Source organism: Lissotriton vulgaris, chromosome 7 (genome assembly GCF_964263255.1).
Source record: "Lissotriton vulgaris chromosome 7, aLisVul1.2, whole genome shotgun sequence".
Classification (NCBI taxonomy): Eukaryota; Metazoa; Chordata; class Amphibia; order Caudata; family Salamandridae; genus Lissotriton; species Lissotriton vulgaris.
Window position 1 is genome coordinate 1,758,729,910 of NC_141695.1, and position 1,094,802 is coordinate 1,759,824,711.

The 1,094,802-nt window shown below is 46.4% G+C and overlaps 3 protein-coding genes across 8 annotated transcripts; all 3 read left to right on the forward strand.

The window, feature by feature from the left end:
- Positions 1-24,341: 24,341 nt before the first annotated feature.
- On the forward strand, positions 24,342-165,311 carry LOC147706601 (cell adhesion molecule CEACAM3-like). 3 transcript variants are annotated; one of them, XM_086933094.1, is made up of 8 exons: positions 24,343-24,764; positions 31,609-31,802; positions 71,793-72,134; positions 110,505-110,855; positions 134,524-134,664; positions 134,768-134,856; positions 146,522-146,565; positions 165,027-165,311. In XM_086933094.1, the coding sequence occupies exons 2-8, from the start codon at positions 31,733-31,735 to the stop codon at positions 165,031-165,033; spliced, it is 1,044 nt and encodes a 347-aa protein (XP_086789220.1). In that variant the 5' UTR covers positions 24,343-24,764; positions 31,609-31,732; the 3' UTR covers positions 165,034-165,311. The 3 variants fall into 3 exon arrangements, with proteins under 3 accessions (XP_086789222.1, XP_086789220.1, XP_086789221.1); XM_086933095.1 differs by lacking the exon at positions 71,793-72,134 and adding an exon at positions 142,558-142,590; XM_086933096.1 differs by lacking the exon at positions 71,793-72,134 and having other exon boundaries at positions 24,342-24,764.
- A 24,052-nt stretch (positions 165,312-189,363) lies between these two features.
- LOC147706602 (poliovirus receptor-like) lies at positions 189,364-974,608 on the forward strand. 4 transcript variants are annotated; one of them, XM_086933091.1, is made up of 12 exons: positions 189,364-189,751; positions 204,570-204,763; positions 772,032-772,367; positions 807,178-807,510; positions 821,269-821,562; positions 823,590-823,707; positions 838,246-838,397; positions 916,263-916,424; positions 916,528-916,616; positions 948,668-948,700; positions 949,834-949,877; positions 972,940-974,608. In XM_086933091.1, the coding sequence occupies exons 2-12, from the start codon at positions 204,598-204,600 to the stop codon at positions 972,944-972,946; spliced, it is 1,734 nt and encodes a 577-aa protein (XP_086789217.1). In that variant the 5' UTR covers positions 189,364-189,751; positions 204,570-204,597; the 3' UTR covers positions 972,947-974,608. The 4 variants fall into 4 exon arrangements, with proteins under 4 accessions (XP_086789217.1, XP_086789215.1, XP_086789216.1 ...); XM_086933092.1 differs by lacking the exons at positions 189,364-189,751; positions 204,570-204,763 and adding exons at positions 675,176-676,115; positions 729,854-730,046; XM_086933089.1 differs by lacking the exons at positions 916,263-916,424; positions 916,528-916,616; positions 948,668-948,700; positions 949,834-949,877; positions 972,940-974,608 and adding an exon at positions 868,848-869,907 and having other exon boundaries at positions 189,368-189,751.
- On the forward strand, positions 436,680-617,112 carry LOC147706603 (cell adhesion molecule CEACAM6-like). The gene is made up of 9 exons (XM_086928419.1): positions 436,680-436,803; positions 466,197-466,547; positions 505,065-505,340; positions 506,381-506,641; positions 571,732-571,911; positions 571,992-572,080; positions 584,505-584,537; positions 589,189-589,232; positions 615,440-617,112. The coding sequence occupies exons 1-9, from the start codon at positions 436,680-436,682 to the stop codon at positions 615,444-615,446; spliced, it is 1,365 nt and encodes a 454-aa protein (XP_086784545.1). The 3' UTR covers positions 615,447-617,112.
- Positions 974,609-1,094,802: the final 120,194 nt, after the last annotated feature.

The window sequence follows — 1,094,802 nt, forward strand, 5'->3', positions numbered from 1 at the left end:
GAAATGAGTGCCCTGCCCACAAGCTGCTGTGTTTAACTGCTGTTACCCTGTGAAGAGCTTAGAGCTATAAGGAAATATACTTTGGAAATATCAGTGGAGAATAATAAGTGAATTAAAATTGTGAAGCCGCCAGTACCATAGAGCCAAGCTTGAAATGAATGGAAAAACCTGAGATTACAAGCTATATTTTGGGTGAAGCTGTTGAATGCTGGTTGCGGGGAAGCGGAGTGCTGAGAGAATTGGCGGCCCCTTTGAAGCGAAGCTCACGGCCTCGTGGCCATGAAAGTGAAAGCGGAATGTTTTATAGGAGAACAAAAATATATACTTTGAAAAGAAATAGAACACACCCCTGCCTCTTGGTGAGAAGACAACGGACACATCTGTAATTAACTAAAGACAAAGGAGAAGACGCAGCTCTTTCTCGTGATACTGATGCAAAGTAGATCAAGGTGCACTAACAGGAAAAATTAATAAGCAGTGATTCTTTTAACATCTCCATGTTACATTTTTAAGAAAGACTGTGAAACCGAGATTCTCTCTGTTTGGCGGGCATGTACTCTTTGTTTAAGTAACATGACAAGCAAGCATACTTTGAGGAGCCTGCTGACAGTGGGGAGGCCGCGGGCAGCAACAACAGGGGTAAATATTTAGGGGGGGGAGAAATGCGAGACACGGCCTGGCGGCCGTGAAAAGTGTGAAGCAGGGGGCAGGGGAGCGGATGCCTTTGAAGTGAACCTCTCAGAGGCAGGCGGGAGCAAATGGCAAGCGCGTGACTGAGCACATGCACTCGACGAAATCCGCGATGGTTTAGACCTTGGTTTGCCCCCAATACTCTTGTCTATTTATTCCTTGCGGAATATAATAGACGAGACCTAAAAAGGGGGGTCCTAAAACGTGTTTTCTCCATGTTAATTCCCATAGGAAACTTTAGACACGGCTATTGCTGTACGGAATTACACCAAATTTGGCAAAAATGTAGCCTTTGTTTCAGAAAGAACTCTTTTTGTTAAATGGTGTAAATCTGTTCAGTAGTTTTTTTTAAATATTAATGGAAAAGTATATATATCTGGGCGGAGCCTAAACACGCATCTCATCGTGAGATCTGATTGGCTGTCAGCACTTCATCCAAGAAGTGTTGGCAGCCATCTTGGGAACAATATACATGATAGCACCTCAATAAAAAGCATTGACGTTAATAGAAGGTTTTAAGACTTTAGTTACATTATAAAGCATTTGTTGAGGGTACCATACTCACTTTAGGAATTGTGGTGTGTTCTAAGTTGATTTTACCTTCTGCTGGGATATCATGATTCATGTTTGAGAGAAAACTAATTTCTCATGCTTTTCCCACAGAGGTTTGGAAGGTGATCTATAAGCTAACCTGAGAGCATATTTTCTGTAAATTCACATTATCTTTCTCAGTCATGTGAGAATGAAGTCTGACATTCTCAGTAAAACATGTACATCCAACAAGGACAGAGTCTGTCAGTTGGTTCCTTTGTGTTCTACTCCAGCTTCCCAGAGTGTTCTGAAGAACAACTAGAGCGCTAACCGCCTTACCTATGACAAAAGTATGGAACACCTGAAGCCATCTTGATTGGAATAGAGTGGTAACACTTAAAACATTTATTTTGCAAAGGAACAAAATGAGGGGGTTCATGTTGCCATAGAAATTATGATTAGTGCTGCAGAAAGAAAAATTAGGGCACATTTTGACTTCTCAAATCCTCTTCTATTTCATTAAAAAATTCTGAACTGCAGACTGAAACATGCACTTTTAATACTAGCAGCAGACTTCCGTGGTGAACAGTAGCTTTACTACAGTGATCTAATAAGCAACTAGCGTGCTAACATTTAGAAATTACGGCAAATGTGTGACATATCTGAATACCTTCACGATGGAATCAAAGTAAAAAAAACTGAAAGCATTTCCTACTGAGGAAACTGCAGTAAATGAGGAAATTAAGAAACTTCGTAACAATAAATCTCCCAAGACGGCCACCAGAGACAAAAGAGCCCAAATGTAGCACAAATATCACCCAGATGTAGCGCACATGTAGCCCAATGACAGAAGTGTGCAAAACACGTTTTATTTTTTGTGTTTTTGCAGTTTTATTTAGTGCAGACTTGTCAGATATTGAGTGCTTTAAATGAGCATTGCTTACATCACTCAAGAACAAATTCATTTTTGGTTGTAGACATAGGGAGATTAAGTGATTTGACCAGAATCACAGAATGTCGAGCTGAAGCAGAAACTCCAACCTGGTTTCCCAGTTGCAAAGTCTGCTGCTCTGGAAGTAACACCACATCCTCTCCCCTAAGGGCAACATTTAATCAAGTGGTCAAATGGGTAAAAAAACATAATGATAACAAATAATTAAAAAGTGCTTTGTCGCTATTTAAAAACTCAGAAAATATGTCCTCATCAGGGGCGTAACACAGGCCCCCGCAGCGCCTTCGGGAGAACAGACACCACGCCCTAAGGGCACCTCTTTTGGCGATCTGTGCAAATAAAATCGTTAACAAGTTTCTCCCCTTTTCATTCTACAGCGTGAAATTACAGTTTACGTTGACAAAGAATCATATCGAGATGGTCTGGCGGTTATAGCTATAGAGATATTAATGTGGCAGTGAGTCCGTATGAGGTGTCTGTTTTAGAAGAACGGCGATCCTTGAGGCATTTACTTTGTAAAGTAGCATTTATTATCCCTTGGTTGGCATGGAAAAGATAATTGGCGAATCCATCCCCGATAGCTGCCAAAACTGCACACAAAGCCTGAACAGTGCTGGTGCTCCTGGCCTTCTCTCTCCTCTGTGGGCGCCTCTGCTGTCAGATAGCGTCCAGGAGAAATCCATACCCAGTTCCGCTCATAACTCTGGACATGCGAATGCGGCAGTAAGGACACAATGTGCTGGTAGAACCACTATGGAGAAGTTTGTGAAAAGCAACCTGGCCCTGCTACAGGAGGAGAGGGAGGCTGAGATACAAGAGACAAGGTATCACGCTATCCTTGGACTTTGTAGTATTACTATGTGCTTCCGTACAACTAGTCACTTTTAGGCCCTTCTTAAATTTTAGAAACCATTACAATTTGGTATTTTTTATTCTATTTGTGCAGGTTATTTTTATCTCCCTCTACCCCAAATATAAAAGTAAATTTAAAGGTGTCATACGGGCTGAAAGCAAGAACCCCAGCAATGGCGAGAAGATCATGCTGTGTAAATAAGTAATATATATTTGTCCAAACTCTTCTTAAAATGTAATCTTGAGTGAATTTGCAACTTGTATATATGTAACTCTGACCGCTAGTATCTGTAGTAAACATGTACTTACTACCATTCTTATGTGACTTTAGAGTTTATTTGTTTCATATATTTTGTTATTCATGTCCTCTGAAGTCCTTATTTAACGTTACTGTTCCTATTGTAAAGCGCTCTGACACCTTTGGGTAATGTTCGCGCTATATAAAAATGCATGAATAAATAATTAATAAACTAGGAGCCTGGCAACAGCCGAATGTTTCTTCTGTGGAGAGAGCCGGCAGTCCGTTGCTCGAGGGGCCCCTCTGCGGACCCCCTCACTCCTCTTATTCAGTTCTCTATGTGCCCAGGACGCACTCTTGGAACAGAGATGAAGGAGGTGGAGACAACCTCAAGCGAAGAGGGCGCTGAGCTGAGAGTGGGGTGGAGGTGAGCATAAGAACAAGAGGTGCTGAGATGAAACTTCATTATGGTTTGCAATAAGGGTATACGATATGTCTGGGGCATGATGCTTACCCAGCCTCATAATGAACAAGAGGCCATGTGCCCGCGGGTTCACACACGTTGCCTTGTTAACAAATATGCTTTTGTGCAAAATGTGTAACAGACGGACTATGAAATGTGCTGCTGAATTTAACCTCTTCTCTGCCGAGGCTAATGAATATTGAGCCAGGCCAGCTTTCATGAGCATGTTACTAAGGGCTGAAAAACAAGCCAGCATGAGCTATGGTTCTAAGAAAGAAATACTATTTAAAGCAGCCGTGTTATGCTTCCACATTCAGAAAGATTTTGGCTTTTGGCTTAGTATGTATTTTCTGGCCAAAGTAGCTTCCGAGGGCTTCAAGATAATTAAAATCATGCTATTGACATAGATTAATGTACATATATATATATGCAGTGCTTTAAATGGAAAAAAATAAGTGCAGGTTCTCATCATATTAACCCCTTTCATGCTCATGACGAGCTCAGCTCGTCATGAGGCACAGTGGAGCTGTGCTCATGACGAGCTGAGCCCTTCATGATCATGTCCACTAACAGTAGGGCCCAGCACAGCAGGATAATCTCCCTAGCATCCAAGGTGTTAAGATGTGATTAGGGGGTGGGGCTTGGGCAGAGGGGGTCTACGGGGCAGGGCTACAGGGAGTGTTAAGGAACCCGGCCGGGGCACACATTTAATTTGATTGAGATTTAATTGGTTTGCAAACAAGTAACCTACATGCCTATGTACATAAAATACAAATCTAGGATGTTATGTTGTGCAGCAAGCACATGAACCCTCTGTGCTAACTTATGATGAGTCAAAACTGTTATCAGATAAACCACAGATCTTTTTGACAAGTACTTTTGTTGGCGTTTGAAAAACTGAACGTGTGCAGGTAACCTAATTATTGAAATTGGGGTCAAGCTTAAAATGTCCCAATGGCGCCAACACCACACCTGGCCTCCCAGCGAGGCATCTGAGACTTTACACACTCCCACACCCACCAATGCTTGAATGTGATGGCCTGGCAGAGTGGTCAGCTGAAACAAATTGCTTCTGCACAGGACTAGCCCCTTATGACTGATGTTGGAATGGCCCAAAAGGTAGAGCCAAACTTGGCCTTTCAGGAAGGCCTCTGAATGGTACCTGCACTCCCCACCTACCTCGGGATGAATGTGAAGCGCCTTCCTGGGAGGGAGCATGGGAAAAACACAACCTTCAGGCTGCCGAACGACCCCACCTGGCAACAACACCTGGCATGACCTCCCTGTGTGGATTCTCAGCCTCCTCACACTCTCTTCTCCCCACCTGCCATTGCCTCAGTGCAAGGAGTGCTTGGCAGAGAAGAGCTGCAAAGAGACTGCTTTTGTGTTTAGCTGTTCCACCTACCGAGCCCCTTGTCCCGCATTGGCGGAGTTGTGAATGGCCTAATGACCAGAGGAACACCTGCCCCGCCCCGACCACATCTATTAAGGCACAGTGTGATGGAAAGGAATGAAGGAATGTGGAATAGCACTGCTTGTGGGGTCTGGGCTAATGTGAAGATGGCCCAAAACTACAGCCATAAAACTGGCCTCTCATTCGTCTTGGCTCCCCATCTCTAAGCACAGTTTTTTGTGCTGCGACCCGCCTACACATTCCATAGTGGCAGGGCTGACTCTAAGGCCGTGCGACTGCGCCGGACGTTGACTTGGGTTGGGGGCGTCATTTAAAATGTATACTATCATTTTAAAAGCACCTGTTGCCATGTTCCTGGCCTCCAGCAATTTTCAGACATCAATTACAATGTCAGTATAACTCCGGAGATTTATCAACTTCCTGGAAAGAGACAGGAGGTTTGTCTAGCTGAAGTTTTGACTCATCATAAGGTAGTGCAGAGAGTTAAGATGCCTGCTGCTAAGAACGTGTACCATGCAGATAACGAAGTGCAGTAGGATATTGTGGTTGGTTGTTCTCCATGAAACCAGCCCACAGGTGACACTATGGCAAGGCCCATGCGCTTTGTCAATTCATCCCTGGCTGCTGCCCACATTACTAACCTTGATTCCCTTCGGTTGTGCTACAATTTCACCATCTGCACCTTCCTCCTCAAGTTTCAAGTTTAAGTTTATTTGATTTAGTTCTCTGCTGAGAACAACACCTTCCTCCTCAAGCTGACTTCAAACAAGTGCATCCGTACTCTGCTATGCCAGCAGGAATCCTTTCTTAGATTTCCCACAGTGACAATATGCCTATTAGCCAGGCCTGCTCGCACACCTACAGTGCTATTTACGCCAGAGAGCCAGAGTGTCAAATATGAGCATGTGATGCGGGCCCATCCCAAACTTCCTGCCAGCTCTAAATAAATGCATATGGGCCGCCCCGCAGTTAGCACACTGAGGGCAGATTAGCACTCTATTATCAGAGTGCTTCATGAAAATGGACTGACTAGTCAGGTCTGTCGCACTTCTTTCTGTACATGCCAAATTGCACTGAGCTTGGCATGCTACACCATGAGTACCGGTACTCTCTTTGGACACAGAGAAGTTCCGGTACTCAAGGGCAGAGAATGTAGAAGTGCCGGTATTTAGTAACGGTGAGTACCCGCCCATTTAAAGCACTGTATATATGTATAGGTATATTAACAACATTATATTGGGACATGCTATATTGAGTATTGGTGTTTCAGATTCAGCACCTCAAATGCTTAGTTGTAGATTCCTCTTTACCCCAAGTTATTCAAACCAAGTAACCTTCTTCATACTCTAGAAATTTGGGGGCAGATTTACAAGCCCCTGCGCCTCTTTTACAAAACTGATGCAACCGTGGCGCAAAAGAGGTGCCATGGTGCGGAATATTTACAACGTGACGCATCTGGAAGATGCGTCACGTTGTAAAGCCCTGCGCCAGAAGTAGGCGTTCCGGCGCGGGGGGCTTTCAGGCGCAGGAACGCCTCCTCAAAGTGGCTGAGTGAAATCTACAAGATTTCACTCAGTCACTTTTGAGCCCATGCTGCCAAAAACCCTGCCCCTACCTGAAGCAGGCGTAAGGATTGACGCAGCATTGCCAAGATAGGGCCCCCCAGAGCATTGCTGGAGCTGCGTCGCGCTTGCGACGCAATTCCAGCAATGCGCCCCTTTACGGCACAGATGTGTCAGGCATCTGTGCGTTTTTGCCCCATGGTGCATCGCATTGTAAATGCGGCGCATCCATGGTGGTGGAGCCGTGACGCACAATAACTGACGCATCCCTGCTGATATGCAGGGATGCGCCAATGATTGTAAATCTGCCCCTTGGAATACTTAAGATGAGTTTCTACACGAGGTTCCCTCTTCCTCAAATGATTAATCAAATGATTAAGCGTAGTCCCTAGACGAACTTTGCGTGCAGATACATATCTTCTATATTAAGACCCATCTGGGTTCCAAATGCAGCATTCTACTTGGAGTAAACCGAACTGCTATCACCCCAAGAGGAGAAGAGGGAGGCAATCAATTGGAGTCAGGTTAAAGGACATGGATGAGCTAACGTTTAATAAACAATGGACGATTATTATTTTTTTAATGCCACAGAAGCAAAGTTCCGAATTCCAGATTTTTCCTCTTCCACCCCTTGGTATAGCCAATCAGGATGCGTATATTTCTTGAAATTAGATAAAATGTAAAAGTTTAGTTAGTGAAAAACGGTATAAAAGAGTAGGGTGCGTGGATAGAAAAAAACCCTCTTTCCTGATTTCATCTTGGTATCCTGAAATGCTGTCAGATTGCTGATTGAATCCTGTCACATAGAGACTTTGACTTTATTTTTCCCTTTCAGGTCAGGACTTAGTCTGATCGAGAGTGGAGTCTTTAGGTGAGGAGATTAGTTAGGGCGATAGGAGAAAGGCATTTGGGAACTATTATGTCTTTCGCTAACACTATTGTCCTTTAAAATTAATAAATGCTAACATATCTGAACTTTGAAAATACATGTTTTTTGGAGCTTTTGAGAAAATAAATCCTTTGATGTAGTTTTAATAAAATGCGCAAATAGATTAAAAGTCTTGACAAAAGATTTTTCAGCTAAATAAAAATGAGATAAATGAAGAATTGAGCTGCTCTTGTTCATCCTTAGCCTAATTTTTACTAGCAAAGATCCGTTGAGTCGAAATGGTGGTGTGTCTGAGTAATGTATTCTGAATACAAAACCCATGGTAAATGAATAAAACTGCAGATGTACATAATATAATTAGTTAGGGAATTTAGACACTCCGCTAAGATCCAGCTGCTTTCCATTGAACCTCATCTATCCATGAAGTAGAGAGAAAGTGCGTAAGTGATTTCAGTGTTATGGGCCCCACTGATGTATAAATGTGTAGATTGTGACTTCTGGGATAAGCAATGAGGATTTTAGAAATTATTTCCGGAGAGCCGCTGCATCAGCAGCATACTGTGTGGTGATCAGTAGCAGTGAACAGGTCCTTTTTACCCTGTCACTGGAGTGAGACCTACAGCCTCACATACATTTTAAAAAGTTCAGCTGCTGTGTGCTTGACTCACCCTTGGCCTACTGCAGGTAGATGTGCAGTGCTGCGCAGGAGCAGTGACTCTGCGCTAGACGTGAGTGTGCCTGGGAAGCGTACAGTACAGGGATTATATGCTGCTGCCTGCTGTACCTGTTATTGTTTTAACAGTGACTTTGAAATATCTGCACCTTCATGCACAGACCAAAGGGGCATTGGTTGAGTCAACAGGTTTGATTTTTTTATGCTGCTCCTTGCTGTACTTGTTATTGTTTAAAAAGTAATTGTGAAATATTTGTGCCTTCATTCACAAACCAAAGGGCCTTAGTCTGGTTAAACTGGTTAGATTTGATTTTTTTATGCTGTTGTGCATGTTATTGTTTGACCAGTCACTTGTTTTTATCACACACTTTGAAAGTGTTTGCACTTTTTCCTTTGCTTCACCAGCCACAGTTAGTATAGATTCTGTCATTAGGTACTTGCTAATATGGTTTGTTTTTATCCTATATGATGCAGTATTGATGGTGTTGTTTGCACTTGTCTATAATATGTGCACCTGAAATCGTGTAATTAGCTTTGTTTACAATAGAGAAATGATAAATACAGACACACATCTGCATCAATGTTCTGGAGCATCCAAGCAGTTTTCATCCTCAGCCTTGTGTGCCTGCCTGTTCATGCCTTGCTTACTAATAAAGCCCTGATGGTAGATATTGAAATTGCATCCTCAGTTCATTTTAAATACTATAGAGTGGTTAATATTGTACAAAATCCCTGACAGAGACGCAAGTGTGTGGCATGCAGATAATTCACACCAGTTTATTTCTCTTGGTGCTGCCAGGATACTGGGTTATATCTTGTGTACTGCTTATGTATATTGTCAGTCGAGTCTGTTAAATTGCAGATTTGGGTTTGTCTTTCAAAGTTTCAAGTTACTTTCCATCAATGTCAATTCTAATTCAGAACCTATGTAGTTGTTCCTTGTTCTTCAGCGATAGGCAGTTCCTCAAACAATACAACCGCTGCTTGGCATTGCTCCGATTCCTGTCTCAGTTAAATAATCTGCTCTTGACAATAGTATTACAAATGGTGTAGCTTATATGGTAAGAGTGTTTCTTACTTTCTTACTCGAATTAGGAGTACGCAAATATAGAGGCATTTCATTCAATGTTGGAGGTTTTAACTCAAAATATACCAGATATTTTGGTGGTGGGGCAAAGAGGTGAGCGGTGGGTGAGGGGGCCCCCTCCATGTACTTTGCAGGGCAGCCCCCTCAGGTTTTGTTACGCCACTGATTTCGTTGTTTAGAGCACTGACCATAATTTTGATGCAAATAAGGCCCTCTCATATATGTAATTTCTGAAGGAAATACTCTAGGTATTACAGTTTTGATTACATCAAGATGACTGACGCGTCGTTGCTGGTCGTCTATAGCGCATAGAACAGAGGACAACAGGTATGTGATTGTATCTTCTTTTATTTGCCGAGTGGGGAGCGGGTCATGGCACGTCTGTCCTCTTCCTTGGTCGTAGCTATACTGTCCTCTTCCTGTCCCATGACCGGATGTGGTGTCCGGTGACCTGGTCACCTCCCTCATGACCCACAGGGTCCTAGTGTCCTCGGTCCTTACTTGTCAGGTCACTACATCTCCCCCTTTGTTGCAAACAAATGTTTATGATACAGTTCTCTTGATCATGTCCGCCCCTTCAACCCTTGACCCCATTTGCTTATTGTTGTGGTGAGAAAAGAAAAAAGAGAGATGGAGAGAGAGAGAGAGAGAGAGAGAGAGAGAGAGTCCGTAAGTCTCGTCGACCCTTCTCCCCAGTCTCTGACTCCTACATTTTTTTACGTAGTCTCTTTGTCCCCTTGCATCCCCTCGTTGGGCGTTGTTTTCTGCCATCAGCTTTGCTCTGCTTTTCAGTTGTCCTCCGTCTGCTCTCCGTTTGCCAGCCTCTCTTCGTCTTTGTCGTTCCTCTCTCCTCTCAGCCTTGCTTCTGTTTTTCAGTTGTCCTCCGTCTGCTCTCCTTTTGCCAGCCTCTCTTCATCTCGATCGTTGTTCTTTGCTCTCCGTTTTGCTTCTGGCTCCTCTCTTTCTACTGCCGCCCTTTGTTGTGTTTGTTCCCTCAATCATTCTTTTTTGTTCTCTTCCTCTTTCTTTGGTCCTTGCGTCTTCTCTTCGCTTGCTCTCAGTATGTCTTTTGTCTTTTTCGTATGTCATCGTTATAAGGCCCATCGTTTGAGCGGTGCTGTTGCTCATCAGGCATGGTCCTGGGACATCGCCTCTTAGAACATGGATGTCCTCCTTGTTTATTTTGTCCTTGTATCTCAGTTCCTCTGTGAACTTTCCCAAGTTAGTTATCTGTTTCTTTGCCCCCCAGGTAAAAACCTTTACCTTGGACGCTCTCAGTGTCGGCTTTACTTCCATTCTCTCGTACTCTGATACACACATGACGTTGCATGTTGCACCACTGTCCAGTACAAAGTCTGCTTCATGCGCTTCTACTCTTATCTTTGCCGAGTCCGTCTTTCCTAGGGTGCTTTTGTCTGCTGGGTGTGTTGTTTCTCTTGCTTCCTCTTCCTCGCTCCGCTCTGTGTGCACCTCCAACATGTGGTATAGTCTTTCCACTTTCTCCTCGTCCTCTTCTTCGCCTGACCCTCGTGATGAACTTCTCCTTTCGTTGTCGACATACCTGACGTATCTTGTTGTCGACTCCTGTTGTCTTCCTGTTCTTCCCCTGTCGTCTCTGAATTCTGCACCTTGGCACATACTGGCGTTGTGATGTCTTCCACCACATCTTCTGCACGTCTGGCCAAACGCTGGGCATGGGCCTCTGTGTGGAAATTCCATTCCGCACTTGTAGCATGTTCCTTCAGGTTGTCTCCTCTCTTTTTGTTCCCTCCAGTCATTCTTCCATCGGCCTGTGCGATATCTGTTTGTCGTAAAGTGTGAGTTTTCGATTTCAACGTTCTTCCCTCTTTCCATTTCTTTGGCATGTTCCGTTGCTCTCGCCTCTGCTCTCGCTAGTGACAAGATGTTCTCCAATGAGGTCGGTTCCTTGAGTATTCTCGCCCTGAATCCTGTGTCGGGACAGCCTTCTATGATCCGTAGCCTTATTGCTTGCTCGTTATCAAATTTGTCGAACTCACAATGTGTCACCAATTTTCTCAGCCTTGTCGCGAAGTCATCTAGTGTTTCACCTACTTGTTGACACGCAATGGTAAATGTATATCGTTCGAAGTCAATGTTTCGTTGTGGGTCGAATTTGGCTGTTAGACATTTTTTTAATTGTTCATATGTTTTTGTTTCTTCGGTAGGCAGTGTCACCAGAAGCTCTTCGACGTCATCCCCTGCTAAGTTCAGCAGTAACCCTAGTCTCTTTCCATCTGTTACATCTGTCGCTTCCATATGTCTTTCAAACCGTCTGATCCACTTCTCCCACCTTATTCCTGTTTGTGGCTCCGATAAGTTGAACGGTAGTGGTCTCCTGTATTGTGCGCTGGGCTTTGGATCTGCCATTCTTGCCTTCTTCCCTTTATCTGCTCTTTCTTCTTTTGTTCACCTTTTTCTTCTTTCCTCTTTTGTCTCTTGTGTTTCCCTTTTTCTTCTTCTTCTTCTTTTGTTTTACTTTATTTTAACCTTTTCTAGTTTCTTTTCTCTTGTGTCTCCTTTATTTCCCTTTTTCTTCTTCTTCTTCTTTTTATTTTACTTTGTTTTAGCCTTTTCTAGGCTTTCCTTGTCCTTTTTTTTTTGTTCTTGTCTTTTTATTGTCTTTTTCTGCTTCATTTATTCTTTTGTTTAACTCTGAAATGGCCGCTCTGTTAATTCCTGTTACTGTGGAGCTCTTTTTGTGCCTTCTATTCTTTTTCTTCTTGATTTCCCCTGTGTTCTGCTTATTCTTCGATTCTGCCTGTCTTTAAAATGGCCGCCATGCAATTTCAATGGTACTTTCCTTCAGTGTCTCAACGCAAAATGGCCGCCGTGTTCACGCGAGATTTCACGATTTAAATCTCGCGTTGCCTGTTTCTAATATGGCCGCAGCGGTGCTTCAATGCCCTGATTGGCCTTCTTTGCCTGACTGTGTAATGGCTGCCGAGATGTGCCCCTCTCGCGAGACCTCGCTCTTCGATTTTCAAGCGCGAGGACTTCGCGCTTCCAATTACGGGCACTAGCGCTGGTTATTGAACGCTCCTTACCGCGGTCAGATGATTTCGTTGGACGCTGTCGGGGTGGGCTTCCGTGTAGCTCCTCGCGTCTTTCTTTCGCCGTTTCGCGTTTCGTCCGACTTCCTGCACGTGTGAATTCGTCAGGTGCCCTCGTCGCCAGATGTTGCGTCGTTGCTGGTCGCCTATAGCGCATAGAACACAGGACAACAGGTATGTGATTGTATCTTCTTTTATTTGCCGAGTGGGGAGCGGGTCATGGCACGTCTGTCCTCTTCCTTGGTGGTAGCTATACTGTCCTCTTCCTGTCCCCTTACCGGATGTGGTGTCCGGTGACCTGGTCACCTCCCTCATGACCCACAGGGTCCTAGTGTCCTCGGTCCCTACTTGTCAGGTCACTACAATGACATCAGGCGTTCCACACTTTTGGAATAAATATAGAATGTTAGCAATCTAGTTGTTCATTAGGATACTGTTGAGAGGCAGAGGCAGGGGCACCGAGTCTGAAAATTGAAGGCAGGTAGGAGGGTGCAGAGGCAACAATTTGGCCACACTGGGTAGGCAGGAAGGGCAGTGGCAGCACAACAGACTATGGGGGGCAGTGGAAAGGGGGCTGGGGCAACAAACCAACAATACAGGACTTGCAAGAGAGACTGTGGCAATATAATAGACCATTGTAGGCAGAAGAAAGAGGCAGTGGTAGTACAACCATACATGCCAACAGACCCGATTCAGCCACGAAAGTCCAATGTTTTTAAGCCCAAATGGTCTTTATTTGATCTCTCTCCTGTCTACAATCTCCTCTTTTTCAATGTAAGTCAAAGGGGAAAATCAATACCCCAGTTTTTTTTCAAAATCTCCTTCTTACCAAGTTCAAAATGTTAGCAAGTATGGTACATTGGATCATGGAAGGCAGGAGGAATTTGGGTTGGGTCATGGACTCGGATAACAGAGGACAGGAGGGACATGGAGAGGTGCACCAAACTGACCCTTCAGGGAAGGCATCAGGGTTTGCAGCAGCACAATACATAACACAGGGCATGCAGGACAGGAGTGCAGCACAACAATCCATAGAAAGCAATAGGGAAGGGATAGGACCATGCACATGGACAACAGAGAACAGAGGGGAAAGAGGCAATGGCAGCAAGCTGACCATGATGGACAGACAGGAGAGAAAGCTGCAGCATAACGGACCATAAAGGGCAGGAGGGACGGATCAGGGGCATTACAATGGAACAGACAAGCCAGGAGGGAGGGCATACGGGTCGGCACATGGAAACAGAGGGCTGGGGGCAAGGGGGCAGGGCAGGAGCAGCAAGATGAGGCAGGCGGGATGGGCACTAGAAGCAAGACACACCATGGAGAGCAACAGTGAGACTACAATGGCATACACACAGACCATGGAGGGAAGGTGGGAGGGTTTATGGGGCAGCTCGCTGACCACACAAGGAAGGTGGGAGGGGTCGTGGCAGCACAGAAGACCATGCATGGCAAGCAGGAGGGTTAGTGGCAGCACAATGGCTATGATGGGCAAGAAGGAGGGTGCAGGGGCATGCACAAAGGACCATGGAGGATAGAAGGGAGGGTCAGGGCCTGGGCACAGACAAGAGAGTTCAGGGGAGGGGGCCTCACAATAGACCATGTGGGGCCAGCAGGAGGAGCAGTTGTAGCACAACAGACCAGGGAGGGCAGGAGGGTGTGGCAGTAAAATGGACCATGGGGGACAGGAAAAAGGGGATAGGGGCATGGAATCGGGACAAGCAGGGTGGAGGTGGCAGGGACAGGTTACAATCATCTGACAATGCCAGGCAGATGGGAGGGGAGTGGCAGCTCAACAGAACACTCAGAGTAGATAGGAGTGGCAGGTCCATGGCACATGGTGGACAAAAAGGATGGAGCAGGAGCATGCACACAGACATCAGATGGCAGGGGGAAGGAGAATAGGGGCAACAAGCTAAGCACAGAGTCTAAGCAGGAGGTCAGTGATAGGGCATAGAATTGGGCAATGGAGGGCAGGAGGAGTGGACTGGTACATCATGCTAAATGGAGGGAAGTGGCAGCACATCAGAGCATGCATTGCAGGAGGGAGGAGGCTAGTCCATGGATTCAGACAACAGAGGATAGGGAGGAGGTAGATGGGGCAGCAAGCTAACTGTTCAGAGAAGACGGGAAGGCCAGTGGCAGAACAACTGCCACACAGGGCTGTAATAAGGGAGCAGGGACATGGACTTGGGCAAAGGATGGCTTGGAGGAGGGAAGGCAGAAGCAGCAAGCTTGGGTGGGGGCAGCACAATGCCAGGCCCTGCTTCCAACCCCCACCATCCATTGTGATATGCATCTTACTTAACGTTAAACAAAAAATTAGAAATTTGCTGAAAAAAACAAAGATTACAGGGACGGTATAGTTAGACTCAGATTTCACTCATACACAACCAGTGAAATTCAGCAGTTATACTTACCTGAGCTAACTATATCTTACGCCCCCGCAATGTACTGCTAATGACCTCAGACATTACATAATTCATAACATGGAAAGTTACATCACTCATGACATCTCAAATGAGCTGTGAATGGAATGGAACTATAATCACTAGAACTTTATTTAGGGATAGTGTGTGTATATTAACACCCCCTTTTTTTCTTTTCTTTTGTGTAAGAACTATTATAATATGGAACGTGCCCAGATTAATATGGCCAATAACCTTTCACTTTAAAGTAATGTGTAGTCCATTGTTTATGTTGATGTTTGCAATCCTAAGTATGTTTATTATGAATAAGTCACGTTGACTAACATACAGGTATGGCGGTCACGGGGCAAGATATGCTGAAATGACATTGTGTGCAAATTAACACTTGTTTTCTTTTCTTTATGTATCAATTCCTGAATTTTCACATCGTGACCAGGCCAATATGGCCACCATCTTTTTGGATTAAAGTAATATGTAGTCCTTTGTTAATGTTGGCAGCTGGAGGCATTTGTACATTTAAATAAGGATGTTACAATGACGTCTTGTATCGTTATCAAGGTTCGGAGGAGCCGAAACGCGTGGATCACATCCTTTGCAGATTAAATACTTCCAAACTACAACCTTTGTGCTGATACCTTCCTTGTAAGAGTGAGAGGAGATTAAATACATATATATAAAATTGACTGAAAAAAACACAAGTTTCGGGGACATTATAGTGAGAAATTAGCATTTAAAAAACCTCAAAAATTCACGGAAAAAAACACAGGCTTCATGGACGTCATAGTTAGTTGGACATTTCACTCATACAAAACAAGAGAAATTATAGTTAGTTGTGCTAACTATAACTCGCGCCCCCGCAATGCACTGCTGATGACGTCACATATCACATCACTCATGACATAGTCAGTGACATCACTGATGACATCACAAATGAAATCATTGATGACATCTTCCACGTGATCATCTAATGCGCCTCCTCACACCCTAAAATACAGACTACCATTCTCGAAACCATAGACACACCAATACTAGTACAGCTACAATATTCTGTGCACTATGCATGCAGACCTCTAATCAGCTACATAGCATAAATACTCAGTTAGTACCTATGCAGTCTAGGAATCCTTCTGTCTGTCCCATGCACTTCTCCATTCAACCATCCAGCACTATCTACGTATCCTATCACTCTGCCAATACATAAGCACTAATAAATTTAGCATGCACTCTCTTTACAGCATTGAAATTACCCCAGTTATTTGTCATATACTTAAGGAATGGCCTAGCCACTAACGCAGGTACAATATTTTGTACACTATGCATGCAGACCTCTAATCAGCTACATACTATTGATACACTCTTCTAAATACCCAGTTAGTACCTATGCAGTATAGGAATCATTCTGTCTGTCCCATTCACTTCTCCATTCACCCATCAGCACTATCTACGTACCCTATCAATCCACCAATACCTAAGCACTTATAAATTCAACATGCACTTTATTTGCAACACTGAAACTACTCCAGTTATTAGTCGTACACTTAAGGAATGGCGTAGTCACTAACACAAGTGCAGGTACAATATTTTGTACACTATGCATGCACACCTCTAACCAGCTACAAACTATTGATACGCTCTTCTAAATACCCAGTTAGTACCTATGCAGTGTAGGAATCCTCCTGTCTGTCCCATGCATTTCTCTAATCACCCATCCAGCACTATCTACTTATCCTATTACTCCACCAATACCTAAGCACTTATAAATTCACTATACACTCTGTTTGTAATACTATAACTATTCTAGTTACTAGTCATGAACTTATGGAATGGCCTAGCTACTAACACAAGTACAGCTATAATATTTTGTGCACTATCCAAGCAGACCTCTAACTAGCTACATACTATTGATACACTCTTCTAAATACCCAGTTAGTACGCATGCGGTATAGGAATCGTCTAGTCTGTCCCGTGCACTTCTTTAATCACTTATCTACCACTATCTACTAATCCTATCACTCCACCAATACGTAAGCACTTATAAATAAAGAGTTCACTCTGTTTGCAGCACTGTCATCATTCCAGTTACTAGTGGTATTCTTATAAAAGACCTAGGCAGCAACACAAGTACACATGAAATATTCTGTGTATAATCCCTGCAAATCTCTAAGCAGATGCATACTGTTGGTCCACTCCATTAAATACTGAAGTAGTACCCATGCAGCGTAGGATACCTCCTGTCAGTCTCATGCAATTCTTCAATCACCCATCCAGCACTATGCTCTGATTGTATCAGTCTGCCAATACCTAAGCACTTATGGGGCAGATGTGCAAGCACCCTGCGCCACCAGTATGTCACTTTTGTAACGTAGTGATGGTGCCTGGCACTCCTTCATATTTACAAGGAGCGAAAAAGCCACCCTGCGTGGTTTTTCCTCTCCTTGTAAATATGACCCCTTCATACACAGAACTTTGCGTTGAAGGGGCGTTCCATAGGTTTTCCTGTAGGTGTTCCCACGCAACACCCATAGAACAAGACATATCTCCAGATTTATGAGAAATCGTAAATCTGGAGATGTGTGTGAATGCTGCGCCATCCTAGAGTTGGTGTATCAAGGGGCAACGAGGAGAATTGTTTTTATTTCTCCTCATTCTTTCCTCTTTCAATGCGTGCTGCATTCCACTGCATACATTGGAAGAGGAAAATGCCTGTAGTGATTGTTTTTGTGCAGGAAGGTGTCCCTTCCTGCACAAAAACAATCTCCGCACGACACGGCTGCAGTTTGTGCGGCAGTGCAGAGGGAAGCACAGAGTTGCAACATATTCATGTACATATGTCACATCCCTGTGCTTCGGAAGTGTCACAGTGCAGTGCAGCTAAAGAGCTTGCAGTGTCACGCTACAGTACATCCTTCACCTATAAATTCACCATACACTGCTAATGCATTCTTTCAGTCAATCATGCTGTATACATATATTCAACCAAACTTTCACACATTACCTTGCAATTATAGTTCTTTCGTTAACCCCTTCGACACTCATGACGAGCTGGGCTCGTCATTGTGTAGCCCGCTCGCACACTGATGACGAGCCCAGCTCGTCATGAAACAATGTAAAATGGCAATATCCAGCGCAGGAGGGGAATTCCGCTAGCGCGCATGCGGTTAACCAGATGAGGTAGTTCTGATAAGAACTTTTTTTTTCTTCTTTTTTCTTTTGTATTTTCTTTTATTTTTTGAACAATTTTTCTTTGGGGGTGTTTTTTTCAAAAAATGAACAACAAAAAGAACGAATAAAACAGGAAACTTTTGGGATTACTTATCATTCCAAAAATAAACAAAAAAAACGATGGTTGCGTTGCGCAGCACAAACTGCATATACCGACTGCTCACAGAAGCATATAGGTTTCTTACAATTCACACAGTGTTGCTCGAAAAAGGCGAATTCTGTCCTAATGCCCATTGCAGGTGTTCCTGAGGATGCCCCAGACGTACTTGCCACAGCAGGTGAGGGGTTCAAAGCAGCTCGCCTCATTTCCTCCCGAGCAAGATTGAGAGGATGTGTGGTCCAGAGATGCTTGTACATAGAAGCAGTGCCACAAGAGCATTTTTTTTCACTGCCTCTTGACAGGACTCAGTCACAAATTTTGCACGTCACCTTTCTCGCATTTACTATCTTTCCTTCAGGTGGAAAAGTGAAGAATTTCCACACTACAGATTGCGGCCTCTGAGGACATGGTGCCTCCTATAAGAATTCTTCTTCAGAAGATACTTCCTCCTGCTGCTGCTGTCCAGGTGTCATTGTATTTGATATTTTTTGAAAAACACCAAAAAAAACAAGCAAAAAGGGTTCTTGTAGGAAAAGAGATGTCTCTCTAAAGATGCTCCAACAAGAATTATTAAAATGGATGCGGCCCTTCAATAGTTACAGTGGGAAATGTTATGAACCAATGAAATCTTTTGTTTTTGAGGTCACATGGGATCCGCGCACTCTGCGCTCACGAAGCACACACCCAACGCGACTTCGTGAAAATATATTTAAAAATAATATAAGTTTATTATAAGTACAAATATATTATTTTTATGAATATCTTAGATAATCTCTTGCCCTAATATGTATATTAAAGACACATACATATTATTTTAGAACATAAAAAAAAGTTGTGGGAGTCACGCACCAAGCGCGCCCCAGCAAGTATGATGTCACGCAGGACCCTCCATCGCACAAGCGTAGCGTACTGTAAAGCGCATGTGTCGTGAATGCGTGGGAGCATGAGTCGCGGACTGGTCGCTTACCAATCGTGCACATCACGTAATATTAAATGTATATGATATAACTGAAAAACAGTAGAAAGGACCTAACGCTATATATTTTTTTAGATTGTAACCCCTGGGGAGGTACCTACATGGTTTTATATGAATAAAAAATATTCTTTTATGGTAAACTACTTGTTGTACATGCATTTGTGTAATATATTGTGACATCCCTAACATTGTGTTTGGCTATTGCTGGTGGTATAGTGCAAAGTTTGTAGGAACCTGTTGGGTTATAGTGATTCCCTAATGGGATTTTTAACAGTGATATGCAGGCACTGAAGTGCAATTAGGCATTTTACAAACAGGGTTAGGTCCTTTCTACTTTCGTACACCCCCTCCCTGTATTCATTATAGGGGTACCTTCCTTCTTTTTACTGTAACTGAAAAACACGCAGCCGTCGCACACCGTACGCGGATCCTTCACGACTTTTCTAAAATAGTGGCTAGAATCCGCGCACCCACCGTGATGTGAACGCTTTGGGTGCGGACTCCGAATGAAAAATAGAAAAAAAATATTATATAAATATATTAAAATTAAAAACTGAAACAAAAAAATTAAACAATATTTCAGTTTTACTTTAAAAAAAAATGTTTTTTGCAATTTTCAGAAAAATATATAATGCTATTTATTGAATAAAATATTTAAAATTTAACAGTTAAAAACTGTAGAAAATCAGTACAAAAAATAGGCATCACTACTGTTACTATTAGCATTTAAAAAACCTTTGATAATCACTGAAAAAAAACATTGGTTTCAGAGACGTCATAGTTAGAAATTAGCATTTAAAAAAGCTTTGAAATTCACAGAAAAAGCCATAGGTTTCAGAGGTGTTATAGTTAGTTGGACATTTCACTCATACAAAACCATAGCCACCTACTTCCATCAAAAGATCGTTGACATCCACGACAGCTTTAACAACCAGACCTCCCAGGAAGCCAACCATACCTCCGAACCACTGCTCACCACCCGAACCAACACCCTACTCGCCGGGACCAAAATGAACGACGACAACACCATCAAAACCATGAACACCATCCATTCAGGCTCTCCGTCAGACCTATGCCCACACCACATCTTCAACAAAGCCAGCCCCACCATCGCGCCCCATCTCCACAAGATCATAAACACCTTTTTCAAGACTGCCATCTTCCAGAGAGCTGGAAGCACGCTGAGATCAAAGCCCTGCTCAAAAAACCCAAGGCGAACCCAAGAGACCTCAAGAACTTGCGGCCCATCTCCCTGCTCCCGTTCCCGGCAAAGGTCATTGAGAAGATCCGTCAACAAACAACTAACACGCTACCTCGAGGACGACAACATCCTGGACCCATCCCAGTCCGGATTCCGCAAAAACCACAGCACCGAAACTGCCCTCATCGCCGCCACCGACATCAGAGCCATCCCGGACAACAGAGAAACCGCAGCCCTCATCGTCGTGGACCGCTCAGCAGCCTTCAACACCGTCTGCCACCATACCCTATGCAAATGCCTCCACGACGCAGGAATCCATGACAAAGCCCTGGACTGGACCACCTCCTTCCTCTCCGGCAGAACCCAGAGCTTCCTCCTCCCGCCATTCCAATCCCAAGCCACCAAGATAATCATTTAACAACAAGGGGTGGTGATGGACAGAGTTTCTGAATTAAGCAGAATACTCTCACCCAGTCAAAAGATCAGGGCTAGATCCAACACCGTTTTTTAGCTCACTGCACCATCCCAGCTCAGAACCTTGCTATATGCAAATAAGTCTGTTCCTGTCCCAGTGCATGATGGGAACAGGGCAAACCAAACTACCAAGCCAATTCTTACACTGGGAAGGAAACAAGCTTCCGGGGACCGGTTTCTGGCATTTCAGCCGTCGTCGGCCCGGCTTGCTTGAATTCTGATGGTGCAATGAGCAAGGGACTCACATCTGAGTATACCCTTCCACACTTATGGTGGACAAAATATTTAACAACAAGGGGTGGTGATGGACAGAGTTTCTGAATTAAGCAGAATACTCTCACCCAGTCAAAAGATCAGGGCTAGATCCAACACCGTTTTTTTAGCTCACTGCACCATCCCAGCTCAGAACCTGGCTATATGCAAATTAGTCTGTTCCTGTCCCAGTGCATGATGGGAACAGGGCAAACCAAACTACCAAGCCAATTCTTACACTGGGAAGGAAACAAGCTTCCGGGGACCGGTTGCTGGCATTTCAGCCGTCGTCGGCCCGGCTTGCTTGAATCCTGATGGTGCAATGAGCAAGGGACTCACATCTGAGTATACCCTTCCACGCTTATGGTGGACAAAATATTTAACAACAAGGGGTGGTGATGGACAGAGTTTCTGAATAAAGCAGAATACTCTCACCCAGTCAAAAGATCAGGGCTAGATCCAACTCGGTTTTTTAGCTCACTGCACCATCCCAGCTCAGAACCTGGCTATATGCAAATTAGTCTGTTCCTGTCTCTGTTCATCACCACCCCCTTTTCTGTATCGTTTTTGGCCACTATAGGTGTGGCAGGGTATACTCAGACATGAGTCCCTTTCTCACTGCACCATCAGGATTCAAGCAAGCCGGGCTGAAGACAGCTGAAATGCCAGAAACCGGTCCCCGGTAGCTTGTCTCCGTTCTGGTGAAGAATTGGCTCGGTAGTTTAGTCTGCCCTGTTCCCATGATGCACTGGGCCAGGGACAGACTGATTTGCATATAGCCAGGTTCTGAGCTGGGATGGTGCAGTGAGATAAATAACGGTGATGGATCAAGCCCTGATCTTTGGACTGGGTAAGAGTGGTCTGCTTAATTCAGACACTCTGTTCATCACCACCCCCTTTTGTGTATCGTTTTTGGCCACTATAGGTGTGGCAGGGTATACTCAGACATGAGTCCCTTTCTCACTGCACCATCAGGATTCAAGCAAGCCGGGCCGAAGACGGCTGAAATGCCAGAAACCGGTCCCCGATAGCTTGTCTCCTTTCTGGTGAAGAATTGGCTTGGTAGTTTAGTCTGCCCTGTTCCCATGATGCACTGGGCCAGGGACAGACTGATTTGCCTATAGCCAGGTTCTGAGCTGGGATGGTGCAGTGAGATAAATAACGGTGATGGATCAAGCCCTGATCTTTGGACTGGGTAAGAGTGGTCTGCTTAATTCAGACACTCTGTTCATCACCACCCCCTTTTCTGTACCAAGATAATCTGCGGCGTACCCCAAGGATCATCCCTCAGCCCAACCCTCTTCAACATCTACATGGCACCACTGGCCAACATCGTCCGATCACATGACCTCAACATCATCTCCTACGCCGACAACACCCAGTTGATCCTCCCCCTCACCAAGGACCCTTCCACCGCCAGAACCAACATCCACGAAGGAATGAAAGCCGTTGCCGAATGGATGAAGAACAGCTGTCTGAAACTGAACTCAAGCAAGACGGTGGTCCTCATCCTCGGCTCCACCTCCTCTGCCTGGGATGACTCCTGGTGGACGACAACACTAGGAATTGCACCAACACCCACCGACCACGCACGCAACCTGGGGTTCATCCTTGACGCATCGCTCTCCATGACCAAGCAGGTCAACGTCAACTCATCCTCCTGCTTCAACACCATCGGCATGCTCCGCAAGATATACAGATGGATCTCCACCAAGACCAGAAGGACGGTCACAAGGCCCTTGTCAGCAGTAGACTGGACTATGGCAATGCCCTCTACGAAGGACCAAACTCCTGAAACGACTGCACCAGATACAGAACGCCTCTGCTCGACACATCCTCGACATACCCCGCCACAGCCACATTACATCCCACCTGAGAGACCTGCACTGGCTCCCTGTCAACAAGAGGATCACCTTCACGCTCCTCACCCACGACCACAAGGCACTCCACAACACCGGACCAATATACCTCAACATACGTCTCACCTTCTACACCCCGATCCGTCAGCTCCGCTCTGCCAACCTCACCCTCGCCGCCATCCCCTGCATCCGAAGAACAACCATCGGGGGCAGATCGTTCTCCTACCTCGCCACCAAGACCCGGAACACCCTCCCCTTCCACCTGCAACAGACTCAGGACCTACTAGCCTTCAGGAGACTTCTCAAGACCTGGCTCTTCGAGCAGTAGCAGGGCCTAGCCCCCCCTCCCCCTCAGCACCTTGAGATCCGCGCGGGTATGTAGTGTGCTCTATAAATGTACTGATTGATTGATTGATTGATTGATTGATTGATTGATTGATTGATTGGTGTCTGTGTTGGCCCGCCTTGCTCTATTCGTGTCTGTTCTTCAGAGGTGATTTATGGCATGGGCTGTATACACACTTGCCTTATGTAAAGAGCTGCATTACGATATGTTGACATTGTTTTCCCTTGTTTAACATTTCTTTTATGTCTATTCAAGTTGCCATGCGTTCTCCATTCTGTATTCTGATGCTGTATTCTTGGCGTGCGCACCCTCATGCAAGTTTATGTTTGAAAGTGCATCGCTAGTGTTTCTGTCCCTCAAGGCAGCATCCCGACTGTGAATCCTTAAATTTCCAGTCCAGGCCTCGTTGGATACAGATGCACTCCTGTGTTTTGCGCAGAGCCTGAATAAACATCTTCAACTTTAACCTTCACCTCTTGGTCTCTTCATCGGATTACCTTCATTTTGGAACTTTCTCACCTTATGCGGCACTTTATTTGTTTATGTAAATGGCGCTTCTTGGCCTCCCAGCAGCTTGTCTATATTTGGCTTTGTTGACCGAGTAATCCACAGAACTGTTCACTTCCGGGAGGGGGTGGAAAAGAGGAACCTGCCAGCAAAGGTGAACGAAGGCCCTGAACACACTTCACTGGTTCTATTCATCTCCAAACATATTTTGTACCTATTTTTTTATAGAATCAGTTTGTGCTGGTCCGCATTGCGGTTGCCAATGCTTGGTGTGGCTTACTTCCACTCTCCCTTTAGGCGCTCTTACTAGCCTGAGGCTCCCACGTGAAAAGAGGAAGATGGAGGGAGGAGGGAGGCGGCCAGGCCGCAGACACCACTGGATTGCGCCACAAGACGCGTCCTTTGCTTCTGTCTGAAGCAAGACGGGTTCTTTCTTCTCCTTTTTCTGTGAGTTCACCTTATTTATCCTCAGTCGTCACAGGCTTCCGCCCTCTGAAATAGTTCCACCGGGTTTGGCTCAAGGACCGGGAAGTCCCTGGTTCTTTATTCCCCTCTCCTACAGCAGTGGCAGCCGGCGGCGGCCGTCAGGGCTCTGAGGTCCTTCACCTGAGACAGGTCATCAGAGCCTCGCAGCCTGAGAGACACTCACCAGAGACACTTCAGAGCCCCGAGCAAGGGTGACACCATCTGAGGAGCTTCAGGAGGGACGCAGGCGCCCCAAGACACAAGGGACAGAGCTTCCTTCAACCGCAAGTGACAGGGCCACTCTCAGCCGGAAGGGACAGAGCCACTCCAGCCACAAAGGACAGAGCCACTCCAAGCCAGAAGAGACAGAGCCACTCCCGGCCAGGAGGGACAGAGCCACTCCAAACCAGGAGGGACAGAGCCACTCCAAGCCAGAAGAGACAGAAGAGACAGAGCCACTCCCAGCCAGGAAGGGACAGAGCTGCTCCCAGCCAGGAGGGACAGATACTTGGTAAGTGACAGAGACAGTCTCAATCTCAAATATATAATATGCTGACACATTACAGTTGAATTGAGTTGAAGTTTTAACATGCAAATATAAGTTTTAAGGTAAATGTAAATTTTATTGGTATTTTGTATTTTTGATAATGGTGTGTAGGATCTTTTCAACGGATTAACTTTTAAAAACAGGTTTATGAATTTATTGTGCATACTCCATATTGCGTCATGTTCACTGCATTGTTTAAAGACTATGGTCATAATAAACATACATATTGACTTGACTTGACTTGAATTCTGACCTCACAATGCCTGCTGCCAGCAGCCAAGTTGAAAAGCAGGACAATGAGCATAATTAAAGCTGCAGTTTAAACAGCAAAAAAAGATCATGTCTTTTTCTTCTTGTCCATTTTAATAGATGAGCAGTGATAAGCAGAAAAAATGATTTTTACGGAGGCATGTGGAATGGTAAATTCTTTCTGCATGTTTCTACACATTGTGAACTTCAGTTTTTTTTAATCTGACTTTTATTCAACGGAGGTTAATATCTAACTGATATTTGTGTTTAATTTCGTGCCAGAGCTTCTACTTTTATTCTTCATGTCCACAACCATCATATGCCTTTTATATGGAAGAGCAGCACACCAAGGTTACAAATGATGTGTGGACAGGGTGATGGTGTGGCCATGTATTATAAGGAATAAAGTACCCCTGCTGCACATTATAAGGATATTGCAAGCTACCTCGGAAGTCCCTGGCCTTATAAATTAACTTGGCCTGTGGCCTCCTTCCTCTCTAAGCTCACAGAACTCCTCCGTGACTTGAAATATCCTGATAATGTATGGCAGGGGTTACTTTATCCTGTATATAATGCATGGGAGCCTGCAATCTCCATATGAAAGCCTGTCGCTAATATCCTTATTACAGTCGCGTTACCATGTCCCCAGTCACCTGTTAATAAAGAAATGACATAGCCACAGAAGTGTAATAAGTTATTACAGTTGAGTTCTAGCATCCCAATGCCTTCAACCAGAGCCATCAGCTGGTGTGAAAGACAGGTCACGGGACATAATTACAGCTGCAGTTTAAACAATGCCCGAAAGCTGACTATTCATTCCTATGATTTGTTTTTCTAAATGAAACAGTGATGAGCAGAAGTAAGATCTCTATGGAAAACTTTATTTTTTGCATACTAAAAGTGATTAAAGGAATTATTGAATATATCTGCCTTTTTCTGCATATGTTGAGCCTCAACCCTTTATATCCTGATCTACATTAAACTCATTCTAATATCTTTTTGCAACAAATTACTAGGTGGTTTTTAATGAGTTTAATTTCACACTAGATTTCGGTTTTATTTTTCATGTTTTCAAGTAAACTGCCTCTTTCATATGAAAGATCTACACACCATGAACTTATGTGGTTTGTGGCAAGGATGATGGATGACCCTGATTATAAGAAATAAATCACTCCCTGGTGTACATTTTAAGGATATTTCAAGTAACCTTAGAGATTCATGACCTTATAAAAGAACTCAGCCTTCCCCCTCACCGTATGGTCACAGAGCTCCTTGCTGACTACAATACGTCAGGGAGAACTTTATCACATAAATAATGTACCAAGACAAGCATGGGTCAGAGTGCATTTTGGAAGAACACATTCTATTAATACTTTGATAAAACTACCTGAAACTAACTCATAACTTACCAGCTCTTGCTTCAACTTTTTGGGGGTCAACAAATGTGCTTTATAAATGTGATAGAATGTTCAAGTTTTAAGATTTCCCCTAAACACGACATTTTTTGTGTCAGTTTCTAACACAAGCAAGAAAGGTGTTGGAATATTCTTTGGCATGTCTGTTTTATTATCATTTTTTCCACTTGCTAATTTACAGACTTTTTTTGTTTTTGCAACATTTATTTATTTATTGAGGCAATTGTATGGGAATGAATATATAAACAAGTATGTGAGCTGGTGCTAACCCAAGAAACAATATGACCAAAATAGATCTCCTGTGAAGGTCATGCAAGTCATACAGTGCAGAAATACATAGTACACAAACCAATTTAAACGTCTAAGGAAGACCCCTGTCTTTAGGAAATAGTGGAACTACTGGGGAAGGAAACATATGGGTGGGAGCAAGTATGGGGGACAGGGGTATGGGAATCAGCCTTACTTAGTACCAACTTTGTTCTAGTCAGAACCAGCGCATTCTATTTGACGCCGACGCATTGGCCCTTCAAGGACACCCCAGTATCGACAGCGCAGCTCGACGACAACGCATTGCCTTCATGGTCTCACTTGATCCATGTGCGGCTCAGCAGTGTGAACTCATCTGTGCATTTTTTTAATCTAACTGTAGTTAATAAAACATTCCCCCCAGCCCCTCTCTTTTCCTAAAAGTTTGCTGAAGCACTGTTTTGCGGAAACACAATATGCAAACGTGGGCAGCTTTTTTTTGGTGTGCCCGGGTCGATTTGTGATCCCAATCCAACCCTGATAGTGTTTGCAGCTGGCCCTGCGTGGGTCCTGTATCTGATCCGTGCTCCATCGCCTCGGTTTAACTTTTCAGATTTGACCCGGTCTACCATGACCAGATAGTTCCCATTGGTGCTTTATGTTTCTAAGCACTATATTTCAAGATATTCTTTAAACATTTGTAACTCCAGTTCTACGTATCAGATACTAGTTATTTTAGTCTTGTTTTGTTTATTAAATTAACTTCTCTATTTTTGGGTAGTGCTTTTCACTGTTTTACTATATTAAGTGTTGCACAAATACTTTACATATTCCCTCTTAAATTGAGCCTGACTGCTCTGAGCCAAGCTACCAGAGGGTGGGTAAAGGTTAATTTAGGGTGTGTATCTGACTTACCCTGACTAGGGTTGTGGTTCCTGCTTGGACAGGGTGCATACCTCTGCCAACCAGAAACCCAATTTCTAACATTGGTGATCAGTGGTAGGATAGGATTTGTGTTTGTGCTTTACAGTGGTTTGGTGTCCGCTACCATCCGCATTTTTAGGATCATTTCAACTTCTCTTTGCCTTCCTTAGTTTTTTATTGGATTTTCACCCTTTTTCCAAATGTAAGTGCCCTAAACCTTTGCTTGGTGCACCATGGATGCCTTTAATCTTGTAATCCTCAGCAGGTCTTTGTTTGCTGCAAGGGGTCTAGCACCCTGGGTATTGGTCTTGTGCTGTTCCGGGTGGTCCTGGTCTCCTCCCACTTAGAGGGCAGATTCTTCCTTCAGGAGCACAGGTACCTCTTCCTAGGTGCTGCAGCATTGGGCTGGCTGGTGAGCTGCTACACGTTAAGCAGGACTTTGCTTTTCAGTGCCAGCAGACTGCAGGGAGATTGTTGGCAATATACAAAAGGCTGGAAGTCTCCCAGTGTTCTTGGAAGCTCGTCAGCTGTAGGATGATTCGCTGGACCCGATTGTCGAGACTTGGTGCAGGCAGGGTTTTGTGCCAGAAGTCCACAGAAACTCTTCAGTTCTCACTTTACTCGCAGCTTTTCTTGTCCTCTTCGCCTTGATCCATCGAATCTGAGTTCTAGGTATCAGGGTGCCTCCTAAATACTGAATCTAGGGGTGTTAAGGGGAGTGACAGGTAGTAGCCAATGGACTACTTACATTTAGGGTGACTACACCCTCTATATGGTCACTTACTGTGGAAGGTGGGCAGAACCCTGGCCTAGTGAGCCTAATTCCACCAGGAATCAAGATGGTGGAATCCTGTTTTTGGTTTTCACATCAGATAGCTCACCTTAGGGGTGGTACTAGCTTGATAGTGAACAAGCCTCATAACTTGCTAATTTTACCAACTATCAGGGAGACAAAAAGGCCCAGGGAAGGTGTTGGTATTTCCCCTGTCTGTGGGAAGCCGGGGTCGCATATCAATGGCAGTAGAAGCCTTTGAAGCTTCTCAACCTGATAGGCTGATACTAACCATCCTGTCCTGACAGAGGTGATAATACTCCCAGAAGAGGCTTTGTTTCTGATCCCAAGAGTGCCATCTCTCACCTCCCGGGGGTCAGAAACACATCTGTGGTGGCAGCCTAGTCAAGAACAGTTAGCCAGCACACTAATAGTCAGTAGGTTTTCAGGAGACACCTCGAAGGTGCCCTCTGGATGCATGTCATATTAAATCCATTACTGGGATCAGTATGGCTTTATTAATAAAAGGTGTTTGATACCAAGCATCTTTGTTTTCAGTGAATCCATCCGGTGGCTGGGGTACTCATAATTACCAGTGTCCAGCACATGTATTTAAAAGGGCTTTCCTGTTCATTTGCAATAGCTAAGAATGGACTTAGATGTCACAGGGGCATATCTGCTCAGGTAGATATGTCCACACATGTAGTATAGTGCACCCTGCCATAGAGCTGAAAGGCCTGTTTAAGGGGTGGCTTATTAATACTGCATGCAGTGTCTGCAGGCATGGCACAGAGGAGGTGTGCCATGTCATTTCTCTGCATCAGCCTGCAATGGCAGTTTTAGATGTTGGTGCTGGGGTATCTCTTAGGGTGGCACAATACATGCTGCAGCCCTATATTTTGCATTTCCAGAAACCTTTTTTAGTACATCATGACCTAGATACCAAGGGTACCACTTACTAGGGACTTACAAAGCGTTCTAAAGGTAATGCCAGTTGGGCGGAAAAGTTGCACAGTTTAGGGGAAGAGATCTGGCACTGGGGACCTGGTTAGCAGGAACCCAGTTCACTTCTGTCAAAATTGTATCAGATACTAGGCAAAATGTGGGGGTGCCCATGTCAAAAAGGGGCACTTTCCTACAAGAATTGTATGCAAATTTGAGGGCAGCATGCAGGAGATAATTTTCCCAAATTGACTGCCTCCCAGTCCTTGACAGAAGTGCACAGATTCTTAGCCCATGGGTTTGGAGAGGGGCCATCACTTAGCAGAAGGGGACTAATGGCAGCTTTTAACGTACCTGACTTTGCTTTTTAATCAGAGAGCAGTGGAGCAGTGTGCTAAAAGGGTTGTCTAAGAGGCAGGTCTTGTCAAACTAGGCCAAATAGTATTCGAATTTGTGAGCAGGAGAAACTCTGAGGAAGAAGAAACATCTTTCAAAATGTGTTGCACTGTGCCAGGTCTAACCCTCTGGTGAAAATACCTGGAAAACATGGATGACCCTGGGCCATTGAAGGAATTCATTTTGCTCCAGTTATGCTCAGGATCGATTCTGTGCAAGGGCGGTAGAGCTTTGAGTTGAGTCTGCAAAGAGCAGATGCTACTGAAGTTCCTTTATGACTCAGCTTCACTGTTCCTCCCTGGTGTGCCCATAGCTTGACCTGTTCTGCACGCTGGGATGTTTCTATGACCTAACAGCTTTTAAACGCTAGGGACCCACTTGCTTCCTTTTTTGGTGATCTTTACAAAAAAGTGGCTGAGGGAAGCCTTATCCGCCATGGTTTAACGCCTCACTCTGCCAAGTCAGAAACACAAGTCTGCACCATATTTCCAAGAATATGGTGCAGCCCTGCGTATCCCCCGCACTAGTGCTTAGCTTAGCAGTGCAGTGCCACAATAGTGCAAGGGTGTCTGATTGCACATAAACAATCTTAAAATGCCATTTTGTCACTTCTATGTGTGCTGCTTAATGCAGCAGACATGGAAGATCCGAAATGTCATTTTTTTAAAGATTGTTTATGTGCAGGAAGCATCACCTTCCCGAAAATAAACAATCAGAGGTGTTTTGCTTTTTCCACGTGTGCTGCACAAGGCAGCAAACAAGGAAAAGGCAAAAACGAGGAGAAATAAAGCATTTCTCCCCATTTCGCCAATTTAAGACCTGGTTTTCCCTGGTCTCAATTATGGCGCTGCCTCCTACTTACGCTGCCCTTGTAAATAGGGGGCAGTGTCAAACTCAATGGGTGTTGCGGAGGTACCCCCACTGCAACACCCACTGCCCTCCCCTTTCATGGTAAGCATAGCGTGAAAGAGGGCCTTATTTACAAGGCAGTGACGTTTCCTTGGCGATAGGTGTGTTCTAAATATGCCCCTACTTTCTTTATTTTACTGTCTTTAAAGGCTATCGGTCATTTTGGAACAATACAATAAAAAATAGACCCGATAGCCCCCAGTGAGTCACGCTTCCATTGAGCACATGTGATCACACAGTGGCTATTTTGTAACAGCAAAACTAGTCCAGTATGGCCTCCATGTGCTCACATGCATGCACATGATGCATGTGTCGTGAGGCACTGAAAACCTATTGCCTTTGCCCATGATTGTTAGCAATATAATATTGAATATTTTAGTGTTCCTGTTAACATGTGAGATATCCTAGAGGTCCACATGGATGCTCTCTTGGTAGGTGAAGGCACTGATGTGAAAGAGGGGTCCACTGAGAGTAATGTTTTATTCTATTCCGTCTCAAGCCATTAGATGGAGGCTTTGGATCGTGATTTAAGTTCTATTCCATTCAGCAGCACCTCAGGGTTAGTTGTGCCCCAACTCAGCTACATGCGTTGTGCAAATGGACCATGTGCACATCTCCTCTCGTGTGGTGCTCACCGCATAAACAAGTAGACGCAAAGAAGGTGCTGTACGTACAGTGCCATGGCTGACTAGAGGGCACAAGTCAAAATGTGTTTCATTCTAAGTTAATTCACCCCAGGGTGCAGTGGTTAAACTGTGGAAGGAGTGGGATGGAAGGGCAGCAGCTACAAACTACAAATATATAAATCACCTCAAGAGTACCTGGAATGATTTTGAATGTTGCCTCTCAGTTCTGTGGCCCTTGAATCTCTGCATCAACAGTGAACTCCTCTGTGACTTGCAATATCCCTATAGAGTGTCATTTTCTCTAATCCAACTATATTTTGCAATTCCAGAAACCCAGAGGGACACTGTTCACGATGCCTGTGCTCCACATGGCTCTGCTTTGAGTGCATCGCTGCATCCGCACTCAAAGAATAGAGGCTTGCATCAAAGAAGGACAGTGACGTTCCATCAGAGATGTTGGGCATCTTCTCATCCAAGGTCTCTCCTAGAAGTAAACAAAGCTTCTCTGGATGGATTCTCATAGGTAAGAGAAATTGGAACTGATGTAGATTAGCAAGATCTGCAAGGAATGTAAGAGATAGTTTATGTGACTGTACCACCCTGGGGCTACCAGCTGTACCAGTAATACATCACTCCAGTGCTGCCAGGTGTACCTGTAGCTATCTTAACTTGTTGGGTTTAACAGATTATTAAGCAATAGTTCACATCAATACTTGCAAACATGTATGTGTTGAGGAATTAGATGCCAAAAATAAATTCTAGTCTGTTGACAGCATCAGGGCGCTGCTATTTTTCCATGTTATTTCTAGAAGTGCCAATTGGACGGATGATTATTACATATTGAGCTAAACTAAGTAGAGCATGGGGTATAATTGTCAATGACTGGAAAGAAAATGCATATTTTGGTAAGATATTTGTTTCCATACATGAGTTGAGATGAATTGTGTCATGTGTTAATGCATCTAACTTCTTACTTTCTAATTTAATGGAAACATTTTTCCAGAAATGTTTTCAAATTAAAAGGAGCTCTACCAATATATTTTAAAGGTATTTTAGTAGTTCTTTCTTTCCATTTATAACTCATGCTACTATATTTTTGAACCAGCATTGACAATGAAATCAGACACCTCCAGTCCAGTCCACAGGTGCTGGAGTGTACTGAATCATTGGCCTGAGGGTCCAATATTTATACCTGGAGCCAGCGTTGAAGTGGGAGAAACATCTAGACATCCCCACCACAGCTGGTTCTGGAATTTCTATCCCTCCCCTTCCCAGGCTCCAAGGGATTTGCTGTGGCAATAGCCTGGCCTCAAGTTCTTTGTAAGTGCGCTGAGGCAGCTCCTTTGAAATGGAACTGGCATAGAACAGCTCCACCTCTCGCGTCCTGCCGGGATGGCCCATCCTGACAACTTCTAGTCCCCCATTGTCTCACTGTTTGGGAGAATGAACATAAAAGCCAACTGCCATCTACACCTAGTCATGTGACCCAGGATACAGCATGCAGACACAAAACGATTAGGACACAAAAATGCCAAAGTGTACAAAAAAGTGATGGATGAAATGCTTAAATTAATCTCAGCCACTGGTAATTACTCTGGGTCGCATCCTAATCCATTGTTAATTTGCACATCTTGCCACCTCAGTTAAAACCCAGCTGTATGCAAATCAGTCTTGACCCTGCTCCAATGGGAATAGTTCAACTCAAACTGCCAAGTCAGGTCCTCCCAGAACCAGAAAACAAACTGAATTAACTGTGGGTCTGACCGGTTACTTGGGGCCCTAAGGCGTCCTAAACACAAGTCAAATGTTTGAAGTCTCACACAGGGAAGCCCTAATTATAGGACGGAGTCCCATCACTCACCAAGGTGGCATGCTGCATCATCTGGGATCTCCTCCCGGCTGTAACTCCTAGTACAGCTGAGGGCTACAACCCCCTCACTGTGAGGGAGGAGCTCAGGAATGTTTTCAATATTATTAGGATATACTAAAATCCACCAGATGAAAAGCTGGAATTATTTATTGAGTGATGGGTGCAGTGCTCAAAGAAAAACGTGAAAAAGTGTAATAAAACTAACTACCAGGAGAAAAAACGGTATCTTGTAGTGTCAGGGGTCAAAAACAGTACTTGTGCAGTTTTGAAAAAATAACTGCAACTATCAAGTTAGAGAGTCGGTCTACATGTTTCTGCTATCATGACCTACAGAGTGTCTAGCATTCCTAAGGACCTAAAAGTGTAAGCTACTGCATAGAATGCGAAAAAACAAAAAACACAGGTATAGCTGCAAAAAGGAACAGATCCAACCATAGACACCAAACCTCTCTGTTCTAGGTGCGTGGCATAGTGGTCAAACCCATAAGTTGTGGGTAAGAAACCTCACCTTACATGGCTACTGCTCAGGATGTGAGGCACCGCTCTCTCCGTCGGTACCCTGGGCTTCACCGAGCCTTTGTCCTGAGGAATGCTAGACACTCTGTAGGTCATGAAAGCAGAAACATGTAGACCGACCCTTTAACTTGATAGTTGCAGAGATCCCAGATGATGAAGCATGTCACTTTGGTGAGTGATGGGACTCCACCCTATGATTAGGGCTTCCCTGTGTGAGACTTCATATATTCAACTTGTGTTTTGGACGCCTTAGGGTGCCAAGTAACCGATCAGACCCACAGTTAATTCCGTTTCTTTTGTGGTTCTCCTGGGAAAGTATCTGTGCAGGTCTTTAAAATTTCCCACGGACCCTGCTATCCACTGTTTTGTATTTTTCCTCCCAGAACCAGGAACAAGCACCCAGGACCCGTTTTGCCCTTGTTATGAGTTCATCAGCCGGGAATAGCTTTGGTTCAAGTGACAGTGTGCATGATACCCACGTCTCAGCATGCCTGTCCCACTTAGGGTGACAAACTAAAGTGAACGGAAAGTAATGAATGGACTGCTTGAGCCATTTCTAATCACCCGGGCCGAATCCCAGTCCATTGTTACTTTTCATTTTGAGGAGGTATGGTGTGCAAAAATAAAGATGGACTGTGATGGGGCCCAAGCCAGCAGCTATCCATGCAGAGCCCCTTTTTTGTCAGACTATCTGTGTGCAATTACTAGGCTGTGCATCACAGTAGTTTCAAATATAAGTGTGAATATATTACATATATATAGAGGTTTAACCAGCCCAATGCCCCTCAACCTAGCTGCACCACAGTGGCCTCATCTTCAAAGGCATTCCCCAGTGGGTAACTTGCTTGTTTCAATTGTTGTGAACGAGAATCAGATAGTGAGACACACCTAGAGTAAAGGTGCAAAAACCATGTGATCAAAAGTGATAATTCATGGTCGACTAAATGGGTGGAATCCATTTGCAACATACGCAGCTGTCAGCTGAAACTAGGGGAACAACTAACCATTGCTCATGGGTACTCTTACCTAGTCAGCAGTGACTAGTGGCAATGGGTTCTGACCTACCTAAATCGGCAATATGAACACCTCTCTCCACAGGAACCTAGACTGCACTAATAACCCTCCTGGTTCTATGTCTGATGCATTCCCAGGACTTTAGGAGCCTACATGGCCTGAGTAGTTCTAGGCCAACCCTTGCCATGAGTCATGAAGTATTGCTCTTACCACACTGTTCCTGGCAAGAGTTAGTGCCTCTACTTTGAAGCCATCACTAAAACATGTCCCCTGTGTCACCTGCTGTTCTCCTTAAGGAGAATATTCAGCCCAATAACCTTACTAACCCAGGTCACTACACCCAAAAGATGAAGACACAGGTCCTTCCCTGGTCCTCTGACCCTCATCCACAACAGTTACCCTGGGGTCTGTAGCTGCCGCCATCATTGCAGAATATGTCTGCCTTCTAAGGAACCAATAGCCCACTCAACACTGTGTACTCCCCTGACAGAGAGTCACCTCTGGGTTGTCCAAGCCACACAAACCACCCCAGGAACCCTAGCCAACCTGTCCATTGTGAGAACAGGGATCATGTCCCCTACTCGTGCTCCCACAAGCCCCACCGGGTCAACTGGAAGTTCCAGTGGGCTCTGTTTAGGCCATGCCTCACTCATGCCCAAATCAGGGCCACTTCCCAGCCTCTAAGCAGTCATGCTGGAAACCAACTGAGAGACCCTGAAGATCCCCCAGTGAAATGTGAAATGTCACCCTGAAAGCACGCATTGCCTCCCTCCACTTCACTCAGCTGAGCAGCCGCCCTTACCTGCTGTGTCCATGCCTGGCAAACCAGGACTTCTGAGGAGCCTTATGGCCAAACCCTAAGACTGTTACACCTAAAATGCACCAGGAAGGAGTCTGCTAAAACAGTGCCTCTGCAGTCTGCCCTTCTGACAGCTCAGAGTGTCGATCCCAACAATTAGTGTCTAGCACCAACCAGTACCCATGCAATAGGTCGAATGGCACCACCCAGTCACCTCGTTGTGCCACTTCGGGCACACCCGCCATCTGTACCATCACGCTAATGGCTGTATCCACAAGCAGAACTAAAGTCTGGCTAGCCAGAACATCAAGGGGGCTCAGTGATGCACAGCAAGACTAGTACACCTAAAATTCATGGGGCAGAAGTCTGCAAAGGAAGTCCCTCTGCAGCTTGTTCTTCTGACAGCTTGGAGCAACAATCTCGAACAGACATGCTTCCCTCCCTCCAGATTGATGCTCAGAGTCTGCTCTAAGACTCTGCCCACCTGGCTAGGTCTTGGTGGGCACCTCCACACACTCCATCTACAGAGCCTATGGGCCTTGGTCTGATCTCACAGGATCTACCTGATGGTACTCCAGGCTGAGCAGTGCCACAGCACCACCCAAGTTCTGGGTAAAGACTGTCTATAGGCTGACATCCTTCACTGTACTTCGGCAGTCGCCAACTCTACCTTGACAATTTAGGATCTACCACTAACCCATCCGGGGGATATAGTGAGGCTTCCACTTCTCTCATGTGTCCTCCGGTGAAGCCAGTAGCCAACATAGAGAAACTAGGGCACTCACTACCCACCCTACGTCTCCTTAAGGGCTACCAATATACCTCTTACTTCAGGAACAATCCCCTTACTCAGCCGCTCACCACTATGAGCAACCCTTGGGCCATCCTTGGACAGCTCCCCCTCTCCAACAGATAACCTATGGAGACAATGAGAACCAAAACATTTTCTTGTACCACCCTACACCTTTGGAGAATGTCTCAGGGACCACCCTATCCTCATGGTGAGACCTCCGAGGGTTTGCCACTATCACCTGTGTACTCTCCTGTCCCGGCAAAGGGACCTACAATTTCACAGGTAAAGATATGGTGTTCTTTACTAGTAAACCTGGGAAGAAGACTAGCAGAGTGCTAATACCAATGGGAGGAGAGTCGTGTAGTATCTAGAAATCCCCCAGGACCTGGCGTTTTGGATGACCTAAACTGAGGGCTTGGTGTCCCAACCGCTTCCGGACACCCCCACAGGATATGTCAGCCGTTAGACCAGCTAGCTCTACATTGCCACTACCACCTCCTGTATTCTATAGTATTGTAGGTAATCTCTGGCAGCCACTTAACATAACAACCCTGATTCTTCTGGGATTGTGTAAAACAGTACAGTACGTTTCGCTCAGACACTCCTGCATGCTTTCTCTCAGAAAATACACAGGATTGCAATTAGGATGTTTCAATAGGAATTTATTGGTGCAGCGACAGCCTCGTGTAAAACATATGTGCTGCGACAATGAGGAGACAGAAGCATACGAAAGAGATTGCTAGTACCAATATAGTAAAAAGTAGATACATTCCTACCATAGTGCTAATAAGATGAACAGAAGCAGTTCAGTTAAAAACATTAGCACTTGCATATTCCTAAAATGCACCCTAAGTAATTTTGCTAAAAAGGCACCTAGCCTAACCTGGATTTGAAGGTGTATGTGTAAATAGCTATGTGTATCTGTAGCCCAGAAACTCCTAGGAAAGAACCAGCCCCCTCACCTGATGGCTGGGAATGCAGGACCCCTTCTCTGCTTCGAGGATGACAGCCCGCAAGGGATGCCAGACTGCTGCGTGTCGGAGATTTGGCATGCATGACCACCTTCTCGACTTGGAAGGAATTCTCTAATTTGTCGTGGGAGTGAGGTTCTTTTGTACTAAAGTGGTCACTACAGGTTTTTTTCTAGAATCAATATGTTTTAAAAACAATTGTGGGTGTTATGAAAACTATGATAAATGTTTTGAAAGCAATCACTGATGCTTTTCCAAACAAGTGTGATCATGCATAGCTGGCTGTTGGCCAAGTATGAAAAAAAATGTTGGTGTGCCTGGGGACATCTTTATATACGTCAGGTGCATCAATTGTGATAGAGTACAGCGAGCCTGGTGTCGAAGAGACAGGAACAAGCTACTAGGTAAAAGGTCACCTGTTTAGAATTGTTTTTGTCGTGTGGATGGGACAAATGTATCTCATAGGGGTTTACATGACAGGACCAGCCTAAAAGACATGACACTCCACCATGGGATTGTAGGACTTAACCTTTTTGGCTAAAGTTCCCTAAACTTTTTGCTTTCTCCTGGACCGTTTTCCTGACATAGAGTTGCCAGTTTAGATGCTTTCGGTACTTTGCCACTGCTGATCAGTGTCAAAGTGCAAGTGTTCCCTGTATAAAGTGTAATGGTAATTGGTTGGCCATGACTGTTGTGTTTGCCTTACTAGTAAAGTCCCTAGTGATGTGCACTGTATGTGCCAGGGATAGTATTGCAAATGTGCGCGGATAAGGGAACTCAGATCTGCAGTGTAGGGCCTGCGTGCAGTTTGCTAAGTTAGCATGTTGTCCTTACAAGTGCAACTACTTGTCAGGTCTAACTTTCCCTTTTACGTACACAGTGGGCACCCCTGCAATAGGTGCCGGGGAATCCCCAGCCATGCTGCCTATAGGATAGAATGCCGGAGGCTGGGTAGTGTGTTTGTTCACCTGGTTTCCCATAGGTTTAAAAAGGAGAGGTAAAGTTTAGTACGTCTGAACTCATAGTGTCATAACACATCTTTCTATGAAGGTGGTTTTGTCACTGTGTGTTCAGAGACCACTCTTTTAGAAAGTGGTTGAGCTTTGCACTTTAAGCATTTTTGTGTGTATCTTGCTGAATGTGGATTGACTGTCTGGATGTGAGAGGTGAGAGGAGCTGGAGGAGTTCTTGACCCAGGGAGGGGTTGAGATGGTACCAGGCTGACTGGAATCTGGAGAGTAGGGTAGGAGAAGCCCGGGAGGTAAAGAGGCCTGGGTTGCTGCTATAATACAATTGACCTGTCTCCTGCTGAGTGATTAAGGATCCAGATCCCCAGTATCAAAGGGAGAAAGGTGACACTGCAAGGGAGACACCCAGAACAGATTTAGGCAGGGGTCAGGGACCTCTGAGCACAAATAACTTCAAAGACATTTAGTGGTAGAACTATGAGAGCTGAGACCCATGAACGTTGGAATAGAAATGGATTGAGACTGAAAAGGCTTGGACCCATTATGCGGTCAAGAGGAACCTCTGCTAAGGAAGGAACAACGGAAGAGACTGCTGGGAAGGAACAACACTTGCTTCGTGATCTGGGGCTGGCCTGCAATTTGCTGTTTAACCAAGGAAGAGGATGTTGGGATTGTGCTTTGTGCGCTGGGTTCCCCTGCTTGAAGAAGACTGTGCTTTGTGCTGTGTCTTGTTACCCCAAGGGCCCGAGGTGAGCTGGCTCCCTGTTTGGAAACACAGGAACATAAAAGTTTCCGGAGACCTTTCAAGTGATGCGGTGGGTGAATGTCTGACAAAATATCGATATACAAAATATCGACCTACAAAAATATCGCAACAAAAATATCGTTGTCAACAATATTGACATCCTATCTCCAACAATGTAAGTACAAAAATATCGGGGGGAAAAATATCGATGTCAAAAATATCGTTATTAAAAAATATAGTTTTTTAAAATAAAATAATACTTATAAATGTAATAAACCTAGTTAAAAATATGTTATCATATTTAAAATTAATTAATATTGTACATAATTTACTAAACATATTTAATTAAACATACATATAATACATAATATATACTTCCTTAATAATACATTTTAATAATTATTTTAATCACTTATACATAATAAAAAATATTATAAATTACAAATACATCTATACACATAAAATAATATTATAAATACAAATTAATAAAAATGTAAAACACATTTTAAAAAGTAAGTAAATGTTGGATAGCGTAGGGATACAAATTACTATTCCCACTCCAGAGAGTGCAACAGTAGGGAAAGTGTTGGATAGCATAGGGGTAAAAATTACTATTCCCACTCCAGACAGTGCAGCAGTAGGGAAAGTGTTGGAGAGCGTAGGGGTAAAAATTACTATTCCCACTCCAGAGAGTGCAACAGTAGGGAAAGTGTAGGATAGGGTAGGGGTAAAAATTACTATTCCCACTCCAGAGAGTGCAACAGTAGGTAAAGTGTTGGATAGCGTAGGGGTACAGATTACTATTCAAACTCCAGCGAGTGCAACAATAGGGAAAGTGTTGTATAGCGTAGGGGTAAAAACTACTATTCCAACTCCAGAGAGTGCAACAGTAGGGAACGTGTTGGATAGCGTAGCGGTAAAAATTACTATTCCAACTCCAGAGAGTGCAACAGTAGGGAAAGTGTTGGATAGCGTAGGGGTAAAAAATACTATTCCAACTCCAGTGAGTGCAACAGTAGGGAAAGTGTTGGATAGAGTAGAAGTTAAAAATAACATACTTATAAATAAATTATTATTTGAAAATATTACAAATAATTAATTATTAAATAAACCTAAACTATTTACAAATACCAATACATTATTATGAAAAATATAATTACCAATACATAATTAAGAAAAAACTAATTATAAATACCAAATAATATTCATTAATTAACGAAACAATTAATAAAATAAATTATTACCTTATTACATTTAAATCACTTCCCACCCTATTCCCCTATAAACCCATAACCCGCTACAGAACATAATTATCAATTAATCAATTATTAAAATTAATAACCAATTAATAAAAAATAATTACCAATTAATTAAATTTAATTTATAATGCATTAAAATTAATAATTAATTTAGTATAATTAAATTACTTCCCACCCTATTCCCCTATAAACCCACAACCGGTACTAAAATACAAAATGTACTTAAATTGCATTTAAAGAAAATACATATTAAATACATAATAATATAATAAAAATCATATAAAAATCGATATTAGTAACATCGATATTACTAACCGCGATATTAACAAAATCGATATTACTTACCTTCGAAATTCTGTCCCATCAATATTAAAAATATTGATATTACTTACCTTCTATATTCTGTCCCTTCGATATTTAAACATCGACATTATTGTATGTCAATATTTAAAAATCGATATTTTGTCTGCCTACCGCGGTGGGTGCGTGTTGTGGCAGCTTGAAACCCTCGGAAGGTGTGTCCTGTGATCTTGGACACGTGAAGAAGAAGTGAGACTCGGACGCGCTGGGTGCGTGTCGTGGTGCACAGGAGACGTTAGTGAAGAGCGCCTAGTCAATGTCTGCATCGAAGGTGAAGTGAGTCTTGGACGCACAGGGTGCATGTCGTGGTGCACCGCAGGTGTTGGTGAGGATCGCCTGGTCAGCGTGTGCATCGGAGGTGAAGTGAGACTCGGACGCGCAGGGTGTGTGTCGTGGTGCACCGCAGGTGCTGGGGAAGAGTGCCTGGTCAGCGTGCACATTGGAGGTGAAGGGAGTCTTGGATGCACAGGGTGCTTTTCGTGGTGCACAGAAGGCAATGGTGAGGAGCGCCTGGCCAACGTGTGCTTCGGAACTGGAATGAGTCTCAGATGCGCAGGGTACGTATCCGCGTGCACCAGAGGCGCTGGTGAAGAGCGCCTGATCATTGAGTGTACAGAAGGATAAGTGAGGCTTGGACACGGTGGGTGTGTGTCGTGGTGTGCCCGAAGTCGTTGGTGAAGAGCACCTGGATATTGGGGCACCGAAGTTGGAGTAAGTCTCAGTGTGCGTGCTTTGCTGCAACCTGGGACTGTGGAGGTGATTGGCTGATCATCATGTGCACCGCAAGAAAGTGAGTCTCTGCAGCGCGGTGGGCATGTCTTGGTGCCAACTGAGACAGCAGGAAGGAGAACCTGGTGAACGTGCACTCGGAGTCTAACTGAAGTCCCATCAGCATTGTGTGTGCCAGAGGAGGCCCAAAGGGTGATGTGGTGAACGTTCACCCGGAGTAACGTAATCTCAGAGGCGTGGGGTATGTGTGCCCTGTGGCCACATGAGACCTTCCTAACAGTCGCAGCCAGGACCGGCAGCCCCGGAAGAGCTGAGCTGCCAGGCTGAGCCGCTGAGGCCCATTGAGAAAGTTCTGCACGGAAGGCCCTGTTCACTGTAGGGAGGAGAGTGGGGTCGCGCCCCCAGGTAACTTGGATCACTACCTGGGTGGGATGTGGGCTCGGAGGAACACTCTCTCAGCCTCTCATTCCTTCTGGTGACGTGAGCCTTTGCTTCGACTCAGATTGGGACGCGTACTGACCAAAGGATTGGCCATACTGGGGCCAGAGTGAGAAGCTGTACTCTATGTCATCGGTGATACGTGTGGGGGGCAACTGTTATTAAAAAGGCTAATTGTCGTAATACACATTGTCAAAATTGTTGCTAACAAACTGCCAGACTGTCTCATGACGGCTTACATTATTTCTGCATAATGAAGTACACAATTGTAGCGATACGCATTTCATTATTTCTCAATTGCAAAGTACAGGAATGTAGCGGCCCACATTACATTATTCCTTCATTGTAAAGTACATGTTTGTAGCGGTGCGCATTGCATTATTTCTTCATTGCAAAATACGTGATTGGGGTGTGACGCATTGCATTATTCCTTCATTGCACAGTACATGATTGTAGCGGTACGCATTGCATTATTCCTCCCATTACAAGGTACCGGGGTGTTTCATTACGCATTGTATTATTTCTCCTTTGCCAAGCACAGGATTGTATCGTTACACAGTACACTATTGTTTGTACATTGCAACATGTGTGATTCTAGCATTACGATCAGCATAGCATTTGGAAAGCGGTGGTTGGGATTTGAACCTACCAGCCAGCCAGGACAAATAATACTCTTTATTATATGTTGGCATTTGTATCGTGTGGTCTGATCGTATATCTTTTTTATAAAGTTTATACTCGTTTTATCAAACGTGTGTGGAATCCATTTATGATGTCACCAGTGGGTTGCTGTGAGTGTGGTTACACATACTGTGGACTCGTGCCTTGGATATAGGCCTGGCTGCTCATGCCAATCTACTAAGTTGGTGAGCAGAGCTATCTCAAACGGTATCCTTACGGTTCCCCCCCTGTCGAACATGTGCTGAGAGTAAAGAGCCTAGAGCATGTAGACACACTGAAGACCAAAGGATGCTCACAGGGACCTGGTGTAGTATTGAGGTACAGGAGGCCTTAGAGAAAGGCTATAGGCGGGGCAGAATACACAAAGTTTGGCATTTTAATAGAACAACTCACCAACTCTTTTCCCCGTACATTATCTTGTTTCCTAGAGACAAACAGGAGGTCTCAGGGTATCCTGATTGGTGCACTAGCCAGGATACAAAACACAAATACATCAATGACTACCACGCTCCCGAGGGAATACCCTTACGTCCCCACTTGATAGAGGTCAACCCCGCTGGACAACAGCCAAACTCTGTCTCAACTCCTTGTGGGAAACATTTGCACAGTGTACGAACATGTCAAACATGACCATAATCACTGATGAGCTGTTTAAGTATCTTTTTGCACCATGTAACGAGGTGTCCCGCTGCGAGTTTATCGATGACGTGACCGCTGCTTTGTGTAGGAAATACACAAAAGAATATCCCATAACGTGTAACAACATAAACATCTTCATAGTGTGCTTCACCACCGCTCACGCTCGTTTAGAACTTGATAGGGTTATGGATAAACTACAGGACCGTTGTTTGTATCATGATACAGACTCCGTTATTTTTGTGAGTAAGCCCGGGGATGAAGACCCACCGCTTTGTGATTATCTAGGTAATTTGACCAGTGAATTTGGCAAGGATGAATTTATAGCCGAATTCACTGCTTCCGGGCCTAAGACCTACTCGTACAAAACTAACAACAACAAAGTTTGTTTGAAAGTCAAAGGTATAACATTAAATGTAAACAACACCCTAAAAATTCATTTTGACAGCTTGAAAGATCTGATGCATGAATACTCTGCATCAGAGGATCGTGAAAATGATAAAACCATAGCTGTGAATCAACCCAGCATAGTCAGATCCAAAAAGAAGTAGGAACGTACAACACAACCCTTACATAAAACCTTACGCATTGTTTTCGATAAAAGGGTCCTGACTGCTGACTTTAAAACACTGCTGAACGGTTATTAGACACATTAGAGCAGCTGACCCCCACACTATGCAAACCAGATTACAAAATCCGTTCTCCTGCATTTAAGCAGGGCCTTCAAACTGTGATAAAAGCTACTTTATAAAAAACTCTTCGAAAATGCTGCAGGTGTTTTATCCCAAACATCTAATAACACTGTGTGGGTTTATTCTTGTTGGCAAAATCTGTATACCGAACTTTCCCGTAGTTTCCCACATATCAAGTTTATAGAAGGCATACTTGATAATTTCAATGACGATGAGGTGCTGCCAGCAAACCTTGTAAACATGGTAATTGTTGATGATCTTATGCCTGAAGGTGGGGATTAATCTGATTTAGCGAAAGCTTTTACTCAATATCCGCACCACCGCAATCTAAGCACATGCTACATCATGCATAACCTGTTTTACAAGGGTAAGAACAGTCGGTCTGTAGCTCTCAATGGCTCACACCTTGTTTTATTTAAAACCCCCTGTAACAAACAGCAAATATCCATCATAGCTAAGCAGATGTACCCTGGAAACACACAGTTCTTCATGGAGGTTTTTAATGACGCTACCGAAAAACCCCATGGTAATACTCTAGAAGACTACAGACAAACAGTGGAATACCGAAAAAAATAAGCTAACTCTCTCTGCCTCTGATCAACACCCAGCAACCCCTCCAGTGCCTCAATACCAACCACAGCAGGACCCTTCACCCATCTCAGATATCTTTGTTGAGGACCTCTTAAAAAATATAAGTCAAAGGTACCGCGGGGCAGCACAAATGTTGATGAGTATGCTTTCATCTTCTAAAGACCTAGCATTGTGGAATGATAGTGGCAAATTTCTCTAAAAAGGTCAGCCGATTGTTGGGTCACACATTTACAACCTAGTTAAAGGCCTGCCACACACCCCAAGCCCCTAACAACCCAAAATGCTTCTAGAGGTTGGGAACAGTTTCTGCGAGCCTCTGTGGAACTCAACATCCCTTCAACGCTTGTTGGTAATGGTGACTATGGGCACCTGCTTGAACGTTTGAAGACCCCCATCCCACCATCACCAGCCCTCCCACGGCTAGCCCTGCTTGGAACACTCCAGTTTCACCTTCTACACCTCATAAAAAGAGATTGTCTAAGCACCATACATGGCTTGCAACCTGATTATTCTCCATACATGTTGTAAATTTCTTTAGTAATCCTATCAATTTAATGATTATCCTGCAAAACTGATTGTAATAAACACTTAACTTTTCAGTCTGTTTGGGGTCATCTTTTAAAGCAATTTTAATTATGATGTATGTGTCAGAGTAAAATTTGAATATGTGTTTTTAAATTAATTTATTTTAGGCATTCAGCATTAAACATAAATATGTTACACAACTTTACAATTTTGACATATGATGTATTCCGTTTTAACAGAGCACCCAATGACCCCAGTGTTTTCTTCTACATATTTCATCAATCAATCAATTATAGCATTTGTATAGCGCACTACTTACCCGTGAGGGTCTCAAGGCACTGGGGGGGGGCTGCTACTGCTCAAAAAGCCAGGTCTTGAGGAGTCTTCCGAAGGTCAGCAAGTCCTGGGTCTGCCGTAGGTGTATGGGGAGGGTGTTCCAGGTCTTGGCGGCAAGGTTGGAGAATGATCTGCCGCCGGAGGTTCCTCTTTTGATGTGGGGGACTGTGGTGAGGACGAGGTTGGCGGAGCAGAGCTGGCAGGTGGGGGTGTAGAAGCTGAGTCGTCTGTTGAGGTACACTGGTCAAGTGTTGTGGAGTGCCTTGTGTGCGTGGGTGAGGAGCTTGAAGGTTATCCTCTTGTTGACAAGGAGCCGGTGCAGATCTCTCAGGTGGGGTGTGATGTGGCTCGGGCGTGGAATGTTGAGGATCAGTCATGCAGAGGTGTTCTGGGTACATTGAAGTTGTTTCCGGAGTTTGGCCGAGGCTCCTGCATAGAGGGCGTTTCCGTAGTCCAGCCTGCTGCTGACGAGGGGCTGGGTGACCGTTCTTCTCGTTCCGGTGGGGATCCACTTGTATATCTTGAGGAGCATGCGGGGGGTGTTAAAGCAGGAGGAAGAGACAGTGTTGACTTGCTTAGTCGAGAATGACCCCTAGATAACGTGCGTGGCCGGGGGGTGTTGGAGCTGTTCCCAGTGCTGTCGACCACCAGGAGTCGTCCCAGGTCAAGGGGGTGGGTCCGAGGATGAGGCCATCCGTCTTGTCTGAGTTCAGCTTCAGTCAACTGTTCTTTATCCATTTGGCGACTGCCTTTATTCCTTCGTGGAGGTTCGTTTTGGTGGTGCGGTGGTTCGTGGTGAGGAAAAGGATCAGCTGGGTGTCATTGGCGTAAGAGATAATGTTGAGGTTGTGCAGTCAGGTTGTGGTAAATTTAAATTACCTATACTTAATTTATGCGGTAAAGTTCAATAAGAATAACTCAGAAAAAATAAGAGACAAAGTCCGTGGTATCTGAGGTTTAAAAGGGGTTTTATTCCTTAAAAGGAATTGGTTAATTGGTTCGAACCATGGAAAATCATTTCCATCACCACTAAGGTTCAGGAAGGGATAGACAATACTTTATTGACAGGTTAACATATATATAGTCAATGCATTTTCGTGGTGATGGATTCAGAAGGCGTAACAGCTGAGAGGAGAGATAAGAACACACATACGTAATGAAAAAGGCATAACAGTAAGCGTGCACAAGGCGTATACTAGAAACGTCACATAATGGTGTCACAAGTAGGCGGATCCATAAGAGAATCCTGCAGTGTCAGCAGAAATACATGGCAGAGATGCGCGCGCAGCAGCATGACGTGTGATTGACGTGGAACTAGAGGGTGCAGGGGACTTGACATTTAGCCTCACATGAGGAGACAGAAGTCTGGGATGTCAGAACAACCTAATCCCAAATCGTATCTAATATCTTATGTTTGAGGAACTGTACTATCTGGAAGGAAAAGTCTCTCGGGCAGAGGCTATTCTATACTGACTGCTAGTGCGTGTATATGCGTCTACGTGTCTATGTGAGATGAGAGGGGGCATGGGCCTACCATGGTAACGGGAGCAATGAATTACTTGTATGGAGACAGTGAAGCCGGGCCCTTTGCTCTGCAGCTGGGAAGAATGTTTACCTAAACTACTAGACAAGAATGTATTTTCGAGGAGCGGAGAAGATAACTTGAAGGCTGAATACAGTTTTTGGCAGGCAAACAGGCCGAGCCAGGCACCGCTAGCCACGCAGGAAGTAAGACAAAGTTCAGGGATACGGATGCAGGTCCAGGCTGTAGCATCCAGAGGCAGAAGGCAGGAAAAGGCTCGATGGCAGAAATCAGGGCCTAACTTGCCAGAGCTGAAAAACGTGAAAAGTGCATCACATAAAGACGGTGGCAAGGCATACTTAGGAATGGAATATTCGACCCATTCATGGTGGATCTGAAAGAGGACATGTTAACGTTGGACGCAAATGTATTTGCGTCTTCATAGCTAGAAGTGGAGGGAACATACATGTACTTGAAGCACGTACATGGAGCCGTTGGGGTCTACGATAGGGGACACAATTGACCATAAAAATTCATATTTCCTCAAGGTGACGTGGGCCAGCGGTGCCATGTAGATGTTGAACAGCGTTGGGCTGAGGAATAAGCCCTGGGGTTCGCCGTAGATGATCTTGGTGGCTTCGGAGCGAAAGGGGGAGGCGGATGCTCTGTGTTCTGTCGGAGAGGAAGGAGGTGGCCCAGTCCAGGGCCTTCTCCTGGATCCCGGCGTCGTGGAGACGTGTGCGTAGTGTGTGGTGGCAGACCGTGTCGAAGGCGGCTGACAGGTCCAGGAGGATGAGGCCTGCGGTTTCTCCATTGTCTAGCAGGGTCTCGATGACATCGGTAGCGGCAATGAGGGCAGTTTTGGTGCTGTGGTTGCAGCGGAACGCGGACTGGGACCGGTCAAGGATGCTGTTCTCCTCGAGGTAGCGGGTCAGTTGTTTGTTGACGATCTTCTCCATGACCTTCGCCAGGAACGGGAGCAGGGAGATGGATCGGAAGTCCTTGAGGTCCTTGGGGTCCGCCTTGGGTTTCTTGAGTAAGGCGTTGATCTCGGCGTGCTTCTAGCTCTCCAGGAAGGTTGCAGTTTCGAAGGAAATGTTTCCGGAGGTGGGGTGCGATGGCAGTGCTGGCTTTGTTGAAGATGTGGTGTGGGCAAGGGTCTGATGGAGATCCGGAGTGGATGGTGTTCATGGTCTTCATGGTTTCATCGTCGTTTATGTTAGTCCAGGAGAGCATGTGGTTGGTGCGGATGTTGGTTGTGGGGGTGGGGGTCTCAGTGGTTGTAGGGGCGGTCATGGCATTGAAGCTGTCGTGGATGTCAGCAATCTTGCGATAGAAGAAGGTGGCAAGTGAGTCGCACAGGTCTTGCGAGGATGGGATGTCATTGGTGTTGGAGCTGGGGTTGGAGAGTTCCTTCATGATTTTCAAGAGCTCTTTGCTGTTGTGTGCGTTGTTGTCTAGGCGGTCTTTGTAGGAGGTCCTTTTTGCGGATCTGATGAGGTGGTGGTGTTTGCGGGTGGTGTTCTTATGGGCTGCGTAGTCGTCCGGTGTTGGTTCAAGGAGCCAGTTCTTCTCTAGCTTTCGGCAGGTTTGCTTGGAGGCTTGGAGGTCTTCAGTGAACTAGCTGGCTTTCTTCCTGGTGGTGCTGTTGGGGGGGCTCTTGACCGGGGCGAGGGTGTTGGCGCAGTCGTTGATCCTCTATCTGAGGTTGCGGGCAGCGGTGTCAGGCTCATTGGGGTCAGCCGGGGGGGCTTCAGGCAAGAGGGGTGTTTAGCTGATCTTCGGTGACTTTGCTCCAGCAGCGGCGAGGGACCTGTTGGGTGCGGTGGTGCATGGTGGGTTTCCGGAAGGTGAAGTGGATGCAGCGATGGTCGGTCCAGTGGAGTTTGGTGGTGTGGTTGGAGGGGACGTGTGGGCTTGTGGAGAAGATGGGGTCAAGCGTGTGGCCGGTGAAGTGGGTGGGTGTAGTGACGAGTTATCTGAGTCCAAGGTTGGCATTCAGGGTGGTGGAGTTGGTGTTGTTGTTGTTCTCGAGGTGGAAGTTCACCTCCCCGAGGAGGATTTAGTCCATGGAGGCGAGGGCGATTGTGCTGTTGAAGTCGGCGATGGAGTCGATGAACTGGGGTCGTGGTCCGCGGTCTGTAGACGAGGGCTCCTCTGAGGGTGGTGTTGGGGTCGGTGTGGATCTGGAAGTGCAGGTGTTCGGCAGTGCTGAGGGTGTTATCGGTGTTGGTCGAGACTCTGAGAGTGTTCCTGTGGACGATGGTGATTCCTCCTCCTACTGCATTGGTGTGGTCCCTGCAGGTGATCTTGTAGCCTTCCAGGATGGCTATGGCGATGTCGGGTGCCGAGGAAGGGTTCAGCCAGGTCTCCGTCAGGAAGGCGACTTCTGGGGAGGCTGAGTCGAGTAGGTCCAAGAGTTCAACTGTGTGTTTGCGGGCAGAGCGGGTGTTGAGGAGAATTCATCTGAGGTAGTTGGGTTCTTTCCTGGTTGGTGGTTTGGCGGGCCGGAAGTTGGTGAAGTTGCAGTTCTGGCAGGAGAAGGGGCCTTGGGTGAGCTTCGGGGCGGTTCAGGCAGCAGGTGCATGATCATCAGGCGTTGAGTGCATGGAGGGTGCCGGAGTCGTAGTGGAGGCGGGTGTTGTGCCGTACGCGGGGTCCATAGGTTCTGGCGCTGGGCGCGGTCCAGGCCCGACGGGCGCAGACAGGCTTCCTTTAGGTGCGCCTTCGGCATGCCAGCGGAGCGGCCGCGCAGTAGCCGTCATAAGAAGCGCGAGCGGAGGGGTGGGCCCCAGGGGATGCAGCGGCGGGAAAACGGGGAATGGTGAGGGGATAGAAGGAGAAAGAGGGCACAGGGCACAGAATACAACAGGGAGAGGGAAAAAAGACTCAATTAAGCAGTGTATTAACAGAGGCAATACAGTATGAAGAAGAGGGGGTGGGGCCACAGTGGGCCGCAGTGGCGGGTAGAACGGGGGCAAGGATCGGCGAGGGAACAGAAGGCAAAAGAGGGCACAGAATGCAAGGAGGAGAAATGAACAAATCAATAATAAAACGGAAAGAGAAGAGAAGGAAAATGGAAAAACGGAACAGGTTAAGCAGTGACACAGGGGCAATATTGTACACGCAGGAGCAGTATAAGCAATACAGTATAACAATACAGAGTAAGCAAGAGCAAACCTATGGCAACCCACGGCCTCAAACTCAAGGCAAAGTCAGCAGCAGTGACAGGGAGCACGGGCACAGCAGGTGGAGCTGTTGCGGCGTGGGGAGCGACCTGCCTGAAGCAGTGTCAAGTGTCACTGTTAACAAGGTCATTTGAATATAGGTTTAAGAAATTTCTATACGTCATACCCTCTGACATATTACTGATAAAATATATGCAGTGTTCCCCACATGTGATGGCTATCGAATCTTGGACCCTCATCTTGTTATACTTCACATGCGCTGCAGCTTTTTTCACATACTTGAATATGGGTTTTGAATAGATACTATGTTCGGGGGACACAGCTGTACTGTCAAACACTGTAACCTTGTCACTGTCTATAAAAACGGCCACGTAGTGTGTTCCATCCCTGTAATACAGATCTGTGATAAAGACAGGGGTGCGGGGTTGTTACAGCCCCTATTTCAGGGGGCAGTCCGTCGCTTGGGAAAACACCTAAAAAGTATTTCCTAGCGTATTTATGCCTACCTAAGAACTCACGTATCTGCACAGTGTCCACTTCACAATATTTTAAAGATAGTCAAACAAAATCTGTCTGGCGTGATTGATCTGAATAACGCTGTTGAATGCAGAGAATACAACCATGTTCACATTCACAGGCAGCGAATTACTAAAACGTATTTCAGCTTTTAGATTTCCATTTTGACCAGGTTATAATGATCCCCGTCTTCCTTGTCATGAGTCAGATCGAATTTGAACAGTGTGTATCCTGCCCCATATCCTTCTCTTGACACGACCACACTACAGTCCCTCAGATGTTTTCCTGTTATCGAGACCAGCCCCAGATATTTCTGGATAAAATTAGATATTCCAAAACTGGATGTGTAGGGTTTTGCAGGAATCACAGCCACCTCTTGGGCCAGCGCTGCGTAGTTGATATTGTAGTGCTTAAAATTGAAGGTGTTTGAGGCATAGACACCGCAAAAAGCTGTATTGTCCTTAAAACCGATGATGATAAGTTTAGGTAGTTGCCCCAGAAATACATTTTTCTGCTGGGTTATTCAGGTACCGGCCGGGATGCTGAATACCTTCAGAGCTACTCTTTCCACGGCGTACTTTGCGTTGGATATTTGTAAAGCATCAGCATGAGCTAGTCTGACTTTTGGGGACACTTTCACCCTCTTCACAAATAAGTTCGCTGAGAGTATGACCAGTTTATACTGTTCTGCATCCCCACTGATGAGACAGAATGATTCCTTGTTCTGGGTAAGCTTGATCTTAGGATCAATACCATTGACGAGCAGTAAATCTTGGAAGAAGAGGTCTAAGTGTATACACCCCTGGAGGTCAAACTGATGAATTCTAGTGGCAAACCCTGTTCTTTTTATAAAGCTCTGGTTGGCGCCTTCCAGCATGTTGTCTTCCAAACTGTGCGTCTGTGTCCTTGTAGAAGAGGCCTGCTGAAAGCTGTGCGTCAAGGGCATCGCTGCTGTAATTTAGAATACTCTCGAGGTAGGCCCAGAAGGCACACATATTATCATTCTGTGTGATGAGGGGATCACTGAGGGTAATGTCCACCTGATTAAACATGGTTGCTAGGGGGTAAGCGATCATCGCCCCTTTAGCAGCTGGCGCTATGTCTGCACCATCCGCTTTTACGATTTTACACACAAGATGCAGCATCGTGTTGTTGAGATCCAAATACATATTTGTGGATCTTGACACATAGAACTCTAAAGGAGCCAGAGGCATCAAAGTGGGTAAAGGCGATACCGCAATATGTTATCAATTATCGCGGCGCCAGCCGCTGGCTCCCGCAAATCAATCATGCAGGCCCCCTCCTCTCTCTCCCCCCCGCGCGCGCTCTCATTTTTTAAAATCTTTTCGCGTGCTTGTGCTTCCAAATCAGGGTATGGCTCCCTGGCTATGCCACGGCAAGCTTATGTATGTGAGTCACTCTTCACAAACCGACCGCCCTTCTAGCACAATAGTCTGACGAGATGTATTTTGCTTCTCTAAAGTTTGTCCGTGTTCACAGCAGGAAGGACCCCCGACGAGATGCCTCTTTGTAGCACAGACCAAACTTAAATATAAAACCTACTTAAATAACCCACCTGGATTAGCAATGTAGTTATTTCTGTTATTTTCTCTCTTAGTGTTAATATGGTTTGGCTATATTTTTATCTATGACTGTTATTTATGATTTTTGTAAAATTTCCAATTGTTACCCTTGAGCATCCTTCTATTTTGCAATTCCTAAATCCCTACTGGGAACTTCTTTGGGAATGTTCCTGGTCTTTACACCTCGAATACTACAACCAGGGCTGTCCCTACATGTCAGAGTGCTGGGTGGCATCAAAGTGAGCATTTCAGCACGGACACCCCGACGCTGCAGACACAATAGTCTTTCTCTAACACTAGCCGTGAGATAACAGTTGAGTATTTTTAACAAACCTGTGGGCTGCCAATGGATATTCACCCATCTTTTATATTCCCTGTATGGGTTACATGCCCTTACTCTTCCACTAGTCCACTATGGTGGTTAATCAGACTTTGAAGGTGGACCAGGGTCAGTGCACCCTTGCTCATCAGGCAATGACACTGTTTATTTTGTCTTCATTATGGCATGCAAATTGTTACAGAGATTTCAAGATGCTTCCTGTCCTACAGGGGAGCTGATCTAACCACGGGTTGGCATGGGAATGTTGCTACCTCTGGTGTTTGCTATTTAAGAAGTCCAGTAGAAATGCAAAGAAATAAACAGGACAGGGTTAACTACTTCCACATGAGTTGGTGTTAAGATTATTTTACTGCTGTACCTTTCATGCCTGACTAACACATTGCTGCTCCCTGTATTGTGAGTGGAATGAGTGTACATAACACTGCCCATGTCTGCAGTGAATCAGTTCTGGGTTTGTGAGGGGGTTTTCACTACTTCTGCCTGTGCTGTAATTGGTGGCGTTTTAGAAAAGATTTCACCATTGCTACTTGTTGTGCAACATGCCACTATCTATCACAGCGGCTCAGGGTTGCCGAAAGTCCCTGCATTATTCGTGCCAATTCGAACAGTGGCCTCTAATGACAACTCTCAGTAATACGCTAGTAAAAGTAAAGTAATTCAGCTGGGGAGATCTGATACTGTAGAATTTAAAGAATAAATGTCACACATAGACGTTAAAGTACTGAGTCATTAGGCATACATCCTCTATGGTGAGAATTCTAGACACAATCACTTTGAAGCATAGCAGGCTTGTGGTACTGTTCCATTACTTGAATATCACCCCTTTTGAAAAATGGCCGCCATTTGGCATTTATATTACAGGAGCATTGCTATGTGGTACTGACAATGTCCCACTAAAAGGACAACAGGCCTCGTGAGACGTTCTGAGACAGTCACAGTGCAACCCGAGACTCATTCCCAGAATATCTGGGACCATCCCGTTGAAGGTATTGCAGTGTTATAGAGAAGTGCAGGTGCTTACGCAATGTATTAATTGGCTCTAATATAACAAGTGCTCCACATAACCACTTAAATAATAACAGCTCTGCTAAGAAGTGCTCATACTGTCCCAATTAAAATACAATACACCCCAAAGTGCAACTAACGGCCCATGAAATCCCTTGTTGCTTCGTAGAGAAGTGCTAGTTCTGTCCGATTCAACGTGTGACACCCAACGGGGAAGTGTCTATTCTGTTCCATTACAAGGACCGCATCCATGCTAAGAATTGTGATTAATGACTAATTTCATATGAGCGAGAAATGCTGGGAAGTCAGGGTTATGTCCATTGAAGGTGTGGTAGCCTTGCTCAGTGGCATTTCGAAAGTCCCATTTAAATGTACAGGAACCCTCCTGAGAAAAGGCGGTTGTTTCTCACCATTCCTACCAGTGCGCATCCGTGTCAGGCCCTGGGGTTTCTTACCCAGCACTCAGTCCTAGGGCTACCAACAAGCTAAATAATGCTTTTCAGATACTAAGCCCCACAAAACTTCACAAAAAAACACTTGCATAATGGCCCTAGTAATACCGCTTATATCAAATAGTCAGCCACCATGGCATTTGTAGTGTTTACTAATGAATGGTCCTCGACACCCAAAGCACTTAAACCTGCATTGGTTCAATATGACTGATGCATTACAAATAAAATGTAGCAGTACTCACTGCAACAGTATAATGAACACAGCTAGATGTTAAGTGATTTGAGCAGTTTTCAATGGGTGAAGTTTAGCAAAGGCAGGCTTGGGTTCATTAGACGCACCCATGTCTGTTCCACCGGTGGCAGCTCTTGAATCAAATAGCGCCTGCTCTCAATGGTGCAGACATCAAGCTGAGTTTGAAATAAAACAACAGCCACTTGAGGTTTCTAAATCTGTAGTGGTCTGATCCAGTCACTACAATAGAATATTGTTTTATTGGTAAATTACATTCTCTTAGAGTCGGGAATGCAACAGTATTTTCGAAAATCGGTAAATATGATTTATGATGCTCCTCATCTGTGAGGAGCTACAGGGCACTTAAGATATAGTGGGAAGGTTCCTGAGTGGGTTGAGTGCCTGCTGCAAAGATCTGAGTGTAATCAAAAAAGGCATAGAAGTGCATTGTGGTGAGGGCAACTATGTGTCACATCTTCTGAAATTAATAAAATGTGTGTGCGTAATTGAGCTGAGGTTCCGTGACGATTTGAACCCGTGTTTTCAACATTGTCGTAAATTCATAATTTTGGAACCGATGAACCGCAAATGCTCCATTTAGTATATCCTGGTGTTTTCGCTATGCTACGAGCAAGAGCACTCCTGTTATAACCACATTTCCGATACACCGATGGCATCCATTTTAGATCATGGCATCCATCTTGTATTCTTGCCCTCACATAGTCAATGAATACGCAGTGACCTCTGATCATTTGATTTCAATTAAGGACACGTAGGCTTTAGCCGACGATTCACCTCTCTTGTGACACATGCACCTTAGGACAGAAACGCTGTGGCCGCCTGACTCGGCAGAAGCTGCCTCCTCTGCCCGAGGCCAGTCCTGCTATACTGGTTCTCGTGTTCGTTGGCCTGATCATGATTAGGTGGCCGAAGCTGGTAGCCTTGCCCATTTACGACCCACAAACATCTCTTATCCTGTTTTTCTATCTTCTGTACCTGGCTCTGCTCCTTTCCTTCTGGGCCTTTATTAGGGGGAGGTAACGAAATTTACGATGAGGCGGTCCGGCTCTTGAATGTAAAGATGACATGGGATTATGATGGAACAGTGGGAACCTCTCATTCGTAATGTTTTGACATCAGATATGGTTGACGATTCCTGTGTAACGCCAAATATTTATTGTTTAGGACATCATGTTTGAGAAACACACTAGTATGTGGAGAATGTTGCCCCCAGCCAAATATTCTGAATTTAAGGAGCAACCACTTAATGCAATTCGAACAGTCTCCTAGATTCTGCCCGTGTGTAGTTTCTGTGACTTCTGTGTCCCTGCAGTAATAAACCTTTGGTCTTTGACGCCACCATCGAGAAGCCCGTGTTTCTGTTTATTTGTGCACCGAGACAGGTAGAACTCAGGGGTCTTCGGGTGTTGTCCCTGACACCTCTGGACGGTACCAAAAAGTCCAGAACTCCAGAGCTGAAATATTTCTTCAAGTATTATCTCTGAGGCAAGATACAAGAACGGTGTATTGGCGTATGATGTTGGTTGTATGGACGCATGATGTTGGGTATGTCAGCATTTCACGGTTGCAAAATCTATTGTTTTTGTGGATGAATGAGGGTAGATGTGTAGGCATATATTGAGAGGTGTGTTTTTGTACAACGGTTGTGTCAATGCTTGACGGTGGATGTGCTATCATGTGATGAAGGTCACTTGGATGAATTCTGGTGCATGGTTGATGTAAGATGTTAGCTGAAGGGAAGTATGATGGGTTTGTTCATGTATGATGATGTATGGGTTGTTTAATGTTAGTTGTATGAATGTATGATGGTGGGCGCATTGGCATATGATGTTCAGTGTGCTGGAATATTATGGTCAGTGTGTGTTGATCTATATCTAAGTGGGTGTGCCCCTTACCCTACCATAGTTCCCCTGAGTGCTTTCCTTCCCCAATAGTGCAGCCCTTCTGTGTATCCCCTGCTTTTCTACTGGCCCTCTCTGAGCCATCATGGTGTCATGCTACCCCTGCGGCCCCTCTGTCTAGAGCAGTAACACTAGGTGCCTAGTAGCCTCACCTGTGCTGCCATTTGATGTTCTACCCTGTCCCACCCTGCTTCCTCTTTCTGCTCTGCATCCATGAAGCCCCTGCATGGGATACTGTCCCACCAGTAAACCCAGTATTCTGCCATGTATCAGCTGGGCACCTGAATACTTCTCTAGTCCATTGTAACCTCTTTGTGTTCTCTCAACTATTGTGAAGTCTAGCTCCTCCTTGTATACAGCCCTTCTGTATGGGCCATAGCATCATTGAAACTCTCCAGTGTGCATTCCATATCTTCCTTTCGTTTTGCCCCTGCCCTCTACAGCACCTCTGTGCACCTTCACGCCCCCTTGCAGCAACTGTGTGCTACACTTGCCCTGCACCCCTTTACCAACCTGCATCCCCTGTGCGTGCCCCCAGATTCTTGCCCTTTCTCTCCTCTGTGTCTCTTGCTCCCTGCAACCCCTCTGTGCCAAACTGACCTGGCTGTGCAACCACTCTATGTGACCCCAACTTTTGCAGGCCCTATTGTGATATTTCCCCCCTACAACGACTGTGTAGCGCCCTCACCCACCTCTGCTGGCCCTCTGTGTGCCCCACTGCCTGCAACCCCTTTCTGTACCACCGTGCCACACTATGCAGCACGTCTATGTGCCTCACCTCCTGCAAAGCCTTTGTTCCTCCTGCCTCCGCTCTGTGTGCTCTAACCCCTTGCTGGTTTTTTGTGAATCTCGTTCATCTCATCCTCTTGTGTCACCAGCCTCCAACAGCTTCTATATGTGCCATACTACACATGCACCAATTCTTGGAGCCCTGGTCAGTAATATTGGTAAAGACAATTGTCTGGCTTGTAACTTAAAATGCAAGCCGGAGATATTGGCTTTGCCGGCATTACTTTTCAAAACTCTTTCCCAGTGTTCACAAATATTGGAAGTGTTTTTTATATATATAAACAGACAAATCAATAAATAAATATCCATGAAGATTGATGCAGTGGTTTTGCATATCACTCCAAGTCCTTGGATCATTTTTTTTTTCATTTTTATTTTAATCTCTGCTGGTTTGAATCGGCAGCCAGTGCAAGGCTGCCAGGGCCTGACTGGCCGATTGATGTTTATGAATTTTATATAAACTTCTGGCTTCAGCATTCTGGACTACTTGAAGTCTTTTGATGACATATTTATATATATATATATATATATATATATATATATATATATATATATATATATATATATATATATATATATATATATATATATATATATATATATATATATATATATATATATATATATATATATATATATATATAGGGAGTTACCATAGTCTATCCTTGGGCAGATCACACTCTGCACAATCACTCTCCCACTAGAAGGTGTTAACCAGTGCAGTACTCTTTTAAGTGTTCTTATAATACTGAAACAGGACCCTGCCAATATCCGGGCCTGTGTTTCCATCCAGAAGCCAAGACTTTTTACTGCTTCGGAGAGCCTCCTAGATACTGCAGCCAGGAGAGAGAATTCCATCTTGCATGTTTATTTCTGACCACCAGGACCTCTGTATTTTAACCATTCAGTTTCATAATGCTTGCAGACATCCACTAGGTGACTTCTTTTACACACTGATTCATTTGGACTGTTGAATGACTTGAATCAGGAGTGAGGGCCCTGATGATTTGCATATGACACAAGATGTAGGCTGTGAGCACCTACAATCTCTGCCAAGTTAAGCGCTTAAAGAATGATAAGTGTGGGGCTCAAAAAGTCCCCATTTGGGACCCCACACGTGAGAGGATAAACAGCAGAAGAAAAGGGTTCCTCGCAAACTTGGAAGCTTCTATAGTCCAGCAAAGCTTCCAGCCATTTTATGCCATCCCCACTAATTCCAACTTCCTTCATTCTCTGGATTAGGGTGGAATGAGAGACGGTATCGGAAGCTGCGCTCAGGCCTAACATTATCATAGCATCCAAGCCATCCTGGTCCAGGACTGACCGTGGTTCCTTGGTGGCCACTAATAAAGAGGCCTCTGTGCTGCTGCCCTGTCTGAAGCCTGTATGGGTAGGGTGAAGAATATAATGCACTTCCAGAAAGTGGGACAGATATTTGTTAACCTGTTTTTTCACTATTATACTCATTACTGGAAGAGGTGAAATGGGCCTGTAATTTTCCACTAGTAGTGTTGGCCATCAGTTTTTTTTTATAGTGGTTTTACTATTGCCTGCTTCCAGGCTGCGGGGATCATATCACTTTCAAGAGAATGATTAAGGACCTCCATTAGGAAGGGCAGAGAAGGACTCTGCTGAGTCTCTTCGGGGTCAGATAAGCCTGGTACACATAATTAAATTGGATCACATTTGAGTGTTGCAGGACACCTTCTGCAGAGAAGCGCGCACCCTAGCCCAATCCCTGCCAGCTAGGACCTGGCCTGGCAGTTCGGGCACAACTGTTCCCTTGAAGAGCAGGGTCAAAGCTGATTTGCATATAGCTGGGTCCAAACTGGGGTGGCATAGTTATAAAAAAAATGGCGGCTTAAAACCAGATCTGTGACTGGGGTGAATGTTTGATTTGTTCAGCATTCCGACCATCATTTTTAGGTCGCGCCTATAGTGGCAGCACACATGCGCTGCTCGCTCTGTGATAAGAACATAAGGTATCCCAACTGGTATTATTCAAAGGCAATTAGTGAGAATATGAGTACAACATTATCCAAAAGGAAGCAAGGAGACTCTGTTTGGTTATAGCATGTGCTCATAGCATCATTTATGTAAACACTTTGGGAAAAAGGCAAAGAAAAAGAGGGGGCTATTAGCAGTTGTGACAGCACTGCAATATACAAATAAAACAATTGAAAACAACCCAAATTGCACTTGGTGCTCGAGGTGTGTGAGTGAAAACCAAGGTAGCGACGCAGGTGACAATGTGATCAGCGTGGACGGCGCATAGTGACTGGTGCATAAATATACAGTGAATAATTGGTACAATATGGTTCCAGGTAACTTAAGGTGTTTGTTTCTACTTCGGTTCGATGTATTGTCCGTGAACCACTTTGTGTAACGCACCTATGATCGCGCTGGATGGTCGACGGCGTTTCGATCCACATTAATCGGGATCTTCATCAGGACTGGGTTGGGTCGAAGGCAGTGCTGTACATGGGGAAAAGGAAAGGGGTAACACAGGGTGGCAAAGGAAAGACGGAAGCGGTGGGGCACGGGTATGCAGGAATGGCTGTCTAGCGACATGCGAACTGGGGTGGAAAGGGAGGAAAGGGAGGATGGGTAACGCTCTGAACGGATAGGTGTGGTGCCCGATGTGAGGGAACCCAGCTGCAGGTGGTGGCATGCAATCATGGGGTACTAGAGGCATTCAATCATAAGGCATTCGAGGGCTCGCAATAGCGGGGTCTCATAAGGCAGGATCTAGTCAGCATAGTGGAGGCTAGAAAAGGAGGGAGGGGATAAACGGCGCTATTGGCTGCCGGGTGTGAGGTGGCGTGATGGAGGCAGGCGGTAGTTGACTAAGTAGTGGTACCTAGTGGCCCTCAGTCGGTAAGTACTGGAGGACTCGCTCTCACGGATTCGCATGTGGCAAGATTGAGCAGGCGCTGATGTGACTAGGAAAGGGGGGGGAAGGGGAAAGGGAAACGGGAGGGAAGGTAGGCGTGCTGGAGTAGCGGGTACGGTGTAGCAAGGCTGAGGGAGGCGGCAATTAACTAATTCGCGATAGCGCTTAGGAAGGGGAGAGTACTTGAGCACGACCAGTGCAAGCAACCAAGTAATAGCTACCAGGTTAGTAAATGACGAGTATTGGTAGCCGGGATCCGGAACGTCAAGGAATGATACGAAGGATCTGGGGGGGGGGGAGAAAAAGCAATTGTGAGTGTGCGGTAGTATGGCTGGGCTGGACCATCTATGCAAGGAATGGAGTAGATAAGGACTCACCGGTATCAGCGTTTAAATCAGTTGATGTGGGGGTGCGGAGTCCATGGAAGCATGGAGGTCGAGGTCGTCTGGGGGAAGAAATGGGGGGATGAGTGCCATGTGCGGGGGAGAGGGAGGTCCTCAAGAAGGAGTGGAAAAGTAAAGTAAAGGGCTTACCACGGGCTGCAGATCAATTGCGCATCAGGAGGTTGCCCAAGGAGGAAAAATCCTTAAAACCAATCCGGCAGTGATCGGCGTGCAGAGAATGAATCTCTGGGAGCAAGGGATGCGCTGTGATTAGTACCGGGCCAACAGCGAGATGCGCAATTTATTCAGCAGAGGAGGCGCGGAAAATTCGAGAGACATACCTCTGTCAGACGAGGAGCTGTGGGAGGATCGAGCGGGGCTGGCGTTTCCTAGGAGACGCCTGTGGCATCCAAAAGCCTCATACGGATTGGGCGGGGCGTGGCTCCATGACATGTGGTCCCACTGGATGGGAGGGAGCCTGTGGTTGGGCAGCAGGGTGATGGAGGGCGGGGGGGTGGGGAAGAAGGGGAAGACTGTGTAAATGTGGTGCTGCAGCTAAGTGAGAGCCGCTGCCTGCATGTAAATCGCCAAATTGCAGGGGTGTATGCCTCATCAAAGGTTGCATATGGATAAAGAAGGCATTTGTCCAAACCAAATGTATGAGGCATGCAGTAATGGAGTATGCAGTGGAAGCTCCGCCCACTCTCCGCCCATGTTTTTAATTGGCTCGTGTCATTGTCTTTCGTAAATGCTGCCTTCTGATAGATTATGAGGCTTGTTAATCCCTTATTATGGCCATGTTGTCATTTGTACCCTCTCATGATTACTAGCCCCTTTACTTCGAGTGTTACATGGTACAGTAGTGTTATTTAGAATGTGAGCACTACTTTGTCTGTGCCTTCTCGCTCCCTTCTGCCCCCCCCTCCCCTTCCCGCACTCCCGTTGTCCCTGTTCCCTCCCTCCCGATGTCCATGATGCAATGCAATTGGTCTCACGTAAATGTGAGTCCTATTGCATGGCAAATGCTTTTCGGTGTTGTAAGCACTATTTACTTTTTTTAGTTTGTCCTGCTTCGGAGAGGACAACATGCTTTGTTTATATTCAACAACACTTTTGAAGCTGCTGGGACAATCGTGTTTATTTTTGATAGCGGGCCGTGCCCACTTTCACTTTCATAATAGTGTGCACACCGTGCTAAATATGTAAAGTACTGGCTGCACTTTTGTTTTCAACTTTACAAAGATTAAATTAATGCTTTTTAGGTCTCGCAGAGAGACCTATTGAGGTGAAACCAGAAAGCTAAACCAAAAGCGGATTTCCAGAAGTGCACGACCTCGTGCATGAGCTTGCCCTCCCCTTACCATTTGCTCCTGTCTCCGAGAGCTTCAAAGGGATCTGCATACCCGCCCACTGCTTCACACTTCACGGCCGCCAGGCCGTGACTAGTTTCATTTTGCGGCCGCTTTGCCTCCCACTCACCATATTTCTTCACAACTATGTCGTCAGTTTCCTCTGCCTTTTTCCCTTGTATTTCGTCCCACATTCCTCTCTTCCCAGTCTCTTTTTCAATCACTCACTTCTCCCTTCTATCCCCATTATCTTTCGCATTTCCCCACATACACGTACCTACTTCCACCCTACTCTCCCGTTTCCACTCGATCCGACTCTCTCTTGGCTCTCTTATTTAATCTTCTATTCCCACTTTTCCTTTCCCCCTCGCGCTTTCAGCGCCCCCCCCCCCATTTTTTTCTCTCTATTATGCTTCCAATCCATCTCCCTCATGTGATTTCCTTTTCGTATGGTCCTACACTCCACACCCCGAAGCCCCCCATCCGTGCCGTGGCACACTGCACGCTCCGACACCAGGGAGAGAACACGATGTGCCTACTCACATCCTCTCGACGGTTCTCGACAGCAGAGAGCCGTGGGCCGGTGCCAGCTCACGGCAGTCAGTCACAGATGTGCAAGGCTGCGGCAGGCGGCAATTAACTAATTCGCGATAGCGCTTAGGAAGGGGAGAGTACTGGAGCACGACCAGTGCAAGCAACCAAGTAATAGCTACCTGGTTAGTAAATGACGAGTATTGGTAGCCGGGATCCGGAACGTCAAGGAATGATACGAAGGATCTGGGGGGGGGAGAAAAAGCAATTGTGAGTGTGCGGTAGTATGGCTGGGCTGGACCATCTATGCAAGGAATGGAGTAGATAAGGACTCACCGGTATCAGCGTTTAAATCAGTTGATGTGGGGGTGCGGAGTCTGATTCACGTTCCTTAGCCTCTTAAATCTCCCCACACATGCTGCAGATCATCCTGATGCACAGCCAGGGCATCCGAGGGCACCAGCGCTGGAGGTCATTACAAGGAAGCAAGAATACATCTGCAACATGTTTTGAGCTAAGGTTCTTTTTGTAAGGAGTCTCATTATAAGGGCTGGCAGCTCTCAATGGAGTTACTTGATTTTATAATGGAATTCCACGGTGACCTGCAATATAAATGTAATGTACCTTAGGGGATAGTTTATTTATTCTCTGTCTACCAACAATCTTGTTTTCTTGTTTCAGACTGCTGCGTCTTCAGGCAGTCGCTTTTCCAACCAGCCCCCAAGACCTTGCACTCCTCATTAATATATTCCGTAACAGCAACTTAGCATTTCCCTTTGTTTACACTTAACTTCTAAAGAATCACACTTCCGTTGACTGTCAAAGTATTCTAGCATGTTGTGTCCCCAGAATCACGGCGCAAGGAGGCGTGTGGGCGTCACTGGGGACACTGCCCTTTGAGCTTCAATGTTCCCCACAGCAGCAAAGGTCAAAACCAGAATCCACACGTGATATCGCTACAGGCCTAACTTCCAGAGAAGTAAAGCATCTCCAAACATGTCCCATAATCACAGATGTGCCCTGCCCTCTTATTATGATGCAGCAGAAGCTCCACAGTAATAAATCCAGAGGCACCTGGTGCCAAAAGAAGCACTGGCACAGCAAAATGGCCCTGGCTGCTTCAGGTGAATGTGTTCTTTGCAATGGCTATTCACAAACGGTCCTTAAACTTTTTACAGGTGCAGATTTGTGGCTTTACGCTTGATTCTGCACCTCAATGTTTGAAATCCACTTTCACCCACCACAATTCAGCACCCTGAGCTTACAATTACGGCAACAGAAACACCCGGCACGAGGCACACCACTGAGATCTGACCCCAGCAAAAACCAGAAAGGATTCACCCGCAGCAGAGTCCCTTGGGAGCATCAAAGATGCCCTGCCCCATGCACAGCACCTAGTGTGACATTGGCCAGCCCCAACAAGAGCTCCCCATAATATCAGGATGAGCCCCACCTGCCTCTCAGGGTGGGAACCTGCCTCCCCTTCACCTCTTCATTTGCTGATTTCTTTTTGGAATAAACAGAGTAGAAACACAAACCTTGCACGCTAAGAAAGCCATGTCATGATACAAAAAGACTCATTCTTCTACACTATTTAGATCACATTCCATGGTTTGTGTTTTTTTAATCTGGATGTAGGCAGGAGCCCTCTCCAGTGGATCAAGTAAGACTGTTACACTATCTAAGCAAAACTGTCAGTCAGTTCTTGGAAATGCTTACACACAGCCTTCAACAACACAAAGGCGGCCACTTAACTTCTGCAAAAGCACTCCGGGTGCAGCAAAGGGAGTTCATGACTTCTTCAGGAACCCCTGTAAAAATGGACTTTATGTAAAGGATTTGCTGGAAGCAATTCAATTGCCAAAAGAAGTGGCTGTCGGCAAGTGTGCTGCTCACCAATCTGGAAATGACAGAGCGACAGCAGGTAACCGATATGCTGACCAAGTAGCCCAACATTGTGCCAAACACAGAATGGCTATAAATAAGAAAATTGATGCATGTGGAAACAGCTGCCAACTTATGTTGCTTGAAGGTGTACGAACGTGGGAGGAATTGAGACACTTGCAAAATGAAGCAGAGCAAAAAGAAAAAGAAGAATGGGAAAAGATAGGCTGTCAAAGAAGGGTTGGAGAGGGTATCATTGTTTACTTGGATGGTAGGCATGTGTTGCCAGACTGTATGCTTACTCCTATGGCTAGGATGTACCACAGATGCACCCACATAGGGAGAGATGCGATGATACGATTGTTCAGGCAAACTTGGTTTAATGCAAGGTTCAGGAATGTAGCTGAGAGTCTTTGCCAGAGGTGCTTAATCTGTCAACAAATGAATCCTGGTAGGAAAACTGTAGTTTGCCCCGAGAAAATTGGAAAGGCAGAAGGTCCCTTCATTCAACTCTAGATTGTTTTTATTCAATTACCCCCTTGTCGAGGATTAAAGTACGTACTTGTCATTGTCTGCCGGTTTTCAAAATGGGTGGAAGCCTACCCTATCCGCAGGAATGATAGCATCACTGTAGCTAAACTCCTACTGAGGGAGCTCATACCTCGTTTCGGTTTTCCAGTAACGATTGAATCAGACCGCGGGTCTCATTTTAATAATGAAATAATTCATCTAATCTGTGAAGCATTCCAAATTGAGCAAAAACTGCACTGTGCATACTGCCCAGAGGCTTCTGGAGTGGTAGAACAAATAAATGGCACAATCAAGTAAAGATTGGGAAATATGTATGAATCTACCAGATTGGAATGACCTGATGCTTTAGCTCTGGTTCTGGTGGGACCCTGAAGCACCACAGACAAGAATACAGACTTGGGTCCCCATGAAATACTCATGGGAAGAGCAATGAAGCAAGCATGGGTACCAGGACACAAGCTGATAAATATAACTGATGATTTAGTACTGGAGTACTGCAAAGAACTGGCTGACTAAGTGCGTTCTATCTCTCACCAGGTTGGGGAAGACGCTGTCGCCAGACAATCAACTCCAGCACATGACCTGAATCTGGGTAGTGATAAAAGAACATACACAAGAATCTTGCCTAGCACCACTGTGGGGCGAGCCACATCAAGTGATATTGGTTACCTCCACAGCTGTAAAGTGCAAGGGAATTCCAAACTGGATCCACACGAGTCACACTAAAAGGGTGACAGAACCTGATGAAGTAGAAGCTGAAGGTTGTGCAGCTGAGGGGTCTCAAGAAATTGATTCTGAAGTAGCTGATGAGGAACAACCGAGCACCAGTCAGGATGAATAGATTCCTGTAGTCGACATACCTGCAGAAATTGTAAGAACTAGAAGTCAAACCTATCTAGATAGACCGAGTGATAGCGAGGATGAATCAGGAATAAAAGAACGTACTCAGATTACAGAAATAAAAGCCAATAGTAATTCAAGGGAGAATCAGATAAGGAGAGATCAATGTACTCAGACATCCGAAACACCAACCAGAGCTCCTGAGTCTGAGGAGGGACAGATAGGTATTAGGGCGAAGGTTCAAGCAGAAGACAATCAAGAGATCAAAAGACCTGAACAGGACCAGATAGGATTAGGAAAATGTGTTCAGGAAGAATAAGGCGAACAAAGTAAAAGTCAAAATAAAATCCAGCAAACTCCTGAACATGGTCAGATTAGTCTTGAAGAACGTATCCAGGCAAAGTGACAAAAATAAGCCCTGGACAAAGTCAGATAGAGAGGAATTCAGAAGACGACAATGAACAAATGGAGCCACAACTGAATGAAAATAAAAGAGCATCTGAAGAAAATCAAAGCACAGTGCCAGCTAAAAGCCTCAGGATAGGAGATAAGTGGCCTGGGTTTATCAAAAGACTGACATTTCTCCTTAAACAATAAATGAAGAATCAGCGCAAGTAAATGAAATATCAAGGTAAGCTGGACCCTCCACAGAGAAACCAAGAAGGAGAAGTCCACGATTGAAAAACTGAATAATAAGTTCAAGGGCCCTGAATGGACCTATGTCATCCTTGAAGATTTCGAAATCTTAGAAATAAGTGATGAAAGTGATGACGAATTAGTTGTTGTTCAGATTGACGAAGAAGTGAGACCAACCTGAAAGAAAAATTCACAGGCCCCAGTCTGTGTAAAAGTTACAAAGAGGGGTTAAGTTTCCTTAAGTCAAAATGGCTGATTATAATGTTGTCGGAAGACCGAAAAGAAATTGTGTAAAAACATGCTGTAGAATATGCACACGCAGTATATTGATAGTACTCATCGCATGTTTAGGACTGACATTAGCTATACCTTATCTAATGAGTAAAAACATGCAGAATTACACCAGTAGACGTGAAAATGTAGATGCACCTGAAAGGTTGGATACACATGGAAAAATAGATAGCCTCCAACAGCATAATGTAGACTTAGAAGCACCAGGTGAGGTAGAACTACACTATAGTAGAGCTAAGAATAAAACAGACTTAAACGTATTTGCTAACCTGTTAGTACACTATGTAGAAGCAATGGAAATTAATGATTGTTATGTGTGCATGAAATTGCCCACATCAGTAGTAGAAGGGGTTACATACCATCATTTACCCCTGACATATGGAATCTCATGTAACATTTTAGCTAGTCTGTTTTACAGACTGGAAAGTTGCAGTATTTCTATTCTAATTTTGATGAAGTTTTCTCTGAAGTTCCTTTACAAATTTAAATCCTGTCCTTAGTACCAGAGATTCAACACATTTTATGGGTGAATATTTTCTAACCGTATGAGCCATAGATATAGCTGAAGCACATAAAGATAATTTAACTTGTAAGCTACATGAAAGAGAAAAAGAATTTCAGAATTTAGTAGAGAAAAGGAGACAGGATTTCCATAGGAAAGCCACTGGACAGAAACGTAAAATTCCTAAGTGGGCCGAAAGTAATGAATTCACTACTAATGGCAAGACTCAAGCTGCTATGTTGCTGGATTTCGAAAAGAAAGGGAAACTCTGTCTCCATAGAGAGAAAACAGATTATTATAATAATATATTCATTGGTTCCAGTGAGTGTGAATACAATTATAAGGTAATTGGGGGTTGGGGTTTCAAAGATGGAACAGAACCAGTTTTTCCTTGAATTTATTATATTTGTGGGAACAAAGCATACTTTAAATTGCCTGATCAAAGGTATATCATGTAAAAAGAATCACTGGAAACAATGAAAAAAATTATGGACTAACATGTAATAAAACAGTTAGTTTTGCTGAAATTGTAGGTGACATATTTAGTGCATTGATACCCTCAGTGAGGGTGGTTCCGAATACTCAAAGAATTTGCAAATTGTCAACAGTGGTGGATCGCTTATCAACTGACACTGCTGGAGGAATTTTGATGATCAATACCAAATTAGTTGTGGTAAGATCGATGCTTTTACAAAATTGACTTGCTCTTGACATATTATTAGCAAAAGAGGGCGGAGTCTGTAGAATGTTGAAAATGCAACATTATTGCACGTACATTCCTGATGAAAGTGTTGAAATTGGAAGATATGCAAGAAACATTACACATTTGAGAGAAGAATTAAAACCACTGGAGGTTGATAGTGCGTGGAAGAGGCTAATTAATAGTCTATCCTCTGTAGGTAGTTGGTTTTCTAACGTAGGAAAAAGTATTGTAGGTAGAATACTGATGCCAATATCGGGAGTAGCCGTACTGATTTTAGGGATAATGATTTGGTTTAAATGCTGCAGAAACAAAAAGACATATACAGTAAACAAGAAAGGAAAGAAGAGAAATATCGATGAAATTGAGCTTGAAGAGTTGAATGGAAATCTATATAAAAAAACTAAAAACTTTCAAATGAATAATGAGAAAAGACCTAATAGAAAGTTTGAAGAAATAGAATTGAGAAAATGTTAAAAGTTGGCATCTGTTTCTGTAATTAGTGATCATAGAAAATATCATCAAAGAGGGGATTGATGAAGCAAGGTTTCATACGTAAAGATAACTTATAATGTATTAATCAACATGTTTCGTCTTACTAATAGTGCACCACACAACATTTCTAGTATCTAGGGGAAGCTTGACAATATGCTTTTACTAACAGTAACTGGAATGCATTAAAATGGCTGCCGAAAACGCGGGAACTCTTTTGCGCATGCGTCTGGCACATTCACGTGGTGTGACATATCTATGCTTTGGAGGGAATTTCTTGCAGCTGCGCACTAGTATTAAAGATGGATTCTTCATGTGTCACATACTAATGCACCTGCTTATGCTTTTACTAAACATTGTTTGTTCTGCTTAACTATTAATGTTATAGTTAAAATAAAGTAATGGGAACAGTGTAGAGATAAGTGGTATACAGTGCATTCATTTATTCTTTGTTCTAAAATTGTTTCTCTTTGACATTGCTTCTAGCTCATATTTGGGCCTGATGTGTCATTGCCAAACTCCATATTGAAAGAGCTGCGTCTGCGCAGAGGAACTCAAAGACTCTCAAGCATTGGCATTGAATCGCAGCCAAGTCCTGACTTGCTCGCAATATTCGTGAGAAGAGAACATTTGACCCCACAAGAGGAAGACAACTTACCAAATAATTATAAACATGCATAAATTGAAACTAATAATGCTGGGTGGAATAAAAGTACATGGGAAAATAACAGTTATGGTCGGGAACATCCATTTAAATATTTGAATGAAAGGATTTCATACTGTTATGGTGGGATGACCTCTCCTCGCCTTTTGACCAATCAAATTGAGGGAATACACAAATTTGCAACACTGGGGGGTGGTACATTGCCCTGGAAAATGGTATAACTTAGGTAGGCTTAGCTAGTTAGAGTGTCTGACTTGTCCGAATAGCTGACGTGTCACCCGCCCAACACATGCTATAGAAGATCAAGAGCAGAGGTGCTGGCGAAGCACTCTGTCAGAAAAATCGGGAGCAGAGGTACTGGCGAAGCACTCTGTCAGAAGAATCGATAAATTGCTGAGGGAGAAGATTCGATAACCCAATCGTGGTCCAACTGTTAACCGCAGAGAGGGGTGTGATGCTGGCGTTGCACTTAGCTGAGGGAACCTGTCCTGACCTGCATCTGGCCTGTCTTGGTCTTCACCTGTTCTGATCTGCACCTGTCTTATCTTGTTGGCACCTGAACTATCGGGAGTACTGCTTTTCCTTGTCCGAGCCCGTGGCCAGGGTTGGTCTTCACACCATTCTAGGTAAATAAAAATCAGTGAACTATTTCCCTATCTAACCCTTCCCAGGTATCAATGCCTAACAGCAATCTTGCAATATTTCTACAGATTTTCACTTAGATTATTATATTCTTGCTTGAAAAGACTTTAACCAAATAATTATGGACTATGACATTTAAGAATTTACATAGATAAAGTGTTTAAACTTTTCCTGAGTCTGTGGGTATTTATGAATGGAATGTTATTTTTCTACCTATTATGCTAACACTCTGGATCACTTAGGACTTTAATACAGGTGACAAGGATTGGTAAGTCAATGTGTACAGGCAAAGTCCTAAAGTAAATTGAAATCCTGATTGGCAAAGGTAGTGGCCGGATTTACCTGTTCAAACTGTGAATGTTTATGGCCCCAGGTGAGTATGGTAATTGAGCAGGTGACTCCGCGCGCCATCAGTCCTGAAGCACTTTGTTTACAGGACTCCTTTCCTTTGACAGTGTGGGCCAGGGTCATCAGAAACACCACAGGAGGTGGCGCCAGCATTGGGGAAGGCAGGCACAGCCCTATTCAGGCCCAGGTGCAACTCCTCCCACTACTCTACATGCAGATAGGTCTATTCAGCCTAGTGCGGACTCACCCTGCCTCCTGGATCCACCCCAACCCCTGTCACTCAAAAACCAGACAAGGAATACACAACCCAGCAGAGGCAGGCTTGGATAGTTAGGCAAGAAAATACCTTCTTTCTTAAAGTGGTATTTTCAAACACAGAATGTTAAAACCAACATCACTAAAAGATGTATTTTACCATTCTGAGTTCAGGCATACTAAACTCGAAATTCTACCTAGCTCCCTGAGTGAGTTAGGATTATAAAATGTTATATTCAAACTGCCCATTTTGGCCTGTGGGGAACTGTTAGCCTTGCAATAGTGAAAAACGAAATTGGCTGTAATTTACTATCAGGACATACCACACACATCAGGGCATGTCCTACCTTTTACATACAACCCACCCTGCCCTTGGGCCTACCTTAGGGGTGACTAATATGTAGAAAAGGGAAGGTTTATGGACTGGCAAGTGGGTGCACTTGCAAAGTCAACATGGCAGTACCAGACTGCACACAGGCTCTGCAATGACAGGCCTGAGACACACTTTACGAGCTGTTCCGGTGGTGGCACAACCAGTGCTGCAAGCCCACCAGCAGCATTTGATTTACAAGCCCTGGGCACATGCAGTGCACTGTACTATGGTCTGACAAGTAAACCAAATATACCAATCATGGAGACACTAATCCATACATCAATTTACAATAGGGAGAGCATATGCACTTTAGCACTGATCAGCAGTGGTAAAGTGCCCAGAGTCTTAAAACAGCCAACAACAGGTCAGAAAAAATACCGGAGGAAGGCAAAAAGTTCAGGGTTGACCCTGCAAAAAGGGCCAAGTTCAACACTGGGTCTGTGATCTGCTGTCCATATGTGGCACCTGTAACTGTAAAGGCTGCAATTAGGTGTCCTCTGTTGTAGTTTCCTCCTGCTGGAGGGTTTTAGTCACAGTGGCTTTTCTCCTGATTCCTTTTACCAAAACTGACCGTAGATTTGTATTAAAGGGGGAAACGAGAATGTGTTGGCAGTGTTATGAAGAGCAGGACAGACTTCAGGGTGGGGGACAGTATTAGGGGAAATAGCAGGTAATAATGGCTCCAATACATGTTTTATTCCTCGCATACACCTAAGAACACTATGGCTGCCTGGCACTGGATATGGGAGTTCACAGGAAATGTAGCAGTGCGGTCCCTGCTCCACATGCCCTTGTATGGTCTGGTGAGGCAACACAACACACCTAGGAGAGATGTTGGACTCAGTGCCATCTACTACCCACCGCCCCTGTTGCACGTTTACATCACTTATACAGACCCAACAGTGACATGTCACTAGAGGGTGGCAGGGTCAGGCAGCGTGTCATACATGCCTCTGCAAGGGCAGCAAAAAGCCGCTAGTTGTGACACTTTGCAGTACACCACTGTCACCAGACCAATTAAGACAAAACCTCTGAGACCCTGACCCGCTTCTTGGTTCCTGTCTGTACGCATATGACTGGGAGCTGCCGCCATCTCAGGAAATGTCCAGCGCCTCCGATCCTAGTGGCCTAACCAGCCCCAGCCTGGGCTCCCCTAGAGACACAGCCATGTGCCACCACTCAGCGAACTACCCCGCGAGCCTGACCAGCAGTTCCAGCTGCACCACATCAACCCCCACACAGTACTCATGTCCTCATAACCCATCCAATTATTCAACAACGGCAGGGCCTGGTCCATTGGAGGGCTCCCCCTATCGGTAACACAGATCAATAGGGTAATTGTCTTTAGGGACCGAAATATTACTAACTCTTTTTTGTAACAAATGTACTTGAAAACTATCACTCTGGTCACTCCGATTTACCTTCTTACTCCTTCATGTGTTTAATGGGATCTGGAGGCATTTTGGGTTGGACTGGCACACTTTTGGTACTAATTAACTAGCAAATAATCAGGGCTATCCCTATCTGCCCAGAATGTTAATGTCTCTTACTCTCATGGTCTCTCTCTGTCCTACTATAATTGCGCACCCTCTGCGCGAATCACTCTCAGTGCAAAAAATGGCTCCCTTCTTATTGCTAGAAAAGGCACACTAGAGTCTGGTTGAGTGTTCTTACAAGTTTAAATCTATGTTTCGACCCCTACTTTCCCCTCTCCCTCTTTCTTTCAGTCTGTCTCAGTGTCTGGGCTCACGGGGCAGCTGCAGAAGTGATTAATGCCGCAGAGGGACAGACGGTCACTCTCCCTGCCCCGGTCACTGAAAAAACATTTTCGTTTGGCTGGTACAGAGGGACAGCGGTGACCCCTTCACAGATGATCTGCACTTACTTTGTGTTACCACTACCAGGAGAGGCCATCACTGGACCTCGATACACGGGGAGAGAGACTTGTCCCCCAGACGGATCTTTGGTGATCAGAGACCTCCTGACGAACTACACCGGAAATTACACCGGGCAAGTGATAAGACGTGGTGCACCCCCGGTAGAAGCCACCAAACGGCTGAGTGTCTCTGGTGAGTGACGATCTTTGCCCTGACAGTTGATTCTTCATCTCCCTCTGGGGTAAGGAATAAAGGGTTAATTTTATCTTTGGTTATGTGGAGACTTTCTGTAAAATAACAGGACGACTTTAACTGTTCATTTGATCATTAAACTGCTACATGACCCTCTCGCATGACGTCATTCTGTGCAATGGTGAAATCCGTTCTTCTGGAGTAAGGAACAGCTTTAATGGTTGCAGGAGTTACACCAGTAGCCTCCTGGGGTGTGGGGCGGGGTCATTAAACTCTCAGATGGAGGCACCGACACTCACATAATGCAGGCTATTTAAATATTCCTGTTTTGCTTTTTTTACGTAGCAAAAAAGTGCTTGCTAGTTTATTTACTTGGATCATTTCACAGAATGTTCCCTTTTTAAGGTCTCAGCTAGGCAGCGCATGCGCTGTCTCGTTGAGAGATTCTGTAACAGTATTGTGGGGGGAAGCTCCGCCCACTTTCCGCCTATGTTTTTCATTTGCTTCAATCATAAATGCTGCATTTTGATTCGTTTTCAGGTTGTTAGTCCCTCCTCCTGTCAGCCATGTTGTCATTTATATCCTTCCCTGGCTATTGGCCCCTTTAATCCAAAACAATTTTTTGCCCTTGTCTCCCCCCTCCCACAGTCCGTGAGTTTTTGCCCCCTCCTTCAGCCCCCCACTCCCGTTCGTGCCTTCCTGGACCCACACCCTCCCATTTCCAATGCCATAGGTTTTGCGTAAAAATGTGTCCTATTGCATTAAGAAATGCTTGTTTGGCATATGATTGGTTGGTCAATTTGCACTCTTTTGTTGTGCATGTGCGTGATTCCTTACACCGTACGCATGTGTGACAAAACAGTGGCATATTCACAATTCACATCAGGAGGCAGAGACAGCACAAGTTAGTAATTTGACCTCCCTTGCTAGTCCAGCTACGGTATCATACGTGCAGAGCGGGGGACAGCAGCAGTCCAGCTAACCTACCAGGGGAAGCACAGAGGGCTGTAAGCACTCTCCCACCGAGTACTTGACAGCTTACTTAAATTGTGACAGTCGCATCACACTCACCTCGCTTGTAACGGTGACAGACGCCCGAGGAGGGGAGCTGCAGGAGTCAATACTGTATGGCCACAAAGACCACGTAATTGGACGCTAAGGAGTACTCTGGTACTACGACATAGGAGGTGGGGGCTAAGCCCAAAGTGGCCACCATGGCACTCTGTAACAATTGGTAGAAGGGAAGGCCGGGGTTCCCAGAAAGTGACTTCGCAGATATGACCGCTACCGATTGCTTGCGTTTTATCCTAAGGAACAATACAGTCTCTGGTAGCCCACAGCTAATAAAAAATGGTCTTTAAAGACCTGTGAAAAACTCAGGCATGCGGGAGTCATAAGAAGACTTCAGACACTACCCAGCCGAGCCCCCACTGACCTCTTGCCCCACAGCACTCTGAGGGTTCGGAGTAAATGAAGACAGTCTGGAAATGCAGCAAATAAACATTGCTTCACTTCCAGCCGTCTTCATTTATATGGGCTTGCAGAGGCCTTTGCAGCAGCTGCGGCCGGTAGTGGGACCACCTGTCGGGCGATGACGTGGGGAGGGGCAGGGTGGGGATAGTAATGTTTATTACGGACTTTAACAGGTATGTAAACATATAAATAAATAAAACAAATTTTGTTGCGCACACTGCATCGCATTTGGTGATGCAGTGCGCGCAACAAAATTTGTTTTATTTATTTATATGTTTACTTACCTGTTAAAGTCCGTAATCCATACATTACTACCCTTCACCCTGCCACTCCCTCTCCCCACGTCACACGTCACCGCCCGGCAGGCCGGCAGGTACTGCCACTACCGGCCGCGGCTGCACTCATGTCAAACAGCAGGAGCCAAACACTGACCAGGGTCACAAGACCAGGGTCACTGGCTGCTTTGAATTCCTGCCTGTAGATTCGCACTGGATACGTTCTAGTGTTGGGCATGTTGTCACACACACTGAAAAAACACCGAAGAGTTTGCTCTACATCAGTTAGGCTGAGCCTTTAAACATAATAAACCAGAAGAAATGCCAGAACTGAGATGTTGATTCAACCGGAAGGTTTTGTTCATAAGTTAGAAAAACAGATTCCAACCTACGCTGTTGCTAGTTAATAGCGATTTATTCAATTATTTTCAAAAAGGAAATTTTTAGACAATTTAATACATTTTCTACAACACTACACCAATATTTATAAAGCACTCATTCACCTAGTCATCCATATCACAAGCATACAAAATCAGGCATCCATATGTACACAGAATTTCAAAATAATCACAAGGGAAAATAACGACAAGAAATTTAACGACAAAAAATAGGAAAAGGAAAGACAAAGAAACAGAGGCTGCTCATACAATATTCATCTGTGATAAGCCATATATCTATACATATATACAAAAATTAAAGATTAATCATAAACAACTTAAATGATGTCGCACATTGTATATACACATGTTCAAGGTATCGGAATTTCACAGTTGTTTGAATTTTCAGTTTAGAGAGAGCAGCACTCAGCAAGGGGCCTACGCGTTTCGAGTCCTATACAATGAAGGGACTCTCATCAGGGCCGGGGAAGGTATCTAAAAGGAAAAATGAAATGTCTTCAAAGTCAAGACCACTCTCGGGGAATATTAAGCAAAGGAACCCATTTCCTCACTCAGCTTACCCTACTGGTCTGCAAGGCCACTTCACTGGTGTAGAACGCTGGGGTGCAGGAAGTCGCGCTCACTGGGGGGTGACGGAGTTACACTGGGGGGTGAAGGGCACAGGTTAGCCTAGACAAAGAGCAAGTGGCTTAAAAAGTGCTCTCGGATGGACAGGTTCTTACCTTGTTTGTACCAACAGGCCGGGTGGGTTTAATCAAGAAAGAGGGGGTCCCGGGTTGGAGCCCAACAGGGTGGGGAGAACCTGGGGGAGGTAAGAGGGGTGTGAGTAATTATACGCCGCCTAGGAGGTTTTTCATGTACCTATCTAGGTACAAGTTGAACTCATACCTTAATCAGTGGAGCTTGGTGCTCAATCAGCACGGCGTCCCGCTTGGGTTAGGACGGATGCTGGCGAGTTTTTTTGAAGGACTCCTGTGAAAGAGTGGAGAGGTGGTGTTTACCCAAGTGCTGGAGCATAGGGGGGGTTTTTTTTCGATGGAAGGCTACTTCTCCTGGTGGGGGAAAAAGGATAAACAGACCTGAGGGTGTGAGTGTCCTCGTTTCAATCGGCGTCTCCGGAGCGCTGATCCTTCGCGCATGCGCAGTGGATGGCGGGTCCGAAGGGAGTGCCGTTTAAATAGCGGTGTCCGGGAGGGACGCTGCTCTATGGCGCATGGGCACGGAGCTGACAAGTGTGAAAGGAACGCTACTCTCTAGCGCTGATGCGCGGGGAAGGGGCAATTGGAAGCAAGGTTAGAGCTACGACGTGTGCAGCCCAGGTACTACGGACAGAATGCTTATGTTAGCATCGGACAGGCGGACAACGTGTTACCAACGGCATCAGAGTTTATATAGTTCTGATAGTTCATTTAGGCCAGTTACGGCCGTGTTGAACTTAACAATTAAGAGTGCTTCCCTTTTGGAGAGTCTGGCATCCCAGTCACCTCCTCTGGGGTCGCGCTCAACTTTGGAAATTATCGTCCATTGTAAGTCCTTGATCTGGTGGCCCAGTCTGTTCCAATGATTGACCAATGGAGCTGTTTCGACCAGGTTTTTTAATCTGGATTTATGTTGGGAAATCCTTTGTCTTGCCTCTTGATTGGTTTTCCCAATATACAGTAGTCCACAGGGGCACAGGATTCCATAGACTACGTATTTAGATTTGCAATTGCTGTGGGTTTCGTGCTTCCATGAAATGCCTCTGTGCTGGAATAGAGATCCCTCTATCGTGGATTCGCAGCAAACACAGGTACCACATTTGTGGTGCCCTGTGATCGGATTGAGTCCCATCATTTGTCTGATAGTGGGAGGGCTTTGTTTGGGGGTGGCTGCTCTTACCACAAAATTGGCAATGCTTTTATCTTTTTTAAAAGCAAAAAGGGGGGGTTCCCTTAGGCATTCCTCAAGGTTTTTCACGAGGTGCCAGTTCTGATTTATCACCTTCTTTAATTGGTTGGCATTGGGGCAGAACGTGGTAACACACACTTGGCGTTGAAGTTTAGGCTTAATGCGTCTCTCCAATAGGGTCTCCCTCGGAGTCCACCTAGCTCTTTTCATACAGTTTGAAACCAGCTTTCTGGGGTAACCACGGTCACATAGCTTGGTCACTAGGTTACTTGCATGGTGTTTGTAATCCTCATTGCGGGCACAGTTTCTTCGAACGCGAAGGAACTGCCCCAGAGGAAGGTTCTCCCGTAGACTCCTTGGGTGATTGCTCGAAAAAAGGAGGGCTTTATTCCTATCTGTGGGCTTCACAAAGAGCGATGTGGATAATTTTCCTTCATTGGGAAAGACCTCAACGTCCAAAAAAGCTATTTTTTCTCTGGATAAAGATATACTGAATTTTATATCCCTTGTGCGTGCGTTCAGCCAGTTGTAAAAGCTATCAAGTTCTGTCTCAGTGCCCTTCCATACCATAAAAACATCGTCAATGAAGCGTAGCCACGCTCCAATGAGATCCTTAAAGGGGTTGTTATTATAAATGAAAGTGTCCTCGTAGAGGGCCATAAAAAGAATAGCCAATTCGGGGGCAAAGGGACATCCCATGGCTACACCTTTTATTTGGTAGTAGAATTCGTTCCCAAAACAAAAATAGTTCTTTTTTAAGGCAAAGGATGCCAGATCGGTCAAAAATTTGGTCGGAACCTGTACTGGTTGTGTTCTTAGCTCCAAAAAATGTGTCAGGACTGCTATGGCTTCATCCTGAGGTATCTGGGTGTAAAGGGCATTGACATCCAGGGTTACCAGTATGTCCCTGTCCTTACAAAATTCTACGGGCTCAAGTTTATTGATAAAATCCGTCGTGTCTTGAAGATACGATTTTACTAAACACATGAAATCTTTCAAGAACACGTCTACATATTTAGCGATGGGCTCCAATAGTGAATCGCAGCCTGCTACAATAGGTCTTCCCGGGGGTTTATTGGCATCCTTATGTATCTTGGGCAAGATATAAAATAAGGGTGTCTTGGGATGTTTTTTCTGCAAGAATTCCAGTTCTTTGGGGCCTACGAAGCCTTGGTCATAGCCTTCCTTGATGATGGAGAACAGATGGTTCTGTAATTCAGATGTAGGGTCTTTCTGAATTTTCTTATAACATTCTTGATCGTTCAGTTGCCTGAGAACTTCCTTATTATAGTTGGCAGTGTCCCACACCACTATAGCTCCGCCCTTGTCGGCTTGCTTTATGGTGATACTGGGATCATTCCTTAACTCTGTGAGGGCTTTCTTTTCGTCTAGTGAGGTGTTGAACTTGACGAATGATTTTTGTGATTCCATGGCCGAGATGGCAGATAGTACAGTTTTTTCAAAGACTAGTATCTCCTTGGGAATTTTATGCCCTGGAGGGCAAAAACCTGATTTGTTACGGAGCCCCGTAACTTCCGGAGTGGCGGTACTTGGGTTATCAGAAAAGAAGGTGGCCAGTCTTAATTTTCGACAAAACTCAATGAACTCAGTCTTCATTCGGGTAAAGTCAGTACGTTTTGACGGTACAAAAGAGAGTCCCTTGGAAAGGACACTCTCTTCTGCTGCAGTGAGTACTTTCGGTGATAGATTAAAAATGGGTGACACTAGTTTTGATAGTGTTGTCGCCTGGTTCTCATTTCCCATTGGACCTTCGCTCTCGGGCGTGTTTGGCCTCTCCCTAAAAAAGGATTTTGGGTATTGGTCTGTTGTTGTGGATTCCGATTCCATTTTCGGTTTCTGTTCTGGCCACTGTTGCCACTAGTCCCACTGTTGTCACTTTCTCCACCTGAAGATGAAGTGTCAGAGAAAGTTAAAAACTGATTACGTGATCTACCCCTGTTCCCTGATAAGAAGCGCCTAGAATCTGGTTTGGTGTAAAAATCAGTTTGTAAAAAGGGATAAACGTTTTCAAGGGAGAAGTTCTTTTTGTCCTTTTCAAACTGATTGGTTTTCTGGGTCACACTATAGTCTTTGAAGTCTTGTATTTCTTTGGTAACTTTCTCTATTAAAGCCTTAGCGTCAGCTATCGCAGGATTGCCAAGAATCTCTAACTCAAGTTGGGCTATTTGTTCAAGTTCTTGTCTGGAAATTCTAACAGCAGTCTCTACAGTGAGGACCATAAGGTCCCTACTGCACTTCGTTTCTATTTGGCTGAAACCTTTTTTAAATATGGGGTCTTCCGTGAAGATGACCGGGATGTTTTTAATTTGGAGACCACCCGGGATCGTACCTTCTCTTAAATGTTGCAGGAGAAAATGACCATGTAGGTCTGTTCTGATCTGTTTTTTTCTCAACCTGAGTAATTTATCTGTCTCGTTCTGCGAAGTGGCCGAGGCACTGAGGGTCACTGAGGAAAAAACCGGTGGGTTGCTCAAGAGATCTTTTAGATGGTCTTCAGAAAAGGCTAGGGTATCCTTTTCTGCCATGAAGAACTAGGAAATACAAACAAATAAATACAACACAAGGGGGTAGGAACTAAAGAAAGAAACAGTTTAAGCTAGGCCAGGGATCAAAGTGTTCTCAAGTCTAGGGAAGGAGAACAGGCAAATGATTGGCCTGAGTCACAGGAATTGTGACTGACAAAGAAAACTTCGCGGGAATTCTCCCGCTATAAACTCAAAAAACACCGAAGAGTTTGCTCTACATCAGTTAGGCTGAGCCTTTAAACATAATAAACCAGAAGAAATGCCAGAACTGAGATGTTGATTCAACCGGAAGGTTTTGTTCATAAGTTAGAAAAACAGATTCCAACCTACGCTGTTGCTAGTTAATAGCGATTTATTCAATTATTTTCAAAAAGGAAATTTTTAGACAATTTAATACATTTTCTACAACACTACACCAATATTTATAAAGCACTCATTCACCTAGTCATCCATATCACAAGCATACAAAATCAGGCATCCATATGTACACAGAATTTCAAAATAATCACAAGGGAAAATAACGACAAGAAATTTAACGACAAAAAATAGGAAAAGGAAAGACAAAGAAACAGAGGCTGCTCATACAATATTCATCTGTGATAAGCCATATATCTATACATATATACAAAAATTAAAGATTAATCATAAACAACTTAAATGATGTCGCACATTGTATATACACATGTTCAAGGTATCGGAATTTCACAGTTGTTTGAATTTTCAGTTTAGAGAGAGCAGCACTCAGCAAGGGGCCTACGCGTTTCGAGTCCTATACAATGAAGGGACTCTCATCAGGGCCGGGGAAGGTATCTAAAAGGAAAAATGAAATGTCTTCAAAGTCAAGACCACTCTCGGGGAATATTAAGCAAAGGAACCCATTTCCTCACTCAGCTTACCCTACTGGTCTGCAAGGCCACTTCACTGGTGTAGAACGCTGGGGTGCAGGAAGTCGCGCTCACTGGGGGGTGACGGAGTTACACTGGGGGGTGAAGGGCACAGGTTAGCCTAGACAAAGAGCAAGTGGCTTAAAAAGTGCTCTCGGATGGACAGGTTCTTACCTTGTTTGTACCAACAGGCCGGGTGGGTTTAATCAAGAAAGAGGGGGTCCCGGGTTGGAGCCCAACAGGGTGGGGAGAACCTGGGGGAGGTAAGAGGGGTGTGAGTAATTATACGCCGCCTAGGAGGTTTTTCATGTACCTATCTAGGTACAAGTTGAACTCATACCTTAATCAGTGGAGCTTGGTGCTCAATCAGCACGGCGTCCCGCTTGGGTTAGGACGGATGCTGGCGAGTTTTTTTGAAGGACTCCTGTGAAAGAGTGGAGAGGTGGTGTTTACCCAAGTGCTGGAGCATAGGGGGGGGTTTTTTTCGATGGAAGGCTACTTCTCCTGGTGGGGGAAAAAGGATAAACAGACCTGAGGGTCTAAACTTCAACGCCAAGTGTGTGTTACCACGTTCTGCCCCAATGCCAACCAATTAAAGAAGGTGATAAATCAGAACTGGCACCTCGTGAAAAACCTTGAGGAATGCCTAAGGGAACCCCCCCTTTTTGCTTTTAAAAAAGATAAAAGCATTGCCAATTTTGTGGTAAGAGCAGCCACCCCCAAACAAAGCCCTCCCACTATCAGACAAATGATGGGACTCAATCCGATCACAGGGCACCACAAATGTGGTACCTGTGTTTGCTGCGAATCCACGATAGAGGGATCTCTATTCCAGCACAGAGGCATTTCATGGAAGCACGAAACCCACAGCAATTGCAAATCTAAATACGTAGTCTATGGAATCCTGTGCCCCTGTGGACTACTGTATATTGGGAAAACCAATCAAGAGGCAAGACAAAGGATTTCCCAACATAAATCCAGATTAAAAAACCTGGTCGAAACAGCTCCATTGGTCAATCATTGGAACAGACTGGGCCACCAGATCAAGGACTTACAATGGACGATAATTTCCAAAGTTGAGCGCGACCCCAGAGGAGGTGACTGGGATGCCAGACTCTCCAAAAGGGAAGCACTCTTAATTGTTAAGTTCAACACGGCCGTAACTGGCCTAAATGAACTATCAGAACTATATAAACTCTGATGCCGTTGGTAACACGTTGTCCGCCTGTCCGATGCTAACATAAGCATTCTGTCCGTAGTACCTGGGCTGCACACGTCGTAGCTCTAACCTTGCTTCCAATTGCCCCTTCCCCGCGCATCAGCGCTAGAGAGTAGCGTTCCTTTCACACTTGTCAGCTCCGTGCCCATGCGCCATAGAGCAGCGTCCCTCCCGGACACCGCTATTTAAACGGCACTCCCTTCGGACCCGCCATCCACTGCGCATGCGCGAAGGATCAGCGCTCCGGAGACGCCGATTGAAACGAGGACACTCACACCCTCAGGTCTGTTTATCCTTTTTCCCCCACCAGGAGAAGTAGCCTTCCATCGAAAAAAAACCCCCCCTATGCTCCAGCACTTGGGTAAACACCACCTCTCCACTCTTTCACAGGAGTCCTTCAAAAAAACTCGCCAGCATCCGTCCTAACCCAAGCGGGACGCCGTGCTGATTGAGCACCAAGCTCCACTGATTAAGGTATGAGTTCAACTTGTACCTAGATAGGTACATGAAAAACCTCCTAGGCGGCGTATAATTACTCACACCCCTCTTACCTCCCCCAGGTTCTCCCCACCCTGTTGGGCTCCAACCCGGGACCCCCTCTTTCTTGATTAAACCCACCCGGCCTGTTGGTACAAACAAGGTAAGAACCTGTCCATCCGAGAGCACTTTTTAAGCCACTTGCTCTTTGTCTAGGCTAACCTGTGCCCTTCACCCCCCAGTGTAACTCCGTCACCCCCCAGTGAGCGCGACTTCCTGCACCCCAGCGTTCTACACCAGTGAAGTGGCCTTGCAGACCAGTAGGGTAAGCTGAGTGAGGAAATGGGTTCCTTTGCTTAATATTCCCCGAGAGTGGTCTTGACTTTGAAGACATTTCATTTTTCCTTTTAGATACCTTCCCCGGCCCTGATGAGAGTCCCTTCATTGTATAGGACTCGAAACGCGTAGGCCCCTTGCTGAGTGCTGCTCTCTCTAAACTGAAAATTCAAACAACTGTGAAATTCCGATACCTTGAACATGTGTATATACAATGTGCGACATCATTTAAGTTGTTTATGATTAATCTTTAATTTTTGTATATATGTATAGATATATGGCTTATCACAGATGAATATTGTATGAGCAGCCTCTGTTTCTTTGTCTTTCCTTTTCCTATTTTTTGTCGTTAAATTTCTTGTCGTTATTTTCCCTTGTGATTATTTTGAAATTCTGTGTACATATGGATGCCTGATTTTGTATGCTTGTGATATGGATGACTAGGTGAATGAGTGCTTTATAAATATTGGTGTAGTGTTGTAGAAAATGTATTAAATTGTCTAAAAATTTCCTTTTTGAAAATAATTGAATAAATCGCTATTAACTAGCAACAGCGTAGGTTGGAATCTGTTTTTCTAACTTATGAACAAAACCTTCCGGTTGAATCAACATCTCAGTTCTGGCATTTCTTCTGGTTTATTATGTCACACACACTGAGCATCCACCCACCAAGGCGTCATCAGTCAGATGCCTCTGCTAAATAAAAAGGGCTGAGCCGCATGCTCAGGGCCAGTTAACCAACGACACTTCTTGTGTCTGTGTCACCTCATTACTAGTATGAGGGCCTAGGGCCCAAATACCACATTAGCAACCAGGGGGCTGTGCCTGTGCGTGCAGTAGCCCAGCAGAGGAAGAAAAAGGGGGAGAGAGCTGCCGAGTGGTGTTGCCCCCCCTGTGTGAATGGCAGTGGCCGCCGAGATGAGCCTTCGGGCCGTTATGCTGATTTGAAGGTGACCAGGACCCCACCCCGCACCTGAAAGCCCACGGGGCGTGTGCCAAGCTCAGGCCTGCTGCAAGACGCGAGGTGATTGGGAGCTCACCCTGCACCTCTCAAGCCCGCTGTGAGCCGTCCCTGCGAGAAAGGACCCCGGGGGAGAAGTGCAAGCCGAGCGGAGTCCACCTGCATCGGCCGCGACAGAGTGCCCTCGCAAAGTGGAGAACCACGCGGAGCCCACCTGCGTGGAAGAAAAGGCACGCCAGCCATAGGTGAGCCCGCGCTGGTGTAAATGCACAAGAATCCGAAGAATCGCCTGTCAGATATGATCAAGCACTCTTACCTGAGCTGAGCTCCAGCCTTACCTGTAAGGTGCTTGGTCGGTTTTGCAGAGACGCTATGAACCAATCCCCCAAAACCCTACCTTTTCAGCCAGTGATCCTTAACAATACACTAGGGTGTTGGGTAGCAGTCAGGGAGAGAGGCCGGATCTGACGCTACTTGTTGATTAGTAGTCGACCTGAAAATATACCAAAGAGTTATTTTTTAACAGATGTCCTATTTCTTCTAACCTCTTATCCCACTTTTCTAACTCTTTCTAGACTTTACATAAGCAGTCTCCTACCTGCGAACTACTTGATAGGTCTTCGCGTCCAGGAAGTCGTTGTCGTGATGTGTGTTCAAGGGTTGAGATGTTTGCAGTTGAAGGTGGTTGACTTGTCCGCCCCCAGACTTGGTTTTAAAGATTCTATGGAGGAAACAACACTCTTATTTGCACTTTTCTTTAAAACACTCTTTCCCTGTAAAATAACCTTGAATTAATCCTACTCACTTCTTTTCCCAGCTTGTAGATTAAATCACGACTTCTCCAGTAAGGTTTAGCAGTTTTCAATTCACTACTAAAGCTTTGTTATCCCGGCTGAAACTTTAGAAAATTCTGTGAAGACTAAACACTTTCTATACATCAAAGTAAAAATATTGCAAAATATTTCAAAACATTAACTTCACTCATGTTTGAATTAGTCTTTGACTTGGTTTTACAAGGGTTCACAAGGGTTAACCAGAAATTCCCATCGAATGTCTTTTAACCAAAATGTCCAAGAAAAGTCTTGAAGATGCTAGCGATGGGCGCCTTGACGAGAAATGAGAAATTGTACTTAGCTTTGGGTTGTCCGATGACAAATAACAGATGGCTGACTCTGTCCGATGACAAATTGCAGAAGGCTGACTCAGTCCGTTGACAAATTGCAGAAGGCTGACTCAGTCCGTGGGCCTTGGCGAAGTACGCGAGCTCTTCGATGAAGGTGCTGCTTCCAGGATGCTCCGAAGACCAAGCGCCTTCTGGAAGCCTGGGCGCGGCTTTTATAACCTAGCCACACCCTGGGACGTCGGATATCGGTTGCGTGCCACACCCAAATCCGACGAGCGCTCCGAGAACGGAGCATGCATAATCCTTAACTGCGCACCAAAAAGATGCGTGCTGATTTCAAAGCGCGTCTTTTTTCCTTTTGCACCAAAAAGATGCGTGCAGATTTCAAAGCGCGTCTTGTCTTTCTGTTTTCAATTGCCTACACAGAATACCATTTAGACAGTTCTAACCGATCACCAAACATAAGAACCACACAACAGTTTCAGAACTGATTATAAAACATGAGATCTTCAGTTCAATAAAACAACCATCATTATATTTCACGGTTTCTTTGACTTACTAATCCCTTCTTTCCCTTCTAGGTACAGGAGTGCTGGATGCACGGGACAGGGGTGGGTTTCCTGGAAGGGTGTTCTAAGCTTACCATGGACTTGGGAATCACAGTGTCATGACAGTACCCTCCCCGTAGAATCCCCCCTAAAACCATTGGAATTGGCTTTGGTTTGTCTGGGAATCGATTATGAAATGTTTTCAAGATTTTGGGAGAGTTTTTTAAGTTTTCTAAGGGCTCCCAAGAGCGCTCTTCAGGACCGTAGCCCTTCCAGTCCACCAAGTAATACAATTTGCCTTTTCTCCTTTTGGAGTCTAAAACTGCTTTCACCTCGTATTCCAAATCACCCTCTACCTCAATTGCAGGAGGATGGACAAGATGTCGAGTGTCAGGATCACAAGGTTTCAGTAATGAAACATGAAAGACTGGATGGATACGATATGAACTAGGTAGTTTCAACTTCATACTAACTGGATTGACAATTTTTTCTATTGGGAAAGGACCAATGAATCGAGGACGGAATGTCTTATGATCTTTTAGTCTTAGATTCTTTGTGGCTAACCAAACACTGTCACCCACTGAATATTCAGGCTGTTTAGTCCGATGTTTATCAGCAAATTTCTTCTGAACTTCTTTTGCATGTACCAGTTGCTGCTGAGCTTCTTGTTGGATAGAAACCAGATTATCTACAAAATCAGTGACTGCTGGTGTATCAGAGATCTTTCTATCTATGCCTAGAATATCTTTTGGGTGAAAACCATGAGCACAGAAAAAGGGTGACATACCGGTTGAAGAATGGTTTGAATTGTTATAAGCGAATTCAGCGGCCCAAATGATATCTGACCATTCTTGATCATGAGTGGTTAGTAAACACCGCAGGAACTGTTCCACTGTCTGATTTGTGCGTTCAGTTAGACCATCAGTTTGCGGATGGTAACTGGATGACATGCGTATTTCCATTTTCAGAGATTTCCCCAGGCTTTGCCAAAAATGTGACACAAACTGTGAACCTCTATCAGATAACACCACAGATGGAATTCCATGTAACCTTACAATATTGGTGACAAAAATGTGTGCTAATTCCCAAGCAGTAGGAAGCCTCTTTAATGGGATGAAATGAGCATATCTAGAGAAGTGATCTACTACTGTGAGAATGGTGGTAAACCCGGAAGTGGTGCGAGGCAATTCTACAATGAAATCTAACGACACAGTATGCCAAGGCTGGGGAGGAACTGGCAAAGGCATAAGTAATCCAGATGGAGATTTATGAACCGCTTTGTTCCTACTACAAATTGCGCATGTTTGCACAAATCTTTGAATGTCCACTAACATGTTCTGCCACCAAAAGTGTCTTTTTATGAGCTGATACATCTTAGTAACCCCTGGGTGGATTGTTAACATAGAATCATGATAATTCTGCATTACTTTTTCCTGTAATATTTCATTGGGAACAAACACTTGGTCATTCATAAATAGCATATTATTTTTCCATTGCAACAAAGGGTAAAGCTTATTCCATTCTTCTTTAGTGTGAATTTGTAAAGCTTTCTCAATGTCAGGCAGAACATCAGAGTTGACAAGACCAATCAGAAACCTATCCTCAGAAATTATTGGATGTAACTTTTCTTTTTGTATGTTTAGATCATCACTTACACCTATTCTAGACAAGGCATCAGCCTTGTTATTGTCTTTACCTGGTCGATAAGTTATAATGAAATCATAATCATTAAAAAACAATGTCCAACGTAGCTGGCGAGGAGTCAAGGCTTTAGCGGATCTAAGTGTCTGTAGGTTCCTGTGATCTGTATATATGGTTACCGGATGTCGAGCCCCTAGCAAGTAGTGTCGCCATTCTTTGAACACAGCTTTTATGGCCAATAGTTCTCGGTCTGCAATTGCATAGTTCTGTTCAGGAGGGGTTAATTTTCTGGAATAGTATGCAATGGGGTGTAACTGCCCAGTCTTTGTACTTCTCTGAGACAGGATCCCTCCTATTGCAAATTGTGAAGCATCAGCTTCTACTATAAATGGCTGGGAAGGGTCAGGATGTTTTAGAACTGGGGCTGTCACAAACTGTTCTTTTAAATCCTGGAAAGCTTGTTCACTTTCTGAGGTCCATTCAAATTTTGTATTCTTGCGTAGTAATTTTGTGATAGGCGTAACCTTTAGGGAAAAGTCCTTAATAAAACGCCTATAAAAATTCGCAAAACCTAGAAAACTCTGTATCTGCTTTACCGAAGAGGGACTAGGCCATTCGATTATTGCAGTAACCTTTTTTGGATCCATTTCTATTCCAGCCGGACTAAGAATGTACCCCAGGAAGTCCACTGTGGTCACATGGAACAAACTTTTTTCAAGTTTGACAAACAAGGAATTTTGTAAAAGCTGTTGAAGAATGGCTCGTACTTGCTTTACATGCTCAGAATGATTTTTTGAGTAAATTAGGATGTCGTCAATGTATACAATACAACAAATATCCAAAAAATCTCTCAAGACCTCATTTATAAAAAACTGGAATGCTGCTGGAGCATTGCAGAGTCCGAAGGGCATTACCTGGTATTCATATAAACCGAATTTAGTTCTAAAGGCCGTTTTCCATTCGTCGCCCTCTCGAACTCGCACCAAATGGTATGCTCCTCGTAGATCCAGTTTAGTATAAATGGTGGCATCTTTGATCTGATCGAGTAAAGTCGGAATCAAAGGTAAGGGATATCGATTCTTAACTGTAACATTGTTAATGGCACGATAGTCGATGCAGGTTCGCAATTCTCCTCCCTTCTTCGGGATAAAGAAGAGAGGAGAAGAGACCGGAGACTTAGAATGTCGGATGAACCCATTTGCCAAGTATTCATCCAGATAAATTGCGTAGATGTTCATTCTCTTTTTCAGTTAAAGCGTAAATTCGACTACAGGGCAAAGAAGCCCCGGGGACTAGATCTATCTGACAATCAAAGTCTCTGTGCGGAGGTAAAGTTTCTGCCTTTTTTTTGTCAAAAACATCCACCAAATCCTGATATTCTTCTGGGACCCCTGCAACCACTAGAACACTTTTGGATTTTTTAGGAAAGTCATATCCTTGGATTAACAATTCTGAACCTGGGAATTGTTTGAAACACTTAGCATGACAGTAATCAGATTTAAATAAAATGCTCCTGTTTGTCCAATCTATATATGGGTTGTGTAAAACTAACCAGGGTATCCCCAAAATCAAACCAAATTGAGGAGCATCAATTATGTCGAAGGTTATTTCTTCTATGTGTTTCTCTGCACAAGTCATTTTTAGAATTTCGGTATGGTACTGTATAAGCCCTGAAGTGAGTTCCTTTCCGTCCACTGCCCTGACTACTTCTGGTGAGTCCTTGACTATTTGTTCTAGACCTAACTTCTGAAATAATTTTGTGTCAATAAAATTTCCAGTTGCCCCGGAATCAATTAAGGCATCTATGGACCAGGATCGTTCTTTATTCAATTGAGACTGAAGAAGAATACGCATACTGAGATGGCAATGAGAAGCAGTTGGAGTTAAGGAGGCCAAAGTGATGGGTGAACTCGATAGATCGACCTCTGTATCTACCGAGAGAGCTAGTTTTCCGACTGTTGCATAGTAGCAACCTCAGAATTCCTGGTTTTAGGCCTTACAGGACGTGTTGGACAATCTTTTATGAAATGCCCGGTTTTCCCACAGTACATACATTGGTTCAGTTTTCGGCGCTTCTCTCTCTCATCTTTAGTGAGAGGTCCTCTAATCGTGCCTATCTGCATTGGCTCTACTGGATCGAGTTTAGAAGGAGAAGATTCGGTTCTTACATTCCCTTTTTCTTTGAAGACCATCATCCTAAAATCTGATTTCCCCCTCTCACCCTTTCTTTCTAAAATTCTGTGATTTAATTTTACAACCAGGTCTATGAACTCCTCACAATCTGTAGGAGGATCTAAAATTTGTGTTACCATATCTTTTAGATCATCGCGCAAACCACGATAAAACAATGATACACGTTTCTCCTCAGGCCACTCTGCTTCAATAACCAGCCGGTTAAAGATTGAAATACAATGCAGAAGATCTGAAGACCCTTGCTTTAAGTTTAGCAACTCATGATCCGCAGATTGCACAAAAACATGTTTGGCGAACAATTTCTTCATTGCCCTTTTGAATCTCCTAAAATCAGTTAACATTGGGTCATTCCTTTCTACATAGGGTACAGACCATAAGGCAGCATCTCCACCCAGATATGACAAGACAAATGCCACTTTAGAAGAGTCATCGGGAAATGCTGTGGGTTTTGCTACAAAATGCAATTGACACTGATTTAAAAAGATAGTGAACTTGTTGCTATCCCCATAAAACCTCTCGGGTGGTGCTAAAGGTACTGACACAGGAGTAACCACCTGAATTTGAGAACTACCTGACGTAGCAGAAGTAGTATCTCCACTATACAGCGTATGCATAGTGGGTTGAAAGGTTGGTGGTTTTAAAAAAGATTTTTTATCTGAAGTAAAAGTCCAGGTCTGAGGACTCGGTGCTTGTAACCTGTTCTGAACTGCGGTTAAATCCTTCCTTAATTCTGCGTTTTCTGCCCTCATTTCTAATAGTACTGCAGCTAAATCCTGCAACGTGAATTGGTGGGATTCATCCATAGCGTCTGGGCAAAACTTCACCGTGGGCTTGGTCTTCTGTCAGATATGATCAAGCACTCTTACCTGAGCTGAGCTCCAGCCTTACCTGTAAGGTGCTTGGTCGGTTTTGCAGAGACGCTATGAACCAATCCCCCAAAACCCTACCTTTTCAGCCAGTGATCCTTAACAATACACTAGGGTGTTGGGTAGCAGTCAGGGAGAGAGGCCGGATCTGACGCTACTTGTTGATTAGTAGTCGACCTGAAAATATACCAAAGAGTTATTTTTTAACAGATGTCCTATTTCTTCTAACCTCTTATCCCACTTTTCTAACTCTTTCTAGACTTTACATAAGCAGTCTCCTACCTGCGAACTACTTGATAGGTCTTCGCGTCCAGGAAGTCGTTGTCGTGATGTGTGTTCAAGGGTTGAGATGTTTGCAGTTGAAGGTGGTTGACTTGTCCGCCCCCAGACTTGGTTTTAAAGATTCTATGGAGGAAACAACACTCTTATTTGCACTTTTCTTTAAAACACTCTTTCCCTGTAAAATAACCTTGAATTAATCCTACTCACTTCTTTTCCCAGCTTGTAGATTAAATCACGACTTCTCCAGTAAGGTTTAGCAGTTTTCAATTCACTACTAAAGCTTTGTTATCCCGGCTGAAACTTTAGAAAATTCTGTGAAGACTAAACACTTTCTATACATCAAAGTAAAAATATTGCAAAATATTTCAAAACATTAACTTCACTCATGTTTGAATTAGTCTTTGACTTGGTTTTACAAGGGTTCACAAGGGTTAACCAGAAATTCCCATCGAATGTCTTTTAACCAAAATGTCCAAGAAAAGTCTTGAAGATGCTAGCGATGGGCGCCTTGACGAGAAATGAGAAATTGTACTTAGCTTTGGGTTGTCCGATGACAAATAACAGATGGCTGACTCTGTCCGATGACAAATTGCAGAAGGCTGACTCAGTCCGTTGACAAATTGCAGAAGGCTGACTCAGTCCGTGGGCCTTGGCGAAGTACGCGAGCTCTTCGATGAAGGTGCTGCTTCCAGGATGCTCCGAAGACCAAGCGCCTTCTGGAAGCCTGGGCGCGGCTTTTATAACCTAGCCACACCCTGGGACGTCGGATATCGGTTGCGTGCCACACCCAAATCCGACGAGCGCTCCGAGAACGGAGCATGCATAATCCTTAACTGCGCACCAAAAAGATGCGTGCTGATTTCAAAGCGCGTCTTTTTTCCTTTTGCACCAAAAAGATGCGTGCAGATTTCAAAGCGCGTCTTGTCTTTCTGTTTTCAATTGCCTACACAGAATACCATTTAGACAGTTCTAACCGATCACCAAACATAAGAACCACACAACAGTTTCAGAACTGATTATAAAACATGAGATCTTCAGTTCAATAAAACAACCATCATTATATTTCACGGTTTCTTTGACTTACTAATCCCTTCTTTCCCTTCTAGGTACAGGAGTGCTGGATGCACGGGACAGGGGTGGGTTTCCTGGAAGGGTGTTCTAAGCTTACCATGGACTTGGGAATCACAGTGTCATGACATCGCCACGGCAAATCCAGCCCAGTGCGCACCCCAGTAAAGCACAAAGAGACTCCGGCCCCAGCCCCCGTGCAGCATGTGAAGTGAGTGAGGCTGTGGGGGCGGGGTGGAGGATGAGGAGATAGCGCCGGGTCAGCGGCGTGCATGCGAGAAGAGACTGAGCAGCCGAAAGCAAGACCCGCAGCGAATGCAGAGCTGCCGAGGCAAGCGCACCGATGCCAAGAGAAGGTAGGCCCAGGCGGTTCGCAATGCCATGCGCTATCAGGCATAAGTGAATAATGCAGACGCCCCCCAGCGATACGAGTCCTCCACACAGCCCCATAGGCGAGAAAGGACTGCGGCCGCGAGAAAGGACTGCGGCCAAGAAGCGCCGTGGTGTGAGTGCCCCGGCGGTAGCTCTGTCCCTCACCCCAAGCAGCGTGAGAACTGCATGAAGTTGCGGCGGGTGGGAGGGGAGCACAGAGGAGGAGAAAGCGTGCGGCCCACGGCCGTTCTAAATATACACTGGAGAGGAACATACTGGGGCAATAATACCCGAACTGGAGTAGAAGCAAGCGGGTGTCCGGCTAAGTAGTGAAGGTCCGGCGCGCGGCCTGCACTCCTATAGAAGCCGGCATAGAGGGGTGACTGTATGTGGCCAGCGCTGCCCAGAAGTATGTTGCAGAGCCCCCCCAACACCGAAAAACACACGTGGCAAAGGCAAAACAGCAGGAAGGTGGCCGGGCGCGTACTGACTCCAGGAAATGCCTACTGTGCATGGAGGGCCGGCGCAGCCGAGGTGAGAGAAGGAGGAGCAGCCAGGCCTGGGGTAGAGTCCCGCTGGTGAGGCCCTCAGAGCAGAGTGATTCCTGCAGCAGGGTGGCCGTCTGAGGGTGGGGAAATAAATGTGAGACCCTCCGAAGTCCAGGGACAGGCCTGAATGAGCCTGGTGAATGGTCGGCTCAAAAGCGAAAGCACACGAAGCCTGCAGTGTGTGAGAAGCTGCTGAGGATACAAGATTTTTCAATGGAGAGGCAGCACTGCCACCGAGTGGCCATCTCGTGACAACGCACCTGCTGATCAAGGAAAATACACAGCAAATAGAGGACTGTTGCCACAAAGGGAATGAGTGACTGTAGAGCACAGAAGTTGCTCAGCGGGGAACAGAGAGGCACCTGCTGGAAAGTGGCTGCAGAATAAAGCATACAAATCTGCAGGGACGGGGTCATACACTCACACCTGCCTGAGACTAGTGCCTTGGGTGGCCAGGAGAAGCAGCCAAGCCCCACCCAGATGGCAGAGGAAAAGCAACCCTGGACAGTGGGGACTGCCAAGTGCACAGAAGAGTGCACAAGTGACCTGCCGTGACAGAGAGGCACCAAATCACTGCAAAAGAGATGGCGCAGGAATGTGACAGGAGTGTAGGAACTCCACACAGAGGCAGGTGCGGGCATGTTAGGCAGAACAGAGCAAGACTGCAAATTGGAACGGCCCCAGAAGAAGAGAAGAGCGCAGTCAGAAGCATGCCAAAGCAATGGGACTGTGACAAAAGGAGGAGTGGTTGCGCAGACCACCAAAAGCACCAGGACTCACAGGAAGAAGCTGACCACCCCGTTTGTCACAAGGAGGAAGAAGCCGACCACCAAGTTGGTCGCAAGGAGTAGAAGCAGACCACCCCGTTGGTCGCAAGGAGGAAGAAGCTGACCACCCAGTTTGGTCGCAAGGGAGAAGAAGCCGATCACCCAGTTGGTCGCAAGGAGGAAGAAGCCGACCACCCAGTTTGGTCGCAAGGGAAAAGAAGCTAATCACCCAAAAGGTTGCAATGGAGAATAAGCCCACCACCCAGTTGGTCGCAAGGAGATAGAAGCCAACCACCCAGTTGGTCGCAAGGAGGAAGAAGCCGACCACCCTGTTTGGTCGCAAGGGTAAAGAAGCTGATCACCCAGTAGATCGCAATGGAGAAGAAGCCGATCACCCAGTCAGTCGCATGGAGGAAGAAGCTGACCACTCCATTGGTCGCAAAGGAGAAGAAGCCGTTCACCCAGCTGGCCGCAAGGAGGTAGAAGCCGATCACCCTGTTGGTCACAAGGAGGAAGAAGCCGACCCGCCAGCCTGGTTGCAAGGATGATGCTGACCTTCAAGAAGTCAGCGAGTGAAGAGATCTAACAAAGACATCCGACAAGAAGAACAGAGAAGACATTTGTGAAGAGAAAAACGGAGGAGATGTCCAGGAAGAGGACCAGGAAGAAGACTGAAGCCAAGTCCAACGGAATCAACTAAATGTCAGAAGTAATCAAGTGAGAGAAGGTGACGACAACAGGTCCAGTCACAGAGTGAAGTAAAGACAGTGTCCTAATGCTTGGACCAGACCAGAGGGAAATGTGTGGAGTGCACGCTACACGGAGAAGCCTGGTTAGAGCAAACGACCAGATAAAAGACCAGACCGAGTCGCGAGGGAAGAAAGAGAAGATCAATCCTGAGTGGCACGATGCCACGATGAAGGAAGAAGAGAAAAGAGAGGAAAAGAGAAGAGCAAAGAAGTGTGCATGACGGAATGCCACAACACACACCAGAAGGAGAACACCCGATGAGAAAAGTGAAAGGATGCATGGACATCTGAACACAGTACCTGGAAAGCATCAGCACCACAGGAAGTACACATCTACGTACAAACCCGATGGTCACCCCAGAACGACAGAGGCGAGCAGGCCGGTCCGTTGGTAACAACCACCTCTGGGATGGAACGGACACAGAACCGTGGCTATCCAAGGGGCAGAGGCCTCAGGGACACTGGTGGCAGCGGGTCCCAAAACGAGAGATGGATGGTTAAATCTTGCTCTGGAGAACCAGGGAGAACAACGGAAGCATGCTACAGAACAAGTGCCAACAACACCCTTTTCAGGTGGAGCTTCGGACACGGAGAAGGGACCCGTAGCGACTCCTCCAACGTGATTGGAGCGACAAGGGGGCAGCCCACTGGTCCAGTGGAAGCCTGGTAGCAAAGGGCCTCTGGGTCATCCAGGGAGAGGGGACACCTACGAGAGAGAGGTATCTGTGGAAGGGATATCCTGCAACTGCAGATCCTGTTGGAGACAGACACCAGTTGGAGAAAACACCTCAACCAGGATTATACAGTGGACAGCAGCACATTAATGACCCACCATCATTCCATCAACACTTTCACTGACTGCGGTGTCGGAAGAAAGGAACTGTAAAGCACACTTCCACGGTGCAAGTACAAAGAGCACCTCCACAGGGCACCCGAACATTGTGCCAAGGAGAACTAGTGGTCCCGGCGGCAAGGATACCGTCATCGGCAGATGACCAACAGTGAAGAGACTATGTGGAAGCCATCTACATTGAGTTATGTTTGGTTTGCAATTTTGCATTCTCTCCCACAGGTTTGGAATTCATTTTGTTTGGACCGTCATTAAAGTTTGGGAGGGATGTAGTTTCACACTGGATATGTTCTAGTGCTAACCTCTGCTCACGCATTAATCAGGCACTAGACTGCACAGCCCCTTTGCTAAAAACCAAATCTGGGGGACGCATAAACAAAACTGCCCCGTGGTTCAACGCTGAACTAAGAGTTCAGAAAACTGCACTAAAAAGAACCGAAAGAGAATGGCGCAAGACTCTCTCTGAAGAAACCAGAAAGAATTATCTAACCGAGAGACGAACCTACCATGGACTAATCAGAAAGACAAAAACAGCATACTTTACGAATAGGATCAGTGAGGCTGGTAACTCGACGAAAGAGCTGTTTTCACTCTATAAAACTCTTTCAAGCGGAAACCCAGCTATTGCCCCCGATGACTGCTCGCCAGAATTGTGTGACAAAATTGCAGATTTTTTCTCAGATAAAATAACAAAAATCTACTCAGCATTCCCTACGCAGTCCAAAACCGGGGCAGACTTCGTTGAAAGCCCTAGGGAGTGGGGGGATAAACCTAGACTTACCAACTTTACTACCCCTCCCACGGAAGATCTTCTAAAAATCTGCAGGTCGGTGCAGTCGGGCTCTCCGAGAGACCCTACCACACCCAAACGCCTGACGGATAGTCTAAGGGTACTAGAACCATACATTAGACATGTACTCGATGTATCTTTTACCACCAAGACAGTACCTAGGGATTGGAAAAAGGCGGTTGTTCTGCCCCTCAGGAAGAAACCTACCATCAGTTTTGAGAAACTTGACAATCTCGCCCAATTTCACTCCTGCCATACCTAGCCAAGGTGGCTGAAAAAACGGTCAATAAACAACTAATGGACTTCGTGGAAAAGGCTGCCTTATTGCACGACACCCAGTTCGGATTCCGCCCCCGCCACTCTACAGAGTCCGCACTGCTTACTGCAGTTGAGACCCTACGTCAGGGGGTAGATGAGGGACACACCATGGCCCTCATCCTACTGGACCTGAGTGCAGCGTTCGACACTGTGGCGCACGACAACTTGCTACAGTGTCTGAACAACGGAGGTATATCCGAAGCTGCACTCCAATGGTTACAATCCTTCCTGACAGGGAGAAGCTTCCAGGTTCGTCAGGGCGACCACTACTCGAGAGACATAGGTTTGGGCCAGGGAGTCCCTCAGGGTTCGTCCCTGAGCCCAACCTTGTTTAATCTCTATGTCTCGCCAGTGGCTTCAATTGCCGTGAGTCACGGATTGAGCATCGTGTCATACGCCGATGACACGCAGCTGGTTATCTCCCTATCGCGTGCACCCGGTCTTGCGATGGACAGTTTCAGGAACTGCATGCAAGAACTTGCAGCCTGGATGTCCACTAACTGCCTTAAGTTAAACGGCAACAAGACCGAGGTGCTCGTTGTGGGGGGGAACCCATCTGTTTGGTCATCGGCGTGGTGGCCTCCATGTCTGGATGAAGCTCCCATACCTCGCCAGGGAGTAAAAAACCTAGGCGTATGGCTCGACGCTGACCTATCTTTTGGACCCCAAATAGACCGAGTTGCAGGCGTCTGTTTTGGTGTCCTAAAAACCATAAGGAAGGTTCTTGACCTCCTTCCTATGTCAGCACGGAAAACACTGGTACACGCCCTTGTGACATCACGCCTAGACTACGGCAACCTACTTTACCTGGGTACCACCTGCAAAGCCATGAATCGCCTTCAGGTAATACAGAACGCGGCAGCCCGTCTCATCCTAAAAATCCCTAAACGATCAGAAACCAAAGCCGCTCTCAAAACCCTCCACTGGTTGCCAGTAAGAAGCAGAGTGGAATTCAAAGCCCTCTGTACATGCCACCGCATCCTGGCTAAGAAATCTCCTATTCCACTCCAGAACTTAGTGACAAGGTATACACCTGCACGCGAGCTGCGCTCCTCATATGAGGGCCTACTTCAGGTTCCTAGGGTAAAAAGAACCCGTATGGGCGGACGCTCTTTCCGCTATCTGGCAGCGAAAAGCTGGAATTCCCTCCCTCTCCATCTCCGTCTGGATCCATCCGAATCCAGCTTCCGCAAGAACCTAAAAACACACCTGTTCTCCAGATAACGGATCACTGGTCTCCACCTCGCTCAGAGTTCTTCAGTTGCAGCGCGGGGACACGCTTTGGCGTAACCAAGCGCTTTATAAGCTACCCTTATTATTATTATTATTCAGCATGTTGTCACACACACTGAACACCCACCCAACACAGGCATCATCAGTCAGATGATCCTGCTAAATAAAAAGGGCTGAGCGCACGTGCTCAGGGCCAGTTAACCACCTACACTACCTGCGTCTGCGTCAACTCATTACTAGTATGAGGGCCTAGGGCCCAAATACCACACTGCCCACTCACTGGCTTCTCTATTCTGGGGGCGGAAGGGGTTAACTCTGCGCAATCTATGTCAATGGGTTTAGTTTACATTCTCCAGTGCAAGGCAGGTTACTTGCAGACTCGTAGAGCTTTATAAAATGGATATAACATAACATTAAGATAATGCAGAGGAAAGCCCGTTTTCTTTAACCTTATGCTGGAAGGGCCGCTATGCGGCCAGCCAAGCCTGATTCTCAGCTTGTTCCTACCCCCAGCTGATTGCAGGAATCATCTAATCCTTGGCAGAGTTTGAAATATTCTAGTAGAGTGAGGGTATGTAGTTTAAGAAGAATAATAGAAAAGGTTTGTGTGTGGGGGTCATTTATAAGGGTTTCAACTCACAAATGTGAAATTTTGCGTGATGGTGCCCCACAGATTTACCCAACTCCCGTGCACACATAAATTATTACAACATATTGTAAGAAGTGTCAATTCGAGCAAAACAGGACAGAATTCCTGGTTGAAGATTTTCGTTCTTAAATACAGTTTGTACAGCGCAGCCAGCTGACGTGTTTCATCAAGGAAACCAGTAGTTTCCTGACTCTTCAGGGCTGAATGGAAATGCCAGAGCTCAGGGTAATCCCTAAACTGGTGATAATTCCAACCCAGTAGGGTACAGGAGAAGCTGTAGATGAATACTGTACGATGACTGAAATTGAAACTGTCAGGTGAGTAAATCGAAAGGAGTAATCGTAATGCCGGGGATAATTCCAACCCGGCACCACTATGCAGGGTCACAACGAGTCAGTAGAGACCGAGTCGCATTTGAATATTAAATGAGGGTGTACATAATACGTCACACCAGTACAATCGTAGGACAAAAGATCGTATCGATATATAATATTTAGCAGCGGTAGTAAAATGGGCGTCGGAACAGACACGAGTATGTTGTAATGTCGGGCACTAGGCCCGCATTATGCTAAATAGTAAGACACATACACCAGGATGGTTGGCTAGTGAATGGGCCAAGAGCATGTGCGCTCCGCCCCCTTTATTGACTGGGTCCCCTGACTTGTGACACCAGTGGTGGGTGGGTGTAAAGTGGGGATTACATCATCACATCAACTAGACCGTGTCCAGCAGGACACTACATTCCTCCCAAACTTTAATAAAAGTTGAGGCAAAACAAAGTCCGAAACTGTGGGAGGAAAAACACAAAATATGCAATCTCATAATTTTAGAAAAAGTCTCTTCAGCTGCTTGCTAGATGATGCCGGTGGAACTTGACGCTGAAATGTTAGTTTCCTTGGGCTCGACGTCTTGGTTCTCGGTGGGCGTGCTCTTCTGGACTTGCGCCATGGCTGTGTGTTCTTCCGTCCACTGCGAACTTGCTTTTGGGGTGACACCGAACAGGATGACCAGATGGTAGACTTGATGGAGGTTGTCTTCTACTAGTCCGTCTGGTTTCTTCACTGTAGGTAGTTTGGCTTCACATTGCAAAGGAGGGAGCGGATGAAGGATATCCCTCTCACTGAGACACCCCTCTCGAGGGTGTTCTCCTGCCACGAGATGTCCCGGAGGCCCTCTTCTTCAGGTTTCCGCTGGGCTGGGTGTTCTCTGTAGCGTTGCTCTAACTCCACAGTCTGGGTGTGAATGTAGGAGGCGATGAGATTACTACCTCGCAGTCCGTGGCTCCACCTGGAGGGTGGCTGTTGACTCTTGCCTTAGCGTACAAGTTCCTTTTCTTCCCAGGACATACAGGATAGACTGCAGTGGATCCATCTCTCTTGTCGGGGCCCTATGCCACGGTGTCCCTGAGGCCTTTGCCACTTGGATATCCACGGGCTGGTGTGGAGTGTCAGTTCTCCTTCTGCCGGATGTCTGAGCGCTCTCCGCATCCAATCTTCCGCTCAATCCCAAAGGTAGGTGTCACCAATGGTCCAGCCTGTACTCTACTGTAGTCGACCGGTCGTCAGGGGACTTGTAAGTAGATGCCTGTTCTGCTCCTAGTGCCAGCAATGTTCTCCTGGACATGTGGGTCACTGTACGCAGTGTTGTGGTGTGTCACCTCTTCTTCTGGTGGGTGTGTAGGCTTGTCACACCTCTCCTCACCTTTCTGGATGTTGTTGTTCTTGATGGCGTCGTGCCACATGACTCCTTTCTTCTTCTCCTTCCTTCATGGCGTTGTGCCCTTCTTCTCCGTTTTCCTTTTCGCGAAACGGTCTGGTCATCTTGCTGTCCTTGTCTTACTAACTAGGTTTCTCCAGGCAGTGTGCACTCCGCCTGTTTCCCTCTGGTCTTGTCCTGGCTTTCGGTCACTGTCTTCTTCTCTTCTGTGACTGGACCGGTCATTGCGATCTTTCTTGCTTTCTGTTACTTCTGGTTCTTGTGGGTGTTGCATCCGTCTCTTCGGGTCCTCCTCCGGACACTCTCTTGGGCATTTGGTTCACGGACATCTTTTGTCTTCCGAGTAGACCTCCAGCCAGGTCTCGCTGCGCTGGTGACCATCTGATTGGTCGTTCCACTTTTCTTTCTACGCGATTTTCTGGCTTCATCTTCCTTGTGACCAGGCTGGGTGGTCACCCTTTTTCCTTGCGACTTCATTTTCGTTGGCGACCAGACAGGGGTCGGCTTTACCTTCTTCTTTGCGACTTCATCCTCCTTGCGACCAGACTGGGTGGTCTGTTTTACCTTTCTTGCGACCAGACTGGATGGTCGGCTTTCTCTTCTTTGCAACCCAACTGGGTGGTCGGCTTTCTCTTCTTAGCGCCCAGACTGCGTGGCCGGCTTTACCTTCCTTGCGACCAGACTGGGTGTTCGGCTTCCTTTCCTTTGCGACCAGACTGGATGGTCGGATTCTTCTCCCTGGTGACCAGACTGGGTGGTCGGCGTTCTTCTCCTTGCGACCAGGCTGGGTGGCCGGCTTTCTTCTCTTTGCGACCAGGCTGGGTGTCCGGCTTTTTTCTCCTTGCGACCAGGCTGGGTGGCCGGCTTCATCTTCGTGAGTCTTCATGCTGTCCGTGATCCTTGGGATCACCATTTGCTTCCGTTGCAGTGCTGCTGCATTGGCGCACTTCTGTCAACGCTCTTCATGTGCTTCGCTGTCTCAGGAGGGTTACGTCACCACTCCTTGGACCTCCTCTTCGCTTGGCACCCTATCTCGCGCGCTGACGGTGAGGCTTTTGTGCTTCTTGGGGCGTTAAACGTGCATGGTTACTTTGCCTTCTCTGGTTGCGTAGTAATCTTGCGTCACTCTTTCATTGCACGTCCTTTTGCATGGAGTTCTTTCATTCCTGGTGCATTCCTGCACAGTGCTGCTCTGTGCTGATGTGCGTGTGGAGCTCTTGCACTTTGCTGCTTGCGGTTGGTGGTCGTGAAGCTTCCTTGCTGTGTAGCGTGATGCGGTTATCTTCACTGCTGTTGTGGTGCTTTAGCGTTGGTGCGCTTTTGTCCGCGCTCTTCCTGTGCTTCGTTGTGTCCGGAGGGTTACACCACCGCTCCTGTGACTTTTGCTGGGGTTCCAGTGTGGGGGTAAAGGCTTTGGTGTCCGTGTAGTGCTTCAGGAGGGTTGCGTCACCGCTCCGTTGACCTTTTTCTGGTCTTTTCTTTTTGTGCGCCGATGGCTGTGCTTCTTGCTTTTCTTGGGCGCACTCGCTGCGTGTCCTCTTATGTGCTCTGTGTGGAGTTGCTTCACTCCTGGCGCGTTCTTGCGTCGTCCCCTTTTCCTCAAAGGCAGTGTAGTGATTTTGCACCCCTCGGGCGTGGCAGTGCTCATGCGCACTCTTCATGCGCTCGCTGTCGCCATTATTTTCCGTCCGTGGTGATCTGTAGTTCAGGTGTCACCCTTAGCTTTGAACCCGATGCAGCAGGCAGGCAGTCTTCCTTTTGTATCCTTGCTGCTGTGTGGCGTCCCTGCGCCAGTCTTGCGCATCAGTGTGCTGTACTTTCCCTTGGCGTGTAGAATGGTTGTTGCAGAGTTTAGGTGATCATTTCCTGCAGTTCTGGACAGCGGCCACTAGATGGCATGGGAGCGTTTTACATGATCCCATTCATTCTCCCTTTTGTGGATCTGCCTTGCCGCCTGACTCTACTCTGCAGGGCTTTCCTGCTCGATCCCGGTTTCCGTTTCAGGCTTGAGCTCCCGGCCTGCTCGGGTGAGTGCTTTCACTTTTGTTGTGATGGTGGGGAGGAAAAAGAGGGGGGTCAGTGCCTTTGCCTCCTTGCGGTGTTCCAGCCTCCCTCCCGTATGCATGGGGCTTGGAGCTGCTGGCAGTTGCTTCTGCTTTCTCTCCCAGGCTCTGCCTACCCGGCTGCGTGGGAACTGCTCACACCTCCAGTGGACCCTCGCGCTGGAATGGATCATTCCCACAGTGCAGCTCGAGCCGTATCGGGAGACATCAGGTACTTTGCTTGTGGAGGGCCCAGCAGCTTCACCCACGCTGCGGGCCTTGCTTTCAGCTCTCTTCAGTGGAGCTGGCGGGGAGGGTGGGGGCACCTCTCTCCGCCGGTGGCAACCCTGTTTTTTGTCCTTTATGCCCGCGGCGGCTTCACGCAGTTCTTGCGCGGGCAGGGGGAGTGTGCACTGGATCTCGGTGTGTGGCTATGCGGGGTGGGCACCCGCTGGCTGGTTGCAGTCTGGCGCTCCAACGCGGGTGGGCTCCTCTTTCCGTGGTCAGTGCCTGGCAGCTCTCTACACTCTGCAAGCACATTTACCCCGCTGCAGCAGTAGCTGCCATCACACGCTGCGCGGCGGGGGCAGGGGACGCTGCAGGCAGGCCGTGGGTGAGCTCCGCTGGCCCTCCTTAACCTCACCCTTATCTTCGGCCGCATCGCGCCTGACAGGGCACCGTGGCCATGTGGGTAGGCTCCGCCTATTACACAGTCATGAGCGGGTCGCTTCTGGCTTGCGTGGCCCCCCAGGCATTTCCCAGCGCCTGGGCTCACCTCCGGCCTATGGCCCTGTTCAACCACGCGGGTGGGCTCCGCGTTGGTCTCTCTGTGGTGGGGGTCAGTGGCGGCCGACGCGGGTGGGCTCCAGTCGGTCCGCTCTTCACCCCATGCGTGGGGGCAGTTCAGGCTTGGTGGCGGCCGATGCGGGTGGGCTCCGGTCGGTCCTCTTTTCACCCCATGCGTGGGGGCAGTTCAGGCTTGGTGGCGTCCGACGCGGGTGGGCTCCGGTCGGTCCGCTGTGTCTCTGTGTGCCTTCCTCAGCACAGCAGCACTCGGCAAGGCTGGAGAGGTGCGGGGTGGGCTCCCAGTCACCTTCTCATGGACGTGCAGGCTCTTGGCTAGGCACTCGCTCCTCAGGCTTCTCGACAGCCGGCGCCGATCATCGCAGGGGTTTGCCTTCAGGCAGGCATCATTCTCTCCCCCTTCTTCTTTAGCTGGTGCACGCGGGGCACAGCCACCTGGTCGCCAGTGTAAATTCGGGCGCTAGGCCCGCATTATGCTAAATAAGTGAGACTCATGCACCAGGATGGTTGGCTAGTGAATGGGCCAAGAGCACGTGCGCTCTGCCCCCTTTATTGACTGGGTCACCTGACTTGTGACACCAGTGGTGGGTGGGTGTAAAGTGGGGATTACATCATCAGAACAACTAGACCGTGTCCAGCAGGACACTACATATGTATCAAAAGATCAATTTGTGGGAAAGTAACTACTGGCGTCCTGGCGGCTCCGTGGGAAGAGTGCAGCCTGCGACTGGTGTACATTAATCTTTGGATGCAGAAGTTACGCTCACGAAATTTACTTACACACATATCGGGGTAATCACACTTTATATTGTCTCATAGTTTCTGCTGATGTTCCAACTTGCGCCTTTTGTGAGTTGCATTGAACCAGAAATGACATAAAATGAGAGCAAGTCTGTTTTACAGTAAAGGGAGCTTACATACTCATTCATTCCTCGTCCAGTTCCTTACTAAATGCACTATGACAAGTGATGTCATCAGTGATGTTACTGACCATGTCACGAATGATGTAATATGTGACATCATCAGCAGTGGATTACGGGTGCACGAAATATAGTTAGTACAACTAACTATATAGGAGCAATTTCAATGGTTTTTTAAATGCTAATTCCTAACTATATAAGCCCTGAAACCTGTGGTTTTTTAAGTGAATTTGCAAGGTTTTTTAAATGCTAATTCATAACTATATAAGGCCTGAAACCTATGGTTTTTTAAGTGAATTTGCAAGGTTTTTTAAATGCTATTTCCTAACTATATAAGGCCTGAAACCTATGGTTTTTTCAGTGAATTTGCAAGGTTTTTTAAATGCCAATTCCTAACTATATCAGGCGTGAAAAATATATTTTTTTTCAATACATTTCAAAGGTTTTGTAAATGCTAAATCTATTAGCGGATAACGTTTATATATGTTATTATCCTTCTGAGACCACCTGAGCAGCCATCTTGTTTCTCAGGAGAAGTGAGGCACAAGAGAGCACAAAACAAGAGTGGAAAACGCGGCAGGGTAGAGACCCCCTGACCCCCTAGCCCTTCTCAGGGGGTCCCAGAAGGACCACCAAGTGCAATTTTTTTTTTAAATCGCGGGGTACGCGTACGGTGCGCGTACCCCGCGATTTTGTTGATTTTTTTTCTTTTTTTTTTTGCCCTTGGGGGTCCTTCTGGGACCCCCTGAGAAGGGCTAGAGGGTTGGGGGGTCTCTACCTGCCCCCTTTTCGTGTTTTCCTCTCTTGTTTTGGGCTCTCTTGTGCCTCAGTTCTCCTGAAAAACAAGATGGTGGCCAACACTTCCTGGTTTGGACAGTTTGGAATGTTGACAGTCGACTGCCAACCAATCAGAAACTCGCTTGCGCACCCACATAAGGGTACGCGCACGTACGCGTACGGTACGGGTACCGTACGCGTAAGGTGCGCCTACGGTGAGCGCATATCTATACTACTATTATAAAGAGAGAACTGTGTCCTTTGGGCAAGGTAAACTCTAAAAGTACACCACCAATCGCAACACCCAATACAGCGTTGGAAAGGGGGGGTCCAGTAGATGGACATAGGCTATAAAAAAAATAAAAATAAACGTTATTTAAAAAATAAACAATAAAAAAAAGTAGTCCCTAAGAAGTAGCGCCGGCCGTGTGTGCTAACAACGTGCGTGCTGACATCATCGGAGGACAGGAACGCGAGGAGGAGCGGACAACAGCGCGGGGAGGAGCGGAAAATTACATGCAGAGTCCTCAATCGGCGCCAAAGTTATTCCCAATAGAATGTTGGGGATTTCCTATGGTAACTAGGTCCTAACTATATATACCTACTGGCGACCGCCAGTAGGTAATATATATATGTATATATATATATATATATATATATATATATATATGCAAAGAAACAACTTTTCAATCACAAAGTTGACTCGAGCCCAGGTCCTTGATAGCGTGTTATTTATTCACACACAGAGTGCCAAACAAGGTGTTGTTTGGCACTCTGTGTGTGAATAAATAACACGCTATCAAGGACCTGGGCTCGAGTCAACTTTGTGATTGAAAAGTTGTTTCTTTGCATTTTACGAGGATCGCCTCCTCACTCGAGCCCGCCGCCGTGTGTGGCCGGGAGACTGGCGAACTTTTTTGGACTCATATATATATATATATATATATATATATATATATATATATATATTACCTACTGGCGGTCGCCAGTAGGTAGTTATAGTTAGGATAATTTTCAATGTTAAATCTCAACATTCTATTTTGAATAACTTTGGCGCCGGTTGACGAATCTGCCTGAAATTTTCAGGAAAATGGTCTCATGGCGGTCCGGTCCTTCCCTGAAAGTTTGGGGGGGATTCGTCAAGCGGGGGCCGAGATAAAAGGGGGGTCCCAAAACGCGTTTTCCCCATGTTAATTTCCATAGGGCGGTCGATTTCACTTTTAGCCCGAACGGCTGAATGTATTTCCACCAAATTTGGCAAAATTGTAGGGACTGGTAGCCCGATGTGCCTTTGCTATGTCTCAAGATATGTGCTCCAGTGGATTTTGAGTAATTAAGGTTCAAAAAAATATATATATCTATAGCAGCGCACAGGTGCGCGCACCGGAGTGCGCTCCAGGCGCGACACGCGAGGTGCGCATGGAAAGCTGATTGGCTCTCGGGTGTCTGTAAACATTCGAAACAGTCCGCAGCGGCCGCCATCTTGTACCTCGGTAGGATTGAGGTGGAAAAAATCAAAGGGGGAAATGAGCAAAAGGGGGCAGGGTACACCCCCCCTGACCCCCTAGGTTTGATGTGGGGGTCATAAAAAAGCCGTACAGGGCCCCCCAAAATTTTTTTTAAAATTTGCGCCGAGGGAGCGCCTGGTACGCGCACCGGTGAGCGTACGATTGAGAAAAAGAATGGCACTTTTTTTTAAAAAAAAAATAGCATTTTTTTATAAATTGGAGGTAGTTCTGAAAAGAACTTTTTTTTTGTTTTTGTTATTTTATATTTTTTTTATACTTTTTGAAACGATTTTATATTTTTTTTGGTTTTTTTTCAGGGGAAAAACAAAAACAGGGATTCAGAAAATGCTCAACAGGAGCAAAAAAAATGAGAAAATTTAGGGACGGGGAGAGCATTGGTGTTCCTGTTTCTTTATTGCAATGAGTTCAACGCTCTGCTCCCCGTAACAGAGTAGTTCGTCACAGTTTGTGCATAAACATTTTATTCCTGCAAATACCGGCTGGATGTTAGGGACCATTCTTGCACGTGCTGAACCTGAAGGTGTTGCTCCACCAGTGGAGGTGCTGCTGCCATCTCTTCGTGCCTTCTCTGCCAGCTCCCTGACACTCTCCCTGGAGTAATTGTTGGGGTGTCTTCTTTTGACATGCCTAATTAAATTGGCATTTCCAAAGCTGTATTTTTTTAGAGGATTGCCTCTGGATAAAATACTTCCACATATTTTACAAGTTACTTTACTTGCATTAACTTTTTTTTGTCCTTCAGGGATGTCATAAAATTTCCAGATGAAGTGGTTCTTTGTTTTCTGGTGAGGAGGGTCCTCTTGCACAAATCCATCTGAATCACTGCTGGAGGACTCCCTTGCAGCCATTGCTGTAGATCAGGAAAATTAATGAGTAGAGAATTCACAAAACACCTCTTGCTCTCTCCAAGTGAAAATCAATAGTGAGAGAAATGGGTGGGTTTCTCTAAATTTAGAAAAAAATAATTATTGAACCAATGAAAAGTGTTATATACAGGTCACATGACCATGGGCTTCATCATTATGAAACCAAAACTGTTATGAACCAATGAAAAGTGTTATTTTCTGGTCACATGACCCGACGCGCTTACGCGACGCGCCGCGGGGCGCGGCCAGAGGCGCGCCGCGTAAGCGTGTCAGACGCCTACGTTGCACGATCGTATTCGCGCGAGTACTTCCGGGTGCGCTTACGCCGTGCGTATCACGCGGTCGCGGCTACGCGAACGTCACAATCATGTTTTCGTTTGCGATATTGGCGCTCACGAGACGCTCCTCGGAGCGCGCCCGGGGGCGCTTTTCAGAAATACGCTTTTCGGGGCGCACTCCGGGGCGCGCTCTGGGAGCGCTCCCCCCAAAAATTTAAAAAAAAAAAATGGGAAAATTGTAGGGACAGGTTGTCCTATTCTGAAGTGGTTTGTAAAAAAATTAACTTTATAAAAATATGTATTGTGCTACATTGGGCTTAATATATGTTAGAGCCAAAATGTAGCCCAAATGTAGCCCAAAGTAGCCCAATGTAGCCCAAAGATGGCCACCAGAGATCAAAAATTGTAAATGTAGCCCAAAATTCAACTAGATGTAGCCCAACTGTAGCCCAATGACAGAATGTACCAGAGTGTTAAAAAGAACAACTAGAGTGCTAACAGTCTTATTTATAAAGTGAAACTTATAGTTAGGAATTAGCATTAAAAAAACCTTTGAAATTCACTGAAAAAAACCATAGGTTTCACACCAGTTATAGTTAGGAATTAGCATTTAAAAAACCTATTAAATTCACTGAAAAAACCATAGGTTTCACACCAGTTATAGTTAGCTGGAAATTTTACTGATATAAAACCATTGAAATTCCCACGTTATAGTTAGTCGGACTCACTATAACTTGCGCGTGCAATGCACTGCTGATGACATCACATATTACATCACTCATGACATGGTCAGTGACATCACTCATGACATCACTGATGACACCATCCAGTGAATATGTGTCTTTCTGAAAATAAATATTAGTGAGTTATGTTTAAAAATTTAAATACATATATTAGTGTTTCACTTTGTGTATAAGTGGCTACATGTGTTGATAAGTAGCAACATGCGTATGTATATGGGTTATTTGATATTATTATTAGTATCAGTATGAGTGTCTATATGGTTTGGTGGGGGTATTACTTAGCACATAGATGCATGAGTGACTGACTCTTTGTTTGTATGTGTTTTGAAGACAGCATATGTACAGGACTGTATGGGTGGATGAGTGTCTATATGTGTTTGTTAGTGAGTGAATGACTGTCTCACTAGTGTCTTTATCAGTAACTACATATGTTTTAATCTAGTATATATGAATATTGATGTATATAAGTGAGTATATGTGAGAGAAAGAGATTGTAAGATTTCCTTTTTAAATAAGTATGTGTTTCTATAAGTGATTGTTTAAGAGAATAAATATGTGTAATTTTCAATAGAAGTAAGGTGGAAGTGTGTGTATAACTCTATATTCAAGTAAATGGATGTCCAATAGTTTATTTGCACGTGTGAATATGTGTGTGAGTAACTTTTGGATGAATGTCGGTGTGTAACAGGATGTATAGGTGTATCACTTCATATGATGAGTGAGTATATGTATGAGTGACTATATAGAACTGTTGGTGAATGAGTGGATGTGTATATAGATAGTGGAATTACTGAATTGCTTGTTGTAACTGATATAGGTATCTCCATTTTTTAAAAAATTTCAGTTTCTATTTTTGAATATGTGTCTCAAGGGTTACATTATAGTGAAAGGAGGTCTGTCACTATGTCACAAGGATGGTGTCATGAGTGATGTCACTGACCATGTCATGAGTGATGTAATATGTGATGTCATCAGCAGTGCATTGCACGCGCAAGTTATAGTGAGTCCGACTAACTATAACGTGGGAATTTCAATGGTTTTATATCAGTAAAATTTCCAGCTAACTATAACTGGTGTGAAACCTATGGTTTTTTCAGTGAATTTAATAGGTTTTTTAAATGCTAATTCCTAACTATAACTGGTGTGAAACCTATGGTTTTTTTCAGTGAATATATATATATATATATATGGATTGAATTCTGTTTCCAGGTTGAAACCACAGAAAATACGGACCACCACACGAATTGCAGAGTGTCACAGCAGGCGTTTATTTAACCATTTTGCAGCTTAGGTTTGGCATGACGCGTTTCGGGCAGGGTCTGCCCTTGATCACATGACGGACATGCAGTATTCTTCATTTAAATAGGGCACACACTCATTTTTTTCATTTCACAATGACACCACGTGATCTAAACATAGACATAAAAAGTAGACTATCAATGTGAGGTGTTTTACACGTGCATACGATTGGGCGCTGTATATATATATATATATATATATATATATATATATATATATATATATATATATATATATAAATATATATATACACACATATATAACATTTCTGTTACTGCAACTGCCACTTGTGAGAAAAGAAGCAAACTGGAATGTATTCACAGTTTTTGTTACAGAACACAATGGAAATACAAGCATTGGTAAACGCATTAGGTTTTTTCTATGTGATTAATAATATTTTAGTTTTGATAAGTTTTAAGTTAGTGAGCAGATGTGCAATATACGTTAAAGCATCTCTGTAAAAGTGTTATGACTGTTTTGTTGAGAAAGCCAAGATATTGTGCATTATCTGGGGGTTATATAAAGCGGTCTTGTACCTTCGGTTGATGTTGTAAAAGATTTATCCACTATTTGGAATATAAAGGTAATAGGACAGAGATGCTAATTTGTGAATTCCATCGCACAACATTGAGAGGATTCTGGGACACAATAGCATTTCAACATCCTTACGTAAGTGAAATGAATACCAGTGAGGGCATATAATTCGTAAATATATTGCATGAATTGAGTGGTGTGGGTTAAACAATGACTACAATTAAAATAGCATGCGAAAAAAACAAGGGGTGAAAGCTTCGAAAATAAAGGTAGACATGGCTAATACAACACCGACTTGTTTTCAATAAACAGATTTCCTTTGCCAGCCTGCAGCTGCAGATCATTTAAATCACAGAGTCAAAAAGCAACAAATTAAGTAGGCTCATAAACAGGTACAACTTAAAGTTGGGCATCCACACTGGCCAAAGCCATAGACAGAGATGTGGAAATTGTAGTTTGGTATGTTCCTCTGACTCACATGTTTGCATTTAGTTTAAAAGTTTAAATCATGTGATTGCTTGTTATTTTCAGGTTGGTTTATGGTAAGGGCTGAAAAGGATGAATCAGCTTGTGCATGAATTTTGAAAATTTCTTGACCAGTTCTCTGTAAATTTTGGTCCTCCGGGTCTCTCTGCTCTTGTCTCTTTGGCAAGCACTTTTATTTACTTGACTGTACATAATGTGAATAAGACAGCAACAATGCCAGAGACTGATGGGCATGTTTTTTTTTTTAACTTTGTGTTTCCCGTGATCAGTGAGGCACGACACGCTTTATCTTTAAATATGGCGCTGCACAAGCGACTCGCCCACATGCATTTTTAATTGTATTTTTTTTATCTATTCGGTGTTTGTGTTGCACGATGTAGAACATCTTGCAGGAAGTGCACCGTACGCATACCTTGGTCACGTGCAGCGGGTGAGTCACTGACTCCCTGCTTTTGACTTCACTTCGCGCGTAAAGGCCATTACCTCCTCGTCCGTCTTCCTCACCACAGTAATCACACATGAGCCTCCGGCTCCAAACAGAACTCCAAGTTTAAAAAAAGAAACAGCGCTCTAGTCTCCCCTCCCTCCTCCAAGATGGCCCCCAATGGCTCCATCCAATCCCATAAAGGGATACATAGACAGCAACACGACCTGTTCTTTTTTTCTGCACTTCTCCGACTGCTGTGTTCCCTGCTGGTCAGGTGAGTGAGGCTGGGGTCTTGCTTTAGCAGCCCCTTATGGCCTCGGGTATTTAGTTGGGGGGAAGTTCGTTTGTATTGTAATTTGTTTGCTTCCCCTTTCTGTTGCCTGGCAACGTGTCCTGCTTAGCGGACTTTTGGTGCTCTTTTTTGCGGGTTCACATGGTGTTCCCGCTTCGGATGGCCGCGCCTACGCTTCCTGCTTAGCTGGAGAATCATTGTCCGGTGCGTGCCCCCTTACCGACCGCGCGTCCTGCTTCTGGGACTCTGAGCGGTCGGATGTTTTGCTTATTGCCGACGCTTTCTGCCTAGCGGCGAGTTTTGCTGGTGATACGCCACTTTCCGCCGCGCGTCCTGCTTCTGGGACTCTGCGCGGTCGACTGTTTGTTAGTTGCCTAGTGGCGATTTTTACCGGTGACACGCCCCTTTCTGACCGCGCGTCCTGATTCTAGGGCTCTGCGCGATCGGGTGTTTGTTTTCCTTGCCGATACATGCTCTCTTACCTGGGATCTTGGCTAACATCGCTATCTCCTATTACCAACTTTTGGAGATATTTGTGCTAAGCGCGAATATCTCCAAAAGCTAACACCTGCCCCTGAGCAGTTCTTAGCCATGTTATCCAATGGTAGGTGGATAACATGGCTAAGAGCATTTGCTCGATAATGCATTAATATCGCTGACTTTACAGCGATATTCGTGCATTTCGGCCGATTTTTATCGCTTAGGAGATAAACCTTGATAATATCAAGGCTCCTAAGCGATAAAAATCGGCGATGCTCGGCGATATAATTTCGGCCGCTAACCAAGCTGAGCGAAATTTTTCGCTCAAGCTTGGTAATATGCCCCAAGATTTCTTATATAACTAAAGTTTATTTGTGGTGAATTGTGTATATAGAAGAAATCCGATATTTTAAAGCAACATACGATGGTTGAAAATGGTTTGTTGTCAAAATGATGGAAGCATGTATAACTATCCATGCATTGGAAGTCCTGTTTCGGAGCTGCTGTTAAAGGAAACAATCATTGGCACAGCCAATAGGTCTCGCCTTTGGGACATTATAAGTGTTTAGCCATGCAGCAGTTGATGTAAGGATATTGTGCTGGATAACTAAATACTTATAAGGTGTCAAAAGCGAGACCTATTGTCTATGCCAATGCTTGTTGTAAATAACTAGAAGTGAGGGGCGTCCAGCAGGTTCATCTCTTCTTCTCTCGTTCCTTCCAGCCTGGCTCGGGGTCTGGACCCAGCGGACGGCGGGGCAGGGGCCCGGAGCGGATGTGGTCACTGCTGCGGAGGGACAGACGGCCACCCTCACTGCCCCGGTCACTACGAATATACTGGTCTTCTCCTGGTACAGAGGGACAGCGGTGTCTCCTCCACAACAGATCCTTAGTTACATTGTGGCTACTTCCAAACAGATCAATGGCCCCCAGTCCACGGGCCGGGAGAGCGCGAGCCCCAACGGGACCCTGAGCATCCGGGACCTGCGGACGAGCGACGCCGGGAACTACACAGTGTCTGTGACACTAAATAATGCAACAACAGTAACAGCCTCCAGGCAGCTGAGAGTCTACGGTGAGTGCACACTGGACAGGGGCATGTACTTCCTTCTTCCTCTCGGGAGTAGAGAGAGTAGATTCGTGTCTGTCGAGGCTTCAGGTGAGTGGCTCTGCTCGTCCCTACTGTCCAATCAAATGCATATCACAATCCTAGCTTTAGGACCAGTGGGAGGAGTATCTTTACTTTCACATTGAGGGCGAGGATCATTGCAAACAGAGCTTTACGCTCCACTCGAAAGTACTTTTTGGACGTCTTTTTACGCCTCAGAAACATGTCGGCTTCTAAAGCTGAACCAGGAGTAGGTGTCGATGCGACTCCTGTCGATGTGATGCCACATGTATCAAATGCTCTCTTCATAGCGTCCAAAGTTTCAGGTTACCTTTGTGTGATATTTTCATAATTTCGGTGCAATTATGAGTGACATTCAGTGACTATGAGTGAGACTTTCTCGCAAGTAAAAACAAGCAATGACGTGCACGGAAAGGCATTAATAATCGATATCAGACCCTTTTGAGCAATGAACTTCAAAAAGTATCTTGACCCCTCGCCCGTTATTAGTGTGCTCAAACTAATTACTCTAACTCTACCCTCAACCAAACACAAACAAGCATTTACAATGCAATGGTTTCGCCTTTGGAAAAGTTAGTTTTTTTTTTTACTTATAAATAAATGGCATTGTTATTTACATTGCCAACAGCTCTCACAGCCCACACAGCTCTCACAGCCCACACAGCTCTCACAGCTCTCACAGCCCACACAGCTCGCACAGTCCACACAGCTCTCACAGCTCTCACAGCCCACACAGCTCTCACAGCCCACACAGCTCTCACAGCCCACACAGCTCACACAGCTCTCACAGCTCTCACAGCCCACAGCCCACACAGCTCTCACAGCCCACACAGCTCTCACAGCTCTCACAGCCCACACAGCTCTCTCAACCCACACAGCTCTCACAGCCCACACAGCTCTCACAGCCCACACAGCCCACACAGCTCTCACAGCCCACACAACTCTCACAGCTCTCTCAACCCACACAGCTCTCACAGCCCACACAGCTCTCACAGCTCTCACAGCTTTCTCAACCCACAAAGCTCTCACAGCCCACACAGCTCTCACAGCCCACACAGCTCTCACAGCCCTCACAGCCCACACAGCTCTCACAGCCCACACAACTCTCACAGCTCTCTCAACCCACACAGCTCTCACAGCCCACACAGCTCTCACAGCCCACACAGCTCTCACAGCCCACACAGCTCTCACAGCCCACACAGCTCTCACAGCCCACAGCCCACACAGCTCTCACAGCCCACACAGCTCTCACAGCCCACACAGCTCTCTCAACCCACACAGCTCTCACAGCCCACACAGCTCTCACAGCCCACACAGCTTTCTCAGCCCACACAGCTCTCACAGCCCACACAACTCTCACAGCTCTCTCAACCCACACAACTCTCACAGCCCGCACAGCCTACACAGCTCTCACAGCCCACACAGCTCTCACAGCCCACACAGCTCTCACAACCCACAAAGCTCTCACAGCCCACACAGCTCTCACAGCCCACACAGCTCTCACAGCCCTCATAGCCCACACAGCTCTCACAGCCCACACAACTCTCACAGCTCTCTCAACCCACACAGCTCTCACAGCCCACACAGCTCTCACAGCCCACACAGCTCTCACAGCCCACACAGCTCACACAGCCCACACAGCCCTCACAGCTCTCACAGCCCACACAGCCCACACAGCTCTCACAGCCCTCACAGCCCACACAGCTCTCACAGCCCACACAGCTCAAAGCCCACACAGCCCACACAGCTCTCACAGTCCACACAGCTCTCACAGCCCACACAGCTCTCACAGCCCACACAGCTCTCACAGCCCTCACAGCTCTCACAGCCCACACAGCTCTCACAGCCCACACAGCTCTCTCAACCCACACAGCTCTCACAGCCCACACAGCTCTCACAGCCCACACAGCTTTCTCAGCCCACACAGCTCTCACAGCCCACACAACTCTCACAGCTCTCTCAACCCACACAACTCTCACAGCCCGCACAGCCTACACAGCTCTCACAGCCCACACAGCTCTCACAGCCCACACAGCTCTCACAGCTCTCTCAACCCACAAAGCTCTCACAGCCCACACAGCTCTCACAGCCCACACAGCTCTCACAGCCCTCATAGCCCACACAGCTCTCACAGCCCACACAACTCTCACAGCTCTCTCAACCCACACAGCTCTCACAGCCCACACAGCTCTCACAGCCCACACAGCTCTCACAGCCCACACAGCTCACACAGCCCACACAGCCCTCACAGCTCTCACAGCCCACACAGCCCACACAGCTCTCACAGCCCTCACAGCCCACACAGCTCTCACAGCCCACACAGCTCAAAGCCCACACAGCCCACACAGCTCTCACAGTCCACACAGCTCTCACAGCCCACACAGCTCTCACAGCCCACACAGCTCTCACAGCCCTCACAGCTCTCACAGCCCACACAGCTCTCACAGCCCACACAGCTCACAGCTCTCACAGCCCACACAGCTCTCACAGCCCACACAGCTCACAGCCCACACAGCCCACACAGCTCTCACAGCCCTCACAGCCCACACAGCTCTCACAGCCCACACAGCCCTCACAGCTCTCACAGCCCTCACAGCTCTCACAGCCCACACAGCCCTCACAGCTCTCACAGCCCTCACAGCTCTCACAGCCCACACAGCTCTCTCAGCCCACACAGCTCTCACAGCCCACACAGCTCTCTCAGCCCACACAGCTCTCACAGCCCACATAACTCTCACAGCTCTTTCAACCCACACAGCTCTCACAGCCCACTCAGCTCACAGCCCACACAACCCACACAGCCCACACAGCTCTCACAGCCCACACAGCCCACACAGCCCTCACAGCTCTCACAGCCCACACAACTCTCACAGCTCTCTCAACCCACACAGCTCTCACAGCCCACACAGCTCACAGCCCACACAGCCCTCACAGCCCTCACAGCCCACACAACCCACACAGCTCTCACAGCCTACACAGCCCTCACAGTTCTCACAGCCCACACAGCCCTCACAGCTCTCACAGCCCACACAACTCTCACAGCTCTCTCAACCCACACAGCTCTCACAGCCCACACAGCTCTTACAGCCCACACAGCTCTCACAGCCCACACAGCCCACACAGCCCACACAGCTCTCTCAGCCCACACAACTCTCACAGATCTCTCAACCCACACAGCTCTCACAGCCCACACAGCTCTCACAGCCCACACAGCTCTCTCAGTCCACACAGCTCTCACAGCCCACACAACTCTCACAGCTCTCTCAACCCACACAACTCTCACAGCCCACACAGCCCACACAGCTCTCACAGCCCACACAGCTCTCACAGCCCACACAGCTCTCACAGCCCACACAGCCCACACAACTCTCACAGCTCTCTCAACCCACACAGCTCTCTCAGTCCACACAGCTCTCACAGCCCACACAACTCTCACAGCTCTCTCAACCCACACAACTCTCACAGCCCACACAGCCCACACAGCTCTCACAGCCCACACAGCTCTCACAGCCCACACAGCTCTCACAGCCCACACAGCTCTCACAGCCCACACAGCCCACACAACTCTCACAGCTCTCTCAACCCACACAGCTCTCACAGCCCACACAGCTCTCACAGCCCACACAGCTCTCACAGCCCTCACAGCCCACACAGCTCTCACAGCCCACACAACTCTCACAGCTCTCTCAACCCACACAGCTCTCACAGCCCACACAGCTCTCACAGCCCACACAGCTCTCACAGCCCACACAGCTCACAGCCCACACAGCCCTCACAGCTCTCACAGCTCTCACAGCCCACACAGCCCACACAGCTCTCATAGCCCTCATAGCCCACACAGCTCTCACAGCTCTCACAGCTAAGCATGGGCGGAAAATCTGTTTCGCTCGCGGATTTTGCGGATTTTCGGTAAATTCGCAATCCGCGAGATTCGCGAATCTCCCCGCGAATAAGCGCTAAATTGCAGAAATACGATCTTAGCAAAACTGAAACTACTTACCAGGTTCAAAAGTTCAGGCTCATCATTAGTAGCCATTTCCTGTAGTGATTCCTGAGGGGCTCCTCCAGAGTTCAGTTGCCTACTTGCAACTATTATGTGACCCAGCTCTGAACCTCAGAATAGTTACACATATGCCACAAAGGTCCTGAATTACAGCTAAGGGAGACAAGCAGGAGCCAGGCTGGAAGTTCAAATCCATTAATCAGCCCCTAATTCATTATCGTCAGTTGGGGCAGGGCAGGTGTTGTAACTAATTTTGCAACAATGAAAGCACTTAGCAAGTGCAAAAGATCACTAATCAGGAAGCACTAAGGAAGCAGGTGCCAGCTAAAAAAATATTCTGTGACACATTAAACAGCCCCAAATTAATTCAGGTCACTTGAGGCAGGGAAGGTGTGCTTTGCTTTGCCACAATAATGTACACTGACTGGACAACCAGAGGGTGCTGTGATGAAACAGAGGGTGGCATGGGTGGGCCAGAGGGTGGGGTGAGTAGTCAGAGAGTGGCAGTGGTGACAGAGAGTGGCAGTGATGAAGAAGAGTGTCCCAAACAGGCTGGACACGTAGAAACAACAAGTTCGCAAAACTTGCGACCCGACAGGTAAGTTCGCGTTTTGCGACATTGTACAAAACCCTCGCTAACTGGCAGAAACACGCGCAAACACAAAAAAAAAAAATCTGCAAATTCGCGAGAATTTGCGGATTTTGCGAATTGCGAGTTCGCAAATCCGCAAAATTCGCGAACGCGAGATTCGCAAAATTCGCCCATGCTTACTCACAGCCCACACAGCTCAAAGCCCACACAGCCCACACAGCTCTCACAGCCCACACAGCTCTCACAGCCCACACAGCTCTCACAGCCCTCACAGCTCTCACAGCCCACACAGCTCTCACAGCCCACACAGCTCTCACAGCCCACACGGCTCACAGCCCACACAGCGCTCACAGCCCTCACAGCCCACACAGCTCTCACAGCCCACACAGCTCACAGCCCACACAGCCCACACAGCCCTCACAGCTCTCACAGCCCTCACAGCTCTCACAGCCCACACAGCCCTCACAGCTCTCACAGCCCTCACAGCTCTCACAGCCCACACAGCTCTCTCAGCCCACACAGCTCTCACAGCCCACACAACTCTCACAGCTCTCTCAACCCACACAGCTCTCACAGACCACACAGCTCACAGCCCACACAGCCCATACAGCTCTCACGGCCCACACAGCTCTCACAGCCCACACAGCCCTCACAGCTCTCACAGCCCACACAGCCCACACAGCCCTCACAGCTCTCACAGCCCACACAACTCTCACAGCTCTCTCAACCCACACAGCTCTCACATCCCACACAGCTTACAGCCCACACAGCTTACAGCCCACACACCCACACAGCCCTCACAGCCCTCACAGCCCACACAGCCCACACAGCTCTCACAGCCCACACAGCCCTCACAGCCCACACAGCCCACACAGCCCACACAGCCCTGACAGCTCTCACAGCCCACACAACTCTCACAGCTCTCTCTGATCCCACACAGCCCACACAGCTCTCACAGCCCGCACAGCACTCACAGCCCTCACAGCCCACACAGCCCACGCAGCTCTCACAGCCCACACAGCTCTCACAGCCCACACAGCTCTCACAGCCCACACAGCTCTCACAGCCCACACAGCTCTCTCAGCCCACACAGCTCTCACAGCCCACACAGCTCTCTCAACCCACACAGCTCTCACAGCCCACACAGCTCTCACAGCTCTCACAGCCAACACAGCTCTCACAGCCCTCACAGCCCACCCAGCTCTCACAGCCCACACAGCTCTCACAGCCCACACAGCCCACACAGCTCTCACAGCCCACACAGCTCTCACAGCCCACACAGCTCTCACAGCCCACACAGCTCTCACATCCCACAAAGCTCTCATAGCCCACACTATGCTGCTGTCTCTAAGAGAAGCACTTCCCAAATTCAAAACAGATCTCAGTTTCAGAGATTCATTCCCCAAATGCAACTACAGACATGTGCTTTCCCAAGGAAATATACTGCAAAAATAAAACAAGCATTTACAAGTGGGGCCGGAGACACGGACAGCGGGAGGGGGGGGCAGGAACGGGCACACGGACAGCGGGAGGGGGGGCGGGAACAGGCACAGGCACAATCAAAAGGCAGAAGGCAAGAAAAAACAAAACAAAGTTGTATCTGTTATTTTGGTGCAGGCTAGAACCCACTTGCATGAGCTAGCTGCACAAAGGTGGAGTCTCATTTCAGGCCTGGAGGGACTCCCTGCACAGGGAGGGAGACTGGGGACAGGCCTGAAGGGCTTAGCATAGTGTGCTGCCCGACTGGTATTTTGCTGCTTCTGTCATTGCAATCAGATATCTAATACAAGTAACATCACACCTACAGCAAGCCAAAATGATTGGCTGTGTCAATGGTTGTTAGTTGCATAAGCAATAACTATGTTTTCCTTGAATATAATGTGACAATCCTTCAGTTCTAAGACTGTGAAAGAACGTTAACGAGGCTCTTCGAAGATACCCCAAAGGCAGTGAAGCGTGACACTACTGCTGAGGTAAGACTTGTTTTTCAACCGGTGGGTGAGGGCAAAAATGGAGAGCCCGATAGGATTCCGACTCAATGCCTATTTTTTGGAGCTACGGGTACTCCGATGATGTTATGCAGTGTGCCATGCTGGGTTGCATGGGCAGTCCCTCTCGTTTGGTGGCCAGTTTGATAGAGCAAACATAGTCACCTTATAGCCCTTTGTTAATGGTAGTGATGTGCCTTGGACGCGGGGGGGGGGCTGCCCAATAGCTGTGGAGGTGTCCTGTTGACAATGACACTAAAACTATAGAATTTGCCAAGGTTTGATCATCAAACCCATCGCTGACCCACCACAGAGTTGTTGGGCATTCAGTGTGTTGTGGGGATTGGTCCGTAAGCAGGGGCAGGGGCCTTGAGACAGATCTATTCGCTGCCATACTTGACGTGATTACAATTTCTCTACACATTCTTCCAAAACTGGCTTGATTAAGATTTCTGGAAAATTAGTGTTTGAAAAAGCTGAATGTTTTGACCATTGATAGTCCCATGAGACTCCCCAAAGAGGGGAAACACACACCCTGCCGATGACACTCTATGCCACTAGGCCATGTAAACGAGAAACTTGTGCGTTACACGAATTGTTTAACTTAACATCACAGATAATGTATTTTACACTGTGGCCATTTGTTCTCCTTTTGTTATACTTTGCACTCTTTTATACTGTTCTGTACAATATTATACTCTACATAAATAGTGCTATACAATGCACTACTATACCATACCACACCAAACTAGACCTTACATATATATTACAAGCATACATCCCAACACTTGAGAGTGGCCTTGAATGAAACATTGAGTCAGAGAGAGTCCTTTTTTGTTTCTCTTTTTAAGTTTTCTGACTATGACAATTTAAAACAAGGTCAGAGAAGGGACGTATATCCACATAGGACCAGTTCTAGGTATGCAGATCTGAACTGCCACTCCGTATGAGTGACAAGACAGGGGGTATGAGAGTTTCATAGCAAGTGCTCCTGGGGACTTAATAAGTCGTGATATTCTTGCCTCTTCTAAATGACTGAAAGCACAGAAAATAAACAGGACATAGTTGGTTACTATTTTCTTCTAAATAAGGTATTAGGCAAAAATGTCATTCGCCTGGCTTGTCCTTTCCCCCCCTGAATGTGCAGCGTGTTCCTTTTGATGCTGTTTGGGGTGCAGACACTGGGAAAGGACCTCTGCTTCTACTGACTGCCCTGTCTGCCATCTCAGAGACCGGTATTTAACATGTCTGTCATTGAAAGGAAATGAAGTTTGAAAGACTTCATCTGTCAGTGTGGGGATTTGAACCCATGACCCTCACATTCTTAGTGCCATCACCACCTGAACACTGATAAGTTCCGCCTTCCCTCAGCTGTACATATATCTCGCTTGTCGCACACAAACAACTCTGGACAAGTCTGACCGCTTTCATGCATGTTTCATCTAACTTCCATGTAGTTAATTTAATATATTTGGTACATTGGCAAACAGATAGAACTGGTTTGGTTGATTTTATTTCTTGAATGCCCGTTTTGTTGACTTAAACCTTAGCTATCAGTTTTAAGAAGCTTACTTTGATGGATGAACTGTGAAGTCCCGCCCCTCCCCCATCATGCAGTTTGTTATACACAACTAAACAATCGCGACATTTTTTTTGATCGGTTCTCCTGTTTTGTGATATGCTTTGCAATGCCAAGCTGCATTTTCTTATGCCATGTTTTGTTGCATGATGTCAAGCTATCCTATGTTTTGCCATGCTTTGTTATTAAATAAAGGGAATCTACGCAATGTTAAGTTGTTATGCCGCGTTGCTGACTGCTATGAAATGTAATGTGACACTAGGGTAAATATTGCTATGCTAAGCTGTGTTTTGTCATGCAATGCTGTTTGTTTTTTGGCCTATGCTATGTTTTGCAAATGTTGTGCCATGCCAGATTATATTTGTCTATATTGTGTTTTGTTGTGTTAACAGTTTGATTCCGACGTCTTCCTCTTTGTTGTCTAGTGGTTCCGAGGTATTCAGGCTCTGGCCTAAACATTGGGAGGGATCGTTTCAATTCGGTGCAGGCGAAATGTTTTTCGTGCTCTTTGCCCTGTATTGCTTATCTTTGTTTTTACGCGCAAACGTTGTTTTCCTTTATCATCTCCATTTTTTACATTCCCCGAGTCACTTTCTGGTGCGCCACGGGGTGCCGCCCGATGACCAGACCCAGAGAGTGCCCCACTTTCACTGGGACATTCCCCGCATTCCATGGCGTCGCGTGGTCCCACTCAGACAACAGGAGCGGCTCCTCATACCAAGGAGCCCCACCGAAAACACCCTAAGCCTGCTCGACTTTTTATCACCGTGTCCTCATGTCTGCTTTAAAACTGCAGGTCAGGGGATCACGCTGTGAGGTCATCAGGCCGCGACGAAGAGGCTCCTTTCCAAATGTAACTGTTTTATTGAATTGCGGTGCTGAAGTTTGCATGCGCCCTTTTACAATGCACATTATACCAGTAATACATCTGGGTTGTAACTTTATACCGGAGGCCCGCTATGGAGTATCATATTTTTATTCAATTGGTAGGGGAAGCTTGAAGTTTCATTATTACAGCACACTTAGACCAACCTATCGCAATAAATTAATATGAATTCACTATAACTCCAGGGTGATGTTGGTGTATATATTGTAAGTAGTACACATATATAGATGTTATGTTGGCTGAGCTCTAAAACAACGTGGCACGAACACAACTATCCTTGCTGTATATCAAAGATGCTCTGAACTAAAGGAAATTAGACAAAGCTTCCTGGAAGTAAATATTTACCCATGCAGGCTGGTTCAATTACACGAGGCACTTACAAATGCGCGCCAAGTGCCTCATGTGTATTGCTTTTAATGCTCAGCAAAGGAATATTAGGAAACAACATTTTCCTTGGGGTTGCCTTATCACAACAAGCATTTTAAGTTTTAAATCGTCCTGATAACACGGACAGCGGGGGGGTGGGAAAGACTACAGGGGGGCAGGAAAGGCACGGACAGCGGGAGGGGGGGCGGGAAAGCACGGACAGCGGGAGGGGGGCGGAAAAGACATTGACAGTGGGAGGTGGGGCGGGAACGGCAAACGGCACCAAAAAAAGCACTCACCTGGACTTCTTCCGGCGGTGGTCGGCCTGGAATGAAGAAAACAAACCTAAAAAAAAAAAAAAAAAAAAACGCCCACCGCCGAGATGACGCGCACAGAGGGGCGGAGAGGGAAGAAATCGCAGGAACGCCCACGAATCTGGTCCGGCCATGACGGACAGATCTCTGTTCCAATGGCTAGCCTCCATTTATGGAGCTAGCCAATGGAACAGAGAGGCGTTGACCAAGCCACATACTGTTCTCATTAGGTTTTCACCTTCGTGAAAAGCTGCGTGTGCAGCTTTCACTTAGGTGAAACCTAAAAACCATCCGATATTTGCACTGACACATAACACTCCCTCCGTGCTCAAAATCTAACATCTCCCAAAGTATCAGTCACCATTGTACTCAATATGTGCAACAAATCACAACTCCCTCCCAGCTACACAGTTCCCACTAAGCTACGAGACACCCTTCTCAGATATTTACCTTCTCTGCGCCACAACCGGCAGCATAGCCTCACTTCACTTCGTCATGACAAGTACTCTTGATGTTTTTCCCTCACGCTCGTGCCGTTTTTAAAGTGAAAAATCCCACACCTTTTAGCAATCAAGCTGCAATCCACTCCGCCCCTCCTTTCAGTTTAAACGTAAACGTGAACCAGATCAGTAAACTTCATCTCCCATGATACCCCACATTACAGTCAAAGAAAACGTGTTCCCTCCAAATTAAAACTACCCCTTAGAATGCTCCAGTGAAATGTAAAACATATTTCAGAAATAATGAAAACATACAGGTGCCCTATTTAAAAGAAAAACCTGTGGATAAATCTATACTAAAAACGAACTGTACAAAGCAACAAAGTTCAACTGCCCCCTCATTCCAATGTCGATTTAGTCATTGCTTTTAAATCATTCCACTTATGATTTTATTCTTTCTGTCTCCGTAATGGTGATTCCTTTAGAAAGTTAAACTTGACTCCTTGGGGTGCAAGCTCTGAGGTGATAATATTTGCAAGACTGAAGCAGAGGGCATCTTTGGCCAGTGTTCCTGGAATGCTGTAAACTATGGCTGCAGCTTGCGGCCTCACAGTGTCACTCTGGTGGCTAGCATTTATTTTCAATGCAAACCAACTTGGCTCATAGTATGCCCCCCCCCTCCATTAATGCAGCAGGTGGAAACCGAGCCCCACAGTGGACTTTGTTGCCCCTCTCAGCATTACAATATAATACGCTCCGGCTTCATTTAGATTTCTTCTCTGCACACTAGTGACGCATTCAGAATGATTGCCATTTAGAGTGCAAGATGGCAATAATACTGGTCTTTACAATTAAAAGCATCATGCTGTTAAACGCTGCCACGAATGTTACGGATTTGACTTGTTTCTAGGCCTGGCCGGAAAACTAAGCTACGCTTGCGTAGGTTGCACAACTACGCGCTACGTGAATTGCATGTAGCACAGTGAAACAACACGTAGCGTAGCAGGCATTTTTTGCTTGCTCGAGGTCCTCCATGTCAAGTTGCCGACCGCGAGCAAGCAAAATGACATCCCGGCAAGACTTTTTCCTCGGTCGCGATCAGCAACCTCAAGTTGCCGATCGCGAGAGTGGAAAATAAATCACCCAGCGAGATTCTCAACGCAAGGAGGTCAGGTTTCTCATTGGTCGCGTATGCTTGCATCCGCTCGCGATGAGAAACTAAAAGTCCGCTTTGAGAAAACTGCAGCTCGAGTACAAATCTACTTGAGCAGGAGAAAACGATTGCTTGCACTGTGCAAGAGGCCGTTTGCAATGATTGCACAGTGCGGACAAGCATCCGACACTGTCCAATCATTGCAAACAGCATATCCTACTGCACTACGCAGTTCGCGTAGTGCTAAGCGTAGCTCGCGTAGTGCGAAGTGCACTTTGCGTAGGTAGGCGTAGCGCTACTACGCGAACTACATCCAGGGTTACTTGTTGCCATCAGGTATCCCAGGATGTCTCCCACTGACTTTTGAACTGCACTCCTGCTTGCTGCACATTCCTCCAGCGCCGCACTGAGGCCTCGTGGCGGCCTCAAGCAGCTGCTAGATGCTTGAGACCCCTCCAGTCCAGTCAGCAAGAGTTCATCTCATCAGCACCCACAGAAAAGCTGAAAAGCCTCTCTCCGACACCCTTCAACCCCGCAGTGACTGCCAGCCTTGCACTTTCACCACGCATTTCAGTTATAGGAATCATAATGCCCCGCACTAGAAAAACACTACTATCACGATAATAAAATGTGGACAAATGATGAGTTATTACCACTGCATACCATACCACACACTGTACTGGAAAACACATACAATAGAAACATCTCCCGCAAACGCCCTCAGGTTTGATGTAGTAATAAGGTGGCACACATGCCCAATGCTGAGTAGACCCAGGTAGATCCCTCACAAAGAAAAGATTGACACGTCCCCGGCATTAAGGACAGACAGGTATTGTACTTGTGTAAGGGGATCATGTCACTTTGCACCGCACGACTGGCTCTAGAGCGGTGCGACCGGTGCCGTTGCACCTGGTGCTGACTTCTGGTGGCACCGTGTTTTGCAAGTATGTCGTTTTAAAAGCACCTGCTGCCGTGTTAGCTGCGGCCTGCAATTTTCATACAACAATAAAAATGTCTACATAACTCCGGTTCTTCTTGGAGGGAGATCAGAGTTTTGTTTAATGGAAGTTTTTTTTGTTCAAAATTTCTTTTATTGCTTTAAATGCAGAAAAAATAACGAACAAGCTCATGTGCTCTCTAGTCACCGGGATGCAACCCAGCAGATGTGTTAGCATGTATGGCAAAACAAAAATTACGCCCTTCGGTGCTGATGACAGAACGGTTCCGTCATGAGCGTCGGTTGAGCTGTGCTGATGACGGAACCGTTCCGTCATGAGTCCGTTAGAACCTTAGAACCTTCAGAACAGCGCGAAAATTCGCGCCGCGCTGAAGGGGTTATCAACACTAATAACGAAGAATACTTCCCCCCTCCCAGCCTACCCTCCTCCCGCAAATCGTAGGCCATGCTCCCAAAGAGTAGCAACAGCAAGAGCAAACCAGGAAGGACCCATTTGTTAAAATATTCTAGGTAGCCGAGATATTTGAGTTTGGCGTTCTGGGGGGTCAGCAAGTCGCAGTAATCGCAAATACTTTGGGCAGGTAAGCTCCGTAAACTCGGATGTTAGTAACGTAAGGAAAGGTTCCCATAACTCTTGAAAGGAGGCCCCGGGGTAAGTCAGAGACAGGGAATGCTTTTCCATGCCTAAGATGCCCCACATTCGGTGGAGCCATCCCAGCGAGCTGGAGCATTCTTAGTGCCCCAGTGAGCGAGGATGTTCTGGACTGCTGCCCCCAGCGTGAGTGCCATCTGCTTGCCTCTTCGAGATTTGAGGGGAAAAGTTATAGCGTTAGGGAGGCTCAGAAGGACATAAGACGATGGCTCTCCTAGCCATCAGCCGCGCCTCAGAAATTCAAAATATTTTTAATCAATCGATACAAACAGGTATCATCCCCACGACATGGAAGGACGCATATGTGCGGCCAATACTAAAAAAAAACACTTCTGACTCTCAAATACTTAGCCATTACCGTCCTATTTCCTTGCTACCCCTATTGGGTAAGCACTTGGAAAGCATAATAAATAGGCAGCTGAGTTCATATCTTGAATCCAACAAAATTCTGGATCCCTCACAATCAGGTTTTCATCCGGGTTCCAGTACTGAGACTGCTATTCTGGCCGTGACTGACTCCCTTAGGCAGGTAACGGACGCGTGAGGATCAGTAGTACTGATCCTATTAGATCTCTCCGCTGCATTTGATACCATCTCGCACTCAAAGCTTGAGGAGAGATTATACGCCTGTGGTATCCAAGACACAGCCTTAAAATGGCTACAGCACTTCATGTCAGACAGACAACAAACCATTATGATAGGGCCCTATTTCTCTGAAAAGATGTGCCTGGATAAGGGCTTACCTCAGGTTCTAGTCTTATTCTGACCTTATTTTATATATATATATATATATATATATATATATATATATATATATATATATATATATATATATATATATATATATATATATATATATATATATATATATATATATATATATGTATATATATATGTATGTATGTATGTATGTATGTATGTATGTATGTATGTATGTATGTATGTATGTATGTATATATATATATATATATATATATATATATATATATATATATATATATATATATATATATATATATATATATATATATATAGCCCCTCTGGCAAAAATTGCAGAGCAGCTCGGCTTTGAGATAGTTTCATATGCTGACGATACTCAGCTCATGTTTACTGTCGGCCCCAATTTAGAAACAGAGAAAATCCGTTTCACTGCCGAAATGCTTACAATTTCCAGCTGGATGACGGAGAATTGCCTTCAATTGAACCCTGGAAAAACGGAGGTCATGCTAATGGGGAAAGCCTCACCTATATGGTCAGATGAATGGTGGCCCCAACAGCTGGGAACAGCACCCGTACCCAAACAATGTGTAAGAAACCTAGGGCTAAAACTTGATCGGACATTAACAATGAAAGATCATATTGCTGCAGTGACCAGTTCTTGCTATTATAGCCTGCGTCTTCAGGCGCAAGATCCTTCCCTACCTGCCCATTAACTGCCGTAGAACTCTGGTTCAGGCCATGGTGATTAGCAGATTGGATTATGGGAAAGCTCTGCTGGCCGGAGGAGGAGAGACCTTGCTTGCTAAACTACAGGTGATTCAGAACACTGCGGCAAGAATGATTCTGAATCGCCCGACAGGCTCCCCCTGGCCCTTTGTTGAAAGAGCTGCACTGGCTACCAGTGAGGAAGCGATCATATTTTTATATTTGTTGTCTTACTTACACTGCCTTGAAAGGCAAAGGTCTATGCTATCTGTTCAAAAGTTTGGATACACACAAAAAGACGGGCGCACAACCCTATTATCAGGGTCCAATAGTCCAAGAAATATAATGCAATGGTGCTTCTAGAGAAATGATGCGTATCCTACATCACCAACTCCCGTACAGGAGCGACAATATGTACAGTAACCTCTGAGCACACTTTAGCAATCTCTATATATAACAAACAAGTATCTGGCAAGTGTCTCTCTTTTCTTGAAGAGTGAGATTTAACTTTTCAATCTCACAGGGTCAATTCCAATAATCAAAGTTCCAAAATATTCAGTTTATGTTGTTTATTTCTTTGTTTTTCTTCTTATCTCCCCAGATGTCCAAAGTTAATTACAACAGCCAACACGTGTTTCGTCGTGTACAGTATAATACCTCGACTTCTTCAGGGCTGTAATCAGATAAACATTATCCATAATCACTACACGTACTACGTATGGCTAGTCATGAGAGGTGGGAAAGTACCAGCCACCTGTCAGTAAGGTAATAGCCTGCTAAGTGAAATAGGTTTTAAGGAGAAAGGAAGATAGAATTGCCACTCTAGTCAAGTTATTCACCCTGATTATGTGTCCAAGATCATGTCCCATAACCAAGAGGAAAATCAAAATTTCAAGTATATACAGTAATTCACCTTTAAATTATCCAGTCATTTCAGGCATCAAATGCATACTCCAAACGTAAATAAAGTTGTCAGTCTGTAAAGTAGAAGCCTGAGAAGTAATTAAATATATGCAGAAGCAAATCTAGCACACTAAATAAAATTAACAAATAATCCTCGTTAAGTTCCAAACAGAATATATTACCACCAAAAATTATCGATACCACCACCTATGTCTATTGTTGCAACAAACGGTACAATTACCTGTACTGTCTTCCAAATCAAAATCGACAACAGCAGATCCTGTTCCGTTTTTCAATCCTCAATCTGCATTCACTAAAATCAAGTATAATAGATGATACTAAATAAATCTGCTGTTAATGAAAGTGCTCTATTCACGTTAAGCACTACATGTCACTTACCCAGTCTCTTTTGTCCGGGTTATTATAAAGTTCTTATCCAGAGCTTCTCTTATCTGTGCCTCACACTACAAGAGCAAGTAGTACACATTACTTCCTGCTATATTATACAAAAATCCTTCGATCCTATTACCGTAGATAAAGTAACACAACTCACCATCCTCATTCATGGCATCTGTAAATATATCATACGGTCTCCAAATTAGTTGGGACAAATTCCTAATCGGGGATAGCGTAGGAGTCAGTAAATTTAAATAAAACTAAATAATATCCATCTTATTCTATATAAGTGTTCTTAAGTATCTCACCTACGCGAAGGTTGTAATCTTATCTCTGAATCCCTTCTCAGATCGTCATTTCAATAAGTACAAGTTCTAAAGGCAAAAAAGAAATACTTCACACACTGCCGGTGTTTTGTCCTCCATAATAAATAACAAGTTCGTGTAAACTTACCAACGGTCTCATATTATCCGTCTCAGCTCGGGGTCGATATTATCTTAAAGTAGTAAATATGCAGCTGCAGTTGACAAATAAAACAAACAGCATATAACTCGTATCTTTCCTCTATGTGCACACATATATCACATGTATCTCTATAGCGCTCACCTAAATTCTTGTCGTTATCTGTCTCTCGACCACCTATGGGAGTGTATAAACTATATTTCAGAATACACATATTCATAATAGTTTTCCAAAATAAATGGCTTAACACAGGGAATATTCTTTACCTGTAGTAAGCCCTGCATCAGAACGTGCTGTCCCCTTCCGCGTCTCGCTGCTCTGGCGTCTCGCATCAGCGCCATCTTAGACTGTCTATTTTCATAGATTTTCGCGGGCGCCATCTTATAACGTGTTTACGTCTTTTAAAATCGGAATCTCTGTTTCTCCGTCTCTAATGTACGCGCCATATTGTGACCCGCTGATATGCAGGCTAAATGTATATATTCTGTGTGTCAGTTACAAATAACACTCAACACCCCATAATAATTATCCTTACCTAAATCAAACCGGTACATTATTCACTGCAACCCTCATCTCGTCCACGAACCCGGACAGCAAACCGCCCAAATGCATATTGGTAATGGTGTAACCCTATCTATTCCCGTCGCCGTTAGTCGTCAGTCAATGTATTACTCCAGTCATAGTTCAGTCTATCAGGTTTCATAGGTAAGGTGCGGTAGAGAGAAAGGAAGTGCCAATGTTAGTCAGTTCACCAAAGACAAAAAACAAGTAGTGTAATACCTCCTACTCTACTATAAACATGGTCTTAGTAAATGGAATATACAGGTCAATTCAGATTTAGTCATAATATTCACTCATTTGAAATACATTATCCCATACCACCAAGATAATCATTAACAGTGAAATCTCACCGTTAGACATGTGCTATCTGCATAAGAAACTCACAAACCATGTACCCTGTCTAAATCGTAGATCCAGTACACTAGCTCTTCTACAGGTGCCCCTAATACGCCTCAGTCGTACAGGGGGCAGGGCTTTTTCGTACCTTGCTCCAAGATACTGGAATAAATTACCCATTACTGTGCGTGAAATCTCCACCTGTAGTGCATTTAGGAAACAACTAAAAGCTTACTTGTTTTAATTTTTCTGATTTCCCAGTATCAGGTTGGTCTCAAAGCAGCGTCGAGATGCCCCCAGGTGAGTTGTGCACTATAAAAGTAGAACTAACATAACATAACATACATTGGGAAGCGAGGGATCTGTGTATCGAAATGGGATCTACCTCGTCCAGGATCTCTGCCAATATGTTCCCAATATTGGTCAGTCCCACAGTAAGTGGGTTAGAGTACCCAGCTGACCACATTCACGCCAACAGTGCGGGCTACGGTAAGGGTTACCCCTATGTAGTCGTACAGAAGTAAGGTCCCAATAAGTAGCAACTTTAGTTGCTTTTTCCACTGAGGACACGTTGCGTGCTGTTCGGCGGGCCCTGAAATAGATATCGTACCATTCCTTCTGCGTCAGGACTCTACCAAGCTCCCCCGTCCAGCACATCTGGCCAGGAGTCTTCACAGAATCTAAGGTGCCCCTGGCAAACCAATATAGATCTGAGGTCAAATGTGCATCTGAATGTCGTTTAAGCAACCACTTCTCAAATGTAGTAAGGCATCTCTCTGCGCCCCGTACCTCCTTATGTGACATCCAATGGTGAACCTGCATGTAGCGATAGCACTCTTGTTCTGGTAGGACCTGCTCCCTGTGAAGATCGGTAAAGGAACGGTGTCGAGAGAGATTACAAAAATTCCCTATGGAGCGGCAGGACTCTCCGATCCAAAGTCAGAAAGCCTCAGCGTTAAGCCCAGGTGTGAAGTCGAGGTTATGAACTACGGGCGTAATTGGTGACGGGAAGGTCCTGAGCCCACGGGGAACAGCCACCTTATCCCATGACAACAGAGTAGATTTAGTTGTCTCTGAAAGATATAGGTTGCGGGCCGAGCTGCCAGCGTAAGAAAGGGAATACCCCAAAATGGTTGTCCAGCAAGCGACCGATTCATAAACAACCAATGTTTCTTGGACTCCGGACGGGACCACTCCACCAGAGTCCTCATCTGAGTCACACACCAGTACGCAGAGAGATCAGGGATCCCCAAGTCTCCATCCACAGGATCTCTATGAGTGAACTCCCTTCATAGCCGGGCCCTCTGATTTTGCGAGACAAAATGTTTAATGTACCGTTGTAAGGAGCGTAAGGCCCCTGAGGGAGGTACAAGTGGCAGTGTATGGAATAGGTAAAGGAGCTGGGTAGTATCACCATTTTTACTGCAGCTATACATCGCAACCAGGAGAGAGAGTGTGGTCTCTATTTGCAGAGGGAGTCTCGGAACTGGCGAGAAATTGCCGAATAGTTAGTTACCTTGGTGGTGCGGATGGTGACAGAGATTTGCAAAGCTAGGTAAGGGATCGTATCTCTGGCCCATTGGACCAGATATGATCAGTGCAGAAGCCCCAGCATTTCAGGCTACAGAGATAGGAGTAATGCCTGAGATTTATTTACATTAATCCTGAACCCCGAGGCTTGGGCAAACCTATTGAATTCAGCCCAAAAAGCAGGCAGAGGTTCCCGAGGATGTTCCAACGTAGCCACCACGTCATCTGTGTATAGACATAGTTTGTGCTCCGTCCCTCCAAAGTGTGCCTCTCTAATGCTTGGGTTGTCTCGGACCCGTTGGGCCGTGGGTTCCATATAAGGGTGAATAGAAATGGCGACAGGGAGCAACCATGCCTCATTCCCCTGCATATGAAAAATGCCAATGAAGCTAACCCATTCACCCACACAGTAACCATGGGGTTAGCGCAGCTGCTGAAAACCCAATTGATAAAGTGAAATGGAAAACCAAAGTGAGATAGGGTCACCTTAAGGTTTGGCAAATGAACCCTGTTGAACACCTTCTCTGCGTCAACGGAGAAAATCATGCGTTCGGCTCGAAAGCATTCGGATCGGTCCACCAGGTGTAGGAGCTGCTTGGTATTGTCAGAGCACTGACGTCCGGGAACAAATCCGGATTGATCCAGATCTATGAGCCCAGGCAAGTGACAAGAGAGCCTACATGCCAAGATCCCAGTGAAAATCTTGAGGTCCACATTTAAAATCGATACGGGACCAAAGGAGCCACACAAATGTCTGTCCTTACCCGGTTTAGGTAGTACAGTGATCAATGCCTCCAGCATAGAGGGGGAGAGAGAGGCGGCCTGATCGGTTCCAATTGAGTTATAAACACGTACCAGCAATGGGGCTAATAGGCCACAGAACTTTTTATAAAATATGGAGGAGAAGCCATCCGGCCCCGTGACTTGAGGGGCTTTAGGCAGGAGGTAGCAGCAATAACCTCCTCCAGACGTATAGGGGCTGCGATTTCCTCCGCCTGACACTGTGAGAGTTTAGAGGTTTAAACGCCGTGCACATAATGGGCTGGCTCTTCATCAGGCAGAGTTTTGGCCATATAAAAGGTGGCATAAAAGCGTCGGACTTCTTCCACTATGTCAGGGTCTGTCGTACACTCTCTCCCCTGATGGTCACGGATCATAGTAACGCAGGATGGCTGTCGCTGCGCACGGAGCCTATGGGCGAGAAGCCACCTGCACCTATCCCCCTGCCTAAAAGACGTGCTTCAGCTTAAGGGCGGCGTATTCTGCCCGGTCAATATCTAGCCCCGCTAGCTGTGCCCTGGCAGTCTTAAGCTGCATCCAAACTCTGGGGCCCCGTCCGCTGATGGATGCGCTCAAATTCAGCAACCTCCCCGGATAAACGCTCCCTTTTTTCCCTCCTGTCTTTATTTATTTATTTATTTATTTTTTAAAGTATTTTTATTTGCTTTTTACAGTGCAAAAAGACAACTAGCATTACACAATAGATCATCAAACACCACCCTGTGTCCCCCCACCCTCTTCCCCATCCCCTAAAATAATTCTACACTCCTCCGCTCTATCGGGTTGTACAGTGTTACTCCCCGGACCCAAGAATATTAAGGTGCAGTTCCATATATAGTGCTTCCCTTTAACCAGGGTAGGAGGACCCCCACCTCCCCCAATCCACAGACCTCCGTCCAGGCCATGGAACCGGCGCCATTTGCCCCACACTCTAGCAAACTTCTTAGGACAGCCCCTCGCCTTGTATGTGACCGTCTCTGCTGCCATATATAGGTCCATGACCCTTCTCCACTCCTCCAGCTGTGGCAGAGTCGAGGCCCCCCACATCCTTGCCATGTCCCTCTTAGCTACCACCAGAGCCAAAACTAGAAAGATCAGAAGTGAGCGTCTCAGGTCGACATAATTCGTTATTCCCAGCAGGACCAGTTTGGGGTCCAGCGGCAGTGTGACCTCTACGACCTCTCCAAGCTCCCTCAAGACCTCCTTCCAGTATTCCTGCATTTCAGGGCACCGCCAAATAATGTGATAGAAATCCCCCCTCTCTTGGCCACACCTGAGGCACCGCGAGCCACTAACCCTCCCCATACAATGCAGGCATACCCTATCATAGTAGACCCTGTGTAGGATTTTACACTGAATGAGCCATAGGCGGGACTTATTGGCAACTTCCCTCAGGTGCATCAGGGCTGTGTCCCAGTCCACCATATCCATCTCCCCTACATCCTGCTCCCAGGTTCCTCTAAGTTTCACTAAACGATCAGGTGTGTTATTAATCAGTGTTTTATATGTCAGGGAGACTGCCTTACCCGTGATATGTTCCTGCAACAGGCGTACCTCCAATGGTGCAAACTCTGGCATGGTCCCCGTCAGTGCCTCCTCCGCCCACCAGGCGTGTCGCAGCTGCGCATATTTATAGTACTGTGTGTGGTGCCCGTCGGAAAAGACTGGAATGACTTTAAGTCCCCTCTGTTCATTAGATCCCCCAGTACCGAGATACCTATGCTATCCCACCTCTAGAATCCCCGTAGTTTGCATAGCTCCTTTAACCATGAGCAGTGCCATATTGGCGTCTGTTTCATCAGTGTGTGCGTCCATCCAATTGCCTAGTCGCCCTCTCCCATATCCCCAGGGTAACTCTGGTAGCAGAATGCAACCGCTCCTTCCCCTTGCCTCCGTAGAGGTAGTAGAGGCAAGTGAGCCGCGCCATAGTACTGCGCTCCAGAGCATAAGTGGGATGCATTGCCAAGGCATGAAACCATTCATTGATAGGCACGAGATGCTCCGCCCAATGATAGGCTTCGATGTTTGGCAGAGAAATTCCACCATTATATTGATGACGCTGTAGGGTACTCAACGCCACCCGGGGCTGTTTCCCCAGCCACAACAAGGATCTCAGCTCTGCATTTATGTCATGGTACACCCGACGAGGGAGCGGGAAGTACTCGTTCTGTACGGCGTACAGAAACCGCGGCAGCGCCATCATTTTAAACATGGCGGCCCACCCAAGTTTGTGAGGGGGAGCACCCTCCACCTAGCCGCATCTGCGGCAAAGTTATTCAACACCCGTTGGACGTTCTTCTCATGTGAGAGGTTAATGTCTATTGTCAAGTACACTCCCAGGTACAAAACCCCTCATCCATCGTCCTTAGCATCCCAGGCAGGTTTGACCAATACTCACCCCCTCCAGGTTCATAGAGAATTGACTTACACCAATTAATCCGATATCCCGCGTGAGCTCCATAACGGTCCAGCTCCGAGAACAGCGTCGGGACCGGGGTCGTGGGGTGGGTGATGTACAGGAGGACATCGTCCGCATACAGCGATATTTTTTCCTCGTGGGAGTCAGACTGATCGATTTTAAAACCCCTGATATCCCCGTTCTGCCGGACTGCACATGCTACTATTTCTATGGTAAGAGCAAAAAGCAGTGGAGACATGGGCCACCCTTTTCGGGTTCCCCTTCTTATGGGGAAATCCTCAGACACCACCCCGTTGATTTTAACGCTAGCTCTGGCATTTGTATATAGCAACCGCACCACCCGCCTAAACTTAGGTTCGAAGCCACACCTGGAAAACACCCCTTCAACAAAAGGCCAGTGTACCGCATCAAATGCCTTTTCAGCGTCCAGGGATAAAAACAAGTGGGGGTTCCACTTTGTGGGTCCTTCTAAGGTTCAATCTGGTGGCCCTATCCAGAAGAAAGTCAGTTTGGTTCAGATGGACCAGATCCGGGATCACCCACTGCAATTGAAGAGCTAAGATTGTTGCTAGGAGTTTTACCTATACGTTCAAGACGGATATGGGGCGGTACGACGCGCAGTCCTCCACGGGTTTACGGATGAAAGAACTGTATCTCTGACTGTCTCACTTGCCAGATGTGTCAGGGGTGCTTATGAGACCGGAAAAGGAGAAGCAGTAGCAAATGTATGTGATGTAATGGAGGGTGTTGGAAGTACTTTATCCAGATAGTATTGGATGGTAGCTATGAAAAATGGCAATGCTTTGAAAGCAGTGGTTGTGCTCATAGAGAAAGAGTCTTGAAGTGGGACAACAGTTCCAGAAAGTGACCAACCTTGTAACAGCATTCTAGAATCATTAACAATGAGTAATGGATATGAGATGATGCAGGGAGAACAATGTGTACCTTGGGAACGCCATGAATTTCAACCATGTCAAGGAGAGGGTTGAGTGGGTTGGAAGATCAGGCAAGGGAATGGATGTTTAAGTGTGAGGTGTGTGAGGGGGTGGAGAAGGGTTTATAGGTTGGTTTGCGTATGGTAAATTCTGACCAACATATAGATGATCTACGATTGTCATGAGACAAAATATATTTCAATTTATTGATCCTTTTTATGGTCCTTACGAGATCTTTCAAGATATGCAGCAGTGGTTGTTGATCTGCATTGGGGCATGGAGGGCAACCTTTAGTAAGGACAGAATTCTGTCATGCCTGGCCCACTTTGGAAATTAAGAACATTTTGGAAGGATGTGGAATTTGTCATACACACACCTCTTTGTGCAATCCCATGGTTAATGCACAGGGGGAGAGAATAATCTGATTAGTTAATGGCACCATGGAAATGGTGTTCAGATCAGGTAGTTCAGAGGGCACTGGAAGACATGTTGTGGGAACACCATACTACAATTAATAGTGTAATGGTTAAAGCCCTGATTGAGATAATGTGAGATGGATCAGTTGGCGCAAAGGTGACTGCAGGACGGTTGCACAAAAGGTACGGTGTTGAGATTAAGGACTAACGTTTCCCATATCAAAAGTCAGTTGCATGCTCAGTAGTTGTTTCCGGCAGTATAGATGCAGAATTTAGTCATATATTTATGAAAATGCTTTTCAATGTTCTGCTCACCTCTTCGCAATACCCATATTCTCATGCTCATGTATGTCCATTTCGTTCACTCACTCTTCTAGCACATCCCTTAAGTCTTAGTGAGGTGGCATTATTGGCCAGCACCCCTACTCTAAAAGCTGTTGTAGCACCACTGCGTGTGCTCAGATCCAGTATATATAATCCAGGCTCTCACTGGCTGCTTTCATTCTGCTCCCTCCCACAGGCAGTCCTTGCCCCACTCCTGGCTCCTGCTGGCAGACCACTCTTGGCGTGGCCTGCGGCGTTGTCCTCGGTGCTGCAATCATTGTGGCAGTGATTATGGTTCATTATGAGAGACGCCTGAACCCGATGGCCACAAACAAAGGTAAAAGTCCATAACATGGCCCTTAATGTATCTCTCTGTATATTATATACTATACTCTGTATATGTGACACAACAGTAATGCTTCCATCACTCTCTGCCTCAGATGAAAACATGTATCAGAATCCCAGTGTTATCAAAAACGCTGATACCCCCTATGAGAACGTGAAGAAAGGGCGCGATGGTCAGTCAGCGGTGAGTAGCTGGCAGTGATGAAGTCACGGTTCAAGAAAAATGTAAATAGTGTCTCATATGAACAAATATAATGTATTCATATTGTTTTTGTTTTTAATTTTCATACTGTATGAAACAAAGTGCATAGACCTTTCACTCTCTGCAGAAAGTGCAATGCTTCTGGGGGTTGTTTTGATCCCTTCACACAATAGACTGTAAGCTGTGTCTGGCAGAAAAACTGCCTCCACCTTTTTACAGTGACCCATGAGGTGCCCTGCTGCGACAGTCTGGGAGTGGCTACTGTCAGCTGAAGATGCTGCAGGAAACCTTCCTTCCTCAAATAGGGGCAGCCTTTCTTAACACTTTAGTACATATCATTTTAGCAAATGGAGATGAGCTCCCTGCACTGGGCCTGAGGGTGCAACCGCGGCCTGGCCTTTGTGTCTACATGACACTGGCAGTATACCTCTTTACATACATTGTCAGTGCCCACATACCTAGTCTCCAGCATATAATGTGTGTTAGGGAGGGTCTTTCCTATCACTTCATCTAAGGAACACACACCTGTTTTAAAGTCTGTACCTCTATTCATGATTGAGCAAGGAGTGCTGCAGAGGTTGGCAGATTGTAAATGGGTTGGTGGATATGCAACCACCGTGGATTGACTTAGCAGTGCAAACCAATCCTGGAAACAAATCAGCCTCCACCAGGGGAACATCCTCCAAGTAAGACAGCTTCAAATTGGATGATTAGCATAAGAAAGTTTGTTATTAGTTGGGGGAATTTGAGTTCTATCTAAATAATAAGTCCAAAATCTGGACAGCCCAGAGGGGGGGTGGGGGGGGGGGGTGCAATGTATTAAAAAAGTAGGAAATCTGTTTTCAAGTTTTACATGTTCTAGTAGTGAATAACTCTTTAAATACATTTTTCACTACTGCAAGGCCTACCTCTCGCGATAACATTGGAGTTACCCTATTTAATTTAACAATCAGTAATTACCACATGGGAGCAGGTAATCAGTTTATTTTTGTTGTCTTTGTAATTGTAATGAAACATCCAGATTAATGGTGAAGTCTGATTTAAAATTTCAATTTTGAAAATGTCACTTTTGGAAAGTTAGGATGTTCCTGCCTTAGCCATTTGGTACCTGCAGCCTGTCTCTGGGTCACATGCCCGGGTATAGTTGGCAGTTGGGCTTTGTTTATTCCTCTTAGACAACCACACACAATACATAGCTTAGGTGTTCCTGGATGGGCTATCTCTGGCAGGATCGGAGAGAGGAGTTGGGAACAGTACCTCTTACACTTGAATAGGCCTTATCGTGCCTCCACATAAAAGTCTGCCTACCCGATATAGTCAGTCTGGAGCCGGGGCCAGGAAGGCAGGCCATTTGTGCACTTCAAAGCCATACCTGCTTCTCCCACTTCAAAGGCACAAATGGGTATAAATGCTGGACTTAAGACACTTACAGCCAGATTCATCATCGGCATGTTTTGCGAGTCTGTAATAGCAATTTATAAGGAATCGCTGTTACAGACTCGCAAAACTGGATTCATGTAGGAATCGCAATATTTATTGTGATTCCTACAGCTTCCTTTTTTGCGATTAGCTAATTGCTAATCGTAAATAAGGAATAACTCCCCATTCATTCCTATGGGCCTAGAGGCCCATAGGAATGAATGGGAAGACATATCAATGTGAGAATCGCTATTAGCGATTCGCATTTTGATTTTGCGATTTCAAGGGTGCAGGGGTGTCCAATGGACACCCTGTTGCACACCTGAAATGTACATGTAGCCTGATGTTTTGCACACACATGTCCAAAGGACATGTGTGTGTGTAACACACCACTTAGAAAAATGCACTAAAGTGCATTTTTCTTCGTTTTCGCTATTTACCACGAAGTTACACTTCGCAGTAAATAGCGGCCAGGAATAGCGAATTTGCAAATAAATATTGGTTAATGAATTGCATTTAAGGAATCTCAAATAGAGATTCCTTAAATGCAATTCCTCGCAAATATGCGATTTCGCAATTACCGATTTTTGCATTTGGGATGATGAATCCCAAATGCAAAAATTGCGCTCGCAAAGGCCCACTTTCGCAGAATCTGGCCCTTTGCGAGCCGATTTTCCCTTCATGAATCTACCTGTATCTCTTTAGTACACTTCTGGACCTGCGGATATTCTGCCAGGAAGAAGGACTGTGCTGCTGAAAGGACTGAAACTCTGCTTGAATCTTGCTCCTAAGGACTGCTGCCCTGCTGTTCTGACCTACGGCCTGCTGCCCTCTTGCCTTGCTAGAAGGCCTGGGCCTGCATATGTGTAATCCAGGACCCCCTGAGTGACTCCAAAGGCTAGGTGGTTGCCCTCCAGACTTGAGCCTCAAGAACAGAAGGCTCCAACGACCTCCACCCTAGCACTTGTACACTGACATCTGTGAGTCTACCCAGCCAAGTGATGCCAACCCAGTCTTGGACCCTCGGAAGCGGGCCTAAGGTGCTCTGCCAGCCTTTATAGTGGCCAGTCCCGTTCAGAACCCACACATCCCTGCTGCTGCATGGATTGGATCCTTTATAGAGACCTGCATAGCTTCTGCAGCAAGCAAACTATTTGGAACCACCGCTGCACGCATCCTTGGGGCACCTCTTGCATCCCTCGTCGATGACAGCCTTACCACAATGCCGGCAGCGCATTGTAGCCTTGCATCTCCACGGGCACGCAACGCATCCTTGATGCCAGACTTGGCATCGCAAGTCCTTGTTGAGGGGATCCTCGATGACAATGCAAGACCTCGCATTGCAGCCTTGCTGCATCTCCTAATCAATGCATCACTTCGGTGGCACATCTTCGGTGCAACTTTGACGCACACCTGGATTTATTATATACTTTGTTCTGCTGGCCTGCTCTCCATTGCAGTCGGCCTGAACCTGTGACTTTGTCTCAAACAGTAGTAACCAGATATCCTCTACTTTTTACTTTTTTGACACTATTTTCACAAAAATCTTTACATTTGCATATCTCCAGTTCTACTGATTAGATTTTTGTAGTTTTTTTTTTGTATATTAAAGAAATCTCTACTATTCTCATCTGGTGCGGGATCCTTTTGTGTGGTACTGGTCACTTTATTACGGTTTGAAGAGTTGCACACATACTTTACACATTGCCTCTAAGTTAAGCCTAATCCTCCTTGCATAATTAGAAGTAATTTAGCAGAAAAATCCAAATGCATGATCATATTTAGCACTTGTTAATCGTGTTTTGTTGGATTTGGCACTGTTTCCAAGCACAGAATGCACCCTTGTGTCCAATTAGCACATAAAGGTGCATTTTGCACTAAGAAAATACTGCAAAATGCCGACAGTAAGTTTGGGGAAAATTCCTTGCCAAAAGCAAATTTAGCGAGCTCTAGTGGCTGCTCGCGTTCCTTTTTCATTGCATTTAGAATTATCTCTTAGCACTAAATCATCCTTTCGTCCATTTTGGACATGAGGGGTCATTTCTGTGCTACGAAATAGCTCTAAATGCAGACTTACTCTTCTCATGTAATTCAATTGTAATCTTACAGAATTCTTGTGATTAATCACACGGATTTATATGACTAACATCCATCTATACTAGTGTCCTCAGGCAGGCCACGGGACCCTCCTCTCCTCTCCTCCCCTGCTCCTCTCCTCTCCTCTCCTCTCCTCTTCTCTTCTTTTCTCTCCTCTCCTCTCCTCTCCTCACTCTCCTCTCTTCTCCTCTCCCCTTTTCTCCTCTCCTCTCCTCCCCTTTCTTCCTCTCCTCCCCTGCTCCTCTCCTCCCCTTTCTTCCTCTCCTCTCTTCCTCTCCTCTCTTCTCCTCTCCTCTCTTCTCCTCTCCCCTTTCCTGCCTCTGCAAATTACATGGACCCCCCCCCAAGCCTACTCAGTTAACCCTTAGGTAATGCATACATATGTATGCATTACCTAAGGGTTAACTGCTAGAGGTCATGCTTCCCAAAGTACTATTGTACAAGAATATCATAAATAAGATATTGTGCTACAAAAATATCTTAGCCAAAATACTACCACAGTATTGTGAAGGTAAATATATGTAGGTAGGTATAGATTTATATTTTATACCTACACACATTTGTAACTCATCAGAGATCTAGGAGCCTGAATTGAGAAATATTTAAAAAAATACATTATTAAACCATATGCATTTTAACGATTTTCAAGAAAAAAGAGAAATACAAGAGAAGAGAGAAGAAGAGGAAAAGAAAGAAAAGAAGGGAAGCAAAATAAACTTTAACTGTAATGCAATAATAAGGATTTCAACTATTTAATCTTCCAAAATGTATGTAAGATTAAAACTGGTAACATTAGATGTAGAATAAACAGATTGCGTAGATAAGATGGAGGTGAGTAGTTCCCATAATAAATCTTTTTTGATCATTGAAGGAATAGATGTTGCATATGATGGGTCCAATCTGTGATGGGGAAGATTCCACCAACTATGAAAAGTAATTTTAGTGGCATCTTTCCAATTTGTGGTAGTATTCTGTAAAGCAATAGCAACAGTCAAATCAATAAACTTTCCTACCATACCCTGAGAGCACCATAAGGGAGAGGAGACATTTAAAAAAAGATATCAAAAGTAATAGACCTGGACAATATTTTATTCAGTTTATCCCATATGAGCAACCAAAGCTTTTTTACAATTGGACAAAAAAAGAACATGTGTAAAATATCACATTTAACATTAGAACAAGACCAGCACTTTGCATCATTAGAAAGTTTAAACCTATACAGGTCCTTAGGGGTCAGGTATAGTCTATTATAAAAGTAATATAATGTTTGGGTCGTGCTAGCAGAGCGAGTGGAAGTATGAATCTTGGCCCATATGGAGCCCAAGATCTGAAAAGAAAACTCCTGTTGAAGATCAGTCTCCCACAAGAGCTCTACCTTGCATTTTATTCTGATATTGGAGAAACAAGACAAAATCTTATCAATTTCAGCTGCCGTCATTTAATAGGAGAAGTCCTCGTAAGAAGGAAGTCTGATTATGTTGGACAGAATTAGAGTTCTGAGAGAGAAATAGAAGAAGAGGATTATTTAGATGCAGGTAATAAGAGGATATCTTGTAGTTTTTCTGAATCTCAGAAAAATAAAAAAGAGATCAGTCTGAAAGTATATGACCAATGGTTATAATTCCTTTGTAAATCCACTCCTTCCAATAGAGAGCTCTATCATTCAATTTTACATGCTTATTATACCAAATAGGAGTTTGTGAAATAATGTCAACACATGAAATAGAGGAGGTAATTAAAGGTTTAGCAATGGCTATAGAATGGGTAAGTATAGGCGAGGAAAAAGTACTGGGGGGCTGAGAGATATAAACCGTCTCAATGAAAGAAAAAGGTGCACGTTGAGCCTGCTCCAGTTGACCCCAAATTGTTAATATTTCATGAGGCTCCGTTGAAACGGAAGTCCAAATGTGTTAAGATCAGGAAAGTTAACCCCTCCAGTGTCTTTGGGTTGTTGAAGATGGGCCAATAAAATTCGAGTCTTAAGTTTATTCCACGAGAATTTGATCAAGGAAAAGTTAATAATTTTAACGAAAGAGAGTGGAAGGGTAATTCACGACAAAGAGAAATAGAAATTAGCCATTGTTAACACCATCATTTTAATTGTTGCTATCCTATCCCATCAAGACACAAATAGAGGAGACCACCCTTCCATCAATGACGTATTTTTTTGATGATTTCAGTGAAGTTAATTTTAATGGTTCCTTTGATATTGTTTGAATATAGGATAGCTAGACACTTAATGCTTTTTGAATTCCATGTGAAACCAGTATCCTTAAACATATCTGGGAGGCAGTATTTATTTAGGTGCAGGACCTCTGATTTACTTATATTAAGCTTATAACCAGAAACTAAAGAATAGTAGTTTAATAATGAAAACAACTCAGGTTTTGATGTGCTAGGGTTAGATAATTATAACAAAATATCATCTGCATAAGCAGTACATTGTATATCCATGTTCTGAAATTGGAAGCCTGTGAAACTTGAGGGTCGACGGATTTTTTCTAAGAAGGGTTCTAAAGAAAAATAAATACAAGTGGAGATAAAGGGCAAACTTGTCTAGGCCCTGTGTGAAAACCTAGCATGGGCTACACACCCCCCTCCACACCACCTTCCTAATATCTACATACACGGTTCATCCCATACGTCATCCTCACTGCCAACAACAGATAACATAAGACAAAGGGACTCTATGCTTTTAGTATAAATACAGCACCTCTTGCTAGTATTAGACAGAGGGAAACGAGACTTCCAGGCCGGCACACTGACCAGAGACGCTGCGTGCAGTCGCTCCAGCTTACAGTGGTCTAACCATCCCGTGCGGGGTGTCCAACTCGAGACCAGGACGAGGTCCCACTCTCTCTTGACTAAGGTAATGGGGTTCGACTAAATCCTAGTGGGAGTCTTGGCTTCTTTCGCACCTACTCACATGCTAGGTACACTTAGGTACATCTAGACAGGCATTGTAGGAGTATGCGCCTTATTTTATAAATGCATTTTATATTCATGACTATTGCAACATGGTAGAACTGTACTATCCCTTTTAATTCACTGTACTGCTGGTTTTATATCTCTGCTACTCTGCTACTGTTTAACAGTTGTCGCAGCACATATATTTTACACAAGAAGAACAACTGTGCAATAAATACTTATTGTAAGCACGCTCAACAGTTTTTTCTTTATAAATCTCTGAGACTGAATTAGCAAGCACGAGTGACTGAGCGAAAAGTAGTATATTGTTTCCACGAGTCTGAGAAATCAGGGTTTGTCGTGTTCTGAGGTTGCCAGAAACTAATCTCTCTGATAACAAGTATATTCTAGTGGCACTGTGAGCTAACTAAGACACACAGGCTAACATATGCGGTGGGGCTGCTCAGAATCAGTCTGCCAACAAGCCCACAGTATATGTGATCGAAAAGCGAAGGTCCTGCATAAGGCTATTATAGGAACTGCACTACAGTCTCTGCTTGAACTGGTAATGATTTGTAAACTCACAAAGGTCATATGTTAATTTATGTATGTAAACACTGTTATTATGTTTTTGCACTCTTTAAAAATCACCTTCATCACTGCTCAGTGATTCTCTCCCAACGCCTCCAATGCAATAAACTGAATTATTATTTGCGCTACGGCCACTGGGGCAAGTGAATTAGGGGCTAAAGAGGATGACGCTCTCTAAGGTGCCCCCTCTACGGAGAGGAGGATTGGAGAATGTGCTCATCTATTCTCCAGCGAGTGAGTCAATCTCATAACAGAACTCCTATCTAAAGGACGCAGTCCTGTGGAACAAAGAAGAGACTGCTGCAGGGGCCCGCGCCTCAGGATAATGGCAGGTTACACTTTACCCTTTCACTTCCCTTCATATCCAGTGGTCTGGATATGTGAGAAGAGAACGAAAGCAAATGAGAAGGTGTTGAGAGGGTGGCGGGTGGACAAGGGTTGGAAACAACAGCAAGCAGAGAAAAGTCTCAAGGATGCAGTGAGGTAGCAGAACAAAAGCCAGAACTGCTCCCCCTCAGCGAGTTATAATTGATGACGCAGAGGTCAGTGCATTCTTGTACCATCCTTTCAGCCTTGGGACCACCAGGACAGGATGCTGACAGGTGTTCTGTTCCTGTTTTATTCTTAAATCCTCAAATATGTTAAGTATTTTCCTTCTCTCTCCTGTAGAATCCCGACTCCGCTGCAGACCCAGCGTACATGGTAAGTACTTAACACAGTACAAGGATCAGACCTTGTGACATCACAAGACGTATACCTTAGAGTCATTATTGTATTTCACCCTAGAGACAGGAAGCAGATCCCTGGCACAGGAAGTGGTGATGCCTTTCCTGTGTGCAGGAGACGTGTCTGCCTGAGGGACAGGGAAACCGGAAACAGAGGCAGGGCAGATGTTCTTGGTCCTCAACTTCGAAGCTTACGGAGGGAGAGGAGGAGTCTCAGGGAGGAGAACATCAGCAGAGCTTAGATCAAGAGCTGATTCAAACTATTTATGGGTATAGGAAGGATAAATTGTAGACTTTTCTGAATTCAAAGTCAGGAACTGCAGGAGTCAGTAAATAAAAGGTAAAACCTAATAATTCATAGTCATCAGATTTACTGAACACTGATGGAGTGTGGGTCCACCTGACGGACGGCTAGGGAGCACCACAGTCGCTTCTCAATGAGGACTAGTCCGTCGTGTCAGGTGTTTCTTTTAAAGTTTTGAAAAACAAAAGCTTGAATGTTCCTGGCACACTGGGGGCTTTCTCACAAATGCATAGGGCAGGTGGTGTAGCTACCACTGCTGCATCAGGTACAGTGGCACCAGGGCCCAGAGCTCCAAGAGGTTCAGTGATACCTGACATTGCTGTATTTTACTACTCTAACAGCAGTTTAAGGGCGCATTTTCCTTGCTTGCGCCAGGGTCCATGGCATCCTTACTGTGCTTCTGGCGAAGGGAAGATAGGGCCAGATGTATCAAGCAAATTTGCATTCGCAAAGGCCAAAATTCACAGAATTTCGGCCTTTGCGAATGCGAATTTACTAAATTGAATGAATGAAGCAAAATCTGGTGCAAAATACGGAATCGCAAAATTTGCGAATCATTATTTTGCAATTGCATTTAAGGAATCGCAAATTTTGCGGTTCCTTAAATGCGATGTATGTAGCAAAAAATATTTGCAAAATGCCCTTAAGGAACCGCAAATTACCACCAACTTCTAGATGGTGGTAAGTTGCGAATTCCTTGAAAAATGCAAATTTTTGCATTTTTCAAAGTGCCATGTGAAGCACATACATGCCCTTAGGGCATGTATGTGCACCCATGCATATTTCAGGGGTGCAACAGGGTGTCCTTTAGACACCCCTGCAGCCTTGAAAATATTCTCAATTTGCGATTAGCAAATTGCGAATCGCAAATTGAGAATAATATTCCTTAATTGCGATTAGCAATTTGCTAATCGCAATTAAGGAATTTTAAGAAATCGATCAAAAATAGCGAATTTCTACATACATCCCAATTTGTAATTCCCAAAAAATCGCTATTTGGGAATCGCAAATGATGGTTGTTAGAACCGGCTGTCTCTAGTTGGCAGAGGTATACACTTCTGACAAATAGGGACACTCCTTTTCTAGTCAGGGCAAGGGGATGACACCCTTCGACAACCCCTGCTCACCCCCTTGGTAGCTTGGCAGAGCAGAACAGGCTTATCTCAGAGGCGGTGTGTTAAGCAATTATGACCACATACAGTAATACCGTGAATGCACTACAAATGGACACGACACAGTAGTATTATAAAAATAAGTATTTTTATATAAGGCTTAGCACAAGACCAAATAACGACAAAACTGTACACAATCGGAATAAATACGTTGGGAAGGAAAAAGGATAGTTCAAAGGTAGTTTCTTCTTTAGCACAAAAGTCTTGAGTATCAAGCAAATCTTCTTCTTGGAAAACACAGTTCTTAGCAACAGGGTAACCCACACGGGGGCTACACGACGTGGAGGCAAGGTTAATCCAAGGGTTCGGCGTCGACCGCGAGGAGCGCTACGTCTAGGCCTGGAGTCCCACGGACCCCCAACAACACAGTACCTTGGAAAATGAAGCACACGATGATCAGCGGCGTCGAACAATCTGGCGTCACGTCTTCGGTGTCGATCAGGCCTCAGCAGGCGTCGTCGATGATGCGGTTGCACAGAGTGAGCAGCGCTCACGGCGTCGGTGGGAACACGGTTGATGCGATCAGCAGCGGTGCAGACACGCGGTCCTCTGGAGCTAGAGCCGTACTCTAACTCACTGGCGTTGCTGCTGGCGTCGGTCGGGCCCGGCGTCCGGTCGTCGTGATTGCTGGTTCTTTCAGAGGCGCTGGATTCGCACTTCCAGCAAATAGCACCTTAGCAGATGAAGTCCTTTAGCCCTGTGACTTCAGCAGGAGACTGGCACTCTTCCAGTCCTGGGAGATTTTCTTAGCAAGCGTGAGAGTACACACACAGTTCCTCTCTCCTGGTTCCTTGGCAAAAATAAAGAAGCACTGCAGGATTCCCCCAACAACAGCACACTGGCAGAAAGGGTAGGCAGTCCTTAGATCAGCAGGCCTCTTGTCCTTGGTTACAGGGTTCCTTGTCAGAAGTGATCTGATTTCTTAGTTCAGGGGTCCTACTCTTATACCCCTTTTTCGTCTTTGATCCCTTTGTCCATGCAGGGGGTTTCCCAACATCCTGGGTCTGTTGTGGGCGGGGCCAGGCAGTAGCACCTGGCCTATTCACTGAGCAGGGCTGGGTCCTCAGACGCCCAGCAGGAGGTGGAGCCAGCATTGTCACTGGCAGGAGCAGAGCTATCGGCCTTCTGGTAGGAGGTGGGGCTAGGATCGTCCATGGCAGGCACAGAGCCATCAGCCGCTTGGCAGGAGGTGTAGCCAGCATTGTATCAGGCAAGGCAGGCTATCAGCAACTACTCTCCCCCTACTCTCAACGCAAATGTCCCACTCATCCCACACTGACTCATCCAGGCCTGTGGAGCCACCCAGCTCCTGTCACACACACGCAAAACCAGCAGAAACCAGATATGGTTAGACAAGAAAATAGACACCTTCTAAAAGTGCTATTTTTGAACCCAGAGTCCAAAAACCATCCACACCAACGGATGCGTAATTAAACCCCGAGTTCAGGGATACCAAACTCGACATTGCACCATGCTCTCCGAGCCAGCGAGGATCGTAATACTAATAATCCCGGCGGCCGATTCTAATCAATGGAGAGCAGGCTACCTCGCAATAGCGAAGGACCAAGATGGCGGTAATTCACTATCAGGACATGCCAACTTGGTCAGGCATGTCCTACCTCAGACTTACAATGCACCCGGCCCGAAGGCCTACCATAGGGGTGACTAACATGAAGCCAAGGGAAGGTTTGGAGGGCTGGCAAGTAGGTATACTTGCGCAGCCGGCGTGACAGCACGAGGCTGCACGTGGGTCTCGCAATGACCGACCCGTAGACATTCTTTTACGAGGCCGCTCCTGTGGGTGGCACAACACGTGCTGCAAGCCCACGAGCGACATTTGTATTTACAAGCCCCGGCACTCTCGGTGCACTAGACGAGGGACTGACAGTAAACCAAATAAGCCAAACATGGATACAATCGATACATCAATTTAACATCGGGAGCACTTGCGCTATGGCACTGATCAGCAGTGACACGGCGCCCAAAGCATATACCAGCAAAACATCGTGAAACAGTAGAGGCAAAACAGAACGAATGGAGGAGAGACTCAAGCCAATGATGTCAGGTCTAACAATGGTGATGATACATCTGCCCCATAGTTTGTCCCAGATCCATTGAGTCCGGCACACAAGCTTTTGACGTCTGAGCCAACAGATGTTTTGGCATTCACGCCTCTACATGAGACGGGGAACCATGAATAATGTGGCTGAGTTATCCACTAGTTGCTGGTGCCTACAGCTTCTCCCAGCTGTGCCGTACTAAGACCAGACTGTGCCCTCTATTATGAATAATAATAATTCTGAATTTATACAGCGCCTGGTAAAACTAGCCAGTGTGAATGAATGAATTATATAAACATCTGATGCTGGCCTAGAACAAAGGGAATCTACTAAAATATTTTTATTTCTAATACTTGATTCTTTGATTTCCAGGAGTTGAAACATGGAGACCGAGCAACCTACGAGCAGATCAAAAGGTAAAAGATGAAAAATTTCATTTTAATGTATTATTGTTTCTTTATCCTAAGCAAGGTCTGGTTAATATATTGAAGAAGGTCTCTTGGCGTCATTTAAACCCTTTGACCGGGCAGTGTAGCTGCTGTCCTGTTAGAAGCTCACTGCCTACCCAGCCTGCCTAGCGGGGATCTTAGGGCCTTCAATGCATCTGTTGGTGGTGTGGTTGTAGTGAAGCTTTGTTGAACAAGAGACAATGTTGTTTTTGTTTAACTTGCCAATTTTTTCCCCTTTCTAAAATAAACTCCCACAGCAGGACTTTGTTTTTGAAAACAAAGATGCAGGGGCCTTCACTCTGCTGATTGGTAATTGGTTCACTTCTCTTCCTGGTGCTGCCACAACCTCTGAGTGACAGAGAAGTCTGGAGGCATTCATTACGACCCAGTGAAGATCTGACTGGGGGTGCGTCCGGAGGGCTATATACATATATATGTTAGAATATTGTGTGCTAAAATATCGCCCATCATAATAATCATTATAATATGATAATTTGTCAGACCAACATTGTGACACAAAATATTGTGCATATAACCCAGAGGAAGTGTGACACACTCGGAGCCTCTCTTCACACTCTCTCTGCTGTTGTATCGGTGAGTAAAGTGTAGAATATTTCCATGTCATAATGGGGTTTGGAATGTTGTTGGTGGTATTTATAAGGTGTTGTAGAATGTTGGTGACAGAAGGAACATTGTTCAAGTGGAGTCCCCTCTACTGCTTCATGCATTCCTCTTGTGAGCTTTATAGTAATTATATGATTTAAATACATTAATAATATTTAAATATCCAACGGAGTTCCAGTATCTTTTAAAGACTATGCACAAACCCAGAAGTAGGATTCCAAATCGCACCAAAAGACGCTGCTTTCAGGAACACACATATTTCCAACCATTCTAACGAGGTCAATTTCTGCCATTTACAAAGTGCCTGAACAACTAAACATGTGTACTTTTGTCTATTTGTGAAGAAGCGCAGGGATGAGCACTTGTTACTATTTCGGGCTTGCCAGTTAGAATTTTCAGGAACTGTCCCATGCTTTTATAAACAGGAGCACAGCCTGTGAGACATTGCCATCAAACAATGGAGCAGGAGCGTCATCGCGAGCCCGTTGTTGTCTAGTGTGTGAGCTTCACCGTGAGCAGGGACCGCATTTGACGTAGCAGCGGTCATTATAAAAATTATCTAGTACACGCCTGTTCGCGTGAAATTCATTGTGTGTGGCTGAGTATTTTGCAGAAATTTAAACTGTAGAGTGTGCTCCATTATTATTGTTATTGTAGCATTCCTGTACAAGTTAATGATCAGCATGACTAATTCCAGTATTTTCAATCAACCACCACTATTTCTTCAATCACCAGGGAAACCAGTAATGAGATGGAACAACTGGCACAAGCCATTTGGAAATCATATAATTGCTACTGATGGCAAAAAGTTTGATCCTGAACTTGAAAAAGCTTGTATGTACGGCTTGTTGGGTATGGCAGGTCAAGAAATATTTGATCACCTACCAAAGTTTGAAGCAACTCAAGGTCAACTTGTACCTTTAAATTAATACAAGGAGGCAGTAAAAGAATAGAAAAACAGGTTATTGAAGCGCCCAATGTTATAATATGAGAAAATAACAGGAAAAAACCTAATGGGAGTTTGCATATTTTAGCAGCTTCATGTGAATTTAGAGACATGATGGGTATATATTTGAGAGATCAGTTAAATGTTTTTGTTATTCTGAATAAATACAAGGAAGACGTCCGGTATGTAGAACTCCAACACCTAGGGCCTGATTATGGGTTTGGCGGTGTCGGAGCAGGACGGCCATGCCGCCATCCTGCTCCCACACTGCCAAACCTGTGTGCACACTGCCTGCCAGATTATAACTTTAAAAATCACTGGCGGGAGGTTCTTTGGCTGTCCCATGGAGGTGCCTATGAAATGGACACTGCAAAAGGAACATCAAAGACAGTACCTGACCGGCATGGACTGGTTCCGTCCATGCTATGTAGGTACTGGGGTGCATGCACACAAGTGGGGCACGGCATGCACCCAATGACCCTGAGGCACAAGGGGACCCTGCTGGCCCCTCTCTGTTTGCTCTCCACCATGGTTTTCATGGAGTAGGAACCTCCTAAGATGGTTGCCAATTGTGCCCCCATACATATCCCTGCACCACGTGGCAGGCACCGTGAATATGTTACATGTCCCGTTTGTACATGGCAGAAGGTGCTTCAACCAGCAGCACCCGCCGCAATGTAAAATATAGGTATTGTGACCGCCGTGTTGGTGGTTGCATGGTAATTACCCCTGTAGAACCACTGCCTTGTAGGCAGGTGGTCCCACTCCCCGATATGATGGCAGAGGGACTGAAATCCATCTGCCATCATAATCAGCCCCTTTATTATCCACAAAAATGTTATCATCAGGAAATACACAACAAAATTGGTTGGTGTTTTCTATGAAAAGAAAACTGACTCAAAACATAGAGGAAAGAAGAAACAAAAGTCATAGAAATTCTATGTAAAAAAGTATTTTGTTATAGATGTGGCTTAAAAAATCACTTAGGAAATCATTCAGGGTGTTCAGATATTGGAAAAAGATGTATGACGTGCCAAAATGTGGGGCATTTGGGTCTGTTTGTAGAACTACCAGGCCACCTAGCAAAGTAAAAGTGAATTCAGTAGATGACTTTGGTAAGGAAATATCTTCCAACGTTATACTTACTGTTGACTCAAAACAAGGAAATGTTAAGTTCCATTAGGAATAGTACACATGTTTGGAGTAAAATTATCTATAATGGCTAACACAGGTTCTCAAATTTCAAATTTGGCCGATCATATATTTTATAGATTGTGGAAGAATGTTAAATTGATAGAGTCAGATGTCAATCCAAAAAGAATTGACATTAAAATGCTAGGATACTTACATGACATTTTAGATTTCAAAGGAAGTTCCATAAAATTGAAAACGTATGTGGCAGTAACAGGAAAAGATATAGTAGGATGGCAAGATACTGGTAAACTTTGTTTTTGTTCAAATCTGGTTCTGAGGAACCCATCCTGTTAGGAAAGTGGCCTATTCTCAGTATAGCGGTACAAAAGGGGGTGGTGATGGACGGAGCATCTGAATCAATCAAACACTCACACCCAGTCAAAAGATCTGGGTTTAATCCATCACCGTTCTTTAGCCCACTCTGCCACCCCAGTTCAGACATGGCTATATGCAAATCAGTCTGACCATGTGCCTCATGGGAACAGTCCAGCCCGAACTGCCAAGCCATGTCTTCCCTGGACCGGAAACAATCTTTCGAGGACCGGTTTCTGGCATTCCAGCCGTCTTCAGCCCGGCTTGCTTGAATCCAGTGGCAAAGCGAGCAAGGGACTCACGTCTGAGCATACCCTGCCACACTCATGGCGGCCAAAAGCAATTCTGTCCATCAACTGTGTTTTTTGCAATTTTCACCCCGAGTGGGCTGGGTATGCTCAGACGTGAGTCCCAGGCTCTCCACATCACTGGAGTCAAGCTATCCAGGCTGAAGAAGGCTGATAGCCAGAAACCGGTCCTTGGATGCTTGATTCCGGTCTAGGAAAGACATGGCTTGGTAGTTCGGGCTGGACTGTTCCCATGAGGCACAGGGTCAAGGCTGATTTGCATGTAACCATTGTCTGACCTAGGGTGGTGTGGAGTGCAAAAAAACGATGGATTTAGGCCCAGATCTTTGTACTGGGGTGAATGTAAGACATTGTTCTGCATTCTGTCCATCAACTGTGTTTTTTGCTATTCTCAGTATAGCGCAGAACGAGCAGGATTTGCTACTTGAAGAGGTGTTAGAAAATCATAATGCGGTATTATCTACACATATTGGTTGCGTAAAAGGTTTTGAGTATCATATCAAGTTAAAAGAAAATGCCATACCAGTGACTCATAATCTAAGGCATGTACCACTTTCACTCAGGAAAGAACTATAACGTACACTGTACAGGTGGTGTAATAGAACCTAACGACTCATCAAAATGGATTGCAGCAATAGTGAATACTAAGAAGAAAAATGGTGAGCTTAGACTTTGAGCAGATTTCAGATCACTTAATAAAAACATCATAGTGGATTGTCATTCACTTCCAAAAATACAGGAGATGCTTAACTCAGTCAGCGGTTCAAAATACTTTTCAATTACTGATTTAAAATCTGCTTATGAAGTTGTCTGAAAGTTCAAAAGATGTACCCACTTTTATTACAACTTTTGGAATGTAGCCCAATGTCTGTCTACCTATTGGTCTGTCATCAGCGACCAGTGTGTTCCAAAAGTTAATGGGCCATCTTTTTGTGGGCATGCAATATGTTAAAACTTTTCAAGATTACAATATGATTTATGCTAAGAGTGTAGAATAAAATATTGACATTTTGAACAAGGTACTGGAGAGACTTGAAAAAAGAGGTATGACTGTTACTAAATCTAAATGTAATTTTTTTAAAACAGCTGTGGAATATTAGGGACATACAGTATCTTCTGCGGGTATTAAATCAATAGTTCATTTAATAAAAGCTATAAAGGAGGCACCTCTACCCATGAACAAAGATTCTTTAAACTAATTTCTAAGAATGAGTTAATATCATGCACATGTTATTCAAGGCTATGCAATTTGAGTTGAACCTTTAAGGAGATTACTTAAAAGAAGGTTAGATTTAAATGGAGTACAGAGTAAGAGAAACATTCCTAGGACATCAAACAGGCCCTTTTAATAGCACCTGCACGTAAATTGTATACTAATGGAAGAAATATCATACCAGTAGATCCCATGGCATAGGCTTAGGAGCATTTTAGTCAGTTAGTTGATAGCAGGAATACACTGTAGCTTTTATTCTGAGGTGGCTAAATAGATGCAGAACAAAAGTGCAGTACTATTGAGAGAGAACTCTTGCCAAGTGTGTGGCTGTGGAAAAATGTAAAGGCTATTTAGGCGCCAAAGGTTTTGAAATAGTAACGGATCTTACACCACTTTTGTTTATGTTTGACAGTTATGGTAGAGGAACGGCAACTGCTTATTCAAGGGAGATCAGGTTGATATCTAGATTGCAGGAAATTAATTTTGTAGTTAGACATACATATGGAGGATTAAACAAAAGGAATGATTGATTGTCTAGATCATCAATTAAAGATGTAGATGAACATATTAATATTATTAACCAGAAGTGTGTTGTGTCGGTTTTCTACGCCATTGGTGGTTCTGAGGGGTCTATCTCTAATACAGAATGGATATGAAAAAGGATGTGGTATTGATTCAGATGAAAGAGCATATAGTGGATGGTTGACCAGCCTTTCGAAATTTCAACAAAAGAATAATTTATAATAAACAAATTGCTGATGAATTGACCATTGAAGGACAATTGCTAATGAGACATGATGTTTTTGTACCACCTTGCATACAAATGGTTTACAAAGGAGGCATCAATAGTTTACAATGGAGGCATCAATAGTTTACAAAGGAGGCATCAATAGTTTACAAAGGAGGCATCAATGGGTTAGAAAAAGAGGCATCAATGGTTTACAATGGAGGCATCAATGGTTTACAAAGGAGGCATAGACTAGGTTAGAATGGAGGCATCAATGGGTTTACGAGGAGATATCAATGGGTTAGAAAGGGTTATCAATGGTTTACGAATGAGGCATAGACTAGGTTAGAAAGGAGGCATCAATGGGTGACACAGAAGGCACCAATGGGTTTACTAGGAGATATCAATGGGTTAGAAAGGGGCATCAATGGTTTACAAAAGAGTCATGAATGGTTTACAAAAGAGTCATGAATGGTTTACAGAGGCATGAATGGTTTATTAGAGGAGGCATGGATGGTTTACACAGGAGGCATGAATGGGTTACAAAGAAGATATCAATGGGTTATTTTCATAGAGTTTAATGAAACAAGAGTGGGGGGAGCAAGAGAAAGCAGAGCCATTAGCAACAAAGTTGTCAAAATGCAGTGGTGAGCACCAGTGGGCTCCAAAAACAGTGTTTAAAGGTACTCTTCTTTGCAGCTACAACAGTAGAAGGCAACTTCTGTGCCCCTCTAAAGGTGTGCACCTTGAGCATGGGCCTCCCACGCTCATGCTGAAGGCCAGCCTGCTTCCTTGACCCCCTCCTCTACAACTAACAACTTGGCACTCACATGACTGAGCCAAGATGTGGGTGACCCAAGTGAGGTATGAATGGAGATGGGCTCTATTGGCCAGAGTTGCCATAGTTTGAGTCCTGGCATACGCTCAACACCCTCTGATTCCAGGCAAATCCCTTAAACAAATCTGAACTTAGATAATGGAATCTGGTGCTCACGTAGTGAGGTGAAGTTGCATTTATATAGCGTGTATAACCCCCGACGAAACTTTGAAGCCCTCTAGTGCCCCCAGGGCAAGTTCACACTATAGAACACTGCAAAAAAAATAAAAATGTTTGTATGCAGAAGCCAGTCACTGCTGTTATGTAATGATCCAGGGACTGATTTGCTAAAACAAAAGATAACCTCACTTTATTCAAGAGCGAGGGCACCAAATATCTTTCCGCCCAGGGGGCTATCTAAACGAGGTTTGCTACTGGTCTGAGGAGAATGAATTAAACCTAATTTACTATGAATTTACTGTATTTTTATATTTTAACATCTGCCATTTCTGGGCCAACCATGGCACCTTTCATTGCCAGAGAGAAGAAGTATGTGGCTGGAAATAAGGCAGCCATGCTGTGAACAATTACTTTTTATTTTATTTATTCATATTTTTAAAGATTTATATAGCTCAAACTAGACACAAAGGTATTGGACTGCCTCACATGGGCACTAGTTAGGTTATACAAGACTTTATTCACTTTTTATTTTAGGGAGAGTAAGTGATTTACAATGATTCACAGAATGTTGAGATGACGTAGGGACCTAAACTGCTTCTGCAGAATGTCATGGAATAAATAAACACGCATTTTGTCACTTCCTACCGTGATATGTCACAGCCTTGCAGAACCTTTAACATGGAAAGTAAACTCCAGCATACCAGCTGGTCATTGCTCAGCTCCTCCAGCAGAATCCAGAGCTTGACAATAAAGGAAGGCACAGCAGCTGTCTGCGAGGTGTCGTCGCCCCCGGGATAGCCCTCCATGGTCTTGGTGTGACTCTGATTCCTCGTCCCCAACTCGTGCACTGCATCACACGCTCACTCCAGCAGGAGAGGCCAATGATGACAATAATGAAACTCGATGCTGGAGACACACTCGGCTCACTCCGCACAATGTGGCTGGGCACGCACCCCCGCCACGCGATCAGATGACTGCATGCATCTCCGCCATCTTGGAATAGTCATGCATATACCAGGTAGTCCTAAAAAAAGAAACTAAATGGAAAGCGATAGGAACGTCAACACTTTTGTGGTTATGTTGATCACTAAAAATATATATTATATATGTACAAATATATTTCCATCTAGATATACATTTACATTTTAGGGGCCACATTAAAATGTGTCTCTGTTATGCTACTGAAATTTGATAATTCGAATGAAAATGACCACAGGCAATGATGGATGGAGGATAAGAGGAGAGGATGGGCTATTAAAATAACAACACATATGAGTCTTGGCTCAACATCAGTAATTCTGGGAAAATTCCGCAATCTCTGCGTGCCTATCTAAAAATTAATGTGTCTGTCTGTAACATAACTGGTGCTCTTTTACAGTAGTCCAAACCTTTGGGTCGAGTTCTCACTATTTAAAATTACAAAAAAACAACGCTTGACCTGCAATAGCCAGATGGGCGGACGGAAGAGAGGCCATCACACGCTGTAATGTGTGATGGCAAACTAAAATGTTCTCAGAGTAAAAACGCAGAAAGCGAACTAAACACACAAAAGAAGGACTTTGACAGGAATGGGCCAATAAGAATCTAGCATTTCTGAATGCCACAGCTAACAGCCAATGGCAATGGGTGGGTTTGCCAAAGCCCCACCGAGAGATACAACAGGTCATCGCTAATGCTCGACCTAAAAACTTGGAGGCATATTATGAAGCGGTAGCGATAATTATCACTGGCCGCGCTTAGCGTGACATTTTTTTTCGCCGGCTATCGTTGAAATTATCACCATGCTTGCGCTGTATTAACAACGCTTAGCCCTTTGGCGATAAATATTCCAAGGATAGCGGTGTTTTCCATGGAACATTGTTGGTTTTCCAGTGATGTTCCATGGAAAACGGCGATAACCTTGCTGATACTACCCTGTGGTTGTATCAGCATAATCCACCCCCAATGTTAAGTATACGTAAGTCAGCATTTTGTCAGATGTTGGTTTTTGGTGAAAACCTCAGTTTTTGCCAAAAAATAACATCTGCTAAAATGCATGGGCCTCCTTGTAAATATCGCTATGTGCACATCAGTGATAATTTTCATGCAGTACTGCCCCATGATGCCAACTTTGCATCTTATTAGAGATGCAAAGCAAGGCGTCGGGAAAACGGGTGCTAACATTCGCTAATGCATGTTAGCATCCACTTGTAAATAGGGCGATAGTTTTATCTCCGCTTTTTGGGCTTTTAAAGCCCTTGTTGATATGCCCCACAGTGAGCATTAATCCAATAAATTACATTGTACAAAAAAGAAATAATAGCATGATTCATTGGAGAATAAAATAGCATTGCCAAAACTCTTTACGGGAAGATTGAAATGAAAGACCAAAGTAGTGAAGCAGATATAAATGGCTTTAAGTAAGAGAAAAAGAAGGAAAAGTGCAAACTAAGCAGTAAAGTGCATCATGACAAGCAGATGCAGACAAAAGTGGACCGTGCTTGCAGGGCTATGCCAGTTGAGAAAGTACTTTTGAGCCGACACAATGGGGTTGGCTCCCCAGTAGTAGTGGGAAGCTGCCAGCACAGGATGTTCTACTGCTGCACGCCAGAGGATATTCTGCTGTCAGATAGAACGGGGCTTAAAGTGCTCATGCTTCAGTGGGGCTGAATACTCAGCTGCCCCACCTGCTGTAGTTACAGCCTAGCTATGTAACAAAAACAATGGCTCCTGTGGGGAGATGCAATTGATTTATGATAGGAAATAATGCAATGGGGGTAATTAAGGCAAATGTCAAGGCAAAGAAGCTTCTCATACTCAGTGCGGATTTACAACTTTTTAAATATATTTTTGTAACCAAATTTCATTTGTTTATACTGTACTTCCAAAATTACATCATAAATACATATATTAGTCAACAGTTGTGATGGTGTGTCCCAAGTGAATTAAACCAAAAAGACGAACCTACACTTAAAACATGAAACTAAGAATAATCATGTATTTGACATAAGGGTTCTTTTGTATATTTTCTACAAGAAAGGGGGAGACGACCAAACAATATGTATCAAAATCAGATGAACTACTACAGTTACAATTGGATGGATAATTGCTGTGTAAATGGTTTGTCTCCTTATTAGTGTCGACGACGTTTCGACCTGTCAAGGGTAGCAGGTCTCATCAGGACAGTTCAGTGTGGGGCACCTATAATATGTAATAGGTATATATTAGTGGGGCCGTCAGAAACAAAATCCGGAAAACTTAAGAGGCCAAAGGACCAGGGAGAAAAGTTAGGCCTTGTAACTGTCTTGGCGTCCTCCTGGATGTGTGTTAATCTGTTTGTGTCACCGTGAACTGAGGTGAAAGTTAAAAACTTACAGGGATCCCGTCCGGGACCTGTGTTCAAGAATACATCAGTTAGAATTGAGAATGTATGACACGTTTAGGAGGCATATAGTGGCATATGAAAATTGAGATTAAACTTACGCCTGTAGGGGTTGGGAATAGGCAGGCAGGCGCGGATGTCGGTAAGTTCTCAAGAATTCTCCGCCATGTGTAATGGCGGGAGGGAGCTGATTGGTATCTGTGGGGAAGAATTGAGTGAGGAATCGAGCTGTACAAGTTGGATGAAACTACAGATAGTTCAGATGAAGCTGCTCTTACCAGGAACCATATGGCTGAGATACCCGCCACCCCATCTCAACACAATCCCCAAAGGAGGGAAACCGGAAACAGTTCTTGAAGTTTTTGGAAGAGGGAGGGAGTGACCCTCCCGGCCGTATTTATTAAAACAAAATTAAAAACATTAAATCAACAATTTCATGTTATGTACAATTTCATTACCACATTGCGATGTTGGCTAACCTTAACAGATTCTCTAATACAGAGTTTCTCCTAGCCGAACTAACATCCTACAAACATTTACTTGAAATTATGAAATTGTACATCCTAACGTTTAAGGGCCAACGGCAAGGTCGCAACCGGTGTCAAGATCCCTAACCAGAATTACCCCCCCCACTTGTGAGGGGCGACAGCACTGAGGCGTACCTCAAGTGCAACTACCAATTTCCCTTTGACTTGACGGGGGCACCAATAAAACTCGACGCCACTTAAAGGTCGTTCGAGGACTCGTGTGAGGTATCTAGAAGGTAGCGTAGACCCCCCCCTAAACCCCGCACAACTTACCACATCTGCCGTCGCAGACGTCACTGGCCCCGGGAAATTCCCCAGGAGGGGGCTGTAACCCCTCCTACACAGGAAGGGGCCTTGACCGCCTTTCCTTTTCTTTCGGCGACCCATCCTTAGAAGGGACCGCCTCCCCGTTGAGGGGTCAATGGCCACCTCTCCCGAGCGCTCCCATCCGTGTTGGGTGACGCCCACTCATAGGGATCTTCCAATTAGTGCTCACCGATCATGACCTTACCGCCACAGGCCGGATAGTTGACCGGCTATCCGGACCCCCCACAAAGCTCCTACCTAAAGGTCATGTTTTAACGTTTTTAACCATGCTAAGAAGTCTCCTATGAGTAACTCATTCCCCACCCGAGACAAATGCACACCATCCCCCAAATACATACTGTCATCATTAATACAGCCATGCGAAATAGAATGCAATGTCCTGGAACGGAACAACCTACTCACTTTGTTATTAAGCTTTCTCACAGAGTGATTTAAAGCAGGAACAGAAATAGCCCCTCGCCACACCTTTCGTGGGATCATATGGGACCACCCAATTGTGCACCCCGGAACTCTCCTTGCCAACCAACTTACAGTGGAAAGCATTGCCTCCAGGAGAAGTCGTCTACCGGTGGTGACCAAATCATTGCCCCCTAGATGTACTATGACTATAGACGGCGGTGACCTCGTCCGCCCTAACAAACCCTCGAAAAATGCTTGAAACTGGTCAATACAGAGACCGCCTCTTCCGTAGAAGGACACACTGTACCCGTATTCCCCAGCTACGTGAATCATGTCACCTGCTTTGAATACGTCCGCGGCACGCCTCACGTATGAGTGGCCCACGACCCACACCTCCTTTTTCACAGCCGGTGATGTCTGACCGCTGGCCCGGTGTTGGGTCGACTGCATAGTCCGCCCCGCCTCGTAGGCTTGCGCAACTGAAAACCAAACAAAAAACAAGAAGCGTGAGTACATCATTACAGCTTCACAACATGTGCAACCGCACATACCTCTTATAACAATTGGAGGACCAACGCCCCACTCGTTTCACTTGTTCGACATTAAGACCCCTAGCTGTAGCTTCCGTAGCAGCCCCTATCCGAAAGGAATGGGTCCCAAACTCGCCCGGGTTCAAGCCCGCAGCGGCAATTGACATCGCAAGCACCCGCTGAAACTGAAATTTCGTCAGTGGGGTGGCGTCCGCGTGTCTCAACAAGGTCCCCCCCCATGATGCCACCCTTCGTGCTAGGTAGTCTTCTAAACACTTTACCGGACACATGGAGGACCCGGGAATCCTGCGTATGATTATGCAGTCACCCATCCCATCTTGATCGGTCTTGGACCTGACAAAGGAGACAGTCATTGTCTCTCCTCTGATCTGAACGTGTTCCTGGCACAAACCCCCTGTCACATCCTGCTTGTTCCTTGCCACCAGTTCGCTTACCCGCATCGCTCCATGAAATGCCAGCGTAAAAGCGGCTCGGAACAACACCGTCTCAAACTGAGATGAACATGTGGCAGGGAGTGTGGCCAACAACTGGGCCAACCTATCCAAACCTATCGGGCGCCTGTCATCTACTCTGCGACCCTCAAGGCGTTGCCACCCACGCAGCGCTTTCTGTACAACGAAAGACGCTGTCGGGTCCTGGATACCATGAGCCCTGGCAACAAAGGAAATGGCAGCACGATGCCTCTGGGCCGTAGCCACCGATTTCCCAGCCCTACGTAAGGACATCAGAAAATTCACTACCCATTCCTCGTGGCCCCAAAGCCCCTCTCTATCAGTCCCCAAAAAGGCTAAATAGGACCGAAACGCCCCTTCATATGCCTTCCTTGTCCTTGGTGCTAGGCTCTCTCCCACGAGGTGACGAAGTTCGGGGCACCGAGAGACCAGAGAGCTTCGGGAAAGGGTGCCGGCTCTGGGTCCGCTGTGGGAAGGAAACCCGAGAAAGCCTGCATATGAAAACGAGACAGTGCATCAGCCGCCCGATTCATTACCCCCGGGACATGTTTTGCTCTGAATAGCACATTCAGTTGCATACACAGTAAGATAATTTCTTTGAGCAGTCTTAAAATCAGTTTACATCGTGCTGCCTGGCTATTGATGCACTCAACCACGGTCATATTGTCAGACCAAAATACCACAGAGTGATCTTTGAACCCTTCGGGCCAGGTTCTCAGGGCCACCAAAATGGGGAAAAGTTCCAGGAAAGCAATATTACTTGTCAGTCCATTGTCATGCCACCATGCCGGCCATCTTTGTGCCGACCATTTTGTGCCGAAGATGGCACCAAAACCTATGCTACCTGCCGAATCTGTCCATAGCCCCAGCTCTTCAGAGGACACGGCCGGTTTGTTCCAGACGACTCGACCATTAAAATCCGCCAGAAATGCTAACCAAATGCGCATGTCCTGGCGGACCTCAGCCGATAGTCTCGTGTGATGATGACCCTCTTTTAGGCCGACCATAGCTTGGGCAATTGAACGGGAAAAGGGGCGGGCCATCGGTATAACCCTCAGGGCAAAATTCAACTGTCCCACCAACTGCTGTAATTGATGCAGCGTAACTTTAGAACCATTTATACACATTTGCAGGGCTGCCCTGAACTTCCCCACTTTGTCAGCTGGTAAACGAAAACAACCCTCACTGGAGTCTAACTCGATCCCCAGAAACTCGAGGCAAGTCGCAGGACCCACCGTCTTACCTGGTGCCAATGGCACACCAAACTGCTCCATCAACACACAAAATTCGGCCAAGGCCTGGCCACATTCGAGATCCCCGGCTGGCCCAAGGAACAGAAAATCATCAAGGTAATGCATTACATGTCGGAAACCCGTCCTCTTAGTGAAGACCCATTGTAGAAAACTACTGAATTTCTCGAAATAGGCACAAGATATAGAGCACCCCATCGGCATACACCTATCCATGTAATAATGACCCTGAAACATGAAACCTAGGAGACGCTGGTCGTCTGGGTGTACCGGGAGCAATCGGAACGCTGACTCGATATCTGACTTCGCCATCAGCGCCCCGGGCCCCAGGCGATTCAAAATGGCTACGGCCTCATCGAATGATGCGTACCGCACCGAACACACTTCCGGGTCTATCGCTTCATTGACGGAGAGACCACGTGGGGCTGATAAATTATGTATCAGCCGAAACTCACCCGGGTCCTTCTTTGGGACCACACCTAACGGGGAACAAACAAAATTAGAAACCGGTGGTACACTAAACGGGCCGGCGACTCGACCTCGAGCAACCTCCTTCCTGATCTTGTTCTGTACCACGGGCGTATGTTGAAAGACCGATAACTGATTTTTACATTCGGATGCACCCTGAAAGTCCCCCACTGGGATGCGGAAACCATAAGAGAACCCGTTCCGCAGCACCCCAGCAGAAGTACGATCCGGGTATTCACTGAGCCAGGGAATCATCGCCAAGGTATCAATCGGGGTAGGTAAAGGCGCCCCTCGGACTATGTTAGACCTGTTTGGCGCCTCCTCTACCCCGTTATCACCCGTTTTGGCTCTGCACGTGGACTCAGGATGGGACGACCCGCACCCACTACATTCATGTCTAAATTTACACGATCCCTGGGGCCTAGTACATTTACCTCTGTTGAAATTCCAGCAGAACCCCCTTTTCCCTGTATTGCTGGCAGGTCTCGAGTAATCGTCGGTACCCGTACCTGATCGAAAGGGCGTCCCCGCATATTGGCGGGAGGATTCGCCAACATTACTCCCTACCAATGGCATTTTCAACATACCTGTCTCCTTCATTTTATCCCATGTCAAAGAATCGTAACAATCCCACGTTAAACTTTTGTTATGCTCTTTGGCCTTTCTAAAAAGATTATCGTAGCAGAACCAATGGTTACCCTGGTGTGACGTCGAGTACCCCATGATTCGCGACTGATAGGTCGGTAACTCGGAAAGCAATTCGGGCCTACGTTCCCCTAAGATCGACGTAAAAATCCCCCATGCTTTGCCCCAATTGCCAATACTCTCATTCACTTTAAAGGCGGCCATTTTTGCGCGCCAAACACTCGGATGCATGAGGTCTTTCTGGCCCTTAACATGCTCCACCTCATAATGATCAACAAGTAACGAGAAGATGTTCACATATTCCCCCGCCCAAATCTTCTCCTTAATCGCCAAAGGCACATGTTGACCCAACTGTTCTCTACGAGAGGGTGCTGACTCATCCCTTGCAATCGGCAATGGCTGCTTACCTGCACCGGACGCTGCCTCTGCGGTCGTACTCGTCCCTTGTGTCTTGTCAACTACTGCAGCCGGCGCGGACACCTTGGCTGCCTCCCGTTTCTCACGCAGTTGCTTCATCAGCGCCTGTGCGTCGACAGCCGTGGCGCCCTCGTTACCTTTACCCAACCACGCTGCCAATTGTGCTGCCAGCTCGGGCGGCATATCTTCCTCGGACACGGGGGTGACCACAACGGGAATCGGATTCCCTTCCTCCGGCACGGGAGTTGGTGCCTCGAGCGGGGCACTGGGACCCGGGATGTCTTCTCCCGCTGCTCCCCTCCTGGGCCTCTTGTTTTTCCCCCCCGGGGCTGCTCCCGCCAAAGGACATTTTGGTCCCCCTTCCTCGTTCTTATCCACTCGCCTCTTTAGTTCGGTCATCTCCTTCATGAGAACACGCAGCATCTGTTCGGTAGTCATGCGCTTTCCCGCCTTCTTCGGCATTCTCCAACAGAGTATCTGCAAAACAAACAAGAACGATTACAACGCTCAAAATTGGCTCTTCGTTCCGTCTCGAGCTCACGTGCAGCGAGGAGGTGCAGCTTCAGAGCACAGGAACAAGAGGATGCCTTCGGATCTTGCTTCTCCTTTTATCCGTCTTCAGGGCGGGCGTAAACCCGCCCCTGCCTGCCCCGAGGGCGTGGCCAGCCGCGTCAGTGTCTAGGCCAGCCCACTCTAGGGCGGGAAAAGGCGCGCCCCGGCTACGCCGCTTCGGGCATACCAGCCGAGACACGCCTCCCGCCCAAGATGGCTTCCCGGGGGGATCGTGGTACTCCGCCATACGTGCGGGGGGACCGAGTGGTCGCCCCTTTCCACAAGATGGCGCTCCTGCAATATAGATCGACGGAGAGACAATTCAGGAGTGCCTAAGATCAACATAACAGGTGGTTAACAGATACACAAGTGTAGGCACAAAGGCTGCAGTTGGGCGGTTTAATGAGTAACTGCCTCTTTGCGTTTACTATTCTAGATCGTTGACCCATTAGCCTACCAAACATTATTTGTTTCAGGCTCGCTTTCCAAAGGGCGCCGCTGAGATAAGGGTGAGGTGTAAGGCAGTCTGAGTGAGCATAGGTGTAGGATTGCCCCACTGTTAACAAAAGTCTGGATTTACTGAGTTTATCCATTTCACTTGCCTCGGCCATTGCTTTCATTTGTTTTTTCAATGTTGCTTTAAGGGCGGCACATGAGAGCAGGAGACTGGCCAATGCTGACAGGTCGGTGTCAAGTATGGAAATAGATCTATGAAGATATATCAACCATGGGTCTCTTCTTGGTCAAAGATGTTCCAAAGAATGGTTTCATAGTATTAATTGGGGCCTTTTTGATCCTGTAGTAATATTTTAAGATGGACGCCACATCGAGCTCAAAAATATAGTTTTCCTATACATATATTGGTAAGAACAAAAATATCAAAAAATTTAATAATATCGACAACTATATGCAAATCTATAGTTTTTTAAGATATATAGTTGAAAATAGTAAAGATTAAATATATTAACATGTAATATAATGTGAATTAAAAATCTTTAAATAACAGAAAACATATATATAAATATATACTTATTAAGCATATATGTTTGTTTATATACACCTATATATTATAACATTATTATTTAAATAGTAGTTTTTATTTATTTTATAATTGACTAATTATTTAATTTTTTTTAAATATAACACATGTATATAGAAATATAACAAATGTATATATAATAAATGAAACACCATGACAAATAAACTGGGATATTTTTTTTAAAAACATACTAATTTAATTGCACATTAAAAATAAACAACATAGAAAATATATTTTACTAAAAATATATTATATATTACAAATATTACTAATTTAAATAATATAATTTAAAATATACAGAAACATTATAATAATATAATTTTAAACAAAATAAACATTACTATACGTTTCTAGGATTAATACATATACTGTTCCCACGTCAGTCTCTGCAACAGTAGGGAATGCTTTGGACTCAGGAGGGGTAAAATCCACTATTCTCACTCCAGTCTGTGCAACAGTAGGGAAAGCGTTGGACTCTGGAGGGGTAAAAGTTACTATTCCAATTAAAATCAGTGCAACAGTAGGGAAAACGTTGGACTCAGGAAGCTGTAAAACTTACTAACACTACTCCAGTCAGTGCAACCGTAGGGAAAGTGAAAGGGAGGGGTAAAATTCACTATTGGCAGATAATTAATCAATTATCATGTCATTACCTTCCCACCCTATAACCCTGCAAACCCAACAAACCGCTCCTAAAATGCAAATTGAAAAAATCTAAGAATTAAACAATTTACATAATAAGTTACCAATTCATCATCAAGAATAATTTTATTCGGTTAAAGTTAACCATAAAAGTATAACATACATGAATCACACATGGAAAGTGTATATACATAAAAGTCCAATAAAACCTTATAACTCACATATATTAAAAATTCCAGACAGGTTTAAAAAAAAAAAATCCAAAAAAGAGATGCCAGAATTTGATTACATTTCGTATTGTTGCACCACCCGGCCTGTTTAGGAAAGGCCCCTAAAAAGTGCAATATGCAAAGCCTAAATCTGGTCTACAGAAATCTAAATTGTACGTTCCTGGTAAAAGATAAGTAAAATTGCTCATATCGAAAGTCTGAGATAATCGCCTTGCTGGCCAGCGGTGATCACCAAGCTCGGCGCGATATGCATTTTTTATAATCAATTTTGTGCTTATATCTACACTGTTAGGGTTGTCAAAAGAATTCCCTAAGCCAATTTCATAAAATGTTCTTTTCACAAAACAGAACTTTGAAATAGCCTCGGCATTATCCAGTTACATGCAATCCTTAATAATTTCTCTTGTGAGCTTTAACTCCTCCATCAGCCAAACTTTTGCCCAGAGTATCAATGGGGCGATGTTAATTCGATCCAAAATAAAATCAACCCCTACCTCAGAATGACAGAATGCCGTAGGGGCGCTTTTTGGGATCATCAATAATCTTTTTAGGAAATTATTCTCTAGGGTTTGGAGTTTCAAACATTTTTGGTGACCCCATACTCCCTCCCCATATGTGGCAGTAGACAGGCATTTTGATTTATATAAGGGTATTACTTCCGCTACGGGCTTATGGCTCAATTTACATGCAAAGCACTGTGCCAGTGTATTGATCAGATCCTGTTGTATCTCTATTTTATTCGATTTCCAAGTCAAGGAATGTATCTGTTGTGGAGGATCCTTTAGGTGACTCTCTGAGAGCTCATAAAATTGCAGAGCACTCAAGCTCGGTGCTCCCGTAAGGAGGAAAATGTTGATTTACACACCGTCCCTGAGTCGCCAAAGGACGGATGCGAATTGTGAATGACGTTGGCTCCAAGTCTAACGATTGAAGGAGTCTGACCCCGAGAACACTGTACGGAGCTTCAGGCAACCAAGCCACTGGGTATTGTTATAATTATGATAATGGTTATGAGTATTATTACTAGTAGTAGTAGTAGTAGTAGTATTAGTAGTGGTAGGAGTACCAGTAGGAGAAGGAGGAGGAGTAGTAGTAGTATTTATGAGACAGCTAAAGCTGCATTTTGCACCAGACCCAAAAATGAAAGAAACTATAGACTACAGTTTCCATCATTGGGAGTCTTACCTGAGATTGAAGACAAGATTTCCATTTGCAAATGTTTATCTATAATTGTTTCCTCGTTTTAGGCCCTGATGCTTTGGCTGAGAAGACTCTGTGCTGGAGAAGAAAATTTAATGGTATTAGGAACCAGAAGAACACCGCTTACATCAGTGTACAGAAAGACAAAGCTTATAATTGACATGTTCTGTTAATAATGCGTTCAGCTTCAAATGATTCTGTTTGATAAGTGCTGCAAATGTGACCAATTATATTCAGGCTGATTTTAGTTCATTTCTGTGACGTGTGACAATTATGAATGCTGTTACAAAAACAATTGAATTTTGTGATTAAACATTAGGTTTATTATCTTTACTTTTAAGACTGGACATAATATGTTTAGTTCATGTAACAAATCTATTCTAATATGTAAAAATACAAACAAACATAATTATTGGTATATTGAAATAAAATTGCAACCATTTTAAGAAATGATGATTTACCCTGTAAAGAAATCAGGGTAGTACATAAAGGAGAAGATGAAATAATGGAGACCTAAGCATTATAAGAAGCGGGAGAAAATAGAAACAGTATTTTTAAAGGACATTTTATAACAGTTAAATCACCAAGAAAACAACTTGTCTGCTCAACTAAATGAAAACAATAGAACCATACACTCTGAGAGTTTGCTTCTACTTCCAGCAGAAACCCGACCAGCGCGATTTCTCCCGCACTCGGATGAAAAATTCTCAAAATCCCTCCAGATGTGCTTCCTGAAGAAACTTTAAAAATCCTCACTTTTTCACACTTCAAGATTTCCTACGCAAATACCGACACGACCATTGCTAATTATTGCATCAACAGCAGACAACACACATAGGGGGAGATTTACTAAAAAGTCACGCAACGCAGCGCAGCCCCCCGCAAGGCTGCATTGCGCGACAGGGAGGGAGCCGGAGAGCACCATCTCCTAGATTCATCAAAGTCCCGTTTTGCGAGTCCTTAATAGTGATTATTAAGGAATCGCTATTAAGGACTTGCAAAACGGGATTCATGTAGGAATCGCTAAATAAATTGCGATTCCTACACATTCCTAATTTGCGATTAGCAAATTGCTCATCCCAAATAAGGAATAACTCCCCATTCAAATGGGGAGTTATTCCTTATTTGGGATTAGCAATTTGCTAATCGCAAATAAGGCTGCGATTTTAAGGGTGCTAGGGGTGTCCAAAGAACACCCTGTAGCACCCCTGAAATGTAAATTTAGACTTATGTTGCGCACACACATGTCCAAAGGACATGTGTGTGTATAACATACAACTGAGAAAAATGCACAAAAGTAAATTTCTCTCAGTTTTCGCTATTTACCACGAAGTCAGACTTCGCGGTAAATAGCGGCAAAAAATAGCGAAATCGCAATTTATTAATGGTTCATGAATAGCATTTAAGGAATCTCAAATTGAGATTCCTTAAATGCGATCGCAATTTGAAAAATCGCAATTTTTTCCAATTTTTCAAATTGCGAGTTCATGACCCATTGATGAATTCAAAAAGCCATTTTTGCGGGCGCAAACGGCCGAATTCTGCGATTTGCACTGGTTGCGCCCACAAAAATGCTTCATGAATCTATCTTTAAAGATATGGCTATCTCCTCCTCTTTCCCTTGGCCATCGCTGATTACAACTGCTGTGCTCCATGCACACAGCTTAGCGCCGCAGTGCTAAGGTGTGTGCATTAGTCCAGCATAGCTTTCGTACAGGAGGGGAACCCTTCCCGTACAAAATCCTATGCTACACACAAGGGAAAGCTTTTCCCAGTTTTTATATGGCATGCAAAGTTGGAAAAGGAAAGAGAAATTAAAGCATTTCTCCATTGCGCCTAGTTGAAAAGGGCGTCGTTTTCTCACGCTAAACCCAATCTACTGTTTTTAGTAAATTGGGTTTAGCATAAGAAACCTTGGGTGGTTGCATGGGAACGCATGTGTACCACCCTTGGTAGGCCCACCTAGCTCAAAGTAACGCGAAGCAGCACAATGCGCTGTATCTCATTATAAAACAAAAATATTGCACTGCTTTGCATCACTTTTGTGAGGCAAACACGGTGCAAAAGCTTAGTAAATCCCCCCCTTAGTGAATGCCACACTAAGACTGCCCTTAGGCTTTAGCCTGGGATCTTAGGCCGACGACGAACCCGTTACTTCCATTAAGGTAAATGACGGACCACAACATAGAACATAAAAGTACAAATTTATAGTCAGACAACGTCTCTTAATTCTGTCTTTTCATTATCTAGTATATTTAGTCAATTTACCAATCCGATAACGCTACCAAAAAACTGATCCTGGGAATCAGTGCAAAATTTTGATAATTTTGTAATCCTTCACAAAATCATCCAATGTATCATGAACACAAATCATTTACAATACCAATGAGTTTGGGCCCATAGAAACTCTACAACCACTTACAATTCATGATGTCCTCAGATAGATCTTTGTAAGAGCTAATAGGGACTCAGGTAATTAGAGACAGAGAGCATTTCCTTCATGAGGACCTGTAATGAAGAAATGCCTGTCTAATAACAATAGTCAAACTGTATTATGTCAATATTTACTTCAAATAAACAAAGCAAAAGTCATTGGGCCCGATTCACAAAAGTAATCTGAGACAAAATCCTAACTTTAGGATTTTGTCTCAGTTAAACTTAAGTTTTGGTCTTAAGTTTAAGTTTTGGTCTTAAGTTTAACTTAAGACCAAAATTTAGGTTTAACTGAGACAAAATGGTGGTCTTAAGTTTAAGTTTTGGTCCTAAATTTAACATAAGACCAAAATTTACGTTTAACTGAGACAAAATTCTAACTTTACTACTCCTAAACGCCGTTTGTGAATACCAAAAGTCGTAAAGTTAAGTTTTTGTCTCAGATTACTTTTTTGAATCTGGCCCACAATATTTTTCAAGGTACTTTTATCTAAACTTCAAGATGAATGGTCTATGCACAAAAACGCATTAGAATTCTAAATACTTTGGTTATTTAATAACTAGCAGCCCGTCCCGACCTTGTCCGGGAGCAATCAGGCTTCCCCGACCCCCGCCCGCCCCGACATTGTGCAGCAGCCCGGCCCCCCGCCCGCCCCGACATTGTCAAGCAGCCCGGGCCCCCGCCCGCCCCGTACCCCACCTGCCCCGACCCCCGCCTGCCCGGAGCCTTAACTTATCCGCCGCTCCTCCCCCGCGCTCCTCATTCCACCGCACATTGTGCAGCAGCCCGGCCCCCCGCCCACCCCGACATTGTCAAGCAGCCCGGGCCCCTGCCCGTCCCGTCCCCTGCCTGCCCCGACCCCCGTCTGCCCGGAGCCTTACCTCAGCCGCTGCTCCACCCCGCGCTGCTCATTTCACCGCTCCGCCGGTCCTCGCCGCTTACCGCTCCTCCCACCTGTCCGCCGGTCCTCACCACCATTCCGCCGTCCGTCACCGCTCCTCCCCCGCACCATGTCCGCCGCTCCTCCTCGCGTTCCTGGATGCCGCTCCTCCCCGCGCTCCTGATGTCACCACGCAGGTCGCGGCAGGCGCTACTTCGAAGGGATTACTTTTTTTTTAATGTTAATTTTTTTAATAAAGCATATTTTTATACTTTATATAGCCTATGTCCATCTGCACACCCTGACGATTACAATGATGTATCGGGTGTGTGGATTGGCGCTGTGGTTCCCGAGTTTACCCACCTCAAAGGTGCAAAGTTCTTCCTGTATAATAGTAGTATAGATAGATTTTGACATTTTTAAACTTGATAGCACTATCTGTGCATTAGTTGACCTCATTACTACCAGTTTAACACCCAAATATAGCAATAAGTTATAGAAAGGTGAACAGTCAATGTTTGCGAAGGTCTTTCCACCGCGGGGCAACATGTTGCTGTGTTTTTTCTAACTTTTCAACTGAGCTAGAATTTTTTTTTGTTAAACTCTGCAGATTATGAGGCAGATGATGGATGGATTATGTGGCTAATGCGGCAAACATACAATTATGCAAAAAGCCCTGCAGCCCCACAGTCACATAACTCCAGTGGGCCTTCCTATAATTCATGAAAGGCAAAGGGGTGTAGGAAAGGGGACTGCTCAGTGACCAAGATTCCCAGAGAGCGAGGCCACCTTGAATCTCCACACTGCTTTGCAGATTGCAACTACCTGCACTGTAGCATGCTTCTGATAAATGTGCGCACACTACTGTGGGTGCCTGGAGATTAATGTTGTCTGTTTGTGTGAGAGAAAACAATTGCATGCTTCCAGTGACTCATCCCTTTTACGGGTAAAACGAAATTCACAGCGGTATCCAGCTGGCATGTCCTTGACCCTCCATGTACATCCCAGCAGAGCCACAGAGGGATTATCTTTCTGCCACCTTTGGAGGGGGCGGGAAACGTGCGCCTTAAAAGGCAGATGTGGGCAGAGAGCGAGGAACGGGAGACCTTTTTTTTAGCTTTTACTTTATTGCACTTCTGAATTTAGACCTGGGCTCCGGGCCGTGTGTCATCACATTCACGCACAAATTCTCCTTTAATAATGCTAATGCAGAGATTTCTCCAATCAAAGCTCGGCCGCTCTGATACCTGACGCCAGCTTGCCTGCTAATGTAGCAAATCCAGAGAGATTGAGTCGGACGCTGAGAGTAGCCCTGTCGATCTTGCTCGTCTCCCCTCCCTCCCTCTCTCCCCGGTCTCTCTCTAGAGGGAAGTCATATCAGTGATCATTAGCTGCGAGCATCCCAGCTGGGATCAGGGCTGAGAGCAATGTGTGGGGAAGGGGAGGTGTCACTCGGGGATGGAGCGCGCGGCGAGGAGATGGACGCGCTCGCAGCTCAGGCAGATTACCAGGTTAATGAAAGCATGAGGTGGCTTTTAGGCAGCAGCTGGCGGAAATGTGGACATGCTGGCAGGGGCACGTATGAGTAGTTAACCAGCGAGCCGGGCCTGACGCTTCTGGAAACCCAACTGCAGGTCACTCACGTTCCTGGACGCCGCTCCTCCCCGTGCTCCTGACGTCAGCACGCAGGTTGCGGCTGGTGCTACTTTCAAGGGACTACGTTTTTTTTAATGTTAATTTTTTAAATAACGCATATTTTTATACTTTATATAGCCTATGTCCATCTGCACACCCTGACGATTACAATGATGTATCGGGTGTGTGGATTGGCGCCGTGGTTCCCGAGTTTACCCGCCTCAAAGGTGCAAAGTTCTTCCTTTATAATAGTAGTATAGATAATATAGGTATAATCATACTAAAATCAAAGTACAAAGCAAATATACATCATAAATCAATAACTGGGGTGAGGAGCGAAAGACAGAAAAGATAAAGAATGCAATTTTAGTATGCAATTAGAGATTTCATACAAACCTAGAATTCAATGAACTAAAGCACAGCGTGCAATTATCAAAAGATTAGCTAAACCCTTCTGCTGTAAGGTATTAGCATATGCAAACTTCACCAGGCGATGAAGTGCAATTGAAAATCAGGAAAGTTCAGTTCAGGGAGATCAGAGTTCGGACCAACAGCATGTCACGCCCAAGGTTTGCCGGTAAAATAGCCAGCAGTCGTTCTTTTACCACAGGGTAATTATACCTCAAAATGTTCATAACTCCAGCCCCCAAATGTAACTTCTTCTCAGTTTTCCATGATTATATTGGTTTGAGACCCATGGTGTGATTGTGGAATGATCATTCTTCAGTCCAAAGTCATCTGGAACTTTAATGTAATACTTTTGTACTTTGTCCATAGTTTCTCCAAGGATATATTATCCAGTCACCTCAGAGAAAGGAAGCATACTTGTAGGCTGTCATATCAACGCGCTCTCTTCCGAGTTAGTTTGCAACAGAGTTAACAAAATGATTCATAGAAAGAATACTCTAACCGTAGGAAGAAAATCCAACCAAAACAATTAGATCAGCATTTTTAGAAATAATGAAGGACAAAATACAGTATTCTGAGACCTGCATTCAGAACACAATACACTAGTAAGGTTTGAGGCCTACATGGAAAATTACTAAATCATCATTTTCTAATAGACTAAACACATTAATGGGAAAAATAGAAAGAAAGTAAGAAAGATGCATGAGAAACATCATTTTCATTAAACATATAAACAATATATTGTTTCATTTGATTAAAAATATATGTGTAAGCATTTTCTTCTTAAATTTGCATGTGAAGAACACATGAGCAGACATAATTGTTCTCAAACATTTCTCATAATTATACTTTACTAAGTTACAGATTTCATTAACACCTTTACACTCTAATCGCAATACGTTAATTCTTAGGAAGTTTCTCTCTCATGTCTTAAATGATTTTATTTCTCCAGTTTGCAACCCTTCTGCATAAGTTAATGATGCAGTTTTAAATCTTTCGCGTGTTATGTCACTCCTGCACGCGTTTACGATGCAGGCTTAAGCTCTCATGTGTTTACATAAGATCACACTGTGATTTTGATTCTTTAAATGAATATTAGTTCACACTTGAGGAGCAGATTTGATCAAGCAAAATCATTCTCAAAAAATGTTGCGCCATGAGTTGATTATCTTTTACTTTTAAAACTGGAAATAATATGTTTAGTTCATGTAACAAATCTATTCTAATATGTAAAAATACAAACAAACAAACATACCTATTGGTATATTGAAATAAAATTGCAACTATTTTAACAAATGATGATTTACAGAGTGTAACTAGATTAGTTTGGCTACAGGGTGGCATCTTTCTCTATCCAATTGTGCCCACGTTTCCAATTGGAGTAAATGCCAATGGCATCCTCTTCTCTTCCAACTGGACGTAAGTGGTGCCATCTCCACTTCATTAAAAACAGCACAGACATCAAGGACGCGACAGCCATTGAGATAATGACCTTAATGCCAAGTACCACTGTGTAGAATCCCTGGTCCATAATGAGGCATCCAGCCGTACATCAGTCCTGTTGATAAAGAATAGACCTGTCCTCCTGGATCTATCTTTTAACTCCCTGGCACAGTTTTAAAAAGCCTCAGTGAACATATCCAGCAACAAGGCTATCAGCTTCTTTACTCCCACCTTTTTATGGTCTAACTTGACAGACAGCTATGTGAGAATTGCCAGGTGAGAGTCTTTGGCTCCACATACATGTTGGAACCCATGTTTACACAATTTGATTAGGCAAACAAAAAGAGTGATTATATTGCACTAGGGACATGGCAATAAAACAACTATAACTTATTTAAAGGGGTGTGGCCTCTTTAATGAAGGGCTTGGCTTAATAGAAGGGAATTTAATCCTATGTTGCACTAATTCTTAAACAGTCTGGAAAGGATTTTTTAAGGGAAAAAATGGTCTTTTCAAAGACGGTCGCATTTTATGAGCTAGTTATCAGGGGCTGCCTAGTTTCATACTCTGCAAATAAAAAGTGTAACAGATAATATTTACTGATGACACCCAGCTCATCCTCTCCCTCACCCGAGACCCCACCACTGCAAAACTCAACTTCCAGAGAGGAATACAGGACATCGCAGTCTGGATGACAAACAGCTGCCCAAAACTCAACGCTGAAAAGACAGATGACCTCGTCCTTGGAAATACCCCTTCAGCTTGGAACAACACCTCGTGGCCCACTGCCCTCAGAACTCCACCTACCCCTTCAGACCATGCCAAAAACCTCTGCATCATACTCGATTCATCCCTCGGCATGAACCGAGAGGTCAACAACGTCACCTCCAGCTGCTTCAGCACCCTCTGCATCCTTCGAAAGACCTTCAAATGGATCCCTCCGGAGTCAAGGAAGACAGTCACCCACGCACTCATCACCAGCAGACTTGACTATGGAAAGGCTCTCTACGCCGGCATTAACAAGTCCCAACTCTGCAAACTCCAGACAATATAGAACACCGCGGCCAGACTCGTCCTCGCATCCCACGGTACAAACACATCAGGCAACACCTGCGGACACTCCACTGGCTCCCCGTGGAGAAGCAAATCACCTTCAAGATCCTCCCTCACGCCAACAAATGCCTACATAACAACGGACCCAAATACCTCAACGACAGAATTAACTACCACGTACCCAATAGAAACCTCCGATTAGCCAACCTTGCACTAGCTGAAAGCCAGCGCATTCACAGAGCCAGAGCAGGCGGAAGATCACATTGCGGAACAAACTACAGGCAGACATCAGACGCGCTCCCTCCCTGGACACCTTTAGATAGGCTCTCAAGACTTGGCTCTTTGGCTGAATGGATCTGCATACCCCCTCAGCGCCTTGAGACCCTCACGGTTGAGTAGCATGCTTACATTTCTCTGATTAATTGAATGATCGTAACAGAAATAGCAATTAGTTGTGCAGAGAAAAAGAAAAAAACGCATTGTTCCAGCCAGAGCACCAGTAGTAAGTAATATAAATTACATGCCTGTTGTTGAGTAGCTGCATTTTTGGAAGGTTTAAGCACACACTCAAGGCATTATTAATGAAATAGTGGTGCAGGGCACCCAAGCAAGTCACCTTGCTGCACTGCCCTGCGTCACTTGGTAAAGACAAGCATGCACCATTTTATTCATTACTGTTCTTTCCCCTTGCACCTTTTTAGCATCCTAGCGCCAATGCAGACACCCTTTTTGCAATGGAGCATGGGTACCTCTGGTGCTTACAGGAATGCTGCACGGGGCACCTTCCTGCACAAAAACAGTCTTGAGAGGCTGTTTGCTCTTTCTATCAGTGCAGCACATGTAGAAAGAGTAAAAAACAAGGATAAATAAATATATTTTTCTCTGTTATGCCTCTCCTGGGGAGGAATAAGATTTTGGTGCATTGACAGGTTCACAAGTCCTTGTGAATCAGGGAAAAAGTAAAAAGCCATGGGAGTTGCATGGAGACACCCATTGCAACGCCGATGGAATGCCTCAAAGCCATGGGAGTTGTATGGAGACACCCATTGCAACGCCGATGGAATGCCTCAAAGCCATGGGAGTTGCATGGAGACACCCATTGCAACGCCGAGGGAATGCCTCAAAGCCATGGGAGTTGCATGGAGACACCTATTGCAACGCCGATGGAATGCCTCAAAGCCATGGGAGTTGCATGGAGACACCCATTGCAACGCTGATGGAATGCCTCAAAACCATGGGAGTTGCATGGAAACACCCATTGCAACGCCGATGGAATGCCTCAAAGCCATGGAGTTGCATGGAAACACCCATTGCAATGCCGATGGAAGGCCTGGAGTTCTGGCCTTTTTGGTTCCGTCCAGAGGTGTCAGGGATAACACCCGAAGACCCCGGAGTTCTACCTGTCTCGGTGCACAAATAAACAGAAACACGGGCTTCTCGATGGTGGCGTCAAAGACCAAAGGTTTATTACTGCAGGGACACAGAAGTCACAGAAACTACACACGGGCAGTGTCTAGGAGCCTGTTCGATTTGTACAAGAAGGGTTGCTCCTTATATACTAAATATTGGCCTTCAGGCAAATTCTTCACATGTTAGTACATTCCCAAACCTTTGTGTCCTAAACAATAAATATTTGGCGTTTGCACAGGAATCGTTGATAGTATCTGATGTCAAAAATTACGAAGAGGGGTTCCCACTATTCCATCACAATCCCATGTCAACATTTTATTCAAGAGCCGGACCGCCTCATCGTAAATTTCGTTACCTCCCCCTAATAAAGGCCCAGAAGGAAAGGAGCAGAGCCAGGTGCAGAAGATAGAAAAGCAGGATAAGAGATGTTTGTGGGTCGTAAATGGGCAAGGCTACCAGCTTCGGCCGCCTAATCATGATCAGGCCAACGAACACGAGAACCAGTATAGCAGGGCTGGCCTCGGGCAGAGGAGGCAGCCTTTGTCGAGTCATGCAGCTACGGCATGTTCTTTTCTAAGGTGCACGTGTCACTAGAGAGGTGAATCGCCGGCTAAGCCTACGTGTCCTTAATCGAAATGAAGTAATCAGAGGTCATTGCGTGTCCATTGTCTATGTGAGGGCAAGAAACACAAAATGGCTGCCATGATCTAAGATGGATGCCATGGGTAGATCAGAAATGTGTTTGTAACAGGAGTACTCTTGCTCGTAGCATAGCGAAAACACCAGGATATGCTAAATGGATCATTTGCGGTTCGCTGATACAAAAATTATGTATTTACGACAATGTTGAAAACACGGGTTCAAATCGTCACAGAACCTCAGACCCTCCTTTTGCCCTTACATAGGCAATTACTCAGTCTATGTCCGAGTCTAATTCTATGCTCATCAGGTCAGTGACATGCTGTTGTATCATCATCCTTTCTCGTGCCTTTTCTCCAAACGCAGGGGGTTTTCTGAAACAGGTTGCAGCACAGAGACTACACAAAGCGGGACCACACTGGATAATCAGGCAGCATGAGAATAGGAATACTAAGATGACACCAATGACCATCAGAACCTTCCATCCCCACGCTGATATCAGAGTCCAAAACCACTCCATGAAGGACCAGTTTCCCTCGTCTACATGTATAGAGTCGGAAATCTTGTGTAGCTTAGAGATCGCCTCATAGACTGTTGGAGCGTTATTGGGAATAAAGACACAGCAGCTCGATTGGATCATTCTGCATACCCCACCTCGATCTGCAAGTATCACGTCTAGAACCATACGGTTCTGCAACGTCATGAGTCTATCCGCCTGAAGCTCAGCTGTCAAGTTGCTAAGGGCACCAGCAGTTTCGGTAATAGTAGATTCAACTACCCGTGTTAGCTGACGTATGTTTCTACTATTGGCCATAGGCCCCCAGAACGGAAGGAAACCTTTGAAGAAGTCTCCAGCTTCCTGACCAGCGGTGTCTTCCTTGCTGAAAACACCTCTTGCTACTCTGGTCTTGTGATAGTCTGAAGAAGCAGTGTACGTTGGAGGCAACAATCGAGCAATATAACATGAACCTGAAAAGTCAGCAGGCAACCATGTATACGCTCTGTCTTGACAGATGAAGTAGGTACCCCTAGCAGTAAGGAAGGCAGGGGAAGAGTTAGACGGAAACACGTAAGTCTCAACGCACTCACTCCTCCCTAGCTGAGCTCTCGGATTTCTCCCATTTCCTTGCAAACAGACCTGACCTCGGTGAGGTACGACCCAGATTGGAGTGGAGCTTTTACGCTTGCTTTCTCCCAAACTAAGGCGATACTCTGTAGAGTTCCAACTCAAATATACTCGTAATTCGTCTCTAGGGTAAGATGGAGTATTATTGACGTCCTTGATCATGTCAATAATTCCCTGGACTAAAGCTTTGTTGGCAGAGTTATATTTAGTGGAACGTGGTGGACGCGGAGGATAGGTTTCAAGGGCATAGGCAAAAATAGTCTGAAGGGCCTGAAATGATCCATTATAGCTAAAAGGCAAAACCAGGTAGGGAATGCCTTTATCCATAGTGTGGGGTATCAAGCCACACACCCAGCAGTCTGTAGTGTTAACTACCAGTTGGTGTTGGTGCAAGAGCTGTACAAATGTGTTATTAATAAATTCTGAGCGTCGAGCTTGCTCATGTTCAGGAAACGAGTGAAAAGAGTGCATAGAAGAAACAGTAGAAGTAGCAGGATCAAGGGGAGGTACTGTAGTTACTGGCATAAAAATCAAATTCACACCAAAGACGATTCCACCCACCAACGTTATCAAAACAATTAAAAATGTAATAGCACATTGCATCAGAAAACATTTGCTATGAAGAATTCTATAAAGTCTGTTTCTGCGAACATAAATCACATTTTCTCGTTGCAGGGCAGGAAGCACCATCTTCTACAATCCGCTCGCGACCACTGATGATGTGTACGTAGATGAAAATGCCTCTATCAGCCCTGGGAGTTCCCAGAACTAACAGAAAGATCGACCTTGTGTCTGACCCCCGCAGATTCAACTAGGCACACAGCCTCGACCCTACGGCTACCCAGACGGCAAGGCAATTTTTTAAGAACAATAAAACAATAGCAAACTTCCTGGCTGGAGGCAAAATGTTAAAATTTCATATATGTAAAATAGGCAGTTTCCTGCTTTATTTGTCCATATTGCGAGATCGTAAATTGTATCTCAGTTTTGCAGGAGCTGTTTGATCTGGAAACAGTGTGTTATCAGCAGAGGTTGCAATGTTCAAGTTCGCAGATGGCAAAGTTTCTTCTGATGCAGAGGGCAAGTGTTCAGGAGTCAAAGAAGTAGTTTCAGGAGGAGAGTCAGAGTTTGATGTGTCAGTTATCAGTTCGGCATCGCTGAAAGGGATAAACTTGGGTGTTCGCTCGAACTCAGAGGCACCAATTCCCTTCTTCACCCAGTTGTCATAAGGAAGTGGCAGGGGCACACGTTTGACGTGCGTCGTATGTATCCAGTGTTTGCGGCCGGCCACACGATTAGCAGTTCTCGTTGCCAGCAGCACTTGATAGGGGCCGACAAATCTGGGTTGAAGATTCTTCGTCCTCGCAAAGTTGCGCACCACCACGTGGTCTCCTGGTTTCAGCTGATGACCTGGACTCTCCGGTGGCTTTGGCAATGCATTGAAAACCTGTTGGTGAATAAGACTCAATTTAGCAGTCAAGTCGTAAAGGTAATCAATCAACATTGGATATTCCAGAGAACAGAATTCTTTCGGCCTTGGCACTCCCCAAATGTTAGCGGGACGACCAAAGACAATTTCATAAGGACTAAGCCCTAGTGCACTACACATATAAGTTCAAAGATCACAAATCACAATGTTAGCTAACTCAAATCAAGAACATAGATCGTAGGACTTCGGCAAGCGTCCGAGGACTACCTTACCGATCACAAATCATAGAACTTCAGTAAGCGTCCGAAGACTACCTTACCGAACACAAAGCTTACCCAACTTCTCAAACGTCCAGATTCCAACTGCCAAGGTCTTGTAAGCCAAATCAGCCAAACGGCACTATCTCAGCGATGCAGACACTCGAAAACTCAGTCGGAGACCGGCGCCACCTGGAAGGTCAGATCGGAAGGAAAGGAAAAAACACCGTGGCAGCCAAGACTCGGGTCACTCGTGGCAGCGCGCGTCCATGGCGAGTTTCCAAGCCTTCGTCACGACCTCTCCTTCGGGCATCCGAGTCGGCGATGAGTCCCTTCGTGGTCGCCAATTTGAAGTAATCAGGGTTCCCAAGGCCTACATGCTCCGAAGATAACCCACTTACACTCAAGAACTGATGGCACGGAAACTGTAAAAGGCAAAGAACAAGTTTATTAAGACCCCATGGGGTGGTGGTACACTCAAACAGCACCCTTCGGTAATGCAAGAGGTATCACACCGAACACCGGTGTGACCCCAATTTATATACAGTTAGGGGCAATAAAAGATAGGCGGCACAAGTTAGGACACATTTATGTACATATATGGTCATGTTTTGGAACACTGCCAGCTCATTGGAGGGGGCACAACTCCGCTGGTCAGTTTGGCGCACATTCCTAAAGGCTTACTGGTCAGTTGGGACTGCGCATGTGCAAGCTTGACCAGTGCTAAAAATAGCCTGTTGCTGGGCAGACTGAAGTGGTCATTGGAACGGACAACGGACTAAAGGGCACGCCGGCCACGAGGCCGCTTATGATCTAAGATGGCCGCCGCAGTATTCAAGATGGCGTTTTCGTATATAGCCAAGTTAAGGAGGACAACGTGTAGGTTCAGCTAATCGCTAACGCGGCCAGGCCAATTACGACACGTGGATAACAAAGCCTAGGGTAGTGCGTCTGGCCAGGACAAACCCGTGGATGGCTGTATTTTAGCAAGTTTCAGTTTGAGGGTGCCATTGTAACCCTCAACTAAACCAGCAGACTGGGGATGGTTTGCACTGTGAAATTTTTGCTTGATCCCTAAACCGGCACACACACTCTGCATAACTTTCCCTATAAACTCACTTCCGTTATCTGACCATACAATCCGTGGCATTCCAAACCTAGGGAAATATTCCTTGAGAAGAATTTTGGCAGTTGATAGGGCAGTGTTGTCCTTCAGTGGATATGCTTCGATCCATCTGGAGAAAGCACAAACTACCACCAGGACGTATTTTAGGTTGTTGCAACGATCCATGTGAATGAAGTCTAACTGAATCACTTCAAAGGGGCAAGAGGGAGGAGCGAAGTGACCAGCAGGTGTGGGGACTCCCTTGCCAGGATTATGCATCAGGCATACCATACAATTTTTCACCACTCTCTCTGCACATTTACTAATCCCATCATTCTTCCAGACTGGAGCCAACATCCTACAGATTCCTTTAGAACTAATATGCGCTACTCCATGCGCCATTGTCACCACTGCAAGCACATACGCGTCAGGCAACATCCAACGCTGTTGTTCCGACAAATCAATCCAACACCCACTCGAGTCCAATTTACCCGTACTCTCTTTCCATGCACGCTTTTCCTCCTCAGTCGCCTCTTTCTGAATCTCTTTCACACTTTCCACTGTGTCTTCGCACATTCCAGACTCAGAAATCCATCTTGCGGACATAGCAACATACATTCTACTCATCATATTTCTAGCTGTCTGTTTAGCGGTCTCATCAGCAAAAGCATTCCCACGACCAACATCATCCGTGATTGCTTTATGCGCACTGCATTTCACAATCGCAACTTCAGTCGGCAAGGTTAGAGATTCCAACAAGTCGTTAACTAACTGACCATGTTGAATCTTAGTCCCATGGGACGTAATGAAACCTCTTTCTTTCCACAAACGTCCAAAATTATGGGCCACGCCAAATGCGTTCTGACTATCTGTGAACACATTCACTCTCTTTCCCTTTGCTAAAACACACGCTCTCGTTAGAGCGATTAATTCTGCAGCTTGGGCAGAATTCTGACTCACTCTTGCAGTCTCCACAATCGTACTCAGAATCGTTACCGCATAAGCAGCAGTCACATCACCATTCTCCAATTTAAAGCATGACCCATCAACATACAACGTGCCATCTGGATCTGACAATGGAGTGTCTTTTAAATCAATTCGTCCTTTTGTCTCCTCCTTGGTTCTGAAACAGCAATCATGGGGTTCGGAATCACTCGACTCTTGAATAGCCGGCAACAATGTTGCTGGATTCAATACATTGCATCTTTTGATCTGAATATGACTCGCTAGCAGTGTCAGCTCGTAGTCAGATAATCTAGCACTGGTAAGGTGTTGCGTCTTGGTTCTGTTCATGAGTGTATCCACAGCATGAGGAACCATGACCACTAGCATGTTATTCATCACCAAACCAGCAGATTGTCGAATGGAAGCCGCAGCTGCCGCTGTAGCTCTCAAACAACTAGGCAACGCTCTAGCTACCGGATCTAATGTTGATGAAAAGTACGCACAAGGGCGTTGTTTATCACCAAATCTCTGTGTCAGAACACTCAACGCGCAACCTTCTCTCTCGTGAACATAGAGCGTGAATGGCTTGCTGTAATCGGGTGTACCCAATACAGGAGCTGAACATAGGGCATTTCGTAACTCAGAAAAACTCTCCTGACATTCAGCAGACCATGGCACCGGACTCAGAACATTTTTCCCAGTCAAAGCTACCAATGGTTTCGCTAAAAGAGAAAAATTTGGGATCCACTGCCTACAGTACGAGGTAATACCTAAAAAGGCACGTACTTCTCTTTGTGTGCGAGGAACACTCATCTGCGTAATTGCTTTTATTCTCTCTGGGGTCAACTTCCTTCCCTCCTTTGACAAGAGATGACCTAGGTAGGTCACTTCTTGGCAGCAGTATTGCATTTTCGAAGGGGACACCTTGTGATTCAAATTAGACAAATGATGCAATAACGAAATTGTAGCTGCTTTGCAAGTTTCCTTGTCATCGGCAGCCACTAGAAGATCATCTACATACTGCACTAGAGCAGAACCTGGAGGAAGTTCAAAAGAATCTAACTGACTTTTTAATGCCTGACTGTAAATTGAGGGACTCTCACAATAGCCGTGGAGCACGTTTAAACCTAAAGCTTCGACCTCCTAGAGAGAAGCCGAAAATATCTCTGCTTTCCTCGGCTATCGGAATGCTGAAAAAGGCATTCTTCAAGTCGATAACTGAAAACCATGTGGCTGTTGCAGGAATCAACGTTAACAATGCAGTAATGTCTGGAACCACAGGAAACTGCGGAACCACAATTTTATTAACCTCTCTGAGATCGATAACAAACCTATATACTGGAGGTTTCGAAGGATCAGTACGTTTCAGAATTGGCAATACAGGACTGTTACAGACATTTCCTCTAGTTTCCTCAACCACGCCTTTTTTAATCAAATCTTGCACAATCAATAAAAGTGCACGTTCACCTTCACTAGAGATCTTGTATTGAGGAATTCGTGGAAATTTGACATTTGCTTTCAAAGTGACTACATATGGTGGTATTTCCAAAAGGCCTACATCGTTAGGACCAGTCGCCCAAAGAGTATCAGGGAGAGAACGCAGCTCTGGCGGGAGTGCATCCATTGACAAGTACATCGGAGAGGTGATTCGTTTACCCAACGTAAGCTGTACTCCTTCCGGAGAACAGTACAATGTCGCATATAGGCGTTTTAACAAGTCTAAACCAAGCAGATTTTCATTACAACCTGTCGTCAAAATCAGGGGTGCTTTCAATTGACACGGTCCAACAGAAATAGACAAAGGACCAGATACAGGGTTGTAAACGGGGGCGCCTGAAAAACCTACAGAAACCTTTGTTAAGCCGGACAAAGGTGCGCCAGGGAGTTTCGCATGAATGATAGAACTTTTTGCGGCACCAGTATCCAACAGAAACGGTTCGACTACACCTGATGTTGCTACTGCGACATAAGGCCCACTCTGATCCACTGGAACTGATACTACTCCCTTTCTCTGTCCATGGCTGTCCTAGTACTCATTTTGTTGAAATCCCTCATCATTTTCACAATAGTCTTCAACATGATACTGTTGCGACCTACTCTGTTGGGCAGACTGTCCATTACGCTGATCAAAGTGATTGGAAGGGCGATCGTTCGTTTGTGGAGGAATAGCACCTCGTCCTCGACCTCTAGAATTTTGCACAAAACCACCACGACCTCTCTGAGCTGCTGCAGCGTTATTCTGCGCTAAGACTGGACACTCATTCTTATAATGACCCTCTTTCTTACAGTACGCGCATTGATTCCACTGGTATTGCGGTCTCTGAGAACCATAATCTGTCCTTTGATATGACCCTTGCTGTGTATTGGTCTGATTCATGCGAGGCGGATATGCCTGTTGCAAAAGAACTTTAGTCTTTAAATCTTTCGTTTTCTTATCTGATTTCTCTTTCTCCTCTTTATCCCTATTTTCATAATACTGTGCAGTTGCAAGTATTTGCGCAGTTGTAGAGACAGCCCACGCACTCTCGGAATCTTTCAATTTATTGCAGAGCTCTGGTAGCAGATTGTGTACAAATTTATTGACAAACAATCTCTGTCCTCCTTCTGTGCTCATGTCCTGACCACTGTGGTCTACAAAAGTCTCTTTGAATCTCGTGAAAAAGTCGGAGACACTTTCGTCTTTCTTCTGCCTGCATGCGGACAACTTGTCCCAGTTAACGCGCAATGCTGGCATCAGAGTTTTCATTAAGTCAATTATCCTACCTGGAAGATTAGCAATTAGAGGTTCGGGTTTAGAACCACCTATTTGCTGACCATCTGCTGCAATGATAGCTGCCCAATCACCACCTAGAGCAACTGGATGATTCTCCTTACGAATTTTAGCCCAAATTGGTTGCGGAACTACATTCCCAAATAACATGTCAATGTCCGTTAGATTCATTACACAAGCCTCAACTGTCTGCGCCAACTCCTTATAGTATCCGGCAGGATTCTTACGTGGATCTGGCAAGGCCTGTTTCACTGCTAACACTTCGGCTCGCTTCCACGGAATGTGTATCCACACTCTTTGGAATTGCGCCGGAGCGGCTACAATACCATTGACAGCATCAGCTTGTACAGCGTCGCGCCAAATTGGAGGAACCTCCCTCATTGGATATTGGCGATTCTGCTTCGTACTACTCTTTTCTAAGTCCCTTGGTGAACGGAGTGATGGATCATTTCTATAACTTAAAATTAGTTCCATCGCTTCTTTTATATTTTGACCTACTATCATACCTGCAGCAAACTCTTTCTGGACCTTAATCAATTCTTCTAAATTCGAGTCAGAGTCATCTTCTTCTAACTCCTCTCGTAAAAGAGAGCACATCTCGTCGAACACATAGCGTTGTGTTGGTTCATTCCACTGCATAAATGTTTCTAATACATCTCTAGTACTATATCTTCTACTCTTCGAAATACACCTGAGAGCCGTGGAATCTAATATTCCCCGTTCCTCAGTACTTGGGAGCTGACTACGTCTCTGTACAGAGTCAGAAGTAGGAGTCTTAATTAAAGTTTTATAGAAGGGAGACAGAATGTTAGAGACAGAATCAGTGATTCTTCGACGAACAGAAAGCGGAGTCATAATACTAGCAGATGTAGAGAACACAGTAGCAGTTGGAACAGATAGCACAGGGACAGTAGGAGTATCAGGTAAGGTAGCTTGTGAAACAGTAGGTGTAAGCGATACAGGTATAGGCAAAGAAGTTGGCAACCCAGGAAGAGGGGGTGCTGAAGGAACATTCACATTAACCACAGGAAGTACAGGAGCTTGATTCTGAGGGGCAGGAGCAGGAATACCAGGTTGTCCAGCAACCGGCAATTGAACATTCGGTACAGGCGGAGCCGTAGCACCTTGTGCATACGGTGGGGGTGACCGTAACAAGTAAGACAACAGAGGATCGTTTTTGGGGTCCTCTACTATCTTAGTTGTACTCGATGGCAAGGCAGGGTAGCACTTGTCTATCGCTAAATTACGCTCTCTAGTAGCTATCTCTATTGCCTTTTCAGACTCGTTGACTTGCAGCTGTTTAGCCGCCTGTTCTAAAGTCAACTCTTGCTCTTTCTGTTCTTTCTTCAACCCTTTAATTTCTCTCTGTTTAGATTCTTTTCGCCAGTAATGGAAAGAATCAAACATTGCCGGCCGGGCTTTCTTTTTAAACAATTTCACTTCTAAATTGTCAAGAACTTCAGGTTCAAAACTACCATGCAGTGGCCAACTAAGGACACCGTCTTTTTCAGTATATCGGACCCACACCTCATTATAAGATATAGGACCCACACCATGCTTACAATAAAGATCATATAGAGGAGTTCCAATCGGAGGAACCAAACATGAGTCCTCCAACCGGGAATCACTGTTGCAACCAAAACACGACAACATACAATTTTTCTGACTTACCATTTTGTAATCCGGAACACAGAACGAACAAAAACACAAACAAAAATGTGCACTCGAACCAAGAACTTAGGCCTACCAAAAGTGAACGAATGTATCGATACCAAACTAAACCAATAGATTATCGTTACCAGAACAACCAGTGATAATCTTACAAAACCAAACCAAACCAAGAACTAAAAGGATTTTAACAACCCTTACGAAGTAACCAACTAGCAACCACTAAATACTTAACTGAGGCACTGAAGACGTCACCAAGGAGAAACCCGTCACGTCTCGCCGTACTAAGGACTGCACCTCGGGTCCAAGACAGGGCGACGGTCAAGGCAACGGACCACTGCAGCCGTCCTGAACGGGAACCCACGTGGAAGAGAACGTCGGGCCACTTTTGCGATATGCCGGGATCGATGAAGTGGGGCGCCTCCCTCAGGAATCTTCACACGAAGCTTCTCGAACTCTTCAGGCTTTTGGACCGGTACCGAATGACGTCGCCCCACGTTGGGCGCCAATTGGAGTTCTGGACTTTTTGGTTCCGTCCAGAGGTGTCAGGGATAACACCCGAAGACCCCGGAGTTCTACCTGTCTCGGTGCACAAATAAACAGAAACACGGGCTTCTCGATGGTGGCGTCAAAGACCAAAGGTTTATTACTGCAGGGACACAGAAGTCACAGAAACTACACACGGGCAGTGTCTAGGAGCCTGTTCGATTTGTACAAGAAGGGTTGCTCCTTATATACTAAATATTGGCCTTCAGGCAAATTCTTCACATGTTAGTACATTCCCAAACCTTTGTGTCCTAAACAATAAATATTTGGCGTTTGCACAGGAATCGTTGATAGTATCTGATGTCAAACATTACGAAGAGGGGTTCCCACTATTCCATCACAATCCCATGTCAACATTTTATTCAAGAGCCGGACCGCCTCATCGTAAATTTCGTTACCTCCCCCTAATAAAGGCCCAGAAGGAAAGGAGCAGAGCCAGGTGCAGAAGATAGAAAAGCAGGATAAGAGATGTTTGTGGGTCGTAAATGGGCAAGGCTACCAGCTTCGGCCGCCTAATCATGATCAGGCCAATGAACACGAGAACCAGTATAGCAGGGCTGGCCTCGGGCAGAGGAGGTAGCCTTTGTCGAGTCATGCAGCTACGGCATGTTCTGTTCTAAGGTGCACGTGTCACTAGAGAGGTGAATCGCCGGCTAAGCCTACGTGTCCTTAATCGAAAAGAAGTAATCAGAGGTCATTGCGTGTCCATTGTCTATGTGAGGGCAAGAAACACAAAATGGCTGCCATGATCTAAGATGGATGCCATGGGTAGATCAGAAATGTGTTTGTAACAGGAGTACTCCTGCTCGTAGCATAGCGAAAACACCAGGATATGCTAAATGGATCATTTGCGGTTCGCTGATACAAAAATTATGTATTTACGACAATGTTGAAAACACGGGTTCAAATCGTCACGGAACCTCAGGCCTCCCTTTAACAGAGTAAGGTGATGCAGTGATTTGCTCTGTGCTGCCTTACTCTAGATTCATGAAGTAATTTGAAGCCATGCAAAGAGGCTTTGCGTGGTTTCATGAATTTGATTAAGAAGCTTTTGTCACGCATGTATCCATTTGCATGGTGCAAATGTGATGCAAGCCTCACTTAAATATGCCTCTCAGTTTTGGCCTTTCTCCTTGGAGCTGAAGGGACAACTGACGTCCTTACAGGGTCGAATTCTTCTTATTGTCAGGAGTACAAATATCCCCTTTCCAGAGTTAGCACAGTCCCCAGATGAAACCACTCGTGCACACGGCTCAAGAAATGAGCACAGGAAGCTGAAATTACAGTTTGTTGTTCAGACGGCCATCTTGCCAGGTGCAGACCACACCCCGTTACATTCCAGTGTAAAAATAAACTGGGCAAAATGTGAGAGGTTTTGCTGTGTGAGCTCAGGGTGAGCATTAAAACGAAACCAATTTAAATTGGCAGTGTTTGTTTCTCCAGGACATCTCCCAATCTAGATTCTGAAGCAATCATACCACAGAGACCGCCCTCTCGCCCCCAACGTCAACGTCAACATCCACTCCCTCCTTGACCAGGGCAAAACTGCGGCCCTCGTCCTACTGGACTTCTCAGCAGTCTTCGACACTGTGTCCCACCGTACCCTAGCCACAAGTCTCTACAAAACTGGTATCCCGAGACAAGACCCTCACTCAACTGGATCTGCTCTTCCTCACCAGCAGAACACAATGTGTTAGACGTCCACCGTAACTCTAGAAACTGACAGAAATCAGTTGCGGAGTACCCCATGGCTCCTCCCTCAGCCCCACACTCTTCAATATCCACATGACCCCGCCTTGCAGCCTTCGTCAGCAACCACAGGCTCAACATCATCTCCTACGCCGTTGATACCCAACTGATCCTCTCCCTCAGCAAAGAAACCATTGTCACTAGGGACAAATTCCACGAAGGAATGAAAGCTGTCTCAGCCTGGATGAGAGACAGCTGCCTGAAGCTCAACTCGGGCAAGACAGAAGTCCTCCTCCAGGGAGCCTCCACTTCCACTTGGAACGGCTCATGGTGGCCCTCTGCTCTAAGAATTCCCCCTAGCCCCACGAACCATGCACAAAACCTCGGCATCGTACTGCACTCTGCGTTCTCAATGGATTGCCAGAGAAACACCTTCCCCTCTGCCTGATTCAAACCACTCCGCCTGCTACAAAAAACCTTCAGATGGACCCCCATCGAATCCATGAAGACAGTCACCCATGCCCTCATTTATTTATTTATTTCTGACATTTATTGAGCGCGAACGAATACCCGTAGGCGTCTCTGCGCTAGACTATTCAGCTATCTTTCCCCAAGATATTGATAACTTCTGAAGATCATGGGCAGTGTCACTGGTTAAACAGCCAGGTTTTTAGTTTCTTCCGCACATCAGCTGCAGACTCGATTACGACTCGACTACGACTCGACTACGACAACGCACTCTACGTCAGCATCACGCAAAAACTCCTCCAAAGACTCCAGAATGTCCAGAACGCGTCAGAAAGACTAATCACAAGACTTCCACTGGCTCCCAGGTTACAGAAGAATAACCTTCTAACTCCTCACCCACAATACCGGCACCGCAGAGCCGAATCACTGTCTCACATTCCACGTACCCAACAGACACCTCCACTCTGCACATCTTCCCTGGCTACCGTCCCATGAATCCACAAGACGAGAACCGGAGGAATGTCTTTCTCCAACCTCGCCTCGTAGACATGGAACCCCCTGCCCCTCCACCGCAGGAATTCACCCTCCTGACGCAATTAAGGAAGGACCTCAAGACCTGGCTCTTCGGATGAACTCAGCACTTTCTCTGATCCGCTGCACCCCTCCCCCACCCCAAGCACCTTGAGACCTTCACGGGTAAGTAGCCGCGCTTTATTGATTGATTGGTCGTATTTGCTTCCTGCGGATGTGGTGAAAAGTTGGAAGTGTGAGTTTGAGACTTTTCACCTCTGGAGGTGGTCTGGCTGCTGAAAGCCTGGCTTCGGCTCAGCTCAGGGACCTGTTGGCACTTTGTGCCCATAACGAGCCAAGCTTTCATGTGTCTTCTGCCCGCTACCCCGGCTCTACCCTCTTGCACAAAGAGTTAGAAACAGGTATTAACATTTGAGGTAAAAAAGCGAGACATATAGAGATCCCTCTAGAGACAGATTTGTGCAATGTGGAACCCAAAAACATGGATTCATCGGAGCTTCAACACTCAACCATACTGTGTGATCTTAGGCAAATATTTTATTTTAGCGATCCTCCTCCTCGCATATGAAAGCACCTTCGAATAGACCAGGTCAGAACACCAGCTACACGAACACCTATTAAGTTTGATGAATTGACTATAAAGCATTACTATCAAAGCTTCCACGTGCTAAAAAAAGTGCACTTTTTGGAATTTTGAAGTGACTTTATCATATTTTACGTCATATTTTCTCCCATCCTCGTCACCAAATATACTTTGTATTCAATACTCAATAACAGCAGAGAAGTTACAGCTACATTTATCATTTGCACACACATGAGGCCACCGCTGTGGCTCTCGGTACACTCCAGATGACCCCCGGGGAATGACCTTCACGAGGCAAAGCTGTGGAATGTCATGAGCTAACATTCGACACATGACATCACAGCTGCCTTGCTGACGTACAACAATTTTTTGTATTATTCTCATAGCAGACAGTTTCAGGGCTCGGCTCGTGCACGGGCTCTAAAAGCCAAGTCAGATCTATGGCTCGGCTCTGGCTCGGCTCGTGCACAGGCGCTAAAAGCCAAGTCAGATCTCTGCCTCGGCTCTGGCTCGGCTCTGGCTCGGCTCGTGCGCAGGCGCCAAAAGCCAAGTCAGATCTATGGCTCGGCTCTGGCTCGGCTCTGGCTCGGCTCGTGCGCAGGCGCTAAAAGCCAAGTCAGATCTCTGCCTCGGCTCTGGCTCGGCTCGTGCGCAGGCGCTAAAAGCCAAGTCAGATCTATGGCTCGGCTCGAAGTGTTATCGTGTTGGCCCGCCTAGCCCTATTCCTGTCTGTTCTTTAGAGGTGATTTATGGCATGGGCTGTATACAAACTTGCTTTAAACGGCATTTTATGTGTGTATTCTTCTTGGCCTCACTGCAGCCTGTCTATATTTGGCTTTGTCGACCGAGTAATCCACAAAACCGTTCGCTTCCGGGAGGGGTGGAAAGGAGGAACCTGCCAGAAAATCAGTTTATAGGCAGATAGTTTTCATATGAGGAAAAAACGCAAAGTCCCAAAAGGAAATGAACCATCTGTTATTTACAGCGCGTAGAAACAGTAGAATGAGGCACTTTTTAAATATATATATATAACGAACTGTGCTTTAATGTTTTAATGCGGAAACCCAGCATTTGCCGAGGCCTGTGCTGGTACGCATTGCGTTTGCCAATGCTTGTTGTGGCTTACTTCCACCCGCCCTTCCGGTGCTCTTACTAGCCTGAGCCTCCCACGTGAAAAGAGGAAGATGGAGGGAGGCGGCAGGCCGCAGAAACCACTGGATTTCGTAACAAGAAGCACCAGGTTTGCCTCTTGTACCAGGAAGTCCCTGGTTCTTTATTCCCCTCTCCTGCAGCAGTGGCAGCCGGGGGCAGCCGTCAGGGCTCTGGGGTCCTTCACCCGAGACAGGTCATCCAAGCCTCGAAGCCTGAGAGTGAGAGGCACTCACCAGGGACACTTCAGAGCCCCGAGCAAGGGTGACACCATCTGAGGAGCTTCAGGAGGGACGCAGGCGCCCCAAGACACAAGGGACAGAGCTTCCATCAACCACAAGCGACAGGGCCACTCTCAGCCAGAAGAGACAGAGCAACTCCCAGCCACAGAGGACAGAGCTTATATCAACCACAAGCGACAGGGCCACTCCCAGCCAGAAGAGACAGAGCCCCTCCCAGCCAGAAGAGACAGAGCCACTCACAACCCGAAGGGACAGAGCCCCTCCCAGCCAGAAGAGACAGAGCCACTCCCAGCCAGGAGGGACAGAGACGCTCCCAGCCAGGAGGGACAGAGCCACTCCCAGCCAGAAGAGACAGAGACTTGGTAAGTGACAGAGACAGTCTCAACCTCAAATATATAATATGCTGACACATTACAGTTGAATTCTGACCTCACAATGCCAGAGCCAACAGCCAAGGTGAAACGCAGGACAACGGGCATAATTAAAGCTGCAGTTTAAACAGCAAAAAAAGATCATGACTTTTTCTTCTGCTCCCTTTTAATGGTTGTATGACATTACAACGGGGGCTTTTACCCTGCGTGCCATTACGATGGTGTTTTTACAACGCAAGTCGTCACAACGACTTGCGCTGTAAGCGCTGGATAGTGGAATAGTTTAATTTTCTATTCCAACTCCAGGCCACGTTACAGTAGGGAAGGTGTTGTAATAGAAAATTAAACTATTCCTTTTCCAACAGCGCCCTCCAGCGTAAGTCGTTGAAACGACTTGCGTTTGTAAAAGCAGCGTCGTAATGGCAGCGCGTGGTAGTGCCCGCGTTGTGATGGCTGCTCAACCTTTTAATAGATGAGTAGTGATAAGCAGGAAAAAGATTTCATGGCAGCATGTGAAACGGTAAAATCTCTCTGCGTGTTCTACACATTCTGAACTACAGTTTTTTAATATGACTTTTATTTCACTGGATCTAGTCTCTCCCTGCTACTTGTGTTAATTTCGAGCCAGAGCTTCTACTGTTATTCTTCATGTCCACAACCATCCTATCCCTTTCATACAGAAGAGCAGCACACCAAGGTTACAAAAGGTTTGTGGAAAGGTTAATGGTGTGACCATGTTTTATAAGTAGGGCTCCCGGTTTTATGGTATTCTTTTGACATTTCCGTCTGTATTTATCCATATTTATTTTTGGCGCAAGCAAGATAAGACTCTGGAGCTAGTATTTTTCGACGTTTATTTAAATACACAGTGCACAGGGTTGTTATAGGTTTAGCTATATTTATATGTATGCCAAATTAAGCGATACAATACTTTCATAAGCTGCTGCTGCTACAGCATTGGAAACACTTTGGGGCAGATTTACAAGCCCCTTGCGCCTCATTTATGCCGCGGCTGCGTCAAAGTGACGCAGCGGCGTCGCAAAAAATGCGCCATGGTGCAGGGTATTTACAACGTGATGCATCTGGGAGATGCGTCATGTTGTAAAGCCCTGCGCCAGATGGAGGCGTTCCTGCGCAGGGGGGGCGTTCCGGCGCAGGAACGCCTCCTAAAAGTGGCTGAGTGAAATCTACAAGATTTCACTCAGTCACTTGTGGGCCCATGCTGCGTCAAAACCCTGCGCCTGCCTGAAGCAAGCGTAAGGATTGATGCAGCATTAACAAGATAGAGCCCCCCAGAGCATTGCTGGAGCTGCGTCGCGCATGCAACGCAACTCCAGCAAATCACCGCCTTTACAGCACAGATGCATCACGCATCTGTGCCGTTTTTGCCCCATGGTGCGCCGCTTTGTAAAGGCGGCAGACCCATGGTGGCGGAGGCATGGCGCACAATAAGTGGCGCATCCCGGCTGATATGCAGGAATGCGCCAGTTATTGTAAATCTGCCCCTATGTCACTAGCCATGAATATTAGATGTAAACACATTTAGAATGTAGACCAGTGCACCAGTGCACTGTCAGTGACCTGGCCAAAGAGGGCATGAAAGAGCCGACAGCTTTCATGATAATGTAGATATATTGGGTGCCTCGTTGCTCTGATTGGCAGTTTCATGCTTCTCTCTGCTGCATGCTCGGTGGTGCAAGTTGCTGTCCACAGCTGAGCGAGCAAACAACCTCCTTTGAGGCAGGAGCTCGTATTTCTGGCCACCAACGAACTTTAAAGTGTCTTGCCAACACCTTTGCCCCATCTCCGCCTTTCGCCATGGTCCCCCATGGGGCTAGGGCAGTCTGAGAATACATCATCCGCCTGGTGTGGGAATAAAGTTGCACTCCTCAGATATGAAGGCCCAGCATTAGTCCTGCCGGGCTCTATTTCCCCGCGCTTCTGAAGCCTGAAATAATGAACAACACCCACATGAGCTGGATTTTTTAATCACTTTTTTTCAACTAATTCCTTTGCTAATGCAAAATAAATTTTCCAGACATTCTCTGCATTGAAGAGTATGGGCCTTAGACGTGTATCATTTGCCTTATTTTACTTTCAACTGCCTAGTAACATTCAACCTTTCACTGAATTTAGAAGCAAAGGGCCATATGTATCAAGACACCCATTTGCAATTCCCAAAAAGCAATTTTTAAGAAATCACTATTTGAGAATCGCAAATAGGGATGTATGTAATAAATCGCATTTTTATTGCGATTTCTTAAAATTCCTTAATTGCGATTAGCAAATTGTGAATCGCAATTAAGGAATACTTTCCCATTCATTTCTATGGACCAGGAGGCCCATAGGAATGAATGGGAAGTTATTCTCAATTTGCGATTCGTAATTTGCAAATCGCAAATTGAGAATAATTTCAAGGGTGCAGGGGTGTCCAAAGGACACCCTGTTGCACCCCTGAAATTAGCATGGGTGAACATGTGGCGCACATACATGCCCTAAGGGCATGTATGGGCTTCACATTGCACTTTGAAAAATGCAAAAAAGTGCATTTTTCAAGGAATTCGCAAATTACCACCAACTTGAAGTTGGTGGTCATTTGCGATTCTTTAAGGTCAATTTGCAGTTTGTATTTGCTTAATACATTGCATTCCTTAATTTCCACCCTAATTCTTTCATACATACTATTTCGCGATAATGAGTTCGCAAACGCCGAAATTCGCGTTTGCGAACCCATTTGGGCTTGACACATATGGCCCAAAGTTCTATTTGTTGAAGATGTTTTTGGTGCATTAGGGCGCTATATCACACAGTGTAACTGCGGTCACGGTGGGAAAAAACACGAATTAACTTCGAAAACAGATGTACCTCGCAGGAATGTTTACATACTGCTTTTGTTTTCTTGCTGTGTTTCTTCATGCCAATCAAGTCAGGGTCGAAAGTTTCATTTTATGGCCTGCAAGGTTCCGAATGTTAATCCGTTCGAATTTCCCCACCTGTGATTATGCTGCCGGTCTTTTAGCCCTTTTTGGGTCACATTCAAAAGATTTATTTTTGTTTCTCAAAGTGACTCAGTGACCATTTGGTTAATTACTCTTTAGTGCCACATGCTTCCAATAAGCAGTTTAAAAAAGAAAATAACTGAAGGCAGCCACAGGTAAGAGAAGAAAGGATTGAAAGAGTGTTGAAATGATAGAATCTAGCATCCTTTTTGGTCATGCCCTTGGGGCTAAGCTTAGTGCCAGGTTGCCTGGAAACTGCTGCCTGTGAAAGCAGAAGCCGAGCAACAGTAACTGCTGAGCCGGAATCCTGAAGGAGTCAGGGCAAAAGCACAAATCAAGTCAGAGCAGGTCAGGGCAGATCAAGGCAGCCTCCCCAATGACCACTCGCGGTGACTATCTGCCTGCTAGGTTTGCACTCTCCTGCTACTGATGAACTATGGAGCCCCCAGCGCCCCTAGCAAAGCTCTGTGAGTTGCACTGCAGGGATCTCTACCCTCCAAGCAAGGCTCTGGGGGTAGCACTGCCCTCCCCGGCTCCGCATGGCTGCGGCAACTGCAGCTATGGTGATGGAGCGCTTGCAGATGAGTGGAGTCCCGAGCACTAACCCAGGCGCTGCTGTCAACTCTCTGGCTACATATAATGAGCAAAAACCACCCAGTGAACAAAAACAAGCCCAAGGTGAACAACACTCAAAGCGACACAAGAAATTCCTAACAACAACAGATAACGAGGTCCCCCCTCGGAGGTCCTCAAAAGTCGCAGCTGGAACTGCCCATGCGGGCGGGCACAAGCACAGTGCAGGGTGAAGCAGGAAGCAGGCACTAGTCCTCGCTAGTGGTACTGCAAATGGATTGGTCCAGCTGAAAAGTATGGAAGACCAAGTTAAAAAATTTCCCTGCTCAAAAATGATCATATCTGAGTTGAAAATCTCCCTGCGCGGTTCAAAGCTGAAATTGTAGCAGCCACCGAAGAACCACAGGTCAGATACTGGAAGCAGGTCAGGCTCACTAACGCTCTCGAGCTTTTCAATTTTTGATCAAAAAATATTCCAAGACCCTGCTCAGAAAGAGACATTATTGAAGTTGCAGAGATCTACAGACAGGAAACAGGTATAATTTAATCCAGTCCTTCAGGGCTCCTCTCAGGTCACAGACAGGAGGTCCGATCCTCTTCTGTTTATCAGCAGCCTTGAAGTTTTCTGAAGGGGTGCCTCGGTGTGCCACATTTATGCCTAGCACTAGATAGTGCGTAGGGATGTCTCCTGGTCACTCCCTAATCAATGGTGTAAAAGTTCCCAGGGGCAACCCTACCCACTTTTCAGTGGTTCCAGTTGCCTAAGTGCAAACAGGCCAAAAATGTGATGTGTCAGAGAAAATTCAAGATAGTGAAAGACTTTGGCCACACTAAACCTGCACTCTGAGTGTAATCATGCTAATCCTAAGTGTCTTCATGCTACTTCATAAAATTCAGTTGTAACCACAACAAACTAGGGACAGAGAGGTCCAGAAGGACAAAGGCAGAGTCCTACAGCACCAAGACAGACAATACTACACAGATTGTCCTGGTGTCCTGTTTTCCCTCTTTCAAATACACTAAAGTGTTACATGTGGCTCAAGCAGATTGGTCAGGCAGGATTTGCCACTGTGATATTAACGCACATGGGGAAACTTATTTTGTAGTTTCTGAGAGGAATTTGACCACTCACTCACATTTCATTCAAGGCTGAGGACATGCTGGGAGTTGGCAGAGACTAATTCTATTTGGCCTTCAGGCATCTCAGGTAGGTAAAAGGGTAACTTTCTAACAGTTAATTTTCCTTAATATTTATTAAATTCCAGCATCACCGTTGACTTGGAATTTAATGTCTATTAAAAATCCTGGTTTCATTATGTTTGTAGCTGGTGCCATCCCAGAGTTAGCAGTATTAGTTTTTTTTCTGCACTCTAATTTCTCCACAGAGGACAGCTGGGCCTGTCACAGCGGAAATAGTATAGTGGGGCCTTGCTATGTAGAGCACAGTAATTTTCTAGCTGTCCTACTTTTAAATGACCCTGCCTTGTGGACTATAAGACCTACACGTGGTGACTTACCACTATTTGAAAGGGAGTTCTTACCTGACAAAAAGTATTATTTTGACCAATTTGACCATCTTTAAAGGGGGAGCATAGGTACTATCCTACAAACTTCGCTGTCTGGCAAGAGACCTTTTCATTACACAAGAAACACAAACAACACAACATCCACAAACATACAGATTCACAAAAGTGAATTTGGGGAAACATTTTCAGACACAGGCTGCTGTGGTTCAGCGACATTTATGTATGGCGTTTGGTGGATGTGAACAGCCTACAAAAGTAGTCCACACACACATTGGTTTTAATTCCCTTATTTTTTTAGTTAAAAATATGTTTTTACCCGAAATTATTCATCCCCTACTGTGGAAATTCACAAAATTGATGTACATACGCGGCGTTCATTTGTCTTTTCCCATTCCCCTCCCTGTACACACCACGAATGTCGTGAGACGTTGACCACATCACTCCGCCAGTAAAGGCCCATGCCCGCATGTACCTGACAGCCATTTTAGGCACCATGGCCTCTTTGCCCGCTCATTGAAATCCCCGGCTTCCCTCCTGCGCGCATTTGAACACACCCCCCCCCCACTCTCAAATGACCCTCTCCCTCCGCGCACCCTGGCTGCCCCCTCCCTCACATGCACAGGTCCGCATGACCCTGTCCTTGGGAGTCACGGCCGCGCCTGACCAACACCTCCTTTCCTTTCATGAATAACCCCTCTGTTGGTAAACCCTCCCTCCGCGATTGACTGTCCACACAGGTCCGAAGCCATCGCCTAAGCCGAGAGATACTGTTTACTGCCCCTTATTGTATGGAGTCACTCCTCTTCAAAGGACCCACTATTGATCCTGGCCTCCCCACCCCCAGGGGTACGATCAGGCGCACACATTCTAAGAATCGGCGGAACACTCAGCTGCGTGATTGCCCCCTCCTCTTATCAGCAGGTTAAGGGCCTCTATTGTGGATATATGTGGGGTGGGATTGACACGAGGATTACGGGGATGTCTTTTCCTTGTTTCACAATGTCGTTATTGTAATAAAGGAATGTTTTGTAAGGTATAAAAGGCGATGTCTCAGAGAACTTGTTAGAGCACCTCCCGAAAGACACTGTGTTTCGTGTCCGAAATGACAGGCTCTCCTCATGAGTAATAAATCCTGTTCTTGTGATTCCTGCTTCCAGCGCCCGTCTCTTTATTTGGTAACTATTCAGAATGGGAACTAAGAGGCGTCTTGCGCCAGCCGCCCGGGCATCGATAGTAATATGGGCTCACTTTTCCACAATTGGCGTCCCAACGCGGGGCCCATCAGCGACATAAGGTCCGGTAAGAGAGGTCCAGACGATGGGGTGAACATCTAAACGATCGGAGTATACCTGCCTTGAGAGGACCCTCGTCCGGCTGCTGATTGAATGAACTTCACCGATTCCGAACGGACCTCTCTCAAGTGACCCATTGTCCTGACTGGGATCCCACAGGACTGCTGCGGTAAAAACACGGAGTAAGAGAACGATCGGGCGCTGGAAAGAGGAAGGTGAAGAACTGTCCACACGGTCCGGTCCGGGTAAGGTCGCGTAAATGCGACACATTGTGAAATGATTGTTTGATTTGGATAATACTAGTATTACTCTTTTGTTGATTCCTCTGGAGATTCACCGTCTGCAAACGGAGAAACAACAGGCTCTCCCTTTGCAAGCAGTGAAGGATAGGTAACGCAGACTTTTGTCCCCGTTGTAATCCGTCGTGCCTATCTTCCTCCCCCACTGTTTCCCGAACTGTTGTTCGTGGATTATTGTCTGGAGATTCTCTGTCTGCAAACAGGGAAGAACAAGGTCTCTCTTTGCAGGTAGCGAAAAGGTAGGTAACGCAAACCTTTAACACGTCGTACCTACTTATTCTCCCCACTGATTGTTTGATTGACCGAACATTGATTGTTCGATATTGGTTCTTTTGAGGTATTCACCGCCTGCAAACAACGGAGAATAGAAATATTCTGTCTAGTCTTTGCCCGCCGTGATAAGATAGGTAGTGCAGACTTTTGTCCCCGTTGTAATCCGTCATGCCTATCTTCTCCCCACTGATTGGTAGCCTGTTTAGCCCGGACCGCTTATTAGAGATGAACCATCCAGCTCCACTGGAGGGCACACCTGATAAGGACATGTTCATTAAGTGTGGACTAGTCGCTATAGCTTATAATAGGTTATGGCATAAAAATACAAGAAAAAGAGTCGAGCGAAATCAGTAGGCCACTGATGAATTATCAACTTCGCTAAAAATAAAATAAGAAACGTTAGAAATAATCCGCAATAAGAAACATAAAAATGGCGAGGGAAGACAAGCTTGACACCAAGGCAGACACAAGGTAGATTAGGCTTCACCGCCCCCTCGCTATCCAAAGCATGTCTGTCCCACCGCCCGCCACGCCCAAATAACGGTAACATGAAATAGATACAAATCAGCAGATACCTACCCCCATTCCGGAAGCTCCCGAAGTGCAACAGGTCCACGGTCACGCCCATCCGGAAGGCGAAGCCTCAGCGCGTGTAGAGCAGGGCTCGGCTGGCCGCCATCGGAAGGGGAGACTGTGGGGCGGACGGCCCGAAGGTTGTTATGGTCTCCCCATTCCCTTCTTTCCTTCTGCCCTGCGGGCCACGGGGGGGATGTCTTGCCTCAGCCACCGACCCCCCCCCCTCTATCGCCAGCTCCGGCCGTCAGAAAAACCGGAGCCAAAGCAGGTAACTCCACAGCGATTACTCTGGATAGTTGCAGATAGTCCCTTCAGCGGCAACCCTTGAGAGTTGCAGGTAGTCCCGCCACAAAAGGGGGGGATGTCTTGCTGCCTCCGACCCCCCCCCATCTTCATTGCCTGGCACGGCCATACCAAAGCGCGGGAGCCGAAGAACGGCGCGGGGTCGCTGGAAGGGGGAGGCGGCGCGAACGAGCCTCCCCCACCTCCCTCCAGGTGGAGGCTTCCAGCGACACCCCAACGCTCCTGCTTGAAGAGGGTCCATATCAAAAAGCGGGTTTTCTTGCCCGGGACGGGCACACGCCCTGTGCTCCTCAACCTTGAAGATTCTAAAAGAGCCGGGGGGGCCGACCTCTCCACGAAGCGCCCCCCGCCCCCGTCCTCCGATGGAGCCATGAGACGTCGGCGCACTCCTGCCGGCGCCAGCCTCAGTTTGGAAATGACTAAAATCCTTCAAAGATACAGATTTGTTCAGTTCCGGTGGAACACCAGAATGACCCGGTAGGAAAGATTGTTGCCTCCCTCCCCACTTTTGACTGATGGTCCATATTGCTAGTCTGTTACCCCATTACGAAAAACTTTTTTGAACTGCCAAAAGAGGTTCTGGTCCAACCACGAGTCAGTGGAGGCATTCTGACTATACTGGGACCTGCCTGACCTCGCCCAAAATGGCGCCGATACAAAATGATGCAGTTTTTGGACAATGAAAGTAGATAAGATGGATATTGATTATGTGCTTGGAAAAGAAAGCAATATAAGATGGATATTGATTATGTGTTGGGACAGTGAACTGATTTAGGGTGGGTACTAATTATGTTTGGAAGCAATGAATTGGTATAAAATAGGCACTGATTGAGCATTTGGACAATGAATTGATATACGTTAGGTATTAAGTAAATAGTTGGACAATGAGATGATATTATTGAAAGCTTGAATTCTTGACACACATTATACTCGCCCCGTAAGAAAGTTCAATACGATTTTATTGCACTGCTGCACTTTATGAAATGAATGGCCACCGACTTCGTTCCTCTTATGCACAGTTCCAGTCTGCTCCGCAGCCGGCCCACTGGGTTGTAGGCCCGTATTTGTGCGCCAACATTTTTAATTAAAGGTATTTTGAAAAAGAAAGTATAATTGTAGCAATTGCATTAATGAGTTTCGAATGTGTTACTACTGTCTCCAATATAAGCGAAAAATAAGCAGCTTTTATTAAGGTTGAAGGGTAAAAAGGCCCAATACTTAAGCAGTTACATTATATGCCACAGATAGCAGGAAAAAGGTTTAGATGCCCTTAAGCGATACCGAAGAAATGCCACCTGACCACCACCTTTGCACATGACCTAAAAGGCCACGATCAAGTGATTCGTGTAGATACTCAGACCATCGATGATTGTCTACCCAACATTACTGGACCCTCTGGGCTTAAACGCCGAGATGGTAGAGAATGAACCCCGTGGAGATAGGTCGAGTATGAGGTAGGTAAAAACATTTTTTTTTTCAGATTTATGCGCGTTGATGTGTTTTGAATGCAACCCCCACCCCCTTCTTCTCCTCCCTTCTGCAGGTCACGTCGGAACATCGGTTGAAGTATGGAGGAGGGATGATCGAACGACCGACGAAAAGGGAAGGAGGGGATCTGAGCATAGTACTTATGCTAACGAGTTTTGAAAGACGTAGACTTAGATATGACTGTTCCTCCTTAGAACGTAGCGACTGGGAGGATGGACTGACATAGAAACTTGACGGGTTAGTACTGTATGACGGAATTTGACTCGAATCAGCACGCCAGATAGTGCAACTATGACGTTTAACTAGATAGGGAAAGGACAAGGAAAAGTCCCGGGGTAAGGGTTACCTAGGCACCACCCGTCTGGGAAAGTAGGAATGTTGTTGATGTTCAAAATGTACCACCTCCTTCTCGCACTCTTATAGATATAGCCAAGCTGTCCGACTGTTCTCCCGATCAATACCCTCCGTTGCCTCAGCCTGGAGAACTTCTCACCAAAGGAAGAAACTCAAAAGTGGTTTAAGATCCAACCATGGGCAATAGCCCGACCAGGTTAATTTCTGACCGGCGGGCCGAGGTGTAAGTATTAGCAATCGAGAACGCTCGAAAAAAAAAAAAATGGCAAGCGAGGGGAAAAAGGAGGAAAAGGTAAAAAGAGCTCAGCCCGTAGATAAATAGGATATTAAAGATACGCAGCATGCAAAAAGAGATCTTTTTGGCCAATAACTGTTCTATGTTTTGTCGTGAATCTCTTTCTATGTAATACATGTACTGTCTTCCTTCGTCTGAGTTTGTGTGTATGTACTGTATGGGTTTATGCCTCCCCTCTGTTCGCGTCTCTTTGTTACCTGACCCCTGCTGTTCTGTGTTGTGAGCGCACTAAATGACCTATTTCCGTACACGTCTCTCTTTCTCTCTCTCTCTCCCCCTCTCTATCTCTCTCTCTCTCTCTCTCTACATGTCATAGTGTACCGAATGGCTCGTTTAGATTGCGGACGACTCTCACTCTCTACAAGAGTCCCCCTGTTCCATCTTCCTTTTTGTATGGTAGTATTGTGCCCCGTCGGCACCAGTCTAATTGGATACTTATTGAACGCGAAGGTGTTCAGCAAAATTGACAAAGACTAAATTGATTGTAACTCGCCATATTACTACCTCTCCTTTCTGCAAAATGAATGAACTTGAATTGGCCAAGAAAGAGAGGACAGGTAAGACGACTGATATCCCCTAATCTGGCCTTTTATAGGGGAACTATATGTCAATGGCACCCTATTTTTCAGTTCGTTAGAGACAAGCGCCAATGTCCAGATGGACCCCCAATGCCCAGATTGCCCCACCCCTTTGCACTCAAGCACGAATGCCTGAAGCGTCCCCGCCCCACTTGATTGACCCCAGCTGCTGTCCCCGATGCATAACTGATGATCATGAGTGACTGTCACCCCTCGAGAAAAACCTGTTTAACACTGTCTTTCGATGATTGCACCCCCGCTCTGTTTGAAAGAGTTAGCCAGCTCTAAAGGGAAATGTAAGACTGTTAAGGCTCGGGTTAGAAGGACGAGTCTCCCCTGAATGTTGCCAATTTTGGAGTTTTTGATGAAATACGCAAGTGATAGGAGTCTGACCTCTGTCCATATGTGTCATGAATGAACGCCGATTAGACTTGGTGCGAACACAGTAGAAATACCCACATACTTACTTCATGGTAATAGACTTCTGACTATGACCAATGAGCATAACCCCCAGGTGCTAGGATTGCGAGTGGAATTCAAATGTAAAAATCTCTTCTCCTGCCAGTTCTCTAAAACTTGTTTTTACCCATTCAAAGATATACGATCACCGGAGGAGAAGGGTCGGACGTGACGCACAGCCTGGCTGCAGATCATGAGACACATGCGACCTCGACCAAAGGTGGAGCCGCAGCGCAACAAGATACTGGATGAGGCAGCACTCTCAGACGCGGTAAACAAAAGGATGAAGGGCTGTCCTGAAGCTCTCTGTCCGCCAACCCACGTGTGCCTGAAGCCTCCGTCCCCCTTTTCAAGCCCGATTGATGGGCCTGCTTGCTTGTTATCCTTTGCTCCCTTGGTCCCTTTGGTGTGTCCCAGGAAATCTGACTCCACTCTGCTCTCTCTCCCATCGACTATTGAACCACACACCCTCTTTTCCACGTGACTTTTTGCCAAAAGGAAGAACAGCATTTAGGTGGAAATGGGGTTATGCCACGGAAATATAGGTGCCGAGCATAAGGCGCCACTAAAAGGATTGGTTAGGGAACAGGACTGTGGTCTAAACAGCAGAGGACAGACCGCACCTTGCAACGCGAAAGGTTAAATCCGAGCTGGACCTATAGCTCCGCCGCCGGTGCTCAACAGCGCCAACGAAAGGACATGGACTAGAGCCTACCAGTGATGGCTCACTGCTAAAAAGACACTGTGACGAAGAGATCTTATGTATTGGACTGAATTCCTACTACTTGGTCAAAAATGTTCATTGGTCACATTTTTTGAGAAAGTCAGAAGCATTTATGCTATGTAGTACATTTGGACTTTAGGAACCCAACAAATGCAATTTCCTATGTGCTGCATTCTGCCAATCGCATCGACTGTTCATGGTTATATGCAATATGTTAGTATTGACAAATGCTATTTCATCAACCACACATGTTTATATGTACGCCCATCAATTAGGAAATGAACTTTGTTATGTAAAAAGCGGCGACTGTGGAAATTCACAAAATTGATGTACATAAGCGGCGTTCATTTGTCTTTTCCCATTCCCCTCCCTGTACACACCACGAATGTCGTGAGACGTTGACCACATCACTCCGCCAGTAAAGGCCCATGCCCGCATGTACCTGACAGCCATTTTAGGCACCATGGCCTCTTTGCCCGCTCATTGAAATCCCCGGCTTCCCTCCTGCGCGCATTTGAACACACCCCCCCCCACTCTCAAATGACCCTCTCCCTCCGCGCACCCTGGCTGCCCCCTCCCTCACATGCACAGGTCCGCATGACCCTGTCCTTGGGAGTCACGGCCGCGCCTGACCAACACCTCCTTTCCTTTCATGAATAACCCCTCTGTTGGTAAACCCTCCCTCCGCGATTGACTGTCCACACAGGTCCGAAGCCATCGCCTAAGCCGGGAGATACTGTTTACTGCCCCTTATTGTATGGAGTCACTCCTCTTCAAAGGACCCACTATTGATCCTGGCCTCCCCACCCCCAGGGGTACGATCAGGCGCACACATTCTAAGAATCGGCGGAACACTCAGCTGCGTGATTGCCCCCTCCTCTTATCAGCAGGTTAAGGGCCTCTATTGTGGATATATGTGGGGTGGGATTGACACGAGGATTACGGGGATGTCTTTTCCTTGTTTCACAATGTCGTTATTGTAATAAAGGAATGTTTTGTAAGGTATAAAAGGCGATGTCTCAGAGAACTTGTTAGAGCACCTCCCGAAAGACACTGTGTTTCGTGTCCGAAATGACAGGCTCTCCTCATGAGTAATAAATCCTGTTCTTGTGATTCCTGCTTCCAGTGCCCGTCTCTTTATTTGGTAACTATTTAGAATGGGAACTAAGAGGCGTCTTGCGCCAGCCGCCCGGGCATCGATAGTAATATGGGCTCACTTTTCCACACTACAATTATCTCCCTTCTCCCCACCACCATGTTCAACTGTTACTCCCTGGTGTGCCTATAACCATACCTGTTCTGCACGCTGGGGTATTTCTATGTCCTAACAGCTTTAAGCGCTAGGGAGCCACTTGCTTCCTTTTTTGGTGATATTTACAAAGAAGTGGCGGAGGGAAGCCTTAGCTGCCATGGCTTAACGCCTCACTCCGCCACTTCAGAAACACAAGGCTGCACCATATTTACAAGAATATGGTGCAGCCCTGCGTTTCCCCCTGCACTAGTGCTTAGCTTAGCAGTGTAGCGCCACCATAGCGCAAGGGTGTCTGCATGCAGGGGAAGATTGTTTATGTGCAGGAAGGTCCCCCTTGCTGCACATAAACAATCTTAAAATGCCATTTTGTCACCTCTATATGAGCTGCTTAATGCAGCAGACATGGAAGATCCAAAATGTAATTTTTAAAAGATTGTTTATGTGCAGGAAGTGTCCAGTTCCTGAACATAAACAATCCGAGGCACTTTGCTTTTTCCACGTGTGCTGCACAAGGCATCAAACAAGGAAAAGGCAAAAACGAGGAGAAATACAGCATTTCTCCCCATTTCACTAAGTTAAGATCAGGTTTTCCCTGGTCTCAATTATGGCGCTGCCTCCTATTTACGCTGCTCTTGTAAATAGGGGGCAGCGTCACACTCAATGGGTGTTGCGGAGGTACCCCCAAAGCAACACCCACTGCCCTCCCCTTTCACGGTAAGCACAGCGTGAAAGAGGGCCTTATTTACAAGGCAGTGACGTTTCCATGGCGATAGGTGTATTCTAAATATACCCCCTACTTTCTTTATTTTACTGTTTTTTAAAGGCTATCGGTCTTTTTGAAACAATACAATAAAAAATAGACCAGATAGCCACCAGTGAGTCACGCTTGCATTGTGCACATGTGATCACACAGTGGCTATTTTGTAACAGCAAAACAAGTCTAATATCGCTTCCATGTGCTCACATGCATGCACACGATGCATGTGTCGTGAGGCACTGAAAACCTTTTGCCTTTGCCCATGATTGTTAGCAATGTAATATTGAATATTTTAGTGTTCCTGTTAACATGTAAGATATCCTAGAGGTGCGCATGGATGCTGTCATGGTAGGTGAGTTGTCCACTGAGTGTAATGTTTTATGTGGCGCTGCAACCAGGGCGACTGACGCTAGAATCTGTGGATCGCAGTTCGATCCCCGGCTCCAGTGGCAGGATAGCCCAGCACCATGTGACTCTGGGCAATAGCTTGCTTAATCTTCCCGACAGTCCCCAGCGCCTAGAGACCCTTACAGTTGATTGTTCGCGCTTTACAAATGCGGAATATTATGTTTTATTCTATTCCTTCTCATGCCGTTAGATGGAGGCTTTGGATCTTGATTTAAATTGTATTCCATTCAGCAGCACCTCAGGGTTAGTTGTGTCCCATCTCAGCTACATGCTTTGTGCAAATGGACCATTTGCACCTCTCCTCTCATGTGGTGCTCACCACATAAACAAGTAGACGCAAAGAAGGTGCTGAACGTACAGTGCCATGGCTGACTAGAGGGCAGAAGTCAAAATGTGTTTAATTCTAAGTTAATTCACCCCAGTATGCAGTGGTTAATCTGTGGGAAGAGTGGGATAACAGGGCAGCAGTTGAAGCAGCAGTGCTGAAAATTACAAAGATATGAATCACCTCAGTTGTACCTGGAATGATTTTGAATGTTGCCTCTCAGTTCTGTGTCCCTTGGACCTCTGCATCAACAGTGAACTCCTCTGTGAGTTGCAATATCCCTATAGTGTGTCATTTTGTCTAATCCAACTATATTTTGCATTTCCAGAAACCCAGAGGGATACTATTCACCTTGCATGTTCTCCACATGGCTCTGCTTTGAGTGCACCACTGCATCCTCACTCAAAGAAGAGAGTTTTGCATCAAAGAAGGACAGTGACTTTGAATCAGAGATGTTGGGCATCTTCCCATCCAAGGTTTCTCCTAGGCGTAAACAAAGCCTCTGCGGATGGATCCTCATAGGTAAGAGAAACTGGAACTGATGCAGATTAGCAAGATCTGCAAGGAATGTAAGAGATAGTTTATGTGACTGTACCACCCTGGGGCTACCAGCTGTACCAGTAATACATCACTCCAGTGCTGCCAGGTGAACCTGTAGCTATCTTACATCGTTGGGTGTAATGGATTATTAAGCAATAGTTCACATTAATATTTGTAAACATGCAAGTGTTGAGGAATTAGATGCTATAAATACATTCTAATCTGTTGACAGCATCAGGGCGCTGCTATTTTTCCTGTTATTTCAGTGTCTAGAATTTTCAATTGAATGGATGGATGATTGATAAACATTGACCTAAACTAAGTAGAGCATGGGGTGTAATTATCGAAGACTGGAAAGAAAATGCATATTTTGGTAAGATATTTGTTTCCATACATTGAGTCTAGCTATCAAGTTATGATTAAGTTTTTCATGTGTTAATGCATCTAACTTCTCACTTTCCAATGTAATGGAAAAAAATGTTCAGAAATGTTTTTAAATTTGAAGGAGTTCGACCAATAACATTTAAAGGTATTTTAGTAGTTCTTTCTTGCCATTTATACCTCATTGTTAGATCTCGGGGTCTCTAGTTGGCAATGGTATGCACCTTTGTCAGGGAAAGAGGATTACACTACTGGATAACCCCTGCTTACCCCCTTGGTAGCTTGGCACGAGCAGACAGGCTTATCTCAGAGGCAGTGTGTTAAGCATTTGTGAACACATACAGTAATACAGTGAAAACACTACAAACTGATACCACACAAGGATGTATAAAAATAAATATTCTTTATATAGAAGTATCACAAGATCATAAACGACAAAAATCCTCAATACTGCAATCAGATTCAATACTTCACGATGGTAGAAGTACTTAAAAATAGGCTCTTCAATTCAAATAGTCTCTAGCAACAGATAACCCCAACTGGAGTTATCACCACAACTAAGCAAAAGTGTTCCCATGGTACGGCACCGACTACGAGGTGCGCAGCGTCGGGCCCGGAGTCAAAACTAGACCCCCACAGAACAGTACCTGCAGAAAGTAAACAAAGGCCGTTCATGGCATCGGGGAGATGCAATGTCGTTGGTGCATTGTAGAGTCAGTTCTTTGCTTCGATGGAAAGCAATGCGTCAGTGTCCTGGATGCGTGTGCAGCCAGGCGAGGCTTCAGTCCTGACCGGAGATGATGTGACGTTGTGGCAGCGCTGACACTAAGGTTCCTTACGATGTCGCTAGGTCGATGGATTCTTAGTCACCTTTGTCGATGATCGGCTCCGTACAGATGTTGGTCTCAGAGTCATTACGGCTCAGCAGCAGGCATCGGTCTGCGCTTCAAGTCGGAGCAGCGCTCACGATTTCGATGAGGATGGCAGGGACGTTCACTGACTCTTGGAGTTGCAGATATCTTCTGTAGCGACTGAAACAGCAGGTTCCAGAAGCAGCAAACACACAAAACCTCTCTGTTCTAGGTGCGTGGTGTAGTGGTCAAACCCATAATTTTTGGGTAAGAAACCTCACCTCACCTGGCTACTGCTCAGTACGTGAGGCTCCACTCTCTCCGTTGGCACCCAGAGCTTCACTGAGCCGTAGTCCCGGGGAATGCTAGACACTCTGTAGGCCATGATAGCAGAAACATGTAGAACAACCCTTTAACTAGTTGCAAAGATCCCAGATGATGAAGCATGTCACCTTGGTGAGTGATGGGACTCCATCCTATATTTAGGGCTTCCCTGTTTGAGACTTCGTACATTTGACTTATGTTTAAGACACCTTAGGGCTCCAAGTAACCAATCAGGCCCACAGTTAATTCAGTTTGTTTTGTGGTTCCCTAGGGAAAGTATCTGTGCTGGTCTTGAAAATTTCCTGCGGACCCTCCTATCGCCTGTTTTGTATTTTTCCTCCCTGAACCAGGACACAAGCACCCAGGACCAGTTTTGTCCTTGTTATGAGCTCATCAGCCTGGGATAGTTTTGGTTCAAGTGACAGTGTGCACGGCACCCACATCTCAGCATTCCTTCCCACTTGGGGTGATACACTAAAGTGAACAAAAAGTGATGGATGGATTGCTTGAGCCACTGGTAATCACTCGGGCCACATCCAAGTCCGTTGTTACTTTGAATTTTGAGGTAGCATGGTGTGCAAAATAAAGATGGACTGTAATGGGGCCCAAGTCAGCAGCTATTCAAGCTAAGCCCCTTTTTTGTCAGGCTATCTGTGTGCAATTTCCAGGCTGTGCATCACAGTAGTTTCAAATGCAAGTGCACACATATTTACATGTACCTGCCCAGTGCCCCTCAACCTAGCTGCACCACAGTGGCCTTATCTTAAAAGGCAGACACCGGTAGGTAACTTGCTCATTTCAATTATTGTGTACAAGAATCAGATAGTAAGACTCACCTAGAGTAAAGGTGCAAAACTTCCTGGTCGACTAAATTGGTGGAATCCATTTGCAACATACACAGCTGTCAGCTGAAACTAGGGGAATAACTAACCATTGCTCATGGGTACTCTTGCCTAGTCATTGGTGACTAGTGGCAATGGGTTCTGACCATTTGCTGGTTTTCTGCCACCATAGAGTTCTTACGTTGGCCTTCCTACAAAAAGATAACCCACCTAAATCAGCAATAAGAACACCTTCCTCCACAGAGAACCTAGACTGCACTAATAACAGTCCTGGTTCTATGTCTGATGCATCCCCAGGACTTTAGCAGCCTACATGTTCTGAGTAGTTCTAGGCCAACCCTTGACCTGAGTCATGAAATACTGCTCTTACCGCACTCTTCCTGGCAAGAGTCAGAACCTCTACTCGGAAGCCCTCACTAAAAAATGTCCCCTGTGTCACCTGCTGTTCTCCTTAAAGAGAATACACAGCCCAGTCCAATAACCTTACTAATCCAGGTCACTACACCCTAAAGATGAAGACACAGGTCCTTCACTGGACCTCTGACCCTCACCCACAGCAGTTGCACTAAGGTCAATAGTTGCCACCATCCTTGCAGAATACTTGTGCCTTCTAAGGAACCAACAGCCCACTCAACACTGTGTACTTCCCTAACAGAGTCTCTCACCTCTGCGTTGTCCAAGCCACAGAACCACCACAGGAACCCTTGCCAACCTGCCCTTTGGGAGAACAGGGCTCATGTTCCCCAATCGTGCTCTCACAAGCTCCACGGTGTCAACTGGAAGTTCCAGTGGGCACTGTATAGGCCATGCCTCACCCATGCCCAACTTTGGGCCACTTCCCAGCCTCTAAGCAGTCAAGCTGGAAACCAACAACGGACCATGAAGATCCCCCAGTGGAATTTGAAATGTAACCCTGAAAGCACACATTGCCTTCTTCCACTTCACTCAGCTGAGTGGCCACCCTTACCTGTTGTGTCCATGCCTGGCAAACCAGGACTTCTGAGGAGCCTTAGGGCCAAGCCCTATGACTAGTACACCTAAAGTGCACCAGGCAGAAGTCTGCTAAAACGGAGCCTTTGCATTCTGCCCTTCTGACAGCTCTGAGTAGCAGTCCCAACAATAAGTGTGTAGCACCAACCTATACTCATGCAAAAGGTCCCTTTACTCAGAATGGCACCACCCGGTCACTGTGGGCACAGCTGCCATCTGTACCATCACGCCAATGGCTGTATTCACCAGCCAAACCAATGTCTGGCCAGCTAGGACTTCAAGTGGCCTCAGTGAAGCACATCAAGACTAGTCTACCTAAAATGCATGAGGCAGGAGTCTGCAAAGGAAGACCCTTTGTAGCTCGTCCATCTGACAGCTTGGAGCGACAATCTCTAACAGACATGCTTCCCTCCCTCCAGATTGATGCTCAGAGTCTGCTCTAACACTCTGCACAGACTGCCCACCGTGCTAGGTCTTGGTGGGCACCTCCACACCCTCTGTCTACAGGGCTTCTGTGCCCTGTCCTGGGGTCTGGTCTCACAGGATCTACCTGATTGGACACCAGGCTGGGCATTGACACAGCCACCACTTCAAGTTCTGGGTAAACACTGTCTCTAGTTTGACATCCTTCACCGTACTTGGGGAGTCGCCAGCGCTACCTTGACAATTTAGGATCCATCACTAACCCATCTGGGGGATATAGTGAGTCTTCCACCTCTCTCATGTCTCCTCAGGTGAATCCAGAGGCCAACATAGAGAAACTAGAGCACTCACTACCCACCCAACATCTCCTTAAGGCTGTGGTTCCCAAACTGTGCTCCGCGGCGCCCCGGTGCGCCGTAATGAGGTGCCAGGGGCGCCGCGCACACTAGGGTTACTGTAATTTTGACCATCACAGGGAGCAGCACTGCTCCCCTGTGAGAGGCCTCACCCCTGCTGCTGGAGGCGCCTCGCACTCCTCCAGGAGCACGAGCAGCCCCTCCCGCCCATTGTCATTCAGTATGCCGCTGATTGCCATTACTGAATGACAATGGGGCAGTCTGGTGGTGTGACACCATGTGGCGGCCTCCTCCTGCCTCAGAATACAGAAGGGCAATCTGTACGATAAACGCTGCAACGTTAGAAAACACTTCATTCAAAGAAGCCTGTAAAATAAGTTTAAAAGAACACTGTCCTGTCATTTTAGAACTGAAGTATTTTCAATATTGTATTCAACAAAGCCATGGTTGCTCCTTTTTTTTTTTAAGGAACTAGCAACCATTGACAAAGCCAATAGTCCTGGCTTGTTGGGGTGTAATGATACTTGCTGTATTATATATCTGGATGCAATGACAGAGACAACATAATACCAGTGAGGCAGAACACTATGCTAAGCACATATTTTTAGCCTAGGTGTTTTAAGCTGCGGTCTTAATTACGTCAAACACCCCCTTTGAAGAGACCCCCCCAGTTTTTTTACACCGCTTTAAGCCCTGGAAACAACACCATGTTACAGTAACCTCACATCCTGGCACTGTGCATCATGCATGACTTCTGCGTTTTCAGTCTGCCTATGTGCAGGGGCATAGTGAACTCTCCACCACCCGACCCCTTGCTTTAGTTCATTCTTGATGGGACTCTTCTGCCTGCCACTCTGCAAACAAAGGCTCAGCTCATAATGTGAAAAGGTGGGTGAGTAAATAAGTGAAGGAATGTCTGAATGGCTGGATGGATTACTGAAAGGATGAATGCATGAATGAAAAGGGGAATGGATAGATAATGAAAGAAAGGATGGACGGATGAGTGAATTAATGGTAGTATGGATGAGAGAAAATGTAAATAGATGGATGTATGGGTGGAAGGGCAGATCTATGGGTGGAAGGGTAGATGGATGGGTAAAAGTGTGGATGGGTGTGTGAAAGGATGGATGGATGAGTGAAAGGGCAGCTGATGGGCGAGTGAATTGGTGGATGGGTGTGTAAAAGGATGGATGGGTGGATGAATGAAAGGGTAGATGATGGGCAAGTGAATGAGTGGATGGATGAATTGATAAGTGAAATGGTGAATGGATGGATGAGTGAAAGGGTGGATGTAAGGATTGATGAGTTAGTGAAAGGGGGTAGATGGACAAAAGGATGGGTAGATAAGTGAAAGGGTGGATGGATGAGACAACGGATGGCTGGATGAGTGAACGGATGGTTGGATGAGTGAAAGAATGGATGAGTAATAGGATCAATGGATGGATTCATGAATGGATGAGTAAATGGGTGGGTAGATGAATGGACAAGTGAAAGGGGGATGGAGAGAGAAAGGGAGGATGAATGACTGAAAGGGTGAATGGGTGGAAGGATAAATTACTGGGTGAATGGATGAGTAAGTGCATGGGTGGATGGATGAGTAAGTGAATGGATGGCTGGGTGGAAGAGTGGATCCATGGATGATTGTACAGATGGATGGGGTGAAAGGGTGGGTAGATGAATAATGGATGGATGAGTGAAAGGGTGGATGGAGGGATGGATGAGTGAAATGATGGACGGAAGGATATATGGTGGATAGGTGTGCAAATGGTTGAATATGTTTGGATATAGATGGGCACACAGATGGAAGGACAGACCTTTTTAGTGTAAAAATAAGGCTGGGGATACTGATTACGACAGACCAAACTCAATGTTCCATTTTCTCAGAGCGGGTCTCAGTACCAAAAGGTACTGAAAGCAGCAGCTGGCATAAATAAGGGTTTGGGACCAGGTACTCTGTTGGGGAAAAAAACTATGGATTGGGATGCAGCCAGTGGATGAGATTATTAATTCAAGCATTCCAACCAATATAATACCTTCATTGCGTCCCAAATACTTTAAGGAAGATAACAGGAGGTACACACCACCCACCCACCGGTAAAAAAATGGTGGGGAGCCACGGCCAACTGCCGATTAGGTCAGGGGAGCCACAGGTCAAAAAAGTTTGGGAACCACTGCCTTAAGGGCTACTAATACGCCTCTTTCCTCAGGAACAATTCCCTTACTCAGCCGCTCACCACTATGGGCCAACTGTGGCCATCCTTGGGCAGCTCCCCCTCTCCAACAGATAACCTTTAGAGACAATGGGAACCAAAAATCCTTCTTGCACCACCCTCCACCATTGGAGAATTTGTCAGGGACCACCCTACCCTCATGGTGGGAAGTCCTAGGTGTTGCCACTATCGCCTGGATACTCTCCTGTCACTGCAGAGGAACCTGCAACCTACAATTTCACATGTAAGGAAAAGGTGTTCTTTCTTAGTAAATCTGGGTGGAAGACAGGCAGAGTGTTTACACAAATGGGAAGAGAGTCGTGTAGTTCCTAAGAATCCCCCAGGACCTGGCATTTTGGATGACCTAAACTGAGGGCTTGATGTACCAACTGCTTCCGAAACCCCTATGGGATATGTCAGCCGTTAAACCAGCTAGCTCTACAGTGCCACTACCAACCCCCTGTATTCTACAGTGGTGTAGGTAGTCTCCGGCAACCATTGAACATGACAACCCCGATTCTTCAGGGATTGTGGTAAACAGTACAGTACGTTTCACTCAGACACTCGTGCTTGCTTTCTCTCAGAAAAGACACAGGATGGCAATTAGGACGTTCAATAAGAATTTATTGGTCCGGGGACAGCCTTGTTTAAAACATATGTGCTGCGACAATTTGAAGAAAGAAGCATATGAAAGAGATTGCTAGTACCAATACAGTAAGTAGTAGATACATGTCTACCATAGTGCTAATAAGATGAACAGAAGCAGTTCAGATAAAAACATATTCGATGCACCCTCCGTAATTTTGCTAAACTGGACCTAGCCTAACCTGGATGTGTAGGTGTATGTGTAAATAGCTATGTGTATCTGTAGCCCAGAAAACCCTAGGGAAGAACCAGCCCCCTCACCTGATGGTTGGGAATGCAGGACCCCTTCTCTGCTTCGAGGATGACTGCCCGCAAGGGATGTCAGACCGCTGCATGTCAGAGATTCGGCATGCAGGACCACCGTCTCAGCTTAGAAGGAATTTTCTAATTTGGCGGGGGAGTAAGGTTCTTGTATACTAAAGTGGTCACTCCAGGTTTTTTTTTTTGAATCAATATGTTTTAAAAACAATTATGGGAATTATGTAAACAATGATAAATGTTTTGAAAGCAATCACCAATTCTTTTCCAAACAAGGGTGATCGTGCACAGCTGGCTGTTGGCCAAGAATGGAAAAAAAGTGGTGTGCTTGGGTACATGTCTATGTATGTCAGGTGCATCAATTGTGATAGAGTACCGAGAGCCTGGTGTTGATGAGACAGGAGCAAGCTACTAGGTAAAAGATCACCTATTTAGAATCATGTAGATGGGACAAATGTATGTAATAGGGGTTTACCTGGCAGGACTAGCCTAAAAGACATGGCACTCCACCATGGGAGCATTTCGCAGGCACCACCCTACCCTCATGAGAAGAACTCATAGGGGTTACCACTAACACCTGTGTACTCTCCTGTCCAGGCAGAGGGACTTCCAATTTCACAGGTAAGGATAAGGTGTTCTTTCCTAGTAAATCTGGGGGAAGGCCATAGAGTGCTTACACAAATGGGAGAGCCCTTACAGTGGTTTTGGCATGACCCAATGGTCAGAAAATCTCTACCAAAAGAATAATTGAGTATGGGCCCCCTTGCAGGAAAATTGCCTTGCCTTAAACAAACAAAAGAATATTTTGACCCCGCTCACCCCAGTCACCTACGACAGCAGAATAAGCAGGGCTTATCCCTTCACCTAAATGTTTGTTGTGGGTTCCTGAAGCAGTCCTTAAAGAGGTCTAGTGTCAATAGTGTTGGGATTCAAAGGACACGATGGCCTGGAACACTCTGGAAACATTTCTACAAAATGCCCATCCTGCCAAAAATAAGAGATCTTCATTACAAACACAGTTAATAAATCAATCATCAATGTCTTCACATGGCATACATGTGTGCAGTGGCTCTCCTTTCTCACATCTTGAGTTCACACAAACAAACTTTGAACACTTGCTCAGAGTCTTGCACCCTGATATGTGCACATTTATGGATAGGAAATGTGTGGTGAAACTGAAATTATCAAATATTGCCAATGCGTGCAGCTACTGCATACTGATGATCAGAGCGCCACACAAAAGTTAGGAATTTAGGTTACAATTGTGCAAGATGTGAGTCCTATGCACTTAAAAGCTCCACAATGGTCTCCTTACTGGAAACCAAGTACCCCATTGTTGCACTTGACTCTCTCGGGTAGCGAAGCAGAGTTGACCAAGGCCTACTCCGGGAGGTAGATTTGGGCTAGTAATCGTCATTCACATTTATGCAAGAGCATTAATAAATGATTTTCAAGTCAGTGCCTTTTTTTTTAAAAAGTAAAAGTACATTTTTTAAGCACAAGCTACTAAATCATACACATTAATGAACAAATATATACATCAGGTGGATGATAATTTGATGACACCCTTATATCACTGCTTGTCCCTAGTGTATTGTGAACCCTATAATCACAATGCCCCCCACCTATACCAGATGCAACAAAAGACACATGTAGGCCCCAGACATCTAGCTTGCTACTTGCCTGTGGCCTGCAGTTCCTGCTTGTTCCAGATTGATCTAGTGACACCACAGCTGTCCGGGTTTTCCCCCTGGGTTTTCCTGACCGGGTTTTTCTACTCGCCGCGCTTCCCACCAACAGAAGCTCCCCCCACTTTGGACCTTCTAAAAGCAGGCTGCAGTGTGACCACATGAGTAGACCCCTAGACATCTAGCACCCCACTTGCTTGTGCCCTCCAGTTCCTGCAGGTTTCAGACTGATCCAGTGACTCAGCAGCTGTCTGGCAATTCCATCTGGGGGTCTCCTGACTGGGTTTTTCAACTTACCGTTCTTCCAGCAAACAGAAGCCCCGCCCACCCCCACGACCTACTTAATACAGGCTGCAGTGTGACCACGCAGCGTAAACCGCTGAAGGGGTGCCAAAGGCATGCCCATCTGTGCCCCTCTGTGCATTGACTGCGCCCAGCACCACGACCCCTGGCCAATTGAAGATAGACCATTGCTGAGCTCTACTCCCTCGACCCCAGACACTACAACAAACATTGCCACCACACCAACTCTCACTCCTCGGTAGAACCTTTCACATGCAGCCACTGCCTCTCACCTGCCATTGCACACAGACCAGCCCCATCCCTAACACACCACAGGCAGCACCCCAACAAAAACACCAACTCACATGTGTCCATCTCAACACATGCTCATTATGCAAGCATTCTCCTGAATTATGGGGCCTCATAGTCAATCTTGCATCCAACATCATCTTCCTCATTGAGACCCTGATCACCCCCACATCCATCCCAGACATTGCCACAGCAATCTTCAACAGATTGAAAATTGCTCACCAGGACCAACTTCAACAAGCTGGGAGAAGCAACAGCCATCATCCACAAAGAGATAATACAATGTTCCACCAGCACTGACAACAGTACCACCCCCATGGAACATATCAACGTCAAGCTCCACACGAACAAGACAAACATCTGAGGCACCTTCACATAGCCACCCCCAGGCCCACGGCACGCTCCACCTGACGCAACACCATCGCAGACTTCATTGCGCCTCTTAGCCGTAGACTACAAGGACTACATCTTCTCCGGTGATCTAAAATTCCACATCGACAACCCCAAAGACAAATTCATAGCACACCTCCTCAACAATATGAGCGGCCTCGGACTGACCCGGATCATCCATGATCCTACACATACACCACAGGACACACGTTGGATCCAATTTTCACCTCAAGCAATCGTGTCAAATAGTATCATGTGACAGAACTCACTTGAACTGATTACTCCATCATCCACTTCAGCATCTCCAGCCCCAGAACCGCCTCCCTCAAGATGACCAATGCCTCCCACCAGAAGTGGAACAAAATCTCAAAGACCAGCTGAGCGAATGCCCTCAACACCTCCAACCTGCATCCTCCCCATCAGGAGAAAATCCTCCTAAAAGGCCAGCTAGTACACCCAAGAAGTCAGAACAGCAAAATGAGACAGCAAACAGTTGGATAGGGGATGGCACACCTGCAAGGACTCCTCCGACAGGACAGCTTTAAAGACCTCCCCCAACCTCTACCACCGCATGCTGAGGGCAACAAAGAAGACAGTCCTTGCTGCAGGCATCAAAAACAGTGCCAACAACACCAAGGAACTATTCAACATTGAATTCTCCAACCCGGCTGCCAGAAAAAAACAATATCATACCCTCACAGGAGTTGTGCGACAACCTCGTCCACTTCTTCTATGGCAAGATCGCAACCATTTACAGAAACTTCAAACCCCCACCCAACACCTACGGTCTTCCTAGACTGATATGACACCACAGTAACTGACACAAAAAACACACTGACCACCTGGAACATCCTCTCCACCTAGGAACCACCTCCACCATGAAATCCATCCACTCAAGAGTACCCACAGACCCATGCCTGCAGCACATCTTTAATCTTGGGAACCAAAGGATTGTCAAGGAACTCACCACCCTACTCAACACCTCTATCAACACCACAATATTTCCTGACACCTGGATTCTTTAATCCAAGTAACGGACCCTTCCACCACAAGCCCAGCTTCCACACAGAGCATGATCAAACAATTTGTATATATTATCAAAAGGGAAATAAATCAGCGCTTACAAGTAACGGACCCTTCCACCACAAGCCCAGCTTCCACACAGAGCATGATCAAACAATTTGTATATATTATCAAAAGGGAAATAAATCAGCGCTTACATGCGTGTACCCTCATAAGATACCACAGAGCACAAAGGATACAGCGAGGACTCAGAATCGCACTGAAATCACCTCGCTGCAAGAATACCCAAAATTAACAAAAAGTTGGTATGCATTCATAATAAATGCTCATTAGACCTGATTTTATTGATAGTTGATGAACTAGATAAAGTTGTTGAGGATTCGGAAAAAGAAGTCCATCAAATCAAAAGGGATTTAAGCACCAAACTCATGGGAGAAGAGTTGGATACAGCTCTAAATAACATCAACCAACAATTAGATGCTTATTCAAAAGAAATCAACAAAAGGAAAATAAGAAAATATAAAAGAGACACAACAGATTACAAACTAGGCGAGGTATACAAATGGGCGGACATATATGCTCAACGGAAACACAACAACCATTTTCCAACAGATCAAATGAGTGTGACAGTTCAACATCCAATTAATCCATTGATAGACCTGGACCAAGCAGGAATTACCAAAGCAAAGACACCAACACACAAAGAGTCACCGATATAACACAATCCACCAGTTCTTCCACAGGACAGCCTTTTTGAGAGGTAGGCCTACATCCAGATGTCGAACCAGGAGGGGAAAAGGTGGAAAAATCTAAGGAACAAACGTTGGCCAAGTCAACCCGGAGTCATTGTTAGTTATCAATATCTCAAACACTACATTAACCAAACATCAAATAACCACATTACAAAATGGAACATCATTCATACCCACACACCACTCAAATGAATTGCAGACTGGAATCGCAGTGTTTAAATTCATGAGGAACCTACACCTCAAACATTTCTTCAGTAACAGTCACACTCCGAAAATCCACCTCCGCACACACCTCCATGGGCTTAAAAAAGAAAAGCACATTAATGGCCCCTATAAGCCACCAAATTTTTGATTAATAAGAGACTATCATACTTAAAGAATTGAAAGAATCACACAAAAAAATCAAATCCAAAAGTCTCTAATTTAACTACCAAGGAAAGACAAACCAGCAGAATTCTAGCAAACAATCCAGACATAATGTGTTGCAAGGTAGACAAGGGGGGAGCCCTTGTGATCACGGATACTACATTTTATCATTAAAAAGTTGAGGAACATGTACATGATGAATTTACACATATGGAAATTACACAATGATCCTACAGGGGCATTTCAGAAGATTCTTAACATCATCATTGAAAGAGCTTGCAACACAGGAACCATCACGGAGAATGACAAAAAGTACCTTCAGTTGGAGCATCCACGAAGCCCAACCCTATACATGCTTCCAAAGGTACACAAACAACTACTAAATTCACCTTTTTGGCCAATAGTGTCTACCATCAACACTATACATGAACCCACGGGAAAATACCTTGACAGACACTTGCAACCACTTGTCCAAAACATGTCGACATATTTACGTGACACCACAAATTCTTTAAACAAAATCAACGACATTGAACTCGATGATAGCAGCATGATTACAATGTGTACCATAGACGTTTGTGCACTATACACTTTCATCCCACACCAGCAAGGAATTGAAGCAGTTGAATCTTTCGTGCCAAATCATCCTATAGAAGAAAATTTGAAAGTAATTCTTTTAGAATTGTTGCAATTCACATTGCACCACAATTACTTTTGTTGGAACGACGAATACTACCAACAACTGTCCGGTACATCTATGGGCAGTTGCGCAGCCCCTTGCTACACGAATCTCTATATGTACAGATTGGAAATTGACAACATCTTATCCAACCAGAACTGGAGCAACAACATACTAAAGTACTGGAGATACATTGACGACATCTTCATCATATGGAAGGGACAACCATCTGACCTAATACAGTTTTAAGAATTCCTGAATAACATTGATGGTGCATTAAATTTACACATAACATAATGTACTAATCACCAGACAGGGCAAACAATTGGCAACAGACATCTACAGAAAAAGCACCGACAGGAATAACACCTGACACTTTTACAGCTGTCACCAAATTTCTTTGAAAAACACCTGCCATACTCATAAATTTTAAGAGCCAAAAGAATTTCATCCAGCATCGAAATCTTTGAAAGAAACAAAAATAAGATGATCACCAAATTTAAGGAAAGAAACTATCCCACCCTGGTGTTAGAAAGCCCCATAGAAAGAGTAGAGACCATTGAAAGGAAACAATTGTTGATCAGCCAGAAAAAAGTGGATACTAGTAATAGACCTGTTTTCGTTTTTAAGTATTCGACTAAAAGCTATCAAATCAAAAAAATCATGTTAAAATACTGACCATTAGTAAAAAAAACGAGAGTGATTTCAACCGGATTTTAAATCCACGAACCTTATTTGCGTATCGATGCACAAGAAACTTAAAGGAACTTTTATCCAGACCTCAGACATAAGACAAAACTACTCACAACGGAACTATGCCTTGCCTGAATTGGGGACACTGCAACAATATTATTAAAGGAATCAACATCACACATCCAAGCAAGGGTTTACCGATCCAACTTCGAACTAAAGTCACATGCGACTCAAAGAATTGAATATGCCCTTTGAAGTGTCCCTGCGGATTCATTTACGTTGGAAAAACTGAGCGAAAAATCAAAGTGAGGTTGACTGAACACAAGAGTAATATTAGAACCACTCCAGAAAAGTCACCTATAGCCGTACACTTCAATAACCAATGAAACAAAGTCAGTCAATTAATGGTTTATGGTCCTAGGAACAGTTCCTGTTTTGGAAGGAGTTGACAACAAAAAAGACTGCTGCAGAAAGAATTGATAATGGATAAAAAAAAACTGGACTTGTGCCAATCCAAAGGACTCAATGATCAAATTGAGTATAGTTGCTTTTTGTGATGAACTTATAGGGGTACAGATTACCACAATACTTTACATTCATAAGAAGGACTTTGGGTAATGTACATTGATCTAAGCATAAATTAAGCATTGTTGTTATTTATGTAATCTCATGTAACATCCTGCTATTGTGCTTGCACATGCTTTATGCCATGCGCACCCTTTTAACATGATTTTCACCTCACACCAGCTATTACGCTTGTACATTCTTTTTACCATGTACACCCTTTTACCATTTTCTCCACCTCGCGCACCCTTCTAAGAGGGCCGCCGTTACCATTTACACTCCTTTCACCATGTTCCACTATGGTGTCCATTTTTTCTTTTCACTTGACAGTCCTATTTTTATTTCACACGCCCCAAGATGGACGCACACTTTAAGATTCTCGGCGTGCATCCCGAGTATCGACACTCTTGGACGAAATAGCGTTGAAATATGGCTGTTACCGCTTCGAGCGACATTCCACCATCTCAATAGGTAAGCGTTACGTGTCACAAGCAACAGTGCCACTGCACTTAGTCATCTCGGGAATATATGCTAACCTTTGCTCGTCATTCCTTCACAGTTTTTGACATTTAATAATAGTGATATAATTAAAAATTTGCTAACATTCGTGCCAAGAGTTTTCAATTCTATTAAGGACAGGAGGCGAGGATTATGCTTTCTCATTTCTTTACTGAAAAAAACAGCAGCCAATCAGAACACAGTAAAGAAAAAAGCGACTACAATACCCATGAATACCCTGGGCAACCATAGAGTATACAACACTATAAAAAGTATCATAGAGAGCAACACTTCCTCTTTCTTTGTCCATGAAACAGTTAACAATAAAACTCAAAGTCTCAATGAAAACCAAAGGATCCATGAAGAACATCACGTTGAAAGACCATCAGCAGGCAGAAGGAAAAGGCAACATCCGAAGTCCTCCGGAATGAACCACAGTCCAGGAACTGGAGAAGATGGAGCCAAAACTTCATTTAAGGTCTGAACCTGAAAAGTAAAGCAGAGCCACAATACACCATACCCATAATGGAGTAAAAGCATATAAAACCAAAATTGGGGAGGGAACAGTTCATAGAACATTATGAAATATAGCATAACATAACTGCATACAAAGCAAATGCAATCAACAGTAGATATGCAGGCAGAAAAACAAGGGTGGGATAATCCTCGCCTCCTGTCCTTATTAGAATTGAAAATTCTTGGCACGAATGTTAGCAAATTTTTAATTTTATGGCAGGACAGAGGCTCTGATTATGCTTCTTCAAAGCTTAGCCACCACAACAGAAGCAATATCCACAATAGGTTTAAAATAGAAAGTTTTAATCACAGATTCAGAAGACCAATCAGCGGCCTTCATGATATCATGAAGACTGACATCCATGGAAAAAGCTTTGGAAGCCATAGCCCCCGTGCCGAATGGGCACCAAAGAGGGAAAGAGCTTCCAGTATGAGCCAACGCACCCATCTTGCTAGCGTAGCAGGAGTTACAGGTTTGAAAGGATTCTGCAAAGCAATCAACAATTGACCATGTGAATCGTGCCGAAAAGGTGCAGTACTTACCTCATAGTCTTTGATGCACTGAACCACACACAGTTGTGGATTATGAGGAAAAGAAGGATAAGTGACGGAAGACATATTACATTTAGTACGTCTGGATATAACAAAAGTGACACTCTCAGGCGAGAACGTACGACCTGCAGGGTCCAAAGCTCGAACATCTGAAATCCTTTTACAGGAAATCAAACACAGTAACATTGTCAGTTTAGCTGAAAGCTGTTTGCGGGTTAATAAAGAATTGGAAGGCCAGGAATCCAAGAAACGCAAAACAACAGAACATCCAAAAAGCTACATATTTTGGACAAGGAGGTTTTACCATCCGAATGACTCTTAGCAATTTGGAAATCAAAGGATGTTCACAAGCGGGTTTGCCATCTAGAGAAACATGCCCCGCAGAAATGGCAGAACGAAAATTGTTAACAGTTCTATAAGCCAGCGCAGACGAAGCAATGGATGCTAGAAAGTTGAGAATCAAAGCGATATCCACTGTAGCGGGATCCACCGACCGTTGTGAACACCAATCACACCATCGTTTCCAAGCTGACGCATAACGTTTGTGTGTGTTGGGGGCCCAAGCCTCACCGATAAATCTGGCAGCGTCGCAAGATAGACCTGGGATTTTCCAGCGTCCCCCAAAATTCTCCATGCCAGACGGAGTTGACCCGACAGAACCAGGGGGTGAGGCTCGCGAAGAGGGTCCAGCAACAGGTTCCACTTGTGGGGAAGAAGGAGCGGCGTTGAGCAGCTCATCTCCAGAAGAACTGGAAATCAAGCTTGAGCCCTCCACAGAGCAGTAATCAGAATGAGCTCCGAGAGAAAGTGTCTCGCGTGGGCCAGGACCCAGGAATCATCACAAAAGGTGGAAAGGCATAACACAGGAGAGAAGGCCAGGACTGGAGAAAAGCATATGTGGCCAGAGCCTCCGTATCCGGACGCCAACTGGAAAACTGGGGAATCTGTGTGTTGAGGCGAGAGGCAAACAAGTTGATGTGACAACATCCCCAAATCCGGGACAACAGCCGAAAAACACGAGGATGAAGCCTCCAATCGCTGTAATCTCTCAGATGGCGAGAGTTCCAATCTGCTATCCGATTCTCGCGACCCGGCAGGTACTCTGCAATAACAGTGATCTGACGATGCAGACAAAGATGCAAAAAATCCTTCGCAATCTCTGCCAGAAGTTTGGACCTGGTCCCCCCCAGCTTGTTGACATACCGCACCACTGAGATATTGTCCATGCGGAGGAGTATGCAACAATTCGTCTGTTGCGGGGACAGACAAGGAATCGCAAAGGAGCCCGCTAGAAGCTCCAAGCAATTGATGTGGAGAGACAACTCTCTCTGAGACCAACGGCCCCCCGTTGCAAGCGGACCGCACCGGGCTCCCCAGCCCCAAAGGCTGGCATCCGATTCGATCACCACATCCGGTGTCTTCCCGAACAGCGCACGGCCGTTCCAAGATTCCATGTGCTCCAACAACCACAACATCTCCGAACGGGCATCCTCCGTCAGAGGAATCTTGCCGTCCTCCTTGGTTTCCGCTGTATCCGCCTTTCTTGAAATGGCCTCTCCCTTTACGGGAGGGATGGAAGTTTGATTTGTTGGTGTTGTAGGAATCCTGGCCACCACCCTTCTGGGATTGGAAACCACGCGGATTTTGCTGGTAGGAACCACGGCTGAACGAGCGCCCCCGTCGTCCGGCCCTTCCAAAAACCGGGCGAAAAACCCATCGCAGGTTAGATTGAGCCTTATCTAGCCAACTAAATGTGGCCACAAATTTGGTGAGTTCCTTCAGGAAAGGATGGCCAAACAACAAACCTTGAGCCAGGGGCCCAGACTCAGAAGGAGCCAAATCTGTAAGCTTTGGATCTAACTTGAGCAAAATGGAGCAGCAACGCTCACAAGAAAGAACACAGTTGGCATTCCCTAAAATACAGATGGCCCTCTGCGACCAACCCACCAACCCATTCGGGTCAATGAGGGTGCCAGATTCTTTGGCCCGAAAGCCCAAGTCAAGGATCTTTGCCAGGGGACCCATAAGGTCCAACATCTTGTCCAGGCAAGAATGCCAGGATCTGTCCAAACCCTTTTTGGGGTCCTTTGAGTACCTTTTCATGTAAGTTACCATGGTAGGATCAACCTCTGGTGTATCAGCCAGTTTGTCAGAGAGGTCCGGACACGGACACTCTGATCGCAAACGGGCCCGCACATCCTTATCAAAAGGCTGGCAGATATGAGACTGAATATATTCCGCCACCTCAGGAAAGGGCAACCAAGAAGAAGAATTTGGGTGAATAATGTCAGACGGATCAAAGGTCAGCAACTGGGCAGTGGAAGGAGCATCAACAAAATGTTCCTTACGTGCCTTTCTGGAAGGAGGAGGGTTCGCAGGACTAGAGGAAGATGAAGTAGAAGAAAAAGACTCATCACCAGATGGAGTGATGGGAGACGGGCGTCCAGACTTTGAAGCTTTCCAGGAAGGTGGCACCGAAGGTAGAGATTTGGCTAATTTCGCAAAATCCGAATGATGCGGATTCTTGGGAGACATTTTAGCGTGCCCTGAAGACTGAGGCAACCAGCCTTGCTGAGTGGCGTAGTCAGACAAATGACGCTTCAAAGGGGCAATGGCTTGAAACAAAGTCTGACCCATCAAGTCGTCCACAGAGCCAGAGGGCTCCACTTCATCATAATAGTAACCTTCCTCATCGTAATAATCTCCCATGGTGACAACACCCACCTGTCAATATGCCCACTTGAGGAAAAAAGGTAATATAAGTAGCCAAAGGCCAATTCAGGGGGATTGGAACCCCAAAGCAAGCCAAAGCTGCAGGAAAAAACCTGACTGACAAGGCACAATTTAAATGTGGACGGAGGGCTTGCTCGAAAGAAACCCACTCTAGGCAGAGCCTATGCATGATTTTACAACCCCAAAAATCAAAGTTAAAGGGGCGTGGGCAAAGGCAACCAGCTGACAGGCAGTGGGCAGAAGCTGTGAAGAACGCAGCATTTACAGGAATTCTCCGTGACGAACACGGAGCGAAATGTCAACAAAGGCTGTCGCGCATGCGCGCTGACAGCCGCCTGCCGTGAAGAGGGACCGTCTGTCTGCGGGTGGAAACTGGTTGACAGACACATGTAATGAGGAACACCATTTCTTCCAGAACTGTGCAGTGAATTGCGACCCCCCTATCAGAAATTATAATGTTAGGTAGCCCATGTAAACGCACCACATGAGTCAATAACAGTTTAGCCAAATGACCAGCCGTAGGTACTTGTTCACAGGCAATGAAATGCTCCATCTTGGTTAGATAGTCTATAAAAACGAGGATTGTAGTGCACCCTTGATCCATCGGCAATCCTACGATGAAATCCAATGAAATGTTCTCCCATGGCAAGAAAGGGGTTGAAAGAGGACGCAACAGCCCCTGGGGTTTGCGGTGATCTGATTTCATCGTGGCACGGATATCACATTTGGACACCCACTCCTTCCCATCCACTCTCAAGGAAGGACACCAAAATTGCCTGTCGATACAGTCAATCGTCTTTTCAACTCCCAGGTGTCCAGCACAGCGAGACTCATGACACCACCGAAACACCTGTTTACGGAGCCGCAACATGGGCACCAACAACCAACGGTTGTTCATGGGTAAACCGTCTTCAATCGCCATTCCTGGTGGCCTTGCAGCCAAGTTTTCCATTTAAAGGTATTGACTCCTTTCAAGATGCCATGGAGGAAGGCATTAGGCTGTATCAGCCCCAATACCCTGGAATGGTGGATTATAGCACTGGTGGGTGAGGAAACAGGATCCCTTGTAGAGGACTGACGGGTAAGGGCATCAGCTTTCCTGCTTTCCGCCCCTGGCTGGTAAGTGATGATAAAATGGAAGCCGGAAAAGAAAAGCATCCACCTGAGCTGACGGGGTGTGAGATGCCTTGCAGCCGTCATGAACTGCAGGTTCCTGTGGTCCGTGTAAACAGTGACCATATGTCTGGCCCCCATCAAGAAATGCCTCCATTCCGTAAATGCCTCCTTTATCTCCAGCAGTTCCTTCTCAGCGATATGATAATTCCTTTCCGCTTTGTTCAGTTTCTTAGACATAAAAGCCAACGGATGCAGTTGTCCCATCGTGGGATGTCTCTGTGACAGGATGGCTCCTAAGGCCACATCAGAAGCATCGGCTTCTACAATGTAGGGTTTCTCAGGGTCCGTGTGAGACAAGACCAGTGCGGTCACAAAAGCAGCCTTCAAAGCCAAAAAGTCCTCCTGAGCCTCAGGGTTCCACTCGAACTTCTGGGACTTTCTCAACAACTGCGTGAGAGGAGCCACTAATTTAGAAAACTGATCAGTGAAGCGCCTGTAGAAATTGGCAAAGCCAATAAAGCATTGCAAGTCACGAACACTCTGAGGAGGTGGCCAATCCTTGATAGCAGCGATCTTCCTTTCAGCCATTTCCTGACCAGAAGGACTCAACATGACTCGCAGGAACTCAACAGATGTTACATGAAAGTCGCATTTACTTAATTTGCAGAATAAATGGTTCCTCTGCAGGATCCGGAGCACGGAGGTTATGTGTTGCATGTGTGCTTCCTTAGATTCAGAATAGATGAGTATATCATTGATATACACAATCACATAGTGATCCAGGATCTCACGTAAAACATGATTGAGAAAGTATTGGAGCACCGCAGGGGCGTTACATAGCCCAAACGGCATCACCAAATACTCAAACAGGCCGAATCGGGTCTTAAAAACGGTCTTTCATTTGTCCTTGCTCCTCATGCGTGCCAAGTGATATGCGCCCTTTAGATCCAGCTTTGTGTATATCTTGGCTTTTTTCACCTGTTCCAACAAAATACTGATAAGTGGCAAGGGGTATCGGTTTTTCCCTGTAATGGCATTGAATGCCCTGAAGTCCACACATGCCCTCAACTCGTCATTGGCCTTTGGAATAAAAAAAGAGCGGCGAGGCAGCAGGCAACTTGGAGGGGTGAATGAACCCATTTTTCAGGATCTTGTCCAGATATTCTCGTAGATGGGCATTCTCAGGTTCAGTTAAGGCATAAAGCCTCCCACTAGGAACCACAGCCCCCGGAACCAGGTCAATCTGGCTGTCATACTGCCTATGGGGATAGAGTTCTTCGGTCTGTATGTCATTGAACACATCCTGAAACCCCTGATACAGCGAGGGCAGGTGCACAATTTTTTCGGCCGCAGTGGCCACTCTTTTGACCCCTATCCATATCTACAGTCGGGAGTTGTATGCGCAAGGAGCATCGTGCCATTCAAAAGGGTGAGTTCATCACCACTGTCCAAGAGGCCCAATTAATTTCCGGGTTATGTTGTTGTAGCCATGGCAACCCCAAGATGGATGTATGTCAGTACAATGCAATCTTTTAGAGCGTGGTACTTGACATCGTAGTTCTTGATGAAACAGGGTGGCCTGTTTGGAGTCTGGCCATTTAGTTTCAGCAACCAAACGCTGAAAAGAATTAAAATATACTAGCTGTTCCCTGTTCCTCTGGCAGAGCTCTAACAATTTACTATCAGCTGTATAAGAATTGTCCCGTCTATCGAACACCCTTAAAAACTCAGCCTGAAAAGCATCCCAATCATGGAGGAGAGGATCATCTCGGTTAACTAATGGGACCTCCCACTGAGCTGCATCCCCCGCCAAGTATGATATCAGAAAGGCCACCCTCACCTGGTTAGTGGGGAAGGACTTTTGTTTAGATGAAAAATGCAACGAGACCTGTGTCAAAAACACCTGTACCGTACTGGAATCCCCATGGTACCTTTCAGGGGTGGCCAAGGGTATAGACACTGGCATCTCCACCACAACTGCACTAGGAGGGGTAGCGGCTGACGCCCACGCACTAAAAGGGTTTCCCTGGAAGCCGTATAACCTAGCCCGTAGATCAGCTGTTTCCTGTCTGGATGTTGCTAACTCTACTTGTACTGTGGCAAGTGCAGCCAGTACATCATCAAGAGTGGCCATTCTGCACACACCCCGACCGGGAGGACTGTATATCGTGGGTCAATTTTTTTGTTACGTAGTCGGTCCTCAGGATCGATGTGATGCCAGAAAAGTCCACCTCTTGATCTAGCCAAGCCTACTAGCGGTAATGGCACAGGTCAGTGGCAGGATCAAGTGAGGGAAGGAAGGAAGGGGACAGCAAGAAGGGAGACCTGAAACAACAAGGGACAACCAATAAGTACCAAGAACTATAGCAAGACAGTTTCTACAATGATAAATCATATGCTATGGCAGTTCCTGTAAATAAACCAAAACCAAGCAGACAACTGTGCTTGAGCCCTGTTGTAATCAATGCTATGATCCCAAGTAAACTCTAACTGTAGAGGAAAGACAGAAACACAACCACAAGTAAACATCAGTCTAGGAACAACTATTTAGTCACACTCTATACCCCCATAGATGTAATAAACATGCATAACCTACCCTTTGTCTGTACGCGCTGAATCTCAATAGACACTATTATGTAAGCATAGCGCCAAGGCCTCAGATTCAATAAGGGGAGGTTTTGCTTCTTGAGCAACACTGAGGAAAGGTGAGTTTGTACAAAATTAAGGTAAGAGCACTCCGGAATTGAAGTCAATGATGTATAACACTCGTGAGGTAAAATCATGAATAGGGTTACCATGAGCTAGTTCTCTTTGTTGAATTCTTTTCAAGTTCCGCCCCTTCACTGGAAGTAAGCAGGAAGAACTACTGGTAGAGATAGCTCCATGAATAATTGTCCCCCGCACAAGCTTGAATACAGGCACTCACCAACGGGGGACAATGCAAGTAAATAGGCCAACATTGCAGACTAAATAAAGTAAGAACCGTCCCCCGCACGAGCACACCCTGAGTACTCACCAACGGGGGGCAGAATCCGATTCGCCGACAATGCCTATCGGAAATGGATGCCAAGGAGACTCCTTCTCCAGCACGAGTACCAGCAGGACTCACCAACGGGATAGAGAGAGAGAGACGAAAACCACATCGGCCGAAAATGCAGATCAAAAGAATCACACGGCCGCCCTCTGCACGGACTCCTGGCCAGGAGCCCACCAACATAGGGCAGAACAAGGAGACGGCCGACAATGCCGTCCAAGGACCAGCTAGACGAATAACCAGAGCACCAGAACGTGATGGAAAATCCAACGGCGTTTCCTGTAACGAGTCCGTCTTTATGGGACACTGTCGCACACAACTAGCACAAGTTGCCATGGGAAATGTAGTTTCAGGCAAAGGGAAGACGCCGATTTTTTCCTGAACAAGGGTGCTGTTGGCTACGTGTTACACACAACTGAGCATGTAACATCTGCACAGTGACCTCACTGCTTTCCAACCTTGTACTCCTCCTGCCCAGAACCTACATAATGACGGCTGTAGCTCATACCCAGTGCTGGCACTCCAAAGGCAAGCTTATCATCCATGCGAGGACCACACCAAGCACCAGGAACCATGGTTCTACCCCTACCACTTGCTACCTTGCTGCATAATGATCGCAAGCCTTGCTTCACTACTGCCACACCACAGAACAGAGAAGGAGCATTCCCATTCACCTCCTGCAACTTCTCATGCACTCTCGGCATCCTAGACCTGCCACTCCTGCATCAACTATACCAAGCGCCTTGTACTTCCTCCCCTGCTCGGTATCATGCAAATGACCACGCCACACGCACAGCTCTATAGTGCACGTCTTTATTTTTTCAACTTTGCGCACTCCATCATGAGCTTTATTAACCTCACCCAGACAAACCCAAACGATGATGTCATTATCCTACGGAGTCCATCTGCGACCAGAAGGGTCCCGCTATTGCTTCTTACAAGACACCACATCTCCCCCTTTGTTAAATAAAAAGATGTTACATATATACATTATAGTTCCTCAATGAGTCATTGAGTTGCTTGAACCAGTATTCCAAACCTAGTCATGTGAAGTTGATGATGAGGAGGAGCAGGGCCTTCCTCGGGCAATGGGGATGCTGAGATAGGTGTATGAGGTTGGCTCTCTGGACTTTCAGGTGGGCAGATCTCACGTCTGACATCTGGAGCCGGTTTAGCATTAAGGTAGGTGCTTGAAATGTGATGAGTCTCTTGTAGTTGACTTTTCGGGACTTTGAGCTGTCACCATATGTTTTTTGCTTGTCTCAACTCTCAAGTATTCAGGATAAAACAGAATATCACCCTTGCGTTTCCATTTTTGCTTGAACAGGGCCCAGTGTCCATCTTTGAAAACTGTGTCCTGAGCACATCGGTGTTCATCAGCATGGGCCTTCATTCTAGACTCGAACAAGGAATTAGTCGTACGGATCTCGTCTGAATTTGCCAACCTATGAGTGGTCGACTGTGGTAATTCGGGTGCTATGGCTCTCCCAAATATCAAGTTGGCACGGCTTGCACCTGTAGTGGAATGGGGAGTTGATCTGTAAGCACAAAGGGCTGAATATAGAGCCAGCTTGAGATCACTTCCTTCCAGTGCAGCGCATGAACCCCTCTCTTTAGAGTGCCCATAAATTGTTGAACAGCACAATTGGCCTGTGCCCAGAGAGGGGTACTTTTCTGGTATTTAACATTCATCTTAGTGAAAAATTCTTTAAACTCTCAGCTGTTGCATGGTTGGCCATTGTTGGACTTGAGAAATGCAGGGGACACACCAGGTTTAAAAATGTCACTTAATGTCCCATTGATTTTGTCATGTGTGGTTTACGACAGGTCTTCGACAAAGGGAAAATCATGAACACTCATCTACAAGTACCATAAGATGATGTCCATAGTTAAGAGGTCCAAAGAAATCTACTGCAGTTCTCTCCCAAACCAGCTTTGGGTGGTCAGACATAATTAATGGATGCTGCATGGTTTTGGGAGATAAGCAGTTGCACAAATGACAGGCCTTTAATTCTCCTGCAACTCTTTCATCAAGGCAAGGAAACCACACTCATTCTCTTGGTGGCATTGACCCGCATGGCCTAGGTCAGTGACTTTGTGGCAGACTCTCTGGAATGACAATTCTAGAATCTCCTAGTGTAAATCATTCTTGAGTGACCGATAGTTCCTCGCTCACATTTTTGAGTTTTTGGTATACATCGTCATCTGTGAGAGGTTGAGTGTGCTTCTTCCATGATTGATTTTTAATAATGTCTTTGGGTACAAGCATATCTCAATCTGTCCTCGTAGCACAAGAATTTGTTCAACCGAAAGAGCTGCAGGTATGCTTGACTTTACGATGAAGTAAACGTAGGCCTATGCTACGTTTGATGTTGTACTGTGACACTTATCAACATGGATTTTGATGTTTCATGGGCCTCTAATCATAATCTTGCAACCGTAACCACCACCTCTAGATTCCAGGGGCATCTTGGCTTTCGAATTCCCAAAAATGGTGAGCAAAGCCTGATTTTCAGTAAAAAGTGAAAAGGGTGAAGTGCTTTCTGTATATAAACACATGGAAATGTTTACAAGCCCACATTACAGTCAGACTTCTTTTCAGGTTGGGAATAGGCACATTTAGTGTGCGACAGACTTCTGCTCGTATAAGTCACAGTGTGCCTTTGAGCATTGTCGTGCCCACTCTGCTGAGCAAGGAACTCACCAAACCACACTGGGCTGGATCTACTCAGTGCCTAGGGGCAGATCTACAAGAAAGTGCTGCAGCACAGCAGTGCAAGCCCTTTGGCTGCACCACACTGTGGCACTTTCAGAGTACACGAATGCGACATATCTACAATGATATGTTGCATTCCTGTGCTCTCCCCTGCGTTGGCGCAGAAACAGCTGCCATGCGCCAGCGCAGGCATCCTTGCATCGTAGTGCAAGGATGCCTGCGCCATGGGGAGATTGCTTTTGTGAAGTAAGGGCCCCTTCCTGCACAAAAGCAATCACTGCAGGCATTTTCCTCTTCCAATGTGTGCTGTACAATGCAGCACGCATTGAAAGAGTAAAAAACGAGGAGAAATGAAAACATTTCTCCTTGTTCTGCTTGGCTACGCCACCCCTATGGTGGCGCAGCAAATTGATGCATTTCCAGGTTTACGATTTCTCGTAAATCTGGAAATGCATCAGTGGACATGGGTGTTGCGTGGGAACACCCACAGCAACACCCATGTCCTGCCCCTGACACGCAAAGTGTTGCATGAACAGGGGCGATATTTTCAAGCACAATTAAGTCACGCAGGGTGACTTTACCTGTGCTTGTAAATATCCCTTAGCAGGCTGAGCCACCAGTGCGTCACGCAACGGGAAGCACCAGCGGCACATGGGGCTTGTAAATCTGCCCCTTAATTTGTAAAAAAAAGAAGTGCCAGGGCTCTCGTTAGGGGGTCACTGCAACTTGCACCACTCATAGCCCCTGCTATGGTGCCAACGATAGTAACAATATAACTGCTAACCATGACACTCACAAAAGTTTAACAATTCAGACTATTTCAGGCCCCCAAAGCTATAAGAATGACTTGGGCGGTAAGTAATAGTAATTTTTAATTTATATTAAATTAATAATTAACTGCTGTTGTGGTCATCTCTAAATTAGCCAAACAGCGCCACCTAATGGTAGACTGTCACAAGTTCCGGTCTTGACAATTAAGTGCCGGCGACAAGCACCAGAAACCCCCGGCTCATATTAAGCATTGCATCTAGTTCAATCTCAGAATGAAGTTTTGGATTGAAAGAGGACATTTCAGTAGCATTCTCAATTGCATGTTTGATTTTCCTGAAACTTCAAACGTATTCAGGTAGTTACTAGAACACACTGTTCTTTTTAGTCAAGTCTCTGAAGGGACACTGACTGTGGCAAAATCATGAATGTACCTGGAACAGTAATTGTCCATGCCAAGGAAGGATCGCAGCATGGCCCCATCTTGTTGTAAAGTAGTGGACGTTAAGGCTTATCCTTTAGCCAGTTCGGGTGTCATCCCCTTTTTAGAGAAAATATGCCCAACGAATTTTAGTCTTGTTTGGTGAAACTCACATTTTTCTGCATTCATAGTGAGACTGGTGTCAGCCAGCAAAACGCATAGATGTGTAAGGTCTTTATCATGTTCCTTTCGAGTGGACCCAAATACCAGTATATCATCACTCACTATCATTAAAAGCAGGAGTCGGTGTATTATACGGCAAATGACATCCTGAAAGAGTATTGCAGCTGACTACACCTCAAAGCCTAGTCTTGTATAGCTGAATAAACCAATATGTGTCGAAAAAGGTAGTAACGCACCTGCAATTTTCCTCTAATTCGAGTTGATGATATCTCTTTTTCAGATCAAGACACAAAAAGACTTTGGCCCCATTCAGCTGTGTAATCATGTCTGCAATGTGAAGACCTGGATGTTATTCTAAATTGCCTCATTAGCTTGGTGCATGGGGACACAAATACGTGAAACCTTTGGTGTCGGACCAGTGGATCGTTCAATGGTGTCATGCTTTACAGCGTTTCCAGTTCTTTTTCTACAGTTTCCTGTAAGTAAACAGCAATTTAATGATGCTGTTGAGAACAGGACAAATGTCTTTATTGATAGGAAGTTGCACTTTCATGTTCTTAAGCTTTCCTAGTCCATGAAACAATGACTTGGAATAAAGTACTTGCATTCTTGTTCTAGTTGATGGGGATCAGATCCATGTTAGAAACAGCACTGGCACTGAGCACACTTGCCCTCGACAAAGTACCTTGAAGAACAAGAATCAGCTCTGATACTTATGTCTTCTTGTGTCTCATGGTTGCTACAAATGATCTTTGACTTTGCAATGGTGTGGAGGCAGCCCACATGTGTACCTTTGTCTTCGAAGGTGTGAGATGTGGCACCGGATAAAGTGCATTGTACTTCTCTGCCAGCATGATGTTTAATGATGCACCACTGTCGATGAAAGGTGTTGGACAACCATTTACCTTCAGTGTGATCTTGAGACAATGTCCAAAGGAATTTATTTGATTTGTGTGACGATCTTGCTTGGACTTGGACTCTTCTCTGCATGAAGACAAACTCTTTCACTAGTTAACATCTTCATCGCACACCCATCTTCTTCACTATCGTTCGACAATGACGTTGAAGAACCTTTGGAAGAGTAATTTAATGATGATCAACTTAATTTCGTTTTTATTTGCCTTAATTAGTGTCGGTTTGGTCTTGTGGGCGGGGCTAGGTTGTTTCTGGAATTTTCTGGCATCCATTTTCTCTTCTCAATGTGGTGCAGTTGGTTTCTCTTTTTGTTTTGCAAACAGTTATGAAAATGTTTTCTTTCCGGCAGCCTTTGCATGTTTTTCCAATGCCCGCACATTTGATTTCATGATGAAAGGCAAATCCGCATTGGAAGCACACTTTCATTGTCTTCAGAGACATCACTTCAAGCCCCTCAACCTTGTGTCTCTGGTTACATTCCATGTTCAATGCTGATTCCCTCTGGGTCACTGCAGCCTCCATATCAGTGGCTTATCAATCTGCACGTTCTTCTGCTCTTGCAGCCATGATCACTTCTCCAACAGCATACATCATGTGAACGAGTCGGAAAGGCAGCCAGCAATGGCTTTTAGGTGGATGGATTCTTCATTATTGAATTAGTTGAACTTGCAATGATTGATAAGGGTCTCAAGTCTTTAGGTAAACTCGTCTATCGTTTCTCAAGCTTTGGTTGAAGATGTACCTTCCATAGTCAACCTTCAGCATTGGATTGAACTTGATTTCCAATGCCACCTTAGTCTGACTGTAAGATGTTTCATCAGCTTGTGGTATTTTCTTTATCGCTTCTTTTACTCCTTCTCCTGCAGGGTTCTTTAATTATTTGATGATCTTTTTGTCATCTGCTTCTTCTAGCATGTCGATGAAATCATAAAATTTTACATCCATGCAGTCCATCTGGCGCTAATATTGTGCTTTTTGGCTGTGGTTCAAATGGAAGTGGTGGTTTCAGGAAAACGGCTGGAGTGGTGCTTTGACTCCACACACGCCAACGGTCGACTGTTTTACTTTGACTGAGGCCTGAGGCACATTTGCAGTGCAGGAGCAGTTTCTGGGCCTCTGCAAACTCTCAGGAAGAGCAATCTTATTTCTTTGTGTTTCAGATCCCCTATCTGCCCTATCTCATTGCCAGTGGTAGCATCCACTCCGGTCCCGTAGCATGCAAATTAGCCCACCAGACACAAAGCTCTGTAGTCCATGTCTTTAATCTTCAAAGAGCAACCGATAACTGTATGCACCTAACTTTATTAAACGCACCCAGTCACATCCAAATGTTCATGTTATTATCCTATGAAGTCCATCAGGGACCAGAAGGGTCCCACTATTCTTACTTACAAGACACTACGCAACTTACACACTCATACAAGCCAGCCACCTGCTCACATTCACTCAGATCAAACACCACCCACACAATATGACACACACAAATGAATGCTCCTTAACCCGGCTTTATCATCAAACACGCCACGGAGATATGGTACCAATTGCACAACCAGACTCCAAACCTGCACTTCCTCACAAAAACATAGCTAAATCTAACCTCAGCACCAGACATCGCTACAGTCATTCCTTCCAGCTACAAGATCTCCAGGCAAAACCGTCAACACGAACCCAGAGGTGGAATCATCATCACATTGAAAGATACTACTCACTGCACCACCTCCACCTACACCTCCATCAGCTACATGGAACACCTCATATTCAAGATACACAACTTCTACCAGGGTGAAACCCTCATGTACCGACCACCAAGATCTAGCAGAAATTCCCCAGTGACAATATGGACTGCGCTGCACCCCTCATCATCAAGTCTAGAACCTTTTTCCTCCTTGGAGATCTTAACTTTCACCTAGAAGACCTCACCAACCCAAACTCTCTGGCCCTTCTAGAAAACCTCTAAATTCTTGACCCCACCCAGCACATTACCAAACTCATACAAACATGGTATGTCACCTATTAAACTTGATTTTCTCTTCAATCAACAACAACACTGTTGAGAAGCCAGCAACTATGACTCAGACTGACCATGCCTTTGTCAGTTCCAGCATACCTATCCCTTACTACAGCCCGGTATAGCTGGTAAAGCATCATAAAAGAAACCTGGGCTTATGCCTGAGTACACCAGCAATATGCAGAAAGCCATCAGGAACCTGGATCTAGGCATGCGCAGACACCCTGGCACCCTAAAGTACAACCTAACTGCAATGAGCGCCGGGCCACAGGTTAGCTAGAACATAGAGAAACTCAGGCTGAAAAAATGCCACTGCAGTCAACTGGAGCGCAAATGGAGAACAAGTCAAGACATCACAGATAAAGAGATCTTTAAATCAGCCCAAAAATGTATAGATTCAATTGATGTAAACACAAAATGGGGCTGTCCCTAGCAATGGTTCGTACAGGGTCTCTGGAGATGCAAATCCATTTGATAGTGGGTGGGCATACATCATTAAATTTTTCTACAGGCAATTTTATTAAAGATCATATGTATGGTAATAAAAGGAGTGGGCGGTGATATGGGAAATCATTATCCCCTCACCATAAGTAAAATTGCCTGTAGATAAATGGTTTTTAGATCACTTTTCACCAAATCAAGGGCCACCACTTAGCTTTAGAAGTGCATCCCTGTCTCCAGATACATACCTGCCCTCTATCAAACAGAGTTTTTAGAGGGCGAGAAGGGCCTATTATGAAGCATGACACGAGGTGGTATGTGAGGCCGGTCCTTCACTTATTGTGAGATGCCCCCATTGGATTTGCATCTCTAGAGACCCCGTAGGAACCTGTAGGAACCATTACTAGGGATAGCCCCATTTTGGGTTACATAATATATGCCATGACATAACAGAAAAGTTCAGCTGAAATAAATAACAAATCAGATGTCAGACTGATGGAGTTTCGCCTCCTAAAGATGTTATGTTATGTTATGTTATGTTATGTTAGGATGATGATTTATATAGCACACGGCTGCTCGGGCAGAGTGTCCCGGCGCTGTACAGATCTGTAGAGGGAGTCAGAACACATCATAACACACTAAAGGCCAAAAAGCCAGGTCTTAAGGCCTTTCCTGAAAGACAGGAGATTGTCAGATCATGGAAAGTGAGCCCAATGACTTCAAAAAAGGTTTCTTATATAATGCAAAATCATAAAATCATAATATTCTATCACCTAATAGATGAGGCCTTGGGAACATTCACTCTCCAAAAACAATGTGCTACAAAACCATCAACAAAGACCCAGCATTGTTTCCCTGGGAAAGTGTTTACGAGTTCACTGGTGCATGAACTTGTGCCAGATGAGATCCAGATGGGAAGATGACAGACTCAGTTGATTATGAGTTCACAGATCATACATCTGCAAAATGCATGGCCCAGTTTGTGGTAGTCATGCATTCTGGGAACTGTGCCTCTAGGTCCCATCCCTAGTTCAACACTAGGGCTAGTGTTTGTGACTAGAGTCAATTGATGCCAGCATTAACAGCAACAAGGAAGTCTTCAAAAATCATCAGAGCTTTTACTGCACCTCCTGCCAGTTCCAGCAACATCACCCCATCACAAGATCTTTGCAACAAGCTTTCTGAATTATTCCGTAACAAAATCACCTCCATATACTGCAAATTCAGTCCTCAACTGGACCTCATCACCATCATAACACAACTTCCCCACATGGCTGAACAACCAACCCAGACCTTGTGGCCCGATCAACTCTATCAAAAACACTTGTGTCATGAAGATCATACACTCGGGACCTATCTGACCCTTGCCCCCGCATGTCTTCATCAATGGATTCCTATTGATTGACAAAGCACTCCTACCTATCCACAACACCCTTCAACTAAGTTACATTTCCAGACACCAGAACAAGGCTGTACTGGCTGTATCGGGAACCAGCTGTTTTCGTGGTTTGACTCAAAATGTGGGGAGTGGCTTTGGACCGGTGGGGATCATTTTTGTTACAGGGGGCCAGTTTTGCAGCAGTGATGCAATATCGGCTCCCTGTACCAAACACAGCAGCAGTGTTTCCCGCCAGCATCCACTCCCTACCCCCAGCCATACTTACTTGCCAGGGACGGTTTGCGTTCCCAGTCCGTTCCTGCACTTGGACACATGCCACTGTCACACCACTGCTCAATAAACCATCCGCTGACCTAGCTACACTTTCCAACTACAGATGAATTTTCCTCTTACCATACCTAGCAAAGGTCTTAGAAAAACTAATCAACCATAATACTCACAAAACACCTGAGCAACCACCAGCTCTTCTTCATCACGCAGTCCAGATTCAAGCCCAACCACAGGAAAGAAACAGCACTCATCACAGCCACAGACGTCATCAACATGTTCCTTCACAGATGAGACACTGCAGACCTCATTCTCCTAGACCTCTCTGCAGCATTTGACAGGGTATCGCCCCTTATTCATCAGGTACCTGCTTGAGATTGGTATCCAAAGACCCACTCTCTGTGGGATCCACTCAGTCTTAACGGATAGAACACGACTTGTCAGCCTGGCATCTAACACCTCGGACACCTGCAAACTCATCTTCGGAGTGCCTTAAAGATCTTCATTCAGCTCCCACCCTCTTCAGAGCATGCATGATCACAATAGCCAAAGTCACCTTTACACATAACATCAACCTCCTATCCTACGGTGACGAAACACAACTCATACTCTTCATTTGACAAGCACCCTAACATAAGAAAACATTACCCCAACTCTTTGACCAAAGTCTCTAACTGGATGAAAGCCAACTGTTCAAGCACCAACAAAACAAAAGTAGTAATACTTTGCCAGGACACTTCACATGAGACTCCAACTGATGGACGGCGGAACTCGGACCCACAGCCATACCTCGTAATAATCATTGAAGTGAAAATTGGCATGACCGCACAAGTCAATACTGTAACTGTATCCTGCTTCCACACCCTGAAAATGGTGAGGAAATCTTCAAATTGCTCCAAGTAACACTAGCCCCAGTCACTCGCATGTTAGAATTCAGAAACAACGTCTACACCAGGGTCACCAAGCAGCTAACTAGAAGACTACAAACTATCCAGAACACGCTGGCTAAACTCATCCTCAACCTCCCACAGAGTACTCACATCACACCACACCTCAGGAAGCTCTACTGGCTTCCGATACATAAACGAGCTCATTTCAGACTCCTCACAAACACATTCAAGGTGCTACAAAACCTGGGCTCCACCTACCTGAACTGAAACCTCTCCTTCCACCAACCACAAAGACAACTCCTGCTCCTCAGGCCTCCTATTCGGACACATTCCATGCATACACAGAACCAGGTCAAGAGGATGGGCATTCTCTTACACCGGTCCTAAAGCATGGAACAGCCTTTCACTCCACATTAGAGCCTTCTCCTCTCTTTAATTTTGCAAGAAGCTGAAGACCTGTCTTTTCAATTAACTAACCTGCCATAGGCAGAACTAGTTACACATGCCTGCTCGCCTCCAGGATACTTATGTGGGTGATAGTGCACATTACAAACGCAAATAACATACCATGACATAACAGAAAAGTTCAGCTGAAATAAATAACAAATCAGATGTCAGACTGATGGAGTTTCGCCTCCTAAAGATGTTATGTTATGTTATGTTATGTTATGTTATGTTATGTTAGGATGATGATTTATATAGCACACGGCTGCTCGGGCAGAGTGTCCCGGCGCTGTACAGATCTGTAGAGGGAGTCAGAACACATCATAACACACTAAAGGCCAAAAAGCCAGGTCTTAAGGCCTTTCCTGAAAGACAGGAGATTGTCAGATCATGGAAAGTGAGCCCAATGACTTCAAAAAAGGCTTCTTATATAATGCAAAATCATAAAATCATAATATTCTATCACCTAATAGATGAGGCCTTGGGAACATTCACTCTCCAAAAACAATGTGCTACAAAACCATCAACAAAGACCCAGCATTGTTTCCCTGGGAAAGTGTTTACGAGTTCACTGGTGCATGAACTTGTGCCAGATGAGATCCAGATGGGAAGATGACAGACTCAGTTGATTATGAGTTCACAGATCATACATCTGCAAAATGCATGGCCCAGTTTGTGGTAGTCATGCATTCTGGGAACTGTGCCTCTAGGTCCCATCCCTAGTTCAACACTAGGGCTAGTGTTTGTGACTAGAGTCAATTGATGCCAGCATTAACAGCAACAAGGAAGTCTTCAAAAATCATCAGAGCTTTTACTGCACCTCCTGCCAGTTCCAGCAACATCACCCCATCACAAGATCTTTGCAACAAGCTTTCTGAATTATTCCGTAACAAAATCACCTCCATATACTGCAAATTCAGTCCTCAACTGGACCTCATCACCATCATAACACAACTTCCCCACATGGCTGAACAACCAACCCAGACCTTGTGGCCCGATCAACTCTATCAAAAACACTTGTGTCATGAAGATCATACACTCGGGACCTATCTGACCCTTGCCCCCGCATGTCTTCATCAATGGATTCCTATTGATTGACAAAGCACTCCTACCTATCCACAACACCCTTCAACTAAGTTACATTTCCAGACACCAGAACAAGGCTGTACTGGCTGTATCGGGAACCAGCTGTTTTCGTGGTTTGACTCAAAATGTGGGGAGTGGCTTTGGACCGGTGGGGATCATTTTTGTTACAGGGGGCCAGTTTTGCAGCAGTGATGCAATATCGGCTCCCTGTACCAAACACAGCAGCAGTGTTTCCCGCCAGCATCCACTCCCTACCCCCAGCCATACTTACTTGCCAGGGACGGTTTGCGTTCCCAGTCCGTTCCTGCACTTGGACACATGCCACTGTCACACCACTGCTCAATAAACCATCCGCTGACCTAGCTACACTTTCCAACTACAGATGAATTTTCCTCTTACCATACCTAGCAAAGGTCTTAGAAAAACTAATCAACCATAATACTCACAAAACACCTGAGCAACCACCAGCTCTTCTTCATCACGCAGTCCTGATTCAAGCCCAACCACAGGAAAGAAACAGCACTCATCACAGCCACAGACGTCATCAACATGTTCCTTCACAGATGAGACACTGCAGACCTCATTCTCCTAGACCTCTCTGCAGCATTTGACAGGGTATCGCCCCTTATTCATCAGGTACCTGCTTGAGATTGGTATCCAAAGACCCACTCTCTGTGGGATCCACTCAGTCTTAACGGATAGAACACGACTTGTCAGCCTGGCATCTAACACCTCGGACACCTGCAAACTCATCTTCGGAGTGCCTTAAAGATCTTCATTCAGCTCCCACCCTCTTCAGAGCATGCATGATCACAATAGCCAAAGTCACCTTTACACATAACATCAACCTCCTATCCTACGGTGACGAAACACAACTCATACTCTTCATTTGACAAGCACCCTAACATAAGAAAACATTACCCCAACTCTTTGACCAAAGTCTCTAACTGGATGAAAGCCAACTGTTCAAGCACCAACAAAACAAAAGTAGTAATACTTTGCCAGGACACTTCACATGAGACTCCAACTGATGGACGGCGGAACTCGGACCCACAGCCATACCTCGTAATAATCATTGAAGTGAAAATTGGCATGACCGCACAAGTCAATACTGTAACTGTATCCTGCTTCCACACCCTGAAAATGGTGAGGAAATCTTCAAATTGCTCCAAGTAACACTAGCCCCAGTCACTCGCATGTTAGAATACAGAAACAACGTCTACACCAGGGTCACCAAGCAGCTAACTAGAAGACTACAAACTATCCAGAACACGCTGGCTAAACTCATCCTCAACCTCCCACAGAGTACTCACATCACACCACACCTCAGGAAGCTCTACTGGCTTCCGATACATAAACGAGCTCATTTCAGACTCCTCACAAACACATTCAAGGTGCTACAAAACCTGGGCTCCACCTACCTGAACTGAAACCTCTCCTTCCACCAACCACAAAGACAACTCCTGCTCCTCAGGCCTCCTATTCGGACACATTCCATGCATACACAGAACCAGGTCAAGAGGATGGGCATTCTCTTACACCGGTCCTAAAGCATGGAACAGCCTTTCACTCCACATTAGAGCCTTCTCCTCTCTTTAATTTTGCAAGAAGCTGAAGACCTGTCTTTTCAATTAACTAACCTGCCATAGGCAGAACTAGTTACACATGCCTGCTCGCCTCCAGGATACTTATGTGGGTGATAGTGCACATTACAAACGCAAATAACATACCATGACATAACAGAAAAGTTCAGCTGAAATAAATAACAAATCAGATGTCAGACTGATGGAGTTTCGCCTCCTAAAGATGTTATGTTATGTTATGTTATGTTAGGATGATGATTTATATAGCACACGGCTGCTCGGGCAGAGTGTCCCGGCGCTGTACAGATCTGTAGAGGGAGTCAGAACACATCATAACACACTAAAGGCCAAAAAGCCAGGTCTTAAGGCCTTTCCTGAAAGACAGGAGATTGTCAGATCATGGAAAGTGAGCCCAATGACTTCAAAAAAGGTTTCTTATATAATGCAAAATCATAAAATCATAATATTCTATCACCTAATAGATGAGGCCTTGGGAACATTCACTCTCCAAAAACAATGTGCTACAAAACCATCAACAAAGACCCAGCATTGTTTCCCTGGGAAAGTGTTTACGAGTTCACTGGTGCATGAACTTGTGCCAGATGAGATCCAGATGGGAAGATGACAGACTCAGTTGATTATGAGTTCACAGATCATACATCTGCAAAATGCATGGCCCAGTTTGTGGTAGTCATGCATTCTGGGAACTGTAATCTTGGTTCTTGATATTTGAGCAACTATCCCACTGGATTTAAATGGTTTTCTGATACTAAATTTATGCTTACAGCCCCATCATTTTGCAAGACAAAATCCCCCAAAAATCAATTATTATTATTTCAAATTCTGTGTACCTGTGTTTGTATGTGGGCAAACACACCCAGGAGGGGGATGGAGAGAGCCCCTAACATGCTGGCAAGATGTCCCATGTCGTGGGTCTCTGACTCCCTTGGTCTCGCCTGAATTTTATCCAAGATCCCTCTGCATTCCAGGCTGTTTTAAAACCATGTCTAAAACATTGTATTACACAAACTGGGCATTTTCTGATATTTTTCTCATTTCATAGACATAAACTCTCGGATTATTTTTGATAATTTGTCACACAAAGCATCACACATAGGAATTAAAATGTACATAGGTACACAGAAAACATGGAAATGTCACACATAGGTAAACTGTACACTTGAAAGTCATGGGACTAGGGTGGGATCTTTGCTTGTTACTGGAGGAAACTATGGACATGGATCATAAGGAGTGAGCCCACCACTCTTCTTGCACAGCACGTGGTGGTCAATTCACATGCCTTACATGTACCCACTCCGCATTTCAGCAGCGTGTCCTCTATTGGCGTCAATCATCTTCATCACCCGTCCTGGCATCTAGCTCCAAATATAAGGCGCATTTATATCTTGTTGGATGAGTATGGACCGTCGAAAATGGATAGTTCATCGATCTGCTCTCGTGACTGTCCGCACACATAATTTATATGGTAGCGTTAATACTGACAAAACTCCATCAACCCTCCTCCATTTCCATTGCTCTCAGACTACTCTGTTGATTAGGTATTTGCCTAAAAGTCGCTAAAGGAGGAATTGCAGCCAGTTAGTCTGTCACAAATGTGACGGATATCCCGCCCACCATATCAGAAGTGTCATAGGATATAATGTATTTATTTAGATTTGTAATGCGCCTTATCACCCAGGGGTCTCTAAGCGCTTGGCAGAGGGTGCACACAGACTAAATGGGGGGCTGCTAGGACGTACCCCATGCCTCCAGAAGGAGCACGGTTTTAAGCTTCTTCCTGAAAGGCAGGAGGTTCATTTCCTTACGCAGGCTCACTGGCAAGTTGTTCCAGGCCACAGGAATTGCATTGGAGAATGCTCGCCCTCCCATCGAGGACAATTTGAAATGGGGGCAGACCATAAGGAGGCATCTGCTGATCGGAGGGTCCTACTGGGAGCATAGGGAACTAAGCGCTCCTTGATGTACCTTGGCAAATGTCCATACAGGGCTTTATGTGTGGTGCAGAGGCCCTTGAACTTGATTCTTTGCCTAATTGGGAGCCAGTGAAGCACATAGCAGTGGTGTAGCGTGTGTCCGTCTTGGTTTCCTAAAGATTAATCTTGCCGAGTCGTTCATGACTATTTGCAGTCTGGCCAGCAGTTGGTCGGGAAGGCCAGCGTACAAAGAGTTGCCATAATCCAGGCGTCACAAGATCGTAGCTGAAACCGCATGTCTGAGTGTGGCCGAGGTCAAGAGTGGAGATAGTTTCCGCAGTTTTCGTAGTTGGCCCCCGCAGGTGCCGACAACTGGCGAGACTTATTGTACCATAGAGAGTTTGGCATCTATGTGAATGCCTAGGCTTTTAAAAGCCATTGCTGGTTCCGGGCAGGGCCCTAATTCTTTTGGCCAGAGGAGGTCGTTCCAGGGGCTGGACACTGTGGTGATCGCCAGCACCTCGGTTTTATCTTTAGCGAATTGGCTGACATCCAATTAACCGTGAATTTTAGTATATTTTGCAATCTTGCGTATGCAGTAGATGAGTTGTCAATTTGTATAATAATTTGAGTGTCATCGGCAGAGCCGGCACTCGATCTGATTTAGAGCAGAGATCAAAGGCTGCAGATAGGTGTTAAAGAGGAGAGGTGAAAGTGCCGAGCCTTGGGAAACTCTGCATGAGAGACCTGCTGGGTTGGAGACCAAGTTTGCCAGTTGGACTATCTGCGAACGGTATTTTAGAAATTAAGTTAGCCAGGCATGAGTGGTGCCCTGAATGCCGAGATCCCTCGACCGCGACAATAGTTGATCACGATTGACTGTATCAAATGCTGCGGAGAGGTCTAACAGCACCAGTGCACACATGTTTCTTTGTCTGCCCTGAGTCTCATATCATCCAGCACGGAGAGCATAACCAGTTCCGTGCTGTGATGGGCCCTGAAACTGACCTGATTCGGTTCTAAAAGATGATTATTTTCGAGATGATGGGAAAGATGTGGAAGGACGTGCTGTTCAATTACCTTAGCTAGAAAAAGGCAACTGTGAAATAGGCCTAACATTTTTCAAGATCTTGGTGTCGGCGCCAGATTTCTTTAGAAGCGGGATCAGGCAGGCCTCCTTGAAGTCGGAGGGGACCTGTTCTGTTTCCAGGGAGCTATTAAGGAGGGAGAGTATGTCGTCCTCTATTCCTTGGCAAGGCCAGCTTAAAAGTCCTAGGTGGGCAGGGGTCCGCTGGTGACCCAGATTTCACTCGCCCCACCAGGACTGCCAGTGCCTCCTTAGTGAGTGTCGGTAGCGTGGTTAGAGGGTGGGTGATCAGAGGGGGTGTCTGGGAGGGATTACTAGGACAGCTAGAGCTCGGAGTGCAATGAATTTCTGTCAGGAGATCCGATATTTTATTAGTGAAGACGGACTGGAATTTGTGACAGTCTTCTTGAGAAAATGACAAAGCCTGCTCCTTGTTTTTCCTTAGCTGGGTCAGGACTTTAAAGGTTTCTTTCTGGGGTTTACTAGCCGTCGAGATTCTGTCCTCATAGAATTCGGCTTTCCTAGATATGAAAACCTGTTTGTAGGTGGCAAATGCCTTTACATACAGAACCCGGGCGCTGGGTTCATACTCTTTGCACCAAGCTCTTTCGCTCTGGCACAAGGAACGTTTCAATAGCCTAAGAGCATTGTTGAACCAGGGAGCACCTTTGCCCTTGTCCAGGATTCTGACCCTGCGTGCCAGTGCTGTTGTTTCAATAGCGTTTTTGAGCTTTAGAGACAAATTGATGCTAGTGGCCTCGATATCACCATCGGGTTGCGTAGGTAGGTCGGGGTTTTTTAGGATGGCTATCAGATCATCTGCTTTGATCTTATTCCAGCTTCTTAGGACTTTCCACCCTGGTGATGGCTTTACCGCTCGCCCTGGGAATGTGAGACGACCCTGCAATAAATGGTAGTCTGACCATGAGCAGGGGGAGATAGAAATAGGGCTAGACATCGGGACAGCGGTCCAGATCAAGTCCAGTGTGTGACCTCCCTCATGTGTCAGTCCCACCACCCTTTGACAGAGTTCTAGCGATGTCATGGCCTTATCTGACTGCATCGCCTGACCGTCCTTAGGGGTTTTCTTCCAATGGAAATTAAAATCTCCCATTACCACCAATTCTTCATAGCGTGATCGTAGGTCATGGATTGATTCCAGGAAAGATTCAATGAATCCTGGTGATGTACGTGGGGGCGGTAGACAAGGAGTATCACCAGGCAGTCGGAGGGGGAGCAGAACTTGACCCCTAATACATCTGCGCCCTCCAGGCTTTCTGAACAGATGGTTTCCGTTTTGAAGGAGCGGTTATAGAGGAAAGCTACCCCTCCCCCCTTCATACTACTCGTCCTGTTTTTGTGGATGGCCGCAAAGTTAGGAGGTAGTGATGCGACTAGATCTGGGGTGGAGGACTCTTCAAGGCAGGTTTCGGTGACCCCTAAAATATCTAGGTGACCTTCCTGAAGTAGCCAGAAGAGCTCGATATTATGCTTTTGGAGGGAACGTGTATTGAAAAGTGGAAAACTGCAACTTTGTAGTGTTACCGTTTTTTTCGGGTTTGAGGTGACCTTGCGTTTGATTTCATTAGGTGATAACTTTAGCAGCCCTTCACGCCGTAGCACAGCAGATGTATGGTTGTTTAACTGTAGGGTATCAAGGTTTAGTGACATGAGATCTTGTCTGGAGTAAGGGATGCAGGGGCCAGGAGTCTTGACCCCTGGTCCCGGCCGGACGAGGACGGGTGCCGACGGGCTTGCCTTAGGCGCGCCTTCTGCAAAAACAACAGTTGATGGACAGAATGCAGAGCAATGTCATACATTCACCCCAGTACAGATATCTGGGCCTAAATCCATCGTTTTTTTTGCTCACGGCACCACCCCAGTTCAGACATGGCCATATACAAATCAGCCTTGACCCTGAGCCTCATGGCCCGAACTACCAAGCCATTTCTTCCCTGGACCGGAATCAACCATCCTAGGACCGGGTTCTGGCTAACAGCCGTCTTCAGCCAGGATAGCTTGACTCCAGTGGCGTGGAGAGCACGGGGCTCATGTCTGAGCATACCCGTCCCACTCGGGGTGACAAATGCAAAAACAACTGTTGATGGACAGAATGCAGAACAATGTCATACATTCTCCCCAGCGCAGGGATCTGGGCCTAAATCCATCGTTTTTTTGCTCACCACACCACCCCAGTTCAGACATGGCCATATGCAAATCAGCCTTGACCCTGTGCCTCATGGGAACAGCCAAGCCCGAACTGCCAAGCCATGTCTACCCTGGACCAGAATCAATCATCCTAGGACCAGTTTCTGGCTATCAACCGTCTTCAGCCAGGATAGCTTGACTCCAGTGGCGTGGAGAGCACGGGACTCACGTCTGAGCATACCTGTCCCACTTGGGGTGACAAATGCAAAAACAACAGTTGATGGACAGAATGCAGAACAATGTCATACATTCACCCCAGTAAGGAGATCTGGGCCTAAATCCATCGTTTTTTTGCTCACCACATCACCCCAGTTCAGACATGGCCATATGCAATCAGCCTTGACCCTGTGCCTCATGGGAACAGTCCAGCCCAAACCGCTTGCTCCAGTCTGTCTTTTAAGGCCTGTGAGTCCTCCCACCCACCACTCAGCCCTGCTGTGCAGCGGCTGTTAGGTTTAAGACAAATAGACAGGGATTAGCACTGAAGTGCAGGACCGGAAGTGAGGGAACTTGGGGAGTGGGATGCGTGGAGAGCAATTTATCACAGTGACAAAGGCAACATCACAAACAATTTTAAAAGATTTTCAGCAATCAATTTTTTGAAGTAGCAACGTTACGTGCAAGCAACGAGGCTACCGAGCGTCACACCACGAGTCTGGTGTGGCCCTCTATCACTTTTGAGCTAATTTGTCACAATCACCCTGTCTGTGACTAGTAAGAATCTGGTACATTCAGCTAATATTGAATTTCGCACTATCATGATATAATAGGTCCCACATATCTGACTCTACAGTATTAGTCAGTTTTAAATGCTTCACCAAAAAGCTCTTAATTTTTAGGTATTTAAAAAACATATGACCTAGTAGTTTAAACAAAATTTGTAGTTTCTCGATTGAAGCAAATCCACCATGATCAAATAAATCCCCTAATGATTGAATCCCAAAACCAGCCCACTGTCGTGATAAATTATCATCAAAAGTCTCTGGAAACATTGGATTCCCCCATAATGGAAGTTTGTCAAGAAAGTACGATTGGCCAAAGCTATTAATAATAGTTTTCCATATAGAAATAGTATCTCAAACAGTCTTAAATTTGACCCTCTTAAAGTAGTTGGGATCAGTAGTTTTATAAATATACATCTTACTATTTTCTGCTAATAGCAGTTGATGAAAAAGGTAGAGCGGGAAGGAATGAGTAAACTCTGAAAACAAGCTGTAAAGGAAGCCCAAAAGTACATTTTAAAATCTGGGAAATCTATACCACCTTGCTCAAAAGGACATTTCAAAAGAGCCATAGCTCTACGTGCTGTCTTATGGCCCCACAAAAAACTACTGCAGAGCCCGTCCAGCCTTTTAAAAAAACTGTTAGGAATACGTAAAGGAATAGATCTAAAGAGATACAAAGATTTAGGTAATATCTTCATTCTGATTATATTGGCCCGGCCGATAATACCAATCGGGAGTTTATGCCATTTTTTCAACTGGCTAGCAGTTTCCCTAATCAGTAGCTCGTAATTTAATGAAATGATCTGACTAATCTTCGCTGGTATTCTGACTCTCAGATACACAGCAATAGTATTTACCCCCTTAGATTATCTCCTGTGTTAAAATTTACCACCACCTGTGTTTTATGTGCATTTAACTTCTAACCGGCTACTTTTCCAAATCTAACTGCTTCTTTTTCTATTTATGACATTGCCCTTGCTGGATTGGATGAGAATATAGCTAGGTCATCTGCATAGGCTGTTACTTTTAGTATATTTGCATCTTGTCTCTGTGGGATATTTTGGAGATTAGCTTGTAGTGAAAAAATAAAAGGTTAAATATAAAGTGCAAATAAAAGGGGATAAAGTGGGCAGCCTTGTCGAGTACCCCGAAGTATGGAAAATATTTCTGATTGTATACCCAAGTACATCAATTTGGCTCTAGGATTACCATATAAAGCTTGTACCCAAAGTTTAAATCTCCCCCTAGCCCCGCCCGCTCCAGTACTACCCATAAAAACTTCCAATCCACCCGATCAAAGGCCTTTTGTTCATCTAAAAGCAGCATACCCAAGTGAATCCCTCTTTTTTCGGCTAGATCGAAAGCAGAAATGGCAGTATTTATATGAGACGTGGTCTCTCTTCCTTCAATGAAGCCATGTTGGTGAATTGAAACAAGCTCAGTCATTGCAGGTGCTAACTGTGTAGCCAAAATGTTAGCAAAAATGTTGGCATCTGAGTTAATAAGTGAGATAGGCCTATAAGAACTGCAATAAATAGGAGACTTATCTTTCTTTAGGAAGAAAAATTTCCGAGTCAAGTTCCAAGATTCTGGCACTACTCCACTTTGACCAATATATTGTATTAAATCCCTGAAAGGCTTAATTAAATGTTCTTTGAAAACTTAAAAAAATTCCAAATGAATGGTGTACTCACCAGTAGCTTTTCCTGAAGGAAGCGCAGATATATTGCCAATATTATTTCTTTGTAGCTAATATCATTATCCATGCTGGCTATCTCTTCTTCTCTGAGTGTTGGTGAATGTATGTTTTGAAAATATTGTTGTATATCTCTATCATTGGGAGAGATCTCTGAGGTTTATAGTTGCTTAAAATAAGCAAAAAATTGTTCTAGTATACCCTTTGATTCTGTACATATGGTACCATTAACTGATTTGATTGATTTAATATAAGTTTTAGCCTGTTCGTCGGCTACCTTATGCGTGAAAACCTTGCCCATATGTTCCTCAAACTCATATTGTGCAGCACACTATTTATTAAATCTGTTCACCATCCTTTCTCTTAGTGCTTTTTTAGCTAACACCCTTAGATCAATTAATTTACGTAACAGCATCTCTTGGTTAGTCAGAGCAAATTGAATTGCATTTATATGGGCCTCTTCTGCCTGTATCATGAGCAAAGTATCTTGTTGTTTTTGGGGTTGTTTTATTCTGTTTTCCTGTAATATAAATTGCAATGTCAGACCGCGGACCACCGCATTCCATGTGTCCCATACTACAAAAGGTGTAGTAGTGTCCTTATTTTCTTGAAAAAAAAGTTTAAGCTGCTTATTAATAATCTCTAGATAGGCCTGATTAGTAAGCAAGTATTTTGGGAAGGTGAAAGATTTAAAAGTCATTTCTACAGATGTAGCTTGAAATGTTAACATAAGAGGATTGTGATCAGAAGTTATACGCGGGCATACCGTCATCCCAGCTGTAATAGAAATGCCGTTAGAGACCCATACCATATCAATTCTTGAGTATGACTGGTGCGGAGATGAGTAGTAAGTAAAGCCTGGAGTCTTAGGATGTAAATCTCTCCACAAATCAGTTACTACGTGTAATCTCCCCAATTCTTTTAAAGCTAATCTTGGTTTTTTCATTCTATGACCAGATGACTGTCGACTAGTATCTATATTATAATCCATAATACAGTTAAAGTCCCCCATAATCAATTTTTCACCTTCCCAATTTAAAGGTTCCATATCATCGACCTGTGCATTCAGAGACTTAATAGGCTCTATTATTTGCCGAATTGACCAACGCCTATCCATTGTCACTTTACATAAATCTTAGCGCACAAAAAAAGATACAGTATCAATTGTGATAGGCGAACTAGGACGGGCCTTGAAATAGACAGCCTGGCGCAACAAGAAGTGGCCAAAATAAACTAGCATAGGGTGTGGAAATGTAGATCCCTGCCTCTGTGGGCCAAGAGGTAATCTATGCGCTCGCTGAATCTGACTATCCCAGTCACAGTCCGCAAGATCCGGGAGAGCTTTCTGGAAAAACATCACAAGATAAGCTCGAGGGTCGAAACCTTCTTTCCCTTCGGTACTGCAAACAATCTTAAATTCTGTCTTCTCTGGCGATTTTCAAGATCTTCCACTTTGATCTGAAGTTCCTTTATAGAAGTGTCATGAGTCTGTGTCAGGACCGTTGTTTTAAGAACAGTCTCCTCAGTTTCCTTTATACGTTGTTGGAGATCGTCATATCACTTACCAAAGATTGTACTTTGGCTGTTGCAGATTGGAGAGCCTGTTGAGTAACTACGTTATCTGAATGAATGAATGATGGGAGTCTTGTATCGCGCAACTCAGCCCAAGGGCATCAAGGCGCCTAAGCAGGTCCAGTAATATGTGGTAGCCAAAGAGGTATTCTACAGATACGCTTCAGAAAAGAGCCAAGTTTTCAGTGCTTTGCAAAACAGAGCGATTGATGGTTACCCCAGTGGTTCGAGAGGAAGAGAATTCCATAGCCTGGGTACAACCGAGGGAAATGCTCTGCTCCCATTTGGCTCTTACAAACTTGGGAACCTCATGACGATTTTTCTTAGATGAGCGAAGGGGTCAACTAGGAGAGTAAAAATGAGTGAGTGACTAAAGACCCACAGCACCCGAGCCATGAAGGGCCCCGTAGGCCAGACAAAGAATTTTAAAAGAGATCCTGGACTGAATGGGAAGCCAATGTAGACTTCTCCATGCTGCCGTGGCCGAGGCAAGTCTGGGGAGATTTAAAACCATCTTAGCCGCCGCGTTCTGGACCATCTGGAGACAATGGATGAGGCTCTCGTTTATGCCCACATAGAGGGGATTACAGTAGTCCAATCTTGACGAGACTAAAGCCATAGTGGCCAGCTTGCGGGCCTCAGGGGAAAGATAGTGGGCAATCTTTCTAAGAACCCTGATGATACCACTACAGGTGGAAACAGTCCTACTGACCTGACGGCCAAAGGAGAGGTCCATGTCCACCAGCACTCCTAGGTTTTTAGCAAACTGACGGGGAAGAGGGCAATCCCCTGGAGAGGCAGGCCACCAATCTTTAGACCATATATCCTGACTGCCCCCGAAAATCAGCACCTCCGTTTTCTCCCCATTTAGCTTCAGGAAGTTCTGGACCATCCACTGAGACACGGCCTCCCTACAGTTCCTGAAGTTCAGAGCAGAATCCTTCAAGGGCTGAGAGAGGGAGACCATTATTTGCATGTCATTAGTGTATGACAGTACTTCCAACCCAAAAGATCTAACTACCCTGGCAAGTGGGGCCACATAGATGTTGAATAATGTAGGGCTCAATGAAGAGCCCTGGGGGAACCCACAATGCACAGCTTTAGGGACAGAAAGAAACTGGCCCAGCTTCACTCTCTGCTCCCTTTCATTAAGAAAGGAGGCCAGGAGGTTCAATGCCAGATATCCGACCCTTATGTCCCTGAGGCAGGTGACCAGAATAGATGTAGACAAAGTATCAAATGCCGCCTTCAGGTCCAGCAGGACCAGGAGGGTGGTGTAGCCCTTATCGACTTGACAACGGATGTTATTAACAACCGCCGTAAGGGCGGTCTCAGTACTATGAGATCTCCTAAATCCATGCTGGGAGAGGTCCAGAAGAGCCAAGTCCCCAAGGAAGGAGCTAAGGAGCCGATTTAGATGGGATTCCAGCATCTTTGCAGGGGCAGGGAGAAGTGAAATGGGGCGAAAGTTTTTCAATACCCCTGGATCTAAAGTAGACTTTTTAAGAAGGGGTTTAACAACCACCATTTTCCATAAAGAGGGGAACGCTCCCTCCGAGATTGCCTGATTCATGACATTCACGAGGGGAGGGATAAGTACGTCCCGGCAGGCCTTCAGAACTTTAGGCGGCAAGGATCTAAGGGAGAGCCTGATTTAGTGTTATCCAAAAGCTGTATCATCAGTTCAGGAGTAAGAAGGGGAAAGGACAGGAAGCTCGGGGGGTGTCCATCAGACAAGCTCCCATCTCTGGAGGGAGCAAAGTCAATAGGGGAGGGAATACCCAGATTCAAGGATTCAAGAGAGCTGCAGATATCAATGATCTTTGAGTGGAAGAAGGCTGAGATGTTATCACACAACTCCTGAGAATCCGCAATTGAATCAACTGCTGGGGGAGAGGATAAAGAGTCAATGATTTTAAAAAGATCTCTAGGTCAATTAAGAGAAACTGTGATCTTGGAAAAATAGGCCCTCTTCTCATCCACAATGGCTAGTTTGTAATCCCTTAGACAAAGTTTATGTTGTTTCCTCTCAAGGGGATCCAGCCGGGCCCTCCAGAGCCTCTCCTGTTTCCGACATCCTTGTCTCAACAGCCTAAGTCTGTCCGAGAACCAAGGAGCCGACGGACTCTTTCTCGCAGAGTAATGTAATTTGAGGGGAGCCACGATGTCCAGAGCCCCTCAGATAGTACTTGCGCGTTCAAGGGCAGCCGAGTTGACATCCTGTAATTCAACCGGCGCCAAGTCATTCAAGAAAGGAGAGAGAGCCACATTGTTAATGGCTTTAAAGTTCCTTCTAAGTTCCCACTTCTTGACATCCGAAAGAGAGGGAAGAGAATCCTGAATTGACTGTTCTAGCGGGACGGCTGCATGGTCGTACCATGCTAGGGGAACCAGAGGGCCCACCTTCAACCCGGGGTCATTAGAAAAGACTCCATCAAGTGTATGCCCAGCCAGATGGGTGGGACCGACCACCAATTGGGTAAGACCACAAGAGTCCAGAGTATCTAGGAGGGTCTGGGTGTCCCATATTTTCCAAATGGAAATTGAAGTCACCCAGAAGAGTGATATTAGGTCTCTCAATAAATGGCTCTAGCAACCCACTCAGATCTTGACTAAAAGAAGATCTAGGGCCTGGCTGTCTACAGGAGACCAGAGAAAGAAACAGAGGGAGTGGAATTAATGGAAAGGTACACGGCCTGGAAAGGGTCAGAGGGAGTGGAAAGAAACTCAGTACGACATATGAGCGAATCCTTGTAAAGAATTCCTATTCCTCCTCCTCGACGGCCAATTCTGTCCATCCTTGCCAGGGCATACCCAGTGGGAATAGCATCTATTAAATCAGGTCCCGAGGCATCAGTGGCCCAGGTCTCTGTAATAAACACCCACATAGGTTTCCAATCAGACACAAAGTCCCTAAAAGCAATGTTATTTTTTATTAAGGGCCTAGCATTGATAAAAAAACCCTTTCAATCGTAGGGTTGGGAGCAGACTTAGCAGCAGCAGTACACAGCTGAGTCTTCTGGGGATTAGTGTTTCCGGAGGCACAACTAAAACATCCACACCCCAAACTTCTTTAGAAGGCCTCAGGAACAGTAGTATGGTCACAGGGCTTGGCTAAAGGTGTCAGTGCCAGTAACAACTGTTTAGAGTAGCATTACCCTACTTGCAAACCAGTAGAGTTCGGCCCGGACTACCAGGCGCGATCTCAGCCCAGACGGGCGCAGACGGGCTGTACTTAGGCGCGACTTTGGCGCGCGTCTGCTGAGCGTGAAAGAGGTCATGAGGGCTAAATAGGGCGGTGCCTGTGGGAGAGGCTAGCGCGTGACCCTGGTTCTCTAATCGTCGAGAGACCCACAATCTATGCCGTCGCCCTTCACAACAAACGGGAAAACCCGTGGTGGAACGGGGCACTGGCAGAAGAATAGCGAGTGCAGCAGCGCTAAATACAAAGTAATTGCAAAATACAAATGGGCTTTTAAAAATAGATCACAAGGACAAACACGTTAAAATCAGCGCAATAAAATGCAGAGTTGCATCCTCAAAAGCACATTACAAAATCACAGACCTCTGACCTAAGTTGTGAGTAATGTTCCAGTGCATCTAGCCGCTGTATCCTTAAAGATTGAAAGATCAAAGCTAAAGAAGGTTCTAGAGAAGTTCCTGTGTTTAAAACGTCTTCATCATTAGCGCTTAGAGATCCTGAAATAGAGGCATTATCTACTGACTTTGCTTGAGCAAAGGCGGAGGTGGCAGGTATCACAGAGGGGGGAGACACGCTAGAAACATCGGAAGAAACAGACACTCCAACTGTGCTTGGCCCAGCTTTACTCTGAGATGTTTCATTCGGTCTGCTCCCTGATAGTCTTAAGACCAATGATTTGACCCCCCCCCCTTTGTTTGCACCCAACGACGAAGGGAAGTATCATTAAGAGTTTCCTTATGGTCTAAGGCACCGCCTTGTTGAGCCATTTTGATTGTTGTATTCTTACCTCTCAGATGTTTGCTTTTAGTTATTGCATTCTTTTTCTTAGCCCTCAAGCTAGGTATGCTCTTTAAGTTTGGGTCTAAATCTCCTTTTTGATTTAAACTCTGATAAGCGTCCCCCTCCTCTGACGAGCTCACACTCAGTGGTTTCAATATAGCATCGGGCTCCTTTGCAAAGCTGAGTTCAGCCACATTTTCTATTATGCTCACGCGCAAGCTCGCACCATCAGCACCATGCTCTAAAGTCTCTGTCACACTGGTCTGGGGACCTATTTCCGCCAAGACACTATCATTGTTCCGATTCAAAGTCTCTTTGTCCCCAAGGTCTAAGCCACCTGCCCCCTGCATCATATTTTCACAGTGATCCAGTGCCTCCTGGCTTACCTCAGTGCTAGAGTTCTGGTTAGGTATAGCCTCCATAAGTAGCACCGCAATATCCTGGCTTGAAGCAGTTTCTGGAATTCCTTTAGCTGATACTAGCTCCGCCGCTTTTCCTGAGCGGATCAGCTGAAGGATAGGTTTGCCAACTTTTGAGTTATCTGCCTGCAGCTTCATGTTCGCTGAACCCTGATCTTCTGTCCCATCTTCACTACGAGTTGCTTCCAATACCACAGGGGGCGGTGGCTTCCCTGCGCGTGTAGTGCGGGCCTGTACTTTCGGTGGGGCCATCCCGAGCTTTGTGCTTCTGCTAGACGACCAAGAAGACCAGGAAGACCAGGACTCCCAGCCGACACCAGAACACCACAAACAAAAGTGTTGTAATCTAATATTTCGCCTATAGGCTCCTATGCTGATGGCAAGCACGAGCATAAGTTTATCTTCTGTTAGTAGGTACATGCAGCAACTTTATTGCGAGTTCATTTACTGTTTTTAGCCTTGTTTAACCTTGATGTCTGAAGTAGAAGGGCTATAATGCAGTGCCCGCCAGAAAAAAGACCAAACTCCTCGCGTATCCGTGCTCCAAACAATCAGTAGCGGTATACCTTTAAGATCTTAAAAAAAAGGGCAAACCCGAGCTGGAGCCTCTTTCACTATCGATATTAAACTCCGCAGCTCGTTGCCATTTTATCTCAGTTTTCTCAGCATTTTCTAAGTGATAGCAGAGTGCTTTTAGCAAACGTTGGTTTTAGTAAGCGGCTCCGATAAAGATATCAGCTGTGGTAGCGCTCATCGGGTTTCTCCGCGGGAGCTGTCGAGGGCGCCTGGGATCCCGGCGGCGTCAACCTGCCATCTTGATCCCCCCCCCACCACTGCCACCTTTCAATGGTTGATAAATCAATTCCCTGCTGGGTAGGAGACTATTAATGCAATATATCTTGATGATATTGCTGTCTTCAGCTCCTCCTGGTAGGATCACAGGTCCACCTGGGGAAGGTTTTACAGGATCTGTAGTCTACAGGCCTGACTATCAAGGCATCCAAGTGCCAGATAAGGTAGGGTACTGTTGTATTATTGGGCCACCTTGTAGGTGGAGGCCAAGTGCAACCTTTAAAAACCAATATTCAGACAATTCTGAACTGGGAAGGTCCAACAACTCAGACCCCAGTTAGGGCAGTCAATGGCTCGATTGGGTATTACAGGAGGTTTGTGAAGGGGTATGGATCCATTGTGACAACCCTAACTGAACCTGCGTCCAAGAAAATGCCTAAGAAAGTGAACTGGGCAGTTAGTTGTCGAAAGGCAATGTACTCGGCACCTATTGTCAAAGCTCCAGACTACTCCAAGTAGTTCATTGTGCGTACTGATGCCCCTGAGCTAGGGATAGGAATGTTCCTATCCCAGACCAATGATAATGGTCAGGACCAACCTGTTGCTTTTATAGGCAGAAGACTTCTCCCCAGGGAACAGCGTCTGAGTGGCATTGAGTGGGAGGTCTTTGCTGTGGTTTGGTCCCTAAAGAAACTGCCACCCTACCTGTTTGGTACTCGCTTCCTAATAAAAACTGACCTCAGACCTCTCAGGTGACTAATGCAAATGAAAGGTGAAATCCCAAACTGTGGAGGCTGTCCTTTTCCCTACAGGGATTGGACTTTACAGTGGGACACAGGCCTAGACTGCCCATGCCAATGAAGATGGACTTTCCAGGTTCTTCCAGTTATACAATTAAGACTCTCCTGGGAAAGATTAGTATAACCCTCTTTCATTTGGGGGGTGTGTGGGGGGGGGGGGGGTTGTGTAGGAACGTGCTCCTATTTGCATGTTTTCCCCCCTAAACTTTTGCCAGAAACCTGATGCCAACTTGACTGAGTTTGTGCTGTGACCCTGCTAACCAGGCCCCAACATCTGTGTTCTTTCCCAAATACTGTACCTTTGTTTCCACAATTGGCACACCTCTGGGCCTCTGAGGGCTGCTGCTTGTATTATGCCACCCTCAGAAACCCCTCACCTTAACCCGCACACTGCCTTTGCAGGCTGTGTGTTTTGTGCAGACCAAACTGAAGAGTCAACCTGGCACACATCCCTGTGTGTCATGCCCATCAACACTGTCTGTGGAATGGTTTAGTCACTCCTCTAGCAGACCTACAGCCCTAAGGCATGGTGCACCATACCACAGGCAAGGGATTAGCTGCATGAGCAATATTCCCCTACAGTGTATGTGCCATTCACAGACATCGTAAGTGCAGTGAAGCCATTTTTTAGTACATGGGCTCAGAGGTTGTCATTACGAACTCCACAGATCCATGATGACTTTACTTACAACTCAGAAGTTGTGTACCAATCTTCTCAGCATGATAAACCCACACTGATGCCAGTGTTGGATTTACTATAAAATGCAATCAGAGGGCATCTTAGAGATGCCCCCTGAAAAATTACCAATGTTTAGTAGATTGGCTGACTGGTCCCTGCCAGCCAGTAACCACCAGACAGGTTTCTGACCTCATGGGATGAGAGCCCTTGTGCTCTCGGATGTCAGAAACAAAGTCTGCTCTGGCTGGAGGTGCTTCACATGTCCCCCTGGCAGGTACAGCAACCCTTGGCAGTGACCCCCAAAGGCTCTCATCTTGTGGTGTGCTGATTCAGGCAGCACCAACCTGTAGAGATGCCCAGCACCCTCTCCCGGTCCCACTTTTGGTGGCATGACTGGAGGGGAAATTAGTAAGCAGAGTAGGATTGTCCAACTCAGCCTGCCATACCCCTAAGTTCAGCTGGAGCTGAGGTGAACCCCTCTCTTAGAAATTCTGCATCTTGAATTGGAGAATTAGGCCCAATAGGAACAGGGATGTGTCCCTCTTCCCAAAGAAAGGGAGGCAAACAAATGGTGTAGTCACCCTAGGGAACCGTAGTCATTCGCTACTGCAGTCTGACCTCAGTAATGCCCTTAAAATTAGTATTTAGGGCTCCCCTGTACCTTGTTCCTCGGATTCACTGGATCGAAGCAGGAAATGGAAGAAGACAGCTGCCAGGCTAGGAACTAATCCTCTACAGGCAGAACCTAGCAAGAACCCCACTGCCTTTAGCCAGTTCAGCAACTGCACCTGCTGTCCTTCCAGGAACACTGAAAAGTCTCCAAGAAACCTGGAGACCATCCATCCCTCAAACCAAACTCCAAAAAGCTCCCTTTAGGCTAGAGTCTCTACTCCCTGCGATCTGCTGGTACAAGAACAACAGAAAGTTGTGGACAAACGCTTTTGTTGATGCCACTCACTACTGCAAAAAAAAAAACAAGACCACAGCGGTAGAGGACCTACACTTGTGTTGATGTGACTCTGCCCTGCCAGAAGAGAACCCTGCAGCTAGACAGTTTTCGTGAATTAGAGGGATCCTCTCGGTCCTTCGACCCAAGCTATTTGCAACACCATTCCAGAGAGCCTATACCCTCCTCCAAGTGGCCCTGTCGGCCTCCTTCTGCTCCATCTGTTGGACTGTGGCCTCACCAAGATGGCCCAACATTGGCAGAACTCCTCCATTCCATGTGCATCCCCATGACCACGTGTTGTGCTATAGGCCCTCCTTTGGCTTGAAATCATGTGATGAGCTTTGACTACCATGATTTTAATTGACTTTTGGTGTTTCATTTTATCCTAGCCTGAATGTGCATCCTACATATGCCTTCTTTCCCCTGAAGATTTCTTCTGTGTAATCTTGCAGTCTTAAAGTGGGAGCTGTGACAGAGTAGAACAGATTGCCAAGAACAGAACATGTGGGATGTGCATTTGAAAGCATGAGAGGTACAGACATGTGGGATGTACTTCTTGGTCTCGAAGTGCAGTGTGATGAGCAGTGGTGCTCAAATGTGCATTATGTTGTACATTGAAGGATAAAGTGTGTGATGCTATAGGTATTAGTGCACAAATGTGCATTGAGTTGTACATTGGGAAGTATTATGAAGTTCTTACTATTGGCTTTGGCATGCCCTCATGTCATCTTGAATTCTGACTCTGCCTTGCTAGAGCTTTTTGCACGCACAGGCAGTCCCCCAGAGTGGTAAAAATGTTTGGGTTATTCACGTTCAAGGTTGCTTTGTTTTTGGAGAGGAGATTTTTTAATGTACCCTCGTAGGGTTTTGTGAGCTTTGTTAAGGATAAAGGCTGGAACACGTGAGAATGTAGAGGGAACGTGAGAACTTCTTTTGCCTTTGGAATGCTTGCATGGAAAGGGGCAAATTCCTGAAAGTTTCCTTGGACCGGAAGGAAGGCCTCTCGAACCTTCTAGTGCGTTTTTAAACTATAAAGCTGAGGGTTGTTGACTTAGAAACCAGATTTTTTTTGCCAGAAGTGTGGATGCATCGTCAGTGCAGGCATCTGGTTACTGAGTCTCCTGAGTTCGGCTGTGAGTCCCCCAGTCTGATGCGGGCATAATAAAGATTGCACCAAGTGAAGTGCTATTTTTTATTGTTATCATTGTGGTTAGTGGCTGTTTGCTTGCATATTCAGTTTCCAGTAGCTATAACAGTCATTGTGATGTGTGACTGGCAGTATGCACCTTCAGTTTCCAGTGGCTTTAATCAACTGAGGGGTTTTCTTTGAGTATTGACTTTGCGATGTGGGACTGACTCTGTGTGCACAGCCACAGGAATCATTTGATATATTTAGTGTATATATCTTTCTGATTTCTTGCAGGATGTCCAGTATCTGCTACTTGTATTTATTATTATCCATGCATTTAACAGTTGCATTTGCCAAGTGTATTATCATTGCTAGCATAAATATGTATCTGTTAGATCTGGGGGTCTCTATTTGGCAATGGTATTCACCTTTGTCCAAATAGAGACCCTTACTTCTAAGTCAGGATAAGGGGATTACACTCCTTAATAACCCCTGCTCACCCCCTTGGTAGCTTGGCACGAGCAGACAGGCTTATCTCAGAGGCAGTATTTAAGCATTTGTGAATATACACAGTAATACAGTGAAAACACTACAGATGGACACAACACAGGTTTGATAAAAATAAGTATTCTTTACATAGACTTAACAACAGACCACAAACGAAAAAAATCCACAATACTACACTTAACAGTGCTTAAAAGATTATTGAAGTTGCTTAGTTCAAGTTGATGATAAATGTGACAAAGTTCTCAACAAAGTACCTGGATGCGTAACTCAAAGTAAACAAAAAGGCTCGCTAAAGGGGAGATGCGTCTGTTCCGTGACCCGGGGGAACGGTTGTGTCCTTCCTCAATGCTTGCATAGAGTAGGGGACTCGTTGTGATTCTACCGGTGCGGAGGTGATGCGGTACGCAAGATGGCGCCTTGATGCGATGCGATGATCCGGTTGCGATGCGAGAAGATGGCGCCCTTGATGCGACAATGCGATGACGATGCGATGACGCCCTGGCAGGCTTGCGATGACTCTGTACTTTGGAGCCGCAAAAGGCCCTGCAACACGCTTCTCCGGTGATGCGATGGCGACTCTCTTGAAGGCGTCACGCTTCTCTGGTGATGCGACAGCAGGCAGCTTTGAAGAACACACGCTTCCAGGGAAATGCGGCGAAGACTTGCTTCTCCGGTGATGCGATAATTTCAGCTGCGGCGGCAACACGCTTCTTCTCGATGCATCACGCCTCCAGCTCCCAGCGGCACGCAAGTGTCTGGAGTCAGAATTCCCAACAAGGAAGTTCAGGGGGAGCTGGGGGCAAGCACAGTTCAAGCCCTTGTAGAATATTCTGTAGATGAAAGTTCTTTACAAAATTCCTTCTCCTTTCCCTTGGCAATGAAGCAAACACTGCAGGCCAACCCAGCAAACAGCACACTGGCAGAGGGGCAGTCCAACTCCTGCAGCTTCCTTGGTTCTTCTCCTTGGCAAAAAGGTTTCTTGTTCCAGACGTGATCTAATTTCTTGGGATCAGGGTCACAATATTTATACCCCAAAATCCTTTGTTCTCTGAAGGCAGAGAGGCCTCTGCCTAGTCCAAACCAGTTCCTGAGCACTTTGTTTACACAACTCTCTTCTTCCTTTCACTTTGCAGGGCAGAAACATCAGATGCCCCACAGGAGGTGGAGCCAGCACAAGGGAGGGAAGATACAGCTCTGGAGCACTCTGTTGACATGATTCCTGCTCTCCTTTCACAGTGCAGGGCAGAGACGTCAGACAAGCCACAGGGGGTGGAGCCAGCATTGTAGAGGAAATGCTCAGCCCTATTCAGGTCCCAGGTGCAACTCCTCCCTCCCATCTAGATGCAGATCTCTCTATTCACCACCGGGCTGCCCCAGCCTGTCTCCTGGAATTCCCCAGCCCTGTCACTCACAAACCCAGACAAGGAATACACAACACAGCAGAGGCAGGCCTGGATAGCTAGGCAAGAAAATACCTACTTTCGAACAGTGGTATTTTCAAACACAGTATATTAAAAACAACTTTTCTAAAAGATGTATTTTATTATTCTGAGTTCAGGCATACTAAATTTGAATTTCTACCATGTTCCCTGAGTCAGTTAGGATTATAAGAATGTAATAATCTAACTGCCCATTCTAACCTATGAAGAACAGGTAGGCGGAGATGTGGCTGTGGCGAGGGATGTCGAGGATGAGTCGCGCGGATGCGTTCTGTATGCGCTGGAGTCTTTTCTGCAGTTTGGCCGTGGTTCCAGCGTAGAGACTGTCCCCGTAGTCCAGTCAGCTGATGACGAGGGCCTGGGTGACCACCTTTCTGGTTCCGGTGGGGATCTACCGGAAGATCTTTCGGAGCATGCGGAGGGTGTTGAAGGATGTGGATGAGATGCAGTGACTTGCTTGGTCATCATGAGGGATGAGTCCAGGATGAATCCCAGGTTGCGTGAGTGGTCTGTGGGTGTCGGTGCGGTACCCAGCGCTGTGGGCAACCAGGAATCGTCCCATGGGATGGGGATGGTCCTAGGATGAGGACCTCCATCTTGTCTGAGTTCAATTTCAGACGGCTGAGCTTCATCCATTCCGCGACGTCTCTCATTCCTTCCTGGAAGCTGATACTAGCGGTGGCCGGGTCTTTGGTGAGGGAGAGTATCAGCTGGGTGTCGTTGGCGTAGTATATGGTGTTGAGGTTGTGTTTGCGTGCGATGGTGGCCAGGGGGATCATGTAGATATTGAAGAGGGTAGGGCTGAGCGAGGAGCCTTGGGGTACGCTGCAGATGATCTCGGTGGCGGAAGAGAGGGAGGCAGACTCGCTGGGTTCTGTCAGAGAGGAACGAGGTGATCCAGTCCAGGGCCTTTCCTTGGATCCCAATGTTGAGCAGGCGGGATATTAGGGAGCGATGGCAAACGGTATCGAAGACGGCTGAGAGGTCTATGAGGATGAGAGCGGCAGTTTCCCCGTTGTCGAGCAGGGTTCTTATGTCATCGGTGGCTGCGATGAGGGCTGTTTCGGTGCTGTGGTTGGCTCTAAATCCTGACTGGGATGGGTCGAGGGAGCCATTTGCCTCAAGGAAAGCAGTCAGCTGTTTATTGACAGTCTTCTCGATGACTTTTGCAGGGAAGGGGAGAAGAGCGATGGGGCGGAAGTTCTTGAGGTCTTTGGGGTCCGCCCAGGGTTTCTTAAGTAGGGCGTTGATTTCTGCGTGCTTCCAGCTGTCTGGGAAGGTGGCGAATGTGAGGGAGTTGTTTATGACGTTCCGGAGTTGGGGTGTGATGATGGTGTTGGCTTTGTTGAAGATGTGGTGAGGGCATGGGTCGGAGGGAGACCCGGAGTGGATGGTGTTCATCACGTGAGTGGTGTCTTCTGTGCTGATGAGTCCAAGCTTTGAGGGTGGTGGCTGGGGGCATTGGTTTGGTGGCTGGGGGCGGGGTCTGGGCGCTGAAGCTGTCGGGTAAATCAGCGATCTTGCGGTAGAAGAGCGTGACGAGGGAGTTGCAGAGTCTTGCGATGGTGTGATGTCATTGTTGCTGGCTCTTGGGTTAGAGAGCTCTTTTACGATGCTGAAGAGTTCCTTGCTGTTGTGTATGTTGTTGTCCAGCCGCTCTTTGAAAGATGTCCTTTTGGTGGTGCGGATCAGCTGGTGGTGTTTGCGAGTGGCGTTTTTGAGGGCTGTCAGGTTTTCTGTCGTCTGTTCGTGGCGCCAGGCTTTCTCGAGGGTTTGGCAGGATTTCTTTGAGTCTTTTAGGTCGTCGGTGAAGCATGTGGCTTTCTTGTTGCCGGGCTTGCCTGGAGGGTTCTTCAGAGGTGCAAGTGAGTCAGCGCAGTTGGAGATCCACTGTGTGAGGTTGTGGGCTGCGGCGTTGGTGTCAGTAGTGTCGGTTGGTGGGTTCTGGCTCAGTGCTGTGGTTAGCTGGTCGGTGGTTACTTTGCTCCAGCATCTGCGGGGGATCTGTTGCGGGTGGTGGTGGGATGTCGTCTTCCTGAAGGTGAAATGGATGCAGCTGTGGTCAGTCCAGTGAAGTCTGGTGGCGTGGCTGAAGGTGACGTGGCCGCTGGCGGAGAAGACGGGGTCGAGCGAGTGGCCGGCGTAGTGGGTGGGGGGTATTCACCAGTAGCTTGAGTCCGAGGTTGGCGAGGTTGGCGAGCAGGATTGTGGTATTGCTGTCGTTGTTGTTCTCCAGGTGGAAGTTCCGGTCCCCAAGGAGGATGCAGTCTGGCGAGGTGAGGGCGTGTGGGCTGATGAAGTCGGCGATGGCTTCACTGAATTTTGTGCGTGGGCCCGGTGGTCTGTAGATGAGCGTTCCTCTGAGGGTAGTTTTGGGGTCAGTGTGGATCTGGAAATGTAGGTGTTCGGCTGCAGTGAGGGTGTCTTCGGAGTTGGTTGTGACGCTGATGGTGTTCCTGTGGATAATGGCGATTCCTCCTCAGGGTTTGGTTGACGCGGACCTTCTGGGTGATCTTGTAGCCGTTCGGGATGGCTATGGCGATGTCGGGAGCTGAGGAGGCGTTCATCCAGGTTTCCGCGAGGAAGGCGACGTCCGGCGCTATTGTATCGAGGAGGTCCCAGAGTTCAACTGCATGCTTGTGGACGGAGCGGGTGTTAAGCAGGATGCACTTGAGGTGGTTGTTGTTGTTGCCTGGTCTGGAGGGTAGGGTGCAGGTCTGGAGGCAGCTGAATTTTCAGGCTTGGCAGGTGAAGGGACCGTGGGTGTGCTTCGGGGAGGCACAGTAGCAGGCAGGCGGTTGGCCGGTGTTGAGTGCGTGGAGTGTGGCGGTCTCGTATTTTAGTTGGGTCGCTTGGCTTTGGTGGGGGCCAGGGGTTCTGGCGCTGGGCGCGGTCCAGGCGGGGATGGGCGCAGATGGGCTTGCCTTTGGTGCTCCCGCTGCGCGGCCACTGCGTGTCCTCCATATGAGGGGATGTGGGAGAGCAGAGCGGCTGGGATGCGGGAGCGGGGCAGCGAATGGGAAACCAGGGGGCGGGGCCGCAGGGGACGCAGCGGCGGGAAGCAGGCACAGGGGGTCAATATAAGGAAAGAAAAACACAGCAATGGGGGACAAGGGGCACGAGGGGGTCAACAGAAGGAAGGAAAAACACAGCAATGGGGGCCAGGGGGCACGAGGGGGTCAACAGATTGAAAGAAAAACACAGCAATGAGGGCCAAGGGTCACGAGGGGGTCAACAGAAGGAAAGAAAAAACCAGCAATGGGGGACAAGGAGCACGAGGGGTTCAACAGAAGGAAAACAGAGTACAGCAGAGGAGTACAGACCGGTCCGCGATGGTGAGCGGCGGACAACTTGGAGAGAGGGGGTCTGCGCGTTGGCAGAGGGAGCAACCTACCTGGTACTTACAATGCACCCTGCCCTCAGGCCTACCATAGGGGTGTCTAATATGATGCAAAGGGAAGGTTTAGGGACTGGCAAGTGGGTGCACTTGGCCAAGTCGACATGGTAGTCACAGACTACCCATAGGCCTTGCAATGGCAGGCCTGAGGCACACTTTACAAGCTGTTTCTGTGGGTAGCACAGCCAGTGCTGCAAGCCCACCAGCAGCATTTGATCTACAAGCCCTGGGCACACATGGTGTACTGTACTAGGGGCTGACAGTAAATCAAATAACCCAATCATGGAATAACCAATTAGTACATCAATTTAACATAGGGAGCACTTGCACTGTGGCACTGATTAGCAGTGGCACAGTGTCCAAAACATATAACCAGCAAAAACATATCAAAACAGAGGAGGCAATCCGTCAAAAATGGAAGGGAGACTCACGCCAACGATGTCAGGTCTAATAGAATATATATACATTTGATTGTTGTTCATTTGATATCTGGGAAAGCCTTTCTGTTAGACAGCATTGCATAAATAATAAATAAAAGCACAAGCCTTATTCTGAAAAGAGAGTCTTTGATGTGCATCCATATTAATATAATAAAGAGACAGCCCAAACCTTTGAGGCGGGTAATCTCAGAAATCACAACACCCAATACAGCGTTGGAAAGGGCAGTTGCAGCAGAAGGACATAGGCTATGCAGACGCCCACCATATACATTTAAAAGGTAAAAGAACCGTGCATCAACAGTGCACTGTGAATCGGAGCATTTCACAGGCCTGTCACAGATAAGAAATGCTATCAAAACGAAATCCTACAAAACATCACGTACAGGCGTATTTTAAGGGTTCAGGGCTAGGTTTGGGTTTTGAGGTACAGGGGTATTTATAGGGTTCAGGGCTAGGTTTGGGTTTTAGGGTACAGTGGTATTTTTAGGGTTCAGGGCTAGGTTTGGGTTTTGGGGTACAGGGGTATTTTTAGGGTTCAGGGGTAGGTTTGGGGTTTGAGGTACAGGTGTATTTATAGGGTTCAGGGCTAGGTTTGGGTTTTGGGGTACAGGGGTAGTTTTAGGGTTTAGGGATAGGTTTGGGTTTTGGGGTATAGGGTATATTTATAGGGTTAAGATGGGTTAGTGTTTAAGGGTGTTGGGGTATTTTAAGGAGTAAGGGTGGGTTATGAGTATGGGGCGCAGGGGTATTTAAAGGGAGCAGGGTGGGATTAGCACACGATATGACACATGGAATGAAGGGCGGAACGTACCACAACCCCCCAGTGTTTGTCACTCCCCCAGCACACGCCCACAGCACAACGCAGACACGCCCACAAGGGACTACTTTGCTGGCACGGTTCTTTTACCTTTTAAATGTATATGGTGGGCGTCTGCATAGCCTATGTCCTTCTGCTGCAACTGCCCTTTCCAACGCTGTATTGGATGTTGTGATTGGCGCTGTGGGTCCTGAGATTACCCGCCTCAAAGGGTTGGGCTCTCCCGTTATTATATTAGTATGGATAAATTAATATATTGTGTTTCTGCACTACCTTCCACCACGTATACCCTCACCTTGCCCTCCCCTTCGCCCCCTTGCTTTGAGCACTATGAGGTGTTGATTTTTGCATTTATGCTATGTGTGCCGAATTTACATGCAGTACTTTGTGATTAAATAACAACGTTACTTACTTTCTACTCTTGTTTACTGTTGCAAAATCTTTTCTCTACTCACAATAGTAATAGCATTCATCCTGGGACCACTCCCTTTTTGTACCGAACAAATCTTCCAACCTCAAACACCAGCTCTCTATGGCAATGCGGGTTACGTACCCTCCCAGTCATACCAACTGTAGTACGGGTTCTATGGTCCACCTGCATATATATTGGACGGGCAGACCACTGTTTTTGGCAGGGAGGGAACTCTGTCTAAGCATGGGCGAATTTTGCGAATCTGGCGTTCGCGATTTTGCATATCTGCGAACTCGCAATCCGCAAAATCCGCGAATTCTCGCGAATTTGAGGCTTTTTTTTCTGTGTGTTCGCAAGGGTTTCTGCCAGTTCGCGAGGGTTTGGTACCAGTTCGCAATTGCGAACTTACATGTCGGCTCGCAACGGTCGCGACTATGTTGTGTCTACTTCTGGTTCATCATCACAGGTTCCCAGCACCCTCTGTTTAACCACTGCCACCCTCTGTTTCACCCATGCCACCCTCTGGTACATCAATGCCACCCTCTGGTTCATCATCACTGTAGATTATGGGGGGGGGGAACAAAACAAGCACACCTGCCCTGCTTCAACTGACATGAATGAATTTGGGGTTGGTTTATTAATGTGTCACTGTTTTAAAATTCCAGTCTGGCACCTGCTTCCTTATCTGTAATTTGCTTTCTGTTGCAGTGCAACTTTTTTTTCCAGGACCTTTGTGGCCTACTTGTAGCTATTCTATGAGCCTGCTGTGAGGGTCAGAGCAGGGTCATACAATTGTTGCAACTAGCAACTGAACTCTGGAGGGGCCCCAGTCAGGAATGGTTACTATTACTAATGATGAGTTTGAACTTTTGCACCTGCTGAGTGCTTTCATTTTTAAAAATTCATTTTTCTGCAGAGCAGCAACTGTAATGCCCCAAACAAACATATGTTTTACAAAACAGAGAAACCCACACTTCACGTTATTTCAAAAAGTCTTATTCAAGTAGAAAATGAACTAAAACTAATATGTTCATCTCGGCAATTATTTACGCCTTTTAATCGTATTTTTAGAATGATAAATACTGTTTTTTAGAAAGAGAAGACAACGTTCTTCACATATATGACCACACAATCTTGTTGTCCTAATTATACAAAAACATATATACAAAAGAGTGAAACATACGATTATTACAATTCATTTCATGTTACACAACATTATATTCAAAAATGAAAACGGGGAAAAAATGAAAGGTAAAACAGATGTCAAATTATTTCAAATGAACATCATCAAAATACCAAAGCATAAGTACAATTCTTTTTTAAATACTGAAATGTCATCAATCAATGTGGATACTCAGTATGAAGTAGATGTCAACAATATTTACAAGAGATAAGGCTTAATCCCCTTTGTCAATAGCGTTTTCAAAAATCCTACTTTTTGAAAACGCTATTGACAAATGGGATTAAGCCTTATCTCTTGTAAAAATTGTTGACATCTACTTCATACTGAGTATCCACATTGATTGATGACATTTCAGTATTTAGAAAAGAATTGTACTTATGCTTTGGTATTTTGATGATGTTCATTTGAAATAATTTGACATCTGTTTTACCTTTCATTTTTTTCCCCCTGTTTTCATTTTTGAATATAATGTTGATAACATGAAATGAATTGTAATAATCGTATGTTTCACTCTTTTGTATATATGTTTTTGCATAATTAAGACAACAAGATTGTGTGGTCATATATGTGAAGAACGTTGTCTTCTCTTTCTAAAAAACAGTATTTATCATTCTAAAAATACGATTAAAAGGCGTAAATAATTGCTGAGATGAACATATTAGTTTTTGTTCATTTTCTACTTGAATAAGACTTTTTGAAATAACGTGAAGTGTGGGTTTCTCTGTTTTGTAAAACATATATTGGGCCCTACTCCACTTTGTCCATAGCGCCACACCCCCCAGTTTTTCCAAACAAACATAGGCAACTGAACTCTGGAGGGGGCCCTCAGGAAGTGCTACAGGGAATGGTTACTAATGATGAGTGAACTTTTGCACCTGCTGAGTGCTTTCTGCAGAACAGCAACTGTCATGCCCCAAACAAACTTACTTATGAAAGTTGATTTCTAATCCAAAAGTGATCCAAAGAGAGTCAAAAGGCCTCAAATCCCAAAAAGTGCAGGCAAATGTCAACCTGAGGAGTTATTCTGGTAAAAATCATCATTTTCAGAAGTTCTATGCTGCTTGCTAGTGTATTTCTTGTGCAGAATTGCAAATTTTGTAATTTCGCGAGCGCAAGATTGTTGCTGCCCGCCGCACCTACATGTTCGCAATTGCGAACTTTCGAGATGCGTCGCCAAACTCCCGCGGGATTCCGCAGCAAGATCCAAAATGGCGCAGCACTCGCAAAAATATCGAGAAAAACAACTTGACAAACGCTGAATGACGGTAAGTGAACGCCGCACGCCGCAAAATTGTATCACCAAGAAAAAAAAATCCGCTGCGTGTGAATTTGCGGATTTTGCGGGAAATTCGCCAATCTCGCGGATCGCGAATTTACCAAAAATCCGCAAAATTTGCGAGCGGAGCGGATTTTCCGCCCATGCTTAACTCTGTCGCTGTGGCAATGGTTTTCCCTCGCTGTGACCAAATAAATCAGCCCCTATGTCTCATGCACCCTCAGGCACCCCATTGGCTGCTGGTGCTGATCACTGCACTGCCTACTGGTATCACATCATCACACTTATTGCTGGTGTCAGATCACTACCCTGATTCTTGGTGTCACATCACTGCACTAGCTGCTGGTGTGAAAGCACTGCAATGGCTGATGTTGTGACATCACTGAAAAGGCTGCAGTGTGACATCACTACAACAATTACTGGTGTGACATTAACAGACCGGCTGACGTTGTGACATCCATCACTTCACTGGTTACCAGTGTGACATCAACACACTGCTTGACAATATGACATCACTATACTGGCTACAGGTGTGGCATAACTACGCTGGCTGCTGGTGTGACATCACTGCAATGGCTACCAGTGTAACATCACTACACTGGCTTTCATTGTCATACCATCACATTTGTTGCTGATGTCACATCACTACACTGGCTACTGGTGTGACATCACTAAACTGGCTGCCGGTATGATGTCACTACAATGGCTGCCAATGTAATATCACTACACTGGCTGTCTGTGTGACATCACTAAACTGGCTGCCGATATGATGTTACTACAATGGCTGCCGATGTCACATCACTACACTGGCTACCGGTGTGACATCACTAAACTGGCTGCTGGTATGATGTTACTACAATGGCTGCCGATGTAACATCACTACACTGGCTGTCGGTGTGACGTCGCTACAGTGGTTACTGATGTGACATCAACATACTGGCTGACGGTGAGACATCACTTTACTGGTTGCCAGTGTGACATCAACACACTGGTTGACAGCATGACATCACTGCAATGGCTGCCGGTGTTACATCACTGCACTGGCTACTGGTGTGACATCACTACACTGGTTGAAAGTATGACATCACTGCAATGGCTGCCGGTGTGACATCACTGCATTGGCTGCCAGTGTAATATCATAAGTCTGCCAGGCACTGTTAAATCACACACCTTTGAAGATCCTATGTATGGCTGTTAAATGCTTACGTCAGCTCCCCCCTCCCATACCCATCTGTTGAGACCAGTTGGTACATCCCATCCCCATCCCCGTGACGTGAATAGAAAAGGCAAAGCTCACTTGATGGCCCTTTAAATCAGTCTGAACATGAGGGGAGAAGGGTCATTGGCAGTGCAGGTCCCATGGATTGGACTGGAGAGCAGGGAGGAAGGGTGGGGTCAAGAGGGAAGAGAGAGAGAGAGAGGGGCACAAGAATGGGTGAGAGAGACAGAGAGGGGCACAAGACTGGGTGAGAGAGACAGCGAGGGGCACAAGACTGGGTGAGAGAGACAGAGAGGGGCACAAGACTGGGTGAGAGAGACAGAGAGGGGCACAAGACTGTGTGCGAGAGACAGAGAGGGGCACAAGACTGGGTGAGAGAGACAGAGAGGGGCACAAGACTGGGTGAGAGAGACAGAGAGGGGCATAAGACTGGGTGAGGAGACAGAGAGGGGCAGAAGACTGTGTGCGAGAGACAGAGAGGGGCACATGACTGGGTTCGAGAGACAGAGAGGGGCATAAGACTGGGTGAGGAGACAGAGAGGGGCACAAGGCTGGGTGAGAGAGACAGAGAGGGGCACAATTCTGGGTGAGAGAGACAGAGAGGGGCACAAGACTGGGAGAGAGAGAAACAGAGACTGACTGACTGACTGAATTATTTTTAAAGCGCGCTTATGCCGAGGCGTCTTGGCGCTGTAGAAAGAAAAAATACAGATGGCAGTAAGGGCATAGAAAAGAGCCAGGTTTTTAACGCCTTACTGAAACTTGTTCTGTTCTTGTCCGACCGTAGCGCGAGGGGCAAGGTATTCCACAATTTGGAGGCCTGATAGGAAAAGGATTTTCCACCCCATCGGACTCTCCTTATTTTTGGCAGACAGATCAGATCTTGACTTGCAGATCTTAGTTTGCGCGAGGGCACAGAGCGAGGGAAAAGATTAGTGAGATCTTCCGATCCTTTCCCATAGAGAGATTTGTGGACCAGACAGAGGGCCTTAAATTGGACTCTACGCTTAACTGGGAGCCAGTGGAGTTCTCGTATGGCTTGAGATGTGGGGTGTCGTTTTGTGAGGTTCAGTAGGACTCTGGCTGCTGTTTTTGAATTGACTGGAGTTTGGAAAGCTGTTTTTCACCTGTACCTAAGTACAGTGCATTGCAGTAATCTACCCGTGACATAATTAGGGCTCCCATCACTGTTTTCCTTAGAGTGAACGGAATGTATGGTAGGATTTTCCTGAGCACCTTAATAGTGTGAAAACAGGCCGATGTAACCTGACTTATTTGTACTGAGCAGGTAAGATCCAGACAGAGAGAACCAGAGACAGAGAGAAAGACAGAGAGAGGCAGAAGATTGGGAGAGAGAGAGGAGATAGAAAGAGGGAGTCATAGAAAGAGAGACAGAGCGAGAGATGGAGAGAGAGTACAAGATTGGGAGAGAGAGGCATACACAGAGAGGGAAGGGGGAAGAGAGACACAGAGAGACAGGGAGAGGGAGCGAGAGAGGGAGATAGAGTGAGAGATAGAGAGACAGAGAGGGGCAGAAGACTGGGAGAGACAGAGAAAGAGAGAAAGAGAGAGGGAGAGAGAGAGAGACAGAAAGAGCCACAAGATTGGGAGAGAGAGAGAGAGGAGAAAGAGAAAGTCTTATAGAGAGACACACAGCAAGAAATAGAGAGACAGAGAGAGCACAAGACAGAGGGAGAGACAAACAAAAAGAATGAAGAGAGGATAGACAGATACAGTGAAAGAGAAAGTGAGTGAAAGAGAGACAGGAAGAGAGAGAATGAGAGACAGATACAGACTGAGATAGTGAGAAAGATGGAGAGAGCAAGTGAAAGACAGAGAGAGGCACACGATTGGGGGAGAGAGACAGTCACACATAGACACACAATGAAGGAGAGAGAGAGGGAGAGAGACAGAGCGAAAGATAGACAGAGAGAGAGCACAAGACAGAGGTAGAGACAAACAGAGAAAGAAGGAAGAGAGAGCAACAGAGACAGGAAAGGAAAAAGAAATATAGGAAGAGAGAGATAGTGAGAGGCAGATACATACTGAGATAGTTAGAAAGATGGAGAGCCCGAGTGAAAGACAGAGAGTGACAGAGACAGAATGAGACATGGACAGAGAGCCTGTGAGAGACAGCTTGGGACACCAAAAGAGAGAGAACGAGTAAGAATGGAAAGGGAGTGGGCTGCTCTGGACATGTCTGTCTTGGGGGGACTTTCAGTTCCCAGTTCAACTTTAGGGTCCTTGTACCCGGATGTTCAAACAATCGATCAGTATTCATATAGCACAGCTTATCACCCATGAGGGTTTGTTGGGCTCCACAGATAACCTATGACCTTCAGGACTGAGCTGATTGGCCAGGCCATACTTAAGATCATCGCGGGGAAACCTAAGTGTGATGGGTACATTATAAACTCTGTCAATCAGGACAGAGATACAGTGACCACGTGTCTGCAGCAGCAGAGAAGCAGACAAAGGAGGAGAGTTGCTGAATCTGGCCCTTTTTAGGTCTCGCCTAGGCAGCGCTTGCACGCTGTCTCTTAGAGACATGCTGTATTCAGAATATGTCCTAAACTATATAGGGTTAGGCCCATAATCAGTAAGGCTAGGCCATAACCGTATGTCAAATAACCATGCCATAACACAAATGCTAATACTGACCATAACACAACCATGAATGCAAAAAGAACAATTGATGGACAGAATACAGAACAATGTCATACATTCACCCCAGTAGGAGATCTGGGCCTAAATCCATCGTTTTTTTGCTCACCGTGCCATTCCAGTTTGGAACCAGCCATATGCAAAGTAATCTTGACCCTGCACACAATGGGAACAGTCCAGCCCGAACTGCCAGGCCAGGTCCTCCCTGGACCGGAAACAAGGATCCTGGGACTGGTTTCGGGCTCCTACTGTCTTTTGCTTCCTTTCCCCACCTTTCCTTCTCAAGGTATTATGTTATGCCATGTTGTGCTGTTTATGCTATACCGCTATATTATGAACATTATGTAATGTTGTTACACACTTGTATGTATTGTTGATTTGTGCAGCGCAGTCAGTATTTCTGCTCTAACACATTGTTTGCTCCTGTTCCCTCTCTCACTTGCTGCACAATCACCCCTCCCTCTTTTCAATGCGTCCTCTGCCTCCTTTCTCTAGCCTCTCGTTCTCTCCCTTGCAGTCCGCCACTTACCCATTTCCTCTTTACTCATTCATTTTCCTATTTCTCGCCCCACTTTTCTGCCCTAAGACTCTCCTGTCTCTCCCAACATTGCTGTTCCTCTTGGTTTATTTCCTCGGCACTCTGATCCAGCAGTCCTTTTTTGCTGCCGTTCCTCTCAAAGCCTCGCGATGCTCTCTCTCCCTGGTTCCCCCACTGCTTCTCTGCTGTGTCCCATTCTCCCTCCACCTGTTTAGTCTGTCCATGTCCTTTCCTTCCCCTAGTAATGTTAACTCTCTGCCATTTCCCCTCTGCGATCCCTCGGTTCCTCCCTGTTGTCTCATCCCCTTCCCTTCTCTTCTACAGGTATGTCTCTCCCTGTTTTCTGCCCGGTGTGGTGCTCCCTTCCTCCTCTGCAGTCTTTCCCTCTCCCTACTACTCACCTTTTTGTGAATAACTAGAAGTGAGGGGCATCCAGCAGGTTCATCTCTTCTTCTCTCCTTCCTTCCAGCCTGGCTTGGGGTCTGGACCCAGCGGACGGCAGGGCAGGGGCCCGGGGCGGAGGTGGTCACAGCTGCCGAGGGACAGATGGCCATCCTCACTGCCCCGGTCACTGCGGACATACTGGTCTTCGTCTGGAACAGAGGGACAGCGGTGTCCCCTCCACAACTGATCATTGCTTACCTTGTGTCCACCTCCTCACAGACCAGAGGCCCCCAGTCCACGGGCCGGGAGAGCGCGAGCCCCGACGGGACCCTGAGCATCCGGGACCTACGGACGAGCGATGCCGGGAACTACACAGTGTCTGTGACACAAACTGATGGAACAACAACAACAGTCACCAGGCAGCTAAGAGTCTATGGTGAGTGCACACTGGAAAGGGGCATGTACTTCCTTCTTCCTCTCGGGAGCAGAGAGAGTAGATTCGTATCTGACGAGGCTTCAGGTGAGTAGCTCTGCTCGTCCCTACTGTCCAATCAAATGCATATCACAATCCTAGCTTTAGGACCAGTGGGCGGAGTATCTTTACTTTTACATAGAGGGCGAGAATCAGTGCAGACAGCTTTACGCTTCAACTTACTTTTGGACGTTTTTTACACCTCAGAAACATGTCAGCTTCTAAAGCTGAACCAGGAGTAGGTGTCGATGCGGACTCCTTTCGATGTGATGCCACATGTTTCAAATGCTCTCTTCATAGCGTCCAAAGTTTCAGGTTGCTTTTGTGTGATATTTGCAAAATTTTGGTGCAATTATGAGTGACATCCAGTGACTATGAGTGACACTTCCTCGCAAGCAAAAACAAGCAATGAAGTGCACGGAAACGCATTCGTGAGGTAATCACACACTGCACTCCATGATGCGTAAAAGGCATTTTATTAGGACAGGATTGCATACCTACAAACAGTTCAACAATTTATCATAATTACCAAAACATCTTTAAACGTAAACCCTTTCTTCCCACCATTCTCTCTTCAACCCCACCTTTCGCCTCATCGCCTCATCACCCCATCTTGCTTCACGACACCTTTCTTTCAACAACCTCCTTCCATTCCCAGTCTCTTTCACACTTCTTTTACCCGAGCATCCTCCAATGAAGCCTCCTTGTCCTGTACCGGGCATCCCGCATACCGTCTTCCTTCGCATATGCTCCACCCTCCGAGGGGTGGATACGCCCGCATCTGACTCTCCCCCCCCCCAACTACCGCCACCCAGGAAAACACCAGATGGCATTTTGCTGCCCCACCCCAACCTGCCGCAACACCGCGCCCGGCGCTTTCCGTCATCACCAACTTCTCATTCATATCTCCCAAGATTCCTCAGTCCCCACAGATAGTGAACGGTGCCCCAAATTAGAGGGGTGTACCAGACTGTAAGCAAACGGTCCCATTTTCCCTCTACTGTGTCCATATAGCTGCCACCATGATGTCCCTGTCCAGACCAAAATTCTCAGTGCCCCATAGATCGCCCTCATGGACTCGATGGGCGCATATGTTATCACCTCCAATCCATCTCTGCAAAGGGACCAATGCCGACCCTCCCAACAAGTCCTCGCCAGCTTCCATGTGAATAACACATCCCTCATCCCCAAGTTGCATTACCGCTCACCCTGAGCGCCGGATTAAAACCCTTCCTCCTCTAAAATGTTTCACAAGGACATCTGGTCACCCCTTTTCATGCACCATGGTCGCACAAACCGGCAAAACCAAGCACCATCTCCCCCAAAGCATTCCCCACCAGAGCGCATCATGTCCGTTGCTTGGCCTTCCAAAATCCCGTCAAACTAGAATCCAAGGGACGACAGCTGTCCCCACTATCCAATCGCCATCCCTCAGTTCCTGAGACTGCTCACCCTACGAAGAAAGGAAATATTAGCACAAGCTATAACTCCCCTCTTTTTCTCTTCCCCCACTCAGCGGCAACATGAATCCTGCTGTCCCCATGTATCCCATGGTTCCATGGCCACCTCTGTCCCAAGCACACAGCCGCGTTTGCTGGTACGATCCCGATGGAGACAGTTCCTGATTACTGCCACTGCCTGGAGGAGCATTGCCACCCCGTGGCGGAACAGTACTGAAATGACCATCTGTTAGAGGGAAAAGCCCTTGGAGTAAGGGCCTTGTTTTCTTCAAGGCAGTCCATTTCAATGTAGGTGGACCCACCTAAACTGGCTCACACTCTCTGCCGCCTGAGCCAAGCATAGCTCTTGAAATGCATATTTTCATCATGGCACCTGCCTCTCGTTGTGCGGGCAGGGGTGCGAACCGAAGACCAGCACCCTCCCAAAAACCATACAGCCGCTGTTGCTGCATATATCTGAAGTGAACTGCATCCAAGAAATGGCATAAAAACCGCCCACCCACTGTGGCGAATCAGGGCTCAGCAGGTCAAACTATACTGAGGCCCACCCTCCCGTTCAGGTGAGGTGAACATGATCAAACAAACCCGAGGCCAATTTCAAAGTAAGTACCTTCCTAGGGCTGCACTAAATGCCCATGTGCCTTACCCTGTGGGTCCAGTAACATACAAAGTTTCTTAGGGTTGTGGTACTGAAAATTCTGAACCTGTGTTTTAAATATCATGATTCTGTTATGAATTTGGTAACAGCAGACCGTAAACAGTGAGTTCAGCAAGTGCGAGTTTTTTCGTCATGTTACACCAATGGATTCACTGTGTATTTGAAGGTTTTGTTCTGAACCCTCGGGTTCCATCTTGTGCATAGCAGCCATTTTGTGGATTGCCCTTACAGTAGGCCCTCACCGTGGCAGAACAAGTATTTAAGGACATAACCTTAGCATGGGTTTGTGCTGACTCCTGCATGACCTGACGAAAGCTGACCCTGTTGCTTGAGGCTAACCTTGCCAAGCCAGTTCCTGCCCTTTAGCTGATCAAGATCATAGATCAAAGCACAGGACATTGTAAAGATTTACTACACACAAACCATGCCTAATCTTACACACACCTGTCCCTGTTTCTTTCTTTATGACTTGTTTTACCAGGAGGAGGTGCCCGTTTTTATTGGGGGTCCGTCGATATCTGATGGAAAAACTAGGCCGGATAGTGGATTATGGGTTGGACAAACTGAAATATGGGCTTATCATCATGACTCTGCTTTTTCTTTGTAGTGAAAATATGTGAATGGTCAACTGTAAAATAAGGAATGTTTGCCTAGGGCATAATAAATGGTATAAAAGGTCTGTGCGGAGACCATTCGGAGGGCTGCCTCATTCAGTTGCTTTAGGTGTGACTGGGCGACGTAGCCTCACAATTAATTGTAATAAAGATGTCTTTTCATATTTCAGATTCTCTGTTGATTTCTTTGCTGCTTTGGAACGGACTACTTATTGGTAAGACCCCTGAGAAGGAGTTTGAGGATTTTTTTAGGATTTTTTTAGGTACATCAGGGTCTGTCCTCGTTGGGCGAACCACTCTTGACAGTCTTAACTATAATAGACAAGGCCTTCCCTCCATGGTTGTGGCCGAAGATTGCCTCGTGGCCTTCCACTGATTCATAACTCCTCATAAATATGTCTTTCCAAAATGTCTCCTTCATGTTTACCCTGTCCCCCTTGTCCCTCTCTACCCGAGCCAAACATGGCCCATGAAATGCACTTGAAATACCAACATTATACTTGGCCTCTTTGGCGCAGGCCAGGGGGTGGCAGGCCATACCTATAATATAAAGGCACTCGCCGTATCAATCGTGGGCGTAGCTTGCTACCAGGCCCACAACAAGTCAGCATCAGCGCCCATGTAAGGTACTGAAAACAACCTTTCTTGCATTCCTGATTCCACAGTTAGTTCCGTACCAAAACCTGTGCAGGAGACGCCAGGGCTTCACCCGGCCCAATGTGGGGCAGCCGTGCTTCTGGCCTCCCCCTTTCCACCCTTCTGTTTCCTCTCCCACACCTTCAACTGCCTGGTCAACCCCCAATTGAGTTAACAGCATACCCAACAGCCCACAACCTCCTGCGCACATCACATTGACCACCAGCCTATCTCACCTGTGATAAAGAACTCCAACGTCTCTCTCGAAAACCAAAAGACCATATGTATGTTGGTGACAGTCCTCACTAGGATACAAGCCTACCCAGCTTCCTATGCAATCAGCGCAAGTGGCCAAGAGTAATGGATGTCTTTGGTCATGAAAACAAAATAGGCCACTCAATGAACCATGGACCTACCTAAAGGTCTCTGAGGTGAAGCCATTGGATGACCCCGGCAAAGCAAACTGCCTGAGACATCGGATGCCACCGGCAGCTCTCGAGGTTAAAAAGGACCATCAGCTCCGAAAATTGCACCTTAGAGAAAAAAACCAAGCTGACCCCAAAATCTGCTTCCACCAGGTCCTAAACTGACATGTCTGCATCCCCTTCAGGATTACGAGATATGTGCTTCATGTTTGCCACTGCTAAGAGTGTCCCGTTCATGCGCTGCTATTTCTTTACATTTCCTTTTGTTTCTCCGACTGCAAACTGTCCGGAGATTGGAAGCACCAATCCCATTGTCAAAACTAAAATGCACGCAGAGCTGATGTGGGGACAGCGCCTCACATTCAACCCCCGGTCTTTGAAGCGCAGCAAGTCAAACACATAGTTAAAGGCCCCTTTATTTAACTTGAGCTCAGATGCACCGGTACTAACTGCTCCTACACAACAAATCTGTGGGCTGTGCAGGTTATCAGGAGCCACATGCAAAGGACCAGGTATGGATTCGAGTCTGATGTGTTTACTCCATCTGATGTACGCATGGTGCATGCCAGCAGGGTATGTCAGACGTACCTGATAGATCTTCTGTAGTGCGGGGTATGTCAGGTCCTCCTCATATGCCCAGATATACCTAAGGCACTGCATCAACTCTGATGGGGCTGTGCAAAACTGAAGGAGTATTTGCCTGCACCCACCACCAACAGTCAATTTGGCCCCGACGGACCTGGTGTTCAGGTGTAATTTGTAAGGTCCTTGCCTTCACCTGACGTCACCTGGGGCAAAGACCGTGCCTGTGCACTGGCTGCAGCGGGGCGATGTCCAAGCGTCGCCTCAGATGCATGGTCAAATTAACCTGCCCATTCGTACTACCTGGACCTACACCTTGGCAATAGTGCAGTCACCAACCATGCACTTGGGCACCCATCTGCTCATTTTGTCCCCTGGCATGCCCCCACATTGGCGGACTTGACCCCCGTGGCCCTCTGGGGGGTATCTACTCATACCTCCTTGGATCATGAGCAGCCTCAAAAGGTTGGCTTCCTAGAGACATGGAACGCCTTTGTGATATCCTCAGAGTGAACCGCCCGCGCCTAACAAGCCAACTGGCGGCCCTTACTGCAGCCCAGGAACTTCATTTCCTGGTATTTGTGAGGTTTACAAGGAAACTGAATGTTATGAACGGTGAGACAATAACTGACCGTACTGCAGGCCGCCCAACTCCGTTTATCAAGGTATCACAAGTAGAACCCCATGGCAGCACATAGGTTGATTCTGTGGCTTTGCCTCTGGGTCATTCGTTGGTAGGAACGCTGGAATCTTCCCGCACAGCAGGCACAGGTGAGGTATAAAAGGGTTTGATTAAACAAACTCTCCTCAGTGAACTGAGTACGTTCTACACTCGCCTGGATACCCTTTCAGAGTGAAAACACACACCGACCATGCTAGTCTCTTATCCTGGAGTTACTTAGAACTCGATGTATGCAGCTCTAACCACTAATATCTGTATTAACCTTTGTGCTTCTACCATTCTTATGTGAATTGGAGCCATTCGGCTTTCATCTTTGATGTAACCATGGCTCTGGAGTATCTATGTAAAGTGGCTGATCCTATTGGGGAAGTGCTCCGACACCTTCGGGTACAGTTTGCGCTTTAAAATAAATTCACATTGCCCACCCCCCACCTGCCGGTCTGTTTCCGTGGCAGCCTGCTCATGTCCCGGACCTGGTCTGCTCCAGCTCTGGACTAGAACCAGGGCTGCAGCAGACCAGGTCCGGGACATGAGCAGGCTGCCACGCAAACAGGCCGGCAGGTGGGGGGTGGGCAAGGGACCCATGTGACCGCCCGGCTCGAGCACCCCACCGAAATTCCGTCTCACTTGGAGACCCCAAACTCACTTACTTACTAAAGTGTACCGCATTAGTGGGCTCCTGGGCCTCTCTTTCAAGCATGGGACCCGGGCCGAACATGATGTGAGGCCACACAACACTTTACAGCTGCCAAGTGTTGCCGGGCGGCCGACAGAAAACCAATTAAACACAGATTGCCTTATTCAGCCTATGCCCACAATAGGCCCCTTCCATGCTGCCAGCAATCAAACAGGATGCGGAGCATCAGTGTAGACTCGAGGCCCTCTCTGTCCATGTGGGACCTGGCCCAACAGGGAAGATGGGAGGCCCCAACTTGACAAATTACATGGATCTCTTCAGCTGCCTAACTACGAGTCAAACAGTCAGCTGACTCACACGCAGACAGGCACCATTTTGACATTAAGCCTCTGGCTGAGGCACAGTAGCCATACGCAGGTATGGCCAGCAGCTAGGCTGGTGTCGTGTAGTGCTGAAGTCAAAATAAACCCAACCATGCCCAGGGCGAACTTTGCGGCCGCCACTGCATGCAACAGGCTACACGCTGCCGCTGAAAGCAGCTATTAACACCCACTGCCCGGTTGGTTGCAGAGCACTGTCTCCCTTGCTTGCGATGACCTGAGCCACAAGGCTTTGGTAATGGTTGACCACAGCAGCGTACTATCTGGGCCGCCTGCCTCCTTAGAGTCCAACCCCGGCCGAGCCATCTTGTGGCCCTTCACGTCGGCCATCGTGCCCATTGGACATACAAGCGGTCATATGACCCGGCCCACTCTGAGGGCCCATAAACATCCTGTGGTGGCAGCTCGAGTTAGGCCTGCGGCCTCCTCAACCAACGGGCAGAACCCACCTTACTGCGCCACCCTGTGCGGTAACCGGGTGTGCACCATGCAACAGGGCAATAGACAGGCCTGACCCGGGACCGGGCAAGGCCCCACTTCACGTGATGCCAGCCAAGTATGTTGAGGAGCTCCATGTGCCCGAACATGGCATCTGTCTCGATTGTGGCTGGTAGGGTGTTGAGATGTCCAGTACAGGGTAACATTTAAAGCGTCTCCGGACCGAACGGCCACGTCAGGATTGCGTGACCACTGCCGGAACATAGCTCCCTGAAGGGAGAGCCTCCGCAGCACCCGCTGCACCCCCCACACACATCAGATACCATTACAGGCCACCAAGCTACCCCAGGGACGGAGACCTAGTGCCGGGTGAGGCCTACGTGGGCCCGGCTGTCCTCCCCCACCATTACCGGCCAGGACCCTGAACCCCACAGCCTCATGGTGGCCTCAAGCAGAGCCCTCTAGCGCCGCACTGAGGCCTCAGTACGGCCTCAAGCAGAGCCCTCTAGCACTGCACTGAGGCCTCATGGCGGCCTCTAGCAGCTGCTCAATAATTGAGACCCCTCTAGTCCGGTCAGCAAGAGTTCCCCGGCACCCAGAGAAAAGCTGAAAAGACTTTCCCCGACACCCTTCAACCCCGCAATGACTGCCAGCCTGGCACTTTCACCACACATTTCAGTTATATGAATTATAATGCCCGCACTTGAAAAACACTACTATCACGATACTACAATGTGGACGAACAATGAGTTATTACCACTGCATAACATAAACAAAATCTACTGTACTGGAAAACATATACAATAGAAACATCTCCTGCAAACGCCCCCAGGTTTGACTTAGGAATAAGGTGGCGCACGTGCCCAATGCTGACTGAGCCCAGGTAGAACACTCACAAAGAAAAGATTGACACCTCCCTGTCTAGATAACTTCGGTCCTTCTTGGAGAAAGATCAGAGTTTTGTTTAGTGGAAGTTTTGACTCAACCAAAAGTAGCGCAGAGGGTTAATGTGCCTGATGCAAAGTATGGGTACCCTGTGTGGTGTCCTGACTCAAGGAAGACAGACACGATGTGTATATTTCATAAGGATCTTTATTCCTTGCATCCTTCTCTATTCATGTCCCTGTTCTATCTGCCCCTTTCCTGCCTATGCTCCTCATCTTCCCCTGGTCCCCACCTAACTCCGCCCACCCAACTACTAGACTGCCTACTACATTACATCTCCCCCCTTCTTGACAAAATGACAGAACAGTAAACTGGTTCAGATTTCTTCAATGAGTCTTTTTGGTCGTTGAATATCTCGGCGGGGCCGCGTTGACATAGTTTCGGCTTCAGTCATGGCATCCCCCGGAGGGTCTCTGACCTGACTCTCGCTTTCTTGGTCAGGGTGATCATGTTCCTCAGGGGCGGACACTCCAGTCATTTGTGTTAAGGCCTCTTTCATGTCCGGAGAGCACCTTTTAAAGTGCGAGACATTCCTTGTGATCCGCCGTTGATCAGATTCTGCTGTTATCATCGTGCCCTTCTGCTGGGTGACTAGCAAAGGTTCAGCTCGAAAGTGACAGTCATTTTTTCTTTGTTGTTCTTGTTTGACAATGACATAATCTCCTTCAAGCACGGACGGTGACCTCGCTCTCCTCTTTGTGTCTGCATATGATTTCATCTTGTCCTTGTTTCGGTTGTCAGTCGCCACCACCTCTTGATGACTGCGGAGAGGCGACACCGCTCGCAGGGCTCCGTCCCACGTCGGGATGCGATTCCTTATGGGACGTCCTAGCATTAAGGTTGCAGGACACTTTCCAGGAGTCGCGTGAGGGGTTGTTCTGTATGCTCTAAGGACCACGTTTAGTGCTGCTTGCAGATCCCTTTTTTCGGCAGTGGCTTGTTGGAACGTCTTTTTAAGGGTGGCCATAAATCGTTCAATGGTGCCATTTGCCTGCGGCCATAGAGGTGTGACTTTCCTATGTTTGAAATCTAAATGCTTGGCAAAGGCACTAAATTCGTGTCCATTGAACGGAGGTCCATTGTCTGTTTTCAACACTTTGGGAACACCCCATGCTGCAAACACTTCATCCAACACTTTGAGAGTGCTGGAGGTACTTGTGGATGGCACAAATTGAGCAATGGGGAATCGAGAGTACTCATCAATATTGGCCACAACATATTTTCCAGATTGTAAAGGTCCGTAAAAATCCATGGCGAGCTCTTGCCACACACCGCTGGGTAGTGTGGTCATTTGCAATGGAGCAGGAGGATCCCCCCGGTTGACCAACTGACACTGATGGCAGTCTTCCAGAGTTGGCTCCACCATCTGATCGAGAAGAGGAAACCACACCCGTTCCTGGAGAGCTCATTTTGTTGACACTACGCCCCGGTGGCCTTCATGGGCGGGGTTGATGATGCCTTGCCGTAGTTGTCTGGGAATAACAATCCGCTGACCTCGCAGTATCAACCCATCTGTGATGGCAGACAGTTCGTCACAGAGGTGTCGGAAGGCTTGCATTTCCTGCTTGGCAGTCGGGTCACTTGCGTCATCGTCACAGTCATGTCTCCATCGGTTATTCTGAATCCGGCGTAGCACCTTCTGCAAGACGACGTCTTGCGCAGTGGCCTCCCGGATGGCTTCCATCGGAATGGTAGGTGGCAGTGCATGATCAGCCACGAAATGGATGTACTCCTCTGCAATGGAGGGCTTGGACTCAGACGATGTGTGTGGGTGACGTGACATGTAGTCTGCCGGGTTCTCAGACTTCCCCGGTTTGTGGACGATTGTGAAAGTATAATCCTGTAATCTCAGACCCCATCGTTCAATTCTCGGAGGCATCTTGGATCTCGGGTTACCGTAAATGGTGACCAACGCCTGGTGATCAGTGATCAGGGTAAAATGCTTGCCATAAATAAAGACATGAAAATGTTCGCACGCCCATACCACCGCAAGACTCTCCTTTTCAGGTTGCGAATATGCTTTTCGGGGTCTGAAAGACTGCGACTGGCATAAGCAACTATTTGTCTCTTATCAGTGTCATTGTCATATTACCCCAGAATCGCCCCCAACCCCACCGGGCTGGCATCCACTGTGATCTCTGTTTTCCGGCGAGGACTAAAGTATGAGAGGTTATCGGCAGATTCCACGGCCTGCCTAATCTCCCTGAACGCCTGTTCACACTGAGAGGACCAGTCAAACAGCTGACCCTGTTTTGTGAGAGCTCGAAGTGGGTGGCTGATGGTCGCATAGTCTTTGATGTAGCGAGCACAGTAGCTGGCCATGCCCAGAAATGATCTTACTTCACTGACATCTTGTAGGCTCTTGGTCTCATTCAGAGCAGATATCTTGTCCGGATCGGGTCTCCTCCCTGCACCTGAGAAAATGTGACCGAAAAATTTCAAAGTGGACTGGTGGAACTCACACTTGTCTTTGTTCAGTGTCAAGTTAGCTTCCAGCAGGGCCTGGCATGTTTGATCCAGAGCCTTGTCATGCTCACAAATTTCCGACCCATACACAAGAATGTCGTCACTATAATTTAAGGTGTTGGAGATGTGACAAATAACTTGTCGAATTGCCTCCTGAAAGATTTCTGCAGCCGAGGAGACACCAAAACTCAATCGCTTGTATCTGAATAGTCCAAGATGGGTCGCGAATGTCGTGATGTAGCGAGACTTGGCATCCAACTCCAACTGATGGTAGCCTTTGTTTAAATCAAGCTTTGAGAACACCCTCGCTCCATTAAGTGCAGAGATCATGTCACTAAGATGTGGCCCAGGATGACGCTCCCTTTCTATAGCCGTGTTGGGTAGTTGCATGTCAACACACAGCCTCACTTTGCCAGGAGTGCCTTTCTTCGGTACAATGACTACCGGCGACACCCATGGAGTCGGACCGTCTGTCCTTTCAATGATGTCTGCTGACAGGAGTTCCTGAAGTTCATCCTCCACAGCTTGCTGGAGGTGAAATGGGACGCGTCGAGGCTGTTGTGCTACTGGTCTGACCTGTTCATTAATGTGAAGACGGATTTGGCACCCTTTCATCTTCCCTAGTCCTTGGAATAATCTGGGAAATTTACAGATAATGTCTGGGTCATCACTGACCTTAATGAGAATTTCAACAAGTCGGAGGCGTTCTGCCGTTGGGAGACTGAGGAGGCAGTCTGCTTCCGGTCCTTGGATGACGTGTATGAACGCTGGTATGGTCACAGTTTTATGCGTGAGAGTTGTTGGAAATTTGCCTAAGCAAGGGAGTGACTTCTTGGCCATCCAAGTGAAGACTCGGACATGTGCAGGGGTCAGTGGTGGTTGAGGCTTCATCCTCTCATATTCTGTGACTGGAATATAGTTTAACAAAGCTCCGCTGTCCAGCACAAATCTGGTCTCGTGGTTTCCAACACATATGTCCAGACGTGGATATTTCTTAAGTTGGTCAGGATCGGCAATCATGTTCACGTATTCCACTGTGTATTCAGACTCTCTGGACGATGATCTAGAATCTCTGGACGGTGATCTCCGCTCCCATCTAGATCTTCGTGACTCCCGGCTGGAGTGTGACGAGCCTGATGACAACGGCTTGTCCTGTACTGCTCTTATTTGATGTTTTCTGGTGTCAGAGCGAGATGACCTCATGGTTCCACTCCGCCTCTCCCTTTGATATTCCCCACACATCACTTCAAAGTGGTTTGTCCGCCCACATCTTCTGCATCGCTGGCCCATGGCAGGGCAGGCGTTGACATGTGGGTAGTCATATCTACACCTATAGCATGTTTTTGTCCTCTCCGGCCTCCTTTCCTTTCGCCCAGGGTCTCGCCTCCGGTGCTCAGTGTGTCGCTGACGAGATGATGGCCTAGGTCTCCATTTCTTTTCTTTTGAATTTCGACGGCTGCCGCCGCTGGCTTGAACTCGACACACTTGTTCACGGCTTACATTGCGTCCAGTTTCAATGTTAGTAGCGTGTTCTTCTGCCTGGTCATAGACACGAGTCATTTCTTCAATGTCATCTAGTTCATGAGGTTTTCTCAGCAGCCGCCTCCGGAGTGTTTCCGAGTGGCATCCATCTATGATTTGTGATTTTATGGCAGCATCTGTCAAGAAGGTGTCAAACTCGCAGTGTCTCGACAATCGCCGTAGCCGAGTGATGAATGTGCTCATTGCTTCATCTTTTCCCTGGCGCGCTTGATGAAATGCATGCCGTTCATAGTCAACATTCCTTTTGTGAAGGAATTTTTTGTTCAGGGCCTCACGCACCTTGTCGTAGGTTCCTACATCTGCAGGAGGAAAGTCTTTGATTATCTTACTGATTTCTCGGCCCGGTAGATTGCGGAGGGCAATCAATTTCTCTTCATGAATGGTTACCTTGGACCCCTTAATGTAATCTTCAAAGTCCTCAAGCCACTCTTGCCACATGGGGCCCATGCTCCCTCCCGTGGTCAGTGTTAAAGGTTTCGGTGGCCGCAGATGCGACACTCCCATGATGATCGGTTTGACTTCATTTTGTTGCGGGGAGGTGTCTGGGGTCACCATCGTGATATTACGTACTTTTCGCTCTTTCTGGTTAACTTATTGTTCCTTCTTCGCAGGTGCTCAATCTGATCGGTTTCGCCTTGCTCGTTATTTCTGCCTTGCATTAACTCGTGCTTGTTTGTACCATTACGTTTGCTTGTGCTTGTTTGGCACCAGTGTCTTGCATTAACTCGTGCTTGTTTGTACTGTTACAGTTGCTCGTGCTTGCTTAGCATCAGTGTCTTGCATTAACTCGTGCTTGTTTGTACTTTCAGCAGTCTCTGCGTGTCACTGCTTGTTTGCCAACTGAAACGCCTGACTTCAAAATAGCCGCTCCCAAACTGCACAGGGGTGTCCCTTTCAACAGCCAGACTTCAAGATGGCTGCTTCTGTAGAACTCTCAGACACCACGAGGATCGAGGCTGCATCCACTCTTCAGGCTCACAGGGCTCATGAGGCACTCACCGGCATCTTTCCTGGCGGGCAACAGGCCTCTCTTGGTCGCCTTCGTGTCTCTCGCCTTCATGCACCTGCAGGTGAGCTAGAGATCAGCTCCCGATCTGTAGCTTGCCAAACCCCACGCATCGGGGGTGAGCTCCGACGCTCAGCGCTCTCGGCACGGGGTACTTGACTTCCCCACACGTCCCCACGGCTCTCCACACCACTGCAGACAGTGGTGGCCTCCAGGACTCCTCAGGAAGTCTGGGGTGGGCTCCCGACTTCGTCTTTGGTCCCGCACAACCTCCGAACTCGCACTCACTTTTTGGGCGCGAAATGGCGCCGGGTTCAAAATCTTCTTTGGCGCTCGACCGCGCTCCCTTCACACCGCTCCACGCCATCACTGCATCGCGGAGCGGGGACATTCGCTGCTGGCCACTTCTTTAGGCGGCAATTCCTTCGGGGCACACGCACACATCGCAGCCGCGACGGTTTTTCACCAGTGTCCCTGGGACAGGATGCTGTTTCTGGGGTTACGGAGAGAGCAAGTTGCTCATCCCACCTTCGTCACCAGTTGTCGTGTCCTGACTCAAGGAAGACAGACACGATGTGTATATTTTATAAGGATCTTTATTCCTTGCATCCTTCTCTATTCATGTCCCTGTTCTATCTGCCCCTTTCCTGCCTACGCTCCTCCTCTTCCCCTGGTCCCCACCTAACTCCGCCCACCCAACTACTAGACTGCTAACTACATTACACCCTGCAGTTCAGAAAGTGCATATAATATAAAAAGGTCAGTGCTTTTGCCAGAGAGATCCATTTGTTCTTTGCTGTGTATAAGTTAAAATCATAATATAGAACAGTAAACTAATAACTGACATCAAAGGGCTGCATGCAAACTTCAAGCTATATTATTATTATAGCGTTATGCCCCCCCCCCAGCCTTTCATTATTCTAACCTTGCAAAACAGGTTCATTTCAGTAAAAATCAATTCTTATTATTAAATGTAACCCCCAACTATGGTGTTATGTTTTAAATTCTGAGTTTGTGCTTATCCAGACCGAGCACCCTTAAGCTATGCTGTTTACCAGTATGGATGACGTGTGGCTCCTACACCTTGTATTCCTCTGTTCGATGTAACATTTACTGTACACTGATTTACATACGTGTGATTGATAGTTTCTGTGTAATGTGTGTGTGATGTAAAGTGCTCTGACACCCTACACTTGTATGAGCAGCGCTATACACCTAACTAAATGCCTCTCAGTCAGAGAGCGGTTATGGAGACGTGAGGGGCACTGTCGAAGGGTGATAGAGCGGGAATCCATGGCGAAGGTGGTAGACGGGGGCGCTAACAAACATTAAAGTCCTGCTGCAGAAAGAGATGGCATGCATGATGTGTTATGGTGATTACCAGCGCTCCTTGAGAGCTCAGGAGGCGCTATTATGTGTGACTTCACATTTCAGTGCAGTGATGTGGACCGCCACACTTCCCGCAGAGGCCCGTGTACGGGGGCTGGCAGTGTTTCATAGCAACAACTGTGAAGCCTGAGGCACGCAGTGCACTGATACATCTGCTCACTTCACTGGTGTAAATGCAGGACTCGCGGTTCCCAATGAGCCAAAGCTGTCTGTGGTTGTCGTTTCAGGCATTTCTGGTGAGTGCTGTCTGGTGCCTTTGGTCTCTGTTGTGGGGTGATATACAAAAGCAAGTTCCTCTCATTCCTGGGGGTTTAGCATTGAAGACATCACTCATTCTTCAGTCTGCCAATTTCTGTGGTGTAATGGTCTGTATGTCTCTCTGTTGTGGGGTTTGTCAGTCCCGCTGGTAACAGCCTATGCCAGGTGCCAGAGGTCTGCTCTGGTGACAGTATCTACTGAGACTGTTAGATGGCAAAATCAGCCAGTCTGTCTCAAATTAAAGGGTTCTCCTAGGTTCGCTCTAGTGCCAGACGTTCTCTCTAAGGTTAGGGTCTCACAAACTCACTTGCTTGAAAGGATGTCTCAGGCTCTCTGACAAGAGATGCTCTACCAGGCTCTCCCCAGTGAAGGGGTGTCTGAAGTTCAGACCCTCCTGAGGTACAGGATCTCAGGCTCTCTCTGGTTTCCGAGGCTCCCTTTGGTGTGGTGAGATGTCTCTCAGGCTCTCTCTGGTTTCCGAGGCTCCCTTTGGTGTGATGTGTCTAAGGCTCTCTCTGGTTTCTGAGGCTCCCTTTGGTGTGGTGAGATGTCTCTCATGTTCTCTCTGGTTTCTGAGGCTCCCTTTGGTGTGGTGTGATGTGTCTAAGGCTCTCACTCTCTCTCTGGTTTCCGAGGCTCCCTTTGGTGTGGTGAGATCTCTCTCAGGCTCTCTCTGGTTTCTGAGGCTCCCTTTGGTGTGGTGAGATGTCTCTCAGGCTCTCTCTGGTTTCTGAGGCTCCCTTTGGTGTGGTGAGATGTTTCTCAGGCTCTCTCTGGTTTCCGAGGCTCCCTTTGGTGTGGTGTGATGTGTCTAAGGCTCTCTCTGGTTTCTGAGGCTCCCTTTGGTGTGGTGAGATGTCTCTCATGTTCTCTCTGGTTTCCGAGGCTCCCTTTGGTGTGGTGTGATGTGTCTAAGGCTCTCACTCTCTCTCTCAGGCTCTCTCTGGTTTCCGAGGCTCCCTTTGGTGTGGTGAGATGTCTCTCAGGCTCTCTCTGGTTTCTGAGGCTCCCTTTGGTGTGGTGAGATGTCTCTCATGTTCTCTCTGGTTTCCGAGGCTCCCTTTGGTGTGGTGAGATGCCTCTCAGGCACTCTCTCTCTCTCAGGCTCACCCCAGTGGAGGGGTTTCTGAAGTTCTCTCTGGTTGTCTCTGCTGTCATAAGCTCAGGCTGTGGTGAGACTTTCCTGAGGTGCAGGATCTCAGGCTCTCTCTGGTTTCTGAGGCTCCCTTTGGTGTGGTGAGATGTCTCTTAGGCTCTCTCTAGTTTCCGAGGCTCCCTTTGGTGTGGTGAGATGTCTCTTAGGCTCTCTCTGGTTTCTGAGGCTCCCTTTGGTGTGGTGAGTTGTCTCTCGGGCTCTCACTCTCTCTCTCAGGCTCTCTCTGGTTTCCGAGGCTCCCTTTGGTGTGGTGAGATGTCTCTCATGTTCTCTCTGGTCTCCAAGGCTCCCTTTGGTGTGGTGAGATGTCTCTCAGGCTCTCACTCTCTCTCTCAGGCTCTCTCTGGTTTCTGAGGCTCCCTTTGGTTTGGTGAGATGTTTCTCAGGCACTCTCTGGTTTCCGAGGCTCCCTTTGGTGTGGTGAGATGCCTCTCAGGCACTCTCTCTCTCTCAGGCTCTCCCCAGTGGAGGGGTTTCTGAAGTTCTCTCTGGTTGTCTCTGCTGTCATAAGCTCTGGCTGTGGTCAGACTTTCCTGAGGTACAGGATCTCAGGCTCTCTCTGGTTTCTGAGGCTCCATTTGGTGTGGTGAGATGCCTCTCAAGCTCTCTCTGGTTTCAGAGGCTCCCTTTGGTGTGGTGAGTTGTCTCTCAGGCTCTCTCAGGCTCTCACTCAGGCTCTCCCCAGCGGAAGGGTACCTGAAGTTCTCTCTAGTTGTAGCTCTGGCTGTGGTCAGACTCTCCTGAGGTACAGGATCTCAGGCTATCTCTAATTTCCGAAGCTCCCTTTGGTGTGGTGAGATGTCTCTTAGTCTCTCTCTAGTTTCCGAGGCTCCCTTTGGTGTGGTGAGATGTCTCAGGCTGTCTCTCTAGATGAGATTCGTCAGTGTCCCTCGGGGGTTGGCTCAGTGAGCCAACCCCCGAAGGACACTGAAGGTGGACCAGTGAGGTGATGACCTGATTCACTGCTCCCGCTCTCTCCCCGTTCCCCACAACTACTAACATGCAAAACACAATACCTACGTTTGGCCATTTATATATTCCTTCTACCTCCCCTTTGAGTACATAAACCACTGAGATGCATTTAACAAGACGTTGGAAAGTGTCCTCTTTCCTGTCAAAAGGCCTCCTTTTCAATTTCTGATGTTGTAATGTGAGTTTCTACAGTGAATTCGCAATTATTTTTTCTGCTTTGTGCACCCTCCTAGGGAGAATTTTCTTTGACTGTTTTCTGACTTTCTAATAGCCACGGCGATCACACAGCACATCAGTCACAAAGAGGGGTAACCAGTCTTTTTCAGACCTCACTGAACAGTTGGTCATTTTACTGTGAAACGTGGCAGTGAATTCAATTCAAAACCAGAGGCGGCAAACAGTTTTTCATGCATCTTTGCTTGGTTTCGGATAGTATTTTACGATCTCTATATCTGCGCTGACTACTTCACGAGTTTCATCTGACTCCCATTATTTACTTAAGGAACTCATCAGGGTCATCAAGGCATTTATAAAACCAAATAAATAATTTGTTTGCATTTCTGGTGGCCAGGTAGTGATCTTCTTGTGGAACTTGTAGTGAGAGAGTGCATAGAATGTAATGCGTGTGACAAGACACACAAGACTAGGGTTCAACCTATGGTTATATGTGATGCTCCTCGACACTGTTGGGAAGAGGTGGACTTGGGGCCAGTAACTAATACATCTGGTCAATCTTATGTTCTTATCCTAATGGACATGTATTCAAGATGGCCAGAGATCAAAGTTACACAAATCATCGAGATGAGAGATGTTGTCAAGATTTTGGACAACGCATTCTGCAGAGAAGGACTCCCGTATTGTCTATCAACAGAAGATAATGTGTTCAGTTAGTCATGTAAAAAATTGAATTTTTTGGTGAAGAGAGGCATCAAGCACAAACGTTGTTCCCTGTATCATCCCGAAACAAACGGAATGGTAGAGAGGTTCAACCGAGTGTTAAAAGAGTGTATCCAACTAGCTAAGGCCCAGGGCAGGGACTCGAGGTCTGAAATAGTGGAGCGTGTGATGGTTTACTGGATCACGCTTCACTCCACTATAAATAGAATTCCATTTGAACTGTTTTGGAGATGGAGTCCCAACACTTTTATGTTCCAATCTTGGATGAGGAGTAAGTCTTCAGGTGTGGTGAATTCTGATTTAGTAACCCAAACTTTGAAGTCCATCAAGAGAAAATAGAACTTTAATGCAAGACATGCAGTTTCTCACGCGGTTGAACGTGTGGGCAACAGGGTGAGAGTACACTTTCCCCAGATGTCTGCTGTTTCTAAATACTCCCCACCTTTTAAAGTGACTAGGTTATTTCAAAATGCTGTTAAACTTGATGATGGCCGAATTTAGAATCTGAATAGAATTGCTCCCATGCATTCGGATAGTCATACTAAACATGACACTCCTGATACTTCGTAAAGAAAAATCCCAATTTTTGGAGCAGGAGATTTAAATATCAGCAGAAGGTGTGAGGCGGATATCTGAGTTAGAAATAAATCATTGTCAATGCAGCAACTCCAATTGACAAAGATCAGTTTAAGAAAGGAGAATTGATATATGTGGGGTGAAGATGAACAAAACATGTGTGAGGTTATAAAAGGAGCTATTGCTGGACCAGGTGTAGGGTTTATGTTCGATGTTGTTTTAAAAACTATTACACGGTGGATGCCAGTGCCATGAGACTACGGCTTAGTATTTGCTTTTGCTAGCCGCTCTTTGTCTAACATGGTTAGGAATTATTCGGTAATTGAAAGGGAGACATTAGCAGCTTTATGATTCAATACTTTTACAGAAAGATTTGGGATGTTAAAGAGATTTTAAAAACTGATCATAATCCAATACTCAACATTTTGAAGTCGGAAGGGGTGAGCAATTGCTCGGCTAGACTAGCCGCAAAGCTGCAATTGTGCATTTGCATTATAGAATGTGTTCCCTGATGAAAGGACTGTGGGGCATATTACCAACAACTAGCGATATTTATCGCTAAATGTGCTTAGCGAGTTTTTTTTTATCGCCAAGCATGGCCGGATATTATCGCAGAGATAACGTGCTATTAGCAACGTTTATCTCTAAAGCGATAAAATATCCGGCGATAGCGGCAATATGTGTGAATATCGCTGAGAATACAGCGATATTCACGCATTATCGCTAACAGGGTCTTAGCCATTATATCCACCTCCCATTGGATATAATGGCTAAGAAGTGGTCTGAGCAGGCGTTAGCTTTTAGAGATATTCGCGCTTAGCGCGAATATTCCCATCGCTAAGCCTGCGTTAATAAAAGGCAATAGTGATGTTAGCGACTCTTTTTAGTCGCTTACAGGTTGGGTACACCCACTTTGCATGTCATTAGCGATTAAATGTTGCTGACATGTAAAGCGGGCCCCAAACCGCTCGCTATCATCTAAAAGCTGTCGCTAACTGATGTTAGCAACAGCTTGCTAATAGGGCAATGAAATTAGCGCTGCTTAGCTGCCAAAACGGCCGCTAAAGTGGCGATAATTTCACTTCGCCGGCCTTGATAATATGCCCCTGTATCACTGACTGTCCCGCCTGCCAAATGTGTCAAGAGGTGCTTATGAGACACAGAAAGAAAAAGGGGTAGCAAATGGCTATGTGATGGTGCGGGTGTAGGGAGATCAATTTGTTTCCCTAATGTGTCAACTGCAAATGGTTAGCATTCGTCCATAAAGGGCACCTTGGGCAGGCCATGACTTTGAAGCATGCCAAGGAGAGGGTTGGGGGGATGGAAGATCAGGCAAGGGAATGGGTGTTCAAGTGTGAGGAAGTGGAGAAGGGTTTGTATGTCGGTTTGGGTGCTATAAATCCTGACCAACATATAGATGATCCACGAGTGTCATGAGACAAAACGTTTCTCAGTTTTGTTGTCCCTTTTTTGGTCCTTACCAGATCATTCAAGATATTCAGCAAAGTGCTCTGACACCTTCGGGTAAAATTGCGCTATATAAAAATGCATAAATAAATAAATAGGTGTTTAAGGTGTGAACTTGGTTTCAAAAGGTCATTATGTGCAATATTTCTCTGAAAAAAGAGTATTTTGCATTTTTAGTGCACAATATGTCTGTACATTGCTGGACAAAAGCTTGACAGTCCATGAAAGAGCAGCTTTTCATCAACCTTCAAAGTACAGATGTGGTGGCATTTATCTTCTAAAAATATGTAAACATAAATATGATATAGCCAATCTCAGCATTAATTGCTGAACAATAATCAGTTGAGGAAGACAGTCCTGCTAGACAAGAGGAGATACATTCACAAGACTGTTGCACCCCCTAGGGAGGTCCATCAGCTGTGAAAGGTCTGTGGATATTGTGCAAGGAGTAGACGCTGCAGAAATGAAGCAATCTCGTGCAATATGACACAAAAGTCATAAGCTCTTCGTGAGGCGGCCCCAGGCCCCCATCTTTCTGGTCTTAGTGGGTGAGACCCCCTTACTTCAGAACGAGGGGTCGCGAGATGGGCCCAGCCATTGCAGCTTCTCAGATGAAACACAGGGGGCCCCTGTGGCACTTATGAAAGAATGACATCACTTATCCTGATGGGACAGTGGGGAGCTAGGATGTGACAGTATAAACAAGTGATTGTGAGGTGCTTGTGCGCCCATTGGGTTTGTAAGTCACAATACAGGGCCCAAGTCTTAGACCAGCCAATGTCGAAGGGCGCCTTCCCTGAGGATCATAGGGGGCTGTGATGTAGTAAACAGTGAGGAGAGGCAAACTGCTATAATTTTTTAAATGAATGTAAATAATGTACTACATTCTGTAAGGGAAAGCAGAGTGCTGAAGGATGAATAGCCCCCATGCCCATGATTTTATAATATCCAGCTCCCACTCAAGGGTATGAGCTGAGAGGACACTTACCTCCAGCCTCCCTGGTGACAACCCTGTGGCTGTGAACATAGTTTAGTAAATATTTTGGCACAATCTTCATTAAAGATCACAAAATTACAAACAAATCCATACTCTCTGTGTGAGGGTGTAGAGTGGGAGGGGCTGTGGACCTCCCCTTTGACTGAGAATGAGCCGTTGTGGTAATAGTTTCTTGAGGTTGTGCGGCTGCTCTAACACTGTCTCACAAGTGGTGTTGAAATACTGTTTCTTTTTTCATACACACTTTGTTATTTTGGTTGGTCCTTTATACCTTGACCCTTGGTTGTTCCCAATGGTACTCATATGTGCACTGTGTATTTCACGTCATTTCATGTAGCCCTTGTTCCTCCACCCTCCCTTAGGAGCATTCCTGAATAAAATGTGCACAGGAGGACCACATTACTAGTCTAGTGTGCAAAGTGTTGTCCTTGGATTACACTGTCATAACTCTTCACAAATATATGTGGGAACTCCTCAGTAAACCCATGTAAACATCAAGCACAAGCTCTTGAAAGACCTAAGCATGCGCAGTACCGTGCGAAGGACCACTCAGAGCACAAGAGAAACATCAACTGGAAAATTTACATCTAATTCATTGTTCTTACACATTTGGTATGTACATCTGAGTTCAAGTTAATAATAAAATAAGTCCACCATCAGGCAGATTATTCAGGAAATACCAAAATGAAAGCATTGAGCCTCAATGTTATTTTACGCAATACCCTCCAGAAGATGTGGACTGAAAACCACTGACACAACCCTCAGAACTTCTTCTCTGTTTGCACACAGGTCGTATCCACTTGCTGTATGTATGAGAGTCATACGGTCCCCAGGTTCTTCTTTCCCTGACTCCCTGCCACCACCTCCATGAACACCACACTCATAAACTGACTCCTCATTCATGCTAGAGGCAGCATTTTATCTCACACGCCGGTCACATGGAGGGTCCACAGCTCCTCAGAATCAAACAGTACCGCCTCTTTGGACACTGTCTGCATTCACACAGCCCTGGCATGCAGAAGATCTCTGTTATATTTGATCTATGTCTCTTTTCCCTGGCTGGGATTTCCCTGTGGCTCACATTGTGTCACTGCTAGAATGCTTGGTGACATCGTGGAATGTTGAGGGCTTGGCCTGTGTGGTCACTGGCAATTGGTGGCAGGCAGGCTGAGCGACAGGGAGGTCACTCCTGGTGGGGTTTTCATATTTACATCTTAAGAACTTGACCTGCAACTCAACTTGAATAAAGCTAACATATTTATACTCCTGGCTCAAGGACTTCTATTTACAACAATCTCCCTAGACACTGTCTGCACTCACACAACCCTGGCATGCAGAAGATCTCCCTAGACACTGTCTGCACTCACACAACTCAGGCATGCAGCAGATCTCCCTAGACACTGTCTGCACTCACACAACCCTGGCATGCAGCAGACCTCCCTAGACACTGTCTGCACTCACACAACCCAGGCATGCAGCGGATCTCCCTAGACAATGTCTGCACTCACACACCCCTAGCATGCAGCAGATCTCCCAACACACTGTCTGCACACACACAACCCAGGCATGCAGCAGATCTCCCTAGACACTGTCTGCACTCACACAACTCAGGCATGCAGCAGATCTCCCTAGACACTGTCTGCACTCACACAACCCTGGCATGCAGCAGACCTCCCTAGACACTGTCTGCACTCACACAACCCAGGCATGCAGCGGATCTCCCTAGACAATGTCTGCACTCACACAACTCTAGCATGCAGCAGATCTCCCTAGACACTATCTGCACTCACACAACCCTGGTATGCAGCAGGTCTCGCTAGACACTGTCTGCACTCACACAACCCTGGCATGCAGCAGATCTCCCTAAACACTGTCTGCACTCACACAACCCTGGCATGCAGAAGATCTCCCTAGACACTGACTGCACTCATACAACCCTGGCATGCAGCAGATCTCCCAAGACACTGTCTGCACTCACACAACCCTGGCATGCAAAAGATCTCCCTAGACACTGTCTGCACTCATACAACCCTGGCATGCAGCAGATTTCCCTAGACACTGTCTGCACTCAAACAACCCAGGCACGCAGCAGGTCTCGCTAGACACTGTCAGCACTCACACAACCCTGGATGCAGCAGACCTCCCCAGACACTGTCTGCACTCACACAACCCTGCCATGCAGCAGACCTCCCTAGACACTGTCTGCACTCACACAACCCTGGCATGCAGCAGGTCTCGCTAGACACTGTTGGCACTCACACAACCCTGGCATGCAGCAGATCTCCCTAGACACTGTCTGCACTCACACACCCTGGCATGCAGCAGGTCTCGCTAGACACTGTCTGCACTCACATAACCCTGGCATGCAGCAGATCTCCCTAGACACTGTCTGCACTCACACACCCTGGCATGCAGCAGGTCTCGCTAGACACTGTCTGCACTCACATAACCCTGGCATGCAGCAGATCGCCCTAGAAACTGTCTGCACTCACATAACCCTGGCATGCAGCATATCTCCCTCACCTAATACCATGGAGCTTGTAAAACATTTAGCACACCTACTTCAGACTTCTCCTCAAGAAACCCTACACTGACCCCAGTGAACTCAAAAAATACCATCCCATCTCTCTGCTCCCCTTCCCTGCCAAAGTCCTTGAGAAGGACATCAACTGCCAACTCACCAAACACCTGAAGAGAAAGAACCTGCTGGACATCTCCCAATCCAGCTTCCCGCCCTGATTCCTGCCATCAATGATATCAGAACCCTCCTTGAGCAGGGGAAATAGTGTCCCTGATCCTCCTCAACCTCTCAGCAGTGTTCCACCAAATTGGGATCCAAAAAGATGCCCTCAAATGGATTGCATCATTACTCACAGGACAAACCCAGAGAATCTGCCTACCACCCTTCACCTCAGAACCCAAAAGCACCATCTGTGGCGTCCCTCAAGGTTCATCACTCAGCACTACCTTTTTCAACTCTTACATGACCCCCTTAGGCAACATCGCCAGAACCCATGGCCTCAACATCATATCCAATGCAGATGACACTCAGCTCATCATCTTACTCTCAGAAGATCCCTCCACCACTAGGACCAACTCTCATAACTGCATGACGAGTATTGCCGATTGGGTGAAGACTAACTGCCTGAAGTTCAACGCAGGCAAGACATAAGTGCTGATCTTTGGGATCAACATCTTGTAATGACAACTGGTGGCCCTCTGAACTCAGACCTACACTCACACTGACAGACCACACCTGCTACCTCAGCATCATCCTGGGCAGCCAACTCACCATGAAATACCAAATCTATACAATCTCCTCTGCTTGCTTCCACACCCTCTGCATGCAACAAAAGCTCTTCAGTTGGCTCCCTGTCAACACAAGGACAACTGTCGCTCAAGCCCTAGTTACCAGTCTGCTGGGTTGTGGCAACAAGCTCTATGAAGAAATCAACACCCAACTCCTGAAGAAACAGTTTAGAACCTAGCAGCAAGACTCCTGCGCGACCTCACCAAATGGCACATTTCTACTCTCTGCATGCGCTGTTGCACAAACTGGTGCCTAGTGCCAGCACATGTACCCTTGCACCATGATCCAAGGGTGCCAACGTTGTAGGCAGGATTGTTTTTGTGCAAGAAGGTACTTGTTCCTACACAAAATAATCCTCTGAGGCTTTCTGTGTTTTAAAGAATACAGTATGCGTAAAACTGGAAAAAAAGCAAGGGGAATTAAGCATATTTATCATTGCTTCACCTCTACCCCCAGAGGCCTAGCATTTTGATGCAGTCCCAGGTCTACCACAAATGGTAAATTTGGTGATGCTCCACATCCATGGGTGGATGTGTGAAAACACCCATGTTCCACCCATAGAAAACCTCCTGGGGTAGAGTAACACAAGGCAACAATTTGCGTTACTCTACATTTACCAAGCCACCCAAGGCCACGCAAAATGGCAAACCTATCAAACCCACCAAACCCAGACATTTCTGAAAACAAACTAGACACCCGGGGGGTCCTGGGAGGTACAGATTGCATGAATCACTGAACATTTTCCTACCCAGAATCCCCTGCAAACCTCAAATTTAGCTGAATAAAAATCACATTTTACGCACATTGCTGTGAAAGAAGGTTCTGGAATGTCAATATATCCACAAACTTCCACGCACACAGGATTTCTCCCGATAAAAATGGTACCTCACTTGTGTGGTTGGTCTAAGTGCCTGCGGCAGGGAAGGACCCAGAACGTATTGTGGAGACCAAGCTTGCTCTTGGGGTGCGCAGCTGCCGTGCATTTATAGCCTACCTCTGGGGAGGGTGTGGCTAAAACACCAAGAAATCGGGGGGCAACAAAACACAAACTGGAGCTCTGATGCTCTGCACCAACCTTGTAGGCTCCCCTCCCAGATGGAGCTACCAGGAAATAACATAAAAATGGAAAATCAATAAACTGATTAATAGCTGCTCGGGTCGACCTAAGATGGCTCCCAACCAGGTCAGGAGGCAGGAACCTCGCCACACCTGGTGCGCATACAAGGAAATTAATATTTCAGGCTCAAAGCCATTCCTAAGACAAGCATGGCATGGCCAATAGGTCTCCCCTTTGGGCCCTTATTAGTGTTTAGCCAGGCAACAGTTGATGTTGTTGCATCAAGGATGTTGTGCTGCATAACTAAATACTTATAAGGTCCCAAAAGCGAGACCTATTGGCTATGCCGATGCTTTTTGTTTGTGCGACTTGAAGTTGTTGCATGGGAGTGCTGTGCAACTGCTCGGAAATATTTCTGCAGGTTGTTTTTGGTTCTAGCGTGCTGCGCCATGGCAATATATGAAAGATAAAGGGAGAGACAGACACTGACCCTTGAAAGAGAGGCACGGACGGTCAGTGGAAGAGAGAGAGAAAGGAAAAGCAGACAAGAGGCAGGGGCAGGAAAAGTGTTAAAGTCCGAAAAACTGGGGCACAGAGCGAGGCCGGGGCAAGTTGTGGAAAAGCTAGAGATGCAGAGTCAGTGCAAAAGATAGAGACAGACAGCAGAAAAGACAAACAGGTAAAGATAGAAAGACGCCTTGGAAAACAGAGAGAGGCAGAGACTGAGTCTTGTGGAGAGATGGACCGACCTTTGAAAAAGGCAGCGACAGACACAGTTCCCGCGTTTTTCCACGTATCCCTTGTGTGTAAGAACGCCTTCTTCCTGTTTCAATGACATGGCATCAGACTGCAATGTAAGCAGGCAGGCCTCTTCATGTTGACAAAACAACACAGGACACTCGCATTGGCATTCCGTGCCGTTCAAAGTAATTGCCCTTCTATGTGCGACGTGGAAAAGCGCCAGACATTTTGTATCTTTCCAAAAAACCAAGGAATGTTCTAGAAGTTTGTGCTTTACATTAATGACACATTTTAGCAAGACCAAGTTCACAAGGGCCCACTCTACAAAAAGCCATATATTTCATCCTGTCAGGAATTGTGAGTGATTAAGTGTTTGCATATGTTCCCTTTGGCCTGCAGCATCAAGGGGCACTTTTACAACTCGTTATGCCTGAGAAGGTATGCATAAAACGTGCAGAGAGCCCCCTCCAGCACCTCGCCATACTGAAGACATTACAGCAACAAGTTGCGTTGTTGCGTGTTTGGCACAAACACAAACAGAATTTGCACTTTTGAAGTTCCAGTGCCCCACAATGTATATCTGGCTGCCAAAGCTTCTGCTGTATAAATGTCACCCACACCTGTCTGAGTGTCAGGCGGCACAGAGTGAGCTGAAAGCATCATCGATAACAAGAGCATAGCTGTATATTGCTCGAAAAAAGCACGAACGTGAAAGGGAATTAGAAAAACAGTTGGCCCCTACGCGCGCCTCTGCTTGCTCCCACAAGGTGCATGCCAGCACAAGCACGAGTGCTTGGAAAGAGCTGACCGATTCTAAAAGGTCATCTCCTAGAGCAGCACTGCGCACTGCCTAGGCTCGACCTAATGAATAGCAATGTAAGGGTGGCAGGCGCTTTAACACTGTCAAAACCACTGTGTCCACACAGCTGACATGCATTTATTTATAGCCTCCCTCCGGAGAGCGCGTGGCTGACATTCCAGCAATTGGGGGGTAATAAAACACAAACTGGAGCCATGACCCTCCAAACCAACCTAGTAGGCTCCCCTACCAGATAGAACTACCAAGAAATAAAATAATAATTAAAATAAAAATGGAAAATAAATTGTGAGAGAGCATCACATAAACGGATTAAAAGCTGGCGGGGTCAATCTGAGATGGCCACGGACCTCCCCCCGCCTAGTGCGCATTAAAGGAAATTAATATTTCAGGCTCGAAACCACTCCTAAGATGAACAGCAAGGTAAGAGTGGCAGGCGCTTCAACAGTGTCAAATCAACTGCGTCCGCGCAGCTACCTTGTGTTTAAAGCCTGTCTCCAGAGAGGGCACGGCTAAAATGTCAAGAATTCGGAGGAGGCAACAAAACATAAACTGGAGCCCTGACGCTCCGCACCAACTTGGTAGGCTCCCCTACTAGATGGAGCTACCAGGAATTAAAATTACAATTAAAATAAAAATTGAAAATAAATTGTGCGAAAGCAACACATAAACGGATTAAAAGCCAGTGGGGAAAACCTAAGATGGCTGCCGACCGGGCTGGGAGCCAAGCACCTTCCCGCGCCTAGTGCGTATTCAAGGACATTTATATTTCAGGCTCAAAACCACTCCCTAAGATGAGAAGCAATTGTCAAATCCCTGTAATGGGAAGGCAGAGAGTATAACCTGGTTAGGTAAGGGGGCCATGGAAATAACTGTTAAGCCAGGCAGATGTGAGGGCACTGAGAGATATGTTGTGGGAACACCATACTACAATTAATAGTGTAATGGTTAAATCCCTCATTAAGATTAACCCTGGGCAGAAACTCTGCTCCGTGGAGTTTGGGGAGTTTTCCGCACTCTGCGTTTTGTGGAGCACGCAGAGTTCCGAAAAGTTTTTTTCCTCGCTCGCGTTCGTCAACGTCAAGTTGGCAAGCGCGAGCAAGGAAAATCCACCTCCAATCGAGATTTTTCATTGTTCAGGATCGTCAAATTCAAGTTGGCGAGCGTCAGCATGGAAAATCAATTTCCCTGCACTATTTCTCAACGGGGGGGCTGATTTCTCATTGCAAGTGGTCACGCATGCTCAGGACCGCTTGTGTTGAGAAACTGTCCATATTGTGTTGAGAAAGCTGCTGCTCGAGTAAAAATCTACTCGAGCGGCAGAAAGGAAAGCCAGCACTGTGAATGGTGCCATTCGCGATGATTGCACAGTGCGGACAAGCATCTAACACTAAAAATCAGCGCGAACGGCATTAATTCAATGCACTCCGCCGCTTGCGGAGCTCCCCGTACCGCAGCGGAGGTTTTTTCCACTTTGCAGAGTTCAGCGTTTAGCGGAACTCCATGAACTCCGCCCAGGGTTAATTAAGGTAAGGGGAGATAGAGCAGCTGGTACAAAGTTGACCTCAGGAAGGTTGCTCAACATTTATGGTGTTTAGATTAATGCATCACTCTTCCCATATCAAAATTAATTTCCAAGCCCAGTAATTGTTTCTGATAGTTTCAATGCATAAAGACAAGCATTACCCTCCACACAATTTAGCCATATACTTTATGAAATGTATTTCAAATGTACTTTAAACGGTACAACTCAAATCTTCGTAATGCTCACATTCTCTTGCTCATGTATGTCCATTTAGTACACTCGCTCTTCTATCGCACCCCTAAGTCTTTAGTGAGGTGCGTTTTTGGCCAGCACCCCCACTCTAAAAATTGTTACAGCCCGACTGCATGAGCTCAGACCAAGTGTATATATTCCAGACACTCACTGGCTGCTTTCATTCTGCAGGGACGGACCTCCCTCCCACGGGCAGTCCTTGCCCCACCCCTGGCTCCTGTTGGCAGACCACCCTGGGCGTGGCCTCTGGAGTTCTCCTCGGTGCTGCCATCTTTGTGGCAGTGATTGTGGTCCATTATGAGAGACGTCTGCGACAGAAGGACACAAACAAAGGTAAACATCCATAACATGAGCCTTATTTTATCTCTTTGCATAATATCTACTAAATACTCTGCATATGTGAAACCAACAGTAATGATTCCATCACTCTTTGCCTCAGATGAAACTGGGTACCAGAATCCCAGCATTATCAAAAACGTTGATACCCAGTATGACAACATGAGAATTGGGCACGAGGGCCAGTCAGCGGTGAGTAGCTGCCAGAGATGAAGTCAAGTAAATAATGCCTTAAAAATACCAAACACAATGTATTCATATTGTTTTTCTTTTAATTTTCATGCTGCATGAAACAAGTGCATAGGACCTCTGCTCTGGTCAGGAAGATCATAGATTGGGGGCTTGGTTGGAGCCCTGATGCATACTAGACAGTGTGCCATGTCTGGCAAATAAACTGCCTCCAACCCTCTGGAGTGACCCTGAGGTGGCTTGCTGTGACAGTCTGTGAGTGGCTACTGTTGGCTGAAGATACTGTAGGAAATCCTCCTTCCTTCTTTAGGGGGGCCTTTCTTACCTCTTTGGAGCTTTTCATTTTAGTAAATGTAGAGGAGCTCCCTGCACTGGGCTGGAGGGTGCGACCACTGCCTGGCTTTTGAACCTGCATGATGCTGGCGTTATAACTCCCTACATATGTTGTCAGTGCCCACATACATAGTTTCCATCGTGTATTGTGTATTTTCAGACTATACACTGTAAATGGGTTGGTGGATTGGCCTCCACTGTTGATTGACTTAGCGCTGCAAACCAATCCTGGAAAGAAAGCGGTCTCCGCCGGGCAAACATCCTCCAAGTAAGACAGATCCAAATTGGAGGATTAGGGTAAGGAAATGAGATATTAGTTGGGGGACCTTGCGTGCTATCTAAGTAAGAAGTCCACAATCTTGTCTTGTCAAATACAATGTACACTAAATCATTCTGGTCTCACCCCTGTTGTTATCGCACAGAGAAGCCAGGCTAAATGTAGAGGAAATATATAAATTATTTAGCATTACCAAAAGAGTAACAAAGTCAAAACAAAACATAATAAATCCGACAAATAAATTCTAACAATTAAGAAAAAAATGTATTGAGTAAAATGACACAAAAATGACTAAAATGGAAATATGTCTTTTCAAACTTTTTAGATCAAACATCACCACAAAATACTACAGTGTCCAAAGGTGCAATAGACTGGGACATAGGTTCAAGTTGAGGTCACCCGTGATGCTTCACAAGGAGGCCTGGGCAGAGTTTGCGGAGTTCTGCTTCACAGAACTCTTTGAATTGGTAAAAAAACACTGCACTCTGAGGAGTTCCATGAGTGGCGGAGTGCGGTAAGTCGCGCTGCTTCCCTGATTTTTAGCTCCAGCAGTTTGTCCTGTTCTGTAAATTAGTGCGACTGGCACAACGGCCAGCTAAGAACGCTTTCTGTCACTCGAGTAGATGTTCTACTCGAACAGCAACTTCCTCAATGCGAGTGGCAGGTTTCTCAACGCGAGCGGTAGCGACCTGCTGAGGCCACCCACACTGATAAATCATGCTGAGAGATAGTATAATGTATGATTTGTCTCGCTCATGCTCACCAACTTAATATTGGCAAGCCAAGTGAGCGGAAAAACTCCACGCCACTTTGCCAGGTTTTTCAGAACTCCACAGGCAGAGTGAATTCATCGCCCACTCCTAGGTCTTTGACACACTATTAAAAGCAACTGTCGTGCTCAGACGATATAGTAAAGAACGTCCAATGTTTCTTATTGCCAGGGAAAGGTTTCAGCAACTTTATCAGGGCAAAAGAAGCATACTGTCATGCAACCATACACCACACTACATCACCACCAGGTGAAGGCCTACCAGTGGTCAATCAGTTCAAATGCTGCTCAAATAAGTTGAACCCCTTGCTCTGCTAGGAGTAAAGATGGGTTCTTTCTAAATTGTAGATTTTAACCCCTTCGCAGCAGGGGTAATTCCGCTGTGCTGGGGGGGGCGCGCACAGCGCCCCGGTGCTCGTGATGAGCTCAGCTCGTCATGAGCCACAGTTTTCATGTGCTCATGACGAGCTGAACTCGTCACGGCCACACCCGTTTTCTTAGAACGCTCAGCACAGCGGAGGAATTAGCCCTGCGTGTGAGCGTTGGAGCTGTTATGACGAGCTCAGCTCGTCATGAGCACACGAGCACCGATGGAGTTAATCAAAAGATTGAGCTTGAGTGTGCGAGGATGTGCAGTGGTTTAGTTGTCTTGAAAATAGCCATGTTTTCAACTGTCTTTGCTCCTGGATGCCTTAACTACTGGTCAGTAGTATGTTCCAGAGCATGGCAGCATGTACTGAGAAAGTACTACCTCCTACAGATTTCTTATAGTGAGATGGTTTGATAAGGGGTGCAAGACTGGAGTGGTGTGTCCTGATTTGTTTGTTCTGCTTGAAGTTAGGGTGTAGCTATAGTGATTCTTTTCCTTCTTGCTATAAGTAGCCAGGGGGTGATATGGGGACTGGAGTCATGTGTTCGCTTGGGTGAAGGAAGAGAAGAAGTCTTTGAATGATTTGCATTTTGCGTATGATGAATGCGGGTGCGCCATGGTATAGGGTGTTGCAAAGTAAACCTTGGTGATTACAAGTGTGAGAATAACTTGCAGTATCTGTTGGTATCCAGGTTATGGGAGGATGTGATGTAGTGCTTCATTGCATAGAAGGCACTTAGGCTCAAATCCATGGGTACCCCAAGGTTCCTGACTTCTCTCTGACCTCATGTTCCTTGGGCCATATAGCACTTAAATTGTATTTTTGTAATTGTCTGAAGATCCTAAGCTCTAGCTTTGCTGTATTTAGCTTTAGATAGTTATTCATCATCAATTAGTTTTAAATTGTAGAGGTCCTTTAGACCATCTGTTTTAAAAATGATTTGGGTGTCATCTACATAGCTCTAACAGGTGAGGGTATTTAACCAGGTTTAGTAAGGGGTTTAGGTAGATGTTGAATTATAGAGGTGATATGGTCGATCCATGGGGGATGCTACAGTGTTGTGTGTGAGGAGTTCATATGAAAGTTGTTATCAACATCTGGAACAAGGATTTCCTGTGCATGACTGTACATGACATTGAGTAATGTGTTCTTAAGCCAGCAACTTGCATCACATATCCTATTCCTGATACAGAAGTGGTTGTCACTATCTAAACCTATCATTCAATCAGATGCGCTGCCCAATCAGGAAACTCCAGATTTCAACATGGCATAGTGCTTTGATTAGCCTATTGAGCTTGGTTAATGTTCATCCCAAGTCAGGTTCAACTTATATTTCACTAACCTTGCTCCCGCCTACAGAGGCCTGGTGTGAAATACAGCTTGGTGAGATGATGTATGTGCTCGAGTGAACGTTATTTTATTTGCAGAAGCCAGATACTGTGTTAGGTTAAAGTGCCAGCTGCAGAGGCTGCAAATACATTAATTAGCAGTAGTGTCACAAAAGGGGCTGCTATAACAGACTAGCTTTAAAAAACGGTTGAATGTCAAGATAACCTGCCAGTGTCAACATGCTGAGGATTCCCCTCCCTGGATCAAATATTATGGAAACCATATTCAGGGCAGCTGAAGATGAAAGCCTTTGTACTATATTTGACCTCTCTAGACATCTCACCCAACTATGACTAACATTTTCAGATTTTTATGGGCATTTGCGGCACCATTTTCTATTCAGGCGCCATTTTGAATCATGATAGAAACTAATTCTTTGCTGTTTCTGAGAAAAGCCTCTGCCATGTTTCGTTTCTACAATGTTAGGTTTCGCTGCACTAATGATTAGACTGTTCATATTAGTGCATACTTTCTCACTAGATAGAGGCCCTCTCCCACTTGACTGGTGGCGGGTGCAGGGTGAAACGACCTCGGGTTGTATTAAGTGGTGTGAGATATGAGACTCAAAACCTATTGTTTGTATTTTACTGTCCAGCTGCATCTCCTTGGAAAATTCCACTGTGGGCGTGTTTCAGCCTAGTTGCGGGATGTACATAATGTATCTCTTTGCTTGTCAATGTCAGTTCCCTCTGCAGCACTCCTAGTGACTGGGCAGACTGGGCTCCGCTCTGAGTGTATCTGAATAAACAGTTTTTGGTTTGTATTCTCTACTGTCTGACGGACTCTTCATTAGATATGGTAGGCAGAGAGGTGGTCATTAGCAATCCAGGTGACCGTAAATGGGCCACTTCCTTCATCTGTGCAGCTTGAATCAGTTTTTTTAATTTAATGACTATTTAGAAATTCTGCTTAATCTTTATCTAATTCATGGTCATAGCAAATAAATTGCTGTTATGTGTTTCTATTTAAATAATGTACTAAATGCATAATATTTGGTGAACATTTAGAATATCATTTCAATTGGGAGAAGTGTGGGAACGCTGACTGGTAGGAATTTTAAGGATTAATATTTTTTTTAAACCCTTTTTATTGCAGAACCAAATCATACATCATACAGTTATAAGCACCTTGCATTGCCAACACCAATGCTTATTTCTTGTTTGGGTGATTCGTATACACGGCCTATAAGCCCACAACCCGGAGGTCGGGCGGCGTCAAACAGTGAATCACCACTACCAGCAACCCCTGAGCGCCATTAATTCCCCGTGCAAGGATATCTTCAGTCTGCTTTTACAATTTTTCACCCCTCCACTACCCCCCCCCCCAAGTCCCTCCTCCCCCCAACCTCTTAACTCCCTAACTCCCCCCCCCCCCGCCCATCTCCCAGTGCCTTCGCCTATGCCTGGGCTCGCTGTTAGTGTGTGTATATGAGCGCTGTCAGGAGTGATTTAAGATTCACAAAGAAAGTGCACCTGGTGTGTCAGTGGTATCTTCAGTTCCTGAGTTGGAAAGTCCTTCCTCCTCCCCCAGCGTACTATCTCGTAGTGCTTGCACTAGCGCCTCCCACGTTGCTGCCGCTTCCAGTGCCCGTTCGTCCGATTTTCAGCAAGCCAGTTGATACCTGAGCGTACTTTCGCTCGCCGCCCACTTGAGACATTCATTAAATCACCTTTTGTGCGTGGGACCCGTTTTTGATTTCCAATTTCTAGTTATTTCCCTCTTGGCCAGTATCAGCCCCATATCTATAAACTTACTCATGATCCTATTCTTGGGTGTGTGCGGAAACCAATGCAGCACTTCTACCGCCTTAGTATATTGTAGTTATCTATCCGTTACGTTGTTTAATGTCTCGCCAATCTCCTGCCAATAGTCCCGTAAGTGTGGGCAGTCCCATAGCATATGGCCTAGGTCCTCCTCTGCTGTGTTACATCTGGGGCAAGCCGCATTTTCCACCCCAAAATATTTTTAGATTTTCCCCGGTGTAAGGTAGGCTCTATGGAGAATATAAAAATGTATCAGTTGGAAGCGTGCGTTCCTCGTGCTCTTCCTTGCGTAGGAATTTTAAGGATCTTCGGAAGCTCTGAATATTGGTTCACAGGAATATGAAGAAAATCTGTGATTTACCAATGTTTGGTGCGTGCTATGCATTCTGGGTAGGAACAGTTATTGGGATCCACGCAAGCTACTCCATCCCAGACTACCCTGAGGGGCAGATTTACAATTACTGGCGCATCCCTGCAAATTAGTAGGGATGCGTCAGTAATTGTGCGCTGCAGCTTCGCCACCCATGATGCGCTGCATTTACAATGCGGCGCACCATGGGGCAAAAACGGCACAGATGCGTCACGCATCTGTGCCGTAAAGGCTGCGCATTGCTGAAGTTGCGTCGCAAGTGCGACGCAGCTCCAGCAATGCTCTGGGGGAGCCTATTATTCCAATGCTGCGTCAAGCCTTTCGTCTGCTTCAAGCAGGCGTAGGGTTTTGACGCAGCATTGGCCTAAAAGTGACTGACTGAAATCTTGTAGATTTCACTCAGCCAATTTTAGGAGGCGTTCCTCCGCAGGAACGCCCCCACCCCTGCTCCGGATCGCCTCCTTATGGCGGAGGGCTTTACAACATGACGCATTTCCCAGATGCGTCACGTTGTAAATACCCCGCACCATGGCGCATCTTTTGCGCCGCCGCTGCGTCACAAAAGTGACGCAACGGAAGCGTAAAAGAGGCGCAAGGGGCTAGTAAATATGCCCCGTAGTACCTTGTTTTCAGAAATGCCTTGCCCTGGAAGGGTTACCTGTGTGCCGAGCCTTGCCTAAATACTACAGCTACACACATCACCAGAATTGGTAAATTTTCAAGGTAAAATCTCAATCTTTTCTTGTGTTTGAGCGGCCTTAGGGAGCACTCCTTTTACAGGTGATATCTCAGTCACACAAGTGGGGTACTATTATTATCAGGAGAAGTGTAGGAATGCTGTGTGGTAGGACACTTGTAGATTTCCACAGATTCTATTAGCAAAGGTCTGCTTTCAATTTTGTTTTGCTGTGTAACAATAGAGAGCAGACCATGTTTCGCAATAAATGCAAAACAAAAAATCTAACTTTACACTGGTGGGAAACATTTTCCTTCACATGCTGACTTGATTTTGGAAAATATAATGTTTCTGGTGTTTTGTCAAAAACATTTTTTTTCCCAGTGCTATGGATGGCCTGTTGAAATCCACCTCACTGTGAAAGTAGTATGGTGGATGTCAACGGGTCAAAATAGTTAAAACCCACCATATCCATGCAGCTAGATGTCCTGGCCAACAAGAAGTGCCAACAAGCAGTGGGGATATGATGGCCACATTGCACTAACATCTTTGTTCCATGATTGTAGGGGACTTCTCCAGCTCCAGGAGGACCCCATGAAAGTAGGCTTCTGGGACGGGGGACCAGCGTAAAGCACAGTAGTAAAAAAAAAAGGTGTCAGGTGATCCTAATGACCATGCACAGCCTAGAGAAAGCTTCAGATTCCATACATTGTCGCTGGAGAAGAAGACTAGAGAGAGAATTCAAATTATTAAGAAGTACAAAGAAGATAGAAGAGAGCATAGAGAGAAGAGGTTCTAGAAAAGGAGAGAAGATTGAGAGAAAGAAAGGAAAGTAAAGCTAAAAAACAAGAGAGTACAATAGAAAGGCGGTATTGGGAAGATACATGCAGCGGCAACCAGAAAGGAATAGTGAAAAACGTTTGCGAGAAACAGAGGGGCAGACATGGAAGCTTAAAAGAGAATAGAGAAAGTGAAAGAGAGCTTAAAAGAGCAAACTGTGAAATAGGCATATGTAGAGAAATAGTGATTGGAGATTTTAAGTAGAATTTATAGCTTATGTTTTGGCCAATGCACCTGGCTCAATGTAATTTCAAAGCACCATTTTGCATTTTCTACGAAGGATCTTAGTAAAGATCCAAAAATAACTGTGCACAGTGGTCTATAAAATCCATATAAGTCCTAACCATAGTTACATTATCCACGTTGCTTTATGTAAATTGCTTAATAATGGCACCCCCTTGCTATTTGTTACTATATGCTCTTGCTGACAAGTGCTGTAGCTTCCCTTTTAATGCATATTAGCCATGTCTACATTTGCTGGTACAGTCACTTGAAAGTACAACCTACTTGCTGAGAAGTCAAGTTCCTATTAACCCCTTTGGTGCTCACGATGGCCCGCGACCATCACGCGTCGCGTGTCCCGGTGGGCGTGTGCGCAAGATGGCCAGGGGCCCTCCAAATCCCGCCCACGCGTTAATTCTCCCGCACAGCGGGAGAATTAACACTGCCTGGAAGCGGCATTAAGGAGGTAATTTGGCTTCCTTGTGTACATTTAAATATGGCAGTCTCTTAACTGTTTGATTACATGAAGCTAGACTTTTATTAGCACCTACAGTAATGTTGAACAATCCCTCTGAAAGCAAATATTTCATATTTCTAGTACACAATGCAGGCTTCCATTCTTTCCAAATTCATTACTCATAAAAGTGTGTGCTCGTCCAAGCATTGTTAGCCACACACAGGTTACCACCTTGAGGATCCTATGCAAGATGACTCCTGCATGTGAAAGAGTAAAGAATACCTATTGTTCTTGAAGCAGAGGATTCTGTAGCATCCAAATGGGAGGTGCCCTGCAAGCAGTATCCAGCATACATGTTATCTCAGAAGGATCCTATATGCAAACCATGATATCATAACTCAGAGCATTAGAGGCAATGTAGCTTCCTGCCCAATCTATGGCTCCTTCAACTGGAGATGAAACCAGTGTCTAGGCCTAGGCAGAAATGTGACTACGCCAGAGTAATCCTATAATTATGATAATTCTGCATGCTAGATCTGGTATCCTTGGCGTGGTGTACCCTCCTTACTTTTTACCTTCAAACCTCCTGTTTCCTGACTTTGTTTTTGCTGGCTTTAGGCTCTGGGCACTTTATTACTACTAACTGCTAGAATGCTCGTACTCTCTCCTTACGAACATGATTGAATGGGCTTATACTCAATTGTCATATTTTATTTACTCGTAGGTCCCTGGTAAAGTGTCACTACCTGTTCCCAAGGTCCGTAATTTAAATGCCATTACTGGGCCTGTAGCACTGGTTGTGGCAACCAACAAGTAGCACTTTAAACATGTCTCAGGCCTGTCATTGCAGCCTGTTTATATGCAGTTTTTAACTACTATTTCTACTGGGAAATATAAACCTTTTTGCCAGGCTCAAACCTTCCTTTTTAATATATATGTCATCCCTAGGGTAGGCCCTGGACAGGCCAGAGGACAGGGTGCAATGTATTTAAAATGCAGACATCTATTTTTATGCTTTACATGTCCCAGTAGAGAAAACATCTTTGCAATCATTTTTCACTACCACAAGGCACACCTCCCACACAGGATAACATTGGAGTTACCTTATTTCATTTAATAAGCAACAATTTCAAAATTGAAGCAGGTAACTAGTTCATGTTTGGTGTCTTTGGAACTGCAATGAAAAATCCTAACTTATGGTGAAGTCAGATTTTAAGTTACAATTTTGAAAATGCCACATTTAGAAATTTAGAAATTTTGGTAGTGGCCTAGCCTCCCTGATGTTAAATTGGCCAACCCCTTAGTGTTCCACATTAAAAAAAAGGTGGCATTTTTACTGCCTTAGCCATTTGGTGCCTGTAGACTGTCTCAGGGACACATGACTGGGTGTAGTTGGCAGTTGGGCTTTGTGTATTCCTCCAAGACATTCACACACAATAGGGAGCTTAGGTGTGCCTGGATTGGCCATCACTGGCAGAATGGGAGGGAGGAACTGGGCACAGCCCCACTTACTCTTGAATCAGCTGTGTCCTGCCTCCACACAAAGGGCTGCATATCCACTGTTGGAGTGGAAAATTCGTATTTGCATTTTACTCATCTGTAGGGGTGCATCATAATCACACGTAGAGCGCAACCGCATATCATTTTGTCTTGTGTTTTCATGAGTGTTAGAATTGTGAACCATGTTAATGTATCTATGTGACATATTTTAGGTTACTGCAAAGTAGTATGAGGAGTAAATTTAGGGAATATATGTAACTAGCAGAAAATGCTAATGTGAAGAGGCACGACTGTACTCATGTACTAAATGTGTTTAATAATAATACTTTCTATAATTTGGTAAATGTGTTTGTCGAAATGCAATATAGTTATGCAAACTTGCAATGCGTAAGTGATGTGTTCTTATGTTAGCCAAAGCTGTAGGCCTCAAATGCAAACCCCTGGCAACTCTCACTTTAGGATTAATGTTCTGAATTTCATGTGCACTGTCGAAACTTTCTTACATTTTGCATTGCAGGCGGAGACGCATTCTTTTATGCAAATGAATGTCTTAGTTTTAGCATCCAGGTCAGAAGAAGTTACAATTGCATGGCTTGGGGGTGATAAGGGAAAAATCAGTTTCTCATGGGAGAAGGCACGAGAGCCAAAGATGAATTGTTGCAAACAATGTACACGTAGAACACCGTGGAAAAGTACTCCCAATGTGGAGTACTTGCGAGAAGTGCGTCATGGGAATTATACATGTGGATAACTGGTTGTTAGAATATGGAATAGAGACCACACATTGTCCTTGCCATTGTAGAGGGAGCATCTCAGAACGAGCTATTTCTCTTGCGAGAGTGGTTTTCAGCTGCTTGACCCATCTCAACAGTGGAGAGACTTCTTAGGAAGACCCCATGACTGACACCTTTTCACATGATTCGAAATGCTTACTCTTAAACGTAGGGCTGTCACCTTAGTGATAGAATAGGGATAGAATCAAATGCTCTTCATTTACCAACTCTTGATACAGGAACATTTGGACTCTTGCTATTTGATTGTCTATCCTCCTTCTCAAGCTAATAGTTTTGTTCATGTTGCAACATCTGAATTGGGTGCGTAGGTTTGGCTTTGTGCTATTTCTTTTGTATTTCTACACCCTCTGTTGAGGTATGTCTATGTTTAGTTATTTCTTGCTTTGTAATAAATCTAACCAACTTTCCTCAATTGTCCTTTGGGTATTATGTATCAGGAAGAGCTATCTCTAAATTGACTGTGCATTCATGATTTTTCTCCCCTTCACACTGTCATGCTGCTTAAAAGAACCATGGGAGTGTGTTTCTAGAAAGGGTCCAGAACTAATGGCCCGGTCCTTTCACCACTATAGTCAGTCTGGAGCCAGGACCTGGAAGGCAGGCCACCTGTGCACTTCAAAGCAATGTCTCTAGAAACGTCTCCTGCTTCAAAGGCATAAATGGGTATAAATACTGGACCTCAGACATCAACTCTTCAGTACACTTCTGGAGTTGCGAATACTCTGTCAGGAAGGACTGCTGTGCCCTGCTGTGTTTACCTACTGCCTGCTGCCCTCCTCCCTGGGTGAGAAGGACTGGAACCAAAAACACAATTGTGACTGAAAGGGCTAGTTGGCTGGCTTCCCGGCTTGAGCTTCAGGGACAGAAGGCTCCAACAAACTCTTCCTTGCCAATTGGACTGTGCCATCTGTGAGTCTACCCTGCCAAGTGGTATCACCCCTGACCTAGCCCTTTTGAAGTGTGCCTAATATACCTTGTCAGCCTCTGAGGATCCAGTGGAATCAATGCATTTCCTCCGCTATGCAGCGCAGCCCTGAACAGAATCCACGCACCATCGCTGCTGCATGGATTAGACCCATTGCAAAGACTTGCATCGCCACTGCAGCCAGCAATCTCTTCAGAACCACTGCTGCACGATGCATCCTCAAAGCAGACCCTCGCATCTCTCATCGACAGCCTTTACAATGATGCCGGACACCACACCACAGCCTCACAGCTCCTCGGGCTGATTAATCACTCTGAATGTGCGACACATCCTCGATGCCAGACTTTGAATTGCAAGCCATAGTCGACGGGATCCTCGATGACGATGCACGATGTCGCATCGCAGCCTCGTCTCCCCTCCTAACCAATGCATTGCTTCAGCAGTGCACCTTCGACATAGATCTTCATAATGCTTGGCAAACCAGTATTTAATGTACTTTGTTCCACGCGCCTAACTGGGTCCCTGTAGGCAACCCGCGCTCCATCACAGTCAGCCTGAACTTGTGACTGGGTCCTAGTCCGGCGTGACAAGATGTCCACAGGTAGTGCTTTGTGCTTTTTTCAGCGCTATTTCACAAACATCTTTAAAATTGCATATCTCTAGTTCTACTGATTGGATTTTTGTGGTTTGGGTCTTTGGTAGTTTTGGTCTTGTTTTATTAATTAAAGAAATTGCTATTATTCGAATCTGGTATGGGAGTGTTTTTTGTGTGGTGTTTACTTTATTACAGTTTGAAGAGTGGCACAAATACCTACACATTGCCTCTAAGTTAAGCTTACTCCTCCCTGAATAATTAAGAGTACATTTTGGGAAAACATCCAAATGCATGAGCATATTTATCATAAAGGAATGTACATTACAATCGATACTTACAATTCATTATTAAATTAGCTAAAAGCAACCCATCAAAAACATATAAATTAGACTAAGTAAAATGGAACAACTTGACTCATTGACTATGTTTAGCACTCGCTATTCGTGGTTTGCTGTTTCATAGCCCAAAATGCATCCTTGCATCCATTTTGGGTACAAGCGTGCATTTTGTACGAAGAAAATACGGCTAAATGCGGGCAGTAAGTTGGGATAGTAATTCAACCCCAAGAGCTCATTTAGCGAATGCTAGTGGCTGCTCGTGCTCACTATTCCTGTTCTGCTGCATTTAGCATCATCTCTTAGCGCGAAATGCATCTTTGAGTCCATTTTGGACACAAGGGTCATTTTTGCAGTAAGAAATAGCTCTAAATGCAGAATTACGCTTCTCAAGTTTTTAAACTGAACTCTCACAGAATTCTTAGGAAATACCATTTGATTAATCACATGGAATTATGCGAGTTACCTCCACCCTAACTAGTGTCTTCAGTAAGGCCATAGCCTCAAATGGACCCACACCAGGCTCACACAATCACCTATACTTTACCATGCCTATCTGTCTTTCTAGTTGATGTTTAACAAAGATCTTCTTTTGTACAGTCCCTTTAGCACAACCTGCTTGTAACTATTAGGGTTGTATGACATTGGCGGAGCCTGCTTCAAGTCCAAGCAGTTTTGACTACTGCGTTTGATGAAATGTAATTGAACTATATACTTTTTCTCTCAGTATTTTTGCATCCCTAAAATGTTTAAAAAAACACTGTTCAACACTAATTTCCATACATTTTCTTGATGGATATACTCCAAGCTCACTCCGAAGTTATTTTAAATTAGGGTTGAGGCAAATTAAAACTTCACTTATGAAGTTGGTCGGTTTTAGGAAACCCCACACTTTATGAAGCAGAGGAAGTTTCCTAAATTTACATGATGTAAGGTTTCTCCTTTTGGGAATTCTACGTGTGAAGATTTCTTGATTCAGAACGTGCCCAGTAGGACAAGCTCCAGTAAAAAAAACCTTGGAGGGGAGGCTGGACATCCTTCACCTGATGGTGAGAGGGCTCTGAGTTGAGGCAATCTTATTTTTTTAAAATAAAGAACTTGATAAGCTTTGCATTGCACACAGCTTGCACAGTTTAGCCAATACATGACTTTGGGAGTCAGCCTATGTTACAACTTTACACACATCCACTTTAAATCCCATCTCAATCATAGGAGTTAAACTTGGATTGTCAAAAATTGATTTAAAATGTAGAATTACATAGTGTGCACCTTAAGATCGAAACTTGACTATCAATGGCACAGAATATCGCGGACAGAATATCAAATCCAAAATATCGACAGATAAGTAAGTATATGTTTTCCATACCCTTCTCCACATATGTGTACCTAGTCAATGTGTATATCTTCAAGGTATGTAAATATAGAGTTAGGAGTGGTAAATCTATACTTTAGTAGTACGACCAGTATTTTGTAAAGAATGCATGTTTAGAGCACAGCTTTAATGTTTAGTTATAGCTGAGTGCCAAGCTTCCCTAAAATGTACTTCTGGCTACGGGCCTGGATATAGTCTCTTTTTTTAAGCTTGATAAACTCTGGATGGAAGCTCTAGCTGGGCATGGTGCACATAGGCCAGATCCCTTAGCTGTGTGCATCTGCTGAAGACTTCTTTCAGGTACTAACAAAAAGTTCAGAGTAGAACCTACCTTTGAAGTTATTCCAGAAGAGGACTTCGATTGGCTAGAGGTCTTAGCTCCCACAATAAGTTCTCTACCAGGCGATTGATCGGAGCAGCGTTTAGGGGATGGTGATGCAGTGGAAGAGCCTGATTCTAGTGTAGTTGTGGGCGCTCATGATATGGAGGAGGATTATTCTGGTGATGTAACTGGAGTACCAGGTAATGAGAATGAGGAACACATGACATTTGCTTCCAAAAAACAAAGAAAGCCTCTGGATTGGTTAAAGGATACAGTGTGGAGAGAAAGGAGTGAGGGAGTGTGTAGGATTTATTTTGTATGGTTTTGAATGAAGGAGTGATAGATACTGATGAAAATGTATAGTTTTTTTGTAGTTCTGTTCTTCCTGATTATTATGTTGTATTGTTTTGCTAATCAACTGTGTATAATGATGGGTGGATGTGTACTTATTAGGTTATATTGTTATGATAATCAATTGTGCTTATATAAGAAAGGAGGTCTGTATTATGGTTCTTGGTTGACGTAACTGGTTCTTCTTTTGAATGCAGCCTCTTGTGATGCGTTTAGTGGTCTGTGGTAACAGAGAAGACTGCAGGCTGAAGGGGTGCAGACCTGCCTTCCGTGACTCTCCTACATAACTTACATAAATACTCATCAAAAGTATAAGAAGCAGAGTGAATTATCCCACTCCCCAATCCCTTCCTGTACTATCCTTGCAGCCGTAGGACCTCCAGGACAAGCTTCTCTGTTGATGTCAGATGCTCTCTTCCTGTTTTATACTCATCAAATGTGCTAAGTCTTTTCCTTCTCTCTCCTGCAGAATCCAGGCTCAGCTGCAGACTCAGCGTACATGGTAAGTACATTACACAGTACAAGGATCAGACCTTGTGACATCACAAGACTAATACCTTAGAGTCATTATTGTATTTCACCTTAGAGACAGGAAGCAGATCCCTGGCACAGGAAGTGAAGATGCTTTTACTGTGGGGAGGAGACTTGTCTGCCTGAGGGACAGAGAAACAGGAAACAAAGGCAGGGCAGATGTTCTTGGTCCTCAACTTTGAAGGTTACGGAGGGAGAGGAGGAGTCTCAGGGAGGAGAACATCAGCAGAGCTTAGATCAAGAGCTGATTCAAACTAACAGACAGGAGCCAGGGAGAGATGATTTGAAATAGTAATAATACTAACTATTATTATTATTTGTGTTAATAGAATTCTTCATTCTGCACTTCTTCTATTTCATAGTAGATGTTAGAATCAGTATTTGCATTTAATTATGGGTGTAGGAAGGATAAATGGCAAAGTTTGCTGAATTCAAACTCATGATCTGTGGTCGTCAACAGATTAAAAGGTACACTCAAACAATTCATAGTCCTCAGATTTACTGAACTCTGAGTGTGTGTCCACCTAACAGAAGGCAGTGAGCACCAAAGTCAATGCTCAATGGGGACCTGTTCGTCATGTCAACATGTCAAGTGTTACATGGTGATATGTGTCCCTTACATACAGTGTCAACATTGCTAAGTTCAACAACAAAACGACACAGGGTCGTGGCTCAAAAACCAGCAAGGCTAAGCCTAATCAATCTAAAGAACGTCACAAATGCCAGTACTGGACATCACTTAAACTCATTAACGCCGACCTTTACGAAAATAAAGCATATAGGTCCGTCTGTTGATTTATGTCACTAGTTTATTCATTAATTTAGTCACTAGTGGAATAATATCTTTTATCAACACTTCTGTTTTTTTGGGTTTGCATATGTACAAATATAATGCATTTAGACAAGATGATTACAAAATACGATATACAAATATACAAATCTACATCACATCCAACTCTCATACTCATACATCCACAGTCATACAAAAAAATGTGCACTTAGGACCTAGTGTCAATGATAAATTCTCAAAACATGTAAATGATAACAGTTTTTTCAAATGTTTTAACAAATCTCTACAGTTCTTTTCTCAGAAGTTATCAACAGTTTCCGTAACTTAGAATAAGTATTTACAATTGACAAAAGGGTAACAAAAACTGGTCGATGCGTTTCGAACCCCCCTAATGCGGGGTTCTCCTCAGGACCAACACGTTCCAAAAAAATAAACAAAAACTCCTGTCAGTACAGTATCTCAATATCCACAGTATTAACTTCAATGCCACCACCTGGTAGAACCTACATCCTACCTGAGTCACTTGGGAGACAATCAGATTCCAAATGAATTGAATGAGAAACAAGGTGCTCTAGACAGAGAGAGACAACAACAATGTCTTAACATACAGCCTTACTTGCTTACTTGCAAATTATGGTTTTGGACAAAAGGCGGATTTTTTTGGCTAAGTAAAGGCTCACCTTAGTTAATAGAGCAGCAGTGAAATCTGGGGGGAGAGAGAGAGAAGAGGGAGGGGGCATTGAATGAACGGTTCGTTTAGAGTTAGAAAAAGACCAGACGTGTGCGGCCCCACGAGTTATGTTCTTACCGCCTTTGCGGGTGTATCCAGCCGTACATGAACATCAGCGGTCTGCGTTTTTTTAAAAAAAAGGATGTGTGCCTTGCGGGTCACTTTCTAGGGAGAAGAGGGAGAAGAGGGAACGCTGTGGTTAAAATCGTCGGCGGTGATATCCCGATCTTATATTTGCCTTGTAGGCTGCGAGTTTGATTACCTCATTACAAATGGTTCCGCGTTTCAAACAGTCCCGGTGTTTGAGTGTCTGTTCCGGGTTGGAATAAAACAGTATGTTATTGGAGGGTGACACAGTCACGTGGTGCGGCTTCCGTCTAGACTCCACGTAGTTTTAAATTGACAGTGTCCAGAAGCTGTCAGTGCCGAGAACTGTTGCTGCCTGTGCCTGACAGGCGTATGGTTAATTGGAACCGGCAATTGTGGATCGAGTCAAGGAACCCATGCGGTCTTGGGATAACAACACTGCCGGTGCAGAAAGATCTTAATCTGTAAAAAATACAGAGGTGTGCTCTTACGGACTAATCTTAAAGATTTCCGACATCTCGTTCAGCCCTGTAGTTGCGGTGTTATATTTCATGATAAGTAACGCTTCGCGTTGGTTGAGTGCCCCTTCTATATCTCCTCCACGTGAGAACCCGCTCTGTCCGTCGTTGTCTCCGGCTGTGACTGAGTCAGGGGGAGGCAACGACGGACAGAGCGGGGTCTCACATATCCTGAGCCAGGTCCAGGAAGAGGTGAGGTCCACTCCCCGGACACTCTGGACATTTCTAAGTCACCAGGTGCCGAAGAGAGGAGTTTACACAGATGAAGGAATATTATATCCTTTACTGGTTTTGCACTTGTGTGTTTTTCACACTTTATTCACTAAGTAGCAGTAGCATATATATAGAACAGAGACCCTGAAGAAAGCCTGGGGAATCTCCAGTTGGGGCTGAAACATGTTGGTCTCTTCGCAGCTATTTGTGTGGACTGCGATGACTATATTACACTGTTCTTGTTTTTAAAGAGGAAGGGGCTAACGTTTATTAAAACTGGTCTTTGTTAAGTTCCCTATCCTTTTTTAACCACCACCTATATTGTTTTTTGCACTGCACATTCCCATCGTATCAACACCATGTGGTAGTACCTTGTGATTGTGGGTCGCTACCCCGAACTGGCTATCAGGGTATGCTAGTGGTCTCAATGATCAAGAGACACAATACCCGATAAGGATTACCAAATGAGAATATTGATTCATACAAGACTTTTGATGGGAATCCTCAACTAGGGGTGACTTACGTTTACTGGTGCTTCACATTTTGGTGATATGGTCTGCTAGATCTACTTTGTTTGTTCTCATGTACAATTGACATGTTGACAAGATTATAGAATCACAATTGGATTTCTAATATCAGACCCCTAAGTTTGTTGTTTATCAGGATGTAGGTTCTACCAGGTGGTGGCATTGAAGTTAATACTGTGGATATTGAGATACTGTACTGACAGGAGTTTTTGTTTATTTTTTTAGAACGTGTTGGTCCTGAGGAGAACCCCGCATTAGGGGGGTTCAAAACGCGTCGACCAGTTTTTGTTACCCTTTTGTCAATTGTAAATACTTATTCTAAGTTACGGAAACTGTTGATAACTTCTGAGAAAAGAACTGTAGAGATTTGTTAAAACATTTGAAAAAACTGTAAATCATTTACATGTTTTGAGAATTTATCATTGACACTAGGTTCTAAGTGCACATTTTTTTGTATGACTGTGGATGTATGAGTATGAGAGTTGGATGTGATGTAGATTTGTATATTTGTATATCGTATTTTGTATCCATCTTGTCTAAATGTATTATATTTGTACATATGCAAACCCAAAAAAACAAAAGTGTTGATAAAAGATATTATTCCACTAGTCACTAAATGAATGAATAAACTAGTGACATAAATCAACAGACGGACCTATATGCTTTATTTTCGTAAAGGTCGGCGTTAATGAGTTTAAGTGATGTCCAGTACTGGCATTTGTGACGTTCTTAACATTGCTAAGTTAGCATGAGTTTTGCTTGTCTTATGCTGCTACTTTTGAGAACGCCTCTGCTGGAGTTTGTCTTCACAACACTTTGCCTCTGCCCTTTACATGATAACAGATTGTTTTTTGCGTTCTCAGCTGTCCCTTCAATTCTGTCTGAACATAATGTGCAAGGTTGATCAACAATGTATCTTGTTATTCTGTTCTAGTCAGTCCCTATTAGACAAAACATGTTACCAACAGCTGCAATATGGAAGAATTGTGCTTTGATATAGCGTTGTTGCATGTTTTTAAAACACACTTGAAGAAAGACGTTCCATGGAGCTGATCTCTGCTGTTTCTACGATGTAAACCTTTGAGTTTAGGCTTTCACGTAGGGGGCTGCTAACAACCCCTAGAGATCTTCTGTTATATAAAATACCTTCTTGCTGCCAAGGGGAGGGTGAATAGGCCTAGTTGTTTTGCCTTTTTCACAGTCTTTATAAAACGACGACTCCTTTTGTATTCTATGGTATTGTAACAATGCTAATGATGCTAGCTTTGTGCATTTTGCTGCTGGTCGTGGTTTGCATACTGTTTTATGAATCACTATAGTCAAAATAAACACTTTGAACTTATTTAGTGACTGATTATTCTTATTGTGGACAGGTACGAGTGAGCTAAAGCGTGTTTTGTTCCTGCGATTCCTGCGGTGAGTCAGGAGTGCTCGTGTTCTGGGTTGCATAATCATTTGTACCTTCTTGCTATTTATAGGAGACCAAATGAGACACTATTGCTAGCCGGTTGGGATTTTGGGTAATAATGTAGTAGGAGGAACACCCCTATTTACTGAGGTCCTGTTTTCTTGTGCATAGCTCTGTGTATGAGCAGAATCCTCGCAACACACTTATTACTTTTTAAGGTGTGTAAAACAAAAGCTTGAATGTTCCTGGCGCACTGGCGGCTTTCTCACAAATGCATAGGGCAGGGGGCGTAGATGATGCAGTAGCTACCAGGGCACTCCTGCTACTGCATCAGGTGCAGTAGCACCAGGGCCCAGAGCTCCGAGAGGTTCATTGATCCCTGACAATGCTATATTTTACTACACTTACAGCAGTCTAAGGGGCCGTGTTCCATGCTTGCATCAGGGTCCATGGCATCCCAGTTGTGCCCCTGACATAGAGGACATAGTGTATCCCAGATCCATAGAGTCTGTGGCTCTCTGTGTTCGGACATCTGAGCCAACTAATGTTTTTGCATTCACTCCTCTACATGAGATGTGGAACCATGAAGAAGATGGGCGAGCTATCGGCCAATTGCTGGTGGATACAGCCACCTCAAAGCTGTGCCATATTATTGGAGCACTGTGCCCTCTACTATTAATTAAACATATACACACCTGATGCTGACCTAGAACAAAAGGAATCTACTAATTTTATTTTTTATTTCCTGTGCTTGATTCTTTTGTTTCCAGGAGTTGAAACATGGAGACCAAGCAACTTACGAGCAGATAAAACGGTAAAAGATTAAATTTTCTATTTAAATGTATTGTTGCTTCTTTCTCCTAAGCAAGGTCTGGTTAATATATTGATGGAGGTCTCTGGGGGGGGGAACAACCTATACAACGCAACTTTTACAACGCACTACCATTACGACGAAACTTTTACAACGCAACATACATTACAACAAATGCATTTACAACGCAACCATTACGAAGTATGACACTACAACGCACACCACTACAACGCATGTCATTACAACGCAGTCATTACAATGCATACCATTACAACGCATAGCATTACAACACATAGTACCCTTACACTATCCAACACTTACCCTACTGTTGCACCCCCTGGAGTTAAAATAGTAATTTTTACCCCTACACTATCCAACACTTACCCTACTGTTGCACCCCCTGGAATTAGAATAGTAATTTTAACCCCTACACTATCCAACACTTACCCTACTGTTGCACCCCCTGGAGTTAGAATAGTAATTTTTATCCCTACACTATCCAATACTTACCTTATATGCAATGTAATGTTATGCGTTGTAATGGTATGCGTTGTAAAGGTAGTATGCGATGTAATGGAATGCGTTGTAAAGGTAGTTTTTAAAAATTCGTTGTAAATGCATGCGTTGTAATGGAATGCGTTTTAATGGATGTTGCGTTGTTAAAAAAGCATTGTAAAGGTAGGCGTTGTAAAAGTATGCGTTGTAACGCCATACATCCCTCTGGGGTCATTTAGATCCTTTGACCTGGCAGGGTGGCCTCTGTCCTGTTAGAAGATCACTGTGGCAAGATACATTGGTCAATAACATAGTTGTAGTGAAGCTTTGTTGAACAAGAGACAGTGTTGTCTTTGTCTAACTTGCCAATTTGTTTTAGTTTTAAACTCTCACAGCAGGACTTTGTGTTTTAAAACAAAGATGCAGGGGCCTTCACTCTGCTGATTGGTAATTGATTCACTTATCTGCCTGGTACTGCCACACCTCTGAGCGAGGTCTGTGACAGGGAAGGCTTGAGGCATTCATTACGACCCAGTGAAGGTCTGACAGGTGGTTTCGGCATGAGGGTTGCATACATATTTATATGTTAGAATATTGTGTGTTTAAATATAGTCCATCTGATGAATCATTAAAATATGATAATTTGTCAGAATGACATTGTGGCACAATATTGTGCATATATTGCAGAGGATGTGGGCCACACTCTGAGTGTCTCTTCACACTCTGGTGCAGTTCTATTGGTGAGTAAAGTGTAGAATGTTTTTATGTCATGATATAGTTTAGGATGTCGTTGGTGGTATTTATAATGTGTTGTAGAATGTCGGTGACAGAAGGAACATTGTTCAAGAGGAGTCACCTCTACTGCTTGATGCATTCCTCTTGTTGGCTTTATAGTAATAATGTGATATAAATAAATTAATAATTTAAAAAAATCCTACCAAATTCCAGTATGCTTTAAACACTACAATTTGGCGACAATCTGTGCACCAACCTAGAAGAAGGAATCCAAGTCCGAATCGAATCCAAGTCCCACCATGCTGATTTCAGGAACACAAGTATTTTCAAGCATTCTAAAGAGGTCAACTTTTGCTGTTCACAAAGTGCCAGAATGGCAAAACATATGTACTTTTGTTTATTTGCTCAGAAGCGCATGGTTTTGCGATTGGCACACTTCTATTTAAAGAAATTGTTGCAAAGGTTTACCTATACTGCATGATCTATGGTGCCAATTAAAACAGCAGTTGGTACATTTTAATTCAGTGAAGTCTACAACAGTGATCAGTGTATTTTGCTGAAATGTATAGACTAGAGTGTGTTCTATTAATATTGCTATTATGGCATTCATCTGCAAGTTTTTGGTCAGCATGGCACAAGTCATTTGAAAAAAGCTTGTATGTATGGTTTGTTGGGTATGGCAAGTCAAGAAAGTTTTGATAACCTTCCAGACATTGAACCAGGTCAATTTGTATCTTTAAAGGAATACGAGGGGGCAGTAAAAAGGATGGAAAAACTGTTTATTAAAGCACCAAATGTTATGGCGCAAAGGCATATTTTTAATAGGAAAAAACAACAAGAATAAGAAAGCACTGAAGAGTATATTGCAAGTTTGCGTATTTTACCAGCTTCATGTGAATTTGGAGACATGATGGAGATATATTTGAGAGATCTTTTTGATGTCACTGTTATTCTAAGAAAATGCAAAAAAGAATATTGGCAGGTAGAAATCCAACTGTTAGCAAAGTCATAGACATAGTCAAAGGCATTAAAAAATCTTTATTATTTACAAAAGTGTAATCATCAGGAAATACACAAAATCAATCAGTTTGTGTTGTCCATGAACAGAAAAACTGATTAGAAAAATGGAGGAATGTAAATGACTGTACAGGAGAAACAAAAGTCTGAGAAATTCTTCCTGAAAAAGTATTTTAATTTTTATGGATGTGGCTCAAAAATCACTTAGGAAATCATTCAGGGTGTCCAGCTACTGCAATAAGATGTATGAATTCCCAAAAAGTGGGGCATTCTGGAGCTGTTGTATAAATAACAGGCCAGCTAGCAAAGTAAACGTGAATTCAGTAGATAATTTAGATGAGGAAATGAGTTCAAACGTTGTACTTACCGTTGACTCAAACCAAGAAAAATTTAATGGTCCATTAGGAATAGTACAGCTAGGTAAAGTAGAATTATTATAATGGCAGGGTTCTCCAATTTTAATTTTGGCTGATCATACATTTTATACACTGTGGAAGAATGTGAAATTGATAGTCAGATGACAATCCAAAAGCATTTGAAGAATTTGACATTGAAATGCTAGGTTACTTTAATAAAATTCTGGAATTGTGTAGAGCAGAATGACCAGGACTTGAATAGGTTTCCGAAAAACATAATAAGGTATATTCCACACATATTGTTTGCGTAAAAGGACTCATAAAGTACAAAATGAACCACTTTCAGCCAGGAAAGACTGTTAAGTGAATTGTGTAAGAATGGTGTAATAGAACCTAATGACTTATCAGAATGGGTTTCGGCAATAGTGATTACTAAGAAGAAAGATTTTGAACTTAGACTTTGTGCTGATTTAAGATCATTAAATAAAAACATCATAGTAGATTGTCATCCGCTTCCAAAAAATACAGGTGATGTTTAACTCAGTAGGTAGTTCAAAATATTTTTAAATTATTGGTTTAAAATCAGCGTATTATCAAGTGAAGTTGTCTGAAAATTCAAAAGTTTTAACCACTTCTATGGTTTGGCCTGGCATCAGCTGCCAGTGTGTTCAAAAAGTTAATGGACAATCTTTTTGTGGGCATGCAAGGTGTTCAGACCTTTCAAAATGACATTATGATTCAAGTTCAGACTGTAGGAGAACATAATGATATTTTGAACCAGGTATTGGAGATACTTAAAGATAGAGGTTTAACTGCTACTAAATATAAATATAAATTGAAATTTTTGAAAACATTTGTGTTTCTTCTGCAGGTTTTACACCAAAAGTTGATTTAGTTAAAGCTTTTAGGGAGGCACCAATACCCATGAACAACGATTTGTTAAAGTCATTTCTTGAAATTAGTAAATATTCTGCATGTTTTACTTAATTTTAGTTGAACCATTAAGAAGATTACTTTAAAATAGTGCTAAATTTTAATGGAGTACAGAGCAAGAGAAAACTTTCCAGGATATCAAACAGACCATTTTAATAGCAGCTGCACTAAAATCATATGATCCAAAGGGAATAAATATAATCACATTAAATGCAATTGGCATAGTTTTAGGAGCTGTTTTTAGTCAGGCAGTGGATGACAAAGAATACACTGTAGCCTTCATTTTGAGGGGCTAAATGATGCTGAAATAAAGTGCAGTACTTTTGAAAGAGAAGTCCTGGTGACTGTGTGGGCTGCACAAAAATTGAAAAGCTATTCATGGGGGAAAGGTTTTGAACTAGTAACAAATCATAATTCACTTTTGTGTATGTTTGACTGTTGTGGTAGAAAAACGGCAACTGCTTCTTCAAAGTTGATCAGGTTGTTGTCTAGATTACAGGAATACAGTTTTGTAGTTAGACATATATCTGGAGGATTGATCAAAAGGGCTGATTGGTTGTCCAAATCACCAGTTGAAGATGTGGATGAACCTATTAATATGTCAGACCAGGAGTGTGTTATGTCTGTGATGGATGTCATTGATGGTTGTGAGGGGTCTATCTCTAATAATGAATGGATGGATGCTATGAAAAAGGATATTGTTTTGAATCACATTAAAGAGTAAGTGGTGAATGGTTGGCCACCAATCAGGAATTTGAATAATACAATAAAAGGTTATAAACAAATTGCTGATGAATTCACCATTGAAGGAGAATTGCTGATGAGACATGATGTATTTGTACCATCTTGTAAACTAATGGTTTATAAAGGAGGCATCAATGGTTTGCAAAGGTAGCATCAATGGTTTACTTTGGAGGCATGAATGGTTTACACAGGAGGCATCAATGGGTTACAAAAGAGGAATCAATGAATTACATAGGAGACATTGATGGTTTATAAAGGAGGAATCAATGGTTTACAGTGGAGACATATATGGTTTACAAAGGAGGCTTCGATGGTTAACAAAGGGAGCATCAATGGTTTACAAAGGATGCATCAATGGATTACACAGTAGGCATCAATGGGTTACAAAAGAGGCATCTATGGTTTACAATGGAGACATATATGGTTTACAAAGGAGGCCTTGATGGTTTACAAAGGAGTCATCAATGGGTTACAAAGAAGGTATCAATGGGTTACAAAGGAGGCATCAATGGTTTACAAAGGAGGCATCAATGGTTTACAAAGGAGGCATCAATAGTTTGCAAAGGAGGCTTCAATGGTTTACAAAGGAGGTATCAATGGTTTACAAAGTAGGCATTGTTGGTTTACACAGGAGGTGTCAATGGTTTACAAAAGAGGCATCAATAGTTTACAAAGGAGGCACCAATGGGTTACAAAGAGCTATTAATGGTTTACACAGGAGGCATCAATGGTTTACACAGGAGGCATTAATGGTTAATAAAGAAGGCATCAATCAATGGTTTACAAAGGAGGCATCAATAGTTTACAAAGGAAGTTAAGCTCAGTGATACTGTCAGCAGGAAAATGTTCATTTACACACGCTCCCAGCAACTCCTAAGGACTGATGCAAATAGTGAATGCCATTGGCACCAAGGCTAACGACTGAAGGAGGGCGACCCTTTGAGCACTCTGTGTATGCTAATTACAAGCTGGTTCAGAATGTGAATGGAGCTTCAGGCAACCAACCCTTTCTAGGCATTGTTATAATTAAGAATATGGTCAGGAGTATGATGATTATGATTATTATTGTTATTATTATTAGTAGGAGGAGCAGTAGTCGTAAGAGTAGTAGTATTAATAGTAGTAGTAGTAGAACGAGTAGTAGTAGTAGGAGTAGCAGTAGTATTAGTAGGAGTTGGAACAACAGAAGTAGTAGTAAGAGTACTAGTCGTAGTAGTAGTTGTAGTAGTAGAATTAGCAGTAGTAGTAGTAGTAGTAGTATTTAAGAGGCCAGTAAAGCTGCATTTTATGCCCAACCTAACAATGAAAGAAACTATAGACTACAGTTTCCATCATCGGGAGTCTTACTCGAGGTTGAAGTCACAAGTTTTCCATTTGAAAATGTTAATCTATAATTGTTTCTTGGTTTTAGGCCCTGATGCTTTGGTTGAGAAGACTCTGTGTGCCAGAGAAGAAACTTTAATGCTACTATGAACCTGAAGTTCACAACTTACATCGATGTACATAAAAACAAAGCTTATAATTGAATTTGTTTGTTAATGTTTTCAGCTTCAAATGATTTTGTTTTATAAGTGCTGCAACTGTGACCTCTTATATTCAGACTGATATCAATTCATTTCTGTGACGTGTGACATCTATGAATTTTGTTACCGAAACAATACTTTTTGTAATTAAACTTCTAGTTGATTATTTTTTACTTTTAAGACTGGAAATAGCATGTTTAGTTTGTGGAACAAATCCATTTGTTTTAAAATTTAAGAAGCTTTATTAATGTATTGTGCATCATACAACACAGGGCAACATTTTACAATATTTAGGAATAAAAAACACATGTAATAAAAACTTTCCATAAAAGATATCTGAAAGCTATTTTCAATGTTTAGGGTTTATATAAGGAGAGAAGGGAAGAAAAGGGAAAGGGTGAAATAAAATATGCTCTGTAAGTGAAGATAACTAGCAATGATACTCATCAGAAAAAAAGGGGAAACAATTAACATATTTTCAATAGAAATATTACAGTGTGATTGATACTAAACAGGAGAAAAAAAGGCAAAGAAATAAACAAAACTCATGGAGGTTGAAAGTTTCCTGACCGGTTACTAGAAATCTAAGAAATAGAGAGTTTATTAAAATAAACCATTAGGGGTAACCAAAAAAGATCTCTATTTATCTGTGGGTTACAACGGGAGGCAAAAGTTGTGTCCAATCTGTGATAATGGCATGCAGTGTTACACCAAAATTTAACTAAAAGCTTATTTGGGCATTTAAGTGTAATTTGTTGAAAAGCTAAAGCTAACAAGAGGTCAAACAGCCCACGTTCATGAGATAATATACCAAGTTATTCTGATAAACTTCCCATAAACAAGAGGGTATTCGATAAGGGAATATTTATATTAAATATATTCAAGATCCTAGGCCAAATGTGCAACCAAAAAGAAGCTACGGGAGTGCATGAAAAAAGAAGGTGATAGAGGTCAGCCAAGGGATGATCACAAGACCAGCAGGTTTTAGAGTGTGTAAAATTGACAATGGAAGTGGGATCTAGAAATGTTTAATGATCTGGTCCATAATTTGTCCAAAAGTTCATTGCTCCATTCACACCCAAAATCCGCCTCCCAGGCGAGCTCTATCGTAGTCTTAGATCGCTCTGGAACTATGGAATTGAGAGATTTATAAATAAGCGAGGTTTCGGGGATACTGACAGGATTCTAAGAGGTAGATCTTGGGTAGACAAAGAATCTTCGGAGGAAGGGAATGTAAGGCTTCTAAAAATGCTTCCATAAGCAATGAAAACTTGTGCAGAAATGAGCAAGGACAATTAAAATTAGTTTGGAACTGGGGAAAAGAACAAGGAGAAGTGCCATCAAATATGTCCTGAACCCAGATGATGCCTTTAGATCTCCAGGAGCTCCAGAATAAAGGCTTATTAGTAATGATTGGAAAACTATTATGCCAAAGAGGAGAAAGCAAGAACATGTTGCTAGTCATTCTCTTTGGTTGACAATAAGGTCTTAAAAATTAGCAAGAATGTTTTAATAATGGAAGAGATGCGAGACTGGTTTTGGCCGTGAAAGACAGAACTTCCAGGAAAGAGAAAGGGGAACAGAGACGACGTTCAATATTTACCCATAAATGGCTGACAGAAGAACTATTTGTTTGGAGCCAGTAAGAGGCTTGTTTAAGACAAAAGGCTTTATGATATAATCTAAGATTTGAAAATTCAACCCTCCAGTGGATTTTAGCTTTCTAAGATGGGATAAAGAGATTCTTGATTGTTTGTTGTTGCATAAAAATTTGGAAAGTAAGGAGGCAAGTTTTTTTAAATAGATAGAAGGAATGTGGATTGGAATCATTGAGAGAAGGTTTTGTACGCTTCCCCAGTCGCTAAATCGCTGTAATGGGGAGAACCCCAGAGGTAGTAAGAATCACCAGGGGGACGAGGCAGGGTTGCCCCTGCTCCCCTTTACTCTTTGCGTTATACATTAATCCTTTTGTTGAAATGCTTTGTAAGAGTACCACCACCAGCAACAGGTTGCACGCAGAAGCTGGAACAAGATCACAGCCGACCAGCTCGCGACCTCCCTGAGCAAGAACCCACCCACCAGCGCAGCGAACCCCAGCCAAGCGGCCACCAACCTCACGAAGTGGATCAGCGACTGAGCAGACGACCTCGCCCCGCTGAGGACCCCGCCTAGCAGACCCGGCAGCAAGAAGGCCCCATGGTTCACCGACGAACTCAAGAGCTCCAAGAAGAACTGCCGAGCCCTCGAGAGAGCCTGGCGCAGAGACCCAACACCGGACAACATGACTGCCCTCAAGCTCGCCACCCGAAAACACCACCAACTAATCCACGGCACCAAGAAAACTGCATTCAAGAAACGACTGGACAACAACGCACACAACAGCAAGGAACTCTTCAACATCGTTAAAGAGCTCTCCAACCCCAACGCCGGAAACAACGACATCACCCCGTCGCAAGACCTCTGCAACTCCCTCGCCTCCTACTTCCACAACAAGATTGCGGACATACACAACAGCTTCAGCACTCAACCGACGCACGCCACGACCGAACCACTGCCCCCCACCACCACCCTCCGCGCCTGGACCCCGATCAGCATCGAAGACACCGTCCGCACGATGAACTCCATCCACTCCGGATCTCCGACCGACCCCTGCCCTCACCACGTCTTCAACAAGGCCGACGCTGTCATCGCACCCCACCTGCGGGACATCATCAACACCTCCTTCAACACCGCCACCTTCCCGGAGAGCTGGAAGTACGCTGAACTCAGCGCTCTACTAAAGAAGCCATCAGCCGACCCCACCGACCTCAAGAACTACCGCCCCATCTCGCTGCTCCCGTTCCCTGCAAAAGTCATCGAGAAGACCGTCAACAAGCAGCTGGCCGCCTTCCTCGAGACTAACGGATCCCTCGACCTCTCGCAGTCTGGCTTTCGGGCCAACCACAGCACCGAGACCGCCCTGATCGCAGCCAGCGATGACATCCGAGCCCTGCTTGACAACGGAGAAACAGCAGCCCTCATCCTCCTAGACCTCTCCGCGGCCTTCGACACTGTCTGCCACCGTACACTAGTGCAGCGCCTCAGCAACGTCGGAATCCAGGAGAAGGCACTGGAGTGGATCATCTCCTTCCTCGCCGGAAGGACACAGAGAGTCCGCCTCCCCCCGTTCAGATCAGAAGCCACCGAAGTCATCTGCGGCGTCCCTCAAGGCTCCTCGCTCAGTCCAACCCTCTTCAACGTCTACATGAGCCCCCTCGCAGACATCGCACGCCAGCACAACCTCAACATCATCTCCTACGCCGACGACACCCAGCTGATCCTCTCCCTCACCAACGACCCCGCCACCGCCAGAGCCAACCTTCATGAGGGGATGAAAGAGGTAGCCGAATGGATGAAGAACAGCCGCCTGAAACTGAACTCGGACAAGACGGAAGTCCTCATCCTGGGATCTTCACCCTCTGCCTGGGACGACACCTGGTGGCCCCCCGCCCTAGGCAACGCACCCAAACCAACAGACCACGCATGCAACCTGGGCTTCATCCTGGACTCCTCCCTCTCCATAACCAGACAGGTCAACGCTGTCTCCTCGTCATGCTTCAACATCCTGCGCATGCTACGCAAGATCTTCCGGTGGATCCCCACCGACACCAGGAAGACAGTCACCCAGGCCCTCGTCACCACCCGTCTGGACTACGGCAACTCCCTCTACGCCGGAACCACTGCCAAACTCCAGAAGAGACTCCAGCGGATCCAAACGCCTCAGCACGACTCATCCTGGACATCCCTTGTCGCAGCCACATCTCAGGACACCTGAGAGACCTGCACTGGCTTGCGGTCAACAAGAGAATCACCTTCCGTCCCCTCACCCACGCACACAAAGCCCTACACAACCAAGGCCCAGGATACCTCAACAGCCGCCTCAACTTCTACACTCCCAAACGCCAGCTTCGATCGACCGGCCATGCCCTCGCCGCCGACGCCGCATCCGAAGAGCCACCACAGGGGGACGGTCCTTCTCCTACCTCGCCGCCAAGACTTGGAACTCCCTCCCGACCCACCTCCGCCTGACCCAGGACCACCTCACCTTCAGGAAGCAACTCAAGACCTGGCTGTTCGAGCAGTAGCAGACCCCCCTCCCCTATCGCCTTGAGACCCTCTGGGTGAGTAGTGCGCTATATAAATGCTATGATTGATAGATTGATTGATTGATACGACCATTTATTGTTCAAGAGGTCCCTCAATCTGTATTTGGGTATTCAGATGACATCGCGGTGAGCTCTGAAGACCGGGCTACCGCGCTCTTAGAAATTGAGTGGTTGGCAGTTGAATTTGGCAAAGTGTCGGGCTATAAATTAAATATCACTAAAACGCAACTTGTGTGTACAGATAATGTTGCAATACAAGACTCCAGAGTAGTTGCTGAGGCTACCTATTTAGGCATTAAAATTAGGACCTCAATGATAGAAGTAGTAGAAACTAACTGGGGAGCCTTATTCCGTAATATTAAAATTCATTGGATAGATGGGGACGGTTACACCTTACATTAGTAGGCTGAGGGAATGTCTTAAAGATGAATATACTTCCCCGGGTTTTATACTTATTTAGGTCCATACCGCTTGAAATAACACCAATTCAATTACAAAGTTTACAGTCACTGTGTTCTAAATGTCTCTGGGCCCCAGGGAAACCCCGGAGAGCTATCAGATTTTTGACACTTCCAATTGCACGGGGGGGTCTAGCAATACCGGATTTTACACTCTATTATTACGTTTGTTTTTTGCAAAAAATGTTGGTATTATTGGGTGGAGAAAATGCAGATAACACTATGGTAGCTCCCTCAATTTTTCAGTTAATTTTAGGATCTGAGGCAAAGTATTTTCTATTAAGAAAAATTGACAGGAGCTATTACAAAAGGACCAGGTTTAAGGTCTTAGACGCAGCCTTCAAAGTTTGGAAGAGAATACGCAAGTTAACTGACTTGGAAGGCTTGACATACTACACCCAAATAAATGCGTGGAAGCTACTACCTACAATATTTGATGACAGGGTGGCCACTTGATGGAGAGACAGGGGTGTTAGGCAGTTAGGGGATTCATATGGTGATGGGGGACTTTTAACCCAGTATGAAGATCTTGTTAAGAAATTTCAGGTGTCTCATTCCCAATTCTTTAAATATCTTCAAATCCACGACTTCCTAAGCCGTAAAAAGCTAAAACTGAAACCGAACGTATTAATTGAGGCTCTTAGATCTTGTGGGAAGATAGGTGTTTTGTATAAAATACTATTGTCATTTAGAATGGATGACCTGAAGAAACATAATTCAGAGTGGATTTCCAAATTGGGAGAGCAAATATCACTGGAGGAGGCAATTGTCATGTCTGATGAAGTTTTTCTGTGTGCAAATTTAAAAGTAAAATTTTTAAAACTGCTTTTAATTCGTACTATACTCCGGCACGAATGCATAAATAGTGAGATAGATATGATGGCAAATGCTTTCGCTGCGGGGGAAATGACACAGACAGTCTTCAAATATTTTTTTGCTGTGTTAAACTAAACAAATTTCTTCAAGACATTGAAAGCTACCTATCAAAGATGTTCAAAGCACCTTTTGTTATTACACCAGCTTTAATGCTATTAGGGGATGGGCAAGGGGCTAACAAGGGAAATCCTTTTTAAAAACATCGGTATTTTGTATTTGTGGCAATGACTGTGGCCCGATTATGTATAGCTTCTGAGTGGCTCTCCCCAGAACCTCCAAGGTTTGACGCTTTTCAAATGTTTAATTTTCAAATTTAGAAACAAGCTTATATTCAATTAAAGGAAGTAGGAAACGAAATCTAGGAGAATCTATATGTGGATTTTTCTCTGCATTTCCGACTGTAGGATGCTAAGTCTTTAATTGGCTATTTTCTTCTTTTTTTTTGGTGTATGTTTTCACGATATATTATTTACACATTTGTATTATATTGTAAACCTGGCTGTTACTATAAGCTTTTTCTCGCTGAACGGTGAATAAATAAATAAATGTAAAAAAAAGAGAGAATATATAACATAATGGGGGTGATCATCATCTTGATCGATTCTAGACGACCCCACCAGGAAAGAAAAAGAGGATTCCAGGAGGAGAGTAGTTTGGAAATCTGATCAAGAATTTCTTTCATATTTATTTTGATCGAGTCTGAGATAGAGTTGGTGAACCACAGCCCTAAGTTTTTAACTATTCCAATGGAATCCAGTTGGATCAAAATGATGTTTAGGACAGCATTTGTATATGGAAATAATCTCTGTTTTCTCCAAATTGATTTTATACCCTGATACTGCGGAAAAGTTTGAGAATTCTTGTAATAATATTGAGGGAATGGAAAGTGCTGGGTTAGAAATAAAGAGTAAGATATCATCCACATGGGCAGAGAGCTCTAAGTGTTGGTCTCTGTATACAAAACAGATATAGAAGTGTTTTAACGGATGTGAGCCAGAAAGGGTTCAAGAGGAAGATAGGGGGCAACTCTGTTGGACACCAATGTGAAGTGAAAATCGGTTTGAAACAAGACTATTAACTATAGTAGGTTGCACACTTCAGCTGTGAAGTGCAAGCTCGCCGTTATGGGGAGGATGACCGCCCTGGTAAAACCCTTGCTCACCTATTGCAAAATCGCCTCAACTTACAACATAGAGTTACTGGAAGAAAATGGTACCAGAATCGTCATCCAACAGGATATACTTGACAGAATGTCCCAATTCTATGCAAATTTATATAATGCTGGCATCGAAACTCCTCTGGACGTTTTCAATGTTGGCACTATCAACCTATTATGGCTCAGTAATTCGTATCGAGAGTACCTGGATAAGCCCTTCACTATTGAAGTCGCCCAGGTGATTTCTAGCCTTCCTTGTGAGAAGACGCCCGGGGCAGATGGGCTAACATCGGCCTTTTATGAGGAAGATGCTACTGTCCTCATTCCCCCTCTAGCCGCAATGTATAATGAGTCGGTCGAGAGAGGTCACTTTCTCACAATGCTCTGTGAGGTGCTAATCACTCTTCTGCTTAAACCTGGCAAACCCCGACTCCTGCGATTCATAACGCCCGTTTTCATGACTCGATACGGATAATACAATCTATGTGAAACTCCTCGCCAACTGCCTCCTTCCCTTCATGTCGCTTATTTCTCACCCGGATCAATCCGGTTTTATACCAGTCAATGCCATCTCTCATAACCTCCGTACCATCTTCTTCATTATACATCAAATCAACCTGAACCTGCCCGCAATGGCTGCCCTGTTGGATGCCACTAAGGCATTTGACTCACTAGAGTGGTCCTTACTCTTCGCCTTGCTGGCCCGCCTGGGACTTAGCTCCCTTTTGATTAACAAAATAAAGTTACAATATAAACTAGCTTCAGCACATATCAGTATCAACGGCCAAATCACTGAACCAATATACATCTCCCTTGGCACCCAGCAGGGTTGCCCTCTTTCTCCCATGCTTTTCGCCATAGCTATGGAGCAACTGGCGACCCGGCTAAGGCAACATCATCACACACAAAGGGGCATTGGCTTCTCATCACGCAGCCTAGTCACATCACTGTATGTAGATGATGTCACCCTTTTTATTTGAGAGCCCCAAGAAAACCTAGGCCCTATGACCAGAGAGGTCATCCAATTCGGCACTGACTCCAGGGTGCAGATAAACTGGGGGAAATCAATTTTGTTTCTGTTAACTGAAGCAACCTGCCCTTCCGATATAGAATATCCGAATACTTGGGCCTCCGGACCGATTAAATATCTGGAGTTTTGGCTCACTAGGAATGTTGACGAGCTGTGGAAAGAGAACTATGGCAGAGCGATAGATTGGCTTGAGTCCAAAATTCTTATCTGGAAAACCCTACCGCTATCCCTTGCCGGTAGAGTTGCTGTTGCTAAGATGGGTGTCCTGCCCAAGTTCTTGTATCTATTTTTAAATATTCCACTGCCACTTTCATTCCATTTTTTCCAGAGATTATGCTCCAACCTGATTACACTTTACTGGGCGGACCGCCAACCGTGTATTGCATATGATACCCTAACACTGCCCTCCACATGCGGAGGGCTGGGGGCTCCCAACTTTAAATTTTATGCTTACTCATCCCAGGCTATTTTTTCACTTTTGGCTACACCCCACGCCATTCCAACCGCATGTTGCGGTAGAAACCAATCTTGGGGCCCAGTGTCCTATGCAGACCGCTATATTCCTTTCCTGTACGACCCCCAAGGGCGAAATTGACACTGTTAAATGTATACAAATGTACTCATTGGAATCCCAACACTCTATGCCCCAGCTATGACGATGGCGAACAACCCATCATTCCCTCCACTCCAGACATCCGGTATGGGGCGATGTGCTGCTTCACTTGACATTACCACAAATGCAGATCTGTACCCTAATGATCAATTCTTTACTCTTCCTGAGAATTCTACTCCCCTAGATAACCTGCTGTACTTTTGAATCCACGCCACTTGTAAAGATACTAATGCCTCATTTCCCACCCTCCGGCCCAATACATTGAGCTAGAATATATTCACACTACCGCTTCTCCACGTAACCTGATCACCCGACTCTATGCACTAACGTTCGCAGCTTCCCCAGTCGACAGAGTGGACACGAATAGCCTGGATGTCTGACTTCGGGGATGTTCTCACGCCTGCACAATGAAGTGGTGTGGCTCACTGGTTAGAGGCGGCAGACCCGAGAGCAGAGGACGGCCCGGGAACAGGGTTCGATTCCCGGCGCGGCAGGTTTTTGGACCAGGGTCAGCGGACTCGATAATTCTCTCGCCTCGGTGCCCACTCTGATCAGCGATCAAACTCGGCAACTCTGGGCATTAGCTTGCCTCATCTTCACTAACGGCCCCACCAGACCGCCGGGGATGCCTGGTCTCACCCTGGAGATACCCATTAAGGGACCATCTCTCAGGGAAGCCAGGAAGGGTTTCGCAGCGGTCGAAGCGCCTTGGGACCCTCCGGGTAAGTAGTGCGCTATATAAATGCCTATACATTTACATTTACATTTACTGCTGCAATAAGTCCCACAACGTTAGTCAACTTACCGTTTAAGCCTCATACATTTGAAGTGCCTACACAGGCTTTCCCGCACACCCATTGTGCTTCAAAAAATAGGACTGATTGCAGACTCTAAGTGCATGAGATGTGCTGCTCCCGTCGCCATATTTACACACTTAGCCTGGACTTGCCCTAAGGTTACGGCCTTCTGGCATGATGTATGCCGCATCATAAGTATGTGTGATAAACATTTCTTCGGCAACTAAAAATATTATAGACAACAATGTGTGGAGGGCTCTACAGAGACAGTAAAACAAAAGGTCTAAAAAACGAAATGTATTTTATTCATTATTCTTTACATTCATATTATTGGAAAATTGCTTTTAGTTCAAAAAGCAACACAACATTATAATAAGTCCGTAACAATCAATACATGTCATGTGGTCAATTTTATGAAACAATACATGTCAATTTCATTAAAAACACTTTTAGTAGAACAATAGTAATTATCACAGTAGTAATTATCGACGCGCGTTTCGGCGTATCAAATGCCTTCTGCAGGAAATTACCACGAGAAACCTGCAGAAAATGTATTAAAAAGATATAAAAATACAATTAAATTTTCAATGTATTCACTGTTCTTGCCATCATTCTCTTTGTTGGCAGCTATATACATTCTTTAATTCGTTGTCATGACATAGATATACCAAACAATATAAATCCAAGAACATCTTGAATACCATATAAAAACATTACTTAGACATTAGACCTTAAGTCTACATTTCTATATTACCTCCATAGATATAAAAAACAGATCTCTTAGTATGATTCTAAACATTAACCTATTTGAGTACTAAATTGCAACGCTCAGAGTGTAATAAATAAGGAGACTAGATTAAAACATCTGTGAATACACTCTTCCTATAATGTACAGCTAGGCGCTATTACTGTCGAAACTTACTTTGTTGATCATGTGAAAATGCAAAACTTGGATGGTTATGCTATTTTCTTTGACTGATAAAATTCTGTAATACGAAAGTTTATATTCTCAGAATTACCTTATTTGCATAGATATGAACTGTTTCGATTTCTACCAAATATATTCTATAGAGGTAACTTACTTAACCCGTTCGATGCTGATGACGGAACCGCTCCGTCATCAGCTGCGGTTGGGCTGTGCTGATGACGGAGCGGTTTCGTCATGGCCCTGCCGCCGCGTCTGCGCGGCGCTGATTTCGCGCCTGCACGGCGCGTTCTATTGAGCGGGTGGGGCCATGACGGAACCGCTCCTTCACAAGCAAAGCCCAACCGTGGCTGGTGACGGAGCGGTTCTGTCACCAGCATGCGGCGCCGAGCGGCCGCCCCGCCCACTTAGCGCTGCGGCGGAATAGCCGCCGCAGCGATGTGGTTAAAATCCCCTTCAAATGGTGTCAGGAGAGTAATAGTAATGGATACAATATTTTAAGTAATGACCTTCTTCTTCTTGCTTAAAAAAGAGAATAGAATACGTCTATTACCTCACTAATGTTTTATTTCTTTTCATTAACTTAATTATTATGTTTTTTATTTTGCACTAGTATTTAGTTACCTAAAAATAAATGTGCTTGCTCAAAACGAGACCATATTCAAAAGGTACTTTGTTGTTTTAGATAGAACCAGCTACGATAGACTAATACGGAATAAAGAGAACAAATTAGTTTTGTGACCTATATAATTTCGAAGGTATTAGTAAAATATGTATATAACAATGTCTATACATCTGATATTAACAAAGAGGAGTTTCCAAAATGAAACTCTATTCCAATCATGTTCTACAATTTATCTTATATTATATAAGAGGTCTGGAGAGTCTACTCAATAACATGATTCCTTATTGACTCTTCACTTTCTGATATCTGATAAGTACAGACAATACGTAAGAAGCGAACTACTTACTAATATTGTTCACTAATTAATATATTACCTTAAAACATGAAGTCAGAACGAATGTCCCGGAGCTAATTAGCATTTCAATTCTTTTTTTTTATTAATTGCCGAGAACTGTGAGAGGGAAAGGAATGTTTTAATTACAAGATAAATGACAAAGGTTCTCATTAATATTAGATTATTGTTATCATATTCCTCACAATGCTAAATGATCCTGTAGTTATGTAGAGACATTCATTTATACATAAGGTGCAAGAAAAAATCTATCTATCTTCTAAGATAGTCAGATATGAGACAAACGTCTATTATATTCGGTCTACCTAGCTAACATAGGTACCTTATTGCAGATGGATACCTATCTATGGATCTATGTACCGCTCCTCACTAAGACGGCCTGGATATCAATCACATGCCCTACCATTTCCATAGCTCTAATAAACAGTATATAAAGAGGAACCCGATAGATCTAAAAATACACAAACACCAATGCACCCGATATACCTGCATATGTAGATAATGATGCTTGTGTTTGTGGCATTAGTGACGTGAATATAACCTCGACGTAGCTTCTAATATTGCTAGCGCCCCAAAATTGTGAGGGAAAGCGAAACAATAAAGTTTAACCATTTAAACCTCCACTTCCCCCTATTGGATGTTTGTGTTTTTATTTATTAAAATCTACTCTATTTTTCTAATTGGGTTTGGGATTTGATTGTATCCTATTTTGACATTTTCATGTTTTGGTACTGCAAAAAAACTCTTTAAACATTGCCCTAAATTAAGCCTGTCTGTTCAATGCTGTAGCTACTAGAGGGTTGAGCTAAGACTAATTTAGTGAATTTAAGGGTTCATCCTGACAAGAGTTGTGATTATTCTTTGCGGTGGGTAATCTCCCATCCTAATTAATAATCTGATTGGTCTCTGTGGTCTGCGCCTCTGGGGGGGTCTTTCCATCTCTAGAAAATGCTTCACCATAGGTGATAGGAGCTTCTTCGTTCTAATGGCTGAACGGTGCTCAGTCAATCTGATTTGTATGGGTTGGGATGTTTCGCCAACATATCCTAATGCACATGGGCATAGGATAAAATAAATAATGTTGGAAGTTTTGCAGTTCCACATTTCTGTTGCCCAACTGGTGTAGCCATTATGGGAGAACATTTCTCCTTTTAGTATCATGTCACAGGATTTACATGAGGAGCATTGCATTGTTCCTCTTACAGGTGTGGTACTATCAATAAATTTTTGTATAAAGTTTCTGGTTCTAGCTCTATCCTCAAATCTAGAATGTACAATAACCCTCACATGCATCAAGCATTTTTGGAGTCGCAAACGGTGCGATTCCTTAAAATCAACTGTTTGCAATTCCAAAAATGCTTTTTGGAATGCATCATTATTTTTTTATGAAAATCGCTAATATTGCGACTTTCCAGAATGCGATTGCATTTAAGGAATCGCAATTTTGCGATTCCTTAAATGCAATGCATCATTCTGAAAACAAATTGCGAAATCAAAGATTGCAAGTGCAAATTACCACGAGGTTGAACCTCGTGGTAATTTGCGAAAACTGTTTAAAATGTTCTAATTTGCATTTTAAACCATGTCATGTTACAGACTCGCATGTCCTTAGGACATGTGTGTTTGAAACATCCATTTTAAAATACATTTCAGGGGTGCAGGGGGGGAGGTCCTTTGGACCCCCCCCCTGCACTCATGCAATGCATCAACATTTGCAAATTCAAAATTGCGAATTCGCAATTTCCATTGATTCCTATGGGCCTTTTGGCCCATAGGAATCAATGGGAATAGCGAATTCGCAATTTTGAATTCGCATAATATTTGCGATTCTGTAAAAATTGCGATTTTTACCGATTCGGAAATATTAAGCACTTTCTATGATGCATCCCGTTTTGCGAATCCTTATTTGCGATTCGGTAAAAATCGCAAATTTGGAAACGCAAAACGGGAGTTTGATGCATGTGGGGGTAAGATCTTTGATATTTCGGTTCCATCGGTGGGCAAACAGAGGTTTTGGTAATTTAAGATTCTGTGTGGGATTACTGTTCAAGATGTGCCAGTTGCTGTTAACGACCTGTTTAATTTTTGCGTCCAAAGTGTAGTGTTTAGTGACACACACAAGCTGAGTTTTTTCTTTAGCCACTTTGGATCGTAACAAGCGATCCCTATCAAAATATCTAGCTCGCTTAAACGAATCCCTCACTAATCGGTGGGGATATCCACGATCTAAGAATGTTTTCCTCATTATGGCTGCCTGTCTGTCATAATCTTTCAAATCTGAGCAATATCTTCTAACTCGCAAAAATTGCGAAAAGGGGATGCTTCACTTTTGGTTTCTCGGATGGTAACTTTTAAAATGCAGGAGAGTGTTCTTTGCTGTAGGCTTCACATATAAGTCTACTTTTAATTTTCCTTCACTATGGAAAATACAGCTGTCCAAAAATTCCACTCTTTCTGATCTGTAAACTTCAGGTTCTGGTCAGTGACATTAAGCCACTCGAGGAATTCCAGTAACGAGTCTCCCCCATTAGTCCAGTCCTCATCATAAGTGACATCATCTCGGACACCCTAGCTCCAGACCCCATGACCTGTCTGTTGGGCTATGTCAAAGATTTTCTGGATGCCAGTAGACGTTTGTCCGCCATGCTGCTAATACTGGCTCGGCGCCGTGCGGCGATCCATTGGGGTCGGAAACCTGCACTAAATTTTGGATTGTTCTGCAAACTAGAATATGTGTAATGAAACCTCAGTGGCTACCATGGCATGGCACTGTTCATGTACTCATGCTATTGCTATTCCATACTACTGTGTCTTCCAAATGCTTAACCAGTAATGTTGTTTTATCCAAATAAAGGAAAAACTATAGTAGAAGCAGCAGGTCCCGTATAAAGTAAAGAAACTAGAGAAATTGATTTAGGCCTAAAACCATGGTAACGGAGTGACTACACCAATAGATATTGCAGCCAGGGCATGCGATAGAGAAGAAGCCTTATTTAAAACATTGGAAAATAACCGAGAGTTATCAAAAGGTTAATCTGCCCTTAACAATAATAAAAAAGCATACATTTGTTTTCATTTGAAAAAGGACATATAATAATAACTTGCACTGAAGGGAACTACTTTGTGTGTGGATATGGTGTTTGTGAAAGGGCACAATTCTATCGCTTGCAGTGGAATTAGTTAACGGCTGAAGTGTGCTGACCCACTCCCCCCTGCAGTAAACTGTAGGTGGCAAAATAAACAAGTAAATGACACATAACCAGACCAATCGATAAAAAAGGCCTGCTGAAAGCCCTTGAAAGTATAAAATATATATATTTCTTGAATTTCTTGGTTATTTCCATACTTTCAAAACATTGTACCCTCATTTAGATCTTATTTGATGTGTCTATTAGAGCTTTAGAGACATTTTAATCTGAGTTTATTTTGTGTGTTGTGGGGAGTTTATATGATCCAAGAGGACATTTCGAGAGAATTCACACTCCTTTGCACATTTGCAAGAACCCATATAACATGGGTTACATTTGTAATTCACAACACCAATTCCTCTGAACACTCCTGATTCATTTAAAATACTTCTTCCATTTAACCGTGAACATTCCTTAAAACACTGTTCATCACAAGCACACACACACACACACACACTCACGCACACACACACACACACACACACCCACACACACACACAATCTAATAACACACATTATCTTATTTCACTGAAACTTCCAATGGTCATACCAAAACAGTCAGTCCCATTGCCTATCCTCTTACACTCACCCCCAAATGGACACATACTGGTTCACACTTCTGCCAATGTTCAGCCACACATACTACCCGGGGGTTGAGCACGGGTTAATTTAGGGTTGCTTGTGACTTCACCCTAAGGAGGATTGTGGTTGCTGCTTAAGAAGGGATACACCCCCTCAACTAGTAAACCAATTTTATACACACATGCGTTTATCACTAACATAATATTTTTAACCACTTCAATTCTAAGCCATTTTTCATTAGAATTTGAAGCTGTTTTTGAGACGTTTGTGGCAGGGCTCTGGTAGGCCATCTCACTCAACAGAAATATTCTCAAGATACCCAGGGAAAACCTTTCTGCAGAGGAAACGGAGAAGATAGCTGAAATCTGGCACAATTCTAGGTTTTGTTTGGATAAAATGCTGTGCAAGAAAGTGGTTTCCTAAAATAAGATCTCCCAATTCCCAGCTTTGAGAAGCGGGCAGGGTTGTACAAAAGCAATCTTCTCACCTTCAATTTTGAAATTGTGCAAGTGGTTGTCAATATTTTCTATTGTTGTGGGTTCTCCCTATTAGAAGTGGTACAGGAGAGAGGTGTGAGGTCCATGAGTGAACCTCAAAAGCTTTGGGCTACTGAAAGGTAGGTAACATTCTAGCTTCACAAAGGGGTCCTTCGTGTAGATCGCGAATGCTTTTTATGTAATCACTGAAATCAATATATCAGTGAAAGTAAGGCAGGTAAAATGGAAATGGGTGACATTTTTTTATTTGCAATTGTTTGACAATAAAGACAAATAACATACCGTTATATTTGTGAGGCTAGTCTGCTCTCGAAGATATATATAATTTTTGCCAGTTACATAAAAACAAGTTATACTCAGAGCAATCAATCCATCTGTGACTTATGGTGATTTTTAATTCAATTTCACCCATTCATTCATTCAAAAGGTTATTTCTGATTATTAGGTACAAAGGAAAGCGATTTGTTCCCAAGAATCTGAGTTTAGCAATAGTGATTAATTGCTCTATTTGAGGATTGTGAAAATGTTTTACAAAATGCGCCTTTCTATAACACGGACATACGTTTAAAAAAGAAGCAAGTGGAGGAATTCAGTAGGAAATAGCAAATGTTCTGTGTCCCACACTAATTTCAATACAAATAGTATAAAGGTATTGTCTCACAGGAAAGGCCTACATGCACACCGTGATGACGTCAATGTTTTTTATGTGACTTTACTATATTTTTGGGTTGTGAGTAGCAGCCATATTTGGGCTTGGTATAGCCAACATCATGCTCACCAACTAACCCCAGACATTAGTGAAAATTTGACACATGGGTCAGTCCAGGGTTGTTTTACTTGAGGTCATCACTTTCCATTCTCCTACCTGGAATGCTCTTGCAAATATTACACTTTGGCTGAAATCACAGGCTTTCTTCATGCTTCTCTGAGGAAATTTCAAAAATGAGTGTTGATCTACAAAGGTCCTACTGCTCAACTTTACCACATGGACCCCAATAAAAGTGGTATTCCACTTGTCAGGCGGGGCCTTTCACCCAGGCCAGAAGAGGTCCCAAAACTCAACTTGGAAAAATGAAGATCCTTGTATTGTATTTCAATTGTTCTTGTTTTTGGGTAGTTGTAGAATTTGGGGCCTGAGTTGTCCAGCACACAGCAAAAACTACTAGCATGAACATAACCCAAAGGACGAGGACCGATGGACCTGATCAGAGCCAAGCCTAAAGCCAATGTGCGACAGGGAAGCAGGGCTGTGGACGGTTAATGCATTGTAGTGTAGAGTTCTTTAAAGAGGGGACATTTGGGTGTATGTCATTATTGCTTCTTTCTTGGCCTGCCCACCAAACTTCAAACTTTGGCTAAAATCGCATAATTTATTCCTGGTCCTTTGTGGAAATGTCATAGATTTTGAGAGGTTTGATCGGAGTTCCAATCACCCACTGCAGCACACTTCTCGTGGAAAAAAACAACCCTTTCGTCCACAACAGGAAATGCCACAACACACAGCATGGAGATATCAAGGGTATTCCATTAAATGTGTATCATTCTGCAAGGGTGTGGGAAGCGCCGCAGTATTCATGCCCGCGGCTGGAAAGCACCAGCCCAGACAATTCTGAAAACGAGACAACCAGGGAAGTGCGGGAGGGTTGCTTTGGGTCAGCACGACTGTCTTTTTGTATCCAAAATGTCCTGCTCTGCAAACGTCAAACGTGGGCTCAAAGTGACTCTGAGAGAAAGCCACAGAACCTGTAACAGCTGCTTTCCCACATTTGACCCAATAAAGATGCTAGCCTACTTATTTGGGTGAGCTTTTCATACAAACATTCTCAAAAGGAAAGACCCAAAACAAGGTATTGACAAAGTAAGATGTTCTCATTCCATTTCAGTCATTTTCAGGTTGGAAGTTGCTAGAGTATTTATGCCATGGGTGGCAGCATCTAGGATAACCTAGGTTTGGTCTTGCATTCATCCCCAAATCAGTCTTTTAAGTGCTGTTTCCTAAGGTCTGGGTATGGTAGTTACAGGGTGAAATGTATGGACATAAATTGCTCTTCCTTTGTGAGTCTTCACGTTGAATCAGGTTTGTGAGGGCAGGTTTGCTTCATCTAAGTTTGTATTGGAGCAAGATTGTAATTTCTTTTTTTAAGTACTTTTTAGTGGACCTCCCAGATGCATTGAAACCAATTTATTCGGATAAAACCATTTTTAGCTACTTTTTCATCCTTTGACATTTTAGGATTTTTCTGTTGAGTTCTGCAGAAATGTTTTTGTAATGCACTGGAGAGGACACACTGAAGGCCAGAGGGAGATCAATGACATGTCTTAGCTGACCTAAGGGGGGAGAGTGTTTCTCAGAATCATCAAACTCATCTTCAGGTTATGCAGTCCCAGAGAGGCTACACTTCCTCACTTGGTGTACTTCTTTAACACAAATGAGCCCAGTTTGAGTTGGTACCTCTTCTAATATGGCCACGACAGTGGCCTTATAAAACAGTGATTTTATGTCATCATTCTTACGCAGCTCTAAAGAACCAACCGTGTTGGTCTCTCAAGGAGAAGAACAGCAGAAGCCTTTCCCACCTTTCTACTTATCTGCTCCAGGTGTTACAGGAAAGGGGATCTCCCTTCCTAATAGGAAACAGGTTGTTCATTCAAGTACAGTTAAGTCAAAAACATCTTCATTTAGATAATCAAATATCCATAAATGACAAATCATATTAAGAATACATAAAAACATATAGGCCCACATGCATTAAAGGAAAAACCGGTCGCAAACAGGCAGATTCTCAGAATCTGCCCCTTTGCGACCAATATTTTTGCATTTTAGATGCATCATTCCAAATGCAAAAATCGCAATTTAAGAAATCGCAAAATTGTGATTACTTAAATGCAATGCATGAAAGAAGAATTTTTTTTACCATTTGTGCATGTGTGTGTGTGCAAGATGTACTCATATGCAGATTTCAGGGGTGCAACAGGGTGTCCTTTTGACACCCTGACACCCATGAAAGTGCTCCCACTATTAGCGATTTGGTAATACCGAGTTGCTAATAGTGAATGTCTTCCCATCCATTCCTATGGGCCTCTGGGCCCATAAGAATGAATGGGGAGGTTATTCCTTAATTGCGACTCGCAATTTACGACTCGCAATTAAGGAATGATTTGAAATCTCAATTTTTTTAGTGATTTCTACAGGCATAGACTTGTGCGATTCCTTAATTGCGATTCCTTAATAATCGCAATTAAGAAATCGCAGAAGCCTACCTTGATGCATGTGGGCCATAATGTATAAAATATGGAATAAAACGCACAAAAGTAACATATAAATGCACCACAGCTTCCAAAGGGCAATCTTGACCGGGAACATTATACAGAATAAACACAATAAAACCTATGGCGGCATGTGTTATCACTACAACTACAACAGGGACATCTTAATCAGAAAGCATGTTATACTGGGTCCCAAGAGGCTAAAAATAAGTTTGTCTCGTTATCTGTCATTTGTAAGAGAAACTGAATGCCACCTTGAAATCCCACATGCTATACTGTAGGATTTGACAAAGTTGTTTTGTAAATCCATGAAACTTATTAAGTTCACAATGGCACACAGCACCTGACGCAGGGCTTTCGGTGTTTGCCATCAGCACTGCGTCCTTGGCGTAAAGGAGAGAAGGGAGCGTCAGCCCTTCAATTCTGGGCAAGTCTGGGGTAGCAGTCACTAAAAAAGGGTGAAGCTTATTAATATATATTAAAACATTGGAATGTTGGGAGCTCCATTGCAGACAATGGAGTGCTCCCTGCTTCTATGGGCCGGTAAAGGCCCGCAGAGCAACATTCCAATGTTCTACAAAGGCTTCTCGAAGCTCGAGGGGATTTATATCCCCTCGAGCTTCAAGAACCCTTTGTTTAATTTGTTAGAACATTCTGCCCTCTAGTGGCAGAATGTTCTAATAGCCTTATAGCCCTTCGTAGCAGGGCTATACCGGCAATTTAAATCCTGCTGTCTCGTTAAAGTCCCTCGCCTTCGGCTTGGGCCTTTAACTATACAGTGGGCCTTTAATAGCCGGTATAGCCTGCTACGGCGGGCTATAAGGCTATAATATAAATAAAAGAGAAACCAGAACACACTCCTCTCTCACCCTGTAAAATACTTATATGTTTGGACACCTTTCCATCTGTACTTATTCTAACTCTAGCCTTCGTATCTCTGTGCTTTATCCATTCCAGAAGAGAGAAGAGTTTCCCACAACTGGAAGCGCTTGGGACAGGTCCATAAATGGCAAGAATAAAAGGGAACTTTTTAGCAACAGTATATTTTCCAAGAATCAATGACATATTAAGGCATGCTCAACAGCCCCCACCGGTTTCTGAACCTGTATTGGAAAGGTTATAAAATAGGCATTTCCTGTATCCACTCTTTAATCTTGCCATACAAAACCCTCCCTAAAATTTTAACAGATGTGTCTATTAGGGAGATGGGCCTGTAGCATCCCGGTGAGAGTGATCTCTTAAAGATGGGTAAAATAGCGGAGGTTTTCCAGGACCTCTGTAGTGGGGTGTTCACAAGGTTGTGAATAAAATTCATTCATAGAGGTGCCCAAAATTATGGACAGCATTTTATAAGATCAATAGGCACCCTGTCTGGAAAAGGGGCCTTCCCACACAAACTCTGGCTCTTGGCATCCTCTACTTCTCTCAGAGTAATCTGAATGCCTGAGCAATTATTGAGCAATTATTGACAACCAGAGAGGATTCAATATCGGTAGGCGATGGTGCATAGATTTTAGATAAATGGGCCATGCAAGACAGAGAATATGACAGCTAGTTGGGCTCACAGTTAAGTTCCTTCTACGCATTTCTGTCACAGTCGACCAAAAGAGTTTACTCTTCTTTTTGTCTGCTGCTCCTACAAGGGAGTCCCATTGCTGTGTTAACACTTCCCTGCAACGCTTGAGTGTCCCCTCTTTATGATTCCTCTGCAACTCTGCCAACCACAAAGGGAACCCTTGGCTTTGCCAAAGGTGCTTGAGGTACTGATCGATTTGCCACAGAACATTCATAGTTAAACCTCCTAGGTGCATTAGATGGGGGGCGGAATGGTCTAAATAGGGCTTTCCTAATGATGGTGCGGAGGTTGGTAAACGTTCTCAACACCTGATGGTCTGTGTCTTCTGCTTCTAGATAAGCTTCTACAAGCCCTAAATTCTCCTTGATCATCTGGTTAAAGAATGGGCTGGCTCACGTAACCTCCATACCAACCTAGTGATGTCTGATGAGGGTTGGAGGTATATATGCCCTAATGTCTACTCTATATTAGGGCTTTGAGGACATTAAAAGTGCTACTTCCATGGGGATGCAGTCTCCAAAGGTGGAGGATACAACTTTCCCACACACAACATTCTCTATTAAGTAAGATAAGATCAAAAATAGTAAACAGTGGAGGAACGACCGCTGCCTCCATATGTTAAATAACAATAGAAAGTGCCAATGCTGATACGTTTATTCAATGATAGAACTCATCATCCACATCAAGAAAAATAATTCAAGATTGGGTATTGCTACTTAGTCGCAATTTTATTTTATAGAAATTTCAACCATTATTACAAAATGTATCTGTTCTTAAAAAAGAAAAGCATAAGGAGAAATTGGGACAATTCAAGACACATCAAACTACATTCAATAGACACTTCATACATCCAAACACCCCAATCATATCACAGTAAAAAAGACATTCACCACTTTCATACCAAAATCAAACATAACACATCATACGGATGCAATAAAAAGAAAATACAAACTAGGTCTGCACAAATTATACAAGACTTTTTTGTACAATAATTTGAAACTAGTACATTCCAATAGATTTATACATTTTACATCATTCTTTAGAAATTAATACAATTATAGGAAATGTACAATAGGTGATATGGAGTATAGGAGTAATAATAACTCCTAAATACTCAAGCAGACCAGTTCAGAATGGCCGCTTCCATATGTTGGCACTAGACACCTATTTGCACACGCCACATACATTGTGTTACTTAGGTCATTGGAGATTAGGTAAGACAACAACTCTAAGTCTCTTGGGTCAGAACCCGCAACAGTGGTCACTGATGAGCTGGCCAAGACACCCATGACAACATGGGATGAACTTGACCGCAGTGGAATTTTGATATTAAACTCATATTTAAGTACCCAGCTAGGCACAATAAGGCCTCATGCCCCTATTAACATAAGTCTCTGGCTCCAGGGGCACATTTTATGAGTCCTTGGCCACATTCGAAGCAGATACCTTGAGTTTAAATGTCCTCAGCAGCTGGTCCTTGTGTAAACAGTATTCATCTTTTCAACACATCATTAATTTTCCTTCCTAGCCTTCTAGTAACAGCATTGCTCTCGACGTACATGCCAAGGCCCTCTGCTTTCATGGATTCCATGTGTGAGGTCTGCTGCACTTTAACTGGACACTGATGCCTCTGCACTGCATGCAGGCTGACGCACATGCGCAGTACGCGTTTCTGGAGCCTGTTTGTTAAATGCTGAGCCATCAACAGTTCAGCAGATTCTCAGGCTTCCACAGAATGTTTTTTTGTACTTAGCAGCATGTCTGGCCCCAGATTAAGGACTTTCAGTCTGAAATGGACTGGGGCTCTTTGGACAGTTACAAATATTGTTAACACATGGCTTTCTGATATTTGATTGATGGATTACTAACAGTGAAGGAAAAATATACTGAAATCTTTTGTCCTCATTGACCCCTCCATTGGCAATTGTGCTTCCAGTTTTCATTTGCTCCATCATGCTTATCAGCGGGTCTTATGCTCCCGCACTTTCACAAGTGGCCAGTCGCCACTGGCCTTGAAAGACTGGACCTGCTCCCTCTTGTACCCAGGACAACGAAGAGGACTCCAAGGGTTAACTGGCTGACCCCATGTGTGGCCAGGAGCCTTTCTTCTGCAATTCCCAGCTGATCAGTGACAACTGGTCCTGTCCTTCACCCTGCTGGTGGCCTCCGCTGGAGTGTGTCCTGACCCTTGGTGCTATTCCTGGAACCCTTGACTGTGTCTGGCAGGACATTTGCAACACCCTTTAAAACCTAGGGACCGGGAGAAACCTGTAAAGCTGATGCGCCCAAGGTATGTTGGAGCTGGGCTGATGAAACAGGTTTCCAACACTTGGAGCATCTCAGCTGAAGGAAGCCTAATTCAGAAGGACCTCGCTGATAGGATATCTGGCCCTCGTCGGATAGAGACTCTGGGACTAAGTTAGAGTTTGTTGGAGAGGGTCCTCTGTTCCAACTGCAACAGACTGTCATCTCTGATTTGCATGCTGGCAGACCTTAAGTTTGTCAGCAACTGAGCCTCCATCAGCTGAATCACCAACTTATTGCACTGATGGCATAAATGAGTCGAAGTTTCGGACATTCGACTGCCTGCCTAATTTGGAGTGGGTGGTCAAATGTCCAGTTTTCCCTATCCTTCACCTGTGAAAAACTTGGCCATAGAGACAGTGAAAGTATTCAAATTACCCCATCACCATGGGAGACAACTTCTATGGTGTGAGCTTTTTTTTTTTTAATGAAATTCCAATGTGGGTTTTTTTTTGTGAAAAATCAGAAAATCAAGTTAAAAGTTTTATGGGAGTGTCTGTCAAACATTTAACACCTGGACAAGAACCGCCGTGAGAGAGGTGCCTGCCAATGTTAAGAAATAACCTCTGAGCTGGTAGACATCTCTAAAATGTGGAAAATGGGTACTCCATCAGGACGATGGAGTATTTTATTCCGTCACCCTGATGGAGGAAAGTCAGACCTTCACAGGCCATAAGTCAGAACGTAAAAATCTTGACCAAGCAAAGGACCGGAAATATCCAACCATCAAGATGACATCCCTGGCCACAGAATACTAATCTTCCCACGCATAACTTTTCCTGGCTAAACCAATGGCTTCACATGGACCACATCCAATGGCTATTTAATATTGTGGATAACTCCTCGGATACAGCCTGCTTGATGTCTTGCCCAGCTGAAGGATCATTTTTTAGATTAGGACCCAATGTAAAACGTCCAATCGGGGTGAACGTGGTTGGTGTTTACAATGGGCTGCAAATTGTACCTGGGTTCTGGTCTTCCACAACCAGTTGACCCACTTTTCAATTAGTAATTTTTGTTGCTATATTTACTTGAAACTTCAAACATTTAAACCTCCACTTCCCCTTATTGAATGTTTGTGTTTTTATTTATTAAAATATACTCTATTTTTCTAATTGGGTTTGGGATTTGATTGTATCATATTTTTACATTTCCATATTTTGGTACTGCAAAAAAACTATTTCAACATTGCCCTAAATGAAGCCTGTCTGTTCAATGCCACCGCTACCAGAAGGTTGAGCTAAGACTAATTTAGGGAATTTAAGGGTTCATCCTGACAAGAGTTGTGATTATTCCTTGAGGTGGGTAATCTCCCATCCTAATCAATAATCCGATTGGTCTCTGTGGTCTGAGCCTCTGGGGGGGGGGGTCTTTCCATCTCTCTGGTGGTGCTCGTGCCAACAGGCTTGTTGTTGCCTGCCTCCCTGAGTGCAGGGACTCGGACATGATGCTGTCTACTAACCTGCAGGAAAGAATTTGGTAGGGACTACGTTTCCCACAAAGCATCTTGTTGTGGCCATCTTGGGCAGGGCTCTCTGTAAGAAGCCTCCCCGCCCAGGCCCCCAGGCTCAGGTTTCAGTTTCCTGAAAGAGGTGTGGTGCGGTCACAGCTCCCTCTCCAGGGAACTCTGGAGCTCAATTAAGGTCCCACTGTAGATCAATGGAACATCAGTGAAGTTTGCAAAGGAGGGACTGACGGTGCACCATGGGCTGTTGCACAATAACTGTTTGTGACTTGCAGATTATTATTGTGAGTGTGTGACTTTGTAATCCTCATCAACATTGACCATCTCTGTGTCTTTGTCGTTCTGTAAAACAAGACTAGAGCTTGTTGAGGGAATGCCCTTCATGTATTCACTTCTTAGACAGAGGAAAAGTAGTGGTGTTTAAAAGTGAACCTCTGGGGTCCTGGAACAAGCCCTTTAGCATCCTTAAAGACTTTAGCACCTTCTGTTACCTACTTGTCCCTAGCAGGGTGGCAGAACCACTGCTGAACCACAGAACTGGAAGACATATCACACAAGTTGATGTGTACTACCTTCCATTCTTATAACCTATCATGCTTCTGCTGTAAACATTGTATTTCTCTCTTTTATATCTAACCATGTCCTTTTGATGCAGGCTTTCCCCCTACTTCTGGATTGCAATATCCACACCTGGCGAGTTTCAATAGGAGATACATAGTTCAGGTCAGAGTGGAGGGACTTAGGAGTGAGTCTTAGGAGGGAGTAAAGCACTAACCCCCAGATTCATCATGGTCATGTTTTGCGAGTCCTTAATAACGAATTTTAAGGATTCGCTATTAAAGACTCGCAAAACAGGATGCATGTAGAAATCGCAATATTTTCTGTGATTTCTACTGCTTCCTTATTTGCGATTCGCTAATTGCTAATCGCACATAAGGAATGGCTTTCCCATTCATTCCGATGGGCCTAAAGGCCCATAGGAATTAATGTGGAGTCATTCCTTATTTGCCATTAGCAATTAGCGAATCTCAAGTAAGGAAGCAATTTCAAGGGTGCCAGGGTGTCCAAAGGACACCCTGTAGCACCCCTGAAATGGTAATGTACACTGGTGTTGCGCACACACATGTCCAAAGGACATGTGTGTGTGTAACATACAACTTAGAAAAATGCACTAAAGTGTATTATTCTAAGTTTTTGCTATTTACCACATAGTTAGACTTCGCGGTAAATAGCGGCCCCAGAATGCGAACTCGCAATTTTAAAATGGTTCATGAATTGCATTTAAGGAATCTCTAATTGAGATTTTTGATTTTTGCATTTGGGATGATGAATCCCAAATGCAAAAATAGCGCTCGCAAAGGGCCAGATTCTCAGAATCTGGCCCTTTGCGAGCCGATTTCGGTTTGATGAATCTGGCTGTAAGGCTAACTTTTTGTCTCTGCCATTACAGATCTCCTTCCTTACTTTTCCCATCCTCAACTCTATTTCTCCACTGGCCTCACTATAACTCTATGCTAACAGAGGTTTCAGGGTCACAGGTTCAATGGAGGTGGACCCTCCTTACTACAACATATTAACGCAAATGTGCTCTTCAGCCGGCTCTTTTGGTATTTGTGCAACTATGATTGGTGAGACCCATAGTGTGGGCCATGCTACCAACTAAATTATTTCCACTGCTTCAAGTTTGAAGAATTCAGATTTCACCTTCAGCATGGGAAAAAGGTTACCAGGTAATGGCTGGTAGGATAGAGGGATATGTATGTCATTATGGTCTTGTCTTAGAGATATTCATTTCTGTTGAACCGGTCATCAACATGATTCCAAAGATTAGATAAATGTAGAGGGTTTTTAGTGATTCGGGAAAAGGGGCGCTCTGCTCTATCTATGGGGGTGTTAGAAAATGGAGTGTATACGGTGCCAACAGGTAAGGGGACACCCAGCTGATCCTCTCCCTCACCAGAGACCCCGACACCGCCAGAACCAGCCTACACGAAGGGATGAAAGACGTCGCCGAGTGGATGAAGAACAGCCGCCTGAAACTGAACTCAGACAAGACGGAAGTCCTCATCCTGGGACCATCACCCTTCGCATGGGACGACTCCTGGTGGCCCCCAGCCGTGGGCACCGCTCCCAAGCCAACAGACCACGCACGCAACCTGGGCTTCATCCTGGACTCCTCCCTCTTGATGACCAGATAAGTCAACGCCGTCTCCTCATCATGCTTTCACACCCTTCGCATGCTTCGCAAGATCTTCCGATGGATCCCGACCGAAACCAGGAAGACGATCACACAGGCCCTCGTCACCAGCCGACTGGACTACGGAAACACCCTCTATGCCAGAACCACAGCCAAGCTACAGAAAAGACTCCAACGCATCCAGAACGCCTCCGCCCGACTCATTCTGGACATCCCCTGACGCAGCCACATCTCCGGACACCTGAGAGACCTGCACTGGCTCTCCGTCAACAAGAGGATCACGTTCAGGCTCCTCACCCACGCACACAAGTCTCTCCACGACCTGGGCCCCAAGTAACTCAACGACCGCCTGACCTTCTACACGCCCACCCGCCAGCTACGGTCCACTAGCCTCGCCCTCGCCGCCGTACCACGCATCCGAAGAGCCACCGCCGGAGGCTGATCCTTCTCCTACCTGGCGGCCAATACATGGAACTCCCTCCCCATCCACCTTCGGCTGACCCAGGACCACCTCGCCTTCAGGAGACAACTCAAGACCTGGCTGTTCGAGCAGTAGCGGACCCCTTCCCCAAATGCCTTGAGACCCTTACGGGTGAGTAGCGCGCTATACAAGTGTTATGATTGATTGATTGATGATTGATTGGGGATAATTCCCTTAAACCCCTAAGTATGTGTAGGACAAAGCCTACACAAAGTAACTGTTAAAGAAAGTCCCGGGCACACGTCCAAAGATGCTTCATGTCTTTTTCAAAAGAAACAATTGATGGATGGGATGCTGGACGATTGTATGACTTCACAACTACTGCCTAAACCACGACTTCTGGAACAACGAAGGCTAAACCACGACCATTACTTAACCACTACATTTTAACCTATTACTCCCTAAAGCACCAAAAAATTTGATTTAATGCCATTTTGTTTCTAAAATACTAGTTAAGATCGGTTAACAATAACGAGCACACTGATCATATTCTGTTCATGAATTGAAAGCATTTACAATTGTTAAAATCAAAGCAACACTGCCATCTCCTGACATAAACCGGTAATTTAAAGGTAAACTAATTTCTTCAACAACCTTAGCTGCATTTGAATTTTAACTATTACGATTTTAATCTTCACGTATATTTCTAACTATATATTTTTTTTTTATCGTATTTGTGGGGGGAGTCCCCCTACACCCTCCATCTACCCTTTTAAACGTTTTCCTAGCATGCGTTTTTGTGGGGGGGAAACCCTCCACACCTCCGATCTACCCTCAATCACCTTGTAAAAGCATGCGTATTATTTCTTGCCGAGTTGTATCCTGTGTGCATTAGAACGTGGCACTAGCAATACATTTATTCTGTTTGACATGAAACTTCGGTGTTCTAAAAGTCGTAGTTCCATCCTTCGTTGTTCCGTTGTTCGTGGATGTTACCTTCGTGGTTCAGCCCTCTTCGTTGTTCACTCTTCGTTGTTCCGGTAAGTTGTTGTTTATACAGCGTGGTTAAGGATGTTTCCCATGCTGGACAATGCAAACATTCACCCCTAGTTACAAGGATCTGGGTTAAATCCATCATTCTTTTGATTACCACACCAACCCTGTTTGGACCCAGCCATATGCAAATCAGTCTTGACTCTGGAAACAGCCAGCCCGAACTGCCAAGCCAAGTACTCCCTGGACCGGAAACATGCATCCTGGGACCAGTTTCAGGGCATCACCCTTCATCAGCCAGGCTAGCTTGAATGCAGTGGTGTAGTAAGCATGGGACCCACATCTGGGCATACCCTTTCCACTTACGGCGACATATGCAAAGTCAACCTCAAAGCTGGGGAACCCGGTTCGAGTCTCGACAACAACGCTCACCATCCTGTGATTCCGGGCAAAACTTTTAATCTACCTGTGCTTAACAAAAAATGTTTTGAATGTGTCCATCTGTAATGAAACTCATGCTCATGTAAAGCGCTTTGATACCTGATATCTTTATTAGATTAGCAGCACTCCACAAATCCAGGTTGATTGTATGATCGGCCATTGGGTCACACACCCGTCAATTTAAAATGCTGCTAGCATGCCATCAACTCCTTTCGAAATTAAGGTCATGCCAATCATGAGGACAAACATTTACTTTCAGACACCCACTTCCCGCAGGTGATCACCACAATAGTGATATTAGGTGGAACTGGAACGCTCTTTGTCAGCTAAAGAATTGAAGGATATATATAATACGATAGGATCTATGCAACCAGCAACACAAAGGCACTCCTAAAATGGCGCACTCTTGGCAAACTACACCTGAGTGGTCCATACATGCCACTTGGCAAGATTAGCTCAATGTATGAGGAAATGTGGAAACATGCATACATACTCATTATAGAAATGCTCTAAATTACAGCGCTATTGGAAAGAGGTACTCATTAGCATCAGTACCACATTTGATACAGACATTTCACAATTCCCCACCTGTATCTTACTGGGCCTCCCAAATATCCGCAATGGCCAAGGCCATCACTGTGGCGTACTGCAAAGCTGGACAGGCCATCACAGCACTGTGAGAGGAAAAACTGGCAGCAGACTATGGGGCATGACTCTACAGACTTTGGGAGCAACTTGGCATAGAATTGCTCTTGGCAGCCTTGAAGAAACGGGTAGCCCAATTCTGAGAAAATGTAGAGTTGGGCAATTAAAATTCCAACAACAGAATACAGAGAGCTTACCTGCCCCAGATACCTCAGATAGGCATGGGCGGAAAATCCGTTCCGCTCGCGGATTTTGCGGATTTTCGGGAAATCCGCAATCCGCGAGATTTGCGAATTTCCTGCAAAATCCGCAAATCCGCGAGCAGCGGATTTTGCTCGCACTGCTCGCACTGTTCGCGTGAGTTCGCGCCCCGCGAATAAGTGCGAAATTGCAGAAATACGATTTAAGCAAAACTGAAAGTAACTACTTACCAGGTTCAAAAGTTCAGGCACATCATTAGTAGCCATTTCCTGTAGTGCTTCCTGAGGGGCCCCTCCAGAGTTCAGTTGCCAGTTGAAACTATTATGTGACCCTGCTCTGAACCTCAGAATAGTTACACATATGCCACAAAGGTCATGAATTACAGCTAAGGGAGACAAGCAGGAGCCAGGCTGGAAGTTAAAATCCATTAATCAGCCCCTAATTCATTAGTGTCAGTTGGGGCAGGGCAGGTGTTGTAACTAATTTTGCAACAATGAAAGCACTTAGCAAGTGCAAAAGATCACTAATCAGGGCGCACTAAGGAAGCAGGTGCCAGCTAAAAAAATATTCTGTGACACATTAATCAGCCCCAAATTAATTCAGGTCACTTGAGGCAGGGAAGGTGTGCTTTGCTTTGCCGAAAATAATGTACACTGGACAACCAGAGGGTGTGGTGATGAAACAGAGGGTGGCATGGGTGGGCCAGAGGGTGGCATGAGTAGTCAGAGAGTGGCAGTGGTGACAGAGAGTGGCAGTGATGAAGAAGAGTGTCCCAAACAGGTTGGACACGTAGAAACAACAAGTTCGCAAAACTTGCGACCCGACAGGTAAGTTCGCAAATTGCGAAATTGTAAAAACCCTCGCGAACTGGCAGAAACACGGGCGAACACAAAAAAAAAAAAAATCCGCAAATTCGCGGGAATTCGCGGATTTTGCGGATTGCGAGTTCGCAAATCCGCAAATTCGCGGATTGCCAATCCGCAAAATCCGCTCATGCTTAACCTCAGAGTCCTTCACATTACACACACTCATTCAAGGCAACATGCTACATACGGATGTCACGTTGAGCGGGTCCACCAAACCCTACAGAGGCGAAACCCCGGAATGGAATACTTGTTTAAAAAGTGCTAAAGACTCCGCATGTCGCAGTCACAGTTAGTTTAGAGAGAGGGAGGGGGATGGATGTGTTCTTTTCTTTTCGCTCGGTTTGTGTCCTATAGTTACTGCCGTCAACTCATCAATTGACACCAGTAGGAAAGGGCCTCTTTTTGCATGGTTAGCCCCCACATTTTGCCTGATGCAATTTCGAACTGTAAGTGCACTGGGTTTCTGCTAACCAGGTTTCCACTGTTAGATCTCTTTCCCAAACACTGTACCATGGTTGGCACCACTTCAGCGACCCCTGTAAGTCCCTAGTAATTGATACCCCTGGTACCTAAGGCATGGGGACTGAGGAGGGTCCTATGGGGCTGCAGCACTGGTTGTGCCACCCCAAGCCTGTGCACTCTGCCATTGCAGCGGGCGTGTCTTAGTGCAGAGCAATCTGAAGAGTCGACATGGCACACTGCCTTGAGCCATGTATATGCAACTGTCTGCCTCAACACGTGTGATCAATACACTTTCCCCAATCTCCTGTTTGGAGCACTCTAAACTGAGAGAGAAGGTGAGAGGTGCATAAACTTCTGCAACCCCAAATGATAATGTACAGAGCACTCCATAAGAATAATTGTCCTCATCTACAGCTTCGGGTGGAAAATGTTCTGTGTATTAGGAACTGAAAAGTATGTACAAATATAACCAACTCTGATAGCATTATTTGATGTTAGGACTTTTATTTGTCAGTACAATTCTCAGGTGGAAATCTTATCCATTAATCTTCCTTTGTGCAGGTACATTACTGAAAATACTAATCAGGAACTGTTAGCATTTGATGGAGGATGGTTTTCGCAAAACAAAACCTGCTCGGATTAATCTCCTCGATGTGTAGAATATTAACAAAATGGTGTGAAAATGAACACTGCAAAACTAAAACTGTGCAAGGGCGTGCAGGGGAAATTAGTGTAGGCCGCAAATGCTCACGACTAATGCAGAAATAACAGCCAAAAACCAGGAGTTTCTTTTTTATTAACTGTTTAAAAATAATGTGCATAACATAAGAAAATGTAAGCAAAATAGGTTATAGAGCATTGATTAGTGGAGTTTTATAAAATGACAACGATAATCATATAGGTATTTGTTTTTCCTAGAGCACATTTTTACTGCTCTGCAGAGAAGGCCTCAAGAGTCTTTGTAGGTTTAGTTTCCTTATTAGAATGTAGACTGCAAAGATAATTAAATCTGTCCTTCGTGAGTTCCTGATGATGACCAAGGTTGGGTGGAGGAAACAATGAACATTATGAATGGAACTTCCTTCCGAGCGGTGTATGTGGACACTTGCACTGCAAGATTGATACATTAGCGAGATGGCGAAGCGTGCAACCGATGGAAGAATGTATCTGAATTTCCTCTGCTGAAGGTTGATGATGAAAGTTGCCTAAGACATAGGAACTGTTGAAAAGTTAGGCTGATCGAGAGTGGAGTGAATAGAGACCCCTTGTTTTAACCAATGAAATTCAAGAAGTTTCGGTGTGATAATACATGGTGGGTTGGATCTTGAGTGAATTTAGGGTATAACTATTAGTACTGAGAGGGTGGGGGTTAGGCACGGTTATTCTTTATTTCGCGAGAGGAGAGAGCTGTGTTGCTGTTTCCTAACTTTATTGGCTGGCTGTTGTTCTGCTGAACCTGACTCTTTGACTTTGCTCCTCGAATCTTCTTGAGGTTGCCCAGCTTACTCTCATGGCCAGAGAGTAGCTTTTCAGATTTCTAGTACTTTGCATGGTAGGTTAGTAGGATATTCTAAATTTGCATAAAACTTATTTTTGCAAATGTCTTTATTCGTTTGTCTCTCCGCCTATCGACTCAATCTCGACACAGTTATTTGAGATGTGAAATTATTAATTACGTTACTATTGTTCTTTTGTGAGATGGTCTATGATTCTTGATGAGCATTCACAATTATTTAGATAAAGCACTATTGATAAGAAAACAGAGTTTGTCTTTATTAATGTATTTTAGTTATATTGAATGATTATTCTTTATTTAGATTCTTATTTTAGAATTCTGTCATTCATTTGCCAATCCCTGACCACTAAATAGATTCATCGGAGAATAAAGTGGATAAACAGATGTAAGATGAATTGATAAGACTTTTTCAAACTCATGCAGTGTAGAAGGGACTGTTAGGTATTAAATTGGGACCGAATTATAGAAATGTGTGAGTCCTCAAACGTTGGATCACATCTAAGAGAAGGACTGACAGATTAACATTTCTTTAATTCAAAGCATAGGTAATATTTTAGGGTAAGGAGCACGTATCACTTACACGATTAACTGGAAGATGGCAGTCAATTCCAGCCCAGTCGGCATGTTTACTTCTTACTACAAACTCTTCCCTGCACTGTGCTGTGGTATTCGGTCACTGGGGCTTCTAAGGGAGTAATCAGCAAATGGTGACCCTACTTTCAGTCCCATACCCTACCTACCGCTTAATTCGTCAGCGTCTAAGGATAACCTTCGGTCACTGTAGATTGATTTGGGATACAGTTGGTTCTTCTGAAATCCTGCAGTGATGGGCCAGGGTCCACCTCTTACCTCACAGAGCCACGTTAATGCAGGAGGGGTTGGCTCGGGTGACTTAGGTCAGTAAATCAGTTGCCAGGGACCCTCTCAAGAAGAGCACGAGAGGGCGTGCACGATAGGTTTTTAAATCAAAAAGTACCCCGTGGATGTGTGCACAGATCTCTATGTTGTTGGAATTTTACACTTATTGGGATTAAGGAAAGGACAAGAAATGACTGTCCACTGCTCCCTTTACTGCGTTCCTCTGTAGGAAAACACCTTGTTTAGAGTTGCCCCTCACCACCTCCCATTGGATACCACAGTTCTGCTGGAATTGTTGAGTGAGTATATAATTGGAGAATTATATCCCTTACATCAGGGAAGAGCTGTAGCCTCCAAAAGAGGTGAAAGATTGACTGAACCCAACTGGTATGTTCAACATTCAAGTAGCGACACAGGAAGTACATCAGTGGAATAAAAGTAACATGTGACACATGGGCTGCAGTGTAAATTTACACCAATCAGGAAGGTGGTTTCAAAAGCCCTGCCTTGATTCAGGCATAGCATTCTGGCTCTGAAATGCTGTGAGCGAACAGCAGCAGGGACTTCTTAAAGGAAATATTTTGAAATGCAATAAAGCTCACATATGACATCATCTATGTCATTTTTAAGTAGTACCTTGAAGTCTGCAGGGTATATGTGCATAATGTGAAAAGGTGCGACCTTCCCAATATTTGAGTGGGTTTGACTGCAGTGAAAGGAAGCAAACGTTCATTTAAATGCTTAGGCTGTGGAAACCTTTTCCTATAGTAAAAATCCACTAGTAAATTAAGCCATGAGTTTTTAAGACAGATAGGAATTGCTTCAAAAACTAGCAGACCGCTCTATATCTTTATCAAACATCCAACTCAGAGGTAAACACAATTGTGTTTAATATATTGGTAAAATGAGTTTATAAAAACATTCTTGACTCCAAGAGCCTGGATAGTAACTCAAGTGTGAAAGGAGCATGAACTGCTTTCCTGGGAAGGAACGTAGGGGCATAGTAGCAAGGGCAATATCGCCGCTTTAGCAGGACATTTTCCCTCTAAAGCAGCGATAATTTAATCGCCCTATTAGCAAGCTGTCGTTAGCGACAGCTCTTAGGCGATAGCTACAGGTTTGGGGCCCACTTTGCATGTCAGCGATATTTATCGCTAATGACATGCATAGTGGGCGTACCCAACCTGTTAGCGACTGAAAGCAGTCGGTAACACAGATATCGCCTATTAGCAAGGCAGGCATAGCGATAAAAAAAGTTGCGCTAAGTGCATTTAGCAATAAATATCGCTATTTGTTGCTAATATGCCCCACAGTCTTGTAGGAAATAAGGAAAGGATGAGCTACTTGTTACTTAACTCAGAATATGGGAGTGGGAGTACTCAGGGCCATCAGAAGCACAGGAAGAAACCCTAGAGACCAGCTTATTTATGATTCACAATGTAGTGGTGTCAGTCGTGCCGCTGAAGCTCATTTGTTCCTAGCCGGGTTGTGTCTGCTCACGACTTGAAGGTTCCCAATAACAGAACCACCCAGGAGAGGAGAAGACATGACCTGGGTGGAGATTCAAAGCTGGCACTGGGATCAGGCCATTTTGAAAGACCCCATAGCAAGGTTCCCTTTGATATTTTACCTAAAAACATCAGGAAGTCCTGGAAAAGAAGGCTGGCTAAGGTGTGGGGGATTTTTATGACTGGATCATAAGTTGACAACAATCACTGGCTAGCAGCCACTTCAAAAAGAGCTTTACGCTCCTCAGAACACAATTGGATTAGGAGACTCAAGAAGAACAAAAGGAGCATGTCTGCCTTTAGAAAGGAGGAGGCCTGGATCAGTGCTCGCCAGGTCAGAGCAACTGGTCTCCGGTAACATTGGGGTGTGAAAGCGGGTAGAAAATGACACTAGATAGGATTTAATTTTGCTGCGGCTGGTTTAAATTGGTCAGTTTGCCTCCCACTTCTGAACTGTGGCCTAAGTCTTACAACTTTCCACAAACTCTTTCTGGAGCTCTGTCAGTGGCCAGGAAGAGGATTACCAACATTTTCAATAGCTGCAACCCTTTTTATGCCTGAAGTACCCAGTGGGCAAGGTGTCCTGGTTCATCCATTTCAGTGCTTTCTGCTGCAAAGAAAAAGTCTTTAGTGGGACCTAGATGGAAATGTACCTGACGTGATTGAGGCCTGTCTTGTTACCGTGTCCAGCTTTGCTGCACAGGAGGATTCTGTGCTGTAAAATAGTGGATACGCCCAAAGGTAAAACTCGAGAGATGAAAGAAGCAAGAAAGTGAACCCACTGAAAAGAGGGCTTCTGTGGCTAGGTTTTCGACGTGTGTCCACCTCTGAGCTTTTGCTGCCAAAAGTCAAGGCTTAAGGTGGGCCTTGAAAATTGAGTATTCGGCTTCATACGACCTTACCAGCTGCGGTGTCCTCCCTTGCCCTGCTGGACCTCTCAAATAAAAAGTCTGGGTAAAAAGGTGAAACTCTCAACCAGTGCGGCCTGCTAGGCTTACCTGACACTCACTATCATGGTCACCCTGAAATCCCACCTATCTCCGAACCATCCATATACACTTTACAGTTTTTTGCGCCTTCCGACTTCAATTTTTTTACAATCTATATCTCCAGTTCCTTTAATCTAGTTCTGACCATTTTTGCGTCACTTGTTTTTATTAACTTTCTCTCCTTTTTAGGTCTAGCCTTGGCAGCGCATGCGCTGATTTGCGAGGCATGCTGTATTCGAGTATGAACGTGAAGCCCCGCCCACTTTCCCCCCATATTTGTCATTGGTTTGTGTCATTGTCCTTCGTAAATGCTGGCTTCTGATTCGTTAATAGGCTTGTTAGTCCCTCCTTAGTACCGTCTTGTCTTCATTTGTAACCTCCCATGAGGACGTGCCCTTTATTTCTGTTGTTTCACGGTATGTGTTAGTCTGTAAGTACAATTTTCTTTAATGAGTTTCTCCTACTGCAGGCACGACATGCTTTCTTGCAAGAAAAATTCAGTGCGCCATCCGCGTTTTCACTTTTTAAGCAGCTCGGGACAATGGCGGCCGCTTCTTTAAAATGAAATAGGTCTCACAAGAGTTTGAACTATTGGCATTGTAAATGACAATGCCTTTTATTTACGTGTTAATTATCAAAACAGATAAATAAAAGGCATTGTCATTTACGATGCCAATAGCTTAAACTCTCACAAATGCGAGACCTATTGCATTGCAACTGCTTGTTGTTTCTTCCACCTTCACCCTTGTTGCTTATTCTCTCCTATGTGCCAGCTCTCCATGTTTGTGTTGCTTCTTACCTCACACCGCATTGTCCGTTTTGATTCTTCTCTCCCACTCTCTACCCAGGGCCGGACTGGGAACCAGAACCGGTCCTGGCAAAGTGCTCGGCCGGCCCCCCTCCCCCCTTCCGGGAGGAGAGGGGAGGGGGGAGAGGTGCGACCGCGCTCTGTGACAGGGCCGGTTTTCGGCCGTTTTTGTTACAGGGCCGTTTTTGCAGCATAACGGCCCTGTAACAAAAACGGCCCAAGGGGCCCAAAACCGGCCCCCAACCATGCGGCCCACCGGGGAATTGCCCGGTGCCCTCAAGGGCCAGTCCGGGCCTGTCTCTACCCTTCCGTTGTCTGTGCTGTCTCTTCTCTCCCACTGTCTACCCTCCCGTTGTCTGTGCTGCTTCTTCTATCACCCCCCCACCCTCCCATTGTCTATGCCGTCTCTTCTATCACCCCCCGACCCTCCCGTTGTCTGTGCCGCCTCTTCTATCCCACCACCCACCCTCCCGTTGTCTGTGCTGCTTCTTCTATCCCACCACACACCCTCCCGTCATTTTCTGTGCTGCCTCTTCTATTCCACCGCCCACCCTCCGGTTGTCTGTGCAGCCTCTTCTATGCCACCTCCCACCCTCCCATTGTCTGTGCTGCCTCTTCTATGCCACCCCCACCCTCCTGTTGTCTATGTTGCCTCTTCTATCCCACCCCCACCCTCCTAATGTCTGTGCTGCCTCTTCCCTCTCACTCTCTACCCTCCCATTGTCTGTACTGCGTCTTCTATCCCAGCCTCCACCGTCCCGTTGTTTGTGTTGCCTCTTCCATCCCACCCCCACCCTCCCGTTGATTTCTCTGCTGCCTCTTTTTATGCCACCACCCACCCTCCTGTTGTCTGTGCTGCCTCTTCCCTCCCACTCTCTACCCTCCCATTGTGGGTGCTGCCTCTTCTATCCCACCGCCCACCCTCCCGTTCTCTGTGCTGCCTCTTCTATCCCAACCCCACACTCCCATTGTCTGTGCTGCCTCTTCTATGCCACCCCAACCCTCCAGTTGTCTGTTCTGCCTCTTCTATTCCACCCCCACCCTCCTGTTGTTTGTGCTGCTTCTTCCCTCCCACTCTCTACCCTCCCGTTGTCTGTGCTGCCTCTTCTATCCCACCCCCCACCCACCCGTAGTCTGTGCTACCTCTTCTATCCCACCACCCACCCTCCCACTGTCTGTGGTGCCTCTTCTATCGCTGCCCCCACCCTCCTGTTGTCTGTGCTGCCTTTTCTATCCCACCCCACTCTCCTGTTGTCTGTGCTGCCTCTACTATCCTACCCCCTACCCTCCCATTGTCTGTGCTGTCTCTTCTATCCCACCGCCCACCCTCTTGTTGTCTGTGCTGCCTCTTCTATCCCACCCCCCAACCTCCCATTGTCTGACCCTCCAACCTGCCGCTGTCTGTGCTGCCTCTTCTATCCCACCCTCCACCCTCCCGTTGTCTGTGCTGCCTTTTCTATCCCACCCGACCCTCCTGTTGTCTGTGCTGCCTCTTCTATACCACCCCCAACCCTCCCGTTGTCTGTGCTGGCTCTTCTATCCAACCCCCACCCTCTTGTTGTCTGTGCTGCCTCTTCTATGCCAAACCCCACCCTCCCGATGTCTGTGCTGCATCTACTATCCCTCCCCCACCCTCCCGTAGTCTGTGCTGCCTCTTCTATCCCACTACCCACCATCCCGTTGTCTGTGCTGCCTCTTCTATCCCACCATCCACCCTCCCGTTGTCTGTGCTGCCTCTTCTATCCCACCCCCCACCCTTCAGCTGTCTGTGCTGCCTCTTCCCTCCCACTCTCTACCCTCCCGTTCTGGGTTCTGCCTCTTCTATCCCACCCCCTACCCTCCTGTTGTCTGTGTTGCCTCTTCTATTCCACCCCCCACCCTCCCGTTGTCTGTGCTGCCTCATCCCTCCCACTCTCTACCCTCGCGTTGTATGTGCTTCCTCTTCTATCCCACCACCAACCATCCTATTGTCTGTGCTGCCTCTTCTATGCCGCCCCCCAACCTCCCGTTGTCTGTACTGCCTCTTCTATCCCACGGCCCATCCTCCCGTTGTCTTTGCTGCCTCGTCTATCCCACCCCCCACCCTCCCGTTGTCTGTGCTGCCTCTTCTATTCCACCCCCACCCTCCTGTTGTCTGTGCGCCTCTTCTATCCCACCCCCCAACCTCCCGTTGTCTGTGCTGCCTCTTCCATACCACCCCCACCCTCCCATTGTCTGTACTGCCTCTTATATCCCACCCCCCACCCTTCTGTTGTCTGTGCTGCCTCTTCTATCCCACCCTCCCGTTGTCTGTGCTGCCTCTACTATCCCACCCCCACCCTCCCGTTGTCTGTGCTGCCTTTTCTATCCCACCGCACTCCTGTTGTCTGTGCTGCCTCTTCTATGCCACTGCCCACCCTCCCGTTGTCTGTGCTGCCTCTTCTATCCCACCCCCACCCTCCCGTTGTCTGTGCTGCCTCTTCTATGCCACCCCTCACCCTCCCGTTGTCTGTGTTGCATCTACTTTCCCGCCCCCACCCTCCCGTAGTCTGTGGTGCCTCTTCTATCCCACCCTCCCGGTGTCTGTGCTGCCTCTTCTATCCCACCCTCCCGGTGTCTGTGCTGCCTCTTCTATGCCACCCCCATCATTCCGTTGTCTGTGCTGCCTCTTCTATCCCAGCATCCACCCTCCTGTTGCCCCTGTTAGCAAGAAAAAAATTGCTATGATGTGGCCAGTGCGGCCACCTTAGAGTGTTTTTTTTTTTAGCTTTCTTCATCTCAGTGCTTGGGGGCATATTATCAAGCCCCATCGATAATTATCGCTCAGCGCACTGAGCGCGCTTTTAATTATCGCAGGCTATCACTGGAATATATTACCAAGCTAGCGCTGTATTATCAACGCTTAGCGCTATGGCGATAAATATTCCAGCGATAGTGGGGTTTTCCATGGAACATCACTGGTTTTCCAGCGATGTTCCATGGAAAAAAGTGATAAGCTTTATGATAGGCCCTGGGGCTTTAGCCCCACAATCCACCTCCCTTGTTAGGTATCCCTTAGTCAGGAATTTAACAGACTTTAAATTCCTGAGTTAAGGCAGAGTTAGCGCGATTTAAATGATCACTACGCCTCGTTGGTATTATCGCAAAGCTGCCTTTGCGATATTTTCCCATGTTGTTTTCACAGCCACGCCTACTTTGCATCTCATTATCAATGCAATGCGAGGCGTGTGAAAAATGGGACCTAAGTCAAGGAATCACGTGCTAACGTGTTGTTATAAATAATGTGATAAAATTACCACTGCTTTTCGCCCGAAAACAGATGCTAACGCGGCGATAATTTTATCGCGGCCCCTTGATAATATGCCCCTTGGTTTTCATAAGTTAGCCACGCTGTTTTGCAGCAGTTATACAGAGGATACCGATTGGATTTGCCAGTGCTTGTTTTACTATATAAACGACGGCAAGAATAAAACCTGACGCTGTGAATAACTGCGATGTGTCAGAAGCAAAAACGAACCCCTCAGAAGCAAAAACGAACCCCTCCAACCCCCATCCCCCGGCCATATTATCAGGAACGGGCGATAAGGGTCTTGATAGTATGCCCTAGAGACCACCAATAGAAGCCCAGGTTTGATGTCCTTCACACCAGAACCTGGGCTTCAATTGGAATTCTCTAGGGCATATTATCAAGCCCATTATCGCCGCTTGAGCAGCAGTTTGCTGCCGCAGAAGCGGCGATAATGTTATCGGCGTTCCTGATAATATGCCCCCCCCCCCCCTCTTTCCCGAGAGCTGAGGTCACGGTGTACCCCCTCTTTCTTCCTCCTGTAATAATGTCCGTCCATGGCCGGTTGGTGCACCGGAAGTTTCTGTGGATTTGTCTCTGGTTACGCTGCTGATGAAAGAGTGAGAGCTGCACCCAAGAGTCGGTGACCAGATCACAGCTCTCTCACCCGAGCAGATCCGAACCTGGGCCAGGATAGCGCCTCGAGGCAGGGAGCAAAGAAAGCAACATTCGTGCTCGAGGGCCTGAACTGAGGCGGATCAGCTGGTAAAGCGCACAAGATCACACGAGCGCTGGTGAGAGGCAGAACCACGCAGGCTAAAGAGACAGGTAAAGGACAGAGACACGCAGCGACGACAAGAGACAGACGCATGAGCAGGGCAGTGTCACTCTCAGCTAGGAGCAGAAAGGGGTACCAGTGAAAGTGTATCCCACCCAGGGACGTGTGATGAGAGAGAAAGAGAGAGAGAGAGAGGGGGAGAGAGGAGAAAGAGGAAAGAGAGAGAGAGAGAGAGAGAGAGAGAGAGAGAGGGAGAGAGTAGGAGAGAGAGAGGAGAGAGAGAGAAAGAGGGAGAGAGGAGAGAGAGAGAGAGAGAGAGAGAGGGGAGAGAGAGAGAGAGGAGGAGAGAGAGGGAGAGAAAGAAGGAGAGAGAGGGAGAGAGGAGAGAGAGAGAGAGGGAGAGTGAGAGAAGGAGAGAGAGAGAGATATAGAGGAGCGAGAGAGAGAGAAGAGAGAGTAGGAGAGAGAGAGAAAGAGAGAGAGAGAGAGAGGGAGAGTGAGAGAAGGAGAGAGAGAGGGGGAGAGAGAGAGAGGAGGGAGAGAGAGGGAGAGAGAGAGGAGAGAGAGAGGGGAAAGAGAGAGAGAGAGGAGGGAGAGAGAGGGAGAGAGAGAGAAAGAGCGAGGGGAGAGAGAGAGAGAAGAGAGAGAGAGAGAGAGAAGAGAGAGAGAGAGAGAGAGAGAGAGAGAGAGAGCAAGACATGGAGTGAGAGACACAGAAATGAAGTGCTTGCTTGTGATGGTTGCAGTTCATGCCCCTCATGTGGCTGTGCTCTGAGAAGAACATTGATTCAGTCCAGAGGTCTTCAAGTGCGGGGCGCCCCCTTCCGCCCTTCGGGGTTGTAGGTGTGTTCATAGGAGGGCCTGGAAGTGGAAAAGGAAACAGCAGGTAAACACCCTACAAAAGAGTGAGGACAGGACTGCTCCGTGGCATGGGGCAAAGAAATGGTTAATGAGAAGAAAGAAATCTGCATTTTATTTTATATTGAACATTTTCAGGTAACTGGATATAAAAACACGCCTTCACCTCGGAGGAAAATAAATGCAAACGGAACTAATCGAAGGGAAAGATGCTATTTTACCTCATGAAGCATCAGCCGGCTGTTGTGATCACTCCAGGGGCCTCATTTATGAAAAGTGACGCATCGCTGCGTGAAAACAGCGGTGCGTCACTTTTCATTGCACCCTCCTTGCAACACAATGATGCGTCATATTTAATGTATGACGCATCATGTCCCAAGGAGTTACAGATACGCAGTATTTCTGACGCATCTGTAAGCGCAAAGTGACGCATTGCTGGAGTGTGTCACAAAAGTGACGCAACTCCAGCAATGCGTCCTTTCACATGGGGCAAGCCCCATGTGAAAGGGCCTGCGTCAGTCTTACGCCTGCTGTGAGGCAGGCGCAAGATTTTGATGCAACAGTGTCCTAAAAGGACGCAGTGAAATCTCATAGATTTCACTGCGTCACTATTACGAGGCTTTTTGCGTGGAACGCCCCCTCTGCATACATTATACCTGACGCAGGTATAATGTGGCGCAGGGGTTTAAAAAGTGACGCATCTACCTAGATGCATGACTTTTTAAATATGGCGCAACAAGGAGCATTTTGTACGCCGCTGGTGCGTCACAAAAAGTGACGCACCGCGGCGCAAAACTGACGCAAGGCCTCATAAATAAGGGCCCAGATGTCTTCGTGTGTCACGACAGAGTCACAGAATGAAACCCTGATTGGTGCAGTGAGGAATAGTGACTTATTCACAATGCTAGTTTGCGCAGAAAACGCTGCAAACGTCATTATTTTAAAATTGCATTACACCGTAAAAAGCAGGCTGCTGAAAATACTGTTCAAGACAAAACAAGTGCTTTAAAATATACATTCTAGTGATAAACGCTCAGACTAAATCTAGTGTAAATATTTTTAGTATTAAATCATTTTTATTGAAGAATTGCCACACAAAAAATCATACATGGACTGGTAGAGACATTACATTCGCTGAAATTACGAAAATTCAAGAGTCAAAAGGCAAATGAATCCATCGATACCAGTAGAAGCTCAGACGAATAAAAGAGCTAATGCGTGCAATTCCATAATGGAGAAACAGAAAAAAGGAAAGAACAACAACCCCGTCCCCCTCACCCCCAAACCACTACTCTACCATCCCCACCCCCACCCAGTTCAATGTCCACCGCCTGCATTGCCCCACACCCATCTCGCTCCCTGCCGGGCAGGACACTCCGCGTCTGAGAGACGCAATAGTCTAAGGTATCGGGAACAGGTAGCCTCCCGGAACTCTGAGGCCAGTAAGGATAGGAAGGGCTGCCACAGTTCTGCATATTTGGCTCCCTCCCCAGCCGCTGTCGATGAAAGCTTTTCCATACCAAGCACCAGCCATAGGCGATGTAACCACCCATGAAATGTAGAGATCCGCGCAGTCTGCCAGTGTGAGAGAATGTTTTGCATCGCGGAGCCTAGCGCAATCGCAATCAGGCGACCCCTGCTAGGAATGCAGCGGATACATCAAGGGATTCGGTAGCCCCAGGAGAACGTATGATGGGAGACGGGGAATTTCTGTATCGAAGTGCTCGTCCACCTCGTCTAAGATCTGCTTCCAAGACTCTTGGAGGTGCACACAGTCCCAAAGCAAATGCACTAATTTACCCACCTGCCCGTAGCCCGCCAGCTCAATGCATCCCTACTGTGATCCATCTCATGGAGACGTTCGGGGGTGTAGTACCAGTAGGTCGCAATTTTGTTAAGGGTGTCCGTGAGTCCTATGTGGGATGCACAGTGACGTCCTCTGTAATAGATCCCCTCCCACTCCCTGTGACTAAGCGTCCTGCCTAATTCTCTCTCCCAGCGCGCCCTACCAGCACTATAAACATGGGTGTATTTAATCTGTAACATCTTGTATGAGTCTGAGATTAATTTTTTTTATCTGTCGTGCGTGTGAGTAACCAGTATTCGCAGTGCCGGTCCTAGGCCTTCTGAGGCCCCGGGCGAAAGGGAAGATGTGAGGCCCCTCCAAGTGACATCACAGAAAGTGACTTCGCAGGACTTTTGATCTTAGTTATTTGGCATCAGTGAAGCAAACTAATGTGGATATCAGTAACATGGACAAAAGTAGAGGGAATGGAAAACAGGTGAGCAAATATCCATGAGTGTAGCACTTGCCGGCTCCTTGAATGATTAGTTGGACATGCCCCCAAATTCCAAAGGAACCAGAGGGTCAAGAAAACAGCAGCAAGCGAGCGCCTGGAAGCTCTATCCTCTGCACGTCTCCGCTAGCGCTGATCCTGTTCCGACTTCTCTGGGTACACATTTCATTTGTTGAATGAATTAATGTCTGTGCGATAGATCTGAAGCACTTTCGGAGGTCTCAGCCTTAAATAAATCGCCTGATATGTTTCTAGCGTGGCTTCTTCCAGCGGATTAATCCACTTTTCCTGCTTCATTCCGTGTCTCTGTCCCTTCTCTCAGCCTACATCTCTATATATTCTCCCTCCAGCTCCATCTCGTTTCCATTCATCCTCTGTCTGCTCGAGGCCCCCAATCTCATTCTTTCCATCTCTCTGTCCCCGTCACCCATGCTCCCCCACCATTTATTTGCTGTCCACCTCTCTCTCTCTGTCGATTTGTGTTTCTCTATCACTCTCTCTACGTCTGTCTCCGTCTCCACCCATTCGTCCACTTTCCAAGCCCCCTTTTTCCACGTTCCCATCTCTATCCTCCACACTGATACCGCCACCCATACCATCGCCAAATGTACCCACTCTCCAAACACCCTTTCAACTCTCCTGTCTCCTCTTCAACCTCTCGCATTCCCTCTCCCCATCACCCCATTGTTTATACCCCACCTTTCTTTATCGAGTTCTCTTGATTCTTCTACTTTGTACTCGCCAAATCGACAATTTTGCCGTTTCCATCTCTTGCTACTCATTTGCTGTGAATTTCCGTTTCCACATCTCTTGTCCCTGCCTCATTCGTTTCGCTCTGAATTCCTCTCCCACTTTCTTCTTGCCTTTTCCCTCGCTGGTGCAATTTGCAGGTACCAGGACACAGTTATCTGCACTGCTTTCTGTGTACTGTGTGTTCAGAACTGCAACCCCTCAGGGGCTGAGCAAATATTAGTACTTGTTGCAAATTTATTTAGGTGCTGCAGGTTTTTTTTAGTGGATACGGTGACAGTCAGACTCCGCCCCTTGTGACCCCCACCCCTTTTATGCTTACCCCTATTTACGGTATCCCTGTGTACATTTTTTTTCTCCCACTTCCAGCACTGGTCTCTTTTTTACTCTGAACACACGCGTTCTCTTTTACTCGCAGACATACACGTGACCTCTCTGACTCGCCTGCCCACCTTTCCCCTCTGGCTCTGTTGTCCTGCCTCACACTTTAAATCTGCCAGTTAAACCCCTCTAAAAAAATCTACTCTTCTATCCCGCCCACTTTCTCATCATTTCCTTTCGTCTTCCTCCACCTAAACTCGCCTATTTGTATTAGATACATAGCAAAAACAGTGCAAAATGATTATATACTGTTTTGGCAGCACTCCAAAGTTTCTATAATATGGCCCAAGCGGTCTACTTATTAATTTTGGTCTCATTCTGACACACCCCTCTCTCATATTCTGCTTCCTTCCCTTTCTTATTGCTTTTCTCTTCCCCTCTCTCAACATCACTGTTTTCCATCCATGTCTTATTCTCTCACTTTACCATTTGGTTTATTTAGTTTATACATCTTTTTCTCTGCCCTTCTCGTCCCCCTACTTTCACCTCCATCAATAGCCTTTTAACATTCTTCTGTTGCAGCCTCCTGTACTATGCATTAACACAATAAAGACATTTTCGGAAAAAAAAAATGATGGCCTGGGGAAAAGCGCTGCGCAGTCAGCACAGCACAGTGCATTCTTCCGTCCGTCCAATAATATCGAGAGTGTGTGTGTTTCTCAAGCGGGCCCCCCCCTGAGAAACACACACACTCTGGATATTATTGGACGGACGGAAGAATGCACTGTGCTGTGCTCACTGCGCAGCGCTTTTCCCCAGGCCATCATCATTTATTATTCCCGCAACTGCGGGGCAGGCGGCGCCAGAGGGCCCCCCCTGAGCGCGCGGCCCTGGGCAGCTGCCCATACCGCCCATGGCTAGGACCGGCCCTGAGTATTCGCAAGGTGTAAAGCACCTATCAGCAACAGAGCTCACTTGCTCATTAGGCACTCAGTGACGAGCCTGCAGATATCGAAGCCTCTCCCCCTCTGGCATCCCATATTCCTGCCTAAAATGGGAGAAGGGAATAACCCCCTCTGCCGTGTACATATGAAAGAGGTAGCGGCATCCAGCCGACTTCCATCTCGCGTAGGCCTTTGAATCCAAACCCGGGGTGAAATCAGGATTGTCCACGACAGGAGTAAGAGGGGACGGGAAGGTGGTGAGTTCATGGCTAACATTCGTCTGGTCCCAAACCTCCAATGGAACCCTTGTAATATAGGAGGCATAAAGATTGGTGGGTCTGTGCTGCATGCGGAGGAAGGGAACCTCCTGCAGGGGTCTACCAGCCACGGTCTGGTCCTGGAATAGCCAGTGCTTTTCGGACTCCCATCAGCTCCACTGCACTCCACCAAAAAGCGCAACTGCGCCGCCTGAAAGTAGAGCAGTAAATCTGGGACTCCAACTCCTCCTCTCTCTGGCTGGAGCATGGCCAGCCATAGCTTTAGACGCGGTTTTCACCAGTTCCATATTAACTGAGCCAGCCCCGACTGCGTTTGCTTAATCCAGCCCAGAGGGGTCCGTAGAGAGATAGTGCGGAATAAATATAAGATCTGGGGTAGGATAGTCATCTTAATCGCCGCGACTTTACCTAACCACGACAATGGGTAGTGTTTCCACCGCCCCAACTCCAGTCGAATCTTAGTTCTCAACAGAGCACAATTGATAGTGACTGTGTCCCACAGGGAAGGTTGTGTAAATATTCACTTATGCACCACGTAAAGTGGTACATGTTTGACGCAGAGCTCTGAATATGATTTATGAAGCTGTGCAAAGCCACCCTGCATGGCTTTCAGTGGCCTCATAAAGCAGGAGTAAGAGAATGCGGTGCAACTCACTGTGTTTTCTTACTCGGTCGGCAGGAGGCATTGCATGGGAGCTGCAGTTGGCACTCCCCGAAAAAAAAAACCATGTAAGAAATATAAGAATACTGGGCCCGATTCAGAAAGGTAAACTGAGATGTAAGTCTAAGTTAACACTTTTGGTATTTACTAGGGACATTAACAAGTAGTAAAGTTAGACCTTTGTCTCAGTTTGCATTGAAAATAGCACCAAAAAAACAAATATTTTAACTGAGGTTATCCGCAGTCAAAGTCAAAAGTTAAGGCCGAATACAAAGGAATTTCGTTAACCTACAAGGACCAATTTCATCCTTGTGGAAAGTGTGACTTCTGACCAAGAAACATTTGTGGAGGAAAATTGGGCGTTAATTAGTTTTTGGTGGGGCAAGTTGGAAGCTGGATCCAGAGCGGGGCTCAGCATAGAGTGGCTGCTGAAGAGCGGGGTCTTAGTGCAGTCATTGACAAAGGCAGGAAAGCTCCAAGCAGATGAATTTCATGTCCAGGAAGGTCTCAACGTCGATCAGAGGCTGCTCTGTGTCGGTCTAGAGGAAGCCTTCAACATTTGGACTTCAAAACTTCTCTAGCAGTCAGAACTCTTTCAGCCGCAAAGCCAAAGTTGAGGCCAACTGGCAGTTCAACTGATGTGGTCTACAAGGCAACCCCAACCTCTGTCAATTATCCATACAGAAAGTTACCAAAAAGTTTCTTAAGTCCCCTTCTTGCAGTTGGGAGGCAGGAGAAGAACACCAGCCAAGGGTCTGGGAGTCATCGATTGGGCAAACTGTATCCAACGTGGAGTTCCGCAACAGCAAGATGCTGTAGAAAGGGGTCCCGGTGTGGTTGTCGAAGAAGGTGAGAAAGTTCTGAGTGGCCTGAGCCCTAACAGAACTCGACATCTGGCCCCATTAAAGTCTTGAGGCTTATTATTTTTATAGGCCACAACCTCAGGCTTGTGTGCCCTCCATCATGACACAAGATGTCTATAGTGTCTTTAGGCTACGGGCCTTTGCCATTTGCTAAGTGCTTCATGGAGATACTGTTAATAACAAAATAATATCTAAGGGTCTGGTTTTCACTAGCCATTTTGGCCTAATTGATTCCACATACTTTCCGACCTTCAAGGGTGATGGAAATTGTAGCACCAGTGAGTATCTGCTCCTGTCCTCCAAGGGTAATGGAGATTATAGAACAGTGAGTATCTAATCTTGTCCTTCAAGGGTAATGGAGATTGTAGCACTGTAGGAGAGTAGGGTCTGCTATCCTATGGTCACCCCAATTTTTGCTTTTTGCTTCACTGGTTTTCGACTTACTGAGGCTGTGGGCCTGCTAATCAGACCCCCAGCCTGCTGTTCTCTCTCTAAATTTATAATACATGTGCTATAGGTACATACCACAATTGGAAATGGACTCCTTGTCAGCCCCTGTACCATGCACTATAGGTGCTCAGGGCATAGGTGCCACCAAGGCCTACCAGGGGCTGAAGCATAGCTTTTGCCACCCCTGGCTGGTTCTTAAATTGACACAACTGGCTGATCACTCAGCTGGGGCAAGTGGGTGTAATCACCCCTTGCTTAGATATAGTATACCTATATCTAAACCTATATCTGGACACATATATAGCCTGTAAGCCACTCCTATGGAAGGCCTCATCAATCCTGGAGGCAGAGTGCGTGGTTTTATGTGAGATGGTGCTCTGGCATGAGCTGAGCCTGTCTGCAGCTGTCGGGAACAACTCCCTAAGCTGATCCGGGATAATGCCATACCATGTACTCTTAAGCGCCTTATAATCCTCGCGGTTATATAGCAACTTTGGTTTGGCTTCATCAAAACATGTCGTGTAAGGTGTCATACGAATTGGAATACTACCCCCTCGCCAGTTCTGGCGACGGGGGTAGCATTCCACCCTTCTAGAGGGAAAAGACATGTTACTTTACTGAAACGCGGTTGATTTAAAAATGAGCCTCAGATCCACAAAATGGATGCCCCTGCCACAGACACGGGTCTGGCCTCCTGCTGCTGACCGAAACTCGGCAGAGGAGGCCTGGACAAAGAGTTTCCTGTCACAGGGCGGTGTCAAACCACCCCAGACAGGAGATAGTGGATTGGAGTAGGGAGGTTTCAAAGAAACCAGACACTGCCTGGGGAGCACAAGGCTGCCCCTTGCAGGATCCGGCCAAACCGGTTCTGGGGCCTCCCAGCCCCTGTCCCAGCGCGGCCAGGATCAAAGGAGAGGGGTGTAACCACCCCCTTCCTGGGTCCCACCCATAGGAGGGGACCTAGCAGGATGTCCAACCCCCGAGATTCGAATAAGAGGGGGAGCAGTCCCAATGGAACTCAGATCATCCTGAAGAAACATAAGAAACGAATTCTGGACCCTTCGACTTTCTACACGACGTGAGAAGACTGAAGAATCTCCCTTGTGGTCAAGGAGTGACCACCCTGTGCAAACAGGCACCATCCAGCCCTCGACCCTTGCTTTGTTGCAGTTCCCGCCGGAACTCGAGCGACAGAGATCGACGAGATCAAGCTTGCCTGCCTTCTACCTGCCCGATCCACAGTCCCTGCAGAGCTGAGACCCGTGGAGGCGACCGGAAGCGTGGGGCACGCCATCTTGAAAAGGCCACGAGACGCTGACCGTGCAGCCCACGAGTGACCCTCGAAGCTGTACACCGGGGGTTGAGAAGCCCCAGCCCCGAGCTCCACTTGCACCAAAGCTCACCCCTCCACACTCGACGAGTGCTGCGTGGGACCCTTCTGCTTGTGTGCGCTCGACGCGTTGGCCCGGTCACTTGCCAGCTGGCTTGTGGCCCCTGTGCCGACGAACCTTGAAATACGACTCGCTTTTCTGGTTGCTCCAGATCTGCACCAGCTCCTGTGAAAAGGAGCCCCCACTCTGACCCTCCTGGTTCGAGTGATAAGCAATCTCCCGGTTCTGCGTGGATTGCTTTTGCCAAGTGCTGTTTGCTGCAATCTTGAAGCCGACGGTGCTGACGGCGAGAGCCTACGTGGGACAGATCGTGACCTGCTCCTGGACGTCGCAGATGCCCCAGAGCCCACGTGACAGCGGAGAGAAGCCTATCAACAACCGCCTGATTGCGCCCGACATTGCCTGGTTCCGTCTTGGTTCCACCCTGGTCACTGCTGAGTGACCCAGACTCTGTCCCCTCTGCTTTCAGGTACTTTTCTACTTCGATCCACCCTTGGATCGCACCGGACACTTCTGCTTCACAGCGCCTGCAGCTGCAACAGCTTCAAGCACCAAGAACCTGCGTGACAGAACCCGACGCCACTTCGACCCTGTGCACCCACGGCCTGTGGGTGAGGTAACATTGCAACGCCGGCGTCTATACACTGGTACACACCTCTAGGGTCTGTGTCTAAAGTTTTGTGTTCCTAGGTTCAGCGGAAGTATCTTTTAATTCACTTTAACTGACTTTTACGCACCATTGACAGTGCATTGGTGCGCGCCGCACTTTCCGTGCTGCACCCGTCTCCTGTGGGCTACTCCCGACTTCATCATTGCTAGTCCTGACTGCTCCCAGCGAATCTCTAGGCCCTAGGCCTAACCATTGTTCGATAAGTGTTACTTATACCACTTTTTTAATATATGGTCTGAGTGGCCACCCGCCCTCATCCATAAACGTGCAACTTTATATGTGTAACAGTGCTTTTGATTTAACGCTTGTGCCCCTTTCCTCATAAAGAGTACTGGGGAGTAATTTAGAAATAAATACATATATTTTTATAATATATACTTGTGTGGTGTCCTTTCATTTGATTACAGGATTGTATGTGGTAAAACAGCTCGCTTAACACGACCTCTTAAGTTAAGCCTTTAAGGCTGCTTAGTCCATGCTACCACTAGGATAGCTTGTCTAACAAGGTTGACTTACAACCTGACATCTTTGGGGTTTGTTTGGACTGATACCAAGTGGTTCCAGAATTGGAAACACTACATATCAGGCCAACTTCTCACATTGGTGTGCAGCGGTGCGGATTTGAGCTTGCTGTTTGTTTTACCATTGCAATCTTTATCAAATTGAAAGATCACATCAAGTACCTCTAGGTACATATAAATCAAAAGCTTAGCATATTAAGTTCTACTGAACTTAGTAGTTGTAGATTAAAGGGATTAGCACACCCTGACTACAACTCACTAGCAAGGTACAGTAGGAAACCACTTAGTGTAGGTAAGTGCACCACTTACACCTCACTAGCAGTCATGTCTGATACAGGTAGAGCTTCAGGCTCTGCTCCTGTAATAGTTGATCCTATAGGGACAACATCCTGATATGACAACCTTAGCCACAAAGACCTGAGTGCCTTGTGCACAGCCAGGGGGCTAAAAAAGGGCAGAGGCCCTACCATTCCTTCCCTAGTAGCTCTCCTAGAAAAGGATGACCTAGATAAGGTGAGTCAGACTCCCTTAGAAACAGAGGAAGGGATAAACTCCCCTGAGAACGAGGATCTTCCAGAGGAAGTAGAGGAGGAGGAGGAAGACCCAGAGGAAGGCTCTGATTTAGAAGAGCCTGAAGATCAGGATCAGGGGGGAAACCAGGTACAGGTTGCCAGGCTTAACCAGGCCAACTTGGACCTACATGGGAATGGAGAGGGCCAGCACCACTCCAGATCTCATAACCACATTCTCCCAGGTAACAGGAGGGTGAGATCTCTATCAAGGGATTCTCATCTTTCTAGTGCCTCAAGAGAATCTCAAAGAGGAATGACTTCCTCCCAGAGAAAAGAGCATAGGGCCAGGATGAGGGCTGTCCAACTCCAAATAGAAAGGGAAGAGGTAGCCTTGGCTCAAGCTAAACTTGCTTTAGCAAGAGAAAGAAAATTGTGTGGCTTAGATGCCACTGGTGGCAGCAAAGTTCCTAAAGAAAAAGACAGGGCCTATGACAATAGAAACCTGACAAAAATTGTGCCCCCCTACAAGGAAGGGGATGATATCCACAAATGGATGACTGCTCTTGAGAGGGCCTGCATGGTACAGCAGGTCCCTGAGGATCAGTGGGCAGCAATTTTATGGTACTCCTTTTCTGAGAAAGGGAGGGACAGGCTCCTCACTGTTAGACCTGAGGATGCCAAAAACTACTCTGTTCTGAAGAGTGCTCTTATTGAAGGGTTTGGCCTAACCACTGAGCAATACAGGTTGTTGTTCAGAGACACCCAAAAAGCACAGACTCAGGACTGGACTGATTTTGTAGATTGTGCCACTAAGGCTCTGGAGGGTTGGCTGCAGGGAAGTAAAGTTTCAGACTATACAGGATTGTACAATCTTATGATGAGAGAACAGATCCTTAATAACTGTCAGAACCAGCTGTTGCATCAATACCTTGTTGACTCTGATTTGACCTCTCCCCAAGAATTGGGAAAGAAGGCAGACAAATGGGTCAGAACAAGGATTAAGCAGAAAAACCAGAACCAAGGTGACCAGAAGAAAACAGACCAGAAGGGTGGGAATCAGAAAGATAAAGAAAAGGACCAGAAGTCTTCAGGCCCCCAAACTAGCAATAAGGAGGGGGGTTCCCAAAATGGAAACAAGAAAAAGAAGAATGATGGCCCAAAGAAACCTTGGTGTAATACCTGCAAATCAGTTTCACACTGGGGCAGTGAATGCACTAAGAAAAATCCAGTCCCCACCACTGCAGCTCCTAAAGCAACTGCACCCCCTAGTACAGTCAGCAGTGGTGGTACACAGCCAAAGGGTTTAGTAGGGTTGACCCTGGGTACTGAGGTGGAATCTGGCCTAGTCAGAATCCCCACACAGGCAGTTCTCCTATATGATGTGGACTTATCTTTGCCCACTGCAGTAAGCCCCAGTAACCTGGGCAAATATAGGCAGACTCCCTTAATTAATGAGAAACTGGCTCAGGCCTACAGGGACACTTGTGCCAGTGTCACAATGGTGACACCTGGCTTTGTGGACCCTGGACAGATTGTACTAGGTGACCAATGCAAGCAACTCCACTACTTCCCATAGTGTGGCTGTTGTGAACTTCTCCTGGGGAGGGGTAGATGGCCTAAAGAAAGTTGTTGTGAGTGCAGACCTCCCAGTAGACTGTCTGTTAGGCAATGATCTTGAAAGCTCAGTTTGGTCAGAAGTGGAGTACAGGACTCATGCAGAAATGCTAGGGATTTCAGCTCATGTCCTTGCAGTGACAAGGTCTCAGGCTAAGAAGTGCCTTCCTGAACCAGTGGTGGATCTTGAAACAATAGACCAACCACAACCCAAGAGAAGGAGCAAGAGGGTTAAGGCTGTGCCTTCCCACTTGCCCCAGGTTGAGGATCAGGTTTCACAGGAAACTGATTCTGCAGTCCAAGAGGAGACTGTCTCTGAGGAGCTTGAACCTGATCAGGTTGAGTTTCTGGGGACAGGGGGACCCTCAAGGGCAGACCTGGGGCAGGCCCAATTAGATTGCCCTTCACTTGAACCCCTCAGACAGCAAGCTGCTGCTGAGGCAGCAGGGAATGCTCAAGGTACCCATAAGGTGTATTGGGATGAAGGACTCCTTTATTCAGAGGCTAGAGACCCCAAGCCTGGCACAACCAGGAGGTTGGTTATACCTTTGAAGTTTAGGGGCTTCCTTCTTACCTTGGCCCATGATATTCCCCTTGCAGGACACTTAGGCCAGAATAAGACTTGGGACAGGCTTGTTCCACACTTTCACTGGCCTCAGATGTCAGAAAATGTCAAGGAGTTTTGTCGCTCCTGTGTCACTTGCCAAGCCAGTGGTAAGTCAGGTGGCACAACAAAGGCCCCCCTGATACCACTACCTGTGGTGGGGGTACCCTTTGAAAGAGTTGGAATAGACATTGTGGGTCCCATGGATCCTCCAACAGCATCTGGGCACAGATTTATACTGGTGGTAGTGGATCATGCCACCAGGTATCCAGAGGCAATTCCCCTGAGGACCACCACAGCTCCTGTGGTGGCAAAAGCCCTCATTGCAGTTTTCTCAAGAGTGGGCTTTCCAAAGGAGGTTCTTTCAGACAGAGGTACTAACTTCATGTCTGGATACTTAAAAGCAATGTGGAAAGAGTGTGGAGTAAACTATAAGTTTACCACACCCTACCATCCACAGTGCAATGGGCTTGTGGAAAGGTTCAACAAGACCCTAAAGGGAATGATAAAAGGTTTACCAGAGAAGCTTAGGCGGAAATGGGACATCCTTTTACCCTGCTTGCTCTTTGCTTACAGAGAGGTCCCACAGAAGGGGGTTGGCTACAGCCCTTTTGAACTTTTGTTTGGCCACCCTGTAAGGGGTCCACTGAGTTTGGTGAAGGAAGGATGGGAGTTACCTCTCAAAAAGCCTAAACTAGACATTGTGGACTATGTACTTGGTCTCCGCTCCAGGATGGCTGAATACATGGAGAGAGCATCCAAAAACCTTGAGGCAAGTCAGGAATTACAGAAAGCCTGGCATGACCAAAAGGCTGTTCTGGTTGAGTACCAGCCAGGGCAGAAGGTGTGGGTGTTGGACCCAGTGGGGCCAGCAGCTCTCCAGGACAAATGGACTGGACCCTACCCTATCATTGAGAAAAAGGGAGAAGTCACCTATGTGGTTGACTTTGGCACCCCTAGGAGCCCCCACAGGGTGCTCCATGTCAATCGTTTGAAAGCATTTGTTGACAGGGAGGACATGAGTCTCCTCATGGCCACAGATGGGGAACAGGAGGAAGAGAGTGACCCTCTCCCAGACCTGCTTTCCCAGAACCCTGATGATGGTTCAGTTGATGGAGTAGCCTTGGCAGGCAGCCTCACTGAGCAGCAACAGGTGGACTGCAGGCAGGTGTTGCAGGCCCACAGACACTTGTTTTCACTCACACCCAGTCAGACTAACTGGTGCACCCATGAGGTGGATACTGGTGACAATCTGCCTGTGAAGAATAAGATCTACAGGCAACCTGACCATGTCAGGGATTGTATAAAGGCTGAGGTGCAAAAGATGTTGGAGCTTGGAGTGATTGAGCCATCAGAGAGCCCATGGGCTAGCCCAGTGGTCCTTGTGCCAAAACCTCATACCAAAGATGGGAAGAGAGAAATGAGGTTTTGTGTGGACTACAGAGGTCTCAATGCTGTCACTAGGACAGATGCTCATCCCATTCCAAGAGCAGATGAGCTCATTGATAAATTGGCTTCTGCCAAGTTTCTGAGCACATTTGATTTGACAGCTGGCTACTGGCAAATCAGACTAGCTGAAGAGTCAAAAGCCAAAACAGCATTCTCTACCCCTAGTGGACATTATCAGTTTGTGGTGATGCCCTTTGGTTTGAAGAATGCACCTGCCACCTTCCAAAGGTTGGTGAATCAAGTCCTTGCTGGGCTGGATGACTTTTGTGCAGCATATCTAGATGATATTGCTGTCTTTAGCTCCACCTGGGAGGATCACCTGATCCACCTGAAGAAGGTTCTGGAGGCCCTGCAAAAGGCAGGCCTGACTATCAAGGCTACTAAGTGCCAGATAGGGCAGAGCAAGGTTGTGTACTTGGGCCACCTAGTAGGTGGGGGTCAAGTTCAACCACTGGAGAGCAAGATCCAGACCATACAGGACTGGGCTCCTCCAACTACCCAGACACAAGTCAGAGCCTTCTTGGGCCTGACTGGGTATTACAGAAAATTTGTAAAGAACTATGGGTCCATTGTGACACCATTGAATGACTTGACATCCAAGAAGATGCCCAAAAAGGTTCAGTGGACAGTTAGCTGTCAAAAGGCATTTGATGACCTGAAGAAGGCCATGTGCTCTGCACCTATCCTGAAGAGTCCTGACTACTCCAAACAGTTCATTGTACAGACAGATGCTTCTGAGTTGGGGGTGGGAGCTGTGCTTTCACAACTTAATCAAGATGGTCAAGACCAGCCCATTGCTTTTATTAGCAGAAGGCTGACCCCCAGGGAGAAACGTTGGTCAGCTATTGAGAGGGAGGCCTTTGCTGTGGTTTGGGCCCTGAAGAAGTTGAGGCCATACTTGTTTGGTACTCACTTCCTAATTCAGACAGACCATAAGCCCCTCTTGTGGCTAAATCAGATGAAGGGTGAAAATCCCAAACTGCTCAGGTGGTCCATTTCCCTACAGGGGATGGACTTTACAGTGGAGCACCGCCCAGGGACTGACCATGGTAATGCAGATGGTCTCTCCAGGTACTTCCACTTAGAACATGAAGACTTATCTGGTCAAGGTTAAGTTTAATGTCCCTGCGTTTGGGGGGGGGGTTATGTAGGAGAGTAGGGTCTGCTATCCTATGGTCACCCCAATTTTTGCTTTTTGCTTCACTGGTTTTCGACTTACTGAGGCTGTGGGCCTGCTAATCAGACCCCCAGCCTGCTGTTCTCTCTCTAAATTTATAATACATGTGCTATAGGTACATACCACAATTGGAAATGGACTCCTTGTCAGCCCCTGTACCATGCACTATAGGTGCTCAGGGCATAGGTGCCACCAAGGCCTACCAGGGGCTGAAGCATAGCTTTTGCCACCCCTGGCTGGTTCTTAAATTGACACAACTGGCTGATCACTCAGCTGGGGCAAGTGGGTGTAATCACCCCTTGCTTAGATATAGTATACCTATATCTAAACCTATATCTGGACACATATATAGCCTGTAAGCCACTCCTATGGAAGGCCTCATCAATCCTGGAGGCAGAGTGCGTGGTTTTATGTGAGATGGTGCTCTGGCATGAGCTGAGCCTGTCTGCAGCTGTCGGGAACAACTCCCTAAGCTGATCCGGGATAATGCCATACCATGTACTCTTAAGCGCCTTATAATCCTCGCGGTTATATAGCAACTTTGGTTTGGCTTTATCAAAACATGTCGTGTAAGGTGTCATACGAATTGGAATACTACCCCCTCGCCAGTTCTGGCGACGGGGGTAGCATTCCACCCTTCTAGAGGGAAAAGACATGTTACTTTACTGAAACGCGGTTGATTTAAAAATGAGCCTCAGATCCACAAAATGGATGCCCCTGCCACAGACACGGGTCTGGCCTCCTGCTGCTGACCGAAACTCGGCAGAGGAGGCCTGGACAAAGAGTTTCCTGTCACAGGGCGGTGTCAAACCACCCCAGACAGGAGATAGTGGATTGGAGTAGGGAGGTTTCAAAGAAACCAGACACTGCCTGGGGAGCACAAGGCTGCCCCTTGCAGGATCCGGCCAAACCGGTTCTGGGGCCTCCCAGCCCCTGTCCCAGCGCGGCCAGGATCAAAGGAGAGGGGTGTAACCACCCCCTTCCTGGGTCCCACCCATAGGAGGGGACCTAGCAGGATGTCCAACCCCCGAGATTCGAATAAGAGGGGGAGCAGTCCCAATGGAACTCAGATCATCCTGAAGAAACATAAGAAACGAATTCTGGACCCTTCGACTTTCTACACGACGTGAGAAGACTGAAGAATCTCCCTTGTGGTCAAGGAGTGACCACCCTGTGCAAACAGGCACCATCCAGCCCTCAACCCTTGCTTTGTTGCAGTTCCCGCCGGAACTCGAGCAACAGAGATCGACGAGATCAAGCTTGCCTGCCTTCTACCTGCCCGATCCACAGTCCCTGCAGAGCTGAGACCCGTGGAGGCGACCGGAAGCGTGGGGCACGCCATCTTGAAAAGGCCACGAGACGCTGACCGTGCAGCCCACGAGTGACCCTCGAAGCTGTACACCGGGGGCTGAGAAGCCCCAGCCCCGAGCTCCACTTGCACCAAAGCTCACCGCACCACACTCGACGAGTGCTGCGTGGGACCCTTCTGCTTGTGTGCGCTCGACGCGTTGGCCCGGTCACTTGCCAGCTGGCTTGTGGCCCCTGTGCCGACGAACCTTGAAATACGACTCGCTTTTCTGGTTGCTCCAGATCTGCACCAGCTCCTGTGAAAAGGAGCCCCCACTCTGACCCTCCTGGTTCGAGTGATAAGCAATCTCCCGTTTCCGCGTGGATTGCTTTTGCCAAGTGCTGTTTGCTGCAATCTTGAAGCCGACGGTGCTGACGGCGAGAGCCTACGTGGGACAGATCGTGACCTGCTCCTGGACGTCGCAGATGCCCCAGAGCCCACGTGGCAGCGGAGAGAAGCCTATCGACAACCGCCTGATTGCGCCCGACATTGCCTGGTTCCGTCTTGGTTCCACCCTGGTCACTGCTGAGTGACCCAGACTCTGTCCCCTCTGCTTTCAGGTACTTTTCTACTTCGATCCACCCTTGGATCGCACCGGACACTTCTGCTTCACAGCGCCTGCAGCTGCAACAGCTTCAAGCACCAAGAACCTGCGTGACAGAACCCGACGCCACTTCGACCCTGTGCACCCACGGCCCGTGGGTGAGGTAACATTGCAACGCCGGCGTCTATACACTGGTACACACCTCTAGGGTCTGTGTCTAAAGTTTTGTGTTCCTAGGTTCAGCGGAAGTATCTTTTAATTCACTTTAACTGACTTTTACGCACCATTGACAGTGCATTGGTGCGCGCCGCACTTTCCGTGCTGCACCCGTCTCCTGTGGGCTACTCCCAACTTCATCATTGCTAGTCCTGACTGCTCCCAGCGAATCTCTAGGCCCTAGGCCTAACCATTGTTCGATAAGTGTTACTTATACCACTTTTTTAATATATGGTCTGAGTGGCCACCCGCCCTCATCCATAAACGTGCAACTTTATATGTGTAACAGTGCTTTTGATTTAACGCTTGTGCCCCTTTCCTCATAAAGAGTACTGGGGAGTAATTTAGAAATAAATACATATATTTTTATAATATATACTTGTGTGGTGTCCTTTCATTTGATTACAGGATTGTATGTGGTAAAACAGCTCGCTTAACACGACCTCTTAAGTTAAGCCTTTAAGGCTGCTTAGTCCATGCTACCACTAGGATAGCTTGTCTAACAAGGTTGACTTACAACCTGACATCTTTGGGGTTTGTTTGGACTGATACCAAGTGGTTCCAGAATTGGAAACACTACATATCAGGCCAACTTCTCACAAGCACCAGTGAGTCTCTATCTCTAATCTTGTCCTCCAAGGGTGATGGAATCTGTAGCACCACTGAGTATCTACTTCTGTTTTCAACTTCTGTCCTCCACGGGTAATGGAGATTGTAACAGCACCAGTGAGTATCTAATCTTGTCCTCCAAGGGTAATGGAGATTGTAGCACCTGTGAGTATCCAATCCTATCACTCAAGGGTGATGGAATCTGTAGCACCAGTGAGTATCTAATTCTGTCCTCCAAGGGTAATGGAGATTGTAGCACCAGTGAGTATCTAGTCCTGTCCTCCAAGGGTAACGGAGATTGTAGCACCAGTGAGTATCTAATCCTGTCCTCCAAGGGTGACAGAGATTGTAGCACCAGTGACGATCTAATCCTGTCCTCCAAGGGTAACGAAGATTGTAGCACCAGTGAGTATCTAATCTAGTCCTCCTAGGGTAACGGAGATTGTAGCACCAGTGTGTATCTAATCTTGTCCTCCAAGGGTGTTGGAGATTGTAGCACCAGTGAGTATCTAATCTTACCCTCCAAGGGTGATGGAGATTGTAGCGCCAGTGAGTATCTAATCCTGCCCTTCAAGGGTGATGGAATCTGTAGCACCACTGAATATCTAATCCTGTCCTCCAAGGGTAGGGAGCTGTAGCACCAGTGAGTATCTAATCTTGTCCTCCAAGTGTATGGAGACTGTAGCACCAGTGAGTATCTAATCCTGTCCTCCAAGGGTAATGGAGTTGTAGCACCAGTGAGTATCTAATCCTATCCTCCAAGGGTAATTGAGATTGTAGCACCAGTGAGCATCTAATCCTGTCCTCCAAGGGTGATGGAGATTGTAGCACCAGTGAGTATCTAATCTTGTCCTTCAAGGGTAATGGAGATTGTAGCACCAGTGAGTATCTAATCCTGCCCTTCAAGGGTGATGGAGATTGTAGCACCAGTGAGTATTTAATCCTGTCTTCCAGGGGTAATGGAGATTGTAGCACTAGTGAGTATCTAATCCTATCCTCCAAGGGTAATGGAGATTGTAACAGCACCAGTGAGTAGCTAATCCTGTCCTCCAAGGGTAATGGAGTTGTAGCACCAGTGAGTATCTAATCTGTCCTCCAAGGGTAATGGAGATTGTAGCACCAGTGAGTCTCTAATCCTGTCCGCCATGGGTAATGGAGATTGTAACAGCACCAGTGAGTAGCGAATCCTGTCCTCCAAGGGTAATGGAGTTGTAGCACAAGTGAGTATCTAATCCTATCCTCCAAGGGTAATGGAGATTGTAGCACCAGTGAGTATCTAATCCTGTCCTCCAAGGGTAATGGAGATTGTAGCACCAGTGAGTATCTAATCCTATCCTCCAAGGGTAATGGAGATTGTAGCACCAGTGAGTATGTAATCCTGTGCTCTGTATGTATCATCTCTTGTTCGGGTACAAAGTATTGGCCAGCTGTAGCAGTGACCACAATTTGCTCATAGTCACTCTTTATTTAAGTTTAACACAAGTATGCACTGAGACAGCGATCCATAATCCAAATTATATTCAGAACAAAGGTGCCAACATCAAGTGGAAGAAGTGAATAAGGAGTTGTTTATTTGTTAAGGAGAATCAGGACCTACTCAAAATCCTTACCTGTGAGGAGGGAGATTTAAGTATCATAAACAATGACTTTAACACATTGTGAGGTTCTATCATCCTCAAAGCTTTTTGTACTTAAGTGGGCCAAGAGCCAACTTCCCTTTCAATGGGTTAATCATGCATGTGCTGTTACTCAAAAAAGATTAAAAGGGGGTCTAAGTAAAGGTCCACAAGATAAGGCTGATATTCTTATTGTGAGGAAGGCTTATAAGGTCATTCTAGAAATTAGAAAGTTTGATTTCAGAGAGAAGGCTTGGGGAGAATGAGAGAGGGCATGGTGATTAAAGTACAGCTCCACCTTTGGAACGTGATCAACCAAACCTTTTTTGAAGACTATCAAAGGCCTCAAATAGTGGGCCTTGTTCCGGTATATATGTGGGTCGAGAATGTTGTGAACATTTTTAACCGTGGTGGCTTTGATTTAGCCTTTAAAGTGCTAAGCAAGACTATTAGCCTCAGTGATGTAGAGCTCACTAGTATGGCCCAGATATCTGAGGTTACACTTGCACTGGTCGGCTACAAAGGATGGAAATGAAGTTGTTGAGTAGGGTGCCTAGTTTCACTTAGTCTACCCCCACCCAAATGTGTCATTTAAAGGGCAGGCTGGAGTATCTGGAGGAGACTATTAAAGTGAGTCCTTTGCTGCTTTGCTGATGGTCTGGGAAACCCTGGAAGCAATGCATTCAAGGTTGATCACTTCTGATAGCCTGTCCTTAGACAATGCTGCTGCTCTGCTGTGGCTTGTGTATGTGAGGACAGCTTGGCTAGCCTGTGGGTTACAGAGATCTTTTTTACCACTAAACGCATAGGAAGAGAATCTAAGGCTTTAGTTAAGGGAGCTTTTATTACCAAATTTGGAGACACAGAGAGGAAGTTATTATCAATCATTTAAATGACACCAGGTTTAGAATTGTATCTCACTTTATTTATATATCTCCGCATAGATTTTTTTCCACCCGGTTTCATTTTAATATGATGTGCCTTCTGGGAGGAACAGGCTGCTTAGTGGACGCATCCTGCCTTACCTGCTGCCTTCCGAGACCCGGACTGTGACCCATACTCCTACCCAGAATAATCCTACCCAGTCAACAGATCAGGGCTTGATCCATCACGGTTTCTTAGCTCACTGCACTATCCCAGCTCAGAACCTGGCTACATGCAAATTAGTCTGTCCCTGGCCCAGTGCATCATGGGAACAGGGCAGACCAAACTACCAAGCCAATTCTTTAACTGGAAAGGAAACAAGCTTCTGGGGACCGGTTTCTGGCATTACAGCCGTCTTCGGCCCGGCTTGCTTGAATCCTGATGGTGCAGTGAGCCAGGGACCATATCTGAGCATACCCTTCCACGCTTGTGGTGGACAAAACAATTCAGAAAAGGGGGTGGTGATGGACAGAGTATCTGAACTAAGCAGAATACTCCTACCCAGTCAACAGATCAGGGCTTGATCCATCACCGTTTTTTAGCTCACTGCACTATCCCAGCTCAGAACCTGGCTACATGCAAATTAGTCTGTCCCTGGCCCAGTGCATCATGGGAAAAGGGCAGACCAAACTACCAAGCCAATTCTTTAACTGGAAAGGAAACAAGCTTCCGGAGCCCGGTTTCTGGCATTACAGCCGTCTTCGGCCCGGCTTGCTTGAATCCTGATGGTGCAGTGAGCAAGGGACTCACATCTGAGCATACCCTTCCACGCTTGTGGTGGACAAAACAATTCAGAAAAGGGGTTGGTGATGCACCGTAAAAAGCAGGCTGCTGAAAAATACTGTTCAAGACAAAAAAAGTGGTTTAAAATATACATTCTAGCGATAAACGCTCAGACTAAATCTAGTGTAAATATTTTTAGTATTAAATCATTTTAATTGAAGAATTGCCACACAAAAAATCATACATGGACTGGTAGAGAAATTACATTCGCGGAAATTACGAAAATTCAAGAGTCAAAAGGCAAATGAATCCATCGATACCAGTAGAAGCTCAGGCGAATAAAAGAGCTAATGCGTGCAATCCCATAATGGAGAAACAGAAAAAAGGAAAGAACAACAACCCCGTCCCCCTCACCCCCAAACCACTACTCTACCCTCCCCACCCCCCACCCCAGTTCAATGTCCACCGCCTGCATTGCCCCACACCCATCTCGCTCCCTGCCGGGCAGGACACTCCGCGTCTCAGAGACGCAATAGTCTAAGGTATCGGGAGCAGGTAGCCTCCCGGAACTCTGAGGCCAGTAAGGATAGGAAGGGCTGCAACAGTTCTGCATATTTGGCTCCCTCCCCAGCCGCTGTCGATGAAAGCTTTGCCATACCAAGCACCAGCCATAGGCGATGTAACCACCCATGAAATGTAGAGATCTGCGCAGTCTGCCAGTGTGAGAGAATGTTTTGCATTGCGGAGCCTAGCGCAATCGCAATCAGGCGACCCCTGCGGGAATGCAGCGGATACATCAAGGGATTCGGTAGCCCCAGGAGAACGTATGATGGGAGACGGGGAATTTCTGTATCGAAGTGCTCGTCCACCCCGTCTAAGATCTGCTTCCAATACTCTAGGAGGTGCACGCAGTCCCAAAGCAAATGCACTAGTGTACCCACCTGCCCGCAGCCTTCCAGCACAATGCATCCCTACTGTGGTCCATCTCATGGAGACGTTTGGGGGTGTAGTACCAGTAGGTCGCAATTTTGGTAAGGGTGTCCGTGAGTTCTATGTGGTATGCCGAGTGACGTGCTCTGTAATAGTTCCCCTCCCACTCCCTGTGACTAAGCGTCCTGCCCAATTCCCTCTCCCAGCGTGCCCTACCAGCACTATAAACATGGGTGTATTTAATCTGTAACATCTTGTATAAATCTGAGATTAATTTTTTATCTGTCGTGCGTGTGAGTAACCAGTATTCGCAAGGTGTAAAGCGCCTATCAGCAACAGAGCTCACTTGCTCATTAAGCGCTCAGTGACGAGCCTGCAGATATCGAAGCCTCTCCCCCTCTGGCATCCCATATTCCTGCCTAAAAGGTGAGAAGGGAATAACCCCCTCTGCCGTGTACATATGAAAGAGATAGCGGCATCCAGCCGACTTCCATCTCGCGTAGGCCTTTGAATCCAAACCAGGGGTGAAATCAGGATTGTTGACGACAGGAGTAAGAGGGGACGGGAAGGTAGTGAGTTCATGGCTAACATTCGTCTGGTCCCAAACCTCCAATGGAACCCTTGTAATATAGGAGGCATAAAGATTGGGGGGGGTCAGTGCTGCATGCAGAGGAATGGAACCTCCTGCAGGGGTTTACCAGCCACGGTCTGGTCCTGGAATAGCCAGTGCTGTTCGGACTCCCATCTGCTCCACTCCACTCCACGAAAAAAGCGCAACTGCGCCGCCTGAAAGTAGAGCAGTAAATCTGGGACTCCAACTCCTCCTCTCTCTGGCTGGAGCATGGCCAGCCACAGCTTTAGAAGCGGTTTTCGCCCGTTCCAGATTAACTGAGCCAGCTCCGACTGCGTTTGCTTAATCCAGCCCAGAGGGGGCCGTAGAGAGATAGTGCGGAATAAATATAAGATCTGGGGTAGGACAGTCATCTTAATCGCTGCGACTTTACCTAACCACGACAATGGGTAGTGTTTCCACCGCCCCAACTCCAGTCGAATCTTAGTTCTCAACAGAGCATAATTGATAGTGACTGTGTCCCACAGGGAAGGTTGTGTAAATATTCACTTATGCACCACGTAAAGTGGTACATGTTTGACGCAGAGCTCTGAATCTGATTTATGAAGCTGTGCAAAGCCACCCTGCATGGCTTTCAGTGGCCTCATAAAGCAGGAGTAAGAGAATGCGGTGCGACTCACTGTGTTTTCTTACTCTGTCGGCAGGAGGCATCGCATGGGAGCTGCAGTTGGCACTCCCCGAAAAACAACACTATGTAAGAAATATAAGAATACTGGGCCCAATTCAGAAAGGTAAACTGAGATGTAAGTCTAAGTTTATGACTTTTGGTATTTACCAGGGACATTAACAAGTAGTAAAGTTAGACCTTTGTCTCAGTTTGCATTGAAAATAGCACCAAAAAAACAAATGTTTTAACTGAGGTTATCCGCAGTCAAAGTCAAAAGTTAAGGCCGACTACAAGGGAGTTTGGTTAACCTACAAGGACGAATTTCATCCTTGTGGAAAGTGTGACTTCTGACCAAGAAACATTTGTGGAGGAAAACTGGGCGTTAATTAGTTTTTGTTGGGGCAAGCTGGAAGCTGGATCCAGAGCGGGGCTCAGCAAAGAGTGGCTGCTGAAGAGCGGGGTCTTAGTGCAGTCATTGACGAAGGCAGAAAAAGCTCCAAGCAGATGAATTTCATGTCCAGGAAGGTCTCAACGTCGATCAGAGGCTGCTCTGTGTTGGTCTAGAGGAAGCCTTCAACATTTGGACTTCGAAACTTCTCTAGCAGTCAGAACTCTTTCAGCCGCAAAGCCAAAGTTGAGGCCAACTGGCAGTTCAACTGATGTGGTCTACAAGGCAACCCCAGCCTCTGTCAATTATCCCTACAGAAAGTTACCAAAAAGTTTCTTAAGTCCCCTTCTTGCAGTTGGGAGGCAGGAGAAGAACACCAGCCAAGGGTCTGGGAGTCATCGATTGGGCAAACTGGATCCAAAGTGGGGTTCCGCAACAGCAAGATGCTGTAGAAAGGGGTCCCGGTGTGGTTGTCGAAGAAGGTGAGAAAGTTCTAAGTGGCCTAAGTCCTAACAGAACTCGCCATCTGGCCCCATTAAAGTCTTGAGGCTTATTATTTTTATAGGCCACAACCTCAGGCTTGTGTGCCCTCCTTCATGACACAAGATGTCTATGGTGTCTTTGGGCTACGGGCCTTTGCCATTTGCTAAGTGCTTCATGGAGATACTGTTAATAACAAAATAATATCTAAGGGTCTAGTTTTCACTAGCGATTTTGGCCTAATTGATTCCACATACTTTCCGACCTTCAAGGCTGATGGAATCTGTAGCACCAGTGAATACGTAATCCATTCCTCCAAGGGTAATGGAAATTGTAGCACCAGTGAGTATCTACTCCTGTCTTCCAAGGGTAATGGAGATTATAGAACAGTGAGTATCTAATCCTGTGCTCCAAGGGTAATGGATATTGTAGCACCAGTGAGTCTCTAATCTTGTCCTCCAAGGGTGATGGAATCTGTAGCACCACTGAGTATCTACTCCTGTCTTCCACGGGTAATGGAGATGGTAACAGCACCAGTGAGTATCTAATCTTGTCCTCCACGGGTAATGGAGATTGTAGCACCAGTGACTATCTAATCCTGTCCTCCACGGGTAATGGAGATTGTAGCACCAGTGAGTATGTAATCCTGTGCTCTGTATGTATCATCTCTTGTTAGGGTACAAAGTATTGGCCAGCTGTAGCAGTGACCACAATTTGCTCATAGTCACTCTTTATTTAAGTTTAACACAAGTATGCACTGAGACAGCGATCCATAATCCAAATTATATTCAGAACAAAGGTGCCAACATCAAGTGGAAGAAAGTGAATAAGGAGCTGTTTATTTGTTAAGGAGAATCAGGACCTACTCAAAATCCTTACCTGTGAGGAGGGAGATTTAAGCATCATAAACAATGACTTTAAAACATTGTGAGGTTCTATCATCCTCAAAGCTTTTTGTACTTAAGTGGGCCAAGAGCCAACTTCCCTTTCAATGGGTTAATCATGCATGTGCTGTTACTCAAAAAAGATTAAAAGGGGGTCTAAGTAAAGGTCCACAAGATAAGGCTGATATTCTTATTGTGAGGAAGGCTTATAAGGTCATTTTAGAAATTAGAAAGTTTGATTTCAGAGAGAAGGCTTGGGGAGAATGAGAGAGGGCATGGTGATTAAAGTACAGCTCCACCCTTTGGAACGTGATCAACCAAACCTTTTTTGAAGACTATCAAAGGCCTCAAATAGTGGGCCTTGTTCCGGTATATATGTGGGTCGAGAATGTTGTGAACATTTTTAACCGTGGTGGCTTTGATTTAGCCTTTAAAGTGCTAAGCAAGACTATTAGCCTCAGTGATGTAGAGCTCACTAGTATGGCCCAGATATCTGAGGTTACACTTGCACTGGTCGGCTACAAAGGATGGAAATGAAGTTGTTGAGTAGGGTGCCTAGTTTCACTTAGTCTACCCCCACCCAAATGTGTCATTTAAAGGGCAGGCTGGAGTATCTGGAGGAGACTATTAAAGTGAGTCCTTTGCTGCTTTGCTGATGGTCTGGGAAACCCTGGAAGCAATGCATTCAAGGTTGATCACTTCTGATAGCCTGTCCTTAGACAATGCTGCTGCTCTGCTGTGGCTTGTGTATGTGAGGACAGCTTGGCTAGCCTGTGGGTTACAGAGATCTTTTTTACCACTAAACGCATAGGAAGAGAATCTAAGGCTTTAGTTAAGGGAGCTTTTATTACCAAATTTGGAGACACAGAGAGGAAGTTATTATCAATCATTTAAATGACACCAGGTTTAGAATTGTATCTCACTTTTATTTATATATCTCAGCATAGATTTTTTTCAACCCGGTTTCATTTTAATATGATTCACTTTTTAGGGGCTTTTTCTACACAAGGCTCCTGTTTTACAGAACTACTCAAATGTCCTTGTGACATCTCCTCAGAACAAAGCATAGTTCATTTGATACTTTTGGCACATTTCATATTACTCTCTAGAAAGTGTTTTAGAACTTGTTTTACTGGGTGCTAATATCAGACAGTATCATTTAGCATTAGTGTTTCTGCAGGATGTGTTTGGTGTCCCTGAATTTTATAGAAGTGCTTTGACTGCCAGAAAGAGCTTTAAAGAAGTCGTTGGCATCTAAATTATTTAAATTGTTTTCTAGCCATTCCTAACCTGAAAGTAGCTCTTAGTAATTACCTACATATGAAGAAAAATCAGGCCCTAATTTGAACTCATATCATTTCTTCACATTCTCCTTAATATTATCTATCTGGTCATGTATGTTAAGGTAAGTGCAAGAAAGATGAGTGCAGCTTTCAGTCTCTACAATTGTCCACAACCCCTGGTAGCTGCAAAAAGGTCATATAAAGCATTCTGTTTGGATCTGCTTTTTAGCATGGGTATCTAACTGTCTGGTTACTCATCCCAAAGCTATTGAGGTCAAATTCACTATCTCTTCCAGTATTTCAGCATTTCTTCTTATCTCTTCTAAAGCAGCAGTCATTCCGTTCATGGATGTTAATGTAGGAGTCAATCTAGAGGTAGCTGAAACAGCTCTTCAACCTCGCATTCATTCTGAGGGTTTGTTCTTAAGGTGTCTTATTGCTGGTTCAATGCACCATAGGTAACTAGTCCCTGTTTATACTGGGGGCAATCAGGTCTACTCTTGCAACCCACAGATGGAATGTGCATGACTCCTTGAGGATGACATTTGAAAAGTGACAGTCCATGAGGAAGACTTTATTCAAAGGGAAGTGACTCAAAAGGAGTTCTTCATCGCTATATCAGATTTCCATTATCCACAACAAAAAAAATCTTTGCTCAGATTTTGCAAGGTGAATTGCATCTGGCAGATTACACTTTAAAGGCTTATTTAACTTTTGGAGGCCTGAGGAAGAAGAGGGGAGATGCCGGGGCACTCTGGCAGTCTATGACCTTTGTAGAAAATGCATATTTTTTAAGAGGTGTGTAGACAGGTAATCAGACAACATATTGAAAGAAAACCATATTGAGAAGCAGAAATATTGAGGTTGAAATATTGTGATGCACAAATATCATGTGCAAAATTATCATTGACAACAATATCGATTTTAAGGAAAGTAATATCAATGTTAAAAATATCTATGTTGTTAATATCGCTTACAAAAATATTGTTGTTCATAATATCTTTTTTTAATTTTTTTAATATATTTTAGTACAAAATTTAATAGTATAAGTTATAAATTGTTTTTATAATTACTGCTATTTTTTAATATATTTTGCATATTTGCAGTTGTTTTAAAATGTAATTTAAAACTTTATTTGCATTTTTAGTGCCGGAATGGGTAGTGGCGTTTCTAGAGGTACAGGGTGGGAAATAAATAATTACTTTTAAATCATTGTAAATTATTTAATTGATAAAACTATATTTTTAGTGGGATGTTGTTTTTGTAGGGATAAAGGGTGTGGAGGAAATTATAATAATTATTGATAATTGTTAATTACTCATAATTCTTTGATTGATAATTAATTATGCAAATGTGTAACTAAGAAATTTGTAAAGTTTTATATTAGGTGTGGGTTGTTGTGTTTGTATGGGTAAAGGGTGGTTAGAGCATGGGAAGGTAATATAATATAATTATTATTAGTTAATTGTTAATATTTGTTTAGTTGATATTTCATTATTTATATTATGTAATTAAGATATTTCCTAAAAATATATAGTAAGTGCGCCATGCTGGGTTTGTATAGAGAAAGGCTGGAAAGTTAGTAAATTAAATATAATTATGTTATTGTTAGTTAATTACTATTCATTGTTTATTTGATAATTAATTATGTAAAATGTGTACTTGTTATAATTCTAAGATCTATTTTCAGAGTACATTTATTTTGTAGAGGTATACGGTAGGTATTTATTTAACCCCTTCCCTGCGCATGACGGAACCACGCCGTCATGAGTCACGGGCGGCGTGTGCTCATGACGGCGTGGTTCCATCGCGCTGCGGCTGCTCCGCCCATGTGGCACTGATTCCCCGCCTGTGCGGGTGAATTAGTGAGTGGGCGAGGCCGTGACGGAACCACGCCGTCATGAGTACACGCTGCCCGTGGCTCAGGATGGTGTGGTTCCGTCACGAGCATGGCGGTGCCGTGCTCACCCCCCACCTCCCAGCGCTGTGGCAAAATTAGCACCGCGGCCAAGGGATTAAGTAATCAAAAATGTAAAAATAGTTATTTATTGTTTTAAAATGTGTTATTTATTATGTTATGTGTTAATTATGGTATGCTTTTTAATTGGAAATAACATATTTTCTAGTTGGTATGATTGTGAAAATATAGTGTGCTATTTTAATTATACTATTAATAATTGTTTTAGTTTAAAATATTTATTGAACATTGTAATATATATTTTTTCAGTATTATATATAATTTATATTTAAATATTTAGATTTTTGTTATTTAAGGTAGCGGTTAAAATATTTTATGAGTTTGAAGTGAACTACTCTCTCTCTACTGGTTCAGAGACTGGAGTAGGATTAGTAAATTCTACCCCTCCGCATTCCAACGCTTTCTCTACTGTTGCACAGACAGGAGTGGGAATAGTACATTTTACCCCTCCTGAGTCTACCCCTTTCCCTACTGCTGCACTGACTTGAGTGGGAATAGTACATTTTACCACTTTGCAATCCAACACTTTCCCTACTGTTGCAGTGACTGGAGTGGGAATATTAATTTGTACCCCTCCTGAGTGGATTGGGAATAGTACATTTTACCCCTACTGAGTTCTTACTGAGTCCAACTCGTTCTCCACTTTTGCAGAGATTGGAGTAAGAATAGTATATGTATTATTTATGCAATTTTATAGTTTTTTATGTTGTTTACATTTATTATGATGTTTCTGTGTATTTAATATTATATTATTTTTATTTGTTAATGTATGTAAAATGTAATATATTTTCAGTAAAATATTTTCACCTAAAAAAAGCAAAGGTTACAGTGATGTTATAGTTAAGGTCAGATATAATACTAATGAGTGATGCTACCTGTAATATATATCATGTAGGTGGCTGTGTGACTGTATGAATCCTTGTGTGTATCAGTGTGTGAGTGGCTGTATGGGTGTATAAGTGGTTGCGTAAGCAGCTGTGTGAATGAGTGAGATGGCGTGTGAGTGGCTGTATTGGTGAGTGAGTGGGTGTGTCAGTGGATGTATGGGTAGCTCTATCGGTTGGTAAGTGGGTGTCTCGTGATTGTATGGGTGAGTGAGAGTGTGTTTGAATGGCTGTACGAGTAAGTGACTGGGTGTGTCAGTGGCTATATGGGTGATTGAGTGAGTGGCTGTTTGAGTAGGCGTTTTGTTAAGTGACTTTGTGTGCAAGTGAAATTTTTTGACAGTGAGATGGTGTGAATGGCTGTATGGGTGAGTACAGGAATGTGTGAGTGCTTGCATGGATATGTTAATGGGTATCTAAGTGGTTGTGAGTTTGAGTGTATAAGGGCTTCTAAGGGTGAGTGAGCGGCTGTGTTGAGAGGCTGGTTGGGTGACTGAGTGGGTGTGTGACTTTGTAGGTAAATAAGTGGATGTGTAAGTAGCTGTATGGGTGGTTTGTGGTTATGTGGCTGGATGTATGGGTGAGTAACTGGTTGCTTGAGTGGCTTTATGGGTGAGTGAATGGTTGTGTTTGTGGGTGTATGAGTGAGGAAGTGGGTGTGTGAGTACTGGTATAGGTCTGTGAATGGGTATGTCAGTGGTTATATGGGTGTGCGAGTGGGAGTACAAGAGCTTTATGGGAGTGTGAAAAGTTGGGAGTAGGTATGTGAGTGGTTATGTGGATGATGTCATCAGTGATATCATCAGTGATGCCACTGATCATGTCAAAAGTGAGATCATAAGCAGTGCATTGCAGAGTGAGGTATAGTTAGCTCAGCTCCCCCGGGGCCCGTCCATTTTTTAAAATTTAAATCAAATCGGTCGCATCCTAAATAGTCAGTCTGGACAGAAAACCGGGTGGCGATCGGTCACATGAGTGAGAAAATATCTGCCTGACATCATAATAGGGCCCTTAATTCAATAGAATCAGTCAAGTAGCAATAAATCCAAGCCATACTGATACTGATGGTGATCCTTCAACAACAATACATTTACTTGACAAATTTCAGCTAATAGAGCAAAGAAGATCTTTCAGAGATTATCATCTACTAAGGGATTGAGACCATAGCAGAAAAGAATTGCCATTGGGAAGCATAGCTCTCAATCAAACACCTTGCTATACTAGATTTCAAATATGGATGCCACAGTCATTCGGAATGAGACTCTCACTATGTAGATGCCATCCAAGTTTTAAAGGATTCCCCAGACACTAACCCTTTTGGCTTCCATTTTAGAAGTATAGACCATTACTTAAATCTGCATCAGTATTAAAAATGTGAAATCAATAGTCTAAGTATAAATGACCTGAATGACTAATTGAGCAGAACCATAAATGTACCTAATGTCCATGCCCATCCACCTATATTACCCCTTGTGACGAATCCTCTCCTACTCTGAGCAGTAGTAATGCATAGTGTGTTGAAATTCCTGTCAGCAATGTTGTCTTAAGGAATTAACTTTGTATGAGTCTTTGCGTTATCAAAAGTTTAAAGTTGAAATTGTCTGCGTATTATTGTGAAAGGAGTTTACACAATAACCGGTTATATGGAGTCTGAAAGCCCTAAGGGTTTGGAACAGAGACTTTGGTGAGTCTGAATATCATGATCAATCACTTTTAGGTCTATATTTGAAAGACGCAGGATTTATGTCAGATACCAAAACCAACAAACTTGCACTAACCTGTGAATCTGGATTGTCAGGAGTGATAGATGAAGACAGTCTGTCCACACTTCCCAAGTGCTTGACAGAGGGAGCAGAATAACCACTCCCTCAGGAAGGTCACCAAAGGGAACGGAGAATAGAATAAAACAAGAAAAGACTGCCAACCAGTAAACCGTGTGGACAAGGATTGGATTTACCCCTTGGTTCACCACCACACTTCCTTTGTTCTGAAAAATGTAGCTTGGGAAGTTACTGCTTGAATAAATGCATGACACAGAAGAACATTAACCAATATACATATACAATACCTTCCCACATAAACTGCTGATTATTTCACATGCCAAATTATCATCAACTTAACTCACTTGAATTTGTATGGTTGTATAACTTTACATCACATGTGAATCATTTGTAGATTGACTCTGAAGCGCAAGTCTCTACCATCTATGCATTCATTTTCTTTAAAAAGACCTTTAGAGGGGGAGGAGCTACGACACCAACCAAGATGGCCACATAGTCTCCCGGCTCCGCTGACCTCCGTCCTACGCTCTACTATCCTGTCACCTATCCTGATCTCCTGCCCCGGATCCGTGTGTGTGACCTGATTTGCACTCCGATGATGTGATCCCGGAGTTTCTCCGACATCGTGGAGCGGAGTAACGTCGAGGACCGATTTGAGGCCTAACCAAGCCGAGAAGCCGGGGTCTCGAGTGCTGGCCTAGCCGGGTCCGAGTTGAACAACAACGGACTGTTGAATGCGGTTGGGTCCGGTCTCTGGAACATACGGAATTTCGGGATCTGCTACCATCTGCTGCCTGGTGTTCTATATGAGGTGAGGTGACGAGTGACGCACGGCGCTGTGTTGCGGGGGTCCCTGACCGGGGGTCCGGCATTCATATCGCCGGTGCCCCTTGGGTTGGAATCTCACTACGCGCTACTGCATGCTACCAGTCTGTCCCTCATGGCTCATTCCTGCTCCGCCTAATCTTCCCCCGGAGAAGGCGCCTCTCTGTGGGGAACACCATGCCTGAGGAACAATGGAAGCTGACGGAACAGGCTCAAAGTGGCCCGTCATTGCGGACGGTGCTGGAGGCCCTTGTGGCACTTCAGGAGACTGTTAGTCCAGACCTGCAGCCTGTTGTTGGTGGCGGATGGAATCAAAGGATTGAGACCCGGCGGCCAGCTCGCCTATCGATTGACGCCCCGGTGGCGTACTTAGACCCGGGGCTGGAAGCTGTATTTGCCCCTATCGCAGTGGAACTACCCGAAAGTACTGTGCTTGGTGACTCAATTAATCCGTTGGAATCCCCGGTTTTGCAACTGTCTGAACATTTACATGCTGTCCCCACTTCGGATCCTTTCAATTGGTACTGTGACCTGTTTTGGACTGTGTCGACCCCCCTCCCCAGTCGGTCTATCAAGATGGCGGATGGGATAAAGCCTGGCTTCGGAGACGGGGAGGGGCATCGTTGTTACCAGCCGACTAATTTGGGACCTGCCGTTCTTTTTTCATCCGTGGACCTCTGTTCTGCCAACTTCTGTGTACCTTTTGACATTTTGAGGACGGGGCTCTTTTCCCCTGACGGACTCAGCGAATTTAATCGACGGGGCCAAGGCTGAGATTGTTGTCTGGGTTGTTCATTGTGGTATTATGGTTAACGGGATTGTTTTATTGCATTAACGGAGTCCGGGACGGGGTTGGTTAGGACGGGGGCGAGAGACCGGGAGTGCGTTGAATAAAGCCCTCCTCCATTTCCCCTCTTTGGGTGGGGTTTACTTTCTTTTCCTTTTTTCCCTGTTTCTTCAATATTTCGGGTTTCGGTTCTTGGGCGATAGGCACGCTGCTAGGGGGGTAGGCCGTAGTCATCTGCAGGGGTGCAGGGTGGGGGGGCTGGGGGATGGGAGTTTTGTTTTTTCTTTGTTTCTATGGCCTTTTTTTCTCTTCTTATCTTTCTTTGGCCTTTTCTTTTCTCTTTTTCCGGGTCAGTGTAGTGGGTTCATTGTTCGGTCCATCTCTGCTTTCACATCTGTGCCTCAACTCTTGCGATGTTTCGGGGCCACGGGGCGGGCATAAATGTTGGCGCGAACCGTAATAGTATGCTTGTTTATTCGGGAGTCGTCTGCTTTAACGCCACTGACCTACATGAAAACGAATTAACTGTGGACACACTGCTATTTCGCTCGCCCCCTCTTCATAGCTTGAGATATTGTATGGCACCTGATCCTTCTATTTTATATTATAAAATGAAACCTTTTGTATCCTGTTCCCAATTTGACATGGCTTCCAACCAGTGCGCATTGTGGATGTAGCGACTATGTTCCCCGGGAGGCTGGGTCTGAAGTTTTTGATCATAGTATTGTGTTGCAATTGCTTAGCGGCCAGCCCTGGGGGTTGAATGCTTTATAAATTATGTTGTATCTAGCTTTTTGTTTCTTTTCTACTTTTTTCTAGGCTGTTGGCGCTATCCAATCAGGAGGACAGGGCGGCAGCCACAACTATGAAAGGAGGCTTTAGTATGCGCCATTGAAGCTCTGTTGACTCGCGGATTGGTCAAGGTAAATTGAGAATGGTTGAACAGACTGTCTACCCAGAAAGGTAATTATGTCCTAGCAAGGGTGTGGTCTGAAGGGCAGGGCTTTTATAGCTTCCTGGATCAAGGATGGCTACCGAGATTTCTCAAAACTTGCATGACCATGCCCAGAATGTTCCATTTGTCAGAATGTTCCACTTGTATTTTGAAGCACTGTCAGCTGCTGGTGAGCCCCCAACTAACAACTCCAAAATTACACAGTTGTTTCTTGACCTACCAGTCTATCTGATCCTGGGAACCAGCTCACACGTTTCAACTGCCGTATGTGGACCCGGAAGACCAACTTTTCCTTTTTTTAGGTATTCAAAAGTTCCTTTGTGTCTCTTGTTTATCTTATTGTGGACAAGTATGAGTGAGAGAGCGAAAGGGGGTGTCCGGTCACCATGATCCCTAAGGGGCTGAAGATCCATGGTCCCAAGCATAGTTCTTTCCTAGAGCAGAATCCCTGCAACAAACTACTCCATCTTATGGCTTTGGTAAACTTAGAGTGAGAAGGGGTAACTGGCCGAAAGAACGTGGTTGTATCCCCTGCCATCCCATTGGAGTGTCTGCATGGGCAGAAGTGGAGAGGAAGGCCCATTCATAAATGCTGGGTCTCTCTCAGGGGATGTGTGCTACCGCAAGTGCACAAACAGCACATCAGGGAAGGCATGGAAGCCTGGAACCTGATATTATGGACCAGGCCTCCCAAAGCAAGAGAAAGAGCAAGGGGTCTGCTAAGAGGTCACCTGACCAGGGGCAGGGTTCCCCTGAGGGGATGCCCTGTCACCCGAGGAGGGAACTGCAGAGGAAGGAACCTGACCTGACCTGGTAGAGTTTCTTAATGCAAAAAAAAGGAGAACTAAAAGCATTTCTTCTCTTTGCACCATTTTAACGCCTGCTATTGCCTCAGATTTACAGATCCATGTAAATCTGGGGCAGTGTCAAAAAGCAATGGGTGTTGTAATGGAACGGCCACAGCAACACCCATTGCACGCCCCTTTCATGCAGATACCTGCGAATAAAGTGTACCATAATTACAAAGCCACATTAAGCTGCTAAAAGCTTAATGCCACTATCTAAATCTGGAGCAGGGCATTCGCCCCAGGAATGTAGTTAAGGAGTGGTGCAAGTTCCTTGTAAATATGCCCTGAGTCCCTTGTATTGTGAAATAAGAATTCACCCAAAATCTGCTGAAAGTTTAATATAAACTGGGAATTAAATAGGACAAATGCTTTGTTTCAAGCTGTATGTTTTCTGGATCTAACAAACTACTTTATTCTATACAAAGAATGTCAGTGTTAATATAAACGTTTTATGCTGAATGAGTGAAGTTTTCTTTATATTTCTGTTTTTGTACAACAATTTGCCTAAGAACCACCAGTTCAAAAGGCCATGTTGATTCCTCCAAATGCGATACCAGAAGATCGCAACCAAACTATCATCAGAGAGAGATACTGGGGCATATGTACAAGGGGATTGCGCCACCAGAACAGCAATTCTTTAGATGTTCGGGTAGCGCAATGCCCTGCACCATATTCAGAAAGCAGTCTTAAGCCACTATACATAGTTTAAAGCCGATTTGTAAATACCATACCCTTTCACACAGGAATCTGCAAGCAAAGGGCGCGCAGTGGGTGTTACTGAGGGCGTTCCACCCCAAAATCCATTACAACGATGAAAATCTGAGGCAGTTCCAAAAACTAAAGCCATGCAAGAGCAGTCGTTAAAATGGCGCAAAGAGGAGAAATGCTTTTAGTTCTCCTCGTTTTTTGCTTTTTTTATGTTTGCTGCATTCTGCATTCTACAGCACACATAGTAGCAAATCACCATTATTAACTGTTTATGTGCAGGAAGGGACACCTTCTTGCACATAGACAATCTTCCCCTAAAAGGCAGGCACCCTTGCACTATGTCGCAAGGGTGTTTGTGTTGAAGCTAGGCTGCTATTTTTAGCACTAGGGACAACACAGGGGTGCACCGTATTCTTGTGAATACAGCGCATCCCAGCACTTTGGATTCACTATACATATGCCCATTGTGTCCTAAATATTGTTTACAAAAAATTACCCCATCCCATTGGAGGTAACACTCGAAAATCTACAGTCAATATGAGGGTATTTATTAACTCTTTAGGACAAGATATTTTTCACAGATGATACTGTTTGATAATGATATTCTGACATACTACATCCTATAATGCCAGGGTGCTTTACCTCTGTATTAATTTTATCAGGACAGCTTCTGTCTTCAGTGAAACTATTAACATTGATGTTCCATTTATTTACAATATAGTATAACAAACATGGATTGGAAGGACTAGGAAAGCTTTTCTAGGAGACAGTGTGATTGTCACGCTTGGGTATCCCGAATTGGTCCATAAGATCCTATTTCCTCCCTTGCGACTATTCTCAGCAGAATCAGGGGTTAAACCATTCCTGCAGGGGTTCTTTTAAAGGCCACCATTTAGTTTAAAATCGCCTCAATGTCTTGCAGGACAGGAGGAGGGCTTTACACAGGGCAGGGGGCCCTTGACTTGAAGTAATTCATTTGCACCATTGAGGGACCTGAACCATATAGATTCACTCCAAGAAGGGGAGGGCTTTGGCAGAGCTACTGATATCCAGCCTGAATCAACTGGTACATCATATGGGAGGGAGGTGACACATTTGGGTCAGCTGGGACCAGATAGCAGAGAGAGGGCTATCATCTCCCCTATTATCACCCCGCCCGTGGGATCCATGGTGGGGTGTATTTTGGATGATCTAAAAAAAATCTAGTGGAATGTAGCGGGTTTAACCAGCAACTTTAAGGACGATCAGGGGCTCTAGTACATCAGAGATTTCCATATAAGATGCCTCCAGGAAACATGGGAGCCAGAAATAAACTTCTTTATTGAAGGTTATAAAACGTTCTTCTGCCCAGCATTAAGGTCGGGTTCGGGGAGAGCAAGGGGGGACTTAATCATGTTTATAGACCTGGGAATTCACGGGAGATGGAAGATCAGGCATGAGACTCTGATATAGGCATGAGCGGATTTTGCGGATTGGCAATCCGCGAATTTGCGGATTTGCGAACTCGCAATCCGCAAAATCCGCGAATTCCCGCGAATTTGCGGATTTTTTTTTTTTTGTGTTCGCCCGTGTTTCTGCCAGTTCGCGAGGGTTTTTACAATTTCGCAATTTGCGAACTTACCTGTCGGGTCGCAAGTTTTGCGAACTTGTTGTTTCTACGTGTCCAACCTGTTTGGGACACTCTTCTTCATCACTGCCACTCTCTGTCACCACTGCCACTCTCTGACTACTCATGCCACCCTCTGGCCCACCCATGCCACCCTCTGTTTCATCACCACACCCTCTGGTTGTCCAGTGTACATTATTTTCGGCAAAGCAAAGCACACCTTCCCTGCCTCAAGTGACCTGAATTAATTTGGGGCTGATTAATGTGTCACAGAATATTTTTTTAGCTGGCACCTGCTTCCTTAGTGCGCCCTGATTAGTGATCTTTTGCACTTGCTAAGTGCTTTCATTGTTGCAAAATTAGTTACAACACCTGCCCTGCCCCAACTGACAATAATGAATTAGGGGCTGATTAATGGATTTTAACTTCCAGCCTGGCTCCTGCTTGTCTCCCTTAGCTGTAATTCATGACCTTTGTGGCATATGTGTAACTATTCTGAGGTTCAGAGCAGGGTCACATAATAGTTTCAACTGGCAACTGAACTCTGGAGGGGCCCCTCAGGAAGCACTACAGGAAATGGCTACTAATGATGTGCCTGAACTTTTGAACCTGGTAAGTAGTTACTTTCAGTTTTGCTTAGATCGTATTTCTGCAATTTCGCACTTATTCGCGGGGCGCGAACTCACGCGAACAGTGCGAGCAGTGCGAGCAAAATCCGCTGCTCGCGGATTTGCGGATTTTGCAGGAAATTCGCAAATCTCGCGGATTGCGGATTTCCCGAAAATCCGCAAAATCCGCGAGCGGAACGGATTTTCCGCCCATGCCTACTCTGATACCGCCGAAGGACTTACATTTCTAAATAACACATACAGGCTAGTTTTAATTGATTTATATATCGCATAATCACACTCTCAGGGACCGACTGGCCTTGATGAATGAAACACATGGTTGCGGCAAATACATGATGTTGGTGTGGCACAGTCCCAAATGATTCTAGTTGGAGATTTTAATTGCCATCTGTGTCCAAATTTAAGGGTGACCCATTGTGATTGGTCGCTCTGTACATTATGAGAGGGACCACACTTGGAGCATACTCAGGAAGGGCGGGATTTGAGTAGCCTTTTAAACACCTATGGATTATCTCACATGCTGGACTTGATTGCCACCCGTCCGGACATAGCTTTGCCTCCGACTTACAAAGGGAGAGGTTGCTCATCAATAAATGACTTTATTTTGGCTTCTCTTACATTGAAAAGGTTTATATTTATTTATTTATAAAGTTTTATATAGCGCGGACTAGATCCCAAAGGATATCAGAGCGCTTTACAGTTATAGGGAAAGGTAACAATCAGATCATGAATCAAACATGGGTAGTAAATAATCATAAGATCAAATAGTTCACACATAACAATTCGATTATAAGACCAGAGTGGACAAGGAGGGGGCTATATGATGTAGCGTGGTGATATAAGGGTAGTAAGTGAATAATCATATACAGGAATAGTAGTCAATACCATAGTAAAATCTAAACATGAATTATATGGGGCTTCTACTAAGCATTGAATCAAGTGGTGAACAACTAATAGAACATTTACAGACCTGGGTGAGCGCGGGATAGGCAAGACGATGTAACATAATGATTTAAGGGGAGCAAACACAATAATCATGTACAGGAATAATAATCACTACCAAATAAAAATCATATACAGGAATGAATACTATACAATGTGCAATGCATTTCGGGCGGAAAATAAAGTACAAGAAAGGTATATATAAATGCCTCTCCTATTAAGGTAAGAACTTCTTCATGAGGAATTTTTTAGCTTCCAATTTGAAAGCAGCCTTGGAAGAGATCCTCCGAATTTCGGGTGGAAGAGAGCTCCAGATTTTAGGAGCAGATCCAGAGAAAGCTCGGTGGCAAGTTCTTTTTTTGCGGAAGATCTGTGGTTTCAGGAGGAGGGAATTGGCACTCCTTGAAGATCTACCTCCTCCAGATAGTTCTAGTTTTGTGCTTGGTAGGTGGGGGTTTTGAAGTGGAGGGCTTAGTGTGACAGGCAGGAAATCTTCAGATGAATTCTAGTCTCGTAGAGTAGCCAATTTAGTGAATTTAAAACTGGAGAGATGTGTTTTTCGCTTGGTGCCCGTGATCAATCTGGCCGCTGCATTCAGTGAGGCCTTTAGGGGGGCCAAAGAGTATTTAGGGAGTCCACATAGCGTGGCATTGACGTAATCAAGTCTCGGTAGGACAAGCGCTTGGACCACTTGCTTGAAATCTGCTTGCGGTACAAAAGGTTTCGGATTCCTGAGTGTTCTTAGAAGGTGGTTAGTTCCCTTGCACACTTTGCTGATGTGAGACTTCATATTCAGATGCTTGTCCAGAGTAATTCCTAGGGATTTAGCTGAGTCGATGATGCGGGGGGAGCAGTTGAAGGCGGTTAGTTGGTTCATCCATTTTAGGAGTATATTTCGGAGGAGAAATGGGGAGAAATTCTGTTTTGGAGGTGTTTAGCAGGAGGTGGTTCTTAGTCAACCAATTTTGGGTAGTCAGGAGAGTAGAGTTGAGTGAAGAGATGTCCTCCGGAGAGGAGATTTTCAGATAGAGTTGGGTATCATCTGCATACATATGGAACCTAATGTCCAAGGAATTTAGAATGTTAGCTAATGGTTCCAGGAACAGATTGAAGAGAATGGGAGATAAGGAGGATCCTTGAGGAACCCCCATGCTGACAGGGGATGGCTGGGAGAGTGAGTGGTTCGCTTTAACTCTTTGGGTTCTGTGTTGCAGGAAGGACGCAAACCAATGCAGCACCTGACCTGAAAGGCCCATCCTATGCTCCAGAATGATTAGGAGGTTGTCATGATTGATAGTGTCAAATGCGGAGGAAAGGTCAAGTAGGATAAGGAGGGAGGATCCATTTCGAAGATATCATCAATCACGTGAGTCAGGGCCGATTCAGTGCTATGTCCACTACGAAAGCCAGATTGAATTTGGTCCAGGAGATGGTAATTTTGGATGTCTGCACATAGTTGTGACTGGACGCATTTTTCCAGGAGTTTGGCAAGGGTAGGTATACTGGAGATAGGTCGGAAGTTGTTAAGATCTGTCGGCTGTGGGTTTTTCAATATAGGCATTACCTGTGCCTCTTTTAGGCATTCTGGGATCATGCCTTGTGACAAGGAAGCATTGACTATCTTTGTCCAGAAGGGGTTGATTTCGTCCTTAACTAATTTGAAGTTGTTAGGTGGTAACGGGTCATTGAAGTGATTAGAAGGGTTGATAATCAGCAGTACCTTTTTGATATCATTTTTATTGAGGGGGTTAAAGGTGTCCCAGGAAGCATTGTTCTTGATACCCCAGCTAATTGGTGTTTTCTTGTCAAGAACGGCCAGTAGGGGTGCAGGTTCATTGGGTGGCAATAGTGCCTTCCTGGCTTCCAGATCAATGTTGATCAGCCTAGTTTTCTTCGTAAAAAAGGCAGCCAAATCAACCCAAGAGGGAGGTCTGATGTCTGAGGTTGACTGGTTAGGGGCTGCTACCGATTGTTGTTTAACCAATTCGAATAGTTTCTTGGGTTGATTCGCCGCTTGGTTAAGTTGGGTACTGAAATAATCCGCCTTGGCTGTCTTGATTTGTTTGTTGCATGCACTTCTTGCTGCTCTAAGATTTTTTAGATTGTCAGCGGATGGGGTGGTTCTTCAGGACCGTTCAATCGCGCTTAGATTACGCCGTTCGGAGTTTAGGTTGCCACTGAACTATGGTTTGGAAATTTTTGCAGGTGCATTGTTTTGTTGGAGTGGGGCCATAGAATTCATGATATTGGAAATGGAAGAGTTGTAGAAGTCGGTGAGAGCATGGACTTCAGGTAAGTCCGAATGTGGAGAGAGGGCCTGATTACAGCGGGTTTCTAGTTCAGCTGTTTTGAAGTCTCTGAGATCCCTTTTCCAGATCTTTGGTTTGGTTTTTTGTGTCTTTTGTGTCCGGTGAACCTCCGAGTTGATATGGAAGGAAATGATGTGATGGTCCGACCAATCACATGGTATGATGGAATCCACTGAGATGGATTGACCTTTGGAGATGGTGAGGTCTAAGGTTTCCCCTTTAGTGTGAGTTGGCTGGTCACAATGTTGAATCAAATCGTGGTAGAGTAAGAAGGATTTTAGGCATGAGACTGCATGATCATTAGTGTTAGGCCAGTGAAGGTTAAAATCACCCAGGTAGATGTGAGATTGGGCTGAGTCCACAATGCCAGAGATGATTTCCATTAATTGTTCAATGAAGGGGAGATTGTCGCCTGGGGGGTGGTAGAATGAGTCTAATTTGATAATCAGATGATTGTGAGAAAAGATGCTGAGACAAAGGTATTTGCATGTTCCCCGCGAAGATGGCTCTGAAAGGTAGACCGCAAGCATACTCCGGTGTATACAGGCTAGGCCACCACCCTGCTTCTTGTCTCTGTCAAGGCGAATTATGTCATGGGTGGGGGTACCAAGAGGTCGAGAATTGGAGTGAACGAATGGGTTGAGCAGGGTTTCTGTGAGGATAATGATGTCTATCTCATTCTGTTGAATGAGGTATAAGATCTCAGATGCGTGCTTGCTAGCACACCTACAATTAAGTAGTATGCATTTGAGTGGAGCCGCACTATGGGGGGGAGGGGTCTGTGAGATGTTGACTTGCTTGAGGTTATCAATATTTATGAATCTGCAGTTGAGGTAGGATTCTCTGTTAGGGTTAGAATGAATGGTATGGATTAATCCATTTGGGTTTGTGTTCAGGACCGCATTGGACGAGTAAGATTTGACCAGATTGTCAATTTCATTGGGTGTGAGACCGGACGTGCTTCTTGGACGGTAGGCTGCATTAGGTAGACAAACAGATTTGGAGGTGGTAGGTGACAGGGGATGGTCGAAGGGAGGAGTGCCTTTTTTGATATCTATTATAGTGTATTTAGTGACCATAATCCGGTGACTTTGTCACTTGTTGCCTGGCATCATCATCCCGCACCTCATAGAATAGCTGGGGGTACGATCTCCGCAACTCATCAAGGTAGGCGGTTACGTTGGGCACAGGTAGACACTGTTGCCTTTAACATTTCTCTTTTTAATACAGGCAAGCAGGTAATTTTGAAATGTCTAGACCCAGAAGCGCAAGGGGTTGAACTAGTAGAGACCTTTAGTGATATCACATAGTTAGTGGATGTTTTACTTAAAGTACCTGCTTATTCCCATAGTACATACGCCCCAAGATGGTTCGATGGGCAATGCTCTCAGGCCCTGAGAGACTTAAAATTGGCCCTTGAGCAGTCCCCGCGAGATAGGGATCGGGTGGCAGCCTGACGTAAAGTTTATAAGCAAGCCATCAAGAGGCGGACGGGCCAACTACAACAGACAGCCTGGGAGGAGTTAACAGAGGCATCTGAGCTAAAGGACTCTACTCGTCTGTGGAGGGTCATTATTAACCCATGTTTTAATGACTCCAATAAACCAGGCTTAAGCCACAACATTCTACCGGATCAATGGCAGGACCACTTTGAGGGTTTGTATAACCACTCCCCTAGAGCAGAGCAACCTCAGATCTTAAATCCAGAACAGAGAGCTGACCCCATTACCTTCTCTCTGGACGAAGTGAGAATAGGAATTGAGGGTCTCTCACGGAACAAGGAGCCAGGACCAGATGGGATCCCGCCAGACCTCTTCCGATATAATACAGAGAATATTAGCGTCACTCTTAGTGAGAGTATTAAAGTCGGCAGTGGCATCTGTAATGCCAGCATTATGGTCCACTGCCACTATTTTTCCCATCTTTAAGAAAGAAGATAGGGACAGCCCACATTTCTACCACCCCATGTCTCTTATTGATAAGTTCAGGTAGCCGCCAGAGAGCAGCAGCAAGCAGCAAGCAGGACGCCAGAGACGCTTCCGACGCTGCCGTCAGAGCCAGAGCCGGAGCCACCGCTACTGCCTGCCACAGTCCACCTTAGCCCGCCACAGCTCGGAGGGAAAGCGGAACAGCGGTACAGTGAACACCAGCCATTATTGATGTGACAGTGAAGGTTCTGGGGAGGGTGGTTTTAAACATGCTATTGGAATGGCAGAGGTCAACCAAATTTTAAAGAATGTCCAATTCGAGTTCCGAGCTGGAAAATCTACTTCAGATCAATGCCTCAATCTTTATCTTATTACCTCTAAATACACATTAGCCAAATCAGGGGAGTTAGATTTAGCATTTATGGATATCCCTGCGGCTTTTGACAGAGTGAATCGCTGCAAACTCTGGACACCCATGGGAGAACTCGGGTGGACCGGGCAATAATTAACACTCTAAGGGCACCACACTTGAATACCACGGCAGTAGTGAGATATACACAGGAGGGGAAAACTACGGACCAATTTAAATAATGCAGTGGGGTCTGAGAGGGCTTTATATTAGGTTGCATATCAACAGCCTTGACTCTGCCCTGATGGCCTTACAAGCAGACACCCCGAAGATAGGCACAAGATCGGTCCCTGTCCTGCTGTATACAAACAATGCTGTGCTCCTCTCAGGTACCCCTAAGGGCCTGCAGCTTTTAATAGATGGTTTTGTGACTTTCATGAATAAGATGGATCTGTCCCCAAATCATACAGAATGGAAATTGGGAAGAAGTGTTGGAAGCCTCACAGTTACACAATAGTCACACACACCCTTAGGAAAGTATCAGCCTTTTAATACTTGGGTATTTTATTCAATGGAAAATTGAATTTTTAACATTTATCAGAGGAGAGGGGCCTCAGTTTAATAAGGTCCACAGGAGAAATCACTAACTTTGCTCATAGATTAGGCCATTGGTCATCAGGGACGGTTTTAAAGCTATATAATTCCATTTGCTGTTCCAAAGTTGTAAATGTTAGTGAGGTTTGAGGATTCATTGGTGGTTAATAAATTACAAACTGAAGAGAATAAATATTTCAGGCGCTTGCTGAATATCCCTCACAGCACCTGTGCACATTGTTCATGAAGAGTTGGGGTTAAATACGTCTCTGACATGGTGGCTGTTAAACCCCTATTGTGTTGGGTGAAGATCTAGTCCAACGAAGAGGCAGGTTTTAAAGGCTGGTAATCCAGGACGGTCTCTCCCTTGATCATGCGCTAAGAATCCTGTGGTTAAAATATGTAAAAGACACCCTCACCACTCTAGGGTGTGTAGATCTGTTAACGAATCCTGATAAGGTGGGATCTCAGGAAAAGACACGTATTTAAGATCTGTTTTTCAAATATGTTACCACCCAAATTAAGGATAGGAGGCTTAACAAGCCCACAGTGAGAGAACACATTTTAGTGAAGTCAACGCAGCGTATGGAACCATATTTATCTCTCATAACTAGTGCACAAGACAGATTTGTTATTACACGTTTTAAACTAAATTTATGTCATCATCTACTGTCTGTACCCTCTGGTTTTACAGTACACATAGAAATTAGAGGACCATGTGGCCGCGACAATAGGTCCCCACTGGATACCTTACATTTTGTCCTCCTTTGTCCATATTACGCATTTCCCAGAAGAGTGTTCCTGAATGGACTTAGATTTAAACAGGCATGCATTGCCGTACTGCTTTTAAATGTTTTTACACTCTTCTGTGTTTTTAAGTTTTTTAAGATCCGCTTTAAAGTTAAGATCCACGAAGGGGGTGTTTGATGCCCATAAGAGTATTTGCTCATTTTGCACTGAGTATTACTGCTATAAAAATATTAATCTGGTATTTTATTGTTTATATACTTTCTAACCTGTAGAGAAATGTGTTGGATGTACTTTAAAACTAAGAGAAAGTGGGGGACTATGACATTATATAAACTTGGTTTTAATGTACATGTGGCTCCTTTTACGGAAATTGCTTTTGCTCGATGTATGCATATTTTAAGATGTTTCTTTTATGGTCATTTGTGCATATGCCGAATAAAGATTAGTATTCTTATTAGTATTAGTATAACAAAAGCCCTTAAGTGAGCTTTGGACATCATTATTAAGAAGTCATGGATACAGTTAGCCAAGTGTGGCCTCTGACCAGGTGTATGAGGGCTTCTGTGCTGAAGGGTATTTGGGGTAAAAGGCCAACACTCCCTTGCTCAACAACCCTACAGAAGCTGGGCACCCTTTTTTTTCTCCACTGCCTGTTTATGGTCCCTCTGAATTATGAGGTGTATCCTAAGGGTATACTCAGAAATGAGGAATTACTGGGGAAATCTTAATTGGATATTGTAATTCCCATTAGCCTGAAAACTGTGTAAGAGGTTCAGATTCAGGAGCATGTCCTGAAGTCCTCCCTTAATTTCTACACAGCCACCCAGAGAAAGGTTTACCATGCTAACGTGATTCAGTGAACTCTACAGACCGGGCCCTACGTGTTCCTTTACTCCTGGAGGTGCGTGTCTCCACCCCTCTGGTGCTCTATCTCTCTAAATGCTCTCTGTGCCTTCACTACCTCTTCCTTTCACAGCAGGAAATAGCGTCCCAGGGGGCGGTTTAGTGCGCTCAGGATTCTATTGGCTTCCCTTTTGTCATCTATTTATGTCTGGAACAAATACACATGTCTCCAGTTGTGATTTCAAATCCAGTATATATTTAGAACAAATTTATCCAAAGTGTCAAAGTAAATAAATAAAAAAAATGTAGGGAATAAAACCACACACACACATGACTTCTGTATACTTGGTGGGTGCAATTTAAGATATTACTCAGGACTAAACAGAATCATAAAGACATAATCCTGCTAAAAAAGAAATATATAAACAAGCACTCAATGCGTACCATCTGTGTTGTAAAATCGCCAAGGGCAATTTCACCAAAAATACCATCCTAGGAGCACAAAATCACTCAGGGACTCTCTTTAAAGTTCTAAAGAACTTAGCTGGGGCAGCAGCACAACCTGAACCTCCTACCTTGACACCCACGCAATGCAATTCTATTGCCAATTTCTTCCAGGAGAAAATATCAACAATTATGCCAATTTCACCTCAGATGGTGATGTCACCGATAGTCTATCCAATCCCTCTACCGCTAGCGATAGTGACCAAAGGGATTACTCCATGAAGCATGATATCACGGTATGGCAACCGTTAAACATCAATACTTTCGGCGAAGCCCTGAACAGTATCAAATCAGGCTCTCCTCAGGACCCTATGCCTGCTCATGTTCTTAAACAGCTAGACCCATCCATCTTGGAAGTAATCAGAGCGCTGTTAAACACCTCCCTCAACAAAGCGGTAATACCTGGTTAGTGGAAGCACGCCATGGTGATGCCCTTGCTAAAAAAGGCTAAAAGCGACCCGGAGGTCTTTTCTAACTTCCGCCCAATATCTCTACTGCCGATCTTTTCAAAATTTTTAGAAAAACACGTGAACAAGCAGCTGGCAGATTTCGTCAATGACAATAATCTACTAAACTATTCTCAATCTGGCTTTAGGAAAAGCCATTCTACAGAATCCACCTTATTAGGGGTCACTGAGGTTATCCGTCGAGAGCTGGACACTGGAGGCACGGCGGCACTCATTCTCTTAGACCTGAGTGCCGCATTTGACATCATCTCCCACACAATCTTGATTCAGTCCCTAGAAGATATAGGGGTTAGAGGAAAAGCACTGAAATGGTTGCAACAATTCCTCCTGCATCGGACCTTCCAGGTCTTTTCCAAAAACAATTCCTCGGAGGTCCTAAAGTCCCCTTATGGGGTACCCCAGGGCTCAATACTGAGTCCGCTACTTTTTAATGTCTATGTCACTCCATTAGCCAGGATCGCTGAAGAAATGGGTCTCACAATTTACTCCTACGAGGACAACACACAACTTGTGTTCTCCCTCACACCTACAGACAAATCTGGAACTTCTCCCCTTCGCTCTGGGCTCCTAAGAATAGCGAACTGGCTTCACTCCAAGAAAGTAAAGTTAAATGGGGATAAAACTGAGCTGCTCGTTTTTGGTAACCAAAAGAATATCTGGGGCCCGACTCACTGGCCCTCAGAAATGGGGGCAACCCCGGTTGCGGTACAATCTGCTCGCAACCTAGGGGTAATAATTGATGATAAGTTGTCTATGTGTGCACATACAGCCAAAACAGCCTCAACCTGTTTTGTGATCCTCAAATGGCTGAGGAAAATATTATGGCAACTACCAGACGGGGCACAGAGAACAGTATTACAGGCACTAGTCAGCTCGAGATTAGACTACAGTAATGTCCTATATTTAGGTTACAAAAAGTATCCTGAACCGACTTCAAGTGGTCAAGAATTCTGCGGCAAGACTGCTCCTCAACCTCCCAGGCCGCACGAGCATGACAGATCACCTTAAGAAACTACATTGGTTGAGGATTGCTAGCAGAGTAAAATTTAAGGCATTATGCTACATGTTTAAGATTAGTTCAGAAGAAGCACCCGAATATCTATGTAAGATCGCCCAGAAATATATACCCTCCGGTAATCTTCACTCCATGAACCAGGCAAAATTTGCGGTTCCCAGGGTCAACCGGGCTCGGATGGGCAGCCGCTCATTTGCCCATCTGGCCCCAGCACTGTGGAACTCACTCCCGCTCCTACTACGCCTTGGACCTTGCTACCTTCGGTTCCGGAAGGGAATTAAATCATGGTTGTTCAATCAATAGAGCCCCTCCCCCTCATTCCATGTGTAACACAGATCCAAGGCGCCGGGAAACCCTCAGGGTAGCTGTCGCGCCATGCAAATGCAATAAATAAAAATAAATACATTTCTAAAATATTCCCTTGCCATGAACACAATAGTTTTCTCTGTTGGTTGATTTGTACCCATTGTTTGGCATAAACGCTCAAAAGGTTTTTCTCTAGCGATAGGAAGAGTATATTATTTTCATCTTTACCATACTATATGTCAACGGGGTAAAATGTTTATACCAATAAACAGAAATTAATTCTGCTAGCTGAGGATCTTGTGTTCCCTTCAATTAGATTACAGTACTATTTTCTTTGGTGCTGATTGATACCCTTAAACCTAAGTAAAGGAAACATTAGTCACCTGCTAGATTTTCTCAGATGCAGTGGCAGAAAAATAATGTTTCACCTTTGGTATTATAATTGATTTTTTCAGTTTTTGTCAGATTGTTTTTATACCTGTGAGAAAGTTCTTATGTCCTCTTTTATTATTTTTATTCTTTATATTGTATGAATTCTATTTTCGACTTTTAATGATATCCTTGTTTTTTATCTGTAGCCTTTGATGGTTCTTGGTAAACTGAAAAAAGCTTATGTGAGGATGATGACAATTGTGTGTACAGCAATAAAAACAGCACCAGAGATTTTCCTAGGGCCTTTATTTGAAATTGAGCGACATAGGGTGGGGAATTTACCACACACCCTTAACCCATTGTAAGACATATTGTTCGTCTTTAAATAACTCATTTTTTAAGTTATCAGGTTGAAAATGAGTATTATAACCAACTGCCAAAGCCAAGTAAGAATCCAGATCGCAAGTACGCAATTTATTCAATATACCATATATCCTTTGGCCCTTAATTATCGCACTGTGGGGCAGATTTATGAAGGACTTGCGCCGCCGGTGCGTCACTTTTTCCCATGTTAAAATGACGCACCGGCGGCGCAAGGCCTTCATAAATCTGCCCCTTTGTCCTTGTTAGACCTGGCATCTTTTGGTGTGTTTTCCCTGTCTTTTTGCTTTAAACCTTCTGGGGCAGATTTATGAGTTCTGGCGCATCTCTGCAAATCAGCAGGGATGCGCCAGAACTGATGCGTCACGCGATTCCCTCCTTGCGGCACCACAGATGCGCCGCATTTAAAATGCGGCGCACCATGGTGCAAGGAAGGGCAGATGCGTGACGCATCTTGTGGTGTACAGGCGGCACATTGCTGGAGTAGCGTCGCAAGTGCGACGCAACTCCTGCAATGTACAGAGGCCACCCATACATAACGTGGTGCGTCACTCCTTACGCCTGCTTCAAGCAGGTGTAAGGATTTGACGCAGCAGCCTCGTAAAACTGACTCAGTGAAATCTTGTAGATTTCACTTGCGTCAGTTTTACGGGGCTTTCCTACGAAGGCACGCCCACCTGCGACAGAACGCCCACATGAAACCTGACGCAGGTTTCATGTGGCGCAGGGCTTTACAACGTGACGCATCTGCCTAGATGCGTCACGTTGTAAATAGGGCGCAGGGATGCGCCACGTTTCCGGGCCGTTGCGTCACGCAACAGCGGTGTAAACGTGGCGCAAGTCCGTCATAAATCTGCCCCTCTGTTTTTGATGGTATGTTGGACTTCGTCTTTGCTGGTTTAATGCAAGTGTGTCTCCTGTAAATTGTGTTTCGATTGGCTTTCCATGATTGGTATCTTTGATTTACTCGTAAGTCTCTAGTACAGTGCACTGTCTGTACCCAGGGCCTGTAAATCAAATGCTACTAGTGGGTCTGCAGCACTTGTTGTGCCACCCATACACCACAAGTAGCCTTTCAAAGGTGTTTCCAACCTTCCACAGTAGTGTCTGCGCACAGGTTTTACTGCCAAGTTGACCTGGCAAGTGCAAGCACTTGCCAGATCCTAACCTCCCCTTTTCAAAAATGTAAGTCACCCCTAAGGTAGGCCCAGGGTATCCCCATGGGCAGCTTCCAGAGTATGTAACAGGTAGGTCATGTAGTATTATGTTTTACATGTCCTGATAAGGAAATACTGTGCATTTTGGTGTTTGCTATTGAAAGGCTGTCTGTCCCATAAGTTAACAAGGGACCTACATTGTAACTTCTCACAAGTGTACATTTCCATTGGGTCCAGATGGAGAAAGTGAGTTTAGGCTCTCTGAACTCAGAATTTAATAAGGCATCTTTTGGTAAAGGTGGTTTTTAAATTGTGTGTTTGAAAATGCCACTTTTAGAAAATGGGCCTTTTCTTTCTTAACCATCCTGTGAGCCTCTGCGTGGTTTTGTATTCACTGTATGTTTTTCCAGTGACGAAATTCTGGGATGTGCATTCACTCTAGACAGTCACTTGGGGGTGGAGGTGTGTCCTGCCTTGTCTGGGTGACTCATAGCCAGGCTGAATAGACCTTTCTGCATTTAGAGTGGTGGGAGGACTTTTTACTAGCACCTGAATAGGCCGTGTCTTCTCTGCTCAATGCTGTCTCCACCTCCTGTAGTGAAGCTGGACCAGGGAGGACAGAACTGGTTTCTACTGAGCTCAGAGGCTTTCTGCCTAAAACTTCAAAGTGAAAAGTAATATTAATATTGGGGCCCTGACCCCAGAACTTTAGAAATCTTTAGGACTAAGGAACCTGCAAGAATATGAGCTGGAGAAGCTGTCAGGAGGAACTACCAATTTGCTGTGGGCTTTGCTGTGTTGGTCTGCAGTGGCTGCTTCTGTCAGTGAAAAGACTGGACAGGACTTTCTGGAACTTATTTTCCTGAGTTTCACAAAGTGCTTGAGGTAGAGTTTGCCCCTGTTCAAGAAGTCTCAGGAATAGCAAAGACTTCAAGAGCATCTGCTACCAGCACTGAGAGCTGTGTGCTTTTTGCTGCAAGAGAAGAAAAAACAACCTGATGGCGTCAACAAATGCCGTTGCTGGCACTGTGACCTCTTGGCACCACAGAGAGCACTGTCCCACTTTGCACCGCTACCCGGGAATCACTGGCTGCCACCGAGCTGCTACTTTAAACTTGACCTGAGATCACTGCAATTCTCATGCCTCGATTCACATTGTCCCACTGGTGTCCCCGTGGATGCTCCATGCTGACATCGACACCGTTGCCTGCCTGTGGCCTTGGGGCCCTGCTCATATGTTACTCAGTGCACCACCCCATCCCATCCCACACTGTAGCATTGGCCCACCCCTGCACACTCCATCAACTCCAGACCGTCCTCTGTCGATAGCACTTAAGCAAGGACAATGCTGCATGCTTGCATCAGGATCTGCCGGCATCGCAATGAGCATCGCCCCACTTCATGCCGCAGCCCTTGTCTCTTTGGATGCCCTCACCAAACCATTCCCTGCACCTTGACCTGAGGGCACAGCACGCCACACTGCTCCACTTTGCACAGCAGCCCCGACACCTGCTGATGCTGGCGGTCCCGATTTCAACCTAACAAAGTTTGATCTGCAACACGTGTGACGTCGCTGGGCTTTGATCTGCAATGCCCCACACCTCCGACAAAGACCTCTGAAGCCCACACCTAGCGACGCGGCTTCTTTGGATCTCATCGTAAGGTCCATGATGCCCTGCATTTCTAAGGTATTGTTCGGGGGTCTTTCAGACAGCATAGCTGGCTCGCAACGCAGCGGTCAGCCTGAACTATAGATGTGTTTGTTCACAATCCCAGGATTGCCCGGATGAGCTTTCGAAAAGGAACTGTATTTCAGGTCTATTTTTGTGCCTTGATTACTGTGTTGGATTTTTATCATTTGGCCTTGTTTTAGACAAGTAAATATTGGCTATTTTTCTTAAACTGGTGTGGTGTCATTTTGTAGAGTTTTCACTTTACACATTGCCTCTGAGATAACCCTGACTGCTCATGTCAAGCTACCAAGGGGGTGAGCAAGGGTTATTTAAGAAGTGTAATCCCCTTACCCTGACTAGAAAGAAGGGTCCTTACTTGGACAAGGTGCATACCTCTGCCAATAGAGACCCCCATTTCTAACATTCTTGATTACAACCGTGGTAAATACTCACAAGGGACTTATTGAAAAAAACATGACATTAGTTTGCTCCTGAAATTTAATTAGCTCTGTAATTCTATCCAAGGCTAAAGTGTAGCCTGTGTTCAATGGACATTAAACAAGCATGGGCAAAACCAATAGGTCTGGCCTCGGCAAGCCTTTGCCATTGTTACTTATTTATTATTTGTTGTTAACTTATGCATAAAAGTTCAAAAGGGAAGATATGCAGGAATCTATTTCTGGCCAGCAAATGCTTTCATAACATTTTGTAAATTACTTACATTCACTGATGTAGCTGGTTTAACAGTAATGTGTTTAAAAAAAAATGAGCTATTCCATGCACTTTTTTTAATTAGTAATTGCAAAGAACATGTTGGTATATCACCACCTGAACAAGAGCTCAAATTTCAGGCAGCTAAATTAATGTCAATTAAACACTTTATAACTGCAACTTTACAAAGGAGACAGAAAATAAAACACTTTCTAACAACACCGAAAATAAAGCAAAAACAGCTGATATTTAAAGTTAATGAAACGCAATAAACAAAACACACGTCGAATCAGATTTATCAATGAAAAGAAATGAGCTATTGATGGACTGATGTGAGCAATGTACACAGGCTATGATTTTTTTTGGGGGGGGGATTATAATCTGGTGGGAGAGTTTAGCAGTCTTAAATGCCAAACTTAACAAGCATTTGAAACACAATTGGTGTTGCACTTGCAAGAGTTTGAACTATTGGCATTTAAATAACAATGCCTTTCATTTATGCGTTTTGAAAACCTGCAAGCGGTGCGTAAATACACTTTTTGTACTTATAGCTGTTGCTTACGAGAAGCAAGGCTGGCAGTAACTGTGCCTCTTTTACTGCCAGCCTTGCTTCTCGTAAGCAAGGACTGTTAGTACAACGGGTCTCATTTATGAAAAGAGATGCATCGTTGTGAGAAAACGGCGATGCGTCACTTTTCATTGTGCCCTCCTTGTGATACCAATGATGCGTCATATTTACAGTACGACGCATCATGTCACAAGGAGTTACAGATGCGTCAGTATTTCTGACGTATCTGTAGGCGCAAAAATGATGCATTGTTGGAGTGTATCACAAAAGTGACGCAACTCCAGCAATGGGTCATTTACAGATGGTCCCATGGTAAATGTGCCTGCGTCAGTCTTCTTTGCATCATGCGAGCACCCGAGCAAAACTTAAGTAAAGCACCAATTTCATGTGCTGTAACGCTCAATATCAGAAAAAAAAGTTGTGCAGTCGAACCAAAGTCATTTCAGATCAGCATTGCTATCGGCCCAGTTTTTAGCGCTGACATGAATCGAACCAGTGCCCTGTGCTTAACCCGTTTAGAGCGTCGAACGTTCAGCGCGCAGTGCTGAACGTTCGAATAACGGGTGGGGCGGCGTCGGCCAACGGATGTGCGCAGCACTACCAAGGTAGTGCATGCGACGACCGTTGGCCGACGGCAGCGCTTAAGGGGTTAAGCCGATGTCAATGATGTCATGACCGAACCTGCAAATGCTATTACCAGAGATACTTTTACAGTTTATGGCAGACCACAGCGTTTACCGTGCTGGCCGTGTTGTGTTGGAGAAACAGTATTCCAATCACAGGTGGCATTGATTACCAGATATACCCTGCAAAGGGCCACCGCAGTGCATTTTGTGCTTGTGTTGAGGCTGTGAGTTTGTCTAAACCAGTGAAATCCCAAGCTCTTAGTAAATTAATTTCACTCACTATGGGCCACATTATCGAGAACGGCGTTAAAATTATCGCCGCTTTATCGCAGGAAACTGCAGCTAAAGCGGCGATAATGGGCTTAATATTATGCCCTGGAGAATTCCCATAGAAGCCCAGGTTCACACCAGAACATGGGCTTCTACAGGAATTCTCAAGGGCGTATTATCAAGCCCATTATCGCCGCTTTAGCAGCAGTTTCCTGCCCTTAAGCGCCGATAATGTTACACCATTCTTGATAATATGGCCCAAAGAGATTAAAGGTTGCACCTCAGCAAGACAATGAGGTGAGGGTAAGACATAAATAGAGTTTTTAGCAACATGTTGGGACTTTCAGGACTGCAAATTATTTGCAAAAATATGTCGAAACATTGAAATATTTACCCCTACAGTGTTTTCACTGTCCAGCGTGGGGTCTTACAAGGAAACTATCTTTGTTGGGTAGTAAAGAAAACGTTCATGTTTTTAGTTTTAAAATTAAAAAATATAATGTGCTTCCAGAATTGTCACATCTATAATTGTTCTGCAGATTGCTACTCAGGCAGCAAATGGATTTCCTCCTAGGAAAAACTGTTGAACTGCAAGTGGCTGAAGACGGCAAAATAAAGTGTGCCATCGAACTGCATTTCAGCTTTCACTTCGATGTTCGCCGGTTGGTATGAAATTCAGCGGGCAAATGTGCCCTGCAACTCTAAATGGCAAGCAGATAGTTGAGAAAATTACAAGAATGGGGGAGCTTTTGGTAATACATTCAATCGAAACATTTTTGATGAAGGTTACATTGCAAAGAATAAGTAAACCAGCATGACGCGCTTTCTGGTGCAGCAGCAAGTGTGTTTTCTTTTTAACCCCTTCGATGCTGATGACGAGCTCAGCTCGTCATCACCCACGGGTGGCGTGTGCTGATGACGAGCTGAGCTCGTCATGTAACGCAGAAAAGTGAAAAAAGCCGCGCAGCACAAAAATCGCCGCAGCAGCAATGCGGTTAAAGGAGGCTGTTTTTTTTCTTAAGGTCAATGGTTCCTACTGACCTTATATTTCCAAGATTCTTTGATGCAGGGGAGGAGAACGAAAAGAGCAGCAATCAAAGAACTCCACAAGGGGGGATAGAGAACATAATTAGCCTGCAAGGAAATTGCCTTGAACTCTGTACCACTGTTTCTAGAAAATGGACAGACAGCCAGTATAAAGAATGCTAAAAACACAGCTTTAACTCGTTGCTCTGGGAAACACAGCGGAAGCAACTGTTAAAGTAAGGCATAAGTTCAGAACAAATCATTTATTGAAACTGGGCAATGCTGGCTTCAACTTGTTACAGCTGACTACATTTACACAAATAAAATCAGCAGGAGGGAAGGCAACAGTCATTGGGAGAAGCAAGACTGCGCCCATGAATTTAAGCCAGAATGAGTAGCTCTTTAAGGGAATTAGGAAGATGCAGGAGTTTTAAATAATACATGATAAAGGTTACAGCAGAAATCGAGTGGGATCAGGACAGGGGAGGCGACAGTAACACAACTGTGGCATTAAGAGGAGGTGGGAGGTAGAATGTTATATTTGAATGTAAACAGGGCGCTGAAACTGAACACACACAAACAGTAACAGAGCAGGAAACCAAGGAAAAAAGAGTCCCCCAGAGAACTGATACAAAACCAGAGCAAAATGAGACAGTACTACGTCCCTGCTCTATGAGAGGAACAGAAGACAGAAAGAAGGGACAAAGAGGCAGGACTGACCACTAGCAAGGAAGGATTTTTAAAGGACACTGACATAGGCCAATGAAAAGCAAAGTCAAGCAAGGGGATGGCCTCAAAGTCCCCAGACTGATTACAGCAGGCATCGAAGAGACAGTGCATGCACTGTCTAGCTCGACCTAAAAATATATGCACTCAACAATTTCAAAATGATACACAAACAGTGCTTAATACATAAAAACAATGGGGCCAGGGCTCACGTCAGGAAGGCACAGCAGCTTGCATCACACATTGCCCCTGCCATGCTGCCAGTGATTGTAACTACATAACTACTTCCATCACACACCTACACATGTGACAATTCAGACTATTCCAGGCCCCCAAATCAATAAAAATGGGTTGGGAGGCAGGTAAAACTCATTTGTAATGTATACTGAATAATTAACTGTTGTTGTTGTCATCTCTAAATTAGTCAGACTGCAGCACATTGTGGCAGACTGGCACACGCTACGACGTTGATAATTAAGTGCTGGTGGGAAGCACCGTAAACCACTGCCTTAAATTAGGCACTACAAAAGAGTTTTCAATGGTGTAATAAAGTCCTTCTATAATGCTCAGACACAGGGCGATGTGTGCTCGCTGCAGCAGTAATCCTCCCTTTTTGGGCACCTCTCCCTTACAATTGACGAGACCAGCTCAATAATCCATGCCCTCCCAGATGTGTCACTACCTCATTACAGAAACACAGAGCTGAGAGTTGTCTTTAAAGGAGCTGGAACTCTTTGTTCTACCAGTGAAATTTTTGAAAATGGTGTATTTAAAAAAAAAATTGTCTTGTTGATTTATATAGCGCAAACTCGACCCAAAGGTATTGAGGCGCTTTAAATGAGCACCAGTTACTTTACACAAGGACACATTCATGTTTTTTTTTTGGTAGGCACTGGGAGATCAAGTGATTTGCCCAGCATCACAGGATGGGGAGTTGACCCTGAGGCTCGAACCTTGGTTTCCCAGCTCCAAAGTCGACAGTCTAGCCGTAAACCCACATCCTCTCCCCAATGTCCTGACGAAGACTGTCATGTGACAAGTGTGATTGGAAACACGTTGACAGCTGTTCTTCAAAGAAATCATCTCATTCGTTATAGCCTTAGGATAATTTTCTGAAACCAAACCTGAAAATGACTTTCCAGTCACAGTAGTTTATTTCTCCTCCCACACAGGAATGCCAGTGGATTGGAGGATTCCTTTCACTCCAATACCAAGTGACCTCTGAAAGACGGAAAGTAACACTCAATCCAACACAATGTTATCAAGTGGACTTTGGCCCAGTTGGAACCAAAGGCTATGGTGGTGTATCCTAACAGGTAAGACAAACATTCTGGGGGATACTATTGTGAAGACAGGGCCCTGCTTGCACACATTGCTATGTTAGCATAAGCTTATTAGAATTTTAAACGCCATTTTGCTACTTTGCCGCTTTTGCACACGACACTACATGTAACTGTTGTTGTAAATTAAACTGCTTGATTTTTCCCACCTGAGAACGGCTTGTTTGTAACATCCCTAGACTTACATCGCAACCTTAGTCTGTACACTGCGTGCAGAAGCCTTCAAGGACACCATAACAATGTCTGCTGTTATTCGGGTGGATCGGCTCACTTTCTAGACACAACATGAACACAGCTACAGCTAACTGATATTCTAGCGCCTTTAATATTGCACTGCATGCATGATTTGGACACTTGGAGGAATCCTTTTCCAGAGGGAGAGAGCGTTGCTGATCCTGTGATGTAATTCACTTCTGCTGATCTTGGAGGTATGGGGTTCCCCATTTAAGCCTAAGAGACCTTCTATTATTATTATAAAACCTACTTCCTAGCAGGGGAGGGTGGTTTACAAGGCGCTATAGGAACTGTTTCCACTATCATTATAATATGATTTCTCCCTTTGTGTTTTATGGAATTGTAACAATGCGGATTGCATTATTTTTAATCATATGCCTGCTTATGTTTGCAAAAATACTGCATCTTAGAGCACGTCATTAAAATAAACATTTGAAATGTTACCGTGTCTCTAAATACTCATGTTGTGGACTGGTATGAGAATAAAAACTAAAGAGTGTTCTTAATTCCCACCATTCCTGAGAGTGCCCTAAGTCGCATGTTCTGGGTTGTCTAATCATTGGTAGCTTCACTATAGGACGGAGAGCTAATGAGACACTAATGCTAGTCGGTTAGGCGGTCTGGGTACTGAGGTGTGTGTTTTGGTGCAACACAATTCACTGAGGTCCTGGGTTCCTGTGCATAGTTCTGAGCATGAGCAGAATCCCCACAACAATATGTTTGCAAGGGCTTGGTGTCAACGAAATGTATATCATTAATGATGAGTTTCTATTCATTTTTCTCTCTGGAGGAGAGACCATTGGTGTTATGGTTTAGACTAAGTCAGTCTGATGTATGCAAACATACACGTCAGTTCACCAAAGTGCCAACTATACCGGAAGTGACATTATGTGTCCTTTGACCCCCATGATATCACAGGAAGTGATATTATATGACCTTTGAGCGAATAGTATTCTAGTGAAACCATAGCACAAATGTGCAAGGTGGATTGAAGGAAAGCATTGCAAAGGTAACTACATTTCTATTTAAGCCATGATGCCACCAAGATGTTCCAGAGACACAACAATCACTAAACGAGGAACACACATAATGTGCCACAAGGGGGTTTGTAGCAAATTGGGCTCAAGCGCTATGTGTTAACACTCACTCCCTATGTACAATTTCCCTCATTCACATAATGTCTTTTTTCCCCTGATATCTTGCTTTCCTTGCCTGACCAACTTCAGTGCTGCGTTTACAATGCTCTTTTCTTACTTCTCCACCTACTGAAAGAATGAATACATGGTGGATGATTCTATATTCAGTAATGCTATGATTGTGAGATTACTATAGATTTAGACTTGTTGCTGTCACCTTTCTCTCTTTCCCACCTCTCTCTTTTATCACCATACTCTCTGCTGTCTCCTCATTTGTTGCTGTCTCTTCATCTCTTCTTTCACTTGCCTCCCTCTCGCTCGCCTGCCTCTTTCTCATCTATTTGCTCTTCATCAAGCCTCTCTCTCACATATTTGTCCCTCTCTTTCAGAATTCTTTTCCATTGGCCTGTCACCTTTGTCTCACTGCTTCCTCACTCTCCCTTATCTGTATTTTTTAGGTCGAGCTTTCGAAACCTCTTGTATATCCTTTAGTATATAGTGTATATACTTACCACTTTGTGGGCTTAAAAGCCCGCCTCTGCTTTTCATTTGTTTGTTTCAGTGTCCTTTAAAAATCATTGCTTCCCAGTGGTCAATCCTTCTTCTTTGTCCCTTCTTTTGGTGGTTGGTTTCCTCCCACAGAGTAGGGACTAATCACTGTATTTTCACGCCTTACTTGTTTATCTTTTCTTGGGGGATTCTTGTTTTAAATTTCTTACCTGCTCATGACATATTGTGAGTGCATGCTCAGCTGCGTCACAGTTTTATTATTGCATCTTCCCTCCCTTCCCCTGTTGTTGTAGCATGGTGCTGCTTCAGTCGTAAGATATTATTATGTGTGTTAAACAGTGTCTTTTGCTGCTGGTTTTCTTCACACTCTGGTTGTAATCCAGTGCGCATGCTGTGGTTAGTTTCAAAGTTTGCTATTGCTGACATCACCATGTGAAGGGAGATTTGCGTGTACTGCCATACACCAATGTGACCAGAGTTGACTGTGACTTTGAAACCTCAATATTGCAGAACGCTCAGAAACGTTTAGTGTTGATGAAATTAATCTAAGCAGAAAAGCAACAACTGTAAGGCAGCTCGCAGGCTCCGTTTGGAATAGAGAGCATTTTGCATTAATTGTTGTGGCTTCCACTCTGCCCCCTTTAATTTTCTGCATCGGCCGTAGCTTGAAAAGACCAGGTGCTGTGCTCCGATCGGAGCTGCTGCGACCAGGATGCTCTGCTGTTCTCTGAGTCTTTCGTTTTTAAAAGGCGATTAACAGTTGTGAGGCACCTTTTAAGGGATAAAAGTGTGTTTCAATATGAAACAACTTTTCGTGTTCACTCGCTTCTCTCCTACAAGAGCTTTACGGGCAATCTTAACCTCTCCCTGCCTTCGTTTGCACTGCCCCTGCCCCCTCCGTGGTCTTGCTGCCTCTCCGTGGGTCCCACCACCATTGGCAACACTCCCCACCCCTCCAATGTAACATGCATGCTAATAAATAAACACACAACACATTTCTAGTTTGGGTAAAATTGCTGCAGGTTTATTACATGCACCGTTATGTAATATGGTGGGTTATCTTACGGGCGGCCCAAGGGCAGGCAGCCATCTAGGACACCTGCCCGCCTGATGAGCCAAGCAGCCCTGGAACGAACCCTATCTGTGCTTCCCCTTCTGATGATCCTCTTCACGGATCACGTGACACATGTTCCAATCTGTTCCTGAGGGTGCTCCATCTCATTCCGGAGAAACCCTTCCACTCAAACTGTGTCTTTGAAAATACCTGCGTCCAGTTTTGGCACACCGCCCACTGGGCCACCCTGGAGATGAATGAATGCCCGATCACCCATACCTGGAACCCTAGTAGAGTAAAGGACCCCATTTTCACACTCTGCTCCTCTGCTCTTTTAATGTTCATTTCCAACATACATATTATGACATGTAGTACGCTCCAAATCACGGCACACTATGAATACAAACAAATTACTTCAAGGGCGGACGTACTGCTTGTAGCATTCCGACTCCCAATGCCCCATCTTTTTCACCCCCTCTGGCTCCATGCCCGCCTTGAACGCGGCCGTGGCCGCCCCTATCCTGAAAGAGTGGCTGGAGTATTTTTTGCCTGGCTGGGTAAGACCCGCCCGAGTTAAGCTAGCCCTCATCAAGCGCTCCAACTGGTACTTAGTCAAGGGGCCCTGATCTGCATGAATCAACAAATAGCCAGGGGTGAAGCGTCAAATACTCCCTGACCTTGGCGACCGGGCAGTATCTATAGTCCCCCAGCGGCCTAAGCTCCACAACGCCCCCGCCCTGCCTGATCTGTTTTGGACCTCCTGATGTGGATGGACAGAGTGCCAACCAGGACGACATCCTTAATGCTTAAGGCATCGCCCGACCAGTCCGTTCTGGACCTCGCCACCAATTTACTTATACAAAACGCGCCAAAGAAAGCTACGCAGGTTTTTGCAAAAAGCTACGCCTAAAACTCCGAATAGGTGACACCCTCTATCACATCCAGCATGCCCTTGAGAGTGTCAGAATCGATGGGGGCCCTGTTGTCTGGGACCCTGGGCTCCTCTCTGGCACAAACCTTAAGGGCTGCCCTGATAATGAAGGACTTGGTTGGGTCGCTGCCCCCATCAGCTTGGGGTCGCGGCCACCGCCGCCACGAGGCCACACACCCAAGAATGGCTCCTCCCCTGTTCCTTAGCCCACACTACAAATGCCTGAACTATGCCCTCCCACGATAGCAAGGAAAGTCCGAGTGTTTGTGACACTTTCTTGAAGGTGGGCAGGTGTGCCCTATATTGTTTCCTTGTACCTGGGGCAAGCGAGCATTCTCCCAGTGCTCTCAATCATTGCTCCACTGCAAGATTCTCCAGAGGTGTGCCAGTAGGGGGTCATCTCTGCTCTCGCTCGTGGCCAGGCCTCCCGGAAACAGAGCCATTCAAAACGAGAAAGAACATAAGCTGACACATTCTTGACCTCTTCAATATGCCTCACCCTGATTCAACATTGCAGCGCAGGCATGCCCTGACTAACTCCATGAGTAAACAGAACACAAACGGGCACTTGGCTGTCTGCCCATTGATGGCCTGCCCTGCTGCCAGGTTGTCAGACCAGAATAGGACCTTTCTGTCTGATCGCGTCACAGGCCACAGATGTAATGCAATGACAATTGGGAACAGCTCCTGGACCGTGATGTTGACTGTGGTGTTGCGCCTGCCCCAGGTGTTGGGCCACTCTTGGGCACACCATTCTGCTCCCAAAATTGCCCCAAAGCCCTCCCTACCTGATGCGTCAGTGAAGAGGCAGAGCTCAGGACTGTCTGCCCAAGGTGCCCTCCAAATCATCATCCCTTTGAACTGCGTAAGGAACTCGCACCACATAGCAAGGTCTTTCTTCAAGCCTTTTGCCAGCCTAGTGAGGTGGTGTTTCTTTTTGACATTTGCTGTTGCCCTATTTAACCCTCTGGCGAACACCCTCCCCACCGGGATCACCTAAGCTGCAAAGTTGAGCTTTCCTAGGAGGCATTAGATGGCACCCAGGGGGGCTTTGTCTTTCCCCAGCAATGCCTGAATGTCCTGACGCAGCACCTGTACCTTGTCCGCAGGGAGTCTGGACTCGCGCTTAATAGTGTCCAGTTCAATGCCTAAAAAAGTCAAAACTTGCGCCGGACCCTCAGTCTTGCCAGGTGCTAATGGAACCTCTAGGTGCCTGGCCATGTCTTTAAAGCACTGCACGCCTCTGCTGCGTACATGCCCCCGATGAACAGAAATTTGTCCAGGTAGTGGGTTACACCCTCCACATTGAACATCCTTGAGAGCACCCACTGCAGAAAAGAGCTGACAGTAGGCACAAGACACGGAGCACCCCATGGGCATACATTTGTCAAAGAAGAATTCACCCTGCCACTTGAAACTCAGGAGATGCTGGCTATCCGGGTGGACCGGCAGCAGGTGGAAAGCCGACTCAATGTCTGACTTTCCCAACCATGCCCCCTTGTCCGACCTCCTGACCATGTCCACCGCCATGTCCAGGGAGCAGTAAGACACCGAGCAAGTCTCCTCCTCTGACCAGAAGTTCACTGAGTTGCCTTCTGGGTAAGACAGGTGCTGGATCAACCTAAAGGCCTCTGGTTCTTTCTTGGGTACCACCCCCAACGGGGAGATAACAAAGTTCTTGAGTGGTGGCTGAATAAAGGGGCCTGCCACCCTCCCCAGGGCAACTTCCTTTTTTATCTTCCCCAGCACAGCTTCAGGTTGCTCCCTGGCCGATTTAAGGTTATCAGCGTCCCTGCTCACTAGTGAGCCAGCGTAAGGTATTCTGAGTCCTTCCACAAACCCTTCAGCTAGGAGCAGTCTGTCCTTGGGGTTCGGATACTTGCAGAATAGGGGGAGGAGGTTGGAGATAATAATGGGGGATGGACCCCTAGCCATGGGTATGGTGGAAGACCCGCCCCTGGAGGGCAAGCCGGGGATGTCACTGCTGGGTGGGAGTGGGAATGGATAGGGGGTTTAGGGAGGGTGAACAGTAAGACTGGTCTATTTATTGTGCCGTCCAGGCAGCGGCGAGGGACCATCTCGCTTGTTACAAGAAGTTGCAGGATGTGAGAACCCACACTTGAAAAAGGTATGGGAGAACCTGCAGATTTTGCCCCAGGAGCAGGACCTTGTGTTGTATAACCTGCAGGTACCATTGTAAGCTGTTCTCGCTCCCTGCTTCTGACCACCTCCTCGAGCCCCCCGGAAGGACTTGTTGAACTGACCCTTCTTCTCCTGCTTCTGACCCTTGGGCGTGTCACCCCCATTATAGTTTGTGTTTATCTTGTCTTTCTCACATGCTTGACCCAGAGCCTCACCTCCATTTGGTCCCACTCAAGTTCGGGACACATTGCCATCTTTTTCCTGAATTCACAATCATAGCGGTACCATCCTATTCCCCCGCTTGTCTCAGCCTCATTGGTGATAATGCTGGCATACTGAAACAACCCCGGACCCCGATACGCGTATTTTTCCATTATCACTGCTGCAGGATGGCAAAAGCTTGTCCCAATGTTGCAATATTCTTCTCCGGCCAAGCTTGGAACCGCACCTTATTGTCCTCTTCCTTACCCCCCCGTCAACAGCCCTGTGCATTAGCAGGGTAAATATGTCGATAAACTCTCGCCTCCAAATCCCTTCTTTGGCCGCTAAAGGAACCTCCCACCCCAAGGAGCACCGTCTAGAGACCATTGGTGCTATTGTGATCGTGGCTTGAGCACCACGGCTGCATTGGGCCATTCTGCAGAACGTGTGAAAGTACTGACTACATGAGGTGCGGTGGGCGGATCACCACCGGGGGCGGTACCGGGGGGATGCGGACACTTACTGGATACGGAGTGGTCACCACCGCCAGATGCTGCCCACCCAGCTCTGGGGGGCTACCAATTGACACTCCATCGCCCTGAGGAACAGCTGCTGTTCCTCCCCCACAAAAGATCTGCTTAGGCCCCTGATTCCCTGAGCTGGTAGCTTCCTCAGGAGCGCCCTGCCTGCTTGCAGTGCTGACGCCCCCTCCCCAAACATGCGTAATAGACGTGACCCCAAGCGCACCCCCAGAAGGAGCTGGCGCAGTCCCTCCACCCTCACTGGGCGGGCTGGCCCCAGAAAAGCCTGCTCTGACTTCTGCCATGAAGCTCCTCAAAGTGTCTGTGAGCTTACCCAAGTCCTCAGTTGTTTTGCAGCCCACTGGGAGTGTGTTGCTGGCCAGGGGTGTTAATGGTCCCGGTGCCGGGGGCAGGGGATCGGACAAAGGTGTGGCAGTAATACGAGGGGTGGTCAAGGCCTGACTCTTGGTTGGCAGCGGGTCTGCCAGGAAGTCCTTGACTGTGGGCCTGCATATCCTCTTGGACCTAGTGGGGCCTGCCTCTTCACTGTACTCCTGCTCTGTGCTCGGGCCGCACTGGCGGATCCAGAGTCCTCCGGATTATTGGCCTTCAAAAGTTCTGTGACCCAAGCCAATCCCTTGGTCTTGGCCATGTCGGGGAAAGCTGCGATCCCTGCATCTTGGGAGGTGCCAGGCTGGGTTTCATCGACTTGGGACCTCTGCGAGAATAGAGGGGGGGGGGGGGGGATCCCTGACTATCCATCCTGCCTCCTGCGATTGACGGCTCAATCTGGAAGAAAAGTAAAATTATAAGCCACTTCGACCTGACCAGGAAGCCAGGCATGCCCTGCTTCTGTCCAGGCATGGCACCGCTGCAACCCCACCTTAGCTTTGTACCTACTTTCGCCCTGTGGGCTATCAAACTTTAGCTGGCGACGCTCGGATGGGTGTTTCAATGAACTCTGTGTGTGGAGATGAAGGTAGAGGTTAAGTAACTCTCCCCATACCTCCCCTTGCACCCTGCCCTCAGGGCCCACACATCCCCGCAATCTCTGTGGAGTGAAGAAAAGCACCCCCATTCTTGCAGCACTGCTCCTGCCCAATGTTCTGCAGACTGTTCCCTCTCCCTACTAGTTAGACTTAACTTACACTACTGATTTTGCCTCCAGGGTACCCCACTGCACCCATACCTGATGCGGGGATTGTGTCCCCAGGGCAATCCGTCGCTAGCTGTGCAATGTCCGATCCTGACCTACTTGTGGAGACAAAACATGAATAAGGAAAGTTCCGGAACGCTACTGTCCTTCCACGCTGTCCGCTGAACAGTGCCAACTACCTGACATAGGGGTCTGGAGGTTCTCATTCCCTCCACCCCTTTCCATTGTGGCTTCCTTCCCCAGAGGGCCACGTAGTACCCCTGTGCGACCAATCATTGTTACCTTTCTCCAACTGTGCGGGCCTGTACTTACCCCCTAATGTCTAGCGAAGCGCCTCAGGGGGCGAGGGGTACAGCTGAAAAACAAACACAGATCAAGATGAGGCATGACAAACAAGCACTCCACAATACAATGCAAAGGGGCGAGCAGTGTTCAAGCCGCAGGCCCCTGCCTCGTTCAGGGCCCGAGAGAAGCCCCAACCGTGGGCCATTTCTCCTGCACCGTTAGTGCATCACCACTTCAATGTTGAGCATGGGGGAAGGGGGCACCTTGTAATACGTAATACCCTGCATATGCACTCAAGTTGCACAGTTGTCCCTTCACCAAGCATATAATTACCAGCCCAGGCCGCATGTCAAACTTCTGTTCCGACTGCCGCTACTAATGCATTGTGATCTCAGCAGAGGACCCAGGAAGAACCGTAAGCCGGAATATGCACAAAGGAAGATAAGTTACACATACAAATCTACACTGCCACCCGTGCCGAGAAAAGCAGGCCACAATTAATGTGTTCATTATTTTGTGCATTTAAAGGAACATTTGCGGAGAACAATGAGGGGACGGCTTCATTAATTTGTATGCACTACCGGTCCTGAGCGCAGGCTGCATCCGTGGTATCCGTGCCGCAGCGCTCCGCTACAATCACCGTGGCCGGCGAGGAGGAGCTCCGGAGTGAAACGGAGGACACTGGGAACTCAACAGCTCCGAGGCGTTAAGCGACTGCCCCAGACTCACACTAAGAGAAACCGGTCTTCAAACCAGACTCACCAATGATGGTAGTTCGAACCGCTGGGCCGCTTCTCCTCCCCTGAAAAACATCCAAGTGAACAGCGGTTTTCCTTTTCATGTCACGCTTTTGCAGATTTCTCCACTGTGAACAGGTGTGTTATTCGTCAACTCAACGGTGTTTCATCTGTTAACCTTGGAATGACGAAACCTAAGCCGATCCCACCAGGATCCGAACCAATGACCCGCAGGTTACGCACAGATGTTGCATTAACCCACTGAGCTGTGCCACTGATTTACGCAAAATGCCCACGAACGAAGGAGAGCGGCCGCCAGACCTCCCAGCCTCCCACCCAAAACAGTCCCTGTGTGCGGTGAGCCCCGGACCCCCGCAACAAAGTAAGGTAGGGGGCATACTTGGCTGGAGGTATGCTTAGTGCCGCTAGGGTTCATGCACTCAGCGCAATCCAACCACAAGAAAATATGTGGGGGAGGTGTTGGCCGTGACACAACACATCAACTCTGGGTTCGAGGAAGGGCGGGAAAAGAGTGTCCCAACACGGAACAGCGACGTCCGGGGCGGCAAAGAGGGCTCCCTAGCAGGGCAGAGGTCTGAAGTACTTCAGACGGCTCCTCCCAACCGCCCCGGACGTGCATCATAACCAGTCTCCGCCAACCAGGGGAGACTGCCTCAAGAGAGGAACTACTGTACGTCATGCGGGGGCGGGACAGCCCTCCGTGACTAGGAGCCCGCCCTCCTGATGGCCACTGCGTGGCCTCGGGCAGGCGCATAGTCACATCAGGGCCACATGAACCCCCGCCCCACATGCCCAAACCCGCAAATAACACAAAGACACAAGTGTTAGGTTTGGGAAAAAATTGCTGCAGGTTTATTACATACAACATATGTAATGACGGTGGGTTAGCTTACGGGCGATCCTAGGGCAGGCCGCATTCTCGCCACCTGCCCGCCTGTTGAGCCAAACAACACAGTGGCGAACCACCCAACTGTTGTACAATTACCATAATTATAATGACACGCCCCTTGTGGGGCGTGACTAGGCAAACCCCCGGTTGCGCAGGCCCACAACCGCCCGAAGGACTACTGGGGCGCCGACACGGATTCCTGCACCTCCCATGAGGTTACAGGTTAGGCTCTGAGGTTATGCTCTGGCACCCCTATGTGCCCGCTGACGTCCAGCGTTTGCACCTCTCTTCTTCCGGATCGCCCAGTAACTCCGCCTGCAACGAAAAAGAAACATATTAAAAGCTCCCCCCGGAGCCCCCTCAAGCCGACACTCTGGGTTCGAGGAAGGGCGGGAAAAGAGTGTCCCAACACGGAACAGCGACGTCCGGGGCGGCAAAGAGGGCTCCCTAGCAGGGCAGAGGTCTGAAGTACTTCAGACGGCTCCTCCCAACCGCCCCGGACGTGCATCATAACCAGTCTCCGCCAACCAGGGGAGACTGCCTCAAGAGAGGAACTACTGTACGTCATGCGGGGGCGGGACAGCCCTCCGTGACTAGGAGCCCGCCCTCCTGATGGCCACTGCGTGGCCTCGGGCAGGCGCATAGTCACATCAGGGCCACATGAACCCCCGCCCCACATGCCCAAACCCGCAAATAACACAAACACACAAGTGTTAGGTTTGGGAAAAAATTGCTGCAGGTTTATTACATACAACATATGTAATGACGGTGGGTTAGCTTACGGGCGATCCTAGGGCAGGCCGCATTCTCGCCACCTGCCCGCCTGTTGAGCCAAACAACACAGTGGCGAACCACCCAACTGTTGTACAATTACCATAATTATAATGACACGCCCCTTGTGGGGCGTGACTAGGCAAACCCCCGGTTGCGCAGGCCCACAACCGCCCGAAGGACTACTGGGGCGCCGACACGGATTCCTGCACCTCCCATGAGGTTACAGGTTAGGCTCTGAGGTTATGCTCTGGCACCCCTATGTGCCCGCTGACGTCCAGCGTTTGCACCTCTCTTCTTCCGGATCGCCCAGTAACTCCGCCACAGCCCAGTGCGGTGGTTAACCGCTGCCGCACGGGCCCCCCACCACTGCTACTGCTCTTTTACCTGCACCTCACCTAAATTGCTCCCTTCAGAAAGAGGAGGGACAGGGCAATGCTCAAAGGCGTTGGATGACACCATAAACCCTGTCTCACAAAACTAGCTCGGTCAAGGTCCTCGACCGTCCCGGGAACACGACCACACCAGGTGGGGCCCCTGTCCTCCAGGAAGACACACCAAATCAGGGAAGCAAAGGGATAAGCGGGGCCCCTACTTCTGTAAACCCTCTGCCTCATAAATTAGGCTGTTCAGCACATGCCACTGGGATGCCAACATTTCCCTTCCTTCCAAACGTCAGAAAACTGCGCCAAGGAAGCCACTGCTACAGCGCGACGCCATCCACTACACAAACCCACAGGAAGTGTGCTTACTGAAACGCCCTCTTCTGCACAATCGAGCAGAAAACGTGCATGTATGATGCTTGTGCTGCTAACCTCAAAAGAGGACCAGTGAAATGGAGGGCACAAGACAAAGTAAGAGTTTGGACCAGTCCCAGGTAAGCAAAATACGGTGTCCACAGGCAATTGCAGCCGGCATCCCCTGCCTCTAGAGTTCTAGGCTGGAAAACAGCTATGGCCCTAATACCATAGAGTTAGCTAATCTGCTTGCCGACATGCGACCACCTCCCAAGGAAAGCTGCACCTGTAACTGGGCTCCCCACTAAGCATTAGATCTGTGCAGGGGCATGCCCGGAGAAAGGACGCCACCCCGACACCAATAGGCATAACCAGCCAGGGGCAATCACTCCAACGCAATAGTAAAGACCAACACTGGCAAGGGACCGGGGATGGGGAGGGGCCCCCCTGCAGAGCATCCTCCCCACTATCCAAGTGCAGACCCAATAATTCTAAACTAGCGATAACGCCACTAAACCCTCACAGGAAGCAGGAATCTATAGCAAGCACCTGCCCCCCCACTAGTAATGAATAGTCTCTAAAAGCCTACGAAGGACCCACCCAAGGAATGTTGGCAGTCCGGGCTCGGGCTGTGGATGCCACAATTGTTCTCCTCATACCTAAACTGAGTGTTATACTGCAGGCTGCCGACCGCGGGTGGGCTGCCAAATGAGTACCCAAGCCAAGAAAGCTAGACGGCAAGGCCAAAGGAGGGGGGGGGGGGGGGTGGCAAGACATCTGACCTTCCCTCCCCAAGGTGAAACACATGTGCCGAATCAGGAGGGTACGGGTAGGATAGTTTAGTTTTAAGTTTGCCAGCTTGCTGTGCTCTGTATGTCCAGGTGGGAGATACTCCTTGTTGCATGCCACGCAACATCTATTTGCGTACTGTTTGAGAATTCTCACGTGGTTAGAACGTTTGTTCGTGTGCCCGGGGGTCCAGTGTGTATTGCCTGCTATCCTTATAGACCCCGCACTGGGTGGCACGCTTGCCGACCAAGCATGGCACAAACGCTTGCGCTGCACCCCCCATCGTCTGTCCACCATACCAGGGGAGTACTATCAACACCTAGAGTTAACGCATCTGTGAATCCCTTAGATAGGATGCAGCCCCAAGCAATTCGCATTCAGCTGCAGCCCAGAGGCCCATGCATAGCCACGCCAATAAACAACACCTGGCCTGCAAGAACAAGTCCAACGGGGACGATTTAGTTGGGGAAAGGTTTCTTCTAATGAGAACACAGGGGGGGGGTCCTAATGTGGATACATACAGAACCTCTAGTGTACCGCAGCACTACGCCTGGTGAATGTTACAGCAGATTAGAAAGCGAGGGGAGGAAAATTCGTACCCACCCAAATGTGCAAAGTACTGTCTGGGTAGCTGGGACATCCCAGGAGGAGGCAACCGGGCACGCCAAGGCAGATCCCTATGGCAGTGACTTACTAACATGAAGGCCCACTTGTGAACCCAACAACTCGGACACGGGGAAGATTACTCCAATCCGCATACTACCACGTGCAGGATGCTATGCGAGACATATAATACAGTGAGGTAAAGAGAGACAATTCAATAGCTTGAAATAACGCTTTCTCATGAAGGGGAGGGGAAAGCAGTTGCTCCACAAGGGCTCGTAATATCGGTTCATATGACTAGGGCCCTAGCGCATACACTGTTTGCAGGCCTACAAATACACACCACATTCTCCCACACACAATATTTATCGTAAATGTGAAACAAGCAACCTTATAGTATTCCGCATAATCACAAGCCTCTTGTTTAACTAGCTGGAGGGAATGGGGAAACCTATAGATAGCTGACCGAGTTTGAGACTACAAGAGTGGTCTGACCAGTCTTACGAAGTGTTTCAAAATTAATATTAACATCCAGCGCTACCATGATTTGTTCAACGAATCCTGCGTGTCCGATGCAAGGCAGGACCATTGAAATGAAGTGGCCGTGCGTTACCCGACGGCAGGCTACTGCCCGTAACATGGCCCAGAGCGCAGCATTCTAAAGCTGCAATTGCTTTGAATTTCTATGAGCAGGAATCGCCAGGATTGGGTGCGGGTAGCATGCCTGATCGAGTAGTGGGTGTGACAACGGCACTGCTACCAGGAAGATAGTGGCCCCAGGATAGTGGTAGGGAAGTAAAATTACCGCCATGGACAAATACAGCAATAAGGAGGGTACAGGCGTCCTAGGTACCACAGCACCCGCTGCCGACACACGTTTATAAACGCCTGTCACAGTGAGGGAGTTTCTTCCAATTAGAAACAGTAGTGAGGGGTACTCCCAAATCCCGTCCCACATCCAGCTATAAACCTATCCGACTAGTTCCACACAAGCTAGCCAAATACCTTTAAAGCTGTACTAAGCTTGACAAGGGGAGATCCGATACAAGATGAACAGAAAGCGGGCTGGGCATCGTGCCTACACCATGCCTCTACGATACAGCGCAAGTGCTGCCTGAGGGAGACCAAGGCCTGAACCCTGCATGACTAAAGCAAAGAATGACCAACTGTTATGAACTGCAAGAAGCCAAGCTTTAGTTTAGTTAATCACAAGGAAGAAATGTTGGACGAGGCCGGCACCAGCACCCACCAAATTACCGTGCTCCTCATAGCAGCGGACGGCACGGAGCCTGAGTGTAAAAGGGGGGAGGAGTTACCCTGCTCCACGCCTGCGCGACACTTACTTAATCGCACGACAGGTTTATGCCAAACTATTACCTTGGGAATGCACATGTACCTAGGATAAAGACCTACAAGGGAGACAACGTGCACACAGATATATCTACCGGGCAGCAGGCAGAGCCAGGCAATTCGCATTAAATTTATTACCCAGCATGTGGACACCTGCAGTTACTGCCAGAAACAAGTGACTAATTTAGGGCTTCTGAAAACCGAAGATGCATCCTCGAAATCTTGACCCCCCAGAGATGGAGTCTTGATGCAATGCCCTACTTAGGAATGGTGCGTTACTCAAAAACCGGGTTCCCCCCCAGCTTGCTGATGCAAGAACAAAACACCGTATGATACTTCCCTCACATGCTCAGAAACAGCCAGACACACAGAGGTGCCTTTCTGTTGGGCTATCACCACATATAAATACATTTTTTTGCAAGTTTGTTACTTCTGTGAATAAAGTCTCTGTAGAGTCATGTTAATTGACAGAGGACCATGAGGGAGCCTCCGAAAGCACTTGGTTTATGTAAAATGTAGAGAGCTGTATACATCTATGTGGTGTGAAAGAGAGTGAACCCAGCCACAAGGGCGCCGTGAAGGCGGAAGTCATCTTGAACCACCTGATCTCATAACAAATGGTAAGCTGATGGCAAAGCACTCGAAGGGTGGACGCGAGAAGGTGACTCTATGAGGTGCAGAAGCAGGAGCAGGTAGAGACCGCGGAGGAGGTTAAACTCACAGGGTAGTTTGATGAAAATGGCACACAATGGTACCAAGAGCATCCGGTCCCATGGAAGAAAGTTGAGAAGATGCGTGATTTGCATTGATTGCGGAACACTGAGAAATGGTGTGATCAGATATCTGGACCTGTTGACATCGCAGTACCACAAAATAAAGACAACTGCCAGCCTTTGATATGAACGCATGCCATCTAAACCCTGCTCCGTAACATACCTGCACTGCTCTTAGGAAGACTGGTAAACTGCTGCTCTCTGGAGGTGTGAAGTGGTCCCTTTATGTGGAAGTGTAAAGGGTATGTGTGCTGGGGGGACCGGTAGCCACTGTGAGGAACTCAGACTCAAACACCAGAGCACCAGTGGCAAGACCAAGAACTTCTGCCCACCAAAGTCTCTTACAAAGAGAGGCAGCCTATCTCCTGGAACCTCTTACCAGGCATCAGGATGGGCTTCTTACAGTAAAGAGGTCCTTCCCTAGGTTACTATAATGCTCAACTTTGGTTAATGATGTCTTGCACTCCAAGAGTAGGGGGTTGAATGTTAAGACAGAATCAGACTGTCAATAAGGAAGAAAGAAGCCCGCTGACACACAAGCCCATGTATGCCTGATGGTTATTGGAGCTCATTCCATGAATGAATGTCTTTGTGTCAGGAATGGAAATTTTTGGCAGCCCCTAATAGCGAATCATAGCGATTCGCTATTAAGGACTCGCAAAACGGTAATCATGTAGGAATCGCATAATAAAATGCGATTCCTACTGATTCCTTATTTGCGATTAGCAAATTGCTAATCGCAAATAAGGAATAACTCGCCATTCATTCCTATGGGCCAAAAGGCCCATAGGAATGAATGGGGAGTATTCCTTATTTGCGATTAGCAATTAGCTAATCGCAAATAAGATTGCGATTTGAAGGGTGCCAGGGGTGTCCACAGGACACCCTGTAGCACCCCTCAAATGAAATTTCACACAGGTGTTGCACAAAGGACATGTGTGTGTGTAACATGCAACTCAGAAAAATGCATTTAAATGCATTTTTCTGAGTTATCGCAATTTACCGCGAGGTCTGACCTCGCGGTAAATTGCGGGAAGAAATTGCGAATTCGCAAATTTAAATTGGATGTTGAATTGCATTTAAGGAATCTCTAATAGAGATTCCTTAAATGTAATTCCTCGCACATTTGCGACATCGCAATTAGCGATTTTTGCATTTGGGATGCTGAATCCCAAATGCAAAAATCGCACTCGCAAAGGGCCGGATTCTCAGAATCCGGCCCTTTGCGAGCCGATTTAGCCTTCATGAATAAGGCTGTTGGTACTTAAATCTCTGATTCAGACTTGTCAGAGTGTCCAGTTTCTTTGTATCAACTTGGTCAGCTTGAAAGCAGATTGTAGATACTGTATCTAAGGGCTATGAGGTGCAAAGCTGGACACTGCTCATGGCCTGGTGACCATCAAACACGGATGAGATTGCAGTCAGACACACATATACAAGGTCACCATAGCCAAGAAAAGAACACACCCACTCATATTTTAATGTGCCTGTTTTTGTTACCCATTTACTGGTTAGAGCCTCAGTTGTCTATGTCCACTCATTTCACCTAGAAATGCCCACTCCCTGGGCCAAGAGTATAAAAAATATAAAGGACAATAACACAAGCATTGAGTTGTAACCTTAATATCTGGGCTTTGAAACTGTATTCTTGTATCAGGAAGCGCAATGCACACATTCCATCAGCAGTGTTTATATTACCCATTCAAAGTTAACTGGGATATAACAAAAATACCCCTGTAACATACTTTCAAGGTATGGAGAAGGTAAGGTCAATGGAAAATGGGTGCCTCTTTCTGCACTGCATGAGGTTGAGGAGCAGCCAAAGATGGGAAGAGCACAAGCAAAGGAGGGCTGTCCTACATGACATTGATAGTACCACCAGGGCAGACATCAGCTCCATACTACTAATCATTTGCTCTCTCACGTGGTAGCAACATGTCTTTATTACCCTAGCCCTCTCTTATCTCATTCTTCTAATCTTTGTCTGTCTTTTCTACTTTCTCATTTTTTATTTCCATCTCATTCTCTTACCCTACTTTGCACTTTCTGTCTCTCTATAGATCCCTCTATCTGTATTTCTCTCACAGACAATTACATTGTTCTGCCTTTCTGTGTAGCTATCTTTCATTTCTGCCTCTCTGCACACAATCTGTCCTTCTATAGAGCTTGACTATGTTCAGTGTTTCTCTATCACACCTGCCTCTTTCTCTGCCTCTAACTCTGTTTCCTTCAATATCCTCTTTTCTTCTACAACTCTCATGTTTTCTCTGTGTATGTGCCCCCTATTCTCTGTCTACCAATGTATGTCTATCTTTCTCAGTTTCTTCCTTATTTGATTACTTTTCCTAATTTTTTGTCCTCTTCCTTGCCTCACGTCATCTCATTTTTGTTTTTATGCCCATTGTTGGACATAGCCCTTTCGTGAGGTTTATCCCTAAACTTAATGCCTTAATCCTCCTGTTTTATGAACCCATTTTTCTTAACTTTAGAACTCTGTGCACTTTACCACTGCTAACTAGTGCCAAGGTGCTTGTGTTTTCTCCACTAAACATGGTAATATTGGCTCATACACTATCAGCATATTTGATTTACTTATAATTCCATAGTAAAGTAGTAGTGCATTGCCCAGGGTCTTGAAAATTAATTACTGCTCGTGGTCCTGCAGCATTGATTTTGCCACCAACTTATGTAGCCTATAACTTTGTCTCAGGCCTACCACTGAAGAGCCTGTATGTGCAGTTTACACTGCCCCATCAACCTGGCAAAACAACCTTTCCCTTTTTATACATATGAGAAGCCCCTAAAGTAGGCCCTGGACAACCCAGAGGCAGGGCACAATGAATTTCAAAGGCAGGACAGGTACTTTTCAGTTTTTCATATCCTGGTAGTGAAGAACTCCCAAAGTAATTTTTCACTTCTGCAAGGCCTATCTCTCCCATAGTATAATATTGGGATTATCTTACTACATCTTTTAAGTGTAATTCCCATGTGGGAAAAGATAAGCACCTAACAAGTCAAGGCAATTTGGTACATTATTATCTGACACTTGCCCAATAGGTTGACATCAGCTTGGACTAATACCTGTATCAGTCCCACAACTTGTCTTAAGCAAGACTAGCACTCAACAAGGCTGAATAGGAAGCCCCACATCAGACTTTCTATTTTTTCCAGGCTGAGAACTCCTCTTTACCAATTAGCTCCTGCTTTTATTTCACACCTTTTGAATGGGGTACACACACAAGGAAAAGATAAGGAAGAATTCAAGACACATTTCCACTCTCCAAAGATGTTTTGCAGCCTTTCTCTTTTCCGTCTTTATATAATGGTTCCAGATAGGGGGTCCTTGATCGACCTCCTACTTTCCCCACATAGACACGGCCTCCTTGGTGTAGGTGGAGAATACAATTTGCTTTCCTTAGTCTGTTGGAGCTCTAGCTCACATTGTCACCTCATTTTTTAGGTCGAGCCTGAGCCAGTACGCAAGCGCTGCTCTGGGGATGATCTGTCGTAGTCCAGTATGGGAGAGAAGTCCTGCTCACTCCCTGTCCATATTTTTCATTGGCTTGGGTCTTTGTCCTTCCGAAATGTTGTCTTCTGATTCCTAAAGAGGATTGTTAGTTCCCCCTTAGGATGGCCATGTTTTCATTTGGAACGTCCAATGGCTACTGGCCCCTTTACTTGGTTGTAACACGGTACATGTACTATTTTCTTTATTGAGTTTTTTCTAGGTTAGGCACGAGGACGTGCTTTGCTTACATTCAGCGGGCCGCGCCCGCTTTCACTTTTGAAGCAGCCCGGACAATGGCAGCCATTTGTTTGCAATGCTATCGTTCTCGCATTTAAATGCTAGACCCTTAGCATTGCAAATATGTTTTATTTTGTCACAGTTTGTTGAATCTTCTGGAACCTATGAGGAGCCTAGCAGCTGATTTCAATGTGACCCTAAGTGGAGCCGGCTTTATTTTAGATAAACCCGCAAGAATAGCGCTCCTGTAATCTAATCAGGATATGACTAGGGATTGAACTGCTAAATGAAAGTTATGAAAGCCGGAGGAAAAAATAGTTTGATTTTCCTTAGAGTATTTAGTTGGTAGTTGGCTCCCCTGGTGGTGGCATTGATATGATCTTGCATATTCTGGTGTGTGTCCAAAGGTATACCTGTTGATTTAGTAGAATCAATCATGTGTGGTTTGCAGTTGAGAGCAGTGAGTTGTTTGAGTCATTCTTCTATGGGGCACAGTGGTTATGAGGGGCGATCAGGAGGAATTCCGTTTTGAGAGTGTTAAGCAGGAGGTGATTGCAGGTTAGTCATTGTTACGTTTTCAGTAGGGTGCATTTGAGCAATTTGATATCTTTGGGAGAGGAAATTTTCAGATACAATTGTGTATCATCTGTGTACTTGTGGTAGTGAAAGTTTGGGAACTTCAGAAGATTGGTAAGAGGTTCCATGAGCAAGTTATGTAAAGTGGGTGAGAGCCTGGATCCTTGAGGAACTCCAGTCATATCTGGAGTCCGATGGGTGTAATTGATTTTGATTCTTTGGGCTCTGTTATGAAGGCACGAGGCATACCAGCTTAAGATGGGACCCAATAGCCCCATCCTCTTCTTAATAAGGTCAATAATAACTATCATGTTTGACAGTGTCGAAAGCAGAGGAGAAATCAAGTAGTATAAGTAGGAAGGTTCCCGTTTAGCAGTCTCAAGGCATCATCAACAATAGAGTTACAGCTGTTTCAGTGCCATAACCCTTTCTGATACCAGATTGATGATCATCTAGGAGTTGGAACTGCTCAATGTGGTTGCAGAGTTGCAAGTGTACGTATTTCTCTAAAAGCATTGCTAGTGTCCGGATGTTGGTGATTGGGTGAAAATTGTTGAGGTCAGACAAGTCTGCATTAGGTTTTTTAAGAATTCTACTTTTAAGCAGTCAGGAAATATGCTATGAGAGAGCAATGCCTTGGCAAACTTACTCCACAGAAGGAGTATGGAAGGACTAATCTGTTTGATGAGCCTAGCAGGCTGAGATTCATTTAAGTGGTTGGAGGGTTTTCTTGTTGATAATATGCTGAACAAATCATCTTAATGTGTGATTATGAAAACATTCCGGGTAGCGTTGTATTTAGTCGTATGGCCAGTAGGAGGGCTCTAGGCTGAAGCTGTGCAGGTAGGAGACTAGGCTGGACTTGGATTGGCAGAAGCTGTGAAGTGCTTAGCAGATCTGATTCAATCCTCTTAGTCTTTTAATGAAATATGCAGAGAACTCTTTGCCACTCTGCAATGATCCAGTGTCCAATGCGTTTTGGTTAGATTTGTAAATTACTTGTTGTTTGATGATCTCGAACAGGTTTTTGGGTCTGTTTTTGGCATTGTCTAGTTGCTCCCTAAATATTCTGCTTTGGGGCTTCAGAGATGTTTATTGTAATAGCTTCTTGTTGATCTCAGGTGTTTGAGATGTGCAATGGAGAGAGAGCTTCTCCATGATATCTCCACAAGCCTTAAGTTGCATTGTTCCTCATTAGGCTCCCATTGAACCCAGGGTTTGGAGTGCCTGCTCGGTACTCGTTGTAGCTTCTTTGGAGCAATTATGTAAAGTATGTCTGACATGGATTGTATGTAAAGTTTTGTTGGATCTTTCAAATTTGTCATGTTTGTGGAAAGAATAAGGATGTTGTTTCTAGTAGTGTTTAGATTGATATTTCTCAAATCTCTAGGCCATTGACTAGGTTTAAGAGGTAGACCCTTTCTAGTCAGTACCTTCTCCAAGAGGAGGAACAATATTAGGTAGTAGTATGACCAGTCAACAGAGTGGTATGGATTCCACTTGAATGGTACTGTCCTGTACTTGCTCCAGGCGACCAATAGGGGTAAATCAGCCCTTTGTATGAGGGCAGGACACAACCTATTCAGATGCAAGTGTGTATGGCCTCTCCCTGCCCAGGAAGGCTAGCAGTATGCAGATGAATGCAGATGTATCCCCGGTCACACCCAGCTCTTTTAGTTGTGGCTGTCTAGAGAATATTAGAGGTGGGCGGAGCTTTCAGATTTTCACTCTGGGTAATCCACAGTTATTAAAAAACTCTGCCAAATTCCGCATATCCGCATAGGTCCGCACCCGGAGGATCTTATGAAAAACAAAAAAAAACATGCGTCTGTGGCGCCTTGCCCCACCTAATGCCTTGAAATGTAGTGCCCCAAGAGTGGCCTGTAGACGTGTCAATGGAGTTATGTCACATTGAAGAAGCAGCAGCAGTCAGTGTCGGACCCGTGACATTGGCAAAAACTAGAGTCCAAGACCAGTCTCCACTGGAAAAGAGTCCGTAGAAGAGACCGAGGAGTAAAGATACCTCCCCGCCTGCAATGTAGCAGGGCCAAGTGGGTTTCTTTCCTCTCAGCTCTCAGTCTCAGACACCTTGGCAGTGGCATACAGTGCATGAGAGTACACCTAGTTCGGATTCTGAGCTCCAGACTGATGGACCAAAGTAGGAGAGTATTAAGCCCAGACACAAGCACAAGGAGCGCATTAAGAAGAGAGAGGCGCTAGGTTAGGACCACATGACAGCCCTAATTTTACACACTGCTTGTAGTCCCTCTCCTGTCAGTGTTGCCTGCTGCTCGGCTCCTGCTGAATCTCTCGCCAGTAACCAAAATATTATGACATGCACTCCAACTGCATAGCGGCATGCATTACCTTTGCCTGCTCTCCAGAAAACAGAGTCTGCCCTTGCTCGAGCGGACAGAATCAGTGGATCACAGCCCATGAACGACAGGCTTCAGCTACAAAAACCACAACTAGAGCAGAAGATGGATGTGCACTGCTTGCACGCTTGCAAAGTAGCAGCTCAGATCAGAACACTCCCCCTTCTACCTACGGCCGTTACCTCATCATGTGGTGGTCGAGAATGACTCAGCTGTGCATGGAGATGGTGCACAGATTCAGAATTAAATGCAGAATGGGCAGCGGCACTGGCAAACTTCACTCCACTGCGGTTGAAGGAGTTTTTGGAAAACTCTGCACTCTAAGCGGTGGTGAAACTCTGTGAACTCTGCCCTCGGAGCTGAGCCTGCCGCCCACCCCTAGAGAATATGCACAAAGTGTAGATGTCACCCAGCTCAGACGTTTATTGGAGGCAGGGTGCAACGCACAAAGAGTTATGAGCACAGAGAAATGCCAACTTCTAAAAATGGCATTTCTCAAATAGTAATGTGAAATCCAACTTCACCAGTAAGTAGGGATGATCACTACCATTCTAAACATACTAAACATGGCAGCACCACTCCTTTCTGATCAGGAATTACCACTTAGAATATAGAATGGAACTCCTAATGCTTCCCTATGGAAGGAGGAGTAGGCTTCACACCCATGAAAAACAAAATGAGCTGTTTGTCACTACCAGGACATGCAAAACATAAAGGTAAATGTCCAACCTTTAACTTACTCAGCACCCTGCCCATAGAGCTACCTAGGTGTGAGAAAGTGCCCCCTTTCTGCATGGTTGCCCCCACTTTTTGCTGAATTGCTGATTTGCGCTGGCTGAGTGTGCCATGGGTTCCTGCTAATCAGGTACCCAGGGCCTATGTTCTTTCCCTAAAACTGCATTGAAGCCTAAAACCAATTGGCATCTCAGGCCACAGGTCAGCCCCTGGTAAATGGTACCACAGGTACCCAGGGCATTGGGACCAGAGAACGCCTCTAAGGGCTACAGCACTTATTGTGCCACCCTTAGAAGTCCTGTACTATTACACTCACACACTGCATTTGCAGACTGCGTGTTTTGGTGCAGAGAAAAGTGAAGAGTCGGCATGGCACATGTGTGCCATGCCCACAAACCATTGCCCTGGCATAGATCAGTCACACCTCTAGCTGGGTGTACTATGCGAGTGGTGAGAGTACAGGTGCATGAGCCCTGTACCCCTACAGTATCTAAGTCCATTCTTAGACATTGTAAATGCAGTGCTGCCATTAAGAGTATATGGTGCTGGGAGTTTGTCATTACAAACTCCACAACACCATAATGGCTACCCTGAAAACTAAGAAGTTTGGTATCAAACTTCTCAGCACATTAAACCCACGCTGATGCCATTGTGGGATTTAATGCAAAATGCACACAGAATGCATCTTAGAGATGCCTCCAGAAAACTAACCTACCACTAGTGTCCAGGATGAGTAACTGTTTACAGCTGCCACCACCTGACCAGACATCTTTCTGGACACCTGGGTCAAGAGCCTGTTGCTCGTTGGGGCTTGAAACAATGCACATCCAGTGAGAGGTTCCAAGCCTCCTTCCCTAGGATGGGCAGGGTTCACAAAAGGGAAGCTTCAAAGGCTTGCCTTCTTTGTGAGTATCCCTAGGCCACTTGCTGCTTTCAGAAACTGGTACCCACTGGTTCTGAACCTCACTTTGGGTGGGAGAACTGGTGGGAAAAAACAAGTGAGGAAGAGAGGTGTGCCAATCTCTGCCAACTCCACCCCTCAAGTGGGGAAGGCCCGGTGAAGCACAACTCTCAATCCCCTCCATCTTGCAGATGGGGGGACTTAGACAAGCAGGGAAAGGTGTATGCCCCGCTCTCACTAAAGAGGCACATAATAGGGGGAGTACCCACCCCAGGGAAGGGACCCATATGGAATTTTAGTTTGCGAACTGAACATCATCTGCGCCATCTTGCCCATTCCTCAGACTCAAGTACGAATATGCACGGCAGCCATTTTAGGTACCATGGTCTCCCTGTTCACGATCGATCGTTAGCGCACTTCCCTGACCCTGCAAGCATCCCCCATGCACCCTGGCTGCCCCCGCTCTCACATGCGCAAGTCATAAACCCTCTCCTTCCGCGTGACTCTGTCCCTGGGAGTCACACCCCGCGCCTGACCAACGCCTCCTTTCTTTCCATGAATACCCCTCTTTTGATAAACCCTTCCTCTACGCTCGATTGTCCACACCGACCCTTCCTTTCATGAATATCTCTCCTTTGATGACCCCTTCCTCTGAGCCCGATTGTCTGCACGGATCCCAGGCCATCACCTAGCCGGAGGATACAGTTTATTGCCCCCTACTGTATGAAGTCGCCCCTCTTCAAAGGAGCTACTATTGATCATGGCCTCCCCACCCCCTGAGATCCGATCAGGCGCACGCATTCTAAAGGAATCGGCGGAACACCCAGCTGCGTGATAGCCCCCTCCGATTGTATGTGGGGTGAGGACCTCTACTGTAGCCACGTGTTGGAATGAGCCGGAAATGGAGGGGTTCCGGGGATGTCTTTTTCCTTACTTCACAATGTCTTTATTGTAATAAAGAGTGGTCACATGCCATAAACCAGTGTATAAGAGGCCAGGCCTCAGAGAGGCTGTTAGAGCACCTCGAGACGATACCTTGTTGTCCGATCTGATGTGTTCTGCTCCGTCGGAATAAAACTTGTTTCCTGTCTTCCTGCCTCCAGCGCCTGCCTCTTTGTTTGATAACCCTTGTATGGTATTAGAGGCGTTTAACGCCGGGCAAAATTACTTGAGAAACATCGACTCAATCGCCTGACCATTTTTCTTGATTTTCCTCACCCATTGGTCCCAACCTTTTTACCTACCTGCAATGCCACTAAATCTAGTATATAGGGGCAACCCTGAACTTTGCTTCCTCAGACTAGTAGAAACTACAAGAGAAAAAGAAGAAGGACCGAACAGCCATACAGAGGGTTACAAAAAGAAAGACGCCCACTGACTTGGCCCCAACACTTCTGGCCTGTCTCCATCTTGAACCTGCTCCTGCGAAATCCCGGTGTGTCCGGCAGCAAGCAACCTCAAAAACCCAGAGGACCTGCCTGCCTTAAACCTCAAATACTGTGTCTCCCGTGAACACCGGATTTATTCATCTGCAACCTCTGGTTCTGGCTAACACCACTGATCTGACCCACTCTGCACCCGCCGTCCCACGGCCCGAGCTTGAGTGGGAAAACACCACAAGGAGGTCCCCCCGGTGTTCCTAACTTGAGATCCGGTGATCCCTGACCTGCCTCAAGCCTCCAGCCAACGCCTGCAGCCTTAATCCAAAAGGTCCCTCCAACCACGACCAGGAGCTGGTAAGAAGATCTGACCCCAAAATTCACACCTGCATCCGACACCCCACTGCCTTGGGTGGCCAAGCCAACGGTGGTTAACCAACCCCCAACTTCCCAACTTACCTCTCGAAGTGGTGGTTGCACCGAGAAGACCTTCGTCCCCAAGCCTGCAGTGCTTTTGCACACCGGAGGTTCCCCATTGCAAACAACTAGGCGCCTGACAATGAAACAGCACTCTGATCCTGGCCGCCCTAGTGCCGCTGAGGGTGCACCTTTGGTGCTACTTTGTTTCCCCATTTGCCCTGAGCTAAAGTCCAGGAACTTTGCTCCCACAACCAAGTGGCCTGCTCTTCAGCAGCCACCAACCGGAGGCCCCCTTCCCCTCATTGGATAACATTGGGCCTCAGCACTCTGCATCCTTGAACCTGGGGGACCCCTGAGTCCACCCCCAGAACAACCAAAGGGAATGATGGACGGAGCGTTGACAATACAAGCACTCACCCCCAGTCAACTGATCTGGGTTTAATCCATCACTGTTCTTTAGCCCACTCTGCTACCCCAGTTCAGACATGGCCATATGCAAATCAGTCTGACCCTGTGCCTCATGGGAACAGTCCAGCCCGAACTGCCAGGCCATGCCTTCCCTGGACCGGAAACAAGCTACCAAGGACCGGTTTCTGGCATTTCAGCCTTCTTCAGCCCGGCTTGCCTGAATCCAGTGGCAAAGTGAGCAAGGGACTCACGTCTGAGCATACCCTGCCAACTTAGGGCGAACAAAGAAAAACCAAAGGAAATGATGGACAGAGCGTTGACAATACAAGCACTCACCCCCAGTCAACTGATCTGGGTTTAATCCATCACCGTTCTTTAGCCCACTCTGTCACCCCAGTTCAGACATGGCCATATGCAAATCAGTCTGACCCTGTGCCTCATAGGAACAGTCCAGCCCGAACTGCCAAGCCATGCCTTCCCTGGACCGGAAACAAGCTACCATGGACCGGTTTCTGGCATTTCAGCCTTCTTCAGTCCGGCTTGCTTGAATCCAGTGGCAAAGTGAGCAAGGGACTCACGTCTGAGCATACCCTGCCAACTTAGGGCGAACAGAAAAAAACCAAAAGGAAATGATGGACGGAGCGTTGACAATACAAGCACTCACCCCCAGTCAACTGATCTGGGTTTAATCCATCACCGATCTTTAGCCCACTCTGCCACCCCAGTTCAGACATGGCCATATGCAAATCAGTCTGACCCTGTGCCTCATGAGAACAGTCCAGCCCGAACTGCCAAGCCATGCCTTCCCTGGACCGGAAACAAGCTACCAAGGACCGGTTTCTGGCATTTCAGCCTTCTTCAGCCCGGCTTGCTTGAATCCAGTGGCAAAGTGAGCAAGGGACTCACGTCTGAGCATACCCTGCCAACTTAGGGCGAACAAAGAAAAACCAAAGGAAATGATGGACGGAGCGTTGACAATACAAGCACTCACCCCCAGTCAACTGATCTGGGTTTAATCCATAACCGTTCTTTAGCCCACTCTGCCACCCCAGTTCAGACATGGCCATATGCAAATCAGTCTGACCCTGTGCCTCATGGGAACAGTCCAGCCCGAACTGCCAAGCCATGCCTTCCCTGGACCGGAAACAAGCTACCAAGGACCGGTTTCAGACATGAGTCCCTTGCTCACTTTGCCACTGGATTCAAGCAAGCCTGGCTGAAGACGGCTGTAATGCCAGAAACCGGTCCTGGGAAGCTTGATTCCGGTCCAGGGAAGACATGGCTTGACAGTTCGGGCTGGGCTGTTCCCATGAGGCACAGGGCCAGACTGATTTGCATATGGCCATGTCTGAACTGGGGTGGCGGAGTGAGCTAAAGAACGGTGATGGATTAAACCCAGATCAGTTGACTGGGGGTGAGTGTTTGTATTGTCAATACTCCGTCCATCATCCCCTTTGGTTTTTCTCTACCCCCAGAACCTCAAATCCCACTACCAAATATTTACCTTAAAACAGATATCACTATTTTCCTCTATAGGATAACATTGGCTGTTTTTCTTGGAAAACTTTCTAGGTGTAGTGTTTGAAAACCTAAAGAAAGTCTCTAAAATTGTACTATTTAACGAAAACGATTTTACTTACCTCTTTACAGGAAATTTCCCAGAGTACTATCCAGGTATACTACTCTGAGTAAGAAAAGTAATCTAAAAAGTAACTTACCTGGTATTTTACTTAAAAGCCCATTCAGGTCTATGTACTGTATTTACAAAGTATTGCATTTCTCTGCAACCATACTGTAAATCAAAACAAAGTGCATATACGATTACAATTCAAACTGTTTACAAACTGCATTACTACTGTAAAGTATTTATTGCTTACCTGTGCCAGGCTTGCTTGGTTCTAGAAAATAAATTCACTAAAAGAATATTTTCATATAAAAGCAATTGGTCTGAAGTTCAGTCTTTGAGTGTGTGAATTCATTTGCTGACTGAGTGTGTACAAAAAATGCTGAACACTGTCCTCTGATACTGCCTTACTGCTCAACCACACTACCACAAATAGAGAGTGAGGTGCTATCTAACTATTCATCTGACTACCTTTGGGGTTCCACTGGACTCTGTAGACACTATACCTCAATTTGGTATAGTATATACAGAGCCTGCTCCCTACACTAGGTCCTACCTTAGGAGTGACCTATGTTAAATAAAAAGGGAGTTTAAGGCTTGGCAAGTAGTTTTAAAGACAAAGTCAAAGTAGCTGTAAACTGTGAACACTGGCCCTGCAGTGGCAGGGCTGAGACAGGGTTGAAAGGCTACTTCTGTGGGTGGCACAAGCAGTGCTGCAGGCCCATTAGTAACATTTACTTTACATGCCCTGAGTATATGGTATTCTACTTTATAAGGGTCTTACAAGTAAATCAAATATGCCAAAGAGGTGTAGACTAACTCTACTCCAATAACGGAGGCGTGCGACCCAAATCCAAACAGCCCCTTCGAACCAATGCAGAGATACAATACCCAATCATAGAGCAGTAAACAAGTCGAACCTGTGGCAAGGGCCCATCACTCAGCCATCCCCTGATGACATTAAACAACACCTAAAATTCATGCTACTCAATTGCAGATCAGCAGTGAAACATTCTAAATGAGGTCTCTTCACCAACCCTTGACCTTCTAGTGCCACCTAATCACAACATCATTAGATCAGACAGACCAAGCTAAACAAGTTCCACCCAATATCTGCGATTCCGACACTACCAAAACTCCTTGAGAAATGTATCTATGTTCAACTGTGCAATCACATTGACCAATTCTGTCTCTTACATCAATTACAATCTGGCTTCTGCCATGGCCACAGCACTGAATCAGTACTCACACACATTGTTTGATGATGCGATATAAATGTTGGATTAGAACGAATTCTGCCTTCTTAACCTCATTGACCTCTATTCAGTCCTCCTTAAATGTAAGATGGGACTGTCAAGGATGGTACTCAACTGGTTTGCCTCTTTTCTCCACGACAGAACTCAAAAATCAAGGTCAATATGTCCCTATCCAACCCATCACAGGTAACTTTAGGGAGCTCTCAGGAATCTGCACTTTCACCCACTCTCTTTAATGTTTTCATGGAACCTCTGACCGATTAGCAGAATTTATCTAACTTCTACTATCACATGTACGCAGATGACACCCAACTGTAGTTTAAAATCTCCTGCCCAGAAGATATTAGGTCTCTAAACTCAACCCTACAATAAACACAAAACTGTCTGACTAGCTGCCACCTCAAACTAAACTTTCTCAAAACAGAATCCCTCCGGACATTGCAGAATGGATGAAACAACTAACAGAACTGAATTGTGTCCCACAAATTATAGAGTCAACAAGATCTCTGAGAATAACGCTGGGCAATAATGTGAACATGCATGAGCACATCAGCGTTACCACCAAAGGATCGAACTTCCACATGAGCATCTTAAGAAAAATAAAACCCTTCCTTCCCCCGGATGACCTCAAGTCTGGTGTTCAAGCTCTAGTGATTCCCAGATCGGACTATTGAGTGCAATCCCTTGCGGCCTACCCTGGGCTAAGCTGGTTCCACTAAGGGCCTCTCTTACCGGATCAAAAAGGATAACCACATCACTTTGGAACTGAAATCACTTAATTGGCTTCCATTTGAGGCAAGGATTCATTTGAAAATTGCCTTCATGACACATAATGCCCTACATTTTAACACTCCGAGGTACCTTACACAAACACTAGAGCTGTCTGGGGGCTTCAGAGCATCTAGACGCACTAGCTCCTTACTGCTGAAACCACCAAAATGTCATAAAAAGAGAACTTACAACTGAATCTTCTCAGGCCTGGCCTAGAGAATCTGGGAGGCCTTTCCCCCTAAAATCAAAAGGAATTCCTCAACTGCCTCATTCAAGAAAGAAGTCAAAAGGATATTGATGAACAAATCTTTGCCAGTGAATGCATGAACTATACTCCAGAACTGGATTTATCTGCCTGCATGCATGCTTATTTTTCGCAAACTACATTCATTTTCTGTTTTACTGGTTGCTGTCCGCAATGGAACCTGTGATTTGCTCCTAGGAGAGTCTCGCATACCTTGTCACTTCTTGATGATGTTGTTATTTTTATACATGTTGCCCTGATCATTGTAAAGCATTCTGATACCGGCAAGGGTCATGTTTGTGCTATATGAAACATTACAAATAAAAAATTAAAAAATACCATGTTTAGGGAAAGACCACATGCACTTTAGCACTGGTTAGCATTGGCTAAGTGCCCAGAATCTGATAGCCAACAAAAAGAGAATCAGAAAAATAAGAGGAGGAAGGCAAACATTTCGGGATAAACCTGCATTAAGGGACAGGTCCAACGACTTCACTAAGGCAGCCTTCTCAACGGATTACTTGGGTGCTTTTCCGGAGGGATTGGGCGACCCCTCACATGCGGATCTGATGGTAGTTATACATGGTGATCGCACAGCATTGGAGCATAAGAAAGAGACTGTGTCTATTGATATTCATCTGCTTAGACCTGACCTGCGAAGAGTAGCAATAAGGATTTGGAGACAGAGGGTACCATTGCAATGTTGCAGGGTGATGAGTCGCTCCTTAAGCAGCAAATGGCCAAGGTTATCACTGTGAACTGTGTGTTGGAGCAAAGAGTAGAGGAGCTGGAGGGGCGTGCATGCTGCAGTAACATAAGTGTCCTGGATTTCCCGGAGATGGTTAAAGGAGTATCAGCCGGGGTTTTCTTGGAGGGTTAGATTGTTAGAAACTCTGCTGCTTAGAGGACTCTTGGAGTTCTTTGTAGTTAAAATGGCACACAGGGCACTGGTTACTCCACTCCCCGCTGGTGCCCCTACATAGGCAATTATAGCTAAACTCCTGTACTATTGGAACAGAGACTGCATTTGAGAGCTTGCAGAGAACAAGAGGTCACAACGTTTGAAAATAATAGGACTGCAATCTTCCCAGATTCTACCAGGAGGGTTCAGGAGCAGTGTAAATCTTTTCTGGCCGTTAAACAAAAGTTGAGAGTGCTGCAATTGAAGTATATAGTCTTCTGTACCCCTCAAAACTACTTAAAGTCATTTTCCAGGGAAAGGCTCATTTCTCTGAACACCCAGACACCCAGATGAGTTCTAGGACTGGTTGGAGATGTGGGATGGAGTCTGGCTGGGGGGGCCAAAGAGATCATGGCAATGAGGACCCTACAGCTGGAGCTGGATGGGGCCTCGAAGGAAACTGGCCGTACAGGAGCAGAGAATTAGCTGGACACCAGTCTGCGGCTAAAGTGACAATCCAGGAAGATGGCTCTATGCAGTTAATCAAAAGAACAACACAAATGCCAGTACTGAACTTTACTTTGTCTATTTTTAAATGACCTATATGAAAAAAAACGTACAGGCCTGTTTATTTATAACATCACTAATTTATTTGCATACTTATTTCACTAGTCAAATTATTTTTCTTTTTTTGCATTTTGTCAACAACACACATTTTTTTGTGCATCACATATTATATACAATTAAATACAATAATACACACTCTGCTTTACATATCTACAACTCATTCACTCCAAATTAGGCCAATCCATACATACTACACTCATTCCCAACCACACTCAGTACCACATAAAACAAAAACCTTTTGAGGTTTGGCCTTTCGTTAAGAAGGTTTGATTCTTCAATTAATGCACCCTAATTTCTAAATCAGTGGATATTGTGCCTAAATAAATGCTGGTGTTGCATGTGGGGGACACAGGGGCGCGGCCTTGCAATGTCCACATGGTATTCACGCCTGGGGAGAGTAATTGATCCTCATACATATCACTAGCATGGTATTTTGGGTGGGTACGTTTGACTGTTTTTCACCCTCTTGCTCGCTTCGCTCCACATTATTCCTTTTTTCCGTCACCCGTTCGTTTCAACTATCCCAGGTCTCCTCTCCCATCCCCTCTTTCTACCCCAAAGTAGTTCTTTTAAGGGCAGGGCTGTATGGGACAGGACTGAGTATTGGGGCCTTGCCCACGCTGGACAGGGTATGGGTAAAAGTGTTGGTCCTAGCACTTTAATGGGGTGTATGTAGACTTGTGTTGTTGCTCCTATATGGATCCGTGGGTGGGGGTTGGTTTTGGTTGGGGTTTTACTGTTTATGATATGTTGCTGATGGTGTGCTGGACGGTCGCAGATTGCTGTTCATGGGACATATGTTGTTATTCTTCTTAGGATCACTTGAGGGTTAGTTACAGATTTTGACTTGGAATGTTCGGGTATTGGGTGAGTATATAAAACCTCACACAGTGATCTCTTTCTTAAACGCTACATGGTCCAAGCAGCTTGTCACCAAGAAATGCGTCTGAATGATATGAAAGCAAGAAAGATTGCTGAGAAATGCTGGGGTCAGGTCTATCACGCTTCTTATTCTGAGTACACAAGAGGGGTATTGATTTGAGTTCCGCCTGGGGTCCCTTTCTCACTGACTTACTCCGAGGCACATGAGGAGGGCGGCTATGTTCTTACTCAGGGCCTATTAGATGGCGGATGTCTTTATTCTTAACACCTGCACGCCAAATGTGGACAGTCTGGAATATTTGTATGGGGTACAAGAGCTGGTTAACCGGGATGCAAATATGCTGTTACCTTGGATGAGTATTTTAACCGTACATGGAGGGGGGATCTGGTTAAGCTGTCACCCCGGATGTGCAATAATTCCTGCATGATTGACAGCTGCACTGACTGCAGTGATGCACAATGTGGGATTGGTTGATGTATGGAGAATGCATTTCCCATGCGGTCTGGTGTATACCTGTCGCTCCCTCATGCATCATTCTTACAGCTGACTGGACCGGGTTTGTCGTATTGGGCTACAGGTGGATGAGGGCATGACTGTGTCTTATCTGGTCAGGGTCCTCTTGGATCATTCACCAGTTAGATGTCAATCAGTAAACTCCTTCATTTCGCTTCACAGAACCATAAAAGAACACAAAATCAATCACAGGAAAATGAAAACACATAGAAGAGAAAAGAAAACACAGAAACCATAAAATGCAGCTCAGTAATAAAATAAAAGCACAGGAGTCTAGAGGAAACATAATTCAATAAAGTACAGAGATTCTCTACAATAAAATTGATTCAAATGAAAGCCTGTCAAGAATATCACGATATATGCTTCGGGCAATGAATCACATCACAGACCGATGGGGTTAAAAGCTGGCTTTTATTTCAGCAACAACAAATTCAACACAATAATGCAATCAATGAACTTGCATGTAAAAACCCACCGCCGCCACCCCTCCTTGGTCCCCCATGAAATATCCCCATATCGATCCCCCATGAAGTGTCCTCCATATTGATCCCCCATTAATTTTCCCCCCACTTTGAACGTCGACCCCAACCACTTAGTTTGTCCCCCTTCCTACCTCCATCCAATTTGCTCTGTCCTCTGTTTTCTCTCTGTCCTAAGCTATTCTGCCTGCCCCAACCCTTCCTGCCTGACTCAATCCCGTCCAAATCTGCCACCAGGAAAAAACCCTGTAAAGGCGTTTTTTCTGTCCAACCCCCTTCCCAAAATTGTTCGTGATTTTTAGAAATGAAATATAGACTTCCCTGCGTTATAGTAGGAATGAACAAGTTTGGAACTCAGCTTGCTACAGAACCAACTTTTAATGAGAGAAAACCCCCATAAATACTCAAAAGCTCAAAATTCAAAACCCCGAGAAAGGAAAGCTGCTTATGCAATCTTTCAACCCCAAGGATGTTACCCCAAAATGTAAGATAATTCGTCTTTAATATTCACATGGTATAGTTCTTTCGCAATAACCGACAGATGAGCCCCATCTGGTCTAAAAAATTGAAAATCGTCTTTTCCAATGTCATCAAGTGATAGCCATCTGATATTGTTAATGATGCAAAACTGATGAAATTCTCTATTAAACTTGTGCCTGGCTCTGTCAATAACCTCCGAACCCACCTTGGAACCAGAGCTGTAAATATGATTTTTGTAGAAGGTCAGGTAGTAACGTTTTTTGCCAAGTCAGCTTTAACATCAAGAAGGCCTAGGCCCGACAGCTGTACCAGATCATTCTCACCCAGATGAAGATGCAAAATCCTACGGGAAAAATGCCTTCAAGAGAACCTATAAATAGGGTCTAAAAGGGTCTGCCACACCTACCATAGTGTCTTGGAATGGGCACAGATCCATGAAACTCTCAGGCATTGCCTAGTGTGCCTTTGTCTTAAGTGCAAAGTGCTCGGGTAAAAATATTTCTAAATCACTAAAACATTCAAACTGATAGTTCACCCGTATTTGTTCCAGAGTGCCTTAATGAGCTTTATTAAAAGGGAGTTAAATGTATGCATTTAATGTAGGCCATGTCAATCCTCCTACAACTCTCTGGACTATCTAGCAAATGCCAGTCTCTAAGGCCCAAATCCATCCCCATCAAGGTGAGGAGGACATTACACAAACCTTCTTCATGCACATCAAGTTGAAAACAGGTGTGAGAAGTTGGCCTTGAATATGCTTGCTGTCCACTAATTAAAGTGGGCACTTTGCACCAGTCCAAACGACCCTTATTGATGATTAGGTTAAAGACAACCTTTTATGAAAGCTATCCTAGTGGTAGCTGTGGAGAGCAGCCTTCAGGGTAAGTCTTGAAGGAATGTAAAGCAGCTTGTTTTACCAGATTGTAACCTCCTGAAAGACCAAATGAAAGGAGAACCACACAGGTGTTATTATAAAAATATGTATTTATTACTAAACACTCTCTACTAATCCCTTTATGAGATTAGAGCACAAGATACACAATATTAAATCACTAGAACGACAGTAAATAGCACAATATACAGTGAGCTCCAGGGGAGACCGAACCATATACTAAGAAAGTGGTATAACAACCACGACTTGACTAGACACAGTGCCTAGAGCACGTAGAATCGCTGGGACCCTATGGAACCACCCAAGGTAGTGACACGGGGGACCCACGGAGGACGTGTGCAGTGAGAGAACACAGCCACGAGCTCCGTACAGCGGAGGGATCATTGTCCGGATTGAACACCAACAGGCCTTGGCAACTGCAACCCACGCAGTCAGAGGAGATATGCTTCAGTGAGGACCAGCAAGGGCCTGGGGACTCTCCAAGCAATGGAGAGTCAGGACACATCTGGAGCAACCAGGAAAGCCCACTGCAAATCAAATTTACCTTCACAGTGACCCACAGGTCAAAGCACCAGGGATCGCTAAGGGACCTCGAGAGGAATCACAAAATAATAGCCCACGGAACACTCGTGGAGTGTAGGCTGGTAATCTTCATTGGAAACACTGCTCGGGTCAGGACTACAAGTAGCCCAAAGCACAGCTTCAGGGGTCACGGGAAAGCCGATGCTTCTGCAAATGGACACGGAGCCCAGGGGTTCAGATTGCACGGTCCCCAAGAGGGATACGGGTCTCAGGTATCAGGTATGCTGAGAGCACTAGTCGACCTCGGGGACACTTGGAAACCTACCTCCTGTGTTGCAAAATTCTTCGGAGTCCTCAGGAGCTTGGGAGATGCAAACCGGTCAGATGCGTCTTGGTGCCTGCCTTGCAGGGGAGTAACTCCTTTACTCCAAGGGAGATTCTTCAGTTGTCCAGCAAAGGGCAGATCATCGAAGGATACTGTAGCAGAGTTTAGTCCTGGTAAAATCTAATATCCTGTTGTCATGGTTCCTACTTTATACCCAAGGAAGGGGTGGGACAAACTCTGGGGAACCACCTATGGGAGGGTCAGGACAGAGAGGTGGTTTCACCATGTCCTTTGTCCAGTTTTGCGCCAGAGCAGGAGCAAATGGCTCCTGCAACCGGTTTGAACTGGACTATGCACAGGGACACCAAATGTGCCCCCAGTGCAGACATTAAGGCACACTGAGAGTGCACCCACCCAGCCCCAATACACTAAAACCTGTCTGGGAGGTGGTTACACCTTCCTGTGACAGGAAACCTATTGTCCAGCCGCCCCTGCCGGAATTTCGTCCAGCAGCAGGAGGCCAGACTCGTGTCTGTGGCAGGCAGCATCCATCTTGTGATGCCAGGGTCAAGAAAGCTGGTACCGGGTAGACCGGTGCCCCACATTAGTGGTTCTGCAATGGAGGAGTCATACCTCCCACACCTGTTATTGCTGTGGAGGTATGATTCCAAGGTGTTTGACACTAAACAGCCGTTTTAAAGTTAGCATTTACCGCAAGGTTATAATGCACTTAAGAGTATATGGTCAGGCTGCATCACTAACAACCCCGGAGGATAGAATCCGAAGGCTGCAGAGGGTCTCTGCTCATGCATGGGCACCACCATCTCACACAAAACCCATCACCCTGCCTTCAGGATTGATAAGGCCTGCCATAGGGATGACTGTTAGGTTTATATGTGTAGTGATATAAGGGAGATATAGGGAACCTATACCTCAGTAAGGGGTGCAGGCACCACCTCACACAGGTTGCAGTAGCAGACCTGTGGTGTCAGTTTGAGTGGTCTCTCAGGGGTGCCACAACACATGCTGCAGCCCCTGGGAGGCCTCTGGGGTACATATGCCCTAGGTACATAGTATACCATATACTAGAGACTTATAAGGGTACCCCAGAATCCTATCTGGAGTGTACCTAAGGTACATGATCAACCAATTTAGGGAGAAAGCAGATAGACTGGGGTCCTGTTTATCAGGATCCCAGTCAGACTAAGTCGAAAACCAGCAAAACACCAGGAAAACAGTGGGGGTAACCATGGAGTGAGATTCCATCCTCCTACATAAGGTACCTAGAAACTGCAAACACAGTAAGCGGGTGAGTATATGTTTTAAAAATTCTAATGGCCTCATGGGAAGGTCGGGTCTCCAGATTCATGCAGAGTTGGATTAGCCATGTGGATCTGAATTTCTTATAAACTGGACAAAAAAATAAGACATGGGCCTCTGTTTCCTCATCTTTGCCGCAAGATCTGCAAATGAACAGGAACCACTGCCCTCACCCCTCCAGTGGCTTGTGAATGTACGCAGGAGGAGTGTCCCATACCTGAACTGCATGTATAGCTTCCTCGCCAAGGCTGGCTAGACCTCATCTAAAAAATCCTCATCTCGATAGGTGGCTTTAAACCCTATAAATCCTAATGTCAGAGCCCCTACAGAAAAACTCTCCAGGAGAACCCCTTATTACATTGCACCAATTCCTCCTTCGGCGTCGCCAAACAGGTCTGCACAGGATCCTCCCACAAGCGTGTTTTGCCAATGCTTTTTAGAGTTTCCCTGATGTACTTGAGCCATGGTAGCCTACCTGCACCTTGAAAACCTAGGATCTCCACCAAGGCCAGTTTATAAGTGATCAGCTATGGAGTCGTCCATATTCATCTCCAGAATACTATTGGCCTAAGTCCAATCCCCTCTGCAATTGATCTAACACCAGGATCTGATTGAAGCAGAGTTTGTGGGGTGCTGGCGGGAAGATTTAATAGTTGCCTTAGAAAATTGTTCTTCACCTGGACAATATCATTGACAGGTTTGTGTCCCCATAACCTGGCTGCATACAAGGGAGCGCCTAGGCCTTGGATTCTGTAGATCTCTTTTGCAAAGTCATCCTGTGCCCTGGGCACCCCCCAACTTTTTGCTGACTGATGCTGGTAGTAACTTATTTTTACTGACCCTGGGCTCTGCCTAACCAGGCCCAGGGCCAGTGCTAAGCTGGAAGGAACACATTAGAATACAGTTAAAACACCTAACATACACTAGGGTAAACTATGGTATGGTGGGGTAGCCCTGTAATTGGCATGAACTACCCCATCAGCCCCTTGTATATAAAAGGGCAGGGAATTGAAACTACCTAGAAGTCCCCTGTACCCTGGGGCATGGCAGTTTGGAGGCCAGCAGCTTTTTCTGCACTTGCATGTGTGCACTGCTGAAGCCTGAGGTCAGTTTAAAAACAGCTCTTGGTGCCAGGACTGCTTTTTGAAGGTGAATTGTGCCCAAACTCGACTTTGGTGGTAGGGGCACTTACAAATGCATAACCTACAATGTTGTGGTAGCCCAGGGGCTGGGGTTCAGTTATATATAAGGTACACCCTTATAAAATGAGTTTTTATATGCCTGGGTTAAGTGAAATTTCACATTTCACTCCACACATTGTGTTAAAGTGCTGCTCAAATTCAACGTTGATGCTAGGAGCACTAGGTAAGGAGGATTTGCAATATTTCTGCAGATTCAGAACCCCTAAAGTCACCCCTAGTTGCACAGGGGGTGGGGTCCTGTAGAAATTAGGAAAATACTCAACCAATATGTTTTTATAAGCCCTGGTGCTAGAAAACTGGCCCAAGTCATTATCCCCATTGCAAATCCCATGGCCCATAGGTTAACATGGTAGGAAGTTATTGATAAATAACTATTGATAGGAGAGGACTAGCTTGGCCATTCAAAGACTTCCCAGGACGAGAGTAGTAAATCCAACAATATCATATTGTTGCATTTCTCCTACAGTGTACATACAAGAAGTTATAATACTTTCTTGTTTGTAAATCCAAATTCAGCCTTCCAGTGGTCTGCCCTAATTGGTCAGAGTTAAGTGGATTAGCCAGGCTGCTTTGAAGAGGTGATAAAGAGCCCCTGGGGTTAACTGTCTCTGCTGCAGGGCAGTGTGCTGTTCAATAGGAATGCCAGGCCAGGGGGTGGAGTTGTAAACCATGGTCTTCAAAGGCAGAGGGGAGGCCTGGGTGTCAGTTACACTTTTACACTTTTGACCCAGAGTCAGGGCTAGGCTTAAGGAAGGTATGTGCAGATGGTAGGGGGAGAGTCTATGGAAATAAGCCATCGCAGGGGGTGTGTTTAGCCAGCTCTTACCTCCTTGCTGAAAAATCAGCCATTATGGATTTGGAAGATTTGATGCACTCTGGGACAAAATAATGCTACACTCAACAGGATGTGGTCATAACGATGAGGAGTTACCCTGCTCGCATTGGTCAGAAGTGGCCTACTGCTTGACCCAGAGAATTTTGAATAAGTATCTGAGAGGGGCAGAGCCCTCCAGATCTGTTGCTTGAAACTGAATGAATCAAGAAGTGCCCTGCTGAGAAGATGTTGCTGTGCACAGAATTCTAAGGCCTGACCTCTGAAGACTGCACAATCTGAAACTACAGCCCTGTGGATTATCTTGCTGGAAAAGAACTAAAGAGTGGATTCCCTAAAGGCAACAGGTTAAAAGAGCTCAACTGGAACATCACCAACTAAATCTATTCCTTTGAGACCCATCAGTGGATTTGTAAGGGTTTTGTACTAGTGGATTGTGGGAACTGAAGTCCTCAACTTTCAAGGACCATCTTGGAGCTTCCAGCCCCTTGGAGTAAGTTTGAGACACTTTGGGACCCCTTGAGGAACTTCAGGAAGAAGTTCAAGAAGTTTGGAGAACTTTGGGCCAACTTTGAAAAAAAAGTTCCATAGAGGGACTGACTCAACCTGGCCAGCCAGGCCGCCTGCCTTCAACCGTGAGCCGGTCAAGCCAACCGGGTTCATACTGCTAAAAGCTCCATAGCACCCACTTTCAGAGATTGACCGGGACTAAAGAAAATCTGAAGCCGGCGAACCCTCACCGGATCCGGCTACATGAGGAGCATCGAGAGACCCCGCGCGCAAAAGCTCCAGAAAAGTTTCTAAGTCCGCTCGTAGAAAAGTCAACCGGGAGCAACCGCAAGAGCCAAGCTGCCTGCCTTCCATCGCGTGTGGGCCTGGATTCCTGGGTTGCCCCGCTGAAGCAAACTTGAAATATTTTCTAAGTCCGCTCCATGGAAGTTCACCAGGACCTCGTCACAAGTCAAGCCGGCGAACCCACACCGGATCCGGACTGGCTGGGAGCTTCAAGGGGCTTCGAGAGAAAAAGCTCCAGAAAAGTTTCTACGTGTCAAGGTAGAAACTGAGACCGGGACCTGCCGGGGCTGTAGCCGCTCAGGGCTCCATCGCGCCCGGCCTGAAACTTTGACTTTGCCCCAGTCTATCGCAAGCAGGTATTGCAATATGCTGCTATAATCTTCTAAGTGCTACGTTTGATTAAATCTTTGAAAATCCATATCTCCTGTTCCCTACATTAGATTTTTGTCATATTGGGGTAATTTTAAAGATAAAAATATTTCTTATTCTTATGAATTGGTGTTAGATTTTTATTATGTGTTGTGTCATCATTATTTACTGAAATTGTGTTTTTAAATGCTTTTCATACCTGTCTTTGAAGTTAAGCCTGTCTGCTCACAGCCACGTTACCAAGGGTTGAGCGTAGGAATAATTTTTTAAGACCTATGCTGAGTTCTATCATGTGTTGGTGGCCTTAATGTCAGTGGCTGACCTACATTTGCCCCTACCAATAACCCACTTTCCAACAATCTCAATAGTGGGGCTAAGAGGTTTACAAAAAAGCCCCCTACACACCCTTGTAAGGCCTCCCGTGTGTTGTGTTTAAGCCTTTGTTTGGAGATGTGGCATGACCAATCCATGTGCTCTCTGAGAGTTACTCCTAGACAATCAAAGGTAGAAACCCTCTCAAGGAAAATACACAGGTAAGCCAAAAACAACAAAGTTCTCTTGGGGACAGTTATATAGGAATAGACAGTGTTAGAATCGCCATTGCATATCCTCATCACTTGGGGAGTCATCATGGTTAATATCAAGGGGCTCAAATTGGCAATTAAAGTTGTCTCCTACTATCTTAAGGGCATTCTCCAGAAGTGTGGACAAAAATGTTGACAACTGCTTTACAGTAGGAGATTCCTGTTCAATGCCCAATGGTCTAGAGTATACATTGAACAATAATACATCTGTTTTGGGGGCAAAAAATAGTCGGACACACAAAATATAATCAGAAAATATCTCCCCCATTTTGGCCCTACAGCCCAGATGAGCCGCTACCCAGGTGAACAGCCCTCTTGACGGTCTACCCCTCCCTCTACAATAGCTGCCTTGATGAAGATCGCAAAGCCTGGGTTGTGAATTTAGTTCTTCAACCAAATTTCTTGAAATAAGCAGATGTCATACTGTTCTATAAATAAACCCCATTCATTGCAATCCAACTTGCTTTTCAGTCCTGCAACATTCCAAGATACCACCTTGGAAAAGTTTGAGAGGTCCTGGGTGCCTAATGCCTAACATGAACCTCCCATTACATGGAATTGGTTAATGTCAATTTCTTGGCAGGAATTATGGAGGACTGTGGGAGCTAAAAGGACATTCTTCTTCGTGTCTATGCCACCTGAAAGACCTGGGTGAGTCTGCAGAGTTGCTTCATCCCAGAAATCATCTCCTAATGAGAAGGATGGGTAAGGATTCCACTGTCACAGACCCATCACCTCAGACACCCACCCTCTCTGTGTATACACTCTCTGCCAATCCTTGACACAGAATGTCTATCCACCCCTTCCAGTGCATCAAATCTAATTAGCTACTGGGACCATATAATACCAGGTGAGTGGTGCCTGATCATTGGGATACCCAGTCTTACGTGTCAGGTTGAGATGAGTCAGGCTTTTCTGGTTGGATTGACTTGGCTCAGCAGTCGCAGGCTTTCCAGATGAAGGAAGTAAGAGATGTGGCCCAGCCCAGCCTTGTCCGCCTGCAGACGGGTGCAGACAGGCCCACTCTTGGACTGGTCTTCACCTGGGCCATGTCTGGGTAGGAACCATGCGCGTCCCGCCTATTCCATGCTTATGGCACTTCAGCGCTGGTCAAACAGCAAGCCGGCAAAAGGTAGCCGTCTATGAGTTGGATGTGACTTGAGGTGGGGAATCTCTCGGTAAAAGCGCCCACACTTGAGGTATCCAGCAGATATCTTTACTGATACAGAGGGCAGGGAGATGCTGGGACTTAAACTGGATGAGTATATGAAACATGCAGGGACACTGTATGGGGCTGACATGTGTGCTGAGCAGGCAGTTGAGGAGGGAGCCTGGGGATCAAGAGGTGGAATTTGCAGGGTTGCAGTGTGGTGCCCTGATTTCAGGAGAGATCCGCAGGGAGAAGGTGACGATGCAGCATTGCATTGCGGATATCTGGGACAGACTGGATAGGTACAGATTGAAGCAACATTTATTTATTTATTTTAGGAGTTTTATATAGCGCTAGCCAGACCCGAAGGTATCGGAGCACTTTACAGCATGAATCACTTGTAGGATACATTAAGCAATTATGGGCTAGATGTAGGTAATTCTATTTTACCACTTCTAAAATACCGAATTTTACCGATTCGGTATTTAAGAAGTGGTAAAATAGAAGGGGGCACATGTAGGTATTTCAGAATCAGTAAATACCGAATCTGTAAGATTCGGTATTTACCGATTCGGTAAATACAGAATCGGTATCCCCCATTGATTCCTATGGGCCTTGAAGCCCATAGGAATCAATGGTGAATACCGAATCGGTATTTACCGATTCGGTAAATTCCGATTTTTTGCAAGGGTGCAGGGGGTGTCACTTTGACACCCTCTGGCACCCTAATTCCGGACTTGTGTGCCATGTGGCACACAGACATGCCCTAAGGGCATGTCTGTGTGTCACATTGCACAGGTGTGCATGCACAGATGTGCATGCACACCTGGATTCGGTATTTTACCACCCAATTGGATTGGGTGGTAAAATACCGAATCTGAAAGGCCTGCAGCACTCAAAGATGTGCTACCTACATGTGCTTTTACAGAATCGGTATTTTTACCGAGTCTGTATTTACCGATTTGGTAATTTTACCGAATCTGTAAATACAGATTCGGTAAAATACCGATTCTGTAAAGCATGCTCCTACATTAGAAAACACTAATACCGGTCGGAAACGGCCGAAATCGGCCGTTTCCGACCGGTATTAGGGCTCCTACATCTGGCCCTTAGTATATACAATGTCCCAAGACGCATTGCATAATATCGTCGTGGAGTGCAGAATGTCACTCGTAAAGTAAGTTATCACTGCCTGCTCTTAGAAAATGCTTTTACAAACATTCACAAAGGGGAAAGGGGTCCCTTGGGGACCTTTTCCCATTTGCAAATGGGTTACCACCTACTTGAAGTAGGTGGTAAAATGCAAATGTTTTGCAACCGCATTTCGGTCACAAAACATTCATGCATACCGATGTGATTCGGTATTAGGAAGGGACACCCTAAACACACCCCATCCTAATAGCGAATCACAAACTTATTTTGCGATTCGGTAACAGGTTAACAAATCGCAAAATAGGGTTTACTGCATCAGAAAAGCATTTTCTTGCATTCGCAAACAGTGAATCGGCCATTTGCGAAGACAAAAAATGCTTGAATACATCTGGCCCACAGAGATTTAAATACGTAAAAGAGGATCTAAGTTACAGTCACACTTTGCAGGTTTTACATTCATTTATTTATCATGTAAATAAGTTGTGAGTAACCTGAGTTCCACACCAGCCATCCAGCCACTGCATTATCACAACCACTGCAAGACCTCAGAGTGATTCAATGTAAATCATCAATTATAACAGCATTTGCTAAACCCACAGTCTAAACCCAAACAGGCTGACTCAGCCTTTCATCCTTCTAAGGTCAATAGACTAAGCATTGATACATTGGGTAATAGTGACACTTCTTCTTAACATTGTCTGTATATGGTAAGAACTGTTGTGTTAGACCGTACATTTGAAATTCGCTAGTACTAACTGCCCTGACATGTTGATCTGACCTTGGCTTTAGTGGCAGTAGCTTGCTGCTCTACAGCAAGAGCCCAGCCCTTAGTATTACAGTCAGCAAGTTCCAGCCTGCGGTCAGTGTACTGGTCTCTATGATGATGTCACTGGGGCTCAGTATTAGAGGCAGCGACTCCAGCCTGCGGTCAGTGTACTGGTCTCTATGATGATGTCACTTGGGCTCAGTCTTAGAGACAGCGGCTCCAGCCTGCGGTCAGTGTACTAGTCTCTCTGTGATGGACTCACTGGTGCTCAGTTTTAGAGACAGCAGCTCCAGCCTGCGGTACGTGTACACTAATTTTAACTTTTCCTCTTTCTTTCAGTCTGTCTCAGTGTCTTTATCCAGCCGGCTTCAGCTCAGGGGGCAGCTGCAGAAGTGACCAATGCCCGGGTGGGAGAGACGGTCACCCTTACTGCCCCGGTCACTGTGAATATAGTGACGTTTGTCTGGTACAGAGGCACAGCAGTGACTGAGTCACAGCAGATCTGCAGTTGCGTTGTGCCACTACCAGACCAGCTCATTGGCCCCCAATACACGGGTCGGGAGACTTGTGGCACAGACAAATCTTTGCAGATCAGAGACCTGCTGACGAACTACACCGGAAATTACACTGTGATTGTGCAACCGAGTGGTGCACCCTCAGTAATTGCCACCAGACTGCTGAGGGTCTACGGTAAGTACTTGACCTCTGTCCTGGAAATCAATGTTTCCTCTTTCTTTCGGGAGAGGATTATACCTGACATTTTTAATTTGATTTATCTAGGCACTTTCTGTAACTTATGTGGCTAGAGAAAACGGTTCTATTTCATTATTGAGATGCTAAATGACCCTCTCACATGACGTAAGTCTGTCTATGTAACATGTTGTGTGAGGATCACTGAAATAATATCGACTACCAAAATATCGACTACCCAAAATATCGAGGAAAAAATATCTACAACCAAAATATCGAGTTTGTATGTACAAACAGGTAAGTACAAAAATATCGAGTACAAAATATCGTTGTAAAAAATATCGTTGTAAAAAATATCGACTTTACTAAAAACAATGTTTAATTACATTAATATAAAAAATTAATTACTAAAATATAATTAACAATACTTAAAATAACTTTTAATAATTACATAATTAATGAAAGAAAAAAAAAATATTTTTTAATCATATTTCTTAAAACATATATATATATATAGTAACAAAATTTAATTAAATAATAGGCAATATTGTATATGTACCCCAAAAACCCAAAAATGACCCTGAACCCTAAAAATACCCCTTTACCCAAAAACTAAAAACTGACCCTGAACCCTAAAAATACCCCTTTACCCAAAAACTGAAAACTGACCCTGAACCCTAAAAATACCCCTTTACCCAAAAACTAAAAACTGACCCTGAACCCTAAAAATACCCCTTTACCCAAAACCTAAAAACTGACCCTGAACCCTAAAAATACCCCTTTACCCAAAAACTGAAAACTGACCCTGAACCCTAAATATACCACTTTACCCAAAAACTAAAAACTGACCCTGAACCCTAAAAATACCCCTTTACCCAAAAACTAAAAACTGACCCTGAACCCTAAAAATACCCCTTCACCCAAAAACTAAAAACTGACCCTGAACCCTAAAAATACCCCTTTACCCAAAAACTGAAAACTGACCCTGAACCCTAAAAATACCCCTTCACCCAAAAACTAAAAACTGACCCTGAACCCTAAAAATACCCCTTCACCCAAAAACTAAAAACTGACCCTGAACCCTAAAAATACCCCTTTAATTTAACATAATTAGCAATTAATCAATTAAATTAAATTAATTACCAATTAAATTTTAAATGATTAACATATATTATTTAATTACCAATTAATTAATTATTACTACCAATTAATAAATTTACATATTTAATTAATTATAATTAAATTACTTCCCACCCTATTCCCCTATAAACCCACAACCCGCTACAGAATAAAATTACACAATAATTAAAAAAATCATTAATTAAAAATAATTATAAAATAAAATGACACTTTTCACACATATTATAACATAAAAACACTATAAATAATTAAATAATATTTTAAAAACTATATTTTTTACTATCTAGATTATATACTTGGATATTTTCACTGTCTATATTATTTACAGTCGATATTACTTCACTTACCTTAAAAACGATATTTTGGCTGTCGATATTCTGTCTAGTCGATATTTTGTCCAAACGATATTTAAAACTCGATATTCTGTCCAAACGATATTTTGGAGTCGATATTATGTCTGTGCACCGTTGTGTGAGTTAGCAATGAGGGTACCCTTTAGGCTCCTGATGGACTCCGTAGAATTGTGATGTAAGTTTTCAAATGTAGTGAACTGAATTCCGGTTTAGAATATGGAGTTCACGTTTACATGCACAAGACTAAAGACGTGTATCACCAAGCTCGATGTGTGGCGCAGTCATTGGCGGGTACCCAGACTGAGGAGGACACTTCAGCTGGCAACGAGATAGGAGATACGTAACCCAAAGATCAACAGTGCTCTCACAGAGAGTTTTGCTGTGGTCCAGCAAAACTTCGTGTGCGTGTCACAGGTGCCTCAGTTGACGTGAAGATTAATGTTTGACATATGTGGAGTCAAAGCAACACTCCGGTCAGTGCAAGACCTTCAAGGACAGTGTAGACCCTACAGGAAGATGTGTTTATGTCAGTCACAAAATTGATAAAAACAAACCATGATAAGCGGTAAAATGCCACAACTGAACTCCGACCTGTTATTCATACAGTATGATAACGCTAAAGTCAGTGATAACGAGGTACAGAAAGAGCAACCAGCAGTGAAACCTAATAGCAAGAGAAACACTAATGGCAGAAATCAACCAGGTGTAACCTCCTCCACATCAGCAGCAAACTGTGTACCCACAGTGCAATAGGCCACCTCCCCATCCTGAACCTCAGGTACCAACAGGCTGGCACCATGGGACTGGTCCCCAGGTTTCTTCCTTCCTTTCTTCTGCCCCTCCTTAGCAGAACACTGTGTACCCGGATGGGTACCTCCCCATTCTAAAAATTAGGGGCCAGCAGGCTGAAACCTTGGAACTGGTCCCCAGGTCCTTTCCTTCCTTTCTCCACCCACATGCACCCTTCTCAGCAGCACACTATGAAATTCGAGTGCCCTTGGCCGCTTACCCAACCTGAACCTTAGGTACCAGCAGGCTTTTACCTTGGAGGTGGTTCACATGTGTTTTCTTTCCCTTCTCCAATCAATCAATTATATAATTTGCAAAGCACACTATATACCCGCAAGGGTTTCAAGGCGCTGAGGGGTGGGGAGGAAGGGGGTGCTGTTGCTACTGGTCGAACAGCCAGGTCTTGAGTTGTCTCCTGAAGGTTAGAAGGTCTTCGGTTCGTCGTAGGATGAGGGGGAGGGTGTTCCAGGTCTTGGCGGCACAGTGAGAGAAGAATTTGCCTCCGTCTGTGGTTCTACAAATGCGTGGGATGGTAGCCAGGGAGAGGTGTGCGGAGCGGAGTTTCCTGTTGGGTACGTAGAAGGAGAGTCGACTGTTTAGATAGGCTGGGCTGGTCTTGTGGAGTGCCTTGTGTGCGTGGATCAGGAGCTTGAAGGAGATTCTTTTGTCGATAGGGAGCCAGTGCAGGTTCCTCAGGTGGGGGATGATGTGGTCGCGACGTGGACGTCGAGGATCAGGCATGCAGAGGCATTCTGGATTCTTTGCAGTCTGTTGATGCGCTTGGTCAGGGCTCCGGCTTAGAGGGCGTTTCCGTAGTCGAGTCTGCTGCTGACTAGGGCCTGGGTGACTGTTTTCCTTTTGTTGTCGGGATCCATCTGTAGATTTTGTGGAGCAAACATAGGGTGTTGAAGCAGGAGGAGGAGACATTGTTGACTTGTTTGGTCATGGTGAGTTTTGAGTCGAGGATGACTCCCAGGTTGCATGCGTGGTTGAAGGGTGCGGGAGGTGTCCCAGTGTTGCAGGCCACCAGGAGTCGTCCCAAGCTGAGGTGTGGGGCCCGAGGATGAGGATCTCCGTCTTGTCTGTGTTCAGTTTAAGGCGGCTCTCCTCCATCCAGTCGGCGACGGCCTTCATTCCCTTGTGGAGGTTGGATTTGGTGGTGTGGGGGTCCTTGGTGAGGGAGAGGATCCGTTGCGTGTCGTCGGCGTAGGAGATTATGTTGAGGTTGTGATGTCGGACGATGCATACGAGAGGCGCCATGTAGACGTTGAACAGCGTCGGGCTGAGGGAGGATCCCTGTGGGATGCCGCAGATGATCTCAGAGGCTTCTGATCGGAACGGGGGGAGGTGGACTCTCTGGGTTCTACCGGAGAGGAAGGAGGAGGTCCAGTCCAAGGCCATGTCTCAGATCACTGCGTCGTGGAGTCGTGTACGCAGTGTGCGGTGGCAGACGGTGTCGAAGGCGGCGGAGAGGTCCAGGAGCATGAGAGCCGCCGTCTCGCCATTGTCCAGTAGTATCCTGATGTCGTCTGTGGTGACGATGAGGGCGGTCTCGGTGCTGTGGTTGCTGCGGGAACCTGACTGGGAGGGGTTCAGGATGCTGTTGTCTTCGAGGTAGCGGGTGAGCTGGATGTTGACTATCGTCTCGATGACCTTAGCTGGGAACGGAAGCAGGGAGACGGGTCAGAAGTTGCTCAGTTCGCTTAGGGTCCGCCTTGGGTTTCTTTAGTAGGGCGCTGATCTCTGCGTGTTTCCAGCTTTCAGGGAAGGTCGCGGTCTTGAATGAGAGGTTGATGATGTTGCGTAGGTGGGGTGCGTTGGAGCTGCCGGCTTTGTTGAAGATGTGGTGTGGAAAAGGGTCAGACGGCTAGCCGGATTGGATTGTGCCTATGGTCTTGATTGTGTCTTCGATGCTCATGTTGGCCCTGGTTGTCAGGGGGTCGTTGTCGGTGGGGTGAGGTGGTTCCGGCGTGTTGGGGCCTGTTAGGGTCATCCGGGGTTTAAAGCTATCGTGGATGTCGGCGATCTTGCGGTGGAAGAAGGTGGCGAGGGAGTCGCACAGGGCTCGCAACTCTGGGATGTCGTTGGCGTTGGAGCTGGGGTGGGAGAGTTCCTTCACAATGTTGAAGAGCTCCTTGCTGTTGTGTGCGTTGTTGTCGAGGTGGTCTTTGAAGGAGGTCCTCTTGGCGGTCCTAAGGAGGTGGTGGTGGTTGCGGATGGCGTCCTTGTGGGCTGCGCAGCTGCCCAGCGACTTCTCGCTGTGCCATATGTTCTCCAACTTCCGGCAGGTGCGCTTTGACGCTAGGACGCTAGGAGTTCCGGGGTGAACCAGTTGGCTCTCTTGCTAGTGTCTTTGAGGGTTTGTTTTTTCAGTGGGGCTATGGTGTTGGCGCTGTCGTCCATCCATCGTCTGCGAGTGCGAGGTTTGTCTGTAGTTGTACTTCGGTGATTTTGCCCCAGCAGCGAGGGGGGATTTGTAGGGTGCGGTGATGTGCGACGGGTTTCCGGAAGGTGAAGTGGATGCAGTGGTGGTCGGTCCAGGTGGGTTCGGAGATGTGGCTGAAGGAGACGTGTGGGCTTGAGGAGAAGATGGCGTCGAGCATGTGTCCGGCGATGTGGGTCGACGATGTGACGAGCTGTTCCAGTCTGAGGATGGCGAGGTTGTCTATCAGGGTGGTGGAGTTGCTGTCATTGTTGTTCTCCAGATGGAAGTTCAGGTCTCCGAGGAGAATGTAGTCGGTGGAGGTCAGTGCGTGCGGGCTGATGAAGTCGGCGATGGCGTCGCAGAATTGTGTTCGGGGTCCGGGTGGTCTGTAGACGAGGGTGCCTCTTAGGGTGGTCTTGGGGTCCATGTGGATCTGGAAGTGCATGTGTTTGGCGGTGCTGAGAATGTCGTTGGTGTTTGTTGAGACCCTGATGGTTTTCTTGTGGACAATGGCGATTCCTCCTCCAACTCCGTTGGTGGCGTCTCGGCGGGTGATCTTATATCCATCAGGGATAGCTATGGCGATATCTAGGGAGAAGGCTTTATTCATCCAGGTTTCGGTCAGGAAGGCGACGTCTGGAGATGCGGTGTCGAGTAGGTCCCAGAGCTCATTGGCATGTTTGCGTGCAGAGCGGGTGTTGATCAGGATGCATCGGAGCTTCTTGTGTTTTGTCGTGGAGGGTGTCTCTGCGTCTTCGATGAAGGAGAAGCTGCAGTTCTGGCAGGCGAAGGGACCGTGAGTGCGCTTCGGGGTGGCTCTGCAGCAGGTGGCGGTTCGTCCTGGGTTAAGAGCGATGAGGGTGCTGGTGTCGTATCGGAGGCGGTCTTCATGGCTGGTGCGGGGGCCAGGGGTTCTGGAGCGGGGCGGACGGGCGCAGACGGGCTTGCCTTAGGCACGCCTTCGGCACGCCAGCGGCGCAGCCGCCATTTTAAGGGGAGGACAGACGGAGGAGTAGCTGGGAGGCGGGAGGTGGGAGGCGGGGGTCAGGGAATGGGCACAGGGTGGGGCAGCAGCGGCAGGAACTGCGAGCAATGAGCACGAAGGAGCGAGGAAAAAAGCAATAAGGTCACACAGGAAACAGAGCGAAATGGGCAAAAAAGGAACAAAAGACAAAAATGGGCACAGCGGGATAAAGGGCCCAAGGACACTCAAGCGCTTGTGGAGCTGCAGTGAGGGGGAGCGACCTACCTGGTAGGGTCAAGGGTCGCTCTCCTCATCGTGCCGCGGCCACCATTTTAAGGGGAGGTGGGAGGGAGGAGCAGCTGGGAGGCGGGAGGCAGGAGGCAGGGGTCAGCAAATGGGCACCAGGGTGGCGGGGGCACATGGGCAGCAGCGGTAGGAACTGCAAGCAATGGGCACGGAGGAGCGAGGATAAAAGCAATAAGGTTACCCAGGAAACAGAGAGCGAAATGGGCAAACAAGGAACAAAAGACAAAAATGGGCACAGCGGGATAAAGGGCACAACGACACTCAAGTGCTGGTGGAGCTGCAGTGGGTGGGAGCGACCTACCTGGCAAGGTCAAGGGTCGCTCCCACCTACAACCTCCTCAGCAATTGACTGTGCTCCCCAGTGCCCTTGGACACATCCACATCATGAAACTCAGGTACCAGCAGGCTGCCACCTTGGAGCTGGTCCTTAGGTCTCTTCGTTCGTTCATTCCTCTCCCCCCTTCATCAGCAGCACACTGTGCATCCACAGTGCCTTTCGACAAGGCCCCATCCTGAACCTCAGGTATCAGGAGGCTGCCACTTTGGAATGGTTCCCTAGGTCTCTTACATCCTTCCTCCTCCCATGTCCTACCTCCTCAACAGCACATTCTGAATCCCCAGTGCCCTTGGCCACCTCCCCATCCTGAAGCTCAGGTACAGAGTCTTTTCTGTACCCACGACCCATCCTCATCTGCACACTGTGCACTCCAAGTACCCTTGGCCTCCTCCCCATCCTGATCATCAGGCACCAGCAGACTGCCACCTTGGAGCGGGACCGCAGGTCTATTCTTTCCTCCACCCATGTCCACCCTCCGCAGCAGCTCACTGTGCACCCCTACTGCCCTTGGCCACCTTCCCATCCTAAACAACATGTACCAACTGGCTGGCACCATGGAGCTGGTTCAGAGGTCTCTTCCTTCCTTTCTCCACCCACCTCTACCCTCCTCAGCAGCACAATGTGCACCTCCAGTGCCCTTGTCCAACTCCCCATCCTGAAACTCAGGTACCATCAGGCTGCCACCTTGGAACGTGTCCCAAGGTCTCTTCCTTCCTCCACTTACGGCCACGTTCCTCAGCAGCACACTGTTCACCCCCTGTGCCTTTGGCTACCTCCCCCATCCTGAACCTCAGGTACCAGCCAGCTGGCACCTTGGAGCTGGTTCAGAGGTCTCTTCCCTCCTTTCTCCACTCACTTCCACCCTCCTCTCCAGCACACTATACACCCCCAGTGCCCTTGGCCACCTCCCAAAAGGCTGCTCCTTGGAGCTGCTCCTTTGGTCTCTTCCTTCCTTCCTCCATCCCTCCCCCATTACACATCAGCACCTGTGTAACCCCAGTGCCCTTTGCCACCCCCCCTTCCTGACCCTCGGGTACCAGGACGTGGTTCCCGTTGTGAGAAGTTGGCCTGGCATATGCTGTCCACTAGTTATAGTAGGCACCTTGTACCAGTTCAAACAAGCACCGGAGTACTCGAGTTTCCTCACCCATGGAAACCGGGTGCATAGGTGTCTTTTGGTGTCGGGAATCGTCGTTGATTTCAATGGCGATCTGCTGCAAAGTGCTGCTGCTCTCAAAGATGAAAGTGCCTGGGGTGATCCAAGCCTGGATCTAAGATTTGGAGAACCTGAGAGCAGAGGGGACAGAGTCTGGGTCACTTGCCAGTGACCAGGGGCACGATTGACGAATGCCCACCAATGTCAGGTGTTTCAAGGTTGAAGAGGTGAAGCTTGACTATCCAGCCACGTGGACCAGAAGGTGTTGACGATGACTAAGAGCTGGATTAAAACTGTCCCACAAAGGATGTTGAGTGCTGCTGCATCGGTGCCCAGATTTGACACAACAAGCCTTGGCAACAGCAACCCACGCAGAAAGAGAAAAGATACTTCGGTGTGGACCAGCAAGGTCCAGGGGACTCCCCAAGCAATGGAGAGCCAGGGCACGTCTGGAGCAATCAGGGAAGCCCAAGGAAAGTCAAAGTTGCCTTCTCAGAGACCCACCAGTCAACGGACCAGGGATTGCAAAGGTACCTCAAGCGAAAACACAAAGGGCCAGCTCATGGAACACTCATGGAGTGTAGGCCAGTAATCTTTGGCGTAAAAAGTACTCGGGCTCTGGGCTACAAGTAACCCAATGCACAGCCTCAAGGAACGTCGAGAAGCTGATGCACTTGCAAATGTGCACGGTGTGCATGGGGTTCCGGTACCATGGTACCCAAGAGGGACACGGGTCTCAGCTTTGATGGGTACTAGGTTCGGCCTCTGGGAAGTCTGGAAACCCACCTCCTGTGTCGCAAATACTACGGGGTCCGGTGGGAGCTTCGGAGATGCAAACCGGGCAGATACGTCTTTGGTGCCTGCCAAGCAGGGGAGTAATTCCTTTACTTCAAGGGAAATTCTTCAGTCATCTAGTCGTGTAGATTGTCGAAGTTCCAGGATTTCTGTATCAGAGTTTCATCCAGGTGTAATCTAAAGTCCTGTAGTCAGGGGTTCCTTTCTTATACCCAAAGAAGTGGTTCGACATACTCTCCAGACCCACCTATGGGAGGGTTTGGAAAGAGGGGCGGCTACACCCATTTCCTTTGTTCAGTTTCACACCAGAGCTGGGGCTGGTAACCCCTGGAACTGGTTTGAAGTGGGCTATGCACAGGGACATCAAATGTGCCCCCAGTGCAGAATTCAAAGCACTCTTGGAGTGCTCCCATCCAGCCCCAATACACTAAAGCCTGTCTGGGAGGTGGTTACACCTCCCTGTGACAGGAAACCTATTGTCCAGGCCTCCCCACCCGGAGTTGCATCCAACAGCAGGAGGCCAGACTCGTGTCTGTGGCTGTGGCATCCATTTTGTGATGCCAGGGCTCCTTCAGACTGGTATTGGGTATACCGGTGTGTACATGTCTCTCCCTCTAGAAGGGTGGAATCATACCCCTGCTGCCTGGACTGTTGGGGGGGGGTATGATTCCAAAGTGTTTGACACCAAACACAACATGTTTCCGTGCAGCCATTCCAAAGTTAGCATTTACCGCAAGGTTATAATGCACTTAAGAGTATATGGTCTGGCCGCATCACAGAACAGCACCAGAGAATAGATTCCAAAGGCTGCAGAGGGGCCCTGCTCATGCATGGGCACCCTCTCACACAAAGCCCAGCACCCTGCCTTCAGAATTGATAATGCCTACCAAGGGGGTAACTGTTTGGTTTGTATATGTAGTGATATAAGGTAGATATAGGTAACCTATATCTAAGTATGGGTTGCATGCACCACCTTACCCAGGCTGCAGTAGCAGTCCTGTGGTGTCATTTTGGAAGGCTTCCTAGGGGTGGCACAATACATGCTGCAAAACCCTGGTAAGCCGCTGGGGTACCTATGCCCTAGGAACCTAAGGTACCATATACTAGAGACTCATAAGGGTACCCCAGTAACTAAACTGGAGTGTACCTAAAGTACATGGAATCAATTTAGAGAGGAAGCAGCTAGGCTGGGGTCCTGGAGAGTAGGCCCCCAGCCAGACTAAAGTCAAAAAATAGTGAAACATCAGCAAAAAGTGGGGGTAACCATAAGAAGCAGATCCTACTCTCCTACACAACCCCCTTACCCAAATGCAGGCACATTAAACTAACCTTGACCAGTTGAGTCTTCATGTTCTAAGTTAAAATATCTGGAGAGTCCATCGGCATTGGCATGGTTACTCCCAGATCTATGTTTCACTGTATAGTCCATCCCTGTAGGGAAATGGACCACCTTAAAAGTTTGAGGTTTTCACCCTTCGTCTGTTTTAGCCATAAGAGGGGCTTATGGTCAGTCTGAACAGTGAAGTGAGTGCCAAACAAGTATAGACTCAGCTTCTTCAGAGCCCAAACCACAGCAAAGGCCTCCCTCTCAACAGCTGACCAATGTTTCTCTCTAGGGGTCAGCCTTCTGCTAATAAAAGCTACTGGCTGGTCCTGACCTTCATCATTCAATTGTGATAACACAGCCCCTACCCCCAACTCAGAAGCATCTGTTTGGACAATGAATTCCTTGGTGGAGTTAGGAATTTGCAGAATGGGAGCAGTGCACATGGCCTGCTTCAGATCATCATCATCATGCTAAGGGGGACACACAAAACTAGCCTCCATCTTGGGGGTAGGTCGTGGGTTGTGCTCTAGTGGACAGGCCACTCCCGACATCCCCTGCTCATAAGACGCGCTGGGAGTTGCGCGCGGTGATTAGCAATCATACACTTCCTGAGGCGGAAAGCCGGGAAGTTAGTAGACACAATTTTTTACTTTATACTCTGGTGATTTATTGTAATTTTTTGTGCTGATTTTAAAACGTCATTACCTTCGCGGACTTCGCTCTGAGTCCGCATACTTCCCCACTCTACTAGGCCATTGCAGCCGAGTAGGCGCTGCTAAGGGGGACACACAAAACTAGCCGCCATCTTGGGGGTAGGTTGTGGGTTGCGCTCCAGTGGACAGGCCACTCCCGACATCCCCTGCTTGATATGGCCACCCTCAATTGGCCACGCAGCGGACGGGCGCAGCGGGCGCGCCGGCGGCACGCCAAAGGCGTGCCAAAGGCAAGCCCGTCTGCACCCGTCCGCGACCCTTCCGCGGCCGTGGCCAGAAACGCTGCCCAAATTAATTGTGCTGGACGGAACATGTACAGCAAGCAGGCATTAATGTCACTAAGACCTACAGGGGGACCTCACACTATGCTCAAAACTCCGGAAAACTCGAGTACGGACTCCCCTTGTGAGACCTGTGGTTTCTCCTGGAATAATGATTCACATAGATGTAGACTGCCTATAGTTAACACCTTGCCTCTGTCCCATGGTCCCGGAGTGACAATACATCTGACAGCCGGCTTAATAAATTGCAGATCGCTGGTAAAGCATGCCCTAAATATCTTCCAGTCCATAACAGATAATGACTGGGACCTCTTATTCCTGACAGAAACTTGGCTCAGTGAGGTGACAAACCCTGCTCTTTCCCTGGCAATCCCTGACGGCTATAATATCTTATGTGCCAATCGTCAAAACGGTAAACACGGAGGATGGGTGGCAATTATACATAAATCCAAATGGACGATAATGTCACCTCACTATGAACAAATTGGTAGTATTGAGGGCCTTCCCTTTTGTATTAAATTATCGGCCTCGACCACCTGTTCTGGCCTTTTGATCTATCAACCTCCCAATTCCAGTTCTTCCCATCTAGCTTTGCTCATGGATTATATTATTCAGGCTTGCTCATGGTATTCTAACTATACAGTGTTAGGAGATTTTAATCTTCACGTTGATGATGATACCTGCCATCTTAGTTCGAATTTTACTACCACATTAGCAGCTGGTGACCTTAACCAGCTGGTAACTTCCCCCACTCACAAAGCCGGTCATACGTTAGATCTTATTTGCTCTAACCTTACTGATATTTTGGTCAAAGACCCTAGACCTGTGATATGGTCAAATCACTACTTCATACCATTCGTTATTACTATGATTCAGCATGATAGACCCTCTATTCTGCCAAAGGAACTTGGCAGAAATTGGAGCAAAATTTCTCCGGAACTTCTTCTTGAACTCACTAAAGATTCCAACCCTCCCTTTGTCTCGGACCTTGACTTACGCATTTGTAAATTCAATGAGTGGGTGATTAAAGCCATCAATTCACTAGCACCTCTGAGACCTATTAAAACCTTTAGATCCACCCCAGCGGCGCCATGATACTCAGAGGAATTGAGACAAAAAAAGTCTGTCTGCAAATCCTTAGAACGTTGTTGGAGAGTAAATTTCACAGCGGAAAGCAAACTTAAGTACCGTACTGCCCTTAAAGAATATCGAAAATGATTATTCTGCACAAAAGAAATGATTTATCGGACAACATTGAGAAAGCCACTAATTCCTCTAGAGAGATTTTTAGGTCTCGCCTGTCGATGCGCATGCGCATCGAGCTTGCAAGACTATGGGGGTTTAAACAGTCTTTAACCAACTTGCAAGGAATCGTGGCGATTCCTTGCAGTGCCCGTGAAATTCAAGCTCAATGCGCATGCGCATTGAGCTTAAAAGCGCGTGCACATGCCCCCAGCCGCCTGCCTTGCATGTATTTTCCCTCAGGCGCACTCCTCCCACACCCCCGCTCCGTCCACTCCCCTGCCTGCCGTGTCGCATTTCTCACTCCTCCCACACCCCCTTTCCGCCCCCTCCCCTGCCTGCCGTGTCGCATTTCTCCTCCCCCCTCCCCTTCTGTGCCTTCCCTCCGTCTTGTCTCTTTTGGCCCCCCTCCTCCTCCTACTCTCCTCCCCCCTCCTCCTCCTACTCTCCTCCCCTCTCTCTCTCACAGCCTCCCCCAGCTCCGCCCCCTCACTTCTTAGTTGCACGGCCGCTAGGCCGTGCCTCCCCTACTCTCCTCCCCCCTCCTCCTCCTACTCTCCTCCCCCCTCCTCCTCCTACTCTCCTCCCCACTCTCTCTCTCACAGCACAATCTTGTTCTATCTCACTTTTTCTCACCCAAGATGGCGCCCCTTGACGCCTAGTTTGCGGTATAGTGCACAATCACGATCGTGTATAGGCACGGACGGCACACACACACCCCGTCAGTCGGGTTGATCGCTTGAGGCATACTGTGGGCTTATCTGGTAAGCGTTCGTTGTTGTTGGCCCCCGAGAATTCCGTTAGGTTTTAAACAGTAATTGACCCCTTCTTATATGCCTTGCTTGTTTTTGCAGTGTATCAGCACACTGCGTGTGACCGTCTAGCAACATGAAGCATACAGTTCAGAATGGCATTGTTACACCGCTCCATTGAGAACAGTAACTCCTTATCTTGAAGCTTTAAATTGAGCGCACACTCGCAATTCTTCTGCGTTCATTTTATTCACTTAACTTCCACAAGGTAAATGCCTAACCTTGAATTTTTACCCCCTGCTTAGTGCCTGCACTAGTCCTCACTTTGAATGTGGCGCAGCACTGATTGACGAGTGCTGTTTGTAATTCCCGCCACTTTCGCCTGATACCTCCAAGTAATTGCGTACCGGTCTTCAGGTCTCTGTGAAGACCGGTTCAGTGACACGTTTCCATTGTTTTGCGGTCCGCCCACTGCCCGAGGTTTGTGCTCCATCCAGAATCCTTTACGCATGGTTGTCTACCACAGCACTGCCCGAACTCTCCTTGACACCAGCTCTTGCACATTTGTAACAATTTCTCGGTGTTATAAAGCGAACATTAGATCACTATCCTTTCACCACTCGCAGCTGCAAGTTACCTTCACTCCTCATTCTACAGTTGTAAACAGTTTTTAAACCAACATCATCTCTTCACCACTCGCATCGGCTGGTTAACTACTGGCCTTGCAATCCGCGTATCACAGACTTGCCCAATTGAGCACTCAGTCTAACACTCTTCCCTAGACATTGTTGAGTCCTCATGCATGACACTAAGTGTGGCATGGCATAGATGTTTTCGTTGCCACAATGCCAATCTAATGTTGTCTTCCTTAACCTCTCCCTTCCCCCACCCACATCCACCATGACATCCACCACCACATCCACCACATGCTCCACCGCATCCACCACCACCACATCCACCACCACATCTGTCGTATTTGGCCCGGCCGCATTAGCGATTAGCTGAACCTACACGTTGTCCTCCTTAACTTGGCTATATATGATAAACGCCATTTTGAATGTTACGGCGGCCATCTTAGATCATGAGCGGCCTCGTGGCCGGCGTGCCCTTTAGTCCGTTGTCCGTTCCACTGACCACTCTTGTCTGCCCAGCAACAGGCTATTTTTAGTACTGGTCAAGCCGCACATGCGCAGTTCCCACTGACCCGTAGATCTTCAGGAATGTGCACCAAACTGACCAGCGGAGTTGTGCACCCTCCAATGAGCTGGCAGTATTCCAAAACATGACCATATATGTCTCGAAAATGTGTCTTAACTTGTGCCGCCTATCTTTTATTGCCCCAAAAACTGTATATAAAATGGGGTCACACTGATGTTCGGTGTGATACCTCTTGCATTGCCGAAGGGTGCTGTTTGAGTGTACCACCACCCCATGGGGTCTTAATAAACTTGATCTTTGCCTTTTACAGTTTCCGTGCCAACAGTTCTTGAGTGTGAGTGGGTTATCTCCGGAGCGTGTAGGCCTTGGGAACCCCGAAATACTTCAATTGGCGACTCTGGTGGGACTCATCGGCGACTCGGATGCCCGAAGGAGAGGTCGTGACGAAGGCTTGGAAACCCGCCATGGGCGCGCGCTGCCATGAGTGACCCGAGTCTTGGCTGCCACGGTGTTTTTTCCTTTCCTTCCGATCTGACCTTCCAGGTGGCGCCGGTCTCCGACTGAGTCTTCGAAGTGTCTGCATCGCTGAGAAAGTGCCGTTTGGCTGATTTGGCTTACAAGACCTTGGCAGTTGGAATCTGGACATTTGAGAATTTGGTAAGCTTTGTGTTCGGTAAGGTAGTCTTCGGACGCTTACTGAAGTTCTACGATTTGTGTTCGGTAAGGTAGTCTTCGGACGCTTACTGAAAATCTGTGCTTTGTGATTGGTGAGGTAGTCTTCGGATGCTTGCCGAGTCCTATGAACTTTGATTTGAGTTAGCTAACATTGTGAATTTGTGATCTTTGAACTTATATGTGTAGTGCACTTCACATAGGCAGGCATGTAGAGATGTTTCTCTAACTTTGTTTTTTTTCTCTGAGCGGCACAATTGTGTGGAGAACTGTAAGTGCCATTTTGTCCGGTGTCACGCTTTTGTGATACTTTTCGAACATGCCTGTTTTCAGCACACTCCGAGGAATGTGTTGTCTTGGAGAAGGTACCTCAATTAGGTTAGCGGAATCACAGCCGGCTCCCCCAGAGGGAACTCCAAATAGGGACATGTACATAAAATTTGGCCTACCCCCTATTATGTACAGTAAATTATGGCATAAATACACCAAGGCCGATCCTGAATTGCAATGGCCTCTACACGGGTCGTATGATTTGAGTAAAATACAATTTGTAGAGCAATGTATGTTTCAACGCAGGTCTAGACAAAATATGTTTGATTGCGTGCGAATGTGGGAGAAAGCGGCGCGTGAGCGAATGAAGCGTGAGGTTGCCTTGGCGGACAAAGAGCAGCGCAAGACTGCTCGGGATAAGGCTTTACAGCTTGAGGAAAAGGAGGCTCAGGCGAAGAAAGAAAGGGAGGAACGGGAACGTAATTTGCAAACGACTGGTCAGTTTCCTATTCGCCGACCACTTTATCCTGTCCTTAATAATGAAATTGATGATTTTTCTTTGTTAGATCGGTCACCGCCTCCGTACGTTTCGCCGACGGCTCCGTCTGCGGATTCCGAGGATGATGGACAGGATCAGTTGAGCCAGAAGGGGGTATCGGCTCTCAGGTTTACTGCGGAGAGGTCCGCTCATTTACGCAGTTGGGCTCGTAAAGTGAATAAGCATTGTGTTACTCAGGAGCAGTTGTTAACAGAAAAGAAAGGGTGGTCGGATCTTGAATTAATGTATTTTCTGTCCAGTCTGGCGGATGAAGTTGTAAACGCGGATCACTGAAATAATATAGACTGCCAAAATATCGACCTGCAAAAATATCGTTGCCAAAATATCGACAGACAAAATATCGACTTTCTATCTACAAACAGGTAAGTACAAAAATATCGAGTACAAAATATCGTTAACAATAATATAGATGTAAAAAATATCGACTTTATTAAAAACAGTGTTAAATTAAATTAATATTAAATTTTAATTACTAAAATATACTTAAAAATACTTAAATTAAATTATAATAATTAAATAATAAATGAAAATAATAAAAATAATTTTTTACAATCTTATTTGTTGACCCTGAACCCTAAAATATACCCCTTTACCCAAAAACCCCAAACTGACCCTGAACCCTAAAAATACCCCTTTACCCAAAAACTAAAAACTGACCCTGAACCCTAAAAATGCCCCTTTACCCAAAAACTGAAAACTGACCCTGAACCCTAAAAATGCCCCTTTACCCAAAAACTGAAAACTGACCTTGAACCCTAAAAATGCCCCTTTACCCAAAAAACTGAAAACTGACCCTGAACCCTAAAAATGCCCCTTTACCCAAAAACTGAAAACTGACCCTGAACCCTAAAAATGCCCCTTTACCCAAAAACTGAAAACTGACCCTGAACCCTAAAAATGCCCCTTTACCCAAAAACTGAAAACTGACCCTGAACCCTAAAAATGCCCCTTTACCCAAAAACTGAAAACTGACCCTGAACCCAAAAAATGCCCCATTACCCAAAAACTGAAAACTGACCCTGAACCCTAAAAATGCCCCTTTACCCAAAAACTAAAAACTGACCCTGAACCCTAAAATTACTCCTTTACCCAAAATTTATCAATATTATTTAATTACCAAATAATTATTAATTAACAATAACAATAAAGTAAATATATTAGCACATTAGCTGTAATTATTTTAATAATTAATATTATTTTTTCCCAATTAATTACTTAACAATAACACAAAATTATATATATTAAAATGTACTCTATTTAATGTAATTAACTAATTACAATTAATCAATTACCAATTAATTACTAATTCAAAATATGTACACAATTATATTAATTAATTAACTAATTATTATTAATTATCAATTAATTATTAATTATAAATATTTACAAAGATATATTAATTAATTAATTATTATTAAATTACTTCCCACCCTATTCCCCTATAAACCCACAACCCGCTACAGAATTACATAACGCAATTATTAAAAAAACAAAATCCATTTAATAAAATATTTTATAACATTAATACACACTTTTCACACATATTATTACATAAAAATACACTATAAAATATTATATATTATTAAAAATTCGATATTTTTGCTATCTATATTTTATACAGTCGATATTACTTCACTTACCTGAAAAACGATATTTTTGTAGTCGATATTATGTCCAGTCGATATTTTGTCCAGTCTATATTTAAAACTCGATATTATGTCCAGTCGATATTTTGGAGTCGATATTTTGTCTGTTCACCTGTAAACGCATATCGTGAACTTTCTGATACGCTCGAGCCTAAAGTATTGTCGGTGTATCGTGAGAATTTAGCTAAAGGTGATTTTGATCTTTCAGATGTTGATGACCTGTTCAAGCAATTGATCAAGCTGCGGGATGAGACAACCCAATTGCGACAGGAACGAAAACGGAGGCAAAAGGAGTCCGAGCCGGAAAATAACGGGCAGGCTAAGGAGTGTTCTCTCCGTGGTTCAGATAAGAGTTCTGCGTTGCATGTTATGCCTATGCGTGAAGCCGCGCCTTTGTATCTTCCACCAAAAGGGGAAGGTACGGATGATGATAAATTGTCAAAGGATGCGAAAGGGTATTTTGTGTATAATTGGGTATACACGCCATGGAATAGAGCAGATGTCATGGCATTGAAAAATTCTTTACCTGATCTTCGGAAGAATCCGGCGGCATTTTATGAGGGGGTGGAGGGGGCTATATCGTCTTGTGTGATGACTCTTGTGGATATAGATTTGTTTTTTGGACTAATTTTACCACCTGATATGTGGAGGCAAATTCGTAAAAATAATGATGAAACGATATTGGGGGGGACATGGAAAGACATAAATGCTGCAGATTTGGACAGAGAACCAGCATGTAAGCCTTGTCAGTTAATTCTAGACCTTCCGGCTGCTATCTTGAATAAATTAAAAACGCTCGTCCCCCCCAAGAAGATTGATTGGACCATGTTAACGTCGTGCAAGCAGAAACCCGATGAAGCGGTCTCAGATTTCTTTACACGCTTCGAGGAGGCGTTTCATGATTACAGTGGTCAATCTTTAACTGACGATACGGGTCGGCATTTGTTTGTAGATAAGTATGTAGCCAATCTCCTACCGGAGATTGCAAAGCGATTGAAGTCGAGTGAAAGTTCCTGGGCCACGGCGACCCCTGCGTCTTTGTTAACTATGGCTCAGTATTATGAGCGGCAGGAAGTGGAGGCTAAAGAAAGTGCAGAGAAAAAGACGAAGGAATTGAAAACAAAGGTGATGTTGGCGCAGGTTCGGGGAACACAGGGTAGAGGGAATGATAGAGGTAGACGAGGTGGAGGAAACACATCGTATGGTCGTACGGACATTGCGGAGGATCAGTGTGCTTATTGTAAGGAGTTTGGGCATTGGGCCGAAGATTGTCCGGTACTTCGTGAACAGCGTAGTCAGCGTGGTCGAGGCAGTGGAAGGTCGAGAGGAGGTTATACTGGAACGAGAGGTGGCGGAGGTGATCGTAGACAGGTTGAGGAGAGGGGCCGTGGCCAGGGCGAACGAAATACGTTTGATAGACGGAATCAATATCAGATTTCGGAAGGAGAGAATGTGGAACATCAGGATTATGTGCATGCATAGGATTGCGTAGGATGGGGTAAGGAATCAGTTGAAGTGCCGGTAGATCAGCAAGGTCCATATGTAACAGCGGGTATTTTGGGTTCTACTGATCAATTTCTAGTCGACACAGGAGCTACTTGTAGCGCTCTGTCGAAAAACTTGGTTCCGAGGGCTCCCCTGTCTGGCGAAATGATTACGTGTGTAGGGTTTGATGGCACACCCTCCCCCAGCCCATTGTCCAAGCCCCTTGCACTATGCATTGACAAATACTTTAGTTTTGGCCAATTTTTGTTATCACCCCATACCCCAGACAATATCCTGGGCATTGATTTGCTTAAATATTTTCGAGCAACAATACGCTGCGCTCCAGAGGGAGTGCGGGTTATTCTGAACGACAATTACCCTGACCCTGATGATTGCCCTGACCCTGACAGATTTTATGCCATTTTAGACATCCCTGCTTTGGCTTCCCTGCCGCACACGTTGTGGGCGACATCAGATACGGATGTGGGAGAGATGCGCATTCCACCAATACGCATTACTGTTAAGGAGGGGGCCCCTCTACCACGAGTGCCACAGTATAAGATTTCGAAAGAAGGTGAAATTGCACTGACACATATTGTTCAGGACTTGATTTCTGCAGGGGTGGTGGAGGAGGTCCCTTATAATGTTTGTAACAGCCCTATTCTACCGATTCTTAAGAGAGACTCAGATGGTAAGATCTATCGATTTATTATTGATTTGCGTGAGATAAACAAAATTGTCATCCCCCAATACTCAGTGGTGTCTGATATCACGACTTTGCTTACTTTGGTTCCACCGACGGCCACCACCTTTAGCGTTATTGACTTAAAGAATGCGTTCTTTTCCATCCCTGTTCACCCAGATAGCAGATATCTGTTTGGTTTTACGCTCAATAATAAATCGTATAGATTTTGTCGCGTTCCCCAAGGATATACTGAAAGCCCTAGCATCTACAGCCAGGCTTTGAAAAGACAACTAGATTCTTTTAAATTGCAGTCTGGCGTTGCGCTCATCCAGTACGTGGATGACCTTCTGCTTGCCGCTGACTCCTACGCGCAATGTGAACAGAGTACGCTTGCGTTGCTTTCCTTTCTGGCACAACACAATCACAAGGTTTCCAAGAAAAAGCTCCAATACTGTAGACCCCAGGTGACCTACCTCGGTCATCTGTTGTCTAAGGAGGGACGTGCATTAACATCTGATCGAATTCAAGCAATTTTAGACACACCAGTCCCCCGCACGCAGAGAGATGTGCGTGCCTTCATAGGGTTGACGTCCTTTTGTAGGCAATGGATCATGGGTTTTTCACATATCATAAAACCTTTGCTAGCATTACTGTCCAAAGCTACACCGATGCCTCTTGAGTGGACAGATGAATGTCAGAAAGCTTTTGAACAGTTGAGACAGGCCCTTTGTTCCGCACCCGTGTTAGGAACACCAGACTACACGAAACTTTTCACATTGTACGTGCACGAGAATGATGGGTGCGCGTTGTCAGTGTTAGTGCAGTTACACGGGGATAAGCAGAGACCATGTGCATACTTCTCTGCCATTTTGGATCCTGTAGCACGAGGGTTGCCTGGGTGTTTTCGAGCGGTAGCGGCAACAGCAGTAGCCATACGACAGAGTGAGGGCATAGTGTTATCACACAAATTGTTGGTGTTAGTCCCTCACGCAGTAGATGCCCTGTTAAATCAAACAAAGACCCAATACCTCACGAGTGCACGACTTACAGGATACGAGCTGACACTCTTAGCGCCACACATAACATTGAAAAGATGCGCTACTTTGAACCCTGCCACCTTATTGCCCTATCCGGCCGAGGAGGGTCAGGAAGAAAAACATCACGACTGTGTTTTCCTGACTGAGGAACAGACAAAGGGTCGTGTTGACTTACAGGATGTGCCACTTCCTGATGTGGATGGGGAGCTGTGGGTTGATGGATCGTGTTTAAGGCTGCCAGATGGTACGACTTCCGCAGCATATGCGATCACGACTCTTAAGACGGTGGTAGAAACAGCTAGAATACCACAAAAATCGGCTCAGGCAGCAGAGCTGATAGCTTTAACAAGAGCCTGTGAATTGAGTGCCGGATTATGTGTGAACATATACACGGACAGCCGGTATGCCTTTGGAGTGGCCCATGACTTCGGGCTTCTTTGGAGGGAACGTGGGTTTTTGACATCACATGGAGAGCACATTATGCATGGAGAGCTAGTGCATGATCTCCTAAATGCGTTGCTTAGCCCTAAGAAAGTAGCGATAGTGAAGTGCAGTGCCCATAAGAAGGTTACGGATAAAGTGGGTCAAGGAAATGCCTTTGCAGACAGCATAGCAAGGCAAACGGCTACGTCCCGAACTAGCTCCCCCATGTACGTGGTACAATCACAGGCTGAGCGATGGAGTGATGCTAGAGCAGAGATACGGGATATTCAAAAATCAGCCACAGAATCTGAACTTGCGGCTTGGGCAGTAGATGGGGTACTAGATGATGAGGGTTGTTGGAGAAGCAAAGACATGGAGAAGTGGAAATTGCCTGTGGCTTACTTACAGGCGATGGTCCAGATGACACATGGATTGGCCCATGTCGGAGCTCTTGCAATCACTCGGCTTTTAACACGAGTTTGGGAACATCCCGAGATTGCGAATACTGCAAAGAGAGTAGTGCAGACCTGCCTGGTATGCTTGCAACACAATCCTGGAAAGGGGACCCATACTCCGAAAGGAGGGTTCGTTCCACCTTCTGCACCATTTGAAGTGCTTCAAATGGATTACATCCAACTCGAGCGCTGTAATAACCTGAAGTACGTCCTAGTGGTGGTGTGTGCTTTTAGCAAATGGGTTGAGGCCTACCCCACGAAAGACAATACGGCTTTGACAACAGCCAAGGTGTTGCTTAAGGAATTCTTTCCTCGCTTTGGAGTTTGCAAATTTTTGTGGAGCGATAATGGGCCCCATTTTGTTGGAAAGATTGTGGAATATGTACTGAAGGGGTTAGGGATTCAGCAAAAGTTCCACGCTGTATTCCACCCTCAGTCAGCAGGTTTGGTCGAGCGGTACAATGCCACGTTGAAGCTTAAGCTGGCCAAAATTGTGGCGTCTACATCATTGAAGTGGCCAGATGCGTTGCCGCTAGCACTACTATCTCTTAGATCAGTACCCCACTCACGAACTGGCCTTACGCCCTATGAGGTGGTGTTTGGCCGCCCTATGAATATCTGGGGGGTGCCCAAGCCGCGATTAATACATGATGTGCCTTGTGTTATGATGAATGATTATTTGGCACGATTAACAAATGATTTGCTCTCTATTCATCAACAGGTTCGAGAAGCGCTCCCTGATAACTCTACTGGAGAGGGCCACGATCTTCGTCCTGGTGACCATGTAATGGTCCGCTCGTTTGAGAGTGCAAGTAGTCTGGAGCCCAGGTGGAAGGGCCCCGAGCAGGTCCTCCTGGCGACCCGCACCGCAGTACGAGTGACAAACAGGAAACGGTGGGTGCATTCGACACATTGTCGCCGTGTCTCTCCGGATCTGGTGACTCCTGCTGTGTTGACTGATTATAAGGAGATCTTGGAGAAAGAAAAGAGCCCAGCTGTGTCGTCGGCCGAAGTGGAGGGAGCCTTCCCGGACCAATCTGCTACCGGAAGAGAGCGCTACGACCTACGTCCACGATAAGAAGATTTTTGTTCCTTTTTAATGACTGGTTGGTTACCGCTCCAGGTTTGTGAAACGGAAACCGGGAATTCCAAGGGGGGGGGATCAGTTCTGCCAGAGTAGCGACACCCGTCTTGGCCCGGAGAAGAAAACAACGGCTACCTCGGAGTTCAGCACCGCATTTTTCTTTTTTTAGGTATACACGTACGTGTATCTGAGACATTGAGAACAAATTGTGAACAATTTGCGAACAATCTGTGCCATTTGAGACTTTGCACGACCTTTCTTGAACTATGGCATCAACGGCATCTCGTGATAAGAAAATATTGGGTGCCTTTTTCTTTGTCCTGACTATTGTGGTGATAGCTGTTATAGCCTGGGTAGTCGAACTTGTGGTGCCAGTACGTGAACATTTGCTGCTGACTACCCCGGCACCGTCTGAAGATTTTCATTTTACATTGCCTTTCCATGAAGAGCGCCATCGCCAAACGTATTTAAATAACAGCTTCATTCAGATTCTTCACCACACGCATAACATGACCAATACCTCGAATTGCTGGGTGTGTGGAATGTTGCCTGGGCACCAGAAGAGAGGGGGCACCCCACTTATTCCACTCCCGTTTTCACACAATGGGTCATGCAACGCCTGGTACACCCTCCTTTTTACTTTGAGATGGCCAACAAAAGGGGGGGTGCTTTTCCGTTTGAATAAAGTATGCTCCCATGACAAGGATGGGTTTCCCCGGGCTGAGGGCACACGTTTCGAATGGGAAGAGTATAGGCCTGACAATGTATCTGCCCCACGTGTATACAGCAACCAGCGAAATGTGAATGTATCTAGTGCTCATGTCATAAATGTCATTGCTACAAAAGCCGATTTATGTATTAGAAACAAGGGCACGATTGCAGTAGGGAAAAGTGAATGTAACATTACTCTCACGTTTGATAGCCCGAATGGCATTTCATTTGTTGCATCTCGAAATACATACTTTATCTGTGGAACGAAGGGATACCATCAGCTTCCAGTGGGGTGGTTGGGCACGTGCTACGTATCGTTTGTGTTACCCCCTGTATTTATTGCCCCTCCGATGTACCACAACGATTATACACTGTACCATGATTTCGTTTTGAATAGGGTTAAACGAACTGTTGCCCTAGAGGACATTGATCAAACGGACACTGCATTACAACAGTATGTGGATTTTAATTTGGGACTATTCTCCTTTGTGGGGGCTGCATTGAACAGCCGGAAAATCAGACGACTGACACGCGTTGTCGAGGCTGTTGCGAATGATACTGCCGTTGCCCTGGGGAACATTACTGAGGAACTACAGATTTCCAGAATTGTCACCCTCCAAAATCGAATGGTGTTGGATGTTGTTTTGGCTGATCGTGGGGGGGCATGTAGAATTATCGGAAGCAGCTGTTGCGTATACGTCCCGGACAATTCTCCATCTGTGTATGATGCTATTTCCAAGCTGCATAAAATAGCTGCTGAAATACACCCGGACAATGGAACTTGGACGCTTTCGGGATGGTTCTGGTCCATGATTGCAACTTGGGGCTGGAAACTGTTGACAATTCTTTGTATACTTGTGGGAGCAATGTTTTTTATATGCCTATGTATTCAATGTGGCCCAGCCTTATGTTCAATGTGTTTATCAGCTTGTTTACCATCAAGGCGAGCTCTTGCCCATGACAAAATGATGCTGCACAAGGAGGTGACACAAATTATGTTAATAGACATCGAGGACGAACATCCTGATTATGTTCATTATGAGGTAGATTCAGCTAAACGCTAAAAGGGTCGTCTGTCGTATTTGGCCCGGCCGCATTAGCGATTAGCTGAACCTACACGTTGTCCTCCTTAACTTGGCTATATATGATAAACGCCATTTTGAATGTTACGGCGGCCATCTAAGATCATGAGCGGCCTCGTGGCCGGCGTGCCCTTTAGTCCGTTGTCCGTTCCACTGACCACTCTTGTCTACCCAGCAACAGGCTATTTTTAGTACTGGTCAAGCCGCACATGCGCAGTTCCCACTGACCCGTAGATCTTCAGGAATGTGCACCAAACTGACCAGCGGAGTTGTGCACCCTCCAATGAGCTGGCAGTATTCCAAAACATGACCATATATGTCTCGAAAATGTGTCTTAACTTGTGCCGCCTATCTTTTATTGCCCCAAAAACTGTATATAAAATGGGGTCACACCGATGTACGGTGTGATACCTCTTGCATTGCCGAAGGGTGCTGTTTGAGTGTACCACCACCCCATGGGGTCTTAATAAACTTGTTCTTTGCCTTTTACAGTTTCCGTGCCAACAGTTCTTGAGTGTGAGTGGGTTATCTCCGGAGCGTGTAGGCCTTGGGAACCCCGAAATACTTCACATCCACCGCAACCACCGCATCCACCACCACATCCACCATCACCTCCACATCCACAATGACATCCACATCCACCACCACCACATGCACCACCACCGCATCCACCACCACATCCACCACCACATCCACCACATCCACCACCACCACATCCACCACCAGGTGCAAATGCAATGTTCTTGGATTTTCGTCACAATAAAATACACTGAACATAATCTTCACAAAATTAATTTACAAACGTTTAAGCTATTGCCATTATAAATTACAATAAATTTTATTTAAGTATTAATTATTTACAAAATTAAAAGCCATTGTTATTTGCAATATCAATACATCTAAGTCACGTAAAGACAACACACATTGCATTACAAATGCTATAGGTGTCACATTTGCGAAAGTTAAAACTATTGACATTGTAACTGACAAAGCTATTACTTTTGCTATTTTCAAAACCAACACATAAATAAAAAAAGTGTCCTTTACAATACCAATTGCTCAAACTTTCCTAATGCGAGACCTATTGCATTTCCAATGCTTGTTAATATTGGTAAATCTTTTACAGATCCACAGGCCCTGAACAGTCGCCCTCCTGTGTCTCAGTCTTTATGTACACAACTTTCTGAATTCTTTGAAGAAAAAATTGCCCTTATTTATGCTTCCTTCCCAAAAACGAATGGTGGCGAGGTGGAGGATGAACAGTTAGCTAACCCTGCCTCATCTTCAGTCTTTGCGGAATTCTCAGAAATTCCGGAGGACCTTTCTCTCTAGGAACTTCTTAAATGTAAATCAGGGTCACCTGGTGACCCATGGCCAGCGAAGCAATACAAAGCCTTAGCAGCATTTTTAAATCCTCACCTTAATTCCATATGGAAAGCATCCCTGAGCTCTGGTACTTATCCAGAGTCGTGGAAACATGCTTTCCTTGTACCATTATTGAAAAAGGCTAATGCTGATGCAGAAATCCCGGGAAATTACAGACCAATTTCCTTACTCCCCGCCCCAGCTAAGATCTTGGAAAAGATTGTCCATCAACAACTGTCTAGTTTCATAGAATCAAATGACCTCCTCCACGATTCTCAGCATGGATTTCGTGCAGGCCATAGCACTGAGTCAGCCCTGATTGAAATGGCCGACTCTGTGCGGTGGACCCTGGACAGGGGATCGAGGGCGGTGTTGGTGCTGTTGGATCTTTCAGCAGCATTCAACACCGTCTCTCATCCGATCCTCCTGAAACGTTTAAGATCCATTGGAGTCCAAGGTACGGTCCTTAAATGGATTACATAATTTCTGTCTGATCGAAGACAACAAGTGGATACTCCCCCGTTTACCTCTTCAGCAAGGCCACTCAAGTGGGGTGACCCGCAGGGCTCAGCGCTGAGTCCACTCCTTTTTAATGTTTATTTTACTCCTTTGGCTGAATTACTTTCTCAGTCTGGTACTAAAGTGACATCATATGCGGATGACATTCAGATTCTCTTCTCTTACAATGACTCATACCCTTGACTTTTGACCCCCTAAAAGTATGTTTGAGGAACATTGCAAAGTGGATGGATCACAATTTTCTGAGACTCAATGCCGGCAAGACCGAGGTCTTATTTTTCAATCAACCATCTCCCCTCGAATCTAATCTCTGGTGGCCGGATGACTTGAGCCTTGCCCCCTCCCCTAAGGATTCGGTTAGAAACCTGGGGGTTAGATGGGATAATCGTTTGTCCTTTGACAATCAAATCCACACAGTCGCGGCTGCCTGCTTGACTAAAATTAAAATGATTAAAAAATTCATTAATTACATGCCCAGCAATATTAGGAAAACTGTAGTCCAGGCCCTTATAACATCACACCTGGATTATGCCAACAGACTTTATCTAGGATTGACAGCATGTTTGTGTCACAGACTCCAGATGGTCCAAAATGCCGCCGCCCGTCTGGTCTGCGGCATTCCACTCAGACATCATATTTCTCCTTATCTACGGAAACTACATTGCTGCCTATCCCTAAAAGGATTGAATTCAAAGCCTTGATTTTGGCTTTTCGGACCAATAAAGGTTCAGGTCCAGCATATCTAACTTCTTGTCTTCTCCCATATAGTCACTCCAGAACCTTGCGCTCCAATAATAAACAGTTACTGATCATTCCCAGATTAAAAAAGCCCGACCTGGAGGTAAAACCTTTAAAGTTGGCGCCACCAACTACTGGAATAAACTTCCGCTTTCTCTCTGTCTAATCCAGTCAGAACCTGAATTCCGTAGATCCCTCAAAACCTGGTGTTCTTTGCTGTCTGATCACTAGCGCCGGGACACCCCGTTGGGGTAGCTGCGCGCTTTACAAAATACACAAATAAATCCATTGCCTTTTGACAGCTAACTGTCCACTGAAATTTCTTTGGCATTCTCTTGGAAGTTACGTCATTCAGGGGGTCACAATGGATCCATACCCCTTGACAAATCTTCTGTAATACCCAGTCAGGCCCCAGAAAGCTCTGACCTGAGTCTGGGTGCTTGGAGAAACCCAGTCCATGATGGTCTGGATTTTGCTCTTCAATGGTTGAACCTGGCCTCCTCCCACATGGTGGACCAGGTACACAACCTGACTCTGCCCTATCTAGCACTTAATAGCCTTGATAGTTAGGCCTGTGATGTTTTATATTCCGGGTAGGTAAACATTAAATGGGTGATGCTTTCAATCAGGGCCTTGCAACTTGGGCAGTTTTTCCCATTGCTTGTGTACCACTTTGCTGTTACTTCACAAACAGGGAGAGTTTGATACCTAAAGTGCATGTACAGCATTCTATCTCTTGGTGTCTTGACTATATCAAGTAAGGGCCCATAGTGTCTAATTTGTTTATGGGAGTAGAATTATGTTGTTAATTTACCCACATTAGGTCTGCAGTTCTCTCGTTGGTCCACCCATTCCCAATATAGGCGTTTAAGTTCCTCTCTCCTCTGGGGTTCCTGACTGGCCCAGCGGCCACGGAATCCTATGGATGACAACGTACTTTTGATGTCATGAATCCAGCCTATTTTTCCGCTGGTGTTTAGGCGGATAATCTCAGTGAGGGCCTCTGCATAAGATGAGAGCTCAGGGGTCCAACTAATGTGAACCCGAAAAAGTAAGGGGCGTAGCCTAGCTACATCACCTATTGATTGCCTACCCATGTCCAGCAGCAAGAGTAAGGAGGACGTATTTGGGTGCCAAAACCAGGTCCCTTAACAATGTATGTTCTGACCAGCAGTGCTTATCTAATTTGTCGAAACCCCAGACTTCTGCTCCATAAAGGACAGTGCTAACTGCTTTTGTATCACATATTTGGAGGGCTGGAGCTACAGGCCTAATGTGTGAAAGGCGGTGTTATTTCCCTATTACTCCAGCCACTCGTTTATGTCCCAGCAGCATCTTTGCTAGGTGGGGTCTCCAAAACATTTTGTCGGAAAGTCTTACACCTGGATAGTCAAAGGTATCAACCCTTTCAAGGGGAGCCCCCCAGCAAAGGCCCTTCATGCATGACCTGTGGCAGTTAAAGGCCATGAATTTGGTTTTAGAACCATTTATGACCAACCCCCGGTTGTCGCAAAAAATTGAAATCTATTGATGAGACAGTATAACCCCGCTGGTGTCTTAGATATCAGCAGGGTGTCGTCCGCAAACAACAAAGTTGGTATCTTATTGCCCCCAAAGAGTGGGCGAGTCTGCTGGCTCCTCCTGGAGGAAATCAACTACCCCATTTACATATAGGCAGAACAGGGTTGGGGCCAGAACACAGCCCTGTCAAACTCCTCTATTAACAGGGATGTGCTCTGTTAATTGTCCCTGTTCCCCCCCAATTGACCTGTGCAAAATTCCCTTTGTGGAACTGGATCAGTAATTTAAAAATAAAAGGGAGGATGCCCATTTCGCCGAGCGTCGTTCACAACCTGGATCTTGGAACCAGGTCAAAGGCAGTCTTCAGGTCAATCAATGCAAGATAGAGACTGCCCTTGCCTAACACCACAACCTTCCAATAGATGAGGATGAATCTGAACACTTGATCTATTGTCCCAGTCTTGGATCTAAATCCATACTGGAACTGAGAAAGGATATATTCATCCTCAGACCATGCCTGTATCTTTTGCAGAAGCATCCAGCCAATGCATAGCATCAATCAAACTGATTGGCCTGTAATGGGTGGGGTCATCCCTAGCTCCCTTTTTGTGTATTGGGAGTACTTTGGCGGTCTTCCATGACATCGGGACTGGAGCTCCATCAGCTATGGCATTTGCCAATATTAGTATGTAGCATGTCCAGTGGCTGGGATCAGCCAAGAATAGGTCACCAGGCCGGCCATTGAGGCCTGCTGCTTTTGAGCGGACAATTTTGTTTATTGCAGCTTCTACCTCCAATATGGTAAAGCGCTCCTCTTCTATAAAAATGCTCGTTTGGCCCAATTAGTTCCCTTTCCATACTAGCCTCTGCTGCTGAATAGAGCCCTTTGAAATGTTCATGCCAAGTCTGACTGGTGATATGATTAGGGGGTGAGCGGGCACCTGTCTTGCTTCCCCAGGTAACCAGTTTCCAAAACAAATTATTATCTTTAGATGAGCATGCATCTTTCAGTTGGTCCCAGTGTGATTCGTCCCATTTTGCCTTTGCCTCCCGCTGGGCTGCTTTGTAGAAATTTCTGGTAGATTTTTTAAGCAGTTGATTCTTCTCTATAATAGCTTTAGGCAGAGTTGAACTTTCTTCCCTGCAATCTTTGTTATACCAAGAGTGTAGGTCCTTAGTAATGTTGCTACGATTTTTGTTCGAGTTTGGGACTTGGAAGTCTGCATTGATTTGGGCAATGGTGTGCATATGGCCCTGGGCATATCTATTGATCTTGTTACACTATGGGCGACATCTTGAAGCTTGGCCATGCCTACAGTTAGTTAAGGTCTGATGCCAGAAATCTTTGCCTTGCTCAAAGCTACCCTCTTCAATTTCAAAAACGTTTTGCAGCTCAATGGAACTATATCTCTGATGACTGTCGGGGGTTGGTTGTTCAGCTGGTGGTGAGTTGCCTCCCACAAGGGCTTCAAGGTTAGGCACAGGGATTGTGGTCACTCTGTGGTCGAGCCCACTAACATGTCGATCAGATTCCCTCACAATTTGACATCAAGGAGGATATCCTCAATCCGGGATGGGCTGCTGGCTTTGTGAAAGGTGTTGGTACCTTGCTTGTCGGATGGTGACCTACCATTGGTTGCCCTTAGTCCGTGCTCCTAGTGATGGAATTAAGTTGGAGTACCTTTTGTGCCCATCTTTTAACTAGAGGAAGGTCAAATCCTAAAAAGAAATCTTCACCACCTAACTAGTAGGGCATTTATGAATTACCCATCCACTTCCCGGTTACATTTAGCTGAAAGTCCACTTTCTAGCAGCAACTATGAGTTATCACAATATATTTGGCGGCCCTTCATAAAGTGCATATGCATATCTTGTTAACTATTTACCCAGCCTTCTAAAAAAGTGCATACACGGCCTGAGCCAATCATAAAGTGCATGTGCATACGTAGTAAACAATATTAGCAGCCCGGTTAGTGCAGCGTTTCAAAAAGTGCATACATAAGGACTCTAAAAGCATGTGACTGTTTTAAAAATATTTCTGATTTCATACTCATACAGTATTCTGGAATATAAAATAACATACACTTCCCATATCCTAAACCAGTTTTAACACATATATCTGGTCCACCTAGCTTAGCATGCATTTTACCACAGCCACTTCCAATTATCAGATTGCACTCAAATGCTAAACAACTTCACCAACTAACTTATAGGGCATGTATGAATTACCCATCCACTTGATCCCTCCAATTGGCAAAATACTGCCATATTTCTACCCCTTCTTTTTGGCTTTATGTTAGCATTGGGGGTCTCTAGTTGACAGAGGTAGGTACCTTTGTCCAAATAGGAACCATGGCTTCAAGTCAGGGTAAGGGGACTACATTCCTTAAAAACCCCTGCTCACTCCCTTGGTAGCTTGGCACGAGCAGACAGGCTTATCTCTGAGGCAGTGTGTAAAGCATTTGTGGAGAACACCTACAGTAATACAATGAAAACACTACAAATGGACACCACACCAGTTGAGAAAAAAAAGTAATCCTTACTAGACTTAACACAATACCAAACTACAAAAATCCACAATAATGTAATCAAAAATCAGACTTTAAAATGGTAGCAATAGCTTAGTTCAATGTAGATGGTAAATGCAACACTTTACTCTCAAAGTACCTTTGATGCGTCATGCAATACAAACAAAAAGGTCGCAAGGAAGGTGATGCGCAGGTTCCATGCTTCGGGGGAGGTAATGCTTTGGTTTCTTACTGCAGCACAGGGGAGGTGATGCGTCGGCTCCTTACCGGAGAGGAGGTGATGCATCGGTTTCTTATTGCGTTCCGGTTACGATGTGACAAGATGCGCCGATTCGCTGCAATGCAACAAAAGGGCGTCTTTGATGCCATGTGACAACATTGGATGCGATGCATGCACGCCTGACAGCTGTACGGCGAACTAGGTAACTTCTGAGCCGTGACAGGCCCTGCGACACACCTTCTCCGGTGATGCGAGGCCGACCTTTGCGGCGGCGACATGCTTCTCTGGAGATGCGGCAGCAACTGCTGTGGCAGCAAAACTCTTCTCCTCGTTGCGTCACGCTTCCAGCTCCAGCGACATGCAGTCTTCTCAGAGAGCCCAAACAACAGTAGGCACCTCTCTGCAGGTAGAATTCAAAGCAAAGGAATTCAGGCGAGCTGGTGGTGAAGTCTTGTATCCCTGAGACTTCAGGCAGGAGGCAAGCACACTTCAAGCCCTTGAAGATTCTTCTTCTAGATGATGAAAAGTTCACAAAACTCCTCTTCTCCTTTCCTTGGCAAATAAAGTAACCACTGCAGGCCAACCCCAGAAATAGCACAGCACAGGGGCAGTCTCCTCCTTCAGCTTTCTTGGTTCTTCTCCTTGGCAAAGGTTAGTCTTGGTTCCCAGAAGTGATCTAATGTTCAGTAAATCCTTTGTTCTCTGAAGGCAGAGGGTGCCTGTGCCCAGCAAAAACCAGTCTGTGCAGCTTCCTAGCAGGAGGTGGAGACAGCATTGTTTGAAAGCAGACTTGGCCCAGGTAGCTGAAAGGATATATTCTCCCCCCTACTCTCTATTCTAGGAGGGCTCAGGTCAGTGAAAGGAAATCTCCTCCCCCTACTCTCTATTCAATGCTGGTCCTATTCAGCCCACTGCTGGAAACAAGGACCTCTCCAACCACCTGTCACTCACAAACCAGGCATGGAATACACAAACTTAGCAGAGACAAATGGATGATGAGGCAAGAAAACACCTACTTTCTAAAAGTGGTATTTTCAAACACAGAATGTAAAAATCAACCTCACTAAAAGATGTCTTAAAAGTCTGAGTTCAGGCATACTAAACTCGAATTTCTACCTAGTCAGAAAGAATTATAAGATGTTATAATCAAACTGCCCATTCTGGCATATGGGAACAGGTAGCCTTGCAATAGTGAAAAACGAAATTGGCTGTAATTCACTATCAGGTCATGCCACACACATCAGGGCCAAGTGGACATGGCAGTCCCAGACTGCACACAGGCTCTGCAATGGCAGTCCTGAGCCATATTTTACAAGCTGCTTCTGTGGGTGGCATAACCAGTGCTGCAAGCCAACAGCAGCATTTGATCTACAGGCCCTGTGCACACATGGTGCACTCTACTAGGGTCTGACAAGTAAATCAAATAAGCAAATCATTGAGTCACTTATCCATTACAACAAATAAAAATAGGGAGCACTTGCAAATTGGCACGGAACAGCAATGGCAAGGTGCCCAAATCATCTAGACCAGCAAAACCATAGCAAAAACACAGGAGGCAACATCAAAAAATGGAAGGGAGACCCACAACAATGGTGCCAGGTTTAAAACCTTATATCCCATCTGCATATAGATAGCTTTCTTGAGGCTATACGTTCTCAACAGGCAAGCTAGCCATTGATGAAATACTGGCAGATTAGCATCCAACCATGCTGAAGTTATGCATATTCTGTGCACTCCCATTGCAATACCAATAAAAGCACTGACTTCTTCTTTTCCCAGGTTATTTATACCAAGCATAAGCACCTGGAGGTGACTTTCACCTGTAACAGCAACTTCTCTTGTAAGAACACCTTCTCTTATAAGCGGAGCAAGCTCACTGCAAGTAGCAAACAAATGCATTAAGCCTGCCTTATAGAGCGCACACTGTGGACAGAACACTCCTATCCCCTCCCCCCATTTGGCAATCGAATATAGGGTGTAATATAGTTCAAAGCATGTTTTGTAAAACTGTGCTTGAAGATTTGCTGGTATTAAAATCACTAAGGTGTTTGAAAAGGCCTCTTGAAAGTCTACATCTGAAATTCCCAGAATCCCTTGCTAGTTTGATGAGCATTTTTCCAAATCATCTTTCATATAGTTGTTCAATAATTGATATAACAGTCCAATCCTTGGTACCTCAGGTCGCCTTAATATAGCCACTAACTCACAACTCTCAAAATTCTCTTTCCCTCCTCCCTTTTTAAGCAAAAAATCCCTAACCTGTAAATATTAAAAAAATTCTCTATTAGTTAGATCAAATTTCCCTTTCAACTCCTTAAATTACATTATGCCAGATTAGGAGAAAAGGCATCCGACCTGAGTTATACCAGCTTTTATCCACTTCTCAAAATAGTGATCTTTAAAAGTACCAGAAAAGTCTTTATTTCATACAAAGGGCATATAATATTTAATTTCCCTAGACAAAGCAAGCGTCGTACAGAAAACCATACCTTAAAGACATTCTGCAATGTCTTAAAGCGTACCTTTTTGGAGTATCCAAAATTGAGTTGACGCCATAGACACCCTCTTACATCGTGGCCTCTCACTTGTACATAAGGGTAGATATCACTAGTTATCCCCATCCCAGGGCTTACATTCAAGAAAGCTATATATTGTTTAATAGAGGCTGCCCACCAATATAATTTAAGATTAGGTAAGTTCAGGCCACCACGCTCTTTGGGCAAGGATAAATATTTAATCGCTCTCTAGGTTTAGAGTATGTCCACATGAACTGTGCAAAAATGCTTTCAAACTTTTTAAACCAGGAATTCATTATAATCAAGGGAATTGCTCTTAAAAAGTATAAAACCTTGGGGAAACATACCATCTTAACTATATTTGCTCTACCAATCAATGTGAGGTGCAAATTATCCATGTTTTTAAGCGCTTTTTTCATTTCACCGGCACACGGCTCTAAATTTTCTTTAACTATCTCATCGATTTCAGCAGTTATCACCACCTCCAAATATGTGTTTTTTTGGACAACTCTATTATCCACACTTGGTGCAAATTCATTGGCAACTATTCGTGTTTTGTCCCTATTTACGGCATAGCCAGACACTAAGCTGAATCTCTGGGCCTCTTTTTCAAATGCTCTCTCCGCCGTCTCATAATGTGATGTGACTAATGCGACATCGTCCGCATATGCCAACACCTTATCTGCATGATCCATTTCAAATAGCTGGGAAATATCTGCTGAGTACTCTAAATATTTTTAAAAAGGGTCTATATAGATTGCAAACAATAACAGAGAGCAAGGGAACCATTGACGAGTGCCTCTCGTTTTTTTAAATGCCTCAGTCAATCCCCCATTGACCCATACTCTAGCCTCAGGTTCCTTATGCAAGGCTTTCACTGCACCAATGAACTGTCCCCTATACCTTTTCATTGAATAGAGGCCCATAGAAACTGCCAGGAGACCCTATCAAAAACCTTTTCAGCGTCTCAATAAATTGTGGCCTTAAGGTCTCCTGCCTCTTGCCTCACATAAATCAGCGTGATAATCTTTTTGATAGGTTCTATGGTGCCTCTGCCCGGAATAAAGCCATGTGATTCTGGGAAACAATTTCATGTATCACTAGTGACAGGCGAGAGGCTAGGGTTTTAGAGTAAATGTTCACATCCCCATTGATAAGAGTTATTGGCCGATAAGATCCCAGTTTCTCACTAGGTTTATTTTTTTGGGGAAAGATAATAATCTTTGCCATAGCCCATAATGCTGGTGGATTCATCCCCTGTGTGATTTGTGAGAACAATGTCATGATTTCTTTCGATTGTTCTTGAAATACTTTATAAAATTCAGTAGGAATCAAATCAGGTCCAGTCGCTTTCCCTATTGGTAAACTAGCTAGGGCAACTGCAATCTCATTTCATGTTTGTGGTTGGTCTAGCTGGTCCCTCTATTCTATTGATAAGAGCACCTCAGCAGGCTGATCCAGATATTTCCCTATATGTTCTTCCCTCTGACTCCCCCCCCCCCCGGCCCCCTGGATATAGGGTCTGATAAAAATTGCAGAAAGAAGCTCAGATTTCACTTACATCTGACCTCAATAGTATCTCTTATTTCCTTAATTTGATTCCGAGTAATTCCGCAATAAGATGACCAACCCTTTTGCTGCACTCGTACATCTCCTAGCGATGCACAGCTGCTTTGTCAATAGCTTTTTACAATAGTTTCTCCCCTATTGCAGATTTATTTATTGCGACCCCTAGGCAAGCATCCTCAATGCTTTCCTTCTGTTGTAGGGCCTTAATTAAATTGCCTTCAGCGTTGTTGTTGATGCGTTCCTTGAAGGAGGTCCTTTTGGCAGATCGGATGGGTTGATGGTGCTTGCATCTAGAGTTCTTGAGGGACGCGTGGTTATCTGTTGTCTGGTCTTGGCGCCACTGCTTTTCGAGTCTTCGGTAGGTTAGTTTGGAGGTCTGGAGGTCGACATTGAACCAGATGGCTCTTGTGTGGGTGCGCCTGTTGGAGGGTTTCCTGATCGGGGCGAGGGTGTTGGTGCAGTCGTCAATCCATTGTCTAAAGTTGTGGGCTGCAGCGTTGGTGTCAGAGGACTCGGATGGAGGGTCTCGGACGAGGGTGGTGAGGAGCTGGTCATCTGTTCCAGCTGTGGTGTGGGATTTGTTGCAGTTGGATATGTGCGGTGTGTTTCTTGAAGGAGAAGTGGATGCAGTGGTGGTCGGTCAAGTGGAGTTAGGTGGTGCGGCTGAAGGTGATGTGGTTGCTGGCAGAGAAAATGGGGTCGAGCGTGTGTCCGGCGGAGTGGGTTGGCGTTGAGACAAGCTGTTTGAGACTGAGGACCGAGGAAGCAGCAGGGCAGTCCTCTGGAGTATAAGGCAGGCCTTCTAGTGATCTCTGCAGCCCCAGGACTGAAGAGTTGGACTGAGGGCCCAATATGTATACCTGGCGCCAGCCTTTGAAGTGGGGGAATCTTCGAGGCTACCCCTACATCTGGTTCTGGAACGTTCCTCCCCGTCCAAAAGCGCTAAGGAATCAGGGTTCATAAAAGACTAGTCTTAGGTTTCTTATTTTGTGCTTGAGGCAGACCCTATTGGAGTGCAGGTGGGGCAGGTAACACCTACACCCCCAACAGTCCTGTCAGGATGGCCCATCCTGCCCACACTAAGCTCTGTTGTCTCACTGTCTGGGAGGAATAAGCAAAGTGTAAATGCAGGGTCATGAGACACTGGACACTAGCAGCAGGCACCAATTGGGTAGGACAAGAAAATATCAACTTTAGAAAAGTGGCGTTTTCAGAATTGTGACTTAAAAAATCCAACATTAGCATTAAAGAGGATTTGAAATTACAATTCAGTTGAATCTAAACTCTGTTTTACCAATCTAGAGTTAGCACATGTTAAAGTTCAAAAGTTAACCCAGTGTTATCCAATGGGAGAGATATGCCTTACAGTTGAAAACATGTAAAACTTAAAAACATATGTCTAACTTTTTAAATACAAAGCATCCTGACCTATGGACCTTTCTGGGTCTACTTTAGGGATGAAGTATATGTATATTAAAAGCAAGGTTTAGGTTTGGCAAATGGCTTATTTTGACAGATCAATTTGGCATGGCATGTTGCAGATCTCCCTAGACACTGTCTGCACTCACACAACCCTGGCATGCAGCAGATCTCCTTAGACACTGTCTGTACTTACACAACCCTTGCACACAGCAGATCTCCCTAGACACTGGCTGCACCTACACAACCATGGCATGCAGCAGATCTCCCTAGACACTGCCTGCACTTACACAACCCTGGCATGCAGCAGATCTCCATAGACACTGTCTGCACTCGTACAACCCAGGCATGCAGCAGATCTCCCTAAACACTCAGCACTCACACAACCCTGGCAAGCAGCAGATCTCCCTAGACACTGTCTGCACTCACACAACCCTGGCATGCAGCAGGTCTCCCTAGACACTGTCTGCATTCACACAACCCTAGCATTCAGCAGACCTCCCCAGACACTGTCTGCACTCACAAACCCAGGCATGCAGAAGATCTCCATAGACACTGTCTATACTCACACAACCCAGGCATGCAGCAGATCTCCATACAGACTGTCTGCACTCACACAACCCTGGCATACAGCAGACCTCCCTAGACACTGTCTGCACTCACACAACCCTGGCATGCAGCAGATCTCCTTAGACACTGTCTGCACTCACACAACCCTGGCATGCAGCATATCTACCTAGACACTGTCTGCACTCACACAACCCTGGCACGTAGCATATCTCCCTAGAAACTGTCTGCACTCACAAAACCCAGGCATGCAGCAGATGTCCCTAGAGACTGCCTGTACTCACACGACCCAGGCATGCAGCAGATCTTCCTAGACACTGTCTGCACTCACATAACCCAGGCATGCAGCAGATCTCCCTAGACACTGTCTGTACTCACACAACCCAGGTATGCAGCAAATCTCCCTAGACACTGTCTGCACTCACACAACCCTGGCCTGCAGCAGATCTCCTCAGACACTGTCTGCACTCACACAACCCAGGCATGCAGCAGATCTCCCTAGACACTGTCTGCACTCACACAACCCAGGCATGCAGCAGATCTCCCTAGACATTGTCTGCACTCACACAACTCTGGCATTCAGCAGATCTTCCTAGATACAGTCTGCACTCACACAACCCTGGCGTGCAGCAGACCTCCCTAGACACTGTCAGCACTCACACAACTCAGGCATGCAGCAGACCTCCCTAGACACTGTCTGCATTCACACAACCCTGGCATGCAGAACACATCGCTAGGCACTGCAGCATTAAAGAAATGGAACGTTTCACAGTTTAAGGTTGCTGGCTTTTCAGGATTTTCCCTGGGAGCTTCCAGGTTAGAACCCACCATCTCTTCTTTAGGACAACACTTAACACTCCTCTGAACTTTACATGCACATGTTTATGTGTGGATTGAATCAGAAGGCATTTAATTAATTGTCAGTCCTCAAGCGTACCATAGTAAAACTGCACAGTCTTGTAACCCAGCACCTTGTTTAACAGAAACTCTCAGGCTGGCTCTCCTAACTCCATGGAGCTTGTAAAACATTCCTAAAAAAAAATCCTCAAATTCCCTCGAAAATTGCATTTCATGTAGATCATGTCCTGACTCTATGTGCAGCTTACACTGCACTGAGGCTGGCAGTGACAATCACAGCACAGAACTGTCACCTCCTTCAACCCCAGAAAACATGAAGGAAGTGGCAGTAAAACCATGGATTGCACATCATAGTGTTCTAAAACCTGGTTCACTTAACACCCTATCATTTTTCAGTATATCCATGGTACATATACATAAATATATACATACAGGGCATCATCTGAAGATGCAAAAACTGTCAATCTCACTTTCTATCACTGGCCCCTATCCCCTCCAAGCAAGTTCCCAGTGAAATGTCCTCTAAACGAGAGTCCATACTTGGCTGTACGCCATCATCTGAAGAGATTATCATTCTCTTGCTTCCAGACCTCCCAGCAACAGACAGGACTCTATTTGTTATGGGTTAAACTTCTTTCATCATTCGAGAGAGAGTCTTCTTTGATTAACGCCTATTTCCAGGCTTATCACACTCTGGTTAGTCCTTCTGCTCGCCCTGACTAGTCCCATGAGATGAGGGAAATCACTGGGTAGAGTTGTATTTCCCTTTAGTGTTGCTTTCTTGATTTATCCTTAAGGAGACACCATACACTACTCACAATATAATCATGTCTCTTTATTCTGGTTCCAGACCTGGTGTCTAAACCAACAGTGACTTCAGTGCCCTCGCAGATGGTGGAGAACCGGGGTCTTACGGAGATAACCTGCAATGCCTCGAAAGCTTCCATTACAATCCTCTGGTCCTTTAATAAGAGCCCGGAACTACCTGGAAACATTCTCCAGTCTCCGGATAACAGAACCCTGACCATCGCCAACGTGTCCCGGAGGGATTCGGGGACCTACCAGTGTGTGACCATGAACCCCATTAGCAGCAGCGCCAGTGACCCCCAGACCCTGACTGTTGCCTGTAAGTAATGGCGGTACTCCATGCTTTCAGTCTGTCATTCCATCCTCTGCTAACGGTAGTAGCTCTGTAGTGAAGGCAGGGCCTTGCTTGCACACATTTCTATGTTAGCATAGGCTTATTAGAAGTTTAAACGCCATTTAACCTTTTTGCTGCTTTTGCACACAACATTATTTGTAACTGTTGTTGTAAGTTAGGCTGCTTGAATTTCTTCACATAATAATGACTTGTTTTCAACATCCCTAGACTTACATCATGACCTTAGTCTGCACAGTGAGTGCTAGGGCCTCCAAGGTTATCATAACAATGTTAGCTGGTATTCGGGCTGATCGGCCCACGCTTAGACACAACATACATGCAGCTGCAGCTAACTGAAATTCTGGCGCCTTTAGTATTGCACTGCATGCATGATTTGGGCACTTGGAGAAAATCCGTTTTCAAAGAGAGAGAGCTTTTGCAGATCCTGATGTGATTCACCACTACTGATCTTGGAGGTATGGGGTTCCCCATTCAAGCCTAAGAGACCTTCTATTTATGTATATAAAACATAATTCCTAGCTATGGAGGGTGGTACATAAGGCAATATAGGACCTATTTCCAGTATCATTATAATATGTTTTCCCCCTTGTGTTTTATGGAATAGTAACAATGCTGATCGTATTATTTTTAATCATATGCCTGCTAATGTTAGTAAAAATACTGCATCTTAGAGCACGTCGTTATAATAAACATTTTAAACTTTTCCGTGTCTCTATTTACTCACGTTGTGGACTAGTATGAGAATAAAATGAAAGAGTGTTCTTGATTCCCACCAATCCTGAGAGTAACCTAAGTCGCATGTTCTGGGTTGTCTAATCATTGGTACCGTTGCTATAGGACGAAGAGCTAATGTGACACTGATGCTAGTCGGTTAGATGTTCTAGGTACTGAGGTGAGTTTTTTGGTCCACCCAATTCACTGAGGTTCTGGGTCTCTGTGCACAGTTCTGTGTATGAGCAGAATCCCCGCAACAGCTCATACAGTCTCTCTTTTCTCCTGTACAGATGGGCCGGAGGACGTGAGGATTGATGGACCAGGCTCTCACTCAGTGCCGAACGGGACAAAACTCTCTTTATCGTGCTCCGCGGGGTCTATCCCAGCACCCCAGTACCAGTGGATTCTCAATGATGCTGATCTAAACAGACCTGATAACACATACACCATTGAGAAGGTGTCTGCACGTGATAATGGCAACTACACGTGTGTGACTCACAACACGGACACTGGGCGTACTGTGAACACCTCTGTCTCTATAACTGTAAACGGTGAGTACTCAAGGACTGAACAGTTGCACTTCAGTCCTGCGTCTTCTAAGTCAAAGGGTTGCCTAGACCACCCTCCTCTCTTCCTAGGACATCATCTTCTGCCCTGTCTTCTCTTATTGCCTTGTTGACCATTGTTGAACCCCCACTCTATCTCCTCTTCCTCCCTTTATTCATTCAGATTTCTTAGAAGCTTGGTTCCATAAATGGAATATCTCGCCATCAGGAGTTCAGTGTATTTGTTCTTCATTATTTTCAAGATTTGTAGAGTGGCCGGTGCGACTGGTGCCCCTGCACCAGGAGCTGAGCTCCCTGTGCAGTGCCTGATGGAGTCAAAAGCATCTGTTGAGGAGTTCCTTGTGCCCCAGTCATTTTCAGGCAATAATAAAAATGTCATATAACAGAGTAATGTACCTGCTGGGGAGAGATCAGAGATCCGTCTAGTCCGCAGTTTTGACTCACCATAAATTAGCACAGTGGGTAATATGCCAGCTGCAAAGCATTATCCAGTCCACCATACTTTCTAGTCTGGATTACTGCAATGCACTGTTTTGGGTTCCAACAAGACAGCAATCAGAAGACTCCAGACAGCCCAAACTGCTGCCGCACAACTTTTAATCTTGCTCCCTAAGTTCTGTCTAGGTTCTAGCTTCATCCACAGGCTGCAATGGCTCCCGGTGGATAAGAGAATCCGTTTCAAAGCTCTTTGCATTTTTCATAAAATTCTCACCTGTCAGGGGCCTCCCATCCTATCCAATCTGCTACGTCTCTATGGGCCATATGTATGAACATACCCTTTTGCGATTTCTTAATAGCGATTTTTAAGGAATCGCTATTTAGAAAACGCAAAATGGTATGTATGTAGAAATTCGCTTTTTTTTGTGATTTCTTAAAATTCCCTAATTGTGATTAGCAAATTGCTAATTGCAAGTAAGGAATTATTTCCCATTCATTTCTATGGGCCAGGAGGCCCATAGGAATGAAGGGGAAATTTGCGATTCGCAATTTGCTAATCGCAAATTGAGAATATTTTCAAGGGTGCAGGGGTGTCCAAAGGACACCCTGTTGTACCCCTGAAATATGCATGGGTGCACATGTGGCGCACATACATGCCCTAAGGGCATGTATGTGCGCCACATGGCACTTTGAAAATTGGAATAATATGCATTTGTAAAGGAATTCGCAACTTACCACCAACTAGAAGTTGGGGGTAATTTGCGATTCCTTAATGCCAATTTGCGATTTTTTTTTGCTTCTTACATTGTATATAAGGATTTGCATAGTATGCGATTTCGTAAATGCAATCGCAAAATAAGGAATCGCAAATTTTGCAATTCCTTATTTTGCATTGGGATTTCCTTCATAAATATCATTTTGCGAATTTGCATTCGCAAAGGCCGAAATTCTGCGAATTTCGGCCTTTGTGAATGCGAATTTCAATGATACATATGTTCCCTTTCGAGTGCCGCGCTAGTCTTTATTTAGCCTGTGTTCCTTGGGTTAGAAGAGTGAGCAAGAAGGCGTTCAATCTGAGCCAAAGCTTCCGTCCTCTAGAGCACTCTCCCGTTGTCCATTAAGAGCATCCACTGGGCCTTAAGAAGGGCAGTGAAGACCTGGCTATTCTCTGTCTAACGTTCTGTTCCTTTGCGTATCTCTTCTTCAAAACTAGCGCGGGAACGCCCCATTACTGGGACAGCCATGCACTTTACAAACACCTTAGCATAACATAGCATTACATGCAAATCACATAATTGTATTTTTATGCAGATAACCCAGTGGGTTCATGCTCTTTCCACAGAAAGATTTTGATTACTTGCAGCTCATACGTCACAATCCTAATATTGCAGTGAGCTTTGAACTAACATCATGGAGTTGAGTAAAAAATGCAAGGCATAGGTTAGAAATGTCCTTTTTTTCTCCCGACTTCCAATATACTAAGGTGGCCAAAGAACATTTGCTTAGGTAGAAATTCATTATATTTAGTAAAGCTTATGCCAACAATGATGTTATGATTTAAATATTTAGTCTATGCTTCTCCAGATCAAGTGCTCTTAAAATATAATGCCTGGCTGCAAGGACAGTGAGTCTGTGCTCGTCCAAGAGGCAGGAAGTAAAACAGTGGCCAGGTAACAGAACAATATTGTGTAGATATAGTGAGTCTAAAACAAAAGGTTTCCTTTTCCACAATTTTATCAAGGATAATTATCCACCACAGGCCATTCAAGCCCTACCAAATGTTAATCAATAAAGTCTTTGTGGAGTTACCAAATGTACAGATTTGTATCTACTTGTTATTCAACATGAGCACATACTAACACATGAACTTAAAATGTCATTAAAATATTGAAAAAGCAATACAAATATCAAAGCATTGCTGAACTCAAATTGTATATCATTTCAAAATTAAAAACTTTTCATTAAAACCATACACAAGTACAATTCATTAAGGAAAATAATCCTTTTCCTTTTTGGGCACACTGTGATAGGTTAAAAATAAACAAATTGTGAGTCTGACATGCTGGTTGTCTGATGACATACAAACATGCTACATGTTTCAGCTAGGCTTCACATTCATGGAGACCGTGCACTCAGAGAGTAGACACAGCCAATGTTCACTCAAAGAAGTAAAAGGGTCCTATGGCTGCTGCAAGCGATTTGCTACATAGAAATCTAGTATGAGGAGGTCTGAATGGCTTCGTTCACATCTTGAAATACTAAGGGCAATAGTTAGCAAGGGGCTGCATCACTTTTGCACCATGTACCCCCTTAAGATGCGATTTATCAAGCCTCGCAAGGCCCCCTTGCTTGGCCCTGAATCCTGAATCCAAAGTAAAGCAATGCTGTGTAAATCACTGTGTTGCATCGCTCTGCCCCACGAAGGCATTGCATGGGTGCCCCACCCATTGACTATGACGCATTCCTAGATTTACCATCACTGGTAGACCTGGAAATGTGCCAAAATGCTCCTCTTTCCAAGGGGAGGCGTAGCGAGGAAAACTATATTTCTCCTCCTTTGTTTCTCTTTTTATGTGAGCTGCATTCTGCAGCACACAAACAAAGAGGGGAATCCCTCCGCTGATTGCTTTGGTGAAGGCGCCCCTTCCTGTGTACAATGCACCATGGTGCAAGGGTGCCTTCCTTGGTGCTATGCAGCACTTTGTGCAGCAGAGCTCGGTAGAGGCATTAAGGTACTGGGTTAAGGAAGACTACCTTAGGGTGACTGACATGTATTAAAAATAGTGCTTTGACCTTGCCACTCATGGTGAGGGCAAAGTTGCATTTGAGCAGTTTGCACTGCCCATGCTGTCTGCTACGGCATGACTGCTATCATCTGTTTACTTGGGTCACTCAAGGTGCACAATCAGTAATTCAGGCCCTGGAGACCCCTTTAACTCTAATGTCCTGGGTACCACTGGTGCCACTTATTTGGGGCTTATAAGTGGGTTAGTCCATGCCAATTGGGGTTACTAATTCACATGCATCATATTCAGGGAGAGAGTACTGGCTTGGGGCATGGGTAGCAGGCCCCAGTGCACTTTGAGAGAAATAATTTTCAGCATCTGGAAAAAAGTATGGGGGCGACCATACAAAAGGGCACTTTCTTACATGACCTGACACAGACAAAAGGCAATTAGCACCTAACCGATACTCTGGTAGTTCTTATCATCAAAGTGGAAAAAACTGGAAATGTTATCTGCATTGGCATGGTCGGTTGCAGGTTGGTGGTCCATTGAAAATTCCATACTCTGTTGGAAAATGGACCACCTCAACAACTTGGGGTTCTCTCCTCTCATCTACATCAGCCATCTGAGAGGCCTGTGGTTGGTTTGTACCTTGAAGTGAGCCACAAACAAGGATGGTCTCAGCTTCTACAGGGACCAAACCATAGCAAAGGCTTCCTTCTCAATGGCACTCTAGAGCTGCTTTCTAGGGGTTGCCTGCTGATATAGGCAACTGGTTGATCCAGGCCCTCATCATTTTCAATCCCATGTTCAGAAGCCTGTATTTGAACAATTACCTCTTTCTCACCCTTTGCTTTTTGGACAGGTGCTGAAAACTCCTGTTGTCCAGATGACCTTCCTAGGCTACTGCTTGGAGATGAGCTCTGAGAGGGGCCACAATGGTATCATACTGCTTCATAAACCTCCAATAATATTCAGTCAAGCCAATGAAAGCCCTTACTTTGTTCTGGGTCTTGGGAGCCTCCCAATCAGTGTTGGTCTGTATTTTAGGCTGGAGAGGTAATATTTGGCTTCGACCTACAGGGTGGCCCAAGTTGATAACTGAACTATGCCCGATCTAGCACTTACTGACCTTGCTAGTTAGGCCTGCCTGGTGCAGGACCTGCAGTACTTCCCTCAGGTGGACCAGGTGATCCTCCCATGTTTAATATAGTCCACAAGGCATCACTTCAAATTGAAAGTGTCCGCCAGAGGTAGATAAAGCTGGTCTCTTTCTGGGCTAGCCCAATTTTCCAATACCCTGAGGTTAAATCAAAGGTACTCAAGAATTTGGCTGCAACCAACTCTTATCAATGAGCTCTTTTGCACAAAGTATGGGGTGTGCATCACTTTCAGTGACTGCATTTATACCTCTGTAATCCACGTGAAACATCATCTCTGGTTTGTCACCATTTGAGTGAGGTTCGGGTATCAGTACCATTGGGGTTGCCCAGGTACGGTTAGAGGGTTCTATCACCCTTTGCTATAGCATCTGGCTGACCTCAGTCTTGATGCAGACTTTGACTTGGTCAGATAGTCTATAAATCTTGTTTGTGACAGGGAGGCTGTCACCAGTGTCATGAACACACCATATTATCTGGCCAGAAATCAGCAAATTGTTTTATGACTTGCCTGCAATCTATCTGCTGGTGTGCAGTGAGAGGATCTAAGTAGATAACTCCCTCTACTGAACCATATTTTGGGTTAGGTGACAGCCGGTCAGGGAGGGGTTCACTTTCCTATTTGATCAGTGACCATAAGCATCATCATGGCAGCCCTGTCCTGGTATGGTATTAGGTGATTTACAGGGATAACTCTCTGAGGACTCCCTGGGGTGCCTAGGTCCACCAAGTGCATGACTTCCCCTTTCTTCTCCAAAGTGGGACAGGGCTCGGGCAACTTGTCTTGGAGTGCCCTAGGAGCCACAGGCTCCAACACCGAAACCAACAGACCTGATTGGTACTCAACGAGTGCTGATCCTTAGTCATACCAAAGCTTGACAAGCTCTTGGCTGGCCTCCAGATTTTATTAGTTTTTTTCATGTACTCAGCCATATGAGAACGCAGGCTCAGTACACAGTCCACTATGTCTAGTGGACTATAAAGGATGGCTAAAAGAGGTTTAAAGGAGATAAAGCCCACCCCCATCTGCAGCACCTTGCTGTACGCAAACTAGAGGCAAGGTAGCAGGGCATCCCATCTCCCTTTGGGTTTTTCAGGGAGGCCCATTATCATGCCCTTCATGGTTTCGTTGGATCTTTCAACTAACCCATTTTTCTCTGAATGATAGAGGGTAGTAAGCTTGTTACACCACATTTATCCCACATAGCTTTTAGGTATGCAGACATGAAATTAGTCCCTCTAATAACCTCTTTAGGAAACCCCACCATAGTGAAAAGGCTACGGAGGGCATTTGCTACTGCAGGAGAAGTGACAGTCCTAAAGGGAATTACCTCTGGGAACCTAGGGTATGGGGTCTACTACCACTAGAATACATCTGTTCCCAGATGCAGTTTGAGGGTTAAGAGGACCAACAATGTAAATCCCTACCCCCCCCCAAAGGTAGGTCCAACCACAGGAAGTGGAATTAAGGGAGCCCATGGGTGTCCACTTATCTTGCCACTTACCTGACAGGTGACACAGGAGTGACAAATCTCTTTCACGTTTTCATATATCTGGGGCTAATGAAAATGGGCAACCAGCCTGCCCCAGGTTTTTGATTTGTACCAAATGTCCAGCTAGGGAGATGCCATGGGTTAAGGTTAGAAGGAACTCTGTGTAGATTTAGATCTAAATTTAAGTGATTTGTAGAGCGCATAGCTGCCCGAAGGCTTCCCAGCACTAAGAGACCAATACTGGAAAAAGGATAGAGTTATATTAATGATACTGATGGAGCAACCAAGTTTTAATTGACTTCCGGAAGGCTGCTTCCTTTTCCAGGAGTCTAGATTCTCGTGGCAGTGAATTCCACAGCTTGGGTGCCAGATGAGTGAAGGATCTGCCTCCCCATCTGGCTCTCCTGATTCTGGTAGTTTTTATCAGCCGTTTGGAGCTGGAACTGAGGTTCCTGTTTGGGACATAGGGGATCAACATGTTTCTGATTTTACTCGGGCCCTTGTTGTGTAGAGCTCTGTGTGTCATACTGAGTGCCTTGAACTTAATTTTGTCCTCCATCTGGAGTCAGTGAAGCACTTTAAGATGCTTCCTGGCTGATTCCTGGATTGGACCTTACACGGCAGCCTTGATGCCACGGTCTGGACCACTTGATGTCTGTTGGTAATGTATTTTGGCACACCTAGGAAGAGTGAATTTCAATAGTTCAAATGTGGAGTGATGAAGAAATGGACTACTCTCTTTCTGAGCTATATGGGGATATGCTCCAGGACTTTGTGGAGCATTCTAAGTAGTCCAGATCATGTGATTACTAGTTTTGTGGCTTGTATCACCATTGTTAGATCCTTGTTAAGCCAGAACCCAAGAGTTTTGATAGATGCCTTCGGAGTAGGTAGGCTACCTAGGCAATTGGGCCAGCTGATCAGAGGCCTGGGGATGGTTTTGTTTCAGAGGAACATCACCTCTGTTTTATCCCCATTCAGCTTTAGACAGCTGTTCGTCATCCAGTCCACAACCCTTTCCATGCCTGGTGCAAAGCTATCAGAGTCACCGTTGGATCTGAGATCTAGGAAATTCACCAACTGAGTGTCATCAGCATAAGGTATCATAGAGAGATCAAACCCTTGCGTTATCCGTGCTAGTGGTCCCAGGTAGACATTAAACAGTGTAGGACTCAGCGAGGAGCTCCGAGGCACCCTGTAGGTCAGAGGCATCATCCTCAAGAGGAGGTTGGTTTCCATAATATGGATAGTTCTACCTTTCAAAAAGGATGTCTACCACTGTAGGGTTTTATCTTGGATGCCAAGGTCCAGCAATCTATTTCGCAAAGTTTGGTGGTCCACCCTGTCTAATGCTGTGCTCAGGTCAAGAAGTACTATAACGGCTGAACTTCCCTGTACAGTTGGGGGACCAAAACTCTTCTGGTTGCCTCTAGTTTGTGGTCCCTGGACTCAGTGTATAGAAGGTTATCTTCCCAGTAGCATGTGTGGGTACCATTGACATCTCTCTCTTCTTGCCTTACAGCTTGCTGCCTAAGGCTTTTAAAAGTAGGGCTTGACTGTTTCCCTTGGTATAGGTCCATTCTGGAGGGTACCTCTGCATTTAGGAGTTCTGTAAGTTTAGGTTAGGCTCCTTCAGATGCAGTTCCTTTGTCAAGCACCAGGGCAGCTCCCTTAGGAGAACTCCCCCCTGGCACTGTGACATCTTTGAAGCTGATTAGGCAGATGTCATGCCTTTTCTCTTGCGCTGGGAGGTTTAGGCAATTATTTTAGGCGACAAACTCCCATGAATTCCCTGTTGTGCTGCATTTGCTCATGTTATCACACACACCCACTCAGGAAAACCCAAGATTTCTGCATGAGCCTTCCTTTCCACTTCTGCCCAAGCAGACGTTTCTGGATCATTTCCCAATAGACACTCCACTGGGATGGTAGGGGACAAAGTAGTATTCACACTGGGGATCACTGGATCGGCCTAACCAGCTACGTACTATCCCACCATTAGATAGATTCATACTTAAGTATGTCCAGTGTAAGTAAATATAGAGGGCTAGAGGCTAGTATACTGACTAGAGATATGCCGTGTCAGAAATGATATATTAGCGTGTGATGTGGTGAATTTGTTTCCTTGGAAGGAATCCTTTTTAATGATGAGAACCCTCACTCACCCGAGGGTGACATGCTTCATCATTGGGTCTCCTCCTCACACCCAGACTACAAGGTCTGTGGTGTGGGCTACAACTCCCCAGAGCGGGAGGAGTAGAGGTGTTTTTGATGAGCGATGGAGATAGAGAGAAAGACTGCATTTAGAAATTATAATATGTTGCGTGGGTTAAAACTACTTCCAGAGGGCCACAATCTCTTTATTCTGTAGGTCTAAAGAAGTAGAATTAAAAAGAGGACTGGGGTTTTCTAACAAATATTCCCCTCTTGATGGTTAACAAGTTTCTACCCATCAGCGGCCCCTGGAAGGGGTTCTAGGGCATTCATCAGGACCTTTAATGATTAATCACTCTGTTCAATGTACTCATACAAAGCAAAAATAAATATTCTTTATATTGGCCTGTCAAGGATCAAAAGAGCCAGAAAGGTGGCCCAAATATGTCAGGGGTCCACAGTTGTTCTAAAGAAAGAAAAAGGAGAGAAAATAACAAGTAAACATTTCATTCTCACACAATGTTTGTTCAGTTCAGTTTAGAAGGGGTGCACAATTATGTATATAGTGATCTTGACTATTGTCAGTTCCATCTGTTCAAGACTTTGTGATGTTCATACGACTATTCAAAAACACTGATTCATCCTTGCAGACATCTCCTATATTATGTGATGGGTCCGGGACTTCCATGGGCAATTGTGCGGCACCTGTCTATGCCAACGCTTTCATGATCTTCTTCGAAGAAAATCATATCCTGAACCAGCCACCTTGGATTGCACATGCCATGACATTCTTGCGATACATAGACGATATCCTTGTTCTATGGAGAGGAGACTATGACTCCTTATTCAAAGCAGTAACCAATCTCAATCAAATCAACGATCGCATTCAATTTACATCGGAAATGAGTCAACAAAGTATCACCTTTCTGGATGTGAGAATAACGAGACATCAAGATCACTTAGAGACCGATCTCTACAGAAAAATCACTGACAAAAACAATACTCTCCATTACAGTTCTTATCACCAGAAACCATTAAAGAATCATCTGCCATATTCACAACTTTTACGGGTGAAACGAATCACATCTGACACCACCAAGTATGATGAACAAGCCTCCAACATGCTGGAACGTTTTGCCAAAAGAGGATACCCTGAAACCATTTTAACTCATGCTAAGGAACGTTGTGACAAAATTACACGCCAAGAAGCGTTGGTCACCAAACCCAAAGACAATAAGAAAAGACCAGTGGTCGTATCCAAATATTCTGAGGCCTCAAGGGCATACAAAACCGCTATTCTGAGACATTGGCCAATCATCTGTCGAGAACAAGATTTTAATGGAGTATTTAGTGAACAACCACTGTTTGCCTACAAAAGAGGCAAGAATCTCAAAGAACTTATAAAAGAACCTAAACCAACATCTATGGTCAAATACAAAGGTAATCAACCTTGCCTCAATTATCAAAACTGTAACAACATGATGAAGGGTCCTGTGCTTAAACACCCCATGAAGGGCACCGATATTAAATTGAAATTGAATGCCACATGTGATACGGAAAATGTCGTATATATCATCAAATGCCCATGTGGACTGATATATACTGGAAAAACTACACGAAAACTGAAACAAAGAATAAATAAACATAAAAGCAATATAAGAACTGTTAACATGAAATCCAACCTGGCTATCCATTTTAAAGACAACAGACATACCATCAGCCAGCTCAGGTTCGCTGCAGTAGAGGTGGTCAAGAAGCGTGACGACAGAGACAATAACAACTTTTTATTGCAGCGTGAAAACCATTGTATTAAATTCCTTCAATCTATGAAACCATCTGGTCTTAATGATCGGATGGAATTTCTATGCTATTTGTAGATCTGTTTATCATCTGTGGAAATGTAATTTTTGACATGCATGATCATATTGATTTTTAATTGATTGCACATAGTTCACACACCAATATGATCACCACCTCGACTTATTCCGTTTTCGTTTCATCTTTCTATCCTTTTTTATACTGCACACATGATGTTTTCTCTGTTTGGCTCTTTCATTTTCCGACACCACTCCATAATGGCCGCTAGATCTACAGTCCTCTTTCTATGCACATTACTCTGTTTCCTCTTCCGTATTTACAAGATGGGTGTTTCACACACCTTAGCGAAGGGCGTATCGGCAGGACGCGTGATCTTGCATTTACTTCTCCGTAAGTACTGGAACACCGTGTTTAGCGTTTTCACTTGGTTTACAACCCGTAGACTTTCACGAGGGTCTATCCTTTCTCATTCACGGTGACCTTTTAATAATCTTCTTTTTTCCGGTGATATCAAACTTATCTCGATCTCGCACAATCCTCTAGATTAATAGTAACTTACTCTTCTTTTTTTATGATTCACGAATTGGGAAACTGTGATCAACACGCAGTCGGGTGCTTCTTTTCACGCTAGATTCATCATTTTTTTTAAAAACGCATGTATGAGCAAAAAAAACCAACTGTAAAAAATTGAGACTTGCTACTCCGTGTATTATACTTAGATTGCATTATTATCATTTTTTCTAGGATTCCCCTGACGAAGGACCTAGTGTCCGAAATGCATTGGGACATGATTATCTACACAATGTATTTGGTTGTATAAATCAAATGGATCATCGTTGATATTGATGAAATTCATGTGAATAAAACATGAGCAACATGGAAACCAATTTTGTTTAATCTTTTGGAGACATTTGGAACATTCATTATAGAAACCTCGTTTGTTTCTCCTAGGTTGTGCTCAAAGAGTTGGCATCTACGCTAGATGTCACCAACCATTACCTTGGTAACTAGACATAATATCGAAAAAAAATATTTACAATGGACAGAATATCGAATCCAAAATATAGAATGGACAGAATATTGAATGGACAGAATATAGTGGTTAATAATATCGATATGCAGGCAAGTAACATTGACAGTCAAAATATCTAAGTACATAATATAGGCATTAAAATATATCGAATTTTTAAAAATATTTTTTTAAGTGTTTTATATGTTAGTATATGTGTTAAAAGTGTATATTATTTATGTAATGTTTGTTTAATTATGGTTTAAAGTTAAAAAATGTATGTAAAATAATTTTTGTGTATTTTACTTCCGTAGCGGGTTGTGGGTTTATAGGGGATTAGGGTGGGAAGTAATTTAATTGTAATTAAGTAAATATTTATTTTTATTTATTGGTATTGATAATTAATGTATTGCTAATTAATTATTAATTGGTAATTACTTTTTTAATAATTGTTAATAATTGATAATTATGTTAATTGTATTAATGTATTATTCGGAGCAGGTTGTGGGTTTATAAGGGAATAGGGTGGGAAGTAACTTAATTGTAATTAAGTAAATACTTTTTATTTATTTATTGGTATTGATAATTAATTTGTGGTTAACTAATTAATTGGCAATTAATTTTAGTCATTGATAATTAATTTGTATTAAATGATTAATTGATTATTATGTTAATTGTATTAATTTATTATTTGGAGTGAGTTGTGGGTTTATAGGGGAATAGGGTGGGGAGTAATCTAATTGTAATTAAGTAATTATTGAAATTATTTTTGTGTATTGATAGTTAGTGTATTGTTAATTATTAATTGGCATTTTTTTATTACTTATTAAATTTTTTGGTATTGCAAATTAGTTGTTTGTTAATTCATTCTTAATACGTAATTAATGTATAATAAATATTATTTGTTGGTATTTATAATTAATGAAATATTCAATAATTTGTAATTGGTAATTATTTTTTATTTTTTTTTATTGGTATTGATACTTAATTTATTTTTATTTAAATATTGAATCATTACTTTCCCTACTATTACACTCACTGGAGTGGGAATAGTAATTCCTACCCCTACGCTATCCAACGCTTTCCCTACTGTTGCTCTCTCTGGAGTGGGAATAGTCATTTTTATCCCTACACTATCCAACGCTTTCCCTACTGCTGCACTCACTGGAGTGGGAATAGTAATGTTTACCCCTACGCTATCCAACACTTTCTCCTACTGTTGCACTCTCTGGAGTGGGATTAGTAATTTTTACCCCTATGCTATCCAACACTTTCCCTACTGTTGCTCTCTCTTGTGGGAATAGTAATTTTTACCCCTACGCTATTCAACGCTTTCCCTACTGTTGCATTCTCTGGAGTGGGAATAGTAATTTTTACCCCTACGCAATGCAACGCGTTCGCTACTGTTGCATTCTCTGGAGTGGGAATAGTAATTTTTATCCCTACACTATCCAACGCTTTCCCTACTGTTGCACTCTCTGGAGTGGGAATAGTAATTTTTACCCTCCCACTATCCAACGCTTTCCCTACTGCTGCACTCACTGGAGTGGGAATAGTAATGTTTACCCCTACGCTATCCAACACTTTCTCCTACTGTTGCACTCTCTGGAGTGGGATTAGTCATTTTTACCCCTATGCTATCCAACACTTTCCCTACTGTTGCTCTCTCTTGTGGGAATAGTAATTTTTACCCCTACGCTATTCAACGCTTTCCCTAGTGTTGCATTCTCTGGAGTGGGAATTGTAATTTTTATCCCTACACTATCCAACGCTTTCCCTACTGTTGCACTCTCTGGAGTGGGAATAGTAATTTTTACCCTCCCACTATTCAACGCTTTCCCTACTGTTGCAATCTCTGGAGTGGGAATTGTAATTTTTATCCCTACACTATCCAACGCTTTCCCTACTGTTGCACTCTCTGGAGTGGGAATAGTAATTTTTACCCTCCCACTATCCAACGCTTTCCCTACTGTTGCACTCACAGGAGTGGGAATAATCATTTTTACCCCTACGCTATCCAACGCTTTCCCTACTGTTGCACTCACTGGAGTGGGAATAGTAATGTTTACCCCTACGCTATCCAACGCTTTCCCTACTGTTGCACTCACTGGAGTGTGAATAGTATTTTTACCCCAACGCTAGCAAACATTATCCCTACTATTACACTCCCTGGAGTGGGAATAGTTATTTTTACCGCTACGCTATCCAACACTTTCCCTACTTTTGCACTCTCTGGAGTGGGAATAGTAATTTTTACCCTCCAGCTATCCAACGCTTTCCCTACTGTTGCACTCACTGGAGTCGGAAACGTAATTTTTACCCCTACGCTGACCAACGCTTTACCTAATGTTGCACTCACTGGAGTGGGAATAGTAATTTTTACCCCTACGCTATCTAACGTTTTCCCAACTGTTGCACTCTACAGAGTGGGAATACTAATTTTTACCCCTACGCTATCCAACGCTTCCCCTACCGTTGCAATCTCTGGAGTGGGAATAGTAATTTTTACCCTCCCGCTGTCCAACGCTTTCCCTACTGTTGCACTCGATGGAGTGGGACTAGTAATTTTTACCCATACGCTATCCAACGCTTTTCCTACTGCTGCACTTTCTGGAGTTGGAATAGTAATTTTCACCCCTACGCTATCCAACGCTTTCCCTACTGTTGCTCCCTCTGGAGTGGGAATATTTATTTTTACTCCTATGCTATCCAATGCTTTCCCTAGTCTTGCACTCTCTGGAGTGGGAATAGTAATTTTTATCCCTACGCTATCCAACGTTTTCCCTACTGTTGGACTCTCTGGAGTGGGAATAGTAATTTTTATCCCTACCCTACCTAAAGCTTTCACTATCGTTGCACTCTCTGGAGTGGGAATAGTAATTGTTACCCTCCCGCTATCCAACGCTTTCCCTACTGTTGCTTTATCTGGAGTGGGAATAGTAATTTTTATCCCTACGCTATCCAAAGCTTTCTCTACCGTTGCACTCTCTGGAGTGGGAATAGTAATTTTTACCCTCCCGCTTTCCAACGCTTTCCCTACTGTTGCACTATCTGGAGTGGGAATAGTAATTTTTACCCCTACGCTATCCAACGCTTTCCCTACTGTTGCACTATCTGGAGTGGGAATAGTAATTTTTACCCCCCTGCTATCCAACGCTTTCCCTACTGTTGCTCTCTCTGGAGTGGGAATAGTCATTTTTGCCCCTACGCTATCCAAAGCTTTCCCTACTGTTGCTCCCTCTGGAGTGGGAATAGTTATTTTTACTCCTATGCTATCCAATGCTTTCCCTAGTCTTGCACTCTCTGGAGTGGGAATAGTAATTTTTATCCCTAAGCTATCCAACGTTTTCCCTACTGTTGGACTCTCTGGAGTGGGAATAGTAATTTTTATCCCTATGCTACCTAAAGCTTTCACTATCGTTGCACTCTCTGGAGTGGGAATAGTAATTGTTACCCTTCCGCTATCCAACGCTTTCCCTACTGTTGCTTTATCTGGAGTGGGAATAGTAATTTTTATCCCTACGCTATCCAAAGCTTTCTCTACCGTTGCACTTTCTGGAGTGGGAATAGTAATTTTTACCCTCCCGCTATCCAACGCTTTCCCTACTGTTGCACTATCTGGAGTGGGAATAGCAATTTTTACCCCTACGCTATCCAACGCTTTCCCTACTGTTGCACTATCTGGAGTGGGAATAGTAATTTTTACCCCTACGCTATCCAAAGCTTTCCCTACTGTTGCACTCTCTGGAGTGGGAATAGTAATTTGTATCCCTACTCTATCCAATGCTTTCCCTGCTGGTGCACTCTCTGGACGGGAATAGTAATTTTTACCCTCCCGCTATCCAACGCTTTCCCTACTGTTGCACTCACTGGAGTGGGAATAGTAATTTTTACCCCTACGCTATCCAATGCTTTCCCGTACTGTTGAACTCACTGGAGTGGGAATAGTAATTTTTCCCCCTACGCTAGCCAACATTTTCCCTACTGTTACACTCTTTCGAGTCGGAAGAGTAATTTTTACCCCTACCCTATCCAACGCTTTCCCTAGTGCAGCACTCTCTGGAGTGGGAATAGTAATTTTTACCCTCCCGCTATCCAACGCTTTCCCTACTGTTGCACTCTCTGGAGTGGGAATAATAATTTTTACCCCTACGCCACCCAAGCCTTTCCCTTCTGTTGCACTCTCCGGAGTGGGAATACTAATTTTTACCCCTACGCTATCCAACGCTTTCCCTACTGTTGCACTCTCTGGAGTAGGAATAGTAATTTTTACCCTCCCGCTATCCAACGCTTTCCCTACTGTTGCACTCACTCGAGTATGAATAGCAAGTTTTACCCCTATGCTATCCAACGCTTTCCCTACTGTTGCACTCTCTGGAGTGGGAATAGTAATTTTTACCCCTCCGCTATCCAATGCTTTCCCTAGTGTTGCTCTCTCTGGAGTGGGAATAGTAATTTGTATCCCTACGCTATACAACACTTTCCCTACTATTGCACTCTCTGGTGTGGGAATAGTAATTTTTACCCCTACGCTATTCAACGCTTTCCCTACTGTTGCATTCTCTGGAGTGGGAATAGTAATTTTTACCCCTACGCAATGCAACGCGTTCGCTACTGTTGCATTCTCTGGAGTGGGAATAGTAATTTTTATCCCTACACTATCCAACGCTTTCCCTACTGTTGCACTCTCTGGAGTGGGAATAGTAATTTTTACCCTCCCACTATCCAACGCTTTCCCTACTGCTGCACTCACTGGAGTGGGAATAGTAATGTTTACCCCTACGCTATCCAACACTTTCTCCTACTGTTGCACTCTCTGGAGTGGGATTAGTCATTTTTACCCCTATGCTATCCAACACTTTCCCTACTGTTGCTCTCTCTTGTGGGAATAGTAATTTTTACCCCTACGCTATTCAACGCTTTCCCTAGTGTTGCATTCTCTGGAGTGGGAATTGTAATTTTTATCCCTACACTATCCAACGCTTTCCCTACTGTTGCACTCTCTGGAGTGGGAATAGTAATTTTTACCCTCCCACTATTCAACGCTTTCCCTACTGTTGCAATCTCTGGAGTGGGAATTGTAATTTTTATCCCTACACTATCCAACGCTTTCCCTACTGTTGCACTCTCTGGAGTGGGAATAGTAATTTTTACCCTCCCACTATCCAACGCTTTCCCTACTGTTGCACTCACAGGAGTGGGAATAATCATTTTTACCCCTACGCTATCCAACGCTTTCCCTACTGTTGCACTCACTGGAGTGGGAATAGTAATGTTTACCCCTACGCTATCCAACGCTTTCCCTACTGTTGCACTCACTGGAGTGTGAATAGTATTTTTACCCCAACGCTAGCAAACATTATCCCTACTATTACACTCCCTGGAGTGGGAATAGTTATTTTTACCGCTACGCTATCCAACACTTTCCCTACTTTTGCACTCTCTGGAGTGGGAATAGTAATTTTTACCCTCCAGCTATCCAACGCTTTCCCTACTGTTGCACTCACTGGAGTCGGAAACGTAATTTTTACCCCTACGCTATCCAACGCTTTACCTAATGTTGCACTCACTGGAGTGGGAATAGTAATTTTTACCCCTACGCTATCTAACGTTTTCCCAACTGTTGCACTCTACAGAGTGGGAATACTAATTTTTACCCCTACGCTATCCAACGCTTCCCCTACCGTTGCAATCTCTGGAGTGGGAATAGTAATTTTTACCCTCCCGCTGTCCAACGCTTTCCCAACTGTTGCACTCGATGGAGTGGGACTAGTAATTTTTACCCATACGCTATCCAACGCTTTTCCTACTGCTGCACTTTCTGGAGTTGGAATAGTAATTTTCACCCCTACGCTATCCAACGCTTTCCCTACTGTTGCTCCCTCTGGAGTGGGAATATTTATTTTTACTCCTATGCTATCCAATGCTTTCCCTAGTCTTGCACTCTCTGGAGTGGGAATAGTAATTTTTATCCCTACGCTATCCAACGTTTTCCCTACTGTTGGACTCTCTGGAGTGGGAATAGTAATTTTTATCCCTACCCTACCTAAAGCTTTCACTATCGTTGCACTCTCTGGAGTGGGAATAGTAATTGTTACCCTCCCGCTATCCAACGCTTTCCCTACTGTTGCTTTATCTGGAGTGGGAATAGTAATTTTTATCCCTACGCTATCCAAAGCTTTCTCTACCGTTGCACTCTCTGGAGTGGGAATAGTAATTTTTACCCTCCCGCTATCCAACGCTTTCCCTACTGTTGCACTATCTGGAGTGGGAATAGTAATTTTTACCCCTACGCTATCCAACGCTTTCCCTACTGTTGCACTATCTGGAGTGGGAATAGTAATTTTTACCCCCCTGCTATCCAACGCTTTCCCTACTGTTGCTCTCTCTGGAGTGGGAATAGTCATTTTTGCCCCTACGCTATCCAAAGCTTTCCCTACTGTTGCTCCCTCTGGAGTGGGAATAGTTATTTTTACTCCTATGCTATCCAATGCTTTCCCTAGTCTTGCACTCTCTGGAGTGGGAATAGTAATTTTTATCCCTACGCTATCCAACGTTTTCCCTACTGTTGGACTCTCTGGAGTGGGAATAGTAATTTTTATCCCTATGCTACCTAAAGCTTTCACTATCGTTGCACTCTCTGGAGTGGGAATAGTAATTGTTACCCTTCCGCTATCCAACGCTTTCCCTACTGTTGCTTTATCTGGAGTGGGAATAGTAATTTTTATCCCTACGCTATCCAAAGCTTTCTCTACCGTTGCACTTTCTGGAGTGGGAATAGTAATTTTTACCCTCCCGCTATCCAACGCTTTCCCTACTGTTGCACTATCTGGAGTGGGAATAGCAATTTTTACCCCTACGCTATCCAACGCTTTCCCTACTGTTGCACTATCTGGAGTGGGAATAGTAATTTTTACCCCTACGCTATCCAAAGCTTTCCCTACTGTTGCACTCTCTGGAGTGGGAATAGTAATTTGTATCCCTACGCTATCCAATGCTTTCCCTGCTGGTGCACTCTCTGGACGGGAATAGTAATTTTTACCCTCCCGCTATCCAACGCTTTCCCTACTGTTGCACTCACTGGAGTGGGAATAGTAATTTTTACCCCTACGCTATCCAATGCTTTCCCGTACTGTTGAACTCACTGGAGTGGGAATAGTAATTTTTCCCCCTACGCTAGCCAACATTTTCCCTACTGTTACACTCTTTCGAGTCGGAAGAGTAATTTTTACCCCTACCCTATCCAACGCTTTCCCTAGTGCAGCACTCTCTGGAGTGGGAATAGTAATTTTTACCCTCCCGCTATCCAACGCTTTCCCTACTGTTGCACTCTCTGGAGTGGGAATAATAATTTTTACCCCTACGCCACCCAAGCCTTTCCCTTCTGTTGCACTCTCCGGAGTGGGAATACTAATTTTTACCCCTACGCTATCCAACGCTTTCCCTACTGTTGCACTCTCTGGAGTAGGAATAGTAATTTTTACCCTCCCGCTATCCAACGCTTTCCCTACTGTTGCACTCACTCGAGTATGAATAGCAAGTTTTACCCCTATGCTATCCAACGCTTTCCCTACTGTTGCACTCTCTGGAGTGGGAATAGTAATTTTTACCCCTCCGCTATCCAATGCTTTCCCTAGTGTTGCTCTCTCTGGAGTGGGAATAGTAATTTGTATCCCTACGCTATACAACACTTTCCCTACTATTGCACTCTCTGGTGTGGGAATAGTAATTTTTACCCTCCCGCTATCCAATGCTTTCCCTACTATTGCACTCTCTGGTGTGGGAATAGTAATTTTTACCCTCCCGCTATCCAATGCTTTCCCTACTGCTGCACTCTCTGGAGTGGGAATAGTAATTTTTACCCCTACGCTATCCAACGCTTTCCCTACTGTTGCACTCTCTGGTGTGGGAATAGTAATTTTTACCCTCCCACTATCTAACGCTCTCCCTACTGTTCTACTCGCTGGAGTGGGAATAGTACAGTGATGTAAATGTTTTTTAAGAGGTTACATTTATTATTTATTAAATTTAACATTTTTTAAATAATTGTAAGTATGTTTTACTTAATTATATTGATTATTTAATTAAGTTAATGTTACTTTTAACATATTTTTCAAATTCAAAATGTTTACATTTTATATTTTAACAAACACTATTTTGTCTTCGATATTTGTGTACTTACCTGTTTGTAGATAGGGAGACTATTTTTTTTACTTCGATATTTTGGCGTCGATATTATGTCCATTCTATATTTTGCTCGTCGATATTATGTCAGTGATCCGGGTACCTTACCTCCTCAAGGAGTCAGTGGTGTCCACCCTCAAGCCACTAGGAACGAAAAGAAATCATAACAAGCAGGAGGACCTGGCAGGTTCACTGTCAAGTCATTTATGGCATTCATGGCATAGGTTTACCATCCTGAGTATGTGAAATACTTAATGACTATCTCCATAGTGGTCAGATGCTACACCTCATGTCTATCAAACAAAGCTGCTTGGCCGTAGCATGGAAGATGCGTTTCTATCTGAACACTGTGCCTGTCTGTCAATTGCTTGAATTTTGAAAAGAAGAGAGATTAGATATCAGATGCAGGAGAAATGCTAAGTCTAGAACATAAATCACCCTGGGGATGTTGCCATAGTGGCCATAACAAGTATGGGCAATCAAGTGATCTTGCATCTACCAAAAAGGTTATGTAGCGTTTTAGGGACCGTTGGACTGTAGCCATGTAATACGAGCTGCCCCCAAAATTAAAAGCCTTAGTTGTGTCCCTGATGAACATCGGGAGATGAGCAAGGAGAGGATAAAAGCGTTTGACTTGTGTGCAGCGTGTTATGCATTTACTCGACTCGAGAAAAAGGAGTTAACTCTCCGCGTGGGGAGCGTGAGCAGAAGAGTGCATATTAGACCACATGACTTCAAGCGTCTTGTGGAAAATTACTGCACCGAGAAGCTCATATTTACGAGCAACGTCTGTGCTCCCCTGAGAGAGAGTAGAAAGCCGTGTACAATGGGGGTATCACGCTAGTGTCACAGAAACAAACTGTCCCGCAAATCTTATCTTACCGACCACCGGGAGCTTAGGTCCTCTCTGGAGTCACTGCGATGGTTAAGTTAACTAGTGCCGATAGCCATAAATCAAGGTGGAGGGCGGAATATGCCCTCGACACATGGTGCGTGTTACAGGCGTCAGCGTGTGGATCACATGGTATGAGTGGCATCCACTGGTCCATGGGAAATGTAGCTTTAGGGAGAAATCCCTATTAATACTCTATTTCCAACTGTGTGCCTAAACGTATCAGACTATCTCATTCAGAGACACAGTTCCGAAGCGTAACAATGTAATGGAAATAGTGGCAATATCGGCCACACTCGCCAGCCCTCCCGCAGCAACATACAGGTAGGATAAATAAGCAGACAAGACAACTTTTTGGTGGAGAAAATTGCTGCAGGTTTATTAGCATACAAAATATGCCAACATGGTAGGTTATCTTACAGGCGATCCAAAGGCAAGCCGCCCCTCGCCGCCTACCACCTGATGGGCCAACTTGCATCATGGCCTTAGCCAATCGGTGCTTAGCGGTTGTGGTGAGGGGATAGCCCCTCCTATTTCCGGTGAACCGTTGGTCCACCCCCTTACTCACCCCCCGTACGAGGGGCAGAGCATTGAAGCGACCCCAGGTTGTACAGGTTCCAACCTCCCGTAGGACAGACGGGGCGCCATAGCACCTCAGGGTCCACCGCAAAGACTTCCTGGGGCTATTCGGCCTCAGCACCCTTTGTGCTCTTGAAGAGGGTACCCCTGAGTACCTTTCCACCTCTGGATCGGCCTGTAACTCCGCCTGCAACACAAATAAAAAATTTTGAACATCCTCCCCCCACCCTGATGACGCCGGGAAAGCGGTAGGGAGGGAAACAGCTTCAGGGTGAAGGGACAAAGAGGCCGCCAGGTGGGCGGGGGAGGAAGTTATACCTCTCCCGGTCCCCCACCCCGGCCAGAAGTAACAAGCGGGACCCCAAAAGGGTCTCTGGACACTGGAGTTCTGGACTTTTTGGTTCCGTCCAGAGGTGTCAGGGAACAACACCCAAAGACCCCAGAGTTCCACCTGCCTTGGTGCACAAATGAACAGAAACACGGGCTTCTCGATGGTGGCGTCAAAGACCAAAGGTTTATTACTGCAGGGACACAGAAGTCACAGAAACTACGCATGGGCAGTAACTAGGAGCCTGTTCGAATTGTACAAAGAGGGTTGCTCCTTATATACTAAATTTTGGCCTTTAGGCGAATTCTTCACATGTTAGTACATTCCCAAACCTTTGTGTCATGAACAATAAATATTTGGCGTACACAGGAATCGTCGACAATATCTGATGTCACAACATTACGAACGAGGGGTTCCCACTTTTCCATCATAATCCCATGTCAACTTTTCATTCAAGAGCCGGACCGCCTCATCGTAAATTTCGTTACCTCCCCCTAATAAAGGCCCAGAAGGAAAGGAGCAGAGCCAGGTGCAGAAGATAGAAAAGCAGGATAAGAGATGTTTGTGGGTCATAAATGGGCAAGGCTACCGGCTTCGGCCTCCTAATCGTGATCAGGACAATGGACACGAAGACCAGTTTGGCAGGACTGGCCTCGGGCAGAGGAGGCAGCCTTTGTCGAGTCATGCAGCTACAGCGTGGTCTGGTTTAAGGTGCACGTGTCATGTAAGAGGTGAATCTCCGGCTAAGGCTACGTGTCCTTAATCGAAATGAAGTGATTAGAGGCTATTGCGTATGTGAGGGCAAGAAACACAAAATGGCGGCCATGATCTAAGATGGATGCCGTGGGTAGATCAGAAATGTGTTTATTAAAGGAGTGCTCTTGCTCGTAGCGTAGCGGAAACACCAGGATATACTAAATGGATCATTTGCGGTTCGCTGATACCGATATTATGTATTTCTGACAATATTGAAAACACGGGTTCAAATCGTCACGGAACCTCAGACCCTCCTTTTGCCCTTACATAGGCAATTACTCAGTCTACGTCAGAGTCTAATTCTATGCTCATCAGGTCAGTGACATGCTGTTGTATCATCATTCTTTCTCGTGCCTTTTCTCCCAACGCAGGTGGTTTCCTAAAACAAGTTGCAGCACAAAGACTACACAGAGCAGGACCACACTGGATAATCAGGCAACATGAGAATAGGAATACTAAGATGACACCAATAACCATTAGAACCTTCCATCCCCACGCTGAGATCAGAGTCCAAAACCACTCCATGAAAGACCAGTTTCCCTTGTCTACGTGAATAGAGTCGGAAATCTTGTGTAGCTTAGAGATCGCCTCATAGACTGTTGGAGCATTATTAGGGATAAAGACACAGCAGCTCGATTGGATCATTCTACATACCCCACCTCGATCTGCAAGGATAACGTCTAGAACCATTCGGTTCTGCAACGTCATGAGTCTATCCGCCTGAAGCTCAGCTGTCAAATTGCTAAGGGCACCAGCAGTTTCGGTAATAGTAGATTCAACTACCCGTGTTAGCTGACGTATGTTTCTACTATTGGCCATAGGCCCCCAGAACGGAAGGAAGCCTTTGAAGAAGTCTCCAGCTTCCTGACCAGCAGTATCTTCCTTGCTGAAGACACCTCTCGCTACTCTGGTTCTGTGGTAATCAGATGAAGCAGTGTATGTCGGAGGCAACAATCGAGCAATATAGCATGATCCTGAAAAGTCGGCAGGCAACCATGTATAAGCTCTATCTCGACAGATGAAGTAGGTACCCCTAGCAGTAAGAAAAGCAGGGGAAGAGTTAGCCGGAAACACATAAGTCTCTACGCACTCACTCCTCCCTAGCTGAGCTCTCGGATTCCTCCCATTCCCTTGCAAACAGACCTGACCTCGGTGAGGTACGACCCAGATTGGAGTTGAGCTTTTACGCTTGCTCTCTTCTAAACTAAGGCGATACTCTGAAGTATTCCAACTTAAATACACTCGCAATTCGTCTCTAGGGTATGATGGAGTATTATTGACGTCCTTGATCATGTCAATAATTCCCTGGACTAAAGCTTTGTTGGCAGAGTTATATTTAGTGGAACGTGGTGGACGTGGAGGATAGGTTTCAAGGGCATAAGCAAAGATGGTTTGAAGGGCCTGAAATGATCCATTGTAGCTGAAAGGCAAAACCAGATAGGGAATACCTTTATCCATAGTGTGGGGTATCAAGCCACACACCCAGCAGTCTGTAGTGTTAACTACCAGTTGGTGTTGATGCAAGAGCTGTACAAAAGTGTTGTTAATAAATTCTGAGCGTCGGGCTTGCTCATGTTCAGGAAACGAATGGAAAGAGTGTATAGAAGGAACAGTAGAAGTAGCAGGATCAAGGGGAGGTACTGTAGTAACTGGCACAAAAATCAAATTTATACTGAAGACGATTCCACCCACCAACGTTATCAAAATAATCAAGAATGCAATGGCACATTGCATCAAAAAGCATTTGCTGTGAAGAATTCTATAAAGTCTGTTTCTGCGAACATAAATCACATTTTCTCGTTGCAGCGCAGGAAGCTCCATCTTCTACAATCCGCTCGCGACCACTGATGATGTGTACGTAGATGAAAGTGCCTCTGTCAGCCCCAGGAGTTCCCAGAACCAACAGAAAGATCGACCTTGTGTCAGACCCCTGCAAATTCAACTAGGCACACAGCCACGACCCTACGGCTACCCAGACGGCAAGGCAATTTAAAAATAATAAAACAAATAGCAAACTTCCTGGCTGAAGGCAAAAGTTCAAAATTTCAAAATATTCACAATAGGCAATTGCCTGCTTTATTTGTCCATTTTACGGTTTCGTAAGTTATATCTCTGTTTCGCAGGTACTGTCTGATCAGCAAATAGCGTTTCACTAGTAGCTGTTGCAGTGTTCAAGTTCGCAGATGTCAGAGTTCTTTCTGATACAGGGGACAAATGTTCAGTGTTCGAAAGAGTCTTTTCTGGAGGAGAGTCAGAGCTTGGAGTGTCAGTGATCAATTCGGCATCGCTGAAAGGGATGAATTTTGGTGTGCTTTCAAATTCGGAGGAACCAATTCCCTTCTTCACCCAGTCGTCGTAAGGAAGTGGCAAAGGCACACGCTTTACGTGGGATGCATGCACCCAGTGCTTGCGTCCAGCCACACGAACCGCTGTCCTCGTTGCCAGTAGGATTTGGAAGGGGCCGACAAATCTCGGCTGAAGGTTCTTCGTCCTCGCAAAGTTTCTGATGACTACAAACTCGCCTGGTTTCAGCTGATGCCCTGGACTCTCCGGAGGCTTTGGCAAAGCATCGAAAACCTGTTGGTGAATAAGACTCAATTTAGCAGTCAAGTCGTACAGGTAGTCTATCAACATAGGATATTCTAGAGAACAAAACTTTTTAGGCCTCGGCACACCCCAAATATTTGCTGGACGGCCAAAAATTATTTCGTATGGACTGAGTCCCACTCTAGAATGTACAGTTGCTCTCGTTGATAACAAAGCCAAAGGAAGTGCGTCTGGCCAGGCTAAACCTGTGGATGCTTGTATTTTAGTTAATTTTAGCTTGAGGGTGCCATTGTAACCCTCCACTAAACCAGCAGACTGGGGATGGTTCGCACTGTGGAATTTTTGTTTCAGACCTAGGCCAGCACACACACTTTGCATAACTTTCCCTATAAACTCACTTCCGTTATCTGACCATACAATCCGTGGCATTCCGTACCTAGGGAAATATTCTTTGAGAAGAATCTTGGCAGTTGATAGGGCAGTATTGTCCTTTAGTGGATATGCTTCGATCCACCTGGAAAAAGCACAAACTACCACCAGGACATATTTCAAATTATTGCATCGCTCCATGTGAATGAAGTCTAACTGAATCACTTCAAAGGGGCAGGAAGGAGGAGCGAAATGACCAGCTGGAGTTGGAGTTCCCTTGCCAGGATTATGCATCAGGCATACCATACAATTTTTCACCACCCTCTCTGCACACTTACTGATCCCATCATTCTTCCAGACTGGAGCCAACATCTTACAAATTCCTTTAGAACTTATGTGAGCTACTCCATGCGCCATTGTCACCACTGCAAGCACATACGCGTCAGGCAACATCCAACGCTGCTGTTCTGTCAAATCAATCCAACATCCATTCGAATCCAACCTGCCCATACTTTCTCTCCATACACGTTTTTCTTCCTCAGTTGCTTCTTTCTGAATCTCTTTCACACTTTCCATAGTATCCTCACACATTCCAGAGTCAGCAATCCATCTTGCAGACGTAGCAACATACATTCTGCTCATCGTGTCTCTAGCTGTCTGTTTAGCAATTTCATCAGCAAAAGCATTCCCACGACCAACATCATCCGTGATTGCTTTATGAGCACTGCACTTTACAATCGCAACTTCAGTCGGCAAGGTTAGAGATTCCAACAAGTCGTTAACTAGCTGACCATGTTGGATCTTAGTCCCATGGGACGTAATGAAACCTCTTTCTCTCCACAAGCGGCCAAAACTATGGGCCACGCCAAATGCGTACTGACTATCTGTGAACACATTCACTCTCTTTCCCTTAGCTAAAACACACGCTCTTGTTAGAGCTATTAATTCTGCAGCTTGGGCAGAATTCTGACTCACTCTTGCAGTCTCCACAATCGTCTTCAAAGTCGTTACTGCATAAGCAGCAGTCACATCACCATTCTCCAATTTAAAACATGACCCGTCCACATACAGCGTACCATCTGGATCGGATAACGGAGTATCCTTTAGGTCGATGCGTCCTTTTGTCTCTTCCTCCGTTTTAAAACAACAATCATGTGGCTCGGAATCACTCGACTCTTGATCAGTCGGCAACAGCGTTGCTGGATTCAATACATTACATCTTTTGATCTGAATATGACTCGCTAGTAATGTCAGCTCGTAACCAGATAGTCTCGCACTGGTAAGGTGTTGTGTCTTCGTTCGATTCATGAGTGTATCCACTGCATGAGGAACCATGACCACTAGCATGTTGTTCATCACCAAACCAGCAGATTGTCGAATGGAAGCCGCAGCTGCCGCTGTAGCTCTCAAACAACTAGGCAACGCTCTAGCTACCGGATCTAATGTTGATGAAAAATACGCACAAGGGCGTTGTTTATCACCAAACTTCTGTGTCAGAACACTCAACGCGCAACCTTCCCTCTCATGAACATAGAGCGTGAATGGCTTACTGTAATCAGGTGTACCCAATACAGGAGCTGAACACAAGGCTTTTCGTAATTCAGTAAAACTCTCCTGACATTCATCAGACCATGGCACCGGACTCGGAACGTTTTTCCCAGTCAAAGCTACCAATGGTTTTGCTAAAAGAGAAAAATTTGGGATCCACTGCCTACAGTAAGAGGTAATACCTAGGAAGGCACGTACTTCTCTCTGTGTGCGTGGAACACTCATTTGCGTAATTGCTTTTATTCTTTCTGGGGTCAACTTCCTTCCCTCCTTTGACAAGAGATGACCTAGGTAGGTCACTTCTTGGCAGCAGTATTGCATTTTGGAAGGTGACACCTTGTGATTCAAATTAGACAAATGATGCAATAACGAAATCGTAGCTGCTTTGCAAATTTCCTTGTCATCGGCGGCCACTAGAAGATCGTCTACATACTGTACTAGAGCAGAACCTGGAGGAAGGACAAAGGAATCTAACTGGCTTTTTAATGCTTGACTGTAAATAGATGGGCTCTCACAATAACCTTGTGGAGCGCGTTTAAATCTGAAACTGCGACCTCCTAGACAGAAGCCGAAAATATCTCTGCTTTCTTCGGCTATCGGAATGCTGAAAAAGGCATTCTTTAAGTCAATGACTGAGAACCAAGTGGCTGTAGCAGGAATCAGTGTTAACAATGCAGTAATGTCTGGGACTACAGGAAACTGCGGGACTACAATCTTATTAACCTCTCTAAGGTCGATAACAAACCTATAAACTGGAGGCTTTGTAGGATCAGTTCGTTTCAAAATCGGTAGTACAGGACTGTTACAGACATTTCCTCTTGTTTCTTCAACCACACCTTTCTTAATCAAATCTTGCACAATCAATAAAAGTGCACGCTCACCTTCACTAGATATTTTATATTGAGGAATTCTTGGAAATTTTACATTCGCTTTTAAAGTTACTACATATGGTGGTATTTCTAAAAGGCCTACATCGTTAGGACCAGTTGCCCAAAGAGAATCAGGGAGTGAGCGTAGCTCTGGCGGGAGTGCATCCATTGACAAGTACATCGGAGAAGTGATATTTTTACCCAACTTAAGCTGTACTCCCTCCGGAGAACAGTACAATGTCGCATATAGTCGTTTTAACAAATCTAAACCAAGCAGATTTTCATTACAACCTGTTGTCAAAATCAGAGGTGCTTTCAAGTGACATGGCCCAACAGAAATAGACAAAGGACCAGATATCGGGTTGTAAACAGGGGCGCCTGAAAAACCTACAGAAACATTTGTTGAGCCAGACAAAGGTGCGCCAGGGAGTTTCGCATGAATGATAGAACTTTTTGCGGCACCAGTATCCAACAGAAACGGTTCGACTACACCTGATGTTGCTACTGCGACATAAGGCCCACTCTGATCCACTGGAACTGATACTACTCCCTCTCTTTGTCTATGGCTGTCCTAGTACCCATTTTGCTGAAATCCCTCATCCACTTCACAATAGTCTTCAACAAGATATTGTTGAGACCTATTTTGCTGAGTAGACTGTCCATTTCGTTGATCAAAGTGATTTGATGGACGATCATTCGCTTGTGGAGGCATAACACCTCGTCCTCGACCTCTAGAATTTTGCACAAAACCACCACGGCCTCTCTGAGCTGCTGCTGCATTATTCTGTGCTAAGATCGGACATTCATTTTTGTAGTGACCCTCTTTCTTACAGTATGCACATTGGTTCCACTGATATTGAGGCCTCGATGTATTATAGTCTGTTCTTTGATACGAACCCTGTTGCATATTAGTCTGATTCGTGCGAGGCGGATACGCCTGCTGTAAAAGAACTTTAGTCTTTAAATCCTTTGTTTTCTTCTCTGATTTCTCCTTTTCCTCTTTATCCCTGTTTTCGTAGTACTGTGCAGTCGCAAGTATTTGCGCGGTTGTGGACACAGCCCACGCACTCTCTGAATCTTTCAGTTTATTGCATAATTCAGGTAACAAATTATGCACAAATTTATCGACAAACAGTCTTTGCCCTCCTTCTGTACTCATGTCCTGACCACTATGATCTACAAAAGTCTCTTCAAACCTCGTGAAGAAGTCGGAGACACTTTCGTCTTTCTTCTGCCTGCATGCTGATAACTTGTCCCAATTAACACGCAATGCGGGCATCAGAGTCTTCATTAGATCAGTTATTCTACCTGGAAGATTAGCAATTAGAGGTTCGGGTTTTGCACCACCTACTTGCTGACCATCCGCTGCAGTGATAGCTGCCCAGTCACCACCTAAGGCAACTTGATGATCCTCTCTACGAATCTTAGCCCACACTGGTTGCGGAACTACGTTGCCAAATAACATATCGATGTCTGCTAAGTTCATTATACAAGCCTCAACTGTCTGTGTTAATTCCTTATAGTATCCAGCAGGATTCTTACGTGGATCTGGCAAGGCCTGCTTCACTGCTAACACTTCAGCTCGCTTCCACGGAATGTGTATCCACACTCTCTGGAATTGCGCTGGAGCGGCTACAATACCATTATTATGATCAGCTTGCACAGCTTCACGCCAAATTGGAGGAACCTCCCTCATTGGATATTGGCGACTTAGCTTCGTCTTGCCTTTCTCTAAATCTCTTGGTGAACGAAGTGATGGATCATTCCTATAACTTAAAATCAGTTCCATCGCTTCTTCTATATTATCACCCACTATCATTCCTGCAGCAAACTCTTTCTGAACCTTAATCAAATCTTCTAGATTTGATTCAACGTCATCTTCTTCTATCTCCTCACGTAACAACGAGCACATCTCGTCAAAGACATACCGTTGCGTTGGCTCTTTCCACTGCATAAACGTATCTAGCACATCTCTCGTACTATATCTCCTACTCTTCGAAATCCATCTGAGAGCCGTGGAATCTAAGATTCCCCGTTCCTCAGTACTCGGAAGCTGACTACGTCTCTGAACAGAGTCAGAAGTAGGAGTCTTAATTAGTGTTTTATAGAAAGGAGACAGCATGTTAGACACAGAATCAGTGATTCTCCGACGAACAGAAAGTGGAGTCAACACACTCGCAGATGCAGAGAACACAGTAGAGGTAGGAACAGATAACGGATTAGTAGAAGTATCAAGGAAGATAGTTTGCGGAACAGTAGGTGTAAGCGAGACAGATACAGGTATAGAAGTCGGCAATCCAGGAGGAGGAGGAGGAGCCGTAGGAACATTTACATTGACCACAGGAGGTACAGGGACCTGATTCTGAGGGACAGGAGCAGGAACACCAGGTTGTCCAGCAACCGGCAATTGAACATTCGGTAAAGGTGGAGCCGTAGCACCTTGTGCATACGGTGGAGGTGACCGTAACAAATAAGATAACAGAGGATCGTTTTCGGAATCCTCCAGTATCTTAGCTGTTTTCGATGGCAAGGCAGGATAGCACTTGTCAATCGCTAAATTGTGCTCTCTGATGGCCACCTCTATGGCTTTCTCACACTCATTAGCCTGCAACTGCTTAGTTGCTTGTTCTAGGGTCAACTCTTCTTGCTCTTTTTGTTCTTTCTTTAACCTTTTCATTTCTCTCTGTTTGGATTCTTTTCGCCAGTAACGGAAAGAATCAAACATTGCCGGCCGGGCTTTCTTCCTAAACAATTTCGCTTCTAAATTGTCGAGAATTTCGGGTTCAAAACTACCATGTAGTGGCCAACTAAGGACACCATCCTTTTTAGTGTAACGGACCCACACCTCATTATAAGATATAGGACCCACACCAAATTTACAATACAAGTCATATAGGGGAATCCCAATCGGAGGAACCAGACATGAGTCCTCCAATCGTGAGTCACTATTGCAACTAAAACAGGACAACATACAGTTTTTCCGACTTACCATTTTCAGTCCGGAACACAAAACAAACAAAACACGGAACAGATATGTGCACTCGAACCAAGAACTTAGGCCTACAAAAATGAACTGATGTATCGATACCCAAACTAAACCAAATAGATTATCGTAACTAGAACAACCAGTGATAATCTTACAAAACCAAACCAAACCAAGAACCGATCAAGGATTTTAACAACCCTCACAAAGTAACCAGCTAGCTATCACTAAATACTTAACTGAGGCACTGAAGACGTCACCAAGGAGAAACCCGTCACGTTTCGCTGTACTAAGGACTGCACCTCGGGTCCAAGACAGGGCGACGGTCAAGGCAACGGCCCACTGCAGCCGTCCTGAACGGGAACCCTCGTGGAAGAGAACGTCGGGCCACTTTTGCGATATGCCGGGATCGATGAAGTGGGGCGCCTCCCTCAGGAATCTTCACACGAAGCTTCTCGAACTCTTCAGGCTTTTGGACCGGTACCGAATGACGTCGCCCCACATTGGGCGCCAATTGGAGTTCTGGACTTTTTGGTTCCGTCCAGAGGTGTCAGGGAACAACACCCAAAGACCCCAGAGTTCCACCTGCCTTGGTGCACAAATGAACAGAAACACGGGCTTCTCGATGGTGGCGTCAAAGACCAAAGGTTTATTACTGCAGGGACACAGAAGTCACAGAAACTACGCATGGGCAGTAACTAGGAGCCTGTTCGAATTGTACAAAGAGGGTTGCTCCTTATATACTAAATTTTGGCCTTTAGGCGAATTCTTCACATGTTAGTACATTCCCAAACCTTTGTGTCATGAACAATAAATATTTGGCGTACACAGGAATCGTCGACAATATCTGATGTCACAACATTACGAACGAGGGGTTCCCACTTTTCCATCATAATCCCATGTCAACTTTTCATTCAAGAGCCGGACCGCCTCATCGTAAATTTCGTTACCTCCCCCTAATAAAGGCCCAGAAGGAAAGGAGCAGAGCCAGGTGCAGAAGATAGAAAAGCAGGATAAGAGATGTTTGTGGGTCATAAATGGGCAAGGCTACCGGCTTCGGCCTCCTAATCGTGATCAGGACAATGGACACGAAGACCAGTTTGGCAGGACTGGCCTCGGGCAGAGGAGGCAGCCTTTGTCGAGTCATGCAGCTACAGCGTGGTCTGGTTTAAGGTGCACGTGTCATGTAAGAGGTGAATCTCCGGCTAAGGCTACGTGTCCTTAATCGAAATGAAGTGATTAGAGGCTATTGCGTATGTGAGGGCAAGAAACACAAAATGGCGGCCATGATCTAAGATGGATGCCGTGGGTAGATCAGAAATGTGTTTATTAAAGGAGTGCTCTTGCTCGTAGCGTAGCGGAAACACCAGGATATACTAAATGGATCATTTGCGGTTCGCTGATACCGATATTATGTATTTCTGACAATATTGAAAACACGGGTTCAAATCGTCACGGAACCTCAACACTAGGCTGCCCAGTGTGCCATCCTGTGGCACTAAAGGGGCAGCCCTCTTATGAGGGTCCCCTGCGGTGACATCGTCGGTCAGCCCACATAGTGCCAATATCGGCCACACTCACCAGCCCTACCTCAGCAACATACAGGTAGCATAAATAAGCAGACAAGACAACTTTTTGGTGAAGAAAATTGCTGCAGGTTTATTAGCATACGAAATATGCCAACATGGTGGGTTATCTTACAGGCGATCCAAAGGCAAACCGCTCCTCGCAGCCTACCACCTGATGGGCCAACTTGCATCGTGGCCTTAGCCAATCGGGGCTTAGCCCCTCCCACTTCCGGTGAAATGTCGGTCCACCCCCTTACTCATGCCCCCCCCTACGAGGGGCAGAGCGTTCAAGCGAGCCCCAGTTGTACAGGTTTCTAACCCCACATAGGACAGACGCGGTGCCTTTGCACCTCAGGGTCCACCGCAAAGACTTCCTGGGGATATTCGGCCTCAGCACCCGTTGTGCTCTTGAAGAGGTTACCCCTGAGTACCTTTTCGCCTCTGGGTCGCCCTGTCACTCTGCCACAGCCCTGGGTGTGGCGACCATCGCAGCCAGGGCCCCCCACCAAGGCCGGCATTCCTACTTACCTCCTGCTATTTCTAGGGCCTCTCCACTATCGAGCAAGAACAGGTCCATGCTTATACTGGACAGATGTACCCCATCGTCCGCAAAACACCCTGTCAATTTGGCGTGTAGCACACATGTCTAATGAAGCCAAATCTCCTCTGCTCAGTGAATTTACGCATAGCGCTGATGAACCTCCTGCACGCAGGCTCCATCGCCTCCCCCGACCGAGTTCCATGCCACGGGAGCCCAGGGGTGATTTCAGACCACTGAAGTTCACCTGTCCCCAACTGGTTGCTAGTTTGCACCATGTGGTCTTCGTGGTCTTCTTCTAGGGTGCATTACTTCGCCACATTGACCAGATAATTTCATAGTTCTTTTCAATTTATCCCTGGTGCTCATAGTAATGGTGTCACAACAGGTTTGAGGTAATAAATGTAGGGTGCCCGTTATTAGACACTGTACCTTTTCGTGAAGTGACAACTTACGCAGCCTACCCTGCTTGCTGAATCTTCGACCAGTCACAGATGCCTGGTCCCTGCTATCCACCTGTGACCCTTGATACTTACACCAGTAATGGTGTTGGACTACAAGATTTTGTGTCACATGTTTCGCTGTAGTCCCTTTGGTGGATCCGCTGGGACCCTTCTGTGTCCCTGCAAATGCTCTGTCACGCAGTACGGCCCTTTAATGCCCTTGTCCGTCCATCAAAGACACCTTACAGCCTTATGCCCCCCGCAGCTTTGGTGAGGGGTTTTGTGCCCAGCACACCTCAGTCTGTGTTTCTAACATTTATCTCCCCTACAGGCTCCAGTTAGTGTGAGTGGCAATCCCTGTCCTGGCAAGGCATGTCAATGACCATTCCCTCCCTTTGGTGACTATCCTGCCATGGGATATGTGACATAAGCACGGGTGTCCTCGTGTACGTGTAAAAGGGGGAACCACATGAACGAATAATTGCCCCTTCTTGAGCAGTAGGAATGCCAAAACAATCCTTTTTCAATCATTGTAGCCAAATTATGCTCTGACCCCATGTTCCCCTCAGCTTATTGCACTGCAACCCACAAATTAGCTGGCAGCTTCCGCAAATGCCTGGCTCCCTGGCTATAGGGCGGGTGTTTTTGTCTGTCCTGGATGGTCTCGAGGATCCATCTCTTGGTGCTTGCTTGCAACCCTTAACATTATCACATTAGTTGGACAAGCCCACTGACTGGCCGCAAGCTTAGCTAAGCCCCTGTGGAAATCTCCTGCCTGTGCGAGCAGACCACGATATCTCCCTTGGCATACCATCCCTTTAACACAAGGTTTACCTCTTTCGGCATGGCACTAATTGTCTCCATCATGCGTTTAAGGCTAGTTTGAGACCTGCTTAGACAACATCCCTTCTAATACACTGTGCAGAGTAACTATTCATGTTTGTCTCTTGACAAGTCGCCTCGTTTAGGCACTCGTTCGACGCAAGGCAGCTTTTAACGAGCACCCTATCCAAATGTATATATACACCATGTTGCGCAACTTGGGACACTATTACTTCCTTACTACGTACTTCCCGGCATGTAAATACTGCCTAAGATCTCCCCACCTTAGTACCTGAATAACCACTAAATAAATACTGTCTCAGGGAAAAGATTACTAGTGCACCTAGCCAAGAGCCCTCCACTGCGTGTGAACCCCTGCTGTTGCGTTTTAGACTGTTGTTTTTGCCTGCCCACATCCGGACCCTACAGGTAAAACCAGCCAAACCAATCGCAGGCCCTCCTGCTAAGACACAACCCACTATGGCCATAAATGTGTCAATATGTGTCCAATGTATTCTGGGCAACAGAAATTAAAACAAACCGTTAAATCCAAAGGCAACAGTCACCAATGCCTGTTGTAGTGATCCTCCCTGAAAGCCAGACAGTGCCACTTAGTGGCCAACTGTCAGAGGCACCAGTGGTGACAATTGAGAGATGGTGCCGTGCACCAGAACAAACCACCCTGCCAGATTGAGCACCGGTGAACTTGCTGCTGAAAATAGCAGTGGCGGGCCATTGCCGCACTTCCGGAAGTCCAGACTTGACTTTCTCACCTTGTGGGGTTAAACAAGGTACACATTTGACAACTAGACGGGGAGAGAATGTAAGGGCCCCTCTCCCTTGTGCGACATACTGGGAGGTGGATTGCCATTACAGAAAGATATTAAAACCGTGTTTGGTTTTTTGAAACAGTTATTCTGGGCAACAGAAATTAATACAAACCATTAAAACCAAAGAGATTAAACAAATAAAGGCTTTGTTGTATCAGCCAGACCAACAGTGGAGTCATAGCCAAATGGACTAAGTGTGGGCCAGAATGGAGGAGGTATATGAGAGGCTACTGCAGGCCTCAAGGTTTGTGCAACTTGCTGCTGCCTCACCATAATGCCAGTGGCCCTGAGTCTAAGAAAATGGCGATGTTGTGAAACAACTTAAGTTAATGTGGGAAAAGTTAAATCCGTCGGTTCTTAGTTCGAGCACCTATGTACTGACAGGTTCTGAGCAGTACGGTGAATACCACCCGTGCGGCAGTCTGCCCATGAGTTTATAAAGGTATCAACATTAGAAACCCCTGGCAGAACGAGGTTTGCTGCTGTGAAAACCTCTGAGGCTTTGCCTATGGGTCTCAATTTTTAGTGTGTCCGGGTATATTGTTGCACAGCAGGTGAAAGGAATTCAACAATAGCTGATTAAAACAACTCTACTAGCTGCACTTAGTAATGTAATATACTCCCATAAACCCTATTAGAGTGGATACATACACATAGCCTGCTAGTATCATATGCTTGAGTTAATTTTATACATGTAATCAACCACTAGTACATATGTCAAAAAGTACTATATCACATAATACTATAGTACAATAAGCTCTCCCCCCCCCTTATTACCAAACTCTGCCGGCCCTATATTCGTTGAAACATCACGCATTATTACACTGAAATTAGGAACATGTCACACATGGCTTTGTAAAACCTTGGCAGCTATGCAAGATTATTGTCACTGCAACTCCCAGGACACTGGCCATCCTGCTATCGTTGTGAGGCTCCCCGGTGCCTCCGGGCCAAATGTGCGCTATCCAGGAGGCTGTAACTAACATGCCTGTTTCAAGTAATAAAAGTGTGTATTGCTGGATCTTATTAAGGCAGGGGCGAAGTATGTTAGGGTCCCTCCCCGGCTACATTCAATTTCCTATTACAATCAAGGTCATAATCTGGAGCAACATGAATGAATTAGTCGTCCTGCTTCCGCTATGCAGCCAAACCCCTGAAGCATCACCTATACCCTAACACTTGAGCGGGTGTGGAAATTCAGTCTGGTCCAGGCCCCCCAAGGCTATAGTACAGTCTTGGGCAGCAGCTGGAGTGGACACTTGCGAGTGCCCCAGCACTTACATTTATTTAAACTTAATGCCATGCGTAAGTGACATAAATCCTATGAGGTAAGTACAAAGGAGGAAAGTTTACCCCTACCTACCCTCCCTCTAGTGTGATAAAGTCAGAGGCAGGCAGGTCAGTCCTGTATTATGCTGGAGTGTTCTGGACAGTGGTCACCTCTGAATACCTTTGTACTTCACCCAAGTCCCCAGGCAACCCCGCGGGGTACCCCTTAAAATAATTGCGTAACTTGTCTTGTGCGTGCTGTGTGTAAGGGAGAGAGAAATGCATGGATGCATAACATTTTACAATAGTGCACCCTCATAAATCCCTAGCAATGCGAGTGCCACCTAATTTGCACTGGAAAGAGCAGGCTGCTGCTAGTGCCCAGCTTGCGTGATTTTTTATCACCCTTTTCCAGAACGAAGATGACTGAACCACCTCAACCCTACTGGCCTCCGGGGCCAGGGATGCTGAGGACGAGTGCTGACTGCTCTTTAGACCCTACGAAGGGTTATCCTGGGTCAGGAATGGAAATCATAACTGCGGGTGCATGACTCCGCCCCTACCCTTCAGCCTACCCCATTTAAAGACGCTGTCCTGCCTCGGAGCTCTCATCGATTAAATCATGTATTTGCCACTGAGGAGAAGAATACCCCCGTGGCCCAAAGCAGGCGCGTAACGCCTTTAAGTAGTTTATTAAATGTTTACTCTCCATTCCCAATTAATCCCTTTATATAAGCATTCCCCTCTGATATGTAATAAAACAGGAGCTTGGCTATATTAATTAATTGTAGGATATCAGACCATAGCCTGCCTATGGCTGAAAATAACCAGGCACACCTTTAGCTGTCGGTGTTCCTCAACTGGACTACTTATCTTGCGCCCCTTCAGTGATAGGGCAGGGCGAAAATTACCAGGGTTGCGACATTCTTTTACACTAGTCTGATGTTGGTTACTATTACTTATATACTAAACCCATTCTTTCTTAATACAATTTCCATCATAGACAATCACATCTTAATCTGTTAAATGTATCAGAGAGGGCTGTGTTGTTTTACATAAGGTTCAAGCATCAAAAGAGGGTAAGTTAAAAGTTGTCAGACCTGCCAATTTATGAAAATATTTCACCCTGTGAAGAGCGGCGTGACATTGGGCCGAACACAGCCTCGGGCACTTTCACTTAGCAGGGTGGTTCCCTCTGAGAGGTGTCACCCCCGTAATAGACAAGATCTATGCGGAGTTTCCAAACAATAAGGTCCGAAACCGCCCAACCTGTGGAGCCAGGATTACCCCTCTTAGACTGTAATACACCGCTGTGACCCTGCCCCAGCTGCACAATCTCTGGGGTCATGCACCCGCCTGCTTAAAATTTCGCGAGTACACCCCTCGCAACACAGGATTAGTCACCTGGGGCCAGATGTAGGTAATCTCGATTTACCTACTCTTAAATACCGAATCATACCGTTTCGGTATTTAAGAGTAGGTAAATGGGATGTAGGTAATTTCTCTTTTTCAATTACCGAATCGGTAAGATTCGGTAATTACCGAATCGGTATTTACCGATTCGGTAATTGCCATTCCTTCTTATGGGCCTGTAGGCCCATAGGAATGAATGTCAATTACCGAATCAGTAAATACCAATTCGGTAATTGGGGGAAACATTGAAGAGTGGCAGGGTGTCACTTTGACACCCTGTTGCACCCCTCAATCGTGTATGGGTGCACATGTTGCTGACGTACATTCCCTAAGGGCATGTATGCCTGCAACATAGCAGCGTTTGAAAAGCAAAAAAAATGCTTTTTCAAGGCTTTTCATTATTTACCACCAACTTCTAGTTGGTGGTAAATAACGAATTCTTAAAGCCCTGTAGCACTGATTACAGTTCTACCTACATCGCAAAATACAGATTCGGTAATTTTACCGAATCGGTAAAATTACCGATTTGGTAAAAAATACTGAATCTGTGTTTTAGGTGGCCCTACATCTCAGTATCCAAATACCAGTCGGTAACGGCCAAAAATCGGTATTTTCGGCCGTTACCTACCGGTATTTGGATCCCTACATCTGGCCCCTGGTCTCTCTGAAATGGAGTTGGAGACCGTGCCCGCTCGGTGGCTGAGGCTCCTGCACACATGGGATTACTCGCCAGATTTACCATCTAGTATAGCCGGAAAAGCCCTTGGCGAGGCGGGTCGTGCCCGGCTGTGGAGGTATCCCCCATGCTGACCAGGCCACACAGTGCGCTTCAGCCCCCATGGAGGGTCGCGTCCCAGCGAGTGGGCATCTACGCAACATCCTCTGCCCTCCCCCGTAATCAAGACGCCCCCTGCGGCGCAGAGTCTTTACCCTGCAGCAAAATTGGGTTTCAGGACGCCGAAGCCTGTACGGTGTAGCGCTCTAGTGCTCCGAGGGTCCCGGAAGCACTACCACACATTGTAGCACCTTCTGGCCAGGCGTGGCCAGAAGGCTATAAATAAACGGACGGGAATAGCACGGTACTTCCGGTCCACCACAGCATAGCCAGAGTCTGTGTCTCTTTATTGCCTCACCCTGTATCTGATAAGAGGGCTTGCCCACACATGTCCTAACCCCTGGTGCCAATTATACTCACACCCACACGGACCCTTACACTGGCGACGAGGGTGGTATAATCATCAGCCACCCTGATCGTGAGACGACGCGTGCCCCAGACGATCGGATGAGAGTGCGACGAGTGGTGAAGCCGGGACCGGCCCACGGAGGAAGCAGCACTCACCGGTAAGCAGCGCATGTCAGAAGCTGCGTGGGGCACCGGCAGGAGGAAGCGCCCGACCGCGAGGACAGTAGCGCTGAAGAGCCGGGCAGAAACAGGCCGACCGGCAGAGTCAGAGGCACGCGCATGCGCAGAAGCGGCCAAGCCCAGCCCAGAGCGAGGCGACACACGAAAGAGGCACGCACCGCCTAAGAAGGCCCAGAAACAGCGTCCAAAGTATGCGGATGCCCAGCAAACAAAGCTGAGACAAATTAACCAGCGAGAGGCCACACACTGCACCCAAAACAAGAGCATACATAAAATAAACAAGCAGTGGCAAATACAACAAGGCACAGCAAAGAGAGTAACTCACAGACAGCGCTACCACAGACCAGCAGAAGTCAACAAGCGAGAAGCTACATGTGGTAGGAAAAGTGAGAGCAACACCTAAGTAAACAAGCAGTAGTAAAGGCAATAAGAGAGAGCAAAAGAGGCAAATCACGCAGCAATGTCCAACCAGCCAAATGCTAATGCAGGAGGGGCACAGCAAGCAGCACCCCCAGCACAGGTGGTAATACCCCCGGTACAACCCCCAACTCTTTCAGCTCACTCCCAAATTCAAGCCCTGCCGCCATTTAGCGAACTGATTGATCCGGGTACAGCAGCGCCAAGATGGGCAATCTGGTTGGGACAACTAAACAACTATTTTACCGCCACCAGAGAAAAAGACAACAAGGTGAAAAGATCCCTACTCCTGCATTTTAGAGGGACAGAACTGACTATTATATCAAAGTCATTAATGACACCCATCAGAAGCAAAGTACGGTCTTCTCTATCGTAAAATCATTCACTCACCCCAAGGCCCTCCAACCCGAAATTCCTCAGTCGGAAACTCTATGCAATCAAATTGCAGATTTTTTCGAGGAAAAGATCACAATCATCCAAAAGGATTTCCTTCCACCTTCAACAACTTTGATCTTAGAACCACTTAATCAGGACGTTAATACTCAACACACGCTGGGCTGTTTCCAACCTGTCTCTCTCCAACAGACCCGTAAAGCCATCCTGGCCTGTAAATCCGGGGCACCTACGGACTCATGTCCTCCCCGTATACTGCATCATTTAATTGACGCAGTCAACCCCAACATCAATGCAATCGTAAACGCGTCTCTAAACACAGGGGAAGTTCCAAATGAATGGAAAAAAGCCATCGTGAAGCCACTGATGAAGATACCCAACAAAGCAACAACGGACTTGTCGAACATGCGCCCAATATCACTCCTGCCAGTGTTGGGAAAGATCACGGAACAGATGGTGTATCATGAGTTAAAAGCTTTTGTGGACGAACACAACATCCTCCACCCACAACAGTCAGGCTTTCGTCCCAGACATTCTACCGAAACTGCCCTGATTGAACTCACTGACTCCATCAAGTTCCTACAGGATGAGGGCAGGAAAGCTGTCCTCATCCTGCTTGATCTAACGGCAGCGTTCGACACCATCTCTCATGTCATCCTGATTGATAGGATGAGAGAGATCGGCGTGACAGATACAGCGTTGGCTTGGATAATATCCTTCCTGACTAATAGGTCCCAATCTGTATCTTTGGGTCCCCATCTATCCAGCGAGAAAACCATCTCATCCGGCGTGCCGCAGGGGTCCATCTTAAGCCCATTGCTTTTTAACATCTATATGGCACCCCTCCTAGCTGTGATAGAGTCGCATGGAATCCTAGTCACGTCATACGCGGACGACACTCAACTTGTCGTCTCGATCGACAAAAATTGTACGGACGTAGAACAAAGGTTCCAGAATTGCCTCAAGGAGGTGTTTCAGTGGTTAAGGAAGAACCATCTGAAATGCAATAGCGGAAAAACGGAAATCCTCCCACTAGGCAAAGACCATCTCTTCTGCCCTAAGGACTGGTGGCCAGAGGATTCAGCGGCCCCACCTAGCTCAGTGGTCTCTGCGCGAAACCTGGGAGTTCAATTTGATACGGCCCTCTCTTTCGATGAGCATGTTAGAATCACAGCTGGTCGTTGCTTCGGCCTCATCAAATCCCTTAAGAAATTCTTCGATTTTCTCCCCATTGCAGCTAGGAAATCTGTCGTGGTCGCTCTAATACTCTCACGACTCGACTATTGCAATGGGTTGATGGCGGGAGTAAAAAGGGCCACTCTGAAGAAATTGCAGAGTGTACAACATGCTGTGGCAAGACTAGTTCTAAAACTACCCAGGAAATCTTCAGCTTCCGCAGCACTAAATATTCTTCATTGGTTACCACTGCATAAGAGGATTCTCTTCAAACTTCTATTAATCGTTTTTAAAGCTTTGAAAAACACAAGGCCAAAGTATCTCGCCAAGCGTTTTGTGCATTACGACCCAGTGCGCTGTCTGAGATCTTCTAGTGGCAACCTCACCAAAATCCTGAGGTATAAATATAAAACTAGGGGAGGAAAAACCTTCACAGTCTTGGCAGCAAGGGCATGGAACAGCTTGCCACTAAACCTAAGACTTATCGACTCTGAAAGTATATTCAGGAAACACCTGAAACATGGATTTATCAGCAATCTGACAGTTTTGTGAGGGCAGCTATCTAGATATTCCACCATATTTCATACACACGCTCGGCGCCAAGATGCTCCCTTCGGAGCGATAGGTCGCGCTCTATAAATACCCACAAATAAATAAATAAATAAACTGTACAAACTATTCAAACACCTGCCGAACACAGGAGCAGACACCGACTATGACGCCGCCGTCCAAGCACTAAATGCACACTTTGATCTTCAATTAAACCCCCACTATGAACGCTTCAAGTTCAGACAATCGAGGCAAAGGGAAGGAGAAACAATGGATGCATTTCATGCGCGCCTAAGAGACCTAATAAGCACCTGCCCAGACGATGACCAAACAAAAGAAGTAACTGCGCAACTAATTCAAGGGTGTCGTAACAAACATCTAAGGACCCTAATACTACGCCAACCCTGGATCACACTCGAAGAGATACAAATCCTTGCCCGGTCGCAAGAGCTATCAGGTGCCCGAGCCATGGCGATGGAAGCCGCTCTTAATCCACAGACAGAATCTGGAGCTGGGATAAAGACCGAGAGAGTAGATGCAGCTAGGAATGTCGGTCGAGGGGGACGAGGAAGATGGCCGACCAGAACACAACGCCGAACGCCGTGTGGCTACTGCGGACGCGATGAGCACAATCAAGATGGCTGCCCAGCACGAGGCAAGACCTGCTCCAAGTGTGGGGTGCAGAACCATTTTGCGAGCGTGTGTGGAGGTGATTTTCACGGACGAGGCTTCTCGGGGAAGAAAACAACCACCGGAGCTGTCAGGCAGCTGTCCCTAGATGACACCCCGACGTTACGGTATCCTAAAACACAACAGCATCGCCAACCACAATTTGATGAATCATCCACCGAAGAGGATGACGAGTGGTACTACGTGTCATTCATCAGCGAGTTGAAAAGAAGGCAAAGACCACAACCCAAGTGTCAGATACAGATCGATGGATCACCAGTGACAGGAGTCATTGACACTGGAGCCACGGTAAATGTGATGGGCATACAGCACTACAAGTCTCTGAAACCCAGACCACGATTGATACCCTCCAAAGCTCGAATCCTGACGTATGGCAGCCAAGAGCCACTTCCGCTACGAAGAAAAATGGTAGTGCAAGTCAAAGCGGAAGACCAAGAAGTGATGACAACATTTCACGTAATCGACAAAGAAGCTGACCTGCTGGTTGGAAGCAACACCGCAGAAGATCTACGACTCATTGCGTTTGCTAATGCCGTGAAAGCTCTGCAAACAGAAGACATCCTACAAATGTTCCCCTCGCTATTCAAAGGTCTTGGGACAATCAAAAGATCGCCAGTAAGGCTCCACATCGACAACGCCATACAGCCTGTTGCATTGAGACATCGAAAGATTCCATTCCACCTCCGAGCAGCAGTGGAGCAAGAGCTAGCACAGCTAGAATACCAAGAAGTCATAGAGAAGGTGGCAGGCCCGACCCTGTGGGTATCCCCCATGGTGATAGCAGAAAAGCCCCGGCAGCCAGGCAAGATAAGAATATGCATAGACATGAGGATGCCTAACAATTAGGCCATAAAGAGAGAAAGGCATCTCACACCCACGGTCGATGACATCCTGACAGACCTCAATGGAGCCCAGTGGTTCTCCAAGTTAGACCTCAACGCGGGATTCCACCAACTAAGGCTGACAGAAGAGAGCTGGTACATAACAACATTCTCAACACAACTGGGCCTAAGGAGATATAAGAGGCTAAACTTTGGCATATCATCCGCTGCAGAAATATTTCAAAATACCATCAAAGAAATTCTATCAGGACTACAAGGGGTGCTCAATGTCAGTGATGACATTCTAATACATGCCAAAACGAGTGAAGAACACCATCACAGGTTGAAAGCTACCCTTCAGAGGATGGCCGAGCATGGAGTAACATTACACAAAGAAAAGTGCCAATTCTTCAAGAAATATATAGAGTTCTTCGGATACGTATTTGATTCCGAAGGAATAAAGGTAGACCCACGAAAATCTCAAACAATCAAACGTGCTCCAGCACTCACAACAGCGTCGGAGGTAAGGAGTTTCCTTGGCATGGCACAGTATTCTACCAGATTCATCCCAAATCTAGCCACGAACGCTGAACCTCTTAGAAACTTGACAAAAAAGGAGAGCCCTTGGAAATGGACACATACCGAAGAAAAAGCATTCAACCAAGTCAAGACAGCACTACTAGACGGAACCACCATGGGGTACTTCGACACAACCAAACCTACAGAAATATTGGTGTATGCAAGCCCCGCTGGCCTCGGAGCCTTGCTCACACAAGAAACAGAACCCGGAGTATGGACTCCCCTGTCTTTTGCAAGAAAAGCGCTCACTGCGACAGAGTTGAGGTACTCCCAAATAGAAAGAAAAGCCTTGGCAATAAAGTGGGCATGTAATCACTTCCACCTATACATCTCCGGACATCCGTTTTGGATGGTAACTGACCACCAGCCAATAATACCACTATTCAGGGGTACCGCTCCTCACCTTCCACCTCGAAACGAACGATGGGCCATCCAAATACAACAATATCAAATGGACCTTGTGTACAGGCCCGGAGCGAAAAATCATGCGGACTTCCTGTCCCGACATCCATCAACTGACGAAAGTACCGGGGCGGGCTAAGAGATGCCAACAGAAGAGTTTGTGAACATGATATCCAGAGGGGCTTGCCCCCGAGCGCTCACAGCCGATGTCATTATAGCCCAATACGCCAATGATGCAGTTATTCAGCGGGTCAAGGAAGCGATACAGACAGGATCCTGGGAAAACTTTCTGCGAAATGTCAGTGGGTGGAATGAGGCAGATCGCCTACGGCTAACCCAATTCTGGAAGATTTACAATGAGCTCAGCAGTGCGGACAATGGACTCGTACTGAGGGGGTCCCGAGTGGTGATCCCGGTCACCCTGCAAGAGCAAGCAACAACGCTGGCGCATGAAGGCCACCAAGGAACTCGAAGGATGAAGGCCCGAATGCGTGAAAAGGTATGGTTCCCCAACCTCGAAATATGTGTTGATGCCATAGTACGAAACTGCTGAGCATGTCAGATAACCAGCACACCTGACGCCCCTGCTCCTGTAATAACGGAAGACCCAGCTCCATCTCCCTAGTCGTGGGTCAGTTTGGATTTTGGCAGCTTCCCGGATGGAAGAGTCACAGTGGTGCTAATTGACAGCTACACCAAGTACCCAATTGTGGACATAGTGTCATCAACCAGTTTCGCACACGTCCAACCAATTCTCAACAAATCCTTTGCCATGTTCGGCATTCCCCTGGTGCTCAAGACGGACAACGGCCCTCCGTTCCAGGGGAGCAAGTTCCGAGAGTTCCTACACAGCATAGGCGTAAAACACCATAGGATCACGCCACAGTGGCCCCAGGCCAATGGAGAGGTGGAGAGATTTATGATGACCATTAATAAGACTCTACAGATAGCCACAGTGGACGGAAAAGATCCAGATGAAGCACTCCAACACTTCCTCAGAGAGTATAGGAGCACCCCACATAGTACCACACAAAGATCTCTCTGGTGTCTAATGCTGGCCGGACCCTGGAGAGATCTGTTACCCATGGCAGAAAACTGGGCACCTGCCCCATGCGTACCGGCGACTACTCAAGAGCGAAGAAGGAAAACCAACGACAGAGCAAGTCAGACTAGGCGAGCTCGTGTGAGAGAACTAAATCCCGGAGACTCAGTGCTTATTCGAACCAGGAGACCGGGAGGCAAATTTCGCACGCCGTATGAGCCTGAACCCTGGATGATTAAGGAGACCAATGGCACTGCTATAACAGTGCATAGAAATGGAGAGGAAGTGACTAGAAATGAGTTGTGGTTCAAGGGCATACCATTTACCCAATGACACACGGAGCCCCCTGTTGAGCCCACAGTCGGAGTAGAAATAGAGGATAGACCCGAAGACACTACCCCTCCAACGCCTATGAGCACACCAGTGGCTACACCATCATCGCCACAATTAGGCAGTCAAGGACACACTCCTGTGAGAGGGAAGTGGCGCTACAGCCTCAGGCCCAATCCAAGGCCGAATCAAAGACTGGCTAATTTTGCATGTTAAGTGTTGAACTGTTTTCTTCAAAAACCAAGTTGGGAAGGGATGTAGCGCTCTAGTGCTCCGAGGGTCTCCACGGAGCCCCGGAAGCACTACCACACATTGTAGCACCTTCTGGCCAGGTGTGGCTATAAATAAACGAACGGGAGTAGCACGGTAATTCCGGTCCACCACAGCATAGCCAGAGTCTGTGTCTCTTTATTGCCTCACCCTGTATCTGATAAGAGGGCCTGCCCACACATGTCCTAACCCCTGGTGCCAATTATCCTCACACCCACACGGACCCTTACACACGGCACCCGCTGCCCCCCAACGTACATCCATAAACTGCACCACAGAGAGAGCGCGGGCACCAACGCCACACTGAGGGCCAGACACCCTCCCCCACCCATCTGCCCCGTTCCTCCTGGACAAACGGGGCTCCCCAACAAGTGGACCGGAGCCAAGACCAAAGGGGAAGGAAGGAGATGGGGGGGAGAACATGCCACCGCACTCCCCGTCTGAGACCGACCCCTGGAAACAGCCGAATGCCCGGCTCCCCACGCAGCCCCGTATGGGAAAGGGAGCAGCCCCCACAGTTTAATAGCAAGCCATAGTACGGGAAATTCATTCAGGAAGGATTTCGAGTGCTTTAATACAGCTCACGCCTATTCAGGCGCTCAGGACAGTTTGTGTAAAAACCCTTTCATCTGACACGGTCCACAATGCGGCAGTTTACAAGCCTCACTATCGCGATTCTCCTAGGCCCCTTATCTGACGAGCTGGACATCAAGGTGTGCCCAATATTTCGGACAGCAAAACTTGTCAACGTGCATGAAACCATGCAGCACCTCTCCCTGTCTGGCCCACTAACACAAACAGGACCCGACTCTGCCCCCGCAAGCTCTTCTGCTGCTGGCCAAGCTCTGACGACCCCTCGGCCCCGTGTGTGCCCCGCAAGTGAAAAGGTCAGCGGACCGGCCACGATCTGAGCCTGTGAGGTCAGACACTCGTTTATCGTCACAATCCAGTAGCTCGCTCAGCCACCAGACCTGCATTCGTGCAGTCTAAATGTGGCTTGAATCTTTTAAAAGGACCGGCCCTAAAATATTATTAGGTCATCTAAAGCGATCTCACCCAGTCAGAATGAGGTAGTTTTCAATCCATGACTGTCGCGATTCCACTAGGCCCATTATCTGTGAACACGTGAAAGGGTGTGTTCCCAATCTGCACAGAGAAACGTGACAACGTTTATGATCACCACGCAGCACCTCTCCCGGTCTGGCCACTAAGCAAGACATTACACTGAGAATGTTCACTATAATCTAAGCATGCTAGTAAAGAATATGTAGAAATCCAAGGAACAAGGTATAATTTAAAAGGTTTATTTCTCAGCAGAGCATAGGGTCTAAGTACAACAGCATCAGGATACAACTGACAATGCAGAGCAGAATGTTACATGAAGAAAGCTCTGTTAAGAACATAGAATACATTATGAAACACAACCAGTCGCATGCACTTAAAGGGGAAGGGAAGAAAAGAGGAAAGATTGGAATGTAACACATCTCCCTTATATGAAAAAATAAGAAAAATTAAAAGGAAAGATTAAACATAGTCTTGCAAAGAATTAGGTCTTCTTCTGATACGTACATTATCTTTAACTCTTGAAGCCACAGTGTCAGAAGACAGTTCAGGACCAATGCTAACATTCAAATAGTCATTTTGACATTGATTGTTTCTTAATTGAGCATCTTGGAAAGAAGGACATTTAGCAACTTTACTCACAGTGTGATACGATAACACCAAAGCTTTTCCCTAAGTATATTTAACCAATTACCTTTCTCCTTTATGGAATCAGTAACAAAACTTTTGAGAACCCTATTGAACCTTTCTACTTGACCATTCTCATGTGGCTCATAGAGAGAGGTTTGAATATGCCTGATGTTACAATTCTTCAGAAAGGACTTCATTTCTGATGAAACTAGCTGTACACCATTATCAGAAATCAAGACAGAGGGGCACCCTTCTCTAGAAAAAACTTCCTTGAAAAATGTAATGACGGCCTCAGAAGTTGCTTTTGCCACAAACTTAACTTCTGGCCATTTGGAGTGATAGTCTATGATGACCAAAGCAAAACGTGAAGATTCTGGAAGAATGTGGAATGGACCTGAGATGTCGAATGCAATTTTACTCCAAGGCAATTCAGGCCATTTCACAGTTCTAAGGGGAGGAACATGTACTCTAAGCATTTTATCATTAGAACAACACGCAGTACACTCCCTGACAGTACGATCCACATATCTGTCCATGCCTGGCCACCAAAAATGCAGTCTAATTAAACGCTTCATAGCTGATATACCTGGATGGGTTTTATGTGCCAGTTTTAAAATCAATTCTTGTACTCCACTAGGTGGGACACACTTACCCGCCTTGAAAATCAAATCCCCTTCACAACCTAACTCTTCAATGACTTTATAAAAAGGAAGTAACTCATCCTTGATACAGTGTTTATCAGGCCAGCCTTCTAGAATGAATCTTTTAAGCAAAACAAATTTTTCGTCCTCATCCTGACACTTCAACCAAAATTCTTCAGAAATCTCCTGATAGTGGGGAGAAACAACATCAGAAAGACTTAACACACAATCGGCCTCAACAAGTCCATTTACACTATTCTGACTATCCACACAGGGAAGACGTGAAAGGCAATCTGCAGTTACATTTTTTTTTCCAGGAATGTATTCCACTGTGAAATTGTATTCTTGTAACCTAGATGCAAGACGTGCAATTCTTGCTGTGGAATTCCAACCACCTCCAGCAGAAAGAATGTTCAAAAGGGGTTTATGATCTGTACGCAGAATAAATTTACTGCCCCAAATGTAAATTCTGTAGTGTTCAATCGCCCAAACACATGAAAGCAATTCACGCTCAATGACTGCATATCTGCGCTCAGTCTCATTCAGCGTTCTAGAGGAAAACGCAACATTCCATTCTAATCTACCATCAGTTTGTGACAACACACAACCCAGACCATACAAGCTTGCATCTGTGGTGATAATACATGTCCTACCCATTCTAAAGGGCTTTAACGTAGGAGAATTTACAATATCTTTTTTGATAGCCATGAAAGCCTTCTCCTGTTCATCTTCCCATTTAAATGCATTATTTTGCCTCAATAATTTCCTCAACGGCTCCATTTTAGTGGCAAAATTCACCACAAACTTACTGTAGTACTCACACATCCCTGAAAATGAAAGGAGTTGATCTTTATTTACCGGAGATGGAGCATTAAGGATGGCCTCAACATTGGATTTTTTTGGAATAAGGCCTTCACCGGATAAAGTATGGCCCAAATATTCTACAGATTTCTGAAATAATTTGCACTTATGCCCTTTAAGAGTAAGACCATATTGTTCCAGTCTCTTACAAACTGCATCTAAATGTACAACATGGTCACTGTCATTCTTAGAAAAAATTAATATGTCGTCTTGAAAACATTTGACGAAGGAATCAAGATCCCTGAAAATTTGGAACATAACTCGTTGGAATACAGAAGCAGCAGAAGCTAATCCAAAAGGCATCCTTCTGTACTGAAATAAACCCAAAGGAGTGATGAAAGCTGTATACTTTTTAGATTCTTCTGCAAGCTCAATTTGATGATACGCAGACCTAAGGTCTAAAGTAGAAAAAATCTGCGCACCATCAAAAAGAGACACAAGCTCATTAATGTTAGGTAAAGGGTGGCAGTCAATAATGATATTAGCATTTAAAGCTCTTAAATCAATGCAGACCCTCAATTTTTGGTCCGGTTTGCGCACGAGAACAATGGGGGAAACCCATTCTGAGGATTCAATGGCTTCAATAATGTTCTCACTCAACAACTCATTCAACATTTCTTTCAATTCATCCCTAACATTAAGAGGAACACCTCTTAATTTCTGTTTGACAGGGAGTGCTCCATCCTTAAGTACAATTTTATGCGTGAAATTCTTCAATTTACCCAACTGATCACAAAACACCTTGTTGAATTTCTTGCTCCAAAAGGACATATTTTTCTTCTCCTCAAAACAAGGAGAGATAAAATTAATCATCTCTTGTTCACTATTTAACATATCTTGATCGCTGCATAATGACACAGGATCTTTGGCACGTGGATTTAGTGTGATGCCAAGTTCCCACTGATCATGCCATCCCAGAACATTTACGCCTTTGGCAGCAATATACAATTTGATATGAGCCATTCTACCTCTGAAAGTTAAAGGTACTCTAAAGTAACCTTCAACATTAATCTTAGCACCATTAAAATCATCAGCAAGAATATCAGGTACTTCTATATTAGCAATATCACACACACCTAGTAATTTTTCTTTAAAATATTCCATGGTAATAATGGTCCAAGGCGACCCTGAATCTACCATGAGTTCTACTTGAACAGAAAAAATGTTAAAGATGCATTTAGGTGATTTTTTACAAGTGAACAAAACACGACCTGAATGTACAATAGAAACAACATAGCCTCTATCTAGAACTTGTATGTCTTCTTCGGTATCTGTAATAGAAGAGACCTTTGCAGGAGTAAAGTTACTAGAAGATGGTCGTGATTGTAACATTCGAGACTGATTATTGAAACGTTTTTCCCTGCAAACATTGCCAAAATGTCCAATCTTACCACACACACTACATTCTTTGTTCAAAGCGGGACAGCCTTGAAATGAAGCAATATGGGATTTGCTCCCACATCTATAACAGACTAAGTTATTGTTAAATTCTGTTCTCCTATTGCTTCCCATGTAGGAGGTTTTATTCACTTTTTGTGTGGAAGAAAAATTTTTGTAATCTCCTTTTGGCTTGACAATGCATACTTCTTCTTCTGTTGTGGTTTTATTTGAAGAAGAATTTTGTTTAACCACAATATCCATCCATTTTTCAGATAATTCCGTAGATTTGGCAATAGCAATAGTTTCTTCTAAATTAGGATCACCCAAACACCATAGTTTATCTTGAGTCTTTTTGTTTTTGACATGAACGATTATCTGGTCTCGAATCATTTCATCAGTCATTGCTCCAAAATTGCAATGTATGGAGAATGCTCTCAATGCAGTCAAAAAGTCATCAAAAGATTCATCCTGTTTTTGTGCTCTAGTGTAGAATTTAAAACGATTTAGGGCAATATTAGCGGTAGGTTTGAATCTTTTTTCTAATCTATTTAAAGCTTCAACATAAACATTTAAAGTATCTCCACTTCCAGTAGGAACAGTCAATTGGGGTAAATTTCTGAAAATCTCTTGTCCTTCAGAGCCAATGCAATGTAAAAGAATGCTTTTCTTTCTCTCAGAACCCATGCGTTCTCCATCAATAGCACGCATGTAATTAAAAAATTCTTCTTTCCATCTAGACCAAGGTATAGGTGGATCACCTTTGGTTTGAAGAAACTTAGATGGAGGATCAAATTGCATTATGAAGAATAGTGGTGAAAATATTAAATTAAAATAAACAAAATGTGTAGAACTTGAGAAAATATTTACATTGCATATGTATAAGGACGTTTAAAATGTAAACATTAATGAAATAAACATTTCATAGTAAATAAATACTTGCAAGCGTTCTGTAACTGAAGTTGTGAAGAAAATGCAAGTCGCTTTGTAGAAAACGCCGTTTCCGATGCTTTATTTAATGAGATATTGCCGCTTTGATTGTGGTTGTTGGACGTTGCTTCGTTTGTTATTCAGCGCGTAATGGCGCTTCCGTTGTTAGGGAGCGTGTGATGACGCTTTGACGTCCGTTGCCAGGAAACCAAGGACGCGTTTGTATAAAGACGTGGCGCTTGCGCTTGTGATTTCCGTTGCCAAGGAAACACAGACGCGCATGCGTGGTCTCTTGTTAGAAGAACGGAGGCTTGTCGGCAAACACGTCAGATAGGATTAATGACGTGACAGCTCCGTGTGTGAAGATTCGAAGCAGCGCGGCTTTACGAAGGTACAGCAAGATTTTAAAAGATGCAATGTGGTAAAATTGTAGATTGACGGCGAAATTGTAGAAAAATCCAGGTTTACCTTAAGTAGAAGTCGTAATGAAGTGGTAGAAATAATTTCAAGGTTGAAAAAAAAATAGCAGGCAGTAGATGCATCCAGAAGAGTTCAAAAATGAAGTAAAAATGAATAAAATGGGTCCAAAACTCCGCTCCTCTGCTGGCAATGGCAGGAGTGAATAAGCCTCGTCGCCAAAATTTGTAGAAATCCAAGGAACAAGGTATAATTTAAAAGGTTTATTTCTCAGCAGAGCATAGGGTCTAAGTACAACAGCATCAGGATACAACTGACAATGCAGAGCAGAATGTTACATGAAGAAAGCTCTGTTAAGAACATAGAATACATTATGAAACACAACCAGTCGCATGCACTTAAAGGGGAAGGGAAGAAAAGAGGAAAGATTGGAATGTAACAGAATAGCAGGAGCAAACCCATTCCATGATAATGACCAAAGCCCTGGCGCATACGGAGGACCGTAAAACCGAGGGACAGTACCACCCGGAGGTGTGAACACCTCACTGCACCCAGAGTATATACATGGACGCGCAATCGTTGAAGTTGTTCCTTAGGTAACTTTTGTTACCACGATTATCAACATCCTCCTCACCCCGCGAGAGGCAGATCCCACAAATTTGTGTCCTTGAGCCTCCGCGGCGTTGGCCTCTAAAAAACAGACGCCCGTTCTGCACCCTGCACACCCAGATTAGAAGGTACATTCGAAGATTGACCGCCCATGGTCCAGTCTGTGAGTGAGGGCATGGAATTGCCTCTGACTCCCGGGATCTCTCTGCCTTGCCGGACTTTCGACAAAAGAGGGAGCAAAGGAGAGAGATCCCTGACTAGTGCACCCCTAGGATGCAGGATGCCCGTGGTCCCTGCAGGGGACCCCGTTGGAGGGCAGCCCCGGTAGTACCTTTGAGGGAGCCGGGCAGCAGGACCCTGGGGGCGGCGCAGGCAGGCCGCCGGTGAGGAGGCGTGGCCCCAGGTATAAGGGGCTCCACTTCCTCACCCTCGCCCTCTTTGCCGCTGCTCCCCCCTGCCAGTCGGATCGCCTGTAAGATAACCCGCCTTTTTTATTTGTAGGCAGACCCATCTCTGGCAATGGCCGGGCGGTCGTCGCCAACACCGAGGGATAGCTGGTGGGGGGGAGCTTACTGGAGGTACAGCTCCTGACCCGAGGAAGACACACCAAAACAGCGAGACGGGCAGCAGTCAAGCGGGCACCTGTTATGTCATCTATTATGTCATCGGAATGTCCTAGTCACGTGAGGTGGTAGGGAGGCCGTAAATATAACCATATTTGTAAAGCGCGACCGTTACGGGTCTCAAGGCGCTGTAGAAGAAAGGCCCTACCCCGAGAGCGAGGCCGCGGCCTTGCCGACTAGGCCTGAGGCAGCTGCTGCCAGCGGGACCACAACCCTTCGCGCCCCGCCACACCCCCGTCCCGCTCCCTAGCACGCGAACACCCACGGTCACGTCAAGAGTTGACTGAATGGGGCAAGGCCGGGCTGGAGCTGGGACAGTGCCCCTCACAGGCAATGCCTGCTTGGTGGGGCCCCTGCTTGGGGCAGGGAGGAGGGGGGTGAAAAAAGGCCCGCATTGCACTTACCTTGTGACCTTGATGCAGCAGCTTCAAATGGCGTCAGGGTGAAGGAACAAAGAGGCCGCCAGGTGGGCGGGGAGGAATTTATACCTCACCCCCTCCCCCACCCCTGCCGGAAGTGATGAGCGGGACCCCAAAGGGGTCTCTGGACACTAGGCTGCCCAGTATGCCATCCTGTGGCACTAACGTGGCCGCCCACTTATGAAGGTCCCCTGCGGTGATGTCGTCGGTCAGCCCACAGAGGCAAGAAACAAAAAGAGCCAAAGTATAACCACAGGCAATAAATAACAAAGCCTCGGTGGTCCTTCAAAACCAATAGTGGTCCCTAACAGGAGCAACGTTCTCAGGCGAAAAAAATTAGCGTTCTCGGGTGTGAAAAATTGTAGTTACAAAATGCAGACCCGTATGGTCATGGGGCTTTAGCGGGTTCCCGTATCCTCCAAGGTCAGGTTCTGGAAACAGCACAAGCACTAGAGGCAATTTAGCTTCTATGAGTATGATTGACCCTTTTAAAAGGGCAAATACTGTCCTGAGGAGCCGATATAATGATGCCAACGCTTGCATGTTCATTATGGGTGGTCATCGAAGCATAGTAAGGAAGAACCAAATAGAGTATGGGCAACTAAGCCTGTGAAGTTCACTATTGTAGGATGGATGATGATAGGGAGCCTTTATGTGCCAGACACTAGTCTATGGCATCAAAGAGGCCCTACCTAATCCTACCCTCAGTTGTTCTATGAAACTACACTGTATCATATGCTTCTATGGGGGAAGTCTAATGAGCAAAAAAGGGCAAGACAGTTCATCAGTGTCCCAGGCTCGTCCAAGGTATATCATCATTTAACCCTTGACTATCACTCGTCAGCCTGTTTACCAAAGGTGTTCTCAATAAAAGAGAACTGACACCAAAGTTCCCATAGTAGGTGTGTAGTTGGGTTTGTCCAATATCAGCTAGGTGAGATCATTCTCAGTGTGGGCATGCTCCAAAAAATGCCTATTCGGTTTGGGGTTGTTTTCCTACAATGCAAGGACCTGCGGTGTTCAACAATCCCAGTTCGGAACTTACGTGTTGTCATCCCAATGTAGTTTAACCCTTTCGATGCTCATGACGAGCTCAGCTCGTCATGAAGCACGGTTGAGCTGTGCTCATGACGAGCTCAGCTCGTCATGAAACAATAGTATTCATAAAAGTTCAGCACAGGAGGGGAAAAGCCACAGCAGCCAAGGTGTTAATCTGCATGGACATCTCAACAAGTATATTACCCCTTCTGTGTTGCAGTTTGTGTGTTTGGGTAGTTCGCATCGTGTCCATAGGCCCAGATCAATCTGGCTTGTCGTTATTGTGTATGAGCATACTGAGCATGAACCACATAGGAAATGTCCCCTCGCAGGTGGTAGGGACGATGGTATATTCTGCTTCAACTGGATCTGCTCCGTATGAGGTCTCGTGTGGACTACTATGTCTTTAATGTTCTTACCGTGTTTATATGCAAAAAGTGGTTTGTTCAAATTCTTTTTTCCTGTATTCAGGATAGACCCGTTTTTTGTCACAATACTATTGACTGTATTTGCCTGGTGACTATATGTACCTACACATACTAGTCTATAGTCACAATGTTTGACATTTGTCTTTAGGAGGGCCACTCTATTGTTATTTCTTATTGATTAAATCTCCAGGATATCCTCTTCGAGATAAATGAGTTCCGAGTTTTGTTGCATGTTCTTTGAATTTAGTCACTTCAGTACAATTCCTCCTCAATCTTAAGAATTGTCCTACTGGCAAATTATCCCTTAGTGCACGTGGATGGAAGGTGTTATAGCTCAGAAGGGAATTTCTAGCCATGGGCTTTGTGTAGAGTTCTGAGTGGATTCCGTCATCTTTGGGATATAGCAAAAGATCCAGGAAGAGTAGGGGCTCATTACTGTACTCACAGGTGAATCTTAGATTGGGATTCCTGGTGTTTAGCCAGTCTGCAAATGCATGGAGTGCCTCTGTATTGCCTTCCCAGATCAATAAAATGTCATCTATATACCTCTTCCAAATGTTTTGATTCTCGGTGTATGGATTGTTTGGAGGGTAGATGCATGTTGTTTCAAAATTGTGCATATACAGATTTGCCATGCTCGGGCAAAGGTGCTCCCCATCAAAGTACTGTTAGTTTGCCAGTACAGGTGGTCTTGTAACTGGAAAAAATGATCTTTCATTGCAATGGTTGCACACTCTAAAATGAACGAGGTTGCTGTCATACCCTTTCGTGTTCTGGAGTTAAGTAGATCGCTGATGGTCTTTAATGTGTCGTCCTGCGGGATATTAGTATATAGAGATTCTACATCGTAAGAGACAAGTAGGTGTTCTATGGGGTCAAAAGTTATGTGTTTCAATGTATTCAGAACATGCTTAGTATCCTGGAGAGAGGGTGGCATCTGTGCCACCAAAGGTATTGGGAACCAATCCACAAATTATGATAAAGGCTCCAAGAGTGAGCCGAATCTCAAGACTATCAGTCTTTCAGGTGTCTTGTAGGTTTGTGAATCTTCGGGAGTATGTAGAAATACGGAACTCTGGGGTAGGTTGGTTGTAAAAGCTCTGATTCACTCCTGGTGATCCAACCTGCTTCATTCCCTCTTTCTAGTCTTGATGATTTTCTGTAGTCTTTGAGTGGGGTTATTTTGTAATCGTTAGTAATATCGGTGATCACTTAGTTGGCAGAGAATTTCTGATGGTAATCTGTGCTGTCCATAATCACTATGGCTCCACCCTTGTCTGCTGGTTTAATAGTTATTGTCTGGTTTGATCCTAGGGTCTCTGAGACAATATCTTTCAGCTTTTGTAATATTACAAAAGGGATGTTTCACCTTTGGATTTTGTTGTTCAAAGTCCTTGATTACAGATTTCTCAAAAGTGGCCCCTTCTGGTGGGACTAGATGTAATGGAAGATTGAAGGTGGATTTGTTCCTTAGTCCAGTGTTGAAATTGGGGTCAATGTGGTCATCGTCTTTCTTGTCAAAGAAGAATGACATTCAAATTTTTCTGAAGAATTTAGATAATTTAATGTGTGTGGTGAAATCATCATGCAGGTGCGTGGGCACAGAATACAAACCCTTGTTAAGGATTTTAGGGCCAGATGTAGGGGGCCATTTACCGTCCGGTAGCGGCCGATTTCGGCCGTTACCGACCGGTAAATGGGTTTTTGGGATGTAGGGGACCAATTTTACTGATTCGGTAAATTTACCAAATCGGTAAATTTACTGAATCAGTAAAATACCGAATCGGTATTTTTACCGATTCGGTAACTTCTAGATGTAGGTGGGACTCTTCTGAGTCCCAAAGGCCTTTCAGATTCGGTATTTTAAGACCCAATCCAATTGGGTGGCACAATACCGATCCAGGTGTGCATGCACATCTATGCCATGTGACAGACAGACATGCCCTTAGGGCATGTCTGTGTGCCGGATCACTGACATAATATAGAATGACAAAATATAGACTTACCAAAACATAGTCACCAAAATATAGAATGCCAAAATATCGAATTCCTATCTACAAACAGGTAAGTACAAAAATATCAAATCCAAAATATAGTCTGTAAAAAATATAGTCAGTCAAAATATCGACTTTTTTTAAATGTCTTAAAAGTAATTTAAAATTAATGAAATAATAAATATAATTAACTAAAACATACTTAAAAATACTCAAATAACCTTAAAATTAAGATATAATTAATTTAAGTTACTAATAAAAAATGTACAATATTTTACCGTAGGATAGCAGGAGGGTAACATTTAATATTACCACTCCAGTGAGTGCAACAGTAGGGAAAGAGTTGGATAGCGTAGGGGTAAAAATTACTATTCCCACTCCAGAGAGTGCAACAGTAGGGAAAGCGTTGGATAGCGGGAGGGTAAAAATTACTATTCCAACTCCAGAGCGTGCAACAGTAGGGAAAGCTTTGGATAGCGTAGGGGTAAAAATTACTATTCCCACTCCAGAGAGTGCAACAGTAGGGAAAGGCCGTTGCTGATGGACTATGTATAAGAGCTTGTAGTTTGCATAGGGCAAAGGTGATGGACTTACCTTTACCCTGAATTTTCTTTAAGTGGGTACTGCACGACCCTGATTCGTGAAAGGAGGCCCCTAAGTATAAGTATTTCTGGGTACTCTCCAAGGTTAAATGGCCAAGGCTCCATTTTGCTTTTTTTTTGGGGTAGTGCCCAAAAATGACTAATTTTGATTTAGTCGGGTTTGCCACCAGCCTGTTTTTGTTGTTATATGTTGCCAGGGCGGTGAGTGCCTTTTGGAGTCCTGTTTTTGTGTGATCCAGAATTACGAGATCGTCCGCATACTGCATGAAATGTATTTTGGTTGCCCCGATCTTTGGTGTTACTAAGGTGGCCCCCTGCAAGGCTGTCTCCATGTCTGCTGTGTATAAGTTGAACAATAGGGGCGCCAACACGCACCCTTGTTTTAAACCGCGGTTCGTGTCTATCTTATCAGTTGCGGAGTCTTTTGAAAGTTTGATTCTTACCCAGGTGTTTTGGTACAGGGATTGTATCGCTCTTAACAGGGAAGGATCGATGTTCCAGTGGACCAGCTTTCTCCAAAGGATGGTACGGTCTACCCCATCGAACGCAGCAGAATAGTCGATGAAGCAGGCAAATAAGGGGAGGCTTTTACGCAGCCGTGCTCGATTGATTAGATAAGAGAGTGCTGTGATGTTGTCCGCGGTCGAGGACCCTGGTCTGAAACCGGTTTGGCAGAATGGCAGGAGATTTTCTTCACTTGCCCAGTCTGTGAGGTCTTTCAGAATGGCACTTGCATAAGCTTTACCCTCAATGTCCAGCAGGGCGATCATACGGTAATTTATTGGGTCTGATTTGGTCCCTTTTTTATAAATTGGGTGCAGGAGCGAGCCTCGCCATGAGTCAGGCACAGCCCCCGACAGCCAACAGTCAGAAAATAGGTGGGTCAGGTTTTCAGACCAGAATTCGATGTTTGATTTGAATAGGTGGCCTGGTAGACCGTTAGGGCCCGGTGCGCCGTTTGCTCGAATTTTTTTTAATATTTTGGACACTAGAGTTTTTCCAGGAGGGGATGTTATGTTAGTAGTTAGAGCCGGGTCCAATTTTTGTGGGGTCGTGTTGTGAAGCTTGATGGTAAGTCCTTCTTCCTGGTAAAATGCTTTTACGTGGCGAACCCAGACAGATGCCTCAAGGGCGTTTTCTCTATGATTTGTGCCTCGACCAAGATGACTGATGTAACTCCAGAACTCTTGTGATTTTCCGGGGCTCAGTAGATCGAAAATTTTCAGCCACTGGGCCTCGCAATGATTACGCTTTGCGGCCCACACTTTTATGGAGTGGCTCTCTGCAACCTCTTGCAGTTGGATTTTGTTTTTAGTTGTGCGGTTTTTACTGTAGGCTTTACGTTTTTTGTTTAAGTCCTTTGCACTGGTTTTAATTTCTGCGTTGAATCCAAGTGTGGTCGGAGGATGCCAGCGGATTGCCCTGGGTTTGTCTCCACCTCCCCTAAGTTCTGCCGCTAGGGTCAAGATGATTCCTTCGCATGTGGCTATCATCTCCTGATTGTGTTTACACGGGGGCCAGCCTGCCCACGTCTTTGCCCAGTTGTTGAAGGTTGCTGTGGATACCTGCCCCCATTTTATTCTTCTGGGCAGTTTTGTTAATTCTTGGCCGTCCGATGCTCCCACACATATCGGCTGATATTGTGATTGCACCGATAAGTTCATGGTTATTGTTAAAGCTGCGTGATCGCTATCATTATGTTGGTGAACCATGAAATTGATCATTTTGTCTTGCAGGTTATCGCTTAAAATTATGTAATCGATCGTCGTTTGGTTGTTATACGTGTGACCGATCAAGGCTCCCGGGGTGTTATTTAAGAGCAATGTGTGGGCCGTCGCCAGTTTGTGAGAGTTTAAGAGTTCATTCAGTGCTTCGGTCCCCCCGCAGTGTTGTTTTTGCTTGGTTGAAACCCCTATTTTATGAATGTTAAAATCACTGAGGATAATGCAGTCTAATGATGGCTAGCCTAGCAGTAAAGTTTCTAATTGATTTGCGAGTGTGAGCGAGTTAAATGTATTCTCCTGCGAGTTGTGGTAGATGTTGATTAATAGTATTGGTGGGATTCCGTTGGTCAAGTTGGGGAATTTCAGAATACCCGCCTGTAGGGTGTCTGGTAGATTATGTATTTCCAAAAAGTATTTTTAACATGTAATTAATTACAATTACATTTTTTTCCACCCTGTTCCCCTATAAACCCACATCCCACTACAGAAAATACATTAATACAATTATCATAATTATCAAATATTTAATTAATACAAAATAATTACCAATTAAAAATTAATTGCCAATTATTAGAAATTAATTACCAATTAAAAATTAATTAACAATAAATTTAAAATCAATACCAATGAATGAAAAAAATTATTTACTTAATTACAATTAAATTACTTCCCACCCTATTCCCCTATAAACCCACAACCCGCTACAGAAAATAAATTTAGAAAATTAACATAATTAACAATTAATCAATTAATACAAATTAATTGGCAATTAATAAAAATTAATTACCAATTAAAAAATAAAAATAAATTCAAAATGAATACCAATAAATAAATAAAAATATTTAATTAATTAAAATTAAATTACTTCCCACCCTATTCCCCTATAAACCCACAACCCGCTACAGAACTAAAAAGCAAAATTTAATTAACAATTAATAATAATTGCTAAAAATTAATATTTAATTTAATATAACTAAATTACTTCCCACCCTATTCCCCTATAAACCCACAACCCGCTACAGAATAAATTATGCAAAAATTAAATAACATAAAATTCATTACTTAAAATACATTAAACATACATTACAAAAATTAATATACACTTTTCACACATATACTAACATACAAAACACTTTAAAAAAATTAATATTATCAAAAAATTGATATATTTAATGCCTATATTGTATACTTCGATATTTTGACTTCTATATTTTGAAAATCGATATTACTTACCTTAAATTCGACATTTTTAACCACTATATTGTGTCCATTCGATATTTTGTCCATTCTATATTTTTACTTCGATATTATGTCCATTTTATATTTTGGAATCAATATTATGACTGTTTACCCTGTGTGCCACATGGCACACATGCCTGTATTTGGGGTGCTAGAGGGTGTCAAAGTGACACCCCCTGCACCCTTGCTGGAATCGGTATTTACCCGATTCGGTAATGCCCATTGATTCCTATGGGCTTCAATGCCCATAGGAATCAATGGGCATTACCGAATCGGTATTTACAGAATCGGTAAATACCGAATCTTAACGGTATTTACCGATTCTGTAATACCTACATCCCCCTCCATTTTACCACTCGGAAAAATTCGGTATTTAAGAAGTAGTAAAATATAATTACCTACATCTAGGCCTTAGTCTCTAGAGGGGTCAAGGTTTGCTGGCTCATATTTACTGTTTGGTTGGCGTCTGGCATGTTGTGGGTGGTGGGTCTTTGGACATGCTCCTCGCCACCCGTTGTTCAATTGCTGTGTCCAACTGTACGTTTAATTTCTGCTGATCTACCCGGTCTGCTTCTGTTGCGCTGGTCCCTCGTCTTCTTCTTCTACCTCTGCCATGGCCCTGCCCCAAAAAAGGCTGATAACCCATGCCCTCAAAGGGGGGTGGTTGAAATGGTTGGACCGGGTATCCCAAGGGTTGTGGAGGCCACCACGGGGTGGGCAGTGGTGGCGGTTGATTTTGCACAAATAAAACCTGTCTCTGTATTGTCTTGGTCTCGGTCTAGATGGCTCATTCGAGCCATTAGAGTCTGAATCATCTGTGTTACTCCATCTTCTGAGTTGGAGTACCACTCATCAGTTCCTTGACGCCATCCCTTGGTTCCATTCTTAATGGTCTTTTTCAGTACTGTTGTTGTGTAGTCATCTCTGAGGTTTGGATATACCCTTTCATGTGTAAACCGTTCCATATCTTTCTTCAGCTTGTTGATTTCGTGTTTAAAATTGTTTCCCTTGTCTCGCTGAGGGTTTTGTTGACCTCCTCAAGTTTCTTTTTAAATGCAGCCAAGGAAATTGTGCACTTAATTTGTGATTCCAGTTGTTGGATTTCAATGAACAACACTTCTGCTGTTTCCTTGGCTGTGTTTATCAAAGGAATTAGCCAATCCCTTGTGCATCTCTGTTAGAAATGGGGTCTCTAGTTGGCAAGGGTTTGCACCTTTGTCCAAGGAGGGACCCTTCTTCCTGGTCAGGATAAGGGAGTTGCACTCCTAAAATAACCCCTCCTCACCCCCTTGGTAGATTGGCATGAGCAGTCAGGGTTATCTTAGAGGTAGTGTGTGAAGCATTTGCACATAACCAATAGTAATACAGTGTAGGCCCTACAAAAGGGCAACACACCAGTTTAGAAAAATATCCAATATTTTTATATAGTTAAGACAAGACCAAAAATGATAAAAATCCGCATTGCAGTACTTAGAAATCTAAAGGGGGCTATCACGCCATTGTGGACAAACAAATCCAAACAGTTCTGGCTGACTGTGGGGTCGCGGACCAGCTACGGGGTAGGGAAGACCTGCAAAACAGTACCTTTAGAAATGCAGGGCATCGGCGACCTCTCGTTGAGCTTTCGAAAGCACGGCGTCCGGAGGCGTCGGTTCCGGAGGTCGGTGCAAGAGTCTTCAGGCCCTTGATGTCACATGCGCTGCAGATCGCACTCCTCGCGGTTGAAGCCAGGAGCGCTGGTGTCGGCAGGCGTCAGGTCCTGCGGTGCGAAGTGTAGTGATGCGCCGTGCGATACCCTCAGGTCGTGGTGCGAGCAGTGGTCGGTGGCGGCGTCAGATGTGTCGTCTGTGAGACCAGGGTCACTGTGCGAAGTGATGCGGTGCTCGTCGCAGGGCTGGTAGGTCATGGTGCAGGCACCGGCATCATCATTGCTAAAGCGCTGTTGTCAACTGACGACCTGGAGTCGATGGCGCCGGCATCGATAGGCCAAAGCTGCAGTGCGGGATGATGGTGGTGCATCGTGTAACCTTAAGGGCGGTGCCTTCGAACCACAGTGCAAGCAGCAGCGTTGATTTTGGCATGGAGTGTCATTTTTGGGGATAACCAAGGCGGCAGCGTGAAGTGACGCAATGCAGAGTGCGGTGCTCACAGGTCGCGTTGCAAGTAGCGGCTCGGTGGTGTCATCAGCAGGCTTTGACGGTGAGGCCAGGGTCGCAGTGCCGTGTTGCGGCGGTGCCCTCTGCGGTTCCTTCAGCACATGGAGTAGTCAGCGGCGTCGTAGACGGTGAAGAGTTGCTTTTTTCTGTTGCAGCACAAGACACACAGTCCCCAGTGCTGAGGGCAGAAGAACTTTAAGTCTTTGCTGTTCCTGAGACTTCTTGAACAGGGGGCAAGCTCTACCTCAAGCCCTTGGAGTTACTCAAAGAAAGAAGTAGTAGAAAGTTCAGTCCAGTACTTTCACTGCCCAAGACAGAAGCAGCCACTGCAGGCCAACACAGCAAAGCATTCAGCAAAGTGGAAGTTCCTCCTCACAGCTTCTCCAGCTCTTCTTCTTGGCAGTCTTCTTGGTCCAAGGAGTTCTAAAATGCAGGGGTCCGGGCCTCACGATTTATAGCCCAAACAAGGAGGGTCTGTGCCCAGCAAAAACCAGTTCTGACCTCTCTGGGGTGGCTTCCTGGCAGGAGGTCGAGACAGCAATGTCACAGGCAGACCAGGCCCATTCAGGTAAAAGGAAATCTCCTCCTCATAGTCTAAATGCAGCCCTGGTCTATTCAGCCCTTTCCTGACCCACCAAGACTATCTGGAGCCACTGCTCCTGCCCAGCCCCTGTCATACAAAACCCAGACAGTCAATCCACAAACCCAGCAGAGGCCTATTGGATGGCTGAGCAAGAAAATACCTACTTTCTAAAAGTGGTATTTTCAAACACAGAATGTAAAAATGACCTTCACTAAAAGATGCATCTTTAGATTCTGAGTTCAGGCATATTAAACTTTATTTTTCTACCTTGTTCCCAGGGCCAGTTATGTTTATAAGTTGTTATAAACAAGCTCCCCATTCTGTCCTATGTGAACAGGTAGCCTTGCAATGGTGAAAAACGAAATTGGCTGTAATTCACTATCAGGACATGCCACACACACCAGGGCATGTTCTACCTTTCACATACACTGCACCCTGCCCACAGGAGTATGTTGGGCCCACCTTAGGGGTGACTGATGTGTAGGAAAAAGGAAGGTCTTGCAAGTGGGTACAAGTCGACATAGCAGTCCCAGACTGCAAGCAGGTTCTACAATGACAGGCCAGAGTTACACTTACAGGCTGCTTGTGTGGGTGGCACAATCCAGTGCTGCAGCCAACTAACAGCATTTGGTTTACATGCCCTGGCACACTCAGTGCACTTTACTAGGGACTAACAAGTAAATCAAATATGCCAATCATGGAAACACCAATCCATTACACAGTTTACACCAGGAGCACTTGCACTTTAACACTGATCAGCAGTGAGAAAGTGCACAGAGGCACAGAGTAAAAACCGGGAGGTCAGAAAGCATAAACTCAGGGGAAACACGCCAAAAGATGCCAAGTCTAACAATCTCCATGACACCAGGGACCAATTCTTCTTGAAAACTTTATTGTATAGAAACAGTCTTGGGGCGTTAACCATAAGTCCATGAGGGGCTATATTGCCTCTTAGATACTCAGTAAGGATTGCTTCATGCATCATGATGCATGTGTGTTGTTTCTTCAAACCAGACAGTTTTGTCCTGCTACAGTTGGATTGGTCTCAAATGCTAGGAGTCTGTAGGATACGTTGTATCATCTCCTCATCAAAGGCTAGTCCTGCACTTTCTGCCATGATGTTTAACATGTTTAAGTGTATGTTGTGGTGTGTACTCGATGGACCTGACAGTCACGAGACGGCTCTCAGAATGTGAGCCGAAATTCCAGACAGAAAGAGATAATGTTGTATAAAGAACTCCAGAGGCCAAAATGATCCATGACCAAGGGTCGTACTCAATTGCATTCACATTGGGAATTACGGGATTGACCTAACCAGCTACGTACTAATCCCACGATTAGATAAATTCACACTTAAGTACGTCCGGTGTAATGATATTCAGAGGGCTAGAGGCTAGTATACTACCTTGAGATATGCCCTGTCAGGAATAATAAATTGGTGTGTGATGTGGTGAAATTGTTTTGATTGATTGGGGTGACCATATAACAATGGCAATTTTCTGCACAGACCTGAAAAGGACAGATCGCAATACAGAAACAGTCCCACTGATGCTTGCTTAGGATAGTTCAACAGAGCAGTCCAAGTGTTGGAAATTGGGTTGTTGATTGACTGGAGTGGAAGCCCCACTAAACCACTAAAGTCACCAAATTAACCTGTGCTTAATTTTCTGGTAACCAGACACAAAAGAAGACATGCTTAACTTAAAGGCATTGTGTAACGTATTTATGCAGCACACAAACAGTAATAAAATGAAACACAACACCAGGGATGGCTCCTATATAGGGTCAGAGGAGAGTTGCCCGACTAGTTTGGGCTGCCAACACCCTTGGAAAATAAAGCAGGTTGAATGATTTATTGTATTTTCTGTTTTTTTAATATTTTTGGTGAGGTTATGTTTGTTCCCTGACAGTTACTCTAATCAGATTTGCAGCTTTGTCCTTACCTCACTTGTCACTTGCACCATTCTCTTATCTGCACAAGTATGATAGTGAACAATAGCTTATGGGTTACACCCACATATAATGTAAATAGTGCTGATAGTTCCTCTGTACATTTTCTTCAAAATATAGACCGCCTTTTACATATCCAGAAAAACATTGATATCTCCTTGTTTCTTCGTTCCTTTAACTATTGTGCATGTTTTTCATAACTGTCCATGAATATTACCTGTTGAGACATTGCTGTATGCTATAATACAAGTTACCCAGGTCTCAACTGGGTTTATGGGTAACCTCCTGTGCTGTTTTACCACATATCAGATTTACTGCACAAAATAAGGGTTCTTTTGTCATCAGTTTTTCTAGATAAGGATTTTAGCTCCCAAAGTTTATTTATGGATCCTAGAAGCATATATCTTACTGCATTGCATATTCTATTTAGTAATGAAATGTGGCCCAAGATGGGATTCAGACTTGTTTGTTGCTCATAAGATCAGTATATTTGATTTTGTGAACCTCAATTTTCTTACTTCATACAAATATATATATAATCCAACCTACAATGTCTATAAGTTTTGATTAACTCACTATATGAGTTATTTTTAATTTGGTGAGAAGGTTGGACAGATTTTTATAGTATAATGTTAGTAGCAGTAATTATTCTGTGCATTTTACTCCTCAACCCACCACTGAGAACGCATAGCTCTATATCTAATAACAAATTTTAAAAAGAGGTTTGCATTGTAGACATTGCCATTGAAGGAGGTATGGTATTGTATCTGCAGTTCTGCTTGAAGGCAGAAGGAAGAACAGGGAATAGACTTAACCCCATCTCTCACCTTCCTTCTGACAAGTTTTGGATGTCTCTATAGAGTTCTTTTTCCATCCTGAACATGAAGTTAGAATATTGTCCATAACCAGAAGTTGAGGAAAGTTAGCTGATCTAGACATTGCAGACAATGTTCTCTAAATGTGGAAAATCCGCAAAAGCTCTCAGTTGAGGCTCAGCACACTCATTGCTTCCTTTCATCTGCAGGAATGGACTTTCCTCCTGCAGCCAGCCCTTACCCCTGCCAGTGCTCCTGTTCCTGCTCCTGCCCCAGCTGGTTGACCTACCTGGGCGTGGCCTGTGGAGTTGTCCTCGGTGCTGCTATAGTTGTTGCTCTTGTGGTTCTACGTTACGAGAGGCGACTGTCCCAGAATCGGTCGGATAAAGGTAGAAGATCTGGTGGGCCTCATTTCATATCTTTGGAGATGATATGGAATACTAATGTGTTTCACACACTGTTGTTTCAGGTGAACCCACATATCAGAATTCAAACAACGTCCTGAACCCTGAAACCCACAGCGAGAGCATGAGTAAAGGAATCTCAGGGCAGACTGTGGTGAGTAGCAGGAAGTCACAATTCTTAGATGAATGGAAACACTGTATTCATAGTGCATCCATTTCATTGCTATGTTTTTTTCGCTATGACTGGGACAAGCACTTAAAACTGAAGGCAAGTAAATGTTCAAGTTCCTTGCTGTTCCTCAAATTTTCTAGGCACCATTGGTGGTGCCAATTTCTCACCTCAATTATACAAATACTTCTTATCTAACAGTATGCAATTTCCGGGCTGCATGTTCAGTTGCTCGGGGGCATCTGTTGTTCTTCATGTTTGACTATGGGCTGTGCTCCCTTGGCTGCTGCCGGTTGTCGGACGACTTTATACCAGTTCAGAGCAGGTGTTAAAATCCTGCTGCTAACACGCCTTATTGCATGTTTTGTGATCTTATCACCAATCTGGCTGGTCGTTGAGAATGTTGAGGTGTGGTGTTGTTGCAGCTTTTGGCACGGGAACGCCTACTCTGCATTTCATTAGTGATAGTTGCCGGGGTCATCCGTGGTGATGTATTTTGAGGATACTATAGTCGGAAAACTGCTGATATGGGCTGTTAGCACCAGCTTGTGAACGGGGCGGTAAATTTATCACGATTTTGGCTGCGATAAAGGGCTGATGACTCGGTGATAGCTCCTTAAGAATAAAGAAAAAAGCTTTTTTAAAGGACATATTTGTAAAGTGCAAATATTAGTGAGAAAAATATTTTCATGGACATAGAAATTTTGGTGCAAGCATTCATCATGATAATGGACTCTTACACCAAAAACTGCAGTTTTAAAATATATTTTCAAGTGTTAATCCAGGTGTGTTTATTTTAACTTGATGCATTACACCTTAAAATGTTTTAAAGTAAATTAAAATGTATTTATACAGAAAATGCACTAGACAAGGGACGTGTGGCAATAACCGCTTGACCGCGGTGCGAATTCCGCCGCGGTGCTGGCGGAATAATGAGTGGGCGGGGTGCGGCCGGCCCCGGCCATCCTCCTCACACGCCCACTGTGACATCCGATGCATGGAAGGGGTTAATTAACATTTAGGTGGGTTTTCTTTATATGTTTTTTATTTTGTATAATTCATAGAGAGGAGATGGCAAATGCAAAAGCAGCATAAGACTGTTTATAAAAAAAAACATTTTGTGGCCAATATTTCCATAAATATAACTAATTAAATTCATACGAGGGTGACTAGCAACCATAATCTCAAAAACAACATTTGATATACCAAACAGAAACAGAGAGCAATATCATTTAAAATACAATACAGATGAGAAAATGATAGGAAGAAAAAAGAATAGCAGGCCAGGTCTCTTATACATCCTATAGTGCAGCAGCCAGTAACATTATTATTCACAGTGTGCAGATTAGTCATCATGGGCAGTGCATTAGCCCAAACAGTAAAGGGACCCCAGATCTTCTTCCCTTTAATTCTCCCTTTTTTGCCTCTCCGGTCAGAGAGAGCTTTTTGCAGATTAAATATGCGTAGTAAGTGACCTATCCACTGTTGAAGAGTTGGGGGGGAGGGGTCTAACCAGGCAGAGGCAATGCATAATCTGAGAACTAACTTTGCTATAAATATAAATTCTTCACCAGGTCTCCCATCTTGTTCGGTTACCCCTAATAACATGAGCTGAGGTAAAAGCAAAACATTACCCTTCAATACACGCCGTAAAAGGCCAGATATTTCTTGGCCCATTAGTTCTAAACTAGGGCATGTAGAGAAGATATGAACCACATCCGCCCCATATGCCTTACACCTAAAACACTGAGTCCCTTCCAAACCACCCAACTTAACAATTTTAGCAGGCGTAATATGCAAAGCAAAAATAGTTTGTAATGTTGTGGCCCCAAATTGGTGGAGCATAATACAGAATTACCCAACTCCATTGATTTCACAAAACAAGGGACAGGGACATCTAGCCTGTCCTGCCATTTCAGCCCACGCTTTTCTAGATCCTCATTGACTCCTTCCAACAAAGAACTATACAGTTGTGAGATTGAAGATCCAGATACACTAATTAATACCTCAATCAGAGGCACCCGGTGCAAAGCCCGCTATACTCCCAGCTTTTCTAAGAAGTAAGTCCCTTATTTGTAAAAATTTAAAACAATCCTGATGACCCATGTTAAACCTAGCCATAGCTACCTCAAAAGACGCAATATGGTCCCCCATTAAAAGATCCCCTATCCTGTAAAAGCCACCTTTCCCCATCTTGCCAGGCACTCGCCTTGCACAGTCTTCGCGAGCGGGCATTGCCAATCAACGGGGTATATCTACTAAGCCTGCCAAGCCCAAGTTTTTTCTGAATCCCCACCCAATTACGAAATGCCACTATTAAAGTCTTAAACCAAGTTTTTTTTAAAGTAACTTGATTCATAGATTTTTAACAGGCAGCCATTGGCCAGTGAGCCAATCAGATTCTCAAAAATTGACGGGACAAAATTAGGATTGCTTGCTTCCCTTGTCCTAATACCAAAAAGAGGCTAATAATATTGTTAAGCTGCGGCTAAATAGTATCATTTAAAGTTAGGTAGCCCAAGACCGCCCCTATCCCTTGTAAGTGATAAATATGAATTGGATCTTCACGTCCGCTTATAGGGCCAGATGTATCTAGCAACCTCCCTCTCAAGTTGCCTAAACCAATCATTATGTATTTCAAGGGGGATCTTGCTGAATATATATATAGTAGTTTGGGCAGAATCGTCATTTTAATCAAATTACATCCACCGATTATAGACAATTTTAGATTGTCCCATCGCAGCATATCATTCTTAATTTTACCCATTATAGGAGTAAGATTTATATCAACAATATCTTCCACCTTTGCCCTGATAAGTATACCTAGATATGTAGCTTCCTTCAGAATCCTGCTATCAGAGCAAAGGTAAATCTATTTATTAAGATCTGAGTTTTTGCTCTATTCAAAAATAGCCTGATTGTATACCAAAGTTTTCGGCCACAGCTTCTTCTGCGGCCATCGCTCTGTCGGGTCAGAGGTAATGATCGCAATGTCGTTTGCATAAGCCAATAACTTTGTGTCCCAACCCTGTAACCTTAATGGGAGAATATCTGGGGAGGCCTCCAGGCGCCTATATATAATGTAAATACCAGGGGAGAGGAAGGACATCCCTGCCTGGTTCCCCTGCCTATTGAGAATGCCCCAGACTCTGATCCCATGATTTGCAAAAGGGATCAGTATAGGTTTAGTATAGGTTTAGTATAAAAAACCTGCTTAGCTCTAATAAACCCGGCTCCTAGGCCATTGGCTTCCAAACACCTCCAGAAATAGCTCCATGACACCATATCAAAAGCCTTCTCGGCATCTAAAAAGGCAGCCCACATAGGTTTCATAAGACCCTCCGAAGCATCAAATAGTGAGATTACCCGTCTGACGTGATTGTCCGTACCTCTCCCCTGAATAAAGCTGTGTTGCCAGACTGTTACTAACTGCTACATGACCTTATTAAGACAAGAGGCAAATATCTTAGAATATAACTTGGTGTCACTATTTAATAACATTATTGGCCTATAGGAAACCCAAGTTAATAGGATTGTTGCCTTTCTTTAAAAAGATAATAATATTAGCAGTACCCAATGAATCTGGTGGTGCAGCCCCATTTCTAACCTTAAATAATCCCATAATTTCCTGAAAGGTCTCGTTAACAAAAGTTTTACAGAATTCTAATGGTATACAATCAGTACCTGTGGCTTTACCTTAGGGAAGAGCTTGAAGGGCCATATAAATCTCTTCCTGGGAAATATCAGCCCCCAATGAAAAAGCCTCCTACTGGGAAACCCTTACATTTGAGACAAATTCAGGCCATTCATCATGTCCTTCGGCTGAGGCTGTATAGTTCCTTATAATACTCCCTAGAAGCATCCCTAATGTACGCTGCATCAGACACTGCTTCTCCTTGCATATTCTTTACCTGCCTTATATGTCATGCCACCACCTGTTGCCTCGCCCTAACTGTTAATAAACAGCCAACGTTCTTGCTGTATTCATACCATTGTTGCCTCTTGGAAAGATACTTTCCAGCCATTTTTTTCAGCATTGAAATCGTTCAAAGCTGCTTTGGTAACTATAATTAAATCCTTGATTGAAGAGGGGTCCCCAACATTGTTTACAGCACTGAGTAATTCTCTCTCGAGAAGGGCTCATTTTTTATAGTATCTTTTAATTTGTCCTATTTCTTTTTTTTGTTTAATCAAGTTAAACCGCAGGTTTTCACCTCTCACCGATGTCTTAAAAGCATCCCAGATCATTCCTGGGGAGGCACTCTCATTATTATTGCTAATAAATTCCCTAATCCACGCCTTCATACGATTAACAAACTCCTGGTCGGAGAGAAGTGCTCTTTCAAAGGTCCATATTTTATATTCCGTTCTTAATGAATTCAACGAAAATTCTAAAACTAGGGGGTTGTGATCCGACATTACTCTAGGAAATAACTCCACCCGAGCTTCCTTCACGAGGAATGGTGATAATACAAAATATCAAACCTTACCAATTTGCGATGAGGAGCAGAATTATTAGTATATATTGGCTCTTAACCCATCAGGCTGGGCCACACTTCCAACAAACCAACATCCCTTAGCAGATTTTTCATTGCCCTCGATGATTGAGGGTTACGCCCCTTACTTGATACCTCATCCCTCTCTGAAACTCCTATGGATCCAGAAATGTTGAAATCCCCACATATTAGATATAGTGCAGACCAGGAGGGTAGCTCAGTTGCTAAAAAGTTCCATAACCCTGGGTCATCTAAAACCGGGGCGTACACTGAACCTAAAGTAAATGTACCTGTCCCTCCTCTAAGTTCTAAAATTATCCATCTACCATATTTGTCCACTGCCTTTCTCTCACACATAATAGCTCTACCTTTTATTAAGATGGCTTCCCCCTTAGTCCTTACATCTTGAGTAGTGGAGGCATCTAACTTAAAGCTTAAAGTATCAAGTAAATTATTATCATTGCAGGCTATGTGAGTCTCCTGAAAACAGAACAGATCTGCTTGTAAAACTTTAAGATCCTCTTGAATCATTCTTCTTTTAGCTCCGTCGTTAAGACCACAAATGTCTATGGTGGCAATGCGTAACTTCGCCATAAAACATTGAGTCATCTTTCCCAGCCGCATTTCCTCTTCTCATATTAACATAAATCCTATAGTGTCTATAGAAACTCTCTGTCCAAATCTTTTACAAACATTGTTTTTTAGTTTTTAATGATTCCCGAAAATCCAATAATAGAAACAAAACGTTCTTTAGCTGCATTTTGCTTTCAAATGTATTACCACAAAACCCCACAACCCAAACCCTCACCAACCCCTCTATCCCCCCTCCCACTTTCCTCCCCCTAACCTTGAAAGCAGCCAGACCCACCAGGTCTGTGTAATAGAGAAAGTACGTAGCACCGCAACACCTCCACTCCAACCCCTCCAGCGCACCCAATTAACCTGTTGCGCACTTATGACAGAACCACGCTGTCATGAGCCAAAGGCGGCGTGTGCTCCTGACGGCCTGGTTCCATCATGCTGCTGCTGCTCTGCCCACATTGCATTAATACCCGCCTCTGTGGGCGAATTATTGAGCGGGCGGGGTCATGACGGAACCACGCCGTCATGAGCACACACCACCCGTGACTCATGACGGCGTGGTTCCGTCATGAGCAGCGCATCGCCGCGCTCACCCCTAGCCCCACCCACACCGCAGCAAAATACGCGATCTCAGACAGTGAAAAGGTATCAATAACAAAGACCAAAAACAAACCCCTGACATAAATCAATTATATGATGTTACATCTGCATAACAGATTTGGTTCTTCCAGTAGTGCCTTCAACCAACACTACTTAGCAAACTCATACTTTTCTTTTCTCCCCCTGAGCTTGTTCCAGGTACTCTCTGGCCTGTATTTCTGAGGTAAAGAATTTTACAGACCCTTTCACAATAGTTTTTAGCCTAGACGTGCCCAACAGAAATGCCTCAAAGCCATCATCTTGATACGGTTTAATTCACTACCATAATCGTCATCTGCACTCCACAGTTATACGGCAGAAATCTGGGCAAACAAAAAAAGAGGCTCCCTTATACTGCCTTCTAGCCTCCGGTCGGGCTTTCTCGAAAATGGCCTGCCTAAGCGAAAAATTACCAAAAAAGACCAAAATAGCCCTTGGCTGATCTAAATCTCAGCTATGCATTTTATGACGGGCAAAAGGAGACCTGTGAACCCCCAGAATTTCCCGTTCCCATTCCCACCCTGTGAGCTCTGGAAAGGACTCTTTAAGAAGGTCTAGCATGAAACAGCAAATGACATCGCCTTCCAGGCCTTCTTTAATCCCAAGAAATCGGAGATTATTTCTTCTCTGGCGATTTATCAAATCTTCCAATTTCCACATCACATCCGCCATTGTGCTCTCTCACAACAACCAAATCCTTTTCTACAACTGCCATTCTTATTTCCATCATATCCAATCTTTCACTGATTTCAGCACAGGTTCTCCCAACCTTACACACTGCACCATCCAATTTCTTTGTGGCCTGTCTTGCCTTCTTTCCATCAGCCCTGGTCTCTGCCCGATGTTCCTTAGTAGACTCCAGGATCAGGCTCACAGCCGGATTCATATTAATCACTGACTTGCCTTGATGTTCAGTAATAGAATTGCCCGCCGGGGCAGGTGTTAACTCAGAGGGACTGATAAACCTTGTGTGCGAATAGTCTCACTTCAAACCGGTACCAGAGGTACCACCTCCCTTCTTCTTTCATGACTCCATGTGGCGCTTAGATCCTTTAGGGGTCCTGCAAAATTTTCAGTGCTTAACGGCGGTTTGCGGAGCTCCAGTGTGCTAGAGCCTGAAGTAGTGACACTGTAGTCTTATTCACTGTCCTAAATCAGAGTCGGAGGCTCCTGAAAATGAGTCCTCTGTAAGACAGTAAAATGTATCTGTCCAATCAGATACATCGGCTGGTAATAACCCATCCAAGTCAATATCGAGGGATGACCCCCCCAGGTTGGCCTTCAGCATAGGGTTGGCTGTCCAGTACTGTACCATGTACCTTCTTTATATCTTCATGAGCCCTCTCGCTCATATCACATTTTACGCTTGCTGAAATCGCCTGTTTGCCCATTATTGCTATTGGCTCATAGTTGATGCACTATACATAGATATAGCATACTCCGCCACTTGGCTATGTGGTGTTTCATTTTCCTCCTTGCTTTCCAGAGAATTGCCCCCTATGCCTCTACTGGGGTTTAACTCAGCAATCTTGAAACCTGATTCATCTGGAGGAATTACATGATTCTGATTCTCCAGACCATCCCTAGCTTTGAAAAAGTCAATAATGGCCGGTTGGGGTGGAGTTGGAGCGACATTTATATTACTCCTGCCAGAAACTGCCTCTGCTTCTCCTAAAGCCTTTGGTGCATTTGTTTTCTTACCCCCAGCCTGTTTCCTTTCCAGGAGTTTCCTCGGCTTCCTTGCCTCTGTACTGTCCTGTTGTTTTTTAGCAATACGAGCCTCATTGGGCTTACCTGCGAGTATCTCCAGGTTCGCTGGTGAAAGTCCCTGTCTCTGCCACTGTGGCTGGGTTGCGTCCTGCAGTCTCCTTTGCCTGCTTCGCTGTTTTGGGAGGCATTCTCCTGTTGACCGCAGCTGCAGTCCCACTAAAGATACCTGCGCGCACTCTCCAGACAAGCTCCCCACTGGCGGCCACAGCCAGGCCCGCCCAGACACATAGGGCCTCATTTATAAGGCTTTGTGTCACTTTTACGCCACCGGTGCGTCACTTTTTGTGACGCATCAGTGGCATAAAAAATGTGCCTTATTTACAAAGTGACGCATCTAGGTAGATGTGTCACTTTGTAAACCCCTGCGCCACATTATACATGCGCCAGGTATAATGTATGCAGGGGGGGCGTTACCCCGCAAAACGCCTCGTTGAAGTGACGCAGTGAAATCTATGAGATTTCACTGCGCCACTTCTAGGAAACAAATACGTAAATTTTTTACGCCTGCCTCACAGCAGGCGTAAGACTGACGCAAGCCCCATGTGAAAGGAAATATTACTGGAGTTGCGTCACTTTTGGGACACACTCCAGCAATGCGTCACTTTTGCACCATACAGATACGTCAGAAATACTGACGTATATATGTAACTCCTTGCACAAAGATGCATCATACTGTAAATATGACGCATCATTGGTGTCGCAAGGAGGGCGCAGTGAAAAGTGACGCATCGCTGTTTTCTTGCAGCAATGCATCACTTTTCATAAATGAGGCCCGTAGAGAGCACCGCAATGACCTGAGAAACCCCGGGGCCAGGAAGCTACTCGCAGCAACGTTATGGTGCCTTGCACCCACCTCCAACACAGAACAGCACGTCCCTGATGCCTCCTGCACCAATGGACCGATGCACGTCTCCCACTGGGAACAGGAAAGACCAGCTAGTGAAACGCAGGCAAATTAAAAGGGCTCCGATGCGCCCCACAGAACGCCACTCATCCTCATCAAAGTCCTGCAGGTAAGCCAACTGGCAATATGATGTGTTTCGGGGGATTAGGGGTAGAAGCTCTGTGCGGTGTTTTATGCCGCCGCCATCTTGATTTCATTAAAATAAAAGCATGCCACATTGAATATTTAGAAGTTTTAAAAGTTTAAAAATAACTTTTAGATTTATTGAAAAAGAAACATTTTGCCATGTCTAGTGCAATTTCTACGTTTTAATAAATTAAAATCTGACCAATAATGTGTAATTCATATGTATATGAGTTGATAGTTTACAAAAATAATTAAACATACCTGGTTTGACACATTTTAGTTTTTGCTTTAATGTCTATTTCTGTTAATAGGTATATTATCAGGAAGGCAACTTGCACCAAACGTAACATTAAAGTAAAAATGTACTGTTTTTTACAATTCTTAAATGACAAAATACATGTTCAATTGTAACCCAATTGGCAAAGACTTTAGCATCCTTATAACTCCAGTGTAATGGTACCCCTAGTGCCAGGACATAGGTACTAAAGATGGTCTCTAAGGGCTGCAGCATTTATTGTGCCTCTCAGGGACCCACACTCAACTACATGCAGACTTCCACTGCTGTGTGAAGAGGCACAAACCATTCTAAAAACACAACATTGCACACTCCTTGTGCATGTACTAAATGTAAGACACCCGGACAGAAGGCCTTAGGAGTCATGTGGCAGGCTGCATTATATTAAATGTTAGGGCACCTCTGCATGAGCAGATATGCCCCTGTGATGCCTAGTTCCATTACTAGGGCGTTGCAAGTGATCAGGCAGCCATGCTAAAGGTATATACTGGGTACTGGTCATTACGAGTCACCCAGCTACATAATAGCTGCACTGAAAATGAAAATGTATTTGATATCAAACACCTCATCTCAATAAATCTATACTGATGCCAGTATCATGTTTATTGTGATATGCACCCAAAGGGTCCCTTAGAGATGTGCCTTGAAATCCTACTAGTTTTCTGGATGCTGATCTGGCTTCAGTTAGGATGCTGTACTGAGTGGTGTTGTGGAAGAGCTTGGGAGGACAGTAATACAGGTGCCCTTACCGGACAGTGCCCCGACCGAACTCTACCGTGAGTGGAGGTGGGTGACGCGGTGGAGACCATCCAGTAGAGCAGTAGTAAATGTTATGGGTGAGGAGCTGGGGATCCTGGAATCCTGGCTGCTGTTCTGGGCAGTAGGATGAGACGGGCCAATCTCCATGCAGAAACACTACAACGACCATGGGGACACAAAGTGATCTTTAGTGTACTGTGAGTGTGCAAGGCCCTATGTAGTCTGCATGACAGTGGGGACCACAAACACTGAGTGAATCGGGGACAGTATCAACCGCCCAATCTATGAGGCAATGTGTCCCTAGAGACAAGATTCAAAACTGTTTTTTAAAATGCAGCCAAGAAGAAAGGACTAACTCAACAGGGAGTTTTCGACTCAAAATGAGACAAAACATGAAGATTTAGTACAAAACTATAAAAGTACAAAACAGAAATAGTAAAATGCAGATGCCGCAGTGATCTCATTGAATTGAATGGAAGTTTTTTACCACAAAGGCTATAAAATACAAAGTAATATACTTGGGAAGAGCCTGCGGGCTCACCCCAAAATTCAAGGGTTTATATAGAGTTTTCTTGTTCTTTGTTCCAACATATTATATTTTAACAGTGTGAAATGTCACATAATCCTATCACCTCAGCCCTACCAATACATGAATAGTGATTCACCCCTCATGACCTAATATCATACAAAGGTGTGAGAATAAACTAGTTACATAAACAGCATGGAATCATTGTGAATAAATGCAATAGTGTTTAGGCAGGAAAGCCCTTGGAAAATGTAGCAAGCTATCCCTTGCTGAATGTAGACTCGGGCATAACATATAAACACAAAATGGACATTATGATACAGCATCTATTTTCAACAAGATGGCGTTGAGGCCTAACTGAGGCCTAGTTAGCATAATCCAGAAAAACACACTCAAAACACACAGTAATCGTTTTGTTTCATTTGCACTAGCTCTATGGCAGTACGCACATGTGAATTGAGGTGCAGAGCCACTGATATTAATGTGCATATTAGTCTGAACGCACAAAAGATCTCTCACTACCCAAGGTTTTTCTCTTGTAGATCTCTTTCTATTCCTTGATCTGTCACTGACAGGGTGGTCTGTGAGTCGGAGGTCTCAAGAATTCTGCCTGAGTGGTAGAGGGCTAGCCAGGAGTAGCCATGATTAAAGTATTTGTACCCCAATCATCTTGTCTTACATGTGAAATTTAACCCCACCGACTCACCACCATCAGGACTATGATATTTGGACTTTTGGGCTCATTACGATGCCGGAAAAATAGCACCCGCCGGCCCAACAGTGGCGATCGTTCCGCCATCGTAATAAAATTTACCCCCGACACATTATGATCGTGGTGGGTATCGCAGCAGACAGAAAGTCTGTAGACCACTTTTCCGCCTGTAGCAATCATCACGTTTGCCTGGCGAAGCGGTCAGCATGCTCACAATGGTGGCGTAGCCTAGCAGGCTCCCCAAGGCACAATTATGATGCCAGCAGAAGCGAGCCTTTCCGTAGAGGTTGAACCAACATTGAAAGGATGGCGGAGAATGTCTTCAGGGGCACGTTATGGGCCCCTCTAGTGTTGTGGGTAGGTGTGGGTGCACTGGGGATGTACCCATGGTACCCACCTACATTTCAATGCACTAAGTGGCAGGCACAGTGTAGTGCCTGTCACGTAGTGCAGTGAAATGCACAACATGCTCCTTTCAACATTACAGCGATGCTGCTGTCAACAGCCACTGCCGCAATGTTAAAGGTGCGGAATCCGACATCAGCGATGCCGGTCCATCATAATTGTATATGCAGGACCGCCACACGCATGGTGGTCGGACCCAATCACCGCTAAGGTGGCGGGCGGACCAAGTCCGCCCGCCATGGTAATGTGCCCCCTAGTAATCTGAGCTGAGGCACAAGTACTGATCCACCTAAGAGAGTTTATTCATCCAAGTCCGCCCGCCATGGTAATGTACCCCCTAGTAATCTGAGCTGAGGCACAAGTACTGACCCACCTAAGAGAGTTTATTCATCCAAGTCCGCCCGCCATGGTAATGTACCCCCTAGTAATCTGAGCTGAGGCACAAGTACTGATCCACCTAAGAGAGTTTATTCATCCAAGTCCGCCCGCCATGGTAATGTACCCCCTAGTAATCTGAGCTGAGGCACAAGTACTGACCCACCTAAGAGAGTTTATTCATCCAAGTCCGCCCGCCATGGTAATGTACCCCCTAGTAATCTGAGCTGAGGCACAAGTACTGATCCACCTAAGAGAGTTTATTCATCCAAGTCCGCCCGCCATGGTAATGTACCCCCTAGTAATCTGAGCTGAGGCACAAGTACTGACCCACCTAAGAGAGTTTATTCATCCAAGTCCGCCCGCCATGGTAATGTACCCCCTAGTAATCTGAGCTGAGGCACAAGTACTGATCCACCTAAGAGAGTTTATTCATCCAAGTCCGCCCGCCATGGTAATGTACCCCCTAGTAATCTGAGCTGAGGCACAAGTACTGACCCACCTAAGAGAGTTTATTCATCCAAGTCCGCCCGCCATGGTAATGTACGCCCTAGTAATCTGAGCTGAGGCACAAGTACTGACCCACCTAAGAGAGTTTATTCATCCAAGTCCGCCCGCCATGGTAATGTACCCCCTAGTAATCTGAGCTGAGGCACAAGTACTGACCCACCTAAGAGAGTTTATTCATGTACAACATTTTGTTACATACAGGCCCTAGGATGGTGTGTTCTGTCTACATGAAATGCCTTCTCATCTGCACACTTGATCCAGTATTCTTAAATTGACCAATGTTTTGTGCATTTCTTTCTTTCTCCCACAGACTCAAGACATGACTGCAGACTCAGCGTACATGGTAAGTCCCTCACACAAAATTCCACCCCCTGAAGCAATTAAATGATTTTGGCCTAAACTTCGGAAATTAGCAAGGGTAGAAAAGACACAGGGAACATGATCCGCAAGAAAAACTGGGTTAAAGGTGATTCGATGAGACAGGAACACATTGAGTGTGCAATGGCCACATTCCATAGATAAAGGAGGTGTTACACCCCAAAAGAGGCGTAGTGGGGCAATGTACTGAAACAGGAATGAGCTAGTGTGAAGCTAAGAGGCCTCTTAGCATTACAGGTATAATGGAGCAGTGATGCTTGTTCGTTCAATGTAAGACAACCTCAATGTTGGACCACTCTGGTCAGGGACAAAGCGCGAACCAGGCAAAGGCAAGAGAATAAACTATGAAAACTCAACCTGACCTGATCGGCAAAGGTAATAGTAAATTGAAATTTGTATTAATAAAGTGCTTACTACCCCTGACAAGGAATCAAAGTGCTTTGTGGCGAGTAGCACGCTAAGCGGAAACCCAAGTTTAGAGGTATGAAGGTAGTAGATTAGTAAACATGTTTTTCTTCCTTGTGGATGAGTTGTGGTTGGTGTGATAAGTTAGTGCTCATTGAAGTCTTATCGTAGTGGGATAAGTAGGTTATGGAGACCAAGACAATATGGCGGTCCAAATACACAGGGTTGTGTATTATTCTTCTTATGGGGTTCAGTCTCAGATCTAATCTCATATTTAACCGGCAGTGATAATGACCTAAACTGTAAAAGGAACCCTGCTTTAGAGTAATCAATTGAAAATGTGTAACATCCAAAAATAGTCATTATGGTTCACAGTAGTTCATACAATGAAGCAAAGACTTGTGCATTTTGAATAGATGAGAGATCTATCATTCAATTCCACATTAAAGAAACGCAGATTGAGACTTTAGATTCTATCATGCTTTGTAGGGATAGTGAGTTCTTCCGAAGATCCTTAATATACGAGAAAGACATTTAAAATATATTATAATTCAGTGAAATCTTTGTACTTATTAACCACAGTTTTCATTAAATCATGGTCCTATGTCTTATTTTGTCAGAATCTTCCCTTTCAAAATGTGGCCTGTTATTTTGTTTAAACTCGTTGTGATCTCTTCTACACAAGCTGCTCATCTATTGGCATACTTTAAAGGGGGACACACCAAATGTGGGTGGAGCATTTCATTGGGCAAACCAGCAGGATTGACTTTGTCAGTTCTGCACTCTTAGGGCCCCATTAGGCCGCCGACCCGGCAGGGGCAATCCACCCACCATCCCTGTTGAAAAGACCCCCCGCCATATTATTATGGCCGGGGGTGTCCGCGGCGGACGGAAAGACCGTCCACTGCATTTCCACCCCGGTTGACTTGCGACCGGGCGGAAAAGGCTGCAATATGGTGGCGGTGTCTGTTTGACACCACCAGCCATATTACAGTGTGCATTCAGGGATGCCTTTCCATGGTGGCAATGCAGCCACGGAAGGGCATGCAGAGTCTGCTAGGGGGGCCATTGCGGGCCCCCAAGGACTCCGGGGGGGTGGGGTGTGCACATGGGGGGTACCAGGTACCCCTGCAGTTCCATGCACAACATGGCAGGCACCGCGTGGTGCCTGCCAAGCTGTGCATGGAAGTGCACAACATGCCTTCCTACCATTGTTTGCCTTCAAGGGAATTTATTCAATCTATATTTTGTTTAGTTAAAGTTGTTTTTGAAAAGGACCAGTCACTTGTCCTTAGAGTGAATGTATCAACAATTTGCTAGTTTAAAAAGAGCATTGCATCAACATATAACATGTAAACATATAAACAAAGACACAAGGTGTATATGAAAAAATATATCTTTATCAAATAGCTCAGTCAAAGAAATCAGCTACATATACAGATCAATAAACAAATAAAAATTAGGACTGTAGGTACACATATAAGTAAATTACAAAGTGACACAACAGAACCTAAAAAGACACCTATCCCAAATCACATTGAGTAAAACAAAAGGGATATGTGATTTGTTTTACTCAATGTGATTTGGGATAGGTGTCTTTTTAGGTTCTGTTGTGTCACTTTGTAATTTACTTATATGTGTACCTACAGTCCTAATTTTTATTTGTTTATTGATCTGTATATGTAGCTGTTTATATGTTTACATGTTATATGTTGATGCAATGCTCTTTTTAAACTAGCAAATTGTTGATACATTCACAAAATATAGATTGAATAAATTCCCTTGAAGGCAAACTTACCTTTTCAACTTTATTACCCAAGCCCTCAAGGGTATTTCGGGTCGCTCACTCCTTCTAAAATTCCTACCATTGTGGCGGGCGGTGGTGAGTGCACCGCCCGCCACAATGTTAGGGATGCGGGATGCGCCCGCCACTGTGGCGGGCGCATCCTAATAGCACCCACGGGACACCCTCCCTTATGGCGGGCGGTCCATTTTCACGACGGAATGGCAGGCGGACAAAGTCCGCCCGTCATCCTAATGGGGGCCTTAGTGTCTGTCAGTTCATAGTGATGAAAAAGAGATGTAAGCTGAATGTCAGTCACACCACATTTCTTGACAACTCAATACTATCAGAGGCTAGTGGCCAGGCTTGGAGTCCGGTCCACCCTCCACAGCATTTGATCACCCTGGTGGTATGTAGTGGCTTACGGCAGACACGTCATAGATGGAGCCTCCTCCTGCTCTGCCGTGAGCTCCATCCGGTTTTGTTGCCGATGTTAGCTGAGATGATCGTGGATTGCACACCCGTTCTAGTGTGACCAGCCTACCTCTAAGTGTGGTGGGATCATAACCTTGAAGTATTGGTTGCTGCATACCCCTAAACTTGGGGTGACGTCCTCTGGTCACTGCCTTAGTCCCTACTAAATAGGGTTGATTATTTTCTTATGCTTTTCTGATCCAATTCCTAGTGTGTTATTTTAATTCATTAAACATCACTTTTTTGGTTCTTCAATTTATGTTTTTATTTCATTATTTCACCTTTTTTTATCCTTTTCCCTTATACTTCGTTTTTCCAATGCATTTTGCTTACACATGAAGCCTTCATCAGGGAATAGGTCTGGAAACAAAATACAACCGTTTATACACGAGGTAAAATTAAATTGTTAAACAGTAAGGTAAATGGATCTTTCCCAAGTGCTCCATGCACTGATCTCATCGTGAAAATATTCTATGAATAGTGGCACTGGTGTGTGTTAAATGGTGGCAAGAATCTATATACACACATAGTGAAAAATGGTGACTTTTTCATGGAGCAGCTTGGCAGAGTGCCAGGGGGAGTGCGGGTTGCAAGGAACTAAGGAAGCATAGAAGATTGAAAGGTGAATATGCCTCTTTTTTCTGCATGCTTTTTCCCTGCAGGAAATTACAACGTGGTTGTTCAAACGACCACGTAGTACCAACGCATACCATTACCCTGCAAGTCGCAGTAACGACTTGCTCTAGGGGGGACGCTGGAAGTTGGAATAGTATATTTTACGAATCCAACTCTAGTATGTGCAACAGTAGGGAAAGTGTTGGATTTTAAATCCAAAACCTTCTGCCCCCTCCGCAAGTGTTGATCCAACTTGCAGAGTAATGGTATGCGTTTTTACAACGTGGTCATTGTAACAACTGCGTTGTAATTCCCTGCTGGGGAAAGGATTTGTGGTAAACAATGTTTACCGTGAAAAGCAGAGCAATGCAGGATGCAAAGGAGGGAGCATAGCAACGGGGAGTGCAGGGTGCAAGGAAGGAAGCAGAGTGCAAGGGGGAAGTGCTGGGTGCTAGGGAAGGAGCGTGGCAAACTGCAAAAGGGAGTGCAGGGTGGAAGGGAAGAAGCAAAGGAGAGTGAAAGGTGGAGCAGTGCAGGGTGCAATGGAGGGAGCATAGCAGAGTGAAAAGGGGGAGTGCAGGGTACAAGGGAGGGAGCATGGCAGAGTGCTAGGGGGAGCAGTGAAAGTGAAAGGGCGGGAACATAGCAGAGTGAAAAGGGGGAGTGCAGGGTACAAGGGAGGGAGCATGGCAGAGTGCTAGGGGGAGCAGTGAAAGTGAAAGGGCGGGAACATAGCAGAGTGAAAAGGGGGAGTGCAGGGTACAAGGGAGGGAGCATGGCAGAGTGCTAGGGGGAGCAGTGAAAGTGAAAGGGCGGGAACATAGCAGAGTGAAAAGGGGGAGTGCAGGGTACAAGGGAGGGAGCATGGCAGAGTGCTAGGGGGAGCAGTGAAAGTGAAAGGGCGGGAACATAGCAGAGTGAAAAGGGGGAGTGCAGGGTACAAGGGAGGGAGCATGGCAGAGTGCTAGGGGGAGCAGTGAAAGTGAAAGGGCGGGAACATAGCAGAGTGAAAAGGGGGAGTGCAGGGTACAAGGGAAGGAGCATAGCAGAGAGCAAGGTGGTGTAAGGTTCAAGGACGAGTATCTCAGATGCACGGGGGAGCAGCCCGGGGTCAAGATTAACCTCTTATGTGCCTGGGATCTTGCACTGTGCTCAGATGCAACAGGTGCAGCACAGGGGGACATGGAGAGCAGGTCACCATCTCCTCCATCACACCCTCCTCCATCGCAGTTCCCTCTGAGCCTCGGAGGTTTAGACACTATTAACTCCTTGGTGCCCCAACATAAAACAAAATGAATAACACATTGTGAGGTTCTCATGGAGATTCTCTCATTTCCAGGAGCTGAGGCATAGAGATGAAGCAGTTTATGAGAAGATAAACAGGTAAAAGAGAAACATTTTCTTCCTTGCACTGTCATTATGTTAAGCAAAACATGTGTTTTTTTCACCCTGGAAGCTTGCCATTCAATAATGTTTATAATTCTGAAGATGTCAGCAGTGTTACACCGGTACACATCTCGAATCAAATATATCACCCACCCTACTATTGTGCACTTAGCCCACGCCCTTTTCCCCCAAATCATGTGGAGTTCAACCGTCAAAGAACAGTGTGTCTGAATTTCCTCTGGATCAGAGTATTAAGTCCACACTCATCAAAGGTGTGTAATGGCTCAACCAAAGGGGGTTAATGTCCAAAGGGGGTTAATGTCCCTAGGCTGAGAGATGTGTCATTCTCTACCCACACTTACCGTATAATCCAACGTGGGCAATCTTCGTCCCTCCCATACCTTTCTCTAATAAATGTCTAGAAACATGGGTTCCACTGTCAACCAGTTTCTGGGTACCACCAGTGTCGGGGGCGGGATCAGTTGGCATATCAGCTTCCACCTCTGGTGCCCATTGCTGCCCATTGACCGGGCTTAAAGCTCAAGACTACTAACACAGGACAGGACCCTCTGGGACCAGGTGGGCCACCACCTCTCCTTAGTCACTAAGGCATCCTTCTAGAATACCTTTAACTTGAATTATTTCATCCAGTTTTGAAAATCCCGTTCCCCTTAACCATCTCTCCACACAAACCATCTCTTCTCTGATATATTTTCCTAAGACTGCCCAGGGTTAGACACCTTTCTGACATAAACCGCTTCTCTCTCTCTCTCATGTTGCTACACTCTTAATACCTGTATCGCTCCGCAGTCGCTCCCACTTTTCAAAGACGGTTTTCTCACCTAACAGTGATCCTCTTCTTCACATGAACTTTAAGATGGGCACAACTTCCCCTTTTTTTAGACTTTATAAAAAAATTACATCGAGGGTTTGATGGTAGTCGTCCTCATCAGCGGACAGTTAGTCAAATGTTGTATTTGGTGGAACTAACATCTTTCACCATGGGGTACACCAAAGTGGGCCTCTCAGTTCTTGAAAATATGTTTGATGGTACTGCCATGGTGCTGTTACCCTTCATACACCAAGTCTCCATCAATCGTATGTATGGCACGGTGGTGGGCCTCAGAATATCATCGTCGGAAACATTGACGTGCAAAATAATGACTGTACGACATCGACTGCCACTATATTATCATTTACACGTATATAGGTAACTATGGATTTGCTATTCCCACCTGGACATCTACCACCCTGAATATACCACCAGACATGTAAAGTTTAAAATTACATATCTAACTTTTTAAATACTTGGCTCTGGCCTCTTGGCTGTCCAGGACCTACACCAGGGGAGACCTATATGTATTAAAAAGGAAGTTTATTAAATATGCCAAATGGCTATCAGCCAATCTAAAAGGTTTTTAGGAGAGACCACAAGCACTTTTGCACTGGTTAGCAGTGGTAAAGTGCATAGAGTCCTCAGGTCAACAAAAACAAATTAAGCAAAAATTGAGAAGTGAAGGCAAAAGGTTTGGGGTTAACCCTGCAGAATGGGCCAAGTCCAACACCACCTGATCAAATATAAATTGACGTCCATGTACTTTTTTGATATAGGACAGTAGTAATTGAATCTCAGTCTGTTTGCTGCAACAAAGCTGAACCTGAGCTCACCATCTGAAAAAAAGAATAAATAAATTAGTAGGCACCAGAGTAAAAATAGGCAAAATGTTTTGTAAAATCACAAGCATACCCGTCAGGGCCTGGAGCATTGCTCCCAACCGCTCCTTTTATTAAACGTCTATCTCTTTCTGGATAATATCCAATATCAGGGAGCCTCCTTGTTTCTTTGATGGTCTACCTTTCATGGAACCTTCTCCCAGTGAATACTCCGACCCTGGAGTACAGACAGTTTTTGAGTCACCTCTTGTGTGAAGACCAAAGGGTTCTGGTAGTTGTGGAAATTTTCATTTTCCAGCCAATGTCTTTGTTATGAGATACTAGAAGGAAGGTGAGGTGGAGCAAGGAGGGATCCTGTCAGGAGAGGCCTAAACAATGGTACTAAAGAAAGGGAACCTTCTTTTCGACCATTACTACATGTAATGGTACACACGTAGTGTGTCACACATACTACATGTGTGACACATGCTCAACACACATATTCTACCCATTCAGAAAGACATCCATGACCCACATAGTGTGTGAAGGACCATGTTGCAAGGTACCGGCAGATCAATTAAAAAAAAGAAGAGAAAGGCCACTGGGAGATTCTCCCTGGCAGGAACAGGTAAAAAGCCTGCTTGCTTAGTCATCATAATCTTGTTCTCTTCCACCACTGCTAATCTACTACAGCCTGATGAGCTGACAGAAGTCCCACTCAGAAAGTAGGGAGGGCATGTTTTTCCCCTTCCAATAAGAGAGTTCTTGCGTTGGGTCTCAATCTGTGTCAGAAATATGCCTCCAGTGTCCATGCATGATTGTCATGTGTGCTGAGGTGGTGCTAAAAAATATACATCTTGCTGTGATGAACTTGAGGCAGAGTGCATTCTCTCGAGAGCCATTCAAGAGATCATTCTCTGCCTCAATATGTGTATTTCACCGTGACCTCCAGACCATTGTCAAACGGTGCTACCCTTGCTAACCACTTTCACAGAAAAGGAGGTGGATATTTGTTGGTGAGGCTCTTTGGGGGAGGAGTCTACCCAGGGTGAACTTCAAGGTGTATGGGTCTCTTGGGGGCATTGCGTTGACAGAGTGTGCAGGAAGTGACTCTGTAGGAAGTGACTCTGCCTACATGCTCTGCCACAAAAATAAGTGTTAAAACAACAGGCTTCTGTTGTGCATGGAAATTTCACAGTCCATGTATTGCAACTGAAAGATTCTTACACCTATTGGAACAATGAGATGGATAAAGTCTTGAGGAGAGACAAATCACCAGTCGACTGACCTAAAAATGTGAGTAACACTTTCATAAGGCAATTGATAATGGGGGAGGGAATGACCCAAAGCCCCTCTCTTTATTGTTTACATGTCTATTATCTGAGGTCTGAAAGACAGCCAAAGAGTCTCTCGCGTTGAATATTCATGATTTTTTAAATTTTAAAGTTTCGTTTTGACCCAGGATTTTGATATATCAATGATAAAATATTTGAATATTTGGGCTTGTGAATCGTATAAAGGGAATCTGGTGAGAAATTATCCCTCCAAATACACTAACATGAAGCAGTGCTCTTATAAATAAGCCCCTTAAAAATAATAAAATAAGCTTTAATTGGTGTATTGGGATGGTTTGAGGAGTATAGTCAATAAAGAGAAAATGAAAAACGGTGAAGGAGAAAATTATTATTGCGGAAAATAGTTAACAAGTCAAAGAATACAACAACCATTGATGTTAACTGGCATGTTAGGTTCAGCATGGAAATATATTTCATTTAAGATAACATTTTATTAAAAGTGCCCAGACATGGGGCCAATTTCACAAAGATAAACTGAGATGAAAGTCTAACTTTATGACATTCGGTATTCACAAAGGACAATAAAGTTAGACTTTTGTCTCTTTTTCCGATCCAAAGCCACCAACATCATCTGCGGCGTCCCCCAGGGCTCCTCCCTCAGCCCGATGCTGTTCAACATCTACATGGCCCCCCTCGCACAAGTGGCCCGCCACCACAACCTCAACATCATCTCCTACGCTGACGACACTCAGCTCATCCTCTCCCTCACCAAGGACCCACGCACCCCCAAAACCAACATCCACGACGGAATGAAGGCCATCGCCGACTGGATGAGGAGCATCCGTCTGAAACTGAACTCGGACAAGACGGAGTTCCTCATCCTCGGACCCAACCCCTAAGCCTGGGACGATTCCTGCTGGCCAACCACTCTGGGGACAGCACCGACACCCACCGACCACGCATGCAATCTTGGATTAATCCACGACTCCTCCCTCTTCATGTCCAAACAGGTCAACGCCATCTCCTTCTCCTGCTACAACACCCTCCGCATGCTCCGCAGGATCCACAAGTGGATCCCGACCGAAACAAGAAGAACGGTGACACAGGCCCTCATCAGCAGCAGGCTGGACTATGGCAACGCACTCTACGCCAGAATCCCAGCCAAACACCTACGACGACTACAGCACATCCAAAATGCCTCCGCCCGACTGATCATCAACGTCCCCCGCCGCAGCCACATCATCCCCCACCTGAGAAACCTGCACTGGCTCCCCGTCGGCAAGAGGATCACCTTCAAACTCCTCACCCATGCACACAAAGCACTCCACAACGCCGGACCAGCCTACCTGAACAGCAGACTCAGCTTCCACACCCCTCGCCGCCAGCTCCGCTCCGCCAGCCTCGCCCTCGCCGCCATCTCCGGCATCCAACGAACAACCTCAGGTGGCAGATCCTTCTCCTACCTCGCCGCCAAGGCCTGGAACACCCTTCCTACCCACCTAAGGCAGACCGAAGACCTACACGCCTTCGGAAGACTCCGCAAGACCTGGCTCTTCGAACAGTTGCGAAGCTTCCACCCTCCCACCCCCCGCTCAGTGCCTTGAGACTGCGGGGAATGAGATTTTAATATCTTTTATGATCAATTTGATAACTTATCTCATTCGACAATTTTGGATCGGTTATTTTCTGTCATTGAGTAAAAGACAAACCCCGCATAGGTTAGATAAACCCCATAAACTGACGCCACTCTGAAGAACCACTTACAACTGATGAAGTTTAAAAGATTTAATATAAAATTAAGAAAAGTTGCAAATACAATCCTCTCAGGATAAGATTCAACAAATATACAGGAACTAGAAGGAACATATATTCCCTAAAGAACCTCAATCTACAAACGAATACAATTAAAGTCAGTTCAAGAATCAGCAAATTAAAAAGCATCGATATGAAGTGGTTCCTTTGCGTCATCTACAGAAAGAAAAAAAAGTAATCAAGTTAAATCTGTCCCTACTCTATATTAAGTGACATCCCTATTTCGCAAGTTCCTTTCCTAAAAAGGTGTCAGCAGTTTGACTTCCAAAGAAGTTCAAACTCTCTTAGCCTCTAAAGGTAACTTAAGTTTAAGAAGCAGTACCCTCTCTGCCTACCCATCCGCTCTCTAAGGGTCCTCGGCCTACTGCTCCCTTGCGCTCTGATCTCTCTCAGCGCATCTGCTCAAGTCATCTGCTCTTCGCCTAACTTGCCTCTCGCTGTTCTCGCTCTGAGCAATTCGCTATCTTCTCCCCGGGGTGCTGTCCCTAAAATACACAATCACAGTATGGGTGGAACGCCCCTTGACGCCCACCACGGACTTTCCCCGTGAGATCATCTAGCCTTTTCATTGCTTCGTCTCTCCTCGTCGTCCGTTAAGTTGACCCTTCTTCTTAGACGCCATCTTCGTCTTCCTGTTGGTGACTTCATTTGACACTTTCAGATCAAAAGTCTATAACCTCAGCAGAACTTTAAACTTTACGACTATGTATATAACCTTTCTTGGTCCTGTGAATGGTCATTTCAAAACAAGACTCAAATTCCAAGCGTCTCCTCTCACGTTTAGGCAATAAACTTCGTCCGGCATTGTCACCTTAAATCTAACAAGAACTAGACTCCTTGGCTCTCACGTTCACATCAAGCTATTCATGCCTCCTGTGAGCCCACTAAATTACATACAGCGGACTACACTCCTGCGAACCCTTGGTCAGTCAGGTTATAATCACAAATGACCTAAACTCTTCTAACATTCCTACAAACTTCTTCTACACAGCATAACCTTTAACACACATTTATATATAATCGTATTTAGCAAAGTCTTGATTATATTTGAATACAAGTTACATAGAATATAAACTACGTAGAGTATAACTTCTATTCTCATTTGTTACATCGATATATATATATGTTCTCTGCACATTTCTCCATGTTACATTTCTCGCCGTTTCTCCATTTAAAGTTACACACGTACATGAATTCTACTTTGCACGTTCTACATTTCGTAAGCATTTCTACACCTTTCTACATTAACCCATTATGCATACGGGCCTTCTAAATCTAATGCATGTTCAAGAGTAAATACAGTTACATTTCCTATATGATTTTAGTTACATCGGTTAACTTTATGTTATAAGCGTCAACTTCACATTACGATATACATTTCATTCCTACGTTTATGCTATATACTTCTAAATATGGCTCGGATATACGTTTTATTCAAATTGCGCTCTCTCAGTTCCCCCCTTTGATGACTTTTAGGAGTCATCACTAAATGCAATTTGAATAGCACTTTTACACAGAACTAGTTACAACGTTCCCTCTTTTTATCGTTTCGAGTGCTCTCAAACTCTTGTACTGTTGATCTTGTAAAACAGCTAATCTCCTTTCTTGTTCTCTCATAGACCTTTGTAACCGGTTCGACCTATACCATTTATACAATTTTACTAACCCCAACAATGTGATTATGCAAATTAATACTATTAACACAGATTTTAATATATACCATACTATGCTTTTACCAAGGTTGGCAAACCAACTCCCAACCTTTCCTACTCCATGACCTACTTTTTCCCAAACATTTATTTTTGACAAATCTTCGATCTCTTGATGAATCTGTGTAATGTTGCTTATGACCTTCTCAAGTGGTTTTGAATTATCAGGAATATAAGTACAACATTCCTGAACCTTCAAAGCCTTGCAAACTCCACCTTCTTTTGCTAATAGAACATCTAGAGCAAGTCTCTTCTGAAGAACCATTGCTCTAATCGATTGCATCTCGCCTTCTACTAGCATTAATGACCTTGCAGTACTTGCAGACAATCTATCTACAACTGTAGCTAGTCTCCTGATCTTAACATCGTTAAGGATTAAACCTAACAAAGGAAACATCGCTCCAAATACGTCTCCTACTACCTCTGCATCTCCTACTTCTCTTTTCGCTCTCGTCGAAGCCTTTCCCTCTATGATCGCTAAATCCTTTGCATGATATATTTTGGGGAAGACAATTGCCAAGCAACACGAACCATACCAATTGTCAGGCAGTTTTACATAGGCATTTCTTCCACATACAAAATACACATTAGGAATAGCTTGCATCCCTTTTATAAAATCCTTTGTGTAGTACTCTAATCTAAAAGCATGTTCGCAATTTACTTCACCTACAAATACACTCTCATAATATGTCTTGCTTCGAGTTAAACATAACTTTCCTTTCTGCGTTCTATCCGATGCTATTGGACCATTGCTACCCTTCCTTTTATGTGCCTTCTCTTCTTCGGTCCAATCGGTTTTCCACTGTCCTGACATTTTTAGAATCTTCTGCCTTCTGTACCGGTCATCTACTTGTCCTATGAACTTTTTCTCAACCTCTGATACTTTGCAAGTCAGATTATTTTTGCGTGCGTATGATGTATCTAATGTATCCCAAGGAAGAAAGAATTTGGCTAGTCTATCCTCCTTTTTATAATAGTCCCACTTATTCATTTGTTTATAATTCGGAACTTCAGGCAGTACCGAATCATAATTTGAAAAGTAGTACTCAAATCCTTCTCTACCATAAAATATACTCAACAGTAAACTACATGTTATCCCATAAGTCAGTGGAAGATGATGATATCTGATGCCCTCATCTACAGAAGCCGGCAATTGCATACAAACGTAGCAATCTTTGGCCTCCATGGCATCGATATATTCGTACAACAGTTTAGCATATGCGTTTGACCTAAAGTTTCCCTGTGACTCGTCTACGTGTAATCTACGAGCTTCATCTGCTAGTAACGCCTTTTCACGGATCACATTGCTCTCCTCCTTCTTCCCCACAAGAGCAGGTTTCAAAGTCGTTACAGGCTTTACATCTGCTGTTTCTTTATCACTTTCCTGTCCTATTATGTATGATATTGTCACTACTGTAAGTATGAGAAAAATTACTATTGCTATTAGTGTACCTACTATGCATCTGGCTTTTCGGTTTGGGTTGCCGTTCTCCATGTTATCAAAACAGCGTAGCTCGTTCCCTTGCGAAAAAGTTTTTCTTTTCCAGTCTTTGTTTGCTTTGTTCAAATTCTCAGTCTGTAAAGTGCTTTTTATCAACAAAAGTCTCTTTTTCGCAACAAATGTCTTTTTCTCTTTAGCAACAGACAACCCTAACCCTTCTCCGTCCTCTAAATGTAATCCCTAATGTTATTCTTCTTTCCACTCGGCGCTAGGTTATCTTCTTTATAGCTTATATACAAAAGTCTTTATGCATCAACAATTATTCTCGTACCGGCAGCTTTAACAACAAGTTCCAATAATTCAAAACGAACAACTTTTTCTTCTTCTTCTGGTATTTGATGACCAAAAGTTGGAAACTGTAATCGATTTAGCACTAGATCTTTGATCCGACTCAAGTATGGGGGTATAGGAAGTGTGAAAGTCAGTAACCCCTCAGTCTCGAGTCCAGGCGTCAACATCCATATCTCCACTGCCACAAATGGATCGAGATCGATTACTTTCACGTCCTTCACTCTCCCAGATTTCTGTCCCCAAGACATCTGCTAGATAAGTCCACTCTGGGGTGGCGTACCTTCTGCAGGGCACACGTACCCTTCTCGATCTTCTTGGACTCTCAGTTCCTGAGTCTGTAGTTTCTTCTTCCTGATCCGATTCTTCAGCGATCGGGACAAGAGTTCTTTCTTGTTGTGCCTTTAAGCTTGGCCTTCTCCTTCTCTCCGGCCAACTAGCTTCGTCACTCCTTGTCCTCCTGCTCCTTGTTCTTGGACTTGTCTCTTGGTCACTCTCAGCTTGTTCAGTATCTGATTCGATCTCCCAGTTACTTTCTTCTCCTGAGGCGACTTCGGTCCCACTAGTGTCCTGACCTTCGTCGACCTGTTCCGACACAGTCTCAGTCTCTTCGATCACCTCCACAGCTTGGCTTTCCCCCTCTGTGGCTTCTCCGCTTTCCGCCGGATTCTCATCCGAGAGAGGAGCTGTTTCTTCTAGAGGCGTTGGCACTCTTCGGATGTGTGAGGCATGTATCCAGTTTGGCAGGCCTCCACACTTTACTGCAGTGTTCCTAACAAGTATGACTTGAAACGGTCCTCTCCAGCGCACGTCTAAGCAGTTCTTCCTGACGTGTTTTTTCACCAAAACCCAGTCCCCCGGACTCAGGTCATGGCACAAATCTTGTGCTGATGGAACCTCTGCAGCCTGGACCTGGAGGGACACAGAATTAATGGCATCAGATAGTCCCTTGCAGTAGTCCAAGATCAAATCGTCTGTGATGTTCAACAATGCTGCAGTCGGAACCGATGGCAATCTCATAGCTCTCCCCATTAGCACTTCATGTGGAGAGAGACCTGTTTTTCTATCTGGTGTGCTACGTATGCTCATAAGAACCACTGGAAGTGCGTCTGGCCAACTCAGGGATGTTGATGAACAAACTTTGGCAAGTCTGGACTTGATTGTACTGTTGATTTGCTCTACAATCCCTGAAGCTTCTGGTCGATAGCTGCAATGTAGTTTCTGATCGATACCCAAAGCTGAACATAGCATCTTCACTATTTCGCTGTTAAAATGAGTTCCTCGGTCCGATTCCAAAGAGGATGGCACCCCAAACCTCGGTATTAACTCTCTAAGTAACAACTTTGCTACTGTAAGTGTATCGCATCTACGTGTAGGGTAAGCTTCAACCCATCTAGAAAATATGCAGACAATCACTAAAACGTATCTGAGTCTGTTACATTTAGGCATTTCTATGAAGTCAAGCTGCATTCTATTGAAAGGCCCCCCAGACCTCCCAATGTGACTCAATGTAACTGGTGTTCTCTTTCCTACGTTTAGTTGCTGACAGATCGCACATCGCTGACACACTGCTTCTGCCGCTACCCTGAACTTGGGATTAAACCACGTTTGTCTGAATACTCTCACCATAGCATCTCTACCTATGTGTGCTGATCCATGCAATTTCCTTGCCATTGGACTAACAAGTTCATTTGGTAAAACTGCTCTCCCATCGGCAGAGATCCAAAAGTTCATCTCACTTCTAGTACAACCAGCTGTTTCCCAACTCTTTTTCTCATCATCTGGTGCATTTTCCTGAACGCATCTCAATTCATCCCACGTATCTACAGTATCCAACAACATTGTTAATTCAGTTCTTTCTTGGATGCCCCCCACTTTCACATCAGTGTGAGAATATCCCTGTTCTGCGCAGTAACGCGCTACTTCATCCGCATAGCGGTTGCCTTGTGACACAAAATCTACATTTTTCGTATGCGCAGCACATTTGACAACTGCAATGGCTGACGGGCCTTGCAATGCCTCTAACAATAGTCTCACGAATTCTCCATTCCTAATGGGAGAACCCGAGGAGGTCATGTAACCTCTTTGAGACCATAACTGCCCATAATCATGAACTACCCCGAAACCATACTGGCTATCGGTATATATGGTGACTCGAAGTTTGTCGCCCGCTAAACAAGCACGCGTCAAAGCAACAATTTCAGCTACCTGAGCGGAGTGTACTCCTTCCAGGCAAGCGGCTTCTATAACTCTGGTAATCGTGCAAACTGCATAAGCTGCTCTCAGCTGACCGATATCGTCTCTTACGCATGAACCATCAACAAAGAAAATTTCATCGGGGTCAGTCAATGGCTCATCTACGATATCAGGTCTCGGTTTGGTGCATAGTTCAGTCACATCAAGGCAGTCATGATCTGTACAAATTTCATCATCAATCTCATTTGGAAGCGGCATCAAAGTTGCAGGATTTAAGACGGAGCATCTCTTTAGGGTCACATTCTCGGCAGCCAGTATGACTTGCTCGTAGCGTGTGAGCCTGTTATTCGTTAGATGCTGAGTCTTCGTCCTGGTCATTAACAATTCCACAGAATGCGGCACGTACACCACTAACTGATGTCCCATTACCACGCTTTCAGACCGTTCAATGCTGACACCCGTTGCAGCTACGGATTTGAGACATCCGGGCAACGCTGCGGCTACTGGATCTAATGTAGCCGAAAAGTACGCCACTGGCCTACGCGCTTCTCCATGTATCTGGGCCAAAACTGCTAAAGCGCATCCCTCTCTTTCGCAGCAGTAAAGCAAAAATGGTTTTGTGTAATCAGGCATTCCTAAAGCCGGGGCGCGACATAAGTCCTCCCTCAGCTGCAAAAACGCCATCAAACAATCTTTGTCCCATGGTACCGGATCACTCACTCCTTTGTGCGTCAGTTGTAATAAAGGTTTTGCCTTCAGTGAGAAGTTGGCTATCCACTGTCGACAATAACCGACCATGCCTAGAAACATCCTGACTTCTCTTTGTGTTTTAGGCGCGTTCATCTTCATAATCGCCTCTATTCTGTCTGGAGACACCTTCCGTTTTCCTTTTTCAATCCTATGACCTAAGTATTGCACTTCAGTCATACAATATTGCAATTTACTTGGAGACACCTTGTGTCCGTTCTCGGCCAAGTGATTTAGCAAGGTGATGGTGTCTACTCTGCAAGCTTCCTCAGTTTCTGACGCAACTAGGAGGTCGTCTATGTACTGGACCAGAACCAAATTCTTGGGCAGTACTAGATTTTCAAGATTTTTCTTCAGTAGCTGGTTAAAAATCGATGGGCTTTCTGTATACCCCTGAGGGATACGACACCATGTTAAAACGCGATCTTCCAGCTTAAAAGCGAAAAGATACTGGCTCTCTTCATCTAAAGGAATCGAAAAGAAAGCCTGGCACAAATCTATCACGGTGAACCATTCAGCTTGGAACGGTATCTGAAATAATATCACTGATGGATTCGGTACCACTGGACAACATGAGACAACAATATTATTAATCTTTCGAAGATCCTGCACTATTCTGTATTTTCCACTAGGCTTCTGCAAACCCATAATCGGGGAGTTACATGGACTACCCACGATCTCCTTCAGTATTCCCTGTTTAATCATGGATTCGATCACAGGCTTTATTCCTGCGATCGTCTCCGGTGTCAACTTATATTGTGGTGTTCTTGGATACTCAGCATTGAGTCTTACCAAGATCTTTACTGGTTCTACTCCTTTGATCAATCCTATTTCTTCTCCGGTAAAATCCCACACCTCAGCTGACACTTTCTCCCTCAAATCCTGTGGAAGCTCCTCCACTGTTAAGGTAGGATATAGTTCCACGCATTCCTGCGAGTTCACAACCTTAAAATCGGCATCCTCATCATTGGTCTGCACTTCTACTCCTTCAGGTGTGCAATGTATTGTGCAATTCAGTTTACACAACAGATCTCTTCCTAGCAAGCACACCGGGCTAGAATCACAGATCACAAACTGATGTTCGTCACTGTAATTACCTATCTTTACTGACACTGGTTCGGTCAGAGGATTCGTCATCCTCTTATTTGCGACTCCTACCACCTGAATCGTCTCTCCTGATATTGGCAGACCTGGGACTACCGCTGATCTCAACGTGGATCGAGTGGCCCCCGTATCCACCAAAAAGGTTGTAGGGCATCCAGCCACTTCAGCCTCTACGTATGGTCCTCTCTGATCTACCTCCAGAGCTGCTCCTAGAGTACAGTCTTCCTCCCTATTCACTCGTTGCCCTGTAAGAGGATCAACGTAGTAGCATTCTTCTCCTCCTACGAACAATGGCATTTGTCTATAGGTTTTCCCTCCATTTGTAATGCGAGGGGGTTGAGGAAACGGGGCTCGAGGAGTCTGAGTCCCCCCTTTGATAAACTTTCCCTTCGGGACTGTGGCTCCCTTAACCACGTTGTTCTGTACCTCTTCCTCCTCTTGTTCTAATTCCCCTGTCTCAACATTGTAAGGACACTCGCGTCTCCAATGTCCCACCTCGTTACACTGATGGCACCTCGTTGTCTTTTTCAGTGTCGCAATATCCATTCTCGGTCTCGGTCTTTCCTCCTCATCTCTGCTCTGATTATTGTGTTTCTTTGCTTGCGTTGCTGTTCCCTGTTGCCGCTGTCCACCCTTTCCAGCTGCTTGCATTTGTACCAGCATTAGCTTTTCCTTGAGTTTCTTTGCCTTAGAATCTATCTCATCGCTACAGTACCTTGCATACCTCAGAATTTCATCTAAAGGTTTGTTCTGCCAACAGATCAAATGCTGTTGAATCATTAGGCTTATGTCTGGTCTCAATCCGAGAACAAACTTCGACACAAATTGTCCTATGTCTTTAGGATCCATTACGTCTAATCCACTGTACTGCTTGAATGCTTTTAGTAATCGCTCATAAAATTCATGAACGGTCTCTTTAGGCTCCTGAGTTGTTCGATCTATCTTAACCCAGTCTATATCCTGCACCGGCACTTTATCTTTTAGCCATGTTATTACTCTCTCGTATTTCTCCATGACTCTATCTGATGGACCGTTTGTCCGGGCATCTCTCGGAGGCTCACAAGCGGGCCATTCGACACTAAGCTTGCATGCTGTCCACAAATCTCCGGGTACTACGATATCGAACAATGTGTTCAAATCGATCCACAGCACCTTAGAGATCTTCACGAATCTCTCTACCTGCTTGTACCACTCTACGGGGTTCTCTCTAAGCTTTGGGAAAGAATTAGTGAATGCCGCTAAATCCCCCCTACTCCACGGCACATGAACGTAGTTTCCGTTCGCGATTTCTTGCAAAGGGAAAGCTTCCATTCGCATTAGATCTATATACTGAGACTTCGCAAGTGTACTCCGTCTGACAGATCCCCTCTTGGACCATTTTTCTTCCCATCTATCCAGATCTCTCCATATTCTAATGCACATGACTAATTCCCTTATGTGTACTCTTAGCCCAATCGTTCTACGCTCGTCTAGATCTCGGTCTATGCAATTTAGCCTATGGTTTGGCTGTAAAGCTTTAGTTCTCGATATGTCTATCATATACTTTTCTGCCAATTCTGATAGCTTCTCATGAGCTGCTCTCGCTTTCCGAGTGACATCTTTGGATAGAAACAGTATTTCGTCTGGTGCGTACAGCTCTAACCTCTCTATGGCCACTGTGCCGTCAATTATTTCATCCAAGTCTGATTTTAAACTCATTACATCAATCCGTCTTGCTTTTATTTCAGCTCTCAGTATGTCAGTCCTAGGTTGATCGCTCACGCCCCTCTCACCTCCACTATGCGCCCTACGCCTAAGCACAGGTGAGTTATGAGGAGTTTTTCTTCCTTCTCTTTGTTCCCACCTCTCTAGATCCCAAGCCTTTCCATCTTCCCGTGGGGTGTGGTGGAACAATGCTCCATCCCCCATCCCTACATTCCGTCTTTTCGGCTCGGTTTCTCCAGATACGAGATAGGATCCACCGTTCTGTTCTAAACCACTGTAATTCGCTTGCTGTCTGGTGTCGCTCAACAAAATGAAAGGTCCTCTACGGTCTTCCATGTTCCCGTGATCTCGTTCTTGATCACCGGAAGTATGGCGAGACGTTTCGCGACTCCCTATATTCTCATGACTTCGCCCATGATCACCGGATGCATGGCGAGACCCTTCACGACTCTCCATGTTCCCATGATTCCAATGTCGCACATCCTCATCTGGGGTATGGTGAGTGCATCTGAAAGTATTTCGGTACTCCTGCGTCCTTCGTTCTCCCTCACTAAAGGTGACGCGAGGCACTTCGCCACACCCTGCACTCCTGTCGTCGCACATTTGCCTATTGCCGCTGATAGTAGGGCAAGTATCTCCTCTGCTTTCTTGACTCCCTCTCTCCCACTCCGGGCTGCTTTCGCCAGCTCCACAATGAGAGAGAATCCTGTTATCCTGGTCTCTCCACTCTGCTCCTGTTTCTAAACTTTTATTCCGAGCCTCTTCGGCAGTATCCCATTCTTTCAGGTATTCCCTTAGTTCCTTATAGGATTTCGGTTTAGGTCCCCTTAAATCCATTGGCCCTCTTTGACCCCCTTGTTCTATCCTGGGACCCGTCGTGGAATCTAATGGGGTACTCGACTCATCGGTGCTAATATCTGCCTCTGAGGATTTATCATGGTATTCCTATTCTCCATCTCTGCCCTTTCCCTGTCCCATCGTGCCTGTTCCTCCTGCTGGACCCCTTCTGGGTTGTAGATTGACACAATAGGGCCTATGGTAACAGGTACCTGTAAAGCGTCTGGCATTTGGTACGACCTTGCATGTTGCGTTTCTGGCACCTTCTGGACCACGAATCTTCCCACTACTCTCTGTTCGGAACTAGATTGAGGTATTTCCTCACTTTTGTTGGAATCCCACTCTGTTACTGGAAGCGGTTTATATTCCCCCCACCTAGCTCCGTCCCCTTGCTGTAGTATGGGACTTGCGGTTTCGCTGTTGTACGGAGGTGGTCTATCTGTTAATAGCCTCTCTATCAGATCCTCCTCCGTCTCACTTTCCTCATCTTCCTCTAGAGGTTTCTTTTCTCCCGTGGCTTCTATCATTGTGAACAGTTTGTCCGCTTCTATTTTTTGCACTCTCCACTTCTTAGCTTCCTCATCCCATTTGGCATCCTGTACTGCCTTTACTGATCGTCTCACTCTTTCTTGGCGCCTCTTTACGCTCTTCTCGTGTGCTGCTCTAAACCATGCACTAAGGGCTTCGAACTGTGTTGGCCTCGGTAGAGGTCTCGTTGCAAGCATTACCGCTTTCAGTTGGTTCAACACGTCTAGCTTAAACGTTCCGTATCTCGGAAACGTCAGTTCCTTATTCCCTTCAGTTAGCTTATTCCACTCGGAGATCCATAGTATCGAGTGTAAGCCTACATTTACTGCCATATGATAAGCTGGTGTGCCTTCTGGTGGAGCTTCTTCTCCTGCATATAAGTTTCTTCTAGGCATGGGCGGAAAATCCGTTCCGCTCGCGGATTTTGCGGATTTTTGGGAAATCCGCAATCCGCGAGATTCGCGAATCTCCCGCAAAATCCGCAAATCCGCGAGCAGCGGATTTTGCTCGCACTGCTCGCACTGTTCGCGTGAGTTCGCGCCCCGCGAATAAGTGCAAAATTGCAGAAATACGATCTTAGCAAAACTGAAAGTAACTACTTACCAGGTTCAAAAGTTCAGGCTCATCATTAGTAGCCATTTCCTGTAGTGCTTCCTGAGGGGCCCCTCCAGAGTTCAGTTGCCAGTTGAAACTATTATGTGACCCTGCTCTGAACCTCAGAATAGTTACACATATGCCACAAAGGTCCTGAATTACAGCTAAGGGAGACAAGCAGGAGCCAGGCTGGAAGTTAAAATCCATTAATCAGCCCCTAATTCATTATTGTCAGTTGGGGCAGGGCAGGTGTTGTAACTAATTTTGCAACAATGAAAGCACTTAGCAAGTGCAAAAGATCACTAATCAGGGCGCACTAAGGAAGCAGGTGCCAGCTAAAAAAATATTCTGTGACACATTAATCAGCCCCAAATTAATTCAGGTCACTTGAGGCAGGGAAGGTGTGCTTTGCTTTGCCGAAAATAATGTACACTGGACAACCAGAGGGTGTGGTGATGAAACAGAGGGTGGCATGGGTGGGTCAGAGGGTGGCATGAGTAGTCAGAGAGTGGCAGTGGTGACAGAGAGTGGCAGTGATGAAGAAGAGTGTCCCAAACAGGCTGGACACGTAGAAACAACAAGTTCGCAAAACTTGCGACCCGACAGGTAAGTTCGCAAATTGCGAAATTGTAAAAACCCTCGCGAACTGGCAGAAACACGGGCGAACACAAAAAAAAAAAAATCCGCAAATTTGCGGGAATTCGCGGATTTTGCGGATTGCGAATCCGCAAATCCGCAAAATTCGCGAACGCGAGATCCGCAAAATTCGCTCATGCTTAGTTTCTTCTATTCCTCCTAAAGATTGTTCTTAAACTCTTAAAACACTTCATTTTTTAATAATCTACGATTTTCTCTTATTAATTCTCTTCCTTGTTTACGTCCTGATGACAACCACCAATCCCTGTGCGACTCTCGCTAATCAGCCTATCCCGGTGCGGTTCTACTCCAACCGACCAATCTCAGCGCGGCTCTACGCTGACGTCACTCGTCCCCTCTGCAGCAGTTCCCCTCCTTTCTCAACTCGTCTCGCGGTCTTGCATGCGTCTCATTCATACACCGAAAAATGACTACTTCCGTCCAAGCGATCACTTTTCTCTGACTGTACGGCCACAGTCTAACTGTAATTGCTACCTCAACTGGCGAAACGTCTTTCCTCTGACGGTCAGACGCTTGCCTTAACTGATAGGTTACTTACACACAGTAAACGTACGACCAGCGTCCGTTACTCATACACTCACTCTTACACTCCCCCTATCATCGGTCTGTCGGGCGATCAATGGTACCTCATGACCCCCTTTCAATGGTAGACAAATTACTCTGGGTGTTCGATACACCCGAACCACTTAAGTCCTTCCCTGGAGCTTAAGATTTCATCCGGTTGCGCGCGCTCACAACCTTCCCTCAATCACACTACAGGCATTCAACTCCGCTTGACATTACAACACAAGTACAACATAAAACACCGCAATCTTACAACGCATGACCCTTATACTCACTCTCGACCGATTCTGCTGCTTTTCTCTCGACGCACCGTCAGCACCGTCTTCGGCTGCGATTCTTCTTCTGGTCGTCGATGACTAGGGACCTTGGGGTAAACTAAACCTGACCTAGGTTGTCTTCCTCAAGAAGAAAACCATCCTCTGCTACCAACTGCGGGGAATGAGATTTTAATATCTTTTATGATCAATTTGATAACTTATCTCATTCGACAATTTTGGATCGGTTATTTTCTGTCATTGAGTAAAAGACAAACCCCGCATAGGTTAGATAAACCCCATAAACTGACGCCACTCTGAAGAACCACTTACAACTGATGAAGTTTAAAAGATTTAATATAAAATTAAGAAAAGTTGCAAATACAATCTTCTCAGGATAAGATTCAACAAATATACAGGAACTAGAAGAAACATATATTCCCTAAAGAACCTCAATCTACAAACGAATACAATTAAAGTCAGTTCAAGAATCAGCAAATTAAAAAGCATCGATATGAAGTGGTTCCTTTGCGTCATCTACAGAAAGAAAAAAAAGTAATCAAGTTAAATCTGTCCCTACTCTATATTAAGTGACATCCCTATTTCGCAAGTTCCTTTCCTAAAAAGGTGTCAGCAGTTTGACTTCCAAAGAAGTTCAAACTCTCTTAGCCTCTAAAGGTAACTTAAGTTTAAGAAGCAGTACCCTCTCTGCCTACCCATCCGCTCTCTAAGGGTCCTCGGCCTACTGCTCCCTTGCGCTCTGATCTCTCTCAGCGCATCTGCTCAAGTCATCTGCTCTTCGCCTAACTTGCCTCTCGCTGTTCTCGCTCTGAGCAATTCGCTATCTTCTCCCCGGGGTGCTGTCCCTAAAATACACAATCACAGTATGGGTGGAACGCCCCTTGACGCCCACCACGGACTTTCCCCGTGAGGTCATCTTCTAGCCTTTTCATTGCTTCGTCTCTCCGCGTCGTCCGTTAAGTTGACCCTACTTCTTAGACGCCATCTTCGTCTTCCTGTTGGTGACTTCATTTGACACTTTCAGATCAAAAGTCTATAACCTCAGCAGAACTTTAAACTTTACGACTATGTATATAACCTTTCTTGGTCCTGTGAATGGTCATTTCAAAACAAGACTCAAATTCCAAGCGTCTCCTCTCACGTTTAGGCAATAAACTTCGTCCGGCATTGTCACCTTAAATCTAACAAGAACTAGACTCCTTGGCTCTCACGTTCACATCAAGCTATTCATGCCTCCTGTGAGCCCACTAAATTACATACAGCGGACTACACTCCTGCGAACCCTTGGTCAGTCAGGTTATAATCACAAATGACCTAAACTCTTCTAACATTCCTACAAACTTCTTCTACACAGCATAACCTTTAACACACATTTATATATAATCGTATTTAGCAAAGTCTTGATTATATTTGAATACAAGTTACATAGAATATAAACTATGTAGAGTATAACTTCTATTCTCATTTGTTACATCGATATATATATATGTTCTCTGCACATTTCTCCATGTTACATTTCTCGCCGTTTCTCCATTTAAAGTTACACACGTACATGAATTCTACTTTGCACGTTCTACATTTCGTAAGCATTTCTACACCTTTCTACATTAACCCATTATGCATACGGGCCTTCTAAATCTAATGCATGTTCAAGAGTAAATACAGTTACATTTCCTATATGACTTTAGTTACATCGGTTAACTTTATGTTATAAGCGTCAACTTCACATTACGATATACATTTCATTCCTACGTTTATGCGATATACTTCTAAATATGGCTCGGATATACGTTTTATTCAAATTGCGCTCTCTCAAGACCCTCACAGGCAAATAGCGCGCTCTACAAATAGATTGATTGATTGATTGATTTTAACGTAAGTTTTGGTCTCAAGTCTAACTGAGACTAGATTTTAGTCTCAGTTAAACTTAAGACCAAAACTTGTTAATCCCAAAAAAAAGAGGGCGGCATTGCCTGCATCCCCCGCTCCAACACTCCACATTACTGAACTGCTGGTAGATCCCACAGACTCCTGCGAATACCTGGCACTGTCTGTGTGCAGCAACACCACCCAACTGTGCAGACTGCAGATCTTTTACCACCGCCCAGGCAGGAACGATATCTTAACTGACCACCTCTTGGAAGTCATCACAGCCAAGGTTTCCCCCAACTCTAAAGAAATTTTTCTTGGCGACTTCAACCTGCACTGGAATGGCCCCAAGGACCCTCAGGTCAACGCCATCAGAGACTTCCTGGACAACCAAGCCCTTACCCAAGTCTGCACACTCCCAACTCACTCGAAAGGCGCCACTCTGGACTGGATCATCGCGAAGGAGTCAGCTATCACCTTCCTTCTACCTGGCACCCACATGACATGAGCTCCACAGCCCATGATTCTCAAACACTGGGTTAGAGACACCAAGAACCTGGATCTTAAGAAATTGGCATCTCGTTGTGAGACTGACCTCCCCCCCCTCATATCACTACGGCCAACAACCTCACTGAACACTATTCCACGACCATATTCAACATTCCAGATGACCTTGCTCCACTAAATCAAATCAAAAACAGGAACCCCTGGTTCAATAGATACCTCAACAATGAGAGGAGAGCCTTCCGGCAGACAGAACAAAACTGGAAACAGCATCCGTCAGCAGCCCATCTAAAACTTCTCCACCTGTCTTGCGAGGAATTTTCCTCCTTCTTCTCTGACAAGATAATTGCCCTAGGAAATGAACTTAGATCCGCCACTCACTCCCAAACCCCACCGGCTCTGACTCTGCTCTCTGCGTTGTCCCCCAGGCATGACCCAAAAACCAAGTGCATTGGTCCAACTTCAAAGGTTACGATGAACATTTTGTCTTGAAAAATTCTATCCTCCCTTAACCCGAACAACCACTTCAATGACCCTCTCCCCTCCAACTGCTTAGCCACCGCCTCTCAGGCCATCATCCATTCTTGGACTGCAATAATCAATGCCTCCCTCCCTCAAGGATTGATACCTGACTCTCTTAAAGCAGGCCAAGTCATCCCCATCTTAAAAATAACTACGCTGGATCCTGTTTCCCCTGACAACTATAGACCTATATCTAATATCACCCTCCTTGCTAAAGTTCTGGAGAAATGTGTTCAACAGCTGCTGAGCCAGCACATCACCAACTTTCACTTACTGGACGACTTCCAATCTGGGTTCAGACCTGGGCACAGCACTGAAACCACCCTCCTCAACATCATGGGCGATGCTCTCCAAGCCCTTGACCAAGGCCAAACCTGTCTCCTAATCTTCCCAGACCTATCCACGACTTTCGATATGGTCAACCATGAAAAACTCCCCGAACGCCTCAAAACCAGGATGGGACTGGATGGACCGTTCTTGAATGGTTTAGGTCCTTCTTCCAGAATCGCTCTCAGAGATTCCTAATCAACGGTAACCTATCCGCTCCCTCTCCGATCACGGTTGGAGTCCCCCATGGATCAACCCGGCCCCTACCCTCTTCAATCTCTACCATGAACTGCTTTCAGAAGTACTACGCACCATCAATATCTCCTACCACATGTATGCTGACGACAAGCAGATCTACATAAAAATCTCTTCTCCCAAGGACATTCTTTCCCTGATTGAGGCCTTGAAGCTGACTGTCCATTGGCTCACCTTCAACCAGCTCAAGCTTAAAGCAAAAAAATGGAATTTCTTCTAATCTCCCCACCTGAGACCAACCCTGACATCCAGGAATGGATCAAGGCGATCTCAGTGATACACTGCCCGCCAACCTTTGTGGACTCTGCTAAATCCCTTGGATGTATGATGTTACAACGCATACTTTTACAACGCATGCCTTTATACCGCATTTTTTACAACGCAACATCCATTACAACGCATTCCATTACAACGCATGCCATTACAACGAATTTACTAAAACTACCATTACAACGCATACTACCTTTACAACGCATACCATTACAACGCATACCATTACATTGCATATATGGTACGTATTGGATAGTGTAGGGGTAAAAATTACTATTCTAACTCCAGGGGGTGCAACAGTAGGGTAAGAGGTGGATAGTGTAGGGGTAAAAATTACTATTCTAACTCCAGGGGGTGCAACAGTAGGTTACGTTTTGAATAGTGTAAGGGTACTATGCGTTGTGATGGTATGCGTTGTAATGGTATGCGTTGTAATGCCTGCGTTCTAATGACATGCGCTGTGATGGTATGCGTTGTAATGACTGCGTTGTAATGACACGCGTTGTAATGGATCTTGCATTGTAAAGGTTTTGTTGTAATGGTAGTGCGTTGTAAAAGTTGCGCTGTAAAGGTTGTTTCCCAAATCCCTTGGTATTACCCTATACTGCAGCTTGAACATGCGTGGCCACATTACCTCGATGGCCAAAACAGCCAGATACCATCTGGGCTACCTAAGAAACCTAAAACCTTTCCTTGACACTCCTGGCCTGAAACTGGCAATACAGGCTCTAGTCATCTCCAGACTGGAATATGGGTGCTTTACCCTTGCAGGTCTACCCAAGACCTCCCTGGCACCATTAAAAGCCTGCCTCAACGCTGCCACCAGACTTCTAACAAGCTCAAAGAAATTCAACCATACATCCCCTCACCTTAAAGTCTCAACTGGCTTCCATTCGAGGCCAGAATCCAACTTGAGCTGGCTTGCATCACTCACAAGGCGCTACACTCGAACTCACTAGCATTCCTCACCCAAAAACATGTAGTATCCGGAGGAGCCAGAAAGTCTCGTCCCGCCAGAGATCTTTTGCTCCAACCTGCACGATTGCGGGAAAAAAACGTAAAATAGGGCCTTCTCCGGGCCGCACCAAGCATTTTGAATTAACTCATGCCTGCCATTCGAAAAATTCCATCCCTGGAACACTTTAAAATGGAGGCCAAAAATTTCCTCATGGGCAAATTCCTCTCCTAACGCTTCTTCACAATCACCTCAGCGACTTTGTGCTAGCATCCTCTTTGCTTTCACGATGTCTGAATTACACCCACCTGGCACCTCTGGACATCCCACCCTGGATCTGAGACCGCCAGTCTCTTGCAAAATGTATCTACCTGTTTTATCCTAACTAATTCCGTCTATGTTATCCCAAATGTATCCACCCCTCCTAGGTCCCTTGTTTACTACTTGTCATTCCTATAAAGCGCTCCTATTCCCTTACAGGTATGGTTCGCGCTCTATAAAACACTAAATAAATACATAAATAAAAGTCTAACTCTAGTATTCGTAAATGCCCTTTCGGCCTGATTCAGAAAGGCAAACTGAGACGGGCGTAAGGAGTGATGCAGTACAATACGTACACGCCACAACATGCATTGCTGGAGTTGTGTCGTACTTGCAACGTGACTACAGCAATGCATGACTTTTGGGACAACATATGTGTCAGAATTCCTAACACATCTGTCAATCCTTGCGCTATGGTGCGCTGTATTGTAAATACAGGACATCCATGGTGGGGCAAAGGTATTGCAGGCTGGTGCATGGAAACGGACACATCTCTACAGATGCGTCAGTTTCTAGTAAATCTGCCCCATTGTTTTTACCTTTGAGTTACAAACGAGTGAGAAGGCCCCTGCCTGCTCCATCGATTTGTTAATATGAAAAAAAGATATAGAAACTCCTTTTAATCCGGACAGGGATAGAAGGGGAAATAGTCATAGATTGCTGGAAGACCTAATGTCAGTGATAGCGCAGAGTTAAAGGACTGCAGGCCTTCATGTATATGTCAGCATTACTAAACTCGGCATTGTAATACCGCAAGACAGAGAGTTTTGGAATAATTGGTGAGGGATTAATGAAATGATTGTGATTCTCACTAGTATGATTTGCACAACAGAAGCATTTGATAATTATTAACTATTATAAAATACCAGTGTTTGTGTCTTGCCGTGGTTTCCTCTGTCTTTTGCCTTTGACCTCCTGCTTTTTGATCATGTGCTGAATTTAGTTTTTGCTGGTTTTAAGTCTGTGTGGACACCTTACCACTGCTGACCAGTGCTAAAGTGCATGTGCTCTGTATCTAAACTCTGATGGTAATCGGTTTCTCCATGATTGGTATATTTGAATTACAAGTAAGTCCCTAGTAAAGCACACTGTGTGCCCAGGGCATGTTAGCCAAACGCTACTAGTGGGTCTGCAGCAATGATTGTGCCACCCACATGGGTTGCCCTGCAACAATGTCTCAGACCTACCACTGCAGTGTTTCTGAGTGTAGTTTTAAACTGCCATTTCAACCTGGCAAGGGCATCCACTTGCCAGGTGCAAACCGCCCTTTTATTAAATGCAAGGCCCTTTTATTACATGTGGGGCCAACGCAGCCCCATGGGTAGGGTGCAGTGTATTTAAAAGGTAGGATATGTACTGTGGTGTTTCACATGTCCTGCTAGTGAGAAGATGCTACATTCGTTTTTTACTATTGCAAGGCCTATCTCTCCATTAGGTTAACTTAGGAATTGCCTTGAAATATCTTTTAAGTGTAATTTCCCATTAGGAGCAGGTAGAAAATGGAATTTGTTGTCTCTGGACTCACACTTTAAAATGACACCATTTAGGCAAGTTCATTTTTAAACTGTAGGTCTAAAAATGCCACTTTTAGAAAATGGGTGTTTTTACATTAACCATTCTGTACCTGTGTCTGAATACACATCTGAGTCAGGATGACAGTTGGCTCTTGTGCATTCAATCTAGACAGTCATACAACGTGAACTGAGGTGTGCCTTGCATATCTTGATGGACCATTACCAGGCTGATGGGCCTTCTTAAGCTAGATAGGAGGGAGGAGTTGAAACTGACACCTGAATAGGGCTGTGCCCTTCCTCACATAAAGAAGACTCGACACCCTGTAGTGTGTCTGGAGCCAGGGCAGGGAAGGGCAAGGTCTTGTGCACTAAAAAGACTGCCCTTTAAAGTTTGCCTACTTCACAGGCTGAAATGGGTATAAGTACTGGACCGTTGACACAATACTCTCAGAACACTTCTGGTTTAGGGCAGTCTGCCAGGAAGAAGAGCTGTGTTGCTGTCAGGAGGGACTACCACTTTGCTGTTTGCTTTTCTGTGCTGGCCTGCTGCTTGCTGCTTCTTTCCTTGGAGAGACAGGACTGGACTTTGGTTTCTACATCCTGCTTTCTAAGGCACTTGGAGGACTTGAGTTGAGCTTGCCTCCCATTGGAAGTCTCATGGCCATCAAAGACTTCACCTGCATGCACCTAGGCTCCTCTGCTGAGAGCCCTGTCTTGCCAAGTGCTGCCAAATACAGTCCTTGGGCCCTTGGAAATGAGTTCTGGTGCAGCAAGAAGAACAACTCATTGACTCCAAGCATCAGTTGGAACTGGCGCATCATTTCAAAACTCGTTGCATCGCTGCGGACTGCACCAGAGCGTGATACCTGCTCAAAGGAACAACTGCGGCTGACAAAGTAGGCCCCAGATTTTCATTACAGTGACTCTGAAGAACTGTCGCTGCGTGATTCTCAAGCCCTGCATCACGCGAACAAGTCAGTGGGTGTTAACGGGTCAACGACTCTGCATTTTCTTAAGGAACTGATGCATCATTCCCAACAGCGATGCATCCCTTCCTCTGCGCAGCACTTTGTCTCCGAGCACTAATGTGCCAATGACCTGCATAGCAGTAAGAAACGACGCATCACCTGCTTTTTCGATGCCTGTGCTTCCCTGCACCATGCACCGTCTTCGATTTTTAACGCATTTAAGCTACTTTGTCTTGGTAAAGCGCAACTATTGATATCTATGAACTACAACTTTATTTAATATTTGAAATATCATATCTTGACTTGTGTAAGTTGTATTTTTGTCATTTTGATCAATATTGGTAGTGCTCTAAACTGGTGTTGAGTCCTTTTGTGGTGTTTTCACAGTGTTACTGTGTGTGGGTATAAATACTTTACACATTTCCTCAGGGGATAAGCCTGTCTGCTGTGCGCCAAGCAACAAGTGGGAGAGCAAGGGTGATTCCTAGTGTGTAACTTACTGACCTCAACTAGAGTGAGGGTCCCTACTTGGAAAGGGTGCATACCACTGCCAACCTGAGACCCCATTCCTAGCACCCCTCGTATCTTTCACCTGTAATACCAAGACATGTTCCAGCAGGTTATTGGATTCCAAGCACCCCTTTCCTTCTGTAAGTACAACTCACAGCAGGGCTGAGAACCACCTTTTAGTTTCCCTTTTCTCTGCAAAGGTCACAGTTTCCTTTGGGGGCTTGGGTAATCTACCCAGGCGTGAATCCAAAAAATATTAGGGTTGTAGTAATGCTGGGTGAATGGACTGATTTTATGAAATCATGCAATCAGACAGTAGATCTGTTTGCATTTTTACTGCGTTGTTCTTTTGTCTCCTTCACTTGAAGTCCATGTTAAGACAATTTTACACGTTTATGCTTCCTTTCATAAACGTAATTTGTTATGTTATTACATGTATTAGTTTCCTTTCTGGCATTAACTTTGCTCACATTCTTATAGTTATTATTCGTTTTTTGTGTCTTCTGTTCTTCGTCTGTGTTTTATAAATTGTTTCACCATGTCGCTTAAACTTTGGAGAAAGCAACCTGCAAAGCTGTTGAGTAATATGATTATTTACATGATTGTAAGATAAATATTGTCGAAGCATGCCTCAGTCAGCAGGAAAGTCTCCTTAAGATTATAGATAAGATCTATTTATCTGAAAGTGTGCATTGTTAACTTGCTGTTTTTTTCAATCATTTTAGGCCATAGTGCCTTGGTTCAGGGGAGTCTGCCCGTCAGAACAGGATGTGATGCCAGAAGTAATCGGTACATCGCCGCTTTCCACGCAACCCCGAAAGACAAGATAATACATCGAACATCTCCTGCTAATATGGCTTCATAATTCAATTTATGTTTTCAAAGCGTTTAATTATATAAATATATTGTTTCAGACACCAGACTTCATTCAACCCTGCCTTACAATTGACATATTTCTCTATGATAAAACTATGACGGATCATGTTTTAATGAATGGTTTTGCTTTTTAACAGATAAGTAGAATATGAATTTAAAAGAAATATAATGAACACAAAATCATCAAGCTGGTTGGTTGTTGTTGTGAGCTTACTGCCGGGTCATCTGTAATGGAACCTTGTGTTAAAATAGCAGAGGACGCCCGAAGAGGGCCTTGAGGGCCGGCGCCATAACGGCCTCCAGAGCCCGCAGGGAACAGATCCGGATAGCGCTGGTTTGTGCCGCCGGGAATGCCACACGACAAAAAGCGCCTGAGGGCCTATTCTCCCCCTTCCCAAGAACAAAGGGAAGAGAGAAAGGGGAGGAGGATATACGGTGACGCTCCCCCTGGAAAGATCACCTTTACATCAGGGAGCTGGGGGAGCGGCGCCAACAGATTTCGAGTACCACCCACCCACAATTTCAACAGCAGGGTTGCAGTGCTGACAGGGACGAAAGGAACTAATGGTGCTATGATTGGCGATGGAGACACACCGGGCGGTGTGTGGGAGTAAGGCCACTCACTTTGGGATGCCTCATGGCTGAATGAATGGGTCCCATTCACTTTGGGATGCCTCACGGCTAAGTGAAGTGGTCGAACAAAGGGTATAGCAAACGGAGAGGGCACTCACACCCCATCCCCACACTGGACAGCAGGACACAACAGAATCCAACAAGGTAGCGAGCTGGGGCCTAACTCTGGGAAGAAGCTACCCTCATGCGATGAGAGCACAAAGAGAGCGCAAAGCTAACCAAAAGGGGCAGAAACAAAAGGTGTATTGGTTTGCTTACGGAAACACACTGACAGGGCGGTGTGAAGAAGGAGGGCCTCTCACTCTGGGATGCCTCACGGCCGGGTGAGTGCACCTGACTCGCAGCCCAGCCCCTGCCAGACGGCAGGGTGCAGGAGAGACTAGCAAGGTTGCGAGTTGGGTCCTGGCTCTGGGGAAAGGCTACCTCCCGCATGCATATGGGTGTGGAAAACATCAAAGAACAATCTACTAGTCGGCAGGGTGATTTACGACCCTAGGATATGCAAATGAGCGAAAGACGAACCAGTCACTTATGACAAGCCAATGATTTATGACAACAAAATGATGACAGAGTTGTGACAGAATGATTTATGACATCCCAATGATGTATGACCATGATTTATGGCTGCTGATTTATGATGCAGAGTGATTTATGACAATTAATAATATCCGATTGGTGGATGATTTATGATGCTCATGCAAAATGATTTAAGACAACAAAATGATGACAGAGTTGTGACAGAATGATTTATGATAACCGATGATTTATGACCCCTGATTTATGATGTCCAAATGACACTGAGTGATACCCAATTGTGATAATGTATGATCATGATTTATGACCCCGGCTCCGAGAAGGTGTCCAGGAGAGTTGTACAAATATGACGTATGTAATGAGTAATAAAACTGCGGCCAACAACCACTACAAATACAATGACTGGTGGCTGTGTGTAGTAATACAGATACCTAAGTATGGGACGGTTCCTGGAATGGCCGCAGTGCGACTGTTATGCTGCCATGGCAATCCAAGGGGGGCGTCTGGGATGAGCTGCCGGGGTGGTCGTGTGCTGTCATGTCTCGAGTTAAACCACAGAGTCCTGGATATCCTTCTTGTTTTGTGTTGTTCATTGCAACACGCCTTTGGCAATGAGTGGCCCTATCCGGTTTGAGCCGTGAGCAGCACCAGTCTGACCGTTTGTTGATTTTCATGAACTTTCAGGCGAGTGCACAGATCGGCATTTCTTTGCCAAAGCCGTGGAGCGCCAGTGAGGGACTATTTTCAGGCAATGTGGCATTTCTTTGGGCAGTGCAGGTGTGAGAAGTTGGCCTGGTATATGATGCTCACTAGTTCTAGTGATTACCTTGTACCATGCCAAGCAACCCTTATGATGATTGGTTGTAAGTCAACCTTATAGACCAGCTATCCTAGAGGTAGCATGGTCAAAGCGGTCTTAGGCTAAACTCTGAAAGGCATGTGAAGCCAGCTGTATTACCATACTCAACCCCCTTGAATACCAAATGAAAGGACACCACACAGATATATATTGAAAATATATATATATTTATTTACTACAAGTATCCCCTATACTCTTTATGAGCACAGAAGCAAATGCGTTAAAACAAAACACAGTTTAAATACACAAAAGTTGCACAATATGGATAGGCCCTAGGGGCCACTCAAACCATATAATAAAATAGTGGTATAAGTATCACTAATTGAAAAGGAAGTAGGCCGAGGGCCTTGGGAATCGCTGGAGCTGTTCGGGACTAGCAGTGAAGAAGTCGGGAAAGGCCCGCGGGACTCGGGTGCAGCGCTTAAAGCACACACATGCACCAATGCAAAGTCAATGGTGCGTAAAAGTTACAAAGTTACTGAAAAGGGAACCTTCCGGATGACCTAGAACCTAGCAAATTGGAACATAGACACTAGAGGTGTATTGCTACACAGGAGCACTGGAGTGCCAGGGTTACCTCACCCACAGGAAGCGGGTGCATATGTCTCAAAGTGTGTCGGGCTTCGTCGCGCTGGTCTATGGAGCCTGTAGATGAAGATGCTGCAGGCGGGTCGTCGAGGAGAGCTCCGGTGGATCCAAGGGTGGATCTGAAGAGGTGAAGACCTGAAAGCAGAGGGGACAATGTTCAAAGCCACTAGCCAGTGACTACCGTGGAACCAGGAGGGAACCAGGCGATGTCGGGTACAAACAGGCGAAGAAGTGAAGATTGTTTGTTCAATGTTTATGGGGGCGCACCAAATAGAAGTCCAAAAAAAACGGTTTCATTTAGGTAAGTAGAAAAGTTCTTTATTTATCGTTATCCATTCTTAAAATACAGATCACCAAGTAGTATACAAAGAAGTCAGCCAACGCGTTTCACTCCCTATCAGGGAGTTTCTTCAGGGCACTGCGGTCTTTTCTGGTGGCTTGTGGTCAAGTACTTCTCCTTTTCCAAGCTATTTCTTGGTCGGTCCTGTTCATTTAGTTATTTGTGTATAGGTCTTTAGCCAGTACAATTTGTTTCTTCCCTTGTATATTTCCACGCTCCCAATGTTGGTAGTTGTTGCCACAAACTAGTTCAGGAACTCCAATTTCTTCCTTTACCTGCCCGTATCTATGTGAGGTCGTTGTGATACTGTATCTTTCGGCGTTGATGTTTTTTTAAGTTCAGAAAAAGTTTTATTTGATATTAAAATGAGAAAAGCAAGGTGTCAATACAAAGTACAATAGAATATAAAACATTGAGAATTATGATAAATAAGCTAAGCATAAAGTAGCAAATAGTGTCAAAAAGGAAAGAAGGAAAACTGGGCACTAGAATGAAAGAAGGAAAAAGCATATAAACATTAATCACAAAAGCAATAAAGAACCTGAAAGAAAAGCAAAAATGATACAATGAGAAGAAGAAAAATGGAATGCAGTGAGCATTTAAGGAGGTTTGAGGACTTCTTGTTGCGAAGGCAGTGGGCGGAAAGAACGATTAGCACAAGTATCCAAATAAAGCGTGATAGGGAGCCATAAGTCCAAACGCTTTGCGGCCATGTGAGCCGGAAAAACAAAAGCAGTGTCAAGTCTGTGGTTAAGGCAAACATTAAACCACCACGCCTTAAAGGAAATATTAGAGGAGTTCTTCCAGTTTACCGTTATCTGTTGGAATGCAGCGGCTAGTAGCAGGTCAATATTCTGAGGTTTTAGTTCAACATTATCCCAGCAAGGAGAAAGGCTGCCCAAGAAGACGTTTATGTGAGAGAAGGGGATACACGTGTGAAAAATCAAGTTAATTTGAGCCCAGACCTGTAACCAAAAAGCATGAACAGAGGTACATAAGAACAACATATGAAACAAAGTTGCCTGTGGGGTTGAGCAAGAGGATTTACGAATCTTTATCCAAACTTTGTCCCACAGTGAAATTGGCCAGGACGTGGAGAGGTCATGTTCCCAACATTCCTCTACTTTGGATTTGGGCCTAGGAGAGTGAGTAGTATGAAGGTATTTATAAATGGAAGAGGCCTTTGGAGTCTTGCGTAAAAAGGAGTGAAGTAAAGATATGGGAGTGGGAGAAGCAGGAGTTGAATGTAGCTGAGAGAGCTGATTATAAGTTGTCAGTACAGCCTCCCTAAGTAAATGATAGTTACGAGTGAAGGAGGTTGGTAGGTCATATAGGGAATGGAGAGTGGTAAAAGACAAGAAAGAGGATTGAGAAAACGGTTGAGAGACCCAGATCAACCCTCTATGATGCCATGCTTTCCAAAAGAAAGGTTTGCCACGAATAAGGAGGGCGGTGTTATGCCAAATGGTGGAGGAAAGGAAATCAGCAATGGTTGTAGGAGGGGAATGGGAAGAAGATAGGAGCAGTTTCGTAGTAAACTTATGAATGGGAGTGGAAATGGAAAAAGGGTGTACAGGAGAAGGAAAGATATTCAGCAAAGGAAAAAGGAGAGAGAAGAAGACGTTCAAATTTAGCCCATAAAGGACAAGGGGTGCTAGGATCTTGCAGCCAGAAAGAAGCTTGCCGTAATAGGAACGCCTTATGGTAAGCAGGAAAGTTTGGAAAGTTAACTCCACGCACTGTCTTAGGATGAGCCAATCGAGCAAGAGACATTCTAGGCTTTTTCTTATTCCAAAGCAAGGACATCAGAATGGAGTTGATTTTTTTAAAGAATTTGGAAGGGATGGATACAGGAATGTTGGAAATAGTATAGAGGACTATGGGAGACAACATCATTTTAATAGTGTCAAGGCGGCCCCACCAGGACAAATAAAGAGGAAGCCACTTGGACGTTAGATCTACTAATTTTTGGATGCATTTGGATAGACAGAGGGAAACAGTATCTGGGATGGCAGATGTAATATGTAGGCCAAGGTATTTAATATGAGAGGATTTCCATGTGAAGTTGGAGGCAGTAAAGTTGGGTTTAAATGTGAATTTCGTTAAAGGTAGAATCTCACATTTATCATTATTGAGTTTGTAGCCAGATATTTGGGAGTATTCTTGCACTTCAGCAAGGAAGGCAGGAATCGACTCAGTGGGGTTAGAAATAAAAAGAAGGATGTCATCCGCGTATGCGGCTAACTTGACTTGAGAATCTGATATTTGAAAGCCTTGAATTGTAGGGTTCTGACGGAGTTTGGATAGAAAGGGTTCTAAGGCTAAATTAAAAAGAACAGGAGATAAGGGGCACCCTTGACGGACACCTCTTCCCAAATCAAAAAAGGAGGATATTTGACCATTAGCACAAACAGCTGCACGTGGATTGGAGTAAAGTAAGGAGATCAGAGAAATAAATTTGGGACCGAAACCAAACTAATGGGTGTGAAAAAGATAGGTCCATTCAACTCTATCAAATGCCTTTTCAGCATCCAGGGCAATGGCCGCAAGGGAATGGGGCAAATGACGGGACTTAGATAAAACATTAAATAGTAGTCTGGTGTTATCAGTGATAAAGCGTCCCTTGACAAAGCCTGACTGTTCCTCACCCAGAAGATCCGGGAGAAGAAGATCGAGACGTGCTGCAAGAGATTTCGCAAATATTTTATAATCAATGTTAACCAAGGAGATTGGCCTATAGTTCTTACAATGTTGAGCATCTTTTCCCTCCTTGGGTATGAGGCAGATATGTGCATCAGAGAAAGAGCCTGAGGAAGAACCCAGGGTGAGGAAAGCATCAATGAGGGAGTGTAGTTTGGGGATGAAAAGTTTTGAAAAGTGAAGGAAAAATTCAACAGTAAAGCCATCCGGCCCAGGAGCTTTATCTTTTTGGAGATTCTGAAGCGCCGCGAGTAACTCTCGTTGGGAGATATTAAGCTCTAGATGGGAGAGGTCAAGCGGAAAGTGAGCAGGTTTTTGAATGTTGGAGAAAAAACGGTCTAGGGATTGAGGGGAGGGTTGATTTTTGGAAGAATATAAGGTTTTGTAAAAGGCAGAAAATTCAGCAAGAATGTCTGTATCTTTATGTTTAAGAACAGAGTGTGTGTCATAGATGGATTCGATATTTAATTTGTTATGCTTTACTTTCAAATAATTAGCAAGAATCTTCCCAGCCTTATTTTTACCCCCATAAAACTTTGCACTCGACTTTAATAAATATAAAGACGCGTCATCTGTTGACTTTTTGTTAAATTTCATTTTGGCATTAATCAAGGCTGTTAAGCTATCCTGCGAACGGGAAATAAAATAAGAATGCTCCAATTTCTTAATGTCAAGGAGAAGAGTAGCTGTGAAGCTACGGGCAGCTCTCCCTTTTTTTGCCACGAAACCAATAATAAAATCTCTCGCTGCAGCCTTGAAGGCATCCCAGATGGTATGCTTAGGGATGGAGGGAGTATCGTTAAGTGAAAAAAATTCATCAGAAAATTCAATAAAGGATGCAGTGAACTTGGGGTCCAAGAGAAGGGAATTATTAAAACGCCATCGCTTGGGTCCAACTGATTTAGGGAGAATGTCAAGTTGAACTAAAGTGAGGGCATGGTCTGAAAGCAGTATCGGTCCTATCTCTGCATGAGTAAGGGTTTGGGCAATATCATGAGAAACCAAAATGTAATCAATCCGGGATTGGGAATGATGACAGGGAGAATAAAAAGTGAATTCCTGCAACACTGGATTACATAAACGCCAGGCATCAATGAGTTTATGTTGCGAGATAGCCTGAGAAAAAAGTTTATGTGACTTATTAGGAACAAAGTGAGCCTTGGAGTGCCTATCCAAAAAAGGGTCAAGGGGCTGGTTGCAATCCCCCGCTAAAATAAAGTTACTATCAATAAATCTGGTGATATGCTGGGAAAAGGTGTACCAAAAAGTAGGATCGCCGGCAGTAGGGGCATAGACATTTAAAAGGGAAATTGGAACATTCTTAATAGAAAGCTTAACAAATGTCCAACGACCGACATCATCTGATTCTTGGTTAAGCAAAGAGTGAGAGAGATTTTTGTGACATAAAATGGCTACTCCATTACGCTTGCCATCTCCTGGAGAGTAATACACATCCCCCACCCAACTTCTTTTCAACTTAATAGACTCTTCAGCAGATAAATGAGTTTCTTGCAAAAAAGCAATATCAACATTTAAGCGTGCAAGGTGTGACAAAAGTCCCTGTCGCTTGATGGGAGAATTAATGCCCTTAACATTCCATGTAACTATTTTTAACGACATATCATGAAAATGAATAAGAAAGTATCAATAAAGAAAGGAGAGTAATAAGTGCCCAAAATAGTAAAATGAGTAAAGAGAATATGAGAGTCAATAAGAGGTAAGATAACAGGAAGTTGAAAAATAGCAAAAAGAAAGTGCAGGTGAATAAGCAGGAAGAGTGCTAGAAGAATGAGAAAAAACAAAGAAGGAATATACCAAAAGGAAATAAGAAGAGATGAAGAAAGAGGATTCAATAAACAAAGGAAGAAGGTCAAGAGCATATGATAAGCAGCAAGGAAAGGAGCAAAGAAAAGAAAGGAAGAGGAGAAAAAGAGGAAAGAGTACAAGTAAAGAGCAAATATGTGAAATGGAAAAGTGGTAGTGAGAGTCAAATGAATAAAGAGGTGAAGCAGAGGACTACATATGCAAAGAAGAGAGATATGAAAAAGGTAAAGACATAGAAGTAGAGGAGAAAGAGGAAGAGAAGACACCTTTGAATAGAGAAGAACTAGAGATAAGAACAAGATCAAAGACAAAAAGGGAGCATCAGAGAACAAGGGAAGGAAGGGAAACATACTTACGAAGGGTGAAACTGAGGAAGGGCGATCACGGGGTAGGGTGGACGAAAAGAGAAGACGGAGGGGGGAGCGCCCACTGAGGTAGACGGTACATCCGATGTAAACGAACCATCAAACCAAGGGGAGAACATACTGTAAACTGTGAAACCTGTGGGAGAAAAAGAAACAAGATAGCTGAGGAGAAGAAAACATCATGAGAGCCATTGGTAGAAACGAAATACTAGGATGAGTGGGAAAGAAATGAACATATTATGTGACTAAAAGAGAACAGGTATAAAGGGAAAGAAGTCAAATGGGAGAAGGGTAGGAACAACATGATGAGAACAAACATATGAAAAACCAACACAAACTATGCAAACTAGTGAAGAAACCAAAATAGCGAGTCATGAAAGTCACGGGGGAAAAGCTGACGAGGAACTGGAGAGGTCCATTTCAGATGCTTGGCAGGAATTAAGGAAGCTCCGAAGACGAACATGATCTTCGTAGGTCGTCGTTTTGTTGTTGTGAGTGACTCTGAAGAGACAAGGGTGGAAGAGGCCATATCTGGCGCCAATGGACCGGAGCTCTGGTCGCATATCCAAGAAAGCTTTACGACGGCTGGCCGTGGCTCTAGCGTAATCCTGCGCAAAGAAGAGGGTAGAGCCTGACCATGTGAGGCGAGGAGAAGCGCGGGCTGCCGACAAAACTTTGAGAAGATCGGTATATTCTAGAAAGTACATGATGACGCCTCGCGGTCTGGAAGAGGCGGAGGAAGATGTAGAAATGCGGCCAAGCCTATGTGCTCGTTGGATATTAAGCGTGGTTCCCTCAGGTAGATGAAGGAGCTTAGGCAGGAAAGATTTGAAAAATGCAACAGGGTCAGACCCCCACAATTCTCCGCCAGGCCGTAGATACGGAGGTTGTTGCGTCGATTTCGATTCTCAAGCTCCTCGACCTGCTTCTGGAGAGAGGAAATCTGCGACTGCATGTGCGTCACCTTAGAGGATGATTCCTGAAGAGAAGATATGGAGTGTTCCACAGTCGTCACTCTCGCATCCATCTGTGACCAGTTGTCAGTTAAGACCTGCAACTTAGAATTGGTTTCCTCCATGAAGGGTCAAAGAGCACGTATCTCCTCCAACAGTAGCTCCATAGATACAGCTGAAGTTGAGCCTGAGGGTGATGGAGGGTCTTTGAGGCGTTTCGACGTAGCTTTCCCTGAGGTCTGAACAGGGCGCTCTGTATTGGACTGCGACATATGGGCGGCAAGTTCCTGAGACGCTTCCAGATGCGCAAGTGCATTGAAGACTTTGGAATTTTTTATGAAAACACGTCGAGGGGTTTTGGAAACACAACCAATTGCGCCTCTCTCCATATAATGAAGCCGCCAGCAAATGAAAGGAATAGACAGGCTAGAGCCTAGAATATTCCCTGTCTGCGGGAGTCAATAGAGGAATGGAGGAGGGTTAATCAATAGGAGCGCACCAGTACAAAGAGGTCCAAAGGGAACTTCTTCACAATCTTTTAGGAGCTGCGAAGGTGCACGTGAGAGCATGTAGCAGTATCCACTTGCATGGGACTGGAGACCTCTATACTAAAAAGTAGAGCGCAGGATGTCCATAATTTGAGAAGCAAAAAGCCAACATACGTTGAAAGAGAGAAAAAAAGAGTCCAACAGGTAAACTCCAGCTTCGTGGCAAATTAGGGCAGCCCAGAAAGTGAACAAAGTCATAAGGAAGCGCTGGCAGCAAGAAGAAAGGAGAACATCATGTTGAAAGCAGTCCAGAAAGCTAAAATGACTGCCAAAGTCGAAATATTCATAAACATTATTTTTGCAGAATGAGGCAGGCAGGGTAAAAACACTGGCACGCTGTAATATGAAAATATAGGCTCACCATGAGCATTTGCGTAGTCCTGGAGCAGCGAGTGATGATAGCATTGTCCAGGGGAGTTAGCGCGTCAGACGCGCGAAGGATAAACAAAATGGCGGTCGCGGCTGACAGGGAGCCGCAGCCGCTCGTAATTGCCACAAACAGACGAACGGGAAGCTGAAAAGTGCCGCCGCCGAGGTCAGAGTGCTCCCATCGTACTCCGACTCGAAGAATGCCCCTCAGGAGTCGGCCGGCACAGGTGGAAGAGGGTGAATCCCTCGGCTGATGTGGAGCGCTCACATCAGAGCCGCCATCCGCTTCGGGCGCTAAGCCACGCCCCGGCGTTGATGTTTTTACCGTAGCGGCATGGCTGGTTCCAAGCGAGATTGTCTCTGCAGCCACGTGGACACGAAGAGGTCGAGGACCTCCAGGAGTCGATCACGAGCTGTCCCACGAAGGCTCTAGCAGATGGCGGTGTCGGCTTCTTGATTGGAACAAACAGGCCTTGGCTAATGCAAGCCACGCAGGAAACGATGCAAGCTTCTCCCTCGGACCAGCAAGGTCAAAGGGGCTGCTCCTTTTTACAGGAGCGAGGGCCAATTGGGAGCAACCAGACCAGCGGTGTTGATTTTGGATTTCGTCGCCAAGATGGTCACTAGCCAACGGGCCAGTAACCGGGATGACGCGTCAAGTGGCAAAATGCAAACGGGCCCCACGCGGAGATGCTGGGGGCTGATCTTCGGTGCAGATGCTGCTCGGTGGGGGGGCTTCTAAAACCCCAAAGCACAGTGTCGAGGGTGCCTCGGGTGCTGCGCAGTCAGCTTCACGGGGGTCTTTCAAGATGGCCGGTCCCACGTCTCGCAATGCCTCCACGGGTCTCTTCTTTTCAGGGACTTTGGATCGGGCTTGGAGATGTCTGGGAATCTAGGTCTTGTCGGGCTCTGGGCTCGGGCTCCGGCAGGAGGCGGCGGCAAGGCAGACATCGAGTTGCTGGTTGGTGCCTGTATTCACAGGGTGATCACTCCTTGGCCACAAGGGAGATTCTCTTCAGTCTTCTGTGCAGCAGAATGTCGAAGTCCAGTTTTCTTCTTAGTGTCAAGTCGAGTTCAGGATGATCTGAAGTCTTGGGACACAGCTCCTACTCGTATTCCAAATCTAAGCACCGGTTTGAACTGGCTTATGCACAGGGACACCTTGTGTGCCCCAGGCATGTCTCATTCTATTCAGCCCTGTCCTACCCAATAAACAAAATCCTGTCTGGGGTCGTGCTAGCACCTCCCAAGGCAGGAAACCCTTTGTCCAAGCCTCCCTCGCTGGAAGGACTCCCAGCAGCAGGAGGTCAGACTTGTGTCTGTGGTGGCAGCATCCATTTTGTGACGCTGAAGCTCGTGTTTAACTTTAACCGGGGTTCAGGTTATGTACATGTTGTGTCCCTCTAGAAGGGTGGAATGCTACCCCCGTCACCAGAATTGGCGAGGGGGTAGTATTCCAATTCGTATGACACCTTACTCGACATGTTTCGATAAAGCCAAACCAAAGTTAGCAAGTAACCGCGAGGATTATAATGCACTTAAGAGTATATGGTATGGCAGTATCATGGAATAGCTAATGGACGTGGTTCCTAAAGCTGCAGACAGGCTCAGGTCATGCAAGAGCACCATCTCACATATTTCCAAGCACTCTGCCTCCAGGATTGATGAGGCCTTCCATAGGAGTGGCTGATAGGAACATATGTGTCCATTTTAGGTTAGATATAGGCATACTATACCTAAGTAAGGGGTGGTTACACCGACTTACCCCAGCTGAGTGATCAGCCAGTTGTGTCAAATATGGAGGCCAGGCCAGGAGTGGCATAATACAGGCTGCAGCCCCTGGAAGGCCTTGGAAACCCCTATGCCCTGGGTACCTAGGGTACACTGTTACAGGGGCCAATAAGGTGAACCAGTTCCAATTGGGTATGTACTTAAGGTACATGAAGTCCATTTTAAGGAGAGAGCAATTAGCCTGGGGCCCTGAATAGCAGGATCCCAGGCCAACTAAGTCAAAAAACCAGCTAAACACCAGGCAAAAAGTTTGGGGGTAACCATAGTCAGATATCCACCTTCCTACAGCAGGACTATTGTTGGGTTTTCTTAGGGTTACCAGAATTTTAAAGCCAAAAACCGGGACATTTCCCAAAAATAGAAGGACTACAATTTTACTTCAACCTAACACACAGAATGACAGTGCTCCTTAGCAGAGAATTGCAGAACAGGCAGTAAAAACATACATAAAATGTAATTTTTAAACCCAGGAGCATGCATATTAATTAAATTGATTGTTGTCTCATAACAGCTGGTAACTATCCCTTCTTTACAAAACACAAAAAGATTCCTCCACCGTTTTCAGCAGACCTCTCTAAAAACCGGGACAGGAGCTTAATTTCCTGAAATCTGCCGGGACAGCTGGCGAAAAACCGGGACTGTCCGGGCAAATCTGGGACGTCCGGTCACCCTAGTTTTGCTTGTCTGTGTGGCAGTTGGTCGCCTCCGGGCCTGTGGGCGAGCTGACTCAACTGGCAGCATTAAAGGCTGGCGAGTCTGTTCTGCTAACTGTTGGCTCCTACCAATGCATGTGGCGTTTGCATGAAGTCTATGGTTCACCTTCCCTGCTGCTGTCTTTCCTGTTGTGCAGGTAGTGAGGGTCTTGGAGCGGCATCACTGCGCACCCCGCGCATTACTTCTGGACGCTGGCAGCCATACTTTGGGTAGATCGCTTGTTAGAATCTGTTTGGTGACAGGCATGCCTAATTTACTTTGATTGACTTGTTTCCAGCTGTTAATTTTAAAAATGCAGCAACAGGCATGCCTGATCCTTCAATTGCTTGTTGTCTGTGCTCAGTTATACTCGAAGGGGACAGGTCAAGTCAAGTCAAGTCAGGAGTTTTGTATAGCGCGCTACATACCCGGAGGGTCTCAAGGCGCTTAAAGAAGGGAGGGGAATTACTTGTCAAATATCCAAGTTTTAAGTTGCTTTCTGAATGCTAGGTGGTTCTGAGTGAGACGAAGGTGAGTGGGGAGTGAGTTCCAGGTTTTAGCTGCGAGGTAGGAGAAGGATCTCCCTCCCATGGTGGTTTTATTGATGCGAGGAATGATAGCAAGGGCTTGGTTGGAAGATCGTAGCTGGCGAGAGGGGGTGTAGAAGGAAAGTCGTGTGTTGAGGCATTCGGGTCCAAGTTCGTAGAGTGCTTTGTGAGCGTGGGAGGCGGAAAGTAATCCTCTTATTAACGGGGAGCCAGTGGAGGTTTTTCAGGTGGCTAGAGATGTGGTCTTTACGCGGGATGTCTAGTATGAGTCTGGCTGATGCGTTCTGGATGCGTTGGAGTTTTTTCTGGAGTTTTGCGGTGATACCGGCGTATTGGGTGTTTCCGTAGTCCAGGCGACTTGTAACCAGTGCATGAGTGACTGTTTTTCTGGTTTTGGTGGGGATCCAGCGAAATGTTTTTTTGAGCATGCGGAGAATGTTGAAGCATGAAGATGAAACGGCGTTGACTTGTCTGTTCATAGAGAGTGAGGAGTCCAGGATGACGCCCAGGTTCCGTGCGTGGTCCGTCGGGAGGGTGCTTTTCCAAGGGCCTCTGGCCACCAAGAGTCATCCCAAGCGGATGGGGAGGTACCTAGGATAAGGACTTCTGTTTTGTCTGAGTTCAGTTTCAGACAGCTGTGCTTCATCCACTCGGCTACTTCTTTCATTCCTTCATGTAGGTTGGTTTTGGCGGTGTTGGGGTCTTTGGTGAGTGATAGGATCAGTTGGGTGTCATCCGCATAGGAGATGATGTTGAGGTTGTGTTGGCGTGCGATGGTCGCGAGGGGGCTCATGTATACGTTGAAGAGGGTGGGACTAAGTGAGGAGCCTTGGGGTACGCCGCAGATGACTTTAGTGGCCTCAGACTTGAATGGTGGGAGGCGGACTCTCTGGGTTCTTCCGGTGAGGAACGAGGTGATCCATTCCGGTGCTTTTCCTTGGATTCCGATGTTTCTGAGGCGCTGTAGAAGGGTGCTATGGCAGACTGTGTCGAAGGCTGCGGAGAGGTCGAGGAGGATGAGGGCGACTGTGTCTCCATTGTCCAGTAGAGTTCGAATGTCGTCTGTTGCTGCGATGAGGGCGGTCTCCGTGCTGTGTTTGGCTCGGAAGCCGGACTGTGAGGAGTCGAGGGATTTGTTGCTTTCGAGGAAGGCGGCGAGCTGGTTGTTGACGGCTTTCTCGATGACTTTGGCCGGGAATGGAAGGAGCGAGATGGGGCGGTAGTTTTTGAGTTCGGTGGGGTCCGCTGTGGGTTTTTTCAGAAGGGCGCTGAGTTCGGCGTGTTTCCAGCTTTCCGGGAAGGTGGCGGAGTTGAGGGAGCAATTGATGACGTCTCGGAGGTGTGGTGCTATGATGGAGTCTGCTTTGTTGAAGATGTGGTGAGGGCATGGGTCTGTGGGGGATCCTGAGTGGATGGAGTTCATCAGATGGATGGTGTCCTCAGTGGAGATTGGGTTCCAGTTATTAAGGATGTTCAAGGGGGGTGAAGGTACGGCAGAAGGTTGGGTGGGATGGTCTCCGGGTTGGTTGTCGAAGCTGTTGTGGATGTCTGCGATTTTGTTGTGGAAGAACGAGGCTAGGGAGTCGCAGAGGGCTTGAGAGGGGGTGATATCATTGGAGTTGGCTGAGGGGTTGGTGAATTCTTTGACGATGTTGAATAGTTCCTTCCTGTTGTGGGCGTTGTTGTCTAGTCGGTCTTTGAAAGCGGCTTTCTTGGCAGACCGGATTAGTTGGTGGTGTATGCGGGTGGCGTTTTTGAAGGCGTCCCTGGTGCTGGTGTTTGGGTCTTTTTTCCAGGCCTTCTCGAGGGAGCGACAGAGTTTCTTCGATTTCTTAAGATCATCGTTGAACCAGGAGGCGTTTTTGCTGCCTATTTTGATTTGACGTTTTTTCAGCGGTGCTAGGATGTCGGCGCTGTTGGATAGCCATTTGGTGAGGTTAATGGCTGCTTGGTCGGGGTTTGAGGAGTGGGCAGGGGGGTTTTGAAGAAGCGATGAGGAGATCTGGTCGATGGTGATTTTGTTCCAGTTTCTTCGCAGAGTAGGTTGAGGATGGTTGTGAGTGGTGGTTTTATTGTAGAAAAAGTGCACGCAGCTGTGGTCCGTCCAATGGAGAGTAGTGGTGTGACTGAAGGAGACATGTTTGCTCGAGGTGAAGATAGGGTCGAGTGTGTGACCTGCGATGTGGGTGGGCGTAGAGACAAGTTGTTTGAGTCCGAGGTTGGCGAGATTGTCCCGAAGGGAGGTGGCGTTGCTGTCATTGCTCTTTTCCAGGTGAAAGTTGAGGTCTCCCAGTAGGATGTATTCCTCGGAGGGGAGGGCGTGTGGGGTGATAAAGTCAGTGATAACGTCGCTGAATTGTGCACGGGGTCCTGGAGGCCTGTAGAGGAGGGTGCCTCTGAGTGTGGTCTTGGGGTCGGTGTGGATCTGGAAGTGAAGGTGTTCGGTGCTAGCGAGGTTGACGTCTGAGCTGGTTGTGATGCGGATGGAGTTCTTATGGACGATAGCGATGCCTCCTCCTGTTTGGTCGGTGCGGTCCTTACGGATGATCTTGTATCCTTCCGGGATGGCAATGGTGATGCCAGGGGCTGATGAGGCGTTCATCCATGTTTCTGTTAGGAAGGCGACGTCGGGAGAGATGGTGTCTAGTAGATTCCAAAGTTCGATGGCATGTCTGTGGACTGAGCAGGTGTTGAGCAGGATGCATTTTAGGTGGTTGGAGTCAGATATCTGTTTTGTGTTCGTGGAAGAGGAGTTGGTCTTGGTGCCGTCGAACTTGCAGGATTTGCAGGAGAAGGGTCTATGGGTGTGTCCAGGAGTGGCTTGGACGCAGTAGGGGAGTCGGCCGGGATTAAGGGCTAGGAGGGTGGTGGCATCGTAAGTAATGCGGGGGGTGGGTGGTACGAGGGCCAGGGGGTCTGGCGCTTGGCGCGGTCCAGGCGCGGACGGGCGTAGACGGGCTTACCTTTGGCGCACCTTCGGCGCGCAAGGGGCGCGATCGCTGCGCCTGAACGCTGCGCGTGCGGACATCTGACATAAATGGAGAGAGGAGGGGGCGGAGCGTGGGAGGGGCAGCAGCTGGGAGGCGGTAGCAGGGAGGAGGGGCGGGCCAGGGAGCACGTAAACAAGATGGAGGGTCAAAGGGAGAGTAAGGCAGGGGCAGCAGATGCACCACGGCACCGGGGGCACGGACGAAGTCCCAGGGAGAAAATAGAGCCTCAGCAAGTGTCGCGCTGCAGAGTACAGCAGAGCGAGCTACAAAATCTGGTGAGGTACTATGCCTAGAGTCGTGCAACGAGGCAGCTCTGTAAGAATGCGTAAACACAATGAATGCCAATGCACAGCTGATTGCGCGCTACACGAGCGCGATGCAAATGAAATAAACAAATGCGCGATGCAAATTAAATAAATAAATGCGGTTAGAGATCAGCAAACACAATGAATGCCAATGCACAGCTGATTCCGCGCTACACGAGCGCGATGCAAATGAAATAAATAAATGCACGATGCAAATTAAATAAATAAATGCGGTTAGAGATCAGCAGTCCAAATACGATACCACCAGCAAGTCAAAGCACGAGTGGGAGCACATCTTGTTTTCCATTTGCCTGTAGTCTGCACAAAGTTCAAGCATCATTGGACTGCATCTAGCACAGTAGATATTTTTAACATTGCGGAGACAGGCCCGCTTGGTCACTCACTTGCCTGTTCTATGCCCAAGGTTATTTTGCTGTGACCTGTACGCCTTGTTTCCCATTTCCTTGTAACTGCACGAGGCCTGGCAGTTTGGTCTGGACTGTTCCCATGAGGCACAGGGTCAAGACTGATTTGCATATGGCTGGGTCCAAACTGGGGTTGCATAGTGAGCAAAAAAGATGGATTAAACCCAGATCTCTCAAATGGGGGGGGGGGTGGTTGAAACGTTTCAGCATTTTTTCCATTATCTTTTTGTTTTTGCTATGTTTTATTTCGGAGACTGACATGTCTTTTCATGCAATTGCCTGTGGTATTTATCTATTAATTGTGGACAGACCTGTCTCTTCATTTTTAGGTCTCAAGCATTCAAGACCTATTGTAACTTCTCTTGTGGGGTTAAAATCCTCCCCCTGCTTGGCCATCTGTTTGTTTCAGTGTCTTTTAAAAATCCTCTCTTACTAGTGGTCAATCCTTCTCTTTGTGCCGCCTGTTTGTCTTTCTGTTCCTCCCACACAGCAGGGACTAAGTACTGTATTATTACGCTTCAGTTGTCTATTTGTAGTTTGGGGACTTTTTTTCTCCTTTCCTGCTCGTGTTAGTGTTTGGCTGTGTTCAGATCAGCGCTTGTAACTGCTCGCATTTTAATGGAGCTTTCCTCCCTCCCATGTGGCTGCATGCCCCTGCCACTCCCCCTTGTTCCTAGTGCTGCCCTCCCGTCCCTCACCCCTCCTGCCATGTTACTTGCTTCTTTTTACGGTCCATTGATGCTAAAGTGCATCGGAAGGCACTTGTCCTGTGTCTAGTTTATGGCAACACTTTAAGTCATCTGGGGACTGCCCGGAAGTAGTGTGCTGGGCTGCGGATGGCTCCGACGTGGGATTCAAACAATGCAGGCACTTGAGCCTAATTTTTTAACAAAGCACACCAGCTAAGCAGAGAGAATCAGAATTTAATAAATATTATAAATTCTCTGTGGTGCCGCTGCCTGAACTGCCGATGCAACGTCTCTGTTGGTGTTTTCTTACTAGTGTGAAGACAGAGAAGGCCGTAGCTGCCTCCGTGCCTGGGTGCTGCCTGCTCAGAACCTCCTGCTCATTAGCAGGCTCAAACCCCTTCCCCCGTCGTGTGTGTCAGCCTGGGCTGAGACAGCTTCCGGGGCACACCCACAGCCCCACCCGAGCACTTCACAGGTCTTTAAAAGACCATTCGCTTGTTAACAAGGCTTTGTTGTGTTTTCACCCCTTCTTTGAGCCTCTGCATCTCCACTCTGCCTATGGCTGGAAGAATAAGCCCACCCCCCCCCCCCAACATTTTTATCAGCCCCTCCCCCCGAAATTTGGCTCTAGTTGCACCTCTGATGAGGATAATAAACTCCCCAGATTTGTTTTTCAAAATATCCTACTTTACAGGTCTAAAATATTGGCATGTATGAAAATGCCCCTTTTGTTTAACATTTGAAAATCTGCCCCAGCTTGTTTTTTTATTATCCTATTGCCAAAACCACTGAATTCCGACATACCAATATACCGCACTTCCTATAGGTGCCGTCGGTGTGACTGACAGCAGAGACACACTCGGGTTATAAATACAATTTGCCTCAGTCCGGTTTAAGCCAACGGTCGGTTTTTAGGGTGACCCAGGAGATCAAATCTTCTCGGAACCAGTGCGGTGAATGAGATTAAATCTGATGTCATTGATTAGTTATTTAATGCACGTTCCCTGCCTCGTAATTACGGTGAGTTTGGTGCACCTAGAACCTCACAACCTATCAGGTAAGCCTATTGTATTCGATTGGCAGCTGTCGTCCCTTTACAATTGTCTCTTCTATGACCCCCCTAATGCCTGCCTTGGACTTGTTGTGACCTCTGCCTCGCTGCAGTCTCTGACTTCCCTTCCCTGGGTTCCCTTTTCCCACTGTGTTGTCAAAGCCCTCTCCTTACCTGTGCTTTCTCCTCGCCCTCTCTGGCACCCCGGAATAGTGGCAGGTGATTATGAAGTTAACTGGTAACTTTTATTTGAACTCGTTGGAGCCCGAAGCCATGGAGACCGGCGTGAAGCAGCAGCAGAAGCCAAGGCTGCAGACGCCGACCTTCCCGGCCCCGCAGCACTCTACTGGCCGAGATCGGGCGACGCAGCTACGGAGTGGTGTACGAGGCGCAGGCCCGGTGCTCTGGGACCCGGGTGGCAGTGAAACGCATCCTTTGCGATGCACTCGAGAACAGCGTGGGGAGAGAAGCGGAATGCCCAGGTAGGCATTGAGGCAGCAATCTGGGGGCGGCAGCTGACACAGAAACGGGCGAGACATGCAGATCAATAATTTTTATATACCGACACCCCCGAACTCTGAAATCAACGCTGCCTGACTCCAAAATGGATCCTGCGGAGGACATAATGCCTCCTGATAACTCCGGACCATCTCAACAGCCAGTCCCTTGCCAAGAAATCCTTTCCTATGCAGCGTCCCCCTCTGACTCTATTCCATGGAATCCTGCTCTTTGTGTTCTTCTTCTGGATTCTTGACTTTCCTGTTTTTTTTGCTTCCCGCCTGAGATGCTCTCCGTCTATATCCACAATCCGGACCCGCCATTTTGTCTGACCTTTGTTCCGTTCCTTCTTCCATCAGGACTCCTCCTGATGACCCTTGATCGTTTTTCTCTTTTTGCTGGGGGGCTTTAAATATAAATGTAAATATGTATTATATAACTATCCAAGCGTAATTGCTGTTAAAATGTAATCCTGTGTGAATTTACTATTTGTTTATATAGAACTCGAACCACTTGTATATGTAGTAGACTTTTGTACTTACTACCATTCCCATGCGATTTTAGAGTTTATCTGTTTGTATCTCTTCCTAGAGTGACTTTTAACTTGTACATGTGCAATTTTTTCCTGTTTTTATCTCTTTCTTGAGTGACTTTACACCTTGTACATTTGCAATTCTTTTCTGTTGAATGAATGAATGAAATTATTTGTAAAGCGCACGATGGCCAAACGGCTTCCTGGCGCTGAGAGCTCTAAAGAACAGAACAGACAGGGCCAGGAGGTTTAGCGGGGGTAGGCCAGGGCAAACAAGAAAGTTTTGAGCGCTTTACGGAAGTGTGAAAAAATAGGGATCGAACGCATAGAAAGAGGAAGAGAGTTCCAGAACCGGGGTGCAAGAACAGAAAATCGGGTTCCACCAGTGCGAGATTTGTGGAAACGGGGAACAGTGAGGAGGGCAGAAGAAGATGAACGGAGAGTGCGGGCAGGGGTGTGAAGGGAAATCAGAGAATTGATAAAAGCCGGTGCGAAGTGATCAGGGGACCGATAGACAAGGCACCCTAGTTTGAACAAAGATCTCTGCAGGATGGGTAACCAGTGGAGGGATTTGAGGACGGGAATGATGTGATGGGTTTTGGGCAAGTGAAAGATGAGACGGGCAGCCTGATTCTGGATAGCTTGAAGGCGGCGGGTTTCGTAGGCAGGAATGCCTGCGAACAAGCTATTGCCATAATCAAGGCGGGAGGTGATAAGGGCGGAAATAATGATTTTGAGGGAGTCAAGAGAAAAGAAGCGGGAGATTTTCCGGATCATCCGGAGGGAGAGGAAACAGGAGGACACCACGGCACTGACCTGGCCGTGCATGGACAAGTCCTGACTGACCTTGATACCCAGTGTTTTGACGGAGGAAACAGGGGTGGGAGGGGGGCCAAGGATGGGGGGCCAGAAGGCAGGGGACCAAGGGCTGGATGAGCCGCCAGTCAGGACAAGCTCAGTCTTATCTGGATTGAGCTTGAGGTGGTTGGCGCTCATCCACCCAGAAATAAAGACCATGGTGGAGTGGAAGAAAGATAGGGAGTGAGAAGGAGAGGAAAGATCAAAGACGAGCTGGAGGTCATCTGCGTAGTTATACACAGAGACCCCCAGCTCAAGGAGGGAAGAGATAAGTGGATGGATGTAAAGATTGAAAAGAAGGGGAGAGAGGGAGGAGCCTTGGGGGACCCCACAGGGCACCGGGAGGGGGGGAGCAGAAAAGCCGGGGAGGTGAACAGCTTGAGAACGTCCTGTCAAAAAGGACGTGATCCAGGAGAGGGCAGGGCCTCGTATGCCCGCTGCGCTGACACGGTCCAAAAGAATGTTATGGTCGACCGTGTCAAACGCAGCGGACAGATCGAGGAGAATCAAAGCTTGGGGAGAGTTGACGTCGGCCTTGGCTTTGAGCTCGTCAAGGACGGCTAGCACCACGGTTTCTGTCGAATGACCCGAGCGGAAACCTGCTTGGTGAGAAGCAAGGAGTTGGTTCTGTTCAACATAAGCAGAGAGACAGGAGGTGACGTAAGATTCCAGAATTTTAGCAAGATAGGTAAGAAGAGAGATAGGTCTAAAGTTAGAAGGGAGAGAAGAATCAAGACCAGGCTTTTTAAGAATAGGGGAAACAATAGCAGATTTAAATGAAGAAGGGACCAATCCGGTGGAAAGAGAGGCATTAAGGAGGGAGAGAGGGGTAGCAGGACAGGAAGAAAAAAGAGTTTTAAGAATGCGGGCAGGGGCACAATCAGTGGGGGAGCCAGACTTGGTTTTAGTGAGCAGAGCTAGGAAAGAGTCCAAGGAGAGGGAGGGAAAAGAAGAAAAGGAAGATTTAGACGCAGAGGGGACAGAGTGAAGTGGAGTAAAAGGAGTGACCGAGATGTTGGATTTAATTTTAACAATCTTCTCGATAAAGAAGTTGTTAAGTGAAGAGCAAAGAGCCTGGGAGGGAGTGAAGTGAGGGCAAGCACGATCAGAGGTGGCCAAATTGTTGACCAAGGAGAAGATTTCTTTAGATTTGTTGGCCGAAAGAGCCACTTGTTCGGAGAAATACTTGGTCTTTGTGGCCAGAATGGCCTTCTTGTACTCCTTAAGAAGAGACTTGTATTTGGCCTTGAGGTCGGGGCAGTAGCTACGGCGCCAAAGGCGCTCCGAGCGTCTAAGCTCCAATTTGAGGGTCTTGAGCTCCGAATTGAACCAACGGTGAGCCTCATGAGGGCGAATGGACTTGACTAACTTGAGGGGGGCTACTAAATCACATGCGGAAGAAAGCCAGTTGTCAACTGCAGCGGCCTGTGAATCAAGGGAAATGCCAGTGAGGTCTGGGGGAGAAGAAGCAAGGGAGTGAGAGAGGGAGGACAGGTCAACACGATTCCAGCTACGAGAGAAAACATTCTTGGGACAAGGGGGTTTGTAAGGGGGACCAATGTTGATAGTGAAGGAGATGAGAGAATGGTCAGACCATGTACAAGGGAGGATGCTGGGGGGGGAAACTATGTCTTGGGAAGACCAAACTTGGTCCAGAATATGTCCAAGATTGTGGGTAGGGACCAATACGTGGGACTTAAGGTTAAGACATAGGAGAGTGGCCGTGAAGTCCTTGGACGCTGAGTCCTCCCTGGGGTCGCCAGGCCAGTAGTTAAAGTCACCAAGCAGGAGAACAGAGGAGTTATTAACTACAAGCGTGGCGAGGAGTTCCTGCAGGGAGGCCACAAACAGGGGAATGTTCAGGGGAGGGCGGTAGACGAGGACGACAGTGAGAGGTGCGGAAAGATTAGAGGAGCGGGCGACCAGAAAGTCCACCCCAGCTATAGATGCTTGGGGGAGAAGCTGGAATTGAATAGTGGATCGAACAATCATAGCGACACCCCCCCCGGTCTTGCCCACGGGGCGGTCAGCCCGGAGGGCATAATAAGAGTCGGGGAGGATGGCAAGAATGTCGGGGAGAGAAGCCTCAGAAAACCAAGTTTCCGTTAGGAACAGAAAATCTGGGGAGTCTGTGGTTAAAAGGTTAAACAGGTCAAGTTGGTGCTTGCCTGCCGAGCGAGTGTTGAGGAGATAGGCAGAAGCAGTGTGAGGGGGTGATGAGGGTCCTATGGGGGGAGATCCGGTGTCCAGCGTAGGCAGGGGAGGAATTGGGCGTGGAGACACAACACGGTCTGAAAGAGGGACATAGATATCTAATGCAACAAGATGCTGCATGAGGGTATGGGGAAGAGGCACCTCAGCTGTGCAGGCGAGGAGTTGTGCAGGCGTGTATGACAACAAGGGGGCAGGGGGTGTGGCCCCTGGTCCCGGCCTGTCGCGGACGGGCGCAGACGGGCTTAACTTAGGTGCAACTTCGGCGCGCCTTCGTCGCGCCCGCTGCGCTCGTCCGCTGCGCGGCCGGGATAATAGTGCCATAAGTAGGGAACCGGAAGTAGTAGGGCGTGGCAGGGGGTGAAGGGACAGAGGAGCTGCCCCGCCAACCAGAGAGCAGCCCAAGATGTTAGGCACGCCCGTCCCCGCCCTCGTGACCTGCCCGTCAGAGGGGGAGGGAACGCTCAGCGTGGGGCGCTCTGGTGGCGGCAAACAAGGAAGTCCCAGGAGGACAAGGGGTGCGCGGTATCCTCAGCGCAGCCCCTGAAGCACAGAGCAAAGTGAGTAAAAGTGTCCAGGCACAGATTAAAAGAAACGTTGCGCCGCGCCTCGGCAGCGTTGTTGCTCCCGGCGAAGCCTCGGGAGGTCTGAAGGTTCAGTAGAGCTAGGGCGGGACTCACCCGGCAGGTAGAAATTGCCAGGGGGGGAGGGACAAAGGAGCTGCCCCGCCAACCAGAGAGCAGCCCAAGATGTTAGGCACGCCCGTCCCCGCCCTCGTGACCTGCCCATCAGAGGGGGAGGGAACGCTCAGCGTGGGGCGCTCTGGTGGCGGCAAACAAGGAAGTCCCAGGAGGACAAGGGGTGCGCGGTGTCCTCAGCGCAGCCCCTGAAGCACAGAGCAAAGTGAGTAAAAGTGTCCAGGCACAGATTAAAAGAAACGTTGCGCCGCGCCTCGGCAGCGTTGTTGCTCCCGGCGAAGCCTCGGGAGGTCTAAAGGTTCAGTAGAGCTAGGGCGGGACTCACCCGGCAGGTAGAAATTGCCAGGGGGGGAGGGACAGAGGAGCTGCCCCGCCAACCAGAGAGCAGCCCAAGATGTTAGGCACGCCCGTCCCCGCCCTCGTGACCTGCCCGTCAGAGGGGGAGGGAACGCTCAGCGTGGGGCACTCTGGTGGCGGCAAACAAGGAAGTCCCAGGAGGACAAGGGGTGCGCGGTGTCCTCAGCGCAGCCCCTGAAGCACAGAGCAAAGTGAGTAAAAGTGTCCAGGCACAGATTAAAAGAAACGTTGCGTCGCGCCTTGGCAGCGTTGTTGCTCCCGGCGAAGCCTCGGGAGGTCTGAAGGTTCAGTAGAGCTGTTTGTATCTCTGTAGTATGTTAGTCCATACATACATGTAGAGATGTAGCCGAGGCAGATGTAGATGAATAAAGAAGTAGGTTTATTCAGCCATAAATAGATAAACAGGAAGTAATACTCTGGAACAAGCAACCCCACCAGGAGCAGCCTCTTGGCTACTCAGCCCATACTCCAACTGCCAACCCTCATACCAAGCACCCAAGCATTCCATACATGTCAATCACACCAACATTCTTACCTGGAACACTCAACCTGGCTGAGCAGCTAGATGCAGTGAAATGCAGGAACATAAATATACCACTCAGAATACTACATTATCCTCTCCCTCATGAAAAGAAAAGAAAGAAGAAACTATCAGCGAAGAGGAAAACTATAGACAATGAAATTACAATTGATGATAATAATCTGTAAACCCAGGGATGAGGAGGAAACCACACCACGAGAGGGAAAACAGACAAACAAGATAAAGAAGCAAGAAAGAGACAGTAAACACAAACACTGACACTATCCTCCTCCTTTAATATTGAAAATGAAGATAAAAGAAAAAAAATTACTCACAAAGCAAATGAGTAAGATCCAAAATGAAGAAAAGATCTCCACAAAGGTAGACTGTGGCAGACAAAAACCACCCCTCAAATGATGATCTCAGAAAACAAGGGCAAAACCCAGAACGAAGGTGTACAAAGGACAAGCCTAAGAACACACGCAGCACTGGAAGGTGCAGCACAATGTGGCAAAATTCCACTCCTCATGTGAGGAACCCTGAAAATATGGGGCTAACCCATAAACGAAGGTGTTACAAAGGACAGACCTAAGAACACACGCGGCACAAGATAGTGCAGCACAATGTGTCAAACCAACACATAGAAAAAGTGAAGCACAACCAGCTTACACACAAGACAAAGTGAGCCAAATAATGACTACACGCAAAAGAAAACATGAAGCAGAAGGCGACTTACACACGTCACAGAAAATGTGATGCACAGGGCGTCTTACACACTGGACACGAGACCATACACGAAAATTAAGCACAACAAGGTGTCCAACACAGGCAGAGAAGGTACAAAGTCCTATGAAAAGACTTTGACCCTATAACCCAGACATGAGGGTTAACTAATGGTAAAACCATGAGGGGAAATAGGATTACAACCCAAACCCATCCCAAAAACAGGGATACAATGATGCACAAATGAGGGTGAGAGAACCCTAAAACAAAACTTTTGCGCAGACATGAGTAAGAGAACTCATGAACCAAACTAAGCAAAGAAATGAGGATGAGAGAACCCTTATGCACAGAAATGAGGGTGAGAGAACCTTTGACAAAACTGTTGCGCAGAAATGAGTAAGAGGACTCATTTTCCAAACTAAAACACAGACCTAAAAAGGTGTTAGAACCCTAAACCAAAGTAGGGCAGACATGAAGGTGAGAAAACGCACATAAGAAATGTGACACAAGCCTAAAAGCATGTCAGATAAAGAACACACACATTACTTAAACATTTCTTAAATGAATAAATTGTGAGAAAAACATGCTTGTTGGTTAACGTGTAAGTAAAAAAAAACATGCTGTGTGATTAACCACAGTAATAAGTTAAGAAAACATGCTAGCTGAATAACAACAGTCATAGGTGTGCCTGTCACCGGGATGAAAAACAGGCCCTTGAAAATGTTTTCAAGACAATCAGAAGAAACTTGGCCAAGGTACATTCCCAAGAACTTTGCAGCATGTCAGAAAGCTGGGCAGCAGACATCATGCCCACCGAACTTGAAAACGTGTCGGGGCAACAAGACAACAAATGAAACTCACCACGAAGTATTTCGGCACTGTTCAATAATAGGAAAAGAAAGGAAAACTTCCCAGATGTTGAAGCTGAAGAGTGCGCGGTGTAGAATGTCCCTTTTCCTGAAAAGAATACTTTGCCCAAACGATGTTTGAAAATGCGTGAAGAAAGCTCATGACTAATGTCCAATGACTTGATGGATGAATTGAAGAAGCAGAGGTCAATTTGAATGCATAAGTTCACAAAGCTGAGTGGGTGTGCACAGCCTCTTCCTCTCAGTGCCGTGACGAACGACTGACAACAACCCTTGCGCCGCATCTCGAAGAACAGACTATGTTGCCATGGTTACTTATCGACGGGCGTGCAGACTTGAGTGATAAAATGGCCGGCCTGAACGTCACACGTTGCGATGCGCTGCCAATCTCGTGCGTCCTCCTTGGCCAACCACGACTCGCGCTGATGCAATCACGTTGCCAACCAACACGTCTTTTTTTTGCCAACAAGAAGACGTCACAGAAGGTTGATGCGGGGCTCCGCGCGGCATTGCGCTCGAGGTGGGTTGAACGAGGCATCTTAAAATTTTAAACAAAATCCTAACTGTCAAATTAGGAAGCCTTGCAGAAACACACGAAAATGTCTTTAAAAACACGATGAAGACCACTCACAAAGTCACGATGAAGTCCACTCACAAAGTCGGCCTCCTCCCAATTAGGCAGAGATGCTCCCGGTCAAGCACAAAGCACATCCATGACAACTGTCACATCGGCTGTAGACAAATTAAGCAGGCAGTCGCAAGTCATCCACGTTAAGCGCTAGTACGAATGAGTAAACACATACGAAGATGGTAACACATCCAACATCTTGTGAAAAAGAAAGTCATTATCAACGCACTAGATCCTTAACGCAGACAGACACCAATTACCTTGGTTCCACTTTCAAGTTCTTTGCTGACACTGCTTGCTTCCAAAAGCAGTAGATGTAGATTGTTGTTTAAGACATCCAGTAGATGTTGTCTCTTCTGCGTCACGTAGGCAGCTTTGAAGATGAATTTCAACGCAGAAACCTTGTTTCTTGATGACTTGACAGCACGACTAGACTAGGGCTGCCAGGTGTGTTCGGCACTCGTGGGGCTACTTTTCGTGCTAGTAGAGGTTCCTTCTTCTTGAGATGATAGATGCTTGTTCCACTTTCGTTACAGGATACTCCTAACTCTTTTAAATGGCATGCTCTGCGCAGGAAAGTCTCCAGATCGTCGCCAAGAATAATGTAGTATGTTAGTCCATACATACATGTAGAGATGTAGCCGAGGCAGATGTAGATGAATAAAGAAGTAGGTTTATTCAGCCATAAATAGATATACAGGAAGTAATACTCTGGAACAAGCAACCCCACCAGGAGCAGCCTCTTGGCTACTCAGCCCATACTCCAACTGCCAACCCTCATACCAAGCACCCAAGCATTCCATACATGTCAATCACACCAACATTCTTACCTGGAACACTCATACTGGCTGAGCAGCTAGATGCAGTGAAATGCAGGAACATAAATATACAAGTCAGAATACTACAATCACTTATGTAACTCATGTAATCCAAAGTCCTTATGTAACGCAACTGGTTCTTTTGTAAAGCGCTCTGACACCTTCTGGTAATGTTCGCGCTATATAAAATCGCATTAAATAAATTAATCATGCACCTAGGAATTCATCTGGTCACAACTGCCTTTTTCGGACCAATCTCCTCAGAAAGATTGGTTTAGACCTACTTTGATGGTATAACAAGTCTATCTAGGAGATAAAATAAGAGGGCATCTTACTAAAAAAAGATTTCGTTTCTAAGGCCTGCTCATATTAATAGCTCAAAGAACATTGGATCAAATCCAGTGCAGTATCGCCCGCAGACTAGTGTAAAGTAATTTCATCACCCGCCCATCTCCGAAAGGGCCAACCCATTTTTTATACTTATTCTATAACATTAAGTGTGGAAGCAAGCTAAATATAGATTTTTTTGGTAGCTTTTGTGAACACGCCATCTAACAGATGGAGAAAACAAGCATTTGCAATGCAATAGGTCTCACATTTACGCAAGTTTGAGCTATTGAGATTGTAAATGACAATGCCTTTATTTTTGTTTTTGTTTTTAAGACATAAATAAAAGGCATTGTTGTTTACAATTCCAATAGCTTAAACTTGTGTGAATTCGAGACCTGTTGCATTGCAAATGCTTGTTAAGCATTGAATTGAACCCAGGACCGGACTGGATTGGACTAAGACAGAAGACATCAAGCGCAGACCGCTGAAAAGGGGGCTCTAAAGCCAGTAACCTCACTAAAACAATCACCAACTATTTAACTAATGCCATGGGCTTCTTGAACAATGAAATTATCAATGCAGAGGAAAGACTGGACTTGACTAAATCTGCCCTGCATGATACAATGTATAAAGCTGTTAAGGAGGATACCATTTTAGAACCAGTGAATCCCCTTAACAATAAAATATCCGAAGCACCATGTGTATATTCCCTCCTGATCAGCAAAGACTCTCCGATAAATGAGCCACCCCCCTCCTTGGCAAAGAAATCCTGTTGTCTGGCAGATTCATTAGTTACTATTTGAACAAGTATTGGCATAGCCAATAGGTCTCTCTTTTGGGACCTTATGAGTGTTTGATTATCCAGCACAATATCCTTGGTTCAACAACATCAACTGTTGCATGGCTAAACAATTATAAGGTCACAAAGGCAAGACATATTGGCTATGCCAATGCTTGTTTTAAATGTGGCTCTACCCTCAAGGTTATCCCTAACAGTGAGTATCATGGTTTCAACTATTGAATACCACCAGGAAACTCCTTGGGGGCGTAGCGTGCTTAATTAAAAAGATAAGTAAAAAGCACCTGCTTATCATTGATTTGTCCTGGACAAACTCCCATACCCAGTAGCTTCCCTCAACTACCAGAATCCAATTGTCCAAATTAGTGACTTTTGGCTTAAAAGAATGTATTTACATTCCTGGTGAGGCCTCCCCTGGAAGAACTCACCGCTCCTCTGTTTGTCAGCATTCCTGGTGAAGTGGCAAGAAAAGGATATACTTGATCGGCTCTCTCCCACACTGATCTCTACTTCTCAAAATGCAATGCAACATGCGTATTTTAGGAAGTCTTACTTTCTGAACACAAACAGCCGTTCATCCAAGGACTCATCAGTAACAGGTGCACCCGTGGGCGGGAAGGAGTGCATGTAAGACTGAGTGCATGCTTCTAGAAAGGAGATATGTGGTAGCCCTCTGACCTTACAGACACCCAGCCACTAGTCTGCTCCTAAAATGCATCAGTCCTAGCGCTGTGCGTCTCTTATTAGACTACTATAGCGCCTACTTTGAAGTGAATCATTTTAAAGCCCAGGACTGAAGCCTGGCACAGGCAATAGGTCTATGTTGAAGAGCTCCGTTTTGCAGTAGACTATAAATATTAACCATAAAAAGTAAAAAATATAAATGAACTAGTATAAAGAATTTGAAAAAGAAGGTAAACCTTAAAAATGCGAGACTATACTTCACAACTTTATTTTGAAATCACTCTAAAACACGCACGTACATCCAGGCACTTTAGAACTACATTCCCAAACTCCAAAAATAGATTTGCAAACTCAACTGAAAATGCTTTATTTTGCCAGTTTTCACATTACACACAAATACATTACACACAAAAACATTACTGCAAAAGGTGCAAGTTAGCTCCCAACCGGCAACTATTACATGGATTTCACTCGCCTGCCTCCAAGAAAAAAGAAAAATCCTCGGCCCCGTACAGGGGTGGCTGGGGTGTTAACTGGAAGGGAGCGACAGGCGCGCAGGGCTGCTGGGTAACCAGTGATTTTATTTGGGGGTTTGGGGGGCAGCCGAGCATCGTGAGGTCTGCCACCCGGGCAGATTGGGAGGGGGTGGGGCCAGACGGGTTCGGCCATTTTGTGGCCTTGAGCTACTTTGGGACTAGCCCAAATGTAGCCCAAATTTGAAGTGTAGGCCAAGCTACCAAGGGGCTTTGCGCGCTCGCCCAGCCACCATTTTAGGTTCTGGTGGCTGGCAGCGCGGTAGTGTAGGTTTTTTGTGTCTGTGGCAGTGCGGTTTGTTTGTGGGCATTTCTGTTGCTGGACGGTGGCTTTATATCTCAGCATGTCTGGCAAAGATTATCGTGTCCTTGAGGCCATTCGCCTGCTTAGCGAGGCGGGCCAAATGGATCTGTTGGTGGGCCCCCGGGCGGTGCGCGCCCCGTGAGGTGCACGTCGGCAGGCGTTGCAGCCGCTGTCATGGCCTGTTCGCCGCCCGCAAGACTTAGAGGAGGCAGGTGAGGAGCCAGGGCCGCGCGGATGCTAGGAACGCAGCCCTGGATGAGGTTTTGTCGGGCCCCAGGGATCTGGGTGAGGGGGCGAGGCGGGAGGCAAGCGGAAAGAAGTCTTGGCAGGGAAGCTGGAGAAAAAACCCAACCACTGACAACCTGACCACCTTCAAGAACGCCACCCGCAAACACCACCAACTGATCCGATCCACCAAGAAATCAGCATTCAAGGATCGACTTGACAACAACGCCCACAACAGCAAGGAACTATTCAACATCGTCAAAGAATTTACCAACCCCACCGCTGGCACCAACGACATCACTCCCTCCCAAGACCTCTGCGACTCCCTAGCCTCTTTCTTCTACAACAAAACCGCCGACATACATAACAGCTTTGAAAACCAGTCCGGAGACCAGTCCACTCCACCCACCTCCGAACCCAAACCCCCCTCTAACAACATTTGCGCCTGGAACCCAATCACCACTGAAGACACCATCCGCCTGATGAACTCCATTCACTCAGGATCGCCAACCGACCCATGTCCCCACCACATTTTCAACAAAGCAGACTCCATCATCGCACCCCATCTCTGAGACGTCATCAACTGCTCCCTCAACTCCGCCACCTTCCCGGAAAGCTGGAAGCACGCCGAACTCAGTGCCCTTCTGAAGAAACCCACAGCAGACCCCACTGAACTTAAGAACTACCGCCCCATATCGCTCCTCCCATTCCCTGCCAAAGTTATTGAGAAAGCCGTCAACAGTCAGCTCGCCGCCTTCCTTGAATCCAACAAATCCCTCGACCCCTCACAGTCTGGCTTCCGAGCCAAACACAGCACCGAAACCGCCCTCATCGCAGCAACTGACGACATTCAAACGCTACTAGACAACGGAGAAACAGCTGCCCTCATCCTACTTGACCTCGCCGCAGCCTTCGACACAGTCTGTCATAGCACCCTCATACAACGCCTCAGCAGCATCGGAATACAAGGAAAAGCATTGGACTGGATCATCTTGTTCCTCTCCGGAAGAACCCAGAGAGTCCGCCTCCCCCTTTTAGATCAGAGGCCACCGAAATCATCTGGGGCGTACCACAAGGATCATCACTCAGTCCCACCCTCTTCAACATATACATGAGTCCCCTCGCATCCATCGCACGCCAACACAACCTCAACATCATCTCCTACGCAGACGACACCCAGCTGATCCTCTCCCTCACCAAAGACCCGAACACCGCCAAAACCAACTTACACGAAGGAATGAAAGAAGTAGCCGAGTGGATGAAGAACAGCCATTTAAAACTGAACTCGGACAAAACGGAAGTCCTCATCTTAGGATCATCCCCCTCCGCCTGGGACGACTCATGGTGGCCACCGGCCCTGGGAACCGCACCCATACCTACGGACCACGCACGAAACCTGGGCTTCATCCTGGACTCCTCCCTCTCGATGACCAGACAAGCTAACGCCGTCTCATCGTCATGCTTCAACACCCTACGCATGCTCAAAAAAATCTTCCGCTGGATCCCCACCGAAACAAGAAAGACGGTCACCCACGCCCTGGTCACAAGCCGACTGGATTACGGAAACACCCTTTACGCCGGAACCACAGCCAAACTACAGAAAAAACTCCAACGCATCCAAAACGCCTCAGCTAGACTCATACTGGACATCCCCCATCAAGCTCACATTTCCAGTCACCTGAAAGACCTCCACTGGCTCCCCATCAACAAGAGAATAACGTTCCGTCTCCTCACCCACGCACACAAAGCCCTCTACGACCTAGGACCCGAATGCCTCAACACGTGACTGTCCTTCTACACCCCCACCCGCCAACTACGATCGTCCAATCAAGCCCTCGCCGCAATTCCGTGCATCCATAGATCCACCATGGGGGGAAGATCCTTCTCCTACTTAGCGGCCAAAACCTGGAATTCTCTCCCCACCCACCTCCGCCTTGTACAGAACCACCTCTCCTTCAGAAAGCAACTAAAAACTTGGATATTCGATATGTAAAGTACTCCCCCCTCCCCCAAGCGCCTTGAGACCCTCTGGGTGAGTAGTGCGCTATACAAATCTTTGAACTTGAACTTGAACTTGAAGCTCCGTGTGCGTCTCCCCACCGCTGTCATAGGGCATATATGACCACTCCGAAAGATCAGGAGCGGTCGTGGTGGAGCACGAGGCAGGGGCAGGCCCAGGTATGATTATGAGGAGGCCCGGGCCCCCATTGTAAGTGTGGAGGCATGTTGGAAGGGGCGCAAGAGGAGGAGGGAGAGCCTCTCTCCGGCCCGCACGCACAATGTCAGGGGCCGCCCGCGAGGGAAGAGGGCAGCCCCTGCCAGGAATGCTGGGGTAAAGGACTCGTGGCAGGTGGGTGGGAGCGAAGTGGGCGGGGGCCTCGTTGTAGTTCTGGGAGGGGAGCTTCCCCCCATGGTTTCAGGCACGTGGGGGAGGTCTGGGAGGGGGATTCCCGGGGGGAGGACTGAAGGCCTGGGGCAGGAGGAGCAGGTGGCAGCTTTGGAGGTGGGCGGGGCTGGGGGGAGCAGGGCTGGCGGGCAGAGGTGGGGGAATGTCACTGCTGTTGGTTGAGTCGGATGACAGCGAGAGGGACTGGGGGACTGGACGTCTTTGACTCATGGGCGGAAGGGGTTAACGATGCCCAGGTGACAGGAGGGTGGGCGGGGGCCCGGGGGGGAGGTTTCCAGGCCCTCGGGTCTTGGGGGGAGGGTGGGTGCTGCAAAGGGAAGGGGTGAGGGGGAGTCAGGCAAGGGGAGTGGGGGGGAGAGAAGAGTTCCTCAGATGAAGGGTGGTGGGGGTAGGAGGTCTGGCATGGAGTGAGGACAAGGAGGATGGGGGAATGGGAGTTGATCTTAGCGTCGTGGGTTGGGCATGGGTGGCCAGCACATTGGGGGTAGGAGTGCGGCGGAGTGAGGTAGGCAGGGGGAAGGTAGTGGGGCCCAGCACACGAGACCTTGCGTTTGTTTTCCAGGAGGACAAGCATCACGGGGCTCCAGACTTGGCAGGGCTGAGGACGGCCCATGGGGGCCAAGGAGAAAAGAGGGCTGAGCCTCGGGCGGCATGCCCAGTACCGGCGGGGGATCCCGTCGAGGCTGGCAGAAGTAGACCCACAGTGGACTCACCCGCCCCTACATCCACTGGGCCGCCACGGCTTGGGGACCAACACCAGAGGAGGAGCAACTTGAAAGTTCTTTTGAATGTTAATAAAAGGGTGCAGTCGGCACCGCCGTCCGGGAAGGCTGGTTGTACTACAGATGTTGAATTACTTTATGATGAAGATAGTATGGAAGAGGGGGAGTTAAGAGGTGGAGAAGGGGAGGGGGACCGAGTAATGTTGGCACTAGTGTATTGCAGGTGTCACGGTGCCAGGCGGAGCCCACGGGTCTAACATCAAGCTGGGAGCACAGGCCCCCTCCCTCCCCCCACCCCCCCGGAGGGGAGGATTAGAGAGCGACGTGCAGCTTCCTTGGCTCTAGGTAAACGGGCGTCCGGTGTAGCCACTTTGAATGTATCGGTGGGAGAGGGTGGAGGGGTGGGGGACATTGCGGGCAGGTTACGGAAGGGGACGTATGTGGCTGATGTGGGGGTAGGAACTGACGAAGAGCTGGAGGGGATGCCGAGGGTGCCAGGTAAGGTATCGGGGGCAAGTATGGCACAGGTGCTGGGCCTTCGACTAAAGAGGACGACCCGAGAAAGGGGCCGGGGGATGTAGGCAGTACGGGGTCCGGGGGTGACACGGCAGGACGCGACTCAACGGGGGAGTCTTTGAAGCTAGATAGTAAGGAGTTGAAGATAAAAAGGTTACCATACATGGGTGTCACAAAGCCATTGGGAGCACATCTGATGTTGGCTACCAAGGAGCGTTTATGGGAGGGGGAGTATGTGGAGATACTGAAACTCCTGCACTGGGAAGTTAGAGCGAATGAGGGTTCGAAGGAGGAGGAGTATAGCTCCAGAAAAGGCTGAAGGTGCCTCTCACGATAGAAAAGTGGACGGCGGCTTTCCTCATTTATGCCAGCATATATTGTGAGAAATTCCCTGAGCGGTCGGTAGCCATGTTTAAATATATGGATGCCATTAGGAAGGCCCAGATTACTGGTGGGAGGTATGCCTGGGCCCAATATGATGAGCAGTTTAGGGCCTGTATGGCATGGGACCCTGAGGTCAAGTGGGGCGAGCTGGACACGGATTTGTGGCAGCATACAATGGGACTTGCAGGGTGGGGGGAAACCATATTTACGGCCAGCGGGCTACCCATAGTTTATCAGCCCTTTCAGGGCCACCCCACCCGAGGAGGGGCGGGGCGTGGGTAGGGGACAGTCGGGAGCCAAAGGGACCTGTTGGGACTACAATAAGGGGTTGTGCACTCGTGAATACTGTAAGTTCCGACATGAGTGCTCGGGCTGTGGGAAGAGTGGGCATGCCCTGGTTAAATGCGGGGAGCCCAAGGTCAGCAGCAGGAGAACCAGCAGTGACAGTCCGGAGGGTTCCGGTCCTCGAACCACCCACAGCCCGCGCTTGGGAGAGGGGCCAATGGGTCTGGGTCCAAGGGCTCGTACACAGGTTAGAGTCGGAAGGTTGGTTGGAGCCCTGCAAGGATATCCAGATAAACGGGCTGCAGAAAGGCTGAGGGTGGGGTTTCTGGAGGGATTTAGATTAGTGTACGACGGGCCAAGGACACGGTGTTGGGCTGAGAATTTGAAGTCGGCAAAGGAGCAACCCCAAGGTGGTGAAAGAGAAGCTGGACAAGGAAGTCAGTGAGGACCGCATGGTCGGACCCTTTGAGGATTGGCCTCTGTTTGATTTGATAGTGTCCCCCATTGGGGATGTGCCAAAAAAGGAGAATGGGCAGTTCCTCCTCATACAACATTTGTTGTGGCCCAAAGGTGGCTCTGTAAATGATTTTATTGATAAGCGAGAGACCACAGTGTCAAACCCCTCCTTTTTTGACAAAAGCCTTGTAAATAAAGCAAAGCCCCTGTCGCCATGGGAACGTTTCAAAAAGTGACGTTCTCATGGTGATAGGGGCTTATAAATATGTCCCTAAAATACTTACTAATCCGAGTATTTGTTTTGTGTGCACGCATGTGTTTATTTTTTTCAAATTACTGATTTAATGTTTGAATTTTAAATCCTACAAATTGCGTGGGGGTCCCTGGCTTCCAGTGGTGAATCAATGGGGGTCCACAGGAGTCAAAAGTTTGGGAGCCACTGCCCTATGGGATACACCAAGAGATAAGAAGAAAATCAGTAGCCTGGGAGCAATGTATAAATCAGCCCTCGATAAAAGAAAAAGAGAGATAAAAATGAGATCTGGGACGATCTATTCCAGACTGCAGACCTAAAGGACAATTCCTTATTCTGGAAAAACAATAAACCACCCATTCCTAAAAGGTAGAAAGGACCCAGAGGTGGAGGTATCCGTACAACAGAGGACTGGACAGTACACTTCGGTACTACTTTTAGTTTGGACATCTATCCCACAGAGGTGCCTATCTTGACTGTGTATTTTATTGATGCTGTAGACATCCCAGCCATAAGCCTCGAGAAGGTTGCTAATGCACCAAATAAAGCTGCTCATGGAAAAACTCCAGGCCCAGACGACATCCCAGTAGATACTTGTAAGGTACATGACACTCTCTGGGCCACATGTTTAACACAAGTGTGTAATTCAACGATAAAGGGTTTCCTTCCTGTCTCATAGACAGAGAGTACAATTGTCCTTATATTTAAACAAGCATTGGCATAGCCAATAGGTCTCGCTTTTGGGAGAATCACATTGTTTGGCTCATGCAGTCTGAAATAAAGTCTCTTTTGTCCCCTTTATTGTAGTATTTAAGTTTAATGGCAAAAAGATGATTGATTTCTCAATAATGACCAACTCTAAAATCCTTTTAGGTATTCTCTATCCCCAATGCAGCCTTTTTAACTTTTCACTTCATCTTGAATTTCTCTAAATGTATTTGTTGTTTTGAGATGCTGGATTGGTGGAAAGAGAGAGAGTGTGAGTGTATGTGAGTTAGAAATTGGATTTCTGGTTGCCTAGGGCTTGCGCCTAAGCCTGGCAGAAACCACCACTCTAGTCAGGGCAAGGGAGATACACGCTCAAGATAACCCCTGCTCACCCCCTTGGTAGCTTGGCACAAGCAGTCAGGTTTATCCTAGAGGCAATGTAGAGCAGTAACACACTAGGCACACCACAAAAGGAACTCCACACAAGGTTATGTATAAAAATAGCCTTTTCTATTATCCAAAACACATTAGAATAGTAATCACACAATATACACTGTGCCAACTGGCACTAGGCAATATTTACAGGGGATTATATACACATGACAGAGCCAATTGGGCCGCTGTCAGAACCACCACAAAGCACAAATAGTAAATGTAGAACAACCAGTAATTACTGGTAAAACACAGTACTCAGCATTATATCCTCCAACATACATCATATTATGCACTCCACATCAAATCAGGTGTAAAACACATTCTGCGCCAACCTCATAATCATAAACACATTATGCCGTAACTTCATAAGCATAAATACACTATGCAATAACCTCATAAGCATAAATACAGAAGGTAATAACCTCATAAACATAAACCTCAGAGGCATAAATCACGGTGCATAAATCACAGTTCCTAGGCACTACATGAATCACACCCTACCCACTGGCCTTCTCGGAGGGCTCAAATGCCCTATGTCTCAAATGTCAGGGCCGGCTGCCACTGCAGCAGAATCAAAAGTGCGCAATTGCGCTGGCCTAAACGTTGCAGCTGCCGCTAATTACAGTGCAGCTGTGCAGATCACTGTGGGCACTGGCACTCACTGTGCCCTCTGGGTCCCCACTAGGGCTCTCACAACAAATGTGCTCAATTGTTGCAGCTCCCCTCTATCAGGTGGTTCAGCTGTGAAAAATGGCCTGAGCGCCACTCTGAGACTCTTAAAACAACTGTGCCCCAACGTTGCAGTTGCCTGCAACAGCGGCCCAACTAAGAAAATAAAGACAGACACAGGCACCTCAGTGCCCTCTGGACCCCTGCTGGGGCCCCAAGAGCAAATTATGGCCAACTTTGCAGCTGCCCGCTAAGGCGGTGCAGCTGGGAGGAAAACTAACTTAGCACTGGCACTAATAGTGCCTGAGGAGGCCCATTCACTGGGCTCCTCCTGGGACAATCACTCGGTCCCATTGTGTGCCCTCTTCAGCCCCCACTCACCGGGGCTTTGCGGGCTCTTTTCTGCTCTTCCTAAGTTGGGCTCCTGGCAGCCTGTGGAGTCTGCGAGGCTCCCCCTGCACTCTGGGGACACAGGGCTATGCAGAGGAGCCTGCGAGGCTCCGGCCGGCTTCTCCGGTGGGCAAGACTCCCTCTCCCTGCCTCGCTAGCCTCAAAGCCCCCCCCCCTCACAGTCAGGCAAGGCTCCTGGCTTCCTGTGCGGAACCGGGACGTGGGGGTGACTTCTCTTTGGCGCTGCAGTGCGGGGTGGACACCCGCCTTAAAATAAAGCATGAAGCGGGGTGGGCGCCGCTCGAGCATCACCAATGCGGGGTGGGCACCCACTCTTCTCACAATGCGGGGTGGGCTCCTGCCACTCAACCGCATAAAACGTGGGGTGGGCACCCATTCTACAACGCAGCACGGGGGAATCCCTACGACAGGGATTCCCTTTGAAACAGGGGCAGCTCGGTGCTACGAAACCCACATGCTCCTTTTCTTCAGGAATAAAAGCAGAGCGCTCCCAATGCACTATAGTCCTCAAAAGTCCTTAGAAGGGAAGTGGGGCAAAAGAGGGACCAGGCAGGCCAGCACACAGGGCCCTCCAGCAGGGAGGCAGTCCCTCTTGGGGTTCCTCCTGAGGCCCAGCCGCAACAAGCCCCCCCAAGCACAGGAACAACAACACATTTCATGGGGTCACATCCCCTATATTTATATTCCACATTCCTTTGTCTGCCATGGCACAGGGCTTGGGAGAAACAGCCAAAACTGGTTCAGTGGGGAATTGGAGCTCTCTGTTTACCAGGCTCCTCTTCTGCTTTGTCAGATGGGGGTTCGGTGATCAGACACACCACTGGGGCGGAGCCAGCATTGTACAGGGCAGGCACAATCCTATTCAGGGTCAGGGGACTACTCCTTCCACTACTCCAAATGCAGATGTCCTATTCAGCCTAGCGCTGACTCACCCTGCTGCTCCTGGAGCCACACACACTTTACCAGCCCCTATCACTCAAAAGAAAGACATGCAATTCACATCAGGCAGGCAGACACATAGCACACAGAAATGCCAACTTCTAAAAGTGGCATTTCTAAAATAGTTATAATAAATCTGCGCACACCATTGTGCAGCATTTATTATTACCATTCCAAATGTACTAAACTTGACCACGCTGCTCCTCTCAGATCAGGAATTACCACTGAAACACTTATTAGGAAATCCTCAATGCATTCCTATGGGAGGGCAGCCCCATAGTAGTGAGAAACCAAAATGGCTGCTTGTCACTAATAGGACATGTCACACACTTAAGGTACATGTCCTATCTTTTATCTACAATGCACCCTGCCCATAGGGCTAGCTAGGGCCTACCTTAGGGATGACTGATATGTACTAAAAGGGGGGGGTCACAGACATGGCACACACTTTAGATGACACGTCACAGTGGCACTGACACTGCGCACACAGGCCCTGCAATGGCCTGAGATAGGTTTAAAAAGCTACTATGGTGGGTGGCGCAATCAGCGCTGCAAGCTAACCTGTAGCATTTAATTTACCAGCCCTGGGTATAGGAGATACTACTTTACAAGGGACTGACAGGTAAATTAAATAGGCCAAACAGGTGTAGACCCACCTTACCATATGTAACACAGAGAGCACATGCAGTTTACACTGGACAGCAGTGCTAAAGTGCCCAGTGCCCAGAGTCCTAAAACCACCAACACCATGTCAGATGGTTGACGCTGCAAAAAGGGCCAAGTCCAACAGTGTGTGTGAGAGTGAAAGAGGCATAGAGAGAGAGAGAGAGAGAGAGAGAGAGAGAGAGAGAGAGAGAGAGAGAGAGAGAGAGAGAGAGAGAGAGAGAGAGAGAGAGAGAGAGAGAGAGAGAGAGAGAGAGAGAGAGAGAGAGAGAGAGAGAGAGAGAGAAAGAGAGAGTATAGTGATGGTTCAGACTGAGTAGGATGGGAGGACGCTCTTTTCGTGTTCTGGCGGTTGATCTATGGAATTCCCTTCCTGTACATATTCGTACCCTGAATAGCCTGACTCTTTTCAGACGCGCCATTAAAACCCACCTGTTCGCCTCTGCTAATTGATTCCTTTTCTTTTCAGCTCTGATCTGTTGTGTTGTGGTACTTGATCAGGCGCCAGGACGCCCCTTCGCTGGGGCAGCTGTGCGCCGAATAAAAGTTATTAACATAACATAACATAACATGAAGAGGAAGGCTACATGTGTGCAATGGCAATTGGCTTTGTCAATAGGTTTTAGCCATGATATATGGCATCCCCGATTCTGGACAGCATGGCTAAATAGGAGGAACACAGCCATGTCTCGGGCGATACCCAAAAACCTGGGACATGTATCGGGTCTAGAGATTCATCAGTCCATCAGTCCAACAAGTACCAACTTGCACCCACCTGGGTGATCCACTACTGAACTACAAGTACCAGAATCCCGAGGGGCGATCCGGAGGAGGGGCTAGCGGTGTGCGCTCCATTGCGGTGGTTTTTACTAGTTGGCTCCCTTGAGCTTTGAGCCGACGGGCTCCTGGATGCTGCCCTGCGTGCCGGTTCGGGCATTGAGGCCATTGACTGTTGTTTGGCGGCCTTCTCCTCCACCCCTAAACCATTTTCTCTACTGATGAGGGAAGTTATCCCGAAACCCGAGCCATGTCTCGGGCGATACCCAAAAACCCGGGACATGTATCGGGTCTAGAGATTCATCAGTCCAACAAGTACCGACTTGCACCCACCTGGGTGATCCACTACTGAACTACAAGTACCAGAATCCCGAGGGGCGATCCGGAGGAGGGGCTAGCGGTGTGCGCTCCATTGCGGTGGTTTTTACTAGTTGGCTCCCTTGAGCTTTGAGCCGACGGGCTCCTGGATGCTGCCCTGCGTGCCGGTTCGGGCATTGAGGCCATTGACTGTTGTTTGGCGGCCTTCTCCTCCACCCCTAAACCATTTTCTCTACTGATGAGGGAAGTTATCCCGAAACCCGAGCCATGTCTCGGGCGATACCCAAAAACCCGGGACATGTATCGGGTCTAGAGATTCATCAGTCCAACAAGTACCGACTTGCACCCACCTGGGTGATCCACTACTGAACTACAAGTACCAGAATCCCGAGGGGCGATCCGGAGGAGGGGCTAGCGGTGTGCGCTCCATTGCGGTGGTTTTTACTAGTTGGCTCCCTTGAGCTTTGAGCCGACGGGCTCCTGGATGCTGCCCTGCGTGCCGGTTCGGGCATCGAGGCCATTGACTGTTGTTTGGCGGCCTTCTCCTCCACCCCTAAACCATTTTCTCTACTGATGAGGGAAGTTATCCCGAAACCCGAGCCATGTCTCGGGCGATACCCAAAAACCCGGGACATGTATCGGGTCTAGAGATTCATCAGTCCAACAAGTACCGACTTGCACCCACCTGGGTGATCCACTACTGAACTACAAGTACCAGAATCCCGAGGGGCGATCCGGAGGAGGGGCTAGCGGTGTGCGCTCCATTGCGGTGGTTTTTACTAGTTGGCTCCCTTGAGCTTTGAGCCGACGGGCTCCTGGATGCTGCCCTGCGTGCCGGTTCGGGCATCGAGGCCATTGACTGTTGTTTGGCGGCCTTCTCCTCCACCCCTAAACCATTTTCTCTACTGATGAGGGAAGTTATCCCGAAACCCGAGCCATGTCTCGGGCGATACCCAAAAACCCGGGACATGTATCGGGTCTAGAGATTCATCAGTCCAACAAGTACCGACTTGCACCCACCTGGGTGATCCACTACTGAACTACAAGTACCAGAATCCCGAGGGGCGATCCGGAGGAGGGGCTAGCGGTGTGCGCTCCATTGCGGTGGTTTTTACTAGTTGGCTCCCTTGAGCTTTGAGCCGACGGGCTCCTGGATGCTGCCCTGCGTGCCGGTTCGGGCATCGAGGCCATTGACTGTTGTTTGGCGGCCTTCTCCTCCACCCCTAAACCATTTTCTCTACTGATGAGGGAAGTTATCCCGAAACCCGAGCCATGTCTCGGGCGATACCCAAAAACCCGGGACATGTATCGGGTCTAGAGATTCATCAGTCCAACAAGTACCGACTTGCACCCACCTGGGTGATCCACTACTGAACTACAAGTACCAGAATCCCGAGGGGCGATCCGGAGGAGGGGCTAGCGGTGTGCGCTCCATTGCGGTGGTTTTTGTCATCATGGAGGGACTCGGGAGAAGCGCACAGGTGTGAAGTCATCATGGATCGACTTGGGTGAAGCACACAGGTGTGAGGTCATCATGGATGGTTTCATGGAGGGACTCGGGAGAAGCACACAGGTGTGAGGTCATCGGAGGACTCGGGAGAAGCACACAGGTGTGAGGTCATCATGGAGGGACTCGGGAGAAGCACACAGGTGTGTAGAATACACACAGATCAATTCAGCAGGCTTACTAAACTGTTTCAGAAGGAAAAGAACCTGTGTGACAGATGAACGTCGGACTCTGCAGCTATGTGACCAGGATGCCGCCACGAGGCCTGCAGGTGACATAGACGCTCATCTCTTCCTGGGTGAGTTATCCTGTGCCCTCGCCGCCACCTCTTCCCGCCGCTTTTTTACCGCCGTTTCTGCCTTGCTTTCCCCTCCTGTGCCCCCTGCCTTCTGTGCCCCCACCGCCACCTTCTTTCCGCTTCTTTGCTGCAGTTTTTTCCCGCCGCTGTGTCCCTGTGGCCCCGCCCCCCTGACCCCATTGGCCACCCGCTCCCCCTCCCAGCTGCTCCTCCCTCCCTCTGACCTACATATGGAGGCCACGCAGCGACCGCGCAGCAGGCGCGCCAAAGGCACGCCAAAGGCAAGCCCGTCTGCGCCCGTCCGCGCCTGGACATCGCCCAGCGCCAGGACCCCTGGCCCTTGTCGACGCAGACCACACGACGAATCTACGACGCCGCCACCCTCAACGCACTAAACGCCGGCCGAACCCCCGCCTGCTACTGAGCCACCCCGAAACGCACCCACGGACCCTTCACCAGCCAAGCCTGCAAATTCACCTGCCTCCGGACCTGCACCGCATCCGACAAGCCGAGCACCAGCAGCAACCAACTCAAGTGCATCCTGCTCAACACCCGCTCCGTCCACAGACACGCCGTCGAACTCCGGAATCTGCTCGACATAACATCACCAGACGTCGCCTTCCTCACAGAAACCTGGATGAACGCCTCCTCAGCGCCTGACATCGCCATAGCCATCCCGGACGGATACAAGATCACCCGGAGGGACCGCGTCAACCAGACTGGAGGAGGCATCGACATCGTACACAAGAACACCATCCACATCACGACCAACCCCGACAACACCTTCACCGCCGCCGAACAGCTCCACTTCCAGATACACACCAACCCCAAGACCACCCTCAGAGGCACCCTCATCTACAGACCCCCGGGCCACGCACCCAATTCAGTGAAGACATCCCCGACTTCATCAGCCCGCACGCCCTCCCCTCCGTTGACTACATCCCCCTAGGGGACCTCAAATTCCACCTGGAGAACAACAAGGACAGCAACACCACCACCCTGCTGGACAACCTCGCTAACCTCGGACTCAAGCAACTGGTGAACACCCCCACCCACTACGCCGGCCACACGCTTGACCCCGTCTTCTCCTCCAGCAAACACATCTCCTTCGGCCACTCCACCGGACTCCATTGGACTGACTAATGCTGCATCCACTTCAGCTTCAGAAGAACCACGACCCACCACCACCCGCAACAGATTCCTCGCAGGAGCTGGAGCAAGATCACTGCTGACCAGCTCGCCACCTCCCTCCTCCAGAACCCTCCCACCAGCACAACAGACCCCAACGAAGCAGCAAACAACCTCACACAGTGGCTCACCAACTGCGCAGATGTCCTCGCACCACTGAAGAACCCTCCCAAACAGACCCGGCAGCAAGAAATCCCCCTGGTTCACCGACGAACTCAAGATCTCCAAGAAGAACTGCCGCACCCTCGAGAAAGCCTGGGGCCACAACCAGACCACAGACAACATGACGGCCCTCAAGCACGCCACCCGCAAACACCACCAGCTGATCCGCACCACCAAGAAGACAGCATTCAAAGAACGGCTGGACAATAACCCCCACAACAGCAAGGAACTCTTCAGCATCGTCAAAGAGTCCTCCAACCCCAGCGCCGGAAACAACTACATCACTCCCTCACAAGACTTCTGCGACTCACTCGCCTCGTTCTTCCACCGTAAGATCGCCGATATACACAACAGCTTTGGCGCACCAACCACGCACCCAACCACCGAACCAACGCCCCCCACCACCACCATCTGTGCCTGGACCCCGGTCAGCACCGAAGACACCACCAACACGATGAACACCATCCACTCCGGATCACCAACCGACCCCTGCCCCCACCACATCTTCAACAAGGCCGACTCCATCATTGCACCCCAACTCCGGGACATCATCAACACCTCCTTCAACACCGCCACCTTCCTGGAGATCTGGAAGCACGCCGAGCTCAGCGCCCTCCTGAAGAAACCAACAGCGGACCCCACCGACCTCAAGAACTACTGCCCCATCTCGCTCCTCCCTTTTCCTGCCAAAGTCATCGAGAAGACCGTCAACAGACAGCTTGCCGCCTTCCTCGAGATGAACGGATCCCTCGACCCCTCGCAGTCCGGTTTCCGAGCCAACCACAGCACCGAGACCGCCCTCATCGCAGCCACTGACAACATCAGATCCCTGCTCGACAACGGGGAAACAGCGGCCCTCATCCTCCTGGAACTCTCTGCAGCTTTCGACACTGTCTGCCACCGCACCCTAGTACAGCGCCTCAACAACATCGGAATCCAAGAGAAGGCACTGGAGTGGATCATCTCGTTCCTCGCCGGAAGAACCCAGAGAGTCCCCCTTCCCCCGCTCTGATCCGAGACCACCGAAATCATCTGCGGCGTACCTCAAGGATCATCACTCCGCCCAACCCTCTTCAACGTCTACATGAGCCCTCTCGCAGCCATCGCACGCAAACACAACCTCAACATCATCGCCGACGACACCCAGCTGATCCTCTCCCTCACCAACGACCCCGCCACCGCCAGAACCAGCCTACAAGAAGGGATGAAAGACGTTGCCGAATGGATGAAGAACAGCCGCCTGAAACTGAACTCAGACAAGACGGAAATCCTCATCCTGGGATCATCGCCCTATGCCTGGGACGACTCCTGGTGGCCCCCTGCCCTGGGCACCACTCCCAAACCAACGGACCATGCACGCAACCTGGCGTTCATCCTGGACTCCTACTCTCGATAACCAGACAAGTCAACGCCGTCTCATCATCATGCTTCAACACCCTGCGCATGCTCCGCAAATTCTTCCGTTGGATCCCCACCGAAACCAGGAAGACGATCACCCAGGCACTCGTCACCAGCCGGGTGGACTACGGAAACGCCCTCTACGCCGGAACCACAGCCAAACTTCAGAAAAGACTCCAGCGCATCCAGAACGCCTCCGCGCGACTCGTCCTCGACATCCCCCGACGCAGCCACATCTCTGGCCACCTGAGAGACCTGCACTGGCTCCCCGTCAACAAGAGGATCACGTTCAGACTCCTCACCCACGCACACAAGGCCCTCCACGACCTGGGCCCCAAGTACCTCAACAACCGCCTGACCTTCTACACGCCCACCCGCCAGCTACGATCGTCCAGCCTCACCCTCGCCGCCGTACCACGCATCCGCAAATCCACTGTCGGGGGAAGATCCTTCTCCTACCTGGCAGCCAAGACATGGAACTCCCTCCCGATCCACCTCCAGCTGACCCAGGATCAACTCTCCTTCAGGAAGCTCCTCAAGACTTGGCTCTTCGAGCAGTAACGGACCCCTCCCCCCCAGTGCCTTGAGACCCTCCCGGGTGAGTAGCGCGCTATACAAATGCCCATGATTGTTTGATGATTGATCCTGCTCGCTTATCTTGTTAACAAGGGGCTTCCATACAAGCTTGTGTGAAGGGCAGGGAAAAGGGTAATGGCCTGGGCAACTTCTTGACCCTTTTGTGTTGGCCCCCAATGCTCGCAGTCCACTCACCTACCAAGAGACTTCCTTCAAACTCTGATGGCCCCTGAACCAAGAAAAACATACAATTATGGTCCGGTCAGCAGCGAAGCAAGTTTTCTTCGCACCCAGAAGAGTTAGCAGTGTATGCTTTTGAAAACAGAAAGAGACATGAAAACCCACACAAAAAAATCCATTTAATTCACATAGCTGTATAAAGCTCACACGGTGTGCTGAAGCCCACTCGTTGATAGGTACAACACTGCACTGGAGGGCGGGGGGGGGGGTGCCTAAAGCTTAATGTTGCCATTTATATTTTTTTCATGTTTTTTGTAGTTTTCGGCTCAGGGATATTGGAGGGCTTTACATTCACTGCGTTTGCTTAATGTTTCCTGGATCAGATGGATCATACCGCTGCTGCTGCTGCTGCTGCTGCTGACCGTCCTGTCCCAGTTCAGTGTGTAGCAGAGACGTGTCACTTCCTAATGGATGGAACGCAAGATGATAAAGGAGTGGACTGATGTATATGTGGAGTTTGCGTGTATGTGCAAACCACACTTAGAACAGACACAGTATAGTCAGAGACAGTCGTTTGATCCCTCAAATCCAGAACACTTATGTGACGCTCTAGTGTTTCGCGGGTCTCGGCTGAGACCCGGAAGCACCCCCATACATTGTAGCACCTTCTGGCCAGGCGTGGCCAGAAGGCTATAAATAAAGGGACGGAGGTTGCTCGTGGCTTCCGGTCCAGAATACTATTCTACGTGTGTGGTGTCATTATTGATATGTGTGTAGGCCCCTCATTGTAGTACACCCTTACTCCCCTACACTGGCGACGAGAGTGGGGACGTTCCTCGGAGAAACCTGAAGGGAGAGTGAGGATGCCTTACCGGCGCCGTTTTGCAGCGTGGCCGCCGGTCTGCACGTGGGCCGAGAGTGTGATAGAGCTGTCGTCTGAAGAAGCCGCTGAGCCAGCGATTCCGGTAAGCAGCATGAGAAGGGCTGCGTGAGGGACCGGCAAGCAGGGCCCCAGGACAGAGGAAGACGCGGCGAAGAGCGGGCCGAGCAGAGCAAAGGCCAGGCTGGAAAGCCGCGTGGTACGCGCATGCGCGCGAGGCTAGCCCCAGCGTCGGAGACGCGTGAAGAGGCCTCCCCGCAGCGCTGAAGCAGCGGCTCCAGCGAAGAAGCAGAGAGGTGCCCGAGACAGTGTGAAGAGAGAGGGCAGATAAACAAGCATTGGCTCAGGCAAATGAAAGTACTATGATGACACCACAGTGAACAAGGCAGTGAAAGTAAACAAGCATTGGCACATACAATAAGAAGTACCAAGTTGGATCCACAGTGAACGAGGCAGTGGGGAGGAGATAGTGTGCCAGAACGCAAAGTGAGATGAACAACAAGCAGTAGTGTTGGCAAGTGAGGTGCGGAAGAAGGTCCCAACTGACGACAGCAGCAATGTCAGTTGTCCCAGGCAATACAGCGCCAGAGGGGACGCAGCAGGCAGCAGCCCCAGCGCAGGTGGCAGGGCTGGCAGGGCAGCAGGCAGTGGGGCCAATAGTCCAGCAGTCACCACACTCACAAATTAAACCGATACCGCCGTTTAGTGCACTGATTGACCCAGGAATGGCGGCACCAAGATGGACTGTGTGGCTGAGCCGATTGAACAACTATTTCACGGCAACAAGAGAAAAAGACAATGAAGTGAAAAGATCCCTGCTTTTGCACTTTGGTGGGGATGAGCTATACAAATTATTCACACACTTGCCGAACACTGGAGTAGCAACGGACTATGATGCTGCAGTGCAAGCGCTAAATGCACACTTTGACCCACAATTGAATACCCATTATGAGCGTTTCAAATTCAGGCAATCGAGGCAGCGGGAAGGAGAAACGATGGACGCCTTCCATGCGCGGCTGAGGGAGCTAATAAGCACATGTCCAGATGATGACAAAACAAAAGAAGTAACGGCACAGTTGATTCAAGGCTGCAAGAATAAACATCTCAGGACACTGATACTGAGACAACCCCGAATAACACTGGATGAAATATTGATGTTGGCCAGGTCACACGAGCTGTCCGATGCGCGAGCCACAGCGATGGAGGCTGCCATAAACCCAACAGCGAGCACTGAGGTCACAATAAAAACGGAAAGGGTAGATGCAGTGCGGAACAGTGGCCGAGGAGGACGAGGAAGATGGCCGACTAGAACGCCGCGCTGCACGCCATGTGGCTTCTGTGGATATGAAGAACACAACCAATAAGGCGTGCGCCAAGTGCGGAGGACTAAACCATTTTGCCAGTGTCTGCAGGAGTTGTGCAAGAGGAAGTTTTCGGGGACAAGGAACCGCAGGCAGAAAGACACCAACCAAAGCAGTCAGACAACTTGCCTTAGAGGAGGTACACCACTCGAAAGGAACCAGAACACACTCCTGCTATCCGCAGCGGTTAGATGATTCGTCGACCGAGGATGAAGAAGAGTGCTACTACGTCTCGTTCGTGAGTGAACTCAAGAGAAGGAGGAGACCGCAACCGAAGTGTCGGATCCAAATTGACGGATCGACAGTCACTGGAGTCATAGACACAGGAGCCACGATTAATGTGATGGGCATTCAGCACTATAAGGCGCTAAAACCGAGACCACAACTGGTGCCGTTGAAAGCTCGTATCCTAACATACGGCAGCAAGACACCGCTACCGGTGCGATGGAAAATGACTGTACGAGTCAGAGCAGAGGATCAGGAACTGACGACCACTTTTCACGTGATTGACAAAGAGGCAGACTTGCTGGTGGGAAGTCACACAGCGGAGGATCTCAAGTTAATTGCTTTTGCTAATGCAGTCAAAGCACTGCACACGGAGGAAATCCTTCAAATGTTTCCGTTGTTGTTTCAAGGTCTGGGAACCATTAAAAGACCACCAGTCAAACTACACATTGACAAGGCCATACAACCTATAGCATTGAGGCATCGGAGAATCCCGTTCCATCTCCGATCGACAGTTGAGCAGGAGCTGAGGAAGTTGGAGGAGCAAGGAGTAATAGAGAAGGTAACGGGGCCGACGCCATGGGTGTCACCAATGGTGATTGCCGAGAAACCCCGACAGCCAGGCCAAATACGAATATGCATTGACATGCGGATGCCCAATAAAGCGATCAAAAGGGAGAGACATCTCACGCCCACAGTAGATGATATATTAACGGACCTGAATGGAGCCCAATGGTTCTCCAAACTAGATCTGAATGCGGGCTACCATCAGTTGAAGCTGGCTGAGGAGAGTCGCTACATCACGACGTTTTCAACACACTTGGGCCTAAGAAGGTACAAGAGATTACATTTTGGTATCACCTCAGCTGCAGAAATTTTTCAGAACGCTATCAAGGAGATATTGTCAGGGCTGCCTGGAGTACTAAATGTCAGTGATTACATACTCATCCGTGCAAAGACCAATGAAGAACACCATCGGAGATTGAAAGCCACGCTTCGGAGATTGGTGGAATTTGGAGTCACATTACACAAAGAGAAGTGCCAATTCTTTAAGCAATCCATAGAGTTTTTCGGCTACGTCTTTGACTCGGAGGGAGTCAGGGTAGACCCCCGGAAGTCGTCTGCCATAAAGTGTGCTCCAGCCCCAACAACAGCATCGGAAGTGAGAAGTTTCATGGGCATGGCGCAGTACTGTGCCCGTTTCATACCGCAGCTAGCCACCATAGCGGAACCGCTGAGGAATCTGACGAAAAAGGAGAATCCCTGGCAATGGTCCAAGATGGAAGCCAAGGCCTTCGACAAGGTGAAAACAGCGCTACTGGACAGCACAATGATGGCGTATTTCGACACAGCTAGACAGACGGAGATACTGGTGGATGCCAGCCCGGTAGGCTTGGGCGCGCTCCTAACGCAGGAGGCAGAACCAGGAGTGTGGGTTCCCCTAGCGTTTGCAAGCAAGGCCCTTACGGCAATGGAGGCCAGATATTCACAAATTGAGAGAGAGGCGTTGGCGGTGAAATGGGCCTGCAACCATTTCCAACTGTATATAACAGGTCATCCATTTCGCATGGTCACAGATCATCAACCGCTAATATCGTTGTTTAAAGGAACAGTTCCGCAACCCCCGCCCCGGATTGAGAGATGGGCCATACAGATCCAACACTATCAAATGGACCTAGTCTACAGACCGGAGGCAAAGAACCCAGCAGACTTCCTGTCAAGGCATCCCCCAGTCGACGCAAGCGTAGCAACAGATCAAGAAATGCTGACTGAAGACTTTGTGGAGATGGTTTCTCAACTGTCGTGCCCCCAAGCGCTAGCGGCCGACGTCATCGTGGCCCAGTATGACAATGATGCAGTAGTGACAAGAGTCAAGGGAGCGATAGAATCTGGGTCATGGGAGAACTTTTTGCGCAATGTCAGTGGCTGGAATGAGGCAGACCGCACACGTTTGTCACAGTTTTGGAAGGTGCACAACGAGTTCAGCAGAGCAAACAATTGGCTCATACTTCGAGGATCACGAGTAGTAATCCCCATCACTCTACAGAACCAGGCGACCTTGTTAGCCCATGAAGGTCATCAGGGAACGCGAAGGATGAAGGCCCGAATGAGGGAGAAAGTGTGGTTTCCCAACATGGATGAGAAAGTCGATAATGTTGTACGAAAATGCCGAGCATGCCAGCTCACCAGTCTACCGGATACACCTGCGCCCGTCATCACTGAGGACCCATCTCCAGTACCATGGACATGGCTCAGTTTGGATTTTGGCAGTTTTCCTGACAGGAGAGTGACAATTGTGTTGATAGACAGTTATACCAAATACCCCGTGGTCGAGGTGGCGTCATCCACCAGTTTCGCAAATGTGCAGCCGATACTCAGCAAGATTTTTGCAATGTTTGGAATTCCTCAAGTGATCAAAACAGACAATGGGCCGCCATTTCAAGGTAGCGAATTCAAAGATTTCCTGCAAAACATAGGGGTAAAACACCATCGAGTGACGCCTCAGGGGCCTCAGGCTAACGGCGAAGCGGAAAGATTTATGAGGACTGTCAACAAGACCTTGAGGATAGCCATGGCCGAGGGGACGGACCCGGAAAAAGCACTCCAACACTTCCTGAGGGAGTACAGGAGCACTCCACACAGCACCACGCAAAGAAGACCGTGGTTGCTAATATTCCCCGGGCCACGACGGGACCTACTGCCGATGGTTGACGATTGGGTGCCCGAACCGTATGTGCCAGCGGCCACCCAAGAGCGAAGGAGGAAGACCAACGAAAGGGCGAGCCGATAGAGGCGAGCACGAGAAAGAGAACTAGTCCCCGGAGATGCTGTGTTGATACGAACACGTAGACCTGGAGGAAAATTCCGTACCCCATACGAAGCAGAGCCATGGGCGATCAAAACGACGAAAGGCACTGCTGTGACTGCACAGAGAAATGGGGAAGAGGTGACCAGGAATGTATCGTGGTTCAAACGCATCCCTTCGGTGCCTGAAACCCCGGTGGCTGATGACAGGTCTACCCCTGAAGTCGCTAGCCCGTCGGAGGATGCCGGTGACCCCAGTGCAGATGGTGGAGCTGCCATCACCCCGCAATCTCCGGTGAGGAGAGTACCTGAGCCCCCAACAACCCGAGGTCAAAGTCACCACAACCTCCTGCCAAATCCCAGGCCGAGTCAGAGACTGGCCAATTTTGCATGTTGACTGTGGCAAAGGTTCAGGACAAAATACCAAGTTGGGAAGGGATGTGACGCTCTAGTGTTTCGCGGGTCTCGGCTGAGACCCGGAAGCACCCCCATACATTGTAGCACCTTCTGGCCAGGCCAACCTTAACATTTGTCAAAAAACAAATTTTCCTCACATTTCTGTGGTGGAAAGTTCTGGACTGTGTGTGGATCCACAAAATTCCACCCACCCCGCATTCCCCAAAGTCTTCCGAGAAACATGGTACCTCACGTGTGTTGGTGGATCAAGTACCTGCGACAGGCAAGGGCCCAAAACCTATTGAGGTGACATCAAAATCACCTATCACAAAACAACCTGGTTTTCAAAGGGGGTCCCATGAGTTTTTGGCCCCGATCTCGGCTGCCATCAAGGGAAACCTACCAAACCTACACATTTCTGAAAACTAGACACCCGGGGGAGTCCAGCAAGGTATGGCAAATATTTCCCTACCCAGAATCCCATGCACACCTCAAATCTTGCTGAAAAAATCACTTTTTTCACATTTCTGTGTGGGAAACCTCTGGAATCTGCATGGATCCACAAATGTCCTTCTACACAGCATTGCCCATATTTGCCAGCCCCATCCCTATTAATAATGTATATAAAAATCCCTGGCATCTAGTGGGCTTCCCCCCTCCCCCCCGGGGGCACCGATTGGGGGCTCCTGCCCCCAAATGCCACCCGGGGGGCAGAAAGACTAAATATGCCAACCTAATTTGGGGAAGCAAAGGCCCTCCCCCCTCCCTGGTAACTATTGGGTGGATCCCTGCTTGGGGTGGGTGAGGTATACCATTGGAAAGAGGAGATTCTCCCCTTTCCATCAATATCTCTCCCCTCTTTCTACATACTCAGGGGGCTGAGATAGCCCCCTCAGCACGTAGAAAGGGAATCTGAAATGAGCCTCTTGGCATGCGCACTGATTGTCATTTCAGGGAAACCTGGTGGGGCCTCAGGAGCTGGGGGAAGCTGTTCCCCATCTCCCCAAGATCTTGGGGTGTAAAGGGAATTCCTCTGGTGCACGCACCAGGGGGATTCCCTTGGTCATGGCATTGGACGCACGGGAGCCATCCGACCCACAGGACCACTTGTGCGTCAGGCAGCTCCAGAGCGTCCGACGCACCGAAAGGGTTAAAGATGACTGTCATCATGGTGTGTGGAGAGAGAAGAGCAAAAAAGAGGATTCATCATATGAAGGATGAGAGGCTTGATGAGATCCAGCCGGATCTGTTGGCTCAGTGGACTAATGTTTCCACTACAGTGTTTGCCCTCATGGTCACAGGTTCAAATCCCGGCAGGTCCTCTCAGCCTATCATCCATCTGAGGTCGACAAAGTGAGTACCAGTGAGTTGGGTAACAATAAACATCTGTTATTCAGCACCAAGATACCTATGGGTGAACGTGCACTCTACAAATACACATGTTATGTTATGTTATGTGATTCATATCTAGGGTTACGATTTACTGCATCGGGCATTGGGAAAGTCCAATAAATATCTCTGAAGTAAAATAGTGTGAGCAATAAAATCCATCTTTAGCTTCGCAAATAAACTAGGCCATAAACTGATTAAGGAGATACTCATGCTGTATAAAAGTAAATGCCTCCCAAGTGCTGCATATGGCGCCAGATTGTGGGGTTGTCCAACTGCGCCCGGCTGCAAACTTTGGAGAACTTGTTCTTGGCTCGACTTTTGGCTGGGCCAAAAATGAGTTCAATATATATAACCCATAAGGAAGTTGCAGCCCACTTTCTAGAAGATGACCTTAAGGCTAGCCCTGTGCTCCTGTGGTTTAATATATGGAGTAAAGTTGGGACTGAGTTTACAAAGGCTATAATATTAGACTGCCTAATGCTAGATGCTTGGAGGAAAAAGGAATGGCTGTCCTATGTAGACAGAAACCTAAGAAAAGTGGGAAATGTTACAATACTCCATAATTAATGTTACAATTATACTCAGAGTACTGAAAGATTTAGAAAGAGAGAACCGAGAGTGTAACAATTCCACAATATGTAGATATTTGTCGGGTCACGTGTCTGCAGGTGTACAAATTACCTGTTAATAGTAAAGAATACCTAACATTGGTTCTACCTCACCAGATTATGCTTAAGAACATTGCACTTAAGGGTTGCCTTCCCTAAAATCGGGGCACAGATTGATACTATATCTTGGTGCCCATGTGATGGTAGAAACACCAAAAGCAGAATGCACTTTATTTTATTTTGTAGTTTTTATAAGGATTTTAGAAAACAATTTTTGGTGCCGATTTTTTTAAACTGGCCATTAAATGTATTATTAGGATGCTTTTAACTCTTTATGTGCTTTGGAAAATAGGGTTACTTATGTGTTATAACATTTATTATATCCGCTTTGGGAGGAAGTACAAATCTCTCATATCTGGAAGCCATAGCCTATGCAGTCGCTCTATAGCCGCATCTTTATGAACTGCTTCTCTACAATGATGTCATTTTATTCTGTTAGAGTGATGGGACGTCCAGATGATCATAATTGCTAACATGGCCGAATTTCTATGTAGGTCATTGTCTGCTTTTAAGAACGTTTTGCGAATCCCAAATTGCAAAATTTTGAGATTTGCATCTTGAGATTCGCAAATCGAGATGTATTTTAAAAATCGCTAATCATTAGCGATTACCTAAAAATCGCAATAGGGGGCATATGTATGAACATACCAATTTGTGAATCCCAAATTGCAATATTTTGTGATTTGCAGTTTGAGATTCGCAAATCGGGTGTATTTAAAAAATCACTAATGATTAGCGATTACCTAAAAATCACAATAAATTCTCAGAACCATGATTTGCGATTCCTTAATTGCAAAATTTGCAAATTAAGAAATCGCAAAAGCGGGAATCTGCAATACAGGTGCAGCCTGATGACATCACAACCAGGAAGTGGGAGTGATTTGCTGCACCTGATTGCCTGAGCCACAGTCAGAGGCTGTTTGGAGAGTGTGAGGAGTCAGCACATCAGAGAAACAACCCCAATGGAGTCCCAGAAGCCACATGAGGGCAAGGAGGGTGAAAAAAGAAAGAGAAAACACAAATTCTCTGACAAGGAGCAGGAGGTGCTCATAGAGGAGATGGTGTGCAGCCATGACCTCCTCTTTGGGAAAAAGGCACTGCGAGTCCCTGAATCAAGGAAAATAAAGATTTGGCTGGACATTCAAGAAAAAGTTAATGCTGTGGAGTGTCTCATCGCACTGTGGAAGAACTGCAAATGAGGTGGTATGATATGTGGCAAAGGTCGAAGGAGAGGGTGGCAGCCAGACTGAAGGAGTCGAACAAGACCGGGGGAGGATCATCCACAGCAGCAGAGCCAACACCCCATGAGGAGCTGGTGAAGTCAACCCTCCTGCCTGAGAGCGTCAGTGGTGCGGCTGACATTGACAGCTCCTACCATGCATCCAGTAGCCAAGGGAGGATGCATGCCAAATATATCTGCACAGATACCCATCACATGCACTTTCAGGAATGCGCAAAATAGAAACAAGACATGTCACTCCGGTCCACTTCTTACAGCACACCCAGCAATGCATCATGGGAGTCGTAGTAAGATGTATGATAGTGTGTCCATGACACACAGGAAATCAAATGCAACATGTGGTTCAGTGATAAGGGAATAAGACAGTGTCAAAAGTTAGCCAAGACAAATTGTAGAAATTGTATTGAGTGCCAAATGAAGACAATGACACAAACTCATGCATTCCCCTTTACATCTACAGCACAATTTATTTATTTATTTTATTTATTATTACATTTATTAAGCGCACAGCTACCCGGAGGTTTCCCGGCGCTAGAGCAAACTGAACGGTGAAAAGAGGAAGGGACATTAGTTGTTAAAAAGCCATGTTTTTATTCCTTTACGGAATTTCAGAAAGCATGATTCCGTGCGCAAGGGTTGAGGAAGAGAATTCCATAAGGATGGGGCCAGCAGGGCAAACGAGCGGCCACCCATTTTGGCTCTGTTGATGCGTGGAATTTTAAATTTGTTTTGTGACGAGGACCTGAGTGTACGGGGGGGAACATATTGCTGGACTAGAGCAGCAAGATAGCGCGGGGCTCTATCAGTCATGATTTTATGCATGTAGCAGAGTGCTTTAAAGTGCACTCTGCTTTCAATGCGCAACCAGTGCAGGTTACGCCTGTGATGAGTGACCGATGATCTTGCGGGAAGGTGACAAATCAGACGAACTGCCATATTTTGAACCACTTGGTATTTTCTGGTTACCTCTTTGGCAGCACCTAAGAGCAGGATGTTCCCATAGTCCAGGCGTGAGATGACAAGGGCCTGGACAACGGTCCTCAAAGTGTCTGTAGGCAGCATCCAAGTGATCTTTCTCAGCCACCTGATGATGGTAGTGCAAGTGGCCGCAACTTTCACAACATGGCACTTGATGACAGTGCAGAGGGAGATGACTTTTCAAATCCTGAGGACCAGGCTGATGATGGGGACTCAAGTGCAGAGACAGAGCACACAAAAATCATGCGCAGGAAGCGCACACATGTGCCCCCACTGCCTTCATTGGAGGATGACATAGCGGTCACAGGGGAGGAGAGTGAGCAAAGAGAGGCAAGGCAGGGTGTGTCACACATGCGCATGCAGGAAACCCCATGAGGGAGTGTACCAGCAATGGAAACACGCAGGCCAAGACCCAGGAGCAGCACTGCCACCGATGAGGAGCACAAAGTCTTTGCAGGTCTTGAAAACAGCATGCTGCAGGTACAGCGCCTGCTACAGAAATCATTGCGCTCCATTATTGGGCAGCTCAGCACACTCAAAAGGAATCAGCGCTACATGGGGGAGTGCATCATGGCCATGGCAGGTGCCATACGTGACCTCTGTGACACTCTGAAGCAAAACCAAGATGCCAGGAACAGGGCTGCCCAATGTGCCAACGCACGGCTGCATAACTACACAAAGGCTGTGAACCGCCTGTGCACCACCACCAGCAAATTGACCCGTTGCAGCATTACCATGCAGTTGGAAATGTCACACTGCTGCCAGGCAAGCAAGAGGCCTGGAACAGGTCACCAGTGCAGTCGAGCAAATGCAGATGGCTAACTCAGGTGGCACTGCACTCATGGTCTCTGAGGAGAGTGAGGAGACATCAAGAAGGAGTAGCAACACACCAACATTGCCAGAAGTAAGAAGGTGCAGTGGCAGACAGGGTGCAGTACCTAGGTACCCAACGGAGGGCACTCAGCCTGGAGACCGACCAGCACCAATCCGTCACCGGAGGAGGTGAACTGTACAGTGAAACATTTGCGTCAATGGGTGATGCAACCCAGCAATACAGCAACAGTGAATGTGTTTGAAGTGTGAATAAACACAGCACAGATTTCAATCATTATTTTGCCTCATGTCATCATTACTCACCTAAAAGTAGTTTTGTGTGATTTCAGTCCGTCTGTGACGTCCGACAGCTGCCCCAACTCCTGATGCTGGTCTGCCAGGGGGAGCAGGGCAATCGTCATCCGATGTGTCTCTATCGTTCACATCAATTGTGGTGCCTTTCCTCATAGCCATGTTATGGAGCATTGCACAGCTTGCCATGATTTTACAGCATGTCTCAGGGCTGTATTCAGTGCCCCTCCGCTTTTATGCATGCACCGGCTCTTTAGGATTCCAAACGTACGCTCTATGACGCAGCGCGTAGATCTGTGTGCCCTGTTGTATCTCCTCTCCGTTGCATTGGCTGGATCGAGGTACGGGGTCAGGATGAAGTCCCGCTCTGCATAGGCACTGTCACCTGCAGGGATAGACACAATAGGTGAGTCAATGCCCCCCCCCCCTCCCCTCAGGAGTTGCAGTGGATTGATGGATGTGTGCCATGCATTTACCGAGCAGGTATCCCTCTCCAAACTCTCAGCACTAAGACGTCTGTGTATCCCACTATGCCTAAAGATGAAAGAGTCGTGTGTACTGCCAGGGTATTTAGATACAATGTCATTGATAATATACTTAGCATTGCACACAATTTGTATATTCAGGGAATGGGAGCATTTACGGTTTCTGTAGACATATTCAGTTGCTGATGGGGGTGTGAGGGCCACATGGGTCCCATCAATGCATCCAATGACGTGGGGGAAAGATGCAATCTGGTAGAAGTCACGTTTTGTTTGCTGTAATGCCTGCTGGGTGCTGGGGAAGTATATGTGATGTGGCAGCCTATGTAGCATTGCATCTAGAAAGGCATGGAAAAAGCACAACAGGGCACTCTGTGACACCCCGCCCACCTCTGAAATGACCCCTTGAAAACTCCCTGAGGCCAGGAGGTGCAGGGAACACAGGACCTGCACATGGGTGGGAATTGTTTGGGTCCTGCATGTTGGGTGTTCCAAATAGAGGTTCAGCTCCTCAATCAGGTCCAAGATGGTCTGTGGGTGCAGCCTGTACTTGTCATGAATCTCCTCTTCAGTCTGCTGGAACAGAGTGATGCGCAGCCTGAAGATACGTTCCTGTCTCATTCTCCTCTGTGCAAGAGCCCGATTATGCAGCCTCCTGGCTAACACGAATAGTGCTGCCATTGTGGAAGGATCTGTTGCATTGTGGGCTGCTTTAAGTGCCTTGCACCTGGTTACCACCTGCATAGACTTGGTGTTAATTGCAATTTCTTAATTTGCGAATTTGACAATTTCGCAAATTGCGAATTTTTCATACATGTCCTTGAGATTTCTTCGATTTCGATTTCTTTTTTGCGATTTTCGCAAACTGAAAAAATCGCTATTTATGAATTCGCAAGGATATTTGCAGATTTTTAGTTTTGCAGTATAAGAAATGGCTATTTTTTCGATTTCTTAGTTTGCACTGGGAATGTGTCTCATGCATCTCAAATAGCGAATTTTTATACGTAAACGCTGTTTTTTGCGATTTGCAGCGTTTGCGACTAAACATGTGTTTCATATATGCCCCTGGATATCATTTGCTGCTATGTTACGGGTTTTTGTCTCTGGGAATGAGATTCCATGCAAGAATTAGGTATTATATTTTAACTTAGTAGATAACTATAATGCCTGTATTATGTACTTGTATGGTCTATATCTATAAATTGAATAAAGAAATGTTACAAATACCAGCTATACAAAAATGTGCGTTTGGTTCAATGGACTATATGTATAATTATCAAGGTTTCCACATGTTAAAAAAGTGGATATTTTAAAATGTTTAAGAGATGTTAACATTTTCAAGGCTTGGCTCGTGCACAGACTTAAGAGCCAAATCAGATCTCTGGCTCGGCCCTGACTCGGCTCGTGCACAGGCTCTGAGAGCCACGACAGTGACCCTGTGCTCGGCTCTGGCTTGGCTCGTGCATGGGCTCTAAGAGCCTCAGCAGTGCCCCTGGGCTCGCCTCTGGCTTGGCTCGTGCACAGGCTCTGAGAGCCAAGGCAGTGACCCTGTGATGGGCTCTGGCTCGGCTCGGCTCTGGCTCGGCCCGCGGTGTTACTGTGTTGGCTCGCCCCACCTCTAGTCATGTCTGCTCGTTAGAGGTGGCTTATGTCATGGGCTGGTTACACTTTTGCCTTTTTATTTGTTTATGTAAATGGCGCTTCTTGTGCTCACAACAGCCTGTTCCTATTTGGCTTTGTCGTCGGAGTCACCCTCCTCCTTGTGCAAAGAAAGCTTCTTAAACCAGAAGACGCTGACTTCCGGGAGGGGGGGGTGGAAAAGAGGAACCTTCCAGCAAAGCTGAAGGTCTGAACACACTTCACTGGTTCTTTTCATTCACCCAAATATTCTGTACCTATTGTTTTCATAGAATTGCGGGCAGATTTAAAATAACTGGCGCATCCCTGCATATCAGCCGGGATGCGCCAGTTATTGCGTGCCACGGCTCCACCACCATGGATGCTCTGCATTTACAATGCGACGCACCATGGGGCAAAAACGGCATAGATGCGTGACGCATCCGTGCCGTAAAGGCGGCGCATTGCTGGAGTTGCGTCGTGAGCGCAACGCAGCTCCAGCAATGCTCTAGGGGGGCCCTATTCTCACAATGCTGCGTCAATCCTAGCGCCTGCTTCAAGCAGCCGCAGAGTTTTGACGCAGCATTGGCCTAAAAGTGACTGAGTAAAATCTTGTAGATTTCACTCAGCCACTTTTAGGAGGCGTTCCTGCGCCGCAGCGCCTCCCCCAGCCTCCCCCCCCCCCCTTCGATGGAACGCCTCATTCTGGCGCAGGGCTTTACAACGTGACGCATCTGGGAAATGCGTCACGTTGTAAATACCTCGCAGCATGGCGCATCCAAAGGGCTTGTAAATCTGCTCCTTAGTTTTTAGCCAGTGCTTCTTCAGTGCTTCTTTTCATATTGGGTGTGAAAAGGACGTGTTCCATGTTAAGGCCCCGACCACTATTACGAAAATCGAGGCAGTTCCCCACTGGACCTGTGCAGCTGATATCAAACCCCAGACCCCTCTCCAGCTTCCCAGCCTCCCCTCCCCCATCTCCTCTCTGCCCCCCACCCAGCGCAGCCCCTGTACTCGTATAAGACCTAAATTAACCCCCAAAACCAAACCTTTAGGGACGACAGGTCCCAGAATGAGTCTGTTGTGGGCGTGCGTTAGGGTCTTGTAGGGCCTGCTCCGGCGTTCTTACTAGCCCGAGCCTCCCACGTGCAAAGAGGAAGATGGAGGGGGGAGGGAGGTGGCGAGCCGCAGACTCGACTGCATTTCGTAACAAGAAGCGGCCTTGGTTTCTGTCCGAAGCAAGACGGGTTCTTTCTTCTCCAAGTGCTGAGTTCACTGTATTTATCCTCAGTCGTCACAGGCTTCCGCACTCTGAAATAGTTCCACCGGGTTTGGCTCGAGAACCGGGAAGTCCCTGGTTCTTTATTCCCCTCTCCTGCAGCAGTGACAGCCGGCGGCGGCCGTCAGGGCTCTGAGTTCCTTCACCCGAGACAGGTCATCAGAGCCTCGCAGCCTGAGAGACACTCACCAGAGACAGGTCATCAGAGCCCCGAGCAGAGGAGACTCCATCTGAGGGGCTTCAGGAGGGAGGCAGGCGCGCCAAAACACAAGGGACAGAGCTTCCATCAACCACAAGCGACAGGGTCACTCCCAGCAAGAAGGGACAGAGCCCCTCACAGCCACAAGGGACAGAGCCACTCCAGCCACAAAGGACAACGCCACTCCCAGCCACAAGGGACAGAGCCACTCCCAGCCAGGAGGGACAGAGCCACTCCAGTCACAAAGGACAGAGCCACTCCCAGCCAGAAGAGACAGAGCCACTCCCAGCCGGAAGGGACAGAGCCACTCCAGGCCAAAAGGGACAGAGCAATTCCCAGCCAGAAGGAACAGAGCTTTTATCAACCACAATCCACAGAGCAACGCCCAGCTAGAAGGGACAAAGCCACTCCGAGCTAGAAGGGACAGAGCCACTCACAGCCAGAAGAGACAGAGCCACACCCAGTCAAAAGGGACAGAGCCACTCCAAGCCAGAAGGAACAGAGCCACTCCCTGTCAGAAGGGACAGAACCTCTCCCGGCCAGAAGAGACAGAGCCACTCCTGGCCAGAGGGGACAGAGCCACTCCCAGCCAGAAGGGACGGAGCCACTCCCGGCCAGAAGGGACAGCGCCACTCCCAGCCAGAAGGGTCAGAGCAACTCCGGGCCAGAAGGAACAGAGCAACGCCCAGCTAGAAGGGACAAAGCCACTCCGAGCTAGAAGGGACAGAGCCACTCACAGCCAGAAGAGACAGAGCCACACCCAGTCAGAAGGGACAGAGCCGCACCCAGTCAGAAGAGACAGAGCCACTCCCAGCCAGAAGGGCCAGAGACTTGGTAAGTGACAGAGACAGACTCAATCCCCAATATATATTATGCTGACACATTACAGTTGTGCTCTGACCTCACAATGCCAGGGCCAGCAGCCAAGGTGAAACGCAGGACAATGAGCATAATTAAAGCTGCAGTTTAAACAGCAAAAAAGGATGTCTTTTTCTTCTGCTCCGTTTTAATGGATGAGCAGTGATAAGCAGAAAGAAGAACAGTAAAATCTTTCTGCATGTTTCTACACATTCTTAATTACAGTTTTTTTAATCTGACTTTGATTCAACTGAATCTAGGGCTAGATGTAGGTAATTCTATTTTACCGATTCGGTATTTAAGAAGTGGTAAAATAGAATGGGGCACATGTAGGTATTTCAGAATCGGTGAAGCCCATAGGAATCAATGGTGAATACCGAATTTTGCAAGGGTGCAGGGGTTGTCACTTTGACACCCCTGGTACCCCAATTCCGGACTGGTGTGCCATGTGGCACACAGACATGCCCTAAGGGCATGTCTGTGTGTCACATTGCACAGGTGTGCATGCACAGATGTGCATGCACACCTGGAGTCAGTATTTTACCACCCAATTGGATTGGGTGGTAAAATACCGAATCTGAAAGGCCTGCGGCACTCAAAGATGTGCTACCTACATGTGCTTTTACAGAATCGGTATTTTTACCGAGTCTGTATTTACCGATTCGGTAATTTTACCGGATCTGTAAATACAGATTCGGTAAAATACCGATTCTGTAAAGCATGCTCCTACATTGGAAAACCCTAAAACCGCCCGTTTCCGACCGGTATTAGGGCTCCTACATCGGCCCCCTAATCTCTACCTGCTATTTGTGTTAATTTCGAGCCAGAGCTTCTACTTTTATTCTTCATGTCCATAACCATCCTATCCCTTTCATACAGAAGAGCAGCACACCAAGGTTACAAATGATTTGGACAGGGTGATGGTGTGGCCATATATTATAAGGAACTTAGTATCCCTGCTGCACATTATAAGGATATTGCAAGTCACCACGGAGTTCCATGGCCTTTTAAAGAAACCTGGCCTGTGGCCTCCTTCCTCTCCAAGCTCACAGGACTCAGGGCCCGATGTAGGTACCAAATACCGGTCGGAAACGGCCGATTTCGGCCGTTTCCGACCGGTATTTGGCCTACTGAGATGTAGGGGAGCTTTTTTTGTCCTATTCGGTATTTTACCGATTCGGTAAAATTACTGAATCGCAAAAATACCGAATCGGTAATTTTACCGATTTTTTAAATTTGGGATGTAGGTGGGACTACTTTCAGTCCCACAGGCCCTTCAGATTCGGTATTTTAACACCCAATCCAATTGGGTGTTAAAATACCGAATCCAGGTGTGCATGCACATGTGTGCATGCACACCTATGCCATGTGACAGACAGACATGCCCTTAGGGCATGTCTGTGTGCCACATGGCTCACATGCCTTTTTTTGGGGTGCTGGAGGGTGTCAAAGTGACACCCCCTGCACCCTTGCACAAATCGGTAATTACCGAATCGGTAATTACCGATTCGGTAATGCCCATTGATTCCTATGGGCTTCAAGGCCCATAGGAAGCAATGGGGGATACCAAATCGGTATTTACAGAATCGGTAAATACCGAATCTTACAGATTCGGTATTTACCGAATCTGAAATACCTACATCTCCCCCCCTCTAATTTACCACTTCATAAATACCGATTCGGTATGATTCGGTATTTATGAAGTGGTAAATGTAGATTTACCTACATCGGGCCCTCAGTGACTTAAAATATCCTGATCATGTATGGGACGCGTCACTTTATCCTATCTATAGGGTATGGGATCCTGTAATCTCCATATGAAAGCCTGCCGCTAATTTCCTTGTTATATTAGAGTTGCCATATCCCTAGTCAACTGTAATAAAGAAATGACATAGCCGCAAAACTGTAATAAGTTATTACAGTTGAGTTCTAGCATCACAATGCCTTCAGCCAGAGCTAGCAGCTGGTGTGAAAGACAGGCCACGGAACATAATTACAGCTGCAGTTTAAATGACCGAAAAATGACCATTCCTAGGATTTGTTTTTCTAAATGAAGCAGTGATGAGCAGAAAGGAAATATTTTTTGCAACCTTTACAAACTAAAAGTGATTACAGGAATAATTGAATCAATCTGCCGTTTTCTGAATATTTTGAGCCTCAACCGTTTATATTCTGATCTACATTAAACGAATTCCAATATATTTTTGCAACAAATTACTAAGCGTTTTTGATGAGTTTAATTTCACACTAGATTGTAGTTTTATTCTTCATGTTTCCAAGTAAACTGCCTTTTTCATATGAAAAATCTACACACCATGAACTTATGTGGTTTGTGGCGAGGATGATGGTATGACCATGACGCTGCACTACGCGTGTTCGCACTGTGCTACGTGCAGCTCGCGTAGTGCGAAGTTGCGCAAACTTCGCAAACTCCGCGAGCGTAGTGCTTCGCCCAGGGTTAGTCATAGTGCATTTTGGAAGAACACATTCTAAATTACCATTAATATTTTGATAAATTTACCTGAAACTAATTCATAACTTACCAGCTCTTGCTTTAATTTTTTTGGGGGTCAACAAATGTGCTTTATAAATGTGACAGAATGTTCAAGTTTTAACATTTCCCCAAAATGCTAAATTTTTGTGTCAGTTTCTAACACACGCAGGAAAGGTGTTGGAATATTCTTTGGCATGTCTGTTTCATTATTATTTGTCCACTTTCTAATTTACAGACTTTTATTGTTTGTGTAACATTTATTCATTTATTGAGGCAATTGTATGGAAATGAATCTATAAACAAGTATGTGAGCTGATGCGAATCCAAGAAGCAATATGACAAAAATAGATTTCCTGTGAAGGTCATGGAAGACATTCAATGCAGAAATACATAGCACACAAACCAATTTAAACGTCTAAGGAAGACCCCTGTCTTTAGGAAATAGTGGAGCTTTTGGGTAAGGAAAGATATAAGTGAAAGCAAGTATGGGGAAAAAGGGCATAGGAGTTAGCCTTCCTTACGCAGTACTGACTTTGTTCCAGTCAGAACCAGTGCATTCTATTTGACGCCGACGCATCGGCCCTTCGAGGACATCACAGTGTCGACAGCGCAGCTCGACGACAACGCATTGCCTTCATCACCTGGAGTTCGACGACGATGCGTATCTCTACTGCGTGACTCGAAACCAACACACTGCCTACAATCCTTCGGACCGACGCACCGCATCGACCACTTCTTGCAGCTTGCTCATCGACATTGACACTTCGTCTGTGAAGGCAGGGTCGGATTGGTAACGCGGGCACTCGGGAAATGGCCGAAGGGCCGGTAGCCAAGTTCAAGCTGTGGGCTGCTTTTTTGGGCAACCTAGGGGCTGTCTGTGCTGTTAGGATGTCGCTAGCGGCCCAGTGGGTGCCTGAGTGGCCTTTCTGGAGGCAGATGGGCAGAGGTATCACTCCCTTTCTCTCGCTGGGCGGGCCCATTAATTTATCTAAGTGCAGGTAATTAAACATGCCCCCAGCCCCTCTCTTTTCATAAAACTTCGCAGAAGCAGTGTTTTGCGGAAAAGCAATATGCAAATGTGGGCCACTTTTTTTTGGTGTGCCCGGGCAGATTTTTGATCCCACTCCAACCCAGTGTGAAGGTACTATTTGCAGCGGCCCTGCGGGGCTCCTGTTTCTGATCCATGCTCCATCGCCTCGGCTTGACTTTTCAGATTTGACCCGGTCCAGCATGACCAGATGGCTCCGGTTGGTGATTTATGTTTCCAAGCACTATATTTCAATATATTTTTTATAAATGTGTAACTCCAGTCCTAGGTATCGGATATTTGTTATTTTAGTCTTGTTTTGTTCATTAAATTAATTTCTATATTTCTAACCCATTGTGGATTATTATTGGCTGGAATTTTTCACTGTTTTACCGTATTAAGTGTTGCACAAATACTTTACAAATTCCCTCTTAAATTGAGCCTGACTGCTCTGAGCCAAGCTATCAGAGGGTGTTCAAAGATTAAGAGCCCAGACTAGGGTTGTAGTTCCTGCTTGGACAGGGTGCATACCTCTGCCAAGCAGAAACCTAGTTTCTAACATTGGTGATCAGTGGTAGGATAGGATTTGTGTTTGTGCAGTGCTTTACAGTGGTTTGGTGTCCACTACCATCCACATTTTTAGGATCATTTCAACTTCTCTTTGCCTTTCTTAGTTTTTTATTGGCTTTTCACCCCTTTTCCAAATTTAAGTGCCCTAAACCTTTGCTTGGTGCACCATGGATGCCTTTAATCTGGATACCCTCAGCAGGTCTTTGTTTGCTGCAATGGGTGCAGTACCCCGGGTATTGGTCTTGTGCAGCTCCGGTGGGTCCTGGTGTCCTACCACTTAGTAGGAGGGCATATTTGTCCTTCAGGAGCACTGGTACCTCTTCCTGGGCGCTGCGGCGTTGGGCTGGCTGGTGAGCTGCTACACGTTGAACAGGACTTTGCTTTTTGGTGCCAGCGAACTGCAGGGAGGTTGTTGGCAATTTCCGAAGAGCTGGAAGTCTCACGGCGTTCTTGGAAGCTCGTCAGCTGTAGGATGATTCGCTGGACATGATTGTCGAGACTTTGTGCAGGCAGGCAGGGTTTTGTGCCTGAAGTACACTGAAAACTCTTCAGTTCTCACTTTACTCGCAGCTTTTCTTGCCTCTCCGTCTTGATCCATCGAATCTGAGTTCCTGGTATCAGGGGTGCCTCCTAAATACTGAATTTAGGGGTGTTAAGGGGAGTGACAGGTAGTAGCCAATGGCTTCTTACATTTAGGGTGACTACACCCCCTATATGACCACTTACTGTGGAAGATGGGCATAACCCTGAACTAATTAGCACAATTCCACCAGAAATCCAGATGGTAGTTTTTGTTTTTTACATCAGATAGCCCACCTTAGGGGTGGTACTAGCATGACAGTGAACATGCCTCCTAACCAATGTTTCCTTTAATTAGTTTCCTCTATGTGCGGCAGTATAAGGTCTCTGTGCGCTGCAGCCAATGCTATGTGCGCCAAGACCCAGACCACGCATGTGGGTGCAGCGACAAATATCAGTGCAAAAATCACTCCAAACGTTTTCCTTAAAAAGTGAGAATACAGTGCATTTCCACACATAAAGCGCCACATGATGGGTTTTAAGGCAGGTTTGCAATTTCCATACGCACTCCATGACATGAATTGGTTACCCAAGCAAGCTCACTTCGGCTTTAGTAAAAGCACAAGACTCCAACGGTGGTACAAAGATAAGATTTACTAACGATTCTCAACTAGAGCTCTGTTCATAGGGTGGGGAAATGTTGGGAGCCTATACAAGAACGCATAACTGGGGATACATGCAGGGGGGCACATGTTATGCCCCCGTGTGTGCATGCATCCCTAGTTCCTCAAATCAATTCTTTGAATGCTCTGAGAACCCTATTGAATTCGATTTGGAAAATTCCCTTTTCAATAGAGGAAGACTAGGTGTCTCTCCCTCCTCCAGAGCACCAAATGATACAATGGACACTTGTGAATATAATCTACCTGTACTGAGTGAGTTGTGTTTGCCTACATACCCAGCCACCATCCTTTTCTCTGTATATATATATCTATATATACACAAACACACGCACGCATATAATATTCTCGCTTGTGCACAGACAAGAAATATTCAAGTGTATAGTAAGTAATTTTGGTATAGGTCCTAGCAGTATTATCCAGAGAAGGTCTTCAAATCAGTATTGGCTGAAACATGTCAAAACTACAGAGAGATTATGAGAAACGGGGTTATTAGTTGGGGAGGACGACAGTCTTGTGCAAGTAATAAGTCTGTAATTGTCTTTTGACTCGGAGCCAAGTACCCCATTGGAGCACTTGGCTAGGGTAGCAAAATTGATTAGTCCAAGGCCTATTTAGAAGAGATGGTGTGGTCTAGCAATACCAATTTTCTGGCATGTAACAATGCTCCCAAAAAAATGACCAGTTAGTGCATTTTCTTTTAAAAGGGACAAGTACACTTATTTCACACCCATACGCAACTATTAACTGATGAATAGATACATCGGGTAGATGAAAATAACTTTTGTGACCTTCTCATATCACATTTCACCGTTAGTGGGTACTGAACACATAATCAGAACATATAATACTTGAAATGTTAAAAGCAGCACGGGAGAGAGTTGTATGCTTGGTGCAGATTTCAAGAACTGTTGATAGGCATCCCAAATCCAATATGTGGTAGCCAGGTGGGTGTGAGTGTTTGATTGATTCAGATGCTCCGTCCATCACCACCCCCTTTTATACCGCTTATGCACGATAAGCCACCACCATTCAGAACATTTGGCCAGACTTCCCAAAAAGAACCGGAAATTCAGATGCTATAGCAATCTATATTTTCACTGTCGGAGTGGTAAAACTGATACATTGTTGTATAAAATATGCTTGTCCACTGGCACTATAGCACTATCTCACCTGGAGGAAGTATGGAGTTATAACCTAGGTGGGGAAAAATGTCTTGGGATCTATGCGAACAGTGGAACTGTAACTAGAAATGGTATTATTGAACTAATTCCTTATGCATGCATCCACAGAACCTAATGATCCCTAACTGATGCACAGGCTATCTTCAGAAAACAGTGTCAACTGCCCCAAATTAGAAACTTCTATATGTACTTATGCACCCTTGGGCTGGGGCTATGATTGTATCCAACGATTTAGCTACATTGTGGACACACAACATCCGATTTAACAGGCTAGACCCGAGCAAGTGTCTTTATTGCAGATAAGCTAACCAAGAGATGTCTAAAGGGTTAGGGATGGGGCAAACACTGACTAAAAGCACAAGTGCTTCCTAATGTACCAAGAATTAAATCGTGGGAATTTTACATGGCTAAATGGATCAATGCAGGGTCATGAGGCGACAGCGGGTGCCACCGTGTGGGAGCTGGTCCTGACCCCCTAGAATGCTCCACTGAAGACGTTGATAAGTAGTATATTTAACCAAACTCAAAAGTGAACTAATGTGGGCAATAATATAGCGCTCAAAATGTCTGGCAATATGTTGTACATTTTCACCCAAAGAAGATATGACAGAAGTAGAAATGCTGTCTGTATCTGCGGAAAAGCCGGGTCTGTTGGCTCAGTGGACTAATGCATCCGCTGGAGGGGCCTGTGTTTGACCTCCTGGTCACAGGTTCAAATCCTGGCAGGTCCACTCAGCCTTTCATCCATGTGAGGTCGATAAAACGAGTAACATTGAGTTGGGTAACAATAAACATCTGTTATTCAGCGCCTTGAGACCCTAGCTTGGGTGATACGTGCGCTTTACAAATACACATGTTATGTATGACCGTTGAAGCATGTAAACATCGCTTGGCTTGTTGTGAGTGGAAGCTCTCTGTAGTAATGTTATTCAGCAGAACATGTTAGGGAGTCCTAAATATGCAGTGAAGTCGTAAAGGCAAACCCAATTATTTCCAAAAATGAATGGACTGCCTGGTTTACTTCCGAGGAGAAGACGGTGAGGTCCACAGCCCAGGACACAAAGGAAACAAGAACCAGACATCCTCATAAGCAATGGAAATAAAACCTGCAACAAGAACTTAAAAAACAAGCATTTGCAATGCAATAGGTCTCGCATTTGCGAAAGTTTAAGTTATTGCTATTGCAATGGCAATGCCTTTTATTTATCTGTTTTGATAATTAACACATAAATAAAAGGTAGTGTCATTTACAATGCCAATAGCTCAAACTCTTGTAAATGCGAGACCTATTTAATTTCAAAGAAGTGGGCGCCATTGTTGCAGGCTGCTTGTAAAGTGAAAGCAGGCATAACAAGCTGAATGTTGCAGGAAAGCATGCCGTGCCTGGAGTAGGAGAAACTCATTGAAGAAAATAGTGCTCACTGATTAAATAATACATACCGTGAAGTAAAAGGGCGAGTCCTCATGGGAGGTTACGAATGAAGACAAGGCGGTACTAAGAGGGGTTTAACAGCCTGTTAACGAATCAGAAGCCAGCATTAACCCAGGACAATGACACAAGCCAATAAAAAATATGGGCGGAGCTTCGAGTCTATACTCGAATACAGCGTGCCTTGCACACATGCTCCTCTCCCTCTCTGGTTCGCCCTCTCATCTCTCACACATGCTCCTCTCCCTCTCTGGTTCGCCGTCTCATCTCTCACACATGCTGCTCTCCCTCTCTGGTTCGCCCTCTCATCTCTCACACATGCTCCTCTCCCTCTCTGGTTCGCCGTCTCATCTCTCACACATGCTCCTCTCCCTCTCTGGTTCGCCGTCTCATCTCTCACACATGCTCCTCTCCCTCTCTGGTTTGCCGTCTCATCTCTCACACATGCTCCTCTCCCTCTCTGGTTCGCCCTCTCATCTCTCACACATGCTCCTCCCCCCCTCTTGTTCACCCTCTCATCTCTCACACATGCTCCTCTCCCTCTCTGGTTTGCTCTCTCATCTCTCACACATGCTCCTCTCCCTCTCTGGTTCGCCGCCTCATCTCTCACACATGCTGCTCTCCCTCTCTGGTTCGCCCTCTCATCTCTCACACATGCTCCTCTCCCTCTCTGGTTCGCCGTCTCATCTCTCACACAGGCTTCTCTCCCTCTCTGGTTCGCCGTCTCATCTCTCACACATGCTCCTCTCCCTCTCTGGTTCGCCCTCTCATCTCTCCTACATGCTCCTCCCCCCTCTTGTTCACCCTCTCATCTCTCACACATGCTCCTCTCCCTCTCTGGTTCGCCCTCTCATCTCTCACACATGCTCCTCTCCCTCTCTGGTTCGCCCTCTCATCTCTCACACATGCTCCTCTCCCTCTCTGGTTCGCCCTCTCATCTCTCACACATGCTCCTCTCCCTCTCTGGTTCGCCCTCTCATCTCTCACACATGCTCCTCTCCCTCTCTGGTTCGCCCTCTCATCTCTCACACATGCTTCTCTCCCTCTCTGGTTCGCCGTCTCATCTCTCACACATGCTTCTCTCCCTCTCTGGTTCGCCCTCTCATCTCTCACACATGCTCCTCTCCCTCTCTGGTTTGCCGTCTCATCTCTCACACATGCTCCTCTCCCTCTCTGGTTCGCCCTCTCATCTCTCACACATGCTCCTCTCCCTCTCTGGTTCACCCTCTCATCTCTCACACATGCTCCTCCCCCCCTCTTGTTCACCCTCTCATCTCTCACACATGCTCCTCTCCCTCTCTGGTTTGCCATGTCATCTCTCACACATGCTCCTCTCCCTCTCTGGTTCGCCCTCTCATCTCTCACACATGCTCCCCCCCCTCTTGTTCGCCCTCTCATCTCTCACACATGCTCCTCTCCCTCTCTGGTTCGCCCTCTCATCTCTCACACATGCTCCTCTCCCTCTCTGGTTCGCCCTCTCATCTGTCACACATGCTCCTCTCCCTCTCTGGTTCGCCCTCTCATCTCTCACACATGCTCCTCTCCCTCTCTGGTTCGCCCTCTCATCTCTCACACATGCTCCTCTCCCTCTCTGGTTCACCCTCTCATCTCTCACACATGCTCCTCTCCCTCTCTGGTTCGCCCTCTCATCTCTCACACATGCTCCTCTCCCTCTCTGGTTCGCCCTCTAATCTCTCACACATGCTCCTCTCCCTCTCTGGTTTGCCATCTCATCTCTCACACATGCTCCTCTCCCTCTCTGGTTCGCCCTCTCATCTCTCACACATGCTCCTCCCCCCTCTTGTTCGCCCTCTCATCTTTCACACATGCTCCTCTCCCCCTCTTGTTTGCCCTCTCATCTCTCACACATGCTCCTCTCCCTCTCTGGTTCACCCTCTCATCTCTCACACATGCTCCTCTCCCTCTCTGGTTTGCCATCTCATCTCTCACACATGCTCCTCTCCCTCTCTGGTTCGCCCTCTCATCTCTCACACATGCTCCTCCCCCGCTCTTGTTTGCCCTCTCATCTCTCACACATGCTCCTCTCCCTCTCTGGTTCGCCCTCTCATCTCTCACACATGCTCCTCTCCCTCTCTGGTTTGCCATCTCATCTCTCACACATGCTCCTCTCCCTCTCTGGTTCTCCCTCTCATCTCTCACACATGCTCCTCTCCCTCTCTGGTTTGCCGTCTCATCTCTCACACATGCTCCTCTCCCTCTCTGGTTCGCCCTCTCATCTCTCACACATGCTCCTCCCCCCCTCTTGTTCGCCCTCTCATCTCTCACACATGCTCCTCTCCCTCTCTGGTTCGCCCTCTCATCTCTCACACATGCTCCTCTCCCTCTCTGGTTCGCCATCTCATCTCTCACACATGCTCCTCTCCCTCTCTGAATTGCCGTCTCATCTCTCACACATGCTCCTCTCCCTCTCTGGTTCGCCCTCTCATCTCTTCTACATGCTCCTCCCCCCCCTCTTGTTCGCCCTCTCATCTCTCACACATGCTCCTCTCCCTCTCTGGTTTGCCGTCTCATCTCTCACACATGCTCCTCTCCCTCTCTGGTTCGCCCTCTCATCTCTCACACATGCTCCTCCCCCCTCTTGTTCGCCCTCTCATCTCTCACACATGCTCCTCTCCCCCTCTTGTTCGCCCTCTCATCTCTCACACATGCTCCTCTCCCTCTCTGGTTCACACTCTCATCTCTCACACATGCTCCTCTCCCTCTCTGGTTTGCCGTCTCATCTCTCACACATGCTCCTCACCCTCTCTGGTTCGCCCTCTCATCTCTCACACATGCTCCTCCCCCCTCTTGTTCGCCCTCTCATCTCTCACACATGCTCCTCTCCCTCTCTGGTTCACCCTCTCATCTCTCACACATGCTCCTCCCCCCCTCTTGTTCGCCCTCTCATCTCTCACACATGCTCCTCTCCCTCTCTGGTTCGCCCTCTCATCTCTCACACATGCTCCTCCCCCCTCTTGTTCACCCTCTCATCTCTCACACATGCTCCTCTCCCTCTCTGGTTCGCCGTCTCATCTCTCACACATGCTCCTCTCCCTCTCTGGTTCGCCCTCTCATCTCTCACACATGCTCCTCCCCCCCTCTTGTTCGCCCTCTCATCTCTCACACATGCTCCTCTCCCCCTCTTGTTCGCCCCATCATCTCTCACACATGCTCCTCTCCCTCTCTGGTTCACCCTCTCATCTCTCACACATGCTCCTCCCCCCTCTTGTTCGCCCTCTCATCTCTCACACATGCTCCTCTCCCTCTCTGGTTCGCCCTCTCATCTCTCACACATGCTCCTCCCCCCCTCTTGTTCGCCCTCTCATCTCTCACACATGCTCCTCTCCCTCTCTGGTTCGCCCTCTCATCTCTCACACATGCTCCTCCCCCCCTCTTGTTCGCCCTCTCATCTCTCACACATGCTCCTCTCCCTCTCTGGTTCGCCCTCTCATCTCTCACACATGCTCCTCCCCCCCTCTTGTTTGCCCTCTCATCTCTCACACATGCTCCTCTCCCTCTCTGGTTCGCCCTCTCATCTCTCACACATGCTCCTCTCCCTCTCTGGTTCGCCGTCTCATCTCTCACACATGCTCCTCTCCCTCTCTGGTTCGCCCTCTCATCTCTCACACATGCTCCTCTCCCTCTCTGGTTCGCCCTCTCATCTCTCACACATGCTACTCTCCCCCTCTTGTTCGCCCTCTCATCTCTCACACATGCTCCTCTCCCTCTCTGGTTTGCCCTCTCATCTCTCACACATGCTCCTCTCCCTCTCTGGTTCGCCCTCTCATCTCTCACACATGCTCCTCCCCCCCTCTTGTTCGCCCTCTCATCTCTCACACATGCTCCTCTCCCTCTCTGGTTCGCCCTCTCATCTCTCACACATGCTCCTCTCCCTCTCTGGTATGCCCTCTCATCTCTCACACATGCTCCTCTCCCTCTCTGGTACGCCCTCTCATCTCTCACACATGCTCCTCTCCCTCTCTGGTTCGCCCTCTCATCTCTCACACATGCTCCTCTCCCTCTCTGGTTCGCCCTCTCATCTCTCACACATGCTCCTCTCCCTCTCTGGTTTGCCATCTCATCTCTCACACATGCTCCTCTCCCTCTCTGGTTCGCCCTCTCATCTCTCACACATGCTCCTCCGCCCCTCTTGTTCGCCCTCTCATCTCTCACACATGCTCCTCTCCCTCTCTGGTTCGCCCTCTCATCTCTCACACATGCTCCTCTCCCTCTCTGGTTCACCCTCTCATCTCTCACACATGCTCCTCCCCCCCTCTTGTTCGCCTTCTCATCTCTCACACATGCTCCTCTCCCTCTCTGGTTCGCCCTCCCATCTGTCACACATGCTCCTCCCCCCCTCTTGTTCGCCCTCTCATCTCTCACACATGCTCCTCTCCCTCTCTGGTTCGCCCTCTCATCTCTCACACATGCTCCTCTCCCTCTCTGGTTCACCCTCTCATCTCTCACACATGCTCCTCCCCCCCTCTTGTTCGCCCTCTCATCTCTCACACATGCTCCTCTCCCTCTCTGGTTCGCCCTCTCATCTCTCACACACGCTCCTCCCCCCCTCTTGTTCGCCCTCTCATCTCTCACACATGCTCCTCTCCCTCTCTGGTTCGCCCTCTCATCTCTCACACATGCTCCTCCGCCCTCTTGTTCGCCCTCTCATCTCTCACACATGCTCCTCTCCCTCTCTGGTTCGCCCTCTCATCTCTCACACATGCTCCTCTCCCTCTCTGGTTCGCCCTCCCATCTCTCACACATGCTCCTCTCCCTCTCTGGTACGCCCTCTCATCTCTCACACATGCTCCTCTCCCTCTCTGGTTTGCCGTCTCATCTCTCACACATGCTCCTCTCCCTCTCTGGTTCGCCCTCTCATCTCTCACACATGCTCCTCTCCCTCTCTGGTTTGCCGTCTCATCTCTCACACATGCTCCTCTCCCTCTCTGGTTCGCCCTCTCATCTCTCACACATGCTCCTCCCCCCCTCTTGTTCGCCCTCTCATCTCTCACACATGCTCCTCTCCCTCTCTGGTTCACCCTCTCATCTCTCACACATGCTCCTCTCCCTCTCTGGTTCGCCCTCTCATCTCTCACACATGCTCCTCTCCCTCTCTGGTTCTCCTTCTAATCTCTCACACATGCTCCTCTCCCTCTCTGGTTTGCCATCTCATCTCTCACACATGCTCCTCTCCCTCTCTGGTTCGCCCTCTCATCTCTCACACATGCTCCTCCCCCCTCTTGTTCGCCCTCTCATCTCTCACACATGCTCCTCTCCCCCTCTGGTTCGCCCTCTCATCTCTCACACATGCTACTCTCCCCCTCTTGTTCGCCCTCTCATCTCTCACACATGCTCCTCTCCCTCTCTGGTTTGCCCTCTCATCTCTCACACATGCTCCTCTCCCTCTCTGGTTCGCCCTCTCATCTCTCACACATGCTCCTCCCCCCCTCTTGTTCGCCCTCTCATCTCTCACACATGCTCCTCTCCCTCTCTGGTTCGCCCTCTCATCTCTCACACATGCTCCTCTCCCTCTCTGGTATGCCCTCTCATCTCTCACACATGCTCCTCTCCCTCTCTGGTACGCCCTCTCATCTCTCACACATGCTCCTCTCCCTCTCTGGTTCGCCCTCTCATCTCTCACACATGCTCCTCTCCCTCTCTGGTTCGCCCTCTCATCTCTCACACATGCTCCTCTCCCTCTCTGGTTTGCCATCTCATCTCTCACACATGCTCCTCTCCCTCTCTGGTTCGCCCTCTCATCTCTCACACATGCTCCTCCGCCCCTCTTGTTCGCCCTCTCATCTCTCACACATGCTCCTCTCCCTCTCTGGTTCGCCCTCTCATCTCTCACACATGCTCCTCTCCCTCTCTGGTTCACCCTCTCATCTCTCACACATGCTCCTCCCCCCCTCTTGTTCGCCCTCTCATCTCTCACACATGCTCCTCTCCCTCTCTGGTTCGCCCTCCCATCTGTCACACATGCTCCTCCCCCCCTCTTGTTCGCCCTCTCATCTCTCACACATGCTCCTCTCCCTCTCTGGTTCGCCCTCTCATCTCTCACACATGCTCCTCTCCCTCTCTGGTTCACCCTCTCATCTCTCACACATGCTCCTCCCCCCCTCTTGTTCGCCCTCTCATCTCTCACACATGCTCCTCTCCCTCTCTGGTTCGCCCTCTCATCTCTCACACACGCTCCTCCCCCCCTCTTGTTCGCCCTCTCATCTCTCACACATGCTCCTCTCCCTCTCTGGTTCGCCCTCTCATCTCTCACACATGCTCCTCCGCCCTCTTGTTCGCCCTCTCATCTCTCACACATGCTCCTCTCCCTCTCTGGTTCGCCCTCTCATCTCTCACACATGCTCCTCTCCCTCTCTGGTTCGCCCTCCCATCTCTCACACATGCTCCTCTCCCTCTCTGGTACGCCCTCTCATCTCTCACACATGCTCCTCTCCCTCTCTGGTTTGCCGTCTCATCTCTCACACATGCTCCTCTCCCTCTCTGGTTCGCCCTCTCATCTCTCACACATGCTCCTCTCCCTCTCTGGTTTGCCGTCTCATCTCTCACACATGCTCCTCTCCCTCTCTGGTTCGCCCTCTCATCTCTCACACATGCTCCTCCCCCCCTCTTGTTCGCCCTCTCATCTCTCACACATTCTCCTCTCCCTCTCTGGTTCACCCTCTCATCTCTCACACATGCTCCTCTCCCTCTCTGGTTCGCCCTCTCATCTCTCACACATGCTCCTCTCCCTCTCTGGTTCTCCTTCTAATCTCTCACACATGCTCCTCTCCCTCTCTGGTTTGCCATCTCATCTCTCACACATGCTCCTCTCCCTCTCTGGTTCGCCCTCTCATCTCTCACACATGCTCCTCCCCCCTCTTGTTCGCCCTCTCATCTCTCACACATGCTCCTCTCCCCCTCTTGTTTGCCCTCTCATCTCTCACACATGCTCCTCTCCCTCTCTGGTTCACCCTCTCATCTCTCACACATGCTCCTCTCCCTCTCTGGTTTGCCATCTCATCTCTCACACATGCTCCTCTCCCTCTCTGGTTCGCCCTCTCATCTCTCACACATGCTCCTCCCCCCTCTTGTTCGCCCTCTCATCTCTCACACATGCTCCTCTCCCTCTCGGGTTCGCCCTCTCATCTCTCACACATGCTCCTCTCCCTCTCTGGCTTGCCATCTCATCTCTCACACATGCTCCTCTCCCTCTCTGGTTCGCCCTCTCATCTCTCACACATGCTCCTCTCCCTCTCTGGTTTGCCGTCTCATCTCTCACACATGCTCCTCTCCCTCTCTGGTTCGCCCTCTCATCTCTCACACATGCTCCTGCCCCCTCTTGTTCGCCCTCTCATCTCTCACACATGCTCCTCTCCCTCTCTGGTTCGCCCTCTCATCTCTCACACATGCTCCTCTCCCTCTCTGGTTCGCCATCTCATCTCTCACACATGCCCCTCTCCCTCTCTGGTTTGCCGTCTCATCTCTCACACATGCTCCTCTCCCTCTCTGGTTCGCCCTCTCATCTCTCCTACATGCTCCTCCCCCCCTCTTGTTCGCCCCCTCATCTCTCACACATGCTCCTCTCCCTCTCTGGTTTGCCGTCTCATCTCTCACACATGCTCCTCTCCCTCTCTGGTTCGCCCTCTCATCTCTCACACATGCTCCTCCCCCCCTCTTGTTCGCCCTCTCATCTCTCACACATGCTCCTCTCCCCCTCTTGTTCGCCTTCTCATCTCTCACACATGCTCCTCTCCCTCTCTGGTTCACACTCTCATCTCTCACACATGCTCCTCTCCCTCTCTGGTTTGCCGTCTCATCTCTCACACATGCTCCTCTCCCTCTCTGGTTCGCCCTCTCATCTCTCACACATGCTCCTCCCCCCCTCTTGTTCGCCCTCTCATCTCTCACACATGCTCCTCTCCCTCTCTGGTTCGCCCTCTCATCTCTCACACATGCTCCTCCCCCCCTCTTGTTCGCCCTCTCATCTCTCACACATGCTCCTCTCCCTCTCTGGTTCGCCCTCTCATCTCTCACACATGCTCCTCCCCCCTCTTGTTCGCCCTCTCATCTCTCACACATGCTCCTCTCCCTCTCTGGTTCGCCCTCTCATCTCTCACACATGCTCCTCTCCCTCTCTGGTTTGCCGTCTCATCTCTCACACATGCTCCTCTCCCTCTCTGGTTTGCCCTCTCATCTCTCACACATGCTCCTCTCCCTCTCTGGTTCGCCCTCTCATCCCTCACACATGCTCCTCTCCCCCTCTTGTTCGCCCTCTCATCTCTCACACATGCTCCTCTCCCTCTCTGGTTCGCCCTCTCATCTCTCACACATGCTCCTCTCCCTCTCTGGTTCGCCCTCTCATCTCTCACACATGCTCCTCCCCCCTCTTGTTCGCCCTCTCATCTCTCACACATGCTCCTCTCCCTCTCTGGTTCGCCCTCTCATCTCTCACACATGCTCCTCTCCCTCTCTGGTACGCCCTCTTGTAGGAGAGTAGGGTCTGCTATCCTATGGTCACCCCAATTTTTGCTTTTTGCTTCACTGGTTTTCGACTTACTGAGGCTGTGGGCCTGCTAATCAGACCCCCAGCCTGCTGTTCTCTCTCTAAATTTATAATACATGTGCTATAGGTACATACCACAATTGGAAATGGACTCCTTGTCAGCCCCTGTACCATGCACTATAGGTGCTCAGGGCATAGGTGCCACCAAGGCCTACCAGGGGCTGAAGCATAGCTTTTGCCACCCCTGGCTGGTTTTTAAATTGACACAACTGGCTGATCACTCAGCTGGGGCAAGTGGGTGTAATCACCCCTTGCTTAGATGTAGTATACCTATATCTAAACCTATATCTGGACACATATATAGCCTGTAAGCCACTCCTATGGAAGGCCTCATCAATCCTGGAGGCAGAGTGCGTGGTTTTATGTGAGATGGTGCTCTGGCATGAGCTGAGCCTGTCTGCAGCTGTCGGGAACAACTCCCTAAGCTGATCCGGGATAATGCCATACCATATACTCTTAAGCGCCTTATAATCCTCGCGGTTATATAGCAACTTTGGTTTGGCTTTATCAAAACATGTCGTGTAAGGTGTCATACGAATTGGAATACTACCCCCTCGCCAGTTCTGGCGACGCGGGTAGCATTCCACCCTTCTAGAGGGAGAAGACATGTTACTTTACTGAAACGCGGTTGATTTAAAATGAGCCTCAGATCCACAAAATGGATGCCCCTGCCACAGACACGGGTCTGGCCTCCTGCTGCTGACCGAAACTCGGCAGAGGAGGCCTGGACAAAGAGTTTCCTGTCACAGGGCGGTGTCAAACCACCCCAGACAGGAGATAGTGGATTGGAGTAGGGAGGTTTCAAAGAAACCAGACACTGCCTGGGGAGCACAAGGCTGCCCCTTGCAGGATCCGGCCAAACCGGTTCTGGGGCCTCCCAGCCCCTGTCCCAGCGCGGCCAGGATCAAAGGAGAGGGGTGTAACCACCCCCTTCCTGGGTCCCACCCATAGGAGGGGACCTAGCAGGATGTCCAACCCCCGAGATTCGAATAAGAGGGGGAGCAGTGCCAATGCAACTCAGATCATCCTGAAGAAACATAAGAAACGAATTCTGGACCCTTCGACTTTCTGCACGACGTGAGAAGACTGAAGAATCTCCCTTGTGGTCAAGGAGTGACCACCCTGTGCAAACAGGCACCATCCAGCCCTCGACCCTTGCTTTGTTGCAGTTCCCGCCGGAACTCGAGCAACAGAGATCGACGAGATCAAGCTTGCCTGCCTTCTACCTGCCCGATCCACAGTCCCTGCAGAGCTGAGACCCGTGGAGGCGACCAGAAGCGTGGGGCACGCCATCTTGAAAAGGCCACGAGACGCTGACCGTGCAGCCCACGAGTGACCCTCGAAGCTGTACACCGGGGTTTGAGAAGCCCCAGCCCCGAGCTCCACTTGCACCAAAGCTCACCCCTCCACACTCGACGAGTGCTGCGTGGGACCCTTCTGCTTGTGTGCGCTCGACGCCTTGGCCCGGTCACTTGCCAGCTGGCTTGTGGCCCCTGTGCCGACGAACCTTGAAATACGACTCGCTTTTCTGGTTGCTCCAGATCTGCACCAGCTCCTGTGAAAAGGAGCCCCCACTCTGACCCTCCTGGTTTGAGTGATAAGCAATCTCCCGGTTCCGCGTGGATTGCTTTTGCCAAGTGCTGTTTGCTGCAATCTTGAAGCCGACGGTGCTGACGGCGAGAGCCTACGTGGGACAGATCGTGACCTGCTCCTGGACGTCGCAGATGCCCCAGAGCCCACGTGACAGCGGAGAGAAGCCTATCGACAACCGCCTGATTGCGCCCGACATTGCCTGGTTCCATCCTGGTTCCACCCTGGTCACTGCTGAGTGACCCAGACTCTGTCCCCTCTGCTTTCAGGTACTTTTCTACTTCGATCCACCCTTGGATCGCACCGGACACTTCTGCTTCACATCGCCTGCAGCTGCAACAGCTTCAAGCACCAAGAACCTGCGTGACAGAACCCGACGCCACTTCGACCCTGTGCACCCACGGCCTGTGGGTGAGGTAACATTGCAACGCCGGTGTCTATACACTGGTACACACCTCTAGGGTCTGTGTCTAAAGTTTTGTGTTCCTAGGTTCAGCGGAACTATCTTTTAATTCACTTTAACTGACTTTTACGCACCATTGACAGTGCATTGGTGCGCGCCGCACTTTCCGTGCTGCACCCGTCTCCTGTGGGCTACTCCCGACTTCATCATTGCTAGTCCTGACTGCTCCCAGCGAATCTCTAGGCCCTAGGCCTAACCATTGTTCGATAAGTGTTACTTATACCACTTTTTTAATATATGGTCTGAGTGGCCACCCGCCCTCATCCATAATTGTGCAACTTTATATGTGTAACAGTGCTTTTGATTTAACGCTTGTGCCCCTTTCCTCATAAAGAGTACTGGGGAGTAATTTAGAAATAAATACATATATTTTTATAAATATATACTTGTGTGGTGTCCTTTCATTTGATTACAGGATTGTATGTGGTAAAACAGCTCGCTTAACACGACCTCTTAAGTTAAGCCTTTAAGGCTGCTTAGTCCATGCTACCACTAGGATAGCTTGTCTAACAAGGTTGACTTACAACCTGACATCTTTGGGGTTTGTTTGGACTGATACCCAGTGGTTCCAGAATTGGAAACACTACATATCAGGCCAACTTCTCACATTGGTGTGCAGCGGTGCGGATTTGAGCTTGCTGTTTGTTTTACCATTGCAATCTTTATCAAATTGAAAGATCACATCAAGTACCTCTAGGTACATATAAATCAAAAGCTTAGCATATTAAGTTCTACTGAACTTAGTAGTTGTAGATTAAAGGGATTAGCACACCCTGACTACAACTCACTAGCAAGGTACAGTAGGAAACCACTTAGTGTAGGTAAGTGCACCACTTACACCTCACTAGCAGTCATGTCTGATACAGGTAGAGCTTCAGGCTCTGCTCCTGTAATAGTTGATCCTATAGGGACAACATCCAGATATGACAACCTTAGCCACAAAGACCTGAGTGCCTTGTGCACAGCCAGGGGGCTAAAAAAGGGCAGAGGCCCTACCATTCCTTCCCTAGTAGCTCTCCTAGAAAAGGATGACCTAGATAAGGTGAGTCAGACTCCCTTAGAAACAGAGGAAGGGATAAACTCCCCTGAGAATGAGGATCTTCCAGAGGAAGTAGAGGAGGAGGAGGAAGACCCAGAGGAAGGCTCTGATTTAGAAGAGCCTGAAGATCAGGATCAGGGGGGAAACCAGGTACAGGTTGCCAGGCTTAACCAGGCCAACTTGGACCTACATGGGAATGGAGAGGGCCAGCACCACTCCAGATCTCATAACCACATTCTCCCAGGTAACAGGAGGGTGAGATCTCTATCAAGGGATTCTCATCTTTCTAGTGCCTCAAGAGAATCTCAAAGAGGAATGACTTCCTCCCAGAGAAAGGAGCATAGGGCCAGGATGAGGGCTGTCCAACTCCAAATAGAAAGGGAAGAGGTAGCCTTGGCTCAAGCTAAACTTGCTTTAGCAAGAGAAAGAAAATTGTGTGGCTTAGATGCCACTGGTGGCAGCAAAGTTCCTAAAGAAAAAGACAGGGCCTATGACAATAGAAACCTGACAAAAATTGTGCCCCCCTACAAGGAAGGGGATGATATCCACAAATGGATGACTGCTCTTGAGAGGGCCTGCATGGTACAGCAGGTCCCTGAGGATCAGTGGGCAGCAATTTTATGGTACTCCTTTTCTGAGAAAGGGAGGGACAGGCTCCTCACTGTTAGACCTGAGGATGCCAAAAACTACTCTGTTCTGAAGAGTGCTCTTATTGAAGGGTTTGGCCTAACCACTGAGCAATACAGGTTGTTGTTCAGAGACACCCAAAAAGCACAGACTCAGGACTGGACTGATTTTGTAGATTGTGCCACTAAGGCTCTGGAGGGTTGGCTGCAGGGAAGTAAAGTTTCAGACTATACAGGATTGTACAATCTTATGATGAGAGAACAGATCCTTAATAACTGTCAGAACCAGCTGTTGCATCAATACCTTGTTGACTCTGATTTGACCTCTCCCCAAGAATTGGGAAAGAAGGCAGACAAATGGGTCAGAACAAGGATTAAGCAGAAAAACCAGAACCAAGGTGACCAGAAGAAAACAGACCAGAAGGGTGGGAATCAGAAAGATAAAGAAAAGGACCAGAAGTCTTCAGGCCCCCAAACTAGCAATAAGGAGGGGGGTTCCCAAAATGGAAACAAGAAAAAGAAGAATGATGGCCCAAAGAAACCTTGGTGTAATACCTGCAAATCAGTTTCACACTGGGGCAGTGAATGCACTAAGAAAAATCCAGTCCCCACCACTGCAGCTCCTAAAGCAACTGCACCCCCTAGTACAGTCAGCAGTGGTGGTACACAGCCAAAGGGTTTAGTAGGGTTGACCCTGGGTACTGAGGTGGAATCTGGCCTAGTCAGAATCCCCACACAGGCAGTTCTCCTATATGATGTGGACTTATCTTTGCCCACTGCAGTAAGCCCCAGTAACCTGGGCAAATATAGGCAGACTCCCTTAATTAATGAGAAACTGGCTCAGGCCTACAGGGACACTTGTGCCAGTGTCACAATGGTGACACCTGGCTTTGTGGACCCTGGACAGATTGTACTAGGTGAAAGTTACCTAGTGACCAATGCAAGCAACTCCACTACTTCCCATAGTGTGGCTGTTGTGAACTTCTCCTGGGGAGGGGTAGATGGCCTAAAGAAAGTTGTTGTGAGTGCAGACCTCCCAGTAGACTGTCTGTTAGGCAATGATCTTGAAAGCTCAGTTTGGTCAGAAGTGGAGTACAGGACTCATGCAGAAATGCTAGGGATTTCAGCTCATGTCCTTGCAGTGACAAGGTCTCAGGCTAAGAAGTGCCTTCCTGAACCAGTGGTGGATCTTGAAACAATAGACCAACCACAACCCAAGAGAAGGAGCAAGAGGGTTAAGGCTGTGCCTTCCCACTTGCCCCAGGTTGAGGATCAGGTTTCACAGGAAACTGATTCTGCAGTCCAAGAGGAGACTGTCTCTGAGGAGCTTGAACCTGATCAGGTTGAGTTTCTGGGGACAGGGGGACCCTCAAGGGCAGACCTGGGGCAGGCCCAATTAGATTGCCCTTCACTTGAACCCCTCAGACAGCAAGCTGCTGCTGAGGCTGCAGGGAATGCTCAAGGTACCCATAAGGTGTATTGGGATGAAGGACTCCTTTATTCAGAGGCTAGAGACCCCAAGCCTGGCACCACCAGGAGGTTGGTTATACCTTTGAAGTTTAGGGGCTTCCTTCTTACCTTGGCCCATGATATTCCCCTTGCAGGACACTTAGGCCAGAATAAGACTTGGGACAGGCTTGTTCCACACTTTCACTGGCCTCACATGTCAGAAAATGTCAAGGAGTTTTGTCGCTCCTGTGTCACTTGCCAAGCCAGTGGTAAGTCAGGTGGCACAACAAAGGCCCCCCTGATACCACTACCTGTGGTGGGGGTACCCTTTGAAAGAGTTGGAATAGACATTGTGGGTCCCATGGATCCTCCAACAGCATCTGGGCACAGATTTATACTGGTGGTAGTGGATCATGCCACCAGGTATCCAGAGGCAATTCCCCTGAGGACCACCACAGCTCCTGTGGTGGCAAAAGCCCTCATTGCAGTTTTCTCAAGAGTGGGCTTTCCAAAGGAGGTTCTTTCAGACAGAGGTACCAACTTCATGTCTGGATACTTAAAAGCAATGTGGAAAGAGTGTGGAGTAAACTATAAGTTTACCACACCCTACCATCCACAGTGCAATGGGCTTGTGGAAAGGTTCAACAAGACCCTAAAGGGAATGATAAAAGGTTTACCAGAGAAGCTTAGGCGGAAATGGGACATCCTTTTACCCTGCTTGCTCTTTGCTTACAGAGAGGTCCCACAGAAGGGGGTTGGCTACAGCCCTTTTGAACTTTTGTTTGGCCACCCTGTAAGGGTCCACTGAGTTTGGTGAAGGAAGGATGGGAGTTACCTCTCAAAAAGCCTAAACTAGACATTGTGGACTATGTACTTGGTCTCCGCTCCAGGATGGCTGAATACATGGAGAGAGCATCCAAAAACCTTGAGGCAAGTCAGGAATTACAGAAAGCCTGGCATGACCAAAAGGCTGTTCTGGTTGAGTACCAGCCAGGGCAGAAGGTGTGGGTGTTGGACCCAGTGGGGCCAGCAGCTCTCCAGGACAAATGGACTGGACCCTACCCTATCATTGAGAAAAAGGGAGAAGTCACCTATGTGGTTGACTTTGGCACCCCTAGGAGCCCCCACAGGGTGCTCCATGTCAATCGTTTGAAAGCATTTGTTGACAGGGAGGACATGAGTCTCCTCATGGCCACAGATGGGGAACATGAGGAAGAGAGTGACCCTCTCCCAGACCTGCTTTCCCAGAACCCTGATGATGGTTCGGTTGATGGAGTAGCCTTGGCAGGCAGCCTCACTGAGCAGCAACAGGTGGACTGCAGACAGGTGTTGCAGGCCCACAGACACTTGTTTTCACTCACATCCAGTCAGACTAACTGGTGCACCCATGAGGTGGATACTGGTGACAATCTGCCTGTGAAGAATAAGATCTACAGGCAACCTGACCATGTCAGGGATTGTATAAAGGCTGAGGTGCAAAAGATGTTGGAGCTTGGAGTGATTGAGCCATCAGAGAGCCCATGGGCTAGCCCAGTGGTCCTTGTGCCAAAACCTCATACCAAAGATGGGAAGAGAGAAATGAGGTTTTGTGTGGACTACAGAGGTCTCAATGCTGTCACTAGGACAGATGCTCATCCCATTCCAAGAGCAGATGAGCTCATTGATAAATTGGCTTCTGCCAAGTTTCTGAGCACATTTGATTTGACAGCTGGCTACTGGCAAATCAGACTAGCTGAAGAGTCAAAAGCCAAAACAGCATTCTCTACCCCTAGTGGACATTATCAGTTTGTGGTGATGCCCTTTGGTTTGAAGAATGCACCTGCCACCTTCCAAAGGTTGGTGAATCAAGTCCTTGCTGGGCTGGATGACTTTTGTGCAGCATATCTAGATGATATTGCTGTCTTTAGCTCCACCTGGGAGGATCACCTGATCCACCTGAAGAAGGTTCTGGAGGCCCTGCAAAAGGCAGGCCTGACTATCAAGGCTACTAAGTGCCAGATAGGGCAGAGCAAGGTTGTGTACTTGGGCCACCTAGTAGGTGGGGGTCAAGTTCAACCACTGGAGAGCAAGATCCAGACCATACAGGACTGGGCTCCTCCAACTACCCAGACACAAGTCAGAGCCTTCTTGGGCCTGACTGGGTATTACAGAAAATTTGTAAAGAACTATGGGTCCATTGTGACACCATTGAATGACTTGACATCCAAGAAGATGTCCAAAAAGGTTCAGTGGACAGTTAGCAGTCAAAAGGCATTTGATGACCTGAAGAAGGCCATGTGCTCTGCACCTATCATGAAGAGTCCTGACTACTCCAAACAGTTCATTGTACAGACAGATGCTTCTGAGTTGGGGGTGGGAGCTGTGCTTTCACAACTTAATCAAGATGGTCAAGACCAGCCCATTGCTTTTATTAGCAGAAGGCTGACCCCCAGGGAGAAACGTTGGTCAGCTATTGAGAGGGAGGCCTTTGCTGTGGTTTGGGCCCTGAAGAAGTTGAGGCCATACTTGTTTGGTACTCACTTCCTAATTCAGACAGACCATAAGCCCCTCTTGTGGCTAAATCAGATGAAGGGTGAAAATCCCAAACTGCTCAGGTGGTCCATTTCCCTACAGGGGATGGACTTTACAGTGGAGCACCGCCCAGGGACTGACCATGGTAATGCAGATGGTCTCTCCAGGTACTTCCACTTAGAACATGAAGACTTATCTGGTCAAGGTTAAGTTTAATGTCCCTGCGTTTGGGGGGGGGGGGTTATGTAGGAGAGTAGGGTCTGCTATCCTATGGTCACCCCAATTTTTGCTTTTTGCTTCACTGGTTTTCGACTTACTGAGGCTGTGGGCCTGCTAATCAGACCCCCAGCCTGCTGTTCTCTCTCTAAATTTATAATACATGTGCTATAGGTACATACCACAATTGGAAATGGACTCCTTGTCAGCCCCTGTACCATGCACTATAGGTGCTCAGGGCATAGGTGCCACCAAGGCCTACCAGGGGCTGAAGCATAGCTTTTGCCACCCCTGGCTGGTTTTTAAATTGACACAACTGGCTGATCACTCAGCTGGGGCAAGTGGGTGTAATCACCCCTTGCTTAGATGTAGTATACCTATATCTAAACCTATATCTGGACACATATATAGCCTGTAAGCCACTCCTATGGAAGGCCTCATCAATCCTGGAGGCAGAGTGCGTGGTTTTATGTGAGATGGTGCTCTGGCATGAGCTGAGCCTGTCTGCAGCTGTCGGGAACAACTCCCTAAGCTGATCCGGGATAATGCCATACCATATACTCTTAAGCGCCTTATAATCCTCGCGGTTATATAGCAACTTTGGTTTGGCTTTATCAAAACATGTCGTGTAAGGTGTCATACGAATTGGAATACTACCCCCTCGCCAGTTCTGGCGACGGGGGTAGCATTCCACCCTTCTAGAGGGAGAAGACATGTTACTTTACTGAAACGCGGTTGATTTAAAATGAGCCTCAGATCCACAAAATGGATGCCCCTGCCACAGACACGGGTCTGGCCTCCTGCTGCTGACCGAAACTCGGCAGAGGAGGCCTGGACAAAGAGTTTCCTGTCACAGGGCGGTGTCAAACCACCCCAGACAGGAGATAGTGGATTGGAGTAGGGAGGTTTCAAAGAAACCAGACACTGCCTGGGGAGCACAAGGCTGCCCCTTGCAGGATCCGGCCAAACCGGTTCTGGGGCCTCCCAGCCCCTGTCCCAGCGCGGCCAGGATCAAAGGAGAGGGGTGTAACCACCCCCTTCCTGGGTCCCACCCATAGGAGGGGACCTAGCAGGATGTCCAACCCCCGAGATTCGAATAAGAGGGGGAGCAGTGCCAATGCAACTCAGATCATCCTGAAGAAACATAAGAAACGAATTCTGGACCCTTCGACTTTCTGCACGACGTGAGAAGACTGAAGAATCTCCCTTGTGGTCAAGGAGTGACCACCCTGTGCAAACAGGCACCATCCAGCCCTCGACCCTTGCTTTGTTGCAGTTCCCGCCGGAACTCGAGCGACAGAGATCGACGAGATCAAGCTTGCCTGCCTTCTACCTGCCCGATCCACAGTCCCTGCAGAGCTGAGACCCGTGGAGGCGACCAGAAGCGTGGGGCACGCCATCTTGAAAAGGCCACGAGACGCTGACCGTGCAGCCCACGAGTGACCCTCGAAGCTGTACACCGGGGTTTGAGAAGCCCCAGCCCCGAGCTCCACTTGCACCAAAGCTCACCCCTCCACACTCGACGAGTGCTGCGTGGGACCCTTCTGCTTGTGTGCGCTCGACGCGTTGGCCCGGTCACTTGCCAGCTGGCTTGTGGCCCCTGTGCCGACGAACCTTGAAATACGACTCGCTTTTCTGGTTGCTCCAGATCTGCACCAGCTCCTGTGAAAAGGAGCCCCCACTCTGACCCTCCTGGTTCGAGTGATAAGCAATCTCTCGGTTCCGCGTGGATTGCTTTTGCCAAGTGCTGTTTGCTGCAATCTTGAAGCCGACGGTGCTGACGGCGAGAGCCTACGTGGGACAGATCGTGACCTGCTCCTGGACGTCGCAGATGCCCCAGAGCCCACGTGACAGCGGAGAGAAGCCTATCGACAACCGCCTGATTGCGCCCGACATTGCCTGGTTCCGTCCTGGTTCCACCCTGGTCACTGCTGAGTGACCCAGACTCTGTCCCCTCTGCTTTCAGGTACTTTTCTACTTCGATCCACCCTTGGATCGCACCGGACACTTCTGCTTCACATCGCCTGCAGCTGCAACAGCTTCAAGCACCAAGAACCTGCGTGACAGAACCCGACGCCACTTCGACCCTGTGCACCCACGGCCTGTGGGTGAGGTAACATTGCAACGCCGGTGTCTATACACTGGTACACACCTCTAGGGTCTGTGTCTAAAGTTTTGTGTTCCTAGGTTCAGCGGAAGTATCTTTTAATTCACTTTAACTGACTTTTACGCACCATTGACAGTGCATTGGTGCGCGCCGCACTTTCCGGGCTGCACCCGTCTCCTGTGGGCTACTCCCGACTTCATCATTGCTAGTCCTGACTGCTCCCAGCGAATCTCTAGGCCCTAGGCCTAACCATTGTTCGATAAGTGTTACTTATACCACTTTTTTAATATATGGTCTGAGTGGCCACCCGCCCTCATCCATAATTGTGCAACTTTATATGTGTAACAGTGCTTTTGATTTAACGCTTGTGCCCCTTTCCTCATAAAGAGTACTGGGGAGTAATTTAGAAATAAATACATATATTTTTATAAATATATACTTATGTGGTGTCCTTTCATTTGATTACAGGATTGTATGTGGTAAAACAGCTCGCTTAACACGACCTCTTAAGTTAAGCCTTTAAGGCTGCTTAGTCCATGCTACCACTAGGATAGCTTGTCTAACAAGGTTGACTTACAACCTGACATCTTTGGGGTTTGTTTGGACTGATACCCAGTGGTTCCAGAATTGGAAACACTACATATCAGGCCAACTTCTCACACCTCTCATCTCTCACACATGCTCCTCTCCCTCTCTGGTACGCCCTCTCATCTCTCACACATGCTCCTCTCCCTCTCTGGTTCGCCCTCTCATCTCTCACACATGCTCCTCTCCCTCTCTGGTTTGCCATCTCATCTCTCACACATGCTCCTCTCCCTCTCTGGTTCGCCCTCTCATCTCTCACACATGCTCCTCCCCCCCTCTTGTTCGCCCTCTCATCTCTCACACATGCTCCTCTCCCTCTCCGGTTCGCCCTCTCATCTCTCACACATGCTCCTCTCCCTCTCTGGTTCACCCTCTCATCTCTCACACATGCTCCTCCCCCCTCTTGTTCGCCCTCTCATCTCTCACACATGCTCCTCTCCCTCTCTGGTTTGCCCTCTCATCTCTCACACATGCTCCTCCCCCCCTCTTGTTCGCCCTCTCATCTCTCACACATGCTCCTCTCCCTCTCTGGTTCGCCCTCTCATCTCTCACACATGCTCCTCTCCCTCTCTGGTTCACCCTCTCATCTCTCACACATGCTCCTCCCCCCCTCTTGTTCGCCCTCTCATCTCTCACACATGCTCCTCTCCCTCTCTGGTTCGCCCTCTCATCTCTCACACACGCTCCTCCCCCCCTCTTGTTTGCCCTCTCATCTCTCACACATGCTCCTCTCCCTCTCTGGTTTGCCCTCTCATCTCTCACACATGCTCCTCCCCCCTCTTGTTCGCCCTCTCATCTCTCACACATGCTCCTCTCCCTCTCTGGTTCGCCCTCTCATCTCTCACACATGCTCCTCTCCCTCTCTGGTTCGCCCTCTCATCTCTCACACATGCTCCTCTCCCTCTCTGGTACGCCCTCTCATCTCTCACACATGCTCCTCTCCCTCTCTGGTTTGCCGTCTCATCTCTCACACATGCTCCTCTCCCTCTCTGGTTCGCCCTCTCATCTCTCACACATGCTCCTCTCCCTCTCTGGTTTGCCGTCTCATCTCTCACACATGCTCCTCTCCCTCTCTGGTTCGCCCTCTCATCTCTCACACATGCTCCTCCCCCCCTCTTGTTCGCCCTCTCATCTCTCACACATGCTCCTCTCCCTCTCTGGTTCGCCCTCTCATCTCTCACACATGCTCCTCCCCCCTCTTGTTCGCCCTCTCATCTCTCACACATGCTCCTCTCCCTCTCTGGTTCGCCCTCTCATCTCTCACACATGCTCCTCTCCCTCGCTGGTTCGCCCTCTCATCTCTCACACATGCTCCTCTCCCTCTCTGGTTCGCCCTCTCATCTCTCACACATGCTCCTCTCCCTCTCTGGTTCGCCCTCTCATCTCTCACACATGCTCCTCTCCCTCTCTGGTTCGCCCTCTCATCTCTCACACATGCTCCTCCCCCCCTCTTGTTCGCCCTCTAATCTCTCACACATGCTCCTCTCCCTCTCTGGTTCGCCCTCTCATCTCTCACACATGCTCCTCTCCCTCTCTGGTTCGCCCTCTCATCTCTCACACATGCTCCTCTCCCTCTCTGGTTCGCCCTCTCATCTCTCACACATGCTCCTCTCCCTCTCTGGTTCGCCCTCTCATCTCTCACACATGCTCCTCCCCCCCTCTTGTTCGCCCTCTCATCTCTCACACATGCTCCTCTCCCTCTCTGGTTCGCCCTCTCATCTCTCACACATGCTCCTCTCCCTCTCTGGTTCGCCCTCTCATCTCTCACACATGCTCCTCTCCCTCTCTGGTTCGCCCTCTCATCTCTCACACATGCTCCTCTCCCTCTCTGGTTCGCCCTCTCATCTCTCACACATGCTCCTCCCCCCCTCTTGTTCGCCCTCTCATCTCTCACACATGCTCCTCTCCCCCTCTTGTTCGCCCTCTCATCTCTCACACATGCTCCTCTCCCTCTCTGGTTCGCCCTCTCATCTCTCACACATGCTCCTCCCCCTCTTGTTCGCCCTCTCATCTCTCACACATGCTCCTCTCCCCCTCTTGTTCGCCCTCTCATCTCTCACACACGCTCCTCTCCCTCTCTGGTTCGCCCTCTCATCTCTCACACATGCTCCTCTCCCTCTCTGGTGCGCCCTCTCATCTCTCACACATGCTCCTCTCCCTCTCTTGTTCGCCCTCTCATCTCTCACACATGCTCCTCTCCCTCTCTGGTTCGCCCTCTCATCTCTCACACATGCTCCTCTCCCTCTCTGGTTCGCCCTCTCATCTCTCACACATGCTCCTCCCCCCTCTTGTTTGCCCTCTCATCTCTCACACATGTTCCTCTCCCTCTCTGGTTCGCCCTCTCATCTCTCACACATGCTCCTCTCCCTCTCTGGTTTGCCGTCTCATCTCTCACACATGCTCCTCTCCCACTCTGGTTCGCCCTCTCATCTCTCACACATGCTCCTCCCCCTCTTGTTCGCCCTCTCATCTCTCACACATGCTCCTCTCCCCCTCTTGTTCGCCCTCTCATCTCTCACACACGCTCCTCTCCCTCTCTGGTTCGCCCTATCATCTCTCACACATGCTCCTCTCCCTCTCTGGTTCGCCCTCTCATCTCTCACACATGCTCCTCTCCCTCTCTGGTTCGCCCTCTCATCTCTCACACATGCTCCTTCCCCCCTCTTGTTCGTCCTCTCATCTCTCACACATGCTCCTCTCCCCCTCTTGTTTGCCCTCTCATCTCTCACACATGCTCCTCTCCCTCTCTGGTTCGCCCTCTCATCTCTCACACATGCTCCTCCCCCCTCTTGTTTGCCCTCTCATCTCTCACACATGCTCCTCTCCCTCTCTTGTTCGCCCTCTCATCTCTCACACATGCTCCTCTCCCTCTCTGGTTCGCCCTCTCATCTCTCACACATGCTCCTCTCCCTCTCTTGTTCGCCCTCTCATCTCTCACACATGCTCCTCTCCCTCTCTGGTTCGCCCTCTCATCTCTCACACATGCTCCTCTCCCCTCTTGTTCGCCCTCTCATCTCTCACACATGCTCCTCTCCCTCTCTGGTTCGCCCTCTCATCTCTCACACATGCTCCTCTCCCCTCTTGTTTGCCCTCTCATCTCTCACACATGCTCCTCTCCCTCTCTTGTTCGCCCTCTCATCTCTCACACATGCTCCTCTCCCTCTCTGGTTCGCCCTCTCATCTTTCACACATGCTCCTCTCCCTCTCTGGTTCGCCCTCTCATCTCTCACACATGCTCCTCCCCCCCTCTTGTTCGCCCTCTCATCTCTCACACATGCTCCTCTCCCTCTCTGGTTCGCCCTCTCATCTCTCACACATGCTCCTCCCCCCCTCTTGTTTGCCCTCTCATCTCTCACACATGCTCCTCTCCCTCTCTTGTTCGCCCTCTCATCTCTCACACATGCTCCTCTCCCTCTCTGGTTCGCCCTCTCATCTTTCACACATGCTCCTCTCCCTCTCTGGTTCGCCCTCTCATCTCTCACACATGCTCCTCCCCCCCTCTTGTTCGCCCTCTCATCTCTCACACATGCTCCTCTCCCTCTTTGGTTCGCCCTCTCATCTCTCACACATGCTCCTCCCCCTCTTGTTCGCCCTCTCATCTCTCACACATGCTCCTCTCCCCCTCTTGTTCGCCCTCTCATCTCTCACGCACGCTCCTCTCCCTCTCTGGTTCGCCCTCTCATCTCTCACACATGCTCCTCTCCCTCTCTGGTTCGCCCTCTCATCTCTCACACATGCTCCTCTCCCACTCTGGTTCGCCCTCTCATCTCTCACACATGCTCCTCCCCCCCTCTTGTTCGTCCTCTCATCTCTCACACATGCTCCTCTCCCCCTCTTGTTTGCCCTCTCATCTCTCACACATGCTCCTCTCCCTCTCTGGTTCGCCCTCTCATCTCTCACACATGCTCCTCTCCCTCTCTGGTTCGCCCTCTCATCTCTCACACATGCTCCTCTCCCTCTCTGGTTCGCCCTCTCATCTCTCACACATGCTCCTCCCCCCCTCTTGTTCGCCCTCTCATCTCTCACACATGCTCCTCTCCCTCTCTGGTTCGCCCTCTCATCTCTCACACATGCTCCTCTCCCTCTCTGGTTCGCCCTCTCATTTCTCACACATGCTCCTCTCCCTCTCTGGTTCGCCCTCTCATCTCTCACACATGCTCCTCTCCCTCTCTGGTTCGCCCTCTCATCTCTCACACATGCTCCTCCCCCCCTCTTGTTCGCCCTCTCATCTCTCACACATGCTCCTCCCCCTCTTGTTCGCCCTCTCATCTCTCACACATGCTCCTCTCCCCCTCTTGTTCGCCCTCTCATCTCTCACACATGCTCCTCTCCCTCTCTGGTTCGCCCTCTCATCTCTCACACATGCTCCTCCCCCTCTTGTTCGCCCTCTCATCTCTCACACATGCTCCTCTCCCCCTCTTGTTCGCCCTCTCATCTCTCACACACGCTCCTCTCCCTCTCTGGTTCGCCCTCTCATCTCTCACACATGCTCCTCTCCCTCTCTGGTGCGCCCTCTCATCTCTCACACATGCTCCTCTCCCTCTCTTGTTCGCCCTCTCATCTCTCACACATGCTCCTCTCCCTCTCTGGTTCGCCCTCTCATCTCTCACACATGCTCCTCTCCCTCTCTGGTTCGCCCTCTCATCTCTCACACATGCTCCTCCCCCCTCTTGTTTGCCCTCTCATCTCTCACACATGTTCCTCTCCCTCTCTGGTTCGCCCTCTCATCTCTCACACATGCTCCTCTCCCTCTCTGGTTTGCCGTCTCATCTCTCACACATGCTCCTCTCCCACTCTGGTTCGCCCTCTCATCTCTCACACATGCTCCTCCCCCTCTTGTTCGCCCTCTCATCTCTCACACATGCTCCTCTCCCCCTCTTGTTCGCCCTCTCATCTCTCACACACGCTCCTCTCCCTCTTTGGTTCGCCCTCTCATCTCTCACACATGCTCCTCTCCCTCTCTGGTTCGCCCTCTCATCTCTCACACATGCTCCTCTCCCTCTCTGGTTCGCCCTCTCATCTCTCACACATGCTCCTCCCCCCCTCTTGTTCGTCCTCTCATCTCTCACACATGCTCCTCTCCCCCTCTTGTTTGCCCTCTCATCTCTCACACATGCTCCTCTCCCTCTCTGGTTCGCCCTCTCATCTCTCACACATGCTCCTCCCCCCTCTTGTTTGCCCTCTCATCTCTCACACATGCTCCTCTCCCTCTCTTGTTCGCCCTCTCATCTCTCACACATGCTCCTCTCCCTCTCTGGTTCGCCCTCTCATCTCTCACACATGCTCCTCTCCCCTCTTGTTCGCCCTCTCATCTCTCACACATGCTCCTCTCCCTCTCTGGTTCGCCCTCTCATCTCTCACACATGCTCCTCTCCCCTCTTGTTTGCCCTCTCATCTCTCACACATGCTCCTCTCCCTCTCTTGTTCGCCCTCTCATCTCTCACACATGCTCCTCTCCCTCTCTGGTTCGCCCTCTCATCTTTCACACATGCTCCTCTCCCTCTCTTGTTCGCCCTCTCATCTCTCACACATGCTCCTCTCCCTCTCTGGTTCGCCCTCTCATCTCTCACACATGCTCCTCTCCCCGCTTGTTCGCCCTCTCATCTCTCACACATGCTCCTCCCCCTCTCTGGTTCGCCCTCCCATCTCTCACACATGCTCCCCCCCCCCCTCTTGTTCGCCCTCATCTCTCACACATGCTCCTCTCCCTCTCTGGTTCGCCCTCTCATCTCTCACACATGCTCCTCTCCCTCTCTGGTTCGCCCTCTCATCTCTCACACATGCTCCCCCCCCCCCTCTTGTTCGCCCTCTCATCTCTCACACATGCTCCTCTCCCTCTCTGGTTCGCCCTCTCATCTCTCACACACGCTCCTCCCCCCCCTCTTGTTTGCCCTCTCATCTCTCACACATGCTCCTCTCCCTCTCTGGTTCGCCCTCTCATCTCTCACACATGCTCCTCTCCCTCTCTGGTTCGCCCTCTCATCTCTCACACATGCTCCTCCCCCCCTCTTGTTCGCCCTCATCTCTCACACATGCTCCTCTCCCTCTCTGGTTCGCCGCCTCTTGCTTACTCCTACTTGTCCCTGCTCTTTTGTGTGTTCCTGCTTTGATCCTTTTCTGCTCTCTCTGCGTCACTCCAATCTTCTAGCAGGTTCCTCCTTTACTACGTTCCCTGCCTTTCTTACCTTTGTTACTTTATCTTTCCTCGTCAGCACCTAATTTACGTAACTTCTCCTCAAACTTCCCTCATCTCTCCAGGATACTTTGCACCTCTCCTCCCTCATTCACTCCCTCTTGTACCCTGCCCTCCTCTGCCCTTTTTTCCATCCTCGCCTCTCGCACTTACGCTCCACTTTCCCCAAATGTCCTTCAATCTTCCTCGCACTCCCCTGGTCTCTCTCTCCCCTTCGCCCCTCTTCCTTGCCCTCCTTCTCCTCTGTCCCCATCTCCCTCGCTTACTCCTTGCTTTCTCAAACTTTGTTCCTCACCTATCCATCTCTTCCTCAAACCTCCCTTCCCTCATGTCTCATTCCTCTCTCCCTAATGACCCTCTTTCCTGCCCTTCTCGCTTCTCTTACTACTCTAACTCCTTGCCTCCCCCTCCTGTCTCGAGGCTCACTTGCACAATGTGTCCTCAAGCTGCAAAGCTTCTCTCCCTCTCCCTTGCACCCCTCTTCCCCAGACACCCCTCCTTCCTCCGTCCTTGCCCCCCAGCGTGCTCCTCTCTTCCTGTGTCCAGCACCTTCCCAGCCCTTGCCGCCACTCTGACATCACTGAGATGACACTCTGCCCTTCTCGGAGCCAAAATCAGTGAAAGCAATAGTTTTTTCCAAGTTGTTTTCCTTTATTAGAGCTAAATTGTGAAAGACTGCCTCGCCCCAGCTGCCGCCCCCGGCCTTCCTCTTTCCTCCCGGCTGACCCTGTCAAGACCGCTGACCACACTCCCTTCGGCAGGACCCGTGACAGGCCTGCCCCGCGGCGGCCTTTCAAACCCGCAGCATAAGCTACCCGCCCAGAGAGGAAGGGAACTTCAGAGGAGCTTTGCCTGTGGCTGAAATAAACAGGAAAGGAGTTTGAGGGGGCGGGAGCTCTGCCTGTGGCTGAAGGGCAGGAGCTCTGCCTGTGGCTGAGGGGGCAGGAGCTCTGCCTGTGGCTGAGGGGCAGGAGCTCTGCCTGTGGCTGAGGGGGCAGGAGCTCTGCCTGTGGCTGAGGGGGAAGGAGCTCTGCCTGTGGCACAGGGGGAAGGGGCTCTGCCTGTGGCTGATCGGGAAGGAGCTCTGCCTGTGGCCGATGGGGCAGTGGCTCTGCCTGTGGCTGAGGGGGCAGGGGCTCTGCCTGTGGCTGAGGGGGCATGAGCTCTGCCTGTGGCTGAGGGGGCAGGAGCTCTGCCTGTGGCACAGGGGGAAGGGGCTCTGCCTGTGGCTGAGGGGGAAGGAGCTCTGCCTGTGGCCGATGGGGCAGGGGCTCTGCCTGTGGCTGAGGGGGCAGGGGCTCTGCCTGTGGCTGAGGGGGCATGAGCTCTGCCTGTGGCTGAGGGGGCAGGAGCTCTGCCTGTGGCTGATGGTGCAGGGGGCTCTGCCTGTGGCTGAGGGAGAGGAGCTCTGCCTGTGGCTGAGGGGGAAGGAGCTCTGCCTGTGGCTGAGGGGCAGGAGCTCTGCCTGTGGCTGAGGGGGCAGGAGCTCTGCCTGTGGCTGAGGGGGCAGGGGCTCTGCCTGTGGCTGAGGGGGCAGGGGCTCTGCCTGTGGCTGAGGGGACAGGAGCTCTGCCTGTGGCTGAGGGGGCAGGAGCTCTGCCTGTGGCTGATAAGGCAGGGGCTCTGCCTGTGGCAGAGGGGGAGGAGCTCTGCCTGTGGCTGAGGGGGAAGGAGCTCTGCCTGTGGCACAGGGGGAAGGAGCTCTGCCGTTGGCTGAGGGGGCAGGGGCTCTGCCTGTGGCTGAGGGGCAGGGGCTCTGCCTGTGGCTGAGGGGGAAGGAGCTCTGCCTGTGGCACAGGGGGAAGGAGCTCTGCCGTTGGCTGAGGGGGCAGGAGCTCTGTCTGTGGCTATGGGGCAGGGGCTCTGCCTGTGGCTGATGGGGCAGGGGCTCTGCCTGTGGCTGAGGGGGAGGAGCTCTGCCTGTGGCTGAGGGGGATAGAGCTCTGCCTGTGGCACAGGGGGAAGGAGCTCTGCCGCTGGCTGAGGGGGAAGGAGTTCTGCCTGTGGCTGAGGGGGCGGGAGCTCTGACTGAGGGGGTGGGAGCTCTGCCTGTGGCTAAGGGGGCAGGGGCTCTGCCTGTGGCTGAGGGGGAAGGAGCTCTGCCTGTGGCTGAGGGAGCAGGAGCTCTGCCTGTGGCTGAGGGGGCAGGAGATCTGCCTGTGGCTGAGGGGGCGGGAGCTCTGACTGAGGGGGTGGGAGCTCTGCCTGTGGCTGAGGGGGCAGGAGCTTGGCCTGTGTTTGAGGGTGCAGGAGCTCTGCCTGTGGCTGAGGGGGAAGGAGCTCTGCCTGTGGCTGAGGGGCAGGAGCTCTGCCTGTGGCTGAGGGGGCAGGAGCTCTGCCTGTGGCTGAGGGGGCAGGGGCTCTGCCTGTGCCCGAGGGGGAAGGAGCTCTTCCTGTGACTGAGGGGGAAGGAGCTCTGCCTGTGGCTGAAGGGGCAGGGGCTCTGCCTGTGGCTGAGGGGGAAGAAGCTTTGCCTGTGGCTGAGGGGGCAGGGGCTCTGCCTGTTGCTGAGGGGGCAGGAGCTCTGCCTGTGGCTGAAGGGGCAGGGGCTCTGCCTGTGTCTGAGGGGGCATGAGCTCTGCCTGTGGCCGAGGAGGCAGGAGCTCTGCCTGTGGCTGATGGGGCAGGGGCTCTGCCTGTGGCTGAGGGGAGGAGCTCTGCCTGTGGCCGAGGGGGAAGGAGCTCTGCCTGTGACAGAGGGGGAAGGAGCTTTGCCTTTGGCTGAGGGGGCAGGGGCTCTGCCTGTGGCTGAGGGGCAGGAGCTCTGCCTGTGGCTGAGGGGGCAGGAGCTCTGCCTGTGGCTGAGGGGGCAGGGGCTCTGCCGGTGGCTGAGGGGGAAGGAGCTCTGCCTGTGACTGAGGGGGAAGGAGCTCTGCCTGTGGCTGAGGGGGCAGGGGCTCTGCCTGTGGCTGAGGGGGAAGAAGCTTTGCCTGTGGCTGAGGGGGCAGGAGCTCTGCCTGTGGCTGAGGGGCAGGAGCTCTGCCTCTGGCTGAGGGGGAAGGAGCTCTGCCTGTGGCTGAGGAGGCAGGAGCTCTGCCTGTGGCTGAGGGGGAAGGAGCTCTAACTGTGGCTGAGGGGGAAGGAGCTCTGCCTCTGGCTGAGTGGGCAGGAGCTCTGCCTGTGGCTGAGGGGGCAGGGGCTCTGCCTGTGGCTGAGGTGGCAGGGGCTCTGCCTGTGGCTGAGGGGGCAGGAGCTCTGCCTGTGGCTGATGGGGCAGGGGCTCTGCCTGTGGCTGAGGGGGAGGAGCTCTGCATGTGCCTGAGTGGGAAGGAGCTCTGCCTGTGGCACAGGGGGAAGGAGCTCTGCCGTTGGCTGAGGGGGCAGGAGCTCTGCCTGTGGCTGAGGGGCAGGAGCTCTGCCTGTGGCTGAGGGGGCAGGAGCTCTGCCTGTGGCTGAGGGGGAAGGAGCTCTGCCTGTGGCACAGGGGGAAGGGGCTCTGCCTGTGGCTGAGGGGGAAGGAGCTCTGCCTGTGGCTGAGGGGGCAGGGGCTCTGCCTGTGGCTGAGGGGGCAGGGGCTCTGCCTGTGGCTGAGGGGGCAGGGGCTCTGCCTGTGGCTGAGGGGTCAGGAGCTCTGCCTGTGGCTGAGGGGGCAGGAGCTCGGCCTGTGGCTGATGGTGCAGGGGCTCTGCCTGTGGCTGAGGGAGAGGAGCTCTGCCTGTGGCTGAGGGGGAAGGAGCTCTGCCTGTGGCTGAGGGGCAGGAGCTCTGCCTGTGGCTGAGGGGGCAGGAGCTCTGCCTGTGGCTGAGGGGGCAGGGGCTCTGCCTGTGGCTAAGGGGGCAGGGGCTCTGCCTGTGGCTGAGGGGGCAGGAGCTCTGCCTGTGGCTGAGGGGGCAGGAGCTCTGCCTGTGGCTGATGGGGCAGGGGCTCTGCCTGTGGCTGAGGGGGAGGAGCTCTGCCTGTGGCTGAGGTGGAAGGAGCTCTGCCTGTGGCACAGGGGGAAGGAGCTCTGCCGTTGGCTGAGGGGGCAGGAGCTCTGCCTGTGGCTGAGGGGGAAGGAGCTCTGCCTGTGACTGAGGGGGAAGGAGCTCTGCCTGTGGCTGAGGGGGCAGGGGATCTGCCTGTGGCTGAGGGGGAAGAAGCTTTGCCTGTGGCTGAGGGGGCAGGGGCTCTGCCTGTTGCTGAGGGGGCAGGAGCTCTGCCTGTGTCTGAGGGGGGAGGAGCTCTGCCTGTGGCTGAGGAGGCAGTAGCTCTGCCTGTGGCTGATGGGGCAGGGGCTCTGCCTGTGGCTGAGGGGAGGAGCTCTGCCTGTGGCTGAGGGGGAAGGAGCTCTGCCTGTGACAGAGGGGGAAGGAGCTCTGCCTTTGGCTGAGGGGGCAGGGGCTCTGCCTGTGGCTGAGGGGCAGGAGCTCTGCCTGTGTCTGAGGGGGCAGGAGCTCTGCCTGTGGCTGAGGGGGCAGGGGCTCTGCCGGTGGCTGAGGGGGAAGGAGCTCTGCCTGTGACTGAGGGGGAAGGAGCTCTGCCTGTGGCTGAGGGGCAGGGGCTCTGCCTGTGGCTGAGGGGGAAGAAGCTTTGCCTGTGGCTGAGAGGGCAGGAGCTCTGCCTGTGGCTGAGGGGCAGGAGCTCTGCCTCTGGCTGAGGGGGAAGGAGCTCTAACTGTGGCTGAGGGGGAAGGAGCTCTGACTGTGGCTGAGGGGACAGGAGCTCTGCCTTTGGCTGAGGGGGAAGGAGCTCTGTCTGTGGCTGAGGGGCAGGAGCTCTGCCTGTGGCTGAGGGGGCAGGAGCTCTGCCTGTGGCTGAGGGGGCAGGGGCTCTGCCTGTGGCTAAGGGGGCAGGGGCTCTGCCTGTGGCTGAGGGGGCAGGAGCTCTGCCTGTGGCTGAGGGGGCAGGAGCTCTGCCTGTGGCTGATGGGGCAGGGGCTCTGCCTGTGGCTGAGGGGGAGGAGCTCTGCCTGTGGCTGAGGTGGAAGGAGCTCTGCCTGTGGCACAGGGGGAAGGAGCTCTGCCGTTGGCTGAGGGGGCAGGAGCTCTGCCTGTGGCTGAAGGGGAAGGAGCTCTGCCTGTGACTGAGGGGGAAGGAGCTCTGCCTGTGGCTGAGGGGGCAGGGGATCTGCCTGTGGCTGAGGGGGAAGAAGCTTTGCCTGTGGCTGAGGGGGCAGGGGCTCTGCCTGTTGCTGAGGGGGCAGGAGCTCTGCCTGTGTCTGAGGGGGGAGGAGCTCTGCCTGTGGCTGAGGAGGCAGTAGCTCTGCCTGTGGCTGATGGGGCAGGGGCTCTGCCTGTGGCTGAGGGGAGGAGCTCTGCCTGTGGCTGAGGGGGAAGGAGCTCTGCCTGTGACAGAGGGGGAAGGAGCTCTGCCTTTGGCTGAGGGGGCAGGGGCTCTGCCTGTGGCTGAGGGGCAGGAGCTCTGCCTGTGTCTGAGGGGGCAGGAGCTCTGCCTGTGGCTGAGGGGGCAGGGGCTCTGCCGGTGGCTGAGGGGGAAGGAGCTCTGCCTGTGACTGAGGGGGAAGGAGCTCTGCCTGTGGCTGAGGGGCAGGGGCTCTGCCTGTGGCTGAGGGGGAAGAAGCTTTGCCTGTGGCTGAGAGGGCAGGAGCTCTGCCTGTGGCTGAGGGGCAGGAGCTCTGCCTCTGGCTGAGGGGGAAGGAGCTCTAACTGTGGCTGAGGGGGAAGGAGCTCTGACTGTGGCTGAGGGGACAGGAGCTCTGCCTTTGGCTGAGGGGGAAGGAGCTCTGTCTGTGGCTGAGGGGGCATGAGCTCTGCCTGTGGCTGAGGGGGAAGGAGCTCTGCCTGTGGCTGAGGGGGCAGGAGCTCTGCCTGTGGCTGAGGGGGCAGGAGCTCTGACTGTGGCTGAAGGGACAGGAGCTCTGCCTGTGGCTGATGGGGCAGGAGCTCTGGCTGAAGGGGCAGGGGCTCTGCCTGTGGCTGAGGGGCATGAGCTCTGCCTGTGGCTTAGGGGAAAGGAGCTCTGCCTGTGGCTGAGGGGGCAGGAGCTCTGCCTGTGGCTGATGGGGAAGGAGCTCTGGCTGAAGGGGCAGGAGCTCTGCCTTTGGCTGAGGGGGAAGGAGCTCTGTCTGTGGCTGAGGGGGCATGAGCTCTGCTGGTGGCTGAGGGGGAAGGAGCTCTGCCTGTGGCTGAGGGGGCAGGAGCTCTGCCTGTGGCTGAGGGGGCAGCAGCTCTGACTGTGGCTGAGGGGACAGGAGCTCTGCCTGTGGCTGATGGGGCAGGAGCTCTGGCTGAAGGGGCAGGGGCTCTGCCTGTGGCTGAGGGGCATGAGCTCTGCCTGTGGCTGAGGGGGAAGGAGCTCTGCCTGTGGCTGAGGGGGCAGGAGCTCTGCCTGTGGCTGATGGGGAAGGAGCTCTGGCTGAAGGGGCAGGTGCTCTGCCTGTGGCTGATGGGGCAGGAGCTCCTGCTGAAGGGGCAGGAGCTCTGCCTATGGCTGATGGGTCAGGAGCTAACTGTGGCTGGGGTGGCGGGAGCTTTGCCTGTGTTTGAGGGTGCCGGAAGCTCTACTTTTGGCTCAGCGGGGCACGGGCTCTCTCTATGGCTGAGGGTGCCGAAACTCTGCCTGTGGCTGGGGTGGTGGGAGCTCTATCTTGAGAGGAAGAGGCAGCACTGTTGTCTATGCGCATTATGGGCATGAGCTCTATGTATGTCATGAAAGGAGCAGATTACATTAACTTCTAACACTACTCCCCCCACCACCTGCTTTGGGGGCGCAGTTGTACTCACCGTTAACTGTATGTGGTGCGCTAGTGCCGTTCGGTGCCGCAGCTCTGCCGATGGTGGAGGCCGGCACAAAGAGAATGATGGAGTTAAAAAACAAATGTCTGCATTTACTGATGACTGAATTTCACACCTGGTTCTTGGGTTCTAGGGTGAATGTTTCATTCTCAAAGAGACATATTTATGAAGCATGCCACTAATATGGCGAGAGAGGTAAAGTTACAATGATTTGCACTCGACTTCTATCCGTGTATGGTGAGACCAACTACTTGCTTATATCCCTAAAGATGCCGAATTCATAAAGAGATAACTATTATATACCCTTGTTCAGAACTGCAGTTATTTAGTACTCCCCACCATGAACACAATATTTGGTTTTTAAACAAAGAGTATAAACAAGACACAATGTCAACAATGTCAAAGAAAAAGTAACATTTTTCACACCATGAGTTACTCTGTCAAACATTTATTGTATATATACATTGTTAAAATTTCATTATTACACAGTATACAAATTTTCAAAAAACATCGTTAAATACATTTGAATAAACACAGTTAAAAACAAAGAATCACAGGTCGACGCGGCGTTTCGGTTTCTTGGATTTGTACCTTCTTCAGGACAGATTCTACATCAAATTTAAAAATTTAAAAAAACAGAGTTACTCTAAGTTGCATTGGTGCAGTCCATTAAGTATTCACAGATTTATGATTCATCACAATTGTGGTAACTACAGCTAATCTTTGGGCATCTCTAGTTCAAAGCAAACATTCATTTTTTAGCACAGGGTTTTCAGTTACACACTAATACAACTTTAAAATATCTAAGGTTTTATTAAAAAATTATTCGCTCGTTTAAGACATTGAATTATGCGGCATATTAACCATATTTTTTCTGCTCATACACTTCGAACAAAACTAATAGTGTTTACCTCTCCCATGGACTTGTATGGTCCAATGCTTATGAAGCTTAGATGAAACAGCTCCTATTAATACACTAAAGGTATTTCTAAATTTATTGCATACCTTAGGACCAGTGGAATAAATTCCCCCACCGGACAGCGTTTTCTGTTCAGAATCTTGTTGCCGTCTTACTTATGGGCTTATTAACAATTTCTGTTTGGTATTTCACCTTGGATAAAAAAATAGATATAGGAAAAGGATATTAGCACCTCAATATCTACACGAGGTGTCCACGTATACAAATGTCGCAAAGGACACGTTTATAGATGAAGGTCGAAGTTCATCCCTGACTCCAAATATTGTGTGTAAATATTGATATATACCTTCTATTTACACTTGGTATGCTTGGTCTTTGACTACCAGGAGGAGCCACCGTATTTTTCGGATTTGGGTTTCTTCAATGACCCTGGGAAACATTTGATTGTTTAATTATAAGTTCATACCATTTATTCAAATACAGAATGTAGCCTCAAGGTATTATTTATTAGTGGCTAATTTGTAACTCACCAAAGAAGTATTTCTGCTTGTTGCAGTCCCTTGAGTGTTCTGATTCTCAGTCCCTTTTATGGATATCAGAGTTCGTGGCTATATTAAAGAATAAAAGCTTTTCTTGTATCTTACTAAATTTTAGCAAGTTTTTACTTTAGTTGTTACAATCTTGGAATCTATCTTTATAAAAGCTATCAATTTTTTGGTTATAAATACAAGCATTTATTAGGAAAAACTTTTCTTGTGTCTTACTAAATTTTGGCAAGTTTTTACCTTAGTTATTACCATCTTGGAATCTATTTTTATAAAAACTATCAATGTTTTGGTTATGAGTACTTATTAGGAATTGCTACTACAGTTTTATTATAATTTCTATTTCTATTTTTAAGGGTTTGAAAGTCGCCCTCTCTATTGGTAGTCCTTACCTTTTCATTAGCAATCGGCCTCCCTGCTCCTTGGTCCTGGCAGTCTATCCTGGCGTCCCTTCGTCGGTCTGCTCCGATCCGGTTACAAGAACTGAATGCTTGTTTTAGCGCGATGCTCTTATATTAGACGCGCTTTGATTGGGTTAGTATGTCCCCAATGCTGATTGGTTCTCTACGGGCCAATCAGAGTGAAGTTACCTAGACAACCGAATGCTTTCCACCGTGGTGCGGAACCGGCATTCTATTTGCCTTCCGCTTTGTTTATTGCCTCCTCTGATAGGATTGAAGGGTTGCTAGGTAACCTAGCGCGTTTCTCATCGCCTCCTCGTTTTAGCTTTTAAGATTTGCTAAAACGAGGAGGCGATGAGAAACGCGCTAGGCCCGTAGAGAACCAATCAGCATTGGGGACATACTAACCCAATCAAAGCGCGTCTAATATAAGAGCATCGCGCTAAAACAAGCATTCAGTTCTTGTAACCGGATCGGAGCAGACCGACGAAGGGACGCCAGGATAGACTGCCAGGACCAAGGAGCAGGGAGGCCGATTGCTAATGAAAAGGTAAGGACTACCAATAGAGAGGGCGACTTTCAAACCCTTAAAAATAGAAATAGAAATTATAATAAAACTGTAGTAGCAATTCCTAATAAGTACTCATAACCAAAACATTGATAGTTTTTATAAAAATAGATTCCAAGATGGTAATAACTAAGGTAAAAACTTGCCAAAATTTAGTGAGACACAAGAAAAGTTTTTCCTAATAAATGCTTGTATTTATAACCAAAAAATTGATAGCTTTTATAAAGATAGATTCCAAGATTGTAACAACTAAAGTAAAAACTTGCTAAAATTTAGTAAGATACAAGAAAAGCTTTTATTCTTTAATATAGCCACGAACTCTGATATCCATAAAAGGGACTGAGAATCAGAACACTCAAGGGACTGCAACAAGCAGAAATACTTCTTTGGTGAGTTACAAATTAGCCACTAATAAATAATACCTTGAGGCTACATTCTGTATTTGAATAAATGGTATGAACTTATAATTAAACAATCAAATGTTTCCCAGGGTCATTGAAGAAACCCAAATCCGAAAAATACGGTGGCTCCTCCTGGTAGTCAAAGACCAAGCATACCAAGTGTAAATAGAAGGTATATATCAATATTTACACACAATATTTGGAGTCAGGGATGAACTTCGACCTTCATCTATAAACGTGTCCTTTGCGACATTTGTATACGTGGACACCTCGTGTAGATATTGAGGTGCTAATATCCTTTTCCTATATCTATTTTTTTTATCCAAGGTGAAATACCAAACAGAAATTGTTAATAAGCCCATAAGTAAGACGGCAACAAGATTCTGAACAGAAAACGCTGTCCGGTGGGGGAATTTATTCCACTGGTCCTAAGGTATACAATAAATTTAGAAATACCTTTAGTGTATTAATAGGAGCTGTTTCATCTAAGCTTCATAAGCATTGGACCATACAAGTCCATGGGAGAGGTAAACACTATTAGTTTTGTTCGAAGTGTATGAGCAGAAAAAATATGGTTAATATGCCGCATAATTCAATGTCTTAAACGAGCGAATAATTTTTTAATAAAACCTTAGATATTTTAAAGTTGTATTAGTGTGTAACTGAAAACCCTGTGCTAAAAAATGAATGTTTGCTTTGAACTAGAGATGCCCAAAGATTAGCTGTAGTTACCACAATTGTGATGAATCATAAATCTGTGAATACTTAATGGACTGCACCAATGCAACTTAGAGTAACTCTGTTTTTTTAAATTTTTAAATTTGATGTAGAATCTGTCCTGAAGAAGGTACAAATCCAAGAAACCGAAACGCCGCGTCGACCTGTGATTCTTTGTTTTTAACTGTGTTTATTCAAATGTATTTAACGATGTTTTTTGAAAATTTGTATACTGTGTAATAATGAAATTTTAACAATGTATATATACAATAAATGTTTGACAGAGTAACTCATGGTGTGAAAAATTTTACTTTTTCTTTGACATTGTTGACATTGTGTCTTGTTTATACTCTTTGTTTAAAAACCAAATATTGTGTTCATGGTGGGGAGTACTAAATAACTGCAGTTCTGAACAAGGGTATATAATAGTTATCTCTTTATGAATTCGGCATCTTTAGGGATATAAGCAAGTAGTTGGTCTCACCATACACGGATAGAAGTCGAGTGCAAATCATTGTAACTTTACCTCTCTCGCCATATTAGTGGCATGCTTCATAAATATGTCTCTTTGAGAATGAAACATTCACCCTAGAACCCAAGAACCAGGTGTGAAATTCAGTCTTAGACTGTTCTCTCGTGGGGACACCCCTGTCTTTTAAGATTCACTATCCCCCCAGTCCCCTATTAGCCTGTGCGGGGTCCTCCTTTACTTTTTAACTTGCATTTACTGATGACCTGGTTATGTGTAAAGACACTGGCAGGTCAGGAAGGTATCCCTAGCAATTACCAACACTTCTCTATTAACAAATGAAAGGCAGTAAATCTACAAGTATGACCTGTGTGATGCATACGTCATGCTTGTAGACTTCCTGCCTTTCATTTGTTGATAGGGCACAGCTGCAGGGCAGTTGAGTGCCTTTGTTAAAGTAATCGTGTTAATTGCAACGCATGGTGGGCGCAGTGATTAACATGATTACTTTAACAAAGGCACTCAATCCAACCATTTTCGTGCCGCACGCATTTTAAAAGCGGCGGCGCTATGGTCCTCAGTTGCCTGTGCGTGCTTTGTATTTTAAGGTGCGCGCTCCAGGAGCTATAGGTGCGCGGCAGCACACGCACGCACGTTAGTGGGAGCAGTGCTCCTAACTTGCTAATTTTCCCACCCATCACGGAGCCGAATAGGCCCAGGGAAGGTGTTGGTATTTCCCCTGTCTGTGGGAAGCCGGGGCCTCATATCAATGGCAGTAGAAACCTTTGAAACTTCCCAACGTGATAGGCTGATACTAACCATCCTATTCTGGCTGAGGTGATAATACTCCCAGAGCAGCCTTTGTTTCTGACCTCAGAGAGTGCCACCTCTCACCTCCCGGGGGTCAGAAACACATCCATGGTGGCAGCCTAGTCAAGACCAGTTAGCCAGCACACTAATAGTCGGTAGGTAGCCCCCCTCCAACTAAAGAGTGTCTCCACAAAAGATTCTAAGCCTTGGTACGATGGAAGACTCAATGAGGACAGAATGTCCCTAAGATTATTTGAATGCAGATGGAGAGCAGCTCCATCCGCTAACCACCTCAAGATACTAAGAAAGAAAAGAAACGCATACTATAGAGAGATCAAGCGTTCTAAAGCAGACATCTTTAGCCACCAATTAGACCAGGAAAAAACCGTCCCCAAAAACTTTTTGAGTTAATGAAAACTCAATCTAAGGATGCACCGCACCCACCTCAAGATAAATTAGGACCATGACCTAACGGTGATGAATTTGCTTCATTCATCATTCAGAAGACCGATACCATAAAGAAGGAACTTCTCATTGATCTTATCACACATTCTGCCGCACATACGAACCAATCATCTTCCCCCCTAAATTTCCCACATCGAACCTCTTCAAAGTTCGACATAAAATAGAACGCATTGTGGTCATCCTTCACTACCTACAGTGAGGAATCAATTCTCAAAATGCTTACTACCTTAAATCCTGCCAGTCACTTCGCTGACCCCCTTCCAGCAAACTTTGTAAAAGACTTCACCCCACTGCTGCTGCATCTCTGGACCAAGATCATTATTAACTCCATACGTCAAGGTTGCATCTCCGACACCATCAAGGCCGGGTAGGTATCTCCCATTCTAAAGAAACCTACAGCTGACACTGCGGACTTAAATAATTACTGTTCTATATCCAACATCTCTACCATGGCCAAACTCCTAGAAAAATGTGTTCACCTCCAGCAGCTAAGACATATTGATCAGTTTAACCTACTCAACAAATACCAATCAGGTTTCCGTGCAGGTCACATCACTGAATCGGCTATGACCCACATAATTGACTATGCCCTACAAATCCTAGATCAAAATGGATCATGCCTACTCATCTTGCTAGACCTTTTCTCGGCCTTTGATACTGTCAAACACGATAACCTCATTGACCTTCTGAAACACAGAATGGGATTAGCCGGTTCAGTTCTAAGCTGGTTTACTTTGTTCCTCCAAGATAGATCACAACGATTCAAGGTCAATCACTCCCTGTCCAAACCTGTCCCTGTCACTTTAGGAGTCCCACAAGGATCTGCATTATCTCCGACACTGATCAATCTTTTCATGGAACCCCTCACTGAAATTCTCTACTCGTCTAACGTGCAACATCACATGTACGCTGACGACACACAACTATATCTTAAAATCCATAACCTTGAAGACATCAAATTGCTCAACACCACTCTCGGGAAAACTCAAACATGGCTAGCAGAAAATCATCTAAAACTGAATGCCATTAAAACCAAATTCCTCCTCAACACTCCCCCCGCCCAAGTACCCATATTGCAAGACTGTATCAAACACCTTACTGCACTCAACTGTCAACCTCTCATCATTGATTCAGCAAAATCGTTGGGAATATCTCTGGACAGAAACCTCAATATGCAAAAATACATCAACAACACAACAAAGGTAGCAAACTTTTTTTTCCGGCTCACCCGGGAGACACAGCCGAGAGAGCAGGTACACTGCGGGGAGCCACGAGTGCCGAAATAGACACCGCGTGAAGGGAACCCGCGCTGTCCTCACCGAAGGGGCGTGTTCATGCCCCTCGCGAAGTTTTTGGTTTATTCCTGCAAATTGTAGTGAAAAACTACGGATACTGTCCGGTGAATTACCACTCATGATATTTTTAACACTTAGAGCCTCTCGGGAGGGTACGCCTTAGCGCGCGCACACCACTGGAGGACTTTTTTGTAGGTCCTGACGAATGCTGAGCAAATTGCAACCAAAGCAGCAGAAACATGTAGACCAATTTTTTATATTCAATAGGACTCCGGTTCCTTAACTCAGAACCTTGTGTAGTCCGTCCACGTTGTTTTTATCCAATGCAGGTTGGCCATTATTAAAGAATTTTGTAAAGGCTACAACCTCTGCATTTTTTAACACACTTGTACACTCATTATAGTCACATTCTAATTTGGGCACTGTTACACTCACCACATCCCGCTCCGCTGTAATCAGGCGTTGTAGCACGCTGGGAGGACATTCGGTCACCCCAGCGGGGACCCAATGATGAAGCATGTCACCAACTAGTGGTGAGTGAGGGTCCTTCAAGAACAGAAGTTTCCCTTCACTTACGATATCCCTGGGTTATCACTATACCCGGCAGGTTGCGCCCGTAGAGGGGAGCTTGTTGGGTTCTCACAGGGAGATAGAGAGACTTCACTTTGTACATGCACTTGTGTGAGTAATGACCACATTTACAGTACAGAGTATAGTGCACCCTGCCATAGGGCTGAAAGACCTGTTCAAGGGGTGGCTTACAAATACTGCATGCAGTGTCTGCAGGCATGGCACAGAGGAGGTGTGCCATGCCAATTCTCTGCATCAGCCTGCAATGGTAGTTTGTATGTTGGTGCTGGGGTATCTCTTAGGGTGGCACAATACATGCTACAGCCCTTAGGGACCCTTTTTAGTACATCATGCCCAAAGTACCAGGGGTACCATTTACTAGGGACTTTCAAAGGGTGCTAAAGGTATTGCCTGTTGGGTAGAACAGGTGCACAGTTTAGGGGAAAAGATCTGGCACTGGGGACCTGGTTAGGAGGAACCCAGTTCACTTCTGTAAAAATTGTATCAGATACTAGGCAAAAAGTGGGGGTGACCATGTCAAAAAGGGGCACTTTACTGCAAGTGTTGGATGCAAATTTAAGGGCAGCATGCAGGAGATCATTTTCCCAAATTGACTGTGCCTCCCGGTCCTTGACAGAAGTGCACCGATACTTAGCCCATGAGTTTGTAGAGAGGCCATCACTTAGCAGAAGGGGCCGAATGGCAGCTTTTAACGTACCTGACTTTGCTTTCTAATCAGAAAGCAGTGAGCACTATGCTAAAGTTTGTCTTACAGGCAAGGGCTTGTCGAACTAGGCCAATTTGCATTCAAATTTGTGAGCGGGAGCAACTCTGAGGAAGATGAAACAACTTTCAAAATGTGTTGCACTCTGTAAGGTCTAACGTGCGGGTGAAATGACCTGGAAAACATAGACAACCCTAGGCCATTGAATGAATTCATTTTGCTCTGGTCAATGCTCAGGATCGAATCTGTGCAAGGGCGGTAGAGCTTTGTGTTGAGTCTGCAAAGAGCAGATGCTACTGAAGTTCCTTTATGACTCAGCTTCGCCAATCGGTATCTGATTGAGCCTTTCTCCATGAGCCAAATTTCTAAGTGTTTGGAGAATACGGAGTATCCAAGTAAGCACCTGCCACAGGGGCCATGCTTTTTCTGAATTTTTTCAAGTATTTTCTGAAAATCATTACACTAGACTTGGATGGGCTCAGTTTGAGTTTATTTTCATAGAAGTAAATGTGAAATTCATTTAAAACTCTTTGCAGCCCTATGTATGTAGTGTCAATACAGACAAGTGAATCTGCATATATTATTTTTTTGGGGAGGAAGAGATCTTGCCTTCCTAAGAAATGCCCCAATGTCTGCAGTATAGAGGCGAAGTAGGAGGTGGTGTAGATGCACCCCGATTCAAACCTCTGTTGGACTAAATTGTTTTTGAAACAGTTAGCCCTTTTCTAACCTTCACTCGAATCCAAGTATTGGAATACAAAGAAATTCCAGCTTGAAGCAGATTGGATGAAATGCCCCAAGATTCCACCTTTTGCAATAATATTTGTATTGTATAGTCAAATAAACAAGCAAATATTGAGTGCCATAAGAATTATTTGCTGGGGGAGCCAAGTAAAACATTGTAACAATATTATCTAATTATTAAAATTTGGTATAAACTAAGCATGGGCTGAAAATTTGTTCCGCTCGCGGAATTTGCAAAACGTTGGCAATTTCGCGATCCGTGAATTGCGCAAAATGACCAAACAATTCGCGAGTTGGCGAATTTTTTTTGTTTGTTCGCGCTTCAAAAATACAATCTTGCGCGCACGGTGTTGACTTACCGTGATTCTGAGTTCACCGAGTTGTTTTCCTCCCGGTTTGCGTGCGCTGCGACATTTTGGATCTGTCTGCGTGATTTCACGAGACTTTTCAACCGCGAGTGTGTCATAAGTCCCGCCATCTTGCACTGCGAGACTTTGAGATCGCGAATACGTCATAAGGGCCCGCGATCACATATCACGAGAATAAACAATCGCAAATACGTAGATGCGACGCACAGCTGACATCCGGCGGGAGATTTGAACAGCTTGCTTTCCCGAACTCGCAAAAATAAAAAATCTGCAATCTCGCAAAAATGTGCGAATTTTGCGAACCGCAAGTACGCTTTCACGCGAATGCGCGTACCGCGAATTCGCAAAATTTGCCCATACTTAGTACAAACCTTTCTTTGAAAAAAGTGATAATATTGTTAGTTGACCAAGTTTCAAGTTCCTGGAGTAGGATCTTCTCATAAGCCTTTCCCTCGACATGTAGCAGTGCAATTTGACAGTAACTGGAGGTATCCCATCTGCAGCCCTTATTTTCCACAACAGAAATTGTTAAAAATGAAGTTCGAACAGGGGATACAGCCAGGGCACCCAGAAATCTATGTCAGGTTTGAAAACAGAAGTTGGTATGCTTCTTGCACCTGCCGACCTGTTCGATTTTAATGTGTCAAGGACTTCAGTAGTTCTTTCTACGTAAAAGATTCTGTCACCATGTTCAACATCTTTAATGTCAACTCAGGCAGGGTCTTTACTGGAGGTATCCTACTATCCTACTTAAACTGTGGGATTAGATCTGAAACCGTTTGGCTGCTTTGGTACAAGGGTAGACCTGCGTAGGTTGAAGTTTGAGAAAATATGGTGCTGTCAACAGGAGCAATTCCAGATGGTAGAGCTGCAAATATTATTCAAGAGACTAAAGTTAGGAAAAATAAAAAAAAAATGTTAGTCTGATCTCCTTCCTGGGGACTCAAGCCACCGTTGCCACCACCACCACCAAAGATGCAAGCTGTAGGAGGGCTCCGCGGGAAGGAAGGAATCTGAACCCATGTTGTGTGCACAGAAATTCTAGAATCTAGTATCCTTTTTGGCCATGCCCTTGGGGGTAAACTTAGTGCCAGGTTGCCTGGAAACTGCCGCCTGTGAAAGCAGAAGCCAAGCAACATTAACAGCTGAATCGTTTCCTGATGGAGTCAGGGCAAAAGCACAAATCAAGTCAGAGCAGGCCGGGGTGGATCAAGGCAACCTCCCCAATGACCACTCGTGGTGACTATCTGCTTGCTAGGTCTGCACTCTCCTGCTACTGATGAACTATGGAGCCCCCGGCTCTCCGAGTTTAGCTCCAGGAGTTACGCTGTAGGGATCTCTACTGTCCAAGGGTTAGCACTGCCCTCCCGGCTCCTCATGGCGGCGGCAACTGCAGCTATTGTGATGGAGCGCGTGCAAATCGATGGAGTCCCAAGCACGAACCAAGGCGTTGCTGTCAACTCTCTGGCTTCATCCAATGAGCAAAATCTATCCAGTGAGCAAACACAAGGCCAAGCTGAGCAATGCTCAGAGCGGCATAAGACACTCCGCAAAACAACAGATAACGACGTCCCCCCCTCAGAGGTCCTCAAAAGTCGCAGCTGGAACTGCCCATGCGGGGGGGCACGAGCACAGTGCAGGGTGAAGCAGGAAGCAGGCACTAGTCCTCGCTAGTGGTACTGCAATGGATTGGTGCAGCTGAAAAGTATCGAAGACCACGTACAAAAATGTCCCTGTTAAAAAATGGAACATTTCTCTGTGCGGTTCAAAGCTGAAATTGTAGCAGCCACCGAAGAACCACAGGTCAGATACTGGAAGCAGGTCAGGCTCACTAACGCTCTCTGGCTTTTCAATTTTTGATAAAAAAATCTTCCAATACCCTGCTCAGAAAGAGACATTATGGAAGTTGCAGAGATCTACACATAGGAAACAGGTGCAATTCAATACAGTCCTTCAGGGCTCCTCTCAGGTCAGACAGGAGGTCTGATCCTCTTCTGTTTATCAGCAGCACTTGGAAGTTTTCTGAAGGGGTGCCTCGGGGTGCCACATTTATGCCTAGCACTTGATAGTGCGTAGGAATGTCTCCTGGTCACTCCCTAATCAATGGTGTTAAAGTTCCCAGGGGCAACCCTAACCACTTTTCAGTAGTTCCATCTGCCTTACTGCAAACAGGCCAAAAATGCGATGTGTCAGAGCAAATTCAAGATGGTGAAAGACTTTGGCCACACTAACCCTGCACTCTGGGGGTAGGGGAGTGCACCATGCTAATTCTAAGTGTCTTACCACTACTACATACAATTCAAATCTTTCAAATCCACTAAAGTGTTACATGTGGCTTAAACAGATTGGTCAGGCAGGATTTGTCACTGTGATATCACCCCACTGGGGAAACCTATTGTGTCATTTCTGAGAGGTACTTGACTACTTGTTGAGGACATTCTGGGAGTTGGCGGAGACTAATTCTATTTGGCCTTCAAGCATCTCAGGTAGGTAAAAGGGCAACTTTCTAACAGATAATTTTCCTTAATATTTATTAAAATCCAGCTTCACCATTGAATTGAAATTTAATGTCTATTAAAAATGTTGGTTTCATTATCTTTGTAGCTGGTGCCATCCCAGAGTTAGCACTATTAGTTTTTTTTGCACTCTAATTTCTCCACAGAGGACAGCTGGGCCTGTCACAGCGGAAATAGCATAGTTGGGCCTTGCTAATGTAGAGCATAGTAATTTTCAAGCTGTCCTACTTTGAAATGACCCTGCCTTGTGGGCTATAAGATCTACAAGTGGTGACTTACCACTATTTGAAAGGGAGTTCTTACCTATCAAAAAGTGTTATTTTGACCAATTTGACCAATTTGACCATCTTTAAAGGGGGAGCATAGGTACTAACCTACAAACTTCGCTGTCTGTCAAGAGACCTTGTCATTACACAAGACACACAAACAACGCAACATCCACAAACATACAGATTCACAAAGGTGAATTTGGAGAAACATTTTCAGCCGCACGCTGCTGTGGTTCAGCGACATTTATGCATGGCGTTTGGTGGATGTGAACAGCCTACAAAAGTAGTCCACATACTCATTGGTTTTAATTCCCTTTTTATTTTAGTTTTTTAACATTTTTTTTACTCAAAATGATTCATCCCCTGACCTTATCTCCCTTCTCCCCACCACCATGTTCAACTGTTACTCCCTGGTGTGCCTATAACCATACCTGTTCTGCACGCTGGGGTTTTTCTATGTCCTAACAGCTTAAAGCGCTAGGGAGCCACTTGCTTTCTTTTTTGGTGATATTTACAAAGAGGTGGCGGAGGGAAGCATTAGCCGTCGTGGCTTAACGCCTCACTCCGCCACTTCAGAAACACAAGGCTACACCATATTTACAAGATTATGGTGCAGCCCTGCGTATCCCCAGCACTAGTGCTTAGCTTAGCAGTGTAGCGCCACCATAGTGCAAGGGTGTCCGCATGCAGGGGAAGACTGTTTATGTGCAGGAAGGTCCCCCTTGCTGCACATAAACAATCTTGAAATGCCATTTTGTCACTTCTATGTGAGCTGCTTAATGCAGCACACATGGAAGATCCAAAATGTAATTATTTTAAAGATTGTTTATTTGCAGGAAGTGTCCAGTTCCTGAACATAAACAATCAGAGGTGTTTTGCTTTTTCCATGTGAGCTGCACAAGGCAGCAAACAAGCAAAGGCAAAAACGAGGAGAAATACAGCATTTCTCTCCATTTCGCCAATTTAAGATCAGGTTTTCCCTGGCCTCAATTATGGCGCTGCCTCCTATTTACGCTGCCCTTGTAAACAGGGGGCAGAGTCAAACTCAATGGGTGTTACGGAGGTGCCCCCACTGCCCTCCCCTTTCATGGTAAGCATAGCGTGAAAGAGGGCCTTATTTACAAGGCAGTGACGTTTCCTTGGCGATAGGTGTGTTCTAAATATGCCCCTACTTTCTTTATTTTACTGTCTTTAAAGGCTATCGGTCATTTTAGAACAATACATTAAATAATAGACCCGATAGCCACCAGTGAGTCACGCTTGCATTGAGCACATGTGATCATGCAGTGGCTATTTTGGAAGAGCAAAACCAGTCTAATATCGCCGCCATGTGCTCACATGCATGCACATGATGCATGTGTCGTGAGGCACTGAAAACCTATTGCCTTTGCGCATGCCTGTTATCAATGTAATATTGAATATTTTAGTGTTCCTGTTAACATGTGAGCTTTCCTAGAGGTCCACGTGGATGCTCTCATGGTAGGTGAAGGCCCTGATGTGAAAGAGGGGTCCACTGAGTGTATTTTTCTATTCTATTCTGTCTCATGCCGTTAGATGGAGGCTTTGGATCTTGATTTGAGTTCTATTCCATTCAGCAGCACCTCTGGGTTAGTTATGCCCCAACTCAGCTACATGCTTTGTGCAAATGGACCATGTGCACCTCTCCTCTCATGTGGTGCTCACCACATAAACAAGTAGACGCAAAGAAGGTGCTGTACGTACTGTGCCATGGCTGACTAGAGGGCACAAGTCAAAATGTGTTTCATTCTAAGTTAATTCACCCCAGTAAGCAGTGGTTAAACTGTGGAAGGAGTGGGATGGAAGGGCAGCAGTTGAAGCAGCAGAGCTGAAAATTACAAAGATATGAATCACCTCAGTTGTACCTGGAATGATTTTGAATGTTGCCTCTCAGTTCTGTGGCCCTTGAATCTCAGCATCAACAGTGAACTGCTCTGTGACTTGCAATATCCCTATAGTGTATCATTTTCTCTAATCCAACTATATTTTGCATCTCCAGGAACCCAGAGGGACACTGTTCACCTTGCCTGTGCTCCACATGGCTCTGCTTTGAGTGCACCACTGCATCCTCACTCAAAAAGAGAGTCTTGCATCAGTGAAGAACGGTGACTTTCCATCAGAGATGTTGGTCAACTTCCCATCCAAGGTCTCTCGTAGGCGTAACCAAAGCCTCCGTGGATGGATCCTCATAGGTAAGAGAAACAGGGACTTCTATAGATTAGACATACCTGCAAGGAATGAAAGAGATTATTTATGTGACTGTACCACCCTGGGGCTACCAGCCGTACCAGTAATACAGCACTCCTGTTCTGCCAGGTGTACCTGCAGCTATCTTACATCTTTGGGTAAAATTGATTACTAAGGAATAATTCACATTAATATTTGTAAACATGCATGTGTTGAGGATTTAGAAGCCAAAGATAAATTCTAGTCTGTTGACAGCATCAGGGTGCTGCTATTTTTCCATGTTATTTCAATGTCTAGAAGTGCCAATTACATGGATGATTAATACATATTGAGCTAAACTAAGTAGAACATGGGGTATAATTGTCAATGACTGGAAAGAAAATGCATATTTTGGTAAGATATTTGTTTCCATACATTGAGTCTAGCTAACAAGTTGAGATGAATTTTCTCATGTGTTAATGCATCTAACTTCTCACTTTCCAATGTAACGGAAACACATTTTCAGAAATGTTTTCAAATATGAAGGAGATCTACCAATAAAATGTAAAGGTATTTTAGAAGTTCTTTCCTGCCATTTATAACTCATGCTACTATATTTTTGAACCTGCATCGGCAATGAGATCAGACACCTCCAGTCCAGTCCACAGGTGCGGGAGTGTACTGAATTATTATTATTTTTCAATGGATTTGTAGAGCGCACAGCTACTCAGAAGAGTATCCCGGCGCTGAGAGAGAAAGACACACGAGGACCAAGATGGACGTCGGTCCCCGGGGCGGGCGGCCATTATGCTGCTCGTTGGAACAGCCAGGTTTTCAATTGTGTCCTGAAAGTCATTAAGCTCGCGGCCAGCATCAGCAATAGAGAGGCAGCTTGTTCCAGAATATAGCCACTAGCACTTGGAACGAGCGTCCGCCACGACAGGCTCTAAGACACTTAGGGATAGCGATTAAGTGTTGGTGTGCTGATCTTAAGGATCTGCCAGGTACGTAGTATGACACTCTTCTACAGATGTAATGAGCCCCAATGCCATGTAGAACTGTAAAGGCGAGGACAAGTGCTTTGAAAAGTATTTTGCATTGGAGAGGCAGCCAATGCAGCCTCTTTAGGCGGTGGGAGATACGGTCTCTAGGTCCGAGTCTCAGAACTGCCCTGGCTGCAGCGTTCTGCACGACTTGCAGTCTATTGAGCATAAACTCCAGATAGAGGACGTTGGCATAAACCAATCTGGAGGTGATAAGGGCCTGAACGATCGACTGTCTGTGCGAGGTCAGTAACAGGAAAAGAAACCTGCGGAGCATTTTCAAGAGGCCGAAGCATGCGCCAACTACTGATTGTTCTTGGGGCGCCATAGATAGGGCATCCTCAAATTTCACTCCCAGGTTTTTTACACTCTTAACTGCTGACTGCGGGGGAGACATGTGCGTAGGCTACCATTGTTTCCAGGCGTCCAGAGGGGGAGTACCAAAAAAGATAATTTCAGACTTTTCCGGATTACATTTAAGATGATTACATTACATTAAGATGAAGAACAACAGCCGGAGGCAGATCCTTCTCCCACCCCGCCGCCAAGACCTGGAACACCCTCCCCACCAACCTACGACAGACCCAAGACCTACTGGCCTTCAGAAGACTCCTCAAGACCTGGCTCTTTGATCATTAGCAGCGCCCCCCCCCCCCAGCACCGTTAGACCCGCACGGGTATGTAGTGCGCTTTACAAGTGTCCTAATTGATTGATTGATTATGTCTGACCCAGGCAAAAATATCTCTCAAGCATTTGTTAATCTTCTCTCCGTTAAACTCCTCCCCCTTCTTGCAAGCGAACAGCAGTTCAGTGTTGTCACCATAGGATATAATCATAGCCTCGCTCGCTTCCGCCTGGGTTGCTATAGGAGCCATGTACTGATTAAAAAGTACAGGGCTCAAGATAGACTCCCTATGGCAAGCCATCCTTTAAGGTAGCCAAACCTCTTGAATTCTATCCTCCAAGAAGGAGGAGAACCACTTTAACACCGTGCCCTCAAGTCCACACTCCCGTAACCTCTGCAGGAGGAGACTGTGGGGCACGGTGTCGAAAGCCGCAGAGAGCTCCAGGAGTACTTGGACAGCTTTGCCACCTTTATCCAGGGTCTCTTTGATGGAATCGGAGACCTCCAGCAAAGCTGTCTCTGTGCTAAGGATCTGCCTAAAACCAGACTGACTGGGGTGGAGGAGATTATAGGCTTCAGAAAATCGCTGATCACTGATTGCACATATTCCTCTATTGTCTTTGCGAAGAAAGACAACAGAGAGATCGGTCTATAGTTAGATAAGACCATAGGATCGGCCGTGGATTTTTTCACTACGGGGATCATTTTTGCGCTCTTCCAGCTGCCTGGGACCTGCCCGCTAAGAAGAGACACATTCAGGATGCTGTTCACATTGGGATTTAGAACCTTCGCCATTGAGGCCAGAAATTTTGTGGGACTCAGATCCACAGGAGAGCCAGATTTGAGGCCCTTCATTATTGATAAAGTCGTCTCGAGGGGCAAGGGAGGAAAGGTGAAAAGGGAGGCCCTACCATCCTGATTCTGCAGGGCGATTGATGAGGAAGCCATCATTTCTTTCTCATCCGACCCATGAAGAGATGATTGAATTGTTATAATCTTCGTATAGAAGAAATTAGCTAAGTTTCCGATCCAGTCCAGAGGGAGGGGAAGCCTAGTCACAGCGCTAGGTGAGGAGAAACTCTTAACAATCCTGAAGATTTCTCTGCTTTTATTTCCAGAGGACTTAATTTTAGCTGCAAAGAAACTCTTCTTAGCTTCCTGAATACTTTTGTGGTATAGTCTTAAGGACACTTTATAATTCTTTTTATTTTCCACATTAAAATTTTGTATCCATACTCTTTCCTGGCGTTTACAGTCCTTTATAAGCTGTCACAAGGTATTGTTAAACCAGGGGGCTGAGCATCTAACAGTTGTAATAGAGTGCAGGGTTAAAGGGGCGAGGGATAGGGTACCCTGCGCAATCAACTTAACAAGGGCCTCTGCATCCTGCACTATGTTTCCACTCGGTATAAGAGGGTATTTGTTGAGTTCATATTTAAGGGCAGCTGGGGTGATCTTATGAAAAGGCCTAGATGTAAAGAGCGGCCGCTTGATCTGGGTCAATGAAGGCTTCGTTAGTTTAGGTAACTTTAAACCCTGCCAGGTAGTGATCTGACCATAGTAGAGATACGGGGGGTCTCTTTCTGAATATTGCAGTTAGCAAAGACTTGGTCAAGGGTGTGGCCTTTAACACACGTGGGGGAAAAGACATATGGAACAAGATTAAGCCATCCAAGGATTCCAACAGGGAAACAGTCTCTGTGATATCCTGTTTGTCCATGTGTATGTTGAAATCACCCAAGACAAGAAAGTGTTTAAATCTGGAGGCCACTGGCGCGATAGCGTCACTAATGGACTTCAGGAAAACCCCTGCGTTACCAGGGGTCCTATATATCAAGACTCCTGCTAAGCACTGATGGGGGGGAGAGGGTAGCCTGGAAACAGAGGCACTCAGCCCCTACAATATCTTCCATAGGAGTGCAGGTGACTGCTATATCCAATTTGCTAATAATAGCGACTCCACCTCCCTTGATCCAACACGATCCTTCCTTCCTAAAAATGGAGTAACCCGGGGGTATGGCTGTGGCTATAGTCGGATTCGATGAATCAGATAGCTACGTTTCGGTCAAGAACATGAAATCCGGCTTAGTCTCACATAGCATATCATATATGTGTAGATCATGTTTGTTTAGCAAAGCATTAATGTCTTCTTATTTCTCTGACATTCTCTGACATTAAAACCAGATTCTGCAAGTACTTTCTCAGCATATTAGGCGCTAGTGTTCTCTTCAGGGTGTGATTAGTGGCTCCCCAGTTGCAGTACTGACATCGCGGTAGTTAATCACCTTCCCAAATGTCAATAGCTTTCTATCAAGTGGGAGAGGATCCCAGCTCCATAAGAGGCTCCCTGCTGTAGGTTAAACCCTTAGTTGATTGTGGTGCAAAACCAGCAGAGTGTCCAGCCCCAACCGCCTCCGGGACGCTGACGGGCGCAGACGGACTTGCCTGTGGCGGGCATTCGGCACGCGGACCACCGCACCCGCGTCGCCTCACCCGCCGCCGCACCCGCTGTGCACATCTGCTGCACGCGTCTGCTGCGCAGGTCTTCTGCAGCATCCGCTGCGCGGCTCAGCCTTCATCTGTTTTAAGTAGCGTGCCCTGAGTGGAAGTGACGAGGACAGGGGGGAAGAGCCACATCCCTCCACAACAATCGGCCACTAAGAGACCGTGGTGGACCAGGGACCAGCTTAAGGCTGCAGTGCGGTGAGTACAACTGTGTAAAAAAAACTGATGTACAATTCCAAATAAAAACACCACATGCAAGTTAAAAACAGGTTAAAAGAAATGTCCAGGCACTAGCAGCAGAGCGATATTAAGGCGCGCAAAGATTGCCACCTAGAGTGCTGCTTTTAATCTCTGCACATCTGGGCCATCATCTGTTTTAAGTAGCATGCCCTGAGCTGAAGTGACGAGGGCACCTGGAAGGAGCCACGTCCCTCCACGGCAATCGGCCACTAAGAGATCGCGGTGGACCTGCGACCAGCTGAATGAATTATTGGCCTGAGGGTCCAATATTTATACCTGGTGCCAGCTTTGAAGTGGGAGAAACAACTAGACATCCCCACCACAGCGGGTTCTGGAGTTTTCTTCCCTCTCCTTCACAGGCTCCAAGGAGCATATGTATGAAAGGAATTTTTAGTCGCAAACACTGCGAATCGCTAAAAAGCAGCATTTGCGACAAAAAATTCCGAAAACTTGATGTATGAGGAAAATCACATCGCAATATTAAGGAATCGCAAAATTTGCGATTCCTTAATATTGCGTAAGCATTTAAGGAATCACAAATTGCGATTCCTTAAATGCTATGCAACAAGCACCCAAGTTGTGCGATTTCTCCTTAAGAAATCGCAAATTACTACCAACTTCAAGTTGGTGGTAATTTGCGATTTCTTTCACAAATGCACTTTTTGGCATTTGTCAAGGTGCCATGTGGCACACATACATTTCCTTAGGGCATGTATGTGCGCCATATGCGCACACATGTTCATTTCAAGGGTGCATCAGGGTGTCCTTATGACACCCTTGCACCCTTGAAATTATTCTCATTTTGCGATTCTCAAATTGAGAATCGCATGCAATTCTCAAATTGAGAATTGCAAATTGAGAATGACTTCCCAATCATTCCTATGGGCCGCCTGGAAATGAATGGGAAGGTATTCCTTAATTGCGATTTCGCAATTTGCCAATCGCAATTAAGGAATACTAAGAAAAATTGTGTATTTTTAAATACATCCCGTTTTGTAATTCTCAAATAGCGAATCTCAAAAAATCGCAATTTGCGCATCGCAAACATGGATTTTCATACATATGCCCTCAAGTGATTTGCTCTGACAATAGCCTGGTGTCAAGTTCTTTGTAAGTGCCCCGAAGCAGCTCCTTTGAAATGGAACTGGCATAGAACAGCTCTGCCCCTCACGTCCTGCCAGGATGGGCTATCCTGGCTTCTTCTAGTCCCCCATTGTCTCACTGTCTGGGAGAATGAACATAAAGGCCAACTGCCATCTACATTTAGTCATGTGACCCAGGATACAGCATGCAGACACAAAACGTTTAGGACAAAAAAATGCCAAAATGTACAAAAAAGTGATGGATGAAATGCTTGATTTAATCTCAGCCACTGGTAATTACTCTGGGTCGCATCCTAATCCATTGTCAATTTGCACACCTTGCCACCTCAGTTAAAACTTAGCTGTATGCAAATCAGTCTTGACCCTGCTCCAATGGCAGTAGTTCAACCCATACTGCCAAGTCAGATCCTCTCAGAAACAGATAACAAACTGAATTAAAAATGGGTCTGATCGGTTACTTGGCGCCCTAAGGCGTCCTAAACACAAGTCAAATGTACGAAGCCTCACACAGGGAAGCCCTAATTATAGGACGGAGTCCCATCACTCACCAAGGGGGCATGCTGCATCATCTGGGATCTCCTCGCGGCTGTAACTCCTAGTACAGCCGTGGGGCTACAACCCCCTCACTGTGAGGGAGGAGCTCAGGGAGGTTTTCAATATTATCAGGTAATATAATATTAAAATCCACCAGATGAAAAGCTGGAATGATTTATTGGGTGATGGGTGCAGTGCACAAAGAAAAAACTTGAAAAAGTGTAATAAAACTAAAAACCAGGAGAAAAAACGGTTTAATATGTATCTCGCGGTGTCAGGGTTTAAAACAGTGCTAGTGCAGTTTTGAAAAAATAACTGTAACTATGAAGTTAGAGGGTCGGTCTACATGTTTCTGCTATCAGGACCTACAGAGTGTCTAGCATTCCTCAGGACCTAAAAGTGTAAGCTACTGCATAGAATGCGAAAAATAAAAACACTGGTGTAGCTGCAAAAAGGAACAAATACAACCATACACACCAAGCCTCTCTGTTTTAGGTGCGTGGTGTAGTGGTCAAACCCATAATTTGTGGGTACGAAACCTCACCTCACCTGGCTACTACTCAGGATGTGAGGGACCGCTCTCTCTGTCGGTATCCTGGGCTTCACCGAGCCTTAGTCATGAGGAATGCTAGACACTCTGTAGGTCATGATAGCAGAAACATGTAGACCGACCGTTTAATTTGATAGTTGCAGAGATTCCAGATGATGAAGCATGTCACCTTGGTGAGTGATGGGACTCCGTCCTATGACTAGAGCTTCCCTGTGTGAGACTTCGAACATTTGACTTGTGTGTAGGACGCATTAGGGTGCCAAGTAACCGATCAGTGCCACAGTTAATTCAGTTTGTTTTGTGGTTCTCTAGGGAAAGTATATGTGCAGCTCTTTAAAATTTCCCACCTATCCCCTGTTTTGTATTTTTCCTCCCAGAACCAGGATACAAGCACCCAGGACCAGTTTTGCCCTTGTTATGAGCTCATCTGACGGGGATACCTTTGGTTCAAGTGACAGTGTGCACGACGCCCTCGTCTCAGCATTCCTGTTCCACTTAGGGTGACATACTAAAGAGAACACAAAGTGGTGGATGGACTGCCTGTGCCCCTGGTAATCACTCGGACCGAATCCCAGTCCGTTGTTACTTTGCATTTTGAGGTGGCATGGTGTACAAAAATAAAGCCTATCACCTAGGTACTCTCCCGTCCCGGCAGAGGGACCTACAATTTCACAGGTAAGGATAAGGTATACTTTGCTAGTAAATCTGGGTGGTAGACCGGCAGAGTGCTTACACAAATGGGAGGAGAATCATGTCGTTCCTAGGAATCCCTCAGGACCTGGCGTTTTGGATGATCTAAACTGAAGGATTGGTGTCCCAACCGCTTCCGGACACCCCAACAGAATATGTCAGCCGTTAGACCAGCTAGCTCTACAGTGCCACTACTATCCCCCTGTATTTTACAGTGGCGTAGGTAGTCTCTGGAAACCACTGAACATGATAACCCTGATTCTTCAGGGATTGTGTAAAACAGTACAGTACGTTTCACTCAGACACTCGTACTTGCGTTCTCTCAGAAAATACACAGGATGGCAATAAGGACGTTTCAATAAGAATTTATTGGTCCAGCGACAGCCTCGTGTAAAACATATGTTCTGCGACAATTAGGAGACAGAAGCATACAAAAGAGATTTCTAGTACCAATATAGTAAATAGTAGATACATTTCTACCATAGATGAACAGAAGCAGTTCAGATAAAAACAGCAGCATTTGTATATTTCAGAAATGCGCCCTAAGTAATTTTGCTAAAATGTATCTAGCCTAACCTGGATGTGAAGGTGTATGTGTAAATAGCTATGTGAATCTGTAGCCCAGAAACTCCTAGGAAAGAACCAGCCCCTTCACCTGATGGTTGGGAATGCAGGACCTCTTCTCTGCTTCGAGGATGACAGCCCGCAAGGGATGTCAGACGGCTGTGTGTCAGAGATTTGGCATGCAGGACCACGTCTCAGCTTAATAGGAATTCTCTCATTTGTCGGGGGATTGAGGTTCTTTTATACTAAAGTGGTCACTCCAGATTTTTTTCTGGAATCAATATGTTTTAAAAACAATTATGGGTGTTAATAAAACAATGATAAATGTTTTGAAAGCAATCACCAATGCTTTTCCAAACAAGTGTGATCATGCACAGCTGGCTGATTGCAAGCATGAAAAAAGTGGTGTGCCTGGGGACATGTTTATGTACGTCAGGTGCATCAATTGTGATAGAGTACCGAGAGCCTGGTGTCGAAAAGACAGGAGCAAGCTACTAGGTGAAAGGTCACATGTTTAGAATCGTTATTGTTGTGTGAATCAGACAAATGTATGTAATAGGGGTTTACATGACAGGACTAGCCTAAAAGACATGACATTCCACCATGGGAGTGTAGGACTTGGCCTTTTTGGCTAAACTTCCCTAAACTTTTCGCTTTCCCCCTGGACCATTTCCTGACATAGAGTTGCCAATTTAGATGCTTTGGGTACTTTGCCACTGCTGATCAGTGTCAATGTATAAGTGTTCCCTGTTTAAAGTGTAATGGTGATTAGTTGGCCATGATTGGTATGTTTGCCTTACTAGTAAACTCCCTAGTGATGTGCACGGTGTATGCCAGGGCTAGTAAAGCAAAGGTGTGCTGAGAAGGTAACTCAGGCCTGCAGTGTAGGGCCTGCACACAGTTTGCTAACTTAGCATGTTATTCTGACAAGTTCTACCACTTGTCATGTCTTACTTTCCCTTTTGCGTACACAGTGGTCACCCTTGTGGTAGGTCCCGGTTAACCCCTGGTCAGGGTGCAGTGTAAGCAAAAGGCAGGACATATACTGAGGTGTGTGCTATGTCCTGACAGTTAAAAACACTCCATTTCATATTTCACTGGTGAAAGGCCATCCTGCCCAAAGGACAGAATGGGGGAGGCTGGGTATTGTGTTTGTTAGCCTAGTTTCCCATAGGTTTAATATGAAGAGGTGAAGTTTAGTGTGTATGAACTCACAGTGTCATAACACATTTTTCTATTAAGGTGGTTTTGTCACTGTTTGTTCAGAAACCACTATTTAAGAAAGTGGCTGAGTTTTGGCTTAATTGGCTTGGTGGCCTGACAATCAATCAATCAATCATAGTACTTGTAGAGCGGTCTACTTACCCGTGAGGGTCTCAAGGCGCTGAGGGGAGGGGGGTGCTTATACTGCTCGAAGAGCCAGGTCTTGAGGAGTCTTCTGAAGGCGAGTAGGTCTTAGGTCTGCTGTATGTGGTTAGGGAGGGTGTTCCAGGTCTTGGCGGCGAGGTAGGAGAAGGATCTGCCGCCGGTGGATGTACGTTGGATGTGGGGGACAGCGGCGAGACCCGCGGAGCGGAGCTGGCAGGCGGGGATGTAGAAGCTGAGTCTGCTGTTCAGGTAGGCTGGTCCGGCGTTGTGGAGTGCTTTGTGTGCGTGGGTGAGTAGCTTGAAGGTGATCCTCTTGTGGACTGGGAGCCAGTGTAGGTCTCTCAGGTGGGGGGTGATGTGGCTGCGGCGGGGGACGTTGACGATCAGTCGGGCAGTTAGCGTTTTGGATGAGTTGTAGTTGTCATAGGTGTTTGGCTGGGATTCCTGCGTAGAGTACGTTGCCGTAGTCCAGTCTGCTGCTAACTAGGGCCTGTGTCACCATTCTTCTTGTTTCAGTCGGGATCCACTTGTCGATCCTGCGGAGCATGCGGAGGGTGTTGTAGCAGGAGTAGGAGACGGCTTTGACCTGTTTAGACATGGAGAGGGAGGAGTTGAGGATGAATCCTAGGTTGCGTGCATGGTCGGTGGGTGTTGGTGCTGTTCCCAGTGTGGTCGGCCACCAGGAGTCGACCCAGGCTGAGAAGGTGGGTCTGAGGATGAGTGCCTTTGTCTTATCCGAGTTCAGCTTCAGACGGCTGCTCCTCATCCAGTCGACGATGGCCTTTATTCCCTCGTGGAGGTTGGTTTTGGCAGTGTGCGGCTCCTTTGTGAGGGAGAGGATGAGCTGGGAGTCGTCGTAGTAGGAGAAGATGTTGAGGTCGTGATGGCGGGCCACTTGTGCAAGGGGGGCCATGTAGACGTTGAACAGCGTCGGGCTGAGCCCTGGGGGATGCCGCAGATTATTTTGATGGCTTCGGATCAGAAGGGTGGGAGGTGGATGCTCTGGGTTCTGCCGGAGTGGAAGGACGTGGTCCAGTCAAGGGCCTTCTCTTGGAGTCCGGCTTCTAGGAGGCGTGTCTTTAGAGTGCTATGGAAGACCATGTCGAAGGCAGCCGACAGGTCCAGGAGGATGAGGGCTGATGTTTTGCCGTTGTCTAGTTGGCGCCTGATGTCGTCTGTGGTGGCGATAAGGGCTGTCTCTGTGCTGTGGGTTTGTCTGAATCCGGACTGGGAGGGGTACAAGATGTTGTTGTCTTCCAGGTATTTACAACAAGGGGTGGTGAGGGACAGAGTCTCTGAATTAAGCAGAAAGCTCTCACCCAGTCAAGAGATCAGGGCTAGATCCAACACCGTTTTTTAGGTCACTGCACCATCCCAGTTTCAGAACCTGGCTGTATGCAAATTAGTCTGTTCCTGTCCCAGTGCATGATGGGAACAGGGCAAACCAAACTACAAAAGCCAATTCTTACACTGGGAAGGAAACAAGCTCCCGGGGACCGGTTTCTGGCATTACAGCCGTCTTCGGCCCGGTTTGCTTGAATCCTGATGGTGCAATGAGCAAGGGTCTCACATCTGAGAATACCCTTCCACGCTTAGGGTGGACAAAAATATTTACAACAAGGGGTGGTGAGGGACAGAGTCTCTGAATTAAGCAGAAAGCTCTCACCCAGTCAAGAGATCAGGGCTAGATCCAACACCGTTTTTTAGGTCACTGCACCATCCCAGTTTCAGAACCTGGCTGTATGCAAATTAGTCTGTTCCTGTCCCAGTGCATGATGGGAACAGGGCAAACCAAACTACAAAAGCCAATTCTTACACTGGGAAGGAATCAAGCTCCCGGGGACCGGTTTCTGGCATTACAGCCGTCTTCGGCCCGGTTTGCTTGAATCCTGATGGTGCAATGAGCAAGGGTCTCACATCTGAGAATACCCTTCCACGCTAAATAACGGTGATGGATCAAGCCCTGATCTTTGGACTGGGTAAGAGTGGTCTGCTCAATTCAGACACTCTGTTCATCACCACCCCCTTTTGTAAATCGATTTTGGCCACTATAGGTGTGGCAGGGTATACTCAGACATGAGTCCCTTTCTCACTGCTCCATCAGGATTCAAGCAAGCCGGGCCGAAGAGGCTGAAATGCCAGAAACCGGTCCCCGGTAGCTTGTCTCCTTTCTGGTAAAGAATTGGCTTGGTAGTTTAGTCTGCCCTGTTCCCATGATGCACTGGGCCAGGGACAGACTGATTTGCATATAGCCAGGTTCTGAGCTGGGATGGGGCAGTGAGACAAATAACGGTGATGGATCAAGCCCTGATCTTTGGACTGGGTAAGAGTGGTCTGCTCAATTCAGACACTCTGTTCATCACCACCCCCTTTTGTAAATCGATTTTGGCCACTATAGGTGTGGCAGGGTATACTCAGACATGAGTCCCTTTCTCACTGCTCCATCAGGATTCAAGCAAGCCGGGCCGAAGAGGCTGAAATGCCAGAAACCGGTCCCCGGTAGCTTGTCTCCTTTCTGGTAAAGAATTGGCTTGGTAGTTTAGTCTGCCCTGTTCCCATGATGCACTGGGCCAGGGACAGACTGATTTGCATATAGCCAGGTTCTGAGCTGGGATGGGGCAGTGAGACAAATAACGGTGATGGATCAAGCCCTGATCTTTGGACTGGGTAAGAGTGGTCTGCTCAATTCAGACACTCTGTTCATCACCACCCCCTTTTGTAAATCGATTTTGGCCACTATAGGTGTGGCAGGGTATACTCAGACATGAGTCCCTTTCTCACTGCTCCATCAGGATTCAAGCAAGCCGGGCCGAAGAGGCTGAAATGCCAGAAACCGGTCCCCGGTAGCTTGTCTCCTTTCTGGTAAAGAATTGGCTTGGTAGTTTAGTCTGCCCTGTTCCCATGATGCACTGGGCCAGGGACAGACTGATTTGCATATAGCCAGGTTCTGAGCTGGGATGGGGCAGTGAGACAAATAACGGTGATGGATCAAGCCCTGATCTTTGGACTGGGTAAGAGTGGTCTGCTCAATTCAGACACTCTGTTCATCACCACCCCCTTTTGTAAATCGGTTGTCTTCCAGGTGGCGGGCCAACTGTCTGTTGACGATTTTCTCAATGACTTTTGCCGGGAACAGGAGCATGGAGATGGGACGGAATTTCTTGAGGTCCTTGGAGTCTGCCTTGGGCTTCTTGAGGAGGGCGTTGATTTCGGCGTGTTTCCAGCTTTCTGGGAATGTCGCTGTTTCTAAGCATGGGCGAATTTTGCGAATTCGCGATCCGCGAATTTGAGGATTTGCAAATTCGCGATCCGCAAAATTCGCGAATTTGTGGATTTTTGTTTTTTGCGTGTTCGCGGGGTTTTTTGCGTGTTCGCTGGTTTTTTTGCGTGTTCGCAGGGATTTTTGCATCTTCGCAAGCCGCTTGCATAGCGAAGTTACCCATGCAGTTGTTTATGGGAGAGGGAGAGAGAGATAGATAGATAGATAGATAGATAGATAGATAGATAGATAGATAGATAGATAGATAGATAGATAGATAGATAGATAGATAGATAGATTCCCCACCCTTCTACAAGCGCCTTGAGACCCTCTGGGTATGTAGCGCGCTATATAAATCATTTGAATTGAATTGAATTGAATAGATAGATAGAAAGAGAGAGAAAGAGAGGGAAAGAGAGAGGGAGAGAGAGAACGAGAGAAAGAAAGAGAGGCCGGATCTCTGAAGGGCCAGATTCCTGAGTTGCCCCTACAGAACATACAGCTTTTTATTTTTAGCAAAATGCATATGAAAATTGTGCTGTAAAGGTCTCTTTTAGTTTAACCCACCCTGACAACTCAAAATGGGTGTATTTGCCCTCCTCTCCCTTCTTCCTGTTTTTTATATCTGTAGGTGCTTCCTGATGAGGTTTAATTCCTTGGACAGGTGCCTCGTTGCCTACTTGTAACTATTCTCTGACCCTGCTTCAAGGGTCAGAGCAGGGTCAGAGAATAGTTGCAAGTAGACAACGAGACGCCAGGAAGCAATTAGCAGCAGGTGTCCAAGTTGAAGTTAAATTGTTTGTAACCCTTTTGTAAAAGGTTACAAAGAAATTAGGTTCAACTTTTGCACCTGCTGCTGTAACCCTTGCTTGGCTGAAAATTCGTCCCCGCTGATTTGCGGATGTTATGGGGATTTCGCGAGATTCGCGGATCGCGAAATCGCGGAAAATCCACAAATTCGCCCGCGAAACGGATTTTACGCCCACCACTAGCTGTTTCGAAGGAGATGTTGATGACCTTCCGTAGTTCTAGTGCGATGGCTGCGTCTGCTTTGTTGAATACATGGTGTGGGCATGGGTCCGACGAAGATCCTGAGTGGATGGAGTTCCTTACCTTGCGTGTCTCGTCGTCGTTGACGTTTGACCAGGAGGTCAGGCGGATGGCGCTGTTCATAGGGGAGGTGGAGTCTGGCGTAGTCGGGGCGGTCGTGGTGTTAAAGCTGTCTTGGATGTCGGAGATCTTGCGTGGAAGAAGATGGCTAGTGTGTCGCACAGTTCTTGTGAGGGTGGGATGTCGTTGACGCTGGGGTTGGAGAGTTCCTTTACAATGCTGAAGAGCTCTTTGCTTTCGTGTGCGTTGTTATCCAAGTGGTCTTTGAAGAAGGATCTCTTGGCTAATCTGATGAGGTGGTGATGTCTTCGGGTGGCGTCCTTGTGGGCTGCGTGGTTGTCCGGTGTGCGTTTGTGGAGCCATTTTTTCTCCAGTTTCTGGCATGCGAGTTTGGAGGTCTGGAGTTCGTCGGTGAACCAGGTGGCTCTCTTGCTGACTGTAGGAAGGGGGAGGCTCTAGTTGGCGCAGTGCAACACTAGCGACAAGCAGGGACTCTCTCTTCCTCGTCAGGGCTGAGGGTTACCTTCCAGACAACCTCTGCTCACCCTCTAGGTAGTGTGGCTTAAGCAGTCGTAGGCTAATCTTTGGGGCGCATAGGGTTAAACACTTGCAACAGTACACCTTTACAACCAACCCACCACACAACGAGACCAGACTGTATTCTGTGAAAATATATATCTTTATATAGATTTTAAGCAGGATTGGGAATACAGTCAATAACTTTATGAAGACGGTTGCAAGTTACTTAATTCGGGTTACCACAGTTCTTATTGCAGTTCTCTCGAGGCCCGTAGGCCGGTGTTACTCAAAGTTCTTGTGGAGCCGGCGGCTTCCAAGGGATCTGTCCCACGTCGCGTTGCCTTCCCGGGGTCGCTGATCGTTGCGGCTCTTCGGCCGAGCAGGTCACTGGTCGTCCGGGGCAGCGGTGTTCTGTGGCGGCAGGGTCCCTTCCTCGTCGTCCGCTCCGACCCTGGAGGCGGCGGCTGTGCGGTGGTGACAAGTGGCAGTACGGTCCCCAAGTGCAGGACGTACCCAGCCAAATGTCGGTGCAGCTGTGGGCTCACAGCTGGGCTGTCGGGCAGGCTTACCGACCTTGCGGATTCTCGTAGGGCAATTGTCCGTCTTTGCAGGTGAGTGGCTGCTCGTTGTGCAGTCACCTCGAGAGCTCGAACCTGACGGGTCCTCCTTTGCTTTGCTCTCGGGCTCCCGGTGCAGTTGCGGTCACGATGTTCGGGCCAGCGGCGGCTGGTCCTTACTTTGCTTCCGCTGTTGCTTTGGGCCCCGGTCACGGTGGTCGGGAGGTCGTTGATGCCTTAGAGGAGATTCCTCCGTCAGTGCCGCGGCGATGGTCAGCACCCGCAGTCGCTTTCTTCCAAGGGGGTAGCGTCCACTGGTCCTGGGACGCTGGTCAGGGGGCAAGTTCAGTTGCAAGCCCTTGGAGATCTCTTTTGCAGAGTTTGACACAAGTAGCACAAAAGTCTTTTCGTAGTCTTTTTGTCTTCCTCTCCTTCAGCAGCAAGGCACCAGACACAGGCAAGAGTCAGCACCCTTCCTTGTCTCTCACGGTCCTTCTCGTAGGGCAGAGTCTTTCTGTGGCCCAAACCGGATCTAATTTTCAAGGAGCAGGGCTCCTTCTTTTATAGGCCAATTCTTTTGTTCTCGCAGGCCAGGGGGGCCTTTGCATAGCCACTCTCAGTTCTGGAGTACCCCCGCGGTTGTACTCCGGCTTCTGCTTTCAGTGTGAGGGGCAGGCGCATCAGACGCCCCACAGGAGGTGGAGCCAGCATTGTCCGGACAGGGGTGGCCAGAGTACCTTGTTGATGGGGGCTTCGCCCTTCCTGGGCCAGGTGCCGGCAGAGTCATCCGCCGCTCCCCAGGAGGGTGGAGCCAGCATTGTGGTGGTCGGGCACAGTGACAGTTCGAGTCAAGAGGCACTCCTACCTCCCACTAAGGTGTAATCTGCGCATTCACCACCTGTCATCCCCCCAGCCCTGTCACTCACACATCCCAGACAGTCAGATACACATACCAGCAGAGGCGGCTGAAATGGTTAAAGCAAGCAAATGCTAACTTTCTAAAAGTAGCATTTGCAAACCCAGGATACTGAAATAAACTTGACTACAAGAAATATCTCATTATCCTGAGTTCAGGCATACTAAACATGACTCACTACCATGCTCCTTGAGCCTGCGGGGATTATAGGGTGTAATAACCCTCGCAGCTCAGTCTGGCCTAATGGAGCAGGTAGCCTTCAGTAGTGAAATACGGTCTTCGTTGTAAGTCACTACTAGGACATGCCACGCACATCAGGGCTTGTCCTACCTTGCACCTACAACGCACCCTGCCCGCAGGCCTACCATAGGGGTGACTAATATGTAGTCAAGGGAAGGGTCGGTGCTGGCAAGTGGGGACACTTGCCCAGCTAGCGTGACAGTACGAGACCGCACGCGGGTTCTGCGGTCGCAGTTCCCAGACACATCTTTACGGCTGCTTCGGTGGGTGGCGCAACCAGCGCTGCAGGCCCACCAGCAGTATTGGCATCTACAAGCCCCGGCACTCTCTCGTGCACTTTACTAGGGACTAACAGTAAATCCAATGCACCAATCATGGATACCAATCGTATGTACAATTTACAGTAGGGAGCACTTGCACTGCGGCACGGATCAGCCGTGGCGCAGTGCCCTGAGTATCGGAAAACCAGCAAAACATCGGAGGCACATCAGCAAAAAGTGGAAGGGAGACTCACGCCAAGGTGCCAGGTCTAACATGTGTCCCCTCCAGCTGAAATGTGGGGGGAACTACCCTTCCCCAGGGAGTTCCACATCACTAAGGCGGAAAAATCTGGACAGACCGTCAGCGTTGGCGTGATCGGTGCCAGGGCGGTGTTCCACCGTAAAGTCCATACTCTGTAGAGAAATGGACCACCTCAACAGTTTCGGGTTCTCACCCCTCATTTGCATCAACCATCTGAGGGGCCTGTGGTCCGTCTGAACTCGGAAGTGAGACCCAAACAAGTAGGGTCTTAGCTTCTTCAGCGCCCAGACCACAGCAAATGCTTCTCGCTCTATTGCACTCCACCTACTTTCCCGTGGAAGTAACCTCCGACTTATGAAGGCTACGGGTTGGTCAAAGCCCTCCTCAGTCATCTGTGAAAGAACAGCCCCTACACCATGCTCTGAAGCGTCTGTTTGCACAATGAACTCCTTGGAGAAATCTGGGGCCAGGAGCACGGGTGCCGTGCACATGGCAGTCTTCAGGGTGTCGAAAGCCTTCTGACAGGTGTCAGTCCAAATCACATTCCTGGGCTGCTTTTTCGAAGTCAGCTCTGTCAAGGGGGTCACGATCGTGCCATAGCCCTTGACAAACCTCCTGTAATACCCAGTGAGCCCCAGGAAGGCTCTCACTGCAGTCTGGGTCTTGGGGGGTTCCCAAGCCAGGATATTTTCGATTTTGGGCTGCAAGGGGGCTACCTTGCCACTCCCAACTTGGTGTCCCAAGTACACCACTGAACCCTGCCCAATCTGGCACTTGCTTGCCTTGATTGTGAGGCCTGCTCTGCGCAGGGCCATCAACACTTCCCAGAGGTGTCGCAGGTGTTCGGGCCAGGTGCCGCTGAACACCGCGATGTCATCCAGGTAGGCGGCACTGAACTCGTCCAGTCCAGCCAACACCTGGTTGACCAATCTCTGGAAGGTGGCAGGGGCATTCTTCATTCCAAATGGCATAACCCGGAACTGGAAATGCCCATCTGGTGTAGAGAATGCCGACCTCTCCTTTGCCCCTTCGGTCAAGGCGATCTGCCAGTACCCAGACGTCAAATCAAACGTGCTGAGAAACCGGGCAGCCCCTAGCCGATCAATGAGCTCGTCAGCTCTGGGGATGGGGTGCGCGTCAGTCTTCGTGACTGAATTGAGTCCTCTGTAGTCCACACAGAACCGTAGTTCGGGTGTGGCTCCCGGCGCAGCAGCCTTCGGAACCAAGACCACGGGGCTGGACCAAGGACTGCTGGAAGACTCAACCACCCCGAGGGCAAGCATCTTGGAGACCTCCTCCTTGATGCAGGCCCGGACCCTGTCAGTTACCCTGTAAGCCTTATGCTTTACCGGTAAGCTGTCTCCAGTGTCCACATCATGGACGCACCAATCTGTGACACTCGGAACCAGGGAGAACAGGTCTGGAAACTGCCCCAGCAACTGGCGGCAGTCCTCCTGTTGTTCGGCGGTCAGGGAGGGTGAGAGGTTAACTCCATCCACTGACCCATCCTTCTCACAGGCCACCAAGAGGTCAGGAAGAGGCTCCGACTCCTCCTCCATTCCGTCATCGGTTGCCAACAACATGCCCACTTCGGACCTTCGCAAGTGGGGCTTGAGGCGGTTGACATGTAGGACCCGCAAAGGGTTCCTGGGCGTCTTCATGTCCACCAAGTATGTCACGGGCTCTTGCGCTCCACAACCTCAAATGGTCCTGTCCACTTATCCTGAAGGGCACAGGGCTCCACTGTGTCCAAGACATACACCTCCTGTCCAGGCTGAAGCTCGACCAGAGTGGCATTCTGATCGTACCACCGCTTCATTTCTTCCTGGCTCGCTTCCAGATTTGCCTCGGCAAGTTGTCTGAAGCGTCTGGTCTGGTTTCTGAAGGCCAGCATGTAGCTATATACATTCTGGGGAGGTTTCCTGGGAGATTGCTCCCAGCCTTCCTTTACCAAACTCAGTGGTCCTCTCCCGGGGTGACCGTACAGCAGTTCAAAGGGGCTGAACCCTAGGGACTTCTGTGGTACCTCGCGATAGGCAAACAGCAGGCATGGCAAGAGGACGTCCCACTTACGCCTCATCGGACCTTCCAGGCCCATTATCATGCCTTTGAGGGTTCGGTTGAATCTTTCAACCAACCCGTTACCTTGGGGATGGTAGGGTGTGGTGAACTTGTACGTTACGCCACACTCCTGCCAAAGGGACTTCATATATTTCGATATGAAATTGGTCCCCCTGTCGCTCACCACCTCTAGAGGGAATCCTACTCGTGAGAAAATTCCCATCAGTGCACGCCCCACCACGGGAGCCGTCACTGTCCTCAGAGGGATGGCTTCAGGGTACCGGGTGGCATGGTCCACCAAGACCAGGATGAACCTGTTGCCCATGGCTGTCTTGGGGTCCAGAGGCCCAACGATGTCAATACCCACTCGCTGGAATGGCGTACCGACCACAGGGAAGGGTTGGAGGGGAGCCTTGTTCTTCCCTCCCGTCTTCCCACTTGCCTGGCAAGTTGGACAGGTTCTGCAATACGCATCGGAACTCTTGTGCATTTGGGGCCAGTAAAAGTGGGTGACAAGCCTGTCATAGGTCTTGTCCATCCCCAAATGTCCTGCTAAAGGCACATCATGAGCCAGACCCAGTAGGAAGGCTCTGAACTTCTGGGGTACCACCAGCACACGGGCTGACCCAGGTTCAGCAGCCTTAGGCTCCGAATACAGGAGGTCGTTCTCCCAGTACACGTAATGTGTTTTGGCCTGAACACCATTGGCCTGGTCTGCAGCCTGCTGCCGCATACCCACGAGAGAAGGGCATTCCTTCTGCTCCCTGCAGAATTCCTCCCTGGAGGGTCCTCCTTCTTGCTGCCAATGAGTCAGCTCAGGCAGGTCCCCCAGTTCGGCGATCTGTTCCCCTGTAGGCTCCAGGGCATCCCCCTCAAGGTCTGCCTCCTCCTGGACCGTAGGAACTTCAGGGGCCGGTTTCCCGCGCCCCCTGCGCCTTCTCCCTAGGGCCGGTTCCTGGGCCTCTCCATCAGGCCCCAGGACCTCTCGATCACCCCTACTGGCTGCCATCGACCGGGTGGTCACGCACGCCCAGTCAGGCAGACCCACCATCCGCAGGTGAGTCGCTTTCTCCACCTTTTCCCAAGGGGAGTGCTCCAAGTCGTTCCCTAGCAAACAGTCAACAGGCATGGTTTTTCTCACACAGACCTGCAGAGTACCAGAGACCCCCCCCCCACTCGAAGGGAACTTGAGCCATCGGACACTGACTCTCAGAATTATCAGCGTTGATAACCCTACAGTAGGCATGGGGTACAACCTGCTCTTGAGACACCAGGTGCTGCCTCACTGCAGTCACACTGGCTCCTGTGTCTCTAAGAGCCTCGGCTTCCTTACCATTGATGATCACCACCTGCCCATATTTCTTAGTGTTAGAGGGCAGGTAGTTCGTAGGGATCATCTCACTGTCTCCTAGCGAGACCAGGGTCATGTGAACGGGATCTCCACCCCCCGGGACCATCATTTCTTCTCCCAGGTGAACGCTAGTCACTTGTCGGGGCGGAGCACCAGTGGGTGCAGGTTTTCCAAATAGGCGACACTTGGGGTCACTGGATATGTCTCTAATAAAAGAGAGAGGGACCCCAAAACCAAAGGGATAGGGTTCCACAATTGACGTTAGTCTGAAAGAAATTCCCTTTGGGTAAAATAGCAACAGTACATAAGTACTCACAAGCATACAAACAACAATTTACAGGGAAGCAATGTAGATAAATAGGATTCAACCAATATATGTGAAAACACTCTCAAAACATTTCAAATTATAAAAACAATTTATTAAAGATACATTACATTAGATAAAAACAGAAATTTGGGAAACATATAAGGACGGTGCAATAATCAGTAAAAACAACATTCAATTAAAAAGGAGTGTACAGGAAAAAAGGATAGAACCCAATCATAAGACAACAAATTTGGTTTCCTCCTTGGTGTATATTCCTAGATTTACTCCTTAGGCGTCGACGCGTTTCGGCGGTATAAACATATTAATCCGCCTTCATCAGGACAGTAGGACAATACAGTTTCCCAAATAGATTCTGAAATTTAAATAAAACCAATCTTAGGCTTACTGGGCTCATGACATATGGTAATCTAAAAATCACAATCTTTAAAAAAACGTAATGTTTCTAAATCATTATACCAACATATATACTTACATTGCTTCCAGAACAAAAAACAATAATCAGCTCATCAAGATACATAACATTCATAGTTAAACAACAATAGTTCAAGATTGCCCATTTTTCTACAACAACCTTCAGAGTACTGATATATACATATTCAGGCCTGAGGTAGAGTCCAGGAACATTTAGATTTCTTTTAGGGTTCATGTATTGAAATTCCCAGAATACTTAGAGGTAGAGGTGGCGTTAGATAAAGAGCATTGGTACATCACCTACCTCGAATATATGATAGGTCTGACCAATATTGTAAGGGGTTTTCAGCCTCCTATGCGTCAGAACAAGGAATTCGTCCAGCGAATTCTTTTAGATATAGGTTCAGATATATGTTCAGGTACCTATTCAGAAAGAAATAAGTTTAAAGATATTTCAGGGTAGCCATTTTGGAGGCTACGTCACAGAATTCACATAGGACTATGACTTATATCTGTCCTTAGCCTGCATCGCCATTTGGGCTGTGTTTTATGCGATTCTGCCTTTTGTTACGCTATGCCTGATTATTCCTTACATTCGCAAATAGTCGTAAATTCACTTATTTTTAATCCAACATCAAGTGGGAACACAATAAAATAATTATCAGCAAACCAGCCTCAAGTCTTTTGTTTAGCCAGTATTCTTCTACATAGCGAGTTCATACACTTAAGCCCGAAAGTTAATTCAGGTACTTACTATTTGGATTTTAGTGATGAAAGGCGTAAATACGTCTTTAAGGGTCATATACTTCTCCAGTTAAATGACTGGACACTGCAAGAAATTTATATACATATATGAGCTACGCATATCTTACTGGATATTCCAAAATTTTAAAAATGCGTGCCTATTCAGGTGGCATACTTACGAGTGATTAAAAATGCTAGTACATAAGCACGCAGTAGTGATGATTTCACTTTTAACTTCGGTCCTGCTTAGGCGCAATCGAAGTACTGCATGGGTTCCGGGATTTATCCAAAGATACCCGCTATGCAAGGGAAGTCTTTTCTGTAATCCCTGTATAATTAAACAAGAAAGAAGGGACAAATACCCTTATTACAAACGTGCTTTCTTTCTGAAAAACGCTATTGCCATATAGCGTAGCCCCTACTAGCAGTCTGCATACCTTAGGCTTTCGATCGTCGGACGTCCTGCGTGCTCCTATCCGTGTCCCCGGCTAGCAGCGTTTAGAAGGAACACACGGATTTAAATACCCAGCATTAGGCGGGTGTTTGTTGATGACGGGGGCGGGAATAATAGAACGGGGAGAAAGACTACCCGTTGCTTAAGATCGCGTCAGTCAGTGAACCGCGTTCGGTTAAAAATGATTTCATTTCCAGTATAAAAATGCTCAAAGTGCTCTATATATAATAATGAAAAAGTTGGTTTTTGTAATTTATATTCACAGAGCGTTTTATTTCACGTTTAATAATGACGATGACGAAATTGATAGAACGTGAAAAAAGACCGTGAAACAAGATACTACCCGTAGGTGTCCTCGCGTTGGTCAGTGAAAACATCTAATTGTAAAGAAGTATTTTTTCTTTTTGACCACTAGATTTTTTTTGACATAAAATTAGCGATTTGATTTTCTAATTTATGTTTGCTTGACATCTCCCAAGATTGGCAGAAAAAGGTTTTAAAATTGTGTTTGATGTAATTCTTCGTTAGGTTTGTCAACTCAAAGATTATTAAATGAGGATTTGCTGAAAAATCCGGTAGCCTAATTATTAGGGGCAAGGAGGTTGCATTTACAGACAGATCTCTTATTCACATTAGGGAGCATGGATATGTGCCCAGGCTCGCCACATTTGAAACAATTGAAGGGCCCCTTTGGAACAGGTTTACCTGTCGGGGCCCCATTCTGCTTCGGGGGTGGGGGAGGCTGAGAACCCTGCTGCGGATTCCCTTGGGAACTACTTTGGGGGCCTTTTTGGAACCCTTTCTGTTTTCCCCCCTTGTCCCCCCCACTCTTCTGCTGGGGACCCTGCCCACTCTTGGCGGAATCTCCCACGGGACCCTTGTGGACCCTGGTGCTGAGCCAGCGGTCCGCCTCCTCAGCAAGCTTCCTCGGGTTGGACAGCTTGCTATCGATCAGGTGTTGGCGTAACTCAGGAAAACAGTGATCAGACAAGTGCTCCCATGCAATTAAATCAAAGAGACCTTGAAAATCATTAACTTTGTTACCTTTCACCCAACCATCCAGTGCTCTGCAAAAGTAAGTCACATACTCCACATACGTATTCCCAGGTCGCTTAGTACATCCCCGAAACTTCTGTCTATACATTTCAGGGGTAAGCCCGTACCTGTTTAATAAAGCTTCTTTCATGTGGGCATAGGATCTCTGATTCTCAACGGGCAAATCTAGCAAGGTATCTCTCCCTTCGCTAAGGAACCTTCCCCACAATCCCGCTCCCCAATCCTTGTCAGGGACCCGGTGGGAGGACATGGCCACCTCGTATGCCCTAAACCACTGTCCTATGTCATCCCCCTTAAAGAACTCCTTAACTACGTCCTTCGGGATGTGCACTCTTGACTCTACCTGCACTGGCGATGTGCTGCCACCAGAGGGAGGCCGATCCAAGTCTCTCTCCTTGAGACTTATCTCCCTCATCTTGATTTCGTAATCCATCTGGTGCTTTCGCTCTTCCAGCGCCATTCTTTTGGTTTCCAGCTCCAGCTGGATTTTCATTTCTGCCAATTTTCTCTCGTGATTCCGGGTTTCCTTCCTGTCCGCCAGCTCCTCTGGCGACAGGCCTTTACCCAAGCTGTGCTCGCTGTCTTGCCTTTCCAGATCGATCAGATCCCCAAGCGCATTCTGCTCCTCCGTCGTATTCTGCTCGGCGAGGACGTCTTGTTCTTCCGGGGTCTTTCTGGACTCCACCCAGGCTTTCAGGGCCTTGTAGAGCTCCGGCTTGTTTTTGCAACCAGTGTGCGGAACTTTTAGTTTCCTACAGAAAAACTTCAGCTCCATCTTTGAGTATTTGTCCAGCTTTGCGGCATCCCACTCTATCTCCAACACCTCGGAGGTCGTGGACTCCGCTCCATCCAGGCTCTTTGTGCCCGGCATGGTTTCTGCACTCGGAATCTTCTTTTAGCAAAATTCAAGAAGCAACGTCTGTGGTTTAGTAACTGTACCGTAATCCTTGTGTAGTGGTCAGAAGCTCAGGTATAACTATCGCAAGTGTAAATTCGAAATCCCACCGCTGCCACCAATGTAGGAAGGGGGAGGCTCTAGTTGGCGCAGTGCAACACTAGCGACAAGCAGGGACTCTCTCTTCCTCGTCAGGGCTGAGGGTACCTTCCAGACAACCTCTGCTCACCCTCTAGGTAGTGTGGCTTAAGCAGTCGTAGGCTAATCTTTGGGGCGCATAGGGTTAAACACTTGCAACAGTACACCTTTACAACCAACCCACCACACAACGAGACCAGACTGTATTCTGTGAAAATATATATCTTTATATAGATTTTAAGCAGGATTGGGAATACAGTCAATAACTTTATGAAGACGGTTGCAAGTTACTTAATTCGGGTTACCACAGTTCTTATTGCAGTTCTCTCGAGGCCCGTAGGCCGGTGTTACTCAAAGTTCTTGTGGAGCCGGCGGCTTCCAAGGGATCTGTCCCACGTCGCGTTGCCTTCCCGGGGTCGCTGATCGTTGCGGCTCTTCGGCCGAGCAGGTCACTGGTCGTCCGGGGCAGCGGTGTTCTGTGGCGGCAGGGTCCCTTCCTCGTCGTCCGCTCCGACCCTGGAGGCGGCGGCTGTGCGGTGGTGACAAGTGGCAGTACGGTCCCCAAGTGCAGGATGTACCCAGCCAAATGTCAGTGCAGCTGTGGGCTCACAGCTGGGTTGTCGGGCAGGCTTACCGACCTTGCGGATTCTCGTAGGGCAATTGTCCGTCTTTGCAGGTGAGTGGCTGCTCGTTGTGCAGTCACCTCGAGAGCTCGGACCGGACGGGTCCTCCTTTGCTTTGCTCTCGGGCTCCCGGTGCAGTTGCGGTCACGGTGTTCGGGCCAGCGGCGGCTGGTCCTTACTTTGCTTCCGCTGTTGCTTTGGGCCCCGGTCACGGTGGTCGGGAGGTCGTTGATGCCTTAGAGGAGATTCCTCCGTCAGTGCCGCGGCGATGGTCAGCACCCGCAGTCGCTTTCTTCCAAGGGGGTAGCGTCCACTGGTCCTGGGACGCTGGTCAGGGGGCAAGTTCAGTTGCAAGCCCTTGGAGATCTCTTTTGCAGAGTTTGGCACAAGTAGCACAAAAGTCTTTTCGTAGTCTTTTTGTCTTCCTCTCCTTCAGCAGCAAGGCACCAGACACAGGCAAGAGTCAGCACCCTTCCTTGTCTCTCACGGTCCTTCTCGTAGGGCAGAGTCTTTCTGTGGCCCAAACCGGATCTAATTTTCAAGGAGCAGGGCTCCTTCTTTTATAGGCCAATTCTTTTGTTCTCGCAGGCCAGGGGGGCCTTTGCATAGCCACTCTCAGTTCTGGAGTACCCCAGCGGTTGTACTCCGGCTTCTGCTTTCAGTGTGAGGGGCAGGCGCATCAGACGCCCCACAGGAGGTGGAGCCAGCATTGTCCGGACAGGGGTGGCCAGAGTACCTTGTTGATGGGGGCTTCGCCCTTCCTGGGCCAGGTGCCGGCAGAGTCATCCGCCGCTCCCCAGGAGGGTGGAGCCAGCATTGTGGTGGTCGAGCACAGTGACAGTTCGAGTCAAGAGGCACTCCTACCTCCCACTAAGGTGTAATCTGCGCATTCACCACCTGTCATCCCCCCAGCCCTGTCACTCACATATCCCAGACAGTCAGATACACATACCAGCAGAGGCTGCTGAAATGGTTAAAGCAAGCAAATGCTAACTTTCTAAAAGTAGCATTTGCAAACCCAGGATACTGAAATAAACTTGACTACAAGAAATATCTCATTATCCTGAGTTCAGGCATACTAAACATGACTCACTACCATGCTCCTTGAGCCTGCGGGGATTATAGGGTGTAATAACCCTCGCAGCTCAGTCTGGCCTAATGGAGCAGGTAGCCTTCAGTAGTGAAATACGGTCTTCGTTGTAAGTCACTACTAGGACATGCCACGCACATCAGGGCTTGTCCTACCTTGCACCTACAACGCACCCTGCCCGCAGGCCTACCATAGGGGTGACTAATATGTAGTCAAGGGAAGGGTCGGTGCTGGCAAGTGGGGACACTTGCCCAGCTAGCGTGACAGTACGAGACCGCACGCGGGTTCTGCGGTCGCAGTTCCCAGACACATCTTTACGGCTGCTTCGGTGGGTGGCGCAACCAGCGCTGCAGGCCCACCAGCAGTATTGGCATCTACAAGCCCCGGCACTCTCTCGTGCACTTTACTAGGGACTAACAGTAAATCCAATGCACCAATCATGGATACCAATCGTATGTACAATTTACAGTAGGGAGCACTTGCACTGCGGCACGGATCAGCCGTGGCGCAGTGCCCTGAGTATCGGAAAACCAGCAAAACATCGGAGGCACATCAGCAAAAAGTGGAAGGGAGACTCACGCCAAGGTGCCAGGTCTAACACTGACGTTGTTGTTGGAGGGTTTCTTGAGCGGGGCGAGGGTGTTTTGGCGCAGTTGTCGATCCACTGTCTGAGGTTGCGGGCTCCGGTGTCTGGGTTGGTGGGGTCGGTGGGTGGGTTCTGGGCAAGGGTGGTGATCAGCCGTTCTTCAGTGACTTTGCCCCAGCTGCTGTGAGGCAGCTGTTAAGTGCGGTGGTGCCTGGTTGGTTTCTTGAAGGTGAAATGGATGCAGCGGTGGTCGGTCCAGTGGAGTTTGGTGGTGTGGTTGAAGGCGACATGGGTGCCTGTGGAGAAAACAGAGTCCAGCGTGTGGCCGGCGGCGTGAGTGGGTGCGGTGACGAGTTGTCTGAGACCGAGGTTGGCAAGGTTGTCGATCAGGGTGGGGGAGTCGGCGTCGTTGTTCTCGAGGTGGAAGTTCATGTCCCCGAGGAGGATGCAGTCCGTGGAGGCGAGTGCATGGGTGCTGGCGAGGTCAGCGATGAAGTCGCTGACCTGAGCCCGGGATCCGGGGGTCTGTAGATGAGTGTATCTCTGAGGGTGGTGTTGGGGTCGGTGTGGATCCTGCAGTGCAGGTGTTCGGCGGCGTTGAGGGTGTCATCTGCATGGGTGGCAACCTTAAGGGTGGACTTGTGGACGAATGCTATTCCTCCTCCGGTTCCGTTTCCGCGATCCCTGCGGGTGATCTTGATTTCTATGGTGATGTCGGGCGCCGAGAAATCGTTCCACCAGGTCTCGCCAGGAAGACCACATCTGGGGCGGAGGTGTTGAGCAGATCCCAGAGCTCGACGGCGTGTTTACGTGCGGAGCGGGTGTTGAGGAGTATGTAGCGGACGTGGTTGGGTCCAGTCATTGGAGGTTTGGTGGCTTTGTCGCAGGTGAAGCTGCAGGGGCGGCAGGAGAAGGGTCCGTGGGTCCATTTCGGGGCGGCCTGGATGCAGGTGTGGTTTTGGCCGGCGTTGAGTGCGTGGAGGCTGCTGGCGTCGTAGTGGAGTCTGGTGTTGTGGCGTTCGCAGGGTCCGAGGGTTCTGGCACTGGGCACGGTCCAGGCACGGACGGGCACAGATGGGTTTGCCTTAGGCACGTCAGAGGCGTGTCCGCGCAGTTCCCGCCATTATAAGGGGAGCTGGGAGGGAGGAGCAGCTCGTAGGCGGGAGGCAGGGGTTTAGCAAATGGGCGAGGGGGGTGGGGCGCAGGGGCAGCAGCGGCAGGAAAGCAGGCAGGGGGGGCGAGGGAAAAAACGGCACCCAGGAATGGGCAGCAGGAACAGGGGTTTGAAGCACAAGGGCTGGTGCAGCTGCAGCGGGGGAGCGACCTACCTGGCAAGGTCAAGGGTCGCTCTCCTCACCGCACACTGTCACCAGTTTTAAGGGGAGCTGGGAGGGAGGAGCAGCTGGGAGGCGGGAGGCAGGGGTTTAGCGAATGGGCGCGGGCCGCAGGGGCAGCAGCGGCAGGAAAGTAGGCAGGGGGGGCAAGGGAAAAAAACAGCACCCAGGGATGGGCAGCAGGAACGAGGGTGCGAGGCACAAGGGCTGGTGCAGCTGCAGCGGGGGGGAGCAACCTACCTGGCAAGGTCAAGGGTTGCTCTCCTCACCGCGCGCTGTCGCCAGTTTTAAGGGGAGCTGGGAGGGAGGATCATCTGGGAGGCGGGAGGATCCCGTCCTTGCCCTGGCCTTAGTGCCAAAAATCTAGGCATCATTGTTGACTCTTCCCTTTCCCTGGGCCCACAAATAAATAGAACAGTCTCTACCTGTTTCAGGATGTTATGGATCCTCAGGAAGATCTTCCGATTTCTCTCCCTACCCTCGCGGAAACAGGCCGTGCTGGCCCTTGTGTTGTCTAGATTAGACTACTGCAATGCCCTTTATGTAGGGATAAATAAGGGGCTCTTACACCGACTTCAACTTGTGCAGAATGCTGCTGCTAGGTTGGTGATGGGCCTTCCTAAACTCACTCTGTTTCAGCCACCATCAGAAGTCTGCACTGGCTCCCTTTGGGGAGGAGAATTGTGTTTAAAGCCCTATCCCTGGTTCACAAGGCCTTCCACAATACGGGGTCAGAAGGCATTAAAAAAATGTTTCGGAGATATCTCCCCGGCAAGGAGCTGAGATCTGCCAGCAAGAACCGGGTAACAGTTCCCAGGATTAGGATAGCTAGATGGGGGAGGGCCATTTAGTTGAAAGCAGCTATCCTTTGGAACTCCCTTCCTTCCTCAATTTCCACTTTAGAAATACACTCCTCATTTCGTAAGACCTTTCCTAATCTGTAAGCCCTGTTTACTATGGAGATCTCTGATTCTGATCTCTCTCTGCAGTGCCTTGATGCCTCTGGGCTAAATTTGCGCTTTACAAAGCTTATATTCACTTTGTGCATTAAGCATTTCTGTGTGTCTCTGCTGAATGTGGATTGACTGTCTGGATCTTAGGGGTGAGAGGAGCTGGGGGAGGTCTTGACCCAGGGAAGGGTTGAGATGGCACCAAGGTGACCAGCATCTGGGGAGTAGGGGGAGGAGAACCCCGGGAGGTGAAGAGGCCTGGGTTGCTGCTATAAAACAATTGACCCATCTCCTGCTGAGTGATTAAGGATCCAGACCACCAGTATCAAAGGGAGAAAGGTGACACTGGGAGGGAGACACCCAGAACTGATTTAGGCAGGGGTCAGGGACCCCTGAGCACAACAAACTTCAAAGACATTCATGGCTATAACTATGAGAGCTGAGACCCCTGAACGTTGGAATAGAAATGGATTGAGACTGAAAAGACTTGGACCCATTTCCTGGTCAAGAGGCACCTCTGCTAATGAAGGCACAACTGAAGAGACTGCTGGGAAGGACCGACCCTTGCTTTGTGATCTAGGGCTAGTTTGCAGTTTGCTGTTTTAACCAAGGAAGAGGCTGTTGGGACTGTGATTTTGTGCGCTGGGTCACCCTGCTTGAAGACGATTGTGCTTTGTGCTTTGTCTTGTTACCCCAAGAGCCTGAGGTGAGCTGGCTCCCTATTTTGAAACACAGGAACATAAAAGTTTCTGGAGACGTTTCAAGCGACGAGGTGGGCGTGTGTTGTAGCAGCTTGAGACCCTTGGAACGTGTAGCCTGTGATCTTGGACACACCGAGGAGAAGTGAGTCTCGGATGCGCCGGGTGCGTGTCGTGGTGCAGCCCTGGCATTGGTGAGAAGCGCTTGGTCAGCGTGTGCATCAGAGGTAAAGTGAGACTCGGATGCGCAGGAAGCGTGTTGTGGTGCACCGCAGGTGCTGGTGAGGAGCACCTGGTAAATGTGTGCATCGGAAGTGGAGTGAGTCTCGGACGTGCACGGTGCATGTTGGGGTGCACCGGAGGCGCGGGTGAAGAGCGCCTGATCATCGAGCACGGAAGGAGAAGTGAGGCTCGGACACAGTGAGCGTGTTGTGGTGCAGCTGATGGCATTGGTGAAGAGCGCCTAGGTATCGGGGCAGCGGTGTTGGAGTAAGTCTCAGTGAAGCAGTGTGCGTGCTTTGGTGCAACCTGGGACTTTGGAGGTGATCGGCAGATCATCGTGTGCAACGGAAAAAAGTGAGTCTCTGCAGCACGGTGTGCGTGTCTTCATGCCAACTGACTCCGCGGGAAGGAGCGCCTGGTGAACATGCACTCAGAGTCGACGTGAAGTTCCATCAGCATTGTGTGTGTGGCTTCATGCCAGAGGAGAACCTGAGGGTATTGTGGCGAACGGGCACCCAGAGTAACGTAATCACAGAGGCGTGGGGTACATGTGCCCTGTGGCAGCCTGAGACATTCCTAGCAGTTGCGGCCCGGACCAGCAGTCCTAGAGGAGCTGAGCTGCCAGGCTGAGCCGCTGAGTCCCATTAGGAAAGTTCTGCACGGAAGGCCCAGTTCACTGAATAAGGAGAGGAGGCTGGAGTCGCGCCCCCAGGTAACGTGGATCACTACCTAGGCAGAGTGCGGGCTCAGAGGGACACCCTCTCGGCCACTCATTCCTTCTGGCGGCGTGAGCCTTTGCTTCGGCTCAGATTAGGGCCCGTACTGACCAAGAGAGTGGCCGTACTGGGGCCAGAGTGAGAAGCTGTACTCTATGTCATCCTTGATACATGTGGGGGGCAACTGATATCGAAGAGGCTGATTGTCGCAATTTGCGATTCCGGGAATCACAAAATTTGCTATTCCTTATTTTGCGATGGCCATTTGGGATGATACATCTCAAAAGGCGTTTTCCCGTTCGTAAACTCGTCCCGTTTGCGAACAGGAAAGCCCTTGATACAACTGGCTCATCGAGGTTTTGCCCAAAAATTATATCTGATCACAATCCAGTTATGTCAACTCTGCTGACTCAGCTGGGGGATAGAGAACCTCTCAGGGCTTTCTCATTTCTTAGACATCTACGCAGCAACTTACAGTTTCAGGCATATATTCGAAGAACACTTAGGGAGTACTTCGAAAATAACAGTGACAGGGGCACTGCTTCTACTTCAACGGTGTGAGGCTGTATGAAGGCTTATGTTAGGGGGGCCACTTTCCAGTATATCTTAACACAGAACCGGCGTGTAACTCGGGATGCAGAGCAGGATCATAGGGTCTATTTAGATTTGGAACGACAACACGCAAGAGTAAGGGATGCAGCGGAAAAATCAATAGACCTTCGGCTCTTAGAAGTAAGAGCTAAGCGTAATAGAGGGCTAATTGAATAAAGTCGCCACCAGCTATCGTAAGTTTAAAACTTTGCAATATGAGTTCGGGGAGAGGGTTGTCCGCTTGCTGACTACTCAGATCGCTGATCAGAGGGCCAAATCTAACATTAGATTTATAAAAGGGGTAGACGGTCTGTCTTATACTCGACCAGTGGATATAGTTGAACAGTTTAAACTATTTTGCGCCAATTTATATGGTGCGTCAGCTCCTTTTAATAAACATACTGCTCTAGATTATATACAGAAGATTGCATTACCAAGTCTCGACCCTTTGTAGTCCACATTATTCCAAAAGGACATAGAACTGGGTAAGGTCAGGATGTGATTAGTTCTTTACCCTCAGGCAAGGCGGTCGGTGAAGACACTATTCTGCTTGAATTCAACAAAATCTTCAAGGACATCTTGACACCTGTCTTCACTCAATTACTCATTAACATCATTAACAGGTTGAGGCCACAGCATCTTGGAGTATCACTAACATTGTGGTATTCCCTAAGAAGGGGAAGCCAGTAGAGGACAGGGGCTATTACTACCCTATATCACTGATCCATGCTGATGCTAAAAAAAATCCAAAATCTTGGCATCGCGTCTGGTTCCTTTTATTCATCAGTTAGTCTCAGAGCAACAGCATGGCTTTATCCCAGGCAGAGACTCTGCGGCTCAAATTAACACAGATATTGCCGCCTTTGACATTTCTGGTAAACTAAATCCACAAATAGGAATGGTTATGCTTGACGCCGAAAAGGCATTCGATTGAGCTGCCTGGGAAGCACTATGGCTCACTCTGTCATCATTTGGCCTCGGTCTTAGGTTTATCTCTGCTGGGCAGAAACTGTATAAGAACCCGGTGGCAGCAGTTAAGCTGAACAGTCTTTCCTCATCCCACTTAGCAGTTCAAAGGGGTAGACGGCAGGGCTGTCCCCTATCCCCTTTACGGTTTGCCCTTTATATTGAGCCTTTTTTAAAGCATTTGTTGCACAAAATAAGGATTTCTCCAGTATGTCTCAGTGACCTAGAATAAAAACTGACTGCATATGCAGATGACATTGTCATCTTTTCTTCTAATTCAGTCGATGCTCTAGTTGAAATTACACGAGAGGCACAGTTCTTCCGCTCTTTTTCCAGCTACAAACTAAACCTGACTGAGAACCAGACAATTGTAAATTTTCAACCTGAAACTGTGCCTGTATCATTAGAGGTTATAAGAACAGCTACCTACTTGGGACTTTGTGTTAGTAGTCAAGTAGATGATGTGGTTACTTTTAATTATGAGCCACTTTTTAAATCAGTCTTGGCGAAATTTCGTAGTTGGCATCGGCTCTTTCTCAGTATATATGAAAGATGCAATATAGTTAAAATGAATATTCTCCCCAAATATTTATATCCATATCGCTCAATACCCCTGCGGGTTCCTTTGTCTTTCTTTAAGTGCTTTGACAGTGCTACAGGTAGCTTTATATGGGGATACAGACGCTCCCGGAGGGCTCTTCGGTATCCCGAAATACCTTACAAACAAGGGGATTTTAAGCTCCCAGATTTCAAACTTTACTTTTGTGCTGCATTTGCTGGTCGGATCCGAAGCTTTCTCCGTGGGCCTGATACCGGCACCGCTTGGCTATCCTATCACCTAGCCTGTTGAACAGTCACTGGGTTTATGCTGAACCATTTTCCTCTGATGCCTAAACATATATAAAGATACTAAATTGTTTTTATAAATTGATGTGGATCTCCTTCTTGAGTTGTTTGTATCATTTACTGACTGTTGTGTGTATTTTGCAAATGTCTTGCCCTCCTCTTGGTTAAGCCAAAGGCTGCTCGACCACACTACCCCTAATAGAGCACCGTGGGATTGCTAGAGCAAGCCCCTGCCCACTCATAAGGGAACACCTGGACTCTTTACACAGTACATCAGGTTATCGATCTATCAAATCAAAGAGCCAGTTTCCTACAACCATTATCATATCTGTTCTTAATCCATGTTTGCATCATGTCTCTGTGCACCATTATCATTTCTGTGTATTTTCCATGTTTGCATGATATCTTGTGTGACAAACTAATTTCTGTGCTTATTCCATGTTTGTATCATGTCTCAGAAGACTGGGGAAACAACAAACTAATGGGAAATGTAAATCCCCCATGTCTGAAACTACAACCCTACCTTTTTTTAAAACATTTTCCTCCTCCTTTTTTGAAAAAATGAATCAATTAACAATGAGCTCCGCAATGCTGTGATTTGCTTACCGTCTGAAGCCCCGTCACAATGCACCTCCACCTTACAGGAAATTTGTCCTAGCAACCTTCTATTTAAACCTAAAAATAATGCTTTGAAGTCCATCTTGCAGACATTGGAGGACTCTGACATCTCAAAACTACTGTCCTCCACTAAACTTTCCAATCACTTCAATAACCCTCTCCCTCCAATTCCCCAAGGAAACTTCACACCTCCTGATACCCCTAGGGACCAGAATTAGCAACGCATCTCTTATGCAAGGCACCATGCATGGCTGTCTTCATAGTGGCCAAGTCACAACTATCCTAAAAAGCCAGATGTGTACTTCTCTGATCCCAACAATTTTAGCCCCATTTCGAGCATCACAACCTCAGCCAAGCTCCTGGAAATGTGTTGATCAATAACTCTACAATCACATTGACCAGCACCAACTTCTCAACCACTGCCAATCTGGTTTCAGACCATGTCACTGTACTGAAACGTCCATGGCCCACATTGCCACCAGTGCTTTACGCTTTCTCGATCACACTGAATCCTGTCTTTTAATCTTCCTTGATCGATCAGCAACAATTGACACGGTCAAACATGAAAAACTCCTGAACCTCTTAGAACTTAGAATGGGTCTCTCTGGTACTGTCTTAGTATGGTTCTGCTTATTCCTACAAAATAGATCTCAATGAGTTCTAATCAATCATGACTTATATGATCAGACGCCGGTCACTATCGCCATTCCCCAAGGTTCTTCACTTTCGCCCACCCTGTTTACTCTTTACATGGAACCCCTGACTGAAATCTTCAAACGCTCCAACATCTCCGACCATATGTACACTGATGATACACAAGTGTACATGAAGAATATCTCCCCTAATGACATCAGCTCTCTCAATAACTTCTTGATCAAAACTCAGCACTGGTTCGGTGTTAACCACCTTAAACTTAACGCCCTCAAAACTGAATTCCTATCCTCACCACCCAACCCCACCTCGAACATCAAAGATTGGCTCCCACTACTCACTGCCATGAACTCTACTCCACATATAGTTGATTCAGCAAAATCCCTAGGAATAACACAAGACAACAACCTCTACATGCAGAATCACATCAGCTCCACAACCAAAGGGGTCAATTTTCATCTCCAGGCTTTAAGAAAACTAAGCCTGTCTTGCCCAAGGCAGATCTCAAGATGGCGGCTCAGGCTCTTGTGACTTCCAAACATGACCATGGGAATGCTACTCTTGTTGGCCTACTGGAAATACACCTAGCACTGCTGAGGGCTCCCTTCAATGTGGCTCAACAGCTCATCACAGGCATAAAGAAAAATTATCACATTACCCCGGATACCCACTCTCTGAACTGGCTACCCTACGAAACTAGTATCCAACTAAAAATAGCATTAATGATGTACAAAGCCATCCACCACAAGACTCCTAGCTACCTGGCTCAGAAACTGGTTCTATCTGGAAGGAACAGAGCTTCTCACAGTAAATGTTCCCTACTGCTGAAACACCAAAAATGTCACAAAAATAATTCTGACAAGAGAACTTTCTTCAGAAATCAGGATAATTCGTTCTTTTCAAAAACTAAGTAAAAATGAGACTACTGAATAATCTATCTGAGGTGACTATGCCTGCTAATTTGGTTTAATTGCTGGTGTTTTCACAATGTCTCCTTGTATTATATTTTCACGTTGTAATTTTTTCCCCCCTTTGTTTAGCATTCTGGCTCCACCCCATGATTCTATATTTTGCTCCTTGTATAGATGAATGCTACTTGTTATATTGTACAGCACTCTGACACCAGAGTGGTGGGCAAGGTCCAAGGCAGCACCAACAGTACACCCCCATCGGCACTAGGCCATGTGCAGAGGTGCTAAACAGCGTTGGGTGCTCAATGTTATTCAATAGAGAAGAATGCAGTAAAAAGAGGATGTTGGAACGGACCAAGGGACCAGACTGGTGAAATAAACTAGTGGCTTTGGTTCTTGTGATGTTGGGGGATGTGGGGACACCATTGGTCCTTTTCTCCTCGTCCGGGTGCAGAGGCTATTATGGGTGTTGGGTTTCTCCATCCAGCAACACTCGCATTTAAGGGGACATGCCTACAGAAGCTGTATGCAATGTCCGGGAGTTCACGAGGGGTCACTCTACAGTGGACTCAATACCTCTTGCCTTTGGGGACCCTGCTGACACGGTTGACCCACTTTGACATGAACTGGGGGGTTCGGGTGCTTGGCGGCAGCGGTTTTGGCAGGGCCGGAGTCCTATTGGTACTTCTTTTGCTGTCTTCAGGATGCAGGGGACAGAACAGCTGTCCCTCAGGAGGTCTTGGTACCTGGACAAAGGCTGGCAGGTCTCCAGGGCTTTAGGGACTCAGAACATGCAGGACAAGGCGACTTTTGGTGCAGTAGACAAAGTCAGCAGGCAGGCCGGCAGGGTTGGTGCTAAGTCAGTTGCTGAGACTTCTGTTCTTGCTGTGCGACTCTTCTCGTATGTCTTCTTTCTTCAGTTCATCAGGATCTGATTTTCTGATGCCAAGGACTACCAAAAATACTCAATTTAGGAGCATTAGGCCGAGAGGAGGGTGGTAGCCTATGGGCTACTGACCTGGGGGGCCACTACGCCCCCTATACGTCCACTTCCTGTGGCAAGTGGGCATAACTCTGCCCCAGAATTACTAATTATGCCATCACAGAGATGGCTACTTCTGAAAAGTCGTGTTCACATCAGTGTAGCCAACCTTAGGGGTGGTACTAGTCTGAAAGTGGCCCATCTACCTAACTAACTAATTTTCCCACCTGTCTAGGTGCCAAGGGACTCTGGATAAAGGAGGGTTGGCTTTCTCTCCTTTGAGGGGAGCCAGATCGCATTCCAAAGGCAGCAGCTGTTTAAAGCTTGCCGCTCTAGGGAGGCTATTCAGCAGGTAATTCTGTGGGAGGGAGTGTTACACCCTGTTCCCGGACAGGCTTTTGTTTTGGGTTATGGCTCATACCCTAGGAGGTCAGCACAGTGTCTCAGGTGGCAGGCTGGCAGAGACCAGTCAGAGGAGGACCCTGAAGACCTACCAGCCTCTGGTGTGATTGCTAAGTTGACCTCTGGGTGCATATATTGATAAATCCTACACTGGAATCAGTGTGGGTTTATCAAAACAAGATGTTTGATGCCAAATATCACTTTCTTCAGTGAAGCTATCATGTAGCTGGGGAACTCGTTTTCACCAGTGTCCGCATATGTTTTAAAATGGCTTAGGTGTCCACTTGCGGTGCCAGCAATAGGACTGACCAAAATAGGGGTCAGTCAGTCAAACATAGGGGTATATCTTCTCATGCTGATCTGCTCTCACATGTAATGTTCGGCATCCTGCCTTTGGGCTGAAAGGCCTGCTGCTATACAAATATTATATGCAGTGTAAGGAGACATGGCACACCGGGCTGTGTGTCATGTTGTGTTTTCAGTTTGGCTGCACCTCGACACGCAGTCTACAACGGCAGCCTTGCATGTGCTTGGTGAGATATCCCTTAGAGTGGCACAATTTATGCTGCTGCCCTTAGGGACCCTCTTTAGCACCTCAGACCCTCTGTACCAGGGGTACTATTTACTAAGAAGTTACAGAGGGTGCTGCTCTCTGGTGAGCTACCTCCTTCTAATTAAAGCAACAGGTTTGTCTTGGCCATCAGCATTGGTTTGGGATAGGACCACTCCTACCATGTTCAGAGGCGTATGCCTGCACTATGAATTGTTTTGTATAATATGGAGCTTTTAGAATGGATGATGCGCTCATTCTTTTCTCAAGAGTGTCAAAAGCCTTTTGACAGCTCACTGTCCAGTTCACTTTCTTTGGCACTTTCTTGGAGGTCAATTCTGTGAGAGGGTCCACGATGGACCCAAATCCCTTCACAGTCATCCTGTAGTACCCAGTCAATCCAATGGAGGTCCTGACTTGAGTTTGGGTAGTTGGAGCTACCCACTCTGGAATTGTCTGGATCTTGGGTTGTAGGGATGGAACTTGAACGTAGCCTCCACCACTGGATTCAAGCTAGCCTGGCTGGTGAAGGGTGATGCCCTGAAACCGGTCCCAGGATGCTTGTTTCTGGTCCAGGGAGGATCTGGCTTGGCAGTTCGGGCTGGACTGTTCCCATAGGGAACAGGGTCAAGACAGATTTGCATATTGCTGGGTCCAAACTGGGGTGGTGTGGTAAGCAAATGAATGATGGATTAAACCCAGATCCTTGTGACTGAGGGTGAATGTTTGCATTGCCCAGCATTCTGTCCATCAATTGTTTCTTTTACTTTTACATACTTTATAAATATTTATTTCAGCCTGTAAGGCCTTAAAAGCACAAGTAAAAATACAATACATTGCATTCAACTCACAGATAATATCCTTTGGGCTATGTGAGACCAGCTAGTGCTTTAATTGGAATACATTTCCTGTCTGTTTTTTTAGTTGGCGAGATCAATTCCCCTTCTCACTAGCCTTACCACAATTGTAGAAGATGTAAAATGCTTGTACACTGTACACACAACATGTGGCATTTACATGAACTGCAGGATAGAGATTAATAAAGTGCATGTGCATAAATGGTAGGGTAGGGTTAGCAAAAGATCGTCTTAGCTCAAATGTGATCTCTTTAAAAGATGCATGTGCAAAACCTCCGAACAGCATGGTGTCAATTACGATATTTAAAAAGGCAATTTCAATAAAATGCATTAGTGATGTCTAGGCAAGGGGGTAAACATTACAGAAATCCTATGTGATTCAGTGGAATCACTAACTTGACTTACAGTTCCTGAAAAAGGAAAAGTGCACGTGCAAAGCTTCAGCAGCGTAAAGTTTATTGCTTAAAATTTGAACCATACATTCTAAAATGCGTAAACAGAACTCAGGTGGAACAGAGATCAATGCAATAAAAAAAACAAGATATTTTGCAAACAACCTATTTAAAATTAGACAACTTAAAAACAACGATTTATGAAACACTTGTTAATTAAAATAATGATAAACATGAAGCTCATCAGTTGATTTCATTCATTTCAAAAGAGAGAGAACAGGGCCCAATTTACATGATGGATAATAATAAACTAGGCAGACCTATGAGATCTTCTTTAAAATAGCTCTGCGATTACACCACATGGAGAACAGAAAGCACGAGATAGTGTTGTGTTGTGATTTAGATACCCATATATAGGTTTCACAAAATCATGCCCTTATATAGGCATAACTCCTGTTGCCCTTATTTAGGCATAGAATTCCAGTTCTTATTTAGGCATTAGCCATGCGAACCAAATGCAGGCATGGTCACCTACATCCGTCTATCCCACGTCACAACGAGTTCTTAGAAATCTGACCCTTAAGCCATTGGGACTTTCCCTGCTTGGATTATTGATTTCTCCAAGAACTCATTTATTATGCATTAACACCTATTCCTCAGGGGTTCATTAACGACGTGTTTCTTTGCCCGACTTTACGTCAATGCTAGCATTCCTAGCCATCTTCCAGGTATAAATATACCTTTGCTTACCATGGCAAACCAAGGCTCGTTCAGATTTATCGGCTCGCCATGGCAAGTTCGGAAAGAGTTCTAGTTCGAGTTCCCTGCCAGACGCACTGACCAGATGCTGTCATCCTCCTCGCAGAGAATACAGCTTCCAGTGTCCTGACTCCCGCTTGTCTGTCCTGGTTCTTCGCCTCTGCTTCCTGGCTTCTGTGTGGTTGGACGGCATTTGGGGCTCCTGTTTCCTGGCCCTGTTTCTCCTGTCCCTTGGGCTGCGCCTGGTTCCTCTCGTGGCTGCTTGGCGGTGTCATGCCGGGGGCTTTCTGGTGGGCTCTGTCCCCTCTGCCTGCGCTTGGGTGGCTTGTGCTGCCGTGGGTGCGGCTGTTCTGTTCTGTTCCACCCTGCCTGCACCTGTTCTCGTCTGTTCTCTGCAGTTCTGCTGGGTTTCCCTGGTGCTGTAGGCTTCCCTTTGCTCCGGCCTGGGGCTTCGGGTGTTTGTCCCGGGGCCTTCTGTCTGCTTGGGTTGCTTCTGGGGTCTGGCTGCTTCTGTGCTGGCTCTCCCTGTGCTTGCCTTTGGCTTGCTTCTGGTGTTTCCTGGCCGCCCCTCCTGGTTCTGCCGTGGTGCCTGCCTGGTTTGTTCCTGGCTGGGTCCTCCTGGGGGTGCCTGGTGGAGGTTTTACTTGTTGGTGTAGTTCGGTGCCTGCTCTTCTTTCCTTACTGTTTTTAGCGAACAAGGGAACCCGCTAGGTAAGCAAGGACCAGGGGTATTAGTTTATAAAGCAACAGAGGTCCTTGACAATTTTCTGTAGGGACTTAGAATGATTATAGGCCACAATCTGCGCTATAATGATAAAGGTGTCCAGCCGGACCCTGTTTATTAATCAATATACAATATAAAAAGGGATTTCATAGCACACAAATTTACAGTGGGACGCAATCCTGCATCCAGTGCACACAACAACAAAACATGTCAAAACAATATTTACAGGGATATGGTATTTCTCAGGCTGGCGGTTCTCTTCCCGGGCTTGTTTCCCCTGTGTCCTGGGCCTGTGTGGGGTCCAGTGGCTCCGGGTCTGCCGGCTTCTTGCTGGTTTGGGGTGGCCTTGGGCTGTGCCTCTTGGGTTTCTGGCTGTGCTGTCATTTTTGGCCTGCTCTGGGAGTGTTTTGCCGGATGTTTCGTGGTTCTTCTTGGTTCTGGTGTCCTGGCTCGCTTCTTCCTCCCTTGCTTCCCCAGGATTTGTTCCCGGTGTGGGCCTGTTTGGGTGCCACATCTCCCCCCTCACTCTCTGATTGGGGTGCGGTTCTCTTGTGGTCTTGCTTCTGTGGGTCCCTCCCTCCTGGTTGCGGGTTGTCTGGGGTTTTCCTGTTGCTTGGCCCTCTGTCTTTTCTGCTTCCTCCTGCTTCCGCTTTGGCCTTCTGTGTGGTCTGGCTGTGTTGGGTTGGTGGTTCCCGGTCCCTCCTGCCCTTTGCTTTGGTGTGGGCGCTGCGTGGGCTCCTTCTGGGGTTTGTTGGACCTGCAGTTCCTCCTGCATGGTCGGGTTGCTTGGCTCTGGTCCTGGCTTCCTGGTTCCTTTGGCGTTTGTTGTTGTTGCCCTGATTTTTGCTGTTTGCTTGGCTCCTCACCTGTGTTGCTGGGTTCTGGCCTTGTGGTTGTGGTCTGAGTGCTGTTCACCCTGGGTCTTTCTTTTTTCCGCTGCTCCTGCCCTTGCTGCTTGCCTGGCCTAGGTGTGGGGTTCCTGGGCGGTCCTATGCTGTATGGGCTCCTTCTTTTTGTGCTGCCCTCTGTGCCTGGTTTGGGGGCTGCTGGGGTTTCCCGGTTGCTCTGTGCTCCGCTCCTGCCTTGTATTCCCTCCCTTTTGGGGTTGGGGTTTTCTGGGGGTTGTGGCCGGTGGCTCTGTGCCCGCCCTTGTTGGGCTTCTTTGTTGTTGGTTTCCAGTCTTGTTGGCCTCTCCTTGCTTGGTCGGCTTTCGGCTGGTTTCTGGTGGCGTCTCTGTGCGGTGGTCTTTGGGTTGGCCTCCTCTGCCCGTGCTGTTCTGGGTTTGGTGGCCTTCCTGGTTTGGTTGGTGGCCTCCTTCCCTGTGAGGTTTTTTGGCCTTCTGGGGTTTTGGGGTTCTTTCCCCTTCCCTCTCTTTCGATTTGGTCTGGATTCTTGCTCCTGTTCGGCTCCTGGGTTCTTGTTGCTTCCTGGGCCTCCTCGGCCGGGTTTCCTCCTCTGGTCTCTTTGGGGCCGAGTCTTTTGGTTTATGAGATGGGCCGGTTTTTGGCCTGCGCTTCTCCTTCCTTTTTGGTCTGGGTGCTTGTGCCTGCGCTCTGTTGACCGTTTCTTTCTTTGGCGTTCTTAGGTGATGTCTCGGTTTCCTTGTGGATCTGCCGGGTCCTGTGGGCCTTCCTGCTGATTCTGGGCTTGGCAGCCTTGTCCGGTGGGTTGTTTTGGCGTGTCCTTTGGGTCCTGGTTCCGGTTACCCTTTCTACAGTTTCTTGGGTTGGCAGCCTCCTTTTTTTGGAGCCCTGGCCTTCTGTTTGTCTCCGGTCCTTGTCTCTGCTGTCCTGTTCTGGGTTGCGGGCCGGTTGTTTCCTGCGGTCTTCCTTTCCCTCCTTCTCGGTGCTCCCTTGGGTTGCTGCTTCGTTGTGGTTTCCTGAGTGTGCTTGTGGGTTCGGAAGGCCGGTTTTCTGCTTTGGCATTCTCCACTTAGTAATGAATAGGACGAGGACATAAGGGACCTGGGGGTAATGCTCTATTACTTACCGGTAATCTTCATTACTCCGGGTTTCGTTGTCCTCGTCCCTTTCATACGCCCCTCCCTCCCTCCCTCCGGGTGGCCATCTTCCTGTCTGGGCTTGGTTGTACAGGTGGGATGCTGGGTTAGTACTGCTTATGTACTCCCGGATGGAGGGGCAGTATTAGGATCCCAATATTCCTCTTGTTTTTGTTCTGTCGGGAGATGGTCATCTCCACTTAGTAATGAATGGGACGAGGACAACGGGACCCAGAGTAATGAAGATTACCGGTAAGTAATAGAGCATTTGCAATGCAATAGCTCTCGCATTTACGTGAGTTTAAGCTATTGGCATTGTAAATGACGATTCCTTTTATTTATGTTTTAAAAACAAAACATAAATAAAAGTGATAGCCATTTACAATGCCAATTGCTCAAACTCAGGCAAATGCGAAACCTATTGCATTGCAAATGCCTGTTTTTAACATAGGTGCTTGAAAATCAACAGTCTGATCCCTCTTACTACTTCATATAGGGGTCTGGAGGCCTTTTGGTTGGACTTCCACTGCAATACTCCCAACCCTTTGGAGGTAATTAACCACTAAATATTCAGGGCTATCCTCTCCCTATCCCCCTCCTACTCCCATGGCCTCTCCCACTATAAATCGCACCCTCTGCAGGAATCATGATCACTGCAAGAAACAGGCTCCTTTCCTGTTGGTGTTACATGCAAGACCAATGCCTGTGGTTGACTGTTCTAGCTTTTAACCCTGGTTTCCCCTCTTGCTCTTTCTTTCAGTCTGTCTCAGTGTCTGGACTCAGAGGGCGGCTGCAGAAGTGATTGATGCCCGAGTGGGACAGACGGCCACCCTCACTGCCCCGGTCACCGTGAATGTGCTGACGTCTGCCTGGTACAGAGGGACAGCACTGACCCCTCCACAGGCGATCTGCACTTGCTTCGTGTCACCACCATCACAGTTCAATGGCCCCCAGTACACGGGGCGGGAGACTTGTGGCCCAGACGGATATTTGGTGATCAGAGACATCCTGATGAACGACACCGGAAATTACACCGTGAATGTGCAACCGAATGGTGCAGCCTCGGTACAAGCCACCAGAGAGATGAGGGTCTACGGTAAGTGCTCGACCTCTGCCCTTGGAGTTGACGTTTCATCTCCCTCTGGGAGGGGGGACTATATGTTGCATTTTAATGTCTTTATCTATGCACTTTCTGTAACATAACAGGACGGTGTGAACTGTTCCATTTGATCATTGGCCTGCTACAGGACCCTCTTGCATGACGTCATTCTATGCATCAGTGACATGGGTTCTTCTGGAGTCTGGAACAGCCTTAACGGTTGCATGAGTTACCAGTAGCATATGTGCAGTAGTGATGCAGGAACTACATCAGTAGTCTCCTGGGACCGTGGGGTGCGGGGTTAGGTTTGATTAGCTCCGACCTTAGAATGCAGAGCCTCCAGCACTCACATAATGCGGGCTATTTCAATATCCCTGCTTTCTTTTTTTAAGTAGCATAAAGTGTTTGCTAGTTTATTTACTTGCATTACTTCAAAGAATGTTCCCTTTTTTCAGGTTTCACCTGCACAGCGCTTACGAAATGTATTATAATTAAAAAACAAGCACTGGCAAAGCCAATAGGTCTTGCCTTTGGTTTTGTGATTTGGTGCATAAGAATAAGATACTTAACTGTAATCCTAGTTCTCTTCCAGGGATATAATCATCAAAGTCATAAGCACTGAATTATCACTGCCCATGTGCGGGACCCCGGAGCATATACAAAAAGACATATATATGTGTAAGTTTAGAACCATAAGTACGTAGTACTTCCAAAACATACATACATACATGTATACACATATAAATATGCAGCCTATAATAGGTTCAATAGACTGAAATGCCAACATTACATGGATTTCTACTATAAGAAATACTTATATACAGCAGTAATGTTCCACATCCACCCTTTATTTTCGTAAAGAAAAACAGGTAATTGCAGGCAATTTGTTCTTAGGCTGCATAAATGAATAATCATCACCGTATAACAACAAACTGGCACCTTGCCTTTAAGGCTTCAGAGAACCTGGACACCGTGCGTTTAAGACCTCAAGGAGCCCCCTGCTCCCAGCATGCACCACAGGGGACAGTTAGGTCAGTTCTTTTTGTACGGTGTACTAACATGTAGTAACCAGGATATGAGAAGCAAATAACACATTACCATACTGTTAATGCTCATCCGCGGAGGCCAGAGTGTTGCTTATGACTTTGATGAGTATACCCCTGGAAGAGAACTAGGATTACAGGTAAGTAACTTAACCTTCTCTTCCAGGGGATACTCATCAATAGTCATAAGCACTGAATAGAGTAGCAAGTCCATACCCACTTCCTTGCTGATGAGCAAACAGACACAATCATTTTTAACATTGCATCTAACAAGTAATTATCCAAACAGATTTCTGAGTAAGGCTTGCCAGAATCAGGCATCCGCCTGTGTATCAGAGTCCAAACAGTAATGGCGTGTGAAGTATGCACTGAGTGCCATGTGGCCGCTTTACAATCCTCTGCCATAGCAATGTTTCTAAGAAGAGCTGTGGTAGAGGCTTTTCCCCTGGTGGAATGGCCTTAGGCTTGCCAGGAAGGACTCTGTTGGACAATTGATAGGACAAGGATATACAAAATACTATAGCCCCCGCGGTGCGGTGGGCCACGAGCTGCAAGGGGCCACAAGCTGCAAGGGGCCCCCCTCAGCACTGTACTGACTGGGGCCTGATAGCTCCAGATTAAATCCGGAGCTGGGGCCCTTCTGTGTACCTTGCAGGGGGGGCCTTCAACTTTCATTACGCCACTGCCTCCTAGAGATAGACCTTTTCGAAGCGGCAGAACCAGTATTTATGGACCCATAGTTTACAAACAGTCAGTCCGTTTTCCTCAAACTTTTTGTTTTGTCTAAGTAAACCTTCAGAACCTTGGGCCCGATTCACAGAACTAATTTAAGACAAAATCCTAAACTTACTACCATTTTGGTATTCACAGAAGGCACTTACTCATTTTGGTATTCAAAGAAGTCACTTACTCATTTCGGTATTCACAGAAGTTTGGAGTCCTAACTTTAGGACTCCTAAATACCTTCTGTGACTACCGAAAGTCTTAAAGTTAGGATTTTTCTCAGTTTAGGACTCCTAAAGTTAGGTCCTAACTTTACTACCCCTGAACTGAAAAGAATTCTAACTTTAAGACTTTCGGTATTCACAGAAGGCATTTAGGAGTCGTAAAGTTAGGAGTCCTAACTTTACTACTCCTAAACTGAGAAAAATCCTAACTTTAAGACGTTCGGTATTCACAGAAGGCATTTAGGAGTCCTAAAGTTAGGAGTCCTAACTTTACTACCCCTAAACTGAAAGAAATTCTAACTTTAAGACTTTCGGTATTCACAGAAGTCATTTAGGAGTCCTAAAGTTAGGAGTCCTAACTTTACTACTCCTAAACTGAGACAAATCCTAACTTTAAGACTTTCGGTATTCACAGAAGGCATTTAGGAGTCCTAAAGTTAGGAGTCCTAACTTTACTAGTCCTAAAGTGAGAAAAATCCTAACTGTAAGACTTTCGATATTCACAGAAGGCATTTAGGAGTCCTAAAGTTAGGAGTCCTAACTTTACTACTCCTAAACTGAGAAAAATCTAATTTTTAAGACTTTCGGTATTCACAGAAGTCATTTAGGAGTCCTAAAGTTAGGAGTCTTAACTTTCCTACTCCTAAAGTGAGAAAAATCCTAATTTTAAAACATTCGGTATTCACAGAAGGCATTTAGGAGTCCTAACTTTACGACTCCTAAACTGAGAAAAATCTTAACTTTAAGACTTTCGGTATTCAAAGAAGGCATTTAGGAGTCCTAAAGTTAGGACTCCTAACTTCTGTGAATACCAAAATGAGTAAGTGTCGTCTATGAATACCAAAATGAGTAAGTGCCTTCTGTGAATACCAAAATGGTAGTAAGTTTAGGATTTTGTCTTAAGTTAGTTTTGTGAATTGGTCCCCTTGTTAAGATCCAAAGAGTTGAGGGACCTTTCCGGGGTATTTGAAGGATTTGGAAAGAAAGTGAGGAGAGTGATTGTTTGGTTAATATGGATATGCAGGACCACTTTGGGTAAGAAACTCAGATGCATTCTTAAAACCACTCTGTTTGCATGAAAAACAGTATAGGGCTCTTTACAGAATAGTGATAGGATCTCACTTACTCTGTGAGCAGAGGTGATTGCTACGAGAAACGCAGCTTTCCATGTCAAATGTTGTAAAGAAGCTCTATGAATAGGTTAGAAAGGAGCACCCATTGATTTCATTAATACAATGTTGAGCTCCCAAGGTGGTGATGGAGCTCTTACTAGAGAGTAAACCTTTCTTAATCCCTCGAGAAAATCTTTGACCACAGGGATTTTGAAGAAGAAAATTTGATTAGGTGATTTTCTATATGTTGTAATAGCTTCAAGATGCACATTAATAGAGGAAAATTTAAAACCAGATTTGGCCAAATGAAGTAAATATGGTAAAAGCACCTGTTCCTGACCCCGGACGGGATCATGTCATTTGTTTGTGACCCATAAATAAAACCTTTTCCACTTACAATCAAAGGACTGTCTACTGGAAGGCCTCTTAACCTCTTTAAGAATGTTTATACATTCTGGAGGTAAGTCTAGGTATCCGTATTGAAGGACTTCAGGAGCCATGCCATCAACCGTAGGGATGATAGATTTGGGTGGAATACCTTCCCTTCGTTCTTGGATAGTAGATCTGGATGGCATGGTAACCTCCTGTGTGGGGCTTCCGATAGCTGAAGGAGATCCGGATACCACCACTGATGTGGCCATTCTGGAGCTATCAAAATCATCCTGGACGTGGTCCTGTAAAATTTGTTGAACACTGTAGGAATCAACTGAATTGGCGGAAAGGCATACAGTAATGTCTGAGACCAAGTTATCAAAAGGGAATTGACCAGAGATACTGGTTGGGGAAACCTGGATGCGAACATGGGGCATTTTGCGTTTACCGCGTCTGCAAACAGGTCGATGTCTGGTGTTCCCCAGTTTTAAAAGATGCGTTGAATGACTTCTTTGTTGAGCGACCAGTCGTGAGCTTCAACGTATTCTCTACTCAAGGCGTCCGCCTGGACATTGAGAGTCCCCGGGAGATGCATTGCCAGAATGTTCAAGCCTCTTGCAAGAAGCCACTCCCAGATGCTTTGGGACTCTAGAGAAAGAGGTGTTGATCGAGTATCTCCCTGTTTGTTTAAGTAATGCATGGTGGTCGTGTTGTCCGTTTGGATCAGAAGGTACTGAGATTGAAGTGACTGGTACAATGATTTGAGAGCCATGTGCACTGCTCTCAACTCTAAGAGATTGATATGGTACTTTTGTTCTGCCTCTGACCACAGGCCTTATACTTGAAGAACCCCCATGTGAGCACCCCATCCCTGGAGTGAAGCATCTGTGACAATCGTTTGTGCAGGAGGGTCCAGGTGAAAAGGAACTCCTTTCATCAGATTGGATCCCATCATCCACCATTTGATGGAATCCTTGGCCTATTGGGAGAGAAGCAGCTGATCTTCCCAGCGCCCTGACACTTGCATCCAGTGGTCTTGCAGAGATTGCTACAATGGACGTACGTTCAGTCTGGCATTTGGTACGATGAAGATGCATGATACCATTGATCCCAGCAGTGATGACACTTGCCTGACTGTGGGATACTGCGTGAGAAGAAGATTGCAGCATTTCTCTTGAATTGAGGATAACCTCTCTTCCAAAGGACACTCGCTAGCTTCTGCGGTATATAGTAAGGCACTCAGAAAGTGGATCTTCTGAGAAGGGTTGAAGACTGATTTCTTGTAGTTTACATGAATGCCCAATCTGTTTAGTAGCTGCAGACAGTACGAGAGATTACTCTGAAGCAGAGTAGGTGACGAGCTCTTCAGAAGCCAGTCTTCCAGATAGGGGTATATGAATATCTGTTGCTTGCGAAGAAAAGCTGCCAACAATGCAATGCACTTGGAAATCGTTCGGGGCTGATTTGAGCCTGAACGGGAGAACTTTGAACTGAAAGTGTTGGGCAGACACTTGGAATCATAGACATTTTTGAGGTTTTATAGACACTGGAATATGAAAGTATGCGTCCTGCAAGTCTATTGCACACATCCAATCTATCTGATGAAGTTGAGGGAATATTTAAGGTAAGCCAACATGCAAAAAATTTCTTTGCGAATGTACTTGTTTAGCAGTCTTAAGTCGAGTATTGGTCTGTATTCTCTGCTAGGCCTCTTTTCTGAACCAGAAAATAGTGAGAATAAATCCCCTGCTTTCTTTGTGGAATAGGGACCTTTTCTATGGCATGTTTTTGGAGGAGAACCTTTACTTCTGCTTGTAACAAGTGGTGTCTTTGAAGAGGGCTTTGTTGAGGAGGAATTGCTGGTGGTGGGGATTTGAACCTGAGCAGATAACCATTCTGCACAATATTCAAAACCCACTTGTCCTTTGTTAACTTCTCCCACTCCTCCAGATGTAAGATAACACTTCCTCCCAATGGATTGGTCAATGGGCATGGAGGAATCCATCCCTCATTGTTTTGCTGATTGTTTAGGAGCGTTAGGTTGCTGTTTCGTAGTTCCTCTCCCTCGTCCAGGTCTTCTTTGTTGGTAATGTGACCTGGATTGTTGGCCCTGATTTTGTGTGTTCTAGTGAGGGATTTGAACCCTCTTTTGAGAGGAACGTCGATCATAGGGTCGGAATCTACACCTAAACTCTTTGTGTTTTTCTAAGCCAACAGCTTTCAGAGTGTCTAATGTTATGTTATGTAGTGTTTTAGAACCCTAGTGTAACATTTCCGATGCATGCCCTTATATAGGTACATATATAGGTACAAATCACTTTGCCCTTAACATTGAAATTCCACTAACTTACCAAGAGCATCAGCTCTGGTTTAAAGGCGCCCTACAACATCAAAATGACATTACCAGGCTCGGTCCACTAGGTAGACCAGGAGCAACATGGCCGGTACTAGCCAGCTATACACCACATCCTGACATTGAAGAAATGTCAGATGCGGAACTATTAGTTCAACTGAAGCAACTAATCAAAATACATAGACAATTGGTTCAATATGTCATGCGGACTTTAACAGTCCAACCTCCTATAAGGATTCCATAACACACCCCTCACCAGGGAAACACAAATACAATTACACCACAGACTATACAATCAGTCATTGGTAAATTGCCAGCAAAAAGGGAACAAATTCCATTCAGGATAGTTCAAAAGATTACTCATGGCAGTATTTCCTGATAGTACACCTCATGAAAAACACAGGATTTTAACACTCTGTTTTCCAATTGGGATCACACCACACTTGGAAGACTGCAACACTTGGGGTACAGACTTCACTGCAATCTACAGTAAAACACATGGTGTTCCGTCTATGGCGTTAATACCAGACATCCTAAAACAGATTCAAAATGAATACGGGGCAGAGCCTGCTTTAAATCTAGGTATGAAGTTACTGAAGGATTAGAATGTATACTTGAGTATACAAACAATACAAATATTTGACCATAGTGATTTGTACATATTACAATACAAATCCGAAACTTACTACTTTTGGTATTCACAGAAGTTACGATTTTGTCTTAAGTTTGTCTTAAGACAAACTTAAGGCAGACTTAAGACAGACTTAAGTTAGGATTTTGTATTAAGTCTGTCTTAAGTCTGTCTTAAGAAAAAATCCTAACTTCTGTGAATACCAAAAGTAGTAAATTTAGGATTTTGTCTTAAGTTAGTTCTGTGAATCGGGCCCGAACAGTCCCCTTAAAATAAACAGACCTGCCCTGGTAACAGCCACGTCAAATGGAAAACAAATCTGCGTTAACAAACTCCTAGCAGAGAATCCAGAGCGGTGCAATGGAGAGAACATGGGGGCAAAACAACTGAAACACTGTTGCGGCTCTGCCACAGACCTGCTGTGTGAACCTGAGCACAGCCATCACTCGCAAGGATCGGATGGGTTATGGGGTGGTTGGGGCACCTGGGCGAACAAGAGCTGTCAGAGCTATCAGCCATCCCGCACATGTTCCCAATCCGCCCACACCAAGTGGAGAGGAAGTGGCCTAACGACTACAGCAGTCGACCTCGAAGCTGGAAAACCGGGTTCGGGTCTCAGCAGGGACGCTCAAAATCCTGTGATTCTGGGCAAATCACTGAATCTCCCATGTCTAACAAAATTAATGTGTCTGTCTGTAACGCAACTGCGATGAATGAATGAATGAATGAAAACAATATTTAATAAAGCGCACTGCTGCCAAGCGGCTTCCTGGCGCTGGGGGACCTGGGTCAGAACTCACGGAGGGGGACACAGGGGACCTAAGAAGGGAAAGCCAAAGAAAAAAGAAAAGTTTTTAAGGCTTTACGGAAGTGGCTAAAAATAGGAATGGAGCGAAGATGAAGTGGGAGACTATTCCAGAACTGGGGGGCCAAGACGGAAATGGTGCAATAGGTCTCGGATTTACACGAGTTTAAGCTATTGGCATTGTAAAGGGCAATGCCTTGTATTTATGTTTTATATTTATGTTTTAAAATCCAAAACAAAAATAAAAGGCATTGTTACTTACAATGTCAATAGCTCAAACTTGCAAATGAGAAGAATGTTCCTGTGCTAAGTTATCCCGGATGGTATTGGGATATGGTTGAGAAGAAGTTTGTAAGTCTGAAGGAGACTAGATGCCATTCTAGTATTCGATATTACGTGGCCTGAAACACTATGATGCTATTAAAATAAAACAAGCACAGAGAAGCAGTAAATCTTTTAATTGTCCTTAGTAATATGCAACTAACAGCCATTGACAAAGCCAATAGTTCTGGCTTGTTGTAGCTGTAATGTTATCATATATGTGGATGCTAAGACAGAAGCAGCAAAATAGGAGTAGTGTGGCACACTATGCTAAGCACAGATGTTTAGCTTACATGTTTTAAGCCACACCCTTTATTAGATTGGCTATGGCCCTTTGAGAGACCCCCCAGTTTCTTCATCTTACTAGTTAGAAGTGAGCAGAACATCTGAGCAAGAGGGAACAGTGGCGAACAAAAAAAGCAGCACAGAAGTGGCCAGAACAGGGCAGCGCAAAACTGGATAGAACAGAACAGCGCCTAAAAGAAAAAGCCAGCAGAGAAGTGGGCAGAAAAGGGCAGCACAGAACAATGCAAATTAGAGCAGGGCATCACAGAACAGTGCAGAATAGAACAGGGCAGCATATAACTGAACAGAACATTGGAAAATAGAACAGGGCAGAACAGAATAGTGCACAACAGAACAGGGCAGAAGGGAACAGGGCAGAGTTGAATAGGGAAGCACAGTGAAGACCAGCAGAGAGCAGAGTGGAATAGAATGAACAAACAAACAAACGAGAGGGATAGCATTGGGAACAGAAGGGGGAGACGCGGTTTGTGAAAAAAGAAATGAAAAGCGAAACGGGAAAAGTGAAGGACCGAGACGGCATATTAAAGAAGGGAGAGGAAGTGAAGGGGAATGGGGGAAGGCAGGGTATGCTGTACAAAAGGCAGAAAAGTGGGAGGGGCCCACAGGCCTTATGATGTCACAGCAGACTCAGTGGTTGCAGACAGAGTGCACACCCAATGCCATTATCGCTTGGAAGAGCAGGACCACAGGTGATGTGCTTATTATGTTAAGACAAGCTGAGCATTTTGAGAAGGTGGTCACACATTAGAAAATCCTTGACAAACATGAGAAAGTGGCGAAATGGCTAAGAAATTACAGAATGACTTACCATGCGATTCCCGCTGAAATGAGTCACTCTATGCTATAAAATACCAGAAACATCGACTTTGCAGAGAGCGTTATTGCAGGTTATATTTTGGCTTTTTTAGATGTTTGGCAAGGTACAAGAGATTGCAGACTGTTGTGCTTGCTGCATGTGGTAATAGCAGAGACATCAACTGTAACAAACGTTCACCAAACTAAAACGCAGGTCCACATCCAAATAAAAAACAGACCAAACACTAACCTATGAAACCAAGACTTTTGGCACTGCCAAGTTGCCGCATAAGACTGACCGACCCTGAACCAGGTAACACTAACATCAAAGCCTGTGAGCACCTTGGCTGACTCCAAAACCTACTGTTAGAAATGGGGATCTCTCGTTGGCTAAAGCTTGCAACAAGCCAGGCAGAGACCACCAGTCAGGGAAAGGAAGTTACATGCCAAAGATAACCCCTGCTCACCCCCTTGGTAGCTTGGCATTAGCAGCTAGGCTTATCTTGGTGGCGATGTGTAAAGCATTTGCGCAACACACACAGTAACAACACACTAGGCACACCACAAAATGAACTCAACACAAGGTTATATAAAAATAGCCTTTGTATTATAATAAAAACACGTCAGATAGTAATCACACAATATACACTGTGCCAACTGGCACGGGCAATATTTACAAGGGATTATTTACACATGACAGGGCCATGCGGACCACTGTCAGAATTAGCACTTGGTAAAGAATAGTAAAAAGTAAGAATATATATGAACTTAGAACACAGCCAGTAATCACTGGCAGACACTATACTCAGCATCAACCTGTAATATAAATCATACCAGGTACAGTATCACATAAGGCGAGAACTCTATTCTGCGCCAACCTTATAAGTCTAAATCTAGTAGACCACAACTCCTAAACATAACTTGCATTAGGAAATATACTCAATTAGCATAACCTGCAGTAGGGAATAAATCAAACCTAGACCACAGTAGAGAAATACAACAAACCTAGTAACCATAAAAGCATATCTATAAGCATAAATCAAGCTGCATAAATCATACTACAAACATTACATTTCCTAGCACCTATAAACATTGCATTAGGGCCTTGCGCCCTACAAAACCGAATAGTCCCCTGGGCCAACTGGCCATCTGTAAGGGGCTCAAATGCCTTCTGCCCACAAAGTCAGGGCGCGCTGCCTGAGCAGCGACAGTCACGGGGCACACTTGGCGCAAACCTAAATGTTGCAGCTGCCCACTACTTGCTGGGCAGCTGAGAACCAGAACAGGGCCTAAACGCTGCAGCTGGCACTAAGTGCTGCACAGCTGTGGAAATTGCAAAAAACACAGTTGATGGACAGAATGTAGAACAAAGTCATACATTCACCCCAGTACAAGGATCTGGGCCTAAATCCATCGTTTTTTTGCACTCCACACCACCCTGGGTTAGACACTGGCTATATGCAAATCAGCTCTGACCCTGTGCCTCATGGGAACAGTCCAGTCCGATCTACCAAGCCATGTCTTTCCCAGACCGGAATCAAGCATCCAAGGACCGGTTTCTGGCTATCAGCCTTCATCAGCCTGGATAGCTTGACTCCAGTGGTGTGGAGAGCCTGGGACTCACGTTTGAGTATACCCAGCACACTTGGGGTGAAAATTGCAAAAAACACAGTTGATGGACAGAATGTAGAACAAAGTCATACATTCACCTCAGTACAAGGATCTGGGCCTAAATCCATCGTTTTTTTTCACTCCACACCACCCTGGGTTAGACACTGGCTATATGCAAATCAGCTCTGACCCTGTGCCTCATGGGAACAGTCGAGCCCGAACTACCAAGCCATGTCTTTACTAGACCGGAATCAAGCATCCAAGGACTGGTTTCTGGCTATCAGCCTTCTTCAGCCTGGATAGCTTGACTCCAGTGATGTGGAGAGCCTGGGACTCACGTATGAGCATACCCAGCCCACTCGGGGTGAAAATTGCAAAAAACACAGTTGTGGACAGAATGTAGAACAATGTCTTACATTCACCCCAGTACAAAGATCTGGGCCTAAATCCATCGTTTTTTTGCACTCCACACCACCCTAGGTCAGACAATGGCTATATGCAAATCAGCCTTGACCCTGTGCCTCATGGGATTAGTCCAGCCCGAACTACCAAGCCATGTCTTTCCCAGACCGGAATCAAGCATCCAAAGACCGGTTTCTGGCTATCAGCCTTCTTCAGCCTGGATAGCTTGACTCCAGTGGTGTGGAGAGCCTGGGACTCACGTCTGAGCATACCCAGCACACTCGGGGTGAAAATTGCAAAAAACACAGTTGTGGAAGGCCAAAGTAGGGGCGAAGGAGTGCGTCTCACTCCTGAGTCCAAAAGAACATGTCCCCTAGAAAGAAAGACCTAAACGGTGCAGCTGCCCACTACTTGCTGGGCAGCTGTAGAAGAAAAACTGCAGCGTGGGCTCTCACTGGCCTTTAGGACAAACTGTGCTGTAGGGTGGAGCCCTCTAGGCTCTAGAACAAATACTATGCCCACTGGAGCCCTCTAGAACACATAAGGCACACATTGCAGCCCTCTAGGCTCTGGAAACAACTGTGCACCGCGTTGGAGCCCTCTAGGCTCTTCAACAAGACATGCCCATCGCTGGAGCCCTCTGGCTCTGAAACAAAACATGCCCATCGATTGAGCCCTCTGGCTCTGAAAAAAGATGTGCCCATCATTGGAGCCCTCTGGCTCTGAAAGAAATAAATAGCCAGTCAGGATTATTTTTCTAGTGATCCAGTAAGCACCCAGCCTGTCTGTCTTGAGTGATCCACAAAGTTGCTTAGAAAAGATTTTTATATTTTTGTCAAAATTTGATTAACTTTTCAGCATGTTTTCAAAGACACATTTATCAAAACAATCAAGTAAACATTCAGACAAAAATGTGCGCAAGAAATACAAGTCTTGAAACTGTACACAATAAATACTCAAAATTCAGGGACACCAAAAACAAAACTGTGAACAAATCAATTGAGGCATGAAAAACATTTAACATAAAGAACAAGTCCTTGAAATTGTAAACCAAAAGACAGGTGGACACAGAGATTCAGTGATACTGCCTGCCTGACTCGATAGGCCTGTGATTGGGTGATTTAAGGATTGGACATCTAGGGAGAGAGAGTGGTATTATCGGTTCCCTAGCTGCACCCTTCTTCCTTGTCACAGGTTGGGGGTCAACGGGTTTCGAACCACCGATGAATTATGGGTTCTCCTCAGGACGTGGACTGGGTAGATTCATTTCTAAACAATAAGGGATTTGGTGTAAATATTGTGTTGCACAGGCAATTTATGAGTTCTGTCGTGTGATCAGATGGTAACCAAGTAGTCCAACAAATGCAAATGCAAGTTTGCATCCCACCGCTGATCCACCAATGTGAGAAAGTGGCTCGCAGTCGGTTTTGGATTGTGCTGCCCTGCTGGACTTTGCCGTGTCGGAGGAGACTTGTCATTGCTGGGACTGTGGCTGTGAGTCAGAACTCTGCTGGCTAGTAGGAGACCGGGACTGCGAGACCCACCAGGCTGTGTGTTTCCTACATCTTGCACACCTGCCGCCTCTTATCGTGTCTCCTCCCCTCAGATTACCTCGCCCTTAAAACACGACTCGTGGCCCCCGCTCCACGGGAGCTGCTCGCAGTCGGTTTTGGATTGTGCTGCCCTGCTGGACTTTGCTGTGTCGGAGGAGACCTGTCATTGCTGGGACTGTGGCTGTGAGTCAGAACTCTGCTGGCTAGTAAGAGACCGGGACTGCGAGGCCCACCAGGCAGTGCGTTTCCTACATCTCGCACACCTGCCGCCTCTTCCCGTTTATCCTCCCCTTCAGCCTGTTTCCTGTACTTTAGGTGGAACCGTCACGTGTTAGCGGGACACGTGTGCGGGACGTAGCCCGGGATGAAGCCCGGACAAAGGGCGGGCCCTCTGTGGTCCTCCGAGGCCTGTGGAGCCTGGACTGGGCCTGGACACCTGACTCTTTTTCTTTCTTATCTTAACCTGCTGTATTGCAAGTATATTGCCATTGACCCCTGCACCGGTACCATTTTATCAACTATCGGCTCTTTGCACTTAAAAGACTGGATTATCTCTGTGAAACCTATTAATGTTAGGCACTGTTGATTGTAACTCTTTTTGGTAGTAATTCAATCCTATATTTTATCGCCATCTGCCATTTTTGGTAAAAACCATGTCTACCCGTGAGACACGCAGCCAGGCTGCGGCAGGTGCAAAAGCTAAAAAATTAACAGGCACTTTGGATAATTTTATTCTTCGCACCAATTCTTTAATTGACCAGGGAATAGTCCTTATGGAAAGGAGGGTCTCGTTGGACCTTGCTCAAGCCAAAAGGTCCTCATTAGGCAATATAGCCTCAGCGCGCACCCCGATCAAAGCCCTAAGTAACTCTGATCCCCATCCTATGCAGACAGATGTTAGGTCTCACACCCCAACTAGCACCCAATCAACTCTCCTTGACCCTCCACCCTTGACTGCCCCAATTTCGACTCCTCTTTTGGTCAACATTTTAATATCGATACCAGTTGTAGTTCACCATGAGAACAATCAATCCCAAAGGGGTATTTTGGAAGGTGCAATCCCCAAAACATCAAACAACCCACAAGGTCAATACTGTCAACCTAGTCTCTAAAGAGATGTTGGGACGTAACGATGGTATGGCAGGCGCTAGTGGCACCATTGAAGAGGGGAGGGACCAATTGTGTCACTACGCAGGGAGCGACAAGGCTCAATGTGTAGCCCAAACCCATACCAATGGGTATTCCAGACAATACAATTTCTAACAGTAGTTTGGTTAGCATCCCTGATGACAGTAGTTGTGATGAATCCTCAGTGGATTTAGAAGATAGGAATGCTTCACTTTTGAACTCTTTATCTGATCTTATCAAGTCCCTACTTCTGCCCCTGGAAACTAGATTGCAGGGCATTGAACACCAGCTCCAGGCCCTTCTCCTGGAACAACATCCCAAGGAAACTAACCATGTCCATAGGGCTTCCACTGTACCACCTCCTGCTCGTAGTCTTCCGTCTAACTCTAAGAAGCATTCTGTAGGGGACAATCCCACCCCCAAGACCCGCCCACCTAAAATCCCTACCCCTAGGGGTAATAAAGTTTGTTCTAATCAGCTATCTACCATTGCACCCATCAATCCTCAGAGTGCAACTGACTCTAATATTCCAGCCCCTAAACCCTCCTTACCCCATTCTGAGAAGCCGAATCCACGCCGGAACATCAGTTTACCACCAGACGCCTGTCCCTATGTGATAGTTTTGACAGGCGTCCCTGAACCCGCCCCTGCTACTTCTGAACCATTCTGGGCAAAAACAAAGTTTGTCATTGGTTAGACAGAAACTTTCCTCCGCCTCCCAAAATAAATGATAAAATGCTCATGGTGGAGAGAGCTCCTTGGGTAGGTGAGAACAAGAAAAGTTTAAAGGGAGATTGTGTTGCTGTTACATTTTAGGACCCGCGATTGGTGGAGCATATTTGCTCTGGTCCCCCATGTAGCAACAACACTACGATTATGGTTAAACCCCTGTCATACTTCTATATGTCTACGGAACATCATGACAATAGGTGGAGTTGGTTGAGGTCTTCCTCCAGTGGGAGAGGGAGGAGTAGGCTGGAGCCCCTGAACTATCAGATTTCCACTAATTGGGGTGGGAATGCTGAGGAAGGTTGGAACCTAGTACGGAGAAGAGTAGGGAGACCCATCTTAGGTGGCCAACAGTTCAATGGAGAATGGTTAGGCCCACAGCTTAACTATCCTTTATTCCCCTGTTATAATCGTTACAGTGGATTGGAAGGGGTGGACTGACTCCCAATCCAGTCTCCTGGACAATTTGGTAAGAAAGTGGTGCCTGTTCCCCCGGGGGTACGCAATAACATTAGTAGGGATGGTCTAGTTAGTATGGGAACCATTAGACCTGGTAGAGGAGAAAAGGAACCCAGTACCTCAAACACATTGAAGGAACTATCTGCAGCCCCCACCTCCATTAATATCCTGTCTTGGAACATAGCAGGTTTAAAAAAAACCTTGTTAATCCTGATTGGAATGATTTTATAAACACATTCCATATATGCATGTTCCAAGAAACTTGGTGCCTCCTGCCACAATATAAAAATGGATACTCAACCTACTTTATTCCCGCAGTCACGACTGGGAAAGGTCGTCCTTCTGGTGGCCTGCACATTTGGGTAAAGATAAATCTGAATTGCGTTGTCACTTCCCATAATACTGATTCTAACGACATTCTACACATTTCCATAAAGAGCCTATCCGGGAGTACTATCCTAGAACTCTTTTGTGTATATGCAAGAGGCCTACAGGGTGGCCTAATCTCGCCCACATTAGAGTTGCTAGATAGGAAGTTATCAGCCCTCCCTCCAAGATCTAAAATACTAGTGGGGGGGGGACTTCAATTGTACTTTTGAACCCCTGGACGAAGAAGAGATATTGGGTTTTAATTCCGAGGATTGGAGACAGACTATACCACTCTTAGCCCTTGCTCCTATTAAGAAATGGACTGCCAGAGCAATCCAGTTAAATGCTCTGGTTTTAGATCACAACTTACGGGCCTTGAATGGGTGAACCGTCTCCGAATGTGACGGGGCAATGACCTTTAATAGACTAGGCTGCCCATCTTGAATTGACTATATCCTCCTGGACACTCAGTCATGGGTTAGCCTAGTTGATATGAAGGTCTGGCAATCAACAGATAGTGCATAATCCATCATGTATGGAAATCCATTGGGTAAACGGGATCAGCAAAAGTGGAAAGCCAGAGTTGATCACTAAAGAGGTCTTCCCCTCAAATTGTAACCGTAATTTAAAGTGGAATGTGGTTAGGTGCGAAGAGGGGAAACTTAACAGTATTAAAGAGCTAGTTTTGGCTGAAACTCGCAGCTTGGCATCTGTTGCTCTAGCAGCACCTCATCCTTCTGGATCAAATTTAAGAACCTAACTGATAAAATAGGAGAGTTCTTTTTTAAGAGGTCACAGGGGACGTCCACGGTACACCAAAAACCTAGCCAGGGTAACCCCTGGTACACGGTAAACTGCAGGAATAAGAGGAAAGCTATTACGCTAGCCATAAAAAGTAAGGACCCCATAGCAGTGAGACTAGCCAGAAAAGACTACCATAGAAGCCTAACATCAGCTAAGAAGGATTGGGAGGAGGAGCACTGGCAGGAGCTTAAGGCTGAAGCCTGTGGGAAAAATTCCATCATTTTTTGGAAATTGATCAATGTTCTTGATAGAAGGGGGGCAGAGCAGATTTTAAATCACATAACTGAACACCAATAGTAGTCCAATTTTTTAAATTTGTATTGTGAGGTCAGTGCCGAAGGCCACCCAAAATCCCCAGTTATGGTAATTGAGAGTGAGTCCAGCATAGAGCTAGGTATTAAGGAAGAGTCTTTCTCACCTCGAGAAGTCCAGGACGTCATCCTAAAAATACTTCCAGGAAAGGTGGCTGGCCCAGATGGCCTGCCGGGGGACCTACCATGACCCCAAACTATGGGCAGACCTTATAGCCAGTTTAATGAATCTAATCCAGTCCGGCCACCCTGTACCTGAATCCTGGAAGGGCGCGGAGGGCATTACCATATTCAAGAAAGGCGATAAAGAGGACCCTGCCAACTACAGACCAATAAGTCTTATTGACACCATCCAAAAAGTAGTTGGCAGGGTCATCATAAACCGGACAGAGATATGGTTAATGGAAGAGGACATCTTGACCCACTTCCAGGCGGGGTTTAGGCGCAATCTAGGCGCCATAGACCAGGTTTTTCAGTTCTGTGCAGTCTATTGGAAGTCAGTGTCTATTACCAAGGGTAGTTTATACCTGGCTTTCATAGACTTGAAAACAGCTTTCGATGTCATCCCACGTGTTAAACTTTGGGAGGTCCTTATGGATATGGGTTTCCCTAGTTATCTGCTGCAGTTTATTATTAAACTCCATGAAGGAAATTATACAAGGATTCGGTGGGGGAATCAGGGCCAATTGACAAGGAGGGTTCCAGTCAATAGAGGGGTGCGGCAGGGATGTGCGATGGCTCCGACTCTGTTCTCCCTCTTTATAAATGGGGTGGTGGACCATTTGAGGGAGGACCCAGCGGATGCCCCTGTCCTTGCCAGGGAGAAAACCCCCACACTCCTCTTTGTGGACGACACCCTCCTGATGTCTAAAACCCCCAAGGGCCTGTAAAAACTGCTTGATCGCTTCAGTGTCTTCTGTAAAGACCGTGGGTTAACGGTGAACACTGCGAAAACGAAGCTGATGGTTTTGTCTGCTAAAAGAAACTGTAGGAAGGCTTATCTCTCTTTGAATGGGTCCCCTCTAGAGGTAGTGGACAAATTTGATTATCTTGGGGTTAGGCTCAGTAACAACATGAGCTGGGAATCCCATTTGTCCAAAATGGTTTTAAATCTCAAAAGGGTCTCTGGAGTAATACTAAAGAATCAGCGACTTTCAATTAGTAGACCAATAGCCCCTGCCCTGGCAGTCTATGAGGGGAAAGCTCTAGCTTCGGCAGTTTACGGCTCTGAATTATGGGGCGCTGAGAACACCAAGGAATTGGTAGTGGCAGAGAATAAGTTTATTAGAGCATAGTCTTGCTTCCTCTCTCGACCCCTCTGAAACCACTATTTCTTGACATGGGCAAAAGATCGATCTCTGAAATAGTTCAACTCTGACCATTACTATTCTGGGTGCGCCTTAGAAGGACCCCTGAATTAGCAAAATATGCTTTACTGTTGGACGAGCTAATTAGTTTGAATGTTTCCAATAAAATAAAGTGGCTAAACAATCTAAAGAAGCTTGTGGTATCTATAGGTCTGAGTGGATCCTGGGCCTCACAGTCCCCCCCACCCAAACAAACCGTAATAAAACTATATTGGGAGTGGGTAGAGGCCAAGGTCTTGCACAACCCAAATTGGGGTCCCTTAACGAATACATTTTTTGAACACAAGCTCCTTGGAAAGTTAGAGCCATTTCTGGATTTCATACAGACTCCTCGAGATAGAACTTTGTTCCTGAAATTAAGATATGGTATCCTTCCCCTCGAAAAATTTATGGAAGGGTGGAAGGTTAGGAGGGAACATGATCTAAAATGCCCAGGTTGCCCATGTCTGGAAGAATCTCTTGGCCACTTTTTGTTTGCATGTAAAGCTTACAAGCAGGCTAGCAGGGGCGGCTCTAGGCTCATGGTGGCCCTGGGCAGGGAGCGTAGGTAGGGGGCCCCGGAAAGGGGGTCCGGTCAGGGCAGAGCGCGGAGGCCAGTGTAGAGGGGGGGTCAGGGTGTTTGGAAGTGATACAGAACCGGGGGCTGCCAAATCCCTGCTAGGGGCCGCCACGCAAATATGTATCCATCCTCAGAGGATTATTATATTAAGGATATATATTGGTGTGGTGGCCCCTGGGGTTTGGTGGCCCTGTGCAGGTGCACAGCTTGCACATGCCTAAAGCCGGCCCTGAGGCTAGAGTTAAATGGCTGAAGCCAGTTTGTAGGGAGTTAGGAGTTAGGGACCATAGATCAGCTCACCGCATTATTTTAACCAACACTACCTCTATGTTCATTGTCTGTGGGGTCGCTAAGTTTTTGGCGAGCGCCTGGATTATTCCGTCAAAGCTGTTGTCCCATCCCTGTACAGATCCCCTCCAAGAATGAATTTTAATTATGTTGAGATTTCCCCCTCATCTCTTAAACTGTTTGTAATGATGTCATGTTTTTAGAAGGAACTGTAATACTCGATAAACCTTATGTATTTTGTATGTTTGTAGTTTTATGATACATCTATCGAATAAAGTATTACAAGAAAGTGGCTCTATGTATATACTGGACCAGAATACGGTACAGTGTGTATAGGGTCCACCAACCCCAGAGGTATAACAGAGGTTAAAGCTAGGTGTGACCATACTCTCTAAAGTGGTAGCTTGGTCGAGCAGTAACGCAGTATCAGAGGACAGTGTAAAGCATTTGTTGTACACACTCAGTCAGCAAAAGGTTTCACACACTCAAAGACTGAACTCCAGGCCAATTGTTTTTTTTATCAAAGATCTAGTTGTTTTATTTTTAGAACCAACAGGTATCAAAATATACTTTTCTCAATATGAGGGGTCTCAGATGAGTACTTTGCAGAAAGGCAATAAACTTTGTAAACACAACAGGTACAGGGGTTGAAGTAGGCAACACAATTCTACACATAATTTAGCATTGAGCTCAATTGGTTTTTCTAAATAAACACAGTTGATTACTTTGTAGATTACTTGGGTAGTTCCAGGACTGGATCCTAGATTCAGTCTTGGGGTCTAAGCTGAAAACAATTTAGTAAACACGTTTTAGTTATTGCAGTGATTTTTCAGGAATATAAAGCTATTTTAAAAGTTCACACTTAAAAACGTTTCAACAGAAATCTGGCAATGTTATCCATTGGGAGAAAATTCAAGTTGCAGGTAAAGTACGATCTCGTTACTTTTGTAATCCAGTACTGGGCTCCTAGGTTCAGCACTGGGGTCTCAACTTAATACAGGTAAGTAATTATGTTTCAGTATTTCGTATGATTTTTAAAGAATATTTCAAGTTTTCAAAAGTAGACAGAAGAAATTTCGTAGAAAAACAGACAATGGATTCCTATGGAGAAAATACAGGTTACTAGTAAACCCGGTAAGGATTACTTTTGCGGTTCAGTAATGGGCTAAAAGGTACAGTACTGGCTTCTCTCCTGATCACAGGTGAGTACTTCCGAATTCGGAATTTGATTGATTTTATATGAATATTTTAAGTTTCCAAAACTTCACACTTGGAAGAATTTTCGAGTCAAGCCAGTCAATGTTATCCAATGGCAGGTAAGTGAGTTATCGGTTTCCAGGTGGGTACTCGACTGGTGAAGTTATCTTCTGGGCATAGACTCAGGGGTCCCCCAGGGTCATGTAGGTACAGTTGGTTCACCCTCAGCGGCACATGGGCGGCCGGGTGCAGAGGTAGTTAGGCCCAATGTTATCCAATGAGGGGCTGGGGGCCTCCGGTTGGTGGCTGCTGGCTGGCAGGCCACGCAGCTGTGGGAGCGGGGCTCCTGGTCACTTGCTCAGGGCAATTGGGGAAGTAGGATGGGCAAAGGTGGCACGGCCAGCGGCACTCGGGCGGCTGGGTGCAGGGTGCTTTTGAGCTGTTGGGCGTTCAATGTTATTCAAACGGAAAGGTAACAAACGACAAAGGCTGCAGGCTCGGGGACGGAGACTCTTCAGGGGCGACCACCACTTTGAGAGGTTAGTTGGGATCTTGGAGAACAGGTAGGTACCCCAAAGGAAGGCACAGGGGGCTGTAGGGCGCCGGGTGCCGGGGTGTCTTTAGGTATCGGAAAAGCTTACCCTCAGCTGGTCGCAGTTGGAGGGGCCTCTGGTTCTGAGTCTGCAGGCGTCGTCTGGTTCCTCCAGGAGGGTCTTTGGGCACTGGAATTTGGTCCCAGTCGCCGGGGAGTTGTTCTCGTGGTTTTGGATCACTTGGGCATGGGCCAGTCTCGGCAGGTGCACAGTGGGCTGGTCCGGAGCTTCCTGGCTGGCACTAGGGGTGTTGTTGCAGCATAGCCTCTGCTGATGGGAGTCCCAGTCTTTAAGAGGGTCAAGGCAGGCAGGTCCTCTGGGTGTCCCAAGGTTGCTGTCCGCTTTAGTCATCAGGGTTTAGGCAGGAGCAGGTTCCAGGATCGACAGGCCGGTAGGGCTGGGGCCAAGTCAGTTGTGGTCGTCCTGTTGTTAGCAGCCGCACGGTGGGTCTTTTTCCTCTTGATCTTCTTTCTTCTATTTCTATCGGGATCTGAGGAAGGAAGGTTCAGGGAGGCCCTAAATACTGGATTTAGGTGTGTTACAGGTAGGGCAAGCGCAGGGACCAAAAGGTCCCTGTCCTGGGGTGGGTACACCCCATAGCCTGCTCCTCTCCTGTGGGAGGGGGGCAGGAGCCTAACTGTGATTGGTCAGGGCTCCACATCTTCAAGATGGCCGGAGCTCGGGGTCGTGCTTCACCTCGTCTCCCCCACCTGAGGGGTGGGGTTGGCGCAGACTGGCACACCCCTCTTCATGATGTAGTTTTTCCTGCCAGTCTTATCGCCAGAGTGGGGGTCAGGACTGGTGGGGGCCAGTTGCTGGGTACAGAAAATGGTCTGGAGAAGCTCACAGAGGCGGCAGGCCTTTGAAGCTTCCCCCTGCCATCCTGGGGGAGGAAACCTAGCACCTCGCCCAGGATGTGCATTGTTGCAGGCCCAGGAGAGCGGGGCCTTGGCAGCCTCTCAGTCAGATGTGGATTGTGGTTAGGTTTCAGGGGGCGTCTCTAAGATGCCCTCTGTGGTGCATTTTTCATTAAATCCTACACTGGCATCAATGTGGATTTAATGTGCTGAGGATTTTGATACCAAACTTGTCAGTCTTCAGTGTAGCCATTATGGTGTTGTGGAGTTCGTAATGTTGACCTCCCAGCACCATATACTCTTAATGGCAACACTGCACTTACAGTGCCCAGGAATGGCCCTGGGTACTGTAGGGGCAGAGGGCTCATGCCCCTGTGTCCACACCACTGGCACAGGGCACCCAGCTAGAGGGGTGACTGATGTATGCCAGGGCAGTGGGTCTGTGGGCGTGGCACACAGGGATGTGTGCCTTGCCGACTCTTTGTTTAGTTCTGTACTTAGACGCTCAGCCTGCAAAGGCAGTGTGTGGGTGCCAGTGTACAGGGCCCCTAAGGGTGGCACAATAAGTGCTGCAGCCCTCAGGGGTCTTCTCTGGTCACCATGCCCTGGGTACCTAGGGCACCATTTACTAGGGGCTGACAGGTGGCCAGAGATGCCAATTGGGATCTAGTTTCAACACAGTTTTAGGGTAGGAACAAAGGCCCTGGGTACTGGAGTTCTGGACTTTTTGGTTCCGTCCAGAGGTGTCAGGGAACAACACCCGAAGACCCCGGAGTTCCACCTGCCTTGGTGCACAAATGAACAGAAACACGGGCTTCTCGATGGTGGCGTCAAAGACCAAAGGTTTATTACTGCAGGGACACAGAAGTCACAGAAACTACGCATGGGCAGAATCTAGGAGCCTGTTCGATTTGTACAAAGAGGGTTGCTCCTTATATACTGAATTTTAAGCTGGAGGCAAATTTTTTACATGTAATACATTCCCAAAACCTTTGTGTCTAAAACAATAAATATTTGGCGTTACACAGGAACCGTCGATAATATCTGATGCCAAACATCTACGAAGAGGGGTTCCCACTAGTTCATCACAATCCTATGTCAATATTGCATTCAAGAGCCGGACCGCCTCATCGTAAATTTCGTTACCTCCCCCTAATAAAGATTCAGAAAGAAAGGAACGGAGCCAGGTGTGGAAGATAGAAAAGTGGGATAAGAGATGTTTGTGGGTCGTAAATGGGCAAGGCTACCGGCTTCGGCCGCCTAATCGTGATCAGGACAATGGACGCGAAGACCAGTTTAGCAGGACTGGCCTCGGGCAGAGGAGGCAGCCTTTGTCGAGTCATGCAGCTACAGCGTGATCTGGTTTAAGGTGCACGTGTCACGAAAGAGGTGAATCTCCGGCTAAGGCTACGTGTCCTTAATTGAAATGAAGTGATCAGAGGTTATTGCGTATGTGAGGGCAAGAAACACAAAATGGCTGCCATGATCTAAGATGGATGCCATGGGTAGATCAGAAACGTGTTTGTAACAGGAGTACTCTTGCTCGTAGCGTAGCGAAAACACCAGGATATACTAAATGGATCATTTGCGGTTCGCTGATACCAATATTATGTATTTCCGACAATATTGAAAACACGGGTTCAAATCGTCACGGAACCTCAGACCCTCCTTTTGCCCTTACATAGGCAATCACTCAGTCTATGTCAGAATCTAGTTCTATGCTCATCAGGTCAGTGACATGTTGTTGTATCATCATCCTTTCTCGTGCCTTTTCTCCAAACGCAGGTGGTTTTCTAAAACAAGTTGCAGCACAAAGACTACACAGAGCAGGACCACACTGGATAATCAGGCAGCATGAGAATAGGAATGCTAAGATGACACCAATGACCATCAGAACCTTCCATCCCCACGCGGATATCAGAGTCCAAAACCACTCCATGAAGGACCAGTTTCCCTTGTCTACATGGATAGAGTCGGAAATCTTATGTAGCTTAGAGATCGCCTCGTAGACTGTTGGAGCATTATTAGGAATAAAGACACAGCAGCTCGATTGGATCATTCTGCATACCCCACCTCGATCTGCAAGTATTACGTCTAGAACCATACGGTTCTGCAACGTCATGAGTCTATCCGCCTGACGATCAGCTGTCAAATTGCTAAGGGCACCAGCAGTTTCGGTAATAGTAGATTCAACTACCCGTGTTAGCTGACGTATGTTTCTACTATTGGCCATAGGCCCCCAGAACGGAAGGAAACATTTGAAGAAGTCTCCAGCTTCCTGACCAGCGGTATCTTCCTTGCTGAAGACACCTCTTGCTACTCTGGTCTTGTGGTAGTCAGATGATGCAGTGTATGTTGGAGGCAATAATCGAGCAATATAACATGAACCTGAAAAGTCGGCAGGCAACCATGTATACGCTCTGTCTAGACAGATGAAGTAAGTACCCCTAGCAGTAAGAAAAGCAGGGGAAGAGTTAGCCGGAAACACATAAGTCTCTACGCACTCACTCCTCCCTAGCTGAGCTCTCGGATTTCTCCCATTACCTTGCAAACAGACCTGACCTCGGTGAGGTACGACCCAGATTGGAGTTGAGCTTTTACGCTTGCTTTCTCCCAAACTAAGGCGATACTCTGAAGAATTCCAACTCAAATATACTCGCAATTCGTCTCTAGGGTAAGATGGAGTATTATTGACGTCCTTGATCATGTCAATAATTCCCTGGACTAAGGCTTTGTTGGCAGAGTTATATTTAGTGGAACGTGGTGGACGCGGAGGATAGGTTTCAAGGGCATAAGCAAAGATGGTTTGAAAGGCCTGAAATGATCCATTGTAGCTGAAAGGCAAAACCAGATAGGGAATACCTTTATCCATAGTGTGGGGTATCAAGCCACACACCCAGCAGTCTGTAGTGTTAACTACCAGTTGGTGTTGGTGCAAGAGCTGTACAAAAGTGTTGTTGATGAATTCTGAGCGTCGAGCTTGCTCATGTTCTGGAAACAAGTGAAAAGAGTGTATAGAAGAAATAGTAGAAGTAGCAGGATCAAGGGGAGGTACTGTAGTTACTGGTACAAAAATCAAACTCATACCAAAGACGATTCCACCCACCAACGTTATCAAAACAATTAAAAATGTAATAGCACATTGCATCAGGAAACATTTACTATGAAGTATTTTGTAAAGTCTGTTTCTGCGAACATAAATCACATTTTCTCGTTGCAGCGCAGGAAGCTCCATGTTCTGCAATCCGCTTGCGACCACTGATGATGTGTGCGTAGATGAAAATGCCTCTATCAGCCCTGGGAGTTCCCAGAACCAACAGAAAGATCGACCTTGTGTCTGACCCCCGCAGATTCAACTAGGCACACAGCCACGACCCTACGGCTACCCAGACGGCAAGGCAATTTTAAAAACAATAAAACAATAGCAAACTTCCTGGCTGAAGGCAAAAGTTCAAAATTTCAAATATCACAATAGGCAGTTGCCTGCTTTATTTGTCCATATTACGAGATCGTAAGTTGTATCTTGATTTTGCAGGAACTGTTTGATCGGCAAATAACGTATCACTAGTAGCTGTTGTAGTGTTCAGGTTCGCAGATGACAGAGTCTTTTCTGATGCAGAGGACAAATGTTCAGAGTTCAAAGGAGTCTTTTCAGTAGGAGAGTCAGAGTTCGGAGTGTCAGTAATCAATTCGGCATCGCTGAAAGGGATGAACTTTGGCGTGTGTTCAAATTCGGAGGCACCAATTCCCTTCTTCACCCAGTCGTCGTAAGGAAGTGGTAGAGGCACACGTTTGACATGAGATGCATGAATCCAGTGCTTGCGACCAGCTACACGAACAGCGGTTCTCGTCGCAAGCAGGACCTGGAAGGGGCCAACAAACTTCGGTTGAAGGTTCTTTGTCCTCGCAAAATTTCTGACCACAACGTGGTCGCCGGGTTTCAGCTGATGCCCTGGACTCTCCGGAGGCTTTGGCAATGCATCGAAAACCTGTTGGTGAATAAGACTCAATTTAGCAGTCAAGTCGTAAAGGTAATCGATCAACATAGGATATTCTAGAGAACAAAACTCCTTTGGCCTAGGCACACCCCAAATATTTGCCGGACGGCCGAAAACAATTTCATAGGGGCTAAGCCCCACTCTAGAATGTACAGTTGCTCTCGTTGATAACAAAGCCAAGGGGAGTGCGTCTGGCCAGGATAAACCCGTGGATGCCTGTATTTTAGCTAGTTTTAGTTTGAGGGTGCCATTGTAACCCTCAACTAAACCAGCAGACTGGGGATGGTTTGCACTGTGAAACTTCTGTTTGATGCCCAGACCGGCACACACACTCTGCATAACTTTCCCTATAAACTCACTTCCGTTATCTGACCATACAATCCGAGGCATGCCATACCTAGGGAAATTTTCTTTGAGAAGAATTTTGGCAGTTGATAGGGCAGTATTGTCCTTTAGTGGATAAGCTTCGATCCATCTGGAAAAAGCACAGACTACCACCAGGACATATTTTAGATTATTACAGCGATCCATGTGTATGAAATCTAGCTGAATCACTGCAAAGGGGCAGGAAGGAGGAGCGAAGTGACCAGCAGGAGTTAGGGTTCCCTTGCCAGGATTATGCATCAGGCATAACATACAATTTTTCACCACTCTCTCTGCACATTTACTAATCCCATCATTCTTCCATACTGGAGCCAACATCTTACAAATTCCTTTAGAGCTTATATGCGCTACTCCATGCTCCATCGTCACCACTGCAAGTACATACGCATCAGGCAACATCCAACGCTGTTGTTCTGACAAGTCAATCCAACACCCACTCGAATCCAACTTGCCCGTACTTTCTCTCCATGCACGTTTTTCCTCCTCAGTTGCCTCTTTCTGAATTTCTTTCACACTTTCTACTGTATCCTCACACATTCCAGACTCAGAAATCCATCTTGCAGACGTAGCAACATACATTCTACTCATCATATTTCTAGCTGTCTGTTTAGCAGTTTCATCAGCAAAAGCATTCCCACGACCAACATCATCCGTGATTGCTTTATGAGCACTGCATTTCACAATTGCAACTTCAGTCGGCAAGGTTAGAGATTCCAACAGGTCGTTAACTAGCTGACCATGTTGAATCTTAGTCCCATGGGACGTAATGAAACCTCTTTCTTTCCACAAACGGCCAAAACTATGGGCCACGCCAAATGCGTACTGACTATCTGTGAACACATTCACTCTCTTTCCCTTAGCTAAAACACACGCTCTTGTTAGAGCTATCAATTCTGCAGCTTGGGCAGAATTCTGACTCACTCTTGCAGTCTCCACAATCGTCTTCAAAGTTGTTACTGCGTAAGCAGCAGTCACATCACCATTCTCCAATTTAAAACATGACCCATCCACATACAACGTGCCATCTGGATCTGACAATGGAGTGTCTTTTAAATCAATTCTTCCTTTTGTCTCTTTCTCCGTTCTAAAACAACAATCATGAGGCTCGGAATCACTCGACTCTTGATTAGCCGGCAACAGCGTTGCTGGATTCAATACATTACATCTTTTGATCTGAATATGACTCGCTAGCAATGTCAGCTCGTAACCAGATAATCTCGCACTGGTAAGGTGTTGTGTCTTGGTTCGGTTCATGAGTGTATCCACTGCATGAGGAACCATGACCACTAGCATGTTGTTCATCACCAAACCAGCAGATTGTCGAATGGAAGCCGCAGCTGCCGCTGTAGCTCTCAAACAACTAGGTAACGCTCTAGCTACCGGATCCAATGTTGATGAAAAATACGCACAAGGGCGTTGTTTATCACCAAATTTCTGTGTCAGAACACTCAACGCGCAACCTTCTCTCTCGTGAACATAGAGCGTGAATGGCTTACTGTAATCAGGTGTACCCAATACAGGAGCTGAACACAATGCTTTTCGTAACTCAGTAAAACTCTCCTGACATTCATCAGACCATGGCACCGGACTCGGAACATTTTTCCCAGTCAAAGCTACCAACGGTTTTGCTAAAAGAGAAAAATTTGGGATCCACTGCCTACAGTAAGAGGTAATACCTAGAAAGGCACGTACTTCTCTCTGTGTGCGGGGAACACTCATTTGCGTAATTGCTTTTATTCTTTCTGGGGTCAACTTCCTTCCCTCCTTTGACAAGAGATGACCTAGGTAGGTCACTTCTTGGCAGCAGTATTGCATTTTTGAAGGTGATACCTTGTTATTCAAATTAGACAAATGATGCAATAACGAAATCGTAGCCGCTTTGCAAGTTTCCTTGTCATCGGCAGCCACTAGAAGATCATCTACATACTGCACTAAAGCAGAACCTGGAGGAAGGACAAAGGAATCTAACTGACTTTTTAATGCCTGACTGTAAATAGATGGGCTCTCACAATAGCCTTGTGGAGCGCGTTTAAATCTGAAACTTCGACCTCCTAGACAGAAGCCGAAAATATCTCTGCTTTCCTCGGCTATCGGAATGCTGAAAAAGGCATTTTTCAAGTCGATGACTGAAAACCATGTTGCTGAAGCAGGAATCAATGTTAACAAGGCAGTAATGTCTGGAACCACAGGAAACTGCGGGACCACAATCTTATTAACTTCTCTGAGGTCAATGACAAACCTATACACTGGAGGTTTTGTAGGATCAGTGCGTTTCAAAATCGGCAATACAGGACTGTTACAGACATTACCTCTAGTTTCTTCAACCACACCTTTCTTAATCAAATCTTGCACAATCAATAAAAGTGCACGTTCACCTTCACTAGATATTTTATATTGAGGAATTCGTGGGAATTTTACATTTGCTTTTAAAGTGACTACATATGGTGGTATTTCCAAAAGGCCTACATCATTAGGACCAGTCGCCCAAAGAGTATCAGGGAGTGAACGCAGCTCTGGTGGGAGTGCATCCATTGACAAGTACATCGGAGAGGTGATTCTTTTGCCCAATGTAAGCTGTACTCCTTCTGGAGAACAGTACAATGTCGCATATAGTCGTTTTAACAAGTCTAATCCAAGCAGATTTTCATTACAACCCGTCGTCAAAATCAGGGGTGCTTTCAATTGACACAGTCCAACAGAAATAGACAAAGGACCAGATATGGGGTTGTAAACAGGGGCGCCTGAAAAACCTACAGAAACATTTGTTAAGCCGGACAAAGGTGCGCCAGGGAGTTTCGCATGAATGATAGAACTTTTCGCTGCACCAGTATCCAACAGAAACGGTTCGACTACACCTGATGTTGCTACTGCGACATAAGGCCCACTCTGATCCACTGGAACTGATACTACTCCCTCTCTCTGTCCATGGCTGTCCTAGTACCCATTTTGCTGAAATCCCTCATCCACTTCACAATAGTCTTCAACAAGATATTGTTGAGATCTATTTTGCTGGGCAGACTGTCCATTTCGTTGATCAAAGTGATTGGAAGGATGATCATTCGTCTGTGGAGGCATAGCACCTCGTCCTCGACCTCTAGAATTCTGCACAAAACCACCACGACCTCTCTGAGCTGCTGCTGCATTATTTTGCGCTAAGATCGGACACACATTCTTGTAGTGACCCTCTTTCTTACAGTACGCACACTGGTTCCACTGATACTGAGGCCTAGGTGAACTATAATCTGTCCTTTGATACGAACCTTGCTGCGTATTAGTCTGATTCATGCGAGGCGGATACGCCTGTTGCAAAAGAACTTTAGTCTTTAAATCTTTCGTTTTCTTATCTGATTTCTCTTTCTCCTCTTTATCCCTATTTTCATAATACTGTGCAGTTGCAAGTATTTGCGCAGTTGTAGAGACAGCCCACGCACTTTCTGAATCCTTTAATTTATTGCATAACTCAGGTAACAAATTGTGCACAAATTTATCGACAAACAGTCTCTGTCCTCCTTCTGTGCTCATATCCTGTCCACTATGATCTACGAAAGTCTCTTCGAACCTCGTGAAAAAGTCGGAGACACTTTCGTCTTTCTTCTGCCTGCATGCGGACAACTTGTCCCAATTGACACGCAATGCGGGCATCAGAGTCTTCATTAAGTCGATTATCCTACCTGGAAGATTAGCAATTAGAGGTTCAGGTTTGGCACCACCTATTTGCTGACCATCCGCTGCAATGATAGCTGCCCAATCACCACCTAGGGCACCTGGATGATTCTCTTTACGAATTTTAGCCCAAATTGGTTGCGGAACCACATTGCCAAATAACATGTCAATGTCCGCTAAGTTCATTATACAAGCCTCAACTGTTTGCGTTAATTCTTTATAGTATCCGGCAGGATTTTTACGCGGATCTGGCAAGGCCTGCTTCACTGCTAGCACTTCGGCTCGCTTCCACGGAATGTGTATCCACACTCTCTGGAATTGCGCCGGAGCGGCTACAATACCATTCGGTGCATCAGCTTCCACAGCTTCGCGCCAAATTGGAGGAACCTCCCTCATTGGATATTGGCGAGTCTGCTTCATACTACTTTTCTCTAAGTCTCTCGGTGAACGAAGTGATGGATCATTTCTATAACTTAAAATCAGTTCCATTGCTTCTTTTATATTTTGACCTACTATCATTCCTGCAGCGAACTCTTTCTGAACTTTAATTAAGTCTTCTAAATTCGATTCAACATCATCTTCTTCTACTTCCTCACGTAAAAGCGAGCACATCTCGTCAAAGACATATCGTTGCGTTGGTTCATTCCACTGCATAAATGTATCTAGTACATCTCTCGTACTATATCTCCTACTCTTCGAAATCCATCTGAGAGCCGTGGAATCTAAAATCCCCCGTTCCTCAGTACTTGGAAGCTGACTACGTCTTTGTACGGAGTCAGAAGTAGGAGTCTTAATTAAGGTTTTATAGAAGGGAGATAGAATGTTAGAAACAGAATCAGTGATTCTTCGACGAACAGAAAGTGGAGTCAACATACTAGCGGATGCAGAGAACACAGTAGAAGTAGGAATAGACAACGGAACAGTAGGTGTGAGTGATATAGGTATAGGTAGAGAAGTCGGCACCCCAGGAAGAGGAGGTGCCGAAGGGACATTCACATTGACCACAGGAGGTACAGGAACTTGATTATGAGGGGCGGGAGCAGGAATACCAGGTTGTCCAGCAACCGGCAACTGAACATTCTGTACAGGTGGAGCCACAATACCCTGTGCATACGGTGGAGGTGATCGTAACAAATAAGACAACAGAGGATCGTTTTCGGGGTCCTCCAGTATCTTAGCTGTTTTCGATGGCAAGGCAGGGTAGCACTTGTCAATCGCCAAATTATGCTCTCTAATGGCCACCTCTACAGCCTTTTCACACTCGTTAACTTGCAGCTGCTTAGTCGCCTGCTCTAAAGTCAACTCTTCTTGCTCTTTCTGTTCTTTCTTCAACCTCTTAATTTCTCTCTGTTTGGATTCTTTTCGCCAGTAACGGAAAGAATCAAACATTGCCGGCCGGGCTTTCTTCCTAAACAATTTCGCTTCTAAATTGTCGAGGATCTCGGGTTCAAAACTACCATGCAGTGGCCAACTAAGGACACCATCCTTCTCAGTGTATCGGACCCACACCTCATTATAAGATATAGGACCCACACCATGCTTACAGTACAAATCATATAGGGGAGTCCCAATCGGAGGAACCAGACATGAGTCCTCCAATCGTGAATCACTGTTGCAACCGAAACAAGACAACATACAATTTCTCCGACTTACCATTTTTCAGTCCGGAACACAAAACAAACAAAACAAGAAACAGATATGTGCACCTGAACCAAGAACTTAGGCCTACCAAAAGCGAACTGATGTATCGATACCCAAACTAAACCAAATAGATTATCGTAACTAGAACAACCAATGATAATCTTACGAAACCAAACCAAACCAAGAACTAAAAAGGATTTTAACAACCCTCACGAAATAACCAACTAGCAACCACTAAATACTTAACTGAGGCACTGAAGACGTCACCAAGGAGAAACGCGTCACGTTTCGCTGTACTAAGGACTGCACCTCGGGTCCAAGACAGGGCGACGGTCAAGGCAACGGCCCACTGCAGCCGTCCTGAACGGGAACCCTCGTGGAAGAGAACTTCGGGCCACTTTTGCGATATGCCGGGATCGATGAAGTGGGGCGCCTCCCTCAGGAATCTTCACACGAAGCTTCTCGAACTCTTCAGGCTTTTGGACCGGTACCGAATGACGTCGCCCCACGTTGGGCGCCAATTGGAGTTCTGGACTTTTTGGTTCCGTCCAGAGGTGTCAGGGAACAACACCCGAAGATCCCGGAGTTCCACCTGCCTTGGTGCACAAATGAACAGAAACACGGGCTTCTCGATGGTGGCGTCAAAGACCAAAGGTTTATTACTGCAGGGACACAGAAGTCACAGAAACTACGCATGGGCAGAATCTAGGAGCCTGTTCGATTTGTACAAAGAGGGTTGCTCCTTATATACTGAATTTTAAGCTGGAGGCAAATTCTTTACATGTAATACATTCCCAAAACCTTTGTGTCTAAAACAATAAATATTTGGCGTTACACAGGAACCGTCGATAATATCTGATGCCAAACATCTACGAAGAGGGGTTCCCACTAGTTCATCACAATCCCTTGTCAATATTGCATTCAAGAGCCGGACCGCCTCATCGTAAATTTCGTTACCTCCCCCTAATAAAGATTCAGAAAGAAAGGAACGGAGCCAGGTGTGGAAGATAGAAAAGTGGGATAAGAGATGTTTGTGGGTCGTAAATGGGCAAGGCTACCGGCTTCGGCCGCCTAATCGTGATCAGGACAATGGACGCGAAGACCAGTTTAGCAGGACTGGCCTCGGGCAGAGGAGGCAGCCTTTGTCGAGTCATGCAGCTACAGCGTGATCTGGTTTAAGGTGCACGTGTCACGAAAGAGGTGAATCTCCGGCTAAGGCTACGTGTCCTTAATTGAAATGAAGTGATCAGAGGTTATTGCGTATGTGAGGGCAAGAAACACAAAATGGCTGCCATGATCTAAGATGGATGCCATGGGTAGATCAGAAACGTGTTTGTAACAGGAGTACTCTTGCTCGTAGCGTAGCGAAAACACCAGGATATACTAAATGGATCATTTGCGGTTCGCTGATACCAATATTATGTATTTCCGACAATATTGAAAACACGGGTTCAAATCGTCACGGAACCTCAGTACCTGGTTGGCAGGAGCCCAGGGCACACTCAGTCAAAGCACATCAGCAGTCAGAAAAAAAGTGTTGGCATGCCAATGCAAGAAAGATGGCACTTTCTCACACCCACCTCTGGATTATTGTGTACAGTTGTGTCACATCTCGCCTGGAGTGTTGGGCCCAACCTTAGAGGTCCCATCTCGGATGTAGTGTCCTGTGCTGCAATCCCCGGCTTCAGCACTCTGTCCTTCTCGAGAGACACCGCTGTGTGCGTGTTTATTGTGCAGCCCTAACAACAAGAGCTGCCTTTTCATGCGGTCACGGGTGTTGTGTGTTCCAGAGTGAGGTCTGAAGTGGAGTGCTGCACACAACTCTAGGGGTACTAATAGGAGAGCCGTGCCAAGTTCTGGGGGTGGCCTGGGGCACAATGGCGAGTCTAGAAGCTGCGTCTAGGCGCTCTGTCCAGTTCTGGAAGCCTTATCTCCACTCCTCACTGTCCAGTCCTGGGGACCACACCTGACTTGTTTTTGGAGCTCTGGAGGTCACTGCTGTGGTATTGCCAAAGTACTGCGCCTAGGTCTTAGGGCCACATCTGGACTCAGGCAAGATGGCAGAGTGAGCGCCTTCCCTCATTCTCAAGTTCAGAGTTTCTGGAAGAAGACAAGAGGTCGGGTTCAGTGAACATCCTCTTACGCCTTAACGCCCTTCAAAGCCCCTTCTTCAGGAGTAGTAGATGTTATATCACACCAGTAGCCATGCAGTATTCAAGACAAGTGTAAGTGTCTTCGCTCTTGGCTGGAATCCCTCCAAGCAGACGCTGTGTGGTGCCTGCATTCCCAAAGAGAGTGGGTAGTTTCTTCGTATTTAGTAGGATTTATAAAGCGCACACACAGATATAACGCGCCAGAGCAGGGGGCGGAGGAGCACAGAGGAGGTGGGGAGAGAGGGGGTGCATACACCACGAGAGATCAGCAGTTGGTCCTGCAGACCCTTCACTTGAAGCTATGGTGCTCTTTGCAGAGAAGGGTCTGCACCTTCTTCTTGAACAGCACACAGCCTCGATTCTCTCTCCACACCCGTGTAATTTCTAGCCCAGTCTCTTTTCCTGGCCTTCGCACACTGGGTTAATTATTTTTATGCCACAGTGACCAACTTCAAAGTAGACCAAAGATGGCAGTGATTGTTGAATATCTTTGAGTGGCATCTATCTTTGGCTGACAAAGGTACGGTCAACATATCAATCAATCAATCAATGACATTTATAGAGCGCGCTACATACCCGTAGGGTCTCAAGGCGCTGGGGGTGGGGGGGTGCCGCTACTGCTCGAACAGCCAGGTCTTCAGCTTCTTCCTGAAGGAGAGGTGGTCTTGGGTCAGGCGTAGGTCGGTCGGGAGGGAGTTCCAGGTCTTGGCGGCCAGGTAGGAGAAGGACCTTCCTCCAGTCGTCGCTCTTCGGATGCGGGGGACGGCGGCGAGGGCGTGGTTGGCTGATCGGAGGTGGCGTTTGGGAGCGTAGAAGTTGACTCGGCTGTTGAGGTAGCTCGGGCCTTGGTCGTGTAGGGCTTTGTGTGCGTGGGTGAGGAGGCGGAAGGTGATTCTTTTGTTGACGGGGAGCCAGTGAAGGTCTCTCAGGAGTCCGGAGATGTGGCTGGTTCGTGGGATGTCGAGGATGAGTCTGGCTGAGGCGTTCTGGATCCGCTGGAGTCTCTTCTGGAGCTTGGCGGTGGTACCGGCGTAGAGGGTGTTGCCGTAGTCCAGTCGGCTGATGACGAGGGCCTGGGTGACGGTCTTCTTGGTCTCGGTGGGGATCCACCAGAAGATCTTCCGTAGCATGCGTAGGATGTTGAAGCTCGCCGAGGAGACGTTGTTGACTTGCCTGGTCATGGAGAGGGAGGAGTCCAGGATGAAGCCCAGGTTGCGTGCATGGTCTGTCGGTTTGGGTGCGGTGCCCAGGGCGGGAGGCCACCAGGAGTCGTCCCAGGCGGAGGGTGAGGAGCCCAGGATGAGGACCTCCGTCTTGTCCGAGTTCAGTTTCAGGCGGCTGGTCGTCATCCACTCGGCTACCTCTTTCATCCCTTCGTGCAGGTTGGCTCTGGCGGCGGCGGGGTCGTTGGTCAGGGAGAGGATCAGCTGGGTGTCATAGTGCAGTCTTTACTTAAGATACCAAGGTAAACCTATGAAGGCAGGCGCAGAAGCGCCTCGAAGCACAGCTTTCCTTCCGTACTGCCGCCCTGTGCCTTGATTCGGGGTTAAAGCATCTCAGTGAATGGTTGTGGATCATTGTACTGTAAGTAAATTATGGTGGGGTTGAGGTTGTCTGGGGAGTAGGGAACTGGGCATTTATATTAGAATTCAGACTAGACATCTGCCCTCTAATTCGGGCCCATGCACTAGGGTAAACAAGCATAAAACATGCAATAGGTCTCGCCTTTGATTAAGTTGAAGCCATTTGCTTTGCTAATGGTACTGTATAGCAAAGCAAATGCCTTTAACTTAATGAAAGGCGAGACCTATTGCATTTTTAATGCGTGTTATAGGACTCTGGTGCAGATTACGATCTTGGTGGACAAGGCTACTTGTGACAGATGTGAACGATATCCCGTTCACCAAATTAAAATTCCATTATATCCTACGGCGGAGGGGGGGCATCCCGTCCGCCAAGAAGGGAACCGGGCCCCCAGCTCACAGCCAATCAGTAAAACATAGTACTACAGTTTGTTTTTTAGTTACCGATCTAAAGGTTTCTCCTTTTCCTGCAGCCCAGCGTGTGAAAGTGCGGGACGAGGTCACTGGCTTCGTGGGCCAGGATGTGACGTTGCCCTGCACCCTCCCTATCGATGACCCCAGTATTAAGATAACCCAGGTGACGTGGCTGAGGGAAGCTGGGGGCAAGAAGACCATCGTGGCGGTGTACAACCCGTCCTTCGGGACCAACCTGCCCATCAAGCACATCGCCTTCCTGCAGCCTTCGCTGACCGAGCCCACCCTGGTCATCACCGGCCTCCAGATGGCCGACGAGGGCGCCTACACCTGCGAGTTTGCCACTTACCCCAATGGCAACGAAGAGGGCACAACCAAGCTGGTCCTGCTGGGTGAGTACCTAAGGGGCTGTGGTAGCTGGGCATTTTGGGTGGTGCAAGGGGCGGCTTGTTGCTCGTCTCTCGCTTGTGTATAGGGTGGTGTTCCCTGTCCGCCGACTGAACATGTTTCAGCACTGGGGTGACATGTTGCTTGTCTCTTGCTTGTTCATAGTGTAACGTGTTCCTTGTCCACCTGAGTGAACAATTTTGAGCACTGGGGTGAGTTCTTGCTCGTCTATGGTGGTTATCTGTTGCCTTTTGGTGCGTAATGGTATCGCTGGTTGCTTGTGCACAGGGGTGAGTTATTGCCTTCTTGAACAGAAGTAATTTATGGTTTTCCAGTGCACGGAGGTGATTAGTTCATCTTGTTGGTGATCTGTTGCTTGTTTGTGCTCATGGGTGGTGTTTCTTGCTTGTGTATAGGGCGATGTATTTCTTTTACACTTGAGTGAACATGTTTATGAACTGGGGTGATTTCTTGCTTGGTTGTGGCGGTGAACTTTTACATGCTTGTGCACAAAGGGTATTGTTGCTTGCTTGTGTATAGTGAGTTATTGTATTTTTCTGCATGGACCTGATTGGTTGATAGCTTGTGCATAGAAGTGATTTGATGTTAGTGCACCAGCAGGGTCTAATTATTTATATACTAAGAGAGGGGGCTGTGTTCATGAATGTTTCTCATACAGAACGCTAGACTTTGATTGCTGATGATGGTGCACTAGGACGCGATTGCCGCTAGTGCTCAAGGGTGGGATTGCTGCTAGTTCTCTAGGGTGGGATTACTACTAGTGCTCTAGGGCGGGATTTCTGCTAGAACACTAGGGAGGGATTCCTGCTAGTGCTCTAGGGCGGGATTGCTGCTAGTGCACTAGGGTGGGATTGCTCCTGGTGCACTAGGGAGGGACTGCTGCTGGTGCACTAGGGCAGGATTGCTGCTGGTGCACTAGGGAGGGATTGCTGCTAGTGCACTAGGGTGGGATTGCTCCTGGTGCACTAGGGAGGGACTGCTGCTGGTGCACTAGGGCAGGATTGCTGCTGGTGCACTAGGGCGGGATTCCACCTAGTACTCTAGGGTAGGATTGCTGCTGGTGCACTAGGGCAGGATTGCTGCTGGTGCACTGGGCAGGATTGCTGCTGGTGCACTAGGGCGGGATTGATGCTAGTGCTCTAGGGCGGGATTGCTGCCAGTGCACTAGGGTGGGTTTGCTGCCAGTTATCTAGTGTTGGATTGCTGCTAGTTATCTAGAGTTGGATTGCTGCTAGTGCTCTACGGTGGGATTGCTGCTAGTTCTCTAGGGTGAGATTGCTATTAGTTTTCTAGGTTGAGATTGCTGCTAGTGCTCTAGGGCGGGATTTCTGCTGGTGAACTAGGGCGGTATTGCTGCTAGTTATTTAGAGTTGGATTGCTGCTAGTTATCTAGGTTTGCATTGCTGCTAGTGCTCCAGGGTGGCATTGCTGCTAGTGCTCTAGGGTGCGATTGCTGCTAGTTCTCTAGGGTGGGATTGCTAATAGAGCTCTAGGGTGGGATTGCTGCTAATGCACTAGGGCAGGATTGCAGCTGGTGCACTAGGGTGGGATTACAGCTGGTGCACAAGGGTGGGATTGCTGCTGGTGCACAAGGGTGGCACTAGGGTGGGATTGTTGCAAGTGCACTAGGGCAGGATTGCTGCTAGTGCTCTAGGGCGGATTGCTGCTGGTGCTGTAGGGTGGGATTGTTGCTGGTGCACTAGGGTGGGATTGCTGCTAGCGCTTTAGGGCGGGATTCCAGCTAGCGCTCTAGGGCAGGATCCCTGCTACTGTTCTAGGGCGGGATTCCGGCTACTGCTCTAGGGCCGGATTCCTGCTGGTGCACTAGGGCGAGATTCCGACTAGTTCTCTAGGGCGGGATCCCTGCTAGTGCTTTAGGGCGAAATTGCTGCTAGTGCACTAGGGTGGGATTGCTGCTATTGCACTAGGGCAGGCCTGCTGCTGGTGCACTAGGGCAGGATTGCTGCCGGTGCACTAGGGTGGGATTGCTGCTGGAGCACTAGGGTTGGATTGCTGCCAGTTATCTAGGGTTGGATTGCTGCTAGTTATCTAGGGTTGGATTGCTGATAGTGCTCTAGGGTGGGATCACTGCTAGTTCTCTAGGGTGGGATTGCTATTAGTTCTCTAGGGTGAGATTGCTGCTAGTGCTCTAGGGCGGGATTTCTGCTGGTGCACTAGGGCGGGATTGCTGTTAGTTATTTAGGGTTGTTTGGCTGCTAGTTATCTAGGTTTTGATTGCTGCTAATGCTCCAGGGTAGCATTGCTGCTAGTGCTCTAGGGTGGGATTGCTGCTGGTGTACTAGGGCAGGATTGCTGCTCATGCACTGGGCAGGATTGCTGCTGGTGCACTAGGGCGGGATTGCTGCTAGTGCACTAGGGTTGGATTGCTGCCAGTTATCTAGGGTTGGATTGCTGCTAGTTATCTAGGGTTGGATTGCTGCTAGTGCTCTAGGGTGGGATTGCTGCTAGTTCTCTAGGGTGGGATTGCTATTAGTTCTCCAGGGCAAGATTGCTGCTAGTGCTCTAGGGCGCGATTTCTGCTGGTTTACTATGGCGGGATTGCTGCTAGTTATTTAGGGTTGGATCTCTGCTAGTTATCTAGGTTTTGATTGCTGCTAGTGCTCCAGGGTGGCATTGCTGCTAGTGCTCTAGGGTGGGATTGCTAATAGATCTCTAGGGTGGGATTGCTGCTAATGCACTAGGGCAGGATTGCTGCGAGTGCTCTAGGGCGGGATTGCTGCTGGTGCTGTAGGGTGGGATTGCTGCTGGTGCACTAGGGTGGGATTGCTGCTAGCGCTTTAGGGCGGGATTCCAGCTAGCGCTCTAGGGCGGGATTTCTGCTACTGTTCTAGGGCGGGATTCCGGCTAGTGCTCTAGGGCGGGATTCCTGCTGGTGCACCAGGGTGAGATTCCTGCTAGTTCTCTAGGGCGGGATCCCTGCTAGTGCTTTAGGGCGACATTGCTGCTAGTGTACTAGGGTGGGATTGCTGCTGGTGCACTAGGGCAGGATTGCTGCTGGTGCACTAGGGCAGGATTGCTGCCAGTGCACTAGGGCGGGATTGCTGCTGGAGCACTAGGGTTGGATTGCTGCCAGTTATCTAGGGTTGGATTGCTGCTAGTTATCTAGGGTTGGATTGATGCTAGTGCTCTAGGGTGGGATCGCTGCTAGTTCTCTAGGGTGGGATTGCTATTAGTTCTCTAGGGTGAGATTGCTGCTAGTGCTCTAGGGCGGGATTTCTGCTGGTGCACTAGGGCGGGATTGCTGTTAGTTATTTAGGGTTGGATGGCTGCTAGTTATCTAGGTTTTGATTGCTGCTAGTGCTCCAGGGTAGCATTGCTGCTAGTGCTCTAGGGTGGGATTGCTGCTGGTGTACTAGGGCAGGATTGCTGCTCATGCACTGGGCAGGATTGCTGCTGGTGCACTAGGGCGGGATTGTTGCTAGTGCACTAGGGTTGGATTGCTGCCAGTTATCTAGGGTTGGATTGCTGCTAGTTATCTAGGGTTGGATTGCTGCTAGTGCTCTAGGGTGGGATTGCTGCTAGTTCTCTAGGGTGGGATTGCTATTAGTTCTCTAGGGCGAGATTGCTGCTAGTGCTCTAGGGCGCGATTTCTGCTGGTTTACTATGGCGGGATTGCTGCTAGTTATTTAGGGTTGGATGGCTGCTAGTTATCTAGGTTTTGATTGCTGCTAGTGCTTCAGGGTGGCATTGCTGCTAGTGCTCTAGGGTGGGATTGCTAATAGATCTCTAGGGTGGGATTGCTGCTAATGCACTAGGGCAGGATTGCTGCTGATGCACTAGGGTGGGTTTGCTGCTGGTGCACAAGGTGGGATTGCTGCTGGTGCACAAGGGTGTCACTAGGGTGGGATTGCTGCAAGTGCACTAGGGCAGGATTGCTGCGAGTGCTCTAGGGCGGGATTGCTGCTGGTGCTGTAGGGTGGGATTGCTGCTGGTGCACTAGGGTGGGATTGCTGCTAGCGCTTTAGGGCGGGATTCCAGCTAGCGCTCTAGGGCGGGATTTCTGCTACTGTTTTAGGGCGGGATTCCGGTTAGTGCTCTAGGGCGGGATTCCTGCTGGTGCACCAGGGTGAGATTCCTGCTAGTTCTCTAGGGCGGGATTCCTGCTAGTGCTCTAGGAGAGGATTGCTGCTGGTGCACTAGGGCAGGATTGCTGCTGGTGCAGTAGGGCGGGATTGCTGCTTGTTATCTAGGGTTGGATGGCTGCTAGTTATCTAGTGTTGGATTGCTGCTAGTGCTCTAGGGTGGGATTGTCGATGGTTCTCCAGGGTGGGATTGCTGCTAGTGCCCTAGGGTGGGATTGCTGCTAGTTCTCTAGGGTGGGATTGCTATTAGTTCTCTAGGGTGGGATTGCTGCTAGTGCTCGAGGGCGGGATTTCTGCTAGTGCACTAGGGTGGGATTTCTGCTAGTGCACTAGGGCGGCATTGCTGCTGGTGCACTAGGGCTGGATTGCTGCTGGTGCACAAGGGTGGGATTGCTGCTGGTGCACAAGTGGGCCAGTAGAGTGGGATTGCTGCTGGTGCACTAGGGCGGGATTGCTGCTAGTGCTCTAGGCCATGATTGCTGCTGGTGCTGTAGGGTGGGATTGCTGCTGGTACACAAGTGTGGCACTAGGGTGGGATTGCTGCTGGTGCACTAGGGTGGAATTGCAGCTAGCGCTCTATGGCGGGATTCCTGCTAGCGCTCTAGGGCGGGATTCCTGCTAGTGCTCTAGGGCGGTTATCCTGCTTGTGCACTAGGGTGGGATTCCTGCTAGTGCTCTAGGGCGGGATTGCTGCTAGTGCTCTAGGGCGGGATTCCTGCAGGTGCACTAGGGGGGGATTGCTGTTGGTGCACTAGGGTGGGATTGCTGCTGGTGCACCAGGGCGGGATTGCTGCTGTGCAGTAGGGCGGGATTGCTGCTGGTGCAATAGGACGGGATTGCTGATGGTGCACTAGGGCGGGATTGCTGCTGGTGCTCTAGGGCGGGATTGCTGCTGGTACTCTAGGGCGGGATTGCTGCTGGTGCTCCAGGGTTGGATTTCTACTAGTGTACAAGGGTGAAACTAGGGCGGGATTGCTGCTGGTGCTTTAGGGTGGGATTGCTGCTGGTGCACAAGGGTGGCACTAGAGTGGGATTGCTGCTGGTGCTGTAGGGTAGGATTGCTGTTGTTGCACAAGGGTGGCACTAGGGTGGGATTGCTGTTGGTGCTCTAGGGCGGGATTGCTGCTGGTGCTCCAGGGCGGGATTGCTATTAGTTCTCTAGGGTGGGATTGATGCTTGTACTCTAGGGCGGGATTTCTGCTAGTGCACTAGGGCGGGATTGCTGCTAGTTATCTAGGGTTGGATTGCTGCTAGTGCTTTAGGGTGGGATTGCTGCTGGTGCACAAGGTTGGCACTAGGGTGGGATTGCTGTTGGCGCTCTAAGGTGGGATTGCTAGATGCTCTAGGGCAAGATTGGTGCTGGTGCTCCAGGGCGGGATCGCCTCTGGTGCTGTAGGTTGGCATTGCTGATAGTGCTCTAGGGTGGGATTGCTGCTAGTTCTCTAGGGTGGTATTGCTGTTAGTTCTCTAGGGTGGGATTTCTGCTAGTGCTCTAGGGCGGGATTTCTGCTAGTGCACTAGGGGGGATTGCTGCTAGTTATCTAGAGTTGGATTGCTGCTAGTTATCTAGGGTTGGATTGCTGCTAGTTCTCTAGGGTGGGATTGCTGCTAGTGCTCTGGGGTGGGATTTCTGCTAGTGCACTAGGGCGAGAATTCTGCTAGTGCACTAGGGCGAGATTTCTGCTAGTGCACTAGGGCAGGATTGCTGCTAGTGCTCTAGGGCAGAATTCCTTCTAGTGCTCCAGGGCGGGATTCCTACTAGTGCTCTAGGGTGGGAATCCTGCTAGTGCTCTAGGGTGGGATTCCTGATAGTGCACTAGGGCAGGATTGCTGCTGGAGCACTAGGGCGGGATTTCTGCTAGTGCTCTAGGGCGGGATTGCTGCTACTGTTCTAGGGTGGGATTGCTGCTGGTGCGCTAGGGTGTGATTGCTGCTGGTGCAATAGAGTGGGGTTGCTGCTGGTGCATTAGGGCGGGATTGCTGCTTATGCACTAGGGCGGTATTGCTGTTGGTGCACTATCGGGGGATGGTTGCTGGTGCACTAGGGTGGGATTACTGCTAGTTATCTAGGGTGGGATTGCTGCTTGTGCTCTAGTGCGGGATTTCCGCTAGTGAACTAGGGTGGGATTGCTGCTAGTTATCTATGGTTGGGTTGTTGCTAGTTATCAAGGGTTGGATTGCTGCTAATTATCTAGGGTTGGATTGCTGCTCGTTTTCTAGGGTTGGCTTGCTGCTAGAGCTCAAGGGTGGGATTGCTGCTAGTTCTCTAGGGTGATATTGCAGCTTGTTTTCTAGGGTGGGATTGCTATAAGTTCACTAGGGTGGGATTTCCGCTAGTGCTCTAGGGCGGGATTGCTACTGGTGCTCTAGGGCGGGATAGCTGCTGGTGCTCTAGGGCAGGATTGCTGCTGGTGCTCTAAGGCGGGATTGTTGCTGGTGCACTAGGGCAGGATTGCTGCTGGTGCTCTAGGGCCGGTTTGCTGCTGGTGCACTAGGGCGGGATTGTTGCTGGTGCTGTAGGGTGGGATTACTGCTGGTGCTGTAGGGCAGGATTGCTGCTAGTGCACTAGGGCAGGATTGCTGCTCGTGCTCTAGGGTGGGATTGCTGCTGGTGCTCGAGGGCGGGATTGCTGCTGGTGCTCGAGGGCGGGATTGCTGCTGGTGCTCCCGGGTGGGATTGCGGCTAGTGCACAAGGGTGGCACTAGCATGAGATTGCAGCTGGTGCTGTAGGGTGGGATTGCTGCTGGTTGTGTAGGGTGGGATTCCTGCTGGTGCTGTAGGGTGGGATTGCTGCTAGTGCACAAGAGTGGCACTAGGATGGGATTACTGCTGGTGCTCTAGGGCAGGATTGCTGCTGGTGCTTTAGGGCTTGATTGCTTCTGGTGCTCCAGGGTGGGTTGCTGCTGGTGCTGTAGGGTTGGATTACTGCTGGTTCTGTAGGGCGCGATTGCTGCTGGCGCACAAGGTTGGCACTAGGGTGGGATTGCTGCTGGTCCTGTAGGGTGGGATTGCTGCTGATGCATAAGGATGGCACTAGGGTGGCATTGTTGCTGGTGCTGTAAGGTGGGATTGCTGCTGGTGCTGTAGGGTGGGATTGCTGCTGGTGCACAAGGGTGGCACTGGGGTGGGATTGCTGTTGGTGCTCTAGGGTGGGATTGATGCTGGTGCTCCAGGGCGGGATAGCTATTAGTTCTCTAGAGTGGGTTTGCTGCTTGTGCTCTAGGGCGGGATTTTCGCTAGTGCACTAGGGCGGGAATGCTGCTAGTTATCTAGGGTTGGATTGCTTCTAGTTAGCAAGGTTGGATTGCTGCTAGTGCTCTAGGTTGGGATTGCTACTGGTGCTGTAGGGTAGGATTGCTGCTGTTGCACAAGGGTGGCACTAGGGTGGGATTGCTGCTTGTGTTCTAGGGCGGGATTTCCACTAGTGCACTAGGGCGGGAATGCTGCTAGTTATCTAGGGTTGGATTGCTTCTTGTTATCAAGGTTGGATTGCTGCTAGTGCTCTAGGTTGGGATTGCTACTGGTGCTGTAGGGTAGGATTGCTGCTGGTGCACAAGGGTGGCACTACGGTGGGATTGCTGTTGGTGCTGTAGGGTGGGATTGCTGCTTGTGCTTTAGGGTGGGATTGCTGTGAGTTCTCTAGTGGTATTGCTATTAGTTCTCTAGGGTGGGATTGCTGCTGTTGCTGTAGGGTGGGATTGCTGCTTGTGCTTTAGGGTGGGATTGCTGTGAGTTCTCTAGGTTGGGATTGCTTCTAGTGCTCTAGGGTGGGATTGCTGCTAGTGCTCTAGGGAGGGATTGCTGCTAATTCTCGAGTGTGGGATTGATATTAGATCTCTAGGGTGGGATTGCTGCTAGTACTCTAGGGCTGGATTTCTGCTAGTGCACTATGGTGGGATTTCGGCTAGTGCCCTAGGGCGGGATTGCTGCTAGTGCTCTAGGGTGGGATTCCTGCTAGTGCTCCAGGGCGGGATTCCTGCTAGTGCTCTATGGCTGGATTCCTACTAGTGCTCTAGGGCGGGATTCCTGCTGGTGCTCTCGGGCAGGATTGCTGCTAGTGCACTAGGGCGGGATTGCTGCTGGTGCAGTAGGGCGGGATTCCTGATAGTGCTTTAGGGTGGGATTGCTACTAGGTCTCTAGTGTGGGATTGCTATTAGTTCTTTAGGATGGGATTGCTGCTAGTACTCTAGGGTTGGAATGCTGCTAGTGCTATATTGTGGGATTGCTGCTAGTGCTCTCGGGAGGGATTGCTGCTAGTTCTCTAGTGTGGGATTGCTATTAGTTCTCTAGGGTGGGATTGCTGCTAGTACTCTAGTGTGGGATTGCTATTAGTTCTCTAGGGTGGGATTGCTGCTTGTACTCTAGGGCTGGATTTCTGCTAGTGCACTAGGGTGGGATTTCTGCTAGTGCACTATGGCGGGATTGCTGCTAGTGCTCTAGGGCGGGATTCCTGCTGGTGCTCCAGGGCGGGATTCCTGCTAGTGCTCTAGGGCGATATTCCTACTAGTGCTCTAGGGCGGTGTTAGACCTGTCAGCCCTAGGGTGGTCTTTCCCTGTTTTTTTCACCCTTGTCTCATTTTTTCCACCCTCTTTTTCGTTGTCCTTAGATCTCCGAGCGCCTTCCCATTGCTAATCAATGCTAAGGTGCAGGTGCTCCCTACTTCCAACATGGCTGCCACAGGCCCTGCTACTGCGGAGTGGTCTTCTTAGTAGCACCCTAGTTGCCAGGAGCTGGCCGGAACCCTTAAACATTGTTGCAACACCAGCCTGCCTTGCCTGCCCATAGCTAGAGTAGGGAAGCTCCTGGAACCTTCCAGAATAGGGGAGGGGTCTGCTTTTGCCGCCTTAGAGTGTGGTCACCTGACCTGGGCATATATAAAGAAAGGAGGGAAACTTTTTAGTCAGTTGGGGCATCACTGACCTGGGGGAACCTACGCAGGAGACTTAGGAGGTAGGGCCTAGTCAGCAACCTATACCACTGGGGGTGACAGGGTTTAGGCGCTGCCCACCAAGCTGTGTGAGGAACACTGAACTTGCCCACTTATCTGGCCCGGCAGGAGGGGAACCCAGGGACCACCTGCAGTGACCTGCTGAGACTATCCTGTCATCAGTCGTCAACTCAAAACCCCCCCTCAAGAAACTGTCTACTAAGGTTGCAGGAACCAACAAGCCCAAGAAGAAACACCTGCGCTAATCAGGACTACTGGGGATCAACCAGGTACTGGGCTGTGCCATCTCTGCCCCCTCTGTCATCACCTGTGGCCCCCGCGCTGTCCTGCCTCATCTCATCTGTTAAAACTGCCTGGACGGCTAAACTACCTTCCCTGCCTACCCAGCGATCTCCTACTGTGCCCACTTGAGAAGCGCTGAGGTTCTGAAGACTATTGCTGCCCTGAAGCGCTATGCCCGCGAAGCGCTATTGTTGAGACTGCCACAAACGCTAACTCTGCCAAGCGCCATCCTGCCTGCCATCTGTGTGCCCAAAGGCGCAGCGATATCGACGTGCTACCGGGGAACTCACCGCCGCCGCCCGGGCCGACTGTGTGCCTTGGCTGCCCCTGCCGCAGCTCAGCCCCTTTAGCGGTGCCGGAGTCATCTTCATGGAGAGGGCCCCCGCCGCAGTGCTGAGGGCCGAAATCACCGCTGCAGCCCGGCCCGAGCGTGCGGAGTCCCCGCGGTGGCCTCTGAAGCCGTGGGAAGGCCGCCGCGGATTCCAGTCAGGCTGCACCAGGCCGCACTAGGCCCCGCCAGGCCCGAAGCCATCCGGCCTGCCTCACGTGACGGGGGCGTCGGAAGTGACTCCGCCCCCGCCGCGCTATGATTGGCCGCTGGCCCCGCTTCCCTGCAGGCCGCTCTGTCACAGGCGGCTGCTGGAGCGCCCTCGCTCCCCATTGGTCCCCGAGTGCTGCTAGGCCAAAGGAAGGCCCAGGACCGGGCTAGACACCGGCACGGGGGCTTGGAGCGAGGCTGGAGCCCCTGCCGACCTCCACTGGCCTAGAGAGAGGGCCCGAAACACCAGAGGGCTCTCTGGAAAGAGCGAGAGCCCCTCCCTTCCTGAATCACCGCCGCAAGGGGCCAAGGAGGCCCGAAGACTAAGGTAACCCCCTGGGAGGAGGTCGGAAGGCTGTAGAAGGCCCGAGTTCGCCCCTCCCCCTGGGCAGACTGTTGTTGGGCCCCGTTGGCCCTAATTAGCCTCAAGAGAGTCCTCTGAACTGGGCCAGGACAGCCATTAGGCCCCGTGACTAGTGCAGGGCCGAATAAACCCCTGCCTAGGGGTCTGTTACTGCTTTATACATGTTACCTAGACCTGTTTCAAGATAGTAGTGGCCCTTGAGACCTGGTTAATGAATGGTCCACTCTGCCAATGAACTGTCTCATTCTGGCCTACTGAAATGTTGGCTTTACGTAATGAAATGTTATTCCTCCTGCGTAAGGAGAGGTCGCCTGACCCTTGATGAAATGTTTTAGACTTCTGCCTAAGGCAGTGTTCCCTGAATGTCTTTAGTTACTCCCTGAAATGGTTATTGCTGAGTAATGAAACGTTTAGTTGCCTAATGAAATGGGGGATTGAAACATGTAGTATTGATGATTGAATTGCTCCATCCCCATGAAATGCTTTGATGAAATAGAGATACTGTGATTATTAATTACCCTGACTCTGCTCTAGATGAAAGCTATTTGATTTTTACTCAACCTCACTGGTATGGTGTCAGTCATTGTGTGCGTATCCTGGCTCAGTGGATGTGTGTGCTGTGTGGTCACTTTACACCTAAGCTATCGGGTGCCTACCTGCTCGTGCCAAGCTACCCCGCCGGGGAACTGGTGACCTCAGTTCCTATAGGCGGGATTCCTGCTAGTGCTCCAGGGCAGAATTTCTGCTAGTGCACTGGGGCTGGATTTCTGCTAGTGCACTAGGGCCGGATTTCTGCTAGTGCACTAGGGCGGGATTCCTGCTAGTGCTCTAGGGCGGGACTGCTACTGGTGCACTAGGGCGGGATTGCTGCAGGTGCTCTAGGGCAGGTTTGCTGCTGGTGCACAAGGGCGGGATTGTTGCTGGTGCACTAGGGTGGGATTGCTGCTGGTGCACTGGGGCGGGCTTGCTGCTGGTGCACTAGGGCGGGATTGCTGCTGTTGTACTAGGGTGGGATTACTGCTACTTATCTAGGGTGGGATTGCTGCTAGTGCTCTAGGGCTGGATTTCTGCTAGTGCACTAGGGCGTGATTACTGGTAGTTATCTAGTGTTGGGTTGCTGCAAGTTATCTAGGGTTGGATTGCTGCTAGTGCTCCATGGTGGGATTGCTATTAGTTCTCTAGTGTGGGATTGCTGCTAGTGCTCTAGGGCGGGATTTCTACTAGTGCACTAGGGTGGGATTTCTACTAGTGAACTAGGGCAGGATTGCTGCTAGTGCTCTAGGGCAGGATTCCTGCTATTGCTCTATGGTGGAATTGCTGCTAGTGCTCCAGGGTGGGATTCCTGCTAGTGCTCCATGGCAGGATTCCTACTAGTGCTCTAGGGCAGGATTGCTGCCAGTGCACTAGGGTGGTATTGCTGCTGGTGCACTAGGGCAGGATTGCTGCTAGTGCTCCAGGGCGGGATTGCTGCTAGTGTTCTAGGGTGAGATTGCTGCTGGTGCTCTACAGTGTGATTGCTGCTGGTGTAATAGGGTGGGGTTGCTGCTCGTGCACTAGGGCGGGATTGCTGCTGGTGCACTAGCACGGGATTGCTGCTGGTGCACTAGGGCGGGATTGCTGCTGGTGCACTATTGTGGGATTACTGCTAGTTATCTAGTGTGGGATTGCTGCTAGTGCTCCAGGGCGGGATTTCTGCTAGTGCACTAGGGCAGGATTGCTGCCAGTTATCTTGGGTTGGATTGCTGCTAGTTATCTAGGGTTGTATTGCTGCTAGTGCCCAAGGGTGGGATTGCTGCTAGTGCTGTAGGGTGGGATTGCTGCTAGTTTTCTAGGGTGGGATTGCTATTGGTTCTCTAGGGTGGTATTTATGCTAGTGCTCTAGGGCAGGATTACTGCTAGTGCACTAGGGCCGGATTTCTGCTAGTGCACTAGGGCGGGATTCATGCTGGTGCTCTAGGGCGGGACTGCTAATGGTGCACTAGGGCGGGATTGAGGCTGGTGCTCTAGGGCGGGATTGCTGCTGGTGCTCTAAGGCGGGATTGTTGCTGGTGCACTTGGGCAGGATTGCTGCTGGTTTAGTAGGGCGGGTTTGCTGCTGGTGCACTAGGGCGGGATTGTTGCTGGTGCACTAGGGTGGGATTGCTACTGGTGCACTATGCGGGATTGCTGCTGGTGCCCTAGGGCGGGATTGCTGCTGGTGCTCTAGGGCAGGATTGCTGCTGGTGCTCTAGAGCGGGATTGCTGCTGGTGCTCTAGAGTGGGATTTCTGCTAGTACACAAGGGTGGCACTAGGATGGGATTGCTGCTGGTGATGTAGGGTGGGATTGCTGCTGGTGCTGTAGGGTGGGATTGCTGCTGGTGCTGTAGGGTGGAACTGCTGCTGGTGCTGTAGGGTGGGATTGCTGCTGGTGCACAAGGGTGGCACTAGGGTGGGATTGCCCCTGGTTCTCTAGGGCAGGATTGCTGCTGGTGCTCTAGGGCGGGATTGCTGCTTGTGCTCCAGGGCGGGATTGCTGCTGGTGCTGTAGGGTGGAATTACTGCTGGTGCTGTAGGGTGAGATTGCTGCTGGTGCACAAGGGTGGCACTAGGGTGAGATTGCTGCTGGTGCTGTAGGTTGTGATTGCTGCTGTAGGGTGGGATTGCTGCTGTAGGGTGGGATTGCTGCTGTAGGGTGAGATTGCTGGTGCTGTAGCATGGGATTTCTGCTGTTGCACTAGGGCGGGATTGCTGCTGGTGCTCTAGGGCGGGATTGCTGCTGGTGCACTAGGGCAGGATTGCTGCTGGTGCATTAGGGCGGGATTGCTGCTGGTGCTCTGGAGTGGGATTGCTGCTAGTGCTCTAGGGCGGGATTGCTGCTGGTGCTCTAGGGAGTGATTGCTACTGGTGCTCTAGGACTGGATTGCTGCTGGTGCACTAGGGCGGGATTGCAGCTCGTGCTCTAGGATGGGATTGCTGCTAGTGCCCTAGGGCGGGATTGCTGCTGGTGCTCTAGGGCAGGATTGCTGCTGGTGCACTAGGGCAGTATTGCTGCTAGTGCACTAGGGCGGGATTCCTGCTAGTGCTCTAGGGTGGGATTGCTGCTAGTTCTCTAGTTTGAGATTGCTATTAGGTCTCTAGGGCGGGATTGCTGCTAGTGCACTAGGGCGAGATTGCTGCTGGTGCTCTAGGCCGGGACTTGCTGCTGGTGCTCTAGGGCAGATTGCTGGGATTGCTGCCAGCACACTGGGACCGGATTGCTGCTGTTGGCACGCTGGGGCTGCTGCTAGCACACAGGGGCTGCTGCTAGCACTCTGGGGCTGCTGCTTGCAAACTGAGGAGGCTGCAAGTATACTGAGGTTTGATTGCCAATGCACGGACCAGGTCATGGCTACACCAGTCCAGGCCTTAATCTAAGGCAGCAGTGTGCATCTACTTTGTTTTCTCTGCTACTGAAGGTTACTGCTAGGGTTCAGATGTTCACATTCTCTTTCTACCATTGAATGATTTTCTCCATTGGTTTCCAGCTGAACCCACAAATAATGCCGAGGCTGTGCCAGGTGCAGTTGAAGACCAGCTCATTACTGTGGCAAACTGCACCTCAGCCAATGGGAAGCCTCCTTCCGAGATCACGTGGCAATCAGTGATTCCTGGCAACATCAGCACCACGGTGACCAACAACACCGGCGGGACCCTCACTGTGAACAGCCAGTACAGCATCTTCCCAACAAGCGCAGCCAATGGGAAGACCGTTACCTGTGTCATCAGCTCCAGGACAGCCAAGGTTCCCCAAAGTATCCCGGTGGTACTGTCCATACAGTGTGAGTCCAGCAGCCCTCCCCTCACCCCCCTCTAAAGAGCCACTCTGTGGTACTGTCCACACATTGTGAGTGTAGAAGCCCTCCCCTCACCCCCCCCCTCAAGAGCCCCGCTGTGGTACTGTCCATACAGTGTGAGGCCAGCCACCCTCCCCTCACCCCCCTCTCAAGAGCCCCACTGTGGTACGGTCCATACAGTGTGAGTCCAGCAGCCTTCCCCTCACTCTCTTGAATGAGCTCCACTGTGGTACTATTCGTGCCTTTTGAGTGTGTAGAAGGTCACCTCCCCCTCTAAAGAGCCCAGATGTGGCACTGCTCATACAGTGGGTGTTGCAGCTCACCCTCCTCTAAAGACCCCAACTGTGGTACTGCCCATACAGTAGCAGTGTAGTATGTCACCCCAACCCCCTAAGAGTACTACTGTGGTACTGTCTACACAGGGTCAGTAGAGTGGGTCATCCCCCCTCCAAAGAGTCCCAGCTTTGGTACTGTCCATACAGTGTGTGTGTAGGAGCTCACTCCCCCTCCAATGAGCCAAGCTGGGGTCCTGTCAGTACGGTTCCGAGTATGTAGCAGCTAACCCCCACCCCTGCAAGACTTGAGCTGTGGAACTGTCCACACAGTGTCTGTGTGGGTGTTTGTAGTAGTAGTTTACACCCTCTAAAGAGTCCTGGCTTTGGTACTGTCCATACAGTGTGAGTCCAGCCACCCTCCCCTCACCCCCCTCTAAAGAGCCCCGCTGTAGTACTGTCCATACAGTGTGAGTCCAGCAACCCTCCCCTCACCCCCTCTAAAGAGCCTTGCTGTGGTACTGTCCATACAGTGTGAGTCCAGCCACCCACCCCTAACCCCCCCTCTAAAGAGCCCCACTGTGGTACTGTCCATACAGTGTGAGTCCAGCAGCCCTCCCCTCACTCCCTTGAATGAGCTCCACTGTGGTACTATTCATGCCTTTTGAGTGTGTAGAAGGTCACCCGCCATCTAAAGAGCCCAGATGTGGCACTGCTCATACAGTGGGTGTTGTAGCTCACCCTCCTCTAAAGACCCCAGCTGTGGTACTGTCCATACAGTGGCAGTGTAGTATGTCGCCCCAACCCCCTAAGAGTCCTACAGTGGTACTGTCTACACAGAGTGAGTATACTGGGTCATGCCCCCTCCAAAGAGTCCCAGCTTTGATACTGTCCCTACAGTGTGTGTGTAGCAGCTCACCCCCCTCCAATGAGCCAAGCTGGGGTCCTGTCAGTACGGTTACAAGTATGTAGCAGCTAACCCCCACCCCCTGCAAGACTTGAGCTGTGGTACTGTCCACACAGTGTGTGTGTGGGTGTTTGTAGTAGTAGTTTAACCCCCTCTAAGGAGCCCGGCTGCAGTACTGTCTGGACTGTGTGAGCATGTAGCATCCCCCGCCCCCAGAGCTCATCTTTGGTACTGTCCATACAGTGTAAGTGTGTAGTAGTAGCTTATGCCACCCCCCTCCAAAGAGCCCGGCTGTGGTACTGTCTAAGACCATACAGTGTTCACCCCATTGACGCCCTGAGCTGTGGTGCTCTCCGTTCAGTGCAGTGTGTGGGTGTGCGCAGTGGGTCTCCAGAGCACCAGTTTGAGTTTATAGCAACGACTGCCCCTCTAAGAGCTGTAGAGCACTGGGTGCTGTACAGACAATAGATGCATGGCTACAGCACCGCCCGCTCTTCCCATAGTATCCATCAGTCCTGCCCTTCATGGATTGTGTTCAGAAGAGAACTTGGGTGAAGTGGACCCCGCTCTCCCCACAGTGGGCCATTCTGCGAACCACTTTATACACCATTCGAATGCCTTTTGGGCGAGCAGTCCACAGAGGAGGTTATGTCATCCCTTCGCTTTGAAGGCTTCCAATGCTGTAGATTTGAAAGCCATGTTTCCTTGTTGGATGAGGGGTTGGCGTATGCCACCCTGTTTTGTTTTAGTTCCCAGAAGTCTCTGCCTTGCCCCCAGGCTCTTTCCAGTGGTGGCTCTGATCCCCCATCTAACTGATTGTCCTTCTTTTCCAGACCCCCCAGAGGTGAGCATAACTGGGTACGATGACAACTGGTACATCAACCGACAGCAGGTGGAGCTAAAATGCTCTGCCAGCGGCAACCCTCCTCCCACCAAATACGAATGGAAAACGTAAGTTTACTTGAACGTTGATTAAAGCACTTGGAGGGGCAGTGGGTTTTCTTGTGAGCACGTGTTTTGCACAAAGCCTTCCCTGATGTCCAATCAGTATTTCAGGGTATCCTCTGTCGAATCTGCGGGTATCTCAAATGTCGAATCTTCGGTGAGCATTGCAAAGGAATCCCATTCGGTTTTGTGGTAGATAGATTCTGTGCTTCGGTCTGCAGTGGGTACCATGTTTTCTTCACACTTGCCTTACAAACATTTCTTCTCTCACTCTTTACCCAACACCTTCCTTGACTCTTCCTTCCTCAATGCCTGCCCATCTTTGTGCCCTCTTTCATACCTTCTTTGTCTCTCAGTCCCTTGTCTTGTCCCCTTTATCTCCCAGTTTCCTACTCTGTCCTCTATCTCTGTGTCCTTATCTATGTTCTCTTTCTTTCTTAGTGCCCTCATCTATGTCCTCTTCATCTCTGTGCCCTTGTTTGGGTCCTCTTCGTCTCTGTGCCCTCGTCTGGGTCCTCTTCATCTCAGTACCCTCGTCTGTGTCCTCTTTGTCTCAGTGCCCTTGTCTGTGTCCTCTTCATCTGTGCCCTCGTCTGTGTCCTCTGTCTCTCAGTGCCCTTGTCTGTGTTCTCTTTGCCTCTTAGTGCCCTCGTCTCTGCCCTCTTTGTCTCTCAGTGCCCTTGTCTGTGTTCTCTTTGTCTCTATGCCCTCTTTGTCTCCCAGTGCTCTTGTCTGTGTCCTCTTTATCTTTCTGTGCCCTTTGTTTCGCAGTGCCCTCCCCTGTGTCCTTTGCCTCTCGGTGCCCTTGTCTGTGTCCTCTTGACTCTCACTGCCCTTGCCTGTGTCCTTTGTCTCTCAGTGCCCTTCTCTGTGTCGTCCTTGTCTCTCAGTGCCCTTGTCTGTGTCCTCTTCGTCTCTCTGTGCCCTTGTCAGTGTCCTCTTTGTCTCTCAGTGCCCTCGTCTGTGTACTCTTTGTCAACCAATGCCCTCGTTTGTGTCGTCTTCATCTCAGTGCGCTTGCCTGTGTCCTCTATCTCTCAATGCCCTTGTCTGTGTCATCTTCAACTCAGTGCCCTTGCCTGTGTCCTCGTTGTCTCTCAGTGCCCTTGTCTGTTTCCTCTGTCTCTCAGTGCCTTTGTCTGTGTCCTCTGTCTCTCAGTGCCCTTGTCTTTGTCCTCTGTCTCTCAGTGCCTTTGTCTGTTTCCTTTGTCTCTCACTGCCTTTGTCTGTGTCCTCTGTCTCTCTGTGCCCTTGTCTGTGTCCTCTGTCTCTCAGTGCCCTTGTCTGTCATTTGTCTGTGTTCTCCTTGTCTCTCAGTTCCTTTATCTGTGTCCTCTTTGTTTCTCAGTGCCCTTGTCTGTGTCCTCTTTGTCTCTCAGTGTCCTCGCTTGTGTCCTTTGTCTCTCAGTGTCCTCGCCTGAGTCCTCTGTCTCCTTTTGTGTCCTCTTGTCTGTGTCCTCTTTGTCTCTTAGTGCCCTCCCCTGTGTACTCTTTGTCTCTTACTGCCCTCGCTTCTGTCCTTTGTCTCTCAGTGTCATTGCTTGTGTCCTCTTTGTCTCTCAGTGCCCTCGCCTGTGTCCACTGTCTCTCAGTGCCCTTGTCTGTGTCCTCTGTATCTCTGTGCCCTTGTCTGTGTCCTTTGTCTCTCAGTGCCCTCATCTGTTTCCGCTTTGTCTCTCAGTGCCCTCATCTGTGTCCTCTTTGTCTCTCTGCGCCCTTGTCTGTGTCCTCTTTGTCTCTCTGTGACCTTGTCTGTGTCCACTTTGTCTCTCAGTGCCTTCGTCTGTGTACTCTTTGTTCTCAGTGCCCTTCTCTGCATTCTCTTTGTCTCTCAGTGCCCTCGTCTGTCCTCTTGTCTGTGTCCTCTTTGTCTCTCAATGCCCTAGTCTGTGTCGTCTTCGTCTCAGTGCCCTTGTCTATGTCCTCTGTTCTCAGTGCCATTGTCTGTTTTCTCTGTCTCTCATTGCCTTTGTCTGTGTCCTCTGTCTCTCAGTGCCCTTGTCTGTGTTCCCTGTCTCTCGGTGCCCTTGTCTGTCCTCTTGTCTGTGTCCTCTTTGTCTCTCAATGCCCTCGTCTGAGTCCTCTTTTGTTTCTCAATGCCCTTGTCTGTGTCCTCTTTGTCTCTCAGTGCCCTCATCTGTGTCCTCTTGTCTGTGTCCTCTGCACCTCTTAGTGCCCTCCCCTGTGTACTCTTTGTCTCTCAGTGCCCTCGCCTGTGTCCTTTGTCTCCCAGTGCCCTCGCCTGTGTCCTTTTTGTCTCTCAGTGCCCTTGTCTGTGTCCTCTTTGGCTCTCAGTGCCCTCTTCTGTGTCCTCTTTGTCTCTATGCCCTCTTTGTCTCCCAGTGCCCTTGTCAGTGTCCTCTTTGTCTCTCAGTGCCCTCGCCTGTGTCCTTTTTGTCTCTCAGTGCCCTTGTCTGTGTCCTCTTTGTCTCTATGCCCTCTTTGTCTCCCAGTGCCCTTGTCTGTGTCCTCTTTGTCTCTCTGTGCCCTTGTCTGTGTCCTTTGTCTCTCAGTGCCCTCGCCTGTGTCCTTTGTCTCTCAGTGCCCTTGTCTGGGTCCTCTTGACTGCCACTGCCCTTGACTGTGTCCTTTGTCTCTCAGTGCCCTTGTCTGGGTCCTCTTGACTGCCACTGCCCTTGACTGTGTCCTTTGTCTCTCAGTGCCCTTGTCTGTGTCGTCCTTGTCTCTCAGTGCCCTTGTCTGTGTCCTCTTTGTCTCTCTGTGCCCTTGTCAGTGTCCTCTTTATCTCTCAGTGCCCTCGTCTGTGTACTCTTTGTCTCACAATGCCCTCGTCTGTGTCGCCTTCGTCTCAGTGCCCTTGTCTGAGTCATCTGTCTCTCAGTATCCTCATCTGTGTCCAGAGTCTCTCAATGCCCTTGTCTGTGTTCTCTTTGTCTCTCAGTCCTCTTGTCTTTACTCTTGTCTGTGTCCTCTTTGTCTCTCAATGCCCTTGTCTGTGTCATCTTCATCTCATTGCCCTTGTCTGCTTCCTCTGTCTCTCAGTGCCTTTGTCTGTGTCCTCTGTCTCTCAATCCCCTTGTCTGTGTCCTCTGTCTCTCAGTGCCCTTGTCTGTAATTTCTCTGTGTCCTCTTTGTCTCTCAGTTCCCTCATCTGTGCCCTCTTTGTTTCTCAGTGCCCTCGCCTGTGTCCTCTTTGTCTCTCAGTGTCCTCGCCGGTGTCCTTTTTGCTTCTCTGTGCCCTCGTCTGTGTCCTCGTTGTCTCTCAATGCCCTCGTCTGAGTCCTCTATGTTTCTCAGTGCCCTCGTCTGTTTCCTCTTTGTCTCTCAGTGCCCTCGTCTGTGTCCTCTTATCTGTGTCCTCTGCACCTCCTAGTGCCCTCCCCTGTGTACTCTTTGTCTCTCAGTGCCCTCGCCTGTGTCCTTTGTCTCTCAGTGCCCTCGCCTGTCTCCTTTTTGTCTCTCAGTGCCCTCGTCTGTGGCCTCCTTGTCTCTCAGTGCCCTCTTCTGTGTCCTCTTTGTCTCTATGCCCTCTTTGTCTCCCAGTGCCCTTGTCAGTGTCGTCCTTGTCTCTCAGTGCCCTTGTCTGTGTCCTTTGTCTCTCAGTGCCCTCGCCTGTGTAATTTTTGTCTCTCAGTGCCCTCGTCTGTGCACTTTTTGTCACACAATGCACTCGTCTGTGTTGTCTTCATCTCAGTGCCCTTGTCTGTGTCCTCTGTCTCTCAGTGCCCTCGCTTGTGTCCTCTGTCTCTCAATGCCCTTGTCTGTGTCATCTTCAACTCAATGCCCTTGTCTGTGTTCTCTGTCTCTCAGTGCCTTTGTCTGTTTCCTTTGTCTCTCACTGCCTTTGTCTGTGTCCTCTGTCTCTCAGTGCCCTTGTCTGTGTCCTCTGTCTCTCAGTGCCGTTGTCTGTCATTTGTTTGTGTCCTCTTTGTCTCTCAGTTCCCTCATCTGTGTCCTCCTTGTTTCTCAGTGCCCTTGTCTGTGTCCTCTTTGTCTCTCAGTGTCCTCGCTTGTGTCCTTTGTCTCTCAGTGTCCTCACCTGTGTCCTCTGTCTCCTTGCGTGTCCTCTTGTCTGTGTCCTCTTTGTCTCTTAGTGCCCTCCCCTGTGTACTCTTTGTCTCTCACTGCCCTCGCTTGTGTCCTGTGTCTCTCAGTGTCCTTGCTTGTGTCCTCTTTGTCTCTCAGTGCCCTTGTCTGTGTCCTCTTTGTCTCTCAGCGCCCTCGTCTGTGTCCTCTTTGTTTCTCAGTGCCCTTGTCTGTGTCCTATTTGTCTCTCAGTGCCCTCATCTGTGTCCTCTGTCTCTCTGTGCCCTTGTGTGTCCTCTTGTCTGTGTCCTCTTCACCTCTCAGTCCCCTCCCCTGTGTACTCTTTGTCTCTCACTGCCCTCGTGTGTGTCCTTTGTCTCTCAGTGTCCTTGTGGAGTTCTGGACTTTTCGGTACTGTCCAGAGGTGTCAGGGACAACACCCGAAGACCCCTGAGTTCTACCTGTCTCGGTGCACAAATAAACAGAAACACGGGTTTCTTGATGGTGGCGTCAAAGACCAAAGGTTTATTACTGCAGGGACACAGAAGTCACAGAAACTACACACGGCAGATTCTAGGAGCCTGTTCGAATTGCATTAAGTGGTTGCTCCTTAAATACAGAATATTTAGCTGGGGGCAACATTCTCCACATACTAGTGTGTTTCTCAAACTTTATGTCCTAAACAATAAATATTTGGCGTTACACAGGAATCGTCAACAATATCTGATGTCAAAACATTTACAAACGAGAGGTTCCCACTGTTCCATCATAATCCCATGTCATCTTTACATTCAAGAGCCGGACCGCCTCATCGTAAATTTCGTTACCTCCCCCTAATAAAGGCCCAGAAGGAAAGGAGCAGAGCCAGGTGCAGAAGATAGAAAAACAGGATAAGAGATGTTTGTGGGTCGTAAATGGGCAAGGCTACCAGCTTCGGCCGCCTAATCATGATCAGGCCAGCGGACACGAGAACCAGTATTGCAGGACTGGCCTCGGGCAGAGGAGGCAGCTTCTGCCGAGTCATGCGGCCACAGCGTTTCTGTCCTAAGGTGCACGTGTCACTAGAGAGGTGAATCGCCGGCTAAAGCCCACGTGTCCTTAATTGAAATGAAGTGATCAGAGGTCACTGCGTGTCCATTGACTATGCGAGGGCAAGAAAACAAGATGGATGCCATGATCTAAAATGGATGCCATCGATGTATCAGAAATGTGGTTATAACAGGAGTGCTCTTGCTCGTAGCATAGCGAAAACACCAGGATATACTAAATGGATCATTTGCGGTTCATCGGTACCAAAATTATGAGTTTACGACAATGTTGAAAACACGGGTTCAAATCGTCACGGAACCTCACTTGCCTGTGTCCTCTTTGTCTCTCAGTGCCCTCGCCTGTGTCCTTTGTCTCTCAGTGCCCTCGCCTGTGTCCTCTTTGTCTCTCATTGCCCTTGCCTGTGTCCTCTTTGTCTGTCAGTGCCCTTGTCTGTGTCCTCTTTGTCTCTCAGTTCCCTCGCCTGTGTCCTTTGTCTCTCAGTGCCCTTGTCTGCGTCCTCTGTCCCTCAGTGCCCTTTTCTGTGTCCTCATTGTCTCTCAGTGCCCTTGTCTGTGTCGTTTTTGTCTCTCAGTGCCATCGTTTGTGTCCTCTTTGTCTCTCGGTGCCCTTGTATGCGTCCTCTGCCCCTCAGTGCGCTTGTCTGTGTCCTCTTTGTCTCTCATTGCCCTTGTCTGTGTCCTCTTTGTCTCTCAATGCCCTGGTCTGTGTCATCTTCATCTCAGTGCCCTTGTCTGTGTCCTCTGTCTCTCAGTGCCCTTGTCTGTGTCCTCTTTGTCTCTCAGTGCCCTCGTCTGTCCTCTTGACTGTGTCCTCTTTTTCTATCAATGCCCTCGTCTATGTTGTATTCGTCTCAGTGCCCTTGTCTATATCCTTTGTCTCTCAGTGCCCTTATCTGTGTCCTCTTTGTCTCGCAGTCCCTCATCTGTGTCTTTTTTGTTTCTCTGTGCCCTCGTCTGTGTCCTCTTTGTCTCTCAGTGACCTCGCCTGTGTCCTTTGTCTCTCAGTGCCCTCGTTTGTATCCTCTTTGTCTCTCAGTGCCCTCATCTTTATACTCTTTGTCTCTCAGTGCCCTTGCCTGTGTCCTCTGTCTCTCAGGGCCCATGTGTGTCCCTGTGTCTGTGTCCTCTTTGCCTCTCAGTGCCCTCGTCTGAGTCCTCTTTGTCTCTCAGTGCCCTCGCCTGTATACTCTTTGTCTCTCAGTGCCCTCACCTGTGTGCTTTGTCTCTCAGTGACCTTCTCTGTGTCCTCTGTCTCTTAGTGCCCCTCTCTGTGTCCTCTTTGTCTCTCAGTGCCCTCGTCTGTGTCATCTTCGTCTCAGTGCCCTTGGCTGTGTCCTATGTCTCTCAGTGCCCTCGTCTGTGTCCTCTTTGTCTCTCGGTGCCCTAGTCTGTCCTCTTGACTGTGTCCTCTTTGTCTCTCAATACCCTAGTCTGTATCGTCTTCGTCTCAGTGCCCTTTTCTATATACTCTTTCTCTCAGTGGCCTTTTCTGTTTCCTGGGTCTCTCAGTGCCTATGTCTGTGTCCTCTGTCTCTCAGTGCCCTCGTCTGCCCTCTTGTCTGTGTCCTCTTTGTCTCTCAGTGTCCTCTTTGTTTCTCAGCGCCCTCGTCTGTGTCCTCTTTGTCTCTCAGTTACCTCGTCTGTGTCCTATGTCTCTCAGTGCCCTTGTGTGTCCTCTAGTCTGTGTCCTCTGTGTCTCTCAGTGCCCTCGCCTGTGTCTTTTGTCTCTCAGTGCCCTCGCCTATGTCCACTTTGTCTCTCAGTGCCCTTGTCTGTGTCCTCTTTGTCTCTCAGTGCCCTCGTCTTTGTACTCTTTGTCTCTATGTCCTCTTTGTCTCCCAGTGCCCTTGTCTGTGTCCTCTTTGTCTCTCTGTGCCCTTGTCTGTGCCCATTTTGTCTCTCAGTGCCCTCGCCTGTGTCCTTTGTCTCTCAGTGCCCTTGTCTGTGTCCTCTTTGTCTCTCAGTGCCCTCGCCTGTGTCCTTTGTCTCTCAGTGCCCTTGTCTGTGTCCTCCTTGTCTCTCAGTGCCCTTCTCTGTGCCCTTGTCTGTGTCCTCTTTGACTCTCTGTGCCCTTGTCAGTGTCCTCTTTGTCTCACACTTCCCTTGTCTGTGTCGTCTACGTCTCAGTGCCCTTGTCTGTGTCCTCTGTCTCTCAGTGCACTCGTCTGTGTCCTCTGTCTCTCAATGCCCTTGTCTGTGTCGTCTTCATCTCAGTGACCTTGTCTGTCCTCTTGTCTGTGTCCTCCTTGTCTCTCAATACCCTTGTCTGTGTCGTCTTCATCTCAGTGCCCTTGTCTGTTTTCTCTGTCTCTCAGTGCCTTTGTCTGTGTGCTCTGTCTCTCAGTGCCCTTGTCTGTGTCCTCTGTTTCTCAGTGCCCTTGTCTGTCATTTGTCTGTGTCCTCCTCGTTTCTCAGTGCCCTCATCTGTGTCCTTTTTGTTTCTCAGTACCCTCATCTGTGTCCTCTTTGTCTCTCAGTGCCCTCGCCTGTGTTCTCTGTCTCTCAGTGCCCTTGTGTGTCCTCTTGTCGGTGTCCTCATTGTCTCTCAGTGCCCTCACCTGTGTATTCTTTGTCTCTCAGTGCCCTTGTCTGTGTCCTCTGTCTCTCAGTGCCCTTGTCTGTGTCCTTTTTGTCTCTCTGTGCCCTTCTCTGTGTCCTCTTGGTCTCCCAGTGCCCTCGTATGGGTCCTCTTTGTCTCTCAGTGCCCTTGTCTGTTTCCTGTCTCTCAGTGCCTTTGTCTGTGTGCTCTGTCTCTCAGTGCCCTTGTCTGTGTCCTCTGTCTCTCAGTGCCTGTGTGTGTCCTCTTGTCGGTGTCCTCATTGTCTCTTAGTGCCCTCACCTGTGTATTCTTTGTCTCTTAGTGACCTCACCTGTGTCCTTTGTCTCTCAGTGCCCTTGTCTGTGTCCTTTTTGTCTCTCTGTGCCCTTCTCTGTGTCCACTTGGTCTCCCAGTGCCCTTGTATGTGTCCTCTTTGTCTTTCTGTGCCCACGCATGGGTCCTCTTTGTCTCTCAATGCCCTCGTCTGTGTCATTTTCGTCTCAGTGCATATGTCTGTGTCCTCTGTCTCTCAGTGCCCTCATCTGTGTCCTCTGTCTTTCAGTGCACTGGTCTGTGTCATCTTTGTCTCAGTGCCCTTGTCTGTGTCCTCTGTCTTACAGTGTACTTTTCTGTGTCCTCTGTCTCTCAGTGCCCTCGTCATTGTCCTCTTTGTCTCTCGGTGCGCTCGTCTGTGTCCTTTTTGTCTCTCAGTGCCCTTGTCTGTGTCCTCTGTCTCTCAGTGCCCTTGCCTGTGTCCTCGTTGTCTCTCAGTGCCCTCGTCTATGTCGTCTTTGTCTCAGTGCCCTTGTCTGTGTCCCCTGTCTTCTAGTGCCCTTGTCTGTGTCCTCTGTCTCTCAGTGCCCTCGTCTATGTCCTCTTTGTCACTCAGTGTCCTCATCTGTGTCCTCTTTGTCTTCCAGTGCCCCTGTCTTTGTCCTCTGTCTGGCAGTGCCCTCATCTGTGTCCTCTTTGTCTCTCAGTGCACTTGTCTGTCCTCTTGACTGTGTCCTCTTTGTTTTTCAAATCCCTAGTCTGTGTCGTCTTCGTCCCAATGCCCTTGTCTGTGTCCTTTGTCTCCCAGTGCCCTTGTCTGTGTCCTCTGTCTCTCAGTGCCCTTGTCTGTCCTTTTGTCTGTGTCCTCTTTGTCTCCCAGTGCCCTTATCTGGGTCCTCTTTGTCTCTCTGTGCCCTCGTCTATGTCCTCTTTGTCTCTCAGTGTCCTCGTCTGTGTCCTCTTTGTCTTCCAGTGCCCTTGTGTGTGTCCTCTGTCTCTCTGTGCCCTCGTCTGTGTCCTTTGTCTCTCAGTGCCCTTGTTGTGTGTCCTCTTTGACTCTCTGTGCCTTTGTCTGTGTCCTCTTTGTCTCTCGTTACCCTCGTCTGTGTCCTCTTTTTCTCTCAGTGCTCTCGTCTGTGTCATCTCCATCTCAGTGCCTATATCTTTTTCCTCTGTCTCTAAGTGCCCTTGTCTGTGTCCTCTGTCTCTCATTCCCCTGTCTGTCTCCTCATTGTCTCTCAGTGCCCTCTCTTGACTGTGTCCCCTTTGTCTCTCAATGCCCTTGTCTGTGTCCTCTTTGTCTCTGTGTCCTCTTTGTCTCTCAGTGCCCTCGTCTGTGTTCTGTTTGTCACCCACTGCCCTCGTCTGTGTCCTCTTTGTCTCTCAGTACCCTCGTCTGTGTCCTCTTTGTCTCTATGTCCTCTTTGTCTCTCAGTGCCCTTGTGTGTGTCCTCTTTGTCTCTCAGTGCCCTTGTCTGTGTCCTCTTTGTCTCTCTATGCCCTCGTTTATGTCCTCTTTGTCTATTAGTTCCCTCGTCTGTGTCCTCTTTGTCTCTGTGTACTCTTTGTCTCTCAGTCCCCTAGATATTAGTCCCACAGGGCCCATGTCCACTATCTCTTCATCCTTCAGTGAGCTGTCCCTCATTGCCTTTGCCTATGCTCCCTTTATCCTTCATTGTTCTTGCCTGAACGTCCTGCCCTCAGTGCTGTTACCTGTTTGTCCCTGGGAGAGATCGACTGTGCACCCTACATTCCACACTGCCCTCATTCATGCTCTCCATCTCTCAATCTTATTAGCCATGATCGCTCATCCCTCAGTGCCCTTACTGATGCTATTTTCATCACTCATTACCTTTTTCTATCCTCTTTTTCCCTCCTTGTCTTCCTTCATGGTTTTTCGTTGTTCAGTCCCATTGCTCGTGCTCTCTTTTTCTTGCCGGGCCGAAGATATCTCACACCCTGGGATGCATGGGCTAAAGAGATATCACACCCTAGGATGCATGGACTGAAGGCATCTTACACCCTAGGATAAAGCGATATCACACCCTAGGATGCATGGGCTGAAGGTATCTTACACCCTAGGATGCATGGGCTAAAGAGATCTCACACCCTAGGATGGAGGGGCTGAAGGTATCTTACACCCTAGGATGAATGGGCTAAAGAGATCTCAGACCCTAGGATGCATGGGCTTAAGAGATAACACACCAGAGGATGCATGGGCTGAAGGTATCTTACATACTGGGATGCATGGGCTAAAGAGATCTCACACCCTAGGATGCATGGGCTAAAGAGATCTCATACCCTCGGATGCATGGGCTTAAGAGATCTCACACCAGAGTATGCATGGACTGAAGGTATTTTACAGCCTAGGATGCATGGGCTGAAGGTATCTTATACCCTAGGATGCATGTGCAGAAGGTATCGTACACCCTAGGTCGCATGGGCTGAAGGTATCTTACACCCTAGGATGCATGGGCTGAAGGTATCTTACAACCTGAGATGGATGTATGACGTTACAATGCATACTTTTACAACGCACACCTTTACAACGCATTTTTTACAACGCAACATCCATTACAATGCATTCCATTACAACGCATGCCATTACAACAAATGTTTAAAAACTACCTTTACAACGCATTCCATTACATCACATACTACCTTTACAACACATACCATTACAACGCATAACATTACCTTGCATGTAAGGTAAGTATTGGATAGTGTAGGGGTAAAAATTACTATTCTAACTCCAGGGGGGTGCAACAGTAGAGTAAGTGTTGGATAGTGTAGGAGTAAAAATTACTATTCTAACTCCAGGGGGTGCAACAGTAGGGTAAGTGTTGGATAGTGTAAGGGTACTATATGTTGTAATGTTATGCATTGTAATGGTATGAATTGTAGTGTCTGCGTTGTAATAACATGCGTTGTAGTGGTATGCGTTGTAGTGTCATGCGTTGTAATGGTTGCGTTGTAAATGCATGCGTTGTAATGGATGTTGCGTTGTAAAAGTTTCGTTGTAATGGTAGTGCGTTGTAAAAGTTGCATTGTAAAGGTTGTTTCCCCCTGAGATGCATGGGCTGAAGGCATCTTACACCGTAGGTAGGATGCAAGGGATGAAGTTATCTTACACCTTAGGATGCATGGGCTGAAGATATCTTGCACCGCGGACGCATAGGCTGAAGGTATCTTACACCGTGAGATGCATGGGCTGAAGGTATCTTAATTTATTGTATTGTAATTGCATTTATATAGCGCTTACTATCCCTGACGAGGCGTCAAAGCGCTTTTTTGGCGAGTAGCACGCTACTCCGGGACCCATAGAGGTTTTAGTGTTGAATTAGTAGAGTGAAAAACATGCAAGTACATTTTAAGTGGTGGATAGGTTAGTCAGTTATTTGGATTTTGAATGATAGCAGAAGGATATAGGAGGACAAAGGTTTGTATTTATATAGCGCTTGTTGACGCACGCTATTCAGGAAGCCTACAAAGGATTAGTGGTGAATTAATGTGATGAATTAATCTGATGAAATATGAAGTAATTTCAGTGCTGGATATTAGTCAGTTACTTGGAGTGAGAAGGATAGCGGAGGGATAAAAGGGGAAGAAATATTTGCATTCATATAGCACTTGTTACCCCTGATGGGTGTTGAATCGCTTTTCTGGCGAGTAGCACGCCACTCTGGAAAAAAATAACGAGAACCTACTTTACCTGTGACTTGAATTTCCTCCCATAGGATAACATTGCTTGATTTTAACTGAAAAGTGTCTAAGTGTCAACTTTGAAAATACATTTATATTCTTCAAAAATCACAACTGTAACCAAAACGCTTTTACTTAACTGTTTACAGCTTATGTCCCGGGTAGAAAACCCCATTGAGCTCAATGTTAATTTGTGTTTGAAATTTTGTTGCCTATTGCACTTACATAGTCTATTGCCTTTTTGTGAAGTAATTACCTAAAGTTACTCATATTGAGAAAAGTATATTTTGATACCTGTTGGTTCTAAAATAAAACAACTAAATTTTTTGATATAACAACAATTGGCCTAGAGTTCAGTTCTTGAGTGTGTGAGACCATTTGCTGACAGAGTGTGCTCAACAAATGCTATACACTATCCTCCGACACCGCCCACTGCTCGACCAAGCCCCCACTTTAGAGAGTAAGGTTATATCTAACTGTAACCTCTGCCATACCTCTGGAAATGAAATAAAATGAAATGAAAAATTGCACTTATATAGCGCGTAACTACCCAGAGGCCTCGCAGCGCTTCTGGAGACTGGGGACTCTATACACACACTTTACTTTACTTTGGTCCAGTATATATAAAGCCACTTTCTTACACCTGGGTCATAGTAATACCAGTTATTTACCATTTGTAGAAGTGTCATGTGCATGGTAGGAAGTGTAATCCAAAATAAAAAGCTATTATTATTACCCTAATGGTCACGAAAGCTAACATATAGAAAATGTACAACTGGTGCTCCTCCTTTGAGTGGGCATAACTGCAGAGAACGTGGCACACAGGTGAGCCATTATGGGGGTACAGATAGGGTCAATAGTTAGGGCTAAAGATGACACAGGCCTTTTTATAAACAGTGTCAGGGGTCTTTTTGAATGTGAAGTACGTTGGTCAACCAAAGAGTACTAAGCGGAAAACAGAAAAAGTTCTAAAATAAATGACGAAAGTGAGACATACTTACTTTGTTTCAAATTTCAGCAATGCTCCCAGTCATCAATGACATCCACTCATCGGAGATGGTCACTAGGTAATGAACAACTGAAAACCTCAATTTTGCTCACAATCTACTCCTCTTGAAACAGGGTAAACTTGAACAAAAATGAGGACAGGCACACAGAGAAAAGCAGCAATGGCGATGTAAAGCCACAGTCCATGTGCATTATTCTTCAACAGTCTTAATATCATTTGGCTATTAATTTAGAACAAATTCAAGAGTGTTATTTACTATGTACGGCCCTCTCTCAACTGCATTTTATCAACACGAGAAAACCTGTTGATGGTAGCTTGGTTGAATTAAGATTGAGAAATAAGGCAACAGACTTATGCGCAGGAAACACATTGCCGCAAAAAAATAGGTTTAATAGGCGGAAAAAGGTAAACTCTCATTGAGCTAGCCAAAGATTATGAATATATGATTCAAACCAAGAGCAAGTCTCAAGTCTAAACAACAGGGGCCTCATTTATGAAAAGTGACGCATCGCTGCGTGAAAACAGCGATGCGTCACTTTTCAGTGCGCACTCCTTGCGACACCAATGATGCGTCATATTTAATATATGATGCATCATGTCGCAAGGACTTACAGATACGTCAGTATTTCTGACGCATCTGTAAGCGCAAAAGTGACGCATTGCTGGAGTGTGTCACAAAAGTGACGCATCTCCAGCAATGCGTCCTTTCACATGGGGAGAGCCCCATGTGAAAGGGCTTGCGTCAGTCTTACGCCTGCTGTGAGGCAGGCGCAAGATTTTGACGCAACCGCATCCTAAAAGTGACGCAGTGAAATCTCATAGATTTCACTGCGTCACTATTACGAGGCTTTTTGCGGGGGAACGCCCCCTCTGCATACATGATACCTGACGCAGGTATAATGTGGCGCAGGGGTTTAAAAAGTGACGCATCTACCTAGATGCATCACTTTTTAAATATGGCGCAACAAGGCGCATGTTTTACGCAGCAGATGCGTCACAAAATGATGGCTTCACTGAAACTAAGGATGTTTGGTATCAAACATCTCATATGAATAAACTCACGCTGATTCTACTTATGGATTTATTAATACATGCACCAAGATGGCCCCTGAAAACCTACTGACTACTAGTGCTCTGGCTGACTGGTGTAGACCAGTCTGCCACCACAGACAGGTTTCTGATCCAGTGCAAGTAAGGGAAGAAACAATGCCTGGTCTGTCACCTTCCCGAAGCAGGATGAATAAGTGATCAGCATATCAAGGCAGGAGGCTTCAAAGACCTCTGCTACCTCTGATATGCAACCCAAGGCTTCCCAAGACAGGGGGAATGCCACCTCCCTGTCCTGAGCCCGTTTGGTGCCAGGACAGGCGGAAACATTAGCTAGTCAGGAGTTGTGTTCCCCTCTCAAGCTAGTTCCACCCCTAAGGTGGGCTACTGGAAGTGGACACTACTTTAAGAATTGCACCATTAAGCTTTGGCAGAATAAGACTCTCTGGGTCACGGTTATGCTAACTTCCCACATATTTGCTTAAATTGAATGGTGACAAAACCAAGATTCTGATCGTGGGTTGAAACGCTCAATCGTGGGGCCCGGAGTCCTGGTCTGCGCCTTTGGGAATTGTTCGTACCCCTTCTACCAAAGTGAAAAGCCTGGCCTTTTGGTTAGCTGATGCTCTTTCTACGCGCCCTCAAGCAGCTACAGTTGCAGCCATCTGCTTTGCAGTCATGAAATGGGTGGGAAATATTATCTGGATCATCCCTCACTCTGCACTGAGAATGCTAATTCAGACGCTTATCCTTTCAAGACTGGATTATGGGAATGATCTGTAACCGGACGCTGACAAGGCGGCTACCAGTCGTCTTCAGGTTGCATGATGATGATGTTTTACACCCTAGGATACCTAGGTTGACGCGCGCGCCTGCCTTGAGGGCGATGCACTGCATAGGGCACTCCCGATGATGGGTTCTCCCCTGCTCTCTTACAGCATCAATGGAAAGCCTCTGCCCAAGACGGTTGATGTGATTGGGAACCTGTTGGTGGTGAGGACGGTGGACTATCTGGTGAACACAACCTTTTTCTGCGAGGCCTCCAACGCCCGCGGCACTCGCTCTGCGCAGCTTGGAGTCTTCGTCAGAGGTGAGGCGTTTCATTTGTTGGCTTTAGGGATCTGATATGAGGACGGAATACAGTCATTCTAGTCCTACGTCTAGTGGTCAAGGTTGGCCTGAATCCAGTCCGGGCTTGAGTTATCTGCTCTTTGGTATATCTGGACTAGATCTAGGGTAATCATGGATGATCTTGCTTCACTGCAGGGGTCCTGCATGTCCAAGCTGATGCAGAGTCGTACACCAGGCTTCTAGGAGCTAGTAAATGGTAGTGCTGAGGGAGGGTCTGAGATGGCATTTGGCATATTCTGTTGTCCCAGCTCCAGCTGGAGTGCCTTCCATGATGGGTTCATCGAGGCACGAGCTGGTGGGTGCCCTCCAGTGTGGTCTTGGGCCGAAGACGTTGATGCTCCTCGTCTCTGAGGAGAACAGTGAAATCTTCAATAAACTTGATAATTCCATCACAAACGTGACTTATATCCTGTCCACCAAATTACAATTCTATTATATCCTAAGGAACTTATAATAAAGCGGTCAGGGTATCCATCCCGTTTGAGACAGAGTATCCCAGCCTCCAAGATCGTAATCGGGCCCTAAGTCCCTACTCTTCGAGGGTTAAGTCCAAAGAATTGCTCTACAGAGCGGTGAGGGCGTATGGTATTTTTCTGCCTTGCTGGGGATGGGTGAGAGTGCACGCGACAAATAAAGGGATTTCTTAGCATTCATCCTCAATGGCTGCTTTGAACCCGTGGTTGACACCCCCGCTTTGAACCCTTGAGCTACCGTTGCACTGTTAAGGTGGGAGCTTTAAGCAGCAGTCACAGATGGGATGAGGGCTTTAAACAGCAATAACGTGCTTCCAAATTACATTGGTTGCATCCCCTTGGGCACTCTTTTGGGTTCCTATGGACAAGGACTCCACGAAGTCTTGTGATTTTTAAATCCATATGTTTACTTTTTAATTGTTCATCATTTTCTTAACAATCAAATGCCTTTTCAGAAATTTGCGTTATTTCTTTTAGCATCTAGCCCAACAGTCGGTCAGTTTACACATGAACTCAGATAGTTCCTATGCATTTCGAGCGAACTGCCCTTCTTCCGGGAGCATCTCTAAAACATGAAAATCATAGCACATGTTATACTATTAGTACCAACAAATTTTGGTCTTTCTCTAACATTAGGTGCACTGCCTTATAACCCCTGGTGACGCGTGAAAACTTCCTTGGGTGTATTGTCCTGTGCGTTACGTGTGGGTTTGTGCAGATAAGTATGTGAAACGCTAAAAAAAAAAAAGAAAAACAGCAATGGTACACTAATATCGAACTCATCGCTGAAGTTCTTAAGACATCTGTAGGCAAGGTACGAAATCATTAGTTTTTAGCAACAACTAGAAACCGTATATGTTTGATATTTATAAAGCTTACGCGGCTCGAGAACCTACTTGAAAGTTGCTAATGCGGTGTTTCGCTCTGTTGTTGCGGTGCCAAACTCTGTAGGCCCTTCCGTATAGTAGTGGGGCATACACGCAAATTGGCTGGCGGGCGTCACGTGGCATGACGTCCTCAGCCAGTGCGGAAAGAACGGAAAAACAGACTCATATGTAAAGTAAATACAAACGCACTGGTCATGTAAATGAGGGAATATAACGTCGCTAACTCTGTCACTAAAAAGTGGAAGCTCAGGAATAATCTAGAGAATTCGAAAAATACGAAGAAATTTGAAAGGTGTATAAAATAAAAATGTGAAGAAACCGAAGATAGTGTGACCGAGTAAAGACAAGTGCTCAGGTGTGACAATAGTTTGCAAATAAGAATGTGTTAACATGTGCAAGAGGTGCTAACATATTTCCTGTCTGAAGTGTTTAAAACAGACTATTCACCTTATGTGGTCATTCCATAACTTGCATCATGTACGCAGAACATGTTGCCACTATGGCAGTACAGTGAGATTGTGTCAGGGATAACATGCCTGTTCTATACGATCATTTAACCCATTGGGTTTGCCTGAGTTCAATTTGCTTATCCAGAAGTTTTCGCAGCGTAATCAATGGTGTCTTATTGTCCCTGCCTTCCATTTTCTCCATGACTTCTAGGACCATGAATTTTAGTTGGGAAATGTTGTGATGTTCTTCCATAAAGTGCATCGCCACGGTAAATTTCACGTTTCGTGTTCTTATGTTTGACTTGTGTTCATTGCTCGTATTTTAATTTTCCGTTCCGTTTTGCAGATGTAGACTTTTCCACATGGGCATTTCAATATGGCAGATTCTTAATACTGACAGCACCCAGAACATCACATCAAAAGGAACCAGACCGTGCACTAACTGTAACAATTACAATAACATAATACAAGGCAACATTTTAACACATCCAATGATCGGTCACAACATCAAACTCACGGTATCAGCCAAATGCGACACGTTCAACGTGATATACCTATTGAAATGCCCATGTGGAAAAGTCTACGTGGGCAAAACGGAACAGAAAATAAAAATACGCATCAATGAACACAAGTCAAACATAAGAACACAAAATGTGAAATCTACAGTGGCGATGCACTTTATGGAAGAACATCACAAAATTTCCCAACTAAAATTCATGGTCCTACAAGTCATTGAAAAAAGTGAAGGCAGGGATAATAACAAACATCTACTGCGCCGCAAAAACTTCTGGATAAGCAAATTGAACTCAGGTAAACCCAATGGGTTAAATGATTGTATAGAACTGGCATGTTATCTCTGTCACAATATCTCTGTACTGCCATAGTGGCAACATGTTCTGTGTTCATGATGCAGGTTATGGAATGACCACATTAGGTGAATTGTCTGTTTTGAACACTCTAGAGAGGAAATATTTTAGCACCTCTTGCACATGTTAACACATTCGTATTTGCAAACTATTGTCACACCCGAGCACTTGTGTTTACTCAGTCGCACTATCTTCGGTTTCTAAACATTTTTTTTACACATTTCAAATTTCTTCCTATTTTTCCTATTTTTCAAATTCTCAAGATTATTCCTGAGCTTTCACTTTTTAGTGACAGTGTTAGCGAAGTTATATCCCATCATTTACATGACCAGCGCGTTTGTTATTTCTTTACATACAAGTCTGTTTTCTTGTTCTTTCCGTACTGGCTGAGGACGTCATGCCACGTGACGCCCACCAGCCAATACGCGTGTATGCCCCACTACTATACGGAAGGGTTGACAGAGTTCGACACCGTAACAACAGAGCGAAATACCGCATTAGCAACTTTCAAGTAAGTTCTCGAGCCGGGTAAGCTTTACAAATATCAAACGTATACGGTTTCTAGTTGTTGCTAAAAACTAATGACTCGCGCTTCGTACCTTGCCTACAGATGTCTTAAGAACTTCAGCGACGAGTTCGATGTAAGTAGCACTGCGTTTTTTTGTTTGTTTGTTTTTTACTTTTTTTTGAGCGTTTCACATACTCACTTATCTGCACAAATCCACACTTTTTCACAAATTTCTGAAAATGCATTTTGTAGCAAATAAAGTTCTTGAATCCAGTAAGTAAATATAGGTTTGATTTACTGTAGATTAATCCAAGTTAAGTAACAATAAAATGATCCATAGATGTAATAATAAAAACCCCACCAGGAGCAGTTCTTCTCTCGCTCAGCCTGTCTGCCATCAACTGCCTCTACTCAGAGCAGTCAGGTACCAAACATTCTAGTGTGTCATCAAACATTCCACCAGATACAGTGGCTAGGCAATGGGGAAATCTAAGCAAGGGAAATGCAAGACATAAGCAAGATGTAACACATCCCCCTTCCTTAGAAAACAACAAACTGAAATTAAGAAAATATACATACAAAACAGAGAAAAGAACACAAAGCAAAATGAAAAGATCACATTACATTGCATTCTTAAAAATAAGACAATTGCATTCTGAAATATAATAACAATTGCATTTTTTTTGCATATACACTTAATGCACAGGACAATACACACCAGGAAGTTTTCACGAGTCACCAAGGGTTATAAGGCAGTGCACCTTTTGCTACATAAAGACATACAGTGGCAGCCAACTTTCAGAAAGCTATGCTTGAGGTCAGTACCTGGATGGCCTCAAATTGTCTTAGACTCAACTCGGACAAGACCGAGGTTATGACCTTTGGAAAACTCTCTCCAGAATGGTCGACTAACTGGTGGCCGGAAAAGCTCGGCCACCCACCTGTCCCAGTGGAAAAAGCCAGAAACCTGGGAGTCATTTTTGACAGCAAGTTGGCCTTCGACCTGCATACAAACAAGGTTGTGTCGTCTTCATTCTTTATCCTGAAAAAGATAAAGAAGCTGCTGCCTTATCTCCCTCTCTCAGCTGGGAAGACTTTGGTTTCTACCTTAGTCTTCTCCAAAATGGATTACGGAAACGCTCTCCTTCTCCACACCCAGAAGCGAGTCATAACAAAGCTGCAATCCATTCAGAATGCGGCAGCCAGGATTCTCCTGAGCATTCCTCGCCGCAATTCTACCACTCTTGGCATTCGTCAACTCCACTGGCTGAGAGTTGAGAGCCGCATCAAATTCAAGGCCCTCTGTATTGCATATAAGGCAGTACACGGCATAGGACCCAGGTTTCAGCCATATATTCCTAGACGGCAATTAAGATCGGCCAATACCAACCTCCTCACTGTGCCACGTACAAGAACCGCCACCTGTGGAGATAGACGTTTCTTGGTGGCCACCCCAAAACTCTGGAATCTTTTGCCACAGTCCATCAAATCTGCCCCTAACCTGATGAGCTTCCGCAGGCTCCTAAAAACTTGGTTATTTAACCAGTAAAAGGATCACTGACCCCAGTAGCTCCACAGCGCCGAGACACCCCAGGGTATTTGTTGCGCTATAAAAATTACGAAAATAAAATAAATAAATAAATAAATAAATAAATTTGATGGTACCTATTAGTATAACATGTGCTATGGTTTTCATGTTTTAGAGATGCTCCCGGAAGAAGGGCAGTTCGCCCGAAATGCATAGGAGCTATGTGTAAACTGATCGACTGTTGGAATAGATGCTAAAAGAAATGACACAAATTTCTGAAAAGGCATTCGATTGTTAAAAAAATGATGAACAATTAAAAAGTAAACATATGATTTAAAAAATCACAAGACTTTGTGGAGTCCTTGTCCATAGGAACCGTAACAGAGTGCCCAAGGGGATGCAACCAAATTAATTTGGAAGCATGTTATTGGTTCATGATACTCAGACGTCATAAGGATGGAAGACACCACCAGTGGAGCACCTAACATACTCTATTAACCAATTTAACACATTAGTAGGAATAACCTCGAGGCTGTGCACTAGATATGGGCGGATTTTGCGGATCCACGATCCGCGGATTTTGCGGATTTACGGATCGTAGATCCGCAAAATCGGCGGATTTGCGGATTTGCAGATCCGCGGATTTGCCCTGCTGAATCATTTCAGCTTACTAGTTTCAGCGGCCATGTGTGTGTTACTATGCAATCGCCCGAGGGGCGCAGGGTTCCCTTGGGTGAGCTGTCCATCATAGTGGGTCAATGGTGGGAAGACGGTGCACACTGTGAGTGTGTGGGGGGGGGCTTCCAAGCCCAAAGTCAGGCGTCCCGAAGGGCGCAGGGGTCCCTTGAGTGAGCTGTCCATCTTAGTGGGTGAATGGCGGGAAGACGGTGCAAACCGCGAGTGTGTGGGCGGGGCCAAACGGGCAGGGCTTCCATGTGAGTTCACACATGCTTCTTGTGTGTTTAAAAGGTCAGAGAAAGATCAGTTCAGCAGATGAAGAGAAAGAAGCTCCTGGTCACAGGAACAGCACGGGTATTGCGCTCGTGAAAGTCAAGGATGCAAAAGCCTCTATCCAGCATCACAGCTGATTTTCCACGGCTTTCAGCGGCCATGTGTGTGTTACTATGCAATCGCCCCGAGGGGCGCAGGGTTCCCTTGGGGGAGCTGTCCATCATAGTGGGTGAATGGCGGGAAGACGGTGCAAACCGCGAGTGTGTGTTCGGGGCCAAACGGGCAGGGCTTCCATGCGAGTTCACACATGCTTCTTGTGTGTATAAAAGGTCAGAGAAAGATCAGTTTAGCAGATGAAGAGAAAGAAGCTCCTGGTCACAGGAACAGCACGGGTATTGCGCTCGTGAAAGTCAAGGATGCAAAAGCCTCTATCCAGCATCACAGCTGATTTTCCACGGCTTTCAGCGGCCATGTGTGTGTTACTATGCAATCGCCCGAGGGGCGCAGGGTTCACTTGGGTGAGCTGTCCATCATAGTGGGTGAATGGCGGGAAGACGGTGCAAACCGCGAGTGTGTGGGCGGGGCCAAACGGGCAGGGCTTCCATGCGAGTTCACACATGCTTCTTGTGTGTATAAAAGGTCAGAGAAAGATCAGTTCAGCAGATGAAGAGAAAGAAGCTCCTGGTCACAGGAACAGCACGGGTATTGCGCTCGTGAAAGTCAAGGATGCAAAAGCCTCTATCCAGCATCACAGCTGATTTTCCACGGTAGGTTTGGGAAGAAGGCACACCTGCCTCGACGATGCTCACGATTGTTTTTGGGCTGATGAATGAGTCACTCACAGGAAGGGCATGTTGTAACTATTTTACGATGGCGCCGGCAAGCTGCCAGCGCCATCCTAAAATACTTACTAAATTAGCTTCAACAGGAAGCTCTAATAGATAAAATAAAGCAGGTGCTCGCACCTGCTTTATTTTATCTATTAGAGCTTCCTGTTGAAGCTAACTTAGTAACTATTTTAGGATGGCGCTGGCAGCTTGCCGGCGCCATCGTAAAATAGTTACAAGTTGACAGGCCAGCCAGGCTTCAACTTTTGCCCCCGGAATCCGCCGCTCGCGGATTTGCGAATTCGCGGTAAATTCGTGGGAGTTCGCGGATCGCGAATTTACCGAAAATTCGCAAAATCCGCGAGCGGAACGGATTTTGCGCTCATATTTACTGTGCACCAGCATTTCAATGGACTGGCTTTAAACAGCAGTCACAGGTGGGATGGGGGCTTTATGCAGCAGTCACTGGAGGTATGGGGGCTTCATGCAGCAGTTTCCGGAGGGATGAGGGCTTTATGCAGCTGCTGCTGGTAGGTTGAGGGCTTTATGCAGCAGTTACTGGTGGGATGGGGGCTTTATGCAGCAGTTGCTGCTGGGATGGGGCTTTATGCAGCAGTCGCTGGTGGGATGGGGTCTTTATGCAGCAGTCACTAGCGGAGGGAAGGGAGCTTTATGCAGCAGTCTCTGGTGGGGGGATGGGGGCTGTATGCAGCAGTCACTGGTGGGGGGATGGGGGCTTTATGCAGTCGTCACTGGTGGAATGGGGGCTTTATGCAGCAGTCTCGGTGGTTGGATGGGGGTTATGCAGCAGTTGCTGATGGGATGGGGGCTTTATGCAGCAGTCGCTGGTGAGATGGGGTTTTATGCAGCAGTTGGAGGAAAGGGGGGCTTTATACAGCAGTCGCTGGTGGTGGGATGGGGGGTTTATGGAGCAGTCGCTGGTGGTATGGGGTCTTTATGCAGCAGTTGTAGGTGCGATGGGGCCATTATACAACAGTCACTGATGGTGGGATGGGGGCTTTGTGCAGCAATGACTGGTGGGGAGATGGGGGCTTTATGCAGCAGTCACTGGTGGCATGGAGGCTTTATGCAGCAGTCGTTGGTACCATGGGGGCTTTATGCAGCAGTTGCTGGTGCCATGGGGGTTTATGCAGCATTCGCTGGTGCCATGGGGGCTTTAAGCAGCAGTCGCTGGTGCCATGGGGGATTTATGCAGCAGTCGCTGGTACGATGGAGCCTTTATGCAACAGTTGCTGGTGCAATTGGTTCTTTATGCAGCAGTCGCTGGTGCGATGGGGCCTTTATGCAGCAGTCGCTGGTGGCATGAGGGGGTTATGCAGCAGTCACTGGTTGCATGGGGGCTTTATGCAGCAGTCGCTGGTGGCATGGGGGCTTTATGCAGCAGTCGCTGGTGGCATGGGGGCTTTATTCAGCAGTCACTGGTGGCATGGGGCTTTATGCAGCAGTCACTGGTGATGCGATGGGGGCTTTATGCAGCAGTCGCTGGTGGCATGGGGGTCGTATGCAGCAGTTGCTGGTGTGGAGATGGGAGCTTTATGTAGCAGTCGCTGGTGTGATGGGGCCTTTATGCAGCAGTCACTGTTGCATAGATGGGGGGTTATGCAGCAGACACTGGTGCAGAGATGGGGGCTTTATGCAGCAGTCACTGGTGCAATGAGACCTTTATGCAACAGTCGCTGGTGGTGGGATGGGCGGTTATCCGGCAGTCGCTGGTGCGATGGGGCCTTTATGCAGCAGTCACTGGTGCGTAGATTGGGGGTTATGCAGCTGTCACTGGTACGGAGATGGGGGTTATGCAGCAGTCTTTGTTAGGATGAGGGTTATGCAGCAGTCTTTGGTGCAGTGGGGTATGCAGCAGTCTTTGGTGCAATGGAGGTTATGCAGCAATCTTTGGTGGGATGGGCGTTATGCAGCAGTCTTTGGTGGGATGGGGGTTATGCAGCAGTCTTTGGTGGGATGGGGATTATGCAGCAGTCTTTGGTGGGATGGGGGTTTTGAACAGTGAATCTTTCTGGATTAACTTTGCTGTGCATTATTCCGCCATCTAGTGGTTGGGTCCGGAATCGTAGTATTTTTCCTTTTTTTTTTGTGGCCCAGGTGGGCGTCGAAATTCCACCATTTAGCGACCTTCTTGATGTCGGCGTGCTTCCCACAACATGCAGGGGCAAGGGCCACCTCCATCGCTCCGAGACTTGGGCCTCTCCAGTGGAGAGGAGGACAATATCGCAGAAGGACTGGAGGACTGCAGGGTCGTCGAGGTCCAGAAGAAGACGTCAAAGAGACGTGTGGCTCACTGGTTAGAGCAGGCAGACCCTGAAGCAGAGGTCAGACCCGGGACCAGGGTTCGATTCCCGACGCGGCAGGGTGTTGAGCTCAAATGTCCACGGACTTGATAATTCTCGCTTCGGTGCCTGACCTAATCATGGGTTCACACTCTGCAACTCTGGACATTAAGCTTGCTTAATCTCCACAACGGCCCCCCCCTGCGGCGGGATGCCTGGCTTTCACCTTGGGGATGCCCTGTAGGGGCTATCTCACAGGGAAAAACCAGGACGGGTTCCCAAGGCAAGCGTGGAGATACCCCTTCGGGGGTCGATTCTGGCGCTATATAAGAAATGTAATAATAAATGTAATAATAAAGAAAGTAAGGGAGTTGTCGACCCCTAGACACCCGAGTGACACTCGAAAGGGTGAAGCTAAAGCCCCAAGCGACACTCGTAGGAGTGAAGCCAAGTCCTCGAAGGGAACATTGCCGCCGAAACACTATACAAAGGCAAGAGCGACCAAAGACAGTCAGCTGAGCAGATCCTTCGAAAAGGACTTCCAATCGGCAAAAGCCCTCGAAAAACCTAGATAGTCAAAGGTTGCCCTTGAAAAGGACACCTCAGCACAGAGGAAAGAAGGGCCTACATCGACCTAGACTGCCTCGAAGCGAGGCACTCCAACCCTCGACGCCGAACATGCCGCCGAGATGAGAGGAAGAAGAGGAGGCTCGAGGCCGAAATGGTGAGCATCCTGCAGCAGAAAAGGGACTTCGACGAGAAGATGAGTCGATACACCATCTCGCCAAAACATGCACTCCAAGTCGAAAGAGACGACAAGGATGCCAAACCTTTGTCTCCTGAATGAGAGCAATATCTGTATGTTTGAAGGCTAAATTGGAAATAATTTTCTTCAATTTTAATGTAATAATTTAAGACATTGACCGAGACAATTTGCTTAGGACTTTATGTCATGATGCTGAATTGAAATGTTTGAGTATATTTGTACTGTCTGAAAATGGGTAAATAGCGTAAAAAGAAAAGAGGAGGTTGATAATATGGGAATGTGATAATGGAAAATTGCTGGAGGGAAAAACTATCTGGAGCATAGTAAACCTGAAACCAATATGTGGAAATATAACCACAAAATATTATTGATACTAAACTTTAAATGGTGTAGGTACACCGTTCTAAATGCTAAGATAAAAAGCTCACTAAATATCAAAGAATGTGCATCTTTCGTCGTGGGTCTAAACCTCAGTTCAAAACACAGACTCTGAAGGGTAAAATAGAAAACTACTCATGGTCAAAAGGATATTTGAGAAAACAACCCATGATGGAGTTATAAAGTCCATACAGGAGAAAGTCTGCAAATACAAATATAGTATGAAATTTACATGGTGTATTGAACAACAATGTATGAGTAATAGAAATTAATTCTATCCATCAGCGGTAATAACTGCAGTAAAACAGCAATACAATTATAGTAATACATAGCATGTGTAAATACATATCAGGCTAGAAGAAGCAACAGTGGAACGTTTATCATCTATTCATTTATCAAAAGACCTGGATGACTGTAGAGGTGATCTCGATTTGTCTCTGGTATTTCCTGTGTCAGTGCCTCTACACAGCGAACAACTTTATCTCTGTCAGACTGCTTCTTAAAGGTACGGGTGTGTAATCTACCAGGTCGGTGGCTTTGTGGATCATTCTGTAATTGAAGTTGACTGTTTATAGTTGTTTAGTTTAGGGGTGGTGGAGTGTAAGGTCGATGTGCTGGTCATCTAAATTGTCCAGAAAATATACCAGATCCTCAGTCTCATGATCCACATTGTAGCAGGTTCTAAAACACCATATTTGATATCCCATTCTGAAGTCTTGGCATAAGTTGCAGGAATACTTTTTGTTTGGAATTGGTTTCAGTAGAGAAGGCCGCAGAAATACATACTTCATGGCCTTCCAAGTCAGAAGGACCATGTTTATGAGCAGCTGTTACTAATTGACAGATTTGTTCATGACACAGGAGACACGCAATAACTAGTCTAGGTCTAGAATCAAGGGTTGAAGCTGAAGTTCTTGACCGAATCCTGTGAGCTCTCTGCAACTCAAGGGGATGCTCACAGGATATGGTCAGTAGTCGCCGAATTAACGTTAGTAGCAAACTCTTCACATAATTCTTCACGTCCATTTTTTCTAGAATTCCATAAAAACAAATGTCATTTCTTCTGGCCCAGGTTTCAAAATCTATTACTTTTTGTTATAAATGCCAGGTTTCCGGACCCCAACATCTCATTTTTCTTCTAATCGTTGTTTCATTTCTCTAGAGGTTCCACTTTGGTATGAAAAAAGCTTAGGTCCATCTGATTAGGTCCATCTGTATTGTCTTCATTTTTGTCACAAGATCTGAAATTTTGACATCCATAGATTGCAATCGTTACCCCATTGTGGAGATCTCTTTTAAAGTAAGGTCCATAGAAACAGTATCTTGTGGACAGTAGTAGAAGTGTCTGAAGGTAGAGTGTTCTTGACTACTTGTGTAAACAAAGACTTTTTAATAGATTTGCTGCTGACCATGCTCCTATACCTCAACGTTAAAGAAGATAATAAATACGTATAGCTTAGTAATCAAATAGGATATCCCAAAGCCTCAGAAAGCAGTCAGGTAGTAACACTGTAAACAAAAATAGATATTTAGATGTGGACTGAAATCTGGGATTCTAAAGATTATGGCTGAATGTTTTCAAAAAGGCGGCTCTGAAAAACAGTGCATCAGAAATGTCCCACAGCTTTCGTCTGCATATCCATATTTGCACTACATCCTCTGCTGATAGGAATTCCTGTGTTTACTTAATTTGCGTAGTACGGTCTAAGCTGTCAAATTAAGAGAAATACCCCAAAGTGGAAAGTTCTCATATGCTTGTCCTGCACCGAGTGATAAGTACAACATCAATTCAAACCCCCACAGCAGCCTTTGGACTACAAGAAAGTAAATTTCACTTATCCTGAAAGAATGAACCATTTTTTCACAGACTCTCTCATCTCCAGGAGTGGTGTACATCTCCCCCTTGTCTAACTGCATTTGCTCCACACACTCTGCTGACAGGAAATGCCAGTACTCCCATAATCAGGTACCAACGTCTGTACTGTCGGATGAAGAGAAATACCTCAGAGTTGAGAGTTCTCATGTGCTTCCCCTGTATCATGTGAAGAGTTCAACCAGAGTTCAATAGTATTTTAATTCCCCTGAAGCAGCCTCCTGGTTTAAACACACAGATTGTCACTAATCCCTGCAATAGATGACTGTGTTTCCTGACAGAATGAGTTGTTCTTTCACAGACACTCTCAACTGGAGAAACGGTGTCCGAGTGATTTGTGACCGGGGTTCAGGGCTTCAGTGAAGAACTCTGTTTAACTGACTTTCTCATGCCAGAAAGAACTTCAAAGTTATGTTGCTGTTATCTCATGGTTGTCTTTCATTCTGGCTCCATGGATGCTTTTTGACAGCTGTTTGGGTGATCCTTCTCCCCTTGAGTCTCAGAGCTCTATATCAAGGCAGCCATATCAGTCGGCGGCCAGACTCTGCCGTCACCTGCACACTTAAAATGTCTGTACATCTTAGTGAGTCATCTACCAGCCGTTAAGGCTGTTTCATCCATCAACTGCAGCCTTCCCCTACTCACATTGGGTAAGTGCTGTCCTCACAGTGTTCCTACCTCTTCCCCCCTTCCATACTTCCCATTGACACCACATTCAATGAGTGACGGCACCTCCCTTTTGTCTTTTCTCCTCACATTACTAGTACCCGGCTGGGTCCTCATGTGAGTATCATCATTCCTTTATTCACCACGTGGGGCACATCGTCTTCACTAGGCTGCGCAATTGAACCGACAGGTACTTGCTAATCCTTTACATCTTTCTCATATTTTTTTTGCATTTGTGCCCGTACATGGGCCTTATGCTTTTCTTATCCTTTTGCTCATAGATGTCCCAACATCAGTCAGTCATGAAGAGACCCTTAACTGATTAAAGGGTCAAAACATCGTCGACACATAGAGGAAGCAAACCATTACCCAGCGCGTATAACTGTATATAGCTGCTGTTCAAACTGAAAATTATTGTGGAAACTTTGTATATAATTATCACACTTTCACTTATGCTTTAGGTTCCTTTGTCCACTTGGGACAGTATGCCCAACAAATGTTTTTCAATGAATCTGTAACATTATACATATCTCTTTCCTTTGTTTCTCCTGTTTAAAACTTATAAACTGTGTTATACTGAATCATCGGTGTTGGACTTGGCCCTTTTTGCAGGGTCATCCCTGAACTATTTGCCTTCCTCCTCTATTGTTTCTGACCTGTTGTTGGCTATTTTATGACTCTCTGCACTTTACCACTGCTGATCAGTGCTAAAGTGCAAATGCTCTCCCTATTGTAAATTGATGTATTAATTAGTGATTCCATGATTGACTATTTGGTTTACTTGTCAGACCCTAGTACAGTGCACCAGGAGTGCCCAGGGCTTATAAATCTAAATGCTTTTGGTGGGCTTGTAGCACGAGTTGTGCCACCCACAGAAGCAGCCTTGTAAAATGTGTATAAGGCCTGCCATTGCAAAGCCTGCGTGCAGTCTGGTACTGCCATGCTGACTGTGCAAGTGCACCCACTTGCCAGTCCCTAAACCTTCCCTTTTCTTCATATCAAACACCCCTATGGTAGGCCCAAGGGCAGGGTGCATTGTAAGGATAAGGTAGGACATGCCCTGGTGTGTGTGGCATGTCCTAATAGTGAATTACAGCCATTTTCGTTTTTCACTATTGCAAGGCTACCTGTTCTCCATAGGCCAGAATGGGCTGTTAGAATTCTTACATTTTATAATCCTAACTGACTCAGAGAACATGGTAGAAATTCGAGTTTAGTATGCCTGAACTAAGAATGATAAAATACATATTTTAGTAAAGTGGGTTTTAACATGCTGTGTTTGCAAATACCACTTTTAGAAAGTAGGTATTTGTTTGCCTAACCTTTCAAGCCTGCCTCTTCTAGGTTGTGAATTCCTTTGTCAGTAATTTGTGAGTGACAGGGCTGGGGCTTCCAAGAGACAGGATGAGTCAGCCCATTGGTGAATACAGAGATCTGCATTTAGATGGGAGGGAGGAGTTGCACCTGAACCTTGAATAGAGCTGTGCCTGCCTTCTACAATGTTGGCTTCACCTCCTGGGGTGCGGCTGATGTCTCTGCCCTGCACACTGAAAGAAGAGAAGGAATCCTGTCAACAAAGTGCTCCAGGGCTGTACTTGCCTTCCACAATGCTGGTTCCACCTCCTGTGGGGTGTCTGATGTTTCTGCCCTGCACTGTGAAAGGAATGGAGAAGTCTGGTAAACAGAGTGCTTCAGAACTGGGTTGGACTGGGCACAGGCCCCTCTCCCCTGAGAGAACAACATATTTTGGGGTATAAATATTGGGACCCTGATCCCAAGAAATTAGATCACTTTTGAACTACAAGAAGAAGCCTTTGCTGAGGAGAGGAACTGGAAGAAACTGAGGAGAGACTATCCCTGAGCTGAAGTGCTGCTTGGGGAATTGGCCTGCAGTGGTTGCCTGACTGTGAAATCAAGGAGAAAAAACTTTGTGTACTTTACTTTCAACTTGTGAAGGATCTCCAACGGCTTGGGAGAGAGTCCAAAGTCTCAGGACCAATAGACTTCACCAGCCTTTGTGGATTGCTGCTGGAAATGCTGTTTCAGTGGCTACAGTGGCAGGGAGCTGTGACCGACTCTCACGTTTGGCCCGGTGTCCTGTAGGCACCGCATCGAACAACGTCCACCTCAAACAACGCAAGCTCTGAGATCACCAACTCCCTCCTGACGCCATCACTGAGCCATTGCCTGCTCCACGACAGGTGAACACCATGACTTGGAACGCCTCGCTACACCGACTCGTACTGGTCTGTCCGATGCGGTCACTGCTGCTGACTTTGAGTCCTGTGAATGAAACGGAGTTGGGCCCCACCTGGCCCGCTTCACGATGCACCGCCCGACTCGCACTGCTGTCCGGACTGATCAACGCCAGCTCCCGAACTCCAGCTCTGTCGCCGCACCGCAAGCTGTACGTACCGCAACGAACAACGTCTCACCCTGCAACGTACGCCTCGGACCCACCGACTCCGTCAACGGCCATTGCCTGCACCACATCGAGGGACAACGCGACCTGCAACGCCGGAACCAGCTCGCACGTCCATGCCAGCCACATCAAGTAAAAGGTACTGTGACCGAGTCTGTCGTCCTTTGAGTGGGCCCGTATCGATGCGGTCCACTGGATTTGTTACCTCTGTGTTATTTTAGCAACGCTGTAGCCGACAGGGCTCCCGACTCGCACAGAACCTTGATTTAAGTCTTTTAACCAGAACTCTTGAATTCTAACAATATTGTGGATTATTGTTATTGTTTATGGTCTTGTGGTAACTCTATATAAAATATACTTATTTTTATAACTATGCAACCTGTGTGGTGTCCATTTGTAGTGTTGTCACTTGATTACTGTATGTGTTCACAAATGCTTTACACACTGCCTCTGAGATAAGCCTGTCTGCTCGTGCCAAGCTACCAAGGGGGTGAGCAGGGGTTATTTTAGGAGTGTACCCCCTTACCCTGACTAGAGGAGAGGGTCCCTATTTGTCACAAGTACCTACCTGTGCCAAGTAGATACCCCCGATTCTAAAAATCGGTTCATGTGGTTTCTTCCTCCACTGACATTTGTTAAACCCTCTTTATTGCGATTGTGCATATTATTACAAATATTGATTGTATTATTCCACAATAATCACTGTTTTTCCTTTACAACTACTTACCCTGGTTCCTCAGTGAGTAGGGTTCCCCTGTTCTGTCCTTCACCCAATAACCAAGCGCACTGGTCCAACTTTAAAGTCTGTGACAAACACTCTGTCAGGAAAATTCTATCCTCCTTAATCCCTAACAATCACTTCAATGATCCTCTCCCCTCGAACTGCCTAGCCTCTGGCTCTCAGGCTGTCATCCCTTGGACTGTAATAATCAACGCTTCCCTCCTACAGGGTTCAATACCTTACTCTCTTAAAGCAGGGCAAGTCGTCCCCATCTTAAAAAAAACCTTCACTGGATCCTGTATCCCCTACAACTATAGGCCTATATCTAACATCCCACTCCTAAGCAAAGTTCTGGAGAAATGTGTGTAACAGCAGCTGAGCCTACACATCACCAACTTCCACCTACTACACGACTTCCAATCCGGGTTCAGACCTGGACACAGCACTGAAACCACCCTCCTCCACATCGTGGATGATGCCCTCCCAGCCCTTGACCAAGGCAAAACCTGTCTCCTAATCCTCCTAGACCTATCCTCGGCTTTCGATATGGCTAACTACAAAACACTCCTTGAACACCTCAAACTCAGGATGGGTTTGGATGGCACTGTTCTTGAATGGTTTAGGTCCTTCCTCCAGAATCTGTCACAGAGAGTCCTATTAAACGGTAACCTAACTGCTCCCAATCCGGTCATGGTTGGAGTCCGCCATGAATCAACCCTGTCCCCTACCCTCTTCAATCTTTACCGTGAACCGCTCACTGAGCTGCTACGCACCGCCAATATCCTCTACCACATGTATGCCAATGACACATGGATCTACATTAAAATCTCTTCTCCTGAGGACATTCTCTCCCTGAACATGGCCTCGAAGCTGACTGTTCACTGGCTCACCTCTAACCAGCTCAAACTTAACACAAAAAAACGAGTTTCTTCTAATTTCCCCACCCAAAACCAATCCAGACATCCAGGAATGGATCAAGGCTATCACAGCTAACTATGGGCGAGTTTTGCGGATCTGCGGTCTGCGAATTCGCAAAAAAAATCAGCGAATTCGCGGATTTTCCCGCCAACTCGCTGATTTTTTTGCGATTTGCACTGGAGTACTTCCTATTGGGTAATCCAGTAAGTGCTACCTCGTTGGGTAAATGTATACTGCTTTTCCTACACTGCAGCTGAGTAAAGGGCCAAATGATTTGTCTCCACTGACCATGTGTGCCTGTAACTTTGCCACCGCGCCAAAAGGCGCCGAGTTCCCTTGAGTGAGCTGCCCATCATAGTTGGGAAAGGGCGGGAAGACGTTTGATACCGCTAGTGTGTGGTGCGGGGCCAAACGAGCGGGGCTTCTATGCGTGTCAACATGCCTCTTGTGTATAAAGGGTCAGAGAGCGAGCAGGGCAGCAGGTGAGGAGAAAGCAGCCTCCTGGTCACAGGAACTACACTGGGATTGTGTTCGAGAAACTCATGGATGCAAAGACCTCCCTCGAGTATTACAGCTAATTTTCGACGGCAGATATGGTGTTAAAGCACACTTGGCCAGCCTCGACCGTGCTCACTAATGTATAGTGCTTTTCCTACACTGCAGCTGCGTAAAGGGCCAGAAGATATATCTCCACTGACCGTGTGTGCCTGTAACTTTGCCACCGCGCCAAAAGGAGCCGAGGTCACTTGAGTGAGCTGTCCATCAGAAAGGGTGGGAAGACGTTTGATACCGCTAGTGTGTGGTGCTGGGCCAAACAAGCGGGGCTTCTATGCTTGTCAACATGCCCCTTGTGTATAAAGGGTCAGAGAACGAGCAGGGAAGCAGGTGAGGTGAAAGCAGCCTCCTGGTCACCGGAACTACAGGGGGATTGCGCTCGAGAAACTCATGGATGCAAAGACCTCCCTCGAGTATTTCAGCTAATTTTCTACAGCAAATATGGGGTTAAAGCATGCTTGGCCAGCCTCGACTGTGCTCACTAATGTATAGTGCTTTTCTTACACTGCAGCTGCTTAAAGGGCCAGAAGATTTGTCTCCACTGACCGTGTGTGCCTGTAACTTTGCCACCGCGCCAAAAGGCGCCGAGGTCCCTTGAGTGAGCTGCCCATCATAGTTGGGAAAGGGCGGGAAGACGTTTGATACCACTAGTGTGTGGTGCAGGGCCAAACGAGCGGGGCTTCTATGCGTGTCAACATGCCTCTTGTGTATAAAGGGTCAGAGAGCGAGCAGGGCAGCAAGTGAGGAGAAAGCAGCCTCCTGGTCACAGGAACTACACAGGGATTGCGCTCGAGAAACTCATGGATGCAAAGACCTCCCTCGAGTATTACAGCTAATTTTCGACGGCAGATATGGGGTTAAAGCACACTTGCTCAGCCTCAACCGTGCTCACTAATGTTTTGGGCTGATTAAAACGTTACTGAATTTGAGCTTCAACTCTGGCACCTGCTTTATTTATATCTGTAAGTGCTTCCTGTTGAGGTTTAATTTTTGTGACAGGAGCCTCGTGCCAGAATGAATCCTGCCCTGAATAGTTATCCACGAAGCTGCCACCGTTTTGTGCAATACCTCTACTCACCTGGAGAACTTTCTACTGGCTAATCAGTAAGTGCTACCTCGTTGGGTAAGTGTATAGGGCTTTTCCTACACTGCAGCTGCATAAAGGGCCAGAAGATTTGCCTCCAGTGACCGTGTGTGCCTGTAACTTTGGACCCTTGGGTGAGCTGGCCATCAAAAAAAAAAAATCCGCCCGCAAGCGAATTTGCGAATGTGCAAATTTTGCGGCAATTTCGCGAGATTCGCGGATCACGAAAATCCGCAAATTTCGCGAGCGGAACGGATTTTTGGCCCATGCTTAATCACAGCGCTAAACTGCACTCCCACCATTGAGGACTCTGCTAAATCCGTTGAAATAACCCTAGATGGCAGTTTGAACATGCGTGGCCATATCAACTCGATGGCCAAAACTGCCAGATTTCACCTGAGATACCTAAGAAACCTGAAACCATTCCTCGACATTCCTGACCTAAAAGCGGCAATCCAGCCACTCGTCATCTCCAGACTAGAATATGGATGCTCTACTCTCGCAGGTCTACCCAAGAACTCTCTGGCCCAATTGAAAGCCTGGCTCAACGCCGCCACCAGACTCCCAACCAGTTCAAAGACATTCAACCACATCTCTCCCTACCTTAAAGCTCTGAATTGGCTTCCGCTCGAGGCCAGAATCCAACGTAAGCTGACCTGCATCACTCATAAGGCTCTATACTCCAATTCACCTGCATTTCTCGCCCAGAAACTCGTGATACCTGGAGGAGCCAGAAACTTCTGGTCTGCCAGAGACCTTTTGCTCCAACCCGCTCGCTTCAGAAAGAAAAAAAACCATAATTGTGCCTTCTCTAGGGCTGCTCCAAGAATATGGAACTCTCTCCCGCCCGCCACGATAGAGTGGACTTTAAATTATGCAGAAAAAATTATCAAATAAGTAGAGAAGAATGCAGCACTCGTGATTGTGAAAGAGAGGACTACAGAATATGAGGACTGAGCAAAAACTGTTGATGTGAATGAGATAGTGTGACAATCAGGACGTCGATTATGGATTGATTGTGAAGAATGTATAAGAAATTAGTTACATAAAATAAAGAGGTTATTCATGGGAGCGCTTAAAAAATATGCACGTTTGGCTTGTGATATGAATAAAGGTCCAACAAGAATTGAACAAGCCCTTATGAAGTCAGGGTTAGGAGGAAACGCATAGGCTGAAATGATTTGATGAAATTGTCTGAAAAAATTTGATGAAATTGAATAAATTACATTATATGATGTTCTGTCTTTAATAAATTTGGAACAAAAATTCTTTTGAACTGAAAAAATAAATGGCCTGTGGACTGGACTTTCTTTGAGAAATTCAAAATTGATTGATAACAGTGAAAGATGGGGATACGCTCCTTTCCTATTGGTATTGTTTTATCCAATTTTACATCACAGGAGACCCAGAAAAAAATGGCTACATTTCACACTACGCAGTTATCTGTATATCTTTCTAGCCATTTCTGTGAATCATCATAAGCCGGGGCTGTAGTAGTGGGCCTCAGCAAGTCCTACTAGTGCTAGGGGTTCTCCCTTCTCTCCACAGAGTCCTCAGACCAATAAGAAGAAGTTGGCACAGAAACTGGAATAGAAAAGACAGAGTTTATTAAACCTCATGAGGTGGAACTACATTCACACAGCACCATTCGGTAATTTATGAAGTAGCACCCTGAATGGAAGGAGCGTGGTCCTTTTATACCCACACAGGGGCTCAAAAGAAGGCGAAACAAGTACAAATGCTGGTTTTAGGTACATATAAGGTCATACAGAAAATGCAGGGTCGACAAGTAGAAGGAGCTAACAGTGGCTAGTTTCTAGTAAACACATCCTGACAGATATGGATTGACAGCAGCTGCAAGCTCAACTGAGCATGTGCAAAGGTGGAAGATGCTAAATATATCTAGTCTCTGGGCAGATTTCAAGAGCAGTTAACAGAGAGGTAGGACAGAACACATGGCGAGCACATGGTAGCACATGGCATACAAAATGGCTGACAGAAATACAAAATGGATTCCACTAAACGGTCAAGATAATCTCTAAATACAGGATGGCTTCTGCTAATGCGGACCCCGTCACTACTAAATTACAACAGGGCAACAGGGGAAAGTTGCAAAATGTTTGAATTTTGCATTACAGGAAGTTTGGAATAGAGCTCAAAATGTTATATTATATTGTTTTGCCAATGGAGACTGGCTCATGGAGGAAATATCTCACCAGCCTCCAGCAAGTATCTCATGCGCCTTTTATTACGCTCACTATGCACTTGTGTGGAAAAAAAAGACCTGAGGGCTACTAGCAATCCACATTATGTGCATAAATTGTAATTTTATTTAATTATGTTAAAAAAAGAAATTAATTAACTTAGCATAACTCCAATTTCTCTTACTGATGGCATCCAGTCCTGTACCGCATTCCCATGACACAAACGCGATGGGTGGAATACTTACCAAAAGTCTCCGCCACTGGCACGTGCTGGGGCCTCTTTCCAGTCCATTATTTTTCAACCCTTGTGCCATTGTACAAGGAGGTCAGCTGCATGCAGACCAGCCTTGGCCCTGCTGCAGTAGGAACAGTCTGGTTCTAACTACCAAGCCAGGTCCCCTCTGAAAGGGAGCACAAGCAAACTCAGACTGGTTTGGGCCTCGATGGGACTTCTAAAAGAGATAGAACATGAGTCCTATGTGTGTTAAATCCTCCAATTATTCAAACGCACATATCATAAGTAAATACCTTGATTCTAGCGACACCTCCAGAGCAGCTCCTTTCAAGCCGCTCATACTGAACTACCTCAAAGAGCATTCTAAATCTCTCATGCTCAGAGCTTCGCCTTCCCCACTCCGAGCATGGGCACTGATGCATGAGATTAAGTTATGTTCGGATTTTACAGCAATTGAAACAAACAAATATATAAATAAAAACAAGACAACAAAATAACACAGATGCATTAATCCTATACGTATACATAAAAAATGCTGAAAGCTCTACCATTGCAAAATAATAACCAACCAAAAGGTATACTGATATCAAATTAATAACCCATGTAAATGGTCAGTGTATATCATATATCAATATTTCAACAGAAAATCCTTATATTTTCCAAGAAAAAGTGTTTCCATTTTTATCCACCCCAAGCTGTGGTCCATTCAGGTAGCATCGGTGGGGCCGCGTGGTGGGGGATTTCGAGGAACAATGCAGAGGAATAATGAATTATTTATTTACTTTTCCCTCTGTATCATCCCTTGAAATCCCCCCACCCGGTCCCACCATCCCACAATCATGAACTCATAACCAGCGGCATTACCTGGTTATCACCACCTCTTTTTAGTTGATTATCACCCCGTTCCACTTGAGCACCTTCTCTTCGGCAACCATCGGAAACTTTCACCAACTGGCTCCTACTCCATTTAGACCCATTATTCAATTCAACATAACCTCTACCCACTCTTTTCACAACTTTGATATCAGAAAATGCTGATTTGCCTTTCTTCAAACACAATGGCAATCGGACCTTCACTATTTGCCCACTGCTTGTATCAAATTTCCTAACTTTGCAACTCTTATCAAAATAATTCTTGTAAGTAATCTGTTTCGCAAACATCTTCTTCTGTAGTTCTTCAAGATTTATGTCAGTACTCCTTTGCACTGACCCCATGGACATGCCTAACTTTGGTTTCCTTTTTCTTAATAACTCAAAAGCTGTTAAACCAGTCATACAATGAATACTTGCCCTGTACGCCCATATCATCTGATTGACATCCTCTATTACATCTTTCCCACTGCCAACAGCCATTTAAATACTTTCCTTTAAAACACTGTTCACTCTCTCCACAAGACCATTCACCCTAGGATTGTACACTTGGGGCCAGATATACGACTATAGCATTTTGTGACTTACCAATTGCGATGAATTGCGAGTCACAATTTGCGGGTCGCAAAATGCTATGTACAACAGTGTCTGAGACACTGTTTGCGATTCCCAATGGGGTCACAAATTCCATGACTCATGAATAATAATGAGCCTGTCGCAATTTGCGACCCCATTGGGCTCGCACTCCCAGGGATGGTGGCCTGCTGGGGTCAGCAGATCACCATGTCTGGGAATGCTTTTAAATAAAGCTGGTTTTGTTTTTAAATGCAGCCCGGTTTCCTAAAAAGATCAAATTAAACTTTTCCATTTTATTTTTGGAGGACAGGCAGTGGTCCCTGGGACCACTGCCTGCCCTTAAAAATATTTGTGCATGCATTCATATATTTGGGAGTGCTTTACCACCCTTCTGAGACGGGTGGTAAACTTTGTGTGTTTTGCAACCTCAATTGCGGTCGCAAAACATTCATGCATGAGTTTTGGAGTCGCTATTAGGATGGGACGCCCTTTGAACGCCTCTTCCTAGTAGCGTAGCAAACACAAAGAGATGATGGACGGCGAACTGAAACTTTTCAGAGCCTCACCCACAGTCACAGATCTGGGTTGAATCCATCATCATTCTTTAGCTCACTTCACCACCTCAGTTCAGACCCAGCTATATGCAAATCAGTCTTGACCCTGTGCCTTATGGGAACAGTCCAGCCCTAACTGCCAAGCCAGGTCTTCCCCTTCCCTGAACCGGAAACAAGCATCCTGGGACTGGTTTCTGGGTAACACACTTCATCAGCCAGGTTAGCTTGAAACCAGTGGCAAAGTGAGCAAGGGACCCATGTCTGGCATACCCTGCCAACTTAGGGCGAACCAAGCAAAAACAATTTATAGCGAGTCGCTAACCCTATTTTGCGATCACAAATTGTTTGTCACTCGCAAAATAGGGTTGGTACATGGCCCACACGTCTTTTGTGGTCACAAACGGGCCTAAAACCCATTTGACACAGCAAAAAACGATTGCACATCTGTCCCCATGTCCTTATAATGCTGCACAATTGTTAGGCATAAATACATGTTCGAGGCATGTGGGCTGCGGAATTCATATCTTAGCATAGATGGCCGCCTAGTGTTGGGTCCGGATGTTTGCACCTTGTAGTCTTGGAAGAGTCTTCGAAGTATGACGAGATAGGCGACTCCTGCCCTGGACTACAGTGCGCATGTGCATCTACTCCATCTTCAGATTGTTTTTCTCCTCCTTTGGGTTCGGATGCACTTCGACAACTCCAACTTCGGGACCGAAGTTTTCCAACTTTCTAAGGCCAAAAACCTCATAATTTCGACGGTATTGTTTCCCCTTGGTATCTCTTGCCTCGACAACCCTTGCCATCTAGCTCTGGTAGTCAACGTGGGCCGTTGGGCCTTTTCGACACCACGTGGGCCTTCCCCGATGGAAAGGACCCCGTTCAAAAGATGCCCACAATGTCGATCCAAGTTTCCACCTAGCGATAAGCATACAGTATGCAACAAGTGCCTATTTCCGGAGCACAACAAGGAAGACTGTCCAGCTTGTGCTCAGTTCCGGTCGAAGAACACTATCCCGAATCGAAGAGCTGCTCGACAAGAGATGCAGCGACAGGCACCTGACCCGGAAAACATTTTCAACGACGAACATGAACTTCCAGAGGCAGCGGACTCCGACCTAGAGCTAGTCACAGTAGAAGACCAGTCGGACTCCGATGATGACATCCCACCGGGGCAAACCGTGAGTACTAAAGCCCCTACCCTGCCTCCACCTCCAGATAAGGCTCCGGTCAAAGCATCCCCAAGAGGGCTTAGCCGCGACCGAAACACCGCTTCAGAAGCCCCGCCTTCCGGCTTGGCTCCGAAGACCATTACCAAGCCTTCCAGTACTCCGGGACCGAGCAAAACTCTTCCCAAAAAGGCCGTAGACTCAAAGACGGCCGCACAGCCGAAAACGGACCCCAGCACTAAAAATGTTGTTGATCTGAAAAACACCGGCCAATCAAAAAAGGTCGTCGATCCGAAAAAGACTGTCAACCAGAAAAAGGGCGTCAACCCAAAGAAAACTGTCGACCCAAAGAAGGGCGTCGACCCAAAGAAGGGCGTCGATCCAAAGAAGACCCTCGACCCGAAAAAGGTTATCGATCCAAAAAAAGGAATCGACCCAAAGAAAATCGTCAATCCGACCATTGCCCCCGAGCCGAAGAAGGCGGTCGAGCCGAAAAGGGGAGTCGAACCTGCCAAGGTCATCGACCCAAAAAAGGCTGTCGACCCGAAAAAGACTGTTGAACACAAAAAGGTCGTCGAGTCGAACAAGGCAGTCGAGCCGAAACAGCCGTCGAGCCAACAAAGGACGTCGAGCCGAAAAAACTTCAACAGAAAAATAAAAACAAGCAAGCGACCGATCCAAAAACTTTGGCGCCGAAGCCACGGACGGTGGAAGAAGAACTTTTTCACCCTGATCCAGTGAGCCCAGACCAAAATAGACTGTATATAGAACCTAATACAGGACATATAGCAGTTTACAATAAAAACAAGAGAAGACTGGACACTGAAGCTCCTTCTCCTGTTCCTCCTACGAAAAAGGACTTTGGGACATCCTCTTCTAGACCTTTTACACCTATTCCTTTCACTTCTGACATGCCTTATGTTCCATATTTTCCTACACCTCCACTTTATGATGAGGGAGAGGACTTGGGTGAAGACCCTAATCAGGATTTTACAGACCCTGATGATCAGGGAAACCAGGATCACACATGGGATGATCAGAATGACCCTGATGACCCATATGATACACAACCGATACCAGATCCCTCGCCATACCCCACAAAGCCATCCCCTACTGACGACACTGTCGCTTTTAACCAGCTAGTTGACAGAGCAGCTCGGTATCACAGTGTATGCATGCACACTGACCCTGTAGAGGAGGATTTCCTATTTAATACCTTCCCCAACATCAAAGAAGAGTATATGTATACTCCCTATGCTAAAGGGAGTTCTAAAGCACGCACCAGACATCTTTAAAGACAGAGCCAGAGCGCATGTCCTCAATCCAAGAATTGAAAATAAATATAAACCAGCCCCTACAGACCCCTCTTATATCAGGTCCCAGTTACCACTAGACTCTTTAGTTGTTTCTAATGCCAGAAAGAGGGCAAATTCTCAAACAACAGGTGATGCCCCCCCCCCCCTCCCGACAAGGAGTCAAAAATATTAGAAGCTTCGGGAAAGAGAGTGGCCTCTCAGGCAGCAAATACCTGGAGAATTGCCAATACACAAGCTCTCCTAGCATGCTATGACAGAGCACACTATGATGAACTGGAGGGATTATTACAACACCTACCAGAACCGTATTAAGCAAAACCTAATGACCTAATTCAGGAAGGGAAATTCATCACTAACGCATCTATAAAATGCGCCCTTGATGCAGCCGATACAGCTGCTAGGTCTGTCAACACTAGTGTGTTGCTACGCAGGCATGCCTGGCTACGCATCTCAGGTTTTCAAAATGAAGTACAGTCTACCATACCTAACCAACCCATTAACCAAGATTTCTTGTTTGGCCCTGCAGTTGATACCATCTTAGAGAATATGAAAAAAGATACTGACACCTCAAAGTCCATGGGTGCACTTCAATTTCAACAGTCTGGGGGCTCTTTTCGCTGCTCCTCTTTTCGAGGCTCAGGCAGAGGCAACACATCACAAACATCTTCATCATTTAAAACTAATACCCAAGACACCTTTAATAAAGGCTCCAACAGAGGAGGTTATAGAGGCAATAATAACAAAGACAGAGGACGTGGTGGTGATAACACCAGAGCCTCCACCGCCACCAAACAGTGACTTGTTCACATTCCCTCCAGACCACTTCACACCAGTCAGAGGCAGAATAACACAATTCCTACCGGTCTGGAACGCCATTACCATAGACAGGTGGGTGACACAAATTATCCAGTATGGTTACTGCCTGGAACTCACTTCTACTCCACCCAACATACCACCCAAACACCGTCCAATGTCCAAAGAACACTTCATGATGTTACAACAAGAGGTGATATCCGTGCTGGAAAAGGGAGCCATAGAGCCAGTCCCTTTTCAACACCAGGGGACAGGAGTATACTCTCTATACTTCCTTATTCCCAAAAAAGACGGGTCCCTCAGACCAATATTGTAGCTCAGACCTCTGAACCAATACATACTCTCAGAGCATTTCCATATGATCACTCTACAACAAGTACTCCTGTTACTCCAGCAAGGCGACTTCCTCGCTACATTAGGCCTCAAAGATGCATATTTTCACATCCCTATACATCCAGCTCACAGGAAATATCTCAGGTTCACAATAAAAGGTCACCACTATCAATTCAAAGTTCTCCCCTTCGGGGTAACTACAGCACCAAGGGTTTTTACAAAATGCCTAGCAGTAGTAGTAGCACACCTCAGAAGGCAACACATCCATGTGTTCCCCTACCTGGACTATTGGCTCATAAAAGCCAACTCAGACGCACAGTGTGCAAACCATACGTCTCAGACAATCCAGCTACTGCACAGTCTGGGATTTTCCATAAATTACCCAAAATCACATCTGCAGCCCTCCCACATACAGCAATATCTGGGAGCAACAATAGATACCTCAGTGGCAAAGGCATATCCAAATCCAGCCAGGATAGCCAACATACAGTCTCTCACTCAAAGATTTCACCCACAACACTCCTTGCCAGCTCGAGTGTTCATAAAGCTTATAGGCATGATGGCCTCCTGCATATTCATTGTCCCTCATACCCGACTTCAAATGCGTCCACTGCAGGAATGCCTAGCACGGCAGTGGAACCAGGCTCAAGGACAACTAAAAGACCAAGGGCCCCATTAGGATGGCGGGCGGAAAACCACTCCGTCCGCCATGGAGGCGGAAAACAACCGCCCGACATGACCGCGGAAAAACCGGCATGCGAATTAGGATCAACCGCCATGAAAAACCGACCGCGGCGGTCGCTGCCTGAATAAAACCGCCCGACGCGTGCGGTGATGGCAAAACTCCGACCGCGGTGGCCGGAAACGCAGCGGATAACGCAAAACTGTCCACGGGTCCATCGGAGACACCGCAAGGGAAATTAGGATAACTCCGAGGGTGTTGTGTGCGGAACCGCCCACAACGACTGCAGCGGACGCACCCAGGAGTGAATCGGAGAAATGGCGGACAATCAGCAGCAAAGCCACCACTGTGGACGAACATGATAAACATGGCGGACGCTGTGAAAACACCGCAGTGATGCCGAACACTGCATAAACAAAATAGCCCTGCACCCAAAACATACAACACACATACACAGAAACATCAATTTCAAAAATAATACACAGAACCACTCCGACAACACACCTGACCACCTAAATCCCATTGGACACACCCACACAGCTGAGTATAAAGCCAACCCCTGCACTGACCACAATCTTTTGCATCACTCCAGAAGACAAGGCCATACACCACATCTGACAGGAGAGGCAAAAGACCACAGCACACCCATCCACCAACCACCACCACCATCACACAGCACAAAAAATGCCCAAATTCACCGACACTGAGTTGACAGTCATGGTCAACGAGATTGTAAGAGTAGAGCCACAACTATTTGGTAGCCTGGTCCAACAGACACCATCAGCCACCAGGACAAAAATGTGGGAAAGGATAGTCCAAAGGGTGAATGCGGTAGGGGCTGCCCCAAGATCCAGGAAGGAGATCCAGAAGTGGTGGAATGATCTCAAGAGGGTAGTCAAGGAGAAGAGGAGCAAGAACTGGACGCTGGCAAACGTGACTGGCAGTGGCCCTCCCGTCCCACAAAAGACATTCACACCATGGGAGGATAAGGTGCTTGCCATCCTTCTACCTGAGAGTCTCACAGGAGTAGCCGGGGGAGCGGAGGCTGGTAAGTACACACAAATGTCCTACACCACAATGACAATTAGCTCCTTGCAATACCCAAACACCATTTAAATGTCCATCCCCACCCAACATGTAGCCAGCCACCCTGCTTAGGAGGCCTGTATGGGTGAGGGAGGCCTGTACAACAACTCACACCATACCCCCTGTATCAAATCTGAGCAGTATGGAGGCCTCCCCCACCCAGCAGCATGTGCCAGCCATTGCACTGTTTGACAAACAGACTTACAGGTTGGTAGCCATCTTCACTGAGAGGGTGTGGGAGGGAGGGAGGCAGGGAGGCCTGCACTACCACTACCACCATTCCCCCTGGGCCCCACCCCAGCATCATGGAGGCCTCCCCCACCCAGGAGCATGTGTCAGCCATTACACTGTTTGACAAACAGACTTACAGGTTGGTAGCCATCTTCACTGAGAGGGTGTGGGAGGGTGGGAGGCAGGGAGGCCTGCACTACCACTACCACCATTCCCCCTGGGCCCCACCCCAGCATCATGGAGGCCTCCCCCTCCCAGGAGCATGTGTTAGCCGCTACACTATTTTACAAACAGACTTACAGGTTGGTAGCCATCTTCACTGAGAGGGTGTGGGAGGGAGGGAGGCAGGGAGGCCTGCACTACCACTACCACCATTCCCCCTGCCCCACCCCCCAGCATCATGGAGGCCTCCCCCACCCAGTAGCATGTGTCAGCCATTACACTGTTTGACAAACAGACTTACAGGTTGGTAGCCATCTTCACTGAGAGGGTGTGGGAGGGAGGGAGGCAGGGAGGCCTGCACTACCACTACTACCATTTCCCCTGGGCCCCACCCCAGCATCATGGAGGCCTCCCCCACCCAGGAGCATGTGTCAGCCATTGCACTGTTTGACAAACAGACTTACAGGTTGGTAGCCATCTTCACTGGGAGTGTGTGGAAGGGAGGGAGGCCTGCACTACTACTCCCACCATCCCCCCTGTGCCACCCCCCAGCATCATGGAGGCCTCCCCCACCCAGCAGCATGTGCCAGCCATTGCACTGTTTGACAAACAGACTTACAGGTTGGTAGCCATCTTCACTGAGAGGGTGTGGGAGGGAGGGAGGGAGGGAGGCAGGGAGTCCTGCACTACCACTACCACCATTCCCCCTGGGCCCCACCCCAGCATCATGGAGGCCTCCCCCACCCAGGAGCATGTGTCAGCCATTACACTGTTTGACAAACAGACTTACAGGTTGGTAGCCATCTTCACTGAGAGGGTGTGGGAGGGAGGGAGGCAGGGAGGCCTGCACTACCACTACCTCCATTCCCCCTGGGCCCCACCCCAGCATCATGGAGGCCTCCCCCACCCAGGAGCATGTGTCAGCCATTACACTGTTTGACAAACAGACTTACAGGTTGGTAGCCATCTTCACTGAGAGGGTGTGGGAGGGAGGGAGGCAGGGAGGCCTGCACTACCACTACCACCATTCCCCCTTGGCCCCACCCCAGCATCATGGAGGCCTCCCCCACCCAGGAGCATGTGTCAGCCATTACACTGTTTGACAAACAGACTTACAGGTTGGTAGCCATCTTCACTGGGAGTGTGTGGAAGGGAGGGAGGCCTGCACTACTACTCCCACCATCCCCCCTGTGCCACACCCCAGCATCATGGAGGCCTCCCCCACCCAGCAGCATGTGCCAGCCATTGCACTGTTTGACAAACCGACTTACAGGTTGGTAGCCATCTTCACTGAGAGGGTGTGGGAGGGTGGGAGGGTGGGAGGCAGGGAGGCCTGCACTACCACTACCACCATTCCCCCTGGGCTCCACCCCAGCATCATGGAGGCCTCCCCCACCCAGGAGCATGTGTCAGCCATTACACTGTTTGACAATCAGACTTACAGGTTGGTAGCCATCTTCACTGAGAGGGTGTGGGAGGGAGGGAGGCCTGCACTCCTACTCCCACCATCCCCCCTGTGCCACACCCCAGCATCATGGAGGACTCCCCTAACCAGCAGCATGTGCCAGCCATTGCACTGTTTGACAAACAGACTTACAGGTTGGTAGCCATCTTCCCTGAGAGGGTGTGGGAGGGAGGGAGGTAGGGAGGCCTGCACTACCACTACCACCATTCCCCATGGGCCCCACCCCAGCATCATGGAGGCCTCCCCCACCCAGCAGCATGTGTCAGCCATTGCCTCCTGCACAGTGACTCAACAGGTACCTATCTACAGTAAATCCGCATGAAGTGTGTGTGTGACCTGCATCCAGTAAACCTACAACAATCCAACCAAAAGCATTGAGAATCAATATGTATGACTCCATGATGTCCCCCAGCACTATTAAATGTTAGACTGTGTAGCCATTATTACTACAACTGATGAATGCACATGTAAGTAGTGTACAGACAGATGATGATAAGCAGATGACACTAACACTGACCACTCCCCATCTACTCCACAGGTGACAAAGAACTCACTGCTGAGGACAACACCAATGACCAGCAGAGCCAGTCTCCACCCCCGGCCCATCGACTCTCAGAAGTGGACTCCAAGGACAGCTTGGATGATGAGCTCCTGGCCGGCCCATCACATGTGCCACAGACCCAGAGGTCCCATGACCCCATCCTCCCCACCACCACCTCTGCTGCCACTACAACGCAGCAGACCCCTGCAGCCACGGCCTCTACCACCGCAACCACCACAGCCACCACCGCCACTGCCACCAACACCACCCGGACCACCACTACCACCTGCAGCAACCTCCCTGTGCCCAGGGACGAAGAACCCACACCAACAGCTGTGGAGGGCAGGGAGAGAGTGCATGGTCCCCCAGTGGCGAGGGAAGAGGTCCGTGGCGGCAGAACAAGTGGGAGGGCCAGGGTCACCACCAGACCTCGGGAGGAATGGACACCATCCCTGGACCACTTCACCAGAGTTGTGGAGGCCTACCAAGAGGTCCAGGGACAAAGTGGCCGGTCGGATGAATTCATGAGGGAGCTCATCCAGCTGATGAGGTCCATCGATAACCGTCTGGGACAGATGGTGGACCTCATGGGCCAGCAAGTGGCATTGCAGAGGGACAGGCCTGTGTCCCAACCACCACCTCCGTCCTCTCCTGTTGTGCCGCAGGATGACAGTGCTCCATCCTCCCCTGCACCAACAGAGAGGGACGAGTCCCCTGACGTCGCTGGCCAATCAGCAGGCCCCCCCTTCAAAAGAACCAGGGGGCGTCCTAAGAAGAGCCTGGGAGTCACTGGAGGCACAGCACCTACCACACGCAAGTCACGGAGCCAGCCGTGAAGACAACCCTCTTCCCAACTGCATTCACAGTTTGGACTATCCTTCCCCACATTGCCCTGGCAATGGCACCTCACTGTTGGACTGGGTCACCACATCCATGTGGTCTCTACTCGTACAACTCATTGAACTGGACTGTCAACTCAGTGCACATTCCACACCTTCCTGTAAATTTCACCGCACCAATCACATGTACACTCCAAAAATAAAATACCTGATGCACACGATTTTGTGTTGTGATTTTTATAGTGCAGTATTTACATAGTTGCAGATGTCCATGATGTGTACCAATGGTGTACAGTATGCAGGCCAGGAACCCCCTGTAGCAACTAGGGAGACACAACAGAACAACAGTCACTGGTGTCATCATGGCAACACACAGATCGCAGATCACAGCACACAAAATAACCCAAACTTCACAGCCATATTACACAATGTCTAGCAGATGTGCACAAATAAAGTCCTATACACATCTCGGCACTGAGCTTCCATTTCACAAACTACACACATGGGTGACAGTACTTGTGGCCATTGGTTATTGCCACGCATAGCCATTCATAACAAGAACAACAACATCAGACAATGTTCACATTGTACCTAGTCACCCACCTTCAAGTGAAGTAGCGTGCGATGAGCTGCTGGCGATGGTCAACTCCTTCCTCCTCTCCACTGTCCTCATCACTGGATTCTGGTCCCTGAGCAGGTTGTGGCCTTGGGTCATCACCATCATCCAGGAGCAGGGGGACCCTCCTGTGGATGGCCAGGTTGTGCAGCATACAGCATGCCACGAAGATCTGGCACACCTTCCTAGGGGAATATGCCAGTGCGCCTCCGGTCCTGTCAAGGCACCGGAACCTTGACTTAAGCAGTCCGAAAGTCCGCTCTATCACCCGTCGGGTCCTGCCATGGGCATCATTGTAGCGGATGTCTGCTGGTGTCCGGGGATTCCGTAGTGGGCTCAACAGCCATGTGCGACTGGGATATGCTGAGTCACCTGTGAACGGAAAACACACATTGCAATGTTGTACAGCCAGAGTGCAGCAAGTGACACACAGCACGCCATTGCAGTAGTGAAAAGCACCCACAATCCAGGCACGTTCAGGATGCATATTCTCCATCATCCGTGGCACCATGCTGTTCCTCATGATGTAAGAATCATGGGCCGAACCGGGAAACTTAGCACACACATGTGAAATTGTCATGTCTGCAAGGCACACCACCTGCACATTCATGGAGTGGTAGTGTTTGCGATTACGATAAATGTGCTCCGTCGCTTGCGGTGGCAACAGACCTACATGTGTGCAATCGATGGCACCGACTACATGTGGGATGCCCCCAAGGGCATAGAAGTCAGCCTTCACAGCAGCCAATTCACGTCCCCTGGGGAAATGTATGTATTGATTGCGATATTGCATCATAGCCGCAAGAACATCTCTCAGCACCATGCTGAACATGGGCTGCGACATACCCCCAGCGTTGGCCACGGTCTCCTGGAAGGAACCAGTCGCAAAAAAGTGGAGTGCCGCCATCACCTTGTAGGTGGGTGTGAAAGCCGTAGGATAGTGACGGCGAGGCTGCAGGTGGGGCTCCAATAGATCACACAGGATCTTCAGTGTTGGTCTGTCCAGCCTGAATTTTCTGATGATTGCCTCATCCTCCATGTCCTGCAGCACTGTCAGGTGACGGAGTAGATTCGAACTCCTCCTAGTCAAGGAGTGAAATGAAAATGTCAGTGACAAGCAACATGTGATGAGCATGGCACAGAGCATAAATGATGTAATGTGAAACAAAGGATTACCAGAGAGATGCATGGCACTTCAGGTGACTTGGCTGGCCAATAGCTACACACAGAGGGCACGCCTCTCCAGTGACAATACACAAGTGCCACAAACACATCTGGGAGAGTGGAAGTGGAAATAATGGAATGACAATTCACATGTGCATACAAGGTGCAGCTAGACCCTCCAATTTATTGTGATTCGCCATGTCCATCATACCCATCTGGTGTACCAGCCACACCTCAAAGCATCATGTGAGGTCGGAACACATTCATCAACACAATGATCACTATAGCAGGGACACATCTGGTTGTGTGCATGAGCAGTTGTGAAAGCAGAAGTCCTGTCCGATACAATGCAGTGACAACTTCCAGGTGAAGGTCTGAAATGAGCCACAACACATTACACGTCACTACAACATTTACAGCAGCTGGAGTCTGTCAATCATCATCAGCCATCAAATTCCACACTAATATGGATGAACAACAGGCCAAAGTGTATCACACTGAACGTGCGTCCACCTGTGGATGACATGGCTGTGTGGCATTGTGTGTACACCATGTTGCTGCAGGGTGCTGATACAGTGGCCCTGATTGTAATACACAGCACTGTGTACGAACATGGCAGTAACTACCGCCGGCGGTGTGACCCCAGCACCACCCCCTACAGGAGTGTGTTAGCCATTGGCATTTGGACATGTGAACATGGCGCTGGCATGCTCCGCTGCATGATTCGCGGTAACTACCGCCGGGCCCCGGCGGTGTGACCCCAGCACCACCCCCTACAGGAGTGTGTACCCACGGCTGTTTGGTGGTCCCAATGTTGTGGTAAGTCACCATGAAGGGAGCTGCAGGGCAGGGTGGTGTCAGACGTGTAGTCGTGATGCTGCAGTACATGCTTGGGGATGTGGGGTGATGACTTACACTGACAGACAGGCTGTTTCCTGCTCGAGGTAGTGTGTGTGTTGCAATGTGAGTCTTTCCTAGGCCTGAACTCGCATGTGTGAGTGGGGGGTGTTACATTGCCGCCCATACAGAAACAACAGTTGTTCGCCTATTAGATGCCAGGACAGTGAACGCTTTAGAAGAAATTTAAGGGTGCCCCTGTAGTTAGAGTCAGTGTGAGCCACAGAGTGGGTTCAGTGGCAGCATAGCCAAACCTTGGACATCAGCCAACTTACATGCTACAGTTGCTACACACTCATTAGTGGATATACCCCATCGGTGCCCTGTGCAATTTCCGATTTACACACTGCTGTCGAAGCTTTTGTGTTGATGCATTATGCCTTTGTGTGCATATCATGGAGACTAGGGACCACAATGTGTGCATGCATACACTAATATTTATGCCATGCAGAGGGTGCGCCCAGTTCTGGAGGGAGGGAGGTTACTGTGAGTCCAGAGTCTGTGTCTGGCTGCTGTTATGATAGATGCTGACATCTTACATTGTGTAAATGTTCTTTTGCCCTTCATTACTCTCATGCCTGCAGCTCAAGGTACACCAATGTAAGGCAGTGTGGAGGGCCATTGCAGCAAAGGTGCGAGCCCTGGGGGTATCAAACAGACGACACACACACTGTCACAAGAGGTGGGACGACATCAGCCGACTGGCTAAGCAAGTGGCAGAGATGACCTTGGGTATGGTACCACGCACAGGACGTTTGGAACGTCGCACCATCACTCCGCTGATGGCACGCATACTGGCAGTGACCAATCCAGACCTGGATGCACGTCTGAAGGGGCATCAGCAGCAAGACAGAGAAGGTGAGTATCTGGGGAGGGAGAGTTTGTCTGGGAGTGGATGCATGTGTACAGGGCCGGTGCCAGCGGTGACACATGTGATGTGCGTGTGTTTCCATGCTGTGTCATGTGATGTGAGTGGCAACTGTGATGTGTGCCTGTATGAGGCATTTCGCCATCATGGCCTTACTGTTCTGCCCATGCATGCAGTTCTCAGTCCTTGACAGGTTTTATGTGTCCACATGGTCTCTCTGCTCTGTGATGGTGTGGGGAGTCCATATTGTGCCGAACTGCAGTGTCCATTTGATAATTGTCACACCATGTCTGTGTACTTTGCATGCATCCATGATGTTTGAGGCCCACTCATCCGCCGATATTGTGTAGCCTGATTGCCACATGATGTTTGCTATGGCCTACTTGGCATTGTGGCATGTGTAGTCAATACAGGTGTGTGTGGTCCCCCCTGACTCCCTGTAGGGGTGTGAGTGGTGATGTGTGTTGTGGCTACATCATGTCCATGGGGATGGTCAATGTGGGCTGGGGGAAGACCATCCATGGGCAGGGTGTGGTGCTGTGTGGCATCAAGATGCCTCACTCCAGGAAGGTTGTCTGCATGACAGGCACTGTTGTGGTCTTTATCGTGTGTAGATGCAGAGTGTTTGCAGGGTGTGTTGGTTCTCATGTAGCTCTAGGCCTCTACTGTGCAGAATTGATCAGCTGTGGTGTGTACAGATGATGACACTTACACAAACCTGTTTGTCTCACTAATGCAGATTCGCAAGACAACACAGCGGTATATGATCCTGAGACAAGTGCTGGCGAGACCAGCACGACAGCGGCAGCGGAGGCAAGTGAGACTGAGCCAAGTGACACTGACAACACCAGCGCTCCTGAGGGTGACAGGAGTATGCATGAGGAATCTGTAGCTGAGACACAAAGTACCACTTCATCTGATGGCGGCGGGGATGCATCCCTGTTTGCAGGCACAGGGGATGTGGAGTGTGCCACAGCATCTGACACCCAGCGGCCAGTGCCCAGCCTCCCATCCACTTCCTCTGGTGCTGGCCGTATCCGTGTTACTAAGAGGGGTCGTGTGACATTCACACCTGGCACCGCTGCCCCTGCACCTGTCCCCCCTGCTGCCCTCAGTGCAGAGTGCGTAGAGCTCCTGCGCCAAATTTGCGTGGGCCAGTCCGCCCTGCTCAATGCCTTCAGTGCCCATGATAACAAATTAGGCCAGGTTCTAGCTTTCATGGAGGGCATACACTCTGACGTGGGTGGGCTACACTGCACCGTCCAGTCATTGTCAGCCACAGTCACAACAGGCCTACAACAGGCACATGGTCCCATTGCAGCTCAGGTGCCAGTGACGTACACCCATTCAGGGGACACATCAGATGACATTGTCCACTTGGGACCTACGTCTACTAAACGGTACAACACTAGGAGCACAGGTCAGACACAAAGCAAACAATCCCGTCCACAGACTCCATCCCAGAAGAAGAGCAGTGCCCCCCCAATATGCACGGACAAGGTGAAGTCACAGAAAAGTAAGGCCACAAGATCATTGTCCAAAACATCAGGCTCACATGCTGCAGAGGCTTCACCAGATTATGAGTCAGCGATGACCACAGAGGATGTGTGGCATGTCATGGCTACACCTGGGGAGAGCACAGGGACACAACCACCCACCACATCGACACCGAACAAAAGTACATCGAGGCAGGTGGAGGAGGGCCCTGTTGGGACCAGCCCAATCATTGGGGCAGAGGAGAGCCCTGTTGTGACAAGCCCAATGGTTAAGGCAGGGAAGCCCAGTGTTGTGACCAGCCCTGGCAAGGAGGGGCAGGAGGGCACTGTGGACACCACCCCTGGGGGTAGTGGTAAGGTGGTCACTGTGAGGGGTACACCTTCCGGGGAGGGTAGGGCGGTCCGGAGGCGTAGCCAGCCAAAGCGTGATGCAGGATCAAGCACATCACCTGAGGGAGTGCCAGTGTGTGCCCCTGTTGTGGGACAGTTGATGTGTGTGTGCCTATTGTGCCATCTCCACTTCCCATCAACCCCAAGACAGGCAAGCCATTTCATGTACCAAAGAAGTGGAAGGGCACCCCTTCAACCTCTCCCACCCACACTGTGTCAAGGGTGTGCATGACTCCACCTCCATGTGCCACGGTGCCACCTGGTCCACACAGCCCTCCACCTTGCAGGCCCTCTGTTATTTCCACATCACATGGCCCTCTGTCACACCAGTCAAGTAGTCCTGCTGTCCATGACACGCAGCCAGGTCACAGTCCGCATGACAGCCTGGAGTGAGTTGACAACACCCTCATACGCTTGTGCCACACACAGGTGTGCTAGTCAGGACCATTGTTTGCAGCCTGGGTGTGTTGCTAACCCTGTTGCTCTGATGTGCTGTGCTCTCCCCTGCCAAGGACATTGGGCCTGTTGCTCTGATGTGCTGTGCTCTCCCCTGTGCAGCCTCTCATGTACTTGCTATCTCCCCTGCCAAGGACTCTGGGCCTGTTGCTCTGATGTGCTGTGCTCTCCCCTGCCAAGGACTCTCATGTACTTGCTGTCTCCCCTGCCAAGGACTCTGGGCCTGTTGCTCTGATGTGCTGTACTGTCCCCTGTGCAGCCTCTCATGTACTTGCTATCTCCCCTGCCAAGGACTCTGGGCCTGTTGCTCTGATGTGCTGTGCTCTCCCCTGCCAAGGACTCTCATGTACTTGCTGTCTCCCCTGCCAAGGACTCTGGGCCTGTTGCTCTGATGTGCTGTACTGTCCCCTGTGCAGCCTCTCATGTACTTGCTGTCTCCCCTGCCAAGGACTCTGGGCCTGTTGCTCTGATGTGCTGTGCTCTCCCCTGCCAAGGACTCTCATGTACTTGCTATCTCCCCTGCCAAGGACTCTGGGCCTGTTGCTCTGATGTGCTGTGCTCTCCCCTGTGCAGCCTCTCATGTACTTGCTATCTCCCCTGCCAAGGACTCTGGGCCTGTTGCTCTGATGTGATGTGCTCTCCCCTGCCAAGGACTCTGGGCCTGTTGCTCTGATGTGCTGTGCTCTCCCCTGTGCAGCCTCTCATGTACTTGCTATCTCCCCTGCCAAGGACTCTGGGCCTGTTGCTCTGATGTGCTGTGCTCTCCCCTGCCAAGGACTCTGGGCCTGTTGCTCTGATGTGCTGTGCTCTCCCCTGTGCAGCCTCTCATGTACTTGCTATCTCCCCTGCCAAGGACTCTGGGCATGTTGCTCTGATGTGCTGTGCTCTCCCCTGCCAAGGACTCTCATGTACTTGCTGTCTCCCCTGCCAAGGACTCTGGGCCTGTTGCTCTGATGTGCTGTGCTCTCCCCTGCCAAGGACTCTCATGTACTTGCTATCTCCCCTGCCAAGGACTCTGGGCCTGTTGCTCTGATGTGCTGTGCTCTCCCCTGCCAAGGACTCTCATGTACTTGCTGTCTCCCCTGCCAAGGACTCTGGGCCTGTTGCTCTGATGTGCTGTGCTCTCCCCTGTGCAGCCTCTAATGTACTTGCTGTCTCCCCTGCCAAGGACTCTGGGCCTGTTGCTCTGATGTGCTGTGCTCTCCCCTGCCAAGGACTCTGGGCCTGTTGCTCTGATGTGCTGTGCTCTCCCCTGTGCAGCCTCTCATGTACTTGCTATCTCCCCTGCCAAGGACTCTGGGCCTGTTGCTCTGATGTGCTGTACTCTCCCCTGCCATGGACTCTGGGCCTCTTGCTCTGATGTGCTGTGCTCTCCCCTGTGCAGCCTCTCATGTACTTGCTATCTCCCCTGCCAAGGACTCTGGGCATGTTGCTCTGATGTGCTGTGCTCTCCCCTGCCAAGGACTCTCATGTACTTGCTGTCTCCCCTGCCAAGGACTCTGGGCCTGTTCCTCTGATGTGCTGTGCTCTCCCCTGCCAAGGACTCTCATGTACTTGCTATCTCCCCTGCCAAGGACTCTGGGCCTGTTGCTCTGATGTGCTGTGCTCTCCCCTGCCAAGGACTCTCATGTACTTGCTGTCTCCCCTGCCAAGGACTCTGGGCCTGTTGCTCTGATGTGCTGTGCTCTCCCCTGCCAAGGACTCTGGGCCTGTTGCTCTGATGTGCTGTACTCTCCCCTGTGCAGCCTCTCATGTACTTGCTATCTCCCCTACCAAGGACTCTGGGCCTGTTGCTCTGATGTGCTGTGCTCTCCCCTGCCAAGGACTCTCATGTACTTGCTGTCTCCCCAGCCCAGGACTCTGGGCCTGTTGCTCTGATGTGCTGTGCTCTCCCCTGCCAAGGACTCTCATGTACTTGCTATCTCCCCTGCCAAGGACTCTGGGCCTGTTGCTCTGATGTGCTGTGCTCTCCCCTGCCAAGGACTCTCATGTACTTGCTGTCTCCCCTGCCAAGGACTCTGGGCCTGTTGCTCTGATGTGCTGTACTGTCCCCTGTGCAGCCTCTCATGTACTTGCTATCTCCCCTGCCAAGGACTCTGGGCCTGTTGCTCTGATGTGCTGTGCTCTCCCCTGCCAAGGACTCTCATGTACTTGCTGTCTCCCCTGCCAAGGACTCTGGGCCTGTTGCTCTGATGTGCTGTACTGTCCCCTGTGCAGCCTCTCATGTACTTGCTGTCTCCCCTGCCAAGGACTCTGGGCCTGTTGCTCTGATGTGCTGTGCTCTCCCCTGCCAAGGACTCTCATGTACTTGCTATCTCCCCTGCCAAGGACTCTGGGCCTGTTGCTCTGATGTGCTGTGCTCTCCCCTGTGCAGCCTCTCATGTACTTGCTATCTCCCCTGCCAAGGACTCTGGGCCTGTTGCTCTGATGTGATGTGCTCTCCCCTGCCAAGGACTCTGGGCCTGTTGCTCTGATGTGCTGTGCTCTCCCCTGTGCAGCCTCTCATGTACTTGCTATCTCCCCTGCCAAGGACTCTGGGCCTGTTGCTCTGATGTGCTGTGCTCTCCCCTGCCAAGGACTCTGGGCCTGTTGCTCTGATGTGCTGTGCTCTCCCCTGTGCAGCCTCTCATGTGCTTGCTATCTCCCCTGCCAAGGACTCTGGGCATGTTGCTCTGATGTGCTGTGCTCTCCCCTGCCAAGGACTCTCATGTACTTGCTGTCTCCCCTGCCAAGGACTCTGGGCCTGTTGCTCTGATGTGCTGTGCTCTCCCCTGCCAAGGACTCTCATGTACTTGCTATCTCCCCTGCCAAGGACTCTGGGCCTGTTGCTCTGATGTGCTGTGCTCTCCCCTGCCAAGGACTCTCATGTACTTGCTATCTCCCCTGCCAAGGACTCTGGGCCTGTTGCTCTGATGTGCTGTGCTCTCCCCTGCCAAGGACTCTCATGTACTTGCTGTCTCCCCTGCCAAGGACTCTGGGCCTGTTGCTCTGATGTGCTGTGCTCTCCCCTGTGCAGCCTCTAATGTACTTGCTGTCTCCCCTGCCAAGGACTCTGGGCCTGTTGCTCTGATGTGCTGTGCTCTCCCCTGCCAAGGACTCTGTGCCTGTTGCTCTGAGGTGCTGTGCTCTCCCCTGTGCAGCCTCTCATGTACTTGCTATCTCCCCTGCCAAGGACTCTGGGCCTGTTGCTCTGATGTGATGTGCTCTCCCCTGCCAAGGACTCTGGGCCTGTTGCTCTGATGTGCTGTGCTCTCCCCTGTGCAGCCTCTCATGTACTTGCTATCTCCCCTGCCAAGGACTCTGGGCCTGTTGCTCTGATGTGCTGTGCTCTCCCCTGCCGAGGACTCTGGGCCTGTTGCTCTGATGTGCTGTGCTCTCCCCTGTGCAGCCTCTCATGTACTTGCTATCTCCCCTGCCAAGGACTCTGGGCATGTTGCTCTGATGTGCTGTGCTCTCCCCTGCCGAGGACTCTGGGCCTGTTGCTCTGATGTGCTGTGCTCTCCCCTGTGCAGCCTCTCATGTACTTGCTATCTCCCCTGCCAAGGACTCTGCCATTCCTGTTAACGTATGACCTCTGCATAGTCGCAGCCATTTGTACATGGTTGTGTGGCTTGCTGTTGTCTACTGTATTGCTACATCTGTGCAATATATGATTAAATCTGAAACTTCAGGTGTGTGTTTTCTCAGTCTCGTTGCTGATTGTAATCCTTTTCTTGTTTGCATTTGCTTGACAGTTTACCATGCTCTATTTTTCAGTTCTACATTGCTAGGCTCTTTGTGGCCATCTTATTTTTATACAGGGGTGACGGGCTCTTCAGTCCATTCTGGCCCAGCTGATGTTGTACTCTGTAATGGCTATTTCACAGACAATGCTAATTTCCTGTTGGGAATTTGCTATTGCTGCATACACTGTTCACAGGTCACCTGGGGAGGACACTGGCAGCACAGGGTGTGCAGCTGTTCAGTGGTTTTGTAGCTGTGTGTGATGTCATGGGGTATGTGTGTGTTTTCCTTTCTGTGTGCCGAGGCGTGTATGTGTATGGTCATCTTGTGTTGGCCCTTAGTCCAGGTGGCATGGCTTACATGGCATGTGTGGTGTTGGGTGTGGCAGAGGTATGCAGTGTGTAGGGTCTTGGTTTGTGGTGTATGTATGTGTGCCCCTGTATGGTGTGAGGCACACATGTGTGTGCCAGGAGTTGTGCCTATTTTTGGGTTTTGTTTTGCCCTGTGTGGATGATTGTTTGCAATTGTGTGGGCTATGGGGAGTGCACTGGTGTTGTGTGTTCATTCTCAGCCACTCCTGCGGTGCCTGTGTCCCTGGTTGTGTGTTGTGTGTTGCAGTGTGTGTGTATTGTGGTTCTTGTTGCTGTGCTTGTTGGTGTGCATGGGGGTGCACAGGATTGGTACCTGGCCTGTGGCTAGCTCGGGTGGTGTGCAGTGTGGTCTGGGGTGATGTGTTTCTGTGTTGTGGGTGCCCTGCCCATGCCTTGGTGTGGCCCTGCCTTCTGCATTGTGCGCATGTGTCGACCGCGGCGGTGATGTGACCGTGACCGGGGCGTTCCTGCTGGTTGGTGGACGTTCTGGGTTCCGGATGGTGTGGAATGCCTTGTAGTGAGGTAGGTGATATTTGGGTGCCCATGTGGATGTGTTGTGTCCCCTAGCAGGATGCCAGTGTGGTGCTGGGTCCCTGTGTCGGCATGTGTGTTGTGCGGTGCATATGTGTAGTGGCGTACCTGCGGCGGCGTCCGCGGCGGCCCATCTGGCGATAGTGTTGCAGCAGGTACATGACCGGATGCATGTGGAGGGCTGGGTCCATGGGGTTCATGTCGGGGCTCGGCGTTCGTGCTCCGCTGTCGACTTTCCGCCTGCTTCAGCTGTGCGGTGTCCCCGCTGCGGTGCGTCTGCTTGTTTGGCCAATCCTAATGTGTCGGACGGGCCGGACGTCATCGGGCGTGGCGGAGACTTTCCATTGGCTCCCGCCGCCGCGCTGGCGGGCGCTGATTGATGGCGGTGCGCAGCGTGCCACGGCAGACGGGAAATGACCTGTGTTTACCTATCCTAATGTTGCGGACGTGTGTTAGGCAGCTCGCGGGCTGTAAAAGCTGTTTTTCCGCCCCGCCACCATCACGGTGGTGCCACCGCCCGCCATCCTAATGGACCCCCAAGTGTTGGTAGACAGTCGCACTTACAACTCTCTGCAGTGGTGGAACCCAAAAAACCTTTCCAAGGGGCGACTGTTCCAAGAGCCAGTTCCACAAGTAGCATTAACAGCGGACGCATCACTGACAGGTTGGGGAGCTCACCTCCTTCAATACACAGTCCAAGGTCTCTGGACAGTTAAGCAAAAGACACTACATATAAACCACTTAGAGTTACTAGCAGTATTTCTAGCAATGAAAGCCTTCCAGAAATACTTGTACAACAAGGCTGTGTTAATCCGGACGGACAACATGACAGCCATGTACTACATCCAGAAACAGGGAGGGACACACTCTCCGCAGCTGTCTCACCTAGCACAGAGCACATGGAGGTGGGCAATTAAAAGAAACATTTTTCTCCTCGCAGAACACCTCCCAGGAATTGACAATCAGATGGCAGATCTACTAAGCAGACACAGCCAACAAATACACAAATGGGAGATTCATCCTCAAGTTCTCCAACCATTCTTCCAAAAGTGGGGACATCCAGAGATAGATCTATTTGCCACAAAAGAAAACTCAAAAGGCCAGTACTTTGCCGCCAGGTTCCCACACCTGTTGTCACAAGGCAAAGCGATATGGATGAACTGGTCAGGCAGATTTGTGTACGCTTTTCCTCCAGCCCTTCTGATTCCATTAGTGGCACACAAACTAAGGCAACAGTCACTCACAATGATCCTGGTTGCTCCCACATGGGCAAGACAGCCATCGTACACAATGCTCCTAGAACTCTCAGTAGTCCCTCACCAAAGACTGCGCCTGTCGCCACAACTACTAACACATAACCATGGAGAAATCAGGCACCCAGATCCCAATCAGATAAACTTAGCGATCTGGCTCCTGAGGTCTTAGAGTTTGGATATCTTAACTTGCCTCCAGACTGTATGAACATTATCAAGGAAGCAAGGCGCCCCACTACCAGAGCATGCTATACAGCTAAATGGAAAGATTTGTAATTTATTGTAATGATAACCAAATCAATCCATTAGATGCCTCCATCCAAAACATAATCTGTTACTTGCTACATCTTCAAAGATGTAATCTGGCATACTCATCCATAAGGCTACACCTTGCTGCTATAGCAGCATATCTCCAAAACGGACAACACGTATCCCAGTTCAGAATACCACCTATCAAAGCTTTTATGGAGGACTTAAAAGAATTATCCCTCCAAAACATCCACCTTCGCCAGTCTGGAAATTAAACGTAGTACTTACCAAACTCATGGGGCCACCTTTCGAACCACTCCATTCATGTGAATTACAATTCTTAACATGGAAGGTGGCATTTTTAATTGCCATTACCTCCCTCAGGCGAGTGAGTGAGCTACAGGCACTAACTATTCAGGAACCTTTCATGCAAATACACCACTATAAGGTAGTGCTTCGTATTAACCCTAAATTTATGCCAAAAGTTATATCCACTTTCCACATCAATCAGTCCATAGAATTGCCAGTTTTCTTTCAAAACCCGCAGTCTGTGGCTGTAAGAGCCCTACACATACTAGATGTCAGAAGAGTTCTGCTATATTACGTTGACAGAACTAAATAATTCAGAAAGACAAAGCAACTATTTGTTGCTTTTTCTCCAGAACATAAGGGTAATCCCATTTCAAAAACAGGAATAGCCAGATGGATAGTTAAATGCATTCAAATATGCTATCAAAAGGCAAAGCACACTTTAACAGTTACCCCAAAAGCCCACTCAAAGCGCATAATGGGGGCATCCATGGCTTTCCTAGAAAATATTCCCCTAGAAAACACATGTAGGGCAGCTACATGGTCTACCACACACACTTTCACTAAACACTACTGTGTGGACGTGCAAGCTAAGCAACAAGCTGCTGTAGGCCAGGCTGTCCTTAAAACTCTTTTTCAAATGACTGCAGCTGGTACAGGTGACCACCACTAGAGGAGAAACTGCTATACAGTCTATGCTAAGATATGAATTCAGCAGCCCACATGCCTCGAACGGAAAATGCTACTTACCAGTATGCATCTGTTCTTGGCATGTAGGGCTGCTGACATTCATATCATCCTTCCTCTTCCCCGGTGCATGTCACAGCTGCAGTGATCTTTTCTACATACATTTACATGGTCATCCCTTACTGTCCTATACTCCATCTCTGCCGCAATGGTGAAAAACAATCTGGAGATGGAGAAAATACCCATGCGCACTGTAGTCCAGGGGAGGAGTCACCTATCTCGTGATACTTCGAAGACTCTTCCAAGACAACAAGGTGCAAACATACGGTCCCCAACACTAGGCGGCAATCTATGCTAAGATATGAATGTCAGCAGCCCTACATGCCAAGAACAGATGCATACTGGTAAGTAGCATTTTCCCTCCACTACCTGAGAAGAAATGCGGGGACCATTATCAGAAACAACTGAATTGGGATAACCTTCTCTGATAAACAACTTTTCCATGAATTGTAAAATGGATTTGCTGGTCACCTTTCCCACAAATTCAACCTCAAATTCAACCTCAAACCACTTAGAACAATAATCCACAATGAACATTACAAATCTGTTATGACTACCGAATATATCAATGAGACCCTTAAGGTTGACAGCCATCTTCACTCACAGGCTAACAGGATACTTAACCGGCTATAGAAGCTGCATGTTGGTTTTCAAAGTTTTATTTATATTTCCACACAATGTGTAATCCTTTACAACGTTTTCTTTATACTTGTCCATCTTTGGTATCTAAAACAATTCCCCTTATCTGCTTTTCGTGTCCAGCATGTCTTAAGAAAACCAATACTTAAGTTTAACATAGACAAAATCCTAACTTTATGGCTTTCGGTATTTACAAAGGGCATTTAGGAGTAGTAAAGTTAGGATTCTTAACTTAACTACTACTAAGTGCCCTTTGTGAATACCAAAAGTCGTAAAGTTAGAATTTTGTCTCAGATTACGTTTGTGAATAGGGCCCTAGAATTTTAAACAAGCAAATATATACTAATATAAATTGTAACAACATAAAATAAATCATACAATTTTACATTTGATACATATACTATTCTCACACACTTTCATACAAAAGTAAGCAAATTGTTCTACTAAAGATGTATACAATTTACTACTCCCACTTCACATGCAACAGATGGGAAACTATTACAACAAACAGGGGTAAAATGTACTATTCCCACTCCAGTCAGTGCAACACTAGGGAAAATGTTGGAATGCGGGAGGATAAAAATTACTATTTCCACTCCAGTGAGTTCAACACTAGCGAAAATGTTTGATTGTGGAGGGGTCAAATTTACTATTTCCCCTCTAGTCAGTGCAACAGTAGGGAAAGTGTTGAATTGCGTTAGGGTCAGATTTACTATTCCCATTCCAGTCAATGCAACAGGAGAAAAAGTGTTAGATTGCGGAAGGGTAAAATTTACTATTCCAACTCCAATAGCTTCAAAAGCAGAAAAAGTGTTGGACAACGGAGGGCTAAAATTTACTATTCCCACTTCAGTCAATGGAACAAATGGGAAAGTGTTGGAGTGCTGAGGGATAAAATTTACTATTCCTAATCCAGTCATTGCAATAGTAGGGAAAGTGTTGGATTTCGGAGGGATAAAATGCACTATTCCCACTCCAGTCAATTGAACATTAGAAACAAACGCATTCTCTTCAATACATTAAAACATTTGCTAGAACATTGTAAATAAACAAAAATATATAAATAAAATACATACATCTGACAACGTTAAATACATATCATAAATAATTACAAATATTCTTGAAATTAAAATTAAAAAACAATGTATTAAATAAATCGATTTTGGTTACTTCACACCCTATGCCCCTTCAAAACTCACCACCCACACCTAAAACTTAACTGTAAAAAACTAATTATTTGCACTATTAACATAAATATTTATCAATAAAATAATTATCATGAATTTAAAATTAATTATGAGTTAATTATGATAGATTTACTTCCCACAATGTACACCCACAAAACAGACAACACACTCCTAAAATGTATTTAAACACAAAATGTATTACCATAATTATCTATCAATGTAATAAAAAATTTCAATTAAAAAATGTACTATAACTTAAATAAAATTCATTTAGTTCCCACCCTATACCCCTACAAAACCCACAGCCCACTCCTAAAATTGAAGTTAAAAAAGTTTAAATGCACAATTAACATAACGAATTATCAATTAAATATTAATTATTATTAAAAACGAAATATTTACTTATAATTATTTTACTTTCCACCCTGTACCCATATAAACCCCACAACACACAACTAAAATTGAAATATAAAACGATTGATGGCAGAATTAACATAAGTAAGTACCAATTCAATAAATAATGTTAATTACAAACAAATTAATAATTTATTATTAGACATGCTTCAATTCTGCTAACCGGGAGCCATGAGGGACACGGCCAACATCCCGCTCTAAAGCTGTGAGGGGAATGGCCACCAACCTACTACAACTCCCAGCGCCCCTTGCAACCTCGGCGCTCGCTGACGCTGCCACCGCTACAAGCGATGCTTCAAAACCTGTACCAGGTTCTCGCAGCACGGGACACGCTTCAATTCTGCTAACCGGGAGCCGTGAGGGAAATGGTCAACATCCCGCTCTAAAGCCGCAAGGGGAACAGCCACCAACCTACTACAACTCCCAGCGCCCCTTGCAACCTCGGCGCTCGCTGATGCTGCCACTGCGACAAGCGGTGCTTCAAAGCCTGTGCCGGATTCTAGCAGTGCGGGTTGTGCGCAAGCATGCCCGTGCCGTGCCCGGTGAAGCCGGGGCAAAGGGCGGGCCCGTCTGCGCCAGGAGGTGGCAGGGCTGGGCCATTCCCCTTTGGCCTGCTTCAGGAAAATGTTTCTGAACTCCAGAGTTATGCAGGTAGCAGGCTCATAAGGTGGGTGCCTTTGCTGGTTAAATTGATAAGCTGAAAGACTAAAAATTGAGTATTTGCCTCCCTTACTTGGATGTATCCTCTCCTACTTGGGAGCCCTGTGTTCCATACAGCAGCCCTGGTTGGATTTTACCCACTCCATGTATCATAGTTCCATTTGATACGAAGGATTCTGACAAAAGATAAGAATACATTCTTGTCTGGAAGCTAAAATGGGGCGTTGTATCTGTGCAGGGAAAAAATCAACATTAACTGCCCAATCCCCAACAAGCCACCAGCCAACTTCTATAGATAGGATGCTGCAGAGGGCAATAGGGGTCGTTACAAGTGAAATTGAACAAAATGAAAGATGGTTATCAATAACATTTGACTAGGGGACAGATTTTTAATTACCAAATGTTACCGATTCGGTAATTAAAAATCGGTAAATCTAAGGGGTGGATATGTAGGTATTCCAGATGTGCTGGAATACCGATTCTGAAGAATTCGGTATTTACCGATTCAGTAAATACCGGTAATGCCCATTCATTCCTATGGGCTTTGAAGCCCATAGGAATGAATGGGCATTACCGATTCGGTATTTACCGAATCAGTAAATACCGATTTTCACAAGGGTGCAGGGGGTGTCACTTTGACACCCTCTGGCACCCCCAAAACAGGCTCGGGTGCCATGTGGCAGGCATACAAGCCCTAAGGGCAGGTCTGCCTGTCACATGGCATAGGTGTGCATGCACACATGTGCATGCACACCGGAATCGGTATTTTACCATCAAATTGGATTTGATGGTAAAATACCGATTCGGTAAGGCCTCTGGGACTCTGAAGAGTCCCACCAACATCTGGGTGCCTCAGAATCGGTAAAATTACCGAATGTTTATTTTACCGAATCGGTAAAATTACCGAATCAGTAAGTTTACCGATTCTGTAAAATAATGCCCCCTACATACCTGTCACCCATTTACCGATCGGTAACGGCCAAAATCGGCCGTTACCGCTCGGTAATTGGCCTCAAACGGCCACCAACATCTGGCCCTAAGTCCTTCCCCTGAGTTGCCCAGAACGATCATTGGTCCAACAACCTGCGGAATCCGTCTCCTTAAGGGCCCATTCTAGGCCTCGGGCCCTGGTAAATGAAGCACCACCCCTGGGCTTACACATCGAGGACCCTCCTTCAGGTCCACGAAAGAGAGGGAACATAAAAACTGCTACCAAACCAGGGAAGGCTCAGAAGAGGGGCACTAAAGACCCTGTAAGAAACGGGGATCTTGGAGAGGGTAGCTTTGGGCGGGGACGTGAACGAGGGCACAGAAAAACCAGTGTAGGTGTCTAGTTAGGGATCTACATTCGGAAATTAGAAACATAGTTAAGGAGGAATTGACTATTCCGACCTCTCGGGTTGATAAATTGACATCCTTACTAGAAGTATATATGGGAAAAATAGACTCTAGGGTGGATGTCCTGCATTATCAATGTATGCCTTTAGCCTGCCGAGCCCACCAGGAAAAAGCCATGCCCCAGATCCTATTTTCAGTTTACCCCTACAAATACAGTACAACAGGGAGCATGGGGCTACCAACACGAATGCCCCCAGTAAGCTAAATGAGGCTACTAGCCTGCAAAATCAAGAGCCTAGAAAGGGTAGGGAGGATGGTAGGAAACTAAGACCCATCGTAGGAACAACCCTAGCTGAATTTAAGATGCAGAACCCAGGCTTAGAGCACAGAGCAACTGGGGAGCAGGACCTAAAAATAGAGGCAGTGGAGGGTAACTCAGCCTTACCATGTACTAATCTCCCCCCAGATTCCACGCCATATGCTCTGATCTTAGCTAAAGTCCCAGAACTCAAAATAAGACAAAGGGAATCGCACTATGGGGTCGATTAGGATCGCGGACGGACTTGCGTCCGTCCGCGACCCCAGAGCAGGAGGGAACCTCCGCATGGCATGCGGAGTTCCCTCCTGTGCAATTAGGATGTGACTGCCACCCTGGCAGTCACATCCTCTATGTTTAACATTGCAGCGGGTGCAGCTTCAAGCTGCACCCGCGGCAATGTTAAAAATGCACGCATTGCATTTGCATGCAGAAAGAGGCAGGCACCGCGCGGTGCCTGCCGCTTTCTGCATGCAAATGCAGGGGGGTACCATAGGTACCCCCCATGTGCACCCCCCACCCCCCCTTCACCTAGGGGGCCGCAACGGGCCCCCGCAGTGAAGATCCGTATGCTTTTCCACGGCGGAAAACCCGCCGCGGAAAAGCACTTTTTAAAGCCCATCCTGATATGGCGGACGGTGTCTGAGAGACACCGTCACCATATCAGAGCTTTTCCGCCGCGGTTGTAAGCCGACCGCGGCAGAAAAGCTGCGGACGGAAACCAGGACCCACCAGTCATCCTAATGTGGCGGTGGGTCCTTGGTCAGTCCGCTGCGGTTTTTCCGCATCCTCTGGGCCGGCGGTGGCTTCCGCTGGCCCCGAGGATGCAGAAAAACCGCAATCATAATCGGCCCCTTAGACTTGAAAAATAAATTTATTTTTTGGTTGTCAAATGAACTCCAATTCTCTTATAGAGATGCAAATGAGATTCTATTTACGCGTAGGGTGGGATGGGTAGGCCAAAAAACAAAAGACATACCTGGTGACATCATTGTAATCAATTGTAAAACCCCCCAGGTTGTAAGGTCCCTCCTAATGCGAAATAGTCAAAGACACGGAGAGGGGATCAGACCCCTTCCATTGGGATATTTTTATCCCCCGAGATCCATCCCAGAAAGCACTCCATTGATAGTCCGTGGTGCAGGTCTTAGACATTGGCCCGAGCAAAACTCTAGGGTGGGACAGGACCAACCAAACTCGTTGTTTTTTAACCTTCCACTTGTAAATAGATTTGCACCCCTAGAACAAGTTGACTGACTAAAATCACTCCAGCCACCCCAACTAGAGCCAAGTCTGCAGAGGGATCATTGGGGAAACCGCCCAAATGGGAGGGTACCGCATAAGATTTTTGTTAGCCCTTGACAGACACTGACTCAGGGACTACGGAAGGCTGACGGGGAGGAAGGTGCCCAAAATGTGGGGTAGAGAGCACTCTTATACTAACATCTTTACTACACCAGATACATTACCAAATTCTGTGCTAATACCCATAACCCGGTGGCAGCCAACCACAGCCATCATACCCACTAAGACCAATGGGAACGGGAATGGCCTTAAGCCAGCTGTAGTAGCCATTGATAGCCTAAACCAGTCACCAAGAAATCTATCAAAATTTCATGTCTTATTGTGGAATATTGCGGGTCTTACCTCTAAACTAGAAAATCCAGAATGAGGAGCCCTCATACATGCAAATGACATCAGCCTGTTTCAAGAAACCTGGGCAAGGGAGGGCACCCATAGACTAGGCCATGCAAACTTTTGCCTAGCAGCTACTAGTGGAGGCACGGGCAAACCTGCGGGAGGACTCTGTACATGGGTTGGCGCGCATCTGGGTTACACTGCAAACAGTTTGAGACATCTTCACGGGATATACTCTGTGTCATTTTGATCTTTTCCACAAAGGTCAGAGTGACCATAATCATTGTCTATTCCCGCCCAGTCAGCTACGGCCAGGAGTCGTGAACCCTTGAGCAATTGTCCAGGTTCTTGCACAATATTCCAGAAAATACCTGGGTCCTGTCGCTACCTGGTCTGGACCACTCTAGTATCAAAAACAAACAAGTGACCAGATAGGATTGTAAAAAATTACTACGCTGCACCTAGACAATCAGTTCTAAGTACATGTGATTTATTTCACAGTAATTTCAAACCTTTTTCAATTTTTTTTAGAAAAAACATTTCATCATGACATAAAGAGATGCACCCAATTTTATCAGTGTGACCTAGATGCATACAAAAACGTGACTTACATACAAATCACAAAAACATACAAAAGTGAAAAAACTTAAATATCAAAATATGTACAACATAAACACCATTCATATTCTCATTATCTGTCTAAAATGTAGAGGGCGCCAGTCTGTCTATACAGAACAAAGCACAGGCAGACTTTGCTCAGTTCAAACGGGTCCTGTCTGTATACTAGGCTGAAGACAACAACATAATCTCATGGGTCATGTAACTGGTGGGGTTAATTTTTTTTACCAATTCCCATGTGTAGCCCAAACAAAACTAATTACCTTCAGCCATAGTTGCCAACGCATTTCAAACCCTGCTATGTTCTCGGGTTATCCTCAGGGTGTGGACTGGAGATGTCTTAACTGATTTTAAAGGACCCTCTCATGTAGTGCATCGAAATTAATGGGTCAGCGGATCTATGACGTTAATCAAACTTCAGTCAAAGATTTTGTGCCAGAGCTGCCAATCTGTGTCTGAACATGGTTAATTTTAGAGATGGCGAAGTTTTGACCTATGGTCACTTAAGCAAATCAACATCCAATTAGATCTAGGCTACTTTTATCCAAATGTCGGAGGAGAGCAAAATGGTGGGCCTTTTGTAATTTGCAGGAAAAGATATCATCTCTTTATAAAACCATCATCCCTTATTTAAAGGCTGTGATCAATTCAGTCATAATGTTGCCTGCAATATAGTCCGAACAGAAATTGGGGAGAACAATCAAGGTTTAATGTGTGACTTGCCAATTATTTTTTTCCCTGTAGTAAAAACTAAGAAAAAAGATCCTGTGGGCCATCCTTGGTGTAATGGTGATTGCCAAGAAAGCACTAATCTCAGCTATTAAAAACAAAGAGCGTCCCGCGATAAAAGACAAATGGATAGCCCATAAAAATATAAATTAATATGGCAAAGGAAAAGGTGGGAGGTAGACAATTGGGAAAGCTTGAGATTCGCCCTATGCTCCAGGGACAAACAGTCCTTTTGGAATCCAGTTAACGCTGGCTCCACAGAGGGTAAGTCGGCAATAGAACCAAACTTGGGGGCAGAAATCTGGAATATCCACTTTGAAGCACTCTATACAAGGGCAGAGGAAGATGAGGGCCAAGTCACCAATGAGTGTGTCTCCCACATGCCCCATAATTTTGCCAACACTGAAATTTCCCTGCTAGAGATAATGGGAGCACTGGGAAGCGTGCCCCCCTCAAAGGCGCCAGTTCTAGACAAGATCCCAGGTGACCTACTATGCAGCGAACCTAATATTTGGGCCCCTTACCTATGGACCCTGTTTAATGCCATCCTACACGGAACGTCGATTCCCCCGTCTTGGGGGTGGAGATTATTCCAATTTATAAAAAGGGCTCACCACTCATTCCCGCCAACTATCGTCCAATAAGCTTGATAGATGTTACTAAAAAATATATATGCAAGATTTCTATTGGATCGAATGGAAAGCTGGATGGACGAGCATTCTATACTTAGCCCCTACCAAGCAGGTTTTAGAGCCAAGATGCCACAACAGATCAGATACTCAGGCTGCAACTTATGTACTGGAATACTGTTCTTTTGGAGGCAGGCAGCCTCTATCTGATCTTTGTGGACCTAAAATCGGACTTCGACTTGGTCCCTAGGGATAAATTGTGGTTTATTTTATTAGAATTGGGGATCCCCCCTTACCTCTGTTATCTGATGAAATGGCTCCATGAAAACAACTACGCCCAAGTTAGGTATGGTACAAATGGTGAGCTTACTGACCCCATTCCAATAGACAGAGGGGTAAGGCAAGCATGTGTCCTGGTCCGACCCTCTTTTGTTTATTCATTGTTGGTCTGGTGGAGGCTCTGAATGCTGGGAGTTATGCGTTGGTCTGTCACAGAATTGGTCGAAGATATATAGATTCTCGTCGGAGGATTGTATAAGAATATTACCATTATTGTAAATAGTAATGGTGGCTTTCAAAGGGTAAAGGTCCGAGGCCATAACCGTCAATTTGATGGCGTACGGGGATTTCTTCATTGTGGAAATATGTAGCATAGCGTGGACGGTATTTCTCCATTGGGCATGTTTATTTGTCTGGAAGATAAGTTTGTTTGCAATAATGCCCTTGTTAGTGCAGAAGTAAGTGTCTAAAACAAGAGTCTCCGAATTTTTAACATAAGCCGGTGTCTTAATTTCTTAGTTGCATTTTAAGTGAGGTTAGCTGGGTAACGAATTGTGTAGGCATTGTGGCCTGCGGGTTCCAGGTCAAAGGCCATTTTTTTTGTTTAAATAATTCAGAAGATTATATATATGATCCAGGGGATATAGATTAATAAGAGTTAAAAGTTAAAAAGTGTCTTACTCGGATAATAGAGGACAATTCAAAGGGAATGGTCTGAAGAAAAGAAAGGGGGTGTCAGGTCTTCAGCATATATTAATCCCTCAGTAAACACTGCGTTGAGGACCTTCTTAATTTCCTACCCTTAATATATCAAGACATTTTCTAGACACTTACAGCCTTATTCATCAACAGGCCGTTTTGCGAGCCCCTAATAGCGAATCATAGCGATTCACTATTAAGGACTCGCAAAACGGTAATCATGTAGGAATCGCATAATAAAATGCGATTCCTACTGATTCCTTATTTGCGATTAGCAAATTGCTAATCGCAAATAAGGAATAACTCGCCATTCATTCCTATGGGCCAAAAGGCCCATAGGAATAAATAGGGAGTATTCCTTATTTGCGATTAGCAAATTGCTAATCGCAAATAAGGAATAACTCGCCATTCATTCCTATGGGCCAAAAGGCCCATAGGAATGAATAGGGAGTATTCCTTATTTGCGATTAGCAATTAGCTAATCGCAAATAAGATTGCGATTTGAAGGGTGCCAGGGGTGTCCACAGGACACCCTGTAGCACCCCTCAAATGAAATTTCACACAGGTGTTGCACACACACATGTCCAAAGGACATGTGTGTGACTAACATGCAACTCAGAAAAATGCATTTAAATGCATTTTTCTGAGTTTTCGCAATTTACCGCGAGGTCTGACCTCACGGTAAATTGCGGCAAGAAATTGCGAATTCGCAAATTTAAATTGGATGTTGAATTGCATTTAAGGAATCCCTAATAGAGATTCCTTAAATGTAATTCCTCGCACATTTGCGACATCGCAATTAGCGATTTTTGCATTTGGGATGCTGAATCCCAAATGCAAAAATCGCTCTCGCAAAGGGCCGGATTCTCAGAATCCGGCCCCTTGCGAGCGCAATTTAGGTTCATGAATCGGGCGGTTAGACCTGTTTCATTGTTGAAAAACAGTTTGAAAATAGACCAAGTTTAATTGAGTTAAGGTCTTGAACAGGCGCCATTTCAAAGCCAGGCAGCGTGATTGTAGATTCTAGTCCTGTTTCCATGTTTATTACTAGTGGAGATGAGTCATGAGCAGGCGCCATTTTAAAGTCATGCATTCGGCTCTATGCCTAATTCAGAGGTCTTTTTAATGCCAGAAAATCATAGTGTACTCAGTTACTCGTTACTTATTTTCTATGTGGTGTGTATGGTCATCTATTTCAAAAGCAAGGTCTATTGGATACTTTTCGGGTTTTTACGCAAACAAAATGTATTAACACTTTTTAATTACCTTTTTCAATGTTTTAAAAATATTAATTCCGAATTAGCACTTTTTTATATTTACAACTCCTCTTTTTCTTAATATTGCAATGCACGCGCACATTATCTTTGCAAGAATCATGTGTACAAATTGTGCTGTATTATTTTTTTTGGGTGCTTTTATGGCCATAAAGGCTGAAATAAAGAATTATTGAACTTGAATTGAATACATAATTCAGTTCCCACCGTGTGCCCCCATGAACCCACACCTACTATGGTTCATAATTACTAAAAATGTAACAAATACATTAAAATCATAAAACATAATTATACAAAAAAATTCACATCCCGTACATTTTAAATATATACTAAAATACGGAACAATAATAAAAAAACAATATTATAAACAACTATGGACCTCATTATGATGTCGGGCAGAAAGCCACCCGACAGCTCGTCGGAGAGCTTCCGTCAACATCATAGGTTTCCATCCAACCGCTATCTTATAATACTGGCGGTTGGGGGGAAACCCATGGGGGAATTCTGCTCCTCTTCGGATGGGCTCATGGAGCCCATCGGGCAGTGGGCAGAATTCTAATTCCAAAATGATAGCGGAGCCAACATCAGCTCCACTGTCAGGATTAAGATGTCATTTTCCGTCTACCCTTTCATGACGGTCCGCCCGCTATAAAAAGGCATGTGGAAAGTGACTTTAGGGCTTCTAACAGGGTCCACTTGCCCCAGACCCTACGCTATGGGGCGTGCCCCCCTAAACATCCCTGCACTGTGTGGCAGGCACCGCATGGTGTCTGCCACATGGCGTAGGGATGTGAGAAAATATCAGTTTTTTTTAATACGGGTTGCGCAGCAGCCCTTTTCCAGCTGTTGCACAAGCTGCAATGGAGAAATGGGTGTTTACGACAGCCTCATGGGTGGTCACATCCAAATTTGTCAGATGGAACCGCCAACTACTAGTCTGTCGCTTTCCATTCCGACAAGATGCCGGTTGGACTTTTATCCAACCAGCATCGCAATTAGGGCCTATATTTTTGTAAACTATATTAATGACTTTGATATTTAAAAAATGGATATTAGTCACATTAAAATTGATATTCTTGACAACAATATTCTTGTTGGAGACAATATTTTGGTGTGATAATATTTTAACTTCAATATTTTGTCTGAATATTTCAATCTTTACCAGACATCTGACCAAAAATAAAACAAATCCATACCTGCTGTGTAAGGGTGCAGAAGGGGAGGGGGCTTTGAGATCTCCCATTTGAATGAAAATGATCAGCTGTGGTAATAGTTTCTTGAGGTTGTGTGGCTGCGCTGTTGCGCTAACAGTGTCTCATATGTGGTCTTGAAATACTGTTTCTTTTTTCATATACACTTTATTCTTTTGGTTTGTCCTTTATACCTTGATCCCTGGTTTGTCACAGTTTACCTCAGATGTGCACTGTGTAATTTATGTCATCTTCATGTAGCCCTGGTTTCTCCTCCCTCCCTCAGGAGCATCCCTGAGCCTGGAGATAAAATGTGCATGGGGGGCCAAATTCCTAGTCTGGTGTGCAAAGTGTTGTCATCACTTTTCACAAATATATGTGGTAACTCCCCAGTACGCCCTTGTACCCATCATGTACATGCTCCTGAAAGACCTAAGCATGGGCAGTGCCGTGCAAAGGACCACTCAGATCACAAAAAGAGAAACATAAATTTTAATATTTTCATCTAGTTCATTGTAATTACACGTTTGGTATGTACATCTGAGTTCAAGTTAATAATAAAATAAGCCCACCAGCTGCAGAATATTCGGGACATGCCAAAGTGAAAGGAATGGCCCACCCGGCACTGAGCTCCAGGGTTATTTTAGTGAACAGCAGTAGGAATTTGTGGACTGAGCTCCACCGGGTAGAGTTGTCATTCCCTTGCCCTTTACCATTCCTTTTCTTGATCTATCCTGCAGGAGATATATAGCACACTGCTCACAATATAATCCTGTCTCTTTATTCCGGTTGTAGAGCCGGTTACGAAACCCACAGTGACTTGTGTACCCTCGCAACTGGTGGAGAACCGGGGTCCTGCAGAGATACCCTGTGACACCTCAACCGCGGCTGTCACAATCCTCTGGTCCTTTAATAGCACTTTGGTTCTACCTGGACATATCATTCAGTCTCCAAACAACAGAACTCTTATCATGTTCAACATATCTCGGGGGGATTCATGGATCTACCAGTGCGAGGCCCTGAACCCCATCAGCAGCAAAACGAGTGACCCCAGACTCTTACTGTTGCCTGTAAGTAACCCCAGAGTCCTCTCTCTCCTGTCTTCCATCCCTTTCTCTGGTAAAGATAGTCACAACTCACAGACCCTCTCTCTGTTCCAATTCAGATGGGCCGGAGGACTTGAAGATTGACCCGCCAGGCTCTTGTTCATTACAAGTGGGGGGTAAACTTTCTTTATGATGCACCGCGGGGTCCTTCCCAGCATCAGAGTACCAGTGGCTTCCCAATGGTACTGATTCAAAGAGACCTGGTAACACATACACTGTTGAGACGTTGATGGAAACTACAAATGTGTGGCTCACAACACAGTCACTGGCCTGTCTGTGAAGGCTTCTGTCTCTATAACTGTAAATGGTAAGTAGTCCAGTAATAAATAGACTCCATGCCTGCTTCTTCCAGGTCAAAACCACTTCTGAAATTGAAGCTGTGAATTTAGCATCTTTCAAACTTCCTTCCTCCTTCATAGTCCGGGCCTCTGCGCCTCCTCCATTTTCAGATTTACTACATTGTCCCATTTCTATAAGAGCCTCTTCTTTAAATACCTTTTTTCTAAGCCCTCTCACTTTGCATCAGTTTTTCCTTCTGTAGTTACTTGTAGCCTCATTTAGAGGATGTGGCTTAGGGCAGCGCGGCAAGTCTTCTAGTTGCCCTGCCCTACGTCTAAGTTAAAGGGCAGGAATTTACCGTATTTATCCAATACAGTGCATTCCTGTCCTTTCCCCCTGCGCTGGCGTAGTGTCGGCTATCTGGTGCCTAGGGATGGGGGAGCTCATGGAGTTGCACTACGTGGAATTCTGCAGAGTTGCATAAAAACTCAGTGGAATTCCGCAGTTGCTCCACTCGCCCACCCCTATATGGCTAAATACATAATTGCTATTCCCAATCATTTTACCTCACTGCAGGCTGAAAGATACTGGCCTCTCACATTATTTGAAAGTATGGTTCATATTTACTGGAGAAGCCTGAGATCACCTCAAATTAAACGTCATAAGAAGAATGAAGCCAACTTTTTGGGAATATTTCAGAGTGCTCAGTGTGTTAGTTACAAATGCATTTCCCACCTGCTTGTGAAGACTGAAGAATGCAATCCAGAGACCTTTCATAATGACATTTTTAATTCCTTAGGCAGATTTTTTCCTTTGCTTCCACAACTGGCTAAAGAAATGGTTGCCCGGGCTCTTATCCTGTCCCGCTTGGACTATGCCAATGCGCTTTTTCTTGGCATCCTGACATATCTGACTAATAAGCTCCAACTTATCCAGAATGCTGCGGCGAGACTTCTCCTTGGCATTCCTAAACGAACCAGTATAAGATCGCAAATGTCCTCACTTCATTGGCAGCCAGTGGCCCAGAGGGTACAGTTTAAAGCCCTGGTTCTAGTACATAGAGCCTTACATGATTTGGGCCTCACCTACATTAAGAAGAGAGTGGCCTTTTACATCCCTCGTCGATCTTTAAGGTCGGCCGCCCAGCGACTGATGGTAATTCCCCACTTTCGCCGAGTTAGAATGGGCGGCCAGTCCCTCTCGGTTAAAGCAGCCATTCTCTGGAATGCCCTACCCTTAGCGTTGCGGCACACTCAGGACTTAAGATGTTTTAAAAAACTCCTCAAAACCCACCTTTTTAATCAGGCCTATTAAATCATCTTCTCGTCAGCTATGTTTTATTGCTTCGCTCCAGGATACTCAGGAGTAGTTGTGCGCGCTATAAATCCTGCTATAACATAACATAACATAACATAACATAACATAACAATTCTGACTCAGTTGGGGTGACATTTGTCTGTAAATGTAATGCTTCCAGGTCTCCTGAAAGCCAGTCCCAGGGCTGGACATGGTTTGAGTGAAAGAGAGACTCGTAATGTGTAAGATGGCCTAAGATTTAAGCACTTTTGGTAGCCCAGGCAATCCTAGTGCATTGACCAGACGTCCGAATGGCTGATTGGCTGCAGAGGCTGCATGTGCCTTTGCTGTATAAACACTGTCGGAGCTGACCTCCACTACTTGGCAGTGATGTCATACAGCTTGGGGGGAATGGGTTTGTGGGCAGCTTATTCTGCAGTTATCCAGTGATGGAAGCCGAGGGAAACTTGAGCCAGGTAGCAAACAATAGCTGTCTCAAAACAGACAGCCAGGCCTTGCTGCTGCCCCTTGTGATTCTTGTTGTAGGAATGGGGTTGTGTAGTGGCAGCAGCCCAATTTGTGGTGAGGCTGATCTCTCCCAGTAAGGGCTATGTCTGTCGACCTCAGGTGCAGTCATGGTGGGCTGGATAACAGTCTGTTTGGTTCACTCAGGGGCTGTGCAGACAGTGTCTGTAATGCTGTGTTGACTTGATATCAAGGGGCGTTCAGCTCTGTCGGTGACTCTTAAATCTGTTACGCAGCTTAGGCAGAGGTTTTGCTAAACTCCGCCCTCCAAGCAGAGTGCGGAGTGACAAAAGCTCCATGAACTCTGCCAGCAGAGTGTTGTTTACCGCCCACCCCTACACGTGCCACACAGGCACTATTGCACCATGGTGCAAGGGTGCCTGTGTTCTAGACAGGATTGTTTAACTGCAGGATGGGACACTTTCCTGCACAAATATAATCCATTGAGTTGTCGTCCTCTTTTTACTTGTGTTGCAGAATGGAGCACACGTAGAAAGAGGAATAAACCAGGAGAAATAAAGTATTTCTATTAGTTATACCTCATCTCGGGAGGTGTAAGGTTTTGGAGAATCCCCAGGTTTACATTGTCTTATAAGTATGGGGAAGCATCAAAATCCTTGGCATTGAGTAGAAACAACAACCACAACACCCATGGAACGCCTCCCCGGCACAGAGTAAGGCAACACAGTGATGTGTGCCGCCTTGCCCTACTCCATATCTATGAAGCCATTCAAACTATGCAAAGTGACTCTGCGAGGCCTCACAACTATGATTTGGTGGTTCGCCCCGTCAGAGCATCACATAAATTAATGCTAATGTGGCGCAAGCGGCTCATAAATATACCCGTTTGTCCTTAACTACACCAAGCTCTGATAAAATATAGCTTCATCCCAGTTCTTCAGTAGAGGACATCTGATAAAGATCCCAAGGAACCAATTCTCATTCGTGTCCTATGGGTTCAGCATCTCTGCAGTTAGAGGGGCCGTGCAGTGCGAGGCATCAAAATGAGTGAAAGGAAGTGATCAATGGTCAAAATACATATGTTTTATCTAAATACACTGCATATTCCTTAACAATATTGTGAAATGTACATATAATGTAAAAGAAATGTAATGTCGAAAATATCACGTGACAGAATATTGAAGGTAACTACAAAGAAATCCATACCCACTGTGTGAGGATGTACAGTGGTGGGGGGTCTTTGAGACCTCCAGTTTGAATGAAAATGAGCAGCTGTGGTAATAGTTTCTTGAGGTTGTGCTGACACTGTCTCACATGTGGTGCTGAAATAATGTTTCTTTTTTCATACACACTTTATTCTTTTGGTTTGCCCTTTATTCCTTGGATTTTATATTGCTTTTTAAATATAGTTGTAACTAATATATTGTTTAACTATTTAGTTCAGTTTCTTAGATTTTGTGTTTTAAGTTGTTATTTTGTGAAGTATTTTTAATTATTTTAGAGTAGGACAAGGTCATCGCTTCAGCTCTCCCTTGTGGCATTGGTTTGCTCTGTTATCTGTCTTTTTCCCGTTTGCTTGTTTAGCCTGCTCGCTTTTCCCATCTACCTGATTGTCTTATTTATGTGGCAGTTTCGTCGCAGTTTCTACTGTTCTGTGTTGCTGTTCTGCCTTGTGTCTTTTGCCCATTGTATTGCTTGTAGTCTGCTCGTTTTCACAATTTACCTGATTGTTTTGCTTTTTTGTCACAGTTTCTGCTGTTCTGTGTAGCTGTTCTGTCTTGTGTCTTTTTGTATTGCTTACAGCCTGCTTGTTTCCCCATTTGCCTGATTGCTTTATTTTTGTCACATCATTGCTGTTTTGTGTGCAGTTCTGTCTTTTATCTTTCTGCCCAGTGTATTCTTTAGAATGCTCGCTTTCTCCAGCCCCCTAGGTATCCTCCATTTCCTCCATCCTGCTTCCAACCAGACTTGCCCACCACTTTCCAGTGACCTTCCCATCACCCTGCACCTACTTATTTGTGGTCACAGCATGACCCAACAGGGGATGCAGACACACCATGCGCCCTTGTCAGGAGTACACCTAGCACCAGGTACCCTGGCCCTCCAGCCACCTCCAGATACTTCGTCTCAGAGCTCTAGACCAGAGAAACCACAACAACAACTGCTGTATCCCATCTCCTTGTTCAACTATAGAAATGCTGCAGTTTCGTCTGCAACTCCGGGCCTCCTGCACTCAGAGAAACCCGCTCCACACCGACCTCACTGACCAAGACCAGCCGGGAACCACTCCACTGCCTCCTGCTCAATGCCCGATTGCTCTACAAAGAATCCACCGAAATCTGGGACACCATCACTACCCTCACCCCAACATTTCATCCCAGAGACCTGGCTCAACCCCCGTCCACCCCTGACATCGTGATGTCCAATGGATACAAGATGATACACCCGGACCGCTCCAACAAACGCAGAGGAGGTATTGCCATCATTCACAAAGAAACCATCTGCCGCCCCATCACCAAAAATGACACCACACGATTTTAGAGCAGTTCCATATCCAAATTCAAACCAACAAAAGTACCATCAGAGCAGACCCCAGGACCATGCCCTAATTTCTGAAAAGCTATCCCAGAATTCATTGCCCCACTCACCATTGACTCCAAGCACTACATCTTCCTTGATAATCTCAACTTCCACCTCTATAATTCCACACAAAGCACTGGATGCACGCTTGGCCGAACGGCCAGATCTTCACAGTCTGTGACAGTCATGTACAGTCATGTCACCAAGCTCACTTGTGCTGACCACGCCATCATCCACTTCTCCATCGCAGGCAGGTACTCCATGCACCACCTCCAGCCCCCAAGCTCATTCCACCACAACTTGAACAAAGTATGCAAGACCCAATGAACTATGCCCTCAACAGCACCTATCCTGACTTCACAACAAGCTTCGAACAGCCAGTTCAGATTTGTCTGCCTGGATCATCAACCTCCACAACATCTTCTGACTGACAGGTGGCACCCACAGCTACCCGCTTACCACATGGGAGGAGCTCACCACTTATGACACCACAACCATCATGAATTCCATCCACTCTGGAGCCCCCATTGGCCCAGATCCAAAAAAACCTCGGCAGCAATAAAATTAGAGGCAAACTCACTGCCATTTTCTAAGCTTTCATCATCATGGCCACATATCTAGACAGATGGAAGCACAGAGAGGTCAGACCCTTCCTCAAGAGAACCTATGCCGACCCCAGTGAACTCAAAAACTACCACTCCATCTCACTGCTTCCCTTCCCATCAAAGTCCTTGAGAAGAGTATCAACCGCCAGCTCACCGAACATTGCATGATTCCTAAGTGGACAAACCCAGAGAATCCGCCTACCACCCTTCACTCGTAACCCAAAGTGCCATCTGTGGCATACCTTAAGGGTCATCACTCAGCCCCACCCTGTTTTTTTTTAAAAACCTTTATTCAAAAAATAAGGAGATACAAGCGCAGGCCCACAACCACCATGGCCGGCCGCAAAGACCAATGAGAGCAAAGGAACTTAGGCCAATCAACAATCAGGATATTACAAAATACACCAGACGTAACTGTGAGACTCGCAACACAGGATATGAGGTTTTCATTTTTAAATTTTAGAAGAAGAGTAGGGGCTGCAACAACAAGGACATCACACCTTACATGAGAGATACACAAAAGAGACGAGGGGGACGTACCCCCATTTACAGTCGGAGATAGGCTGTGACTACAGCAACTATGCAATCTAGGCAGCCGCGGCGGTAAGACTGGACAATAAGCAACATTACAAAAATCAACATGTCTAGGTATCACCCCAGAGAGCCCACCCCCCAAGAACAGGGAAACAGAGGCTCGTTGAGACGCCAGAAAGAAAAAGGTGCAAGACCAAGAGACAGCCAACCCTACTAAAGAGGACAGAACCCTCCCAAAGCCGGAAAAGAGCAATAGGGACCATAGAACAAAACAAACTAAAATAACAAACCTCCCCCCCCGCACCCGCCACCCTGCACCCCTGTAATGGCTACGGCCTAACCCACTAACAGCGTGCCTGTCGCCCCGAAACTGCCCCACAGAAGGGAAAAAGTACAAGAAGTGGAGGAGGAGAGAAACAGACACACTCCCGGGCACCCGGTACCCCCCACCGGCAGTGACCTTCCCGAGACACAATAATAGTCAAACAAAGCAAGCATTCGGCATTATCACGGGAAGGATGGTCATCAACAAGAAACCCCCCCATCCCACCCCAGGCCGGGTGAGATACTTGATGCGATCCCGGCAAAAGTGAACTGGACAATCACAGGAAAATAAAAGTCAACCCTGCAAATTTCACTGGGTGATCTATCGCCAAAGTCACAACTAATGTGATCAGAGGAAGTGTCTCAGGTGGCCCAAAGCAGTGGCGAGGGACAAAAGCAACTCAAAGTCGAAATCAGCCCTGACCAGTGCGGATCCGTTCCGGAGCACGTGCCAACCAAGCCACAGCCGACCAGAAGCAACAAAGCGTCCATGGCAGTCCGAGGCAATGAAGACGGAACAGAGTCTGGACACAAAATGGCGACCTCCGTTAAACAGACGAGTCGGGACGAAGAAGAATGGCAGTCCCCTTCGACAGGACCCTGAGACTCGGCATTGACGATCAAAACCTCCAGCGATGATATTCCATTGGATAGGAAGCGTGAAGGGAAGACCAGACATTGTAGCGGGTAAAGGAGAAGTGAGACCGGCTCCCAACAGAGCGAAGTCGGGCTGCCACTCGGGCACCTTAAGACGGCGGGTCAAATCGCTCGACTGGACCAGGAACTGCTGTTCCGTTGTTGCGGCCACAGTGGCCGGTCGTGAGCAAACATCATCCAGCTTTACCGCCAAAGAGACATACATGACGGTGAATTGTGAGCAGAGCGCCCCAAGCGCCGCCATTACGGAGCTCAATGAATGTGCGTCATCCATCCCCTCCATCCCGGGGGCCCAAAGGACAGAGGGGGACACAATCTCCAGCCCACATCGCCGGGCTCCGGGCACACATTTAGCGATACCAACAACAGGGGCGCCCCGAACTGGCACGCTCAGCACAGTCACCGGCCGTGGGTGCAGCCCGTCAGCCCCCGGACCGGGAAACGAGGGTCAGGCACACAACCCCCGGCCACGGTGCAGGAGGATCACAGCACGTCACGATGTCCCATCACCAGTACCATCCATCAACGAGGTCACAAATCGAGAGTGGAAAGCATTATTCAAATCCGGAAGACCAGCCACAATCTCGGTCTCACAGCCGATGTTGATCAGTTCCCGCTCGGACAGTCCAGAAATAGAGGTCCCGGCAGCAGCACCAGGAGTAGGCCGAAGATGGGGCACGGCATAAGTCCGCCTCTGAACAAGGTAGGAAGTCCGGGACAACAGCGTTGGCATCAGGCAACCTTCATACATCCAGGCATGGGGCGTGGGTAGAGGATAAACAACAGGATAGACGAGCCGCCGGCGGAGGTCGGCGGAGCCGGGAGCTTATGCGGCCATCTTGAATCGCGGCATAGCTCCTCCCCCGCCCCACCCTGTTTAACACTTAAATGATGCCCCTAGCCAATATTGTCAGAACCCATGGCCTCTTCATCTTATCCTATACAGAAAAGACTCTGCTCATCCTCTCGCTCTCAGAAGACCTCTCCCCCACTAGGACTAACTTTCAAAACTGCATGACAATTGTTGCTGACTGGATGAAGATTAACTGCCTGAAGGTTAACACAGAAGAGACATAAGTGGTGAACCACACCTCTCCATGGAATGACAGCCCTCCAAACTCAAACCTACTCCCACATGGACATACCACATTGGCAACTTCAGCATCATCCTGAACAGCCAGCTCACCATGAAATGCCAGATCAACGAAGTCTCCTCAAGTTCAAGTTCAAGTTTGAAATTTGTATAGCGCCCTATATACCCAGAGGGTCTCAAGGCGCTTGGGGGAAGGGGAAGTTTATTTGTCGAATATCCAAGTTTTTAGTTGTTTTCTGAAGGTGAGGTGGTTCTGGGTAAGGCGGAGATGGGTGGGGAGAGAGTTCCAGGTTTTGGCCGCTAAGTAGGAGAAGGATCTTCCTCCCATGGTGGATTTATGGATGCGTGGGATTGCGGCGAGGGCTTGTGTGGATGATCGCAGTTGGCGGGGGGGTGTAAAAGGACAGGCGTGTGTTGAGGCAGTCGGGTCCTAGGTCGTAGAGGGCTTTGTGTGCGTGGGTAAGGAGGCGGAACGTTATTCTCTTGTTAACGGGAAGCCAGGGGAGGTCTTTCAGGTGCCTGGAGATGTGAGCTCGGCGGGGGAGGTCCAGTATAAGTCTGGCTGAGGCGTTTTGGATGAGTGGAGTTTTTTCTGGAGTTTGTCGGTGGTTCCGGCATAGAGGGTGTTTCCGTAGTCCAGTCGGCTGGTAACCAGTGCGTGGGTGACCGTTTTTCTTGTTTCGGTGGGGATCCAGCGGAAGATTTTTTTAAGCATGCGTAGGATGTTGAAGCAAGATGAGGTGACGGCATTGACTTGTCTGGTCATTGAGAGGGAGGAGTCTAGGATGAAACCCAGGTTGCGTGCGTGGTCAGCAGGTGTGGGTGCAATTCCCAGGGCCGGTGGCCACCAAGAATCGTCCCAGGCGAAGGGGGATGAGCCTATGATGAGGACTTCAGTTTTGTCCGAGTTCAGTTTTAGACGGCTGTCTTTCATCCATTCGGCTACTTCTTTCATTCCTTCGTGTAGGTTGGTTTTGGCGGTACTGGGATCGTTGGTGAGGGAGAGGATGAGCTGTGTGTCATCTGCGTAGGAGATGATGTTGAGGTTGTGTTTGCGTGCGATGGATGCGAGGGGACTCATGTATACGTTGAAGAGGGTGGGGCTGAGTGAAGATCCTTGTGGTACACCACAGATGACTTCGGTGGCCTCTGATCTGAAGGGGGGGAGGCGGACTCTCTGAGTTCTTCCAGTGACGAACGAGACTATCCAGTCTAGTGCTTTACCTTGTATCCCGACGTTGCGAAGGCGTTTGATAAGGGTGGTATGGCAGACTGTGTCGAATGCTGCGGAGAGGTCAAGTAGGATGAGTGCGGTTGTTTCTCCATTGTCCAGTAGTGTCCGAATGTCGTCAGTTGCTGCGATGAGGGCGGTCTCCGTGCTGTGTTTGGCTCGGAAGCCGGATTGTGAAGGGTCGAGGGATTTGTTGGATTCGAGGAAGGCGGCGAGCTGATTGTTGATGGCTTTCCTAATGACTTTGGCAGGGAAAGGAAGGAGTGAGATGGGGCGGTAATTCTTGAGTTCGGTGGGGTCTGCTGTGGGTTTCTTCAGGAGGGCGCTGAGTTCGGCGTGTTTCCAGCTTTCTGGGAAGGTGGCAGCGTTTAGGGAGCAGTTGATGACATCTCGGAGATGGGGTGCGATAACGGAGTCTGCTTTGTTGAAAATGTGGTGGGGACATGGGTCGGTTGGTGATCCTGAGTGGATGGAGTTCATCAGACGGATGGTTTCTTCAGTGGAGATTGGGTTCCAGGCGCAGAGGTTGTTAGGGGGGTGTTTAAGTTCAGGTGAGGGTGGTGGGGCTTGGATTCCGGTCTCATTTGCGAAGCTGTTATGTATGTCTGCGATTTTGTTGTGGAAGAATGAGGCTAAGGAGTCGCAGAGGTCTTGGGAGGGGGTGATATCGTTCGTGCCGGCGGGGGGGTTGGTGAATTCTTTGACAATGTTGAATAGTTCCTTGCTGTTTTTGGCGTTGTTGTCGAGTCGGTCTTTGAGTGCTGATTTCTTGGTGGATCGGATCAGTTAGTGGTGTTTGCGGATGGCGTTCTTGAAGGCTGCCTGGTTGTCAGAGGTTCGGTCTTTTTTCCAGGCTTTCTCGAGGGTGCGGCAGGTCTTCTTGGAGTTTTTGAGGTCCTCATTAAACCAAGGGGCTTTATTGTTGATTTGTTTGGATTGCTGTTTTTTCAAGGGTGCTAATTCATCAGCGCTGTGGGTGATCCATTGTGTGAGGTTGGTTGCTGCAAGGTTTGGGTCCGATGATTTTGCAGGGAGGTTTTGTTGCAGTGATGTGAAGAGTTGGTCGGTTGTAATTTTGTTCCAGTTTCTGCGCGGAATTGGTTGAGGGAGGTTGTGTGTTGTAGTCTTTTTGTAGCTGAAGTGAACGCAGCTGTGGTCTGTCCATGGTGGGCTGTGGTGTGGTCGAAGGAGATGTACTTGCTGGAGGTGAAGATTGGGTCGAGCTTGAGCCCTGCGTTGTGAGTGGGGGTGTTGACAAGTTGTTTGAGTCCAAGATTGGCGAGGTTGTCCAGAAGGGTGGTGGTGTTGCTGTCATTGTTCTTTTCTAGGTGGAAGTTGATGTCTCCTAGCAGGATGTAGTCCTCGGAGGGGAGGGCGTGAAGGGTGACGAATTCAGTGATGTCTTCGCAGAATTGTGCGCGGGGTCCTGTGGTCTGTAGATGAGGGTGCCTCTGAGTGTAGACTTCGGGTCGGTGTGGATCTTGAAGTGGAGGTGTTCGGCGGTAGCGAGGTTATCGTCGGAGCTGGTAGAGATGCGGATGCATGTGGCAAAAGATCTACAGATGGTTCTCCTTCAACACCAGGAACACTGTCACTGAAGCCCTAGTTAGCGGTCGGCTGGACTATGGCAACAAGCTCTATGCAGAAATCACGACCCAACTCCTGAAGAGACTCAAAACAGTTAGAACTCAGCAGCAAGACTCATCCCCGACCTCACCAAATGCACTCACATCACCCTCCATATCAGGAACCTCCAGTGGCTCACAATCCACAAAAGATGCCTCTTAAAGATACTGATGCACTTCTACCAGTCCCTCCAGGACTTAGGACCAGCGTACATCAACCACTGCCTGATCTTGTACCAACCCTCCAGAGACCTGTGCTCTGCCTCCCTTGCGCATACTCCCTGCATCTTCCAAAACTACAGTGGAGGACAATCCTTCTGGTACATTGCTGCCAATTCCTGGACCCCCCCCCCTCCGAACAGCATCCCCCCTGCAGGAATTCAGAAAGGGAAGCAAGACATGGCTATTTGATTGAGCCCTATGAATATGAGTTTATTGATTGATTGATTGATAGAGTGGTTTTGTTTTTATTTCATTGGTTATAATTATAAGGGTTTTCTTTTAATGTCATTTCTTTTTGGCAGGTTGTGAGGTTTGTCGGGGAATTAGGTAGGAAGTGTTCTAATTATGCATCTTTTAATTGAATATACCAGTTTTACATTTCTCAATTTGTTAAGTTTATAATTAGTTACCTACATTATTTTTTAAGTTCTGGAATAAACAATATGTTAATTACGTTTGCTTCGGTTGCACTAAACACCGTCTCCCACCACACCCTAGCCACCAGACTCCAGGAGACCAGCTTCCGCAGCAATGCCTTTGACTGGAACCTCTCCTTCCTCACCGGCCGAACTCAGTGGGACAGACTCCCTCCCTACCTTTCAGAATGGACAGAGGCCAACTGTGGAGTGCCCCAGGGCTGCTCCCTCAGCCCCACCCTCTTCAACATCTACATGACAACCATCTTCAGGAATCATGGGTTCAACATCGTCTCATATGCCGATGACCCCCAGCTAATCCTCTCCCTTACCAATAAACCCAACATCAGACACAACTTGCAAGAAGAGATGAAAGCAATCACCTGCTGGATGAAGAACAGTTGCCTGAGACTGAGCTAAAAAAATACAGAAGTCATCATCCTTGGCTCTACCCATGGAACGACTCCTAGTGGCCCTCTGCCCTAGAAAATCCCCACTCCTGACAGACCACACACAAAGCCTTGGCATCGTTCTAGACTCATCACTCACAATGAACCGCCAGATCAATGCTGTACCTTTGACCAGCTTCAACTCCCTCCACATACTTTGAAAGACCTTCTGATGGATTCCAACCGAATCCAGAAAAACTGTCATGCATGCACTCATCAGCAGCAGACTGGACTACGGCAATGCTCTCTGAGCCAGAATCAACAAGGAACTCCTTCACAAACTCCAGACTGTCCAGAATGCCACAACCAGACTGATCCTCTGCATCTCCCAGTGCAGTCATATCACCCAACACCTCCGCAATCTCCAATGGCTCCAGTCAAAAGAAGAATAACCTTCAAACTTCTCCCTCATGATTACAAGGCCCTTCACAAGATCAGACCCGCATACCTGAACAGCCGCATCTCCTTACACGCACTCAAAAGACACCTCAGATCTGCCCAGCTCTCACTGGCCACCTGTCCTACATATCAGTAGGACAGGAATGGGAAGAAAGTCCTTCTCCAACCTTGCAACCAAAGCCTGGAACACCCTCCCCCTCCTCTCCTGCAATCTCCGACATTGCCCCAGTTCAGGAAGGTCCTCAAGCCCTGGCTTTTTAGGTGATTTCAGCACTCAATGGACCCACATAGGAGAGTAGTTTGGCTTTACCAACCCTGATTGATTGATTGATTGATAGGACTTGTTTAGATTAGCTACATGATCTTGCAGAGACGGATTCCGCAGAGACAGTTTGGAGATGGCGACCAACACCCCTGATTATCTTAAGGTCAGTCAGTCAAAAAAAGCTTTATTGTCAGTTAAAAACCATAAAAGCAGAGAATACATAAATTAAAAAAATTACAGTTTGGCCAACAGTAGGCAACATAGAAAAGTGCATGATTAGACAGAAAAGCTAAAACGATATATAAAAGCATAAAAAGGTTAAAACTGATGGTTGGATATAAAACAGGCCATAGATGGGTTAAGTTACAGTTCTCAAGTAAATTCATGGAGGTATAAAATCAATTAGGGCGAGTTGGGTTTTAATTTTAGCTCCTCTAGTACACCACACCGAGAACAGGTATCTGGAGGTCGCAAACACAGTCAGAGCAGAAGAGTTGTATTTCAGCAATCTAAACACCTCTCTGAAATCCCTGAAGCCCCTGGACTCATATAACTGTAGGATCCATTTGGCTCTGGCCTTGGAGTACAAGGGGCAGAAGAGCAGAACGTGCAGATCAGTCTCTTCAGCCAGTTCGCACCCCGGGCATAAGCTTGGTACAAGTTGAGCCATAGACCACTTATTTGTTGCAGCCCTCACTGGGAGAGAACCATGCCTAAATTGGACATATAATTTCTTCGCCAGTGGGTGTTGGATGTTGTCTAAGAATTTCTCAAAGTAATACTTATCCTTGACTTCAAAGCTGAGGGGTCTCTGCGAGCATGTGACAATATCACATATATATTATCCAGAAATGAAGCTGAGGGATTACCTGCCAGGATTTAAAATGTACAACCAAATATTAAATATAGTATGAAGCCTGCAAATGTCCATGCCTTGTAAGTTAAGGCCTGCCACATGTTTCAGACGTATAACCTCCTCATGTTGATACACAATGAGTAGAGTGACAGTGCAAGAAGGTCTAATTTCCATCGAATAAAGTGACTGTGCAATAAGTCCAGATCCGATTCCTGGTGCTACTATAAAGTAGCAATTATTTTAACATATTTTCTTTTTTTTCCCCTGGGTTGCGGGGGCTTTCATCCCCTCTGCCTAACGACCCTTTGCTGGTTGACCGCTGTAACTGTCTCTCCCCCACTTTCCCCCTTCCCCACTCCCCCTGTTTTAGCCTGATTATCTTATAGACAACTCCACCTTCTATGGTGCTTCACTACCCTGGGAGGGACAAGTGCTTCAACGGGAACACTAAGGAAACAACTATGGGCCTCATACTTGTGCGGGACACTATTAGGACTGAGTAGTGAGATAAACTCTATGGGGGCTATTCAAAGCATTATTTTGTAGTACATTTAGTAGTACTACAAGAGCACTTCCAACATACTGCAAACTGGCATTAATATACCTACATGGGGATGTCGTCACCTCTTCTATCTTATCTGTGATGAGATCTGTACCCTAATTGTGGAGATTTCCGCAGTTAATGAAGGCAAGACAGAAAGGAGTGGAAAGAAAAAGGGGTATACTTTTGACTAGAGAGAAAGGGTTAAGAGAGGACTAAGGAGGGGTTTAGATAAAATAAAACCCAGTGTGTCAGCCACACACTGGAGATTTTAACAAAAAACAACATTGTTTCTAACTCAAATGGTTAAAAAATTACAAAAAAATGTGACAACATGTTACCACGCAGTGGAAGGAGGCCCTTTGCAAAGCTGGGCTGATCACCTTTCTGTCACTCTGTTGCTATATGTGGGTGTTGAACTGTAACTAATGAGGTGCAACCAATGGCCACAGAGTTTTACTAAGTTTAACAATTATGAGAAAATTAAGAACCACTGTTACAAATTGTGCTGCATTATGCTGCTTAATTTTGCCTTTTCTTGCCACATAATTTACTCAACGCTGCCACATAATTTGTACCTTTGCAGCCGCATAATTCCAGTGGCCCTGATTATTCTACATTTAAAATAATATTTAATTTTGATTATCATTACCATTTAACATTAGAATGTATTTCTAATTTTTTGGAACATTTAATATACTTTGTAATTTTTTCCTATACAACACCAAAGGGAGATTTCCACCCCAGTGGCAGACAGAAACCTCAACCTTCATGTGTAAAGTTAGGTAGTAATACTAACTTTATACTTGTAAATATGGCTCAGTCTCTTGAATTTCTGGTGTTTAGACTACACTTTGTAGCCAATGTACATCTGTAAATGGTGAATTGCCAAAAGTAGAGTAAACTTACATGTGTAGATGTGCTCATGTGTAAGTTTACCTTTGTGAATTGCCCCTTCTGTATCATGGAGTAGCCAATAAAATTTAGGATGGATGCATAAATATGACTTGTAATGTATAATAAAATCAGAGCAACTGATCAGGTGTTGATTGTAGAAGATGCAGAGTTGGAAGAGGTGTTTTAGAAGTTGGAAGGGTATCTGAGGACAGGTTGGGTGAGGCTAATGAGTATGTTCTCAACATTATGTTGTAAAATAGAGCCTTGCCTTTTAGACACAAAGCTAGGAAAATTCCTATGGTCAGAAGAACTGAAGTGAACTTTTATTAAACCAGATGGTCATTGAAGGAGTCATGGGACCAGTAGAAGAAGCTGAGTGGCTGTCTCCCGTAGTCATCAAAATGTGATGTATTCTCACTCACCATGCATTACAGATTTTATATCAGTGAGCAACATGCAAGCATTATACATCATGTTGCTAATACTTATTTATTGATCACAGTTATTTTACATTCCTTAAAACAATACCAGAGATACTTGATAGATAACGTGTAAAAAAAATATCAAATGCAGATCAAAAACAAATATATAAATTATGGACAATTGTTTGAGAAACACTAACAAAATGTCACAGGCACATATGTGATACCACATTTAGCAAATTACATGTCCGTTGGTTAAACTTCAAAGGATTTACTTTGTTTATTCCTAGCACGCGGGCACTTCACTGGTACATCCTGACCTTATTTTCCAGATGTCCTGTACCGTTGGTGTGACACGTGTGGTAGCGGACATCTTCCTGCTTTTTGTTAACACTTTGCTATAACTGAAGTCTGACTGCGTTACTTGGTTGAACTTTTGCATGAGTGTATCTGCTTGGTTGCACATACCCACATGCTTTGCACAGACACTGGTCTAGTTGCTTAGTCCACGTTCAATGTCTCTCTCTTCCCTTCAGTGGCAGCATCCTGGCTCCCTTCAGTATTCATCATTCACCTTTGGGGATTTGCTCTCTTTGAGTATTCAATTACACACTGATGTCATCATTGACTGCTCAGATATGTAGCTTGCCTGCATATCTCATACTAAGTTGAAATGGCCCTAATTACTTGCTTTTTTCCTTATCACTGTAGTACTTGTAATTTAAGGGGGCTCTAATAGATATTTTGCAATAAGATCAACGTTGGTTTATGTGGTTGAGGGTGCATTATAAGTATAATATGGGTCCTGTTGTCTTCATCCTTGTATGTGGATTGGTCACTAATGCCTGGCCATGGTAGATGCTGGGAAATGTACTCCAACTGGCTATTGCGCGACATATTGACTTACTTCTAAAGGATGCATGTTATGGATTTACTATGTGTCTCATAGCCATTATCATAATGATCCAGGCTGGTCCATTAGTTATGGTGGATGCTGCAGTCATCACAAGAGAATCCAATAGGATTCTGACAATGATAATATTACACAGACTGTGTTCCTCTTCCTAGCAGGAACACAGTGGTTTTGATGTTGACAGATGGTAAAGACTTATTAAAGTTATATTTACCAACAGATCTGGTCAGACAACTTATCTACTTCAGGATTAACCCTTCGTTAAAAAAAACTCTAAATATTTGGAGAAGGAGACTTGCTAATGATGGAGAATCCAGATGTGTGGGGTGAAGATGAACAATATGTGCGAGGATGTAAAAGGAGCTATTGCTGGACAAGGAGTAATGTCTATGTTTGATGTTGGTTTAAAAAGTATTGTCACAGTATTTGCCAGTGCCATGAGCATATGAGGATGTTCTCCTGCACAAATGTGAAGGAAGAGAGGAAGTAGTTGCTTTTGATAGTCGTTCTTTGTCTAGCATGGTTAGGAGTTAATTGGTAATTGAACAGGAAGCATTAGCATCTTTCAGATAAACTGAGTATTTCTGCAGCTAGAGTTGGGGTTTGAAAGTGATTTTGAAAACTGATCATAATCCAATACTCAAAGTTTTGATGTTGGTAGGACTAGCAGCCAAGATGAAATGTTACTAATGCAGCATCGAGAATGGTCCCGGATGAAAGAACTGTATCACTGACTGCCTCACTGTCAGGAGGTGCTTATGAGATTCAGGAGGGAGAGGTGGTAGCAAATGTTTATCATACTATGGAGGGTGTTGAAAGTACTGTGTTCAGGGAGCATTGGATGATAACTATGAATTATGGCAATGGTTTGAAAGCTCACAGGCAGGTCACTCTCCACGCTGCTGCATGGCTCTGCCGGCATTGTTTTCCCTAAACTTGTATTTTTCCCCTGTGCCTAACTTGCTTTCTTACCCAGACTTGTTTTTATTCCCCTGTGCCTGTACTTGCTTTCTTGCCCAGACTTGTTTTTATTCCCCTGTGCCTGTACATGCATTCTTGCCCAGACTTGTTTTTATTCCCCTGTGTCTGTACTTGCTTTCTTGCCAGGCTTGTTTTTATTCCCCTGTGCTTGTACTTGCTTTCTTGCCTAAACTTGTTTGTCCTTCCTGTGCCCAGTTCTCCTGCGGCCCGCCCATTTTTCCCACTGCTGCGTCCCTGCGGCCCACCCCCCTGCAATCCCATTCTCCGCCCCGTTCCCACCTCCCAGATGCTCCTCCCTCCCACATCCCCTCATATGGAGGCCGCACAGCAGACGTGCGCAGCAGGCGCGCCTAAGGCAAGCCTGTCTGCGCCCGTCCGCCCCTGGACCGTGCCCAGCACCAGGACCCCTGTACCCCGCAAACGCCATGAGGCCCGACACCGCTACGATGCCAGAACCCGTCACGCACTCAACACCGGACGATCACAGACCTGCTTCCTGGCCGCCCCGAAGCGCACCCACGGGGCTTTCACCTGCCGGAACTGCAGCTTCACAAGCCTCCGCCCCACCATGCTGCCGACCAGAAAAGAACCCAACCACCTCAGATGCATCCTTCTCAACACCCGCTCCGCCCGCAAACACGCTGTTGAAGTCTGGGACCTGCTAGACTCAACTTCCCCAGATGTTACCTTCCTGACGGAGACCTGGCTTACCCCGCCTCGGCACCCGACATAGCCATAGCTGTTCCGGAAGGCTACAAGATCACCCGCAGGGACCGCACCAACGGAGCAGGAGGAGGAATTGCCATCATCCACAGGAAGACTCTCATCTCGACCAACACCGACGACACCCTCAGCACCACCGAGCACCTGCACTTCCAGATCCACACCGACCCCAACATCACCCTCATAGGAACCCTCATCTACAGACCCCTCCGGACCCCGACCACAGTTCAGCGACTCCATCGCCGACTTCATCAGCAAACTCGCCCTCGCCTCCCGGACAACATCCTCCTCGGGGACCTGAACTTCCACGTCGAGAACAACAACAACACCAACTCCACCACTCTGATCGACAACCTAGCCAACCTCGGATTCAGACAACTCGTCACAACACCCACACACTCCGCCGGTCACACGCTTGACCACATCTTCTCTGCAAGCCCCCACGTCTCCTTCAACCACACAACCGAACTCCACTGGACCAACCATCGCTGCATCCACTTCACCTTCAAGAAACCCACCATGCACCACCGCACCCAACAGATGCCTCGTCGCTGCTGGAGCAAAGTCACCGAAGACCAGCTAACCACCACCTTTGCCCAGAGCCCACCCGCCGACCCCACCGACCCCATTACCACCGCCCGCAACCTCAGACAGTGGATCAATGACTGCGCCAACACCCTCACCCTGATCAAGAAACCCTCCAACAGTCACACCAACAGGAAAGAAAGCTGGTTCACTGAAGACCTCCGGGCTTCCAAGCAAACCTGCCAAAAGCTGGAGAAGATCTGGCTCTGTGAACGAACACCGGACAGCCACGCAGCCCACAAGATCGCCACCTGCAGACACCATCACCTCATCAGATCTGCCAAAAGGGCCTCCTTCAAACACCGCCTAGACAACAATGCGCACAACAGAAAAGAGCTCTTCAACATCATGAAGGAACTCTCCAACCCCAGCTCCAAAACCAAAGACGTTCCACCCTTTCAAGACCTGTGCGGCTCGCTGTCCACCTTCTTCCACCGCAAGATCGCAGACATCCATGACAGCTTCAACGCCACGACCGCCCGACAACCACTGAGACCTCTGCCCCCCACAAACACCATCTGCACCAACCGCCTGCTCTCCTGGATCAACATCAACGACGACGACACCATCACGATCATGAACACCATCGCCTCCAGATCTCCGTCAGACCCATGGCCACACCACATCTTGAATGTTCGCACCCCATCTCCGGAAAGTCATCAACACCTCCTTCAAAACAGCAACCTTCCCGGAGAGCTGGAAGCACGCCGAGATTAACGACTTACTCAAGAAACCCAAGGCGGACCCCAAGGACCTCAAGAACTTCCAGGCCATCTCCCTGCTCCCGTTCCTGGGAAAGGTCATCGAGAAGACCGTCAATGAACAACTGCCCCGCTACCTCGAGGAGAACAACATCCTGGACCCTTCCCAGTCCGGGTTCCGCAGCAACCACAGGACAGAGACTGCCCTCATCGCCGCCACCGATGACATCAAGTCCCTGCTGGACAATGGAGAAACGGCGGCCCTCATCCTCCTGGACCTGTCAGCTGGCTTCGACACGGTCTGCCACCACACACTACGAACACGCCTCCACAACGCCGGAATACAAGAGAAGGCCCTGGACTGGACCATCTCCTTTCTCTCCGGCAGAACACAGAGCGTCCGCCTTCCCACTTCCGCTCTGAAGCCACAAAGGTCATCTGCTGTGTACCCCAGGGCTCATCCTCAGCCCAACTCTGTTTAACATTTACATGGCATCGCTCGCCCCCACGTCACACGTCTGCATGACCTCAACATCATCTCCTGCGCCGATGACACCCAGCTGATCCTCTCCCTCACTAAGGACCCCCACACCGCCAAAACCAACCTTCACGAAGGAATGAAGGCCATTTCTAAATAAATGAGGAACAGCCGACTGAAGCTGAATTCGGACAAGACGGAAGTCCTCATCCTCGGATCCACCCCTTCGGCCTGGGACGACTCCTGGTGGCCGTCTGCACTGGGAACCGCTCCAACACTCACCAACCACGCAGGCAACCTAGTGGTCATCCTAGACTCCACCCTCTCCATGACTAAACAGGTCAACGCCGTCTCCTCCTCCTGCTTCAACACCCTCCACATGCTCCGCAGGATCTACAAGTGGATCCCCACTGAAACAAGAAGAACGGTCACCAAGGCCTTCGTCAGCAGCAGGTTGGACTACGGAAACGCCCTCTACGCAGGAGCCTCGGCCAAACTCTTGAGACGACTCCAGCGCTTCCAGAACACCTCTGCACGCCTGATCCTCAACATGCCTTGCCGCAGCCACATCACACCCCACCAGAGAGACCTGCACTGGCTCCCAGTCAACAAGAGGATAACCTTCAAGCTCCTCACCCACGCACACAAGGCACTCCACAACACCGGAACAACATACCTCAACAGATGACTCAGCTTCTACACCCCCACCAGCCAGCTCCGCCATGCCGACCTCGCCCTCGCCACAGTCCCCCTCTTCTGAAGAGCCACCTCCGTCAGCAGATCATTCTCCCACCTCACCGCCAAGACCTGGAACACCCTCCCCATCCACCTATGGCAGACCCAAGACCTGCTGACCTTCAGAAAACTCCTCAAGACCTAGCTTTTCGAGCAGTAGCAGCATTCCCCACCCCAGTGCCTTGAGACCCTCATGGGTGAGTAGCGCGCTTTACAAATGATATGATTGATTGATTGATTGGTTGATTGAAAGCAGTGGTTGAGTTCATAGAGAAAGGGTCTTTAAGCAATACTACTATTTCAGAATGTGCACAACCTTCTTACAACATTTTGGAATCATTAATGGGTATGTGATGAGGCAATCAAGCCCTAGGACTTAGTGAAATGACATCATTGGCCAGCACCTCCACTCTAAAAATTGTTACAGCCCCACTGCATGTTCTTAGACAGAGTGTATATAATCAAGACATTCACTGGCTGCTTTCATTCTGCAGAGACGGACCTCCCTCCCACGGGCAGACCTTGCCCCACCCCTGGCTCCTCCTGGCAGACCACCCTGGGCGTGGCCTGTGGCGTTCTCCTGGTTGCTGTAGTCATTGTGACAGTGATGGCGGTTCATTATGAGAGACGTCTGAAACAGAAGGACACACACAAAGGTAAAATCCCATAACAGGGCCCTTATTTTATCTCTCTGTATTACATACTCTATACTCTGCATATGCGACACAACAGTAATGCTTCCATCACTCTTTGCCTCAGATGAAAATGTGTCCCAGAATCCCAGCGTTATCGCACACGCTGATACCCAATATGAGAACATGAGACGAGGGCGCGAGGGACAGTCCGCAGTGAGTAGCAGCCAGTGATGAAGTCATGTAAATAATGCCTCATAATAACACACCCAGGATATTCATATTGTTTTCAGTTTTAATTTTCATTCTGCATGGAACAAAGCGCATAGGCCTTCCACTCTGTTAAGAAAGAGATTAGATTGGGGGGTTGGTTGGAGCCTGAATACATACTAGACAGTGTGCTCTATTTTGCAGGTAAACTGCCTCTAACCCTCTGGAGTGACCCTGAGGTGTCCTGCTGTGACAGTCTGAGAGTGACTACTGTCAGCTGAAGATGCTGCAGGAATATCTTTAGTACATTTCATGTTAGTAAATGTAGATGAGCTCCCTGCACTGGGCCAGAGGGCGTGACCCCTGCCTGGCTCTTAAGTCTACATGACGCTGGCATTACAACTCCCTACATATGTTGTCAGAGCCCACATCTCCATCATATAATGTGTGTTGGGGAGAGTCGTTCCTATCACTTTAAGAAAGGAACAAACACTTCTTTTAAAGTCTGTCCCTCTTTTCATGGCAGAGCAAGGACTGCTGCACATGTTGGCAGATTGTAAACTGGAAATAGTTTATTGGATTTGCCTCCACCGTGGATTGACTTAGCACAGCAAACCAATCCTGGAAAGAAAGGAGTCCCCACCAAGGGAACATCCTCCAATTAACACAGCTCCAAATTGAATGATTAGTTTTCCAAAGTGGGTGATAATTTGGGGGGAATTTGAGTTCTATCTAAGTAAGAAGTTCACAGTGTTCTTTGGTCAAAGTTTACTAGATAATAATCCTGGTCTCACCCCCTAAAGTAATGGCAAAGAGAAGCCAGGCTAAATGGCTGGATTGCTTATATTTGATGCCCGTTTTAAAAAAAAATAGATTTATTGGAAAAAAGAAGCTATTTTTTTAACTAGTTTGGTCTATTGGACTTCTTGAGTTGCGCACCCCCATTCATCACAATATCTTTTGATCTGGAGCACAGTGACGCCACTCAACGGCTGGCGCAGGGGCAGCTTGCACAGCAAACTTACGTGGCACGGGGTGGGCATAGGAGGTCCGCCGTAGTTGCTTTTGAAAATTTAAATGTAGAGGAAATATGAAAATTATGTAGCAGTACTGAAACAGTTTGAAATTCAAAACAAAACAAAAAAAATCCCACACCTAAGTATTCAAAATTAAGAAAAATGTATTAAGTAAAATGACAAAAAAAATATAAAAAATGGAAATATATAGGTTATATAGGTTAGAATTTTCAGGTCAAATAGCACCAGGAAACACTACAGCATCCATAGCTGCCCTAGACCGGGACCTAGGCTCAAGTTGATGACACCTGTGATGATGCTCCACCGCTAGACCTGAGTGGAGCTAATAGAGTTGAGCTAGGCGAAACTCCGTGCAGTGCCCGAAATACTTCACCGCGCTCCTCGGAGTTCCCCAAGCTGAGGAGTGCGGTAAGTTGTGCTGATTTTTTGAGCTGAGAGTTTGTCCCGAACTTTAACCCCTTCGATGCTCATGACAGAACGGTTCCGTCATGAGCATCGGTTGAGCTGTGCTCATGACGGAACCGTTCCGTCATGAGCCCGTTGGCTCATTAGAACCTTCAGCACAGCGCGAAAATTCGCGCCGCACTGAACGTGTGAACATCAGCATGAACAGCAAAACATGCAGCTTAAGAGGGCTTTCTGCCACTTGAGTAGATGGGCTACTTGAGTGGCAACTTCTTCAACGCGAGCGGCAGGTTTCTCAACACTAGCTGTAGAGAACAGCTACAACCGTGCCACGTTGGGAAATTACGCAGGGAGGTGGTCTGGCATAGGATTTTTCTCACTCATGCTCACCAACTTAACATTGGGGAGCTGTGCGAGAGGAAAAACTCCATGCCGCTTTGCCAGGTTTTTCAGAACTCCACTGGTATAGCGGAATTCATTGCCCATGCCTATGCCCCTCTCCTGACCCCAGCGAAAAATCTACGGAATGCATATGGGTTCTCTGAAAGCTTGCCAATGCCCCTCATGCCCAGCTGTTTGACCAGTCAAAATAGCGGCAAACTGCGAGATGCAATTTGCGAGTCACTAATTGGTGCCTACAAATGAAAGAGAACACATGATTGCAATTCGCTAATGATTTGCATCGATATATTTTTTCACGCCTATTTGCAAGTTGGTAAGCGCTCACAAATAGCAAAGCCCTCAAAAACTCCCATTTTGCACATGCAAATAGCACTGCTTAAACAAGCCCATATCCTGCTTGGAAATTGCGAATCCGAAAAAAAATATGGAAAACACTTCCTGATTGAGCTGAAGGACCCCAAAACAGGAAGTGTTTTCCAAGGATACTCTTGAGCAAAATCCCTAGCACATGGTCAGGTGCAGCAGCACAGTTCAGCGACAAGAGTGGCTAAGAGTGGCTGATGAAGCTCAAGTTCTCAGAGAAGGAGCTTGAAATAAATATAGAGAAATGCTGCAATCACCATGAGGAGCTATTTGGTAGTGTCTCACACCATGTGCCAGAGGCTGCAAATGAAAGATCTGGCGTGGAATGTAGCAGCGCATCAAAGCCCTTGGTGTGACACACAGGTTTCTGGATTATATGAAGAAGCGTCCTGCACTCCAGGGCCCAGGAGAGGGTGGCGGCACGTCTGAAAGAGGCACCACGGACCAGAGGGGGGCCATCCCCTGAATCCAAACCATCTGCAGCAGAGGCAATGGTGGAAAGTACCCTGGAGAGGGCTGCTGTTGTGGGATTTGGCAGCCTTGACACGTCATAGCCAGCACCAGACCCTGGTGAATGTTTAAGTAATGCGTAAATTCCCCACTAAAGCCGTTTCCGCGCAGCATACTAATCATCCACAACAAAACATCGATTGCCGCAAAACAATCAATACAAATGGTGCACCATGGGAGATGTAATCAGTGACACATACAGTGTAGTGAAGGAATGAACTGAGCTGATAAACATTGCAACACCACTGAGATAGTGACTCAAAAATTTCAATTTTCTCCTTCCATCTTTTGCCACATAGACATACCACAGGGAGGAGAGCACAGTGCAGAGGACACAGAGGGTGGCCGGATCATGAGCAGATGGAGGAAGGGCAGGATGTGGGAGAAACAAGTGGACCAAGTGATTCAGAAGTCCCAGCCACAGATGCAGCAATAAAATCCCAGGCTGCAGGCAGTGTGACACAGGCCTGATGTCAGTGAGCTCCATCCAGATGCACTCTGGCTACCAGGATGCAGCGAGTGCAACAAACCCAGCAGTCCATACGGTGTCTGCAATGTCAGTCGCCTGATGGAGCAGCCAGTCAGGTCTTGTTTGGAGGCCTGGATGTTGAAAATAAAGCACCTGTAACAAAAGGCACAGAGGCAAATGCATTTGAGCCTGATGCAGGGCTTCGGCAACATCACAGACAAAATGACTAAAAATCAGTGCAGGCTTGAAGCAAAATTCGATGCCCTCACAAATAAAATTCGGGTCAAGCCAAAGAATGGGCGGAAGAGAGGGCGCAGCACAGGTGCATGGAGCACAGCAGGGGCCACAAATTGGACCCTTCGAGCAGGGCCAATGAGAGGCTTGCCCATGCGACGAGCCAACACACCAAGTGCACCCTGGGGCTCCAGGTCAAGTCAAGTCAAGTTTATTTCCTGCATAGTACCTTAAACCATTGCAATATTAGTACATAAAATACCAAAATTAGAACATAAAAACATCTGTGTATTTTAAATTTCCACAAGGTAAAAGCGAGTACCTCCATTTTCACTCCTTTTTTTATTTTTTTTTAATTATGAATAGCAATCTTCAAATAAAACCTATTGTTGAATGACTCTTTGGAAATTAAACAAACGTATAATTTTGTTCATGGTATATGTCCTTGTGTAGCTAGCTATATGTTGCAGTTCTGTTTTTCTTCTGACCAGCCATAAGCTTCTTTCTGCAGGTCGTCTTGTTTATGTTTCTCAGAATTTCTCCACTTGTGGCAAGGGTTTTCTCTTTGCAGCTGGCAATATCTTCTTACAGTGGACCAGTTTGGGGCTTGCTCCTATCAAGATGTACCGCAGTGCCGCGGCCTGGTTCAATTTTTGCAAAGGTGGACAATTTTTGTTCAGCCAGCAAAAGGATTTTTACCAGTCTACAGTTTAGTTGTATATTTTCAGAGTTTAAACAGGCTAACACCGCTTGCCTCCTGGTGCGTATGCTTTCTGTTTGAATGGATATTTGAGAAACTGTTGCCGTGCTTGCTGCATTTCCTTGCATGAGCAGATAAGATGGACTTTGTCGTCTTGTTTGGTTTTGCACAACCTGCACAGCTCTGATGCTTGTGACCTTAACCATGGTGGAAAATGTTGAGCGCACGGAAAGATTCCCATCCTGTGTCTCAAAAAATTGATTTTTATGGACTTCGAGTAACTCTGATTAAAAAATGGTTGTGGGGCCAGTGATTTGTATGAATTAAGGGTCATCCAAGCGTGTGATCTATTTGCGAAGCTTGCTTTGTCCTCCACCAGAGAGATTTGTTTTAAGGTTTTCCAGACCAGTTTTTTGAAGTTGGTGTCGCTAATTTGCGCATCCCAGAGTTCTATAAGTTTGGTGTGTTCTAAGGCTAGCTTTTGGTAGATTCTGCCTTGGGATTGCTCCCTATGCTGTATATCCCTCACCACCCCTTGTTGTAAATATTTTTGTCCACCCTAAGCGTGGAAGGGTATTCTCAGATGTGAAACCCTTGCTCATTGCACCATCAGGATTCAAGCAAACCGGGCCGAAGACGGCTGTAATGCCAGAAACCGGTCCCCGGGAGCTTGTTTCCTTCCCAGTGTAAGAATTGGCTTTTGTAGTTTGGTTTGCCCTGTTCCCATCATGCACTGGGACAGGAACAGACTAATTTGCATACAGCCAGGTTCTGAAACTGGGATGGTGCAGTGATCTAAAAAACGGTGTTGGATCTAGCCCTGATCTCTTGACTGGGTGAGAGCTTTCTGCTTAATTTAGAGACTCTGTCCCTCACCACCCCTTGTTGTAAGTATATCCTGCCACAACATTCTGTCCATCAAATTGTTTTTTGTAATTTTCTCCCTGTAATGGCAGAGTTTCTGGCTTTATTTAGCAGTGATATAGATCATTAATCTTGCTCACATCTAGTATAGGTATTCTTAGCCTGTGTTGGCCCTTTTAAGCCCTTTTTTCCAGACCTAGAAGAGGATAGCTGCTTAATATGCCTTTATTCTTGACTTTAACCTGTCTATTGCCTATTGGCTTTGACATATTAGACACATTGGTATGGTTTATGTAGGTATTCTGCATCCCTTTCAGGCCTACAGGCCTAGAGCTAGAGGGACTCCATCTTGATGAAGCTGAGAGGCTTTTTAGGGTAAAGGCAATGTTTATAGTTAAGGCTGTTGTGCGCTAGAGGAAAATCCAGTTAGGACTGCTTCTTATCCGAGAAATGTGTTTTTCTCTTGGGCCCAGACGTAACAAGCAGATGGCCACTGCGGTTGCGTGGAAGCCTGGGAGCTGGCACAGGAATTCGGTAGGAGACAGCCCTCCGGTGGAAATTTCCATGAGGGGAGAGGAATCCATATTAGTGAGCTACAGGAGAGGAGGAGTGGTCAGTTCAGTTTGGAGTTCAGTCCAGCGTGGTGTGCAGTTCAGCGTGGTGCTCAGAACAGCTTGGAGCACAGAACAGCTGGGAGCTCAGTTCAGCTTGGAGCTCAGAACAGCTTGCAGAGAGAGAGAGGATGTCTGCTGGAGCTGCAGAATAGAGTGCAGTTCTTAAATGGAGAAAGAAGGCAGACGATTGCTGAAGATGAGGAGAGAGAAAGCAGTGCAGAGAGCATCAAAGAAGGCTGTCAGCTGGAGCAACTGAACCAGAGGCGTGGTGATGTGGTGAAGGAGGGAGAGACAGAGAGAGCCCTAATCCCACCAGAGGCAGAGAGAGAGCCCTAATCCCACCAGAGGCAGAGAGAGAAATCTTCCTTCTAATAGGTGAGGTAGTCTGAATTAGTTACACTTACAACACCTTAATCTTGTTCTTATTCCCTAGGATGTCTAACTAATCCTTTCCCTTTCAGCGGAGTGTTATGTTTAATCTTTTCTCTTTCAGCGGTGTGTTCTACCTATAGTCTTTGTCAGTCACAGATCTGTGTAAATGTTTATATTGTTGTAATAAAATAACCCCCCAGTTTGTAACAAACTGGCGTGTATCTCCTACTTTTGCTCAATCCAGGTAAATGAAGCTCCTAGGTAGTTACTAGGTACATGAATGGATGAGTAATCCCAATCAGGTAAGTGGTGATCACATAAATAGGGAGTGAGTGGACCTATGATGCCAAGAATAGGAGACACACGATATTAATTGGCTAACTCCTAATATTGTAGTAGCAGACCCTTAGTGAAGAGACTTCCCAATATATATATATATATATAGGTGTTCATAGGAATGTGGTCGTCGTTGATATACGGCGTTAGTGAGAACACTGGGGAGGATTACCAGTGCCGATACCCACAGGATTGTGGCTTGAATAGGTGAGAGCGCTAGGGGGTTGAACTAGCGTGTAGTTTTGCAGGATTGCAAACAGTTTGGAAAAGGGAGCATTGGGTTCTGCAGGCCCATGTGTAGACGCACCGGATTGTTTGTCATATCTGCCCTAGGGTAGAACGGTCTGGGTCAGGGTGGCCGCGAGACCAACTGATGTGAATATAAGTGTGGTGTAGGGTATGGATATCCCTAGTAATTAGTGAGTATTCTTAGTATCCCTATAGATTTAGTGGTGTTTTTAATAATATGAGCTTGTATATTGCGAGTTCCCCATCCTCAGGTAGGTACCAGGTGCCTGGATAGTTGGTCCTGAGGAGGGATGTGATTACGTTCTGGCTGGGTTGGAGGGGCCCCTAGGGGCTGATCCCACCTACTCAGAAAATCCAGCCATAACATCTGGCGTCACGAACTGCTTACCTATCCTGTGTGTCCTGGCCATGTGCTTAGATTGTTTCCCATGTGTTGTGTGGGAGTGCCCTGAGCGCCAGACGTAACATCTGGCGTCACGAACTGTTTACCTATCCTGTGTGTCCTGGCCATGTGCTTAGATTGTTTCCCATGTGTTCTGAGGGAGTGCCCTGAACGCCGGTTCCATCTGGCGTAATGTTGCAGTTTATGTAGCCTGTTAGACCTATGGGCTTGAACAGTTGCAGCGTGAGGAGATTGCATTACATCATGGCATTTGGTTTATTCAGGGTGGAAGGAATGGTTTTCATCTTGGTGTTTAAACTGTCAGAGTTGAAGGATGGCATTACATGAGGAAGCCAGTTACATCTTTGTGATGGTCCAATTGTATAAATGTGTGTAAAAAATGCTTTTAAATTGCCCATTAAATTGCTTGCTGCATCTGCTTATGCTGTGCAATGTGAAATGTGTTCATTGTAATATGATCTGTGGAGTTCTTTGAATATAGCTCCTTGTAAATATGACTTGTGAATAGCGCCATGTTAATGTGGCTTGTGAGGTGCATGTTCTCATGTTGATCTACTGTGTTCCTTGTGCATTGCGCCTTGGATATATTGTTTGTGAAAAGCTTGTCTTGTAAATATGGCTTGTGAATAGCGCCATATTATTGTGGCTTGTGAGGTGCATGTTCTCATGTTGATCTGCTGTGTTCCTTGTGCATTGCGCCTTGGATATATTGTTTGTGAAAAGTTTGTGTTGTAAATATGGCTTGTGAATAGCGCCATGTGGTCATGGCTTGGACAGGGCATGTTATCATGACGTTTGGCAGGAGAGAGCTGGATCTCTCTCGGGTGCTTGGGGATAACGTTTTTGAAAATATGTGTACGTTTTATCTGTAAACGTGAAGAAATGTGCTCATGACTTTCCCATGTATCCATGGACATTGGGGAATGATTGTGCTTGAGCTGCCAAAGGGTTAATATCTTGAGTTGAGATGGCAGTCTTTATTTTTAACATGCTGTCAACACGCATGGTTATCTGACCTGACTATAAAAGTCAGTGGATTATTTGATGGTTTGATTTTGACTTTTTTTTTTGATTCCTTGGTCTGCCTATGTGCTTTGTCAACTTCTTGACGGAAAGGTTACATCTTGTGCTTTGCAAAGGGTTCTGTTCATTTCACATTCTTTTTGGAATGCGTCTACGAATTTGTGTGGGTTTGCCTTGGAACTGTAAGTTATAAATCAACCAGTCGAATTGAATTAAGGGTTTGCGAGGAGAGAGCTGTGTTCTTTTAAAATGAGTGAAATGTTAAGGAGGTGGCCCGTTAGAATGCATGCTACGGGCTGTTTGCATTAATTATTTCTTTGAGGGTTTTCCATCCAGAAAGGAATGTGCTGGTTGCAATGATCACAGGTTGAGAATAATCAATCTTGCCCGACAGTGCATGGTAACATGTGCTTTTAATAGTGAAAGGCAACCGTGTGCCTTTGAAACAATATAAAATGTAACATTATTATTTTCCCATATGTAAAATACAATTTTTTTTTTTTATATATAAATGTGTCTATATGAAAAGTTTGCACTATTAATACACTGTAACGCATAATGACATGTTGCCCCTGGTTGAATTAAACACAATCTTGAAATGTATCTGCATTTTCTGTTGTTTTAAAATTATTTCTCTTTCAACAGCTGACAATGGTCCATGATAATTCGTTTTTTTTTTCCAATGCAGAATGTATAATTTTGTGTGCAAAACTTAGTTGCCCCTTTCTAAATAAGTGCCCATATTTTAAATGTCTTGCCTTTAGCTGAATTAGTTAGACAAAAGTCTTTTTAGAAACTGGAGCTTTTTAATTAGCAGTACACTGTAACTGAATTGTTGTTTTTTTTAAATGCTGGCTTTCTTTAGTACAATCAGGCCTGGGAACAAGCAAGGAATTTGTTTGTCGACCTTGGCAGACCAGCTGGTTTGTGCAGACGAGTTTTTTTTTTCTTCCCTCTGCAGGTTCCGATCACGTCCCTGTTCATTATGATTGGCTATAATCCAATTTTCTTCCGCGGACGGCTTGTTTATTTAAGGGCGGGGGACCTGGCTCTTCCTGGCTGTTGACGCAGGCGGCTTCATTGCCTGCTGATAAGGGACTCTTGCAGACTCTTGCCCTTGGAGTTAGTTAGTTGCAGTGGGCCTGGGCGGGCTTCTCTGACCAGGGAAATTGGAGGCTTGCAGTGCCCTGCTCCTGCTGTGAGATCATCATTTGGCAGTGATTCAAATTGCTTCACACTGTAGCCTGGCTCCCGCGTCTGAAGGGAGAAGGCTGGCTTAGAGAGGATTAGGGTATGTTAGGCCCCACTGCATGAACTTAAAAATTACATTTTGAATGTTTTTAATTAATTCGGATATTTTCTTTTCAATAATGAAAGGCACCCGGGGTGCTTTTTAAATGGAAAATTTTGTCATGCAAGATTAATGATACTTGTTTTCTTGTCTCTAGGATTGCTGGGTTGTGGTTGTGCGTGGCCCCTCCCCCTTCCACTTCCTTTATTGTTTTAGTTTTTTACTTTCATGTTTTTATTTTAGTTTATTATTTTTGGATGATGGAACCAGACCAGACCAGACCGGAAGGGTGATGGATGGCCGCATCGGAGGAAGTGTCCGGATACCGAAGATGCAGGGTGGTGGCCTACACTGATCAACAAAATTGACTATGCAGGGCGGTGGCCTACACTGATCAACAAAATTGACTTTTTTTTTTCCAAATGGACTTGGTCACATAATTCCTTGGCCTGTATTTTTCTTGACATCACTACGAGCAGGCCCCACTTTTAAGAAAAAACACAAACATGTTTTATTTGTGACAGAATTACACAAGGATTTGATTGCGTAATCCCTTGGCCTGCATTATTCCCATGTTTTTAATTATTACAAGCAGGCCCCACTTTTAAAGCAAAAACATGTCACCTATTATAGTTTTCCTGTTTTCTTCAAAACAGTTTTTGCCAATGAAGGACTTTTTTTTTTTTTTTTTGAATGGTGCTGCACACATGTGTTCCACAGTATGATGTAAAATTGCTGTTTTAGGCTTGGTGTTACACCAGCTATCTTGTAGAAATGGGGTTGTTTTTTACTGTTCCTACATTTTCACCTTGATTGATCAAAGGGTGGTTACCTTACACTTTGGATTGTTCTGGGAGGTGTGTCTTTTAGTATGATTATGTATTAATGTTTGCCCAGACCTTGGAAACAGTTTGTCATGTCTACTTCTCAGATTTCACTTTAAATTGACAAATGTCAGTAGGTAGGCCTCATTTAGGCCCATTGTTATTTTCGTCCCACAAACGAGCCCCTACACCAATAGATTTCATGAGTCATCATTAGCTTAAGTTGCCTATAGTAGGTAGGGCTCATTTAGGCCCTTTGTTGTTTTCTCATTAGAAGTTGAAACACATTTAGTTCTTAAGTTGACTATAGTAGGTAGGCCTCATTTAGGCTTAAGTTGTCCGAAGTAGGCCCCATTTAGGCCCCTTGCTGTTTTCATTCAACACATAAGTCCCTACATCACTAGATTTCACCAGTTATCACTAGAAGTTGAGGATGCTTTGGTTAGTTTCTGTTGTTATCAGATCCAATCTCAGATATGTTTCAGCATTCAAGTCAAGGGTGCTTTGATTTGTTTTCAGTTGGTTGTTAGGTTTGTATTCCCTACAATTGAGTTTCAGGTGGAATTTCCTTAAGTTGTCATTCTTTTTAGAGAGTTTTTTAGGTTTTGATTTGTTGATAGATTGTGTTGATGTTTGTTTATCTGGATGTTATTGTTTATAAGATGCTCGCAAGATAAGGATCTAAGGGTGGAGTGTAATGGCAGAGTTTTTGGCTTTATTTAGCAGTGATATAGATCATTAATCTTGCTCACATCTAGTATAGGTATTCTTAGCCTGTGTTGGCCCTTTTAAGCCCTTTTTTCCAGACCTAGAAGAGGATAGCTGCTTAATATGCCTTTATTCTTGACTTTAACCTGTCTATTGCCTATTGGCTTTGACATATTAGACACATTGGTATGGTTTATGTAGGTATTCTGCATCCCTTTCAGGCCTACAGGCCTAGAGCTAGAGGGACTCCATCTTGATGAAGCTGAGAGGCTTTTTAGGGTAAAGGCAATGTTTATAGTTAAGGCTGTTGTGCGCTAGAGGAAAATCCAGTTAGGACTGCTTCTTATCCGAGAAATGTGTTTTTCTCTTGGGCCCAGACGTAACAAGCAGATGGCCACTGCGGTTGCGTGGAAGCCTGGGAGCTGGCACAGGAATTCGGTAGGAGACAGCCCTCCGGTGGAAATTTCCATGAGGGGAGAGGAATCCATATTAGTGAGCTACAGGAGAGGAGGAGTGGTCAGTTCAGTTTGGAGTTCAGTCCAGCGTGGTGTGCAGTTCAGCGTGGTGCTCAGAACAGCTTGGAGCACAGAACAGCTGGGAGCTCAGTTCAGCTTGGAGCTCAGAACAGCTTGCAGAGAGAGAGAGGATGTCTGCTGGAGCTGCAGAATAGAGTGCAGTTCTTAAATGGAGAAAGAAGGCAGACGATTGCTGAAGATGAGGAGAGAGAAAGCAGTGCAGAGAGCATCAAAGAAGGCTGTCAGCTGGAGCAACTGAACCAGAGGCGTGGTGATGTGGTGAAGGAGGGAGAGACAGAGAGAGCCCTAATCCCACCAGAGGCAGAGAGAGAGCCCTAATCCCACCAGAGGCAGAGAGAGAAATCTTCCTTCTAATAGGTGAGGTAGTCTGAATTAGTTACACTTACAACACCTTAATCTTGTTCTTATTCCCTAGGATGTCTAACTAATCCTTTCCCTTTCAGCGGAGTGTTATGTTTAATCTTTTCTCTTTCAGCGGTGTGTTCTACCTATAGTCTTTGTCAGTCACAGATCTGTGTAAATGTTTATATTGTTGTAATAAAATAACCCCCCAGTTTGTAACAAACTGGCGTGTATCTCCTACTTTTGCTCAATCCAGGTAAATGAAGCTCCTAGGTAGTTACTAGGTACATGAATGGATGAGTAATCCCAATCAGGTAAGTGGTGATCACATAAATAGGGAGTGAGTGGACCTATGATGCCAAGAATAGGAGACACACGATATTAATTGGCTAACTCCTAATATTGTAGTAGCAGACCCTTAGTGAAGAGACTTCCCAATATATATATATATATAGGTGTTCATAGGAATGTGGTCGTCGTTGATATACGGCGTTAGTGAGAACACTGGGGAGGATTACCAGTGCCGATACCCACAGGATTGTGGCTTGAATAAGTGAGAGCGCTAGGGGGTTGAACTAGCGTGTAGTTTTGCAGGATTGCAAACAGTTTGGAAAAGGGAGCATTGGGTTCTGCAGGCCCATGTGTAGACGCACCGGATTGTGTGTCATATCTGCCCTAGGGTAGAACGGTCTGGGTCAGGGTGGCCGCGAGACCAACTGATGTGAATATAAGTGTGGTGTAGGGTATGGATATCCCTAGTAATTAGTGAGTATTCTTAGTATCCCTATAGATTTAGTGGTGTTTTTAATAATATGAGCTTGTATATTGCGAGTTCCCCATCCTCAGGTAGGTACCAGGTGCCTGGATAGTTGGTCCTGAGGAGGGATGTGATTACGTTCTGGCTGGGTTGGAGGGGCCCCTAGGGGCTGATCCCACCTACTCAGAAAATCCAGCCATAACACTCCCTGAGTGTACTGGGGTAGCTCAGACGTGGGTCCCAGAGTTTCCACACCACTGGAGTCAAGCTAGCCGGGTTGATGAGAGGTGTTACCTCGAAACCGGTCCGGTCCTCGGATGATTGATTCCGGTCTGGGAAAGATATGGCTGTTGTAGTTCGGACTGGACTGTTCCCATGGGGCACAGGGTCAGAGCTGATTTGCATAAAGCCATTATCTGACCCAGGGTGGTGTGGAGTGCAAAAAACGATGGATTCAGGCCCAGATCCTTGTACTGGGGTGAATGTAAGACATTGATCTACATTCTGTCCATCAAATTGTTTTTTGTAATTTTCTCCCTGAGTGTACTGGGGTAGCTCAGACGTGGGTCCCAGAGCCTCCACACCACTGGAGTCAAGCTAGCCGGGCTGATGAGAGGTGTTACCTCGAAACCGGTCCGGTCCTCGGATGCTTGATTCCGGTCTGGGAAAGATATGGCTGTTGTAGTTCGGACTGGACTGTTCCCATGGGGCACAGGGTCAGAGCTGATTTGCATAAAGCCATTATCTGACCCAGGGTGGTGTGGAGTGCAAAAAACGATGGAATAGGCCCAGATCCTTGTACTTGGGTGAATGTAAGACATTGATCTACATTCTGTCCATCAAATTGTTTTTTTTAATTTTCTCCCTGAGTGTACTGGGGTAGCTCAGACGTGGGTCCCAGAGCCTCCACACCACTGGAGTCAAGCTAGCCGGGCTGATGAGAGGTGTTGCCTCGAAACCGGTCCGGTCCTCGGATGCTTAATTCCGGTCTGGGAAAGATATGGCTGTTGTAGTTCGGACTGGACTGTTCCCATGGGGCACAGGGTCAGAGCTGATTTGCATAAAGCCATTATCTGACCCAGGGTGGTGTGGAGTGCAAAAAACGATGGATTTAGGCCCAGATCCTTGTACTGGGGTGAATGTAAGACATTGATCTACATTCTGTCCATCAAATTGTTTTTTGTAATTTTCTCCCTGAGTGTACTGGGGTAGCTCAGACGTGGGTCCCAGAGCCTCCACACCACTGGAGTCAAGCTAGCCGGGCTGATGAGAGGTGTTACCTCGAAACCGGTCCGGTCCTTGGATGCTTGATTCCGGTCTGGGAAAGATATGGCTGTGTAGTTCGGACTGGACTGGTCCCATGGGGCACAGGGTCAGAGCTGATTTGCATAAAGCCATTATCTGACCCAGGGTGGTGTGGAGTGCAAAAAAACGATGAATTTAGGCCCAGATCCTTGTACTGGGGTGAATGTAAGACATTGATCTACATTCTGTCCATCAAATTGTTTTTTGTAATTTTCTCCCTGAGTGTACTGGGGTAGCTCAGACGTGGGTCCCAGAGCCTCCACACCACTGGAGTCAAGCTAGCCGGGCTGATGAGAGGTGTTACCTCGAAACCGGTCCGGTCCTCGGATGCTTGATTCCGGTCTGGGAAAGATATGGCTGTTGTAGTTCGGACTGGACTGTTCCCATGGGGCACAGGGTCAGAGCTGATTTGCATAAAGCCATTATCTGACCCAGGGTGGTGTGGAGTGCAAAAAACGATGGATTTAGGCCCAGATCCTTGTACTGGGGTGAATGTAAGACATTGATCTACATTCTGTCCATCAAATTGTTTTTTGTAATTTTCTCCCTGAGTGTACTGGGGTAGCTCAGACGTGGGTCCCAGAGCCTCCACACCACTGGAGTCAAGCTAGCCGGGCTGATGAGAGGTGTTACCTCGAAACCGGTCCGGTCCTCGAATGCTTGATCTCGTTCTGGGAAGGACATGGCTGTTGTAGTTCGGACTGGACTGTTCCCATGGGGCACAGGGTCAGAGCTGATTTGCATAAAGCCATTATCTAACCCAGGGTGGTGTGGAGTGCAAAAAACGATGGATTTAGGCTCAGATCCTTGTACTGTGGTGAATGTAAGACATTGATCTACATTCTGTCCATCAAATTGTTTTTTGTAAGTATATCCTGCCACAGCAGATGGTTTAACGTGTTTGTGGTGGCACTTCTGATCCTGTACAAACAGATGATATAAGTGCCATATCTGGCTAGATCTTGTCGTTGGAGTCCAAACTCCAGCTTTATTTGAGCAGGGGATGTATAGGGCGGGAGGCTGAACATAATTCTATAGGCTTTAATCTGAGTATTGTCCAGGTCCCTTGCATCTCTGCCCCGCATAACCTTGCTGCCGTAAGCGATGGATGGAAGTAGTTTAGCCTGAGCTACCTTCATAAGCTGAGTCAGGGTAGGCCCCATCAACTTGTTTGCGAGGTTTTTGAGCGTTAGGGCGATCAGTAGGCCTTTCCTTCTAACTTCGTCTTTCTGGCGCCAAAAAGACCCTTCCTTGTCGAATATAACTCCAAGGTACTTGTATTCCTGAACCGGGTCACGTTTTGTGCCTCCAAGGAGCCAGCTTTTCTGGAGGTTCTTTTTATTGTTTATTGACATTCTTCTTGTCTTGCTCAAAATCCCAGACTGCAGGCAGTGTGACACAGGCCTGATGTCAGTGAGCTCCATCCAGATGCACTCTGGCTACCAGGATGCAGCGAGTGCAACAAACCCAGCAGTCCATACGGTGTCCGCAATGTCGCCTGATGGAGCAGCCAGTCAGGTCTTGTTTGGAGGCCTGGATGTTGAAAATAAAGCACCTGTAACAAAAGACACAGAGGCAAATGCATTTAAGGCCGGTGCAGGGCTTCGGCAACATCACAGACAAAATGACTAAAAATCAGTGCAGGCTTGAAGCAAAATTCGATGCCCTCACAAACACAATTCGGGTCAAGCCAAAGAATGGGCGGAAGAGAGGGCGCAGCACAGGTGCATGGAGCACAGCAGGGGCCACAAATTGGACACTTCGAGCAGGGCCAATGAGAGGCTTGCCCATGCGACGAGCCAACACACCAAGTGCACCCTGGGGCTCCAGGTGGACATGAGCCGCTATAGTGGGAATGTTGCTCGTGGCCTTCAACATATTACTGCAGCAGTGGGAACGATACAAACCAACAGGATTGTCAGTTGTGGTGCTACAGCTACAGTAGTGATCTTCCTTGCAGTAGCCTGCACACAGTTTACCCCGCAGACGCCCTACTCTCAGCCGAGTTAGGTGCTGTGCTGAAGGAGACGTCTGTTTCACAACAGCGGCCATCTTAGGGGAATACAAGTCACAGCGCTCTAGCGCTTTTGGCACCAGTATAAAGGCAGGGAGCGCGTGGCATCGCAAGACTCTACTGTCCTCCTGAGGTTGAAAGCCGGGAGACATACTATATGTGTGGTAGCTTTCTTTTTTAAACACTTTGTTATTCTTGCTTTGCGCCGTATTTTAATTGTGATCTTCCTTGCAGTAGCCTGCACACAGTTTACCCCGCAGACGCCCTTCTCTCAGCCGAGAAGGAGACGTCTGTTTCACAACAGCGGCCATCTTAGGGGAATACAAGTCACAGTGCTCTAGCGCTTCAGGTGCCAGTATAAAGGCAGGGAGCGCGTGGCATCGCGAGACTCTACTGTCCTCCTGAGGCGGAAAACCGGGAGACATACTATATGTGTGGTAGCTTTATTTTTTAAAATACTTTGTTATTCTTGCTTTGCGCCGTATTTTAATTGTGATCTTCCTTGCAGTAGCCTGCACTCAGTTTACCCCGCAGACACCCTTCTCCCAGCCGAGTTAGGTGCTGTGCTGAAGGAGACGTCTGTTTCACAACAGCGGCCATCTTAGGGGAATACAAGTCACACTGCTCTAGCGCTTCAGGCGCCAGTATAAAGGCAGGGAGCGTGTGGCATCGCAAGACTCTACTGTCCTCCTGAGGCGGAAAGCCGGGAGACATACTATATGTGTGGTAGCTTTATTTTTTAAAACACTTTGTTATTCTTGCTTTGCGCCGTATTTTAATTGTGATTTTCCTTGCAGTAGCCTGCACACAGTTTACCCCGCAGACACCCTTCTCTCAGCCAAGTTAGGTGCTGTGCTGAAGGAGACGTCTGTTTCACAACAGCGGCCATCTTAGGGGAATACAAGTCACAGCGCTCTAACGCTTCAGGCGCCAGTATAAAGACAGGCGGACATGGCTCCGCGCAGCGGACGCGATCAGCGGGCGCACCTCTGTCGCGCCAAAGCCAAGCCAAAGTCCAGCCCGTCTGCGCCTGTCCGCGCTGAGGACGGGCCAGGAGCCAGATACGCTGCTCAGGTAATTAACAACAATCAAATGTCCAGGGACTTTATATCATCCTTAAATAAACAGCCTAATCGCTGTCATCAAGCTCTTAATGTTGACACCTGGGTCAGCCCTATTAGTTGCTATGGTTGTAAACAAGTATTGGTACCCCATCAAAATTCGAGAGGGAAAGGGACACCCAAGACTATAAAGGGAGGTCTCATAAATGCACGATCTATGTGTAAGAATGCACTACATGTATATGACCTTATAGTAGAAGGGGACCTGGACTGTCTGTTTGTCACCGAGACGTGGTTAAGAGAATGGTCTAATCCCGACATTGTACATGCCCTGCCACTAGGTTTCCAAATTCAGAGGTTGGACAGACAAGTACAGCGGGGTGGAGGTTTAGCGATTATTTACCGAGAACATTTAACATGCACAACTACGGAGCTAGTGGACATTAAAGGAGCCGAAAGTCTCGGCCTCTGCATCCAGGCTCATGATTCTTTCACTTTTTCTGGAGCATTAGTATACCGCCCACCGGGTCAACCTACTCAATTCTTGGAAAGTGTGGGGGAAGTACTGAGCAACCTGACACTCAAGTTCTCCAATTTCACCCTATTGGGAGACCTGAATCTTCATTTGGACAACATTAACGATCCTAGTGTCACTTGCTTCAGTGAGATAATGCAGGTCCTTGGACTAACCATGCGAATTTTAGACCCCACCCATAAAGCGGGGCATATTTTAGACTGCATCAGTTCCAACTTAGACACAGTGATGGTGGAGCCCCCCCTGGCTCTGGTCAGATCACTAATCCATTGCATTCAGCCTTAGGGCAGATATTAATGGGGCAACGAAGAATGGGGCACAAAGCAAAGGGAGGCCCACTCCATGCTGGGGTAAAATCATAGACCACCCTGATTTTTGTAGTTGGGTGAAGGAGAGTAAACCCACCCTGTCAGGGAATACCACCACAGATAAGCAGAGGTTTGAGAGATGGATCAATGCAATAGGGAACAAGATGAAACCCTTAGGTGCAAGGCCTAGACCCCTTCAGGGGAGGAAATCTGTGCCCTGGTTCTCGAGAACATTAAAAGAAACATTAGGGGAAGTCAGAACTCTAGAACGCAGATGGCGGCGCTATTACGATAGCAATGAACATGAGGTGTACAAGACGGCTAGGAGGCACTATCATGCTTTGATCAAACATGTGAAAGTCAACTTTTACACGACTGCAATCGATGCCACAAAAACAAGCAGAAGGAAGTCTTTAAAATTGTCACTAGTTTCAGAAACCCTAAATTCCTGTTACAGGAAATCCCACCGTCTTAGATCCTCTGCGACAATATAGCTAACTATTTTGAACAAAAAATATACAATCTTACAGAAGATTTTCCTCAGGTTGAGCCGGCTGACCTAGAGTCAAGGGGTACAACCGATTCTAGCACAGCATGTTTAAAAACCTTCACCCCGATTAGCCTGGAGGACACCTGCCAGGCCATATCTCTAATGAAGTCAGGATCCCAATTTGATCCATGCCCCCGGTTCTGTTAAAAGCTATAATTGAAGGGGCCAATCCTGCAATAAACTCCATTATCAATTCATCACTTTGGTCAGGTGAAATTCCATCTCAATGTAAAGTTGCAGCCGTAAGACCGCTACAGAAGAAGATATTACAGAATCCCACGACCCTATCTAATTTGCGCCCTATTTCGCTCCTTCTAGCCCTTTGCAAACTGGCAGAAACTTGTGTGAACAAGCAGCTCACAGCATTCCTAGAAGAGAATAACTTTCTTCACACCAACCAAGCGGGCTTTAGAGCCCAACATTCGACGGAGTCTGCCCTGCCGTTTACAACAGAGACCATACGAGCTGCTTTGGATCAGGGCAAGAAGGCTGTCCTGATCCTTTTATATCTATCTGCAGCGTTCGATACGGTGTCCCATGCTATCCTTTTAGACCTCATGGCCATTGCGGGCATAGCAGGCACTGTATTAGAGTGGCTTAAAAACTTCCTGATGCATAGGCGTCAAGCAATTACGTTGGGGCAGTTTTGTTCAGAGGAAAAGGTACTGAAGTCAGGGGTACCGCAGGGCTCAAGTTTGAGCCCAATACTTTTTAATCTCTACATGGTCCCCCTGATTAAATTAATCTCTTCATTTGACATTAGCACGATTGCTTACGCTGACGATATGCAGCTAGTCCTTGTCCTGGATAAGGACATGGCTAATGCGGAACAGACCTTGAAAGACTGCCTATCTGCGACATTCGCTTGGATGACCAATAATCATCTAAAGTGTAACTCTGCTAAAACGGAAATTTTGCTGACTAAACAACTCCTTCTCTCCCCAAAAGTGGTGGCCAGAGGACGCGGAAGCCCCGCCGAACACAATCAGTGCAGCACGAAATTTAGGGATCAAATTTGATGACACCCTATCGTTTAAACAGCAAGCAGGGGCGGTAGCAGGCGCCTGCTTTAACATCATAAAGGGCCTAAGGACATTTTTTGATCTGCTTCCCCTGGCAGCCAGACGCACGGTCACAGTAGCGTTAAATACATCAAGACTGGACTACTGTAACAGCCTGTATGCAGGGTCAAACAAATCGGCCCTGCACAGACTTCAGATGGTCCAGCATGCGGCCGCTAGACTGGTACTTAGATGGCCTAGAAAGTCCTCGGCCTCTGCCGCATTGGTTGCCCTTCACTGGCTCCCTATCCACAAACGCATTTTGTTTAAGATCCTAACTATTGCCTATAGGGCCTTTCACATGCAGGGCCCGATGTACCTCCGGAAAAGTTTTGACGATACCACCCTTCTCAAAATCTCAGGTCCGCTACTGCCAACCTGCTTATTGTCCCTAAATTTAGACTTTCAACGAAGGGAGGTAAATCCCTTGCAGTGATTGGCGCAAGGGCATGGAATAAACTACCTTACCAGCTACGTGATATCAGATACGAACAATGGTTCAGGAAATCCCTAAAGACCTGGATATACAGTCTGTCGGATTCAGCATGCAAATTATTGGTGTGAATTTTCTTTCTCTGGAGACAGTATAGCTGGGGACAACCTCATCAGCTTAGTTGAGTCATAGCGCCAAGATGCTCCTTGGAGTGATAGTGCGCTCTACAAATCCCGTATCATTATCATTCTCATTATCATTATTGTCTTAGTTATCGAACCACTTATAAAGTGGCGTAGCACCAGCCTGCCAGGCTGGCATTTCTGGTGACAGCTCGGGCCAGGCTGGAAGGAGACGCAGAAAATGCTTTGTGTAGGGGCACTGCATAATGTGTGGGCGACATATCATTTCTGAATTATGGTGATGTAACTACGGTGGAGTTACTTTTTAGTTCAGGCCTACATTTGGAGATGGACAGGTTGTCCTTAATTTGTTTGTGGATATGTGCACAATAAAGCACCAGTTGAAAGTCACAATTGGTACTGTCTTATGTAGAGGGTAGTTGGTCAATCAATCAATCAATCAATCAAAGCACTTGTATAGCGTGCTACTCACCCGGAAGGGTCTCAAGGCACTTGGGGGAGGAGGGCCGCTACTGCTCGAACAGCCAGGTCTTGAGTTGTCTCCTGAAGGCGAGGTGGTCCTGGGTCAGCCGAAGGTGGATGGGGAGGGAGTTCCATGTCTTGGCAGCCAGGTAGGAGAAGGATCTGCCTCCGGTGGTGGCTCTTCGGATGCGTGGTACGGCAGCGAGGGCAAGGCTGGTGGACCGTAGCTGGCGGGTGGGCGCGTGGAAGGTCAGGTGGTCGTTGAGGTACTTGGGGCCCAGGTTGTGGAGAGATTTGTGTGCGTGGGTGAGGAGCCTGAACGTGATCCTCTTGTTGACGGGGAGCCAGTGCAGGTTCCTCAGGTGGCCGGAGATGTGGCTGCGTCGAGGGATGTCCAGGATGAGTCGGGCGGAGGCATTCTGGATGCGTTGTAGTCTTTTCTGTAGCTTGGCTGTTGTTCCGGCGTAGAGGGTGTTTCCGTAGTCCAGCCGGCTTGTGACGAGGGCCTGGGTGACCGTCTTCCTGGTTTCGATCGGGATCCATCGGAAGATCTTGCGGAGCATGCGGAAGGTGTGAAAGCATGAAGAGGAGACGGCGTTGACTTGTCTGGTCATCGAGAGGGAGGAGTCCAGGATGAAGCGCAGGTTGCGTGCGTGGTCTGTCGGCTTTGGGGCGGTGCCCAGGGCTAGGGGCCACCAGGAGTCATCCCAGGCGGAGGGTGATGACCCTAGGATGAGGACTTCCATCTTGTCTGAGTTCAGTTTCAAGCGGCTGTTCTTCATCCACTCGTTGACGTCTTTCATCCCTTCGTGGAGGTTGGTTCTGGCGGTGTCGGGGTCTCTGGTGAGGGAGAGAATCAGCTGGGTGTGGTCAGTATAGGAGATGATATTGAGGTTGTGTTAACGTGCGATGGCTGCGAGAGGTCTCATGTAGACGTTGAAGAGGGTGGGGCTGAGTGATGATCCTTGCGGGACGCCGCAGATGACTTTGGTGGCCTCGGAGCGAAACGGGGGGAGGCGGACTCTCTGTGTTCTTCCAGCGAGGAACGAGATGATCCACTTCAATGCCTTCTCTTGGATGCCGGTGTTGCTGAGGCGTTGGGCTAGGGTGCGGTGGCAGACAGTGTTGAACGCGGCGGAGAGGTCCAGGAGGATGAGTGCCGCTATTTCCCCGTTGTCGAGAAGGGCTCGGATGTCGTCGGTGGCTGCGATGAGGGCGATCTCGGTGCTGTGGTCGGCTCTGAAACCGGACTGCGAGGGGTCGAGGGATCCATTTGTCTCGAGGAAGGCGGCAAGCTGTCTGTTGGCAATCTTCTCGATGACTTTGGCAGGAAAAGGGAGGAGCGAGATGGGGTGGAAGTTTTTTGAGGTTGGTGGGGTCCGCTGTTGGTTTCTTCAGTAGGGCGCTGAGCTCTGCGTGCTTCCAGCTCTCCGGGAAGGTGGCAGTGTCGAAGGAGGTGTTGATGACGTCTTGGAGTTGGGGTGCGATGGTGTAGTCGGCCTTGTTGAAGATGTGGTGGGGGCAGGGGTCAGTCTGAGATCCGGAGTGGATGGTGTTCATCGTGCGGGCTGTGTCTTCGGTGGTCACAGCGGTCCAGGTGCGGAGGGTGGCGGAGGGGTGCGTTGGTTCGGCGGTTGGGTGCGAAGATGGTGCACCGAAGCTGTTGTGGATGTCGGCAATCTTGCGGTGGAAGAACGAGGCGAGGGAGCCGCAGAGATCTTGTGAAGGGGTGATGTTGTTGTTGCCGGTGCTGGGGTTGGAGAACTCCTTGACGATGCTGAAGAGTTCCTTGCTGTTGTTGGCGTTGTTGTCCAGTCGATCCTTCAGTGATTTCTTCTTGGTGGTGCGGATGAGCTGGTGGTGCTTGCGGGTCGCGTGTTGAGGGCGGTCAAGTTGTCAGTGGTCCGGTCGAGGAGCCAGGTTTTCTCGAGGGTGCGGCAGGTCTTCTTGAGGTCCTTGAGTTCGTCGGTGAACCAGAGGGCCTTCTTGCTTCTGGGTTTGCTGGGAGGGTTCTTCATTGGTGCGAGGTCGTCGGCGCAGGCGGTCAGCCACTGCGTGAAGTTGCGGGCTGCTTCGTTGGGGTCCGGTGTGCTGGCAGGTGGGTTCTGGCTGAGGGAGGTGGTAAGCTGGTCGGCGGTGATCTTGCTCCAGCTTCTGTGGGGAGCCTGTTGCGGGTGGTGGTGGTTTTTCTGAAGTAGAAGTGGACGCAGCTGTGGTCGGTCCAGTGAAGTCCGGTGGAGTGGCTGAAGGCAATTTGCTTGCTGGATGAGAAGACGGGGTCAAGCGTGTGGCCGGCGTAGTGGGTGGGGGTGTTGACCAGTTGCTTGAGTCCGAGGTTGGCGAGGTTGTCCAGCAGGGTGACGGTGTTGCGGTCCTTGTTGTTCTCCAGGTGGAAGTTGAGGTCCCCTAGGAGGATGTAGTCGGCGGAGGGGAGGGAGTGCGGGCCGATGAAGTCCTTGATGTCTTCGCTGAATTGTGTGCATGGTCCCGGGGGTCTGTAGACGAGGGTGCCCCTGAGGGTCGTCCTAGGGTCAGTGTGAATCTGGAAGTGGAGGTGTTTGGCGGCGGTGTAGGGGTCGTCGGTGTTGGTCGTAATGCGGATGGTGTTCTTGTGGACGATGGCGATGCCTCCCCCAGTCTGGTTGATGCGGTCTCTCCTGATGATCTTGTATCCATCCGGGATGGCGATGGCGATGTCTGGGGCTGAGGAGGCGTTCATCCAGGTTTCAGTGAGGAACGCGACGTCTGGTGATGTTGTGTCGAGCAGGTTCCAGAGTTCGACGGCGTGTCTGTGGACGGAGCGGGTGTTGAGCAGGATGCACTTGAGGTCGGTGCTGGGGTTACGCTTGGCAGGTGTGATGCATGTTCGGAGGCAGGTGAACTTGCAGGTTGTGTAGGTGAAGGGTCAGTGGAAGCTTTTCGGGGCGGCCCGGCAGCAGGCGGGGATCCGGCCGGCATTGAGTGCGTTGAGTGCGGCGGTGTCGTAGGTGTGACGAGTCGTCTGTCGTCGGTGGGGGCCAGGGGTCCTGGCGCTGGGCGCGGTCCAGGCGCGGACGGGCGCAGACGGGCTAGCCTTAGGCGTGCCTTCGGTGCGCGGTTGCCATTTATGGGTATCTGGGGGAGAGGGGTCAGCTGGGAGGTGGGCGGCGGGAGGGTAGGCGGGGAAGAGACCGATTTGCGGGCAAAATGGCGGGAAAGGGTGGCAGGGGGGACGGGAAATGAGTGAGGGGGAATCTGTGGAGAGAAAGGGTGAACAGAGGCACACAGAGAGGTCAAAAAACGAAGGGGAATCTGTGGAGAGAAAAGAGGGTGAACAAAGGCACACAGAGAGGTCAAAAAACGAAGGGGAATCCGTGGAGAGAAAAGAGGGTGAACAGAGGCACACAGAGAGGTCAAGAAACGAAGGGGAATCTGTGGAGAGAAAAGAGGGTGAACAGAGGCACACGGAGAGGTCAAAAAACGAAGGGGAATCTGTGGAGAGAAAAGAGGGTGAACAGAGGCACACGGAGAGGTCAAAAAATGAAGGGGAATCTGTGGAGAGAAAAGAGGGTGAACAGAGGCACACAGAGAGGTCAAAAAACGAAGGGGAATCTGTGGAGAGAATAGAGGGTGAACAGAGGCACACAGAGAGGTCAAGAAACGAAGGGGAATCTGTGGAGAGAAAAGAGGGTGAACAGAGGCACACAGAGAGTTCAAAAAACGAAGGGGAATCTGTGGAGAGAAAAGAGGGTGAACAGAGGCACACAGAGAGGTCAAAAAACGAAGGGGAATCTGTGGAGAGAAAAGAGGGTGAACAGAGGCACACAGAGAGGTCAAGAAACGAAGGGGAATCTGTGGAGAGAAAAGAGGGTGAACAGAGGCACACAGAGAGGTCAAAAAACGAAGGGGGATCTGTGGAGAGAAAAGAGGGTGAACAGAGGCACACAGAGAGGTCAAAAAACGAAGGGAAATCTGTGGAGAGAAAGGGTGTACAGAGGCACAGAGAGGTCAAAAAACGAAGGGGAATCTGTGGAGAGAAAAGAGGGTGAATAGAGGCACACGGAGAGGTCAAAAAACGAAGGGGAATCTGTGGAGAGAAAAGAGGGTGAACAGAGGCACACGGAGAGGTCAAAATACGAAGGGGAATCTGTGGAGAGAAAAGAGGGTGAACAGAGGCACACGGAGAGGTCAAGAAACGAAGGGGAATCTGTGGAGAGAAAAGAGGGTGAACAGAGGCACACGGAGAGGTCAAGAAACGAAGGGGAATCTGTGGAGAGAAAAGAGGGTGAACAGAGGCACACAGAGAGGTCAAGAAACGAAGGGGAATCTGTGGAGAGAAAAGAGGGTGAACAGAGGCACACAGAGAGGTCAAAAAACGAAGGGGAATCTGTGGAGAGAAAAGAGGGTGAACAGAGGCACACAGAGAGGTCAAGAAACGAAGGGGAATCCGTGGAGAGAAAAGAGGGTGAACAGAGGCACACAGAGAGGTCAAAAAAACGAAGGGAAATCTGTGGAGAGAAAAGAGGGTGAACAGAGGCACACGGAGAGTTCAAAAAACGAAGGGAAATCTGTGGAGAGAAAAGAGGGTGAACAGAGGCACACAGAGAGGTCAAAAAACGAAGGGAAATCTGTGGAGAGAAAGGGTGTACAGAGGCACACGGAGAGGTCAAGAAACGAAGGGGAATCTGTGGAGAGAAAAGAGGGTGAACAGAGGCACACAGAGAGGTCAAAAAACGAAGGGAAATCTGTGGAGAGAAAAGAGGGTGAACAGAGGCACACGGAGAGGTCAAGAAACGAAGGGGAATCTGTGGAGAGAAAAGAGGGTGAACAGAGGCACACGGAGAGGTCAAGAAACGAAGGGGAATCCGTGGAGAGAAAAGAGGGTGAACAAAGGCACACAGAGAGGTCAAAAAACGAAGGGAAATCTGTGGAGAGAAAAGAGGGTGAACAGAGGCACACAGAGAGGTCAAAAAACGAAGGGAAATCTGTGGAGAGAAAAGAGGGTGAACAGAGGCACACGGAGAGGTCAAGAAACGAAGGGGAATCTGTGGAGAGAAAAGAGGGTGAACAGAGGCACACGGAGAGGTCAAGAAACGAAGGGGAATCCGTGGAGAGAAAAGAGGGTGAACAAAGGCACACAGAGAGGTCAAAAAACAAAGGGAAATCTGTGGAGAGAAAAGAGGGTGAACAGAGGCACACAGAGAGGTCAAAAAACGAAGGGGAATCTGTGGAGAGAAAAGAGGGTGTACAGAGGCACACGGAGAGGTCAAGAAACGAAGGGGAATCTGTGGAGAGAAAAGAGGGTGAACAGAGGCACACAGAGAGGTCAAGAAACGAAGGGGAATCTGTGGAGAGAAAAGAGGGTGAACAGAGGCACACAGAGAGTTCAAAAAACGAAGGGAAATCTGTGGAGAGAAAAGAGGGTGAACAGAGGCACACAGAGAGGTCAAGAAACGAAGGGGAATCTGTGGAGAGAAAAGAGGGTGAACAGAGGCACACAGAGAGGTCAAAAAATGAAGGGGAATCTGTGGAGAGAAAAGAGGGTGAACAGAGGCACACAGAGAGGTCAAAAAACGAAGGGGAATCTGTGGAGAGAAAGGGTGTACAGAGGCACACGGAGAGGTCAAGAAACGAAGGGGAATCTGTGGAGAGAAAAGAGGGTGAACAGAGGCACACAGAGAGGTCAAAAAACGAAGGGGGATCTGTGGAGAGAAAAGAGGGTGAACAGAGGCACACAGAGAGGTCAAGAAACGAAGGGAAATCTGTGGAGAGAAAGGGTGTACAGAGGCACACGGAGAGGTCAAGAAACGAAGGGGAATCTCTGGAGAGAAAGGGTGTACAGAGGCACACGGAGAGGTCAAGAAACGAAGGGGAATCTGTGGAGAGAAAAGAGGGTGAACAGAGGCACACAGAGAGGTCAAGAAACGAAGGGGAATCTGTGGAGAGAAAAGAGGGTGAACAGAGGCACACAGAGAGTTCAAAAAACGAAGGGAAATCTGTGGAGAGAAAAGAGGGTGAACAGAGGCACACGGAGAGGTCAAGAAACGAAGGGGAATCTGTGGAGAGAAAAGAGGGTGAACAGAGGCACACAGAGAGGTCAAGAAACGAAGGGAAATCTGTGGAGAGAAAAGAGGGTGAACAGAGGCACACGGAGAGGTCAAGAAACGAAGGGAAATCTGTGGAGAGAAAAGAGGGTGAACAGAGGCACACGGAGAGGTCAAAAAACGAAGGGAAATCTGTGGAGAGAAAGGATAGTGCAAAAAACTGGTAGATGGCGGAGAGCACTGGTGGCGCTGCACGAGGCAGGGGGAGCGACCTACCCTTGGTTGGTAAGTACTGTGTATACATACCTTTAGAAATAGTTGTTAGCAATCTGGCCCCTACACCTTCTACCCTCTGCTGCAGCGCTACCATCCCTTTGCTGTTGGGCAGGTGGTCCTGGGTCCTTATCCTCTGAATCTGTGTCAGACACATCCTTGGGCAATTCACCTCTGCAGGCCATGTTGTGCAGCACGGCACATGTTGCCATGATTTTACGGACTCTCTCAGGCGCATACTGCTGAGCTCTGCCACTCTTCTGTAGGCATCTGAAGCACGATTTCAGGATGCCAAGGTGCACTTGATCTTGTTCCTGGTGCTCCTGTGTGACCTGCTGTACCACCTTTCACTGACTTTTTTCGGAAGACAGGTACGGCGTGAGGATCCATGGCTGGAGGGCATACGCACTGTCACCTGGTGAAAGATATGTGATGGTGAGACAACATGAATACACACATAAAAGTGCAAATACATTTCTCTAGGGACAGGAACGATGTTTGCATCATGGATGCTACCAGGTCTTTAATACTGTTTTTGGTGTCCCAAACGACTTGGATGTTGTGGGAATGTGTGCATTTCTTATTACGGAAGATGTATTCTATGCGGGATTGGGGACATATGGGCACATGGGTCCCATCTATGCTCCCTCTATCCTTTGGAAACCTTGCTAATCTGTAAAATTCATGTTTTATATTTTCAAGTTCCTAATTATCCCTGTGGATGTAGATGTGTTGATGGATCTGGTGTAGCATGGCATATAGGAAATTGTGAAGGAAATGTGAAAGTGCAGGCTGCGACACACCTCCGTCCACTGCAATGACATCCTGATAGCTACCAGTGGCCAAGAGGTGGAGGGAGCACAACACCTGCACATGTGTGGGGATTGCATTGCTGTGCTGGGTTCTGCTTTTCAATTGTGCCTTCAAGGTGTCTATGAGGTCTTGGATGCTAGTGCTGCTCAGCCTGTACTGGTCATAAATCTCCTCCTCTGTCTTCTCAAACAATGTTAGCCTGACTCTGAATATCCTCTCCTGTCTCCACCTCCTCTGCTGGGCAGCCAATATCTGCATCCTCCTCACTATCACGTACAGGGCAGACATCGTGGAGAGGTTTCTGATGCATTTTGGGGCTGTTTTTATAGATTGGGCCTGGTTACCAAATGTTTCTGGTGAGTGGTATATTGCATGCGCAAATGGGTCCAATTACACATTATCAGAATTTGGAACTGCTCTGCACATTGTATTGTGCGACTCGCAATTTGCAATTTTGAAATCGCAAAAACTGTTTTTGTCGGTAGTCATTCGCAACGCTATTTTTATTTTGCGAGTGCATTTCGTACATTGGTTACAACCATTTTTGCATGCGCAAATCAATTTGCAAACGATTTTCCTCAAGCAAAATGATCGTACTTCCGGGCCCAAAAGCATAATATTTGGTGAACACTTGGAGTATTATTTTTATTGGGAGAAGTCTGGAACTGCAGATTTGGTGGGAATTTAAAGGGTCCTCAGAGATTCTGAAATATTGCTTCACAGAAATATGAGAAAAATCTGTGATTTACCAATGTTTGGTTATTGCTATGCATTCTGGGTAAGAACAGGTATTGGGATCAATGCAAGTTACTCCATCCGAGACTACCCTAAGAACCTTGTTTTCAGAAATGCCTTGCCCTAGCAGGTTTCCCTGTGTGCCGACCCTGGTCTGAATACCTCAGTTACCCGCACATCACCAGAACTGGTAAATTTTCAAGGTCAAATCTCCATCTTTTATTGTGTCTGATAGGCCTTAGGGAGCCTTTCCTCTCACGGGTGTTAGCTCAGTCACACAAGTGGGGTACTATTGTTATCAGGAGAAGTGTTGGAACGCTGTGTGGTTGGACGCTTGCAGATTTCCACCTGTTCTTTTAGCACGGTCTGCTTTCACTTTTGTTTGGCTGCGTAATGACAAAGTAAAGCAAAAAAAAACAAACATTTCCGACTTTGATTATGGAAAAGAAAATGTTTCTGGTGTTTTTGCCAGAAACATTTTCTGTTTCTAGAATCTTGGATGACCTGTTGAAGTCCACCTCACTATAAAGGTAGCATGGTGGATCACAGCAGGTCATTGCCTTAGAGCATTTAAAACCCACCACATCCATGCAGCTAGACGTCCTTTCCAACAGGAACTGGCAACAAGCAGCAGGAATATGATGGCCACAATACGCTAACCTCTTTGTTCCAGTATCGTAGTGGAATTCTCCAGTGCCCTATGATAGTAGGCTTCTGGGATTGGGGAACAGCGAAAAGCACAGCACTCAAAGAAAGGTGTCTGTGATCCTAATGGCACAACCCAAGAGAACGTTTCAGTTTTTATACATGGTCTTTGTAGAAGAACCCTGGAGAGAGTATACAAAGTATTAAGAAGGACAAAGAAAATAAAAGATGAAATAGAGCGAAGAGGTTCTAGAAACGGCGAGAAGATTGAGAGAAAAAAGAAAAGTAAAGAGAAAAAAACAAGAGAGTGCAATAGAGAGACAGGAACGGGAAGATGCACGCAGCAGCAAATAGAAAGAGATATGGACAAAACGTTTGTGAGAGACGGCAGGGGCAGAAATTGGAAGCTTACGAGAGAATAGAGAAGGTAAAAGAGAACCTAAAAGAGCCAACTGTGAACTAGGTATATGTAGAGAGATGGCGATGGAGATTTGTTACATATATGTTGGCCATTGGTGATGATCGCTATGGACCGTTTAGGCGGCAAGCAATCCTACTTCATCCTTCAGACGTTGAAGGGAGATTGAAGTCGATCGTGAGAAAATAAAAGGAGTGTCTTAACCACTTCGCTGGGGGGGTAATTCCTCGGCTGTGCTGGGGGGCCGGGGGAGCGTGCAGCACCCCCATGCTCATGACAGGGCCGGTGCTCGTGTGCTCATGACGAGCTCAGCTTGTCAAGATCACCCCCGTTCTCGTGGAACGCTCAGCACAGCAGGGGAATTATCCCCGCATGTGAGCGTTCCACGGCTCATGATGAGCTGATTTTGTCATGAGTACCGGAGCGTCGTGCCTCATGACGAGCTCAGCTCATCATGAGCACCCCCGTTCCTGTGGAATGCTCAGCACAGCAGGGGAATTATCCCCCCATGCGAGCGTTCCACGGCTCATGACGAGCTGAGCCCCCATGAGCACCGGGGCGCCGTGGCTCATGACGAGCTCAGCTCGTCATGATCACCCCCGTTCCCGTGGAACGCTCAGCACAGCAGGGGAATTATCCCCGCATGCGAGCGTTCCACGGCTCATGACGAGCTGAGCTCGTCATGAGCACCGGGGCGCCGTGCCTCAAGACAAGCTCAGCTCGTTATGAGCATCAATGGTGTTTAAATCGCAGAGGAACAACATGCTGTATTATAGCAAAAGGAAGGGTGTGAAGCGCTGTTGTGTAAGACCGGGAGGTTGGGTGGTCGTGAGGAAAAAAGGGTTTGTTTGCAAAGGGAAAGCAAATATTCAGTTCCCTTCAGGGTGAAAGAGGTCAAACGCAGTGTTATAATCCTGGGGAATGGTGCTACAAGGAGTGTGGGTGACATATGGAGAGTTCAGGGATAGTGTTCCTTAATGGTGTATATTAATAGGATGACATGAAATATATTAACATGTCGCTAATAGTAATGTAGAGTTTTGTTATGCATGTTAATTTTCATTGTTCTTGTTCGAATATTATAAGAGGGAAGATGTGTAAAGACATTTAATGCTGGGAGCAAGGCATGGAGTGAGGTCACTGCTGACCTAGTGGGAGAATGTTGAGTATTTGAAGAGAAGAAGTTTGAGAGTGTTTCGCTCAGCTGGAGATGCTGTATCAGAATAAAAGTGTGAGAACTTATTAAGACTCCTTGAATCTTCACACAGACCCTGGCATCTCTCGTCAACGACAGCCTTTACCATGACACTGGACTCCACACCAGAGCCTTGCAGCTCCTGGGCCCAGTGCATCACCCTGAATGTGTGATGCATCCTCAATGCCAGACTTTGCATTGCAAGCCCTTATCGACGGGATCCTTGATGACGATGCAAGACCTCGCATCGCAGCTTTGCCGCACCTCTTAACCCATGCATCACTTTTTCGATGCGGATCCTTGAAATGCTCTGCAAACCAGGATTCGATGGGCTTTGTTCTGCTGGTATAAATGGGTCCCATTCGGCCTCAACTTGTGACTTTGCCCCAGCCCGGCGTGACCAGATGTTCACAATTGGTGCTATTTTCACAAAAATCTTGAAAATGGCATACCTGCAGTTCTACTGATTGGATTTTGGTAGTTTTGGTCAAGTATTAATGACAGTAGCCGGTGGTTACTGCGGGCCCATTGCTTCGAGGGAAGTGAAACGATCGACTACGTTCCCTGCAAGAGTAAGGAATTTCGACGGCCTAGAATAATTAGATTACTCTCTCAGCACACCGTTTATTGACCTTGATCCCGTTCACCACGAAGAAATGGGCCTGCAGTAACCACTGGACACTGTGATTAATACTTTTAACCTGGTGGGGCTTTATTCTGACAAGGGAACTAGATACCCTGGACATCTAGTAGCACTTCCAAATAATTAGGAAGGTTCCTGTGTCACGGGCACCCCTGTTGTGTTGCTCGTCCCCAGAATTCCCGTCCTGAAGAGACCCGTACCTCGAGAGGGTCAAAACGTCGTTGACTACTTTAAAGAGGGAGTCCCAGCAGACTATAAAGTAACCTAAGAAGAACTTACTGCATCACAATTTTGAAAAGGGCTCCTCTTTGAAATACCAATAACTATTTCTTTGCGTTTTCAATGATCATTATATATAGTGCACCGGTTGGTTATGGTCACTACACTGGGGGTCACAAGATCACTTGGAGATGTTGAATTGTACATAGGGTAAATGCACACCTGTGAATGTATATTTATATGTGTAACATTGTTATACTGAATAAATTATACCCACTTTGGCTGAAGTTAGATAAGCATCAATTCATGTCCTGTGGCCTGCTATAAATCTTTTTCTATATATTCTATGCTGTGACATCAAGAGACCTAATTGATTTTTGTTTCAATTATACATTTACTCCGTGTTTGCCTAAATCGTGCACAATATCTTAATACTTGCAGAAATCTGTATTTACTGATGAAAAGAGGTCCTTGTGAACACTGTTTCTGCTTACTGATATTGATTGTAGCCTCTTGTGATGCGTGGAGTGCTCTGTGGTAGCACTGAAGACTGCAGACTGAAGGGATGTAGGCCAACCTTCCATTACTTTACTACACAACTTAAATAAATAATCTTTAAAAGTTGACGAAGCAGAGTGATTTCTCCCACAACACAATCCTTTCCCTGTGCTTTCCTTCCAGCCATAGGACCCCCAGGAGAGGATGCTCCATTGATTTCAGATGTTCTCTTCCTGTTTTATAAGTGTTACATGTGCTAAGTCTTCCCCTTCTTTCTCCTGCAGAATCCAGGCTCAGCTGCAGACTCAGCGTACATGGTAAGTACATAACAGAGTACAAGGATCAGACCTTGTGACATCACAAGACTTATACCTTAGCGTCATTATTGTATTTCACCTCAGAGACAGGAAGCAGATCCCTGGCACAGGAAGTGAAGATGCCTTTCCTGTGGGGAGGAGACTTGTCTGCCTGAGGGACAAGGAAACAGGAAACAGAGGCAGGGCAGATGTTCTTGGTCCTCAACTTTGAAGGTTTCAGAGGGAAATGAGGAGTCTCAGGGAGGAGAACATCAGCAGAGCTTAGATCAAGAGCTCATTTAAACTAACCGACAGGAGCCAGGGAGAGATGATTTGCAATAATAACAACAGTAGTTATTATTATAATTATTGATGTTCATAGAAGTCTTCATGGTGCCCTTCTCCAATTCATAGCAGATGTCAGTATAAGTATTTACTCTTAATTATGGGTGTCAGAAGGATAAATGACAGACTGCTGAATGCAAACTCATGATCTCTAGACATCAGCGTGGGATTTTTTGTAAACCCTAATAATTCATAGTCCTCAGACTTACTGAGTACTGATAGAGTGGGTGTCCAGCTGACGGACGGCTCGTGAGCACCACAGTCGCTTCTAAATGCGGACTTGTCTGTCGTGTCATTGTGCCACATGTTTGTGAAACAAAAGCTTGGATGTTCCTGGCCCACTCGGGATTCTCTTACAAATGCACTGGGCAAGGAGCATGGCTAACATTGATGCATCAGGTGCAGTGGCACCAGGGCCAAGAGCTCCAAGAGGTTCTTTGATGCCTGACAATGCTGCATTTTACTACCCTAACAGCAGCCTAAAGGGCATATTTCTTGCTTTCACCAGGGCCCATGACATCCTTGCTGTGCTCCTGGCGTAGGGGAGATTGTTTTTCCCCAAATCCATGGCTCTCGGGGTTCTTACATCAGAGCCGACAGATGGTTTTGGGTTTACGCCTCTACATAAGACCATGTAGAAGGTGGTCAAGCTGTCCACCAATTGCTGGTGAATACAGCCCCCTTCAAGCTGTTCCATACTACTGTGCCCTCTTTTATAATTGAAACATATACACACCTGATGCTGACCTAGAACAAAAGGATTCTAGTAAATTATTTGTATTTCTAATGCTTGATTCTTTTGATTCCAGGAGTTGAAGCATGGAGACCAAGCAACTTACGAGCAGATAAAAAGGTAAAAGATGAAATATTCCAATGAAATGTTTGATTGTTTCTTTATTTTAAGCGAGATCTGGGTAATATATTAAAGACGTTCTCTTCTGGTGGTCATTTAGACCCTTGACCAGAAAGGATGGCCTCCTCCTGTTAGAATACCACTGTGGCCTTCAATGCATTCGCCTGTGAAGTGGTTGTAGTGAAGCTTTGTCGAACCGGAGACAATGTTGTTTTTGTCTAACTTGCCAATTTGTTTTAGTTTTCTTCAATAAACTCCCACGGAAGGATTTTGTTTTTGGAAAGAAGTTGCAGGGGGGCTTCACTCTGTCGATTGGTAATTGATTCACTTCTCTGTCTGATGCTACCACAACTCAGAGTGAGGTGTGTGGCAGAGAAGGCTTGAGGCATTCATTACGACCCAGTGAAGGTCTGACCGGGGGTCGCGTCCGGAGGGCTATATACATATACATATGTTAGAATATTGTGTGCTAAAATATCGTCCATCAGATTAATCATTATCACATAATAATTTGTCAGAATGACATTGGGACACACAATATTGCACATATAACCTCTCTTCACACTCTCTCTGCTGTTGTACTGGTGAGGGAAGGGTGGAATGTTTTATGTCATAATGGGGTTTGGATTGACGTTTGGGGGAATTTATAATGTGTGGTGACAGAAGGAACATTGTTCAAGAGGAGTCACCTCTACTGCTTGATGCGTTCACCTTGAGGGCTTTATAGTAATTATGCAATATAAATCATTTATAGTATATTTTAAACAGCACAATTTGGGGATGATCTGTGCACCATCCCAGAAGAAGGATTCCAGGGTGGGTCCACCAAGAGAGCTGCTTTCAGGGACATGAGTATTTTCAGCGGTCTAATGAGGTCAACTGTTGCCCTTCACGAAGTGCCTGAATGATGAAACACATGTACTTGTGTCTTTATGCGCAGAAGCGCAGGGATCAGCGCTAGTTACCTATTCGGGCTTGCCATTGAGACCAGCCTTGTATGTGTGGCTGTTGGCATGATTGGCCCTTGGCAGGCGTTTCCAGACACGGTCATGCGATTATGAAAGTGCGAGCATAGCGCTTGAGACATTGCCATCATCAATGAAGCATACGCATCATCGCAAGCCTGTTGTTACCTAGAGCTTAATGTAGTAAAGAATGACACGCTGGTATTATGTACTCCAAGTAGGTTCATTCATATAAGTAGACAGGCAGTATAAATCCTCAGTAAGTCCATATAAACAAGTATACAAGTCCTGTAGGGCAGCCTGTAGGTCATCATTAACAACCCCACTAGGAGCAGCCTGCTAGCTGCTCAGCCCCTCTCACCAACTGTCGTTACTCATCCAGTCACACAGGCATTCCACACATAGCCCACACACCAACATCCCATACAGAACACAGACACAGAGGCTGAGCAGCTAGGACAAGGTAACATAGGAGAGAACAGGAAATGAAACATAATGCGAGAATACTACATATCTCTTCCCTAATGAACAGAAGAACAACAAAAGCAAAACACACCAACATCCCATACAGAACACAGACACACAGGCTGAGCAGCTAGGACAAGGTAACATAGGAGATAACATAGGAAATGGAACATAATGCAAGAATACTACATATCTCTTCCCTAATGAACAGAAGAACAACAAAAGCAAAACACACCAACATCCCATACAGAACACAGACACACAGGCTGAGCAGCTAGGACAAGGTAGCATAGGAGAGAACAGGAAATGGAACGTAATGTGAGAATACTACATATCTCTTCCCTAATGAACAGAAGAACAACAAAAGCAAAACACACCAACATCCCATACAGAACACAGACACACAGGCTGAGCAGCTAGGACAAGGTAACATAGGAGATAACATAGGAAATGGAACGTAATGCGAGAATACTACATATCTCTTCCCTAATGAACAGAAGAACAACAAAAGCAAAACACACCAACATCCCATACAGAACACAGACACACAGGCTGAGCAGCTAGGACAAGGTAACATAGGAGAGAACATAGGAAATGAAACATAATGCAAGAATACTACATATCTCTTCCCTAATGAACAGAAGAACAACAAAAGCAAAACACACCAACATTCCATACAGAACACAGACACACAGGCTGAGCAGCTAGGACAAGGTAACATAGGAGATAACATAGGAAATGGAACGTAATGTGAGAATACTACATATCTCTTCCCTAATGAACAGAAGAACAACAAAAGCAAAACACACCAACATCCCATACAGAACACAGACACAGAGGCTGAGCAGCTAGGACAAGGTAACATAGGAGAGAACAGGAAATGGAACGTAATGTGAGAATACTACATATCTCTTCCCTAATGAACAGAAGAACAACAAAAGCAAAACACACCAACATCCCATACAGAACACAGACACACAGGCTGAGCAGCTAGGACAAGGTACCATAGGAGATAACAGGAAATGGAACGTAATGCAAGAATACTACATATCTCTTCCCTAATGAACAGAAGAACAACAAAAGCAAAACACACCAACATTCCATACAGAACACAGACACACCAGGCTGAGCAGCTAGGACAAGGTAGCATAGGAGATAACAGGAAATGGAACGTAATGCAAGAATACTACATATCTCTTCCCTAATGAACAGAAGAACAACAAAAGCAAAACACACCAACATCCCATACAGAACACAGACACACAGGCTGAGCAGCTAGGACAAGGTACCATAGGAGATAACAGGAAATGGAACGTAATGCAAGAATACTACATATCTCTTCCCTAATGAACAGAAGAACAACAAAAGCAAAACACACCAACATCCCATACAGAACACAGACACACAGGCTGAGCAGCTAGGACAAGGTAACATAGGAGATAACAGGAAATGGAACATAATGCAAGAATACTACATATCTCTTCCCTAATGAACAGAAGAACAACAAAAGCAAAACACACCAACATCCCATACAGAACACAGACACACAGGCTGAGCAGCTAGGACAAGGTAACATAGGAGAGAACAGGAAATGGAACGTAATGTGAGAATACTACATATCTCTTCCCTAATGAACAGAAGAACAACAAAAGCAAAACACACCAACATCCCATACAGAACACAGACACACAGGCTGAGCAGCTAGGACAAGGTAGCATAGGAGAGAACAGGAAATGGAACGTAATGTGAGAATACTACATATCTCTTCCCTAATGAACAGAAGAACAACAAAAGCAAAACACACCAACATCCCATACAGAACACAGACACACAGGCTGAGCAGCTAGGACAAGGTAGCATAGGAGATAACATAGGAAATGGAACGTAATGTGAGAATACTACATATCTCTTCCCTAATGAACAGAAGAACAACAAAAGCAAAACACACCAACATCCCATACAGAACACAGACACACAGGCTGAGCAGCTAGGACAAGGTACCATAGGAGAGAACATAGGAAATGAAACGTAATGTGAGAATACTACATATCTCTTCCCTAATGAACAGAAGAACAACAAAAGCAAAACACACCAACATCCCATACAGAACACAGACACACAGGCTGAGCAGCTAGGACAAGGTAGCATAGGAGAGAACATAGGAAATGAAACGTAATGTGAGAATACTACATATCTCTTCCCTAATGAACAGAAGAACAACAAAAGCAAAACACACCAACATCCCATACAGAACACAGACACACAGGCTGAGCAGCTAGGACAAGGTACCATAGGAGAGAACATAGGAAATGAAACGTAATGTGAGAATACTACATATCTCTTCCCTAATGAACAGAAGAACAACAAAAGCAAAACACACCAACATCCCATACAGAACACAGACACACAGGCTGAGCAGCTAGGACAAGGTAGCATAGGAGAGAACATAGGAAATGAAACGTAGTATAAGAATACTACATATCTCTTCCCTAATGAACAGAAGAACAACAAAAGCAAAATAATAAAACTATAAACATGAACGTACAGCAATAGTACATAGTCCCCAACCCAAGGATGAGGGAAACACCACCCGCATCACAAAAAGGATAGGAACTAAAACACTGAGAGTCAAAAGCCCAAACCAAGGGATGACGGAGGCACCGCATCACGAGAGGGTGAGGAACTAAAGACAAGAAGGAAAGATGAATAAAGAATACCCATCCCCCTCCTCCAATATCCAAAATAAACATCAAAATGTAAGCTCTTCAAGGAAGGAGACTAGTCTTGTGGACCAAAGGGACTAAAACCCAATATCCTGCCCCCACATTTCATAGGGGACAACCTGTAAAAAACAATGTATTCTCTCCGTGTGAGGAGACATGTCAGGTGGACTAAAGGGACTGGAACCCAATGTCCTGCCCCCACCATTAAACAAATAACAACGTGTACGGTAGAATGTGCTCTCCATGTGAGGAATCAAATCATGTGGACTAGAGGGACTGAAAACCCAATGTCTGCTCCCACCATCTACAAGGGACAGCATGTAAAAACATAAGTGCTCTCCATATGAGGAGGCAAACAAGCTTTAAACACTACACGCAGGGAACCCAACCCTGCATCAAATTTGATCGTGCGGCACAAGGTGTCTTACGCACGCAAGGAAAGTGTCACCTTGCAACGAAAGGGAACCAAACTCCTTTATATCAACCCTCATGTAAGGGCACACAAACTCCCAATGTAGATATGGTAACTGTACCCATACACTTCAAAACATGTAAATATTTTCTACATAAATAGGGTAGACTGTGGCATCATTGTAACAAATAAACTGTACAGATTCTGTGAACTTTTGGAGACATCGCAGGAGAAAAGAAGCAGGTAAGACTGGGAACGCAGTAAAGGTTGCGTGCCTCTTTCAAACTGGACCGCTTCAGTTAAACTGTCAGGGGGCTGCCAGGGACATTATTAAAACATAAAATGGACTCACCAATGTAGCCAGAAACTTTCTGCCATCAGGAAAATCATGTGCACGTATGTGGGAAGTAGAAATGCATTCAGAAAGGATCAAGTTCACTGAAATGCCAAAAAGAAAAAGTTGCACTCAAATCCAAAGTCTGGCATCGACGTCCACAAACATAACAGACCATACCTGAAGTCAAATACATGGAGCATGATAGGCTAGGACAAGGTTACATAGGAGATAACAAAGGAAATTAAATGTAATGCAAGAATACTACACCTAAGCTCCGCCGCGAGCAGGGAAGGCGTTTGATGTCTTCTGCAGCTGAAAGCGCGGGTGGCCAACTTGGAAAACCAGCATATTAGCATTGCAACTGGTACCTTCACTGTGATTTGCACACCAATTTGAAAACTCTGTCAGTAACCATTTTGTGTTTACAAAGGTGATTCGCGCACCTAATGAAAACAGTTCTAATGGTATTTTAAATTGGAATTTATTGCAGTAACTTATTAATGTATCAATTACAACATCTGTTGGCACACTTTTATTTAACCAAAGTGTCACAAAGCTTAACCTGTACTGCATGATTGTTAGAGCTAATTAAAGCAGCAATTAGCACATGTTAATTTAGTATAGTCTACAACAGCGATCAACAAGCTAGTATTGCCATGTATTTTACTGAAAATTAAACAGTAGAGTGTGTTCTATTATTCATGATTATTGTACAATAATCATGAAAAGAACCACACGATGAGAACCACCTAGCGCTCATCACATCAGCAACACGAGGGACAATTATGTCCCTCTGCCCTGATAGCACTGAGTGGTGGGGAGGGGGGGGGGGGGCTCAGGGGGAGCCCAGAGGGGGGTGTGGGGAGGGTTGGGGAAAAAAACGAAGTTGCAAGTAAAAACAGAATGTCTATTATTTCGCTACGTGTAGCTATCTTGTTATGTTTTGTTAAGCTCTTTGTTAGAGAGAAATATTCGAAATCTCACCTGATCGTATACATGTGTTTTTTGCATAATCTGGTACCTCATCTGCGAAGTAAATGTTGCTATAAATGGGAAAATTACGTGTTTGTTCTTGGAATATATGTGGTTTGAATAATAAAAAGAAGAGGGGGATTGCGGCACAAATCTTACAGTCTATGAAAAATGATATATTGTGTATTCAGGAATCACATATAATGTGGAAGGATAGACATCTATATAAAGATTTAGGCATGCAGTTAGCGGTATGTACTTCCCAAGGCTCAACAACAAAAGTTGTCGCTATTCTATTCAGGAAGGGCCTGGGCATACTAATCCGGCATAAAGCAGATAAATATGGTAGATGGGCAATATCAGAGTTCAAAATTAACAACATATTATGGACTGTATGTGCTGTCTATGCTCCAAATGTGGATGATCCAGCTATCCTGGACCTTCTAAATCTGGAACTGGCCAACTGGTTTTCATCATTAATACTCTGTGGTGACTTTAATATTCACCTAGATTCTAATAAGGATATTTGTGATGTATCTTGCTATCAGGGAGTTAAAAAGAAGTCATTTATGTCCTTACGGTCATTGGTTCTGGACCATGGTTTAGCTGATGTAGTCTATGAAAAAAAAACATCATCTCCCGTGTTTACATTCTTTTCCCATCCACATAAAAAGTTTGTACGTTTGGATTATTTTCTCCTTAGAAAATCGTTTATTCATGATACAAATTTTGAGTTATTTCCACGCATAATTTCTGACCATAACCCAATACTGATTGAAATCAAAACTGATAAATCAATTATTCAACGAAAGCTCTGGACTTTTGATCGTAAACTATTATTTGATCCAGAATACTTAGATATGTTGGCTATATGGATGAAAGAATTTTTTGATATTAATAGAGGAACTGCTTCTGTTAAAATTGTCTGGGATACGTTCAAATCAGGGATAAGGGGAGAGACTCTCTCTTATACTATTAAAAAACAGAAAATTATGCGTGAAAAGAATGAAAAAGCATTTGAGAAAGTATCATTTTGGGAAAAGGAATTAATAACAGCAATCGCACGTCAACAACCAATATTGGATATAGAATCGAGTCTAGCGATCAATAAAGCTATCTGTTATGAATTCTTTGCAGATAAATCAGCACAACAGATGGCAAGTTATAAAACCCAGATATATGAGATAGGTGAAAATACAGGGAAATTTTTGGCAAAAAGAACTAGACAAAAAGAAGCTTTCAATACCATTAATATAATTCAAGATGAAACAGGTCAAATGCATAATAAACAAGAGGAAATTCTGGAAGTTTTTCGTGAGTTTTATCTTAAACTATATACACAAGAGAATGACCACTATTCGTCTGACGTAGGTTTGAACTTTGCCATGGAAAATATCCTGCCATCCCTTTCTAGTGATCAAAAGCTGGCGTTGGATGCTGCGATTACATGGGAAGAAATTGAAAATGCACTAAACTCACTAGCAATAGGCAAAGCAACTGGTCCGGACCTTATCCCATTAGAATTCTATAAGTCTTTTAGAAGTTATATAAAACGTGATATGCTTATTACTTTTCTAGAGGCCCAAAAAGGTATACCGCCAGAATCTTGGGCTACATCAGTAATTATGACGTTTTTAAAAAAAGATAAAGATCCAGTTAACCCAGCTTCTTATAGGCCAATATCTCTAATCAATGCCGACAGTAAAATATATTCGAAAATACTTGCCACAAGACTATCAAAGATAATACCGCTAATTGTTTCTCGCTGGCAACATGGATTCATTCCTAACAGAGATACGGCTGACCATATACGTAGAATTATAGCTATGATGGATTGGGCAGAAGCCTCTAATACACCAATAGGGATTACCTTGTTAGATGCTGAAAAAGCATTTGATAGAGTGGCATGGCCCTATCTTTGGGACTTGCTATCCATGAAAGGTATCGGAATAGGAATAATAAATGCATTTAAGACATTATATGAAAACCCAGTATCAGCAATAAAAATAGGCTCTACTAAGTCTGCATTATTCCCTATTCAGCGAGGAACACGCCAGGGATGCCCATCCTCTCCTCTTCTTTTTGCTATATACATAGACATCTTTCTTAATCAGTTAAATCGGGACGAGAATATAGTACCGGTACAGCTAGGAGGTACTGTATATAGACAGTAACAACAAAGCCCTTGCACTGGAAACAAACAGTAATTTCTTGGTGATTTACAGTTTCAATGAGAAAAGTAAGATGAGCACATCAAGATTTAAGTGAGTCGACCAATTGATGCAAAGAAAAAGTTCAAAGGATGTAAAGTTCTTGGTGTATAACGCCGGTTTAATGTTCCTCTGTACTGGCCAACACGTGTTTCATCGCAGGGAACAGACTGCGAATCTTCAGGGCCTCATAAGCTATGAAACGATAATGGTAATTTGGCCACGTGTGGAGAATGAGCGTTGCTCGCGTAGTTGGCTGCCTCTCATCAGTGTTCAATGGACGCCACAAACCGGGAGGAGAAGATTTAGCGCAGTAGCGCTCGAAATCTAAGACAGGCGGATACACCTGACTATCTGCATTCCCCCTCCTGTAGTTCCCGGCGCCGTTTTTCAAAAAACGGCGCCGGGAACTACAGGAGGGGGAATGCAGATAGTCAGGTGTATCCGCCTGTCTTAGATTTCGAGCGCTACTGCGCTAAATCTTCTCCTCCCGGTTTGTGGCGTCCATTGAACACTGATGAGAGGCAGCCAACTACGCGAGCAACGCTCATTCTCCACACGTGGCCAAATTACCATTATCGTTTCATAGCTTATGAGGCCCTGAAGATTCGCAGTCTGTTCCCTGCGATGAAACACGTGTTGGCCAGTACAGAGGAACATTAAACCGGTGTTATACACCAAGAACTTTACATCCTTTGAACTCTTTCTTTGCATCAATTGGTCGACTCACTTAAATCTTGATGTGCTTATCTTACTTTTCTCATTGAAACTGTAAATCACCAAGAAATTACTGTTTGTTTCCAGTGCAAGGGCTTTGTTGTTACTGTGCAATTTGTGTGGATCCTTGGGGTCCCACCTTGAGCGGTTACGAGGGATTACCGCCCGCCCTTCTTTGCCTGGACTGCTGTACTCTGTAATAGTATATACCTTGCGGTTACACAGGTGTGCACCTGTTCATTTCTGGAATTTCCCCAAACCCTCCCAGTTGAATTCTAGTATACTGTATATAGAGCCCTTGCCTATGCAGATGACTTGGTAGTGGTTACCAAAGATATTGAAAGAACTTTTTTGAGGATCGAAGAATTGGCGGATACATTTGGATCTTTTTCTGGAATAAATTAAATCTGTCCAAAACTCAAGTTCTTTTTATAGGTCCAAATCCACCGCCAATTAGAAATATAGTCTCTGAGGCAGTTTATCTAGGAATTAGATTAACTACACCTATTTCAAAAATACCTAGTTTAAATTATACCCCGATTCTCAAAAAGGCTAATTCAACCCTGGAAAGAATAAATCACTTACATCTGTCTCTCCATGGCAGAAATAATGTCTTAAAGATGCTCATATTGCCGAAATGTATTTACTTATTTAGAACAATCCCTTAAGCTTTTTTCAAAAAATTGAAAGAAGCGCAGTTAGATTTTTGTGGGGCTATAGAGGTATCAGGAGAGCATATAATAAGATGATTATACCGAAAGATAGAGGGGGTTGGGCTGCACCACATTTTTCTATTCTACTATCTAGCAGCCGTACTCCAATACATGTCTCCTTTGATTGTCGGTAATAAAATCCCTACTTCTTTGGCACAATACCCAAATATATTCGAACTTGTATTAGGCACCGAAGCTAATCACCATTTGCTAAAAATAATAGAACCAAGCTACTATAAAAAAACAAAATTTAAGATTCTAGGAGCAGCTTATAAAGCTTGGCGAATTATCAAAAAAGTGGTTGGTATCAGAAAAGTCACAAGATACACCCCATATGGCTGAGATACCCGCCACCCCCTCTCAACACAATCCCCAAAGGAGGGAAACCGGAAACAGTTCTTGAAGTTTTTGGAAGTGGGAGGGAGTGACCCTCCCGGCCGTATTTATTAAAACAAAAAATTATAAACATTTAAACATTAATGTACAATTTCATACCACATTGCGATGTTTGGCTAACCTTAACAGATTCTCTAATACAGAGGTTCTCCTAGCCGAACTATCATCCTACAAAACATTTACTTGAAATATTGAAATTGTACATCCTAACGTTTAAGGGCCAACGGCAAGGTCGTAACCGGTGTCAAGATCCCTAACCAGACATACCCCCCCCACTTGGAGGGGCGACAGCACTGAGGCGTACTCAAGTGCAACTACTACCAATTTCCCTTGACTTGACGGGGGCACTTATCAACTCGACGCCAGTTAAAGGTCGTTCGAAGACTCGTGTGAGGTATCTAGAAGGTATCGTAGACCTCCCCCCAACCCCACACAACTTACCGCATCTGCCGTCGCAGATGTCACTGGCCCCGGGAAATTCCCCAGGAGGGGGCTGTAACCCCTCCTACACAGGAAGGGGCCTTGACCGCCTTTCCTCTTCTTTCGGCGACCCATCCTTAGAAGGGACCGCCTCCCCGTTGAGGGGCCAAAGGCCACCTCCCCCGAGCGCTCCCATCCGTGTTGGGTGACGCCCACTCATAGGGATCTTCCAATTAGTGCTCACCGATCATGACCTTACCGCCCGACCAAAATAAATACGACAAATGCTAACTAAACGAAACTACATTGGCCACTATGACCGAAAAAAACCTGTTTATAAATGGACCTTACATCCGAAGTTCTTTAATCGCAAACTTGTAAAATTAGACCAATCTTTATTACGCATTTCAACAACAACACAACACTACAATAACCTGTAAACGAAATAGAATAATTGATCAAATTTATTAAAACCACTGGCTGTCCTCAGGGGCTGGTGGGTGGGTCAAAATTGGCTCTTCGTTCCGTCTCGAGCTCACGTGCAGCGAGGAGGTGCAGCTTCAGAGCACAGGAACAAGAGGATGTCTTCTGGTCTTGCGTCCCTTTTTATCCATCTTCAGGGCGGGCGTAAACCCGCCCCTGCCTGCCCCGAGGGCGTGGCCCGCCGCGTCAGTGTCTAGGCCAGCCCACTCTAGGGCGGGAAAAAGCGCGCCCCGGCTACGCCGCTTCGGGCATACCAGCCGAGACGCGCCTCCCGCCCAAAATGGCTTCCCGGGGGGATCGAGGCACTCTGCCATACGTTCGGGGGGACCGAGTGGTCGCCCCTTTCCATATGGCTGAGATACCCGCCACCCCCTCTCAACACAATCCCCAAAGGAGGGAAACCGGAAACAGTTCTTGAAGTTTTTGGAAGTGGGAGGGAGTGACCCTCCCGGCCGTATTTATTAAAACAAAAAATTATAAACATTTAAACATTAATGCACAATTTCATACCACATTGCGATGTTTGGCTAACCTTAACAGATTCTCTAATACAGAGGTTCTCCTAGCCGAACTATCATCCTACAAAACATTTACTTGAAATATTGAAATTGTACATCCTAACGTTTAAGGGCCAACGGCAAGGTCGTAACCGGTGTCAAGATCCCTAACCAGACATACCCCCCCCACTTGGAGGGGCGACAGCACTGAGGCGTACTCAAGTGCAACTACTACCAATTTCCCTTGACTTGACGGGGGCACTTATCAACTCGACGCCAGTTAAAGGTCGTTCGAAGACTCGTGTGAGGTATCTAGAAGGTATAGTAGACCTCCCCCCAACCCCACACAACTTACCGCATCTGCCGTCGCAGATGTCACTGGCCCCGGGAAATTCCCCAGGAGGGGGCTGTAACCCCTCCTACACAGGAAGGGGCCTTGACCGCCTTTCCTCTTCTTTCGGCGACCCATCCTTAGAAGGGACCGCCTCCCCGTTGAGGGGCCAAAGGCCACCTCCCCCGAGCGCTCCCATCCGTGTTGGGTGACGCCCACTCATAGGGATCTTCCAATTAGTGCTCACCGATCATGACCTTACCGCCACAGGCCGGATAGTTGACCGGCTATCCGGACCCCCCACACAACTCCTACCTAAAGGTCATGTTTCAACGATTTTAACCATGCTAAGAAGTCTCCTAAGAGTAACTCATTCCCCACCCAAGACAAATGCACACCATCCCCCGAATACATACTGTCATCATTAATACAGCTATGAGAAATAGAATGCAATGCCCTGGAACGGAACAACCTACTCATTTTATTGTTAAGCTTTCTAACAGAATGGTTCAAAGCAGGAATAGAGATAGCCCCCCGCCACACCTTTCGTGGAATCAAATGGGACCATGCAATCGTGCACCCCGGAACTCTCCTCGCCAACCAACTTACGGTGGAAAGCATTGCCTCCAGGAGTAGTCGTCTACCGATGGTGACCAAATCATTACCCCCAACATGCACTATAACTATAGACGGCGGTGACCTTGTCCGCCCTAACAAACCCTCGAAAAATGTTTGAAACTGGTCAATACAGAGACCGCCCCTTCCGTAGAAGGACATCCTGTACCCGTATTCCCCAGCTACGTGAATCATGTCACCTGCTTTGAATACGTCTGCGGCACGCCTCACGTATGAGTGGCCCACGACCCACACCTCCTTTTTCACAGCCGGTGATGTCTGACCGCTGGCCCGGTGTAGGGTCGACTGCATAGTCCGCCCCGCCTCGTAGGCTTGCGTAACTGAAAACCAAACAAAAACAAGAGGCGTGAGTACATTATTACAGCTTCACAACATGTGCAACCGCACGTATCTTTTGTAACAATTGGAGGACCAACGCCCCACTCGTTTCACTTGCTCAACATTAAGACCCCTGGCTGTAGCTTCCGTAGCAGCCCCTATCCGAAAGGAATGGGTCCCAAATTCGCCCGGGTTCAAGCCCGCAGCGGCAATTGACATCGCAAGCACCCGCTGAAACTGAAATTTCGTCAGTGGGGTGGCGTCAGCGTGTCTTAACAAAGTCCCCCCCCATGATGCCACCCTTCGTGCTAGGTAATCCTCTAAACACTTTACCGGACACATGGAGGACCCAGGAATCCTGCGTATGATGACGCAGTCACCCATCCCATCTTGATCAGTCTTGGATCTTACAAAGGAGACAGTCATTGTTTCTCCCCTGATCTGAACGTGTTCCTGGCACAAACCCCCTGCCACATCCAGTTTGTTCCTTGCAACTAGTTCGCTTACCCGCATTGCTCCGTGAAATGCTAGCGTAAAAGCGGCTCGGAACAGCACCGCCTCAAACTGAGATGAACATGTGGCCGGGAGTGTGGTCAACAACTGGGACAATCTATCCAAACCTATCGGGCGCCTTTCATCTACTCTGCGACCCTCAAGGCGTTGCCACCCACGCAGCGCTTTCTGTACAACGAAAGATGCTGTTGGGTCCTGGATAGCGTGTGCTCTGGCAACAAAGGAAATGGCAGCACGATGCCTCTGGGCCGTAGCCACCGATTTCCCAGCCCTACGTAAGGACATCAGGAAATTCACTACCCCTTCCTCGTGACCCCAAAGTCGCTCTCTATCACTCCCCAAAAAGGCTAAATAGGCCCGAAACGCCCCTTCGTATGCCTTCCTCGTCCTTGGTGCTAGACTCTCTCCCACGAGGTGACGAAGTTCGGGGCACCGAGAGACCAGAGAGCTTCGGGAAAGGGTGCCGGCTCTGGGTCCGCTGAGGGGAGGAAACCCGAAAAAGCCTGCATTTGAAAACGAGACAGTGCGTCAGCCGCCTGATTCATCACCCCTGGAACATGTTTTGCTCTGAATAGCACGTTCAATTGCATACATAGTAAAACAATTTCCTTAAGCAGTCTTAAAACCAGTTTACAACGTGCTGCCTGACTATTGATGCACTCGACCACGGTCATATTGTCAGACCAAAATATGACAGAGTGATCCTTGAACCCATCGGGCCATGTTCTCAAGGCCACCAAGATGGGGAACAGTTCCAGGAAAGCAATATTACTAGTTAGACCATTCTCATGCCACCATGTCGGCCATCTTTGTGCCGACCATTTCGTGCCGAAGATGGCACCAAAACCTATGCTTCCTGCTGAATTTGTCCACAGCCCCAGCTCCTCAGAAGACACGGCTGGTTCATTCCAGACGATTCTACCATTGAAGTCCGCCAGAAATGCTAACCAAATACGCATGTCCTGGCGGATCTCGGCCGATAGTCTCGTGCGATGATGGCACTCTTTAAGGCCGACCATCGCTTGGGCAATCGAACGGGAAAAGGGGCGGGCCATTGGCATTACCCTCAGGGCAAAATTCAACTGTCCCACCAACTGCTGTAATTGTTGCAGCGTAACTTTTGATGCATTTATACACACTTGCAGCGCAGCCCTGAACTTCAACACTTTCTCAGCTGGCAAACGGAAACACCCTTCAATGGAGTCCAACTCGATCCCCAGAAACTCGAGGCAAGTCGTAGGACCCACTGTTTTACCCGGCGCCAATGGCACACCAAACTGTTTCATTAACACACAAAATTCGGCCAAGGCCCGGCCACATTCAGGATCCCCGGCTGCCCCAAGAAACAGAAAATCATCAAGGTAGTGCATTACATCTTGGAAACCCGTTTTCTTTGTGAAGACCCATTGTAGAAAACTACTGAATTTCTCGAAATAAGCACAGGATATAGAGCACCCCATTGGCATACACCTATCCATGTAATAACAACCCTGAAACATGAATCCTAGGAGACGCTGGTCGTCTGGGTGTACCGGGAGCAATCGGAACGCTGACTCGATATCTGACTTCGCCATCAGCGCCCCGGGCCCCAGGCGATTTAAAATGGCTACGGCCTCATCGAAGGATGCGTACCGCACCGAACACACTGCTGGATCGATTGCATCATTTACGGAAAGACCTCGTGGAGCTGATAAATTATGAATCAGTCGGAACTCACCGGGGTCTTTCTTGGGGACTACCCCTAAGGGAGAACAAACAAAATTCCGGACCGGGGGAACACTAAACGGGCCGGCGACCCGACCTCGAGTCACCTCTTTCCGGATCTTATCCTGTACTACGGTCGTATGCTGCAAGACGGAAAGTTGATTTTTACACTTTTCCACACCATGAAAGTCCCCCACCGGGATGCGGAAACCATACGAAAAACCGTTCCGCAGCACCCCGGCAGAAGTACGATCCGGGTAGTCACTGAGCCAGGGAATCATCGCCAGGGTATCAACTGGGGTAGGTAAAGGCGCCCCTCGGACTATATTAGACCTGTTTGGCACCTCCTCTCCCCCCATTATCACCCGTTCTGGCTCTGCACGAGGACTCAGGATGGGACGACCCACAACCACTACATTCATGTTTGAATTTACACGATCCCTGGGGTCTAGTACATTTACCTCTGTTGTAATTAAAGCAGAAACCCCTTTTCCCGGTATTGCCGGCAGGTTTCGAGTAATCGTCGGCACCAGTACCTGATCGAAAGGGCGTCCCCGCATATTGTCGGGAGGATTCGCCAACATTACTTCCCACCAACGGCATTTTCAACATTCCTGACTCCTTCATTTTATCCCAAGTCAAGGCATCATAACAATCCCAGGTTAAACTTTTATTATGCTCTTTTTCCTTTCTGAACAGATTATCGTAACAGAACCAATGATTACCCTGGTGCGATGTCGAGTACCCCATGATTCGTGATTGATAGATAGGGAACTCGGAAAGCAACTCAGGTCTACGTTCCCCCAAGATTGATGTAAAGATTCCCCAAGCATTGCCCCAATTGCCGATATTCTCATTCACTTTAAAGGCGGCCATTTTTGCGCGCCAAACACTCGGATGCATGAGATCCTTCTGACTCTTTACATGCTCTACCTCATAATGATCAACAAGCAGTGAGAAAATGTTCACATACTCCCCCGCCCAAATCTTTTCCTTAATTGCCAAAGGAACATGTTGCCCCAACTTTTCTCTCCGAGAGGGTGTTGACTCATCCCTCGCGATCGGCAATGGCCGCTTACCTGCACCTGACGCTGCCTCTGTGGTCGCAATCGTCCCTGGTGTCTTGTCCCCTACTGCAGCCGGCACGGGCACCTTGGCTGCTTCCCGTTTCTCACGCAATTGCTTTATCAGCGCCTGCGCATCGACAGCCGTGGCGCCCTCGTTACCTTTTCCCAACCACGCTGCCAATTGTGCTGCCAGCTCGGGCGGCATATCATCCTCGGACACGGGGGTGACCACAACGGGAATTGGATTCCCCTCCTCCGGCACGGGAGTTGGAGCCTCGAGCGGGGCACTGGGACCCGGGATGTCTTCACCCGCTGCCCCCCTCCTGGGCCTCTTGTTTTTCCCTTCCGGGGCTGCTCCCGCCAAAGGACGTTTTGGACCCCCTTCCTCATTCTTGTCCACCCGCTTCTTTAGCTCGGACATCTCCTTCATGAGAACACGCAGCATCTGGTCAGTAGTCATGCGTTTTCCCATCTTCTTCGGCATTCTCCAACAAAGTAACTGTAAAACAAACAAGAACGATTAAAACGCTCAAAATTGGCTCTTCGTTCCGTCTCGAGCTCACGTGCAGCGAGGAGGTGCAGCTTCAGAGCACAGGAACAAGAGGATGTCTTCTGGTCTTGCGTCCCTTTTTATCCATCTTCAGGGCGGGCGTAAACCCGCCCCTGCCTGCCCCGAGGGCGTGGCCCGCCGCGTCAGTGTCTAGGCCAGCCCACTCTAGGGCGGGAAAAAGCGCGCCCCGGCTACGCCGCTTCGGGCATACCAGCCGAGACGCGCCTCCCGCCCAAAATGGCTTCCCGGGGGGATCGAGGCACTCTGCCATACGTTCGGGGGGACCGAGTGGTCGCCCCTTTCCATTAAATTCAATCCATTGCTTCCCTTCTATATTTAGAGACCAGGTGATGAAAAAATGGGATACTAAGAGGATCTTTTTTTTCTCTGACTTATACACAAATAATTATGACTCGTTACTTTCTTTTGGTGAACTTCAAAATAATTTCAAAATTCCTTCTCATGATTATTTTAAATATTTACAGATTCATAGCTTTTTACACTTACCCTCTAATGTAGCAAGGCAGGATTTAATGCTAATTTTGCTTATAGATAGTTTAACCAATAAAAGAAAAATAGGCTATTATTATAATATGTTAATGACTTACCTCCCGGATTACTTTAATAACCTGTGCGATAAATGGGAAGAGAAATTAGGAACAAAGAATCTATTTCTAAAAGATTCGATTAAAATGGCTACCTCTTTCCTATTTTCTGGGCGTACTCGCACTCAACATTATATGATTCTGTGTGATCTTTATTACACACCTGCCAAAGATTTGAAATGGGGCTCTACTACTGGAATTAATTGTAATCGATGTAATATGAGAGGGGCTGACACAATACATATGTTTCATTCCTGTGTAAAGCTTGCTAGGTTATTCTCTGATATTCAAAAATTCATCGAAAACATTTTCTGTAAAACTATTGCTATATCACCTGAATTAATATTATTTGGTGTCTCCAAAGACTCAATGGACCTAGAAAAAAACAATGTATTATTTATCATGATGTCTGAATTGCGCGCATGCATCACACTCACACAGGATTGGATTAGCCCAGAACCACCGTCGTTCTCCACATGGAGGGGTCGTTTCTTAGCCAGACACAAACTTGAATTGGCAATATATGGAACCAAGGGAAGAAAAAGGAAACTACTTGGCATAAAAATTTGGACACCAATTCAAAAATGGATTGATGGAGTAATGATTTTTATAAGATCTATCTTCTTCCTTTCTCTATTTTTTGCATGTTGCACTTTTTTTTGATTATATTTTTTACAAAATGTATATGTATACTTTGAATAAGTGAAGGATATGTTATAATCTGTTTAAACTTGCAACTCAAATCTCAATAAAAATAATTAAAAAAAAAAAAAAAAGAGTGTGTTCTATTATTATTGTTAATATAACATTCCTGGTCCAGGCGCTGGTTATTAGTCGTCTCGACTATTGTAATGGCCTCCTGTTGTCAGCTAATGAGGAGGATCTAGACAGGTTACAGGTCGTGCAAAACACTGCAGCTAGGCTGGTAGTAAATGCCCCTCCCAGAACACCATCAAAACCACTTCTTGCCAGGCTTCATTGGCTTTCCATTCGCCAGAGAGTCATCTTTAAAATCTGTTGTACGGTGCACAAAGGACTTCATGGTTTGGGTCCCTCTTATCTGGCAGACAAGTTTGTGCCGTATGTCCCTTCCCGTGCCCTACGGTCCAGTGACCAACTGCTTCTTACGATTCCTAGGATCAAGCGGGCAAGGCAAGGGGGTAAGGCTCTGTCGGTAAGGGGACCGAAGATATGGAATGGCCTTCCTCTCCAGCTTAGGCAGCTTGAAAACCATCTGGCCTTTAGGAAAAAGCTGAAGACGTTCTTGTTCCAGGCCTTAACCGTATAGTTTAGAATTAGAGTGCAGTCATGTAATTCGATCTCCTGCAGATCTTGGCAGTCATATAGCGCGGAGATACTCCCTTGGGAGTCTATTCTAGCGCTTTATAAACACGCTAAATAAATAAATAAATAAATACATAAATAAATTCCTCTACAAGTTATTAGTCAGCATGCCATTCCGTCACCAGGGAAACAAGTAATAAGATGGAGAAATCGGCACGTCATTTGAAAACTATTTAATTGCTAAGGATGGCATAAAGCCTTGTTGGGTATGACAGGTCAAGAGTTTTTGGATAACCTACAAGAGATTGAAGCAGGTCATTTGTACCTTTAATTGAATACGAGGCGGCAGTAAAAAGGATGCAAAAACTGTTTATTGAAGCACCAAATCTCATGGTGGAAAGGCATGTTTTTAATATGAGAAAACAACAGTAAAAAGAAAGTATTGAAGAGTACATTGCAGGTTTATGTATTTTTACCAGCTACGTGTGAATATGGAGACATGATGGATAGATATTTGAGAGATATTTTGGATTTCACAGTTATTCTAAAAAAATCTAAGAAAGACTTTTGTCCTGTCAAAACCCAACACTTATTCATGTCACAGACATAGTCAAAGGCATTGAAAGATCTTTCTTATCCACAAAGATGTTCCATCAGGAAATACACAAAATCAATCAGTTTGTTTTGTCCACGAAAAGAAAACAAACTCAAAAAGTGGAGGAACTTCTACGACTGTACAGGAGAAACAAAGTCAGGCACATTCTTTGTAAAAAAGCCTTTTAATACATCATCATCATAACATCTTCATTCAGATTTGCATAAATCCCTAAAAGCATCAAATTTAAGAACATTACATAACAAACCATAATTTCACATTGCATTTAAAACATTGCTGGATATATTCTAAGATTTGTTAAAGATACATATACAGACATTGCTAGTGACATCATCATTTAAGATCTTAAATGTTCTAATCTGCAATTCAACATTTCATGCTTAATGCTGTGACATAAAACAGGCTAATTTGTAATATCCCAGTTTTCTTCATCTCAAGGCTTAAGCTTAGATAATACTGTAGTCAGCTGAGCTATAAGCCTCATGAACCTGTTCATGTTTCTTTCTAAGTGCTATGCTTTTCTTTAAGAAGTTAAGAACTGTTCAACAAATATCTTCATTTCCCAGGCGCTGTATGCAACCTAGACCTTCAAGATGGAGTCTAAAATTCAATTTATGTTAATTGGGTATTGAAAGGTCTTGCCTTGGGGCCTCGTATGAAGAGCAGACCAGGAGGAAATTGCAAGTAATTTTGTGCAGATGTTTGATCAAACCGACACAGTGGTAGTTTGTGGGACCAGCAGTTTTTAGTAGGTAAGGTTCATAGAAAGTGGATTATGCAAAATCTAAAACGAGATAGGTACCGCCTATAGACAGGGTTCTTTACACAGATTAAATATGGTTCTGTATCATTTCTTGTCAGCAGTGACACATATCTTACAGGTGCTGGCATACTCTGTGCTTCCCTTAGACTATTATAAGTTTAATAAGTAAAAAAGTTACATTATACTATATCTTTTGTGTTTGCCATATTAGTAGATGGATTGTTATGCAACTCTTTCATGTCCAACAATTCGAAAAGGCTTCTTTAGAAAAATCAGCCAGGGGATGTCAACTATCCTTGATAGGCCCAAGCACTCGGATATGCGTGCACACACCTAAGAAGCCTCAGAACTAGACTCTGACTTAACCTATAAAAATAAAAGTCTTTTAATTGTTTTAGATGTGGCTCAAACAATCACTTAGGAAATCATTAAGGTTGTAGCGTTATTGGAGAAATATGTATGAAGTGCGAAAAAGTGGGTTTTTTGGGGCTGTTTATAGAAATACCATGCCAGCTAGCAAAGTAAATATGAATTCAGGACATGATTTAGATGAGGAAATGTGTTCCAACATTGTACTTACTGTTGACTCAAAACAAAGAAAATGGAAAGGTCCATTAGGTAATGGCTGATTCAGGTTCTCTAATTTCAATTTTGGCTGATCGTACATTTTATAGATTGTGGAAGAATGTGAAATTGATACGTTCAGATGACAATCCAAAAGCATGTGATAATTTGACATTGAAATGCTAGAATACATTAATGACACCTAAGTTCAAAGGACCTTCCATAAAAACAAAATGTATGTGGCCGTAACAAGAATAGATATAGTAGAATGGCAAGATCTTGGTAAACTTCGTATTTTGCTCAGACCTGGTTCTGAGAAATCCACACTGTTCAAAGATATGCCTATTCTCAGTGTAGAACTGAAAGAGCAGGAGTTGGTACTTGAGGTGTTGGAAACACATGATAAGGTATTTTCCACATCTAATTGTTGCGTAAAAGGATTTGAGGATCATATCAGATTATAAGAAAATGCCATACCAGTGACTCATAATGTACAACATGCACCACTTCCAGTCAGAAAGAACTGAAAGAAATATTCAGTACACTGTGTAAAGATGGTGGAATAGAACCTAATGACTCATCAGAATGGGTTTCAGCAATATTGATTACAAAGAAGACAAATAGTGAACATATACTTTGTGCAGTTGTAAAATCATTAAGTAAAAGCATCATAGTGGATTGTCATTCACTTCCGAAAATACAGAAGAGACGTAAATCACTCAGTGGTGCAAAATATTTTTCAAATATTGATTTATCATCAAGTGAAGTTATTTGAAAGTTCAAAAGATGTAACCACTTTTATTACACCTTTTGAAGCGTATCTCTATATCTGTCTGCCTTTTGGTCTGGCATCAGCTTCCAGTGTGTTCCAAACATTAATAGACTATCTTTTGGAGGGTATGCAAGCTGTTCAGACCTTCTAAGATGGCATTTTGATTCATGCTAAGACTGTGTGAGAACATAAGGACATTTTTAACAAGGTATTAAAGATACTTGAAAATAGATGTTTGACTGTCACTAAATCTAAATGTAAATTTTGAAAACAGTTGTCGAATTTGTGGGACATACTGTATCTTTCGCAGGTATTAAAGCCAAAAGTTGATTTAATAAAAGCCTACACCCATCAACAAAGATGCGTTAAAGTCATTTCTTGGAATTAGTGAATATTATGCACTTTTAATTAAAGGTTACATAATGTTAGTTGAACCATTAAGGAGATTACTTTAAAAAAAAAAGTAAAAAGGGCTAGATTGGAAAAAAAAAAGACTAGATTGGAACGGAGTTCAGAGCAAGAGAAAGATTTTCAGGACATCAAACAGGTTATTATAATAGCATCTGCACTTAAATCATATGATCCCAATGGAAGAAAAATCATCACAGTAGATGCCAGTGGTTTAGAAGCTGTTGTGAGGGTTAAAAGATGCAGCAAGAAGTACAGTACTATTGAGAAAGAAGTCTTTACCAGTGGGTGGGCTGTACAAAAGTTGAAAAGCTAGTTATGGGGGAAAGATTTTGAAATAGTAACAGTTCATGATGTCTGGGTTTGATGGTTGTGGTAGGAGAACTGCAACTGCTTCTTCAGAAATGATAAGGTTGATGTCTAGATTACAGGAATATCATTTTGTAGATATATATATATATCTGGAGGATTGACCAGAATATCTGGAGGATTGAACAGAAGGGGTTGTGTAGATTACCAATTAGAGATCTGGATGAACATAGTAATATGTCAGACTAGGCATGCGTTGTGTCTGTTTTTAATGCCATTGGTGGTTGTGAGGGGTCTATCTCTAATAATGAATGTATGAAAGCTAGCAACAAGGATATTGTTTTGAATCTGATTTATGAGTATGTGACGAATTGTTGACCACCAATCAGTAATTTGAATAACACAATAAAAGTTTATAAACAAATCGCTAATTATTTTGACCATTGAAGGAGAATTGGGCATGAGACATGATGTATTTGTACCACCATGTAAACTAATAGATTACAAAGGAGGCATCTATGGTTTACACAGGAGGTATCAATGGTTTACAAAGAAGGCATCAATGGTTTACAAAGGAGGCATCAATGGTTTACAAAGGAGGCATCAATGTTTTATACAGGAGGTATCAATGGTTTACAAAGGAGGCATCAATGGTTTACAAAGGAGGCATCAATGGTTTACAAAGGAGGTATCAATGGTTTACAAAGGAGGCATCAATGGTTTACAAAGAAGGCATCAATGCTTTAAAAAGGAAGCATTACTGGTTTACACAGGAGGCGTCAATGCTTTACAAAGGAGGCATTGTTGGTTTAAAAAAGGCATCAATGGTTTACCAAGGTGGCATCAATGCTTTTCAAAGGAGGTATCAATGGTTTACAAAGGTGGCATTATTGCTTTACAAAGGAGGCATCAGTAGTTTACAAAGGAAGTATCCTTTAGGTGACTCTCTAGAGAACTCACAAAATTGCAGAGGAGTTAAGCTCTGTGCTACCATAAGCAGGAAAATCGTAATTTACACAATTACAAGCTGATTCAGAGTGTGACTGGAGCTTCAACCCTTTCTAGGAATTGTCATGAATATGATAATGGTTATGAGTATTATTATTATTAGTAGTAGTATGAGTAAGAGTACGAGTAGTATAAGGAGGATTAGTAATAATATTTATAAGACTGGTAAAGTTGCATTTTACACTATACCTAAAAATGAAAACAGTACAGACCACAGTTTCCATCATCGAGAGTCTTACCTGAGATTGAAGAAGACAAGATTTCCATTTGAAAATATTAATCTATAATTGTTTTCTTGTTTTAGGCCCTGATGCTTTGGCTGAGAGGACTCAGTGTGTTGGAGAAGAAACTTTAGTACTCTTAAGCACCAGAAGATGACCTCTTGCATAAGATTTATTTAATAATTGAAATTCTTTGGTAACAATGTGTTCAGCTTCAAATGTGACCACTTATATTCAGACTGATTTCAGATAATTTCTGTGACTTGTGACAATTATGAATTTTGTTACAGAAGCAATTATATTTTGTAGTTAAACATCAAATTGATTATTTTTTTACTTTTAAGACTTGAAATAACATGTTTAGTTCCTGTAACAAATTCATTACGGTAAGTAAAATTATAAATAAACATAATTAGTGGTATATTGAACAAAAATTAGAGCAGTTTTGACTAATGGTGATTTAACCTATAAAGAAACCAGGGCAATGTACAAAGTAGACGTTGAAATAATGGAGACATAACCATTATGAGAAGAGGGAGAAATTAGACCCACTATTATTAAAGACATTTGCTAGCAGTTTAGTTTTTCAGAGTATAACAAGAATAGTTTGGTTACCGAACAGCATCTTTCAATGTCCAACTGTACCCACTTTTGTGTGAAGTAAATGCCAAAGGCCTCCTCTTCTCTACCAACTGGACATAAGTGTTTCCATCTCCACTGCATCAAAAACAGTACAGACGTCAAGGAAGCGACAGCTATCCGCATAATGACCTTAATGCAAAGTGCCACTGGGTAGAATCCGTGGTCCATAGTGTTGCACCCTGCCCTACATCTGTTCTGTTGATAAAGAATAGACCCGTCATCCTGGATCTATCTTTTAACTAACTAGCACAGTTTTAAAAAGCCTCGTGTTCAGCAGCAATACCATAAGCATCTATACTGACAGCTTTTTATGGTCTAGTTTGTGAGAATTGCCAGAACAGGGGCTTTGGCTTCAATGCATGTTGGGAGCCATGTATATACAATTACATTAGGCATACTAAAAGAATGATTGTATTGCACTTCTAATGGCTGTTGGAGGGTTCCCACTGACTTCACCCTGTACTAAAATGTGATGTCAACAACATGTTAGTTAGCATGAGCTTTTTAGGGGTTTAAACGCCATTTTACCTTTCTGCTGCTTTTGCACACGACACATAGTTGTTGCTTTAGCTTTGAGCCTAGTAGAATGTTTTTGATTCATACGAGAATGATATGTTGTTACACTGATATCAGCCTTGCTTGACGAGCTGTGTCTGTACAGTAAGTGCTGAAACCTTCAAGGATATCTCAACACAGTGGTTGTTGTGAGCACTGATCTTCGCACGTTCCTAGACATAACATACATGTGCTTTAGGCACATTTTATATTGCTTTGCACGAGAGCATACAAACACACTTGATGGTGCTTCACATGCAGAAGAGCTGGTTGCTAATGATGTGATCCCTTACCACTAGGATCTTGAGGTATGGGGCCGCTCTGCTAAAACCCAAAGAGACCTTCTTAGATATTATATAATATACTAGCTAGGGAGGGTGAGAATTAGGTTTTGTTAAACCCTATTCATTTTAGCATAATATCATGCTTTCGCCGTTTGTGTTCTATGGATTAGTGACTATGCTGATTACTTTGTTTCTTATAATATGTTTTCTTGTATTAGCTAAGATACTGCGTTTGAGAACACTGCATTAGTGAATAAACATTTCAAATATGCACGTGTCCTCTTTTACTCCTTGTTCTGGATTGAAATCATTGTATAACAAAAGAGTGTTCATGTGTTCCACGTTACCTGAGGTGTACTAAGTCCATGTTCTGGTTTGTCGAAGCATTGGGAGTTTATAATGACCAATGAGACACTGTATCTAGTCTGGTAGGGGATTTTTGGGTATTAAGGTAAGTTTTGGCACACCCTAATTCACTGAGGTTCCAAGCCTCTATGCACAGTTCTGGTTGAGCACGGAATCCCTGCAACATGGCGCCCAATCGTTGGTGGTCTTATTGCATGATACTTGAGTAGTGCATCATTCGGTCCTTAACACCTTCACTATTGTTTCCGGTTAACAGTGGTGTCGGACAAACCTACCTGTATGCGTATAGGTCCTTTCAAGCTTGAATCTTTCTAAAACGGTTTCATGAATTACTACCCAGTTGTGCTACAAAGTTTTCTTTGTACCTTTTTTCTTTCTGTGTCACTATGGCTGCGGTGGACATTGCGCAACATAGCCGCATTGCGGTGCGCAATCATTTGCAGATTTATAATGTCCCCGAAGATGGTATGGCCGTGATCATGGTAGCGAGTGCAGAGGTGGCTTACCCATATGAGATTTTCTACTCATGGGTGACCTTCCCAGCTATGAATGCAAATACTTGTGTGTTCGACACGTACACTCCCACGGCTGTGCCAGCAGAATATGCACCATATAGGGCCCAGGAGATTCCTATTGATACTTGGCAGCATCGAGTTTGGTTTAATGGCGCCCTACCCCATACTTTAGCAGCTCCGAGGTTAGATCCTTTGTCCATTCCAGGTGCAACTTGGCTGGATTTACGCCTCATCCTCTGCACGGAGCATGTAACGTAGCTGAGTTAAGACGACTACATGTAGTCACAATTAGCGTGATTAGGTCGTTAGTGCAATACATTTCCCGCAATCTCACGGGCAGGGCCCGGGTGGTGCGGCGTTTCCTGCCGGACAGGGCGGTATGAAGCTCAGTCCCGTTATGGTCAACGCTGTGATGGGCAAGCGTCCTCAAGAACAGGATGAATTTCCTTTCTGGCTTGCCGAGAAGTTTTACCAGCTGGAAGCGGTATTTCCTAACACGTCTCCTGGTGAAAAACACAGGATTCTGACAATTAGCTTACCGAAGGACTTGACCCAAGAAATCGGTGACTGTGAGACCTGGGGAAAAACATTTCCGGCAGTCTACGCGAGGTGTTACAGCACTCCGTCTATGACTGTCCTGCCGACGATCCTTAAGCTTGTTCAGGATGAACACGGACCAGAGGCTGCGGTTGAGTTGGGTATGCGTCTCTGTGGCACCTTTGATGTGGTTTCCGATCTCATACTTGCTAATGTCAAGGGAGATGCGGTAAACTTTCAGGTTTCCAATTCTTTGCAGGCGATTCCCGAAGCTGAAAAACACCGGCAGTTGGCTAGGATTATTGTGGCGCCTTATAAAACCGTGGGCCGCAATAGTAGGGGTCTCAAGCCTTTTTCTACTAAAGAGAAAAAACAACCCAACGGCAGAAGTCGGAAACCGACAACCAGCCCAAGTCCAAAAAACAAAATTGGCCTAAGAAACAAAAACAGGGAAAACAACAGCAACCACAGAAACAGGAGTCCCGTCCTGCATCTCCATTGCCTGCGCCCACAGAACGTGTTTATGACTTGCGCGATCGCGCAATGATAAAATCACCTGATCGTTTTCAGGTTTCTGATCAACGCTCTCCTCGTTCTTTTCAGGAGTCATCAGCCTTTTCGTCCGGTGGTGGAGGAGGCGGCAGGGGTCGGGGTGGCCAGCAAGAATGCGACCAGCCCCGCCCGAAAGACGGTAAAGGCAAGCAGGGCGATTCTACACTGAAGAGACCCCAGTTTCAGAAAAAGAAAGTCACTGCTTTAACAGCACACAGATATGCCACAGATAGTGAGTACCCAGCTTCGGAATCAGACATGGGCTCTGACCTTGCTGGACAGCACAGCGGAGATTACCATAGTGCGAGAGGCCCTGTGTCCACTACTGAAGGTGACAGCGACTGACCGTTATGTTGTTGTGGAGACAGCTAACACTAGAGTAGCTCCCCCTGACAGACTCTATGAAATAGTCTTATTCATTGAGGTTGACATTCAACGTACCATAGAAGGGGTATATTGGGAGAATCTTACGACTACCTATGACATTTTGTTAGCTGAGGCTGACTGACCCCCACCTTTAGTGCTCGCAGCTCCGAAAGGGGAGGAGGTAATCCTCCCTAGTTTCGCGCACACAGTCTCGAAGGAGCATGCGCTGAATTTTGCAGAAGAGTGGGCTAAAGCCCTTTGCGGACTTTGGTTACAAATTCAACTTTGCAAAATCGCACATTGCAGAGTACCCGTTGTTGTTCCTGGGCTACGAGCTTAACAATGAAGGACGAGGATTGGCTCCTCACTTCTTGGAGAAATGCGCACAATTGCGCGCTCCGACAACTCTGAAAAAATTACAGTCCTTGCTGGGATTTTTTAATTTTGGGAGAACATACATACCTGAATATGCCCAGCGTATCAAGCCCTTGTATGCTTTGATACAACCAAATGTTACTAAATCAAACTGGCTGCCTGAGCACTCGGCTATACTGCAGTCTTTGCACGCTGATCTGCTCGCTTCTAAATACTTATTGACTCATGATAATCACACCAACCTGGTGATATGAATCATCCCTGGGACGGTGGGTTTTACATAGCTTACTTTTAACGAAGGAGATACAGTGCCTATTGCTTGCAAGTCACACTTGTACACTTTGGCTGAAATGCAATTTTCCACTGTGGAGAAAGTTTTGACGGCTGTGCAGATGGCGATTCTAAAGGTACGCGCTCTGTCACAGGGAAAACGCATGTTGGTTGTTACCCCGTGTCTTGCTTTGGAAGCAGTTACGAAAGCCAGTGTACCGAATTCTAAAGCTTTGCACCCTCGGTGGATACAATGGGCTGCATCATTGACATCTCCGGATGTCACGTTCCTTTTTGATGCCTCCTTACGCTCGCAGGAGTTTTTGCAGTATGAGTTTGTTCATCCTGCACCTTTGGCTATGCGGCCTTTGGAGGATTTCCATTGCATCATATACACTGATGGTTTGGCGCAGGTCGCGCATGGTTCTAAACACACCTACGTTTCCGCTTGCGCCATTGTGGTAGGTGCCATGGTGAACGATGAGTTCAAGTCCAGAGTCGTGCACACGCAGACTCTAGGGGACTGCACCGCACAATTAGCAGAGCTTCGTGCTCTGATGCTTGCATTGGAGTACGCTGATCCTAGTGTGACAATACTTATCGTAAGTGATTCTTACAACTGTGTCCAGTCTTACAATGAGAACTTGTACTTTTGGATTCAGAATGACTTTCGTGATTCCAAGGGTAGCGCAATAAAACATAAAATGATCTGGGTCTGAGTGGCTGAGCTTAAAGAGCAGTTGCCACTCATGTTTGTAATTCATACTCTCGGTCACCAGCGCGTTGGAGTCCACGCTGTCGGCAACTCACTTGCTGATGAAGCAGCGAAATCAGCGGTATCGACATATTTAGTTGCAGCAGTCACACCGTCCAAACGTAAGATTGATGAGGATATCTTGGCAGCTGTTGCTGCCACTGAGAAGGGAGATAATTATCCTGCGGGGTTCCCTTCGAAGTACACATACCACTTAAGTCCCAATAAGGTTCCTTATGTGAAAATACCTGAAGTTGGGGAGAGGTTGATTCCCAACTCGGATCGCAGCCCTTTACTGATCACAGCAGACCATGAAGGGGTTGCGTCTGCGCCTGCGTGCGTTTCAGCTACTGTGTCTCAGTTGCAACAACGTTTTTGGTGGCGGGGACTGTTCAAACAGACGCGTGACTATGTCCTTCAATGTGACATTTGCCAGCAGATTAAGCCTTCAACTGCTTCGCGTCCGCCCCAAACACAGTTGTTAATTTCTAATAAACCATTTGGTTGTGTTTATTTAGATCACTGCGGTCCTTTTTCTTCTGATACTGCATATAAGTACATCTTAGTAGCAGTGATTCATGCACATGCTTTGTTTGGGTCTGGCCTCATCGCAGCGCTGATTCACGGACTGTCATCAGGGATTTGCGTGTCTTTGTAGGGATTTTTGCCTGTGGTACCTTCCATTCGGATCAGGGTCCTGCATTCACATCTAAGGCTTATAAGAATGCCATGGCTTCGATGGGGGTCCAAGTCAAGTTTTGGTCTCCATACCGACCTGAGGGTAATAGTGTTGTGGAATGAATGAACCGTGACTTAAAGCGATCACTGACAGCTCGAGTTATAGGCACTGACAGAAATTGGCTGGCCCATCTCAATGGCGTGCAGCGTGCTCTTAATAATCTCCCTAGAAGGTCTCTGGGTGGGAGGACCCCATACGAAATGCTCTTTGGTATAAAGATGTATGTCCCGGACCTTGACCATCTAGACACGGTCGGTTCGGCGCCTCCTTTGACGTAGATAAACATTGCAATGATTTACAGACTCTACAAGAGACAAGAGACAGTCTTGCAAAGGAACATTTGCCCTCCAACTCGGATGATGCGTTGCAGATCCCGGTAGTTGGCTGGCTACCCCAAGTTGGAGAACTGGTTCGGGAGAAGATCGATAACAAAAAGGAATTTGGTCCCTCATACCGTGCTCCGGTTCCCGTGCTTGGAGTGAAGGGCACAAGAACAGTCATTTTACCACCACTTCCAGGTCGTAAAGAGAACAGGTATATCTCCATTGGCAATTTCAAAATACACAGAGTGGCTGATTCTTCTTAGCATGACACCGGCAGTCTTATGTCCTTCGATAGTGAGAAATTCTGTTTTGACCACTGCTTCGGATCGCGCACCGAAGGTGGCCCTTGAGATGCCAGCAGTTTCAAGTCCTTTATTGAGTGCTTTGCCTGGTACTCACCTTGATGATACAGGTTACACCTACCCAACTGACTTATTGATGCCTGATTTGCAAACTTGTTTAGCCACAGAATCCAGATTTTCATTTGACACTATTTCACGTACTTCAGGGAAGCCCTCTGGGCTGAGAGCCTATGCGACATTGTTTAAAAAACATTTTTTAATTCCCCCTTGGACTTACATTTGGCTGGGGCTTTTTGCTCTCTATCTTTTTATGTCAATTGGTTTTGTGTTTTATTTTTCCCGGTTTGTCAATGGACATTATGTCGAGGAGAGAACATGCATTAGACATCTAAATGGAACATTGGCTCCCCACTCCTCATCACATTCAGCACACAGATTGAAAAGAGACTTGGCCTTTGTTAACATCACTGCGTGGTCTGTCCTGGATGGAATAGTCTGGGATGCAGTTACATTTCAAATCCATTGACCGACTGAAGTTATTAATGTTCCTAATGTGCTTAGAGTTAACATGGGGGATGTGGTTCAACAAAACATATGTTCTGATGATAGGGATGTTCAGGCCGTAGAGGCTTTGTTTGCTGATTTGAAATATTATGCTGCCTTTGATGCTGAAGATTTATATTTAGAATCTGCTAATTATGATGATTTGTTTTGTTTCAAGTACTGTGAATTATACCCAGTGGGAACATTGCCCAGCTCCTTTAAGAGGCAGCTCAAACACATGTTTGAAAAAGTACACTTATTTTACTGACTTTAATCAGTCCAACCCCGCTTCCTTTTATTTTAAAATGTCAGATAAATCCATGTCCAAGGTTAGACTTACCGATACTAAGTTGTTGTATTCGAAGTACTTTCTGTGGGTGGCTACGAGTTGTGGAAGGAAACAATTGACCTTAAATCAGTTTGGGGTTCTAAAAGTTGGCAGGTACGAGGCACTGAGGCTTTGTACCGTACATGGCTCATCCCAAATCATATGTTGTTTTTGAATTCTACTATCTCCCAGACAACATGCTTTGGATTGGCTACTTCTAAAAAACTGAATACTCCTTCTTTCCCTGATTTGGAAGAATATTCGGGTTGGGAAAACTCAACAAAATTTTCGATTAGAGAGTTGCAGACCCTTTTGCTAAATTCATCCTTTAACATATCCAGTTTGAATGCCAGGGGTTGATTGATGTGGCACAGAAGTGCAGATTCGTGCCAGCATCATTTTTTGGGCCTAGCTGAGGGTTTTACACGAGTCAGAGTAGATCCCCGTTTTGAGAGTGATCATTCTGTTACCACTTATTCTGTAGGCAAATTATGTCAGAATTGGCTCAAGCACTCAACATTGGCGTCAGTAAAATTACATTTATCTAAACTGACCGACGAGGTTGACTTGAATTACTTCATTAAGGGCCCGGCTAAAGGTAGATCTAAAAGATGGATCTATGCCGTTTATAATGAACTAGCAGCCCGTCCCGACTTTGTCCGGGAGCAATCAGGCTTCCCCGGCCCCGGCCTGCCCCGACATTGGCCATCAGCCCGGGCCCCCATCCGCCCCGTCCCCCGGCTGCCCCGACCCCCGCCTGCCCTGACATTGTCCTCCGGAGGCTTACCTCACACAATTATGCCAGAGGTCCAGTGTTGCAGTGGTGGCCAGCAGCAGCGCCTGAGGCACTGGGGAGCTTTCTGGGTAAGTGGGGCTCTGGCGCTCTGTTTGCAGGGAGGTGAGGATGAGCAGAGGTTGCAGGGATAAGAGTAGGAGTTCACAGAGTATGGAGCGGCCGGCGGGAGTCGGGAGCTTGAGCACAATTATGCCAGAGGGTCCCCCGCCTGTCCCGACCCAGGCCTGCCCTGACATTGTCCCCCGGAGGCTTTTTGTTGTAACTCCCCGTCACCCGCGTGCCCCGACCCCCGCCTGCCCCGACATTGTCCCCTGGAGCCTTACCTCAGCCGCCGCTCCTCAGTTCAGTTCTCCTCGCCGCTCCACTGGTCCGCTGCTGCTCACCGCCTGTATGCCGCTCGTCAGTGCTCCTCCCCCGCGCCATGTCCGCCGCTCAGCTTCAGTGCTCCTCGCCGCTCCGCCGGTCTGCTGCTGCTCACCGCCTGTGTGCCGCTCGTCAGTGCTCTTCCTCCGCTCCATGTCCGCCGCTCCTCCTCGCGTTCCTTGCGCTCCTGGACGACGTCAGCACGCAGGTCGCGGCCGGCGCTACTTCGTGGGGACTACTTTTTTTTAAATGTAAATTTTTTAAATATAATGTATTTTTAAAATGTATATAGCCTATGTCCATCTGCACACCCTGAGGATTCCAACGATGTATCGGGTGTGTGGATTGGCGCTGTGGTTCCCGAGTTTACCCGCCTCAAAGCCTCAAAGTTCTTCCTTTATAATAGTATAGTATAGATAGAGAAGTGCTAAACTTTGCCCCCCAAACAGCGTCAGTACGGGCTAATAGTTATGCTTGTGAGCATGCCGAAGTGTGCATTATATATGGTGTGAAAGTGTAAATTGTCTGTCCACCTTTGCGTAGCAATTACAGCGAGACCTCCGAGTATGCCTTTATCCAGCCCCCTGCAAGAACCTTTCATGTATGTTTAAGTGTGAAAGGTTTTTTTTTTAGCTTCTGCTGCACTGACACAGATGAGTGTTTATTCTTCAAATGATGTGCGCACTTAGTAAAGCACTGATTGTGCTTTTACAATCAAGTTTGAGGCTTGAAATGATGTGCACACTTAGTAAAGCACTGATTGTGCTTTTACAATTAAGTTTGAGGCTTCAAATGATGTGCGCACTTAGTAAAGCAAGTTTGAGGCTTAAACTGATGTGCGCACTTAGTAAGGCAAGTTTGAGGCTTCAAATGATGTGCGCACTTAGTAAAGCAAGTTTAAGGCTTTAAATGATGTGCGCACTTAGTAAAGCAAGTCTGAGGCTTCAAATGATATGCGCACTTCGTAAAGCAAGTTTGAGGTTTCAAATGATGTGCGCACTTAGTAAAGCACTGATTGTGCTTTTACAATCAAGTTTTTGGCTTGAAATGATGTGCGCACTTAGTAAAGCAAGTTTGAGGCTTCAAATGATGTGCGCACTTAGTAAAGCAAGTTTGAGGCTTCAAATGATGTGCGCACTTAGTAAAGCACTGATTGTGCTTTTACAATCAAGTTTTGGGCTTGAAATGATGTGCGCACTTAGTAAAGCAAGTTTGAGGCTTCAAATGATGTGCGCACTTAGTAAAGCAAGTTTGAGGCTTCAAATGATGTGCGCACTTAGTAAAGCACTGATTGTGCTTTTACAATCAAGTTTGAGGCTTCAAATGATGTGCGCACTTAGTAAAGCACTGATTGTGCTTATACAATCAAGTTTGAGGCTTCAAATGATGTGCGCACTTAGTAAAGCACTGATTGTGCTTTTACAATCAAGTTTGAGGCTTCAAATGATGTGCGCACTTAGTAAAGCACTGATTGTGCTTTTACAATCAAGTTTGAGGCTTCAAATGATGTGCGCACTTAGTAAAGCAAGTTTGAGGCTTCATATGATGTGCGCACTTAGTAAAGCACTGATTGTGCTTTTACAATCAAGTTTGAGGCTTCAAATGATGTGCGCACTTAGTAAAGCAAGTTTGAGGCTTCAAATGATGTGCGCACTTAGTAAAGCAAGTTTGAGGCTTCAAATGATGTGCGCACTTAGTAAAGCACTGATTGTGCTTTTACAATCAAGTTTGAGGCTTCAAATGATGTGCGCACTTAGTAAAGCACTGATTGTGCTTTTACAATCAAGTTTGAGGCTTCAAATGATGTGCGCACTTAGTAAAGCACTGATTGTGCTTTTACAATCAAGTTTGAGGCTTCAAATGATGTGCGCACTTAGTAAAGCAAGTTTGAGGCTTCAAATGATGTGCGCACTTAGTAAAGCACTGATTGTGCTTTTACAATCAAGTTTGAGTCTTGTTGCGACCTAACTGTGCGCCAAAGGAAAGCAGCGTCAATTTCCATACAGCATGTCTCTTTTGGCAATGTTAATGAGGCTTATTGAATGTGTGCTCGGCAATGGAAAGCGGCGTTAATTTCCCTTCAGCATGTCTCTTTTTGGTAATGTTAATGAGGCTTAGTAAATGTGTGCTCGGCAATGGAAAGCGGCGTCAATTTCCATGCAGCATGTCGGCAATGTAAATGATGCTTATTCAAATCTGCGTCTTTCTGTTTTCCTGTCCGCCCCCTGTGCGAACGTTTATTGTACTTTAAATTGTGAAAGTTGCATGAACTTCATTGAGCCGGCCGTGAACGGCTTTGTCCTTACAACCCTAATAATGTGCTCCCTAGTTTGTTGTACTGCAAAACTCTGAAAACTGTCTCTGCTTTTGCGCGGCTAATCGAGTGCTCCCTTCTTCGAACGCATTAGACCCTACGACAGGAATAATGTGCCGAGTGCGTCAAGCATTCCGTGTGCTTATTTTATTTATTTTTTGTCACGTGCGTGTTTGGACCAATGTGTGAAAGTGTAGCATACTTTTGTTATCAAATACTGTGCAACATATATTTAATGTAGCGTGATTGGTTGTAGCGTGATTGGTTGTAGCGTGATTGGTTGTTTGGGTAAGGCGCGCCCCTTTGGTGTGGTCTGACACTGATCGCGTTTGGTACCGCGCCCCTTTTGGTTACGAAGCCGCGCCCCCTTGTTTATTTTGGATCCGAACCCACTGAAAATCGCGGAATGTGTTAGCGATGTTGGGACTGAAGTGAGTACCCAGCCCATGCCACACAGCGAACTTGTAAGGCATGCCCCTATCACAATGTATTCGCCTGCAGCCGTATAAAGGTTTGTTTTTCAAATCGCTATGTACAAAACGGTGTTTATGTCTCCTCTGACACGTGTATAAATGTTTTTATTGAACTTCCTGAAGTCGCTGTGTTTTGTGAAGGGGCTGTGTTTTATGTGTGGTTGAAGCTTGCAGCCCCTGTATTCGCTATGTACAAAACGGTGTTTATGTCTCCACTGACACGTATATAAATGTTTTAATTTTTCTTCCTGAACTTCCTGATGTCGCTGTGTTTTGTGAAGGGGCTGTGTTTTATGTGTGGTTGAAGCCCGCAGCCCCTGTAAGCGAGTGAAGTGTCATGAATTTTGGGACATGTCCCTCTGCCAATGTTACCGCCCACATTAGTTTGCCACGTCCATGCTACTCCTTAACAGCAGAACAACGCCCACAAGGAACTACTTTTGCCCGAATGTTGTTTGCCCTTTGTAATGTATATGTTGGACAAATGTATAGCCTATGTCCATCTCGTGGACCTCCCCTTTCCAACGCTGTATTGGGTGTTGTGATTGGTGGTGTACTTCTGGAGTTTACCCGCCTCAAAGGTTCCCAGTTCTCGCTTTATAATAGTAGTATAGACTATGAAAAACATCACAGATTGAAGCGGCTACTCGCCTTAGGTCAATTGATCAGGCTAATTTCGAAAAAGTGCTTTCAGTTGTGGATAACAGTATTAACACCCTTTCCTCCCGAATTTACACATTAGATAATATTGTGTCATCTGTTGTTGAAATTGTACAGGATGAAGTGTCTGTTTTATACCATGGTCAAAATAAATTGTGTTCTATTATGCAGTTTGCGTGGACCCTGCAGACACTAAAAAACGGAAAAGTGCCTTGGAATTACATTAATGTCACATCTCTGTTTGCACCTTTTAATTTAACTGAAAAGCAACGTTTGCTTTCAATGAAAGATGCTTCTTTTTCCATGTTACACATTGAACGCTTGTAGTCTTTGCCCTTTTCGGTGGCAGAGGTCACGGCTGCAACGTGGCTTATCCACTGGTTAATAACTTTGCCTTTTGCGCTTTTCCAGTTTACAAATTGCATGAAATATTTTGCCATCGGCAGATACGAGCCACTTGGTAGCTCATATTTACATGAAGCCTGGTCTCTCCTTTTCACTTACAGATGTCTTAGGGACGGAAAGGAGGTTTATCTGAAAGGGGAAGAGTGTACAGAAACACCAGATCACTCATTAATGTGTAGACACATCCAATTGCATGGCTCCTGTAACCAAGACCGCCCTAATTTAGCATGTGTTTTGAAAGGTATACCGGTGCCTGCTATTGTCCCGACTTTTACTTTATTAGCAAACAGGAGTCATTTACTTTTAAATAATGAAGGTTGCTGTAGAGTATGAATCACTCATAAAATTGGATTTAAAATAAGTTTATTTGTGGAAAAGGAAGCACCACCAGCAACACATCCTGCGGCACCGGTCAGCGCACAACAACTGACTTAACCTTATGTCCACAGTAGAACGGCCCGATAACAGATCGTGCCGTGGCATGAGACATACACATTTGAAAGAATACAAATACTAGATTGCACAAGAATTAGCACGTGAGAAAGGCGCGTGAGAAAGGCGCGTGTAGAAATAACAATTGCTGTGGGTTATTGAAAGGCATAGCTTATGTTGTAACAGTCAGTGAGCGTGTGGTTTGGTGTAAAAATGTGCTGTATCCACCCCACATGGGAACCTGGGGGCATATTACCAACAACTAGCAATAATTATCGCTATGTTGGCTTAGCGGCAATATTTGTATCGCCGAGCTGCGGCGATTTTTATCGCTTAGGAACCTTGCTATTATCGAGGTTTATCTCCTAAGTGATAAAAATCGACCGAAATGCATGAATATCGCTGAAAAGTCAGCGACATTCATGCATTACCGAGCTAATGCTCTTAGCCATGTTATCCACCTACCATTGGATAACATGGTTAAGAACTGCTATGGGGCAGGTGTTAGCTTTTGGAGATATTCGCACTTAGCGCGAATATCTCCAAAAGTTGGTAATAGGAGATAGCGATGTTAGCGACTGTTTCCAGCCGCTAACATCTTGGTGCGCCCACTCTGCATGTCATTAGTGATAAATTTCACTGACATGCAAAGCGGGGCCCAAGATGGTCGCTATCTCCTACTAGCTGTTGCTAACTGGTGTTAGCGACAGCTTGGTAATAGGGAGATCATTTTATCTCCGCTTTCTTGGCTTTTAAAGCCCAAATAATATGCCCCCTGGATGTTTCCATCTGGCCGAGAATTCCGACCTTGAAGTCAGAGTTCAATAAGATGAGCAGAATAAGAGCATTATTGTCACAAAAAGAAGTTGGCCTGACATCTACTCGCGAAACATTTGTCCTTCACGTAGCTCACACCCGCACAGAAGTGCATGCTTTATTAAATACTGACCTTCCTTTACATTTTGGTGAGCTGATTCATACAATCTTTAACGCGTCCTCCACTTCGGGGCTGGCTCATTTTTTTAAAGTAGTGAGCGGTGGTCTAGTGACTTCTTTCCAAAAGATATTTGGAGTCAATTCTGCTTTCTTCCAGCCTATTTGGTGGATTTCCCGTTTTACTGGCGCTGGCTGCTGGCTTTTTGTTGCTATTTTGTTTAATTCAAAATGGATGCCCGTCCTGTGTTCACAAACAAGCGGGAGCAGTTAGCTCTGTTTTGCAACAGGATGCTTGAGTACTATGTTGCTCTGTCCCTTGCCACCTTAAGTGCATCGTATGGATTATCGTTCGATTTTCCTATTTCACCTGTGTCCAGCCTGTCTTTCATTGCCTAAGCTGTGATTTCGAATGGGCCCTGGATTTGTGTCTCTGCAATTTGGTGTCTCCTGAAGTGGGTTATAATCATCGCATGAGTCCCCTAGTTACTCATGAATTGCTTTGTTCAGATGGAGGGATTATGGCCTATGCAGCGATGCATGGAGTTCTGGGTCGTTGGAATATATTCTCAGCGGCGCAAGATTTCTTGGCACACAACTTCTTTGAGAACCCACCGAGTTGTCCTCTGATGGTACTAGAGGCTCCGGTAATTGAAGAGCATGTATGTTCTTTCTCACTATTAAATTGGATGGCTGAGTTATTTTCGGATGATAACAGTGACTTCTTTTTGGAAGCGGTTGCTGCTTATTTCGCTTACTCAGTTTAAGGCTGACTCCTATTGAGGCCTTTGATGTCATGATTTTTTTCTTTCTCTCAAAAAAATTTCCGAATTATGATGGACATTATTTTTTTTAATCAGACCTATTGGCTTTACTAACAGTGGACATTACAATGTCATGCTGGTGAGATTTTGGATTTTTGGGCGGACTACATTATTTTTCCTCACCTACTCGATTTCGAAGTGAACGTTTTACTGAACTCTGCTTTCAACAATTGAGTCCCCTATCTTATCTTATCTTATCTTATCTTATCTTATCTTATCTTATCTTATCTTATCTTATCTTATCTTATCTTACCTGATACGTGCTCGGATCAAGGGAGGGTGATGTATAGATATATATAGCCTTATGCTGTGTTAAGTTCGCATGAGCTTTTTAGGGGTTTAAACGCCATTTTACCTTTCTGCTGCTTTTGCACACGACACATAGTTGTTACTTTAGCTTTGAGCCTAGTAGAATGTTTTTGATTCATACGAGAATAATATGTTGTTACACTGATATATAACAAAAGAGTGTTCATGTGTTCCACGTTACCTGAGGTGTACTAAGTCCATGTTCTGGTTTGTCTAAGCATTGGGAGTTTATGATGACCAATGAGACACTGTAGCTAGTCTGGTTGGGGATTTTTGGGTACTAAGGTGAGTTTTGGCACACCCTAATTCACTAAAGTTCCAAGCCTCTATGCACAGTTCTGTCTGAGCACGGAATCCCTGTGACACTGCGTTCCAAGATAACGGCAGCCTGCTCAGCAACCCCAAATAATTTTGCCTAATCTTTGCTGATGACGAATAATAACCAGAAACACGTGTCCAAAGATGGCCAGCACTAATCTGCACCCACCTGGTGAAATACTCAAGACTTTCCAAGTGTACTCGCTTGTCGATCTGAACTGCATCTACCATGAGGCCCAGGGGCGACTCTGCTGGGAGGTGAAGCAGTGTGCTCCCACACCAGTTTCAAACAACACGATATATCGCCTATATACAGTCAAAAATGTGATAATAAACACAAACACATATATACAACATCAAGCATATTGGCAGCAGAAAAAAAGGGACATTAGAGAAACAGATCTAGAAGATTCACATAAATGCATGGCATCTTAATAATACAGAGCATAGCAGCACTTGACACCCTATATAAGGGGAATATATGTTCTATGCTTACCACAGAACTGATATTGATACTAGTCATATCCTCTATGGAGTCAGAGGAAAAGGTGCATCTCTCCATCTGTATTATGGCCTAAACTGGTAGCCCTCAAGCACCATATCCACCTGGATTCCTTCTGTCTTAGTAACAACTCCCTTTTGCCCCCCCTGGTTGGCACAGGTACATGATCAATGGAATGAAACCAGAATGATAGATCCTCAAAATGTTCTTTAGTATAGTGGTTCGTTATTGGATACCTGTCATCTTTAGAGCCCAACCCCACCCACGCCACTCCCCCCACGCTGCTCCTTCATTTAAACGTCCCCCATGTGTCAGCGCAGCGGACGAGCGCAGCGGGCGCGCCGTAGGCTCGCCGGAGTCACGCCAGAGTCCAGCCCGTCTGCGCCCGTCCGCGGCAGGCCGGGGCAAGGGGATCCTCCTCATGTCCCACCGCTGTCATATTCATTTCTTGACCTTCTTTCCTATTGGACCCCAGGCACCATCAGCCCGCACGTGTCCAAATTGTTGCAAAACCTAAGTCTCCTTTTGAGACCTCCGGCTATTCCACCTGCCGCCATACCAAGTTCTTCCCCCTTGTCTCGCACTGTTACCTCCACTCTCTCCCCTCTTCCTGTCTCCCACAAGCCGACTTTTAACACCACTGCTGTGCTTCTTAACACCAGATCAGCAGTCAGTCATCAGTATGAGCTATTCGACTACCTCGACACCCACAATCCGGATCTCTTGTTTTTAACAGAGACCTGGTTTAAGGCTGACTCCCTACCCAACGTCTTAGCCGCACTTCCTCCCTCATACTCCATCATCCGAGCGGATCGACCGGAGGGCAGAAGAGGCAGTGGAGTAGCCTTGGTAGCTCATACTGACTCCCACTTTCAAATTCTCCCTTTTCCCCCATCTCTGAAGTTGACTGCTTGATAATTCGTGCTAGCTCTCATTCGGCCCCCCTTACCGCTGTTCTCATCTATCGCCCCCCCCCACCCCACACCCACTTTTGTTTCCAGCCTCCAGGACATTCTCGCAACACTGGTCGTTAACAACTCGTCAGTGCTGGTGCTGGGCGACTTCAATTTTTGGCCCAACGATCCTGCCGAAAGCCCCCTATCCAAAGAATTCACCGACCTTATGACCAGCCTCAATTTCACCCCCCATGTTCATAGCCCTACCCACGTGCAGGGCCACTTGCTCGACCAGGTTTGGACCTCGAAAATTTCCACTACTCCCCCTACCATCTCCCCCTGCTCCTGGTCGGACCACTTTTTAATTTCTTTCTCCCTTGCTTTAGCTCCAGCGACCAAACCCCCCCTTCCCAAGAACACCTGGGTCAGAAAATGGGGTAAGGCAGACATGCCATCCTTCTGCTCATCCCTAGCCAATTCCTGCCCCGACCTTTCAGGCCTCGCCGCCCCGGTCCAGCTGACCACTATCGATGGCTGGCTGACCCAGGCAGGCGACGACTTTGCCCCTTTGAGGCGGATCGCGGTCAAGCGAGCCCATGCTGCTAACCGCTGGTTCACCCCTGACCTCAAGGAGAAGAAACTGGCCGCACGCAGAGCAGAGCGTGCATGGAGAAGAGAATACTGCCCCACCAAAAAACCCACTTATCTCTCCGTGCTCAAGGCATATAAGCAAGGCATCCTTGATGCCAAGACCCTGTTCTATTCTAACAGGATACTGGCAGCAGAATCCCAATCCAAAGAAATCTTTGCTACAGTACACGAGCTTGCCTCATCTAACAGAGCCACGGCTTCGATCCCCCCCTCCCAACCGCTCTGCGACTCACTCAACGATTTCTTCGTTGATAAGGTCGCAAAGATCAAGGCCAACATCCCCCTCCCTTCCCCCACCTTCACCAACCCTTCCCCACCTGCTGTCACTTCCAAACTCACCTCCATCCCCCCCCTGACTAAGGCTACACTTCTTCCCCTGCTCCAAAAGGTAAAGTCAGGCTCCCCCCTAGACTTTGCCCCTGCTCACATCCTGAGAGAAATCTTCCTAAACTGCCCTACCCCTCCCCTCACACTTCTGAACGACTCACTTAGCAATGGACTGGTCCCCACTGCTCACAAATTTGCGGCTGTTATCCCTATCTTAAAAAAGCCCGGTGCCGACCCTTCATCCCCTTCCAATTACCGCCCCATCTCCCTTCTGCCTTACCTGGGCAAGGTTCTAGAAACCCATGTAACCAGCACCCTGAGCACCTACGTGGAAACCAACCACTGCCTTTCCCCCCGGCAGGCGGGCTTTTGCCCCCTCCACTCTACGGAGAAGGTGGTGACCTCAGTGATGGAAGCCTACGCGAGGGCATTGATACCAACCTCCCGCAGGCCCTCATCCTCTTAGACCTGTCCACCGCTTTTGACACGGTGGACCACTCCATCCTCCTCACCCGTGTCAGGGCGGCGGGCATAGAGGGCCTGGCCTTCGCCTGGCTTGAGTCCTTCCTGAGTGATAGGGCTCAGGCGGTCCACCTAGCTGGTTTCACCGCTGCCTCTCGTAAGGTTGTATGTGGAGTCCCCCAAGGCTCCTCACTTTCCCCTCTTTTGTTTAATTTATACATCTACCCCCTTATTTTTATGTTACAGCAGCTCGAGGTCACGGTGTTCAATTACGCCGATGACCTCCAGCTAATTTTCAACCTTTCCCACTCTTCCTCATCCTCCCTGAACGTCCAATCCGTCATGTTGTTCATCCAGGATTGGATGAACTGCAACCACCTCAAACTCAATCCGGACAAGACGGAGTTAGTCTTGACCGGAGGTGGTTGCAGTCCTTGGTCCCCTTCCCACTGGCCTTCTTCACTTGGTGTCCCCCCGCTCCCTGTCCCCAAGGTCAAAACCCTTGGTATTTTCCTGAACTCTTCACTTTCCGTTCACTCACAGGTCAATTCGGTTGCTTCCTCCTGTTTTTTTTCCCTCAGAACCATCAGGAAGATCTCTCGCTTCTTCTCTCTACCTGCCCTAAAGATCATAGTGATGGCTATGGTGCTCTCGCGCCTTGACTATGGTAACATCATTTACAATGGCGCCCCAGCCTACGCCATTCACCGTCTGCAGCTAGTGCAGAACCAGGCCGCCCGCTTGATTCACGGCCTGCCCAAATTCCATCGAGCTACTCCTTTACTGCAGGCCCTGCACTGGCTGCCGGTGAAAGAGCGAGCCTTGTTCAAGCTTGGCTGTACCACCTTTCAGGCCAAAATGGGCACCGCCCCGGAGTTCATCTGCTCCGCCATCACGCCCTACACGCCGGGAAGAGAGCTTCGATCCACCCATCAGGCCCTGTTAACTACCCCCCGTTTCAGAAAGAAAAAGGCGGGCGGAACAAAATTTGCAGTTCTCGCTCCTGCGTTCTGGAACTCCCTTCCGACGGAACTCCGTATGACACCCTCTTACATCGAGTTCCGGAAAGGTCTTAAAACTCTGCTCTTCTACCAAGCCTATAATGCCTAGACTCCCTCCGCTCCTGTCTGTCTCCTCGCAATCTAAAAGCGCCAAGAAACCGCGTGGTAGAAGTGCGCTATACAAATGTTTTTAAATTAAATTAAAATAAATTAAATAGCTCGTCTATGTTCCTGTATCCTTAGCTTCAGAGAACGTATAGCGCTACCAACATATATGGTACCACATTTGCAGCCCAGAATGTATACCACATGTGTAGTATTGCAATTCATGAAGTAATCAATTTTATATCTCTTTGTTGTGTTATAACTGAAATCCAGGGTTCTCTTCTTGCCCGAGGGACAGATGTTACCCGTCCCACAGGTAAAAACGCCTTTTGGCTTAGCTTGTAACCAGGTCTGTGTTTCTTTTAGAGATGTCACATAGCTTGGACATAAGGTGTTTCTCAGACCTACTCCTTTCCGATATGTAATCTGAGGTCTATTTTCAATAGAATCCTTCTACCTAGGGACCTCAGTCAACAAGTGCCAGTGTTTACGGAAGTAATTAAAAATAACCCTACTATGTGCAGTGTATTGAGTTATGAATCTTGCTTTCTTGTTTGATTTGTCTGAAATCGGTTTATCCTGCAGAGTAACATCGATACTCACATTATTAATCCTAGATTCAGCTTTTTGCAAGATGTCCTGTCTATATCCTCTTTTGGCAATTCTCTTCTTTGAGTCCCTGATATGGGCTCTAAAAATATCCTCATCGCTACAAGTGTGTCTGATTCTCATCATTTCGCCAAAAGGGATATTCTCCTTCACTGATCAGGGATGTGCACTCGTTGCATGAAGTACTGCATTAAAAGGAAGTCTCTTTTCTAAAGAAGGTACTATGTATCTTCCCTTGCTTAACATAAAAGTGAATGTCTAGGAAGTTGATCTGGTCTCGATGGTACATCATGGTAAATTTTACATTGTAAATGTTGAAATTAAGGAAGCAACATAGAGTTGTAACTGTTCAACTGTCCCAGACCACAAACAGATAACATCATTGATGTACCTCTCCCAGTACACAATGTTATTGTTCCAGGGGAAGGCACCTCTGCCTCTCGAACCACCCCATAAAAAGGCAGGCTTAAGAGGGATCAAACTTGGAGCCCATTTCTCTTCCATGTATCTGCTGAAACCATCGATCTTCGAAAAGAAAAACATTGTTGGTAAGAATGACATCGATCATAGTGATGATCATTTCATTGTATCGAAATAGAAGGGGGTTCCCCAAAGGGACTTTATGATGCTGGCAGGAAAGGGGAAAGTAGCAGCTGAATAGAATAACGAACACCCTGCCAGGGTCAATTAGAAGGTCCCACAGGAGGATCCTTACATAGGAATAACGGGTGACAAGGGACACCGATCTGAGCAGTGTAGGTATTAATTTGAGATTCAATCCACTTTCTTGGAAAAATATATATATATTTTATTTACAATAAGTCAAAAAAATATACATTCTAAATGAGCAAGAAGTCATAAAATTTCATAAGTGCAAAACATTTTTTTTGGAAGACATTATTTCAAGTCCCACATATTCCCTCAGTCACTCAACACGTGTATTCTCATTCACAGCTTCAGGCAGTCAGCTCATTCATACTCCTCTTTTAAATTGATACATAGCAGTCTGGGGAAGGATTTGAACAATGGCCCCTAGAGGCTGCAATAATAACATGGAGGCACGGTGCAGTGGATGGTATATCAAAGCTCGTGCTGCATAGGTGCCATCCAAGTAAGTCACGCCAACGCACGTTTCGATGCTGGGCCTAATAGGGCTGCATCTTCATCAGGGCAATGGAAACCATGGGAAGGGGCAGGACAGTAATAGGTGCACTTATAAAAGACATAGGTAGCGGGGTAACTTCCTTTTAGCTTCAGGTAATAATGGGCACACAGGGTCCTAGGCGGTTCTGATGGGTGAATGTGGGCGCACTCCACTATGTGGCGTCCGTGAATAATGTCGATCTCATCAGATAAAATAGCGTTACCCGGGGAATCCTAAAAAAGTAATATTCACGCAGACCACCGGGTGGCGTCCTCTGCAAGTTTGTGGTCCTCAGGAGATCCTGATTAGCGGAGCGTGGTCGGGGACCGCGGAGCGGCGTCTCTGTAAGAGCGAGACTGTAAAGATTGGGTAGAATCAAATTAGAGGTCCTGACGTTCGCGAACTGCGGCATAACGTCTCCTGCAGGGGCATAAGTGGTAGGGATTCAGGTGATCGCCCTGAAGGTCCTCATATCAAGGTATGCATAGGCTTTGTAAAAACAAAGAGTGAGTGGCGTCTAACACACGTGACTAGTGGCTTATTGCTACTAGTGCATGGCTCGACATAAGGGTGAAGCTTAGCATAGATTGAATGAATGGACATTCTTCTGTGGATTGATTTATAATTCAAAATACCAGTGTAGTACCGGAAATGCCCGATGCATTTTATCTAGTTTAAATTTTCTAATAGGGGATCAAGCTATAATCAACATAGTTTTGTTTTTCTTTGTCTATCACCCCTTTCTAATATGACGCCGGTGAGTAGCGTCTAAGACACAAGTGACTAGTGGCTTGACGCTGCTCGCGCATGGCCCGATGCAAATGTGAGGTCCGATATAGATATAATTATCGGGCACTTTTTCGTGATTTGTTCTAAAAAAATCATTTAGTATAAAAGTGTGATATTAGATGTAGTGAAACATTTTGTTTGGCTTTAATCTAACTAATAGCCGATTCACTGCCTTTCTCTAAGATTGGGTATTTGTAAATTACTCCTGTCCAATATGGCGCGTGGGAATATTGTCGGGCACACGTGATTAGGGGACAATGCAATGCGAAAAGCCAGACACATTGGTCCATTAGGATGGCGGACGGATCGCCACCGCCATGCAGGTGGTGGCCATCCGTTCGCCATCCTTGCCCGTCCGCCACCTTTCTTCCCCCTGCCATATTACAAAGGCGGGGGGACATGGCAGAGGGGAAGACCGTCCGCCGCTTTTCCGCTGCGGTCGCCTTGCGACGCAGGCGGAAAAGGCCTGATATGGTGGCGGTGTCTATCAGACACCGCCAGCCATATTAGGATGGCCTGGGAGGAATGCCTTTGCGTGGCGGCAATGCCGCCACGAAAAGGCATACGGTTCCTGCTTTGGGGGCCTGTTGCGGGCCCCCAGGGTGTAGGGGGGTGGGTAGTGCGCATGGGGGGTACCTATGGTACCCCCCTGCATTTCACAGCACAACAATGCAGGCACCGTGCGGTGCCTGTCATGATGTGCTGTGAAACGCACTACAAGCATTTTTCACATTGCGGCGGCAGGTGCTTTAAGCATCGTCCGCCGCAAGGTTAAAAATGCCGGATGCACCCGCCACTGTGGTGGGTGCATCCTAATTGGGGGCACGGTTCCTCTGCCCTTGTGGCAGACGGTACCTGCCCCCGAAAGGATGGCGGACGGACTTTGTCCGTCTGCCATCCTAATGGACCCCATAATTAGGATTCTCTCTATATATTCTAGGAGAGACATGGCGCCCGGTTTGAATGGCCGGCTTCTAGGATCGCTTCCGTGTTACACAGGTAATTGACTCCCGCTGCTCTTAATCCGTTTTTGCCTTCGCCCCGTAAGAGTTGTAGATCTTGGTCTCTTATTAGGGCAGTGCACGTTTTTGTTTGGGGATTTGCATGTTAGGCGTCTATATATTACTCAGTGTATGTTCTTTGCATTTTGTTGTCAACAGAGACTATGGGGCGGTTTTTAATATATAGATCGCTCCAATACTGTACTGAATAATAATGTTGAGTGGCCACAGGATGGGCCTCTAGGCTAAACTAGCAGTATATGTGATATGACTAGCATAATCGAATGTGGGCACTAAAACTACTTTTAGTTTGAGGTTTCATTAAGACTTTTTCCTAAATAGCAATTAGGAGGTTGATTGGGATAGGTTTGGCCAATTGTTACTGTTGCAATAGTAGATACTTATATGTATTGCAGGTACCTACTTGTTTCACTGGAGATGCTAGTGGTTGGAGATAGTGGATTACTATACATTGTTAATCTCCTTCGTATTCTAGGACGGTGGGCTATTACTTTGGTAACACCTTTGCAATCTACACGTTGGGGCAATTGTTACCCCTATGATTATATTTCTGGAGTAAGCATGGGCGAATTTTGCGAATCTCGCGTTCGCGAATTTTGCGGATTTGCGAACTCGCAATCCGCAAAATCCGCGAATTCTCGCGAATTTGCGGATTTTTTTTTTTGTGTTTGCGCGGGTTTCTGCCAGTTCGCGAGGGTTTTGTACAATGTCGCAAATTGCGAACTTACCTGTCGGGTCGCAAGTTTCGCGAACTTGTTGTTTCTACGTGTCCAGCCTGTTTGGGACACTCTTCTTCATCACTGCCACTCTCTGTCACCACTGCCACTCTCTGACTACTCATGCCACCCTCTGGCCCACCCATGCCACCCTCTGTTTCATCATAGCACCCTCTGGTTGTCCAGTCAGTGTACATTATTGTGGCAACGCAAGCACACCTTCCCTGCCTCAAGTGACCTGAATTAATTTGGGGCTGATTAATGTGTCACAGAATATTTTTTTAGCTGGCACCTGCTTCCTTAGTGCTTCCTGATTAGTGATCTTTTGCACTTGCTAAGTGCTTTCATTGTTGCAAAATTAGTTACAACACCTGCCCTGCCCCAACTGACAATAATGAATTAGGGGCTGATTAATGGATTTGAACCTCCAGCCTGGCTCCTGCTTGTCTCCCTTAGCTGTAATTCAGGACCTTTGTGGCATATGTGTAACTATTCTGAGGTTCAGAGCAGGGTCACATAATAGTTGCAACTGGCAACTGAACTCTGGAGGGGCCCCTCAGGAAGCACTACAGGAAATGGCTACTAATGATGAGCCTGAACTTTTGAACCTGGTAAGTAGTTTCAGTTTTGCTAAGATCGTATTTCTGCAATTTTGCACTTATTCGCGGGGCGCGAAGTTGTACTGGGAAGCCGCGAACTCACGCAAACAGTGCGAGCAGTGCGAGAAAAATCCGCTGCTCGCGGATTTGCGGATTTTGCGGGAGATTCGCGAATCTCGCGGATTGCGAATTTACCGAAAATCCGCAAAATCCGCGAGCGAAGCGGATTTTCCACCCATGCTTATTCTGGAGGTAAAGGCATTTTTTGCATCTTTGGTTTTAACTGTACTGGGAATGATGTTTTAAGCATTTAAGTGGGGGCCAACCAATGATATAGACATCGGTTCTAGCCCTCTAAAAACGAGCTAGGCACCTCTAGCACTTTGATCCACTTTATTCGCTGCTCGGCTGCTGGCTTCATATATGTTGAAACGAAGCTCAACAGTAGCTTTTTGTTTTTAATATGAGCAGACACCCCGCAGCGAATAAAGTGGATCACAGTGCTCGAAGTTTGTTTCACTATTTAGTTGAGCACGTTACCTGCACATTTGTTTTAGTGGGAAGGTGCCAATGATGATAAGTGGATTATACTGATGAGTACCGGTCAGCAGTTCCCAGGTGGCTGTTTCTGTGAGGTCCCTTCCCACTTTTCACACAATTCTTTTTCACAACACTTTTTAAGTAGAGATGGTGTTTGGAATTGGTGTTGGCGACACAGACACAGACAGTATTTTAAGAAGAAGATAGGTACACCCGGTAAGTACTGCAGAAGCGTTGCATACTATAAGTATCCTCACCAGTAAGGGAGGCCGGTGATGTCCAAGATACCCTATCAGACATGGGGCAGGTTTCTGTTTATAAACTCACTTCAGGATTGGCAGGAGCGTAGGCTGGGAACCAGTGCCTTCGAGAGAGGGGCCGACTATTTCGACGTGATGGAGGGCAGCAGCTATGTTTTTATTTTTTCCTTTGAGCTCCCTCATCCCACTTTACAACCCCAACCCACCCCCGCCCACCCCACCTCTTTTTTTTGACATGAACCACACCTGGGTAGACCTGCATAGGTTACTGTTTTAGAAAATAAGGTGCAATTCCAGAATGTATTAGGGCAAATATTATTCTAGAGACTTTAGGAAAAATAAACATGGTTTTCAAAGATTTATCTCCTTCCTGGGGACCCTGCCACCACTGCCACCACCATCATCCAAGTTGCAGGCAAGGACTAGCGCACCAGCGCAGCAGTGCGGAATACCTGAGGGAGTATCCTGAAGCGGGTGGCCAGCATAGGCATCAGGACGGGCGTCAACACGAAGCGCCTGATTCCTTTTTCCATCACGGCCCCTTCCCCTCCCTCCCCCACCCCTCTTAACAGAGCCAGAGGTCGGAAATGGGCCAAGGTAACCTGTGATTCCTTGGAAAGCCATTTACATTTCCAACTCAACCAGCTAGAAGATCTCGATTCAGAGACCACTAGATTCAATTCGACTCTTTGCGCCGCTCTTGACGCTGTTGCCCCTTATGTTCCACTCACTTCTTCCAGATCTCGTCCCTCGGCCCCGTGGTTTTCTCCTCTGCTTCGTGAGGAGAAAAGTCAATGTAAGCAGTTGGAACGTAAATGGAGACAGGATTATGACCCTCTAGCCAAACTGGCTTATAAATCAGCCCGGAACCATTTTCACAAACTGAAACGCTCCTCTATGAGAACTTTCTTCTCCACCCTCATCCAACAGGCACATAACTCCTCCAAAACTCTTTTCTCTATTGTGAAAGACTTTGCAAATCCCCCGGCTGCAAAATCCCAATGTACCCCCACTCAAGATCTGTGCAATGGACTTTCGGATTACTTTCAGGAGAAAATAGTCAAACTCTCCTCCTCCTTTGCCACGGTATCTTTTAACCCCCCTGTAGATAATCCTTGTTCCACTCCCTGTTCTTTCAATTCTTTTAATGAGCTGACCCCAGACCTTGCGCTGTCTTTGCTACTCAGCGTAAAGTCTGGTTCCCCTTTGGACCCAGTTCCGGCTAGAGTCATGGGCATTCTGGCCCCGGTTCTAGTAAACCCATTTCTCTCCATCTGGAATACCTCCCTGTCCTCTGGACAGTTTCCTTCAGTGTGGAAGCAGGCCAGGCTAATTCCCATACTGAAGAAACCTGGTGCTGACCCCCTATTATTCAGAAACTATCGGCCTATATCGCTCCTGCCCAAACCAGCTAAGATCTTGGAGAAGGTGGTACAGAAACAGCTGGCACGGTATCTAGAATCTAACCAGCTCCTTCATGACTCCCAGTCCGGTTTCAGAACCGGTTACAGCACTGAGACGGCGCTGGTAGAAGTCTCTGAGATCATTAGGGAATCAGTGGATAGGGGCGAGGAGGCCATGCTGGTCCTCCTCGACCTATCCGCTGCATTTGATACTGTTTCCCATAATATACTTGCCACCCGTCTACAACAGTTAGGGGTAGGAAGTTCAGTGCTGGCCTGGATTAAATCTTTTTTGTCCAGTCGTTCTCAGAGGGTTACGTTGCACCCTTTTGAATCTGAGGACAAACCCCTCTTGTGCGGAGTGCCCCAGGGCTCGGCCTTGAGCCCTTTATTGTTTAATGCCTATGTAGCTCCTCTTGCCGGGGTAGTTGAGTCTTATGGTGTCAGAGTGGTCTCTTATGCTGATGACACTCAGCTTGTCTTCTCCTTCAGCGACCACTCTGACTCCCACTTTTCCAACTTTAGAAACTGCCTTGGCAACATTTGCACATGGATGGCATCTAATCACCTTGCCCTTAACACAGATAAAACGGAGGTTCTCTTTTTCAGTAAGAAATCCCCCCCTCCTGCTAATCTCTGGTGGCCCACTGTTTTGAATCCTCCCCCCTCTCCTGTACAAGCGGCTCGTAACCTTGGTTTTACCTTTGACAATGCTTTGTCTGGAAGGGTCCAAATCAACAAAGTGGTAGGTGCTTGTTTCTCTAAAATGCGAATGATCAGGAAAATTTTCCCTTACCTCCCGCAATCATCTCGCAAAACAGTCGTTCAGGCACTCATTACCACCCACCTTGACTATGCGAATAGTCTTTATGCAGGTGCTCCCCTTTACCTAATTGACCGCCTGCAAATTGTCCAGAATGCGGCAGCGCGGCTCATTGGTAATATCCCCGCTCGTACCTCGGTCAGGACATACCGGGATGAGCTTCACTGGCTTCCCATAGCCCGTCGCATTGATTTTAAAATTCTGACCCTGACATTCCGAGCAATTCATGGAATTGGCCCTCTCTATCTGAGAAAGCGTCTTATGATCTCTTCGTCAGTTAGACACCTAAGATCTAATAGTTTGCGTCTTCTGACGGTGCCAAGATTTAGGCTTTCTCGTAGTGGCGGCAGATCTTTTACCGTAACTGCGGCTAAGCTCTGGAATAGCCTTCCTCTTGATCTCAGGTTCTCGGATTCTGAGCTAGCCTTCCGTCGCCAACTTAAGACCTGGTTGTTTACTATTCATTAGGGCTGCAGTTCTTTTAGGTTCAGTATTTTCTTTTCTGGATTGTGATGTATCCTTGGTTTGCTCTTTTGGGGACTTTTATGTAATCTTAGCGCCGGGACACTTCCGCTGGAGGTAGCCGCGCGCTTTATAAGCTTCAAAAATAAATAAATAAATCATTGGCTGTAGGAGGGAGAGAAGGAATCTGAAACCATTTTGTGTGCACATAAAATATAGAATTTAATATCCTTTTAGCATGCTCCTAAGGGTAAACTTAGTGCCAGGTTGCCTGGAAACTGCTGGCTGTGAAAACAAATGCCAAGCAGCAGCAACAGCTGAGCCGGAGTTCTGATGGAGTCCGGCCAAAAGCACAAATCAAGTCAGAGCAGTCCAGGGCGGATCTTGGCAACCTCCTCAATGACCACTCGCGATGACTATCTGCCTGCTAGGTCTGCAATCTCATGCTTCTAATGAACAACAAAGCCCCTGGCTCCCCTAGCAAAGCTGTGGGAGTTAAGCTTGAGGGAGCTCTACTCTCTCAGTGAATCTCCGGGGGAAGCACTGCCCTTCCCAGCTCCCCATGAAGGTGGCAACTGCAGCTATGGTCATGGAGCGCCTGCAGATCAATGGAGTCCCGATCACCAACCCAGGCACTGCTTTCACCTCTCCACCTCCGTTCAATTACCTAGCGCAGGCCGGTGTGCAAACACAAGACTAATATGAGCAACTCTCAGAGTGACACAAAAAACTCCACAAAACAACAGGTAGTAAAGTCCCCCCCCACCTCGAGGTCCTAAAATGTCCCAGAGGTGAGGTGAGGAGGAGTAGGTGGAGGTGAGGACACCCAGCTAAGTCAAAGAAAGAGCTTGAACTATACATGTCGGTGGGCACGAGCACAGAGCAGTGGCAGGGAGAAGCATGATCCAGGCACTAGTCCTCACTAGTGGTGCAACAAGTGGATTAGTCCAGTTGAAAAGTATGGAAGTCCAAGTTCAAAAACTTCCCTATTCAAAAATGATTATATTTGAGCTGAAAACCTCTTGGCGCGGTTCAAAGCTGAGATTGTAGCTGCCACCATGGTACCACAGGTGAGATACTGGAAACACGTCAGTCCCACTAATGCTCTTGAGGTTTCCCATTTTTGTGCGGAGATCTACAAACAGGACAAAGGTGTAATTCTATCCCATCCTACAGGTCGACTCGCAGGTCACCAGCTGGAGGTCCAGTCCTCTTCTGTTCATACGCAGAGCTTGAAAGTTTTCTGCTGGGGTTCCTTGCTGTACCACATTTATGCCTAGCACTTGCTAGTGGGTAGGGTATCTCCTGGGCACTCCCTAATCAATGGCGTAAAAGTTCCCAGGGGCAACCCTACCCACTTTTTAGTAGTTCCAGCTGCCTTACTGCAAACAGTGCACCCCTGAGGAAGGGATTATAACAGCCCAAAATGCATTGGGAAAAATATGATTAATGACTAATAGAGATCATCCATTAAGGATAAATTATGTATGGCTCATGCGACAGAAAAAAGCCTGGAAGGGCACATCTGCCGGATTAGAAACTGTTTTTACATAATGTGCCTCAAATGTAACAGACTTAAAGAAGATGAACTTTGGACAATTTGGAATTTTTTTTTATTAAATATGGATAAATTGGTGGTATTTTTGTAAGGAAATTTCAAGGATGCTGTGTGTCTGGTCTTGGAGTGAAACTTCACTTCAGCTCTGCTGTGTACATTAGCACGTGGAACCAGGGAGGACCACAGTTCCGGGCTGCACGCAATAATCTCCAAAACTTAAGGAGACAAGCATAATTGACAAATTTGTAAACATAGGTGTGCACTTGTTATACTCTCTTTCTTACTGCAAACAGGCCAAAAATGTCATGTATTAGAGCATATTAAAGATGGTGAAAGATTTTTGCCACACTAAACCTGGACCCTGAGGGTTGTGGGTGTGTAGGGGAGTGCACTGTGCTAATCCTAAGTATCCCCCCATTATTGCACTAAAATTCAGTTGGTAGCAGACCCTGTACCCACAACAAATTTGGGACAGAGACGTCTGGTAGGACAAAGGCAGGGTCCTAATGCACCAAAGCAGGAAATACCACAAGAATTGTCCTGGCATCCTGTTTCCCTGTAAGTGTTGCAAGCGGCTCAAACAGATTGGTCAGGCAGGATTGGTCGATATCAACCCACTAGGGGAAAGTTAGGGGCATATTAGCAATAACCTAGTTACAATCATCGCCGTTTTAGCGGCAGAAAACAGCCGCTAAAAAGGCAATAATGAGCTTGCTAATATGCGTTATAGAATTCCAATTCAAGCCCAGGTTAGATGTCCTGCACATCTAACCTGGGCTTCTATTGGAATTCTATATCGCATATTTGCAAGCTCATTATTGCCGTTTTAGCGGCAGTTTCCTGTCGCTAAAATGGAGATAATTTTAACGAGGTTCTTGCTAATATGCCCCACATTGTGTAGTTTCTGGCAGAAATGTCATTACTCGTTCACACTTTATTCAGGGCTGAGGACATAACAGAGGCTAGTATGAATTATCGTTCTGACATTTCAGGAAGGTAACAGGGTAACTTTCTAAAATGTATTTATCCTTAATATTTACTAACATCCAACTCCACCATTGTATTTGATTGTTAAAGCCTATATACAAATCGTGGTTTTATTATTTTTGTAGCTGGTACCATCCCAGAGTTAGCAGTATTAGATTTTTGTTACAGTGGAAATAGCTTTTTGGGTCTTGTCACTGAAGTCCATATCTGACCCACATTTACATACGGTGCACCTTGTTGTTGTGCGTTTCCAAGCCTACATTTGGTGACTTACTAATATTTAAAAGAGAGGTCTTCCATGTCAAAAAGGATTATTTTGACCAATTTAACTATTTTAAAGTAGAGCACAGGCACTTTACTCCTGGTTAACAGGGGTATTGTGCACAGGGACCTAAAGCTCTCATAAAAAATTCTCAGAAAAAGACAAAAAAACTGGGGTGATGAAACAAAAGAGACAGATATCCTAAATCACTGATCAACGTTGCAAATAACAGTTGCTCAAAGTAATGCTTTGGTATAGTTCCAAATGCTTCATTTTTTTGTTCTATCCTATATCCTTCGCTGTCTAGCAAGAGACATTGTCATTACACAAGACACACAAACAACACACAACATGCACATACATTCAGATACACAAAGGGGGTTTTGGACACACATTTTCAGCGGCATGCTACTGTGGTTCAGCTATATTCATTGCATGGTGTTTGGTAGATGTGAACACACACATTGATATTAATTCCTTCTTTATTTAGTTTTTTACCCAAAGGGCTTCATCACCTGCACTTACCCCCCTTATACCCACTGATTAAGCATGGGCGGAAAATCCGTTACGCTTGCGGATTTTCGGTAAATTCGCAATCCGCGAACCCTCGAGAATTTACCAAAAATCCGCAAATTCGCACGCAGCGGATTTTTTTTTCTTGGTGATACAATTTTGTGGCGCGCTGCATTTACTTACCGTCATTCAGCGTTTCCCGAGTTGTTTTTCTTGATATTTTGCGAGTGCTGCGCTATTTTGGATCTTGCTGAGTAATCCCGCATGAATTTGCCGAGCGCAATTACGTAATCGCGGCTTACCAACTTGCACAGTGAGAGTTTGTCAACGCGAGTACGCCGTGATCACGTATCGCGGTACTTCGCAATTGCGAGCTTGTAGATGCGGCGTGCAGCAACAATCTCGCACTCGCGAAAATACAAAATTTGCAATTCTGAGCAAGAAATCCACCAGCAAGCAGCATAAACCTTCAGGTAATGATGATTTTTATCTGAATAACTCCTCAGGTTGACATTTGCCTGCACTTTTTTTGCGAGGAGTCCATTTTGGGGAGGGGGGGTGGGAGGAAGGAAGTGCATGTATGTGCGCCATATGCCCCCAAATGTCTTTTTCAGGGGTGCAGCAGGGTGTTCTTGAGACACCCCTGCACCCTTGAAGAAATTCCTAATTTGCGATTAGCTAATTGCTAATCTCAAATTGCACCTTCATTCCTATGGGCCTCCTGGCCCATGGAAATGAATGGGTAATTTGCGTTAGCAATTTGCTAATCGCAAATTAGGAATGGTAAAGAATCGCTATTTAATAGCGATTTTGTACATACATACCGTTTTGCGATTTCCAAATAGCGATTCCTTAAAATTCGCTATTTGGAATTCGCTAAATGGTAGTATGATACATATGGCCCTTGGCCTTTGTTAACATCACCGCATGGCCTGTCCTGGATGTAATAGTCTGGGATGCAGTTAAATTTCAAATCCATGGACCGACTGAAGTTAATAATGTTCCTAATGTGCTTAAAGTTAACATGGGGGATGTGGTTCAACAAAACATACGTACTGATGATTGGGATGTTCAGGCCGTAGAGGCTTTGTTTGCTGATTTGAAATATTATGCTGCCTTTGATGCTGAAGATTTATATTTAGAATCTGCTAATTATGGTGATTTGTTTTGTTTCCAACATTTTGACAATCATTACTTACACAAAACTAAAGGAGGAGTACTGTGAATTATACCCAGTGGGAACATTGCCCAGCTCCTTTAACCCCTTCCATGCTGATGATGAACCCCAGCCGTCATGCACTACGGTGCTCGTGTGCTGATTACGGCTGGGGTTCGTCACGGCCCGCCCCTGTTCGTGTTGTTTACAGCACACCAGGGGAATCGCGGCCGCATGGAAAGGGTTAAGAGGCAGCTCAAACACATGTTTGAAAAAGTACACTTATTTTACTGACTTTAATAAGTCCAACCCCGCTTCATTTTATTTTAAAATGTCAGATAAATCCATGTCCAAGGTTTGACTTACTGATAGTAAGTTGTTGTATTCGAAGTCCTTTCTAGACGAGCTGGCTGTGGGTGGCTACGAGTTGTGGAAGGAAACAATTAACCTTAAATCAGTTTGGGGTTCTAAAAGTTGGCAGGTACGAGGCACTGAGGCTTTGCACCGTGCATGTCTCATCCCAAATCATATGTTGTTTTTGAATTCTACTATCTCACAGACAACATGCTTTGGATTGGCTACTTCTAAAAAATTGAATACTCCTTCTTTCCCTGATTTGGAAGAATATTCGGTTTGGAAAAATTCAACAACATTTTCGATTAGAGACTTGCAGACCCTTTTGCTAAATTCATCCTTTAACATATCCAGTTTGGATCCCAGGGGTAGATTTATGTGGCACAGAAGTGCAGATTCGTGCCAGCATCGTTTTTTTGGGCTTAGCTGAGGGTTTTACACAAGTCAGAGTAGATCCCCGTTTTGAGAGTGATCATTCTGTTACCACTTATTCTGTAGGCAAATTATGTCAGAATTGGCTCAAGCACTCTACAATGGCGTCAGTAAAATTACATTTATCTAAACTGACCAACGAGGTTGACTTGAATGACTTCATTAAGGGCCCGGCTAAAGGTAGATCTAAAAGATGGATCTATGCCGTTTATAATGAACTATGGAAACATCACAGATTGAAGCGGCTACCCGCCTTAGGTCAATTGATCAGGCTAATTTGGAAAAAGTGCTTGCAGTTGTGGATAACAGTATTAACTCCCTTTCCTCCCGAATTTACACATTAGATAATATTGTGTCATCTGTTGCTGAAATTGTACAGGATGAAGGGTCTGTTTTGTACCATGGTCAAAGTCAATTGCGTTCTAATATGCAGTTTTGCGTGGACCCTGCAGACACTAAAAAACGGAAAAGTGCCTTGGAATTACATTAATGTCACATCTCTGTTTGCACCTTTTAATTTAACTGAAAAACAACGTTTGCTTTCAATGAGAGATGCTTCTTTTTCCATGTTACACATTGAACGCTTGGAGTCTTTGCCCTTTTCGGTGGCAGAGGTCACGGCTGCAACCTGGCTTATCCACGGGTTAATAACTTTGCCTTTTGCGCTTTTCCAGTTTACAAATTGCATGAAATATTTTGCCATCGGCAGATACGAGCCACTTGGTAGCTCCTATTTACATGAAGCCTGGTCTCTCCCTTTCACTTACAGATGCCTTAGGGACGGAAAGGAGGTTTATCTGAAAGGGGAAAAGTGTACGGAAACACCAGATCACTCATTAATGTGTAGACACATCCAATTGCATGGCTCCTGTAACCAAGACCGCCCTAATTTAGCATGTTTGTTCAAAGGTACACCGGTGCCTGCTATTGTCCTGACTTTTACTTTATTAGCAAACTGGAGTTATTTACTTTTAAATAATGAAGATTGCTGAGGGTTATTGAAAGGCACAGCTTATGTTGTAACAGTCAGTGAGCGTGTGGTTTGCTGTAAAAATGTGCTGTATCCACCCCCGCATGGGAACCTGGATGTTTCCATCTGGCCGAGAATTCCGACCTTGAAGTCAGAGTTCAATAAGATGAGCAGAATAAGAGCATTATTGTCACAAAAAGAAGTTGCCCGGACATCTGCTCGTGAAACATTTGTCCTTCACGTAGCTAACACCTGCACAGAAGTGCATGCTTTATTAAATACTGACCTTCCTTTACATTTTGGTGAGCTGATTCATATTGTGGTTCTGAAAATTATGGACCTTGCTATAATGTGGTGCCGAAGCCCAACACTCGTGTCAGAAAATATCATCATACCATGACGAATTTGGTATTGGCAGACCGGTAATGATTAGGACATTATAACTGTGCATTTGCGTCACGATTGAGTGACGAGAACACCCCTAAATCATACTTCCTGTCTTGAACCCTCGGGTTCCATTTTGTGAGCGGCATCCATCTTGTGGTTGCCCTTACATAGTCAATTGACCAAGGCCGAATTCGAGCTGAAAGGACACGTCCACCTTTCCTGACTCCTTTGTGACCTGGGCGAGCTGACTTCACTGCCTCCAGCCAAACCTGTTCGGGCAGTCCCCAACCCAGTGGCCGAGCAAGATTAGCATCAAGGCACAACATGTCATAAACCATTTACCACATACAAACCACGTTTTATCATACACACACCTGTCCCTGTTTCTTCTTTATGGCTAGTTTTACAAGGAGGAGGTGCCCGATTTTATTGGGGTTTCATCGATATCTGATGGAAGTTCTGGGCCTGGCCGGGTAATCTATCACGAACTGGACAAACAAAATTATGGGCTTGCCATCATGACTTTGCTTTTTCTTTATTGTGAAAATATGTCTATGGTCGAATTGTAAAACCAAGAATTTTTGCCTGAAGTGTAATATCGTGTATAAAAAGAGAAGGCCGGCTCTGTAAAAAGGAGCAGTCTCCTGAGAATATACACACCGTGTTGTTGTACTTCTAGGACACTTGTTATTTGGTTGCAGCCAATAAATTCTATCTTTGACTTCACCTAGAAGACTCGTGTTTCTGTGGTCTGAATCAGGAAAGTATCTAGAGGTCTTTGGGTGTTGCCCCTGACATCGCTGGGTTACCGGATCAGTACCGGTTCTGAAAAACCCAGTACCTCAATACAATCTTTAACGCGTCCTCCACTTTGGGGCTGGCTCATTTTTTTTAAAGTAGTGAGCTATGGTCTAGTGACTTTTTTCCAATAGATATTTGGAGGCATTCCTGCTTTCTTCCATTCGATCTTTTCCAGCCTATTTGGTGGATTTCCCCTTTTACTGGTGCTGGCTGCTGGCATTTTGTTGCTATTTTGTTTAATTCAAAATGGATGCCTGTCCTGTGTTCACAAACGAGCAGGAGCAGTTAGCTCTGTTTCGCAACAGGATGCTTGAGTACTATGGTGCGCTGCCCCTTGCCACCTTAAGTACATCGTATGGATTATCATTTCGATTTTGCTATTTTACCTGTGTCCAGCCTGTGTTTTATTGCCTGAGCTGTGATTTCGAATGGGCCCTGGATTTGTGTCTCTGCAATTTGGTGTCTCCTGAAGTGGATTATAATCATCTCATGAGTCCCCTAGTTACTCATGAATTGCTTTGTTCAGACGGAGGGATTATGGCCTTTGCAGCGATGCATGGAGTTCTGGGTCGTTGGAATATATTCGCAGCGGCGCAAGATTTCTTGGCACACAGCTTCGTTGAGAACCCACCGAGTTATCCTCTGATGGTACTAGAGGCTCCGGTAATTGAAGAGCATGTATGTTCTTTCTCACTATTAAATTGGATGGAGTTATTTTCAGATGATAACAGTGACTTCCTTTTGGAAGCGGTTGCTGCTTATTTCGCTTACTCAGTTTTAGGCTGACTCCTATTGAGGCCTTTGATGTCAGGATTTTTTTCTTTCTCTCAAAATGTTTGGCTTTACTAACAGTGGACATTACAATGTCATGCTGGTGAGATTTTGTATTTTTGGGCGGACTAAATTATTTTTCCTCACCTACTCGATTTCGAACTGAACGTTTTATTGAACTCTGCTTTCAACAATTGAGTCCCCTTTCTTATCTTATCTTACCTTATCTTATCTTATCTGATACATGCTCGGATCAAGGGAGGGTGATGTATAGATATATATAGCCTGTATGCTGTGTTAAGTTAGCATGAGCTTTTTAGGGGTTTAAACGCCATTTTACCTTTCTGCTGCTTTTGCACACGACACATAGTTGTTGCTTTAGCTTTGAGCTTAGTAGAATGTTTTTGATTCATACGAGAATAATATGTTGTTACACTGATATCAGCCTTGATTTGCGAGCTGTGTCTGTACAGTGAGGGCTGAAACCTTCAAGGATATCTCAACACAGTGGTTGTTGTGAGCACTGATCTTCACACGTTCCTAGACATAACATACATGCAGCTGCAGCCAAGTTCTGGCTTTAGGCGCATTTTATATTGCTTTGCATGAGAGCATACAAACACACTTGATGGTGCTTCGCATGCAGAAGAGTTGGTTGCTAATGATGTGATCCCTTACCACTAGGATCTTGAGGTATGGGGCCGCTCTGCCAAAACCCATAGAGACCTTCTTAGATATAATATAATATTTTACCTAGGGAGGGTGAGAATTAGGTTTTGTTAAACCCTATTCATTTTAGCATAATTTCATGCTTTTACCGGTTGTGTTCTATGGACTAGTGACTATGCTGATTACTTTGTTTCTCATAATATGTTTGCTTGCATTAGCTAAGATACTGCGTTTGAGAACACTGCATTAGTGAATAAACATTTCAAATATGCACGTGTCCTCTTTTACTCCTTGTTCTGGATTGAAATGATTGTATAACGAAAGAGTGTTTATGTGTTCTGTGGTACTGCAAATTTGGACCCCGCTGTTTTACAGATAACGGGGTCCAACACTCGTGTCATAAAACATCATCGTACCATGACGAATTTGGTATCTACGAACCGGTAATGATCAGGACATTATCCCTATGTATTTGCGTCACGATTGAGTGATGCTAACACCCCTAAATCGTAGTTTCCGTCCCGAACCCTCGAACTCCATTTTGTAAACGGCATCCATCTTAGGACTTGCCCTCATATAAGTCAATTGATTAAAGCCGATCTGAAGGGCACGTCCTCTGTAGCTGACTTCCCCATGACCTGGCCGAAGCTGCCTCCACTGCCTCCAGCTAAGCCTGCTCGGGCAGCTCCTCGCCCAGTGGCCGAGCAAGATATCATCAAGGCACAACATGTCATAAACCGTTCACTACATACAGACTATGTTTTTCATACACACACACACCCGTCCATAATTCTTGTTTATGACCCGTTTTATGATGGGAGGGTGCTCAACCTTATTGGCATTTCATCGATATCTGATGGGAGTTCTGGATTTGGCGGGGTAATCCATCACCACCTGGACATCTGAAATATGTGCTGACCAGCATGACTTCGCTCTTTGTATTGTTACGAAAATATGTGTATAGCCATATCATAAACTCAAGAATTCTTGCCTACAGCTATTATTTATGTATATAAGGAGAAGGCTGATTCTGTAAAAACAAACAGTCTCCTGAGAACTTACGGCCCGTGTTGTCGTACTTCTAGGACGCATGTTACTTGGTTGCAGCCAATAAAACTCGATCATTGACTTCACCTAGAAGACTCTGTGTTTCTGTAAGTCCAGAACAGGGAGAACTCAGAGGTCTTTGGGTGTGATCCCCTGGCACCACCGGGTCTCTAAAAACCCGGCACCTCTGTTGGCGCCCAACTCGAGGCGATGTCAAGCGGTGAGGGTCCAAGCCAGATGTTCGTGAGGAGCTTCGTGTGAAAATTCCGGAGGACGGCCAGCCACTCCAGCGACCCCTGCATGTCGACGTGGTTCCGAAGGTCTTTGCTGCGAGGTTCCCCGCGTCCCGACGGCTACGAAGGACTGCTGCCCTGACTATCGCCCTGTTTTGGACCCAGTGTTCCTTGGTAGAGCGAAACGATAGACGAGTCTTCTAGTGACGTCACCGATCTTCAATACTCAGTTAAGTATAAGTGGAGCGTCTCCCAGTTCTTAGTCTAGTCCTTAGTTTGGTTCTTAGCTTTGGTATCCTAGAGATACGATTTGTATTGGTTCTTGGTTCTTAGTTTGGTATCCCAGCGATATGGTTTGTATTGGTACTTGCAAGCACCAAAACCGAGGGGTTCGTGTGTTCACGACAATATCATAATTAAATAATCCCTTGAAGTTTGAAGCTAGACTAGTGAGCGAAGATGCCTGGTCTCAGCAGATTTGGAAACTTGTTTTGTCTTGGTTGTAGTAAAGACTCCCGATTAGAGGATTCGTGTCCGGTTCCTCCGATTGGGACTCCAACATATGAGTTATACATAAAGCATGGAGTAGGTCCTATCACGTATACCGAGGTATGGATGAAATACACCCGCAAGGATGGTGTCTTAAAATGGCCCCAACATGGTAGTTTTGACTCAGAAATATTAGACAACCTCGAGGTCAAATTGTTCAAGAAGAAAGCCCGGCCGACGATGTTTGTCTCTTTTTGCTTATGGCGCAAATAAGCCAAACAGAAAGAAATGAAATTAGCAAGGAAAAACAAAAGAGGTATGTCGATGGTACAAGCTGCCATCGCATACAGGGATAATGAGGAAGAGCAGGAAAGTGAACAAATGCTCAGAAGCAAGAAACTAGCAATAGATAAATGCTACCCGGTGTTACCACATGGGGGACAAGACTCAAAGGGAACAACTGAGAAAGATCCATTAATGTCCCATTTATTGAACTCACCACCCCCATATACATCAAGTGTTGTTGGACCCCCGAGACGCATTGTTATACCGCGCCCTAGCGCACGATAAGCAGCTCTTGCACAAGCACCAGCTCCTCTTCCGCTGGTTCCTACTTCTCCGGCGCAGCCTTCTCAAGGGCCGCCGCCTTTGCTACATACTCCTTCTACTTCTACAACTTTGCCTACTGCTCCAACTATTCACTACGATACTACGTCTGCTACTGCCTCAACTTCCTCTGCTGTCGCCTTGACTTCCTCTTTACATCAGCCTGTCTTTTCTGGCGCATCTGCTTCGCCGCAAGCTTCTCCTTCTGTCAGACAGAGAGTGACAAGTACTGTCACTGGTCTGTTCTCGCCCTTCTTTGGGTCGCCTAAAGCGACCCCTAAACCAGAACGTAGACAGTTGCGTAGTCAACTACCCGACTACGAGGAAAGAGGAGTACTGAATTAGTTAGCACGCAAATGGGTCACTGATACTGTAAGGTATGATCTCCAGTCTGTTATGGAAGTTTTCCGTCAGTGGGATCCAGCCACTCAAAGATACGTATTTGAGGAAATGTGTGTATACCTCTGGAAAGACGTACGAGACAATGACCCAAAACGCAGAATGCAGGAACTAGCCCGCATGCGATTCAAATTCTATGAAGGCATGATTATAGGCGCAGATGTTGAGAAAGGAATGGATTTGCTGTTATCTTATAGGAGCACAGGAAACAGCTCTAGGTCGTTTGATGAGGGCGATGTGTCTGGTAGAAAAAGGGCACGACAGTACCCCATGAGAGAGGTTCCTCCGGTATGGAGGGAAGGCGATGCGAACGCGCAACCGCCTGTTCCACCGCATTTCCAGCGTGTATGGGTACATGTCCCCTGGAAAAGATCCGAAGTTTTAGCACTCAAACAGACACTACCCGATCCCCGTAAAATCCCAGCAGGATATTACAAGGAATTGTCACAAACCGCCAGCTCATGTATAATGAATTTAGCAGATATAGACATGTTGTTTGGGAATGTTGTTCCGCATCCTTTATGGAGTAAAATCCGTCATGCAGATCATGATCAAGAACTAGGTGACTCATGGGCTAATATGACTGCTACAGATGCCAGACAAGTTGGTGGTTCTAAACCCGAGCCTTTAATAGCAGATCTTCCCGGTAGGATTATCGCGTACATGAAAACGTTGATGCCTGAATTACGTGTAAATTGGGACAAACTATCTGCGTGCAAGCAAAAGAAAGATGAGAATGTGTCTGACTTTTTCACGAGGTTCGAGGAGACTTTCACTGACCACAGTGGTCAGGACATGGCTACCGAGGGTGGCCAAAGATTGTTCGTAGACAAATTTGTACATAATCTGCTTCCTGAACTATGCAATAAATTGAAAGATTCAGAGAGTGCTTGGGCTGTCTCCACGTCAGCACAGATTTTAGCCACAGCCCAGTACTATGAAAATAGACGCAAAGACGAGCTAGATAAGTCTGAGAAAAAGACTAAAGAACTAAAGACTAAAGTTCTTCTCCAGCAAGCGTATCCACCTCGCACTCCTAGTCAGCCCAATTATCAGCAACCGCAGCAGTATTCGAGAAACGCGCAAGGGAACGAGTTTTCCCACCAGCGTTCTCCATATGGCCCGAATCAATGTGCATATTGCAAAGAAGAGGGTCATTTCAAAAGTAATTGCCAAGCTCTTGCACGACATTTAAACGGTGCCTCCGGCGCAAGAGGTAGAGGTGTTCAACAGGCTCCTAGAGGTAGGGGCCGTGGAAACTTCCCCCAGAACACCAATTCCTTCCCGCCTCAGAATTCTATGAATAGCTTTGACCAACAGAATAATGCGTCCTCCAGGTCAGCTCAGTACTATGCGGATGACTATTACGCAGAAAACCAGAATGAGGGTAATAGTTGCTAGGACAGCCATGGACAAAGAGAGGGAGTTGTTTCAGTTCCAGTAGATCAGAATGGACCTTATGTCGAGGTGATCACATCCGGAGTGTCGGAGCCATTTCTGCTGGATACTGGTGCTACAAAAAGTTCGATTATGCACTCAAAACTTCCTGGCGCACCTTTGTCCGGCGAAATGAACGTTTCAGTAGGTTTTTCTGGCGCCCCTGTTAGAAACCCGATCTCCAATCCCATGCCCCTTTCTGTTGGCCCATGCGAATTAGAAGCACCCCTCATTCTTACAACAGGTTGTGGCGAGAATTTGTTAGGTTTGGATTTGCTGAAGAGATTGTATGCGACTTTATACTGTTCCCCTTCGGGAGTACAACTCACCCTTGGTAAGAAAGTGATTTCCCCGATGTATTTGGCAAAGGAGAACATTCCGACTGAGTTGTCATCTCTTCCAGATGTACTTTGGGCGAAGGGTTCAAATGATGTAGGTCGTTTGGAGATAGCACCGTATGTCATAACATTGAAAACTAATGTCAGGTTGCCACGCATTCCCCAATACAGAATGTCAAAAGAATGTGAAAAGGCTTTGCTAGAAATAGTCCACGATCTAATTGCGAAAGATGTTATTGAAGAAACTACAGGCAACATTTGTAACAGTCCTTTTTTGCCTGTCTTAAAGCGTACCGATAGTTCACAGCCCCCTGTGTACCAATTTGTGATTGATCTCAGGGAAGTGAATAAGATTGTTGTACCGCAGTTTCCAGTCGTCCCCGACATCACTGCCTTATTGACAATGGTTCCAGCCTCAGCCAATTGGTTTTCAGTGATCGACCTGAAGAATGCCTTCTTCAGCATCCTGATCGCCGAAGAGAGCCAAAACATTTTCGGCTTCAATTTAGGAAGTCGAAGTTTCCGCTTCAGACGCGCTCCCCAGGGCTACTGCGAGAGTCCCTCAATATTCAGTCAAGCTCTGAAAACGCAACTTGATACGATTACTCTACCTGGTGGCGCGACTCTGATTCAGTATGTAGACGATTTACTGATCGCTACAGATACTGAAGAGATTTGCAAGCAAGCCACGTTGTCCTTGTTGCGTCATTTATGTGACATGAAGCACAAGGTCTCGCTTTCCAAATTACAATTTTGCCGACAAGAAGTAACCTAATTAGGTCACATCTTATCGAAGGAGGGAAGGAGACTGACCCCAGAAAGAATACAGGCAATTGCAGAATTGAGTGTCCCAAGGACACAAAGAGAAGTGCGTGCCTTCTTGGGCATTACATCATACTGTAGACAATGGATACCGAATTTCTCACTGTTGGCCAAGCCCTTACTGGCATTAATGCGTAAAGACACACCCAATCCTTTGCCTTGGTCTAAAGATTGTCAGACGAGTTTCCATGAGTTGCGTGAGGCATTATGTTCGGCTCCTGTGTTGGGCAACCCCGACTACAGCAAGCCGTTTACACTATACGTCCATGAGAAGGAAGGATGCGCATTATCGGTCTTGACACCGCACTTTGGGGACAAACAACGCCCATGTGCATACTTCTCCGCGACTCTAGATCCCGTAGCTAAGGCATTACCGAGTTGCTTGAGGGCCACTGCCGCAGCGGCTGTCTGTATTCGACAGTCGGCTGGGTTAGTCATGAATAATACTCTGACCGTTATGGTCCCGCATGCAGTAGATATCCTACTGAACAGGACAAAAACACAGCACCTAACTAGTGCTCGACTGTCCAGCTACGAATTGACCCTGTTAGCAAGTCACATTCACATAAAAAGGTGTGATACACTCAACCCCGCTACGTTACTACCCAGTCCATCTGTAGAGACGGATAAGGTCGACAAACATGATTGCTGCTTTAGGACAGAGGAAGAGACCAAAGGGAGAGTAGACTTAAAGGACACTCCCTTCCCTGAATGTAATGATAATTTATGGGTTGATGGTTCATGTTTCAAGTTGCCAAGTGGTGATACGACTGCAGCATATGCCGTGACAACATTACACACGATTGTAGAGACAGCTCGCATCCCCCACAATTCTGCACAAGCAGCAGAATTAGTCGCACTCACAAGAGCGTGCGTGTTGGCGAAAGGAAAACGAGTGAATGTGTACACTGATAGTCAGTACGCCTTTGGCGTCGCCCACAGTTTTGGAAGATTGTGGCGTGAACGTGGGTTCCTAACGTCGCATGGTGCAAAGATACAACATGGCCAGCTAGTACACGACCTTCTCGAGTCACTGACCTTGCCCCTACAGGTTGCAATTGTAAAGTGCAGCGCGCATAGAAAGATCCGAGATGATGTTGGTCGAGGGAATGCATTTGCCGATGAGGTCGCGAAAGAGACTGCAAGGAACACAATGAGTCGGATGTATGTAGTAAGCCCTGCTAGATGGACCCCTGATGTGGGTATGTGCGAAGACACCATTGAAAGTGTAAAGACTATACAAGCTGATGCTACCGAGAGAGAAGTGAATGAATGGAGAGAAAGCAAGGGTAGGTTAGACGCGAATGGTTGTTGGGTCGAACTGTCAGAACATCAGCGATGGTTGTTACCTGATGCTTATGTGCTCGCAGTGGTAACGATGGCCCACGGAATGGCACACATCAGCGTGAAAGGAATATGTAAGCTGTTTGCCCCAGTATGGCAGAATAGTGGTATCCCAAAATGTGCAGAGAATCTGGTCAGAAACTGTATGGTGTGTTTGAAACACAATCCCGGTAGGGGAACCCCAACCCCAGCTGGTCATTTCGCCCCTCCAACATACCCGTTTGAGGTCTTGCAACTCGATTTCATTCACATGGAGAGGTGCAATAACCTGAAATATGTCCTTGTCGTCGTTTGCGCTTTCTCCAGGTGGGTGGAAGCATACCCCCTTAAGAACAACACTGCCTTGTCAACTGCTAAAGCCCTTGTCAAGGAATTCTTCCCTAGATTTGGCATGCCTAGGATTGTCTGGAGTGATAACGGAAGTGAATTTGTGGGACGAGTGATGAAGAGAGTGTGTGAGTGTCTAGGCATCCGCCAAAAGTTCCATGCTGCAAATCATCCCCAATCGGCAGGATTAGTAGAGTGCTATAATGGCACTTTAAAATTGAAACTGGCCAAGATCCAAGCCAGCACAGGCCTCAAGTGGCCAGATGCCCTGCCTTTAGCACTCCTGTCTACCAGGATGATTGTCCACTCCAGATTAGGACTTAGCCCACACGAGATCGTGTTTGGGCGCCCAGCTAATATATGGGGAGCACCGAGGCCAAGAAAGCTCAATGAGATCGAGTACCCTGTACTATTTGACTATTTGCACGAATTGACAACTAAACTGCATACTTTACATCAACAGGTCCACAGCTCCTCTCCACCGGCGTCCGACGATCCAGGCCACGCCATCGAGCCCGGCTCCTGGATCCTGATTCGGAATTTCAGACGTACCAAGAACGAGGAGCCTCGCTGGACCGGACCTTTCCAGGTTTTACTGTCTACCCGATCTGCAGTACGTGTCCACGGGAAAAAACATTGGGTGCACGGCGCCCACTGCAAAAGGGTCCCGTTGCCCCTTCCATACGACCGATGGGTCCAGCAAGGAGTCGTTGACTCCGAGACTGAAGTCGTACCACGTTTTGTCCCCTTCAGCGATGCACGATTAAAAGGAACTGGTACTGACAAAGACAGTGATTGTATTTTACGAGGATCTGTGCCCTCGTCAATGCAGTTGGACACTACAGAACCTGAAACATTGTTTGAAGATCACGCAGTGCCTGAAAAGGAACGATATAATCTGAGGCCAAAACCGAGGAACTGACTTAAACAAATTTGTGCGATTTTCCCCCCTCTTCCCATGAACTATTTTTGATTCCACAGCTCTCTCGCCCAGGGAACTAGCTCATTTTTGATTTTCGAACCGCCATCCGGTTCTGCTGCTAAGGCCGCGGTTGAAGTCTGAGGAGTGCAGCCGGGGACGCCTAGGTCAACGGTTCTGGTCAGTCTGAGGGAATCACCCCGGACTGGACAGAGCGCACATCTTGGCAGAAGCAACCTCCCACCGCGGGCAGCAACCAGAGGATGGAGTTTCCAGGGGTTGAGAGACCTGCTAGACACGTGACCTTTGAAAAGAAAATATGTACTATAATGGCAAGAAGACGAACTCTAGTGTTAAGCATCCTAATGTTGTGTAGTATTATAATGTTTTTGACTGGCTTTGCTCTGTCCATCTTTCGAGTTCCATTCATGCACAACACACAACTCGCACCTTCTCCCACTGATCCTACACACTCCTTTCACCCTCTACCTGAACACGAGTCTGCCACCAGCACCAGTCTATTATGAACACCTCGAACTGTTGGATATACGGACTCATGCCACACACTGCAGAGAAAGGCATCCCTTATTTTGTCCTGCCATTTAGTTATTTCGGTTCCCTGTGGGCTTTCCAGACTATGTTCCTGTATTCCCTTGAACCCTACATTCGAGGGGAGAACTCAAACAATAAGGCACTAGTGGCAGGGATCCGAAATATGAGTAGAGATATTGACACGGTTAGAGCAACTCCCAAGGATGAGTTTACCCCATACAGCAGGTGGAACATCACCAAGTATGGGATTTCCTTAAGTGAGAGCCAGAAATCAACGAAATCCTCTCCAGTCTGGATAGTACCCCACCGAGGTCACTTGTGTCTGCAAGGTATTGGCAGGGATCCCAAGGCACAGTTGGGGAAGAGCATATGAACGGAAACATATGTGTTTGCCTCCCGAACTTCCCCTCCATTCTTGGCGGCTAAAGGCACCTATTTCGTCTGCCATGACAAAGCCTATACATGGTTGCCCCCTGACTTCTCGGGCACATGTTTCATCTCGTTTCTGCTGCCACCCACCTACACGGCCGGGGCAGATTACCATCGGACAAGGATAGTTAGGGATGTCGTGAGTCAAGACGACACAGCGGGTCAGGAGTTTGGAGACTTCGCGAAGGGTTTTCTGCCATTTTGGGGGCCCATGGTGAACAGCAGGAACATTAGACAACTGACAAGAATAGTTGAATCCGCCGTGACTGAAACGGCCGGTGCCCTTAGCAACTTAACAGCTGAGCTTCAGTTGGATCGACTTATGACCCTTCAGAACCGGGTTGCCCTAGATGTCATACTTGCAGACCGTGGTGGTGTATGTAGAGTGATCCAATCTAGTTGCTGCATTTTTATCCCGATAGTGCTCCGACAGTGTACCAGGCCATCTCCAAATTACACAAAATATCTGATTCCCTTCACACAGAAAAAGGGGATTGGTCTCTGCTAGGGTGGTTCTGGGAACTGATCTCTGCCTGGGGATGGAAAACTCTGATCTTCATTGGGATGATCTTAGCCGTTCTGTTTATGTTCTGCCTGTTTGTGCAGTGCGCTCCTGCAATATGTGGCCTCTGCGCCACTTCATGTGTAAGGAAGCCTGTGTCAAGGGACGAATTGAGCAACAGAATGATGCTACAGCAGCATCTCCGTGAATTCATCAACACAGACTTGGACTCAGATTAGTGTGAGTTATTGCCTAATATGAGGGCAAAAGGAGGGCTGTGGTACTGCAAATTTGGACCCCGCTGTTTTACAGATATCGGGGTCCAACACTCGTGTCATAAAACATCATCGTACCATCACGAATTTGGTATCTACGAACCATTAATGATCAGGACATTATCCCTATGTATTTGCGTCACGATTGAGTGATGCTTACACCCCTAAATCGTAGTTTCCGCCCGAACCCTCGAACTCCATTTTGTAAACGGCATCCATCTTAGGACTTGCCCTCATATAAGTCAATTGATTAAAGCCGATCTGAAGGGCACGTCCTCTGTAGCTGACTTCCCCATGACCTGGCCGAAGCTGCCTCCACTGCCTCCAGCCAAGCCTGCTCGGGCAGCTCCTCGCCCAGTGGCCGAGCAAGATATCATCAAGGCACAACATGTCATAAACCATTCAATACATACAGACTATGTTTTTCACACACACACACACCCGTCCATGATTCTTGTTTATGACCCGTTTTATGATGGGAGGGTGCTCAACCTTATTGGCATTTCATCGATATCTGATGGGAGTTCTGGATTTGGCGGGGTAATCCATCACCAACTGGAAATCTGAAATATGTGCTGACCAGCATGACTTCGCTCTTTGTATTGTTACGAAAATATGTGTATAGCCATATAATAAACTCAAGAATTCTTGCCTACAGCTATTATTTATGTATATAAGGAGAAGGCTGGTTCTGTAAAAACGAACAGTCTCCTGAGAACTTACGGCCCGTGTTGTCGTACTTCTAGGACGCATGTTACTTGGTTGCAGCCAATAAAACTCGATCATTGACTTCACCTAGAAGACTCTGTGTTTCTGTAAGTCCAGAACAGGGAGAACTCAGAGGTCTTTGGGTGTGATCCCCTGGCACCACCGGGTCTCTAAAAACCCGGCACCTCAGTTCCACGTTACCTGAGGTGTACTAAGTCCATGTTCTGGTTTGTCTAAGCATTGGGAGTTTATGATGACCAATGAGACACTGTAGCTAGTCTGGTAGGGGATTTGTGGGTACTAAGGTGAGTTTTGGCACACCCTAATTCACTGAGGTTCCAAGCCTCTATGCACAGTTCTGTCTGAGCACGGAATCCCTGCGACACTGCGTTCCAAGAATATGGCAGCCTGCTCAGCAACCCCAAATAATTTTGCCTAATCTCTGCTGATGACGAATAATAATCCAGAAACACGTGTCCAGAGATGACCAGCACTAATCTGCACCCACCTGATGAAACACTCAAGACTTTCCAAGTGTACTCGCTTGTCGATCTGAACTGCATCTACCATGATGCCCAGGGGCGACTCTGCTGGGAGGTGAAGCAGTGTGCTCCCACACCAGTTTCAAACAACACGATATATTGCCAACATACAGTCAAAAATGTGATAATAAACACGAACATATATATACTACATCAAGCATATTGGCAGCAGAAAAAAGGCACATTAGAGAAACAGATCTAGAAGATTCACATAAATGCATGGCATCTTATTAATACAGAGCATAGCAGCACTTGACACCCTATATAAGGGGAATATATGTTCTATGCTTACCACAGTACTGATATTGATACTAGTCACATCCTCTATAGTCAGAGGAAATGGTGAAACACAGACCTGGTTACCAGCTAAGCCAAAAGGCTTTTTTACCTATGGGACGTGTAACATCTGTCCCTCGGGCAGGAATAGAACCCTGGATTTCAATTATAACACACCAAAGAGATATAAAATTGATTACTTCATGAATTGCAATGCTACACATGTGGTACACATTCTGGGCTGCAAATGTGGTACCAAATATGTTGGTAGCACTATTCGTTCCTTGAAGCTAAGGATACAGGAACATAGACGAGCTATTCGATCTAAAGATGACAGGTATCCAATAATTAACCACTGTACTAAAGAACAACCTGAGGATCTATCATTCTGCTTTCATGCCATTGATCATGTACCTGTGCCAACCAGGGGGGGGCAACAGGGAGTTGTTACTAAGACACAAGGAATCCAGGTGGATTTGTTGCTTGAGGGTGTCCAGTTTAGGCCATAATACAGATGGGGAGATGCACTATTTCCTCTAAAACTCCATAGAGGATATGACTAGTATCAATATCAGTTCTGGGGTAAGCATAGAACATATATTCCCCGTATTAGGGTGTCAAGTGCTGCTATGCTCTGTATTAATAAGATGCCATGTATTTATGTGAATCTTCTAGATCTGTTTCTCCAATGTGCCTTTTTTCTGCTGCCAATATGCTTGATGTTGTATATATATGTTTGTGTTTATTATGACATTTTTGACTGTATGTAGGCGATATATCGTTGTATTATTTGTTTGTTTTTTGTTATACTTTTCCTTATCTTCACTGATTCCCTCTTTTTAATTTATCTTTTATTAGCTTTGTTCTATTGATATATTGTTGTGGGTCATCCACATATATCTCTTTTTTTCTTAATGGTCATTACATATATCTGTACACACTCCCCAAGCACATATAAAGTGGGATCGGGCATTTGGCTTTGTTAACTATGTCCATAGTCTTGATTTTAGCTTTTCGTGAATATACGACGTCTGATAGTATACTTTCAGAAGGGTTGATACACTGTTTTTGGTGCCATAAACAATCGATTGTTAAGTAATTCAAACACGTTAATAATTATTAGCGAAAACATGCTACATTTTAGGTATGCATAGGCTTTGTAAAAACAAAAAGTGAGTGGCGTCTAACACACATGACTAGTGGCTTATTGCTACTAGTGCATGGCTCGTCATAAGGGTGAAGCTTAGCATAGATTGAATGAATGGACATTCTTCCGTGTATTGATTTATAATTCTAAATACCAGTGTAGTACCGGAAATGCCCGATGTATTTTATCTGGTTTAAATTTTCTAATAGGGGATCATGCTATAATCCACATAGTTTTGTTTTTCTTTGTCTATCACCCCTTTCTAATATGACGCCGGTGAGTAGCGTCTAAGACACAAGTGACTAGTGGCTTGACGCTGCTCCCGCATGGCCCGATGCAAATGTGAAGTCCGATATAGATATAATTATCGGACACTTTTTCGTGATTTGTACTAAAAAAATCATTTAGAATAACAGTGTGATATTAGATGTAGTGAAACATTTTGTTAAGCTTTAATCTAACTAATAGCCGATTACGCTGCCTTTCTCTAAGATTGGGTATTTGTAAATTACCCCAGTCCAAAATGGTGCGTGGGAATAATGTCGGGCACACGTGATTAGGGGACGACGCAATGCGAAAAGCCAGACATAGGGGTCCATTCGGATGTCGGAAGGATCGCCACCGGCATGCAGGTGGTGGCGATCCGTCCGCCATCTTTGCTCATCCACCACCTTTCTTCCCCCGCCATATAACAATGGCGGGGGGACCGTGGCAGAGGGGAAGACCGTCTGCCGCTTTTCCGCTGCGGTCGCCTTGCGACCGCGGCGGAAAAGGCCTGATATGGTGGCGGTGTCTATCAGACACCGCCAGCCATATTAGGATGGCCTGGGAGGAATGCCTTTGCATGGCGGAAATGCTGCCACGGAAAGGCATACGGTTCCTGCTTTGGGGGCCCGTTGCGGGCCCCCAGGGTGTAGGGGGGGTGGGTAGTGCACATGGGGGGTACCTATGGTACCCCCCTGCATTTCACAGCTCAACATTGCAGGCATTGTGCGGTGCCTGTCATGATGTGGTGTGAAATGCACAACACGCATTTTTCACATTGCGGCGGCCGGTGCTTTAAGCACCGTCCGCCGCAATGTTAAAAATGCGGGATGCACCCGCCACTGTGGTGGGTGCATCTTAATTGGGAGCACGGTTCCTCTGCCCTTGTGGCGGACGGTACCTGCCCCCGACAGGATGGCGGACGGACTTTGTCCGTCCGCCATCCTAATGGACCCCATATTTAGGAATCTCTCTTTATATTCTAGGAGAGACATGGCGCCCGGTTTGAATGGCCGGCTTCTAGGATCGCTTCCGTGTTACACAGGTAATTGACTCCCGCTGCTCTTAATCCGTTTTTGCCTTCATCCCGTAAGAGTTGTAGATCTTTGTCTCTTATTAGGGCAGTGCACGTTATTGTTTGGGGATTTGCATGTTAGGCGTCTATATATTACTCAGTGTATGTTCTTTGCATTTTTTTAATATATAGATCGCTCCAATACTGTACTGAATAATAATGTTGAGTGTCCACATGATGGGCCTCTTGGCTAAACTAGCAGTATATGTGATATGACTAGCATAATCAAATCAGGGCACTAAAACTACTTTTAGTTTGAGGTTTCATTAAGACTTTTTCCTAAATAGCAATTAGGAGGTTGATTGGGATTGTACGGTGGGCTATTACTTTGGTAACACCTTTGCAATCTACACGTTGGGGCAATTGTTACCCCTATGAATATATTTCTGGAGGTAAAGGCATTTTTTGCATCTTTGGTTTTAACTGTACTGGGAATAACATTTTAAGCATTTAAGTGGGGGCCAACCAATGATATAGACATCGGTCCTAGCCCTCTAAAAACGAGCTAGGCACCTCTAGCACTTTGATTCACTTTATTCGGTGCTCGGCTGCTGGCTTCATATATGTTGAAACGAAGCTCAAAAGTAGCTTATTGTTTTTAATATGAGCAGACACCCAGCAGCGAATAAAGTGGATCACAGTGCTAGAAGTGCCTAGCTCATTTTTAGAGGGCTAGAGCAGCGTATGTAGGGGTCCTAGCTCAGGGGTCAGGTTTTGATAAGTATTTGTAGTTTGTTTCACTATTTAGTTGAACACATTACCTGCACATTTGTTTTAGTGGGACGGTGCCGATGATGATAAGTGGAACATACTGATGAGTACCGGTCAGCAGTTCCCTGGTGGCTGTTCCCGTGAGGTCCCTTCCCACTTTTCACACATTTTCTTCACAACACTTTTTAAGTAGAGATGGTGTTTGGAATTGGTGTTGGAGACACAGACACAGACAGTATTTTAAGAAGAAGATAGGTACACCCGGTAAGTACTGCAGAAGCGTTGCATACTATAAGTATCCTCACCAGTAAGGGAGGCCGGTGATGTCCAAGATACCCTATCAGACATGGGGCAGGTTTCTGTTTATAAACTCCCTTCAGGATTGGCAACAGCGTAGGCTGGGAACCAGTGCCTTCAAGAGAGGGGCCGACTATTTCGACGTGATGGAGGGCAGCAGCTATGTTTTTATTTTTTCCTTTGAGCTCCCTCATCCCACTTTACAACCCCAACCCACCCCCGCCCACCCCACCTCTTTTTTTTTACATGAACCACACCTGGGTAGACCTGCATAGGTTGCTGTTTTAGAAAATAAGGTGCAATTCCAGAATGTAGTAGGGCAAATATTATTCTAGAGACTTTAGGAAAAATAAACATGGTTTTCAAAGATTTATCTCCTTCCTGGGGACCCTGCCACCACTGCCACCACCATCATCCAAGTTGCAGACTGCAAATCATTGGCTGTAGGAGGGAGAGAAGGAATCTGAAACCATTTTGTGTGCACATAAAATATAGAATTTAATATCCTTTTAGCATGCTCCTAAGGGTAAACTTAGTGCCAGGTTGCCTGGAAACTGCTGGCTGTGAAAACAGATGCCAAGCAGCAGCAACAGCTGAGCCGGAGTTCTGATGGAGTCCGGCCAAAAGCACAAATCAAGTCAGAGCAGTCCAGGGCGGATCTTGGCAACCTCCTCAATGACCACTCGCGATGACTATCTGCCTGCTAGGTCTGCAATCTCATGCTTCTAATGAACAACAACGCCCCTGGCTCCCCTAGCAAAGCTGTGGGAGTTAAGCTTGAGGGAGCTCTACTCTCTCAGTGAATCTCCGGGGGAAGCACTGCCCTTCCCAGCTCCCCATGAAGGTGGCAACTGCAGCTATGGTCATGGAGCGCTTGCAGATCAATGGAGTCCCGATCACCAACCCAGACACTGCTGCAACCTCTCCACCTCCGTTCAATTACCTAGCGCAGGCCGGTGTGCAAACACAATCAAATATGAGCAACTCTCAGAGTGACACAAAAAACTCCACAAAACAACAGGTAGTAAAGTCCCCCCCCCCCACCTCGAGGTCCTAAAATGTCCCAGAGGTGAGGTGAGGAGGAGTAGGTGGAGGTGAGGACACCCAGCTAAGTCAAAGAAAGAGCTTGAACTATACATGTGGGTGGGCACGAGCACAGACCAGTGGCAGGGAGAAGCATGATCCAGGCACTAGTCCTCGCTAGTGGTACAACAAGTGGATTGATCCAGTTGAAAAGTATGGAAGTCCAAGTTCAAAAACTTCCCTATTCAAAAATGATTATATTTGAGCTGAAAACCTCTTGGCGCTGTTCAAAGATGAGAATGTAGCTGCCACCATGGTACCACAGGTGAGATACTGGAAGCAGGTCACTCCCACTAATGCTCTTGAGGTTTCCCATTTTTGTGCGGAGATCTACAAACAGGACAAAGGTGTAATTCAATCCCATCCTTCAGGGCTCCTCCCAGGTCACCGACGGGAGGTCCAGCTGCCTCACTGCAAACAGTGAACCCCTGAGGAAGGGATTATAACAGCCCAACATGCATTGGGAAAAATATGATTAATGACTAATAGAGATCATCCATTAAGGATAAATTATGTATGGCTCATGCGACAGAAAAAAGCCTGGAAGGGCACATCTGCCGGATTAGAAACTGTTTATACATAATGTGCCTCAAATGTAACAGACGTAAAGAAGATGAACTTTGGACAATTTGGAGTAAAAATTAATTAAATATGGATAAATTGGTGGTATTTTTGTAAGGAAATTTCAAGGATGCTGTGTGTCTGGTCTTGGAGTGAAACTTCACTTCAGCTCTGCTGTGTACATTAGCACGTGGAACCAGGGAGGACCACAGTTCCGGGCTGCACGCAATAATCTCCAAAACTTAAGGAGACAAGCATAATTGACAAATTTGTAAACATAGGTGTGCACTTGTTATACTCTCTTTCTTACTGCAAACAGGCCAAAAATGTCATGTATTAGAGCATATTAAAGATGGTGAAAGATTTTTGCCACACTAAACCTGGACCCTGAGGGTTGTGGGTGTGTAGGGGAGTGCACTGTGCTAATCCTAAGTATCCCCCCATTATTGCACTAAAATTCAGTTGGTAGCAGACCCTGTACCCACAACAAATTTGGGACAGAAACGTCTGGTAGGACAAAGGCAGGGTCCTAATGCACCAAAGCAGGAAATACCACAAGAATTGTCCTGGCATGCTGTTTCCCTGTAAGTGATGCATGCGGCTCAAACAGATTGGTCAGGCAGGATTGGTCGATATCAACCCACTAGGGGAACCTAGGGGCATATTAGCAAGAACCTCGTTAAAATTATTGCCGTTTTAGCGGCAGAAAACTGCCGCTAAAAAGGCAATAATGAGCTTGCTAATATGCGTTATAGAATTCCAATTCAAGCCCAGGTTAGATGTCCTGCACATCTAACCTGGGCTTCTATTGGAATTCTATACCGCATATTTGCAAGCTCATTATTGCCGTTTTAGCGGCAGTTTCCTGCCGCTAAAATGGAGATAATTTTAACGAGGTTCTGGCTAATATGCCCCACATTGTGTAGTTTCTGGCAGAAATTTCATTACTCGTTCACACTTTATTCAGGGCTGAGGACATGCTCGGAGGTAACAGAGGCTAGTATGAATTATCGTTCTGATATTTCAGGAAGGTAACAGGGTAACTTTCTAAAATGTATTTATCCTTAATATTTACTAACATCCAACTCCACCATTGTATTTGATTGTTAAAGCCTATATACAAATCGTGGTTTTATTATTTTTGTAGCTGGTACCATCCCAGAGTTAGCAGTATTAGATTTTTGTTACAGTGGAAATAGCTTTTTGGGTCTTGTCACTGAAGTCCATAATAACGTTCTATCTGTCCCACATTTACATACGGTGCACGTTGTTGTTGTGCGTTTCCAAGCCTACTTTCGGTGACTTACTAATATTTAAAAGAGAGGTCTTCCATGTCAAAAAGGATTATTTTGACCAATTTAACTGTTTTAAAGTAGAGCACAGGCACTTTACTCCTGGTTAACAGGGGTATTGTGCACAGGGACCTAAAGCTCGCATAAAAAATTCTCAGAAAAAGACAAAAAAACTGGGGTGATGAAACAAAAGAGACAGATATCCTACAATCACTGATCAACGTTGCAAATAACAGTTGCTCAAAGTAAGGCTTTGGTATAGTTCCAAACACTTGGGGCCTCATTTGTGAAAAGTGACACATCGCTGCGTGAAAACAGCGATGCGTCACTTTTCACTGCGCACTCCTTGCAACACCAATGATGCGTCATATTTAATGTATGACGCATCATGTCGCAAGGACTTACAGATACATCAGTATTTCTGACGCATCTGTAAGCGCAAAAGTGACGCATTGCTGGAGTGTGTCACAAAAGTGACGCATCTCCAGCAATGCGTCCTTTCACATGGGGAAAGCCCCATGTGAAAGGGCTTGCGTCAGACTTACGCCTGCTGTGAGGCAGGCGCAAGATTTTGACGCAACAGCATCCTAAAAGTGACGCAGTGAAATCTCATAGATTTCACTGCGTCACTATTACGAGGCTTTTTGCGGGGGAACGCCCCCTCTGCATACATTATACCTGACGCAGGTATAATGTGGCGCAGGGGTTTAAAAAGTGACGCATCTACCTAGATGCGTCACTTTTTAAATATGGCGCAACAAGGCGCATGTTTTACGCCGCAGATGCGTCACAAAAAGTGACGCATCCGCAGTGCAAAACTGACGCAAGGCCTCATAAATAAGGGCCCAAATGTTTTTGATCTATCCTACATCATTCGCTGTCTAGCAAGAGACATTGTCATTCCACAAGACACACAAACACCACACAACATGCACATACATTCAGATACACAAAGGGGGTTTTGGACACACATTTTCAGCTGCATGCTACTGTGGTTCAGCTTTATTCATTGCATGGCGTTTGGTGAATGTGAACAGACACATTGGTATTAATTCCTTCTTTATTTTGTTTTTTACCCAGAGGGCTTCATCCCCTGCACTTACCTCCCTTATACCCACTGATGCTCCCTGGTGTTTTCAAAACCTTCTCTGTCCTGCTCCCTGGGTATTGTTCTTTGCCCTAACAGCTTTTAAGTGCTATGTAGCCTCTTTCTTTCTTTTTTTCTCTTGCACACTTACTTTTTTTATTTACATTTACTGAAAATGCCATTGTCATGTTGGAAAAATAACTAGAAAAATAGACAAAATAGCCACCAATGAGTCACAACACATGCATTGTGCACATGTGAGCCCACAGTGGCTATTTTGGATTATTTACCCCCAGCATGCAGTGGCTAAACTATGGAAAAAAGGGATAAAAGTGCAGCAGCTGAAGCAGCAGTGCTGAACATTACACAGATGGGAATCACCACAGTTGTCCCTGAAATTATTTTAAATGTCGCCTCTCATTTCTATGGCCCTTGAATATCTGCATCAACAGTGAACTCCCCTGTGACTTGCAATATCCCTATAGAGTGTTCTTTTCTCTAATCCAATTATATTCTGCATCTCCAGGCAACCAGAAAGGCACTGCTTACCTTGCCTGTGCTCCACATGGCTCTGCTTTGAGTGCACCACTGCATCCTCACTCAAGGAAGAGAGTTTTGCATCAGAGAAGGACAGTGACTTTCCATCAGAGATGTTGGTCATCTTCTCATCCAAGGTCTCTCCTAGGCGTAAACAAATCCTCTGTGGATGGATGCTCATAGGTAAGAGAAATTGGAACTGCTATAGATTAGCAATATCTGCATTTAATATGAGAGATAATGTATGTGACTATACCATCTTGGTGCTGCCAGCTGTACCAGTAATACACCACTCCAGTGCTGCCAGGTGTACCTGTAGCTATCTTACATCATTGGGTATAACTTATTATTAAGCAATAGTTCACATTAATACTTGCAACCATGTATGTGTTGAGGAATTAGATGCCAAAAATAGATTCTAATCTGTTGACAGCATAAGGGGGCTGCTAATTTTTCGTGTACTTTCAGTGACTAGAATTGCCAATTACATGGATGATTGATAAGCATTGAGCAAAACTGAGGAGAGCATGCAGTATAATTGTCGAAGACTGGAAAGAAAATTCATATTTTAGTAAGATATTTGTTTCCATACATTTAGTCTAGCTTTCTAGTTAAGATGAAGTTTGTTGTTTGTTAATGCATCTAACTTCTAACTTTCCAATGTAATGGAACTATTTTTTTCAGAAATGTTTTATAATTTGAAGGATTTCTAGCAATACATTTACAAAGTATTTTAGTAGTTCTTTCTTGCCATTTATAACTAATGCTACTATATTTTTGACCCCGCATTGACAATGAAATCAGACACCTACAGTCCAGTCCACAGATGCCGGAGTGTACTGAATCATTGGCCTGAGGGTCCAATATTTATACCTGGTGCTAGCTTTGAAGTGGGAGAAACGTCTAGACATACTCACCACATCTGGTTCTGGAATTTCTATACCTCCCCTTTCTAGGCTATTTACAGTGACGACAGCCTGATCTCAAGTTCTTTGTAAGTGCGCTGAGGCAGCTCCTTTGAAATGTAACTGGGACATAGAACAGCTCCGTCCTTCACATCCTGCCAGGATGGCCCATCCTGACAACTTCTAGTCCTCTTACGTCTCACTGTCTGGGAGAATGAACACAATGGCCAACTGCCATCTACGCCTTGTCATGGGACCCAGGGTACAGCATGCAGATACCAAACGGTTAGGACAAAAAAATGCCAACTTTCAGATAATTTAAAGTATACAAAAAAGTGATTGAATGCTTAAATTAATCTCAGTCACTGGGAATTACCCGAGGTTGCATAATAATCCATTGTTAATTTGTACCACAAGTCACCTAAATTCAGACCAAGCTGTATGCAAATCAGTCTTGACACTGCTCTAATTGGAATAGTTCAACCCATACGGCCAAGCCAGGTCCTCCCAGTACCAGGACACAAGCATCCAGGACCAGGTTTGCCCTTGTTGTGAGCTCATCAGCCAGGGAAAGATTTGGTTCAAGTGACAGTGTGCACTGCATCCACACCTCGGCATTCCTGTCCCACTTAGGGTAACATTCTAAAGTGAAAAAAAAGTGATGGATGGATTGCTTGAGCCACTGGTAATTACTCGGGCTGCATCCCAGTCTGTTGTTACTTTGCATTTTGAGGTGGCATGGTGTGCAAAAATAAAGATGGACTGTTAGGCGGCCCAAGTCAGCAGCTATCCATGCAGAGCCCTTTTTGCGTCAGGCTATCCGTGTGCAATTACCAGGCTGTGCGTCACAGTAGTATCAAATGCAAGGGCACACTTATTCACGTGTAACCAGCCCAGTGCCCGCACACCTAGCTGCTCCACAGTGGCCTTATCTTAAAAGGCAGACACCAGTGGGTAACATGCTCATATCAATTATTGTGAATGGGAATCAGATAGTGAGACTCACCTAAACTAAAGGTGCAAAAACGATGTGATCAAAAGTGAAAATTCCTGCCGACTAAATGGGTGGAATCCATTTGCAACATATGCAGCTTTCAGCTGAAACTAGGGGAATAACTAACCATTGCTCATGGGTACTCTTGCCTAGTCATCTGTAACTAGTGGCAATGGGTTCTGACCATTTGCTGGTTTTCTGCCCCCACAGAGTTCTTACGTTGGCATTCCAACACCAACATCACCCACCTAAATCAGCAATAAGAACACTTCCCTCCACAGGGAACCTAGACTGCACTAATAACCCTCCTGGTGCTATGTCTGATGTATCCCTAGGATTTTAGGAGCCTACATGGCCAGAGAAGTTCTAGGCAAACCCTTGCCCGGAGTCATGAAACATTGCTCCTACCACGCTCTTCCTGGCAAGAGTAAGTGCCTCTACTCTGAAGCCCTCACTAAAACATGTCCCCTGGGTCACCTGCTGTTCTCCTTAAGGAGAATACACAGCCCACTAACTTTACTAATGCAGGTCACTACACCCTAAAAATGAAGACACAGGTCCTTCACTGGACCCGTCGACCCTCACCCACAGCAGTTACACAAGGGTCTATAGCTGCCACCATCCTTGCAGAATAACTGTGCCTTCTAAGGAAACAACAGCCCACTCAACAGGCAGTACTCCCCTGACAGAGTCAGCTCAGGGTTTTCCAGCCACAGAACCACCCCAGGAACCCTAACCAACCTGTCCTTTGTGAGAAGAGGGTTCATGTCCCCCACTTGTGCTCTCACAAGCCCCACCGGGTCAACTGGATGTGCCAGTGGGCTCTGTATAGGTCATGCCTCACCCATGCCCAAATTTGAGCGACTTCCCAGCCTCTAAGCAGTCAAGCTGAAAATCAACAAGGGACCCTGAAGATCCCCCAGTGAAATGTGAAATGTGAAATGTCACACTGAAAGCACACAGTGCCTCCCTCCACTTCACTCAGCTGAGCGGCCGCCCTTACCTGCTGTGTCCATGCCTGGCAAACCAGGACTTCCGAGGAGCCTTATGGTCAAACCCTATGACTGGTACACCTAACGTGCACCAGGCAGCAGTCTGCTAAAGAGCCTCTGCAGTCTGCCCTTCTGACAGCTCAGAGTGGAAGTCCCAACAATTAATGTCTAGCACCAAGCTGTACTCATGCAAAAGGTCCCTTTACTCAGAATGGCACCACCCTGTCACCTAGTTGTGCCACTGCGGGCACACCTGCCATCTATACCATCATGCCGATGGCTGTATCCTCCAGCAAAACCAATATCTGGCAAGCCAGGACTTCAAGGGGACTCAGTGATGCACATCAAGACCACTACACCTAAAATGAATGAGGCAGAAGTCTGCCACGGAAGACCCTCTGCAGCTTGGCCTTCTGACAGCTCGGACAATCTCTAACAGACATGCTTCCCTCCCTCCGGATTGATGCTCTGGGTCCTCTCTAAGATTCTGCACCAACTGCCCACATGGCTAGGTCTTGGTTGCACCTCCACATCCTCCATCTACATAGCCTCTGTCCCCTGTCCTGGGGTCTGATCTCACAGGATCTACCTGATGGTACACCAGGCTGGGCATTAGACTTTTCAGTGGGCATTGCCACAGCCATCACTTCAAGTTCTGGGTAAAAACTGTCTCTAGGTTGGCATCCTTCACTGTACTTGGGCAATCGACACTCAACGCTGATAATTTAGGATCCACCACTAACCCATCCATGGAATATAGTGAATCTTCAACCTCTCTCATGTCTCCTCAGGTGAAGCCAGTGGACAACCTAGAGAAACTAGGGCACTCACTACCCACCCTATGTCTCCTTAATGGCTATCAATACAACTCTTACCTCAGGAACAATCCCCTTACTCGGCCACCCACCACTATCGGCCACTCTTGGGCCATTCTGGGACAACTCCCCCTCTCCAACAGATAACCTATGGAGACAATGGGAACCAAATCTCTTTGTTGCACCACCCAACACCACTGGAGAATTTCTCAGGAACCACCCTATCCTCATGGTTGGACCTCCTAGGGGTTGCCACTGTCACCTGGGTACTCTCCCGTCCTGGTAGAGGGACCTACAATTACATAGATAAGGATAAGGTGTTCTTTTCTAGTAAATCTGGGTAGAAGACCGACAGAGTGCTTACACAAATGGGAAAAGAGTTGTGTAGTTCCTAGGAATCCCCCAGGACCTGACGTTTTGGATAGCCTAAACTGAGGGCTTGGTGGCCCAACTGCATCCTGACACCGCCACAGGATATGTCAGCCATTAGACCAGCTAGCTCTACAGTGCCAATACACCCCCCTGTATTCTTCATTGATTTAGGTAGTCTCTGGCAACCACTAAACATGGCAACCCTGATTTCTCAGGGATCGTGTAGAACAATACAGTATGTTTCACTCAGAAAATACATAGGTTGGCAATTAGGACATTTCAATATGAATGTATTGGTCCAGCGACAGCCTCGTGTAAAACATATGTGCTGCGACAATTAGGAGACAGAAGCATACGAAAGAGATTGCTAGTACCAATTTAGTAAATAGTAGATACATTTCTACCATAGTGCTAATAAGATGAACAGAAGCAGTACAGATAAAAACAGTAGCACTTGCTTATTCCTAAAATGCACCCTAAATAATTTTGCTAAAATTTACCTAGCCTAACCAGGATGTATTGGTGTATGTGTAGATAGCCATGTGTATCTGTTGCCAAGAAACCCCTACGGAAGAACTAGCCCCCTCACCTGATGCTTGGAAATGCAGGACCCCATCTCTGCTTCAAGGATGACAGCCAAAAGGGATGCCAGACTGCTGCGTGTCGGAGATTCAGCATGCAGGACCCTTGTCTCAGCTTGGAAGGAATTCTCCTCTAATTTGTCAGGGGGGAGTGAGGTTCTTTTATACTAAAGTGGTCACTCCAGGTTTTTTTCTAAAATCGATATGTTTTAAAAAGAATTATGGGCGAAAACAATGATAAATGTTTTGAAAGCAATCACCAGTGCTTTTCCAAACAAATGTGATCATGCACAGCTGGCTGTTGGCAAAGGATGAAAAAAGTGGGGTGCCTGGGGACATGTTTATGTACGTCAGGTGCAGAAATTGTGATATAGTACCAAGAGCCTAGTGTCGAAGAGACAGGAGCAAGCTGATCCAGCAGTAATTTCACAGTAATTTCTCAATGCAAAACCTCATTTACCTCTATTTTACAGCTGAAAAGGTGTTTAGACCCTTGACATCATGTATTACCTCCAGGAGACTTTACATAAACATGAAAAATCAAAACAAAAATAATATTTAAGCCAATAAAGAGAGTTGGTGAGTATTTTAAAGGGTTTTATGTTCTAGTTCAGACTTTTTTGACACCAACATTTTAAAAGTGTATGATACTTTTACAGATCCCCAGCCGACATTAATGGATGAGGTGGGAGCTTCTGAGCTTCCCACTACCCCCTTAAACCAATTTCAGCCTATCACCCTCTCCGAGGCAGTAAAAGAAATACACAAATGTAAATCTGGAGCTCCTGATGATCCTTGCCCACCTAAACTATGGAAATTAATGTCTGAAGCAATCGCAGTTCCCCTCTTACACATATGGAACACGTCCATTGCAACGGGCACGTTTCCGGACTGTTGGAAACAGGCCACGCTTCTTCCGCTGAAAAAAAAACCTCAAGGTGTACCGGATGACCTGAGCAATCTCCGACCCATTTCTCTCCTTGCAGCCCCCGGTAAAATGCTTGAAAAACTGATCCAACGGCAGTTAAATAATTTTATTGAAGAAAGCGGTGCCCTACATGAAACTCAATCTGGCTTTAGAGCCGGCTTCAGCACTGAGACGGCCCTCATCGAGGTTGCCGAGTCTATCAGGTGGTCCTTAGATTCAGGGGCATCAGCTATGCTGGTGCTCCTGGATCTATCAGCTGCTTTCGATACTGTAGATCACAGCAGACTGTTGACCCGACTTAAGGACATTGGCCTTGGAGACAAGGCACTTAACTGGCTACTCTCCTACCTCACCAATCGCTCCCATAAAGTGGCCCTGGGTCCCTTCTCTTCTGGACCAAAAAACCTTTGGTGTGGCGTCCCACAGGGGTCGGCACTCAGCCCCCTGTTGTTCAATGTCTATTTGGCCCCGCTTTTCACCTTGATTGCCAAATGGGGGGACAAGGCAATATCCTATGCGGACGACACTCAATTAGTCTTCCCATATTCAGACACGTCTGAGGCAGCCTTCAGCACAATCAGGGGTTGTCTTCAAGACGTAGCCAAATGGATGAACACCAACAAGCTCAAAATGAATGCGAGCAAAACGGAGGTGCTATTCTTCGGTAATCTCAAACATCCCCCCCCCGGATCTGTGGTGGCCAACGGAAATGGGCCCTGCCCCATCTCCCGGAACCCATGCAAAAAATCTCGGAGTAAAATGGGATGAGAACCTGTCTTTCTTGCCGCATATACAACAGCTCACCGCTGACTGCCTGCATAAACTCAGAAATTTGCGGAAACTTCTGCCCCTGCTACCAGTCGAATGTCGAAAAACGGTCGTTCACGCAACAATCACATCTCGACTCGACTACTCTAATGGCCTCTATCTTGGTCTACCCAAATATGCGGTGCAACGCTTACAGATCGTGCAGAATGCGGCTGCGAGATTGATAAAACGTGTCCCTTTTAGGCAGCACATCTCTCCGCATCTGCACGAGCTGCATTGGCTGCCAGTGGCAAGCAGAGTTAAGTTCAAAGTGCTGACCCTGGCTTTCAGAGCACTAAAAGGCACGTGTCCCAATTATCTAAAACTCCGACTCCCTCGCTACCACCAAAAACGAGAGCTGCGCTCAAACTCCTTGCTCAAGCTTACGGTTCCGCGCGTGAGGAAAGCTAGACTTGGAGGCAGATCCTTTTCGGCCGGCACGGCGAAACTTTGGAATACTTTGCCACCTGCCATCCAATCTGCCACCTCAGAAGCCAGCTTTAGGAAACTCCTAAAAACATGGCTTTTTACTCAATAATCGTGCTCTTTCTCCTGACTACTCACTCTTGCTGTAGGACTCTCTAGCGCCGGGACACCTCCCCAGAGGTAGCTGATCGCGCTAAACAAGCTTCTGTATTATTATTATTATTATTAGTTAAAAGTTAAGGTTCTCTGAACCCTTTATTCATTAGTCAAATATCTATCAGGTTACAGAATTTGGAAAACAGGAATATATAATGAATACAGAGCATAGTATAGGTTGCATACAAAGCATTCTATGAAAGAAGGGAATGAGGCAATCAAATGTCAATCAGAATTCTTAAAAAAAAGTTCAGGAAAATATGATTCAAGCGTGAATTATTCAAGGCTGATTAATAATTGACAAAATCTCCCATTCAGAGAAATAAAGACACAAGACAATACATCTTTTCAAAACGAATTTATTAGTCAAAGCATGAACTTAGAGTTTTAGCATCTAAATCTAAACCTGTTCTGTCCAGCTCCACTCTTTGCCCTGGTCTGTTCAATATGAGAGAGGCTGCTTCACAAGGAGCGAGACAGCCGGCCCTTCACAAGACCAAAGAGGAATGTGGTCTGCCTTGCCAAATATATGACGTGCAAAGACTTCTCTGAAAAAATATGAGCAGAAACCCCCACCTCCCTCTATCTCTCTCGGGAGCAATCTCATCCCAGACTGTACCCTCGACGTTCACGTACCTAACCCATATGATGTCTGATCTCATCTGCTTCTTCTCTTCTTCTCCCTCTCAGACATAGGCCCTGTGAGGCTCAAGGCTTAAAAAGTGAGCAAACACACCCCCTAAGAGGTCACTATTTATACTCTAATTCTTCGCTGACTATACTAATAATGTTGCAGTTATCAGTAAAGCTTGTAACTTGATTAGTTAGCATAGATGACATGAGGGTCTCAGCATCCTGTTCTCATTGGCAAATCCAACCCATACCAGTTTTAACAAAGGAAGCGTTAATGCTTAATACAGTCTTCTGTTTCACAATCAATAATTATAAAAATGTGCAACATTAAGCCAAAAAAATGTATCAGTCCATTTCCAATCCATATCAGTTTTAACAAAGGAAGTGTTAATGCTAATACAGTCTTATGTTTCATCAGCAATAATTAAAAAATATGCAACATTAAGGCAGAAATATATCAGTCCATTTCCTCCTTCCTTTCACATCGCATGCTGGAATGATTACTTTCCACAACACTGGTACACTGGCACGAAAACAAGAATGTACAGTTCACAGTGGCCTTGACTCCTTTGGCTCTTTACTTGAGGCAAGCTGGTTCTGCGCATGCGTCTCTTATTCAGCACAATTGCCAGCCAGGCTGGATTCCCAGGCAGCCATTTTATGGCGGGCCCATAAACATAAACAAACACAAAGAGTATTAATTTATGACATTTAACCCATTTTGTTTACCTCCCCATATTTATACCATCTATTAGTTATTACCTTGGAAAAGCTATTAGTTTAAAGCAGCTTTTCTATCATTCAGGCAAACATGCAAAAAAAGTACAATGTACAATACACACAGCATAATCATGCTCTAATGCAAATTTTCAAAGTGCACACGGGTAATACATACTCAGCTCTAATGTTTTAGACAGCTTTTTATGCAAAATGCGTTTGCCCCGTGCAGTGTTGGTGCATGGTTAATTAATAGACAATATAAGAAGATGTGTTATGAACTGAATATGCATTGTCTAAATATGCAACACATCCAAAGTCTCTTAAGACAGGAACAGGGAGTGTAGATTACAAGGAAAATGAGCTGGGAAGAAAGAACACATTCCATGAATATTTTCAAAGCCAAAAAGGTCACTGAAATCACAAGTTTTCTCTACACTGCACAAACACATGTTATTTTGGCACAATCATTTCAGACTGACTAGGCCTCATTTAATGTCTTTCACGTTGCTTGCACCAAAAGTGCCCCTTTTAAAAGCATTGACTAGGCCTCAATTCATATTTCATGTGCCATGTGTTTCCCACTTGCACCAAAATCTGCGTAATTTTAAATGCAGTCTGTCTGAAGCACAATAATAAAGCAATGCCTGACTCCAGATGAAATCTGAGCTACATCACCAGCACCCAGAGTAATGATGTTACACCTGCAGCCAGTGTAGTGAGGTCACACCGGCACCCATTGCAATGATGTCATAACTGGCAGCCAGTGCAGTGAAGTCACACCGTAGGCCAGTATAGTAATGTCATACCTGCAGCCATTGTATGATGTCACACCGGCAGCCAATGCATGATGTCACACCGGCAGCCAGAGTTGTGATGTAACACCATTAGCCATTGCAGTGATGTCACCCGCCAGCCAGTGTAGTGATGTCACACCAACAACCAGTGTGACGATGTCACACTAGCAGCCATTGTAGTGATTTCACACCGGCTGCCAGTGCAGTGATGATAAAATGGCAGCCAGTGTAGTGATATTACCCGGCAGCCAGTGTAGTGATGTCACACCAGAGGCCAGTGTATTGATGTCACACCGGCAGCCAGTGTAGTGATGTCAAAGCAGCAACCAGAGTAATAATGTGACAGCGGAAGCCATTGCAGTGGTTTCAAACCAGCAGCCAGTGTAGTGATGTCACACTGTAGTTATGGCACTGCGTCAGCCAGTGTATTGATATCTACTCCGGCAGCCAATGCAGTGATGCCACACCAACAACTAGTGTGACATTGTCACACCGGCAGCCAGTGTAGTGATGTCCCAGCAGCCTTCAGAGAAATAATTTGACACCGGCAGCCATTGAAGTGATTTCAAACCAGGAGCCAGTGTAGTGATTTCACACCAACAACCAGTGAGGCGATGTCACACTAGCAGCCATCGTAGTGATTTCACACTGGCAGCCAGTGCAGTGATATCGCCTGGCTGCCAGTGCAGTGACTTCACACCAACAGCCAGTGCAGTGATGTGACACCGGCAGCCATTGCAGTGATATGACACTGGCAGCCAGTTCAGTGATGTCACCCAGCAGCCAGTGTAGTGATGCCAGATCAGCAGTCAGTGTAGTGCTGTCAAACCGGCACCCAGTGTAGTGATGTGACTACGGGAACCAGGGTAATTATTTGACTACGGCGGCCAGTGTAGTGATGTCACACCGGCACCCAGTTTTGTGATGTCACAATGGCAGCCAGTGTAATGTATCACAATGGTGGCCAGTATAGTATTGTCATACCATAAGCCACATTATAATGTCATACCAGCAGCCAGTGTAATGATGTCACACCAGTAACAATTGGAGTGATGTCACACCAGCAGCCATTGCAGTGATTTCTCAACAGCAGCCAGTGTATTGATGTCACACCGGCTGCCAGTGTGTTGATGTCACAACGGCAGCCAATGCCACACAAACAACCAGTGTGACGATGTCACCCAGCAGCTTGTTAAGTGATGTCACACTGGCAGCCAGTGTAGCAATGTCACCCGGCAGCCAGTGTATTGATTTCACACTGGCACTCAATGTAGTGATGTCACTCAGCAGCCAGTGTAGTGATGTCACTCCGGCAGCCAGTGTAGTGATGTCACACCAGCAGCCAGTGCAGTGGTGTCAGATCAGATGTTAGTGTAGTGATGTCAAACCGGCACCCAGTGTATTAATGTCACACCGACACCCAGTGTAGTGATGTCACACCAACAACCAGTGTACTGATTTAACACCAGCAGCCAGTGTAGTGATATCACACCAGCAGTCAGTGCAGTGGTGTCAACAGGCAGTCGGTGTAGTGATGTCATACCGACAGCCAGTATAGTGATGTCACACCAGCAGCCATTGTAGGATGTCACACTGGCAGCCAGTGTAGTGATGTCACACCGGCAACCAGTGTAATTATTTGACTCCCGCTGCCATTGCAGTGAAATTACACTGGCAGCCAGTGTAGTGATGTCACACTGGAACCCAGTATAGTGATGTCACAATTGCAGCCAGTGTAATGATATCCCACTGGTAGTCAGTATAGTAATGTCATGCCCACAGCCAGTGTATGATGTTATACCGGCAGCCAGTGTTGTGATATTACATCAGCAGCAATTGTAGTGATTTCTCACCAGCAGCCAGTGTATTGATGTCACACTGGCAGCCAGTGTATTCATGTCACACCGGGAGCCAGTGTAGTGATATCACCAGGCAGCCAGTGTAGTTATGTCACACTGGCAGCCATTGCAGTGATTTCAAACCAGCAGCCATTGTAGTGATTTTACACCGGCAGCAAGTGTAGCGATGTCACCCGGCAGCTAGTTTAGTGATGACACACCAGCAGCTAGTTTAGTCATGTCACACCGGCAGCCAGTGGATCTATGTCACCCGGCAGCTAGTGTAGTGATGTCACACTGGCAGCCAGTGTAGTGATGTCACACCAGCAGTCAGTGTAGTGGTGTCACTAGGCAGCTGGTGAAGTGACGCCATACTGGCTGCCAGGGTACTGATGTCACTCGGCAGCCAGTGTAGGGATGTCACACTGGCACCCCGGATAGTGATGTCAGAGCAGCAGTCAGTGTAGTGATTTCACAACGGCAACCAGGGTAATGATTTGACACCGGCAGCCGTTGCAGTGAAATTACACTGGCAGCCAGTGTAGTGATGTCACACCGGCACCCAGTATAGTGATGTCACAATGGCAGCCAGTGTAACGATATCACACAGGTGGCCAGTATAGTAATGTCATACCAGCAGCCAGTGTTGTGATGTTATACCGGCAGCCAGTGTTGTAATGTCATACCAGTACCAAATGTAGTGATGTTTTTCCTTACCTCAGCGTCCAGGGAGTATTATTCACAGTTAGCGTAATAAGAAAAGAAAACATGGAAAGTGGAACCCTAATTTCCATTGTGTTCCTGGCACTGATTTTGCCACCTCTGAAGCCATAGGTCACAAAGGCAGTGCCAGCAGTTGCAAGGGGCTAGCCAGGGGTCACAGCTGCAACCACTGGCTACCCCAAATGACGTCCATGCTTTGCACCTTCAGCAAACTCCTAAAGGCCCACCTCTTTTAATAACACCTAAATTAGTACCTTTTGCAGAGAACAGTCCGCCTGATGTCGGCTTGCACTGATATGTTACAATACCATCGTCCCTGTGTCTCTCAAACTTCCCTTTTGAATTACCTTTTACTTACCTTCTAATTGAAATGTAGACTTACATGTTGTGCTTTATGTAAAGCGCCCTATCATGGGGCCTGGTAGCTCCATTAATGATCTAAATAATCAGTAAAATAAATTATAGTGGCTGAAACTCACTTTTCACATAAAATGCCAATTGTAGGTGTAGGTATGTTTTTTCAGTTCAAGGATATAATGCTTCATCCTTCTCTTATATCCTCAGCCGCAGGGTAGCCACAACACAGCTAAATGTTTTGTAAAATGCACGCTTTGCATTATGGATCGAAACAAAGTTCATTGTAGTTAATTGACAAGTGGGCAAAGCAAAAGAGGACGTGCCTTGTACTTATGACATATACATTACTGTAACTGTAATAGATGCAAGGGCATGATGCACAAAACTTTTTTTTGAAAGGCGCCTAGCGAGAAATTGTCCACAAACGTAAAAATAAATGAGAGATAATATTACAAAGAGAGCTACAAGAGGGGGTAACGTCTGCATCAAGGAGAATGGAGAAGGGATACTTTAACCTTTTAACCTTTAGATTAAGCATGGGCGAATTTTGCGAATCTCGCGTTCGCGAATTTTGCGGATTTGCGAACTCGCAATTCGCAAAATCCGCAAATTCTCGCGAATTTTTTTTTTTGTGTTCGCGCGGGTTTCTGCCAGTTCGCGAGGGTTTTGTACAATTTCGCAAACGCGAACTTACCTGTCGGGTCGCAAGTTTTGCGAACTTGTTGTTTCTACGTGTCCAGCCTGTTTGGGACACTCTTCTTCATCACTGCCACTCTCTGTCACCACTGCCACTCTCTGACTACTCATGCCACCCTCAGGCCCACCTATGCCACCCTCTGTTTCATCACAGCACCCTCTGGTTGTCCAGTCAGTGTACATTATTGTGGCAAAGCAAAGCACACCTTCCCTGCCTCAAGTGACCTGAATTAATTTGAAGCTGAATAATGTGTCACAAAATATTTTTTTAGCTGGCACCTGCTTCCTTAGTGCTTCCTGATTAGTGATCTTTTGCACTTGCTAAGTGCTTTCATTGTTGCAAAATTAGTTACAACACCTGCCCTGCCCCAACTGACAATAATGAATTAGGGGCTGATTAATGGATTTGAACTTCCAGCCTGGCTCCTGCTTGTCTCCCTTAGCTGTAATTCAGGACCTTTGTGGCATATGTGTAACTATTCTGAGGTTCAGAGCAGGGTCACATAATAGTTGCAAGTAGGCAACTGAACTCTGGAGGGGCCCCTCAGGAAGCACTACAGGAAATGGCTACTAATGATGAGCCTGAACTTTTGAACCTGGTAAGTAGTTTCAGTTTTGCTAAGATCGTATTTCTGCAATTTAGCGCTTATTCGCGGGGAGCGAAGTTGTACTGGGAAGCCGCGAACTCACGCGAACAGTGCGAGCAAGCCATAAAATCCGCTGCTCGCGGATTTGCGGATTTTGCGGGAGATTCATGAATCTCGCGGATTGCGGATTTACCGAAAATCCGCAAAATCCGCGAGCGAAACGGATTTTCCGCCCATGCTTACTTTAGATCCTTTTCTAAGAAACATAGCCGGTACCAACCATGAGCCCACAGATACAAGGAAGTAATTTCCCTGTTTTGACCAACCACAAAAAATATATATATATTGCATTTTCCAAATTTCGCGGGCAGTTTTGTAAAAATCGCGGACTTTTGACAAAACTGCAGACTTTACGATTTTTTTACAAATCGCGAAATCGCTAAATCCTGGAGGGTATGACCTCTGCCATGAATGCCCTGGTATATGGTTAGTTGGTGTGCACCTCTGCCATGAATGCCCTGGTATATGGTTATTTGGTGGGTACCTCTGCCATGAATGCCCTGGTATATGGTTAGTTGGTGTGCACCTCTGCCATGAATGCCCTGGTATATGGTTAGTAGGTGTGCATCTCTGCCATGAATGCCCCTGTGTATGGTTAGTAGGTGTCCACCTCTGTCTTGAAAGCCCCTCTGTATGATTAGTAGGTGTGTACTTCTGCTATGAATGCCATCATGTATGGTTCGAAGGTGTGCACCGCTGTCATGAATGCCCCTGTGTATGGTTAGTAGGTGCCCATCTCTGTCATGAATTCCCCGTTTATGGTTAGTAGGTGTGTACCTCTGCCATGAATGCCCCGGTGTACTGTTAGTAGGTGCCCACACATCTGTCATGAATACCCCTGTGTACGGTAAGTAGGTGCCCACCTCTGTCAAAAATGTCCCATGTATTGTTACTAGGTGTGCACCTCTTTCATGAATGCCCCTAGGTATGATTAGTAGGTGTGCACCTCTGCCATGAATGCCCACCATGTATGGTTTGCAGGTGTGTACCTCTGCCATGAATGCCCCTGTGTATGGTTAATGACACCTACTTTTGGGCAGCCTCACCTTGAAAATCCATAAAATGCAGGAAGTTAGAAATTGCAAGCTGTGCAGTAGTAAAGGCTTCTTTCAAGAGAAAATCTAAATAATAACTGGGTCATGCCCTTGTGTATAATTAATAGGTTCGTAACTCTGCTATAAATGCCACCATGTATTGTTGAAAGGTGTGCACCTCTGCCATGAATGTCCCTATGTATGGTTAGTAGGCGTGTACCTCTGCCATGAATGCCGCTGTGCATGCTTAGTAGGTGTGTACCTCTGTCATTAATACCCCATGTATGGTTAGTAGGTGTGCAAATATGCCATTAAGGCATCATGTACTGTTAATAGGTGTGCACCTCTGCCCTGAACATCCCCAAGTATGGTCTGAAGGTGTGCACTTCTGCCCTGAAAGCCCCTGTGTATGGTTTGAAGGTGTGCACCTCTGTCATGAATGCCCTTGTGTATAGTTAGAAGGTGCGTAACTCTGCCATGAATGCCCCTGTTTACAGTTGTTGGTGCCCGCCCTTGCCATGAATGCCCCTGTGTATGGTTTGAAGGTTTGCACCTCCTCAATGAATGCCCCTGTGTATGTTTAGTAGGTGTGCACCGTTGTCATGAATGCCCATTTGTATGGTTAGTACATGTGCACCTCTGCCATGAATGCCCCTGTCTACGGTTTGAAGGTGGACACCCCTGCTATAAATCCCCCTGTGTATGGTAAGTAGGTGTGCACCTCTGGCATGAATGCCCCAATGTGTGGTTAGTAGGTGTGCACCACTGCCATGAATGCCCATGTTTATGGTCAGTTGGTGTGCACCCCTTCTATGAATGCCATTGTGTATGGTTAGTAGGTGCGCATCTTTGCCATGAATGTCCTGCGGTATGGTTAGTAGGTGTGTACCTCTCTGTCATGAGTGTCCCTGTCTACAGTCAGTAGGTGTGCACCTCTGCCATGAATGCCCTTCTCTATAGTTAGTAGGTGTGCACCTCTGACATGAATGCCCCAATGTGGGGTTAGTAGGTTTGCACCACTGCCATGAATGCCCATGTTTATGGTCCGTTGGTGTGCACCTCTGCCATGAGCACCCAAGTGTATCGCTAGTATGTGTGTAACTCTGACATGAATTCCCCTCTGTATGGTTAGTAGCAATGTACCTCTGACATGAATGCCCCTCTGTACGGTTAGTAGGTGCACACCTTTGCCATGAATGCCCAGCTGTATGGTTAGTAGGTGTGTACCTCTCTGTCATAAGTGTCCCTATCTATAGTCAGTAGGTGTGCACCTTTGCCAAAAAATTGCCCCGCTGTATGGTTAGTAGGTGTTCACCGCTGCCAAGAATGCCCCGCTGTATGGCTAGTAGGTGTGCACCTCTGCCATGAATGCCCTCATGTATGGTTAGTAGGTGTGCACCTCTGCCATGAATGCCTCCATGTGTGGTTAGTAGGTGTGCACCTCTGCTATGAATGCCCCTTGTATGGTTAGCAGGAGTGCACCTCTGCCATGAATGCCCCTCAGTATGGTTAGTAGGTGTGTACTTTTATTTATTTATTTATTTATTTATTTATAATTACATTTATTAAGCGCGCAGCTACCCGAAGGTTTCCCGGCGCTAGGTATATGGTTAGTAGGTGTGCACCCCTGATATGAGTGCCCCAGTGTATCGTTGGTATGTATGTAACTCTTCCATGAACGCCCCATGTACGGTTAGTAGGTGTGCACCCCTGCTATGAGCGCCCCAGTGTATCGTTAGTATGTATGTAACTCTTCCATGAACGCCCCATGTACGGTTAGTAGGTGTGCACCTCTGCCATGAATGCCCCTCTGTACAGTTAGTAGGTGTCCACCTCTGCCATGAAAGCCCCTCTGTACAGTTAGTAGGTGTCCACCTCTGCCATGAAAGCCCCTCTGTACAGTTAGTAAGTTTGTACCTCTGCCATTAATGCCCCTCTGTACGGTTAGTAGGTCCCCACATCTGTCATAAATGCCCCTCTGTACGGTTAATATGTTTTTACCTCTGCCATTAATTTCCCTCTGTACGCTTAGTAGGTCCCCACATCTGCCATGAATGCCCCTCTGTACGGTTAATACGTTTTTACCTCTGCCATTAATGCCCCTCTGTACGCTTAGTAGGTGCCCACCTCTACTTTGAATGCCCCTCTGTACGGTTAGTAGGTGTGCACCTCTTCTTTGAATGCCAAAGCGTATGCTTAGTAGATGTGCACCTCTTCTATGATTGCCCATGTGATTGGTAGTAGGTGTGATCCACTGCCATGAACGACCCCGTGTATGGTTAGTAGGTGTGTAACTCTGCCATGAATGCCCCCATGTATGGTTAGTAGGTGTGCACCTCTTTAATGAATGCCCCATGTACTGTAAGTAGGTGTGCACCTCTACCATGAATGCCCATGTGTATGGTTAGTAGGTGTGATCCACTGCCATGAATGACCCCGTGTATGGTTAGTAGGTGTTATCTTCTGCCATGAACGACCCTGTGTATGGTTAGTAGGTGTGTAACTCTGCTATGAATGCCCCCATGTATGGTTAGTAGATGTGCACATCTGCCATGAACGCCCCTCTGTATGGTTAGTAGGTGCCCCCCTCTGCCATGAATGCCCCTCTGTATGGGTAGTAGGTGCGTACGTCTGCCACAAAGGCCCCTGTGTACGCTCAGTAGGTGTACTCCTCTGCCATGAAGGTCCCTGTGTATGGTTAGTAGGCATGTACCTCTGACATGAATGCCCCTCTGTACGGTTAGTAGGTGCCCACCTTTTCCATGAATGCCCCGCTGTATGGTTAGTAGGTGTGCATCTCTACCATGAATACCCAGGTGCACGGTGGGTAGTTGTGCATCTCTGGCCTCAAAGACCCTTGAAGGTGTGGGTCATGAATGCCCCTGTGTATGGTTAGTAGGTGTGCACCTCTGCTATGAATGCCCCCATGTATGGTTAGTAGGCGTGGACCTCTGCCATGAATGCATCTGTGAAACATTGGTAGATGTGCACCTCTGTCATTAATGCTCTGTGTCTGGTTAGTAGGGGTGCATCTCTGCCATGAATGTGCCGTGTTTGGTTAGTATTTGTGCACTTCTGCCATGAATGCCCCGTGCACTGTTAGTAGGTGTGCACCTCTGCTATGAACGTCCCCATGTATGGTTCAAAGGTGTGTACCTGTGTCATGAATGCTCCCATATACGGTTAGTAGGTGCGCACCTCTGCCATGAATGCCCCCAACTATGTTTCAAAGGTGTTTTCCTGTGCCATGATTAGTAGGTGTGCATCTCTGCCATAAATGGCCCTGTGTACAGTTAGTAGGTGTCCACCTCTGCCATGAATGCCTCTGTGTACGAGTAGTAAGTGCGCACCTCTGCCATGAACGCCCCCATGTATGGTTTGTTGGTGTGCTCCTACGTCATGAATGCCACCATGTATGGTTCGATTGTGTGCCCCTCTGCTAAGAATGCCCCAGTGTATGGTTAGTAGGTGTGATCCTCTGTCATGAATGCCCCCACGTAATTTTAGGAGGTGTGCACCTCTGCTACGAATGCCCCCATCTATGGTTGGTAGGTGTGCGCCTCTGCCATGAATGCCCTGGTGTAGGGTTAGTAGGTGCGTACCTCTGCCATGTATACCCCTGTGTATGGTTAGTAGGTGTGCACCTCTGCCATGAATGCCCCTGTGTACCGTTAGCAGGCACCCACCTCAGCTATGAATGCCCCTGTGTACAGTTAGTACATGTGCTCCTGTGCCATGAATGCCCCAGAGTAAGGTTAGTAGGCGTGCACCTTTCCATGTATGACCCAGTGTATGGTTAGTAAGTGTGCACCTCTTCCATGAATGCCCCCATGTATGTTTAGAAGGTGTGCACCTCTGCAATGAACATCCTGTATCCTGTTATTCTGCTTGGCTTTGTGAGCATGCTAATTTAGCATACAAACAGAAGGCTACGGTTGTCTTGGACCTGAAAGGCTCCACCAATTGTGCTCATACAATTGGGCAAATTCTACTGTCCATACCCTGGTAGAATCGCATAAAGTGGTGGTGGTACTGTGCGCTGTTAATGTTTCATGTGATCAGACCTTTTTTTCTACGTCACAGAGAGTGAGGTCTACTGACCTCTCATGTACATTGATGTTGTATTGTGAACCAACTGAACTTTGCACTGACACTCCATATACATGTAGAGTGCATGTGTGCAGTGAATTCATAGCATGTGTATGGTACTAGAGCTCTGTGTGTAGTATCATTGTGAGTACTGCGACCAGTGGGATCCATTTTGGTACAGGATGGAGGATGAGAACCGCTCCCTCAAGACAGTCGAACTGTAGCGCCGGCATTCCTGCACATGGAGGGTGAAGTCTAAGACACTAAACTGAAGAAAGATAGAAACAGAGCTCCCCTTAGGAATTAGGAGGCATATTTATGAGTGGTTTGAATCGCACTTTCACCCTGCAACGTGGTGCCTGTGCGACGCAAGCCCAAAATATGATTTATTAATTGCTGCATTGCGTTACTCTTCCCTGGGAAGGCGTTACGTGGGCGTTCCCCTCCCTGAGCCTTGTTAGGCCTTAGGAACCCCATCGCCGAGGACCATTTCTCAAAGTTAAGGGTATGGAGTCTGCACAACCTCTCTCCATGAGCCTCGTATGACCCTGGGGACCCCATCCCAAGGGCCTTATTTTAAGAAAGGGGCAGGGACCTGCATGGCCCCCCTCCCTGAAACTTAAGAGGCCCTGGAGACCTCATTCCCTGGGCATTTCTTTTTAAATAAAAGGAACGGGGCACTATTAGGGCTTGAAGACCCCATCCCCGAGGCCTAAAAATGCTTTTTTCTTAATAAAGGCGATGCAGGGGAACGTGTTTTCCCTCTCCATGCCTTGTTTGGCCCTAAGGATCCTATTTCACTGGGCAATTAAAAAAAATTAAGGGGAGAGGGCAACATGGCTCTCCCCTCCCTGAGGTGTATTAGGACTTGGGGACCTCATCCCCTAGGGCCATCTCTTAAAATTAGTGGAGGGACCGCATAGCACCTCTCCATGAGCCCCTATTTGCCCAAGGACCTCATCCCCAGAGCCATGTATTTTTAAAAGGGGGGGGCCTGGTGAACACCCAGGGCACCTACCATATACTTGTTTTGGGGCAGCTGAGAAAGCCCCAAGGTCCCTGTGGCCCCAGCGCAAGTTGGCATGGCTCCCACCCTGAGCTAGCAGCTCCTAATGCTGCTCCGTCTGGGTGGAAGCAACATTTTGATCTGTTTCCAAATTTTTCAAGCTCCCCCCATCGTACTACGAATGCATTATATCCTCTGGCACTTGTAATGCAGTGGCGGGATATCTTGGTGGATGGGATACTCAGACACAACCATGATGAATATCCTATTACAAGTGCATTATATCCTAAGGCACTTCTAATACGGCGGGCGGGATATCTTGGCGGATGGGATACTCCATCTCAAACATGACAATTAACCTGTTGCAAGTGCATTATATCCTAAGGCACTTCTAATACGGCGGGCGGGATATCTTGGCGGATGGGATACTCCATCTCAACCATGACGAATATCCTATTACAAGTGCATTATATCCTATGGCACTTCTAATACGGCAGATGGGAAATTTGTCACGTTTGTGATGGTGTATCACGTCCGCCAAGATCTAAATCAGGCCCACAGTCATAATATGGCAAGCAGAGCTCTGGCTGTAAGTCCTCCGTCAGCAACTTTTAGGCAAATCCCTAGTCAAGAGAGAAGTCCGAGAGTATTGGAGACGGAGGAGGTATGACGGAGCTTTGTCAGTATTACTGCTAACCTATAAATTGGGTGGACTGACAATCACAAGAGCGGACGGATGCACCATCCATTCTTGACGGTTCATACGCATCCAACAATACATAATTCAGGCTCTATGTTTGAAGCTAGATGCCAGGACGAGTGACGCCAGTAGAGGACGCGCTGCTGAAACGCGGAGTGGGTACACGTAAATTAATGCATGTGAATTGACCACCACGTGCTGTGCGAGAAGAGTGGTGCGCTCACTCCCTATGATCCAAGTCCATAGTTTCCTCCAGTATCAAGCAAGGATCCCACCCCAGTCCCTTGGCTGCCAAGTGTACAGTTTAGGTATGTGTGACGTGTCCATGTTTTCTGTGTACTTATGTACATTTTAATTCCTATGTGTGACAATTTGAGTGTCACTACATCAAAAATGATTCTGAGAGGTTATGTCCATGAAATGAGAAATAAATCAGAAATTGCCCCGTTTGTGCAATAAAATGTATTAGAAGTGGTTTTAAAACAGCCTGGAAAACAGAGGGATCTAGGGTAAAATTCAGGCGAGACCAAGGGAGGCAGAGACCCACTACATGGAACATCTTGCCAGCATGTTAGGGGCTCTCTCCAGCCCCCTCCTGGATGTGCATGCCCCCGTACCCAGAATTTGAAATAATGTGAATTGATTTTGTTTAGGTTTGGTCTTGCAAAATAATGGGGCTGTAAGCATACATTTTGTATCAGAAAAACATTGCAATCCAGTGGGATAGTTGCTCAAATGTTGAGAACCAAAAATTACAATTATTCCCAGAATGCACTATGGAGTTCAGCGACTACTACAACAGACTGGGACATGAATTTTGCAGATGTAATGTGATCTGTGAACTCATAATCAACTGCATCTGTCATCTTCCCATCTGGGTCTCATCTGGCACACAGACTGTTCATGCACCAGTGAACTCGTAAACACTTTCCCAGGGAAAAATGCCAGGTCTTTGTTTACGGTTTTGTAGCGCACTGTTGTCTGAGAATGAATGTTCCCAAGGCCTCTCTATTAGGTGTTAGAATAATAGGGGGGCATATTATCAAGGACAGGCGATACATTATCACTGCTTTTATCGGCAGGAAACTGCCGATAAAGCGGCGATAATGTCCTTGATAATATGCTCTATGAATTCCAATCGAACACATCTAACATGGGCTTCGATTGGAATTCATAGAGCATATTATCAAGGCCATTATCGCGGCTTTATCAGCAGTTTCCTGCCGATAAAAGCAGCGATGATTTTATAAATGTATCGCTATTCTCTTAACCAGAGTGTGAGACCTCTGAACAAATGTTGTGTGTTATATTTCTCTTTGCATTTTGCATTATATAGGAAGCCATTTTTGAACTTATTGGGCTCACTTTTCATGATCTTTAGGAGGCGAAACTCCATCAGTCTGACCTCTGATTTGTGACATATTATTTCAGCTGAAGCTTCTGTTATGTCATGGTATGTTATTTGTATTTGTAATGTGCACAATCACCCGCATGGGTATCCTGGAGATGAGCAGGTGTCTGTGACTAGTCCTGCCTATGGTAGGTTGGTTAACTGAAAAGCCAGTTCTTCAGAAGAGGACAGGAGGCTCTGAGGTGGAGTGGGAGGCCGTTTCATGCTTTAGGACCGATGAAAGACAATGACTGCTCCCCTGATCTGGTTCTGTGCATGCATGGAATGTGTTTAAGTAGGAAGCCTGAGGAGCAGGAGGGGTTTAGGTGGTTGGTGAGAGGAGAGGTCTCAGTTCATGATAGGTGGGCACAGGTGTTATACCCCCACATGCATCAACCTATTTAGGAAGTGCAAACGGTGCGAATCGGTAAATTCGGCCATTTGCACTGCCTAAATACGTTTTTGGGATGCATCATTGTGAAATTCGCTATTTTTAGCGATTTCCAAAAATGCAATTGCTTTTAAGGAATCGCAAATTTGCGAATCCTTAAAAGCAATGCATGATTGTTTTTCTAATTGCGAATTAGCAATTAGGAGGTGCAAATTACCACGAGGTTGAACCTCGTGGTAATTTGCGAAAAGTTTTAAAAAATGCTCAAAAATTCATTTTTTAAACTTTCATGTTTCAGATACACATGTCCTTAGGACATGTGTGAGTGTGAAACATACACTTCAAATTACATTTCTGGGGGGCAGGGGTGGGTCCTTTGGACCCCCCTCTGCACCCTTGGAATGCATTAACAAATTGCGATTTTCAAAAAGAAAATTGCAATTTGTTAAAGCCTTCCCATTGATCCCTATGGGCCTTTTGGCCCATAGGAATCAATGGGAATTGCGAATTTGCACTTTGGAATTCGCATAATATTTGCGATTCGGTAAAAATTGCGATTTTTACCGAATCACAAATATTTTGCGAAAATATACATGCATCCCATTTTGCGAATTCCAAATTGCGATTCCCTATTTTTCGCAATTTGGAATTCGCAAAAGGCCGGGATGATGCATGTGGCGAATAGTGCCTTGAACGTGTTTCTGAGGAGTTTGAAATGAGCTTGTTTTTGTATCGGGAGCCAGTATAGCTTCCTGAGGAGTGGTATGTTGTGAGTTCTCTGTGGAAGGTTGAGGATGAGTTTGGCCAGTATGTTCTGGATTGTTTGTAGTCTTCTAGTTAGCGGCTTGGTGACCCTGGTTTAGACGTTGTTCCTGTATTCCAACATGCTAGTAACGGGGGCTGGTGTTACTTGGAGCAATTTGAAGTTTTCAGCACCATCTTCAGGGTGTTGAAGAAGGATATAATGACGGCATTTACTTGTGCGGTGATGTCCATTTTGCTTTCAATGATTATTACGAGGTATGGATGTGGGTCCGAGTTTGGCTGTCTACAAGTGGAGTCTCATGTGAAGTGTCCTGTTAAAAAATTTAAAAAAACTTTTTTATCGATGTTGTGCTTAAGACAGCTGACCTTAATCCAGTTACTGACTTTGGTTATACAGTTGGGGAAATAGTTTCATATTTTGGGGGTCTTGTCTGAAATAGAGAGTATGAGTTGTGTTTCATCACCGTAGGAGAGGATGTTGATGCTATGTGTAAGGGTGACCTTGGCTATTGTGATCATGTATGCTCTGAAGAGGGTGGTGGCTGAGTGAAGATCCTTGAGGCACTCTACAGATGAGTTTGCTGGTGTCTGAGGTGTTAGATGCCAGGCTGACAGCTCTTGTTCTACTCGTTAAGAAGGAGCGGATCCAACAGAGAGTGGGTCTTTGGATGCCAATCTCATGCAGGTACCTGCTGAACATGGGGCGGGATACCAAGTCAAATGCTTCAGAAAGGTCTCGGAAAATTAGGTTTGCAGTGTCTTTTCTGTGAATGAATATGTTGATGATGTCTGTGTTTGTGATGAGTGCTGTTGCTTTCCTGTGGTTGGGCTTGAATCTGGAATGCAAGATGAAGAGGAGCTGGTGGTTGCTCAGGTGTTTGGTGAGTATTTTCGTTGGTTAGTTTTTCTAAGACCTTTGCTAGGTATGGTAAGAGGAAAATTCATCTGTAGTTGGAAAGTGTGGCTAGGTCAGCGGATGGTTTATTGAGCAGTGATGTGACAGTGGCATGTGTCCAAGTGCAGGACTGGACTGGGAACGCAAACCGTCCCGAGCTATTAAGTCTGACCGGCCGCCGGGGGTAGGGAGAGGATGGTGGCGGGAAACACTGCTGCTGCGTTTGGTACAGGGAGCCAATATTGCAGCACTGCTGAAAAACGGCCGCTCAGTAACAAAAATGGTCCCCATAGGTCCAACCCACCCCCCAACCTTTCAGTCTACCGGGACTACACCTGGTGCCCGATACAGCCAGTCCGGCCCTGTGAAGGTGTCCGAGAATGTGACTTAGTTGAAGGGTGTTGTGGATGGGTGGTATTGCTTTGTCAATCAGTAGGAGTCCTTTGGTGAATGCATGTGGGGGCAAGGGTCGGTTGGGCCCTCCGAGTGGATGATCTTCATGACAGCAGTGTTTACAATAGTTGTGATTGGGCCACAAGGTCTGGGTTGGTTGTTCAGCTGTGTGGGGAAGTGTGGTTATGATGGTAAGGAGGCCCAATCGAGGACTGAATTTGCTGTATACGGAGGTGATTTTGTTACAGACTAATTCAGAGAGCTTGTTGCAAAGGTCTTGTGAGGGGGTGATGTTGCTGGAAGTTGCAGGAGGTGCAGTGAAATTTATTTTATTTATTATTAATCTTATAGAGCGCGACAGCTACCCGTAAGGGTTTCCCGGCGCTGATTGACAGTGATAGCATAGTAAATCCAGGAAAAAAGTTATTGGGCAAAAAGCCAGGTCTTTACTGCTTTACGGAAGCGGAGATGACAGTGTTCCACCCGTAAGTCCAGGGGAAGAGAATTCCAGAGTTTGGGTCCTAATACAGCAAAGGAACGACCACCCACTCTGGAAAGCCTGAACTTAGGCACACAGAACAGATGTTGGGAAGAAGAACGGAGAGAACGTGCGGGTACATAAGGTTTGACGAGTGATTGGAGATAAGTGGGGGCGGCTTCAATTTTAATCTTATGCATAAAGCATAGTGCCTTAAATTTTACCCGATTGTCAAGATTAAGCCAATGTAGTTGCTTGATGCGTTCAGTAATTGGATCAAATTTCCGGCATCCACAGAGAAGCCGTGCAGCGGCGTTCTGAACTAGTTGGAGACGGCGTATGACCGCCCTGGTAGCCCCCAGATAGAGCACATTACCGTAGTCCAATCTAGAGGTCACCAGGGCCGTCACAACAGATCTCTGGGTGTCGGAAGGCAGAATACAGAAGATTTTTCTCAGCCATCTTAGAATAGTAAAGCAGGTGGCTGCGACTTTATTGGCCTGGTCTTTCATCGATAGATCCCTATCGATAAGAACCCCAAGATTTCTCGCTCGTTCCGATGGAATGGGTAAGTCGCCCATGGTCGACGGCCAGTGTCTCGAACTCCATAGATCAGGCTTGTTACCAAAGACAAGCACCTCCGTCTTGTCGCTGTTTAGCTTGAGAAAATTGCGGCTCATCCAACGGGAAATATCACTAAGACCTGTTTGCAAAGAAGAAGGTGAGGAAGGATCGGCTTGGGATAGGGAAAACACAATCTGGGAATCATCAGCGTAAGTAAAGAGATTAAGACCAGAGTGATGTGCAACATGAGCCAGAGGAACCACATAGAGATTGAAAAGAAGAGGACTAAGGATAGAACCCTGGGGTACACCATGTGGAGAAAGATAAGTGTTGGAAGTGGAAGTGTTGGAAAAGATTTGAAAAGTCCAGTCAGTGAGAAAAGACGAGAGCCAGTGTAGGGCTTTATCACATATGCCAAAAGAGGCAAGGCTACTGAGAAGGATACTGTGCGAGACAGTATCAAAGGCTGCACTGAGGTCAAGAAATATCAGTGCAGCCGTTTCACCTCGGTCAAGTAGTAGGCAAAGATTCTCGGTTACTCCTAATAGAGTGGTTTCAGTGGAGAAGCCTTGACGAAAGCCTGACTGGGAGGGGTGAAGGAGATTGTGAGTGGTGACAAAGCATGATAGATGTAAATGAATGTGCCTTTCCAAAATTTTCGAAAAAGCTGGCAACAGTGAAATGGGACGAAAGTTGGCGGCAACATTTGAATCCGCAGTGGGTTTCTTAAGAAGCGGGGTCACCATTGCATGCTTCCAGCTGTTGGGGACCGTGGCTGAGTCAAGAGAAGCATTTAGTAAAGTACAGATCATACTGAGTTGAGAAAACTCAAGTTTACGTAAAATAGAAATAGGTAAGGGGTCCATGGGTGAACCGGATTTGATATTGTTTAAAATTTCCAAAAGGGTAGCAGGTACGAGGTCAGGCCAAGTCGTCAATGAAGCCGAAGGAGGGCAAGAAGTAGTGGGGGATGGACAAGGACTGGCATTAGATTTCTCATGGGCTGCTATGTCTTTGTAAATTTTATCAATTTTGGACGTGAAGTACTGGGCAAGTTCATCACATTGCTTGCTGGAAAGAGGAGGGGGTATAGCAGCGGTCTGTGAGCCAGCAAGATCTTTTACTACCTTAAATAAGACATTGGACTTATTCATGGCTTCTGTGATCAGGTTATTGACATAAGTGGCTCTGGTGTGAGCACAGGCCTTGTGGTAAAGTTTCGATTCTGCTTTGTACGTAAGCCCAGCAGTGATGGAGTAGTCTTTCCACCAGGCACGCTCTAGTCTTTTGCATTGAGATTTATGTAAACGGAGGGTTTCATTGTACCAAGGGGCAGGAGATTTATGGACATTATTTTTCTTATTTGTGAAAGGGAGGCAAGTGTTTATGGCCTCAACGACCCCTGAATTCACCGAGTTGGCAGCTGCATTCATGTCGTCCAGGTTGAGTGGATATTTAGGCATGAGATCACACAAGTTTTTATTAAAAGCTGCAATGTCCAAATTTTTCCAGACTCTCTTCTTGATATTCATAGAGGGATTGGATATGGTCTGTGTTTTATTGTTTGTTACAGTGAATTTAACAAGGTAATGATCAGACCAAGAGACTGGCAAGGCAGGAAAACATGTTATTTGTAAGGAATTAGAAAAAATAGGATCTAAAAGATGCCCACCCTTGTGGGTTGGACCCTTGTTGTGTAAAATTAAGATCATAGCGGCAAGATCAGTAATGCAGTTTCCTGCTAAATTATCATTTGGGTTGTCTAAGTGTAAATTTAGCTCACCAATGATAAAGAAATTGCTGGAAGCAATGAGCACCGATGCAATATAATCCAAGAATTGGGTATACCAAGAGTTTAAAGTGCCCGGGGGACAGTACATTAGGAGCCCTGTAAGAGTGTTATTGGGATTTAGAGTAAGCTTGAAGTGCAGTGCATCACATCCGCTCAAGGTGATAGGGTCCGAGTGACATTGATATTTTTTATTGAATATAATTGCCACACCACCCCCCGTCCTTCTAGGACGGTCATTTCGGACAATGGCATAGTCAATAGGCAACGCTTCGGCGATGTCAGGGCCGGAGCTATCATGAAGCCAGGATTCTGTGATGAATAGCGCATCCGGCATTTCATCAATAAGCAAGTCAAAGGTGTTACGTTTATGTTTGGGCAGAGAGCGACAATTGTGACTTATAAATGCGAATCCAGGAAGAGAAGGAGTAGTAGTTATTTGTTGTTGACTGTTGCAAAAAAGAGGAGTATTTAACGAAAATGGGCAGTCAGGGCAGTGCTGAGGAAAACGGTCAAGCATGTCAAGAGAATGCATGACATGCGTGCTGGAAGGTCTTAAATCGAGTAATTGTTTGCTAGTGTATGGGTGATGTACTATAGGAGAAGGTCCAGGGGTTCTGGCCCCAGGGCCCGGTTGGGCGCGGACAAGCGCAGACGGGCACGCCAAGGCGCGGACGGGAAATGACACACATTTATACAGGAGGAGGGTGGGAGGGTCTCAAAGCCTAGACCGCGATCCCTGCACCTCCCTAAGATGGCAGCTGATCCCCGGCTCAAGCCGCGACAGCGTTAAATCAGCTGTGCGGTCCGAGGTGGTAGTCGGAAATGATGTGAAGATGTGCAAAATAGCAAAGTTAAAATCAGGGGATTAAAATACACAAATTAACACACAATATAAAGTCGTCTAAATTTCCCGGCTTTCCGCCTCAGGAAAAACACGCTGGTATCAATCACTGAGCAGTGTTAGAATGCAGTTTAAATACCCGGGAGGGCGGGAGGGTCTGAAAGCCTAGACCGCGATCCCTGCACCTCCCTAAGATGGCGGCTGACCCCCGGCTCAAGCCACGACAGCGTTAAATCGGCTGTGCGGCCCGAGGTGGTAAGCGGAAATGATGTGAAGATGTGCAAAATAGCAAAGTTAAAATCAGGGGATTAAAATACACAAATTAACACACAATATAAAGTCGTCTAAATTTCCCGGTTTTCCGCCTCAGGAAAAACACGCTGGTATCAATCACCGAGCAGTGTTAGAATGCAGTTTAAATACCCGGGAGGGCGGGAGGGTCTGAAAGCCTAGACCGCGATCCCTGCACCTCCCTAAGATGGCAGCTGACCCCCGGCTCAAGCCGCGACAACGTTAAATCGGCTGTGCGGTCCGAGGTGGTAGTCGGAAATGATGTGAAGATGTGCAAAATAGCAAAGTTAAAATCAGGGGATTAAAATACACAAATTAACACACAATATAAAGTTGTCTAAATTTCCCGGCTTTCCGCCTCAGGAAAAACACGCTGGTATCAATCACCGAGCAGTGTTAGAATGCAGTTTAAATACCCGGGAGGGCGGTAGGGTCTGAAAGCCTAGACCGCGATCCCAGCACCTCCTTAAGATGGCGGCTGACCCCCAGCTCAAGCCGCGACAGCGTTAAATCGGCTGTGCGGTCCGAGGTGGTAAGCGGAAATGATGTGAAGATGTGCAAAATAGCAAAGTTAAAATCAGGGGATTAAAATACACAAATTAACACACAATATAAAGTCGTCTAAATTTCCCGGTTTTCCGCCTCAGGAAAAACACGCTGGTATCAATCACCAAGCAGTGTTAGAATGCAGTTTAAATACCCGGGAGGGCGGGAGGGTCTGAAAGCCTAGACCGCGATCCCTGCACCTCCCTAAGATGGCGGCTGACCCCCGGCTCAAGCCGCGACAGCGTTAAATCGGCTGTGCGGTCCGAGGTGGTAAGCGGAAATGATGTGAAGATGTGCAAATTAGCAAAGTTAAAATCAGGGGATTAAAATACACAAATTAACACACAATATAAAGTCGTCTAAATTTCCCGGCTTTCCGCCTCAGGAAAAACACGCTGGTATCAATCACCGAGCAGTGTTAGAATGCAGTTTAAATACCCGGTAGGGCGGGAGGGTCTGAAAGCCTAGACCGCGATCCCTGCACCTCCCTAAGATGGCGGCTGACCCCCGGCTCAAGCCGCGACAGCGTTAAATCGGCTGTGCGGTCCGAGGTGGTAAGCGGAAATGATGTGAAGATGTGTAAAATAGCAAAGTTAAAATCAGGGGATTAAAATACACAAATTAACACACAATATAAAGTCATCTAAATTTTCCGGCTTTCCGCCTCAGGAAAAACACGCTGGTATCAATCACCGAGCAGTGTTAGAATGCAGTTTAAATACCCGGGAGGGCGGGAGGGTCTGAAAGCCTAGACCGCGATCCCTGCACCTCCCTAAGATGGCGGCTGACCCCCGGCTCAAGCCGCGACAGCGTTAAATCGGCTGTGCGGTCCGAGGTGGTAAGCGGAAATGATGTGAAGATGTGCAAAATAGCAAAGTTAATATCAGGGGATTAAAATACACAAATTAACACACAATATAAAGTCGTCTAAATTTCCCGGCTTTCCGCCTCAGGAAAAACACGCTGGTATCAATCACCGAGCAGTGTTAGAATGCAGTTTAAATACCCGGGAGGGCGGGAGGGTCTGAAAGCCTAGACCGCGATCCCTGCACCTCCATAAGATGGCGGCTGACCCTCGGCTCAAGCCGCGACAGCGTTAAATCGGCTGTGCGGTCCGAGGTGGTAAGCGGAAATGATGTGAAGATGTGCAAAATAGCAAAGTTAAAATCAGGGGATTAAAATACACAAATTAACACACAATATAAAGTCGTCTAAATTTCCCGGCTTTCCGCCTCAGGAAAAACACGCTGGTATCAATCACCGAGCAGTGTTAGAATGCAGTTTAAATACCCGGGAGGGCGGGAGGGTCTGAAAGCCTAGACCGCGATCCCTGCACCTCCCTAAGATGGCGGCTGACCCCCGGCTCAAGCCGCGACAGCGGTAAATCGGCTGTGCGGTCCGAGGTGGTAAGCGGAAATGATGTGAAGATGTGCAAAATAGAAAAGTTAAAATCAGGGGATTAAAATACACAAATTAACACACAATATAAAGTCGTCTAAATTTCCCGGCTTTCCGCCTCAGGAAAAACACGCTGGTATCAAATCTTTGATGATTTCGAAGACTTCCTTGTTGCTGTTAATGCTGGCATCAATTGAATCTATACATCTTTGGGCTGGTTTAAAGAACTCTTAATCTGTGTTGTATTGACTTGTTCTTCTTTTGTGCTCCAGTTGTCTGCAATGGTATTTCGTCAGCCTGAGTTTCTCTGTGTACTAGATAACCTGTGACCAGGCTCACTTGCGTTAGGTTGGGCTTGAGGGAGCCAGGGTGTCTGCGCATGCCAAGATCCAGGTTCTTGATGGCTTTCTGCATGTTGCTGGTGTGCTCAGGCCGGTGTGCAAAAGGGCATAAGCCCAGTTCTCTTTTATGATGCTATACCAGCTAGAGTGGGCTGTAGTGAGGGATAGGTAGGCTGAAACTAACAATGACATGGTCAGTCTAGGTCAAAGTTGCTGGCTTCGCAACAGTGTTGTTGTTGATTGAGGAGAAAATCATGTTTAATAGGTGACATACCGTGTTTGTGTGGGTTTGGTAATGTGCTTGGTGAGGTCAGGAATTCAGAGGTTTTCTAGAAGGGCCATAGAGTTTGGGTTGGTGAGGTCTTCTATGTGAAAGTTAAGATCTCCAAGGAGGAAAAAGGTTCTGGATTGGATGATGAAGGGTGCAACGCAGTCCATATCGTCACTGGGGAATTTGTGCAAGATCTTGGTGGTCTGTACATGAGGGTTCCACGCTGGTAGAAGTTGTGTTCTTGAATGTGAGGTGTTCCATGTAGCTGATGGGGTTGGAGGTGGCGGTGGTGCAGGGAATAGTATCTTTCAATATGATGATGATTCCACCTCCAGGTTTGTGCTGACTGTCTTTCCAGGAGATCTTGTAGCTGGAGGGAATGGCTGGAGTGATGTCTGGTGCAGAGGTTAGATTTAGCCATGTTTTTGTGAGGAAGTGCAGGTTTGGAGTGTGGTTGTGCAATAGGTACCATATTTCCATGGCGTGTTTGATGATCAAGTGGGGTTATGGAGCATGCTTTTGAGTGTGGTATAATCTGTGGGGGGTGTTTGATCTGAGTAAATGTTTATTATTTATTTATTTATTTATTTAGTATACTTATAAAGTGCAAGCCTGTCACCCAGAGGGCATCCTGGCGCTTTGAGCTTAAACAACAGCACTAATCACTTACGCAGCATTTTTTGGAAATAGGTGCGTTTTTAGGGCTTTCCGAAATGGCAGATAGTTGCTGTGGCTTCTCAGAGAAAGAAGCAGGGAGTTCCACAGCTTGGCAGCAGCCACACTGAATGAACGGCCGCCCATCCTGACTCTCTGAAACCTCGGAATTACCAACAGCTGCGCAGAAGAGGAACGTAGAGGTCGCGAGGCAGAATACCAAGAGAACATGTTCTGCAAAGGGAGCAGGTGGATAGCTTGTGTGAGTTTGTGCGGTGTGTAGTGTCTTGTAAGTAGGAATAGTGGAACCCTTTTGGTCCCTGATGGACTCCATACGATAATGACATAATCATTTGGATGTGACTGTGTGTGCTTAATAAAGTTCAGTTCATATGAGTTAACGGTTGCACTTTGAAGATTAGACATGCACTGCAGAGCTTTGTGTGTGGTGTGCTAATTTGCATGCTACCGGACTGGGGAGGATGCTACAACTGGCAATCAGATAGGGGAGATGGTGAATCTGTAACACAAAGAAATAAGAGTGCTTTTCCTGAGAGTTTGCAGAGGCCCAGAAAACTGCTCCTGCATGCCACATGTGCCTCAGGCCTCAGTCAAAGTGAAACAGTCGACCGTTGGTGTATGTGGAGTCAAAGCGCTACTCAAGCCAGTGCAAAGCTTTCAAAGAAGGCGATGGCTTTACAGAGACTTCAACCACAGTCGGCCCAGAACCTGCTGGCCAAAATAAAGAATACATGTGCCACCACATACCACAGATCTGTCAAGCATATAGAACGAGAAACGCAGAAGGCAGCGCTAACCAGGAGCAAAAGCACACCAAAAGCAGAAGTGTTAAGGCACCAAGAAATGTTAAAAGCATTGAATACCAGGTGTGACTCAGAAGGTTGAGAACAGTGACAACCATGTTCAATCGATAAAACTGCTACTCATGTCCAAAGATGAAAAGAGGCCATATGGCATCTGATCGGCCGCTAAGACATTATGCAAGCATGTGGAAGAGGCTTAGAGAGGGTATTAACGGGCTGGTCCAAGCAGGTAGCATATGGTGCTGGAGAGGGTCCTACTCTCACTATCAGTGATTCCACAACTGGCTATGATGCTGCCATTTTTCTGAAACCACCACTTCCATTTGATGTCGCCAAAAAGCACAATATTAGCGCCAGATGGACTGCATGGATGAAATATTCAATTATTTCATCGACCTGCTAGAAGAAGCAGATGACAAAAAGATCATCATATAATTAAAGAACCTTGCAGGAGAAGGAATGAGAGAAGCGATAAAGAAAATACCACAAGCTGATGAAACATCTTACAGTCAGACTAAGGCGGCATTGGAAATCAAGTTCAATCCAATGCTGAAGGTTGACTATGAAAGGTACATCTTTAACCGAAGCATGATAAAAAGCTGGAGAAACAATAGACAAGTTTACTGAAAGACTTGAGACCCCCATCAAACATCGCAAGTTAAATTAATTCAAACATGAAGAATCTATCCACCTCCAAGCCATTGGTGGCTGCCTTTCTGACACGTTCAGATGATGTATGCCGTGGGAGAAGCTCAGTCTGGAGAAAGTGATCATGGCTGCAAGAGCAGGAGAACGTGCAGATTGATAAGCCACTGATATGGAGGCTGCAGTAACCCAGAGTGAATCAGCATTGAACATGGAACGTAACCAGGACACAAATTCGAAGGGCTTGAAGTGATGTCTCTGAAGACAATGAAATTGTGTTTCCAATGCGGATTTGCCTTTCATCATGAAATCAAATGTCTGGGCATTGGACAAACATGCAAAGGTTGCAGGAAAGATAACCATTTCATAACTGTTTGCAAAACAAAAAGAGAAACCAACTGCACCACATTGAGAAGAGAAAATGGATCCCATAAAATTCCAGAAACCATCTAGCCCCACCCGCCAGACCAAACAGGGACACCAATTAAGGCAAGTGAAAATCAAATGAGATCGATTATCATCAAATTACTCTTCCAAAGGTTCTTCAACGTCATTGTCGAACGATAGTGAAGAATATGGATGTGCAATGAAGATGTTAACTAGTGAAAGACATATGCATATGAGTTTGGTTTCATGCAGAGAGGAGTCCAAATCCAAGCAAGATTGCCACACAAATCAACTAAATTTCTGTAGACATTGTACCAAGTTCCGCTAGCAGAGTTTGAGGAGATTTGTTAACTACGCATTCCATTACAAACACAGAATTGCGTTCCTCCATGTAGCGGAGTCATCTACTAAACTGCACCCACAAATGTTTTTATTAAAGCAACTTTACATGCTAAAAAGCATATAACCAATTCAAAAAAGTGAACTATGAAAATGAAAAATATCAGGCAGTGAGAGAGGTGATGATTTTGGGGTCCCCCCCAAACCTAGGGGGAGGACCCATTCCCATGAGGCACAGGGTAAGACTGAATTTGCATATGGCCATGTCTGAACTGGGGTGGTGGAGTGAGCTAAAGAATGGTGATGGATTAAACCCAGATCAGTTGACTGGGAGTCAGTGTTTGATTTGTTCAAACGCTCCGTCCATCATCTCCTTTGGTACTGCTTTGTTCACCCGGAGTTGGCGGTTTCCAAGTCAGATTGGGTGACTGCTACTCAGAGCGAGTGGCCCTCGACCAGGGGGTCCCGCAGGGCTCGTCTCTGAGCCCGACACTTTTTAATCTCTATGTTGCGCCGGTTGCCACCATAGTGGAAAGTCACGGCCTGCGCATGGTATCGTACGCTGACGATACACAGCTCGTCATCTCCCTATCGCGAGCGCCCGGTCTGTCGGCAGACATCTTCAGAGCATGCATGCAAGATCTTGCTGCCTGGATGTCTGCCAACTGTCTCAAGCTCAACGGAGGCAAGACCGAGGTGCTGGTGGTGGGGGGAGACCAAGCAGCCTGGACATCAGAGTGGTGGCCACCCTGCCTGGGACCCACACCAGTCCCATGCAAGGAGGCGAGGAATCTCGGTGTTTGGTTCGACTCTAAACTCACTTTCGAACCTCAGGTCAACCGTGTGATCGGCTCATGCTTTGGGACCCTCAAGACCCTGAGGAAGGTCTTGGAGTTCCTTCCCATCAAAGCTCGCCAAACACTTGTGCACGCCTTAGTCACCTCCAAAATGGACTATGGCAACTTGCTTTACTTGGGGACTCTCGAGAAGAACCTAAACCGTCTGCAGGTTTTACAAAATGCCGCAGCCCGGCTGGTCCTCAGACGGCCTAGAAGATCAGCCTCAAAATCCGCGCTTCAAGCACTACACTGGCTCCCGGTGAGAAACAGGGTGAAATTTAAAGCACTCTGCACGTGCCACCGGATCATCAACGGTAGGGCACCCCTCCCTTTGCACGATCTTCTGACACAATATGAGCCCGTGCGTTCCCTCAGATCATCTGGCACGCGTCGCCTGGCCATTCCTAAGGTGTCCAAAGCCAGGATGGGTGGCCGGTCCTTTAGGTACCTAGCAGCGTCCAGTTGGAATAAACTCCCTATAGCGCTCCGCCTGGAAACCTCAGAGCCCACCTTTAGAGCTAAACTGAAAACACTTCTCTACTCTCAATAGTGTTCCTCCCTCCCTTCTGCCTGCACTTGGGATCTCAGCGCGGGGACACGCCGTCGGCGTCACCATGCGCTCTACAAATCTCCCTATTATTATTAGGCAGGGTATGCCCAGACGTGGGTCCCTTGCTCACTCTACCACTGGATTCAAGATAGCTTGGCTGATGAGGATTATTAATCCGAAACTGTTCCCAGGATGCTTGTTTCCGGTCCAGGGAACACATGGCTTGGCAGTTCGGGCTGGAAAGTTCCCATGAGGCACAGGGTCAGACTGATTTGCATATGGCCATATCTGAACTGGGGTGGTGGAGTGAGCTAAAGAATGGTGATGGATTAAACCCAGATCAGTTGACTGGGGTGAGTGTTTGATTTGTTCAAACGCTCCGCCCATCATCCCCTTTGTAATTATGATTGTAATTTAAATTTGTAACGCGCATTATCACCCAGATGTCTCTAAATGCTGTCAGAGGGAGCACCTGGACTAGGTGGAGAGAGGGGGGGAAAGGCTGCTAAATCTTACCCCATACTTCCAGTAAGAGCACGGCTTTAAGCTTCTTCCTGAAGGGAAGGAGATTCACTTCATTGCGTAGGCTCACTGGAGGGCTATTCCAGGCCAGGGGGATCGCATTTGAGAACGCTCACCCTCCCATGGAGGACAGTTTGAAGCGGGGGCAGACCAGAAGGGTGGCCTCTGCTGACCGCAATGTCCTACTGGGGACATAGGAGACAATGCGGTCCTTGATATAGCTTGGGGCTTGGTTGTACAGAGTTTTGTGTTTAATGTAGAGACCCTTAAATTGAATTCTCTGCATGATTGGGAACCAATGGAGAACGCGTAGCAGGGGTATGGCGTGCGTCCATCTTGGTTTTTTAAAAATTAGTCTTGCTGCGTCGTTAATGACGATTTGTAATCTGGCCAACAGTTGTTTAGGGAGACCAGCGTACAAATAGTTGCCTTAGTCCAGACGCAACAGGATCATTGCTGAAACCGGCCGTCTGAGAGTGGCCAAGGTAAGGAATGGAGAAAATGTTCGCAGTTGTCTCAGGAGGCCAACACAAGTACCTATGACTGCCGAGACTTGTTGTGCCATAGAAAGTTTGGCATCGATTTTGATTCCCATGCTTTTCAGGAAAAGGCCCAAGTTCTTTTGGCCAGAAGAAGTCATTCCATGGACTGGGGTTTATTTTTAATGAGTTGACTGTCATCTAATTAACCGTGAATTTTAATATGTTTTGCATTCTTACATATGCTGTTGGAAAGCTGTCAATTTGGATAATGATTTTGAGTGTCGTCCGGCACTCCATCTGGTTCAGTGCAGAGATCAAGGGCTGTAGATAGGAATTAAAGAGAAGGGGTGAAAGTGCTGAGCCTTGGGGAACTCCGCATAAGAGAGCTGCTGGGTTGGATACCAGATTTGCCCGTTGAACTCTCTGAGAGCGTATTTTTAGAAGTGAAGTGAGCCAGGCATGGGCTGTGCCAGTGGGAGAACAGAACTTAACCCCTAGTACATTAGCACCCTCAATGCTTTCTGAGCAGAGAGTTTCTGTTTTATAGGAACAGTTCAAGAGGAAGGCAACCCCCCCTCCCTTTGTGATACCTGATCTGTTGTGATGGAGGGCCGCAAAGTTAGGTGGCAGAGATGCACTCAGATCTGTGGTAGAGGACTCTTCCAGCCACGTTTCTGTGACCCCTAGAATGTCGAGGCGATCTTCCTGAAGTAGCGAGAAGACCTCGAGATTGTGCTTCTGTAGTTAGCGTGTATTGAGCAGCGCAAAGCTGCATCCTTGTGGGATTGCAGACTTTATGGGGGTATTTTGTCTTTCCGTTTTGTTGAGCTAGGTTGTGACTTTAGCAGCCCTTCTCGCCAGAGCCTGGTGGTTAGTGCGTGATGTGGCTGCGATGCTCCGTGATTTAATGATAGGAGTTCTCCTTTGGTATCGCTTTGAGCCTCAGTGAGCCTCTCTCTGAGAGGGAGGAGAAGAGGAGAAGCAGATGAGATCAGACATCATATGGGTTAGGTACGAGAACGTTGCAGGTACAGTCTGGGAGGAGATTGCATCCGAGGAGAGATAGAGGGGGGTGGGGGTGCTTGCTCATATTTTTTCAGAGAAGTCCTTGCACGTCATATTTTTGGCAAGGCAGATCACATTCCTCTGTGGTTTTGTAAAGGGCAGGTTGCCTTGCTCCTTGTGAAGCAGCCTCTCTCGAGATAAACAGACCAGGGCAGAGAGTGAAACTGGATAGAACAGGTTTAGATTTAGATGCTAAAACTCTAAGTTCATGCTTTGACTAATTAATTCGTTTTGAAAAGATTTCTTTCTCTTATGCATTTATTTCTATTTATGGGAGATTTTTGCCAATTATTAATTATTGATTAGCTTTGCATAATTCACTCTTGAATCATATTTTCCTGAACTTTTTTTTAAGAATTCTGATTGACATGTGATTGCCTCATTCCCTTCCTTTATGGAATGCTTTGTATGCAACCTATAATATGTTCTGTATTAATTCTATATTTCCTGTTTTCCAAATTCTGTAATCTGATTGATATTTGACTAATGGATAAAGGGTCAGAGAACATTAACTATTAGCTAGAAAATAAAACCCTTTAAAATACTCACCAACTCTCTTTATTGGCTTAAATATCATATTCATTTTTATTTTTCATATTTATGTAAAGTCTCCTGAAGGTAATACATGGTGTCAAGGGTCCAACACCTTTTCAGCAGTAAAAAAGAGGTGTATGAGGTTTTTCATTGAGAAATTACTGTGAAATTACCACTCGATCAGTTTCTGGTAGCAGAGGATGGTTATTATCAATTAGTTTGGTGATTAAGGATTATTAATATCACCATTAACTATTTGACTAATAGTTCATTAACCTTAGAAAGAAAGTTAATCTGTGAAAGTTATTTTGGATATTGACTAATACAGATCAAAGTGAAGAAAAACCCCAACCCACAAGATCAGTTTCTAGTAGAGATAAATGAGGTTTTGCATTGAGAAATTACAGTTAAATGACCTCTGGATCACTGGTGTGACATCACTACACTGGCTGCCGGTGTGACAACAATACACCAATACACTGGCTGTTGGTGTGACATCACTGCACTGGCAGCCAGGTGATATCACTGCACTGGATCAAGTTTTGCATCACTATACTGGCAGCCAGTGTGAAATAACTACAATGGCTGCTGGTGTGACATCGCCACACTGAATATTGGTGTGACATCACTGCATTTGCTGCCCGTTGAGATATCAATACACTGGCTGCCCGAGTGCCATAACTACAGTGGCTGCCCAAGTGACATCACTACACTGGCTGCCAGTGTGATATCACTATACTGGCTGCTGGTTTGAAATCACTACACTGGCTGCCGGTGTGACTACACTGGCTGCTGGTTTGAAATCACTGCAATGGCTGCCGGTGTCACATTATTACTCTAGTTGCTGCTGTGACATCATTATACTGGATACCGGTGTGATATCAATACACTGGCTGCCGGTGTTCCATCACTACACTGGCTGCCGGGTAATATCACTACACTGGCTGCTATTGTATCATCACTATACTGGGTGCCGGTGTGACATCATTACACTGGCTGCTGGTGTAATTTCACTGCAATGGCTGCTAGTGTCACATCATTACCCTGGTTGCCGGTGTGTCATCACTGCATTGGCTGCGGTTTGACATCATACAATGGGTGCCAGTGTGATATCTCTACACTGGGTGCCAGTTTGAGATCACTACACTGACTGCTGGTCTGACATCATTACACTGGCTTCAGGGTGACATCACTGCAATGGCTACTGTTGTGGCATCACAACACTGGAAGCCGGTGTGACATCATGCACTGGTTGCCTGTATGACATTACTACACTGGCCACCGGAGTAACATCACTACACTGGCTGCCAGTGTGACATCTGTACACTTGGTGCCCGTGTGATGCCATACTGGCTGCTGGTGTGACATCACTACACTGGCTGTTGGTGTGAAATCACTGCAATGGCTGCCAGTGTGACATCACAACACTGGCTGTTGGTGTGACATCACTACACTGGCTGCTGGTGTGACATCAATACACTGGCTGCTTGTGTTACGTCACTGCAATGGCTGCCGGAGTCACATCATCACTCTGGTTGCTGGTGTGACATCACTACACTGGCTGCTGGTGTGACATCACTACACTTGCTGCTGGTGTGACATCAATACACTGGCTGCCGGTGTGACATCAATACACTGGCTGCTGGTGTGACATCACTGCAATAGCTGCCGGTGTGACATCAATACACTGGCTGCCAGTGTGACATCACTACACTTGCTGTCAGTGTGACATCAATACACTGGCTGCTGGTGGGACATCACTGCAATGCCTGCCAGTATCACATCACTACTCTAGTTACTATTGTGACATCACAACACAGGCTGCTGGTGTGACATCACTACACTGGGTGCCGATGTGACATCATTACACTGGGTTCCGATGTGACATCAATATACTGGCTGCTGGTGTGACATCCCTGCAATGCCTGCCGGTATTACATTATTACTCTAGGTGCTGTTGTGACATCACTACACAGGCTGCTGGTGTGACATCACTACACCAGATGGCGGTGTGACATCACTACACTGGCTGCTGGTGTGATATCACTGCAATGCCTGCCAGTATGACATCATTACTCTAGTTGCTGTTGTGACATCACTACACAGGCTGCTTTTGTGACATCACTACACTGGGTGCCGATGTGGCATCACTACACTGGGTTCCGATGTGAAATCAATATACTGGCTGCTGGTGTGACATCCCTGCAATGCCTGCTGGTATTACATTATTACTCTAGGTGCTGTTGTGACATCACTACACAGGCTGCTGGTGTGACATCACTACACCGGATGGCGGTGTGACATCACTACACTGGCTGCTGGTGTGATATCACTGCAATGCCTGCAAGTATGACATCATTACTCTAGTTGCTGTTGTGACATCACTACACAGGCTGCTTTTGTGACATCACTACACTGGGTGCCGATGTGGCATCACTACACTGGGTTCCGATGTGAAATCAATATACTGGCTGCTGGTGTGACATCCCTGCAATGCCTGCCGGTATTACATTATTACTCTAGGTGCTGTTGTGACATCACTACACAGGCTGCTGGTGTGACATCACTACACCAGATGGCGGTGTGACATCACTACACTGGCTGCTGGTGTGATGTCACTGCAATGCCTGCCAGTATGACATCATTACTCTAGTTGCTGTTGTGACATCACTACACAGGCTGCTGGTGTGACATCACTACACTGGGTGCCGATGTGGCATCACTACACTGGGTTCCGATGTGACATCAATATACTGGCTGCTGGTGTGACATCCCTGCAATGCCTGCCGGTATTACATTATTACTCTAGGTGATGTTGTGACATCACTACACAGGCTGCTGGTGTGACATCACTACACCGGATGGCGGTGTGACATCACTACACTGGCTGCTGGTGTGATATCACTGCAATGCCTGCCAGTATGACATCATTACTCTAGTTGCTGTTGTGACTTCACTACACTGGGTGCCGATGTGACATCACTACACTGGGTGCCGGTGTGACATCAATACCCTGCCTGCTGGTGTGACATCACTACAAAGGCTGCAGGTGTGACATCATGCACTGGGTGCCGGTGTAACATCACCACACTGGCTGCCAGTGTGACATTAATACATTGGCTGACGGTGTGACATAACTACACTGGCTACCTGTGTGGCATCACTACACTGCCTGCGGGTTTGACATCACTACAATGACTGCCGGTGTCACTTCATTATTCTGTTTTCAACTTTCAAATCATAACCCTAACTGACAGTGTATAACTTTGAAGACCCTAAATATCCTCTCAGCTGCCCCCTACATACCCATCTGTCCAGAGGAGTTGGTATATTCCCATTCCCATCCTCTGACATCAGGTATTTTCCCATACCCATCAGTCCAGAGCAGGTGGTATATTCCCATTCCCATCCTCTGACATCAGGTATATTCCCACCCCCATCCTCTGACAGAAAAAATGACAGCAGTAGCAGTATTATGTCAATGTACATATAAACACAAGTCAGAGTAGAATCTTGATTCTTTTATTTTCTTTTGTGGCTTCTTCAGATTTGTATGCCAGATCGAAAGCCAACAGGTGTTTCGTCCCTTCTGTTTTGTATATGCATGCAACTTTTTCAAGGCTTTACTGTCTTTAAATCCAAGTTTTGACATGTGGTGATAATTCCAACCCACAAGTTTCGGCGGGAGGGCTGCTGACACTGCGAAGGACACATGCACATGCACATGATTGAAACCACATTATAGAGGAAACAAACATAGAGATTGTGGTCCCTGACAATTATGTTTCCCCACGCCAAAGAAACTTGTGGGTTGGAATTATCACATGTCAAAAATTGGATTTAAAGACAGTTAAGCCTTGAAAAAGTAGCAATTATATACAAAAGAGAAGCAACGAAACATGTGTTGACTTTGGCTTTTGATCTGGCTTACAAATCTGAAGAGGCCACAAAAGAAAATAAAAGAATCAAGATTCTACTGTGACTTGAATCTGCGGAACAGTTCAGAAACTGCCTCCTAAGCATAAAGAGTTGGATGAACAAGAACTTCTTAAAACGGAACACCGAAAAAACTGACGTGATTAAGTTCGGACATAAAACCTCCATCTGGAGCCAACTCTGGCGGCCTCTAGAGGCTGGCACCTGCCCCGTGCCGGCACAAAAATTCAGAAACTTAGGTTTCTGGATTGATAAAGATCTCACTCTCACCTCACAAGTCAATCAAGTGACATTGGCTTGCTTCTTCACTATCAAAATTCTAAGAAAAATACTGCCCTTGATCCCGCCCACGCTAAGGAAAACGGTGGTCGGTGCTCTAGTTCTTTTCCGCATCGACTGCTGTAATGCTATGTAGCTAGGAATGGGTGAAAGGCAGCTCTCCAAACTCCAGTCACTGCAAAATGCCTCAGCAAGAATACTGCTGGATCTTCCAAAGCGCCACCCAACATCTAAGGGCATACGCAAGCTCCACTGGCTCCCGGTCCGTCAAAGAGAACAGTTCAAGGCCAATCAATCAATCAATCAAGAAATTTATATAGCGTGCTACTCACCCGGAAGGTCTCAAGGCGCTTGGGGGAGGGGAGTCTGCTACTGCTCGAACAGCCAGGTCTGGAGTTGCTTCCTGAAGGAGAGGTGGTCTTGGGTCTGACGAGGGTGGATGGGGAGGGAGTTCCATGTCTTGGCTGCCAGGTAGGAGAAGGATCTTCCTCCCACGGTGGCTCTTCAGATGCGTGGAACGGCGGCGAGGGCGTGGTTGGTCAAACGAAGCTGGCGGGTGGGAGTGTAGAAGGTCAGGCGGTTGTTGAGGTACTTGGGGCCCAGGTCGTGGAGGGCCTTGTGTGCGTGGGTGAGGAGTCGGAACGTGATTCTCTTGTTGACGGGGAGCCAGTGCAGGACTCTCAGGTGTCCGGAGATGTGGCTGTGACGGGGGATGTCCAGGATGAGTCGTGCGGAGGCGTTCTGGATGCGTTGGAGTCTCTTCTGTAGTTTGGCTGTGGTTCCGGTGTAGAGGGTGTTACCGTAGTCCAGTCGGCTGATGACAAGTGCCCATGTAACCGTCTTCTTGGTTTCGTGGGGATCCATCGGAAGATCTTCCGGAGCATGTGTAGGATGTTGAAGCGCGAGGACGAGGCCCTCTATCTAGTTCACAAAAAGATAATTGGAGGAGGAGCCGAGGACATGAAAGATCTCTTTCCTCGCTATGCCCCAAGCCGAACACTAAGATCTGGCGGCTTGGGCCTGATCAGCATTGCCAGAATAAAGAAAGCACGCTGGGGGGGCAAGTCTTTCTCTCACCAGGCAGCTAAGCTATGGAACACCACGCCCATCAAGCTTCGCCTAGAAACAAATAAGAGCTGTTTCAGAAAGGCATTAAAGACCTTGCTTTTCATCACAGCTTAGTCACCCAGTAGCAGCCATACCTCCTCGCAGCGCCAAGACACCACGGCATAAGTGCGCTTAACAAATATTTCAGTCAGTCAGTCAGTATATTCCCATCCCCATCCTCTGACACCAGGTATATTCCCATCCCCATCATATGACCTGAGGTATATTCCCATCCCTATACTCTGACATGAGGTATATTTCCATCCCCATCATCTGACCTGAGGTATATTCCCATCCTTATTCTCTGCCATGAGGTATATTGCTGTCCCCATCCTCTGACATCAGGTATATTCCCATCTCCATCTTCTGAGATGAGGTATATTTCCATCCCCGTCCTCTGACATCAGGTACATTCCCATCCCCATCCTCTGACCTGTAATGTAATGTAATGTATGTATACTTGTAAAGCGCATTGTTACCTCGATACGTGGCGTCCTGGCGCTGCATACCGCTCGAGAACCCGTCCTGGCTTTCCCTGTGAGAGGGCACCCCCAAGGTGAAGCCAGGCATCCCCGGCGCTGCTGGGACCTGAGGTATATTCCCATCCCTATCCCCTGAAATTAGGTATATTCCCATCCCTATACTTTGACATGAGGTTTATTCCCATCCCAATCCTCTAATATGAGATTTATTTCCATCCCCATCCATTGACCTGAGGTATATTCCTATCCGTATCCCCTGAAATGAGGTATATTCCCATCCCTATACTTTGACATGAGGTATATTCCCATCCCAATCCCCTGACATGAGGTTTATTCCCATCCCCATCCTCTGACGTGAGATATATTCCCATCCATATACTCTGCATCAGGTATATTCCCAACCTCTCACATGAGGTATATTCCTATCCCCATCCTCTGACCTGAGGTATATTCCTATCCCCATCCTCTGACCTGAGGTATATTCCCATCCCCTTCCTCTGACATCAGGTATATTCCCATCCTCTGACCTGAGGTATATTCCCATCCCCATCCTCTGACATCAGGTATAATCCCATTGCCATCATATGACCTGAGGTATATTCCCATCCCTATACTCTGACATGAGGTATATTTCCATCCCCATCATCTGACCTGAGGTATATTCCCATCCTTATTCTCTGCCATGAGGTATATTGCTGTCCCCATCCTCTGACATCAGGTATATTCCCATCTCCATCTTCTGAGATGAGGTATATTTCCATCCCCGTCCTCTGACATCAGGTACATTCCCATCCCCATCCTCTGACCTGTAATGTAATGTAATGTATGTATACTTGTAAAGCGCATTGTTACCTCGTTACGTGGCGTCCTGGCGCTGTATACCGCTCGGGAACCCGTCCTGGCTTTCCCTGTGAGAGGGCACCCCCAAGGTGAAGCCAGGCATCCCCAGCGCTGCTGGGACCTGAGGTATATTCCCATCCCTATCCCCTGAAATTAGGTATATTCCCATCCCTATACTTTGACATGAGGTTTATTCCCATCCCAATCCTCTAATATGAGATTTATTTCCATCCCCATCCATTGACCTGAGGTATATTCCTATCCCTATCCCCTGAAATGAGATATATATTCCCATCCCTATACTTTGACATGAGGTATATTCCCATCCCAATCCCCTGACATGAGGTTTATTCCCATCCCCATCCTCTGACATGAGATATATTCCCATCCATATACTCTGACATCAGGTATATTCCCAACCTCTCACATGAGGTATATTCCTATCCCCATCCTCTGACCTGAGGTATATTCCTATCCCCATCCTCTGACCTGAGGTATATTCCCATCCCCTTCCTCTGACATCAGGTATATTCCCATCCTCTGACCTGAGGTATATTCCCATCCCCATCCTCTGACATCAGGTATAATCCCATTGCCATCATATGACCTGAGGTATATTCCCATCCCTATACTCTGACATGAGGTATATTTCCATCCCCATCATCTGACCTGAGGTATATTCCCATCCTTATTCTCTGCCATGAGGTATATTGCTGTCCCCATCCTCTGACATCAGGTATATTCCCATCTCCATCTTCTGAGATGAGGTATATTTCCATCCCCGTCCTCTGACATCAGGTACATTCCCATCCCCATCCTCTGACCTGTAATGTAATGTAATGTATGTATACTTGTAAAGCGCATTGTTACCTCGTTACGTGGCGTCCTGGCGCTGTATACCGCTCGGGAACCCGTCCTGGCTTTCCCTGTGAGAGGGCACCCCCAAGGTGAAGCCAGGCATCCCCGGCGCTGCTGGGACCTGAGGTATATTCCCATCCCTATCCCCTGAAATTAGGTATATTCCCATCCCTATACTTTGGCATGAGGTTTATTCCCATCCCAATCCTCTAATATGAGATATATTCCCATCCCCATCCATTGACCTGAGGTATATTCCTATCCCTATCCCCTGAAATGAGGTATATTCCCATCCCTATACTTTGACATGAGGTATATTCCCATCCCAATCCCCTGACATGAGGTTTATTCCCATCCCCATCCTCTGACATGAGATATATTCCCATCCATATACTCTGACATCAGGTATATTCCCAACCTCTCACATGAGGTATATTCCTATCCCCATCCTCTGACCTGAGGTATATTCCTATCCCCATCCTCTGACCTGAGGTATATTCCCATCCCCTTCCTCTGACATCAGGTATATTCCCATCCTCTGACCTGAGGTATATTCCCATCCCCATCCTCTGACATCAGGTATAATCCCATTGCCATCATATGACCTGAGGTATATTCCCATCCCTATACTCTGACATGAGGTATATTTCCATCCCCATCATCTGACCTGAGGTTTATTCCCATCCTTATTCTCTGCCACAAGGTATATTGCTGTCCCCATCCTCTGACATCAGGTATATTCCCATCCCCATCCTCTGATATGAGGTATATTCCCATCCCCATCTTTTGACATGAGGTATATTTCCATCCCCGTACTCTGACATCAGGTATATTCCCATCCCCATCCTCTGACCTGAGGTATATTCCCATCCCTATCTCCTGAAATGAGGTATATTCCCATCCCTATACTTTGACATGAGGTATATTCCTATCCCAATCCCCTGACATGAGGTTTATTCACATCCCCATCCTCTTGTAGTGTAGTTCCTAGATTCCCACTAGGCCCTGCGCATTGGAATAACATAAACAGTAGTATCGACGTTGAACTGCTTATATTCCAGGCCTCCACTGACTATGCTAAACTTAATTGGGTGTGTTACCAACTAGCTCAGAGGTCACTGGAAACTTTCTTCTCTGCATAGGAAGTGATCAGCTTCCTTGGCACAGACAAGAAGGGATTCAGCTTTCCAACAACCGTGCAACATGACAACTTTGCTCCTCAGATCAAGAGTCAATCTCTAGGGTCGTGTGAAACAATAAACATGTATTTCACTCAGTCAGTCTAGTGCAGTTTACTTTCACGAGATGTAGAGAATAGAGAGACGGGCGTTTGTCAATAAAGGTGAACATTTATTGAACAGTCTTTCTTCTCGTACAAGAGAAATGTATTGCCACAATTGCGATAATTGTTATTATAAAAAGTACGTACAGTAAGATAAGGATTGCGAAATAGAACTGTAAAAGCATTGATATGGTTTCTTAGCCATACAATGGTTTAAAAGTAATAAAACATATATACATTCATATATACATTAGGTAACATACTCAACTGGTGCTTCTAACTAAGCCTACCCCAGTGTGCCTGACCTAAGCCTAACACGTGGAAGGGGAGTAAGTAAGTGGCTTTAAGTTAAGTTGGTTTTGCCAAGGTTTGTTTCAAGAATTCTCATCTAAGGGTTTAGTCAACACCATACCTCTGAATAGAATGATGGAGGATTGGTATCTCCTTCAGGGGTCAATCTCGATATCCCAGTCACCCGCGAAGATAGACCGGAAACGCCGGAGCTGGATTTCTCTGCACGAGAAAGGCAGCGGGTCTCTTCAGCGCGTCGAGGAAGGAGGGGGGACAGCATCCGCGGGCAGCTGGAATCTGCTGGATGTCTTCGCAGAGGGACGGCTGTTCAACTCCTAAGCGTACTGCACCATCGTTCGCGCTTTAGCAGCGATAATGGTATCAGCAGCTTCACCACCACAGGGACAGCAGGCTGCAGCGACAGGGTGCTAGAGTCACCAACACGGGGTCGTGCAGACAGCTTGCATCAGTAGCTCGTACAACAGCAGGCAACAGCTCTTTTGCTTAAGGCAACGTTGGTAATATTTATACCTGACAGGTGCCGGGTTTGACGCAAGTTTGCTGGACATAAGACGTCAATTAAAGATGTCACTAGGAAGTGATAGTTATCAGTTGCTCATTAGAGTTCCATTACTAATCAAAACATAGCAAGCGGGGATTTCCAGGTTTGCTGAGTTTTTATCTTGTTGAAGAACTCGGAGTGTTATCTAGGAATATCAGATAGTGACTACTGCTCTGTCATTGCACTAATTGGTCGCAAAGGAAGTGGCAGAGAGAACTATGCTGGAATGTGGCTCTGTTCGTGTGAGGCCAGAGATGACTTTTCAGAAAATCGCACTTGAACGGTTATGCCAATATAGGGAATAAATGGATTTATAGCCGAATAGGGGCATAAGGTCACAGTATCGATCAGGAACCTAGATAAACACGCAACACCCACTCCACGGGTTAATGTCCATCAAAATTACTAAAACTAAAGCAATTAGATGCATGTGTAACATTGCCCACCCCAAAATACATAAATGCATTCGAAATTGGCGTACTCGAAATACATGAAATTTAGGTACTGTACGTTTTTTAAAGCATAGTAATCATTCAAAAAATTATTGCATATGAAATCAATGAACGATTATGCAAAAAGAATTACACATGAAGTATCTCTGACAGAAGAAAAGCGAGATAAATCATCACATAAAAATGCATTGTAATAACATGTGTGCTAGAGGCTGGTGTAATATTGTTATGTCTCTAGATGTGGTTAGAAATAGAAGTGTGAAGCTTCTGTTCTCTAAGAATAGTTTTTACGTTAAGCAAAGAATTGTTCGTGCCAAAAAATGGTCAATATTAAAAATGTCCAATTCAAAAGAATTAATGCTTGAGCGGGGAAACAGAGTTCCAAAGCTTATTGCAGTTTTTGTTGATCAAAACTGAAGGCCGAATTCAGAGTTCATGGGAACGATGTGTGTCGAAAAGCTTCTTAAAAGTTATTGTTTCTCTACGGGTGAGAACATCGTATCAGACAGGCTCTCAAAAAATTGGTCTACAAAATCAGGTGACAGTTCAACCAAATTAGATAGCGTTGTAACTTGGCAGGTGTGAGAATGATTGCTGTCATCGTATTCAGGAGCAGCAATGCTCACAGATGGCCGTACCTGGGTGATGCTGCTTTTGTCGCTTGCTCCACTGTTACCACCTAGTCGTAGCACAGGAGTCTCCACAAATGCCGTCATCAGGATTGGTAGCCGCTGGGGACAACACAATGCGTGAGCCGTTATTGGAATGAGCAAAGTATCGACGTCCATTGGTACTGCTGATGGAAGTGAAAGACAGATGTCCAACACGCATTCATCTCCGCAAAGCATACATCTTAGTACCGGTAAGACACAGTTCTGCCATATAGGTCTGAATGAAAGGAACCAGGTCATGTTTAGATCTCTCAGCCTGGCCAATCCGAGGATGTTAGTTATCCTGTCCCGGTAGCGCATTGCTAGGATTGTCTCTTCCATTCCCATGGGAGCTATGTCTGAGTTTCGGCTTGCCATAACGAAGCAGGAGGGTCAAAAATAAAATCCCTGCTACAAGTCCCAAAAATAATGGTATTCCGCCAAAAACAGAGTGTACAAAATTAGGAACGATTCCCAAAATTGCCTGGAAGGGTGTTAGCAGTCCCGTAAAGACTGTCTTAAATATGCCTGGGATGCTTGTGGCACTAGACATGTTAAGGAGTTAGTCGAGCATTTGTACGAAATGCACGGGGCAATTTGTTGATAAAAGGTCGTGAACTTCAGTAGCTGTCCTTGCAACTAGAAGATCATACGTCTCTTTTGATGACGTTATAGGCACTGTTGTCTGTAAAAGTACAGATTTCATTTTGCTTAATGTATCAATTCGTATAGAATAGAGATTCAGACAAGGCCAGATGGGAGTCACTGTGTCTGAAGGCCCACTTGGAAACAATGCTTGCATACAGCATTTGACCATGGATGTTACTTCTACTAGATAACTTTTCCCTGGCACGAGGCCACAACATCTGTGATCCGTTCTAAGAATGTAACTCCCGTTTGAAAGTTGCATAAAGAAGGGCTCTATCTGAGTTGCAGGTGTGACTAGCTGGTGGCATGAAAGGTTGTTAGAATTTCCATCACATGCTCCGTGTAAATTAATACCCTGACACAAAAGTATACCGCTTAGTGAATGTTTACAGTTGTCACCACTAAGAAATACATTTTTGTCGCTGTCACTATAGCAAGAATGAGTGTATGGTAATTTCCATTCAGATTTTACATATCCTTTACCCAATTGTTCATACTGGCCAGCAGGTATGTATTCAAGGCACTTTTTAAATCGGAAAGTTGTTATCGGAATTGTGATAATTCCGTGTATTATCCATTCAATGACAGGACTCTCTGACATTGTCAATGGTAATCTCTCGAGTTTTTCGATGCTCAGGATTGTATAGTCTGCTCCTTTCTGTGCCAAACTGATCTGTTTATCAGTAAGGTTAAAAATGGAAAATAATGACGTTGTGTTGATTAAACGCCAAGGCACATAGCCTGAACGAAGATTTTGCAGCGTCCAGCCTAATTCTATAATAGAACGTAATTGAGATTGGCCATGTTGTAACATTAGCAAGTCTCTGTCTATCACATCAAAGGCAGATGATACAATATTGTCCAACGAATATATTCTGGAAGACAGAGTCATTAACCCATTGTCTACCACGGAAAGTGATTTCTCCAAATTAATACGATCAATTTCTCGTATTTTTTCAGCATTTTCAATTTGCTTTACTTTCCAAGCCTCGTTGTAAGCAGTATAGATGCTGGTCGCTATGAAACGCTTCTGACGCTGTTTGCGTGGTCCAAGAATGAAATCGCGCAAATCAGCACCATCTTTTAGTAAAGACAAGTGTTGCTTAATTTCAGCCAGTGTGGATGATGTTAGCCATTCAAGGCAGAGTTTCCCTACACTGTATGTTGTTATTATTCCTGGATGCTGTCTCTGGGAATATCTTGAGTCTAATCTGGTCATTTTTAAACCCTGTGTTTTATTCAGGAATCTATCTTGACAGCTATTTGTGTCTGTAGGCCAGATTAACCACTTTTTCCAATCAGGATGTGTTCTGTTGAAATGTAAAATTTGTGACACGTCTAACTCAATATCTGTGGTTGCATTTTCAGGTATTGGCTTTGGAATAGACGGTGTTTTAAGGTCTTTGTTCTTAGCTAGGCCAAGACAAGATGTTTGGTGTACTGTGTCATTTAAAAATAACATTTGTTCTGGTATCATGCAGGTTCTAAATAGTGCTTCAATGCCTTGCACCTGCCAATCTTTTGTACCCCAAATTGTTTTCGTTTCAATATTATTTTTCCAATAATCAAAACCAAATGTCATCATTTTGTCATAAAATGCTTCTGAATATATCAATTTAGAATTTGTCAGCATTGTTTTCATTCCTGTTTTATCTAACAGTTTGTAATAAAACGTTTCTGCATTACTGGTGTTAAACCCTGAGAAGTATTTGAATTTCTCAAAAAATGCTTAAGAACTGCTTTTAGGTGGTGTAGAACAATGTTCCCATTGATTATACATAAAAACATTTCTAGGCTGTGCAGATTTATGCAATTAATGATCCCCATAGTGGGTGTAACAGAATAACTGCTCATAACTAGATGAACCTTGTAAATAATCATGATCTGTGAATCTAGCTGACATTACTAAATCAGACATAATGTCATTAATACTGTTAAAGTCCCAATCATCAGAGAATGTACTAGGTGTTATAAAGTCACTTAAGGAAACCTTTAGTTGATGAGGATACTTCAGGATTTCGACCGGACCATAGATCTCATAGTCTGTTTTCTCCCATACTACCCCACCAGGTATTGGAATTGCTGTGACATTTACTGTTGACAGTTCTCTTTTCTTCACGTGGGATGATCTGTGTGGTTTCAGGACTAGGTTGATGTTCTGACTTGCTGTGTCCATTGTAATATATTTTCCTTCAATGAATTTTCCCAAACACAGTACCATGATGAGCCAAAGCAGGAGGAAAAATACACCTAGACCGAACCAGAACTCTAGCCAAGGGGAAATAAGGTAGATTTCCTTCAGTTGATGAAAGAGTTCCGTTGCTTTTTCTTTAAAAGACTTTTTTGTTTCTGGCATCACTTCGGGGTCATTTTGATCTTCAGAGAAGTTGTCGAAGTTGATGAAATAACCAGAGGCAGTTCTGTCAATTGATGGGATTGTTCTTTCAATCTGTCTCTCGGTAGCACTTTCTGATGCCACATTAGTGTAGACTGGTGTTGTTTCTTGACGAACTGTTTCAATCTGTGTTTCAAGAGGCACGAGTTCCATGGCATTATTGCATAGTCCTTCATTGTGCACTGCAGGCTGATCGAATGTGATTAGTCTTTCAGTTTGAACCTCTTGGATTGTTGCAAGTTTGGGTATTCTGTTGTTTCTTGGGAGTCCACTGGGCCTACTGTTGATTATAGGCCACATGCTTGTGGTTTTACCAGGTCGATGGACACGACTCTGTTCTCCTTTTTACCAGCAAGGGGCGGTAGCACAACTGATCTTGTTCCGGTGACTGCCAAGACAGGTACTGCTTTTCTGTAAGAAGGCCCAAATTCCTTCTTAACCACGATCTTTTCTCTGACTAGATCCCCAATCTTTGGAATCCAGACAGGCCTTGCTGGGGTTGTTGCTGGTGGTGCCTCGTCAGTGGTACTTGGCTGTTGCTTTAACTTTATGTTGCTTAATGATTTTCTTGTTTCATTCAGTTCCTGTAAAACAGCCAAACGATCCTTTACATCAAAGTTTGTTGCTTTTTCTTGTACCACTGACATCTGACTATCGAGGTCCTGAACACGCATTCTAATTCCGAACAATAGTTCGTATGGGCTGAAACCTTTTAGAGAATTTCTTGGCATGTTGTTAAGACTAGTCTGGACACTTATTAAATGTTTGACCCACCCAGCGCCTGAACCTAATACCTTCGCTGTTATAGATTGCTTTATGTCACGGTTTTTTCTTTCTACCACACTATTCCCTTCGGGGTGCGATGGACAAGAATACCGCAACCCAATTCCCATGCTAGCCATGGCCTCCCTATAAGCTCGAGAGCTGAAAGCAGGACCCTGGTCAGAATGGAACGTGGTAATTGCGTATGTGCCGATAAAGACTCGCAAATCTTTTATAACCGTTCTAGCGTCAGCCGAGCGCTGGAGGCCTCATTATTTAAGTGCTTAGCCTTAACTGTTAATAGGACGCAGGATGGGGTGTAGGCAGCGTTACGCTCTTTCTGACTGGTAGCCGGTAGCAAGGTTCGCTACTGCGATCCCTATTGCAGTTCTCACAGTTGTTTGCATATATTTGGTGTTCTACACTCATTCCCGGCCACCAGAATACTGATTGCAATTCAGTCAGTGATTCCTTGATCTCTCTGTGCCTAGGACCCAAACCCATATGTGCGTCTGCTATTAAAAATATTCTCCTGTTCGTGTTTGGAATTACTCTGTCCCCCACTCCAGGGATTCGAGCAAAAGGAACGGAGTTTGCATCGATTATGTATGCATAATTGAGTGAATAGTTTACGGGTAATGCTGCACAGTCGCCTTTTACGGTTGTTTTTACTGCCAGCATGGTTTCCCGTCTATATATTTATCTGTACGCTTTTTTGTGGCTACGGAAGCCGGTTTAGTTGCTTCCGCTGTGGCTGTATTAGCCAATGAATTCCCTGCAACGTGAACGCCATCACGTTGAAGACTCTGTGCGTGAATCACGTGAGTCTTTTGTAGTTCTTTGTGTAAAAGAGCTACCTGTTTCCAGAGCAATTTATGCTTTATTGTGGCACCTGTGTCATCTTTGTAATCGTTTTCGATCCAACTCTGCAGTTTATTGTTGTAAGAGTTGACGCAAAAATGAGAATCGCACACTATAAGTGTCGGGAATTCACGTTCTGCATTTTCGAGCGCCATCTTTAAAGATCTGATTTCAGTTCTCTGAACCGAACAGTTTCTTACAGATTCAGTTTTTGTTACTTTCGGTCTGAATTTACCGCACAGCCAACGGCCTTTAATGATCGCACATGCTGCATTGTAGGATTTGCTCTCTACATTAAAATGCTGTATAAAACTATCTGTATAGATTATACATGCGTATTGTGGGAGAGGCAGAATTTCGATTGGCAGAGGATATTCTTCTTCATATTCTAAATCATTCAGTTCTTCGAATTGCGGGGCGAAATAGTATTTCACGTCTTCCTCTCCTAGAGAATCTATACACTGTATCCATTTCGGATCCAGTGACACTGTAGGCAGGTTTACTGGGCTGAATAGCGCTTCGAAGGCGGATTCCGCTGTAAGGATATTAATCAGTTTGCCGTATGCTAGTTCTCGTTCATTTGCTAATGCGATTTGCACTGCTTTCACAGTTCTTTCTGTGTGACTGAATGTTTTTTCTGCTTGTGTGTACAAGTGAGATTTAATAGAAATTGGTACCTTTTCTCCCTCATTAGAGGTTAGGTACGTGAATCCGCATCTTCCTGGGATGACTCGGATTACAAGATCGATCGTGTTGTCACGTGTATCTAATTTTGTTTTTGCTAACATGTCTGTTTGCAGTGATCTCAAAATTTCTGTGTGTTTTTGAGTCCAATTGATTTGTTTAAAATCAGGTTTAATTAGTTCGTAGAGAGGTTTAACCCTCTCTGCGTAATTTAAGATGTAAGTTCTTCCAAAATTCAGAAAACCTAGAATGGATTGTAAATTCTTCAGCGTTTTTAGAGCTTGGAGTACAGCGCACTTCTCTAAGAAGTTGTCCGCTAGGCTTTTCCCTTCACTTGATAATTCGTACCCTAAAAACAGTACTGTCAGATGGGCAATTCGGGACTTTTTAAAGTTGAATTTGTAACCCTCTGCTGCGAACCCAAGTATAATGGTGTTCACTCTTTTCAAATGAGTATCCAAGTCGTCGTCTGTGAGATAAATATCATCTACGTGAGATAATGCTCCATCATCATAGATTTGTAGTAACTCTGTTACCCTAGCTGAGAATAGTCCTGGGCTGTTCTTGAACCCCTGTGGGAGTCGACAGAATTTTTTCTGCGACCCAAATGCAGAGAAAGCGGTCAAATATCTGCTTTCTGGTGCAATGTTTTGACAAAAGAAACCATTAGATATGTCTAATGTTGTTTTATATTTTTTCCTAACTATATTATTCATTAGGGCTGCACTATGCGAGTTTTGTACTGCAAAAGTTTTGCAACATGTATTAAGGTGTCTGTAGTCCAAAACTAGACGATATGAATTGTCTGGCTTGGAGACAGGAAACAAAGGATTGTTCATTTGAGAGGTGCATGTTTCAATCACCCCCTGGTACTCAAGTTGATCTAAGATCTCCATGACCTGTTTTTTAGCTTCTTGCTTTATGGGATACTGCCGTTGGGCAGTTGGTTCACTTTTTAGTTGGATTTTGTGAGGAGGTGAATCCTCATCCCATCCTACATGATTTTTATATAATGCAGGTGCCTGGGCTACTGCCCATTTCCTTGCATAGGTATATTTTTTGTGAATCGGAATGTGATTCGAGAAGGCTGGCATAATCACTTCTTCGCCACGAGGGCACTCCCTGACAAACTCTGGGGGCCAATCTTTTTCAGCTAACAGAATATCATAGCCTTTTGAGAGCTTATCCCAAAATAGACCCTTAATTTTCCTAGTCTTATCACCCTCTATACGCAATGTTATTTCGTATATTTTATGGGGCTCGCTAAGTCTGGTGTCGGCAGTTTCAACCTGAATGTATTCATTCGTGTCCACTGTCTCCAGATGACTCATCAAGATCTTGCGCGCTATACTGATTTCTGCTGCACTGTCCAACATTGTCAATGCCCACTCCCCGTTTTTCAACTGTGTCCTCAGTATTCTCGGCATGGTTGATTACTCTAATACTGGCTACCTTCTTTTTCTGAAATTGAGATTTCTTATTTTGAGCAGGTTCCTTGTCTTTGAACTTGGTGTGCTCTCCTGGGTCTGACCGTCCTCTTCTTTCCGAATTTTGTGGAGAAGATCGAGAGGGACGTGTATCAATACTTTGATATCTATCAGGTTTTTTCAGATTATCCCTATTTCTAAGGTTATATCTTTTCTCAGAGGGCTCCCGTTGGGGAGACTGGCGTTCTCGAGTCGGAGTTCTTTCCCTCCGTCGAGGAGACCTTCCTCTGGACTGGAAAACTTTTTCCTTGGGAGTGGATTCTTTATTTCCATCCCAGCTCTTTTTAGGAGTGTTTAAATTATTTTTAATAAATAATTTTTCAGGATTTTCGAGCAGTTGGGGCTTAACTGGTTTCCCACCCAAGCTGTCTCTACCTAATTCTTCATAGCTTTTTTCTATGATTTTTGCAAGCTCAACAGGATCTTTTATATCTGTTTCCTTCAACTTCTGGCGGATCGCCACAGATGCAGCTTCTCCTCTTATATTGGCTAATAATATAGCCGAGACCTGCTTGAAGTCTTTCAGTAATTTCATACCTAGATTTAAAGCGGGCTCTGGACCGAATTCATTTTGAATCTGTTTTAGCACTTCTGGTATTAACGCCATAGACGGAACACCGTGTGTTTTTGTGTAAATGGAAGCAAAGACTGTACCCCAAGTGTCGCAGTCCTCCACGTGTGGTGCGATTCCCATAGGAAGGCAGATGGTCATAATTCTGTGTTTCTCAATAGGGGTAGTATCAGGAAATACTGCCTCTATTTGAGTGATTTTCTGTGCTAACCAGAAAGGAATTTGTTCCCGTTTTACGGGTGTTTTACCAAGACATGACTGTATGTTCTGTGGTGTAATTTTATTTGTATTCCCCTGATGAGGGGTCAGCTGTGGTACATTAACAGCTGGCTGGACCGTAGCAATCCGCATTACATATTGGACTAATTGCCTATGTATTTTTATTAATGTGTTTAGCTGTACTAACAGCTCATCTCTAGACATTTTTACAATGTCCGGATGTGGTGTGTAGCTGGCTAGAACCGGCCACGTTGCTCCTGGTCTACCTAGTGGACCGAGCCTAGTTATGTGATCATTGTGTTTTAGGGCGCCATTAAACCAGAGCAGGTGCTCTTGAAATTTAAGTGGAATTTCAATCTCCTCGAAAGGAGCGTACTCTTCCGGAGGTTTCTCTATTTTGTAATAGTGAAACTCTTTTGTTATAGCGTTTACCGCTGGAAAGTTTATCCATGAATAGAATACCTCTGTCTGCCGATACTCGTGAGCCTCTATCACGAAGACTACTGTACCACCTTGAGGTGTCAGTCCGTTTTCTATAAGTTTTAGAGTTATAGATCTTCTTAAGTGTGCCGGGATGATTACTGCACCCGGTACCATATCGTCGGAATCCTGCTGAGTCGCATTTACTGCGGCCCCAGTGGTTCCGTTATTTTCTGGCATTGTAAAAAATGCAAGGTTTGCAGAGTAGGTCTCCAAGGAGACAAAGATTAGGTGCACAATATTTTGGAACACTGTATCCTTCAACGTTGAATAAACCAGAGCTTTACCTAGGAATCTCTTCCTACTGAGTTCGGGCGGATTTTAACCTTTCACCCACTCCAGACGTCTATTGGAGTATTTACGTGAGAAAGGGGTGTGAAATATGCATGACTGAGTTACTCTAAAAAGTCTTGCGTTAGTTTATTGCCTTACCAAACGTTAGGGCGCCATGTAGTGTAGTTCCTAGTTTCCCACTAGGCCCTGCGCATTGGAATAACATAAACAGTAGTATCGACGTGGAACTGCTTATATTCCAGGCCTCCACTGACTATGCTAAACTTAATTTGGTGTGTTACCAACTAGCTCAGAGGTCACTGGAAACTTTCTTCTCTGCATAGGAAGTGATCAGCTTCCTTGGCACAGACAAGAAGGGATTCAGCTTTCCAACAACCGTGCAACATGACAACTTTGCTCCTCAGATCAAGAGTCAATCTCTAGGGTCGTGTGAAACAATAGACATGTATTTCACTCAGTCAGTCTAGTGCAGTTTACTTTCACGAGATGTAGAGAATAGAGAGACGGGCGTTTGTCAATAAAGGTGAACATTTATTGAACAGTCTTTCTTCTCGTACAAGAGAAATGTATTGCCACAATTGCAATAATTGTTATTATAAAAAGTACGTACAGTAAGATAAGGATTGCGAAATAGAACTGTAAAAGCATTGATATGGTTTCTTAGCCATACAATGGTTTAAAAGTAATAAAACATATATACATTCATATATACATTAGGCTAACATACTCAACTGGTGCTTCTAACTAAGCCTACCCCAGTGTGCCTGACCTAAGCCTAACACGTGGAAGGGGAGTAAGTAAGTAGCTTTAAGTTAAGTTGGTTTTGCCAAGATTTGTTTCAAGAATTCTCATCTAAGGGTTTAGTCAACACCATACCTCTGAATAGAATGATGGAGGATTGGTATCTCCTTCAGGGGGCAATCTCGATATCCCAGTCACCCGCGAAGGTAGACCGGAAACGCCAGAGCTGGATTTCTCTGCACGAGAAAGGCAGCGGGTCTCTTCAGCGCGTCGAGGAAGGAGGGGGGTGTTATGGCTGGATTTTCTGATTAGATGGGATCATCCCCTAGGGGCCCCTCCAACCCAGCCAGAACGTAATCACATCCCTCCTCAGGACCAACTATCCAGGCACCTGGGTACCTACCTGAGGATGGGGAACTCGCAATATACAAGCTCATATTATTAAAAACACCACTAAATCTATAGGGATACTAAGAATACTCACTGATTACTAGGGATATCCATACCCTACACCACACTTATATTCACATCAGTTGGTCTCGAGGCCACCCCGACCCAGACCGGTCTACCCTAGGGCAGATATGACACACAATCCGGTGCGTCTACACATGGGCCTGCAGAACCCAATGCTCTCTTTTCCAAACGGTTCGCAATCCGGCAAACCTCCACGCCAGTCTCCCACCTGACGCTCTCAATTATTCAAGCCACAATCTTGTGGGTATCCACGCTGGTCTCCTACCCAACGTTCTCACTAACGCCGCATATCAACGACGACCACATTCCTATGAACACCTATATATATATATATATTGGGAAGTCTCTTCACTAAGGGTCTGCTACTACAATAATATTATGGGATAGCCGAATTACTTAGTGTCAACAATTCCCTAGCTCAAGGGCTCCCTGTTCTCCCTATTCATTCAGACTTACCGGATCAGGGGCAGCATCTGTTCTGGCTATAACATCTGACTAGGAGGAAAAAGGTTACCTATGCTTTGGAACAGAAGACGCTGTTTACAGGATTATGGGAGGGTGTGGTCCCTTAGTTGCAGGTCTCCTCTCTCCCTCACTATTACTTACCTGATCAGGGGTAGCATCTGTTCAAACAGTAATACCACTAGGAAAGGGGATTACCCCCACTGTATGGGGACAAAGATATACACACTATGTGATTGAGTTATTTCTTGATTTAAGCGCTCCTACTCCCTTCTGATCCATCAGTGGCTCAACGGCAACTGGCTAGAAGCCAGGTTAGCTTTATCATAAAAAAACTCATGCACACTAATTCACTAATTAATGGGGTCATTTATTGTAACAATAATAAAGTATACATATACAAAACTATGGGGTCTCTATAACTAGCAGTAACTTTAACACACCGCTGAAAGAGAAGGATTAAACATAACAGGAACACTCCGCTGAAAGGGAAAGGATTAGTTAGACATACAATAGCCTAGGGAATAAGAACAAGATTAAGGTGTAAGTGTAAGTGTAACTAATTCAGACTACCTCACCTATTAGAAGGAAGATTTCTCTCTCTGCCTCTGGTGGGATTAGGGCTCTCTCTGTCTCTGGTGGGATTAGGGCTCTCTCTGTCTCTCCCTCCTTCACCACATCACCACGCCTCTGGTTCAGTTGCTCCAGCTGACAGCCTTCTTTGATGCTCTCTGCACTGCTTTCTCTCTCCTCATCTTCAGCAATCGTCTGCCTTCTTTCTCCATTTAAGAACTGCACTCTATTCTGCAGCTCCAGCAGACATTCTCTCTCTCTCTCCAAGCTGGATTGAGCTCCAAGCTGAACTGAGCTCCCAGCTGTTCTGAGCTCCAAGCTGTTCTGAGCTCCAGGCTGAACTGCACACAAGCTGGAATGAACTCCACGCTGAACTGAACACCAAACTGAACTGAACACTCCTCCTCTCCTGTAGCTCGCTAATATGGATTCCTCTCCCCTCATGGAAATTTCCACCGGAGGGCTGCCTCCTACCGAATTCCTGTGCCAGCTCCCAGGCTTCCACGCAACCGCAGTGGCCATCTGCTTGTTACGTCTGGGCCCAAGAGAAAAACACATTTCTCGGATAAGAAGCAGTCCTAACTGGATTTTTCTCTAGCACACAACAGCCTTAACTATAAACATTACCTTTACCCTGAAAAGCCTCTCAGCTTCATCAAGATGGAGTCCCTCTAGCTCTAGGCCTGTAGGCCTGAAAGGGATGAAATGCCCCTTAGCTCTGTCAGAATACCTACATAAACCATACCAATGTGTCTAATATGTCAAAGCCAATAGGCAATAGACAGGTTAAAGTCAAGAATAAAGGATCTATCATCATATTAAGCAGCTATCCTCTTCTAGGTCTGGAAAAAAGGGCTTAAAAGAGCCAACACAGGCTAAGAATACCTATACTAGATGTGAGCAAGACTAAGGTCTATATCACTGCTAAATAAAGCCAAAAACTCTGCCATAACATTCCACCCTTAGATCCTTATCTTGCGAACATCAATAAACAACAACATCCATATAAACAAACATCAACACAATCTATCAACAAATCAAAAACTAAAAAACTCTCTAAAAAGAATGACAACTTAAGAAAATTCCACCTGAAACACAATTGTAGGGAATACAAACCTAACAACCAACTGAAAACAAATCAAAGCACCCTTGACTTGAATGCTGAAACATATCTGAAATTGGATCTGATAACAACAGAAACTAACCAAAGCATCCTCAAACTAAATGTGCCTCAACTTCTAGTGATAACTGGTGAAATCTAGTGATGTAGGGACTTATGTGTTGAATGAAAACAGCAAGGGGCCTACCTACTTCGGACAACTTAAGCCTAAATGAGGCCTACCTACTATTGTCAACTTAAGCCTAAATGATGACTCATGAAATCTATTGGTGTAGGGGCTTGTTTGTGGAATAAAAATAACAACGGGCCTAAATGAGGCCTACTGACATTTGTCAATTTAAAGAAATATTTTGGTGAAATCTGAGAAGTAGACATGATAAATTATTTTCAAGGTTTGGGCAAACATTAATACATAATTATACTAAAAGACACACCTCCCAGAACAATCCAAAGTCTAAGGTAACCACCCTTTGATCAATCAAGGTGAAAATGTAAGAACAGTAAAAAACAACCCCATTTCTACAAGATAGCTGGTGTATATATATAACACCTAATTTCTTCACACTGTGGAACACATGTGTGCACCACCATTCAAAAAAAAAGTCCTTCATTGGCAAAAACTGTTTTGAAGAAAACAGGAAAACTATAATAGGTGACATGGTTTTGCTTTTAAAAGTGGGGCCTGCTTGTAATGATTGAAAACATGGGAATAATGCAGGCCAAGGAAAAAGAGTCCAATGTCAATTTTGTTGCTTCAGTGTAGGCCACCACCCTGCATCTTCGGTATCCGGACACTTCCTCCGATGCGGCCATTCACCACCCTTCCGGTCTGGTCTGGTCTGGTTCCATCTTCCAAAAATAATAAACTAACATAAAAACATGAAAGTAAAAAACTAAAATAAGAAAAGGAAGTGGGAGGGGGGGGGCACGCACAACCACAACCCAGCAATCCTAGGGACAAGAAAACAAGTATCATTAATCTTGCATGACAAAATTTTCCATTTAAAAAGCACCCCGGGTGCCTTTCATTATTGAAAAGAAAATATCCTAATTAATTAAAAACATTCAAAATCTAATTTTTAAGGACATTGAGTAGGGCCTAACATACCCTAATCCTTACTAAGGCAGCCCCTCCCTTCAGAGCAGGAGCCAGGCTACAGTGTGAAGCAATTTGAATCACTGCCAAATGATGATCTCACAGCAGGAGCAGGGCACTGCAAGCCTCCCATTCCCTGATCAGAGAAGCCCGCCCAGGCCCACTGCCAAGGGCCAAGAGTGTGCAAGAGTCCCTTATCAGCAGGCAATGAAGCTGCCTGCATCAACAGCCAGGAAGAGCGAGTTAACCCCACCCTTAGATAAACAAGCCGTCCGCGGAACAAAATTGGATTATGGCCAATCAAAACGAGACAGGGCCCTGTTCGGAGCCTGCAGAGGAAGAAAAAAAAAAAAACTCGTCTTCACAAACCAGCTGGTCTGCCAAGGTCGACAAACAAATTCCTTGTAAGCTCGTTCCCAGGCCTGATTGTACTAACTAACGAAAGCTAGCATTTAAAAAAAAAAATCAATTCTATTACAATGTACTGTTACTTAAAAGCTCCAGTTTCTAAAAAGACTTTTGTCTAACTAATTCAGCTAAAGGCAAGACATTTAAAATATGGGCACTTATTCAGAAAGGGGCAACTAAGTTTTGCACACAAGATCATACAGTCTGTATTTAAAAAACAAATTAACATGGACCATTGTCAGCTATTGAAAGAGAAATCATTTTAAAACAACATAAAATGCAGATACATTTCAACATTGTGTTTCGTTCAACCAGGGGCATCATGTAATTTTACATTACAGTGTAATTAAACATGCAAGCTATTTAATCCAACCTAATAAAAGGGCCACATTCATACATTAATAAACAGCCTATTATTTTCTAACTGAGTTGGTGAACTAACCAATGCCGGTTTTGCTGACACATTTCACATTTTTCATTTTGCATTTGGGAAAATAATAATAAGAACACACATTTGTTTTCAAAAGCGCACGGTTGCCTTTCACTAATTAAAAGCACATGTTACCATGCACTGTCGGGCAAGATTGATTATTCTCAACCTGTGATCATTGCAACCAGCACATTCCTTTCTAGATGGAAAACCCTCAAAGAAATAATTAATGAAAACAGCCCCGTAGCGTGCACTCTAACAGGGCCATCTTTTTAACATTTCACTCATTTTAAATCATGCATATAAAAATAATGCTCCACATGTCAGTGGATGCATATTAAGAAGCGCATTTAAAAGAACACAGCTCTCTCCGTGCAAACCCTTATCTCAATCCGACTGGTTGATTTATAACCGCATCAGTTCCAAGGCAAACCCACACAAATTCGTAGACGCATTTCAAAAAGAATGTGAAATGAACAGAACCCTTCGCAAAGCCCAAGATGTTACCTTTCCGTCAAGAAGCTGACAAAGCACGTGGGCAGACCAAGGAATCAAAAAAGTCAAAATCAAACCATCAATCCTTAAAATAATACACTGACTGTTATAGTCAGGTCTAATAACCATGCAAGGTAAAACAGCATGTTTAAAAAAATAAAGACTGCCATCTCAATTCAAGATATTAACCCTTTGGCAGCTCAAGCACAATCATTCCCCAATGTCCATGGATACATGGGAAAGTCATGAGCACATCTCTTCACGTTTACAGATAACACGTACACACATTTTCAAAACGTTATCCCCAAGCACCCGAGAGAGATCCAGCTCTCTCCTGCCTAACGTAATGATAACATGCCCTGTCCAAGCCATGACCACATGGCGCTATTCACAAGCCATATTTACAAGACAAGCTTTTCACAAACAATATATCCAAGGCGCAATGCACAAGGAACACAGCAGATCAACATGAGAACATGCACCTCACAAGCCACATTAACATGGCGCTATTCACAAGCCATATTTACAAGACAAGCTTTTCACAAACAATATATCCAAGGCGCAATGCACAAGGAACACAGCAGATCAACATGAGAACATGCACCTCACAAGCCACAATAATATGGCGCTATTCACAAGCCATATTTACAAGGAGCTATATTCAAAGAACTCCACAGATCATATAACAATGAACACATTTCACATTGCACAGCATAAGCAGATGCAGCAAGCAATTTAATGGGCAATTTAAAATCATTTTTTACACACATTTATACAATTGGACCATCACAAAGATGTAACTGGCTTCCTCATGTAATGCCATCCTTCAACCCTGACAGTTTAAACACCAAGATGAAAACCATTCCTTCCACCCTGAATAAACCAAATGCCATGATGTAATGCAATCTCCTCACGCTGCAACTGTTCAAGCCCATAGGTCACACATGCTACATAAACTGCAACATTACGCCAGATGGAACCGGCGCTCAGGGCACTCCCTCAGAACACATGGGAAACTCTCTAAGCACATGGCCAGATCACACAGGTTTCGTAAACTGTTCGTAGACGCCAGATGTTATGGCTGGATTTTCTGATTAGATGGGATCAGCCCCTAGGGGCCCCTCCAACCCAGCCAGAACGTAATCACATCCCTCCTCAGGACCAACTATCCAGGCACCTGGGTACCTACCTGAGGATGGGGAACTCGCAATATACAAGCTCATATTATTAAAAACACCACTAAATCTATAGGGATACTAAGAATACTCACTGATTACTAGGGATATCCATACCCTACACCACACTTATATTCACATCAGTTGGTCTCGCGGCCACCCCGACCCAGACCGGTCTACCCTAGGGCAGATATGACACACAATCCGGTGCGTCTACACATGGGCCTGCAGAACCCAATGCTCTCTTTTCCAAACGGTTCGCAATCCGGCAAACCTCCACGCCAGTCTCCCACCTGACGCTCTCACTTATTCAAGCCACAATCTTGTGGGTATCCACGCTGGTCTCCTACCCAACGTTCTCACTAACGCCGCATATCAACGACGACCACATTCCTATGAACACCTATATATATATATATATATATTGGGAAGTCTCTTCACTAAGGGTCTGCTACTACAATAATATTATGGGATAGCCGAATTACTTAGTGTCAACAATTCCCTAGCTCAAGGGCTCCCTGTTCTCCCTATTCATTCAGACTTACCGGATCAGGGGCAGCATCTGTTCTGGCTATAACATCTGACTAGGAGGAAAAAGGTTACCTATGCTTTAGAACAGAAGACGCTGTTTACAGGATTATGGGAGGGTGTGGTCCCTTAGTTGCAGGTCTCCTCTCTCCCTCACTATTACTTACCTGATCAGGGGTAGCATCTGTTCAAACAGCAATACCACTAGGAAAGGGGATTACCCTCACTGTATGGGGACAAAGATATACACACTATGTGATTGAGTTATTTCTTGATTTAAGCGCTCCTACTCCCTTCTGATCCATCAGTGGCTCAATGGCAACTGGCTAGAAGCCAGGTTAGCTTTATCATAAAAAAAACTCATGCACACTAATTCACTAATTAATGGGGTCATTTATTGTAACAATAATAAAGTATACATATACAAAACTATGGGGTCTCTATAACTAGCAGTAACTTTAACACACCGCTGAAAGAGAAGGATTAAACATAACAGGAACACTCCGCTGAAAGGGAAAGGATTAGTTAGACATACAATAGCCTAGGGAATAAGAACAAGATTAAGGTGTAAGTGTAAGTGTAACTAATTCAGACTACCTCACCTATTAGAAGGAAGATTTCTCTCTCTGCCTCTGGTGGGATTAGGGCTCTCTCTGTCTCTGGTGGGATTAGGGCTCTCTCTGTCTCTCCCTCCTTCACCACATCACCACGCCTCTGGTTCAGTTGCTCCAGCTGACAGCCTTCTTTGATGCTCTCTGCACTGCTTTCTCTCTCCTCATCTTCAGCAATTGTCTGCCTTCTTTCTCCATTTAAGAACTGCACTCTATTCTGCAGCTCCAGCAGACATTCTCTCTCTCTCTCCAAGCTGAATTGAGCTCCAAGCTGAACTGAGCTCCCAGCTGTTCTGAGCTCCAAGCTGTTCTGAGCTCCAGGCTGAAATGCACACAAGCTGGAATGAACTCCACGCTGAACTGAACACCAAACTGAACTGAACACTCCTCCTCTCCTGTAGCTCGCTAATATGGATTCCTCTCCCCTCATGGAAATTTCCACCGGAGGGCTGCCTCCTACCGAATTCCTGTGCCAGCTCCCAGGCTTCCACGCAACCGCAGTGGCCATCTGCTTGTTACGTCTGGGCCCAAGAGAAAAACACATTTCTCGGATAAGAAGCAGTCCTAACTGGATTTTCCTCTAGCACACAACAGCCTTAACTATAAACATTACCTTTACCCTGAAAAGCCTCTCAGCTTCATCAAGATGGAGTCCCTCTAGCTCTAGGCCTGTAGGCCTGAAAGGGATGAAATGCCCCTTAGCTCTGTCAGAATACCTACATAAACCATACCAATGTGTCTAATATGTCAAAGCCAATAGGCAATAGACAGGTTAAAGTCAAGAATAAAGGATCTATCATCATATTAAGCAGCTATCCTCTTCTAGGTCTGGAAAAAGGGCTTAAAAGAGCCAACACAGGCTAAGAATACCTATACTAGATGTGAGCAAGACTAAGGTCTATATCATTGCTAAATAAAGCCAAAAACTCTGCCATAACAGGGGGACAGCGTCCGCGGGCAGCTGGAATCTGCTGGATGTCTTCGCAGAGGGACGGCTGTTCAACTCCTAAGCGTACTGCACCATCGTTCGCGCTTTAGCAGCGATAATGGTATCAGCAGCTTCACCACCACAGGGACAGCAGGCTGCAGCGACAGGGTGCTAGAGTCACTAACACGGGGTCGTGCAGACAGCTTGCATCAGTAGCTCGTACAACAGCAGGCAACAGCTCTTTTGCTTAAGGCAACGTTGGTAATATTTATACCTGACAGGTGCCGGGTTTGACGCAAGTTTGCTGGACATAAGACGTCAATTAAAGATGTCACTAGGAAGTGATAGTTATCAGTTGCTCATTAGAGTTCCATTACTAATCAAAACATAGCAAGCGGGGATTTCCAGGTTTGCTGAGTTTTTATCTTGTTGAAGAACTCGGAGTGTTATCTAGGAATATCAGATAGTGACTACTGCTCTGTCATTGCACTAATTGGTCGCAAAGGAAGTGGCAGAGAGAACTATGCTGGAATGTGGCTCTGTTCGTGTGAGGCCAGAGATGACTTTTCAGAAAATCGCACTTGAACGGTTATGCCAATATAGGGAA

Bases quoted from the DNA above. Each gene is read 5' to 3' on its own strand.
- LOC147706603 (XM_086928419.1), top strand. From the start codon at position 436,680: ATGAACTGCAAGAAGCCAAGCTTTAGTTTAGTTAATCACAAGGAAGAA. The intron at 571,912-571,991 runs GTAGAAGATCTG...CTGTTGTTTCAG, and splicing joins CCAGAATCGGTCGGATAAAG to GTGAACCCACATATCAGAAT. The intron at 572,081-584,504 runs GTGAGTAGCAGG...TTTCTCCCACAG, and splicing joins GAATCTCAGGGCAGACTGTG to ACTCAAGACATGACTGCAGA.
- LOC147706602 (XM_086933089.1), top strand. From the start codon at position 204,598: ATGTTCTCCACATGGCTCTGCTTTGAGTGCACCACTGCATCCTCACTC. The intron at 821,563-823,589 runs GTGAGTCCAGCA...CTTCTTTTCCAG, and splicing joins GGTGGTACTGTCCATACAGT to ACCCCCCAGAGGTGAGCATA. The intron at 823,708-838,245 runs GTAAGTTTACTT...GCTCTCTTACAG, and splicing joins ACCAAATACGAATGGAAAAC to CATCAATGGAAAGCCTCTGC.
- LOC147706601 (XM_086933094.1), top strand. From the start codon at position 31,733: ATGTTGGGCATCTTCTCATCCAAGGTCTCTCCTAGAAGTAAACAAAGC. The intron at 72,135-110,504 runs GTGAGTGACGAT...CGTTCCTTCCAG, and splicing joins CAAACGGCTGAGTGTCTCTG to CCTGGCTCGGGGTCTGGACC. The intron at 134,665-134,767 runs GTAAAAGTCCAT...TCTCTGCCTCAG, and splicing joins CCCGATGGCCACAAACAAAG to ATGAAAACATGTATCAGAAT.